Source organism: Sminthopsis crassicaudata, chromosome 3 (assembly GCF_048593235.1).
Source record: "Sminthopsis crassicaudata isolate SCR6 chromosome 3, ASM4859323v1, whole genome shotgun sequence".
NCBI classification, from domain to species: Eukaryota; Metazoa; Chordata; class Mammalia; order Dasyuromorphia; family Dasyuridae; genus Sminthopsis; species Sminthopsis crassicaudata.
Window position 1 is genome coordinate 82,334,491 of NC_133619.1, and position 1,153,433 is coordinate 83,487,923.

Sequence of the window (1,153,433 nt, forward strand, 5' to 3'; positions counted from 1 at the left end):
GAAAAAATAGGGAAATAGGGAATAGGGAAAGAAGGACTCCCACCAAATTCCTTTTATAACACAGACATGGTACTGATACCTAAACCAGGTAGGATAAAAACAGAGAAAGAAAATTATGGACCAAATTCTTTAATGAATATTGATACAAAAATCTGTAATGTTCTTACAGCCAGGAGTTAAAGTCAAAGATTCTTTATTTTCTCCTTCAAGTTTTGTCTCCTTCCTTGGACCGGGTTAGCTTTCTTAGAGGCCTATCTCTCTCCTTGGTACCCCAAGAGCTCTTGTCTGAATGTCTCTAGCCAACACAAACGTTGAAGTGGGAATGAATTTTGACTATGAGTGTGGGATTGTGGGTTTCTGCCTTGTGATTCTCCCGGAAGTCAATCCTAGTTCTGAATCTCCTTCCAGAGAGTGGGCTTGTCCTTTTATATGCTCTCTTAAAGGTGTGAACTCTGAACTAGAGAATTGTTAAGTACCATGCTAAATTAGACAACTGACTTAGCACCTTGTAAGAATCCTAACAAAAATCTTAAATAAAATATTAGCAAAGAGATTACAGAAAGTCATCCCTAGGATAATATATCACAACTATGTAGGATTTATAACAGGAATGCAGGGCTGGTTCAATATTAGGAAAACTATTAACATAATTTACTATATTAATAATCAAATTAACAAAAATTATATGATTATCTCAATAGATACAGAAAAGGCATTTGATAAAATCCATTACTCATTCTTATTAAAAAACACTTGAGAGTATAGGAATAAATGGAGTTTTCCTTAAAATGTTCAGTAGCATCTATTTAAAACCATTAACAAGCATCATATATAATGAGGTCAAACTAGAGCCATTCCCAATAAGATCAGGGATGAAACAAGGTTGCCCACTCTCACCATTATTATTCAATATTGTATAAGAAATGTTAGCTTTAGCAATAAGAGAAGAAAAAGAGATTAAAGGAATTAGAGCAGGTAATGAGGAAACCAAATTATCATGTTTCGCAGATATGACAGTATTCTTAGAGAACCCTAGAGATTCAACTGAAAAACTACTAGAAACAATTCACAACTTTAGCAAAGTTGCAGGATACAAAATAAATCCACATAAATCATCAGCATTTGGATATATTACTAATAAATCCAGCATCAAGAATACAAAGAGAAATTCCATTTAAAATAATTGTCAATAATATAAAATATCTGGGAATCTATTTGCCAAGGCAAAGTCAGGAACTATGTGAACACAACTACAAAACATTTTCCCATACAAATAAAATCAGATCTAAGCAATTGGAAAAATATCACATGCTCATAGGTAGGCTGAGTGGATATAATAAAAATGACTATTGTGTCTAAAATAATCTACCTATTTAGTATCATATCAATCAAACTTCCAAGAAATAATTTTACGGATCTAGAAAAAATAATAACAAAGCTCATCTGGAAGAACAAAAGGTCAAGAATTTTAAGGGAATTAATGAAAAAAAATGCAAATGAAGGTGGCCTAGATTTCTAGACCTAACAGTATATTAGGTCATCAAATGCCACTTTGATACTGGTAAGAAATAAAGTAGACAATCAGTGGAACAGGTTTGGTTCACAGGACAAAATAGTCAATGACAATAGTAATCTACTGTTTGACAAACTCCAGCCTTAGGGATAGAAACTCACTATTTGACCAAAAAAAATTGGAAAGTAGTATGGCAGAAACTAGGCATTGACCCATACCTAACACCATATAGCAAGATAAGGTCAAAATGGGTTTATAATTTAGACATAACGAGTGATATAAGTAAGTTAGAAAAACAAAGGATAGTTTATCTCTCATATCTGTGGAAAAGGAAGGAATTTGTGACCAATGATGAACTGGAGATCATTATCAAACACAAAATAGATCATTTTGATTATATTAAGTTTAAAAAGTTTTTGCACAAACAAAATTAATGCAGACAAGATTAGAATAGAAGCATTATCTAAAATTTATAGAGATGCAGAAAAAGCATTTGATAAAATCCAACATTCATTCTTATTAAAAATATTATAGAGTATAGGAATAAGTGGAGTTTTCCTTAAAATGTTCAGTAGCATCTATTTCTAAAATATATAGAGAATTGATTCAATTTTATAAGAATTCAAGCTATTCTCCAATTGATAAATGGTGAAAGAAAATGGACAATTTTCAGATGAAGAAATTGAAACCATTTTGAATCATATGAAAAGGTGCTTTGACTCACTATTAATCAGAGAAAAAAGCAAATTAAGACTACTCTGAAGTGCCACTACACATCTCTCAGATTGGCTAAGATAACAGGAAAAGATAATGCTGAATGTGGGAGGGGATGTGGGAAAACTGGGATACTGATACATTGTTGGTGGAGTTGTGAAGTGATCCAACTGTTCTGGAGAACAATTTGGAACTATGACCAAAGGGCTATCAGAATGTACATACCCTTTGATCCAGCAGAGTTTCTACTGGGCTTATATCCCAAAGAGATCATAAAGGAGGGAAAGGGACCCACATGAACAAAAATATTTATGGCAGCTCTTTTTGTAATGGCAAGAAACTGGAAACTGTATTGATGCCTATCAGTTGGAGAATGGTTGAATAAGTTATGGATATGAATGTTGTGGAATATTATTGTTCTATAAGAAACTATCAGCAGAATGATTTCAGAAAGGCCTGGAGAGACTTACATGAACTGATGCTAAGTGAAATGAACAGAACCAGGAGCTCATTATACATGGCAACAAGATTATAAAATGATCAATTGTGATGGATGTGGCTCTTCTCAACAATGAGATGATACAGGCCAGTTCCAATCATCTTGTGATGATGAGAGCCATCTAAACCCAGAGAGAGGACTGTGGGAACTGAGTGTAGATCACAGCATAGTATTTTCACTTCTTTTGTTGTTGTTTGCTTGAATTTTATTTTCTTTCTCATTTTTTCCTTTTTGATCTGATTTCTCTTGTGCAGCAAGGTAATTGTGTAAATATGTATGCCTGTATTAAATTTACATATATTTTACCATGTTTAACATATATTGGTTTACTTGCCATCTAAGGGAAGGGGTAGGGAGAAGGGAAAGAAATTGGAACACAAGATTTTGCAAGAGTCAATGTTGAAAATAACGATGAATGTTGGAGGGGCTGTGGGAAAACTGGGACACTGATGCATTGTTGGTGGAGTTGTGAAAGAATCCAACCATTCTGGAGAGCAATCTGGAATTATGCCCAAAAAGTTATCAAAATGTGCATACCCTTTGACCCAGCCATACTACTATTGGGCTTATACCCCAAGGAACTACTAAAGAAGGGAAAGGGTCCTGTATGTGCCAAAATGTTTGTGGCAGCCCTTTTCATAGTGGCTAGAAGCTGGAAGATGAATGGATGTCCATCAATTGGAGAATGGTTGGGTAAACTATGGTATATGAATGTTATGGAATATTATTGTTCTATAAGAAATGACCAACAGGAGAAATACAGAGAGGCTTGGAGAGACTTACATCAACTGATGCTGAGTGAAACGAGCAGAACCAGAAGATCATTATACACTTCAACAATGATACTGTACGAGGATGTATGCTGATGGAAGTGGATTTCTTCAACATAGAGAAGAGCTAATCCAATTCCAATTGATTAATGATGGACAGAACCAGCTACATCCAGAAAAGGAACACTGGGAAATGAGTGTAAACTGTTATTTTTACCTTCTGAATCCAATTCTTCCTGTGCAACAAAAAATTCGGTTCTACACACATATATTGTATCTGGAATATACTGTAATATATTTAACATATATAAGACTGCTTGCCATCAGGGGGAGGGGGTTGGGGGAGGAAGGGAAAAAATCTGAATAGAAGTAAGTGCAAGGGATAATGTTGTTGTAAAAAATTACCCATGCATATGTACTGTCAAAAAAATGTTATAATTATAAAATAAAATAAAAATTAAAAAAAAAAGAGTCAATGTTGAAAAATTATCCTTGCATATGTTTTGAAAATAAAAAAGCTTCAATAAAAAATTTTATTGATCTAGTGGGCATCAAAACAGTTAAAGGCAAATATAATATTATACAACACCAAGAGAATCTAAAAATCAATTACTCAATTAATAAGTACTTAGCATGTGCCCAACATATTGCTAAGGACTCAGGATGCAAAGAAAAAGGGCAACCAAAGCCCACGTTTTACTGAACTGACGGTACTGAAGGCACCGTCAGGTCAAATAAGACATTTTATGAATAGAGGAGACTTAAACAATTCCAGTGGAAGAATGATCTTATTATCTTGCCAAATAAAACAGTCTTACTGATCAACACACTGAGAAAAGTACATGTTGGTTAAGAATAGAAGGCTCCTGGGATGCCTATTATCATCCTGGACTCCTCACTCCCATTCATCCAACACATCCATTCAGTTGTCAAATCTTATTTTATTCTCCATAAAATCTCTTTACCCTATTTTCTACATTCACATAGTTACCAAGCTATTCAGGTTCTCTTCATTTTTTCCCAAAATTATTGCAATAAATTTCTATTTGATCTTCCTGCCTCAAAATTTTCCCCATTCCACTCCATTCTCTACTTCTCAATGATCATATTTTAAGCCCTTTGCTTCATTAATGTGAAAGCTGCTAAATAAATCTTGGGTCACCCTGACTGTGGCTCCACAATATCTAAATTGTTTCTTTCTGGCTCTTACAATATTTTCTTTTTAACCTGGGATGTCTGGAATTCAATGATAATATTCCTGGGAGTTTCCATTTTGGGATCTCTTTCTGGATGTGATTAGTGTATTCTTTCAATTTAATTTTATCCTTTGGATTGAAAATATCATGTCAGTTTTCCTTAATAATTTCTTGAAATATGATGTCTTCTTTCTTTAATCATGGCTTTCAAGTAATCCAATGATTTTTAAATTATCCCTCTGGATCTATTTTCCAGGATAGTTGCTTCCAATGAGATATTTCACTTTTTCTTCAATTTTTTCATTCTTTTGATTATGTTTTATTGTTCTTTGATGTCTTGTAAAGTCATTAACTTCCATTTGCTCAATCATAATTTTTGAGGAATGATTTTCTTCATTGAGCTTTTGTTTCTTTCTTTTTTCATTTGGCCAATTCTGTTCTTTAAGGAGGTTGGTTTTGTTTTTATGGTTTTTTTTTTGTTTGTTTGTTTGGTTTTTTTTTTTTTTTTAAGGCAATTGGGGTTAAGTGATTTGCCTAGGGTCACATAGCTAATAAGTGTTAAGTATCTGAGGTTGAATTTGAATTCAGGTTTTCCTAACTCCAGGGCTGGTATAAGGAGGTTTTTAAAATATGTTTTATGCCTGTATTATCAAGCTCTTAATTGTTTTTTTCCCCATAATTTCCTTGCATCACTTTCATTTCTTTTATCATTTTTTTTCTTCCAGCACTTAGCAGTTTCTTTAACACTTCCAAGAAATTGGGTTTGGGTACAATTAGCATTTTTGTGTAAGGCTTTCCTTGTAGCTATTTTTACATTGTCTTCTGCTTCTGAATTTTTATCTTGATATTATTCTCTGCCACTGTAAAAGAGTTTTATGGCCAAGTTTTTTTTTGTTTGTTTGTTTGGTTGGTTGGGTTTTTGTTGTTGTTGTTGTTGTTGTTGTTTTCTCTCATTTTTCCAGACTATTGTTTGACTTTGAAATTGATATTAAAGTTTAGCTCTGCTCACCTGTGGATAGGGAAATACTGCCACAGAGTTCAGGAATTTTTATGCTGCTCTTTTCAGAAATAGTATGGGGGATGAGGAAAGAGTTTATAATTTTTCAGTACCTCTAAAGTGGTGTGATTTAGGAAAAGGTATAGTCACAGCTCTCCTAGTCAATACTCTGATCTTTACCCAGGAAGAGTCTTGTTCCCCTCCAACTACAAGTGCTAATGTTCCTCTCATCCCTGGGACTGCTCTCCTGAATCTACAAGTATTAGTATTCCTGTCTGCCTTGAAACTGTGACTAGGACTCCTGCTTCATTGCAAAGCATTCCTCTCTACCCTGAAACTACAACCCAGAATTGTGTATGGATAATAGAGTTGCTAATCAGCTACAACCCAGTGCCAGCAAAGGGTCCCCTGTAATCTCTTTCTGATCAGTTATCTTACCCCTTTAGCATCTGTGGGCTAAGGGCTCCTGAAGCTGCTGCTATTCCTCTCACAGTTGCTTCTAAGGCCCAACACTAGGGCTGCTGCCAGGGTCAGAATGTGTCCCCATCCTCTTTGTCATAGACTTCTTCCAACCTAAGTTTTCTTAGACTGGAAAAGTCTCACTCTGACATTCTATTGACTCTGCCACTCCAAAATTTTTGATTTGAGTGGACATTTTTAAAGTTGTTTAGAGGAGAATATTAAGAGACTATAGCTAGGTCTCTGTTCTCCGCCATTTTTTCTAATTTCAATACTTCAGGTAGATTCTAAGAATCTCTAGGGAAAGAAAAGCTCTATCTTTGTCTTCCCACAAAGTCTGGCACATTGTAAGCATTTAGTTAATACTTATTGATTTATTGATTGATTACTGTGTTTATTGCTTCTTTTTCTCCAGTCTGGCCCAGGTTTTCTTCAGTGTTGTACAGCTTAAGTTGTCCCAAGGTACTGTCAATTCACGTAATAGGTCCTGTGGATGAAATGATTATTTTCTTTCTCACAAATTAATGGGAGTTCAATATGTCTTTATAATAGTCTTGTGTGAAAGAGAAAACTTAGCTATTATTACCAAGTTTGCTAATTGAATAACATGAAATAATGTGCTCCCTTATCCCATACAATGCTGTAACTAAAGAAAGAAGAGATTCCTCAATTCCATGTGCCTCAGACTTTTCTGAAGTATATTTAAAACTATTATGTACTACAGTAGAGTTTCTTTATTAGGCTGTAATTTGTTACCCAAAAAAAAGTTCTCTATTTTATGCTGTTGACTAAAGAAAAATACCACTTAGTTTTATGTCACTTGGCAGGTTGCAGTAGATAAAGCATTAGGCCTGAGTTTAAATCCAATCTTAGACACGTGGTAGTTGTGTGACTCTGGACAAGTCACTTAACCTATATTTGCTTCAGCATTCACATCTGTAAAATGGGGATAATAATAATATCTATCTCCCCAGGGTTGTTGTAAAGATCAAATGAGATAATAATTGTAAGGCACTTAACATAGTTCCTGCCACATAATAAGTGCTTTATAAATATTAGTTATTATTATAAAGTAATACATTATTATTTCTTGCTGAAATATATAGGCATTCACCTAGCTTTCCTATCTTCCAGAATGCAGCAATTGATTTTGTCTATGTCAAATTGAGCTCATCCATCCTCAAAGTGTTCTAGTAAGATGCTGCTTTTCTTTGTGGAGTGAAGCATTGTTTACCATAATAAAAATGCTCCTGATTTATTTCATTTTTTAAAACATTAAATTAATTGCAACCAAATGCAGGGAGCTTCCATTTTACAATTTATAGCCTTCCTTAATTTCAGAACAGCTTGGAAAGACTTACATGAAGTGATGCTAAATGAAGAAAGTAGAATTGTAGAGGATCACAGATATTGGAGAACTCTAAGAAAACTACATTTGAAGCAAAGATACTTGCAGCAGAGTGTTAACTCAGTGTGATTGATGAGATGATGGTTGTCTAGTTCACATATACTTAGTATTTAGTATGATGATGTAATGGTTCTACAGTTGGCACACACTCAGTATGCTATAGTGATGTAATTGTACTAAGGTATATAAGGGCTGAGAAGACTTGAAATAAGCAGACTCGAGAGAGACTCAAGTGAGAGTGTGCTCGAGCTGAATCTCTGACTCCAGGCTCCAGAGAAATCTTCATGAAAGCTAGCTTGGACATTATATAGAACCAAAAGAACACTGCACACAGTAATAACAAAATTATGTGATGATCAACTCTGATGGACCCGGGTCTTTTCAACAATGAGGAGATTCAAGGCAATTCCAATAGACTTGTGATGGAAAGAGCCAACTACATACAGAGAAAGAACTTTGGAGATTGAATGTGAATAAAAACATAGTATTTTTTTTCCCCTGAGGCTGGGGCTAAGTGACTTGCCCAGGGTCACACAGCTAGGAAGGTGGTGTGAGATGAGATGAATGAATCTGAGTTCAAGGGCTTGTGCTTCAGCCTCCAACCTTCTGTCAGCTTGTCTTCTCTGGCTCTGAATCTGGCTGAGTTTGTCCCAGCTTATATGCTCTCTTATCATATGTGTGAATCTTGTAGAACTATATTAAGTCTAAATACATGTACTAAACTAGAGAACTATTAAACACCATGCTAAACTAGATAACCATTGTATTTATAATTTCCCCTGACTTAAAACCTTGTAAGAATCCTTGTTTCAGAGTTCTGGCCGATAACAGTGACTTATCCAGAATCACACAGCTAGAATGTGCCAAAGTGGGGACTTCACCCAAGCCTTCTCAATTCTGAGCTTGGTTATCAATCCAATTAGTTATACTGCCTCTCTATAGGTACACACAAAAATTAAAATATAACTGCTCCAAAGTTATAAACACCTGATTCGCAAATGTCTAATATTTATTATAAATGGAATTGAATGCACATTTCCTCAGTCTCCTCCTCTGTGGTCACTTCTTTTTATCTTTCAATAGTATTTTCTTTTTCCAAATACATTTTTTGTGTTCCAAATTTTTCTTCTCTCCATTCCTTCCTTCATCCCCAAGACAGCAAGCAATCCAATATAGGCTAAAAATGTGCAGTTCTTTTAAACATGCTTCCATATTTGTCATGCTATGCAAGAAAAATCAGATCAAAAGGGAAAAAAGAAAGAAAAAAACACACACATACACTCACAGAAACCAACAAAGGAAAAAAATCAGCAGAAAAACGTAGAAAATTTATAGGCAAACACAAGTTCTAATGTGATGAAGAAATATTACAGTTAACAGAATCCCAGGATAAAAACTTCAAAACAGAATAAATTCTGCAATCATTATAATTAAAAGTCCAAAGGAAAGAGAAAAAAATAGCCACAAAAATCCTAAGAATGATTGGAAGTTCTAATAAAAGTAAGAAGAGATAAAAAGCAAAGTTAGAGCTTTTAATACAAAAGTATTTGAAAGAAAACTTGACAACTTATAATAAAAAGTAAAAAAATCTTAGGAAATGCAAAGTTTAAAAATTGTAAAACTGAAAGACCATATGGGAGATCTACAATGAAAGCAATTGATTAGAGAATGGGAACTCAGAAATAACCTGAGTAATCATTGGTCTCCCAGAAAAACATGATTAAATAAATCCTAAATAATATGTGTCAGGAAATCATCGCATAAGTTTTCCTAAAAGTATTTGAATCAGAAGGCAAATTACAAATCAATAGAAATTATAACATGCTTCCAGAGAGCCACCTCAGATTTAAGTCACCAAGAAATGTAATTGCCAAGCTCTTTGCAAATGTTGTACCAAGTAACTATGGTCAGAATTCCTCAGACTCATTGTTAATAAAAAATGAATGGAAAAAATAGACTATGATCCATCAAAAAGAAAAAGGGAAATGGCTGGTATCCAAGAAAAAGTTATTCTAAAAAATGAAACTTAATCCTATAAAAGGGATAAAAAAATATATGTTTTTATGTGCATTTACATACATAACATTTTTTCATTTTGAAAAAAAACAAAGCTAGTTGAAGCCTTTGAAGGGCAAATGGAATTATGTGAAGGAAAATTAGTGGGGAAATATATTTTTAAAAAGGTAAAACAGTTTGATATTGATGGGGAAAAGAAGAAAGGGGAAAGTGTCAATAAAGCATTTTTTAAAATATAGTACCAATGAGAAGAAAAGGGAATTCATAGGGAAACAAAGACAAATATGACAGCTTTGTAAATAATGTGTTCAATTTATTAGATATTTTTAAAATTACTCTTAAATTGTTTCAATTTAAAAATTATCATTTTAGGGGGCAGCTAGGTGGCGCAGTGGATAGAGCACCAGCCTTGAATTCAGGAGGATCCAAGTTCAAATATGATCTCAGACACTTAACACTTCCTAGCTGTGTGACCCTGGGCAAGTCACTTAACCCCAGCCTCAGGGGAAAAAATAATAAAATAAAATAAAATAAAATTTATCATTTTAAAAGCATAAAATTTTATATTTAAATTATTTTAAATTATGTAGTAAATTTGTAATTTCACATACAATTTTCTTTATCTGTATTTTCTACATAGAAATGTTGATGTTATACTTTAATATATTTAATATGTATTGGTTTACCTGCCATCTGGGGGAGAGGTGGGGAGAAGAAGGGGAAAAGTTGGAACAGAAGGTTTTGCAAGGGTCAGTACTGAAAAATCACCCATGCATATATCTTGTAAATAAAAAGCTATAATAAAAAAGAAATGCTAATATTTGTTCCTATTTATTATATTCAGAATAACAATTTTTTTAAAAAGGCCATATCCTTCCTTTCTGTTGACAATCAATAGATTATTGGAGAATATTCCACTTCCCTTATCAGAGAAAGAACTGATGGAGTCTGAATGAAGATTAAAACATATTATTTTCAATTTTTTTAATTTTTATTTTGTTGTATTTCTTCTTTCATAACACAACTAATATGAAAGAGGATTTACATGATTGCACGTATATAATTATACCAAGTTGCTTACCTAGGAAGAAGGGAGAAAATTTAGAACCCAAATTCTGTTTTAAAAAGAATGTTAAAATTGTCCTTACATTAATTGAAAAAATATTATTTACAAGAGAATATTCCATGTAAATCAGTTTGTTGGGGGTATTTGATGGGTGTATTTGCTGTGTTGAAACAAACTAAGTATATTTTTTTTTAAATAGAAGAAAGAGTTCATTTGAAACTGATAATAGTCAAAAAATATTTATTAAATGCTTGTATCAGAAACTTTGCTGAATTCTGGAAATGCAAAAACAGGAAAAAAAGCAAAGACAATCCCTATTTTCAGGAGCTTACATTCCAGTGGAGCAGTCAACAACTAAAAGTAAACTAGAGTGGGGAAGATAGCAAAGATACCTATTCCCAAATAGGGCATGATGGAAAAGTTTAGAGGGCATCTTGGTGAAAAATGAAAAAGTTGTTGGCTTGGGTGCTTACCTTAACTGGAGATCCTGGGAGAAACCATCCAATCCAAGAGTTGGACCCAGAGGAGAACATTGTGGGTGGGGAGAAGATGAGGTGTGTGCAGAGGGTACTTCTGTGATGTGAATTTCAGGGATGAAGTAATCTTCCAGGATGAAGGGATTTCTGGACATGATAGAGAAGTCAAAAGAGCTGCCTAGTTAGACAGAAAGTTATGTCAATGAAAAAATCTTAACAAAACTAATAATATAATGTAACTAAATAAATAGGTATTGTTTCTCTTACTAAGGGCAAAAATTATACTAGGTTTTGGAAGAACTATAGTATAGTGTATACTATACTATAAAGAGTAATTTATATTTCTTATAGTCTAGTAGGAGAATATCACACACACACACACACACACACACACACACACACACACACACACACACATTATACCAAATTAGATATATATCTGTAAGAAAGATAAATACAAAATTCTATTCATGGTCTGAAGAGGTAGTCAGCTGAGGGGAATAAAGTCATCCTAGTGGTACTCTGTGTGTGGGGGGGAAACATCTTTATATCAGATTTTTCTAATAAGAATTCTAGCTATATATCTAGCTATAGACATCTAAAAGAAATACATTTCTAGTAGAAATTACAGGATATGAACAAATAGTTCTCAAAAGAAGAATTGTAAACTATTAACAACCAAGTCAAAGAATACTCCAAATTATTATTAATAAGAGAAATGTAAATCAGAATAATCCTAAGATTTCAGCTTACATCCTATAAATTGGACTTTTTTGGGGGAGTAAAGCAATTGGGGTTAAGTGACTTGCCCACATTCACACAACTAGCAAGTGTTACGGGACTGAGGTCATATTTGAACTCAGCTCCTTCTGACTTTAGGATCAGTGCTCTATCTACTATGCAATTTAGCTGCCCCACATCCAGAAAACTGGAAAAAAATTACAAATATTATTGAAGGGGATGAGCTCCAGGTCCAGAAATGATCAGAAGCAAAATTAAGTACCGGCATTAAAAATTCTGTCACAGAAGGGACAAATGAAGAATCAGGATCAAGGATCAGAATACAGGATTTAATACCTAGATAATAGGAATGTTCTGAGTTCTGTGAAGAGAATTCTCAATTTGCTACATTCAAATTTTCTTTTGGAGTGTGCCTCTTTATGCTTTACATATGAAACTAGTCCTACTCTCTTGCTTCCTATGTGTTCATTACAACTGAACAGCTCTTGCTGTTACTTCCTGAATTATCTTTAGGGACAAACATACAGAAAAGTGTAAGAAAGCCAAAAAAAGGTAAGATCCGGCCAGACTATAAATGACAGGTTAAGAATGTTTAGACAGGTTAACCTTGAATGACAGGTTAGGAGATACTGCAGAGAATCTATTTGTGCATAAGGGGAAATTTTAACAAGAAAAGTATTTTGTAAGACAACTCAGATTGGGAAAGAAAATGGTTTCAAACTATGCTCAAACTGAGTATACCTATCGATCCAGCAGTGTCTCTCCTGGGCCTGTATCCCAAAGAGATCATAAAAAGTAGAAAATTTTGCATATGTGCAAAAATGTTTGTAGCAGTCCTTTTTGTAGTGGCAAGGAACTGGAAACTGAGTGGATGTCCATGAATTGGGGGATGACTGAGTAAGCTATGATACGTGAATGTTATGGAATATTTGTATTCTATAAGAAATGATTAGCAGGATGATTTCAGAGAATCCTAGAAAGACTTACATGAGCTGATGCTAAGTGAGTAGAACCAGGAAAAAAACATTGTACTCAGCAACTGCAAGATTATACAATGGTCAATTCTGATGGATGTGGCTCTTTTCAATAGTGAAGTGATTCAGGCCATTTCTAATGATCTTATGATAAAGATAGCCATCTGCATCCAGGAAAGAACCGAGGAGACTGAGTGTGCATGGATCACAATATAGTAGTTTCACTTTTTTATTGTTGTTTGCTTGCATTTTGTTTTCTTTCTCTTTTCTTTCCTTTTTTTTTATATGATTTTTCTTGTGTACCATGATAATTGTAGAAATATGTATAGAAGAATTCCACATGTTTAACATGTTGGATTAATTGCTATTTAGGAGAGAGGGAGGAGGGATGAGAAGGAAAAAAAAATTTGAAACACAAGATTTTGCAAAGGTGAATATTGAAAATTATCTATACATATGTTTTGAAAATAAAAAGCTTTAATTAAAAAAAGAAAAGAAAAATGGTTTCAAAGCATAAAGTGAATATTTTCCTTTAAATTTAAAATGTTTTCTATAAGCAATTGGATACATAAGTACTTACATTATAGGATCCTTAAATAAATTTCATCAACTTTCCTTTAGACTGCCATATGTTCTACCCTTCTAAAAATAGCAGTGAGGATCTGCTTTCTTGCATCTGGTGATTACTCATTCAATCCACTAATTATTTTGTGGCATTAGATGAGTAGGAGTGTTTCTATTTAAATTATTCAAAAAAGGTAACCAAACATCATCAAAGTCAGTTCCTTGGCTCTGTTCTGAGGTCACTGCCTTCATACATACATACAGGTGAACTGCATATTAAAAATCTCTCTTCTGTCAATGACTCTAATGGAATTACTTTTTTAAAAGGTTTTTAAAATTTCAGCATCTCTTTACATTAAGTACAGGTTTTTCTTGCCCTGCTTCATTCTCCACATACCTTTTACTAAGCTGGGATTTTAAATCTAGTCTAGTTTAATTGGGAAAAACACCAGACCAATCCTTAGTACATAGTAGGCACTTAATAAATGCCTATTGGCTTGACACTATCTTTGATACTTTATCAGTTGGGTCATGGAAAATGCAGAGTAAAAATTCTAAATGCCCAAAAGAATGAGGACTTTCAAAATAAGTTAGGTATAGTACATATTTTTAATTTTGATGAAAATATCTGGTTGTCTTAAAATTCCTAAGTATCCTAAAAAGAATTATATTTCATTAATCCTTACCTACAAAAACTTCAAGTACTGAAGAAAAATAGCAATATAGTCAAAGCTTCTTTGAACCTATTTAGGGTCATAGACCCCATGAACGGTGAATTCTCTAAATAAGGCAGAAGAGAAACCATGGTTACTGAATGCCTTGATTTTGTTTTCAACAATCTCAATTATTAACTTTCCGTGAGAGAAGTCAAGTTATTTAATTTTTATCTCTGTTTGGGTTTTTTTTATTTTATTTATTTATTTAATAAACAATCAATCATTCAATTGCTTATTATATTTATTTATTTAACAAACATTTACTAAGCTTCCCTATGTAGATAAGTGGTGAAAATATATAGTTTTCAGAAAAAATTATAAACTACCAATGCCCATGTAAAAATAAAATAAAACAATTTACAACCAACAAATAACAGAAAACAGAAATGATCACTTTTGAAGAACTAAATCTGTAATTTCATTGGTATAGGAAACTCCTTCTGTAAGCAGGTTGCACCTTCTCTGCAACTTAGTCTTTGAAAATTAGCTAGAGCTACGGTGTCAGACTCAAACAGAAACAGGTAGTCTGTTGAAGACCTTAGCCAATATCTTGGCAACCACCAGTTTCATTTTTCAGCCCAGGTAAGCATAGCATCTAGTCTAATGTGAAGCATTATTTTTAAGATTAATATAGCTGAGAGATGAGAATGGAAACCGTTCTTTTGGCTATTGCCTCTACCTCCACCAGCTAGACCCTTCCCCAGCGCCCCGAGCCTGTGGAGTGGTCCTCCTGCGCTCCCAATTTTGACAATTTGTTTGCGTGCCCCATTCCGAGCCTAGGACAGCTTCAAACATGGCTACCTCAGCCAGTTCTCAATTGAACAGAAATATCAAGCAGATGCACATGAACCTGCCTCAAGGAAACAAAGTCCTGTCCATGTACATTTGGATCAATGGCACTGGTGAGGTACTGTGCTATGGAACTCCGACCCTAGACAATGAACCTAAGAGCATTGATGAACTACCTGAATGGAGTTTTGATGGCTCCAGCACTTTTCAGTCTGAATGCTCTAACAGTGACATGTACCTTATTCCTGCTGCTCTGTTCCGAGACCCCTTCCCAAAGGACCCCCACAAACTGATTCTTTGTGAAGTTTTCAAGTATAACTGCAAGCCTGCAGAGACCAGTTTAAGGCATACCTGTAAATGGATAATGGATATGGTGACCAACCAGAAATCCTGGTTTGGTATGGAGCATTCATGGGAATAGAACAACCTTTTTGGTTGGCTTTCCAATGGATTCCCTGGACCCCAGGGTCCATATTACTGTGGCATGACAGCTGATAAAGCCTATGGAAAAGTGTAAGGTTCTGGGTTGGTTTTCTGGAGGTCTTTGGGGCAGCCTTCTTTTCAGTCAGAGTAATCACCCCAAGAATAGCCATATGTTAAAGTCCAAATCCTTTAGTGTCTCCTTCAAAGTCTTGTCTCCTTGCCTGGGACTTCAGCTAGTTTTCTTAGAGGCCTTCCCGAGGCTTGGTTTCAGTAGAGAAGGGCAGGAGGCCAGGCCAGCCACCACAAGGCAGATGAGATGGAAATGAATCTAACCCAGTCCTTGCTACTGTTATATACTCCATTATCATAGGGGTGAATCTTGTAGAACTATATTAAGTACTAAGTACCTGTATTGAACTAGAGAACCATGAGCACCATGCTAAACTAGATAACCATTGTCTTTATCAATTCCACTGACTTAATGCCTTATAAGAATCCTTGTTTCAAGTTTAGAGTTCTGGCCCATACCAGAAAAGATATAGTGGAAGCTCATTACTGTGCTTGCCTATATGCTGGAGTCAAAATTGGAGGGACCAATGCTGAAGTAATGCCAGCTCAGTGGGAGTTCCAAATAGGACCGTGTGAAGGGATTGAAATGGAGATCACCTCTGGATTTCCAGCTTCATCCTCCATCTAGTGTGTGAAGATTTTGGAATAATCATAACATTTGATCCCAAGCCCATCCCTGGAAACTAGAATGGAGCTGGTTGCCATACTAACTTCAGTGCCAAGGCCATGAAAGAAGAGAATGGTCTAAAGTTTATTGAAGAAGCCATAAAGAGATTAAGTAAACAACACAAGTATCACATCTGAGCCTATGACCCCAAAGTGGGTCTGGACAATGACCATCACCTGCAAGTTTCAAGAAGACATCCAATATCAACAAGTTCTCTGTTGGTGTGGCCAACTGTGGCCCCAGCATCCAAATTCCCAGGTTGGTTGGGCAGACAAGAAGGGCTACTTTGAAGATCGCCGCCACTCTGCCAACTGTGACCCTTTCTCAGTGAGGCTGTTATCCATACCTATCTCCTCAATGAAACAGAAGAAGAATTCTTTCAGTAAAAAACTAAGTGGACTAGGCCTACAGATACCTTGTGTATTCCCCACCCCATAATCCTTTTCTCATGGCCTCTTCCACCTCACCTCTCCCCTCTTCCAAATTTTCCTACTAGATGTAACTCAAGGCACAAAATACCATGTTTTTTGTGCCCACAAATAACTTCTTGCTTTTTTTTGTGGAGGACGGGGAGTAAGCTTGGGGAGTGCTTTTTTCCCCCATCATTGATGACTTTTTGAAGACTGAGGTAATAGTATGTTAGTGGGGAAAAGGAGTTGGGGAACATAACCACTGCTTCCATCTAATCAAGTTTGTACATCAACAGAGACTTGTAGCTTCCAGAGAAAAAAAATAAAAGATATTTGAGATGGGTGGGTTGGGGGAGAGTGGTTGGGTAGGAAGAATTTGCTGAGTTTTTTTGGAAGGGAGGAAGAAGAGTATTAAATTCATATGAGACTGTAATCTACTTTTCTTAACAGATAAGAATTAGTAAGGTTTGGTGGTCTCAGTTTGCAGGAGAACAAACCCTATGTCTTCTAGATGTATGGGCCTCTTTATATTTTCCCTGATCTAGAGGGGAAATCTTTGGCCAGAAGTTGTATAGTTTTTCAGAGTTGCATGCATGTATACCCTAGTATGTTCAAACTGTCCCCTTGCCTGTCTCTTAGTGATAAGGTTGGTGTTGACTGTGTTGGGTTCAGACATTTGTGATTTTGTACCCCGGTATCTTTTCTGAGTCCCAGATCTTCCTTTGCCTTTTTTTGTCAAAAGATTTCTGAATAGTTTTTTCCTTTTATAACAAAAACACAGAACAAAAATTTTTAAAAAGAGAGATTAATATAGCTGTGTGCCCAGAAATAATATCTTGGCAACTATCAGTTTATCTTTTCTCTCTGTGTGTCAATACCTCAGACATCCTTGGCATACAAATCAGCCAGCTCCCAGCAGCCACCATACTCAAAGCTTAAGTATCACTCCCAAAAGGACACTTTGGAATATACCTCCCCAGAAGCATATTTCTCCTCCCTGGGAACATGCTGCCTCTATAGGAACAAACTTTCCCAGATTAACAGATCTGTCTCTGTGCCCTTCACCTAATGTAGCATCACCCTGATGTGAAGTTTATTCTATGTTATTTTGTATGTCTGTGTTGTATTTCAGGTCTTCTTTATCCTTTTCTCCTTTTCCACTCTTCCCTATTACTGGTCAGTTCAACTTTCCAATAAACTGCTCCTCAGTGTTATCACATATTGTTCATGGCATCCAAACTCATTAAGGGATTTGTTTTTCCCAGGTTTCTGACTGATCCACGAGTCTTTCATTAGATATAAACTGGATCTCTACACAAGGACTTTACCTACTGATATGCCCCATTTCTGGAAATCACAAGTCAATAGAATAACTTAGTGTCCTTCCAGGGGAAACTTCCTTATGCCAAAGAACTCTCACAAAATACCTTGAGATCTTATAATAACATAACATTCAAGACTACAAGAAATCAGCTGAAGGACCCAAGAGAACACAAACTCAGCCCAGAAATTTCCTCCAATAATCTGCAGAGTCAAGCCCTAATATAAGGTCCAAAATCAAGAAGCAGGTTGTGAGAATGAATAAACAAAAAGAATATCCTTATAAAGAGCTATTAAGAAGATGGGAATGGCCAAGATACAATCCCAGAAGAGAATGACTCCAAAACATGTATAAGCAAAGCCTCAAAAAAAAAAAAAATCATACACAGATGATATATAAGTTCATCTAGAATTCCTGGAAGAGATGAATGAAGAGTTTTTAAAGGGGGTTTAAAATTTTTTTTAAATCAAATGAGGGGAGCAGCTAGATGACACAGTGATTAGAGCACCAGCCCTGAAGTCAGGAGGAACTGAGTTCAAATCTGGCCTCAGACACTTAAGACTAACTAATTGTAGTCCTGGGCAAGTCACTCAACCCCAAATACCTTGGAAAAAAAACCCAACAAACAAATCTCAAATGTAAAGAGCAGGAACTCTGTATGATTTATTTAATCCTACAACAAGTTGTTAATTCTGTGGAATTGCTAAGACAATGGTTATTTAGTTTAACATGTGAGTGCTCTAGTTCAATATGATTTAATCTTACAACAAATAATGGTTACCTAGTGATATTGATGAGGCTTGGGTTTTGGGGTTCCCTTTCAGGGAACCAAATGATAAGGTCTAGATTTAGGAAACCAAAATGAGATTAAGATTTCTGGTGGTCAGGGAGTTAAATGATAAGGTCTAGTGGCAGGGTTGGGATTCAGGGAACTAAATGGAGAGGTTTGATTTCCCTGCACCCCCTTGGGATTTGGTGCAAGGGTAGAGAGTTTTCAGGAACCCCCTTTTTGATGGCACAGAGATTCTCTGTAAAAGAATTTACAGACCCCAAAAAGCTAGATTGATAAAAGAGGTTTATTATAGGCATTGGGAAGTCAGCCTTTACTATGCAAGAATAACAGTGTCCCAGTTTTCCCTATCCCCTCCAACATTCATCATTATTTTTTCCTTTCATCTTAGCCAATCTAAGAGGTATGTAGTGGTACCTCAGAATTGTCTTAATTTACATTTCTCTGATTAATAGTAATTTAGAGCACCTTTTCCTATGACTAGAAATGGTTTCAATTTCTTCATCTGAAAATTGTCTGTTCATATCCTTTGGCCATTTATCAATTGGAGAATGGCTTGAATTCTTATAAATTTGAGTCAATTCACTATATATTTTATAAATGAGTCTTTTATCAGAATTCTTGAATGTTTAAATGTTTTCCCAGTTTATTTCTTCCCTTCTAATCTTGTCTGCCTTAGTTTTGTTTGTACAAAATAAAATTATCTATTTTGTGTTCAATAATGAACTCCATTTCTTTGACTACAAATTCCTTCCTTCTCCATAGATCTGAAAGGTAAATTATCCTATGTTTTCTAATTTGCTTATAATATCACTCTTTATGTCTAAATATTGATTTCTTAAAATTAGAATGTAAGGTGGAAATTGAAAACACCCCCTAACCATCCAAAATGAACATTGTCAGGATATAACAAACTATCCATGGCTTCCAGATCAAATTAAAAATATTGTGAGGAAATAGGAAGAATTCAAGAAAGAGGAGTCACAGTCAGAATCACATATGACAGTAACCACCAGTATAAAAGAACAAAGAACTTGGAATGCAAATAATATGAGCTAACAATCAAAAATAACTTAGGGGCAGCTAGGTGCACAGTGTCCTGGAGCACTGGTCCTGGAGTCCAGAGGACCTGAATTTAAATTTTTTTTTTTTTTTTTTTTTTCTGAGGCTGGGGTTAAGTGACTTGCCCAGGGTCACACAGCTAGGAAGTGTCTGAGGCCAGATTTGAACTCAGGTCCTCCTGACTTCAAGGCTGGTGCTCTATCCACTGCGCCATCTAGCCGCCCCTGAATTTAAATTTGATCTCAGACATATGATACTTACTAGAGCTGTCTGTCCCTAGGGAAGTCACTTAATACTGAATGCCACACCAAAAAATAATAACAACAATAATAATAATTTACAAAAAACTGAATATAATAGTAAAGAGGGAAAATAGGCCTTTAATTAGAGGACTTCCAAACATTCCTGATAAAAAGAAACAGCTATGGGGAAACTGTAGAGGGCCAGAACTCTGAAAAGGTGTACTTGAATCAGGACAGCAGGTTGCTTATAGTTAAGCACCTACTCAGTGTGAAATAATGGTTCTCTAAACACATACTTAATGTGATAGGTGATGTAATGGTTGCATATGCTCAGTGTGTTTTAGTGATGTAATCATACTGAGGTATTTAAGGGAGTCTCAGACACAGAAAGAGTCTCTCTCAACCACAGACACAGAAGACTTTCAGCCACCGACACAGAGAAAACTTGACCAGCCTTGTAGTGGCTCTCCTGCCTTCAATTACTTCTCCACTAAGACCAAGGACTTGCGCTGATCCCAAGGTCCTCCAGAGAGCTAGTCTGGACATTAGAGGAAACTTTGAAATATAAATACAGGGAAAAAAAAGTCTTATGATTTCCTCTCTGCCCAGATGCTCCCTACTGTCATTAATTTCTGTTATCCCTTACTTTCTCACTCTGGAGACATCTTTCCTTGTCGCCTTATCTTTTATCTCCTCAGTGTGGTCTCTGTACCATTGGCCTCCCATAATTCATCTCAATTCTAAATTTGGGGTATCTGTCACAAGACTATTAGTTTTTGGCCCTACTACTTAAAATTCTTATCAATGACTTATATGCATCTACCGATAGCATGTTTAACATATGTGCAAATAGCACAAAGCTAAAAAAGAATATCTGATGTTAATCATGTATTATTTTATATTATCGAAGTATCCTATGTCCCTAAAAGAATATAAGTCCCATGAAGGCAAGGCCTATTTTATTTCATATAGTTACTCTTCCAGTCATTGTATTTTACATATACTATTTAATAAGTTGCTGTTGCATTTATTTTTTTATTGACTATATATTTGATGACAAAAATTAAAGGAGCACATATAGGTTGGATCTTGTTGATGGCTTAGATCACAGTAAATTAATTCTGTAGTCCATTACAAGTCTAATATCAGATCAATTAATGACTAATGATAATCTACCTCACTGATTGCCCTAGAACCTGAATCACACTTATTAGTGATGTGATATGTGATGTTTCACATCAAATGATGGTAGACACCAAAAGTTGGGGTTTGATCGTGTGAAAAATTTGCAATGGTCATTGTCTTTGGCAAAAGGTAGATTTATTTAGAAGAATAGGTTACAAAGAAAATAGAGGGATACAATAGGCACCAGGAATGGTAAATATGAAATAGAATGGGGGAGCATTGAAAGACAAGTTCCTCAGTGGAACTCACAATTATCCAGTAGAAAGGGAACACCCCACAAGGTTGGGGCATGCCCTTAGCTGGCAGGCTAAATCCTGAAAGGGACTTTGTACCCTAAAAGAGTTTTTAGCTATAAAGAGGGGAAGTGGGGTTAGAAAGCATAGTGGAGTTAGGGGAGGTGCCATGTGGCATAGGAGAAGAGGAAGGGGAAAGACAATACAAGGCAGAGTGCCATGGTAGACTGACCAAAGGAAGGAAGTAGTCTGGGCTATAAGTTATCTTATTGGGAGAATTTGACATAACTTGAATTTCTGACTGGATTACCTCTAATGGGTGGGACCACAGAAGTAAACTGATTTCCATTATTAGAGTCTTCTTCCTGCCTGCCCTGGGAATAATTGTTATCAGTTCTTCAGTTTCTCTCTGCCCACCACCCTTACCATTCAAGACCTCATCACTAGTCTTACTCTGACTAGTTTCCCAAATGCTCCTAATTATAAGTCCTTAAGAGTTTAAAAAGAAGAAGAAGAAAGAAGAAGAAGAAGAAGAAGAAGAAGAAGAAGAAGAAGAAGAAGAAGAAGAAGAAGAAGAAGAAGAAGAAGAAAAAAGAAGAAACTCAGTTGCTACCTCACTAAATAACAGGTGACTGGGCTATTTTAAGGGTGGGAAAGCTGACAGAGAGCCCTGACAGTGATCCAAGTGACCATGAAGGCCAAAACTCACTAATCCTTTGATAAGAATACTGCAGAGGCTTGAAACTGCTTTAGTCTTCACAGTTCTAAAACTGAATACTCTAATGTAACTTTATATAACGTACAAATTCCTAAGAATACTGCTGAACACATGTTCAATACTTGTTGGACTGATTTGGATTCCTGAAGTGCTTTCCTGTACCCTGGGCATCTCCCTCCCCTTTTATGCATAGGAGAAGAGGGAAATAGTTAACATTTTAGCGCACAAGTGTTGCATTAGTGGATAAGGAGTCAGAGCAGTTAAGGAAGCTTGTATAACAGAGTCATAACTAGGAGTTCTGGGATCTAATTCAGTTAGAATGGGGGACAGAACTGAGCAAAGATCATACAGTGGGAGATAAAAAGAGACCTTAGGACACTTTCCCATGGAGAATTGAAACTAAGATCATGGAAAACCTTTCTTACTACTATCAGGCCTGAGATGAGCTCATCTGGGATAAGCCTCTAGACTCCACCTCAGCAGCTGAGATGTCTCAATATTATCAATGACCTGGAGCACTTAGCATGACAGAAGGGAGCATTGTCCTAGGCCTGGCAGCATGACACTGATCTAGTTATAGTAACAATGGGATAGGAGGGGGTCCCTCCCAGGTGAGGATCTACAACCAGCAGCCCCAGATTATCTAATCCTTGAATGGGAAGAGAAAATAGCAAATACTGAAGCTGGAGAAGATTAGAACTGAGAGAGGCACCAATGCAATAGAATCCAAAGGGTACTGGACAAGGGAACAGAGTCATGTCACTTGGCAGAGGAATAGTAAAAAGTGATGTGGCATATTGGAGCCTTGTGAAAGAACCCCTCCCCCATTCCTATTATCCTACCCTAATTGTAGTTCTTTTTTTTTTTTTTTTTTTTTTTTCCTCCTGAGGCTGGGGTTAAGTGACTTGCCCAGGGTCACACAGCTAGGAAGTGTTAAGTGTCTGAGATCATATTTGAACTGGGGTCCTCCTGAATTCAGGGCTGGTGCTCTGTCCACTGCACCACCTAGCTGCCCCCCTAGTTGTAGTTCTAATGAATGGTAGTGACCTACTGAATAATGTTTGGAAGCAGTAAAGTAGAAAACACAAGAACAACATTTTAATTTTCATGGGGTTAAGTAGCTTGCAATGTTTGATACTGGATTTGAACTCAGGACCTCCTGACTGGAGGACCTGTGCTCTATCCGTTGTGCCCCCTAGCTGCCCTCAAAAAGACAGCTAAGTGGTGTAGCAGATAGAGCACTAGGTTTGGAGTAAAGAAGACCTGAATTCAAAACCAGCCTCAGCATTTTGTGTGACTTTGAGCATACCATTTAATTTCTGGTTAGAGAAGTATTTTTGTCAAGAAAATCCCATGGATCTCCATCCAGAGGGAAGGCAGACTTGAAGAGTCACTGGTTATAAAGACTTTGGGTCAGGAAGATTCTGCTGCTACTAAAAAAACAAACAAAAAACTAAATAATTCACGAAATATTTGGATTGCACATATTTTTGACATGATAATTAGCTTTTACTGATTTTTTTTTTCTTTTCAAAAACTTTGTTACAATGTATGGAAGGCAGAAGTGGAAAAAGTAGGGGTCAATTAGGTGATATTAAAAACACAACATATCAGTAAAACTTATTTTTAATTTTTAAAACTAAATTTTATAAAATTTATTTTTAATATGATAAAAAAAGAAATAGCTTCCAGGCTGGGATGTGGTTATGAGGATGTATGAGTTTTCTGAAAAGATGGTGTAGTAGAGAAAGTATTAGATATGAAATCAGAAGACTGGATTCAAGTCTTGGCTCTATGAGCTAGCTCATGAGATTGAATAAATAAGTCCTTTTTGCTAATATTCCAGGCAGCTAGGTGACATGGAAGATTTGAATTCAAATATGGCTTCAGACACTTTCTAGCTATTGAACCTGTGTAGTCCCTTAATTTCTGTTTGCCTCAGTTTTCCCAATTGTAAAATGGGCATAATGGCACCTACCTCAAAATTGCTATGAGGATCAAATGAAGTACTTTCAAAGTTCTTAGCATTTAGTAGCTGTTACATAAATGTATATTCACTTCTCTTTCCCTAAATATTCCAAGTTCCTTAAAACAGTCCTATGTGACATAGTTCCAAGTTTATTTATTTTAACCATCTTTATTATTCTACTCTAGATATGATATGACTCATTAATGTTCTTCTTAAAATGTGATGTTGTCCAAAACCAAACACAATATTTCAGAGGTGAGTTTGTTAGTGCAGAACATAGCATTCCAATTATTGTCCTCATTCTAAACATGACACTTCTAGCCTTGTAACTTAGGATGACACTTTTTTGATAACATTGTTAATACTATTGACTCATAATGGATTTTGAGTTAACTAAAGTCTCCAAAGTTGTGTGCTATTGTTTTAAATGAATGAATTACTATCTAACTACATATCCCTCTTCCTCCAAGAAGTAGATTTTTTGACTCAGGGTTGCCTCTTTTGAGTTTAATCCATTGTTCCAACCAGATAAAATCCTACTGGATTCTGATTCTGGCATCAATTGGGCTAGTTTTAAGTTTCCTGACATGTGTCTATATAACAATAATACCATCTCTGACTTTGTGAAAGGAAGGCAATAACATCAGGCACACTGCAGAAAATAAACTGTCATGAATAATACAGCTGTTGCTTACTTTATGATTGTTGTTGTTGCTTGTCCTTTGTTCTCTAGGTGTACTGTGATGCTATGACATGCAAGTGAATTGGATCAAGTTATATAAATTCTTCGTTGTTCTCTCAGCTGCCATGGTGTGTGCTTAAGACCTCAAGTAATCTATAATACAGCCCAAATCAGAGGAATAGAGACACAAAAGGAAACTCATCTCAGTAATCAGATCCTTAGATCAACACTTCGGCCTCAAGTCTTATCCAGCTCTCTTGTTCTCCCCACAATCAGACCCATGGTTATACTATCCATCCAACAACTTGCTCACTATTTCAGAATAGGAGCTTGGCCAATTTCTTTGCTTGAGTGACTTAACATTACTTACTGTCTTCCAATTGAGCTCATAACCTAATTACCTGGGGGTTTTTAATGTATTTTTTTAAAGTGACATTGTGAATTTGAGCTGCCTTCAGGAATTTTAAACATTTAATAGATATTAGGCAATTAGGTGGCACTTTGGATAGAGTACCTGGCCTGCAGTCAGGAAGATACATCTTTTTGAGTTTAAATCTGCTTAATGATCCTGGAAAAGCCACTTAATCCCATTTGTCTCACTTTCCTCATTTGTAAAATTATCTGGAGAAGGAAAGGGCAAGCCACTCTAATATCTTTGCTAAGAAAATCCTAAAAGGGATCTCAAAAAGTTAGATGCAACTGAACTACTTTGGAACTAAAGCTCAATAGAGAGAACAGGGTTAAACAAGCTTACTTTTGTACCTTCTTTTCCATAACTACCATATATTTATTTGTGTATATTATGTGTATGTATGTCATTACTTCCATTAAAATGTGAGCTCCTTGGGGCAGCTAGGTGGTGCAGTGGATAGAGCACCAGCCTTGAATTCAGGAGGACCAGAGTTCAAATGTGATCTCAGACACTTAACACTTCCTAGCTGTGTGACCCTGGGCAAGTCACTTAACCCCAGCCTCAGAAAAAGAAAAAAAGAAAATGTGAGCTCCTTGAGGACTGGGTCCATTTCACTTTTGTCTTGTATTTCTAACACAGATATAACACAGTCGCTCCCATACATAAGACTTCTGCAAAATTTAGATGTAGTCATCCTTGTTGGACTATCTCAGAATTTTTCTAATCTATCTGGGCCCATACGTGATTTGGCTGCAATACTGAATACTGAAGTATTTGCAGCTGCTTTTCTAAGAGTTTGAGCTGACAGTGAATAGGCTTCAGATTTATTGGTTTAAATAATATACCAAAAAAAAAGCAGGAACCCAATAGTTTTTTTTTTTTTTTTTTTTTTTTTTTAAATATCCCCTTCATTCACAAATCTGGCTAGTGTTTACAGTTAGTTATGGAACAGTCAGAAAGTGATAACTTTGCTGTTCTTATGTTTTCATAACTGATAAAAAATCTTTAAAGAACTATGCAATACGAATCTTATTTGGACTCTGAAGATAAATATGCTTTTTTTTTTTTTTTGCTGCGGCAATTGGGGTTCAGTGACTTGCCCGGGGTCACACAGCTAGGAAGTGTTAAGTGTCTGAGACCAAATTTGAACTCAAGTCCTCCTAACTTCAGAGCTGGTGCTCTACTGCGCCACCTAGCTGCCCCACGAAATAGATTTTTTCATTTTTCATTTGATCAATATTGAATAGTTACTATTAAGCATTTACTAAAGAAAAGTAGAGAGGATTTGGAGTCAGAAAACCTGAATGCAGAGTTCTATCCTCCAATTACTATCTGTATGACACTGGGCAAGCTACTTAATTTCCGTATGTGTCATCTGTAAATTAAGAATAAAACTACTGGTTGTTGTGGGGATCAAAAAAAGCATGTAAAGCATTCCCTAAACATAAGTCATGATTACTGCTCTGTCCTAAGCATGGAATTCCTTCAGTGTAAGATCATTGACAATCATTATTCATCTAGAAATAGAACATTAATAATGATTTATCAAATGTTTATCATACATTCAGGGCTGCACTCTTTGGCTGACATGGGCAGATAGTTATAATAGTTGTAAAACATTTTACATATATTGTTTCATTTAATCTTCACCATAACTCTATGAGGAAGATACAGATGTTAGTATCATTATTCTACAAGTGAGAAAAACAAAGAGAAAAAAAAGATTGTAACTTTCTCAAAATCATCAGCTAAAATCCCACCTTCCACAGAAAAACATTCTTAGTGCAGGCCTTCTTTCTGTTGATTATCTCAAAATATCCTGTATATAACTTGTATGTTCATATTTGTTTGCATGTTAGATTGTGAGTTTCCTAAAAGCAGGGATTGTAGCTGGTGATTTGGGATTAGTCATCTAACCTTTTTTTTTTTCTTTTTTTTTCAGTTTTCTCTAATGCTGCTGATATTTGTATCTTCCTCCTAGGGTTATTGTGAGGATTAAATGACATAATTGCCCTTTATTTTCTCTGTGTTCCCAACACATAGCTTATACCTGGCATCTAATAGATATTTAATGTTTTAGTCACTGACTGAAACTGTAGGATGATCAAGTTTTTTATTTTTTAAATTATTATTTATTATTAAATAATTATTAAATTTTTATTATTATTTATTATTAATTCCAAATTCAGCCTCACATCAATCGATCAATCAATCAACATAGCACACTACAAAAACCCCAGCATGAGGGAATAGTCCAAGTATTATTGTAAGATCCTGGGTAACTGACGATGCATCTTGCTCAGCTCTGGAACGTAAATTCCTTTGGAATGGGGATTGTTTAATTCTCTGAATTTATGTTCTCGGAGTTTGGCACTGCATCTGGCACATAGTAGGCCCTTGATAACTATTTACTGATTGATAGAACATTAATGAAATCATCCTCTCGCAGTACCGAGGAGGTGCTGACTGGATATTCTGAGTGCTCAATATATGACACTGTCATCATATTAGGCGATTAATAAATAAATATTTAATTAATTAAAATTAATTATTAATTAATTAATTAAGATTAAATAATAATAAATAAAATTTAAAATCAAAATTATTGGGTGATCGATAGTACGGAGCGTGAGCACTTGTTGATCAGGCTGCTGCCTGCATGCGGACTGGAAGTGCTGCATGCCCAGGATATGACATGACCGTCACTGTCATCAGATGTGCTAGTAAGTGTGGGCGTGCAGGGGGCCACAGGGCGGGTAAATGTGACAATGACACACCCAACAAAAGCTTGTCCTGTCCTTTTAAACCAGAACCAGACAAATCCCGCCAAGCCCAACAGGACTTTCTCCGAGCCCTCCCCTAAGCCCAGGCACTCGTTACCAAGGGAAGCAGAAAAGGAGGTAGGATGCTAATGACGACACACATACGTCACCGATCCTTTGGCTACCTTTCCCCCTGCTCTCCTCGCGCCAGCCAATCAATGCAAGAAGGGAAGATGGGCGGGGCCAAACTCAAAATCGATTCGCTAAATTTGACCCATGTGCGGCTCCGTTAACAGCCTCTTTTTCCTCCCTCCTTTCTTTTACACTTCGGTCCTCCCCACCGACTGGTTCGCGCTCTCTTCGGCCCCGCCCCTTCCCCTAGAGGCCCCGCCCCCAGCGCTCGTGAATCAGCTGATCTCGCCGTAGTGGCGGTGGCTACGGCGGCGAGGGCGACCGCGGCGGAGAGGTGAGGGAAGCCGAGCTGTCGCGCAGCTGCTGCTGCTGCACGGGCCGATAGAACCCGGCGGGGCCTGAGTGGGATCTGAGGGCGGGGGTGGCCTGGGAGCCTTCCGAGCCAAAGTGGGGCGCTAGGGCTAGCCTGCGCGGGCCCTGTCCGGCGCTGGGGCCAGAGGTGGCGGCCGAGAGGGCCGAAGCAGCGTCCGGCGCCGACCGAAGCGTCGCCGGCTCTCTCCTTTCGGGGAGAGGCCTCGAGGCTCAGCAGCAGCCCCGGCCCGGAGAGCGTCTAGCCAGCTTGGTTTTCCCGCCGTCGGGCCCTGCCTCCCTCGAGCCCCTCCGCGGCTCCCCTCCCCCCGTCCCGGTTCTGGGGAGCTGCTCCCCCGGCCTTCCGTCCGGGCCCTGTGTCTGTCTGTAGCCACCCGGGCTGCTGTTCTCTGCTTCCCTGCGGGATTTTCCGCTCTCCTCCCTCTCAGCCACGAGGAGCCCCCTCCTGGGAGCCGACCTTGGGCTTCAGGAGTAGGTAGGTCTCCGCCTCCGCGGGCGCTGGACTTATGTCCAAGGCTTAGCTGTGGTCTGCTGAATGAAGCCTGCCTTTAACTGGGCGAACTTTGTTTGGAATTGACGTGTTGGGGGATGGGAGTGGGAGAAAACAGAAAGGAAAAAAAAGCCACAGGGGAATGCTTCTGCTACCCCGAATTCTAGTCATCTTGTACGAGGAAAAGTCCTCGTCCTTATTACATGAAGATGGATGTCCAGGGAGACTTGTTAGTAATGAGATCGCCTTGGAGGAATGGTTAAGCCGGAGCAGCCGAGATTGATTTTGGAATGACTAAAGAGAACTGCAGCCTAAATACCGAAGTGTTTTGCTTGAGGGTTGGGATGAGAAAGGGAACGATAGCTCCCCAGCACAAATCCGTATCTTGTTCCCACTGCTTCCACTCGGTAACTTTTCTGCAGTAAAGTCTGGTGAAGGTTTATTTCGAATAGTTAGATAAGTTTGCTAAGGTTTGGGCTTCGTATTTCTGATCACTTAAGTTCTATTTCGTTATCTTTGTATGTACATCTTGTCTTTTTAACTATCAATTCTCAGGGGGCAAGGACCATATCTTTATTCTTGTGTCTCTGGCTACATTCTTCCTATAGAGCTACTCAATAAATCTTAAATAGTAAAATATGTATTTGTTGATGAAACCTTCTGGAACCAGGAAAAAAAAACACTGTAAATCTTTTTTTTTTTTCTTTTTTTTTCCTTTTGTCACAAACCGTTCTGGTTTTAGTTTGTATATCATAGGTTCAATGGTGCAATCTCTGCAAAGTCTTGACTTGCAGCATTTGTTTTTGTTTATTACTATTGTTTTATTCCGGGGACGGGAAAACATTAGTTTGGAATTGATAACACCTTGGTTGGATTCTTCTGACAATTAGCAACATGATCCTGAGCAGGTCACTTAACTATTATGTCTCAGCTAATTATTTATAGAGGTAGCTAGTTCCCACCACTGATAAAATCACAACTCCTTTGCATAATTTTTAATAAATTAGGTTAGGATTAACTTTTTTCAGAAATTTTACTGTTGCATTATATAGTCTCAAGGTTGTTTTCTTTTATCTCTAATATCTCGACCATAACTAATTTTTAAAATTAATTTTATAATTATAATTTTTTGACAGTACATATGTATGGGTAATTTTTTACAACATTATCCCTTGTACTCACTTCTGTTCCGAATTTTCCCTCCATCCCTCTATTCCCTCCCCTAGATGACAGGCAGTCCCATACATGTTAAATGTGTTATAGTGTATCCTAGATACAATATATGTGTGCAGAACCGAATTTTTTGTTGCACAGGAAGAATTGGATGCAGAAGGTAAAAATAACCTAGGAAGAAAGACAAAAGTGCAAACACCATAACTAATCTCTTTATGGTCCAAATAGAAAGGACTACATTTTTCATTTTTTGTGAGCTTATTTACTTCATCTTCCATTTCGAGACTGGATGACTTTGTGATTCATTTTTCTCAGTCATTGGGACGTAGTTATATATATAATTTTTTTTTTAAAGGGGATGCTTATTCTTTTCATCAGGATTTTTTGAGAAACTTTAGTAGGTTTTGTGGCAAAAATACTAATGCTGCCCATATTAGAACCAGCTAAGTATTACTGAGGATAGCGAGATGGATCTGGATTCTGGAAGATCTGAATTAAGAATTTATTTCAGATTCTAGCTAGGTGCCTGAATTAGTCACTTAATCTTGTAGATGCCTCAGCTTATTCATATATAAAATGGAGATAACATTTATAAACTTTTACAAATCCTAAAGTGCTAGCTATTATTACTTAAATTTCTTTAATTAGTATATCAAACCTTAGGACTTGCAGAACTTGGGAATTTTATAGCACAAGAAAATGTATGTCTCACAAGTTGAGAATTTTTGAATAGTAGATTGACTAGTATAACATCTGATTGATTCCTTTTCCTAATATAGAGTTGATGTCAGGTCCTAATCAGTCTGAAAAGACTTAAAGTGCTACCTTAGTGATGTACCATATATTATCCAAAGACAAGCCTAACTGAGTTCAGAGAGGCTCATTGCCAGACTTGTAGTTTAGGAAAATCACTTTGACTATTGAATGTAGGATGAATTAGAGTGTGGATAGAAACTTAAGATAGGGAGACCAGTTAGAAAATTATTGCACTAATGTAACTATGAAATGATAAGGGCCTTAATTAAATGGCTGTGTGAGTGGAGAAAATAAAATTTATTTTGTGGGAAAAGAAAAAAAATGAACTGATTTTGTAGGTGGGGTGAATGACAGTAAAGAAACAAGGATGACATCAAAGTTGTGAATCTGGATGTGATCAACAGTTATAGGGAAATTTGGAAGAGGGGAAATTTTGGACAAAATATAAAGGATTTTGTTTTCTACTTGGTGAATTTGAGATACTTCAAGACTTCCTGTTGAAAATTCAGTTGATGATTCAGACCTGGAGCTCAGATAAGATGCGTGACTACGTGGAAGTTGAAGAGATTATCAAATGAGAAAGTATGTGAAAGATCCTTAATAGCTTTAGGGGACTTTGGTTCTTAGATGTGATATGGATCTAGAGATGGAGATGTCTTTAGATGGATAAGAAAATCTAAAGAGTCATGAAAAGTCCAAATCTTCCAGGAGGAGGAGGCAGTTAATAGTGTCAAATGATGCAAAAATTTAAAAAAAAATGAAGATTGAGAAGAAATCATTTAGATTTGGCAAGTAAAAGATCATTGGTTTCTTTGGAGAAAGCAGTTTTGGTTGGCTGACAAGATTAGAAGCCAAATTGAAGAGTATTAAGAAGAGAGAGAAGAGGTATTCATTTTAGACCACTTTTCAAGTTTACCTATAAAAAGTAGTTATAGCATCATAGCTTGCCCAAAATGGTAGGATCAAATGAAGAAGGGAGAGACCTGGGCATATTTGTAGCCAACTGGAAAGAAGCCAGTAAATAGGGAAAGATTTAAGATTAAAGTGTGAGAATTATGGTGGAGGCAGGCTGCTAGAGATAGGAAAGAGATAGAATCAAAGGTCATTGTAGAGGAGTTGACCTCAGCAAACAAGTCACGGCATCATCAAACTGGAGTAAGGAAGAGGTAATAGGAGATGATCCCAGAAGGCATGAGATGAGAAAAGAGAAGTTCCTGGTGATTGACCTTTTTTTTTTTTTTTTTTTTGAAATATAAGGAAAGTTCCTTTATAGAAGAGTTGGAGAGTAGAAACCGAGAAAGAAGGAAAGTAGACTTAGAGCAGTGTTTAAAATTAATGACAGATTCTGTTTCATGGATGCAAAGGTATTGAATATAGATGGGTTTCTGGGAAAAGCATTCTGCATAAATGATTTCATTTGATTCTCACTCTAAACCTGTAGGGTAAATATTGATGTTATGATTAATCTTATTATACAGAGAAGGAAATTGTGTTAATTTAAGTGACTTGCCTCTGGTCACCCAAACATTGTTTGCCCTTCATTTTTGAAGAGGGTTAATTTCTTGATTTGGGTGTGAATTGGATTTAAGTGAAGAAGAAATGCACAATTGTCAGCCTCAGTATGTCTTCCAAGAGTCTTGGAAGTCCCGTGGCAAGACTAACTTCTACTAATCCATTAGAGTTTCACTTTATTATCACAAATTATAATAATACTTTTTCATTTTATTACAGTATCCTTTTGATAAGAGATAATAGAAGTAGAGATGAAATTTAGGTTTCTAACTAATTTCAGAACACTTCCATCCAATTCAGTCTCTATTCTTGTTAAGAATAGAACTCTGAAGAATATCGATTTTAGTCAGTAAGCATTTGATATTTATTACAACATGCCAGGCATTGTACTAAGCATGAAGGATACAAAGAAAGAGGAAAATAGCCCGTTTTCAAGGCATTTATTCTTTATACTATGGAAGATAGCATGTGAATAAGTAGTTTTTTTGTGTGTGTGTGTGTATTTTTTCCCTATATGCCTTTATCAAAAAGACTTTTTTTTCTGGGGAATGAGGATGGAGAGACTGGTAAGTATGAACAAATGAGGAAGGAGGATATTCTGTCTTCTACTTCTCAGAGAAATATACCACTACTGTTCCATAGATTTTCTAAGGAATAGAGGCAAACCAGTTAGGCAGTTTTGCTTTGTCTTTGTCTTTTGGGAAAATATTGTGCTTTAGGAATCCTGAGTTTGAGCTTTCTTAAAAGATTGCAGGAGAAATTTTTTTTTTTTTTTTTTTTAATATAAGGACCCTTGAGAAGGCAAAAAAAAAAAAAACTTCCTGTACTCTTGGGAAATGCAAAAGTATAACAATCTTGTATTAAATTCAAATTTAAAATCTAATAAACTAAATTGTTAAAAATATTTTAAAAGAGATTGTAGTGGTTTAATATCATAGAATCCAAATTATTGCATATTTATAAGGCATCACTTTTGTCCATGCAGAAAACATTGATTGTATACAAGTGAAGATACAACTTTAAAAGCACAAATTTTACAGGATTTAAAATTTTTTCTTTTACAAAATACATAGGTACTCATTTCTAGTTATTATTTTAGATGTACCAATATTATAAACAGTTACAAATGTACATAATTGAGTAACAGTAATTTTAATAACAAATATTTAAGATTTCATTGACTTAGTACAATGACAGTACAAGTACAGTTGCACTTCTATACATTAGTCATGTCTGAACATGTTTCTCTTATTCCATACCATCACGTCATCCTTACATTCTTATATGATGGTAATTGTGTAACTTTTACCCTGCATCATTTTATACAACCCTTTCTAGTTGCTCTGTATTTGTCATATTTATCATTTTGGAAATAATATTCTATAGTATTTATATACTTAAAAGGAAGCGAGTTGGCATAGTGGGAAGACTGCTGGACATTTATAGTTAGGAAAACCTGAATTTGGATCCTGCCTCAGACTCACTAGCTCTATGATGCAGGAAACTCATCTAATCTTTCCATTCTCCGTTTCTTCATCTATAAAATGGCATTAATAATAGCCTCAGAGTTTTTTATGATTCCATTCTATCTCATTTCCAACAGATTGCACCTTCTGTCATCACTACTTTGGCTAATCTTTATTTTCTCTTTGTCAACTGGCTTCTTGTCTCCTGTCTACAAATGTTCTTATTTCTTCACCATTTTTAAAAAATTCTTACTTCATTCATCTCCAGTAATTGTCATCTTATATCTTTCCTCTCTTTTGCCAATGAATACTTTGAGAAAGCTGTGCACAATAGGTGCCTCCACTTTCCTCCTACTCTCTTCCTAATTCTCTAATCTGGTTTTTGACTTTATAAAATGAAACCTTTTTCCAAAGTTACTGGTGTTTTTTTTTTTGTTTGTTTGTTTGTTTGGTTTTTTTTTGCTACTTTTTTAAAAGTTCATTTTGAATAAGAATTTCCATATACACAACATAGCACAAAAAGTGAATTCAGTATGAAACTACAGATCTCCACTTTATACTATTTGCATTAAAAAAAAACCCCTGTAATAAATACTACACATTATTTTCAAAACTGCCTTGCTTTTCTGTGTTTCCTGAGTTTTCTTTTGTTCTCTGCAATGCACTTTTTATTTTTACTTCCCCCCCATCTTAGAGAAGGCCACCTTATGATACTGTATGTGTGTGTGTGTGTGTGTGTGTGTGTGAGTATGTGTACTAATGTATGTATGCACACCATACTATACATACTAATATTTGTTGGTTTTTTTCTCTGGAAGTGGTTAGCATCTTCCTTTAGAGATCCTTTATTGTTGATTTTGTTACTATATTCAAAATAACTCAGTCATTCACAATTGTTCTTTGAACAGTATTGTTGTTACTGTTTACAGTGTTCTCTTCATTCTGCTAATTTCAGTTTTCATTAATTCGTGCAAGCTTTTCCTTGTTTTTCTAAAATCAATCTGCTAATTATTTCTTACAGTACAATAGTATTCCATCACAATCATTCCTCAACAGATGAACATCCCCTCAGTTTCTAGTTCTTTGCTACCACACAAGAGAACTGCTATAAATATTTTAGAACATAAAGATTATTTTCCTTTTTCCCTGACCACCTTGGGAAATAGACCTAATAATGGTATTGCTGGGTTATAGAGAGTTTTATGATTTTTGGGCTTAATTCCAAATTGTGTTCTAGAACAGTAGGATGTGTTCCCGATTCTATCAGTAGTATAATAGTGTCCCAATTTTTCCAACATTTGTCATTTTCCCCTTCTATCATTTTAGCCAATCTGATGTATATATACCTCACAGTTGTCTTAATTTGCATTTCTATATTCAAAAATGATTTAGAGCATATTTCCAAATATTTCATGTGTATAGTTTTGATTTCTTCATCAAAAAGCTGCCTTGTTCATCCGTTTGATCCCCTTTGATAGGGGGAATGACCCATATTCTTAAATATTTGACAAAATTCTTTATTTAAGATATAAGACTTATCTGAGAATCTGTCTATAAAATTGTTTCCCCAGTTTATGCTTTCCTTCTAATCTTGGCTACATTGGTTTTATTTGTATAAAAACTAATGTCATTAGGATTATCCATTTTATACTCAACAATGCCCCCCATCTCTTTTTTATTTATAAATTCTTCTATCCATAAATCTGATAGGTCAATGATCTCTTAATTGTCAAAACTAATAGCCTGTCTCATTCCTTATTCTCCTTGACCCCTTTGCAGGCTTGACATTATCAGTCATCTTAAGCTTTCTTCTCTCTAGGTTTTTGGAGCACTGTTCTTTGCTGGTTATTTTCTTATCTCTCTGACCATTCTATCATAGTCTTTGCTGGATCTTTATTCTAGTCTCACCCATCAGCTGATGTCCTAGAACCTCTTCTCCTTTTCTATTTCACTTAACGATCTTTTTACCTCTCATGGATTATTACTATCTTTATGCCAGTAATTCTCAGATCTATTTATCCAGTTCTAACTTTTCTCCTGACCACTATCACCAATTGTCTGTTGGACATCTCAAAGTGAATATCCTATAGGTATCTTAAACATGTCCACAACAATATTATTTTTTCTCAAAAACTCTCCCTTTCTAACTTGTTACCCTTTGGCTGTTGAAGTCTCTTTCTCTTTCCCTCTCCCCCTCTCTCCTCTTTCCTCCTCCTTCCTCATTCTCTGTCTCCCTTTCTCTCCCTCTCCTCACATATTAATCTTTTGATCATTGGTTAGGTGTATAAATAACTCACTAATTCTGAATCATTTGCTGTGTTTAGGATTTAAGCCAGTATAACTCAAGTTATTTTGTATATTGCATTTTAATTTACTATTTCTTCTAAAGCTATGAGGTTACTTGTTGAGGATGTTAAGAGGATTTTATGCTTCAGGTAGGAGTTGGAACTAGTATCAAAAATTCTGTTCCCATAACTCTGAAAATTCACAAATTCCATAGAAGTAAATAATCTAGGATTAGCTATATAGTTAGAGAATACCTAGGGTCATCTATTCCAGTTCCTTCATTTTACTGATGCCCTTACAGGTTATAGCATGCTTAAGATCATACAAATACTTAAATCCCTTTCCTGTAATATGAACCTACATCATCATACTCCAAATCTAACAATATTTCCTGTATCTTGTTAACAAGAAAAAAAAAATCACTTTTGGAGATGTGTGTGTGTGTGTGTGTGTGTGTGTGTGTGTGTGTGTGTGTGTATTTTATGACATTAGGTTGTAGATGAAATTATTATTAACTTAAGGGTTCTTAATCTTTTTTTGTGTCATAGACCCCTTCGTCAACCTAATAAAAGCTATGGATTCCTTCCCAGAATAATATTTTTAAACTCACAAATGAATCAAAAAGAAAACAAATTAAATTTAAATAAATCCTCCCTATCCAAGTTCACAGACCTTTTGAAATCTATCAGTGGACCCTCAGTCAAGAACCTTTACTTCACTATACATGGTTTCATGGTGTCACTGGTGTCCATAATTATATCCCAGCTTCACAACTCTCAGCTCTTTACAGAACTATTGAAAGAAGGAATAGGGAAAAACCAACCCTCAAAGAGCTTATTATTTTATTGGGATCATGGGAAGGTATACATAGAAGTGTAATAGGACACAAGACATTATGGGACAAAGGGGACATCCATGAAGTGCATTAGCAGATTCTAAAAAAACTAGAGAATTAACTTTCATATGATAGATTTTGAAATTGAAGAAGGGTTAAGAGAAGTTTTTAATCTTTTTTGTGATGTAGACTTATAGTTTAGGGAAGATTAGCACAATAATGCTAATAAATGTATAAAACAAAATACATGGGATTACAAAAAACTCAAATATACTGAAATGCAGTTATTAAAAAAATTATAAATTCATAGATCCCAGGTTAAGAATTCTTGCTGTAGTTCAAGCAATACCTGTATAAAGATTCCCTTAGCATCATAATTAGTCATCATCTAGCCTTGGCTGGGATACCTCTAGTTAAAGAGAATCCATTACCTTTGGAGGTCATCTATGTTACTTACAAATTGTTCCTCACACTTCTTACCCATTGCTCCTGGTTCAGGGCCAGGACAAATCTAAACCTTCTTGTAGCCAGTAGCTTTTTCAAATGCTTAAAGATGGCATTCCTGTTTCTGCTCATCCCACTTTAATCTTCTCTTCAAGCTAAATGTTACTGATTCTTTCTCTTATATGGCACAATCTTGACTTTATTTATTTTTTTAACCATCTAGCAGAGTTGTAGCTCCTAATAAAGTAGTAGATGACAAAGTCAATATCTAACCAAGCTCATGTAATATCATGTATTAGAGTTGTTTGTGTTTGAACTGTCCTGCTCAAAGCTATAAACTTTCCCCTAGGCAGCATGTTCTAGATGCTTCCTATTAGTGAAAATTGCCAACAATTTAGCTCCTCATTTTATCTATTTTGTGAGTTCAGATTTTTAAAATAGACCTTATAATATATTACTTACAAATTGGCAATTTAAAAAAAAGTCTTATTCAGCACTTGAAAGTCCATCATGTCTTTCTCTGGCAGTAGATAATGTCTCATCATGACACTTCTGGAATAGTGGTTGGCTGGTCATTAATCAGAATTCCAAAAATTTTGAGCAACTATTAGTCATTATAACATTATTTTAAAGTGAGTTACTAGAAGTAAAAAGAGGATAGTAAGATAAGTCACATCCAGAGATTTATCTTCAACATAGCCTTCTTCCCTTCACCTACTATTCACCTATTATCACCCCATCATGATGCAACAGGCCTCCAGTGGCTTATGGGTACTCTTAGTTTCTTTCTTTTGGCCCCAGGCATAGGTCCCTGCTTTATTTGGAATTTCATTTTGCCTGTCTTTACTACTATATGCAACTTATAATTGCAATCACTTACCGTCTTCCAGGTTATTCTTCCTCATCTTTCAGATTTCTAGTACTAGATCTCAATCTTTTATTTCAATCTCAATCCCTACTTTGAAACTCGAGGACTTCAATGTTTTGGTTGGTTTCAAAAACCCTTTCCTACAAATTTATCAACCTCCTAAACAGCCATGACCTTCATATTTGCTTTATCTTGGCCATAAAGGGTCAGTTAAAAGATTAATCTTTGTCTTCCCTGTGATATCTTTTCTCCTCTCCTTCCAGCCCTTCAGTTTTGGTTTGGTCTCTCTTCATGGTGTTGACCTTATAATTGAACAAATAAATGAATGAATAAGACATATTTCAAAAGGTTATTATGAGTAAAACATTGTACTAAGTACTGAGGATACACGAGAAAATAGTTTATATTTTGATGAGGCAAACCATACATATGGAAGATTTCATCTGCCAGTCAGATGAAAAGGTCCCATGATCTTTTGGGTTTAGCAGCAAAGGAGAAAGTAATGTTGCTTCTTTAAGTCTCAGTGCAAGCCCTTTCTTTTCTGGGTCTTTGGCAGCTGTAGCTATAGTGCCTGCAAAAACAGGGGCCAAGATCCATCTATCCCTTCAAGGGTTGCTTCAGTGCTACAGGCACTGGGCTGGAAGCTCTATTATTCCCAAAACTCTTGAGTGCAGGTTGCTAGGCTATCTCCAACAGAGTATGAGGGGAGATGTTAGTTAAGGGAGAGATGGTTTGACTTGGCTAATAAATGCTACCTCCTGCTTCTCCTTCACAGTAATGACTTCCCAAGATGGTGACTGTGAGGACTGGACTAAAAGCAGTGCCATTGGTCATTCCCAGGGCTCCTGTGCTTATCTGTTTAGGGATGGAAGCTGTTCAGCAGTTGCTGCTGGTGTCAATGAGGAGGATGGGGTCCTGAAGGATTTCTGCTCTTGATAATGACTATAGGAGTTGTGTTGGAAGCAGGTCTGGTGATTTAAGAGGCACTGCCATTTCTGAGGCTCCCAGACTAATGGTACTAGGCCATTTCCACCAGAATCTGAAGGGAGATGGTAGCCACATTCAGCCATATATTATCAGGTAACCTTGGATCCCTTGCCCCTTAGTTCTACTGCTAAACATGCCTTATGAAACTGCAACTGTGAATTACCCCCACCATGTTTTGGTCCTATTCATATAGGAGAAAGATCTAATCTTAACTGGGCATTCATTCATATATAGCAAAGCTTTTATTCTTCCTGTCACATTCTCCACAGAAATTATTTCATGTTTTCTTTTTCCTCTCAGTAGAGAACATAGCCTCCTAATTTAAATGGGAAAATAGAGGTATTCTATTTTGAGCTTCCTCTTCTTCATAGATAGTGGAGAACATACCTCATCATTGATCCTCTGGAGTTTTGGTTGGTCAGCACTAATCAAAATTCTTATGCCAAAGTTATTTTTTCATAATGTTATTGTATAATTGGTTCTCCTGGTTCTGTTCATATTACTCTGCATCAGTTCATAACAAGTTTTTTTTTTTTTTTTTTTTTTTTTTTTTTTTTTTTTTTAATGAACTGCTATCTAGCTGTTCTACCCCCAACCTGTACTCGTGAATTCATAATACAAGCCTTCACATTCTAGCCTGTCAAAATCTATTTGAAGATACTCAAGTTATCCACTGAATCTCTAGTCTTCACTAGATTCTAACCTATCCCTGGAAAGTGATGATTCTGGAAGAATTTACTGGTAAATAGAAACAAGGGTCCCACTTGGGAGGGGCCCAGCTCAAGGAGTATAGGAGTTGATAATTGAGAGTGGGGGAAGTGATCACATTACTGGATCGCATTCTTTAGAAACTGCCTGGTGAAGTAGACTGAGAAATGGGGCCTGACAAACTCAGAAAAAGCATAGATATCAAATTAATATGACATAGCATAATTTTGATTTTTCTCAATTGGGAAACAATGACTAAAAGAATTTTATTGAATCTTTTAAAGATAATGGATCCAACTTTATGATTTTTCTATAAAACACTATTACATAGTCATTGTTTTGGGAAAGGCTTATCCTGGTTAGGGGTTGGTGGCACAGTGGATAGAGTATTGGGCTTGGAACCAAGAAGACTCATCCTCATAAGTTCAAAGTTGGCTTCAGATACTTAGTAGTAGTGTGACCCTGTTTGCTTCCATACCTCATTTATTAATTATAAAATGAACTGGAGAAGGAAATGGCAAATCATTCCAGTATCTTTACCAAGACAACCCCAGATGTGGTTAGGAAGAGTCTCACATGACTGAAAAAAAATCAACAAAAACTAATATTAAGAACCATTTATTTTAGGTTTTGCCTGAGGCAGCCCTTACAGGTTTTTACCCAGGTATTTGAGTAAAAATCCTTGTTAACATTTGTTACAGAAATATTTGTAAAGCATTTTATAATTGCATAAAATGTAATCTTTATACATAAGAGCATTTATATAGGTTAACAGTAAAATGTGAAGCTTGTGTGTTAGTTGTTTTCAAGAAGGTCTTCTTAATCTGTTTTGTTCCTAGAGTTCAGAAAGTTCTTGGACTTCTGATTAAAGTTAAACAGTTATCTGTACCAGTGACCAAAGTAACCACTTTGACTGAAATGAAAGTATGCTAGACTGCCAGTTTAGATATAAAACATCTGTTAGTAAAACCTGCATGAGTTTTAGTTGCCAAATGTTTTGAATGCACTAATGGGCTAATTGAGAATTCATAATGAATTATTTGATAAGGCAAAAAATTATTTTATGGTACACTTGTGTTCCTGCCAAACTGGACTACTGATTCCCTAAAGTAAACATTGTACATAAGCTCTCTTACCCCTCTGCCTTTGCTTCTGTTGTTTCCAATTCCTGAAATGTCTTTTCTCCTCTTGTACTGTAGAATTCTTACCTATAGTTTAGAACCTGACTCAAATGCCTCTTTTAATGAAGTCTTCCCTGATTTTCCCCTAGCTGGTGACAATCTTCTCCAAAGAGACTTTTCACTGCAGTTTGTTTTGTAATAAGACCAAGCCCTGATTGGATCCTGATTGACTTAGATTGAATGTAAATAGTAATCATTTCTGCTGGGCCAGAAATCCTGCTTAATTCAGTTTGCATCAGTTCTTATAAGTCTTCCCATCCTCTCAATTTCCAGTTCTTTGCTACCACAAAAAGAGCTGCTAAAAATGTTTTTCAACACATAGGTTCTTTTCCCTTTTCTTTGATCTCTTTGGGAGACATAACAAGTATTGTTGGATACACACCCCATATGCACAGTTTCATAGTATTTGGGCATAGTTCCAAATTTTTCTCCAGAATGATTGGATCAGGGGCAACTAGGTGGCCCAATGGATAGAGCACCAGCCTTGAATTCAGGAGGACCTGAGTTCAAATGTGATCTCAGACACTTAACATTTCCTAGCTGTGTGACCCTAAGCAAGTCACTTAACCTCAGCCTCAGGGGGAAAAAATAATTGGATCAGTTCACAATCCCACTAGCAATTATCCCATTTTCCCACATCCCCTCCAACTTTCATCATTTTCCTTTTCTATCATATTCTGGTGGATGTTAGGTATGGTGTCTCAGAGATCTTTTTTTTTTATTTTTTATTACAGCTTTTTATTTTCAAAATATATACATGGATAATTTTCAACATTCACCCTTACAAAACACTGTTCTAATTTTTTCCCTCCCTTCCCCCACCCCTCCCCCAGTCAGCAAGTGATCCAATATATGTTAAACATGTGCAGTTCTTCTATACATATTTCTGCAAATATGCTGCACAAGAAAAATCATATCAAAAAGGGAAAAAAAAGAGAAAACAAAATGCAAAGAAATTACAACAAAAAGAGTGAAAATACTATGTTGTGTTCTGGGTGTAGATGGCTCTCTTCTTCACAAGACCATTGGAACCTTTCTGAATCATCTCATTGTTGATGAGAGCCATGTTCATCAGAATTGATCATCATATAATCTTGCTGTTGTTGGGTATAATGATCTCCTGGTTCTGCTCATTTCACTTAGCATCACTTCATGTAAGTCTCTCCAGACCTCTCTGAAATCAGCCTGCTGATCATTTCTTATAGAACATAATATTCCATAACGTTCACATACCATAACTTACTCAACCATATCTCCAATTGATGGGCATCCACTCAATTTCCAGTTTCTGGCCACTATACAAAAAGGACTGTCACAAACATTTTTGCACATGTTAGCTCTTTCCCTTCTTTATGATCTCTTTAGGATACAAGTTCAGTAGAAACACTGCTGGGACAAAGGGAATGTACAGTTTAATAGTCCTTTGGGCATAGTTCCAAATTGCTCTCCAGAATAGTTGGATCAGTTTACAACTCCACCAACAATGTATTAAGTGTCCCAGTTTTCCCATATCCCCTCCAACATTCGTCATTATCTTTTTCTGTCATTTTATTCAATCTGAGAGGTGTGTAGTGGTACCTCAGAGTTCTTTTAATTAGTATTTCCCTAGTCATTTAAAGTATTTTTTGTCAATATATGAATATATATATATATATATATATATATATATATATATATATATATATATATATATATATATATATATATATATATATATATATATATATATACACCAATATTGATGGATTGATTTCTAGTTCTAAGAACTGGATGTTCATATCCTTTGACCATTTATGAAGTGGAGAATGACTTTTTAAAAAACATTTGGCTATTTTTATTTATCGGAGAAAAACTTTTCCCAACTTGCTATTTTCCTTCTCATTTTGGCTATATGATTTTTATTTGTACAGAAGCTTTTAAATGTCATGTAATCAAAATTATCTGTTTTACTTCCTGTAATCCTCTATCTCTTGTTCCATCATGAACTCTCCCTTTTTCTAGAATCCTGACAGATACATCTTTTCATGTGCCCTAATTTATTTGTGTTATCACCCATTATGTCTAAATTGTTTATCTATTATGACCTTATTTTGATATGCAGTTTGAGATGTTGGTCTATGCTAATTTCTGCCAATTTGTTTTCTGGTTTAACTAGCAATTTTTGCCAAATAGTGAGTTCTTGCCCCTCAAAACTTGGATCTTAGGATATTGTATACCTAACCTATTCTGCTATTCCATAATTCCATTTCTTAGCCACTATCAAATTGTTTTGATAATTACCAATTTGGAATATAGTTTGAAATCTGGAACTATTAGGCCACCTTTCTTCATTTTTCACTTCTTCTTTTTTTTTTTTTCATTGATTCCCTTGATATTCTTGACTTTTTGTTCTTGTGAATGAATTTTGTTACTATTTTTCCTAACTTTGTAAAAAAAAAAAACTTTGGTAGTTTTGTAAGTATGTCATTGATTAAATTAACTTAGAATTGTGATAAAGAATTCTCAATTCAAATTCAATAGGCTTGATATAATTAAAAGAAAATTAAGTACTATTTGCTGATTTTAAATTTAATAGTTCAGAAAAGAAAACATTCCAATAGACTTGGAATTTTCAAAAGGCTTACTTCCTGGAAGAGGCAGTTCTTGAGCTGTGCTTTGAAGGATGGGTTTGGATTGTGACAGACAGCCCACATGAAGGGGGATATTAAGGGAACACAGTAAAAGACTAGGAAAGGATAGAAAGAAGAAGAAACTAATTTGATTGGATAGGCCAATAATTTAAATTATCCCTTTGGTCCAAATAGTCAAGAATAATATTCTTGTTAGACAAGTTGCCGTTTCAGTGTAGAATTTGTTTAGGAAAGGTAGAGAAGATAAATGGGAGAAATCGTTTTGGAAAAACATGGTTTTTAACATGTAAAGTAAGGAATACATAGATAAATATTGTATTAAAGTTGAGTATTTAGAAAGCCTACAATTCAAGTAACTATTTGCTAGGTACTGTACTACTTTTAACATATCTTCTTGTGTTCAAATCTACAACTTTTAACAATTTTTTTTTTTCCTTTTGGCTACTATTGAAAACACAATAGCTCTGTTATGTGCCTTGGTGGAATATTTGAAGAGCAACTCTGATAAAATATGTAATGCACAACATATTTAATATTGCATGTTATGTTTATTTTGTTCTTTTGTTCTTTACTTTAAAAAAAAAAAAAAGCAAAACTAAAGCAACAATGAAGTACAAACCTCCTGGGAAAGCTAACCTAGCCTATTGTAGACTTTTTTTCCCCATAGACATTAATTTGGACTGTTAACAGCCGCTTTGTAAACTTGGTGGGCAGAAGAATCATCTTAGCTATTTGACTGTTGGCAGGCAAAATATGAAATTATTTAAATTGTTTTGCTATTCATTTTGGTATATGGTATTTTGTTTTTTGCCAAGAAAACATGTGCACTTGTTAGTGGGCTTCTATTTTCCCTACTATGGAATAAAATAACTTGGCCCTCTCTCTTTTTCTGCTCTATTCTTGCCTCATATGGTTGTTGCCAGTATGTTATACTTATTTCATTATTTCCTTTTAGGTTGTTATAGACTGCTCTGTTTCTTTTGCCAGAAAGGAAATGATTTGGTGATGGAGCGTTTCCACTGACAGATGGACTCACAGGAGAGAAGGTAAAAATGTGTCTCTTCTCTACATGTTTTCTATCCCTAAAACCAGAACCTAAACAAAAATCATATTTATATAATTGATTATTTGACTTTCCTATCAAATGTTAATAGAAAGTGGATCATTAATACAGTCAAGAAGCAGAATGTGATATTAAAAATTAGTTTAGTGGGATAATTAGTGGCAAAATATTTTTCATGAAATGTTTTTAAATGGATTAACATTTTGAGGACAAAGGCCTTCTAGACTTTTTGAAAATGATTTCAAAGCACTTTGCAAACATTAATTCTTACTATTAATTTTCATGTTAACATGTTGTCTTGCAAGAAAAAGTTTTTACAGTGGAGGGGAAAAGTGGGGAGAGGAATGGAGTGAGTGAACCTTACTCATCAGAATTGGCTTAAAAAAAGAAATAACTCCACACTCAGTATGGGTGTAGAAATGTATCTTACCCTGCAGAAAAGTAGGAGGCGAAGGGGATACAAGACAGGACACAGTGATAGCAGGCATATTGGGGTAGGGCATATTCATAAGCAAAACACTTTTGAAGAGGGACAGAGTGAAAAGAGGGAGGGAATAGAATTAAATGGGTGGAAATACAGTTAGCAGTAGTAATTGTGAAAAGAATTTTGAAACAAGTTTCTCTGATGAAGACCTCAAATGTATAGGAAACTGAGTCAACTTTATAAAAAAAATAAGAATTATTCCCGGTTGATAAATGATCAAAAGATAAAGTCCATGCCCTAAGGGCTATAAAATCATACATATCCTTTGGCCTAGCAATACTGCTGCATGGAATCCCAAAAGATTTTTTTTTTTTTTTTTTAAAGAAAAAGGACCTATATGTACAAAAATATTTATAGCAGCTCATTTGTCAGGGCAAAGAATTTGAAATTGAGAATGCCCAACAATTGGAGAATGGCTGAATAAATTGTGGTGTGTGACTGTGATGAAATATTATTGTTCTGTGAGAAATAATGAGGAGGATGCTCTTAGAAAAATCTGTAAAGTCCTCCATGAATTCAAAGTGAAATGTACTATATACAAAGTAATAGCAATGTTATGGGATGATCAGCTGAGAATGACTTTGTTATTCTTAGCAGTGCAATGATCCAAAACAACTTTGAAGGACTCACCATCCAGAGAAAGAACTGATTGTGTCTGAATACAAATTAAAGCATACTTTTTAAAAATCTTTATTTTTCTTGAGAGTTTTGGGGGTGGGGTAAGGAAATCTGTTTTTCAGTATGACTTATAAAAATGCATAATTTCACAAAATTTTCTCAATGAGGAATGTAGGGAAGGAGGAAGGGAGAAAATCTGGAAGTCAAAGTTTTAAAAACAAATGTAAAAAAATTGTTTTACATGTAACTGGGGTCAAAAAATATATATAAAATATTTATTCTCTTTCAGTTATCTAAATGTACTATGGTAGAGTTCTAGGTGAGGATATTTTATCTTCCATCATGAAGGAAAGAAATATCAAGTCAGAATTTTATCTTCCATCATGAAGAAGAGAAATATCAAACCAGAGAATAGTTATTCTGCAAACACTCTTTGATTATTAAATATTGGCATGGCTGTTTTACTAAAAAGTAAAATGTGGCAAGAAAATTAGAAGTATATATTGTGTCACTGATAGCCTTAATTCTCTAAGATCTCTTTTGAGAAACTTTATGAAGAAATGCTTAATGTCCTAATATATTCCTACATGATAGGTTAGTAAATGTGAAGGAAGAGGATTAATATTTTCTCCTTAACGTATGAACGTGCTATTTCAAAGCAGATCTTTCTCTGTGATCCCTTGAGGTCTCTATGTCTTGGACAGAACATGAATGAAGCAGCAATAATTTGGTTGGTACTTTAAGTGATTCTACTGTAAATCATTTTTTTACTAGCAGTTAGCAATTAGAGTTTGAACAAAGTTTGTGATAATTAGCCAGTAACCACATATTTGTCTATAAAGAAGAATGCAAAGTGGCTTTCATTAGAGCTTTTGTGTTTATTGATTTAAAAAAAGTTTGGTTTTCTCAAAACAAAATTTAGAAATAAAACACTGAAGTAGGGGCATGCCAACTTTAATCACTAAATGTATTAATCACTAAAGAAGTTGGAATCATATATGCTTCTCCTCTGTTAACTATTCAAATTCTACAAGTTGTGCTGGCCTTAAATTTTCTTTAATTAGAGATGTAGTTTTAAAGAAAGTCCTGTACTATCTTTAAGGGGCCACTGTCTTACCTTCTTTCACTGCTAGAACATATTAAGTAAACAAAATGACTTCATTTTTCTCATGATGGTGAAAAGTACCTCATAAATCTCCTAAATATATTGCAAGCAAAAAATTCAAGCCTTATCTTCATAAATAGTTAAGCTTTTTATGTACTGATTTGTTTTTGATAGCTCAGCAGAGGCAGAAGGAGCCAAAGAGAGAGGCTTAGTCCATGTTTGGCAAGCAGGATTCTGCTCTATAACTCCCGAGAGACTGCCAGGCTGGGGAGGAAAGACTGTACTTCAAGCAGCCTTAGGAGTGAGTCATGGAGTACTTCTAACTGAAGGTATTGAAATTTAATACTTGAAATTTAATAGCAGAATCAGATGAGATTTCTTAAAAATAAGATCATAAAATAGCTTATTATTAAGTTACATATTGTATGTTATGATTCTATAACTGTAAAGGTAGATTTAATGAATATCAATAAATATTCCATCTATTGGGATCTTTTTACCATAAAATTTAGGTTGAGAGGTACTTTCAATGACTTTGGGAAGGAATAGATATGATTATTGCATAAGCATCAATTTGTGGCAATTGTAGAATTTTCTATACTTCCTTGCATTATATCAGTTGTGCCAAAGGAAAAGAAAGAAACCTTTTTACAAGTTGGTATGGATCTTCAAATGTTTGAGACATATATATTAGAATATAGGTGGCATTTTTGATGTCTTTAACATAGCTAGCTAATCTTTGTCATAAAAATATATACATACATAGAGAGACTCATTCTCTCTTCTATATATATTTATGAAATATGTGTATGCTACACATACATGTGGGTGGGTGTGTATAGATAGTTTTTGATTAGTTCAAGATCACCAAAAAATTAAATTGTGCATATTTACAAAATACATATACAATGAAGTTTTGAAAACTGCCATTCTAGAGAAAAGCTAAACAAGACAACTTCACATATTATTAGCACAATTATAAATACAGTGGGTAAAAATGTAAAAATATAGGGTCAGGAAGATCCCAACTCAGAAACACACGTCAGACACCTTCTGGCTATGTGACCCTAAGCAAGTCATTTAACAGGCTGAGGCCTGTTTTCTTGTAAAATGAGCCTTCCAGGATTATTGTAAAGATCCAGTGAGATAACCTATATCCAACACTTTGCAAAGTTTTCAAGTGCTGGGTAATGATAGAAATTTGTTATTTTGAAACTTGAGAAGACATCTCTTCATTTTTAAAAAAATGCAGCATCTTTTGCCATCTTGCACAAATCCTATCTATAGCTCAGAATATGTATTTTCTCTTGTTAAAAATAAATGAACATGGAACATAGATTGTATATTAGCATATGGTACAACTGCTTTTGAGAATGAAAGAAATAAAAAGTTCAGCTAAACTACTTGGGAAGTGAGAGTTTGCTTGTATATTACAATGTTAGCTAATTTCACTATCATCCGATGTTTTGTTTCAGGTGGTGAAGTCTACAGCTTTGGGAACCTTCCTTGGAGAACAGAACCAGGAGAGATCTGTCCAAAGAGTCCTCTTCTGGAAAAAGCTTTGGGTGGACAGCATGTTATCACTGTGGCAGCAGGGAGCTTCCACAGTGGAGCAGTAACAGAAAATGGCATGGTGTACATGTGGGGGCAGAATTCTGCCGGCCAGTGTGCTGTTGCTAATCAGCACTATGTACCAGAACCAACACCCATCAATATTTCTGACTCTGAGACAAGTCCTTTGTTATCAGTCAGGATTTTGCAGTTGGCATGTGGAGAGGAACACACCTTGGCACTCTCAATAAGCAGAGAAATATGGGCATGGGGTACAGGATGTCAATTGGGTCTTATCACTACAACTTTCCCAGTGACAAAACCACAAAAAGTGGAGCATCTGGCTGGACGAGTAGTGCTACAAGTGGCCTGTGGTGATTCCCACAGCTTAGCACTTGTACAGTGTCTCCCATCACAGGATATAAAGCCAGTCCCAGAAAGATGCAATCACTGTAGCCAGCTCTTGATTACTATGACTGACAAAGAAGACCATGTGATCATTTCTGATAGCCATTGTTGTCCATTAGGGGTGGCACTCTCTGATGCCCAGGCTGAAAGTCATGATCCCATTACTCCTTCTGTGGGGGAGAGCCTGGAAAACAAAACTGTTTCTGAAAGCCAGGAAGAAAAGAAGACTTTGAAAGAAAATGGTTTGTCTGTTGCTTCTGAAGTGGATGTTGAAAATACACAGCCAGTGAATGATGAGGCCACTCACCCTGAACAAAAGATCACTGGAACCACAGGCATTTCCATTTTGGGAAATGTGCCTTCGTTCCTTGACAACCATGTAGAGAAAGAATATTTGCAGAAGTTGTCAGCTGATTCATTACAAGGACATCCTGAGACAAGTGGTGATATAGAGGTAGCACAGGTACCTGCTAGGTTTTGTAGTGAATCGGCTCATTGCTGTTAAACTATGTAATTCTTAGCTTTTTTACTATTAATCTAGATTCCTTTTCTTATTTAGATTTGACTAAGACTAAAGAACATTCTCAAAAAATAAGAAGCTACTACCTTATTTTCAATCATAGGAGCCAAACCTACTGAGAAAAGGAATCTAGATTAATTTGAAATCAATTGTTATATTTAATTCTAGGCATTTTAATGTATCATTTTACATAGATATTGAATTTCATGCAACAGTTCTTTGTTAAGTGCCTACTGTGTGCAAAATAGTGTAGAATTATATGAGCTAGCAATTTTCTATTTTCTTCTTGTCTTGTTTTTATGGGCAAGACATAAAACTTGTTTTTCTCTACTATTGCCAAAATTACCTGACTCAACCAACACACACAGGTGCTATATAAGGAGTAGTGTTCTTTTTTTTTAATTGGTCAGTCTTCATAAAACAATGTGAATATGCATATTCATTGAGACCTCTTCTCTCTTTGTAAAGCTTTCTTGTGGAATACTTTATCATATTATCTTTCTTATTTTGAAAATGGAAGAGAAGTATTAGGTGCTGATAAAATTTTGTCCCTTCCAACATGTTCTAACATGTAGAAACTTACTCTTTTACTTCATGGTAGTAGTAATAGAAGTGACCTAGTCTTTTTGTTTTTTTAAGAACAGCATGATAGGAAAACAAAATGCTCAATCCCTGATTTATAAACTTTTATCCTTTTTGAAAGAACTGTGTATGAAATTCTCTACTCTTTGGAAACTAGACTTTTTATCCTGTATTCCTTTGTTCCTATTTATCTAATGCTCTGGTAAGAAAATAAGTCAGAATTTTCTCAGTAATTGTCAATAATGTATGTTTCCGTTTATTGACCCTTTTAGATACTAGATAAGAATTTTGAAGTTCAGGTAAATTGTTAGGAGAAAATTCACTTTAAAAACAACATAAAAACATATATTTTTAGTGCTTCAAAACACTTTCTTCACAGCAACCCTTTGAGGTAAATATAGTACAAATAATATTAATCCCATTTTACAGATGAGGGCACCAAGAATCACAGATGATAAGACTTTTCCTGGATTTGGCTGACAGGATTTAGCACATAGCTAACTGTGAGGCTATTGCTCTCTGAAGTGTATGCTATGTTGCCACTCTAAAAAATGAGGTTAAAATAGTAAATTTTAAGAGGAATGCATTTAGGAAGTTCTTGAATTTTGTGACTATGAAAATGTCTTATTTGATCTTTCTCCAGAATGATAAATTTCAAAATGATATTTTATAGGCATTTCATAACTAAAATATAATTTTTCACAGTTTATTTTTTATAGTAATCTTGCAACAATTAAAATGTGTTTTTCCTTTGTTTTATTATTCATAGTTTCCTTTGAATATAGCTTTGAGTATAGAGAAAATTTGAGTTCAGACCTTGATTCAGACACTATCTAGTATGCTAGTATGAAAAGATTTATTTGAGGTAAGTTAGTGGTTCTAGTGACTTTGCTTTTCAGTAGACAAATGTAATTAGCAAGTCACTTGTTTACTTCTAGATCTCAGTTTTCTCCTCTGTAAAGATATGAAGGTCCCTTCCAGGCCTAAATCTGTTTTCCAATCTCTCTTTGGTCATATTTTTATATTCACAACTTAAAATTATATATAAATAATTCATTAAAAATTTATATTGTTTAGGGAAGTAGTTCCTTTCTTGATTCTTACATCAGAAAACTAAGGCTATATATATTTAATTTCTTATGAGGTGAGTGAGCACATCTTCATTATCCTGTGAAATCCTCCCAATTGAAATTTGATTATTTTTGCTTTTGGGGGCAGTTAAAATCGTGTTCCTCACCATAATTGCTATTGATTTTTACTCAGATTAAAAAGAAGGGCCATTTTACCAGATTGTTTGAGATGAAAATAAGATTTTATAACAATATTTTACTCCTTTTGACCTGCCCCCCCCTAGCTACATAGTAAATATGACTTTGTTATCTCCATCATAAAAACATTTATGAGCTTCATTCTGAAGCTTAAATTTTCACCAAAGAAATAACTTGTTCTGTAGGCTCTTCGTTTTATATTGTCATAGAGTGCTTCAGGATTTATGATCAGCTATTGTGGTGATTCCTATTATTAGAAAGCAGTTTAGTCTTTTTTATTTAGTGTCATAAAAATAAAGAATATAAAAACCTGTTCTTTCCTACTTACATGATTTACACTGTGACTTTGCTGACCAAAGTTACAGTTTTCTTTTCTTTTGCTCTACTCAATAAAATGAGATAACCATATTTTTCTAAAATGAAATTAGATTTCTACCTAATGACCAAGAGCTTTTTTTTTTTCTTTTTCTTTTTTTTTTTTAAGAAAACAGAAAAGGAAATTATGAAGTGTATGCTTTTGAGGAACTTAAGGGAAATTGGAAGTAGGGTTTTTCTACATGTTATCTCTGCTGATGAAATCAAAAGTTTTATTTGAGTTTAGTTAATGGTCCCATGACTGAACTTTTCAGTAAACAAATGTATTTAGCAAGTTGTAGGAGAAAATTTCAAATGATCTTATGAACTGACTGATTTGGTTTCTATGTGTTTAATTATTAACCTATCACATTTAAAGAATGGGAGCAAAGGTAATGATTTGTTTTTATTTATTCAGCTTATACGGTCAGCTCCTGGCAAATAACATATTACATCATATCCTTAAGTTTAAGTCATTCTGTTGTTTTACTAAAAGATTTTGAAAGGTCATAGTGTCAACCATTTTTTCTAGCATATGTAATTCATGTTTTCATATGTGCTTATTAAACTTTTAAAAATATTCTTTTCCTTAAAATAAAAATTTTCAACACACCTTTAAAATAATTTTCATAAATCCCTAAATTCTCTAATGACATAGGAATATCTGTCTTCCATTTTTTCCATTTCTTCATCTCTCTGAAGAAGTTGGAAGAGCAAGTAGGTTTTTCCTCTGCTACCTTAAATTAAACCTGGTGGCATATGCATATAATCCTTGCTGCTGGAGCAGGTTTCTTTGGATGGATCACTTGAGTTTAGGAGTTTTGAATTGCTACAATAGGGCTAAAGTGAGTCAGGTGTCCATAGTAGAATGGCACCAATACTGTAAACTACCAGTAGTTGTTGGCCAACTAGGCTGCTTTTAAGGAGGAGCAAATTGGCCATCAAACAAAAGAGGTCAAAGCTTACATGCCAATCAACAGTAGTGTGAATCATCTATCTTAGGCAAGATAGGGAGCATTCAGTCCCTCCTCCCCCCCCCCAAAAAAAAAAAGACTGCTATAATACTCATTATTTAAAAATTAACTTTCTTTTTAAAAAAAGTTACTCATTTTACCCTTTGATGAGCAATTGGTTTTCTTATTGCTCCATTTTTTTACTAAGAATGCATTTTTAAAAACTTAAGGACCTTTTCCCCCAAAGAGAAATACCTATTAGTAAAACATATTTTCAAATGATACAGGTTTCTACCAAATCTTAAGTTTCTGATGAAAAGTACCATTAAGAGAATAGACAAACTTCCTTTTGAATCTATCTAGAAGTACATATTTATTAATAGTAAAGGTCACTCTCCTTTATTTTTTTGTGAAAGGGCTCATTTTTTGTTTTTCCTATGTTTTTAGCCTATTACTGAAGAACCAAATCCCAATCTCCCCAGCCCACCAACCACAAGCACATCTGCTCTAAACAGCTTAGTGGTTTCCTGTGCCTCAGCAGTTGGTGTGAGAGTAGCTGCTACATATGAAGCAGGAGCATTGTCTCTTAAGAAAGTAATGAACTTTTATAGTATAGCTCCTTGTGAAAGTGGCCTTCAGTCAGGCAATGCTTCCTTGGGGCCAGAAGGATTGAAGGATAGCCGGGAAGAGCAGGTTAAACTGGAATCAATGCAAGGGAAGAAGAGTTCAAGTCTTGTGGACATTAGAGAAGAGGAATCTGAAGGAGTTAGCAGAAGGCTTTCTCTTCCTGGGTTATTGTCACAAGGTAAGGCAATAGTCAGTTTCTAAGAGATGAGTTTTGGCAAGCCTGGATGCTTCTAAACTCACCAATTGTATTACAACAAAACTTTACTTTTTATTGGGGAATGAGATATACATAAATGCATTTTATAGCTAAATAAAATGAATATTTTAGACACAAAAATTGCTTTATTTTGGGTAGAAATCCTCTAAAATACATTTTTTGAAATTTTCTTCTAAAATACTGCTTTAAACAGAGCAACTCTGATAGTCCAAGGTCTTTATGAATATCATCATTTTCATTGTGCTATAAAATAGTGAAGGCTCCCTTTAGTTTTAAAATGCTTTATTTCCACACATTCTTCACATTTTAAAATGTAGTGGGAAAATTTGTCAATAATGGACCATCAAAAGGCCATTTTGAAGTATAATGAAAATTAAGGCTAGATTTGATATTGAAAATTTCAAAAGAATTTGAAATTTACCTTTTCAATCTTCTAAGAAATTTTTTTTTTTTTTACCAGAAATGGATTATTTGTTTGAAAAAATATTGAGTAGGTCTACATAACAGCTTTTTAACTAGAGAGTAGATGGTAAAATCCATTGGATTTGTCATTTGTTGTAGACTATAAGTACCATAACTCATGACCAAATAACTACCTGTTGAAGGTCCTAAATATAGTGACCTTTTTTTCCCCAGTATTTGTTGCTGGTCATCATTCCTCTTGCCACCCCACCAAGTCAATTATATTATACTTGGTTCTCTTTGGATTCCATAAAAAAAGTGTTGCATTTCTTTTATGTAATATGATTTAAATTATCACTTGGATATTTGATCTAGATGTCTCTTTTTAAAAAATTCTTTAGTTTTTCATGACATCCAGGCAAATAATTTGCATTTTGATTCCTGGTCTAAACAAATTTGAAATTTTTTAGTTTTTAAAATAGAACAAAAACATGAAATCTCTAATGTGCTTCTTGGGAAATGGTTTGTTGAAATGTTCTATAAACTTTTGTGTTCTCAGTTTCCCCTAGGCTTCTGCGAAAAGCAGCCCGGGCAAAAACACGAACAGTGGTATTGACTCCTACATATAGTGGGGAAGCAGATGCACTCCTTCCTTCTTTGAGGACTGAAGTGTGGACTTGGGGGAAAGGAAAAGAAGGACAACTGGGGCATGGTGATGTTTTGCCTAGGTAAGATTAAGATTTTACAATAAACACTGGGTTCAATAAACATTAATTCATTTTACTAAGCATTTATTATAAGTCCCTTCTAGATGCTTGGCACAGTGCCAAGGGAGATACAAAGGTAAATTATGTTTCCTTAATTGTATTTTAGTAATGGTTTGAATATGTTTTCCTACCTCTAAAATTAATTAGATTAAATATTACCTCCTCCCTCATACTCTGTAACACCATGTGTTTTTTTTTTCTTTTTCTCTTTTTTTTTTTTGAGGCTGGGGTTAAGTGACTTGCCCAGGGTCACACAACTAGGAAGTGTTAAGTGTCTGAGATCAGATTTGAACTCGGGTCCTCCTGAATTCAAGGCTGGTGCTCTATCCACTGTGCCACCTAGCTGCCCCCACCATGTGTTTTTTTTTAAAATGTTTTAGTTTAATTTTTCCAGAACAAATTTGAAATTTTTTTTTTATCAAACTTAAGGACATTTCTGTAGAATTTTCTCTCTTTCTCTCTCTTTTTAAATCCGTTCAAGGATACTGACAATATTTTTAAACCAACTAAAATAGCATGAAAAGGTATAGGATTGAGAGGGAATGGTAAAATATTTTATTTAAACAAATCCAAATAAATTTAGGAACAAGATATATCAAGCATTAAGCCTCTAAGTGTTATGTGCCACACATTGTGCTAAGATCTGGGGATAGAAAACAAAACAAAACTCAAAATAGTTCTTGCTCTGAGATTATATTCTAATTCATTGGGGGGGAAAGGGAAGGGGGAGAGGGGAGGACCATATATAAATCAGTATATAAAAAATAAAATAGATAGGAGGTAGATATAGAGGAGAAAGAACTAGCAGAGAAGTTGTGGGGACCAGGAATAGTTTCCTGTAAAAGGTGATCCTAAAGCTGAGTTTTATTTATTTATTTATTTAGATTATAGCTTTTTGTTTACAAGATATATGCATGGCTAATTTTTCAGCATTGACAATTGTAAAAATTTTTGTTCCAACTTTTCCCCTTGTTCCCCCCACCCCTCCCCCAGATGGCAGGTTGACCAATACATGTTAAATATGTATTTAAGTTAAATACAATATACACATACATGTCCAAACAGTTATTTTGCTGTACAAAAAGAATCAGGCTTTGAAATAGTGTACAATTAGCCTGTGAAGGAAATCAAAAATGCAGGAGGACGAAAACATAGGGATTGGGAATTCTATGTAGTGGTTCATAGTCATCTTCCAGAGTTCTTTCGCTGGGTGTAGCTGGTTCAGTTCATTACTGCTCTATTGGAACTGATTTGGTTCATCTTACTGTTGAAGATGATGGCTACATCCATCAGAATGATCATCATTGTTTTGTATTGTTGTTGAAGTGTATAATGATCTCTTGGTTCTCCTCATTTCACTCAGCATCAGTTCATGTAAGTCTCTCCAGGCTTTTCTGAAATCATCCTGCTGGTCATTTCTTACAGAACAATAATATTCATATACTACAGTTTATTCAATTGATGGGTGTCCTCAGTTTCCAGTTTCTGGCCACTACAAAGAGGGCTGCCACAAACATTCTTGCACATACAGGTCCCTTTCCCTTCTTTAAAATCTCTTTGAGATATAAGTCCAGTAGTAATACTGGGTATGCAGTTTGTCAAAGTGTATGTACAGTTTGATAATTTTTTGAGCATAGTTCCAAATCATTACCCAGAATGGCTGGATGTATTCACAATTCCACCAACAGTATATCAGTGTCCCAGTTTTCCCACATCCCCTCCAACATTCTGCATTATCTTTCCCTATCATTCTAGCCAATCTGACTGGTGTGTAATGGATCTCAGAGTTGTCTTAATTTGCATTTCTTTGAATAATAATGACTTGGAGCATCTTTTCATATGGTCGAGCTGATTTTTAAAGAAAGCCAGTGTTTCTTTTTTGGAGTTGGAGGTGATGAGGCAGAGCATATTAACAATTCAGTGAAACAACAAATAAAATATGTACTTCCAGACCTATGTTATGATTAGTTAAGGAAGAGAAACATGATAAAGAGGAAAAATAACAACAAAATTTGGTAAAGAAAGAGTTTTGTAGCTAGATACAATGTTTTCATGGAATTATTAAATCAGTCTTCCAAGATATTGCTGCTAATGGATTTGAAAGCCATACAACTTTTTCACAGCTGTCATATAAATGGATTAACCTCTAAATATTTATCCAATGAGCTAGATGAAATTGAACTTTTTCCAACTTGAAAAAAGTTTTATTAACATGATAAAAGACCTTCCCATGCTCTTAAATATATTTCTAACAATAAAGGATTTAATGTACTTGTGTAGACTAAAATTTTGATCCTTATTCATGTTGGTACATAGGAACGCTAAGATGCAGTATCTCTTAGTAATCTTGAGCTGGTGAAATTTCTATCTAAAAAAGCCAATAGATATTTTGCAAAGTTGTTTGTTGATGATATAACTAAAGACACTAATTATACAATTTCAACAGTGAAATTTGCCTTTTAGACGAATTAATTTTAATTTTAATTTAATTTAATCAATTTTATTGATGATTTCTGTTTTCATTTCACATTCATTCTAACTATATCCTTCCTCCTTCCTTTGCTCCAGTGGTCTGTCCCAGTAGACAAAAAAAGATGTGTTGTGAACCCCTTGGTAGAGAGAGAGTTGTAAAAATGCAAATTGTATTTGTAATGTAATTGATCAATTATTTGCTACTTAAAGTGCCATTAAAGCAAGCTTTTTTCCCTATCAGATATTAACAAATTAAAAAAAAATAGCAAAACCAACTGGCATATATAGTGTTTGATGACATATATAACATTATATACCTTTAATCTAATTTTCCTTTTTTGTGTTAATTCCATAATTCTATTAATTTCTAATTTTTATAGTAATCTCCATTATCAGATCCTTATCAAAGATTTGTTACAAGGATACTTTTTCTTCCAGTTGTTTCTCTTTGTAGTAGCACATTGATTTTATTTGCCATTTTGTTTGATTAAAGATAAGTACCTAAACTCATATTAAAATGAAAAACAAATTGGATGTTTTATGAAATGACTAGATCTTGTCTATAACGATTAAATGAAACTATAGAGAAACTTCTAAAGTGACCTGAGTCTCTTTTCCTCCCCAATTTAAATTTCCTTTTTATAATGAATATGTTTAGTTTTAATCATATCTTATTTTAAATCATAAGAATTAGTTACCTGCTGACTAACCAAACACAAAGTTATTAATCTCGCTGAATGCCTTATAACACTACCATGTGGATTTGAGAAAATATTTTGGGCTTTTGCTGTTTGAATCTTCAGTATTTTTTTTTAATACTCTTATTTCTTTGAATAGTTATTTTGATATTTGAGATAGGTTAGGACTCTGCTTTTCATTTAATTCTTTATTAATGTAACTCTTAAAGTTGTTTTTTTGGTGTGATTTTTCCAGGCTTCAGCCATTATGTGTGAAATGTCTAGATGGTAAAGAAGTAATTCAACTAGCAGCTGGTGGTCAACATTCCCTTGCTCTTACTGCTAAATCTCAGGTATTAAAAAAAAATATTACATGCTAATTTCATTTGAAGGATTAGATTTGAACCATTGACAAATTTCTAGTGCTTTGGCATGTTTCATTTATTTCCCAGAAGGGTGTTGGCTATGTGTGAGTTTTGTTCATATGTTCTCTGGAAAGAAGTATAAAGAAAAATTATATACCCACAGTTTGGGAATATTTATGAACTCATATTAGTCATTTGAGGTTTTTTGTTTAAAAAAGTAGGCAGGCAGATGCATTTACAAGTGAATTCTACCAGACATTTAAAGAACAATTAATTCCAATACTATGCAAACTATTTAGGAAAATAGGGAAAAGAGGAGTCTTACCAAATTCTTTTTTGTGACACAGGCATAGTACTGATACCTAAACCAGATAGGGTCAAAATAGAGGAAAAAAAAAATTTAGACCAAATTTCCCTAATGAATATTGATGCAAAAAATCTTAAATAAAAAGTAGGATTTATACCAGGAATGCAGGGCTGGTTCAATATTATGAAAACTATTAGGATAATTGATTATATCAATAACCAAACTAATAGAAATTATGATATCAGTAGATGCAAAAAAAAAAAAAAAAATTGACAAAATCCTACACCTCTTCCTATTAAAAACACTAAAGAGCATAGGAATAAATGGAGTTTTCCTTAAAATGATCAGTAGCATTCATCTAAAACCATCAGTAAGCATCATATGTAATGGGAAGAGAAGCATTACCAATAAGGTAGTGAAAAAGGTTGCTCATTATCACCATTACTATCCAATGTTGTATATTAGAAATTTTAGTTTTAGCAATAAGAGAAGAAAAAGAAATTAAGGGAATTAGAGTAGGTAATAAAATTATCACTCTTTGCAGATGATATGATGGTATATGTAAAGAATCAACTACAAAACTACTAAAAACAACTTTAGCAAAGTTGCAGGATACATAATAAATCCACATAAATCATCAACATTTCTATATGTTACCAACAAATTTCAGCAATAAAAGATAAAAAGAGAAATTCCATTTAAAATAACTGTAGATATTATAAAATATTTGGGAGTCTATCTGCCAAGACAAAGCCAGGAACTATGGAAAAGTAGGCAGGGAACGAACACCTAATTAAGAAAATAAAAAGAATATTCTAATGTCATTGTTATAGAGTCTTAGGCCTCAAAGTGAAGTCCATATCTGTACCTAATTCATTGTTTAGAACAAGATAGCTTGTGGGCTTTTCTAGTAATCTGACCAAAGTTAGAAAAATAATTGTTCAATTTAGTCTTCCCACTGAATATTCAAATTTCCTAGCAGACCATTTCCTCTTCAGGAAGCTACAAAGAAACTCTATACCCTTTAAGTAAATAATTCCTTTAGCTCTTTAACTTAAGTTTCTCCTACTATTATCTTCTCTTCTTTTGTCTTGAGTGAACCTAGAAGTGATGCCTGTCATTCCTACAATAAAATGTTCATATTAGAGACTGACAGATTGTCCTTCAATCTTCTCTACCCTCCCAGATTAGTACATTCCATTCTTTTAGCTTTTATGACAAACTTTCTTTTATTTCTTAAATCTTTTTCATCTTGGAGGATTGAGAAGCAAACATTGATTTGTTTGCCATATTTTAAAAATGAATTTATTTATACTATTTCTGTAAGGCAACAGGTTATATGGTAGGAAGAGTCCTAGAACTTTGTCAGAAGTCCTTGGTCCAAATTGTGGCTCTATATGCACAAGGTGAGATTTTATCCTTTTCATACTCAATTTCTTCACTTTTAAAGTATGAAAAATTATCCCGTCATTATTATTATATCACCTGATTATGTCGGAATAGTGCTATATAAACTTTAAAGCACTATATTAATATTATCATTTCCTCAATTAGGGGGATTATAACCTATGCCCATATACTCCCATGATAGATTTTAGAGGGTTCATGATCTTAGATTAGAAAAGAAATTACATCTTTATTTTCCCTAACCTGTAACTCAAATTTGTCATTTCCTTCAATTATTAAAAATTGTTATTCTGCTGAAAGGGTTCCCTAGGCTTCATCAGACTATCAAAAAAAAATTCATGACCAAAGGAAAAAAAGTTGAGAATCCTTATCCGGAGAATGGAAATATCAGTATGATCTGCCTAAGTAGCCTTATTTATACATGTCAAATATTGTCATAAATGAAAAGTTTCATATTGAATCTGATTCAAATTTTCAATTTTATTATCATTTTCTAACAGGTTTATTCATGGGGTAGTAATACTTTTGGCCAACTTGGTCATTCAGAGTCTCCAAGTACAGTTCCTCGTCTTGCAAAGGTACTTTAAAATCTTTGAGAATTTCTTTTCTTTTTAATTTTTCATTTTTAGTTCAAAATTCTCTCCCTCCAACACTGTGTGTGTGTGTGTGTGTGTGTGTGTGTGTGTGTGTGTGTGTGTGTGTGTGTGTGTGTGTGTGTGTGTGTGTACTTCTTAGCAACTTTTTTATTTTTTTAAAGATGGGAAGTGATTTTTTTTTTTTTTTTGACTGCAGCTACATGAAGAGTTTTAGTGGATATATAGCACTATTCTGAGTGTAATCATCCTTCAGTTCCTTTAAGAATCTTTAAAGGACAAAGTACCTGAGGGGTAAATGATTTGCCTTGATTTTTGAAAAATTATTCATATGTTATTACAGATTAAATAATTTTGCCATCATCACTTTAATTCATTTTCACACATTTATTATGCTTTATCCTGAACTGAAGTCTGTATCATGGTTTTTGTGTTTAAGGGATTTGTATTCTCAGGAGATAAAACTTATATAAAGCGGGGCAGTTAAGTGGCACAGTGGATAGAGCACCAGCCTTGAATTCAGGAGGACCCAAGTTCAAATCTAGTCTCAGGCACTTAACACTTCCTAGCTGTGTGACCCTGGGCAAGTCAGTTAACCCCAGCCTCAGGAAAAAAAAAAAAAAACAAAACTTATATAAAGCAATTAGAGAACATTAATGTATTTGGAACTCTTTAATTGATCTTAAATATATTTATTGAATTCATTCTATAATATCGTAGGGTATTCGCTCTACAATAGCTATTTAATCTGTTATGTATGACATATTTATTTGTCTGAAGAAATAAAAAATTAAAGATATTCAGTGGTGGTGTTGTCCTCTTCCCCCACAAACCATTTTTTGAAAAGAGTTAATTTTTGATAAATTAATTATTTGATATTTTAAAGTTAGAAGCATAGAATTTTAGAAATTAGAACTGTGCATCTCCTTCACAATATACCTTACACATAGTCATGTAGCCTAAATTTAAAGACCTTCAGTGATAGGGAAACATTTAGAGGGAAGACATTTTGCACTTTGTATTTTTCTGAGAACCAGCCTAGCTAGGTTTGAACAGGTACATCACTAGGAAGATGGCCACTAGATGTTAAATTAACTGTGACTAATCTTGAAACAGAAAGAAATAATCAACCTTTTCTTCATACTTATGAGTTATGAAGAAAAGGTTGATTATTTCTTTCTGTTTCAAGATTTAAGATAGCAAAGACCCATGATACTATACTTATAAGTTATAGTATCATGGGTCTTTGCTATCTTAAACATAGCATTAAAATGTTTGAATTGATTTTGGTCAGGGGAAAGAGATAGAGATAAAGGTGGGAGGAGATCTGGTGTGGGAAGGAATTTAAGGTTATTTTCATTGGTATGTGAGCTAGGTTTTTTGAAGGGAGAAAAGGATGATTAGATTTGAATCAACTTTTATAAATAAGAAAATTCCCTGTAATTTTTTTCTATTTTATTCCTTATATTTTTATTCCAGGAACCAGAAATTTAAATGAAGTCATGCCAGGTGTTAGGTGGTAACAATTGAATTGAGTCAGAAGAAGACAACACTAAACATACAATTATATAAAGCTGGCTCCAAGCGATCTGGCAGATATTAAAGTCCTGTGCTGGCAAGAAATCATAGCCAGGTGGTCAGTCATTATAGGGGAGATTATTTAAGTATCATGGTTCCAGAAGATGGAGCTGAGTCCAAAGTTCAGAGTTATCATACAAAAGAGATCAGATGTAAAGTAGTTCACCAACAGGCAGAACAGTTTCTTCATCCATAATTCAGCACAGACAAGCCAGACTAAATGGTGGTTCATAGGCAAGCTAGAACTATTCCTGAGATTGAACCCCAGTGAGTTAGTTCAGATAATCAACATACTTTTATTAAAAACTTACTACATATATAAAGTTCTGGTCATATGAGGACAAAAAAGTAGCATAAGGGAGTTAGAACTATTGCTACTAAATTAAAAGCACTCTGTTCCCTTTGCAATCTGTGCAGTGTAAACAGGCTAAGAAAAGAGTTAGCCAATGTGCCCTGGCATGCAAGGGGTTAGCAGAATTCAATAAGTAACAAAGGAAGTCTTCTAGTATGGGGAAGCTATGTCAAAAGTTCATTAATTCTGGTGCTTAAAATTGTAAAAAAGTTTTACTTTAACACATAAGGTAAATAAATGGACTTGCAAAGGAATTCCTTTTTTTTTTTTGCAGCCCGAGTCCAATTTAAAGGATTTTTTTTAAAACTTATATTTGGCTAAATGCATTGTTAGAGGTTTCTGCACCTTGAAAGTAGTGAATAATTTTTGCGAGAAGCAATAAAGGTGATTTCCTGATTACATCTAATACAGAGTTCTAGCTGAGTTCATCTGAAATTAAAAATAATCCTTTCTAATTGTAGATATGCAATGAAAATGGAATTTGGAGTGTAGCTGCTGGACAGGATTACTCCCTTTTCTTAGTAGACACAGATGATTTCCAGCCTGGATTGTATTACAGTGGCCGGCAAGAACCTGTAGAAAGTGATGGTCTTAATACTTGTACTAAGACTGCAACACTGCTAGTATCCTGTAGTAAGGTAAGTACATCTTGGCATAGGAATAATAGTAATAATTGTTATTCAATCATGTCCAATTCTTTGTGACTCTATTTGGGGTTTTCTTGGCAAAGTCCTTTGTCTTACCTGCTCCAGCTTATTTTACAGATGAGGAAACTGAAGCAAATAAGTTAAGTGACTTATCTAGGGTCACATAGCTAGTAGTCTCTAGGGCTGTATTTGAACTCGTCTTCCTTACTCCAGGCCTGGTGCACTATACACTATACTACCTAGTTCCCCTGATAATAACTTATACATACACACACACATCCTGCTAGTTCTTAAGGAGCCATTTGTAAGATTTCATTCTACCACACCTCCATTACAGATACTTCATCTGTAGGTATACTCACTTGCATTTACCTTTTAATGTTTCTTTTTATTTTCATATTTGCATTTCGTAGTTTTTGCTAAGGTCTTTGAAACCCTCTTTTGTTAAAGATCCATTTTTCCCCTTCTAGGATTATACTTAGTTTTGCTTGGTAAATTATTCTTGGTCATAAGCCTATATCTTTTGCCTTTTGAAATATATTCCATGTTGTTTATTCCTTCATAGTAATAAATGCTAAATTTTATGTGATCATCACTATGGTTCCTTTGTACTTGAACTCTTTTATTTGTGACTGAAGTATTTTTTCTTTGGAAACTCAATTTTTACCACAACATTCCTGGTAACTTTCTTCATTGGGTTTCCTTCAGGAGGTGACTGATAGATTCTTTGTATTTTTACTTTGCCCTCTGGTTCTTAAATACCTGGGTGGTTTTCTTTCATGCCTTTTAAACTGTGATATTCAAATTCTTTTTTTTTTGGGGGGGGGGGAGGTCAGTCACACTTCCAGGTAGTCAAATCATTCTTAAATTGGCTTTACTTGATCAATTTTCTTTCTTTTTTTAAAAAAATACACATTGCTTTATTAATTGTTATGAGAGAAATATCAGAACAAAAGAGAAAAACCATGGGAGAGATTAAAAAAAAAAAGTGAACATAGCATGTGTTGATTTACATTCAGTCTCCTTAGTTCTTTTTCTGCATGCAGATGACATTTTCTGTCCAAATATTTGATATATTTTCTAAGCCAGTTGTTTTTTATATGCAGTAAATACCTTAAATTTTCTTCTATTTTTTCAATTTTTGGACTTTGTTTTTAATATTTCTTATTATCTCATGGAGTGCTTAACTTGTATTTGGTTCACTCATTCTCAGAGAGTCTGTTATTTGGGTGAGGTCTTATACCTCTTGTGCCAAACTATTTACTTTCCAAATCTCCTCTATAGCATCCATTTCTTTTCTAATTCTTCCCTCTATTACTATAATTTCATTATATGTTAAACTCCCCCCCATAATTTCTTTTAGCAAAATCTAATATCTTAGTAAACATAATTTATTTTGTGTACAACCTATATTTGAGGCTTTGCTTGTAGTTGTTTTAAAGTTAATCTCTTCTGAATTGGTGTCCTGGCCTCTTAATGCTCTTAAATTTTTTTTTTAGTTCTTTCTCCAGCATTCTGCTCTGGGCAAGGTGGTGCTGTTGGCCTAGTTGGGAATTAACTGTAGGATCTGAGTCTGCACATACTCAGGTCCTCTGAAAGAACACTGCTGCTGTACTGGGCAAGGATAGCTTGGGAAGCCTGGAAGTCAGTCTTTTCTTCTTCCCTTTGAGAGTGTTCTTTTTGTCTCCTTTGCTGGATCCTTATCCAGGTCATGCCCTTTAATTGTAAGTGTCCCTCAAAGTTTTGTTTTAGGCCCTTTTCTTGTCTCCCTCTACCCTATCATTTCATGATCTCATCACTTCTTGTGGGTTTAATTACCATTTCTATATTAACGTTTCTAAAATCTGTCATTCCTATCCCAAACTCTCTCCAGTCTCAAAGCTTCATCTACCTTTCATAACTAGATGACTAGTAGACATCTTAAACTCAATTTATCCAAGACTGAACTTATTTTCTTTTCCCAAGACACTCCTAACCCTTACTTCTCCATTACTTTCAAGAGCAACAACATCCTCCCATTCCGAGTAGGTGTCATCTTCAACTTCCAGTTACGTATCACTCTCCAGATCTAATCTCTTACCAAGATCTATCAATTTCCCTTCTGCAGCACCTTTTGAATTAGCTTCCTATTCTTCTCTGACCCTGCCACCACTTTGGTGCAGTATGCCTCAGTCTCTTCTCACTCTAATTCATTCTTTCTCAGCCATCATTAGTGATTTTTCCAAAAACATTGGTCCAATTATGTCACTTTCCTATTCAGTATACTTCTGGCTCTCTATCTCCTCTAGGATCAAATACAAAGTGCTCTGTTTGGTATTCAAAGCCCTTTATAATTTAGCCTATTCCTACCTTTCCTATCTTCTTACATCTTATTCTCTATCACCTACGTTTTTATACAGAGACATTGGCCTCCTTGCTCTTTCGTGAACAGAATACTTTACTCCCCACCCCAAAATGCTCTCCTACCTTATATTTGCCTCCTGACTTTCTTTAAGTCCTAAACAATGTCCATCTTCTGCAGGAAGCCTTTCTCAGCCCCTCTTAATTTATGTGTTTTCTCTCTCTTCATCATTTCCTATTTACCCTATATGTAACTTGTTTGTATATTTTTGTTTCCATGTTGCCTTTCCATTAGATTATGAACTTTTTGAAGGCAGGGACTGTCTTCAACTTTTCTTTGTATATTCAGCATTTAGCACACATCCTGGCATATAGTAGGCAGTTAATAAATTTTTATTGAGGAACTCCTGTTAATATTTATATTTTTCTATATGAGAACTTTCCCTTCTATCTACGACTTCTTTGGGATGTAGCTGGTCAAAGAGTATATATAGTAATTGTTGACTGGCCATGTTTCTTATTCATACTTGTGAAGTTGGTTTTTTTTAAATTATAGCTTTTTATTGACAGAATATATGCATGGGTAATTTTTTACAACATTATCCCTTGCACTCACTTCTGTTCCAACTTTTCCCCTCCCTCCCTCTATCACCTCTCCTAGATGGCAGGCAGTCTTATACATGTTAAACATATTAAAGTATATCCTAGATACAATACATGTATACAGATCCGTACAATTCTCTTGGTGCACAAGAATAATTGGATTCAGAAGGTAAAAATAAGCTGGGAAGAAAAACAAAAATGCAAGTAGTCCACATTCATTTCGAGTGTTCCTTCTCTGGGTGTAGCTGATTTTGTCCATCATTGATCAATTGGACCTGAATTAGATCTTCTATTTGTCAAAGATATCCACTTCCATCAGAATACATCCTCATACAATATTGTTGTTGAAGTGTATACTAATCTCTTGGTTCTGCTTATTTCAAAGTTGGGGAGTTTTTAATGCAAGTTTAGGAATATACACTTATTACTATTAAATTTAAATATTATTAGATGCTGTCCATTGTTCTGATCTTTTAAAATCTTTTTGGATTCTGACTCACACAGATTTGTTATCTGCTGATTGATGAGCAATCTTAAATGTCTGCTTTTTGCATTTCCATTTAAACATTATGCTTTCCTGATCTTGTTCCTAAAGATAGGCTAAGAGACTTTGTTAGATAATTTACTTAAGTTTAGATAAATTGCCTTATGCCATCTAATGATCTATATCATTGTGTAATACTGCCATTGACTCTAATGACTAAAGAGATTTCTGATCCTTAAATCAGTATGCTGAACTACTCAATCTAACAGATGTGCCAGGAAACGTATAACTGATTTAGGCTCATTATAAAAACCATTATAAGTTGTAATATCCTGGGAAGTAGATAGAGCTGGAGGAATCTTAGATCTAGACCAAATCCTGGAGTGAAGCTAGACTGGAGAAGTGACTTAGAACACTTAATGATTCAGTATAGACTGGGATTCAAACTCCATTCCTTTTTAGAATATTTCCCTTTGCACCTCCTTAGAAATCAGGGCAATGTAACTACTACAGTCAGTAGTACCTACCTAAAGATTGAGTGAGTTTTATTTTTAATTCTTTTCAAGAAAGAAATGCCCTTATTGAAGGGAAACTATGCTCAGCAATCCCTTTTGCTTTCCCTTTAATGTTGTCATCTTAAACTTTCAAGTATAGTACGATTCTTCATGGCTAAGACTTTACTATGAACAACAACAAAAAAAAGTTTGTAAACTACTGCCTTAGCCCATTTATATTTTGCCATAGAGAGCAAGGTATCTATATATATGGCTAAGACTTTACTATGAACAACAACAAAAAAGTTTGTAAACTACTGCCTTAGCCTATTTATATTTTGCCATAGAGAGCAAGGACTCTATATATAAATATATATATATATATATATATATCCTCTAATTTCCTCTCTTATGAGAGAAAGGATCCTGAGACATCTTTCAATATTGTCTCACTGTGCCTGTTTTTATGTTGTCCCTAGATCTAGGAGGTAGTCCTGTGATTGTGACTCAAAAGAGGTAGTATGGTTTAATGGATAAAGAGAACTGGCCTAGAGTCAGAACATGTGATTTCAAGTAACATCTCTGACACACACTGACTATTACTCTGGCCAGTTATTCAGCCTCTTAGTGATTCATGCTGTTTCTAAGACTTTAAGTGGAAGGAAAGAGGGTTTCTCACTGGGAACTATTATTACCAGTAAAATCACAGATCTGGATGAAAAACAGAGAAAAAAGGCAGTTTAAATAATTCTTACCATGAGCAAATTATATTCAGCCTATAATCTTATTCTTCTCTTTGCTTCAGCTTGGATACATAAGCAGTGTGACAGCAGGAAAGGACAGTTGCCTAGCTTTGGTGGACAAAAATATTATGGGATATATTGCCAGTCTGCATGAGTTGGCTACTACAGAAAGACGATTCTACTCAAAACTGAGTGATATTAAATCCCAGATTCTCAGGCCCCTCTTAGGTTTAGGTAAGTAGAAATGCCCCAAATCATTAGTATCCTAATCTCTTTAAATAATTTTTTATAGGAAATTTTCTAAAAGTTTGATTGACTTCTTCCCAGTCTGTCTTGTATTTACTTATATATATATTTTGGCCATTTCTATTTCAATTTATGAATGTATAATTTGAATGATTTCTAACCCTTTGTTGAAAATGATTCATGCACTAATTGCCAATATGTTATACTTTTTATTAAGTAATTAAGCCTTTTGAGAACAAATTTGTAATATCATGAAAAAATATTTGACCCTGAATTGCTTTTGCTGGTAAACACTATCTGTATTGGTTTTTTGTCACAGAAAACTTGGGCACTACTACCACAGTCCAACTGTTGCAGGAAGTGGCAAGCAGATTCAGCAAGCTATGTTACCTGATTGGTCAGCATGGAGCCTCACTGAGCAGCTTCCTTCATGGGATTAAGGAAGCCAGGAGCTTGGCCATCCTGAAGCATGCAAGTCTCTTCTTGGATAGTTATACAGAGCAAGTATCCAGTCCTGTGTCATGTTCAATCTCTGCAGGGTTATTCTGCCAAGGAGAACAGCTCCTTAATCAGGAGACTAGATTAGGGAGAGTGACATAAGGTAATATAAATTGCAAAGCAGTATTTTAACGTTAAGCCACCTATTGTTTTGCATTGCTAAAACTTGAGTTTTCTTTAGAGGGGAGAAATATAAGGACTAAACTTTTTTGATGATTAAAAAAGAATGAACTTTTCTTATGTAAGCATTCCCCCTCCCCCCCAAAAAATGTATATTGTAGCATGATATTAAAGAATTCTAAATACAGAGTTTACATTATAATAAATCTTCACAAATGGATCTAGTTTTAGAGATAGCAATTCTATTCTGTTGGGTGAATTATACTTAACTTTGCAAAGAAAATCAATTTTACAAATAACTACTGACTATAAATGCGGAGCCATTCTGTTATCTTGGGCAACATTCCTTTGTGGTGTGCATTGTTCTGGTTTTGTTTTGTTTTTAAATCAAGTGAAGTTTAAAGATGCAGATACATTTTTAGTCTTCATGTTTTTCAAATGAATTTAGCAATTTAAACTCGAAATTTTTTTTTATTTGTATTCACTTATTAAATATGAGTTAAACACATTTATCTTTTTACCAGATTGATAGATATCCTTTCAAAGTATGACCTTTGGTATTTATATAGTCTCTCAAAATTTTTTTTAGAATTAAATCAATAATGCCTTTCATGTGGTTTTTCTGTTTTACACGAAACGGGCAAAATTTTAGGGAAAACTTCCTAAATAGAAAATGTATTACCTTATTTTCTTTTTAAGCTTTTCATATTTAAAACCATTGAAGCCATATTAAAAGAATTCAGAAGTCATAATATACTCTCTGAACACATTCAGCCATATGAACATTTATCCTAATTTTATATGTGTGTGTGTGTGTGTGTGTGTGTGTGTGTGTGTGTGTATTTTAGCCTTTATGTAAGAAGTTCTCATACTGGAAGATTTAAATTTTTCTATATTCTTTGTTTTATTTGGTTTGTTTATTTTGGTTTCTATTAATTCTGCATTTTTAAAAATAGTCTCTATTATTTTTATAGAGACAGTGAGGTGGCACAGTGACTAGAGGACTGGACCTGGAATCAGGAGGACCTGAGTTCAAATCCAGCCTCAGACATTTACTAGTTGTGTGACCCTGGACAAGACACTGCACCTCTGTCTTGTCCAGTTTCTTCCTCTATAAAGTGGAGATAATAATAGCATCTACCTCCCAGTGTTGTTGTGAGAATAAAATGAGATAATTTCTTTCACAAAATTATCATTATTTTGTCTCTCACTTTGCTTTTCAATTTTATGTTTTTTATGTACCAGAACTTGAGCAGCTGATTATATGATTAAAAAGTTAATTTATAAATTACATATATATATATATATATATATATATATAAAATTCCTAGATTCACATAAATTAGTCTTGTTGATAAAGAGTTCAAATAGTTTTTTGAATCTCATTATGATCTCTTTCCAAAAAAATTTTAATGGGGAAAACTCATATAACACTGAATATTTAGATTAAAACTTAATTTCAGAAGTTATTATTTCTCATATTTAATCTTACTATTTACCAGCACAGTAATGTTTGGATATAATTGGGATTGCATTATCATATTAACTCTAGCTCTTAAATATGACTTTTGGATATGATTAAATTTTCAGTGTTAACAGACCTGCCATCTTTATAGGGTTCTTTTCTTTGATCACTATGTAATAGCAAATGAATGACCTACCTACCCTGTTGCTAACAAATAACCCTACCACTCAAAAATGTCAGCTTCATAACATTTTTGAAAAGCTTTTAATTGGTAAAATACCAGGAGAAATAATTGTCTTCTGACCTGTTAAAATTGTGATCTTAATAGAGATATGTATATTTTTCTTATCTGTTTAAAGGTATTGTACATCTATTACCAATTTTGTGGTTATGGGAGGATTCCAGCTTCTTGCCAAGCCAGCTATGTAAGTAAATAAATTTCTTCCACTATTTATTTTATTTTATTTTATTTTTATTTTCTTTTTTAAAATTAATTTTATAATTATAATTTTTTTTGACATTACATATGCATGGGTAATTTTTTCACAGCATTATCCAAGTTTGTACTCACTTCTTTTCTGAATTTTCCCCTCCCTCCTTTTACTCCCTTCCCTAGATGACAGGCAGTCCCATACGTGTTACATGTATTACAGTATATGCTAGATACAATATATCCACTATTTATTTTAAAAACCAAAGATATTTTATATGAAATTTTTTTTATATTTTTAGTATTCAGTAAAGTCTCTCTTGCTTGGTCACTCAAGTAAAATAAACCAAAAGTATAAGTAGCAATTTATAATCTTTTATTTTTTCTCAACAGGGGCATTGCCTTGTTGTTGTTGTTTTTTTTTAAGCTCTTCTAAAAGATCAGTGAATATTAAATTTTAAATCTTCAGTGTAAGGTTAGCCTTGTATTGTGCCTTTTGTTCCCAAAGAAAAATATATGATTATTAGACATTTTAAAGGATGACTAAATCTTTATGCTTAAAGAATTTTTGGCATTTTTTGGACATTACATATGATTTGTGTTAATATGGTGCTTATAATCCAAGTTGAACCTCTGTGTACTTGGGTTTTAGAATGAACTTTTCAAATAACACGTATCTCTTATTGAATAAAAGGTGAAACACAAGTTATTTCAATTTGTACTAACTTATTAGTATTTGGAGCATTTTATATATGGTTTCTGACAGTTCCATTTCTCCTTCTAAATATTACTAACTTATATTCTTTGACCGTTTATCTTATGGTGCCTATTTCTTGGTTTTCAGTTATCTACATATCTTATGTGTCAAAATTCTATCAGAACTACTGGATTTCAATATATTTTTTTCCTTTAATGAGTTGTTCTATCTGTGCTAATTTTCTTAGATAAACCCAAGAACACAAATTACTGAGGAAGGGACTCCAAGAACTATCAGGAAAACTGAAAAGCAAAGTAGCCAGAAAATAGCTTTAGACTACATTACATATTACATTTTAAGTTCCAAATGAATATTTGATCTAAATGTTTAAAAAAAAATGCAAGAAAACCCTAGGACAAGATTTTGTACTCAAAGAAGGCATAGAAAAGATCACAAAATATAAAAGTTTCAATACAATAATTTCATCAGCAAATTGTATTTCCTTTTTTTTTTTAAGGCAGACTAAGGTTTATCAAAAGAAGGACTTCTGAAATTTATTTTTCAAGTCTATTCATATGTATAGATTATCAAACTAAATTTTTTTTAAAAATCTACTTGGAATATTCCAGTTTTCTTTTAGGTAGTAATTTGCTAAAAATATGATCTTCTATTCTTGATTTTAAAGAGTAGTAACAAAATTAATTTTTCTAACCTATTTAGTTTTGTATGGTTTAACCAGCAAGCTTACAAAGCAAATGAAAATCCTATTAAAATAAAATTAGAGATATCTAATTACTTAAGAGACTAATTTCTTGCAGTTAGTCATCATTAGAAGTCTACAAACAAGTTCCCAACTTAAAATGTTCTTATTACTACCAACTAAATTTCTTTAAACAAAGCCCTTTTAATGGTCTCAAGGATTAGTCAGTTGTTTCTTGCTACCATAGCTTCAATGTATTACATGATACATTTCACAGTGGAAAAAAGGAAAAGAGATTTAAAAAAAAAATTTCAATGATATGCATCAATGATAGGCAGCTAGGTGGCGCAGTGGATAGAGCACCAGCCCTGAAGTCAGGAGGACCTGAGTTCAAATGTGGCCTCAGACACTTAACACTTCCTAGTTGTATGACCCTAGGCAAGTCACTTAACCCCAATTGCCTCAGCAAAAAAACAAAAAGCAAAAACAAAATAATAATAAATAGGTACTCAAGTATATTTGTTGAATAAATCTCTCTCTCCTGCTTTCTCTCTAGTGACTTCTTAAATAAAAACCAGGAGTTATTACAAGATTTATCCGAGGTGAATGATGAAAACATCCAATTGGTGGAAGTGCTAAATACTTTATTTTTTTTGCCAATTAGACGTCTTCATAATTATGCTCGAGTTTTACTAAAGCTTGCTACTTGTTTTGAAGTGGTAAGTTCTCATTCTTTTGACATACCTGAGGACTTGGGATTCTAGTTCCTTTTCCATTATTTGTACTCTGCTTCCTCAAGGTCAATAATTAGACTAAGTTGATACTGATTATTACATGACTAATTGTAGTCTAGTAATGGCATAAATAATTCTTGGCAACATTTCAGGTTTCTTTTTACAGTCTATTGTTTTCATTTTATGCAAATTTTGTGTTTGTTGTTCAGACCTAATTAAAGTGTATACTGTTCTTCACCCCATTCTACTCCAAAAAATCCTGGGCAGGTACCATTGTGGCACATGCCAGCAAATCTGTAAGCTACAAGTCATAATGTAGCCCAGTGCCCACTGAAATGTCACCTCAACAGCATATCTGGAAAGGTGCTAGCCAATCTCAGCCAAGTCAGCTTTCGTCACTATAGAAATCAGCAGTGTTCTATCTTCAGAGGTAGGCTTACCCTAAGTGATTTGGTACTAGTCTGATGAAGTTATGTTACCCCAGGCCTTTGGATCTTGAAATCTGTACCCCACTTCAAGAAAACTAACTCCCCTACAATGATTCTATAACCCCTCTTTCTTTTGGGCCTTTGCTTTTTTTTTTTTTTTTTTAATAATCCCCTTAAGATTTGTTGTCATCTTGTGCTGTAATATACTGAGGTGCACTCAATTGCATCTTCTTCTAATTCAGCTTTGAAATCCTAAACAATCTAGTAGCTGAGCTTCCTAAATACTCGTCATTCAATAAGAAATAGTATCCTAGACAGCCTCACAGTTGTAATTTTGATATTAAGTTTAATGGTAGCCTTTCCTGCATAAGTATATCCATTCATTTTGCTTAAATTAACTTGCCTCTGAAGTCTTTAAAGACTATTTACAAGCTTTTAGTTTTTCATTTAATACCACCTACTTGAAGTTATTGCCTATAAATTGTGTTAATTACTATCTTTGCTTAAACTAGAACAGATTTAGTTTTTTAATTCATTACTACTTTGGATTTACAGATTTAGTTTCTCTAAAGTGTATTTGGTACCTAACCAAATTTCAGAAACCTTGATAACTATGAGGTTATATCTCACCCCCTCCCCAACTTACACCCTCCACACCAACCATCTTTTTCTTTTTTCTTTTTCTTTTTTACCTCATGTTCTTCAGGCAATATCTCCTTGCTTAGCATGTATCTCCCGAGTCCTCCTTTTTCCTCTGCTTTTTGTTCTGACAAATACCTGTTAGCACCTTCTCCCTTTCCCCTCAGGTTATTATCCCTACTTCATACTAATAATTGCCTAGTAGAATTTATTTCTGACTATTGCTACCTAAAACACAGTCAATCCCTTCAAGTCCTGATCAATATCTCTTTGGAAAACACTGTTCTTTGTATGAATTGTCTCCCTAAAGTAAATTCCGTATTTAGATTGCTTCCATTGGCTTAGATTGTGGATGACTGGTTCCCATTTTTAATTTGTTTTTTCTTAATTGTTGACCTTTAGACATCTCCAGAGTACCAGAAACTGCAGGATTCTAGCTCTTGTTATGAGACTCTTGCTCTCCATCTCGGCAGGAAAAGGAAGGAAGCAGAATACACACTGGGCTTCTGGAAGACCTTCCCTGGGAAAATGACGGTACCGCACCTGCTGTCACACCTTGCAAACAGCAGGCATTTTCATAATTACTGCTGTAATTTTCACCTCCCCCTTCTTTTCTCCCTTCCTCCCCCCCCCCACTGTTTATGATGATAATACTACAATGACACCTTTTCCAGGATGCCTAAATCTCATAGCAAGAGATGCTCTATTTTTCTATTAGTATCTTGGCAGTTTACTTAATTTCACTCATTTTTTGTTTGGTCCTTATGAATTTTTTATTTTTCCTTGATTTCTAATTTTACAAAAACCTTGAAATCCTTCTCAGAGCTAATAATTTTACATTTGACTAGCATGCCTTATTTATTTGTTTGTTAATTGATTTGTTGTCTTTGGTAATATGTTTGTAGATTATTTATCTTTTCCAAATTTTCCTGAAGCATTTTGTTTTGCCTTTTCATTTTAATCACAGGATTCTTTGAGGAAGCCAGAACGTAGGCTAATCTGTGAGAGTAGTAATCGTGCATTGTCTCTACAACATGCTGGTAGATTCTCTGTGAATTGGTTCATTCTCTTTAATGATTCTTTGGTCCATGCCCAGGTAAGCCAAATTCCTAGCCTTTAGACACATTCTAATAGATTGAACACCACGCTTGCCTTGATTGTTAGAAATGGTTTTTTTGAAACATCTATAGCTTCTATTGCTAAAAACTTTGGACAAATTCATTGATCATAGGACTGCTTAATTTAATCACATTTGGCATTTATATGATAGGCTAGATTTTGGGTAACTGGGTCCAGTACAATTGTTATCTGGTCTCATCTAAACCTTTAATATACTCTAGTATGTTTCTCCACCCTGATTGTCTCTCTTATTCTCTGTTCCAAAACATTTCTTCTTTTCTCAAGCTATTTATGCCACTTACTACTTTATCTTTCTGGGCAAGGGTCTCATTCTCTATTTCCCTTGAAAAATGAGGCCATCCACAATGAAACTCTTTTCCCCAATTCTATATTTCAACTTATCTCAATAACATCTCTAACTCCTCTTCACTCACAGAGTGTGGCCCTTCTTTCCAACTCCTACTGTACTCTTGATTCTATCTTCCCCATATTCCTCAAGGAGAGCTTCCCCTTCAATTATCTTTGAAATTTCAATCTCATTATCTTTTCCTTTCCTTCTGATACACTTCTTTCCTATTCTTTGCAAATATGCCCAGATCTCTCATTTTTAAAAGTTTTCTAATTTAGCACTTAATCCCTCTCCAAAAAGCATTTCATAGCAGAATGCAAAAAGATTACATATAAAACTGAATTTTCATTTCATATTTATTGCTTTTTTAAAAAAACTAATAAAACTGTTGAATTTATTTTAAAACTGGCCTGCTTCTTTTTCTGTGCATTTTAAACATTTTGATAATCCTCTTTTGGGAAGATGGTACTATAGCCTTATTTCCCACCAACTAAATATATAATGGTTGTGGGGAAACCCTTCTAACAAGCATAGTCAAGTAAGACAAGTCCATATTGACACATGTACAGAGAAATGATTTTGTTGATATCTAACACAAAGTAAGTAACATACTTCATCAGTCCCCTGGAAAAATAGTTGGTTTTTGCTTTGACAAGATTTTTTAAAGACTTTCAGAGTTGTGTTTCTTAATGGTGTTGTCCTAGAATAAATTATACTCCTGATTCTGCTCCCTTCAGTTTATGAATTCTGCATCACTTCATACTTTCAGGATTCTCTGAAATTTTCTACAGTGCAGAAGTACTCTATTACATGCTTCCTTTCCAAGTATTATTCTGTCTCTTAGTTCTCTCCCACTGCCTATCTCTACTTTTTTCCCTTTTTAAGTTTTGTGTATTTCTATACCATACCGTGCATGCATGTACATGTGTGTTTAATTACGTGTGTGTATGTATGTGTGTGTTTACCCTTTTACTTTGCTCGGATAAATGTTATATTTGTGTGATGGTAACTCCTGCCAATCTTTCTTCATGCTTATATACTCTTCTTACGCACTCCAATTTTGAAAAATAGCAAGTTCTATCCTCCCTTCTTTCCCCTTTCTGCGTTAATATATTCTTTTTACAGCTTCTCTTATCTTTTTCCCTTTACTGACTTCAAAACTGAACCAGCCTACTTCTAGGTCCTCCATTTCTGCTATTTAACTTTTAAAGACGATAAGATTTTTTTTAAAGAGACACATTTCTTCTATTAGAATGTTAACATGGCCACCCTCATACAGCCTCTTCCAGTTGCTCAAATTTAGCTCTCTAGGTTTCTTATTCTCATATTCATAGTACCCATTCAGGTAGAGGTTTTTTTTATCAGGAATGCTTAAAAGTTCTCTTCCATTAAAGGTCTTCTGCTAAAGGGTTATGGGATGCTTTCCAAAGTAAGTTATACTAGGTTGTAACTTTATCTTCTTTGATGTTTGATATACTATATTCCAAGGTCTCTTGTTTATAATAGAAACTGCTAGGTTTTGTGTGATCTTGATTTTGATTCCTTGGTACTTTAACTCATTTTTTGGAACTGTATTCTCTTGACCTGTTTTCCAAGTCATTAGTTCTTGATAACAGATATGTTAATTTTCTCCTACTTATTTCAATCTTTTGATTTGATTTTAATTCTAATATTTCTTGTTTTCTCATTGTCATTGATTTCTCTTTAGTCCATTCTAATTTTCCAGGAACCTGTCACTTGGGTTACCACTGTTATAAACAATTTATTCTTTCAATTCTTTCCTCTCTACTTTTTATTTTATGTTTTATGTTTTATCTCTTTTCATTTCTTCTAATCCTCCAAAAATCTGTTAAGATGTTTTTACCCATTACAAAAGTCTTCAAACCATAACATAAAATTTTCAGTACATTACATTTTAGTTGTCAAATTCCAATTTCACTTGAAATGCTACTCTATTTCTTTTCCTTATGTGGGGCTATAGTCAGATGAGTGTTATACTCAGAGGTCTAATGGGTCTGTCCAATTTAAACACCTTGTCTGTGATGGATTCAGAAAAGGCTGGACACAGAACACTTTAGGAAGCTTGCAGTGGCTTAGTTAACTGCCTATTCAAATAACAAGTAATTTCTGTTATATCATTCAGAAAAATAACACAAAGCAGTTTTCCAAATTAAGTTTTACTCTCATTCAAGTTGCTCCCTAAAATAAGCTTCTCTTTCCAAAATAGTTCTTAAAATTCAAATTGTAAACTGGCTTTGAATTTTAGTCTGAACTTACTTTTCCTTTTCTATCCTGTAGTTTTATGGTGTGTAGAGTAGATAGGATAGTTAGGACTGTAATTGGAACTTTTAGAAGTATAATTGAGACTGGGGAACAGGTCAGGTAACCAGGAAGACCTATTAGTGGTATAACCCCACTGTGGAGAAGGGTGGAGATGTTCGTTCAGATTTTCCCCTTATTTTGGTTTTTCCCTTATACATATATATGGCAGTCCTTTAGATTCATCAATACTCATGCTACTTAAGTCAGAAAACACAGATAAACAACTTAATTCTTGGCAGAGATTGATTAACAAAGTAGAATTAATAATTTCTATATCACATGTTTTGAGTGAATCTCATCCCAAATTCTATCTAATGCTTCTACATAAAAATATAAAAATGGGTAGAAGCCTCATATTCTCCTTGACAGGTCTTTCAAAATCTACTCCAGTTAATATCAGGGAGTCTATTATTTGTTGATCAGTCATTTCAGTCATGTCCAACTCTTCATGATCCCATTTGAATTTTTCTTGATAAAAATATTGGAGTGGCTTGCCATTTCCTTCTCCAGCAAAGTCTAATATAATTTACAGCAAAAATTTTAATTTCAAAACACTAAATTTCAAAATACCAATCCAAGAATTTCTTTCTATATTGATTTGTACTGTACTTTTGTTAGTTTGTAAAACACCTAAATATCTAATTAGATGTTCTAATAGAATTTATATTTACCATTTAGTTGTTCTCTAATTCACACAAGCTTTTCTCATTTTTTGAACCGGAAAAGAGTTAATAATAGGTTGTACTAAGCACCAAATACATTTAAACTGCAAACCTGTTTTGGTTTGGGTTGGTCTTCCCCCACCTTGGAATCTCACTGATACTATTTTCAAGCTAGCTTTAGTTCTCTTGTTTGTAATCAATGAAATTACTTCCCCTTTGACTAAAGCAAAAATTTTCAGGGATGGAATTTTAAAAAAAAATCTAAATGTTGTTTTCCTGTAACTTTCACAGTTCTAGTCTCATTTTTCCTTAAAACAAAGTTGAGAGAGTTACAGAACTCACTAGACATTTCAGCATTTATTAAAACATTCAAGTTATATGTTAGAAATTCCATAGTAGAGAAATTACATTTTAGTCATAAAGTTAGTCTTTAATTACTTTTGATGATGCCATAAATTTCTGCAAACTGGGAACAGAGATTTTATCTTCTCTGTATCTGAAAGTTTTCACTCTTTCTCCTTCAGCTGACTAGACCCCAAGAAGAAAACTAGTTTAATTTAAAAAACAAATGTGATAATATAGACAAATGATGCTTTAAAAAATCAAGTAAAATTCTCCTTTCAGGCTGAATTTGGGACTCTTCTTAAGTATCTTAAGTTAATTTTTGCTTTATATTTATGTTATGATTCAGAAAGCCAAAAAGACCCCATCCTCTTTTCCCAACTAGGAAGAATTTGAGCTTCCCCAACTACTTCTTGAATGGAAAGTGCCACTCAACTCCTATTTACCAGTTATAGCAAGAGTCCCAAGATTTAACGTCCTCTCTTGCCAGCTGCAATGAGTGGCCTGCAATTTACTTTATGACTTCCCTGAAGGGGCATTGACATTATATACTTCCACAATGATACCTTCACCTCCTTTTTTTAACTAAGAAGAATCCCGTTAAGATTCCTTAACTCTTAAAGTGTAGGGTTTCTGGATTGTATAATTGTCAATCATTGTATAAAAACATCACAGAAAAGGAAGAGTAAGACAGACAAGCAAAATTTTAACTTCCCCAAAAGTGTGGAGGCCTTACCTTAGCTCAGAATATTTGGGAATAAAGGCAGGTCAGGTGTCTGGTATAGTCCTTTGTGAAGAAACCCATACCTGTGAAAATTTCACAGTAGCACTCTGAAGGGTGTTCTAAGACGTTGCTCTGAGGATCAGCTTCCTTTCTCCCCCCCCCCCCCCCCATTCCCTTTCATGATTTAAATTTGTTACAATTGAATTAAGATAAGCTGAGGCCCAAAGTTCTGAGCATGTTCTATGTATTGGTAAGGCTAGCACTAATTAAATTAATAATTTAAAGCTCTGCAGCAAGCCAAAAAGACCCCACAACTGGGCAGACAGATCATTTTCACAGTATGAGAAGCATCCAAAAAAATAGAAGGCAGCATCATAGATGGAGAAAACATTAAGGTTGTTTACAAAGTCAGAAGTATCATAGATAAGAGAGACAATATGATTGGCAGGGCATGTTATATAGGACTAGCAACATCTTGTTATTTATTGATTAGGTCTAAGGTTAATTAGTGGTACATGAATAACAAACCGGATTTCCTTGAAAGACCACAAGTGGGAGTGAGATAACAAATTTTTTTTTTTTTTTTTTTTTTTTTTTAAATGAAAGTGATTTATAGGGAAACAACTTTCAAGTGCAATTTAAGAGAGACTGAACTTCTAAATTATGGACTTCTGAACTTAACTCAAAGACAAAGCAATGTGGCTTAAGCAATTACACAAAATGTTGATGGTTGATAGAAAATAGAATCAATTACAAAATGGAATCAATTTATCCCAAGTGCTACCTATACTAGTGCACTCCTGCCTCTTCAATTGTCTTATATTTAACATTTGTACATGTTTTGTACTTAATTTTCTCTGTTCAAGTTGTTTCCCTCAAAGTAATATATATATTCTCCAAGGACAGGAACTTTTCATTCTGGTTATTGTATTAGCTGGCAGTGCCTATCAATATTGTCTGGCCTAGCATGGTGCTGTAAATGCTATGTAAATGCTATGTAAATGAATGAATAAGTCAGTCAACTCTGTGTGATTTTGTCTTCTTTTATAGTTCTCCACACACCATATTTTTCCCTTGTCTACTCTGTGGGTGGAACCTATTTCAGAAGAAGTTGGTAGTGTGTAAGTAGTTTTCCTCCCACATTTATTCTCTCTGTTGTTCAATCATTCAGTCATGTCTGACTTTGTGATCTCAATATGGGGATTTTCCTAGTAAAGACACTGGGATGGTTTATCATTTCCTTCTCTAGTAGACCAAGGCAAATAAATTAGGTTCTCCCTAGGTTCATACAGGTAGTAAATGTCTGAGGTCAAATTTGAACTTCAGTTTTCTTGACTCTTGTCCCATCACTCCATCCATTGAGTCACATTGAGCTGCCTCCTTTATTCTCTCTACGTAATTCTATTCTCTCTACCTAGGTCTAAAACAATCTCCTAGCTTATAATAACATATTACATTTTGTAATTTGTACATTTTATTTGTAATTCGTATTGATATAGGAACCAACATTATTATTATAAGGGCATAAATTCCCTTAGCATCCCTCTACAATACTACATAGGAAATAAGATAACATTTTCAGCATTTTATGAATAGTTATAAAAACAAATGAATAGTAATAACTTCAAATTGAGTCCATTTAAGATGGTCAAATTGTCCTAAATTTCTCAAGAGTAGCAGATTCTGTTTGGTAAAGGAAGTTGTCTTTCGTATTTTAATAATTAACATGATGGTGACATATTGCTATATTTAGTCTTGTTTCCTTTTTAGGAATGGCTTAAAGATAACTACACCTGAAGAACAATTTATTCTTGTTTCATCAACACCACAGGAAAAAGTAAGTTCTATATTCATGTGTATGTGTGCCTGTGGTCAATCCAACCATTTGTAATCTATTAAATAAGTAAAAAGAAATGATTTAATTTTATTTGACTGTGATGTTTTAGGTATACAGTGTCTCCTATACATTTTCACTGAACTGAGCTTTCACACTTTTAACTTTTTTTGACAATTGATTTTAAAATGTAGCAATGAATGTCAAGTAATGCTGCACCACGCAGTCACATTTACAAAAAAAAAAAAAATTGAGATTGAAGCAATTCTCTTATCTGCAAAAGCAACTATTTAAAGCTATTTTTGTTAAGTTGTTTCTTTGCTTCAGTGATATAAATTGTTTCCTTCTAGACTAAATGGTTACGGGCTATTAGTCAAGCTGTGGACCAAGCTCTCAGAGGTATGTCTGATTTTCCTCCTTATGCAAGTGGAAGCAGTGTTCAGAGGCAAGAACCTCCTATTTCACGAAGTGCCAGATATACTTTCTACAAGGACCCCCGTCTAAAGGATGCTGTTTATGATGGACGCTGGCTTTCAGGGAAACCTCATGGCAGGTAACATGTTAAAAATTTGGGATGAAAGAAATAGGGGATGATATATGCACAGAGCACTAAATAAAATAATATACATATATATATACATATACTTCATTTCAGAGGGACTTTGAAATGGACTGATGGAAAGATGTATTCTGGCATGTTCAGAAATGGTCTAGAAGATGGGTAAGAAAATATTTTATCTCATTGCAATGAGGATGAAAGAATACATTTTATCCTTTTATAAAATACATCATTTGAGTCTGATTTTATAATATAAAAATTGCACATGTTTAATCCATATCAGATTATTTGTTGTCTTTGGGAGGGGGAATGGGGAAGAAAGGGAGAAAAATTTGGAATACAAGTTGCAAGAGTGAATGTTGAAAACTACTTTTGCATGTATTTGGAAAAATTAAAATACTATAAAAATAATAATAAAATAAGGAAAAAGGAAGGATTTTTTTTTTTTTTTTAGTACTTTTCAGTAAGAAATGCTCAAGGCCTAGGAATTCTAGAATGTTAGAACTGACAGGCACCTTTGAGGTTATTTAGACCAATCTTCACGAAAAATTGTTCAGGATTACACAGTTTTTGATGGAGTCCTAGCTAGCACACAATTTTCTCAAGTTCTAATCCAGCATTCTTTCTACTGTTTACACTGTCCCACTCTATGGTTAGATCAATAAAAATGAACCTATGACAAATACCCTGATTTGAAGAATTTCAGCAAATTATATTCTCTGTTCAAAGTACTGCTTGGTAAAGAGCTCCTGAGAAGTTAACATAGCTCTGAGGATCTGTAGCCATAGAGGGCCTGGGTTTGAATTTTAGATCACCAGGACATCAGAAACAATGGCACACTTGTATGAAATAGAGACCAATTCCAGTTCTCAGCAGCAAGAAGCCCCAGAATAGAGACAGCTAACCAAGGACAGCTATTTATATAACCTAAAGTTGTGACAGTTTAGAAATAACAAAATTCACCTGGATGGGTTTAAGTAGCTGTGCCTGGTTGGTCAAGTATAGCTGGAACTCAAGATAACCATTGTCATCATTGTAACTAAAGTCTCAGCAGTCCTGTAGTTAGCTTCTCATTCTAGAAAAAGCCTTCTGACCTCCAGCCCCTTTTGTTGCTGTTCCATTGTTTTCAGTCTGTCTGATTCTTCTTAACCCCATTAGGGGTTTTCTTGGCAGAGAAATAGATGGTTTCCCATTTCTTCCTCCAGTTCATTTTACAGATGAGGAAACTGAGGCAAAACAGGATGAAGTGACTTGCCCAGTATCACACAGCTAGCAAGTGTCTGAGGCTGGATTTGAACTCCTGAGTTCAAAAACTTTTGTGCTTTATGCATTGTGCCACTAGAATAGAAATGGCTCTGATAGATTTCTGGTTCCTCAGGAACGTCATGTACAAATAAGAAGGGATTTTTTTGGTAAGTTGGAGATTTCCATTGGCCTAATATAGAGCTCAGTAAACCCATATTTTTGGTATGTAGTTGGGCTTTATACCCAGCTGGTGGATTTTGTAGACGAGCCTCCAATTGTGCCCATGTAGAGTATCTCTTTTTTGTTGTATATTTTCTTTTATTTTAGTATTTTGTTTTTCTCCAATTTCAGGTAGACACAATTTTCATCATTCATTTTTGAAAATGAACTCCAAATTCTCTCCCTTCCTTCTTCAAATCCCTCATTGAAGAAGGCAAGCAATTTGATAATAGGTTATATATATGTAGTCATGGAAAACATTAGGGTATCTCTTCAGGTGTCTCTGCTATTCCAGTAGCTTCCCAGGTTATTCTGAAGCCTAGAGGAATCTAGTGAGAAGGAAATTAATGGGATGATCTTCTCCCCATTAAATTAGCATTTCCCTGACCCAGCTCCAGGCTTACTGGGGATTCCTAGAACAAAATTCAACAAAGACAGAAAACCAGTTTCTCAGGGGCCAAGGTAATTCAAGGGTGCTTCTTCAAAGATCCCTCCCTAATTCTCCCACAGATGCAACATTTTCTGTCGAGGAAGGAGCTCTACATCTCCATCACTGTCCCACACCAACCACCTTTCAGCCTTGAGAATTATCTGAAATAGCCCTTGTGATCTGAGGATGCTTAAACAGTCACTTTCTTGTCTCTTACATCCTCTCCTGTTCAGCACCCAACTCCAACGGTGCAAGCCTTTCAGGGGGCCCAGCTACTGTCTACATTCAGCCTCTGTCTGGGGAAAATGCCCACAAGACCTTCCCCTAGAGTTTGGGGATTAGAATAAGAGAACTTCCTTTAGTTCTGCTATAGTGTCAAGCCATCTGGGCATGTAAAAGGTTTCTACAGCCAAAAAGACAGATCACTGCAAAGCTATTTGCTGTCACTTCCCTTTAGTTTATAGAGAAATCTCTTTTTTTCCCTCATCCCACCTTTGTGCTCTGAACAACAGCATGGCCTCAGCCAGGAGATCCCACAGTCTTCCTACCTTTATTATGTGTAGTTTGCAGAAGACTTGAATTTTGAATTATAAGAGTAATAAGAAAGCAAAAGCACAAACTAGTAACAAAAATAACTTTTATTAAATGAGAATAAGTCATTACAAGATAATAATCACTAAATGTCTGTCATCTAAAGTTTTAAAGAATTGTTGCTTTTTTGTTTGCAAACTGACTTTGTATCTCATATTAAAAGACAGTTAAATGATTGTCAAAGCATTTTCATCATATATGTCGTATAAATGTTTATTTGCAAAAAGATATTCTTTATGGAGGCATCAGTTTATCTGAAAAGGATTATTTTAGCAATATTCTTGTATTTACTTAAAACATATCATTGAATCTTTAATTTTAGCATTTCTTCTATTGGTGTGGATTACAATCCATTCATTTGTATGAATAACTTGACAAAGTGGTGGAAGCTGGGTAGATAATGACTTGTTTAAAATTTATAACTATTCAGATGAAGAGTCATTTCAAACTTGCACATTACTCATACAAAATAAATACCCACAACATGCTCTAGTGGGTGGAGTGTTGAACCAAGAGTCTAAAAAGTCTAAATTCAAAACTCATGCAATCATGGGCAACTTACCATCTCTGAGTCATAGTTGCCTTATCTTAAAATGAAGAGGTTGATTAGGGGGCCTTTAAGGTCCCTTTCAACTCTAAATCTATGATCCTAAGATTTCCCCACTTCTGACAGTGAAAACTGATTGGCATCTTATAATTCTTTTATATTTTTATATATAACCACAGTGTTGTTGTAGATTTTCCTTAAAAGACCAAATCACAGAGGCAGCTAGATGGTACATTGGATAGAATGCTGGCTTGGCCTATCTGAAGTAAGGAGGACCTGAGTTCAAATCCAGTTTTGGACACTTACTACTTTCTAGCTGTGTGACCCTGGGCAAGTCATTTAACCCCATTTGCCTCAGCAAAAAAAGAAGAAAAAATGAATTACAATAGGATCAGAGTCTGGATTCTTATGAGTGGGCCTTGCTGATCTTCATTGCTTTTCACATTAAGAGCTAAATAGGGTCCATAGGGCCTGGGGATCCCCCAGTCAAACATCAAGTATTTATAAAGTACTTATTCTGCCAGGAACTGTACTAGCCACTGAGGAATATGAAGAATCTTAACAATTCCTGCTCATGGGGAATTTACACCTAATGGAGAAAACAGGAAGTACATTAAAAAAAAAAAAAAAAAAAAAAGATAAACACCATAAATATAAAGTTAGTAAATACCAAGCATTTTGAAAGAATTAGGAAAGATAGTAACATCAATTGTGTATTGAAGAAAGATAAAGACTCTTACAACGTAGAAGAAGAAAGGAAATGCATTCTAGGAATGGGATAATAGCCAATGCTAAGGCACCTAGATGGGAGTTAGAATGTTGTGTGTAAAGAACAGAGAAAAGGCCAATTTGGCTGAATTGAGTGTGGTAGGCAGGTCATATTCAGCAGAGATGGAGAGATAAGTTAGGGCCAGGTTGTGAAAGGCTTCAAAAGCTAAGCAGGGGAGCCACCTGAGTGAGCCAGCACTGAGTAGGTTGTGTTTTGAATATGGTGAGTTTGAGATGCCTCCAGACATAGTTTAAAATATTCAATAGGCAATTAGATACATAATCTGTTAGCCATATTCATGGGGCTAATAATTAAATCCATGGGAGTTAATGAAGTCACCCAAAAGAGAGTGGTGAAAAAGAAAAGTAGGGGCTTAGGAGATAGAGCTGTGGGAAATACCTACAGTTAGCAAGACGCTATGGTCCGGACAATAATTGAGTAAAGGGGACTGTGGAGAGCCTCAGCTCCCTTCTTCTTTCTATTGGTTATTTTTGTCAAGTTTCTCTATTTAAAAAATCAACTTTTATCTACATTGACAGGTATGGGGAATACAAAATCCCAAATAAAGCATTGAACAAAGATGACCATTATGTGGGCTATTGGAAAGAAGGAAAAATGTGTGGTCAAGGAGTATACAGGTAAACATATTTCTCAGATTTTAATAGAGTAGTGTAGTAGGTCACCTTGTCAACATTTGGAAACTGGTTTATCTATTTTTGTTAACTCTTACAAAAATTACTTTCTTAGTTTCATGAATATTATTTTTACTTAAAAAATTCTTATATTTATCATAATCTCCCATAGAAGATTCCCTTAACTGTTCCCTTTGTAGTTCTGCTGTTATCTACAAATTACAAAAGCTAAGAACTCTGAGTTATTTCATGGTAATGCAAAACAGCAAATACTGGGTCTCCTAGTATATTAATTTTGGTTATTTAAGTTATGAGTGAATGTAATTATTTGTGTAATATTGTATGAAAAACAATCAGAATTATCAGTGTAACTTAAATATGGATTAACATTCTTAGCCTCTGAAAGAATAAACATTTAGAATCTGTATTTGAAAGTTTTGGCTTAATATGTATTCTGCTCTGCCTTTTTCATCTAATTATAGCTATGCCAATGGAGAGGTATATGAAGGCTGCTTTCAAGATAACATGCGTCATGGTCATGGCCTTCTACGCAGCGGTAAACTGACTTCAACTTCTCCCAGTATGTTCATTGGCCAATGGGTAATGGATAAAAAGTCTGGGTATGGTGTATTTGATGATATCACAAGGTATAGTGTTCTTTCTCTTGTTAATGTTCATCTTTAAGATTTTAGAAAATATTTATTCATGTCTTAAAAAGCAAAGATACTTCAAGGAGGGCTGAAAGGCTCAACTTTAAGGGAATAAAGAAGAGAAAACTTAAATAGAAAAATTGTCAAAGAATAAGCTTCTTTTTGCATTAACTTTTTAATGATGATTCATATAAGTTACATTGTAAACTTTTAGAAAGCCATCCATAATATTCAGAATTAATATTGGTACTGTAGTCTTTTAAACTGTACATATATAAAACTTAATGTTTTCTTCAATAAGAAAAAGAATATATTCAATAAGAAAAAGAATTCTCAGATAAAGACTTGCGGAATGAAGAGTTTGCCACCAACTTATTGTTTATATCACAATGTGCAGAGCTTTTAAGGCATTCTAGAGAAAAATAAGACAAAGAAAAGAAGTTACATTATATAGAAGTTACATTATTATGAAAATTAAATACTACCTCTGATTTGTTTTAGGAGAAGATAAAGTAATAAAGAGCAAATCCTAGGCATCATCATCAATCTCATAATAAAATTTTAAGATGAGGAATTTCTTACAAATGTAAAACAACAATTCATATGTTTTATAGTTTGCAAAATGCCTTAAAAACTGTCAAAAAAATATTTTTAACATAACCTCAAATTTACCAAGAGAAAAAAATCATAAAATAAAGCTTGGTTATATTCATTAGCAAAAATTTAGGGAAAACTTTAACCACCTATAGATTTAACAATTTTATTTCTTTAAAATCTTATTTGTTATTACCACATTGTCAATTATTTGAAATAAAGAGCATTGTGAAGTTTATCATTGTTTAGCTTATATTAAGGTTTGTAAGTACTTTTTCCATTTTATCAAGAGAAAACACACATATAGACATTCCCATTGAATGATATTACTGAATAAAAGGATTTGATTACTTTTATGACTCTTGCATCCAGATTGCACTCCAAAAATATTCTATCAATTTGCAGTTTGCAGCATTGTCTACAAGTACTTGTTTCTGTAAAACCCATTATCAATATGAATTTTTGTCTTTTATTGCTTAACCTATTTGGTGCTTAAGGTAGTGCCTCATATTTTTTCAATTTACATTTATATAGATGCATCTATTAATATTATCTGACATACAAGGCATAGTTATATATAAATTAGGGAGAACTTTAACCACCTATACATTTAACAATTCTTTATTCTTTAAAATCTTATTTGTTGTTACCATATTCTCAATTATTTGAAAAAAAAGAGTATTGTAAAGTTTATCATTGTTTCCCTTATATTAAAGTTTGTTAGTACTTTTTCCACTTTATCAAGAGAGAAATTGATCTGTGTTTTTGGAATATCCCTCTTTTTCCATTATGTGCAAAAGAGAGTGTATTCCTATGGAGTTGAGTGATTATTTCTTACAGATGTATACTTGAAATTGATTGCAATTTTAAATTTAAATATTAACATTTTCCCACCAAGCGGTGCTATAATTTGAGAGATATATTGGAGAGCATAGGGTGGGTATTGAACAAGCAAAATTTGCTGTCATAATGTATTTTTGTGTTCTAAGTGGTGAAACCTCTTTGACTCGTATAATAAAAAGATCCACTGGAAAAAAAAAAGGATGAGGACAGGCACTCTCTAAAGTTTTATGTATTCACATACATTTGTTTATTTAACCTACTATTTTGATAAATTTATCTTTAATCTACATTGTTTTTCTCTCTCTTTTTTTTTCCCCCTTTTTCAGGGGGGAAAAATATATGGGAATGTGGCATGATGATATGTGTCAGGGGAATGGTGTGGTAGTTACCCAGTTTGGATTGTACTATGAAGGAACATTTAACCTTAATAAAATGATGGTAAGTGGAGTGTGTGTGTGTGTGTGTGTGTATGTGTGTGTGTGTGTGTGTGTGTGTGTGTGTGTGTGTGTGTGTGTGTGTGTGTGTGTGTGAAAATACCCATATTTATACATGCATATAAATATATAGTTACTATTAATTTTTTGATTAATGATGTTTATGTCTTTTTTCTATTTTATACTGAACTGCCCTTTTTTTTTTCTTTTGTATTAAATTCATTAAGATTTCAGGCAGAATTTTTCATATCATCTTTATTTTAATATATCACCATATACTTATTTCTTTAAATAGGGAACTGGTATTTTACTTTCTGAAGACGACACTGTCTACGAGGGAGAATTTTCAGATGAATGGACACTTAATGGAAAGGTGGCAAAATTCATATTATTATTTTTATGTGTATAATAGACCTAATACTTCTTTTATTCTTGTGAAAGTATGTTTTCTTTTCCCTTATGCTATTAAGTACTCTTAGGAAAAAATAACATGCATATTTATGCATATAAAATAGGTTAACAGTAGAGGAAATGGGATGAAGCCCAAGCTAAATTCACAATTTACTGCTTGATTGCTTTTTCATCCTTATTGAAAATGTTCCCCACTAATTACAAGTTTCTTTCCCTAAATTTACTCAGGGAACACTGACTATGCCAAATGGTGATTACATTGAAGGTATTTTCAATGGAGAATGGGGATCTGGGATAAAAATTACTGGAACATACTTCAAACCCAGTTTGTATGAGAGTGAGAAGGACCGACCCAAAGTTCTGTGAGTACCTAGTAGTGATTCTGATTTCTTCCTAAGTTCAACCAATGTCATGTTTGTCATTCTCGATTGTACTCTATTACATTAGCAATTTTTTGTGTACCAAGTTTATTCATTATATTTTATGTTATAAATTTATTTAGCTATTCTCCATTTGACAAAAATTTAGGGTTTAATTATAACGTTACAATAGCTATATATACACACACGACACATACACAAATACAACATATAATATACATTCCCATTGAGCAATATTACTGAATAAAAGGATTTGATTACTTTTATGACTTGCATCCAGATTATCCTCCAAAAAATATTCTACCAATTTGCAATTTGCAGCATTGTCTGCATGTACTTATTTCTCTAACACCCATCATTAACATGAATTTTTGTCTTTTATTGCTTAACCTCTTTGGTGCTTAAGTAGTATCTCGTAGTTTTTCAATTTACATTTATTATATAGATGCATCTATTAATGTTATCTGATATATAAGGTACAGTATGTATATTCAAGATTCTGCTTAGCCTCAGATTCTTTTTGAAAGGAACCCAACCCAGAAATCAGTAAAGAGAAGTAGAATATAAGAAGGACAATTCAGATTCAGTAGTTCTTTGTATTTGATGTCACATGCCTTGTCATTTTTTGTCTTATTCTAATAACATTGAGCATTGTCATTACCATTCTTCCACAGAATCTTGCAAGTCATATGGGGAAGGTTCTCAGCTTTCTTCTGCTTCAAAATCTTTTTTGTGCAAAGACATAAATCTCTAAAAGTTTGATATTACTTTATTAGTAGGAAACTAGGAAACCTAGCAGTGCCTGCTGATGAGAAATGGAAAGCAGTATTTGAAGAATGCTGGCACCAGTTAGGCTGTGAGAGCCCAGGCCAGGGAGAAGTCTGGAAAGCATGGGACAACATTGCTGTGGCTCTGACCACCAATCGTCGCCAACATCGAGATAGGTTAGTGCCTACACAGCTCATCTGAAGGCCCTGAAACTACACAGAGAACTGAATCCCAAAGTGTAATATTTTAATCTCAGGAAATTATAGCAATCAATTCTAACTTTGTCACCTTTATAAGCTGACTTACTTTCTTCTGACTTCCATTTGTGGAAACAGAAACTCTATTAAATAAATGCATGTGGTACTGAGACTAGTTGCATCTGTATCCCTTGCACACATCTGAGATATAATAGCAAGTTTTAGAAAATGTGGTTATATTTACATTTTTAAAAATCATGTTTGCTTCTCTATGTAAACTTTACTCTTCCTTTGTTCCAGTCCAGAGATATTAAGTCGTTCACATACCCAGACACTGGAAAGTTTGGAATTCATTCCACAGCATGTTGGTGGTGCGTTCACTGTGGAGAAATATGACGAAATAAAGAAATACTTAATAAAGGTAAGCCAGAAATTAGTTCTCCTGGCTCATTTAACTAATGTTGTCACTATCATATTATCAACACAACAGTATGTTAGTCAGATTTAGTTAAATATTAGTTTAGTTCTGTGTTTGTCTTTTAAGTATAGAGTGTATGCTATATCCTTTGTTCATCCCAGTGTCATTCTAGAACTTAATAAAAATACAATTGAAAAATGTTTGACAAAATAAGTAAAAATACAATATAGTGTAGATAAGATTAATTTGGAGTTTTCTGAGTCAGTATATTGCCACTGGGGATAAATTTCTTTTTGAATTAGACATCACTGCTCTATAATACGTTTCTCAAATTAAGAAGTTGTGATGTTAGCTGGGTTGACAACTCTGAGCTCAAAGTGCAGAGCTCAACAAGCTTTTTATTATTTATTGGCAGTAGCAACTTGTTGAGCAAACTGAAGCAAACACTTGTATGTTAGAGGGTCAACTCACCTCTACTTCTGGGCCTTATATAAGTGGGCGATGAGATGGATAAGAGGGAATATGGAAGAAAAGCCAGAATGAAAAAGTCTGCTATAGGCTTGAATGACATTTTTCTAAGGCATGGCTGAACATTTTTTGTAAAAGCACATAAACATTAGATCTTAACTGATGATGTTTTTGAATAGGAAGTTTTAAAATAAGATTTTGTTTGATTTCTCTGGCCTAAATTTTGTCTTCTGGTCTTTTGTTAAACATCTCAGGGCTTTTGAAAAAATGATTGGTCATATATGTTTAAATTTTCTTGCCAGATAAGTTTGCCAGCTCACTTAAAATAATTCTTTTTCCTTTCAGGCTTGTGACACTCCTCTGCACCCTTTAGGTCGGCTCATAGAAACCCTAGTTGCAGTGTATAGAATGACTTATGTAGGAGTGGGAGCCAATCGACGATTGTTGCAAGAAGCTGTGAAAGAGATTCAGTCATACCTTAAGCGTATTTTTCAACTGGTCAGGTCAGCGCATATAGCTAGCTAATTGAAGTTTTTTAAACACAATAGAAAATTATTTTTCACATGAGACTAAAAATATGTTTTATTAAGAATCACTAGTTTTTTCTAAAACCCCTAAAACTTTGCACAGTGAATTTGAGATACAGAATAAAAAAGCTTGATTTTTCGATTTAGAAATTTCTTATTAGTTGGATTTACTTTTAGAAACCTTTACTCTGAAAGCAGTCTTGGCTTTATCATAGGAAGACAGATATACAGAGACCTTAAAGGTCATCCAAGCTAGTCTCCTTATTTTACAGATAGGGAAACTGAAGTTCAGAAAATTTGGTTAATGTGCCTAAGGCCATATGTAGGAGAACTGGAATTGCAGTACAGGTGCTCTAGTTTTCAGTTCAATGAAGTTTTCACTGCACCATACAACCTTTTTTTGTGTGTGTTTCTAATGCAAGCTACATACATAAATGAATAATAATCTTGCCTTAAAAAAGAATCATGTCCTTGAACAATAATTCATTTAAGAAACCAGTAGAATGATGACATCCTGTAACATTGATCATCTTCACTGACAACATTAAGATATACTTAGTATGCTTAAGCAAAACATGAGCCCTCCGTTTAGGAAGACTTGAATTCAAATTCTGCTTCTGATATGTAAAACCTCACTATGAGTAAAATATTGGACTTCTTCATTCTTAATATGAAGGAGTTGAGCCAGATAATAGCTTTTTTGGATCTTAAAACCTATAATTCTATAATTAATGTGCTTAATAACTTAAAGAAATTGAATTGCAGAAAGTTTATATTAGGTTGGATTTAGTTATTATTCTTTGACCTAACAGTTAATTGTGTTTATCTAGTACATAATGGTGTGTTATTTGTTTATGAGTTGAGGACCTATGTGGTGTTTTTGTTTTATTTTTTTTTCAATGCCAAGATATTCTCTATCTAAAAAGCTTATAACATTAATTGTCCATTAGGCCTTAAATCAAAATTTTCTTGTTCTAGAACCAACATAGACAAAAATAGGTAAATCTGGATAAAATTATCATTTAAGCAGCAGATTTTATTATAATTAGCTGTGACAGTGTCACCTAGGAAAAACTGCTGTGGTTTGACCTTAAGTGAGACAAATTGAGAGTACAAATTGCGTTGACCTTTGAACTTGAAATATAGTTGTTTTCTCCTTCAGGTTCCTATTCCCTGATCTTCCTGAAGAGGGCAGCACAATTCCACTATCTGCTCCACTACCCCAGGAAAGGAAATCCTTTTGCACAGGGAAGTCTGATTCTAGATCAGAATCTCCAGAACCAGGGTGAGTAGAGTGGAGATGAATTGTTGGGGAAAGCATTACAATATGATGAGGTGTTTCTAACAGAAATTCAGTTACTTTGGTAGAAAAAATAGTTGCATATCTGTTGATGAACCTTTCTAAATTTAGCTAGACTCATCATCCCTAATCCCTCATTGTGACACAAAGCAGATTCTGGCAAGTCCCACAGTGCCAGAAAGGATTCAAAAGCATGCCCAGCAGTCAGCATTATCTGATTTTCAAGGACTCAATCAATAATACTGTGGATTTGTAAACTCACCGATAAGTAATGGTAACCAGTGAATGGACATTCTGCTGGAGGATTAAAGAATTTGCCTAGAAAATTCCAAATAGAAATCTTGAGTACTTGGACTGTTTCACATTCTGTCAGTGATTATATCTTACCACAGACCTTCCAACATTAGCCATTTACATCTTTTGTTCATAAGAATTTTGTATCACATAAAATGAAGCTTGGGATAGATAAGTGGCCAAAGGGATTGTGTTGGGCCTGGAGTCAGAGAGACTCACCTTACTGAGTCACATCTGTCCTCAGATACTTATTAGCTGTGAGATCCTGGACAAGCCACTTAATCCTATTTGCCTTAGTTTCCTCCTCTGTAAAATGTGCTGGAAAAGGAAATAACAAACCATTCCAGTATTTTTGCCAAGAAAACCCTGAATGGGGTCATGAAAAATCAGACATGACTGAGCAATAACAATAACAAAAGTGAAGCCTGAGTTATTTTTGCTGGTATTTCTCTTTCTATTAGTACTTAGAACATAGAATATGGTCATTGATAGCTTGCAATTCTTTTGAAAATGATTCCTTTCCCTTTAACTTATCCATTCAGAGATAATCACTTTTCATATTTATTTCTACATTATTTTGTCTTTATTAAGACTTTCCTTTTTTCATAATAGGCTCGGAGAATGTGAAAGCCTTATTGTCTCTTCCAATATAACTTTTTGGTTTCTCTCCTGTTCCGCTAATGTTATATAGCTATGTGGTCACAAGCTCCGGATTATTGCTACCTGTGCTATTACCCCGACTCTATCCACCACTCTTTATGTTGTATGCCTTGGAGAATGATCGAGAGGAAGATATTTATTGGGAGTGTGTTCTTCGACTAAACAAACAACCAGATACTGCACTCCTGGGCTTTCTTGGTGTGCAAAAGTGAGTGGTTTTTTAAGGCAAAGTAGTTTCACTAAAACTTTTGGTATTGAGTTACATGATATATATTTTCCTGTCTTTTCTTTTTTATCACATTGATAACTAAAATACTAATTTGTAACCTTTAGACTTTAAAAATATGACTTGATTAGGTTTGTTACCCTGTCCAATGTTATTTTCTAATGTTTCAATAAATTATAACTAAATCCCTTTCTATAATGTTTGTTGACCATGAAATTGTAATATTATTCATGCATTCTACCATAACTACACCAAAATAGTTTTTGCACTTGAATTACACTTAGATCTGAAAGAATTATCTTAGACAGAATGGGAAGATATCAATGTATCTATGATAGTATCTTTAAGTAATGTAAATAATGCTTTACAATAATGGAATTCATGGGTTCTTTTTGTAGGAAATTTTGGCCAGTTACTTTGTCAATCTTTGGAGACAGTAAAAAGGTATGTTGAATTTGGCTTGGTTTATGGAACATGTACCAGTTGTGTTTTTACTTTAAAATCTGAATAGCACCTGGAAATTGATAACATGAAAACCTAGTTATCATCTATGATTCTTGCTATTTCTCATGCCCCATATCCAGAATGTTGCCAAGAAGTGTCGATTTCACCTTTGCAACATCTCTTGACTACACCTCCTTCTCTGTGACATTACCACCTCTCTGACAGACCCTCATCACCTCATACTGGGACCATTCCATTAGCATACCGATGGGTCTGCCTGCCTCAAGTCTAATTAATGCCTCTTATTCCATCCTTCAGTCAGCCACCAAAGTGATTTTCCTAAGGTTTAGGTCCAGCCATTGTGACTATACCTCACATTTCAGTGGTTCCCTGTTGCCTTAGGATTAAAAACAACCATTGACATTTAAAGTCTTTTATAACCTATCTCCCTCTTTCCTTCCCAAGCTTCTTATACCTTATTCCACACTGACCCTAGTGACACTGGCCTCCTCTTATTTCATTAACAAGACCCTCTTATCTCTGAATTTTCACCCCATGCCTGGAATGTTCTCTTCATCTCTGCCTATTGACTTCTCAGGCTTCTATTAAATCCCATCTCTTCCAGGACAACTTTCCCACTCCCTTATCCCTTTCCCCTTTAATTCCTAGTATCTTCTCTCTTTGAATTATTTTCTTTTTTTCCCAGATACAGATTGTTTGTACATTTTTGTTTGCTTATTGTCTTCTCCTTGAAAACAAGGACTATCTTTTGCCTTTTTTTATTCCCCAGCTCTTAGCACAGTGCCTGGCACACAATAGGCACTTAAAAGCTGTTGATTGACTATTTTCTGAGTGACTTGGGGAGAAATCTTGCTTTCCCTTTAAATAGGAGTACCCTACCTAAAGCATAAATGCATTATTAATCACCAGAGACAGGGAACATGACCCAGAAATCAGATATTCTGTTATAATTGCAAAGAATAGTTTCCCTTTTGTTCAAATACAAATCTTCTTTTGTGCAGGTTTTGCCTACTACAAAAGATGCCTGTTTTGCCTCAGCAGTAGAATGTCTGCAACAAATCAGGTAATTTTTGAATTGTACTACATTACATGATTCAAAGCAAGACTGAATTTTTTAAATTGATAAACTGATTCTGAATTTTAGAAGATTATGGTTTTACCCAAATTCCCAGATTTCTGTCTTTGGTGACAAGCTGAAACTGTTATTAGTAATGCTTCCTGAGAAATGTAAGTGATCCTCTGTCCTAAGTCAGTGGAGACTTGTGTTTTTTCTTTCCAGTCCCACTGTCATCACTTTAGTTCTTGTCTTTATTACATAACTCTCCTAAAACTAGTCTTCTTTCCTCCAATTTCTTATCATTCTACACTGCACACTGCTATCATATTAAATTTTTTCCCAGTATATAACTCCATGACAATTTTTCCCCCTTCAAAGGTTCTTTTATTACTAACGAATTAAAATATAAAATCCTTTTTCGGCTTTGGAGAGCTGTGATTTGCCCCAACTAGCCTTTCTAACTTTATGTTCCCTTCCTCTCTTTCATATCCCCTGTGCTCCAGCTACATAGATTTGCTTGTTACAATTTGTTTTTCTACTTCTGATTCATACTGATTATTCCCTCCTCCCAAAAAATTCCAATCTTTCTACCATTTTTTGACTTCCCATTTATTTCCCCTTCTTTAACAACCACAACTCCAAATTCAAAAGGTACTTCCTTCATAAAGCCTTCCTTGTTTTGCCGTCTCTAAGACAGAAGCATTCAATTTGCCTTTTGGATTTTTTTTTAAATTACATTCACATTCTGCATTATATTGCAATTCATATATTCATATATTTTTCTTGTTATTCTCCATTGCATTTAGACATGTGCCTTGCACATAATAAGCATACAGCAAATGAATGGAAGGGCAATATTTGATACTTTTTGAGAAACTGAAAACTTTTTCTGTGAACATTTTATTTATCTATGCAAATATATCTTAAGACTACAAATTAGGCCAAATTTAGAATTATATATGAGAAAATTCAGGTTCCATAATGGCAAGTAGGAGAAACTTTGTTTTATTGTGTAAAGAGACTTATAGCTGCTTTTGTCTGATGAAAAGACATTTGTTTTACAACAGCACGACATTTACCCCATCAGACAAACTTAAAGTCATCCAGCAGACTTTTGAAGAGATATCTCAGAATGTCCTTGCTACACTTCAGGAAGACTTCTTGTGGTCCATGGATGACCTGTTTCCTGTTTTCTTATATGTGGTGCTACGGGCCAGGTGACTAACTTTACCATTCATTATTTTAAGGAAATTTTTAAAAGTTTATAGTAATGAGAATTTTTTAAAGTAGATAAGTTGAACAACTCTGACATTTGGCAAAATGGTGAAATAGAGAAAGTATCTTTGGCTTCCTTCTTCCATCATCTTAAGGAGGGAAATAAGGTTATTTACATTACAATCAGCATTCATGAGTTTAAATTTTGTGACTTCAAGCAACCACATAATCATATAATTAATTGCTTCATTTTCACTTTCACATAAGCAACTGTGCATATTTGAGTCAATGCAGACATATAGAGAAAAAAATCAAGTATAATATTTGCAAATTTATAACCATAAAAAAGAAGAAAGTATTTGTAAAAATGTTCATGAAAGTGTTTCCAGAAAGTGCTTAAGTAATCTTTCAGATACATGAGAAGGGAATTGAAAAAAAAAAATTGCAAAAGCACCTACATTTGCAGCTGAATAAGATAATGGTCAACCTGCCCACTTACTGGAGTCAGAGCATCCCAGGAAGAGCAGCCAGGTGTTCTAAGCTCATACTAACTCCAGGAATGTGCTTTTCATCTGGGAACAGTTCAGCCCCAGAGGAGAAGGGGAAATTAGAGATGGCAGGTTGCTATCCTTTTCCTTTTCTCTCAGGCTTCATCCTTACTACCCCTGCTTCTTCTCTTTCTTTCATGGTTATTGTATTGGAAAAAGTACCTATTATCAGAATTAATGTTTTGTTATAAAGAATTATATGCAGAGAAGTGAGTTTTCAGCAGTTTCTAATGAAAAATTACAATTTTTGGTGGTCACAGGAATCTCACCCCCTTTTTTCCCCATAGGTTCAGTGTATCAATGTTCACATTTTTTACTTTCTTGGTAGTTTTCTCTCAATGTTGCCCTTGAAAGTTGAGTATTGAATATACAGTAAATTCAGTCATGACTTTTTAAATCTTAAAATTCATTATGTTTTAACAATCTTTAATCCTCAGAAAATTTTTAGCTTGGTAGTAGTTATCTAACTATAGAGAAATTGGGATACAGAGAACTTGCAGGTGTATATATATAATAAAATGGACACTACTAAAAGTTAGTTTTTAATGTCTTGTCCCTTGCAAGAAATAAAATAGCAAAGTAAACATCCTTTACTAATTTTGACACTCTAGGTTAAGGTGAAAGAGTCAAACGAAAGCTGTTTTTCTTTCAATGGATCAAAGTAGTATAGAGAAAAAAATCTTGGATTTGGGGTCAGAGGGCAGTACTGTCTGTCAAAGTCACTTCACCTTTTTGGGGGGGATGAGAAGGTGGGGCTTGAGTTTTCTTTTTTGAAAATAAGAGGGGTGGACTAGTTGGCCTCTAGGATCACTTCTACCTCTAATTCTATGATACTATTTGGTACAATGTAGAACTGTGGCCATATGAATAAGTGAAGAATTTTATATACAGTGCTAATGTCTCATTTTCTCTTAGGCTGTTTTTTTTTTTTTTTTGTTTTTTTTTTTTTTTTTTTTTTTTTTTATTATCTCATTTTGGATCAAAATAATCTCTTCTTTCTGTACCTCTTTTCTCTTATTTAATATAGATCCAGAGGAGCAAATGACAATGAGTAATGAAGCAAAGTGAAGTGAATAATGAGGCTTGTTTTTCTCTTGACAGGATCAGGAATTTAGGATCTGAAGTACATCTCATTGAGGATTTAATGGATCCATATCTCCAACATGGGGAACAGGGAATCATGTTCACTACTTTGAAAGTGAGTGTATTTCACCTTTTTATAATATTTATTAACTTTTGTTACTCATTTTCTTCATTAAAATACGATCTTTGATTAAGGCCTTTTTAAGATGAAGACTTGAAAGCAGTGAGAATTAAGTGAAAGATGGATGTCATTAAATTAAAAAAATAACTTTTCTAATAATTAAAACTTTACATGGTTGTATCAAAGAAGAGTTAAACAATTTGGGGTACTAGGTGTTGTGTCTCATTTGTCACTTTTCCCAATGAGCTCAAAGCACTTTTGCTAGCTAAATTATTTTATATATTTATATATGTTAAACTCTTACAAATTGTGTAAAAATTAATAAAAATGTAATCATGTGATTTATAAATTAATTGATTAAAGTAAAAGTATAGAGAAATCTTCTTGTACCAGAAAGTGCTTCAAAATTTCAATGTGACAATACAACTTTAGACAAAGCTCAAGAATTGATCAATGAAAGTTATAAGCTTATAGTTCATCCTGTTTTCTCCTACTGCTACCTACTCCATCTTCCTGCCTTGGTGATTCTCTGACTCTCTGGTGTCCCTCAGAAGCTACTAGAATAACCAAAGAATTCTCCCACTCATTGATCCAGTGTTGACCATAGATTATTTCCACTGATGATAAAATAAAAATACAAATGTCTACTTTCTGAGAACATAATCTTTATTCCATTCCCTTACAATAAGCAGACTGGAATTTGGGAGTGGTTGAAAACTAGGTGAATTTATTTGGACTTCTAGTCCTAGCATTGAGATGCGTATTGCTTATGTGGACCCTAAATTCATCCTAGCCTATAAGATAGGTTAGTCAGATGTCAGAATGACCAGGAGGTGCCATGGGACTTAAAGGAAATGAGGAGAGGGTCTCCTTTAGTCCATTTGATCCAGGTTCCGATCCCTGATCTCATAAGCAGAGAGATGCCAAAGATTGGCCAAATGAAGCCTTAACTCTACAATGCAATCTACCAGTAATTTACAGAAAATAGAAGGAAGTGGGGTATTCTTAGAATAGAGGTAGCCCACTGCAAGAGAAACTAGGCCAAAAAGGGGGCTGCAGGAAGGTTTGACTCACCACAACCTGTTGTAATTACTTTGGCAATCCACATCTATCCTCACCATATGATTCAGTGTTAAACAGCTGTAATAGTTGTATTAGTTCTTTCAGCTTCCAAAAGTATTTTGAGTTTTTATTTCATTTGATAATCATAACCTTCTAAGGTAAATGACATGACTATTATCCCCATTTTATAGATAAGAAAATTATGCCTCAGAAGCTGGGACTTGCCCATGGTCACATAGCTAATAAGTGGTAGATGCAGGATGTCTTCTGACTTCTTATTCGGCCCTTTAAATTTATTTTTGCATGCTGCCCATGAAATGCATGTATGTTCCTTCCTAATCTTCAAACAATCAGCACTTATTTACTAAATAATGTAATGTGTGCCAGACGTGTACTAGGGCTAGAGTTAGAAATTCAAAATTGAGATGGACTTTGTCCTTAAGGAATTTATCTATTTCTAGCAGAGATAAGTTTATGGAGTTTATATAATCCATTAGGATATATAACATATAATCTAGAATATAGTGTGAAATAAGTGCATAAGAGGTCAAGGGAGCTCTGTGTGGTGGCTAAAGAGATAGTCTCTGACAGAGAGGGTTCATTGTAATCTTTTGGGGACAAAGGCATTTGAGCTCATTTCTGTTAAGATTTAAGTGGGTAGCAGAAACCTGGGCTATGAAAGCATTCCAGATATAGGGTATGGGGTGAATAGAAAGCTTCTCCTCCATCTCCCCACAAAAAACAACAACTACAGAACTTGTACAGGGCACAGAGAGCTGCCCTGCTCAGTCAGAGTGAAGGGTGTGAAAATAAGACATAGTCAGGATAACTCCAGGTTGTGGAGGGCTTTGAATAATGGACTTGGGTCCTCTTAACAATTACAGAGAGCCATTGGAGAGTTTTGAGCAGGATCACATCTGTCTACCAAGATGGTTAATCTGGAAGTGGTATGAAGGCACTTATTAGTGTAAAGAAAGGTGAGGGAGATAGCAGTGAAGCATGGGTGTGATGGTTCCTAGAACCTGCGGGCTAAGGCAGGAAGAGGACATGTCTGTGTCCTATTGCTGTGGCCATAGATATAGCAAAACTTCTCACACTGCTGGACTGCAGATGAGAAGGTTTCAATTAAATTTGAAAAAGTAGCTGGTTTAGGGGAGAAATAAGAAGCATACTGATAGCTCTGGTCTAGGATAGAACAGGGGCAGTGTTAGGAGGGTGAAAGAGGAAATGAGGAGAGTTCAGTTGAACTTTATATATCTATAATGAAGGAGGAAACGAAGTAGAAAGCTCGATCTGAAATCCCCAGCCTGCAAATTACAGCTTCTCAACTGAGGAGCTGAGACAGTGGCGGCTACAACTTGATCTCAGTCACTGACGTTTTGGTGCTGTGATTCCTTCATGGCAACTTTTAGGTAATTGATGCATGGGCAATTCCAAATTTCCACTTAGGGAAGTCCAGTTGTCATGGCATCCATGAACATAAACACTGTGTAACATTTAGTACATGGTTTCCCATATGTGACAAATGATAAAGGATTTAGAATTGGAAAAGACCTTACAAGCATCTAGTCCTCCTTCATTTTCAGATGAAGAGACTAAGGTTACACCATTTGCCCAAAGTCCCCCAATGAGCATCCAATAAAACAGGCTCCAGGGAGGAGCCTCCTTCTTCCAAATGGAATATTGCCTGATTTTGAGATTTAATGTTTTGTTTTGGGGGTTATTTTGAGAGAAAAGATCAGTTGAGGGAATAGAAGGTAATTTATTTAGATTCCTGTTTCTTTTTGCCTATTTTAGAATAATAGCTTTCCCCATCCACTCTGTTCTTTCTCCAAACCATCCTTCACATTGCTATCTCCTCCACTCTTGGTTCCCTATCACTTAAGGAATAAAGTTTGAACTCCTGTTCCTGATGTTTCACTGCCTTTCACAGGCTTCCTTCAGGTCTATCCTTCTGGCCTTGTTTCATGTTACCCCATTTTGTGTATTCTTAGATTCTAGATAAAGTGTTCCATTCTGTGCCCTCCTATCTCATCCTAAACACTCCTACATCTGTGAGTTTAATCTTGCTTTCTTCCATGCCATGGTTTCTTTCCCTCCCTTACCTCAGCCTGTTGAAATCCTTTTCTTTTAAAGTCCTGTTTAGATGCTATTGAATGAAGCGATTTCTTATCATATTCTTCCTACATTTTGTCTGTACCTTTCTTTTTTATTTTTTCTCATTTTTCCCTCTCCGAAAGGTGTTTTTATACATCCCTTTCCCTCTTTCATAAGAAGGAAGATTGGGACCTGTATCTTACATCTGCAGTTTTTTGTGCCTAAATGATCATGTTTATTTGAATTGAATTAGACTTCTCCCTAGAGGCTTTGCAAATCCTAAAGTAAATATGGGTAACCATATTAGAGACTTGCTGTGGTGCTGCCTCTAGAGTATATGCTGGAGTAAGTCCTGGTGCTGAGATCAGAATCCAGATCTCCAAGTTCAGTGCATTTTCTACTATACCATGCAGCTAGTTCCTAAGATGCAGGACTTGGATGAGGTGGTCTCTTATGTTCCTTCCAATGCTGAAATCCTGTCATTCTTATCTAAGCTCTGATTCTGTCATTAACCAACTACCTGACCTTGAGAAGATCACTCTTTCACAATCTGTTTCCTCATGTGAATAAAAGAAGATATTATAAAGCAGTTTCACAGGGTCATTATGAAGATAAATGAGATTGTATTTATGCATATTATAATCAGATGTTACAAAAACGTCAATTATTATTTTTCCCTTACCTAAAAAATTATACAAGACTCTTATTAATAAATGTCTTTGAGATATGAATTTTTCCAAAATTGAAGCTTCTTTTTTTTTTTTTTTTTCCAGGCATGTTACTATCAGATCCAACGTGAAAAGCTTAACTAAAGCCCCATGAACCTGAAAACTGGATTATCTCTGGAACAGAGTACTTACAGCAACATCTGAAGTCTTCGCCCAGAGTAGCTGAGAAAATCACAAAAGTTAGAAAGGACAGTGTTGTCCTGGTTATTACCTCTGAGCTCTGTTGAACCTTGGGATTACAGGAGTGATAGAAGCTGTGATTGAAAATTGATAGAAATCAAATCTGTTATCAAGTTCCAAAAGATCATACGAGCTTCTGGGGTTAAAACAACAACAGAATTCCAGTATTACTTTTCTTAAAGTATAAATCTTGCTATTATATTTGTGATGGAAGAGTTGGTCTCAGGATTGTAACTTCTCTGTATACTTGAGAAGTTTATGAAAACTGTGAGATTTTGATTTTCCTGATTATTTGCAGTGACTCTGAATCCCTTCTCAAGAATCAAATCGTACCTTGAAACCACACTTTGCCTTCTTAAATTCTTTTCAATCATGTATTTATGTTATGTTTATACTGAAAGAGAAGAGAATTTTAGCCTGCACTTTTAATATTTCTAAGGGTTGTCACTGGAACACACATGCATGATGGGAAAGGTTCTGTGTAATAGCTACTGTATTCCTATTCATTAATTATGAGAAGCACGAAAATAAGTTTCCTGTCTTTTGGATAAAAACAATGGAAATTTTGTCTTCATTTCCTTACCATCTTACCAGTAATGATGCCATTGACTGAAATTCAAACACTAACTGAGATGCTGTGAAACCTCATTTATCCTATAGGTGAAGGCTGCATTCCAGAGCCTAAGAGTGAGAACTGAAGATCTTTGGCTGCAGGCTGCTAGAACAGTATATCATGGGACTAACAGATGCAAACAGTGAAATGAGTTGTCAGAAAGCTGGGGGTGTGAGACCACTTCCTCACTTACCTAGCCTCATTCCTCACATATGGACTTACAGGAAAGAAAAATCAAACTATTTTTATTTCTCCAATTTCAAAAGTATTGTAACACAAGAATCTCAGTGTTTTGGGTTTTTTTTTTTAACCTGCCGGTTCATGGTTTAAAGTAACTGGGTTATGGTGTACAGTGAACACTGGTGACCATTTTGAATCCAATCGGTGCTTTTTTTTGTCATGTCACTTAACACACAAAAGCAGGGATAGAAAATATCCCTCTGGTTCATTATGTCATATGCATGGAGGAGGCTGATCAGTTTTGAAAAATGGAATCATGGTTTGTGCTCTCTTATTTTATCAATCAAAACAACTGTTTGTTAAAATACTGTTTGGGAATGCTGACTGTAATGTAGCAGCAGTTTTCTTAATAAAACATGTTCATCTTTCTAAAGTGGTTTTATGATTGATAGAGACCTCTCATTTGACTCATACAAGTATTTGTAAACTCTGAACCACCAGCTAAAAGCCAATCCCTTCTCTCCTCTCTCCCCTGCCAACAAGTAACAACTTTTTATACAATTGTAACTTTCTGGTAGCCCATTAGTACAAAATTTCTCCATGATTTTTCTGAGGTAAACTTCTAAAAAAAACTTAGAATCACATATCTAAAATCAGTTTATAAAAACTTTTTTACTCCAATCCACTTTGTCTAAATATAGGTTGTATGCCTCATCAAAAAAACAATTTTTGTTTCCTGTTGTAGTAAGATTTAGATTGAAAAACTCTTTGTCTTAACAAAATAGAGAAATGGAATATGGAACAGCAGAAAGAGAAAACTAAAAAATATTAAGCCTAAAAAATGATGCATTGTCATAATTCAAATAAGGACCATTTACTGTCTCATCTCATCTTCATCATTCCTGAATTGACTTAGAATTTCCTAATAACATGTGATATACATCCCAAGAATTATTTTGAATATCTTAAGTGCCATGTTCCATGTACAAATTTCTGAAGCTTTCTGAAAAACATAGCTACTTGATACATGTGAGTGGAATTCTCTCTGGATATGCATGTTCTATACCCAAAGGAAAAACACTAAAATTTCTAAATTTTTAAACTTTTTAGATTCTTCATGTTCTGTCTTCTATGGGCACACAACAAAATGCAATGTGATTGATTTGTTTCCCCACATCTTCACGTTAAAAGTACCTATGGTATCTTGTAATACAAAAATAAGTAGGAAATTAGAGGGTAGAAAAGCAATTTCAACAAATACTTAATGCCATTTAAAATTTTTTTGTTTGTTTTTTAAACCAGGTGCTTTTGATGTATGCACTCCCAAATAGAGCCCCATCTTGTAACAAGGAAGATGTTATACAACACCAGCTGAGAAATGACCATGTCTTGACAGTTTACATTGCATTCTGTATCCATAATTCCCTACCTCTTTTAGGGAAGGGACATGTGCTGCATCTATTCTGTAGTTCCATGTCTGATCATTGCTAGCAACCTCTTAACCTTAGTTTCAACCATAATTGAGGAGATAATAACAGCACTTAACTCTGAGTTGTTGTGAGGACTGAATGATAACTGTAAAGTTTCTGGAACATATTAGGTATTTAATAAATGCTTGTTCCTTTCTTCCTCTTGACCCCTAGCCAGCACAGGCATCTTGGTATCTACTGCCATACCTAATTGTAACTGTTCTTTGACCTCACCCTCATTTTCCCCACCTTTTGCTCCATAAAACCAATCATCAGAGATAACCCTACAGATATATAGATATATATATCTATATATCCTACAGGATATGGCAGTTTGTCAAATAGCTATGATTTCATTCACAAGGCTTATTCTTTCTTAGACAAAAACTCCCTCTGGGAGCTGTTATTATTTATTTTTATTTTGTTATTATGTATCTTATTACTTCTTATTATCCTCATTTACAGTTGAAATTGAGCCTAGGGAAGTGTGGGAAATCAGATTGTCACGCAGATCTTCCTGACTACAGGCCCAATACTCTGTCCACTGTCCCACCAAGTATCTCTAAAGGTCACCAGGCTAAGTGCTGCTGGTTGCACATTTGAAATAGAGCAGAGCCCTAAGGCTGATTAGGTACAGAAGACTGACCTGTCTTGATTTACCCTCCAATTCAGGGAAACTATCATAAGGCGAATTCCCAAATTGGGGACAGGGGGCAGTCCTAGGGGAAAGAACAGTTAAGTTTTAAGTAAATAAATGCAAGGCAATTTGACAGGTTAAGGAGTTGAGGATGCAGCCGAGAATCATAGATGACTTTATAAATGTTAAACAGTGCATTTTGGATCTTGAGGGGGATTTATTTGGATGAATGCACCAAAGTAGGCAATTGATAGAATGTCACTTTGATCACCTCATTTGTCCCTTTTTTCTGTATAGCTACAGAGAATTCTTCAGTGTCTGTTTCTAACTTAAAATCCCCACTAATTGTGCAAGCAAAAAATAATAGGGGAAACTTTCTGACTAAAGAGAAATGAGTGGAATGTTCATTTGAGTTCAAAGCAATAGTTAATAGTGTGTACAGAAGGGATTATGTGTGATAGCATAGTCATTAGCTGCTGAGAATCCCAGGATTAGATGTGCATCAGGGACAAGATTTGGCCTCTAAGTTAGCCTTAGCACAAAGGTCATAAAGCTTTATTTCATGTCCTCTCTTTGTGGCTTCATAAAAAATTAAGAAAGTTCTCTGATTGCCATAAATTTTCTCATTACTTTAAAACCCAGCATTTTCTATAATATGATGATCCTTAATGGAAATGACAAGAGTCTTGTTTATACTTGGCTGTGCTAGGGAGTTGAGAGCAAATAATAAATGAAAAAAGGAAACACACTCTAGAAACTGAGGCTCAAAAGATTTACTAAAGCAAGAAATGTTTCCGGTCTTCCTTTTGCTAGTTGTTTGCAGCCAGGTTTCTGTGGATTAGTATGAAGAGGATGTCCTGAGATTAGCTGAAGCGGTGAGGTGATGACTCCTAATAGCTCACTAGGATTTTTCACTAAAGCTTTTCTTCAGGCGATGACTAGCATTGTGCCTGCGGCATGTGATTCACACAGGTAAGAGAGTATACCAAATGTTTTGCTGATGTGATGGTGATTCTGTTGCATCTCTTTTAAATGTGAGATTCATCCTTCTTGGTAGCTTCTGCCAGTATAATTCTGGGTAAATCTATTTAAATGAAGCCTCCTGAAAACTAGATCCTGGCTTTGCCTGGTGATTTGGGAAGGACAGATTTTGCTATGGGGAACTGTTTCTTAAGATAAGGGTAAATTGTCACAGAATAATGAGTAGGAGAAAAAGTCATATAATCTTAGTCCCAACAAAGATCAGTCCATTTACATGTAGTAAAAACCCTCCTGCAAGTTTAAAAGTACTTTTTCAAATATATCTTATTGGCCATAGTAAAAGTAATTTAAGAAAATGTGCCTGATGCTAGATGAGAGATGCAATTTGAAAGGGGTTAGGTATTTCATCAAATTTTGAAAACTAAAATACTTACTGATTTAAAAATGTTTAATGCTTGTGGATGGTACCTCTTCAGGATCAGTAGCATCTGGCAAAAAAAAAAAGGCACTCTTCTAATATGTACCTCAAAATGCATATTATTAAGGACTTTGTAATTTAGCAAGAGAATACCCATCAAAGACAAATAGAATACAAATTAGAAAAGCAAATTTTAGCAATCAAATGATGGGGGGCACTCATATAGATTAAAAGGGGGAAAATGGCTTTAACCATAACAAACTAGAACTGACCAGATTGTTATTATTAGTTTATATTATTATTAGTTAGAATTTTTATTTTCTTTAGGTATTGACTAGAACTATTAATTTACTAATAATCCACAAAAATAGATTGTAAACTTGTTACTTTGTTAGGTTGTATTTCCCAAAGCTAACTGATCCAAAGTCTTCACTTTTGCCATAATTGTAAATTATAATTTAAAAGATTTGGTGAAGAAAGTAAGCAAATTCAATAACCTAACCAATTATGCTGGTAGAGCTGTAGGGGCTGTAACACTGGAAGGCCCAGAAAGCTGCTTTGGATTTACCCTAGTGTCTGGTGCACCAACACTGAGAGGTTGCAGAAAGGACTCCTCCTTGTGGAGCCCACTCCGTCCTCAAGGAGCCAGTGTTGGTCCTCTGTTGGCACATGGACCAAGCATAGCACCATTATTGTGATCAATAGATCAGTCTTTATCAGATTACACCTCTCAGAATCCTGAGGATGGAAATTATTCAACTAATATTACTAATTCAACTACATATTACTAATATTCTCTCCCACTTCCCCCACCCTGCACAATTACAGTATGTGCTGCACACAGTAGGTGGTCAGTAAAGATATTTGAGAGGGGAAGGAGTTTTTTTTGTTGTTGTTTTTTTTTTTTTTAAAGAAATGTGCCTAAGAATTTGGAAATAACAAGGGGCAGCCCTTGGAATTCTCTCCCGTCCCTCTCTTTTTGACTGACCTTGTGATTTCATTGATACAAGGATTTCTTGATGTGGAAAGTCTCTTCACCAATGTATGTTGACAATCTGACTAATATAGTCTCAGAAAGTTTGCTGAAATCACAGAGGTTTTTGTATATACATGGTTTGCAGAATTTGAGATAAGGCTGGTCTTCTATTTCCTTTGCCATGCTATCTCTGTCTTAAGGCATAAAAAATCTTGGTTATGAGTGGTGGAAATCACAGAAGGTCCCCAGAATTGTCTCCTCTCTGGGGTTGAGGTGAGTTAGTTTATAGTTGTTCCTTTTAGTTACATTTTAGTAGTATAATTCAAGGAAATACTTGAGTTCTTGGGGTCTTTTAAAAGTATTTCACGTTTTTCAATTTGGATCTATAGTGTCTGCTCTGAATGAGGGATTAAGCAAAGATTGTATTTCCCTTCCCAAGTGCAGTATAAGGGCACCTAGAGTAGAGTGAGAGAATCCCTTTATAGAAACTGAGCACAGTTTAAATGAGAAATTCAGACTTAAAAATGAATCATTGATTCAGTTTTAAATTACAATGAGCAATAAGTGGGCCAAAATCCTATCATATTTTAAAAGTTTAATATAAATGGGATGCCCACAACTAAGATAATTTTGCTAAGGAATTAGTTAAAAAACCATGATTATTCATTTTCATTGTTTATTTTTAATAGTTATTTAATCATATTTTACCAGGTAACAAACACCTGGTGGAAAATGTTTATTCTTATCCAGTCACCATACGGTAAACTTAAAGAGAGTTTAAAAAGTTAAATTATCACAGTCAAGTCCACAAACATTTATTAAGCATTTATTATATGCCAGGCATGATGACAAAATGGGTACACAAAGAGAAGTGAAAACAGGAAAATGACTATGTACAAGCAAGATGTATACACATTAAAATTTTCTCAAGGAGAAAGCCCTAGCATTAAGGAGGACTGGGAAAGCCTTCTTGCAAAAGGCGAGATTTTAGCTAAAACTTAATCCAAGGAAGCCAGGAGGAGGAGATGACAAGTGAGAACATTCCAAGCTTTGGGGAAACCAGTAAAAATGCACAGTTGGAAAATAGAATGTCTTGTGAGAGAAAGTGTGCATGAAAACGTGTTAGTGAATTAAGGATTCCAGGGAGATTCTTGGCTGAAGAGGGGGGAAGAAGCCAGGATATGGAGGGATTTAAAATCCAAACAGAAGTTTTTTTATACACTATTACATACATATATAACAATTATAGGGAACCCCTGGAATATATTGAAGGGAGAGGGGGAGATGAGTTATATTGTCAGAACATTTTAGAAAGACCATATTGATAACTGAATCAAGGTTGGATTAATCTCCAGGATGGACTAGACAGGTTAGGCAAGGAGAACCAACAGGCTGTTGGAATAGTGAGGGCAGTGTCTGATAGAAAGGAGTATCTAAGACATGTTGTAATGATAAATTATAGGGGTTGTCACTAGATTCAATAAAGGAGTGAGAAAAAGTTAGAAATTGAGCATGACACCTAGTCTGTAAGCCTGGAAAATGTTGGTGTCCTTGATGGTAATAGGGAAATTAGGAAGAGGGGATGGTTTGAGGGGTAAAGATGAGGTTGTTTTTGGATTTGTTGAATCTTAAAAGTCTATAAAACATCTAGTTGAATTACCAAATGGTAATTTAATTTAAAATTTTAATTACCAAATGGTAATTAAAGAGGGGAGGGGGCTAGAGTCAGGGAGAGAGTTTAGAGCTAGAAAAATAAATCTTAAGAATCATCTGCCTAGGATGATAATTGAATCCATAGGTGCTGATGAGATCACCCATCTAAACCAAATTATCTGAGTGGAATCTGAAAGACAAAAGCAAACTAACAAACCTGTCCATAATAATACTTGAATTCTATTCACTTTGTCAACTTTCTTGGTGTTGTAGGAAAAGATCTTTGTCCAGAAATAATTTATAGTGTTGTAAAATATGTAACCTACAGGACTAATTAATTAGCTCTTTGACTTGAATCACTGTGCAGAAAATAACTGTGAGAAACAGTGACAAGACAAAGCAACGATACAAAAGAGCGCATTGAAATCAGCTTTACCCTTCTTGTGGGATAACTATTATTGAAGGCCATGGTATTAGCAAGCATACCAGCCATATACAATCTTAGAATCCACTTTTCTCATTCTGGAGCAAAGGTTAGGAAAGTGATATGGAATTCAACAAGTTCTCCTCCCCCCCTTTACTTCTCATCCCTATTTTAGACTCAGTGGTTGGAAAAATGTCCCCATCAACTAGTTCAGATGGCTTGTTGCAGTATGATCCTGAATTTTCTTCTTGTTTGTTGATTCTATATTTAAGCCTGAATCTTTCTTTTTTTTTTTTAATTTTATATTAACACTTTTAATTTTCAAAACATATGCATAGATAATTTTTCAACAATCCACTTGGGAAACCTTATATTCCAATGTTCTCCCTCCCTTCCTCTTACCTCTCCCCTAGACAGCAAGTAATCCAATATGTTAAACATGTGCAATTCTTCTATACATATTTACACAGTTGTCATGCTGCACAAGGAAAAGCAGATCAAAAAGGGGAAAATGAGAAAGAAAACAAAATGCAAGCAAACAACAACAAAAAGTAAAAAATACTATGTTGTTTTGCTTACTCAGTTTCCACAGTCCTCTTTCTGGGTACAGATAAGCCCAAATCTTTCAATAATCCCTAGATCAATGGAAAAAGGTAAAACTAGACAAATACATAAATTAACATTATCTAATTGCTAATTAACAGACTCCAGCTTAGAATGATGTGTATAAACCCTCCCTTGATCCTGGAATTCCCTTCAGATACAGCCCTGTATTCAGCCAATCAACAAGTATTTATTATGGCTTTACTATGGTACTAGGCACTGTGCTAAGCTAACATAGTCCAGGGCAAGGGGAGTCTCTTTCCTGCAGAAACTTAATACTCTAATGAAGTTACATTATTTATATAAAGAAATAGTACAGATGAGAAAAGAGGACATTCTAGCAGCTGGAAGAACCAGGAAAGTCATCTGCAGAAAATGGCTTCTTAATGAGATTCTATTTGGCAGATGATCAGCTATACATGTAAAAGGACCACCTTTCTTACTAGCTCTATCCAAGGGCTTTTTCCTTTGCCATCACCCTTCTTTGCCTCTGTGGTTTTTGACACTCTCTCCCCCTGTATATTCTTTTCTACCTTGGTTTTTACATTACTTTGTCTGAATATTTAGGTATCTGACTAATTCTCATTCTCTTTTGTTTTGTGGAATTATCTAACTCCTGTTGCTTCAGCAAATATGTTTTCCATGATTTTGTCCTGAGGCCCTCTTCTTTCTTTTTCTACATGCTAGGTTATCCCTAACTTCCCATTTTGGGTTGGTATGTGCTATCACAATGATTTTCTCTCTTGAGATGATTTCCACATCTCTATGCCCTACTCTCATCTCTCCAGAGTCCTAGCTCCATTTTATCAGTTGTCTGTCTCCTGAATACTTCAAACTCAACATCTCCAAAACATAATTTTCCTCCCTTTTTCTATTGAGAGCATCACCATCATTCCATTCACTAGGTTTACAATCTTTGGATTATCCTCACCTTCACACATAGACACCCCCCACACACACACACCCAATAGCCAATCCGTTGCCAAGTTTTATGAATGTTATCTCAACATTTCTTGCAGTTATTCCCATGCCTTCACTTACACAGATACTACGATAGTTTTCAGGTACTTGCCACATCTTCCCTAGATTATTGAAATGGCCTCTTAATTGATTCCTCACCTTCCAGTATCTCTCTTTTCTAATCCATTCTCTATACAGCTATCAAAATAATCTTCCAAAAGTAAAGATCTGACATGCCAATCCCCTACTCGAGAAGCTTCTGTACCTCCCTTTTTGCCTCTAAGATAAAATATATAGCCCTCAACCTTGTAATATTTACCATCTGGGCTCCAACCTAAATTTTCAGATATTTTATCTTGTTCCCTTTCATAATGTTCTAGTCAAACTGGCCTGTTTATTTTTTCCTGTACATAACATTCCATTTCTCTTTCTATGCCTTTCTACAAACTATCCTAATTTATTATACCCTTAGCCAAAAAGTCTATGTAGGTCTTCATTTCCTGGCCATTATTTCTTATCTATTTATCAATCGATCAATTAATCAGGTTTACTACCTCAGTGTTATTCTCAATTCTTTCACCCTACCTTACTCACATATCCAATCAGTTTGTTAAAGCTTGTCTTTTCTATCTCTATATCTCCCTCTCCTTCCCTCCTTTACTTCATTTCCTCCCCTTTTCTATTTCTTTCTTTCTTTCTCTCTCTCTCTCTCTCTCTCTCTCTCTTCCCTCTCTCCTACCCCTCTTTATCTTTCTCTTTCTTTTCCACACATAACCACAACCCTACTTTGGGACCTCATCACCTCTTTTTTCTTTTATTTCAGTGACCTCCTAAATAGTTTTCTTCCCTCAAGTCCCTTTCCCTCCTGCCCCCAAAAGGCCATTTAAGTGAACCTGACTTACACACCATGTTGAGTTGTAGTGCAATCATGAATGCAACCTATGACGCAGAAAGCTTTTCCTATGGTTAACTGGAGGTTCAATGTTAGGGCATGTGTCTCTTTTTTTAATGTAGATTTCCAGCTTATAGAGGGAAAATTTTTTTCCCCTTATTCTTCTTTGTTATTTCCTCAATGTGAAGAATTCCCAATATATAAACTCCCATCTGCTTATATAGACTAGCAATTCATTTATAACTTGATATCTTAGTTGCCTCAGGCTCTACAGGTTTAAATAATCTGACTATAGTCAAAGGGGCAATAGGTGACTTTAACTTAGTTTTCCTGGTTCCAAGGCTGGTTCTCTATCCTCTACACTATCCTGTCTCAGCCTCATTCTTCATAGCACTTAATATATTTTTAAATAATCAACAAAGCAGAAACATAGAAGGCCACACATTTGACCACCATCAGCCATTGTAGAAGATTCCAATAAAATGTACCTGATGACCCTATAGATTAAAAATGAGAACATCAGCAGAATACTATTGATCTATAGACTCTGAACTTTTAAAGTTAATCTTTGTATAGCTCTATTTGAGGAAAAATTCTGAAACATGAAACATTGAGTTTTCTCTTTAATTGAAACTGTCAAGATCGAACATTAAATAGCCACATTATATTATGAACTTGTGATAGAGGAGAGAAAGGAAAAAGAGTCATTTTTACTTAAATGCAGTTTATCTGTTGATCTGCTTCCCAGGCCTAATTTCCTTTTGGAAAAGGAAAGTTTCTCCATTCAGAAAAAGAAGAAAAATTAGTGGACAAGAAGAGCAAGATGGAGCTGCCAGCAATTACCAATCAGGAAAATGGTACATATTTCTGGATTGCTAATCCAGACCTGAAAAGGTCTTAAAATATTTATATTCAAGAATATTATAGGGAAGAAAATAGAAAAGGAGAGAGGGGGGTGGAAGAGAAGAAAGGAGGAGAAGAAAGGGGAGGGGAGGTAAGAGAAGAAGAGAGTAAGGGAAGGGAAGAGAGAAGAAGAGGGAGAGAGGGAGGGAAGGAAGGAGAGGGGGAGAGAGAGAGAGAATAAAAATGATTTAGTGTTCAGTATAAATCAGTTCTGAAACTTACCATGTGAAAGTTAAATTTTTAAACTACTTTTAAGGCAAATGAAACAAATAAACTTTCTCTGTATATTTAATTGATTCATTTTCTCCTCGTGTCTACTTTTAAAGCTGTTCAATAGAGTAATAAAGTATTGGAGTTGGGGTTCAAAAATTCTACCTATACACACATATACATCACATTAATATATTACGTGTAAGTATATGCACACATGTATAGTATACATATGTGTTTATACCTTAAATGTTTATGTATCTATATACTATACATATGCATATACATGCATATATATATTATATGCATGTATGTATATTTTGGAGGTTGAATCTTCCTATGTTACTCAAGTGGGATGTATTAAAGATACTCATGAGTTTCATCCCAATACCACTCAACAAGGTCGACTTAACCTGCTCCATTTTTCAACACGGACCTGTTCCCTCCTCCTTAGATAGCTTGGTGATTCTCTACTTCAGAGGTTCACTATATTGATTAGTCTGGACTCCTGATTAAGTTTTAGTTTACTACAACCTGGGATTCTCAAAATTAAAATATTCATCAATCTTAGCTTTCCCAATAGGAAGAACTAGTCTATTACCAGCACATCCTGCTCCTCTAATACATGCTAACTATATGTCAACACAAATCACTCAACTTGAACTTCAATTCTGTCATTTGTAAAATGGAACTAATAATATCTGTGGTATTTACTTCACAGTGTTATTGTGAACAGAAATTGGAAAACTTAAAAACACTATTAATGTGTCCACTAATATTGTGTAATAAGCTCTGGATATTTCATGAAATTATACATTAGAAATATATCCATCATATTCCCAGCAAAATAACTTGACTATTAGAACCAAAGAAGAAATCCCCTTCATATACACACTACTGGGATTGCTTGGAAATATATATTTGATGACTTCCTTAGAGATTGAAATCTTCCAATGACCATTTCCAATAGGGATTTTCAGATGTGTTAAAAGATATATAGATTCCTGCTTCTGTTGGAGGAAGAACTAAGAAGGAGCTAGATACCATCACAATAACCCTCAACATGGTAAGATGAAGAAGGGCTCATTCTATTTTCCTACAACACAAGCTGAATCACATTATTACATATTTACCCACAGAATTGTGACTAGGAAAACTGGCTCCAGTAATAAATGAAGGGAAATAGAAGGCTCACGGAGAACAGTTTTCTTACTCAACAAATCCTTATGGAAGGGAGAACAACAAGAAGGAGGTACAGCAGTGGAGCAGGAGAGAAGTGGGTCCCAGGACAGAGATGGTACATTCATGGCACTATTGGATCTTAACTGACTTAAGTCAAAGCTCCAGTCACCCTGCCTTAGTTACCGTCTGTAACCCTCTGTTTATACTTAATACTTGGTGCTCTCTGTGTCTTTTTTTTTTTCCTCAGGTCTTTCTCAAATTCTGAAGCTGGTGTTGAAACAACAAAATCTGTTCTATAGCAGAGATGTCAGTGGAGTCCATCTTTTATATGATCTTCTCCATTCCCCGTGGCTACAAGCCCTTCTAAAGGTGATCACTAAGATTTCTTGGAAATTAACTGTCTGACCAAGAATGTATTTAGATGACAACAACCCTAGCCAAAGGTCTTTATTAAACACCTAAATAAATGCTCGTGGTACTCTACTAGACAGAGGCACAACTAGGGTGGAACAATTGGTTCTTTGTCCCAGGGTGCCAAAATTTTCAGTTTTTCAGAAATAACAGAACTTCACACTTAGTAAGACTAGTTTTAAAAGGAAGCTACCAACTGATGTGCTTCTGTTAAATACTCTCTTTTACCTACCCCACCATTCCAGGACTCCCCATCTTCCCAACTGAGGACATGATTCATTTTACTTACTGTGATATTTATCCCAAATGAAGAATTACTCATTGTATATCTGCTGCTGTATATAAGTTTTGCAACCAGTATCCATTGTCCTTTGACTTTCCACACCTAAATGATCAAAATATATTATATGCTGTATCTTTTCTCCCTCTGTAGGTTTATGAATGTCTCCAGGAATATATCAAAAAGAAACCAGTTCCTGTCCTGTTCCAGGCACAAGCATTATCCTACGAGGTAAGAGGACCCATAAAATAATGCAATAGCTACTTAACTCCCTTCTAATAAAAATTCTAGCTTTATTAGATCAAAATTGATTAACTAAATGGGATGGTTTTAATATAATTTCATTAAAATTAATTATAATAATCACTCATTTTACTAAATATTACTAATATTATTATTTAAATTACTTATATATTATTATTAGTAAGTCACGATTATTTATTATATTACTATTTATATTTATATTACTACTATTACTAAATTTTACTAAATTAATAATACCTTTACTAATTTTTGCTAAAATAGTAATTTTACTAATTAAAATATAATTATAATTTCATTTTGAGATGTTTCTAGTTTGCATAAGAAGAGAGAAGGGAGAACACCAACCTGTTTAATCTATTCCAGATTATTCAAATTGATAATGTATTTTAAAAAATATTTCAGGGCAAATTAATCCATTTCTCCTTCTCCAAACCTTTTCATTCTCCCATGCCTCCCCCACAAAAGTGGACCATGAGATAAGTTGTATAATTGAAATTTGATTTTTTTAAGCCATTAAAAAAATAATAAAAATCTATTATTATACACTCATGAGGTTAGAATGAAACTCAAGAAATTACCTAATTACCTTCTAATCTCCAATCTAGCAGTTCTAAATCACCTCAGAAGGATCAGAATTTTTCTTTTTTTCCTAACGTTTTGTAAGTATGCTAACAGAATAGCCAATCTTGAGATAGAGAATGCTGTTTCCATGGATTGGAGTCACTAGTAGGACACTTCTCAAGATTTCTCCTAGTACTAAATAGATGCCTAGGATAATTATAAATCTGCTCTATCTATAGCTAGGGAAATTAAGGTAGTTTTATCTAGGGTCAGAGGACTCATATAAGCCAGGGGCTATTTTAAAGACACTAATGAAGAAAAAGAAATGCAGACATCCCTGTAGACATAGAGAAGGATCTGAGATAGTTTCCAGAACTGTGTGGCCTGAGCCTCCAGGTTCAGTTAGTCCTATCCAAAATCATGACCTGTTTATTCCGGAATGTAATAAAATAAGAACTCTGCCCAGACCTAGATACAAAAGATGAATAAAGAGGCTTGCCAAATAGATAGAGGAGCCACTAATGCTTACAGAAGAAGGATGCCTGCAGGTCACATTGTCTTAGTTTTAAAATGTAAAACTAACTGTGTCTTATATTGGTTATTTATTTTGTTAAATATTTCCCAATTGCATGTTAACCCTATTCAGGCCACACTCACACTTTGACACCTCTGCTTTACATGACTGGGAATGGGACTTCCTATGAAATGAAGACGATCAATTTCATAATCCATGTCATTCCTTTAACCAGGTGATGGATTTGCTGCAGGAAGTTCCTCAGTCCCCTGAGGTCCGAGAACTGAGACAAGTTCTAAAAGCCAAACACTTCCAGGCAAGAGCTTGCTCCTGGTGGTTGGGGGGGGGGGGGGGGGGGGAAGAGGAGTTGGGGCTGGGGAAGAGAGGGGAGGGGGCAAGGGAAGTATCTGAACAAGAGGGCATTCACTGAAAAATGAGAAGTATAAATCAAGGCAACTGTAAAAATACTCTCAGATGAGGAGTTTCATCGTAATGGATAAGCAGAGGAATGCATTTAAATATCACAAAAGGGAAACTTATGGGATGAAACTTGACAATGTAATTGGCAATCTTTTAAGAGGAACAAACATATTTGAAGGCACAGGGATCCTAGACCATTAGAACTGGAAGGGACCTTGGAGGTTACTTGGAGGTAGACTGACCAGTCCCCTCATTTTTCAGAAGAAAAACTGGCTCCTCAAAGGTCACCCACACAGTAAAGCACAGAAGCAGCTCTGGAATCCTCACTTCCTAATTTATTGTTCTTATGACAGGGGGATTATTTCAAATTTAGTGCAGTTTTATTGTTCAGACGTGACCCAGCCAAGTGTTAGTCAGCCTTGTATGGAATTGTGGGATCATAGATTTAGATCTGGTGAGATCAAGTTTAATCCTCATTCATTTTACAAATAAATTGAGGCTGAGAGAGTCTAACGTACATTACTCAGTGTTTAGTGAGTTAGAAAATAAATGGTCCCCAAAGTGTGGCTTTTAAAAATAAATAAAATTTTTAAAATATTGTTTTTACCAAGTGAAACTAATTAAAGTAAATAGGATGCTATGAATGCATTACCATCCAAATTAGATTTGAATACACATACCAACCAAATTGCATTTGAAGGAGATTTTGACCTATTCTGTGTTTACATATAACTTAAAAAGGGAAAGGATGAAATTGATAAGTTTTATTTTTAAATTATTTTCAAATTCAGATTTTTAATTTTCAGATTATTCCAATTGCACATTTCTTAACATCTCTCTTATGAGAAAATTTTCCCATCTCCACCTTCCCCACTTCTTCCACATTGCACCCCCTCCCCCCAAAAAAATCTTCATGTGTAGCTAGGATTTAATTATGAAAAGTAAGAATATTTATTAGATACAGCTAGTCAGTGTCCGAGGCAGGTTTTGAACTCAGGTTTTTCTCTGGCTCCAAGCCCAAGGCTCCATCCACTGTACCATGCTGCTCTTGATGCTGAAACGTCGCTGTTTTCCCTTCTGAAGGTTACGTAGCAAGTAACCAGGAAAGCAATGATGAAATGTGATCACCAGGTGGCGCAATGTACCTTGGACCTACCCAGTCTCAATCACTTATTAGCTATGTGACGCAGGGGGAATTAACTAAACCTTGATCCTAATCCTTCCTCATCTACAAAATGAGGATGAAAAATAAATGAATGAATGAAGAAATAAACAAATAAAACGAGTGCGATAATAGCATTTATCTTCCAGAATTGTTGTGAAGATAAAATGAGATTATATTTGTAACGTTCTTTGCAAACTTTAAAGCACTAACTTTAATGCTAACCATTAGTGATGATGGCAATGTCCAAGCAGATGATGTCAGGGTCCTGAAGAGAAAAGATGCAGTATAACAGCCCCGCCCTCTCTTCGTTTCACTGGCAAAAGCTCTAAGAATTGGGAAGAAATGTAGTATGCAAGAATACTTGCTATAAGAAATGAGACAACCTAGAAGAGCTGATCAGTCAAAATGCAGATTCCTTTATGATTATGATTTGGGAGAGAGCCGGTGTTCTCTCATTTAACTCTTTTCCTCAATACTTGAAGTTTCTTTTTGCATAGTCTGCTTGGCATTTTTGAACCAGAAAGCTTAGGCGTCCTGGGTAAGTTTGAATGAATGGGCTTTTATGTGCAAAAGTCCACAAATGCAAAAAAAAAAAAGAAAAGAAAGAAAAAGAAAAGAAAGAAAGAAAGAAAGAAAGAGAAAGAAAGGAGGAAAGAGAGAAAGGAGGAAAGAAAGAAAGGAGGAAAGAAAGAAAGGAGGAAAGAAAGAAAGGAGGAAAGAAAGAAAGGAGGAAAGAAAGAAGGAAAGAAAGAAAGAAAGAAGGAAAGAAAGAAGGAAAGAAAGAAGGAAAGAAGGAAAGAAAGAAAGAAAGAAAGAAAGAAAGAAAGAAAGAAAGAAAGAAAGAAAGAAAGAAAGAAAGAAAGAAGGAAGGAGAAAGAAAGAAAGAAAGAAAGAAAGAAAGAAAGAAAGAAAGAAAGAAAGAAAGAAAGAAAGAAAGAAAGAAAGAAAGAAAGAAAGAAAGAAAGAAAGAAAGAAAGAAAGAAAGAAAGAAAGAGAAAAGCTCAGCCTTGGAGGATGACGCAGGTGGTGGTCTAGAGTAGCCGGCAGATGTTTGAGGAGCCTATGTGTGTGCACAAGCATTTTGTGTATTCTTTTGTGGCTGTGTTCACCTAATATTTCTAGAAGATGAATCACACATAAACAAATAAGAAACTTGTGTTGTTTTCTAATATATCGATTACATTGATACAAATTCTCAACTTCAAAGCAAGTATACTTGCAAAACTGACTGATATTGTTATGATCTTGCTGTTTCTTGTCTCCCCATGTTTCTCTGACTTTCTAAAACTTACTATTTTTTTACTACACAATAACAACTTATTTCACCCATATACCACAATTTGATTGTTTCCCAATTTATGGGCATGCCTTCCACATTTTTTGTTATGACAAAAAGTATTGATAGTAATATTGTTGTATATATGGAACATTATTTCTGTCATCAATCTCCTCAGGTATATTAACCTAATAGCAGCATAGTCCATGAATACCTTAGTGATTTCTCTGACATAATTCTAAGTTATTTTCCAGAATGGCTAGGCCCATTCAGTTTATTTTTGGGACTATACCTTCAAATCTTGACTATTTCCATTAAAAAAAAAAAAAAAAAAAAACTTTGCTAAAACTTGAGTTGTTGACTATTTTTCATATAATTAGTAATTTGGACAATCTTTTATATGGTTGTCACAAAAAAATTTGTAATGACCCAAAAATTGACAGAAGAAAATCAGTTGATCCTTTGCTTATAGCTATTATCTTAAAAAACAACCCAAAATTCTCATTTATGTTAGGAAAGCTATTACATAGAATATTTTGTAATCCAAACTCCACATGTGCAATGTGGACTAGATCTGGTCTGCAGTCTATGTTACCTGGGCTTCCAAGAAATGAAATTACTGCCCAGAATCATAGAATCATGAATTTTTACCAGGAATTAATCAGCGGGAGGACTTGTGTGCTGTGTACTAAAAGTCATGATATTCAAAGATAACTGACTTTGGGAACGGATACGTTTCTTAAGATGATGATGATGATGATGATGATGATATGTTTTTGTTCTCATGTCCCAGGCCTTACTAAATGCCCATGATATTGTGGCTCAGAAAGATTTTGAGCCAGTTCTTCCCCCTCTGCCCGATGACATCCCTGAGAATGAGGAAGCTTTGAGGATTGTCTGCTTGGTGAAAAATAAACAACCCTTGGTAAGGAAGTCTTGATGTTTAGGTTTTGAAATGGACTATGAAGAATAGAGTCTCTCTAGAAGTGACATGACACTATGTGTGTCCATGGTTGATGAAAATTAAACTACAGGCATTCAGTACATTTGGAGAGAATTTGTTTAATTATAAAAAGAAACTTAAACCATTCACTTATGCTTTCAAATATACTGAATTTCTTAATATTTGCCTGATGAGAGAGTTCTATTTATTGTTTTCTGTCCCAGCTTCAAGGAATAAGATGTAAAAGATTGTATCTCTTATTTCTTTGTTTTGGTAATTGACCTGAAAAAAAATACTTTAAAAAAAATCACTCCATTAAATGTCCTTTAATTGAAATGAACAAAGCTTTTAGCAAAGCATTTAATATTGTTATATTGGAGAAGAAAATGGCAAACATTCAATATTTTTGCTAAGAAAACATTATGGACAGTAGGATCTGTGAAGTTAATAAGGAATCAGAATGAACAGCATTCTTAGAGAAGAGATGGAAAGATGTAGACTAGACCACAAAACATTTAAATAGTTTTTCGAGCTACTTGATTATCCAGCCTCAAGTAGTCAGGAGCTCTTTGTTAATTTGGCAAGAAGTCTACATCCAATGGAGTGCTCCAGTAATGTGTGTTTGGCCTTGTGTATTCATCTTTTTATCAGTGACTTGGACAAAAGCTTAAAGGATCTGCTAAGCAATTCACAAACTGCACAAAGCAGGGATGACAAATGGAGTAAAGAAAGGAATTAGGACTCATAAAGGCCTTGACTGATTAAAGCATTGGGTTAGATTTTTTAAAAAATGAAATTCCATAGTAATAACCGTGAAGTCTTATTCTTTGTCTAAGAAAATCATCTTCACAAGTAAAGAATAGGAAAGACATGGCTAAAGCACAGTTCATCTGAAAGATTCGGAATGTTTAGACTATTCAATATGAATCAGGAATAAAATGTGGCAATTAAAAAAAAAGCCATTCTTGGAGCTGTGTTGAGAGATATAGATTCTAGGGATAAGGAGGTGAGAGTCCCTATGTATTTTGCTCTGGTCAGGTACCATGTTTCCTTCTGGATGCTATGATTTTTTTATAACTTTTTTATTGTCAGAACATATGTATGGGTAATTTTTTACAACATTATCCCTTGCACTCACTTCTGTTCTGACTTTTTCCTTCTCTCCCTCCACCCCCCTCCCCTAGATGGCAGGCAGTCTTATACATGTTAAATATGTTATAGTATATCCTAGATACAATATATGTGTGCAGAACCATATAGTTCTCTTGTTGCACAAGAAGAATTGGATTCAGAAGGTAAAAATAACTTGGGAAGAAAAATGAAAATGCAAACAGTTTACACTCATTTCCCAGTGTTCCTTCTCTGGGTGTAGCTGATTCTGTCCATCATTGATCAATTGGAATTGGATTAGCTCTTCTCTGTGTTGAAGATATCCACTTCCATCAGAATACATCCTCATACAGTATTGTTGTTGAAGTGTATAATGATCTCCTGGTTCTGCTCATTTCACTCAGCATCAGTTCATGTAAGTCTCTCCAGGCCTCTCTGTATTCATCCTGCTGGTTGTTTCTTACAGAATAATAATATTCCATAACATTCATATACCACAATTTACCCAACCATTCTCCAATTGATGGGCTGAATGCTATAATTTATAAAAGACATTGAAGAGACAGATAAATATCTTTCCATGGGAAAAATCACCAAGATGGTTCATGGCACATGATGACCAATTGAAGGAGCTGGAAATGATTAATCAAAAGAAATGAAGACTCAAGGGGAACAATAATTCTGCAAAGTATTTAAATTTTTGAAGGACTATCCATATGAAAAAACAATTAGTCCTAAAGGGTAGAACTCCCCTTTAGCCTCAAAGGGCAGAACCAGAATAGCTAAAGGAGGCAAAGAGGCAAAGTGAAGCTAGATATCAAGAAAAGTTTCCTGAAAATGAGAATTAACCAAAAATGGAAAAGGCAGCTTCATTAGAGATCTGCAAACAGAGGCTTGTTGACCATTTGTTTAGTATGTTTTAGTAGGGATGAGTCAGACCAGATGGCCACAGAATTTTCTTCTACTTCTAAAATTCTGTGAATTCAATTCACTATACTCTTGAGACTTTCTCCCTTGATTATTTCATCATCTCCCATAGGTTTAGTTATCATCTCTGTGCATGTTGTTACCAAGTCTATATACCTAGCCCTAATGTCTCTTTAGAAAGACATCTTATCTTTACCATGTCCAATACTCACCATATTTCTTCCCAAGTCCCCCCCTCCTCCAATTTTTTTGTTTTTTTGAAAAAGTTTTTTAAATTAATTTTTATTTTATTCATTTTATGTGATTTTTCTTATTCCAGATACTAGAGATGATCTTGTCTAAAAAATAAGACAAGTGTTGATTCCAAGTTCTCCAAGCGTATTGAATTAAAAGTGTATCCTGTGGTTCTTTTTTTGTCAGGGTGCCACCATCAAGCGCCATGAGGTAACAGGGGATATCATGGTGGCCAGGATAATCCATGGTGGATTGGCTGACAAGAGTGGTAAGTTGCAATCTTGGTGGTCTGTGATAATGTAAAAATTAAGCAACTTCATTTTTTCCTCCAACTTATCTTGGAATTAGATGATGACCCCTCAGAAATTGAAGAACTGCCCTGGAATAGTTTAAATAGCCTCAGAACATGATACCCCTGAGAGACCTCCCTTCTAGCATCTTTCACCACTGTCTCTGCCTCCTTAGCCTTCCAGCATACTCACATTTCCATTTCCTCCAAAATGTCTTTGCTTTACCCTACTGCTCCTTTCTAGGTACCATCTGTTATTTCTTCTTTTCAGAGTCTCCAAATATGGACATTTCCCAAAACTCTGTTCTAGACCCTGTGTTCTTTCTCAGCCTTCCTTTCTTCCTTTGGAGAACATACCCATTTCAATGCCTTCACTCAAGATTTTAATACTTCAGTGGATTGGTCACCCCTGTGGGTATTCCAACAGACTGAAGATTGCCAGTCAATATGTTCTCCATTTATGAGGCATTGTGGTATGGTAGATAGAGTCCTGGTCCTAGAATCAGAAAGATATGGGTATAAGTCCCACCTCAAGAATTGTTATTTGCTAGGTGACCCTGGAGAAATCGAGTCCCTTTAAGCCTCAGTTTCCTCATCTGCAAAATGATGACTTAGTGACTTCTAAGGTCCCTTTCAGCTCTAAATCTGTGATTGGGAGCTACTGTGAAATTGTCATTCTGATCTGTATCTTTCTATATATTCTCTGAAAAGGATCTATATAACTTATTAGAGATCTGCCTTCATTATTTAGTTGTTTTTTTTTTTTTTACAATTTCACACATACCATACAAAAGTTTGATCATCCATCTAATATTCCTCACTCTTGATACACATTCTCCTCCTTTTGGTCTTAAGTTTCCTTGAGATGCTAATACTGATAGCACTTCTACCATGTAAATTATAATAGTAGCATTATCTACATGAGGCCCTGCCATATATAGTCTGGGCTAGATTTTTCCCAAGGCTCTTTCTTCTGAAGACTAGATTAGTTTTTCCTTAAAAGTTTCTGAACTTGTCCTAAGACTCAATTAGTCTTCAGGTACTAAGGCTTGAATCAGGGGTGTAGCTTCCTTACAAAGTCCCCATATATATGCCGTCAAAAACTCCTCAGATTTGATACCCACAGACCAACCAGAGGAAAGTCAAGAAGGCACACATTTTACTTTTCTTTGTATACCCCAGTGCTTATGCCTGGCACATGGATGCGTCTTAAGAAAATGGCGGTCTATGCTCTTATGTATAGACTAGGAGGGTCTCATTTCATTCCAATCCCAAACGTGAACAATAGGACCAGCCTGAACTGGGCTACACCAAGCTCTTGTTGGTAATATGCCAAAATCTAGCTACATTCATTTTTGTGTGAAGTACAATTTGTATTGTAGTTCTGTTCCATAATTTGAGGCTATATAGCATCATAGGTAGAATATTAGTGTTTAAATAAAGAAGGAAGGAAGGCAGGAAGGGAAGGGAGGGAGAGAAGGAAGGAAGGAAGGAAGGAAGGAAGGAAGGAAGGAAGGAAGGAAGGAAGGAAGGAAGGAAGGAAGGAAGGAAGGAAGGAAGGAAGGAAGGAAGGAAGGAAGGAAAGAAAGAAAGAAAGAAAGAAAGAAAGAAAGAAAGAAAGAAAGAAAGAAAGAAAGAAAGAAAGAAAGAGAGAGAAGAAGAAAAAAGAAAGGAAAAAAGAAAGAAGGGAAGGAAGGGAGGGAGGAAAGAAGGAGAGAGGGAAGAGGAAAGAACCAGACCTCTGATCATGACTTCCATATTGATGATTTTCAAAATCATAGCTTTAATTCTATCTAGTATGTAACTCTTGACATGAGACAGCTGTAGTATAATACAAGAAGAATTGTTGATTTGAAGTCAGCTTCTCTGAGGTCAAATCCTTATCTGTAACTTTCTAAGTTAAGCAAATTTGGTCAAGCTACTTCATCTTTTATCTCATCTGTTATTATGCTCTTGCATTTTGTTTTCCTTCTCAGATTTTTTTTTCTTTCCAGATCCAATTTTTCTTGTGTAGCAAGATAATTGTAGAAATATATATATATATGTATATACATATATATATATATATATATAAAATATATATTGTATTTAACATATGTTTTAACATATTTAAACTGTATTGGACTACCTGCCATCTAGGGGAAGGGGAGGGAAGGAGAGGAAAAGTTGGAACAGAAGGTTTTGTAAGAGTCAATGTTGAAAAATTACTCATGCATATGTTTTGTAAATAAAAAATTATAATTTTTAAAAATGTGAATTTAAAAAAAAAAGCTATCTAGCTTAAAAAAAATTTTTGTCTGAAGTTTAGAAACAAGTAAGAATAAGCCAAAATGAAGGTCAAAGAAGGAACCAACAAAATCACAACATTTAAAAAAAATCTTGGCTTTATTTTGCTTTCTGCTGCCTTTCTACCAGTTCTGGGGTTGAAGGCAGATGATAAGAAAGGAACCTTGTAGATATGTTGATTGAGTGGGGGCTAGTACAGACTGACTAGCTGACAAAGGGAAGAAGCAGACCAGACAAAAGTTACAGTCTCAAACAGTGGCCCCATGTGGGAGGCGGCCTCTTGAAAAACATTCTCCTGACATCTGTTGCTGTGCTCTGCAAATCCATACTCATTGTTATCCTTATTGGTTTATTAGACCAGAGAGACAGTGAATTTAATCGAGATTAAGCTGCTTATGAAGTAATTACCAGAAAAAGCTAATTTGCTCCTTTCTCATTATGCAGTGTGAATGAGCATAGGATTGTCTATCTGGAAACAGAGTGGACTTTAGCCAGAAAAACCCTTTGATTTTAGAGATGAGGAAATTGAAGCCCAAGGCGATTAAATGAGAAGCCACACATTTTAGGCTGCTGCTGTTGCTGTTTAGTTGTCTGTGACTCTTCATGACCCCATTTGAGGTTTTCTTGGCAAAGATGATAAAGTGGCTTACCATTTCCTTGTCCAGCTCGTTTTATAGATGAGGAAACTAAGGCAAACAGTGGTAAGGGATTTGTCCAGGGTCACACAGCTAGGAAGTGTCTGAGGCTGAATTTGAACTTAGTGAAATGAGTCTCCCAGACTCCTGGCAGCGCTCTATCTGCTGCTACCCCCACTGCCAGTTACACAGATGCTAAACACCTTAGGACACTAAAATCCAGAGAATATGCCAAACATGGATGATGCAATTAGTAATAAGGATATAATCACCATTATAATAACGATTATAATGGCAACAATCTGTATTTGTTCTAAGGACAGCAAAACTCCTTCCTCACATTTGCCCTGAGGCAGGTAAAACTCTAGGTTAGGAAGAACTTGGAGGCATATGAAGGATGCTGCTTTTAGAAAAGTGTGTACTACTGTGCGCTGACGATTTATTTCAGCCAAAGTCTTAACCCCTGTGAAAGCATTATGCTGGGCTCCATTCACAGAGGCAACATCCAGAAAAAGGGGACAGACCCACTGCACTGGGTCCCATCAGACTACATGGGGAGTATTCTTTTCAGTTTTGGATGCCACAATTTGGGAAGGACTTTGACAAGCTGGAGTGGGACCAAGATAGACAACACTGGCATTAGAATTGGAGGGCCTGAGTTGGAAGCCCCGCTCTGCTATATACTTTATATCTGTACGACCTTGAGCAAGTGACTTACATTCCCTGGGCCTCAGTTTCTCTGTCTGTAAAATGGAAGATTTGACTTTGATGATTTCTAAATTCACTTCCAACTTTAAATCTATTATCCTATGACCTAGAGGAGAGTGGTCTATAGGGTAAAGGGATTAGAAACCACATCAAACAAAGGTCAGGTGAGAGAACTGGAAAGACTTGGCCTAGAGAAGAGAAGATGGGGAAGGGAGATGGCATGATATGTGACTTCATGTATTTTAAGGCATTGGACTGGGTTGGGTTTGGTTCCAGAAAACAAAACTAGGAGCAAATCCCAGGATAAGGAAAAGTTTCCTGACGATTATTGTTCTCCCCAAGTGGAATGGCCTCAGGCAATTGTGAATTTTCTTTGATTACTGGAGGACATTAAGCAAAATGTTATAAAGAAAATTTCTTTCCAGGCACAGCTTGGACTAGATACCTAACTTTCCCACAGCATGCTTTGATGAAATTTATCCTTATGGTAGCCCTTCTTTCCTTCTTTTCACTCCATTTTTGTTTTTGACACTATTTTTTGTACACCTGAGGGTCTCAAACATCCTTCCTACGAACCCCTACTCACATCTCAATAACACTCTTTATTTTATGTTTCTCTTTGGCTAGGGCTTCTCTATGCCGGAGACAAATTGGTGGAAGTGAATGGCATTTCAGTAGAGGGACTTGAACCAGAACAAGTGATCCATATCCTGGTATCAATCTTTGCCTTTCCCTCCCTCCCTTCCTTCCTTTTCCTCCCTCCCTTCCTTCCTTCCTTCCCTTACTTCTTCCTCCCCCTCCTCCTCCCCTTCCTCTTCCCCCTTCCCCCTCTCGTCCCCCCTCTTCCTCCTCTTCTTCCTTTTCCTTTGTTTTGTTATATTTTTATTTATTTTTAAAAATGTTTCTTAATTGTATTTTCATCTGACTTACTTAGGTAGGCACACTGAGAGTTGTGATCTCCAGTTTGATATCTCTGACTTAAATCTCCTTCTGCCTCAGCTTCCTCAACTGTAAACTGGGGACAATAATAACACCTGTCTCCCAGGGTTGTTGTGAGGACTAAATGAAACTGTACACATAAAACTCTGCAAACTTTAATATGCTATTTACATATAATGTTGAGAGTGGCATGACATAGGAAATAGAATATACTGGGGAGTTGTGTGTCTTAGAATTGCCTACAGCAAGTACTTAGAGATTAAATGATTTGCAGTGTCACACAGCCATTGTGTATCAGAGGAGAGATACAATAAAACTAGGTAACACAAAAACACCATGAAAATAGCAATCAGTATAGGAAACATAAGAAAAAGACAGCTCTAAATGGAAACTTAATAATGACATCCTGAACAATTAGTAGATCAAAAGTCCAGAAATAGAAACAATAACTATGTAAAAGACAATTATAATTATGAAATCATGCACCAAAATTTTTGGTATACAAATAAAAATTCTTAGAGGGAAATTTTGTCATGTATATTAAGGATACACATGAACATTAAAAAAAGAGAATTAATTAAATTTGCGATTTAAAAAATTAGAAAACCCCACAAATAAAAAAGATCCAAAATAAATACAGAAGAGGTATAATAAGTTGGAAAACAAATGATTACTGAATTGAAAATTAAAAATTATTTCTTTGAAAGTTTTTTTAGTGATAAACCTATAAGCCAAACTGATTGAAAAAGAAAATCATCTTAATAAAAATGTTCAGAGTGAAATCACAACATGAAATAAATAAACAGAAATATTAAAAATTACCATATGCAATTATATGCCAGCAACTGAAAATTTAAAGGAAATGATTTTCCACAAAATATAAAATAACCAAATTAACATAACACTGAATAGAAATTTTATTTCAGAAAAAGAAATTGAATTAGTCATAAAGAAATTATTAAGAAAAAAACCTCTGAATCAGAAAGATTTATAGAATTCTTTCAAACTTTTAAAAATAATTAGTGTATATATATATATATATATATAGAGAGAGAGAGAGAGAGAGAGAGAGAGAGAGCACAGTATCTTCAAAAATTGATAAAGAAATATTCTACCAACTTCCTTTTGTTTGATAAGTATGGTATTAATATATACATAAAATGGGAAAATAAAGTAAAGAAAAAATAATAATCATAATTATAACTAATATTTATTTAGGGTTTTAAGGTATGCAAAATGCTTTTTACATTTTGTTTCATTCACAACAACCCTGTGACATAAATGCTATTGATTTTCAATATTTTACAGATGGGAAAATTGTGGATAAGAGAAGATAAGTGACTTGGATAGGTTCTCCAACTAGTAAATTATTTGATGCTTAAACTCATTTCCTCTTGACTCCAACTTCTGCTCTTTATGTCCTTTATAAATCTATAAATAATATCATGATGAATATTGACTCACATTTTTTCAAATCCTAGCCAAAAAAAAAAAAAAACTACAAAAATTTGTTCAACAATTAACTCATTAACTGATTAGAGTTGCAACCATGGTCTGTATTAGAAAAACAACTAATATATTAAAAATCAAAACATCCCAGAACTCATTATTATATCATTAGATGTAGGTTTAAAACCTTTTACAAAGTATAGCATTCATTTATGCTTAAAACCCTATGAAGCAAAATCACAGCCTCTTTTCTTAGCATAATAAATAGTATTTCCAAATCCTTAAGCTAACCTTATATGCAATGGGGAAGTACTAGAAACTTTTCCAATAATGCAGCAATAAAGAAAGTATACTTCTTTCCCCTGCTGCTATTTGCTATTAATAGCAATTAGGAGAAAGAAATTAAAATCATAAAGATAGGCAAAGCACACAAAATATTCTTATTTGCTGATGACATATTAGTTTACTTAGAAAATTCTGAGGAATCACAATGAAAGTAACTGAAACAATTAGTGGCTTCAGAAGAATAACAGTAAACAAAATAAACTTACAAAAAGCAACATGCTTCTATTTAACAATAATGAAATCCAGAATAGAAATGAGTCTTATTTAAAATAACCCTAAAAACATAAAATATCTGAGAATCAGACTAAAAAGTACAGCCACTACCTACATTGGTGGAATTACATAGATAATACCCATATAAATAAATAGAATTATAAGAAAACAAAATGCTCCTTAAAAATTTAGAAACTAAATAATTAGAGAGAGATTCAGAATTTATGGTTGAGTTAGATCAATATAACAAAAATTACAATACTACTTAAAATAATTTACATATTTGGTATCATGCCAAGTTACTAAGGATATATTTCAAAGAGTTAGATAAAATAATAAAAATTATTTAAGGTGGAGCCTAAAACTGTTATGGTATATATGAAGAGATAATATGGAGCATGAGACATAAGGTCCCCTTGGGACATTGACCAATAGATGATCTTAATTTAGGGGGATGGACAATGTTGTGGGGAATGTTAGCAGACTAGAGGGAAACTAAAATCAATCAATTAGAAGTTTATTATAATTTTTCCTCTTGAAATTTTCTAGGCTATGTCTCATGGCACAATCATGTTCAAGGTGGTTCCAGTGTCTGATCGTCCCATTAATAACCAGACAATGGTAAGACTTCAACAAATCATTTCTCCATGTAGCAATAAAGGTTGTCAAATATGATATCTTTAACTAAATTTTACTATCTTGGTCTCTAAACAATGGATAGCTGTAGCTGCACAAAGCAGAGACAGGTTTTAGAGATCAAATAGCCATTTAATTATTCCCTTTTAGTATGAGGAATATAGTTTGCAAACTGGAAGTTTTCCTAGGCAAGAGACCATCTCTTATTGCAAGAAGGCAGAGATTTTATATACAAATCATAAATGGGAAGAGAGAGGGAAAGTGAATTACAATATAGTAATTTTCAGGGTTTAAGTGGTTTCCCAGGATAAGCCCACAAAGGCAGGATAATATGAGTGTTCTCCAGTCCTATGAGAATAATTCATTTAGTTCAATTATTTCAAATCCCAGAGTTCATTACTTTTTGAGGATACATACAGAGTTCTATAACTGGAACAGGTTGTAGGTTATAGTGAATTCTTGATTCACTTCACTTAACATACACAGGAGGGCAAGGTCAAGAACTGATTGATTATTTCAAGCTGTGTTGTACAACTGACTCCCTAGCCAAAAGAGACAGCTCTGAGAAATCTAAATGGTTAGTGTGTTTATTACACAGATCATCTTGATAACTATGAAAATCATAATAATTGTTCCTCAATATCCAATACCAGTGTTTTTAGCTCCTTGGATGTAGGAATGATTTCTTTTTGGTCTTTGGTAGTCCTACAGTGCAGTGCCTGGTATGTAGTAGGTACCTAATAAATGCCTTTTGAGTGGAATATGACATATTTCTTACTCAGAGACTAATGATATCAGAGGCAAAATGAGGAAATAAATACTAGAACTCAAGGAAAATATTAAGAGAAATGTGCAATTTGGTTAAGCAAAACACCAAGTTGATAGCACATTTGGGTGTCATAATACAGTAGGACAATTGTACTAATTGTAGGATTACTAGATAATGTAATGCCGGAGAAACTGAGGCAAGATAGAGATTAGAGAGTTTTCTTTAATATTTTATTAATTGGAGAGTTTAATTGACTGGACAGGACTCTCATCTCAAAGTATCCAGTAATGAATGGGGGAACCATGAACACTTTTATAGCTCTTCAGACAAAGGAGAGGAAAAAGCGGGAAAATCAGGATGGGGGGAAGTTATAAACTTTTACTAAAAGCCAGAGTCAGGATGTTTGAATAACAGAAGTCAAGATGTCAGTGAAATATCCGTGATAGTCTTATCTTTTGGAATATCTTAGAGGGGCAGTGTCATAAATTCTTGGGGGCAGAAGGAGCTAGGAGTCAGGAAGTCTGATCTGCTCCTCATCTCCCATTGACAATTTATAACTTTAGAGCAAATGGTCCTCAGTCTTAAGGAACCAGGGGGGTTTTATGACTTAGGGGACTGAGGCAGAACAGTTAAGGAAACTGAGATAGAACAATTCATGGAAACTCAGTCAGGACAATGAGGGAAACTAGTGCAGGGAAACTGAGGTAGAACAACTCAAGGAGATTGTGGCACAACAATAATAATCTTCATATTTTAGAATATTGGTGTGCAGTTAGTTTGTGTATCAAAAACCATAATCACCAATATTATGGTTGTCATTAGTAATTATTATTAATAACTTTATTTATAGTCATCATCTTGATTTAAAGTTGAATTAGAGATTATGAAGATATAAACTTGCTATGAAAAGCCCTTTGTGAATTTATAAGGGGATTAGAGAGTTTGGGTTCTATTTTAACAAGAATTGTGAATAGAACACTTGCTATCCTACAACTACTTCAAAGGATTTGTTTTTACTCCCCATTTGTTTTAACTCCCAATAGAATTAGCCTAAAGAATAATATTGAAACAGATATAGTGAGGGTCTCTCAGAGCTTTTAATAGGAAAAAAATATGATTATTCATACTAATTGTCTTGAATCAAGTAGAATATTAATAGATTAGATTTGGGTGCTTTTCTTTAAAATCTAGCAAAAAGAGGAGAATCTACTTAAGAGAAGGTTATGAAGGAAGGAAGAGGTAAGAACTTGCTTTCATAGCTGTACCATTTCCTGGGAGGAAGTCAGAGATTCACCTCCTTCCATCTTAGGAATTTAATTTATAATTAGTGATCCCTTTTATGGGAATAGGAGTAAAAATGGGCAGAGAAAATGAGTATAAAGAGGTGAATAGAGATCTAGAAAAACTGTTTTATTCTTCTCAGTAAAGGTTCTTCTAATGTAATTGTATGCTTTTCACCAGGTTTATGTTCGAACAATGGCCAAGTACAGTCCCTGGCAGGATCCCATTATTCCTTGTGCAGATGCTGGTTTGCCTTTCCAAAAAGGGGAGATCCTCCAGATTGTGGATCGGAATGACTCTCTCTGGTGGCAGGCCAGGAAACTCTCTGACTTTGGTGCTTGTGCTGGTCTTGTCCCTTCTAATCACCTTCTAAAGAGGTAGGGGAATTGATTACTTCTAGACTCTAATCACAGCAAAACAGAGGTTTGCTTAAGCTTCTATTGTATTTAAGATAATAGAGGGAAGGAGAATGAAAGGAAGAGGAGTGGAAAGGAGAGAGAAGGAGAAGAGAAGAAAAGAAAAGAGAGATCTCATGTAGCAATCTCATGGGATGTTTCTAACATGGGTCTAATTTCTGGTCATTGGCTTTGCATGTTCATAAATTCCATTTTGTCATTTCACTCTATGATCAGATCCTGGGAACTAATTTATATAACCAGAGACTCACAAGAGACATAATGATAAACTACATTGCCAATTTATGAATTTACATAGTGAAGCAGACTGATAAACAACACTGCCAATTTGTGAATTTACATGGAGAGACTCAATGGAATATTCATGATAGCGGTTCAGTACAGTTTTCCCTCTCCCTACCCCACAGAAAAGTCTGCTTAGGAAGCCTAGTTTTATTTATGTCAAATTTTAGCCTGTGAGGAAGTCTTAAGGGACTTTGTTGCAAAATTTTGATACTTATGTGCACATATATAATCCTGTGAAATGAACTGCAATACCAGGACAGATCAATCAGGATACTCTATCCCCTGGATTGTGCTGAAGACACAGCAACCAATTCTTTATTTGTCACTCACCTTTTTCATTATCTATTATGTCATCAAAAGCTTCTGTCACTACATTCTTCCTGTGTGATAGATTTTTTTTTTTGTTGAATGAATGGGAAGAAATATGGTGCAGTTAGAATCAGAGTCTGGGTTTGCTTATTGGCTTTCACCAGTACTACCTATGTGATCCTAGGCAAGTCATGTAAACTAAAGGCTTTGTGACATAATGGAAAAAAGAGAGCTTGGAGTTCCAGTATTGGTTCTACCACTTACAGTCTGTGAGATCATAGGGACTCCACTTTAAGTAATTTGCTTTTAGCTTCCTAATCCGGATCAGATGAATCTGAAGATCACTTTCAGCTCTAAATCTACAAAACTGCTCTTTACCTCAGTTTCTTATTTGCAAAAAGAGGAGACTGAGTAAGATAATCTCTAAGATCCTTTCCAGCTCTAGATCCTAGGATACAGTCATGATGATGATGATGATATTTGATATTTATATTCTCAAACACCCACATGGAGCTGTGATCTCATTGATTTACATGTTCTCGTCATTGGGATCTCTTTCAGGAGGTGATCAGTGGATTCTTTCCATTTCTATTTTTTCCTTTAGTTCTAGAATATCAAGACAATTGTGGTTTTTTTGTTTTGTTTTGTTTTGTTTTTGTTTTGTTTTTTTAAATTCTTGAAAGATTATGTCCAGACTATTTTTTTGATTATGACTTTCAAGTAGACTAATAATTTTTAAATTGTTTCTCCTAGATCTATTTTCCAGGTTAGTTGTCTTTCCAATGAGATATTTCACATTTTTAAATTTTTTTTTCATTTTTTGAGGTGGTGTTGGTTTGCTTTATTGTATCTTGATTTCTCATAAAGTCATTAGTTTCCATTTATTTATTTTATTTTTTGCTGAAGCAATTGGGGTTAAGTGACTTGCCCAGGGTCACACAGCTAGAATGTGTCAAGTGTCGGAGGTCAGATTTGAATTTAGGTCTTCCTGATTTCAGGTCTGGTGTTCTATCCTCTGCATCACCTAACTGCCCCTCAATTCTAATTTTTAAGTAATTATTTTCTTCAGTGAGCTTTTGTATCTCCTTCCCCAGTTGGCCAATTTTGCTTTTTAAGACCTTTTTTCTCATTAACTCTTTGTATTTCCTTTTGTTCCATTCTCAATTCTTTTCCTTATTTTTCTTCTCCCTCTTTTACTTGATTTTCAAAATTCCTTTTGAGCTCTTTCATAGCCTGAACCAAATTCTTATTTTTCTTGGAAGTTTTGGATATAGGAGCTTTGATTTTATCTTCTTCTTCTGATATGTTTTGATCTTCCTTGTTACCATAATAACTTGTAATGGTCAGAAACTTTTTCTGCTCATTTTTCTATGTTAAAGTAGGGCTCTATTTCCAGGGTGGAGGATACACCCCAAGCTTCAGGAATTTTGTGCAGCTGTTTTCAGAGATCCTTCTAGGGATCTGATTATACGTTCTCTTTTCTGCCCTGGAACTGTTAGGAATGTTCCAACAACTGTGGCTGTAAGATCTACTGTGCTAAAGCAACAGAGTCCTGCTTTGCTGGTGCTGGAGCTAAGACTGGGGCTGGGGTTGGCCTGGTGCAGTCTGGGCTGGTATCACATGCTGGACTTCCACCCTAGTGCCACAGAGTTTTTCTGCTGACCTGAAAAATGTTCAACTCCATCTTTGAGGGTGTTCTGATGCTCTAAAATTTGTCTAGAGTCATTATTTAAAGGAGTTTGGAGCAGTTTTGGGGAGAGGTTGGACAAGTTCCTGCCTTTACTCCATCATCTCAGCTCCGCTTCTGTGTACATGTTCTCTTCAGTGATACAGATCATGACCAATCCATGCCCACTTGACCTGGGGGTTGATTGTTTTTGTCCTTTTGGGACATCATTACAGGGATGCTCACAAAGGACTAGGGGCCTTTGTTAATTTCTTCTGTCCTTGCAAGGATAATAGTCTGGTAATCTACTGTTATCCCTTGACTTGCCCATTTTCTTCTTCTACCCTACATTTACCTGATTTTCCTTACATACACATATAGACATCTTTTATACTCCTTTTAAAAAGTTCTTTATTTCTATATATTGCATGTTTATGTATGCATCTTGCCCATAGTCACACATAGTCAGTGGGCATACTAATCAGTAGTCATGGAGCAGCTAAGTGATAGCAAGCCCTGAACTTGGAATCAGGAAAAGACACTTCAGACACTTACTAAGTGTATAATCCTGGGCAAGAAACTGAACCTCTATTTGCCTCAGTTTCTTCATCTATAAAATTGGGATAATAATAGGTTGTTCTAAGGATCAGATGAGATAATATTTGTAAAGAACTTAGAATAGTGCCTGACATGTAATAAGTACTGTATAAATGTTTATTTCCTTCCCCTCCCCCCAAAAAAACCCTCTTTGATTAGCTCACTTCCTCCCCTTTTCACCACCATCTCCTTCCAAGTAGACACATAGAACATACATCTCACTATTCTGGTCTAAGATAAGTGGATAAACAGGTGCTTACAAATTTGGACCTAAATATCACCTCTATTTTCAAGTCTGTAAAAGGATTAATATTAAGTGGTTGATAAGTAATGAATGAATGAATAACAAATAAATGAAGGATTAGATAAAGGGAACAACTGAAAGAACACACAGCATAATTTTACCATGCTAAATTCTGTTCTGGTTTAAATGAACAACTTATCTTTTTCTCCTTAATTTTTTTTTAATATCAAAAAGCATTTTGCATAAAAGAGAATCTTTGATTTTGTTTTATCCCTGACTCAGCAAAAATGGCAGACCTGTGTGTATTCTTAGAGATTATTTGACCTGGAAGTGATTATAGATTTATAGGATTAGTGCATTAGCGAAGAGATAAACAGAAGGAGGGGTCAAATCCTCCACCCATGACCATTCTTGAGTCTCTGGCCTCCGGAGGTCTTGGGAACATCTCAATAATAACTCTGTGGCTCATTTTTGAGATGCTTTAAATTATATAAGATGATGAGAAAAATGCATTATTTTGGCTTGTGAGCCTTTTCAGGCAATATTGAGGTTGGAAAACAAATTAAATTTCAGACCTGTTTAGCACAGAACACATTGAATTTAAACTGACCATGTGTCATATGACATGCTGATGGGGTTTGGGGGATCATGATTTTATATGATTATAAGTTTAGAGCCACAAAGGACCTTGGAGATCATCAAAAACAATTCCCTCATTTTTAGATGTGGAAACTGAGACAGGGAAGATAAATTGCCTAAGATCATATAGCTATTGAAGGTCTCTGCCATGATTAGAGCGCAGACCCTCCTTATTTCAAGTCCTATACCCTAGCTTCTTTGCCTAGAAAAACGTCTTATGACAGGGAAAAAAAAAACATATGTGTGAAGTAAGATATGTACTTCTCTTACTTCATGTTCAGTTTTGCCTTCAAAATTGAAACATTTGGCACACATGTGAAACCTTTGGCAAATTTGCCTGTGTTTTTCAATTGTCTGTTCATGTTTTTTCCAAGTCCCTCTTTTCACTCCCTGTCATTTAAGACTGTCTTTAAAAATATAAACATATATATATATATATATATATATATATATATATATATATATATATATATATATATATATATATATATATATATATATATATATATATATAAAATAGCTTTTTATTTACAAGATATATGCATGGGTAATTTTTCAGCATTGACAATTGAAAACCTTTTGTTCCAACTTTTCCTCTCCTTCCCCCCACTGCTGGAACTCTGTCTTCCCAGAATTCAGCTGGAGTCAAGATCACAAAACATCTTTATTCTTGATCTTTTACAGTCAAAGTCAGGGGCTTAGGCCTAGCAACCTCACACACACCTTCCTCCCTCAAAAGCCCAGAGAGACTGACTCAGCTTCTGTATCTCAATTCCTCTTCCTCCTCCTCCTCCCACACACGTCACTTCCCCCTCTTTGTCCCACCAATCAAGTCAGCACAGAACAGCTGGGGAGGGTCAACCTTCAAACAAGTTAATAGGGAACTGTCCAATTGGCAATTAGTCTCACGTGCTTCATTATCCAAGTGCATTGCTCAGTTCTAGCCCTTTACATCTCCCACTTTCTTTTGTTTTAGACCACAGGTGGTCACACCATCCCTGACTTTTCAAGGAGGTGAGAACCCCAAAAAGGAGGTGATCACACCCTCCTTGACTTCTCAGGAGGGGAGATGAAAGCACTAAAAAGGAGATAATCATGCCCTCTCTGACATCTCAGGAAGGGAGATGAAAAGCACCAAAGGGAAGTGGGGATTTGCTAGCGGGTTTCTGGGTTGAAGGGCCTTATTAAAGATGCACAAACCCATCAGCATGGTAGTTATTACACAAGCACATAGCAATAACGCAGAGGCTATTAGTGATGACTCTCCCCACAGTCAGTGCAGACTAGATGAGGTGTAACAAACAGGAATTGTACATGCAAGAAGTGATATAACAAACAATATAAATCAACATGGTTTTGTAAAAGATTTCCAAAAGTCCTAGAAGGAGGGTATGTAAACATCAGTCACACATACGCCTTCTTCAGCAACTAAGAGATAGTCCAAAACCAATCTATTATCCATTGCTTCACTTGTTAGGGAACCAATGATCCCCACAAGTTTTTGAAGTCCCACATCAGTCTTTTTATATGTTAGGGAATCCAATGATCCCTACAGGTTTTGAAGTCCCGCAACAGTCTTATGATGCCTCAGAGAATCCAGTGATTCCTGAGGACTTTCAAGTCCTACAATAGTCTTATGATGTCTCAGAGAATCCAATGATTTCCGAGGGCTTTCAAGTCCTACAATAGTCTTATCATATCTCATAGAATCCAATCATTCCTGACGGCTTTCAAGTCCTACAATAGTCTTATCAGAGAATCCAGTGATTTCTGAGGATTTTCAAGTCAAACAGTTTTTGATGTTCATGAGTCAAACGCCATAACTGCCAGGTTCTTTCAGTGGTGGGCACAGTCAGCAACGGAACCATCCAATGTTTCTTGGGTCTTCTCCTTCGTTTCAAGGGTCTGCTCCATCTCTCTCTGATGGATAAGGCAAATACGGCTTGTTGGCACCCATCTGATTCCTTCTCCATCTGTGGAGGTACAAGCAAACCCTCTCCCCCAAGCAGTTAACCTATCTGGTCCCTTCCATTCATCACTTTCTGGGTCTCTCCACATCACCTGGCGATTATCTAAAGACAGTGGAGCTGCTAGCACTGGACACTGCCTTTCCAGTGGATTATAAAACCTGTCTGCCGAAGCCAGTGCATCTTTGTCAAAAATTTAACAATTAATGGTATAGAGAACTAAATTTAGAAGTTCTCTAGGGTTACCTGTGGCTCCCCCTTTCTTTTGTTTTTGGAGGAGTATCTTAATATCTCTGTTTCTTCTCTCTACCATTGCCTGCCCTTGAGGATTAAAGGGTATGCCAGTGGTATGTAAAATCTTATACTGTGCACAAAAGTGTGTAAAATGTTTGGACGTATATGCAGGTCCATTATCTGTTTTTATTGCTTGTGGCACACCCATAATTGCAAATGCTTGTATAAGGAATTCAGTGACCACTCGGGCTATCTCTTTTGCTGCTTGCATTGCAAATGTGAATCCTGAAAAGGTGTCTACCACAACATGGATAAAAGATAGACGGCCAAAAGATTTATAATGAGTCACATCCATTTGCCAAATTTCATTAGGTCTCAAACCATGAGGGTTCTTCCCTGGAGGGAGTGTAGGAGCATGGAAAGGAAGGCAAGCTGTACAGGCTTTTACTATGCTTCTAGCTTCTTCTCTTGTTATTCCAAATTGTAAACGTAAAGCTCGAGCAGCCTGATGATATTTAGAATGAGATTCTTGGGCTTCTTGAAATAAAGGAGGATTGGCCAACATGGTTAGAAGGCTATCTGCCTTTGAATTACCATCAAAAATAGGACCTGGAAGTCCACTACGGGAGTGGACATGCAAAATATAAATCTTACCTGGATGCTTTCTCACTCGCTCTTAAAGTTCCTTAAAGAGCTGATATATATTGGAGGCTACAAATTTTATTTGGGCTGTGGCAATTCTTTGTACCACACCTACTGAATAGGCCGAATCAGATATTATATTTATGTCTCCCGATAATAGGCAAGAGCTAGAATGATTGCATACAATTCATTCTGCTGAGTGGACTGAAAAGGAGTTCTGATTACTCTCTTTATAGTTAAATCATGAGAATATACAGCCCAAATATTATGTTTAGATGAATCTGTAAAGGTAGTTGGTCCTTTAAGAGGAACTTTAGAAACATTTTCTTCAAGAATCCATCGCCAATTATGTAACAGTCTGGTTATCTTTAATGGAGACCCGTGTGTAAAATTTGGAGCCATGGCTAATAAAATTTGCCACTCTGGGATGGTTTCACAGCACACATTAACTTGTGCATTAGTATAAAAGGTGTATATCTTGTCAGGTCTTATCCCAGATAATTGTACTGCTAGTTTAATGACCTTTAATAAAATTCTAGCCACAAGCACTGGGTAAGGAATAAGGCTTTGTTCTGGTTGTGCTGGGAGGTTCACCCACTCTATCACACTGTCTCCTTGATGAAAGACTGCTGAGATGTGCGGTTCCTGCAAAACAAGAGAAGGGAATTATAAGGGCCCTTTAAATGGGTGGCGCCACAGCGCAACAGGAGATTGAGGCCCAGAAGTATTCTCTGTGGATATAGGACTGCCCTGTGGGTGGGATCCTGTCCATATGGAGATAGCTTCGTAATGGGTGATGGCTCTCTCGCTGATTGGCTGTGTGTGTGACCTCACAGGCTCTTTATAAACCCACTGCAGACAGCAGTCCCTCTCTTTACCTGGTGCTCTTTAACCTGGCACCCTAGCCTGAGGTAGCCAAGCCAAGCTGATGGATAGCCAAGAGGTAAGGAGTTTGGTAGTGAACATGTGGGTCTTCTGACCAGGTGTTCACTAGGGAACCAACAAGTCAGGGCATCAAGTGATGTGAGTAGGTATAATAAAGGCTTTTAAGATTACACGTGACTGTTCTTGAGTGCACTACCAGTTATTAAACTACTATTCAAGAAATTGTGGCCAGAGACCTTTGAAGGCCTCAGAGGAGGCCAGCCGGATAGAGTTGACACTGCAAAGGTCAGTGGTCAATGGTACTCTGTTGGGCCTAGGGCAGACTAGTAATTGTAACTGCCAGGAGGGCATGTTACATCCCACCACCTCCCCTAGATGGCAGGTTGACCAATACATGTTAAAAATGTTAAAGTATAAGTTAAATACAATATATGTATACAGGTCCATTGTCATTTTGCTGTACAAAAAGAATCAGACTTTGAAATAGTATACAGTCATCTTTGAAGGAAATCAAAAATGCAGGCTGACAAAGGTAGAGGGATTGGGAATTCTTTGTAGTGGTTCATAGTTGTCTCCCAGAGTTTTTCTGCTGGGTGTAGCTGGTTCAATTCATTACTGCTCTATTGGAACTGATTTGGTTCATCTCATTGTTGAAGAGGGCTATGCAAGACTTGTTGTCTATAAGGACTGGCAAATTTTTTTTCACATAATAGCTGATTTGCTGGATTGCTATTCCAATTGCTGAATCATTAATCCCTGACCCATGCAATTAATCCTTTTAAGTTCAAAGCTATAGATGTTTCTTTTTTCTTTGATAGCAGGTAGAAAGAACACTTCTCTGAGAGGACAAAACAGCCTGTAGGGAGGGGAAAGGAGAGGCTGGTGTCCCAGAGAATCAACAACAGTGGACATGGGGTGTAAAGGTCTAAATCTAATTTCTAACACTTTTTTCTAATATTCCTATAGAGCTCATCCTCAAATAGTTTATATTTTTAGGTTCATCAAACCATGGTTTATTGAATTCATTTGTTTCTGATTCTTGCTTTACCTATTCTGTCCCACTGTTCTATTTTCCCATGTTTTAATCCGTACCTAATAGTTTTCATATATTTTTTATTTTTAAATTTCTTTTTTTTTATTATGAGCCTAGAAAACACAAACATTCTAATATTCAAAAAACAAAGAGATGATTGTATATATAATTATGAATTCCTTTTGCATACAGATTGTATTTTTAAATGTATATTAAATGTAATATGACAGTACCCAAACTACCTTCACTTGTCTTTGTCCCTTTCAGAACTATTTTGTTCTTTTTGGAGTATTTTTTAAATGTTTCATTTTCTCTCTTTTCTTCTTTTTTGTATTGTTATCATGACAGCTCTCCTCCCACCATCATATCTCCCCTTACCAAAGAGAAGTCTTCCTTTGTAACAAATAAAAAGACTTGAGAAAAAAAATTTAAAGCATTAGCTATATATAAAAATTCAACACCTCTGGTACAGTGGTTCTCAAAGTATGATTCCAGGATCCTGGGAGTTCTCAAGACTGATTCAGGGGGATGAGATCCAAACTATTTTTAGTTACTAAATGTCTTGATTTCTATTACCACGCATGTCAATAGATCCTCCCACATAAATAATGGCTCATTGTGGGGTGTCTTTATAATTTTTTAAAATGAAGAAATCCTATTTCTTATGCAGCATGATAATGTGGAAATATGTATAGAAGAATTGCACATGTTTAATATATATTGAATTACTTGCCACCTAGGGGAGGAGGTAGGGAGAAGAGAGGGAAAAAATTTGGAACACAAGCCTATGCAAGGTGAATGTTGAAAATTATCCATGCATATGTTTTGAAAATGAAAAGCCTTAATAAAAAAAATGAAGAGATCTGAGACCAAAAAGTTTGAGTAAGAACCTCTGTTCTAGTCTATATATTTTCATAGATGCTTTGGGATCCTTCATGATGTTGTTATGGTATTGGATTGGCCATTACACTAATCAGACTTATTAACTTTTTAAATTATTTTCCTTTTGCACAAAATATTCTTCTGATTCTGCTTATTTCACTATTCTTTGGTTCACCAAATATTCTCAGGTTTCTCTAAATCCATGTTACTCATCATTTCTTATGGTGTAATTCCATTACATACATATAGATAATTTGTTTAGTTAATTCTTGATCAATAAACATAGTTTCTAGTTCTTTGCTACTACAAAAGTGTTGCTACAAATGCATTTGATTTTCCCCTATAAAATAATTTTGATGATCACTGCTTCATAATTTAATCTTGAATTCAAAAAGTCCTCCTAATCCTCTTTCATTCTTAGCCCCCCACCAATTATTTCCCTTTAAGATTCTAGCCTTCTACTCCTCCAAGAAAATTGTGTACATTTTGTCTCATTCTATAAAAGTACCTCCTTGAGAATTTAGTTGACAGAGCACTAAGTCTATTGAAATATATAAACATCAGGGTTTTTTTTGGTGGATTTAATCTTTATCCTAATCATTGAATGAATTATATCAGTTTCTTTTTTGTTTTAGGGGATTTTCTAAGTGAACTACTATATCATCCACAAATAGGGATAATTTGGTCTCTTCTTTGATGATATTTATGGGGTGAATATTTGAATCTTATTCAAGATTTGACCTTTTACAAATCATTTGATCTCTCATTGTTTTATAAATGATGAGAATAACATTTAATACCAATATACCTCAAAGAAATGTAGGTGAGTCAATACAACACTATTTCTTAAGTAGTATAGATCTCAATCAAGAAAGCTAGGCCAAATAAATGATAGAATTTCTATTATGGCCAGGCATGGTTGGCATATATTTATAATCCATTCTTCTGAAGGAGTGGCTTGTGGCTAGTGGATCACCTGAGGTTTCTGAACTGGTAAAGCAAAGCAATACAGTGAGCCTCTAAGTATATGGCCACTAGGCTGCTGTGTCTTTATATTCAATATTCTATGGATTCTTGGACAAGTGGTTAAAATAAGTGCTTTCTGTAGTTGAATAAAGATTTTAGGATGTACATTATTCTATATTTTCACTGAAAGTATTCTCAGCATCACTTCAGTAGCAAACAGGACAAAATGAATGTTCTCCATATATATTCTAAAGATTCCTGTGGTGGTGAATTGGTCATGAATTACAATCTTTTTTTTTTTTAATTTTTATTATATATATATTTTTTATAATATTATCCCTTGTATTCATTTTTCCAAATTATCCCCCCTCCCTCTATTCCCTCCCCCCGATGACAGGCAATCCCATACATTTTACATGTGTTACAATATAGTCTAGGTACAATACATGTGTGTGAATATCATTTTCTTGTTGCACAATAAACATTAGAATCCGAAGGTACATGCAACCTGGGCAGACAGACAGTAGTGCTAACAATTTACATTCACTTCCCAGTGTTTCTTCTCTGGGTGTAGCTACCTCTGTCCATCATTGATCAACTGGAAGTGATTTGGATCTTCTTTATGTTGAAGATTTCCACTTCCATCAGAATACATCCTCATACAGTATTGTTGTTGAAGTGTACAGTGATCTTCTGGTTCTGCTCATTTCACTCAGCATCAGTTGATTTAAGTCTCTCCAGGCCTCTCTGTATTCCTCCTGCTGGTCATTTCTTACAGAGCAATAATATTCCATAACCTTCATATACCACAATTTACCCAACCATTCTCCAACTGATGGACATCCATTCATCTTCCAGTTTCTAGCTACAACAAAAAGAGCTGCCACAAACATTTTGGCACATATATGTCTCTTTCCGTTCTTTAGTATTTCTTTGGGATATAATCCCAGTAGTAGCACTGCTGGGTCAAAGAGTATGCACAGTTTGATAACTTTTTGGGCATAATTCCAGATTGCTCTCCAGAATGGCTGGATTCTTTCGCAACTCCACCAGCAATGTATTAGTGTCCCAATTTCCCCACATCCCCTCCAACATTCATCATTATTTGTTCCTGTCATCTTAGCCAATCTGACAGGTGTGTAGTGGTATCTCAGAGTGGTCTTAATTTGCATTTCTCTGATCAGTAGTGATTTGGAACACTCTTTCATGTGAGTGGATATAGTTTCAATTTCTTCCTCTGAGAATTGTCTGTTCATATCCTTTGACCATTTATCAATTGGAGAATGGTTCGGTTTCTTATAAATTAGGGTCAGTTCTCTATATATTTTGGAAATGAGACCTTTGTCAGAACCTTTGTTTTTAAAAATATTTTCCCAATTTGTTACTTCCCTTCTAATCTTGTTTGCATTAGTATTATTTGTACAGAAACTTTTTAGTTTGATGTAATCAAAATCTTCTATTTTGTGATCAATAATGATCTCTAGTTCTCCTCTGGTCATAAATTCCTTCCTCCTCCACAAGTCTGAGAGGTAGATTATCCTCTGTTCCTCTAATCTATTTATTATCTCCCTCTTTATGCCTAAATCATGGATCCATTTTGATCTTATCTTGGTATGTGGTGTTAAGTGTGGATCCATATCTAATTTCTGCCATACTAATTTCCAGTTTTCCCAACAGTTTTTTCCGAATAATGAATTTTTATCCCTAATGTTGGAATCTTTGGGTTTGTCAAAGATTATGAATTACAATCTTAAACACCTCTATTTTCACAAACAAATTCATAAAGTTTAGTCATTTGTTTGATGCTCCTTTGCTGAAAAACTCTGGGCCAAATTTATTTGAATGTTAATTACTCAGAGTTTTTTGATTCCACTTTTGGGTTATAGTCACTTCATAGATTCTATCTAAAGGTAATCAGTTTTCAGTTATAATCAACAAATCCAGTGCTTTGTTATCAATCCTTACTTGTTCACTGAAGTGCTAATTAAAGTATTTCTCTGGATTTCTGACCTATTTGTTATATTGTCTAAGAATGTTGACCAATCTTCTTCTTTAATGCCATTAATGTGTTCATCTTTCTATTGCTGCTTTTAAAGGAAGCTCTGATACCCAAAGTCTCAAAATTGAGAGGAAATAAGGCTCACCTTTTATTGATTAAAAGGAGATTTACAGCAAGGACACTGGGGCCTTTAGTTTCTCTAAATGATCCTCATCATCTCCAGGTGCATGGAAATGCATATAGTTTTCAGGGCAGAATATGATTGTTCACGTGGTCTTCAGAAACTCACCAGATCTGAAGCCTTAACAACCAGTAGCTGAAATTATTTTTAACACTTTGAAAGGAAGGTTGAAGTGAATCAAATCATAAGGATAGTTTTTTCTCCTTTTAGAGAAATCCATAAGGGAAGGAAAAAGGGCTTAAACCTCTTCATATTGTGAACAGAAGAAAAGAAGCACCATCACAGAAACATTGGTCTTAATCCCAGGTGTCTTGGAGCCCTATATTTTGTTAGTATTGAACATGGTTGTGATTGTGGTAATTATTGTTTTCCTCTAAGGTACTTTCCAAATCTGTTATAGCTCATTGTACAATATCAAAAGTTAAGACTGGTATTATATGGGTGATAAGTGCTTTAAATATACTCTTACCATTCGTCTCTGATTTTAGGATGCCAGTAATATTCTCAATCCATTCAGTCACAGTCTTCTCCTTTATTATGGATATGTTTTACCTGAAGTAGACTTCATTTGTAGATATTGCCTTCATCCTTTAATTCAATGTGACATTCAGAGTCAAAATTGAAGACTTCTCTATGTTTCCTTGATGGACATTGAAAATTTTACATTGATTAAGTCCAAATGACATTTTATGTCACTGGGAGAAGATTCTGCAAGATAAAGAAGCCAATGTCATTCATATACATCAAGTAATAAATAAGATGTTTCAACTCAACTCCTTTTCATGATGTAATGAGTAAAATAGAAGGACCAAGAAGGCAAAGCCCAAGCTTATTTGATTTATTAGCAAAGGCATGGAATTTGTAAAGAAATTAGATTCAAAACTCTCAGAAGGCTAAGAATTCTGAAGAAAGCTTTGAAAAGATTTTTATGATAAAAACACATTAATTATTTTTAGATTTAGGACTTTCCAGAGTTTGGGGGATTCCATTGATTGCATGCACCTGCATCCTATAAGGAGTTACTAATGGTACAGTGATGGATAATTTCCCTAAAATGAAATGATTTACAGGAAAATGAAACTTTAACTCAGGAAAACAAATCTTAACTTAAACAGCAATAAAAAGATGTCAGCAGTCATGCAAAATGGAGTAGGTTTGGTTCTCTTAGATATGAATTTCTTTTTACATAGGAAGCAGCGGGAATTCTGGTGGTCTCAACCCTTCCAGCCTCAGCCCTGCCTCAAATCTACCATATGTAAGCATGGAATTTTCTTCTTTACCTTTTCTTGGGGTCGACCTTAACCATGGGTGAAATATATGGTTATTTACACATGAGTTTACAGGTTTAGTTGAAAGTCTTTCCTTTCTCTCTCCTTTCCTCCAAATAACTGCCTCACCAAATTCTCAGAAATTCATTTCTTTGGGTTCTTTTGGGTCAGATGATATGGTGGTTAAAGCACTGGAACTGGAAACAGGAAGACTTGAATATAAATTATCCCTCAGACAGTTAGCCCTACTCATATTACTTAACTACTAACCATTTCAAAAATGAGGATAAAAACAGTGCCAACCTCCCAGAGATTTTGTATAGATAAAGTTAAATGTTTGTAAGGCACTTTGCAAACCTTAAAGTGCTAAATAAACAGTAGCTATTATGATTTTTTTATTTAAATCTATTTAAAATTGTGATGCTAGATATTCTGTTCCTTTTAATTTACTTATCTTTATTTTTTTAATTCCCTGCTTCAATCATTTGTGGCCAGTGAGCACTCTGGACGAAGGTAAGAAGTAGTAGCACCTACAAGAAACCTATTGATTTTTTAAAAAATTCAATTCCATTCAAGTCATTTGATAAGATGTTAGCCCTTTGAGGCAGGGACTATTTCATTTTGATCTTTCTATCCTAGCACAGGGCCTGGCATATAGTAAGTATTTCATAAATATTTCTGGATTGTATAACAGTCCTTTTGATAAGGCTTGGTGTGACTGCCTTAAAGAGAGGTCCAAAGTTCCTAAAGACATTGGGAATTGCTTTCTTCCCCTTTCATTGGCCTTCTTTTTTGTCCTTCCCTAGATGAAAATTCTGCTCTCTCTAGTTCTGCTCCCCATCTTCTTGAGTTAGAAAGAAATACAACTACCACAATATTTGGAAACCTAGGTCCCCTAGCAAGAGTCAGTCTGTCTTGTCAAAAGAATTCCTACAATTGATTGAATTGAACATTTATTTATTGAATGCCCACTGTAGTTCTAGATCTCTGTTCCTGACTAAATGTCACTGATTTTACGCCATAAAAAGACATTTGTGAAGTTAACAGATCAAAGCCAATTAACCCCAAACAAGGCAAAATAAAGACACTAAGCAACAATTGAAAGAGAAATTTTTAAAGCCTTTGACATCCTCCTTTTATACTTGGCCAACTTATCAACAAATCCTAAAACTCATAGGGCTTAGAGAAATCAATACTGAGAAGCAAAAGTTCACCAATTATTCCATTACTCAAAAGTATGAGTTTAAAAACCATTACTGTCTTCAATTAACTTATATTCTATTAGTTGCCAAGGAGATGCCATTGGAAAGGAGATTGCCATGTTCAGTTGGTAAGCTAGAATGGGGATTAGTCTTGATGAGGTTTGGACTACCATGTGGGTGGCTAGGAAATCAGGATTGAGGAACCTTTAAGTGTGAATAGTAGATCTGGTCACTTTGTTGTGGCCCATCATAGAATGTATGCAGAAGAATGGTAATTCTTCATTAGAACTCTGAACCAAGAGTCATAGATCTGTGAAAGGTTAACATTCTGATGCCTTTATGACAATAAACTCAGCCCATGGGTATTACTCATTTCCCCAATCTGTGCCTAGGTCTCTTTATTTGTAAAATGGAATTGAAAGTGGGTATTTTCCTACTTTTTGAGGCTATTGTAAGAGGTGATAAAAATCATTAAGATTGTGAAATAGTGAAATCAAAGTTTCTTAATCTACACCCATATAGGGTCATGTAACTGAATGGGGAAGTCCCCCAAAATTTGGCAACAGTAAAAGGTTTCTGAACCAACCTCCAAAAATAAATTCAAAATCAAACTCATAATGAATCCAAGGTGTTTCTAGCTTGCTAGTATTGCACTGAGTGATTTCATTGCAGCCTTGGTTCTGAACATACAACATGTTGAAGACTTTAGCTTAACAAGACTGAAGTCTCCCACTGCTTTCAGGGCCATCATAAGTCTCCTGATCTATATCTGGCCAGATGGCTCTGGAGGGGAAAGTGAGGCAGGTGACCTTGCACAGTTCTCCCTCACTTAAATTCAATTCTCTTGCATGTCATGGCATCTCCTCCCTGATATCATGGTCCTTCTTGAGAATGAAGGACAAACAACAACATGTGTTATTTGCACTGCATGTGCATAAATACTGCCAAAAACATCTCAGCTCAGATTTGAGATGGATCCTTTAAAAATTTCTCTGTTGAAAAGGGATTATGAGTGAAAAAAGTTTAAGAAGTCCCGTTCTGAATTAGGGGTTCTTACCTTGATGTCAAAAAAACTTATTTTTAAAAATCTTTTTGGCAAGGCGATTGGAATAAGGTGGCTTGCCTAGGGTCACACAGTTAGGAAACGTTGAGTGTCTGAGGCTGGATTTTTTAACTTGGGCCCTCCTGACTTTAGGGGTGGTGCTTTATCCACTGCATCATCTAGCTGTCTTGTCCACAAATTTAAAAAAAATAATTGCATTTAAATATAATTAGTTTCATTATGAACTTGTGTATTTTAGTTTATGCATTTAAAAGAATTAGGCTTTCCTAGACTGCCAAGGGGTCTGGGCACAAAAATATTAAGAAGCAGTTCTCTAAAGAAACATCAAGATTCAATTACTGTAATGGTAATTTCAACTTTAGCATCTATTTTCACAGAACACTAGTTTCTAGAAACTATAGTTTCCACAACTATAAAAATGGGGATAATAATAGCACCTATTGTAAAGATCAAATGAAATAACATTTATAAATTGCTAAGCACACTATCTTCATAGAACAAGGCTGCATGTAAGGCTTAGAACAAGTAATTAGTGTTTTACGGAACTTTGTTTTATAAGCCCTCAAAATAATTATGACATGGACTTAAACCTAGCAGACATAAGTAAATTAAACCCTTTGACATTCAAGTGACATTGATGAGAGGTCATATGATAGAGAAGAAAGCAGCTAGCTTTGGAGTCAGGAAAACCAGTTATCATGAGTGGACAATTGAGACTTTGCATAAAGAGTAAAATTTAGAGCAGGTTGAAGGCACTTTTGGTCTTTCAGCAGTCCAGAAAACAACTGGGCTTAGATGCTAAGATCTAGAATAATTATTTTAAGTCAGAAGCTACCAGAGAGCAGCCACACCCACAAACTGAACCCTTATATCACTTCTACCCTCAAAGTGGTCTCTCTGTATCCCCTGGTCTGTTTGGCCACATGTGCTGAGCATAATTAAGGGCACATTTTCTATCTCTGGGCCCTGGATGTGTTTTTGTGTTATCTCTGAGGAAGACCTGAATTCAAATCTGCTTCTAGCTTTGTGATCAATCTCTTAATGTGCTAGGTAACTTCTTAATATTATAAGTTGTCGATGAGATAATCAGTTAGTTTTATTTTCCTCTCCAAGAAACCTAGAATATTGAAAATCATGTTGCTATCAATCATTGAGGTATAGATAGGGAAGGCTATTTTTGACCAGACCAGATAAAATCCAGCAGTAGTTATGTATAATAAATGGAAAACTGAATTTGGGATCAGGAAGAACATGGGTTCAAATCCTGATTCAGTCATGACCCTGGACTGGGCACTCTCAGTTTCAGTTTCCCCATCTGTAAAATAAGGGGGGTTGGACTCAGTGAACTCCAAGATCCTTTGGTGATGGGTTTTATTTTGGTGCTGACAGTTTCCAAGTGACTTTCTTTGTATGCTCATTTACAGAGGATGACATAAAAATTGATGAGAAGTGTGTGGAAGAAGGTAAGAAGATCTACTTCTAGTTATGTAAATGTAAGGAGAGATCTCATCTCAAAGCCTCCAGAAGAATCCAAACACTTTTTATAGGGATGAGGAGAGGGAGGATGCCAGTTCTTTCAGCCACACCCCAAGCTCAGGTTCTGCTGGGCTCTTTGCCATAACATAGGCTGCCTTCCCCCACTTTGGTTTACTGGGTCTCCTCCTGTCTTTGTACCACTCTCTCTCCAGGCCTTCCATGGCCTTCAGGGACCCCAGTGTCTTCAGATCATCCTGGCGTGGAGTAGACAACTCCCTTTTTCTCCTTATTTTCCCAGAGATAAAGTTTAGGTTTTTCAGAAAAGAATTTCTCTAGCAGGTAGGGGAAATAAAATAAAATAAGCTTTGAAAGTATAGAACCGATACCATATAACATGTCCCATTAGTCTTAGTAAACTTCAGTAATTATTAAATTTAAAACTGCATTAAGACTGAGGACATTCAGTACAGGGATCAAAAAGACCTGAACAAATACAGTCTTGGATATTGACTATGTGGGTGACCCTGTACAAATCAATAAGTCTGCCTCAACTATAAACATGGGGATAATAGCACTTATTGTGAAGATCAAATGAATTAACATTTGTAAATTGCTAAGCACAGTGCCTGGCACATAATAGATGTCATATAAATATTTCTTTCCTTGCTTCCTTTTTTTTTCATCCTCTTTTCTGCCCTTCCCCTATCCCATTCTCCCTCCCTTTTGTCTTCCTTTCTCCTTTCTTTGTCTTCCTGTCTCCTTTATTCCTCTTCTTGCCTTCCTTCCTTTTCTCTCCTTTTTTTCCTTTTCTCTACTTCCTTCCTTCCTTCTCTCCTTTTTTCCTTTTCTCTCCTTCCTTCCTTCCTTCCTTCCTTCCTTCCTTCCTTCCTTCCTTCCTTCCTTCCTTCCTTCCTTCCTTCCTTCCTTCCTTCCTTCCTTCCTTCCTTCCTTCCTTCCTTCCTTCCTTCCTTCCTTCCTTCCCTCCTTCCTCCTTCCTTCCCTCAAAAAGAGGAATTTGTCTGTCCCAAACTCTGTCCACATTTTTAACTCCAATCCCCTGATTTCTTCCTGCTTAGAAGCCAAAGGAGCAGATCCCAGAGTAGGACAATGAAAACTTTTTACGCATAAGGTCTTCTCTGTAGAAATTGTTGTATAGTTCTAACATTTGGGATTTTTTTTTAAGGCTCTGATATGTGGCTTGTGTAATATGTATACCAACAACTCTTAGCTACATAATACAGAAGGTCTAAGAATTGCCTAGAAAGGATTTCAGGAACACACACACAGACACACACACACACACACACACACACACTCCACAACAATATAAGGTATTTTGGCCCTATCAATTAATCTAGCCTTGAATTATGAAATTGTCATTAGAAAGTTGTTCACTACTACAAAACAATTGCCATCACAAAACTCCTTGTGGTACTCTAATGTTTTACTTATACATGGACTATTTATTACAAATTGCATACTGCTGCTTAAAAAACATATTTATATTGCTGAGTATGCTTCTTGGTTTCTCAAAACTGTTTATGAGAATTAACTTAGCACAAGTCAAAGGTGCTTTACCTGAGATGCTATAGCCATCTCATCCATCTATCCTTGCCCAATCAAAACTAGATCCACTGGATCAAGGATTCTTTCTCCTTTTTAAAAATTTTATTTTTTTATCAAATATTTTTATTTTTAAAACATATGCATTGATCATTTTCAGCACTTGCCCTTGCAAAATCTTGTGTTCCAAATTTTTTCCCCTCTCTTTCCCCCACTCCCTTAGGCAAGTAGGATTTTCTCCTAACTCTGCCCCTATTTTCCAGGCCTGGGATCCCTCCTTACCTCCCTCATTTTCTTCCATTGTCACTACTTCTTTGCCTTTCATAAATTAAACTTCATCAGCACTGCCCTCCACCTCTATGCATTAAACTTTGTCAGCTAATATCCAAGGCAAGTCAGCTTACATCCATTACAAAGAATCACAGTCTCAAATTTACCATGGACTTCTGCCCCTCTAGTCCAATCTGGAGCCCAACCAGAATTTTTTCTACAACATTGCCAATAATTAGTTATCCAGCCTTCACCTGAAGACATCCATACCATTTGGGATCACTTTAATTACTAGGAAGTTTTTCCTTACATTATGTCTAAATCTACCTCTACCACCTGTTCCTAATTTTGTTCTCAGAGTCCAATCTTGATTCTACATTATATAGCCCTTTAAATGGTTATCATGTCTTCTGGGCAACCTGTCCCTTTTCTCTGGGTCTTCCAAATGATCTTTGGATGACACCTTTTTATCCTCTTCTGTAAACTCTCCATCAATATAATTCTCAAACATAATACTAAGAACTGAACACAGTTCTGTACATGTAACCTTAGCATACAACTTCTCTTAATATAACCTAAGATTGTCTTGGTCTTTTTGGTTGATATATTGCACCACAAATGCATATGAAGTTTACAATCTAGCTTTTTTTCAGATGAACTGCTATGTAGCTAAATCTTTCTTGATATCTCCACCTGTCCTATCTTCCTACTCCTTTTTATCCTAGCTCAACTAGTAAATGTCATGATTTTTATATGAGGTATGATATAAAGAAGATATAGAGCTAAAAGGGCTAAAAAAGGGGACAAAAATATGAAATGACTATAGTAGAACAGGGCAAAGGAAAATGAATTGTTTCAAGAAATAATGTGTTTGTGTTTTGATGTGTTTGTAATAATATAATCTAGATATGAGAAATCTTGCAATGATGTGTCTATATGTCTTTTCTCCTTCCCCATCGAAAATTAAAGATGAAGAAATATTTGAATCTGGTAAGTAAAAAAAAAGTGAGCAATATAACTCTAATTTTATTCATGTAAATCCTTTATTTTGTCATCATTTAAGCATGTTTCTGGGTAGTTGATGCAATAAATGTGTATTGTCTCAATTATATAATAATAAAGTAATTAGTTCACAGAAGTAAATCCTACTTAAATGAATGACATATGATTTTCAAATGTCCCATGTTCATTTAATAATGTACTTGCCCACTGAGAATGTTTAAATCCTTACACTTAGTTTCAATTGTTTATGCTTTTCACTTGTATTCTCTTACTAATTTAGTATTTTAAATTAAATTACAATTTGAGACCAAGTTGAAGGGAAATGTCAAATGTTGCACCGAAGTGATCATTCTTTGGACTTTGGCATCACTGCATCAGATCTTAATTTTTAATGTCTGTTTCTGCTTTTATCTGAATATCCAGAGGAACTCTCAGAAGGTAACTTAATAATTTTTTTTCTGTACATGCAATAGAGAAGCACCTTTAGTATGTCAGTACCACAGAGTGAATACTTGCCTGGGTAACTCATTTTAGATTTCTAAAAAAATAGATTATTAAATATCAAATTATGAAGAATATCCTTTTTAAAAGGATAAAAACCAGCTGAATAATGAAATGTATTTCACATAGAGAGACATCCCCTAATTACATATGGCTATATCTCTAGTAGATATTTCCTCCTTACTTGTTTCATTTAGAAACATGTATTTGATCACAAGAAAAGAAAGGAAGATATGCATTTGCAAAATTCCAAACAAAGAATGTGTTCTCTATACCATTTTATAATGCTGCAAATATATTTATGTGCACAAAACTGTAACTAAGAATGCTTTCACCTAGGACAAAACCAATTGTTTATTAGGGGGAGTCAGGAGTGGAGACATTGGAAGGGAGAGCATTCTGACTTGGGAAATGGAGGGTGGGCCACTGTTCCCTAAGAGAGTCTAGTTCTGTTGCAGTAATTAAGAGAAAGTTGGGCCTGGGTGAGGGCACTACAGAGAAATTCAAAATTAGGATCAGTGATTTTGACTGCCATAGAGAAAAAAAAAAAAATTCTTATTCCCATCTCCCAGTGTTGAGACCCTGAGGCAAAATCTAGCCTTCCCAACCTAGTAATGGCTCTGTACATGTATGTAGAGGAAGACAGGAGGAAATTAATTTGAAAACTCTATCCTCATAGCATTTTTAGTATAGATGTTTCTCAGAGATGCCAAACTGAAGTATTTACATACAAACTATGACTGCAACTTACAGTATACAACTAAAGCTGCTCATTTCTGAATCAGAATTCTGAGCAGACTTTTTATTCCCTTATCTGAAATGTCTGTATCTTTTGTCAACATAGGAGAAACAATTAAGGATCACAGAGTAGTCCTATTTGATATTTATTCCTTCATAATAAGTTACTTTTAAAGTCAAACAAACCTAAATAATGAATGTATTTGCTGTATTAAATGGCTCCTGCCCACCAAAGCTTTAAAAGCCCAAATCTAGTACAATTTAAATATTTAATTTCTATTTTCAGTTACCATGCTATTAAGTTAAGCATGAAAAGATGCACACAAATGTTGCATATCTTTATTGTGACCCTTACTGCTCTTTTTTATACCTCTTTTATAAGGCATTTGGATTCTTGAATATATTGAAAATGAATTGTGATATCTTAGTTTGCAAAGAGATCCAACATATCTTTAAGTTTGTGCTAGACACTCAAAAAATATTTATCTTAGTGGAATGATGAAACCAAAGCATATAGGGCATTCCCAAGGGGGCTTCTATATACAGACTTATCATTACATCAGTTATGGTGTTGCTACCTGTTGAAATGAAATAGTTTGTCAATGTGGGGATAACTTCAATAAGGATAGTAATCCTTTTCCCTCCATCCAATTTTCTGCTGTGGACTGTTCATTCATCATGACTTAGATGAAAAGGAATTTGCTGGATATGACCATCGGTTCTTCATAGGTAGGTGATAAGTGAATCTTTGTTGTATAATTTAGTTGGGCTCATACCAAGTCTGACATACCCTTCTCAATGATAATTCTTACAGACAGTTGCAAACTCTCTTTCTCCAATATGCCTGAAGCCTTCTTCTTTTTAGCAACCTTCTGATCTTTTCATTGTTTGTGTTTTCTCACCCCCAAGAGACACATTTGTAGTTCATAACCAGAGCTACATATATATATATATATATATATATATATATATGCACATAATACATATATGTATATACATACATACATCTATAATTATAACCTATAAGCTATAAGCAAAATTGCTCCTAATGAAAATTCTGCTGTGGGCGGGAAAGGTTGATGATGATGCTAGGGCATAAGCACACACACACACACACACACACACACACACACACACACACACACACACTCACACTCAAGAAACTATAATGACTTTCTATTACTTCCAGGATCAAATATAATTTGAATTATTACAGAATCCTTCAAAATCTGGTATCTCTCCACTTTTTCAGTCTTTTTACAATTTGTACCTTCCACATATACATTCTCTGCAATCCAGTGACAACTTACCTCTTTGTTATTCTTGGAATAAAATAATCTCTTGAATCCAGGCATTTTCAGTGATGGTCTTCCATGCCCAGAATGACTTCTCAACTTCCTGGCTTCCCTAGTTTACTTCCAAAAAATCCCACCTTCTAGAGAAAGCTTTTCCTGATCCCCCTTAATGCTCGTAGTTTTCCTCTCTTGATTACCTCCAATTTATTTTATACATAGCTTGTCTGCATGGTCTCCTTCATTACACTGTAAGCTCCTTGAGGGCAAGGATGATCTTTTTGCCTTTCTTTGTTTCCCCAATCTTTGGCTCAGTGCCTAGAATATACTAGGCACTTAATAAATGTTTATTAACTGATTAACTGCCAGGTAACACAGATATAAAGACAAAAAAAAAATCTCTGCTCAAAAAGATCTCCAGAGGCAATTTAGTCTAGTGAAATGACCAGAAATTTAGGAGTTAGGAAATCAAGGATTCTATAGCCTCTTTCCTAAAGTATTCTTCCTAAAGTACATTTATAACCATGTCACCCCCCCAATTCAATAAATTTCATTAGTTCCTTATAAAATTTTCTTCTATTTCATTTTTAAAGTTCTTCATAATCTTGCCTCTTTCTACCTTTCCCAATAAATTTACCACTGATTCTAGTGTCTCTGTTTCTCAGATTACCCATTTGTTAAAAGAGGATATTGCTTTTCCTTCCTTAATTCACAGGAATAGGAGAGTTTTAAAAAGTTTTTTTGTATAGGCAGTAGATGTACTCTCAAAGGCTAATACAGTTGGATTTTGGGTTATTTTTGTCTTCATTCCATTTCCACATTCTCTTTAGACATAAATGGCTAATAATTCTGTAGTTTGCTTTGACTACTGACCAGAGACATTAGGGTAAGGGAGAAGAACATGAAGTAATATGCTTCTATGTTGGCTCTTGTCATTCATGGATTTCTGCCAGAATTATAATTAGGACAAGATAACTGGAGCATTGTCCTAGAGTACCAGATTTAGAGGGTGCTGAATATACTTGTTTTTCATTAGCAGCATAAACTGTTTAGCATCAGTTAAAATAAAAAGCTATAGATAGTCCTTTTCTTTCTTACTCTCTTATCTACTCCATTTTCTGATTGTACTCCAAGTTAATTCAACAAGTATTTATTACGATCTTAGTATGTGACAGGTACTAGTCTAAGCAGTAGGAATACAAAGAAAGGCTCTGCGCTCAAGAAGCTTGCCATCTAACTAGGTAGATACATGCTGAGTCCAAATACAATACATGCTGGATTAATTTGGAGATCATCTTAAAAAGAGACTATTATCATTCCTGTAGAAGGTGGGATTTTTAGCTGAGACTTCAAGGAAGCCAGGAAGACAGAGATAAAAAGGAAAACATAATTCTGTCATGGAAGACAGTGGAAATGTATGGAGTTGGGAAATAGAATGTCTTCTTTGAGGAATAACAAGGAGTTCTGTTCATTGGATCAGAGAGGTCTTGGATGGGGGGGGATAAAATATAAGAGGACTGGGAAAAGTAGAAAGAGGCAAGATTATGAAAAGCTTTAAGAGTGAAATAGAAGAAAATTTTATACTTGATCCTAGAAGTAATAAGGAACTAATGAGGTTTATTGAATTGGACTTTAGGAAGAACACTCTAGGAAGGAGGCTAGAATGGAAAGGGGATGCCTGAGGCAAGGAGATTTAGTGGAAGGCTATTGCAATGCTGTAGAGGTGAGGTGAGGAGAGCCTTCATCAAGGTGGTAATGGTATCAGAGGAAGGAAGGCATATTTAAGAGATATTGCAATGTTAGAAATGAGAGGACTTGGCAACAGATTGGATATGGGGGAGTGAGAGAGAGGTGAAACAATGAGGAATTAGGACTACATTCAGGTTGTGAGCCTGTGTGATGGGAAGATGGTGCTATCCTGATAGTGAGAAGGAAGTTAGGAAGAGGGGATAGTTTAGGGGAAAGATGATGAGTTTTGAACATATTAACCTTAAGATATTTTATTTGACATCCAGTTTGTGATGTTTAATGGGTAGTTGGATATAAAAGGCAAGTTGTCAAGATAGAGCCTTAAGGATAGATAAATAGATCTGAAAGTCATCAGCATAGAGATGATTATAGAATCCATGGAGCTGATGAGATCATTAAGTGAAGTGAAATGGAGTAATAAAAGGGAAGAGAAGAAAGTGGAAGACGAAACCTTGGATGACATCCATTGTAAGTAGCCATGCCTTGCATGTTGATCCAGCAAAGGAAACTGAGCAGGTATGGAAAACCAGGAGAGAGCAGTGTTACAAAAACTTAGAAGAGTATTAAGGGAAGAAAGTGGTCCACAGTGTCTAAGCAAACAAACTATTTTGCCACTGGATCCAAATGGCTCAGGAGGAGAAAGTGAGGCTGGTGACTTTGCATAGCCCTTCCTCACATAAGTCCAATTCACCTGCATGTAAATGGTATCACTTCTGTAATGTCATGGACATTACAATAACAACAACCTGCAGAGCATTCAAGTTCCAAGAAAGCTCAGCCTTTTTTTCCTCTCCACTCAGAAGCAACCTCTCCAGCAGCCTTCTTATTTGAGGTTCTGCTCAAAGAAGTCACCACTGTCCTGACTTAAAAGGTTGCTTAAGGGTGCTTCTTACACCCAAACAATGTTTGTGCTGTTTCAGATTTTTTTAAAACTGCTGATAGTTATGGATCTGATTTTTGTCCTCCTCAGCTGGTTTCCGAAGAAGCATGCGCCTCTGTCGCAGAAAATCTTACACCAGCCAGCAGTCTGCCTACATTCTTTGCTCCAATAGCTGCTACAGTACTCTGGGAGCCCCATATGAAGAGGTGGTAAGGTATCAGCGGCATCCTTCGGATAAGCATCGCCTGATTGTTCTTGTAGGTAGGTCCCAAGATTGCTTGCCATCCTAATGGGAACTGTCACTCCTTACACAAATCAAAAGCTTTGATGTATACTCCTCCTCCATTTGATATATATTCTTGCTAAATGCCAGGAAATGGAAATGCATTTATAAAGATTCATCAGCAGGTGTGTTCATAGAAGGGAAAATAAAGGCAAAGGGCTTTTACAGGACAACTGCATTTTTCATCAATTTGCCAGCTGTGTAATCCTAGGCAAGTCATTTAATCTCTGTTCACCTCCTCAACTTCCTCAATTTAAAATAAGGATAATAATAGCACCTACTTCACAGAGTTGCTGTGAAAATAAAATGAAATAAAACACGTAAAATACCTAGCAAGTGCCTGGCATGTAGTAGGTACTATACAAATATGTATTCCCTTTCCTCCATCCCTTTCACCCCCATTTTATATCAGGTAGTTTATGTCTAAGGTACAGCAGAGTCTTTGTTATAATATAACTTATTATTTGAGTATCTATAACAACAAGTCATATTACAACAGGTCTCTACTGTACTTTATGTTCCCATTTAGAAACTGTTTTTTAGAAAATGATCAAGTATTTAATTCAATACAATAAACATTTATTGAGCACAAATTATGTACCAGAAACCGGACTTGGCACTGGAGATACAAGAATGAAACAGTATCTGCTCTCAAGAGGCTTATCTTCCATTAGGGGAAAATAACAAGTACACAAATAAGGACATTAAAATGCATTCAAAATAAATATAAAGTGATGGGAGAGGGAAGATTGACAGAAAGCTCTGACAATATGATAGATTAGAAAAAGTCTATAGCAGGAGGTGGTACCTAAGCAGGACTTCGAGGGAAACTACAGATTCTCTAAGATAAAAGTAAGGAGACGCCACCAAGTTCCCAAGATTTCTAGCTCCTCTCTCTACCAACTCTAAAAGTTCAAGGATTGCAGATCATGATCCACAGGTCAGCAGGAAAATTCCTAACCATCTTATAGAGCAGTCCAACTTTATTCAAAGGGAAATTGTATAATTCAGCTTTCCTTGTTCTCTTTCCTTTTTTCTCTTTTTCAATACAAGGATAGCAGTGATGATGACTTCATCATTATATAATTATAGCCATCCATATCTAATTTCTATATTCAGTCTTTTTCTCCCCATCTGCCCCATTCAGGTCCTTCTGGTGTTGGAATAAATGAACTGAGAAGGCGACTGATTGAAACCAATCCAAATTATTTTCAAAGTGCAGTGCCACGTAAGTTCCATTTTCCTTTTGTTCTTAATGTTTTAACACAACTTCCCTTACTATATAAATTGAGATGATCTGTGAACAAAGTAAACACTCTCACTTGTTAGACTGATTAGGGAAGGACCCTAGTCTCTATATCCCTAGACCCAAGAAAGTGATGGAACCTGCAAAACTGTTTCTATGTTTTAATTTGGATCTGTGAAGAGCCTGTGGGTTTATATTTTATAAACAGTCACCTCAAAGGATTACTCATAGACTTGAAGAGAACTGGTGAATATTTAACAACAATATATCCAGGTAAAAAAAAATTGAACACCGTGTGTGTGTGTGTGTGTGTGTGTGTGTGTGTATTTATGTATATATGTATACACACATATATACATATATGTGCATATATGTATACATAGATATGTATACACACATGGTGTTCAGTTTTCAGATTGCTTGCCATCTTGGGGAAGGAAGAAGGGAGGGGAAAAATGGAAAACAAAATCTTATAAATTCTGAAAACTAAAATAATTTTTAAAAAGAATGTTTTAAAATGGGTTAAGCAAAAATTATAAAGAGATAGTTATCAATAGTGTCAAATGCTCAAATAAAACCAAGAAAGACGAGGGATGAAAAAATGTTATTAGATTTCAGCAGAATTTTGAAGGAAACAGGAACTGTAAGAGCTAGAAGTAAGGTGGGAAGGCATTCTATGTATAAAACATCTAGGGAAAAGTTAGGAAGATGCATGGTAAAATGTTACATATAAGGAACAGCAAGAAGTTTCAAACTGGGGAAGAGGACTGACATATAATAAAGTCAGAACAAATTTTGAAATAAAAATATATAGGACCATAATTGACAAATAAAGATTAGGACACAGTGCCTGAAACATATCAGTTGCTTAATAAATACATATTGGGTGATTGGGGAAAATGATAAAAAAATTTATACACAATGCATTTTTAAGTTTCATCTGCATTATTAACATTTCTCCATCATTTTCTTAAGTCTAAAATCAACAAAATGATAAATCAAGTACTGATACAGCATTTGCTGATTTAGGAGGACTAGGTTTGGAGTAAAAGGACCCTATGGAATCAAAATCCAAATTCTTGGAAACATTACTTATTCTGGATGTCAATTTCCTCATTTGTAAACTGAGGAAGTTGGACTAGGTGACCTCTATTGTATCTTCCAGCTCTAAATCATAATATCCTATAATATCATAATACCATGAGCTAGCATTGTACATTGTACCACATATTCACTAAATTCTCATAATAACAGCCGATATATAATGCTTTAAGGTTTGCACAGCACTTTCCATTCAGTGAGGTAGGTGTTATTATCCTCATTTTCAGATGAGGGGGATTAAATTATTTGCCCCTGGGTCACACTACTTGAAGTCTGCAGGATTCAAACTCAAGAATTGCTAACTCCTCACCCAACATTCTATCCCCCGGGGCCAACTACCAATTTAGATATAATAAGCATATCCAGTTTCTTAGAAAATATTAACTCTATTTGGGGTTAGGGAAATTGGAAATTTCTCTTAGTGTTCATTAATAAATTAATATGTTTCTAAAAACCTGACAAGTAAATGACTTGACAAGAGCAAGGATGCCATATTCATCTTTCAATTATCTTGTCAAAGCACATTTCTATTGTGTGACTAAATGAACTCCAAAGGCCTTTCATTATTCTTCTTGATAGATACCACTCGCTCTAAAAAGAGCTATGAAGAAGATGGTAGAGAGTATCACTATGTATCCAAGGAAACATTTGAAAGTCTGGTGTATGGTCACAGGTAACTAGAATACAGTCACTAATTCATAATCAAATGCTTTTCTCTATTTTAAAATTCAACATGAATTAGTGCTTATTGAATTGAATTGAATAAATTTCTTCTTTTTGAAATAATTTTTGCTGCACACAGTAACTATTAGAACAAATTTTGAAGTAAAATACATAATTGTCAAAATATTTTAAAATTCATTTTAGAAAAGTACATGAATTCCAATAAAATAACAATAATGCCTTGTTTGCTTTCAGTCATCTGCTGTCTTTTAGTTCTGTGTATCTCATTAAAACTTTTTACTGTTGCCATACATACACACACACACACACACACATTCTTATTATAAATATATGTATATATATATATATTTCTTATTCTTATTCCTTCTACATTATTTCAACCTTTGCATAATGTTTTTTGTTTTTCAAACATGGATTGTTTCCATGTTTTTGATAATACATATGTGCTGTGTATGTTTTGTACACCTAGGTCTTTTATCTTTTTAATAAATAACATATTTTTGGTATAAATTCTTGTGGTAGGATTATCAGGCCAAATTTTTGTTACTCTAATTGTATATATTGCTAAACAGACATGAATTCTTTTTTTGTGTGTGCATTTTCTAAGTCCTCTAAGTAGAAATACTGTGAGTCACAAGTAGCATGGAGTCCCAGATAGCTCATCATCTTTCAGAAAGGAAAAAGAACTGAATTGCAAAATGTAAACATTTTTTAATTCTCCTAATCCATCATACCTAAATGTCCAGTGATTCTTCTTTTCTTAGAAAAGTACTCATATTTGTTACTTTCTATTAAGATTATTTTCTTGGGATATCTATTAACATTTATAGACTTTATAGGTGATGATGTTTTACAGATAATTGTGGTAAAATTTTATTTTCTTTGTCCTATCTATCTTCATAGAATGTTGGAATATGGTGAGTACAAAGGAAACCTATATGGTACCAGTGTGGATGCTGCTCGAAAAGTCCTTGAAGAAGGGAAAGTCTGTGTAATGGACTTAGAACCACAGGTGGGCCATACATGAAATCCACCTCTCAAGTTTCATGACTCTATGGGCTTAAAAGAAAGATATTGAAGGAAGAAGTCCTCAGTAGTGCTTAAAAAGGGGGGAGAAGTGATTTTATGTCTATTTTAGGGTTCTATTGTATTCCATACAGACTATTGCTAATTTGACCCAATGGAAAATTATTTTGTTTAAAATAGATGTTCTAGGGCAATTAGATAACACAGTGAATAGAGTACCAGCCCTGAAATCAGGAGGACCCAAGTTCAAATCCAGGCTTAGACACTTATTTGCTGGGTGACCTTAGGCAAGCCACTTAACCCTGATTGCCTCCAAGAATAAAAAAAATAAAATGAAATGTTCTCACTAGCCTCCATTCATTTAGTATATTAGATGTATCAGTTTAGGGTTACTTTACAATATTTTTATTAGCCACTTGCTGATATAAAAGCCTATCTTCTTGACAACAACATTTTCTCAATGGTACTTTGTAACTATGAATCATCTCATAATATCAAAGTTATAAGTGATTCAAAAGTCAATGGAAAGTCCAATGGTGAAAATGCATAGATGGCAGGGAATAGGACCACTGTTCTTTGTTTTGGTCACATCATATTTATGGTCACCATATTTTAAGAAGGACATTAGCTAAAAAGCATACAGAGAAGAGTGACATGGATGATGAAAGGCCTTAAAATCATGCCATGTGAGAATCTTTTAGGGCAGGGAATGATATTGGCAGAACACAAATCAAAGAATACTAGCATATTTGAAGAAAGAAAAAAAAAGACTAATAACTAACAAAGGATTCCAAGAAGACTTCATAGTGGAAGTAGCACCAGTGTTGAGCCTAAAAATGAACTAAGGATTGGACAGATAGAAATAGTACTAATAAATCATAGTTAACATTTGCAAAGTACTCATTTTGCCAGATACTATGCTTAGGGCTTTACAATGATTATGAAAACCAAGAAGCTGCTAGCAATCTATTTGGGCTCTAATGTACAAGGTCTATAATAAAGGAATAAAAAACAGATCAGGAAAAGCAGATTGGTGATTGCTTACCCTATAGGCATTAGGGAGCCCCTTTAGGATAGGGTTAAGGAGAAAAAGAAGAGAAGAGAAAGAACAAGAATTACATAGTGATCAGAACACTGAACTTGGAATCAGGAGACTTGGATTTTAATTCTGTGTCTGCCTGTTATTAGTTATATAACAAAAAGCATAGCTACAATTTTTAGGAATTTTCTTCCTAATTAAATCTTAATTCTTTTTCTTTACAACCTTTGCATGTTGTTCTTGCTGCAGTTATGGTCTCTGGATCAAGAAGTATAAATTTAAATCTTCCATATAATAGTCCTTCAAATAGTCAAAGACAGCTTTTTCATATGGCACTGATCTTGGTAATTACTATCAAGATTGCTCTTCTTTGTTCTCCAGTTTATCAAATGTCCTTCCATTGTGTCCAAAATGCAACTCCAGATATGATCTAAGAAAGAGTATCCTATCCTACCTCGTTAGTACTTTAGTTGTGGAAAAGAAAAGACTCAACATGTATTATGAGAGGTTATATAGATTTTTGAATATGGAAAAGATAGTATTCTATAATCTCTCATCTGTATCATTATAAACACATTCTCTTTAAAATCTCCTTTCTGGAGATTATCCACCAAGATTATCCCAGTTACACGTTTGTTAGTAAACATTCAGCAAGAGTTATTTTAGATTGTTTCATTCCCTTAATTTGTTACTGATTGGGGGCATTCTGATTCTAAATCAAATATGATAGAAGAAAAAAAAGCACCTTTATGACTACCAGCACTATATTCACTTATAGACAAAACCTACATATTCATTTATAAAATCAGTAATAACTGTCACATGTTAGTAAATTAAAATTATTAACCATTCTGATTTAAAATATGTTTTCTGCTATTAAAATGTTTGAGAAAAGGATAAAAATATATTTTTCACTGATAATGGCAAGGTTGTTAGTTTCTACTCTTTTAAAAATAAGTAACTGTTGAATATACTCACCAGAATACACAGAAAATTTAGAATGAAATGGTTCTTTTAAATGTATATAGTCAATTTTTCTTTGAATTGTGTTGTGTAGAATATTCAAGCAGCTCGAACACATGAATTGAAGCCTTATGTCATATTCATAAAACCATCCAGTCTGAATCGCATGAAGCAGTCCCGGAAAAATGCCAGGATTATTACAGACTATTATGTCAACATTAAATTCAAGGTGAGATTTAGGGAACTGGAGAATTGTATGCCTATCATTTCTAATCAACCAAAACACTTTTTTTTATTGTGTTCCTATTGCTCAGATATTTTATTTTCATAAACACAGGTTAATTTATGACTTTTACTTTTTAATGAACATCAGCTTTAAAAGTTAAAGAATTCTTGCTACATAGAAAGCTATTAATGAAATAGATTTTTCCTCTCATTTCTTTTTTTCTGACCAGGTATTCTTGCTTTAATAAAATCCAATATCATATGCTAAAGTCAATTTATAAAGCAGAAAGACAGTGTTTATTCATATTTTAAAAGAATTTATTGCTTTATAAAAGAACTCACTGGTGGTAAAAACTTCCCATTTTATTTAAAATTATTTAATAGTTTATTGTCCAAAATTCTATATTGTAAAATGACAAATACCTGTATATCTTTATATATCTTATTTTCTCTATTACTTTTAATGGTAGGTTTCATAAAATTTTGATTTTCTGGGTTGTTTCTAGGAGATAACCGATTTTGCCATGAAGCAAAATGAAAGAATAAAGAACTTTGTATATAAATATAACTCTGCTTTTATTGATCATTGGCTTGTCTATTGATTCATTTACTGTTTAATGGTGTCAGGAGTTCTGGCTTCAAATTTTGGTCTTGTTACAAGCTGTGTAATCTTGGGCAATTCTCTGGGGTGAAGTTTTTGTTGTTCAGTTCTTTTTCAGTTAGACTCCATTATGCTATTTGGGATTTTCTTAGAAGGATTTTTACTAGAGTGGTTTACCATTTCATTTTCTTGCTCATTTTACATATGAGGAAACTGAAGTACACAGGATTAAGTAACTTGCCCAGGATCTCACAACTAGTAAATGTCTGAGGCCAGATCTAAATTCAGTAAAATGAGTCTTCCTGACTCTAGAGGCAGTGTTCCAGCCTAGTGCTATCTAGCTGCCTTCTTGGGCCTTAGTAAAATGAAAGGGTTATGCTAGAGAATTTCATAATCTTCCAGCTCTTTAGCTATGATTTCATATCTCATTAGTCTCAAAATTATTTTAATAGAACTGCTAGACTAAGTATTGTTTGTATTGTGCATGTTCACCCTAATTCTCTCTGCTACAGGATGAAGACCTGCAGGAGATGGAGGATTTAGCTAAAAAAATGGAAACTCAATTTGGCCAGTTTTTTGATCAAGTGATTGTGAATGACAGTTTGCCAGAGGCATGTGCACAGTTGCTGACTGCTGTGCAGCAGGCCCAGAATGAGCCACAGTGGGTTCCTGCAACTTGGATTTGTTCTGACACTGAATCCTAAGGAGAAAGCTCAGAACTTAATTCAACCTCATGTCAGATTTTAAGTATTTTTTCGAAGAGGATTTGGAACAACATTGAGAAAGAACTACTGCAAAAAGAAGCATTTGACTTATCATTTATTTAACCTTGTATCTGGACTAGCACTACAACTTGTTCATTTCATTCTTAAAAATATTCATACCTTTTTAAATTTCACAGATGAGTTGTGTTGCATTATTGAGTTTCAGTGAAATAAAACATGCCCAGAATAGGTGATCTGGAACCAGTCAATAAATCCAGATCAAGATGTTCATGATAAGCAGCTGCCTGTTTTCACACAGATTCTTTATGTGAGGTCCTTGGAAGTGAGATCATTTCCTAAGTTAAGTTCATTGTTCCATTTTGGTGTCTGACTATACAAATTTGTTATTGTTGTTATACATTCATGGCTCTCTGATTATGTGCATAGGTATGAGAGATTCATGTTCTCATTGGTAAGGGCTTACATATGTAGAGGCCCATACATAAAACTTTTCCACATGCTCCAATCAGTCCTTCACCCACCACACTAGGGCTTCCTCTCAAATACATATTCTGTCTATCGCTTATCTTTGCATTTAATTGGGCCATCTTTTTTTTTTTTTTTTTTTTTTTGCCAGTTATGCATATCTCTATCCTTAATCCGTCCTGAAACTTTTTGGAAACTCTCCTCACATTCAGAAATCCTGCATTCAAATCCTATCTTGGACACATACTATTCTGTGACTTTGGACCTCTAAGATTCCTTCTAAATTTAAAATGTTTTGGTAAGCAACATGGACACAGAAGTCCAGCCTTAGTCTCAGAAGATCTGGATTCAAGTTCTGACAGGCTGTGTAACCATGGGCCAATCACTTCCCTTTGTCACACCACTGGTTGCATGAGAGATCATCTAATCCAATCCCTTCATTTTACAGATAAAGAAAATGAAGCCCAGAAAGGCTGAGGAACTTGTCCAGCAAGCAGGTTATGGCCTGAGCTTGGCATAGCCACAGCCCTTTGTACTAGGACATCACTCTCTGGCCCACTTGCTTGGAACAAGCATCAGGCTTTCACTGAGGGATATAGCTACTTCTTTTCCCCAGGGGGATCCATCACATATTCACAATCCCTGTTCTTTGCCACTAAGGACCACAGCATTCCTGTCTCTGTCAGAGAACTTTGGTTTTGTGCACCAAAGGATGGGCAAGAACCCCCCCCCCAAGTTGAAACAATATTGCTCCCACCAGACCCATCAGAACAGTAACTCAAAATGTAAAAATGATTGCCATAAACAGTCCACTTGTGGTATCTGAGACCTGCCTTTGATGCAGCACATTAAGCCCTCCTTCTTGGCGGTGGGAGGTTCTGCTGGCAGCTTCCTCACTCTGAAATTAAGCTTGATGGATTTCCCACTCTCTTTCAGCTCCCTATACCCCCAGGTGGATACCAGTTCTGATCTGGTTGACAACACACACTGGTGCACTTGTACACACACACACAAGCAGACAGACACCCACTGGCATACTCACTCCTGCACGCACAAGCGGTCATAAACTCACTCACTGCTACCTCCTAGACAAACACAGGCACCTTGCACAGATCCACACAGGGCAGGGCACACTCGTGCCGCACAAACACACTCACACAAACTCACACAGACACCACTGACACACGTACACAGATTTACCCAGGCACACAAGGCCGGGCACACACTCTGCATCCTTTGGGGCAGGCTGGCGGGAAGGAGGAAAGCAGCCTCCCAAAGGGGAGGGGTCTAAACACGCCCGGAGCCGCCGCCCAGCGGAGAGTCAGCCCTTTGCTCCCACCCGACGGGTCCCTCCCTGGGGCTCGCGCACCCCCTCCCTCCCCGCGCCCGGTCCCCCGGGAAGGAGCTCGGCAGGGCTTGGTGGGGTTCGGGGCCGAGGCGCGGGCTCGGATTGGGCGGCGGCGGTTACTGAGGAGGTTCTCCGGGGGCGCGGCATGAGGCCGGCATCCGGGCCCCCGCAGGAGGGACCCAGCCCGGTGAGCCGTAGCAGAGGGGGCTGGGGCTGGGCTGAAGGGTTGGATAAACGAGGCCGCCGGCCCACGGGAGCTGCATGGCTGCAGAGGGAAAGAAGGGAGCGAGGATCGCTCCCCTACCTCGTAGGGGACGGATGGGGGTCTCGATCGGGGAGGTTGGGGAGGGGGTGACTGGGTGCAAGCGTGCGTTGCCATGACAATGCCCCGCCCTCTCCGACAGCAGCCCTTCTAAGTCTTCCCCACATCCCTGCCAGGGCCTCCCTGGATCTCCTTCACGTCCACCAAGCTCCCTCCTAGGCGACCACAGTCTGCCTTTGGCGAGACCGTCATTTTGACCCCGTCTTCCTGGGTTTCCTTCTCTCTCCTCCCGCTGCAGAGCCACCCCGCTCTCTCAGGCCCGCGAGCCAGGCTGGCGGGGCGGGGCCCAGCCTAAACGCGTGGGCTTGGCCACGTGACGCATGACGCACGGCGCGTCTACCCTCTCCACCCACGTGTTAAGCCGCCGCCGGGCGGAGCTAGGGTTCGGTTCCTGCCCACCGGGCTGGCGCTGCCCGGGGCGGGCAGTGCGGGCAGTGCGGACAGCCCCAGGCTTGCGGTAGCGGTGTCCCTCCGAGGCGGGCTTTAGATGGAATGGGAAAGAAACCGGTGGTAAGCTTCCCTGGCTGGCCTGTTTTCCTTTGTTTTGCATGCTGTGATTTGAGGAGGGGCGTCAAGGGAGGGTGCGTTGGCTTTGTTTGCTGAAAGGGCTTCCCAGGGAGATTCTTGTAATCCATCCTCTGCCCCAGCTATGCTTCTAATCCTGAAGGATTCTTGTTTTGTAACAACTCCTTTACCGACGTCACTCGGGCCATTTCCTTTGTGAGCTGCCCATCATCTTTTGGAACAATAATTTTTAAATTTTGTTTTTATGATGACCAACTGTCCTCATTTTCAATGAGTATTTCTGTTAGTACTAAATGTATTAGCTAAATTGTTAAAGCAGAAGACAAAGTTTAGGAGAAAAGTTGTCTTTTTTGATATGCGTTGTACTGAATATTAAAGAAAAGATTAATGGGTAAGATTTTAATTGGAAAGACCTGTGATTTCATTGGTAGAAGGAGAGTCCTATTAGAAAGCCACCTCTGCTGATGCAGCTTGGTGCATTCTCTTGAAGTCTTAGAACAGTGGTCTACAAAGTAGAGTGTGCAGGGGGTATGTGAGCTATTCCATTGGAGTGCTAAGAAAATATTAAGTCAGTAAGCATTGACTAAGTGCCTACTATGTATCAAGAATTAAGTGCCTACTATGTATCAAGAATTAAGTGCCTACTATGTATCAAGAATTAAGTACCTACTATGTATCAAGTATTAAGTGCCTACTATGTATCAAGTATTAAGTGCCCACTATGTATCAAGCATTTATTAAGTACCTACTATGTATCAAGCATTGACTAAGTGCCTACTATGTATCAAGCATTTATTAAGGGTTTACCATGCATCAGACACTTTATTAAGTGCTGGGAATACAAAGAATGGAAAAACAATCCCTTCCTTTAAGGAGCAAACATTCTAATATTCCAGGGTGGGCTGTGCTGGATGGTCAGCAGTTTGAGCTCCTCTCCAAGCAAGAAGGTAGTGTATGTGTGTGAGGATAAATCATTCTTCACCCTGTCCTTCGGCCTCCTTGCCTCTCCCTTCGTGACCCACTTTTGTAAGGAGCAGGCACATCTCTGTAGCCTTAGCTCAGCATTCCAGTCTCTTGCAGCATGCCTAGGTTCTTTTCCTGCCTTTACCCCCAAAAGAACCATAAAGGCTTATTCTAGACTTGAAGGATCTGCAGCGAGGAGAAACCAAGAGGGTAAGGCACAGCCAAGGGAACGGTATTATAAATGGAGGCAAATATATCAGCATTGATAAGCTAGCAAGATTTGAAAGTCAGTGGGGGAATGGCTGCTGCCCAGGGGCTTGGGGCTTACATAGACAATGACAGAATTCTGGAAATAGCATTCCTCTTTCAGAGAGCCCTTTCATTGCCCCCAACCCCTCAAGACAGCTTCAAAGAAAATGAAGGGCATTTATTAAGCAGGAAACCAAAGCCTGCCTAGGCATCTTGCCATCTGTCTTGCTTCCTTTTCCCCATCTAGAACAATCACCTCCTCCCCTAAATCTGGAACCTTTCCCCCCCTCAGAGACCATGTCTCTCACTTCTGGACTTGAAGGAAGATAGACATTTAGCAGCCAGATTACAAGAATAACAACTCTGGCAAACCAGCATTTTCAAAAAAAATGAAGCCCTTTGAATTATATTGCTCTCACTAAATAAAATTTAAAAATCATAGTTGTATATAATAAGAGCAAAAGTTTTTTTGTATTATTAATAAAATATTTTAAATTATCTTTGTTATCCCATTTTTAAATATTTCATAATGTATTAAGGTATTAGTAGAGTACCATGTACTTATAGATTTACAAATATATAATGGAAAGGGTGTCCCCTCAACTTTTTAATAGGGACACATGAACAAGAAAATTAGGAGGTCATTCTCTTAGTTGTCTGAGACATTGAGAGGATGATACAGCCGGTGTTCAGTTGTTCAATAACATCTGACTCTTTGTGACCCCCATGGATTTGTCCATAGACTCTTAGCTTAGGTGTTGGAGCAGTTAGCCATTTCCTTCTCCACTGTGTCCACATTTTATAGAAGAGAAACTGAAAGTCCTTTCTAACTCTGAGTCCATGTCTCTATCCGCTATTCCCTACCAACTCTTAGAAAAAATATATAGATTTGTATTTTTTTAATCTTTCAGTGAAACCTTATACCAGGACCCCGTCATTGTATGAAGATGACCCACTGGGTTGAGCAAGGCCTTGCCAGTAAGAGCTAAAGATCTATTAGATCCAACCAAGGTGGAAAAACTCATAGTACCAGCCCCAAGATGTACCTTTTGATCTTCAATTTAACTAAATGTGTAGGGACCAATCACTAATACAAGGTTGGCCATCACTTTTTTTTTTCATCCATTGCAACTCTTAAAAACCATCATCTCTACAAGGATATAGGAGGAGCTGTGATCTTCCATGATAAAAGAACTATATAGTACCATATAGATGAAATCATGGAACCTAGAAATATATTTGTGTGAATTCTTTTATTTTGAAAGATCCTAAAGTGCCTTAGAACTTAAGAAGAGGTGTAGAAGTATAATAGAAAAGAATGCTGCACCTAGACTAGGGTTCAAAGCCAATCTCAGAGAGTAGGTTAATTTCTTACAGTCTTAGTTTTGTGTTCTGTTAAATAAGTATAACAATGCTTGTACTAACTATATCAAAGAGTTATTATTTATTTTAATTGTGTGGTTCCCCTTACCTCCAAATCCTCTAATGTACTACCATTATGTGGTATTATTCAGTGGAGTGAAAAGTCTCACGGGTTTACCATGTTAGAAAGGCTTTGAATCCAATGATAGACTGATGTCTGCTGATCTGTCCGAAGGTGATGATTGTCAGAGTCCAGCAGTTCTCAGAGATCATCTACAAAGTCACAAAGGCTTTCCAGTCCATATAATTAATAGCTATAATGCCCTGATGAGCTATAGATGCTTAATATTAAAGTATTTATTTGTTATTGCTGTCAAGTATGATTGCAACTCTGCTCATGCAGAGAAAATATCTAGTCTTAAGATTTTTACATGGTTGGGCAAATTTAGTGTATTAGGTTTTCATTCCCTTTCAAAACTCCTAGAAACCAAATTTCTCAGAATATAGGCAATTGGGGTTAAGTGAATTGGCCAGGGTCACACAGCTAATAAGTGTTAAGTGTCTTAGTTTAGGCCACATTCGAATGAATGCAGATCCTCCCAACTCCAGGGCTGGTGCTCTATCTATTGTACCATCTAGCTGCCTTAGGCCTATTATATTTTCAATCAAGTTGGTAACAAGCTTTCTTTTTTTTTTTTTTTTCTGAGGAAATTGGGGTTAAGTGACTTGCCCAGGATCACATAGCTAGGAAGTGTTAAGTGTCTGGGAGCAGATTTGAACTCAGGTCCTCCTGACTTTAGGGCTGGTTCTTTATCCACTGCATCACCTAGCTGCCCTCTCCCCACATTTTTTTTTTTAACAAAAATTGACCAGTGAAAAGAGAATGATTCAATTGTTCATTAAAAGCACTTTTTCTTCTTTTTTTTCCCCTAGCGTCCTCCAAGAGCTCTTCCACCAGTACCAAGGTAAAAAGTAATTTTCTATCATGATTTTGTTAATAAGGAGATATATGATATATTTAGTTTAAAACATATTAAGTAGCTATGAGATGCTAGGCTTTTTAGATGTGAAATTGAATATTTGGTAAGGACAAAGCAATTTGACAAAAAAGGTAGCATAATTTTGAAAACTCAAAAAAATGCTATTTTTTAAAATTGAAAATTAGAAAGAATAATAAATAAATAAAGAATAATAGTTATAAATATGAAGTCTAGTTTAATTAAATCAGTTAGCTAAGACATATTTTGAGTATGACACCTGGAAAATCATAGGTTTTTATGTTAATATTTTAATTGATTCATATATTCATTGCTTTGATCCTCAGTTGGTTTCCATCAGTAAAAGAATACATTAAAATGCATTATAGTAAATGTAAAATGAATACATTAAGAATCCTTCAGTAGTGTCCTATAAGAATGTCTGATAATTTGGCAGTAAGGACCAAGGGAGATAATATAGATGAATACAGAACCCATCAATCAATTCTGTACTAGGAATATAATTCAAATGGTACCTCAGTGGTTCAGGAGCAGCGAGGTGTCAACATGATGCACAGATCACTGAGCCTATACTTAGGAAGACCTGAATTCAAATTTTACCTCAAACATTGACTATCTGTGTGACTTTGACCTTAGTCATTTAACCTTTCTCTACCTCAGTTTTCCCACTTGTAAAATGGGGATAATAATAGCACCTACCTCATGGGGTTATTATAAATATCAAATGAGATAATATTTGGAAAGAACTTGGCATACTGCCTGGCTGTTAGTTAAGCAGTTAGTACCTACTAGCCTGGCAAAAATAATAAGCTCTTAATTTTTGTTCTCTTCTGCTCCCTCCAAATTTTCAACACTGGGTTGGTAGCATTATTTTTAATTTTTAAAACATAGTACATAATATAGTATAGAATGATATCATAAAAACATCACTCTCAAAATTAGCTCCTGTTACTATGTGCTGTTAAATTTCCTTTCTGAAAAGTTTTTTTTTTTTTTTTTTTTAAATAAAAGAATTAGCTATTTTTAAAGTAACAGTGAATCCTTATTCATTATGATGGCAAAGAGTCTGGTATGACTCTGCTATGGCTTTGTGGGAAAGAGGGAGAAAAGTACAATAATTTATATTTGAGATGCTGAGTCCATGACCTAAAGTGATGACAGTGAAAATTACTGAATTAAAAAGATTTTTTGAAAGAAGAATCATGAGAATGTAGCACATTAGGTTTAGAGATGAATGGGACTCAGAAGTCATCCAGGCCGACTCACTTATTTTAATGATGAGAAGACTGAGGGATTGGATGACATGAACTTGACCAAGGTCACATGGAATGAAATAAATGACTATTATTGATTGAATTGGAAGAAAGAATTAGAGATGATTTCAACGTTCTGAATATAGGGGATTGATAATACCACTTAATAAAAATGGATGATGAGAAGAGAAGCCAGTTTGAAAAAAAGATGATGATGACTTTGTTTATATGTGTTAAGTTTAAAGAGGTCATCCAAGTAGACATATCCTGTAAGTAGGATGGAAAATAGGCCTGAAATTCATGCTAGATATCAGAGCTAGAGGTGGATTTGTGAATCATGAAAGTAGATGAGTTTTAGTGAGAATATAGTCAATAACTAAGCTTATGAGAGATGGATTCATTTAGAGGATAGATAGAGGGAGCACCATACATAAAAAAGTAGTGGTTCCCACCTATTTAACCAATCATCCTAGACTTAAGATATTAATTTACAGTAGAGCACTAGGATGGGCAAAGCTTTACCCCAAAAAACATTTCTATTTCTTTTCTTTTAATTACCCTGAATCAAAATTCTGAAGTCCTTCCTGACCTTTGCCTTCTCCTTTTATATTGCATCTAGTCTTTTACCAAGTTCTGTTGATTCTTCCTTTGGAAGTATCTTATGAATGTATTGCTTTCTTACTATTCCTATTAGTTCAGGTCTTTGCTACTTCATGGCCTTATTAATATTACAGTCTTCTAACGAGGCCAATTTCTTTTATATGCTGCTGCCCAACTACTTTTCCTACACACTATTTTGTATATGTTATTCTTTTTCACATAAACTTTCAATAGCTATAGGATAAAATTCTGAATTACTTAACCTGTAATTTAAATTTAGAATCCACTATTTAGTAACATTTACTTTTCCAACTTAACTCTAGTACATGAAATCTATGCTGCAATCAAACTAACCTCATTGTTTCCTGACCATACAGAACTTATTCCTTCTTCCATGTCTTTATTCATGCTATCTTTCCTGCTAGGAATGCCTTCTCTGACTGGGGAAACCATTCAAAACTCCCAGCCTCACTTCTTCTACTTCTTACTTGTGGAGATTTTTTTGCCTATGAACTGGTTTGACGTTTATTGCCTTTCCATCTATTAGGTATTTATCATGTGCTCTCTTGTGTTGCAGCATATAGGTATGTGTATTACATATGGCCTATTCTTTCCAATCAAATTTAATCCTTTGAATTCAGTAGATCATGTCTTAAACTCCTTTGAATGTTCAGCACCCATTACAACATTCTACAAATAGGAGATACTCTTGTTGTTATGAAAACTTCTGTAAGGACTGTGAACTCTTTTCTCCAGCTTTGATTTCTACATACATGTAAATTCCTCTTTTAATAATCCTAATTTTCATGTAAAACTTTGTGAAGGTATTATTTCCTGTTGATACCCTGTGAATACCTGTCTATAATAATGAATGCAGGAGTGAATGAGCAAGCATTAAGTAATTATGGTGTGAAAACATGACAGTTTTCTCTTCTCAAGGAGGTTATGTTCTAATAGGGAAGATAACATAGGATGATGAACCAAAATTTGAATTCACAAGAAAATAATTAAGTAACATTTCTAGTTTTGGCAATGAAACCTCTTAAGAACTGCCTTACAGAAAGTATAATTTTCATTATTGACTGTATTTCACAGTAATAACTATCTAAAACAAGAGAAGAGGCTCAGGGTCAGGATAGATAAGGCAGTGAAAATATATAAACATATATAAATATATAAAAATATACAAAAAAGGATACATTAGGGAGAAAAAAAAGTAGCAATAGACTTTGCTAGCATTTTCTCCAAATTATAGTACTTTATATATAGTATAGCTTAAACTCTGATGAAAAGTTTGTGTGTATTACCATTTTTTTTTTTTTTTTTACTGAACATGACTAGTGAAGTCCTGATATGTTTTGTTTATTTAACTAATTCTGGCAAAGCCTAAGCTATTTTCTTTCTTTTTTAAAATTTAATTTAATTTTTTTATTTATTTTTTATTTTTATTTTTTTATTATTTTTATTTTTTTACTAAGCTATTTTCTAATCCATGTCAACTGAAATAAAAGTTTTTAATCCATTTTATTACCAGCCAGTTGGTTTGTATAAACTACAAGGCCATTTGCCATCATTCTTGCTAAAAATGCTTTTTGTATAATGGTGTAATTTTTTATTTTTAACTGTTGTTTTTTTTTAATTTTGAGTTCAAAATTCTATCCCATTTTTGTCCCACCATTGAGAACATATTCTTGGGAGTTTTCATTTTGAGATTTCTTTCAGGAAATAATTGGTGGATTCTTTCAGCTTCTATTTTCCCCTCTGGATCAAGATATCAAAACAATTTTCCATGATAATTTCTTGAAATATGATATCTATCTTCTTTCTTTGATCATGGCCTTAATATAGTCTAGCAATTCTTTTTTTTTTTTTTTTGCACTAATAGTAATATTTTTTCCAATTATGTGTAAATATAGTCCAAATTTTTCTTCTTTTCTTTCCTTCCATCCTCTCCAAAACAGCAAGGTTATATATATACAGTTATATTGAAAATATTTCCATAGTTGTTATGAAAGAAGACTCAGAATGAAAGGGGAAAATTATGAGAAAGAAAAAACAAAAAAGCATAGTGAAAATAGTATGCTTCAATCTACATTCTGATTCTAAAGTTCTTTTCTCTGGATATAGATAATATTTTCATCTCTAATCTAATAATTCTAAAATTTTCTGTCCTACATCTATTTTCCATGTCAGTTGTTCTTCCAATGAGATATTTCACATTTTCTTTTATTCTTTTCAATCTTTTGACTTTGTTTTATTTTTCTTGCTGACTTGTGCCATCATTAACTTCCATTTATCCAATTATTAAATTCTTTAAAGAATTATTTACTTAAATGAGTTTTTGCAACTTTTATAAGATTTGGAAAATCCTGCTTTCCAAGGAATTTTTTCTCTTAAGTGAATTTTTGGCCTATTTACCAAGCTATTAATTTTCTTTTCATAATTTCTTGCATTATTCTCATTCCCCCCACTCCCAATTTTTCTTAGCATTCTTATCTCTTTAACTGTTCCAGAAATTCTTTTTCAGTTTAGGTTCAGTTAGCATTTTATTTTGAGGTTTTGTCTGTAGCTGTTTTCACATTGATGTTTTCTTCTGAATTCATATCTTGATCTTCCCTGACATCATAGTAGTTTTTCATGGTCAAGTTATTTTTTTGTTGCTTGCCCATTTTCCAGCCTATTTCTTGACTTTGAACTTTATGTTAAAGTTGGGCTTTGCTCATGTTGAGGTGATGAGGTACTGTCTCAAGGTACAGACTTATTTGTGTGTTTTCAAACCTAGTTCTGAAGTTCTGCAGGTTTTGCTGCTTTTGAGTTGGTGTGATCCTGGGAGAGGTACTGCTCTCTTGGTTTGTGCTCTGGTTTTATCCAGGAAGGGCCCTACTCCTTGCAGCCACAAGTGCTATCACTTCTTTTAGTCCTGGAACTGTAACTAGTTCTCATGCTCTTTTATGGCCACAGACACTGGCATTCGTTTCTGCCTAGAACTACAACACTGAATTGTGTATGGACAACAGAGTTGCCAAACAGTACCAGGTTCCACATCCAGTGCCAGCAAAAAGTTCTCAGTACTCTCTCTCTGACCAGTTATCTAACTTCTTTACTGTCTCCGAGCTAAGAGCTTTCAAGAGCTGCTGCTGTTGTTGCTGCTGTAGGTCTTTCAGGCCTCTCCAAACTGGCTTCTAATCTAGTATCATAAACCTCCCTTGCCAATCTTCTAAGTTGTTTTGGGCTGGAAAACTGTTACCTGAACTTTTTGTTGGGGTAACATCTGATTTGAAGCATTATATTAAAGTTGTTTAGAGGGGAACATTGAGAAAGTTCAGCTGGGTTGCTGCTTGTACTCTCAATCACCCTTTCTCCTAATGATGTCACAATTTAACAGAATATCCCACATTACCATTAACATGCTTATTTTATTTTCAGTTTTAATAAAGTCTTAAGCCAATTTTTTATATAGGTAATATTGACATCAGTGAATTTTAATAGAGTCCAAACTAATGCCTTTTGTCTCTTTCTTTCATGTTTGTCTATTTGTTTTATCTTGGCTGATATCATGTGAAATGTTTGCTCCTGAAGTACACTCCAAGGTGAGTTTGTTCATTATTAAAGTAAAGGTTTCTCTGTGTAGCATTTTATGTTAACAACGTAATGCCTAATTTCTAAATGTTTTTCTTAAAATCTAATTTGAATGATATCATTAATTAAGCATCACTAAGTACTCACATCTTCTTTTCTCTCTACAAAATCCTTTCCTCCTAACATTCTCCCTTCTCATCAGGATTAATGCCTCTATTTCATCATGAAACATTGGATATTATGCTACATATACTACATTAGAGATACATGCTTAAAGTGATTTTTTTGCCATAGTCTTACCATCATTTAACTCTTGGCAGAGGACTATTATGGCTTGTAGCATCAAATAGAATTCCCACAATTTCTGCCCATTCCACATTACTTATACCGCAGAATGATCTCTTCCTTCATTCTGTCACATTCATCCTTTCCTCCCCTAATGCTGTCTAGATTGTTGAAGAAAGTGGGAAAAGAATGAAACTTTCAATGTGAAAAATATCCTATTATTCTGGCTGTGAGAATTCTTTTTCACAGTTGACTTTTAGGTCAACTTCTTTATGGTTGTCATTTTTTGTTTTACAGATGACATTCCACTTAATCGTCCCAAAAAAAAGAAATCCAAAGCAAAAAATGCACTAGGTAAGAAGTTACTCTCTATCTAAAAAAATATGCTGGAGCCAGTGGTGAAATTTTCTGTGTGAGGATTTATACTTTGGAAATCAACAAATGCCCCAGATTATGATTTATTATTTTGTTGACTGTCTAAACTTCAAAAAAATGATGGAGAAAAATGTTGATAATCCAAATGAAAAGTTTGTCACCTGATTCCTTTTCACCAAGAGACTGTTGTTAAACTAGCACATTTCTGTTACATTGAATAAAGTAACTCCAACTGACTCCAGCTGAATTAGGCAATCTCAAGTCATTAGGGATCAAAGTTAGTTACAAAGCACAAAGCAAGACTGGATCAGACCAACATGAGGCTATAGGCTTTAAGGTATCTGGCAGGGGACCAAGTCAAAGGTAAATTCGGTCTGGTGCAGACCCTTAAGACAAATACCAACAAAAAGAACAGAGGACCAAGAATATGACTCTTTGTGAATTTATTTTCAATGAAAGCTTCTCTGAAGACTTATCTTTAGGAATCTCAAAGCCACCTGGTTGTAAAAGAATAAGTCTCTTTAGATTTAACAATGTTCCTTTGAGATAGAGAATCATCTTATTAGTTCATAAATTATAGTTTTTCTGTCTTAGCTTTATATTTTCCAGTCATATTTGGTCTTTAGAAAGGCATTTAAAACCTTAAAAAGTTTTTTAGCAAGATAGGTTGCTGTCCATCTCATCTCCTCCACATTTACACTTTCTTGGCCTGTTGATCATGACAGAAATGTCCATGGTATAAAAACTGTTTAGAATGTAGATGAAATTTGTCACTTAGTTTAACTATAATTTAAATATCTTCACTGTTTTTGCTATCTAATGTTTTTGAGAATAAATAGTCCATATCACTGAAGTCCTAAATAAACAAAAAATAAGTCTAAGGGCAAATCAAGAAGCAAATCTATTGAAAAACAGGAAAACAATTTAAAAGTAATTGTAGGAATTATACCTCCTCTCTTTAGAGAGAGAAATTTAGAGTACAGAAATTCTTTAGTCTTTTTATGTCCTGAGCTTATATAGAGATTAAGCAGGTGTTTGTTTTAGAACTTTCCTTAACATCCCCAAATTTAATATTTTCTACTTGAATTATCCTGTTTTTTCCTGCAGGCAGTGCCTCTCCAGAAGGCATTGTTCAGGATATAGGCCATCAGACATCTGACAGTAGTGGACTATTGATTCGTGAACCCCAGGAGCAAGATGCTCCAGGTCAGAGAAAACGCAAGAAGAAAAGATTACCTCCTGGTATGTGAGCCTTTTCTGAAAGCAGAATAGAAGAACAGAAAAAAGATGAATTATCCCTAATTAAAGTCAGAATAGAGTCACTTACATATGACTCTAAAGTTGTGACTTTAAAATTCCCTTGCCCCAAAATACCCCCTCCATCTACTTTTTATGTGGGTACTTTCCCTCCTCTCTGGCCTAAAATTCTCACCATTAGTCATTCCACTGGATTAAAGCAAGCTCATTGTCTCTAGAACAACACTTTAAAAAATGTTCTGTTGTAAAGCACAGTCATTTCTGGGTTTTATCTTATAGTCCTTCAAATAATTGTCAAGCTTAGTCTACTCAAAAGTGCTTTAGGCATTCTAAAATAGTCTTAATGTGTGTGTGTGTGTGTGTGTGTGTGTGTGTGTGTGTAATGCACCAGTCCATTTTACTAAAAGAATAAAAAATGTATTAAGAATATATTTTCAATTTCATACAAAAAGATAAGAATTTTAAAAAGTTATGCATGATGGCATTTGCATAGCATTTAAATTTGCAAAGCATGTTACATTATCTCATTCAATAATAATACAAATAGCTACTTATATAGCTCTTACTTTGTGTGAGGCACTGTGCTTTATAATTGTCGTCTAATTCCTCCTTACAACATCCCTGACAGGTGAATGCTATTATTATCCCTACTTTTATACATGAGGAATCTGGACAAAGAAGGTTAGGTGACTTGCCCAGCATCATACGGCTAGTATCTGAGGTCTGGAATTCAGGTCTTCTGATTCCAGGTCTAGAGTTTTACCTACTATACCACCTAGCTGCCTTATGAAAGAGAGAAAAGCATTACAGAGATGTGGAATGAGGAACTGGTATTCTTAATGAGTATATATTTCTTCCTCTATAATGAAAAATAACTTGAGAAAATTATTTGGATAAAAAGAGAAACCTAAATATTGGATTGATTTTTGTTTCTGATGTAAGTAATTCAACATTTTATATTAAAAGTTAGAAACCTTGTGAATCAATAGGATAATTATCATCCTCAGTATTGGAAAAACCTGGGCTCAAATGCCACCTGTCACTGACTATATGACTCTGGAAAAATTACTCTAATGACACAAGTAACTTTCTAAGACTAGGAGTTGCTGTTCTGCATTGGTACGGAGTTTTCTCCTCACTGGAAGTTCTGTTTACCAATGAAATCACAGTTTTAGATTAAAAAAAAAAAATTTAAAGTTGAAAAGTGTGTGGTTATTAAAGCATCAAAAAATTTCTTTTCCTTATTTATGGAATACTCTTTATTACAATTTTCATCATTTATTTTTATTATAAAAAATTGGTAATGTATTATTACTTGAAGTCTCAGGCAATGCATAAAGCATTTTATTAAGTATTTAACCATGTGCAGAGCACTGTGCTGAAAATATAAACATAAAATTAAGATAGGCCTTGCTCTCAAGGAACTCACTTTCTAGTGAGAGGTTTCAGATGGAAAGATCTCATAATCCTTAGAATGCAACAGAAAAGCAAGCAATGATGCTATATAGGTAATATATATTTATATGCACACATAGACACACTATCTATCTATATGTGTCATTTCCTATTTTAACAATAAGATTGCAAATTTATGTTTTATTTTAATTTACAGAATCAGAGACATCTTTCACTCAAAAGACTACACCTAATCCATTTCCACTTCTAAATGAAAATGGCATGGATTTGGAACAAGCTGAGGAAGCTGTTACCCGAAAATCTCGAAAGAGAACAAAGTGAGAGTTTATTTTAGTCTCTGAATGTACTCTATGAATACCTGATACTGTGTTCTGAACTCCTTCTGTTGAGCTGAAAGCCTGAAGGTCACTTTTGAAGGTCATTCATTGTGCCACTACTGGCAACCCACAGCCTTGGTTCCTTGAATCCTCTCACTCTCAAGCAGGTTAGGGAACAAATAAAATAGCTAAGAACTCAGACCTTTTTCCCTCAGAGGAGGTGGCCTTTCCCTCACCAGGTATCATCATGCTGCCAGAGCATAGCCGAAGATAAGGAGGCCGAGTAACAAGCTGACAGCCTTTCTGAAAGCCTCAGAAGTCAGAGAACGTCTTCTTTACCACATGACTAGTCATTCAGAACTAGTTACCAAATGTCCATGCAGCCTCCAGTCTCTCCTAGCTACTTCCCTTACACAGTTTCCCCAAGGCAGCTCCCTAAAATACCCTGTGGGAAGAGATACCTCCTGAGCAAGTCATTTTCAGTCATGTTCCATGCTTTGAGACCCCATTTGGGGTTTTTCTGGCAAAGATACTGGAGTGTTTGCCATTTCTTTCTCTAATTTATTTGAATAGGAACAATTGAGGCAAACGAGATTAAATGACTTGTATAGGATCATGTAGCTACAAAATATCTGAAGCCAGCTTTGAACTCACAAAAATTATCTTCCTGGCTTCAAGCCTCGCATTCTATGCACAGTGTCACCTTGCTGAGCTAATTTATCCTTTAGCAGAGGATAATAATTTTTCTTAATTAGTAATATGGCAGAGTATATAGTAGGAGTCTTTGTTCACTGTTTTTTCCTATTTTAAGTTTTATCTATTAATAATAGCTCACAGTTACTTAGTATTAGCAAAATGCTTCACATATACTGTCTCAAAATAACCCTATAAAGCAAGTAATAATAATAAATGTTATAGATGAGAAAACAAAGAAGGGTTAAATTACTTGCTTGGAGTCACAAGCTAAGAGTGTATAAAGTAACACTTGAGCTTAACACTTGAGCTCAATGCTCTCTGTTTTCTACACTGATGCAAAATCATTATGTTGAAATGACCTTTGCCCCTTGATTTTGCAGATAAAACTGAATCCAAGAGAGTGACTGATTAGTAGGGTTTAGATTGGATCCCAGGACTTTTTACTTCCTAAGCTAGTGTTCTTTCTGTTACATCATACTGCTTTTCTAAGTCAGTTTTTAGACTTAGTATCTTGCTTTAGTATTTTTTACTATGATTCTTCCAGTAACATGTAAATTATATTTATACTTAGCAAAAATCTATTGAACATTCTAATCCCTTGTGTCAGTGAGTGCATTTAAATTTTCGGAGACGAATAATTTACCATTGTATTAGTCTGGTTCTGAATCACAGGAACAGATATAATATCATATCCAAACCTCTAATGTGATTAAATGATTTATTAATAGCATTTAAATCACTGATGGAATCTTTACAAAAGAAGATATAGGAGTACATGTGATTCTACTTAACCACCACCCTTAGGTACTAATCTTGTGTTGGTTTGAAAAATGAAATTGTATATCCATTATAATTTGTAAAATTGGCTTTATCCAGAGCCATAAACCATTAACCAATCCGGTTTGGTCTGATCTAGATAAGCTCTTAAGTATTTAAATCATATAGGCTGAGAGAAGCTAGAGTTTTTTATAGACACATGAATTATGGCATTTTGAATACACTAATCATGAGGAGACAGATAAGAATAAGTTGGTAGAGTTTCTTTGGGGTGCAATTGAGAAATCACTGATCAATCTAGCTGTTTCTTCTCCCAATCCTCCATCTACCTACTGAGGGAACCAGAAGAAAGTCATTTGAGTCCCGATTCTATCACCTTGATTAAATGATCTAATTTCTTTAAACTTCCCTTTCCTCATCTCTACAGTGGAGTTAATGCTATCCTCTTGAATTTACCTCACATGGTTATTACGAGGAACCTTAAAATGATTTAAAAATATGACTGTGAATGCCTATTTCCTAGGCAGGACCGTAAGGAGCCAATGAGTTAAAAGCACTTTGAAACCATAAAGCACTATGGATATAGATATAACATATATCTATAATATATATATATATATATATATGTTTGTATGTTAGATCTATATGTCTGTGTGTGTAGCTACTTATACTTTTGTCATGATCTTTTTACCTAGCAGTGTTCATCACTGTTGAACATGTGAGCTGATAATAATGACACAGTACTCTTATTTAGGTGTTTGAAGTCATCAGATAATTATTAATGCCCCTAGGTAAGTTTAGGAGTCTTGAGATTAGGAGTTTTAAAACCCTTCAGGCTCAAGTTCTTTGACTCTATGGTCTTCAGAGCAATAGTTTTTTAATTACAAAGTTGAAATTAGCTCACTGTTGGCAGGCTCTATTCTCCTTCCTTTTTCTGAAGGTAAGGACATTTCCGTCTGTTTCTGATTCCAGAGTACCTTTCCTGTTTTAGTCCATCTGCACTAAATAAGAAAACTGAGGCCAGGAGCTCTGAATGATTTATCCAAGATTAAACATTGCTTAAGAGGTAGAAATAGAACTCAGAACAAGGTCCTCTCACTCCCACTCCAGTTCTCTTTCTAGTACCTTCATTCTGGAGGGGAAACTACTGAGAGGAGTTTGGCAGCAGTTACTGAGAGCCATCAGAGCAATTATCATGGGATCATAGCTACCAAAATGACATTCCTAAAGAGTAGACTTGCTGTCACTCTCCTGCTCCCTCTTACCAAATAGACAATAACATATAAAGTCCTTTTTTTGACATTTAAACTCTTCAAAGTCTGACTCCAGGCTACCTTAACTACATTAATTACACATTAACTCCCTCTTGAGCACTCTACCCTCTAGCCAAAGCCATTTGCTGTTTCCTATATATATATATGGTGGTCTTGGTCTTTTTCCCACAGGTGTGCTTTTGATCTCCTCCCTCCCTCCAGATCTGATATGGTTCAGTATGGTTCTTTCTTCTCTAACACTTGGAATTCCGGATTCCCTTAAGTGGCTTTCAAATGTCTCCTCCTTTAAGACCCCCTTCCTGACCAGTCCCCTGACCCCAACCTTAATGGTTAATAAGTCTTCTTCCTAATTACTGTTTTGTATTTACTTCTCTGTGGACATGATGTATGTCTGCAGTGGAATATGTTTCATGTTCACAGCTTTACCTCCATTACTTAATGCACCACCTGGCACAGAGTAGTTAACAGTGTTTGTTGATGTCTTGTCAAATGTCTTGCTTGACAAGAACTGCTCATATTTATAAATGAAGCTAATGAAACATGGTTAGCCTGTGCCTGTCCCCAGATTGGATCTAAATGTGGCATAAGAGTGGAATGCTCCTAGGTGAGTAGGCCCTAGACCCTGAAGGAAGCTGAATTATGATGATAGAAAAGGGCTGCTAAGTTATGATAGGAAACTTTAGACAATTAGAAGCATAACTTGATGAGGAATGAAGTATGACTAGCTTACCAATAAGATGGTAGTGAGAACCTTAGTTCAGTGTTATTGAAGTTATTATTCTATTGATATCTAACCAGAATAAAAAATAAGAAATGTAAAATTTTCACACATTATGCGTTCATATAATTGAACATTTCTGAATATATGTTTGGGGGAGGGAAGGTTTTCCAATTTTCTCCTTTTGTAAAGGTTTAATAATCATAATTACATTCTCATCCTGCTACTGAATGATAGGAGAAGCCGGCCAACAGGATTGCATTATGCTAATGAGTTAGGAGTAGAAGAAGAGGACATAATTACTGATGAGCAAAACCATCCAGAGCAACAGCCTTCAATATTCACTGCACCAATGGGTATTAGCCAGCCTGTGGGCAAAATATTTGTAGAAAAAAGCAGTAAGTAATTTTGTGTTTGACAAAAAATTTTGTTCAATATGTCTGATGATAGTAGCATATTAAATTAAATATAGAGCACTCAGGTATATTTTTCCTTTGACAAAATAAGTAATTGTAATATGTTGTTCATCCTTAATGAGGCTGAGCTGTTCCCCATAGGATGGAAGATAGTGAAGTGTCTATAAGAAGATAAAAAAAGAATTAGAATGAGAAGATCTGGGTATTTTGTTTTCTACTGATAGAGGGAAAAGAGCCAATCAACCATTATTCCTCCAAAGTCCTCAAGAAGAAAAGTCTGCAACATTTTAAAAAGCCTATAAAATATGAATATATCAATATGTATCAACAAGAATGTCTTCTATTAGATTCTATTAAATTCCTTCTATTAGGTCAGGTTAGCCCCTGTGTTAAACGCACTGGATCTGATTACCAAAAGTTATTTCTAGTCTTCTTATTAATAACAATAATAATAGAGAAAGCTTTATTTATCTCATTTGGGATTATATGTTTTAAATATATATATATGTATGTACATATATTTTAAGTGATCAAAATACAAAGGGACTTCTGAAAGAGGATGAGATTAATACTGTTTCTCTAGGTAGAAAAAGTAGTAAATTAAGCATTTTTTCAGTTTTGGTTTGAGTAGGAATATTGTAGGACAGCAAGAATAACTGTGAATACTTTACTTAATTGCATGCTAATAACTGTTATATTGCTACTAGGGCGATTCCAGGCTGCTGACCGGTCTGAATTAATTAAAACCACAGAAAATTCTGATACGCTAATGGACATAAAGCCTATGTGGACAACTAGGGATGTTGCCTTAACAGTTCACCGAAGCTTCAGGTAGCTATGTTGACATTTTTCAAAGAAATGTGAAAGGAATACCAATAATTAAAAATAACCTTGCATTTTGTTAGCCCCGTTCAATTTTAAAATAGCATCCAGGTAGACAATAATTTATTATTGAATTAGAATTAAATAAATGTTGGCCCATTTAGGGTAATGACAATTCCGCTGATATTGTTATGGAATTCCAATTATTATTGAAAAAAGTATATCTTTATTTTTAAAAATACAATTTTGTTTATATAGGAAAGGTACAAACCTACTTCAGGTATGTCAACAAATACTTATTAAGCAATTACAATAAAAGAGGCAATGCACTAGGTTTACAAAGAAACACAGAAATACTGAGGTATTTTGTGATGAGTCATTTATAATAATTTTGAATCCTTTTCCCCTCCCATCTAGGATGATTGGTCTCTTTTCTCATGGCTTCCTTGCTGGCTATGCTGTGTGGAATATTATTGTAATTTATGTTCTAGCAGGAAAACAATTGTCTGAACTCTCCAACTTCCTACAGCAATACAAGACCTTAGCTTATCCTGCTCAGAGTCTCCTCTACTTGCTTCTAGCTATAAGCACCATTTCAGCTTTTGACAGGTAAGATAACTATAGAACCACTGAAGTTTTCTGTCATTAAGGAATAGTATCATGGCTGTGATGTTTCAGTTTGCTTGTTTGGATGTTTAAGAAAATAGACTTTAAAACAATAATTCAGTTTTTCATTTGATTTTTAAAAATCACTGTCACCCTTTTTTTTTTTTTTTTTTTTTTTGAGGTACAAGTATGGGAACAATAGTGAGTTTAAGGAAAAGAAAAACTTTCTATAATTTTTAGTATTTTATTGTATTATTTTAGTCTGGAGAAATAAAAGATCAAGGGCTTTGGCAAAGAAGCAAAGAGACTAGTCAATGTTTTATAGCTAATAAAATTCTCTTCTCTTAAGAGGCTTTTAAATTGTCTTTTAAATTGTCTTCTAAGTCTCAAAGTCTGTTATCTAACACACGTTTGTAGCCATCTACATCTGGTGTTTGGAATAAAAGGATTTGTAAGGGGAGGGGCAGTGTAGGAAAAGAGTGTTAGGAAAATGTAGATGATACAATGCTATGCACATTGTGGGTATTTAATATTTATTAACTGAATTAAATATATGTAATAGCATTACAACAAAACCAAAAAATATTTACAGGAACTTCTGTAAGAATAGTTTTCTACTACACTTTGACGAGAAATTTTCCTATTTCTAGGATTGATTTTGCTAAAACATCAGCAGCAATTCGAGGTTTTCTTGCCTTGGATCCAACAGCCTTGGCTTCTTTCTGTAAGTAAAGGTTAAAGAGATACCATTATCACATATGTAAAACTTTACTTTTGTAATTCAGTAGTAAAAAAAAAAAAAAAAAGTTTAGAGTTTTCATGTTAAATAAGTATTATATTGCTTTTATTGAACAGAAATCCTAAAAAACTGGTGGGAATAGACAATGTATATGGAGGTGTATGTGGTGTGGAATATATAAATATATATATTAAATATTATATGTGTTTGTATATGTGTGTGTGTATGTGCACATAAATATATATATTCTTTGTGATATTCTTTCAAGATACAAGGTAGCATGGTGGATAGAGAACTGGCGTTCAAGTTCTTTCTCTGATATACACATTTCTGATGACCGTAAACAAGTCACTTAAGATCAAGGTATCTTACGATAGTGAAGCAGCAGAGAGTGAGCCCATAGTTCAAGGCACAGAGAGACAAGACCCCACAATACATTTTCATCTGTGACCTTCTAAGAGGTCTAAATCTAGTGCCCTGTTAGTCCTCTTCAGAGCCACCAGACAAGACAGAAACCGTTATGTACCAGACATCCCTTTCCAAAAACAATGGGAAGCAGAGAAAGCCAGGACACTGGCAGGAGCTGCTTCCAAGCAATCCCTGCCAAAGCCAGGGAGGACCTTCGAAGAGACCTGAAACCAGATCTCCCATTTAAGCTATTACAGAAGACAAGGCCAACTAAACAATGGCTTATTCCTAGCAGCCAAGGCACCATTTAGAACTTAGGGTTGGAGTCTTATCTGGAAGACAACTGCTGCAAGTGAAATTTAACAAAAAGGTAAACCAAGACATTTTTCCACCCAAGACAACATGTTAGTAGGGGCATGCTGCCTGTCAATAAAAGGTTTCTGGACAAATTTCCTGAGAAAAAGAATTCCCCTTTTAAAGGTCTTGGGGAGTACAGAACTAAGAACGCAAGGTGATTTCATGGGTGGAGGGAAACGTGTTGACTACAGAGCTGAGGTTCAGGGAACAATATAATTAGTCGGATGTTTGGTAATAAGGGGCAACAACCCTTTTGAGTTCCTTCCCTTTTGAGACTAAGAAGTACTTGTTGTTTGCCTCCAGATAACAAGGTCAAAAGATAACAGACAACTCTTTTGGACAACAAACCAGTCATCCTTGAAGGATAGCTTGGTAATATAACAATACCAAACCTGATTCCCTTGTGTTCGACACATCTCCCAAGTTCAGCTAAATTCCTTGAGACAAGGTGTTTTTCCCAAAATTAGAGTAGTAAATAGTAAATTTAAATACCCATTCTCAAAAAGCAGTATTTAAAAAGCCATAACTAAACTCCCAAAAAGAGGAAAATCTTCAAGATCAAATGAATTTAAAGTCAATTCCATTAAACATTTTAAAAATAATTAACATGTTTTACAAAAATGTTTGCAAAAATAGGGAAATATAGCATCCTACCAAATTCCTTTCATGACACAGTACTTGATACCTAAACCAGGGGGAGAAATAAGTTAGAGAAAGAAAACTCCACATCAATAGCTTTAATGAATATTGTTGTAAAAATATTTAATGAAGTATCAACAAAATGGATTTAACAACATATTTAAAAGATGTATAAATCCAACTTGGATTTATATTAGAATTCAGGGTTGATAAATTATTATGAAAACAATAAACAAAATAAATCACATTAATTTTTAAAAATCACTTAATTGTTTCAATCAGTACAGAAATTACAACATCCTTTTAAATTAAAAGCCCTAAAAAACATAAGAATAAATGACTCTCCTTAATATGGCAAATAATATCTATCTAAAAAGCAAGATCTAGCATTGTGTATAACGGAGAAACAGAGAGGCCTTTCTGATAATTTCAGGGATAAAGCAATGATGCCCTTTATCCCTATTATTAATTAATACTTATATAGAAACATTAACTAGAACAGTAAAGCAAATAAAAGGAATGGAGGGAGAAACAGGTGAAAAATAAATAAAATTATTACCTTTTTTAGATGACATGGTAGTTTACTTAGAGAACCATTATTATGGTATCTTTAAAGCCTAATGAAGTTTCTTTGTTTTTCTCTTCTAACCATGTCTATTTTATTTTTAAAGATTGTTCATATAGTCCTTCTGCATTTTGAGATTTTAATGTTAGATTGCAGGCAATAGTCACAGTCAGTATAAGGCACTTTTAAAGGACACATATTATAATGTGGGACAAAAACAAAGTAGCATATAATCATTCTTATTGAAGGGCCCATTATAAACAAGAAATGTAGAAAAAAGGCAAAACAAAAAACCCAACCAAAATACAGTGGTACCTTGGTACTTGTCTGCTTCGAAACTCTTTGAATTTGATATTCAGTGCTTTTCAAAGTCACTGCTATTGCCCTTGGTTGTGGACAGCTCATCCACAGCAAAAACTGCAGTGCACAGAATTGTCAGGTTGGAGCCCACAATACTGAGAACTGCACTTCAGAGGGCAAGTGGCAAGACAGCTCCTGCAGGACTCAGGACGTGTAATCTCTTGGCTCCCAAAACAGTTGTGCTGGAAGGGGCATGGAGGAATGGGCATCCTCAGCAGAAGCAGGGGTAATGGTTGAGCAGTGATGGAAGGCTCAGGCACAAGGGGGTGTTGGCAGAGGGCTCAGGAGAGTCCTGGGCAGTGATGAGTGTGGGATGGTAGCTTCTGCCTGTACATTCAGACCCTCCCCACCAAGGAAGTTGGGCTGGTTTGGACTGACTTGTTTCTCAGTAGATAGAAGCCCCACTTGTCCTTTTGGGAAATTGGATGGGGAAGATGTATTTCTTATGGGAAAAATTCATTCTGTACTTTTCATTTTCTCCACCAATTGTAATTAACCACTAGAAGTAACTAACTAATACTGAGGTAATAATGTATTAAAAACTATTTAGTTTTGGGACTATGATTAATATTAAATAATATAAAATAATTTTAGCTGTTAGTCATAATTTAAAATAATTTGACTTGTATTTTATGACAATAATAATTTGAGGTTTATGGATTTTTTTCCCCCAGTGTATTTTGCTGCTCTTATTTTGTCTCTGAGCCAGCAGATGACAAGTGACAGAATCCATCTTTACACACCTGCATCAGTTAATGGTAGCCTTTGGTAAGAAATCATTAACAATTTCTATAGTTGTGGAAATAAGATTGTTATTAATATTCTTTTACATTTTTCTTTTTTTTTTCCTTCATCTAAATCCAAGAAAGTTTCATTTTTGCTTATATAATGAAAGAAGTGAGAAGCAGCATGAAATAGTTGAGAGTTGGTCTTAGAATCAGAAAAAAAAACTGGTTTCAAATTCTCTTTCTAACACATATTAGCAATGTGACTTTAGGATAAATCATTTATTTTAATCTTAGTGCTCTAGGCAATTCACAAGTACAGTATACTAATCTGTATAAGTAGAGGGAATTTTCAGATTAGGTATTCTCTACAATGATGAAATTACAGGTTCAGACAAGAAAAAAGGGGGTGAGGGACAAGGAATTATCTTGACTATTTCAATAGCAGTTATGCTTTTGTACTAGAGGATGATTTAATTATGCTGTATACATCTGAAAATTTTTGAGAAGTTTCTTTTGGAAATCTGTATTAGATTCTGAAATTATGGTTTTGTCTATAGAGAAGGAGAAAAATGAAAGAGACATTTTGAAGACAGAATCAACGAGATTTCATTTTTTAAAAACATCATAATTATGGTTCTCAAAGTAAAATTGCTTTTTATTATATGGGTCGTAAAAATGATAGTTCATAAAGGCTTTCTAGTCATTAATTATAATCATAGTTTTAATTAAAATTACATTGCATTATTGCAATAGCCTCGTAATTGGTCTTTCTGCTTCAAGTTTTTCCTCTCTCCAATGTATTCTCCCTATAACTGCCATATAAAGTGATCTTTCTATAGCTGACTTCATAAGTCTAACCACATCACTTCCCTACTTATTAAACACCAGTATCTTTTTCTTTCATCTAGGATCAATCATTCAACAAGCAGTCTCAGCCCTCAAGGTGATTACCTTTTAATAGGGGAAAAAGCATATGAATATATAGATAAAAGAATACAAGGAAGAGAACAGGGACTTGTCTTTGAGAGCAAGGATGAATTTCATTTTGTCTTTGTAATCCCAGGGCCTGGCACAGAATTGGTGCTTAATAAAGCTTCTTGATTAATTGATCCTTCTTTGAAGTTCCTTATTTGCAACTTTCAGGCATCTTTTTATTGTCTTCTGTATGATATTTATTTTCCATTCTTAAAAGTCTCTTGTGTTTTGTCTCATAACCATATAAATTCTAGGGTAGAACATTGACATTAAAAATATAGATTTGTTTCTGAGAAATGTGTGAAGCCTTGAAATAGATTTTCAGAGACAATACAGCCTGCATACTTGTTCTGGGCTCAAGTAATCTATTTTTGCTGTTTTTTTTCCCCCCAAATGTGTATTGTGTATATATACATATGGGTATACATATATACACATATATAGGTAATATGCACATGGATACTTTTATATATATATATATATATATATATATATATATATATATATATATATAATATTACATATGAGTTTTTGCATATGCACATGTTTTTACATGTTATGTATGTGCATAAGAAATTTATATAATGAACATATATATAAGCAAAGCTATAAATGCATATGTGTGTATGTGTGTATGAGTATATATATATATATATATATATATATATGTATATATATATATATATATATATATATATGAATGACACATATAGACACCACTCATAAACACTGATGGCCAAGCTTCAGAAGTGGCCATACATTTGTGTGTCCTAATCATAACAATAGGCATTCTTTATCCACTTGTTTTATCTTGTTAAGTGGTGATAACACATTTTTTTGAGTGGTTATGAATTTGTTCCAGAAGCTTCTGCAGTGTTCCAGAGCTTAATACTTTTACAGTATGGTATCATCCACAAACAGGAAAATCAGAAAAATTTACCTTCTAAATTTGTACTTAGCAATACATCCCTTTTATTTACATGACAGAAGCATACATTTTTTTTTAAAATTCTTTATCTGATGTTTATGAGATGGTCAAGGTGGTTTCTGTTGTGGATTGTTGGGAGGTACCTTGTTGGAAGACAGTCTTTACTTAATCAGATGCTTTTTAATAATAATAATTAACAGTTTTCACACCTTAGGTGTCTTTCATTTTTCCAGGTATTTTATGGTTCAGTCTCTGAACACCTTCACAATTATGTGACCTATGTCACATTCCTTCCCTATATACATTTGATTTAATCCAGCAGACTTTTCTGTCTCTGTTCTTTGGTATTACCTGCAGTTCCTCAGTGCACATTTGGGATTGGCATGTTAGAATCCCAGACTTCATGAGCAAGGGACCAGCCTAGATAGCTGAACATAATGGTGAGAGGGATAACTTTGGACTTGGATCTAAGATAAATTCTCACATATATTGGCTATACAATCCTGGGCAATGGGCAAAAAAATCTCCTTGGTATCCCAGACAACTTTTTAAAATTATAACTTATAGAATAGTTACACATCTGCATTGGTAGAGGTAATTTTCTTGTTAGGCGTTCCTACCAATGAAATCACAAATTTACCAAACATCCTAATCTTACCCTCTAAAATAAGAAACTATATTTAATTTCCTCTGTTTTGGGGAGGGAATGGATCTTCACCAAGTATTGTTTAAGTTCGTGAGAATGTATGTACAAAAATAAATTGAGTTCTAAGAAGTGTCTTTATCCTTTTTTTAGGGTTGCAGGTACAGAGGAACAAATTCTCCATCCCTGGATTGTGGTGAACTTGGTTGTGACTCTTCTGGTTGGACTGTCTTGGCTTTTCATATCTTATAGGCCACAGATGGATCTCAGTGAAGGTAGGAAAAAAACATTTGACTGAAGGAAAATATTGGTACCAATAGAACTTCTATAATTATTCAAAAAAACCCTCCTTTTAATGGGCATAATTTTTCTAAATTAGGACAAATTCTGAATTTGAGAATTCATTGTCATTAATTCATTGCTTTAAGAAACAGAATACTTTTATAGTATTTGAAGGTATCATGTAGCTTCTATTGCACAATCATTATTACAGTTATTAGATAGCCTTCACCCTGGAAAAGCTCTATCTTTTGGCAGGGTGCCTCGCCCATAGTAGGTGCTTAATAAATGCTTAATTACTGACCATTTAGCTCATGTGTTATTATTAAGCTAGATAATATCCAACAGTAATAATAAATATGTGATGACTGTGTAATATGAGCAAAGCATTGTGCCAGAGACAGTCTGATGTAAAGGAATAAATCATGTGAGCCTAGCCCTCAAAAAGCATAGTATGTGTATGTGTGACAATTTAAATCAAGTAATATTATCCAGTCAGCAGTTTAAAAATGAGAATTTGGAGTTCAAGAGAGAGCTAGGGTCAGAACTGTACAATTGTAAAATGGAAAACGATCATAAATGATACCTTGGGAATGAATGAGAGAGAGAAAAGAGAGCCAAGGACAAAGTCTTGGAGGAATATCTGTGCTGGGGAGTGCAGGTGGGGAATGGGGCCTGGCAATGATATAAGTTGGGATTCAGTTTTCCTGATTATCTCTTGCTATATGTAAAGAACTTTTAAATTTTCAACAAATATTCAGCAAGCATTTCTAAAACAACTCCTACATCAAGAATATTATGCCATATATCCAGGAATATAACATATCTTATGATGGCAAGCTCCCTCATGGAGTTTACCAGCTAGTAATGGGAGACAATACAAATAATTATAATGGAAAATATTACATAAGTGCAAAATTAAGCACGTGTCTCACATTTATCTGGAGGAAGAAAATGAGCTTTGTTTTTGACATGTTCAGTTTGAGATGCTTCCATGACATCAAGTTCAAAACTTCCAGTAGGCAGTTGTTCATGTAAGACAGAAAGTCAGGAAAGAGATTAGCGCTAAATAGATTTGAGAATTAGTCACATAAAGATGATTATTGAATACATACATGAGAGCTCATAAGACCATCACGATATAATATATGTAGAGGGAAAATAATATAATATATGTAGAGGGAAAAAAAAGCAGAACCTTGGAATCCATTCAAAATATGTAGAGAATGCTCCGGGATTCAGCAAAGATGATCGAGAAGGAGCTATCAGATATGTAGTACAGGAACCAAGACAGTAGTGTCATAAATAACGACAAAAACAAAAAAAAAAAAAAAAAAAAAAGGGAAAAAAGTATTCAGGATGGTAGGATTGATAATAGTGCTAAATGCTCTACAAAACTCAAGAAAGATGGTGATGAAAAAGTCATTCAAATTGACTGTTATTGGCAGTATACTGCTGTTGGTAGTCCAACATCTAAAAGAATATTTAGAATCATAACTCAAAATGCATTAAAGTGGTAATCCTTTGACCAACTAGTATGTATATACCCTATAAGGGTCAAATATAAGACAAAGGACCCATATCCACAAAATTATTTATAAAGATACTTGTAGCAGAGATTTTAAAAGGTGTGTACTCATTTGTGGAACAGATTGTGGTAAAAGAATGTAAGAAATGGTATAAGAGATGGATTTAGAGAAATCCTGATGGAGAGAAACGAGTAGAAATAGAATATTTCACTTAAAAACCATAATAATGTAAAGAAAAATGACTTTGAAAGACTAGCATTCTGAATAATACAGTGACCAATCACCGATGAAGCATGCCTCCCACATCTTGGCAGAGACATGAATGAATTAGAGGTCCAGAATGAGACCTATATTTTTTAAACATGATCAATATTGTTGATTTGTTTTCCTCTTTTGCCTAAATTTATATATTTAAATTTTAATAATTTCTCCAATTACATGTAAAAATAATGTTTAATCTTCAATTTTTACTATTTTGAATTCCATATTCTCTCCTGCCCTCTTTTTCTTTCCCCTTCATTGAAAAGAAATAATTTTGTAAAAGTTTTGCATTTGCAATAAAAAAAATCATTTCATGTAAAATTGGCCCAAAAAAAGAAAGTTAAAAAAAAGCAAACAAACCAGTATACTTTGATTGCGTTTGGATTCCATCAGTTCTTTCTCTCTTTGGAGGTATAGTATTTCTCATTATACGTCAAATTTATTTTTTTCTCAACTATGTATTTGTTACATGACACATCAGGAAAGCTAGTAAAGAGAAATTAAAGTGTAGAAATAGGGGATAACTTGTCAACACAGTCTTATCAAATGGGATAGAATCAAGGGTACATAAAGAAGAGTTTTAGTGAGGAGAAAGGCCACCTCTGTTAGAAGTCGAAACAAAAGTGGAGAGAATTAAGGATGAAGAGATTTCCAGATATAGAAAAAGGAAGAAGAAAAGAAGAAAAAAATAAAAAGAGAGTTCACTTTTCCATAGAGTATAAGGCAAGGTTCCTTACCATGAGAGGGTCAGGGTACAGAGAAAAGAGGTTTGAAGCAGCTCTATTGGTACTGCAATGTAGAATTAGAGAATAGTACAAAGCAGCAGTGAGGTCCCAGTTGAGACCAGATATTGTATATTTGTAATTAAATTTTTTGTGTTATTTTTTTCCTCATTTGTGGGAAGAGGACAACTTTTCAACAAACAAACAATCAAGCAAAACACATTCCCATGTGATGGCCATACCCTAAAATGTGTTTTATTTTGCTTGATTTCCTACTTTCACGAGGCATGTTACATTCTTCATCATTGGTCCTCTGGAATAAGTCAATCACTGTGTTGAACAGAGTTCTTTAAATCTTTCAAAATTATTCATTTTTATGTTATAGAGATTATAAATTTTTAGTGGACACTAAACTACTGAGTTCTTTACTGTATTGGGGGAGGTTTTTTAATTTCATTGTGTGAATGGTATTTAAGATGATTACTCATAACTAAGTATGCATCAATAATTGTGATAGGGCAACAATTTTAAATATTGATCTTTTCCCTCCCCTCAGAATTGATGTTTTCTTCTGATGTTCAAGAATATCCTGATTTGGATAAAGAAACCAAATCCCCTTCATGATGTTACAAATCTACCTTCAGAACTAGGACAGTATTTTTAATGTTCCAATTGTGATATGTAATCTTTTTTAAAATGTATTTTTACAAGATGTTTGCAAATGTATCTGCAGTTACTTTGATTATAAAAACTTATACCCCAAGATTATGAAAAATATTAAAGTTTTGTATGTTGTTTTCAACTATAATTTTCTGTGGCATTATTATCCCAATGTATGTAGAAACTTGTTAGGGAAAGTATTTTACTATTTTTCAAATTATATTTGCATTTGTAATATATGTGCTATTGCAAATGCCTGGAAACATTAATAAGGAGGAAGATAAGAACTATTTAGTATTGTAACATGTTATACATCAAACTTAAACACATTCAGGGAATAGAATAAAGATCTTCTGCGTTATATTCTTTTAAAAATATAAAAAAAATTAAAATACATATACATATAAAAATAACTTGTTTTTCAAAATACATATAAAAATAATTTTATCCACATAAAATTAACTTTTTGTTTTTCAAAATACATGTAGAAATAATTTTCAGCATTCATCCTTGCAAAACCTTGCGTTCCAAATCTTTCCCCTTTCTGCCTCCTTCCCTAGATACCAAATAATCCAATGTAGGTTGACCATGTACATTTCTTCTAAACAAGTTTCCACATTTGTCATGCTGCTTGAGGAAAATCAGATCAAAAGGGGTAAAAACCCAAGAAAGAAAAACAACCAATCAAAAAAAGTTAAAAATACTGTCATGTTGATCCGCATTCAGACTTCTTAGTTCTTTCTGTGGATGCGGAGGGCACTTCCCGTCATACATCCCTTCAAATTGCCTTGATGGGTGCGTTGTTTTAAAGGGCCGTGTCCATCCCAGTTGATTATCACGTAATGGTATTGTCGCTGTGTGTAGTGTTCTTCTGGTTCTACCCACTTCTCTCAGCAGCGAGAACGTTCTTCAGGCTCTTCTGAAATCAGCGCAGTTTTCTTCTAGAATAATATTCCATTACATTTATATACCATGTTTTATTTATTTTAAATGTTTTATTTACGTTTTTATTTTATTTAAATGATTAAATGTTTTATTTGTGTTTAATGTTTTATTTTTAAAGTATTTTCACTTGGCCCTCATTCCCCAATACCTCCTCACCCAGGGATTCATTCTCGCCCATAAAGCTGAGGAAAAAAGAATTGACCACTTGGCGTCTCCAGAAGAGGAGAGGGGTCTGGCGTGGGGTCTCAGTTAAGGGCTAACCCAAGTATACAACGCTCAGCCGCCGGCAGAGGGGGCCCTGCTGCCAGGGGGCAGGATCGGGAGGGAGGAGCTAGGATTAGAAACGACCACGTGCCCAGCCGCTAGGAAGAGATGACAACCGCCTTTCCCGCCCAGAGTCCCAGGGAACTCGCGCATGCTCGAAGTGACTCCACCTCTCCGCTTCCTCGCAGACTACCTAGCCAGCTAGAGCAACAAGCTTTCCCGCCTCCCCACCGGCTAGCTATGCGCATGTGCAGTGTCGCTGACATCTCCCTCTCCCCCCGCCGTACGTGCGTGCGTGTGTGCGCAGTGCCTAGAACAACGCGTCCCCCTCCCCTCGCGCCCCCCCCTCCCAGCTCACCCCGCGCGGGAATTCAGTAGCAGAGTGGCCCCGAGCCACCGCGGTCGGTTGAGGGGGCCGGGGTGGGGGGTGGGGGGTGGGGGGGACAGGATGGAGCCAAGCCAGACGGAAAAGAAGGCTTCGGATCTTAGTGAATCTCAGCGAAACAAGGTTCATTCGCTGTTCAAGGTCCCATTTCTTCACAAGAGCGAAACCGGGGCCGACGAAAATGACGAATCAAGAACCGTTGACACCACGTCTCAGGCGTCCTCCCTTCGCCAAACGCCCTCGTCGAGGAACGAGTCTTCTAGGGACGGGAGCAAATCGGGGACAGGCCGAAAGCTGTTGAACGTGAGGCGAAGGAGAGCATAGAGAGGCTGCGTCTGGGGGGGGGTGGGGGAGGGGCGCGGAGCCGGTCGGGGGGGGGGGTTGAAGTGGGGGAGGGGCGTGAAGGAGGGAGTCCGGCTCCCGCTGGGGAGCCCCAAGGTGCGAGGCCTGTCGCCCTCGCTCGGGTAGCTGAGGTGTGACGGTTAAGGATTCCTGCTGGGGCTGGAACCTTTGTGTGGGTCACACGAGGGAGGAGCCTCAGCCCTGCCAGTTCCGGGAGACTCCCGGATGCCTGGGGAAACAGTTGGCTTCTCTGGTTTTCAGCTTGCCCTAGGTCAGTCAATCTGCATTTATTAGGCACCTACTGTGCGCCTCTCCCACCGAGGCCTAAGAAGAAAGAGCAAAAGGCCGCCCCGTGATTTCCTGGAAGACGTAATTTAACGAGGGAAGACCGTACTGCGAGTTTATGTAAACTAGCCATAGATTGTAGCCGAGGGTAGGCCCTGGGAAGGAGGGATTTGTTGCAAAATAGGATCTGGTTTGCACCAGACCAGCTTAATGATATGCAGTCCTTTGAAAAACCCTTTGAAGTCGGTAGTTTCCAGAGAAGGGGGGAAATCGATGCAGCTTGAAAAGGAAATGTGTTTTCCTAAAGCTTCGGGGTGAATATTTGAAATTTTAAACGTGAGTATAGTTAGTGCAGTAAGGCTTTTATCTATTGTATAATAATTTGTCTTGCGTTTATGCTAGACAAATCTATATTTAAAAAACTGGAACTAGGCCTTGGGTTGCTTGTTTTTGTTACTGGTTGGACACTTTTTTTAGTGGTGGTTTTCTTACAAATGGTAGTGAGAAAATAATGTGCCAACAAAAACATTTCGGTGGCATATTTCCTGTGTAGTGGCGATGGATTCCGTTTAGCCATATTCTGTCCTGACCGGAATGTCCTATACATTTGTAAGAAGGCTTGACTGGATTAACATATTAAAGAGGACTAGGAAACTGGTTTAAGTAGTCTGTAGTAGAGGACAAATCTATATACCTCATTAACACAAGTGCGCCAAATTAGCTAGCAGGATCACGTAAACTCAATATTTTTTGAATTACATAGTTTTTTTTTAAGAGCTGTAAGAATGCTCCATAAAAGGCCTTCAACAAATAATGGCATGGAGGCAACTCATGGTGCTTGTAGACTTTTCCTATAGAGCACCAAATCTATCAGATTTTTTAAAGGGTTTGGAAAGGCTTCAATTATCCTTCTGGCAATAACTATTCTGATGACAAGCTTAGATAGGTACCAGGACGCTCATCATGAGTAGGTTGGCAAATCCAAAAATAACATGCAAATTAGTTCTGGGTTCTATAAAACCTTTTTCTTGTTCTGTAGTTATGATGGAACCAGCAGAAAAGGATGTTAAGAACTACATATAAACAGTCATTTAACCTGGTTTTCCAATATAAGATTATGTCCAGACAAAGTTAATTTATTAGCAGAAAAACTGAAGTATGTTTCTAGCTTTGGTATTTTTCTTAAAAATAAAACTAGAAAATACGAATAACTTGGAGTTGCAGGATACAAGATTAGTACTATCAAAGTGCTATTTTTAAAAGAGATAAAAGAGATCCCATTTATAATAACAAAAACCATTACATATTTGGGGATTAACCTAGAATTCCACATATGTAAAAGAACATAAAATCAAAATGATGGGAAATAAAAGACAGTAAATCAATAGACATTCTGTATTCATGGAAGGGGTTGAATTATTCTAGTAATGGGACAATTACCAAAATTAAGCATCCTATTTGATGCAGTATGAATTCAAATGCCAAGGGGTTTCTTCAGAGAACCAGATAAAATCTAAACAAAATTCATGTGGAAAAACACAAGAATGCTAATACATTATGCTTTAACCAAAAAAAAAAAAAAATGCTGTATTTTGACTTTAGAATAACAGCAGTTGTTTTTAAACTATCTGGTATTAGAGGAAAAACAGATCAAGTAACAGATTTAAAGGTATACAGCCACCAACCAGGTACATATAAAACATTAATATTTCATAAAGCTATAGAAAATAAAACCTGGGTAAAGTTGTGTGGGTTTTTAATATGAAAACAATCATCAACAAACATTTCAGGATACAAAGAAGAAAAAAAATGGATTGTATATGATATTGTGAACTTGTTAGTTTTCAAATGTTTATTAAATTTTAAAAAGTAATAATAAAATTGCCCAATTTCTGTCCCTTTTTTACATTTTTTGTTTTCTTTTGTGTTTGTGAAGTGTTTCCTTGATACTCTTCTTAAAGGTTTTTTTTAACATATTTAGAATATATTAACATATTTTAACATATTAGTAGAATCAAGCAAAACAAATCAGTTGGCCATGTCTGAAAACAAGTCTCATTTTATATTTCTAGTTCATCAGGAAAAAGTTGTTTTTTTTTTTTTTAAACAAATTATTAGGTAAAATTGGAAAGGAACTTTGCAAAAAGTAGATTTAGAATCACATCTCACACTATCTCAATGAAATCCAGCTAGGTAATAAAATTAAACATGGCATATCTCAGTTGTGTAAGAAAGATGAAATTTTTTCTACTCGACAAGGAATTATTAGGAAAGGGATACGATGTATTTTTCTACATGAAAGAAAAATACTTTTAAAAAAAACTTATGAAATTAAAAGAAAAAGAAATTGGGAATATGGCATATATGAAATTTTAAAAAGCATATCTGGAATATAAAAGGAATTGTTAAAAATGAATAAATTTTAATTTGTCCAGATAGGAATGATTTGGTGCTTACTAGTACACAGAATTCCTCCTCTCAAGGACCTCATATAAAATAGAAGGAGGCAGCATCTTTATAAGATTTCAGTTGGAAGAGGATTCTGGGAAGATGGTGGAGTAGGTCAGAAAATCCCAAGCTCTTCAGATTTCTTCCCCAAAATGGACAAAACTATTCTTCAGGGTGAACGTAGACCGATTAAAGACAAACAGAAGTTAAGGCAGAATAGTGATCCTCCTGGAACAATCAGCGACATCTGAAGAAAGATGTTCTACTTAGACTTGGCCCTGGGCAAGAAGAAACCAATACATACTACTGAGTGCAGAAGCATCGGGGCAGGGACACTGCTGGCTTTAGGAACTTAACAGGAGGGAAGAAGAGTTGTTGGGTTCCAGGCCAGAAGGGAGAACTGAAGAAAGACCTGAGGCCAGAAACATCCCTTCGTCCACTTCCTCCTCCCCCTCAGGATTAGAGATGATTACACTTACCAGATCTTTTTTAAAAACAAATGAGCAGGCAAAGGAGAAAAAACCCAAACATAGAAAATAGCAATAAGGTTCATCTTCAGAGGAGGATACTGAAATTAAAAAAGCTTCCCCTATTCCCAAAGAGTAATGTCAAATGGTTTCAACAAAGACTTTAAAACAGAGATTGAGAGGGGGATAAAACAATCCAAGGAAATATTATGAAAAGTCAACCATTTAGAAAAGGTTATACAGAATCTCTTTTTTCTTCAAAGGTTCTTTATTGAATATAATTTTATTACATTGTGATAAAGATATGTCTGCTTTTCCAACTTTTAGAAAATTGAAAAGAAAAAATGGAGCAGAATGTCAGGGAGAAATTTCCAGTTAAAGAAAGAATATATAATAGTAAAAGAAATTATATTCATGGGTGTCCATCCTTCCTTCCTTGTAGGTTGTTATTTTGTTCCCCTTTTATCCCCCCAAGCACGCTATCGTTAAGAACAACTATGTTTAATGGATTTATACCCCCACATATACACACAAACACACATACATATATATTCATACCCATCCACAGACCCACACACATATACATATATGTATCATATATATGTAATGTTCTCTAGTAGTTTTCTTGGGGTCTCTGGGTTCTTGGGAGCAGCCTTTGTTTTAGTTCAGTAGTCACACAATAACAGCCAGGTGTTAAAGTCCAAAAACTGTATTATCTCTTTCAAAGTCTTGTCTCCTTTCCTGAAGTCTGTTAGCTTTCTTAAAGGCCTATTTCTCTCCTTGCTTCTGAGAGCTTGAGCTCCTGCCTGTCTTCTCTAGCTTCTGAATTTCCCGAATTCATCTAGCTGAGGCTTCTAGCTTATATGCTCTACACTGAGTATAAACCAATCATTGTATCACTGGGAAACAATTTTTTGTTGTAAGATTAAATCTGTCATACTGAACCATGCTAAACTAGATAACCTCTGTCTTATCAATTCCACTGACTTAATACCTTGTAAGAATCCTTTGTTTCTAGGTCTGGCCCATAACATTTATATAGATACATACATAGAACAATGCATACATATCTACAAGTACTCAAACAGGAATTTACCCATATGTAAATATGCATCTAAAACTATTAGTATGACTGACATATAATGTAAATTTCCCTCTTAACTGAATCTTCAAGCTTGTCCAAGATCAATGATTATTAGCTGTACTTTTTTTCTCCTAATCTATGTTGTGTTTATGTACATCTCTTCTTTCCTATATCTGTCTTCTACTTTAATTCTTAAACTTTCTTTGCTATTCAACTTCCTCCCACCTGTGGATCCCTCCCTCATCTCCCCACCTCAGCACATCCTCCCTGCCCTTTTGCATCTCTACCCTTTTCTCCCCCTCCCCTTATTTCTTTATAGATTTTGGATGGTGTTATACCTTTCATACTATATATGCAACTGATGTGAGTGAGTTTTCAGAACTAAGAGGAGTCCTGTCCCCTCTAATAACTGTTTATTCTTCCTCTGTACCTCATTTGTATAAACCTTTTTGAGTTACCCAATTCCTAAAGTCAGTTGTAAACATAAGTTAGACATTTCCACATAAAAACATAAACAATTTGTCCACTTAAGTTCCTTAAGAGTAATTTTAGATAATTGGCTTTTATATGTTAAATTTTCTACTGAGTTCTAGTTTGGTTGATAGAATCCCAAAAATCTGCAAGTTCATTGAATGTCTACTTTTTATCATCCAATATGGTAGATAATTATTTTTGACTAGAGGCTAATTCCTTTGATTGCCTATAGAGATGATAGGATCTGCAGTCTTTTATTGTGGCTTTTGCTAATTCCTGTACAATTCTAATTGTAGCTTCAATATATTTGAATTGCTTTTTTCTTGTTTCTTGCAAAATGTTCTCTTGGATCTGGGGTTTCAAAATTTAGCAATAATCCTATGTGTTTTCCATAAAGGATCTCTTTTGAGTGGTGATTAGTGGACTTTTTCCTATTTCTATTTTTCCCACATGATCTATCACTTCAAGACAATTTTTTTGGATTATTTCTTGCATTATCGGATCATAGTTCCTTTTTTTTTTTTTGTCATAGCTTTTTAGGTTGTCCAATTATATTTTTTTTATTTAAGATGTTTCACATTCTGTTCTATTTTTTTCATTCTTTATATTCTGTTTTGTTATTTCTTGGTTTCTTATAGCTTCACTGACTTTCCCTTACCCAATTCTAATTTTCAAAGAGTTATTTTTGGTTTTAAGATTCTGTATCTCCTTTTCTAATTGGATAACTTTTTTCATAATTTTGTTTTTCTGGGATTGTTTTTATTTTTTATTTAGTTTCTCTTCAAAGCCTCTCATTTTATTTAAAATTCTTTTTTGAATTCTATAAATTCTCTGGGCAGGAAGCCATTAAACATTATTCTTTTGAGGTGGAAGCTTATTTTTTTACTTCAGTGTCTTCCTCTGAAGATGAATCCTGGTCTTCCCTGTTCCCAGAATAAGTTTCTATGATTCCTTCCTCCTGTCCTCCCTCTCTCCCTTCTTCCTTCCTTCCCTCTCTCCTTCTTTCCCTCCCTTCTTCCCTTCCTCTGGCATCCCATCAGCTCTCCTCTCTGATCTGGAACCCCAAACCAAGAGCTCCACCTTCCTGCAGGTGCCCTCAGCCAGCATTGTACCTGCCTCACTGTGTCTGCACTCATCTGGGTAAATACCTTCTTGCCCAGCACAGTTGGGCCTAGTGTTCCTGATCAGCTGAGACCCTAGACTCCTTAAAAAGTTGGAGGTAAAAGTTTCTATGGGTCCTGCTGAGGCTCCAGACAAACTCAGTTCATCCCAGGGATCCCCCCCTAATATTTTTGTGGAGCTAGCCTGAGGTGTTGGCACTTCACATGGGTTAATTAATCCCCAGCCTGGGGGCTTTCTTCAGATATTCCTGAGTTGTATCTGTTTGGTCTCAAGTCTTATTGATTTTTCACCAGTCTGTGCTCACCCAGAGATGCAAATTTGTTCTGTTTGTAGGGAAAATTTGGAGAACTTAAAATTTACTCCACCATCTTCCCAGAATCCTCCCCTTGGTTATACAGAATCTTTTTTTTTTTTTTTTTTTTTTTTTTTTTTTTTTTTTTGCCATGAAGCAATTGGAGTTAAGTGACTTGCCCAAGGTCACACAGCTAAGAAGTATTAAGTGTCTGAGGCCAGATTTGAACTCAGGATCTCCTGACTCCAGGCCTGGTGCTTTACTACTGTGCCATCTAGATTTCCTGGTTATACAGAATCTTAAGGAAGAAAAGGATTCTTAGAAAATTAGAATTGGGCAAGGGGAAGCCAGTAAGGTTATAAAAAGACCAAGAAATAATAAAATGTAACGATTAAAAAAAATAGAAAAAAATGTGAGACATCTCATAAGAAAAATAATAAATCAAGAAAACATAAGGATAGTTGGACTGTTTGAAAGCTATGGGGAAAAAAAAATCGATATAATACAAGAAATAATTAAAGATAATTGGTCTGACATGTTAGAACAAGAGGACAAAGTAGAGATAGAAAAAAATCCACTGATCACCACCTGAAAGATCCTACAGGAAAAATGTGCAGGAACATCTTTGCTAAAATTTGAAACCACCAAATCAAAGACAAGATTTTACAAGCAATGACAACAAAAAAATTCAGATATGCTGGAATTACAATTAGAATGATACAAGATCTATCAGCAGCTACAATAAAAGAATGTAAGTCTGAAGTGATATTTATCAAAAGTCAAAAGAATGAGGTGCCATGGTAGATTTAGAAAAATATGGAATGACTTAGACCTAAGAAGGATGATGTTATCTACCTTCAGAAAAACAAGACAAGCATAGTGTGGTCTTACAGAGATGCATATAAATGTATGTGTGTATGATTATAGGTATGTATGTATACATGTATATGCATATGTATATGTGTGTATACTTAAATATAACTGTGCTTAAGTCTAGCCTGCTAGGGGGAGGGACTGGGGGGGGAAAGAATAAAATTACAGAAACTATTTGCCCACCCATCTCTTGTTAATCCTCCTAAAACCATTGGCAAACTTGACCTTTATTCTTTTATTTGTCTCTGGAATATAGGTGGGCTTTGCTTTTTGTGGCACTAGGGTCTTGGTTAAGCAATACTTGATTCAAAAGAAAGAGTCTGTCCTGCTTCTAAGGTTTATAATTTAGAGGTTTCTAAGAAGACTTGGTCTTAACTCAGGTTTTTCTCATGCAACAAATAGAGATTAATGAGTTTGTAGACTTCTCAAATATCTCCAGGCCATTAAATAGTCAGATTCTTCTCTACGCACTTATCTCTTAAATGTTTTCTATTGAGAAGTCTTTGTTCTTCTTCCCAGAGCCTAATAATTAAATCCTTGGTGCTGAGTAATCTTATTCTGAGAAATCCTCAGTTTCCCATTTCACTCACAAGGATGCAAAGAAAATATGTTCTCTTATTATATACACTTTCTTTAAATGGAAATTTATTGTTACACATTTTGAATCCTCATGTTCTATGTATACTTTTTTCTTTTTATTTCTATTTTGTTTGTTTTAAATACATTAAAAACTTTCAGCTGCAAGTTAAATAATAGGTCCCATGATATAGCAGCAAAGCTGATGATGGTGCCTCCTCTTAACTGTCATGTTTCTGATGATGAACCATTTGACACTATCAAGCACTTTGATGAAAATTGTTTTTCTGTTTTGGAGGATCTTCAAAATATGAGGCTGTAGCAACTTTGAGGACAGTTGCCAAATTATATCTCTACAAGGATTTCTTAGCAGAATGGTTTCTTTGGACATTGGTCTGGAAGTATTGCTGTCCCAAAGGATCTTGAGTACAAAACCTGGGCTACCATCATCCCAATTTGAGGTGAGATAGTTGTCAGGTGGTAGTGATTGCACTTGTCTGCTACTTGCTGCCTCCTGTCTCTCCAGGTTCCCCAAAACTTCAACTAAGATAGTGATGGTCAATCCCTTCTCCAGGAGAACTGCTTCCCCAGGTGATTGCTGCAAGGGCTGGGTTTGAAGCAGAATTCATGATCAAGGAGATGCTACCACTCCAAGGGTTCCAGTGCCTATTGGAAGTGGGTCAGCAGCAGTAGTTTTTGATGAGAGATCCTTTCAACTTTCAAAAGAATAGAAATTGTCAATAATTTGGAAAGTATTCAATTTTATTAATAATCAGAGATACAGATAACTTTCAGATTTTACCTTATGGCCATCAAACTGGCCAAAAAAAGAAGAAAGCAAAAGATCAGTGCTAGTTATGGAGAGATATGCTCCTTTATTGCTGGTATAATTTCATACTTGTTCAATCTTTTTAAGAGAAAACTTGTCCTGTAGAAAAGGTTCTTTGATCAGAACTTTTCGTTGCTGAGAATGAGCTTTGAAAGCACAATTCTGGGAAGATGGTGGAGTAAGTCAGAAAAGTTAATTAAAGCTCTTCAGACTATCCCTCTCCCCCAACAAAATTGTACCTCAGGGTGAACGGAGAGTGATTAAAAACAAATAAGCATAGTGGCAGAACTGTGGTGGTCCTGGGACAATCAGAGAAGATATTGAAGAAAGATACCAGGACAGAGATTTGGCACCTGGGAAGTAGAAACCCTTCCAGACTAGTTCCATTAAACCAGCAAGTAGTGAGGCCTGGGACTAGATGGCTTGTGAGGTAACCTCAGCCCCAGCCACAGGAATTTTCACCCCCTGGACAGTGTGAAGAGTCAGTTCTCTGAGGTGGGAAAATTGAGGGAACCCCTGCTGATAAGGAATGTGCTACTGAGTTTCAGCCTTAGGTAGTAGAGAAGAAACCAGCACATGTGGCTGGCTGGGGACAGGAATCCTATTGGTTGTGGGCACTTGGAAGATGAAAGAGAATGGAATTGTTGGGTTTGTGTTCTGGCCAGAGGGGAGAATGGAAGGAGTACCTGTGACCAGAGGTACCATTTCCCATACCATAGGACTAGAGGTAATTATATTAACAACATGCTACAAAATGCAGAGAAGAAAGAACCCATAGAAAATTACTATTTGAATAAGGAAGATCAGGATCCATCTTCAGAGGCTGCTACTGAAATTAAGAGTAATGTCCAATTGTCACCTGCCCAAAAAGAATTCATAGCAGAATTTTTAAAAAAAAAGTTTAGAAAATGAGAAAAATTGAGGAAAAACTAAAAGATAAATAACAAGAAAAACATTGATGTAAAGAAAGTCAGCCAACTAGAAAAGGAGATCCAAAATCTTAAGGAAGAAAATGACTGTCTGAAAATTAGAATTGGGGTGGAGTAAGACAAGCCAGAGTCACCTTGATGGTAGACGAAGAGAAGAGGTTGTGGAGATCCCTGCACGTCCATCCAATTCACTTCTACCCATAAAGACCAAGGACTTTTGCTTATCCTGACTCCGGTTGATTCCAAGGCATCCAGGGTGCTAATTCGGTATTCACAAATAACAAGCAAACCAAAGTGCCATGGATAGCGTAGGTCCAGACTTTGGAAATTTTCCTCAGGCTGCTGCAATAGACAGCCAATACTGTGGAAGCCTTTCAGGAACAGAAGTTTGCTGGGCACTGTGAAAGACAACCAGTACTTAGACAAACAGTGGTATATGCTGAAAGAGATCTCTGCAGGAAAACTGAAGAACAGAGAAAAAGAGTATGACATATTTTAAATGTGCTTAAAATAGAGCTTAATATCACATCTCACTCATTCCTTCTTCCAGAGTTTAGAAACCTAATCTATGGAAATAAGCCCAAAGCAGCAGTGTTGCAAAGCTCTGAACTGCCACTGCCAGGTCAGAGAATTGGAAGAAAATTAACTCTGGGACAAGACACTATCTATGGATGTGGATGTCATGCAGTACTCCACTAAGCCTGAGGAACTCAGCATCCAACCCAGACCAGTTCTGTTTACTCAAGAGTTACTTTGGGCAGTAACCCAAGATGTGGAAGCATGAACCACCCAGCAGGGGGGAAGCTGAGATGCTTTGAGATCCATATTCAAGAAAACCACCATCAAAGGGAATAATCAGAATATAAACAAGAGATAAATAAGGGAAAAATTCTGAAATTATCAAAAATCTCAGGAAAATGAAAACTCAAAGACCTAGAAACAAGCAGCTAAATCAATATGGAAAACACACAAAAAACATGGAAATATGGATTCCATATCTAATAAACCAGTTCAGTCATCTATGAATAAATACTGCAAAACAAAAACAATCTAACACTTGATGAGATAGAGGACCCTGTGAAATGTGAAGTGAACAGGCAACCACAATACACTGCTCCCTAGTATTTCAAAAGTGAATGAAAATTATGAGAACAGAATTTATGACCTGTGCGATTAAGGTAATGAACAGAATGAAACTACTGGAATCTTTTTTTTTTCCTTTTAATTAAAGAAATTTACAAAACATATGCATGAGTAATTTTTCAACATTGACCCTTGCAAAACCTTTTCCAAATTTTCCTCTCCATTCCCCCACCCCTTACCCTAGATAGCAGATAGTTCAATACATGTTAAATATGTTAAAATATATAATATATGTGTGTATACATATATATACATATATATGTATAATATATTCATACAGTTATTTTGCTGCACAAGAAAAATCAAATCAAAAAGGAAAGAAAAACCTAAGAAAGAAAGCAAAATGCAAGCAAATAACAACGAAAGAATGAAAATGTTACATTGTGGTACACACTCAGTTCCCATGGTTTAGATGTAGATGGCTCTCTTCATTTAAACAATTGGAACTGATTTGGTTCATTCTCATTGTTGAAGAGGGCCATGTCCATCAGAATTGATCATCACATAGTACTATTGTTGAAGTATATAATCTGCCCCTGCTCATTTCGCTCAGCAAAAATTCATGTAAGTCTGTCTAGGCCTTTCTGAAATCATCCTGGATTGTTTCTTGCAGAACAATAATATTCCATAATATTCATATACCATAACTTAGCCATTCTCCAATTGATGGGCATCCACTCAGTTTCCAGTTTCTGGCCACTACAAAGAAAGTTGCCACAAACATTTTTGCCCGTGTGGGTCCCTTTCCCTCCTTTACGATCTCTTTGAGATATAAGCCCAACTACTGGAATCTTAAATGGCAACTCTCACCGAAGAAACAAAAATAAAACAATATACAGAAATGAGGAAAATCTAAAAGAAAACCAAAAAACCCAGCAACACTAAAATATGCTCACTATCCTAACAAAACATAATGATCTGGAAGACAGAACGTTTAGGAACAATCCAAGGAGTATAAGTCTCTCAGAAGAACATGACAGAACAAAAATCCTTAAGCCCACAATGTATGACTCTTCTTCCAAATGTACACAAGGGTGCAGTGTTCTGCCCAGTGCACCACTGTGCTGCCTTTTATATACAGGATGTCTGAATATATTCATCTTTGCAAACCACAGCCCTCTACCTTTTCAAAGAGGGAAAATGAATTTTCTCAACTTGTGTTTTGTTTAGGTGTTAAGGAAGAAAATCCTTATGTCTTGTACGTTCTAACTACGACTTCTGATCAGCACCTCTTTTCTGGTTTCCATGTAGTCTCTTGAACAAGACATTCCTCATCTCTAGACTCCTAGCATTTTTACAGGCTGAATTACATGCCTGGGATTTTCCTCTTGCCTTAGATCACTCACTCTCCTGCCTTCCTTCATGTCCCATTTAAACTCCTACCTTCTACAAGAAGTCTTTCCAAATTTCCTTTCTAATGCCTTCACTCTTATCTCCAATTTATCCTGTTTTTAGCTTGTTTGCATGTCATTTTCTTTTCCCCTCCCCTCAATTCCAGGGCAGGAACTGCCTTTGCCTTTAGTATCCCTAGTGTCTTTTAGCACAGCAGCTAACATATAGTAGACTCTTAATGACAGATGTTGAATCTTTTGAAATTAATTTTGTTTACTTCATAAAGATAATTAAGTACTAAAAAAGAAAAGAAAAAGAAAATTAGAATTGGGCAAGGGGGAAGCCAGCAAAGTTATAAGGGACTAAGAAATAATAAATTAAAAAGAATGGAGAAATAGAAGACCATGTGAAACATCTCATTTTAAAAAATGATCTGGAAAATAGAACAACAAAAAAAAGAAAATGATGAGGTGAAGTCTAGTTTTTTGGCTCTCAGTTTGGGAACCAAAAATATAATGAGGTTTAGGTTTTGGGGTTCCCTTTCATAGGGAACCAAATGATAAGGTCTAGATTTAGGGAACCAAAATGAGATTAGGGTTTCTGGTGGTCAGAGAGTTAAATGATAAGATTTAGTGGCAGGTTTGGGGTTCAAGGAACCAAATGGAGAGGTTTGGCTCCCTTGCACTCCCTTGGGATTCAATGCATGAGTAGGGAGTTTGGGGGAACCCCCTTCTGTAGACATAGGGATTCTCTGTAAAGGAATTTACAAACTGGAAAACCTAGATTGATAAAAGAGGTTTATTGTAGGGATTGGGAAGTAAGGTTAGAAATCCTATCAGAGAGGCATAAAGTCTCATTAGGGAAAGAGGTGAGAATAGAGAGGATAGCACTGGAAAAGAATTTTTCCAGTGGGCAGAGGCCTCCTTGGCAGAGCATAGCATGTTTAGAAGCTCTGCAAAGAAAGGATTTTTAGATTGGCTCTTTTATAATAGGAACTTTGGCTACAAGCTGAAGGGGACTAGTAGGTGGAGTCCCAAGTTGGCTCTATCTATAAATGGTTTCAGCTAGAGCTGGAATTTGAATAGAATTAGTTTCTTTAATTAATAGGGTTGGAATTCTTTTGCTCTGGAGTGAACCAACTCCACCTAGATAACAGAATGTAGCTGTTTATCTTGTTTCCTTTGGGCAGGGTCCCTACCTGAGGCAGAGTTGAAGATTTTCTCCTTCAAAGAGTTTTAGAGTTTTGGGGCCCCTTCTTCAAAAACTATATAATAGACTACTTGAAACCCACAACCAAAAATTTTTTTGATAAAATACAAGAAATAATTAAAGTTATCCCAAAGTGTTAGAACAAGGGAAAAATAGAAAAAAACCCACTGATTATCACCTAAAAGAGATCCTAGGAGGAAATCCTACAGGAGCATTAAAGCTAAATTCTGAAACTCCCAGATTAAGGAAAAACTATTATGAGCAACAAGAAAGAAAAAAACAATTCAAATACTATGTAGTCACAATTAGAACAAACAAGGTTTAGCAGCAGCTACATAGCAAAGAGCAAAAGAATGAGGCTTGCTACTGAAAATATCACATAGCTAAGTTAAACACAATCCTGAATGGGGAAAAAGAAACATTTTTTGGATTGTAGGAATTTAAGGATTTTGTTGCAAAAAGACCTGAAATTAATAGAAAGTTTTATATATAAAATCCAAGAGAAATATCAGGTAACTGTCAAAGATTAAAGTCAAAAGACTTACTAAGAAACAAACTGTTTATGCTTTATATGTGTACCATATGTCTAAAATTGACATTAGCAAGTGGGTAGTTTTGAAAGAAAGAATTGGGTAGAGCTGAGTATATGATGTGATTCTGAAGCAGGGTGTGTCCCTTTAAGAAACTATTTCCTTTTGATCTGTGGTCCTTTTCAGATTTTCAGCCCCTCTTGGGGAAGGCATATCGTCCCCAGATCTTTCGAGGATGCCAGAGCCTTTGATTCAATTAGAAATCCTAGTCAAAAAGCACTCCTTTGAAATGTTAATTCCAATAGGAGACCTAGGCTGTCCCAGCCCAGACCTGGTGTGATCTGCTCGAGCTGTCCCAGCCCCGCCTGAGATACCCAATATAACAGCTTCCCTCCACCAAGATCAAGCAATTTGCCAGGATCCTTTTCTGCCCACTAAGAAAGCATTCTCAGTACCCAAACTACATTTTCCGATAGATCTGCCACTATGGAAGTCAGTCTCTTGGTAAACTGATTTCTATCCAACAATAAACTTTCATTTTGCATTGATAATTCGGGAATGAGTGAATTCTTTCACTCTAAACCTGCAGCCTATTTAAAAGGGATTCTTAACAACTCTCATCGCCACTAACCTCTAGATCACCAGTAATTGAGACCACTCAAACAGCATCAATTCTAAAAAGCAAAAAAAATATAAAACCAGCAATTAGGTGTAAGAAAAGAACTGACACAAGAATTAGATGGGGAAGAAAGGTTGGTAATTCCGAAATCCTCACATCACCAAGGAATTAAAAGAGGGAACAATTTATATTTAGAAAGGTATAAAAGTTTCCTAAACCTAATAAGAAATAGGAGGAGAGGAAATAGGGTGGAAAGTATAGAAGGGTTCATAATTGATGGGAATAGGATATAGCATATAGATTAATGGGAATGAAATAAAGAGGGAACGATTTGGGGAGAGGATAAGGATCCTTGTGGGGGAAGGGGAGGTTAAGAGCCAATAGAGATAGGAAAAGAAATATACATAAACACTAATAGATCAGGAGTAAAAAAATTTTTTAAGAAAAAAGTAGGGGGAGTAATCATCAATCTCAAAGTTAAAATAGATTCAATCAAAAGAAAAATAGGGAAATTACATTGTATGTCAGTCATATTGATATTATTTTGGACTATATAAAACAACCAGTATAAGGTTGGAATATTTCTATGGTGTAGGCAATGAGTTGGTGCTTTTAGAAAAATATGGAAAGGCTTGGACCTAAGAAGGATGATGTTATCCAATTTCAGAGAAATGAGGACAAACAAGTATGTCCTTTCCTATACATGAATGTATTTGTGTATATATGTGTGTGTGTGTGTGTGTGTGTGTGTGTGTGTGTATGGATGATACATCCTCACTTAATTGTTGCTTGCTTGAGGAGGGGAGGAAAAGGGAAAAAATTAAAAAGTGCACAGGAGAGAATAAAAACCCACAGAGAAGCAAAGATGGACAGTTCTGAATGTAATGTGTAGTATTTATTAAATTTATTGTTTTGAAATGAAAATTTATCATTTTCTGTTATCCATCAAAAATTATAATAAAAAATATTTGTTTCTTTTAAAATGCTCATAGCAGTATTCTATCTAATTACAACAAAGTAAATAAAATACTCAACAAGAAGGAAATAGTTTAATGTGGTATTTATAATGAAGTATTATAGTATAATTAAAATGGACCTTTATCCATTTCATGAAATATAAAATGATCTTTATGAAATAATGCAGAATTTCTGAAAGATACAGAACAATTAGAACAGTTCATAGTAATTAAAATGACAGGAAAAAAAAGGGAATAAATGGACAAAGATAGAAACATAGAGTGAATTGAAATTTGACATTTTATGGAATGAATTTCATTAAATTGAGTAGATGGAAGATTAAACTTTTTAAAGAAAGGAAATTATAGCTAAATGGATGATTTTCTGTGTTTGCCCAAAGCAACAAGAAAAATAATTTCGTGAAACTCTTGGTCAAACAAGTTCATTCCTTCCTCTCAAGAACTTCACACTGTTTTATGATGCAATAAGGCTCATAATCTTATATCCCCCACCTCAATATTTTGCAATAGATTTAGGACTCAAAATCTGTGATGTCCTTGGCTGTTAATTTTTTATTTTTGAATGAGGCAGTGGGTCTGCTAAATGAGGTATTTTGGCTTCCTCTTTTAGTATTGTTTAACTCTTTAAAGAAATGGCAATAATGACAATGTCTTTACATTTCCCTATTTTTTGTCTTTTGGACTTAAATGTTTATTAGGTCCATTTCACTTAAATATTCCATAAAATTGATGTTTTTATGCTGTTGGGTCTCACAATGATATCAACTGTTACCTGCAAAGAGTCTATGTTTTCATTACGCTGAGGAATTTACCATATAGAAATCTTTCTCCACTATTACAGATAACAACTCTTCAGTGGCTTTGTACGTAAATTCTAGGGAAGTGTTTGACACATTTAGAGATATTAAGTTATTTACTCAGGTTCACGTGGCTAGTAAGTATTGGAGGCAAGATTTGAACCCACATTTTTCTTGATTCCAATCCCAGAATTCTATGTATTCTACCATGTTTCCTGTATCAAGAATTTCTGCTTTCAGATTCTGTGATATTCTTGTCTACAAGTTTTAACAATGTCAATGCTGATAGGTTTCAGGTTTCTTTCTCAGTATATGTTGATTCTTTAATTTTAGAGTTTACATTTAGAGTTTGCAGTAGCAATTTATGTGTATTGATTGTCTAAAGACTTAAATTTTTTTGCATCTTTTATCCCTTTTGCTGCCAACCATCCCCTGGCATTGAGGTAGCAGAACAGGATCAAACTAAGACTCAAGTCCATTTGGGATTTGGGATTTTGTTTGTTCCATGAGTTGCTGTATCCTCCTGACTTTAGCAACGATCCTCTCTGTGCTTAGTTTAGCTAATCAATAAACCATTTTTTTTTAAAAGCCTTTCTTAGTAGAATCTTCCAGAATTCATGATGCATTGGCATAAGTCTTTGGAACTCAAAGATACCACCTTGCTGAGATGAAGCATTGGAGTAAAACTTTTGTGGGGGAAGGATTATTTTTACATTAAATTCTGCTCTAAAATAAATATTTAATTGCTCATACCACTGCTTTCATCAGTAGTTCTTTGTGAAATACCCATTTTGATATTTTTCACTATAATGTGAGCCATTGTGAATCAATAAACTTAGGCATCAAGTCAGCATAGAATTTATCTACTGTAATCATCACAAAGGCTTCCATATACAATACAAAATAGTAGTTAACTTGTTTTATTTTCATCTTTTTAAAATTTGAAGCAATTAAGAATTCATTTACATTTTATAGATGCTGAGAAAAACTCTTAAAGGAAGTGAGACTAAAGATTTGGATTTAGCACAAGAAATACCATCTTTGGTTCCATTTGGAGATGTGGTATGTAAAAGCATTCTATGCACGTACAAATTACTTTATAACCTCTGCTAATTCAGTATCTGGCTTTTGGGTATTTAGCAAGAGTATACATGAAATAATCTATGATAAGATTTTCATTACTTCTTTTTTATTGTGAGGCATAGAAAATCCTATCCAAAAATGACTACTCAGAGATCACTCATAGAAAAGCAGAATTATTTATTAGAATCTCGAGAAGCAGACCCCATCCTGGTCTGTGAGCCAAATTCACAGCAGGAGAGAGCCACTCCCTTGAAAATGTTCACAACTTTTATACATTTCAGGCAAAGAACCTCCTAAATCCCACCCTCCGTAGGTGGTGATTGGTCATATAAGTCTGCACCCTGCCCTATTTGGTCAGTGGAATGCAGCCGGCAAAGTGATTTACAGCCTCTTCAGCCATGTATATGTTCCCAATCTCTTCTTTGGATAATGGAATGCAGCCTAGGCCTTCATGTGACTGGGGCCTATAGGTCTGGTTTACCTTAGCTAGCAGTCTCTGATGAATATGTCCTTAATCTCTTAGTTCTTCACCATATCTTACTCCACACAGCTCCCCACTCCTAATATGTAAGTGATTTTTATCACATTCTCTATGAAGAACTTACACATTGCTCAAAATCAGTTAACAAGCTTACACATTGTTTATCAACTTCACTATCGAATTATCTCCTTCCAACACCCTCCAGCCTCTTTTCTGGAGAATCAACATTTTAACAGCATTCTCTGGATGCAATAATTTTGAAAGGGATTGTTGGACTATTTTGGGTTATTAGTGTAATCATACAGGGTAAACATAATGATAACAATATAATACCACTGATAGCAATTAGTCTATACCATAAAAGTTGTTTCCATCAGCTACCATCAAACTAACTTACATCAGCTATTTGTGAAGGGAGATATCCAAACTTGTACAGGTACACGAACTATCCTGCGAATGCCTTTTGTAATTTCTTTTACAGCTTGTCCCTTTGCATACAACAGGTGGAGAGGTTTTGTTTCTCACAGAGTCCTTCTTCCTCTGCTAACAGATAATCTAAAATTAATCTATGTTATAAAATAGCTTCCCTTGTCTGAGTGGCCTGATTGACTAATAGATCAAGGGCCTGAGCAGTTTGGTTAATTATTACCTCAAGGACTGCCTGTAGCTTAATCAACTGATTTAACACATATATCAGTGTTCGATAACCCTCCAACTACCATCCTGGGCCCATGTTGCCAGTCCATATTCTTTTATAATTCTCTCTGAAGGTCAGGCAACTCCCCACTTTTTGGCATCATTTGTTTGCATCAAAGAAGAATCAATGCAAGTAAGGGAGTGGTCCACACTTAGTGTTTCCCTTTCCAATCTTTGTATAACTGTATCTCCAATTACCTGCCAACGCTTGATGAGAGAAAAATTTAGGTCTTATTATACCTATATCACAAACCTCAGTCCCATTTTTGGGTAAATGGGTATAAACTGTCTGACCACAGATCCAATAATGCCCCTTCAGGGCAGGATTATTTTCATACTAAAATATGAAGGGTCCACATGAAGATGGAAAATACCTCACATCCCAGGGACCTAAGGGACCCCCTTCCCCCCCCCACCCCCCGTATTAGAATTACATCTCCAAAGATGACTTTCAACTATCCATTGGCAGATGCAACCATTTTCCCCAGTTAGAAATTAAATTAAATTAAACATTTTCCTAACAGTGCCTTCTCTATTCTCCCACTTCCATTCCATTGAAGTGTAAGTTGAATCTGATGCTATGCTATTCAAGGTTATACATGTCCATATCTGGGGTCCCTCTCGATCAGGGATTAAACAGGCAGGTGGCATTTTCCTCGCACAGCCCTTTACATGGGATACAGTGAATTACTGATCCATCATAACAAGTTATACTGGTTTGATTCCATCTATTCACATACCTACTGTAGTCTATAATAGCTCCCTTCTCTGACCTGTAAGTAAATGTCCATATACATTCACTTTCTCCCATCCATGGCCCTGTACCAGTCTGATGTAGGCAATATCTCCCTAAAACTGTACTGGTCAGGGTCCAGTGATGCTTTTCTTCTGCTGACTAGAAACTTGTTCCATTGTGTATTACTGACCTGTTGCTCAAGCTCCAGGCCAGAGACAGGAACAGGAACCCAGGGCCACAGTATAAGTTGATCAGGTCTCCCACATATCCAACAGTTAGTCAATTTAAAGCTAGTGACTATTATTTGGATCAGGGTTTGAAAGGCATTTTCATACCCCACTGCTCTCGAGGTACCAGTACAAAGGGTGTACTCACATAAAATCATACATGCATATACAAGGCACAGTCTCCAACCCTTTGGGTTCGGTTCACACTCCATTCTCCTTACTCCTTATTATTATATTACCCATTATAATTATTATTATTATAATACCCATAATTCCTAACAATACAGTTCAATAAATTGTAATATCTAGTACAAACAAGAAAAGTTCCAAAAGAGTTCCCCAAATGAGACAAGTCAAAAAGATTTTACATGCACAATTCATCAGTCTTTGCTAAGTTTCCTGTAATTTCAGCCACACTTTGAATGTTCCTGGATCAGTCTCTACTGCCCACTTCTTTGGCTCATCCATGGGACCTTTGACTCGAGTGTGATGTGTCCAACCTTTCTTTTTGGTACATATTGCCGTATCTATAGTCAACAGGATCTGTAACGGTCCTTTCCAGCTCAGGGTCAGCTTGTCCTCCTTCCATGTCCAAATCAGGACCCCGTCTCCAAGTTAGAACTTATGCACTGTGAATCCTAAGGGAGGAGTCTGAGCAATAAGCCCTTTTAGGTGTAAAGTTTTCAGATGTTGCAATAAAGACATGACATTTTCTTTTTTTTTTTTTTTTTTTTTTTTTTTTTTTTTTTATGTGACTATTCTTTTTTTTTTTTATTATTATATATATATTTTATAATATTATCCCTTGTATTCATTTTTCCAAATTGCCCCCCCTCCCTCTATTCCCTCCCCCCGACGACAGGCAATACCATACATTTTACATGTGTTACAATATAGTCTAGGTACAATACATGTGTGTGAATATCATTTTCTTGTTGCACAATAAACATTAGAATCCGAAGGTACATGCAACCTGGGCAGACAGATATTAGTGCTAACAATTTACATTCGCTTCCCAGTGTTCCTTCTCTGGGTATAGTTATTTCTGTCCATCATTGATCAACTGGAAGTGAGTTGGATCTTCTTTATGTTGAAGATTTCCACTTCCATCAGAATACATCCTCATACAGTATTGTTGTTGAAGTATACAGTGATCTTCTGGTTCTGCTCATTTCACTCAGCATCAGTTGACCTAAGTCTCTCCAGGCCTCTCTGTATTCCTCCTGCTGGTCATTTCTTACAGAGCAATAATATTCCATAACCTTCATATACCACAATTTACCCAACCATTCTCCAACTGATGGACATCCATTCATCTTCCAGTTTCTAGCTACAACAAAAAGAGCTGCTACAAACATTTTGGCACATATATGTCTCTTTCCGCTCTTTAGTATTTCTTTGGGATATAATCCCAGTAGTAGCGCTGTTGGGTCAAAGGGTATGCACAGTTTGATAACTTTTTGGGCATAATTCCAGATTGCTCTCCAGAATGGCTGGATTCTTTCACAACTCCACCAGCAATGTATCAGTGTCGTCCAATTTCCCCACATCCCCTCCAACATTTGTCATTATTTGTTCCTGTCATCTTAGCCAATCTGACAGGTGTGTAGTGGTATCTCAGAGTGGTCTTAATTTGCATTTCTCTGATCAGTAGTGATTTGGAACACTCTTTCATGTGAGTGGATATAGTTTCAATTTCTTCCTCTGAGAATTGTCTGTTCATATCCTTTGACCATTTATCAATTGGAGAATGGTTCGGTTTTCTTATAAATTATGGTCAGTTCTCTATATATTTTGGAAATGAGACCTTTGTCAGAACCTTTGTTTTTAAAAATATTTTCCCAATTTGTTACTTCCCTTCTAGACATGACATTTTCTTAAAAACAAATCCTTGGTCTCAAACATTGGATCCAAAGAGGAATTTTGAATTCCTTTTAGATAAGGATGACCATACAATAATTCATAAGGTGATGATTCCACATCCCTTTGGGGTTTTGTTCTAATTCTTAATAAGGTAAGGGGAAGGCACTTGGTCCAGGGCAATTGTGTCTCTAACTCCAATTTAGTCAGTTGCTGTTTAATTTCCTTACCCATCCTTTCCACTTTACCTGATGAGGGCAGATGTCCTGGGGTATATAAGTCCCATGATATTTCTAGAGCTTGGGCCACAGATTGGAGGATCGTAGCCATGAAACGGGTGCCTTGGCCCAAATCTATCTGCTCCACAATCCCATACTCCAGAATGATATGCTCAAGGAGTACTTTTACAATTGCTGAGGCAGTTGCCCAGGCAAGGGGAAAGGCCTCCATCCATAAGGTCAGATGGTCCATTACGACCAGCAGATATTTGAGTTTGGTAAAGTCCACCCGTATGCTTTGGAAAGGCCTGATACCAGGAGCCTTCCTCCTTTTTGGACTTGTCATTGGGCCACCCTATTCATTTTCTGATACAGGACACCCGCTGACCAGTTGCCTGCTATTGTGTACAAGCCAGTGCCACAAACTTAGCACCACACAGGCCTTGGACACCCCAATGACTGCCCTGATATAAATGTTGGAGAACATGTCTCATATCTGCTGTGGTCAGTACTTCTTGCCCTCTTTATCCTCCTGAGCGCCAAGGCTTTGGGTTTCCTGCTTCTCTTCTGGGGTAAGGGAAGGTGGAGGCATTGGAGGCAGAAATGCCAAAATTAGCACCATCATCTCCTCCATACTTAGATTCTTCTTCTCCAGACCGTTTTACCGCCTCATCTGCAAAGCCGTTTCTCCTTATCTCCTTATCCCTGCACATGAATCACTGCAACGTTCTTAGGTAACTAACATAAGGTTAGTCAAAATTGGGGCAGCTAGGTGGCACAGTGGATAAAGCACCAGCTCTGAATTCAGGAGGACCCAAGTTCGGATCTGGTTTCAGACACTTAACACTTCCTAGCTGTGTGACCCTGGGAAAGTCACTTAACCCCAGCCTTAAAAAAAAAAAAAAAAAAAAAAAAAAAAAGTCAAAATTTCAGTGACCAATGCCCTGTGTACCAATCCCTTTCCTTTGCTATTTACCATTCCTCTTTCCTCCCATATTTTCCCAAATATATGAACAATTCCCCAAGCATATTTTGAATCCATATATACGGTTCCATTCTCTCCTTCAAGCAATTTTAAGGGCTTGATTTAATGCATATAATTCACAAATTTTGAGCTGACCACTCTTTTGGCAAGGATCCAGCTTGAACCAGAACCAAATCTTCCCCATTAACAAATAGCATATCCATTTTTGCTTTTCCCATTAACTATTTGTGAGGAACCATCTATGAACCATTCAGTGCTTTTCAACAAAGGGAACTCCTACAAATCTTTCCTAATCTTAGTTTGGTAATCAATCACATTTGGACAATCATGTTCAAGGGACACATGTTCTGATAAGAACATGGCTGGATTAAAGTTATGGTCTGGTGAGAGTACCAAATTACCTCTTTCTAATATAATTGCTTCATATTTTAAAATCCTTGAATCAGTTAGCCACCTCCTGGCCCTTTGATTCAGAATTGATCAAACCTGGTGCAGGACACTCACTATTAAACTACCTCCAAAGATTAATTTCCGATTTTCTTCCAAAAGTGCTGTGGCTGCCCTCCCCTTAATTGTGCTAATACTCCTAAAGCCACCCCGTTTACTGTATTTACATATACATGAAAAGCCTTTTCTAAGGATGGTAAAAGTAATACAGGGGCTGAGACTTTCAAAACTTTATTCTCCTTTTGAATCCCATTGCACTATATCAGGCTTCTCTTCCAACAAGTAAGAATATAGAGGCTTAGTTAATAATGCATATTCATCAATCCAGGTTCTACAATACCCCACCAATCCTAGAAATCTCTGGAGACTTTTTCGTCCTAGGCTTAGTAATTTGAAACAATCCCCTCCACCCGTACAGGGTCTAATTTCTTTTTCTTTAAGCTTATAAAATAGCCTAAATATTTTTCCTCACATTTCACAAATTGCCATTTGTCTTGGGAAACTCTTAATCCCTGTGCCCCTAGATAACTTAACAGACTGATAGTAACTTGGGCAAGGTCACTCTTTTTCCTCCCTGCCACAAGAGGATCATCTACATATTGTAAGACTTTTAACAGTAAGAAATTTATCCCCAGAATGTTCACACAATTCTTACATACCCAAGTAGATGTTTCATAAGTTCAACATTATACCAATCATTTTGCTTTTAAAATACCCAATACACAGAAAAATTCCAAACTACATATTGCCATAACAAAAACATTTTCAAAAGGACAAGGGCAAAAACTATTATGCTTGGAGTCCCTTTAAATAATTGGCATCAATATAGTTAATTAAAACTTCCTATTTTCACATAAAAGAACCTGAAAAGTTCTTAAAAACATCATTTAAATTTTTTAAAATAACTCAAACTATAGATCACATTTCTGATCATGTTGTTTAAACAAGAAAACCATTATGTTTCAAAGAAACAAACATTCAGTCAATTAACATCTTGTGAGAGCAGCCTGTCCCTTTAAATGATTAGCCTGCTTTCCCCCCACTCAACTTCAGCAGTTTGGCGGAAACAGGAACAAAGGCCCCTTTCCACTGCTGCCCTTCCCCCCACTCAATTTCCTACACCGGAATTCTTCTCAAGATTTAGGCAATCAGTTAATTTCCTTTCCTTTTCCAACTGATTCCTTCTTGATATCATTCAGGTTTCCAATTTACTCCTATAAATCAATCCTTCATAAATCTCCTGCATTCTCCTCTCCAGTTCCCTTCAGAACTTTTAAGATTCACAATACAGTGTATATCTAGATAACTTCATAAAACATAACTTAACAATTTTAACAAATTACCCAAGAAGTTTCAGAAGGTAACATACTGAATCAAACTAATACAGCTGCTTTTAAAAGTTTTCTTTCTTTCTCTTTCTTTCTTTCCTTTCTTTCCTTTCTTTCCTTTCTTTCCTTTCTTTTCTTCCCTTTTCTTCCCTTTTCTTCCCTTTTCTGCCATATCTCTTCTCAGGGCAATTAGCTTTTTATTGCTGTGGCCATCTTAAGCTTGAATTTTATTGCTCTTTACTCTAGCAGGCTCTGAAAACTCTCCAGCCCAGTTTTTCCTTATTTACAAATTAGCACATCAGGTTAAAAAGTTTAAAATCACAAGCAAGTTTTATACTAAGTACCATTAAAATAACCTATTCCCAAATTTCTTAATTATTGTTCTTACAACTTAACAGAGCTTTTAAATCAGCAAAATAGACTAGGGGCTTTTCTCAGGACCCCTGCCCCTGGAGAGAATGTTTACCTTGAACATTCTTCCCTCCCAGAATCCAAACGGAGTTTCTCAAACTTCCAAGCCTATTTAGTGCATCTCTCTGCTGTCACAGAGAATGCCTAGGTATTCCATGATTTAAGACCAATACATTCTGAGCTACTCTGAAAGAACCACCACTTTGACTGAATCCCAACTCACAACAATTCAGCCTGATATCCTTCCAAGCGTGTAACACAGAGGCTGAACTCTTATCTCTTACAAACTTACCAACTCTTTTAACACAGGACAAAAACAATACAAAGCAGACATACATACAGACACAGTAGAGCTCTTATTTTCATCTTTTACATTTCTTTTTATACCTAGCTACCGTCCTGACAAATTCTTTGGACTGCTTCTATTCCATTTTTACAACTTGGTCTCAAAACAAATTGTCAGCAGAGGTCCTTCGTTACCCTCACGCCTGCAGTCACTGGAGAGAGAAAGAGCCTAAGAGCCTTTCTTAGAAAGTCCTTTTATTGGGATCCATAGCAGTCCACCAAAGGGCTAATCCCTCAGGTCTCCCTCGACCCAGCCAACAGATCCAAGCTCATCTCAAGAGAACAGTGCTTCCTTTTTCAGACTGCTTGCCAGTCCGTCAGGACTCTTATTTCGCCTTTTTGTCTTCAATTCTGCTTTTCAATGAGTATCTCTGCCTCAGGTCTTTTGTCAGAGAGGGAGGGAGGCTACACACTCAGAGCCAGAGACCACGGAAAAAAAACTAGCCGTGGATGCACCTATCCCTGTTTGGGATGTGCAGCTATCTCCTGTAACATGCCCTCCTGGCAGTTACAATTACTAGTCTGTCCTAGGCCCAACAGAGTACCTTTGACCACTGACCTTTGCAGTGTCAACTCTACCCAGCTCACCACCTTTGAGGCCTTCAGAGGTCTCTGGCCATGATTTCTCGAATCTATAGTTTAATAACTGGTAGTGCACTCAAGAATAGCCACGTGTAATCTTAAAAGCCTTTATTATACCTACTCACATAATGCCCTGACTTGTTGGTTCCCTAATGAGCACCTGGTCAGAAGACCCACATGTTCACTACCAAACTCCTTACCTCTTGGCTCTCCATCCACTTGGCTTGGCTACCCCAGGCTGGGGAGCCAGGTTAAAGAGAGCGACTGCTGACTGCAGTGGGCTTATAAAGGGCCTGTGAGGTCACACACACAGCTAATAAGCGAGAGAGTCGTCACCCATTACGAAGCTATCTCAATATGGCCAAGATCCCACCCACAGGGCAGTCCTAATATCCACAGAGATTACTTCCGGGCCACTCAATCTCCTGTTATGCTGTGGTGCCACCCATTTAAAGGGCCCCTACAATTCCCTTCTCTTGTTTTGCGGGAACTGCACATCTCATCAAGCTAAACTTTTAGCACTAGCTATAGTTCACTTGATCCATGAGATGACAGAGTGTTATGCCCAAGGAGGTACAAAGCAGCAGATCAGTAAACAGAAGTATGACAATGAGAACTAGGCTCAACAGTGGCCCAAGTGTTCAACCCATTCATTAAAGTCATATTCAAGGAGATAATAAGCCAAAGAGGTTGGATGCCAATGAGGTAGGATGTCAACACAGAGGTGAGAAGTCAACAAGGTAAAATATCACAATTCTAGTTAACAAATATCAGTGAGGTAGGTTGTCACAATTCTAGTTACATTTATCACAATTCTAGACCAATTCTAGTTTCTCACAATTCTCTATTGCACTTTTCACAATCCTAGAGCCATTCTAGTTTCATGGGTGCACATAAGCAAAGTCATGCCCAGTAACATTGTCTCAATAACAATGGCAGGTGGGTGTGTTGGTTTCTCACCCACTAATTTAAAAGCATAGTCCAACAGAAAGCATAGGGCAAAGCCTCTTCCCAGGCCACCATATGGCAAGTAGCCATGGGAGGAAAAAGCAGGCCCATTGTCCATTTACAGTCTTTATATTGCTTATCACCCAAAACAGTCCATTTCAGCTGCTACACTGGAACTGTCTGCTGTCTCTGGTGTCACAGTCAGGAGAGACATTGCTGCCATCAGCGTCTGGAGGGCTGCTGACATCTGGCTGGTCCCTCTGGGCTGTTGTCTGGTCCTTCTCTTGGATCCCCAGGTCACAAATGTCTCTGGTGGGGATGAACTCTGCTGCTGGATCTGCACCTAGGAAAGAATGTACCCAGGGCCCAACTTGGGCCTTTCCAAATGCCATCCAGGCCTTTCCACATCACAGTGGAAACAAAGTTGTTGTCAAAAAGATTAACAAAAGTTAGACAAAAGTTAGTCAGTCTGTCACTTAGCTGCACTTTCTGTGTATGCCCGAAGTGCATTGCTAAGGTAAAAGGCAAAGAATTTAAAAATGTAAAACCAAAATAATTTAAAAGTGTAAAACTGAAATAGATTAAAAATGTAAAACCAAAATAACTTAAAAATATAAAATCAAAATAGTAATGTAAAATCAAAAGTGTTTAAAAATGTAAAATCAAAATTTAAAAATTGCAAGCAATCACATATATGTATTGCCACATCTTGTGCATATCCCAAAATTCCCTTCTCTTGTTTAGAAGAGAAGATCTTGGGGATATAGTCTGTGCAGTAATGACTTTACTAGTAGGATTATAAGAAATGCCAATGGAATGGGCAAAGTCAAACTCAATGCAAAAACACCTAAAGGCAAAATATTTGTAAACCAATCCATAAACTGTCTTAAATGCATGTGAAATTTCTACAATGGAAAAATGGTTGATCACATGTCTAGCTGCTTCTCCAGATTGGAATGAAGCCATAATGTCCATTGGTCTTAAAACATTAAATTTCAAACCATAAGGGTTTTGTCCTATAGGGAGTATAGGAGAGTGAAAGAAAGATAAGCTGTGTAGCCTTCTGCCATGCTCTAACTTCCTCTTTAGTTATCACAATTTGCAAATATAAGACTCTAACAGCCTGATTGTAAAAATGATTTGAAGGTCCACTCTGAAAATGGACATGTAGGGTATATTTATCTGAGTGCTTTCTCACTCACTCTCGAAGTTCTTAAAAGAACTGATACCTTTTCAGTGGTCTGCCACTCATACAGTTAATGAAAAAAGAACACTCGGCTATATCCCTGAATTCTTTTGCCTAAAAATCAAAGTTTGAGTTTCTGATACCGAATTGTACTTCAGGAGTGTGAATCAATAAATCTGATATTACTTTTCCTCCTGGGTCAAAGATCACACACTGTCTATTTATTTTAGTGATTAAAACAGCAATTTTCCAAACCATTCTAAACATAAATACTGTTTTATAATTACTCGTGGGGGGTTGGGAAATCAAGCCCACCTGTGGAAGTGAAAAATCCACGAGGTAAGAAAAGAGGAGTTCCAACTCTCCAAAGACAATCCTAGCAGTTTTACAAGTATAAAACTCTACTCTCTCTAACTGCAAGGTCTTATCCCTGTAAGGTTTCTTAGAAATTAACCAAACTGTATTTAAAAAAATTTTTCTGATTATAGTCAATACACCACAATTCCTTTTTGCCTTGGGCCATAAAGCCTACTTCAGTCTTTTGAAATGAAGACACAGGAGTTTTAAATGGATTAATGGGCAGTGCTGATGATATTATTGCCCTTCCTTTTCCTCCTCCCCCTTCTCCCTGGGCCCACAAAGGTGAGGCTGAGGGAAGAGGAATTGGAAAATTCCCCAAAGGCTGATTTAAAATCCAACCTGAGCTTTGCACATAAAAAGAACTAAACCTATTCTCAATGGAAGAGTAATAGATAAATTCCTTAAAACAATAATGCAGGAGGTAAACCAACAAAAACGCTAAGAAGAATTTCTCCAACTGAAGTCCATGTGGTTCGTTTATTTCCCTCCTTAGCTTCAGCCACTGATTTGTGTAGTAACTTAGCTTTTTCTTCTTTCTCTATCTCAATCTGTAGTTTAACCTGCAATTCCAGCAACTCTTTTTTAATTGTCGTTCTATTTTTAACTCAACTTCTAGTTGTCGCATTTTATACTCTATACTGTCATACAAACACATTAGCTCTAGGTTGCTCCCTGCCCGAGCTATATTTACTGGGTGTGGGGATATCCTTCTCGGAGCTTGATTACAAGCTTCCTGCTGTCTTCAGTGGTGATCTTTGTTAAAAGATCTTCCATCTGGCTCTTTAACCTATTTATATAAGCATTATGTTCAGCTGTATCGTTGAGCCTGATCCCAGAGTTACCTGGATCCATATTGCCTCTCTGCCTTTCCTCCTAAGTGGCGTTTCTACCGGATCTTTCAGAGTCTTAATTCTGAATATTAAATATTTTCAGAACCTGATAATTCCTGATGCGTCCATGTTCAGGCACCATTTGTAACATGCCCTCCTGGCAGTTACAATTACTAGTCTGTCCTAGGCCCAACAGAGTACCTTTGACCACTGACCTTTGCAGTGTCAACTCTACCCGGCTCACCACCTTTGAGGCCTTCAGAGGTCTCTGGCCATGATTTCTTGAGTCTATAGTTTAATAACTGGTAGTGCACTCAAGAATAGCCACGTGTAATCTTAAAAGCCTTTATTATACCTACTCACATAATGCCCTGACTTGTTGGTTCCCTAATGAGCACCTGGTCAGAAGACCCACATGTTCACTACCAAACTCCTTACCTCTTGGCCCTCCATCCACTTGGCTTGGCTACCCCAGGCTGGGGAGCCAGGTTAAAGAGAGCGACTGCTGACTGCAGTGGGCTTATAAAGGGCCTGTGAGGTCACACACACAGCTAATAAGCGAGAGAGTCGTCACCCATTACGAAGCTATCTCAATATGGCCAAGATCCCACCCACAGGGCAGTCCTAATATCCACAGAGATTACTTCCGGGCCACTCAATCTCCTGTTATGCTGTGGTGCCACCCATTTAAAGGGCCCTTAACAATCTCCCCCAAAGACTCATTCTGGACCGAGCCCCCAAACTGTGAGGGATAGAAAATCCTATCCAAAAATGACTACTCAGAGATCACTCATAGAAAAGCAGAATTATTTATTAGAATCTCGAGCAGACGACCCCATCCTGGTCTTTGAGCCAAATTCACAGCAGGAGAGGACACTTCCTTGAAAATGTTCACAACTTTTATACATTTCAGACAAAGAACCTCCAAAATCTCACCCTCCATAAGTTGTGATTGGTCATACAAATCTGCACCCCGCCCTATTTGATCAGTGGAATGCAGCCGGCAAAGTGATTTACAGCCTCTTCAGCCATGTATATGTTCCCAATCTCTTCTTTGGACAATGGAATGCAGCCTAGGCCTTCATGTGACTGGGGCCTATAGGTCTGATTTACGTTAGCTAGCAGTCTCTGATCAATATGTGCTCAATCTGTAAATTCTTCACCATATCTTACTCCATACATTATGAACTAAAGATTTTATAAGAATAAAGTAATTGAAAATAGTTTATTGCAGAGAATGAGTAAATGTTGCTTATGATTATTATCTAAATGTAGAAAATTTTTAAAAATCCCCCAAATTGGTATGAATGTAGTATTCTATAATATGGTATAATATGGGAGAAAAAAAGCTAATTGTCCTCTAAAACCCACATATAGTACTCTAAATGAGAATTCTTAAATACAGCTTCCTATTTTTTGGACAATTTGGATCAGTATTTGATGAATGATTACTCTATTTATACTTGATGCTTTGAAAAATAGAAAAATACAAATACATGGCAAATTGGGATATTTGCCCTTTGGTTTTTTGTTTGTTTGTTTGTTTGTTTGTCGGAGATACCTTGCCAACAGTTATCATAGAAAATCACAATTAGACATCTGATTCCTAATACTTAATAGGATTGTAGAACTGGAGCTAGAAGAAAATCCAGTTTCCCTGATTTTATAGTTAAGGAAATAGACTTAGGAAAATTAAGTGATAAATACAAAACCAGTCACAATCCCAGTTTATAGTGTTATGTGTCAAAGAGCTGAGTGCTTCATTGACAATAGAAAGTTTAGAAGTGTTTTGCTTCCACTTCAAAAAAAAATGCATACTCTTTATCACCAGGGAATAATAATAGTCTGTGGTATGACTTAATATAGCATACATTAAAAACTGAGTTTGCTTTTGTAGTTGCTTTATCTAACATCTTTTCCTACCTGTTGAATTTGAGGATTGCAATTTTTAATGTCCTTAAAATAATATTTTTGTCTTAGGATTTTAGGAAAGCATTTTATACTCGGTCTTAACAGTCATTAAAGGGTATAATGTGCAGGGTACTTAGATTTTTTTTAATATCATTAGACCTTAACAATTTATCTTTGCATTGCTTTACTTTTTTTATAATAGCTTTTTAGTTAGTGCAAAGTTAGTTTTCAATATTCTCCCTTGCAAAAAACTTTGTGTTCCATATTTTTCTCCCTTCTTTCCCTCACCTCCTTACCCTGAACAGCAAGTAATCCAATATAGGTACATGAATATATATGTCTTGCAGTGCTTTAAGGGAAAGATGAAAACCGTATTTGACAATACATTATTATTATTAGTAGTATTACTTTGACTATGGTTACTATGGAGATCGATCTAGTTTCATACAGTATTAAGTATTAAGTATTTTGAATTAACTATTGAGGTTTCATATACCTATGTTCATTTAACATATACTGCAGTTTTATATAAAAAATATTGCATTATTATAGATAAAAGACTCAATTTAATTTTGGTATTTATCTCAATTTACTGCCTTAGATTTGTTTCCTAAATAGTTTGAATTAATACTTCCACAGCTTCATGGAATCTTAGAGCTGGAACTGTTAGTTAAAATATGGCTGAACTAACATACCCAAAGATTGATTGGGCCTTTTCTTAAAAGCCTCCAGTGAGGGAAAATTTACAGCCTCCTGAGAAATCCTACTAGTAGGTTTTTCCTCTTGTTTAGCCTGAATTTCCATTTTTGCAGTTTGCGGTTTCTACCCATTGCTCCCAATACCTCCCTCTAACATTAATAGAAAAAGTCTGATAACTCTTCCCCAGGACAGCCATCCAACTAGTGAAAGACTGCTATTTTATCTCCCCTATATCTTTTCTTATGTCTAAACCACATCAATTCCTTGCATAGTTCCTCAAGGTGAATGAACTCAAGGTCCTTCACCATTCTAATTACCTTCCTCTTAATATTCTCTAGCTTATCCTTTCTAAAATGTGATGCCCAGAACAGAACACAGTATTCTATATAGACTTGACTAGGTCATAATAGAGTGGGATTTTATCCTAAATTTTAAGGTAACCTTAAGACTGTTAGTTTTTTTTTTTACTGCCATATCTTTTTTTTACTGCCATATCATATTGCTGACTCATATAGAACTTTCAGTCCATTAAAACCTGTAGATATTTTGTAGACAAACTTTTCTAACCATAACTTTTCTTATACTTGGTGACATAAATTTTTTCATGAATTTTTTATTTGATAAGTTTTTTTATTTTCAAAATACATACAAAGATAGTTTTCAGTGTTCATCCCCTTGTGTTCCAAATTTTCCCTCCTTTCCCTTTACCCCCCCTTCTCTAGACAGCAAATAATCCAATAGATGTTAAACATGTGCAGTTCTTCTATATGAAGTCATTTAGTCCAAATGTAAGAATTATAGTTATCTTTATCCCTCTTAATATCTATATTCTAACCCTGTATAAGTATTTTTAGATCCTGACATAGTTAATCTGTTGTTAACTATGTATTTTAACTTTCTTTCACTTGCAGATTTAGTAAGCATGTCATTAATGTTTTTATCCAAGTTTTTGATTAAAAATGTTATGATACATGACTAAGAACAGATGTCACAAGACAATCTACTAGAATTTTTCTTTCAAGGTCACAGCAAACCAGTAAGGACTACTTTTTGAATCCAATCTTTCAACACTTCATAAATCTACTTCATTGTACTATAACCTAGACTACATCTTTTATTATTTTTCATAATATTACCACAAGAGACTTTTATCAAATGTTTTGTTAAAATCAGCTATACATATCTTGTAACATTACCCAATCTGTTGAATTGGGAATAGGGTCGGGTTTCAGAGTTTCTCAGTCTTCCCTATCATTTAAGAACAAATTTCTCTAAATAAATTATTTAATGGTAGCCCATTAAAGAAAAATGAAAGACAAACCTCACATAAAACTTATGCATTTGAAGTCAAGTATATTGAGATGAAATATTGGATCTTAGATCTTAAGAGCCTTGACTCTTGGTCTTGAGAATATTACTACACATGATATTTGTAGAACCATATATAGAGAAATTACATATGTTCAACATATATTGCATCACTTGCCAACTGGGGAAGAAAGGAAAAGGAAGGAAAAAATTAGAATATACAGTTTTGTAGGGGTGAATGTCAAAAATTGTTCATGTACCTATTTTGAAAATAAAAATCTATAATTAAAAAAATGGGGAAAAAAGAATATGACTACAAATTGGACCCCTAAATACTTACTGAGATTTGTTCTGCCAGATTTGTAGAATCTCTGGCTTCACATCTGCTATAGATTCTTCTGATGTTGTGTGCCTAAATCTGGGATGCAAATCCATAATGGTTGGGAACTTCTGACTCTTCCTTATGAACAAGAGAAACTTCACCTTTCTGCGTGACTTATGACATTCCTAATAGCTTCCCTTGCTTCTCAGTGTTGTCTGAGTTTTCCAGGTTTTAACTGTTTGGGGAGACAAGGTGCTATTTAATGCCTTTGTTTCTAAATCTGCCATTTGAGATCTTTTGAGTATTAAAATTCACAAAGGAGGCAAAAAAAAAAAAAAAAAAAAAAAAAGGTAACAAGGGAGAGGGACAGGAGGCTTCTAGCTTATCAAACCACATGCCCTTGAGTTTAAGTGTGTAAAACATTTTATCTGTATATTCCCAGAGCCAAGAGCCCAATCCTTCAACAGATAGCAATTATTTGTGTAACTGTACCTTTTTGGGAATTTAGACTAAACCTTTTTTTGCTGTCTTCTGCAAGAGTAGCAGATGACCAAAACAAATTAACAAAGGTACCATTGTTTAAACTAGATACAATGAGACAATATCCAAACTTTAAAACATGCCATATAGTTACAGTAAACACATTAACATTCATTTAGGTCTTTTGTTTGGTAAATATTAGGGTATCTTTCACCTATAAGATAGATTATTAAATATGTAAAGTGGTACTTTTAAAAAACCCACCATAATGTGTACTAGTCTTGTAATGCCAGATAAACTGAGGCAAGACAGAGATTAGGGTTTTTAATATTTTAATAGTGGAGAATTTGGACTAGCAGCCGAGCAGGATCCATTTCCGCCCCACAGCCAGCTGAATGGGACTCTTGTCTCAAAGCATCCAGCCCTCAGCAAGTAATTTTAGAGACTTTAATAGGGCTCCAGCTGTCAGGGAAACAAAGACAAGGGGAGGGACAGAGCACAGATGAGTGGACATTCCAGGAAAGCACCATAACTTAGTCCTGACAGATTGGGTGTCAAGAAGATGGTAGAGCAGGAGACAAGAAGTCTGAGAACAGGAGTTAACCAGGGATCTGGAGAAGCCATCTGGAGTTTTATGACTCTTTGGAATGTGAGAGTGGCCAGAGCTTCAAAGCCCCAATTCTCTCAGTTCTAATGGCCAGGAAGTGGGGTGGCTAACTCAGAGCATAATAATTCAGGGAAAATGAGGTATTACAATTCAGAGGAACTGAGGCAAGAAAACTGAAGTATTTCAATTTAATAATCCTTACCAGAAAGGGAATTGAAATTAGTCTGACAAACAGTTCTTGATAGAGCCATTTCTTTGTGATAATTTTTTCCTTTTCTGAGAAAGTATTTACCAATCATACTCCTAAAAATACACTTTAGAATTTTATCCAGGAATTGAAGTCAACTTCAATAGACTATAAATTTGTATACTTCACTCTCTTCCCAATTCTTGAAAATTGGGATAATTTTTGCTCTTTTCTCCTCCTGTAATATCTTTCTTGGTCCCCATTATCTTTCAGATATCTCTTCTGGTTCTTTGACAGTATTTAGGAATTTGGATCAGGCTACTAGAATTTGTCAGGGGCAGATAGGTACTCTAAAATTGTCTCCAGTTTTTTATACCACAAAAAGTACTATTGTAAAGTGTTTTTTGTTTTTATAGAAGCATTCTTTTTGTCTTTGGATTCTTTGAAGTATATACCTCAGTAGTTTTACCATGTCAAAGATGATAATACAGTTTAGTGACACTTTAAATATATTACAAATGGTTTTCCAGAAAAGTTGATACGAATCAGAATTTCACTAGCAGTGAATTAGTGTTCCTGTCTTACCATAGCTCCTCCAAAATTTACCATTTTTGTCTTCCATTGTCTTTGACAATCTGGTCTTTTTCTTATTTCCGTTCTATTATCAATAGCACATCCACACTAAGCATTGTCTTCTACTTTTAAAAAATCCTTCTCTTGTTCCTAGTGTAACTAAAAAAATTCCCAACCAACCATTTCAAGTTTTCTTAACTTTCTTTGATAGACTTTGCTACTTATTTAATGGAATATGACACATTTTTTGGTGTGTCTATTACCTGCCATTGCTTTTATCTTATGTACATGTCTTAAAATTTTTTTTTTATATGATGAGTATATTAGGCATCTCCATTGGTTAATTTAAGTAATTCCATTTTCCTAATCTTCAGAACAGTTATTCCTTGTATTTTTCATTCTTGGGAGCTTTCTATCTTTTTTGTGATGACTTCTCATATGAATATTTAATTCATGAGAATTTAATGCTAAAAACCATGATAAAAGACAGATTTTACATGGCACTCCTATATCACAAAGGGTCATTTCCTCCCTTCCTTTTTGTCTCCTACCTCTTCTACTGTAGTAACCAATTTTTCTTGGTGAGAATCAAATCCAGGTTAGTTCGTCCATCTTTTGAAGTTTATCATAACCTATGTTATATTTGCAGGTGGGAGTACAGGGGCTAATCTACCTACTGCTCCTCTAATACCCAGCCATGTAACAGGCACAATGCTAAGAGATCCTTCTGATTAAGGTAATTAGATTAAATCCTGATTATGATGATTACATTTTCCATTCTTCTGCTCTTTGGATAATAAATCAGGGCATAATGCTAATAATAGTAAAAGTTATGGCTCAAAAGTATGAAGGGTTTTCCAAAGACAGGGGAGTTTAAAAAGTATTCAGTGTACAAATATGTACATAGGTAGTTTATTCCTATACAGGAAGAAAATTACTAAGCATAAAAATGATCACCATAATCAGTTATATAATAGGTTTATTCCTATGCATAAAAATGATTACCATAAGCATTACAGAATGATTTTTAACAGAATACAGTAACATAATTATGGTTATAGTCTTTATGGGTTATAGTCTCTTTTTGATTTGAGGATACAGGCCTAAGCCACATCAGATCAGAACACAGTGGAACAATATTATTGATTAGGAATTGGTGGTATTGAACATTATCTAATCAAGCAGTCAAGTTTTATCTGCTGGTCACTTTCTCCATTAGCTACTGGTGCTCTGGCAATGACATAGTCACTGACTCAAAAATTTCCCAGGACACTCAACCCCAGTTGTTCAGTTAACTTTTGACATCCCAGTGGTGAAAAGCAGCTTGGGTAGAGGGCTGCAATGCATCAAGTGTCCAGCATGGTCTCCTATCTTGGGGTAAGAAGAATATTCCTTCTGTTCCAAGTAACTCCCTTTAACTGTCTAAAACTCTGAAAGGACTCTTCTTTGATAATAATACCTTATGAGTACTTACTTGATTGATTAACAACCCTCCCCCCCTACCAGGTCATACTTTTATGTATCCAAACCTTGTTGATCATCATTTTAACCCCATTGCCATACCCAATTGCCAAATCCTCATTCCCACTGTTCATTCTCATCCCAAAGATACACACCTTTTCCATGCCTTTTTTTAAATGCCAGTTTCATAGACAACAAATTTGCTTTCATCTTAAATCTTTTTCTTTCCCACTCTATTTTCGGGCTCTCATTGAGCCTTGGCTCCTTCCTGACTCCCTGGCTGTCCTTTTCATTAATTTCCTGACAACTCAACTGGTCAAGGTGAAGGAATTGGAATATTCCTTGCTCCCCATTGCTACTTCCAAGTTCTCTACCTGCCTTCATCACCCAATGGCTTATCCTCCTTTGAGGTTCAATTAATTCATATCTTCCACCTAGTCAAAATTCTGGATGGTTGTTGTCTACCAACTTACAGGACATACCTCTTCTTTCTTTAATGAGTTCAATATCTTTCCAGTTGCTGTCTTAATACTAGAGGACCTCAACATAAATAATGATAATTCTTCAAATATCCTAACAGTACAATTCTTCAACTTATTTCATTTGATCTATTCCTTTATTCCATCATTCTAAGATATACTGTTCATGTACTCTTAAATTCCTTTTGTGGTCACAATCTATTGTCAGTCTACCTCTCCTTTCATCTTCCAACCCCATATCTTTTTTGTCTACCTTAAGATCTGAATCTCTTAATTCTCTTCTTGGTTGGTGTCCCTGTTCTAGATATACTTTCCTCTTTTCTCCATCTTGATCCACTGGTGAAAAAGTCCAACTTTACACTGCCCTCTTAAATTCCTTGCCCACTCATCTTTTTAAAAATCTTATTTTTTCCCAATTATACATAAAAACAATTTTTAACATTCTTCTCTTTTTGATTTGAGGATACAGGCCTAGAAGTGGTGTACTGAGTCAAATTGTATCCACAAATTTGTAATCTTTGGGGCATTGTTTGTTTCTTTTTTAAAAATTAATTTAATTAATTAATTTTTACAAAAATTTTATGCATAGGTAATTTTTCAGCATTGACAATTGCAAAACCTTTTGTTTCAACTTTTCCCCTCCTTCCCTCCCCCTTCCCCCAAATGGCAGGTTGACCAATACATGTTAAATATGTTAAAGTATAAGTTAAATACAATATATGTATACATGTCCAAACAGTTATTTTGCTGTACAAAAAGAATCAGACTTTGAAACAGTGTACAATTAGCCTGTGGAGGAAATCATAGTCAACTCCCAGAGTTCTTTCATTGGGATTAGCTGGTTCAGTTCATTACTGCTCTATTGGAACTGATATTGGAACATCTCATTGTTGGAGAGGGGCCTCGTCCATCAGAATTGATCATCATATAGTATTGTTGTTGAAGAATATAATGGTCTCCTGGAACTGCTCATTTCAGTCAGTATCAATTCATGTAAATCTCTCCAGGCCTTTCTGAAATCATCTTGTTGATCATTTCTTACAGAACAATAATATGCCATAATATTCATATACCACAATTTATTCAGCCATTCTCCAGTTGATGGGCATCCACTTAGTTTCCAGTTTCTGGCCACTACAAAGAGGGCTGTTGGCATTGTTTCAAATTGCTCTCTAGAATTATTATTTCAATTCATAACTCTATTGTGAGTACATTAGTGTCCCAATTTTCCAACTGCCCTACAACATTTATCATTTTCATTTTCTGTTATTTTAGCCAATGTGATAGGTGTAAGGTGATAACACTAAGTTGTTGTTTGCAAATACAAAAAGAAGAGGTAGTCGTGTTCATATCTGCTTGGAGACTTAATGAGATTCTTTGCCTACCTAACTCTTTGGACTAGTTCCAAACAATTCACAAGCAGAACATCTAGAAAAGAAAATCTAAAAAAACTCATTGAATACTTTTATACATCCTCTGAATCATCAGCCCATCTGACTCTAAGTCTGACATCTAAGTCTTTTTCTGTCTCTGTGTATCTCTCTCTCTCTCTCATTCACTTCAACAATTAACGAAAAGTTTCAGAAATATCTTTGGAGTTTTAAATGATAGAAAACTTTGAGTTCTGTATCAAACAGTATATTTCTATTGACACAGTATCATATAATATCATTCAGCTAATAGAAAAAATTTAATAATCCAAAAAAGTTTTCAAAGTTTTATGTTCAGGAATTTATTTTTAACATGGAGAGTTTACTCATTTCTATAAACATTCAAAACATTGATGAACATCTCATTTTTCCTTTTATCTCCATTTACTTAAATTTTTTACCTGTTTTTTTTTTTTTCCTTAGGGAAAACTAGTAAAATAATTTTATTTTTATTTTATTATATTTATATTACATATTTATTATATTACTTATTTATTTTATATTTTATTTTTATTTTTTACAAGCCAAAAAATGAGAGACATTAACAGAACCACTCTGTATAGAATAAAATAAAAGGAAAAACAGTTGTTATTTTAAATGTGATCACTTAGTAACCTAATGTTTTTGTTTCTTTGATTCTCATAGGTTGGCTGCCTAGCTGTTCACATAAAGAAATGCAGACATTTTTCACCCAGGAGTATCCTTTCTCTTCTTTTATTTAAATGTTTAAAGTAAAATTCAGTTTCTTTTTTCCATTGACAACTCTATTAATTTTTATATCATGGGTAAGCACATTGTTCTTGGGAATAACTCCATACCTTTCTTAAAAAGCCATATACTTTTTTTTCCCAATTTTTTTCTTTTTTTCCTCTTCTAATAATTTTCTTTTCTCCAATTCTTATTCAAAAAATCTGTGCCTTGAAAGATTTGTGGGTGGTATGGAGAGACACTGGAGCAGCTAGGTAGCACAGTGGAAAGAGTGCCAGGCCTAAAGTCAGGAAGACTAGACTTCCTGAATTCAACTCTGGACTCTGACACTTTCTAGCTGTGTAGCCCTTGGCAAACCACAACTCGTGTTTGTCTCAGTTTCCTCATCTATAAAATGAGCTAGAGAAGGAAATGACAAACCACACCAAATCGCTGCCAAGAAAACTGCAAATGAAGTCATGAAGTTGGACATGACTGAAATGACTGAACAATACTTGATAACCAGAAAATAATGTATATATCAAGAGTCATTCCTGTGATCATTAAGTTAAATGTCTCATCAGTAGTTCCAAGAGGCTATAGCAGCCACACCTGGTAAAATTGTCTTGATAGGTTGGCTAAGCAAGATTGAGGGTTAACCAACAGGCCTCAAACCTATCTGTGAGTTGGGGGGGGAATGTCTGCCTTAAGCATGTAAAGACTTCCCTGGCAGAATGGATGGATGAGGACCATTTGTTCCAAATGCCATGAAGGTAATTGAAGCAATTGCTGTGGGGTACTTGAAGCTTGGTCACACACTAAAGACACCTGTTGTCTTGACTTTTGTCTTTCCATAGATTTAGATTACTCTGGGACTAGAGAAAATAAGCTGATGATTGTGCAACTTTGTCTCACATATCCAATTTATGGGCAAGTCAGACATCCTCACCATGTCATTAGTCCTCTTTGAAAAGGAATGATTAACTATACAGATTATATCTCTTCAGGGGAAGCTAATTTTGGTTAATTTAATAGGATCTTTATCTCACCCTTTTTTCCCCTCTTTTCCTTCCCTTTTCCCTTTTCCTTCCCTTCCCTTCCCTTCCTACTCTGTCTCTCTTGTCTTTGTCTCTCTCTTTCTGTGTCTGTGTCTGTGTCTATCTATCTGTCTGTCTGTCTCTATCTCCATGCTGTCTGGAAAAAAGTGCTGGTTGACTAAATTATCCTCTTTTTCAAAGTCTGCTCATTACTATTTTTAATGGTTTTAAAGTAAACTAAATGTATACCTAAAGTGCGGTCATTTAAGTATCATGATTTTTCCATCCTTTTATAATCTACTGAAATTAAAATTCTGTTTGGTATTAAAAGGAATTGTTTTGATCAGAAAAAGCAAAATATAGTTTCATGAATAGAATTTTATTAAGTAACATGATAGACTAGTGCATAAGTATGTATCTGAAATTAATCAGAGTAGAAATTACCTGACAAATTTGACCAATGTACATAGTAAGTCTGGATAATTCAGGCCAAATTATTTCATCCTAAATACTGGCTTATTGCTCTTAACTTTATAATTTCCTTAAAATTATATTATTTATGTTATCAATATTCTTCATCAGTCTATTAAATTATATGTTTAGGTAAGCAAGTAAGCATTTATTTATCACATATTATTGAAAAGGCATATTACTTAGCATTGAAAATATGATCTGCCTTCAAAAATCTTAGATTCTCATAGACACTTTATGAATTAATATGTTGAAAATTTTAACAGGGAATAGTATGTGGAGTCTGATTTCTGTGCACCACCTGTGTTGCTCTATGTAGTCATGGACAAAAAGAGCTATTCTTAACAGATGCTTTTTTTTTTTTTTTTTTTTTTTTGTTACATGTATCAGTTTATATATATATATATAATTTTTTTTTTCCTGAGGCTGGGGTTAAGTGACTTTCCCAGAGTCACCACAGCTAGGAAGTGTTAAGTATCTGAGACCAAATTTGAACTCAGATCCTCCTGAATTCAGGGCTGGTGCTCTATCTACTGCGCCACTTAGCTGCCCCTATCAGTTAATATTTTTTCATTGATTGAAAGATTTTGGTCTGAGTTGTCTAAATAAAGTTGATACAAAATCATTGCTCAATAGCCAAAAAATATGCTTCCTGAATTTCAACATCTATTTTCAGTCAACTTACAGTATTATACAAATTTATTTATTCGCATCACTATAAACAAGATCATGAAATGTACTAAAGCTCATTCCGTGAATTTCAAGAACAACGAGAAAAAACCTGCTGTTAAGTTTGATGAAGTGAAATACTTCTCTGTACAGGTAACATTAAAGTTTTTATTTCAACTAACAAAATGTTTATACAGACTTACAAATAATAAGTATGCTAATCGTATAAATATTCCCTTAGTATAATACTCAAGAGTTTGACCCCAGTACTTTTCTATTTTCTCTCCCTTGATTTTCTTACTCCCATAGCTTTTTAATAGACTCCTACATTAATATAATAGGAAACCCCTAGAGTTTATTGAGTGAAAGGGGCAACAGGATCAGGACTAGGCTTTAGGGAAATCACCTTGGTAGGTGAAAGAAGGATGTATTTGAAGTAGGGAATTCTTAAGGTAAGCAGACCAAAAAGAACTATTGCAGTGGTCCAAGTGAGAGGTGCTAAAGCTCTGAGTGAGGGTATTAGCTGTATGAGTAGACATATAAGAGATATTATGGAATTAGAAATCACAACATTTGACAAGTAATTGGATATATCAAATAAAAGAGTGAAGAATCAACCAACAAATTTATGGAACATATTCTATGGAGCTTCTGGGCAGATATTGCCATACAACTCAATCCCAATAGCATAAGGCAATTTACTATGTTAAAGAACAAAAAGTGATATCGACTACAGTTTATATCATTCACCACCTGCTGTGCTTAATACTGAATAATTCATGAACTAGAGGTATATGAATTCCAAATTAATATTTTGGATTGATGTAATGTAATATAATATAATATAATACTGCTCTTTAATTTTGTCAGATTGTTTAGTATTAGTTCTAAATACTCAGATCATTTTTCACTGTGCAAATCTTTTATCTCTCTAGAAAAAGAAACAGTGCTTTTTATTTCTAAGCCTTGAGTAAAATGCAGAGCTTAGCATTTCTTCAGAACAGTAGGGTTTTATAAAAGTCTAAAGAAATGTGAACTCAAAATAACTTATAAGAAACAAGGTTGTACACCAGTCTAATTAGTAAAGGGCCAAATAGTGTTATTGGTACCATCATATGCGCTCTTCTCACTGCCCTAAGAGTCATGAGCCCCTTCTATATCTTCTCGTACAGCAGTACATCAGAATGGGCTTAGTCTAAATCCTCTGACAGGTTCTCATCGCTTATTTCCTAGTAGATACTCACTGCCTTACCTAACTCTTATTTCCTACTTGTTTTTTATTTTACACTAGTCTGATTTTTCTTGTCTTCTGCATTTTTCCAAAGTTAGGAGTCAAGGGCAGCCCATTTCACTACCAGCAATGGATATATCTCCAAGTATCTTTCCTTTCTTGTGGGTGTGGAGCTGGAATTCTTTTGTGTTTTATCTATCTTGAAATTTAATCCATCAAATGCTTTCAGACTTGTGTTGCCTCCATTATGGTATACACTTGATCTAATAAATTTGACCTTCTTTACTTTGTCTTCTTAGGTTCTATTTCTACTTCCTCATATTATATATTGAGGACTGAGTTGTTAAGAGCCCAAACAAGGTAATTCCATCTAGGTGGCACCATAACTAGAGTGCTAGAATTTGGAATCAAGAAGACCTGACTCCTTGAACTTGATTTCCAGACACTTAGCTGTGGGACCCTAGTAGGTCACTTAATTTCTCTCAGTCTCGGTTTCTTTTTCTATAAAATGGACATTATAGTAAAATCTACTTAACTGGTTCTGAGGATCAAATAAAATAGCATATATAAAATGCTTTGCAATCCTTAAAGTTATTGTTACTATGGCATTATTTTTGATGATAATACATTTATGTAGTACCTACTATGTCCTGAGCTAAGGGCTTTATGATTATTATCTTATTTGATCCTTACAACAACTTTGGGAAGTAGAGATATTTTTATTATTTTCATTTCACAGAGAAGGAAACCTTGAGTCAAACAGAGGTTAAGTGACTTGCCCAGGATTACTATATAGGTTTATAATGAAATCTGTCTTTTTCATCTCTGCTATATCCCTAGCACAGTATTTTAGTGTATGCTTAATAAATATTTATTGGATTGGATCACTCTTGATCAGGCCCTATCTACTGTGCCACCCAGTAATAGCATTTTAGCAAATCTGTTTTTTTCTTCTATTTATTGTCGTCCTTGCAGTTTCATCCATAAATCCTCTTGGAATGATCAGGCCTAATGGAGTCACATGCCAAGCTTTCTTTAAATTAATTTTCTCCTTCCCAACTCTTCACATTTTTGTGAGATTAAAATGCTTGTAAGTCTTTTGCCATTATCCTCGACCCAAAAATTTTGAAAATTCATTTATATTTTAAATACTGTTACTCTTGAAGACCATGTCTCTTTCCTTTTCAAAGAAATCAGCTATTATTTGCAGCAGTTTCTGGACTTTTTTTTTTTTTTTTTTTTGCCTTCTCATTGTCTCCTTATCTAGATTGCCATTTAATTTAACTTCTGTAGGAAAGACTGATAAAAAATTAATGTTTTTTTTCTCTCTCCTTTTCCCATTTTTAAGAGTCATTAACTATTTGAATAGTTCAGTAGTTCATCAGTATGCACATATCCTGATATATCCTGAACAGATATTATGAATGGTCAAAAGTAGAAAAGGAAGAGAAGAGTAGACTCTATTGCACCTGAGAAAATAGGTAGCTTTTTCAACAACGCTTCCTGAGGGGGAAAAAGTTTAACTTTTTAAACATCTGGGTTGTCCAGTGCTTATATCAATTTGTATACATACCACATTTCTCTTAATAGATTATCATGCTAGATTACGCTACTTAATAAATGTTTATTGGATTGGATCTCTTCTGGCTGGGTGATCCAAGACAGCTTCATATAGAAGGTGGTATTTGAACTGGACATTGATAGATTAAGAGAAATGTAGACTCAAAAAAGAGCCTTATAGGAAGAGGAATGGCTTGTGCAAAAGATCACAAGGGATTATGTAAAAATTGGCACATAAGAACATAATAGATGCCCAGGGCATCTTTGTCAGAAAACAGAATCTCTTCTCCATGATTGTGGTCTGTTAATATCACACATGAAAACCAGTTTTCATTGTTTATAAAATGCTTGATGAAGAGACTTTAAATTCATTTAATTTATTATTTAATTTTACTTAATCATAAGTTTAGCTAATTTAATAATATGTTAAGGTGAAATGAAATGAGATTCTAAGTTTAACTTCATGCATTTTGAAAGTGTAGGGTAATAAGTATCGAATGTAGAGTCAGACAACTGGAGTTTGAAATCTATAATGACTTTTATAACCTTGAACAAATAAAGTAAAGTCAAATCAACAAGCATTTATTGAGGCTATGTGCTATGCATTAGGATAAGCACTGGGAATAAGGGAATAACAAAGCAGATAAACAATTCCTGCCCTCACGGAGCTTGCATTGTAGCTATGTATAAACAAGATGTAAATATAACATATTAGAAATGATATCAAAAGGGCAACTTAAGCATTTAGGGAATTTGAGAAAAGTTTAAGATTTTAGCTGAGAGATAAAGGAAGCCAGGAAATGGAGGTAGAAGAGGGAAAGAAATCCAGACTTGAGGTGACAACCAGGGAAAACGCTCAGAGTTGAGAAATCAAAGAACAACCACTTGTCACTATAAATCATAGAATATATGAGAGGAGAACCATAGAGGTATGAGAAAACTTGAAAGGTAGGAAGAAAGTCAAGTTTTGAAGAGCTTTTTACCTCAAACAGATGACTTGATATTTAATGCTGATGATATTTATTGAAATAAGTTTTTTTGAATAGGGAGATTATATGTATAAGATTATATGTTTAAGTAGTTTAAGCATGAAGTGATAAGGGCTTGTACTAGAGTGGTGATGATGTCAGAAGGAAAATACATAAGAGAAGTTTCAAAGGTAAAACTGATAGAATTTGACAACAGATTAGATGGGAGAAAGTGAGTGAGCAAAGACTATGCCTAATTTGAGAGTTAAGTCAATTAACTCACCTAACATGAATTGTTTCAATTGGAAAAAGGAATTGGTTGGACCATATGATCTTTAATGTCGTTTGTAGCTCTAAATCTTATGATCTTGTGATCTGGATTTGTTATTTATTAGCTGTGTAATTTTGAGGAAGCTACTAATCTCCATGTTTTGATTTCCTCATCTGTAAAATGAGAATAATAATATTTGCACATTATTTGATACAATTATTGTAATCAAATTAGGACACATAAAGCACTGTTTAAAATATTATATATCAGCTATAATTACTTTTATCATTATTATTATTTAGGTTCCAAGACGTCAAGATGATGAAAGAAATATGATTTATTTGGAACTAATGGAATTTGATGATTTGGAAGCATACCCTGTACTGTTGGGAAGTTTTAGCTTACATCTTTATGAAATAATTCAGGTATGTATTGTTGTAACAGTTTTATCAGATGAGTACATGGTTACTGGAAGACTCAATATCAGTATTTACCTTCAAACTCTTTGATGAAGTCAGAAAACTTCACCTATTTCTACTTTTAATTGCATTTGTTTTGTTCATTACAAAAGCAATTCATTTGATATAAATAAAAACTTTCTATCCAAAATAGGCTACCTTTGAAGGTAATAGATTCCTTTTCAGTGAAGGTTTTCAAACAGTTATTGGATATGTTGTAAAGGGAATTCTTGTTCAGGCAGGATTTTAGACTAATTGTCTTTTGAATTTCTTTCAGTTCTGATTCTTTAATATATACTTAACTGATCTACAAATAGAATTATATTGACTATTTAGGCCCTCACTGTCTGAAAGGCCTGGTCATTTAGATTTCCACCCTCCTTCAAGGTTTTCCAGATCCTTAAGGGGATTTAGGGGAGACTGCAAATGGCTCTAACTCCCACCAGTGTTATTCTTTCAATTGTGGGAATAGAAATCACTAATTGATTAATTTTTATATGGAAATATTTCTTTCAGAAGATATAATTGCAAACATACAAATTTACTCCCTACAAGGGGGAGGTATAATTCTCTTTCTCACTTTACATCACTTTGGTCTTTGGAGAGCAGTAGGAGATTGGGTTCATAGGTTACTTTGGTTCTTGTAGACTCTCTTCTCAGTTCCAAGTCTATAGTTCTCCGTCACACACCTTGGTTTCTTAGGACTTCTATCTTAAACTGGTTGACTGTACTATCCAGCCTATAAACCTGGCTCCGAAATCATCATGGCTCAAACTACTGGATTCAGTGAGGAGGCACTTGAAACTAAAGTGGACAGACAGCATAGAACAGAAACAAACATCTTAATCCCATTTCTCTTAAAAGGGTAAAAAGAGCAGGGGAAGGAAGTCCTTACCTCCCTCACCAATTCAGTTCATGACACTCATGCTTTGAGTGAACTGTGATCTTTACCCTTTTAATGCAGCAGAGAAGAGCATGGGTAGAAAGAGCAACAGGAAGAGGGCACTACAAAGAGAGCAAATAGTCTGATTAGTTTTAGAGATGTAGGCAGCCAAAAAGAGGAAATAACTTACATGTTCAATAGAGGTATAGAAACTATGAAGGGAATGGGATATGGGAAGGGGGCGGTGGTAGGGTGACAAAAGAGACAGTATATTGATGGAAGGAGTAGTCAGTACCTAAACACTTTTGAGGAGGGACAAGGTGAAGGAGAGAATAAATGGGGGAAATAGCAGTAGTAATTGTAAAAAGAATTTTAAAGCAATTTTCTCTGCTAAGGTCTCATTTCTGAAATTGAATCAAAATTATAATAAGAGCTATGCCCCAATTGATAAATGATCAAAAGTTATCTGTGCCCAAAGGACTATAAATTCATGCATATTCTTTGACTTAACAACACACTATTTGGCATAAGTGCCAAAAGAGATTTGGGGGAAAAAAAGAAAAATGATCTATGTGCCTAAAAAATATTCACAGCAGCTTTCTTCTCAGGGCAGAAAAAAATTGGAAATTGATGGGATGTCCATTAATTGGGAAATGACTCAATAAACTGATGTGTGTGTTTATGATGGAATATTTTTGTTCTATGGGAAATGATGAGAGGATGTTCTCAGGAAGAGAAAAAATCCTGGAAAGTCCTAATCAAATTGAAATGTACTGTATACAAAATAATAGCAATGTTCCAGAATGACATCTGTGAATGATTTTGCTGTTTTTAGTAGTATAGTCATCTCTACTCTGAAGGACTTAAAATAAAAATACTATTTATACCCAGAGAAGGAACTTTGCATCTGAATATAAACTGAAGCATTCTCTTTTTCTCTCTCCTCCCTCCCTTCTTCCCTCTCTTCCCCTTCCTTCCCTCTTTCCCCCTCCATATCTCTCTCTCTCTCTCTCTCTCTCTCTCTCTCTCTCTCTCTCTCTCTCTCTCTCTCTCTCTCATCATGCCTAGATTATATATACAAATGTCTTTTTTGTTTATAAATAGCATTTCATTTATGTGATTTATATGAGGTTGAATAATGTGTCAAACCATCCATTATCTGAAATGTCATGCATTAAAAAATTTCCCTCTTCTTTATGTCTTCTAGAAAGGATGCTTCACAGAAGAATTTTATATGAAAATTCGAAACCTGGTAGGGATTTGTTTCAAAATGCATGTAATTGAGACATATTAGAGAAAATATAATTGTTTTATGATGTGAATACAATACAAATGGGCTAGTAGTGGTAGAAAATAAGGAGATGGGGTTGCTGATAATTCAATAGAGCTGTTTATTAAGGGAAAACCTTTTTATTTATCTTAAAAGTGTATGTTATTATAAAAGGCATTGTGCTGTGACCAACTCTGGTTTCTGTTTTCTATGATCTTAACTCTCTGAAGCATGTTGTTAGTTTCTAGAAACTCAGTCTTATGTAAAGTCTGCAATGCCCCAGTAAATTGTGCTAAAATCTTATGTTTTCTCATGATTTCAAGCACCCTTCAATTACCTTACCTTTCAATTACCCTTCAATTCAATGCACCCTTGATTAATCTTGAGAGGAGGGGAATATCCCAGTTACCGAAGTTTCTAGCTTCCTGGGAGTTCTCTACAGTTTTATATAAAAATACTTTTAAAAACACATTAATTTAAAATGCATTTGATATTTTATATATATATTATATATATATATATATATATTTGTTTTTATTCACTCACTATTATTGTTAACCACTTGCCTTCACTAATCACTGTGCTCACATTATTCCTCTCTTACCTTTCTCATTGCTCTGTTTTATTTTAGTATAAAAATAGGGTTATAGAAATTTTAAAGTACTTAAATGGATAACTTCAGGACTAGTTGGAAAGTTGTCATTTTTGAGATAACCTAGCACTTATGTTGAACATATAGGGTAGTTAAATGACTGATTAGAAAACAAGATATGTGACCTCAGGTTCAAGAAGTATGAGAAGAGCTGCTGAAAGCTCTGCCCTCATACATATTGGGATTACCTGGTGATTTTTGGCTTCGCTGAGTGGATGGCACTGGGCATGTAGGTGAGGCAGCCCTGACCACCTGGCCCAGCATCTGGATTATAAAATAGAGAGAAAATCAAAGAGAAAAGAATTCAGATCATTTTTGGTCTTCGGGTAATGCAGCAAATAGAATGGATACCACTGATGTATTTATCATGTTTCATTAAATTAATTTCATATACACAATTTTGAAGCTAAATCAGGAGTGGGTCAGTTCTTACTCTGGCATTGTCCAGGTCAGGATTCTTGAGAAGCACAATTCACCAATTGGAGGCTCGTCCAGACACCCAAGGAACCCATGCACACATTGCACATGCCAGACCCCTGTATCCATGCTGCTGTTTTGTTCTCCTAAATCTTACTTGATTTTGCTACCAAACTCTCCCATACAGAAGCAACTAGGTAAGAGTTGTGGACAGAGTACTGGACCTGTATTCAAGAAGGCCTGGGTTCAAATATGGCCTCAGACACTTCTTGACTGGCTGTGTGACCCCCCACAAGTCATTTAATTTCTGTTTTATCTCAGCTTTCTCAAATGTAAAATGAGAATTATAATAACAGCTACTTTCCAGGATTGTTGTGAAGATCAAGTGAGAAAGTATTTGTAAAGCCTTCAAGACAGTGCCCTGGCACCTCCATCTTCCCTGTCTCTCTCCCACTCCTTTCTATACCACATGGGGATGAAAACCTACTTGCCTCATAGTCCTTAATTGCATGTCTAGACATCAGTGACTGGGTGGTTTCAGCAGATTTTCAGTACTGACCCTTCTCAATATACTACAATCTAGGTTTAGGCATCACTGGCACATAACTACCATTAATCAACATGTGCTTGTTAAGTGCTTACTATGTCCCAGGCACTGTGCTAATGCTCGACAGAAAGAAAGACATGCTATTCCCTGGAGGAGCTTATATTCTAATGAAAGAAGAGAACACAGAAAATGAAACTGAAAAGGGAATTTTAGGGGGAGAGGTAAACCTGAAGGTACCCATCACAGAGGCATATCAGAGAAAGACCATAGCATAATCTGAATAGGAATAAAGATAATTACCTGAGTTGCCTCATTAAAATGGAGATGCTGGGAAGAGGCATCAGTGAGAGAGGATTCAGGAAGAAGGGTATTTCAATGCTAATTCCAGGATTAGAGTTAAATTTCCAGGATGAAAAAATTTCTTAGCATGGTAGAGAAAGTCCAGTATATAGCCCCTAGATTTCTATTTCTCTTTGCTCTCATGGTTTATTTGTCCCATGAATATCCAGGACTCAAAAGTTTATTTTTATCAAAATGATAAAAAAGGTAAAACTGCAGTGTCACAAGGCAATAATAATAGCTAACATTTATATTTCAGCTACTAAATTTGTAAAATATTTTACAAATAACAACACCCAGGGAGGTAGGGGCTGTTATTATCCCCATTTTACAGATAAGGAAACTGAGGCAACAGCAAGAGTCTGAGGGAGGATTTGAAATCAGGGCTTCTTGATTATAGCTTAAGCATTCCAGCACTCTATCCACCTAGCAGCCTTAGGATAAGAAGTCTTAAACTTTTTTTAAGGTATAGATATTTCTGGTCTTTATTAAATTGTGAATGAAGGCAGGCTTAATATTTCTATGCTCCTTATCTCTTTCACTGAGGTTTAATTCAAATCTTGGTAGTCAGAGCCTGTCCTCTTTATAAAAAAATAAAAAATATGAGCAATTAAGAGATTTACTAAATACAAATTATTTTTTTCTGACTTAATTGATGGGTAGCCAAAAATCATCTTAAGAGTCAGAAGCCTGTAAAATCTCTATCCCACATTCCTTTTCCTTTCTTCTTTCTTAGTCTTATCAGTTTTAGATGCTGTCAAGCTGTCCTAGCCTAGGTTGGAGTATATACTTTGAACATTAATTTGGTGAGATTTTTGAAGTCCTTTTTATTTTACTTAAGAAATATATATATATATATATATATATATATATATATATATATATATATATTACTTTTAAATCTTTCTAGACATGAACGCCCTGTTGAAGAAGACATTTCCTTTTTTTTTTTTTTTTTTTTTTGGTCCTATATTCATTTTCTGATCTTTTTACTTGTTGTCTTTTCCCCTCCTGAAAATTTCTGTGGCTCTTGACCTTAAGTTGGATATTGGGAGTAAAGGGAAGTCAAGAATAATATTTTCCTGGAATATACCAGGAATTATTTATTAAATGCTTCTTGACTTGACTTTTTCTTGTAATGAATGTGGTAGCTGTTCCTCACCATTTCTCTAATCAATCTAAATTCCTTGGTAGTTTAATCTTGGTAGTTGGATTTCTCTCCTCTCCCTCCAAGAGTTCTTCAGGAAAAAATTTTTCCCTTTGCATTAATAACTATTTTATACCTCAAACATATATTCCTAGAAAATATATAAAATAAAGAATGACAATATTTATTTCTGTGCTCTGTGAAATGCTACCTCTTTTTAGAGGGATAAATTGGTACATTTTTCTTTTTTAAGAAGTTTTCATAGCATCATAAATTTAGGATTAGAAGGGACCTTAGAGAACATATAGTCCAGGCTTCTAATTTTATAGGTGAAGAAAATGAAGCCCAATTAAGTTAGAATCTTTTTGAAAATGATCAGTGCATATTTTGAGGATGATCTTAATAAAACTATCAGAAGGGAATAGGCAGGCTTTCTAGGTAATCTGTTGTCATTTGTAACAGTCATACAATGCTTAAGAGCTACAGAGAATACAAGATCCTGCTGTATTACCAAATAAATTCTTTGTAGAACAAAATACCAACTTAAAAGATTTTCTCCAATGGGAGGATATCTTCTAGGCACATGTCAAGATTCTAAAAGATTCCTTGGTTGGTGCAATTACAGAAATAATCTTTCTGAGTAAATTTTTATTAAATTTCTATAAAGCAGGAAAAATATATGGTTTCCAAAGATCACTGTCATGGAGGATGACTTCCCCAGTTTAAATACATGAAAAATTCTCTATTACTCTGGAGAGTTTCATTTGTGGATGACAATGTGCTAATAGATTATTTCAAATCCAAAAATGTTAAATCAATTGTTAGAGTTTTACCTAGTAGTCCACAGAAGGAAAAGCAAGATTAAGGATATATTTTCCCTTAGATTTTGAGCCTGATGTTTCATCTGTTGAATTATTTCATCAGTATAAATTTTAGGGTAAGCATTACAGACCCATATTCAGTAGAAAAGAGTAGCAGGATAACATTTGGGAAATTGTAAAATGCTTTTGGTGATTCTAAGTTGCTCCCTATCAGCAAAACCCATATTTTTCTATTTATTTCCTAATTATACAATTTGGTTGCAAATAATATAATATCCTAATCTCTAAAGAACTGATATTGCAATATGACCCAAAAGGCAGTGATAAAGTATAATGGATTTAAGTCATTCTCTTCTAGCTTATTGTTAATAAGGACATGTTAAGTAGAATAAAAAATACTATAATATATAACTAAGAAAAGAGGTAAGCTAAGTGCATAAAGCAAGAGTAAGTGGAAACATTTTGTAGATAAGTTAACAAGTATTGTGCCAGTGAATCATAAAATATAAGAACCCAAGAAAAACCATCAGTGTATATTGCTTGTTAATTTTGCTCTGAAAATTGTTCAATGTAAGGAAGAGAGGAGGAGGTTTTGCATCAGTGCATAGAATATAGTGCAAAAGCCACGCATTTGTTTTTGGTTAGAAATATGCAAAATGACATTCAGATGGATAGGGCAATGACCTTGCCCTCTTGGCTTAAGTTTTGACTAACTGTATACTAGTCAGATAATTTTTAAAATAAGCTTAAATTAGTCAAGAGAATTCTGACCCTCATTTGTTAGCTATTTTTAGCAAAAGGGAATTCATGGAGTGGATAGGATGGCATTGTCCAGGAGAGATTATCCCTGTTGCTTATTAAGCCATTGGTTCACTGTAACAGATGGTTTTCATAGCTTAGCAAATAGTTCCAAAGAACTGAAGTCCAGAAGATGATAGCAGAGGGAAGCTTAGCACAAGATACAAAGTGCTATATCAAAAACCCCAAACAAACAAACAAACAAACAAAAAACCAAGCAACCTTGTGGTTTTGGTTTTGGGGTTTATTTATTTATTTTGCTGTTCAGACATTGACCTTTCTTACAATTTCACAGTCATTTTGCTGTCATAGGAGAATTTACATACAAATCTGACATGAATTATAAGACACTTTTGACTTTTCTTTGTACAATATTATATTATAATATTATAGTTACAATATACAATATTATATGTAGTATAATACATACAATACAATGTAATACAATATGTACAATATTATATATAGTGAAAAGCATTACTTTGTTGTTACTTTGTCCATTAAAATAACATTCTGATTTGATATATGAAAATGAATTTGTTTCATGTTTAGGTTGTCTGCAAGGTTGAAGTGGAGTTTATGTTTTCTTACGGAAACTTTGGTTATGGCTTTTCACATCAGGTTGGTTCCTTTTTTACTTTGTAATGTTATACTTTTCAGTAGCAAAATTCTTAGACTTTTTTTGTTTTTATAATGATCCTCAAAAAACATAAGTATTCAAATAACAAAAAAGAGGATTGTGTAGGAAATTGTATCTATTATATATAGTTTGCTTTTTAAAGAAATATTTGTTTATATACATAAAGATTTTTAATAAGATAGTAGCAAAATTGTTCTCTAATTAAGGAGTACTTCGCGGCATCTGTGAACTTTGTTTTAACATAATTTATTTCCCCTCCCCAATTACACTCTAGAACAATTTTTTAACATCTTTTTATTTTGAATTCAAATTCTATTCTTACCCTGAGATGGTAAGCAATCAGATTATAGTTGTACATGTACAATTATGTATAAGATTTGTGAGATTTTAAAAATATTTTGATGCTTATTTCAATATAATATTTTTGCTTTGTAATCCTATATATTTTGTGCATTAAAAATACTATTTTAAGAAGCAATCCTTAGGTGTCGGCAAATTGACAAAAGGATATAAAAAAGGCCAAAAAGCCTAACTAGATTTGTTTGTGTCCCCTTCTATACTATTTTTGTTTTCTTCTGTGTCATTTAAAAAGTTTCCTTGATGCTTTAAAAAAAAGTTATATATCTATTTTTATTCATTTTCCCTAAATAGAAGCCTTCCCTTGGTGTGTATGTGTATAGACATACATAGAAAAACATACAAATGCTTTGTACTTTTCTGTGTATATGTGTGTGTGCATGTTAGTCAAAATAAATCCACACATTGGCCATGTCAGAGATTTATTTTTAACATTAGTTTGTTCACATTGAAAAATAAATGTTTCAAGATTTTTTTCAACCTAAGATTACTTTGAGTTTTTTCCTCTTATTTTATTTAATTTTCTCAATTATGTGAAAAAGTTTTAATGTTGTTTTTTAAAGAAATTTTTACTTTCAAAGTCTTTCTCACTCCCTCCCCTCACTCCTTCTTAAGAAAGCAAGCAATTTGATGTAGATTGGATATGTGAACTTAAGCAAAACATGTTCCCATATCAGTGATGTTGCAAAAGAAAACAGACAAAAAACCCCCTAGAAAACAAAAGTTTAAAAACATCCTTTAATCTGCATTCAGACTCCATTAGTTTTTTCCTCTGGTGTTTGATCTTCTTTTTTTAATTATAAGCCTTTTGGGATTATCTAGAATCATTGTGTTTCTGAAAATAACTAAACCATTCACAGTTGATCATCATACAATATCATTTCATATAAGTCTTAACCAGTTTTTCTGAAAGCACAATACCATTTGTCACAACTTGTTTAACCATTCCCCAGTTGTTGGGCATCATCCTAATTTCTAGTTCTTGGCCACCACAAAAAAGAGCTGCTACAAATATTTTTGTGCATATTTGTTGTTTTACTTTTCCATTGATCTCTTTGGAATACAGATTATAATGGTACTAAGGTCAAAGAATATTCACTGTTTTATAGCCAATTGAGTATAGTTCTAAATGCTATCCAGAATTGTTCAATTAGTTAACAATTGCTAACTAGAATGGTTGAATTAGTTAACAACTTCACCAACAATGCATTAATATCCCAATTCTTGCATATCTTCACCAACATTTGTCAGTTTTCTTTTCTGTCATCTTAACCAATATTATAGGTGTGAAGTGGTATCTAATGTCAAAGATTATTTAATTTGTATTCTTCTAATCAAAACTGAGTTAGAGCATTTTTTCATATGACTATATATTTTGTTTTTTTCATCAAAAACTGCCCATTTATATCCTTTCACCATTTATCAATTTAGGAATATTTCATATTCTTATAAATCTGACTCAGTTCTCCATAGAGAGAGAGAGAAATTAGGCCTTTATCAGAGAAACTTGCTTTAAAAACATTTTCCCAGTTTCCTGCATTCTTTTTAATTTTTATTGCATTAGTTTCATTTGTGGAAAAAAAAAACAAACCTTTTTAATGTGATCAAAATCATTCATTTTACAAGACACTTCATTTTACAAGAAAGTAATGCTTTCTGTTTTGTTTGGTCATAAAATTCTTCCCTTATCCATAGATCTGACAGGTAAAAGTTTCTGCTCCTAAATTGCTTTTGATATCATCCTTCATGTCTAAATCATGTACTCATTTTTATCTTATCTCAATAAATTATATAAGATAATGGTTTATGCCTAGAGTACCAAGTTGCTTTCCAGTTTTCCTGAGTTCCTCAGCGAAAAGTTTGTATCTTTGTGTTTATCAAACACTAGATTACTATTGTAATTTACTAATGTGTATTATGTATCTGATCCATTCCATTGATCTAACACTCTATTCTTAGCCAGACCAGATTGTTTTTGATAATTACTGCTTTTTAATATAGTTTGAGATCTTCATATTATTTTTCATTGATTCCCTTGATATTTTTGACCTTTTGTTCTTCCAGATTAATTTTGTTAAATTATGTTTTTTTTGATCTATGAAATGTGTTTTTGGTAGTTTTATTGGTATGATACTGAATAAATAAGTAAGTAGAATTGCCATTTTTATCATCTTAGCTCAGCCTAATCATAAAGCAATTGAATTTCTCTAATTGTTTAAGAGCTGACTTTTTGTGAAAAATGTTTTGTAATTGTATGCATATAGTTTTTAGATGTGTCTTGGCAGGTAGGCTCCAAAGTATTTCAAATTGTCTATAGTAATAGAATTTCTTTTTCTGTCTTTTCCTACTGGACTTTGTTGATTACATATAGGAATGCTGATTATTTATGTGGTGTTTATGTATTTTGCTGAGGTTGTTTGACTAGCTTTTTAGTTAACTCTCTAGAATTCTCCAAGTATAGCACAATATCATTTGCAAAAATTGATACTTTTGCTTCTTCATTGCCTGTTCTAAATCCTTCAAATTCCTTTTCTACTTTTATTATCATAGCTAGTATTTCTAGTACAATATTGAATAATGATAATTATAATGGGCATTCTTGCTTCACCCCTAATTTTATTGGAAAGGCTTCCAGCTTAACTCCAATGCAAATAATGTTTGCTAATAGTTTGAGATAGATACTACTAACAATTTTAAGGAACATTCTTTTCCTATGCTCTCTAGGGTTTTTAATGTACTTTTGTCAGAAGCTTTTTCTACATTGAAATAATTATATGATTTATATTGGTTTTGTTATTGACATGATCAATTGTGATAGTTTTCCTAATATAGACAGTCCTGCAGCATTCCTGGTATAAATTCTCCCTATTCATACTGCATGATCTTTGTAATATAATCCTGTAATCTCCTTGCTAGTATTTTATTTGAAAATTTTTGAATCAATATTCATTTCAGAAATTGGTCTTTCTCTGTTTTTGTTCTTCCAAGTTTAGGTATCAGCACCACATTTGTATTATAAATGAATTTAGAAGGATTCCTTTTTTGCCCATTCTCCCAAATAGTTTAGTATTGGAATTAATTTTTCTATAACTGTTTGCTAGATTTCACTTATGAATCCATCTGATCGTGGGGATTTTTTCATAGGGAGTTCATTGATGGTTTGTTGGATTTCTTCTTCTAAAATGGAATTATTTAAGTATTCTATTTTGTTAATCTGTGCAATTTATATTTTTGTAACTATTCATACATTTCACCTAGATTGTTAGATTTATTGGTATTTTATTGAACAAAAAAAGCTAACAGTTTAATTTCAAATTCATTATTGGTGCATTCACTTTTTTTTTTCATTTTTGAGAATTTATTTTTTCATTTTGATGTTTTTCTTCTTTTTAAAAATCAAATTAACCAATGGTTACTTTTTATAAAGATGAGGAAAAGATATATTACTTTTTGTTCCCAATCAGTTTTCTTCAGGGGGTTTTCTTGTTTATTATAGTTAGATCTACCTGGTTCTGAAAGGGAAAATTTGGGGTGCCCATACTAGTATAGTTTTACTATCTTCTCCTGTGACTTACTTAATATTTCTTTTAAGAATCTGGATCCTATGCCATTTGTTTAGTATTCATTGTCTGTGGTATCTTTAACAAGATGTAGGTTCCTACTTAATCTCTTTTAGACTTCACTCTATTTTTGCTTTTGTTTTGTCTTAGATCTTGATTGCTACCCCTGCTTTTTTAAAACTAAAATTAAAGCATAATAGATTCTGCTCTGGACCCTTGTTTTTACTCTGTGCATGTCTTTTTGTTTCAAGTGTATTTCTTGTAAACATTTTTAAATTTTTATTTTCCATTTTATGAGTGAGTTGATCCCTTTCACATTCACAGTTATGATTTCTGTGTATTTACCTCCATTCTATTTCTCTCCTCCTTTCTCTCATCCGTACATAGTAAGTTCACAGGCATGCTGTCCATCTATGTATACTATTTCTAAAATAATGATAATTTCTTAGGAGTTACAAGTAACATCTTCCCACATAGGAATATAAAAAGTTTAACCTTATTGAATTTTTGCGCTTTTATCATTGAGCCAATTTGTTTTTTTATGGTATTGCTTTCTTCCATATATTTTTTTTTAACTTTTAACCATTGGAAATGTCCTGAATCACCTCACTGTTGAGAAGAGCCATGTTTGTCAGAATCGATCATTGTATAATCTTCCCATATATAATGATCTCCTGGTTCTGCTCATTTCACTTACTATCAGTTCCTGTAAGTCTTTCCAGGCCTCTCTAAAATCATCTTGCTGATCATTTCTTATAGAACAATAATATTCCATAACATTCACATGCCATAACTTATTCAGCCATCCTCCAGTTGATGGGCATCCACTCAGTTTCCAATTTCTTGCCACTACAAAAAGGACTGCTACAAATATTTTTGCACATGTTCCTTTCTCTACTTTATAATTTCTTTGGGATACAGACCCAGTAGAAACAGACCTGTTTCTCGACTTTTAACTTTGTTAGTCTTGGGTATTTCTGAAGTTGGGGGAGGGGCATTGTCCCAAGCTTTAGTTTTATTTGTATAGCTATATTCAGAGCTAATTCTTGGGTTCTACAAATTTTCAATGCTTCGAAGGTGGTATGATTTAAGCAGAAGTGTAATCACTGCTGGATTGTGCTCTAGTCTTTATCCAGGAAGGGAACGCGTTCACCTGCAGCCCCAAGTACTGGGACTCCACTTGGCCCTGGAACAGTTGGGGAATGGCTGAACAAGATGTATATGAATATAATGGAATACTATTATTCTATAAGAAGTGATGAGCAGGCAGATTTCAGAAAAATCTGGAAAAACTTAAATAAACTAATAGTGAGTGAAATGAGCGGAACCAGGAGAACAACATTGTACGCAGTTAACAGCAACATTGTTCAATGATCAACTATGATAAACTTAGCTCTTCTCATTAATGCTATGATCCAAGACAATTCCAAGGGACTAGTGCTAGAAAATGCTGACCACATACAGAGAGAAAGAGAGCTATAGAATCTGAATGCAGATTGAGGCATACTATTTAACTTTTTTCATTTTTTTTTGTTTTTTTCTTTATCATGGCTTTCCCCTTTGTTCTGAGCTGTCTTTCACAACATGACTAATGTGGCAATATGTTTAGCATGATTGTACATAAATAATCTATATCAGGTTGTTTACTATCTTGGGGAGAGAAAGGAAAGGGAAAAATTTGAGTTCAAAATCTTGCAAATGTTGAAAATTTATCTTTACATGTAATTGGAAAATGTAAAATACTTTTAAGTTTAAAAAAAATAAAAAGGGCAGTTACACCAGAGCAAATCTGTCTGCTGATGGCCTTGGAAACTGGAAGAGAGCAATACGCGTCTTTCTGAGAGAGAAAACATCAGATTGGTAATCTGCTGTTGCCTTGATTGTACAGAAAAGGACAATTTTGCTCTTCTTGTAAAAGACCTGGAGTAAAGTTGACTGCTTATTAGCACAAAAAAAGGAAGCTACTTAAAATATGCAATATTCTTATGCCAGTAGATCAGAGGTAAAGACTTTTTATCTCTCTGCCTCTACAGTTCTGCAGGTGAGCCTTGAATGGTTCATCCTGGACCTCATGACTCATATTCTCCTGCAAAAGCAATGGGCAGTGATGGTGAAGGCAAACAAGGACTTGAGACACTTCTCAGAGCTGCTCTAGTTACAGATTGAGGATTAAGAGAAGGATAAAGTCCTAAAGAATGGATATCATAAATATTCCTTCATTGGTTGTGGAAAGCACTTTGCATAGATAACTTTTTAAAAAGTATGTAAAAGAAGATCAAATTTCTTATAAAATTCTCTTTGCTGTTCTTAGTACTATTTATTTTTTAACTATTTGCATTTGTTATGAAATTCACAATAAAAATTTAAGACTTTTAGTAACAATGAATCATCAATGAAATCATCTCAAAATTGTAGTAATAGAAATCTAACTTCTGGTAGTGGGATTTGAATTGCCAATTAACTTCTTTTAATCATAATGAGTAAAAGAAAAGACTCATGTTACTGACATCACAGACTTGTCAAAGTATTGAAGTAACTATACTTAAATATCCCTCAGTCAAAGTAGTATAATCCATTAATCTTTTTCATTTAGATAATAAATTATATTTTATATATATAATAAAATTTTAGATATTCCAGTTCCTAATCTTCTATAAATACAGTTATCTATTATATACATTCTTATAATTGATAGTTTGGTATTAATGTTTGATTACACAATTTTGAATTATAAAGAAGCAAGTTATGGCACCAGTAGTCCCAAATAACACATATGGAAAATATTAGTACATCACAACTTTGTGCTATCTTTTCATATTTTTCCTCTTGCATCATCTTGTCTTTACTCAGAATTCTAATTTTTTAGAAGCCAATTCTTCAACTCAGAAAGTTCTTTTCTCAAAGAATTACAATGTAAAGTGTACTGTAGACTAGGTCAAATGAATCATCTATTGGGTAAGAGATTTTTGGAAGATTTTTATACACAGTTTAAAAAGCATTACTCAGTATTAGACAGGAAAAGTAATATCCCAGGATATTAGGCAGAGTCTCTACAGAGAGAGTATTCTAAAGATTTTCACAGTTTTGATTTTCAATTTCAGCTTAGGAGTTTACTATTTGAATAGAATATAGTATGATCTCTCAACAGAGAAAGAACAAAACATTAAAAAATGCACTACTCTTCCTTTCCACCCTCATTTTTTTTTAAAGTTTTGACTACAACCTATAGCTCTGTTGGATATACCTTGTGTATTCCTATGGGCCAGGTTTAATTTTAAAGACTTTTTAATAATGATGTTATGGCTTGTTTAACTCCAATTTAAAAATATTCTTGGAAATATCTGAAGGTGCTCAGAGCATCAAGCTAACAAAAAATATAACACAGACCATGTTTTTCTTTATGTATGGAAAGAACAGAATAGGGTTTAATAGGGGAAGGGGAAAGGCATAAACATTTAAATTAGTACCTACCATATGACAGGCATTGTGTTAAGCACTATTCATTATTTCAGTTCATCCTCTGTGAGATGGGTACTGTGATTATCTCCATTTTACATGTGAGGAAACAGGCAAAAAATCAAGGGCCTTGGCAGGGTCGCATAGCTAATCTTATTAAAAGTATGAGGTGGGATTTAAATTCAGCTTTTCCAAATTATAAGCCTAGCTTTTTATCCACTGCATCACCTGTCTTCTTTAATATTTTAGTCTCTTTCACAATGTAATCTTTTAATTTCATATTTGGCCCTTTTTTCTCTTTCCAGAGGACTTAAGATTCCCTACTTCCCCTTTCCCCCCAAATCTCATAATATTAATAGGAAAAATTCCAGTGAAATGAGTGAATTTGAGAACCTCAATAAAAAGTATCATCTAAAAAATCTTACTGCCTGCTTCTCCCTTGAACTTAGGCTTACTCCCTTGTTCTTATGGCTGCACTCCTACTCTTTATTTCATATAATTCTTACTGTAATTTGCTTAGGAATCTTTGCCAAGCAATCCCTGTATTTGTTACTGCTTCCTGTTCCTTTCATTGTCATAATCTGAAATCTACCTAGCTCTTAACACTTTTTTTCTCTCAACAGTTCCTCTTCATAATTCTGTGCCCTAGAATTTTATTCTTGTATGAGAGGAGTCATAAGGGCTGAATTTCATTATAGAGGTGCTTAGATTCTGCCAGCAAGAATTTTCTCTGTGTGTCTCTGCTATGTGTTCTGATAGATCATTAAGAAGAACCTTAAACATTTTTTTTACATTTGTTTTTAAAAGAAAGTTTTAAACTCTGAATTTGTTTCCAGTTTCTCTTCCTATGTGAAGTTATGTAAAACATTTCCATAAAAGTCATGTTGTGAAAGAAAACATTTATCTCCCATCTCCCACCTTTCCCCAAAAAACCAGAAAAATAAAACTTAAAAAAGTATGCCTTAATCTTCATTCAGACAAAATCAGTTATTTTTCTGCATATGGATAGCATTCTTCATCATAAATCCTTCAGACTACCTTGCATCATTGAATTGCTGAGAACAGCAAAGCCTTTCCACAACATTGCTATTACTTTGTACACAGTACATTTCACTTTGCTTCAGTCCGGAGGACTTTCCAGGTTTTTCTGAGAGCATCCTGCTCATCATTTCCCACAGAACAATAATATTCCATCACAATCACATACCCCAATTTATTCAGCCATTTCCTAGTTGATGGGCATCCCCCTCACTTTACAATTCTTTGCCCTGAGAAGAGAGCTGCTATAAATATTTTTGTGCATATAGATCCTTCCCCCCCCCCCTTGGAAGATTCAGGCTTTAATAGTGGTATTTTTAGGTCAAAGTATATGCATGATTTTATAGCCCTTTGATCATTTATCAACTGGGGAAGAGCTCTTTTTTAAATATAAATTGAGTCAAATTTTATACATTTGAGAAATGAGACCTCAGAGAAACTTGCTTCAAAATTCTTTTCCCAATTATTATTGCTAACTGCATCCTCTCTGTTTATTCTATTCTCTTTCTCCTTTTACCCTAACCCTCCTCAAAAGTATTTTGCTACTGACTACGTTCTCTTTCAAGATGGCTTCTCTTTTTAATTATCCTCTCCCCTTCCCATATCTCCTTCCCTTCTTACTTTCCATAGGGTAAGATAGATTTCTATACCCATAATGAATTTATTTCCTCTTTGAGCCAATTTTGATGAGACTAAGGTTCATTCACTCTCCTTCTTTACCCCCTTCCCCTCCACTTTACAAACTTTTTCTTGCCTTCTTTTATGGCAGATAATTTATGCCATTCCTCTTCTCCCTTTCCCATTCTTCCAATACAGTCCTCTCTCCTTAATTTTATTTTTTTTTAGCTATTATCCCTTCATATTCAGTCACACCTGTTTCTTCTGTCTATATGTACTTCTTATAACTGTCATAATGAGAAAGTTATTGTGAGTTATAATTATTAATCTCCTATGCAGAACTACAGATAAACTTTATTAAGTCACTTATGTTATCCCTTTTCTCATTATCTCCTTATGCTTATCCTGAGTCCTGCATTTGAAAATCAGATTTTCTATTCAGTTCTGGTCTTTTCATCATGAATGCTTGAAAAATCCTCTGTTTCATTGAATGCCCACCCTTTCCCTTGAAGCATTATACTGAGTTTTACTGTGTAGGTGATTCTTGGTTGTGATCCTAGCTTCATTGCTGTCTAAAGACCTCTGGTTTTGGCTATTTGGCTATAATATTCCTGGGAGTTTTCATTTTCAGAATCTTTTTCAGGAGGTGATGGATGGATTCTTTCAATTTTTTATTTTACCCTTTGGTTGTAGAATATCAGGGCAGTTTCCCTTGAGAATTCCTTGCAAGAAGGAGCTCCAGGCTCTCTTTGATCATGACTTTCAGATAGACCAATAATTTTAAAATTATCTCTTCTGCATCTATTTTCTAAGCTAGTTGTTTTTTTTCCAATGAGATATTTCACATCACCTTCTATTTTTTTTTTTCATTCTTTTGGTTTTATTTTACTGTTTCTTGATTTTTCATAAAGTTATTAGATTCCTTCTAATGCTTAACGTGCAACAAGAAAATTGGATGTACACACATATATTTTATCTAGGTTACATTGTAACACATGTAAAATGTATGGGATTGCCTGTCATCTAGGGGAGGGAGTAGAGGGAGGAAGGGGATAATTTGGAAAAATGAATACAAGGGATAATGTTATACAAAAATTACTCATGCATATATACTGTCAAAAAATTTTTATAATTATAAAAGAAAAAAAACAGAAAAAAAACCCAGTTATTAGATTCCTTTGCTCAATTCTAATCTTTAAAGAATTACATTCTTCAGTGAGCTTTTGTACCTTCTTTCCCATTTGGCCTGTTTTGCTTTTTTAGGCCTCCTTCTCCTCATTAGCTTCTTTTGCATTTCCTTTTGTTCCACTCTCAATTCTCTTCCTAATTTTACCTGATTTTCAAAATCCCTTTTGAGCTCTTCCATGGCCTAAGCCGAATTCTTATTTTTCTTGGAAGTTTTGGATGTAGGAACTTTAACTTTATTATCATCTTCAGTATGTGTTTTAATCTTCTTTGTCATCACAGTTACTTTCTACATCAGAATCTTTTTTCTGTTGCATGCTCCTTTCCCATGCCTATTATTTGTCTTTTAACTCTGTCCAAGTAGGGCTCTGTTTCCAGGGTGCACTGTCCCAAGCTGTTTTCAGAGATCCTTCTGGGGACCTGACCATAAGCTCTCTTTTCTGCCTTAGAAACTGTGAGGAGGGTTCCCTTCCCACTGTGACTGTAAAATCTGGTGTGCTAAAGCAAGAGTCCTTGCTCAGGCCTAGGAAAGAAACTTCCTAAGAGTTGAGGCCTCTGGAAGCTGCCATCACTGCCTATGCCCACTCCTGGTTTGCTGGCTTCCCAAGGCCCTCTCACCCTACTGACAAACCTTTTCTGCCAACTTTCCAAGTAATCTTTGTTACTTCTGGGCTGAGAGGTCTGGAAACTGCCAGTGCCACTGCCGATCCAGAGGTCCAAGGCCTATTTGCTAGCTATTTGGGACCCAGGCTGGGACCACAGCTAGACTCTTACTGTGGTGTCACAGACCTTTCCTGCTGACCTTTCAAGTTGTCTTCAGCTGGAAAATTGTCCTACTCCAGCTTTTTGTGCATTTGGTGCTCTTAAATTTGTTTAAAGTCATTATTTAAAGAGATTTAGAGTAATTTGGAGGAGAGCTTGAAGAGTTCTACCATCTTGGCTCTGTTTCCTCCTCCCATATTTTTATGAAGGAGAAAAATTACTTGTCTTATGAACCTCATAACTTTGCTTAATCAAGTAAAATGAAGATACAATTTATCTGTTTTTAAGATTCATTTATATTTTCTTTTTCAGTTAAAACCACTTCAGAAGTTGATTCAGCCATCCATGTTTATGCATATTCCCCCACCTGTAGAAAGAACAGACCCTCTAACGTAAGTGTGTAGAAGGGCTGGAGCTCTGAAAAGGTGTACTTGAATCTAAGACAGCAAAGTGCTTAAGGCTAATTACCAACTCGATGTGAGATAATGGTTCTATAAACATATACTTAAATGATTTGGTGATGTAATGGCTCTCCTCAAGACTGATGTTTGCTGAACGTGTTGTGGTGAGGTAATTGTAGGCTAAGATTGGAGAGCTGAGGGAGAGGGTCAGAGTCTCTCTGCCATAGCACACTGAGGAGGGAAGACTTCAGGTTCCAGACTTCAGAGTTCAGGTTCCATCTTTGATGAGCCCTGTGGCAGCTTTCCTGCCTCCTTCACTTCTCCTCCTAAAGTCCAAGGACTTTGACTGATCCTGAGGCCCTCCAGAGAGCTAGCCCAGACATTATATAAGTGCCTTTGAAAAATTTTTATTCATTAATAAGTTAAAAAAATTTTAAGATGGCTTCAATAATCCCCAAATTTGATTGTTTTTATTAAATGCTTTTACCTACCAACATATATTAAAATGTCAGTAGTAAACCAAAGTAGATTTATAGGTGACATATATCACTAATATTTGCATTGCATTTTACATGTTATCTCATTTGAAAATTCAAAGAAAACTGAATATGAAATTTGAAAACATTTGTTTCTTGGTTAGAAAGAGGAAATCAGAGACTAGGAATTCAGGTCTAGAGTGACTCAAAAAGATATTCACAAGTGAAATGAGGTACATATTTCAGGGAGAGGAGTGGAAAAAAGTGATCTGAAAAAAAAGAGGAGACCTAAATGATATTTGGTAGACACAAGTATGAGGGAAGAGAAATTAGGAACAAAAATTGAAAAGATGGGACAGCTAGGTAGTGCAGTAGATAGAGATGAGCCTTGGAGTTAGGAGGACCTGAGTTCAAATCCAGACATTTGACACTTAGTAGAGGTACCAGCCTGGTTAAATCACTGAATCCCACTTACCTCACCAAAACACCCCCAAACTGAAAAGAGATTCAAGAAAACCTAGAATTATACTAGCAAGCTTCATTTCAAAAACAATACATTTAAAATGGAAATGAACAAGTAGCATAATGCACCTTAAGTGCACATGCAAGGGCTAAAAAAACCAGGAAATTAATTGGATGAATATTTTAAAATATGAACCTCTTTGAAATTTGTATATGTTAGATTAGGAAATGTTTTAATGTTTGTAAAAATAAAAATTCTGAATAGTAGAACTTATGGCTGCCAATGCTAATGGCTAGAACTTGGATAGGAGAAAAACTTAGTTATCCTTTACTGGCAAAAGCTATAGAAACCTTTTTCTGCTCCAGTCATTTTCTGTTGATTTAAAGCAACACAATAGCAATGAATTAACCTCTTTTCCACAAAGAATTTCAGGCCTTTTATCTCTTTTGCTATTGCTATTTTTTCCTGAGCTTTCTTACAAGTAGAGAACTCTGGAGGATCAAGAGGTCTCATCTCCTTTAGAATTTTAGACCTTCCTCTTCCAATCCCATTCACTGCTAGTCTAGGGATAGATAAAAGAGGTGGCAAGGTAAGAGAGAATTAACGAGATAAGGAGGATTTGGTTTTAGAATTTTACACATTTGCAGAGGACATATATTAGATATTTAACTATATTTTTGTTTTGTAGAAATGTTATCACACCGCAACCAATAGAATATCCAGCATTCCTATCACCAGACTTGAATGTTACTGTTGGGACTCAACAAAAACAGACTAATGCATCATCTCCCGTGCGACTTGAAAAACTTCAGCAACAACCACGTGACAGGCAAGAAACAATCCTCACCCTCTTTTAAAAATCTACATATTTGTCTTGTAAGATAATTTATCTGCCACCAAGATAATGGAATTACAAGATAATCACTCATCTGATATTTAATTTACTCTGATTTTTGCCAGTCAGTGACTGGTGATGTTGGAAGGGTATGATGGAATCCAAGCATTATTGGACTCAGTGTATACTTGGTTTCTAGTCCTAACTTTGCCACTAACTGGATGTATGATTTTGGGGAAAATATTTCATTTATATATAACTCAGTTTCCTTTTTTGTAAAATAAGGGGACTGGATTAAGATAATTACTAAAAAGGCCTTTCCCATTCTAACATTCTATGAATGTGTTTTCTTAGAGAAAAAAACTTTTGGGATAAGAAAAGATAAAAAGACCAGGTATTAAATAGAAAATAAGAAAATATAAAACTTTGCCAAAGAATCTAGCTATTGCTGTTATATCCAAAAGGCTTGGAATTGGTCATATGGACAGAGAGCAAATTCAGAGATGGGAGTCTTAATGAAAACTATCCTAAATCCTTAAGTCCAAAGCAATGCAAGACTTATCTCCCTTTCTCTCCTTAGTAAGATATATTTAGAACTAACTAAGATATACTAAGAACTAACTTGTTAGTTAATATAATCAGCAATTTTCACTATGATCCCTTACTCCATTAATCTCCTTTAAAGCAAATAATGAAATAACTATTTCTTAAGCAGAATTCCCAGGGCTGCTCTTATTTTAGTGAAGCATTCTTATCAATAGGTTCAGCAATCAGATGCACTTACATCTTTGAATCTTTTATCTATTTAAAAAATAAGATTTTAATATTTTAAGAATGAGTAGTAGAAAAGACTTTCCAAAAATTAATTTTAGCAATTATCACAAAAAATTTTCATGAAGACTTTCTTTACAAATGCTACATAATTCAGAAAGAAAGGAGAAAAAAGATCTTTTCTTTTTTTGCTGAGGCATTTGGGGTTAATTGACTTGCCCAAGGTCACACAGTTAGGAAGTGTCAAGTATCTGAGACCTTATTTGAACCCAGGTCCTCCTGACTTCAGGGCTGGTGTTCTATCCATTGCATCACCTAGCTGCCCCAAGATCTTTTCTTTAAAAGTAAAATCAAAATAGAAAAGAAAAATCTTTTTATGAAGTTTTAGCAAGATGACTACGTGGTTATACTGCACCCAGCACACAACCATTTCAGAAAGTCATAAATATACCTAATAAAATAAAAGAATGAAACAATGAAAAATAGAGGGGAAAGGAAAGAAATCTTCATAGAAAATAATATTATAGGGTAAATGAAAGCAAAGTCCAGCCTTCAAAAGAAAAACACACACACACACAAACAAGAACCCTATGAGAACAAAAATAGATTAACAGTTGTAAAAACAACAAAACTTCAGTGATAAAGGAAAATCTAGCATCTATGAAAATATGAGGCATAGGCAATTAAATAAAAAACAAAAATGAGACAATAGCTTTGAGCATTTCATGGAAAATATTTATAAATCAGTAGATTGAGGAATAGATTATCTCATATGGAAGACAAAAATACAGAGATGGCAAAACATTGGCTGGTTATTATTGCCTTTGTACTCTTGAGAACCAAAATGACATCACTAGATTGGGGACAAGGTACAGTGTGTCTGACTGGTTGATCAGACTAATATGAGCTTAGAAGGCTTTGCCATAGGTAGGGCACAGACACTTGGAGTGGAAATTATCTCTAAATTTATACTTCTCGTGTTTTTTTTTTTTTGTTTTTTTTTTGATCTTCTGCAATTCTTTGCTCATCACCTTCTTTCATATGGGCACACCATGCTGGGCAACCCTATGTCAACGTCCCCCATGTCTCACAATAGCAGTACAAATAACATAACAAATGTAAATGGTATAACCAGAGTAAATTAAGATTCCTTGATAAAAACAATAGGACTTGATAAAAAAAAAATATCTGCATACCATATCCTAGAAAGTCATACAAGAAAATTGTTCAGAAGTATTGGAAACAAAGGATAGAATCTGTAGGACACCATCATGCCGGATTTACCCCAATCAAAAATATAGTTACCAAATTTCAAAGCTTCAGTATCAAAGAGAATTTTCTAATTAGGTAGAATAAGGAAATAATATAGCAGAGAGTATCACCATGAACAATGCAATATTAATCACCTGATAGATGGAGTATTTTGAAAAACACAAAAGAAACTAGCCACTCAAATTTGTCTGCAAAAACTAAACTCCTTCATGCAGAAAATAAAAAAAAATTCCTTAATATTATCAGATACTTCCATTCTTTCTTCCAGAAAAAAAGAGAAAGAAAGGACTAGACATGGCCTTTGATCACAAATTGACCATGCAGGAGAAAAAACAATATTAAAAAATATTAAAATATTAAAAAACAATATTTAAAAAAAGAGTAAAAAAAAAAACAGAGAAAAGCCAGGAAGTTGACTGAGCTCTCCCAATTTTCTTTCAAAAGCTCTAAATCTAGCTTTTAAACAGATTCTGAAGTGACAGAACCCATAAAAAGATGGAGTGAAACAATTTTCCAGTTTTTCGAGGGGTAAGAGCCAAGATGAAGGAGAGCAGACATGACCTCCTTTGAACTGCTCTCAAACCAACAGCAGATTAAGCTTCTAAACTGGTTTTGGGGATTTACACACATATATTGTATCTAGGTTATACTGTAACACATGTAAAATATATGGGATTGCCTGTCATCTAGGGGAGGGAGTAGAAGGAGGGAAGGGAAAATTTAGAAAAATGAATACAAGGGATAATGTTATAAAAAAAATTACTCATGCATATATACTGTCAAAAATTTTATAATTATAAAATTAAAAAAATAATAAATTTAAATAAATAAACTGGTTTTGGAGTCAAAGAATCCACAAATATTTGGAGTGTACTACATTTCTAGAAGAAGTTACCTTGGAAGAACTTCAAAACAGGTCTCTTTCAAAAGGGCAGGGGGATAGTCTGCTGAGACCAGACTGCAGCACAGGGAGCCCCAGGCAAGGAGCTGGAGTGGGAACCGCATTGCAACTTCCACCACTTGGGAATCTTCTGTGAGCCTCTTAGGCTAAACTGCCCTGATTACAAGTAGGTGCTTTGGCAGATTAGCCTTTTGTAAAAAGCAAATTGTAAACCATTGAGCCCTGTTTAAGAATGCCAGACCTATCTATGATTACCCTGCACTGAAAATCAATCAATAGAACTACCACAGGGCAAATTAAAGCAGCTGTTGCTCCTTTGAAATTGAACAAACCTCAAGCCTTAAAAAAATGACTTAAAAAAAAAACAAAAAGAACTCTCACCATATAGATAGCTTTTATGGAGATAGAGAACAGACTTCAAATCCTAAAGGCGAAGCAACTCCAGATAAAGCCCCAAAGGGAGACATGAGCTGGTCCCCATTTCACAAGATTTTTTTTGGAAGATTGAATGAAGGATCTTAAAAGAGAGTTAGAAGAAAATTGAGTAAAGGAAATGAGATCTTTGCAAGAAGTAAAGGAAAAAGCATGTAATACCTTACAAAAGAGATATGAAAAAGACACCAATTCACTGAAAAACAAAATTTGTGAAATAGAAAAAGAATGCAATGAATAAAAAAATATTCAATTGGCCAATTATAAGAGATGCAAAAAAGGGTAATTAAAGAAAATAATACACTAAAAATTAGAATTGAAAAAATGGAAATTAATGACTCAATAAGACTTCAAGAATCAAACAAAAACAAAAAAAAAAGAAAAAATGAAGAAAATATTGATGAGAACTAGATAAAGGGTACCTAAATGAAATTAGGTTTAATTGAGGTCTAGTGGCAGGTTCGAGGTACAGGGATTCAAATAGAGCTTCCCTGAAACCCCTATGGATTTGGTACAAGGACACAGAGTTAAATGAGGTCTAGTAGTGGTGCAAGAGTCCTCTGTAAAGGAATTTACAGACCTGAAAACCTAGATTGATAAAAGAGGTTTATTATTATGGCTTATTATGGGGTTTGGAAGTAAAATTTAGTTAATAAAGTTGAGGATAGAGATAAAGGGCACCAGAACCAGAGTACCAGTGGGCAGAAATCCTTTGACATGGCAGGCGTAAGGATGCCATGTTTGGGACCTCTGCAAAGAGTGGACTCCAGTTTGGCTCTTTTTATAATAGGGGGCTTTGGAGAATCTGAAGGGGCTCTCCCAGGTTGGTTTCGGGCTTGAGTTTCAGCCAGGGTTAGAATTTGAATAGAATTCAGTGGGTTTGGGGATTGAGCCAGATAAGGATGTTTTGGGGTGAAGTCCCTTCCATGAAGCAGAGTCCAAGGAGGTTTTAAGAGTTTTAGGGTTTCCTCATCAATATGAAATATCTCCTAGGAAAAACAACAACCTGGAAAATACATCTAGGAGAAACACTTTTAAGGATTATTTGTCTTCCTGAAAGCCATGATACTATCTTACAGAAATCATAAAAGAACACAGTTCTGACATTTAGAATCAGAATGTAAAATAGCCATTGAAAGATTCACCAATCACCTTCTGAAAGAGCCTCCAAAATTAAATCACCAAGGAATATCATGGCTAAATTTCAGAACTATTGCACCAAGGAAAAGCTATTGTAAGCAGTCAGAAAGAAACCATTTAAATACCAAGGAGCCACAATTAGGATTACTTAGGACCTCGCAGCTTCTACCTTAAAGGATCAAAGGGACTAGAATCTGATATTCTAAAAGGCAAAAGAACTTGGATTATAGCCAAGAATAAGCTATCCAAATAAAATGAGCATTATCTTTCAGTGAAGGACATTCAATGATAATAGGTGAATTTCATTGTAAGGGGATGTGGGAAAACTGGGACGTGAGTGCATTGTTGGTGGAGCTGTGCACTGATCCAACCACCCTGGAGAGTAATTTGGAACTCTGCTCAAAGGGCTAACAAACTGAATAAAGAATTTGATCTCCAAACACAGAACTCGAGAGAATCATAAAAAGGTAAAAAGGAAAGAACTTTTGAGGACAATATTTCTGTTATGACTATCAGCATTTTTTCATATGACTATAATTTTTTTCATCAAAAAACAGTCTATATCTTTCACCATTTATTAATTTAGGAATATCTCATATTCTTATATAAATCTTATAAATAAATTATATATATATATTTATATATATATATATATATATATATATATATTGAAAAATTAGTCTTTTATCAGAGAAACTTGCTTTAAAAACATTTCCCCAGTTTCCTGCATTCTTTTTAATTTTTGTTGCATTAATTTCATTTGTGGGGGGGGGGGAACTTTTTAATGTGATCAAAATCATTCATTTTACATTTTGTAATGCTTTCTGTCTTGTTTGGTCATAAAATTCTTCCCTTATCCATAGATCTGACAGGTAAAAGTTTCTGCTCCTAAATTGCTTTTGATATCATCCTTCATGTCTAAATCATGTACTCATTTTTATCTTATCTCAATAAATTATGTAAGATAATGGTTTATGCCTAGAGTACCAAGTTGCTTTCCAGTTTTCCTGAGTTCCTTAGCGAAAAGTTTGTATCTTTGTGTTTATCAAACACTAGATTACTATTGTAATTTACTAATGTGTATTATGTACCTGATCCATTCCACTGATTTAACACTCTATTCTTAGCCAGACCAGATTGTTTTTTGATAATTACTGCTTTTTAATATAGTTTGAGATCTTCATATTATTTTTCATTGATTCCCTTGATATTTTTGACCTTTTGTTCTTCCAGATTAATTTTGTTAAATTATGTTTTTTTTGATCTATGAAATGTGTTTTTGGTAGTTTTATTGGTATGATACTGAATAAATAAGTAAGTAGAATTGCCATTTTTATCATCTTAGCTCAGCCTAATCATAAGCAATTGAATTTCTCTAATTGTTTAAGAGCTGACTTTTTGTGAAAAATGTTTTGTAATTGTATGCATATAGCTTTTAGATGTATCTTGGCAGGTAGGCTCTAAAGTATTTCAAATTGTCTATAGTAATAGAATTTCTTTTTCTGTCTTTTCCTACTGGACATAATTGATTACAGAATTTAAAAAGTTTTGGTCTTATCAATTGTCACATCAATTCCCAATTATTCTGATATCACTTTGATATATTTAAGGACCTTATCTCATATATAAATGTGTAACAGGCAGATGACAAGCTCAAAAACTAATCTACTTAGTTGTTTGGGTATAGAAAGGATTATAATTTCAGGCTGAAGAGCTTATATCTTATAACCTGCATTTTATACTAGCTCAGGTAAATATATATATATATATAATCTGCAGTCTTAAATCTATGAGACAAAGATATAACATTGTGTTCATATCTTTTACTAATCACCTGCTATGATTACAGAAATGTGTCATTAAAAAAGACATAGCTATAGTAAAGGAAAATTGTTCCCCTAATTTGATATTAATTCCAGATATGATTTACATAGGTAGCCAGTTATAATGAGTTAGCTAAGTGGAAAACTTTCCATCTAAGAAGAAATTTCATATTGGGGAAATTGAGTCAGAAGAATCCTACTTGAGCCCATTTTCCCAACTTTCCCTATGAGACAGAACTCTGCATGCAATCCATAGGATAGATGTTATCCTATCAGTCTACTGATATTATGGATCATTGAATCAGTAGTATTTCTTGGTGATCATACTTGGAATCAGGTTCAAAATAATATCCATTACAATCCCATAAATTATAAACAACAAGTTTTATTAATCATACCTAATAATGTCTATAAATTACTATCACACTGTAAACAAATTAGTTTATCAACAAAGATACCAAGACTTTAAAATTTCTTAAGCTGTAAACAAATCCTAATTATTCCAATACTTTATTCAAGGAGTATTTGAAGTGGGGAAAGGTATAGAGTCATACATAGCAAGCTCTTGCAAAGGATAAGAGTTTATGGCTGTGCTCAAGTGGATGGTCTCAAAAAACCAGAGATTTTACAAAGGCTTTTTCTTTGTACCTTTTCCCACATAGTAATTACCATTTCCCATTTAAAATATTTCATAAGTTTTAATTAATATCATGATGATAATTCTTAATAACTTAGTCAATAATCTCACATTTTTCAAAAATTAATAACCAAATGATTTTAGCTGTAACATTCACTTAAATGGAGGTAAATATAGAAGTTTATAGTTTCTCAAATTTCAGTACTTCAGAATATTAAAAAATGTAAGTGCAGCTGTAAAATAACATGTCTTCACACATTTTTCCCCACCTTCTTTTAGCAGTTCAGTTCATAATCTAATAATATCTAGACTATAAAAGAAGTTGCTTTCTGAAAACATTTCTTATACAATGGTTTTTCAGAATCTACAATTCAAAGAAATCTAGACTACAATAACAAGAATTATTATTAATCAGATAACATTAATTTAGTCAAATGCTTTCCAAATTACCTTTCTACAGAAAAATATTCATGTGACTTTAATATATGGCTTTAATACAGCTTAGCTAATTTACTTCAAACTTAATTTCCTTAACATCAGCTGAAATTTTCTTATTGTAGGTATGTGTTAAGAGCTAAATATCGTAGCTCTCAGGCTTTAAATATTACAGGATCTTACAGGATATCACCATTAGAACTGAAATCATGTCAAACAGCAAACCCCCCAAAATTTATCAGATTAAACAATGAAGTTTTTGAATCCATTATTGTAATCCTAGTAAAATAAAATTCACTTAATAGTTAGCAGCTTTCCAAAACATTTTTGAAGAGGGACAGGGTAAAAGACAAAGAACAGAATAAAGAGGAGGGAAATAGTAAGCAATAGTAATTGTGAAAAGAATTTTGAAGCAAGTTTTTCAAATAAAAGCATCATTTCTCAAATTTATAGGGAACTGAGTCAAATTTATATGAAAAAGCCATTTTCTAATTGATAATGATAAAAAAATATGAATTATGCCCAAAGGCCTATAAAAATCATGTCGATCTCTCGATTCAACAATGCTAATAACAGACATGAATTCCAAAAGAGATTAAAAAGAGAAAAGGAAAAGGATCTATATAAATAAAAATATTTATATCAATTCTTTTCTCAGGACAAAGAACTGAAAATTGAAGAAATGTCCATCAGTTGGGCCTGAATAAATAAGTGTGATTATGATAGAATATTATTATGTAAGAAATGATGAGCAGGATGCTCTCAGAAACACCTGCAAAATCTTCCATAAGCTGAAGCAAAGTGAAATGTATTTTGTACAAAGTAATAGCAATGTTGTGGGATGATTAATTGTAAATGACTTTGATATTCTCAGCAATACAATGACCTAAGACTACTCTGAAAGACATATGATGAAAAATGTTCCCCATATCTAAAAAGAAAAAGAGTTGGTTTTAATTCTTATATTTGAGGGGGTTTCTTAGGGGGGAAAGGGGAAACTTATGTTTTATTTTACAACATGAGTTTATGGAAATGGTTTGCATAACTTCACAGGTGCCTTCTTAATACGGGGTAGGTAGGGATGAAGGAAGAGAATTTGGAACTCAAAAATTTTGAAAAACAAATGTAAAAATTGTTTTTTATGTAACTGGGTAAAATAAAAATATTAAGATATAAAACTTTTGAGTTAATTAAAATAGCAGTTTTCAGACTATCCTTTATCAACTGAGGTTATAGTGTAACAGAATCCAAATTACAAGAGAAATTATTTTTCTAACTGCATGCATTTAAATTTTGCATTGGCAGCCCTAGGAAATACCTATAAAATTTTACCAAAAAAAATTCACAACTATTAGGCTAATTCTATTTCAATAGAAACTTAGAGGTGAACATTATTCAGATAATGGCATATTTAATTTAAGATCATTTTTGTATCTCTCATCAGAAAGCAAGAAGTTTGAACTTTGGCATATCTAAGCTTCACCTAAATGTCAGTGAAGAGGCTTCAATTTCTTTCACAGGGAAAATGTATTAAAGAATTAGGTTAGGTCTTTGTGACTTGTTTGGAGTTTTCTTGACCAAGATACTACTGGAATGGTTTACCATTTCCTTTTCCAGCACTCAGTTTCCTCATCTGTAAAATGAGCTGGAAAGGAATATTGCAAACCACTCCAGTATCTTCTACAAGAAAATCCAAACAATGTCACAAATAGTTAGGTGCAATTGAAACAAATGAACAAGAAGAACAAGGTTAGTTCCTGACAAGGCATAGTCCCTTTTCCTCAAGCAGAAATCTTTGTTTTACACACATGCATGTTTGTGTGTATGCATATATGTGTATAATTTATATACATATAATTTCTAAATGAAGGTTCAAATATTTTACTTTTATATCTTTTTAAACAATTAAATCCATAACCCAAAAGAACACTGATCAGATGAACAGGCTAATTTTAGAAAAGCCTACAAAGATTTGCATGAATTGATGCTGAGTGAAACAAGCAGAACAGGAAAACATTGTACTCAACAACAAGAAGATTATGTGCTGATCACTTATGATAAAATGGTTTTTCTTAGCAAGTCAATGAGTGATCCAAGGCCATTTCTATAAACTTTGGATAGAAAATGTCATCTGCATTCAGAGAGGGAACTATGGAAACTGAACGTGAATCAGTGCATACTATTTTCACATTTTTTTTTCTTCGTTTTCCCCTATTTTTTGATTTTTCTCTCCCAACATGACTAACATGGAAATATGTAAAAATGAATGTACATATGTAACCTAAAATTAATTTAAAAGAATACTAATCAAAAAATTACCCAATAGTCTTAATACAATGAATTATCAGATCAATATGAGATTGATCTTTACTCATATTACAGATTGGTAAACTGAGGTAACTTGGCTTAAGATCATCTCAGTTAACCAATTTTCAGATTCATTTATCTTTTTAATTTGTCTTAATGTAAAATACTATATTAAATTTATTATAAATTATATTTATTTTATATTTATCACATCTTATCAGGAGAGATGCATTTCATTTAAAATCAGAATAAATTCAAGTGTAGAATACAAATGCAAAATATCAATTTATAATTTTGATTATTTAGGATTATGTTTTATGCAATGGCTATTTATTTCAAGCATTTCATATTATGGAGTCCACTATTTTCAGCCAATCTACTGACAAAAGATTTTAAAAGTAGTATTTTGATGTTAGGTTTAATCTACCCCAACTATCACATTTAACAGCACATGGTAATTTAGTTCAAATCAAGAGTTCTAAAATCTCAGAATCCATTGCTATCAATTTTGATTATTCTCAGGAAACTCAATAAAAGTGGAAGTTCTAGAGATCTGAGAGGGGCTTACCAAAGGCAATCTGGGTCCTGGGCCCTAGATAGACATAAATGAGTTCCTTTTGATACCAAACTCATAAAACTGACTCAGGGGGCTGTCCACAGATGTCCTCCTTTAGATCCTACTTCTGATGCTTATTATGTTAAACTTGAATAAAAATTAGTCACTAATGTAATAAGTAAGGCATTTATTCAAGGTCAAAAAATTGCAATTTGGAACAATACACTATCTTACTCAAAAAAGGAAATTCCACGAGGGGAGTTATAAACAGAAGGGGAGTGGCTAAAGGATTTAGTGAAACGGCAATTCACAAGTTATTTATTGAAAGGTGGTATCACTTTCCCAGAAAAAACAAACAAACAAAAAACCAAGTGATTAAGGCCTCTTCTAACCAACAGACTATACCTCAAGTTGTGGAGTTATCAGAGTAGCTGACCACAAGAAGGGAGGGGTTGCAGAAGTATCCTTGGAGCTAGCTCTGACAGAACAGGGGCAGTTAGAAACTGTGGTCACAGCTGAGATTCCTAGCAGTTTATAGGGGATATATGAACGGTCAGGGATCGTTAGGAACTTCCGCAAAAACAATGTATTCAGGATCAAAGGAGGGAGACATGAAATGTATAGAAAATGATTTTCATATGCAAAATACAGACATTTCCTGCTGGCTCTAGCCTTCATCTACAAAGATTTCCAAAGAATTAAGAAGTAGAACTGAACAAAATTAAACCAATCCTCTTAAATCCTTAAGAATAGAGTAATTTGTTGAGGTAAAGAGCTTTGGAACCTGGGAGAATTGTTGAGCAATTGAGGCAATACTTCTATATTCTACCCAGAGGTAAACTGAGGGACACTGATCTTAAGCTAGGGGTTTGTTACCCTGGATGGAAGAAAATTGGAAGTATTTCAGCATAAAGAGACTTCAGTGCCATTTAGCCAAACCAGTGGCTGAATGTGTAATACTTCAGTTATTTATCTGAGAGCAAATTCAAGGCATTCAGCAAATTCAGCAAACCTATTCAGAAAAAATGGTCATTAGAAAGAGCCTAAGGCCAGTCAGCCTAGACGCAACTAGGAGGCAGCCAAGTAGTCTGCAAACAGGCCCATACAAAGGCAGGTGCCACTGAGCCTGATGAAGAGCAGAGTGGTTAGTCCATCACCACCAAGCTCTGTTGGGATGTCATAGGTGACCTACCATCCTCTCATTGTGAGTCACCTTGACCACATATGTCTCTTCTGCACAGGCCTCACTCCTTCCTTTCCACTGATCACACCCACTCTTCTCCTAAGATTCTTTGTATTTTGGGGGAGTTGGTTTGTAACTACTCTCCCTGCTATGCTGTTTAAGTAAATGTTTTTGCTAAAGAACTGACCATTAAGAGGAAGCATTTTAGTGGGAGATTGTGAGCTAATGTTACTTTGTTCTTTGTTCTCAAAGAGGACCAATGACATCAGGAGGCTGATGTCTTGACCTGCAAGTAAATTGAATTTAAATGAGCCACGACTGTATAAAGTCATCAACTTTATATACTCCTCTAGAATCATCAAAGTACAATGAGAAAAAAATAGGTCAGGAGGAGTAACAATAGCCCCAGATGCAATGGGGAATCTTGGTCTTCTTAAGCTAAGATCTTTTACAGGTTTCAGTTTGTCTGTGGCAAGACCTATTTAGTGATTAAAGGTGAAGTAAGAATGAGACAGAAGATGGCCTATTTTGCCTTCTCAAAAGAATCAGTCTTGAGAGACTCAGAGTTTCTGATCAGAATAGAATTTGCTATTTATACTCATCTTAGTCATGACAACCCCAAACAGTGAGCAAGCAAGGCTTTTGCTGAGATCTATTATTGGCCAATCAATGAGAACCAGAGTGATTTGGATTTAAAAATATAGGTTGCTCCATTTGAATCCAAATGGGCTTTAACCTGATTTTCCAGAATTATATTTTAAGAAATCATAAATGAAAACTACATGAAATAAAAGAATTGTCAGGAGAAGGGAGTGGGGGGGGGGGAGAAGGGAGAAGAGGAAGCACTGCCCTAATAATGAGAAGTTCTTAGGAGTTATAATTATCATTTTCCCATGTAGGAATATAAACAATTTAATCTTAACTGATTTCCTTATGATTTCTCTCTCATGTCCCTGGGGATAAATTTTCCCTGTAAAATCTACTTATGGGCCATACCATGTCTGCTGCCCTCCTTTGGGTCAGTCTGCCTCATGGTGTCTTTCTCCTTTTCCCACATTCCACATGGTATCTTGCCTAATTCACTATGCTTCCCAACCCCGCTGCTCCTCCCTACAGCTAACTCATTCCTTTAGTATGCAAGGTCCCATTCAGGATTTAGCCTGTCAGGTAACAGCATGCCTCAACCTCATGGGGTACTCCCTTTCTACTGGGTAATTGTAAATTCCACTGAGAAACTTGTCTTTCATGTGCCTTTTCAGTCTATTTAATATTCACCATCCCTGGTGTCTATTGTATCCCTTCATTTTTGTCTGTAACCTATTCCCCTAAATGAATCTTTTACCAAAAAAAAAAAAAAAAAAATGGCCATTGTGAATTCTTCAATAACCGAACCTTGTTGTCCACCATCATCTGGTGTCTACATCAACTACATTATGTTTATGCTGTCCATTTTAATCTATACATATTTTAAGGTGTTATTTTATTCAGTATTTTTTTCTGCTTCTTTTACAAGGCTATTGATTCCCTTTTCATAATTGTCTTGTACCACTTTAATTTCTTTTCCCATTTTTCCTTCCACCTCTGGTATTTGATTTTTTAAAACCTTTTTAAGCTCTTCCAAGAATTTTTGTTGGGTTTGTATTCTATTCACATTTTTTCTTTAGAATTTTGTTTGTAATTATTGTGATGCAATTTTCTTCTGCGATTGTCTTTATCTTTCTTGTCATCATAGTAGTTTTTATGATCATTATTGTTGTTGTTGTTTTCATTTTTCCAGCCTATTTCTTTACATTTTACTTGATGTTAAAGTTGGGCTCTACTCCCAGGATAAGGAGAGGGAGGGGGGTCATTGTTCCAAGCTTCAGCTTTTTTGTGTGCTTCTATTTTTAGAGCTAGTTCTGGAGGCCTCTTAGTTTTCAGTGCTTCTAAGATGGTATTATCCCAAGAGAGATGTGGTCACTGCTCTCCAGGCCTATGGCTCTGCAAGTATGCAAGGCACTGTAGCTGCAAGTGTGGGCACTTGTCTTGGCCCTGGAACTATGACTAGATCCCTTGATCCCTTGTGAGAGACTGCAAGCACTCTTCTCTGTGTTGGAACCAGGAATCCTGTTTCCCTGTGACTACAAGTACTTAACTCTTCTCTTTGTTATGGAATTACAACCCAGAATTATGCTTGGGGAGTACAACAGGGTTCTGTACCTGATGCCAGTAAAGGGTCTCTTATAATCTCTTTCTGACCAGTTGTTTTGATTGTTCTAAACCCTTTTTACTTCTATGGCCTGAGAGTTCTCAAAGCTGCTTCAGTCACTGTCACAGCCACCTCCAAGGTTTGCTCCTGATGTTGCCATATGGGTTTCAAGATGCTATACAGACTGGCCTCCAGCCCAGTATTGTAGACCCGTCCTGCCATCTAAGTTGGTTTGGGCTGAAAAAATGTCTTACTCTTACTTATTATCTCTCCTCCATGCCAAAAAAATTTTATTTGATTTGAGGTATTAAATTTGTTTAGAGGGGAATGTTGGAAGAGTTCAGTTGAGTTGTTGCTTCTCCTCTCAGTTTATACATAATTTAAGAAAACATCCTGAGTCATTACCAGTGGTCCTGATTTTTGTCTTACCACTGGACTTTGATGTCTTTGAAAGAATGGTAGCTTAACTTGGTGCAAGTCTTTTTCACTTAAATCTAATTCACACACAAGTTAAAATATTATCATGTGATGTTAACTGGTCCTCTTCAAAAATGAAGGATGAATTACAACAATTTACTTAGGAGGGAGAAAGCAACAATGTTGAGATCAGAAATCAGTTTCTTATAGCACTAAGATGTAAGCCAGGGAAATATGGTCATTAGAATGTGAGCCACTCTGATGGAGGATACAAAATCTTGTACAAAGTTCAAATAGAGAAATTCCTCAAGCAGAAGAAATGATTAGGTCTTCCATATATTCTTATTTACAGAAGGTATTATGTTGATTTAAGTAAGGCAAATAATGCTGCAGTCTCTTTAGTAAGATTCCAAACCATTAAAAAAAGTTACAATATATATAGGAAAAACTGTAAATGTCTGCTATTTAGAATATGATATGTTAGATGGACAGTCCATTAAACTGAAACATCAGCATATAATCTTTGGGACAGACACTTGAAATAATGATTCTTTCCAAGAAAGGAAGCAGGAAATTGGGGTGTCTCTTCATAGAGAGGGAATACTGAACTAGAATTAAATCTACACATTTAAATTGTCAAGGGGAAGTAAATTTTAGGTTCAAGCCACACTCCTAATTGTTATTAGGGAATAAGGAGGAACCCAAGCTATATATCCAAGGCTTGACTCCCTTCCCAACAAATGCTATTTCCATAATGAATGTACACGACAAATCCATTTATCCAAGTAGATGGCAGAACAGAAATAAGAGAAAGTACTTTTTAGGGAATTCACCCAGACAATACAGAGTGGATAAGCTTTGAGTGTAATGATGCAGCTTAATCAAGAGAGAAAAAGTTTCAACTCTCACTGCAAGGAAAATTCCCAAAGTCTGGTGTAACAAGCTGGGCACATAGGAACTTGATATACTAATTTCATGGATAATGTCAGCTTCTCAGAGCGTTTTTCCTTTTAAAAAACCTAAATGATAAGTAATCTTTCTCAAAGCTGGAAAAAAAAAGAGTAGGAAAAAAAGAACTCTTCTACCTCTTACCAATTTCATTCATCCATCTATGAAAGCATGGGGACATTGAATAATTAGTTTTCATCAGTGAAAAGAATCTCATGCAATTGGCATTTTGAAGAATTAATACTGTTAATATTTTTCCAATTACATATAAAAATAATTTTCAAAATTCATTTTTGTAAGATTTTTAGTACTAATTTTTTTTCTTCCTTCTTTCCCTCTTTCCCTCTTCCCAAGACAGGAAGCAATCTATATAGAAATCATTTTAAATATATTTCCATACTAGTCATGTTGTGAAAGAAAAATCAGAACAAAAAGGGAAAACCATGAGAAAGAAAAAAACAAAACAAAAAAAAAGTGAAAATAGTATGCTTCAATCCACAATGTCTCCATAATTATATCTCTGGATAGTTTGGTTTAAACTAATTTTAATTTAAAAACATAAAATTCAATTTTGAGAAACTTGTAGGGAAATGAGTGTGCTTGATTACTTTTTGGAAAATAATTTGGTAACAAAATTAGGGATTATAAAATCTGGTCATAGGATTTTGGCAAATGTCTAAGATATTTCATTAGCATGTTTATTCAAAGAAGAAACATCTTTGAAAATACTCATAAGAGCTTTATTTGTAATAAAAAAATCAAGAAATAAGTCAGTATGAAAAATTAAAAGTAGGTAATCTTTGGGCTCTTTTTAGCTTTATGACTATAATTGAGAATTGCCAAATTGCATCATCTTGATGTATTAGAGGGGGTTTTGTACAAAAAATTAGCAAATATGAAAAGCGCAAAATAAAGATTTCTATAAAGTGATTCAGATTAAAGAAAGCAAAATGAAGACAATGTGCAACCTGTGTTCCCTGGTTATTCAAAAGGGAGTGCTTAAATAGGGTTTAAAATTTGTGTCCATCCTATGATTCCTCACTTAGTGAAAGATTCCCAGCCCCATTCCATAGGCAACAAGGGGGGATCCACAGTGTACAAGATCAGAACATCTTAGCAAAGCAGTGTTGACATAAAAATCTTATTAGACTTTGTAGGACTAGTTGATCAGTTGTGTGTTGTGTTTAAGGATAGAGATATAAACGTCTCTAAATTGATTTGGTTGAGATGTAGGATTTCTTACAACTTCTATATATCCTAAATTAGTGTGACTAGGGAATCTGGAGGATTTACGATTGCCAGTTCTCTAAACTAGTATAAAGACCTCCCTTAATCTGTAACATTTCTCAGTTTGTAAAAATGTAAAATTATAGTAGAAATATCAGGCTTTCCTAGTACTAACAAGATGCCAAAAGTCTAGGAGCGTACACGGTCAAATTCTGTCCATTTGTGGGAAAGATACAAGATCTTCATTGTAAGGCCAAGAAATTAAAATTCTTCTTGAAGTTTGAGCCATGTTGCATAAATAAGGTATAGTCATTCAGGGTTCATACCCTTCCCACTAACTTTCATAGACTCCTGTGATGTCCTTACATAACCTGCTTTATTCCATTTCATTTAACCTAAACTGTCTTTGAGAACCCTACAATCCTACAAAAATAATAAATTTTCCCTTTTTATAACCAGCATAACTTATGTATCTAATTAGAATCCCTTATATGAATGCCTTTACCAATATATTAAATATATAATCAACTAATTCCTTTCACTAGGCTTGACAGAATGAAGAAAGAATACAGAAATTTGAAAACATGGGAAGAAAAATCTAAATATTTAGATCAAATTCTTCGCATGAAAACAGAAACAAAAGAATCTCCTGATCCCAAGGTAACTAAAAGGGATATATTGGTTTACTGTTTCAGATTATAATTTAACATGATTTTTATATTTTTATAATCATGTTTTTTTCTGTTTTTTACATTTTGAATAATTTAGTATTCGATAAATGGCTTATTGATATTCAAGGCTAAAAATGTACAACCTGGACGATCTGCATTGAGAAACTTCTGAAAGGATACTAGAACTTGGCTTTTTTTTTTTTTTTTTAATCTAAAATCCCATTCTGGGGGAGGTATACAAGATTGTGCCCATTTCTGAACAGGTTTAGAGATTGTTTTTATTATTTGATTCCTTTCCTTGGTATTTATATTGTTAAATGTTAAACATCCTTTTTTTGTCATTGGATTTATGTGTATCTAGTGTAGTAATAAGAGAAGATTTCATCCTATGATTCTTAAGTTAGTAAAAGATTCCCAGTCCCATTCCTTAGGCATTGGAATGGTGGAAAGGTGATGACTTATGCCTTGATAATATTTGATGACCCTCAAACAGTTATACTAAATCGTGGGCCATTATGAAATCCAAGGTATATAGATCTAGGATAGTGTGTGCCTAATGAATCAGTGACAAGAAATACAAGATCTATGCTCATTAGAATTGGTGAGCCATTTGGCTTACTGTTAGAAAAAAATGTGGAAAGATTTTACTACTTCATTTACCCACATCTTTAAAAATCCATTTATGCAGAGTTCTACCAAAGCTAATCTACATCTGAAGACTGTCTTAATATTCTATTATTATTTTCCTGGCTCTTTAAGCTGGTCTTCAGTGATGCTAGCTCCCTGAGTTAGCTGCTTACAACTGGCACAGTGGTGTAATAAGTAAATGTCAAAAAGAGGAGAAAGGGAAACCTTTTTTTGGAGAAAACAATATTCAGTGTAATTCAAGAAATAATAATGATAATAAAGCTTGCAAAGTATTTCAAATATATTATCTTATTTGGTCCTCACAACAATGCTGTAAGTATATGTGCTATTATTATCTCATCATAAGAGGTGAGGAAACAGACTCAGAAATGTTGTTACTTGTCCAGAGTTACATAGCTAGTAAATATTTGAAGTGGGATTGAACTTGACATTCTGGTTGCCTTTTTAAGTAAACACTATATACTGGATGCTAGAGACCCAGTAATAAAAATAAAATGGTTCTTGTCTTAAAGAGAGAGGAAATAATGCAAATAAAAAGGTAAATATAAAATGGATAAAAAGTGAATGCAAAGTTATTTATGAAAGATAGTCACTAAAAGTTGGGAGATCAAGATAGATTTTCTATTGGAAGTGTCATTTGAGACAAATTTTGAAAGAAATTAGGGATTTTGTGAGATGGGAAGTGGGTAGGAAGTACATTGTAGGCATGGGACCTAGTCTCTACAAAAAAAGAGGTGTAAAGATGAGAGAGGGAATAAATGGTATCCACTTACCTCCCAATTTCCATATCATCTTCTCATGCCTTTAAGCCATCTGTCTGTCCTCTAATTTCTGTTCACAATAATAATAACTAACATATATATATATGTATATATATATATATATATGTGTGTGTGTGTGTGTGTGTGTACATATATACATTTCCCATTTTCTCTAATATGTTTGCCTTTCTTTGCTTCTAGGATACTGAAGAGAAAGATGACCTACAAGAAATGGATGAGAATCCACTCCCAGAAAATGTATTTCAAACACCAGGTCTAAAAACTCATTTGATTCTTTACAATGTATTAGTAATATAGGTTATATAAAGAGATGTCTCATAAAAAGAAAACTAATGCTTTCTTTAATTAGATTTTCATGTTTAAGTTAGGAGACTGTTCTAGTTTCATAAAGAACCCCTTCTTATTTGTAAAATTACAAAGAAAATACTACTATGAATGAGTTTTAGACCATAAGCTCTATTGAAAAATGCTTTCAAGGGACAAGAAATAAATTTAGAAATTTGAACTCTAGGCCATAAAGAATTGTATGTTTTATAGGTCTTGTTCTTGAATGTGTGTGTGTGTGTGTGTGTGTGTGTGTGTGTATGTGAAGTATGATTGGAAAAGATGTGCCAGTTATGTGGCAAGCATAATAAATATTGCTAGAACTCTGTCTTCCCAGAAATCAGCCGGAATCAGGATCACTAAACGTCTTTATTCTTGATCTTTTACAGTCAAGGCCTAGCAATCTCACACACACCTTCCTCCCTCAAACTCCAGGAGAGACTGACTCAGCGTGGGTGTCTCAATTCCTCTTCCTCCTCCTACTCCTCCCACACACGTCACTTCCCCCTCTTTGTCCCACCAATCAAGTCAGCACAGAACAGCTGGGTAGGGTCAACCTTCAAACAAGTTAATAGGGAACTGTCCAATTGGCAATTAATCTCACGTGCTTCATTATCCAAGTGCATTGCTCAGTTCTAGCCCTTTACAAAATATAATATGGATAGCCTGAGTACTGAACTTGTACCAGTGTAAAAATATATTTAAGAAGCCTTCTAAAATGTTGGCTATTTCTGCTGTAAAGAAACCTGGACAAGGTAGGGAGGAAAGGATAGTATGTGATCTGTACTCACAGAAGGAATACATATATGTCAATGAGATTGCAGATCAATGGAAATTTTAAAGTTTGAAATTTAAAATTACCTAAAAAGGAAATTATAGATATAGAAATGAATATATATTAATATAAATATTCCTTTCAGGCATCTAGAATAATTTAGTAAATTTAATATTTTACTTGAACAAAAAGCTCAATAGATATTTTTAAAATGCCTGCTATACTGTGCCAGATTCTGAGGATGATGGGATACAACAATTTTAAATATTACATAGTTTTTGGCCTTAAGGAGCTTTTAATTTAATTGGAGTGATATGACATGTATCCAGATGAGCATTATAAAATATAAAACAGAGGAGAAATACAGAAGTTATGCTATGAAAATCAGGAGAGAGAACAATCACTATATAGAGATATCAGTCTAAGCTATATAAAGGATATGATACCTGAACTTGGTCTTGAAGAAGAGAAAGGATATTAATACAAAAAGAAATATAGAAAATGTTTTCCTTGCATAACATACATCCTGTAAAAAGTATAAGTATAAGTTCTGCCCCATTTTTCTGTTAAAATTTTTTTCTCTTTTGCTGCTGGGGAAGATTGAAAATTGTCCAGTTTGGATCATAACGATAAATACTATGAAATAAGGCTGCAAAGGGAAATTGATTCCAGAATGGGGAAAGTCTAAAAAACCAAGTAAAAGAGTTTAGTTGTTATTGTTGAAGCAGGCAATAGGAAACCGATAAAGAATTGTGAGTGGAAGAGTCATCTAATGAGACTTATGTATCTTAATAGATTAATATAGTAGCTATGCAAATATTGACTAGAGAGGATAAAAAGATGATCTTTTATTAAAGACCTATTAAAATAGTGCAGGAGTAAAATGAGGAGTCATGATTAGAAAGCAAAGAACAGATGCATTTTGGAGGTTGGATGAATGGGAAATAATTGTGTCACTTATCATAGTGGACATTATTGCAGTAAATTTGTTAGGAATTGGCAGTTATTTTAATCTTTTAATGATCCTCTCATATCCATGAATTGTGACCCTAATACTCAACAAAAGTAGATATGAAGCAGATGTGAAAATGATGTAATTCAAACATGATAATGTATCATGATCTATTTTCTTCATTGATGGCAATGAAGCTATGTATTGGCCCAACTATTCTGGAAAGTAATTTAGACCTATATCCTAAAAGTCACCAAACTATGCATATCATTTGATTACTAGGCCTGTACTTAAAGTTTTTAAAAAAAAATCCCTGGGTAGAGAATAATTCATAATAGTTCTTTTTGTAGTAGCAAAAATTTGAAAAATAAGGGGATGTCCATTCAGTTAAGCAATGCCCAAATAAATTATGATATACATACACACACATATAATTGTTGTATTGTTAAAATTTTTCAGAGAACTCTGGGAAGGCATATGAACTGATACAAAATAAAAGTGAGCTGAACTACATATAAAAAAGATTTATATAACAACATTATAAAGAAAAACAACTTTGAAAGACTTGAAAATAGTTATCATTATGTAGCAACAACAATTGAAAATGAACCATGCTATTTACCTCCTGATAAATAATGGATTCAAGATGCAAAATTAGACATACATTAGACATAATATAGGAATTAATTTTGATTGACTATGTATATTTGTTATAAGGACTTTGTTTTTCTTTTTCCCTCAGTGAGAGTGGGTAGGATGGTGAGAAAAAATAGAGATAGTGATGTAAAAAAAGAGCAAGAAAAGAGTATCATTGAGGCAATTGTCTTTTTTTTTTAAATGTAAAGATAAGTACAGAAGGAAAGAAAAACAAAACAGCTAAGCAAGACAGTTTTGAAAACTACTTTAAAAGAAAATAAATTTTTTAAACAATAGAGGTTATACAGTTTCATAAACAATGCTCTTTTTGTTTTGTCCTGTGGAGTTAATTTGGTATTTGTTAATGTCAAAAAAAGACAATTTTCCAACTGCATATCAGTGGAGTGATAAGGAAAAATGACCCTTTAAAACATAAGTCAGCACTTAAATAAAGGCAACACAATTTTAAAGATAAATAAAATTGCTTTTCAAGAAATCTCAGAAACCAAAACACTAAAACCATGGATGAAAATAATAGATGATATTATTACCCAAAAAAGACACTTGAGAAACATTAATACTCTTTTGTCTCATCTTTATCTCTGTAAAATCTTTATGAGAACATGTATGTATTTTTAGAACATATATTTGCAGAAAAATATAAGAAAAGAAGAGGCAAATTATATAGTAGACACATCAGGCACATAGCAATTTGTTTGATAAATATCTGAGAGTTTTAGTGGATTTCAAAGATCATCATAATTAAAGAGTTTGATATAGTTGCTCCCTGCCTCCCCTACCCCCAAATGCCGTGAGGTGACCCCTCACAGACCCCTTCTAGAGTATTGTGTTCAGTTCTAGATCTAGATCTAGATATCTAGAATCTAGATAAATTGGAGAGCTTGCAGAAGAGAGATATCTGTGTATGATGCAGAGACTTAAGTTTAGTTGAATTTAGATCGAAGGAACTGAGTATGTAGAACCTGGTGAGAAGACTCAGAAAGGACTATTTTCAAATATTTGAAGGATTAGCATGTAAGAGTAAGTATTAGATTTATTCTGTTTGCTCCCGAAGGGCAGAACCAAGAATAATGAGTTGAATTTTCAAAGAGACAAATTTAGGTTTGATTTCAGAAAAAAGTAAAAAAAAATAAAACTTGTTAATTCCACTTCTTGGATATCCCTTTGGTTATACACTAAATAGTTTCTGAGATCTTTGCCAGATCCTTCTATCTTTAAAAGTTTTTATCTTCTTAACAGTTTTCAAAGTTAAAGCAGCTTTAAGGATAGCCCTTTCCCTCTGAATTACTCAAAGTTGTATCCATTTTTTAAAGTCTGTCTCTTGTTTTTCAAAATAATGTTTTCTTTGTTGGGATACTGATACTTTTATTCTTGTTACTTAATTTTTTATGTCATATTTTACCTTATTTTATTCTTTTCTTATTTTTTGGAGAAAAATCTTGTGAAATTCCAACTAACTCTCTTGCACACGTGTTATCTTTCTTGACATCTTGTAAGTCATTACCATATTGTCATAATATTGAAACTTAACAAAGGTATATTTGAGTAAACTCAATACTATATTTTTCTTTACTGTGTATTCTGAATTGTGAATCTGAGCCTGATTTTCACTATTTGGAGGAATATTTTTATACAATTTGATGAGATAAAATATTCATTTTTATTCCAAAATTGGGAGTTTTATAATTGTAACATTCTAAGTTTTTTAATTTGAAGTTTTTATTTCCTCTCCTCCCTAAACTTTGACTTCTATTAGTTAAATTTTTTTTCTAGTTGAGTAGTTTGCTGGGATATTGCCCTTGGTTTTCACTGATCTTTCTGCCATTCTGTACTCAAGTTTAAAAAGAGAACATTTTAAAAAGTTAATTTCATTGCTGTATTGTTGATTGCCATGCTTCTTCTCTTATTAAAAAGATCAAATGTCTGTTGACTGAGAGAGTTTTTGGGCTCTTTTGGTGTTCTATTAGAGCAGTTGTTTTATATCCCATGTTATAAAAAAAAGTAGTTAATAAATGATAATATATCATGGCCATCTCTGAGTTGAATTGATTTTTTTCCTAGTTCCATCTGCTAGCTCAACTGTCTTACTTTCAACTGGCAGGATCAAAAAACAATAAATCATGTAAAATCAATAATCTACTAAGTATCTGTTGTGTTTCCAGCACTGCTCTTAAGTTTTGATTATACAAAAAAAAAAGCAGAAAACAGTCTCTCAATCTTTTCACTAAATGCAAGTGATGTACAAATAAGATATATAGAGGTTAAAATATAGATATTTAACATAAGGGGAACTTGGAAAGTTTTCTTATGAACAATTATCTTATAGATGAGATATATATGAGAAGCCAGGAGGCAGAGAGGAGGAGGTGATAGTGAAAATGCCTGACAGTGGGAGATGAAGTTATGAGGATATGAAGATATGAGGAACAGCAAGGAAGCCAGGGTCACTATAGATCATACACTTTGTGATAAGAGATTTTAAATATGTTTTCAGCATGTTTGTAATCTGTATTATTGACAATTATAGAATAAAATATTTCTCTTTTTTTCTTAGCAGATTCATTATTTAAAAAGCAGGAAGCTGAACCTCTTTCATCTGAGGTAAAGGATACATGCCCTAATAAAAGTCAATTCTATTTTTCAAAAAAACAAAAAACCAAAAGAATAAAATGTGTATGGATGGAAAGGGGTAAATATCAAAAAAGGTGTCACCAATCTTTTATGCAGTGAATACTTTGATGTTTTTAGTGAAAACATCTATGTAATTAAATGTGTTACAATAGTGTCCTAAAACAGTTTAGAGTAAGACTTGCATTTTCAAATGGTAGAAAAAAGAGGAATAATTTATATGCCCAATAGATTCCAAGGTGGGATTCTCAAGATAAGCCACTAAGGACCCTTATGAAATCCTTTTCAAACATATATTTGGGGTTCTGAAGAGCAAACTGGGAATTCTAACTCAATCCTTTTCTATTGCTATTTTTTTTGTAGACCCCATTATAATATAGCAACTTTAGCAATTTCCAGATACCTTTGTCACAGGGCTGAAGACAGGAATGAACTTATGTTGGGCGCAAATATATTTGTAAATGAATATTAAAAACAACACATTTCATGAGTTTTAACTATATAACCATAAATCCTGCATTTTATACGAGTTGTGTGTATTTATATGGTTTTGACCAAGTTAAATGTAATTCTCATTTTTCTTTGTATAAAATATCTTCTGTCAATAGGTGGTGCTGATCTTTAAGCAGAAGAGAGTAGATCTGGAAGGGTAGATGCTAAAAGAAGTTTTTTTTTTAAGTGAAGTTATATATCACTGCAGTGGGCAAGATCATTAGATCATTGTGTCTTTGAAAGGGCAACTTCCAAAAATAAGGTTTTATATCTTGAAAAACTAGATTTTCAAACCAGAGATAGGAAGCGGAGAAACAGAAAAGAAATAAAAAGAAAAAATTTAGGGGAGGAAGGAAAAATTATTAATAAATATACTCTTAAGTGACTAAGGAAATAAAGGGACATCTAGAAAACTTAATGAGGTTCGATAAGTAGGTTCAGACTCCTACTTTGAGGCAAACAAATTGTATCATATAAATAAAATTTATTTTACATATCTCTGTGGAAAGTGTGCATTGGTGTATTTTATTATATAAGGATCTTTGAATTAAAAATTCTTTTTTACAGAATTTCAAATTTAAAAATTAATAAAAATGCAGGCTATTTGTTTTCTAGAATAAGAAATCTTGAAGTTAAAACCTTGTATGTGGCATCCATTGAATTACAATTTTGAGATTCTTGATCTTTGGGAAAGTTAAGATTTGAAATTAGATCATTAAAAACATAAGAGAAGTAGTTCAGAAATAATTGCAAAAGTCTTCCTAAGTACAGTTAGTAGAAAATAGCGTATCACATAACTAATCAACTTCTTAGCTTCCTCCTCACCAAAAGTTTTCCTTATAATTTATTGGAGGATTTATCCCATAAAAACAATATTCTAATTTTATAATGAAAATCAATAGAAAAATAGGATTTGTCAGAAATTTCACTTAATAGTTGTCTGTTAAACTATATTTCACAAAGTAAGGTATTCCCCTTATCTGAGAAAGACTTAAAAAATTCATTTTTAACTTTCGGAGGATTATGTTCCATTTGTTATTTGATTATTCAAAAGTGCAATAAGATTTCTCTATTGAAAAAAATTATGCATAGTGATTCGATTCCCAGGCCAGTCATAAAAATCTATTTTAATCCATGATGTAATTGATCAATATCAATAAATGCTTCAAAATGGGAGCGAGGAGCATAATTCTTCTACTTCTACAGGGGCCTCTTATGTCATGGCCTCTGCCACACTCCCCACCCAGTCCTCCTTCCCTCGGCTAAAGAGCATGGCCAGGGACAGGGATTCGAATTATGGGGATGAGACATGGGGGAAGGGGTTGGGTGTAAAGGGAAGCATGAAAAGGATTCTGGGGGTGGAAAGCATTAAGGGAGTTTGGGGCAAGTGACTGTAGGGGCTTGGGCCCACCCCACTACTGAGCATCATCACCCAAATCCTAGGCCAACTTCCCACCACCATTTTCCTTTTCTTCCCAGGCTTGTCCACTTCCTTTTCTACAGCCAACAGCTGTTGCTTCCAACCAGGGTGACTCTATTCCCAGGTCCAACTGTAGAACAAAACAATCTCCCTACTTCTCTCCTGATTGTTCCTTGAAGCCAGTACACAACTGTTTTGAGGGTTTTTTAAAAAAGGTTTTTAATTACTAGTAAAGTTAGGGAAATGAGACAGAAAGGCTCCACCCCAGCTCTTCCCCCCAAGTCCCATATTTCTTTTCATTTAAATTCTCTAAGGAAAGACTGCAGGGCCTCACAAAAATGCAAAGAGCTGCTAATATCTATATAGTTGTTTCAGAGATGCAAAGCACTATCTATATTCTCTTTTGTTGCTTTGTGCACAAAGCACAGAAACAATTGTATTAGATTAAAAGTAAAACCAAGTCAGGCCATCTCAAAATGGAGTTTGGGGAGTGAGGGAGGCTATCTGAATAAAATAGAACCTTTGAAGTAAAGGAAATGGGATGTTTGGGATGATGCCCTCCTAGTAGCTGATACCATACTAGTAAGAAGGGAAGGAATTGCTGTTGGAGGTGTAAGTGCAGATGGGACCTGGCCAGGAGGAGGAGGAAGAAAGAAAAAAAACATGGTCATCCCAGCTAGAGTGAAGCTTTCCATCTGGCTAAAGAGCATCCATTCAAAAGTATTTACATAAATTGGAGGATGATATTTGTTTTTCTGTATTGTGCCTGACCAAAGGAATTGATTAATTTTTATCTTTTAGAATCTGTAGAACCATATATGAAAATTAAAGTTATTTGAAGTAGCATGATCCCTTTTGTGGGGAAGGGACAGATGGGAGATCAGACTAATGGAGAATAGTCACTGTTGGGATTCAAAAGGAGATTCTAAAAAGTTGGAGTTGCAGATCAGTATTTTGAGGTGTTTCAAAAGAATTTGCAGGCTTGAACCTATCTTCAAGTCAGGGGGCAAAGTTTATTATAATTTTAATGCCAATTGAAGTGGGCTAAATTCCAAAAGGAACCAGAAGAAAGAATACATTTATAGGACAAAGTTAAATCAGAACTTCATGTCACTTACTTGCTAATTTTATGGCTTATAGGTAGGTGTGAGGGATGGTCTATTCAGTATTGTCTCAAGAACTTGGTTGTCACTGACCAATAATTGTCTATCTGACAGGAATGTTTGTAGGACTAAACTACAGTATTCCTAAGGTCCAGATACTTTAGGATTTTTGACAGATTGTTAGAATAATAGCACTTAAGGTTAGAGGACCTCAGGATTATCTGCTACATTTTTCCCTAGAAGCTGTACCCTATCAGTCACCTTATGCCTTTATACAACTGATTCTTCTCATTTAGCACAATAATTATAAATATTTAATAATAGGAATATTTCTTATGTTAAAGGGTATGAATAATAATATTTTTGATATTTGTTAATTACCAGTGAGTATTAAGTAGTTTCATTCAATTCTTCCTAGTTGCCTGTCAATACACCTGAAGTTAAGAGCCCTCCACTGGTAGAAAAGGAAGCGGAGCCTTCAGATTCATCTTTGATTATTCAAGAAGATGCTGAAATTAAAAATGAAAGCCTTCCTCTTGAGGAAAGTACCCCTTTAACTCCTGTTTCATTAAAAGAGAAAGATATTTCTGTAGAATCTATAGATAGAAGAGATGATGAGCTAGTACTTGAAAACATTGAACCTGAAGAAGAAATGGAAGAAAAAGAAATATCAGCTTCAGCTTCACTAGATGTGGAGCCAAAACAGAGCCAAACAGACTCAGAAAAAACGGACTCCATTCAATCAGAAACAAAGTTGAAAAGTATCATTTTAAGCCCGGATAGAAAAAAGAAAAGCATAGATGAATCTGGTGCAGACTCCATGAGGCAAGAAAGCAAAAGGAGCTCAGAACTTCTTCAGGATCTAGAAGAAGACATTGAATCAGTCATGAAGGTATCTGTGTTCACATTAGGATTGCAATCTATTTAACAGAAACAACAATTTACTAAAACAATTACAAAAATAAACTCTTCAATTATAAAAAAAAGCATTTATATTTTTAAGGCATATATTTTTTAGACTCTCACATTCTGATCCTATTGAAGTCAAGTTAAAACAATGGCAAAGTGATTTATTTCTATCATATGTTAAAATAATGTTTCTTGCAAAATTGTAAATTCAACTAAATTTCAGGAAAAATGAGAGGAAAAGTTATGGATGTGTAGAGAAGCTTGGAAATGAGGTGTTTATAAGAAACAAGTTTTCTTATAAGTACTATTTTGGGGGAAGCACTTTTTCTGTATTTACAGGGTGTAAGTTTATAATTTAAAATGAAAATGAGTATGAATGACACTGTAGATCTGAACTGGTATAACACCTACTTCAAAATGGCAAATATATTGCTTACTCATTTTCATCTATAAGAAACAAAATACCTTACCAAGAACCTCATTGACTTACTAATGAATGGAGGAAAGATTTTTTTTTTTTTTTTTACATTTTTGCAAGAATGGACACCCAGACTAGTAGGCACACTTTTGAAAACTCAGAGATAGTATTTTATTTCCTATCCTGAAGCACAAGTCGCTCCCTTAATTCCTTATTAATTGGATGTTATAGAAATTACGGAATGGGAATCTTCACCCCCTCATCACATAGCCAATCACAGCCCCTAAGGAGCTTAACATTTTTTTTTTCCTGAGGCAATTGGGGTTAAATGACTTGCCCAGGAAGTGTTAAGTGTCTGAGGTCAAATTTGAACTAAGGTTCTAATGACTTCAGGGCTGGTGCTCTATCCACAGCCAGCTGCCCTCAAGAGCTTACATTCTTAAGGAGAAATAAAGGGCAAAGTCCAGAAGTTACCTTTTTAAATCTAAGACCTCCCAGCCCTGATTATAAAAGCCTCTGTATGCTCCCCAAGAGCTTAACATTCTTGCATTCTTTGAGGGAAAGAGAAGGTGGGGAAGGTGGGGGATTGGAGGGGGAAGGGCGAAGGGTGGAAAGTCCAGAGGGCTCCTGTTCAAATCTAAAACCTCCATCCTGATTATATTCTTTGATGGCCTTGTGGGTCCTAGCCTCCCATAGGTTTCATTTTTCTAATTTTAAGTTTCATTTCTTCAATTTAATTTTCATTACTCCATGTGAAGGGGGAAGGGAACTGTTCCCTTTAAGATGATCATTCTTAAGAGATTGTGTCCTCTTTTCTGATTTCAAAGATCAGGATCTCCCAGGCTCCAAGGGAATGCTGAGATGCTTGAAGCTAGGGAAACCAATAATTAGGAAGCTATTAAATTAATTAGGTGAGGCAATGAGGTCTTGAACTAAGATGGTAACTGTGAGTAGAGAGCATTGCTAAGGTGACTGGAAGAAGGTGGCTAGAGAATCTGAAAAAAGGGAATGTTTGAGGAAATATGTTCCCAAGTTTATGGTCTGGTAGCGTACAATCCCGTTGACATTTTTTTGTCTTATAAACTGAAACTGTTTTTAAAACATTTCTCTTTATTGATTTGATTAAACTTTATTTGTGGGTACATTCCCATTTCCCATTCAGGAAAAATACTATTTATCATTAAAAAAATATCTTTATCCTTACTTTTTTGGGAATAGCTCCATTTATATAGGGTTTTAAAGTCTTTTCTAAAAGTCTTTTCTAAAAAAACTTTTCTAAAAGTTTTTAAAGTCTAAAAGTCTTTAAAGTCTAAAGTTTTTTCCCTTTTATTCTGCTTTTTATTTTACAAGGCTAATGGGCAAATATGTTTAAAGTAATTGTTCATGTATAACCTATATCAGATTGCTTGCTGTCTTGAGGAAGTGGAGAGGTAAGGGAAGGAGAAAGAAAAAATTTAGAACTCAAAAATCTTACATGAAAGTTGAAAACTATCTTTACATGTAATTGGAAAAAATAGCATTGAGGGGGGAAATAAATAAAATCAAAATCAAAATCTTGGCAGTGTTAGCAAATGTGAACTTAAGCTGCTCTGATAGAAAGACCTTATTCATTTTTTCATGGTTCAGAGGTCTGTTATGATAAATGCTTTCCATAATGCCATTCCCTTTTTTTTTTTTCCTTCTTTCAGTTAAATTCTTCTCTAGGATTTGGAGAATGGTTGTATGTTTCTGATCCAAAAGGCAGCATCACTTTTTTTTCTATAACCTTCCCTAACAAAGATCTCCTAATTCCCTATTTTGCTCTAGTGTGCTGGCCCTATCAAATAAAGCAGTTAAATTTTAATTTAATTTTTACCTTTATGTAAGCTTTTTAAAAAGTTTTCAGGCATAGAATAATGCTAAGTTGACAAAAATGAAATAATAATGATATATCCCTGTTTACTTTTCTTGTCTGCTTCAGATGTCTCTTCCTCGACATGTTTCCTTTAATATTTCAGATGAAGGTGTAGAATTACCCTCAAAAACAGGTACATGATTATTAATATTTCAATACTTAACAGATTATAAATATTTAAATTATTTTATAATATTAAAATAATTGTCCTGGTAAAACCTGAAATCGGAATTCAAGACATAAGCTTTCTTGTTTAGTTTTGAGTTCAGAATCAGAAGTTTTGTCTATCATATTAAATTATAAGTCTTATATAATGTTTGAAAAATCAAACAGTAGGGGCAGCTAGGTGGTGCAGGGGATAAAGTACTGGCTCTGAAGTTAGGAGGACCTGAGTTCAAATGTGACCTCAGACTCTTTAACACCTCCTAGCTGTGTGACCCTGGGCAAGTTACTTAACCCCAATTGCCTCAACATCAACAAAAAAAAAATCAAATAGTAGGAGAAATAGACAGATGTCTTAACATTTTACACTGCTCTGTGACTTTATGAAATCGAATTTGAAATACAAGCAAACTAGCTATATTGTTTAACCTATTGAAAAGTTGTTGAGCATAAGGTTCTAGGTAGGTGAAAAGTAAGAAAATGCCATGGAAAAAATTTGTGTTTCCAGATGTGCTGTTCAGTGAATCAAGGGGATACAAGGAGGTATTATGAATGTGTTATTCTTGATATGTTTGTCTTTCCTTTACAAGGAGGACCATGATGTCAGGAAGGTGATACTTTGATATACAAGCTAGCTGGATTTCAGTGAAGAAGGGCTGGGCAAGGTCACCTGTCCCACTTCCCACTCCAGAGCCACCTGGGGTCAGTGGCAAAATATAGATTGAGACAACTAGAGATGGCTCTGGATGCAGTTGGAGACCTTGGCCTTTTAAAACTAAGGTCTTCAACAGGTCTTCTGAGGCTGCACCAATTCAGTGATTAAGGCTGGGTAGCAGTTGAAGCAAAGAATAATTTCTTTCACCTAGTCAAAAAAAATTAAATCTGGTGGGGGAAGACCCTCAGGGTTTCTGGCCAAAACAGAAATGATTGCAGTTTACTTTCAATCTGAGTCAATTGGGACCCAGAGACTACCTGGGGCTTGGCCTGAGACTTATTGGTCAATCTGTGAGAGTCAGAGTGGTTTTGGTTTAAAGGATGTCTTTAAAAAAGAAGGGTTCAGAGATCCAAAAGAAAAAAAAGTTTCTAAGAGCATCTGTAGCTACATCTACCCTATGTAGATCCACTGTCATCAAAATAGTTCTTCATTATCCTAAGGCTTTGAAGATTAAGGCTCCCAACTACTTCCTTAGTCCTATTGCAAACAAATTCAAACCTAAACTGCTCTGATCTCTCTAATCCAAAATTGCTGCCTTCTGAAGTGAAAACCACTTTTCCCAGCCTCATTTTCCTTCCTCATACTTTTATCTTCACCTAGAATCAACCACATCCTACTGATAGAATCAAAGAAAAATTGGAAAGGAATTCAAAAGTCCAACCCATGCCTGACAAAGAATTCCTAGCTATTCTATGTGTCTGACAAACACATACAATTCAACTTAAACCTTTTTATGAAAATGTCCTGTGAGAAGAAAGCTATAGTTTGGGCCAGATTGTGTAGGGTTTTTAAAACCTAAACACAGAGGTCTATATTTTATCCTAGATACAATAGGAAACTGCCAGAATTCACTTATTGGGATAGATAAGTCAAGAAAAATTAAGACTCAGGAAAGATAGGTTTTGTAATTAAAAGATTGTTAATTTCAGTGATAAAAGAAACCAGACTGCAAAGGGTTGAATAATGGAGAATGGAATGATAAAGAGAGAAAGTGGAGGCAATGAATGTAATCAGCTTTTTCAGGAGAAAAAAAGAGTTTCTTTTGAATTAGAGCTTTTCATAGCCATATTGCAGTTTTGTGATTCCTTTTCCAAGTTTCAATGCTACTCATGAGGTTAAATTTGTTTCCTTGCATTAGAATTTCTAATTAATCTTGCTTTTTAGCTATACTTTTTGCATTTGTGTACAGCTATTTGAAAACATGAGTCTCAAAACTAACTCCTTTTTTTTAATCAAAGCTTTTTTATTTTCAAAACATATACACAGATAATTTTCCAACAATGACTCTTGCAAAACCTTGTATTCCAAATTTCCCCTCCTTCCCCTCACCCCCTCCTCTAGATGGCAATAATCTAATATATGTTAAACATGTTAAAAATGTTAAATCTAGTATATATATGTATATATATATATATATATATACATATATATACATATAGTTATACAATTATTGTGCTTCAGAAGAAAAATCAGAGCATCAGAGCAAAGAGGAAAAAAAAGAGAAAACAAAATTCAAGCAAATAACAAAAAGAGTGAAAATGTTTGTTATATTGTGATCCACACTCAGTTCCCACGGTCCTCTCTCTGGGTACAGATGGCTCTCTTCATCACAAGACCATTGAAATTGGCCTGACTCATCTCATTGTTGAAAAGAGTCACATCCATTAGAATTGATCATCATATAATCTTGTTGTTGCCATATATAATGATCTCCTGGTTCTGCTCACTTCACTTAGCATCAGTTCATGTAAGTCTCTCCAGACCTCTCTGAAATCATCCTGCTGATCGTTTCTTACAGAACAATAATATTCCATAACATCCATATATCATAACTTATTCAGCCATTCTCCAACTGATAGGCATTCACTTACTTTCCAAAAATTAACTCCATTCTTTTTTTTTCTTATTCAAGCTTTTTATTTTTAAAACATATTTTTCAATTTTGGGTAATTTTTCAACATGGACTCTTGCAAAACCTTATGTTCCAAATTTTTTTCCCTTCCCCCCCACTCTCCTAGATGGCAAGTAATCCAATATATAACTAACTTTATTCTTAGAGATTCTTTGCTCTGTGAGTTTCTGGGTGTTCGGGGGTCTGCTATTTTTTTATATATTGAGAAGCTAATGGTTTCTATTTTGGTGGATCGACATTAAAATTATCTTCAATTAAAAATTAAAGCTACAATAAACAAAAATTTGAAAACAAAACAAGATAATTATTAATAAGGTTTCATATTCTATGAATTCATGGTCTTAACAGTTTTCAAACAATGCCACTTCATATTCTATTTGAATATTTGTGAAAGATAGCAGGATACCAAAATAGTTATTTAGCTTCATCTAAAATGAGGTTACTGCAAGCAGGATAGGCAGAAACCTAATTTTAAAGATAAACTGAAATACAGCTTAAAATATGTGCAACAGCTGAAGAAGCAGCAACTGTCAGATCACCAGAAAAGAGTAATCTTTTTTTTTTTTATTTTTTGTAAAGTGTTTTTTTCAGCTCCAGATTCTGCAGGTTAATGATTTAAGATTATAAGCAAAGGATTATCTATCTGTCTACCTATCATTTATCTCTCTGTCTATATGTGCATGTATATATACTTACATAAATAAATACATATATATGTAATGTTTTATAAAAATACAAGCAATGATAGCCACTTATATCTCCACTTCTTTCTGTATTTTTTTATAATAACCCTTTCCCATGCCTTCTTACCTCACTTCCCCTTAACCATCTATATTATTAAAAGCCATATAATAAGTGACTAGTTACATGACACCATGTTGGATACTAAAAAATTAATACTTAACAAAATTAAATTTGCTCCTTGCCTTTAAAAACATCAATAGCCAACAAAGTTTTTGGAAATAAATTTATTCAGGAGGATTCTGGGAAGATGGTGGAGTATGTCAGAAAATTTCAAGTCTCCACATTTCCCCCCAAAACAGAACAAATTTGTGCTTCAGAACAAACATAGACTGCTGAAAAACAAGTAAAACTTGGGGTAGAACAGGAGTCTACCTGCAATAAGCAATAAGCCAAGAATTCCAGAACAGGAATTAACCAATGTGAAGTGCAAACAACTAGCTAGCTCCACTGAAACTGCAAGAGGAAAACCTTGGGGCTAGTTAGGTTTGGCTGGAGCCTCAGCCTGAACCATAGACTCTTTCATCTCCCAGACAGCATGGAGTGTGGGAGTCTGGGTCCAGGGAACATTTTCTGATTAGGAAAGCCGAGGCCTAGCTGGGTTGCAGAGACTTAGCCTTGGGTGAGAAGGAACCAGTACAGCCTGTGAGTACAGAAGCAATGGGACAGGGATGCTGCTGCCTGTTAGCACTTGTGGGAGGCTGAAGCTCTTGGTTTAGGGTTCCATGAGGTCAGAACCAAAGGCATCATTTCCCCCACCCCAGGATTAGAGGTGCTTATATACTAATAGTTACTATTATTTTTCAATGAACAGGCAAAGAAGAAAAAACTTAAACATAGAAACTTACTGTGGGAATAGGGAAGACCAGGGTTCATCTTCAGAGGAGGATGGTGAAATAAAAAAAGCCTCTTCTGCCCCTAAAGAATAACATCAAATGGCTCCCTGCTCAGAATTTATAGAAGAATTTTAAAAAATGTCAAAAATCAAATGAGAGAGATTAAGGGGAAAACTTTTTAAAAGACCATCCAAGAAAAGCAAAATTACAGAAAAAAGTTAACTAGAAAAGGAGAAAATAATTCTTTGAAAATTAGAATTGGGCGAGAGGAAGGTATAAGACACCAAGAAATAAAAAATATAAAGAATGAAAAAACAGAGCAGACTGTGAAACAACAGATCTGGATAACAGATGAAGAAGAGAAAACATAAGAATAACTGGACTACATGAAAGCAGTGACCAAAAAAGGAATCTTGACACAATAAGGCAAGAAATAAAATTGTCCTGGAGTGATAATAACAGGAAGGGAAAGTATAAATAGAAAAATGAACCATTCACCACTGAGATCCTTTGTGGGAAAACACATAGGAATATTATTGCCAAATTTCAAAAACCCCAAATCAAAGACAAATTTTGCAAGAAAACAAACTTCAATTACGCTGGAGCTACAATTAGAATTATACAGGATTTATCAACAGCCATAATAGAAGTCCACAGGCCTTGGAATAATATATGCCAGCAATCAAAAGAACTGTTTGCAGCTAAAAATTACACATCCAGCAAAATTGTGTTGTATATGTGTGCACACATGTGCCCATACTTAACTATAGCCTGCTTGGTGGGAGGGATGAAAGGGGGAACAAAAGAATAAAAAGTATGCAGCAGAAAACAAAAGAATAACCTACCAGGAAGCAAAGAAAAAGGTAGACCCTCAGTGAATATAATTTCTATTATATATGTTTTTTTTGAAATATTTATTGCTATATTTGGAACTATGCCCAAAAAGTATCAAACTGTGCATACCCTTTGATCCAGTATTGCTGCTATTGGGCTTATATCCCAAAGAAATACTGAGGAGGGGAAAGGGACCTGTATGTCCCAAAATGTTTGTGGCAGCTCTTTTTGTAGTGGCTAGAAACTGGAAGTTGAATGGATGTCCATCAATTGGAGAATGTTTGGGTAAATTATGGTATATGAAGGTTATGGAATATTATTGCTCTGTAAGAAATGACCAGCAGGAGGAATACAGAGAGGCTTGGAGAGACTTACATCAACTGATGCTGTGTGAAATGAATAGACCAGAAGATCGCTGTACACTTCAATGTTGTATGAAGATGTATTCTGATGGAAGTGGATATCCTCAACATAAAGAAGATCCAACTCACTTCCCGTTGATCAATGATGGACAGAAATAACTACACCCAGAGAAGGAATACTGGGAAGTGAATGTAAATTGTTAGCACTACTGTCTATCTACCCAGGTTACTTATACCTTCGGAATCTAATACTTAATGTGCAACAAGAAAATGGTATTTACACACATATATTGTATCTAGGTTATATTGTAACACATGGATAATATATGGGATTGCCTGTCATCAAGGGGAGGGAGTAGAGAGAGGGAGGGGATAATTTGGAAAAATGAATACAAGGGATAATGTTATAAAAAATTACTCATGCATATATACTGTCAAAAATTTATAAATAAAATTAAAAAAATATTTATTTCTATGTATTTTGAATCCTCCCTAAGGGGGAAAAAAACTATTCAGTTAACATTTAGTACCTACTCTGAGCAAGAAGGCATTGTGCCAATTATCATGAATACAAGACCAAAAATGACATAGTCCTGGTTATCTATTGTTTCATAGTATGTATATAAGAATTAGAAAGATGACATGTATATACCATACAATGCACATATATACACACACATGTATGTACATGTATGTGTACATATATACAAACTGCATACTTGAAGAATGACATATATGTATTATATATTTTTTCATGCATGCATGTTTGTATATTCATACAGAATCCCATCCATATAAGTCTTTTCTATAATTCCTATATATGCTGTACAAATTCAGTTACAGGGATATGAAGTAGTCAGATTCTGAGTATGGATCCAATGTACTTTCTGTTATATGACAGTACTTCTCACAGCTGCTGTAAGACATGTTACCACAACTATAGTTGGCTAATTATTTTTCTTTCCTAGATGACGTGCTAAAAATTGAAGAACATATTAGCCTGGATAGAGATAAAGACAAGATTGAGAAAAAGGAAAAGAACAAGGAAGGGGTAGATGAGAAGACTGAAACTGAGAATATTGAAACAGATGAAGAGAATGAGGTAAATGGGGGAATCAGTAATCCTACTAGTTTATTTAATCTTTAAAATTTAGTTTGACTTAATGTTTACTACAGGTGATCTGCCATAGCAAAGGTCGTCCTCAAAACCTTTCAAAGGAATGTATAAATAAAATAAATTTAGTAAGCATCTGTTGTTTATTTGCAGATTTAATAAGTATTGCCTAATAATTATAATAAATCACTAAATGTATGTAGTACAAAAATTGTTTGTTGTATGTATTCTATGTATCACATACTACACTTGTATGTGTTAGGAAATATAGGATACTCATATAAGATGCAGAATAGAATACCCAAGAAATCAGGTTGGTAGCCATTATTGCCATTTTTGTGGTGTTGAAGAACGCAAAAGAGGAGAAAAAGAAAGGGGATGGAGTGGAGAAGGGAGAAAGAAATAAAGATGAATTCTTCAAATCATTAACTTAGGATAGCAAGATTACAAAGCACTTTGACTACTGCTCCTCATACTTCCCCTATCCCTATACGCACACTCCTATGTGTACAGACATGAATACATCCTTTTAGTCCATCTTTAACCATACTTGCTGTTTAAAGCATAGGACTTTATTTTTAAAATAACAAAGATGAATGAAACAACTGATGAAGCCAAAACTAATCTATTTAGAAATACTTCACAAAATTTACCTACAGAAAACCAAGGAATAACTTAAACATGGAAAAATAATACAACAACCCAATTACCAAAACTTGGGCATAAGGGCAAGGTTTGCTTATCAGAAATAAGGCAAATCCCAGCTGCTCGAAAGAACTAAGATAAAGTGGTAAGAGATAGAGTGGCCAAAAGGCTAATTTGTGCCAAATGGGAAGCTATGATCATTTTATTAACTCTGCTTGGGGCTGGTCTATCATAGAACCCCTATGATGAGAAGTGGAAATATGAGGCTAGGATAAAGACAAGTAGGTCATTCCATCTGGAATGCCAAATTAAAGAGTCAGGATTTTATTTAGGTATTGTTAAGGTCATACATATTATCAGTTGTTTAATACTAGTGAAATAAAATTTGATTTTTTTTTTTTTTTTTTTGAGGCTGGGGTTAAGTGACTTGCCTAGGGTCACACAGCTAGGAAGTGGTAAGTGTCTGAGACCACATTTGAACTTGGGTCCTCCTGGATTCAGGGCTGGCGCTATCTATCCACTGCGCCACCTAACTCAATATTAATTGGAGAACCACCATAGTGTAGAAGAATGAGTGCTGAATTTATAGTTGGAAGATCTGACCAGGAATCCCATTTCAAATTCTAGCTTGTGTGACCCTGAGCAAGTTGCTTCATGTCTGAGAGACACAATTTCCTCTATAGTAGGATAGGGATAATAATACTTGCACTATCTACTTCAGAGAATTGCTGTGAGGAAAGTGCTCTGCAAATCATAAAGGATGAGCCTAAGCTATTGTTGTTGCCCAATTAACCTAAATGTATTGCCAATTTGATTAACCTCCACCCAATGCTAAAATAATATATAATAAGATAGTAAATTGGAAAGTGCTCTGAAAAAAATAATGTATGTTATACTAACAAGAAGTGTGTTTTTCCACATGTGGACTGGCACCATGGATATATATTGAATATGCTAGATAACTTCAATCTACCTAACAACTATTGTGACAGTTCTCATAATCTTAACTTAATAACATAATGGGAATAAACTAAAAAAATTTTAAGGTTGTTTCAACTTTCCCATTTTCTCCATCGTGAGTCAAATCATTGAAAAACCCATCTTAGCATAATGTCTGTCACATCAATATCATTTTTCAGTTAAGTTTAGTCACATTGCATTGTGTCCAGACATTTTTTTCTCTTCTTTGCTTTTTCTTGAATTGGTGTGCTGTTTTTCTTTTCTTTTCTTTTCTTTCTTTCTTTCTTTCTTTCTTTCTTTCTTTCTTTCTTTCTTTCTTTCTTTCTTTCTTTCATAGCCTTTTCCTTTGTAAATGATTTGAGATTACCAACTAAATAGGAAAATTTAAACTAAAATGTCAAAGAAGGCTGAACTGTAAGTATCATTGTACTGATAAAGATTTTGATAATTGGAAAAAACATGCCATGTTGAAGTTTAATGTGAAAAATATTCTTAAAATAATCCTTTTAACTATGAATGAAGTACAGTTATCATAACAGAATTCAATGATCTCTGGGAGGAATTCTGTAGTCAAAACTGGAACTTCTTTTTTTCAAGATTATTATTAGAAATACATATATGGAGGATTTGGAGGACTTCACTTTTATACCAGCACGCCCTGAAAGCATTCCAATATTTCAAGGGGTAAGTCCTAAGTTATTATCTTAGCTTATTAATTGTTACATTTTGTTATCTTTTCCAGTGCATCTATATACATATTTTAGGTATACAAAGTCAAAATAGCATTTAGGTCTTAATTTATTGGTTTATTTATTGTTTGATTACTATATTAATTATTGACTGAAAAAATGTAATTGCTAAAAACTGATATACTAAATTAAAAATAAATTAAAGCATGTATTTAGTTCATATTTTTGAAAAATTAAAATACATGCAAGGTATATGATGTAAATGCTTAACTGATTCATCATTTCTCTTTTGGTAGTAGTTACAGTATTATAGTAGCAATACATTGCCATTACTAAATTGCCTACAGATATAACGTTAAAATATTGTTGTCATCACAGAATTAGTTTTGGCACCCTCCCTTATCATTGGTAGATGAATTTGAGCCTCGTTCAAATAATGAAGCTACATTATGGCATGGTGCCACATTTTAGTGCAGGTTTTAGTGGAGCACATCAATTACTTCTGATACTTTGCCTTGAGGGCAGATGCCAAATGATTTTACATTGGTCTTTTTGAAATATTAAAAGATTATCAACAATATATTTTGTATATCAGAGTTGAGCTATGTAGGATATTTTTATGTTCCTATGACTTTTGAATCAATCACAAATGATATTATTAATGGAATTGATTTTTTAAATTCTGTCATGAATTTTTTGTTTAAAATATGCTTTTAGAATTATGGATTTGTTTATCAGAAATATATATATATATATATATGTACATAGGACAATTTTTTCCTCCTGGGGAGGGGGCTAAAGAAAATATCAAAGGGCAGCTAGGTGGTGCAGTGGATAGAGCACCAGCCTTGAATTCAGGACCCCAGTTCAAATCTGGTCTCAGACACTTAATGCTTCCTAGCTGTGTGACCCCGGGCAAGTCACTTAACCCCAGCCTTAGGGGAAAAAAATAAATATCAAAATGTCAATTTTTTCCACCAAATTTTTTAAAAGTTCTATTTTGAAAAAGCTATACTTTTTCTTGGTTATGCTTTTGAGCACAGTAAGCAGAAATGTACTCAATGAAAATTAGGCAAGGATATCTTTTAAATTCAAAATATAAAATGCTTAAATTTTTCTTAGTGATGTTTTATCTATTGTTTTTATTTTGTTTTCAATATTACAGTACAACAAACCCATCCTTATTCATAAAGGAAAGTTTGAACCTTTTTTGAGGAATATAACAGAAATTCCCATTAATGAAGACCATAAAAGAATTCAAAATGAGCCTGTTTGTACAGTTGTTAAAAAGAATACATCAAGTGCAGAAATTATAGAACATGAAGATCAAGACCCTCCTTATGCACCAACTTCATCAAGCATAACGGTTAATTCAGAAAATTCTTCCTGGGACTCAACTCCTGACATTTTTACAATCAAATCTTTTGACACTGAAGAGATAGAAAGAAGGTTGTCAAGTATTTCTTTAGAAAGTTTTGAAGGAGAAACAGCCTTTACTGTAGATATAGATTTGGTTGGAAAGGAACAGGAAAACCTCCTCTCAGAGCTGTTGGAGCTTAATCCAAGTTTGGAAAAATTAGAAAAAACAGTGGTTCTAAAATCAATTTTAAATGATGACTTGAAGGATCTTTCAGATGAATTATTTTCAAAACAAGGAATCCTTAGGGAGATTGAGGCAGAAAAGAAAAGCCAGAGTTTGCTGACCTTAGATGATAAAACATTAGGTAGCCTAGAGACTGTATTTGAGAATGCTCAAAATGAAATCAAGATTGTGCATAGTGAACAGCTTGAGCTTTCTGGGAAGAAAAGTTCAAAATCTTCAAAAAAAGATCTCAAAATTATGCAGAGTGAACAGTTGGGTGAACTTTTAGAAAAGAGAAGTTCAAGTTCAAAATCTTCAAAAAATGACCTTAAAATTGTGCAGAGTGAACAACTGAGTGAGCTTTCAAGAAAAAGAGGTTCAAGTTCAAAATCTTCTTTCAAAAATGGCATTAAGAATGTTAACAGTGAACCGTTGAGTGAGCTTTCAGGAAAGAAAAGTTCAAGTTCAAAATCTTTTAAAAATGATCTCAAGATTGTACAGAGTGAACAAATTGTATTTTCAGGAAAGACAAGTTCAAGTTCAAAATCTTTCAAAAATGACTTCAAGTTTGTACAGAGTGAACAGTTCAGTGAACTTTCAAAAGAGCTAAGTTCAGATTTGAAATCTTCCCCCAAAAACCTCAAGACTATTCAGAGTGAACAATTGAGTGAACTTTCAGGAAAGATAAGTTCAGGTTCAAAATTTTCAAAAACTGATCTCAGAATTGTGCAGAGTGAACAGATTGAACTATCAGGAAAAATAAGCTCAAGTTCAAAATCTTTCAAGAGTGACCTCAAGATTATGCAAAGTGAACAGTTGGGTGAACTTTTAGAAAAGAAAAGTTCAAGTTCAAAATCTTCCAAAAGTAATCTAAAGATTGTACTGAGTGAACAGTTGGGAGAACTTTTAGAAAAAAAAAGTTTGAAATCTTCCAAAAATGACTTCAGAATTGTGCAGAGTGAACAATTGGGTGAGCTTTCAGAAAAGACAAGCTCAGATTCAAAATCTTCTCTCAAAACTGACCTCAAAATTATGCAGAGTGAAGGGTCAGGTGAGCATTCAGAAAAGACAAGTTTAGATTCAAAGCCTTACAAGAGTGATCTTAGTATTGTACAGAGTGAACAGTTGAGTGAACATTTAGGAAAGAAAAGTTCAATTTCAAAACCTCTCAAAACTGACCTCAAGATTGTGCAGAGTGAACAATTGAGTGAGCTTTCAGAAAAGACAAGTTTAGGTTCAAAGACTTACAAAAGTGATCTCAGTAGTATACAGAGTGAACAGTCAAGTGAATATTTAGGAAAGAAAAGTTTAATTTCAAAACCTCCCAAAAACGACCTCAAGATTGTGCAGAGCGAATCTTTAGATGAGCTTTCAGAAAAGACAACTTTAGGTTCAAAATCTTCCAAGAGTGACCTCAAGATTGTACAGAGTGAACATGAACAGTCAAGTGAACATTCAGAAAAGAAAAGTTTAATTTCAAAACCTTCCAAGAGTGATCTTAAGATTGTTCAGGGTGAACAGTTAAGTGAACTTTTAGAAAAGAAAAGTTCCAGTTCAAAATCTTTCAAAACCGACCTCAAGACTGGGCAGAGTGAACAGATGGGTGAATATTTAGAAAAGAAAAGTTTAATTTCAAAACCTTCCAAAACTGACTTCAAGATTGTGCAGGGTGAACTGTTATGTGAACTTTTAGAAAAGAAAAGTTCAAGCTTAAAATCTTCCAAGAGCGATCTCAAAATTGTGCAGAGTGAACAGTTGGGTGAACTTTTGGAAAAGAAAAGTTCCAGTTCAAAATCTTCCAAGAGTGATCTCAAGACTGGACAGGGTGAGCAAGTGGGTGAACTTTTAGAAAAGAAAAGTTCCAGTTCAAAATCTTCCAAGAGTGATCTCAAGACTGGACAGGGTGAACAGGTGGATGAACTTTTAGAAAAGACAAGTTCCAGTTCAAAACCATCCAAAACTGACCTCAAGATTGTGCAGAATGAACAGTTAATTGAGCTTTCAGAAAAGACAACTTCAAGTTTAAAATCTTCCAAAACTGACCTCCAGATTGTAAAGGATGAACAAGTGGGTGAACTTTTAGAAAAGACAAGTTCCAGTTCAAAACCATCCAAAACTGACCTCAAGATTGTGCAGGGTGAACTGCTATGTGAACTTTTAGAAGAGACAAGTTCCAGTTCAGAATCATCCAAAACTGACCTCAAGACTGGGCAGGGTGAACTGCTATGTGAACTTTTAGAAAAGACAAGTTCCAGTTCAAACTCTTCCGCAATTGACCTCAAAATTGGACACAGTGAACAATCGGGAGAACTTTTAGAAGAGAAAAGTTCAAGTTCAGAATCTTCCAAAACTGACCTCAAGACTGGGCAGGGTGAACTGCTATGTGAACTTTTAGAAAAGAAAAGTTCAAGTTCAAAATCTTCTGAAACTGACCTCAAGACTGGGCAGGGTGAACTGCTATGTGAACTTTTAGAAAAGACAAGTTCCAGTTCAAACTCTTCTGAAACTGACCTCAAAATTGGACAGAGTGAACAATTGGGAGAACTTTTAGAAGAGAAAAGTTCCAGTTCAAAATCTTCCAAGAGTGATCTCAAGACTGGACAGGGTGAACAAGTGGGTGAACTTTTAGAAAAGAAAAGTTCCAGTTCAAAATCTTCCAAAACTGACCTCAAGACCGGGCAGGGTGAACAAGTGGGTGAACTTTTAGAAAAGAAAAGTTCCAGTTCAGAATCTTCCAAAACTGACCTCAAGACCGGGCAGGGTGAACAAGTGGGTGAACTTTTAGAAAAGAAAAGTTCAAGTTCAAAATCTTCCAAGAGTGATCTCAAGACCGGACAGGGTGAACAAGTGGGTGAACTTTTAGAAAAGAAAAGTTCAAGTTCAAAATCTTCCAAGAGTGACCTCAAGACCGGGCAGGGTGAACAAGTGGGTGAACTTTTAGAAAAGAAAAGTTCAAGTTCAAAATCTTCCAAGAGTGATCTCAAGACCGGACAGGGTGAACAAGTGGGTGAACTTTTAGAAAAGAAAAGTTCAAATTCAAAATCTTCCAAGAGTGATCTCAAGACCGGACAGGGTGAACAAGTGGGTGAACTTTTAGAAAAGAAAAGTTCCAGTTCAAAATCTTCCAAGAGTGATCTCAAGACCGGACAGGGTGAACAAGTGGGTGAACTTTTAGAAAAGAAAAGTTCCAGTTCAAAATCTTCCAAGAGTGATCTCAAGACCGGGCAGGGTGAACAAGTGGGTGAACTTTTAGAAAAGAAAAGTTCCAGTTCAAAACCTTCCAAGAGTGACCTCAAGACCGGACAGGGTGAACAAGTGGGTGAACTTTTAGAAAAGAAAAGTTCCAGTTCAAAATCTTCCAAGAGTGATCTCAAGACCGGACAGGGTGAACAAGTGGGTGAACTTTTAGAAAAGAAAAGTTCCAGTTCAAAATCTTCCAAGAGTGATCTCAAGACCGGACAGGGTGAACAGTTGTGTGAACTTTTAGAAAAGAAAAGTTCCAGTTCAAAATCTTCCAAAACTGACCTCAAGACTGGGCAGGGTGAACTGCTATGTGAACTTTTAGAAAAGAAAAGTTCAAGTTCAAAATCTTCCAAGAGTGATCTCAAGACTGGACAGAGTGAACTGTTGTGTGAACTTTTAGAAAAGAAAAGTTCCAGTTCAAAATCTTCCAAAACTGACCTCAAGACTGGGCAGGGTGAACTGCTATGTGAACTTTTAGAAAAGAAAAGTTCAAGTTCAAAATCTTCCAAGAGTGATCTCAAGACCGGACAGGATGAACAGTTGTGTGAACTTTTAGAAAAGAAAAGTTCCAGTTCAAAATCTTCCAAAACTGACCTCAAGACTGGGCCCAGTGAACTGCTATGTGAACTTTTAGAAAAGAAAAGTTCCAGTTCAAAATCTTCCAAGAGTGATCTCAAGACTGGACAGGGTGAACAGTTGTGTGAACTTTTAGAAAAGAAAAGTTCCAGTTCAAAGTCATCCAAAACTGACCCCCAGATTGTTCAGGGTGAACAATTGTGTGAACTTTTAGAAAAGAAAAGTTCAAGTTCAAAATCTTCCAAAACTGACCTCAAGACTGGGCAGGATGAACATGTGAGTGAACTTTTAGAAAAGAAAAGTTCAAATTCAAAATCTTCCAAGAGTGATCTCAAGATTGTGCAGAATGAACAATTGTGTGAACTTTTAGAAAAGAAAAGTTCCAGTTCAAAATCTTCCAAGAGTGACCTCAAGATTGCACAGGGTGAACAGTTGAGTGAACTTTTAGAAAAGAAAAGTTCAAATTCAAAATCTTCTAAGAATGACCTCAAGATTGTGCAGGGTCAACAATTGTGTGAACTTTTAGAAAATCAAAGTTCAAGTTCAAAATCTTCCAAGAATGACCTCAAGACTGAGCATTCAGTAAAGACAAGTTCAAGTTCAGAGTCTATTAAAAAAGGCATCAAGAGTGTTCTGAGTCAGCAGTTAGATGAATTTTCAGGAAAGACAAGTTCAAGTTCAAAATCTTCTTTGGAAAATGATCTCAAAATCCTGCATAATGAGCAGAATGATCTTTCCCTAAGGAAAATTTTGAGTTTAAATTCCTTTTCAAAAGAAATATTGAAGGATGATCCAATGGAAATATCTTCTGGAAGTCAAATAGAAGAAATAACAGAGAAAGTGGAAAAATTCTATATTCCTCTGACATATGAGGAACCCGAAGAGCAGCTAAGTATACTAGAGGAAGATTTCTCAAATGGAAGGAAACATAGTTTCAAAAAGAAGCACCCAGAAGAATATTTTCAGAAAAATTCAGAAGAAGTAATACGCAGTTTCTCAGTTTTAAGTATAGCAGAAAGTTTTGAAAGCCCAGAGAATGTGGCATTCATAGAACAAATTTCCTCTGAACCAAACATCACAGAACTGGACTTAGAGCATGGTATGCCATTGATGGACTTTCCAAATTCACTAACAGTTTGGGACAGTGGTTTAGCTTCAACAAGTGAAGACTCTAATGAAAAACTTTCAGGAGTAGATGGGTCGAAGCCTAAATCTTTTGTGAGGCACATATTTTTACATGCATTTCCTTCAGATTCTTTAGAGTCTGGCATAGTCAGTGTTATAGAATTAGATAAAGGAGACTATCAAAATCCCTGGCTAGATACTGAGACCAATCTGTCTGAAGAAAAACCTACAATGATGGAAGAAGACTGGAACTTACCACTGAAGAATTCAAAAAACCAGTTCCTACAGGATAAAGACAATTTACCTCAGACAGAGAAATTATATAGAGAAAAGAATTTTGAAGAAAAAGATCTCAATTCTGTTTTGGAAAGTGCAAGTAATTACATCATGCATAAACTTAGTGACTCAGATAGAAGCCGTTTAAAATCTTTTGCAACCAATGTCTTTAAAAATCTTTCCACAGAGAACATTCCAGAGCCAAAGATAGGAAAAAAAAGACAAAACTATTTTGTTCCAGATGGTGAAAATGACTTGGAGGAATTAGATGCTAATTCAATAAAGAGCATGGGTAAATCAGATGATTTAAATGCAAAACATGCTGCAACCCCTAAGCGTAGCAGTTTTGAAGAGTTTTTATCAGGCTCAGAAGCAGGCCATCTAAGTTCTGATTTAGGCAAACACATTCAGAGTTTTCTTGTAGAAAACCTTTCAGAATCGGGAAAATTCCCCAAGGGGGATTTACCAAAACTCTTTGAGAAACTTTATTTGGTAAACAATAAAAAAAAATCACCAACTTCTATGAAAACTGAACAGCTTCCTAAAGGACAAAATAATTTAAAAGATTTTCCAGACACTTCCCCAAAAAGCCCGCCTCCTGTGAATAATTCAAATCGCCCTCTATCTGGTGACAAACATTTAGAAATAAGATTAAGAGCTCTTTTAAGTGAAATCCTTGAACAATATATACTAAGTAACTATGCAGAAACCAAATTAACCAGTGAAAGAGAGTCGGACACAAAAGACCCAAACTTGCCTCCACATAGAACTAAAACTGTCCCACCATTTTCATATGAAGTAAGACATGATTATCCAGAAAGGAGTTTTTCTGGAGAGAGTGACATAAACAGAGATCTAACTCAATCCATACAAGATCTTTTATTAGTTATCTCAGAAAATGAGCTATTAAATCTAAAATCTGATTTAAGCAAACATCTTCAAAGCCTTTTCATAGAAAGACTTTCAAATATGGGATTAATCACAGAAAGAGAATTTCATGCTCTCAATGAAAACCTGTCTTTGATTAATTCTAGTGATAGACCATTAAAATTTTTAAACTCAGATCTGAGAGGCCTGAATCAATTTCTGGAAAAGCCTTCTGAAAAGCAAAATTACAAAACTTTTCCAAGAAATATGTCACAAGATGATGAAAAGATTTCAAATATAGAACTAGCCAGAAAGTTGGAAAGGGAATATATTACATTGCATAATATTAAAAGAAGGTCAGTGTTGAGAGATGATGAAAGGCAATACCCTAGAGAAAGAGTTGGAAAACAAGGTCTAACTGGAGTAAAAGCTTCAAGAAAAAGTAGCCAAGAGTTCCTACTTAACACTTCAGAAAGAATAACAAAATTAGTGTTAAGAAGAGAACAAAAAGATTACAATGTAATGCAATTGCCACAAGTAGAAAAAACTGGTTTTGAAGAGGATTTCCAAGACCTTCATGGCTGGTATAATAGACCCAAAACAAACCATTCAAAAGCTACTTTGAAAATCAAGCCTTTGGAAAAAAAAGAACATTATAACATATATAAAGTGACTGTCAAGGAAAAACCTGAGCCAGTCATACCAGGTGTTCAGAATTCTGAAGTCCAACCAGAAATTAAAGAATATTTATACAAATACAAGTTGCCCTCATCAGGTAACTCCTATGCTTATTTAAATTCCGAAGATGAGGAAGAATCAAATTTGAAAGATTATTGTTATGGGAAGTCCAAAGAGAACAACAAAAAGAAGCCACTATTAACAGTTACACAATTCCAGAAAGAATTACAAGCTGTTTATGTTAAGACAAAAGAAACTACTACTGAAAAATGTTCACCAACCCCACAATCCTTTGACCATAGTAGAATTGTAGAACTTAACAATTTAAAATCATCTATATTCCCAGAAGTCTTAAAAACAGAAAGCTTAAAGCCTAAAAATCGACGAGAAAGAGAGTATGTTGAGAAACAAAAACGACCCCTTTACAGGACAGCTAAGATATTAGCAGCCTCACAACCTACCACAAGACTACTACTAAGGAAATCTCCACAAAGGACACTGCTGTTTCCTTGGACTGGAAAGAGAAATATACATGTAATAATGTTTTTCTTGATCTATTTTTTTTCATTTCTAGTAAAGATTAGTAAATATTTCATTTTTTGTTCCCCAGGAATGGATGAAGGTTTGTGTATGTGTATCCACTTATGTGTGTGTGTGTGTGTGTGTGTGTGTGTGTGTGTGAAAATGTATTAAACTGACTGTTCCCTCCCTAAATCAAATCATTTTTCTGAAAGTCAAGCATCATCTTATCTTACACAAATAAGATACAAAATTCCTTTCAAAGATGTGTTAACATGAGAATTTGAATGCTTGTTAACACATTTATATGTGATAACACATATTTAGATTTGCTTTGGATCTGTAGAGACAAGTGAGATATATTGCCCTGTATTAGTTGTATTTTCATAAATCATTTTGTGGATTACCTGCAAAATTTTTAAAAGTCTGTTCTAATTTCTCTCTGCCCCCCACTATTATTCCTGGGCTATCATTTGCTCCTCACAACTACCCCTCAGGGACAGGTTTATCAAATCATAGATGAGAAACTTGAAGCTCAGATTGATTAAATCACTGAACCCAAAGACACACTGCTAATCATTGTTGGACTTAGGGCTAGTTTAGTGTGTTCTGTCCAATACAGCATATCATGTAGGCAACTAGCATTTTAAGTGCCTGTTAATGTATGAGTATTGGATTTGGGGTGCAGGGGCCTGTGTTCAAATATCACCACCTCTACTTCCACTTATGGGGTCTCTCTGGGACATAACTTCCTTATTTGTAAAATGAGATGATTGGACTTCTGCTAAAGAACTAAATGAACCATTTTAGAGATTTACTGATTACTTTAATTTATCCATGTTAATTGCTTTCCTTTATATACATGAATAATTAAGAGTTGACTTTGAGAAAATTCTCAAGTACTAAATTTAATGTATATTAATGTAAATTATATACAAAAGTATATAATTTACTTAAGTGAATAACTTTTCTTTGTTATATGTAAATTATCTCCTTAAATGAAAAATAGTTTGGGGAACATTTTTGGGGGGTTTAGTTAACACATTTAACTACTTTACCTAAAAGAAATTCTTACCCAGATTTTCATGTCTTACCTTGCATATCTTCCCATAGGAAAAAAATAAAAGTAGCAAATGTGAGTAAGAATGAGTTCTGGAAGGACCAGTAGGTGGCACAGTGGATAGAGCACCAACCCTGAAATCAGAAGAATCTGAGTTCAAATCTCATCTCCAACACTTAACACTTCCTAGCTGTGTGACCCTGGGCAAGTTACTTAACACAGATTGCTTCAGGGAAAAAAAAAAAAAAAAAAAAAAAAAAAAGAGCTCTGGATCCTAGAATTGGGGTCAGTCACACAGTACCAGAGCTTAAAGTGGGTAGAAAATCTCCCAATATAACAAGCTCATGTGGTAGAGAGGAAATAGGAAAGTAAAGAAAGAGAACTTTTCCCAGTTTCAGTGATTTAGTATTGTATATTTCTATTATGTATGTTGATTCAGGGGAAAACTATAGATATAAACATGCATTTATATATATATATATATATATATATATATATATATATATATATATATATATATGAAAGAATAGTGAGTAGAGAATGTCTTAAAAGAGACTTCAATTCATATATATATATATGAAAGAATAGTGAGTAAGAGAATCAGTCTTAAAAGAGACTTCAATTCAAATTCTTGTCTGACACATACTGATGTATGATTATGAGTAAATAAATCACTTAAACCTCTCACTACTCTAGACAACAAGATATTGCTAGATTAGTGTGAATAATAAATAATAAATTCCATGAAGTAGTATCATATATTAGAATTTGTACTATTTGAAGGTGTAATTGTGTAAAATGTAATCATTGATTTCATTTTCATTGGGTATTATACAGTACAAATTTGAATAATGCAACTACTTCATTTGCACTAATTGGCACTTAGCCCTTTGATTTCAAAGATGAAAACATTCATTGGGGGAAGGAATTTCCTCACCAGGGAATAAGTAGGAAAATAATTATTTTCCTAGATGTCAGAATTATATGCAGTATTGCAAATATTTAAAAAATTATATAAAATATTCAGTAGACCCAGTTTCTCCCTCTGTACGATGAGGTTTTTGAACTAGTAATACAGGATTATAGATTTAAAGCTGGAGGGCACCTTGGTACACTTAGTTCAACCCTCTTATTTTACAGATGAGAAAATTGAGGCTAGAAGAAGTTAATTGATTTATCCAAGGTCACAAAATTACCTGGTTTTCTACTCTCCTCCCAAACTTCCCCCCAAAACTCAGATTTCCTTTGTCTCTGGAAGATGGTGGTGGATGAGGGATGATGTGTATAAATGCTGGATAATTTAAAAGATAATTCATTAATCTTTAATTCATATACTTTAGGTGAAATAAATATAATTGAAAATTTTCTTGAATTTTGGGTAAAGAGATGAAGCCAACAAGAGCAGGTTTGTCCTGCCTGATTTAGTCCCCAGGGCCATTTTGAAAAAATATAATATTTCATCTGTTTTTCCACTCTGGAACTCATAGATTATTTGAAAGCATCAAATGAATAACTATAGCTATAGTAGCAAAAATTCAGGGAAGTGTGGATAAAAGATTAGCAAGAAAAACATTTTTTTCTGCATAGAAAAATCCAGTCCATTAAGTGTGTTTGAAAGTTGGGGACTACCTATATAGCATATGTTACTATTCTATCCCTCTTAACTATATGAGCTATATTGCTTTTAGCTTTAAAAACTTAAATTAAGTTTAAATTATTAATTTACTTTGCTTTTATTTTTAATATTTAGGATTCATCAGAAAACAAAAAGGAAGATATCCATTTGACCTCATTTAAGCATCTTGAAAAAGCAAAAGCAAGAGTAAGGTTTGATTTGGGTAAAAGCCCGGAAGATAACCAGTACACATTAAAAAATCTTGCAAGACCAAATACTGCTCCTGAGTTTAACAAACGATTGAAAGAAAACTTTGGGAAATTTACATCCCCACGGGTGGTTTCAGCAGGCTTATTTCATTTAAATGTTACAAACCCAAGTCTAGAGGAATATAATCAGAAAAAAGACCTAAAAGATCTTGAAAAATGTTCAATCATTTGTGATATTCTACAGTTGTTAAACAGTTCGTATGTGAAACGCAAGTATGAGGATGATTATTAAGTACATGAATCTCCTACTAATGAAATGTGCATAGGTCAGTCCTCTTATTTAGCAGCTCACTACAAAATTTCATCTTGTTAGAGTCATTGTTTTCACTGAAATACAAATAAACATTTATGATGAATATATATGTATATTTATTTGTGAGGGAACTATTTACTACAGGATGGTTTGGATTTTTTTTTTTAATGTACTGCTGTTTATGTAGATATGGACTTGAATCTTATTTAACCAAGTATTGGTTTTATCTAGGACTGAATTTGAATTTGACTTTCAGTCTTCCTCCACTTCAGGTTTCCAACTCGTTTTATTTACTGGGTTATGAGCAGCAACTGATAAAAGTTGTCTTCCTTGTTATATCTTAGAGATCTGTGCAAAAGGCTTCCTCCAGCAGTGTTAAAAATGCCTATACATGTACCTCAGTAGTAGATAGATGACACTCAACTATTCTTCAGTTAATTAGAAGTTTCCCCAACAGATCTTGAAGTTGGACTGTGTTGTTTTCTGGAACTTGGTGGATAGCTATTTTGAATAAGACCCTCAGCTGACTTTTATGCTTTCAAAAAGCAATAGAATAGCACTTTAGTTGGAACAGTTCCTTTTTTATGGTATTTCAAATGATCCCAAGTATTTTAATGCAACTCTTAAGTGTGCACAAAGGAAATGGGAGCAAATGTTTCTCCATCATGGGACAGTCTAAAAATGAATTCCAATAGTTTTACATCACAAAATCCATTTTCTAAGGCAGTTCAGATAGAATAAAAAGTTGTGGCCCCAAGTCTTCCATTCACATTCAGACGCAATAAATTTGAATGTATACTTCCACAATCCTAAGTTTCCCATTTAGAATCTGTAGATAGTCTTCCTGAATTGAGTCAGAAGCAGCTGGGCTGCTAGGCCTTCCTGGAATGAGAGACAGAGTCATTATTACCAGCCTCATTCTTGAAACCTTTCCAGCTTGGTAAAAATCTGCTTCCATAGAAACATTGAAGTGAAAGGTCTATAAGTACCTTTATGGTACTTCAGGCAAATGTTGCTTTGCTTAATATGTCATCAGAGTAATCTATTTTATTTATTTATTTTACTTAATTAATTTTTAAAAAAAAATTATAATTATAACTTTTTTGACAGTACATATGCATAGGTAATTTTTTACTTATCTCTTGCACTCCCTTCTGTTCTGAATTTTCCCCTCCTTCCCTTCACCTCCTCCCCTAGATGGCATATTAAATATGTAATTCCCATACATATTAAATATGTAATAGTATATCCTAGATACAACATATGTGTGCAGAACCGATTTTTTTTTTTTGTAAAGGAAGAATTGGATTCAAAAGGTAAAAATAATCTGGGAAGAAAAACAAAAATGCAAACAGTTACAGTCATTTCCCAGTGTTCCTTCTCTGGGTCTAGCTGATTCTGTCCATCACCAATTGGATCTGAGTTAGATCTCTTTGTTGAAGATATCATTTCCATCAGAATACATCCTCATACAGTATTGTTATTGAAGTGTATAATGATCTCCTGGTTCGGCTCATTTCACTCAGCATCAGTTCATGTAAGTCTCTCCAGGCCTCTCTGTATTCCTCCTGCTGGTCATTTCTTACATAGCAATAATATTCCATAACATTCATATACCACAATTTATCCAATCATTCTCCAATTGATGGGCATCCATTCATTTTCCAATTTCTAGCCACTACAAAAAAGAGCTGCCACAAACATTTTGGGACACACAGGTCCCTTTCCCCTCTTTAGTATTTCTTTAGGATATAAGCCCAGTAGTAGCACTGCTGGATCAAAGGATATGCACTGTTTGATAACTTTTTGGGCATAATTCCAGATTGCTCTCCAGAATGGATAGATTCTTTCACAATTCCACTAACAATGCATCAGTGTCCCAGTTTTCCCACATCCCCTCCAACATTCATCATTATTTGTTTCTGTCATCTTAGCCAATCTGACAGGTGTGTAATGGTAGCTCAGAGTTGTCTTCATTTGCATTTCTCTGATCAATAGTGATTTGGAACACTCATATGAGTGGAAATAGTTTCAATTTCATCATGTGAAAATTGTTCATATCCTTTGACTATTTATCAATTGGAGAATGGCTTGATTTCTTATAAATTAAAGTCAATTCTCTGTATATTTTGGAGATGAGGACTTTATCAGAAACTTTAACTGTAAAAATATTTTCCCAATTTGTTACTTCCCTTCTAATCTTGTTTGCATTAGTTTTGTTTGTACAAAAGCCTTTTAATTTGATGTAATCAAATTTTTCTATTTTGTGATCAATAATGATCTCTAGTTCTCCTTTGGTCACAAATTCCTTCCTTCTCCACAAGTCTGAGAGGTAAACTATCCTATGTTCCTCTAATTTATTTATGATTTCGTTCTTTATGCCTAAATCATGGACCCATTTTGATCTTATCTTGGTATGTGGTGTTGTGTGGGTCCATGCCTACTAATTTCCAGTTTTCCCAGCAGTTTTTGTCAAATAATGAATTTTTATCCCCAAAATTGGGATCTTTGGGTTTGTCAAAACACTAAATTGCTACAGTTGTTCATTATTTTGTCCTGTGAACCTAACCTATTCCACTGATCAATTAGTCTATTTCTTAGCCAATACCAAATGGTTTTGGTGACTGCTACTTTGTAATATAGTTTTACATCAGGTACAGCTAGATCACCTTCATTTGATTTTTTTTTTCATTAATTCCTTTGAAATTCTTAACCATTTGTTCTTCCATATGAATTTTGTTGTTATTTTTTCTAGGTCATTAAAATAGTTTCTTTGGAGTCTGATTGGTATAGCACTAAATAAATAGATTAGTTTAAGGAGTATTGTCATCTTTATTATATTCGCTCGATCTATCCAAGAGCCCTTAATGTCTTACCAATTATTTAAATCTGACTTTATTTTTGTGGCAAGTGTTTTGTAATTTTGCTCATATAATTCCTGACTTTTCCTTTGGTAGATAGATTCCCAAATATTTTATACTATCAACAGTTATTTTGAATGGAATTTCTCTTTGTATCTCTTGCTGTTGGATTTTGTTAGTAATGTATAGAAATGCTAAGGATTTATGTGGATTTATTTTATATCCTGCAACTTTGCTAAAGCTATGAATTATTTCTAATAGCTGTTTAGCAGAATCTTTTGGGTTCTCTAAGTATACCATCATATCATCTGCAAAGAGTGATAGTTTGGTTTCCTCATTACCTACTCTTATTCCTTTAATCTCTTTCTGGACTCTTATTGCTGAGGCTAGCGTTTCTAATACAATATTGAATAGTAATGATGTTAGTGGGCAACCTTGTTTCACTCCTGATCTTATTGGGAAAGATTCTAGTTTATCGCCATTACATATGATGTTTACTGATGGTTTTAAATATATGCTTCTGATTATTTTAAGGAATAGTCCATTCATTCCTATACTCTCAAGTGTTTTTAGTAGGAATGGATGTTGGATTTTGTCAAATGCTTTTTCTGCATCTATTGAGATGATCATATTGTTTTTGTTAATTTGGTTATTGATATAGTCGATTATGCTAATAGTTTTCCTAATATTGAACCAGCCCTGCATTCCTGGTATAAATCCCACTTGGTCATAGTGTATTATCCTGGGGATGATTTTCTGTAGTCTTTTTGCTAATATCTTATTTAAGATTTTAGCATCAATATTCATTAAGGAAATTGGTCTATAGTTTTCTTTCTCAGTTTTCACCCTACCTGGTTTAGATATCAGTACCATGTCTGTGTCATAAAAGGAGTTTGGTAGGACTCCTTCATTCCCTATTTTTTCAAATAGTTTATATAACATTGGGGCTAATTGTTCTTTAAATGTTTGGTAGAATTCACATGTAAATCCATCTGATCCTGGGGATTTTTTCTTAGGGAGTTGGTTAATAGCTTGTTCTATTTCTTTTTCTGAAATGGGACTATTTAGACTATTTACTTCCTCTGTTAATCTGGGCAAGCTATATTTTTGAAGTATTCTTCCATTTCATTTAAATTATCGAATTTATTGGCATAAAGTTGGGCAACACAACTCCTAATTATTGTTCTAATTTCCTCTTCATTAGTGGCGAGGTCTCCCTTTTCATTTTTAAGAATAACAATTTGCTTTTCCTCTTTCCTTTTTTAAATCAGATTTACTAAGGGTTTGTCTATTGGTTTTTTCATAGAACCAACTCTAGTTTTATTAATTCAAAATTTTTCTTTCAATTTTATTAATCTCTCCTTTTATTTTTAGAATTTCAAGTTTCGTGTTTGTCTGGGGGCTTTTAATGTTTTCCTTTTCTAGCATTTTTAGTTGTAAGCCCAATTCATTGACCTTCTCTTTCTCTATTTTATGCAAGTAGGCCTCTAGAGATATAAAATTTCCCCTTATTACTGCTTTGGCTGTATCCCACACATTTTGATATGATGTCTCATTATTGTCATTTTCTTGGGTGAAGTTATTATGTCTGTGATTTGCTGTTTCACCTAATCATTCTTTAGTATGAGATTATTTAGTTTCCAATTATTTTTTTATTTATTTTCCCCTGGATTTTTATTGAATGTAATTTTCATTGCATCATGGTCTGAAAAGGATGCATTTACTATTTCTGCCTTACTGCATTTGATTTTGAAGTTTTTGTCTTAATATATGATCAATTTTTGTATAAGTTCCATGAACTACTGAGAAGAAAGTGTACTCCTTTCTGTCTCCATTTAGCTTTCGCCAAAGATCTATCATATCAAACTTTTCTAGTATTCTATTTACCTCTTTGACTTCTTTCTTATTTATTTTGTAGTTTTATTTATCTAATTCTGAGAGTGCAAGGTTGAGATCTCCCACTATTATAGTTTTGCTGTCTATTTCTTCTTGCAGCTCTTTTAATTTAGATGCTATACCACTTGGTGCATTTAATATTGTTTAATATTGATACTTATTCATTATCTATGCTACCCTTTAGCAAGATATAGTGCCCTTCCTAATCTCTTTTAATTAGATCAATTTTTGCTTTTGCTTGATCTGAGATGAGGATGGCTACTCCTGCTTTTTTGGCTTCACCTGAAGCATAGTAGATTCTGTTCCAACCTTTTACCTTTATTCTGTATGTATCACCCTGTTTCAGGTGTGTTTCCTGTAAACAACATATTGTAGGATTCTGGCTTTTAATCCAGTCTACTAACTCCTTCCTCTTTTTGGGTGAGTTTACCCCATTCACATTTATGATTAAAATGACTAATTCTATATTGCTTGCCATCCTGTTAACCCCTGCTTATGCTTTTCTCCTTTCCTTTCCCTTTACCCCCCTCCCCAGTATTAAACTTGTGAGTACCACTTGCTTTTCACAGCCCTCCCTTTTTAAAAGTATCCCTCCCCCACCTTAGAGTTCCTCCCCCTATTTTACCTTTTTTCCTCACAATTTCTGTATTCCCTTCCCCTTATCTTACTCTTTCCCTTTTCACTTTTCCCCTCCCACTTTTCAATGAAGTGGAGTTTCACCATAAATCGAATATGTCTGTATTTTTCTCTTTAAGCCAATTCTAATGAGAATATGATATACACTATGTTCATCCCTTTCCATTCTTTCTCTCAGATATAATAGGTTACCTTTGCCTCTTTGTGAGATGTAGTACCACCACTTTACCCTTTTTTATGATATAATTTACTTTCCACCTCTAGTTTCTAGAACAAATTGTACATGTGTTCTTTATATATCTTTATGGCAGAAATATAGTTCTCAAGATTTTTTTTACCTATTTAGAAATCTCTTGAGTTCTGGATTTGGAGATCAAACTTTTTGTTTAGGTCCGGTTTTTTCCTCAAGAATAGATGGAATTCATTTATTTCGTTAAATGTCCATCTTCTTTCCTGGAAAAAGGTGCTCATTTTTGCTGGGTAAGTTATTCTTGACTGCATACCAAGTTCCTTAGTCTTTTGGAATATCATATTCCAGGCCTTTAGATCCTTTAATGTGGATGCTGCTAGATCCTGGGTAATCCTTATTGTGGCTTCTCCATATCTGAATTGATTTTTTCTAGCAGCTTGCAATATTTTTTCCTTTGTCTGATGGTTCTTGAACTTGGCCACTATGTTTCTTGGCGTTTTGATTTTAGGGTCCCTTTCAGTAGGTGATCGATGAATTTTTTCAATGTCTATTTTACCCTCTGTTTCTAAAACATTTGGGCAGTTCTCTTTGATAATTTCCTGGAAAATAGTGTCCAGGGTCTTTTTTTCATCATATTTTTCAGAAAGTCCATTTATTCTCAGATTGTCTCTCCTGGATCTATTTTCCGGGTCTGTTGTCTTCCAAAGAACGTACTTAACATTCTTTTCCATTGTTTCATTTTTCTGGTTTTGCTTGACTGGTTCTTGGTGTCTCCTTGAGTCATTCACTTCTATTTGTTTGTTCTGATTTTTAATGAAGTATTTTCTTTACTCGCTTTTTTAAAATATCTTTTATATTTTTTATACCTTTTTGTAATTGTCCAATTGAGTTTTTAAGTGAGTTTTTTTGTTCTATGGAATTTTTTCTCCATTTCACCAATTTTATTTTTTAGAGAGCTATTTTCTTTTTCCAACTCACTAATCCTAATTTCGTTGTAGTTGTTTACCTTTTCCAATTCACTAATCCTGTTTTCCTTGGAGTTGTTTACCTTTTCTAATTCACTAATATTGTTTTTCAATTATTTGTTTTCTTCATCCACTCTGTATTTAAATGCGTGGGATGACTTCTCCAGACTCTCTTGCCAAGCTTCCCTTTCCTTTTCCCATTTCTCTTCTAGCTCTCTTGTGAGAACCTTTTTGATTTCTTCTATGAGAGTTTTGTGTATTGAGGAACAGATCATATCCCCCTTTGGGGATTCCTCTGGGGATAGTCTGTTTTTAGTCTCCTCAGGTTTTGAAGTCTGCTCTCTATCCATATAGAAGCTGTCAATGGTTAGAGCCCTTTTAAATTTTTTGTTCATTTTGTCAGAGTGGGAATTGAAGAAAACAAACTGACAAGAGAAACAATTGGTCTATTTGGGGGGGGGGGGAATGGGGCTGGATGGTGTTACCAGGCTTCCTCTACAGACTGCAGGTGACAACAGCGAGGCACTAGCAGGACAGCAATGGCTGAGCTGTGTCTGTTTACTGAGGCTCTAAGAATGGGCTGAGTCACTCTGGGTGGGGGTGGGATGGCCAGGTTCCGAGAGACACTTTTCGGGGGGTTTTTCTTTATCTCCTGTGTTTACAGCTTCTTTGCTGCTCCTGGCTTGCTGCCAGGACAAAATATCCACACTGTGGTAAAGGTCGTTTCGCAGAAATGGCAGATATCGCACCCCTCCCCCCTCCAGTCTTTCCAGTGTGAGCTGACTTGCTCTCGCTCCTGCCCTCAGCCTGCACCCTCCCCCGAGCAAAAACAGACCTTTTCTGGCAAATTTGAAGGATGTCTTCTGTTGGTAATTATTTGTGTGTTTTTTTTTCCGGTCAAGCATTAATTCTGAGGCTTGTCATGAAATAAATTCTGAGAGAAAACGTGGAGCTTATGTAGCTATGTTGTGCCTCTTTGCCATCATGGCCGGAAGTCCCAGAGTAATCTATTTTAAAAACAATGTTTTGAAAGACTATCTAGAATGAGTTGGAAGAGACTTGAGATTATCTAATCTCATTTTTTACAGAGGAAGATGGGGCAAAGTGAAGTGAATCTGCCCACTATTATAGGTAGTGTAGTTTCTTAACTTCCAATAATACCATCAATTATATTAATTGCATATTTCTTCTCTGAACATGGAACTGTCCTTTTAATTTTTATTCAATTTTCTAAATTCACATTGATTCTGCAAGCCTTGAAATGTGTGTACCTTTCAACAAATTTAAGAGCTGCTTTAATACTAATTCTGGGAGTAACAAGAGAAAGGATCCAGGCCCAGCTATTTTATCCCGACAGTACTTCATTCTACACAATGGGTAAGATTTTGCTTCTGCTTTGTAAATAAATTGCTCTTAGGAACCTCAAATTGGACAGGGATGACTCTACTTATTTAAGTTGCTTCTGTGGCATACAGGGGACTGGATAAATTACATGGATAGTTTGATGGAACAAATTATGGGATCATTCATATCAGTGGATTATCCTCCTTCCCAACCCAATCTGATAATCCCTTTGTGATACAGACTTGAGGAATAACAAATAGGCCAAAAGGTATTGCGCTTTCCATGGGTAAACTTCTCATCACTGTCAGGCAGCTTATTGGGTCTAGAGACAAACCAGGGAAGCCAGGCTTTTTGTTGGTGAAGAATTGATGCCATGGTCTATATTACTCCAGAGTCTAGTTAATGAATCTTTTTCTTGACCCTGGTGAAATGGAGAGAAGAAATTCCTTTCCCTCCATTTTAAGAGACTGGTGCTTCTGGGGTAGGGTGGAATGGGAGAGTTCGTGGTGGGGTGACTTTGCCCATTTGCATAGAAGACCCGAGAAGGGACAATAAATTATAAGGATCACACACTGATTATTTGCATCTACAGGTAATTAAGAGAAAGTCATTCCCAAAGAGATGGGGCCCTGAGCCAAAACATACTTGTATTCTACTGTTTAATATTAACTCACTAGGTCAGGACTGGGGGATGACCTGAAAGGGCAGAAATTGCCACTACTGTAATGTTAGCAGTGCTTCCTCATGCATGTACACAGACAGGCAGTCTTTCTGTAAGAAATGACAAGAGGCCTGGATTATTAAGCAGAGAAGTACCTGGTGACTAATTAATACAAATATTACCTATACTCAATTCAAACCCCTTGGTTGGATTTGTATCTTTGTGTCAGCTCAAAAAATACTTAAATTAATACTCTATACATAAGCATGAAAGTCCTACAGCAGACATGTTTCTCCAAGAGAAGAGAGATACTGCAATCAAATTTTAAAAACATATATGCAATTTCTTCAAGTGACATTCTGTACAAGTCTTAGGCAGAGAGAAGAGTAATATTCATTTACAAGACAAAACTTTAAACTATAGCAATGAATCTTACCAAAAAATGAAAATCCTGAACATACTGATATAAATTGTGCCCCTTCCCCCTCACCAATCTTTGTGGGGAAGGTGGACCTGAGTTAGAGAAACCCAAAAATCTCAACTCCTCTTGACCTTTGGGAAGGTCCCCACCCTCCTGTTCTTAGGAGAAAAACACATGAGGATCTCTACCTGCAATTCAATTGGAGATCTTGGCCTGGGGCATATCACCACCCTTCATTGAATTGAAAATCTCAAATTCATCTGGAGATGGCTCCCTAGCCTAGGCCATAAAAACCCAATATATTCAAAAGGCTGAATCCCAAACATTTGCTAAAAATTCTAAGAGGATTGTTAGTTTTTTCTCAGTGTAAACCCATCTTTGCTAATTTCTAATCAGGAAAGCTCTCAGGGTTTCTTCTCAGTGTAATAAACCCATTTTTTGCCACAAACCTCGCCTGCATTTGGTATTGCGAATTCTTTTGCAAGAATCTGCAGTACCATTCTGGAGATCTCTCACCCCTCATTTCTCATACCTCAACAGTACCACAAATGAAGATGAAATAAAATTAGGAGTTATTTTGCCCAGTTATGTCAGTCAAATGTAACAAGTTAGGTGAAATGGCAGAATATTTTAAAAAACATATAAACTACCTAGAGGAAATAGAATATGTAAATACATCTTTTTTCTATCAACTTGCTCTGATAAACATTTTAGGATAACTAGATCTTGCTGTGAAGTCACAATATCTTCCTATAATCTTTAGCTTACGTCTCATGACTGATATAAAAGCTTTGATGGAAAACTAACACTTTTAACAAAAGGGATAATGATATAAGATGTAATATGCTTGTCACATGGCACTGATCATAATACATTAATAGGACAAAAGCTCCATGCTATGTCACAAAGCTGATCACATCAGAGCTGAGGAGTGGATAGGCCTAGCGGCTGGTTCTAAGGGTCACCCTACTACTGTCATATTGCAAATATATGAGAGAATACACAATATTCATGGAAAATTGCTCAATGTAACGTCATTGTGTGCTTCATTAGATGGGAACATATTTGTATGTACCTTCCAATATTTCCATTAAAAACTTCAATTAAATATAAACTTAGTCCCTTGGAACCATGGGTTTTTAACTCTTCTGGCAATCAGATTGGGGAAGCCTCTGAGCCTGATTTCATGTTTTAAATGTATAAAATAATAGGATTACAAAGGAAACCAATTATATTGAAATACAATTATCAAAATATTTAAAATAAGTCCATAGATCCATTGGTTAAGAATTCTTGCTCTTAAGAGTCAAGATTACAAATCCCTGGAGAATAAGGACAGTGCTATATAAGAATTATTTTTACTTAAACAAATCTAGCAGTCTGTATAAAAACTCTTCTCAATTAGAAATAAAAACATCCTATGCTAAAGTTGGATCATATCACACAAAGGGAAGAACCACATTGATGGAATAAACTCAATTCAATGAATATTTATTGAAGTTACATAGGGTGCATGAATTTAACTTAAAAGTGCAACTAATTAGATGTTTTTGAAATGGAAAAAATTCATATTCCTTTATAAAAATACTAGTGAATCATTTAATGTTGTTAGGCTCAGATCGATAGAGAATAGATAGTATCAGGAGAAGACAAATGAAAAAAAAAGACATTTTCTTTCTACTTAAAATAGATGCCAATATGAATTATCCGTTTCTCCCATGATAGAGGTCAAAAAGTTAGGGAAAGTAGAAGAAAAAATGTATTTGAAGAGTTACTGTCTTCTCCTCCTTGGAGGATCCATTCACCCTGAAAATAGCCAAGAACATAAGAAAAATAGATCAACATTATATTTGGAGATCAAGAAGGAATTAATCACAGTTTAAACAAAATACACAACTAAAGAAAGCAACCAAATTCTTAATTCTAAAAGTTTCCAGTACTTGTGATAGCACTTAGAGCCATTTGGAAAGGCTGCTAAAGTAGTGCCCCCTTGGAAAAGAGTGGTTTAAAATTTCCAGTGCAACAATTGTGTTTTCAAGTATGGCTCTGGCACAGGTACTTAGCCATTATAGAGAAAAAGCAGCAAAGAGGTCAAGTAAATAGGACATAAGAGTGATCTGAAGTCTCTAGAATTCCCAGTCAATGTCTTCTTCATCCATAAGAATATATTTAGGCTCAGTCCAGGTTGATACTGGAGGTATTGCCACTGGCCATTTGCTACAAGCAGGAGGCAGCAATGAAAGTATTGAATCCTGGGTCTGTTCTTTTATCTGTTTAAAAAAAAAAAAAAAAAAAAAAAAAAAGAGCAAAACAACTAGTACAGAAGTTAAAAATCTTAGTTCTGCTCTCTGGGTAGGAAAAAATACAGGTCAGAAATGACAATGCAATTTTTTGCCTATGATGAGGGGAGTCCCAAAACACTCTTTCTCTGACTTTGGGGTGGGGTGGGGAACACTCTCCCCAGAGAGATCTGCCCCAGGGAATCAAGATAAAGTGGTTTCTGTTATCTGGGTGGGACTAGTTGAGTCCAGGACCACTCCTACTTAGCCCAAGCTGGAGATGGAGATTTCTACAGACCTCAATAGAGTTATCTCAGTACCATCCCAGTAAAGTGTCCCAATCTACCGGAAATCTAGGCCTGAGTCAGTAATCTCATTCAATTGAAACTTCTATTGGAAGATTTCGGTCTGATTCTAGGTCAAACTGCTCCCAGCCCCCACCAAGAGCTGTCCCCGGCTTCTAGCCAAAGTTTTAATTATAAAAGGAAGCACCTGGGCTCAATCCTTTTGCAATAGAGGATCTCAAAGCAGGAATCATGCCAGGCCAAGGGACCTCCCTTAGCATAGCTACCTTTGAGGGACTCTCTGCCTGCTCTTTCAGCGTTACTCCTTTATCTCTCTCTCCTATTTCCTTAACAAGACCTTATTCATTTTGCTAAAGGATTTCTCTCTCTCTTTTTCTCTTTCTCTTCTCTCCTTCCGCTCTATCCCTCTCCCTCTGTCTCCTGCCCATTTATCCCTCTCCCTCTCCTTCTCTCTGCCAGATCTCTTCTGCTAAATCTTTACTTCTCTGTCAGGACCTGAAGAGTCAGTCAGCAAAAGCTGACCTCTCAGTTCTAATAATAAACTAATTTTGCCATTTTAACTTTTCAGGTTCATAAATTCATTTACAAAAGACCTGCGTCACCACAAGAGGGTTCCCACAACTCCCTGCCCTGCACCAAACCTCATTACATACAATAATTTCATAAAATTGTTTCTTGGTCCTGATCCTAACCCTCCATTGATTCTGGTCATCTGACAGAGGAGAAAGACAATAGGCCAAAGGCTCTCAAGGCAGAAGTCTGCAAGGTATATCTGCCCTTAGCAGTTTTAAAACTCTTAACCTAAGAGAAATTATGCTTTGCCAGCAGCCTTTTTAGGATTAAGGAAAATTGTTTAAAAAGTAGTTCAAATGTTACTTGAGGATTATATGATTATAATTTATGTGTACGTGTACATATATGTGCATGTGGTTATTTTTCCTCTGCAATTTCAATACCCTACAAAACCTTTTTAACAGCCAAATCAAAGATCACTTATTTAATAACATTAACTTCTTGCCCTTTTGAATTGTTTACAATGATTCCATCTCCAAAACAGATAAGCTTACCTGCCTGAAAAATGTATGTGACAGCAAAGTGCTTGCTGATGGTCTGGAACAGAAAACAAAGTAAGTCATTAAAAAAGGACATAGCTTTCTTTAAAACAGTGAATTTTGATTTCAAGAAATATGTCAACATTTGGAATTAAAGGTCTATAGGTTCAAAAGAACCGGTGTATGAAGGTTTTTAGAAGAAAAAGAAATTCCACATAGGTATAAATACAGGCTTTTCCCCTCCCCAAACTGAGTCTGTAGTTTCAGTGCCAGAGATTCAATCTAAGCCTTCCTTGCTGCAGAGAATCACAGGATCATGAGTTTTGGGACAGAAGCCCTTAGAGGTGGTTTTCATTTTACAAAGGAGGAAACTGAGACTGAGAAACCTGAAGTTATCTGCTGTGGTCACACATAGAGCAGGAAGTATTAAGATGCTGGTGTGTTTTGCCCATGTAAGAGGGATGCTTTTTAAAGCTATTATAACAAGAATGGAGCCAGTGTAGAGGGAGAGGTAGGGATTTGATTTAGGACATTGAAGTTGAGGATATATGAGAGTCTGGTGTGTGGTCAAGGCTAGAGATACACATTAGGGAGTCATGATGGTAAAAGGTAATAACTGAAACTGAAATGAACAGAATAACAGAATAAAAATGGATGAGATTGGCAATCTGAAGAAGAAACCTACCCCAAAGGGATGATATAATGTACTGATAATATTAGAATGCTTTCTACATATGATTAAAGATTTAGAAAGGTATCAATTTAACAGGTAATTAGTAGAAAACAAAATATAATTTTGAAAGTTGTATGTATATCATGTGAAAGTACTACAATGACAAAGTTTTTGATTTGGGCTAACTGACAAATAACAGTGGGGAAAAAAGCATTCATTCTGTGTAAAATTCTGCCAAGTGTTTATCTGGCATTAGTCAAAGGAGTGGGTACCCTGAAAAATGATATAAGTATTCTGGTTTATTTAAAAAGTATTAACTCCACCATAGTAATGAATATACATCAAGCTGACTAATTTGATTTTAGCAGCTATTCACTAAGATTATTTTTGTCTTCAAAGGAGACTGATCCTTTGAAGAGAAAGTAAAATAACCACCATAAACGCAGACACTAGAGTCTACTTGGGAATTTCATTTCCATTGTAAATGAATAGAATGGCATTCTGATTTCAATAAACTCAGTGTTGTGTGACTCATTCCTGCAGAATCTAATCATTTCTGAATAAACTGACAAAATCCAATTACTAAATCTTAGAAGTTAAAGACCAGACCCTACTCTACTATGATGCCATGGTCAGTGAAATTTGGCAATCAGCTGAAGGGTCTTCCTAGTATCTCCTTGGGTGACTGTCATTCTTCCAGAAACTAATTCTTTAATTAACTGAGGATAAGAGCAGGTGGGGATGTGGAGGAATGAAACTGAAAGGGAATATCTCCAATCCTCTGATTTCCAAAATAACATTAAATTAAACATGGAATTTTGATATGAAATATTTACAATGAAAACATCTCATCCTTATCCCACTTTCTGTAATTATTATATTGTTAATATAGAAAATAAATGTAATGCCATCATCATTACATAGCACTTTATGTTCTTCAAAACACTTTTAACATACTATTCTCACTTTATCATTATCAGTCACCTGTGAAAGGCAGGCAGGTAAGCACAATTATCTCCATTTTATAACTCAGGAAACTGAGGCTTTAATCAGGTTAAGTGATTTGCCTAAAGTCTTATGACGGGTAAATAGCAAATCCTGGATTTGAACCCAGGCCTTATGGCTCCTAGTCCAATAATTTTTCCATGGCAGCACAACAACTTGGTTTGGTTAGATGCTTGATTCTTTGGATACAAAAAGATTCTATTTAAATTAAAACCTTGGTTTCTCAGAATAAGGAATCTGAGGTCATCTGGATAGGCAAAATTTTCCAGATTTATGTGAAAGAGGTATATTTTCTCTTTTAGATGCAGTAATTATTACCTTTTTTCAGGGTCTTGTTGCAAACATAGTTCTACCAAACTATGAAAAGCAGGAGAAAATGTTTTTGAGGATGGAGTGTGAAGTCTCTCACTGGTCACTGTGTGTGTCAAGCTAGAAACTAACACACTTTCTCCAATTCCAGAGTCTACACCAGAGCGGGAGTTCTTTAATCTGGATTCTGTTTGAAGGGTTGCATTTTTCTCCAATGGGTAGGAAGGAAAACCCTTCAGTTTTTGTAATAGCATCTAGGAGCAAGAAAATTTTTACTAAGATAAAATGTTCCTTTTAAAAAATTTATTTTTTCCAACTACATATAAAAATAAATTTTAACATATATTTAAAATGTTTTTGAATTCTAAAATCTATCCTTCCCCTCCCTCTTCAGCCCTCCCTAAGATGTCAAGCAATTTGATATGGATTATAAATGTGCAATCATGCAAAACATTTCCATAGTGATTATATTGTAAAAGAAAACATCAAAGAGAAATCCTGAAAAAAAAAAAAAGTGAAAAATGGCTTGCTGTCATCTACATTCAGATGTCATAAGTTCTTTCTCTGAAATGGACATAATTTTTCATCATGTATTCTTTGAAATCTTCTTAGATTATTGTATTGCTGAAAACAGCTAAATCATTCACAATTGATCATTTGCTGATACTATGTTCTCTTGATTCTGCTCATTTCATTTTGCATTAGTTTATGTAAGGTTTTCCAGGTTTTTCTGAAAGCATCCTGCTCATTATTGCTCTTTCTCTCTCATTCTCCCTCTTTTTCTTCCTTATTTTCAATATTTTATTTTCCACATATATGTAAAGATAGTTTTCAACATTCATTTTTGTAAGATTTTGTATTTCAGATTTTTCTCTCTCCTATGTGCAATCTTTTAAAACATATTTCCCTATTTGTCATATTATGCAAGAAAAATCAAACCCACAAACCCAAAAAACCCATAAGAAAGAAGAAAAAAAGGCGAAAATACTAAGCTTTGATCCATATTCAGTCTCCATGGTCCTCTTTCTGGATGTGGATGGCATTTTCCATCCCGAAACTATTGGGATTGCCTTGAATCAGTGTATTGTTGAGAAAAGCCAAGTCCATCACAGTTGATTATTACATATCCTCATTGTTTCTGTATCCAATGCTCTCCTGGTTCTGCTCATTTCACTCAGCATCAGTTCATGTAAGTCTTTACAGACTTTTCTGAAATAATCCTGCTCATTTCTTACACAACAATAATAGCCCATTATATTCATATGCCATAACTTATTCAATCATTCCCCAACTGATGGGCAGCCACTCAACTCCTAGTTTCTTGCCACTAGAAAAAGGGCTGCAACAAACATTTTTGCACATGTGGAAATTATTTTCCTCCTTCTGTCACATTAGTCAATCTGATAGATATAAGATGGTACTTCAGAATTCTGTTAATTTGCATTTCTCTAATCAATAATGACTTAGAGCATTCTTTCCATATGATTATAGATTTGATTTCTTCATCTGAAAACTGTTCATATATTTGACCACTTGTTAGTTGGAGAATGACTTGTCTTATAAATTTGACTCAGTTCCCTTTATATTTGAGAAATGAGGCCTTATCAGAGACATTTGCTGTAAAAATTATTCCTAGCTTTCTAGCCTTCTAATTTTGACTACATTAGTTTTATTTGTGCAAAACCCTTTTAATAAAATCAAAATCATTCATTTTACATATCATAATGCTTCTCTATTTCTTTGTTTGGTCATAATTTCTTCCTTTATTCATAGATCTGACAAGTAAAATTTTCCATGCTCTCCTAATTTACTTATGGTACCATCCTTTGTGTCTAAATCACATACACATTTTGACCTTATCTTCATATACAGTGTGAGATGTAATTGTTATTTGCCAAACGGGTTTCTAGTTTTCCCAGGAGTTTTTGTGAAATAGTGAGTTCTTGTTCCAAAATCTTACATCTTGGGATTATCAAACACTAGGTTATTATGGTCCTTTATTACAATGTATTGTATTCCTAATCTATTTCATTGATCCATCACTCTGTTTCTTAGCCAGTATCAAACTGTTCTTGGGTTACCATTTTATAATAGTTTGAAATCTGGTATGGCTATACCATCTTCCTTCATATTTTTTTGGCTTGAGGCAATTGGGGTTAAGTGACTTGCCCAGGGTCACACAGCTGGGAAGTGTTAAGTGTTTTTTTGGTGGGTACAGACCCAGTACTGAGACTGCTGGATCAAAAAGTAAGCACAGTTTCATACTCTTTGGGCACAGTTCCAAATTGCTCTCTAGAATGGTGGGATCATTTCACAACTTCACAATGCATTAATGCTCTAGTTTTCCCACATCCCCTTCAATATAATGATTATCTTTTCTATCTAGATGCTTGCAATATTTTCTCCTTTCCTAGGAGCTCTGGACTTTGACTATAATATTTCTGGTAATTTTCATTTTGGGATCTTTTTAGGAGGTGCTCAATAGATTCTTTCAATTTCTATTTCTTTCTTTGGCTCCAGATCAGGACAGTTTTTCTTAATAATATGATGATAAATTACAATCATATATATATATATATATATATATATATATATATATATATATATATATATATATATATATATATATATATATATATATATATATACATACATACACATATATATATATACACATATATATGTGATATCTTGAAACTCTTTTTTTATATGATTTTCAGGTAGTCTAATAATTCTTACATTATCTCTCCTCCCGGTCAACTGTTCTTCCAACAAGATATTTCAGAGCATATTCTATTTTTTTTTCCATTCTTTTGATTTTGTTTTATTGTTTCATAATATCTCATGGAGGCCTTAGTTTCCACTTGGCTAATTCTAATTTTTAAGGAATGATTTTCTTTAGTGAGTTTTTATACTTCCTTTGGTTGATTTTATATTTTTAAGGGTTTTTTTCCTTCAGTAGATTTATTTTTTGTGCCTAGTAAGCCATTTGGCTTATTCTGGTTTTTTTAAGATGTTATTTTCTTCAGTTGTTTTATGTGCCTTCTTTACTAAATTATTGAGTCTTTTTTGCATCACTTTAATTTCTTTTCCCAATTTTTCCTGTTTTTATTTTTTTGATTTTTAAAACCTTTTTTGAGGTCTTCTTCCATGGCCTTGGACCAATTCAAATTTTTCTTTGGGGTTTTGCATGTTTTGTATGGGGCTTTGACATAATTTTCTTCTGAGTTTGTGTCTTGATATTTCCTGTCACCACAGTAACTTTCTATGGTTAGGTTCATTTTGATGTTTGCTAATTTTTTAGTCTTTTTCTTGATTTTTAAATTTACTGTAAAATTGGACTCTGCTCTCATGGTGGAGAGGGTGCTCTCCCAACCTTCAAGTTTTTCATACTCTTGTGTTCAGAATTAGTTCTCAAGATCTGTAAGTTTCAGTTCTTCTAACATGATATGGTTTAAAGAATGATATAATTAATATTCTCCTGGTCTATACTATGCCTGTGAGGCACCACAAGCATTCTATTCTACACTGGAATTGTGACTAGCACCCCAACTCCTTCTAATATTCTTATTTACCATGAACCTGTGACCCAGAACTATGTATGGATAAGGCAACAGAGTCTTGTACCCTGCCATTTCCCCGTGACCAGTTGTCTGACCTATTTATGTCAGTAGGCTGAGAGCTACTAAAGCTGCTGCTGCCTATTCAAGGCCTACTGTTGGCTTGTCAAACACAGCCTGAGCTGGACTGCACCATAATCTTACCCCAATAGGGCAGACCTTTCCTGCTGACTTTCTAAATTGACTTGGGCTAGAGAATGATTTCATCTGTCCTTTTGTAGGTTTTGCTGCTCCAGAATTGTTTTGAGGAATTATTTTAATGTTACTTGAAGGGTAATTTGAGAGAGCTCAGGTGATTCTTTGCCTTTTAACTCATTTTACCTTCTCTTGTCTAAAAATGTTCCTTCTTTAAAAATAAGCCCAGTGTTATTTCTGTGGAATTACAGAATAAGCATTGTGTTATTTTAAAAAATATACATAATAGAAGCTATTTAGAAGAGAAGGCATCTTATAAAAAGAAAGTAGTTCTGAGGAAAGTTTAATAATGTTTACCTGAGTCTGGTGAATATCTTGGTAAGGTACCTGCCCATTGGCTAATTCACATGCTGTAATACCAACACTATAAATATCTGACTTCACATTATACCCATATAGATCCTATAAAACAAAAGTAATGTGTAGTCAATATATAAATAAATGTATCAACACAACAGTATAACTATGTTCTATCTATAAGAAAAAAATCAGAAAAGACAAAAAAACACATTCAAATAAAGTTCTGCTGAATCAGGGTGTATTCAGTCCATAGTAGAAATTATTTAAAAAATATTTTATTTAAAAAAATAGGACAATTGAAGTGATATAGTTGATAAAGTGGCAGACTTGGAGTCAGCAGTTCTGAATTCAAATGTGGCCTCAGATAATTAATTCTGTTTGCCTCAGTTTCCTCATCTATAAAATAAGCTAGAGAAGGAATGCAAACCACTTCTACAAAAAACCCCCAATGGGATTATGAAGAGTCATACACAACCAAAAACAACTTAACAATAAAATTTTAAATGGATTATGCTGACATCATTTTTTAAAAAGGAAAAATGGCAGTTGATACAGTTTTCAAGGTACAATTTTTCTCTATAAAAAGTAAGATGTTAAAAGAAATGTGGATAATTTCTGACCTGTCTTAGAAGTTCTGGACTCAGCCATGGATGAACTGATCTACTAAACGGGGGGAAATCATACACAGTTTTAGACCTTTGCCCATGATTAACCAAACTGTAGAGACGGGACAAGCCAGAGAGACATACAAGGCCATCTCCAGAAATCAAGATGTGACTGGCTTTAATACTCCTAAAACAAAAACATATCAATAATAAGATGAATAAATTGCCAAAGGGAATAAAAAATCAATTGTTGTTTCACAGCTCAAGCAACACTTTTTATTCAGATCTGGATACTAGTTTATATTTTAATTAATCTGATTATTTGGATAAATGTTCTAATCAAACAGATACTGTTAAAATATTTAATTCTCCAAGAAACTACATTAATCAGTAAAAGTTATTTATATGTGCTTAGAAATTAAAGTTTATAGGGAACTGTAGTATGAAGCTACAAACATACATAAGTGACAACTTATTTCTAAATCCTTCCATCGAGCTTATTTCACAATAACAAAGTCACAAAATTTAAAGGCAATAAGTTTTAAATTGACAAATTTTTACAAAAGCAAAAAATGAAGTAAAATGATTACTTTTGTTCAAGATGCCAGTGAAAACAGTTTATGGAAAAAACTAAAAACATAAATAAAATAGCATTTGTGGCAATTAAGTTTCAAAATAAAGCAATACAATTTTGTATATAACTAAAGCCCCTTGTAATTTACTTTCTAAAACAAAGAAGATTCTCTTATACAAAATCTCTGCTTAACACATCTATCAAAAAAGTGCTTGGCACTATTCAAGGCACTAGGGAGGGAAAAACAAAAATAAAAATTCCTACTTCAAGGAGCTTCTTCTTATTGGTACTTCATTTTCAAAGAGGATCAATGACATCACCAAGGGATATTCTGACTGGTACATGAATTGGATGAGGCAGAGTTGCACAAAAATATTAGCCTCATTCTCTATTCTTGGGTCATTGAAGTCCAGAGGTAAAAAACCAAGACTGGTGATGGTTGAGGATGCAGTGGATGTCTGACCAAGCCCTAAGTGCTCCAAAGTACCTGTTTCAGCTGCCTTCGTGGCCATGAGAACAAATCGTTCCCATCCACCCATTCCACCTGGAGAAGTCTTCAGATTGTGGGTGTAGAAAGCTTCCCTAACTCACCAATGGGTTTAAGGCCTGTTGACCCTTGCAGATACTACAGCTTATTGGAGCCACAAGTGAGACATATCAACTTAATGATCACAGCAATGATTCTTGATCCATACATTACTTTCTAGTTAGTATATGTCTCTCTGTTATTATTGAACTCAAGGAACTTATATTAGGAAGCAGTATGTATGTAAATAAGCAAAATTAATACAAAGTCAATTTGAGGGGAAATGTAGGATATTCATAGCTGAGAAGTCAAGAAAAGCTTTATGAAAGAAAGTATCATTTGAGCAATTTTAAAGCAAGCAAGGGATTACAATAGGCAGAGGTGAGAATTAAGGGCATTCCAGGCATAGGGAACAACGAGTGCAAAGGTCTAGAGATAGCAGATGGAGTGCTATATAAGGGATAGAAAGAAAGTTAATATGGCTGGACAATAAAAGTGAGGAAAAAGAATAAACTAAAAAAGTTGGAAAAGTAAATGAGGCCAGGTTGTGAAGGGCTTTAAAAGCTAACAGAGAAACTTATATTGGATTTTAGAAGCAACAGAGAGTAGTTTATTGAGCAGTAGAAGGACGACATGGCCAGACCTGTTCCTCTCTGAGAAAAGGAGAGGAAGAGGAGGAGAAAAAGGGGTAGCAGAGAAGAGAGGAGCAGGAAGAGGGGATGGGAAAAAGGAGAGAGAAGGAAGGAAGGGGAAGAGGGATAGCAGCAGCAGCTTTAGAATAATCACTTTGACAAGCTATATGAAAGCTGAATTAGAAACGAGAGGCAAGGAAGCCAATTAAAAGGTTGCAGTATTCCAGACAAGAAGTGATAATGGACTAAACTACATGAGCTATGTAGATGGAGAGAAGAGAACATATTAAAAAATGTTGAGGCAGAAGAGACAAGATCTGGCAAGTACTGGGATATATGTGGTGAGGGAGAGTGGGGCATCAAGGATAAACTCGAGGATTTGAAAAAAATAAGGAAGTTTAGAAGGGAGGTATACTGGAATGAAAATGAGTTCAGTTTTAGATAAGGTTGTTTCAAAGACATACAGTTGAAAAGATAGGCAGTTGGAAATGGGTGACTGGTGCTCAGGAGAAAAAAAAAAAAAAAGGCTGGCTATATAAATTTGTGAGTTGTCAGCATATCCGTGATAATTAACCCCGGAAGCTGATGAGGTCACAAAGTGTCTACAGAGAATTAAAAAGGGGCCAATCATGGAGCCAGTGAGGGATCATGATATAGGTGACAATCTATCAACAGAGACTGAGAAGGAATGATCAGAAAAGCAAGAAAGAAGAGTTACAAGAATTCAAGGAGGAAAGATTATTCAGCAGAGAATGATACTCCCAGTCACTTTTTAACTGTTAGTTCGAACTCTCATTTTATTCTTATCCTGAGTAATGATTCTCTGTAGGCCATATCCACCATCCTTTTCTTGAAGAGAAAACAGAAGAACACATTTGCTTTCTCTTTGTTGTCTAATAATACGCAATCCTTTCTCTGATTTTTTTTCTTTTCTAAAATAATACTTTGAAAACATGTCCCTTTTTTGTTTTCGTATTCTCTACTGTGGTACTCCTGGCATTCCTATTTTACAATTCTGTACCACTCATTGTATTCTCTTTTATCACCTCTTTTTTTGTCTTCTGGACACTTTTTTAAAAAGTCTGTTAGTTGGTGAGTTCCAGAGATACCTACATTGACACCTTTTTCTTTTTTGTGAGAATTATTTCTTTTTAAGTCTTCAGAATTTCATTCTGGGGAACTTCTTATCTTTCTGATTTCTCTGGCTGATTTCCCTGACAGAATTTTAGTCCAAGTGATCCTACCTCAATCTTCCTTTGAAACTCTGAAATTCACTCTACTAAATTCTAAGGTATTTTTAAGAGTGTCCCAGGCATAGTGGGGGATAGTGCTAAAAAGGTCTGAAGTCAGGAGATTGTGTTGTTCAAGGAATAGCCAGGAGGTCACTGTTACCAGGCTGCAGAGGACATGGAAAGGGATAAAGTGTAAAGAAGTTGAAAAGATGTACATGGGACATGGGAAAGGAAGAGGGGAGAAAGGCATAGTATAAAAGGTTTTGATCACACTTTCTATTTGAGATGATAAGAGAGACACTGGAGTAGGTGGCATTCCAGTAATCTGAGAAGTGTTTTGTCTGGGACTGTTGACTTGAACTCATTTAAAGCAGCAAAGTATTTCTTACTCAGCTTGGTTTTAAATTTAATCAGTTAAAATGTATATTTCCTAGTATGAAAGACATTCTTAATAGTAAAAAAAAAATTGAAATAGGAATTGAGTAGTTCTGTCACCATCTCATCTGTTCCTAAGACTCTCAGCATTCAAGACAGATTCCTATTTGTATGGGCTTTTATTCTTTTGTTATAATCTTAAGTTCACCATTAACCTTTTTTTACTTGGGCTTTTACATTTTGTCCATATCTTTTTTTTTTTTTTTTTTTTTTTTTTCCTGAGGCTGGGGTTAAGTGACTTGCCCAGGGTCACACAGCTAGGAAGTGTTAAGTGTCTGAGACCAGATTTGAATTCTGGTCCTCCTGAATTCAGGGCTGGTGCTCTATCCACTGTGCCACCTCGCTGCCCCATCTTTTTAAAAATCGAAGTTAATTGATATAAAATTACATTGGTAGCTTTTTCTCCCTTTGGGCTTCAGAATCACTTGTGTTTCATCAGAATATATATATTTTTTTGAAAATGGATCACTCATGTTGATTGAGCCTTCCTGCACAAAATTTAGACTACTGGAGAAATAGGAACATTTCCTTTCTATTTTTTTACTTAACTCTCTCAAATCTATTCTCAAAATCTAAAGCTCATTTCACACCAGCAATTCCCTTTACTACTTTTGCTGTCTTTTGAAGAAAAAAATGATCAACTCCACACACACACACACACACACACACACACACACACACACACACACATGTTCTGTCTTTCTTTTTTTTTTTAATTTTTTATTATATATATATTTTTTATAATATTATCCCTTGTATTCATTTTTCCAAATTACCCCCCCTCCCTCTATTCCCTCCCCCCGATGACAGGCAATCCCATACATTCTACAACACATGTTCTGTCTTGAGAACATTTAGTAGATATCCAGGTAGTTTAAGTACCCTGTCTATGTTATGACATGAATAAGATCTTAAGAAGAACTTTATGATCTGCTTCCTAGAACATATCACCTTCTTTTTGCCAAACATAACATGGGTTACATTACAATCCTTTTGTTTTTCTTTCCATTGCTCTCTTTCAAATTTTGTCTACCATGTTTATCTACTTTGGTTTGTAGATTTCTTTGTAGAGTACTGTATTTTCATTTTTAATATTTTTTAATATAATCGAATAGAATTATAGAATTAAACACTGTTAGGGACCTTGAAAAACATCTGATCTAAATCCTTTATTTTAAAGAAAAAGGAATCAGACTCAGTGAGATCTATTAGAATATAAATTCCTTTTTTGTGTCTGTTTTTAATGTCTATAACAGTGACTTAAATATAAGCATCTAATAAAACTGAATTACATGATCTGTATTTCATGATACCAAAGTTATAAAGCTTTGATTAAACAGAACAAGAATTTGAATCTGGATCTTCAGAATCTACATTCATTAAGCCATTATTCTTCATCTTGGTTTTTTTTTTTTTTAATTTTTAATTCAAGAATAAAATTCTTGCTATAGTATTCTATTCCTGAGTCACATGTCACCAAGTCTCAATGATTATCTATGATATTAAATTTACATTCTGTATTACTCTCTAGTTTCTGTATAGACAAAGATATTATTACAGTCTTATCATTTTTCTGTATATCTGCTGATCTCTGTAGCTGGTTTTGCACGGTTTTTTACCCCCCTTCTTGCTTTCCATTGTAATTTAAAGACTTCTTAAACAGATATGGAATTCTAGTTAATGCATACAGGGTTTTGTTGCCTTTTTTTTTTTTTTTTTTAAGTACAGACTTTTTTTTTCCAGTTCTAATTTCTCTCTTCCTCTGTCCTCCCCGCTAAATGACAAGGCAAGAAAAACAAAACCTATTACAAATATGTATAATCATGCAAAACTAATTTCTTCATTAGCTGCATCTCCCCTTACTCTACCCCTTCATTCCCAAAATAGAAGCAAGAGAAAAAAATAATTCAATCTGTACTCTGAGGGCATCAGTTCTCTATCTGCAAGTAAATAGCATATTTCATCATATGTCCTTTGAAACTGTGGGAACTTTGTGTTGATCAGAATTACCAAGTTTATCAAAGTGGTTTATCTTTACAATATTTCTATTACTATGTAAATTGTTCTGGCTTTGTTCATTTCCTTTTGCATCAGTTCATACAGGCTTCCCCAAGTTTTTCTGAAATCATCTCCATCATTTTTTACAGAATAACAGAATTTCATTATATTCCTATAACATAACTTAATCAGCTATTTCCCATATGATGCCCTTCAGTTCCAATTCTTTGCTTTAGAAAGCAGCTGCTATAAATCTATTTTTTAATCATATAGATCTTTTTTCTCTTTACTTTTATCCTTGGGAGAAAACCCTAGAAACAGTATATGCATAAATTTTAGTATATAATAAGAAAATGATCTATATATCCATATATTGATTATCCATTGCATTTTTGGATCCCTTCTTTCCCCTTTCCCCATTTATCTAGTCTCCTGCCCCTTCTTTCTATTCTCATTTTCTCCATCCAAATGGATTTACTAGTGATTAATCTCCTATATTTTCTGTAATATGCAAATGAGTAAAAATACCTGTGAATACAGCCATTTTGGTGCAGATAGTTTAATCCTCTCACTGCTCCGAACAGAATGTTTCCTATTAAAGTTTCATTCATTCCTTCAGGAAAGTGAGTCTTCAAGAGATGACTTGCAGAACCTGAAAGAAATTCCCCAAATCTTTATTTAGATAAACATTTGAAAGGTAAACATTTATCAGGCATAAAAAGTGTTGCTATTTTTCAAGGCCTAAACATTCCTAGTCAAAGAAAAATTACTTTCAAAACTATCTAAAGAGAATCTTCTTTTGTTATTGATACACAGCCAGCCTTACAGATGAGTAGAAAAACAATTGGAATTATTGAAAAAGGGCTAAAATTCTTTTGTTCAGAGCTAATATATAAAAGGTAGCATTCCCTTAAAGAAAAACCTCTGCAGTTTGAGTGGATTTCAACCTAATTTTCACTAATGACCACACCAGCATTCTTGTTTAATGGACAAAAACCAATAATAAAAAGCATAACATATATCCAGAAGGATTATGATTACAAAAAAAATTATAACTACAAAATATTATTTGCAAAGTCATAATTTGGGCAGCAAGATGATACCATAGCGCACAGAGGACTGAACTTTCTTGTCTTCCTGAGTTCAAATCCAGCCTCAGACACTTCCTAGTTGTGTGAACCTGGGCAAGTCACTTAACCCAATTTGCCTCAGTTTCCTCATTTATAACTGAAAAAATTTGACAAACCACTGTAGGATTTTTGCCAAGAAAACTCCAAATGAAGTCACAAAGAGTCATTCACAACAGAAAAATGATTGAAAAGCAACAAAAATTATAAATGCAAAACATTTCTCATTGTTACATAATTAAAAAGTTGAATGTAAGTAATGAGATCTTTTGTTCCTTCATCTCTCTATCCTTACCATAAGCCATAAATGGAGAAATGACCCAAAGCCAGCTGCCAGCTGTGAACACTGTCCAGTATGCAGTAATGTTCGGGTGCCGGAAGAAGTGGGAGAGTGTCACTTCATTCTAGGAGATGCAATAATAACAAAAAAAAAAAAAAGAGAATTTAAAATTTGGAAAGTTTACTATTAATGACACTAAAAGAAAATTATCTCATTTCCACAATGCTATTGTGGAATTGAAATGCTATTAAATTTTACTGATACAGAATATAACTTTGCTGAACTAGTAAAGAACTCTTCACTTTTGTTTTTTCTCTTATACATAAATTTGTATTTGTACCCAATATGAGTACAGCAACTGAGGAAAACCTGGATTCAAGTCATCCTTCTGATCGCCACTGGCTGTGTAAGCTTGGGCAAGTCAAACAATCCCTCAGTGCCTTGACTATAAGTTGTAATTGTACCTTTCCTCAATGAGAGTTTTCAAAACTAAAAAAATAGCAGGTCGAATACCTCCCCACAAATGCTGTTTACTATCATCTCTTCAGACACATCTTAGGATAAGTATTATCAGCTTTGAAATTTGGTTTTTCACCTGTAAAGCTTCCAAATGTTCTTCAGAGCAACTTTCCAGGTCTGTAATTTTTATAGTCACTAATGTTCCACTGGGAGTATGCCGGGCGAGGTAGACTGAAGTTAAATTGTCAAATCCTTTTCCTGTAATCACAAATAATAGTTGATATTTTAATTTATTTAATGAAAACATTCTCAAGCCCATTTTGGGAACACCTAGATGAAGTACTGGACATCTTCTTGAGTTTAAATGTGGTCTCAGACATCTGCTAGCTACAACTAGCAGCTAGTGATCCTGGACAAATCATTTAACCCTGTCTGTCTCAATTTCGCATCTGTAAATAAGCTGAAGAAGGAAATTGGCAAACCAGTTTCTTTACCAAGAATGAGGTCATGAAGAGTCAGACACAACTAAAACAACTTAACAAAAAGTTCATCTTCTATAAAAACTTTTTCCTGATCATATGAGTTCCTCGAAAACTGCTGAGGTTTACAAAATCTGATGATGACAAAAAAATGTTGTTTCAGATTCTATAGTCAAAATCAACAAATGATTCAAAATAAATGTTTTATTGACTACTTCTTTAATCATTTATCAAACTATGCAGAGATTCTGAGAAGAGTTGAGAAAATGTATCTCTCTCCCATCATTGTAGAGGTGGGAGACTATTGATTTGAAAGATTATATAGACTTTCAGATGAGGTCACTGTATTGGTTGGTCTTGCTGAATTATTGTTTTAAACACCATTAAAAGAGAGGGCTCATTAGGTGGAATATATAAGAAATGGTTGTGATACAAAAATAAAATATGCTGAATACAATTTCAGCCATAAAACAGTAATTTCTTAGATATCTTTTCTGAAAACTATAAAATATATATTTATTGTATTTTGGGGGGAGGAGGAAAAGAGGTTAACTTAAATCTGTGTTTTCATCAGTATGTGGAACTCTTAGACAAGGGATCCCCTCTATTATTGCAGAATTACAACTATTCTAAAATTTATAATATTAGAATTGCCTAGGAGGTTAAAGTGACTCAATCATTGTCATCCTGTCAATATAAAGGCTTCAATCTAGGACTTCCTGTCTTTGGGACTAGCCCTATTATTTCATATGCCAGAGCATGATTTAAAACCCTTTAAAATATGGCTTATTCTTTTCAAACTTATTTTACAGTATTTGCTTTTATACAACCTATGCTCCAATCAAGTCACATTATTCTGTTCTTTGAAAACATTGTATACTGTTCCTTATGACTAGCAATGTCCTCTCCCAACTGTTTTAGCAAAAGAAATTATATCCACTGCTTAAGATACATTTTAAGATACTACATTTTCCATGAAGTCGATCTCATAGCACTTTTTATCTCTCATATTAACTTGGATCTTTTATTGTGTATATATAATCATTAACACATTCTCATTAGATTGCTGAATTTCTAAAGACTGAAGCTGTGGGACTTTCATCTTTGTGTTCCCTAGGCATCAAGTGTAATAACTAATGTATAACAGGTACCTAATAAATTTTTCTTAACATTTGAACAAATAAATTCACTGAGATTGAGGATTATTACCTATTTCTACTTGGAGTTCATAGTGAGAAACATTAGAAGAGCATAATGGCATTTCATTGCCTCTAGGAGAGGAAGGCACCCAAGAGAAGGTTGGCTCATCTACCTAAACAAAAAAGATTTAAAAAAAGTGATAAATTGACTTGATTCTTTATGTTTCTGAGATATATTAAAATACACACTTGATTATATAAATCATAAATAATTTGGCTTCAAAGTAAAAGCCCTTTAAATGTATTATGAAAGTTAGGGGAACTATCAATTTTAATACTACAAATCAACAAAGGTTTGGACGTGAAAAAATTAGAAAGAAACAGTTCTTTTCAATTGACAAAAAGGGTTTCCAAGGGAAGCCAGAGCTTGTTGGTTGATATTAGATAATACAGACTTCAGAGAAAATGTCAAGGAAGCCTGCCAACTACATAGTATTGATGAGGGTAGTGGCAGTCAGAGTTGTTAAAATCCCCTTATGGTCAGTGCGGGCTCTTCATGAAAGCATTTATGAAACCCCAAATTATTAACTGGCAAAAATGACAGCTTATTGTTGGATAGGAAGCCAGTTTTTCTAAGGGACTGACTTCTATAGTGGCAAAGTCCTATTAGGGAAATGGAGTCTGACACTGAGAAGAGAATTCCTTCTCAGTAGGCAGGGTCCTAGCAGCTGAGCAAGCTGCTTGGGCATTTTGCAAGAAGTGAGTTTAGAAATTGCCCTTTAAAAAAAGTCTTGAGGCTTCAGGAAGCCATGGTTCCCAGGCCTGGATGATAATTGGTATCTGGCCCAGATCTCCTATTGAAATTAGCAACACTTCAAAGGAATGCTTTTTGACCATGATAGAATCAAAGGGTATGGCATCTCTGAAACATAACTTATCTGGGGGGAGACTCCCAAGGGATCACAGATCAAAACGGAACACAGTTTCAGAGTGATAATCTTAAAGGGAACAGTTTCCCTCCACCTTCATCCCGTTTGTGTTCCGTTTTTGGAGCTTGAGGCAAGCTTTTCTGTGCTATCACTTATTAAAAAGGATAACATAATAAAGGATAAAATTAGGCAACAGAATAAATTAGGAAGTAAAAAAGAAGGTCTAAAGATAGATAATGACCTTGTGGAAAAAGAAAAGAAAAAACTCTACTTTTTAAGCTATAGAACAGATTTGAAGAACTTTCCATGAAGGATAATTAGATATATTCTGAAGAATCTCTGTGAAAAGCACCATTAAGGAAGGAGGTGCTGAAATAATTTGCATACAAAAAACTTTCTTGATGTCACTAGGTGGGATTAAGAGAACAATGGTCAAGGCTGTTGGTGGCTCCCTTTTGAGGAGAAAATGACATGAATAACCTGGAAAGATGCTGCTTCCTTTGAATTGATATACAGGTGGTGACAGTGCATCAGCCAAGACTAAACAAACTCACCATTTATCAATGAATTCATATTAGAGTGAATAACTAAGGAAAATCATGAAGATTTTAAAAAATTTGGAGCAGGAAATGCTACTTCAGGAAAAGATATTTTCTAATTTTCTTCTCAAAGGTCAGGATTCAATTTACAAGAATTCATTGTGTCAGTCTTCTCAAGAAATAATTATGATAAAGGAGGACTTGAGTTCAGTGTAAAAGATATGTTCTGGCAGTGTTACAAGAAGTTTTGGAGAGAGAAAGATCCTTTTTCCCTCATAGAAGGGAAGGATGCTTCATGGAGGAGGAGAGGGAAAAGGAGAAGGTATCTTAACTGAGGTTTCAAAGGAGAGGAGAAATTTCAGCAGAATGAAATGGGGAAGGAATCCATTCCTTGTGGGACATCATGAGCAAAGACACAGAGATGGGAGATGGCAAGATGAGAGTAATTCAATCTAGCTAGAATTTAGAATACTTGAGGAACAGTAATAGTATGAGATAAGATTGAATAGATATGTTGGGGGGTGGGGCTTGAGATGTCAGAACCAAGAGTTTATATTTGATAGATAATGATAAGCTATTGAAGGTTTCTGAACAAAAGAATAGTATGCATGATCAGGGCACTACATTAAAAAGAACTACCCAGATCTTATATATAAGCTCAGGATGGGCTGGAAAGATAATAGACCAATGGAAGAAAGAAAGTGAAAGGATACAGCAACAATCTAGGTGAAAAAAAGATGAAAGCCTGAATTAGAGTTGTGGAAAGGAGACCATGAACTAAGAGATTGCAATGACATAACTTGATAATTAACTAGATGTGTGTTTTAAGGGTGGGAAATTCAATAGAGCAAAAAAAAGTTTAAAATGGCAGATTATAAGACTGAATAATGGAAAAGATGCTATTAAGAAAAATTGAGAAATTAAAGGAATAGGCACGTTGAGGAGATAAAATAATGAATTAAGTTTGAGATATCCGTGAAATGTCAAAGTGAAGATATCTTACAGACAACTGAAAATATGGGTCTAATATGTAGAAATTATATCACATTATTTTCTATCATAGGGAGAAGGGAGGGAAAAGAAGGGATGAAAATTTACAACTCTAAAATCTTTCAGTTTTAATTTTTATAGTATATTATTTTTCCAGTTCGTGTTAAAAGGTTTTCAACTTTCATTTTTGTAAGCTTTTGTGTTCCAATTTTTTTTCTCCCTCTCTTTTAACTCCCCCATCACCAATTCAGCAAGTAATCTGATATAGGTTATATATGTACATTCATTTTTAACATATTTCCATATTAATCATGTTGGGAAAGAAAAATCAGAACAAAAGGGAAAAAACACAAGAAAGGGAAAAAAAAACAAAAGGGAAAAAAAAGATGAAAATAGCATGCTTTCATATTTAATCTCCATAGCTCTCTCTCAGGCTGCACACGACATTTTCCATACAAAGTTTACTGGAAATGGCTTGGATCATTGAATTGCTGAGAAGAGCTAAAGTCTATTATAGTTGATCATCACAATCTTGCTATTACTGTGTACAATGTTCTTCTGATTCTTCTCACATCACTCATATCTTAGGAAAAATGAAAAATGTATTAGTAGATTTTTTTTACCTGCTCAAGAAATATTAAATGTTATATCTGGGGGAGAGGGGAGCGGTGAGAATGGGGAGGAAGAGAGCTGGGAATCTGTTCAGTGAAGGGGAAAAATACTCAATTAAAATGGAAACTCTTAAAAATTAGACACTGTTTAAATTGAATGAAAAGGGTATGGCAGAAAGAAGTAGTAAGGCAAGAAAAACTCAAAATTCTCAGGTGAAAACAAATGAGTTGGGAACAAATTTATCACCTCAAACATATATATCATTCACATAGCAACAAAGAAATTTTATATTTAGCAAAGAAATTAGTTGAGTCTTGCAGATATCACGGTGACTTTATAGGAAAGGATTCATCATGGTCAATGGATGTTCAAATGAAAATGTTCAAAAGAAAATAGAAGGGAAATATAGTAGCATTCACTGTGTGTCATGAAAGTAAATGTATCTAAACAAATATACAAGCCTGGACTTCTGGGATTCAGAATGTGAGGTGATAAGAAAGCAGTACTCTTTTATTTCCTTTTCAAAAAACATCGCTTGACATGCAAACAAACAAACAAACAAACCCAAACCCAAACCCAAACCCAAAAAACAAAAACCCAAGAACCCAAAAATAATACTATGAAAAAAAATTACATTCAAAGGAATGAATGAGCAAACAAAAAAAAAAAGATCTGGTAAAATGAAAGAAAAATGAATTAAAAGAAGAGGCAAAAACATATTTAAACACCACCAACAGAAGGAAAAAACTACAGTTTTCTTGTAAATTGGAAAACTAAAGGAAAAAAAATTTAAATTAACAAAAACAAAATCAGAAAGAACTGAGTACAAATAAATATTACAATGAGATGATGATTAAGAAATATTCATAGAAAACACAAAACAATAGCTTCAATGGGACAAAATTATTTCATAGTAGGACAAAGTGGTAGAGCCACAAAGGAAATAATATATGATAGGAAATAGGCAGGTTAATGGAAATATTTTGATTTCTGAATGAATGGTGCAGACTAGACTCCTAGTCAGATTTTTATTTTCTTATACATTCAAACAATCATTCAAGAGAAAATGGCTGTCACAGCTTTTTTTTTTTTTTAATTATAATTTTTATTTGCCAGATATATGCATGGGTAATTTTACAGCATTGACAATTGCCAAACCTTTTGTTCCAATTTTTCCCCTCCTTCTCCTCCCCCCCCCCAGATGACAGGTTGACCAATACATGTTAAATATGTTAAAGTACAAATTAAATATAATATATGTATACATGTCCAGTTATTTTGCTGTACAAAAAGAATCAAACTTGAAATACTGAACAATTAGCCTGTGAAAGAAATCAAAAATGCAGACGGGTTGTCACAGCTTTTAAAGCAAATATATTATCAAATGTTTACTGTTTCTAAAAATATTATTGTGGTCATAGATCCCTCTTTGAAGTTAATTATCTATATGCTTGAAGAAGTTACATACCCTCCCTGGGCCTGTTTCCTCATCTGTAAAAGAAAGTTGGAATAGATGGCTAAAAAATTTTAGTCCAGAACTAGATCAATGATCTTATGGTGCTAAGTAGAAAGATATACTCAGAACATTCTATATTTAGGGGGAAAAAGTCTGAATCTATGCATGTAAATGAGAAATCTGGGCAGCACAACTAGTAGAGAAAATTTAATAATTATCTATTTTCCCTAATGTCACTGTGAATAAAAGGATTTGACCCCTGTATTTCAGAAAATCATACAGGAAAATTTTTCATAAATATTGAAAAAGGGGGACAGATTGTAAACTGATAGTAATCAGAGTTTATTCCAATAGACATAAGTGTCAAATTCAAAGAGATATCATTGCCGATTTTGCCAAAAATGAGATGATTCAGATCAGTCCCAATAATCTTGGGATGAAGAGAGCCATCTGCACCCAGAGAGGATACTGTGGGAACTGAGTGAGGACCACTATATAGCATTTTCACTCTTTGTTGTTGTTTGTTTCCATTTTGTTTTCTTAGTTTTTTTCCTCTTCTTGATCTGATTTTTCTTGTGTACAAGATAATTGTATAAATATGTATACATATATTGGATTTACTTGATATTTTAACATATTTAACATGTATCAAATTATCTGCCATCTAGGGGAGGAGGGGGGGAAGGAGGAGAAATTTTGGAACACAAGGGTTTGCAAGGGTTGATATAGGAAAAATATCTATGCTTATGTTTTGTAAATAAGCTTTAATTAAAAAAATAGATCATTGTCAAGACTAAAACAAGATAATTTTTATACATAATTTGAATTATACAAGATCTTTCTACAAAAATGAGAAATGACACAAGCTAGAATATGATTCACTGAAAGCTGAGACAAAAGAATTCCAGAAAATCTATGTAATGATTTCTTTTACTTTTTTATAATGCTTTTTTTGGGGGGGAGATGAATTTTTTATGGATATCTTTACCTCATTTGCATTTCCCAATATATCTCCTAGTAAACAATATTTTCAAGATAAAATATGACCAATTAAGAATTCACATGATTTTGAATAGTTATTAAGAGAAGAGCAAACTTAAGACAGCTTAGATATTAAGAAGAAAGAGCTATGGCTGTATTATGAAGCTAAATACTAAATTCAATGGATTTTTTTCAGCTATGATTACATAATTATTTTTCTTTTGAATTAAGTAGTTATTTTCTCCCTGTAATTACCAAAGGATGATAAAAAGTAGTCTCAGTTTTCCTTATCTGTAAAAAGAATATAATATGTGCATGAAAGGCATACAACAGAAAGAACCAAAAAAAAAAAAAAAAAAATCTATAGCAAAGAACAGCTGGGAGTGTCACAGTGTATAGAGAACTGGAATGGAAGTCAGGAAAACCTGAAGTCAAATCTAGCCTCAGACCCTTACTAGCTCTGTCATGCTGAGCAAGTCATTTAGCCTCTATTTGCCTCAGTTTCCTTATCTATAAAATGGAAATAATAATAGTACCTACCTTCTAGGGTACCAAAAGATAACAATTGTAAAGAACTTAGTACACTCCCTGGTACATAGTATGTGCTATATAAATGTTAGCTATTAATATTACTGTAAGAATCAAATGATAATATACGTGAAGTGATTATTAAATTTTAAAAGCCTTTAGAAATGTTGGCTAACAAGTTGCTCATAGGAAAACATGAATAAATTTACAAGGTGACAGAATAAATAAAAATTTACTATCTTTATCTAGCTTCAGAAAGGCTGGTGTTAACATATAAAGCTGAACTGAAATTAGAAAGAGTACTATCATAATTAAGGATACCACTAATGATAAGAGAATATTAAACACCTATGTACCTAACAGCATATTACCTAAACTTATGAATGAATAATCAAATGAGTTGCTAAGGATATTTTTCAAAAAATTAATATCTGTGGGAAATTTCAACACATCAATAAAGAAATGATGATAAATTGAACAAAAAGGTTAATAAGGAAATTACAAATTTAAATAAAATTGTTTTAATTTATATAGCTATAATTACAAAAACTCACCTTTTCCCCAAAACTCTGTCTTCTTCCAAACTTCCCTATTTCTGTCAAATCATTCTTCTAATCTCTTAGGTTTATAACCTGGCTTCATCCTAAAATGTTTATGCTCTCTCATCCATTCAATTAGGAAATGAAAAATAGCTCTCATATCCAACTAAACCTTCTCACTGCTCATCAGAATAAGACCTTACTTTAGATTTCAACTAGATTATTGCAACAGCTTCCTAATCGATCTCTCCCTCCTTCAAGTCTCTCACAATTATAATTCATCTTATACACTGTTCTTTAAGCAATTTTTCTTAAATGAAAATCTGATCATGTAATTCCTCTATTTAACCAAAGGCATTTCCTTTCTAGTATCTGTAAGATAAAATGATCTCTATTGTTTAACTCTTAAAGTGTGGTACAACATAGCCCCAATCTAGTTTTCCAGATTCAAGAAACACTGTTCTGCCTCCTACACTTTATGATCCTGCCAAACAGCTTTTTTTCGGATTCTCACTGATAAAAGAAGTCCCTGTCCCAGGCCCAAAAGGTACTCTGAAATGAACCAGAGTCTAATCACAGATTATAAAAGCAGTTTGTAGTCTAAGGAGAGTCTGCTACAAAGAACAGAAAGGGAGAGAGAGTGCTCAGCTGCTCCAAGGGGATGCTAGGTGAGATGCTAGGCTTAAGGAGGTATGGGAATTAATGGGGTGCAGATACAACAAGCGAGGAAACAGGAATTTCAAAAAGTCTAAGCAAGATCCTGAGTTTGTAGCTGCTGCTCAATGTTGCTTTTAAGGGGGTCAAGGCTGGTTCCTACAGGTGAAGGGGAATTATGATTTTCACATTAATAACTGTTTAGATTTGCTGCAGCTCCCCCTATTTCCCAGGGACCCAAGAAGTATCCATCATACCTCTTGACATATTCACAATTTCTGTTTTTTTATAACTGCCAAATGAACTAAATTGGGGATTGCATTCCTGTTCCTGCTACATTAACTCTAGTTTTGTACCCTGCTGTGAGACAACCACTTGGAGATTTTTTTCTACAGGAGTAAGGATTGCTTGCTGTGGGAGATGCTATTTAGGTGCTAAGAATGATTCTGCCATGAACCTGCCCATATGGGTTCTTTAAATACATATAAATATAAACATGTATATATATATATCTATACATATATATAAATATATATATGTACATATATATACATACATATATACATATATATAAAAGAATGTTAATCCCTACTTCTCAGGAGAACTACTTGCAAGCATTCTCTTCACTCTGAAATTAATTAAAATTCTGCTTGATCCCTACCTCTCCTGTGTCTAGCCCAACCATAGGTTAAAGGCTGGTTCTGGTCCAGTTGACAGTATATATTTATATTTGTTAATTTTACATTTTAAACATTTATGAAGTGCCTACTCTATACTAGGAACTATGACAACCATTAGGGATACAAAGAACCTAATAGGAAAGACCATGCATTAAAAGGAGCTGAGGGAGCTGAGGAGGAGAGATGGCAGGGTGAGTACTTGGGGGCAGCAGGATGGGGAGTAAGGTGGCTGCTCAGAGATCCCTCCTGAACCAGGTGACATCTCATTATTGCTCTCCATTCTATCCCTTGTGGAACAGCTAAACAAGTATAGGGCATGACAAGGATGAATTCATGTTAACTGAAATAAGCATAATCAGGAAAGCATGGTTCAAAGTATGCAAATGCACAAAACACCAGTAAAAAATCCTGAATGCTGGCCCCCTAGAAAGAAGCATGAGAAAGCATTTCCTCATATTCTTTCAGGGTTGGACAATTATGAGTGTAGAATACTATAATGCCAGATGTTTTTAATGTTGGTTAGTTTTGCTGAAATGTATTTTCTCCTTTTTTGTTGTTTTTTTTTTTTGTTGTTGTTGTTGTTGTTGTTGTTGTTGAGACAATTGGGGTTAAGTGACTTGCCCAGAGTCACACAGCAAGGAAGTGTGAAGTGTCTGAGGTCACACTTGAACTCAAGTCCTCCTGACTTTAGGGCTGGTGCTCTATACATTAGCTGCCCTGTTTTCTCCTTCCCCCCCCCCCCCCCTTATTTCTATTATATGGGCAGGAAAAGGCAATGTTTTTACTTTTTAATTGATTCTCTATCCCACTCTTCACAATGTCTATGCCAAATCTTGTTTCTCCTCAAGCCTCTTATGGCAAATCTCCATCATTCTTTCACTGTAAGGGCCCTTTAAATGGGCGGCGCCACAGCACAACAGGAGATTTGAGTGGCCCAGAAGTATTCTCTCTGGATATAGGATCCTGTCCATATTGAGATAGCTTCGTAATGGGTGACAGCTCTCTCGCTGATTGGCTGTGTGTGTGACCTCACAGGCCCTTTATAAGCCCACTGCAGACAGCAGTCGCTCTCTTTAACGTGGTGCTCTTTAACCTGGCTCCCTAACCTGGGGTAGCCAAGCCAAGCCAAGCCATTCCTGGCAGTTACATTTCACCTGAGAACCTAGGATATCCACTGAGAATTTTTTCTCTTTCCCTTCATATTTCATTCTCTCTCTGCTGTCATCTCTCCACCATCCCCTCCTTCACTGCAGCCTCTGATGAAGTAAGCCTTCTTTGTACCACGGTCAACCCCTCCAAATGTTCTCCATTCTATCTCCACCCATATCTATCTTCTTCTGGACCTATGGTTTAATTAGCATATAGAACTCTTGGTGAGGAAATATCTTTGACCATTGTAGTTTTGCAACTTCTAATGTTAAAGAGTTCCACAGAGACATTGAGATATTAAATGACTTGCTCAAGATACAAAGCCAGTATTTTACAAGGAGGGCCTTGAACACAGGTTTCCTGGCTAGAGACCAATGTTCTATCCACTACATCAAGCTACTTCTCTAGTTCTCAAGGTTGACCAAAGGCACCTCACAATCACCTGGTGATGTACTGGAAAAGAACGTGAAATTTAAAGTAAGAAAACCTCGCTCTGAATCCTGACTCTACTACTTGGTACTAATATGATCTGGAACAAGCCTTTTAGCCTGGTTGAGTTGCAGTCTCTAAGGACCCTTCCAGCTAGAAATCTATGATCTTGTGAAGGAGAGAATATAAGAATACACCCTATATGGGATAAGAATTATGCTTCCTCCCCAATCTCCATCCGTCCCCATCTCCCCCCAGTTAATCTCAGTGTTCTTGGAAGCCTTTCATGCATTGGTTGTCCAGAGATCTAGGAACTTTGAGGGATCACTATAACGTATGTGAGTTTTGGGCTCTTTTTTTTTTTTTTTTTTTTTTTTTTTTTTTTTTTGGCTCAGGCTCTCTAATGTCTCTATTTTTCTCTGTCATTCATGATTCCCTAGGGGCTAGATTAGGTCCCTGGGGCTAGATTAATGCACACAGTGCCAACACCATAGCCTCATCCCAAGTTGGCTATGGAGAGGCAAGTCCAGAAGATACCAACATAACCTAAATGATCAAGTTTCTGACAGATAAAAGTACCCTCCAGCATCCTAAGGCTCAAGATATCTACTAGATATAAATATTCTACAGTATTTTAATTAAAAATAAATTCTGCAATGAAGAAAGCCCTATACTATTAAATCAGTCCAGTTGATGGCCTTGGAAGTTGGGAAAAAGTATCTCCCTAAACCATTCAGTGGAACAGCTCTTTTCAATTCTGTGGTTAGGAATATCAGAGTCTTTCCACCTATCTTTTTATGCTGTTTTTTCTTATAATTTCAAGGCTCCTCAAAAGATCAAGTGTAAAGCTCCTACAATATGAATTTTGGTCATGGACCAAATATCACTTGATTGATTGTGCCTATTTTCTTGTTTTAGAAAGGCACTTGAAAACATTCATGATATCCTTTTAGAAAACAAATGTATGCAGAGCAAAAATACCGGGATGACTTATAAGTAATGAATCCCTTTGGGATTACAGCTAAACTAATCCAAGTGAGCCATATGGGAAAGACAATATAGAACTGTCATAAGATAACAAAAAACAGTTTATATTTACATCTCACCTCCTTTTCTACTTACTCTTTGAAAATAGTTTACATATGTTTCCATTTCTAAGGTTCAAGTTATAGTAATAGAACCTAAATTTTGTCCTTAGAAAAGACATAGGATAACATTTCATCATACATTAATCAGGGAGTGTCAGGGCTATTCTAAGCATTATATGCTGCTTCTTGTTTACAATAGCTTACATAAACAAGGTAAACTGTAAATTGTCTTGTGAAGGAGGGAATATAAATATGCACTCCATGGTGGGATAAGCATTATGCTTCCTCTTTAATCTCCATCCCACCCTATCTCACCCCCAGTTAGTCTTGGTGTTCTTGGAAGCCTCTCATGCACTGGTTGTCCAGAGATCTAGGAACTTTGAAGAATTGCTATAATGGATGTGAATATCTTTTGGCTCAGGCTCTTTACTGCCTCTGTAAACTGTACATTTTTCTGTAAAAGAATTGAATGATATTATATATGTAAAGATTGTATGCTTGTTTGTATTTTCCCTAGTTTGGCTTTGAGGATGGAAATAGAAAATTCAATTTTTTGAAATATAACATAGTTCCAGTTAGAACTGTGAAAGATGCTGTGACAAATACATAATTTTCCATGCTTCATATTTAATAAGAATTTGGAAAGGGCAGAGGTGAAGGAACTTGCTACATAAAGTACTATATAAATCTAAAGGCCATAATAAAAATGGAAAGGGAGGGATCCAATGTTACAGTAAATTATATTGTAAATTATCATAATTAGTACCAGAACTAACTAGTAAGACTTTATTATATTATTTCATAAACAATAAAAAAAATGAGCAAGTCACATAGAAAAGAAAGCCATATGTAATTAAATTCATTCTGATAATCACCTGTGTGATATTTTTACTACATGGAAAAATTTGTAGATTAAAGGTTAAGGAAAGAAAATAAGAGAATGCTTTAAGATCCAAACATATTAATAATTTATTTTAATAATAATATAATACAAATAATTATTCTTACCAAGCATTGGTGGATGCTTGTTTCAGACCGATTTTCAGATCTGATTGATTCAACTTGTGTCCGTGAAGTACAGAAACAATCCTTAAAAAACCAAAACTATATTAATAAATGGTGAGGTAGGGCAGTAGGGGGAAATAAGAAAAAAAAAAAAAACCTGCCAGCTAGATGAAAGTAAGAAGAATGAGGGTACTTTGTCATGAAGATCAGGCTTAAGACACTAAGAAATTAAATATAAGCCTTAAAATAAATGTAGGAAGTAGAACTAGTTATTCTGACTAAATCTCAAGCCTTCTTTTCTCTTCTCTTTTAGATTGTGTTTTCTCTCTCACTTCATTTAGAATGGCTCTACTTAAGTTGAATAGCTAGATATATTTCTGCTTATTATTCTCAGGTAGTCTGTTACCATTTTACATTTATTTATATAATCTCCTTTTCCTCTTGAATCACTTTTACTTCTAAAGGTTATAATCATAACAACTATTATTTATTTAGTACTTTAAAGTTTATACTTATAGTGACTCTGGGAGGTAGATGTTAATATTATCCCCATTTCACAGATGAGTGAACTAAGTTAAGCAAAGATTAAATTACCTGCCCAGGGTCATACAGCCAGTAAATATCTGAGTTGACATTTGGATTCAGATCTTCCTAACTCCAGTACTAGCACTTCAGCTCTTGCATCACCTAACTTTCTCTCAGATAGGGACAAACCCTTATCTGTACATTCTAACTTGAACAATTTAAATAATGGAAAACCTCTAATTTACATTTTTCTGAAATCTCTGCCTTTTTCTCCCTAGGATTCATAAATTCTCATTCACAGACTTCATTGGAATTAGGTTAGAGGGGCTCTTTGGTTAATCGGTTTGTCTGTTTTGTTTCAGAGGAATCTATTCACTATTCTATTTGCTTTCATCCAAGACCCAGTTTTCTTCTCTTTTGCTGCAAATACTTTATAAAAATCCCTTATTAACTGAAATTATCACAGGTTCTGAACATGTGGGTTTCAGTCTATGGTAAGCTGATGATAGAATAAAGGGTATGATTAACAACGAACTAATACAAAGAAAATAGTGTGTATTTAATGGTGGTATTGTATCATATTCTTATTATGTTTAAGGATACAGTTTTCAAACATTTTGATAATAGCTATTTATATTCCTAGATTAATGTCATATTTTTAAATGAGTCATATATTCTAAATACACTTATCTAAAGAGATCTCAGTACTTCATTTGACTTATTAGTGGTTGCAATCAACTATGAAAGACACAAAATAAAATGCAAAGTAAATGAAAGCTTACCAGAAGAGACATTGAATCACTTTAGTTCACAGAAAATAACATAAATCCATCTAATTTATAGTTAAGAATTTCAATTTCATCTTTATTTCCTTTCACAGGAAGTAGAACTTTCCTGTCACAAAACAAATATATTATGTTTACAATTTATATTTTTATATAATTATGTAATAATTACAAAATATATAGTATACATTTTTATAAAGCACCAATGTGACCTTAGATAAACAATCAACTTTCTGGGGCCGTTTCTCTGCCTATAAAAGAGATTGTTAGACTGGAATACCTAAAGACTCCCCTTTCCTCACCAGTTCTAAATCCTATGATACTACAAATGTCTAGAAATATATTATGATATTTATCTTTTGTAAAGGAAACAAACCTATTTCATCTATAGCAAAAGACCCCTGATTTGTGACGTTGGCTCAAGCTCATTAATTTATAGCAGGATCTTGCAATCACATATTAAGGGCAACTAAGATTAGTATAGGCTATATATTGACAGTGTTTTCATGTTGCCATATCATGTCTGGAAATACATATCCTATGAGGATATTGTTTTCTAGTCTTTAGGGGAAAGCTTTTTTTTTTGTGAGTTCATTTTTTTCTTTCTCAAAATCAGGAATATCTAGGTTCAAATCCTACCTCAGAAATTTCCTGGTTGTGTGACCCTGGGCCAGTCAGTTAACCCCTCCTGACTTCAGTATCTCAACTGTAAAATGAGATGGTTGGATTTGATGTCCTCTGAGGTCCTTCCAGTTCTAAATCTATCCTGTGTGAGAGAAAATCATGAGAACAACTATTATTTTATTTCCCAGCAGTCAGAAAAAGTTCTCATTAATCCAAATTCCTATCTCCTTGGTACTTTCTGACAGATACAGGAGAAAACCATATATTATTTGTATGCAGCTCATACATTCAGTTCAGCATAAATCCCCAAACTGATTTTGTTGTTGTTTTTTCAGACATATCCAATTCTATGACCATCCAGGGTTTTCTTGGCAGAAATACTAGAATGGTTTACTATTTTCTTCTTTAGTTCATTTTACAGATGAGGAAACTGAGGCAAACAGGGTGAAGTGACTTGTGTAGGGTCATATAACTAGTAAATGTCTGAGGCTAGATTTGAACCTAGAAAGATGAGTCTTTTTGATTCCAGGCCCATTGCTCTTATCCATTCTATAGCCTAATTGCCCCTCCCAAAATTGATAAAACTTCTTAAAACCAAAAATTGTTTAACTTCCACATTAAAGATGTATAAGATATCTGTTCTCTGATCTAAAGAGAATCAGAAAAAGCCCAACATTTGTAGATTTGGATTACAAAAAACAAGAATATACACATCCCACCCCTGAAACCATAAGATGTTTCTTGGCACCTACCAACACCATCTCCATCATCTAGATTGCTTCTTAGTTATTTTATTTTCAGAAATCTCAAAAAAGGGAAGGCACTTGAGATACCTAAGTAAATTGAAAAGGAAAAAAAAAGTTTTCAATAAAGAAACATTCAAACATCCAAATCTGTTATTATTTTCAATTTCCTTATTTGTAAAATGAGGAAGAGGGATGAACCGAAGTCTCTTCTTGCTTTATCTAGAGCTATAATCATGATGAATAGATGCCCAGAATATAGCAGATGTTTAATAGCAGTGGTGATAGAAATATCACACACTCACACACACAGATACACACACAGCACTAAGGTGTCAACATCTGGTCCCAATTATCATGTAAACACTCGAACTTATAGGTCAATTTTCCAAAATAAAAGAAAATTTTCTCCTTAACTGATCTGCTTTGGTGTTATTGCTCTTCACATATGTAAAAGGACTTTATACTAGAAAGTTCACCGTCAATCATAGAATCATTGGGGGAAGGAAGTTAGCTCAGGGACTAAGTCCAGCCTAAAGTGGGAATGTGCTCAGTCATGGCTAGAAGTAATGGAGGGTTGCTCACAGGTGGGGGTGGAGGGCGGGGTGGTAACCCATCCCCTCCCAAGGTTATTCACTGCCACTTGCAAATCTTCGGTAGTTCAGACATTCCCCCTCAATTCTTACACATCACCCCAAGCTCTGTCTTTTGAGACTAAGTTGTTTGTTGTTGAGATGTATCCCTGTGACACCTTAGAGGGGTTTCCTTGGCAAAGAGTGGGGCGGTTTGTCATTGCTTCTCCAGCTCATCTTATAGATGAGGAACTAGGGCAACCAGGGTTAAGTGACTTGTCCTGAATCACACAGTTACTAAGTGTCTGAGACCAGATTTAGATTCAAGAAGATGAGCTCTGACTCCAGCCATTAAACCCCAAGCTGTCCTCTGAAGACAAGCAGAAAAAGTCTAATACCTTTTTCATATAATAAATAATTGAAGATAGCTTTCCTACCTCCCTCAATTCTTTCTTTCTTTAAAAAGTCTCTCCTAGGACTTCTTAGGACCACTCCAACAAGCCCTACCCCCAGGAATTTCAGCTCCTTTTTATGTATACTTTCTCCACATTAGAATGTAATCTACTTGAGGTCAGTAGCTAATTTTCTTTTTTGTGTGTATATTTGTTCTCCTAGTATTTAGTAAAATGCCTGGCACACAATAAACAATAAATATTTTATCCATATAAACATTTCTTATATGGCATAACCTCAGTATCTTCCTTAGATGGTTGTTTTCCTCTGGACATTTATCAACTTACCTATTTAAAAAAAAAAAAAATGATAGCTTTAGAGCAGCCAGATGGTGCAGTGGTTAGAGCACTGGCCTGAAGTTAGAAGGACCTGAGTTCAAATATGGCTTCAGACATCTAATACTTCCTGGTTGTGTGATCCTGAGCAAGTCACTTAACCCCGATTGCCTTAATCAAAAAAAAAATAGCTTTTTGTTTTTCAAAATACATGCAAAGATAGTTGTAAACATTCACCCCTCCTTGCAAAACCTTGTCTTCCAATTTTTTTCTCCCTCCCTCCCCACATCCTCTCCCTAAAACAGCAAGTGATCCTAATAGGTTAAATATGTGCAATTCTTCTGAACATATTTCCACATTTATCATGTTGCACGAGAAAAATCAGATCAAAAAGGAAAAAAGTAAAAGAAAAAAAGTACAAGCAAACAACAACAAAAGGTGAAAAAATTATGCTATGATCCACAGTCTCTCTGGATGTGGATGGCATTTTCCATCCTGAGTCTATTGGAATTGTTTTGAATCACCGCATTGTTGAGAAAAGTCAAGTCCGTCACAGATGATCATCACATAATGTTGTTGCTGCATACAATGATCTCTTGGTTCTCCTAGCTTCACTTAGTATCAGGTCATATAATCTCTCCAAGACTTTCTGAACTCAGCCTGCTGATTATTTCTTATAGAGCAATAACATTCCATAGCTTTCACATAACTTATTGAGCCATTCCCCAACTGATCTGCTTTGTTGAAAACAAAGAAAACCCATTCAATTTCCAATTCCTTGCCACTACAAAAAGAGCTGCTACCAACATTTTTGCACATGTGGGTGGGGTCTCTTTCTCTCCTTTAAGATCTCTTTAGGATACAAGCCCAGTAGAAACATTGCTCTACCAAAGGGTAGGCACATTTTGATAGCCCCTTGAGCATAGTTTCAAATTGTTCTCCAGAATGGTTGGATCAGTTCACAACTCCACCAACAATGTGTCCCAGTTTTCCCACATCCCTCCAGCATTTATCATCATCTTTTCCTGTTATCTTAGCCAATCTGAGAGGTGTAAAGTGGTACCTCAGAGTTGTCTTAATTTGCATTTCTTTAATCAATAGTGATTTAGAGCATTTTTAAAATATGACTAGAAATGGCTTTAATTTCTTCATCTGAAAATTGTCTTTATATCTTTTGACCATTTATCAATTGGGGAATGGCTTATATTCTTATAAATTTGGGTCAATTATCTATATATTTTAGAACTAAGACCTTTATCAGAAAAAATGGATATAAAATTTTCCCCTCAGTTTTCTGCTTCCCTTCTAATCTTGGCTGCATTGGTTTTGTTTGTACAAAGACTTTTTAATTTGATATAATCAAAATTATCCACTTTGTATTTCATAATGTTCTCCAGTTCTTCTTTGGCCATAAATTCCTTTTTTCTCCACAAAAGGAGAAAATATCTGTAACATAAATCTAACAGAAATGAATGCTGAAAACTATCTGTTCATGTATTTTGAAAAAATAATGCAACATAAGCATATTTTTAAAGTATAAGTCAGGAATTCTGTAGGGTAGAGGTTTCGTGAAAACACTACAGGTATGAGTACAGCCAGCACAAAAGGCACAGAGATAGAAGTTGGAGCATCATGTGACAGAAAGAAGAAACAATTGACATTCTACTGGTGTACAGCTATTTTCCTACTGATGTTTGCTATTGATATTTCTATCTAGATAAGCCTGTTGCTATCTGCTATTGATATTGCTACTTAGACAAGCCATCTAGCTGTTAGTCCTAATAAATACCTGTTAGGATTCTTAACAAGGTGCCAAGTCACTGGAATGGATAGAGACAATAATTATCTAATTTAGCATGATTCAGTATGATTGATCTGATTCTACAAGGAGATGTTATGGGCCAGAACTTGAAACTAGGTACTGAGTGGAATTGAGGAGACAATGGTTAAATCTAATTTAGCATTGATTTAATCCTACAAGTAATGGTTTCCTAGAGATGAAATGATTGGTGTATACTCAGTGTGCAGCATATAAGCAAGAAGCTCTCAGGGCCAAAGGGGACTTCAGGAGATTCAGAGTCAGATTCAGTCAAGGAGATTCACAAGTCGGGCAGAACGAAGGAAGACAGAGAAGTGGTGGCAGGCTGTCCTGTGGAGAACACTGAAACCAAGATCTGGAAGGCCTCCAGAAAACTAGCCGAGCCCCAATTGAAGGAGATAAGATTTGGAAAGAGACAGTAAAGGATTTGGACTCCTGGCTGCATTTGGGATTATTGAACTAAACTGAAAATAAGGCTGCCTCCAGAAGCTCCTCAAGAAACCTGCTCCCAGAGAACGATTATATTTTAGAGAAGAGAACATTACAAATACCTCTATCAAATCATGACTCTCCCTCTTATTCTTCTAAAAACAAGTTGTTGGAAGCACAGAATTTGACACTCATTCCGATTACATTTCAGACACTCAGATTCAACGAGTCTTTTTGGATCTATGTAAAGCATTCCTCTCAGCTTCTCCTCACCCTCAAATACTAATAAAAATGTTAATTAGCACAAGGATCAGTATTTAGGATAAAGCATAAAATAAGGAAACTACTTCCTGGGCTCCTGGGATTTTGCTTAAGAGATATTCCTATCTGATACTCTGGGCAGTTCTTCACTATGGCTATCTTACTTTTTGGAGCCATGGTGCCTTTCCCTTCTCCACTATGCTCCAACTCAAATCAATATTGCCAACATTACCACTAGAAAGGGTACGTCAATCTGAACCCCTCATTACTCCCCACACTTTTTTATTCATTATTTTAAAGTTAAATACAAAATGGGAAAGAAAAAAAATGCATAGCAAAACATAAAAGGATTTAAAATATAAAGCAATAAATTTCCATTTTAAGAAAGCCTATATAATAAATACTACTCAGAGCTGTCCATCTTTTCTCTGTTTCCTTATATAGGGGTTTTCTTTTGTACTGTGCACTTTTTTCTTTATTCTTTTTTCTCCTCTGAATTCAGACTTTAGCCTTCTTATATGTTGTTTACTCTTTATCCTATTCCTATTAATCTACATATCTTGTTCCCATTAATCATATACCTTTCTATACCTCTCATCTTATTCCCTCCTTATTCTCTTTATTTCTTTATAAATTTAGAAGAATTTTATTCCCTTCTATATATATGTTGTTCTCTCTTAATACAGATATGATGTGAGTAGTATTCTAAAAATACTTCTTTTATCCTTTCCCCCCTCCCTATTATTCTCAGTAGGGTTCTAGAATTACCAGCCCTACTCTCCCATCTAATTAATTCTTCTGGGCTAGTTTTCCTCTCACAGATCATTTGAATAAGATACTCTTTTTACTTTTTCCTACATGGTTTTGCTTTTTGGAATCACATCACACTCAACTCTATCCCAATCTTTCTTTCAAATTACCCAATTACTAATGACAATCTTAAATATCAATGTCTAAAACATAAAATTTGTTCTTACTGAATACTTAATTAATCTTTGATGTTTACCTTATTTACTCTTGGATCTTCTATGTCAAATTTTCTATTGAGTTCAGATCTTTTTGCAACAAAATCCTCAAAGTCTGACAATTCATTGAATATCCATTTCCCCCCATTTAGGATTACCTTTTCTGGGTATGATATTTTTGGCCATCACTCCAGTTTTTCTGCTCTTGGACAGTGTTCTAAGACCTGCAATGTAGCTGCTGCTCCTAGATCTTATGTAATTCTGATGAGGGCGTAGCCCCCTTTAAGATTCCTTATCCAGATATCCAACTTCCTTTGGGACTGACCTTTGATTTACAAGATCTGGTCAAAACCATCCTTTTGTATTCCAAGGGGAGAGATCTGTATCTGAGCCAGTTTGGGCTTATACCCAGCCCCCACCGGATCTGAGCTTGGGTTTTCAGCCCCCATTCTAATGATCTACTCAGATAGCCTAACCCCCACCTGTTGGGTTCTGGCCTTCGAGGAATCAACTTGGAAACTCCACCCATATGCCCCTACAAGCAAATAAAAGAGTCAAGGTGGAATCATCCCTTGGCAAAGAGTTGAAAGATGCCAGCAACCATGCTTTGCATCACAACTCTCTGTCCTGCCACTTTTGATGTATTTCTTCCTCTATCTAATACCTTTTACTAACCAGACTTTAACCTTGCTTCCAAACTCTACAATAAAATTACTCTTTTTATCTATCCAGGTTTTTGGGCCTGCAAATTCATTTACAGGGGACTCTCGCTGCCGCTAGACCTCATTTAACTGTGTATCCTTGCGCCGAAACCAAAGGGGTTGCAGGGAAGCTCCGTTTGACTCCCTGTACCCCAAACCTGCCACTAGACTTCAATTAATCCTAATTTTATTTAGATATCATTATTGAGGTATAGACCTCATCATTAGATATATATCTCATCAATTCTAATTGTGATTCTGCCATATTTTAATTTTTTTTTTTGTTGTTGTTGTTGCTGCACATAATCTTTTTTCCTTCATCACAGGTTTTGGAATTTGGCTATAATATTCCTATAAGGTTTCCTTATAGGATCTCTTTCAAGTGGTGATCAGTGGATTTTTTTTTTCTATTTCTATTTTCTCCTCTTGTTCTAGGACTTTGAAACAATTTAAATTATTTCTTGTATTATTATATTAAGATTCTTTTTTGGTCATAGCTTTGAGGTAGTCCAGTTATTATAGTTTCTTTTGTCTGTTTTTCAGATCAGTTGTTTTTCTCACATCTCACATTCTCTAATATTTTTTTTTCTTTTTATTTTATTTTACTATTTCTTGGTCTCTTATAACTTCACTGGCTTCCCCTTGTCCACTTCTAATTTTCAAGGAGTTGTTTTCTTAAGATTTTGGATCTCCTTTTTCAGTTGGTTGACTTCTTTTTTAGTCTTTTTTTTTTCCCCCCTTGGATTGTTTTTTTTTTTTTTTTTTAATTTTTTCCCTCAATCTCTTTCATTTGATTTTTGAGGAATTTTTAAATTTTTCATGAATTCTTTTTGGTCAGATGACTATTTAACATTATTCTTTGGGGTAGGAAAGTTTTCTTTTGTTTCAGTATCCTCTTCTGAAGATGAACCCTAGTCTTCTCTATTGCCAAAGTAACGTTGTACAGGTGCTTTCTCCTTTGGCTGCCATTTTTTTTTTTTTTTTAATAGCAAGTTGTTAGTGTAATCACCTCTAGTTCTGGTATGTGGGAGATGGTGACTCTGGCCTCAGGTCCTCCTTCAGTTCTCCCCTCAGGACTGGAAACCAAGTACTCCACCCTCCTGGAAGTGCCCAAAACCAGCAGAATTCCTGCCTTGTTTCTTTCCCTGGAGTCCCTTATTAGCAGATTTCCTCAATCTTCCCCTACTCCCCCCACTGGAAGTTAGAATTCCTATGGCTTGGACTTAGGCTGCATCGCAAGTCAGAGAGCAAGCCCAGGGCTTGCTACTTGCTGTTTCAGTGGAGCTGGCCAAATCTATCTCCTGATATCTTCAGATCTTCACTGGTAGGACCACCACAGTTCTGTCCCAACTCTGCTCCACCCTCCCCACCCCCCAGTGACAGCCCAGAATGCTTCTGGTCAGCACAGCTGTGCTTAGTATCCCTCAACAATGGAAAGTCCTTCATTCTCCTACTCACCTGTCAGACCCTCACACTGCAAAGTTTCTAAGGCTGAAGCTGCTCCAGGACTTATTTGTGTAGTCCACAGAGGGGGCCTGATGGTGCTTTCACTTCACTTAATCCAAGCCTCTATCACTGAAGATTGGTTCCTTCCTGGGGTGTTCTCAAGAGCAACTGCTTTATCCTGACTTTTATTTTTGCTGCTTTACATTCCCCCTGAGGAGATGTTCTGTCTTTTTTTGTGGAGGAAATTTAAAAATTTTTTCATCTCCTTTGCCATCTTCCCCGAATCCCCTCTCAGAGTTTAATAAAATGTACCAGAGGAAATTCTGGAAAGATGATCAAAAAAGGGAGAAAATTACCTGGCTCTCCAAAATTTCCCCACAAATAATTTAAAATAACGCTTCAAAGTGAACTTTAGAGTAGCAGATATAATTACAAGTCACAGTAAAGCAGTTGTCCAGCCCAAGACACCATGGAAGGACTTCAGGAAAAACATACTTTCTCACAAGGTCTGCATAGATTAAAGTACAGCTTCCTTCAGGCAGATGCCATTAAATCAACAAAAAAGCCTGAGAGGCAGCCTCAGTTTCAGGAACTTTTGCCCCACAAATATTGCTGATGTCACACAGCTGAATAGAGGATGATTACTAGCTAGGGTTCCAGGTGCACTAACCAGACACAGGTCGTGACTGAGTGCAGTCCCAGAAGGGCAGGGCCTCCCTGATGTAGTCACTAGTGGGAGAACTAAGCGTCTGATTTCAATTTCAGTGGAGAGGGATAAACTGAAGCTTGAATGAGTAGGGATTGCAGGGAATATGAGGGTGTGTGGTAAAAGCATTGCTGGGGGCTCTGGCCATGGCTCAGTAGAGAGGAGTACTGGAAGTCAAGCCCTCAGAGAAATCTCAGAAAGCAACAGCACAAAAAAACCTGAAGCTTGAATTGTCAACCTCCACACACTGGATTTAGAGCACCCAATTATAACAAAGTTAACAGCCAAAAATAAGGTACTAAAAAAATAAGTCAGCAAAAAAGGCCATAGAAAGCTACTACAGTGATAGAGAAGAACTGGATTCAAATTCAGAAAAGACAGTGAAGTTAAAACAGCTATTTTTACTTCAAAGAAAATATCATAGTCATAAGGACCAAAAGTGCTTTGAAAAGCTGAAAAAGGCCTTTAAAAACCAAATAAGAGAGGCTGAAGAAAAATTAGGAGAAAAAAATAAGAGTAATATAAGGAAATTATTAAAAAAAAAAAAAGTCAACCAATTAGAAAAAGACATCTAAAACCTCCTTAAAAATTAGAATTGGGCAAGGGAAAGCTAATCTCTTCATAATACTACAAGAAATAGTTTTTTAAAAATGAAAAAGAATGAAGAAATAGAAGAGAACTGAAACATCTCATTAGAAAAACCTAAAAAACAGGTCAAGGAGAGACAATATAAATATGTTGAAGTACCTGAAGATTATGATTAAAAATTGTCTAGACACTATACTCCAAGAAATTATTAAGGAAAAATTGCCTAAAGTTTTAGATCTAGAGGGTAAAAAACAAAATTGAAACCATCGAGTACTTCCTGAAAGAGATCCCGAAATGAGAACTCACAAGAATATTATAACAGTTTCAAAGATCCCAGATCAACAAGAAAATACTAGCAACTAGAAAGAAATAAAATAAATACTGTGTTACAAACAGGAATAACACAAGATTTAGTAGCTTCTACAAAAAACTTGAAGGGCATCGAATATGATATTTCAAAGAGCAAAGCAGCTAAATTTGTAATCCAGTAAACTTGAGTGTAATCCTGCATGGATTTTTTTGGATATGTTAATGGCTATTTAATTAATTAAAGGACTTTCAGTTAATTCATGAGGAAAAGTCCAGAACTGAACAGAAAATCTGAAATAAATAATAATAAATAATAAAGAGTAACATAAAGGTAGACATAATAGACCAATTAAAGGAATTTACTAAGATCAAATTGTTTACTTCTTATATAGGAAAACATCATCTGTAACTCTAAGAAAATTTTGTCATTACTATGGTAGTCTGAAAGAGCAGATGTAGATAAAGGGCTTAGCATTGAGTTGAGTAAAATGGGAAGATCTTAAAAAATTAATTTGAGAAGATAAATATAAAATGAAACATTTATCTCATACAAAATAGTCATGAATGGAAGAATTGTAACAGTGGAGTGCAGAAGGTGGGGGAGGGCTGATAATTCTAAAATCTTATTCTTGGATAAGAACTGGGCTAAAGAGAAAATATAATACATCTAGAAAGGTATAAAAGTATTTTCTTATTAAATCTTTTTATTTTCAAAACATATGCATAGATAATTTTCAACATTCACACTTGCAAAACCTTGTGTTCCAATTTTATTTCCTTCCTTTCCCTTCACTCCCTCCCTTAGATGGCAACTAATCCAATACTTTAACCATGTGCAATTCTTCTATGCATATTTCTACAATTATTATGCTGCACGATAAAAATCAGGTCAAAAAAGAAAAAAAATAAGAGAAAAAAATGAAAGCAAACACAATAAAAAGAGTGAAAATACTATATTGTGATCCACACTCAATCCCCACAGTTCTCTTTCTGGGTGCAGGTGGCTCTTTCCACCACAAGACCACTGGAACTGGCCTTAATCACCTCATTGTTCAAAAGAGACCTGTCCATCAGAATTGATCATCATATAATCTTGATGTTGCTGTGTATGGTGTTCTCTTGGTTCTATTCATTTAACATCAGTTCATGTAAGTCTCTCCAGGCCTCTCTGAAATTATCCTGTTGATCATTTCTTATAGAACAATAACATTCCATTACATTCATATACCATAACTCATTCAGCCATCCCCCAATTGATGGACATCCACTCAGTTTCCAAGTCCTTGCCACTATAAAAAAAGGCTGCCACAAACATTTTTGCACATGTAGGTCCTTTTCCTTTTCTGATCTCTTTGGGATACAGACTCAGTAGAGACACTACTGGATCAAAGGGTATGCAAAGTTTTGATAGCCCTTTGGGCACAGTTCCAAATTCTTTCCAGAATGGTTGGATCAGTTCACAACTCCACCAACAATGTATTAGTATTCTAGTTTTTCTGCATCCCCTCCATATTCATCATTATCTTTTCCTGTCATCTTAGCCAATTTGAGAGGTATGTAATGGTCACCTAAGAGTTATCTTAATTTGCATTTCTTTGATCAATAGTGATTTAGAGCATTTTTTTCATATGATTATATATGGTTTTAATTTATTCATATGAAAATTGTTCATCTCCTTTGATCACTTATCAATTGAAGAATGGCTTGAATTCTTATAAATTTGCATCAATTCTCTATTTTTAAAATGAGCCCTTTATCAGAACTTTTGATGTAAAATTTTTCCCCCAGTTTACTGCTTCCCTATATTATAAAGAAATTGTAGGATGAGAGGTTGTGATAAGAAAAGCATTTTTAGAAGGGTCTGCAGATGAAAAAATAGAAGGGCAAGCAGAGAGGATAAAAGAAGGATTCTTAGAGTGCGGATTAAGGAGGCAGTAGTCAGAAGTAAACTAGATGTCAGAAGGATAGGGTAAAAAGAGAGGGAGAGAAAGATAAACAGTGAGGAAAAAGACAATGGAAGGAAATATAAACCTATTAATTATCACTTTGAATGTGAATGTGATGAAATCAATCATACAATGGAAAACAATAGCAGAACTGATTAAAAATCAGAATCTAACATTATGGTACTTACAAGAACATACTTAAAAATGAGACACACATACAGTAAAAATAAAGGGCTAGGGTAGAATTTATTTATTATGTTTCAGTTGATGCAAAAAAAAAGGAGGGACATTAATAATAATCTCAAACAAAGTTAAAAGCTAAAATAGATATAATTAATAGAGATAAACAGGGAAACTACATTATGATAAAAGGTAATATATATGATAAAGTAATATTGAAACCAAATCTATGTGCACCAAATGCTGTAGCATCCTAATTTTTAAAGGAAAAGCTAAATAAATTATAGGTGGAAAGATATAGCAAAACTATAATAGTGGGAGACCAACTTTCCCCTCTCAGAACTAGATAAATCTAAGCAAAATATTAATAAGAAAAAAGTCAAGAAGATGAATAGATACTAAGATAATCTAGATATGAGAAATACCTGGAGAGAATTGAATACCCATATATTAGGATATGAAAACTTAGGGTAGGTTAAATGCAGAAAAGGAGAGATATTACGTGCATCTTTTCAGATCATGTGATAAAAATTATATTTAATAACAGCCCATGAAAACTTAATTGGAAGTCAAATAACCTATATATAAATAGCAATGTAGGCATGGTTTAACATAAGTAAAATCATTAACATAACTGATATCAATGACAAAAACAACAAAAATAATATATCAACAGATGAAGAAAAAGCTTCTAATTGCCAACATGCCATTCATATGAAAAACTCTTGCAAGTATAGAAGTAAATTGATTTTTCCTTAATATGATAAGAAACATTACCTAAAACCATAAGCAAGCATTATTAGGATAAGCTTTCCAAAGAAGATCAGGAGAAAAAAAGTAAAAATAGGGTATAAAAATAATAATAAAGAAAAAAGAACAATAAGAAAAAGAAATGAAGGAATCAGAATGAACAAAGAGATTATAAAATTTGCAGATGATATGATGATATACTTGGAAAATCCTAAAGATTTGACTAACAAGCTAATTTTAAAAATTAATTTTAGTCAAGTAGTAGAGTATAAAATAAACCATAAGTCATCAGCATTTCTATATCACCACAAAACCCTGCAAGACGAGATATTACATGCAGAATAACCTCAGACAGCATAAAATACTAAAAAAATATACTATCAAGACAAAACTAGGAACTATATGAACATAATAATAAAATACTTTTTAAACAAATTAAGTCAGATTTAAATAACTGGAGAAATATTAATTGTTCATAGACGGGCAGAAACTATAATAAAAATGATCATTCTTTCTAAACTAATCTATTCTAAACTATTCAATGCCACCCCAATCACAAAAAAAAAAAATTATTGAGCTAGAAAAAATAATAAAATTCATTTGGAAGAACAAAAATTCAAGAATATCAAGATAATCAAGGAATAATTATTATCAATTAATTATCAATTAATGTGAAGGAAGGAGATTTAACAGTACTGAATGGTATTATAAGGTGGTAATTATATAAAAACAAAACAAAACAAAAACAAAAAAAAACCTATCTTGTACTAACTAAAAAATAGATGGATTAGTGGAACAGAGTAGACATAGAATATATGGTAGCAAATGATTATAATAGGCTTGCATTTGACAAACACAAAGATTTGAGCTTATGCTGTAAGAATTCCCTACTTGATAAAAAAAAAAAATTACTGGGAAAACTAGAAAACAGTCTGGCAGAAATTGGGTATAGACTAATATCTTAACATATTTACTAAGATAAGGTCAAAATGAATACATGACTTACATATAAATGAGGTTATCATTAGGAAATTAGAAGAACATGGAACATATAAATTATCAGATTTATGGATAGAAGAATTTGTGAATAAAGAGATGGAAAACACTATGAGATCTAAAACGGATACTTCTGATTACATAAAATTACAATGTTTTTGAACTTATATATAAATCAATGTAGCCGTAATTAGAAGGAAAGCAGAAAACTGAAGAAAAATTTTATAGTTATTCAGATAACAGACTAATATCTCAAATATAAAGAAAACTGTCAAATTTATAAGAATAAGTCATTTTCCAATTGATATATGGTAAAAGGATAGGAACTTGCAAGGATTTTTGCTAAAAAAAAACACAACTATTTATAACTATATATCATTATTACAATCATTATGGAAAAATGCAAATTAAAACAACTTTTAAGATATCATCTCACACTTATCAGATTAGTTAAAACACAAGGTGAAAATGACAAATTTTGGAGGGAACATAGAAAAATTGGTACATTAATACACTGGTTGGTGGACTCAACCATTTTGGAGAGCAATCTGGAATTATGCCCAAAGAGTGATAAAGGAGTGATAAAACTGTGACACAGAAATACCACTATTAAGCTGTGTCCAAAAGCAATCAGAGAAAAAGGAAAAAAAGCCTATATGTTTTAAAATATTTATACTGCAGCTCTCTCTGTGGTGGCAAAAAACTAGAAATAGAGGAAAATTAAGAAAATGGCTAAACGAATAGTTAAATATGATTGTGAAGGAATACTACTGTGTTGAGAAATGATGAACAGTTTGATTTTAGAAAAACATGGAAAGACTTGCATGAAATAAAGAGTAAAATGAGCAGAACCAAGAAAACATTGTATATAGTAAGGGTAATATTGTTTGAAGGATAATTGTGAACTAAGTTATTCTGAGTATTTATTATACTCTAATTAATTACAAAGGGCCTTTGAGGATATTATCTACCTCCAATGAAAGAACTGATAAATAAAAGTATGCATAGCATAAGTTTAATAAAAATCCATCCATCCATATATATACATTTACACATTTATATACACATGTGTATATCTATGGCTCTCTTTGTATATGTTTGTCTTAAGTGGTGGCCTTATCTCGTGAGGGGATGGGGAGAAAGGGAAACAATTTAGAACAAAAATTTAGTTTAAAAAAATAGCATGAAATATCTATGTCCTATATACCAAAAGGAGATTGATGACAAAAATAAAAGCCTCATCCACACCCAAAATGAACAAACAAAAAACACCAGAGATGGAGGTATGGTAAAAGTACAGTTTGACCTGAGGAGATTTCATCTAGAGGGAAAAAAAAAACCTTTCATATTAGCTATTGTTTAGTAAAATGAATGTTATTTACCACAAAATCTGTTAGTTTGTTCATCTGATACTAAAAGGGGAGGTCCTGATAAGTGCACAGATTTTCTCCTAGAACATATGACTGTATTAAAGACATTGAAGCCACATTGCTGGCTAACTGCTATACTGGCTTTTCAACCTCTTCATTTCTGATCTAGTCTTATGATGGAAGTATAGGACCTAGCTGAGTGCTAATTGTCACAGACTTGGAATCAGAAGAGCTGATGTTCAAATCTGACTCTGGAAAATCACCTCTGTCAGAGAACATGCACAGCATTTAGTAAACCTTAAGGCTTTAGATAAATGTTCTTTCTAATATTCAATGACATCTTTACGACTTCACTTAGATTTTACATCTAGGGGCAGCTAGGTGGCGCAGTGGATAGAGCGCCAGGCCTGAAGTCAGGAGGACCCCAGTTCAAATTTGACCTCAGACACTTAACACTTCCTAGCTGTGTGACCCTGGGCAAGTCACTTAAACCCAACTGCCTCAGCAAAAAAAAAAATAAATAAATAAATAAAAAATCTGGAAAGCTATTTTTGAGGGCATCAAATTCAACCCCTTCATTTTGCAAATAAGAAAATGGATACAAACTAAAGTGAAGTGACTTGCTCAAGGTCACACAGTATCTAGTGTCTGAGATAAATTATCAACTCATTTTACCATCATTACTATATAACAGAGGGGCAAACTGAGGATCAAACAGATGTAAGGGTGCTGGAGGACAGGGAGACAGGGAAGCAGGCGAGGTGACAGACAGGTGGGGCAGCTGGTGACAGGCAGAGGGGTGGCGGAGAGGCAGGAGCCAGAGAGGGTGACAGGCAGGCACGGTGACAGCAAGGGAGGTGGCAGGCAGACACCGGGTCAGGCAGGTGAGAACGCAGGGAGGCACGCCCGCGGGCGGGGTCATGGCTCCCCCATGCAGCCTAAGTCTCTAGGCCCACATTCCTGGCCCTCCCCTCCCCCCAGGCAACCCGAAGGCCAGGTTCTCCAGGGGCGTCCAGAGCCCGCGCTCCGACACGGACCGACACGGGATCATCCCGGGTCTCCGAAGGGGAGAGCGCGGCCGTAGCCCCGGCGCCCCCTCCCAGCTCCGTCTCCAGCTTCCTCCCGCACCTCCCCCGGCTTACCCGGCTAGCGGCGGCCCCAGCCCCGGCCCCGGCGCCCGGCCCGGCGGCTCCTCCTCAAAAGCCTGGAGAGCCCGGAGCCCGGTGCGGGTGGAGGGGTAAGAGTCCCAGGCCCGCCCCCAGGTACCGGGCGGGGAGACCAGCCGAGAGGCACCTTAAACGGGGACCTTCCCCCACAGCCCAGTCCGTCCCACTCCCGACCCCCGGGGCCCGGACTAACCCCGCCCCGGCTCCACCCTCAGCCCCCGGAGCCGAAGCCTCAGCCCAAGCTCGGCCAAGCCGGCCGAAGCCAGCTCGCCGAGCGAGCGCCAAAGAAAGCAGGGCGGGGCGGGGCTGGTGGGAGGCGGGGCCGAGCAGAGAGGTGCGGAGGCAGAGAAAGAACTACAATTCCCAGAGGCCCACTCGTCAGAGTTCCCCGGTCGGGCTGTTCTCAGACCCTGCGTCTTACTGATCTGGATCGGCGAGATCGCCGCCAGTCTGAGGTCGCTAGGTGATGACGCTAACGCTCTGAAGCCGAGTGCCAGGCTTTTCCGCCACCCGGCTGCTCAGTCGCTGCGGTGGCGGCTTCTGCAGCCAGCTTTTGTTGGGACCCTTCGGAGGCTTTCGGCTTCTGCGAGCCCAGACGTCGGGACCACCTTGGTGAGTGACTTCGGCAGCCCCTCCAGACTCTCGCCCAAGGGACACTAGCCGGGCTGCTCGTCACCTCCCTCCCCCTTCGCTCCTCCCTCAGCCTAGGGTCCCCCGAGGTCACGGACTCGGGAGAAGCGCCCGGAGCGCGGACGCTGCCCCAGGCCGCTCTCTGGGCTCCGGGATGGGCTTAGATGGATGGCAGCTCTTGGAGGAGGGCCGGTGCCAGACGGTATCCCTAAATATGCCATTTGTCCGCTGCGGCGAGGCTACAGACCTCCCGCTTAGAGGAGCCACCCCCTTGAGGGCAGTGGGGGATGAGACATCCTCTGCTTCTAGCACTTCTTCTGCCTTCTGCTCGCGCCCTTCCTTCCGAATCCCCTCATAGTCTCTCTGAGTCTCGTGCGGGTATTTGTATATGTATATATGTATGAGTGTGTGCATATTCAAATCTGTGTATTTGCATGTGTCTGCATCTAGATATGCATACATATATGTCTGCTTATTCATCTTTGTGTACTGGTATATTTGTATGCATCTGTATTTACATACGTGCTTGTATTTGTTTTCTCCCATCAAAGTGTATGAGGATACCGAATTTGAACTCTGAGCTGCAGAGCGGAAGAATAGCTAATTTAGACCGATAGTGACATCTGCGAAGCAAATTGAGATCATTCCTTTTATGTCTTGCTGGGGAGAGGATAGATTTCAAGAGAACTTCTAGTGTTAATAACGATTAAAATCTACAACAGGATTTGTATTTGAGGACTTATTTTCTGAATATTACTTTTTAAGCATCATTTAATGAATTCCCATCTTATACCAATTCTTTAGCTTACACCCGCTTCACAAATTTATTGTATTTTTTAAAAAACATCATTTTATTAAACATTAAACACCCTGAAACAGGATATGTAGCTAGGGACATGTAACTAAGGGGATGATGTCTAGTCTGAACTACATAAGAAGTAGCGCTAGTGTGACCTTGGACAGGTCACTTACCCTATTTGGACTTCACTGTCTTGTCCATAAATGGAGGGCTTGGAATTTGTGATCTCACATTATTCTTTCAACTTTAAGATTCTGATTCTGTAGGTCAGAATAAAGCCTAAGTAGCCCCCCCTTTTTTTTTCTGTAGATAGATTTATTTTGTATGCATTTTATTTTTATGTATTATTTACTTCTTTGCCAGCACTAAAGGTTTCCATTTGATTACTGCCCACGCTCAGTGTGTGAGAAAAACTGAGTCATTGAGATAATTTTCTCAAGTTTAAATAACTGAGTTGGAATTAAAATTTTGTCATATTTCCTAGTTTGCTACACAGCCACACTTTTGTAATGTATTAATAAAAGCACTAATCATTTTGGATTATAGATTAAAATAAAGATTATTGCTAATACAAGGAAAACTGTGAAAGGACACAATTAATAATTTAGGAGGACCTTGTTTTTTAGCAGTGCAGAATAATGTTACCAAAATTCTGTGATTGATCAGATATGAAAGGAAAATAATAATAATTTTTCCCACTCTGACTAGGAATTAAATGAATACATTTTATTTTTCTTCCCCAAAGCTCCATAATTATATAGGCTTAAGCAGTTAAGACGCTTAAAAGCTACCATAGCACTAAAAGGATTTTGTTGAGAGGTTAATATGTGGCAGAATACTTTTTAAAAAATGGATCCACATGGGCAATCTGCCTGTTTTTAAATATGTAAGTTAACCATATGGACAAACTATATTCCAAAAAGAAAATGTAAAAATGTAAAATATCCCAGGAAGAAAAGGCAAATTTTAAGGTTCAGAAACAGGACAGGAAAGCATGTTTTGTTTTGATAGTACGTATATTTGCCAGCCAATATGTGGACAGCCAATGAGATTCTTGCTTGCAAAATTGTGTAGTCGTTTTATTTGAAGACTCATTGCCTCTGTTTAGTTCTATCTCTAAGAGAGTATAGCAATTTAGAGGGATTCCCTGTCCCTTTTCTCCGCTTCCAACTGGCGTAGCTCTGCCAGGTGAGAGGAAATAAGAAAGGCTGTTTAGAGCTTAGAATTAGGACTGCTAAATCAGTATTTATTATTATTTATCAGCATTTACTAAACACTTACTGTGTGCCATATATAAAGACAAAAATGAAACATTCTACTCTTAAGGAGCTTACATTCTAATGGAAGAGACAATAGTGAGCATATACACATATGTACAGAATATATACTAAATAAATATAGTCACTTTGGAAGGGCCTGACCTAGCAACTGGGGCAATTAAAAAAAGGCTTAATGAAGAAATTGGTATATAAGCAGAGTCTTGAAGGAAACCAGGGATTCCTACGGATAGAAATGAAGGGGGAGGGCATTCTCTATCAAAAGGAAGACTGAGAGAAGCTGGTACAAAAAACCTGAAATGAGAGAGTGGGTGTCTTGTATGGGAAATAGTGGGCAGGTCACTGTGTTTGGACTGTAGAGTATGAAAACAGGAGTGCCATGAACACAGGAGTCCAGAAGTCTGGAAAGGTAGGATAGCGCTGGGTCTTGGAGAAGTAGGGATCCATTGAAGTTTGTTGAGCAAGGTGATGATATCATTAGATCTGGACTGTAGACAAATCACTCTTGTCAGCTGTATAGAGGATGTATTGACGCAAGGAGAGTCTTTGGACAGGGAGATTTAAAAAGTAAGTCGTAGTCCAGGAGAGTTGCAAAGATAGATTCAGGTGGATTGAGGCAGGTTGCCTGTGTGGATTCATGGGCAGTGTTATTGCTTGACTTCTTGAATACAGAGGTTTGAGAAACATGATGCTACTGGAAGGACTTGGATTGTGCAACTTTGCTAACCAGTACTAAATGAAGGACTTTAGATATATCCATATACTGAGAAGGTCTCAGCCCCTGTGCTAGCGCTGTTCCACTGAACTGCAAGGTACTGGATAGACTATATGAACATTTAATTAGGAGCTGGAAGGGATCACTGAGGTTGTTGTTTAACCTTTCCATTTTACAGATGAGAAGTGAAGGATCAGACAGTTGTGACATTCCCAAAGGCAATTAAGTAGCAATGAGGGATGAATTTCTCTATTCTTGCCATCCAGGCAGGCTGTCATATGCTGGGATAATAGTAATGTCTGGGAATTATTCAGTAAAGTATCAGATTGAGGATTTGTTTAGCATTGGCATGTATATAATAAATAAGAATTAGATATTTTCTTAGGCATACCTTATTATTTCCCTAGATGCTTTTCTCCCCAATAAAATGTAGTCTTTGTGGTGCTAAGAATGTTTTTATTTTTCTTTTCCAAAGTACCTGGTATTTTGTGCATCATAGGCTCTTTATCCTGGAGCCTCTTTATCATTCTTTTTGTTTTTATGTATCCTTTTCCATTTCTACTAGTGATGGATTACTGAATTTCCCATTATCTTCTCTAGTCATTGAACTGAATGATTATATATAAAAATTCTACTGAAATTGAGGAATAATGAATCAATTATCTTTTTTTTTTTTCCTGAGGCTTGAATTAAGTGACTTGTTTGAATTCCAGTCCTCCTGAATTCAAGTCTGGTGCTCTATCCACTGTGCCACCTAGCTGCCCCATCAATTATCTTTTTAAAGAAATCCTTTATTTGGGGGAATTTGTTTAAATATATTTATAAATTATCAGCTGCAAATTTTGTAGACACATAAACATGGCTTGAGTTGGGTCACAAATTTAGGGGTACAATTATGCTTTCACAAGCAGAGGAAGAGTTGAATTTTTTTCATATTTGTATTTATTATATTATATTTCTCCATCTGGTTTGTAAATCACTTGCATATAGGCATTCTATAAATAGTTATTAATACTTGCAATGGATTTTTTTTTTAATTTCAAAAGATTTGCCTGGTTCCTTACTATAAGGTCAAAAGTTAGAATGGAATAATAATCTAGTTTTATTTTCAACTGTGTCAGTGACTCACAGTTTGACCTTGAAGAAATCACTTGTTCTATCTTTCTTATGCTAAAGAATGGCAGAAAATGAACATAGAATGCTTGTCTAATAGGAGTGAGGTGGAACTAATTAATATTTGTCAAAGGCTTTGAGGTCTTTGGACCATACTTTTTGGAAGGGGAAATTATTAACAACATGTATCATACCTACATAGTTTGGTGCTTGCCCCAACCTCACGTGTTATGCCTTGAGGAAGCTTTGAAACATACTGTATACAAGTCCAGCAACATTTCTGACAGTTTGTTGTGCAAGAGGAAACAACCAATGGCAGGACGAAAGTATTTCACTGTTAAGAAATTCTAGTATGCTGTGGTATGGTTGGCAGTATACATGGCAATTAGTCATATTATAAAAGAATTTACTACAGGTTCCACTTAAGTTGCTTCTATAATGCATTTAAAATGTAGTTCTACTTTAGGAAAATGTGTTTTATTCCTTCCTTCTCTCCACCTCCCCAAAAATAACCGATCCCATATTAATTACTTGAAGTGATATTCCTTAACTTATTTTTTCCCACTTAAATAATTGAATTCTCTTAACTTTTTTCTGCCTTTGCTGCTTCCAGTTATTGACCTCTCAGACAATAATGATTGGGTCACTAGTGTAAATCAAAACAAAGCAAATTTGTTGATTGAAAAAAAAAAAAGTACAGGATGTCTATAAGGGGAGATGAGAATGGAGACTACTCCTGGGTTTCTGAAGTTCATAATTTAACAACTTTTTTTGAATATACATTTTTTGCATATCTTTCTCCTTTCCATTAGTGATAGATTATTGAATTTGCCTTTATTTTCTCTAGTCACTGAACTTAAATGATTATATATAAAAATTCTGCCAGAAATTGAGCAATGATGACTCCATTATCTTTCTAAAAGAAATCCTTTATTTGGAGGGATTTGTTTAATTATATTTATAAATCATCATTTGCAAATTTTGTAGACACAGACATGACTTGAATTTGGGGCACAAACCTAGGGACACAATTGTGCTTTCACAAGCAGAGGAAGAATTTTATAAATTGTATTTTTTTTAAAAAGCACTGTGTTTCTTGGAATATTGGCATTTGATGATCTTTTGTTTGTTATGTTAAAGTTAATAAGAGATATCATAATAATGATTTCATATATATTTATGTATATATATGTATATAAATATAATTATAATAATAATAAAAAGAGATAATAAAAGAATAAGGGTTTTTTGTTACTTCTTTTAACATTGAAAGACTGGCAGGAACCCTTAAAAGACCTTGCTTTTTTGGTGGAAGAAATAGACTTAATTTGTTTAAAAAAAAAAAAAAAGATCACAGAGTTTTAAAAATGATTTTTCATGTGCTAGGCACATTGAGGATATAAAAAAAGGCAAAAGACAGATGTAGAGCTTCCAGCCAAATGATGGAGAAAACATGCAATACAACTATGGAAGAAACTAAAGAACAAGATGAATTGGAGATAAGAGGAACATGCTAGAATTAAGAGGCATTGGAAAAGCTTTTTAGAAGAAGGTAGTGTTTTACTTAGAACTTGAAGGAAGCCAGAAAGTGAGGATGAGGAGAGAACATTCTGGAGTGAGCAGCCAGTGAAAAATGCCCAATCAGGAAATGGTGGCCTCCAGAAAGGAGACCAGTGTCACTGGATTGAGGGGTATGTGTAAGGTTGTAAGGTGTCAAAAGACCTGGTCAAGTCTGAAATCTGGGTCCTGCTATTCTGAATCTTGTGCTGGTGTTACAATGCTAAGATTCTATACATTCTCTTCTAGGATTAAATTCACACTAATTGCTATTTGGTCAAACTCAGTCAGAGTACCAAAACTGGAAGCAAAAGCGGTGGAGGGGGAGGGAGGCCAGGAAGAAGCAATGTGTTGAAGCTTGCTACTCAAATAGCATTTGAGCTGGGTTCTGAAAGAAGCTAAAATCAGAAAGCATAGCTTGGAAATGTATAGGGCTCCCAAGGCTAGAACTTTCTACATTTCTACATTTGTTTCAAGTCATACTTTTACTGTTCAAAACATATTTGAAATCCTTCCTTTGTAGCTGCCCTGGGATCCATTTTATGTACCTTACAAGAAGAACCAAGGCAGCATATTAAAAAGCAGAGACTTCATTTTGCTGACAAAATTCCAAATAGTTGAAGCTATGGTTTTTCCAATAGTAACATAAAAAAAAGTATGAGAATTGAATTTTAAGGAATCTGAGCACTGAAGAATTAATGCTTTCAAACTGGTGCTGGAAAAGACTTTTGAGAGTCTCTTGAAAAGCAAGGAGATCAAATCAGTCAATATTTAAAATAAATTAATTCCAGTTATTCACCAAAATGTCAAATACTGAAGCTGACGTTCAAATGCTTTGACCACATAATCAAGACAGGACTCTTTGGAAGAGAGAGAGACCCTGATGTTGAGAAAGATTGAAGGCAAAAGGAAAAGGAAAAACTGGGGATAAGATGGATAAATAGGGTCATGGAAGCAATGAACATGGGACAGATTTCAAGAAATAGTAGAGGATCGAAGGGTCTGGAGTGGATATAATTTATTTATCCATAAATGTTCTTGCTTTGATCAACTCTCATGCCAATTTTTTCAAAAACTCATTTTCCCTTTAATTGCTTTTAACTATTTAGTGAGAGAATGTCACTATGACAAAGAATTAAGAGTGGTTTTTTTTTTCCCCTGGGCTTTTCCTATCTTAGCAACTATTTAATATCTGTTCAAGTTTGTAAAAACCAAGGATACAGTCAGTATCTTTACATATAAAAATTTGTCAGTCTATAGCTTTTTTAAACACATTGGGATGAAACTTTTTATTCCACTTAGCTTCTCCTCATTTATATCTCTTCCCATTTGGTATTGATTGAACCTTTGCTCCAGTCTATTAAAGTTCTAATTACTTAGACTACTGATTCAGGATGACTTTCACCACAAGCTTATAATTTAGTCAATTTAGTCAATTTCATATTTTTGGGTAGTAATGTTCAGTGCCCCCTGCAACCAACATCTTCTGACTCACTTCTTGAGATATTCCTTAGAAACAAGGGAGAAGTTGCTGAGCATTCTCAAGTCTTTGGCCTATTATTTCTTTGTCTTGAACCATATTTCCCAGTAAAAAAATTTTTGGCCATTCTTCCCTTGCCAATGTTTACACTGAAATATAGCAAGAATCAAGCTAGATGCAGAGTTGTATGTAAATTTCATTAAACTTTCCTCCTCTACAATAGACATGGAAGATGCATAAACAAAATACAAAATAAAGTTAGTGGTACTTAAAAGAATCATAAAAGAAACTAAAAGTGTGTGCGAGAATGAAGTTATAAATGCAAATATTACCCAACCATCCCCTTCAGAAATAGACTATTGTAATGAGAGATACCCTCCATAATTATAAATATAATTCCGGTTTGTCTGATAAATCCAAGTAGGCCTCAGAATAATGATGTCTTTCCTATGAATAAAGTACAATAAAGTTTTTTTTTTTGGGGGGGGGGGTGTTTTCCTCTGCCAAACATAATGGCAACAGAACAGCATGGTGGTGCATTCTTGTTATCACTGCTGATAGGATGTTGAGGTTGATGGATATTTTGAGTTTGGTAGTTCTGTCTAGCTAAAGCCTTAAACTCTTAAGTTTGACAGGAATATGATAAACTCCAAGGAAAATAGGACCCTGGCTGCCCCATAGATCAGATCAGTGAATGGTCATTGCACTTCCAGGAGTGAGATGGGGAGACCCTATTTTAAAGAAAAAAAAGGTTTTATTTATGTGCTTCTTAAAATGATTTTTGGCAGTACCATAGAAATTTGGCATGACTCTTTCACAGCATGGCTCTCACAGATAAGCAATATCTCTCAAAAATATGTAACATCACTTAAAAGCCATTTTAGTTAGTGCTGTTTTTATTCAGTTCAAACATGTCATTAGATTTTTATAAATTATATAACTTCACATGAAACCTGAGCTCTTTCCAAAAGTTTTTGTTTATCTCCCATTATTACATTGTCTTCACACTTTAAATTTTTAAAATTCTGTGGTCTTTTCCATCTGAAATAAGGATCATGTAATAAAGTAAAAATGTTTTATCCCTGTCACTTTCACTCATATAATATTAATACTCTAATAGATTAGTGGTTTCATCATTGTAAATATTTCTCCCAGCCACACAGATCCCAGTCCATTCCTGATACCCCTTATGTGCACATATTAACTACAGAGAATCCCCTCAATATGGTCTTATGAAGACACTAGAGAAACATCCTCATCGGTTGGAGATTGTCCCATTGGTTATTCTGTACTCTAGGTATGTGATTGCCTCATTTCCTTTTTTCAATCATATTTTTTGACGACATTCTTTGCATTATGTCTTCATCATAATTCCTTGTTTACAATGCGATGCCATTAAATAAGGCATATATTTGTACAAAAAAAGTATTATAATCTATCCCTGATTTGTACTTGCACAAAATGCCATGGACAGAGATAGCCTGCACTAAATATTGCAAAGATAGTAGAACAAGTGGTCCTAATAAATTTCTTATCTTTTAGAAACATGTTGCTTAAAGATGACATGCTATTTACTTATAGAACAAATAATTTTATAATTCCTATTTCTACTTTAATTACAAAATTAGGGGAGCGCGAACTAAAAGATTTAGGACCAGAGGAAGTCTATCAGAAACTTTTTTACATTATATTGGCATAAGGGAAATAAAGTAATAGTCATAGGAATTTTCAGCCTCTGGTTTTTGAACTATTGTTATTTTTAGAATTTGGTTTTTTCCCCTGCCACAGGAAAAAACAAAAAACAACTCTTATGTTATTTTTTGATTTATCCATGATTTTATGGTTTATAGTTGATTGTTCTTTTTGATTTTATTTCAGATCTAATTTTTGCATATCAACATATAGTAAAATATTTGCAGATGTTTTAAAGAATTATTTTGTCTAATTCTAAAAATATATCAGAGTTACGTTTTAGTGTCTCCAGAAATCTGCTGCTTTATAAGATAAAGACTTGAAGAATTTTTTACCCCATTGAAAGAAATAAAAACACTTTGGAAAATATTGTTAATATAGGAGGGAAGAGAAAGAGTATGTTTTCACAAGAACCAATCCTTGTTCAACTCCTCTTTCCTTAACCTTTACATAAGGCCAAAAAATTTTTTTTTGACTTTCCATGTTTTGTTAGTAATCAGGTCTTGGAATATATATATTTGAGGTGGGCCGGAAGATGGGAGAACTTCTCAGAGGGAAGGCCTCTCAGGACAGGGATTATTCATGTATAGTTTACTGCACATGCTCAGTTAAAAATATTACATAATGAATATTTGAGTGCTTCCCTCTACCTATAATCTATTTTCTTGGTTTTTATTTTTTCTAATTTAGCAAATTTAGAAATAATAATTTTTAAATTATGATAATACACCAGGCATAATGGAATGAAAACTAAAGAGAAATAATCCACACCTTCTTAGTTTTTGTTCAGGTATACTATTTATAATGAAGAGCCTACTGTCTCTTAAAATAATAGTTTCAAGTAAAGTGCTTGAGCCAAGTTACATCCTCCCTCCTGAGAAATCAGTTAAGGATTATCAAGTAAATTTGATACAGTTGTCTTTGCCTTTGTGACTGTCACTAGAGTTGTTGATTTATGTTAGCTCTTATTTCCTTCTGCTAACACTCATGTGATTTAGTTTCCACAGCCAAAGAGCAGTTTTTTATTTCCATCTTATTCCAAGTTAATAGCACCCTTAAAATGAAACTAGTAGAAAAACCACTTGGAGAAAGGTGGGATGGAAAAGCAGTCTTTTTAAAATTTCCCAAATCATTTAAAGTGTGGGAAAGATATAGTTTAATGGTATTTTTCAATTTGATCACTTTTTAAAAAAATTATTATTCATGCTTTTATAATAGACTTTTGAGATAATGAAGAGCACTCTAAATCACAGGATTTTTTTAAAAATTTGGACCATTTATGGGTTCTTTATTATATTTTATGCAAGGATTTGGAGTCTTATAGTAAATTCTTTTTATTTGCCCATTACATAGTGATTGGGGTTGTTTGAATTCATAGGATGTACATGATAAATATCAATGAATGTTAATTCAGTTCTTAAACTTAAGTCTCTTAAAAGACTTATTGGAAATGTCCTGTGTAGTTTGTGACTCATGTCTTAGAGAAAAATTGTTGATAAAGAGTACAGACAGTTTGGGGCCACATTTTAAAATTATAACGTTCTTGAACTTGAATTCTGCCTCATTTTACTCTCTCTACCACTGAATTGCAAATGACTCAAACATCAGAAAATCAAAATGCAAAATGTTGAAAAACATTTGTCTCTATATTGAGTATACATGTGCTAGTTGATATCATTTAGTTTGACACTTTCCAGTTGTGAAATCTGAAGCACTATGGCTATTTTTAAAACCACCATTCCATTAAAAGAATTGAACAGAAAAGACTTTTTTTTTCTTTTAAAATAAGTTTTTATTGATGGCTTTTGTTTTTTTACACAATAGCTTTTCCCCATATCTCTATCTTTCCTCTTCCAGAAAACCTTTTCATGTAACAAATATTATTTTTTTTTAATTTTTTTTATTATATATATATTTTTTTTATAATATTATCCCTTGTATTCATTTTTCCAAATTACCCCCCCTCCCACTATTCCCTCCCCCCGATGACAGGCAATCCCATACATTTTACATGTGTTACAATATAGTCTAGGTACAATACATGTGTGTGAATATCATTTTCTTGTTGCACAATAAACATTAGAATCCGAAGGTACATGCAACCTGGGCAGACAGATATCAGTGCTAACAATTTACATTCACTTCCCAGTGTTTCTTCTCTGGGTGTAGCTACCTCTGTCCATCATTGATCAACTGGAAGTGAGTTGGATCTTCTTTATGTTGAAGATTTCCACTTCCATCAGAATACATCCTCATACAGTATTGTTGTTGAAGTGTACAGTGATCTTCTGGTTCTGCTCATTTCACTCAGCATCAGTTGATTTAAGTCTCTCCAGGCCTCTCTGTATTCCTCCTGCTGGTCATTTCTTACAGAGCAATAATATTCCATAACCTTCATATACCACAATTTACCCAACCATTCTCCAACTGATGGACATCCATTCGTCTTCCAGTTTCTAGCTACAACAAAAAGAGCTGCCACAAACATTTTGGCACATATATGTCTCTTTCCGCTCTTTAGTATTTCTTTGGGATATAATCCCAGTAGTAGTGCTGCTGGGTCAAAGGGTATGCACAGTTTGATAACTTTTTGGGCATAATTCCAGATTGCTCTCCAGAATGGCTGGATTCTTTCGCAACTCCACCAGCAATGTATTAGTGTCCCAGTTTCCCCACATCCCCTCCAAAATTTATCATTATTTGTTCCTGTCATCTTAGCCAATCTGACAGGTGTGTAGTGGTATCTAACAAATATTATTTTTAAAAACAAAAAAAGAAAATGCCAGGTTAACTGATCAATACATTAAAGTCTAAAAATATGTGCAAGATACCACACTACACAACTTAAGTTTGAAAGTACTTAAATAGTTTTTGGTGACTCAAAAAGAAGATAAATTGATTATATACTCATAAGTTTTAATTTTTCTAATATAATACATATTTCATAGGTTTAATTACATCATTTTATTAAAATCTTATCTTGAATTAACAGAAGGAAAAAAAAGATCTTTAAGTCATCTAATTCACTGGGCTCATATATTATGGATAGAGAGGTAAAGTGCCTTAGAGAGAATTCTGTGGCCTGTTAGAATGTAAGCTTCTTGAGGGCAGCAAAAAACTGTTCTTGCTTTTTCTTTGTAAGCCCCCAAAATTGCTTATTAGTTGATTGATTTCTTAGGCTTTCTCTATAAATAAACCGCATTGAATTATATCTCACAAATCCAGAGAAATGTACCTATTTTCAGTCTCCCATTATTTGTTCCAAAAGTTATTATTGTATTTAATACGGTTACCATATATCCAGAACTATTCATCAATCTTATTTCTCCTTTCTGATGTTGAGAAAGTGATAGCTGTCTAGGGTATATAGGACTTAGGCTCTGATAATATGTTGTTAAGCTACTTCTGTTCTGGTTTCCATTTTGCAGTTCCAGAAAAGTATGTATGTTAGAGACTAATTGCTTCAAACATATTTTTACTATTGAACTTTTATTTCAGTTTACTAGTAATATATAACTTGCCAATTTGTTCCTTGAAGGCTTTATGCTTGATCCTTTGCTTGTAGGAGACTCAGATATTTGGATAAGTATTGCCTTTGTCTTTTGGTGAATTTGATCCCCTGATTCAATCCCAAACCTTCCTAACTTTCCTATTCTCTAGAATATCTCTGTCTTTCCTGTTACTCAGGCTTATAATATAAGTGTCATTTTCTATTCCTCACTTTTTACTTATTTCCTTAACAATAAAATGGGGATCTTAATGATACCCAATTTCCAGAGCTATGTTGTGAGGATCAAATGAGATAATATTGATAAAAGAATTTAGTACAGTGTCTGACCCATTCATGCTTAATAAATGCTTGTTTCCTTCCTTTCTGTTTTCTTTTCCTTCCTTCCTTCTCTCCTTCCTCCATTTCCAATCATTTTTTGGATTATATTTTTGCCTAGTGCTTGCCTAATAATTGTCTTATTTCTCGGGAACTGTGACTTTTGTTTTGGGTGGATCCATGAGCTTTTAGTGAATTTCCATTGTCAAAGTAAATCTGCAGTTCTGCCATTGATTGTCTCTGAGAGTTGTCTGGTGGGGATGGGGGGTGGGGGGGTAGGGGTTACTGAGAGTTTAAGTGATTTGCCTAGCATATCTGTCACTGTATGGCAGAGATGGAATTGAATCATCCTGGTCTTCTAAACTCTAAAGCCAGCTTCTCTATCCATATCTATTCTTCCTTGGCTTAAAATGCATTGTTATTAACAAAACAGCTGGCCTACTACTAATGTACTTTCATTATGACATATTTATGCCTTTAAAGCAAAATTTCTTAGGAACCTAATCTTAGGATTCTGTAAGATAATAGAATAGTTGGGAATACTGTCACCATGAAATTTGGCTTAATTATTTCTTCAAAGTTTCCCATATTCCTCTTTATCTGATTTAGTACTTCAAGCCCATAGATGTACCTCCTGCTTCCTACCCATCACCACTTGGGATTCCATAAATATATTCAAGTCAGAAAAGACTTTGTTTCTGAATGAGTTTAGGAAATGTTGCATTAGAAGGGCTACTGGCACTAAATAACTGACTCTCCTGCTGTCCTTACCCCCTCCCCAAAGCTCTTCTTATCTGTTCTTCCCTGTACTGTTAAGTGAGTCTGCTACTTACCCCTCCTACTACCCGCTGTTCCCCATCTGTTTCTGCTATTAATGTGATCTGTGTCCAATATGTATGTATATTCTTCCCTTCTTGCTTTTTCTGGTTTCCTACAAAATCCTTCATCTATGATTAAGCATTTACATTCAAGATAAGACCCAAAAAAGAAATTACTTTTTATTATTGTTAATAACAATTCATATTTACAAAGAGCTCTAAGTTTTACAAAACTTTTTTCTCCCAACAAACCTATGATTTAAGTAATAGAAGTATTATTCCCATTTTACAGATGAGGAAAGTGAGTTTCTGAGAAGTTAACTGACATGACTGTGATTACACCAATAAATAGTAAGTGAACTGAGATCTGAACCCAGATCCCTGGACTCCAGAACTGGGCCTCAAGTCATCCTGTCTTCCTTACAAGCATTGCAACCACATTTTCTTCTATTTTTCTTGGCATATGTATGGTACTTCAGGTACATTGGATGTTCATTGAATGTTTGGGGGCCAATCTGGCAGCACTTCTTTCTGTGGATCACCTTCATCCTTTGGGGACATATGTTCTAAGCACTAGACATCCAACTTCTATTTAAAAGGGATTGGCTGTGCATAATGAATCGGTGTACGTCTGATTCCTTGAAAGTGTTTCCTTTTTGCTTGTGTATATCTTAGGTTAGTTTTAAGTAAGAGTTTTGAGTAAAGTGAAGTGAACATCTACCATTGGCACCTCTTCAGAACCCATCTTGGAATAATTATCATTTAAACTAAAAAATCTATTGCATTTATAAAAATGAATAAGGATCCAAATAATAATTTCCACCCAAGGAAAGCTGTCTTCAGATCAATTCAATCTATTCAACATTCACCTTCCAGATGTTTACTATGTTGTTATTAAGTCATTTTTCTGTTGTGTCATGCCTCTTCATGACCCCATTGGGGGTTTTCTTGGCAAAGACACTGGAGTTATTACCATTTCCTTCTCCAGCTCATTTTACAGAGAAATAGGGTTACCTAACTTGCTTACAGAACTAGAAAGTGTTTTGAGTTCAAACTTGAACTCAGTCTTCCTGACTCCAGACCCTGCACTCCAGCTAGCTGCCCCATTCATTATTTTGTAATGGAAACAATGAACAAATATGCACTCTAAGCCTTATAATCAGATTCAGGGACTCAGTGAATAAAATGCTTCACCTGAATCAGGAAGATCTGAGTTCAAATCCTATCTCATTGTCACTTAACCGCTGCCTGCCTCAGTTTCCTCATCTGTAAAATGAAGGTAAGAATAGCACCCACTTTTCCAGGTTGTTGTGGGGGTCAAATGAAACAATATTACTAAAACACTTGGCAACCCTCAAAGAAATTCTTAAATGCTTCCTTTAATTTATTACATTTGCAATCAAAACCATTTATGATGATAGTTTTGTTGTGGCATTTGATGACTATATCAAAGGAGAAAGGAAAGGGAAAAAAAGAGGTGTTTCAGAGTGAAATGTTCACTTGTGTTTCTTTAGCTAATGTTATTATTGGTGATTATTAAAGTTCTACTAAACTAAAATGTCTACTAAGCTTTCCTCTCAGAAGGGATTCTTCCAAGCTCTGCCAATACAAGGAATAAAAGCTCCTACATAGCCTCTCATGCTGGCAGAGTGATGGCAAATGCATCTGCTTTGGGGAGGATCAGCCCTGCTTAGAAATTGCATTTGAGAAAGTGCTGAAAAGTCATTGCAGACCTACCCACAGTGCTGTATAACACCACTGATTTTAAAGATCTTAAGTGATTTGCTTTTAGTTTAAATCTAGAACCTCATTATGCGGCAATAAGCTTGTCTGGCATATTCCTAGGGTGTATATCCTCCTCCAGCTAAAGCCCTCAAGGGAGGGAAAGGAACCCTGAAACCCAGGAGTGCTTGGCTAATTTGTCTGTGCAGCATTAAGTACAACAACAGCTCACTGGGGGCTACAGTGAAGCTGCCCCCGGCTTCACCCTCCTTAATGAAACAACTTCTGCCAAGATTAGATATTAGAGGGAAGTGAATGGAAAGTCTATGTTTTTAGGCTTCTAGAGAGCCCAACAACCAAGGGACTCACATGCTTAAAACTATATTTAGATACCCATGGTGACAGAGTGAGCCTTTAATTCCATGGCTGGGCTAAAACTATTTATGTGATTAGCTCTGCTATTTCCTGCTAGCAGTATTTATTTCACTGGTATGCCATGGTGGTTTGACTTAAGCCTTACTCTGAATAAAGAAATTACTAGCCCACCTCATTTTATTTTCTCCCAAATGCTGTTGGATTCCAAAGTTTTCCTAACCAAATCCTACAAGCTTGGTTGATTGCTTTAAATGAAAAGTAGCAAAGTGCTCACTTGAAAGAATGAATAATTCGAGTTTATCAAAGAAAAGAGAGCTCTTTCAGTGAACACTCTGCCAATTGGAAAAGTTTATCTTGAGTACTTGTCTTATGAAATTGATTATCATAAGGCTCAAATGACACAATAAATGTAAAGAACTTTGGAAACCCAAGGCAGTACCCAAACTGAGGTGTTATGTCAACAGATTGGTATCTTGGTGAGGGTGTTGGACTTGAGGCTCAAGATGCTGTAGAAGCTTCCTCCCAAGGCAATGTACTCACCCTTCTCTTTGCAATTCAACTTTCCTCTTTTGTAAAATGCTTCTGGACTCAGAAGCTTCCAAAGTTTTGTCTAACTCTAAATCTATGATATTGTGTGGAACATATACATTCTGTCAGCAAGTATTTGTTAAATGCCCCCTATGGGACTACTAACTAGTTTAGTAGCATTGAAAGAAATGTTAATTTAAGATTTATCTAGCATATAGCAGTGTGTCTTTCCAAGGCAGATTAAATGATGGTTTGGGCTTGTGATTATAGCAGGAATCCAGGCAAATCTTAGGCAAAATATTTATTTCCCCTGAAACCTTGTAATTTTTTGAGCTAACAAACATTTCGAAAGAATTTTTAATTTTCCTCCCAGACTTTCAGGTTTTCATTAAGGAGTAAGCACGGATGATCCTTACACAAGTCCATTTTCTAGATTATGTGGGTGAACATTGATTTAAACAAAATTCAAGAAAACAGGAGTTGAAATAGATAAAATTAAGGGATTTATTCTGTATAGACATTGTCAGTGATATATACACAATCACACTTTATTTTTTAAAATTTATTTTTAACACACATTGCTTTATGAATCATGTTGGGAAAGAAAAATCAGAGCAAAATGGAAAATCCATGTGCTGATTAACATTCACTCTCCTTAGCTATTTTTTCTGGACATTACTTACACTTTAATACTTTTTATAGATGCCTCCTGGGCTAAGGTCAAGCTGAGGCAGTCTTTTTTGGAAACTGACTGAAATGAAGAAAATTGATAATGGTCATTGCTATAAGTATTTGCACTGTGCCTTTTGGGGATAATTTCCTACAGCAGATTTTTACTATAACTTTTACTTAAGAAATAGCCTGCCATGGTAGACAAAAGACATAGGAAGATCTGGATTTAACTCCTGTCTCTTCCAAATAGTAACCATTTCTTAAATCTTCATGCAGCTCTTTAAGACTGCAAGGTAAGATGCTTGCCAATTGTATGTTCAGTGATAAAAGTATTATATAGTTGTTGTTATGGTTTTATTTTCAGTCAAGTCCGACTCCCCATGATCCATTTGAGGTTTTCTTGGCAAAAGATATTGGAGTGGTTTGTCTTTTCTATCTCATTTTATAGACTAGGAAACAGGCAAACAAGATTCCATAACTTGCTCAGAATCATACAGTTAGTAAGTGTCTGAGGCCAGATTTGAACTCAGGAAGAGAGTCTTCCTGCCTCCAAGCCCTGCAGACTATCAACTGTGCCACTTAATTGTTCTTGGACACTTAAGCTAAGTAGGTAGCGGTTTCTATTCTGAAGAAATCACGCATCTGAATAAAAAAAGCAAAACACTACCAAAAAAACCTTCCAGCTAATGGCAACATTTCCTTCCTGTTCAGTGTAACAGGGTAGACTTTAATGTACCAAATTAATTTATTTTCTATGCAGGGAGAAATTATCAATTTGGCATAGCTAATTACTTTGGTACTCTAGCTGTGGATTCATCCATGTAAATATTCCAGCAATGCAGATCACATAGCTTACTATTCATGACTTTTCCTTTGCAATGTATGACCATGCTCTTCCTACTTCAAACCTCCCTCTAGTTCTTTTGTCATTGTGAGATACTAATGGATCACTTGAATATCAATCTGTCATTTCTACAAAGTGATCATCTCATTTTAATCATACATTTCTTTGAAGTTGTTTACCCTGCTTTTTCCTTTGTCATTTCTTACTTACAACATGTTGCTGTCTACTTGGCCCCACCACTCACTGCCTTCCCTGGCTTTTTTAAATCCCAACTAAAATCTTGCCTTTCACAGGAAACTTTTCCCAATCTCCTTTAATTCTGTTAAATTAATTTTTTCCTATTTCTCTTGTATTATAGTTGGCTTTATATATATGTTTGCATGTTTTCTGCCCCATTGGATAATCAGCTCTTTGAAGGCAGGGCTTATTCCTAAGCGTTATCACTGTTTCTGGAACTTAAAAGGTGCTTAACAAATGTTTATTGATTTAGTGATTCTGTGATTTAGGACAGTGTTGTTAGAAGCTATATGTAGTGACTCCCTTGTTCTTGATGGTGAAAATATGTTTGTTATAAAAATCTTTGCAAGTCTTTTCTGTCTGCTTTGTTGTCTTTCCCAATTCATCCTTAAGTACCCTCAGGTTGCACCAAATTTTTTTGTAAACTGGGTTTTCCTTCAGGTTTTAAGCTATTGTATGAAAGGATACTGCGTATAATCTTCCACAATCCTCCTCCAAACAGTTTTATAAATTAGTTTACATTCTAAAATATTTGGGGCATATGCAGAGTATTACCCTGTGAAAATGCTGGCTTACTATAACTTCTTGATGGGAAGTGTGAAACTTCGAAACTCCAAATAAATGTAATTTAAATCGGTTTCACATACTTAGAATTGCGAATGGACTCAAAACAAGATTCTGTGAGAAATACATTAGTGTGATAGAAAGATTGTTGGATTTGTTCTAAGAATATCTGGGCAGAAATTCCACCTTTGCCTTGTTTTACTTAGATGACGTAGGCCAAGTCACTTAACCCTGGTGTGTCAGTTTTCTCCTTTGTAATATGAACGACATGATTAGATTAGCTGACGTCTAAGGTCCCTTTTGTAGGAATACCTATTGTTAATGGGGGCTGCTCTTTTTCTGTCAATTAAATCACAAAAACCAAAAAAAAGATGAATGTTTTTGTCACTGAAAAATAAGTCCCATGATGGAAAATTTATAACTTAATTTTTTTAATTGTTTTTTTAACTTATGGACCATCCAAAATTTTTCTAGTGTATTTATAAATAGGTAAGTTTTTAAAGTAAAGATCTGTAGAAATATATTTCTAAATTTTATTTTGAGACTTTCAAATCTTCCCTTCTCTGCTTTGACTTTTGTCCTTTTTCTCCTTCTTGCTTTATAAAGGCAATCAGAAATAAAGAATACTAGCCTTGAAAGAGATATAAGTTTAACTCTTACTAGCTGTGTGATCTTGAATGATTCACATAAACTCTCTTAGCTTGTTTCATTATTCATAAAGAATAATATTTACACTATGTTTTTCATAAGAGCTATGTATTTCACAAGATAATTTCCAGAAAGTGAATTTTTAGCATAGTTGATGATGATTTTTTAAAGGATGTTTTAGAAGATTTGGGTTTATAAAAAACTTTAAAAAATATATTTCTATCATTCCAGAAGAAATTAACCTGCATATCCTCCAATTTAAATTGTTGCATTAGAAATTCTATGATCTCATTATAAAATAGATTTTGAGTTGGAAGGTGCTTCTGTGATTATCTGGTTCCCGCTTTTCATTTTATAAATACAGAACTGAAGTCCAGAAAGGCTAATGACTTGGCCCAAACCACATAAGTAATAATTGAAGAGGCAGAATTTGAACCTGGTTCTCCAATTCTAAATTCTAGCCTGTTAGCCTTTCAGAAGTAAAAAAGCACTTGCCCAATGGAATGGTTGCAAATGTGGCTAGGTTCTTGAGCCAGCCTACAAAAACCCATTTAATCCCATTGTAATCTTTCTTTAAGGGCAAGAACCATGTTTGTCTTGCACTTGTACATCATGCTGGTCTCATCTTTGTCTACACTTTGTCTACACAGGTCTACACTTTGTGTGTTGATGCTGACATAGTGATAACATTTAGGCCCTCTTTGATTGTGAAAGATAATCTCCTTCAGAGCCTCCACAGTCTTATGCGTAGTATTCACTTAATAAATACTGTTTGAATGAATGAAGGCAAGTTTCTAACTTATTTAATTTAAATCCATCTGTAATTTGGAAAGTGTAAAAGCATAAACCTGGAATTTTAAATAAAATATTTTTCATTTAATTGCTGTTTTCCTTGGCAATAAATAAATTACAATTCAGATTTCTGAGAGGTTCATTATGAATGGTATTTGCATAATATAGTTTTGTTTTGTTTTTATTGAATATATTCATTTGTATATAATAGACGTACTTTGGGCTGATTGTTATGAGGAACCACGTGGAGTTATAATAAGAGCTCTTTTTGAGTAAATGAGCTAAGTTATGATAAAATTCCTGAGCCCTTTAAGAACTAATTTAGAAAATTTAGGTCCACACAGATAAGCACAGAAAGCTCTGGATATTTATATTTTTATTATATTTAGTAAGCATTCTTAGTGCTTCCTTAGTACTGGAGCTTCACTACTCCTCACATTTGTGGTTTGTTATTGTGATTTACAAAGCAGTTTCAGTTACTTTTTATATCAATCACTGAATTCATGCACTTAGAAATAAAGGCAAAGACTAATCTGTGGAGCTATTGTCTCTGGGAGAGCTAGAGAGAAATTAGGTTACAGTTTATCAATTCTCTTTTTCTTTCCTGAGATGATAATCCTCTAGGATGCAATCTAGCCATAAAGCTAAGCTCCTTTCTTGCCATGGGTGAGTGGTAGGAGACGGGGGAAGGTCTGCTTAGGTCACTTCCTTAGTGAACTAGGCTGAATTGAGATATGGGAGACAATTCTCAATGGGCTAGTTAATATACACTTAATTGTATATAGTCAGGATCACAAATCTGTGAATCCTAAATGTCCAGTGGGCAAGTTCTGCCAATGGTGGCTTCTGTTATATAAAAACTTTAGGTTGCACACATGTTCAGAGACAAGTAATTTTTTTAGAAAAATTTTAAGTAATTCTTATTTTTCTCCAATTATATGTAAACACAAATTTTAACATTCATTTAAAAAAATTGAGTTCTAAATTTTCTCCCCCCCCCAATCTTTCATTCCCTGAGACAGTTAGCAATTTGATGTAGATTATTATAGATGTACAACCATGCAAAACATTTTTGTGTTAACCATGTTGTGAAAGAAGACAGACTGAGAGAGGGAAAAAAAAGTATTATTCTATCTACATTTAGACTCCATCAATTCTTTCTCTGAAATGGATAGCATTTTTCATCAGTAGTCCTTGGGAATTGTCTTGGATCATCGTATTATTGAAAATAACTTAAGTCATTCACAATTGATTATTGTACAATGTTGTTTTACTGTGTACAATGTTCTCTTGGTTCTGCTCCCTTTATTTTGCATCAGTTTGTGTAAATCTTTCTAGGTTTTTCTAAAATCAGCTTACTTGTCATTTCTTATAGCACAATAGTATTTTATTAGTCATATGCCACAACGTGTTCAGCTCTTCTTCTTGATGGACATTCTTCAATTTCCAACTCTTTGCTACTACAAAAAGAGCTGCTATAAATATTTTTGTTCAAATATATCTTTTTCCCCTTTAAAAAAATCCATCTTTTAATAGTGTTGAATCAAAAAGTATGTATAGTTTTATAGCCTATTGTACATAGTTCCAAATTGTTCTCCAGAATGATTGGATCAGCATACTTGTCCACTAGCACTTCATTAGTGTATCTATTTTTCCGTCATTCCCTCGTCTGATATGTCTCAGAATTGTTTTAATTGTTTTTCTCTAATCAATTGTGATTTAGGACATTTTTTTTCCCCCATGATTTCTTTATCTGAAAACACTCTTTTCATATCCTGTGACCATTTATCAGTTGGGGAATATCAGATATGTACTTAATTAAAAATGTGTAATCTATAACAAACTAATCTTTGGAAAGTACTTTTTAAAATCATATTTTTTCCGTGTTTAAAATTCTCTTTATATAAAGTCAGGCTCCTTATTCTGGCATTTTACAATCTGACCCCAGCCTCCCACTCTAGCCTTTTTTTCCATAGTATATAACCTAAATTATATTCACTCTGATCAAATAGAAGTTTCAAAACGTATTTTGCCTCAGTGCCAATGTTTATGCCATTTTATCTGTTTAGAACCACCCTTTCTTCCACCTTAATCCAAGACCCAGCTAAAATGCAGCTTCTCCAGGATGCCTTTACTGTTCACCTGTTAACCTATGTTGCTATCATATCACTCTTCTGATGTGCTTTTTTCTTTTTTTTTTTAATTTATAGACTTACCTCATATATTTGGTTATCCCATCAGTGTTGTTTAACAGTAATATCATTAATGCTGAAAGGGAGAATTGGTTGAGATAAACTTGTCTAAAATAATAGTCCTTCCTACTAGGCAAGAATTCCCTACACTATTTTCCTATGTTTCTTGACTAACTGTTGAGACAGGCAGATTTATTCAATAGCAATGAAATCAAACTCATAGAAAAGGATCCCTGCAGACAGCATGTTGAATTAAAAAAAATACAAATTAACATCATCTATGTTGTATTTTATTGTTAAACATTTCCCAATTATATTTAAAATGTTCCAGCTTCACTAGAGTGAGATTGACTTAATATCATTCTTCTTATTCACCCAACCAGCCTATTGATTTGATCTGACTTGCCAAGATAAAGTGACACAATCCATTTATTTTACAAATGACACCTACCTTTAACATATGTTTGGTTTTAGGTGATGGCTGCCCTGAGAGATAGAGCCTTGTGACACCATGTAAATGCAGCAGAAGTAACATTTGACCATTTAGAAGTATCCAGCTTTTTAAAAGTTGTGATCTGACCTGTGGTGGGGGAGGTAAGGTCACTAGAATACTTTCTTTCCTGAATGGTTTGATGGCTTTCTTCCCTGACTCAAATCAAAGTTGTCATTCTCTACCAACACAAAAAAGGATTGTGGATGACGCTGCCTTGGAATGCCACCTCTGATTCACTGACACATGAAGAAAACCTCATGAGTAGCAATCATAGAGACTCAGAGAGCATCACAGGTGAGTTGATAGGTTTAAATTCTAGCTATATCTTAATGATTAAAATTCTCTTTTGTAACTTCGCCATACTATTCAGTTACACAAATCAGAAGAAAATGGCCAAGAAACAGCATCACTTTTAAACAAATGTGGCATTTGTTAATTATTATTTATAAAGCATTTACAATGAGCTATATATAGTGATGGATTAAATTCCATTAAAATATACATTACAGTGAAAAAACCTGTGTAACAATTAAGCCTTAAGGATGGACTGGAGTTGTTTTTTTTTTTTTTTTTAATGTGAACTATTCATTTTTTGGATAACATTAGCCTTTGTTGATTAAATGACGAGAATAATTGAAACCTGATTGTCAAAATATAGCAAGAATTAAACGCAAGTTGTGTTTAAAATTTTTATTATATTTTCATATTAATTTAAGCCTAGGTGTGGGCAGCTTAACATTTTGCTTGAGTTTGAGATTATCCTTTGTCATGGGCTTAGAATATGTTTTATTTTATTCTGCAAAGGAATACTAGATTAAAGATGAAGAAGGAGTCATTAGCTCCCAAATCCATATTCTAGAACCAAAGAAACCTAGGGAAAACTTTATAGTCCCAACCATGATTGTTATTTATCTTGCCATGGGGTGGAGGTAGGGTATCTCTACTTGTGATCTCATTGGTGTAGAGAAGTCCCTTTGAAGAAATTCACAGGTCCAGTTTTCATCTTCTCTGCAACATAAAGTCATAAAGAGTAGCTTGGGACACTGAGGAATTAAGTGAGATGCCTGTCCAATGTGTTAGATATGGGGCTGGAACCCAAGACTTTCTCTCCATCCACTGTGCTATACTGCCACTCATCAGTTTTTAAGAAATGATTACTCCATTTTTCTCTGGAGCATAATATGAAAATGTATCAGATTTACATGGTATCTTTTTTCATAAGATGTTTGCTCCAATGAGGATATCCCTGAAGTTGAGTTGGTGAGCCTACTAGAAGACCAGCTTCCTCAGTACAAACTACGAGTGGATTCCCTCCTCTTATATGAGAATCAAAACTGGACTCAGTCTTCTCATCAGAGTCAACATGATTCTGATGCCATTTCTCCAGTCCTTGCTGAAGAGACTTTCCGTTACATGAGTGAGTATCACATATTAAGAAACTTGTGTCATTTGAAATAAGAATATATATTTTATATGTGTTGTAGATGTGATGGCAACTTTTTAAAATGCTACAGAAATGTTACTACTCAATATGACCTCACATTAACAGGTAGAAAATGTTTTCATTGGAAAAATTAAAGTTTAGTTCTAAAGAGCCCAAGTCATTTTAAATATCTGGGGCAGGAAAAGCTGGTTTTCCCTCCCTTTCATTTCCATCTCATGTTTCTGATTTCTCTTTAGATTGAATGGAATGATATGAAAGGAACTTATTGTTTCTTATTTGAGGTAGTTGAAGTAAGTTGGCCTGCCTGCTTATCCCCTACATATAATGCCCCTTTACTTAGGTATTCTTAGTTTCTTAGTTTTACCATCCCCACAGAATGCTACCACAGAAAGTCATGAAGAATTTTGGTTCTTAGAGGCATAGATGTTATAGTAATGCCCAAGAAAAATAAATACAAATTTCTTCTGTTTTAATTCAAATCACTCTGTGTAGAGAAACATACTAGATAGTTAAGCCATACTTGTTTTGATGTGGTACTAGCAGACCCCAGTATTCTAAATTTAATATAAGATAGTGACTCCCATTAATGAGCACATTGTCACATCTGATACTTGATTCAAAAAATTTTTTTTTATTATATATATATATATATATATTTTTTATAATATTATCCCTTGTATTCATTTTTCCAATTTACCCCCCCTCCCACTATTCCCTCCCCCCGACGACAGGCAATACCATACATTTTACATGTGTTACAATATAGTCTAGGTACAATACATGTGTGCGAATATCATTTTCTTGTTGCACAATAAACATTAGAATCCGAAGGTACATGCAACCTGGGCAGACAGATATTAGTGCTAACAATTTTCATTCCCCTCCCAGTGTTTCTTCTCTGGGTGCAGCTACCTCTGTCCATCATTGATCAACTGGAAGTGAGTTGGATCTTCTTTATGTTGAAGATTTCCACTTCCATCAGAATACATCCTCATACAGTATTGTTGTTGAAGTGTACAGTGATCTTCTGGTTCTGCTCATTTCACTCAGCATCAGTTGATTTAAGTCTCTCCAGGCCTCTCTATATTCCTCCTGCTGGTCATTTCTTACAGAGCAATAATATTCCATAACCTTCATATACCACAATTTACCCAACCATTCTCCAACTGATGGACATCCATTCATCCTCCAGTTTCTAGCTACAACAAAAAGAGCTGCCACAAACATTTTGGCACATATATGTCTCTTTCCGCTCTTTAGTATTTCTTTGGGATATAATCCCAGTAGTAGCGCTGCTGGGTCAAAGGGTATGCACAGTTTGATAACTTTTTGGGCATAATTCCAGATTGCTCTCCAGAATGGCTGGATTCTTTCACAACTCCACCAGCAATGTATTAGTGTCCCAGTTTCCCCACATCCCCTCCAACATTTGTCATTATTTGTTCCTGTCATCTTAGCCAATCTGACAGGTGTGTAGTGGTATCTCAGAGTGGTCTTAATTTGCATTTCTCTGATCAGTAGTGATTTGGAACACTCTTTCATGTGAGTGGATATAGTTTCAATTTCTTCCTCTGAGAATTGTCTGTTCATATCCTTTGACCATTTATCAATTGGAGAATGGTTCGGTTTCTTATAAATTAGGGTCAGTTCTCTATATATTTTGGAAATGAGACCTTTGTCAGAACCTTTGTTTTTAAAAATATTTTCCCAATTTGTTACTTCCCTTCTAATCTTGTTTGCATTAGTATTATTTGTACAGAAACTTTTTAGTTTGATGTAATCAAAATCTTCTATTTTGTGATCAATAATGATCTCTAGTTCTCCTCTGGTCATAAATTCCTTCCTCCTCCACAAGTCTGAGAGGTAGATTATCCTCTGTTCCTCTAATCTATTTATTATCTCCCTCTTTATGCCTAAATCATGGACCCATTTTGATCTTATCTTGGTATATGGTGTTAAGTGTGGATCCATATCTAATTTCTGCCATACTAATTTCCAGTTTTCCCAACAGTTTTTTCCGAATAATGAATTTTTATCCCTAATGTTGGAATCTTTGGGTTTGTCAAAGATTAGATTGCTATAGATGTACCCTTTTTTGTCCTTTGTATCTAATCTGTTCCACTGATCTACCGGTCTATTTCGTAGCCAATACCAAATGGTTTTGGTGACTGCTGCTATATAATATAGCTTTAGATCAGGTACACTTAGACCACCTTCCTCTGAGTTTTTTTTCATTAGTTCCCTTGCAATTCTTGACCTTTTATTCTTCCATATGAATTTTGTTGTTATTTTTTCTAGGTCATTAAAATAGTTTCTTGGGAGTCTGATTGGTATAGCACTAAATAAATAGATTAGTTTGGGGAGTATTGTCATCTTTATTATATTCGCTCGGCCTATCCAAGAGCACTGAATGTCTTTCCAATTATTTAAATCTGATTTTATTTTTGTGGCAAGTGTTTTGTAATTTTTCTCATATAATTCCTGACTTTTCTTTGGTAGATGGATTCCCAAATATTTTATACTCTCAACATTTGTTTGGAATGGAATTTCTCTTTGTATCTCTTGCTGTTGCATTTTGTTAGTGATATATAAAAATGCCGAGGATTTATGTGGATTTATTTTGTATCCTGCCACTTTGCTGAAATTGATTCAAAAATTTTTAATCAAAATCAGGTTATGTTTTTTAATGTCCTTTTTTATATTATTGTTTAGCAAACATGATTAAAATTAGACTACAGAGATCAATATGAGAGCAATAGCAGATAGGCAGTCACTTAGGAGGAACTTTCTAAAGCCTGGTTAATTGGAACAAAGAGGTAGGAATAGGTAGGGAGTGGATAGTAGTTGGCTGTATTTGAGAACATCTCTCAGACAGCTATTTTGGGCAACTTCTCTTTGCTTTGGGGCTTCAGGAGGAAGCTGATCAATTCCCAATCAAAGGCAATTAATCAGATTGGTCACATCAGCCTATTATAAATAGGTAACCCTTGCTCTGGAGCCCCCAGCAACAGGTATGGCCAACAGGCAATTCAGTTCAACGGTAAGATACTATTTGGGATCAGCAGCTACTAGGGTGGGGGTGGGATGGAGAGGTACAGAGACACAAAGCACAAAAGTTCCTGCCTTCCATGCACTTCTTTTCTACTATTTAGATACAGTCTGCACCCTAGGAGGTATTGGGTGTGGTACACTGGGAAGACCACTGGTGTGGCATTAGCTGGCCTGGATTCAAATCCCACATTTAGTTCCAATGATTAAATGATAACCAACATAGAGCACTTTAAGGTTTAAAAGTGCTTTTTGATGAAATTTGAGATTCAGCACACCAAACAATGAGATTGATACAGGCACCAAATGATGACATTGAGAAGAGCAGTTGCCACCAAACGTTGGGGTTCAGTTATGTGACGAATTCACAGTGACCTTTCTCTTTGGTAAAAGGTAGGTTCATCTATGAGAAGAGGTCACTCATAAAATGAAAAAGTAAAATAGGTACCAGCATTGGTAAATATGAAATAGATTTGGAAGAACATGTCAGCAAGGAAATGGGTTTTAACGATTAATAATAAAAAGATGAGTTCTTCAATGGAACTCACAATTAACCAGGAGAAAGGGAATATGCCATGAGGTAGGATGTGCCATTAACTGGCAGTCTAAATCCTAAAAGGGCTTTAGCACCCTAAAAGAGTTAGTTAGCTATAGCAAGGAGAAAGACACCATGGGGCATGTTGGGGAAGACCAGCAGGCAGAACACGGTGGCGGGTGGGCCTTGAACAAATTCACAGGAGACATTGAAGTACAAGGGGTCAGCATCTGCTTGTTTACAGGAAGATGGGGTTGCCCAAGACCCCCTGGAGGTGGGCCTGTAAGACCGAGCAGATGGCTATCAGTTCCCTTCACTGCTTGCCTCAGGGAGACTTTCTCTGTCAACCCACCTAGTGACCCAAGACCTCATCACCTTGATGTCTTGTTGCTTTTAATCCTCACAGCCACTCTGTTGGCAGGTGTTGTAATTTCTGTTTTGCAAACAAGGAAGCTGAAGCAGGTAGACCCAGTGGTTTGCCTACGGCCACATAGCCAGTGAGGGTCTGAGTCAGGATTCCTGTCCACAAGTCCAGGGCTCTGGCCACTCCATCCTCCTCTGTGTCCTTGTGGGTCTCCCTTAACCTCCTCAGGCATCAATTTCCTTGTTGACAAAATATGGGTTAAACAAATGACCTCTGAGTCTCTTTTCCTTCTAGATCCGTATTCTGGGATAATCAAAAGTGAGGAAAGAAATAAGCCCAGTTGTGGCAAGAGCCAAGCTTGGAGGGCCCCTGGGGATAACTTGGGTTAGCCCTTGCCCTTAAAGCCTGAAATGTAGCCAGAAGTGGAGACTGCTTCTGGACCCCTGCTGTCATCCCCTTCTCCCCATAGAGATCCTGTTGCAACAAACTCCAGCTGCCATAGTCTGAGGAGCAGGCCCCTTTTTTTCTCCATTCTTGAGAAGACAGCCAACACAGTCATTGATATGTCCCCAGAGAATTCCCCAGGGGCCTGTCAGTAGTATGAATACACAGAAGGAGAAAGACATCACAGGACCTATCTGGTTGTGCTTAGCAATAGCTTGACCTATTGGAAGTAGCTGCCACCATTGACATCACCCAGCTGCCAGCCCCAAGGGCTTATCAGTGACCCTGATTCCTTTGAAGATTTTAGCAGGCCTCCAGAAGAGATATTTGGGCCAAAAGCACACTAATTCAGATCCAAGTCCATGCAAAAGAGAAAATGGTAGGGCATTTGGGTCCCATAAAAACAGTCCCTAAAAGTTCCCTATCTTTTTATTCCTACTCTCTTCTCCTTACTGGTTTGTACAGAAATGTCAATTACTATTAATTCCAGGGGAGAAAGATGACTGGGGAGGGGGCTTATTGAGGCAGAATGAGATGTGCTATGTACCCTTGACTGAATAAGATGGGATTAGGGGAGAGAAGAAGTGAGACTTTATAAGATGTATTGGCCCTGGGGAGGGTTGGGAAGGAGAGTAGAAATAGTGGCTTATATATAAATATCATTTAGTGATTTGAGATTGAGGGAAAAAAATCTGACCCTGACCTCTATAGAAGGTCTCACCCTTTAGTGCTGAAGGCCAGACTGACAATTAGGGCGTGGGAGCTGAATTAGTTGTTTTTATTTCTCATACCTATGATTTTTATATGTATATCCATTAATTTTTATTAATTTTGGTTTGCTGCCCTCCATCAGGAATGTCTGTCCATTCTGGGGGCAGGAAAAGGGAGACAAATACAAGGTAACATGAGTAGGGAAGAGAACACCTACATCTGGGGAAGAATTTGAGGGAGATCAGGAAAAGCTTTATATAGGAAGTAGCACATGAATTGAGCTTTGAAAAGGAAAGGAGAGGAGGATAGATCACATTTCAAGCGTGGGATGTTTATGAGGAAGCACAGAGGTAGGAGACAGAATGCTGTATTCAGAGAACAGCTGGTAGTCCTGTTTAGCTGGAACATGGAGAATATAGATAGGGGAAATGTAAAATAGTCTGGAAAAGAGGGGACATTGGAACTGGCCTTTAAATGCAAAGTCATAGCATTTGTATTTTAGCGTGGAGTACAAGGGAGTCATTCAAGATTTTTAAACAGGGAAGTGCCCTGAGACTAATATTGTAGAACATTAGGGACCATAGAAGAGGGAGCTCACAGCAGATGGCCTCCATTTTTTCAATAAAATAAGAAGTGAATCTGGGTTGAAAGAAGAGAAGGGATGATTGCTGATATGCCCAAAGGGCTATAAAACTGTGCATACCCTTTGATCCAGTAGTCTTATTCCTGGGCCTGTATCTGAATGAGATAATAAAAATGGGGAAAGGCCCCATATGTGCAGAAATATTTATGGCAGCTCGTTTTGTATTGGCAAGGCACTGGAAACTGAATCACTGCCCATCAGTTGGAGAATGGCTGAATAAGTTATGGTATATGAATGTTATGGAATATTATTGTTCTATAAGAAATTATGAGGGCTGATTTCAGAAAAGCTTGGAAATACCTGCATGACCTGATGCTGAGTGAAGTAGTAGAGCCAGGAAAACATTGTACTTAATAAGTTTATGTGATGGTCAACTGTGATGGACTTGGCTCTTCTCATATATACTACAGCAGAAAATTTTGGAAAACAAAATTCCAAAAGAGAAAGGGAAACTTATAGCCAATCATTTATCCTGCAAAGCCAAGTAAAATCCAGCAGGGACAATGGACCTTTAATGGATTAAAGGATTTTCACACATTTCTGAGGAAAAGACAAGAGGAGAGAAAGAATTTTGAAATACCAAAAGCAATATTTCAGAGATACCTAAATATGTAAATTTATTTGGTCAGTTGGCTGGAGCTATGTGACAGAGAAGTATTGACATTCTAATGGGAGGAAAGAAACAAGCTGTGTGATCAGTACTTAACCCCAATTGCCTCATCAACAGAAAGAAAAGAAAGACAATGATCAATATGATGAACAACCTGTTGTCTATACCTACAAAAAACCTGTTTACCACATCCACGTGGTTGCAAGATGATGGACACAGTAGAGAATTTCTGGACAAGGCAACTAAGTAAATTTGATTTTGTTTTGACTATACTTATTTGTTACAGTGGCTTTCTTTCTCTTGGTTAATTGGAAGGAAGGGGGTAGTTAGCAATAGTGATGCCAATAAAAAGGGGGCCATAGCAAAAAAAAAATAATAATGCATAAAAGAAAACAGAAAGTTGCTAGAAGGAAGCATGGAAGCAGGATAGTATCAGGAATAGTGCACAGAAATATTTATATGCTTTTTTTAAAAGTGTGAAATGGAGATTGATGGTTTTATTCTCTTTGTGTTTTGCTACATGTATGGAAATGTTCTTTTGGTATTTTAGGTTTCAAAGAGAATCATCTTTTTCTTGTTCTATCATATGTATGGAAATACTATTGTTGGGGAGGCTTTTTTGTTTATGGTGTTTTAAGTTAAAATAAAAACTTTTAAAAAAAAATTTTGTTGGAATAATCAAGACTCCTAACTTAATTTTCATTGTCTTCATTTCTCTAAATGGTAAATGAATATAAAATTGTTTTTCTAATTTGATTCCCCAGATTTTTCCACTTCAAAAGATAAATGTTTGTGTGAAATCATTCTTTTTTATTTTGACTTCTTCCATACAAAATGGTACAGTGTATTCAGTTGGTAATAGAAGATAAGAGAGACAAAACCGACCTGCCTTTGTGGCATCATTCTTTTGGGGAATGAGGTATCAACTGCTCAATTCCTTAAGAGGCAAAGACGAAAAAGGACAGATTTTGTGAACACAATTAAAAGGCTAGACCAGCTTTTCATTAGAGCAAGACCAATTACAAATAAGGGAGGCATATATGATACATATATGATGTGGAAGGATTATTGCTTTCCAAGGTTCATTGCCCCTGGTTTGCATAGCTTTAATTTTCCCAAGCTCAGGTCCTAAGCAGAAGAGGGCAGGGCAATGTTGATATCTGCATTGCTTATTAAGCACTGGGCCAGTTCACAGAAGTTGGTAGATCTGTAATTTTTTTTTTTTTCCTGGTATCAAGCTGATTGAGAAAATGATACAAAATACAGAACCCACAATTTTGATAACAGAAAATTGCCAATGTTTTTGCAGTACTTTATTATGTTGAGAGTCTTTTTTGAACTTTTAGTTAGCTAATGAATATATGAATTTATTAGATATGAATTAGAATGAATGAATATATTAGACATAATCAGATTTTAGTTAAGATTTTATGTAACTTAAATTTTAATTCCTTGGTTGCTGTTTCTATTAACCCATAGTATTATTTTAATAAATAATAAATATAATGCCAATCTACTAGCTCTGGCCTATGTCTGTTTGTTAACCTATACATGTCTAATTAAAATCAATCAATAAATAAAGACAGAAAAATGTGAAGTCTTGGGAAAAAATAAAAAGAAAAAGTAGACCAATGGGCGCATGAAATTCAATTTATAACTCACATATTTTATGTTCTTTATGAGAATTAAATATTTCTTCCTTTAAACTTAGGACCCTTGCATTTATAATGTAAATGTGTACAACCTTTTGAAAATGATGATTATAGGAAATAGATATATTTCAAATTTTTCCTTAAAGCTTTTTTTTTCTAAGTAAGCTCAAGAAAATTCCATTTTTAATGGCTTTATTGTCCTGTTTTCATCATTATATATATGACTTCTAACATACAGCTTAAGGTTTTTACATTCTTGCCCTATTCTTAAATTGTTTTATGTTAGGTTAGTCATTAACTCATTTGGCTACTTCATCTTCAACTTCAGCTACTTATTGCTACTACTGGGCTTATATCCCAAAGAAATACTAAAGAGGGGAAAGGGACCTGTGTGTGCCAAAATGTTTGTAGCTGCTCTTTTCTTGGTGGCTAGAAACTGGAAGATGAATGGATGTCCATCAATTGGAGAATGGTTGGGTAAATTGTGGTATATGAAGGTTATGGAATATTATTGCTCTGTAAGAAATGACCAGCAGGATGAATTCAGAAAGGCTTGGAGAGACTTGCATGAACTGATGCTGAGTGAAATGAACAGAACCAGAAGATCACTATACACTTCAACAACCCTGTATGAAGAGGTATTCTGATGGAAGTGGATATCTTCAACATAAAGAAGATCCAACTCACTTCCAGTTTATCAATGATGGACAGAAATAACTACACCCAGAGAAGGAACACTGGGAAGTGAATGTAAACTGTTAGCACTACTGTCTATCTACCCAGGTTACTTATACCTTCGGAATCTAATACTTAATGTGCAACAAGAAAATGGTATTTACACACATATATTGTATCTAGGTTATATTGTAACACATGTAAAATGTATGGGATTGCCTGTCATCAAGGGGAAGCAGTAGGGGGGGGATAATTTGGAAAAATGAATACAAGGGACAATAGTATAAAAAAAAATTACTCATGCATATATACTGTGGGAAAAAAATTCTAAATAAAAAAAAAAAGAAGAAGAAGAAGATCCAACTCACTTCCAGCTGATCAATGATGGACAGAAACAACTACACCCAGAGAAGGAACACTGGGAATTGAATGTAAAATATTAGCACTACTATCTATCTACCCAAGTTACTTATACCTTCGGAATCCAATACTTAACGTGCAACAAGAAAATTGGATTTACACACATATATTATATCTAGGTTATACTGTAACACATGTAAAATGTATGAGATTGCCTGTCATCTAGGGGAGGGAGTGAGGGGAAAATCTGGAAAAATGAATACAAGGGATAATGTTATTAAAAAATTACTCATGCATATATACTGTCAAAAATGTATAATTATAAAATTAATAAAATAAAAAAAGGAAAAAAAAACTTCAGCTACTTATTTATGGGTTATAAAATGTATTTAAATTTTTTTGTTACATATAAACTTTAAAAGAATAAAGTTTGATACAGTCTTAGTTGGACAACAAGACTTGTTACTTTCCTAGGATATAGTGAATTTGTGCTAATGAGATTTGAAAATTAGTGTTTTAGTATACTTAATTCAGGTTTCAGATAATCTTACTTTAAATGTAAATAGGCTTTAAAACTTGTTGCAGTGTTATAGTGTTAAGGTTACATATATATTTTTTAATGTTGCTTATACTTTCTTAAATAGAGCATTTCACCTCTGAATAAAATCAAAATTATTTTAAAAAGAATATCCATGATTATTCCTTTTTGTTTTTTTTAGTTGTCTGGCCTACATAAGATTTAATGGCATTGTTTCACTAATTTGAATATGAAGGGCCTGTTTTTCTGTTCGTACAGTTTCAGAAAGGGAATAATATGTGGTATGATTAGAAAGATATGCTAGGGACAGATTGTGATCAGCTGTCAAAGGTAAACAGAAGAGTTTATATTTGATTCTATATGCTATAGTTGGGAACTCTTGAAGTATATTTAATGAGGAAAATAACATCAGACCTAACTTTCAGAAAATCAAAAACAAAATTTAATCTCTTTTCCTTACAATCCCAAAGGATTAGGAAACCAAAAAAACTAAAGTAAGACTCCTCAATAGTTATCTTCTTAAGTGACTAAAAGTAGAAAGCAGTCATAATCATGTGCCAAAGACGTAAAAATCCCAAACCATTTTATAATACTACTTAGCTGATTAGTGCTGATCAATGCAAATCACTTATAAATTGGCTGAGAGAAAAAAAAAATTAATATGTTGCCATGGCAAATTTTCTACTCTGTGGATTATCTGCACTACATATGATGAGTTGAGATTTTATATGGCATCAAAGCCATAAATTGAGAAAATCCACTAGCATTTCATTAATTTTAAGTCTTATTTAGCAATTCTATTCTCATCATAAAAATATATTTAAATGGAAGTCTGCTTAAGGATGAGTCATTACTATGACAGTAAAAGATAATGTATTGGAATGTCACATGTAGTTGTATAGTATGCAGTATTGAACATAGGTCTAGTGTAACTCAGAATTTTTTAATGATGACTGTTTTCATTATGACTCAGGGGTTTTAATTAAGCCAACAAGTGATTATATTTCACAAAAGAGCCACAAATAGATACGTAATTAGTAAATGTCCTTATTTTCAGACATTCATCAATAGTTAGTAGGCCATAACATAAACTGCCTTTGAATGTAGTCTAAATCCAGTTGTTATCACTAGAAAGACATTTTTCATTTACTAAACTCTTTTGGAGTTGTTTTGTTTGTTTGTTTGCTAATTGGTTTTTGATTTTTTTTCAAATTACATATAAAGACCGTTTTCAACATTCATTTTTTGTATGATTTTGAGTTCCACATTTTTCTCCTTCCCTCCCTCCCCTCACCTTTCCCAAGACAGCAAGCAATCTGATATAGATTATTCATGTTAAACATATTTTCACATTAATCATTTTGAGAAAGAAAAGGGGAAAACCACAAGAAAGAAAAAACAAAAACAGGTGAAAATAATATGCTTGCAATAAATTGGGAAAACATTTTTACCACTAAAGGTTCTGATAAAGGCCTCATCTCCAAAATATATAGAGAATTGACTCTAATTTATAAGAAATTAAGTCATTCTCTAATTGATAGTCAAAGGATATGAACAGACAATTTTCATATGAAGAAATTGAAACTATTTCTAGCTATATGAAAAGGTGTTCTAAATCATTATTGATCAGATTAATGCAAATTAAGACAACTCTAAGATACCACTATACACCTGTCAAATTGGCAAGATGACGGGAAAAGATAGTGCAGAATGTTGGAGGGGATGTGGGAAAACTGGGACACTGGTGCTTTGTTGGTGGAGTTGTGAAATGATCCAACCATTCTGAAGAGCAATTTGGAACTATGCTCAAAAAGTTATCAAACTGTGCATACCCTTTGATCCAGCAGTGTTTCTACTGGTCTTTTATCCCAAAGAGATATTAAAGAAGGTAAAGGGACCCAAATGTTCAAAAATGTTTGTGGCAGCCTTTTTTGTAGTGGCCAGAAACTGGAAACTAAGTGGATGCCCATAAGTTGGGGAATGGCTGAATAAATTGTGGTATATGAATGTTATGGAATATTATGTTCTATAAGAAATGAGCAGCAGGATGATTTCAGAAAGGCTTGGAGATACTTACATAGACTGATGCTAAGTAAAATGAGCAGAACCAGGAGATCATTATACACTTCAACAACAATACTACATGATGATCAATTCTGATGTACGTGGTTCTCTTCAACAATGAGAAGATCCAAATCAGTTCCACTTGATCTGTATGAACAGACTCAGCTAAATCCAGACAAAGAACACTGGGACATGAGTATGGACCACAATATAACATTTCCACTCTTTCTATTACTGTTCTTGCATTTTTGTTTTTTCTTCTCAGGTTATTTTTACCTTCTTTCTAGATGTGATCTTTCTTGTGCAACAAGATAACTGTATAAATATGTATACATATATTGCAATTAACATATACTTTAATATATTTAACATGTATGAGACTATCTGCCATCTCTAGGGGAGGGGGTGGAAGGAAGGAGGAGAAAAGTTGAAACAGAAGTTTTTGCAAGTGTCAATTTTGAAAAATTACCCATGCATATGTTTTGTATATAAAATAAAATTAAAAAAAAGAAAATAATATGCTTTGACGACCTACATTCAGACTTCAAATTTCTTTCTCTGGATGTATAGCATTTTCCATCATGAGTCTTTTGGATTTGTATTGGATCATTGTATTGCTGAGAAGAATTAATTCTATCATAGTTGATCATTACACAGTGTTGCTGACTGTAACGTTTTAAGATTAGAAAAGCAAAATGTAAACTTAAAACCCTGCAAACCCAAAAAGTAAAAAGATATAGAAATCTATATCATTGAAAAGTGATGCATATTTATTGACTGAAATTTACTCCACTGGCTCCAGGTAGGAAGATAGAACATACTTCTCTGAACTTCTAGACTACATTCTATGGAACTCCTTTAATTTCTATGATAGCCTTATCATCATGTTCATATTTTTTTGTTAACAAGTTGATCCTTTTAACTCTTCCAGATGCTCATATTCAAACTTTCTCATTGTATCTGAAACAATCAACATTGATTTTAATTTTTTTTTTCTTAGTTCTAGGCACAGACAGGGTGGAGCAGATGACCAGAACTTACAATGACATTGATATGGTCACACATCTTCTGGCTGAGGTAGGATCACATTTTCCCTTAAAGATTAGTGACTTAAGTTCAGATGATCATTTTTATTTCTTCTTTGCCTTGTCAGGATTGCTGTAACTATAGATGTTTCTCTTAGTTTATATGTAGTTGACTCTGATTAGAAATTAAAATTCAGGTTCAGAGTAATTAGAAATACTATATTGAAAAGGCTCTTGTTTTTTCCCAATTTAACAAAAATAAGCATTCTATGAGCATATAGGTCTATCCCTTGTATAGCTTTTTTGCTAATCTGGACTTTAAACCTCAAAAGTCTTAGTCCTTTAGCATTTCTTTGGATCTTATTTTTCTTATCTATAACATGAAGTATTTAGAATAGATAATTATATTGTAAAGTATCTTCCACGTTTAACCATCTTATTATGGTATACTCTGTGAAAGAACATTGTCCTTGTCTTCTAGAAATTTAAAACTATTAGCCTGTTTCTTTGTCTTTGTCTCTTTTCTTCTCTCCTCTCCATCTTGCCTAAACTGATAGTACAGCAGTCAGTCTTTTTTTTTTTCCCCAGTGTGGGCAACCCAGTGGCCCTCTCTTCCTGGGAGCTCCTCCTATTGCTGCTAGATTTCATCCTACTTGCCTACTTTGGTTTAGTCCTACTTCATTTCAGAACTCCCAAATTCCAGTGATTGACCAGCTCCAGCCTTCCTTAGGAACAGAGATCATATAGACTTAGACCACCACACCCAGCTATAGTGTTACTCTTTAACACACCTAACTACAAGCAATTCAGTTCAATGCCCCTTTTCTGGAACATTACTTAATAGTGTGCATCCTGACCCTATCTCAGAGGGTAACATGCATATGTTTACTCTAGTGCTTCACAACCTTGAAGGGTTCATGGACCTTGTGTAAGATGATGATCAATAATTCTCAATATGTAAAACTAGATATTGATTTGCATTTAGTACTTTGACCTTCACATATTTAGCTGGAAATTTTTTCCTTCTTTCTTTTCTCTGGAATTGAAATGGAATTTGATGCTTTCTTGGAATTTGCATTTATGACTAGAGCTTCTGAAGTATATTGGATTAAGTAACGCTTTTATTTTTGTCAAGTGAAAAGTGTATTTGATGTATTTGAGCAGAGAGATCGAGACCTAGAGCTTGCAGCTCGTATTGGACAAGCTCTCTTGAAGAGGAACCATGTTCTATCTGAACAGAATGAAGCACTTGAAGAACAGCTGGGACAAGCCTTCGATCAAGTGAGTGGTTTCCCTGAATGTAGAGGCCTTGAGAGAACAGAGTTATCTACTGTGTTGGATTCATTACATAGGAGGCATTCTGTCAGGTGGATTATTTTGACTGCCATTACAGTGAACACAGTGATGGAAAGAGATATTTTGGAGGTCATCTGTTGTGTGATTAAACTCTTATTAATAATGTGAAAGTAACTTAATTAAAGATTAAGTAATTTAAGATAAGCTACTTGTTTATTAGTGTTCTAATTTGTTCCTGTTTTATCCTTGCCATTTAGGTTTTGTTAAGTTTCATCTTGAATTTAAGGCAAGGATCTGTCAGTACTTAATGGATCTTTCGTTTCATCAATGGTGCTTATATTCCCACCACCAACATAGATCACAACTTAGATCACTTAGTGGATATTCCTTCTGAACTTAGCTAGGTTGGCCCTGGGACAACATGGCAGCCTTATACTCAAAGCTTTGATAGCTTGGTATAGGACTTGCCAGAACTTTCCCTCTACTGGCATATCCTCTGACACCCCAGAGTCACTTCTATGACTTGTTGAAACAGAAAAAGGCTATGATGGAAGATAGGAAAAATAGGAACTTCTCTCTTCCCTTTGAGACCTTTTACTTAGCATTATTTACAGTTTAAATAAAAAATGTGCCTTGCCTCATAATCAGTTTGTGCATTTGAGCTGATTTGTATTGAATTATTGTATTATTTATTGAATATATTGAATGATTATTAGAATGCTTGTATTATTAAGACTTTAAAGCTATGTTGTAGCAAAGAAGTTCTCACTTTGTAGCTTGAGGAAAACTGAGTGATGTCTTTGCATATCTTTCACATTGGTCAAGAAAATGTTACTTTTAGTGTTTGCTTAGTTTATTTTTTTTCATTTTTAATTTAATTTTATTTAAAACAAAGAATAGAAAATAAGAAAAACAGAAAAGTAAAATAAAACAAAACAGAATATTGTCATGTACTCAGCAGATCAGAGAGGATTCAAAATATACAACAATAAATTACCAGTTCAAGAAAAGATATATAATAGTAGAAGAAATTATATTCACGAGTGTCCATTTTTTCTTTGCTTCCTTGTAGTTTGTTCTTTTGTTCTCTACTCCACTTTTAAAATTTTATTCTTTTTTTTCCTCTTTTCATCCCCCCCACTTGCTCCACGCAAGCTATAGTTAAGCACATTTACATTTCTATATATGTGTGTGTATATATATATATAGATATATATACATATATAGATATATACATACACACACATGTGCACCCCTTATACATATATCTATAGACGATATATAGATATGTTGTATGTTGTCCTAAATATATGTGTATATTTAGGACAACATACAACATATCTACACATACTCAGCTACACACATACATGCACACACATATACACACACACATTTATCCATATGTAAATATGCATCTGAAATAATATTAGTAAGACTAAAATATAATGTAGATTCTTCTCTTAATTGAATCTTTAAGTTTGACTTTATCTAAAATCAATGATTACTAGCCTTCCTTTTTTTTTCTAATAAATTCTACTCCTGATCCTTATTGTAGTGTTTGTATATATTTCTTGTTTCCTATCCCTGCTAACTCTTCTATTTTAATTCTGCTCCTTAACTTGTCTTGCTATTACTCCACCTCCCTTCACTCATGGATCCCTCCCTTGTCTTCTTCCTCCACCCTTTTGCTTCCCTTTCTGCCCACCTTATTTCTTCATGGATTTTAGGGAATGCTATAACCGTTTGTTGTATATATGTAGTTGCCTATTTAACCCCATTCCCAACATAAGCTAATTTTCTAAACCACAAGCCCTCTTCAACTTGTCTAATGCCTTTGTGTCCATTCTTCCTTTGTACCTCATTTGTATAATATAATTACTATTTTTACATTTTTCAGATCTTTTTTTTTTTTTAGATACTCAGTTGCTGATATCAGTCTTAAACATGCAGTATACATTTCCGTGTAAAAAACATTAACAATTTGTTCATGTTAAGTTCCTTGAAATCGATCTTTGATATTGGCTCTTATATATTAAATTTTCTATTGACTTCAGGTTTGGTTGGAAAAACATTCTGAAAATTTGCAAGTTTGTTGAACGTCCTTTTTTTTTTTTTTTTTTTTCCGTTCAGTATTATGGATAGTTGTGCTGGATGTGATATTTTTGGCTATAGGCTTAATTCTTTTTGATTACTAGTAGGTATGGCTTTTTTTTTGTGGCTACTGATAAGTACTGTACATTGTTGTCTTTAAACTGAAGCATAAATCTCAGAATTCAGAGACAACCTTGCCTACTATATAAAGTAGGAAGCAGGCTACACATTTGGTAAATGTGTAAATACCTTTTGTATTTAGGTTAATCAGCTGCAGCATGAGCTCTCCAAAAAAGATGAATTGCTTCGAATTGTCTCCATTGCTTCAGAAGAGAGTGAAACCGATTCTAGCTGTTCTACACCACTTAGGTTCAATGAGTCCTTCAGCCTTTCTCAAGGTCTGTTACAGCTGGATATACTACAGGACAAACTCAAGGAACTGGAGGAAGAGAATTTGGCTCTCCGATCAAAGGTAACCTAATTTCAACTATGGAGAGTGAAGAGATGGAAAGGAAGATCTAGTAAGTTTAGAGCAGGGCTTACAAATCTAGGGTCCATAAACTTGGTTTTTAAAAAATACTTGTAAAATATTTTGGTAACTGTATTCCTTTACAATCTTATTTCATTTCATTTCATTTTATTTTTATTTATTCATTTAAAAAATTTGATCTGAAAGAGTCCATATGCTTCACCAGACTTTCCAAGGGGATTCAGAGAGAGTGTATTGAGCCTTGCCAGCAAGGAACTTTAGAAAATTCTCTAGCAATCTTGTGGTAGAGCATTTCATCCAAATCAACTTCAAAAGTATGAACTATAGCCTTCAGTCTTGAGTATCCATGAAACACATCCTTATTTATAGACCTTGCTTTTTTCCATACCACTCATGGTCACCATATATGGGATTGTATCATTAACTATTTTTACTTCATCTAGAATATCTAGCCTAGTCAGAGTTTTCAATATATTGGGGTTTATTCCTTTAAGTTGTAAGCAGTATATTACAGCAAAGAGAGCTCTCTGGGGGAAAGGGAGTGAGGGTTGTCAGAGGAATCCCTGTCCTGCCTCCTCCTGCCTGTGTTGCCCTGGGTGGCCACTCAGTCCCTCTGGGTCTCCTTCAGCTCCTTATCTATCAAGTGAGCTTTGGGCTAATTGCTGTCCCAAGTCTCTTTCAACTTTTAAATCAAGGATTCTGTGATCCTTCTTGGTGAGGGTGACTTGTGATTACCCTTTACTGGTGTCTTCCTCTTCTCAGACTATAAGGGAGAGAGCTTCCTCTTTCCCTCCTTTGGTGAGCATCTGTAAGGGCCCTTTAAATGGACGGCGTCACAGCGCAACAGGAGATTGAGTGGCCCAGAAGTAATCTCTGTGGATATTAGGACTGCCCTTTGGTGGGATCTTGGCCATATTGAGGTAGCTTCGTAATGGGTGACAGCTCTCTTGCTGGTTGGCTGTGTGAGTGACCTCACAGGCCATTTATAAGCCCACTGCAGACAGTAGTCTCTCTCTTTAACCTGGCGCTCTTTAACCTGGCTCCCTAGCCTGGGGTAACCAAGCCAAGCTAATGGATAGCCAAGAGAGGTAAGAAGTCTGGTAGTGAACACATGGATCTTCAGACAAGGTGTTCACTAGGGAGCTGACAAGTCAGGGCATTATGTGAGTAGGTATAATAAAGGCTTTTAAGATTACACGTGGCTGTTCTTGAGTGTGCTACCGGTTATTAAGCTATAGATTCAAGAAATCATGGCCAGAGGCCTTTGAAGGCCTCAGAGGAGGCGAGCCAGGTAGAGTTGACACTGCAAAGGTCAGTGGTCAAAGGTGAGTCTGTTGGGCCTAGGACAGACTAGTAATTGTAACTGCCAGGAGGGCATGTTACAAATGGCGCCTGAACTTGGACGCATCAGAAATTATCAGGTTTTGAAAATTAATATTTAATATTCAGTATTAAGATTCTGAAAGATCCGGTAGAAACTCGACTTAGGAGGGAAGGCAGAGAGGCAATATGGACCCAGGTAACTCTGGGATCAGGCTCAAGGATACAGCTGAACACCTGGTCTGAAGATCCACGTGTTCACTATCAGACTTCTTATTTCTCTCAGCTATCCATCAGCTTGGCTTGGCCACCCAGGCTGGGGAGCCAGGTTAAAGAGAGCGACTGCTGTCTGCAGTGGGCTTATAAAGGGCCTGTGAGGTCACACACACAGCCAACCAGTGAGAGAGCTGTCACCCATTACGAAGCTATCTCAATATGGCCAAGATCCCACCCATGGGGCACTCCTATATCCACAGAGATTACTTCTGGGCCACTCAAATCTCCTGTTGCGCTGTGGCGCCGTCCATTTAAAGGGCCCTTACAATTCCCTTCTCTTGTTTTGTGGGAACCGCATCCTTACAAGCATCCTGTGGCCTCAGCTCGTCACTCCTTAGCAGATGACTCCCAAGTCCACATCCCAAGCCTGCCTTGACCTTTTCTCCAAACTAGAGTCCTGCATTTCTTACTCTCTTCCCCTCCAATTCTGCAGGTCCTGATGAGTGCGTGCACATCCGCCACATCTTATCTAAAAACGGTATCTGCCTGTCTCTAGCAGGGACTTTTCACATTAACTATATGTTGAGTTCTAATCATTCATTCAACAGGCATTTATTAAGTGGCAGTTATGTAAGAGACACAGTGGTAGGTGTTATAGATACAAAGGAAAAAATAAATCCGGCCTTGCCCTCAAAAAATTTATTTTCTACTGTGGGAAAACAACATATGCATTAATTAGCCAGTGCAAAATATATACAAGATAAATACAAAACCTTGGAGTAGAGGGAGAGGAGGAAAGAGACAGTGATAACTAGGGGAATCTGAAAAGGCCTCTTGTAAAGGGCAGCATTTGGACTATGGCTTGGTTCTAGTATTTTGGAGAAGCAGAGGTGTGAAAGGAATGCATTCTAGCTGTAGGGGGCGGCTTCTGCACAGGAAGAGAGAGACAGGAGACAGGAGCCTCAGAAGTAAGGGTAAGGAGGCTATTTAAGTTAGGACCTAGTGTTCACAAGGGTGATAAATGTGAGGTCAGCTTAGAAAGTTAGGTTGGAACCAAGGTACAAAGGGCTCTAAATGCCCTTTGTATTCAGTTTGAAAGGAATCACTCATTCTTGTTGAGCAGGGCTGTGATATGATTAAACACTTTAGAAGTATCAGTAGGAAAAATCTATGAAGAATGTGTTGGATAGAAACATCCTAAGAGACAGGGAGGCTAATTAGAAGGCTGTGGCTATTTTAGCAAAAGTTGATAAGAGAAGGGAGCAAATGAGACAATATGCCATGGAAATGAAATTATCAAAATTTAATAACTGACTGGATGAGTACGGAAGAACAGTGAGGAGGAGAGGATGATGAGGATCGTTAATCTAGGAGACTTGAAGAATTATGGTGTCCTCAAAGGAAATAGGGACGTTAGGAAGAAGGGTGGGTCTTAGGAGAAAAGATAATGAGTTCTGTTTAGACACGATGTATTGAGGTGCCATATAGAGTTGAAAATATAGCTATTGGCAGTTGGTATTGCAGGATCCAATCTTAGGAAATGGACCAGAGCTGGGATTCATCTGCCTAAAAACAATCTTTTAATTCATAGTAGTGGATAAATTCACTGAGGGAAAAAAAAAAAAAGGTTTTCTTTAAGGGATGGGACATGGAAGATGAACTAGTAAAAGAGACTGAGAAGATAGGAAGAGAGAACCAGGAGAAAAAATAGTCATGAAACCCAAAGAAGAGAGAGCATCCGGGAGGAGAAAGTGATTAATAGTGCTATAGAGGTGAAGAAATTAAGAATAATCCCTCTGATTTAGCAGTTAGTAATTTTGAATAAAGTAATTTCAGTTGAATATTGAGATCATAAACTATATACAGGTTGAGGAATGAATGAAAGAGAAAACAGAGCCTTTTTCCAGGATTTTGGTTATGAAAGGATCCTGCATGGAGTGGGTGTTAGGGTTAGGTGAAGGAAGGCTTTGTAAGGATGGGGAAGACTTGAGGGAGAGATTAAAAAGTAGAGAGAGGAGCAGTGACAGTGAATGAGGGACAAACTACTGGAAGAGATGAGATCCAAAGCCATCAAGGGTGGACCTTGGTGAAGAGATCTTTGTCAGAGACTGTCAAAGTCAAAGAGAACTGTATGTAGGTGATGGGAATTTGTATCTGTAATTTGTGATTTTCCTGCCCAAATGTATTTGGGTCTCAAACCTGTCCTGGTTGACTCAGTAGACTATTTGTGCTTTACTTTTTATTTCCAACCAGATTGCAAATCAGCTGCTCACAAAGAATGTAATTAAAATTTCCTTTGTGATTATTTCTGCATTCTCCTTCCTTGTAGAAGTAGAATAATCTCTGGTGCTGCAAGTGTTGGCTTGGTTTTTATTTTTCTAATCCAGCATGCCCTCTGTTGTTTATAGAGTTCTGATAATCATGACATCATCTTTTCCTCATTTACCTTTCTCCTTTTCCTACTTCTAACCAAAAAGAAAAAATTATTGTATGCTGAGAGTGGGAATGTGTGTGTCTGTGTCTGTGTCTGTGCAAGCACACATTAAAGTGTGATTAAAGTGCTCTTGGGCCTGATTATCACTTTGTTAATGATTGCATGGCTAAGAATCAAGGTTATTAATAGTTCACTCTGATAAAGTTCTGTAGAAGTACTATTTTGGAATCCCTCATTTTACTGTACAGACATAGTTTTATAAATGTATCTTTATGAACTTGAATATCTTTATATCTCAAATGAGATATAAAGATTATTTCAGTGATCATAACTCATTATTAAAGAGTTAAAATACACTACTATTATAGAACTCACTGCAATCACTTCTTTTTTCTCTTGAAGGCTTGTCATATTAAGACTGAAACAATTACCTATGAAGAAAAGGAACAGCAACTTGTCAATGACTGTGTTAAAGAACTCCGTGAGTAATAGATTTCTATTCTTCTGTCTTTGTATTTAGGTAGAGACAGTTCTGGAATGGCCTTTTTTCAAGCTTGACAATACTTCATTTTTTGGGTTATTTTTAAGTGAACATTCAGGTCAATAGATATATAAGGGCCTATTAATACAAAACTTATTTCCTCATTCATTAAACACCTACTATGTGCAAAACACTGAATTAGGTGATCTAGGGTGATAGCCAAGGTCCTTATGATTCTGTGACTATCAAGATTCATAATGTGAAATGAAATACCAAATTTAATTTTCAAATGCTTTGCTTTATATGTCAGTACTGGTTGTTCAATAAAATCTTTATTGCTATAAATAATAACAAAATACAACATCTAAAAAAATGTGGAAAGAAAAGACAGTGAGCATGTCACCTTTAGGGAGCTCTTTCTGTCAAGAACCACCGATATACAAAACTATCGATAAAGAATGGCATAAATGAAGATTTAATTTCGTTTTTAGAGCAAAAATTGTTTAAGAAAGAGGGGATAAAATGTTGTGCAAGACCACTTTTTAAACTTAGGCTAGGAAATACAATTTATTCATTGCATTTGAACAATAAAAAAAAATTTATTTTAGTCCTCTGTCACGATCAATTAAGAGAAGTAATCAGAGTTTATATAATAGTGCCTATTATATGCCAGATCCTGTGTTAAGCACATTTGATTCTCACAACAACCTTGGGAGGTAGATGCTATTATTATCCTCATTTTACTGATAAGGAAACAGACAAATAGAGGTTAAGTGACTTGGCCTGGATTATATTGCTTTTGATAGTCTGAGATTGGATTTGAACTCAGGTCTTTTATTCTAAGATCAGTGCTCTATCCATGCAGCTGCCTAAGAAAGAAAGAGGAAGGCAGAAGGGAAGAAGAGAGAAAAAATGACACCAAAGGAGAGAAGAAAGTTGTAGTTTTCAAAGGAGAGAAGACAGCTGTAGTTTATATAATGAGTGTGGCTATTAATCTTTCCCATCTGTTTAGGCAAAAAGCATCTAGATTAAGTAATGTCAGAATTTTTGTGCTATAAGAAATTTTTTGTCGTTGTTCTTCTTCCTTCATTTTTTTTATGTTTTATTTTTCCAAATATACGCAAGGATAGTTTTCAGCATTTGCTTTGCAACCTTGTGTTCCAAATGTTTCTTTTTTTTTTTTAATTTTTTATTTTATTTTAATAGTGTTTATTTACCAGATATATGCATGGGTAATTTTATAACATTGACAATTGCCAAACCTTTTGTTCCAATTTTTCCCCTCCTCCCCCCCAAGATGGCAGGTTGACCATTACATGTTAAATGTATGTATACATGTCCAAACAGTTTTTCAGACTTTGAAATATTGTACAATTAGCCTGTGAAGAAAATCCAAAATGCAGGCGGACAAAAATAGAGGGATTAGGAATTCTATGTAGTGGTTCATAGTCATCTCCCACAGTTTTTTCGATGGGTATAGTTGGTTCAGTTCATTACTGCTTTATTGGAACTGATCTGGTTCATCTCATTGTTGAAAATGGCCACATCCTTCAGGATTGATCATCACATAGTATTGTTGTTGAAGTATACAATGATCTCCTGGTTCTGCTCATTTCACTCAGCATCAGTTCATATAAGTCTCTCTAAGCATCTCTGTATTCATCCTGCTGGTCATTTCTTACAGAACAATAAAATTCCATAATATTCAGATACCACAATTTATTTAGCCATTCTCCAATTGATGGGCATGCACTTAGTTTCCAGTTTCTGGCCACTACAAAGAGGGCTGCCACAAACATTCTTGCACAGACAGGTCCCTTTCCCTTCTTTAAAATCTCCCAAATGTCTCTTTATAAGAAACTTTAAAAATTAAAACTCTCCTTTTACAGATGAGGAAATAATTTTAAATAGGTTTAAAAGACTTCACAAAGCTACTAAGTTGCAAAACTAGCTTTCTGGTTACTTATTACTCTCTTCTGAAGTCTAATTAACTCTTTACTAACTTAAAAGTTCTGAGAGGAAACTGAGAAAGAGCTAAGAGGAGGGAGAAGGAAAAGTCTGGTTTTCTGTTTTTTGTTTTGTTTTGTTTTTGATGGGCTCTTCTTTCCTCTAAATTTTAAAGTTTATTTTTGAAATAAATATTTACTTTTTTTTTTTTTTTAATTCATTTTTCCAAATTATCCCCTCCCTCCCTCCACTCCCTCCCCCCGATGACAGGTAATCCCATACATTTTACATGTGTTACAATATAACCTAGATACAATATATGTGTGTAAATACCATTTTCTTGTTGTACATTAAGTATTAGCTTCCGAAGGTATAAGTAACCTGGGTAGATAGACAGTAGTGCTAACAAATAAATATTTACTTTTCCTTGAAATTCTCATAACTTAACATGGGTGAGAAAGAATGAAAAAGATTTTAGAATTTTTCCCTAAAAATGGCGAGCCTAAAAATCTATCTGACTTGCAAAAGCCACTTGCTTGTCTTTTGAGTGATGAAAGCTGCCTCCATTCTTAGTAAAGAAGCTATCATTTCTTTCATTTTTCAGATATTTTTAAAATAAAATGTTTTGGTTTTTAGGTTTAATCAAGTGACATCACAGGAAAATGAGTATTCTCCCCAATAAAAACTCAGTGAAAAACTTTTGAGGAATTAAGTGTGCTAGGTATAATGGATTGGGTTTAGTTTGTTTTTTCCTCTTAGTGGGTATTATGTTATTTTCATTCATTATTTTTAGCTCTATTGGAACCCTACTAGATTAAAAAAAAATGCTAGTTTGCCTATTCCTAGGATTACATTTTAAGATCTTAAACATGATTATGTCACCTCTTACCTATTATCTTGATAAGAGGTATTTCTGAGACATGCACTAAATATCCCACCTTCCCAAAATATATTTTAAAGAAATTATAACTGAGTTGTTAATCTGTCCTAAGAAGTAAAACTTACTTAAGTAATTCTTTTGTTGTTGTTCACTTGTTTTGCTCACATATGACTCTTTGTGACCCCAATTAGGGTTTTTTTTGGCAAAGACTTTTCTAACTCATCTTACAGATATGAAAACTGAGGCAAGCAGGGTTAAGTGATTTGGTCAGGGTCAACTAGTAAGGCTGTGGAGAGACTTACATGAACTGATGCTGAGTGAAATGAGCAGGACCAGAAGATCATTATATACTTCAACAACAATACTGTATGAGGATTGATTCTTGGACGAGACCCTCTTCAACAATGAGATGAACCAAATCAGTTCCAATAGAGAAGTAATGAACTGAACCAGCTATACCCAATGAAAGAACTCGGGAGATGACTATGAACCACTTCATAGAATTCCCAATACCCCTATTTTTGTCCGCCTGCATTTTTGACTTCCTTCACAAGCTAATTGGACACTATTTCAAAGTCTGATTCTTTTTGTATAGCAAAATAACTGTTTGGACTTGTATACATAACCTGCCATCTGGGGGAGGGGGTGGGGGGAAGGAGAGGAAAAGTTGTAACAAAAGGTTTTGTAATTGTCAATGCTGAAAAATTACCTATGCATAAAATTTTTGTAAAAATTAAGTAAGGCTGGATTAAGTCTTCCTGACCTAGTCCTTGTGCTCTTATCTATTGTACCACCTAGCTGCCCTGCCTAATTCTACATTGACTACTTTACCCAACTTGTTTCCCATTGACTGTAAGTTAAAATTTTGTTAACAAGATTGTTTAATTCCATGTATGTACCAGGGTGCCTTAGCTTTCTACATTCATGATCCTTTAGCCTCATCTGAAATAAAGAACTGCCTAGTTAAATTGTATGTATTATTTCAAAGCATATCTTCCCTCAGAGAAGATAGCCTTGAACCAGTGCCCAAAATAAGCCATTCCAGAAGTCCTCATGTAATTGGGCTTGAAAAGCTTTAGGGGTTTCCTCTAACCAATGGTTGCCCTAGTTTGTGCTGGTTTTTCATCTTTTGCTATATCATGAAAGAAGTTCATACTCCACACTATCAATTTTTAAGGCAAATCCTAGATTCATAAACCAGCTGGATTTGAGAAAGTTGTTCTTTAGCAGGGTTAGTGTTTACATTAATTGACATTACCAGTAGCCCACCAAAAAGTAGTCAGGGATCTGGATTACAGACCCTACCTGGATGATCTTGTTCAGATCACTGTAGGCAGAGAAATATTACTCTGTTTTTCTGTGGCCTTAGGCTTATAATTGTTATTTTAACTTCATTTAACTCTCAGGTGAAACAAATGCTCAGATGTCCAGGATGACAGAGGAGTTATCAGGGAAGAGTGATGAACTGATTCGATACCAGGAAGAAATCTCCTCCCTCTTGTCGCAGATTGTTGATCTTCAACACAAACTTAAAGAAGTAAGCTTAAAGGAGCCAGCTGTTTTCTTACCCTAACATTAGAACACACAATATTATAAATATGTCTAACCTGTCTGGGCAATTTCTTTCACACTCAACCCATCCCAGGCCCTTGGCTGTCATCATTGCTTCCTTATCAGTCCAGTCAATTCAATGAATCCCTGTCAATTCAATCATCATAATATCTATTTTTGATCCAGTCACTTCTCAGCTAGATTATTGTCCTGATTCTTTATTTTCTACTTGGTAGTTGTGTCTACTTAGTCTAGAACTTGAGATTTAGACAAATTGACTCGTCTCCCTTCAGCTTCTCTCACATGACTCCCTGTGATATACTGTCTTCTTTAGCCAAACTGGACTGCTCATGATTCCCTCAAATATGCCTTCCTGTCTCAATATCTTTACATACACTGTTGCCTGTATTAGAAATACAGTTCTCCCCCATCTCATCTCTGCTTCTGAGCCTTTTTCCAGAAAATGGAATAACTGTTCATCTTAACTCAGTAAGCATCCATATGACTTTGTAGATCTCTCTGGACAATTTGGAGGAGAAATAGTTTTTGTCTGTATTAGGCTTTTACAGTTATGTTATAATTATGAGTCTAATGTTACATTCCAATATTCTACTGAATTTTATAAAGTTTCCTCCTCTTCAGGAGTAAGTGTTATTCATATCAGAATTTCCTATAATATGCTTTCTCCTTAAAAAAAAGAATAACTATATGATATGTTATATGATATATGTTATATGATATATGATATGTTCTAAGAATTTTTTTTACATGACACTAGCATGTTATTGAAAAGGAGGAACTGAGGCTTCACCTACAAGCTTCCAAAGATGCCCAAAGACAGCTGACAATGGAGGTAATTTGTTTTCCTGTCTTTTTTGTAGTATCTCTTTTTCTAGCAAATGTTTACTAGCAAAAGGACACTATTCTTTAGTGGTTTTTATGAAAAATTATATAACTAGAGAAAATGGATAAAAGTGATGATTTAAAAAGAAATCAGGATGTATCCATAGATTTTTATTGACATGTCCTACTAACAATAAAATATTTTGAATTTTGTGGAATTCTTCAGCAAAAATTTTTTTTTCAATCTAACTTGAATGACCGTGAATAAGACAGTATCTTTTACATAGGATCGATAATCTCAAATAAGATTGACAAAGTCCATTGCCATAAAGGAACCTATCTTGTCAACATACTACTTTAAAACAACAATAGAGATACCAAAAAGAAGTACAACTATCAGAAAGTTAGAAATAATTTACAGAGATGATGGATTCAATGATCTCTCACCTATGATCTTATAAAAAAGGGCATGATTGGTCCATTCTGGTTTCTTCCTGCTGTCAGAATAACACACAAAGTTGCCGGTATGGAGAGTAGTTCTCCTTTAACCAATTTATGTGAGGACATAGAGGAATAAATGGAATGCCTTATGGGAAGAGCACATGTGAGTGCTTATTGCTGGTAATGTGTGAAATCAAGATTCTATTGAGGTATTTCAAGGCAGCTAGGTGGCCCAGTGGGTAAAAGTACTGCACTTGGAGTCAGGAATACAGGAATGCAAATCTGCCTTAGAGATTTACTGGCTGTATGACCCCAGGAAAATCACTTAATCTCTTCCAGACAGTTTCTCATCTGTAAAATGGGGATAACAATACCTCCCAGAGCTATTATGAGAATCCCATGAGATAAACTATATATAATAAACTTTAACATGCTAGATAAATGTTAACTATCATTATTGTTGTTGTTTCTACAAAAACACAAAGGACAGACAAAACTGGAATACGATATGCTGAAAGTTAAGAGAAATTGGCATTTATTTCAAAATCAGCTTTGTAAAAAGGGATCAATCATTACATGTATTACCTTAATCCACAGATACTTTTCAAAAGTGAATAATAATTAGCTGGTATCTCAATGGAATCTCCAACTATGAGATTTAAAAGATTAGTACTATTTTGATTAACTTTCTTTTTCTTGTGTTAAGAAAGGGAAGAGGTTGATTTGCATTCCTTCTTTTAGATGATCCTTCTGCTTTTCAAATATCTCTACATGACCAAGAAAAATAACCAAAAAAAAAAAATCCCATATTTTCCAATAGTTTCTTTGTTCAGACTGATTTTATCAGAAGCTCCCCATGGAAAACTCCCTCTACCAAAGGAAATGACAACTCTCCTTGCAATTTGTCATGTTAAAAGACTGCCCAGAGCAACAAATATTTAGGCAAAATGTTAAAAATGTCTGATTTTCTTAAGTTCTTTATGATGTCAGTCTGCTAAATATGCTTACAAATTTATAACTTCTCTGAGATTTATTATCTGTGTGACCCTAAACAAGTCCCTCATCTGTAAAATGGGAATAATAATCCTTGCAACTACCTTGGAGTTGGCGGATAGACTTTATACACCATAAAGCATCACAGAATATAAGTTTTTGTTGTAAATTTGCTTAATGCATATAGATTAATTGGACCTTTAGAAAGTCAAATGCTACCAGAAGTTCAGTAGAAATTTACGTTTTGCTTTCAACCAACATTTAAGTGCCTACTTTGTGCTAGATACCATCTAAATATACCTATCTAGACATAAAAAATTATTCCCAAACCAGGAAAATAAATAACTTTATTTAGAAAGAAAGGTAAAAAATAACTGTTAAACTCTCCCGACTCTAATATTTCTTTACTTGTGATAGCATTTATTTTAAAAAACTTATGAATACTAAATAAAATGTGATTTAATGCTAATCTAGCAATAGTCTAGATTATTCTTGATACTCAGACTATCAAAGTTGATCAACTGAGATAACAAATTTCATGATCAAATGAGAAAATATTTTGCAAACTTTGAAGTGTTATATAAATGCATTATCATCATCATCATTATTAGACTATACATTTAAATTTTAGGGTGGGAAAAAGTATATCTAATTGTCTCTAGCAAGGATGTGTTTTGGCATTTCAGGCAAGTACCAACTGTATTCTTTTGATATGAACTGCTTTACAATACTAAAAAATGTTCACTTCTGGCTGATTAACTGAAAAATTTTCTTTTCATTGTTTAGAAAAGGTGGTAAGTTATATTGATAATTCTCTTTCTCATTTTAGCTACATGAGTTACAGGATCGGAACGCAGAGTGTCTGGGAATGCTACATGAATCCCAAGAAGAAGTAAAGGAACTCCGTAGTAGATCTAGTCCTGCGGCACATTTATATGGCTCCCAACCATTTTCTGCGGTATGGAAACCAAAGTACTCTTCCTAGTATTAAAGAAATTTGTTTTGTCTTCTTTTGATTTTAATGCTTTACCCTATAATACCTTAAGGACAGTCAGTTAATCAACAGTCAGTCAATGAACATTTTTTAAGCATCTTCTATGTACCAGGTATTGTGCTAAGACCTAGGAATATAAATACAGGTAGAAAGACATCCTCTGGAAGCAATAAACTGGGAAAACACTTTTAAATCCAAAAGATCTGATAAAGGCCTCATTTCTAAAATATATAGAGAATTGACTCAAATTTTAATAGTTCAAGTCCTCTCCAGTTGATAAATGATCAAAAGATATGAACAGATAATTTTCAGATGAAGAAATTAAAACTATATGCAGTCACATGAAAAGGTGCTCCAAATCACTATTGATCAGAGAAATGCAAATTAAGACTACTCTGAGATACTACTACATAACTGTCAGATTGGCTAAAATGACAGGAAATGATAATAATGAATGTTGGAGGGGATGTGGGAAAACTGGGACACCGATACATTGTTGGTGGAACTGTGAATGGATCCAACCATTTGGAGAGCAATTTGGAACTATGCTCAAAGAGATATCAAACTGTGCATACCCTTTGATCCAGCAGTATTCCTTCTGGGCTTATATCCCAAAGAGCTCTTAAAGAAGGGAAAGGGACCCACATGTGCAAAAATGTTTGTGGCAGCCCTTCTTGTAGAGGCAAGAAACTGGAAACTGAGTGGATGCCCATCAGTTGGAGAATGGCTGAATAAATTATGGTATATGAATGTAATGGAATACTATTGTTCTGTAAGAAGCAACCAGCAGGATGATTTCAGAGAGGCCTGAAGAGACTCACGTGAACTGATGCTGAGTGTAGTGAGTTCCAAGAGAACATTATACATAGCAACAAGAAGACTATATGATGATCAATTCTGCTGGGCGTGGCTCTCTTCAACAATGAGAGGATTCAAATCAGTTCCACTTATGCAGGATGAAAAGAGCCATCTATACCCAGAGATAACATAACATAGCATTCTCACTGTATCTGTTGTTATTTGCTTACATTTTGTTTTCTTTCTCAGTTTTTCTTTAACTTCCTTCTTGATCTGATTTTTCTTGTACAGCAAGATAATTGTATAAATTTGTATACATATATTGGATTTAATATGTATTTCAACATATTTAACATGTATTAGACTGCCTGCCAGCTAGGGAAGGGGATAGGGGGAAGGAGGGGAAAACTTGGAACAAAAAGTTCTGCCAAGGGTCAATGTTGGAAAAATTACCCATGTATATGCTTTGTCAATTAATTAATTAATTAATTGGGTGGGGAGGGAGAAAGAAAAGCATCCCCTATATGGGTGGGGATGTACACAAATACCAATAAGGACTCTTGGAGGAGGAAGTCAGAGGTCAGCCTGAAGAAGAAGGAGCTATGGCTGGCCCAAGCACAATGTCAAGTGGAGGTTCTCGGAGTAGTCATTCATTCAAAGGGAGATCTTCTGCCACCTGCATTTTCATGACTGGCATGAGGCTTCAGGTTGTAGAGCTAAGACATGATGGAGGAAGTCAAGTGTGCAGCCTGGAGAGAAGGAAACTTTTTCCTACAAGTAGGCAGTTGCTTTAATGTCTATTTGAGGTGGAAGGAATTCTGGGGTTGGGATGCTTATATAATTATAAGGAAATATGCAGAATTGATTTAGTTGCCCTTGCTTTGTGATCTTGGAGCTCCTTTGAAACACAAGCCCTGGTATTTGTCCTCAAGTGGCTTCAACTTTCCTAGTAAATCATGAATTGAGATTCTCTTCTGAAGAGAAAGGGTAGAAGGCATAGGAAGAGATGAAGTTTGGGCTTGAAGAGAAGAGAATCATCTCAGTGCATCTCAGGAGGAGTTTACCCCAAAAGCAGACTGCTCCCAACTAAACTTGTATTTTCCTTGAAAAATTAGCTGAAATTAGCTCTCCACAATTTCTAAGACTCCTAATATTGCCTTGTATAAACCACTGCTTCCTTAGCAGCCACATTAATGTCTTTAAACTGGTTCTCCCTTTTTTCCTAGTCAGAATGATTTATATTTATGTCACCAGAATTTTGTTTTTGAGAGCATCCCATCCCTCTTCACCTGATATGGTATCCTCCTTATTCTTTCTCAAAACTCTTTTGAAAGGCACTTGTGGCCTTATAAGTATCATTAAAATGGGCAGGTCTTTGGAAGCTTCCCAATCCAGAGTGCATGATAGACCATATTTAGATTTCTCTCCTTATCTACTCCTAATTCTGAGGCGACTAATCACTTCCTTCCAAGATTCTGTCATTTTGACTTTAGAAACCAGTTCTTTATTGTTTAGCCATTGTGGGGGTAGAAAGGGAGAAGGAGAAAGAGCTGTAAACAGATGTCTAGATATTTGAAGCCTCTTAGCACTACTCTCATGCCTCTGTGCTCTAATTTGTGACCTTTCAGATCTCATCATCATGAATTTTTACCATTTATCATTTTATTTCTTACTCTAAGTGTTCTCTACCATATTTTCTCCCTTCTGCTTTGTGAGTTTCCTTACAGGAGGAAATTTCACTGCCCATTTTATCTGATCTCTTCTATATAATTAAGGTATGCCTTTATATTGCCAGGATTCTGTTAGTAGAACATAAGTTGTAGATGATATTTATGAAGCCAATAGTTACTTCATTTATTTCTGTACATTACTTTGGACATTTCTGTAGAGATGTAAGAATCTCTGATTCTTCTTATTGGCCCTCTTCTTCTTTTTTCTTCTGGTTTTGTTTTAACAAAATATACTTAAATCTAAACTATTTTGTTCAGGAATCTCTAGCTGCTGAAATTGAAGGAACGATGCGTAGAGAATTGAGTCTGGATGAGGAGTCTTCACTCTGCAAACAAAAGTAAGTCCAATATTTAATCACCTCTGGGACCAAAGCACCAGAATAAAGAGAAAAGTTTATTTTCTGGGGAGTTTTTCAACTGTGACCCAAAGTGACAGGTATCTGTGAGAAGGAGTTATAAAATCAGTCCGCATTTTATATCCTTTGGTAGCTTTTCTTTTCATAGCTTTCTGTAACTTCCTTATTCTAAAATTTGTAAATATTTTGAACTAGTAAATGTGTCCTGTTCTGTAGAATGTTTTAAAGTACCCCACTTTAGATAGCTTCATGCTTAAATTAAGTAAACATAACTGAATGTGTTCTGAAGTCTTCCTTTTCCATTAATTCTGGTTTTAATTTTAGCTATTATTTCACATCCATGCTAAGTATAAAATCAGATCAACTTTTTTTTTCCCCCCAAAAAAAAAGAATTATGGCTTTTTATTTGTAAGCTGCCATGTTGAGAAAGACATTGCCTGCTTCATTTGTATTTTTCTTGTCCTTCACCTTGTGGAAAGTAATGTTCCTTCTCATATTTAACAGAGAGCAACAGAAACGAGTGTTTGACACTGTCAAGGTAGCTAATGATACACGATGTCGATCATTTCCTGTCCTGCTTCCAATCCCGGGCTCCAATCGTTCAAGTGTTGTAATGACAGCAAAGCCATTCCAGTCTGGTGTTCAGCATTTGGACAGCAATACACATCTGAACCTGAGGAACAATATGGATGATGCATCTAAGTAAGGAATTTGATTTGTTGCTTTGTTTTCTGTATTTCTTGTGTATTCGAAACCCAAGTAGCCTGGACATAGTTTCAAGAACAATTTCATAGAAATAGGCAAGCCTTTATGATCATTTCAAAACCATTACTACATTTATTCATGTAATTTTATTAAATAATTTTCTTTTTAATATCATAAAATATTTGTGGAAGATTATGACCCAAGACTTCATTTTCTTCATTTGTTAACTATCTACTTATAAAACTTATCAGCTAATTGTAACTAGAATATAAAGGTCTGTGCTCAAATTTTACATATTTGAGAGATAGCATGAATTAAAAGATAGAAAACCAGCTTTGGAATCCAGAAGACTGAGGTTCAAGTCCAGTTTATGACTAATAGTTCTGGAATCCATATCAAGTTAACCCCACTTTGCCCCAGGCTAAGTCTTTGAGATCTCAAGTTGTAGAATAAATCCCACTCTCTCTTTTTTTGTTGTTGCTTTTGTTTTTGTTTGGTTTTGCAAAGGCAGTTGGGATTAAGTGACTTGCCCAGGGTCACACAGCTGAGAAGTGTTAAGTGTCTGAGATCATATTTGAACTCAGGTCCTCCTGACTTCAGGGCTGGTGTTCTACCCAATCATTCTCCTTTTAAAAAAACAAATTCAATAGCATTTTATTTTTCCAGTTATTTGTAAAGATAGTTTTCAACATTCATTTTTTTAAGATTTTGAGTTCCAAATTTTTTCTCCCCTCTTTGCTTCCTTGCTCCCTCCTCAAGACAGCAAGTAATCTGATATAGGTTATAAATGTACAATCATGTTGTGAAAGAAAAATCAGAACAAAAGGGAAAAATCATGAGGGAAAAAAACAAACCAAAAAATAGTTTGAAAAGTATGCTTCAACAAGATTATATGGTGATCAATTCTGATGGATGTGGTTCTTTTCAACAATGAAATGATTCAGGCCAGTTCCAAAGATCTTGTGATAAAGAGAGCCATCTGCACCTAGAGAAAGAATAGTGGGAACTCATTTTCACTCTTTTTATTGTTGTTTGCTTGCATTTTATTTCTCATTTTTTTCCTTTTTGATCTGATTTTTTTCTTGTGAAACACAATAGTTGTGGATATGTGTATAGAAGAATTGTATATGTTTGACATATATCGAATTACTTGCCATTTAGAGGCGGGGTGGGGGCAAGGAAGGGAAGAAATTTAGGACACAAGGTTTTGCAAGGGTGAATGTTGAAAATTGTCCATGCATATGTTTAAAAAAAAAAATTTAAGATATTCGTAGAAGACACATATAAAATCTTCCTATGCAGAAAATTAAACAGTTTAACCTTATTTATTCCCTTATTAAAAAAAAAATATGTTTCAATCTGCAATCAGGCTTCCTTAGTTCTCTCTTTGCATGTGAATGGCATTTTCTATTCCAAGTTTATTGCAATTATCTTGGATCACTGTTTTGCTGACCATTCTTCATGGTGAAAAGAATTCTCTTTGGGTTTCCCTATATCATTGAAACTACAGATCCTATCCCAAAAGGATAAGAAGGTGAAGAGAAGCCATGTTACTCAGTTGGAGATATAAATATGGTTAAAGATATTCATATCTCTTAGGGGCAGCAAGATGACACAATGGGTAGAGTGCCAGGTCTGGAATTAGGAAAACATGCATTCAAATCTAGCCATATGTATTTATTATTTGTGTGATTCTTGGCAAGTCATTTATCTTCTGTTTGCCTTAGTTTCTTCATCTATAAAATGGGGAAAAGAAACAACCCTTACATTTCAGAGTTGTTGTAAGAATTAATTGAGATAATAACTGTAAAGTGCTTAGCATAGTGTTCAGAATGTCATAAACAATATTGAAATTCTAACTTCTTATTATTAGCTACTATCAGGTAAAAAAAAAGTGCTACCTTATATGCACAGAATTATATGCACATTTCTTTTTTTCGCAAATTTATAACCTAAAAAAAAATAATAACAAGTATTAGATTCTTAGTTTATCTCCTTCCACAACCTACACTATGAAAATGAGAAATATAAAATCTGCTCACCATAGTCCTACAAATCTAATCCTCACCTATGAAAAGCCTATGGAAACACTTTATAATTGCAAGCATCCAATGTTGCCACTAGTGGTAATGTTATTTCCCACAGAGACTCCCAGAATATGAGACTACCAGAACCCCCTGGAGACAGTGACTTAGCTACAGCTTTGCACCGCCTTTGTCTACGCCGGCAGAACTATTTAAGTGAGAAACAGTTTTTTGCCGAGGAATGGGAACGGAAGATGCATGTGTTGACTGATGAGAAAGAAGAGGCCAGTGGCTGCAGCACGCCCACGGGGAGCTTTGCCTCTCTCTGCACCAACCAGTCTGAGGTCACAGATCTCAGTACCAGCACCAGCTGCATTCGGGCTTTTATGCCAGAAAAGCTACAGATTGTCAAACCCCTTGAAGGTGAGCAGTCGGTAACAGGAAGAAACCTTCCTGAACTCTGTATTTCCAGTTGTTTTGTTTTCTTCTCCAGGAATTAATGCTATATTTAGTCATTTCTCTTAAAGGAACTCTATGAAAAAGCTCTTGGACCAAGCCCCTTTTTGAGGTTTATTGAAGATCAGTTCTTCTGTTTTGATTCTATTTAAAATATATATGTGGAAGGAAATAAACATTCTGTCTTAGTCTTTGCTAAGATGTTCTTAACTTATTTTCATTGAAGGTTTTTGTTTTTATGTTACCTTCATTTTAAAAAATAATAAACTTTAATAATTTTTCTCCTTCCCTAGCCAAAGATCCATCCCTCGTAACAAAGAAGAAACAAAAGGGGATGGGATGGGGAATATTCTGCAAAATTAACAAATACATCAACCAAATCTGACGTGTGTAGTATTATATCCCTTTAGCCTCTCAGGTCTTCCGAGAAAGCATCGAGGTACATTTTCTCATTCTCCTACCTAGCCAAACTTGTTTCTCATGATTTAACAGAATTCAAGTTTTTATTTGTTTAGGGGGGAGTACTTTGCATTTACATTATTGTGGTCATTGCATATATTGTATTTGGTTCTGCTTGCTTCACTTCCCAAAAGTTCATATGTCTTATCATGCTTCTCTGAATGCTTAATATTCCTCATTTCTTGTGCTGCATTATTATTCCATTGTATACATGTACTAGAGCGTGTTGAATTATTCCTTAAAATCAGCATTTACTTTGTTTTCTGTCTTTGCCACAACAAAAAGTGCTTTTGTGAATATTTTAGTTTACACAGGACCTTTTTTTTCCCTCTTCATTTCCTTGAGTTTATGTCTAGCGTAATATAATAATAAATGACACAAAGGGTATGTATATAATTCTAAATTTGCTTTTAAGGATAGTTGGGCCAATTCACAGCTCCACTTAGAGAAGTCTGCCTTTCCACAACCAACCTAGCACTGAAACTATTCCCACCTTCTGTTATTTTTAAATCAGTTAACAAGACATGTTTAATATATATTAGATTATTTGCACTCTAGGGAAGGAGGTGGGGAAAAGGAGAGAGAAAAATTTGGAACACAAGGTTTTGCAAGGGTGACTATTAAAAACTATCTTTGCATATATTAAAAATAAAGAGCTATTTTAAAAAATTAATCAATAAACAAGTATTTATTAAGTTACCTGCTATATGCCACTAAGTAGGGAGGCAGTCCTGGCCTTCAAGAAATTTGCATTTTATCAGAGGAAACAAGCTTACATATATAGATAATATAGATACAAAATAAATGAACTGTAATTTTGTGTAGTAGTAAGCACTAGCAGCTCAGTTATCCAGAAAAGCCTCTGTTGGAAAGTGACAAGTTGAACTGAAACTTGAAGAACTACCAGAGACTAAAGAAGTAGTCATAGCTGACATTTATATAGCATGTACTATGTGCAGGTTCTCTGCCAGGAACTTTACAAATATTTCATTTGGTCATCACAGCCTCCCATTTTGTAGTTGAAGAAGCTGAGGCACCAGTAGTTAAACTACTTGCCCAGGATCAGGTTAGATCTTCTTAACTCTAGACCCTGCACTCTAACCACTCTAACACTTTCTAAGCATAGCCCAATGCAAAGCTGAGGTGGTCAGTGTAAAAAATACATATGTGAAAGATGGATTGTAGTGTAGGAAGAATAGCAAGGAGGATGGCTTCTAGACTATAGAATATAAGAACAGGCAGTAAAATAAAATAAGACTGGGAAATAAGTTGGGGATAACTTGTGAAGAAATTTGAACACCAAGGAAATTTATAGTTGATGCTGAGGTTGAGAGGAAGCCTCTAAAACTGGATACATAATATGAAAAATCATAGCTTTGGGGAGAATATAATAGAGCATGGAAAGACTTAGAACTGTAAGAAGAATTAGGAGATTATCACCTTTAAACAAGCAAGAAGTAATGAGAAAGTGAATCAGAATGGTTATCATGTGGGTAGAAAGAAGGGGAGAGATGTAAGATGTGTAGGAGTAGAAATGGCAAGAAATAGCAATTGATGAGGAGTCTGCTGGATGAAAGGAAGGTAAGCATAACATCATGATTGTAACTCTGAGCCACTGGAAAGATGGTGGTGCTCTTGTTAGTAAAATGTGGGTCTGAAAGAAGGTTAGGTTTGAGAGAAGGAGAATTTTGTTTTGAAATGCCTACATCCAAGACATCCAGTTTGGAATATGGAATAGGGAGTCCGTGGTTTGAAAATGGCATTCAAGAAAGAGATTAGGACTGACTCTATAGATCTCTAAGTTATCTGTATAGAGATGATAATTAAACCACTTGGAGCTGTTATAAGAAAGTAGAGAGAAAAAGAAAAGAGGGCCTGCGAGCTGTGGGCTACACTCACAATTAGGAGATAAGATTGATAGAGGATTTCAGAGCCCTCAAAAAAAATTAGACCTATAGAGAAGCAACCAAAAGAAAGCAATGTCACAAAAACCCTAGAGTATCAGATGCCACAGAAATGTAAAAGTTGAGAATAGGTCCTTCAGTTTGCTATTTTAAAGATTTTTGCCAATTTGATGTGTGAGGCGGAACCTCAGATTTTTACTTAAATTTCAATTATCAGTGATTTGGAGTAGTTTTTCATCTGGTTATTTGTAATTTGTAATTCTTTTGAGAGCTATTTGTTCACATGCTTTAACAGTATCCTTTAGAAAATAGCTTTGGTTTTATGTATTTGTGTTAGTTCCCTATTTATCTTGGATATCAGTCCCTTATATTTTTTCCCAGTTGATGTCTTCTCTTCTTAACCTAGGTCGCATTCATTGTATACATTCTTTAAAACTTTTCAATTTCATTAATCAGTTTCCTAATTTTATCTTTTGTAATTGCCTAGATCCTTTGTTTAATTAAGTCCTATGCCTTAGGCATAGCTGTCAAAAATACCTGAAATGGTCTTCTTCCAATGTGTATGTATGTATGCACATGTGCACATGTGTGGCCTTTACTATACAGTTGTATTCTCCTTGAACTTTTTGTGACAGATGGTTCAAGTTGTTGTTCTAAACCTAGTCTCTGCCAAGTTCCTTTCTGGTTTTCCTAGAAATTCTTGCCAAGAAGGGAGTTTGGAGAAGATAATTAATTCAGTTTTGAACACGTTGAGTTTATGATGGTTATAAGACATCCAGTTCAAGATTCCAATAGGCAGTTGGAGATGCAAGATGGAATATCAGAAAAAGAGGTTAGAACTGGATAAGTCCATCTAAAATCATTTGCGTGGAGGTGATAGTTGAATCCATGGGAGTTAATGAGATCACTAAACTAAATGCTATAAGAGGAGAGGGCCCAGGATAGAGCCGAAGGGGATACCTATGGTTAGTGAATGTGATGTGGATGAAGATCCAACAAAGAAGACCTCTACCTCTACCCTTGAAATTATTATGGTTTTTTAAAAATCACCTAATGTAACTTTCCAAACATTTTGTTACATTATCAAATGGTTGAAGAACTCTACAAGTTCTTAGGAAAATATACTTGTCATTAATTTCAAATTTTTGTGGTGCATTATTATGCTGAAATCTCTCTGCACTATTGATATAAAAGCAATTATTTCATTTAGTGAAAAAGATGTACATAACAGTAGATAAAGTCTATTCCAGTTCTGATTTTGTTTTGCCTATATATGTATATATCAGAAGAGTGGTGTTTGGAGATGTACTGAGTGGTTTTGGGCTTCCAAGTACAGAAGCGTAATTAAAGACCAGAAATTCTAAACCCATATTCCCCACCCTTAAATGCCCACACTTTCCTTCAGTGACTTGAGTTTCATACAACTAGGAATAAATTTTTTTTTGGCTTATATCATCTTTAGATTTCAAAAGGTGATTGTGGAGATAGACTACTAAACCATTCTCAGCACCCTTTTATCGTTCTGTTTCACTTTTAAAGTGAAAAAAAAAAAGAGAAAGAAAGAAAGAAAGGAAGAATATATATGTATATATCAGAAGAGTGGTGTTTAGAATGGAACGAAATGAAGTGATGCAGAGTTCTCAGAATTATACTTCACAATTGGGTATTGAAAGAAGAATAAGGAGGATGTTTTCTCCCCATTGGGTCCCATTATCCCTTATACCTCAGGCACCCAATTTGGAGATGTACTGAGTGGTTTTGGGCTTCCAAGTACAGAAGCGTAATTAAAGACCAGAAATTCTAAACCCATATTCCCCACCCTTAAATGCCCACACTTTCCTTCAGTGACTTGAGTTTCATACACTAGGAATAAATTTTTTTTTGGCTTATATCATCTTTAGATTTCAAAAGGTGATTGTGGAGATAGACTACTAAACCATTCTCAGCACCCTTTTATCGTTCTGTTTCACTTTTAAGAATTTCATCATACTTAGCACTAAATAAATAATTTTATTTTTCCATATTTGTTTGGTTTTACTACCAGATTCTCTTCCAAGGTAAAATATATTGACATCTCTAAAAGCTTCTCTCTTCCCATTCAGGATCTCAGACTCTGCATCATTGGCAGCAACTTGCACAACCAAACCTGGGAACCATTCTTGATCCACGTCCAGGGGTCATTACAAAAGGCTTTACTTTATTGCCAGAAGATGCTATTTATCACCTTTCTGATTTAGAAGAAGATGAAGATGGGGGCATAACATTTCAGGTTCAGCAGCCTTTTCAGGAGCCTGAAGGGAACTCTTCAGTGTCTAAGCCAGTTCTTGATATCTTCCTACCACCTCTTACTTCAGCCAGTGTGCCACATACAGGTAATGTAGAGCTTTGAGTTGAACATAATTTTTCTTAGAAGCCTAAACTATCAGTCTCCATTGAAGAATGCTTGACTTTCTGGGTGCTTGACTAATTTTCTTTGTCACAATTCCATGGATATTGATCTGTTGAGGTGTGAAACAATGCAAGTTGTAACGTTGGTAATTTATCTAGGAGAGCTATTGTTTTTAGAAACTATTATGTTTTCTTATGAGTTTTATGTTTAGTGATCTGAAATCTTTTGTAAAAGAAAATCTAAATCACAGAAGATTTAAACTATAGATTAAACTTTTCCAAACTAAAGGAATAAAACCTAGTTCTTAAGACAGCTGTGTTCACTTCAGCTAAATGATAAAATAAAACTAATGTGGCTTTGATTTCAAGTTAAAAATTGTTAAATGATATAGCAGTATACTACTGTCCAGTCAGTACTGTGACCTATACACAGAACTTAAATTCTTGTACTCTTTTGGCATGTAAACATAAGAGGCATAAGACATTATGAGAGAAAATAACTTTGTACCCTTTATGTAACTAAACTAGTATATTTTGTATATTTAAATATAATATATTTTGGTTTCCTGTTTGGTATCCTAAACTGCATTTTTTCCTGTTTATAGCCTCAAATCCAGGAAAATGTTTATCTTCCACAAACTCCACATTTACCTTTACCACCTGTAGGATATTACATCCCTCTGATATCACTCAGGTTACCCCAAGGTAAGAGTATTCTCAGTCATCTGTAGTGGGTTTTTTGTTTGTTTGTTTGTTTGTTTGTTTTGTTACAGGACTACATTCTCTATTTTAGAGACCTTGACCCACAAATTCAGAAGTGGTTGGGAAAAAAAAATCAGCATAATTCTAGCCAGCTGTTCAGTATATAATAGTGTGCTTTATATCCCTTTTTGATTTACCAGACAACATGAGAAATCTTGAGCATATCTGTTCCAGACTTATGATAACCCTAGAGTCTTTTTTCTCCAAGTTGTTTTAGTTTCTTCACAACTTTCACCAAAGGTTTTAATCCAGTGCATTTTGATTATTTTCTCAGGAAGGAAAGTCTGTTTTTCCTTTACTGTTAATCACCTTTCTACTCCTTTTTAACTCTTATTTTCCAATATGACTGGATTCTAACTCTTGACAGTTTCTTTTCCTTCTTTCTTTCTTTCTTTCTTTCTTCCTTTCCCTTCCTTCCTTCCTTCCTTCCTTCCTTCCTTCCTTCCTTCCTCCTTCCTTCCTTCCTTCCTTCCTTCCTTCCTTCCTTCCTTCCTTCCTTCCTTCCTTCCTTCCTTCCTTCCTTCCTTCCTTCCTTCCTTCCTTCCTTCTTTCCTTCCTTCCTTCCTTCCTTCCTTCCTTCCTTCCTTCCTTCCTTCCTTCCTTCCTTCCTTCCTTCCTTCCTTCCTTCCTTCCTTCCTTCCTTCCTTCCTTCCTTCCTTCCTTCCTTCCTTCCTTCCTTCCTTCCTTCCTTCCTTCCTTCCTTCCTTCCTTCCTTCCTTCCTTCCTTCCTTCCTTCCTTCCTTCCTTCCTTCCTTCCTTCCTTCCTTCCTTCCTTCCTTCCTTCCTTCTTCCTTCCTTCCTTCCTTCCTTCCTTCCTTCCTTCCTTCCTTCCTTCCTTCCTTCCCTTTCTTCCTTCCTTCCTTTCTTTCTTTCTTTTTTTTTTTTTTTTCTGAGGCAATTGGGGTTAAGTGATTTGCCCAGGGTCACACAGCTAGGAAGTGAAGTATCTGAGGTCACATTTGAACTTGTGTCCTCCTGACTTCAGGGCTGGTGCTCTATCCACTCTCATCACCTAGCTGCCTCTCGACAGTTTCTTTTGTCAAGATGGAACATCACCTCATATCTTCCTTTATTCATCTATTTATACCTAATATCTGATGCAGCCTAATTTAATCATTACCAACTTTTCTTTCTATTGTAAACTTTGAAGAATGGGGGGCAATAGAAAATATGTGGCTTATATACACAAGTATGTTATCAAAAGGATGATATTGAAAGTTTTTATTATGTTTTAAAGATAGTGTAAACTAGCAAAGTTTTTTTTTTTTTTTAATTTAGGCTTTATCTTTGGTTTATTTATTGTTGAATAAACCCTTTCTCCAAAAACAATAAAGCCAATAAAATCTGACCTTAACTACCTAATGAGATTATTGTATAGATGGAAAAATATACATAGCATTCTTTATTTAAAAACTACATAAATGTGAATATCAGTGTTTTAAAAGTTCTCATTGTATTAATTTTTTAAAAATTATGTGAAATGTTACAAGATCTCGTGCAAGTATATTCTAACAAGTTTGTAATAAACAATATAGATTTTATGCATTTTATATTTTACAAATGCAAAGTGTTGTAAGTTGCTTAAAGGGATTTATAAATATTGAATATTATTGAAATTATGCTCATCTATAAGGCTTAGCAATATTAATGATTTGTGTAAATAGTCCAAAATTATCTAATTATTCAGCAGAAAAAAACCTTTGTTTTAGAAACTGTTCCATCTTGATGCCAGATTTAGGATGATTGATCTGTTAATTTATTTCTTAAAAATCCCCATCAGCTCTTAATCAGATTTATTTAAGAATGAAAGGGTATTTTCCAGTTAGAAAAGTTAAACTTGTCTTCAAGAATAATAATATTTTCCCCACAGCTAACTGATATATATATTCCTTTGCTAATTTTTATTTCTAATTTGAAATTTTTATGAGGCATAATAATATGCTATTTTAAGTTCAACTGAGAATTTACCTTTTAAAATTCTAATAAATTGTCGAAGAAAAATCCTTTTCTTTTCTCATATCCTTCCTGAACTTTACATTGTCCCAGACAGAATCTTACTAAGATTCTTTTTTTTTTTTTTTTTTTTAATTTTTATTTTTTTTTTATTATATATATATATATTTTTTATAATATTATCCCTTGTATTCATTTTTCCAATTCACTCCCCCTCCCTCTATTCCCTCCCTTACTAAGATTCTTATGCCTTTAATCAAGGACATAGCAGAGAAACAAAGCTTTAAATAATATAAGTATTTGACAACTTAAGTATATATGTAGCTTCCAAAATTTGTTTAGCCAGTAAATGTTGGGGGGAAAAAAGAATTATGATTGATAAGCTAGTTACTTTTTTTTTCTCATTGCTTTCCTTTTGAATACAGAAAGCAAAGATTGAACTTAATTCTTTCCACTACCATAGGGATCAGAGTTGAAAACCACATCTGTAGAGTGATAATACTTAAAGTACCTTTAAGTGGTATAGTATAAAAATTTGTATAAATTGGCTTCTATATTTCTGGGAGGAAATTATACTCTAACAAAAATATCACTCAACATTACTCAGTAATTCATTATAAAACACACATTCCTTCTCTAGGAAAGGATGGAGGTGATTTTTTTTTTTTTTAATTGTTTGAAAAGGGAAGATGTTATGTGAAAGACCTAAAAATAAGCAAACTTACTTTATGTATTGCTATAATTCATTTATAGACTAGAAATATTCATTGAAGGTTATAAGAATTTATTTTATTAGTGTATTTCATGTATAGAATAGAAATGTTCTTTAAAACTTGGTTGTATAATAGCAGATTTCCACAAAGCAAATTATTTACCCTCTGACTTTTATCATATAATTAAAAATATATTCCCACAGAAATAGTTTCTAGTCCTAAAAATCCCACCTCAGTACAGTAAATATATAATAGATTTTCACAAAATAATCAAATCCCTAGAGTAATGATAATAAATGAAAATAAATAAACACATTAAATTACTTGCCCAGGGTCACACAACTATTAAGTATCTGAGGCGGAATTTGAACTCGGCTTTACCCAGGCCTGGCACTTTATCCACTGCACCATTCTAGCTATCTCAAAGTTAAAGGTATTATCTAGGCCCCAGCTTCTTAAACTATGGTTCCCTGCAACAGGCCTTATAACTGAATGTGGAAGTCTGGAGATTAGGATTTATTATCAGTAAATGTTTAATTTGTTTACCTATTTTATATATCTTTATGCTCAAGGTCATATAAAAATTTATTGGACAGAAAGGGCTTATGAGTGAAAAAAGTTTAACAAGCTTTGATCTAGACAAGAGCTCTTAACTTTTTTTGTATCATAAATTGTCTGACAGCTTGGTGAAGCCTATAGATTTATTATCAGAATAATGTTTTAAAATGCATAGAAAGATACATAGGACTAAAAAGGAAATCAATTATATTGAAATTCAGTGATCCACCAAAAAAAATTTTTTTTTCAAAAAATCCATATTAAGAGCTCCTGATCTTAGCCATCTAATCTAACCCTTCTGTGATGTGCCCTGACAACGTTGTTTAAGGCACCTCGTAAAGAGAAAACCACTACTTCCTAACCAGACTGCTCCGCTTGGGTAATTCACATTCTTGGTCATTTCCCCCCATTTCTGCTTCTCAAGTACTTGAAGACTGCTGTGTTGTTACCCATCATTCCCCAGTTTTATTATCATGCTAACCATCCCCAGGACTTTCAGTGGTCCTCATATAGGATGTTGACCTCTGCTAAACTGGCTGCAGCATATTAATGAACTTCCTATAGCATGACACCCAGAACTGGGCACAGTCCTTCCAGCTGTTGTCTGAACAGCTAAGGGTGTCTGCCTGATCTCAGTTACTCTGCCTCTCTTTATGCACTCACAAATCATGTTTGGCTGACACAGCCCATTCCTGGCTCATTTTAGGTGAAAGAAATTAAGTATTAAGAAATTAGTTATTAAATTATTAAATATTAAGAAATTATATGATATATGTAATATTAAATCTTACATTAACATGCTGTACTAGACTTTAAAATATATCAATACCTACCTATATTCCTTTCTAGCTAGACCCAGGGGAAAGGAATTGGCTAGCCTTTTTAATCCATTAAAGAACACTAATGTGATTATTCTTTTAAAAACATATTTTTGCACTTAAAAAATGTTTTGAGATGCACTCACAAAAGTCTTATATAAAATGTTGATAGTCATCATAATGAATATGCTACCTATCATCTGTGTTTGTTTTTAGCTCCAAGTTCCCATCATTATCCTGTGGAAGTACTGGTAGCAGTACGCCCAGTACAGCTATGAATTCCCCGGCCCTGTCCTACAGGCTGAGCATTGGGGAATCTATCAGCAGCCGCCGAGACTCTACAACTACTTGCAGCAGTACCATGAGTCTGGCCAAACTTCTTCAAGAACGAGGCATCTCTGCTAAAGTATATCATAGCCCTATTTCAGAAAACCCTCTCATCCACTCCACCACTAAAGTCCCAGCTATTCCCTCTACCCCACCAAATTCTCCATCCCATTCTCCTTGTCCATCTCCTTTGCCTTTTGAACCCCGATCATCTATTTCTGAAAACTTTCTTGCCTCTCGACCAGCTGAAACATTCCTACAGGAGATGTATGGCTTGAGGCCTTCCAGGAACCCTCCAGATATTGGACAGATGAAGATGAATCTAGTGGACAGACTAAAGAGACTTGGAATAGCCAGGGTCATCCAGACTCCTGAGATGAAGGAAAACAGAACAAGCCAAGGGACAGAACTTGGTCTACGAAGACCAGACTCTGCTGCCTTTTTAAATGCAAGTAGCAATCTTTTGGGTGGTCTCAGGAGGAATCAGAGTCTTCCAGTCATGATGGGCAGCTTTGGAACCCCAGTTTGCACATCTTCCCCTAAAATGACTATCTTGAAGGAAGATTGAATTTTCATATGAAGGATAAACTCATAATCTAATATGAAAGAAAAAGAAAGTTGCAGAAAGTTTGTGGATGTGAAAGGAAAAGAAGGATAATGAAGATGAGTGTGGTGAGAAAAGTACAAGAGAAAAGGTGTGGGATAGAAACACTTATAATATAGGTGAAAGAGATGGATACAGGTATTAGAAAGGAAGAGACAGAGCACTCCTAGAGCCTCAGGGTTTCTTGACTTGAACCAAAAAAAAAAAAAAAAAAAAAAAAGCAGCAGCAGCAAAACTTAAGTAAAATTCTTTAATAATAGAGCACATCTGAATTACATTGTGGGCTTGTATTCTCATCCCTTTCTGGTTGAGAATCACAAGCAGGAAGAAGTCAATTTATAGAAACAAAGAATGAGAGCAACTTCCATTGTCATTTGGAAATCCATTCTTTTTTTCAAGGCTGGTGCCTAAGCCAGGGATTAATATGATGAGTCCAGGCTGTTACTTAACGGCAATGAGAAATTTTTACATTTTTCCCATTTGCTATTTAGTTATAAGCATATCTATCACCTGCTATTTCACAGTTCAAACAAACAAAAAAACAAACTAGGAATTTTACCTTTCCATCAGATCAGAAGAAGCCTATGTTTCCTTCTGCCTCATGTCCACCAAGCAAATAGGAGAATTATACTGAGCACAAGCACTATTCAAATTCCTTTTATATTTGTAGCCACCTTTACAGTTTTTTAAAATTTTGTATTTTTGTACTATGCAAAAAACCAATGCTCTTAGGAATTTATTATTTTCTTTTTCTACTTTAGCAAGCTTAGTGAACTGCAGTTAATGAAATTTCCTTTTGGAGGAGTGCAATGGTTAAGACATATGGACATAATTATGTGTGTCTCAGGTCTCCTTGGAGGCTGGGAAGAGTATAAAGAAAAAGTGCAATCCATAGGAATTGGGGGATGTTGTATTTTTTTTTTTTTTTAATAAAAGCTTGTTACAACTTTGGAAAGGAATCTTTCCAGAGTGGGCTATGCATATTTTTAAATGGAAGAATACTTATATTTGCACAAAGAAATTCTCAGGCACATTGAATTGTTAGAAACTGAAGAAATACCCAGGTGCATGCTTTGGGGTTGTATTTTAAGTTTATTCAATCTAAAAGTATAACACAAAATAAAGACCAAACAGGGAGTTGTTTTTCTGTGTTTGCTTGGTGATAACTATCTCTTTCTCCAAGAATATGCTTTTTAAAGGCCGAGGTTGCCTTTTCTCTTCCAAATAAATTCCCTTTACATCTATTGGCATCAGCAGATCTTTTGGTACTAGAGTTCAGATACCAAAATAAAATGCAGTTGTAACAGGAAGAAGCAGATCCATTTTTCTCAGACCCACTGAATGACATCTGCACCTCCATGTATTACAGTAATATCATTGAATAGGACAGTTTGAAAATAAATGGAACCACCTAAGAGACATGGTTGGTAAAATAGGACAGAAATGAGTTATTGCCCTTTTTGTTTCCAAATGGGAAAAGCATAAATCTTTTTGGTGCTGACTTGTGTGGATCTTACCACTTTGCCTCTTTTCTATGGGTTAATTTTGTTAATAACCCTGATTTAGTAGAAAGAAGGCTTCTTTGGGTGAGCTTTTTTGCCTAGAATAATCATGCTGTCCATGAGACTTATAATTAGCCTTTTTATCAGCAGCAGATGATTCTTCCCTTTGGCTGCTAGAGGCTCCTTCCCAACTTTTGAGAAGCTGTGGACTCACCCATGAGTGTAAAAATCTCAGATGGGATAAGTCAAGAAAAAAAATCAGATAACAGTTGTACATTGTCAATCATGAGTTTTCGATTCTTTTAGTGTTTTTGTGGTATATTTTGATACAGCTTCAAGTTTTCTAAATGATAACTTTTTAAAAAAGTGAGAACAACTTCCTCTTCTTTCCATCTTGTGCCTAAAGAGTGCAGTTACATGTTCAAAGAGGAATCCCAAATGTGGACATTTAAACTGACATGAACATGTCCCCTAACTGAAGGATACTAAAAGAAAAATTCTAGTTGCCTAAATTACAAGAAAAAACAAACCCCAAGCTTCCATTTTTAAAAAGGGCATTTGAACTTGTATTTCTTAAAATAACTCTGTTGGCTTCTTGCTTTCCTTGTAGTCATATTTTTTTTTCTTTTCCTGAAATGAACTAGATTTTTGTGTCCTTTTGCTAGGATATTTATGGTTTCTGTGAGGCATCAAGAAGTGCTGCAGCAGAGTATGTAGCAGCACGAGAGCCAGAAAACCGCACAAAGTGTCAAATGTCAGGTTTCTGTAGCCTATTATATATATTTATAGAATAAGCTAGATTTTGAAGTGTTCTCTATTAAGGGAATTAGAATTTACCTTCTTCCCTTCCTTCCCCCACACTCACCTAGCTCTGTAATGATATCTACGTAGTAATCAACAATTAGCTTAATTAGCAGCCAAGTAAGCAAAGATTTGGTGGAAGATGAAGTGGAATGTCAGCATTTGACCAGAAAGTAGAATACCAGTCCATGTTGGTCATTAAGAAGTGGCTCTGTGTAAAAACCCAGGTGGAAAAATTGCAAAAGCTTATCATGGTACATCCAGTCTGAGAATCACATCAGAATTTTGTGATGAGATAAGTTTCCAGTGGTAAAGCCTCCTAAACTCGTCCATCATGCTGCTGTTAATAATCAGATAAGTTTTTACTATCTTCACAATTTCCATGTTGGACTTGAAGACTCATGTCAAAAAGTAATTTTTTTTCCTTTCTGGCCTTTCAGGAGATTTTCTGTGTCTACACCTCTCAAATAGGAATAGTTAGCTAACAGGTTAACTACCTAAACTCAAAATAAAAAGTAACCTCTTCTACACAACATTGGAACAAGATTAGCATCTGGTTTAACTGCTGTACATTCCAACACACGTCTATCATTAAGGTGCAAAATTTTAGAGAGGAAACACATTAGAAGTAAGCTTACTGAGAGCTGACTCCCTGTTATTTATACTTGATACAATATTAAAGTATTAGTTCTGACAAATGAAAGTACACGTGCATTCTGTGTCTGGTCTTCTCCTTAGATGTCAAATATATACATGTACTCGCCATGTCCAGCACAGAAGTAAAATGCATTTGTGTATGCAGGAGTAACTGCAGCCAAGAGTGTGGTAAGGAAGGGTCTGGTTGCTGGTTAACCTTGCCTGATGTTTAGGATTGTGGGCTTTTGTCAGACAGATTTGTGCACTTGATTTTATTTATGGCATGTAAAAAAGATAATAAACAGCTTCCTTTTTAAGTTTATTTGTTCTGTTCTGGTTTTGTCTCAGATCTTTGTCTTTTTCTACTGTTTTCAGTTGGGTCAAATACTAAAAGATTTCCCCCCATTTCTGTTTGCTGTTCATACTTCTATCCCCATATAAACTATGAAGTTTAGGAGGGAATGGTCTAATGGAAAACCGTCAGATTAATAATTCTGCCCCTGCCAACAATGAATCACTAGATTCATTCAATATCTGTTCCTCTGTGAAACAGAAATCTACAAATTAGGATTAACATTTCCTACCCACTTGGTAAAAATTTTGTGAAAATGAATGAAAACCTTTGGGGGGGAGGAAAAGATATTTATAAGTATATTTCAGTGAAAATACCTGTATTTGGACCAAAATATCTCAATGAAATACAGTATGCTGCAATTTGGCCTCTAAAACTTGCCAGTGTTAACTATTTTTAATGAAGTCTTAACAATTCAGTTGACTTGAGCAGAATGGGAGAAAAAATGTCAAATGTGCCCCTATATGTTCTTAGTAGTATTAACAGTTAGTTTTGTTAGGCCTATTCTGAAGACCCTTAGCTGCTTAATGCAGCTATTCGTTTTAAGCCATTAGTATAGAAAATAAAAGAAAGTGAATTTTAGTTTCACAGGTATCTCCTATTGGATTTCATATACTGCATCTGGATTGTCAGAGTTCATTCCAAAGTAACAATGACATAAAGGCACAGGGTCAGTTTTATGTATTTTCTACATCTTTTGCATTTATGTTCTAATTTGTATTTCTTTTACAACCCTCTGTGTATGTCTAGGTCTTAGGATTTTTAAATCTAGGGCTAAATGGTCCCCCTCCGCCAAAATTAAGCAACTTGCCTCAGATTACATGAGTAGAGTGAGAGCCAAGAATCTGGTTATATTGTTGATATCTAGAGGGCAAAGACGGTCTCATTCCCTTGTATCATCAGGGGCTAATATAATTCCTTGCCATAGCAGATACTTTAATAAATGTTGAATGATTAACTCCATATTGGATCATTCCTATATTATTAGAATAGTCTCCTCGGTGGTCTTTCTTACCTTGATGCTCTCCTCTAGCCAACTTCTTCACACAATTTACTGTTTTGATCCAATTCCTTTTTATGCAGAAAACCTTTTTCTACTGGATAAAAGCCAAATTCCTTAGCCAAAAGTCAAGTTCTCCAAATCTTCCTTCAAGAGACCTCTAAAATACCTATAATGAATTTGACAACAGTAAAAGTTAATTCAAAATCAAAATGTGTAAAATGAATCTGAGGGTGTTTCTGGCAGTTCTTACTCATGCTGCATTGTGGGACTTCACAGCCTTGATTCTGAACACACAAAATACACTTTCTCATCACACATGCAGGAAAATACCTTGGCTAGGATTTGAGAAGGAATTACATAAAAATATTTCAGGTGAAAAGGGGTCATGAGTAGAAAAAGTTTAAGAAGCCCTGATATATAGTGTCTCTGAACATAATGAGCCATTAACTTCTAAATGCTCCAGGTTCTAAGTACCGAGATGATTAAATTACAAATGAGTTATAGAACTTTAATTTCCCATACTAATGAAATCACAGGTCCAAAAGTACCAAACAATAGGATTATAAAATGTATTAATTTTAAATCCTTCTGCTTGTCTTTTAATATATACATACACAAACACAAACACGCAAATGTGTCAATGCAGAAAAGATTCACAAAAGGTCAAGAAGAAATCATTGCTAATTACTGTTATTTTCAAAATATTTTCTAACCACCATGAAAAGTTGGATGGGGTCATCATTTTTTTACCTGGACTATTGCATTAACCTGCCTACTAGGATGCTGTCTGGGTCTATTTGTTCTCCCTTCCTATCCACCTCTATTAAATCACTAGTCCTCAAATACAGATCTAACCATGTCTCTCCCTGATGCAGAAATCTTCAGTGGCCTCCCATTGCCAAATACAAACTTCCCAACCGGATGTTTAAAGCTTCCCAATCTGGCTCCCATCTAGTCCCATTTCATATTACTGAATTCTCTCTGTGGTTCATTCAGCCAGACTGACTTTATTCCATCTTCCCTCTCTATACCTAGGCTCCTTCCCTTCCTCTGAAATGCACTTTTCCTCCTGACCCCCCCCCCCCCTTAGAATTCTTCAAAGCAAAACTCCAGTGCCATCTACTATATGAAGTCTTTTCTCATTTCCTCAATTGTTAATGCTCCTGAAATTCCCTTGTTTTTTTAATAGTTTTACTTATATAATAGTTTTTACTTATCTGTGTATATGTTGATCTACCTGCAATAAAATATAAACTCATTGAAGTACAGAATTTTTTCATTTTTGTCTTTTTATGTATAGTGCCTTGTATATCATAAGTACTTAATATTTCTTTAAAATGATGAATAGGCTGATTTCAGAAAAGCCTGGAAAAGCTTATATATACTGATACTGAGTGAAGTGAACCAGGAAAATATACATAGTAATGACAAACTTAGCTCTTCTCAGCAATACAGTGGTCCAAGACAACTCCAATAGACTTGGATGGAAAATGCCATCCACATCCAGAGAAAGAACTATGGAGACTGAATACAGATAAAAGCATACTATTTACACCTTTTATTTTTTTCTTTCTCATGTTTTTTCTCTTTTGTTCTGATTTTTATTTCTCAACATGACTCATAGGGAAATATGCTAAAAAATTATTGTACATATATAGCCTATATTGAATTGTTTGCTGTCTTGGGGAAGGGGGAGGGAAGGGAGGGAAAAAGAAAAAAAATGGAATTCAAAATCTTACGAAAATGAATGTTAAAAAAACCATTTCTATTTGTAATTGGAAAAATAATATATAAAAATAATTTTTTAAAATAAGTACTTCTTTGAGTGATTTATCTGAAGACCTATAGCTAATAAATAAAAAAAATTTTGAATTAAGAGCCTCTGATTCCTAATGTTCATTCTTAATTTTTTTAAGTTTAATAATCACAATAAAGATATACTATAGGTCAGGTTAATTGGCATTTGTTAAGCAATTATTACATGCCAGGCACTAAGCTTTTAAGTACCGAGGGATACAAAGAAAGGTAGAAACAATTCCTACAATCACGTACCTTCCAGTCTAATGGGGAATAAAACATGGAAGCAACTATGTATAAACAAGATATATACAAGATAAATTGTAAGTAATCTCAGAGAAAAAGTATCAGCATTGAAATGGAACTTTGGCTGCAAATTGAAGCCAAGGGAAGCCAAGAGGTAGAGATGAGGGAGAAAATTCCAAGCATAAAGGACAGTTAGTCAGTGCCCAATCTGGAGACAGGGTGGAAAGTTATAAAAAGACTGAGAAGGCTGAAGGAGATAGGGACAGGTTAGGAAAGGCTTTGAATGCCAAAAAAAAAATTTACATTTGATCCTAGAATAGTCACTGGAGTTTGAGCAATGGGGGTGACATGATCAGTTCTTCACTTTAGGACTATCAGTTTGACAGATGAGCACAGGACAGACAGGAATGGTGAGGAATAAAACAGGGACACCAGACAGCAGACCTTTACAATAATCCAGGTCAGTAATATCAAACTCAAATAGAAACTGATTCCTGGGGGCCACACAGTGACTTAGAAAGCCACAAAGTAACATTATATTGTATTATTAAGCATTTTCCAGTTTTATTTTGATCTGGCTCTGGCAGCAATCCAGAGTTTTGTATGTTACAAGTTTGACATTTCTGGTCTAGATAATAAGAATAGTGGCCACAGGGGAAAGGGGAGCATATAGGAGAGATGTTATGAAGGTAGAATAGGCAGAACTTGGTAACCAATTGGATATGGGGGAGTGAGAAATCAAGTGTGACATCTAAGTTGTGAGCCTAGATAAGTAGGAGAATGGTGTTGCCTTTGATAATAACAGGAAAATTAGGAAGAACAGATTTGGGGAAAAAGAAAATGAGTTCAGTTTGGGATATATTATGTCAAATATCCAATTTGAGATGTCCAATAGGTGATTGAAAGTACAAGACAAGTTCAGGAGATAAGGTAAGGCCAGATAAACAGATCTGAAAATCTTCTACCTGGAAATGGTATCTGAATCTATAGGAGTGATTATTATCGAGGGGAAATAATAGAGCAGGACTATATCCAAAAAGTAAGGATTGTGACTCAGATGTTTGTTGTATCATGTCCAACTCTTCATGATCCTATTTGGCATTTTCTTGGCAGAGATACTGTCATGGTTTGCCAGTTCCTCCTTCAGATCATTATACGGGGGAACAGAGGCAAACAGAATTAAGTGACTTGCCCAGTGTTACACAACTAACAAGTGTCTGAGGGCAGACTTGAACTCATGAAGATGAATCTCTGATTCCAAGCCCAGTGCTCTATTTACTGCACACATAGCTGCCCATGACCTGCATGAAGATCCAGCAAAAGAGATTGAGAAGTAGTTTGATAGGTAGGAGATGAACCAAGAGAGAACAGAGTCACAAAAACCTAGAGAGAAGGAGAGTATCAAGGAAATACCTTTTCATCTTTAGCAATTCTTATTTCCTGAAGATATTCTTGAAGAACTCCTGAAGAGTTCTCCCTGAAAAACCACCCTGAAGTTTTTGCTCTGGATCTTCTAACATACTATGGGTTATCAGTGTAATATTCAAATTATCCATTCATTTTCAACTGCCCTTTCATTAAATGCCAAATTCCTTGTCTGAATATCTTTTATGCAAAGCATCATTGATAACGTGCTGCCCTCTACTTATATCCACTGTGCATATTTCTGTTGCCCCTTGGGTCACCTGCACCTCTGATTCTTTAGATACCATAGTGTCTTATGATATAGTCATAAAATATCAACTAGAAAATATTTGGTTTAAAAGTTCAAGTTTTACATCTGTGAGCAATTGGTATCATAAAGTACTGTGCAATTTCCCAAATACAGCCCAACCTCTCTCTTCCTCCTCTGACTTTCTAATTCTAGCTCATTGTCCTTTTGTTATACCTGTTTAAGCACTACTAAATGTGCTGCCCACCCAAGTGTAAGCCTAGATAATAGGCATTCTTCATTTATTTGATGAAAGAATGGTGTAGTTTAAAGAGCCTTGGATTTGAAGTCAGGGAGCCTGATGCTTCAAGTCATTTTACATTGGGGTTGGGGGGGGAGCTTGTTTTTATCATCTAGATAATGAGGGGGTTGAACCAGATGGTATTTTAAGCACCCCAAAGCTCCAAATTCTAATATACCCATCTGACCCAAAGTTCCCTAAAATGAGGGGAGCCCCTGTTTCTTTCCTTCCTCAGGACCTAATACTAGGCTTTCAGCTAGTCAGTCAAAAAGCATTTATGCCTTCCTCAGTTGGAACTTTGATTTGAGAGAAACTGACTTTAACCTAAGGTATATGGGTCAAGGCTTCAGCATTGGTTGATGATAGTCTGTTGAGAACACTTAGGGAAGAATTTAGTCTGTCTCTTCAGGATCATATCTTTATCATTTAATCAGTGTGGGTCCATCCACAGTGAGAAAGTGAGATGTATCATATGTCCATAAATAGCCTTCAAGGCATCATATAAAGTACTTTGGATTGTTATTACCAGATAAAACAATTTCCTCTGTATTGTTTTTTTATTTTTAAAAAATTTTTTCTGTATTCTTGCTAAGCCAAGAATCCTGTATGTCTCTCTAAGCTTCATTTGCCCTTTGCTTTTGATGGAGTTACACTGCCTTCTTAGAGACAAATGAACTATTCTGCTGGTAAATCCTGTGGAGTTCTTGTTTTTCTTTCTTTTTAAAATTTTTTTATTTTTTTAAATAATATTATCCCTTGTGTTCATTTTTCCAAATTATCCCCTCTCTCCCTCCACTCCCTCCCCCCGATGGCAGGCAATCCCATACATTTTACATGTGTTACAATATAACCTAGATACAATACATGTGTGTAAATACCATTTTCTTGTTGCACAATAAGCATTAGATTCCGAAGGTATAAGTAACCTGGGTAGATAGACTGTAGTGCTAACAATTTACATTCACTTCCCAGTGTTCCTTCTCTGGGTGTAGCTACCTCTGTCCATCATTGATCAACTGGAAGTGAGTTGGATCTTCTGAGTTCCTGTTTTTCTGTTTAGCAGCTTCTGAATTTCCCCATAATTTTTTCAGCAAACCTATCTTAATATCTGTGAGTATTCTAGCCCCCATGAGTAAATGTTGTGCTATATACCAAATCTCTGAAATGCCACTAGGTTCCTTTTCTGTGGCAAAGCTCCTATGCTTATTTTACTCCAGCTGAGATTTACAAGACTTATTCAAAAGCAAACTGAAATCTTCCAGGTTATATAGCAAGTAGAGCTTATCCCCCAGAAATTCAAGGATGCTTCCATTGTTCATCTCTATAAAGAAAAAGGAAACAAATTGTCCTGTGATAATGGGGGGTGGGGTGGGGCAGAATCCTCTCTCAGTCATTCCTGGCAAGATTCTTGCCAGAGTTCTCTTTAACAGGCTGATCCTTCACCTGGAAGATGGATCTAGAAGAGTCTGTGTGGTTTCAGAAGGAAATGAGGAATAATGGATATTGGGTTTGCTGCCTGACAACTGCAGGAGAAATGCCAGGAGAAGAATAAAGGTCTGTATTCCGTCTTCATTGATCTTACCAGGGCTTTTGATATTCTCAGTTGTGAGGATTTGTGGAAAATCCTGGCAAAATGTGGTTGCCCAGAGAAGGTCATCAATATTATATGTCAGTTTTATGATAGCATGCTTGCACAGGGTTGGAGTAACGGGCGACGTTCTTGAGCTTTCCCAGGCACCAGAGGAGTGAAACAGGGCTATGTACTTGCTCCCATGCTTTTTAACATGATGTTTTCAGTGATATTATCAGAGACCTTCAATAAGGATGAAAAGACATCAAGGTCAGCTATCACACCGATGATACCAGACACTGAGGTCCTTTCTCAAGCTGAACTGCCAAGCGATCAATCTCTACCACGGAGAGCACAACCCCAATGGACTGGCCATGTTGTCCGAATGCCGAGTGTATGTTTGTCTAAGAGACAATGGAGAATTCACATGCAGCATTCACATAGGATACTATCAAGGTATCTCTGAAAAACTTTGGAGACACTGGCATGGTGTGCCCACATCAAAGAAGGCACTGTGCTCTACAAGCAAAGCAGAATAGCAGTAGCTCAAGAGAAACACGAGATGAATAAATTTAGAGACATTTGCCCTCCAGATGTTCACATGGAGGATTTGCGTCTGACCTATGGTGTTAGAGTGTCCCGGACTTGTCGTAATTTGATCATCTATAATGGGGCATACTTTTATCTTGACCCCAAATGTGATTCATTTGAGTCTTCTTTGAAGATGAAGGACCACAATCAACTGAGTGTCTATTATGTGCCAGCATTGCACTAAGTGCTAAGGATATAAAAAGAGGGAAAACACAGTCCTGTCCTGAAAGAGCTCACAGTCTAATGGAGAAAGTAAGCAAATAATGTCCAAACAAGCTAGCTACAGGACAAGTAGGGAGTAATTAACAAAGGGAAGACACTAGATTGAAGAGAGGCCGGCAAAGACTGCCCAGTTTTAGAAGATGAGATTTTAGTTAGGAATTGAAGGAAACCAGGGAAGCCAGTGGACAAAAATGAAGAGGGAGAGTATTCAGTGAAAATATCCAAATCTGTGGAGGCCAGTGTCATTGGGAGGAAGATGTAAAAAGACTGGAAAAGTGGGAGGCTGGGTTTTGAAGAGCATAGAAGAACAAACAGGATTTTATTTGTAGATCATAGGAAATCGCTGGAGTTTTTTTTTTGAGTATAAAACTTTACTCAAAGAAGCCCAAGGAACTGTAAGGAAAACACTGCACAAATAGTTGGATATGCTACCACCTACTGGTACATGACTTGTACATGAGTATGAGTGGATCCACTGAATCATCTTTCTCAGAAACGTGTTATATCCATTTTACCAAAAGGAAGAAAACAAGAAGTTATTGCTATGCTTTGTACTTAATAGACATTTAAAGAATGAATGAAAACAAACAAACAAACAAAAAAAGAATGAATGAATGAGGAACATGAGCCGAGATGGTGGAGTAGCAGGAAATGGCTCAGTTGAGTGATCACACAGATGTTGTGAAGGAGGAGCATGAAGCCAGGGCTTCTGACTCCCTTGCCAGTTCTGAAGTGGATGATATCACCACACTCGGCCAAATTCTTCAAACTTTTGAAGAATTTGAAGTATTGAAGAATGAAGCACTAGAGGGTGCTGTGGCAGAGATAGTGACCAGGATAAGTGCCTCGAGAAAACATTCACCCTACTCCCAGCAGTCCTCAACATCAGGAAAAAAAAGAAAAACAGCAACAACAACAACAACAACACTAGAAGTATAAGCCCACAGCTCTTGGGGTCTTAAATTTTCTGGAAGCTAGTACAGCCTGTTATCGTCTCCTTTAAAAATATCCTATCATACCATCTTTACCTGAATCATAGGAAATCGCTGGAGTTTTTTTTTTTGAGTATAAAACTTTACTCAAAGAAGCCCAAGGAACTGTAAGGAAAATACTGCACAAATAGTTGGATATGCTACCACCTACTGGTACATGACTTGTACATGAGTATGAGTGGATCCACTGAATCATCTTTCTCAGAAACGTGTTATATCCATTTTACCAAAAGGAAGAAAACAAGAAGTTATTGCTATGCTTTGTACTTAATAGACATTTAAAGAATGAATGAAAACAAACAAACAAACAAAAAAAGAATGAATGAATGAGGAACATGAGCCGAGATGGTGGAGTAGCAGGAAATGGCTCAGTTGAGTGATCACACAGATGTTGTGAAGGAGGAGCATGAAGCCAGGGCTTCTGACTCCCTTGCCAGTTCTGAAGTGGATGATATCACCACACTCGGCCAAATTCTTCAAACTTTTGAAGAATTTGAAGTATTGAAGAATGAAGCACTAGAGGGTGCTGTGGCAGAGATAGTGACCAGGATAAGTGCCTCGAGAAAACATTCACCCTACTCCCAGCAGTCCTCAACATCAGGAAAAAAAAGAAAAACAGCAACAACAACAACAACGACACTAGAAGTATAAGCCCACAGCTCTTGGGGTCTTAAATTTTCTGGAAGCTAGTACAGCCTGTTATCGTCTCCTTTAAAAATATCCTATCATACCATCTTTACCTGAATTTGAGTTTCCACTCTCAAGAAAATATATCTAACTCATTCCCACTACAATGTACATTATTACTAACAACTTAGTATTCTCTGTCCCGGGAGGATTTGTCTTCTAATAATAGTCCAGGTTTTGGGTTAAAAGAATGTCTTTCTTATGGGGGAATTCCATCAAGACAACTGGAAGTTAGTAAAGGTGGAGAAAAATCACGTGATTTACTGAACCGTGGATTGTCAACTTTGCCTTTCCCTAACTTTTCCTTTAAAGCTATCCTATCACACCACCTTTTCCTGGATTTAGTTTCCACACTCAAGAAAATATATTTAACTCATTTCCACTACAATATACATTATAAATAACAACTTAGTATTCTCTGTCCCGGGAGGATTTGTCTTCTAATAATAGTCCAGGTTTTGGGTTAAAAGAATGTCTTTCTTATGGGGGAATTCCATCAAGACAACTGGAAGTTAGTAAAGGTGGAGAAAAATCACATGATTTACTGAACCGTGGATTGTCAACTTTGCCTTTCCCTAACTTTTCCTTTAAAGCTATCCTATCACACCACCTTTTCCTGGATTTAGTTTCCACACTCAAGAAAATATATTTAACTCATTTCCACTACAATATACATTATAAATAACAACTTAGTATTCTCTGTCCCGGGCGGATTTGTCTTCTAATAATAGTCCAGGTCTTGGGTTAAAAGAATGTCTTTCTTATGGGGGAATTCCATCAAAAGACAATTGAAAGTTAGTAAAGGTGAGAAAAATCACATGGTTTACTGGATTGTCAACTTTGCTTTTCCCTAACTTGTAACTACTTTCTTTGTCAACTTTGCCTTTCCCTAACTCGTGACCACTTCCTTTCTTTAGACTCAGTTTTCTCATTTTTAAAATTTGGTTAAGATCTCCACCCTTCCTTCCTTCCATCTATCTTTAAGTTTTGGAGATTCAAGCATCTACTCTTGAAAAATCTGCTCCTAAAATGTTGATTATCTTAATGGTTTTCTGTGCTATTTCTTTCTCACTGCTATGTGCCAAAGCTTAGAAGCAAACAAACAGAACAGTTGACCACCTGTGTATGCAGCCCAGAATTGTGACCTCTGAGTAATGACTCCCACCCTTCCTCTAAAAACCTCTTTATGAAAAACAGTTGTCCGGGCAATGGAGGGGGCCTGGGGGAGGGGAGGAGAGAGACTATTTTGTTTCTATAGTAACAGAAGGCACCTATGAGGTGACCAATTACAGAGAAGACCTATTTCCAAGGTTCTTTAACTCTCCTCAGGGTCTAGCTTTGGAAATGGAAATTTGTTAGAAGTTATGGACTCATCTTTGACTCCTTTTAAATTCTGAGAAATTAAGATGTTGATTTAAAGGGTGTGTAGGATAAGGGCCAATCCCTGATCTACCCTCAATTTTTTATTACTGGCGAGGGAGGAGTTTTTTTTGCTTTTCTAAAGCACTTCTTTTCACCCTCACTCCCCAGTTCCCTTTAAGCTTCATAGTTCCATTTCTGACAGTTAAAATGGCTAGAATTATTTCTTGGCTCTTGACTTCAGGGGTCCCTTATAAGAGCCTTTCTGGTATTTGTAGGGGGAATGGTTTCTGCCAACAATCAGGCTTATTTTACACAGCTGAGATAACCTGTTTTGTTCATCCAAAGATGGCAGCTTTTGTGGATCAGGTTATGAGGCTCTGAAAATGAAGGGAAAGTTGGGGTGTGGGTTAGGGTAGGGTAGGGACAGAATTGATATGCTAATAACTTAACTAGTTACTATTCTCCATTACCTCAAAAGACTTCACAGGAGCACATTCTGGTGTAACATTTCAGTGGAGGTAAACAGAGAGAAAATCCCCTAAAAGAAATCCAGAAAAAAGGTAAGGGGCTGGGGACGGCATCTTTAAAGCATATTAGCTTTCTCTTCTTAACACCCCTTTGGGTCAGTGTCCTTTTCCCTTCTTAAAGAGTACCCTGATGGTGTATCTCACTAAAGTGGAGAAGGCACCAAGACTCAAGACATAAACATAACTCATACTTTATATAGGACTTATTTACATATGCTTACCATAAATCTGTAAGGAGGTAATAGAAATAGAACTAGATATTCTGGAAACAGATGACGTGATCCTGTCTCTGACATAACCTGTGTGTTCTTGGACAAGTCATTTAATTTCCCTGAACCTCAACTGGAAAAAATGAAGAGGCTGGACTAGCTGGCCTCAGGAGGGGTGGGTTTGGGATAAGGGGTCTTTCCTAGCTCTAGATCTGTGATTCTAGGTCAATAAAACAAATGCAGTTTATAGAGGAAATTGAGACCTAGAGAAGACCTATTTCCTAGGTCGTTTAATTCCCTTCAGGGTCTAGACTTGGAAATGGAAGTTTGATAGAAAGCAACAACTCTCATCTTTGACTTCCTTTTAAATTCCAAGAGACTAGGCATTTGATCTTTTGAAAGGATGTCTAGGATAAAGGCCTGCTCCTGATCTACTCCCAGAGAGCATCACTTCGAAGACAGTTCATTTCACTCTACCAAGTTTCTGACTTCAGTGCTATGACTGATTGTGACCTCAGGCAAAAGAAGAATTGTCTAGATTGGCTTCTTAAACTTTTCCCACTTGCAACCCTTTTTGTGAAAGGAATTTTTATGTCACTCTGTCTAAAATTATGGGGATTTAGATTAGTAGGGTCTCTTTTTCATATAGCCAAAACTAGCAGAAAATTATGGAGTAGATTGGACTGAAGAGAGAAATTCCTTTGTAGATCTTCTTGCTCACTGTTCTGGAGCTATTATAATAAATAGATATAGTATTATCATTCTAGAGTTCATATTCCCTTGTTCTTTCCTCAAAGCCTAAGGCAATTGTTGAAACAGACTTAGGACTCTCCTTAAGGTACTGCCTTCCATGAACAACTACCACCCTCTCTCTTGCTATTGCTGCTTCCTTTTTCCTCTTCTCTCTCCTATCTCATTTATCTCAAGGTAGAGTTCTCTTAAATCTTCTCAGATAACATTTGGTTCTTCTGATAAATTCATCTTGGGTTAACAGGAGAATGGATTCTTCTACTCAGGTTCTCTCTCCATTTCCTAAAGATACATAAACATCATAATCCATCATTGCCTTCTAAGAACAACAACATTATTTTGAGCTTTCCATAATACGATATATTGTTTTAATGTCTACAAAGTATTTAAAATAATAAAAAGGCACAAATTAGCACGAAAATGGATAAGTTTAGAAAATGTAAAAAATATTTCTTCAAAAATATTATAAATTATGTTTTATATTATTATAATTAGAATAAAGATAATATTGTGATAAATATTTTATATTTAAATATTATAAGAACATTATTATTATAAGATAGTCAAAGAAAAGGCTCTTGACTTTTGAAAGACTGCTGATCCCTATTCTAATACATGATCTTTCAATTTTCTTTCCTATGATTCCCCAAAAGTGAACCCTCTACTCTAGTTACCCCAGTCCCTATATTTCTTTGGCCATAAAATTCTCATTCTTACATCTATACTTTTGTTACTACTGTCTGGAATGTCCTAAGTTCCAGGTATAAAATTCCATCTTTGGGAAAGGAAGCCTTTCCCAACCCTTTTAAATTCTAGCGTCTTCCCTGTATTAATTATTTCTGGTTTATCTTGCATGTAGCTCGTTTACTACTGATTTGAACATTCAATTATATATGTTGTCTGATGGCTTCATATATTTGTAAGTTTTCTAATGATAAAGAATACTGGTTTTCATTGCATCTTTGAATTCTCAATATGTAGAACAGTGCCTTACTGAAGTAACTTGTTGACTTGGTTCGGACTTTCTCTCCCCAAATAATTTAGCAGCTTCTGGGAGACAAAAGAACCTTATCAACTACTTCTCTCACCCTATCCCCACCCCATGACTTCTGCCATGCTTCCTTCTTCCTCATAATGCTCTTCTGATTTCATTCACACACTGTGTCTCCAGTAACTAAGCCCAATGCTAAATGTAGAGTAAGCTCTGGGTGGATACTTGTTGAATGATTAAAATGTATTCACTATGAGAACCTTGCCACTCTTGGGAACGAATAATTGGGTTTCCATGAGAATTCAGAATTTACCAGGTCACTGGGAGAAAAAATAATAATCCATAAATGTGATCCTGTTTCAATTTTATGAAATGCACTTAGTCTCACTTTGGAAATCATTCTTTATACCTGGCAATTTGTGTAAAGAATCCTCGTAGTAGCATATTTTGTTACATCATTCATTTTTAGGAATTCCGCAAGGAAGCTGAGGAACCAAAATTCATAGGTACCAATTTCCACTGGTGTGGACAAGGTCAGAGAGACTTTGAGATATTTCTTGGAGTCATTGTAGCACACAACTTAAGTAGGGCATTAAGTTTTACAAAACTCTTTACATATATCTCATATACAACTCTCTAAGCTAGATATTCTTATTGTCCCTATTGTACAGATGAGAAAACTAAGGCCAAGGGAGATTGCAATCATATGGAGATCAAGTGTCCAAGGGACACATGTCTCCCTAACGTTAAGTCCTTGATTCTAGCTATTCTTCCAAAATGTTATAGTTGGAAGAACTTAAGGAATCATTTAGCCCAGTCCTCTCATTTTACTGATACTGAAAAGGATGAAGTGATTTTCCTTACACTACACTAGTTAAGTAACAGACTCATTTGGAAACTAGCTCAAGTTTATCCAATTTGTAAATAAAGAACTTGGAAGAGAACCAAAAACAAACAAACAAACAAAAAATCAATCCCTTTGAGTTGGGGGGTGGGAGTGGGAGAAAGTTGTAGGGGAAAGGTGGAGGGACGGTGCATCCCAAGGAATTCAGGTGGCAATATCAGGTGTTTTCTCTGTGATTCAGGTAAGTAAACCACAGGAAGGGAGCAGAGAGGAGGGTATTTATCCCTGCTTGGAAATTGTAGGAACAAATAACTTCAGATCTCTTTTCTCTTCCAGGTTCAGCTTTGGGCTCTGTCTAAATTCTCCCAATTCTGGGTTTCTCTAAGTGTTGTAGAGTTGTCTTTAGCTCTTCTCCCACACAAACCCTCTCTTCTCTTTCTTCATTGCAGTTTTGCTGTCTTCATAGCCTTAGAACCAACTCCTACAGCTTCAAATTCTCTGCCATGTCTGACTCCTCTTTGATATACTGCAGTTGCTGGGACTCTCGGAACTTGGGACCCAAGAAGCTCCTCAGGGCTTCCTTACTCTCTCCCTCAGGAAGGCAACCCAAGTAAGGAGGGGGAAGGGCAAGAGGCTCTTCTAAGGTGAATGGTTATTGATGGTGTTATATGCCCTGGATAAGAATTTGTTAAGTAAAATAGTAAACATGTCAGTAAAAAACCTCAAGAAACATTCTAGCTTGGCATATACCCCTTGCAAAGCAAACTGGAGTTGTGCCCTGCATTCCCAGCGATTCTTGAGCATATTTTGGTCTTGTCGGCCATACTCCTTTGTAGAGTCCTCATCAGTAGCATCTTAAAATGTCAAAGTGTATGACTCTGGCCAAGTCTTTTTTGGCAGTGCCCTAAAGGTGAAGCAATTAAGCACTGGTGGAAGGTCTCTTATCTGGGAGTTCCCTATGGTGATGAAATCACTGATCCAGTCCCTAGCCTTACATGTAGAAGATATGTTGTTGAGTTAGTCATGTTTGACTCTTTGTGACCCCATGGACCAACTGTTCACGGGTTTCCTTGCCAAGTTGGAGTAGTTTGTCATTTCCTTCTCCAGAGGACCAATGGATCCTTTTGTCAGGCAATCAGAGGTTAAGTTTGGCTTGTCCAGCATCATACAGCTAGGAAGTGTCTGAGGCTGAATTTGAATATATCTTCTTGACTCTGGGTCCGGTTCTCTATCAGCTGGCTTATAAAGATTAGTAAATGAGAGATGGAACATGTTAAGGGGAAGAACAAAAAAGGAGAGAGAGCAGAAAAGGGAGAAGGGGAAGATAAAGAAAAGAGAGAAGAAGAAAGGGGAAAGGAAAGGAGAAGAAAGAAGAGTGGAAAGAAAAGAGTGGAAGAAGGAAGAGGAGGACATGGAGGAGGAGGAAGGAGGATGGGAGGAAGAGAAAAATTCTAAAGAAGGGTCTCAATCTCATAGGATTTAGAGTTTAAAGGGACCTTAGTGACCATCCCCCTCATTTTATGGAGAAGGAAAGTAAAGAAATTTTTACTCCACCAAGATTCTATAGACTCCAAACAAAAATTCCAGATTCAGACTCACGCTTTGTGACTCCAAATCCATTGAGCTTTCTAATAACTCTGCTAGTAGCTTTTCTAATGCACTACTTAACTTATCCAGTTAAGGGCAAGTTTCCTTAAAGTCTATTCCTTAATATTTTTATGAATGATACTCATTTTGAGGAATAGAATGGACGGGAGTCCTTCTAAAATACCTTCTAGTCTCCCTTATTTATAGGGAAAGAGTTCAGTTAGGTGGGTGTTGATGGTGTCTCCAGCACCAGGATTCCCTGAAATGGTATGATGAGCTTGACATTTAGTGCTAATATGTGTCTCTGTTTAAACCAATTTTTCTCTTTTTAAAAATATGTTTTGAACTACCAGATTAAGTCCTATATCATCTGCCTTGAAGGAGCGAAATTACTTCCTACCACCACAAATTAAACCCCTCAATGGCCCAAGGTAAATATTCCCACCTGCTTGGAATGGTACCAATTGAGATTGATTAAAAAGAATAGTTACTGCCCATGGGCTTCTTCAGTCCTATTTAATTCCTGCCTGTTGTTGTTCAGAACTTCCAACTCTTTGTAATCCCATTTGGGATTTTTTGGCAAAGATTCTAGAGTGATTTCCCATTTCCTTCTTCAGTTAATTTTACAGATTAGGAAACTGAGGCAAATTAAGGTTAAGTGAGTTGCCCAGGATCACACAGCTAATAAGTGTCTGAGGCCAGAATTGAACACAAGAAGATGAGTCTTCTTGACCCCAGACCTGGTACTCTTTCCACTATGTCACTTCACTGCCCCCTTTATTAATCACCGTTTTTTGTGTTGTATTATGATCTCTGAAAGATGTCTTTAGTTTTTCTGCTAAGTTCAAAAAGTAATGACAAAAAAAATCTGTATATTTGTTAATTATTTTCATTTAGAAGAAATCACAAATCTCTCAAATCTAATTTTTCTAGCTAAATTTAATTCTTTATTTTCCTTTTTTGGTTTATTTTTCTGTTATATTTATTCAGTTCTAAAATAACAAAAAAGTCTCCTACAATTGTTGTTGCTCCTTTTTACAAAGCTTTTCCTCATTAACTTAAACACTATGCCATTTGGAGCATTGGAGTTGAATAATACTATTATTTAGTTATCTATTTTGTCTTTAAGTATAATGTAACTTCCATGTTTAGCTCTTCTAACATGTGAAATTTTAAAAATTCTTTCTGATCCACTACCTACCTGCTTCCTATTTACCTTCCCAATACCAAGTTCCTTGAACTTATTTAAAATGTTCTTACCCCGTATCTCTTTTTTCAATCTTCTCTATCTCAACTTTCCTTCATATTGTCCTTTACTTTTTTCTAATCTCATCCTTTGAATAGAATTCATTTATGGCACCCTTTCCCAAGACATCATATTATATAGGCCACCTTTTGCACCTAAACTAAAAACATTTATCTAATTCCGAATTTTCTCTAGTACCATATTTCTTCATGTTGTCCACAATAATATCATGAAAGATTTCATCAAATACTTTGTTAAAATTTAGGTAAATTAAATATATATATTATTCACCTAAACTACCAGTCAGTACAATAAAAAAATAAAAATAACTTATTGACAGTCATCCTGTTTCTTCATGACCATCCCTTCATTTTCTAAGTGTTCATTAAATCTTTAGTACATGTTCTAGATTCCATTTTCTTCCTTATTTTGAAAGATCAAGACCACATTATCTTCAACTAAATAGCATCACTACCATCTTCCATGAACTTTGAAAGAAAAATTACAAATATATCCATGGGTTCTTCAATACTAAAGATGTTCTTCAGAGCTTGGTGGTAACTTGAACTCAATGAGAGCAGTTAAGCATTCCGTTCCTGTTTTTCCATTTATGTTAGACATCAGCTAGTTCCTCAAGAACCATTTGTTGGAAAAAAAAATAATCAAATGAAGATGGCCTAGCTGTACAAGATCTAAAACTATATTATAAAGCAGCGGTCATGAAAGCCATTTGGTATTGATTAAGAAATAGACTAGTTGATCAGTGGAATAGGTTAGGTTCACAGGATAAAATAGTAACTATAACAATCTAGTGTTTCACAAACCCAAAAACCCCAGCTTTTGAGATAAGAATTCAGTATTTGACAAAAACTGTTGGGAAAATTGAAAACTAATATGGCAGAAACCAGGCATTGACCCACACTTAACACCATATACCAAGATAAGATTAAAATGGATTCATGATCTAGGCATAAAGAATAATATTATAAATAAATTATAAGAACATAGGATAGTTTACCTCTCAGACCTGTGGAGGAGGAAGGATTTTGTGACCAAAGAAGAACTAAAGATCATTATTGATCATAAAGTAGATAATTTTGATTATATTAAGTTAAAAAGTTTTTGTACAAACAAAACTACTGCAAACAAGATTAGAAGGAAAGCAATAAACTGGGAAAACATTTTTACATTCAAAGGTTCTGATAAAGGCCTCATTTCCAAAATATATAGAGAATTGACTCAAATTTATAAGAAACTAAGCCATTTTCCAGGTGAAAAATGGTCAAAGGATATGAACAGACAATTTTCAGATGAAGAAATTGAAACTATTTGTAGTTATATGAAAAGGTGATCCAAATCACTATTGATCAGAGAAATGCAAATTAAGACAACTCTTAGATACTACTGCACACCTGTCAGATTGGCTAAGATGACAGGAAAGGATAATGACAAATGTTGGAGGTGACATGGGAAAACTGGGACACTAATATATTGTTGGTGGAGTTGTGAACAAATCCAACCATTCTGTAGAGCAGTTTGGAACTATGCTTAAAAAGTTATCAAACTATACATATCCTTTGACCCAGCAGTGTAACTATTGGGTTTATATCCCAAAGAGAACTTAGAAGAAAAGGGACCCATATGTGCAAAAATGTTTGTGGCAGCCCTTTTTGTAGTGGCTAGAAACTGGAAATTGAATGGATGCCCATCAGTTGGGGAATGGCTGAATAAATGATGGTATTTGAATGTTATGGAATATTATTGTTTTGTAAGAAATGACCAGCAGGACCAATACAGAGAGGTTTGGAAAGACTTACATGGACTGATGCTGAGCGAAATGAGCAGAACCAGGAAATCATTGTGCATAGCAACAACAAGACTATATGATGATCAATTCTGATAAATGTGGCTCTTTTCAACAAGTTGATTCAGACCAGTTCCAATTGTTCAATAATGAAGAGAGCCATTTACACCCAGGAAGAGGGCTGTGGGAACTGAGTGTAGACCACAACATAGGATTTTCACATTCTGTTGTTTGCTTGCAGTTTTGTTTTCCTTCTTAGGTTTTTTTTTTTCTTTCTAGATCAGATTTTTCTTGTGCATCAAGATAACTATAGATATGTATACATATATTGGATTGAACATATATTTTAACATGTATTGGAATCCTGCCTTCTAGGGGAGGGTGTGGGGAGAAGGAGAGGAAAATTTGGAACAGAAGGTTTTGCAAAATTCAGTGTTGAAAAATTTACCCATGCAATAAAAATAAAATAAATAGATATAATAATATAATAAAAAGCTATAATAATAATAATAAAGAACGACTTGTTCTGTCCTCTCTAGTCTATCAGTCTAAGTGCTATAGTAGATAGGCAGCCTTCAAGTTAGGAGCACACACTTTCTGGTTATATAACCCTGATCATTTAACATCTCAATGTTCAAGGCAGTTTTCTAAATACATAATTATTACCTGTGCTTGTAAAAGGATTTTCCTCATCCAAGGTCATGTGAGTAGGGACTATTTCACTATATATATATATAAACAGTGCTTGGTATAGTTTTCTTGGCAAAGATATTAGAGTGATTTGCCATTTCCTTCTCCATCTAATTTTACAGATGAGGAAACTGAGGCAAACAGGATGATGTGTTTTGTGCAGGGGTCACAAAGCTAGTAAGAATCTAACGCCAAGTTTGAACTCAGAAAGGTGAATCTTCCTTACTATAGGCCCAGCATTCTATCTGCTGGGCCACCTTGCTTCCCCATGCTTGTAGACACTTAGTATTTGTTGATTGAATTTAACCTATCCAGTCCCTATCCCTTTCCAAGATAAATGTCGTCCTCTTTTCAGAGAAATCAGACACAAAATCTAATATCTTTGTTCTATCTACCACATTACTCCTATATTTTCTTCAGTTTTTTCTCCAATTTTGAGTAAAAAGGATACTTTTTGTTCTCAACTAACCTCACTAGCCTAGCTTATTTTGATCTTTCAGAGCTCTTGATGTGATTATTACTTTGCCATGTTTTGCTTTTGTTTTCATCCTCCATTACTTTCTACTACTTGAATTTGTGTTTTGCAAATCTAAGGTAGTATTGGGCTCCTTGAGCATCTAATCTATTTAGATAGTTTCTCCTTTTCTTCAACAGACTTTTTTTCTCTTTGGTTATTGAGAATTTTTTTTATTAAGAACTTTCCCTGCACCTTCTGCTCCATCTCAGCACAAATAAGAAGAATAGACAGAACTTGCTGGAGTTCTTGATATCAAGAAAAGTTTCCTTTCAGTTAAAATTGACCAAAAATAGATGGGATACTTTGGGAAGCGAGGAGAGAGCAGTATTTCATCATTACTAGAGATATGCAAGAAAAAGTTAAATTGTGTCTTCTTGGTTAGAGGTAATTTTTTTAAGATAGGTGTTGGATTTGGGGCAGGTAGGTAATGACATGGTGCACAGAGCACTGGACCTCAAGTTAGGAAATCACTTCCCAAAGTTCAAATCCCATGTCAGACATTTATTAGCTGTGTGACTCTTGGACAAGTCTCTTAACTTTTTTGCCTCAGTTTCCTCATCTGTAAAGTGAGCTGGAGAAGCAAAGCATTCTAGTTAAACTTTGCCAAGAAAACTTCAAAATAGGGTCCCAAAAAGTCAGACATGACTGACCAAAATGAGTTGGACTAGATGGTATCTTTGTTCCTTCCAATTCTTTTAAGAATCTCAATTCTATTTTTAAAAATGGGAGGCTTTGGGGAAGGGAGATTTTTCAAAATTTTAAAAAATATATTGTTATTTAAAAGAGAAGCAACTTTCTTTTAAATGTGGTCTTTTTCCATTAGAATTTCAGCTCCTTGAGGACAGGTATTTTTTTCTCATATTCTTAGTGCATAGCTTAGCACATAGTCAGTACTTAATAAATGCTTGCCAACTTCTCAATCAAAATTGACTTAAATGAAATGTTGTTTTTTCCCCCCAAATTATTATCAAATAAATAAAAATTTGCACAGCTAAAGTACAATTGAGATAATTTTGCAACTGGTATAGAATATCGAGGTGCTTTGTTTTTTAATTGTTTCCTTTGAATTTGTCAATGAATGTTACTTTGTATACATACATGTTGAAATGTTACCTATCACTTCAAAGATCTTCAAAATAGAAATCACTCCAATTCCCATGTATGTGTAGGAATGCACTTTTTTTAAAAGTACCTGCTATGTCCTCAGCCTCAATACTTTTAAAATGGATCTTGCATATTATTTTCCAAATAAAGAGATAATAGACCTATAGGCAGGATGTTTCTATTCTCCTGAGGTTGTCAGAGAGGTAGACTTTTCAAGCAAGAGATCCTGTAGATCAGCAGAGAGCATCCCCTACCTAACACCCTAAACTTGAAAGAGTAAGAATTCCACATCCTCTCTATCCCCTAACCCCAAAGTTAGGAAGAAAAGGTTCTAGGAGGGAGAAAGCACTATTCTTTCATCCTCATACAGGTATCTTTCAAACAAATTTCCAGTGATGAAAAGCTGCCTCCAATTTCGTCAGTGCAAACAAAGGTCACAATAGTAATCGTAGTAGTAGAAGTGTGATAGTAGTAGAACTAGTGTAGTAGTATAGTAGGAGTAGTAATAGTAATATTAGTAGTACTAATGTAGTAGAATAGTAGTAGTAGTGTAATAATATAGTATAGTAGTAGAAGTAGAAGAAAATAGTAATAAAGAATCTAAATTCTTATTGAATCACACTACCATTGTGATAGGTTTTAATACCTAATCTGGTACTCTGAGAAATCTGCAGGGGTCGACTTTTCTTAGGGATTTGGGACAGAAAACAACAGGAGTCCCCAGAACTTTGTGTTTGTCTATAATTCGCTGACAGTTGTTGTTTTTTTTTTCCTTACAGAAAACAGGTACAATCCAAAGAGCATGCATTGCAAAAAGAAAAGAAAACCCATGAAGTGAGTAAAATGAGTGACCATTTTTATTCAAACTTTAGATATCAATTAGTCCAACCACCTGATTTTACAGATGAGGAAAACCAAGTTAGGTATATACTAAGTAATTTGCCTGATTAGGTAATGAGTAGCAGAAATAGATTTTGAACTCAGATCTTCTCAGCTCCAAATCATCTAGTCTTTACTACCATGTTGCTTTTTGAAGGACTATGCTTTCTCTAAATTGGGGAGGGGGGCAGTGAAAATGTGATTACAACTCAGGTGGTCTCTGAAGGGAGAATCTGAAGATGAAACTTAGCATCTATGATTTTCTTTATTTTTAATTATATTTTCAATTAATAGTATTCATTTTCTCTTGTTTTCACCTCCCCAGGTCCCAATGTCAGGAGGAGGGAGTGGGGAGAAAGAAAAATAAAACCCTTGCATCACAAATGTAGAAGCAAGCAAAACAAATTTCCACATTGGTTCTGTCTAAAAATATGTCTTCCCAGCTTTGGGGATAAAAACTCACTATTTGACAAAAACTGTTGGGAAAATTGGAGACTAGTATGGCAGAAATTAGGCACTGACTCACATCTAACACCATATACCAAGATAAAGTCAAAAAGGATTCAGGATTTAGACATAAAGAGTAAGATTATAAGCAAATTAGAAAAAAAAAAAAAGGGATAGGAATTTGTGGCCAAAGAAAACCTGGAGTTCATTATTGATCATAAAATAGATATTTTTGATTATATTAAGTTACAAAGTTTTTGTACTAACAAAACTACTATAGACAAGATTAGAAGGGAAGCAATAATCTGGGAAAACATTTTTACATTCAAAGGTTCTAATAAAGGTCTCATTTCTAAAATAGAGAGAATTGACTCAACTTTATAAAAACTCAAGCCATTCTCCAGTTGAAAAATGATCAAAGGATATGAACAATTTTCAAATAAAGAAATTAAAACTATTTCTAGTCATATGAAAAGATGCCCTAAATTACTATTAATCAGAGAAATGCAAATTAAGACAACTCTGAGGTACCACTACACACCACCAAGATTAGCTAAGATGACAGGAAAAGATAATGATGAATGTTGGAGGGGATGTGGGAAAATTGGGACACTGATACATTGTTGGTGGAATTGTGAATGTATCCAGCCATTCTGGAGAGCGATTTGGAACTCTGCCCAACAGGCTATCAAACTGTGCATACCCTTTGATCCAGCAGTGTCTTTACTGGGCCTGTATCCCAAAGAGATCATAAAGGAGGGAAAGGAACCCATGTGTACAAAAAATGTTTGTGATAGCCCTCTTTGTAGTGGCAAGAAACTGGAAACTGAGTGAGTGGATGCCCATCAGCTGGAGAATGACTGAATAAACTGTGGTATATGAATATGGAATATTATTGTTCTGTAAGAAATGACCAGCAGGATGATTTCAGAAAGGTCTGGAGAGACTTTATATGAACTGATGCTGAGTGAAATGAGCAGAACCAGGAGATCATTGTACATGGCAACAAGAAGATTATATGATGATCAACTCTGATGGATGTGGCTCTCTTCAACAATGAGATGATTCAGGCCAGTTTCCAAAGGTCTTGTGATGAAGAGAGCCATCTACATCCAGAGAAAATCTGTAGGAACTGAATGTGGTTCACAACATAGCATTTTCACTCTTTGTTGTTTGCTCACATTTTATTTTCTTTCTCATTTTTTTCTTTTTAGTTTTATTTTTCTTGTGCAGCATCATAATGTATAAATATGTATGCATATATTGAATTTAACATACATTTTTACCATGTTTAACATATATTGGATTACTTCCCATCTAGAAGATAGAGTGGGGAAAGGGAGGGGGAAATTGGAACACAAGGTTTTTTTTAACAAGAGTTAATACTGAAAAAATTATCCAGGCATATTTTTTGAAAATAAAAAGCTTTGAAAAAAATTAAAATAATATATATCTTATTCTACATATTGATTCCATCACCTCTCTATTATGAGATGAGTAATATCTTTTCATCACTTTGGCCTTGCCAAAGTAGAAAGCAGTAGGCTACAATCATAGTTTAGGAAAGTTTCTGATTCTTGAAAAGTTACTTTGTTTTTAAATGAATTTGTTATTATGTAATTTGTATGCCTGATTCTGTTCACTTTACTCTGTATTAGTTCATATAATTCTTCCTGAGTTTCTCTGAAACCTTCCCTTATGTCATTTTTTTTGACATTCCACTACAGACAAATTCCATAAATTTGTCTGTACTTTTCTATCTTGGGCACTAATTTTTATTTTTATTTTTTATTTTTAAAATAATAATAGCTTTTTATTTTTCAAAATACATGCCAAAATAGTTTTCAACATTCAGCCTTGCAAAACTTTGTGTTCCACATTTTTCTCCCTACCTCCTCAACTCCTCCCTCCCCTAAACAACAAGTAATTCAATATAGGTTACATGTGGCACACTGATTTTTAAAAGGTAAACCATTTCACATAGAAGATATTTTAAAACTCTCTTAGATTCTTATTGAAGAAGGAACCTTTCTTGCTTTTCTTAAAGGAGGTAAACAGAGATTGAAAGGGAAAGGAAGGAGGACTTGCAAAAATTGTAGAATTCTGAGCCCTTACCTGACCTTGTCATTTCACAATCCAGGACACAAAAAAGATCTCTCCTGGATTTACCTACTCTCGAAGTGATGAAGAAATTTCAGTTATATTGGGAGATGAGTTGTTTGAAAGGCCAAAAAAGCCTAAAGAAGATCGTATGCTCAGACTTTTACTGCCCAGGTAATGCCTTTGACAACTTTCTAAGGAGGGGAGGGAAGGTCAGCGAAAGACATTTGAAGCTGGTTTTACCACACTCTCCCCATGAAATAAACTCTATAATCTAGCTTTATTGCTCTTTTATGGTAAAGAGGATCCTGTCTTAGCGTTCTAACAAGCATATAGGAGTTAACCAGTTGTCCAGAAGTGAGTTAGTCCACATGCTGATTATCCATTTTCTGAAATACCTCTCACGTATTACTATGTGTGTCATAAAATTTTCTTCTCTTTGGCACTGGTCCTGGAGAGTAAAGGCTCATTCAGGTCATAGAAGTCATGTGATCTGAGGAAGAGGATGATAATAGAAAAAAAGGGACAATTTGGAGCCCAATTACCATGTCCCTGGAATTTCAAGGGAAGCTCCAGATTCATACTCTATAGAATATCTCTAGAATGGCAACTTCTGCTACAAACATATATATCTATGTATGTTTATATAAAATATATGTGCTAGTAAGACAAATGAATTTTACAACAACCTGAATTTAATTGGTAAGAATTGATAGAGAAGAATTCAATTTCTGGGAGCAAAACTTGGATTAATATTTCAATTATGATACATAAAGATACAATAGGTCAACTTATGTTCTAGGATTTTCAAATCTGTGTGTAACAAAACAGAAAAAAATATAAAGTCTAAGGAAAACAAAAAGAAACATTTGTAAAAATAAGTAAATAAATAAATAAAGCAGCTATACTATAGTGGATAAAGTTCTGGGCTTGAAATTGAGAAAACTTCCATCTAAATCCAGCCTCAGACATACTATGTGATTTGAACAAGTCATTTTAACTTCTAATTGTATCAATTTCCCCATCTGTAAAATTGGGAATAACAGGTTTTTTGTGATTATATTGTAAAAGAGCTCAAGCCAATACCTGGCACATAATAAGTGCTATGTAATCCTTATCCCTTTTCCTAAAAAAGAATTAGTGTAAAACAAGGGATAGATGTGGAATGGCATCAAGCAGGAAACTGGGAATATAATAACAGTACAGGTTTCTAGGATGTTTTGCAAATTATATTGCACTTTTCTCAGAAATAACCCTAAAATATATGGGGAGTAAGAATTGCTAGTTTCTTTTATAGAGTATGTTTCTGAAAGTGTCTTAAAACTTTCAGAATTAAGTGATTTTCCCATTTAAGAACTGGAGCTTGAGCAGATATCTTTTCAATCAATCAATAAGCCTTTATTAATTATCCCCTGACTGCATATACAGCTCTCCTTCATCTCCTTACTTCATTGTTACCTGCTGAGGCTATCTTGATGTTACATCAGTTGAGGTACATATACATTTAGTATTGATATTACTTCATTGTCTATGGTACCTTTTGGCTGATACTTTTCAAAATGTCCCTCCTCACCAGTGCTTTGCTTCTAACTACCCCCTACCTCAATTTTCCCTCTCTTCTATTAGCCCCCTTCTTTTCTTACCTATTTCCCCTTCTATATAATCCTTCCTTCTATATAACCCCTCCCTTTTCTTTTTCTTTTCTACTCTTTTTTAATGTAGTAAGATAAAATTTTATACCCTGCTAAGTGAAGTGTGTATTATTCCCTCTTTGAGCCAAATCTGATGAGATTGGGCTTCAAACAATGCTCATCCCCTTCCTTTCTTTTTCTTTTCTTTAATAGGTCTTACGTGCCTCTTCATGTGATCTAATTTATTCCATTTTATCACCCCTTTCCTCTACTCCCAGTACAATCCTTTTTCCGCCTCTAGATATGTTTTTATATCATTACATCAAAATCATTTTATACCTACATCTTATGTTTATTTATTATCTATAACTGCTCTAATTAGAGATACATAAGATGTAGGTATAAAATAATAATATTAGAGCAGTTATAGATAATAAATAAACATAAGATGTAGGTATAAAATAATAATAATATTAGAGCAGTTATAGATAATAAATAAACATAAGATGTAGGTATAAAATAATAATAATATTAGAGCAGTTATAGATAATAAATAAACATAAGATGTAGGTATAAAATAATAATAATATTAGAGCAGTTATAGATAATAAATAAACATAAGATGTAGGTATAAAATAATAATAATATTAGAGCAGTTATAGATAATAAATAAACATAAGATGTAGGTATAAAATAATAATAATATTAGAGCAGTTATAGATAATAAATAAACATAAGATGTAGGTATAAAATAATAATATTAGAGTAGTTATAGATAATAAATAAACATAAGATGTAGGTATAAAATGATTTTGATGTAATGATATAAAAACATATCTAGAGGCGGAAAAAGGATTGTACTGGGAGTAGAGGAAAGGGGTGATAAAATGGAATAAATTAGATCACATGAAGAGGCGCGTAAGACCTATTAAAGAAAAAACCCTTTTTATGCTTTTTTTGAGTCTTGCACTTGAAGATTGAATTTTCTGTTTAATTCTGATATTTTCAGCAGAAATGCTTGAAAGTCCCCTATTTCATTGAATATTCTTCTTTTCTGCTGAAAGATTATGTTCAATTTTTCTGGGTAGTTGATTCTTGGCTATAGTCTCACCTCCTTTGCCTTATGGAATACCGTGTTCCAGGCCCTCCAGACTTTTAATACAGAAGCTTCTAAATCCTACATAATCTAAATCCTGTGGTTCCTTAATACTTGAATTGTTTCTGGCAAGTTAAAGTTTTTTTTTTTTTTTTTTGATCTTATAATTCTAGAATTTAACTAAAATATTTCTTGTAGTTTTCCTTGTGGTGGGATTTCTTTTAGGTGGTGATTGGTGGATTATTTCAGTGACTATTTTGCCTTTTGGTTCTAGGATATCAGGACAGTTTTCTTTGATGATTTCTTGAAAGGTGCTATCTAGATTCTTTTTTTGATCAAATCTTTCTTGCACAATAATTTTTAAATGAACTCTTCTGAATCTATTTTCCAAGTCAGTTGTTTTTCCAATGAAGTAGTTTACATTTTCCTCTGTTTTTTTCATTCTTTTTAGTTTGTTTGACTGACTCTGGAGTCATTGCCTTTCATTTGCCCAATTCTAGTTTTTAATGTGTGATGTTTTTAAATTAGCTTTTGTACCTCCTTTTCCACTTGGTTAATTCTCCTTTCAAAAATGTTGTTTTCATCAATGGATATTTTTTGCATTTGGCCAATTGTGTTTTTTAAAGAATTGCTTTTTTCAATCAATTTTTGTTTTTCCTTTTCCAAACTGTTGACTCTCTCACATACTTCTCATTTCTTTTCCCAATTTTTCTTCTTCTTCTCATTTGACTTTTAAAATCCTTCTTGAACTTTTTCAAGAAGGCTCTTTGGGATTGAGAGCAATACATATCCCCTTTTGATGTTTCACATATAGGCATTTTGTCCTTTTCTAAATTGGTGTTTTGATGTTCCCTATCACCATTGTAGCTTTCTATGGTCAAGGTTCTTTTTTGTTTGTTGCTCAATTATTTTTGCCTATGTCATGGCTTTTTAAAGTCAACTTCTTTAGCTTAGAGCACAAGGGTCATTGTTCTAAGCTTCTTTGTATGGCTTTAAGCTTTAGGGCATTTTTGAATTTTGGCTTTGAGCACTTTAAAGCCTCTGGTGTTTGGTGACTTGTTCACAGCACCAGGGTAGCCTGATTTGTGGCCTCTTGTGGTCGCCTCTTGTGGTCACCTCTTGTGGTCACCTCTTGTGGCCTGGTGGCAATTTGCCTTCTGGATTGGGATTGAAGGCTCCATCACTGATGTGCTATACTATTGTCCTATTGAGCTAGGACTAAGAGGTTTTGGCAGCTGATCTGTGCTATGGGTGAGACCCTTCTGCAGACTTGCCCAGAAAACTATCTGTCCTAAGCCATCTCCCCTTTCACCCAAGAGAAACTGACCTTTCCTGAAATCTTTTTAAAGATATCTTAAGTTTTAAAATTGTTCATTCCATCTCTTTATAGGTTCTGTCACTCCAAAATCTATTTAGAGGTTTCATTTCATCATCCAGTTTGAAATGTCTACTAGGCAGTTGGTTGTTTAGAACTTGATCATAACACAGAAATTGATTAGACATAGCTTTGGGAATTACCTTCATTTAAATGAAAATTAAGCCTAGAAGTGTAAAGAGAAAAGAGGAGAGGACTCAAATGGATGATCCTTGAGATACATTGGCATTTAATGGATACAGACAACATGGGTGATGATCCAGAAAAGGAGACTGGAAAGAGTGGTCACACAGGTAAGAGGAGAACCAAGAGAATGGGAAAAACAAGAAGTTTCAATAGATGAGGATTGAAAAGAGACCATTAAATCTGATAAAGTATCATTAATAACTTTGAAGAGGTAAGGTCAAAGCCTGCTAATTTTAGAAGAGAATGAGAGAAATGTAAGTAGAAACAAGTCTAGATAACTTTTTCAGAGTTTTCTTGAGAAAAGGAGGAGAAATATAGGGTAATAGCTTGTGGAGATAGTAGTATCAAGTATAGACTTTTTTTTAAGATTAGAAGAAACTTAGAGATGGCTATAATGGGGCCAATGTGAAAAAGACAGGTGGGGGTGGAATCATGAGTACTTGTAGAGGGTTTGACTTTGGCAAAGAGAAGGGCCTACTCTTCAGGAACAAATGAAAAAGTATTTGCTAGGTACAATGTCCCAAGCACTGTGCTGAATGCTTGGGGATACAAATACAAAAGCAAAAATGGTCTCTGCCCACAAGAAGCTTAAAGTCTCATGGTGACTGACAATATATAAACATGAGAAAGGTATACTTTGATCTAGAAAATTTATGAGAATGATGTTTGGAACCATAGGGGAGTATATTGACATTCTCTAGCTACAATAGAAGAATTGATTTGATTATGATTTATGGCTCCAGAACTAGAGGAGAAGAGGGAAAGATTACAAGTGCTGAAATAAAGCACTTGGTGAAATTGGAAGAAGATGGCCTCCAAATGGAAAGTAATAAGCATAGTAGCAAAGGCTTTCCTGAACTAATGATCTGAGAGAGGCAGTCCTCTCACCAGTCTCCAGGGCAGAAGTTCCTCAAGAGCAGCAACGTAAGTGAAAGAAGTATTTTGAGCATCCTAGAAATGACATAAGCATCCTGGCCAGATTTTTCCTGAAATAGTAGTTATGGAGGAAGCGGCCAACAACCAAGTCTCAGAAGCAAGGCCTTTGGCAAGGTCATGGAAGAGATAGCTGAAGACAAGGCAGGAGAGAAGAGACTGGAGCAAAGGAGAAAACAGGGATGATATCAAGGGATCTGAGAAGATAGAAGGAGTTCCCTGTGAATGGTCACCGTTTTCTTGAGAAAGTAAGGGGCAAAGTCTTTGGTTGAGAGGATAGAAGAAAACTTGTATTAGAAGTTTGAAGAGAGAAGAGAAGATTTGGAACAGCCACTATGATAAGCCTCTTGTTTTCTTTTCAATGGTCTCCTATAATTCTATGGTAGTTGGGGGGAAATGGGCAATATAATAAAGTAGAGGCAATAACCATCCCAACTCTGTCTCACAGTACAGCTTTAGCCAGTTGAGGTCAGTGGCAATTCCTCATAGCCCAATTGCTAATTATTTTCTTCTTAGGACCTGAATACTGAATGAAATGTGAGTATTGAATATGTAGATCATTCAAAGAATCTGACTTTCTCATTTGTTTCTTCTTCATTTCTTTATCCTGTCACCATTATATCCTGCACTCCTATCTTTTCTTAACCTGTATTTTGTTCAATACTCTTATCAGGAATTGGGTATAATTATCTATAGATTAGTATTGTCTTTTAAAATAGACTCTGGTAATATGCCTATCACAAATTCAATTATCCATAATGCTATTTCTGGACAGTTCCACAACATATAGACAATATGACAACCTAGACTTCTGACCTTCAGAATACACCTCTTGGACCATTTTTTAATCCTACCCATCTCTTGACTATGAATTCAGGTCTTAATGACCTCCCCATCCCAATGTATTTCTGGCCTATGTCCCAATTTTCAGCAATAGTTCTAACTCCAAACCCTCTAACCAGCTCCATGTTTCACCATTTTTTCATTAATCCAAGTTCATAACAAATTTTTGGTACATTCCCATTTCTTTCTAGTCAAAAGGGTCCCATACCATCCATTTCTTTCTGAGTGAGCTGAACAAGAATACCAGACAGTCGTGGCTAACCAACCTATTCCTCTAGGGTACTCCTCTCAAGCATGATGAACTGAAGGCATGACAAATACTCACCAAGGCTGCCCTCAAGATAACTTTGCCAACTCAGCCAGTTCCTCTCTAATATCTCTGATTGGGCGTGAAATGGTAAGCTATATGAGTGAGAGAACCATCTCTGCTTTGCAGGACAGATGTCATTATTGACTTAGAAAATCAGATCGCAGAGCTAACCACGGTGATAGAACAAATGAGCAGGGATCATCAAACTTCTCAGAAATTGGTGAGCTGCCTTTTAGTTTTATTTGGTCAACTTTTTTCAATGGGAACATCAGGGCCACAGTTCAAACCTACTCCAGGAAGAACTTTTCTATCTGTTGGTTATAAGGGGGACTCTAGTTTTACTCAGCTATTTGGTAGTTTTGTGAATGTCTAGGTCACCAATGGAAATACTATAAGACTATCCTCATTTTCCCTTCTCCTTTGATCCTTCCTATTTAAAATGGGTCAAAGGAGATGTGAAGTACATTCTGAGGACTTTGTGATGTCCACTGATGCTTAATCATGTCTGGAGTAGGCAGCTCACATTTCCTGGGACCTTTAGCCTTGAGTTAAATCTGTAGAGAGGAGGGAGGATCCATTTACTTCTTCCAAAATTTTCCCATATGATGGAGTTGTCTATCCTAGTCAGATTAACCAATTTTCTTTTAAGTCAGTTGATCCAATAAATTAATGAGTTTCACTGGCTGTTCTGATGACAGCTCAGCCAGTTTGTGATACTTATGGAAAACCATCACCTTCTATTACCATCACCTACTATCAAAGTGTTGTGCTGCCCCATCATTATTCTGTTTGACCAAATGTGTTTTATTACATCTGAGTAAGTTTAGGATTGTCAGAAAATTGCCTTCATAATTAAAGATCAGGGATATGGATACCATCCAAAGTTCATGTGCTGTAGAAGGTAAATGTAAAGGGGATGTGAAAAGGGGAATTTTCTGTGGGCTAGAAGCTCCACACAAGTGATAGAACATGAGGTGGGTCTTGAAGGAGGACTGTACTTATTGTTAAATCCTTACCTGTCTTTCTAGCTTACAGAAGAAATGGAAAACCGGTACAATGATCTCCAAAAAGAATTTGAAAATAGCAAGAGGTAACAGCTGCTTGAAGGGAGGGGGAAAGTGAGGAGAGGAGCATGTCAGTCTGTCTAAAGATAATGGGGTAGTTGAGCTTGGAATTCTTTGAAGAGAGCATGTTCTGATTTCTCTGTGCTACAATCATTCTGATGCCAAAAGATGCTAGGCTGCACTGGGACTTTCTCATCCAATAGCTTCTTTCATTCCCCAGGAATTAAGTCCTTATTTTTAATATCAGTGTGATTATTTTTGTCTTTCATAAAAAGCCTGAGAGACAAAAGGTCTAGTGAATAGATATGGCTTAGAATCAAAGAAATCTGAATTCTAATTCTTTCTGTAATAAGTGTTAGCTGTATGACCAGAAGCAAGCCATTTACCTTCTCTCCAATGTCTAATGATCACTTAAAGAAATGTTGCTAATTTGTATCAGTGGAAGGAATCTCCACAAGAGCAATTCCTAAAAACCAAATTGCAAGTTGAAACCAAAAATAATGAGGAAAGAGAGTAAAACAATCAAGTACTTATAGAGGAATCAAATTCCAGCTCAGGTACTTAACTGTGTGACTATGGGTGATTTATCTAACTTCTTGGAGTCTTTTTTTTTCTCCTAGAAACTGGATATAGACAGTTGTGTGATCCATTAAGTCAGTTCACCCTGTTTATCTGTTTCCTCATCTGTAAAATGAACTGGAGAAGGAAATGGCAAACCTTTTTCTTTACAAAGAAAAGCCTAACATGATCATGAAAAATTGGACACAACTAAAAAATGAAGAAAAGTGGGTGTAAAAACATTTTCACTACCTCATGGGGTTTTTGGGAGAAAGATGTTTGGTACATCTTAAAGCACTAAGAAAATGAATTCAAGAAACTGATAGCTCCCTAACATCTTTAGGGATCAAACTCTTCTCATTTGGTTCTTCACAACTAAGCACTAATATCCCTTTCCATTGTTATACATCGCTTCCTTTTCACACACTCAATGGTACAGTCAAGTGGACCTTCCTCCCATTCCTCATGTGCAATAGTCCATATCCTGTCTGCCATACTGAAGGGTCATCCTACCTTACCTGTGTCTCTTGGAATCCTTGATTTCCTTAAAAATTCAATTCAAGCATTGGCTTCCAGATAAGTCCAGCCAACTGCTAGGACTTTCCTCTCTGCCCTGCCCCCCTCCACTAATTACTTAGGCAATATCTATTTGGTATAATGGTATACAATTACATCTGTATGCATTAGCCTTTCCCAATGGAATGTGAACTCCTTGGGAGAAGTACCTTCTGCTTTTGTACCACTAAACACCATTCCCGGCAAACAGCAAATTGCTTATTGGTTGATTGTGATGTATATTTTGCTTTTGTGATTCTTTCTCTAAAACAGCTGTTAAGCTTTTCTGTAGTTTGTCCTACTTTACTTCCATTCTCCCTTCTCTCCCTTGTTCTGTAGCGCTATCTGCTAGTTAGGAAACATTAATAAGAACAGCAGTTAGTGCAGATAGGGAGACATAGAGAGAAAAGAGGAACAGAAAGACTGAACTGAAAAGTCTCTGAGTCAATAACTACACACTCAACAGTCAGCGTAGCTTCAAGAAAAAGACATTTCTGAGCCCATGCTTTTTTCTTTTGTTTTTAGCTGCTGCTATCTAGAATAGGAGTCTCTAAAGTAGGGTCACTAGATTCCCATGGCTCCATGGCATGACCACAAGAAGTTTACAATCACTGAACCAGAGGTCAGGAAGATGGGTCATACCTGTCCACTCCAGGATTGTCAATGGAGATTTGTCTTCCACACAAGCATGACACCCTTTATACCCACTATTGCCCAACACTCAGTACCCTTTCTATGCCTGTGCAATCTCCTGATCTTTTTCTTTTGGTACCAGGCATGGGCTTCTCAGGGAAGTTATAATATAATCATAGCACCAACACTAGTACCTCTGGTTTTCATAAAACTTCTGTCCTCAACATAGCCACATCTCCCTTTTTTCCCTTTTCCCCCATCTCCCATTACCTTGTAGATGCACAGTACTGTGTAAATATTAAACTATTCTGCTTAGTTCACTTTTTGTCAGTTCATATAACTCTTCTCAAGTTTTTCTAAAGTTATGCTGCTCATCATCTCAAATAACAGTAGTATTTCATCACAGTTATTCACCACAACTTATTTAGCCCCTATTGATGGGCATCCCATCAATTTCCAATTCTTTGTCACCCCAAAAAGGATTTCTATAAATATTTTTGTACATATGGCTCCTCTTCCTTTTATTTTGATCTCTTTGGGATATATCTTTTAGGTAGTAGTTATTATTGGTTAAAGGGTATGTTAATAACTCTCTTTTCATAATTTTCTTACATTGCCCTCATTCTTTCCCCCAATTTTTCTCTCTTGCTTTTATTTAATTTTAATACCATTTTTGATCTTTTAAAATCTCTTTCTTTAGCTTTTTCTAAGAATTCTTGTTGGACTTGTGTCCAATCTTCATTTTTCATTAAGATTTTGATTGTTTTCATAATATAATCTTCTGAGTCTGTGTCTTGACCTGCCCTATCACCAATTTATGGTTATTATTATTTGTTATTGTTTACTCATTGTTCTAGCCTACTTCTTGAATTTCAACTTTGTTAGAATTGGATTCTGCTTAGTTCTGGGTGGAGGTGGGAGTGGGGAAGAGTTGGCACTGTCTCAAAATTGAGATTTTTGTCACCTTGCTGTTTGAGCTCTGTTGTATTTGAGAGCATTGTCATCCTTCTAGCTACCCAGATTTGTAAGCTCTCAGGTCTTTCTCTATACTTACTCATCCTTTGCATCCAATTAGTTGTCTAATCTTTCTACTTTCCTACATCATCTTTTGTCTATACATATAGCTACCATCCTAATTCGGTCTCTTATCACTTCTCCCCTGGTCTTTTGTAATAGCCTCCTAATTGGTCTTTCTCCCTCCAGCTCCTGTCTTCTCTAATCCTCCACAAAGCTGCTAAAATGATTTTCCAAAAATTCAGATCTATGTCAACTCTCCTACTCAGCAAACTCCAATGGCTTTCTTTTGTCACTAGAACCAAGCATGATTTCATTTTTATTTCTACACTTCTTAAATTCTATTTTTGTGTAAATTTTATAACATAAATAACTACTACGGTCATTGTAATTGTTGTTCAGTCATTTTCAATTGTGTCTGACTCTTCCTGATTCTTTTTGGGGGGGTTTTCTTGACAAAGATACTGGAGTATTTTTCTCCATTTCTTTCTCCAGCTTATTTTGCAGATGAGGAAATCGAAACATTCAGCGTTAAGTGATTTGCCTAAGGTCACAAAGCTAGTATCTGAAACCAAATTTGAAATCAGGTCTTCCTGATTCCAGACCCATGCACTCTATTTACTGTGCCATCTATACACTAAATTTTGAGACCCTTTGTCTAGAAAATTGCCAACATTATGGATTATAAAGAAAGCTCTCAGGAAAGTGGAGGAACTACTAGATCTGAGGCTGACCATGAATTACTAAGCAAAAGATTTATCAGCGACTGCCTCATCTGATATGTTTAACATAGCTGACCTTTCAAAGTGTCAGATTTTCTCAGTAACAAAGTATAGATATGTACAAAAGGCCTTTGGAGAACATTCTAAGATTAGCTACCCTTCTGACCCTCTGTTAGGGTTAGTTTTAGAATTAGGGTTAGGGTCAAATTTTAGTTGGGGTGTAGCCTTATCAGGATGCCTATGGCTCCCTGTGACTGCTATATCTTTCTAGCTTTGGTGGGTGAAAAAATAGCTTTATTCAGACATTCTTTTATTGATGACTATTTCTCCTGTGGTGACTACACAGAGAACTCAAGGAGACTCATCTTGTAGCAATGACTGCTTTGGAGGAAAGGTATAAAGCAGCCCTGAAGATGGAGAAGAACTCTGCACAAGGAAAGCTAGGTACAGCTACAATCTGGGTAGAATGTTCTATAAGAAAGCTCCTGGAGCATGGCAAGGAACACAGATTAATTGGAAAGCATCTGCCAAGTTTCTCTTCTCTTCTTCATAAAGTTTGGAAGAGAATGACTAAAAGAAAGGAAATCTATTTATCAACATTTATACCAAGACAGGAAATGAGAAACTCACAATTCAAATCCCAGCTGAGTTACTGTGGACATAAGAATCTCTTCCCTACATTACCCTCAGAGCTATTGTGATGAGCAATTAAATAAATAAATAAATAGATCTATGTGTATCAGAGTACTTTGGAAAAGGAAAAGGCCCTATACCTATGTGAGGTGCTATTCTTATTATTATTCACCCTGCAATGGGTGAATAACAACCACTCAACAAGTATTTATTAAGCGCCTAGTATGATCAGGGCACTCTGCTATGTACTGGGAATATAAAGAAAGCTCCCTGAGCCCTAAAAAAAAGTCTTTGATGGAGAGAAGACATTTAAGGTTACTTTAACCTGGCATTTCAAGTAAACCTTAGCTCTTCCAAGTTCTGAGAACCCAAACCAAAGTTCTATAGGGAGGAGTGTAAGGCCCCTTTTGTCATATTATATTGACTCATGATAAGGACTGGGTGAAGTTTGATTAGGAGTAATATAGGATGTTCCACAAAGTCTTAGTGATGTTTTCAGCTGTTTTTAAACTGTATATTGGTGTGGCCTATGTCTTTTGAATGGAATAATGATGACAGTTTTATTTTCTCTTGTCTAGAAAGTATGGTGAAGGAGTATAAGTATTTGAAGAATATGTTCCGAATGTACCAGGTGAGATCTAGTTACTTTGAACTATTTTCAAGCATAAGGGAAGCTGGATCACCAATTGCAGACTTCATTTCCTAGCAGATAATCTATGGTGGAACAATCAAAATAGATTAGTAGATGGAAAGTAACTCCTGGGGATATAGAGCAGCAAGGAAATGGAGTAGAGATATTTACCCCAGCAAAGAGGAGAGACTGGTGTAGAGCTTTGAATTAATTTGCATGGAACTATTCAGTGCTGGCTGCTCAGCTCATAGTGTTAATGGTCTGATGGGACTGCTTAGTGATTCTCCCAGACTTATTCTTTATTTTCAGTTTTTTGGATTGTTGTTGCTGGGGGTTTTTTGTTGTTTGTTTTTTAAAGATGAATGCCTATAGAAACAGGGAAGTATGTTTCCTTATGCAGAAGAAGCAAGCTGAACAGATTAAAGTGTCAGTGTTGATTCTTTTAAAAAAAATTAATTGGGTATTTGTTTTCTAATGATTTAATCTAATAATGTTTTCTAAAGATCTAATCTGATCATTCATTTATTCAATGCCTATAAGCTCCTGGAATAGGGAGGAAAAGAAATTGAGCTAATATATTTGTTATATGTATATGTGTGTGCATGTATTTATGTTTGTGTATTTGTGTGTAGGTGTCGATATGTATAGGAAAGAGAGAAAGGGAGAGAGAGAGAAAAAGGGGGGGAGAGAGAGAAGGAGGGAGCACATTTTTAAGATCATAGTTGACTTGTCCAAGAGAATTTATGATTTGTGGGTGCTCCACAGGCCTACCTTCCTTGACCCACAAAGATGTCCTTATTAGGAGCAGAAAGACTCCTGAGAGGTAAGCTTATGGCAAGGGCATGAAGGGATTCAGAGCAAAGTCTATGAGCTGGCATCATGTCTAAAGTCTCCTCAGGTCCAAGAAGTAGTCATGAAGAACTGTGGGTCTTCCTTGTTTTCAAAGTACCTTTCTCATTTCCACATTGAAGGAAGAAGTACATGTGCTATTTAGTATTCCATTTTATAGATGAGGAAACTGATGTTCACAAAGGTGAAATGTTTGCAAAAGAGAACACTACTTGGACAGACACCATGAACTCTGCATCTCCCTCTTCCATTTTAATACAAGCATGTGATTTCTAAATAATTTTTAAAGTCTTTTCCGAATTTGTGGCCAAAGAAGAACTAAAGTTTATTATTGAACACATAATTTTGATTATGTTAAGTTAAAAAGTATTTTTTAACAAACAAAACCAGTGCAGACAAGATTAGAAGGGAAGCAATAAACTGGGAAAACATTTTTACATTCAAGGGTTCTAATAAAGGTCTCATTTCTAAAATATAGAGAGAATTGACTCAAATTTGTAAGAATTCAAGCTATACTCCGATTGATAGTCAAAGGTTATAAACAATTTTCAGACCAAGAAATGGAAACCATTTCTAGTCATATAAGAAGGTGTTCTAAATCACTATTGATCAGAGAAATGCAAATTAAGACAACTCTGAGGTACCACTACACACCTCTCAGATTGGCTAAGATGACAGGAAAAGATAGTGATGAGTGTTGGAGGGGATATGAGGAAACTGGGACACTGATACATTGTTAGTGGAGTTGTGAATTGATTCAACTATTCTGAAGGATAATTTGGAACTATGCCCAAAAGGCTATCAAAATGTGCATACCCTTTCATCTAGTAGAATTTGTACTAGGCTTATATCCTAAAGAGATCATAAAGAAGGGAAAAGGAAGGACCCACATGTGCAAAAGTGTTTGTGGCAGCTCTTTTTGTAGTGGCAAGATGGATGGAAACTGATGGATGCCCATCAACTGAAGAATGGCTGAATAAGTTATAGTATATGAATGTCATGAAATGCTATTGTTCTATAATAAGCGATTAGCAGGATGATTTCAGAAAAGCTTGGAGACAATTACATGATGATGTTTAAAATGATGATTAAAATGAGCAGAATCAAGAGAACATTGTACATGATTTAAGATTATATCATGATCAATTCTATAAGCGTGTCTCTTTCCAACAATGAAATGATTGATGCCAGTTCCAATGACCTTGTGATAAAGAGAGCCATCTACACCCAGAAAGGACTGTGGGAACTGAGTGTGGTTCACAACATAGCATTTTCACTCTCTTTGTTGTGGTTTGCTTGCATTTTATTTTTCTTTTTTTCCCTTTCTGATCTGATTTTTCTTGTGTAGCAAGATAATCACATAAATATGTATGTATATATTGTATTTAACATATATTTTACCATGTTTAACATATATTGGGTTACTTGCCATCTAAGGGCGGGGGTGGAGAAAAGGGAGAAATTTGGAACACAAGGGTAGATGTTGAAAAATTATCCATGCATATGTTTTGAAAATAAAAAGCTTTAATTTTAAAAAGTCTCTTCTTTCCCTTCTCCTGGGAATTCTTAATTTGTAAGACCATGATATCCATAGATGTTATGGCCCTCTGTGTCATCCTAGGACAGTATCTCAGATGAAATGGAGGAGAAGTGGTCAAGGCGGAAGATAGAATGGGAGAAGAGTGAGAAAATGGAGCGAGAAAAAATCCTCTTACAGCAAAGTAAGTAGGGAATCTTGAAATGTTTCAGGAAGGTGGATGACCTAGGTTTATTGAAAGGAAATAATACAAATGGAAAGATTGGAATGGAAGAACTATGGTCTTCTAAGCAGCTACTTATACATTCATTTAATGCACTTGTCAAAATCACAGCATGCGCAATTAGTTTCCATTTTATTTTTTAGAACAATAATATAATCCAGATGTTTGTAACTTCATTTTTACTATGATAATATTTTTAACATAAAAATATTTGTAGATTCCCCCACATCATAGTAACTGTACATAAGTATCTATATTGTAAAAATGCATGGATAAACCTTTAGTTTAACCCAGGCTACCAGTTCTTATGGAGTATTTTCTTTTTTCCTCTTTGTATCTTTTCAATCATAGATGTACTTTTTGAGATTGCATCTATACACATAAATTTTATTCTCTGATTCTCCACAGAATATAGATTAACAAAGAAGTTTGAGGTGGATGTAGAGGAAGAAAAGAGAAAAATAGAGGAACTCCATATCCAAGAATGTGAAAAGTTCAATAAGGAAAGAGAGGTAATTCCTCCCCAGATGAATGAATAATCATAGATTTACTATAAGTTTTCAAAGGCAAGAAATAATTTTATGTGCCTTGAAATGATTTGGGGATGTTATATTTAATTGCTACTTGTTTTTTGGAGGCAACTCAAATTAGATAAATCCAAGGGGCCAAGGTATTTGGTTTACAATCAATAATATTACATAACACTTTCCAGTTTGCAAAGTTTTATAAATATTATTTTATTTCATGCTCCATCATTGCATTGATTCTGGTTTTATATGAACTATTCTACTGAATATGCCAAGTTTAAATTATATTTAAACAGATATATTCACCAAAGGGCACAGAATCCTCTTTCCAAAGACAGTATTGATACCTTAATTTTTTTAAAGTCCATATTTTATATAAAACAAATGGCTTTGTAACAATCAGTGACCTGATGAGTTAGTTCTTACAACTTCTACAATTTTTCAGTTTAGTACTTAGATGCTAATTCTATTCTATGTTCTTTTTCCCCTCCTTCCTCCCTCTCTCCCTTCCTCCCTTCTTTTCTTCTTTTTTTCCTTCCTTTATTCCTCCCTACATGCTTTCTTTTCTTTCTCTGTCATTTTTCTTTATTCCCTCCCCCTTCCTTCTTACTCTCATCCTAAATCTCTCTTTCCCCCCATTCTCCCTTCCTTCTTCTCCAGTCATCCCTCATTTCCCTTTCCTCCTCTCTTCTCTCTCTTTTTCATATTAGATTGGGAGGAGGGGGGATGGATTGAAGGTGGTTCTCTTGGTTTTGTTTTAATTTTTACCTTTATAAATGTAACATACTTTCCTCTCTGTTTCCCATGTTTGAGTTAATCTTGGTGGAGCATAGGATCACAGAATTGGAAACATCTTAGCACAATCTCCCTCCCATCTTAGAGATGAGGAAGCTGAGATTGATGGAGCTTATTAAATGACACAAGTGAGATCACAGAGCTAGAATTTGAATCCACATCCTTTGATGGCAAAATATAATGCTGCACCATGATGTTAGATCTGAAATAGAAATTACATAAGATTCATCTTCAATATACTCTTGCTTTCAGGCATTCATAAAACAACATGAAGTTGATGTATTGAATTTAGAACAGCTGCAGAAATCAAAGGAGGTAAGAAGTTGAGGTGTTTTTTTTTTCCTTTGGGATTGCTGGTATACAATTAAGCAAAATGAAAATGGGAACCAAAGGAGATTGACTCTATAATGCCTTTCCTCAAAGAATCTAAGCCAATGGACCAGAGCTGAGCTTTCTAGGTATTTTAGAACTTGTTGCCCAACAAAGGCTTTAGTGTCCTTTCAGAACCACAACTATTATGTATGTTAGTTATACGTCAACCTAATGTATGAATTTTTAAATATTTTTTATTATAACTTTTTATTAACAGAAATATGCCTGGGTAATTTTTTACAACATTAGTATCTTGCACTCACTTCTCTAATGTAGGAATGTTATAGAACAGTTTGATTGAAGCTTGTTTTCCAGTTCCACTAAGGTTCCAATAAAGTCATATGCCTTATTTTTTTTCCACAATAGTATTTTATTTTTTCAACTACAGGTAAAAATAGTTTTCAACATGAGTTTTTGTAAGATTTTGAGTGCCAATTGATCACCACTGAGCTTTCTGGATATTTTAGAACTTGTTGCCCAACAAAACCTTTAGTGTCCTTTCACAACCACAAACCACAACTATTATGTATGTTAGTTATCAGTCAACCTAATGTATGAATTTTATAGAACAGGTTGACTAAAGCTTGTTTTTCCAGTTCCACTAAGGTTCCAATAAAGTGTTGTGCTTTATTTTTTTTTCCACAGTAGTATTTTATTTTTTCAACTACAGGTAAAAATAGTTTTCAACATGAGTTTTTGTAAGATTTTGAGTGCCAATTGATCACCACTGAGCTTTCTGGTTATTTTAGAACTTGTTGCCCAACAAAACCTTTAGTGTCCTTTCAGAACTACAAACCACAACTATTATGTATGTTAGTTATCAGTCAACCTAATGTATAAATTTTATAGAACAGGTTGACTAAAGCTTGTTTTTCAGTTCCCCTAAATGTCCAATAAAGTGTTGTGCTTTATTTTTTTCCACAATATTATTTTATTTTTTCAATTACATCTAAAAATAGTTTTAAAACACTCATTTTTGTAAGATTTTAAATTCCAAGTTCTCTCTTCATCTCTTAGCTTCCCTCTCCCCAGACAACAAGCAATCTTATGTAGTTTATATATGTACAGTCATTTTCAACATGTTTTCCATATTAGTCAGAACAAAAGGGGAAAACCATGATCCCTGCTGAAGTTCTCTTTATATTTCACAGAGCTGAAAGGGACCTCAGAAATCTTCCAAATCTTTCACTTTTAGATAACAAAACTGATGCCAATGATCAAGCAATTTACCAATGGTCCTATTTACACATTAGTAGCAAAGCTAGGATTTAAATCCAAGACACCAATTCCAAAATCCAGCATCCTTTCTACTATACTGACACTGCTTCAAAATTTTAATTTGCACTGCAAAGTATGGCTGACGCATTAATTTCTCAAGCAGTTCTGAGGTTTCTTTACCAATTATGTGATTTTAAAGTTTGTCACCAAGTACTTGAAAATCAAGTGATAACATTTTATTTAAATTTTTTTTACCAGTGTAATTCACCATGATTATCTGTTTATTTGGGGGCGGGTGGGTGTGATCTCTATGAAGATTGACAAAATGACAATTCCTAGAAGTATTAAAGAATTGTTCATGATAACAAGCACATAAGATAACTTGTATTCAGCAGCTCCTTCTGCTGAAAATACATTTTGAACATAAGCTAGTCCTTGAAGACTGACCATGAGTCTTTGATTGAAAGGCATGTGGACACCTGTTGAGACATAGACACTTAGGAATATATAGTTCACTTAGAGATCTCAGGAAAACAAGAACAACAAGGCAATAAAAGGGTTAAGTTGAAGTACATGGAATTACAATAAATTTAGTCTATTACTGGACTAAAAGTTTGTTCATGAGGTCAGGAAATGTCTTCTATATATTCATTTTCCCCAACCCTAGCATAATGCTTTGTAAACAGTAGGTGGTCAATAATTGCACTTGGAATTGATTTCAAACTCTTTCTCCTAATAAAGGTCATAGAGGAAGAACTGCAGGCACAGTCTCTTGTTTTAGAATCACTAAACACATCACTGTACCAAAGTCAAGTGGAACTGCAGAAAGAGGTGAGTTCCATTGTAGATAAGAGGATAGCAGGTGAATAAAGCATGAGAGACTGATATATGGAAAGAACTTTAGACCGGCTAGTCTAACCCGTTTAATCCAATAACATTTATAGTACAGTAGGCTGCCTCCATTAATGTGCTATGACTGTCTATTAATCTTCTTGCCTAGAGAGGGAAGGGATAGTCATTTTTTAAAATGCCTTTCAGAAAAACCATGCAATTAACCTGGAGCAGATCCTTCAGCAAAAGCTTGTTGAAGTTGAGGAAAAGTACAAATATATGGTACAGAACCTGACAGATGAAAATTTAGAACTGAGGTATGTAGCCATTCTTTTGAAGAATGGGAACACTGGGGTTAGGGATGGGATGGGTAGGCTTTTGGTAAGACAGTGAGAGAATGGGGGGAGATGAGCAGGGGAGCTTACCTACAATTGTTCTAGAATTTGTCTTTTGAAAAAAGAGAAAATTAAGCTCCCCAAAGCACATGTCTTTCCTATTCCTGCTAACTCTTTTTTAAATGTTGTCCTTAACTTGCCTTGCTATTACTTAACCTTCCACCAATTGTGGATTCCTCCCTTGTCTTCTTCCCTCACCTTTGCACACTTCTTTCCTTAATTCTTTATAGATTTTGGAGAGTGCAATACCCTTCATGGTATATATTAGTGTTGCCTACTTAACCCATTCCAGATGTGAGTAGGTTTTCAGAACTATGAGCCCTCCACCCCCCTTCTAATGTTTGTGTCTAATCTTCCTCTTTACTTCATTTGCATAACCTAATTACTATTTTTAACTTAACTCGGCCCAATCTTTCTATTTGAGCTATTCTATTGCTATTGTCAGTCTTAAACAAGTGGTACATTTCCCAAGTTAAAGGAAAAAAAAAACACAAAAACATAATTTGTCCATGTTAAGTTCTTTGAAATTGAAATCGATCTTTGATATTGGTTCTTTTGTTAAATTTTCTATTGAGTTTGGGTTTGTTTTAGAAAGTCCTGAAAATCTGCAAGTTCACTAAATGTCCAATTTTTTCTCATTCCATATTATGAATAATTTTGCTAGCGATGATATTTCTGACCATAAACCTAGTTCTTTTGATTGCTGGTAGATATGATTCCATGACCTACATTCTTTTATTGTGGATGCTGATAAGTCCTATACAATTCTAATTGTAGCTTCAGCATATTTGGCTTGTTTTTTTTTTCCTTGTTTCTTGCAAAATTTTCTATATGATCTGGGGGTTTTGAAATTTGACAAGGATATTTCTATGTGTTTACCACAAAAGATCTCTTTGAATTTCCTTGAAGTGATGATCGATGGATTTTTTTTTTCTATTTCTACTTTCCCCTCAGTTCTATCACTCCAGGATAATTTTCTTGGATTATTTCTTGCATTATTATATCAAGGTTCTTTTTTTTGGTCACAACTTTTAGGTAATCCAAATATTCTTATATTTTCTTTCCTTAATCTGTAGTCTACATCTGCAGTTTTTCTTATAAGAAATTTCACATTCTATTCTGGTTTTTCATTCTTTACAATCTGTTTTGTATTTCTTGGTATTTCATAGCTCACTGGCTTTCCCTTGCCCAATTCTAATTTTCAAAGAGTTATTTCCATGTTTGAGAGACTGTATCTCCTTTTATAGTTGGATGATTTTTTTCATAATCTTGTTTTTCTTAGATGATTTTTATTTATCTATGTTTTAGTTTCTTTTTGTCTCTCAGTTATTTTTAAATTCTTTTTTGCTTCTATAAACTCTCTCTGGGCAAGGAATCATTGAATGTTATTCTTTGAGGTAGAAGAAGCTTTTTTTTTTTTTTTTTTTTTTTTTTTTTACTTTAGCATCATCCTTTGTAGATGAACTCCAGTCTTCCCTGTTTCCATAGTAAGTTTCTATGGTTGAGTTATTTTTTCCTTACCAGATCATTTTTAGAAATAAGAAATATTAGTTATACTAATCCTGGAGTGAGATATGGTGCCTCAAACCTCCATTCAACAATCCCCTCTGGCCTGGAGCCCCAGATCAAGAGCTACCTTCTCTTTCAAGTGACTGAAGCCAACAGTGTCCCTGTCCCACTGCTTTTGTACTCCTGGTGTGGTTGTTCCTTTTCACCAAGGGCTGTGTTTCAGCAGCATAACCTGGGCCTGGTGCTCCTGATTACCCAAGGCTCCTCACTCAGTCTTTCTCCTGGAGGGAGAAAGACTTGCCTCAGGATTCCCCACTTGGTGTTTCTGTAGAACTAGCAGGAGGTGTTTGCACTTCACATGGATTAATCCCCTGTCTGGAGTCTGTCTTCAGGTCATCTTGGATTGCACCAGGAGGATTTCTGTTCTGCCTCAAATCTTCTTGAGGATATGTTTGTTCATATGTCTTCCATATATGTATTCTACATTTTCCCCAACCCTAGCATAATGCTTTGTAAACAGTAGATGGTCCATAATTGCACTTGGAATTTTATTTTTCCAATTACATGTGAAAAGTTTTCAACATTCATTTTTATAAGATTTTGAGTTCCAAATTTTTTTTCTCTCCTTTCATTCCCTCCCTCTCCAAGTCAGCAAGCAATCTGATATGTTATGCATGTATAATCATTTTAAACATATTTCCATTAGTCATGTTGTTGTGAAAGAAAAATCAGAACAGAAGGGAAAAATCACACGAAAGAAAAAGCAACCAACCAAAAGTCACATATTACTTTCAAAACTATCTTGTTTGCCTATGCTTCTACTCTTTTATTGTGAATTAAAATTTTTTCAATGGCTTTATTTTCATTTATTTTTTGAGAAACAAGGCCTTTATCAGACAAACTTGCTTCAAAAAAATTTTCACATTTCTCCAACCTCTTCCCACCCTCACCATTTATTCTAGTCTCTCTTCTTGAACTCTCTCTCCTCAAAAGTGTTTTGCTTCTGACTATTCTTCCTCCTTTATAATATCCTCTTTTCTTATCCCCTTCCTCTCCTACTTTCCTGTAGGGTAAGATAGGTTTCTGGGCCTGATTGAGTGTGGTATGGCTTTATTGTTTTTTAAAAAAAAACATTAACTATCTCTCACTTCTTTTTTTTAAAAAAAACATTAACTATCTTTCACTTCTTTTTTTTCCCCTAGCCCATTCCCCCAATTAAAAACACAGAGAAAAAAAAGTGTTGTAATAAATAAGGCTTATTCAATGAAATAAATTCACACAGTGATCATGTCCAAAAAAAATGTTTTTCTGCACCTTCACTCTCTTTCAAGAGGTGTATAATATGCTTCATGCATCTTCTGATGGTATGATTTATCATCTCATAAATGAGAGTTTCTAAATTTTTCAAAGTTATTTTTCTTTATTTAATGTTTTTATTTTTCCCAGTTAAATTTAAAACAATTTTTACATTTGTTTTAAAATTTTTGAGTTCCATATTCTCTTCCTTCCTCCTCACTCCCACCTCATAAAAGCATATGGGAAGTTATGCAAAACAATTTTATAAAAGTAATGTTGTAAAAGAAAACAGATTTCCCCCCAAAAAAATTCTTCAAGAAAAATATAAGTTTTTCTTAATAATTTCTTGAAAGATGATGTCGAGGCTCTTGTTTTGATTATGACTTTCAGGTTGACAATAATTTTAAAATTATTTTTTCTGGATCCCATTTTCCAGGTCAGTTGTTTTTCCAATGAGATATACATTTTTTCTATTTTTTCACTGTATCTTGATTTCTCATGAAATCTTTAGCTTCCATTTTCTCAATTTTTAAAGAATTATTTTCCTCAGTTAGCTTTTGTGCCTCCTTTCCCATTTGGCCAAGTTTGCTTTTTAAAACATTCTTCTCTTCATTAGTTTTTTGTATTTCCATTTACACCACTCTCTTCTCTTCCTAATTTTCTCTCTATCTCTTACTTGATTTCCAAAATCCCTTTTGAGTCCTTCCATAGCCTGAGACTAACTCTTATTTTTCTTGGAGGCTTTAGATGTAGGAGCTTTATCTTTCTTATCTTCTTCTGAGTGTGTATTTTGATCTCCCTTGTCAACATCGTAACTTTTTTGGTTGTCTGCTCATTTTCCTAGCCTATTACTCAGATTTTAACTCTTTGTTAAAGTAAGGCTATTTCCAGGATGGAGGTTACCCTGTCCCAAACTTCAGGATTTTGTGAAGCTGATTTAAAGATCCTTCTAGGGACCTGACCGCAAATACTCCTTTCTTTCCTAGAACTAAGCCGTTTCCCTGCCCCATTGTAACTCATAGTTGCTAAAGCAATAGAGTTGTTCTTCAGTTTCTAGTAAAGATCCCTCCTATAAACTGAGGCCTCTGGAAGTGGCTGCTGTCACTGCAGCCCATATCCATTCCTGGTATGCTGGTTGCCCAAAGCTCTCTTGCCTTGTTGGCAAACCTTCCAAGTGTTGCCATCTCTGGACTGAGAGGTCTAGAAACAACCAGTATTGCTGCTGATCCAGAGGTCCCTAGACCTAAAATTCCTGCTTTAATGGTGCGGAGGCTGGAGCTGGGGTTGGGCTGGGACTGGGCACTGGACTCTCCCACCTTAGTACCACAAACCTTTTGTCTGACTTTATAAGTCATCTTCAACTAAAAAATATTCTGTTCAGTCTTCTTTCAGTCATTATGTTCTGAGTTATTATTTAAAGAAAATGGGAGTGGTTTGGAGAAAAGTTTGGTGAGTTTACTTCTTCACTTCACTATCTTGGCTCCATCTCTCTAAAGTTATTTTTGTCTCAATGTTGTTGACCATGTATATAAATTTTCTTTTTGGTTCTCACTTCACTGTACACCTGTTTATCCTATCCAGGATACTTTGAAATGATTTCTTCTTTTTTATTATTATACCTTTTATTTACAAAACATAAGCAGGGTTAATTTTTCAACACTAACCCTTGCAAAACCTTCTGTTCTGAATTTTCCCCTCCTTCCTCCCACTCCCTCCCCTAGATGGCAGATATTCCAATACATGTTAAAATATATGTTAAATCCAATATATGTATACATATCCATACATTATCTTGCTGCACAAGAAAAATCAGATCTAGAAAGAAAAAACAAACCTGAAAAGGAAAACAAAACTGCAAACAAACAACAACAAAAAGGGAAAATGCTATGTTGTGGTCCACATTCAGTTCCCACAGTCCTTTCTCTGGATGTAGATGGCTCTCTTCATTACTGAACAATTGGAACTGGTCTTAATCAATTCATTGTTGAAGAGAGCCACATCCATCAGAATTGATCATCGCATAGTCTTATTGTTGCCATGTACAATGATCTCCTGGTTCTGCTCATTTCACTTAGTCTCAGTTCATGTAGGTCTCTCAAAGCCTCTATGAATTCATTCTGTTGATAATTTCTTACAGAACAATTACATTCCATAGCATTCACATACCATAATTTATTCAGCCATATCTCCAACTGATGGGCATCCACTCAGTTTCCAGTTTCTAGCCACTACAAAGAGGACTGCCACAAATATTTTGCCACATGCAGGTCCCTTTTCCTCTTTTAAGCTCTCTTTGGTATATAAGCCCAGTAGAAACACTGCTGGATCAAAGCACAGTTTCATAACTTTTTGAACATAGTTTCAAATTGGTTGGATTCGTTCACAGTTCCACCAACAATGCATCAGTATCCCAGTTTTCCCACATCCCCTCCAATATTTGTCAGTATCTTTTCCTGTCATCTTAGACAATCTGAGAGGTGTGTAGCGGTATCTCAGAGTTATCTTAATTTGCATCTCTCTGATAAGTAGTGATTTGGAGCACCTTTTCATATGACTACAAATAGTTTCAATTTCTTCATCTGAAAATTGTCTGTTCATATCCTTTGAGCATTTATCAGTTGGAGAATGGCTTGAATTCTTATAAAGTTGAGCCAATTCTCTACATATTTTGGAAATGAGGTCTTTATCAGAACCTTTGACTGTAAAAATGCTTTCCCAGTTTATTGCTTCCATTCTAATCTTGTCTGTATTCATTTTGTTTATACAAAAACTTTTAAACTTAATATAATCAAAATTATCTATTTGTTATTAATAATGATCTCTAGTTCTAATTTGGTCACAAATTCCTTCCTCTTCCACAGGTCTGAGAGGTAAACTATCCTATGTTCTTTTAAATTTATTTATAATCAACAGCAAGAGATACAAAGAGAAATTCCATTCCAAACAAATGTTGAGAGTATAAAGTATTTGGGAATCCATCTACCAAAGAATAGTCAGGAATTATATGAGAAAAATTACAAAACACTTGCCAAAAAAATAAAGTCAGACTTAAATAATTGGAAAGACATTCAGTGCTCTTGGATAGGCCGAGGGAATATAATAAAGATGACAATACTCCCCAAACTAATCTATTTATTTAGTGCTATACCAATCAGACTCCCAAGAAACTATTTTAATGACCTAGAAAAAATAACAACAAAATTCTTATGGAAGAATAAAAGGTCGAGAATTGCAAGGGAACTAATGAAAAAAAAGTCAGAGGAAGGTGGTCTAAGTGTACCTGATCTAAAGCTATATTATATAGCAGCAGTCACCAAAACCATTTGGTACTGGCTAAGAAATAGAACGGTAGATCAGTGGAACAGATTAGATACAAAGGACAAAAAGGGTACATCTATAGCAATCTAATCTTTGACAAACCCAAAGATACCAACATTAGGGACAAAAATTCATTATTCGGAAAAAACTATTGGGAAAACTGGAAATTAGTATGGCAGAAATTAGATATGGATTCACACTTAACACCATATACCAAGATAAGATCAAAATGGGTCCATGATTTAGGCATAAAGAATGAGATCATAAATACATTAGAGGAACAGAGAATAGTCTACCTCTCAGACCTGTGGAGGAGGAAGGAATTTATGACCAGAGGAGAACTAGAGATCATTATTGATCACAAAATAGAAGATTTTGATTACATCAAACTAAAAAGTTTCTGTACAAACAATACTAATGCAAACAAGATTAGAAGGGAAATAACAAATTGGGAAAATATTTTTAAAAGTAAAGGTTCTGACAAAGGTCTCATTTCCAAAATATATAGAGAACTGACTCCAATTGATAAATGGTCAAGGGATATGAACAGACAATTCTCAGATGATGAAATTGAAACTATTTCCACTCATATGAAAGAGTGTTCCAAATCACTACTGATCAGAGAAATGCAAATTAAGACAACTCTGAGATACCACTACACACCTGTCAGATTGGCTAAGATAACAGGAACAAATAATGATGAATGTTGGAGGGGATGTGGGAAAACTGGGACACTGATACACTGCTGGTGGAGTTGTGAAAGAATCCAGCCATTCTGGAGAGCAATTTGGAACTATGCCCAAAAAGTTATCAAACTGTGCATACCCTTTGAACCCAGCATTGCTGTTATTAGGATTATATCCCAAAGAAATACTAAAGAGCAGAAAGGGACCTGTATGTGCCAAAATGTTTGTGGCAGCTCTTTTTGTTGTAGCTAGAAACTGGAAGTTGAATGGATGTCCATCAATTGGAGAATGGTTGGGTAAATTATGGTATATGAAGGTTATGGAATATTATTGCTCTGTAAGAAATGACCAGCAGGAGGAATACAGAGAGACTTGGAGAGACTTACATCAACTGTTGCTGAGTGAAATGAGCAGAACTAGAAGATCACTATACACTTCAACAACAATACTGTATGAGGATGTATTCTGATGGAAGTGGAAATCGTCAACATAAAGAAGATCCAACTCACTTCCAGTTGATCAATGATGGACAGAAATAACTACACCCAGAGAAGGAACACTGGGAAGTGAATGTAAATTGTTAGCACTACTGTCTATCTACCCAGGTTACTTATACCTTCAGAAGCTAATAATTAATGTGCAACAAGAAAATGGTATTTACACACATATATTGTATCTAGGTTATATTGTAACACATGTAAAATGTATGGGATTACCTGTCATCGGGGGAAGGGAGTGGAGGGAGGGAGGGAGGGGATAATTTGGAAAAATGAATAAAAAAATAAATAAATAAAATAAATTTTTAAAAAATTTATTTATAATACCATTCTTTATGCCTAGATCATGAATCCATTTTGACATTATCTTGGTATATGGTATTAAGTGTGAGTCAATGCGTAGTTTCTGCCATACTAGTTTCCAATATTCCCAGCAATTTTTGTCAAATAGTGAATTCTTAAAGCTGGGGTCTTTGGGTTTGTGAAAAACTAGATTGTTATAGTTATTGACTATTTTGTCCTATGAACTTAACTTATTCCACTGATCAACTAGTGTATTTCTTAGCCAGTACCAAATGGTTTTGATGACTGCTGCTTTATACTATAGTTTTAGATCTGGTACAGCTAGGCCACTTCATTTGCTTTTCTCTTCATTAATTCCTTTGAAATTCTTACTCTTTTGTTCTTCCAGATGAATTTTATTGTTATTTTTTCTAGGTCAGTAAAATAGTTTCTTGGGAGTTTGAGTGGTATAACACTAAATAAAAAGATTAGTTTAGAGAATATTGTCATCTTTATTATATTTGCTCAACCTATCCAAGAACATTTGATATTTTTCTTATTTGTGTGGAAAGTGTTTTGTAGTTTTGCTCATATAGTTTCTGACTTTCCCTTGGCAGATAGATTCCCAAATATTTTATACTAACAACAATTATTTTCAATGGAATTTCTCTTTGTATCTCTTGCTGTTGGATTTTGTTAATGATGTATAAAAATGCTGATGATTTATGTGGATTTATTTTGTATTCTGCAACTTTGCTAAAGTTGTGGATTATTTCTGATAATTTTTTAGTTGATTCTTTCGGGTTCTCTAAGTATACCATCATATCATCTGTAAAAGGTGATAATTTGGTTTCCTCATTACCTATTTTAATTCCTTTAATATCTTTTTCATCTCTTATTGCCAAAGCTAGTATTTCAAATATAATATTGAATAATAATGATGATAGTGGGCAGTCTTGTTTCATCTCTGATCTTATTGGGAATGGTTCTAGTTTGTTCTTATTACATATGATGCTTACTGATGGCTTTAAATAGATGCTCCTTGCTATTTTAAGGAAAAGTCCATTTATTCTTATACTCTCTGGTGTTTTTAATTGGAATGGGTGCTGGATTTTATCAAATGCTTTTTCTGAATCTATTGAGATAATCATATGGTTTTGTTAATTTGGTTATTCATATAGTCAATTATTCTAATAGTTTTCCTAATATTGAACTAGCCCTGCATTCCTGGTATAAATCCTACTTTGTTGTTGGAATACACAGGAGCTGTTGGAATATATGGGAGCCACTTCACAGTTGCTGCTGGAGATCCAACGCAGACCTGCAGAATGGATCTCCTCTTATGAGAGGATGATACAAGGAGACTGAGAGGTGGTTGCTGTTCTCTGATCTCTCTGACTAAGAGGCCATTGTGTTGTCTGACTTCTCTCTTTTTCTTTTTACCTCCAATTTATTTCATTCCCAATCCATAACACCTGTGTCAGCAAAGGCTGCTCTGCAACTCCTTTAGATGTTATGATTCACAGCAGTGGAGGCTCTCAGAGAATTGACCTGTCCCTTAACACTTGATCATAGTGTATTATCCTGGGGATGATTTTCTGTCATCTCTTTCTAAATATTTTATTTAAGATTTTTACATCAATATTCATTGGGGTATTGGTCTATAGTTGTTTTCTTCATCTGTTTTCATTCTACCTGATTTAGGTATCAGTACTATGTTTCTGTCTTTTTTCAAATAGTTTATATAGTATTGGAGTTAATTGTTCTTTCAATGTTTGGCAGAATTCACATGTAAATCCATCTGATCCTAGGGATTTTTTCTTAGGGAATTGATTATTAACTTGTTCTATTTCTTTTTCTGAAATAGGACTATTTAAGCAATTTACTTCCTCCTCTGTTAATCTGGGCAATCTATATTTTTTGTAGATATTCCTCCATTTCACTTAGGTTATCAAATTTTATAGGCGTTAAATTAGGCAAAGTAGCTCCTAATTATTGCTCTAATTTCCTCTTCATTGGTGGAAAGTTCTCTTGTTTCATTTTTGAGACTAACAATTTGATTTCCCGTTTTCCTTTTTCTAATCAAAATTACTAAAGGTTATCTATTTTGTTGTTTTTCTCATAAAACAAACTCTTAGTTGTATTTATTAACTCAATAATTTTTTTAGTTTCAATTTTATTAATCCCTTTTATTTTTAGAATTTCAAGTTTGGTATTTGATTGGGGGGTTTTAATTTGCTCTTTTTCTAGTTTTTTTAGTTGCAAGTCCAATTCATTGACCTTTTCTTTCTCTATTTTATGCAAGTAAGCATCTAGAGATATAAAATTTCCCCTTATTACCACTTTGACTGCATCCTACAAATTTTGGTATGTTGTCTCATTATTGTTATTCTCTTGGACGAAATTATTAATTATATCTATGACTTGCTATTTCACCCATTCATTCTTTAGGATGAGATTGTTTAGTTTTTAATTACATTTTGGTCTGTTTTCCCCTGGCTTTTTATTGAATGTAATTTTTATTGCATCATGATCTGAAAAAAATGTGTTTACTATTTCTGCCTTTCTGCATTTGATTTTGAGGTTTTTATGACCTAATATGTGGTCAGTTTTTGTATAGAGGCTCTATGAACTGTTGAGAAGAATGTATACTCCTTTCTGTCTCCATTCAATTTTCTCCAAAGATTTATCATATCTAACTTTTCTAGTATTCTATTTACCTCTTTAACTTCTTTCTTATTTATTTTGTGGTTTGAGTTATCTAGTTCTGAGAGAGCAAGGTTGAGATCTTCCACTATTATAGTTTTGCTGTCTATTTCTTCTTGCAGCTCTCTTAACTTCTCCTTTAGGAATTTCCATGTTATACCACTTGGTGCATATACATTTAGTATTGATATTATTTCATTATCTATGGTATCCTTTAGCAAGATATCGTTTTCTTCCTTATCTCTTTTAATTAGATCACTTTTTGCTTTTGCTTGATCTGAGATCAGGATGGCTACTCCTGCTTATACTTCAGATGAAGTATAATAGATTATGCTCCAGCCTTTTCCCTTTACTCTGTAGGTATCACTCTGCTTAAAATGTGTTTCTTGTAAATAATATATTGTGGGATTCTGGCTTTTAATCCAGTCTGCTATCTGCTTCTGCTTTCTGAGAGAGTTCACCTCATTCATATTTATGATTAAAACTACTAATTCTTTATTTCCTGCCATCTTATTATCCTTAGATTCCTTTCCTTTTCCCCTTTCCCTCCTCCCCAGTATTTAACTTACAAGCACTGCTTATCTCAATCAGCCCTTCCCCTTTAGAATCCCTCCCCATTTCTTGTAACTTTCCCCTAGTTTTTCAGTTTTCCCTCCTATTTAGCCTACCCTTTCCTTTTTTCACCTTTCCCTTCCCACTTTTCTATAAAATGAGAGAAGTTTCTCTGTAAACCAAATATGTCTAATATTTTCTCTTTGAGCCAAAAATTTGATGAGGGTAAGATTCATACAATGTCCATCACCCTCCCTTCCTTCCCTCAATTATAATAGGTTTTCTTTGCCTCTTTGTGAGCTGTAATTTCCCTCATTTTACCTCCACGTTTCCCTTTTTCTGGTACAATCCTCTTTACACTTCTAGTTCCTTTTTAAAACAGTAAAATCAAATTATACATGCACTCTCTATGTATATACCATAACAGAAATACAGTTCTCAAAAGTTCTTTTTACCTTTTTATGCTTCTTTTGAGTCCTATATTTGGAGGTTAATTTTTTTTTTAATTTAGCTCTGGTCTTTTCATCAGAAATACATGGAATTCACCTGTTTCATTAAATGCCCATCTTCTTCCCTGGAAGAAAATGCTCAGTTTAAAAAGGTAGGGTTTTTTGGCTGCAATTCAAGTTCACTTTTGGCTGCAATCCAAGTTCCTTTGCCTTTCAGAATATCAGATTCCAAGCCCTTTTATCCTTTAATGTGGAAGCTGCTAGATCCTGAGTGATCCTTACTGCGGCTCCTCAGTATTTGCATTGTTTCTTTCTGGCTACTTGTAATATTTTTTCCTTGGTCCAAAATAGTTCTAAAATTTAGCCATGATATTCCTTGGAGTTTTAATTTTGGGGTCTCTTTCAAGAGGTGTTTGGTGAATTCTTTCAATGGCTATTTTACCTTCTGATTCTATGACATCCCAGAAGTTCTCTTTGATGATTTCCTGAAAAATACTGTCTAAGCTCTTTTTTTTCATCATGGTTTTCAGGAAGTCCAATAATCCTTAGATAGTCTCTCCTAGATATATTTTCCAGGTCAGTTGTTTTCCCAAGTAAGTAATTTACATTTTTTTTCTATTTTTTTCATTTTTTTGGTTTTGCTTGACTGCTTGATGTCTCATCGAGTCATTCATTTCCATTTGTTCAGTTCTGATTTTTAGTGAATTATTTTCTTCATTTACTTTTTTTGCTTCTTTTTGTATTTGAACAATTAAGTTTTTAAATGAGTTGTTTTGTTCTATGGATTTTTTTTTCCATTTCACAAATTTTGTTTTTTAAAGAGTTATTTTCTTTTTCCACTTTACAAATTCTGTTTTCCAGGGAGTTGTTTTCTATTTCCACTTTATTGAATCTATCTTTTAATGAGCTTTATGCCTTTTCCAAACCCTCTTGCAGGGTTTTCCTTTCCTTTCCCCATTTTTCTTCTAGCTCTCTTTTGAAATCCTTTTAAATTTCTTCTAGGAGAGCCTTGTGTTATGGGGACCAGGTTATATCATCCTATGCTTCATCTAGAGACAATCTGCTTTTTGTCTCCTCAGGATTTGAAATCCTGGTGCTGAGTAAGTGTGGCCAGATATTGTCCGATTCTTGTGTTTCAGCATTCACTCTTTACCTTTTGTGTTTGTGTTGGATGTTTTATAACTTGTCTGCTGATCTAATGGCTTGCAACCAGGGCAGAGTAGCCAACACTGTGATAGAATCCTCCCCCTATATTCTCCATCTTGCGGAATCTGCATAACCTCGGGGAGACCACACGCTCCCCTGAGTCTCCACAGCATGGGCTGGCCTTCATGCCCTGCCTGCCTGCACCTGGCCACCACTACCACCCCACAACCCCCGCACCCAACCAAAACAGACCTTTTCTAATGATCTTTGAAATTATCTTCTGCTGTTAATTTGTTGCACTCCCAATATTCATGGATTCTACCAGTTTAGAACTAATTCAGAGGCTGATTTTAGAAATTAGTTAAGGGTCCAGGGAAAAGTTCAAAAAGAAGTGTGTGTTCTCTCTGCCATCTTTGGAAATGATTTCTTATGGAGAAATAATATTCTGTTACATTCAGATATCATAATTTGTTCATTCCTCAATTAATGGAGACCTTTTATTGTAGATCATAGGAATTTTCTTCTCTTTATCAGGATCAGGAAGTTATATTTTGCTTGGGATTATTCCTTTGCTAGTATCATACTCTTCTTAATCTTTCCTCCATTTTCCTTTTTTCTAGTTTCTTTGTAATCAAGATCTTTTTTATTATCATTTTCAATCATCAATCATTCATTTTTTACTCTTGTCTTCCCATACACATACCCCCCCTGAATAATAAACAGCAACAACAGCAACAAAACCCCTCAATTCCTGGATTATATATATATACCCAGTGAAGCAAAACACTCTTATTTTGGTTACTTTCAAAATGAATTTCTTATTTTGCCAATTAGTCCATCATGAGGGTGGGCAGTGTTCTTCTATCAGTCCTCTCTCTGGAATCAAAGTTGATCAGAATTCATAAGTCTTTCAAAAAAAAATTTTGTTTTGATTTTTACAATATTTTGTTTATATCATAAATTATTATTACTCTGTTTATTTTACTCTCTATCATTTTATATGAATCTCCCAGGTTTCTTTGAAATTGTTATTCCCCTCATTTCTTACAGCACAATAGTATTACAAAATATTCATATACCACAATTTGTTCAACTAGTCCCCACTGATGAACATTCCCTTAGTTTCCAGTTTTTTCTATCATTCAAAAAGAATTGCTATAAATATTTTGTATATATAGGACTTTCTCCCCTTTCTTTGATTTCTTTGAGATATAATAGACCCTAGTAGTCATATAATTGAGTAAAAGGACATCCACATAAATTTTACATTAATATTTGTGTGATTTATTTGACAGCATTGATGTGGATTTTATTACAGTCTGCTCTTTCAGGCCAGTATTTATACTGCTAATAAATCTACATCCCAATGATGTAAATGAAAACACTAACACTTTGAATACTTGTTTAAAAACAAAACAAAACAAGTATTAGTCCCATAATTTCCACACAATTAAGGCAGATTGGAGCAGCTAGGTGGAGTAATGTGTAGAGCACCAGCCCTGAAGTCAGGAGAACCTGAGTTCCTCAGACACATAACCAAGAAAACAATTAAGGCAGATTATTGTGTACTTTTAAAAAAAAGTTCCCAAATGACCATCATTGTTAATGATCATTCATTCACTTTTCCATAGTTAATTGAAGACTTATTTTTTATTATAGAAATTCATTCAAAAGTAATATCTCTTTTTAAATCTGTGGACATTGCCAGTTATAATTAAGATCCCATCTGGGTAAAAAAATCTTTTCCTCACCCTATAGCAAGATAAAGTAAAGAGTGATACTATACACAAATTAGAAGGATAGAAGGATTAGAACAACAAAGGATAATCTACTTCCCAGATCTGTGGAGAAGGAAGGAATTTATGGCCAAAGAAGAATTAGAATGCATTATGAAATACAAAATGAATAATTTTGATTATATTAAATTAAAAAAGTTTTGTACAAACAAAACCAATGCAGAGAATATTAGAAGGGAAACAGGAAACTGGAGGAACTTTTTTTACATTCAAGGGTTCTGATAAAGAGCTCATTTCTAAAATAGAGAATTGACTCAAATTTATAAGAATACAAGCCATTCTCCAATTTATAAATGATCAAAGGATATGGATAGATAATTTTCAAATGAAGAAATCAAAACCATTTCTAGTCATATGAAAAAATGCTCTAAATTACTATTGATTAGACAAATGCAAATTAAGACAACTTTGAGGTAGAACTACACACCTCTCAGATTGGCTTAGATGACAGGAAAAGATAATGATAATGTTGGCAAGAATGTGGGAAAACTGGGACACTAATACATTGTTGGTGGAATTGTGAACTGATCCAACCAATTTGGAGAGCAATTTGGAACTATACCCAAAGGGCTATTAAACCGTGAATATTGTTCACATCAGTGTTTCTACTGGGCATATATCCCAAAGATATCATAAAAAAGGGGAAAGGATCCATATGTGCAAAAATGTTTGTTGTAGCAGTACTTTTTGTAGTGGCAAGGAACTGGAAACTGATTGGATGCTCTGGAGGCTCATCAGTTGGAGAATAATTGAAGAAGTTTATAGTATATGAATGTTATAGAATATTATTGTTCTATATGAAATGATTAGCAAGATGATCTCAGAAAGGCTTGAAGAGACTTACATGAACCGATGCTAAATGAAATGAGTAGAACCACAAGAACATTGTAACACAACAAAAACAAGATTATACCATGATCAGTTATGACAGACATGGTTCTTTTCAAACATGAGGTGATTCAGGCTAGTTCAGATAGACTTGTAATAGAGCCATCTGCACCCAGAGAGAGGATTATGGGAACTAAGTGTGCATCACAATAATAGTATTTTCACCTTTTTTGCTGTTGTTTGCTTGCTTTTGTTTTCTTTCTCACTTTTTTTCCTTTTTGATCTGACTTTTGTGCAGCATGATAAATGTGGAAATGTTTAGAAGAATTGTACATGTTTGACATATATTGAATTATTTGCTGTCTAAGGGAGGGCCCTGTTGAGAGGGAAAGAAGGGAGAAAAAATTGGAATACAAGATTATGCAAGGGTGAATGTTGAAAACTATCTTTGCATATATTTTGAAAATAAAAAGCTATTATTTAAAAAATAAATTTCAAGATGAAATAGTCCAAAAAAAAAAAAAAAGAATGTCTTTTTCTTCACCCAACAGGAATTTGTTGATCTTAAGGAATGAAGAGCTTTTCCAAGAAAGGAGCAAGAGAGAAATCCAGAAAGATTCTTTTGTCTTTCAAGACTTACTTACTGACAGTGAAAATTTGGATCCAGAACAAGAAAGTTGAAAATCTCCTAGTACCTGGAAAATTCATGTGAAGTTCCTCTCAGGATTGCCTGAGATTTGTTCAGGTCTATGGAGTACCATATTTTTGCTTTAGTTTTCACAACTTCACTTTATTCAGAGTTGTTGGAAACATAAATATTATTGAGCCAAGATTTTCTTTCCCCATCCAACCCATTTTGAGATAATCTATTAACTGTTGATTTGATTCTCTTGAGTATGGCTGAACATTTTGATGAAGAAAACACAAGGAACATTTTTCCTTAATCAAAATTTACACACAATCTTTCATTCTGTCCTTACTTATTACACCAGATGAGGAGCTCTCCTTAAGTCCATTCTGTTGCTAAAAAAAAAATCAAATGTGTGATTGATTATATCTTCCAAAATTATAAAATGTTAGAGCTGGCAGGAGTCTATTTTGTGCTCCTCATTTTCCAGATGAAGAGAATGAAGCCCAAAAAACTTAGCCAAAATAACACAATCAAATAATGGTAAAGCCAGATTTAGGAGAAATCCCATTTCCAAGTAGACTGTTCTTATGACAATGCCATAATTTATAAATTTTATATCAAAAATGGATCCTTGGATATAGTTCAAAAGATGCTGAAGGAAGGGCCAGATAACCTGAGCTTATAATTCTGATGCTGTTGGTAACTTAGCAGATCACTTTGGGGAAATCATCTGAACTTTTCTCTATTCCCAAGTTATCAATGGAATGTAGGTCTTGAACAAGATGATCTCTAGGGTCCCTTTAAGTTCTGAGATTCTCTCGATTGACCCCAACATTCTATAAAACTATGGCTTGGAAAAAAATTTGTGGTTTCTGTCATCATCTATTATCCAGGAATTTATGACTTGGGAAAAATAATTAGCAGATTGAATCAGGAAATTTTGATGATAGAAATACTCTACTTAATTGAAGAAAAATCTCAATGGATTAGATGCTTCTGGTATCTACTATATAGTATGGTATCATACAATCTATGGTATCTACTACTTACTTCCATCTCCCTGGTTATAACTTTATACCTGAGCTTTTAGGTTTAAAAAAAAAAACACCTTGATAAATATGATGAATTCTTAAAAGTTAATTCAATCCTTTTCCACTAAGCATGTACCATATCCCAGATCTACCCAGTACTAAGAATTCAGAGATAAAAAAAAAAAAAGAAAATAGCTCCTGTTCTCAAGGAGTTTACATTCTTCTGGGGATGGAACAGCACTGATGAGAAAGGTGGGAAAGGAAGATAACAGGATGAGGAAAAGCTTTATATGGAGGATCCTGGTTCTTTTGGAGCAGTGTGAACTGAGCCTATTGCTACTTTTTTATTAACTAGGAGTCCTCATCTTTTCCATCAGTCAAAAAGCATGTATTATCTTTCACATACAGGCATGCAAACAACTATGCAGACAGACTGTATACAGAATAGGAGATAATCATTAAGGTTGAAGCATTAAGAGGGATTGAGAACATGAGATTTTTTATCCTGTTATGATTTAAATTAAGGTAAAGGGAGCATGTTCAATTTTTTGATGTCTGGCAACTACCAACATTATCACTGTTAGCTTCTCAGCAAGCCAATAGAGGGCCGATATATCATTTCTACAGACAAAAGAAGAATCTAAAAGCAAGGAGACACCGCAAATGAGGAAAAAATATTATTGGCCAGAAATTTAAAGTGCAACCCTTTTTTCCATCTTACAGCTATGCAAAACTCATTGATAGTGTCCATTTGCATTTCTAGTTAATGTCACAACAATAATAGACTAGACTTTCTTGAAGGACAGTTGGTGTAACATGAGACAATCTGGTGTCTACCTGCATCTTTCAAAGATAATAGATTTCCTTAACACAAGAATAGAACAATTATTAGCCAGGAAAATGAACTTCTAAACTTAGAGAGGAAAACTGAACTTAAGAATTTCTGAACTAAACTCAGATAAATGTGACAATATAAAAAGATTGGTGGTGATACAAAATAGAATGGAGACTTACAAATTTGAGTTTCTCTGTCCCTGTGGGCATTAAAATACTGTTTGTTGTCTTATCTTTTGTAAAGAGAGGAACAAAAAGATGGTCTTTCTTCTTTGTTGTGTATGTATATGTGTGTATTTTTAAGCAGCCATTTCATGGATATTCATATAAATACTTTTCTCTCTCTGGTATAGCAGCATCATGGCTATATTACTAAGCTCTGATAGGGTTTAACAAACTTCAAGGGCTTTTTATCAAGTCTATCTAAACTCAGATTTATTATAAGTAGAATGGTCACCAATTAATGATTGAGCTAAGGCAAAAGGGAGAGAGAGAAATTTCAGAATGTCAGCTACTTAGGGATGGGTTCTTTATTTTTTTATTTTTATTTTTTTTTGGTGTCATGGGTCTGGCAATCTGGTGAAGCTTATGGACTCTTTTTTAAGAAGAATATTTTAAATGCATATAAAACAATGCATGGGATCACAAAGATAACCAATATACTGAAATTATTGAAATTATATATGTGTAGGGGCAGCTAGGTGATGCAGTGGGTAGAGTACCAGCCCTGAAGTCAGAAGAACGCGAGTTCAAATCTGATCTCAGACACTTAACACTTCCTAGCTGTGTGACCCTGGGCAAGTCACTTAACCCCAATTGCATAAGGGGAAAAAATTTTATATGTCTGCACCACCAGAGCTACCAGTTACATGTGTGTGGGACATTGACCATTAGCCCAAAATAATTCTCAGGGCCAGAGCAGAAAGCAGTTTATTCAATAACTTCAGGAAAGGGGCATTGCCTTCCCCAAAATCTAGTGAAGTGAGGTGGAGGACAGTTAAGAGAATGATTTTCATATTCTAAAACAATTTTTACCCCATGTTGGGCTTCAGCTGTTCCTTACTATCAAGGCTCACAGTCTGTCACAGGAATCCACTGCACCCTCAAGGTACCAGAATAGGGAGACCATAGATTATAAAACCATTTTTATTAAGCAAGGGTACAAGAAAGGAGGTGGGGAAGGTTTGCTGAAACTGTAGCCCCAGACTGTAGCAGAGCTGAGTTTTCTGAGAAAGCCTCATGCCCATCCCACATAATCCCTCCTCTTTTTTGACTATTTGAGGACTTCTCACACCTATCCTGATTTTTCAGCTTCTATATCTCACCTTCAGGACTTCCCCTATCTTCATGACTTAGGGGCTCCCACCCTTGATTCCCACACTAATTGAACGTTATAGAAGTTATAGGATATGAATCTTCACCTTTCATTACACAACCAGTCCTTGCTGCAAGGAATTTATTCTTTTGGGAGAAAAGCTCCATCCCTGATTATTCCTTAATGTTCTTGTGACTTTGTTTTCTAATTTAAGTTTAGTTCCTCAAATTTAATTTTCATAACTATGAAAAATACCCATCTATTTCTCACAATCTCATCTTTTTAAAAAAAAATAATTGTTTCCACATCCTTTTCTAATCCCTCACATTTGTCAAAAAAATTTTTTTTACATTCTACTTCATAAAACTATTAACCCTTGCAAAAGATTTCCTTACCCAGGATGGATAACTAATCCCTGAATTCTCTGCTAATTATTCTGATAGGGCTGTACTAGGAGTGAAATTTCCAATTGTAACACGTGTTCTTCTTCCTGCCATTAACCTTTCTAGAATCATTCTATTTTCCCCATGTTATTCTGTTAGTGATGTCTGTTCTCTATTTTCTTCACTGTTTCTCTGATGTAATATATTTACCAGAGAAGGAATGATCCAAATCCAGAACTACATTTCTAGCCTTGAATTCATCAGTTACTATCCTTGACTTAATTATTCCTGTTTCAGTCTGTCTTCTTCAGATGTGAAAGTAAAAGGAATAGTCAATGGGATAGGTGCACAAGTGCCTGGGCAAAGCAGGTTTGAGAATGTTGCCTTCCCCCAAGGTTTGCTTGAGGTAAATTGCCATCCACGAAATTGCCAGAGATACCCAGTTAACATTCCAGATTCAGGTACACACCATTACAATCCCTAGATTTTGGAATCTTTCACCCTGCCATAAGAGGCAGGCTGGCTGAAATCCAGAGGTAAGGAACTAGTATAAAATATTAAAATTCTTCCCAGGAATGTTATTTTGGGAACAAGAGGAATTCACACTCATATTTTTCCATGCCCAAAGGAAATGGTACAATCTGGACATGTGGCAACCTGTGGCATAGACATAGAAATTGTTTTTTGTTGACTCTTACAGAGTACTTTACCAATTCTACCCAAGTCTATGATTTGCCTTAAGTCCTTGATTCCAAATCTTCCTAAGATCTATACCTATTACATGTATAACCAACTTAGCTTTTATCCACATTTTCTAAATGTCCTAGCCCTTGTAGCAAACCAAATATTCCAAAATGAACAGGCAGTTCCTTAAAAATCTTTCTCTCTTAGGATACAATTAGTATATTTAAGCCAAGAGATTAAAGGAAAGAGGGAGAGACCCATGAATCTAAAAGAAAATGGTCATTATTCTAGAGCTCTTAAATAAAAGCCCAAGTATAATGGATTTTCTGTTCCTGATATTTTGGGTGTATTTGTAGCCCACTGAGCACGGCTGCAAAACACATTGTTACCAAGGGATGTTATTATATATATATATATATATATATATATATATATATATATATATATATATATATATATATATATATATATCTTTTAGCCTACTTGTATCCTTTCGCAGTAATATTAACTCAAATCTTAATCTGATGTCTCCATTTTAAGCACCAAATACTATTGTGATAGGGGATAGTATTAACTTCCCCCCTTCACAGGACTGATGGACACAGGGAACCCACTCAGACACTAGGTAGTTTGGAGTCCATTCACTGGTTGGTTCCAGTTCCTTCCCAAACAAATGGGGCCCAAAGTCTTCTGGGGTATGGGAAGATCTCATCTTCTACTTCCTGCTGAGAATGGACATTGAGCTGGGTCATCCTACAGGTTCCCATTTGAACTGATTGAAAATCCAGTGGGTTGAGTCAGTCCCCTGATGTTGGTCAATAGAGCTGTTTAGTGCTGGTCATTTGAATTTCTTGAAGTCTAGAGGAAAACAAATCTAAGAGAACTAGAGAGAAACAAGTACAAAGATCAGAACCCTCATTCTTGGGAGGTGTACTTACATCTTCCCTGAAGATTTTGTAAATCTTTTTTAGAAACTACATAATATCCCCAAAATCAATTTTCAGAAAGGGGAAATCCTAACAGAATAAGAGTATTTGTTGAGGGCGGTAGCCCTTTGGTATTCTTTGTTTGATCTCCAACTTCCTTTGGGTCTTGGGCCTTTGATACAGCCCCCCATTCTAATCTGCTCAGATAGACCAAATGGCATCAGGAAATTCCTTTTTGGGAAGAGACTTCTGTCTGTCCCCAAAAGATAACAAGAGAGTCCTTATCTTATTTACATCACTGCATAAAAGAGAGAACTCAAAAATCTTCTCTTTGCAAAAATGGCCTTGTACCATGCAGCCATTTTGCCCACCGGCTCTCCGGTGTTTCCATTCTAATCAATAAAGACTATGTTTCTATACAGCATTAAGTAGCAAATTCCTTTGCTTCCAAACCCGCCATTGGTTACTTTGGGGAAGGAAGAAGAGAGAGAAAAGGAACTGACCCATCTTTGTTTAGACCACAATTTACTCCTCATCATTTACTCATCAGTATTCACATATGAGTAAAGCCTCTCCAATGTATATACATATATTTGTATATGTGGGTTTTTAGACACGTATTACTAAAACTCTGAACAGGTTTCAGGAGAAGAGGGTTCAAAGGCACTTTAAGGAGTCACTTGGGCTCCTAGCTTGAAAGTAGTGAAAATAGATTTCACAAGAGCCTTTGTAGCCTGTTGTAGGCCTAAGAAGTTCCACTGGCTTGGCTCTAGGACTAGAAGATGGCCTGAAGCTGTTTAAATTTTTATAAATGTATAAATTTTTAAAATAAAATTTCCCATTGATGTAACAACACATTCCATAAATTACATCCCTCTTAAGAAAACAAGTACACTAAAATCCTCTAAATCATGAAAAAATTTCAGTTTCAATAATAGGTCTCACAATTGTTTCAATTGTTTTTACATTTACAAAAGGTCTTAAAAGTTTATTTCATACAGACACATTTAGCAGCAGATGACAAATATTCATTTACTTATAAGACTACATATTTTTAGATCAAAAACAGCAAAATAATACATATTTGATTTGTGCTCGTGGCTTCTATTGACCACTTAAGTTATAGAAATTTATTATGAAAGGAAAAAGCAGGGGCATGATTATAATGGTATCAAAATTGATCCTTCAGGGCCTCAGTATGAGGGCACAATTTGATAACCAATCAAGTAGTAACAATCCAACTTTAGGCAATTCAGCTCTCAAATGGTGGGTTATTAACTTAATAATTCGCCAGATAATCATTCCCAAATTCAAAACTCAAAATTAGTTATAATCCTGAGAGATTTCATCTCAATAGCGAGTTTAATCAGGTTTTAAATCCTAAACTATCCCATGTTCCTGTAAAGCAAGAAAGCTGTATCAATCATATTCAATGAGACCATGATTCACTTAATAAATATTAGATTTGCTGAATGGCTTTTGAAATAAACACTTTCAGAAAATTTGCAATTAATCAGAAATCTAACTTCTCTTAGAAGTTCCTTGTATTGCTAAGTGGTTGAATCTTTGATATAGCATCACAAATAACTTTGCCTTAAAACAACCACAGACTTGAAAAACAAAAATATTCAGTTATTAACATGTAAAAGTAAGCTATTTCTTTAAACAATAGAAGCAATTGATGTTAAAGTAATTTCATTTAGTCAGCAAGGGAGTGGCAGAAGTTGGGGGAAGGAGGGAGATGAGCTTCATGTTTTCTTATTTCTAAGAAGCAGCTTCAGTAGGGGAAAGATGGACTAAAACTTCACCTTTCCAAGCCAATAGGCCTTTCCTTTTCCCCTTCTCCCATGCCATGTAGTATCTATCCTAACTCCATGATACTTTCTGACCCCACTCTCATAACTCTTTTTGGGTGCTAAGTCCCCCTCAAGACCCAGCCTGTCAGCCAAGGACATAAACCAACCTTCTGGCAAAATTCCTCTAAAGAAACTTGCACTTTGCATCATTAATTATTAAACTCCCTTTCTATGCTCTCCCATTCATTTCATATTTACCATTCCTGGTATATATTCTATCCCTCCATTTTGGGGCCTGGATCCACATTTTTGGTGCCAACCAAAACTTCCTGCTCCACTCTGTGCTTTCCAACATCTCCTGACTCTCTCTTCAACAGTCTATCACATCAATAATCCTTAACAATTTTAGGTTTTAATATTACCACAATAACCCCAAAGAACTTAATTACAATTTCACAGTTTTCATAAATGATAGCCAAATAGACATAACATTGCTTATCACAAAAATGGATAGAAATCTTAAGTAATTTACAATTAAGTTTCCAATTTTAACATACACATCAATTGAGAAAAAAAATTATTTTAAAAATTTGGCCGCTAGGTGGCGCAGTGAATAGAGCACCAGCCTTGAATTCAGGAGGACCTGAGTTCAAATGTGGTCTTAGACACTTAACACTTCCTAGCTGTGTGACCCTGGGCAAGTCACTTAACCCCAGCCTCAGAAAAAAGGGAAAAAAAATTTAAAAAATCAATATTTTAGCTTGTGAGATTCTAACTGGATGTTCCATTTAAATTATCAATTGCTTTTGCAAATCAATCTTGTCCTTTGTTTTTTAAAACAACATTTTAAAAACATCTAAATAACTTTGGACCAACTTTCATAAAACTTATACGTATGTCCAGCAGAGCTTACTAAATTTTAAAGCATAGCTCATAATTTTTACAAATTACCCAATATACAATTTAGAAAGCTATCTATTTAGGTAAGTTACCAGAGAACTTTTTTTTTTAATAACCATAATCAAATCAAACAGATTTAAATTTCTAGTAGCAAAATTGCAATATTAATGCATACATATTTCTAAAATCTTATTCCCAAGTAAATTAGGTCATATTTCTGGGAGAAAACTGCTCTTTCCCCTCAAAAATTTCATTTTTCTAGACAGACTGAAATTGATGGGGGTTGAGATCCCTTTAAGATTTCCTTTCTGATTTCCCAACCCCCATGGCTGACCTTTGATTCACAAATCCTGGTCAAAAAGCACCCTTTTGAATTCCAATGATATCCAGGCTTTCCCCAGCCCCCACCGAATCTGAGCTAACTGAAAGCCCTCCATGAGCCTGGGACTCCACCCACCTTCAACATCACCAAGAGCCCCCATAATAAAAGGGCAACGCTAGATGCCATGCTTTTTAGAAGTCCTAAGTATGGCATCCTTATGCCAAGGGTTTCTGTCCACCGGACCTAATCCGGTGCTCTTCTATCTCTACCCTCAACTTTACTAACTAAACTTTACTTCTAAAATCCCTACATAAACCTTTTTATCAATCTAGGTTTTCGGGCCTATAAATTCATTTACAGGGGACACTGCGCCTCATGGGACTATCTTACTATCTTTGCGCCGACCAACGGGGTTCCCCCTTTCCTATCTCTCATCAAAATCTCTGAAATGGCAGTATGCGATTTGAAATCTGAGATAGAGACGTGGGCCCCTGGGAGCCACGTGGCAATGGCTCCTATCTCCCCTTCCCCTAAATTATGTATCTTCCCTATGAGCTGCTGTATTGGGAAGGGGGGAAGGATTTTAAATTGTAAAATAGATTCCCCTCGATAGCCCCAAGTTATGTGGAGATAGGCCACACCCTTTTACAGAATTCAGAGTCTGCAGAAAAGTTGGGCCTTTGGAGGTTGGGACCCATCTAGTGAGAAACTGAGGTTGACTTCATGAAGTTTTGGGGGAGCCTACCAATCTTTGGAGATTTTGGATTGGATTTAAGTCTATACACACCAACTCTATCATTCCCAATCCCTTCTAGAGAGAGAAGCTTGAAAGCTTAAGAAAAATTCAGGTTACTTTGCATCAAGATGCACAGAACAATTGTTTTAAATCCCAAAATGGCCATTTATTTTCCTTTGTAATTCAGTTGACTAAGAAAAAACACAAGCTCACACACACACAAACACAAACTGTTTTTTAAATTCCTTGTGTTACAAAGGATGGCAGCCCTTTTTATAGTGGCTAGAAACTGGGAAATTGAATGGAAGCCTATCATTTGGAGAATGACTGAATAAATTGTGATATATGAATGTTATGGAATATTATTGTTCTGTAAGAAACGACTGACAGGATGATTTTAGAGAGGCCCAAAGAGACTTACTTGAACTGATGCTGAGTGAAATGAGCAGAACCAGGAGATCATTATGATGAGGTAACAGGGAAGCAAATAATTGAGGTAAACACCTAATGATGAGGTATATACCTCAATAGGATTAATTGAGGTCTAGTGGCAGGATTGGGGTACAGGGAGTCATATGGAGTTCTCCTGCAACCCCTTAGGATTTGGCGCAAAGATACAAAGTTAACTCAGGCATAGTGGCGGCAAGAGTCCCCTGTAAATGAATGTACAGGCCCGAAAACCTAGATTGGTAAAAAGATGTTTATTGTAAGGTTTGGAAGCAAGGTTAAAGTCTGGTTAGTAAAAGGCATTAGATAGAGGAAGAAATACACCACAAGTGGCGGGACAGAGAGTCTCTGATGCAAAGCATCTTGGCTAGCATCTTTCAACTCTCTGACAAGGGACGACTCACCTAGGCTGTTTTTATCTGCTTCAAGGAGCCTAGGGAAGTGGGTAAATTCTTGGTGGGCTTTTCAGATAAGGAAGAGGCTGTTTTAGGGAAACCTGAGCAGATAGTGGGGGTTGGGTTATCTGAGCAGTTCATTAGAATGGGGGCTGAAAACCCAAGCCAGCTCAGATCCAGTGGGGGCTGGGTACAAGCCCAAACTGGCTCAGATACAGATCTTGTAAATCAAAGGTCAGTCCCAAAGGAAGTTGGAAATCAATCTCAAAGGGGCTACCACACTCATCAATTATACACTTCAACAATACTACTATATGAGGATCAATTCTGATGGAAGTGGCTATCTTCAGCAATGAGAGGATCCAAATCAGTTCCAATTGATCAGTAATGAATAGAACCAGTTACACCCAGCGAAAGAACACTGGGAAATGAGTATGGACCATAACATAGCATTTGCACTCTTGTTTGCTTGCCTTTTTATCTTCCCAGGTTATTTTTACCTTCTTTCTAAATCTGATTTTTCTTGTGCAACAAGATAACTGTATAAATACATATACATATATTGTATTTAACATACACTTTAACATGTTTAACATGTATGGGATTGCCTGACATCTAGGGGAGGAGGTGGAGAGAAAGAGGGGAAAAGTTGGAACAGAAGTGTTGGCAAGGATCAATGTTGGAAAATTACCCATGCATATGTTTTGTCAATAAAAAGCTATAATAATTTTTTAAAAAAAATATTATAAAGGAGTTTTCTTCTGGATTGAAAGGCTCCTTAGCATCTATACATGAATTTAACTTTTGACATTCCCAGTCCTTGGAGATATAGTACCTCCTCCAAACAATAGTCTTACTTTTCCCTTTACACTTAGAGGACTCAACCCAATTTTCAATTTGTTACTTAGGTTCATGCTTAGATTGACTACTGAATGTCAATTATGGAAGGGTTGCCCCTTTCCCTCAGTCTCCCAGAGGGGCTTACTAGGTATTCCCTTTTCACTGGATCACTATCTCTACCAATCCCAGGGCCCATGTTCAGCTCAGGTTACTAGATGTTGTCCCTTTCAAGGCTCCTTTTCAGCTTTTACCTCGACTGTTCCTATCACCATCAGCCCAGGCTTTTTCCCTTTTTAGTCTGTTGGAACTTCTTCTGGGTTTCTGCTCTGGAAACTCTCTTCAGGATCCTACTTCCCCACAGCTGTATCTTCTCCCTCAAATCCAAAGACTATCAGGGCTGCTCCCCGACAGGCACCTGCCTTTGGGAGTGATGAGAGAGAATTGCCAGTGAGAGAACACAAATCCTGAATGAGCCCCCAGATAACTGTGAGGAACAGCAACTACTAAGCCAAAATAATGCAAATAGATGTTTCTCAGGCCAGAGCAGAAAGCAGTTTATTCAGTTCCTGCAAGGAAGGGGCATGTCCTTCACCAAGATCTAGTTAAGTAAGACAAAGTAAGGTAAGATCTAGTGAAGTGAGAATGGTTTTTATACCCTAAAACAATTTTTACCCCATATTGGGCCCCACCTGTCCCTGCCTTTAGTATCAAGGTTCACATTCTTCAAATTCAAAGAATTCAAAGAGTTTAAACTCTGCCTCAGACACCTGCCAGATGCAAAACTTTAGACAAATCACTTAACTTTAAAGAAGAAAATGGCAAATCACTTTAGGATGTTTGCCAAGAAAACCTCAAATGAGGTCATGAAAAGTTGCATATGACTGAAAAAAATGATTGACCTGAACACATTAAAAATATAAACAGAGTAATCTCAGAGGAATAGGGGAAGGGACACAAGACCAGAAAATGCTTCCTACATAAAGGGGAATTTGAACTGAGTTTTGAAGGAATCAAGACAAGTTGACAAGTGGCAGATTCCCTGCGTATTCTATTTATTTATGCAAAAATATATGCAATTTATAAGTGAACTTATCTTTTACCTTTTATCTTATTGCTTCTATGCATTATTTTAGTTAAGAATTCTCATCTTAGCAATAGGGGCTAAAAAGGTATGAAAGACATCTTACTTAGGTCTCAATTCTTTTTAATGCTATACCCCTTAATTCAACATATATCCATGTTGGTGGATAGTGGATGATTTCTGTCTAACCCCATATTTCTGCCATTCTGAAAATCAGTGTTCTGTCAAATATTATAATAATAATTATTATAATATTATTACTTTAATTAATTAAAAATTATTCTCCAAGAAATCTATACAATGGGATTTTTGAACACTGGGGTATTGAATTAAATTATTGCTTATTTTTAGCCAGTCTGTTTCATTATTCTTCTATTTTTTTTAACAAGAACTAAGCATTTTGATTACTAAATTAAGAGTTTATTTTTCATTATTTCCTTTAGATTTTAGACCTTTCTTCCAAATTCTAGAACAGAAGCACTTAGGTTACACAGCTGATAGAGGTGTGAATCTGAAGGAAAGATAACCTGAACTCAAATTGAGCCTCAGACACTTAACTTTGTGACTCTAAACAAGCCATTTCTGCTTGCCTCACATTCCTAACTGTAAAATAGGGTGAATACTAGCCTCTACCTTACAGGGCTATTGTGAAGATCAAATGAGATAATATGTGTAAAATGCTTAGCATAGTGTCTAACACTTTAAAAAAAATGCTTCTTTTCTTTCAAATAAAATTTCTCTATAGATATTGTTGAGAGTTTAATTCTTTAGAGAATACACCCAGGTTATTTTCTAAATGACAAAGTTTTTAGGTAAAATCTTAGTTTGGGCCAGGTTCTCATCATTGGCCAAATTGAATGAAGTTGAACATTGTTGCAGAATACCTTTTTTTTTTTTTTAATGACGGTACTTATTCATTGTAAGAAATGATAAAAGGAATGATATCAAAATAACCTGAGAAAATTTATATGAACTGATGAATAGTAAAATCAAAAGAACAGAAGAACCCTTTATTCTATAACAATAATTTATAAATGAATAGTTTTGAAAGACATCAGAACTATGATCAACACAATGACTAATCATGATTCTAGAAGATTAATGAAGATTATTCACTTCCTAACAGAGAAGTGATGGATTAAATATATGGAGTGAAACACATTTTTGCACATGAGCAATGTGAGAATTAGTTTTTCTTGACTATGCATGTTTGTTACAAGGGTTTTGCTTAATTTTTTATTTTTTATAAAAGGTGGTGGGGTGCAGAAAGCAAATAATTGATTAATTGAAAAAAAAGTTTTAAAAGCAAAAAAAGTTATTATAACAATGAAACAATAATGTGAAGGCAAGGGAAAAATGAAGTACACTTTCTGTAGGATTTTATAATAACTATTGGGGAAAGAGATATTTGGATCCAGAGGGTTTCTTGATCCCTGTTCTAAAAAAACAATGATTAAGCAGATTGTGTGTGTGTGTGTGTGTGTGTGTGTGTGTGTGTATCTCTGTAATAATGGTATTACTGCCTTTGTCTCTAATCACAAATTATTATAAATTCTTGAGGAGAGATTGTCACATAAATTATGGCTGCAAATATTTGACTGTTAAAGATTTTTGCTCACTACTCTTCAGCAATTGTGTTTTTCCAGCAGAATTTTTCATAAGAGTTCAAGGTTGTACAGATTAAGGCCAATAGTCCCAGGGAAGCTATGGCTTCACTACAAATGGAAGGTATGCAAATCTTTCACCATGGATGATTTTCTGAGAAAATGAAACATTGATAAAAGGACAAGGAGACAGTTCTAAAGTTAAAGCTCAGAGAAAAAGTCCTTTGGAAATAATAGTTAGCATTTATATCCTACTTTAAGGTTTGAAAAGCACTTTTCCTGTCACCTTATTTCCTCATTTTGTAGATAAGAAAATTGAAAGCTGAGGGATAAATGATTTGTCCAGAGTAACACAGCTTGTAAGTGTCTGGGGCAGGATCTGAATTCAAGTCTTCTTGATTCCAAGTCCACCAAACCACCTGACTGTTAAGAAGATATGGTCTGGGGAGAGAGAGCCAAGATGGTAGAGTAGAGAAGTACTCAACCAAGCTCTCCAAAGTTTCCCTCCAAACAACTCTAAACACCTCAAATTCTAGAGTGGCAGAACTCACAAAAGGTTGGGTGAAACAATTTTCCAGCCCAAGAAAACCCAGGCAATTGGCAGGGAAAGGGCAATCTCGCCAGGATGCAGTCTGGGAACATTGAGCACATTGCACCAAAGTGGCTTCAATGGGCCTTGGGGTGGCTGCACTGGCAGTGGTAGCAACAGCAATTGCAGCAGCTTTGCAATCTCTCAGCACAGGGAAGGGTGTGAGTCAACTGGTCAGAAGAACATTGCAAGGGACCTTTTGTTAGTGCTGGACTCAAGACCTGTCCCGTCCAGCGGGACAAAAACATGGACCTAGAAGAGAAGAATAGGGAACAGGGGGGGGGGGGGGGGGATAGGAGACGCGAAGAATGGAGACAAGACAGGCTTTCTGATCAAGTCTCGTTTATTGTAGGAATAAGCATAAACTTATATAGGGTAAAATGGAGCAAGAAACAAAGGCTATAAATCCACAGAAAGTTCTTGTGACAGGAGTTATTCCAGAATGTAACTTGTGTGGAGACAGAATTCTTTACCCAGGGATGGCAAAACTATAACCTTTGCCCCAGGTGTAAATTGTGTGGAGACAGGCTTCTTTGCCCTAGGTGGGTATTTGCCTAGGAATATGACCTTTGCCCTCAGTCAGTGCTGGCTCCCCACAGGTCCCCCTTTTTTCTTTTTTAAATGTGGAGAAGGCGTTATGCCCAGCGACCTGTGCCTGGCTTAGGTTGTTCCTTTGGGGAAAAGTCTTACCCGTCATAGGAAGGATATACATGTGCATTTTTTCCTTGACCAATCCTTGAGGAATCTTACCCGTCATTGGCTAACCAGCTCTCAATGGCCTCAGAATGCTCCCAATATCCACATAAGAGTCCTGGGGGTCATCACCTGTTTCAAGGCGGTGATAATAAACCTGAATGGGTTTTGCCAAAACACTGTCTATCTGAGATTTTGCAAAAGTCGTAAGTCTTCAAAAAACCCAGGGGCCGAAGGATAAAAGCAAAATGAAAGCAAATAGGGGTCCAATAAGAGGGAGAAGATATGGAAGTATTCCATGTAATCCACTCCACAGGGGATTGTCAAAGAGTTCTTTGTGCCGCTTAACCAAGTCTTCCTGGAGCTTCCTTACCTTGTCCGGCACAATTCCAGACTTGTTAGCATAGAAACAGCAGCGTTCCTGTAGGGCTAAACATACCCCCCCTTGTTCTGCAGTAAGGAGGTCTAAAGCCACGCCTATTTTGCAAGACTACTTCAGCCAGACTGTCAATTTGATCTTGAAGATCATTAATAGTGCAGGAAAGGGTTTGAATATCATCAACGAGTTGATTGGAAAGTTTGGTATAGGAGTGGACAGCACCCCCTAGCCCTGCTGAGCCCACTGCTCCCGTGATGCCGAGACCAACCAGAAAAGGTATGAGGAGGACGGCCCTTTTCTTTCGGCCACTTATGTAGTCAAGGCTCTGGAGAGGGACTGGTTCATCTCCTGGAATGATATCAATGTCAGGGAGGACTGTGGCTTGAACACAATAATTTATTGGAAGGGCTGTGAAAGCTAAATTACCGCCACACACAAACACCTGACCAGAGTCAGGGCAAAGAGGAGAGGGAATAACAGTGGAGGGATCAGGATAGGAAGTGGGAGTAATGGAAGAGCAATTAGCAAAAGTGACAAATCCTACATCTACGTCATAGGTATTGTTTTGAGGGGCTTGCTCTATACACCGTGCCCAAGTAAAACCTACAGGCTGAACACGGAAAGGAATTGCAATGGTGCAATTGTTTTTAGACAAAGTTTTGTTCGTGTCACTAATAGGAATAGCGATGGGCATAGGGGTGCCAAGAGTCACACACTGCCAGCAATCTTTTGCCAAAGTGGGATTAGCTGAATTCAATGTTCTGAATGCGGCCTCTAAGATGGAGGAGGTTTGAGTGTCAAGGTCCGTATTTCGCGATTTAGGCAATGCTAGAGGGTGATAGTGTAATAAATTCTTCAATCTGGCGTTGCACTACCTCTTCCCTCACCATGTCTGTTGGTCCTCCTCCGTCAGAAATGTATATAGGAGCAGTGACAGGCCAACAGACATCTTTTCCTATAGTGCCTAGGCAGGAGGCCTGCTGAGAGGGACTGACCTGTAGGGTGAGAGAAATCCCAGTCCCCTCCGCTAGAGCCACTAAGTGACCTCTGGAGTATGGCTGTAAGATAAGTATTACCATCTGTGTGGGTACATGGTTGGACATGATCACAGCAGGAGGAATGCATCGCCAGGGCAAAGGAACAGCCTTTAGGGCAAGGTCCTGGTCGGTTGTTAGAAGAAGGGATTATAGTGGGGTTTTTAACGCACTGGTAGCTGGTGTATATGACTATTCCCCCTGAAAGGATTTCCCTAGACAAACAAGATTTAAAGGTGCCACAATCGGTGATAGAGAAAGATTTTGGGGTGACAGTAGTATATCCCCCCCTGCATTCGCAAGGAGCCCCATACAGTTGTTTGAGTAACTCGGCCCTCTTGACTGGTGGCCGAAGCCTCCCTCTGTCAAGGGATCAAGGATTAACAATGTCCCAAGCAGGATCATGCAGTTGGTTGTCTTCATGACCTGTAAAAAGAGGAAAATGTGTCTCAGGGAGAATCATCTTCCCTGGAAAAGGTTATTTTATCATTATTTTCTGAATGACTATCTATTTGTTTTACTAGGCGCTCTGGCAACCACCTGGCAGATTTCATTTCTTTAGAGTAAATGTGAACCGACCCTCGGCCCCAAATAAGGACCGGATCGGGGCCATGCCATTTGTTGGTTAGAGGGTCCTTCCATAGTACTTCTGCATAACTGTGAGCAGAATTGGCGTGCCGGAGGCGATCAGCTGCAGTTTTACCTTTGATATCAAGATGTAAGAAATTCAAAATAAATAAGGCATGGTTGACGAGGGTCCGAGGGGATCCTTTAATAGGGTACAGAGTGCGCTTTTTTAGTTTAAGAATGGTATTTTTAAGGGTTTGATGAGCCCTTTCTACTATGCCTTGGCCTTGGGGGTTAGAGGGAATGCCAGTGACATGTTGAATGGAAAGAGTGGCGCAGAAGGCTCTGAAAGCTTGGCCAGTGTATCCCGGGCCATTGTCAGTTTTCATAGAAGTAGGCATTCCCTGACTGAGAGGCAGGCTAGTACGTGAGCAATGACATGTTACAGGCTTCTCCAGATTGAAGTGTGGCAAAAAGGAATCCACTGTGGTATCTATGGTCACATGGAGGTATTTAAGGTTCCTGAAATCGGAGAGATGAGTGACATCCATCTGCCACACTTCATTTGGAAGTAATCCACGTGGATTGACCCCGAGATGGGGTGTAGGTAAGAAGGTGACACATGCAGGACGTTGTTTAACTATCTGGCGAGCTTGTTCACGAGTGATTTTAAATAACCAGCGCAAAGTATGGGCATTAAGGTGATGGAGGGAGTGTGCACGTTGTGCATCTTGTATAGCAGAAGAAAGGAGGGTATAACATGAGCGAGTACCAAGGTCAGCAAGGGCATTCCCTTCAGACAAAGGCCCAGGCAGGCCGGTGTGGGCACGAAGGTGGCATAGGTAAAAGGGAGCTGAGCGGGAACGAGTGGCAGATTGTATTCGAGGGAATAAATCAGTGGCGATAGAAGTTGGCTTGATGTATGTGACAGTCTCAAGAAGGGGGACGGATTGAGCAATATAAGAACTATCAGTATAGATATTAAGGGGAGTATCTGGGTATGTGCGGAGGACAGTAAACACTGCAAAGAGTTCAACAAGCTGAGCCGAGACATAGGGGGCAGGGATGGAAGTGGTGTGCCATGGGCAGCATAAGCAGCAACACCGGTAGAGGAGCCATCAGTAAATACAGCAAGTGCAGAGGGTGAAGGAGGAGGCGAGGTTTTATTTGGGAATACAAAAGGGTGGGTTCTGCAGAACTGCAAACGCTTGTCTGCGGGACAGTGATTGTCAATGCTACCAGCGAAGGAGGCACAGGCGATAGGCCACAGGTCAGTGGTTTGGAATAGCCAGCCCACTTCTGCCTTAGAATAAGGCTGTATAATTACATCCGGGTCTTTTCCAAAATATTTAATGCTAGATTCCCGGGCAGAAGTAACAAGCTTAGCGACCATTAAATAGTAGGGTACGATGACCTTACCAGGAGATGGACCCACAAAATCGGGGAGGACTGCAAAAAATCTCCTGGTGGGTGGCCCAAATAATGAAGCGGAGGGGCTCAGCGTAATTTATAAAGGTGACAAATTGTTCTTGGATAGCAGGTTCTACTCTAGAGAGGGCTTGTACACCTTTAGTCAGACTCCTAGGTGACTGGGGGCTGGATCACCCCTGAGTATGTCAAACAGGGGTTTCGGGTCTCCTGCGGTAAGTTTGAGATACGGGCGGATCCAATTAATATCTCCCAGGAGTTTCTGAAAATCATTTAAAGAAGCCAGATGGTGAGTCCTGAGCTTAAGGTTGTGAGGTTCAATAACTGTCCTATGGAGATCAAGACCTAGATAAGTATAAGGATCCTTGAGCTGGACCCTATTGGGTGCCACTTGAAGGCCTTTGGAGCGGAGATTTTGCATTAAGGCATCACAGCAAGCTAGAAGATCAGAGCCATCCCTTCCTGCAATAAGAATGTCATCCATGTAATGGAGGATGTAGGGAAGGCCAACGGTCCCTTAGGGGATCCACAGCGAGAGCCACAAATTTCTGACAGCGCGTAGGGCTGTTTGCCACCCCTCACGGGAGGACCTTCCAGTGAAAACGGGACATAGGCTTCTGGAAGTTGGTGGCGGGAAGGCTAAAGGCAAACGCTGGCGGTGGGCAGGCTGGAGTGGGATAGTAAAGAAGCAGTTTTTAAGTCAATCATAATTTTGAGAAAGTTATGGGGAATAGCTACAGGAGAGGGCAGGCCTGGCTGCAAGGCGCCCATTATGACCATCGTTTTGTTCACTGCTCTAAGATCCTGAAGGAGGCGCCATTTACCTGATTTCTTTTTTATTACAAAAATGGGGATGTTCCAGGGAGAATTACTAGGCTCTATGTGGCCAGCTGCGAGTTGTCCCTGCACTAACTGTTCAGCAGCTGTCAGCTTCTCTCTAGAGAGTGGCCACTGATCAACCCAGACAGGTTCGTTGGATTTCCAAGAAATCTGATCTGCATGGGGTGCAGGATCAGTGACCATCAGGGAAAACTTCCTAATCCCAGGCGGTCGGGGCGTTTCTGAATTAAAATGGGTTCTCTCATGCCTTGTGCGTGCTTGCCGAGACCCTGGCCGGGCAGGAATCCCTGCTTAAGCATCTGAGAGGTAACAGTCTTGTTAGGGCTAAACATCACCAGGCCCATCTGGGAAAGAAGACCCCTGACCCACAAATTAAAGGGAAGCCCGGGGAGGACGTAGGCCTGTATGGTGCCTGTGTTTTTTCCGAGTCCTCCCACAGGAGCATCTTGGAACTTTGTTCAGGGTTAGCCGTTTGGCCTATGCCCCGAAGATGGGTGAGGGAGGCTGAGAGGGGCCATGCCTTAGGCCACTCCTCTTTTCTTCACACAGTGGCGTCCGCGCCAGCGCCAATAAGACCCTCAAAAAGTTTGCCATCTAGTCTAAGGCTCAGCATGGGTTTCTGGGACAAAATGTTCTGAACCCAATAGGCATCAGAGGACCCAAAGCAGCCCTGCCGCGGCGCTGGGTCTTGGCAGTTCCATGGGCATTATGGATAGGCAAGAGAAGGAGGTGAGCAATCCTGGAACCCGCAGGGATGTTACAGGGAACGACTGGACTGAGGCCACAAGCTTAATTTCTCCCTGGACGTCATCATCCACCACTCTGGGGTGAATGGTGAGCCCTGCGAGAGAGGAGCTAGCTCTCCTGAGGATTAATCCAAAAAATCCTTCCGGGCAGGGGCCAAAACACCGGTAGACAGCACTTGTGGGCCCTGCTGGGGGTTAGTACTGAGCGGGAGGCGGAACAGAGGTCCAGTCCTGCGCTTCCTGGGGTGGCTCTGGCCAGTTGGGAGATGCCGCAAGGGCGGGATTGTTGAGATGAGCCCACCGGTTCGGCCCGAGGCCGGGCCCCTGATTTGATGACAGGGCCCGAATGAAGTTTCCCTGATCCAACAATGGGTGTCCGTAGCTATCAGTCTTTGATCTGCACTGAGAGGCCCAATGTTTGCCTTTTTTGCACCTGGGGCAAACACCAGGGTGTCCTGCTCGGCCTTGTTTGGGGAGGTTACATTGTTTTAAAAAGTGACCAAGACTGCCGCAATTAAAGCACCTGCCTTGAGCAGGGGAAGAAACGGCGCCTGCCAGGGCATCATGGATAGCCGTGCCAATGGCCACGCCCATCTGACTGCTAGGTCCGATGTCAGCACATTGACAGATATAATCAGAAAGTGTACCCTGTCTTCTAAAGGGCCGGATGGCAGCCTGGCAAGCAGAATTAGCATTTTCGAAGGCAAGCTGGCAAACAAAATCACTCTCAGCTTCAGAAATCCCTAGAAGCCTCTCGGCCGCGTCAGTGAGACGGCTAATGAAATCAGTATAAGATTCCTCTGGCTTCTGGCGGATACTGGCTATGGAGGTGGTGGCGGACCCTTTAGGGGGTAGTCTTCTCCAGGCCTTAGGGCCTGCGTTGTGGATTTGGGTAAATAGGCTGGCTGCATATTGAGTTTGTGCCTCATTTGTGTCATAAGGACGGGCACCAACAAGCATTTCAAAAGACCAAGCAGCACTTTCGCCACCACCCTCTCTATTTCGGCGGGCAGTTTCTTTAAATTCAGATTTCCACAACACAAAATCTCCCCCACTAAGTGTAGCACGCGCAAGATGCTACCAGTCTATTGGTGTTAGCCACAGGTGGTCAAGGGTCTCAAGGATAGAGAGAGTAAAAGGTGCCACGGGACCATAATGAGAAACTGCAGACTTGAGTTCCTTTAAAGTCTTATAGCTGAGGCGTTTATACTCTCCTGGGGGGCAGTTTCCTCATCTGATTCATCATCATCGTTATCCGATTTTTTGGGCTGGGTCTCAACAACAGGAAAGAGCTGGAGGGGGCCAGCGGGTTTATTTATATAAGCATAAACTTATATAGGGTAAAATGGAGCAAGAAAAAAAGGCTATAAATCCACAGAAAGTTCTTGTGACAGGAGTTATTCCAGAATGTAACTTGTGTGGAGACAGAATTCTTTACCCAGGGATGGTAAAAATATTACCTTTGCCCCAGGTGTAAATTGTGTGGAGACAGGCTTCTGTACCCTAGGTGGGTATTTGCCTAGGAATATGACCTTTGCCCTCAGTCAGTGCTGGCTCCCCACAAAGACCCTTGTAGTATTGCCTACCTGCAATTTCTGATCCCAGGTCCAGAGCCAAAAGGAGCAATAGCATTGATATTGGAAGCTGGATCATAATTCTAGGAAAAAGAAGGTGATTATGATCACTTACCGGGGACCGTGGTCCAGGACAGAAGGGAGTACTAGCAATTGTGACTGCAGGAAAGTGGGAGACCTAGTTACAGTACCAGTGCTGGTGGCTACAGGGGAACAAGATCCCTTCTTGGGTGGGAACTTGAGCACACTTCTCCTTAGATCATACCTCCTTGGAAGCATTAAAAACCTACAGATACCCCAGAGCTTACTCTGAAATCAGCAACACTGTCCTCTTAAAACTTGGGGACAGTGACTTCACCACCCCAGGAACAGACCCAAACTTCAACAAAAGTTAAAAATTAAGAAATAGGCAAAGGAAAAAAAAATGAGCAAACAACAACAACAACAAAACATAATAGGTTATTATGGTCACAAGGAAAATCAAGACACAAATGCAGAAAATAATGACATCAAAACAACTATAATCAAAGCTTGAAAAGAAAAATGTGAATTGGGATACAAGTGCAGAAAATAATCTTTAGAAGAGCTCAAAAAAGATTTTTAAAATTAAATTAGGTAGATGAAAAATTTAAAAAAGGGTACAAGACAATTATGAGCAGAGAATCAACACGTTGCTAAAAAGAGACACAAAAAAGCTTGAAAAAATTTACACCTTAAAAGACATAATAGATCAAATGGTAAACAAGGCACAAAAATCCACTGAAGAGAAGAACCCCTTTGAAAGTAGAATTGGCAGAATGGAAAAAGGAGATTCACAAGCTCACTGAAGAAAATAATTCTTAAAACTTAGAATTGAGCAAGTGGAAGCTAATTTCATAAGACAACAAGAAGTAATAAAACAAAATCAAAAGAATGAAAAAAATAGAAAAAAATGTTAATATCTAAACCAAGAAAAGCAATAAAGCAGAAAAAGATAACTATAGAGCACTTTCCCTAATGAATATTGATACAAAAATTTTAAATAAAATACTAGCAAAAAGATTACAGTAATAAATCACAAAGACCATGCATTATGACAAGGTGGGATTTATATCATGAATGCAAGGATGGTTCAATATGAGGAAAATTATCAGCATAATTGACCACATCAATTACCAAACCAACAAAAATCATATGATTACCTGAATATTGCTATTCAATCATTTTTCAATTGTTTGACTCTTCATGACCTCATTTTGGAGTTTTTTGGCAAAGGTACTGGAATAGCTTGTTTTTTCCTTCTCCAAATCATTTTATAAAATAGGAAACCAATGCAAACCAGGTTAAGTGACTTTCCAGGATCACATAGCTAGTAAATATATTAAGCCAGATTTGAACTCATAAAGGTGAGTCTTCCTGAGTCCAGACCTGGTGCTTTATCCTCTGCACCATCTACTTGTTCTGATTATTTGAATAAATGTGGGGAAAGCTTTTGACAAAATACAACAATAATTCCATTTAAAACCCTAGAAATCAAAGGAACAAATGGAGTTTGCCTTAAAATGATAAGCTAATATCTATATAAAATAATCAGCAAAGAATTATTTTTAATAGAAATAAGCTAGAAGCCTTTCCAGTAAGATCAGGAGTGAAGCAAGGATATTCATTATCACCATTATTATTCAATGTTGTACTAGATATGTTAGTTATAGAATAAGGGAAGAAAAAAATTAAATAAATATAGTCAAGGAAGAAGCAAAAGTATCACTCTTTGCACATGATATGAAAGTATACTAAAAAACTAATTGAAATAATTAACAACTTCAGCAAATTTACAGGATATAAAATAACCCCACATAAATCATTAGTAGTCCTATATATTATCAGCAAAGTCCAACAGGAAAAGATTGAAAGAAAAATTCATTTAAATTAACTTCAGATAGTATAAAATACTTGGGAGTCTACCTGCCAAGACAAATCCAAAAGCTACACAATTACAAAATAGTTTTTATACAAATAAAGTGACATCAAACTACCAAAATTATTTTATAGAGCTAGGAAAAATACTTACAAAATTAATCTGAAAGAAAAAACAGTTAAAAATATCAAAGGAATCCATGAAAAAAATGTGAAGGAAAGAGGGGTTAGCAGTACCCATATCTCAAACTGTATTACACAGCAGTAAGAAATACAATGGTAGGCCAGTGGTATAGATTAGGTATATAATACACAGTAGTAAATGACCATAGTAATCTAGTGTATGACAGAAAGATTCACTATTTTGCAACAAGAATTTACTATTTGACAAAAATTGTTGGGGAAACTGGATAATAGTTTAGCAGAAACCAGATATATGCCAACATCTCATCTCATATAGTGAGATGAAATAAAATGGATATATGACCCAGGCATAAAGGATTTTATTATAAGTCAGTTAAGGAAGCATCTAAAATTTTACCTGTCAGATTTATGGATAAGGGAAGAATTTATGAGCAAATAAAATAGAGCAAATGAACAGTTAAATTATTTTGATGGCTATAAAATGGAGAATTTTGATTATATCAAGGTAAAAAAATTTTGCACAGGCAAAACCAATGCAATTAAGACTTTTTTAAAAAGCGGGAAAAAAAAATTTACAGTGTGTTTCTCTGATAGAGAGAACTGATTTAAACATATAAGAATAAGAATGATTCATTAATTTATAAATGCTCAAAAATATGGACAGTTTTCAAAAGAATAAATCAAAGCTATTTATAGTCATATAAAATGCTCTACACCATTATTGATTAGAAAAATACAAATTAGAACAACTCTGAAGTTCCAATTCATATCCATTAGATTGGCTAACATGACAGAAATGGAAAATGACAAATATTGGAAAAGATGTGGAAAAATAAGGACACTTGTTTATGGAATTGTAGAAGTGCTTTAACCATTTTGAAGAGCAAGTTAAAACCATGCTCAAAGGGCTATAAAACTATACATATTTATAGACCCAAAATACCACTACAATGTCTGTACTCAAAGACATCAAAGGAAAAGGACCTATATCTATAAAAATATTTATAGCTACTCATTTTGTGTTGACAAAGAATTGGAAATTGAGGAGATGCCTATCATTTGGGGAATGGATAAATAAATTGTGGTATATGATTGTTTGCTATTGTGCTATTGGAAATGACGAAGAGGATGATTTCAAAAAAAATCTGGGAAGACATATGAACTGATGCAAAGTGAAATGAGCAGAATCAGACCAATATACATGGTAATAGCAATATTGTACAATGATCAACAGTGAATGACTTAGCTAATTTCAGCAGTACAATAATCTAAGACAATTTCAAAAGTTTCATAATGAAAAGATAATCCATCTCCAGAGAAAGAACTAATGTTATCTGAATGCAGATCAAAGCATACTCTTTTTACCTTTCTTTATTATTCTTGATTTTTTGGTCTGTGTTAGCAACATGGCTAATATGGAAATATGTTTTGTGTGCCTGCACATATGGAATCCTCTCAAAGAGGGAAGAAGAACGAAGAAAAGGAAAGAATTTGGAACTCAAAATTTAAAAAGAATCTTGAAAATGTTTATTTACATGTAATTGAGAAAAATAAAATAATTACATGATTTTTTTAAAGCTATGGCTTTTGAAAGAACTTGTCACCCAAGCCCAGGATGCAGGTTAACTTATGATCTAATTAGGTTGTAATGTTGAAAAATTTTATTTACATGTAATTAAGAAAAATAAAATAATTAGCACACTATTTATTGGCATACTATTAAGTTTTACTCATATTGAATTCTATTCACAGCTAAATAGATTAAGCCATCTATCTGGATATGTAAACCCAGATCCTCAGTCTCTCAAATCTACATTTTGGTGCATCTAAGATTCACTGCATACACCCACATCTCTAATACCTTTGGGACATTGCTATTCCTTCTATCCTTCATCTGTTTCTGTCCCATGTGAAAAAAAATTCCTTGTTTGTAAACATGGTTCCTTAATATTTTTCTCTAAATTCCTTGAGGATACAGATTTATCTTTTATCCTTGTATTCCCAGGTCCCCTTTGAAGTTTCTCACACATAACAGGCACTTAATAAAGTTATTGAGTTGAATAAAAAGAATTTCACCAAAATCCATCCCATTACTAAGTCTGAAAAAAGATGTTATTGTAAAATTAACTTCACCATTTTTGTCCTACCAGCAAATAAATAAAGTGTATTTTGTAGCTTGGAGATCTTGCTCTTAACCCTTTGTGTAGTATATGTGAAAGTGTTGTACTAAGTCATCAATTTGCAGGAATTTGAGCATAGAAAGATGTAGAGAAATAGTAGCAGAAACCCTTTGTGGGTATTGCAAGAAGGGAATTTTTTTTTAGAAATTATAATATGTACCAGAAATGAATGTTGAGACTTAGTTTTTTCCAAAATCTTTTATTTAATAAATGCATAATTATACTTTAAAAAAAGGAAATAATTGGCTATCCACCTCTCAGATTGGCTAAGGTGACAAGAAAAGATAATGATAAATGTTTGAGGGAATGTGGGGAAACTGGAATACTAATACATTGTTGGTGGAGTTATGAACTGATCCAACCATTCTGGAGAGCAATTTGGAACTATGCCCAAAGGGCTCTCAAACTGTTCATACCCCTTGATCCAGCAGTGTTTCTACTGGGCTTATATCCCAAAGAGATCCTAAAAGGGGGAAAAGGACCCTCGATGTTTGTAGCAGCCCTTGTTGTAATGGCAAGGAACTGGAAACTGAGTGGATGCCCATCAATTGGGGAATGGCTGAATAAATTATGATGGTGTATGGCTGATATAGAATATTATTGCTCTATAAGAAATGATAAACAGGATAATTTTGGAGAAGCTTGGAAAAAACTTAAATGAACTTATGCTGTGTGAAGTGAGTAGAACCAAGAGAACACTTGTAAAGGGCTAGAACTGAGCAAATGCCCTTGGATAATGGAGCACGTGAGGCTAATTGCCAATTGCACAATTCTCTATTAACATGTTTGAAGGATGACCTTCCCCAACTATTCTGTGCTGGCTTGATCGGTGGGTATGGACAAAGAAGGGGAAGTGACATGAGTGGGTGGAGTAGGAGGAGGAAATTGAGGCATTCTCCTGGCAGTGGAGAGAGAGGAAGGAGGTGTGGAGATTGCTAGATCTTATCCCCTGACCGGGACATCAAAAGATCAAGAATAAAGACTTTTAATTATCCTGACTCTGGCTGATTCTAAGAGATCCAGGGTCCCAACAAACACTGAATACAGCAACAAGATTATGGGATGATCAATTCCAATAGACATGGCTCTTTTCAATAATGAGGTGATTCAGGCCAATTCCAAAAGATTTGTGATGGAGAGAGCCATCTACATCCAGAAAGAGGACTGTGGAAAACTGAGTGTGGATCACAACATAGTATTTTTTACCTTTTTTGTTGTTGTTTCATTATTTTTTGTTTTCTTCTTCATTTCTTTTCTTTTTGATCTGATTTTTCTTGTGCAGCACAATAAATGTGGAAATATGTATAGAATTGCACACATTTAACATACTTTGGATTACTTGTTATCTAGGGAAGAGAAAAGGAAGGGAGAAAAATTCTAACACAAGGTTTTGCAAAGGTGAATGTTGAAAACTATCTTTGCATATATTTTGAAAATGAAAAACTATTATGTAACCAAAAAAAAAAAAAAAAGGAAATATGTAGTGTCCTGCTTTCTAGAGCCCCCAAATTGGGGTGACAAAATGTTCCATGTTTTCTAGAGCCTACATTCTGGGGTGAAAAAATATACCTTCTTAGTGGAGGATTGATGAGATGAGACTCCCGAGGATGACTAAAATATGGAGTCCGTTTATTCCCAGTTCTTTCACATTTATATACCCTAATATCCTTATATAACTAAAGCAATACTGCACATGTGCTAACTATATATGTCACATGTAGGACCACATAAACAACATGCAATTGTGTGTAAATGACTCTTTGCCACTTGGTATCACTCTGCTTCAACTACAACACAGGTTGTCACTGTCCCCTGATTTCTCAGGAAGGCCGAGAGCCCTTAGGAGAGATGGGGAGCCAAACCAAATGGTGTCAGCAGGTTTCCTCTGAGCTGATGGATCTTACCCAGAGTTTCCCCACTGTCTGTGGCCTCTATAGAAATAGTTGGGTATCCTCCATTCTTTTCCATCTGAGTATCCAAAACACCAAGAACCACCCATCCCTTAATAAAAGTGCATAAGGAAAACTTTAAAACAAATAAATAGATTTTATTTATAGTTTAGGGTATATAAAGTTTTAAGTAGTGCCAACAGTTCTAGTTAGTGGGAAAATAAAGTTTTTTCCTAAGGGTATATTTAGGTTGTGGCATCTGTTTCCCTTTGTTCTTAACGTCAAGTTTTTGGCTCACTTCAGCATTTACTTTGGTCAGGATGTCGAGAATATCCAGTCCTCTGAAAAATAAAGCATCACAAAAGAATTAACCAAAGGATGAATTTATACTATGGTAAACTAGAGAAGAACTCCTGTTCATAACTCCATGGTTTCAACATGAACAGTAAAGTCAGTAGGTTTACAGTTATGAGCTAATGATCAAAGTGTTTTTTCTCTCCCCAGTGAAGGTACCCTAGGGAAGAGTGGGATGGGATATTATACATTAGAACTTTTTTCCTATACAACATTTCACAATACTCTGACCATCTACTAAGTTTTTGGAGGGACTCCAACCTTGTTTTCTCTATGTGATGAAGAAAAAGACATCACTGGACATCATAGAGTTACTGCCTATAAAGGACTCTCAGTTGTTCAAAATAAAGCACAATGGAAAGTTGACATACTCATGGAGGAAAGGAAATTGCTACACTATCTCAGCATTCTCCATCATGAACCTGAAGTATTTTCTAGTGACTGAGCAAATATCAGGATTGCAAGATTGAGTGGGCAGGTATTTAGAAATGGGTGGTATGGGCAGGCCAAGAAGAACAGAAAGTCATAATTACCGAGGACATCCTTCCTTCAGATTCTTGCAAAGGGACTGTATATACCAGGATCCCTCCATTATATGTCGATAAGAGATATAATTCTCCACGGTTGCCATCCCAAGCAGAAAGTCAGCCTCATTTGGGATGTATTCACTCTGAAGCACAGTATCCATTTCCAAAGATTCTCTTTCCTGCTCAGAATCTTTGTAGAGGAGGATCCCATTCTGGGTGATTCTGCCTTGACAAGCTTGAATGAAGAATACTTTGGGTTTACCAACAAGGGACGCACAATTGGAACCAGAGAAATATGATGTCAGATCTCTGATGGCTACCTCCTGCCCATCAGTGCCATAGATGGTGCCTTTATCCCCGTGGGACAGGATGCAGCAAACAAAGCAATCTTTATCTTTGTGATTCTTGTTCTGGAAGATCTGTAAGTCTTGGTGTATTTGTTTTGCTGTGCGATCTTCTAAAGTCACAACCTCAAAATGAAGCTCCTTGAAGGTATTTTTTAGAGTCTCTGAGAAAAAATGAAATAAGAGAGGAGTCAAAAAAGAATAGTGTTTAACACTATTAATCACTCTCTCCTTGATACTCTTCCCTTTTGTTTTTCAGGCCCCCACTCTCTCCTGGTTCTCCTACCTCTCTGACTACTACTTCTCAATCTACTTTTCTGGGTCCTTCTCCATATTATGTCCTGGAATGTAGGATTCTGCCTAGGTTCTCTTCACTTCTCTCTCTTTACTAATATGGGAGATCATCAATTCCCATATATTTACTTTCCAACTTTACACTAATGATTTTCAAATCTCTCCACCCTCCCCCAATCTCTCTACTGACCCTCAGCATTGCCTCTCCAGCTGCCTTTCAAAAATCTCAAACTGAATGCCCAATATACAAATTAAATTTAACATGCCCAAAATGGACCAAAGTAAAGAAGAACTGGAGTTCAGGAAAGAAACAAGGAATAACTATCTCAATCTGGGAATCATATGTATAGAGATTATAATTGAACCCATGGGAGGTGATAAGATCACCAAGTAAGAAATTATAGAGTGAAAAAAAAGAGGACCCAGGACACAACCTTAGACCACATATACCCATGGTTAGTGAGTATGACAAGAAGAATCAAGAACCAGAGAAGTAATTGCATGAACCTGAAGAATAGTTAATTAACTTGGAATGAAGGATGTGTTGAAAGGATAGGTTTTTGGCAGTGCAAAGATCAGGATAACTGGGGCATAAGAAATAGTTAAATTGTCCAAGAAGTAATCTTCACTCCAGAGAATCTTTCCTAGGGTGACTAGCGGAAAGAGAAGAAAGCCAGGAGTATGGCCCAAGATAGGTCTAACAGAGGGGCACCATGAGAAATTATTGCTCTTATATTAATAACCAATTATTAATTGAGATTGTTTTTTCTTTCTTTTTTCTCATTCAAAAAATAAAATTCTATAAGTTAATACAGCCAGTCTTTGAAGACTAATACTGACCTTGATGAAAAATGTACTCCATCTAGACCATCTTACCTAGGTGGAATTGTTAACCCAACCAACTAAAAAAACCTTATAAAGAGAATCTGATCTGGGTGATTCCAGCCCATTGTGTTCTACTAAGGCTTAGTTGGGAAAGGAGAGGAGATGGGGAGGGGGGGGGGGGCGGGTAATTGATCCTTTATCTAGATTGCCCAAAGATACAGGGATGGTCTGAGAGTAAGAGTAGTATAGTCAAAGTCAAGTCTCCCAGCCCCTCATTAGAATAGGTCCATTTCTCATTATAATATTCATTCTCTCATTATTTGTTAACCAATTGATCACCACCTGTTGGGAACACCTACTCTTCTAAGAGAATATAAGTGTCAAGAGGATGCCAGGAGGAGTCTTTGATTTATGAGAAAAGGTCAAATGATCATACTTTTATTAATTATTCACTAGCCATAATTAATAAAATAAAAAATTACTAAGAAATTATATCTCTTGAACTTTTTATATGTCACAGTTAAGAAGCACCTTCTCCTCCTCACTCTCCCCACCAATTATTGGTGCTCAAAAACAAAACCCTAGTTTCTCCATATTAGTTATGTGTCTGAATATATAGATGATAAGAGTAGAGACAGAGGGGTGAGAAGAAACAGGACATCTGTCACACTAGTGGGTCTGAATCTGTTACAGAAAAACCAATAAATTTTATATATGAATTGAATCATAACTAGTTAATATCTCATAACTTCTCTGAAACATTTTTCCAATTGGTTTCTGCTAGACATTGAAGTTTAGAAAAAGATGCCTATTACATAAGCTTCGAACTGGAACTCATTACTCCTGATTTCTGATTTGAAATCTGTATCAATCATAGGCAGAACTTAAAAGATGAAAGGGACTTTAGGGACCATCTGGCCTGACCAACACTTAATCAACCACACCATGGTGACTCTCTTGCCTAAGTAAGATGGAGGCTGAAGCTAGCTTCCACAAGAAAACATATTCAGAACTAGAATTTAGCAGATAGCAGTCTATGGAGGTCCTCCCAGCCCTAAATGCTGAAAGTTTCCCAGCAATGCTTCCTGCCTTCAGGCGCCTCTGATTTGTTGTACCTGAATCTACATCAGTCCCTTTCCTATCCTTTAGTTCCTTATGCTCAGGTTTTTCCTCCCGTGCCCTTTGGAAGTTATAATTGTTGATGATCAAGCAGTATCCCCGAGGCCTGCTGCTCATTTTATATGCTTTGTCCTGGACCTGAAAAAAATGAAGAACAAATCAAACTTCCCACTCTGTGAGCCCCAGCCCAAATAGTATTTTTTTTTTTCATAAAAAAAGTCTCATTTGTAAAACAGAGACTGAATTAAAGGATCCCCAAAGTTTTTTATTCCTCCAATATGTCTTTTCTTTTTTCTTACCCACTCTAATACACATCTCACATTCCTCCCCAAAAAATGGATACTGCTCTAAAGCTTCCCATCGCCACTCCTTTCGCTTTTTCTATTTCCTCTCCATCATTTGTGCATCTAACAATGATGCTTTATACACACTGAGCATTGGAAAGGTTTCAGCTATATATTAAATATAAATATTATGCATATATATATACATATATATGATATATATGAGATTCTGGGGGGAGAGCAGGGGGTGATGACCCATATCTACAATTTCATTATTATGAGGATACTTCCTTCACTGAATAAGATCAATAACTCATCTAAAAACTACAATCTTAAAGACAAGACTTGAAATGAGATTTTCCTAATTCTAAAGCCCATTTTCTATATATCACATCAAACTGCTTCTTATACATGATCTCAATGTGAAAAACAATCCTGGGATATGGTTAAAAAAGCTTTTTTTTAGATGAAGAAACCAAGACTGCTGACCTCTGTCTACAGTGTATTTATCTGCCAAAAAGTTTTACATAGCTAGAACTTACCTCCATTAACTTTAATAGATACTGTCAGTGTGTTCTCAGGAGTGCGATAAAGCCAGTTGAATCAATTATTAATTTTTCTTCTTTTAAAAAACTGCTTTTCACTTATTTGATTTATTTATTGCTAGGGTATGGGACCCTGCCAAGAGGGAATACAGAGGCCACCTCAACCTTGGTGCACAATAAGTATTCTGCGATGTTACAGAAATGCCGTTGTTGAACATGGAGCAATGTTTTGTGACCATGGGAAGGATTTCGTCTGAGGGTCACAGCTAGTTGCTCATAAACAGAGATGCCTTAATAAGGCCTCTTGCCTGTAAGTGGGTTGCTAGATTGCTGAATTGGCTCTCTTCCTATTGGCAGAGACCATGTGCCCATGAGCTGCTCCTCTGAATGGTGACTGGAGATTGCATACTGTTCACGTGCTTAATTAATTAATTTGATTAAATAATTTATTTAAAACTTATATACCAAATAGTAAAAGAAAAAAAAGAAAAAAAATTGCTATATGCACAGCAGAACATAAAAGATGATTCAAAATATGAGACAAGAAAATTCCACTTCAAGAAAGCAAATTTCAGAGCTGTCCATCTTTACTTCATTGTAGGTTTTAGTAAAATTTGTAATTTAGTAGTAAGATAGTAAGCTTCAATCCACATTCAATTTTCTCCATAGTTCTCTCTCTAGATATAAATGGCATTTTCCATCCCAAGTCTATTGGAATTGCCTCGGATCACCACTTGCTTGAAGAGTTAAGTCTATTGCAGTTGATCATCAGACAATCTTGCTATTATTGTGTACAATGTTTTCCTGGTTCTGCTTGCTTTATTCAGCATCTATTCACATATAGTCTTCACAAAATTTTCTGACATCTACCTGTTCATCATGTCTTTTAGAACAATAATATTCCATTGCTTTCATATACCATAACTTATTCAGCCATTCCTTAATTGATGGGCATCCAACTATTTTCCATTTTTTTGTCACCACAAAAAGAGGTGTTACAAATATTTTTGAAAGTGTGGTTCTTTTCCCTTATTTATGATCTCTTTGGGATACAGACCCAGTGGTGACACTGCTTCTTATCCCTTTTTTCTGTATTTTTTACTTTATTCTTTTTTTTCCTTTCATCCCTTCCCCAAGAAGGCTATAATTAAGTGTGAATATATTATATATTACATACACTCATACAAACATATATGTGTATATATATGTATATATATCATACACAATACCTATACATAGATATCTATAATCATACATAAATATACACATTTAACATTCATACACATCTGTGTAACTCTGTACTACCCTTGTTTGTTCTATTTTTCTTATGATAGATAAACATCATCCTTCATAGTCCAAATCTTTCCATATTTTCCTAAATGTACTAGTTCATCATTATCTACACCACAACAATATTCCAAACTTATATTATCTAGTTGTTTTAAATACTATAAAATAATACTAACTAATATGGCTGACATATAGTTTCCCTATTTTTCTCTTTTGATTGAATCAATTTTAGCTTCAACTTTCTCTGAGATCAATAATTACTACACTTATCTTTTTTCTGATAAATTTTATTCCTGATCATCATTATTATTATATTTGTATATATCTTATTTCCTATCCCTCTGATTTCTCTACTTTACTTCTACCCCTACTTTGTCTTACTCTTTCTTAACCCAACCCCCCCAAAATCCCTCACTTATCCTCTACCTCTACTCTTTCCCACCCTCTTTCTCCCTTTCCCATTAGCCTATATACATTATCCTCTTCTCATTAATCTACATTCCCTTCTACACTCTCTTTATCCTCTTCCTTCCTTCTCTTATTTTTTTAATAAATTTAGAAGACTTTTATATCCTTCTAGATATATATGTATTGTTTCCTCTTTAACCCATTCCCAATGAGAGTAGGATTCCAGAATTACCACACCTCTTCTCCCATCCACACTCACTCATATAACATAATTACTTTTTTTACTTTTTCCTATATGGTTTTAATTTTTAGAATCATATGATATTCAGCTCTACCTCAATCTTTCTTTTGAAATTAATAATGACAATCTCAGACATTTTTTCATTCAGGATGTTTAATTTTATTGGTTATGATATTTTGGGCCATAAGATTAGTTCTTTTCATTAATATAGAGTGTTCCAAGATCTTCAGTCTTTTAATGTACTTGTTGTTAGGTCTTGTGTAATTATGTCGCCATTATATTTGAATAGTTTTTTCTTGTTGCTCTAGAGAGCTGGGTGCCAAACATTTGCCACATACTCCATATTTTTCTCCTTTATCTGAGGGAATAGCTATGATGTTCCTGTAGGAGATCCTCATAGGATCTTTTTCAAGTAGTGATCAGGGAATTTTTTTTGTATTTATAGTTTCCCTTCTTATTCTAACACTCCAGAACAATTTTCCTCTTTTTTCTCTCATTTTTAAATCAAAGCTTTTTATTTCCAAAACATATGCATGGATAATTTTTCAGCCTTGACTCTTGCAAAGTCTTGTGTTTCAATATATGTTAAACATGTTAAAAATATATGTTAAATCCAATATATGTATACATCTTTATATAATTATCTTTCTGCACAAGAAAAAAATCAGATCAAAAAGGAAACAAAAATGAGAAAGAAAATAAAATGCAAATAAACCACAACAAAAAGAGTAAAAATGCTATGTTGTGATTCAATCCTCTTCTGGGTGTAGATGGTTCTCATCATCACAAAATCTTTGGAATTGGACTCAGTCATCTCATTGTTAAAAAGAGTCACATCCATCAGAATTGATGATCATATAATCTTGTTGCCATGTACAATGATCTCATGGTTCTTGCCACTATAAAAAGGCTGATATCAACATTTTTGCATATGTGGATCTCCTTCCCTTCTTTAAGATCTCTTTGGGATATAAACCCAGTGGAAACACTGCTGGATCAAAGGGTATACACAGTGTGATAGCCCTTTAAGCATAGTAGAACAATTTTCTTTAATTATTTCTTGAATTATTTTTTGATTGTTGCTTTCAGGCATTCTTGCTAGAGTATAGGACTCTGCCAAAAGGAAGTACAGAGGCCACCTCAACCTTATATATACAATAAGTTTTCTGCCACATTGTAGAAAGACTCTCGTTGAGCAAGGAGCAGTGATGTGCAATATGGGAAAGAGGACAGTCTGAGAGTCATAGTATAGTTGCTGGTAAACAGGGATACCTTGACAGGGCCTCGCCTGTGAGATAGTTGCTTACGTGGCTGGGTTGGCTCTCCTCCCATTGGCACATACCATGCACACCAAAACCAATGAATTGCTTTTCTGAATAGTGACTGGGGATTGCCTACTGTTCACACACTGATCACTCTTTCAAAAATGTATATCAAGGGCAGCAAGGTGGTGCAGTAGATAGAGCATCAGCCCTGAAGTCAGGAGGATCTGAGTTCAAATCTGGTAATACTTGCTAGCTGTGTGACTCTGGACAAGTCACTTAACCCCAATTGCCTCAGTGGGGGGGGGGGGGGAATTTATATATATATATATGTCAACAAGGCTGTACAGCATAATAAATTAGAGCTCTTTTCATACTCTATGAGTCTCCCACCTTATTCATCTCACTTTGAGGTCTCAATCAGGATGGCCACAATACAGTCTAATTATTCCTGCATTTTCTCTTTTTAATTTGTTTTCCATATTTGTTGTTTTTCTTATGTCTCACATTGTCTTCTATTTTTTCATTCTTTATATTTTGTTTTTTTATTTCTTGGCCTCCTATAGTTTTAAGGTTATCATTTTCTTCCTTAAGATATCAGAAAAGAAATAAATAAATAGATAAATATAAATGAAAAAAACAAACAAACAAAAAAAAAGATACCAAATCTCATTTTTAAGTTGGTTGAATTTCTTCACATAATCTTCTTATTTTTGGATTGTTCTTATCTTTTTAAGTTTTTCTTCAACCTCTCTGATTTTTGAAGTCTTTTTTTACATTCTCCTATGGATTCTTTTTGGTCAAATAATAAGTTGATATTACTCTTTGTGGCAGGAGAGGTTTTTTTTTTTTTTTTTAATTTCAGTATCCTTCTCTGAAAATGAACTCTGATCTTCCCTATTCTCACAGTAATTTTTATGTTTGGCTTCTTTTTCCTTTGTCTGTTCATTTTGTAGCAGATTGTTAATGTAATCTCCTCTAGTTCTGGGGTTTGGGAAATGGTGCTTCTGGCTTCAGGTTCTTCTTTCATTCTCCCCTCTGCTCTGGAATCCGAAACTAAAGCCTCTATCATTCTATCTCTAGCCAGCATTGTCCCTGCCCCACTGCTTTTGCATTTACCAGGTATGTGCAAGGGCCACTTCTTGGCAGCGTATATTAGGCTGGTGTTCTGTAACAATTGATTTTCCTTCCATCTTCTCCGATTCAGACTCCCGACTCTCTTTGCTACCTAAGAGGTGAAAATTCTGTAGTTGGTCAAGGTTACCTCTGAACCCATTTAGTCCCAGAGTTCCCTGCTTGCTATTTCAGCAGAGCTTCCTTGGAGGTGTTTATGCTTCACAGTGACTAAACCTCAGGCCTGGTATCTTTCTTCAGATGTCCAATTGTCCCACTGGTCTGCCCAATTCCCATTTGCTTCTAAGTACTCTATGTTTCCACTGAGGTGCAATTTTGTCCTGTTTGTGGGGAAAATCTGAAGAGGTTGGAATCTTCTGAACTACTCCTACTCTATCTTCCAACAATCTCTTAATTGTTAAATTTTCAGCATGAGTCTTTATATCTTGGAAATTGACAAATGTTACAAATCCAGGCTTGATTTCCTGTTTTATTGACTGACTAGACATTAAAAGTGTGAATAATACAGATTAAATTTCATAAATCTTCCAAGTGAACATTTTTTTCCTCTAGAGAGCTGGGTGTCAAACATTTGCCACATACCCCTCCTTACAACACAGGAATTTTCCAGAGACAGTGCTTACAAGGACATCTTACAAGGAGATATTCTTGAGCAAGATAGCCAGATGGCATGTAGTTCAGCTCCTATTCTGTCAAATGATAGGGCTGGGAGGAGTAGCCCTATCGGTCCTACTTGTCCTGCTCAAGAGGGGGTTTTGCATGCTGAATTCAGGACTCAGATTGGATGCCCAAGAGGGATAATTGGGATTTTATTTGTTTGTAAAAGAAAACGATTTCTGCCTGGTTACTGAGGATGATGAAACTGTTTAACTTATCAAGAATTCTGAATCCTTCCACACCAAAATACAACAGTCAAATTTGTGATTCCTTGAAGGAGCTGATGAACTATTACAGTCAGGTACCAGGGGAGAAGTGGGAAGCTTTGTTTCAGGTCTCTGCCACTAATCTCTGATAAAGGCAACTAGATAGTATGGTGAATAGAGTGCTGAATCTGAAGTCAGGAAAGACCTGAGTTCAAATCTAGACTCATATACTTAATACCTGTGTGACTCTGGACAAGTAATTTACCCTAGTTTGGGTCAGTTTCCCAATCTGCAAAATGAGCTGGAGAAAAAAATGCCTAACCACTCCAGTATTTTTGTCGAGAAAATCACAAATGGAGTCACAAAGAATTGGATACAACTGACACAAATGAACAATAACAAATTCTCCCTGATAACTAATCTTAGACACTTCCTCTCTATGGGCAAGAAGAGGAGAAGGGTCTAGAGTCCTTCCTCTATCTATTCAACATCTCTTCCTTGAGTCTTAATATATATAAGATTTTTTTTATCCTTCTATTTCTCTACTTATGTAACAACCTGAAAAATGGAAGACAATAATGAGTACAATATAGAGGGAAATGCGGATAAATGAGACAGGAAGTTTGAGGTATAAATATACCTTTTCTCCTGAAAAATCTCCAATTGTTGCCTGCTCAGTCATCATTTCTTCATCTAAAAGCAAGCAAGATAAGAATAAATTAAATGAGCTTCAGAAGGAGAAAAGAAAAATGCAATACTATAGATCCATCTAGATAATTTTCAAACTGACAATTTAGTTTTCAAAAAGAATTTTTTAGGCCAGATCTATCTTAGGTCAATAACTCACTTCTGCAGATCCATATTGACCCTAGAAAATTATTCATCTTTCAGGATTGATACTTGATAATAGAATTTTTAAAAGATATTGTTTTTTATATGAACTGATGCTAAGTGAAGTGAGTAGAAGCAAGAGAACATTTTACACAGCAACAATAGGATTATGTGATGATCAACTGTGATGGATGTGGCTCTTTTCAACAATTAGATGATTCAGGCCAATTCCAATAGATTTGTGATGGAGAGAGCCATCTGCATCTAGAGAGGACTATGGGGACTGAAAATGGATCACAACATAGCATTTTTGCCTTTCTTCTTGTTAGCTTGCTTTTTTCTTTCTCATTTTTTTTCTTTTTGATTTGATTTTTCTTATGCAATATGATAAATTTGGAAATATGTTTAGAAGAATTGCACATGTTTAACCTATATTGGATTACTTGCTGACTAGGGGAGAGGGTGGATGGAAGAAAATTTGGAATACAAGATTTTGCAAAGATGAACGTTGAAAACTATCTTTGCATATATTTTGAAAATTAAAAGCTATTATTTTTAAAAGAGAAAATCTCTTGTTTCCTTCAAAACTCAGTTCAAGCACCAGCTTCTACCTGATGCCCTTCATGAATCCCCAATCTAATTTGCTTATGCCTTCCCAAATTTCTTTGTATTTAATTTGCATATATTTATTTATACACATTATTCTCCCCTTTTTTCTCCCATAAGAATATAAGCTTCTTGAAGGCAAGTACTATTTCATATTCTGCTTTTGTATCCCTGGTACCAAACACATATGAGCCCTGCACATATTAGGCTTAATGAATGCTCGTTTTGACTTGTGATATGATTTATCTTTGGTTTTTGTGAAGTTCATGATGATTTAGTGCCCTGAGACTCCCTTTGCTTGGGAGCTGTAGGCTATCTAATCAAAAGCTTTCCAGATCAACCATCATCCCCCCCTCCTTTTTATCTGCCCATATTAGCCTCATCTATACTACTCTTTCCTACCCTTCTCCTGTGTTCTAAAAACTTTATTCAATTATTATTATTTAGAAGATGCCCTCATATTAGACTTGTTGTCTTGTTGATTGTTGTCCTTTATTCTCAAAGAGACCCAAAATGACATCATGAGTATAGAATCAAATTACAGTGTATCCAATTGTCGCTAATCAGAACAATACACATTCAGAATGTTACCACCAGTTGGACACAAATAGTTCATATGAATATTTGGAGTGGAATTAGGCCTGTATACTCCATTCAGAAATTACTTTACAAATATGTTGTATTTCATAGATTGCATTTAACATATATTTTAACATAGTTAACATGCATTGGACTACCTGCCATCTAGGAGAGGGGGGAAAATTTGGAACAGATTTTGCAAGGGTCAATGATGAAAAAATTACCTATGCATATGTTTTATAAATAAAAAGCTATAATAAAAATATGTTGTATTTGTACATTGTTTCTCATAATAGAATACAAACTACTTGAGAGCAGAGACTATTTCATTTAATCATTGTGTCCCTAATACTGAGCAGAATGGTTGGTATAAAAATGCTGGTTGTATTGAATTAAATAGTGGAAAGGGGGTGGGGAAATGAATAGAAATAAGTAAAATACATATATCTCCCCAAATTAGTTTTACTTATTCTGGAACTCTCTCTGTGCTTCTTTCCACTAGATAAAAAAAACAACAACATATTTGGTTAAAAGCTATTGTGACAATAATGATGTCAATTCATGAGCAAAATTTGACAAATAAGGAACCAGTTTTCTTACCTCTGCTTAATTCGTAGTCTTGGATTTTCTTCACCAGAGTCTTATCAATGATATCACAAACGTCCTTCAGGTTTTCCAGGTTTTCTTCTCCTAAAATCCCTCGTTTTTCCATCTCAATGAAAATATCAATTAAGGTCTGGTGGCAAAGTGAGGATAAGCAGAGAAAGAGTGGTTGAAAAGATTAGATTGTAAGCAATGTTTTTCTTTAGTTATTGACATTTTTATTCCTTTTAAATCCTCAGAATTAAGAACATTTTTTAAAAGCAATCATACCCTCTCCTTATTTAGATTGGCTAAAGATCCTTTGTTTTAAAAGGTCTTTAGACAACCTACCCCATATTTTCTGGGTATGTTCTGGCCTGTAAAGATAGTAACAGATAGAGAAGTCTCATCTCAACTCTAAGTAGTCTGTCATGAATCAGCTAAGAGATTTCAGTTCCATTGAATAAATAAAATCTAAGTTGAAACTAATATCTAGAAACTATGGCATCAGACTTGGATATATTCATGACATTGCTGACTGTCTATCAAGTCCAGTGCCAACTCTCCAAACCTATGGCTCATCCCAGTCTCTAATTAAGATGGAGGCCAGATGAAAGGCAACATATAATGTGTAATTATAGTGCTGGATGTATAGCCAGAAAAACATGGGTTTGAGTATCCCTGTCTGACACAAGCTATATGACCATGGACTAATCACTCAAATTCTTTTAGCATCTCCTGAATTATAAAATTAGCAAGTTGGACTTGATGGTCTTTTGTGGTCCTTCTACCTCTAATATAACCTCAGAGAACTGAGAAATATTCAAAACAAATTAATTGTTCCAGTTCTGCCAAAATCCCTCTTTTTGTATCTTCTCCAAACATGAAATGCATTTTTGGTAGAGAAAACCTTTTTACATTACTGATCATAGCTAAGATTCAAATGTACTGTAAAGATCTTATACCCCAATATTACCAATCTCAGCCAAGTCTGCCTGAGAATTAGGTGGTGGCAGGCTGTTTCTTTTGCCTAAAAAACTCTTCTCTTCCTTCTCTTCAATCCACTCTACCCCAAACCATTCTAGAAAGAACTCTGGTATACAGAGAGCAGCAATACCAACTCTTACCATATTGTCGTCCAGTTTGCACTTGGGGATTTTGTTCCTTAACATAAATTTGAAAGATTTCAATTCAAATTTTGCCACTTCTTCTGACAGATTAAAAAGCAGAACCCTGAAAATAGAAATTAGAAAAAATTTACTTGAGCCATTTTATGAGTTCCTCCTCATTTTTTCCTTTTCTTAATCTGGGTTTAATGAAGATCAAATAAAATAGTCATTTCCATATACATAATAGAACTGAAAACAGGATTGTGCAGAATATTATAATTTTTTCTAAATAGCTTGCTATTCTTTTAGGAATATAAATTCAATTTATAGCTATACATTGTCCTATTTATGCTTCTTTCTAAACATTCTTCTGTTTTCTTTTTGTTCATTTTGGAAAATGATACCTGAATGACTTTTCTTTCCCACCTTTTTCCTTATCCTCCTCCCACCTGTGATTTTGGGGGAAGAGGGAGGAAAGAAAGAAAAGAAAAATGAAATCCCTTATAATATGCAAAATCATATAAAATAAATTCCTACAATATTTGTGTCTTTAAAATATCTTAGACTACATCATGATATAGATATAAGCTTGGCCATGTGTCCATTTTGAAAAAATTTACAACCTATTTTATTTTACTTTTTCTCAATTAATAAACATTACCCTCCCATCCCCACTTATCTCATCTTTGAAAAAAAAAAAAAAGAAAATAGAAAAACAACATCCTAGAACAAATATGGATTGTCAAGAAAAACAAATTCCCATTTCCCATATTGGCTATATCCTGACCTTGCCATCTTTAAGGCCATGAAAAACTCTGACAGACCCTATGAAGCTGGAAAAGTTTCAAGTTCAGCTTAAGTATGAGACCAGAAATAGATTGTCATTTGAGGAACAGTCCAGCTAATTTCAGGAATAATTTTTTCACCAAAAGATTAGCCTTGGGAACTAAGAAACTCCTCACTCCTAGGTATATCTGGGACTATGTTCTTCCTTGGTAGAAAAAGTACCTACAAAATAAAATCATCCCATTTTTAAAAGAAGTAGTTGTAAATCAGAAGCAAGTAAGCTTCTAATAGTTTCCTGAAGATAGGGATTCATTTATATTTTCTGTATTCTCAGTGCCTAGCACAAAGACTGATTTATGATTAAGAGCTATCTTACATTTGTGGGTTGTTTAAAAGCTTTGTCACATTTCATATAATTTGGGGAGCCAAACTTTCAGGAGGCCCAAGATAATAGACAAGATAGAACTCAGCAGTTTAATCAATGTTTGTTAAATTATATTGGATTAGACTAGGCCCCTCTATTCTCTAAATTCAGAGGCTCCTGTTCCTTGATTGAGCTTAATTAATAAATTCCTTTTGCTTGGAATTCTCTTCATCCATCCATACTTATAATTTAATTTTTAAATTTAATGCTTAAGCAAGCTAACTGATACTGGACATCAAATTAGTTTGACTATTCATAAGAGAATGAAACGGTATTAAATACTTAATGTGTATCAGGCATTGTGCTAAAAATCATGAAAATAAATAACAAATTGGGATAAGCAAATAGAGATAGCTAAAAGGCAAGATAGTGACCTGGGAAATTAGTTTCTTCAATTCTTTTAGTCTCCCCTTTAGATGCCCCTTTTTTATTTTTTTTTTCTTTCAATCATTGGCTTGAAGTTTTCCTATTAACAATACCTGATCTTAGTAAATTATTTCATATGAATTATGAAGAAACTACACCAAAACTGATAAATGCTATTTTGTTAAAGATCTAAAGCTTACCACAAAGTGGCAACTTTAAATGAGCAATTAACTGTTAGGATTCTTACAAGGTACTAAGACAGTGGAATTGATAGAGACAGTGATTGTTTAGCAGGGTGCTTAACAATTCTCTAAATGTACTTAGTACTTACTACAATTCCACAAGATTCACACCTTTAAAAGAGTATATATATGCTTAACAATTCTCTAAATGTACTTAGTACTTACTACAATTCCACAAGATTCACACCTTTAAAAGAGTATATGTATATATATATATATATATATATATATATATATATATATATATATATATATATATATATATATATATATATATATATATATATATATATATATATATATAAACTAGGAGCCTCAATCAGGATTGACTCTGGGAGATTCACAAGCCAGAGATGGCAGTTGTGCAGAATGAAGGAAGACAGAGAAGTGGTGGCAGGCTGTCCTGTGGAGAACACTGAAACCAAGATCTGGAAGACCTCCAGAAAACTAGCTGAACCTCAAGTGAAGGAGATTGGAAGAGACAATAAAAGATTTGGACTTTAACTCCTGGCTGCACTTGACATGATTACACTGAACTGAAACGAAGGCTGCCTCCAGAAGCCCCCCAAGAAACCTGCTCCCAGAGAACTTTATATTTTAGAGAAGAACATTACAATTAACTATAGAGAAATTTTTTTAAAAATCATACCAAGGAGACCACTGTTCTACTTAAGAAGGCAAAGAAGAGCATTATTTCATATTTCTAAATTGCTCTTTCATCATCACTGCCATCATTATAATATCAAATATAATGTAGCACCTAGGGGCCATAATGAAGTATGTAGAGCCATTTGTCTTCAAACTATATTGTTCTATTATGCCCAAAGGGCTATCAAACTGCGCATACCCTTTGATTCGACAGTGTCTCTACTGCATCTATATCCCAAAGAGATCATAATAAAGGGAAAGAAGCTACACGTGCATGGATATTTGTAGCAGCCCTTTTTGTGGCAGTAAAGAAATGGAAACTGAGTGGATGAGTTGGAGAATGGTTGAATAAATTGTCGTATATGAATATTATGGAATATTATTATGCTATAAGAAATGATCATCAGGATGATTTCAGAGAGGCCTGGAGAGACCTACATGAACTGATGCTAAATAAAATGAATAGAACCAAGAGAACATCATACATAGCAGCAGCAAGATAATCAACTCAGATGGACAAGGCTCTTTTCAATAATGAGGTTATGATACAAGGCAGTTCCAAGACTTGTGATAGAGAGAACTATCTGTATCCAGAAAGTGGACTATGGGGACTGACTGGATCACAACATAGTATTTTCATCTTTTTTGCTGTTATTTGCTTGTTTTTTTTCTATCTTGTTTTTCCCCTTTAGATCTGATTTTTCTTGTGTAGCAAGATAAATGTGGAAATATGTTTAACCTATATTGGATTATTTGCTGTCTAGGGGAGGGGAAGGGAGGGAGGGGAAAAAAATTTGAAACACAAGGTTTTGCAAGGAGGAATGTTGAGAATTATATTTGCATAAATTTTGAAAAATAAAAAGCTACTATTTAAAAAAAAACCTGTATCATTCTAGATTGTTGTGGGTTTTTTAGTTCTTATGTCTAACTTATCTTTTCCTGTTTCACCTGTCAAAATGTAGTCTACTTTGTTTTCACTCTGACTCATTCATCCTTCTTCAATATCCAAAAAGTTTCCTACAATTGTTATTTATCCCATGTCAACATTTCTCCTATTGGTTCCCTTTTTTCACACCCCCCAAAAAAATCTTCAATTAGTCCCTGAAATCTTCTCACCTAGATCATTGCAATAGCCTTAAAAACAAACATGTTTCAATCTCTTCTCTACCCCTGCCCACGCGCAGTACAATATAAACTCCTTAAAAACAATGACTGTTTTACTTTTGTCTTGGAATCCAACCCCAGAGCTTCATACAATGGTTGCACATAGCAAATACTTGACAAATGCTTGTTATTGTCTTAAAAAACACTCAACATGGCTGGAGGAGGTGACTGTGACAACCAGTACAGCCAACCCCAAGCTTTTGATTCTGATTCGATCCCAGATGTCTCATTTGGGACCACAGGATGGGTGACTCATTCTGGAGAGAAGAAATTTAATCTGTCCTACCCAAGTGGGAAGGTCCTTGAAAAAAGGCTGTAACAGATGATTTAGAGAATGGCAGTCGGGCACCTGGTAAGGGAGAAGGAAGTTCAAGCAGGGAAATATAATACTCTGGAGGATGAAGAATCTATGGGCAAAGCCTTGTATCCTATTCCTTATTCTGCTATCACTCTAGCTGGGCATTGGAGTTCAGAAAATTCCTAATACTTATCAACACCAGACCCTGAGAGAATTTAAACTGTTCTGGTTTGAAAAATAGCTTATTTTCTTTATTCATCTGAGAGGAAAGGGAAAGAGAGCCTCTTGAGAGAAATGGAATGTGAAGGAAAAAAGCAGAGAGGAAAGCAGATCAGTATATGATTTGGAGTCTGGGTGGCTTATTGCAAGCATAGATACTAGAGACAGGAAACAGTCAACATGGCTGGCTTTTGAGATCTGGACAAATTTCACCCTTTCACCTGCCATTTTCAAACTGGCAGTTTGAACTGTCATGATTTTGTCTCAACAAAGGACTCCTGAACAAAATTAAAATTTTGTTAATTTCCTATGTGTAAGCACTTAAATCAATGTAAAGAAATGAGGGAACTGACTTAGTTAGTTTTTTCCCCCAAGGCAACAAACAACCTGTGCAAGAGCACAAGTTCTATAATTATAGAGCATGGATTCAAATCTTTGATTCTACTACTTATTACCTGGATGAACTTGGGAAAATCATTTAGTATCACTGGGTCTTAGTTTACTTATCTATAAAGTAAAGGCATTTGACTAGATATTACAGGTCATTTTCAACTATAAATCTATCTTCTATAGGAGCAGAGATAATAGGAAAGTAATTTTTTAAATTTAGAATTAATAAGTAGAAATGTAGTAAATATGTTTGGTGTTGTTTTATGCACTAAAATTAAGATTTGATTAATACCAGTGATATAGGGTAGATTACATTCCTTTCTGAAAATATTAATACACTGGAGGATGGTAAACAATAAGAAGAAGTATGGCATGGTGGATAGAGTCAGAGACAGAAGTATCTTCATATGATACATGACTGACTTTAGGCAATTCATTTAACCTCTGAGAATACCAGGAAAAACCTCTAAGATAATAAATTTTAGAGCAGGTACCTAATCTGCTTCAGGAGATAAAATTTTCTTACTGAAAGTCTTCTCTAATCTAATAAAATCACAAATCCACTCCCATCCTATCCCATGTAGCTGACAATCCAAATATGATTATATAATTTGACTACAACTGGATTTACTTCCTCTATTAAAAAACCACAATATCATTGACTACTAGAGCCAAGATGGTGGAAAGAAGCCATGAAGCTGCCTGAACTCTCCCATTTCCCTTGAAAACAACAAGAAACAACACCATTGAACAGATTCTGGAGTGACGGAACCTACAAAGAGATGGAATGAAACAATTTTTCCAAGACTTCAGGAAAGGTCAGTCTCACTTAGGTAAAAGGGGAATATGTTTCAGCACAGATGGTGTCTGGCCAAACCAGTGGAAGGATCTTAGTTAGCCACAAGGCAACTGAGTCCTGGTTCAGCAGTACAATAGAAAAATAGACAATTGGAAAAACCTTTAGTCTAGCCCAGAAGGCAAATTACCAACCCAGAAAGCAGACAACAACAGGTGGAATTAGATTGGGTTACCCCAAAGCTGTGAGCAAGTCATCGAACACCAGAGGCCTCAGAACTGAAAGTCAAAGCTCTAAATTTCTCAAAGCTGAAAGCCACACAAGAAGCTTGGGTCAGTGTCCCCTATACCCTAGAAGCAGAGCTTGACTTTTTAAAAGCCACAAAATAGACCAATAAAAAGAACCTTGACTATAGAAAGCTACTATGGTGACAGGGAAGATCAAAGACCAAACCAAGAAGAGGACAAAATGCCTACATGCAAAACCTCAAAGGGGGATATTAATTGATCTTGAGCCAAAAGAGCCTTCTTGGAACAGCTGAAAAAGAATTTTAAAAGTCAAATAGGAGAGGGAGAAGAAAAATTGGGAAAAGAAATGAGAAGTATGCAAGATAGTCAACAATTTGGAAAATGAAAGACAAAAATTGACTGAAAATAATCATTTCCTTAAAAAGTACAATTGGCCAAATGAAAAAAAAAAATCCATTGAAGAAAAAAATACCTTTAAAAGTAGAATTAGCCAGGGTGGAGCCCGGATGGCGGAGAAGACACACAAGAAGACACACTAAGCTCCTCTCCTACCTCACTACTAATTACCAAATTCAGCTTCAGAAATTGTGCTTAACTGGTAAAATTCATGAATATATTGGGAGTATAACAAATTACCAGCCAAAGATAACCTGGAAGATCATCAGAAAAGATTTGTCCTGATGGGTGGGAGCAGGCCAGCGCAGGCAGGGAGGCAGAACACAGAGGCTAGTACACTGAGTGGACAGGGGCAGGGGTGGTCTCTGCAGGAGATTTTGCAGGGAGGACTCTACCACAGGTAGAGTTTTTGCTTTAGTTGCAAAGTAGTAGATCAGCAGAGAAGTTACAAAAAGGCCAAAAGTAGAGTGTACTCCCCAAAAATGCCAGAATTTAACAGGATCTGGCTACATCCACTCAGCACTAGAAGTGACTCAGCAAAGATCACAGCACATCTGTGCAGCCCTATTCTGCAGCACTCGGGCAGCCACAAATCTGCACAGCAGTGGGGCTCTGCCTGGGACAATAGAACTTCCCCAGCATGGCTGCCCTTCCCAGGGCAGAAACATTTCTGGTCCAGGGCTCTTCTCAGGGCAAAAGTTAGATATGATAGGTCTTTGGAGAAAACTGAATGGAAACAGAAAAGAAAGGCAGAAATAGTAAATGAATTCTTTTCAGATGCAATAAAAACTACATTCAACCAAAGGCTAGGGATAAATAGACCAAAAAGTAATTGGAAACTAAATAATCTCATCCTAAAGAATGATTGGGTGAAACAGCAGATCATAGACAGAATTAATAATTTCACCCAAGAGAATGACAAGAGTGAGACAATATACCAACATTTGTGGGATGCAGCCAAAGCGCTAATAAGGGGAAATTTTATATCTTTAGAGGTTTACTTGAATAAAATAGAAAAAGAGAAGATCAATGATTTGGGCTTGCAACTTAAAAAGCTAGAAAAAGACGAAATTTAAAATTCCCAATCAAATACTAAATTTGAAATTCTAAAATTAAAAGAAGAAATTGATAAAGTTGAAAGTAAAAAAAAATATTGAATTAATAAACAAAACTAAGAGTTGGTTTTATGAAAAAAACCAATAAAATAGATAAACCTTTGGTAAATCTGATTAGAAAAAGAAGAGAGGAAAAATCAAATGTTAGTTTTAAAAATGAAAAGGTAGAACTTTCCACCAATGAAGAGGAAATTAGAGCAATAATTAGGAGTTACTTTGCTCAATTTTATTCCAATAATTTTGATAACCTAAGTGAAATGGATGACTACCTTCAAAAATATGGGCTTCCCAGATTAATACAGGGGGAAGTAAATTGCTTAAATAGCCAATTTTAAAAAAAGAAATAAAACAAGCTATTAATCAACTCCTTAAGAAAAAATCCCCAGGAACAGATGGACTTAGATGTGAATTCTATGAAACATTTAAAGAACAATTAACTCTAATACTAAAAAACTATTTGAAAAAATAGGAAATGAAGGACTCCTACATAATTTTTTATAACACAGACATGGTACTGATACCTAAACCACATAGGATGAAATCAGAGAAAGAAAACCATAGATCAATCTCCTTAATGAATACTGATGGAAAAAATCTTGAATAAAATATTAGCAAATATATTACAGAAAATTATCCCCAGAATATTACACCATAACCAAGTAGATTTTATACCAGGAATGCAGGGCTAGTTTAATATTAGGAAAACTATTAGCATAATTGACTTCATCATCAGATGCAGAAAAAGCATTTGATAAAATCCAACATTCATTCCTTTTAAAAACACTAGAGAGTACAGGAATAAATGGACTTTTCCTTAAAATAATCAGTAACATCTATTTAGAACCATCGGCAAGCATCATATGTAATGGGGATAAATTGCAACCATTCCCAATAAGATCAGGGTTGAAACAAGGTTGCCCACAATCACCATTACTATTCAATATTTATATTAGAAATGCGATCTTTATCAATAAGAGAAGAAAAAGAGATTAAAGGAATTAGAGTAGGTAATGAAGAAACCAAATTATCACTCTTTGTAGATGATATGATAGTATACTTAGAGAACCCCAAAGTATCAACTAAAAAACTATTAGAAATAATCCACAACTTTAACAAAGTTGCAGGATACAAAATAAATCCACATAAATCATCACCATTTTTATAGATCAATAACAAAACCCAATAGCAAGAGATATAAAGAGAAATTCCATTTAAAATAACTGTCGATAGTATAAAATATTTGGGAATCTATCTGCCAAGGGAAAGAAAGGAACTATATGAGCAAAACTACAAAATATTGTCCAGACAAACTCAGATCTAAACAATTGGAAAAATATCAAGTGCTGTTGGATAGGTCGAGCAAAAATAATAAAGATGACAATATTACCTAAACTAATCTATTTATTTAGTGCTATACCAATCAGACTCCCAAAAAACTATTTTAATGACCTAGAAAAAATAACAACAAAATTCATATGGAAGAAGAAAAGATCAAGACTTTCAAGGGAACTAATGAAAAAAAAAAATCAAATGAAGGTGGCCTAGCTGTATCAGATCTAAAACTATATTATAAAGCAGCAGTCACCAAAGCCATTTGGTACTGGCTAAGAAATAGATTAGTTGATCAGTGGAATAGGTTAGGTTCAAAGGACAAAATAGTCAATAACTTTAATAATCTAGTGTTTGACAAACCCAAAGACCCCAGCTTTGGGTATAAGAATTCACTGTTTGACAAAAACTGCTGGAGAAATTACAAATTAATATGGCAGAAATTAGGCATTGACCCACACTTAACACTTTACACCAAAATAAGGTTAAAATGGGTTCATAATTTAGGCATAAAAATGATATTATAAATAAATTAGAAGAACATACGATAGTTTACCTCTCAGACCTGTGGAGTATGAAGGAATCTGTGACCAAAGAAGAACTAGAGATCATTATTGATCACAAAATAGGAAATTTTGATTATATCAAATTGAAAAAGCTTTTGTACAAAGAAAACTAATACATATAATACTAGAAGGGAAACAATAAACTGGGAAAATATTTTTTATAGTCAAAGGTTCTGATAAAGGCCTCATTTCCAAACTATATAAAGAATTGACTCTAATTTATAAGAAATCAAGCTGTTCTCCAGTTGATAAATGATCAAAGGATATGAACAGATAATCCTCAGATAAAGAAATTAAAATTATTTCTAGCCATATGAAAAGATGCTCCAAGTCATTATTAATCAGAGAAATACAAATTAAGACAACTCTGAGATACCACTACACACCTGTCAGATTGTCTAGGATGACGTGAAAAGATAATGCTGAATATTGGAAGGAATGTGGGAAAACAGGGACACTGATACATTGTTGGTGGGAATTGTGAATACATCCAGCTATTCTGGAAAGTGATTTGGAACTATGCTCAAAAATTGGGCATAACTTTTGATCCAGGAAATGTTACTTCTTAAAGAAGAGAAAGGGATTTGCATGTGCAAAAATGTTTGTGGCAGCCCTCTTTGTAGTGGCCAGAAACTGGAAATTGAGTGTATGTCCATCAATTGGAGAACGGCTAAATAAATTTTGTTATGAATGTTATGGAATATTATTGTTCTGTAAGAAATGACCAGCAGGATGATTTCAGAAAGGCCTGGAGAGACTTACATGAACTGATGCTGAATGAAATAAGGAGGACCAGGAGATCATTATATACTTCAACAACAATACTATATGATGATCAATTCTGATGGACGTGGCTGTCTTCTACAATGAGATGAACTAAATCAGTTCCATTTGTTCAATAATGAATAGAGCCAGCTACACCTAGTGAAAGAACTCTAGGAAATGAGTGTGAACCACTTCAGAGCATTTCCAATCCCTCTGTTTTTGTCTTCCTGCATTTTTTATTTCCTTCACAGATTAATTGTACATTATTTCAAAGTTTGATTCTTCCTGTGCAGCAAAATAACTGTATGGATATGTATACATATATTGTATTTAACATGTACTTTAACATATTTAACATGTATTAGTCTACCTACCATCTGAGGGAGGCGGTGGGAGGAAGGAGGGGAAAAGTTGGAACAAAAGATTTTGCAATTGTCAATGCTGAAAAATTACCCATTCATATATCTTGTAAATAAAAAGCTATAATAAAAAAGTGTAATTAGCCAAATGGAAAAAGAGATATAAAAGCTAACAAGAACATAATTAAAAATTAGTATGGTGGGGGGCAATAAAAAACTAGCATTCAGCAAGTGGAAGTAAAGATTTCATGAAATGTAAAAAATCAGAGTATAAAGAGTGAAAAAATAGGAGAAAATGTAAACTAATTCATTGGAAAAACAAATAATCTGGAACACATCCAGGAGAGAGAATTTAAGGATCATTGAACTATCTGAAATCTATGATCCAAAAAAAGAGACTAAATAGCATCTTTCAAGAAATCATTAAAGAAAATTGCCCTGATATCCTAGAACCAGAGTCACAGTCATTGAAAGAATCCATCACTTAAGTTAAAAAATTGTATTCATGCTTAGGGAAAAAACTGCTTGTGTCTGAATACAGATTGAAGCATACTTTTTTAAACTTTATTTTTCTTAATTTTTTGTTGGTGGGGGAAGAGGGTGAAGATCTGTTTCTTTTTGAAACACTAGAGAGTACAGTACATGTGCTTTCTCAATAGGAGGGGGTATGGAAGAAGAAAGGAAGAAAAACTGGAACTCAAAGTTTTAAAAACAAATGTAAAAAAAATTATTTTACATGTAACTAGAAAATGTTTATCTATCTATTGTATATAATATAACATTAAAAAAGAAAGAAAGGAAGAATCCATCAATCACCTTCTAACAGAGATCCCACCCAAGAAACTGGAAACTGAGTGGATCCCCATCAGTTGGAGAATGGCTGAATAAGTTATGATATATGAATATTATGGAATATTATTGTTCTATAAGAAATGATCAGCAGGATGATTTTAGAGAGGGATTGGAGAGACTTACATGAACTGGTACTAAGTGAAATGAGCATTATCAGGAGATCATTGTACACGGCAACAACAAAATTATACTATTATCAATTCTGATGGGCGTAATTCTTTCCAATAATGAGATGATTGAGGCCAGTTTCAATATCTTATGATAAAGAGAGCCTTCTACACGCAGAGAGAGAACTGTGGGGAACTGAGTGTGGAAAGTAACATAACATTCTCACTCTTTTTGTTGTTCATTTGCATTTTGTTTTCTTATTTGTTTTCTTTCCTTTTTGATCTGATCTTTCTTGTGCAGCAAGAGAATTGTATAAATATGTTTACATATATTGGATTTGACATATATTTTAACATGTATAACATATTGGATTATTTACCATTTAGGACAGGAGATGGGGAAAAGGAGGGGAAAACTTGGAACACAAGGCTATGCAGGGATCAGTGTTGAAAAATTATCTGTGCACATATTTTGAAAAAAAAAAAGCTTTAATAAAAAAATTTTTTAAAGACATCCCACCACTTTAAGTAATATTATACCTAAGTTCCAGAATTATAAGGTCAAGGAGAAAATACTGCAAGCTGCTAAAAAAAAAAAAAAAGTCAAATATTGAGGAGTCACAGTCAGGATTACCCATTTTAACAGCTTTTACATTAAAGGTTTGGAGGGCTTGGAATACAATATTCTGTGAGGCAAAGGAGCTAGAACTACAGCCAAGAACCAACTACCCAGCAAAATCAAGAAGAAGGAGGAGGAGGAAGAGGAGGAGGAGGAGAAAAAGAAGGAAAGAGAGGAGAAAAGGAGGAGTAGAAAGAGAAGGAGGAAGAGGAGGAAGAGGGAGAGGAGAAGAGGAAGAAAAGGAGGAGGAGGAGGAGGAAGAAGAAGAAGAAGAAGAAGAAGAAGAAGAAGAAGAAGAAGAAGAAGAAGAAGAAGAAGAAGAAGAAGAAGAAGAAGAAGAAGAAGAAGAAGAAGAAGAAGAAGAAGAAGAAGAAGAAGAAGAAGAAGAAGAAGAAGAAAACGAAGAGGAAGAGGAGGAGGAGAGGAGGAAGAGAAGAAGGAGGAGAAGGAAGAGAAGAAAAAAGAGAAGAAAAAAGAGGAGGAAGAGGATGAAGAAAAGGAGGAAGAAGAAGAGGAGGAGAGGAGGAGAAAGAAGAGGAAGAGGAGGAAGAAGAGGAGAAATTTTCCATGCTTTGGCTATCACCAAAAAAAATAAAATTTCTGGTTATGGTATTTAGAAGAAATTGAATTTAAAAGGTCAAAAGAAGTAATCAAGGGCATAACAAATCATACTTAAAGATGAAATTAACAGTGAAAAAAATCAGTTTAAAATATCTGTCCACCCAATGAAATAGCAAACAAATTAACAAAAGAAAAATTAGCTAATTATTAGATAAAACTTTAGAGTTAGAATCAGAAAGACTTGAATTCAAATTGTCTGAGGTACTTGTTAAATGTGTGACCTTAGGCCAGCCACTTAACTTCACTTTCTTGAGCTATTAAAAAAAAAAAAAAAAAAAAAAAAAAAAAAAAAAAGATAATAATAGTATCTACTTTACAGGATCATGGTGGGAGCTTTCCTCTACAAACACACAGAACAGCAGCTTTAAATTAAACTGAGAGGTACTTGAGGCTTGGATATAAAGTGCCTTAAGTATCAGTTTTCTGTACATTACCTTATACTGCCTTTTGCATAACTATTCTATAAAGAAATCCCTAAAGTGAGAAGCCAAACTATTTGTCACACTGGTTCCAGTTAATGTAATTGTAATAACAATCTTTAGGAGAAACTATCTTGCCTCTATCAAATGTAATTTGCAAATTCAAATCTACCAAGAATAAATATCACAACTAAATATACTTTGGTATAAATTTGTCAATGTCTCACTTCTCCTCGGGGGCATTTGGATTTCAAGCATTATATTTCTTTCTTTTTTTCCCAAGTTTTGTAGAATTATTTTTTTGTTTTGTTTTGAATTATAGCTTTTTATTTTCAAAATATATATATGAATAATTTTCGACATTCACCCCTACAAAACCTATGTTCTAATTTTTCCCTTCCTTTCCCTCCCCCACTCCACAAGTAATCCAATATATGTAAAACATGCAATTCCTCTATACCTATTTCCACAAATATCATGCTGTACAAGAAAAATTAATTCCAAAAGGAAAAAAAGAAGAAGAAGAAAAAAAATGCAATCAAACAACAACAAAAAGAGTAAAAAATGATATTGTGGTCAACATTCAGTTCCCACTGTCCTCTCTCTGGGTGCAAATGACTTGCTTCACCACAAGACCAATAGAACTGATCTGAATCACTTTATTGTTGATGAGAGCCATGTTCATCAGAATTGATCACTGTATAATCTTGCTATTGCCATGTATTATGGTCTCCTGGTTCTGCTCATTTCATTTAGCATCAGTTCATGTAAGTCTCTCCAGGCCTCTCTGAAGTTGACCTGCTGATTGTTTCTTATAGAACATAGTATTCCACAGCATTCATATACCATAACTTATTCAGCCATTCTCCAATTGATGGGCTCAGTTTCCAGTTTCTTACCATTATAAAAAAGGCTGCATTTTTGCACATGTGGATCTCTTTCCCTCCTTTATGATCTCTTTAGGATACAAGCCAAGGGAAAAACATTTCTGGATCAAAGCATATGCATATTTTGGTAGCCCTTTATGCATAGTTCCAAATTGCTCTCCAAAATGGTTGAATCAGTTCACAACTCCACCAATAATGTGTTAGTGTCCCAGTTTTCCCCATATCCCTTCCAACATTCATTATTATCTTTTCCTGTCATCTTAGCAAATCTAAGAGGTGTGTAGTGGTACTTCAGAGTTGTCTTAATTTTCATTCTTTTATCAATAATGATTTAGAGTACCTTTTCATATGACTAGAAATTGTTTTAATTTCTTCATCTGAAAATTGCCTGTTCATATCCTTTGAAGAATGACTTGAATTCTTATAAATTTGAGTCAATTCTTTATTTATTTTAGAAATGAGGCCTTTATTATAACCCTTGCATGTAAAAATGTTTTCTCAGTTTATTGCCTTCCTTCTAATTTTGTCTACATTGGTTTTGTTTTTACAAAACAAATTTTAACTTAATCAAAATTATCCATTTTGCATTCAATAATGTACTCAGGTTCTTCTTTGGCCACAAATTCCTTCCTTCTCCACAAATATGAGAGATAAACTATCCTCTGTTCTTCTAATTTACTTATAATATCACTTTATGTCTAAATGTCTGAATCTTGTTTCAGCCTCTGATCTTATTGGGATTGGTTCTTGTTTATCCCCATTTCAATCTTGGCATATGGTGTTAAGTGTGGGTCAGTGTCTAGTTTCTGCCATACAAATTTCCAATTTTCCCAGCAGTTGTTTGTCAAATAGAGAGTTCTTATTCCCAAAACTGGAGTCTTTTGGTTTGTCAAACACTAAATTACTATAGTCATTGACTATTTTGTCCTGTGAACCTAATCTATTCTACTGATTGGCTATTCTTTTTCTTAGCCAGTACCAAATGGTTTTGATAATTACTGTTTTATAAAATAGTTTTAGGTCTGATATAGCTAGGCCACCTTCATTTGCATTTTGTTTCATTAATTCCCTTGACATTGTTGACTTTTTCTTCTTCCAGATGAATTTTGTTATTATTTTTTTTCCTAGCTCTGTGTAGTAATTTCTTGGGAGTTTGATTGTTATGGCACTGAATAAGTAGATTAATTTAGGTAGTATTGTCATTTTTATTATATTAGCTTGGCCTTCCTATAAGCACTTGATATTTTCCTAAGAGATTAGACCTGACTTTATTTGTGTGGAAAGTGTTTTGTAATTGTGTTCATATATTTCTTGACTTTACCTTGGCAGCTAGACTCCCAAATATTTTATATTATCTATAGTTATTTAAATGGAATTTCTCTTTGTATCTTTTGCTACTGGACTTTGTTGGTAAAAAATGCTGATGATGTCTGTGAATTTATTTTGTATTCCGCAACTCTGTTAAAGTTGTGAATTGCTTCTAGTAGTTTTTTCGTTAATTTTCTAGGATTCTCTAAGTATACCATTATATCATCTGCAAAGAGTGATAATTAGGTTTTCTCATTACTTACTCTAATTCCTTTTTAATCTCTTTTTCTTCTCTTATTGCCAAAGCTAACATTTCTAATACAATATTTAATAGTAATGGTGATAGTGGGGAATCTTGTTTCAGCCCCTGATCTTATTGGGATTGGTTCTAGTTTATCCCCATTACATCTGATGCTTGCCGATGGCTTTAAATAGTTGCTATTCATCATTTTAAGGAAAACTCTATTTATTCCTATCGTCTCTAGTGTTTTTAATAAGAATGGGTATTGAATTTTGGCAAATACTTTTTCTGCATCTATTGAGATAATCATATGATTTTTGTTAGTTTGATTATTGATATAATCAATTATGCTAATGGTTTTCCTAATTTTGAACCAGCCCTGCATTCCTGGTATAAATCCTACTTAGTCATAATGTATTATCCTGGGAATAATTTGCTGTAATCTCTTTGCTAATATTTTATTTAAGATTTTTTCATCAATATACATTAAGAAAATTGGTCTACATAATTTATAAGAAACCGAACCATTCTCCAATTGATAAATGGTCAAAGGATATGAACAGACAATTCTCAGAGGAAGAAATTGAAACTATATCCACTCACATGAAAGAGTGTTCCAAATCACTACTGATCAGAGAAATGCAAATTAAGACCACTCTGAGATACCACTACACACCTGTCAGATTGGCTAAGATGACAGGAACAAATAATGACAAATGTTGGAGGGGATGTGGGGAAATTGGGACACTAATACATTGCTGGTGGAGTTGTGAAAGAATCCAGCCATTCTGGAGAGCAATCTGGAATTATGCCCAAAAAGTTATCAAACTGTGCATACCCTTTGACCCAGCAGCGCTACTACTGGGATTATATCCCAAAGAAATACTAAAGAGCGGAAAGAGACATATATGTGCCAAAATGTTTGTGGCAGCTCTTTTTGTTGTAGCTAGAAACTGGAAGATGAATGGATGTCCATCAGTTGGAGAATGGTTGGGTAAATTGTGGTATATGAAGGTTATGGAATATTATTGCTCTGTAAGAAATGACCAGCAGGAGGAATATAGAGAGGCCTGGAGAGACTTAAATCAACTGATGCTGAGTGAAATGAGCAGAACCAGAAGATCACTGTACACTTCAACAACAATACTGTATGAGGATGTATTCTGATGGAAGTGGAAATCTTCAACATAAAGAAGATCCAACTCACTTCCAGTTGATCAATGATGGACAGAGGTAGCTACACCCAGAGAAGAAACACTGGGAGGGGAATGAAAATTGTTAGCACTAATATCTGTCTGCCCAGGTTGCATGTACCTTCGGATTCTAATGTTTATTGTGCAACAAGAAAATGATATTCGCACACATGTATTGTACCTAGACTATATTGTAACACATGTAAAATGTATGGTATTGCCTGTCGTCGGGGGGAGGGAATAGAGGGAGGGCGGGGTAATTTGGAAAAATGAATACAAGGGATAATATTATAAAATATATATATATAATAAAAAAATAAAATAAAAATAAAAAAAAAAGAAAATTGGTCTAAGCAGGAGGAATACAGAGAGGCTTGGAGAGACTTAAATCAACTGTTGCTGAGTGAAATGAGCAGAACCAGAAGATCACTATACACTTCAACAACAATACTGTATGAGGATGTATTCTGATGGAAGTGGAAATCTTCAACATAAAGAAGATCCAATTCACTTCCAGTTGATCAATGATGGACAGAAATAACTATACCCAGAGAAGGAACACTGGGAAGCAAATGTAAATTGTTAGCACTACTGTCTATCTACCCAGGTTACTTATACCTTCGGAAGCTAATAATTAATGTGCAACAAGAAAATGGTATTTACACACATATATTGTATCTAGGTTATATTGTAACACATGTAAAATGTATGAGATTACCTGCCATCGGGGGGAGGGAGTGGAGGGAGGGAGGGGATAATTTGGAAAAATGAATAAAAAAAAAAAAAAAAGAAAAGAAAATTGGTCTATAATTTTCTTTCTCTGTTTTGACCCTACTTGGTTTAGATATCAGCACTATGTCTGTGTCATGAAAAGAATTTTGTACAATTTCTTCTTTCCATATTTTTCCAGAGTTTGCATAATATTGAAATTGATTGTTCTTTGAATGTTTAATAGAGTTCACATGTAAATCTATCTGGCCCTGGAGATTTTTTCTTAGGGAATTGATTAATAGCTTGTTCAATTTCTTTTTCTAAAATGGGACTATTTAAGTAATTTGTTTCCTCCTCTATTAAACTGGACAAATCTATATCTTTGTAAATATTTATCCATTTCACTTAGATTGTCATATTTATTGGCATACAGTTGGGCAAAATAGTTCCTAATTATTGCTCCAGTTTCCTCTTAATTGGCGGAAAGTTCATTCTCTTCATTTTTGATAATAATAATTTTATTTTCTTTCCTTTTTCTGATCAAGTTAACTAAAGATTTGTTGCCTTTTTTTTTCACAAAATCAGCTCTTAGTTTTATTTGTTAGTTCAAGAGTTGTTTTTTTTTTTTTTTTTTTTTACTTTCAATTTTATTAATCTCCCCTTTTGTTTTCAGAATTTCAAATTTAATATTTACTTGGGGGTTTTGTATTTGTTCTTTTTTTTAGCTTTTTTAACTGCATGTAAAATTCTTTGATCTTCTATTTCTCTATTTTATATAAGAATCTAGAGATATAAAACTTCCCTTAAGGACCGCTTTAGCTGCAGCCCACAAATTTTGATATGTTGTCTCATTTGTCATTCTCTTGGATGAAATTATTGATTGTGCCTATGATTTGTTGTTTCATTTACTCATTCTTTAGCATCAGATTATTAGTTTCCAATTAATTTTTAGTCTATTTTTCCCTGGCTCTTTATTAAATGTTATTCTTATTGCATCAGGATCTGAAAAAGATGCATTTACTATTTTTAACATTTTGCGTTTGATTTTGAGGTTTTTATGCCCTAATATATGGTCATTTTTTGCATAGGTAGAGAAAAAAGTGTATGGCTTTCTGCTTCCATTCAATTTTCTCCAAAGACCTATCTTACTTAACTTTTCTAAAATTCTATTTACCTCTTTAACTTCTTTCTTATTTATTTTGTGGTTCAATTTATCTGGTTCTGAGAAAGCACTGATTCCCCACTAGTATAGTTTTGCTGTCTATTTCTTCTTGCAATTCTCTTAACTTCTCCTTTAAGAATTTAGATGCTATACCACTTGGTGCATACATGTTTAATATTAATATTTTTTCATTATGTATGGTACCCTTTAGCAAGATATACTTTCCTTCCTTATATCTTTTAATTAGATCTATTTTTGCTTTTGCTTGATCTGAGATCAGGATCACTCTCCCAAGCACTATATTTCTAATTGTGAAATGAAGAGCTTTGGAATGCTAATCAACATAATAAAACCAATTACAATTCCAAAGGACTGTTGATGAAACATGCTAACTATTTACAGAGAGAGAGCTGATAGATTCAAAAGTCTTTTTTTTTTTAAACATGAATAATGTAGGAATTTGTTTTGCTTAATTATACATATTTGTATCCAGTTCCTTTTCTTTTTCAAGAGTGGGTAAAGAGGAAGTGGGAAGGAGAAAATTCAGAACTGAAAGTAAAATAAAATTGAATTTTAAAAAAAATAAAGGTTTTTGTCTTCCCTTAAAAGAATTTTAGGCATTTGAGAACAAGTGAGGAACAAACAATCCTTTTCTTTGGGGGCTAAGGAAGAAGTGGGAGTCTTTTACATAATCATCATTAGCACTTACATCATATGGTAATGTTTACAAAGGTTTTACATATATTGATGAAATTTGAAGTGACCATTAATTTTCCTATGTTCAAAAAAGTATCCAAATAACACTCATTTCAAGAATCATAATATTAAGGTGACACTTACCTATAGGAGGAAATCTGGGCTTTGGTTGGAATTTGATGCTCTAACTCTGTTACGTTAGTGTTCAGGAAATTTAGGAGATCTATTCGGCATATGTGACACAGCAGTTCCTTCAAGAAGAGCAGATTGCCCTCTTCCAACAAACCCTTTTCTTCAAGTATCTCGAATAATTTCAAAGTATCATTGATAAGTTCCTGCTTCCCCAACGGGATGTAATCCAAGCAGAGGAATTTCAGAGCAATCAACTCTTGACTATCTATTTCTTCTGAAATCTTGCACAGAATTTCGCGGAAATCCATGTTTATCAGAACTTAGGAAGGTGAAGTTCTAACCTGAGAAAAGAAACACTATATTTTAGTTTAAGCAGATAAATTCTTAGTTGCAAACAGCCCAATGTCTCTTTCCTGTTCAATTGAAAGTTTTCACTTTCAGAGAGGATATTTCTCATTATAGTCAGTCTGTTTTTTATTAAATATAATGAACTTCAAATTCCTCTTCCCAACTAAACTATAACTGAAAAGTACTTTCTTCATGGTTATTCCTGGTACATAGTTATTGCTTGATAAATGGTAAGCAAAAGAATGGAATTAATACTGAATCATTCCAATGTATAATCAACTTTCTCTTTTGTTTTCCTATTGCCCATTTTATTTGGCATATAATCAAAAGGGACTTTATATATAGATTACTTAACTGTTTCATCTTTTCCCTTTAACTAGACTTTAAACACCTAGGGAGATAAGGATCATGTCTTTAAAAAGTTAACATCATTTCAATGTGGCATATCACAAAACAAGTACTTGTGTCCAGAAAACCTGAGTTGAGAAAGAGATTAAAGGAATTAAAATATGTAATGAGGAAACCAAATTATTACTCTTCGCTAATAATATGATGGTATATTTAGAGAATCCCAGAGATTCTACTAAAAAACTATTAGAAATAATCCACAGCTTTAGCAAAGTCACAAGATACAAAATAAACCAAAAATAAGTCATCAGCATTCTTATATATCACTAACAAAATCCAACAGTTAGAGTTACAAAGAGAAATTCCATTTAAAGTAACTACCGATAGTATAAAATATTTAGGAATCTATCTGCCAAGGGAAAATCGGAAACTATATGAGCAAAACTACAAAACACTTTTCACATAAATAAAGTCAGATCTAAACAATTGAAAAAATATTAAATGCTCTTGCATAAGACGAGCAAATATAATAAAGATGACAATACTACCTAAACTAATCTATTTATTTAGCATTATACCAATCAGTATCCCAAAAAATGACCTAGAAAAAATAACAAAGTTCATATGGAAAAACAAAAGGTCAAGAATTTCAAGGGAATTAATGGAAAAAAATCAAATTAAGGTGGCCTAGCTGTACCAGATCTAAAATTTTATTATAAAATAGCAGTTACCAAAATTATTTGGTATTGGCTAAGAAATAGACTAGTTGATCAGTGGAATAGGTTAAGTTCAAAGGACAAAACAATCAATAACTTTAATAATCTAGTGTTTGACAAACCCAAAGACCCCAGCTTTTGGGATAAGAACTCACTGTTTGGCAAAAATTGCTGGGAAAATTGTAAATTAGTATGGTAGAAACTAGGCATTGATCCACACTTAACACTGTATACCAAGATAAGGTCAAAATGGGTTCATGATCTAGGCATAAAGAATGAGATTATAAATAAATTAGAGGAACATAGCATAGTTTACCTCTCAGACCTGTGGAGTATGAAGGAATCTGTGACCAAAGAAGAACTAGAGATCATTATTGATCACAAAATAGAAAATTTTGATTATATCAAATGGAAAAGTTTTTGTACAAACAAAAGTAATGCAGATAAGATTAGAAGGGAAGCAATAAACTGTGAAAACATTTTTACAGTCAAAGGCTCTGATAAAGGCCTCATTTCCAAAACATATAGAAATTTGACTCTAACTTATAAGAAATCAAGCCATTCTTCAATTAATAGTCAAAAGATATGAACAGACAATTCTCAGATGAAGAAATTGAAACTATTTCTAGCCATATGAAAAGATGCTCCAAGTCCTTATTAATCAGAGAAATGCAAATTAAGACAACTCTGAGATACCACTACATACCTGTCAGATTGGCTAGAATGGCAGGGAAAGATAATGCAGAATTTTGAAGGGGATGTAGGAAAACAGGGACACTGATACATTGTTGGTGGAATTGTGAATACATCCAGCCATTCTGGAGAGCAATTTGAAAGTATACTCAAAAAGTTACCAACTCTGCACACCCTTTGATCCAGTAGTGTTATTACTGGGCTTATATCCCAAAGAGATAAAGAAGGGAAAGGGACCTGTCTGTGCAAGAATGTTTGTGGCAGCCCTCTTTGTAGTGGCCAGAAACTGGAAACTGAGTGGATGTCCATCAATTGGAGAATAACTAAATAAATTGTGCTATATGAATGTTATGGAATATTATTATTTTGTAAGAAATGACCAGTAGGATGATTTCAGAAAGGCCTGGAGAGACTTACATGAACTGATGCTGAGTGAAATGAACAGGACCAGGAGATCATTATATACTTCAACAATACTATATGATGATCAATTCTGATGGACGTGGACACCAATAGAGCAGTAATGAATTGAACCACCTACATCCAGCGAAAGAACTCTGGGAAATGACTATGAATCACTACATAGAATTCCCAATCCCTCTATTTTTTGTCCACCTGAATTTTCGATTTCCTTCTCAGGCTAATTGAACAATATTTCAAAGTCTGATTCTTTTTGTACTGCAAAATAACTGTTTGGACATGTATACATATATTGTATTTAACTTATACTTCAACACATTTAACATGTATTGGTCAACCTGCTATCTGGGGAAAGGGTAGGGGGAAGGAGGGGAAAAGTTGGAACAAAAGGTTTTGTAATTGTCAATGCTGAAAAATTACCCATGCATATATCTTGTAAATAAAAAGCTATAACAAAATAATAATAATAAACATATACAAAAAGAAAAAAAAAATCTTTCCACAAAAAAAAAGAAAAAAAAAAAAAAAACTGACCTCAGAGTCATGAAGACCTGGATTCAAGTGAGGCCCTTTACACATACTGACCTTGGGTTCCGAACAAATTATTTCACTTTTCAATGTCCCAAGCAACTCTATAAGAACAGAAAGTGGACTATTTTAAGTGAAGCCAAGATGGCACATGTTTCTTTCTGATCTCCTACAACCCTCAGAATAATTTGCAAATCCAGCCTCTGAATTAGTTCCAGACTGGCAGAATTCATGAATATTGGGAGTGCAACAAATTACCAGCAGAAGACAATTTTGAACATCACCAGAAAAGGTCTGTTTCAATTGGGCACAGAGGGAGGCAGGCCAAGTGCAAGCAGGCTGAGCACAGACCAGTGCAGCCAGCATAAAGTCCCCAGGCAGTGCAGAGTCCACCAGGCAAAGAATCTACAGAGAAGAATCTACAACAGTGTTGTTTACTCTGCCCTGGTTGCAAGCCAGTATATCAGCAGAGAAGCTAAAAAGCATCCAACACAAATGCAAAAGGTAAATAGTGAACCCTGAATTGCCAGAATCTCATGGGACTTGGCCACACTCACCCAGCACGGACTCAGCACAGCCACTGCCACTTGTAGAGGAAGCTTGGAAAACCTCCCCTGCTCTAAAAGCAGGCCTTAACTTAAAAAAAAATTGAGTAAAAAAGTAAAAAGAGCTCTTACAATAGGCAGTTTTGATGGTGAAAGAGAAGAGATTTAAGAGATTTCAAACCCTGAGGAGACTAAAAGCAGATTGTCTCCAGATGAAGCCCCAAAAGGTGATATGACTTGGTCCCCATCACAGAAGGCTCACCTAGAAGAAATTGAAAAGGATTTTAAAGGAGAGATAGAAAAAAATTTAGGAAAGGAAATGAAAACTTTGCAAGAGGGTTTGGAAAAGGTATATAACTCATTAAAAGTTAGATTTGATAAAATGGAAAAAGAAAACAACTCTCAGAAAAACAGAATTTGTGAAACAGAAAAAAAAATAATTCCTTAAAAAACAGAATTTGTGAAATGGAAAAGAAAAATAACTTTAAAAAACAGAATTTGTGAAATAGAAAAAAATTCCACAGAACAAAACAACTCATTCATTTAAAAGTTCAATTGGGCAAAATACAAAAAGAAGCAAAAAAAGTAAATGAAGAAAATAATTCACTAAAATTCAGAACTGAATAAATGGAAATGAATGACAACTAAGTATTAAGGCATACTAACTTCATAAATGCAGAAAAGCAGGAATATTAAATGCACCCTTTTTGCTCCATAAGGCAATAAAATTACATTCAATAAAGGACCGTGGAAGTATAGATAGAAAATCATAGTAACAATCAGAAATTTCATTAAAAATAACAATAAGATAACATACCAAAATTTGTGGGATGTAACCAGAGCAGTACTTAGGAGAAAATTTTTATCTCTAAATATAATCATAAAAAGGGAAAGGAAGTCATGTGTACAGTGATACTTTTTTTGTTACGACAAGGTTTTGGAAATTGAATGTATGCCCATCAGTCAGAGAGACTGAATAAATTGTAGTATTGTATATATTGGAATACAATTGTTCTATAAGAAATGGTGAGGGGGTAGCTAGGTGGTGCAGTAGATAGAGCACCAGCCCTGAAGAACGAAATCATAAATAAATTGGAGGAACATGGGATGGTTTACCTCTCAGACTTGTGGAGGAGGAAGGAGTTTGTATCCAAGGGAGAACTAGAGACCATTATTGATCACAAAATAGAACATTTTGATTACACCAAATTAAAAAGTTTCTGCACAAACAAAACTAATGCAAACAAGATTAGAAGGGAAGTAACAAATTGGGAAAACATTTTTACATTAAAGGTTCTGATAAAGGCCTCATTTCCAAAATATACAGAGAATTGACTTTAATTTATAAGAAATCAAGCCATTCTCCAATTGATAAATGGTCAAAGGATATGAACAGACAATTTTCAGATGATGAAATTAAAACTATTTCCACTCATATGAAAGAGTGTTCCAAATCACTATTGATCAGAGAAATGCAAATTAAGACAACTTTGAGGTATCATTACACACCTGTCAGATTGGCTAAGATGACAGGAACAAATAACGATGAATGTTGGAGGGGATGTGGGAAAACTGGGACACTGATGCATTGTTGGTGGAGTTGTGAAAGAATCCAACCATTCTGGAGAGCAATCTGGAATTATGCCCAAAAAGTTATCAAAATGTGCATACCCTTTGACCCAGCCATACTACTACTGGGCTTATATCCCAAGGAAATACTAAAGAAGGGAAAGGGACCTGTATGTGCCAAAATGTTTGTGGCAGCCCTTTTCATAGTGGCTAGAAGCTGGAAGATGAATGGATGTCCATCAATTGGAGAATGGTTGGGTAAATTATGGTATATGAATGTTATGGAATATTATTGTTCTATAAGAAATGACCAACAGGAGAAATACAGAGAGGCTTGGAGAGACTTACATCAACTGATGCTGAGTGAAATGAGCAGAACCAGAAGATCATTATACACTTCAACAATGATACTGTACGAGGATGTATGCTGATGGAAGTGGATATCTTCAACATAGAGAAGAGCTAATCCAATTCCAATTGATTAATGATGAACAGAATCAGCTACATCCAGAAAAGAAACACTGGGAAATGAGTGTAAACTGTTATTTTTACCTTCTGAATCCAATTCTTCCTGTGCAACAAAAAATTCGGTTCTACTCACATATATTGTATCTAGAATATACTGTAATATATTTAACATATATAAGACTGCTTGCCATCTGGGGGAGGGGGTTGGAGGAGGAAGGGAAAAAATCTGAATAGAAGTAAGTGCAAGGGATAATGTTGTAAAAAATTACCCATGCATATGTACTGTCAAAAAAAAGTTATAATTATAAAATAAAATTAAAATTAAAATTAAAAAAAGAATTATATGGGGACTACACAAAGATGCTCCTTTAGAGGAGATCATAAGATGCTGTGCTACAGTGGGCACAAATGCTTATTATACCCAGATTATGATGAGCATGGGAAAATGGGGTCCCTTTTGGCAAGGGACTTCTAGAGAAACTTGTTGATGCTTTCAGTGTGGAAAAATAAGGCATCTGAAAGCCCAATGTAGGTATAGAGATAGAATGAGAAGACAGGGTGAAAGAAGACTCAAAACCCTATATCCAAAATGCAACTGAGATTTCCACTGGGCCTCAGAATGTAGATTGACCCAGGGAAATGAGAGGTGGAGCCCAGCTCCAAAGTCTCAAACAAAAAACAGGTGGGGCATGATGGCAGTCAAGGTTATACCCAGAGAGTCTTTAGAAGTTCAGTACCCTGATATCAATCACCAGAGAAGCAATCAGATGGCAGAAAGGGATTACAATTGGGGAGAATACAGGCTTTTTAACCTGACAGAAGGTCAGTATCCAGTATGAGAAGCTCCAGTGTAATTGCCAGGTGATGAGGAGAGACCTAGAAAGTGGTAAATAGAAGGGACTAGATAGGTTAACTGCTTGGGAAAAAAGGTTTGCTTATATCTCTACAGATGGAGAAAGAATCAGATAGATGCCAATGAGCATCTGGAGAAAGACAGAAAAAGAGAAAAAAACCTCAAAACAAAGGAGAAGACCTAAAAAAAATCTGACATTGAAAGAGCAGAACCAGCAGGAATCAATGGATTTCCTGAGATAAAAAAGTGTTGATAAGATTGTTGCAGAACTTAAAAATCAGCAGGAATCATTGGATCCCCTTAGACAAGATAGGACTGTTACAGAACTTCAAAACCAGCAGGAATTATTGGATTCTCTGAGACATGATCAGACTGATACAGGACTTCAAAAATTGCAGGAATCATTGGATTCTCTACACAAATAAAGTAATGGATAATAGATTCCTTTCGGACTATTTCTAGGAATTATGAACATGTATAATTCTCATGTTGATTCATGTTATTTGTCACATTACTACTAGCCTGTATTACTATGTAATTACATATAATTTATGTAATTATGTGCAATACCTCCCATGTTGATGGATTTATGTATACCTGTTTCAAGTGAGACCCTTCAGAAACTCATTAATCTGATTTTATTCCCTTGGTGTTTTCATCTCCCTTCCTGAGATGTCAAGGAGGACATGATCACCTCCTTTATGGTGTTTTCACCCCTTTTTTGAGGAGTCAGGGAAGGCTTGATCACCTTCTTTTTGGGGGTCCTCACCTCCTTGAGAAGTCAGGGAGAGTGACCACCTTATGTTCTAAAACAAAAGAAAGCGGGAGATGTTATGAGCCAGAACTCTGAACTTGAAACAAGGAGCTAAGTCAGTGGAATTGATGAGACAATGATTATCTAATTTAGCATGGTTCAGTATGATTGATTTAATCTTACAACAAATAATGGTTTCCTAGTGATATAATGATTGGTTTACACTCAGTATAGAGCATATAAGCTAGAAGCCTCAGCCAGGATTTATTTGGAGAAATTCAGAGTCAGAGAAGACAGGTGGGAGCTCAAGCTCTCCAAACCAAGGAGAGAGGTAGGCCTTTAAGAAAGCTAACCAGGCCCCAGAAAAGGAGACAAGACTTTGAAAGAGATAATAAAGGATTTGGACTTTAACCCCTGGCTACTCTTGTGGAGATTATTGAACTGAAATGAAGGCTGCTCCCAAGACTTCCAGAGACCACCAGGAAAACTGAACAAGAGAACATTACACAAGTCCGTCACAGATGATCATCATAGAATCTTGTGTTACTGTGTACAATGTTCTTTTGGTTCTACTCACTACATTTAGCATCAATTCATGTAAGTCTCTCCAGGCTTATCTGAAATCATTCTATTGATTGTTTCTTATTGTATGATAATATTCTATTATATTCATAAACCATAACTTATTCAGCTATTCCCCAACTGATGGGCATCCACACAGTTTCCAATTCCTTGCCACTATAAAAGAAGCTACAAACATTTTTGTACATGTGGATTCTTTTCCCTTTCATGGGAATAATTAGATAGCAGATTAAACATTTTCTCTGATTCCCATCACTTTTCAAACCTCTCCAAACAAAAATTAAGTACCAAAGATACAGCAACTTCAGCTGTTTCCATGGTCTAAGACTAGGACATCAAGAATCTAAAATGTTAAAAAAAAAAAAAAAAAAAAGACACTCACTTATCCTGAATTCATTGGGCACTCCTCCACTGACCTCCCATGCTATTGGCAGTGAGGTTGTACTAGCAGAACCTCAAGAAAAGACATACATTTACAACAAAACCACTTCTGCTTCCTGGCCCTCTCCCCTTTACAATGCAGTGGAAACTCAGGCTCCAGGTTTCATAAATTCTCTCAGGCCACAATAGCAAACTTGGTCCCAACCCTACAGGGGGAAAAAAAAAAAAAAAAACTACTAGATGAGAGAACTCAGGAAAAAAAAAAAAAAAAAAAGAAAAAAAAAAAAAAAAAGAAAGAATGGGACAGATCACCAAAACAGGAAGCTATGTGAATGGGGAGCTTTGTAAGCTCTAAGGAAAAGCACAACATTCAGCTGGAGTCAGTTGTTAGGATTCTCACAAGGCACTAAGACAGTGGAATTGATAGAGACAATAATTATCTAATTTAGCATGGTTCAGTATGATTGATCTGATCCTACAAGGAGATGTTATGGGCCAGAACTTAAAACAAGGTACTAAGTGGAATTGAGGAGACAGTGATTTAATCCTACAGCAAATAATGGTTTCCTAGTCATATAATGATTGGTTTGTACTCAGTATACAGTATATAAGCAAGAAGCTTTCAAGACCAGACACAGAAGCCCACTGAAAGCTCTCAGAGGAAGAAACAGATTCATTCCATCTTTGTGCTGGCTGGAGGCTCAAGTACAAACCTTTGGATTCGGAGACATTAGGGCTCCCCCCCAGCTTCCTTAGAGGCAGAAGCTGGCAGAGGAAAAAGACTAGCGGCAGGAGCTCTTGGGACCAAGAAGAGAGATAGGCCTTTAATAAAGCTAACCAGGCCCAAGGAAGGAGACAATAAAGGATTTGGACTTTAATTCCTGGCTGCATTCGAGGTGATTGTTGAACTGAACTAAAATTAAGGCTGCCTCCAGAGATCCCAAGGAGACCTCAACAGAGAAGATTACATTTTTTAGAGAAGAAAAATATTACAGTCAGTTCTGACTATCCAAAAATTAAATGGACCAGAAACCTATGAATTACCCAGTGTGAACTGTGAACTGTGAACTGTGAATTACCCAGTGTGAGAGGATTCTGAGACACTTTAAGATATAGCCCTGAAAGAAATCACAATAAGAGGGGAAGGAGTGATAAGGAAAATAAAAAGGAAAAAAAAGAGTGAAAGTACCAAACATTTCATGAAAAAGAAAACTCAAAGAACCAGAAATATTTAAAAAAAAATAACTCACCAGGAAAAGCAGTTATAAAGAATGAAATGTGGTTTCAGAAATAGGAAATGAGTTTAGTCATCTATGAATAAATAATGCAAAATGAAGGGAAATGGTTAAGTATTTGATAAGACAGAGGACAGGTTCAGAGGGGACCTACATAAGGAGAATATGGAACCACAACATACTGTTTCTGAATGATTCAAAAGAGATATGAGAATTTTGAGAGCAAAATGTATGTCCTGCACAAAAATAATAAAATAGAAAAACTTAAATCTGCATTCACCAAGGTAACAAAAGAGAGAACAATAGATTAGAAATATAAATATATAGAATTGAAGAACAACCCAGAAGAAAAGAAACAAAAAAGAAAAGAAAGAAAATATGCTTACCATGCAAGAAAACACACTGAACTTGAAGACAGGATGCATGTCTGATGCTCTATCTTCCATGATACCTAGTTGCCCCCAAATACAATGATTGAGTGATGGTGGTAGAGCTTGGAAATGGATATGGGGAGCAATAAATATTCCCATAAGGAGGGCCAGGAGAAGGGGATAGGGTAATGAGTGAAAGTGCAACTAGTGCTAGAAAAGGAAAGCTGTGCAATCAGAGGGAAGCTTAATCTCTGTGAGTACAAGATGATTGAAAGGGGGAATAAAAGAAAAGTTTTAAAATGAAAGCAATCTTCTTATCTATATCTTTTAAAAAAAATCTTGCTGTCTATCTAAAGATACAAAAACAGATTTTAAAAGCAGTCCCTGTCCTCTGAGACCATCTGTTCCATTAGGGATTTCCACAACTAGAACTGTGCTTCCAGCCCTGATCAGTTTCTGAATTCTAAATTCACATCTCTAACTGCCAAAAGGTATATCTAGCCACACCTTATCTTAAAAGGAACTCAACTATTCTCTCTAAACTTGCTCTTCCTTTTACTTTCAAATCAAATCTCTTAATAAATGCTTTAGATTGTATCTCCTCCAATCCAACTCCTTTCATTTTCCATTTAAAACAGTCAACAAACAAGACTTCTCCCTCAAAATGATTTTATTTAGTGACTTAGCTTCCAAAGATTTAATTGCCATTTCTATGCTGATCATTCTCAAATCTACCTTTCCTGCCCCAATATCCAAATGCCTTTCAGAAATTTCAAACTGAATATCCTCTTAAATATGTTCCCTCCAAAAAATTTATTATTTTTCCTTCTAAACCCTCCTCCAATTTGTACTTTCTGTATAGGGTAACTAGTCTACAAGTACAAAACCTAAGAATCATTCCACACACTTATACACAAATTTGTTTCAATCTGCATTCAAAGTTAATCAGTTCTCTTAGTAGAGAGGATTCTTAGTCAAGTATGGGTTAAAGTAAGATCTCTGAGATTCCTTCTTGCTATAATATTGTAATTCTATGATTATCACTCTGATTTCTTTAGAACTTATTTCCTTATATTTTTTCCTTCTGGATTACTCCATACTTTCCTCACCAATTCCCCATTCTTTCTATTACTTTGTTTAAGTTATACATTATAATCATATTAAGCATATTTCTACATTATTCATATTATGAAAAAAATTAAAATAAAATGGAAAAATCAAAAAAAAAAAAAAAAAAAAAAAAAAAAAAAAAAAAAAGTGAAAATAGTATGCTTCATTTACATTCAGTGTTTATAATGAGTCTAAGCCAAAAAACTCTATTAACTTCACTCCCTAGCTCCCCTATAGGGGAAAACAACATGCACACATATATACAAAGCAAGTTATATGTGAAATAAATAAGAAATAATTGACATAGGGAAGAGGGGTTGGGGAAAAGCTTCCTCTTAAAGATGGGATTTTATTTGGGAGAAGTCAAAATCTCTGCAACATTTTTCCTATATACCACCTCTTATCTACAGACACTGCCACCAGTCATCACCTCATGACTTGATTATTGCAATGTGGCAAGTGGGGGATGAAGGTCTCTGCCTGTTTTAAGTCTCCAATCTGCCCTACATTTAGCCACCATAATGATTTTCCTAAAATTCAGGTCCAAATATGATCTTACATTCCCCACTCCCCCACCTATACACACTTAATAAATTCCACCACACCCATTTTGCAGCCAGGATTAAACTGACAGCACTGTGCTCCAAACAAAATGGCTGACAAAAATTTTCAAATACATCCCAATCAAAATTGGAACTCAAAATCTTATAAAAATGAATGCTAAAAATTTTCTTGACATATAACTGGAGGAAAAAAATAGAATAATAGTTAAACATTTTAAAAATAGCTCCCAGTCCAGTCCATTAATGTACAATCTTAAGATTATGCATAAATTTCAGAACAAAGAGGGCAAATTCCAGTATTTTTTTCCCTGTTGAGCCATTTGTTTCTCAGCAATGTTCCATGTACATAAATAAGTGTATCTATAAAATATTCATTATCCCTTAGGGGTATGTAACATCCTAGTGTGACTTGATTGAGCCAAGCAAGAGAACAGATCAAAGCTGATCTGTTTTATTTAATTTTCCACTTGAGAAGGTAGAGGAAGAGGTGAGAAATTAATGTAATTCAGAGATAAAAGACATTTTTATGTATTTAAACATGTATGTTTAAAGTAAAATAAAATTAAATAAAATCAGCATGATTCTAATCAATTTCATTCTACTTTTTGGTTGAATAAATACCAGTGGGAAAAGCATAAGGAAGTCACTTTTACTTCAATATTGAAATTTAAATTCCTGAGTTAGAGCTTCACATCATAAGATATTTTCTATGTATAAAGTTCTTCATTGTCATTTTTGTTATTTATTGTCATCTGTATCAGAATTATCTATGTTTGTTTTTTAAATTAAGTTCTCTGTGTTATATGGACTGGAGAAAACAATCTTAAGCTTCAAAACTAATATAAAAACACATAAATTCTTTCACATAGTCATGTGGAATGCATGATAGGGTGATGCAACTTTGGTTTGTTGGAAATATTTTCAACACTTGTGATTATGGCCCATCAGAGTTCCCTTCAACATTTCTGTTGAAATCATCAAATCTGTTTTGGTGCTTTTAAAAATGTCAAAAGTAATTTTAAGATTTTATTGTAGTTAGTTGTTACTTTTTTTTTAAATTTGCCTGCTCTAAATTAAAGCATATGCTCAGAGGTAAATCATTGATGATTTATAGTAGCTCCTCTATATTTTCCTGATATTTCCAAAGCTGGTTGCATTGTTCAGAGTCTTTTAGTTTCCAAATTCATGTAAATGTAATAAAACAAGCCACCTACACAAAAGCCATTATAATAACTAGACATCTTTAAGATCTAAAAATTTAATTTAATTTGTTGAATACACATTAAAAAAAAAAAAACTTTCCAAAACTTGTTATATGCCTCAAACTGAATCCATAGTATATACTTATAACCCAGAACCAGGAGAAAACAAAACAAAACAAAAAAAAAAAAAAAACTTGGGCTGGCTTTAAAATACTGATATAGGATAGGTGGAGCCAAGATGGTGAAGTACAGGAATAGTCAATAGTCAAGTTCTTCCAGTTTCCCTTATGAACAATTCTAAAATAATGTCTCAAATCAAATTCTGGAGAGACAGAACAAAGGATTGGGTGAAACAAATTTCCAGCCTAAGACAATTTAGGAGGTGGACAGGAAAGGTCTGTCTCAATAAGATGATAGTCAGGCTATAAGAGCAAGTCACCCTTCATGACCCCAGAAGCATTTGCATTGGCAGCAGCAACTTCAAGAGCTCTCAGCCCATGGCCAGTTGGAAAGAGAATGAAAGGGATTCTTTACCGTAGGATTCAGAACCCTGTTAAGTTGTTCAAATGCAATTCCTATGTCTCAATTCCAAGACAAAGGGGAGCATTAACAATTGTGGCAGGGGCCCTAGACAGGGTCTTAGGGCCAGGAAGAGTGCTCATGATAGTGGCTAGATGACAATAAGTTTTCTTGCTAAATAAAGAACAGAACAGAGGCCAAGAGAATAGTAACTACATCTTAGAAGCATTAAAAATCTATAGCATCTCCTTGCTCCCCACAAACACACACACACACACAGGGATAGCTCTGAAAGTAGTAGTATAAAAAGCCTGAAGGATGGAACAGTGCTCCCTCCATACCAGCAGCAGAGCCTAATTTTAAAAGTCAAGAATTAGGCAGGAAAAATTAGCAAACAGCAAAAAAGAACATAGATATTTACTGAAATAGAGGACTTTCAAGCATTCAAGCAAAAGACCAGAGATGATAGAAAATTTGACTTTCAAATTCAAAACTCAAGAGAAATATAAAAAGATAACCATGAAAGAGAAATCATATGGGAATCAATAATGTTTAAATGTTTACATTCCAATATGGGAAAATAATAATTATAACTCCTAAGAATTTTTCTCTTTAATAAAGTAGTTAGAAGGAGTACACATAGAGGGCATGAATGTGACAATGACAATGAGATAATTTTTAAAAATAAAATTAAGAGGTGAGAAAGAGAGATATCCTGGGAGAAGGGGGAAAAAGAGGGGAAAGAGAAATGGGAAGAATTATAGCACGCAATAAAAAGGAATTTGGGGAAGGTGGAGAAAGCACTTAAATCTTCTCTCATCAGAACTAACTCAAAGAGAGAATAACATACACACTCAGTTGATTATAAAAACATAAAGGAAATAAGAAAAGAAAAGGTGCCAACAGAAAAAGGGTGAATTAAGGGAGGTAGTGATTAGAAGCAAAACAGACTTTTGAGGAGAATAGAGTAAAAAGAGAAAAAAGGATAAACAGTGTGGGGAAATGGATTAAGGGAAATATACATTTATTTATCATAGCTGAGAATGGGAATAAAATGAACTCACTCATAAAATGGAAGCAGATAGCATAATGAATTAAAAATCATAATCCAATATTATGCTTTTTACAATAAATACATTTGAAACAAAGAGACACATAGAATAAAAATAAGGGGCTGAAGCAGAATCAATTTTGCTTCAGCTGAGGTTAAAAAAGAAGAAAGCAAAGGTAGAAATCACAATATCAGACAAAGCAAAAACAAAATTAGATTTAATTAAAAGAGATAAGCAAGGAAACTACATTTTTCTAAAAGGTAGCATAGACAATGAAGTAACTCCAATAATAAACATATATGCAACAATTGGCATAGCATCAAAATTGTTCAAGGAAAAGTTAAACAAGTTACAGGAAGAAATAGAAAGCAAAACTATACTATTAGGGAACCACGAATTTCGTCTCTCACAACTAGATAAATCTAATTATAAAGTAAACAAGAAAGAAATTAAGGAGATAGATGGAATTGTACAAAAGTCAGCTATAATAGACCTCTGAAGAAAACTGAATTGGGATACAAAGAAATATTTTTTTCCCCAGCTGTGATGGCACCTTCACAAAAGTTGAACATTAGAGCAACTAAACTAAAACTATATTCAGTACAGAGCCATGAAAACATAGAATAAAAATTAATTGGAAACAGTAATTTAATTAAAAGAATGAGTGGATCAAAAATCAAATCATAGGAACAATCAATAATTTCAACAAAGAAAATATCATGAAACAACATACCAGAATTTATGGAATACAACCAAAACAGTACTTGGGGAAATTTTTTTTTTAAATTCTGTACATAGGGCAGCTAATTGGCTCAGTGGATAGAGTGCCAGTCCTGAAGTCAGGAGGACTTGAGTTCAAATACGGCCTCAGACACTTAATACTTCCTAGATGGTGATCCTCAGCAAGTCATGTAACCCCATTTCCCTCAGCAAAAAAAAAAAAAAAAAAAAAAAAAAAAACATCAATATAGAGAAAGAGCAGATCAATGAAATGGGCATGCAGCTAGAAAAAAGAACAAATTAAAAATCCCTAATTAAACACCAAATTGGAAATCTTGAAATTGAAAATTAGAAAATTTCTGAAGTAATAAAAAAAACTAAGAAAAGGTTTTTATGAAAAATAAATAAAAAGATAAATAAATCATTGATTTGATTTTTTAAAAAAGAAACAAAACAAAATTACCAGTATCAAAAATGAAGAGGGTGAATGTACTGCCAATGAAGATGAAATCAGAATAATTATTAGGAGAAATTTTGCCCAATCATATATCAATAAATCTGACAACCTAACCAAAGTAGATGAATATTTACAAAAATATCAATTACCCAGATTATAAAAGAGGAAATAGAATACTTTAAAAATCCTATCTTAGATCTTAAAGGAGGGAAACGGACCCACATATGCAAAAGTGTTTGTGGCAGCCCTTTTTGTAGTGTCTAGGAACTGGAAACTGAATGAATACTCATCAATTGGAGAACTGCTGAATAAATTATGGCATATCTGCATTTTGTTTTCTTTCTCAGGTATTTTTTTTCTAGATCTGATTTTTCTTTTGCAGCAAGATAACTGTATAAATATGTATAAATACATTGGATTTAACATATATTTTAACATATTTAACATGTATTGGACTACATGCCATCTAGGGGAGGAAGTGAGGGGAAGAAGGGAAAAATTTGGAACAGAAAGTTTTGCAATGTTGAAAAATTACCCATGCATCTGTTTTGTAAATAAAAAGCTTTAATTAAAAAAAAAACCTGTCTTAGTAAATATGGAAATATGTTTAGAAGAATTTCACATGTTTAACCTATATTGGGTTACTTGTTGTCTAGGGGAGAAGAAAAAGAGAAAAAGAGGGAGAACATTTTAAAATACAAGATTTTGCAAAAGTGAATGTTGAACACTATCTTTACATGTATTTTTTAAAAATATAAAGCTATTATAAAAAAAAAGACTCTTGGTTTAAAAAAAAAAACTTATCTTAGAAAAAAGAAATTGATAGAAGCATTATTGAACTCAATGAGAAAAAATCCCAAGACCAGATGGATTATTCTCTCCAGATATGAGAATTCATAATACAGATCTCAAATTAAGAAACTTTTTTAAAACATTAGTTTTGCTGTCCAAGCTTAAATAATAATCACAAAATATAAATGATCCTAAAGGACATAGGATCTTTAACATTCTGCTTGTGTAATCTAAAGAGGAACTAAGAAGGAGTTTCAAAAAATATGTAAATAACATGTCAAGGGACAACACTTCTCTCAAAATGATCATAAAGCTTTATGACTGCAACTTCTCTAAGGCAATCCCAATAAACTTTGGATAGAAAATGCCACTGGCATCCAGAAAAACAACTATGTAGATTAAATGTAAATCAACACATGCTATGTTCACTTCTTTTTTCTGTTTTTTTTTTTCCTCTCCCATGGTTTTTCCTTTTTGTTCTGATTTTTCTCTCCCAACATGATTCATAAAGAAATGTGTATTTACATGTAAAATGTATGGGATTGCCTGTCATGGGGGGGGAGGGAATAAAGGGAAGGGGGGATAATTTGGAAAAATGAATACAAGAGATAATATTATAAAAAAATAATTACTCATGCATATATACTGTGAAAAAAAAATTCTAAATAAAATTTAAAAAAAATTATGTTAAACAAAATTATGCTAAATAAAAAAAGAAAAGAAATGTGTATTTAAAAAGCTAATATATATGTATAACCAGAAAAAAATAAAACAATAAAGGGGGGGAAGGGAAATGATTTCATTCTAGCCATACCACTTGAATTGGCATGATAAATTCGCTAGAACCTCCAGTTTTATGTCTGTCACTGCAGCCCAGTGAAAGACTGGCTAAATGTCAAATTAGATTGAGAACTTTGAATGATGATTGAAAAATCCAAATTCATTGAGAATAAACATATTGAATAACAAGTCATTAATAAAGCTCAGTATAGCATAAAAAAGATGTTAAAGAGATTTACAAAACTATATGAAAGTGCCATTCTGCTAATTAATTTTTCTTGTTTTGGAAAATAATTATTTTCATCAAAATATCACTTATTTTAACATGTAATAATTTGATATTTTTAAATGAATGAATTAACAAGTGTATTTTTTAAATCAATAGATATGATCCACATAAATCAGAGTGTTACTCAAGGAATGAGACGGAATTTCAACACAGGCTATCTTTCCCTTGGTCAAGATTCTCTAGTAATATACTGGAGGCAGAGCTATGAAGAAACATTCCTTCTAATAAGCTCATCATTTTCTAGCATTCCTTTCATCTCTTCTCAGACCTCACATTGCTCCCCTCCTTCCCACTTTCTCATCTGAGAACTTGGTCTCTCCTACTTCGCTGAAAAAAACAGAGGCCATTCATAGAGAAGTCTCATTTCTTCCCTATATCATCTCATATCACTCAGATGCCTTTCACCTCTATATCCTTTTTCATCACTGCCTCACATAAAGATGTGGCCTTTCTATTTATCTCATTTTATTGTGTCTTCTCCAGCAAACCATTCCTCTATCATCTCCACTCCTATTAATCCTCATTCTCCCACCATCTATTGGATTTTTCTCTACTGCCTAACACATCAGTAAGAACAAAAATGTCACCCCCAAGGTTCCTCCTCTTCAGTCCTCCCTCCTGAGTCTCCTGAATTCATTCTACGATGTCCGATGTCTCGTCATTCATTCACCCCGAAATCCCAAGACTTCACATTGGAAATAGAACCCTCTGATCCTGAGTTCCACCCAGAAACTCCATCTTAGGAGGTTGCCGGATCAATCGCATATTCATTCTATTTCAACCCATCCTCATGAATCTCCCATTTTTTTTCACTAATATCTCATATCTTATTTCTCCTTTTATGTCTTCTTCCTTTCTACTGTGAGCTCTTTGAGAAACAGGAACCCTTTTTGTATCCCCACTGCTTAACACAGTGCCTAACACATAGGCACAAGATAAACGTTTATTGACAGACAATCCACACTTTCTCTTTCGTTTTTTTCTCTTCTCTAAAGTCTGTTTCATTCACCTGAAGCTGCTTTCTCCAAATTTACCAATTACCCCTTAAAAGCAGACCCAATGTCCTTTTTTCAATCTTCGTCCTTCCTGTCCTCTTCTCTTCCTCTATACTGTTTCCCTTGGTGGTTATCAACTTCCATGGACTCCATTATCTTTTCTAAATTGAACTATTTAATCCAGTCCTAACACCTCTGTGTGTATGTGTCTATCTGTCTCTATCACTCTTTGTCTCTCTTCCTTTGTATCTCTGTCTCTTGTCTCTCTTTCTCATCCCCCTCCCACCTGCCTCACATCTACAACTTCCCGCCAAAAATCTGAGCGCCCTTCTACCTTTCCAGATTTCTTATATCCCTTCCACGTACTCTCCAATTTTCTTACAACTTCGTAACTTCTCCCCTTCTCATTCACTCTTCAATCCAGTAACAATGGCCTGTTGCATCTGGGACAATCTCCAGTCGTCCTAATCTTGCTACTGGAGGAGAGAGTGAGATTGATGCACAGCTCTGCCTCATTTAAATCCAATTCTCTTGCAAGTAAAGACTTCATTTCCCTGAAGTCTTTGGTCCTCTTCACCCAGGAAGGACGGAGTTCAAATAACACACACTATACTACACCTGGCAACTTAAAGCATGTTCACTAGCTGTCTTTCATTCAAGGAACTCTCCTTCCCCAACTGGGTTTTCCCGCCTTCAAGTTCCAGCTAAAATTCCACTTTCTGCAATGGTCCTCTTTATGGGTAGCGTCTTCCCTCTGAGACTACCCCCACTTTATCCTCTGTGTATCCTGTTTGTTACCAGCCCCGCTAGACTGACAACTTTTTGAGAACTGGTCTGCTTTTTTTTTTTTTCCCTTGAACTGTAAGGACTCACCGACAGAAGCCGCTTCCGTGTTCAAAAGGTAGTGTTGGGGGAGGGGAGGGCAGACTTTCTGTCTTTCTTGCTCCACTCTTTCAAAAGTTAAGACAAGTCAGCAACTTGGAAAAAATCCGGCCTGGAGCACTGGCTGAGCTCTGGGTACCCGATTGGCTTTTGAAGCTGTCCCGCGAAGGAGTCCCAATCAAACTAAAGGATTCTGAGTAATATATCTCGATGAAACGATTTTTTAGAGACGGAATGAGTCATTTCCCCTCCCACTCTTCCTTTAAAAAAAATAAATAATATTTTAAAGCACCAGAACACAATTTCCTGACTTAAGTAGAAGATTTAAGAGACTAAAGAGAAGTTCACGACTAGAAAATATCATCTGGGAAATCCCCTGCACTGCTTCACGGCTGATAACTCCAGATGACTGCAGGAGGAAGTTGGGGGAAATGTTTGTTTTTGGAGTAGCACATTTCGCTACTGCTCTATCAGATGTTCTTCTAGTGGTGCTACTTTATTAACCCTAAATCCCTCCACTTCCACCTTCCTTCTTCTCTTTCTGTAATTTTTTTTCTTCCTTTCTTTCTTTTTTTGCTATCTTTGGTTTATTGACATCACTAAATTTCTTCCGGTATCCTTCTCCCTACCCTTCCCAGAGAGGCATCCACTAATAAATATTTTTTAAAGGAGAGGAAAAAGAGGAAGAATATATGCAGAAAAACTATCTGAATCTTCACAGTCTCAAATCCACCGCGCTCCAATCTAGTAGGGTAGAATTCGAACTTCCAGAGAGCAAAAGCTATGTTTTATGTTTACACCCTGAAAAACCAGCGTTTTGTCTTCAAATTTGATAAATCCCCAATGAATTGAAAAAAAGATGAGCAGAGACAAATCAAATTCTCAATAATTTTTATAAGAACCTGAACCTTAAAAATTTTTTTTTTTGTTAAAGGAAGATGGGGAGGGGAAATGACTCATAAAGTTCCTAAAGAACTCTTTTACAGCCACTTTCTGCTTCTCCCTTCCTCACCCACTACATCTCCTTCTCTTCTGTCTCTCCCTTCCCCACCTGCTTCTTTTCTTCCTCCATCACCACTTCCTCTTTCCTAAATGAGCTTCTAGATTCACGGAACCTTATCTCCACCAATTTGTGCCTACTTTCAGATTAGCTTCCTTGGACCCTTGAGGACTCATCATCACCTACCATCACCACCACCACACAACAGGAATGGAAAGAAGAAAGGAGGAATTAGCATTTATTAAGTATCTTCTATGTGCCAGGCACTGTGCTAAGAACATAACGAATATTTCATTTGAATACTCACAAATGACCTTTTGAGGTGGGTGCTATTATCATCCTCATTTTAAAGTTTAGGGAACTGAGGCAGAGTGACTTGCCTGGGAAGTTAGATGGTTAGATTAGTTAGTGGATAGAGCACCAATCCCAAAGTCAGAAAGTCAGAAAGATCTGAGTTCAAATCCAGCTTCAGACACTTAACACTTCCTGGTTGTATGACTCTAGGCAAGTCACTTAACCTCATAAAAAGAGACGAAAACAAAAACCAGAGTGATATCCAGACTCCAGATCTAGGAAGATATTTAACATATTGAACCTACTTCCCAAGTGGACATCTCTTCAATCACTGCTGTTCTTGGACTCATTTCTCAAAGTTAGAATACTTCCCACTCCTTCCAATGATTCTGAATCACTTGTTACTAATGTACAAACTCTGTCCCTTTCTTCCCATTGATAAATATCTCTAAAGCTAGTAAAGACACACTATTTTCATACATACATATATAAAATTATATGTATGGATGGATATGCACAATATTTAGATATGTAAACATAAATAAACATACACATACATATGTATACACATGTATAAGCCTTATTATTCCTGTCTGGATCCTGTTCCAAATGTATCAGCCCTGTTTTACTGTGTTCTCTGGAATGCTTGCTCCATAATTAACAAATTTATTTTCATGTTAAACCTCTTCCTTTATCATTCCTTCTGTCTTCTGGCACTGACATCCCTCATAAGGACAGTCCTTACATCCTGCATCTTTCTGCTACTGATTGCATTGTATGCCATACCTCCAGCTAGATAGTTTAGTAAATAAAGTGTTGATCTGGGGAAAGGAAGGTCTGAGTACAAATTCCATCTCAACATTTTATTAGTTGTATAACTCTGAGCTAGTCACTAAATCCCTATCTATAGTAATTTCCTCATCTGTCAAATGAGGATAATAATAGCACCTACCTCCCATGATTGTTGTGATGACAAATAAGATGATATTTGTAAAACACTTAGCACAATGCTTAGTACATACTAGGCATTTAATAAATACTTGTTTTCTTCCTTCCTTCCCAACTCTCCCTCTCTCTGTCTCTCTGTCTGCCTCTGTTTCTATCTCTATCTGGCTGAGTCTCTCTTTTTTTCTCTGTCTCTGTTTTTTTATATCTGTTAAGGCCCAACTCCTATGACTTTTAAAAGTTCAAGAGATAATTGAAGGTAATTTATCATTTTATTAATAAAGCAAGCATATAATACTTGTTATATTATTATAATATACAATTATACTATAATACTATTTATATAGTTATTAGTTATAGTATATATAGTTATAGTATAGTTATTACTATTAATAATACTAACATAATGGCCAGGATATTAGCGTATTGCCAATAAAAATGGATCAATACACTCTCCAAAGTCAGAGACTAATTGTGGCAGTAGACTTACAGTTTATTTGCTCTTGAAAAAGTGGGTGTTCCTCAGGATGGCAATTAATCAGAAAAAATGAATATTAGAATGAGAGGTAGAAAGATTAGAAGGGAAGTAACAAATTGGGAAAATATTTTTACAGTTAAAGATTCTGATAAAGGCCTCATTTCCAAAATATATAGAGAACTGACTCTAATTTGTAAGCAATTAAGCCATTCTCCAATTGATAAATGGTCACAGAATATGAACAATTTTCAGACGATGAAATTGAAACTATTTCCACTCATATGAAAGAGTGTTCCAAATCACTACTGATCAGAGAAATGCAAATTAAGACAACTCTGAGATACCACTACATACCTATCAGATTGCTAAAATGACAGGAAAAAAAAATGATGAATGTTGGAGGGGCTATGGGAAAAAGAGGACACTGATACGTTGTTGGTGGAGTTCTGGAGAGCAATCTGGAATTATGCCCAAAAAGTTATCAAACTGTGATACCCTTTGATCCAGCAGTGCTACTACTGGGCCTATATCCCAAAGAAATACTAAAGAAGGGAAAGGGACCTGTATGTGCCAAAATGTTTGTGGCAGCCCTTTTCACAGTGGCTAGAAACTGGGAAATGAATGGATGCCCATCAACTGGAGAATGGTTGGGTAAATTATGGTATATGAAGGTTATGGAATATTATTGTTCTATAAGAAAAGACCAGCAGGATGAATACAGAGAGGCTTGGAGAGACTTACATGAACTGATGCTGAGTGAAAGGAGCAGAACTAGGAGATCACTATACACTTCAACAATGACACTGTATGAGGATGTATTCTGATGGAAGTGGATATCTTCAACATAGAGAAGAGCTAATCCAATTCCAATTGATCAATGATGGACAGAATCAGCTACATCCAGAAAAGGAACACTGGGAAATGAGCGTAAACTGTTTGCATTTTTGTTTTTCTTCCCAGGTTATTTTTGCCTTCTGAATCCAATTCTTCCTGTACAACAAGAAATTCGGTTCTGCACACATATATTGTATCTAGGATATACTATAACATATTTAACATGTATGGGACTGCCTGCCATCTAGGGGAGGGGGGAGAGGGAAGGAGGGAAAATTCGGAATAGATATAAGTGCAAGGGATAATGTTATAAAAAATTACCCATGCATATGTACTGTCAAAAAAAGTTATAATAATAAAATTAATTTTAAAATGTAAAAGAAAAAAAAGAAAAAGAAACTCCAGATGTTTTGAGAATGCTATAGGAAAAAAAAGAATGGCTTGGGGGAATATAACTTGGATTATGTCATTAACTTTTAAATTGCCCAGATCTGGGCAATCTAATCCACAAATTCCATACCTGTGTAAAACACTATGGTCTTCTTCACTTTAGATTAAAGTGCATGTAAGGTTGGGTGAAGTCTGAACAAAATTGGGGAGGAAGTTAATTTAATCTCATTATCAGCAATGTCCTTTAGAGACTGAATAACTTACAGGCTTCTGAAAAAATCCTGGTCCTAACTTAATAATTGATTATTAATATGAGAGTCAGTCTCTAAAGGTAATGGTTGAGTGATGAGATTGCATGTGAGATATCCCCCAAAGCACATGCTTCTTAACTAAGTGGGCAGTACCCTCACCCAACTGGGAGACCTATTTTCTGTTTAGAATATAAACATAAATCAATTTGGAAGAGCCTTTACCTGGGAGAAGAGCCCTGTATTCTTGATACCCTCCATTAGAGTGTAGGGCAACTCATGAAGTAGAAAACTATTTAGAGAGAGTGAGATGGAAATAGCTTTGAGGCTAATGAGTCTCATGATCAAGCTGCTTCTCAACAGGAGCTGAAGGCTTTTATAAGCTCAGTTCCTCATTAAATGTCCACATCAGGGTTGAGATTCATTTGCTAGGAATTCCCTTTCAGAAGAAATTTAAGGTGATTCAGAGCCTCTTTTTGAATCTTTGGATACCGAAACTATTGACCAGAAATTTATTGATTATTAGCTAATCTAATTAATACATTGATTATTTTTGTCTCTCGTAGTTTTCCTTTATCACACCACATATGAAGAATTTTGATTCTGTCCCAGCACAATAGCCAAACCAAACCCAGAAGTTACAGTATATTGGATGCAGTCCTGCCTTAGGCACATTGCTTTCCAGGTCAGATAGCAAAGTATCAGGGCCAACCTCAATCCATGGCTATTCAGGCAGAAAAAGTCAGCCATTCAGTTTTTTAAAAAGAGTACTTCTCTTTTCTAGACTTCTCTCTCCACCAATCTGGTAAGCATATCAGGTCTCCCTTTTGTATGAAGGAAAAAAATTAGCCGTCCTACATCTGCTTTATTACCATTGTACATCTGTCTCTTTTTTAGAAAACTTAGGCATGGGGCAAACCTAAACCAAAACTTATATTTCCTAGGTCTCAGGAATACAGTCATAAAAAGACAGAGTTCAAGGAGCCTAAGTCCAAGTCCATCACTCTTTCTCCAGAGGTCAGACCCCATCAGCACTGAACCTGGTTTATGAATAGTGTCCAGATTTGAATTCTTCCTGACTCATAGACTAAGCACTCCATTCACCATACCACGTATCTACCTCTAAAGTAGAGGGATTATTGGTCTATGATTTTTGTTTGCAGATGATTGTGGATTCAATGCAGCTTCCAAAGCTGAGATGGGAAAAAGTATAGATCTCTGCTTCTTGTGCTAATTTTGACCTAACAATTAACACCAAGAAAACATGGGTCCTCCATGAGCCAGCACCACACCATCCATATGTGGAACCATCAATTACAGCAAATGGTGAAGTTTTGAATACTGTGGATAAGTTCTTTTACCTTGGCAATATACTTTCCAGGGATGTATACATTGATAAAGAGTGACATATACATTTCCAGAGCTAGTTCAGTGTTTGGGAGACTCTAAAGGAAAGTGTGGGAGAGGAGAGGGATTGACCACCAAACTGAAAGTCTACAGAGCTATGTTGCTGACCTAGTTGTATGTCTATGAAATCTAGACAGTCTACCAGCTCCATGGCAGGAAACTGAATCACTTCTACTGAATTGTCTTAGGAAGATTTTGAAGATCAGCTGGCAGGATAAGATACTAGACACAAACTTTTCTTAAATTAAATTATCAAGCATTCCAATTCTACTGCAGAAAGTACAACTCTGTTGGGCTAGTCAAAACTGTTTTATGGAGCACTCACACAGGGCAAGCGCACACAAGGTGGTCAGAAAAAAAGATACAAGGACACTCTCAAGGTCTCCCTTAAGAACCTCAGAATTGATTTGTGACATGGGAGATACTGGCACAGGACTATTCAACATGACATGCCATCATCTTCAGAGAAGGTGCTGTGCTCTGTGGGCACACAAGGCAGTCAGAAAAAAAGATACAAGGACACTCTCAAGGTCTCTCTTAAGAACCTCAGAATTGATTTGTGACATGGGAGATACTGGCACAGGACTATCCAACATGACATGCCATCATCTTCAGAGAAGGTGCTGTGCTCTGTGGGCACACAAGGCAGTCAGAAAAAAAGATACAAGGACACTCTCAAGGTCTCTCTTAAGAACCTCAGAATTGATTTGTGACATGGGAGACACTGGCACAGGATTACCCAACATGACATGCCATCATCTTCAGAGAAGGTGCTGTGCTCTATGGGCAAAGCAGAATTGAATTAGTCCAGAAGAAACAAGACATACAAAGTTACAGAAGCCACTCCAAATGTTCATATGGACTATTTGTACCCCAACTGTGGCTGCACATTCCAGGTATTTATTGGTCTGATCAGCCACAGTTGGACACACTGTAGCTTGACTCTAACACAGTAATATCATTTTTGTCCTCTTTGAGAACAAAGGACAACAACCAACAGACCAACTAACCACTACCTACTTCTGAAACCTGATTTCAATTTTAGTTTTAAACACTTACTGTTGTGACTCTTAGCAAGTTACTTCACCTCCCTCGACCTCAATTTCCTCATCTGTAAAGTAAGGATAATAGCATCCACCTCCTAGGGTTGTTGTGAAGTTCAAATGAAATGTGTATGTGTATGTACATATACATATGTACATGTATGTGTGCATATATGTGTGTATACCTTATATATGTATATACACATATTTTTTAAAACTTAGCACTGTATTTGTCACATGAAAGGAGCTATGTAAATGCTAATTATTGTTATTATTATTATTAGTTGCTCCTGACTCCAGGTCAATATTTTATCCACTGTACCACCTAGCTGCCTTCGGGTAAATAACTTACCTAGGATCACATAATCAATATGTGGCAGAAAGACTTGAACCCAGATCTTCATGGTTTGGAGACTAGTTTTCTATTCAAGTTAGACTATCCCTGCCCACAGAAAGATAATTAATCTATGTATATTCTGATCATATAAATTATTTGCATCATCAGTATACAAAGACCAAATTATAGCAAATAACTTAGACAAACTGTGTCTCCTAGGAAGAAAATACATCTTTGCTTTTTCATTCAGACTATATGTACAATGGAAAGCATATTTGAGTCAGAAGACCTCAGTTTGAATTTTAACTCCACTACTTATTACTTATGTGACTTTGGTCACAACCTCTTTGTACTTCATCTGAAAAAGATAGGGCTTGCCCTTGGACTAAATGACTTTAAAGGTCATTTCCAACTCCAAATCCATGGCCATTTGAATTTATTGAGTGTAAACATCTGACTAAAACACTAATGATTTGAAGGCCTATATAAAAAATGACTTTTGTTTTTCTGCTGAAAAATGATTTAACCCTATTCCTCCTTACCTGGGTAAGTAACTCTCTCAACCTTCATTTCTTTATATGTAAACCAGGGTTAATAATAACACCTACTTTAAAGATTTGCTGTAGGAAACTAATGAGATTATGGCATTTAAAACACTTTGCCAAGTTTAAAATGCTATATAAATGTTAATTATTATCCTTGCCAAAGCATCAATTAGATAGATTCTCTAAGTCAAAGTTTCTTTCTTTTTAAAAATTTTTAAAAAGAGACTACATTTATTGGCAGGTAAATAAATGAATATATGAAATGAAATTATACCATAATTTCTCTCTTTTTTATTAAAGCTTTTTACTTTCAAAACATATGTATGGATAATTTTTCAACATTGACCCTTACATAGCCTTGTGCTCCAACTTTTCCTCTCTTCTCCACCCCCTCCCTAGAAGGCAAACAATCTAATATATGTTATACATGTTAAAAATATATATAATAAGTCAAGGTTTCTTAAAGTATGGGCTACATGGATGGGGTCATAGGACTGAAAGTAGAGATCTCAAAAAAATTGGTAATAGCAAAAGGTATCAAATATTCTGCCAAGATTTAATTCCTTATGTAAAAATAAATAAGTTCATCCATCTCAGGTATGCAAATGTGCTTTTGTCTTTAGTAAATAGTAAAATTATATGGATACCAAAGAATTGTTTTAAAGTAAATTTTTTAATGATTTATTATCAGTAAATGTTTGATTTGTATACCTATTTTGTATTTTTCTCAGGCAAAAAATGATAACAAGTGAAAAAAATTTAAGCCCTGACCTAAGCAATGAAAGGAGCCCTTTTTCCAGCCAGAAGATGGCGACCTGGGCAATCTTCTGTTTTCATAGTGCTTTTAGTAATCCTTTTGCTTAAGCTCTCCAGCTTTTCTCTTTTGCAAATCACACATAACCCTCTTTCCTCCAATGTTTCCATTTTGGCCAGTTCTAATTTAAGTACAATCTCCACCAGAGTAAGAATTATCAGGATGTGGTGTTCCAGTCTAGTTATTGTTCCTCAAAAGCTTCAGTGAACAGTTCAGAGAAGGAGTAAAACACCGATGTTATTTTCATCTGTGATTTTAAGTTTATGTAGCATAAACAAGGCAGCATAGGAGTTTACGTGTTGATCCAGCCTTCATTCAAAATTTCCTCATTGTCACATCAATGCCCAGAAAGCTTACTTCCATTCAATAGGAGAATGAATAGAGGTTCTCCTGCTGCAGTGTAAAGGTTCTACACTAGAATCACTGCAGACAATTTTGAATTTTTAGTGATGGCAAAATGTGATTTGGATATTCATTAGTAGCAACATAATCTTATCTTTTTTTCAAATTCTAAGCAGCTTTTCCTATAAGCTACTAAGTTTCAATTTCACTTCCACTAAGGCACCTGACCAAAAATGACTTACAAGAAGTAAGAACATCGTAATGAAAATGTATAATGCACTCTCCACATATTTCCCCTTCTCAGATTAAGGGAATGTGTAAAATTGCTCAGTCATCACGACAACAAATCATGGGCATAAGGAAGGAAGGAAACATCTATTATGTACCAGATATTATGCTGAGCTTTTTACAAACATTATCTCATTCAATCCTTACAACAACCATGCAAACTTATTAGTCCCATTTTATTGAGAAAGCTGAGGCAGACAAAGATTATATGTTTTACTCAGTGTCACAAAGCTAGAAAGTGTTTGAGATCACATTTTAATTCACATCTTTCTGACTCCAGGACCAGGACCAGGACTTTATCCACTGCATAATTTGATTTCAGAGCTCACTTGAAGAATCTGGAAAGGTCCAAGTGAGGCAAAATTTCAGTTACATTCCAAGAAGCTCCAAAGTCAGGTGAGCAGCTTGGTTTTGGGGTATTTGGGGACATTGATTAAATCAATACATGGATACAGATCTCTCTTCTGCTCTTGGCATTTCTCCGGAGTTGCTGAGCAGAAAGGAGCTCATCAATCCTTCCTTAGCCCTTCCCAAAGCCACTCTGGCCTTCATGTAGATAACCATCTTGTATTAAGGAGGACTCTAGCAAGAATTTTACCAGCAAGGTAGAGCTCTTCTCCAAATCACTCCAAATACTCTTAAATACTGGTTCTAACCAAATTTTAGAGAGTCAAAAATGACAAAAATATAGTAAAACAATTTTCCAGCCTAGAACAACTAGAAAGGTCTGTTATACCAGGGTGAGAGTGAAATATAGTCCTTCAAGGGGAAAAAAATGGATATTCAATGAAATAAAGGATTTTCAAGCAAATGATGATGAAAAGACCAGAGCTGAATAGAAAATTTGACTTTCAAATACAAAGCTTTAGAGAAGCATAAAAAAGGTAAATAAGAAAGGGAAATTATAAAGAACCTAATGTAGTTAAACTGTTTACATTCCGATATAGGAAAATGATACTTGGAACTCATAAGATCTTTCTCATTGCTAGAACAGTTAAGAATATATATAGACAGAGGGCATAGATGTGAATTAAATGTGATAGGATGATATCTTTAAAAAATGAAAATAAGGAGTGAAAGAGAGATATACTGGGAAAAAGAGAAAGGTTGAAATAGAATGGGATAAATTATTACTCATAAAAGAGACAAGAAAAAGCTTTAACAGTGGAAGGGAAAGGGGGGAAAGAAGAGGGAGAATTAAGGGAGAGTTAATGAACCCTATTCTCATTAGAATTTTTATTCTGATCAAAGAAGGAATAACAAACACACTCACTTGGGAATAGAAATATGTCTTACCCTACAAGATAGTAGGGGGGAAAGGGATAAGAAAAGAGAAGGGGGATAATAAAAGCAAGGGAAGGTTAAGGAATAGGGTAGTCAAAGGCAAAACATTTTTGAGGAGGGACAAGGTAAAAGGAGAGAAAGAGTAAAATTAGCAATGGAGAACAAACTAAAACCATTCCCAATAAGATCAGGGGTGAAACAACATTGCCCACTATCACCATTACTATTCAGAATTATATTAGAAATGTTAGCTTTGGCAATAAGAGAAAAAAAAAGAGATTAAAGGAATTAGAGTAAGTAATGAGGAAACCAAATTATCACTCTTTGCAGATGATATAATGGTACACTTAGAGAATCCTAGAGAATCAACAAAAAAAAAAAAAACTACTAGAAAAAATTTACAACTTTGCTTAGCAAAGTTGAAAGATACAAAATAAATCCACAGAAATCATCAGCATTTTTATATATTACAAAGTCCACCAATAAGAGATATAAAGAGAAATTCCATTTAAAATAACTGTAGATAATATAAAATATTTGAATCTATCTGCCAAAGCAAAGTCAAGAATTATATGAACACATTTACAAAATATTTTCCACACAAATAAAGTCAGATCTAATCTCTTGGAAAAATATCAAATGCTTCATGGGTAGGCCAAGCTCATATAATAAAAATGACAATACTATCTAAATTAATTTACTTATTTAGTGCCATACCAATCAAACTCCCAAGAACTTACTTCACAGAGCTAGAAAAAATTAATATCAAAATTTATCTAGAAGAAGAAAAAGCCAAGAATTTCAAAGGAATTAATGAAACAAAATGCAAATGAAGGTGGCCTAGCTGTATTAGAACTAAAATTATATTATAAAGCATCAGTCATCAAAACCATTTGATACTAAGAATTAGAGTTCAGAGGACAAAATAGTCAAAGACTAGAGTTAATCTAGTATTTGACAAACCCAAAGATTCCAGCTTTGGGGATAAGAACTCCTATTTGATTAAAAAAAAAAAAAACTGCTGGGAAAATTGAAAATTAGCATGGCAGAAACTATACATTGATCCACATCTAACACCATATACCAAGATAAGGTCAAAATGGGTTTATGATTTAGACATAAAGAGTGATATTTTAAGTCAATTAGAGGAACAAAAGATAGTTTATCTCTCAGATCTGTGGAGAAGGAATGAATTTGTGGCCAAAGAAGAACTTGAGTACATTATCGAACACAAAATAGATAATTTTGATTACATTAAGTTAAAAAGTTTTTGTACAAACAAAACTAATGTAGACAAAATTAAAAGGGGAATAATACACTGGGGAGAATTTTTACATTCAAGGTTTCTGATAAAGGCCTAATTTCTAAAATATATAGAGAGCTGACTCAAATTTATAAGAATTCAAACCATTCTCCAATTAATAAGTGGTCAAAGGATAGGAATAGGCAAATTTCAGATGAAGAAATTGAAACTCTAGTAATATGAAAAAGTTTTCTAAATCACTATTGATCAGAGAAATGCAAATTAAGACCATTTTGAGATACCACTACACACCTCTCAGATTGGCTAAAATGACAGGAAAAGATAATGATGAATATTGGAGGGAATGTGGGAAAACTGGGACACTGATACATTGTTGATGAAATTGTGAAGTGATTCAACTATTCTAGAGAGCAATTTGGGACTATGCACAAAGGGCTATCAAAATGTCCATACCTTTTGACCCAGCAGTGTTTCTACTGGGTCTGTATTCCAAAGAAATCCTAAAAGAGGGAAAGGGACCCACATATGCAAAACTGTTTCTGGTAGCCCTTTTTGCAGTGTCTAGAAATTGGGAACTGATTGGATGCCCATCAGTTGGAGAATGGCTGAATAAGTTATGATATATGAATGTTATGGAATATTATTGTTCTATAAGAAATGATCAGCAGAATGATTTCAGAGAGTTCTGGAAAGACTTATTGAACTACTGCTGAGTGAAATGAGTAGAACCAGGAGATCACTGTACATGGCAATAATAAGATTATATGGAGATCAATTCTAATGGATGTGGTTCTTTTCAACAATGAGATTATTCAAACCAGTTCCAATGATCTTGTGATGATAAGAACCATCTATACCTAGAAAGAGGACTGTGGGAACTGAGAGTGGATCACACCATAGTATTTTCACTCTTTTTGTTGTGGTTTGCTTGCACTTTATTTTCTTCCTCATTTTTTTCCTTTATAATCTGATCTTTCTTAATTATATAAATATGTATGCTTATATTGGATTTAATATATATTTTTGCTATGTTTAACATATATTTTATTACTTGCCATCTAGGGGAGAGGGTGAGGAGAAGGGGGGTAGAAGTTAGAACACAAGGTTTTTCAAGGGTCAGTGTTTAAAATTATCATTTCATATGCTTTGAAAGTTAAAAAAATTTTTCAATAAAAATAATAATAATTTTTTTAAAAAGAAATGATCAGCAGGATAATTTCAGAGAGGCCTAGAGAGAGTTACATGAACTGATGCTAAGTGATGAGCAGAACCAGGAGATCATTGTACATTGCAACAAGAAGATATGATGATCAATTCTGATGGGCATGGCTCTTTTCAACAATGAGATGATTTCAGTCAGTGCCAATGATCTTGTGATGAATAGAGCCATCTACACCCAGAGAGAAGATTGTGGGAACTAAGTGTGGATCACAATAAAGCATTTTCACTCATTTTGTTGTTGTTTGCTTACATTTTGTTTTCTTTATCATTTTTGTTTCCTTTTTTATCTGATTTTTCTTGTGCGGCAAGATAATTATATATATATATATATATATATATATATATATATATATATATATATATATATATATATATATATATATATACATATATTGGATTTAACATATTTTTAACATGTTTAGCATATATGGGGAGGAATTTGGAACACAAGGTTTTGCAAGATTCAAGGCTGAAAAATTATCCATGAATATGTTTTGAAAATAAAAAGCTTTGGAATCAGGGGGCGGAGCCAAGATGGCGGAGAAGAAACACACGACTCAGTGAACGTCCTCACTCCCTCACAACCAATTAGATAAATTAAGTCTCAAAATTAGCTCAGGACTGATAGATACCACAAGGACTGGAAGCACGACTTACCAGCTGAAGAGAATCTGGAGTTTCAACAGGAAAGGTCAGTTCTCAGGGGAGGAATAAGAAAGACCAGCACAGACGGTGGGGTAGGGGCACACTGCGCCCATTGCGCTGGGAAGGGCTCTGGGATCAGAGAAGCCACTGAGGTAAAGGAATCTGGCACAGGCTGTTAGCTCTTCTCTGCTAATTATTTAGCAGTTTAGAAGAGAAAGCCAAAATATTTTAAAACTCAGATTAGATTTTCCCCAGACCCTGGGGGTGACTCAGTAGACTCGGCACCAGGGGGTGTGGCCTCAGCTACCACCTGAGAATAGTTAAGAGATTGACAAGTGGGTGGATATGGCCCAAGGCAACACACACTGCCTAGCTTAGCTGGAGGGAGTGGAACTCAGCTCCAGGAAGTCCCAGAGAAGCGGAACCTTTGAACTAGGGACCGCGGTTTCTGGCAGACACTTCCGTTTTGAGCGCAGGGGCTTCTCACGTCACCTGCTGCAGACATCCACTCCCCACCCGGACACATAGGCTGGGCTTCGTGCTGTCTTCACTATTCTACGCCCTCGAAGCACAGTAGTGCTAATCACCTCTGAGGCACTTCCAGGGAGGGGGTGGGGAACTCTCTCCCAGAGCTCTCTCTTAGCTCAGGCTCAGGAGCTGCTGCATCCATCCGGTCTGGGAGGAAGCTGGTAAAGAAGTAAATAATTTCCTACCCCAGAGACAGACCCCAAAAGATTTTTTTAAGTATGAGCAAAAAAGCTAGAAAAACCATAGATTCCTTCTATACAGAGAAAGAGCGGGTATCCAACCCCGAGGAAGTTGACAGCAGAGAATCAACAGACAACAACCTAAAGGGGAACGATTCCTGCCCCCCATCACATAACTTTCTCCTAGAAGAAGCTCTTAAAAAATTGAGGGAGATCGAAGAAAAATGGGGAAAAGAAAGGGAAGTTATGATAGAGAATAACAATGTCCTGAAATTGGAGTTGGAAAAAATAAAGAATTCACAGGACATGCAGGGAAACAAAATTAGTGAATTAGAAAAGGTTAAAAAAACACAGGAAAGTAGGATTTCTGAATTGGAAAAGATAAAAAAGTCTCAAGAAAATAGAATTTCTGAATTGGAAAAAGAAAATAATTCTCAAAAAAAAAAATTAGGGAAATGGAAAAAAACTCAATAGAGCAAAATAATTCATTTAAAAACGAAATTGGGCATTTACAAAAAGAACTAAAAACTGTGAAAGAAGAAAATAACTCCTTAAAAGTCAGGATGGAACAAATAGAAATGAATGATTCACAGAGAACCCAAGAATCAGTCAAACAAAACAAAAAAAATGAGAAGCTGGAGAACAACGTCAAATACTTACTGGGAAAATCTATAGACCTGGAAAATAGATCTAGGAGAGATAATCTGCGGATTATTGGACTTCCAGAAAACTATGACCAAAAAAAGAGCCTAGATTCTATTTTACAGGAAATTATCAAAGAGAACTGTCCAGAGATTATAGAAACAGAAGGGAAAGTAGATGTGGAAAGAATTCATCGAACTCCTTCTGAAATAGACCCTAAAAAAAGAACACCACGGAATATTGTGGCTAAGCTGCAGAATTACCACACAAAGGAGAAAATCCTGCAAGCAGCTAGAAAAAAACAATTTAAATACCAAGGTGCCACAATAAGGGTCACCCAAGATCTGGCTGCCTCCACATTAAAAGATAGAAGGGCCTGGAACCTGATATTCCGAAAGGCAAAAGATCAAGGACTGCAACCAAGAATGAACTACCCAGCTAAGTTTAGCATCTTTTTCCATGGAAGAAGATGGTCATTCAATGAAACAGAGGAATTCTATATGTTTCTAAGAAAAAAACCAGACTTAAACAAAAAATTTGATCTACATCCACAAGACTGAAGAGAAACAGAAAAAGGTACACAGAACCCTTGAGAACTGTAACTCTGTTGTGGGTATATAAAAAATACTCAAGGATAATTTGATTTTACTGATATAAAAGAAAAAAAGGGGGGTGTGGTAAAGGGAAGGAGGTCGGTTCAGAAAAAGGGGAAGGAGTGATAAAAAGAGGGAAACTACATCCCAGGAAGAGACATAGAAAATACATCATATCTGAGGGAACTTAGTGAGGGGGAGAATCATTGTGTGAATCTTACTCTCATCAGAAGAGGCTCAAAGAGTAAATAATTAACATATTTGTTTTTCAGAGAATTTTCTCTCACCTCATTAAAAGGGGGGAGAGGAAAAGGGGAAAGGAAAAGGAGAATAAGTGAAGGGACTTGGAGGGAGGGGGGAGGGATCCTAAAAAAAAAAAAAAAAGAGGGAGGGTTGCGCGTCACAAGGGGGGTCTGTAAATTAAATATCGGGGAGGGGGATCAGGGGGGTCAAGGGAAAAAAGTATAATCTGGGGATAATACGATGGCAGGAAACACAGAATTAGTCATTTTAACTGTAAATGTAAATGGGATGAACGATCCCATCAAATGGAGACGGATAGCAGACTGGATCAAAAAGCAGAACCCTACAATATGTTGTCTACAGGAAACACACTTAAAGCAGGGAGATACATACAGAGTAAAGGTAAAAGGTTGGAACAGAGCCTATTATGCTTCAGGTAAAGCCAAAAAAGCAGGGGTAGCTATCCTTATCTCAGATCAAGCAAAAGCAGAAGTAGATCTCGTTAAAAAAGATAAGGAAGGAAACTATATCCTGCTGAAAGGTAGCATAAATAATGAAGCCATATCAATACTAAACATATATGCACCAAGTGGTATAGCATCTAACTTTCTAAAGGAAAAGTTAAGAGAACTGCAAGAAGAAATAGACAGTAAAACTATAATAGTGGGAGATCTCAACCTTGCACTCTCAGATTTAGACAAATCAAACCACAAAACAAACAAGAAAGAAATTTAAAAAGTAAATAGAACATTAGAAAAACTAGGTATGATAGACCTTTGGAGAAAACTGAATGGCAATAGGAAGGAATATACTTTCTTCTCAGCAGTTCATGGATCCTATACAAAAATTGACCATATATTAGGACATAAAGATCTCAAAATTAAATGTAGGAAGGCAGAAATAATAAATGCCTTCTTCTCAGATCACAATGCAATAAAAGCTACATTCAGTAAAAAGTTAGGGGTAAATAGACCAAAAAGTAATTGGAAACTGAATAATCTCATCTTAAAGAATGACTGGGTGAAAGAGCAAATTATAGAAACAATTAACAATTTCACCCAAGATAATGATAATGATGAGACATCATATCAAAATCTTTGAGATGCAGCTAAAGCAGTAATAAGGGGAAATTTTATATCTTTAGAGGCTTATTTGAAGAAAATTGAGAAAGAGAAGATTAACGAATTGGGCTTACAACTTAAAAGGCTAGAAAAAGACCAAATTATAAACCAAAAATTAAACTCGAAATACAAAAATTAAAAGGAGAAATCAATAAAATTGAAAGTAAAAAAACTATTGAATTAATAAATAAAACCAAGAGTTGGTTTTATGAAAAAGCCAATAAAATAGATAAACCTTTGGTAAATTTGATCAAAAAAAAGAAAGAGGAAAATCAAATTGATAGTCTTACAAATGAAAAGGGGGATCTTTCCACCAATGAAGAGGAAATTAGAGAAATAATAAGGAGTTACTTTGCCCAACTTTATGCCAATAAATTTGATAACTTAAGTGAAATGGATGACTTTCTCCAAAAATATAGGCTCCCTAGATTAACAGAGGAGGAGATAAATTGCTTAAATAGTCCCATTTCAGAAAAAGAAATAGAACAAGCTATTAATCAACTCCCCAGGAAAAAATCCCCAGGGCCAGATGGATTCACATGTGAATTCTACCAAACATTTAAAGAACAATTAGCCCCAATGTTATATAAATTATTTGAAAAAATAGGGGATGAAGGAGTCCTACCAAATTCCTTTTATGACACAGACATGGTACTGATACCTAAACCTGGTAGATCGAAAACTGAGAAAGAAAATTATAGACCAATCTCCTTAATGAATATTGATGCTAAAATCTTAAATAAGATATTAGCAAAAAGACTTCAGAAAATCATCTCCAAGATAATACACTATGATCAAGTAGGATTTATTCCAGGAATGCAGGGCTGGTTTAATATTAGGAAAACTATTAATATAATTGACCATATTAATAATCAAATTAATAAGAACCATATGATCATCTCAATAGATGCAGAAAAAGCATTTGACAAAATCCAACATCCATTCCTACTAAAAACTCTTGAGAGTATAGGAATAAATGGATTATTCCTTAGAATAATCAGGAGTATATATTTAAGACCGTCAGTAAGCATAATATGCAATAGAAATAAACTGCAACCTTTCCCAGTAAGATCAGGAGTGAAACAAGGTTGCCCACTATCACCATTACTATTCAATATAGTACTAGAAACGCTAGCCTCGGCAATAAGAGCCGAGAAAGAGATTCAAGGAATTAGAGTAGGAAATGAGGAAATCAAACTATCACTTTTTGCAGATGACATGATGGTATACTTAGAGAACCCCAAAGACTCTGCTAAAAAGCTACTAGAAATAATTCAAAATTTCAGCAAAGTGGCAGGATACAAAATAAATCCACATAAATCCTCGGCATTTTTATATATCACTAACAAAATGCAACAGCAAGAGATACAAAGAGAAATTCCATTCCAAACAAATGTTGATAGTATAAAATATTTGGGAATCCATCTACCAAAGAAAAGTCAGGAATTATATGAGAAAAATTACAAAACACTTGCCACAAAAATAAAATCAGATTTAAATAATTGGAAAGACATTCAGTGCTCTTGGATAGGCCGAGCGAATATAATAAAGATGACAATACTCCCCAAACTAATCTATTTATTTAGTGCTATACCAATCAGACTCCCAAGAAACTATTTTAATGACCTAGAAAAAATAACAACAAAATTCATATGGAAGAATAAAAGGTCAAGAATTGCAAGGGAACTAATGAAAAAAAACTCAGAGGAAGGTGGTCTAAGTGTACCTGATCTAAAGCTATATTATATAGCAGCAGTCACCAAAACCATTTGGTATTGGCTACGAAATAGACCGGTAGATCAGTGGAACAGATTAGATTCAAAGGACAAAAAAGGGTACATCTATAGCAATCTAATCTTTGACAAACCCAAAGATTCCAACATTAGGGATAAAAATTCATTATTCGGAAAAAACTGTTGGGAAAACTGGAAATTAGTATGGCAGAAATTAGATATGGATCCACACTTAACACCATATACCAAGATAAGATCAAAATGGGTCCATGATTTAGGCATAAAGAGGGAGATAATAAATAGATTAGAGGAACAGAGGATAATCTACCTCTCAGACTTGTGGAGGAGGAAGGAATTTATGACCAGAGGAGAACTAGAGATCATTATTGATCACAAAATAGAAGATTTTGATTACATCAAACTAAAAAGTTTCTGTACAAATAATACTAATGCAAACAAGATTAGAAGGGAAGTAACAAATTGGGAAAATATTTTTAAAAACAAAGGTTCTGACAAAGGTCTCATTTCCAAAATATATAGAGAACTGACCATAATTTATAAGAAACCGAACCATTCTCCAATTGATAAATGGTCAAAGGATATGAACAGACAATTCTCAGAGGAAGAAATTGAAACTATATCCACTCACATGAAAGAGTGTTCCAAATCACTACTGATCAGAGAAATGCAAATTAAGACCACTCTGAGATACCACTACACACCTGTCAGATTGGCTAAGATGACAGGAACAAATAATGACAAATGTTGGAGGGGATGTGGGGAAATTGGGACACTAATACATTGCTGGTGGAGTTGTGAAAGAATCCAACCATTCTGGAGAGCAATCTGGAATTATGCCCAAAAAGTTATCAAACTGTGCATACCCTTTGACCCAGCAGCGCTACTACTGGGATTATATCCCAAAGAAATACTAAAGAGCGGAAAGAGACATATATGTGCCAAAATGTTTGTGGCAGCTCTTTTTGTTGTAGCTAGAAACTGGAAGATGAATGGATGTCCATCAGTTGGAGAATGATTGGGTAAATTGTGGTATATGAAGGTTATGGAATATTATTGCTCGGTAAGAAATGACCAGCAGGAGGAATATAGAGAGGCCTGGAGAGACTTAAATCAACTGATGCTGAGTGAAATGAGCAGAACCAGAAGATCACTGTACACTTCAACAACAATACTGTATGGGGATGTATTCTGATGGAAGTGGAAATCTTCAACATAAAGAAGATCCAACTCACTTCCAGTTGATCAATGATGGACAGGGGTAGCTGCACCCAGAGAAGAAACACTGGGAGGGGAATGAAAATTGTTAGCACTAATATCTGTCTGCCCAGGTTGCATGTACCTTCGGATTCTAATGTTTATTGTGCAACAAGAAAATGATATTCGCACACATGTATTGTACCTAGACTATATTGTAACACATGTAAAATGTATGGTATTGCCTGTCGTCGGGGGAGGGAATAGTGGGAGGGGGGGTAATTTGGAAAAATGAATACAAGGGATAATATTATAAAATATATATATATATACATATATATATATATATAATAAAAAAAAATAAAAAATAAAAAATAAAAAGCTTTAATTCTAAAAGAAAAAGGGGGGGTAGAAATGCAGTTAGCAAGAGAAATTGTGGGGGGAAAGATTGAAGCAACTTTTTCTGAGAATGGCCTCATTTCTCAGATATATAGAAAACAGAGCCAAACTTATAAAAATAAGAGTCATTCCCCAACTAACAAATGATCAAATGATAAGAACAGTTTTCAGCTGAAGTAATCTTAACTATCTCTAGCCGTATGAAAAAATGCTTTGACTCACTATTGATTAGAGAAATGCAAATTATAACCATTTTTAAGTACTATAACATATCTATTAGATTGGCTAATAGGAGAGAAAAGGAAAATAACAAATGTTAGAGGAGATGTGGGGAAAATGAGGCATTAATGCATTATTGATAGAGTTGTGAATTGATTCAACCATTCTTTAGAGCAATTTAGAACTATGCCCAAAGGGCTATAAAAATATCCATACTCTTTGACCTAGCAATACCACTATAACTTGGTGGTGTATCCCAAAAAAATAAAAAAACAAAAAAGGAAAAGGGCCTGTATATATAAGGAATATTTATGGTGGCTCTTTTCTGAAGCAATTTCTGGAGAATTGGAAATTGAAAGGAAATTGGGGAATGATTGAATAGATTATTTCTAAATGACTTGAATAAACCTAAGTTTTCATATACTTGCTATAGACATCATCCTCACTCAATAGGTTTTTTGCCCATCAATTACCATCAATTCGATTTAACCTGTCTACAAAAAAGGTTATATTGGGGTGTGACCACTATACATGCAACAGTTTCTTAGAGCCACAGGTGAGAGTTGACTGCCAAATGGACATTAAACTTAGATGATCAGTCCTGCAAAGGGTTTAGCAAATCCTCACACCAAAGATGCTAATTCTACTTGAACATCCCATTCATCTCTAGAGCAATAAAGAATTGAGTAAAAATTCCCCTCTGGGAAATAGTTTCAAAAGAGGAAGGTTGTAGTAGTCAGTGGATTTCTTATTTTGATAAATTGTCAGAATAACCTAAGCGCCTCGTTTATTTGGCACAGTCTAATAAGTGTAGAGAATTCTCAGAAAGTTAGAAACTTCAGTAACTGGGATGTTCCTCTTCTCCTAAGATTAATCAAGAGTGTATTTAAGCTTGTAATTATGGAAAAATATAAAGTCCTGGCACAATTCCTGGGGCATTGTGAATTTTAAATAAGATTGAGTTCATAGAAATTAACAATATGCTTCAGAGAGTTAAATCATAGAAAATAGAAACCTGGGTTGGTTATAGAACAATGCTTTTCATAGTAATATACGGTTTTTAAGATATACAAGCAGCATGATTGCTCTCAATAAACGGCTCTATTGAATTATCAGCAATCCCGTACCCTTATTTTCAATTGCCACTAGTCCACTTGTGCCACAGCAAATAAGAACCCCAGAGCTGGACATCTTGAGGTTCAGGTAACTACACAGCAGAGCAATTAGGGTTCTGAATACAAAGTTCCTTAAACAAACACAGTAATGTTTGCCAACTTCACATGAAAATTTTAACAAACTTTTAAAACTTCATATTAGTCTCCTGTTATTTTAAAAATGGAGAGAAAATATATTTTCCTGATTTCTAGCTCTGTTTCCCCCTTGTCTCTATAGAGCATTTTGTTTTATACCTCTCTAAAGTATTAATCATGTAATATTATGGATTGCATATTTCTGCCTCTTTTTCTTTATCTTTACGAAACTGAAACTACCAAACTCCTTGAATATCACGGACTGTTTTGTTTTGTTTTGTTTTTCGCCTGAACTTTATACTTCTTAACAGTAATCTGCCCAATAGTAATTTAATAAATATTAATTGAATGAATAAATGTTTCTTTTTTAGATTTATCTACTAAATGATTATTTTGACCACATCCTTGGGAAAGAAAAGACTGGCATACCAAAACAGGTTCCAAGGCAAAAACAGAAAAAGCAGCACCAATATAGATGGAGGGACCTAATTACTTTGTCAAACTGCAGGGCTAACACTGCATCAGGGTATGCTGGAATCAATTTCAACCAGCTTGGGGAAAACATCCTAAATTTTCAGTATAAATACCTTAAAAGTCTTCAAATATTGAAATCCAGGGCTTGATTTATTGTTTTATTGATTTCTAGCCCCATAAAGTGATAGAGAAAATGTTAATAATGAAGATTGAACTTTTAAAAAATGTATACACCTTTCGTCCCAGATATAGAATTACTAAACATTTACCACCTCCTGCATTGTATTTCATGGCCTTTAGATTGTACTTCACCCATCTTCCCATTGGAATTGACTACACCTATTATAATACCTGACCTGATGACTTATATTAACCAAAGATGTATTATAAAGGCATTACAATAGATGTAATAATTCTGATTCTTTAGGTTAGAATAGCAAGGAATACAACACATGCTGACTATCACTACCCTCATCCCACACTAGTAAACTAGTCAATTCCTATCCTTATCTGCCCTCCCTTTCCATTGCCTTCTGGAACAGCTGAAAATTTTTATTCTATCCTAAAGCCCAGCTTTCTCCTGAAGACACAATATCTCTTGGTCCCCTCTGCTACAAGATGCTCCTCTCATATCCTTTGAAAAGGTTCTTGCTGCCCAGAGCTACTTTGGGACCCTCTTGCTGCTGACACTCAGCAATCACCTCCTCACCTTTAAAGTTCACTTCTTCTCAAGGAAAAAGGACCCACTTGTACAAAAATATTTGTAGCAGCTCTTTTTTGTGGTGGCAAGAAATTGGAAATTGAGGGAATACTGATAGGAGATACTGAGGGGATAGCTGAATAAGTTGTGGCATATGAATGTAATGGGATATTTTTGATCTATAAGAAATGATGAGCAGATTGATTTCAAAAAATCCTAGAAAGCCTTTTTGCTGAATGAAGTGAACAGAACTAGGAAAACATTGTACACAGAAACAACAACATTGTGTGATGATCAACTATAATAAATTTAGCTCTTCTCAACAATACAATAATCCAAGCCAATTCTGATAGCTCTTTGATAGAAAATGCCATCCACATCCAGCAATAGACCTATGGAGACTGAATGCAGATCAAAGAATACTATTTTCACTTTTTTGTTGTTTTTTTCTTTCTCATGGTATTTCCCTTTTGTTCTGTTTTTTTTCTTTCTTTCACAATATGACTAATATGGAAAGATGTTCAACATGAGAATACATGTATAACCTATATTAGATTGTTTTCTATCTTGGGGAGGGGAAAAGGAAAGCAAAGGAGAGGGAATTTGGAACTCAAAATTTTATAGAAATGAATATTAAAATAAATTTTTACATATAATTAGAAAAATAAAATATTAATGGGGGAAGTTGAATTTCACTCCTTCTCTCTTGATTTATGTACCTTCAGGACACTTCCTTGTCTTCAAAAGTCAAAAAACACTTCAAAAAACACCTGGCTTAGAGTCTTATTCTCCTCCCCAATTCCTTCTCCTTTTTGAACACTGTAGAATCTCACCTCCTCAGTCATTGAGCCCCAAAATCTGTGAAAGGAGTCCATGATTTTGAAAGAAAAAATATGCAACTTATTTTTATTGGTATTTTCTCCCTCTTATCTCTTGGTATCCCTGGCTTCCTCCATGTCTCAGCTGAAGCCCTGCTTTCTGCAAGAAGTATTTCCCATTCTTCTTTAATCTTAGCATCTTCTCTCTGAGATTATTCCCAGTTTATTCTGTCGATATCTTGTTTGCAACTAGTTGCATGCATGTTGTCTCCCCCATTAGACTAAGCTCCTTGAGATCAGAGAATATTTTTTGACTTTCTATGTAACTGCTATATAGTAGAAGATTAATAAGACTGACTAGAATCATACATTGTAATTTAAGTTTGTTAACTTCAAGAAAAATTTACAGTATGACACAATATAACAAACAAGTTTATCATTTGTAACTTGAATAGATAGTAATATTTTTACATGTTGCTATTTTTCAAATGTATTTTGCTGCTCTAGTGCATAATAAAAATACAAATGAATGTTAACATGCTACTGAAATCCTAGTAGGTTTAATCATTATATATTTTCTTAATCAGCTAACATTGAGAATTATTATTGGAGTTTGTGAAATTTTGAGACTTTCAAAAAAGATTCTCGATGTTAACATTATTTGGGAGCGTGAGATAAATGTTGGATTTGGGCTCTGAGGACCCAGCTTTGGCTTTGTTCTTTCTGCTGCTTATTTACTTGTAAATACACAGCAACCTTTCTGGGATTCCATTCATTCTCTGTGAAAGGAGGATGTTGAACTAAATTACCTCTATCCTGACTTGTTCTGACTCTGTGATCTAGTGTTGGCTGAGGCTTTATCTCTCATCCTTGAAAATTTAGATTTCAAAGTTCTAACCTTATCCTTAGCAGACATCTGGGAGGAGATCTTTTTTTGTCACATAAAATCTCTGATCTTCCATTTCCTCATCTATAAAATGGAAATGATAATAGTTCTTTTTCAGGGATACTGGGAAACTTAATATAGTAAGTCTTCATTCTGTGAATTTTCAAGTGCTCTATCAATATTTATATTATTATTATAATTGTTATTATCTGGTCATATTTCATGAATATTACCTCAAACTACAGCAGGTATGCTCTGTAACTAACAGAAATACTCATAACCTACTTCCTTGTTTGACTCTCTTCTTTCCCCCTTAGTACTGCCCATCATTTCATTCTACATCAAATTAGTACATGTCAGAAACAAACAAAAAATATATGCCAGACTTTTGTGGGAGAGGACTGGGGCAATATTGTCCAACATACAATTCAAATTATCCAACTGGTTTATTCCATGTTGTATTTTCACACTTGCTATATTATTGCCACTAGCGAGTTGACTAAGCGATTATCCACAAATGTCTCTAACATGACTTTAAAAAAAAAAAAAAAAAAAGGAATCTTTGAGAAAGTTTCATTTCAGTATAGCCTCTCCCAATTCCTTTTTTTTTTTTAACTTGAGATACAATCTGCAACATTCATTCCCAAGTCTAGACATGAATTCGAGTTGAATTATATCCTAGAGACAAACATTCATTTTTCTGACCATTCCTGTTGTTCATAATACAAATGGAATTTTTTGCTAGAAAGTATTTTCTTTGGCCAGTCCTCAACTTTCATTCTATTTTTATAATCACATGTTTAGTTACATTTAGGGCTTTTCCCTGATTCATTTCTTCATTTCTAATTGGAGACCTAAGCAGATTTGATGTAGACAGCAATGATTTTGTGATCCCCTGATTTTAGGGGGCTTCTATTCTAATAATAAATCAGTAATCCTAAATCTTCTGGCTTTGGAGTCTGCCTCAGGAAACTCCCACACCCAATCTGTCTGATTCTCAATAGATCATTTTTCAGTCAAATAGCTTCTGGTCTCAGGACAGTCCCACAAATCAAACTCTTGAGACAAGAGTGAATAAACCACTCCTCGGTTCATTGCTGACTGTCAGACAGATAGATAATTTGTTGGTCAGTGATAAGCAAATTCCAGAACCATAAAATTAGTATGTCAATGACAGAAAACTGGACAAATGTGTCTCTTAGCTTCAGGTTCCTTGCTAATTTCTTTTGGAATTTAGTCCACTTGTAATGGTGTTACAATTACAATAAAACTTTGTCCCTTGACCAAGAAATAGGTTCAAACCTGCAAATTCTTTTGAGATGCATTGTGACACTGGTCTATGACCCCAAACTTTTGGGGTCCACTTTCCAACCTCAACAGATTTATATAGTAATAATTACCATTATTTAATTAAATGGTTACAATTGGTCTGTTTTATATCCAGTTCTTTCTCTCAACTCCAGTGATATCTCCATTTCTAGCATAGACCTTTGGGCTAACAATTAATGACTTAAACAAATTTGTTGCAATTACTTTCTCCCTGTTAGTGGTTTTAGATTTGTTTTTTTGCTTTGTTTGGTCTAGACCAATGATTTCCTTGAGTGTAGGGAATTCCCAGAGTAGAAATATTCTCTAAGTCAACAATTCATTAGTAATTTTTAATCACTGAGAATTGCCTAGAGCACTCAGAGGTTATTTGGCTTTTTTCCTGTTCACCAGCAGAACTTGAAGCAAGGTTACAAATAGAACCTCTGTTCACTTCATTGTATTTACTGTTCTATTTTTTTTTTAACTGTCATTATAATAAATCATTGAAGCTTTACCTGGAATTACACACACATTTACTTTTATGCTAATAACAGCAATAATAACATTAATAAATAATGATAGATTTATGATGTTATTGAGATACAACAAATATGTTGGTGTAAATCTGGATTATGGTGTCATTTGTGAAAGAATTCAGGCTCACAGTGATGAGGTTCTCCTTAGCCAGGTGGGTGTTAGCAGAGAAAATCAGAATTACTATAGACAATCTGGAAGTCTGGTTATTCCCAGAGGCAAGCAGGGAGGAACACTGATAGGAATATAATAATCCCTGAGACAACCAGAGAGGAGCACTAATAGGATCATCTCAGCCTTAGTAGGCCTTTTGCTCAAGTGGACTTTTGGTTATATCCTCATCTTAGGTGAAGGTCTCTGGAATCCCAACTCAGGTCACCTAATTTGAACTCAGATCTCCATGACTATATCTACTATAATATACTCTACATGTTATACTTATAACATGATTTCCTTTTCTAAAATTTAAAACAGGGTTATCACATAAGGAAAGTACCATTGGTAGTAGAATGGGCAAGATTTTAAATCTACATTTCCATGATGAAAACTTAGTTGAAAATTGCACAATAATTGTATCTATCTTATCTATCTTTGACACCATGCTTCTACCCACCCCATACCAACTGTTTATTCAGTTCATCCAGTTAGGCAATAATGATTTAGTAAGTATTTATTATGCACTAGACACTATGCTAAGTGCTGGAGATAGGAAGAAAGTCAAAAACAGCTCCTACTCCCAAGGAATTCACAGGAAGTGCAGCATTCAAAAATATTGTTCATCAGTCAGAAGGACCCAAGTTCAAATCTGGCCTCAGACACTTAACACCTCCTAGCTGTGTGACCCTGGACAAGTCACTTAGCCCCAATTGCCTCAGCAAATACACACACACACACACACACACACACACACACACACACACACACACACACAAATATTGTTCATTTATGCCCAAAGGTCTATCAAACTATGCATAGCTTTTGCTATAGCTCTCTCTACTGGGCCTGTTTCTCAAAGATCAAAAAAAGGGAAAAGGACCCATATATGCAAAAACTTTTATAACAGTCCTTTCTGTAGTGGAAAGGAACTGGAAATGGCAAATGGATGCCCATAAATTGAGGAATAACTGAATAAGTTATGAAAAATGAATGTTATGATGTGTGCCACAGTTCTCTTTTAATGTCCTGACCCAGTTTCCCTAATTGTCCTATTCAGTCATTCTGCCTCAGGTTATAACGATTCCCTTTTAATGTTAGGATAAAGATCTTATATCTTAGACCTTAGGCTATACTTATTCCCTCTTAATGTTTGATGGGATAAAGGTCTTCATCCATTTTAGACATCATTAGAATATCAGGAGCCTCTCCTATTATGTCATCCTAGGTGCCTCCCCCCATTAGATCATCCCCATCCAGGTACCTCCCCCATTATGTCATTGTTCTTATTATCCCATAAAAGAATGCTGTATCCCATATTCAGTATTGGATTCTTTGAGACGATAGTTTCGTTCAACCCTGGGACCAATCATGGATCCATTGATCCCAGTAAACCATTTAATAAATTCTGTATTGAATACTCTCTAATCTCTATCTTGCTCAGTTTATCCAGCATTGCAATGGAATATTAATGTTGTATAAGAAACAGTCAGCAGAATAATTTCAGAAAGGCCTGGAGAGACTTACATGAACTAATGCTAAGTGAAATGAAGAGAACCAAGAGAACATTATACATAGTAACAAGAAGATTATGTGATGATCAACTCTGATGGACTTGGCTCTTTTCAGGCCAATTCCAATAGACGTGTGATGGAGAGAGCCATCTGCATCCAGAAATGATTGTGGGAACAAAATGTGGATCACAACATAATATTTTCACTTTTTTTGTTATTGTTTCCTTGTGTTTTTTTTTCTTTCTCATTTTTTTTCCTTTTTAATCTGATTTTTCTTGTGCAGCTCGATAAATATGAAACTATGTATAGAAGAATTGTACATGTTTAACCTGTATTGGATTACTTGCTATCTAAGGGAAAGGGTTAGGGGAAGGGAGAGAGAAAAATTTGTAACACAAGATTTTGCAAGGATGAATGCTGAAAACTAATCTTTGTATGTATTTTGAGAAAAAATTAAAATGTTGTTCATACAAAACATATATTATAAAAGAAAGCTATCTCATTCAGCCAAAATGAGGAAATAATAAATATAAAAAGCAACAGAAAGAGCAGGATCACATACAGATAGTCCTCCCTTTATGCAGACCCCCAAATAAAGAGATTTTACATAATGGAAATCTGCACCAACTTGAGGAAAGGAAGGAAAGAGATGGGACAAGACCACAAGCCTATTGAAGAAAAGGTGAGCACACATCTCAGGGACATGTAGAAGCTGGGAACGAAGAAATAAATGGGGCCAGGACCAGTCAGGAAATAAGATGAACACAGGGGCAAAATGGGTGCAGAGTCGGGGGAGAAGGAATAATAGGATGTATTTTATGTCAACTTGATAAACCCTGTGTTGACTGTGGTCAAGTAGCTTACGTGGATCTTTTTCTCCCTTCACTAAATATCTATCTCTCTAAAAGGCTGTACCATAAAGCTTAGCATTTCCTTAGTCCCTAATTTTTCCTACTTCTTAATTCACCAGTTAGATTTGAAAGTCTTTAGAGATGGGGACCACATTCTACATTCCCCTGGCAACTCCTACAGTCCCTAATGTCAGACTAAGTTTCTATTTTATCTAAAAGAAAATTAGAAATCACAGCAGGTTTTTGAGCAGTGGGAGTAATAGGGCTAGGTCATAAAAAGAATTTGAGCTGTAGAGCATCTGTTGGAGGAAGGTATTAATCATTCAAAAGGCATTCCACAGGCTGCATCCTAGAAATAAGGAATAAGAAACATCACAGTGCAAAGTGGCCAAAATTTACTACTGGGGTAATATTTCAATACCTACAGTTTGTTAAAGGACAGATTATAAAGAAACCTAGTGGCTATTATAGAAATGCTCTTCTGGTGTGACAAGACATGAAACCTCCAGAGGTGGATGGGAGTGTAAAATGAGAGGGTGATATGATGAAGTAAAGCAGATAATGTACGGAAGAAGGTAGTGGGATTATTTTAAAAGTTTGAGAGTTTCTGGGTAATTTTATCATTTTATTAATACGGCCAGCTCTTATGATTATCTCTCTTAGAGCAAAGGCCTACCTTTCTTGGATCACAGATAAGGTCCAGTACACTGAGAAAGTTTGAAGAGGCCATTCTCACTGGGAAAAAAAATCACACAAATGAAAATATTTTGGCTCATTAAAAAGAAGGGAGAAAGGACCAGCTAGTCAGCGCAGTGGATAGAGCACCAGCCCTGAAGTCAGGAGGACCCGAGTTCAAATCTAGCCTCAGACACTTACCACTTCTAGCTGTGTGACCCTGGCCAAGTCACTTAATTGCCTCAACAAGAAAAAAAAAAGGGGGGGGAGAAAATGGGCACCAATCTTCTACATCATCAATGGCTAGCCTATTTGTAATTAAATCTATATAAGAAATATATATATATATGCATATGTGTATATATATACATATATATATATATATATGTATATATATATATATATATACATATATATATATATATATATATATATATTATCATTGCATGGACCACCAATGAAATTATCAAATTCTTTCATTGATCCAGCATCTGCATAAGTGTACCAGTGTATTGGATTGGAGTGAGAAGACTCGTAGAGTCTTAATCCAATTTTTAACCTCTAAAAGAGGAAGATTGGCAGCCTGAGTAAAGCAGTGGACCCAAAATCTGATAGAGGAGCCTTACAGTTCCTTCTCATTGTTCTACATCTTAAATAGAACATACCTAACTGAATGCATCTTTGCAGAGGACAAGTGAGACATTTCCTTCTTGTAAGTAGAGTGATCTGATAATCATTCCAATATTTAGAAGGAGATAGTGCAATTCATACAAACAAGGATATAATGATAGCCTATAGCTATTAGCATATTAGATTTGGCAATAATAGTTTAGCAATAGAAAAGAAGGTGCTGGAGCAAGGGAGCTGTCTGGATAAATGTGTGGCCAGGCTTCATTCAGGTTGGAGACATCACTGAAAATGATATGACATTGTTGATGCATGGTAGTCCTATCCTTCAAAGGAGTCTCTGTAGCAGTCAAGAATCTCAAGTAGAAATGAGGATTTGTAGACCAAAAGATCCAGAGCACAGAGGTGATTCAAAAGAACAATAATAGTAGTAACATCTCTCTTTTTTTTTTTTTCTCAATAGTGTTTTATTTTTCTAAATACAGGTAAAGATAGTTTTCTTTCTTTTTTTCTCTTTTTTTTCCTGAGGCAATTGGATTTAAGTGACTTGCCCAGGGTCACACAGCTAGGAAGTGTTAAGTGTCTGAGGCCAAATTTTTTTTTTTTTTTTTTGCTGAGGCAATTGGGGTTAAGTGACTTGCCCAAGGTCACACAGCTAGGTGAGGCCAAATTTTAACTCAGGTCCTCCTGACTTCAGAGCTGGTTCTCTATCCACTGCACCAACTAGCTGCCCAAAGATAGTTTTCAACGTTAATTTTTTTTTTTTTCCTGAGGCAATTGGGCTTAAGTGATTTGCTCAGGGTCACACAGCCAGGAAGTGGTAAATGTCTGAGGCCAAATTTTAACTCAGGTCCTCCTGACTTCAGGACTAATCCTCTATCCACTGTGCCATCTAGCTGACCCTCACCATTCATTTTTATAAGATTTTGTGTTCCAAATTTTTCTCTCTCCTTCCCCTACTGTTTCTTCTCCCCCCAAAACAGCAATCTCATATAAGTTATATAATGTACAATACTTTTAAACATCTTTCTATATTTATCATGTGAAAAAACTTTTTTTAGTGTCATGTCATTCCCCATTCTCAAAACACAGATCAGGATTTCCCTCAGAAGTCTTTTAAACATTCCTGCTATCCTTTGAAACAAGATGAGGTTTTCCTACAGGACACACTCCTACTGATGCCTCATCTTCTCTCAGCCACCTTCACGTTTTTTCTGGAAGTGTTCCCAGTAACAGGAGGACAGTTCCTGAGTAAACCACCACAGATTAAGTCTCTGTTTCCATATTTGTAAAGGGGAGAGAGGACTCCTGCTGTTGCAAACATTTTGCCATTCCTTCCTGTGATGACGAGTCTAAGAAAGTTTATTTCCTCCCACACAAATTATCTCTGTAGTTCAGTTTCTTTATCTGCTTCTTGGGAGCCTGAGTCCCTCTCAGGTCAGAGACTCTGCTTAGCCTGGATTGGCAAATTCCATGTCTCAAGAGGCTCTTGCACCCATGTCAACCCTCCTATGGTAGGACTATGAAGACGGATAGAGGCCTAGAGATCCACAGCAGCTGCTATTCACCCCTGTGAGCTGAAGTACAGGCAGTGGCCCAGTTAAGGAGTTTGAGTTGAGGAAGGAGGCCATAAAAGTTCAGACCTCAGGTATGTCCATCAATTGGTGAATGGCTGAAAAGAGTTATGGTATATGATTATGATGGAATATTACTGTGCTATAAGAAAGAATAAGCTCATTGATATTTTAGAAAAATATGGATATATTTGCACGAGATAATAAAGAACAATATGATCTGAACCAAGAGAATGTTATATATATATATAGTAATAGCAATATTGTTTTAAGAATAACTTTGAGCAACTAAGTCATTTTGACTATTGTGAATACTGAAATTAACTAAAAAGGACATATGAAGGAGGATATGTTGCATCCAAAGAACTGATAGAGATATGTACAAAATGTACAGAAAGGTTTTACATATATACACACACACAAACACATATATATGCACATATATGTATGTGTGTATGTATATATGTATATATGTGTATCTATGTATATACATATATAAATATGTGTGCACATACATATATACATACCTACACACACACATTTGTGTCTAATGGTAGTCATGTCTAGGGCAGAGGAGGAGGAAAGGAAAAAAAAGCAAAAAAAAAAAAAAAAAGAAAGACATTTACATGATAACTTTATTACATATTTAAAAGAAATAGCAAGTTGTACATAATAGATTTGCAGTTTCATGTGCAATCCATCTTTTAAAAATTCTACTATATTATGAAAATGCTTATTTTTCAAGGAAAACTAAAAATACATTGTACACAATAATAGTAAGAATGTCTGATGATTAACTATAAAAGACTGGATTCTTCTCAGTGGTTCAGTGATCCAGGGCAATCCTAATGGACTTTGGATGTAGGGTACCAACTGCATACAGGAAAAGAACTACAGAGATTGAAAGTAAATCAACCATGTTATATTTAACTCTATTTTCTGTTTCTTTTTTCCTGTCCCATTGTTTTTCCTTGTTGTTCTAATTTCTCTCTCCCAACATGATTCATAAAGCAATGTGAATTAAAAATAAATTAATTTTTAAAAAAGAAAATGTTTGTTGTATTTCATAAATTAAAAATAAAATAAAATTTTAAAACTTTAAGTACAATAAGAAAACAATATTTAAACAAAGTTAATCATTAATCCACTATAACTATTTTTGACCCTAGATGAAGTATAAACCAGCAAAGCAGTTAACACAAGGGACAACAATAAAGATTTGAGAGGAAGAAGTGAAGGATAGAACAGGAGAGAAAAAAGAGAGCTCTTGTGGTGGCTGCAAGTAAGATGCATCACATAAAACTATCCAGCAGAAGCAATAATTCATTTGCTACAGGTAAGAGTTTTCAATAACCAATCTCAATTTTCCTAAAATATGATATGACTCCAAAGAGCCAAACTTACTCCAAAATAGATCATCAAATAAGCTTCTGGGAGTCTTTGACCATTTCTCATTTAGTTTATCATTGTATGCTTTTGTCATCCCCTACTGAAGCAGAGGGGCATCTTGATGCCAGCAAATCAGAAACTTTCCCAACAGGATGCCTAAAGGAATACTTCTTGCTGCTGTAGATATCCTTGAAAGAGATTATAAATGGACAACCACAAGAAGCCCAGGAGAAGGTTAATTAGAGAAGATTGCTACAAGAAAACAAATGACTCATGGGGCATTCCCCAGCCTTCCAGTCAAGGTTCTTCACTGCTATGGGGAACTGCCTAAAATGCAGTCCTCAACACTGGCAAATCCTCTTGCTAAGGATTTATCTCCAGGAGCTTCCTTATAGGGTCAATAAAACGGCTCTCAATTGTTCTCAAAATCTCAAAACAATTATTTTGGAAAGTGGAGCAAAGATTACTTAAAATTTTTGTCTTTCCAGGTAATTGCTATATTTCCTTGGCAAACTGCCACTGTGATAGATGATTCCAAATATTACAAATTTCCCCTCAATTTTTCCTATTAAATTTTACAGTTTTGGTCTAAATGCTTATTGTGCATAGTCAATTTTTAAAAATAATATTTTATTTTCCCAAATACATGTAAAGATAGTTTTCAATGTTCAACTTTGCAAAACTTTGTATTCCAAATTTTTCTCCTTCTCTTCCCCCTCCCCAAGACAGCAAGCAATCCAATATAGCTTAAACATGTGCAATTCTTCTGAGCTTATTTCCATATTAGTCATGCTGCACAAGAAAAATCAGATCAAAAGGGAAAAAACACAAGGAAGGAAAAAAAGACAAGTAAACTAACAACAAAAAGGTGAAAATACTACGCTTTGATCCATGTTCAGCCTCCATCCAGTTCTCTCTCTAAATGAAGATGGCACTTTTCATCACACGTCTATTGGAATTACTTTGAATCACCTCATTGTTGAAAAGAGACAAATCCATCATAATTAATCATCTTGACATTACTGTTTACAATATGTTGTGCCACAGTTCCCTTTTTGTCCTAATTCAGTTTCCCTAATTGTCCTGATTCAGTTTCCCTAAACTGTTCTGCCTTGGTTCCTAATTTCCTAATTGTAATGCTCAATCCTGCAACACCATCCCTCCCTCTTAATCATGACATCATCAGAATGTCTGGTGCCTCTCCCCAAACTGTAATCTCCCCCCATCCTGTCAGAACCGGATTGATAGTCCAATTCTGCCCCTGCCTCAATCTACTGCTGTAACTGATGGGTATATATATATATGTCTTTGAGAACTCACATTGGTTGCTGGATGCTTTGGACATCAGCCCTGAGGGCAGCATGCCCCTAGTACAATCTGTCCCTTTCAAATAAAATATTAAAAACTCTCTAATTTCTATCTTGCCTCAGTTTCTCCGGCATTACAAATATTATGCTGGGTTCTGCTCACTTCACTCAGCAACAGTTCATGTAAATTTTTTCCAAGCTTTTCTGATATTAATCTTCATCATTTCATATAGAACAATAACATTGCAATACATTCACATACCATAACTTATTCAGCCATTCCCCAACTGATAGGAATCTATTCACTTTTCAATTCCTTCTTTTATATTCTTCCAGAATTCATGGTAACAGAAATACAAAATTAGTCAACATCCTTGGAAATCCCCAACCCCACTACAGAAACAGTTTCTGGAAACCACATTCCATGAATAGGTCCATCTTCTTTATCTATTTCAAGAGGCAGATCCATTCAAAGTTATATATATCGTCTCCTATCAATTGTCATACTACCATTGCATATATAATAGTTCTAAATCTAAGCCTTTAGAAATGTATTACAATGGTTACTGTTGTGATTAATAAAATTCTTAATTAATCACTAATCAATTTCACATCATGAAAATTCAAATGCAAATACAAAATACAAAAGCAAAATACAAAATTCAAGTTGCAGTGGTGAGTAATTGGTATTGACCCAATATCAGATTGCCAAGAGATACTTATATCCTTATGAAATCAGACTCCCCAGTAAACTGCTAAAAGCTTGAGATAAAGGAACACTCCCAGTTAACTGGAAATGTCCAAAAGTCATGCATGTACTGGATTCAGTATGTAGCTAATTGTGGAAAACAAATTCAGCTAGGTTAATACAGGATCTTTGATTGTTGTCAGTTGCACATGCTAAAATTTGAAGACTTGAAGGCAGGAAGGGCCAGTAATATCCAGAAATTTTGTGAATCTTCCCCTGTATTCACACAAGTATTTTTCTAAAACCCATATGGTATGCACTCATTCCAGGGGTCTGCCTTAATTTGATATTTGGTTGATTAATTGCTTGCCTCTTCTTTCCAAAGAGTCTGTGAGTGACTTGAAATGGATTTACTCTCTTCCTTTATCAAGAAAAAGCCCTTCTATTATCAGGAATAGACAAGTTCCAGACTATCCTGTTTGTATAGAGTGATTGTAAGGATGGAACTCTTTATCAGCCTTTATTGTATATCCCTCTAAAATCTGAGCATCTTTAAACAAGCTTTGAGATATGAACAGATAATTTGCAAATAACGAAATTAAAACCATTCAAAGTAATGTGAAAAAATGCTCTAAATCATTATTGATCAGAGAAATGTAAATTAAGACAATTCTGAGGTACCACTACACACCTCTCAGATTGGCTAAGCTGATAGGAAAAGATAATGATGAATGTGGAGAGCATGTGGGAAAACTGGGACATTAATACATTGTTGGTGGAGTTGTCAACTTGCTGAGGTTGAGAAGGGGGGATCCAAAAGTACCAGACTGGTGTCACGAGATGTCTCAAAAGAATTTGCAGGCTTGAAATCATCTCCTAACCAAAGGGTAGTTTATTAAAAGTAATGTGACACTATTACTGAATGAACTGAATTCTAAGCAAATTCAGTAAAGAGACTCAAACAAGTAGAAACACTTATACAGCTTTCAATCATAGATATGTTAATTCTATGACCCAAGAGTAAGGCTAGAAAATAATCTCCAGTTGAATTAAGGTGGTCTTCAGATAGATTGGGTATACTCAATTTCCTGAGGCAGATTCCAAAGCCAGAAGGTCAAGAACTCATTAGAAGAGAAGCCCCAAGGTAGGGGACCTTCAAATCACACTACGTCAAACTGATCCAATCATTCTGGAGAGCAATATGGAACTATACCCAAAGGTTTATCAGATTGCATATCCTTTGATCCAGTAGTGACTCTCCCAAAGAGATCACAAAAAAAGGAAAAGAACTTATGTGTGCAAAATATATTTAGCAGCCCTTTTTGTATTGGCAAGAAACTAGAAACTTAGTGGATATAGAACAAGCTATTAACCAACTCCCTAAGAAAAAAATCCCCAGGACCAGATAGATTTATATGCGAATTCTACCAAACATTTAAAGAACAATTAATTCCAATGCTATATAAACTATTTGAAAAACTAGAAATTGAAGGAGTCCTACCAAATTTCTTTTATGACACAGACATGGTACTGATACCTAAACCAGGTAGGCTGAAAACAGAAAAAGAAAATTATAGACCAATCTCTCTAATGAATATTGATGCTAAAATCTTAAATAAAATATTAGCGAAATTAGTGGATGCCTATCAGTTGGGGAATGGCTGAATAAGTGGTGGTTTATGAATGTAATGGAATATTATTGTTCTATAAGAACTGATCAATGGGATGATTTCAGAGAGGCCTGGAGATGCTTATATGAGCTAATGCTAAGTGAAGTAAGTAGAACCAGGAGAACATTATATACAGCAACAGCAAGATTATACAATGATCAGTTCAGATGGATGTGGCTCTTTTCACAGCAAAGTGATTCAGTCAAATTCCTCTGGTCTTGTGTTGAAGAAGTTCTGCATCCAGAAGGAGGACCATGGGGACTGACTATGGATCACAACATAGTCTTATTTGTAGTTTAACTTGTTTTTTTTCCTTTCTTACTCATTTTTCCCTCCTTTTTGATCTGATTTTTCTTGTGTAGCATGAGAATTGCACCTGTTGGATTATTTGCTGTCTAGGCAAGGGGAAGGGGAAAGATAGGGGGAAAAATTGTAACACAAGGTTTTACAAGGGTAAATACTGAAAATTATCTATGCATATGTTTTGACAATAAAAAATTTAATAATAAAAAAGAATACTCCAAAAAAGAAATAAATAACCTTTAAAATATCAATTGGCATATTTTTAGACAGATATGGAATAGGTCAGTCTGGCTTCTCTTGATCCTATTGATCCTGAACTACCAAATTTTTAAGAGTTTAAAACTGTCCATGGCTTACACCATCTTTGCTGAATCCCCTTTTGGGTTAGCCTGCCACAGCAATCTGCCTCGTGATGTCTTTCCTTTCATCCTCCATCACATCTCATGGTGTCGTTCTCCTTGTTATAACTAACTCTTTTAGGGGTCTAAACTCCTCTATGGATTTAACCTGTCAGTCAATGGCATACTCACACCTCATGGCATATTCCTTTAATAGACCTGGTGGTACAAGATATCATGGAGTATCTTTGGACTCATGTAGTCACTGCTCAGCTTGAAAATAACTTGACCCCTTGTCTTAGTAATGTGGTTTTCAATATTAGGTGTGGTTAGCAGAGGAATTGAAAAAAATAATCCCTAAAACAGGTAGGGAAAAGGCTCTGATAGAGATCAGATTAGCTCCATGGCCCCACCCTCTGATGTCATCCAGTCTGAAATCCAAGAGATGTCAAGCCCCTAAGACGCACGCTCTGTAGACATCTTGAGCAATCCCATCTTGTTATGCCCTGTCAGAAATGCCAGTCATGTCCCTGAGGTTAACTTTCTTTATAAAATCTACTTATGGGCCATTCCATGGCTGCTACCTTCCTTTGAGTCATTCATCCTGGTGCTCTATTTTGTGGTATATTTCTCCTTACCACCCCTGCCCATGCCACGTGGTATCTTTCCTAACTCCACTATGCTTCTCAACCCCACTTTTCTTTTTAGCTAACTAACTCTTTTAGAGTGCCAAATTCCTTTCCCCTGTCTGTCAGCTAAAGACATGCGCCAACTTCATGCTCCTCATGTAATATGATTTTTGTGGTCCCCTGATTTTAGGGAAGGCTTCTGTTCTAGCAATAAGTCAGTAATTCTAGATTTTCTGCTTCAAGAAACTCCCACACATAATCTCTGATTCTGACCACTCCTTAGTCAGATAGCTTCTGGCCTCAGGAAATTCCCACAGATCAAACTCCTGAGACAATAGTAAATAAACCACTCCTCAATTCACTGCTTACTGGTAGTTTCATCAGTAATGAAGTGATCAACCAAGAACCAATCCTTCTGGAGACCTTTCCTATTTATGAACCATAGAATTAGCATATCTATGACTGTAAGCTGGATAAATATATCTTCTTGCTTCTATTTCTCTGTTGGATTCCCTTAAAATTCCAACCTGCTTTTGTAATGGTTTTATAATTACTATTGCAATAAAACTTTGCCCCTTGACTAGGAGATGGTTTCAAGCCTGCAAATTCTTTTGAGACATCTTGCAACACTGGTCCCATTTTAAGTTTTAAATCCTATTCTTCCATATAGCAGAGCTTTTGGAGGGAGACCTGGTGTTTTTTCCTCCAAGGTTTGTTGATCACTTAGCAAAAAAAAGTTGTTGAAGTGTATAATGATCTCCTGGTCCTGCTCATTTCACTCAGCATCAGTTGATGTAAGTCTCTCCAAGCCTCTCTGAAATCCTCCTGCTGGTCATTTCTTACAGAATAATAATATTCCATAACATTCATATACCACAATTTATTTAGCCATTCTCCAATTGAGGGGCATCCACTCATTTTCTAGTTTCTGGCCACTACAAAGAGGACTGCCACAAACATTCTTGCACATACAGGTCCCTTTCCCTTCTTTAAAATCTCTTTGGGATATAAGCCCAGTCGTAACACTGCTGGATCAAAGGGTATGCTTATACAGCAATTCTCCAAGAAAATTTAAATTAAGAATTTGTTATTTACTAATATTACTTATTTACGAATATTCTTTTGCTTCTGGGATAGATTCCTATGTTTAGAATGTAAGCCTGGATTCCAGACAATGGAAGAAAATATCAAGGGGATAGCAGCTTATTTTTTTAGTTTTCATTTAATCTTGTGTTTTGCAGTTTGTACTTTGCTCTCCTCTATTAACACTTTGTCTATTGGGAATTGCCCTTTCTTGTAAGATCATAATAAATTCTTTTTTGCTTTTTTTTTTTTTTTAACCTCAAGAGTCTCTGATTTTAATTCAGATAAGGATTGATGGGAGTTGTGCTCCCTTTAAGAAACTAACCCTTTTAGATCGATTTATTCCTTTCTGATTCCCAGCCCCTTCTGGCTGATACATTAACAATTCAAGAATCTAGGACCTTTGATCCACAAATCCTGGTCAAAATCACCCCTTTGAATTCCAATAGAAGATCTGGGCCTGTCCCAGCTCCCATCAGATCTGAGCCAACTTGGTACTCCACCCACGGACCCCTTTAGCTAAATCTCTCATAAAAGAGCCAAGCTGGAGTCCTCTCTTTGCAGAGGTTCCAAACATGGCAGCCTTACGCCTGGCATGCCAAGGATCTCTGCCCACTGAAACACTGTTTCCAGTGCCCTCTTCTCTTTACCTAATACCTTTTACTAACTAGACTTTAACCTTGCTTCCAAACCCCAAAATAAATCTCTTTTATCAATCTAAGTTTTCAGTCTGTAAATTCCCTTACAGGGGACTCTTGCACTGCCACTAGACCTCATTTAACTCCATATCCTTGCGCTGAACCCAAAGGGGTTGCAGGGGAGCTCTATTTGACTCCCTGTGCCCTGAACCTGCCACTAGACCTCAATTAAACCCTAATTTCATTTAGATAACCCAATTCTAGACCTCATCAGGGTCACTGTCCCACATAATTACCTTCTGTGTCTCCAACTTTCTGAGTTCTAAAATCCTCCTCTTGGAACTCCAAGTGGGTAAAAGGGTATGGTTTGTCAGAACAGCCGTCCTATACTCTAAGGAAACTCTCTTTTAATCCTGCTGCAGAAGAATTGAATGGTAACATAGAAGAAAATTAGTGTAACTTGGAACGATAGATTTCTGCCATCTTTAAATTTTGAGGGTATTTTAATGTTTAAATTGGAATTCTGATTTTAAAATTTTATGAGAGAATTGTATGATATAATTACTATAACTAACTAGTAAATAATATATTGTGAATATGTTTATTCTGGATATAATATTTTAGAAATTTACTGGAAATTTAAATTTAAATTTGATTTATTCTAAGCTAAAATAACTGGGTACTCCAATGGTGGAGTAACATACAAAATTCTCTCTGGTAACTTACTCAGAGGTCATGATGGTGTGTAGCTTCTAGGTGAATTTGGCAGTAACTCTAAGGCCACCTAGCCTTGGGAGTACTGTAGTACAAATAATGCTGACTGCCAGATAACAATCTGTTGGTCAGTAATAACAAAGCTTATTCTTTGAGATAATAATGAAGTGCATACCAAACTAAGCCATAAAATTCAATAACAAGGTGCATGCAAGACCACTCCTTAATTCTACCTCTAAACCATAAAATTAGCATAGTGGTATGAAGTACCTGATCTCTCTTTTTCCTATAAGTATATCTTCTTGCTCCTGTTTCTTTGCTAAATTCTTTAGAACTTAGCCCACTTCAAATGGCGTTACAATTATAATAAACTTTGCTTCTTGACTTGGAGATGGCTTCAAGCCTGCAAATTCTTTTGCGATACCTCATACCACCAATCTGAAACCCCAAACTTTTGGAGTCTCCTTTGAACCTCAATAGTCATGTGTTTATATTTCCTAATTAGATGAAATCCCTTTAACATGTTATATTACTTTCTAAATTATATGTTGTACACTGGGAAATGAGTGTAAATTGAGAGCATTGGTTTTTGTTTTGTTTTGTTTTGTTTTGTTTCTCTTCCCAGATTATTTTTACCTTGCGAATACAATCCTTCCTCAACAAAATGCGGTTCTGCACATCTATATTGTACCTAGGATATACTATAACATATTTAATATGTATGGGAATGCCTGCCATCTAGGGGAGGGGATGGAGGGAAGGAGGGGAAAAATTCAGAACAGAAGGGAGTACAAGGGATAATGTTGTAAGAAAAAAAAAATTACCTATGCATATGTACTGTCAAAGAAAATGTTATAATTATAAAAATTAATTTAAAAAAAGAAAAGAAAAATAAATAAAAAGTAAATAAATAAATAAATAAATTATATGTTGTACAATTTGAACATTTTTATGAGCTATGTTTAAAAAATTCTGTCAGCACTATTGGACATGAGTTTTGTTTTGTGAAATTTTTACTCAAAATTATTAGTCATCACCCAAGTTCTGAATTTTATAAGTTTGAGTTATCTGAAATTCATTTTAAGATCTAAAACTAATGTAACTATTGTGTATAGGATAGTGAAAAACTTTATTTAGATTTTATTTTCAGATCAATTAGCACTTCCCCACTCTTACTCCCCACTGGTGGGGGAAGTAGAAGAAAAACTCACAGAATCATTCTTGCTATCAAGGTCATCAGCTCTGGAAAATGACCTTGGTATAGAATATGAAATTCTCATAAAAGAAAAGAAATACAGGTGACAATTTGGCTATGATTTCAAAAACTTTCAAAGGATTTTTGGTTGTAATCTGAAATTTAGAATTGAAAATTGTGTCATAGTTTTATTTTGACTCAATTGGCTTCATTATACATGAGGATATAGTCTACCCTTCTCTCACTGGGTGTGGCTGCTCCCAGCCTGGTCTGAGGTCTTCTCCCATTTCACTGATTATTATTAGGGGAGATAGAAAGTATCCCACTTATGCTCAGTCTTTCTCTGGGCCCCCCTGCTGGTTAGATGAAATTTCTTTAACTTTAAACATTTCCCCAACAGGACAGCTGTTCATTCCTCAATCTATTATGTAGAATTTCACCAAGTTACCACCTGGGAAAATGGGCCCTTGTCACACTTTTAAAACCCTTCTGCAGCCTATGTTTACAATTCATTAATAACTCAATATTTGTTTTTATTTTTCAAGTCTGTGGTGGTTGTTTTAAGAGCAAAATCATTTCTGTAATGTTAAAGATAATATTAGATAAGATGTTATATCAAGGTTCTACTGCTTAGTAACGCAAAGAACTTCTAAGAGAAAAAAAAATTTTAAAAAGAGCTGCAAGAGGCAACTAGGTGGCGCAGTGGATAGAGCACCAGCCCTGAATTCAGGAGGACCTGAGTTCAAATCTGATCTCAGACACTTAACACTTCCTGGCTGTGTGACCCTGGGCAAGTCACTTAACCCCAGCCTCAAAAAACAAAAACAAAACAAAACAAAAAGTGCTTCTAAGAGAAGTTTGTTAGATTTCTGGTTAACTGCAAATCCTTTGGAAATAGTTATTTCAAAACCCATTCAGCAAATAATTTATTAAATGTATCATGGTCTCATTGTTTACTGCCTTCCACCATATTAGCCCTAAGATAGTTGTAGGTACAATGTTTTGTAAGATTTTTTTTCTTTTTAGGGATATTTGAGGGAAAAATTTTTGGAAACTATAACTAATATTATTTCTTGAATTTGAATCCAGGTATAGATGAGGACCAATAAATGAGAAAAATCCTTCCCAGATAAATGCTACAGAACTTCAGAAGGTGGACTTTGTTCATCTAGACAAAAAGGAGTTTCAAGGATGACTTTTTGACCTCTACTTGAGGTCAGACCCTTCTAACTTAATCCTCAATCCTTTTTATAAGAATTATGTAGAGAGCCTCAACTCTGGAGAACTATACTTGAAACAAGGTGTTAACTCAGTGGAATTGATGAGATGATTGTTCTCTAGTACTTAGCATGGTGATGTAATGGTTCTCTAGTTCATACATATTCAGTATACTGTAATGATGTAATTGTAATAGGGAATTTAAACCGGGGACAAAGTCAGACTGGGAGGAGACTGGTTGAGACTGGCAGACTGGCAGATTCCTGGATGAGACTGGGTCAGACTGAGACTGTGTCAGACTATGACAGACACAGACTGTGGAAGAGAGAATAAAGACTTTGGACTCTATTCTTGTCCATTCTCATGGTATCTATCCTGCCTCAGCAGAAAGCTAGCCCAAACATTACAGAATTATTCCCACCTATTCCTGAGTCTGGCAAGGAGGGGGAATTCATCCTCAATTTTTATAGCTGAAGTCAAACAGCTAAGGATGCTTTATTCTGTCCCTGCTTTTTTCTCTTATAGCACATCTCTATATTGAGAACAAGTGAACTTTAAGCTTTAAGCTAAGCATGACCATTAAAAGCCATGAGCAAAAAAGCAAATATTAAATCTTCCCATTTTCTATCTGAAAATGTGTGGTCATTAGGCAAATAACTGTTTTCCATTATTGGGTAGATGAATATTTAGCCTAATCTTCCTGTTAATAAGAGATATATCTTTATTAGAAATATGTTTATATAAGATTCCTAAACTTTTCAAAGTGTAAGAACATTTAGCTACTGATGCAACTGTGAGACAACACTGCTATTTTTGTGCAATGTAACTTAAAGTAGAGAATTATAGTGCAGTTTTTTAAAAAATGTAATTTAGAGTTTTGTTACATCCATGTAAAAAGTCAATTCTATTTAAATTAATGTTTGTCCTGTGTGTCTGTGGCACAAGCATGTTTTCTTATAACTTATGCAGAGGCCATAAGAAATTGGTTTGTTCATTATTGCCTTTCAAATGATGCTATTCCCCACAAAACACCTCCCTTAAATGAACAAGTAAAAATGTTCATGGACTAGTCACTTAGACAGTGAGAAATCTTGTTCGAAGGCAGAAGCTGAATGTGTAGGGAAATCTTGAAGCTCATGTTAAAGCCATATGATGTATAAAAGTAGGTATAAAAGTAGACTTTTTAGAAAATCTGTTCAAGACAATTCTCAGACAAAGTTAAAACTATTTCTAGTCATATGAAAAGATGATCCACGTCATTATTAATCAGAGAAATGCAAGTTAACTCTGAGATAGCACTACATACCTGTCAGATTGGCTAGAATGACAGGGAAAGATAATGTGGAGTGTTGGAGGGGATGTGGGAAAACAGGGACACTGATACATTGTTGGTGGAATTGTGAATACATCCAGCCCTTCTGGAGAGCAATTTGGAACTATGCTCAAAAAGTTATCAAACTGTGCATATCCTTTGATCCAGCAATGTTACTACTGGGCTTATATCCCAAAGAGATCTTAAAGAAGAGAAAGGGACCTGTATGTGCAAGAATGTTTGTGGCAGCCCTTTTTGTAGTGGCCAGAAACTGGAAACTGAGTGGAAGCCCATCAATTGGAGAATGGCTGAATAAATTGTGGTATATGAATATTATGGAATATTATTGTTCTGTAAGAAAGGATCAGCAGGATGATTTCAGAAAGGCCTGGAGAGACTTACATGAGCTGATGCTGAGTGAAATGAGCAGGGCCAAGAGATCATTATATACTTCAAGAACAATACTATATGATGATCAATTCTGATAGACGTGGTCCTCTTCAACAATGAAATGAGACAAATCAGTTCCAATAAGAGCAGTAATGAACTGAACCAGCTACACCCAGCGAAAGGACTCTGGGAGATGACTATGAACCACTACATAGAATTCCCAATCCCTCTAATTTTGTCTGCCTGCATTTTGGATTTCCTTCAGGCTAATTGTACACTATTTCAAAGTCAGATTCTTTTCATACAGCAAAATAACTGTTTGGACATGTATACTAATATTGTATTTAATTTATACTTTAACATATTTAACATGTATTGGTCCATTAAAGTTGTTCTATGGGAAGTTACACCATATAATAGATTTGGGGTACAAGAAGCCAAGTTGATGAAATGGACCAAAGCATATCAGCTGGCTAAAGGAATGTCCAGAGGACATTTACACAGATTCCAAATATCAGCCTCCATAAACATCACTGCAAGAGGCAGAGCCAAGATGGCAGAGAAGGCACAAGCTCTTTAAGTTCCTCTCTCTTGCCCTCACTACTAATCTTTGAATTTAGCCTCAAAAATAGTGCTTGACTGGTGAAATTCATGAAGATTAAAGGTGCAACAATTTAGTAGCTGAAGATAATCTGGAAGATAGCCAGAACAGGTTTGTGTGAGGGCCTGGAATAGGCCAGCAACAAACAAGGAAGTAGGAATGGACCAGGGATGGGGGTAGCCGCTGTGACTAGAAGAGCAGTGGAAATGATCCTGCCATAGGCTGACTGCTTTGCCTTGAGTATAAAGCAGGGGACCAGCATAGAGATTAGAACTGGAGGTACAGGGTACTCTAAAAAACGCCAGAACTGTACCTCCCCCCCCAAAACCGGAAGTGACTCAGCATAAACCAGCACAACTGTGCAGCTGAATGTTGAACCACGGCCAGGGCATCAGCAAATCTACAAAGCAGGGGGGTGCAGCCTGAGGCAGCCTCTAATCTGCACAGTGGGGGGCTCATCCTGGGGCAACAGAACCTCCACAGTAAGACTGCTTCTGCTGCAGAGAAACTTCCCTCTGAGCTATTAATACCCACAGCCCCACAGCAGCTTCAGATTGGGATAGTGACAATCACTGCTCACACTCTTGCCTCAAGGAAGTTGTTAATCCTTACTGTAGGGTTCTTAGCAAGGCATCCCCCACAGCCAGGCTGTGCAGACCTGAGTCACTTAAGCCATTGGAGAATTATTTCCCAGAGCACTCCTGTACCTGGCCACTCCTTGTAGCTGGCTGACAGGCTGGCTATACAATTATCCCTGTTCTGCAGAGGAAGCTGATAACTTCCTGGCCCTGAAGCCAGACCCTATAAAATGAGTTAAAAAAAATTAAAAGAATGATTGATAGCTTCTATACTGAAAGAGAGCAGGTTTTCAACCCTGAGGAGACTAATAGCAGAGAGTCTCCAGACAATGATTGGTCCACAACACAAAAGGCTCTCCTAGAAGAGACTTAAAAAAAAATCTTAAAAGGGAGGTAGAAGAAAAATGGGGAAAGGAAATAGAAGCTATGCAAGAGAATAACAACTTTCTGAAAGGTGAACTGGAAAAGGTAAACAACTTCCTGAAAGGTGAATTGGAAAAGGTAAAAAACTCACAGGAAGTGCAGGGAAACAAAATTTGTGAATTGGAAAAGATAAAGAATTCCCAGGAAAGTAGAATTGTGAATTAGAAAAAGAAAATAACTCACTAAAAAAAAAAATTAGTGAAATGGAAAAAAATTCCATAGAGCAAAATAACTTATTTAAAAACTCAATTGGAAATATACAAAAAAAATAAAATAAAATAAAAAAATCTAATGAAGAAAATAACTCACTAAAAAATCAGAACCGAACAAATAGAAATGAATGAGTCAAGAATCAGTCAAGCAAAATCAAAAAAATGAAAAAATTGAAAGAAATATCACATATCTACTAGAAAAAACAACAGACTTGGGAAATAGATCTAGGAGAGATAATCTGAGGATTATTGGACTCCCAGAAAATTATGATGAAAAAAAGAGCCTAGATACTATTTTACAGGAAGTCATAAAAGAGAACTGCCCAGAGGTAACAGAATCAGAAGGGAAAATAGGCATCGAAAGAATTCATAGAACACCTTCTGAAAAAGACCCTTAAAAAAACATTCCATGGAATATTATGGCCAAACTTCAGAACTATCAGACTGAGGAAAAAATATTACAAGCAGCCAGGAAAAAACAATTTAAATATTGAGGTGCCACAGTAAGGGTCACTCAAGATCTGGTTGCATCCACACTAAAGGATCTGGAATCTGATATTCTGAAAGGCAAAAGAACTTGGAATGCAACCAAGAATAAACTACCCAGCTAAGCTGAGCATTTTCTTCCATGGAAGAAGATGGACATTTAATGAAACAGAGGAATTTCATTTGTTTCTAAGGAAAAAACCAGATCTAAGCAAAAAGTTTGATCTCCAACCAAGAGAAGCAGAAAAAGGTAAAAGGATCTCTTGAGAACTATATTTATGATATGGATATACATAAAGTCCACATGTATAATTTGATTGTATTGATATAACATAGAAATGGAAAGGGGATAGTATCAGAAAAAGGGAAAAGAGGAAATTTTAAAAAAAGGGAAACTACATCCTACAAAGAGGAAAAAAAAACCTATCAGATCTGAGGGAAATTAGAGAGGGGGAGGAACATTGTGTGAATCTTACTCTCATCAGAGTTGGCTCAAAGAGAAAATAATTGACATATTTGTTTTACAAAGAATTCTCTCTCACTTCACTAAAAAGTGGGAGAGAAAAAGAGAAAAGGAAAAGAGTAATAAGGAAAAGGTACAAAAAAGAGGAAGGGATCTAAAGAGGAAGGGCTGCGTGACACAAGTGGGGCCCATAAGTTTAATACTTGGGAAGGGGTTCAGGGGGGGCAAGGGAAAAAAGCATAATCCAGGGATATTATGATGGCAGGAAATACAGAATTAGTCATTTTAACTATAAATGTGAACGGAATGAATTCTCCTATTAAGCGGAGGTGGATAGCAGACTGGATCAAAAGTCAGAATCCTACAATATGTTGTTTACAGGAAACACATTTAAAGCAGGAAGATACATACAGAGTAAAGGTAAAAGGCTGGAGCAGAATCTATTATGCTTCAGGTGAAGTAAAAAAATCAGGGGTAGCCATCCTTATCTCAGATCAAGCAGAAGCAAAAATTGATCTAATTAAAAGAGATAAGGAAGGAGACATCATACCAACATTTGTGGGATGCAGCTAAAGCAGTAATAAGGGGAAATTTTATATCATTAGAGGCTTACTTGAAGAAAATGGAGAAAGAGAAGATCAATGAATTGGGCTTGCAACTTAAAAAGCTAGAAAAAGACCAAATTAAAAACCCCCAATCAAATACTAAACTTGGAAAAAAAAAAAAAAAAGCTATTGAATTAATAAATAAGGAGCAGCTAGGTGGCGCAGTAGATAGAGCACCAGCCTTGAATTCAGGAGGACCGGAGTTCAAATCTGGTCTCAGACACTTAACACTTCCTAGTTGTGTGACCCTGGGCAAGTCACTTAACCCCAGCCTCAGGGGAAAAAAAAAAAGAATTAATAAATAAAACTAAGAGTTGGTTCTATGAAAAAAACAATAAAATAGATAGATCTTTGGCAAATCTGATCAGAAAAAGGAAAGAGAAAAATCAAATTGTTAGTCTTAAAAATGAAAAGGGGGAACTTTCCATCAATGAAGAGGAAATTAGAGCAATAATAAGGAGTTACTTTGCCCAACTTTATGCCAATAAATTTGATAACGTAAGTGAAATGGATGACTACCTCCAAAAATATAGGCTTCCCAGATTAAAAGAGGAGGAATTAAATTGCTTAAACAGTCCCATTTCAGAAAAAGAAACAGAACAAGCTATTAATCAACTTCCTAAGAAAAAATTCCCAGGACCAGATGGATTTACATGTGAATTCTATCAAACATTTAAAGAACAATTAGCCCCAATGTTATATAAACTATTTGAAAAAATAGGGAATGAAGGAGTCCTACCGAACTCCTTTTATGACACAGACATGGTACTGATACCTAAACCAGGTAGGGTGAAAACTGAGAAAGAAAACTATAGACCAATTTAATGAATATTGATGTTAAAATCTTAAATAAGATATTAGCAAAACGTCTACAGAAAATCATCCCCAGGATAATACACTATGATCAAGTAGGATTTATACCAGGAATGCAGGGCTGGTTTAATATTAGGAAAACTATTAGTATAATTGACCATATTAATAATCAAATTAACAAAAACCATATGATTATCTCAATAGATGCAGAAAAAGTATTTGATAAAATCCAACATCCATTCCTACTAAAAAACATTTGAGAGTATAGGAATAAATGGACTATTCCTTAAAATAGTCAGGAGCATATATTTAAAACCATCAGTAAGTGTCATATGTAATGGAAATAAACTGGAACCTTTCCCAGTAAGATCAGGAGTGAAACAAGGTTACCCACTATCACCATTACTATTCAATATTGTATTAGAAATGCTAGCCTCGGCAATTAAGAGTCAAAAAAGAGATTAAAAGAATTAGAGTAGGTAAGGAGGAAACCAAACTATCACTCTTTGCAGATGATATGATGGTATACTTAGAGAACCCCAGAGATTCTAATAAAAAGTTATTAGAAATAATTCACAACTCTAGCAAAGTTGCTGGATAAAAAATAAATCCACATAAATCCTCAGCATTTTTATACATCACCAACAAAATCCAACAGCAAGAGATACAAAGAGATATTCCATTCAAAACAACTGTCGAGAGTATAAAATATTTGGGAATCTATCTACCAAAGAAAAGTCAGGAATTATATGAGCAAAATTACAAAACACTTGCCACAAAAATAAAGTCACAGATTTAAATAATTGGAAAGACATTAAGGGTTCTTGGATAGGCCAAGCAAATATAATACAGATGGCAATACACCCTAAACTAATCTATTTATTTAGTGCTATACCAATCAGACTCCCAAGAAACTATTTTAATGACCTAGAAAAAATAACAACAAAATTCATATGGAAGAACAAAAGGTCAAGAGTTTCAAGAGAATTAATGAAAAAAAAAAATCAAATGAAGTGGCCTAGCTGTACCTGATCTAAAACTATATTATAAAGCAGCAGTCACCAGAACCATTTGGTATTGGCTAAGAAATAGACTAGTTAGGTTCACAGGACAAAATAGTGTACAACTATAGCAATTTAGTGTTTGACAAACCCAAAGATCCCAACTTTTGGGATAAGAATTCATTATTTGACAAAAACTGTTGGGAGAACTGGAAATTAGTATGGCAGAAATTAGATATGGACCCACACTTAACACCATATACCAAAATAAGATCAAAATGGGTCCATGATTTAGGCATAAAGAATGAGATCATAAATGGATTAGAGGAACATAGGATAGTTTACCTCTCAGACTTGTGGAGGAGGAAGGAATTCATGACCAAAGGAGAACAAGAGATCATTATTGGTCACAAAATAAAAAATTTTGATTACATCAAATTAAGAAGCTTTTGTACAAACAAAACTAATGCAAACAAGATTAGAAGGGAAGTAACAAACTGGGAAAGCATTTTTACAGTTAAAGGTTCTGATAAAGGCCTCATCTCCAAAATATATAGACAACTACTCTAATTTATAAGAAATCAAGCCGTTCTCCAATTGATAAATGGTCAAAGGATATGAATAGACAATTTTCAGATGATGAAATTGAAACTATTTCCACTCATATGAAAGAGTGTTCCAAATCACTATTGATCAGAGAAATGCAAATTAAGACAACTTTGAGATATCATTACACACCTGTCAGATTGGCTAAGATGACAGGAAAAAATAATGATGAATGTTGGAGGGGCTGTGGGAAAACTGAGACACTGATACATTGTTGGTGGAGTTGTGAAAGAAAACATTCTGGAGAGCAATTTGGAATTATGCCCAAAAAGTTATCAAACTGTGCATACCATTTGATCCAGCATTGCTACTACCGGGCCTATATCCCAAAGAAATACTAAAAAAGGGAAAAGGACCTGTATGTGCCAAAATGTTTGTGGCAGATCTTTTTGTAGTGGCCAGAAACTGGAAAATGAATGGATATCCATCTATTGGAGAATGGTTAGGTAAATTATGGTATATGAATGTTATGGAATATTATTGCTCTATAAGAAATGACCAGCAGGATGAATACAGAGAGGCTTGGAGACTTACATGAACTGATGCTGAGTGAAATGAGCAGAACCAGGAGATCATTATACACTTCAACAACAATACTGTATGAGGATGTATTCTGATGGAAGTGGATATCTTCAACATAGAGAAGATCTAATTCAGTTCCAGTTGATCAATGATGGACAGAATCAGCTACACCCAGAGAAGCAACACTGGGAATTGAGTGTAAACTCTTTGCACTATTATCTTTCTACCCAGGTTACTTTTACTTTCTGAATCCAATTCTTACTGTGCAACAAGAAATTCGGTTTTACAAACATATATTGTATCTAGGATATACCGTAACACATTTAACATGTATGGGATTGCCTGTCAATCTAGGGGAGGGGGTAGAAGGAGGGAGGGGAAACTCGGAAAAGAAGTGAGTACAAGGGATAATGTTGTAAAAAAAAAAAATTACCCATGCATATGTACTGTCAAAAAAATTATAATTATAAAATTAATAAAAAAACCCTCAACCTCCATTGGCCTAAAATACATTATTATATCATTTTAATTGAAGATATTACAATAATAAAGCCGTCTATGATCCTTGTCAAAAAAAAAAAAAACCATCACTGCAAACAGTAAGTTCATGCTTCACTTACTGACCAATTCCTTCTAGCTATCTTGCTCCCTAAGACTATCTTCATGATCCATTATCCAGCCCATATCAGAAGGTGATCATTTCTGCAATGTGGTGACCAGTTTGTAGACGAGATGGCCAAATGGAGTGTCTGCTGAGGTCCTTGAAAGCCACCAGACATTCTGCTTATGCTATTTGCTAATCCACCCACTGACTACTCTTCCTTTGACACTGTATAAAAACTGACATTTAGGTGACAGACACAAATCTTTTCTATAAGACATCTTTTAGGTCATACATCTGAGTACCCAACTGCACCTAAATATTTAGTGTACTTCCTTCATATAATCAGCAATTTCCTTCATAGAGGAACATAGAGGAATTGAGGCCTTTGTACAACAAATTCTCTAATAATGATTTGCCACCGGTTTTCAGGCAGAGGCCCACTGTGTGGTCTGGCTACCTTTCTTGCCAACATTTCAACTCCTCGTGGAAAAAAAAATGAATATATAATGGGCTGAAAAAGAGCTAGTAAAAGGCCCATGTCCCTGCTGACAATCCAGGGTCTAAATAGACCATAGGGAGGGGACAGGCCTATCTTGCCCCTAAATGGGCCTTTGTTGAAGTGAGTCTTTTTTGAATTAATTGTATTCAGTCAGGAGACCAAGTTGTAGAGGTTACCTCTGAAGTTATTAATTTCTGAGGCAAACAGGGAGGGGAATTGACAGGATTATCTTGTCCTTAAATGGATCTTTGTTGCAATGGGCCCTTTTGAATTCCTTGAATTGTTAAAATTATGTTGACCCTACAGTTACTGTATCCAATCAGAAGGCCAAGCTATGGATGTCAACCCCCAAAGTTATTCCTTCCTTGTATAGGGCTTGACCCTCCCCCTTGTTAGTTGCTAGTTCATTAGGAATTTAGCTCACCTTATGACATCTCCCTTATTTATCTCTATTAGCCTACCAGTCAATGGAATAATAATAAAATCTTTGCCTCTTGATTTGGAGATGGTTTAAGTCTACAAATTCTTGTGAGATACCTCATAACACCAGTACAAAACCCCAACACATTTGTGGGGTTCAACCCTTGTATTCCCTCACAAAGAGGAGAGAAAGTGTGTTGGCCCTACCATTTGAACATCTACAGATAGGCCTTCTTTATTTGCCAAAGTCTATGGATTATAGATAGGTAAGATCTGTATGTGCAAGATCAATTGAGCCATTGGGTAGAGACCTTTTCAGCAACACACACTTTGAGCTTATATAATAGTAGCAAGTAACCTATTAATGACATAAGACCAAGATGAATGGGATGAATTGAGTGACGACCTCTCATAAGAATGCAGCCTCCACATGGACCCAAGCTTAACACCACACATACCACGATAAGATCAAAATGGGTCCATGATTTAAGCATAGAGAACAAGATGATAAATAAATTAGAGGAATATAGGATAGTTTACCTCTCAGACTTGTGGAGGAGGAAAGAATTTGTGACCATAAGACAAACTAGAGATCATTATTGATCACAAAATAGAAATTTTTGATTATATCAAATTAAAAAGCCTTTGTATACAATAGGGAAAACTATGTCAGAAATTCTACACAGTTAATTCCACAGGTACTTCCCTTGTGCTGTTCCAACTTAAAAAGTATAGCAGGCAGGATTGTGAATTTGTTACCTTTAAAATTCTGTTCAGTAAGTTACCTACTAATATTCAGGGGCTACACTTTTGGAGGCTAGACCTGGACAGAGGGGATGAAAACCTGGTAAAATATGTGACTTCTGTCTGGTTCTCTTTCACAGGTCTGGAAAGAGGCAAACTTGAAGCAAACTCTATCTTTGGAGATCTAGGTGGTGCAATAGATAGAGTTGTATCATTCTGTGCAAGTTACTTATGTCTGCTTTAGTCTCCTAATTTGTAAAATGAGCTGGAGAAAGAAATGGGCAACCATTCTTATATATTTGACAAGAAAATCCCATGAAGCTCATGAAGCTATAACTGAACAAATATAGTTTAAGTTTTGTACTCCAAGTATTGACTTGCTGCCTTATTGTACTAATAAACCACCTTTATCTTATTTCCTGAGTTTACATCATTGATTAAAGCAAGGTCCAAACCAGAATTTTTTTAAACACAATCTTATTTCCTCTTATTGTCCCTTTATACTAGCTACTTGTAAACTTACTAGTATTGACTGGAAGTATGGTGAAGGGAACCATAATAACAAAATTTTAACCCAGGAGCAATAAATCTCCATCTGCAGACACAACCTTTGGACTGGGCCAGTGCTTGAGATATGTGATTTTTCTGTCTATTCTCTTTCACAGGAATCAAAAGAGGCAGCCTTGTAGGAAACTCTACCCTTGGAGACCTAGGTGGTGCACCAGACCTGAAGGCAGAAAGATGAGTTCAAATGAAGCCTTAGACACTTACTATCTATGAGATCCTAGAGAAGTCTCTTAACTCTATTTGCCTCAGTTTCCCCATATGTAAAATGAGCCAGAGAAAAAGAGCAGAGAAATAGAAACATTCTAATATTTTTATCAAGAAAACCCCAAGAAAACTGGACACAAGTGAACAAGAACAAGTATAGTTTGAGATTTACATCAGCAACACGCCCAACTGCTTGCTGCCTTAATATACCATTAAATTATCTTTATCTTATTTGATGTGTTTGTTTCATTGACCAGGGCAAGTCCTAAATCAGTATTTTTTCTTCACAAAATCTTATTTCCTGTTCTTGCCCTCTTTATATGAACTACTTGTAAAATCCTTACCTGCAGGTGTTCTGCCCAAAGGAATATAAATTTTGACCCCTGAAACTTCCTAGATATCTAGGAGTTCATGGGTTAAGATAGCACCTTAGACCTAAATCACTCTAGCTTTCATTGAAGCTCCACTTGGTCACTGAATGGCTCAGACTGAATGTAAATAACAATTGTTTCTGTTGTAGTCTAAAACCCCAAGAGTCTTCCCTTCCCAGACTGATTTTTTTTTTTTTTTTTGACTTGGTAAAAGAGATTCTCTGCCTCATTTCTTATCTAGCCTTAATCACTGATTGGGTATTGCTTCAGTCAAATTGAGACCTATTAAAGATCTTTAAAAGTTTAAAAGGCCAAAGCCTCCCACTGCATCTGTCATGTTGATCTATCTCTGGCTACTGGACCCAGATGGCTCCAGAGAAGGAAGTAAAGCAGATGACCTTGCACAGTCCTCCCTCCTTAAATTCAATTCACTTGCATGACACCCCATCACTTTCTTAATGTCATGGTCCCCTTTGAGACAGAAGAAGAAACAACAACTTATTCATTAATTCTAACTAAAAGGGAGAAGGGGTCCAGAACAACATACAATTTTAACACAGTAATAATAAATTTACATCTGCAGAATAACCTTTGGACTGGGCCAGGCCTAGTATTCATCAATTCAAGGTAGTCTTGATAATCTAAACACATCAAGTGGACTCCTCCTTCTTCCAGTAATATCTTTTATGAAGGTGAAATCTGGTTAAAATCAATATCTAGGGAAGTTTTGATGGGAAAAGGAACAAAATGAGGCTGGTAACTTTGCACAGTTCAGCCCCAATTAAATCCAATTCTTGCAAGTCATGATGTCACATTCCTTGCAAGCCATGATGTCACCTTTGAGAATGAAGAACAAACAACATCTTCTCTGATTTTATTTTTGTTATGATATGGATAAAAAGGTTTCTTTGCTATTTGCTATGTACGTTTATGATGGGAAAAGAGGTCAAACTTTGTTTTTGTTTTTGTTTATTAAAGTTTTTTTTTAATTTTCAAAACATATGCATGGATAATTTTTCAACATTAATCCTTGCAAAACCTTGTGTTCCAAATTTTCCCCTTCTTCCCCTTCTTCCCCCCACCTTCTCCCTAGATAGCAGGTAATCCAATATATGTTAAACATGGTAGAAATATATGCAAAATCCAATATATGCATACGTATTTATATAATTATCTTACTGCAAAAGAAAAATCAGATCAAACAGGAAAAAAATAAGAAAACAAAATGCAAGCAAACAACAAAAAGAGTAAAAATGCTATATTGTGAATCACTCCCAGTTCCCACAGTCTTCTCTATGGGTGTAGATGGCTGCCTTCATCACAAGATCATTGGAACTGGTCTGAATCTTCTCATTATTGAAAAGAACTTGATCATTGTATAATCTTCTGTTGCTGTGTATAATGATCTCTACTCATTTCACTCAGCAACAGTGCATGTAAGTCTCTCCAGGCCTCTTTGAAATCATCCTGCTGATCGTTTCTGACAGAACAATAATATTCCATAGCATTCATATACCATAATTTATTCAGCCCTTCTCCAATTGATGGATATCCACTCAGTTTCCAGTTTCTTGCCACTGCAAAAAGGGCTGAGAGTTCAAATTTTGGAAATAGAACTTGGGATCCTGCTTTTTCCCAAAATAAGAAATATGGATTTTAAAAATTTATTAATAATATTTAAAGAAGACAAATATAATTCTACCCCTCCCTCCAAGAACAGAGTAACATCAAGTCCCAACTTCCTATACTTTCTCTTTGCAGGAATTAGTTTCCCTTGTAGAAAGATGATCTGAGGAAAAGGAAGAGGCTAGAGATGTCTATTCTGCTTTCTTGGAGCCATACAACAATACTGGAGAAGGGGATAAGGAGTGGAGGGGATAGCTCTTTTATAACATATGGAGTCTCCTCTACGCATGGATTTTTTCATTATGTACATTTTTCAGAATATAATAATCTGATAATGTGATAACCAGGTAAGCCAGGGGCCACAAGGAAGATAATCAGACAGAAAGGAGGAAGAACTGTGCACCAGAAAGTACTGTTTCTTAAAGATAGTGAATAGGCAATAGCTGCAGAAGTGCCTGCAGTCAAACCATGAAATGTTGAAGATTGCAACAGATGCAGAGACAGATTCAGAAGTTGGAGAAGTATAGAAGTTTACAAAGCTTTCTAAAGAGCTGCCAGAAGAGATGGCATTAGCCAGAAGTCAAAACATGTTGGCTGCAGAAAGATTCCATCTGTACAACGTGATTTGAACTTTCTCAATTGGTTTCCTGAATTTTCCAGGACAAATTCCATGGAATCATTTTATGAAGGGGGTAGTGATTCAACAAGCTAGAACCAACTGGTTTACAATTGTGAAATTTTCAGTGTGGATATTTACACTTCAGAAATCAGCAAAATCTACAAATTTGGCTGCTTTATTATTTGTTATTTTGCCTGGACTTAAGAAAATATAGAGAAAATGCTGACAATGCATGTGTACTTTTTTCTTTTATTGAGAAAGCAGTTGTTAAGTATTTACCAGTCCATCCCAGGGTCAGGGACATGAAAAGCAACACTTGTCTGGAGGGTGAAGAACTCTTATTTTCTAACTATATTTCCTAAAGAGACTGGAAGATTAGCCTCTCCAGTAATGTACCAGAAAAACAATTTATCTTTGAATGTTGGTTGGAAGGCTTCATTATTTGAGGAAGTGAAAATAGAGCCTACAATCCGTAAGATAGTGAAAATGAGTCAGATTGTGGGCATTTTTCCCAGAAGACAAGCCTGAGTAGAAGCAAGAACAAACATTCTTAAAGTATATACTATGCATAAGGAAGTCTTTCAGGCATTGGGAATACAAATGAACTAGTCCTTGCTCTCAAAAATCTCATATGTGTTTAAAAAAGATAATTTAACTTATTGAGAATCCCAAGAAATAGTGGCTCAGAGCCCCATGTGACACTTCAGTTTCACTGGCATGTATACTGGTGAATCCTTATCCTGTTTGCATAATTATTAGCAATAAAAAGGAACATGTAACAGTTTCCTGTAAAAAGGGAAATTCATGTTTGTTATTTTATTCTCTTCGTAGTTTTCCCTCTTCCATCACAACCCTACTTCTCACTCATAGCACACACACATACAAATATCATGTGTCCTCATGGGCTTTTATTCTGGCTATGATGTAGTTGTAGGCACCAAATATTGGGGTTCAGTCATGTGAAGAATTCACAATAGCCATTCTCTTTGGCAAAAGATAGATTTATTTTAAGAGAAGAGGTTACAGACAAAGTGAAGAAATACAATAGACACCAGGAATGGCAAATATGAAATAGAATTGGGAAATCATATAGTTAGTAAGGAAAGGGTTTTTAGGCATGAGGAGGGATGAGAGGAGAGACAGCACGTGGCATGAGGGAGAGGGGAAGGGAAAGAGATCAAGAGGCAGAGTGCTGTGGTGGGCTATAACCTCAAGATGGATTCAACAAAGATGGCATTAGTCATTGACAAATTTATAGTGGAAATTTAACCTCAGGGAGTTGACTTAATTTGTGGGACCACCTATGACCTCCACAGAGGGTGGGTCTATGATTTCTATCAGTGCTCTATCCACTGCGCCACCTAGCTGCCCCTGGTCTATGATTTCTATCAGTGCCCTTCCTTATCCATCCCAGGGAGCAATTCCATCAAGATTCCAGTCCCTTTCTGCCAACAGCACCCAGTTACTGAGGATACCCAGTATAGGTACAATATAATACCTAGGATGAGATGAGACAGCATAATATAATGCATTTGGAATTAGGAGACATTGGGAGTAGGAGACTACTTACTAGTTGTGTAACTTTAAGGAAGCTATTTTTTTCCTCTCTGAGCTTCAGTTTCTTCATTTGGAGAATGAGGTTAGATGAGAAACCTTTTAACATCCTTCTCCACTCAGAAATTCTTTGGTTCTATTCTGTAATGCTTTGTCTCCAATAATAATAACAGAAGCTAACATTTATACAGAACTTTATGGTTTACAAAGCATCTGACATATTGATTCTCATAGTAATTCTATGAAGAAGGAACTTCAATATCCCTATTTTGCAGATGAAGAAAATGAGATGGTGACTTATCCAATGTTATTCAGTAAGTGTTTAGACAGAGGCTTTCCTCACTCCAAGTCCATTGCCTTAAATCAACCTAACTAGGGGCAGCTAGGTGGCACAGTGGATAGAACACCAGCCCTGAATTCAGGAGGACCCGAGTTCAAATCTGGTGAACTTAACACTTCCTAGCTGTGTGACCCTGGGCAAGTCACTTAACCCCAGCCTCAAAAAGGGGAAAAAAAAATCAACCTAACTAATTAAGTTGTGACAAAGTAGTCAAGGAAATCAAAGACAGAAAGGCCCCACATGTACTTAGATCTTCATAGGACCCCTTTTATGGTAGCAAAGAACTAGAAACAAAGTAGATGCCCATCCCTCAGGGAATGACCAGACCAGTTGTTCTGTATGAATGCTATAGAATATTATCATGCCGGAAAAAATTAATAAGAAGAATTAAGAAAAAACTAGACAACTTGTATAAATGAATGCAAAGAGAATTGAATAGAATAAAAATGATAATCTACACAGTGATTTCAACAATATTAACAAAAAGAACAGTCAAATGAAACTAAATTCATTACATAAAAAAGAAACAAAAGAGAGTCAAGGGTTGGAAAACAAATTTTCATTTATTTCATGACCAATTGATTCCTCCTCATTAAATAACCATTGCTTTCATTGTTAAGATTTTCCTTTTATAACCATATCATTCTTTTTTTTTTTTTTTTTTTTTTTACTTATTACCATATTTATTAGTTTATTTTTTAAAATAGTTTTTATTTATCCGATATTTGCATGGGTAATTTTACAACGTTGACAATTGCCAAACCTTTTGTTCCAATTTTTCCCCTCCTTCCCCCACCCCCATCAACCCCATCATGTGTGTATTTTGGGGGATACAAGGTCATGGAGATTCAAAGATTTTTTTTAAATTATCAAGACATTACCTGAGACTTGGAGAAACACAATATATACATATATAAATACATAATAGAAGGTGGTTAGTAATTGTAAGAAAGTATTCTATAAATTTTGAAAAAAGAGAAAGTACTTTAAGTGATGGGATTAAAAAAAAAACAACTTCATAGTACAGGACTATTTGTCAGGGTTCTCATTTATCCCGGATCTTTAACTTTTTTGTGTCATGGCCTCCTTCAGCTATCTGGTAAAGACTACAAACCTTTTCTCAAAAATCACATTTTCAAATGCATAGAAAATCTACATAGGATGACAAAGGAAACCAATTATATTAAAATAATTATAAATAAATTTTAATATTCACAGACTACAGGTTAAGAATCATTGTATTAGATGGTATTTCTTTGAGGTAAATATTTTGAAGTATCTGCTTCTCTGTTCTTTTATTTAAAAATATAAGTTTACAAAAAGTTTTCTAAAAGCATCATTATTTCAAACACAAAATCATGTCTTATTCATCACTAGATTTCTCTGTTCTCTGTTCACTGGTTCATTAAGTTCTGTCCCAATGCTATGATCTTCTGATTAATAATTTTTCATGATCACCTCTAAGACATAAAATGAGGTAAATCTGTGTTTCTGTCCCTTTGGGTGGAGACTTCCTCACTAAGCAAATTGAAATTTATAGTGAAGGCTAACCCAGCAACAACAACAAACCCTGCCACTGGCCCCTCGTATTTCTAGGGCTACCAAAGTAGATAAGCATAAAAGAAAGATCTCATAGTATCATCCTCAACAAAAGCCGCCAAATCAGTTTGTAAAAGAGCTTGCTGTAGACAAGCACTGCTGGGCAGATGTGAGGGTATTTAAGTCCTGCCCATGCAACTTAATAGCTTGTCAAAAAGTATATGTTAAAAATCAGCATATAAAGTATTCTGAGTCATACAAATGGTATACTCCCAACTGTAACCAAATGTTCTTTCTTTGTGTTTTAATTATATGTGTGTATATGTTTACATGTGTATCCACACATGTGTGTATATATGTATATATTTAAATATAAAGTCAACAAACATTTACTAAGTGCTTTCTGTGTGCTAGCAACAATATCAAGCAGGTACAGATTTTGCAAAAGGTACAGATAAGAGGATCTAAGTTCAAATTTTGCTTGAACTACTCAGTAACTAAGTTTACTTTCTAGGGTCTCAGTTTTATCATCTTTAAAATGAAGAAGTTAGATTAGTTTTCAGATCCTTTCCACTATTAAATCCTATAAGCTGGTGTTTTTGTATATGGAAAAGGAGGATGTTGAGCTTCTGAAGCTAACCTATGTTTCTGCCTGCTCGCATGACTGTCTGAAATGACTTTTTTGGAGTCTAATAGCCTTAAATGTTAGTTGTCTATAATAAATGCTTATGGTGATTCGATTTTTTAAAAGTATGATTAAAATAAATTAATGTAAAACCATTATATTACAAATTAGATATTACTAAGTTCTACCAAGGCTTTGTTCTGCTTTTTTGTAGTGGGGTGGGGAGGGGGGAAGTAGTGGTGGTGTTTTGTTTTATTTTTGGACTGAACTGTAATTTTATCAGCATAAGGAACACTGAGCAATTCCCTCTAATGCAGATTGGTTTCCTTTCTGAAAATTATAGTGTTAGATAGTTATTGTATAAGGCTCTAAGATTAAAAGACTTATCTAGACTTATATGTATCAGAGGCAGGAGACTGAATACCATGACCTCCTATCTTTGAGACCAACTCTCTATTTCTCCAACTAAATACTTTAAAAAATAAAATTATATCAATATTTTTTGTTTTTATGTCACTTACATTTCCTAATAGTTCCTTCTGTCCTACCTTTCCAAGAGAGCCAAAATTAATCAACATTTTGAAAATGCTGATAATTATAGTAGTCCACCCATAGTATCCCACCTCTACAAAGAAGTATGGTAGGGTAGAAGCAATATTACCCAACATTTCTGAGGTCATAAGGGCTAGGCTTGCTTTTCTTAAGATTTCGCCCAATTCCTGGTTTAATATTAGGAAAACTATTAATATAATTGGCCATATTAATAATCAAATTAATAAGAACCATATGATCATCTCAATAGATGCAGAAAAAGCATTTGACAAAATCCAACATCCATTCCTACTAAAAACTCTTGAGAGTATAGGAATAAATGGACTATTCCTTAGAATAATCAGGAGTATATATTTAAGACCGTCAGTAAGCATAATATGCAATAGAAATAAACTGCAACCTTTCCCAGTAAGATCAGGAGTGAAACAAGGTTGCCCACTATCACCATTACTATTCAATATAGTACTAGAAACGCTAGCCTCGGCAATAAGAGCCGAGAAAGAGATTCAAGGAATTAGAGTAGGAAATGAGGAAATTAAACTATCACTTTTTGCAGATGACATGATGGTATACTTAGAGAACCCCAAAGACTCTGCTAAAAAGCTACTAGAAATAATTCAAAATTTCAGCAAAGTGGCAGGATACAAAATAAATCCACATAAATCCTCGGCATTTTTATATATCACTAACAAAATGCAACAGCAAGAGATACAAAGAGAAATTCCATTCCAAACAAATGTTGAGAGTATAAAATATTTGGGAATCCATCTACCAAAGAAAAGTCAGGAATTATATGAGAAAAATTACAAAACACTTGCCACAAAAATAAAATCAGATTTAAATAATTGGAAAGACATTCAGTGCTCTTGGATAGGCCGAGCGAATATAATAAAGATGACAATACTCCCCAAACTAATCTATTTATTTAGTGCTATACCAATCAGACTCCCAAGAAACTATTTTAATGACCTAGAAAAAATAACAACAAAATTCATATGGAAGAATAAAAGGTCAAGAATTGCAAGGGAACTAATGAAAAAAAACTCAGAGGAAGGTGGTCTAAGTGTACCTGATCTAAAGCTATATTATATAGCAGCAGTCACCAAAACCATTTGGTATTGGCTAAGAAATAGACCGGTAGATCAGTGGAACAGATTAGATACAAAGGACAAAAAAGGGTACATCTATAGCAATCTAATCTTTGACAAACCCAAAGATTCCAACATTAGGGATAAAAATTCATTATTCGGAAAAAACTGTTGGGAAAACTGGAAATTAGTATGGCAGAAATTAGATATGGATCCACACTTAACACCATATACCAAGATAAGATCAAAATGGGTCCATGATTTAGGCATAAAGAGGGAGATAATAAATAGATTAGAGGAACAGAGGATAATCTACCTCTCAGACTTGTGGAGGAGGAAGGAATTTATGACCAGAGGAGAACTAGAGATCATTATTGATCACAAAATAGAAGATTTTGATTACATCAAACTAAAAAGTTTCTGTACAAATAATACTAATGCAAACAAGATTAGAAGGGAAGTAACAAATTGGGAAAATATTTTTAAAAACAAAGGTTCTGACAAAGGTCTCATTTCCAAAATATATAGAGAACTGACCATAATTTATAAGAAACCAAACCATTCTCCAATTGATAAATGGTCAAAGGATATGAACAGACAATTCTCAGAGGAAGAAATTGAAACTATATCCACTCACATGAAAGAGTGTTCCAAATCACTACTGATCAGAGAAATGCAAATTAAGACAACTCTGAGATACCACTACACACCTGTCAGATTGGCTAAGATGACAGGAACAAATAATGACAAATGTTGGAGGGGATGTGGGGAAATTGGGACACTAATACATTGCTGGTGGAGTTGTGAAAGAATCCAGCCATTCTGGAGAGCAATCTGGAATTATGCCCAAAAAGTTATCAAACTGTGCATACCCTTTGACCCAGCAGCGCTACTACTGGGATTATATCCCAAAGAAATACTAAAGAGCGGAAAGAGACATATATGTGCCAAAATGTTTGTGGCAGCTCTTTTTGTTGTAGCTAGAAACTGGAAGATGAATGGATGTCCATCAGTTGGAGAATGGTTGGGTAAATTGTGGTATATGAAAGTTATGGAATATTATTGCTCAGTAAGAAATGACCAGCAGGAGGAATACAGAGAGGGTTGGAGAGACTTAAATCAACTGATGCTGAGTGAAATGAGCAGAACCAGAAGATCACTGTATACTTCAACAACAATACTGTATGAGGACGTATTCTGATGGAAGTGGAAATCTTCAACATAAAGAAGATCCAACTCACTTCCAGTTGATCAATGATGGACAGAAATAACTATACCCAGAGAAGGAACACTGGGAGGGGAATGAAAATTGTTAGCACTAATATCTGTCTGCCCAGGTTGCATGTACCTTCGGATTCTAATGTTTATTGTGCAACAAGAAAATGATATTCACACACATGTATTGTACTTAGACTATATTGTAACACATGTAAAATGTATGGTATTGCCTGTCGTCGGGGGGAGGGAATAAGGGAGGGGGGGTAATTTGGAAAAATGAATACAAGGGATAATATTATAAAATATATATATATATATAATAAAAAAAAAAAATTAAAAAAAAAAAAAAAAAAAGAAAGAATTCAGCCATTCTGAAGAACACTTTGGAACTATGTTCAAAAAGTTATCAAACTGTGCATACCCTTTGATCCAGCAATGGGCCTATATCCCAAAGAGATCTTAAAGAAGGGAAAGGGACCTGTATATGCAAGAATGTTTGTGGCAGCCCTTTTTGTGGTGGCAAGAAACTGGAATCTGAGTGGTTGCTCACCAATTGGAGAATGGCTAAATAAATTATCGTATATGAATGAAAAAAAAAAAAAAAGATTTCGCCCAATTCAAGAATAGTTTTTCCTTAACCATTATTGAAACTGTCCCTGAGATTTACACACAAGAGTATAAGAGAGATCTACCCATATGGAATCTTAGGCCATTCCAGATCCATATGCTGTCTCCTTGTTGGGTATGCTTTAAGTAAACTTTTTATGTCCTAAGAGTGCTTCCTTTTATTCCAGTATCAAACCTAAATTACCAGAAGGCTGTCCTGAGCTAGTCCCAACCTATTAAAGAGAGATAACCTCTGATATCTTTTCTTTGGTGCCAAGTTTGACCATTATAATTCTGCAGAACACATTTGCAATGTCTTCCATCTATATTATTACAGTCACTTTAATGCCGTTTTCCTCATTCCGCTCAATTAACCTTGAATCAGATCACATATCTTCATATGCTTCTGTAGTTTCATCAAAGTTCTAATTTATTACTCTCCTGACAAATTTAAAAATCTAATTCCCAATTTTTTTGGGGTTTTGTCTTTTTTTTTTTTTAATGACTATTAAATAAACTGAATACAGTACTAGAAATCATCTGAGAATATCAAGGCTCAGAGTTATGGGTTGCTCCTTTTTTAAAGGAAGCTGTCCAGAAAATGGCAGTGATGAAACAGATTTAGGAGAATTGTTCCTAATTCCTTAGGAATTCAGAGCATTTTAATAAAAATAACATGAAGCTATCTTTCTACGAAGAAAGTACAGAAACAGCGATATGTCACAGATTTTTCCAGTTAGTAGAACTGGAAAAGAGAAGATCACTGTCTTCAAGTATTTAAAAAGTTCTCATACCCTTATGGTAGAGGGATTAGATATATGTTATCCCACTCCAGAAAAATAAACTAATTCCGCTGGGTCGTGAATGTAGATAGCCAAAGTTTTTAGTTTTCTACAAGACAGACCTTTCTCCTGATCAAAACTATCCAAAAATAGAATAAGTTGCATCACAAATTAATGAGAAGCTTCACTTCAAGTAGAGGTTGTATGATTGTCTGTCATCATAATGCAAAGAAATTCATTGGTGGGATTTCTCTCGGCGAACTCTTATTTGAGTTTTTTTCTTTATTTGAGATGTTATCATTCCATAAGGAAAAGAAAATCCTCTTCTCATAGTGGAGATTTATCAGATGGCACCGGGAATATAACTTTTTTCCGTAGGGTAAAAGCAGGCTGGGGCATCTGTTTAATTTTCCCCTTCTTATCAGCAGCCTGTTGGCTCACTTCATTATTGACCATTGTTAGGATGGATAAGATGTCTTCTTCTCTGCAGGGAAAGGAAAAGTTTTAGTTAGAAGTCAAAGAAGTGTTGTGAGTTTGTTGTTGTTGGTTTTTTTTAACTTAATAGCATTTTACTTTTTCAATTGCATATAAAGATAGTTTTCAACATTTGTTTTTGTAAAATTTTGAGTTCCGAATTTTTTTCTCCCTTCCTGCCTTCCTACTTCCCTTTTCCAAGACAGCAAGTAATCTGATATGAGTTATACATGTATAATCATTTAAAACATTTCCACGTTAATCGTTTTATGAAAGAAAAATCAGAATAAAAGAGAAAAACCTTGAGAAAGAAAAACAAAAATAAAAAAAGGTGAAAATAATGTTCTTCAATCCATATTCAGTCTCCATAGTTCTCTCTCTGGATGTAGATGGCAATTTTCCATCCCAAGTCTATTGGAATTGTTTGGGGTCACTGTATTTCTGAGAACAGCAAAGTCTGTTACAGTTGATCATCACACTATTTTAAAAGCTGTGTGATATTATTCAACCTATATCAGATTGCTTACTGTCTTGGGGAAGAGGGAAAAAAGGGAGAAAAAATTGGAACACAAGGTTTTGTGAAAATAAATGATGAAAACTATCTTATATGTATTTGGAAAAATAACATTCCATTTTTAAAAATGAAATGAATCATGAAAGATGACATGTCATAGCAGATAAAAGGTTCTAGTCCTACCTGTGACTCAGCCTGGTTTGTGATCCTGAACAAATTGTATAACCTCTCACCTCACCAGACAAATTCTCCAAAAACTATAAGATGGGCTTTGCACTTGGGAGAGAGAGCTAGATTGAGAGAAAAAATTTCTTCCTTTGTCAACAACAGTCTGTCAGCATCCACTAATGGAGCCACAGATCTGAGCCACACACTTCAATAAGGATGTGGGTAACTAATACCACATGAATTGTTATTGTATTGAGTTTATCTCTGGGGCAGGTGAGGAGGTTTATTTTTAAACTAGACCTGTGATTTTAGAAATACATGGAATATTTAGTAGAGAAATTCCTCTCCTAATATAGACAGCACCTTAAAGAATATGGCAAAAGTTCAACTATGAAGGTTATGGTTAAGGTTAAGGTTTGTGGAAGATTGTCTGTCTCACTGCTTGGTTCTGTTCCATCCAAAAGTTTACTGGTCTATGAAGACAAACCTCAGGAACATTGAGGCTAACGGATCTGACCAGACTAACATGATTACAGGTTACAGAGTTACATGGTATTAGGAATAGAACTTGAAACTTATATCTTTCTGATTCTGAAGTCAGCTTTCTAACCATTATACCATGCTGCCTCATAATAATGAGGCACATAATTTTAATTCATATTACCCCTCCATTACCCAACAAATGTACAGATCACTTTTGTGAGAAGCACCATCTAAGCACCCTGGGAGGCGGATGCTATTGTTATTCTCATTTTACAGACGAGAAAACAGAGATAGGCAGAGGTCCTAGGGACAAATCTAGATAATAATATCTGAGACTGGATTTACATTTAAATCTTCCTGGTTCCAGAGCCAGCACTCTCAGTACACTCTAATGCCACATACATAGATGGAGCTAAGTTTGATTTTTTTTTTTTTTTAATGCCAAAAGGGTGCTCTAGAGTTGAGAAGAAAATGAGTTAAAAATAAAGGAAGAAGAAACAGCTTCCTGGAGAAAGGGAAGGAAGGATGTGGTTTGATAATTAATTAAGGTGGGTAGGAGAATCAGGAACATGTACAATCATGTTAGGGGATCCAGGGCAGATTATTAAAGAGGAAATTATAGTCAGTAGTGCTATGTGTAACAGAGAAAAAAAAAAAGGAAGGAGAAGTCTAAATGGTGAAAAGTGATTGAATCTGGATATTTAAAAGTCACTGGTAATGTCTGCAAGCCTAGTTTCAATAGAGGAGTCTGACAGAAATTATATTCTGAATATAGAATTGGAAAGTGAGACATCTTGAGGTTGTGACTTGATCAAGACTATATAAATTGGCAGAAACAGAATCCTGATCTTCTTTTACATTTCTTTGTAGTACCATAATGTCACATACCGTGACTCAAATTTAGCTTTTTACAGTGATATTTATTTAGATATTTATTGTTATTCTCTTCCTGATCACAAACATGAATGAACATTCTCCTCTATCATTCTATATGTGGGATCTATAAATCTTATCCATCATTCAAACAATAATCATGTGGCTAGGCATGGTTGTTGGGTGGCAAGACTACAAGAATAACATAAAATAGTCATTGTCCACAAGGAGCTTCCATTCTATTAAGGGAATACAGCACTTATCAGAAAGTGGTGGCCCCCAAAGAGCTCTTTGTTCTAGGCCAAGGGGTCTTGACTTTTTTATGTTTCATGGATCCCTTTGGCAATCTGGTAAAACCTGTGGACTCCTTCTCACAATATTTTCTTATTTACATTCACAATTGAAGGAAAAGCTAAATTTCAATTAGAAAGTAGTGGAAATAAAGATGTAATTTTTTCTCCTTCACAAAACTCCTGATAAGAAGCCCTCAAGCTAATTAGTTGGTCACAGGGTTTATGAGTAATAATAATAACAATATTTATATGTCCTATAAGGTTTGCAAGAGTTTAATAAATATTATTTTATGTTATCTTCACAACAACTCTATAGGATTAGATGTCATTATTACCTCCATTTTAGAGATAATAAACTGAGGCAGGAGAAGATTGAGTAATTTGCCCACCATGGGTTATAAGAATTTCAGGCAAGATTTGAACTCAAGACTCTAACTACTGTGTCACCCCTTGACTCTAGAACTAAAGCTTCACTTTGAACCACAGGGCAGTAGATTGTTATACCCTTTCCAGTAGCAATGGCAATACCAATATATTATTGATCTGAGTGTTTGTTCTTTACCCATCATCTCTAGGGGTTTCCCATTATTCTGAACCCAGAATAAATGACTGACATCATCAAGCAACCCAGAGAGAGTACCTTGGTACCAAGTGTTTCAGATAATGGCAGAGGGCTTGAATATACCAGGAACCTTTCTCTATATGTCGCACAGCAAAACAACCATCAACGGTGGCCATCCCAAGAAGAAAATCTGCTTCCTTTGGAATGTACATCTGAGGGATATTCTTGGGGACAGAAAGTGAGTTATTGACACTCCTTGCATCAGCTTCAAGAAGCACGCCTTCTTGTGCATCTTTGCCTTGACAAGCTTGGAAGAAAAAGAGTTTGGGTTTGTTAATCAGGCCTGGGCATTGGTTGGCTGTGAAGTAGTTTAGGAGCTCTTTAATAGCTATGCTCTTGTCATCCGAGGAGTACACACAACCAGAGTTACCATGGGTAAGGATGCAGCAAACAAAGCAATCACTCTCTTGGTGCTTCGAGTCATTTTTACACAAATGCAGAATATTTTCCATTTCTTCTTTTGTTTTATTCTCATGAATTGTCACTGTGAATCCAAGCCACTTAAAAACACTGTTCAGTTCACCTGTTAAAAGGGTTTTGTTTTTTTTTTTAGCAAAATTCCAAAGTGAATCCCCCTGAAACATTGAATTTTACTCTTTATATATACTATAGAATTGCTATTCCCACCCAAGGTGACGGATAGAGCGTTGGGTTTACAGTCAAGAAGATGTGGATTCTAATAATAATTTATATAATGGCTACTTTGAATCAAGTATTGTGTTAACTGCTATACAAATATGGTCTCATCTAACCCTAGTATCAATCCTGGGAGACAGATGTTCCTATTATTAGCCACATTTTATAGTAAATTGAGGCAGAGATTGAATGACTAGCTTAATAAGTATCTGATTTTCTTGACTCCAGAATGATCTATACCTGCACAATCTAGCTCCTTTATACTGCCATACTAACATTTCATAGATTACAGCTATAAAGGATTTTTGAAGTCATGTAGTCCATCTAGTATGTTGAATGGAATTGCTGAAATTCAACAACAACAACAAAAATCCTTTTCAAAATCCATTAGCTTCCATTTGATCAGTACCACCTAAACTCCTTACCTGCATCTTTACAACTTCCTTCCCTGTAGTCCATGGTCTTGAACGTACAGTTATTGAAAATGATGCAGAGACCTCTATGTTTACTAGTCATCTCATATCGTGTTGCCTGCTTAGGAGAAGAAACGGTAAAGAATTACAAAAATCCACACTCCCATCATGTAGTTCCCAAACAACCATTCCCCTGATTCATGTATGGGGAGGAGGAAATGGGGCAAGAGAGGAGGAGGGAAGGGCAATTTTAAAAGTATAATTTTACTCCTTAGCTCAAGCCTCTGACCAAATGTGTACTCTTAGGTTTCTAAGATTTACTGAGAATAGCTAAAGAGTATGGCAGCTCTTTGCAATCTATCCTAATGGTAAATCATTACTACATATTGTTGTGCCATAGTTCCCTTTTATTGTCCTGGCTCAGTTTCCCTAATTGTCCTGATTAAGTTTCCCTAAATTGTCCTGCCTCAGTTTCCCTGAATTGTTCTGCCTCAGTTCCTAATTGTTCTGCTCAGTCCTGCAACATCAGCCTTCCCTCCTAATCATGATGATCCAGATAAGGAGAAAGACCTTTTATGTTAGACATCATCAGAATGTCCTGTGCCTTTCCCCATCCCAACTTATCAGAATGTGTCTCCCGCCACCCTGTCAGAACTGGACTGATAGTGCTCCGCCTCTGCCTCTACCTCAGTCTACCCAGTAGCTGAGACACGTGCATATATACTTCATGGGAACCACACATTAAATGCTGGATGCTTTGGACATCAGCCTTGGGGACAGCATGCCCCCATTTTTATCACTGTATTTCAAGGTAAATGATTTTCTTTGCAATTCCATGCATTTTGTTTTACTCATTGTACCAGACTACCAAAGGAGTACATGAGTACAAACAAGATTAAGAATTATTGCCTTAAGACCTAAAACCTTGAATGACAAGCATTCAGTTTTACTAAATATTTACTAAATCTTCATTTTCTCTTGGCAATTTTAAGTTTTATGGACACTCTTTTCCCTCTTCTGTACTTGAAAAGTTCTGTGATTTCATTTGTGGCTGCTACTTCCCTTGGTCAAGGTCAAGAAGTTCCTCCCTCTCCCAAGACCAGGACATTACATATATTAAAACAAAAATTGAAGAAATGCAATGCTCAGTTCAAAATCATAGTGTACAAATAGTCCAGATGGCTGGAGGAATTTTTTGTAAAAAATTAGTGCTCTGACCAACTGCCAAGTGCCTAAGATGGAGGAGGCTAGAAAGTCTGACTCCTGAAGAACTGTGATGACTCACAGCTTGACCTTACTTCCTTATCCAGCCCTGCTCCAAAGAGTCCATTACCATAATATCCAGCACTTCCTACTAAAAGGTTGTTCTCTGTTCTTTGCCCCACCCCACCCCCAGTTCCTGAAGGTACATGAGTCTCCCCTTCTTCTGTTGCTAAAGGAGCATCCCTTGTGTAGCTGCCACCCCTGCCCTACTCTGCCCTCAAGGAGCTCCTGCACACATATTAGGGAAAAACTTTCTAGTTATGATGCTTCAAATAAGATTAGGATTCTTGTAGAGGACATGAAAAACTAGATAAAATCCTTCTGGAAGAGTTTTTTTTGGCAAATCTTGAATCATAGAGATCTGGTTAGGAGATATCTGGGTTCTGCTAGGAACAAGGCTTATAGCATCCCTGTACAATCTGTATAAAGGAAAGGTTTCTGTTTCCTTAGGATTAATGGAATCTCACAACTGTTGGCAGGAGGGATGGTTGCCTGCCTTTGTTCTGCTTGTCGGTTATTCTTTCTGGCTTTCTTTCTGTGATCATTTGTATATTTTAAAAGTGCTTCAGTGACCCTATTTTCCTTATTTTCTTTTTCCTTCCTTTCTTCATATCTTTCTTCCCTCCTTTCTTTATGGTTTCCTTCACTTCTTACTTCCTTCTTCCTTTCTTTTTTCTTCCTTCCTTTCTTGTTTTTTTCTTTTTTCTTTCCTTCCTTTCTCTGTGCTATCTCTAATCTCCTCTATTCTTATTAAACAAAAGGGAGAGAGAGAAAGTCCTTGTAAAAATATGCATAATAAAGCAAAATAAATTCCCACATTAGCTATGTCTGAATTTGCATGCTTCATTCTGCATCTCTTTATCAGGAAGTAGATTCATGATCAGTCTTCTGGAATACTGGATGGTCATTAAATAGATCAAAATTCTTAAATTTTTCAAAATTGTTTTGTTTAATGCTATCATATAAAAATTATTCACCTGGTTTTACTCACTTCATTCTGCATCAGTTCATGCAAGAGTTCCCAGATTTCTCTGAAACTGTCTTTCTCATCATTTCTTATAGCATAATAATATCCCACTGCATTGAAATACCACAATTTGTTCAGTCAGTACCCAATTGATGAGCACCTTCTTAGTTTATAATTCTTTGCTATAATAAAAAGAACTACTGTGAATGACTTTGTACAAATGCATCTTTTTTTTTCTTTCCTCTCTGTGGGTATAAACCAAATGAGAGTTTTACTGGGTTAATGAGCATGTGCAATTTAATAACTTTTATGGCATAGTCCAAAATTGCTTTCCAAAATGGCTCTGCCAACAATATATACTTCTATGTTTCCTATATCCTTTCTTCATTTTCATTTGTTTTTTATCTTTGTCCATTTGATGGGTGTAAAGTAGAGCCTCTGAATTGCTTGAGTGTGCATTTCTCCAATTCTTAGCTATTTGGGAATACAGAGTTACTCCTTTTCTTACTAGAAACCCTTAAGCTTGGGATTGCTGAGGAAGCAAACTTTTAGTTAGTATTGTTGCTTGGAAAATCCCCTCCTCTAAGAGACAAGGATTTGGGAACTCCCCTTACATGACCACATTTCCCATCTCCTAAAATCTTGTGATTAGAGAATGTACTATTGCAACATATTTTGACTGCAGCTTCTCCAAATGATTCACTTTGGTAGATCACAATATTTAGAATGTACAAATGAATTGAATTAAAGTGGGCGTATATATAGCTCACTAGAATAAAAAATATAGTATAATATATATCATATAATTGATATAACTGATATGACAATATGTATAATTGCTATAACACAATATAACCTAATAATAGCTATGACATAATTGTATGACGTATATAAGTAAAAGATAAAATATCAATAAAAAGATCTCTGCCCTTAGAATCACAGGGTTTGAATTTGAATTTCCCCTCTGCCACTTACTACTTGTTTAACCCTGACCAAGTCACTTAAGTTCTAGATTAGAAATTTTTCAGGAACTTCAACTGAGATTATAAGGGATAAAGTAAGTTCTCCCAGCCTCTCCCTGAGACACTGAGTTCTTTCTTTGGGTTGGAAACCGATCTTAAAAGAGTCACATTTGCCATCAAAGTCTGACTCGGCTCTCTTTGTAACCTATTCGGGGTCTGTTTCCCCTGTGGCTCTGCAACAGCCAATAAAGTCTTCATGACCTGTGGAAGGGAAGTTAGATTGATTTGGCCTATTGCCCTTACTCCAGGGCAGGGCGGGAGATGGGGACTGAAGGGAAGCATGAGGAAATGGGCATGATTCAGACAAGTATCAGGAGCAGAAGGGAGAACCTGTTTGGCTGCAGAGCTATAGTTCAAGAAATACACATCAGCTGAATTTCCAAGAAAAAGAATTACAGGTTGATTATTCAGGCACAACAATGGATTCAGGATCAGGTCAACAAATGATAGAATAATAAAAGCTAACATTTATATACACACACATATGTGCCAGGTACTATGCTAAACCCATTACAATTATTATCTCATTTGACCCTTATAATAATCCAGGGAGGTAGATACTATCATTATCCCCATTTTATAGATAAGGAAACTGAGGCAAACAGATTAAGTGCCTTGCCCAGGATTACACAGCAAAGAGTCAGAAATTGAATTTGAACTCAAGCCCAGACCCAGCACTGTGCCTCTTAATTGGCCTAAGATAGGAACTGTATTCAAGGGCATCCAGGTAATATAGCAGCAGACCAATAATACAGTCATTCTGACGATAGCAAAAAGAACTAGAAACAGAGCAGATTTCACCCAGAAGAATCAGGACTTCAGTAAGAGATAATACAGGTTCAAAGGCAATGATTGCTGAGTGCCATCATCCAAGGAGCAATTTATTTCATTCTTTTTGCTAAAGTGTAGGGTTCCTACTCTTTTAAGATGGAGAACTCAAGCATGGTCTGTATGTACCTTTTTTTTTTGGATGGGGGGGCTGGTTGTTTTTGGTAAATTGTAGACTATTTTTGATGGTATAAGAAATAAACCAGGTGACTTAAGTAAAAAATGTGGATGGGATAGCAACTCCTTTCCCTCATGGAAAACACAATTCTCTTATGAACTTTTAAAGCCCTAGCTCTTTTTAACTCTCCAATCTTCTTACACTAGACAACTAGTTGATGCAGTGGACAGAAAGGAAGATTCATCTTGCTGAGCTCAAATTTAGCCTCAGACATTTACTAGATATGGGGCCCCAAGTATGTCACTTAACCCTGTTTGCCTCAGTTTCTTTATCTGTAAAATGGGCTGGAGAAGGAAATAGCAAATCATTCTAGTATCTCTACCAAAAAAAACTCCAAAATGGGATCTCAAAGAGTCAGACATGGCTGAAAAAAAAGACAACATTTTATTCCCCTCCATGTACTCTTACCCCATCTCCTAACTCTTTACATTTTCACTAGCTGCTCCCCAAACTCAGAATATTTTCCTTTTTTGTCTCTATTTCCTAGCTTTCTAGCTAAAATCCTACTTTTTTCAATAAGCTTTCCCAAATCCCCTTAATGCTAATTAATACCTTCACTCTGAAATTATTGCCAATTTCCCCCTATATCATGTTTGTACATAACTGCTTGGATGTTGTTTCCCTCATTATATTATTAATTTCTTGAGGACAGAGACTATTTTTGTTTTTACTTGTATATCACACTTAGCACAGTGCATGGAACATAATATATTGGCTCTTAATCAACACTGGGTGATTTGTCTAGAAAGCCAGCCTAAGTCCTACCGAAAATTCAGTGCTATCAATAACGATCAGTGTTTTTTCCTCTTTTGTTTCAGAAGATGAGAAAGTTAGAATCAGTTCATAAGTTGAAAATATAAGTGAATATATGTTTTTAAAGAAATCAATATCAAGGGACAGCTAGATGGCACAGTGGGTAGAGAAGGAATGAGTTCAAATCCAGCCTTAAATACGTAAGACTCACCAGCTGTATGACCTGGACAAGTCACTTAACCCCAATTACCTCACCTCTCCCCCAAAGAAATCAATATCAAGGCCTCAAAATCATTATTGACTAAATAAGGAAAATATTTAAGAAAGTATTCAAACCTCCATGTTCTCTTGAAGAGATGTATTCCACAAGCACTCAGCAAGGCCTGATGCAACACTTAAGTTTTTCTCCTCTAGAAAGCAAAGAATACAAATTTTTGAGTCTTAAATTATTTTTTCCTGAATGACAATAAAAGTACATTTTACATGAGAAGCTTCAATTCCCCTAATGGCTTATGGCATTTGGTATCTGACATGGCAGTTAAGTTGTGCCACAGTGCACACAGCTGGAGTCAGCCTAAGACAGCTACTAGTATGTGATGCTGGGAAAGTCACTTAATTGCTGTCTTTCTTAGTTTCCTTAACTTAAAATGGGGATAACAATAGCAATCCCTCTAAGATCCCATTTGAGGTTTTCTTGTCAAAGATATTTGAGTGGTTTGCCATTTCCTTCTCCAGCTCATTTTATTGATGAAAAAACTGAGGCAAACATGGTTAAGTAACTTACCAAGGATTACACAACTGCCAAGTGTCTGAGGCCAGATTTGATCTCAGGAAGATGAATTTTCCTGATACTTTATCCACTGCACTACTTATTTACTCTACTATTACTATTATTTTAATCATTTAATAATATAATTTAATAAATAAATTTAATCATTTAAGTTAATTAATCATTAATAAGTGATTAATAATCATTTAAAATTTTACTCATTTTATCATTTGAATTAAATTAAATAAATTTAATAATTTACTTAGAGCATACTAAATTTCATATAAAGTTTTATAATTAAGAATATTTTTTTCTATACAGATATCTCCAGGATCCTTACACGATAATTAAGGAATCTTTACAATACAGCAGCTACTGACAGATGTCAAATATACTCCTTTTTAACTCAATTAGCACTGGAAATAAATACCACTACCATAGCCACTATCAGAAAATTTTGGCCACAAGAAGAGCAACACAAAATATATTTGATAGCTTCCTACTGAATGATTCTAACTATTTAATAATAAATATGTACCAAACTCAATTATTTCTATATCTTTTGAAGGATCAAAAATATTGTCAGCATTCTGGGACAAAATCCTGATGACTCAGACCTCTTAATGGATTTGGCTATAATGACAAGTCAAAGTATTCAAATATATATGGAACCCTAGAATTCAAAATATGGTTTTGATCAATTCCAATAGATTTGGGATGGAAAATGTCATCTGTATCAAGAGAGAGAACTATGGCTATTGAATGTAGATTGAAACATACTATTTTCACTTAAAAAAATTTTTTTAAACTTTTTTTTCTTGTGGTTTTTCCTTTTGTTCTGATTTTTTTTCACAATATGACTAATATGGAAATATGCTTAAAATGATTGTACATGTAAAACCTATATCAGATTGCTTGCTGTCTTGGGGAGGGAAACAGTAAGGGAAAGAGGGAGAAAAAAAATTAGAACTCAAAATCCTTTTTTTTCCCCCTTTTTCTGAGGCTGGGGTTAAGTGACTTGCCCAGGGTCACACAGCTAGGAAGTGTTAAGTGTCTGAGACCACATTTGAACTCGCGTCCTCCTGAATTCAAGGCTGGGGAGAGGAAGGATGAAAGGAGAAAGTGGGGAGGAACAGGAAGGCCAAGACTGCAGAATTGTATTGAACAATAGCCCAGTTCAAGTCTTGAGAAGGAGACCTGACTATCCATGGGGAGGATGAGAAATAGGGAAAATATTCAAGGTAGGAAGGTTCTGGGCTATATATGGAGAAAGGAGGAAGTTCAGAAGCTAGCAGCTATAAGAGCAATCATGATGGTGACATGACTCAGAATTCAGGCTGCAAGCAGGGTTTCATTTATAACATCTAGACTGACTAACATGCAGAAGAATAATTAGGGCAAGAATTCCAGACCAAAAGAGAGTTTACTGAACAACCAAGTTTTTCAGCTCGCCGATAATAGACATTCTAACAGCAACCTAAAGTTGCTCAAAACTAAACCCAGGACAGGAACTTGCAGAGTTCTAATTAATGGGACCACAATCAGACATTGCCCAGGTTCAGAGCACTTGGGAGGGGAAAAAACCTTCCAAGTCACCAACCTGTCCCTCACATTCTGAATAAGAATCAATACCTTAAGAAAGCAGCAACAAGACTAGCACTTATTAAAATCAAAAGACAAGAAAAAGGCTAGAAGAATGTGCAAACACATAAAGAACTCTACTATAATCATCATCAATAACATGTATATCATGCTTACTATGTGCCAGGAACTGGGCTAAGTGCTTTATAAATATTATCTCAATTATTCCTTAAAGCAACCCTGAAAAAAGTAGATGCTATTATCATCTGCCTTTAGAATTGAGAAAAGTAAGGTAAATAAAGTTTAAGTGACTTTCCCAAGAAATATAAAAAGGTAAGCATAAAATTATCCATATAGAGAGAAAATAAAAGGTTTTAATTAAAAAATAAAATATGATGAACAACAACAACAAAAAGAAACAAATATTTATATATCCTGTACTGTGTGCTAGGAACTGTGCTGAGTGCTTTACAAATATAAATTCATGGATCTATAGCTCTGGTGAATCATTTTAAAAATCTAATCTGCAAGGAATAAGTACATTGGAATCCTCTATATCTTTTGCTCAGTAGTTTAATATTAAAGTTTCATTCCACTGTAGAATACTGGGGAGATGACTTTTGTCAAGAAAAAAAAAATGTACAGGGATAGAAAAGTATAAATAGAGTGTTAGTTGATATGGTGTTTTCTATCACCTTGTTTAAAAAAAAAATCGCTATAGCTTGTTTTTTCAGTGCCTACGGAACTATCAGTATGACTTTTAAAATCATTAAAAATTTGGGGGGAAAGGTAAGCACAAATGCACAATGATAAAAGACTAAAGAAGGATAAACTGCTTATAGTAAGTGACTGATGCAAATTTGAACTCAAATCTCCCTAACACAAAACTCAATGCTCTATGGAGACACTTAGCTGCCCTCTAAAAAGAACTATTATACTATCAGGGAAACTTAAGACACAAATCCAGAAGAAGATGACTCCAAAATATCTACAAGCTACAAGCAAAGACTCAAAGAAAGCCATTGCTTTAGCACAAACTCAGCTAAAATGCCTGGAAGAGAGTTAGATTTAGGAACATTTAGAAAAAAGAGTTTTTAAATGTTTTTATAAATGGAATAAGAGTGCTTGAAGGGAAAACTGGGGGAAGAGAGGATTGAGAGAAAGAATTGGAAAATGAATTAAGAGTTTGGCACAAGAGGTACAAAACCTTGCTTAAGTAACAAACTCCCTGAAAATGTGAATGGATCAAAGAAAAGCTAATGATTCCACAAGGCAACAAAAAATATTAAAGCAAAGTCAAAAGACTGATCAGATAGAAGAAAATTAGGGTATCTCATTGCAAAAATGACTTAGAAAACAGGTCAAAGAGGAAAAAAAGGAATCATTGAACACTATCTGAACACTAACCAGAAAAAAAAAGCCCCACCCCTAAACATCCTAATTTAAGAAATTTCAAAAGAAAACTGACAAGATTTCTTGGACCCAAAGGGCAAATAGTGGAAATAAAAAGAATGCACTAGGTAGCTTCTAAAAGAAACCCCAAATGAAAAGTGCTTCCAGGGCAGATCAAAATACTGCAAAGAACCAAAAAGAAAAAAATTCAAGTACTGAGAAGTCATAATCAGGATAACACAAGATTTAGTGGCCACCATTATAAAGAAATATAGAACTTGAAATATGGATATTTTTGGAATGTGATATTCTACAAGTCAAAGAATAGCCTTTAGCCAATAGCTTACCAAGCAAAATTCAATATAATATGACAGAAGAAAAAATGAATTCTTAAAAAAATGAAACAAAGGATTTTCAAGAATTCCTAATGAAAAGATCACAGCGACATAGAAAATTTTAAAGTTCAAACATTATTGAAGAGAAAAGTGAAAAAAAGCATAAATGCTCACTGATAAAGGACTAAACAAGGATAAACTGCTTATATTCAAATATGTGAATATGATGTTTCCCTTCTGAAACTTAAAATCATCAGAGTTAATAGAGGGAGTTTAAGTAGACAAGGTCTGGCAGGAATTCTGTTATGCCTTGATGTTCTTAAGAAAAGAATGGAAAGGGAGGCAGCTAGTGGCATAATGAATAGAGCACAAGCCCTGGAGTCAGGAGTTTGAATCCAGCCTCAGACATTAAGTCACTGTGTGATCCTGGGCAAGTCACTTAACCTGATTGCCCCTCCCAGAAAAGAAAGAAAGAAAGAAAGAAAGAAAGAAAGAAAGAAAGAAAGAAAGAAAGAAAGAAAGAAAGAAAGAAAGAAAGAAAGAAAGAAAGAAAGAAAGAAAGAAAGAAAGAAAGAAAGGAAAGAATGGAAAGAGAGGAGAAGAGGAATATTCTGGGCATGGAGGATGGAGGATGGAAAGGAAGGTTAGAGAAAACTGCTTCACATATTCAAGAAAATACCAAAGTATATTTTTATTCCTGGCTATATCAGAGTTATGCTACAATAACAAGAAATATAGTTGCACAGTTAGCCAGGGTGAAACTACCCACTAGAAAAAATAGTTTGAGAGGAAATGAGTCTGAAATTTAAAAAGGGAAAAATATGAGAAAGAAAACAAAATGCAAGCAAACAACAAAAATTGAAAATACTACGCTGTGATCAACATCTAGTTCCCAAAGTCCTCTCTCTGATCAACACTTCATTACAAAGGTTTTGCATTATGTTCAAGCAGGCTTTATGCCAGGAATGTAGGGATGGTTTAATATAAAGAAAACTATTAGCATCATTTATTACATCAATAAAAAAGGTTGTTTTTTTCTTTTTTTTTATTATTATAGCTTTTTATTTACAAAACATATACATGGGTAATTTTTCAACATTGACCCTTGCAAAACCTTCTGTTCCAACTTTTTCCCTCTTTACCCCCATTCCCTCCCCTAAATGGCAGGTAGTCCAATACATGTTAAATATGTTAAAGTATATATTAAATCCAATATATGTATACATATTTATACAGTTATCTTACGGCACAAGAAAAATCAGATCTAGAAAGAAAGAAAAAAAACCTGAGAAATAAAACAAAAATGCAGGCAAACAATAACAGAAAGAGTGGAAATGCTATGTTGTGGTTCAACTCATTTCCCATAGTTCTATCTCTGAGTGTAGCTGACTCTCTTCAATACTGAACAATTGGAAGTGGTTTGACTCATAAGAAAAGTTTTTTTTTTTTTTAAAGATTATATGAATAGATGCAGAAAAGGTTTTTGATAAAATCCAACAATTATTTCTATTAAAAAGATTTTAAAATATTGATATTCATGGATTTTTCCTTAAATTTATTTTTTTTAACAAGCATTTATCTAAAAACATCAGCAAGTATTATTTATAATGGGGTAAGTTAGAAACCTTTCCAGTAAGATCAAGTATGAAACAAGGATGCTCACCGTTACCAATATTATTCAGTATTATATTGAAAACCGTAACAATAGCAATAAGAAAAGCTCTGTGACTCTCTGATCTGGTTCCCAGGTTACTTATGGCGCAGCATAAAATATCATTCACAACACTATTTACTATTTAAAATAGACCCATAGTCTAGCATAAATTTTAAAAGTCAGTAATTTACCTTTCTCGGTTTTGTATTGGTTGATCCTTTTTAGAAGACTTTTTGACAAATTCTTGCATACAAACTCCAACTTCTCCAGATAATTCTTACTTAAAAGTTCTTGTTTCTCCATATTTCTCAAAAGACTTAAAAAACACTGAAAAAGAATCAACATTTGTATATGGACTTTCACCATGGCCTGCCTTTATTTTGGCTATTTTGGTTACACATATGTGGGGAAAAACATAGGGAAATAGTTCACAACTATGCTAAGAATTTTTTTAGCTAAACTTCCCAGGTATATTTGAAATAGATGCTGTCCCTAACCTGCTTATGCACTCCTGAGGATGTTATTTCGGTTTCAGCTCTGTCTGCAGTCAGAACTATGTTGCCAGCTCTTCACTCCCTAACTCAGGTAGTATTTTCTGTTGCCAACTGCAGGCATACAGAGCCCCCAGATATGCCACCTTAAGGCCTTGACAGCTTGACAAATATAAAACTTAAAGAAATATCTGTCTGGGAAAGGAATTTCTTTGTGGATTTTTTTTATAAATATGTGTCTCTAAAACTGCTTAGTGCTGACTCCCCTTTCTGGTGGGGTTCAGCCACTACCTAGCAATAAACACTCTTAAATTTTCATTATTTTGTCTGTCCTGTATTTTCTCTAGCATGGGCACTTCACACTCTAAGACAAACAGGAAAGGGAATATGGGAGAGGATGGCAGAAGGCAGTCAGAAGATTGAAAGTTGAAGTAGCAAGATCATAGCATATGAAAATCAGGGAGTCCATACACTTCAAATAAGTAAATGCTGCTTCATTATACAGAAGCAACAAACAAATTAAGAAGAACCAAAAATCCTGGACTGATTTTAATTGCTTTTTAAGACTGACTTACACATTACATTGCTGTTTGCCTTTTTTTTTTTTTTTTTTTTTTTTTTTGGAAAGAGGAATAAAGCAAGTAAAAAGCTTTTGCAGTAGCATTCCATGAGTAGATAATCTACACAAGCAGAAACAGAAATGGTAAAGAATTAGAAAAATAGTGAACTTCCCCACTCACTTTTGGTGGCTTTGGAATAGAATCACGCAGGAGGAATTTTGCATGCTGAAAATCTTCTATTGTAATTTCCTCTGACAGGTTGTAAAGCATGATTCTACAAAACAAATTCAGTGCCGTTAATAATGAATACTCTGTAGACATAATGGTTTTTTTTCTGTTTGGTCATTTTTCAATTATATGCAGTTCTTTGTTACTCTATCTGGGGTTTTCTTGGCAAAGACACTGGAGTACTTTGCCATTTTTTTCTCCAGCCTATTTTACAGGTGAAGAAACTCAGGCAAACAGGGTTAAGTGACTTATCCAGGTTCATGCAAATTGTAAATGTCTGAGATCAGATTTGAACTCCAGGTCTCACATTCTATCCACTATGGTGGCACTTAACTGCACTGACATAACAGAGAGACCAATTTGTATCCCTTCATTTACCTTATTCCCCTAGTAATGGGTTCAATTGTTTTGAGACTGAGAAAAGGCATAACCTAAAGAGGTTTCAAGTGGACTTGGCCTGACTTAACATACACAAGATGCCTGAGTCTATTCTAAAGATTCTTATTTATAATTTTCAGTATAGGATCATCTTCCCAAGTTTTCTTTAGGGAGAACCAGGGAGTACTACCAAGGACATCATAAGCTCCATGAAGGCAGAGACAGGGTCTTATCAGAATTTTGTATCCTTCTCCTTTCCCCATACCCCTAAGCCACCCATGTCAGGTCCAGTGCTTTTTTTTATTGTTTATTTATTTTTAATACTTAATTTTTTTTATAAATCATGTTGAGAGAGAAAAATCAGAGCAAAAGGGGGGGAAAAAACATGGGAAAGATTAAAAAAAAACAGAAAAAAGCCGTGAACATAACACATGTTGATTTACATTGTCTCCTGAGTTCTTTTTCTAGATAACATTTTCTGTTCAAAATCTATTGGGACTGCTTTGGATCACTGAAGTACTGAGATGAATCAAGCCTTTCAGAGTTGGTCATCACACATTCTTGCTCTTATTGTGTACAATATACTCCTGGTTCTGTTTGTTTTGCTCAGCATCAGTTCCTATGAATCTTTCCAGACTTTTGTAAAATCAGTTTGTTCATCATTTTTTATAGAACAATAATATTCAATTACCTTCATATACCACAACTTGGTCAGTCATTCCCCAGTTGATGGGCATCTACTCATTTTTCACTTCTTTGTTACTACAAAAAGAGCTACTACAAATATTTTTGCACAAGTGGGTCCTTTTCCCTCCTTTATGATTTCTTTGGGACACAGACCCAATAATGGCACTCCTGTGTCAAAGGGTATATACAGTTTGATAGTCCTTTGAGCATAGTTGCAGATTGCTCTCCAGAATGGTTTCACCAACTACATCAACAATGCATTAGTGTCCCAGTTTTCCTGCATCCCCTCCAACATTTCCCATTATATTTTCTTGTCATCTTAGCCAATCTGTGAGGTGTGAGATGGACCTCCAAGTTGTTTTAATTTGCATTTCTCTAATCAATAGTAAATCCATTTGACAATGTACCCAAATGACAAAAAAAGTTTTATTGACTTTCGAATTCTAGTGAGCATATAACAATGCCTGAGTATATATTTAACCATTTGTTAAAACCCTCCAATTCTGTGGTTTATGCAAATATGGAGGACTGGGATATATCACTTCCCCTATACACATTATGGTACTGTTTAAAATGGTTATGTGCAGAGGGATGTGTAAGGCAAGCCTGTCCTTTCTCTCGCCCACTCTGCTCTGGATTCAGCTGTCAAAGAATGCATGAGAGCCTGTTAAAGCAGAGAGGTTTGGATGGTTCCCTCCCTCTCCTAATAACAAGAGTTTTCTCTCCTTTTTCATTATCCTTTGGTATTTAATATTCCCCCCTCCAAATTCAAAAGACATAGAAATATTAGTCAGCAGTATAGAGAATAAATCTACTAGCACTGAAGGACACAACTTTAAGGATAGAAAGTCCATTAAGGATAGAAAGTTACTTGCCATCTTACTTAAAGTCTTGGACAAGATGTTATGTCCTGAAACCTTCATTGGATTAAAAACAACCAATCAACAAAAGGTTTGAACTAGGTTCATCTTTATTTACTTAGTCATAGGTTTTTACACATAGACTTTTATTTATTTATTTTGCTGAGTCAATTAGGATAAAATGACTTGCCCAGGGTCACACAGCTAGGAAGTATTAAGTATCTGAGAACAGATTTGAACTCAGGTCCTCCTGACTTCAGGGCTCATGCTCTATCCACTGCGCCACTTTTAAAATCATTATTTTGAATTTTTAAACCTCTAATTTCAGTGCCCTGGTGCAAAGTCCCTATTATCTTGCCCTAGTTGCAGTTCTGCAAAGAAGTTTTCTGTGGATATCATGGGAAAGATAAGAGTTAAAACCCAACCAAAGTTGGTGGAAAGAGTAAGAAGAAAAGTAATTCCCCTCAAATTAGCCCAAATAGCAGAAACCTTACCTGTATGAGGAGATTTTCCCTTTGGTAGAAAGTTCTTTCTGTACTTCTTCCTTTGTGTACCCAATTTGACATAGTAGATGCTTTTGCTTAATTAGGAAGAGGAGCTCTGCTACTAGGAAACAATTTTCTTTATTCAACAAATCATCACGCATTAGTTGCTCAAACAGCTGGCGAGCAGAGTTTATATTCTCAAGGTTCCCAAGCGAGATCAAGTCACTACAGAGAAACTTAAGAGCCTCTATATCATTATGCCCCAAATTTTCACTGATGAAAAGAAGCTTCTCAAGATAATTGTCATCTTCCATATTGATGCAAGATCTTGGCATTTAAAGTATAACAATGACTTTCTGAAACAACAAAAACAAAGAAGCCTTTCCAATGTTAAACTCATTTATCTCTTGGGAGAGAAATTAAATGAAGAGGAAGCAGAATCAATTGAATATTTCAGTTTCCAGAATTATCAAAATGATCAAAATTACCTTGTTTTAAAATACATATTACATATATATATAAAACATACACATATACACATATATTTAATATCCTTTATGTTACTCAATAAAATGCAAGCTTTTTGTAGGCAAAAATGAATTCATCTTTATCTGTTTGTCCCCAGCACCTAGCACACAGTAGATACTTCATAAATAGTTGTTTGATTCTGGTTTGGTTTTTGGTGATTCTAAAAAAATTCAATAAACAAAATAAAGGTTTAGTGATTTAAAAAAAATTAATTATTAACTTCCATTGCTTTCTGATGAGGGATGTTTCATTAACTTTTCTCTCCTTGCCCACCAAAGAAAGAGAGGAGACCTTATGAAATTATCCTATCTTCACCAAAACATTAAACAAAGTTTACTAATGGGAAACCCCTGTACTACATGCTAAGATAGACAATGTTGATAAATAAGACTCACATCACAATTCCTCTGTAACTTAATAAACAGATAGCCTGTAAGGATTACCAAGGCTAAAAAATTATAAAGTTGAGGAAATTGAGGTAAACAGAGCCAAGCAACTTGCCCAAAGTCACACAGTTAGTGTCTATGCTGGATTTGAATTCAGGTTTTCCTGATTTCAGATTCAGTGCTCTATCTAACCACTGTACCACCAAGTTGCATGAACATGCTACAGGAGAGCTTGATGATCTTCTATCTGTGTTATAAACATGGTACTGCTACCTAAACCAATAAAAGATAAAGCAGAGAAAGAAAACTACAGACCAGTAATCACAATGAATGACATAAAAATGTTAAATAAAATATTAGCAAGTAGGATATAATGACATATTAGGACATTATGACTAGGTTGGGCTGGAAAACAATAAGTAAAAAAAAAAGTGAATAAAAAACATTTTAGTCAATGTTGGGAAAATTACCCATTCATATGCTTTGTAAATAAAAAGCTTTAATTAAAAAAAAATTTTTTTAAACTATGTGATCATATCAATTGGTATTTAGAAAGCTTTTAACAAAATCTAGCATCTATTTCTACTACAAATTCTATAATCCATATTAGTAAATGGGCTTTCTTTAATACAGCAAATAATAAGTATTGAAATCAAAGAGCACACATTATGTGTAATGGAGAAAAGTTAGCCTTTCAATAAGATCAGGGGCAAAGGATATCCACTGACACCACTACTATTTAACAAAGTACTCAAAATGCTATCTGTAGCCATAGGACAAGAAGAGAAATTAAGGAAATAGACATTGCAAAGAGAAAACAATATCATCACTTTTCACAAACTAAATGATGATTGTTTTTAGAAAACCCTAAGGATTCAGAAATTGAAATAAGAAATTCAACAATGTTGCAGGTTATAAAATAAATTCACATAAATCATTAGCATTCCTATATGTTTACAACAAAACTTAGGAGGAAGAGCTAGAAAGAGACATTCCATTTAAAATAATTAGAAAAACTATAAAATATTTGAGAATTTATTATATGAATCCAACAATAAATTTTTTTTGCAGAAATAATCTAAATAACTGTAAAAAAATCAATTGCTTGTGAGTAGGTCAAGTTAATATAAAAATTAATAATATCTATATTGATTCATATCTATAATTCATCCCCTCCAATCAAACTACCAAAAGAAAATTTTATAAAAATAACAATTTCATCTGGAGAAACAAAAATTTAAGAATCACGGATAATAATGAAAAGGGGGTGAAGAAAGGAAGGAGATCCATCAAAACCAGATCTCAAATTGTACTACAAGCCAATATACTCCCTTTTCTCTTCTGATACTGTCACTACTCTAGTACAGGCTCTCATCAACTCATGCTTCAATTATTAGAATAACCTGTTGGTGATTCTACCTGTCTAGAGTTTCTTCCCACTCCAATTTATTCTTGTTTCAGCTCCTAAAGTGATATTTCTAAACAGAGGTCTAATCATACCCCCATTCAATAAACTCCAATGGTTTTTTATTGGCTCAAAGAGCAAATCTATATTGTTCTGTTAGGTGAAAAATACCAGGAATATAAAATTGACAGGATTGATAGATGAATGAATGAAGAATAAATGAAAAAGTATCTATTAAGTGCTTACTATGATCCAAGCATTAAACTTACATATGAATATACAAATAGAAAAATAAGATAATCTCAGCTCTCCAGGAATTCATATTTTAATTAGGGAATGCAACATCATTATTAGGAGGGTTCTGAACCAAGCTGAACCCTCAGCTACTTCAGCTGGAGGGAAGATATACAGATTTGGTATACAGTTATTGCTGAGGATCTAGACTACAAAAAAGGAAGACTCAGTAGTCCCTTTTTCTTACTATACAGAGTGAAGTTGGTCATTTTCTGTTTGTCAAAGCCAATAATTATCAGAGATTTCAAATATGGGAAATTGAGCAAGAGGATCAGAAGGCCCAAGCACCAGTTATTCAAAAAGCTGCCAGGTGCAAATTTCAGCAAACATCTTTCAACCTTTGTGAAGTAGGGTTATATATGGGAAATACAGAATATACAGGAAATCACCCCACAATGAAAGTAAGTCTCAGCTATTTCTTCTGCTCCTTATATTTAGTTTGTGGAATCTCTCTTGAACCGCCATTTTCATGTTTATTGAGTCATTATTTTTATTCAGAGAGAGAGCTGAAAACAACAACACTTGATGAATAATTTTGTTGAAGGGAAGGGGAATTAGAAAGCACTTATTTCCTTTCTATAAAAAGGGAAGGAAAGCGTACCACGGTTTGAAAACTTGGTCCGTAGGTCCTTATTTGATTTTGTTAAACTGTTTATTTATTAAAAGTAAAGAATCACTGGTAGCAGTGGTGAAATGAGTTAATAATAGAATTGAAAATTAAGTAAAAACAAAAAGCATCAGAACCAGGAGAAAAATGTATATATTAATTTATATATTAATTATGAGATTGTGATGATGAAATATTCATGGCAGGTCTTTTTGAAGTAGAAAAAACTGGATATTAATGGCATGGCTACTAATTAGTAAATTGTTAAACAAATTCTGGTACATGAAAGTAATGGAGTATTTTTATGCCATAAGAAATGACAAAAGGGACAGTTTCAGAAATTCTGGGGAAGCCTATCTGAACTAATGCATAGTAAAATGAGCAGAACCAAGCTAATAATTTTTATAATAATATAACTTTTAAAATCAGAACCAAAAGAACAATTCTTATAACAAATTTTTAAATCATAATTTTTTCATTCAACAAAAAAATCTATTTTTCTCCTTATTAAAAAATGAAAGGAAAAGAAAAACAAAGCCCTTGTAACAAATTTGCATAATTAAAACAAATTCCTACATTAGCCATAGCCAAAAAAAACTTATATGTAGCATTTTATCCTTGAACCCATTACCTCTCTGTCAAGAATTGGGTACACTTAGTTCTCTGAAATCAATATTGATCATAGCTTTTTAAGCTAATTTTGAAAAATTTAAGAACTCACATCAATGTAGTGACTAATCTCTGTCACAAAGACCCAACAATGAGGCATGTTATCCACTTCTTGATAGATTTAAGGTTTGAAATAAAACCTACATTTTTGGACATAAAAATTTGGGAATTTGCTTTGTTTGACTGTTTATTTGTTACTAGGGTCTTGGAATTTTTGTTTGTTTGTTTGTTTTTCCTGGAGAGGGGAGAAGGGAGGAAGAGAAAATAAAAATGTTTGCTAATTTAAAAAAAATAAACATTAAAAAAACTTAAAATTGGGTATTAATGAAGCTTATTTTAAAAGGAAAATAGTTATTTGTGATGAAACTTCTGTTAGGTAAAAAAATATAAAGTAGAATAATTTCAGAGCACTGGCTCTGAAAGCAGGAAGAAGTCAAGGTCTCTCCTTTGATTCTCCATTGTTCAGTTTCTTATTTGTAAAATAAGTAGATTGTTCTAGATGATTTCCATTCCAGCTCTCAGATCCTATGAACTTTGTCATAGCTCAACTGAGAGATCCTACTTGAGAATAATTCTTTTGTTTTCCTGCAAACTAATAGAGCAACAGATATCTGAACCCATATGCCAAGATACACTAGAAAGTCTCAAAGAATTCATAGGAAACCATAAGCCCACCTAGCACTTTGATCCCTATTTAGTTCTAAGAATATGACTCAGAAAGAATAAATAAGTAAACATGCCTTCTGTATGCATGCGTATGTATTACTATATATTGTTACTCTTTTTCAGATGCTTTTATGTTAGTAAAAACACAAATTCATCTTAAAAACATTGATGAATTCATAGGAGTTTTTAATATATATTTTCTGTCAATGAACATCTATCATATGTAGATCCACAAATGTTTTTTAGTTTAAAAAAAAAAGGGTCCTTCTCCTCAAAAAGCTCAGGAACCGCTGAAATAGAGCATCTGGCTGATACAGTTACAAGTGGTCTTTTCAGATAACAACTGGGAATGTTTAAAGTAGACTAAAATTGGGTCATAAATCTTCCAAGTAGAAAAGCATTAAGGGCAGAAGTTGAAGATTAAAAAAAATCTGGAATTAGTCCTAAAGAGCATGTATTACATATAACAAATTAATGTCACTAACAACTTTTAGAACATTCCAACCAAGGTGTGGATATGTTTGGCCATGGCCACTACATAGGGGAAGAGTAATTACTAACCAGAAGAGAGTCTGGATTTATGAAAAATATATTCTAAATTCAAAACACTTTAATGTGTCTTTTGTTAATGCCCTAAAGGAATATGAATATGAAGGGTGAAGAAAGTAATATCTGAGAAAAGCCCTAGGAAAGAGGATTTTATGAAAGAGAAATCATTCAAGTATTATGCAAATTTGTACCTAGTAAAAACAGAGCATAGTTAGGACAAAGCTAATTGTCCCTTCTGAAATTTGCTAAATTGTTCTGATAATCTAAAAAAGTATCACTAGCAAAAAATTGGGAACCTTACTTCCATTCAAAGCTAAACTATACATACCAATCTCATGCATTCTAATTGATTTATTCTAAAATATCACAGTTTGAAAGGACTTTAGAAATATAATCCAGGGAAGCTAGATGGCTTAGTAGAGTACCAGTTTTAGAGTCAGGAAGGTCTAAATTCAAATTTGACCTCAGATATGTACTCACTAACTATATAACCCTTTATAATATACCCTGTTATATAGTACACTATGTGTTCTGGAGACATGGAACAGCCCACTTTGACTAGAGCACAGAAGAGAAGAAGAGATTAATGCAAAGTGAGGATGGAAAGAGAAAATGCTTTAAAAGAACAAAGTGGTTCCTCTCTAATAACTTTCACAAAGTGGACTTCATTGGATTGCTTCACAATCTCTTTTATCAAAAAGCTTAATACATGTTTGTTGAATAAATTAATGGATTATTCTAGTAGAAAAAAAATATATATATATACACCCTATTTGTATCCTCCCAAAAAAGAGAAAGAGAGAGATCCATTTTACAAATGTCAGAATTCAGATGAATGAAAAAATTTGTCCAAAATAAGATTTCTCATGCACTGAATCTGTAATAAGAATGTCTGAATTCAAATTCTAGCTCTGCCAATTAATTTCTTGTATTTGACCCCTTTTGAAAATATTTAACTTAGTGTAGTGAAAAGGGTGCTGGACTAAGTCAGGTTATAGGACTAAAATAATAAATTTATTCCCTTCACTTTTCTCAGGCTTCAGTTCTATTATCTGTAAAATGAGATCAGATTAAGTGGCCTCCAAGATCTTTTCCAGTTCTAAATCCATATGAAAGTCACTCAACTATCTATTTAGTTCCTAAATCAGATATCTGACCCCTGAACCACGCCAAGTATCTAAGAGGCCACTGGGCAACTCAGATGATTGCTTCTAAGTAATTCTAGCCAAGAAAGCTGCACAGCTATTGGCTAGAACATAAACCAAGAAATCATTTTCAGTGTTTCACCTATTTGTTGAAATTTAAGATTCACTATGATTCAATTTACCTAGGCAGAAATACTCAAGGTTTTAGCACCCATCTCCATATAAAATAGGGAGACTGCTCAGACACTAAATCAATGACTTGGTTAAGAGAAAGAGACCAAGCGCAGTGAGTATTTTAATAAACGTGCCTAAACATTATGCATAAAATTTTCCAAGCCTAATTAAGCAGCTACATCTCTCTGTACACATACCTTATTTACTGAATCTACTCCACATGGTACTCCAGTTCCAAATTCCAACGTTATTCCTGATAAACATCACAAATGTCCATTGTATCCCTTTCATATTTTCAGTTACAAAATAAGCCACTTTGGTTTTTAAGCCTCGGAAATAGCAGGTATCCCTTCTGTAAAGATGTGGAAACTGAACCAGAAACAGGAAAGTGACAGTTTCTCACTGTCTCAGAACTTGATGGAAACTAGAAAACTCCTAATCCCAACTAGCCAGTAGAGAGCCAACTAGAACCGGAGGGTCAAGTTGAGACTTGTTTCTTGGATGATACTTCCTCTTTCAAAGGAGACATTTTCTTCTCATTTTTCCATGGCAGGACTCCCCTCCACAAACGCAGATCATTAAGGTGTGGCTTTACAAAGTATTGCTTTTGCTTTCTGTGTCAGAGCTTCTCTTTTGCCAAGTAAAGTAAGGAAGGAGCTAGGATTTACTTATAATTTATAAGCTCTGATAATTTACATGGCATAAGTTGAGTCAGAAAGCTTTTTACTTTTACTTTCATTTTTCCTTAGTCTGAAACATAAAAGGAACTTTTAAATGCCAGTGATAAATTCACTGAATGCAGATAAAATCCACAAAGAAAGAAAGGAAATTGCAAAACGGACAATCCCAACCAAGCAAATATAAGGTAAAAATTCCCTTGGAAAAGAAGGATGTCATATGTCTTGGAATCAAAGTATTCCATTTGAGACTTGTGAAGGAATTGGGGAGAGCAGTTTTGTTTCACTCTTAGTTTGAATCTATTCCTGGTGTACTGTTTATGCTTCTGACTTTCCTCAATCCCCTGCCTTCTGTTATAGCTGCTTTAATTAAAATAATCCATTTGACTTGATTAGTTCTTGATGAATATCTTTAAAATAGAACTAAAATCATCTAAAAATTCAGAAAGGACCATATAACTGACTGACAGGAGTATTAATGAACAATAGTTTAACCTATTGGGTATCAGAAGGCATAAGAAGTTAAAATTAGAAAGTCAAAGAAAACTAAACGTTTCCTTAAAGAGGAAAGATTAAAAAGTGAAGTCATATTAATCATCTGAAACAAATTTCTTCAAATTAATTAATACAAATAAAAGAATGATGCCTTTCTTTTATTACTTCTAATTAATGACTATTGTTGTTGAAGTATACAATGATCTCCTGGTCCTGCTCATTTCACTCAACATCAGTTCATGTAAGTCTCTCCAGGCCTTTCTGAAATCATCCTGTTAGTCATGAGCCTCTTGTAAAACAGATATCCAAGAAGCCACTTGTAAAAACAGATATCTAGAACATTCTAAGAAATTAAATAAATGATGACCACAAATTCCCAAAGGACTACTCTGTAGCTTTAAAATGTGTGTGTGAAGCTATGATAGCTTCCCTGAAGAGAACACTCAGGTTATGGATGCCTCTTCTTCCAAGCTAGCCCAGGAACCTCGTATTCCCTTGACCCAAAATAAAGAGGAGAAAAGAAACTGATTCACCAGAATGATAAACTAGGGTCCACAAGTATCAAAATAGTTCCCTCTCTACTTCTCCATTCTCACAAAATTAAATTGACTTGTTAGATAATAATTATGAACTGGGTGAATATTGACAAGATACTGTAGAAAAGAATCTAAATCAAAGTGGTTTTCCTTTTCTCCTCCACAATTCCCACATCCCAAAATTCCCTACTTTCTCTTCTTTCCCTACTTTACACACCTTGCTTACACATTAAAACTTTATTTGCTGAGCATGTCATACAGCCATGTTATACAAGTTCTCCCAACCTAGTTGGGAGAGCAAGGAAGAAGGAAAGAGGTAAATGATCCCTTTATTATACCTACAAAAACAGTCCATATCCCCAACACCAAACATACTCATGTGCCCATAAATGTCCCACATAAATGACTTTCCCCATCTCCAAAAAAAATTCCTGTACTGAAGAATTTACAAATCAACCTCCTCTTTGCGAAGGGACCAACCAGTTCTGCTTACTCTTTTCATTTTCCCCAATTTTTTTTCCTTGCCTACTTGGAGTCCTACCTTGCCCTGTACTGCCCCCAACTGGTTCCAACCTTCATATAGGAAAAAAGCACTTTTCTGCAGGGAAGGAGTATTTCATGCATAGACCCAGGAGGCAGGGGCCAAGAAGTACCAGTGTTCCTACAGTCCCTCTGACATTATTCTCAACTTTCTTTGCCAATTTGTTACGTGCAAGGTAAAAATTGAGACTTGTTTCACTTTGCATTTTTCTTATTACTGCTTTGGAACAATCCATATGGTTAATATGTTTCATGTGGTTAACAGTTTGTTTCTTTTGAAATTAATTTTGGAATTTATTTGTTCAAAACTCTTTTGAAAATTATTTGTTCCTATTTTTTATATACTAAGAAATTGTTCTAAGTCTTATTATTATTGTTCATTAACTCTCTTGAATAAAATTCTACCATTAGGATTATCAACCAGTCAATATATTCCCTTCTCAAATGAACTTCATTGGGGTTTTTTTTTTCATAGAAAACCTTTTTAACTTAACAAATCAAATTAATTTAACAAATCTATTTAAGAGATCAACAAACTGGTTCAAGGGTCAAACCCAAATATTGATCTAAAAAGCTAAGAATAGTTTTTTATATTTAAAAAATATAGCTTTATTTAAGATTACATTTAAAGTATGAACTTTATTTTTAAATGTTCAGAAAATTTTAAATACAGCTACTTTTAAAGTTTATTATAAAAATGTTTAAATATAATTTTATTTTAAAATGTAACTTTATTAAAACATATTTGAAATTACAAATTGAAAATTTGAAGATACATAAAACATTCATATCTTACTGTGTCATATAAAAATAGGTAGTGACCGTACTTGATTGTTGGGTAAAAGTTTGCTGACCTTGATCTCTCTTATCTTCTGTGATTTATTCTTTATTTGATTTATTCTTTCTTTGATTGAGAATTCTCTGCGTAGCCATAATTGTAAAAGATATATCCATCTGTTTCTACCACAACCCCACCCCAACTTTTTCTGTTGTGGAAGTTATTGGTATATCATGTAATAGTATCACAGTTCCAGAGAGAGAAGGGTTGATATTTTCTAACTTCCTAATTTTGCAGATGAAGACACTTCCTTCCAGAGAAGTAGAACAATTTATCCAGGATTACATGGACACAACCAGAACTTTCAGGCAAAAAAAATGTTTCTTTCTTTCTTCCTTTCCTGCTTTATTTTTCTTTATTTTATTGTTGTTGGCCTTTCTTATACATAGGAAAAAATTTTCCAGGTTTTCAGTCCAGATAAATTCTAAGTCCAGATCCTATTCTCTAGAGCAGGAGTTCTTGATTTTTTTTTTTGAAGGGTCATGGGATTCTCTGGCAGTCTAGTGAAGCCTGTGGACCCTTTCCAGAACAATAATTTTATTTTATTTTTTATTTTTTTATTTTATTTTATTTTTTTAAATTCATTTTTCCAAATTATCCCCTCCTTCCCTCCACTCCCTCCCCCCGATGGCAGGTAATCCCATACATTTTACATGTGTTACAATATAACCTAGATACAATATATGTGTGTAAATACCATTTTCTTGTTGCACATTAATTATTTGCTTCCGAAGGTATAAGTAACCTGGGTAGATAGACAGTAGTGCTAACAATTTACATTCGCTTCCCAGTAGAACAATAATTTTAAATAAATAAAGTGAAATACATAGGAGTACAAAGAAAGCAATTATATTGAAATGCAGTTATCAAAGTAAACAGGAAACTGACTCTTGCCCCATCCAAATCTTGAGTCATAGTTCAAAATATACTTCACACTTTGTAGTCAGAAAGGAAGAGGGAGGCAGAAAGACCAGTAGCTCATTTTTGTATATTCCTGTGTCAAGGTCACTATTCTGTATCCAGTATAAAGGATCACTCAGAATAAAAGAGTGTAAACAACCAATCATTCTACTAAAATCATATTCCAATATCCTCAGGTGGAAGCAGTTCCCAAGACAGCTAAAATACAAATCAGCAGATGAAAACCATTGGCAAGAAGAAAAACAATTGGCAAGTAGGTTCCCTGGGATCTAATGTGCTTTTTCCCAAAACTTGAACTACATTTATGCTTCTCTTGAACAAAGTTCCCACAGCTGTGTCCCAGTTCATTCCATCTACACGCAATGTTAATTCCAACTGCTCAGGTCTATACCATAACATTCTTTTTTTTTTCTTTTTTTTTTAAATAAAGCTTTTTATTTTCAAAACATATGCATAGATAGTTTTCAACATTCACTCTTGCAAAACCTTTTGTTAAAATTTTTTCTACCTCCCTTCCCTCCATCCTCCCCTAGATGGCAAATAATCCAATATATGTTAAACATGTGCATTTTTTCCATACATATTTCCATGATTATCATGCTGCACAAGAAAAGTCAAATCAGAAGGGGAAAAAATCGAGAAAAAACAAAATGCAAGCAAACATCAGCAAAAGAAAACACTATATTGTGATCCACACTCAATCCCCACAGTCCTCTCTCTGGGCACAGATGGCTCTATCCATCACAAGACCATTGGAACTGACCTGAATCACCTGAATCATTGCTGAAAAGAACCACATCATCAGCACTGATCATTGCATAAACTTCTTGTTGCTATATAAAATGTTCTCTTGGTTCTACTCACTTTACTTAGCATCAGTTCATGTAAATCTCTCCAGGTCTCTGAAATCATCCTGCTGATCATTTCTTACAGAACAATAATATGAATCCAATAACATTCATATATCACTAGTAATTCAGCCATTCCCCAATTGATGGGCATCTACTCAGTTTCCAGTTTCTTGCCACAACAAAAAGGGCTGCTGTAAACATTTTTGTATATGTGGGTCCTTTTCCTTTTCTATGAACTCTTTGGGATAAAGGCCTAGTAGAGACACTGCTGGATGCACAGCTTGATAGCCCTTTGGGCATAGTTCCATATTGCTCTACAGAATGTTGGATAAGTTCACAACTCCACCAAAGATGTAGTAGTGTCCCAATTTTCCTACATCCCCTCAAATATTTATCATTATATTTTCCTATTATCTTAGTCAATCTGAGAGAGTATACCATAACATTTTTGCTTATAAAACTCCAGGCTGGTGTTATGTGAATCTGAGGATTAACTCATATTTCCCTACTTTCACCATTATCCTGACCTGCAAAACTTTGTCATAAGGTTTTTCCATACAACAGTCAATTCTCCCATTTCAAGCTTCTGATTCATATACAGGCAGATTTCTCACATGGTTGAATGAAAGAAGACAAAAAAGATATAGTCCAAGCTCTGTATATTTTCAACAATATTTCAAAAGATTTCATGAGGGTAAGGACATTTCCACAGCATGGATCTACAAATAGGATGGCCTCAGCCACAACCTATTTAATAGCTAGGTTTTCATGTATTTCTGAATGTCTTTATACCCCTCATATGGGATCTAATCTTCTCATTTAGATTAGACTCATGGCTAGTCTGATTACACACAAGCATCCATACACAGTCTGACCCTGTATTTAAAGGCTTTCCAATTTGATAGGTTCTATCAAAATTGGCTAAGATTGTAGATCATTGTTTTGGTTTTGTGTTTGAAGCCCCATCATGTAGTACAGTTTGGTTTTTTTAATAGCTTTTTATTGACAGAACATATGCATGGGTAATTTTTCTTCTTCTTTTTTTAATAGTTTTTATTTACCAGATATATGCATGGGTAATTTTACAACATTGACAATTGCCAAACCCCTTGTTCTAATTTTTCCTCTCCTTCCCCCCATCCCGGGTGGCAAGTTGACCAATACATGTTAAATATGCTAAAGTATAAATTAAATACAATATATGTATACATGTCCAGATAGTTGTTTTGCTGTACAAAAAGAATTGGACTTTGAAATAGTGTACAATTAACCTGTGAAGGAAATCCAAAATGCAGACAGACAAAAATAGAGGGATTGGGAATTCTATGTAGTGGTTCACACTCATTTCCAGAATTCTTTCACTGGGTGTAGCTGGTTCAGTTCATTACTGCTCTATTGGAAGTGATTTGTCTCATTTCATTGTTGAAGAGGGCCACGTCTATCAGAATTGATCATCATATAGTATTGTTGTTGAAGTATATAATGATCTCCTGGTCCTGCTCATTTCACTCAGCATCAGTTCATGTAAGTCTCTCCAGGCCTTTCTGAAATCATCCTGTTTATCATTTCTTACAGAACAATAATATTCCATAATATTCATATACCACAATTTATTCAGCCATTTTCCAATTGATGGGCATTCACTTATGGGTAATTTTTCAATATTTACCCTTGCAATCACTTCCGTTCCAACTTTTCCCTTCCTTCCCTCCATCCCCTCCCCTAGATGGCAGGTAGTCTCATACATGTATATCTTAAATACAATATATGTGTACATATTTATACAATTCTCTTGTTGCACAAGAAAAATCAGATTTAGAGAGATAAAAATAACCTGGGAAGAAAAACAAAAGTGCAAGCAGTTCACATTCATTTCCCAGTGTACTTTCTCTGGGTGTAGCTGATTCTGTTCATCACTGATCAATTGGAACTGACTTGGATCTTCTCATTGCCAAAGATAGACACTTCCAACAGAATATATCCTCATACAGTATCATTGTTGAAGTGTGTAATGATCTCCTGGTTCTGCTCATTTCACTCAGCATCAGTTGATGTAAATCTCTCCAAGCCTCTCTGTATTCATCCTGCTGGTCATTTCTTACAGAACAATAATATTCCATAATATTCACATACCATAATTTACCCAACCATTCTCCAATTGATGAGCATCCATTTAATTTCCAATTTCTAGAAACTATGAAAAGGACTGCCACAAACATTTTGGCACATACGGGTCCCTTTCCCTTCTTTAGTAATTCTTTGGGATATAAACCCAGTAGTAGCACTGCTGGATCAAAGGGTATGCACAATTTGATAACTTTTTGAGCATAGTTCCAAATTGCTCTCTAGAATGGTTGCATTCACCAACATTGCATTAGTTTACTAGTTTTCCCGTATCCTCTCCAACATTTGTCACTATTTTTTCTTATCTTCTTAGCCAATCTTACAGGTGTGTAGTGGTATCTCAGAGTTGTCTTAATTTGCATTTCTCTGATAGTGATTAGGAAAAACTTTTCATATGAGTAGAAAGAGTTTCAATTTCATCATCTGAAAATTGTTCATATCCTTTGTCCATTTATCAATTGGAGAATGGCTTGATTTCTTATTCAATTCTCTATATATTTTGGAAATTGGGCCTTTATCAGAACCTTTAACTGTAAAAATGTTTTCCCAGTTTATTGCTTCCTTTCTAATCTTGTCTGCATTAATTTTGTTTGTGTAGTAGTTTTTAGAGCATAATCTGTGCTTGTTGTTTAAGTCTTTTTAGTTGTATCCAATTCTTTGAAACCACATTTGGGGTTTTCTTGGCAAAGATACTGGAGAAGTTTATTATCTCCTTGTCCAGTTCATTTTACAGATAAGGAAACTGAGGCAAATAGGGTTAAAGGTTAAGGGATCTGCCCAGGATCACACAGCTAGTGTCTGACGTCACATTTGAGCCCATGAAGATGTCTTCCCAATTCCAGCTGAAGCACTTTATGCACTATGGCGCCACCTAGCTGCTATTGCTCTGTAATTCATAGAGACACCTCTGAGAAATGAAGGGATCCAGAAACACAGCTTATATGTATCAGAGATGGGATTCTAAGGTCAGTTTTTGCTGAACTTAATACCTGAGCTAGGAGCAGTGCTAGGGAGAGAGAAAGTTCAGGCAAGTATTAGATTTAAAAAATCTAATATTTGTATTTGAACTTGGTTTTGGTGATTTATGGGAGACAGAAGCTGGAAGACGTTGTCCATTTTGTTCATGGTTTGAGAAGGAAAGTATTGTAGGCCAGGTTGAGCTGTCTGGTTTTTATGAGCTTTGCCATTCTGTCTCTCTTGAGCTATGTGTGTTTTACAGGAGTTAAGAAAATGGGGTAGCAGAAGAAAATCACCCATCAAAATGTTTCCTCTTTCTGTATATAATACTTTTTTGCACTTCTGCAATGTTTTGCTAAGGCTTGCTTAGCTAGTGCTGCAATGAGCCACAGCCCCAGAGCATTTACATCTTTGCTGGTATAAAATGACTATGTCCCAATGTGGATATAGTCAGATAATATCCTTTCAGCCCCAAAATGAGTCCCTAAGAGTCTTCACTTGGTTTCTGGACTAATACACTCTGTCCTAGGTTCTCCAGAGACCTTAAAGTAGATATTACCTGAGTGGCAGGAAAAATTAACTGCTTGAATATTTATATGAATGAGGATGGGAAAAGGTAATAATTAAATCATCCCCAAAAAGAATTATCATCCAAAAAAAAAGAGGCAAAAAAAGAATTAAGCAAAGGCTCCTGGGCCAGATTGTATAGGATCATAGATTTAGAGCTAGGAAAGAGATTGTTGATGTTTGTCCTTTGTTCTCAAAGTAGATCATGACATCAGGGAGGTGACTCTATGACATGCAAGTGCACTGGATTTCAGTGAGGGAGGGCTGTGCAAGGTCACCTGCACAGAGCCATCTGGGTCCAGTGACCAGGTATAGATCAAGATGACTGGAGAGGATCTGAATAGAAGTAAATGCAAGGGATAATGTTGTAAAAAAATTACCCATGCATATGTACTGTCAAAAAATGTTATAATTATAAAATAAAATAAAAAATTAAAAAAAAAAAAAAAAGATGACTGGAGAGGGTCCTGGATAAAATGGGAGGCCTTGACCTTTTTAAGCTAAGGTAACTTAAGAGGCAGGCAACGCACTCATTTTACAGATGAGGAAAATTGCGTTACAAAGAGGTTAAATGACTTATCCTATATCACACAGCTAATCCATATATTTGAGTCAGGATTTGAACATTGGTCTTCCCAATTGCAAATTTTTTCCCAATTCTCACAGGATCAGGTTAGGAAAGCTAAGTCTATTGTGGACTATATATTCATGGAAGTTGAGGACATGGGACTTTGCCATGACAGCAAAACATTTGGTATAGACCACAAGCTTTTACCCTCTCCCTTTGTTTCTTAAAGCTTTATCAGAGCTTCAAGACAATTTTCATGGTCCAGCCTTGGTCCAAGGTCATACTAGGAATTGGAAAGGCAAGTAGAAAGGTATATAAGTATTTGTTCCCCTCTCCACTCTTACCCAAAAAAAGACTCAGTAGAAAATGACCACATAGGAGATACATTGCCTATAAGTTCAAGCAGGGAAGAGGGGACTCACCGACCCTAATTCACCTAGGAGGAAAGGTGGTGGACCTTTTGTTGTGAAGGATAAGTATGCAAGTCTCACTCATTATCTCAGTGACCTTTTTGGATACCAGGTAGAACAGGGAAGCTGACTACCTGACAGAGCTAAAAGTATGTTAATAAACCAGGGTGATCTCACTCTAAAGGAAAAAAGCAACAGCACTGCTGCCTTCACAATGAACTTTGGTCAAGAGAAGTTAAGAAAAATGGAGAGCAGAAGGCAATAGAAGGAGAAAGTCCCTAATCATATGGGAGAGCCATGAGGAAAATGAATTTATTGGGAAACTGTACTCACTGAGTGTTAAAAATTAGTCTATTACAAGATTTTCCCTATTTGCTTTCCAAATTCTATACCCTTTTTCAGTTATTCAATTGCTTCAGTTATGTCTAACACTTTGGCTAATTCCATTTGGGGTTTTCTTGACAAAGATCCTGGAAAGGTTTGCCATTTTCTTTTCCAACTCATCACATGAGAAAACTGAGGCAAATAGGATAATATGATCCATCCAGGGTTGAGCCAAATTTGAACTCAGGAAAATGAGCCTTCTTGACTTTGGGCCCAATATTCTAGGCAAAGTATTTAATACTTTATTTTACTTTGCAAATAGCTATTTTGCTATTCATGCTGCTTATTAACAGAATTGTGTGAATACTAAAACAAAATCAAAAATCACCTTCCTTATTATGGCACATCTATTCATACATGGCAAGATAGGGGTAGCTAGGTGGCACGGTGGATAGAGCACCAGCCCTGAATTTAGGAGGACCTGAGTTCAAATCTGATCTCAGACACTTAAGACTTCCTAGCTGTGTGACCCTGGGCAAGTCACTTAACCTCAGCCTCAGGAAAAATAAAAATAAAATGAATAAATAAAAATAAAAAACATATATGGCAAGATGCCTATATTCTAAATTAGAGTTTCTTATAACTTTTCTTACCCCTTTTTTTCACCCTAGAAACTTGGATACAAACCAAATATTTGCTGATAATAAATCATAATTTCACCAAAAAATTGGCAATAGTAAAAGTAATAGTAAAGAGTAAATAATAGCAAATAGTAAAAATATCATCTGGGGCAATCCCAATAAACTGGTAGAAAACACCATCTACATCCAGAAAAAGAACTATGGGAATTAAATGTAAATTAACACATGCTGTGTTCACTTTTTTTCTTCTTCTTCTTCCATGGTTTTTCCCTTTTGTTCATATTTTTCTCTTCCAACATAAATCATAAAGAAATGTGTATTTTTAAAAAATAAAACACACACACACACAAAAGTTAAAGTTATCAAATAGTCCACCAAGATTTAATTCTTTAGGTAAAAATAAGCAAACATATCCATCTCATTAATATGCAAATTTGCTTCCATCTTTAATAAATGGTAGCATTATATACCAAAGAATTGTTTTAAAATAAATTTAGGGGGCAGCTAGGTGGCTAGTGGATAGAGCACCAGCCCTTAAGTCAGGAGAACCTGAGTTCAAATTTGGTCTCACATCCTAGCTGTGTGTCCCTGAACAAGTCACTTAACCCCAATTGCCTCAGCACAAAAAACAAATAAATGAAATTTTTGACTTAGCATCAGCAAATGTTTAATTTGTATACCTATTTTATATATCTTTATACCTATTTCTGAAGCAAAAAGGCGTTCCAAGGGGGAAAAGTTTAAGAAACCCTGTTCTAAATATGCTTCTCCTCTTGCCTAAAATCTCCAAATCTTATGACTGAATAGCTGAATAGCTAGTGAAAGTCAATTCCTGGCATCTCCCCATCTATGAACTCAAAGCAGGGAAGTCAATCAAATGTATCGAAGTCAAGATAATTTTTTCTCTACAATACCCCTGTCCTTTATATGCCTATGTAAACTCTTCTTGTTGGTCCTAGAATACATGACAAGAGAAATCGGCTCTATGCCCCAGGCACTAAAATTTATAGAACATAAAATTAAACACATTCACTCTTTCAATAGCTTACTGAGCTTAGCTAGAAAAAAAAAAGTTACAATAGGAAGCTATAGTAATAAATTCCTTCTCCTGTTCAGCTGATTCTTAATTTTCACATCCCAAAATACAAAACTGATACAAGGGGTTTTGTGTGTGTGTGACTTGTCCCCAAAATTATGATAGCTCTGGCCATAATAAAAATCTATTGCTTTAAAACTCCACTTACAAATTGTGATAAACTGGTACTCAATAAGAGCTTAAGCCAAGTATTACACTTCTGAACCTAACAACCCATGGGAAATTCCAAAGTGAGTAGAATATATGTGGCATGGGTATGTTTTAATTCAACAAAAATTTTCTAAGGGATCTTCTTTTTTTATATACATGTACAATATTTTTTTAAAAACATGTCTATGTTAGTCATATTGGGCAAGAAACATCAGACTAAAAGATAAATACCATGAGAGAGAAAAAACAAAACCAAAAAAAAAAAAAGGGGGGGGGGAAATAAGATACTTCAATATGCCTTCAATTTCCATAATTCTCTTTCTCTTTTTGGATGTGGATGGCATTTTCTATCCCTAATCTACTGCCTTGCTGAAAAGAGCCAACAATCATTTTATAAAACTCTCATGGGTTACTACTGTCCCAAAGTTTGCAAAGCCATCTAAGGGATCTTCTATACAGGGCTTCTTCTACTAATGCTGAGAATACAGAGAAAGATATTGGTGTTTTTCTCAAAGAATTTATAATCCAATGGAACAGATGGGGAGACCAGTGCCCAAACAGTAAATTAAGTGGGAAAGAGATGCAAAGAAATGTTTAAGTACATTTTGTATTGTTTAAAACTTTAAAAAAAAAAAAGTGATTCCAACATGATTTATATTTTTATTATATTTATATTGTCTGTATATTTTTCCATATTTGTGATCTACATATTTACATTTTTAAACAACTAAGTCATTTTCATTGGTTTATGAAAAAATAGTTTCTTATATGTATAGAGATAACTCATATTACTAAACACAATAAATAACAAAGACTTCATTGTCCATATCCATAAAACATCAATTCATGTGTTCCCAAAGAAGATATGAGAAAATATCTTCACCCAATTTTTTTCATAAATCTAAAAAATCTATATGTAACATTGCACATATTTTCAAATGTTTTCAAGGTCCTTAAGTGATTTTATTGATTTTTTTCCTTTTTCTCCTTCTCTCTCTCTCTCTCTCTGTCTCTCTCTCTCTGTCTCTCTCTGTCTCTCTCTGTCTCTCTCTCTCTCTCTCTCTCTCTCTCTCTCTCTCTCTCTCTGACTCTGTCTCTCTGTCTCTGTCTCTCTCTCTCTCTCTTTTTGGCAATAAGGAATAACTCTCTGAAAAGGGCAAAGGAAGAGATACAGGGGAAAATTCAGGCAATAATGAGATAACATGGTTACACTTTTGATTCTTGAATAAACACAAAATGCATTGCTTTCTCTGAAATCAGGCTATCTTACATTAAGTATTGCACATCAATAGATTTTCCTAGAACAGTATACAGAACAAATTAAAAAACGGACCTGCTCCAGACTTCAAAGAATTCAAAATGCCACTGGAATGACTAAACTAATCAAATCTATAAAGTATATCCAGATTCTTTTTCAATATATTAATGACTGATAAGAGATGCTCACACATACACAATGCACACACATACACACACACACACACACATATATATATGTAAATGTATAACATATATATGTAAATATGTAACATAAATATATATATATATTGCTTGTAAAGAATGCAGCTAATTATGCACTGCATTTGAAACATGTACATTTTCTTTGAACTTCCATTAAAGAGTTCGACTATGGAAATTAAAAGACACAATGATAAAAACACTTGTATCCGACAGTTTGACACATCAGCTTTACAAAAATTTCAAGTGAATAAACTTTTTCTTCAGATGTTGCAACTGAGCTAGATGCTTTTTCTTTTTTAAGTTTTCTCAATAGTATTTTACTTTTCCAAAAATATGCCAAGATAATTTTCCACATTCATTTATGTATAACTTTATGTTCTAACTTTTTCCCCCTCCTCCCCTTACCATCCCCTCCCCACATAGGAAGCAATATGATAAAGGTTTTAAATATATTTCCACATTTGTCATGTTGCGCAAGAAAAATCAAATCAAAAGAGAAAAAAACATGAAGAAAAAAACAAAGGTGAAAATAATATGCTTCAATTCACATTTGATCTCTATAATTCTCTCTTTGGATGCAGGTGGCATTTTCCATTCCAAGTCTACTGGAATTGCCTTGAATCACCACAATGCAGAGAAGAGCCAAGTCCATCAGAGTTGATTATCACATAATCTTGTTTGTGTCCAATGTTTTCCTGTTTCTGCTCACTTCATCAGTTCATGCAAGTCTCCTCATGCCTCTCTGAAATCATCCTGCTGATTGTTTCTTATAATAATATTTGATAACATTCATATACCATAACTTATTCAGCCATTGCCCAGTGGGCATCCATTCAATTTCCAGTTCCTTGCCACTAAAAAAAGGCTCCCACAAATATTTTCACACATATGAGTCCCTTTTACTTTTTTATGATCTCTTTGTTATACTAAACTTAGTAGACACCCGGCTGCCATCCTCCATTCTTCTAACAAAGTGACTTTCAAGTCTGATTATGTCACTCAACAATCCGTTAAGTTCTAGTGACTCATTGTTATCTCCAGGATCAAACAGAAAATGTTCTGCTTGGCATTTAAAACCCTTCCTAAGCTGACTTCTTCCTTGCTTTACAGTCTTCTCATTCCCTAACTTCTCCGCATTCCCACTGCTTGTGCTTTTCTCTCTAATATTATTCTGTATATCATTTTGATTAGAATGTGAATTTCCCCAGAATAAGGACCACATTTTTGCCTGCCTTTGCTGTCCTTAGCAGTTACCACAGTACCTGCATATAATAGGTACTTAAATAAATGCTTGCTGACTTAAGAGTCATCCTTAGATTCTGAAAATTATAGAGTCATAGATTGAAAACTAGGAAAAAATGTTAACAATCATTTAATCCAGCTGCCTCATTTTCAGATTAGGAAACTGAGTCCTAGTAAGGTTAAATAATTTAAGGACAGATAAATTAGAAAAAGAAATATTTTATTTGCTTTGTGGAAAATAAGTCTACCTACCCTAAGACCACTAACTCCATTCATTTCCAAAATTCTCTATTTGACCATAGAAGCTAGAAATTAGTTGACAAGTACCAAAGGGGGTCCTCTGATCATAAGACTAAGAAGCTAACATGGTTCCTTTTACTTGTAATGAATGAGCAGAAGTTGTAAAAATCATGTTTCACAGCAAGAATAGGTCAGAAAAGTAATAATGGAGGAGGGGAATAGTTCCCAAGAAACTACAGACTACTGTCAGTGGTAGTTTCCCCACTTGCAACCCTATTTTTAGACCTTCATTGTAAGAGCAGGCCTTATGAGACAAACCACCATGACAATTTCCCTTTAAGGTAGGTTATACCTTATAAAATCTATGCATGGAAACCACTGTTAGAAGATCAGGCCTGATGGTTTTGGACCCATCATAACATTTTCAGATTTCTACTCTGAATTCCACTAACACTCTACAGTATGACTTGGAGAGACAACAAAATTAGCTTAGAGTCAGTGTACCTAGGTCCTAATGATGGGGTTGTGGATAGCCAGGTATGGTTGGCAGAGAGAAACTGGAGCCCTGATGAAATTGTTCCCTGTGTCAGGCAGAGAAAAGGTTCTAGTAGAGATCAGTTTAGCTCCCTGGTCCCACCTTCTGTGGAAGTCTTCCAGTTAGAAATCCAAGTTATATCAAATCTCTTATGTCTCTCCTCTCAGACCCCACTTCTCCTCCTTATATTTAACTAACCCTTTTAGGTGCTAAATCTCTTTGAGGATTTAGTCTACTAGTTAAGGGCATAGTCCAACCTCATAGTGCGTTGCCTTTCTCCTGGCTAACTGCAAGTTACACTAGGTCTTTCCCATCATTAATTTTTTTTATTAATTGCTTTTTATTTTCAAAATACATGCAAAAATACTTTTCAACATTCACCTTTGCAAAACCTTGTGTCCTAAACCTTTCTCCCTCCCTTCTCCCATCTCCTTCTCCCTTAGACACAAATAATTCCTTCTCAACATATTTCCACATTTATCACCCATCAATTATTAAAACACCTTTTCTTACCATGTGCTCTCCCACCTCTATTTACTATTCCTGGTGCCTATTGTATCTCCTCATTTTGTCTGTAACCTCTTCTCCTAAATATTTAAACCTGGCTTTTGTCAAAAAGAATGGCCATTGTGAATTCTTCACATGACTGAACCCCAACATTTGGTGCCTACAAACCACATCATTTGCTATATCAGCAACATCACTAGTCCTTGTTAACAATTAAGGGAGAGGGACCGCTAGGTGGCACAGTGGGTAGAGCACCAGCCTAGCTGTGTGACTCTGGGTAAGTCACTTAACCCCAGCCTCAGAAAAAGGAAAAAAAAAAAAAAAAAACAAATAAGGGAAAGAATCTGGAATTCAAACTTTTAAAAACTAATGTTAATTTATTTTAATTTAATTTAAAATAAAAAATTTATTTTATTAGTATTTTTTCCCTCAGTTACATATAAACATACATAAAAAGTAACTGGGGGAAAAATAAAATACTAATAAATTACATTTTTTATTTTAAAATTTTTTATTTAATATTTTTCCCAGTTACATTCAAAACAAAAAAAAAATTTTTACATTTGTTTTTAAATGTTTTGAGTTCTAGTTTCTCTCCTTTATCCCCACCCACAATTCAGAAATCATATGTGAAATGATGCAAAACATTTCCATAAAAATCAAATTGTGAAAACATAGATTTCCCATCCCAATAAAAATAAAAACCCTTAAAAACTTTTAAAAGAAAGAGAAAAGAGAATGATTCAATCTATATTCAGGCACAATCAGTTCTTTCTCTGGGTATGAATAGGATTTTACATTATAAATCCTTCAGAGAGGTTGTAGATGATTGTACTACTGAGAATAGCAAAGTCATTTACTTTACTATTACTTTACATTTACTTTACTTATGATCCCAGATCATAAAATATTTTTTAAAAGATAATAAATAAATTTTCTGTCTCCAAGATTCATTAATGTAATGTCACTTAGCACATATATATACCTTGTATAAAAAGGGTGAACCAAGTTTGGAAGTCAATCTTCAGTACAAACTGAAGCTATCATATAGAGTGACAGAATGGTGGAGTTGGTAAAGGGACTTCAGAGGCCATTAGTCCAACTCACAAATGAAAATTAATTCCTCCACAATATACCCAAATCATTACTTGAAGACCATCCGTGAGGGGGATCCATTCTTTCACGCTTTCTATTTGGAAGTAGTGATAATTGTTATAGAACTTCCCCCCCCCCTTACATCAAATCCAAATTTGGTACTGTGAGAAAACTTTACTCCATTATTTGAACCTAGTCCTGAGTGTCTGAGAAACCAACCTGTCATTTAGAGACCAAATTTGTTTAATGGACCTGAATGCTGACTAGAAACCCCTCCAGCTCTGAAGACTGATGAATGAAATGTGAGTTTTCTCCTGTTACACATCTCAAAAAACTAAAGCAGCTATTATTTCCCAAGGAACCGGACAAGCAAAAAACACTAAAAGAGACCCTATTACTTATTCTTTGGTTCTTCAGTCTCTGGTCTCATATGATAAAATAACACTCAGTCTTCAAAGATCCCATTTCCATCATTTCAACATAGCACTTCCCCAACAAGCACTTACTCATCCCCAACAACCACACCAACATACACAAGTATACATATGCCACTGAAGAAAACTATCCAGAGAACCAAGGTCCATCTCAAAAGTGTTCATGCAAGCCCTTTTTTTCTTTCTTTCTTCTCAAGGAAAAAATAATTTTCTTCCTCAGAGTATGCTCTAACATAATGGAGTACTGCTGTTCAGGAGCCACTCTGCTGTTCCAGTCATAGATTTTGTTGTTGAGATCGATGTGAAGAGTTAAGAGGGAACATCTTCTGAAGATAAAGGAAGAAGTAAAAATGAGTGCCAAGTAGGGTAGATTCTAAAGTCAATGCTAAGCAACTGAGATAGCCTTTGCAATGTGGTGAGAGTTCTCAGAACTGCAGGGCTGGGAGATGAGACACTTGAATATAATTATTCCCATTTTACAGATTCATCCCTCTGGTCCCCAGTTTCTTCATCTATAAAATGAGAATAATATAATTGTCTATTTTATATTCTGAAGATGAGATAAAATATATGAAAGATATATTTCTTATATATCTGTATATATATATTCTTAACTTTTAAGAAGTTAAGCTACTTTAATTAAAAAGTTTTTTAAAATGTTAAAAAGTTAAAAGTTAAGAAGTGAAAAAAAAACTATTATAAGAATTCATAGGTATATAGGCAGTTCCTTAGGAATTTCAGACAAATGGATAGCTTTTATTAATTAAATTTGCAGTGAGAGAGAATGTATCCAGGGACCTCTTCCCACAGACATAGCAAGAATTCAGATGAAAATAAAATTATATTATTACTACTGTTCTTCATATACATTATGAGTTAAACAGGCTTTTGGGAAGGGCTTTGAAGTGGCTAATGACCCACTTATAATAATATTGTTTCTATTGTAAAATGTGTTCTGAGTTCCCAATAACTACCATAGAAAGAAAACTATTGAAATATAATCCCACCAAAATTAGGAGCTGCTGTTATGGTTAATGCATAAAGAAAACTAAATACCTTTTCTTCCTGAATAGCTCTGCATCTATACCACAACACAATTACCCATGAGGAGCTTGTTAAGGGATGCAGTGACACTTACTTCTCCTCAGGTTGGCATAGGAGCTGTGACAGGCAATGCAGATAGAAGGATGGTGAACTGGGAGCCTCTTCCAGCACAGAAACATTCACCTTGCATATACTCCAAAAGATGTCAGCTTCTTGATGAAGAATGGGGCTTCTGGGTCCCCATCCACTGTAAGACACTTTGCCATCTCCACTATCCACCTCTAAGAGACTATTTGTCTCCCTGTGGTCTTTGGGTACCACATAGTTCTGAATAAAAAAGAGTTTGGGTTTCCCCAAGAGCAAAGGACAAGCATCCCCCGTGAAAAACTTCTTTATCTGATGCAGAGGAAATCCAGAATAAGGTTGATTTATTCCAAAGATGCTCTCCGAGTCCCCACGGCTGATCAGAATACACACAAAGATGTCATAGTCTTGGTGCTTGGAAAGGCATGCGGTTTGATGGAGAATCTGCTCTATTTCTTTCATTCTTAAGTGTTTGAAACACTGAACTTCAAAGCCCAGGGAAGTAAATGTCTCTTTAAGTGAATCTGGAGGGAAAAAAATTCATTTTTTTTTCATTAATTTCAGAAAATTTCAAAGAAAAATTGAAAGGAAGGCTTCATATTTTCTAAATTCAATTCCATTTATTTTGATTTTTTAGAATAAGAATGTCAAAGGCAGCCTTTGTACAATAAGAGGTTGTGAGGGACTAGTCCAGCAAGAAGACTGGATACAGCTGGTCAGGTTTAAGTCTCTCCTTTCTGAGTTCTTCCTTCCCAGCTTCAGCAGCTAGTCAACCCCTGGTGCTACAAAAATTGACCACTAGAGGGAGATAGAACTCTCTCTCAATGCTCACTGAACAAGATAAGAACTCTTATTTTATTTAAATTAAATCCATTCCAGTTGTCCCAATCCTGTCTCAGCTTAATACTAAACTTTCAAGCAATGGTTCATGCTGCTTCTAGATCTAATAGCTCCTTTAACCCTTCCCAAGACCCACCTCTCATATTCCCTCTCTCATCCTCCATCTGAGATTATCTCTGATTTCTGGCTATATTTCATTTTTTCCCCCAATCTGCACTCAGAGTTTATTAATTCTCTCTCAAAGTGGACAATATTTTTACCTTAAGTGCTTTTGAACTCACAATCGTTTCTAAGAATATGTACATTTTTGTTAAATGTAGCATATTAGATACATACCAATTTAATATTTAGTACTTTAAAGGAAGAGATATTATATTTATATATATATGTATATATATAAGAGACATATATATAAGAGATATGTTATATCTCTTTATATTATATCATATATATATATATATATATAAGAAATATATTAGGAATATATATATATGAGATATATTAGGAATCAAAGAGTTTATATCAAAGAAAAATTTTGTCAGAACCAGAAAACTGTATTATATTAGGAATCTAAGAGTTTATCAGGGGAAAATTTTGTCGTAACTAGAAAATTCCAATGATGAGAAAAAGAAATACTAAAGTATTTCAGACAGTTCTTTTGTCATATAAAAAAAAACCATCTATATGTCAGTTATTTGAAATATAAACGTAAAATTTCTAGTATAGTCCACACCAAAAAGAAAATCTGAATTTAAATATAGGATGCAACAATCTTTTGCCAAGCATTAAATTCACAATTTCTCTTGGGTTCACTTTCTTAATAATATTCACACAGTTATCTCCCAGTTCAAGCCTTCATTAACTCTCATCTGAACTAAATAATAATAAAGTCATAATTGCTCTCCTAGTCTCTAGCCCTCTTTCCTACCCCAATTGATGATCATTTCTGTCTCTCTCTGATGTAGTTGTGAAGAGTACCATAGAAACAATGAAGAGAGAATAAAAGGATTTCCAAACACCACTGAAGGTCCAATTGCAACTTCTTAAACTACATTACTCCCTCCCTCTTCAGCAAAGAAGCTTATGTCATTTTCCTGAGAAAATTGAACTGGCTATATTTCTAGCCTGTTCCCAGCCATGGACCCAGGTACCCGAATGAAAGAAGCACCTGACTCCCAAAGGTTATTTATTTTTCTTGACCCAAGTCCATCCTTCACTAATTTTGCAACTAACTTTCAAGCTTTATCTCCTGTTTCTTTCCCCTTTCCCCCCCTTTCCTCAGATCTTTGTGATCTGGACTAAACTGAAACACATCTTCCACTTCTAACTATTAAGGATGGCTCTGCCCTTTGGTGAAATGAAGGATCCTCATCTAATGTTCAAGGCTGGACTTTCAACTTTCTTTATGATCCACGTGGCCCTCATGCCATGTACACCTGCTCTTTGAGGCCTTGCCCTGCATTATTATTTACTCTTGATAGCAGAAGTAGACTTCCAGTTTCACTATCTTTCAAAGCACATGTTACCCTTTCAGTTGCCCACTAAGTTCCTATTTTCTCTTTGAAGAATCCCACTAGTTTTCAGTTCCTTCTAAGAAGGAAGAAAAAAAAGTATATATTTTTTATATTATTATAAGAAGCAAGGTGGTGGTACAGTAAACAGTGCTGAGCCTGGGGTCAGTAAAAGTTGAGTTCCATATTATTATTATTATTCATTAGTCCTTCCTGGGTCTTCTGTCATAGTCTCCTAATTTATCTTCCAGTATCTTCTTCATCCAATCTATTCTTCACACCTAAATATATTATTATATAATAGCTAATGTTTACGTAGTGTTTACTATGTGCCAGGCACTGTTTTCACAGATATTATCTGATCTGATCCTCCCAACAACCATAAAAGGTGGGTGCTATAATAATTCCATTTTATAGCTGAGGAAAACTGAGGCAAACAGGATTAAGTGACTTGCTCAATATCCTACAACTAGTAAGTATCTGAGTCTAGGATTCAAATTCAAATCTTTCTAATTCCAGGCCTAGAATTCTATCTATCAACCTATTTAAATACATCATATTTTAAAATTTCGATGCATTCAGAGTTTTCCTCACATACATCTTTAAATTATCACTTCTATTTTCCTGTCTTCATTTTGATGATTATTTATTAATATAAAATCTGATCCTACAAGGAAAGTAATCTAGAATTTTAATATTGCAAATGTTTTACAATTCCAAAATAATTTTAAAAAAACAATAACAACTTATTTTTTTTAATCCTTTACAATTCACAAAGAGTTCTCATCATAAATAATGATACGGTGACTTATGATGGTACAAGTCTCATTGTCTCCATTTTACAGAAAAGCAAAGTGACTCCTTAGTCAGATATTAAATGTAAAATTTGCTCATCATCATGTTAGTGTTGAAGTGGGATTCAACCTCCCACCTCCTGACTCCAGGCTTTTGATTAGACTTATGTCTTTAGACATGAGCTACAGTAAGGCTAATTTGACAAAGTGTTAAGAATAGACTGAATGAAGAAAGAGACTGAGAGATAAATGAACAGACTTTTGCAGAAACCCAGGGAAGGACTAATGAAAACCTCAGAACCAGGGGGGTGACAGATAAAGTAGAAAGGAGGTAATGGCTGAGAAGTTGTTAGGTGGCTCAACAGAGGGAATGCAAGTACTGTAGTCAGGAAGACTGAGTTTAAATCCCACCACAAATAGTAACTAGCTATGTGATTCTGGACAAGTCATTGAGTATCATGGGTTCCAAATGAGATAACATATGCCAAGTGTTTTGCAAACAAAACTTAATGCCCTAGTTGAGTCATTTTCGGGTTTTCTTGGGTGATACTAGGGTGGTTTTACCATTTCCTTCTCCAGCTCATTTTACAGATGAGGAAACTGAGGCAGACAGCTTAAGTGACTTGCCCAGGGAAGACGAGTCTTCCTGACTCCAGGTCTGGCACTCGATGTACTATGGCACCCGATGTACTATGGCACCACCTAGATGCCCTAAAGCACAATCTGTTTGCACCAGAGCCAATTTTCACCAAAGAAAAGTCATTCCATTTAAAGACAATCTCAATCAAATTTAGACATCATTAAAAAAATAGGATGAGAGGAATAGAATAGATATTTGGATAAAACTAGTTCAACTCTTCCTGCTAACAAAAGTCATTTCACTGTGGATTGGCATCCAGCATAAATTTAGTTCAGAAAAACATTTGAAAATGTTTATTTTAGCTGAAATGAGCCAAAAGTCATTGATTTATTTATCCAGAATGGTTCTAAATAAAAAACTAAGAGAAAAGAAAGACCAAGAATAAACCAAAGATTCACAGCTCATTTCAGGCAATGCTTTCAACCTTTTCCATAACCAAATTTTCTACCAGATCTTTTCCTAGTTTATTGTACAGAAAATACAAAGACACTAAAATAGATGCAGATCCTGAAAAATATTCCCAGATAAACCACAATCTGGAAAGCCAATCCTTGGATTAAGTGACCACTGAATTTGCATATGTGAAATCAACTGAATCAGGACAGATTAAAAAAGAGGTATTCAAGTGGCACAGTAGATAGAGCACCAAGTCTGGAAATAAGAAGACTTGAGTTCAAATGCAACTTCAGAAACTTACTAGCTGTTTGACCTAGGCAAGACATTAACTTCTGTTTTCCTCAGTTTTCTCATCTGAAAAATAGGGATAATAATAGCATCTACCAGGGTTGTAGTGAGGATCAAATGAGATAATTAAAAAGCATTTAGCAAAATGCCTCTCACACAGTAAGCAGTATATGAATGTTAATTGTGTTGTGTTGTTTTGTTTTGCTTCATTTTAATAATTACTCTCTCTCTACCTAGATCATTGTTACAAATTCATCACCAGTATCATACATTATCAAGTGTGGCCATTTTCTCTCCTAGGATACTCTCAGCAACTCTCAGCTCCCCCACTTAGATTGCAAGCTCTCGGAGAACAGGGCTTTCCTTATCTCTCTTGGCAATCTCAACAGTTGGCAAGGTACTTAAGGTGCAGTAGGTTCTTAGGAAATGGTGATTCAATTAAATCTGAACCAATTGTAACTCCCCTAAAGTGGTTCAAAGACCAGTGTTCTTTGGTTGGACTTTATCAAGATCAAAAGGGTGAAGGGTGAGGGAGGACACCATCTGTCAACATGTACTGTGAAAAAAAGGCTAAAATTTGAAAAAGTAATTAAATCAGTGAGCTTAATTTTAATCAGGGACACAAAGAAAGCCCTAACTATCTTAAAACCTAGTGATGAGGGGGCAAAACTAAGTTGGAAGGAAGTTGGCCCTAGAACATGACACTTAAGGTACTGATAGAATTTTGATTATAACAAATAATCCTCTTGACCTTGACAAGAGAGTTAAGAAAGTACCTAAAAGTTCTGCTGCCATTTTACAAAAGGGAAAATTAGAATCAGTAACTGGTCTGTTCTGTTCAAAATAGGAATGGCTGGAATGGAAACTTTTTTACATTACTGCCAAGTATTTCCTCTTCAACAACTGGATAGATGTGTTACCATGAGGCAGCTAGGGGACGCCAATCAGAAACACCTAACGTCATATCCAGGCACAGACACTTAGCAGCTTTGTGATCCTGGGCAAATCACTTAACCTGTTTGTCTCAGTTTATTTATTTGTAAAATGAGAATAATGATAGCATTTACTTCTCAGGATTGTTGTAAGGATCAAATGAGATAATAATTGTAAAATACAAAGTACAGTGATAGTAAACACCACATAAATATTAGTTTATCATATATGTCATTTGGAAAGAAATACTATATTATATATAGTATAATAATAAATATAGTTATATATAGTAATATATGTACATATATTATACTACAGCCTAATCAGAATAAAATTTGGCTAATTATATGTATGGCCATAAATGTCAGTTATTATCTAACAAAGGGCAGGAACTCACACTGAATGAAACAAGCTATTCTCCAATCTTTGCAAATGGAATTATGGGAACAATTTACTCCAACCTGGATCGTAGCCTTTAAAAAAAAGTTATTGACTAAATTCTCTCCTCCCAACATTTTTTATCTTATCTGTGCCCTTGAACATGCCACGAACATGCAGTGAGTCAATAAGATGACTCAATTTTATCTTGTTCATTTTTTTATAATCGAAATAAAACTGTTCATTATATACACAGGGTGGACAAGGAAAGACACACACCCATAATTGGTTTGCTTTCATTAACAAAGGAATTCTTTTTACAAATAAGAAAACTATTAGAGGTCAGTGACCTGACTATACTTTGAATTTTCTTTTTTTTTTTTTTTTTTTTTTTTTTTTTATTATATATATATATATATATATATTTTATAATATTATCCCTTGTATTCATTTTTCCAATTTACCCCCCCTCCCTCTATTCCCTCCCCCCGACGACAGGCAATACCATATATTTTACATGTGTTACAATATAGTCTAGGTACAATACATGTGTGCGAATATCACTTTCTTGTTGCACAATAAACATTAGAATCCGAAGGTACATGCAACCTGGGCAGACAGATATTAGTGCTAACAATTTTCATTCCCCTCCCAGTGTTTCTTCTCTGGGTGCAGCTACCTCTGTCCATCATTGATCAACTGGAAGTGAGTTGGATCTTCTTTATGTTGAAGATTTCCACTTCCATCAGAATACATCCTCATACAGTATTGTTGTTGAAGTGTACAGTGATCTTCTGGTTCTGCTCATTTCACTCAGCATCAGTTGATTTAAGTCTCTCCAGGCCTCTCTATATTCCTCCTGCTGGTCATTTCTTACCGAGCAATAATATTCCATAACCTTCATATACCACAATTTACCCAACCATTCTCCAACTGATGGACATCCATTCATCCTCCAGTTTCTAGCTACAACAAAAAGAGCTGCCACAAACATTTTGGCACATATATGTCTCTTTCCGCTCTTTAGTATTTCTTTGGGATATAATCCCAGTAGTAGCGCTGCTGGGTCAAAGGGTATGCACAGTTTGATAGCTTTTTGGGCATAATTCCAGATTGCTCTCCAGAATGGCTGGATTCTTTCACAACTCCACCAGCAATGTATTAGTGTCCCAGTTTCCCCACATCCCCTCCAACATTTGTCATTATTTGTTCCTGTCATCTTAGCCAATCTGACAGGTGTGTAGTGGTATCTCAGAGTGGTCTTAATTTGCATTTCTCTGATCAGTAGTGATTTGGAACACTCTTTCATGTGAGTGGATATAGTTTCAATTTCTTCCTCTGAGAATTGTCTGTTCATATCCTTTGACCATTTATCAATTGGAGAATGGTTCGGTTTCTTATAAATTTGGGTCAGTTCTCTATATATTTTGGAAATGAGACCTTTGTCAGAACCTTTGTTTTTAAAAATATTTTCCCAATTTGTTACTTCCCTTCTAATCTTGTTTGCATTAGTATTATTTGTACAGAAACTTTTTAGTTTGATGTAATCAAAATCTTCTATTTTGTGATCAATAATGATCTCTAGTTCTCCTCTGGTCATAAATTCCTTCCTCCTCCACAAGTCTGAGAGGTAGACTATCCTCTGTTCCTCTAATCTATTTATTATCTCCCTCTTTATGCCTAAATCATGGACCCATTTTGATCTTATCTTGGTATATGGTGTTAAGTGTGGATCCATATCTAATTTCTGCCATACTAATTTCCAGTTTTCCCAACAGTTTTTTCCGAATAATGAATTTTTATCCCTAATGTTGGAATCTTTGGGTTTGTCAAAGATTAGATTGCTATAGATGTACCCTTTTTTGTCCTTTGTATCTAATCTGTTCCACTGATCTACCGGTCTATTTCGTAGCCAATACCAAATGGTTTTGGTGACTGCTGCTATATAATATAGCTTTAGATCAGGTACACTTAGACCACCTTCCTCTGAGTTTTTTTTCATTAGTTCCCTTGCAATTCTTGACCTTTTATTCTTCCATATGAATTTTGTTGTTATTTTTTCTAGGTCATTAAAATAGTTTCTTGGGAGTCTGATTGGTATAGCACTAAATAAATAGATTAGTTTGGGGAGTATTGTCATCTTTATTATATTCGCTCGGCCTATCCAAGAGCACTGAATGTCTTTCCAATTATTTAAATCTGATTTTATTTTTGTGGCAAGTGTTTTGTAATTTTTCTCATATAATTCCTGACTTTTCTTTGGTAGATGGATTCCCAAATATTTTATACTCTCAACATTTGTTTGGAATGGAATTTCTCTTTGTATCTCTTGCTGTTGCATTTTGTTAGTGATATATAAAAATGCCGAGGATTTATGTGGATTTATTTTGTATCCTGCCACTTTGCTGAAATTTTGAATTATTTCTAGTAGTTTTTTAGCAGAGTCTTTGGGGTTCTCTATATACTTTGAATTTTCAATTTTATTTAAGTCCATGTAAGAAAACTAATGTTAATGGTCAAATAAATTGTGCTATAAAAACAGAATTAAATTTTGTTAAACTATTAGAATTCAGAAAAACACAGGAAGATCTGAATGAATGAAATAATGTAGAGCAAGGTAAGCAGAACAAAAATAACAAGCCACACAATAATAAATGGGAAGACAAGATATCAAAACTCTAATGAAAACAGTGACCAATTGTGACTTCAGAGATGAGATGGTAAACATAACCAATAGATTCATTTGTTTTGCTTAACTTTTTTCTTTCAGGAGAGTTAGCCATTGTTCAGTCATTTTCAGTTGTATCCAACTTTTTCATGATCCTATTTAAAGTTTTCTTGACAAGGGCAGCTAAGTGGCACAGTGGATAGAGCACCAGTCTTGAATTCAGGAGGACCAGAGTTCAAATCTGGTCTCAGACACTTAACACTTCCTAGCTGTGTGACCCTGGGCAAATCACTTAATCCCAGCCTCAGAAAAATAGATAGATAAATAAATAAAGTTTTCTTCACAAAGACAATGGAATGATTTACCATTTCTTCCTCCAACTCATTTTACAGATGAAAAAACTGAGGCAAAAACGAGTTTAGTGACTTGCCCAAGATCATACAGTTAGTAAGTGTCTGAGACCACATTGAACTCACTAAAATGAGTCTGTCTGACTACAGGTTTAGCATTTCATCCAATTAACCACCTAGCTAATTGGGATTAATTTAGGGATCCCTATATTTTAAGGATGAGAGAAAAGAATCACTGGGAAGTGAAATGCTACTTTTTTTAAAGTATCAATAAAACATACAAAGGATTGATTGGTCTATCAGTCCAGTTTCTATAAACAAAGGTAGAGTGCCTAATTGCCTTCCTGGAAAAGACAGCAAATCTGCTTCCTGAAGAGCCCTAACAACAAAAGGAAAGAAACCTAATGCCATACTCTCTTGTTTACAAATGGATTGGGAAAACTTCAGCTTCTAAAATAAGAACTCAGTATTTGACAAAAATGCTGAGAAAACTAGAAAACAATAAGTCAGAAACTCAACATAAACCTGCATCTCACAACCCATACCAAAATAAGGTCAAAATGGATACATGATTTGGGGATAAAGGATGATATCATAAACAAATTAGGAGAACAAGGGATAATTTACCTATCATATCTTTGGAAAAGGGAAGAACTTATGACCAAAGAGAACATTATGAAAGGGAAAACGGACAATTTTGATTACATTAAATTAAAAAGATTTTGAACAAACAAAACCAACAGAAACAAGATTAAAAAGGAAGTACAAAGCTAGAAAAAAATCCTTACAGCCATATTTCTGATAAAGTTATCATTTCTAAAATATATACAAAGAACTGTGTTAAATTTATAAGAATGCAAGTCATTCCCCAATTGATAAGTGGTCAAAGGATATGAACAGACGATTTTCAGATGATGAAATTAAAACCATCTATAGTTATAGGGAAAAAAATGCTCTAAATCACTATTAATTAGAGAATTGCAAATTAAAACAACTTTGAGGTACTAACTCACACCTCTCAGATTGGCTAAGATAAGAAGAAAAAATAATGGTAAATGCTGGAGGGGGTGTGGGAAAACTGGGACACTAATGAATTGTTGGTGGAATTGTGAAATAATCAAACCATCCTGGAGGGCAATCTGAACCCCCTATGCCCAAAAGTCTACAAAGTTGTGCATACTTTGATTTAGCAGTGCCATTACTGAGTCTGTCTCCCAAGGAAATCATAAAGGAGGGAAAAGGACCCACATGTGCAAAAATGTTTGTAATATCTCTTTTTATGGTAGCAAAGAATTGGAAAATGAATAGATGTGCATCAATTGGGGAATGGCTGAACAAGTAGTGGTAATGGAATATTGTTGGAGGGAGAGAGGGAAGGAGGGAGGGAGGAAGGAAGGAAGGAAGGAAGGAAGGAAGGAAGGAAGGGAGGGAAGGAGGGAGGGAGGGAGGGAGGGAGGGAGGGAGGAAGGGAGGAAGGAAGGAAGGAAGGAAGGGAGGGAGGGAGGGAGGGAGGGAGGGAGGAAGGAAGGAAGGAAGGAAGGAAGGAAGGAAGGAAGGAAGGAAGGAAGGAAGGAAGGAAGGAAGGAAGGAAGGAAGGAAGGAAGGAAGGAAGGAAGGAAGGAAGGAAGGAAGGAAGGAAGGAAGGAAGGAAGGAAGGAAGGAAGCCAAATGGGTTGGGAGAAACTATAAGGACAGCACCTAAAAATTTGCTATTTATCCACCTTGGCCAATGCAATAATAATAATCCTACCTCTCCTGCCACTAAAGGCACAGAGGATCTTTTCCCCATCTACATGAATCCTCAATGATTCTGGAAGTAGTGGACATTCGTCCTATATTGAAAGTTGTAGAAATTATTCAACTAGTAGTATTCTTATTAGATAATTCTAGAAGGACAAACCACCTGAAATTACTAATATTTCTCTATTAGGTAATTCATCTATTCAGGGTGTGTTTTCAAACGTGAACACCAAAAAAGAAGAATCAGACGTACCTCACATAGCACACCCCACTCCTTCCACCTGGGGACAATGGAGGAGGTACAACTCAAGAACTGGTCCCAAAGGACAGATGAAGAGAAGCATGAGGCAATTAAAGAGAATGGACTTGCATTTAGAGGATTTAGTTTAAATTCCAACTTTCTACATACTACCTGGGAAACTATGGTCAAGGTTTTAAGCTACTGGAGATTCAAGTTTCCTCATCTATAAAATGATAGGACTGGATTAAATGGACTCTAAGATCCTTTTCATCACTAAATGTATAATATTATTAACACAAAACATTTTTTTACTCTTGGTAGAGAGGTGAGGAACTACATATATAAAATACTTTATGATAGAGGATTCATTATCAGTTGGATTTTTCTTTGATACAAGGTGGGGTTCATGAGTGAGGGGGAGAATATATCTGGACTTTTTCAAAACCAAGAACAGTGAGAACCATCTGTCAAGAAATACCTCAGGGAAGAAAACTGAAAAAGCAATCCTGCCAGCGATTTTCATTTTAATCATGTGCATAAAAGAAGCACTGTTGTTGCTATAATTCAGTCCCATCTGACTCATTGAGGTTTTCTTCACAAAAATACTAGAGGGGTTTGCCATTTTCTTCTCATTTTGCAGATAAGGAAACTGAGACCACAGAATTACAACATCCTACAGCTAGTATTTGAGGTCAGATTTAAACTAAGGTGCTCTATCCACAGAGCCATATAGCTATTCTAAAGGAAGTCTTCACAATCTTAAATCCTAGTGATACCTGGCTTGTAAGGAAGTAGGCCCCAGGACAAGACACTCAAATGCTAACATGACAAATATGGAAATATGTTTAAAAGGATTGCACAAATTTAATCTATATCAGATTGCTTATTGTTTCAGGAAATGGAGGGAAAATTTAAAATACAAAGTTTTACAAAAATGTATGTTAACAAGACTATACAATGAGCACTTCTGATAGACATGGCTCTCTTCAACAATGAATTGATTCAGACAAGTTCCAATTGTTCAGTAATGAAGAGAGAGGACTGTGAGAACTGACTGTGGACCACAACATAGCATTTTCACTCTGATGTTGTTTGCTTCCTTTTTTGTTTTCCTTCTTAAGTTTTTTTTTTTTTTTTTTTTTTTTTTTAAGATCCGATTTTTCTTGTGCAGCAAGATAACTGTATGGATATGTATACATATATTGGATTTAATATATATTTTAACATGTATTGGAATACCTGCCATCTAGGGGAGGGGGTGGGAGGAAGGAGGGGAAAATTTGGTACAGAAGGTTTTGCAAAGGTCAGTGTTGAAAAATTACCCATACATATGTTTTGTAAATAAAAAATGTATGTTAAAAACTATCTTTACGATATTTGGAAAAATAAAATACTATTGAAAGTAATAGAGTATGATTTCACCTCTAGGCCATAGAATTCAATACTTCTCAATACCTCTAAGATCACTCCTCAGTTCTACCCCTAAGCCATCAGTGACATGAAGCACTTGATGTTTCTATCTTTTCCCTATACATTTACCCTGGTTCTTTGCTAAATTCTTTTGGAACTTAGCCTGCTTCATACAATTATGATAAACTATGCTCCTTGATTTAGGAAAAAAAATACTATTGAAAGTAAAAAAATAAAAAAGACTCAAGTGCTAATAGCATTTTGCATATAATAACTACCCCACTTAACCCTTAAATAATTTTTTAAAATCCCAAAGTCTTCAATAAAATCTTTTAAAACTGGAATTTAATGAACTGGAAAAAGTCCTTTTATTTTTTAAACTCTGAAAAATTCCAGATTGAATGTGCCCAGCTCTTTTATCATAAGCTTTTTCTCTTATCCCCATAGCACTGAACTTCTGAAGAAGATCCAATCACAAATGTACTATAAAGGCTTGGCTTTGCTAAAAGCCATTCCCAGAAGAATAATCATACCAAATTCTCATTCACTTGGGCTTTATCAGTTTGGAATGTCTGGTCATTCAACCCACATTATCTATAAAGAAAAACATTCCTAAACAAATCAATAGTCTAAAGGAACATATTTAACCAACAAATGTTTACTGAGTACCTCCTCAGAACCTGGCACACTAATAAAATAAACTGTTTTGTTTAATTTTTCTTGGAAGAGTTCTGTTCTGTGCTCTTCCTCTAGAGGAACTTCCTCTACCAGAGCACTTTTTCTCTGAAATTTCTAGTCCTAAAAAGATGCCTGGGTAATTGATTGAAAAGTATATCCATGTTGGTGGAATTGTGAATGGATCCAACCATTCTGGAGAGCAATTTGGAACTATGCTCAAAAAGTTATCAAACTGTGCATACCCTTTGATCCAGAGGTGTTTCTACTGGGCTTATATACCAAAGGGATCTTAAAGGAAGGAAAGGGATCCGTATGTGCAAAAATGTTTGTGGCAGCCCTTTTTGTAGTGGCTAGAAACTAGAAAATGAATGGATGCCCATCAATTGGAGAATGGCTGAGTAAATTATGATATATGAATGTTATGGAATATTATTATTCTGTAAGAAATGACCAATAGGATCAATTCAGAGAGGCCTGGAGAGACTTACATGAACTGATGCTGAGTGAAATGAGCAGAACCAGAAGATCATTATACACTTCAACAACAATACTGTATGAGCACAAATTCTGATGGAAGTGGCTATCTTCGGCAATGAGAAAATCCAATTCAGTTCCAATTGATCAATGACGAACAGAACCAGTTATGCCCAGAGAAAGAACACTGGGAAATTTATGTGGACTGCTTGCATTATTGTTTTTATTCCCAGGTTATTTTTACCTTATTTCTAAATCCGATTTTTCTCGTGCAACAAGAGAACTGTACAATATGTACACATATATTCTGTTTAAGACATATTTTAACATGTTTAACATGTATGGGACTGCCTGCCATCTAGGGGAGGAGTTGGAGGGAAGGAAAGGAAAAGTTGCAAGGGACAATGTTGAAAAATTACCCATGCATATGTTCTGCCAATAAAAAGCTTTAATAAAAAAAATTTTTTAAATAAATACAAGAAATACCCCCCCCAAAAAAAAAGTATATGCAGAGAAAGAACAAGTTTCCTTGATTTTGAGGAGTTTTTATAAACAAAAGGGGATACAGAAGAAATTTTTTTTAATTTTATTTACACATTTTTCTCTCTGAAATACAAATAGTTTCAACTTGGCAGTAGTGTTTATAGCACATGTTCACAATACTTCAAAATTTCATAGACCTCTGACTTCACTGGTGTGTGTCCCACTATCATCAATGCAGACTCCCGTAAGGACCCTATTCCTCTATCATTTAATTCCAAAATCTTATTGTGGCCAAAAAACCAAATATTAAGATCAACCTGATTCTAAGTCTTCTGGAATTTAGGCTTTCTTCATAAAACAGAGAAGCCATACTTCAAACCTTCCCAGCTTGGTAACTTTCTCAAACTTGGGCTCAACTAGCATAGCCTCTGAGAATTCAATCACCTCCATACCACAAGGAGGCACTGGAATAGGGCTGCATGTATAGGAAACACCAAGTGTTTCTTAAATGTAGATTCACTTACATCTACTCCAATAGTTATTTATAAATTAGATTCTAAATTAATGAGGCTTACCCACAGCTAAAGAAAGAACTATGGCAACTGAATGCAGATTGAAGCTTACTATTTTCATTTTTGTTGTTGCTTTGGTTTTTCCCTTTTGTTCTGATTCTTCTTTCACAACATAATTAATATGGAAATGTTTTTAACATGATTGTACATGTATAAACTCTATTAGATTGCTTGCTGTGCTTTGGAGAGGGAAGGGAAGACAGGGAAGGAGAAAGACTTGGAACTCAAAAATCTTACAAACTGAATGTCAAATTAAAGAGGCTTTTTAAAGAGATTTTGTTTATCAATGTACATTCTCAGCCAACAGAAATCTCCAAACAGCTAAATCTATTAATTTTCTTAGTCCCCATTCTTCTTGAGTTGATTGCAGCTTTTTAGATTATTAACCACTCAATGAGGCACACTCTGCTCCCTAATTTCTGCCTGATGTTCTTTCTTCCTGTATGACCCTTCTTTCTTCCACACCTGAATTGTAATATTTTGCATTCCTGGCCCTTAAGTATTAATACTTCACAGGATTAGGTCTAGGTCTTCTCTTTCCACCCCTTCTTTTTTAGTAATCAGCTTCCATGAGTTCAAATATCACTTTTACAAAGATAACTCCTTGAACTATAATATCTAATTCTAATCACTCTTTTAAATAATACCAAAAACAATGCACCATCAACCATCTCCTAGATGTCCTGTGGACATTATCATCAATAACAACGGAGGTGATGATAATGGCTAACAGCTATTTACATATGAGGTAGATGCTGTTACTAACCCCATATTACAGGTGAGGCAGATTGATCTATCTAGTCTCACATTAACTAATAAGTATCTGATACAGGGTTTAAACTTAGATCTTGCTGAATAAACAACAAGCAAACTCAAACTCATCTTCTCCAAACTTGACTCTCTCCTCTCCTCCAAGTATATGGAGACATTCATATGTTTATCATCTATAAAATTTATAATACATAATATTAGAAAACTATATAAATATATGATATATGTAAATGTTTTAGATAGATATATTTATTCAGTTATTTGCCAAGTACTGTTTATCCTGCCTCCATAACATTTCTCATAGCTGCTTTTTCACTCAGCCACCCCTTACTAATTTTGCCTCCTACTTCGTCTTCCTGTCCCAAATTTCTTCCCTTTCCAATTCCACAAGCTGTCAACATAGCTTTCCTAAGATCCAAGTCTGATTGTGTCACTTCTTCTGATCAAAAATCTTTAATAGCTCTCCATCACTTTCAGAAAAAAAAAAAAAAAAAGTAAGAATACTTCCTTAGCCTCACAGGGAGCAATGAAATGGCACAGAGCATAGAGCAGTGGATATGGAAACAGAAAGACTTATCTTCATGAAGTTGAAACCTTCTCTGAGACATTTATTATCTGTATGACCCTGAGCAAGTCAATTAACTGTTTGCCCCAGTTTCCTCATCTGTAAAGTAAGGTGGAGGAGGAAATGGCAAACCACTCCAATATCATTGTTAAGAAAACCCCAAATGGGGTCATGGAGAGTCAGACAAATGACACAATAGACTGAACAATAGCTCTCTGCAGAATGCTTCTGACTTACTTGTGCAGGCTTATTTCATACTCCCCACCTTCATGAATGCTTTATTCAAGCCAAACTAGGTTATTAGCTGTTCTCTGAAACAGTCACAGATTATTCATTGCTTATATATATTCATATAAGTCATCTGTCATGTGTGGAATAGATTCTCTCTTCCTGTCTACATCTCAGAATCCCTGTCTTTCTTCAATCATAAGAGCACAAATTTAAAATTGGGAGGGACTTTTCAAGGCCTTTAAGACCATTCCCCTTAATTTTTACATAGTTAAGGAAACTGGAGAGAAGTTAAGGTAATTGTTAAAGGTCACCCAGACAGTAAGTGTTTGGCAGAGAATTTAAACTCCTATCTTTCAGAATGAAGCCTCAGGCTTTACCCACAGTACTACAATGTACCATTTTAGGGACCACCTCCCTCTGCAAAGCCTTTGTCTGACTCCCCCAATTATCAGATCTCTCTATTCCTCTTCAATTTTCCTTGCACAATACTTATATATTATTGTCGCTCCACAAAAGAGCAGAAGCTCATTGACAGCAGCAATTTTGTTTGTCTATTTATATCTCAAAACCTTGTATATAGTTGGTGCTTAATTAATGTTTAATTATATTGAGCAGAAAATAGGGAGAAGACAAAAAAACTCATGGTTCTTCCCCAATTATTGTCAGGATGAAATAAGTTGAAGAGGGTATAATGTTTTACATATATCACCTTACTTAACTCATACAACAAACCTAGGAAATTGATAGGATAATGATTACTATCTCAAGGTTACAGATAAGGCAACAAGATAGAGTGGAATGAATTGTGGGTTTAGAGTTAGCTCTATCACTTCCCATATGACCTTGAACAGTTATTTAACCTCTCTGAATCTGTTTTCCTCCAGGGTAAAATGAGAGAAGTGGATTTGAAAATCTCTTTTATCTCTAAATCCTGTGGATCCAAGGAACTTGCTGGAGATTCTACAACAATCTCAAGATTCAAAATTTGCATCTTCAAACTCTAAAGTCAATGATCTTTCTATTTATTACATTACAAAACATCTTTTTTGGAAGAGTTCCTAAGATTGGAAAACAAGAAAGCCCAACCCAGTGATTTGCCATCTGAGCCAATAAAAAGCATATGGTTATTGTTCCATCTCAGGGACTCATATCTATCATCCCAAATTTCATTTGCAGCTTGTCAGCCTATACCAAAGAACAGAGGCAAAGACTGCTGAATGTCCTTGTGCTGAGTCTGCATCTTCCAGTGGGAGACCAGGTAAGTATTACTGATTCAGCCTGTCTCTCCACACTATTAAGGGAGATAAGAAATAAAACAAAGGATGTTACAACTGGGCTCAAGGGGGCCCTGCTCACAAGACTTTTCCACTGTCTATTTTTAGTTTCTCATGAGTTCTAATGGGTTATTGGAAGAGAAGGCTCTGCTTATGCAAGTGTCTCTGATGCAGAAGGTTCTAAAAACCAATTGGCAAATGTGAACCCTACTCCAGGTAAAAAGCATACTTGCAATTTTTATTTTGCAAGTTTTAAGAAAAAAAATTAGAGAGAAATGGAGAGTCATTCTTCTAAACCTGAAGGGATCATCTTTTACTCAGGAGACTGAAAAAGAATTTGTACCTCATACTAAAACCCCAGAGATAATCACTTGTGACACAGAGTATTACCTACCATCTCAACCCAAATATCTAGTTCTTTGACATGTTGTTGTTGTTCAGCCATTTCCAAATCTTTGTGACCCCATTTGGGGGTTTATTGGCAAAGATACTAGAGTGGGTTTGCCATTTTCTTCTTCAACTCAAATTTTACACATGAGGAAACTAAGACAAACTAAGACAAACAGGGTTAAGTGGTTTGCCCAACGTCACACAACTAGTAAGTATCTGAGGCCAGATTTGAATTCAGGTCTCCCCAATGCAGACCTAGCACTCTATGAACTGCAACAGCTCACTGCCATGAAAACAAGTCACACAAAAGTGAATGGCTTAGCTAAGTGACTATATATGTGCCCAACTATCAAATTAACACAAATGCAATTAATCACAGTGATGATTGTTTCTCCTTGTCAGCAGGACCCAAGCATTACTTCTTATTCTCAAATCAGAACTCTTTTCTATAACGTTCTAAAGTACTCTCCTAACCTATCATTTCATATCTATTTCAGGTTGTACACATACATATATGTGTGCGTATACATATACATATATATCTCCAAATATTGAGAGATCTTTTGAATACAGATACTATTTACCAAACAGATATGGAGAGTCATTAAGTAATAACTCTGGAATTCAAATCAGATAAGCCAAGAATGAGAAAAATTCAGATATCTACAAAGAACAGGATGTTCTGTCAGTGAGAATCTTGGACTATGTGTTACCACAAAGGCACTGAGTCCGTGGGATTTTCTAAGGGAAATGCCCAGCGAAGCACTATACGCAATGAAAGTTTCATCAATGTTTCATCAGTTCTCCTGATGATGAATGAATGAAACAGGAGAACTATGTTTAGAAAAAAAAGTCTTGGCAACTCTGGATCAGCTGTAGGACAACAGTGGCCATATCTCCTTTCACTTCTCTTGGGAAATTCATTTAAGTATCTTATAGCTATTATTAGGGTTTCCATGATCAGAGAAAGAAGGGGAGAAAGAAGAAAGGAGAGAAAGAGATTTGGGAGAAACCAACAGGAGAAAAGAGAAGAGGAAAGAGAAAAGAAGAAAGAAAGAAAAAAGGAAAAAGACACATAAGAGAAAGGGAAACACACATACACACACACAGAAGCACAGAGAAAGACACAGAAATAGAGACAAAGAGAGAGAGAGTCTTTGCTTTGTACAGTGACATTTCCCTGAGCCAAAAGAAAAAAATAGAATGCCTGGGGTGGGGGGAAGAGAGCAAAAGGGGGAGCATTTAAGCTAAGACTGCCTGGTGTGTGCTCATTTTTAACCTCTTTTTAAGACTGCCTTTTCTGGAAACTCCCCAGGACAAATTTTAAAGTGGTTCTAAAAAAATGGTTCTCAAACACACAAAAATTATGCCCAAGGATTAGAGAACTAAATGAATAACCCAGTTCCTCTCTCTCTAAATATATATTTTTTCAAAATACATCCTCTTGCTTCCCTTATAGACTAGCTTCTTGACTTTCTTTGATTGTTCTCAGCAATGAGATTATTTGAGTCTAACAAAATTCTAACTGAAAAACCAATCCAGACCCAAATATGGGTGTCTGGCGTGAGACTACAACTATGTAAGAACTCAAAAATCATATTAATCACAAAGTACAGAGTTGAAGGAGCAAAAAGACTATCGTCCTTAGCTAGATTGTATCCACTAGATCCTAAATAGATCTCTTTTATTCTACTGTTGGAATATCTCCAGAAAATGCTTCACTGAGTAACAATTTAGTATCTCACAGCTCCTTACTACCATAAAGTCATATTTCAGAAATTTCTTCTATTGGAATAGAAATCTTATCTACTTCTTTCATATTCACTAAAGAAGAAATTTTTTAAAAGTTCAACACTCTCCCCAAATGCTGTGGCCCATGCCACAGCTTTCTTTAGCTCTAATATAAATAAAAGGGGATAAACAACACTGAATAAAAGTTCAAGGAATCCCACTTAATTGGAGGATACCAATTAATCCCAAAAGGACATTACATACCTGCATCATTGCCGACGCAATCAATTATTAAGCAGATTCCCACTGGTTGACTCTGTAGCTTGTATATGTCACAAGCCACCTATTAGAAAGGGGGGAAATGGATTAAGAAAGATTCATAAACATGTATATGTATTCTTAATAAATAACATTACTCTGTCTCTTATAAGATCAACTGTAAGCCATGTCTCCTCATTTGCTTTCCCTTAAATCCCCTTCTCAGCTAATTCTAATCTTTCTGTAGACTTTGATACAGATTAGCCACTCAAGACTGAAGTTGGACTCATCTGTTGATATTTTCTTTCAACTGATACAAATTTCTGTTCAGAGAAGTGATTACAAGATATGGAATCTACTTCCCTTTTCAGTTCTCTTTTGATTTTTAAGTATATTCCATATTGGGGTTTTTTTTTTTAAATCCCCAAACATCTTTTGAACCAGAGATTTCCTGACCAGCCACAATAAGACATTCTTTCAGAGTTTAATGTAAGTTCCTTCTCCAAATCAAGGAAAGGGAAGCTCTCTGGCTTCCTCTTAGGACAGTATTTCATAAAGAAATGGGCTGCCACACACAGCAACAAGCCCCACCCCTACTCTGTGCTCCTCAATAGCAATGCAGTCCCAGAGTTGAAAAGGGATAATGGGTCACTTTTTCCCTATCATCCAAACTATTAGCTTAGTCCATTTTAATTTCTTCCAGAAATTCTTCTCTTTCCTCTAGCTATCAAATTTCCTTCTCCCAAGAGTAGTATTGGCTAAAATAACACTATTAGGCTAGTAAGTACCCTTCTTGCTACTGCAATCTTGTAACAAAAAATAAATTAATCCAGAATCATTTGTCAAGCATTCTGTATTTTTCTTAAAAGGGAAGAAACTATCTTGAGGAAAACACAAGAATGTCAAATCAGATCACTGACTCTGTACCTGAGGCAAGGATTTTTCAGATTCCTGAATGGATGTTTTAACCGCTTCTGTTGGGAGAAAAGAAAGGTGTTAAAATATTAATGTAATGTCTAACCTATGTTAAACTGCTTGCTTGCTTTCTCAATTGGGAGGTGGGGTAGGAAGAGGGGACAGAGAAGGGGAGGGAGAGAATTTGGAAGTCAAAATTTGAAAAAAATATATTAAAATTGTTTTTCCATGTAATTGGAAGAAAAAGTTATTTATTTGTTTGTTTGGTTTTCCCAAAAAGCTAATGTGTAAAGAGGAAAGACTATTGATACTGGAGCTGGGAGATACTGGATTCCAATCTGACTTCTGACTCCTACAGGTTGTGTGAAGTAATTTTATCTTTCTGAGCTTCCATTTCCTTAGCTTAGTAAAGTAGGATGATGATGATGATGTGCCATTAGACAAGGGTTATCTAATAGCCATTAAAAAAGGGATAACAATCCTTATCTAGCTACCCATCTAACAGGATTGGTAAGAGGAAAGTGTGTTTGATAAACATTAAAATGCTATAGAAATATTAATATTTACTATTAAATCTCATGATTCCCAAAAGCTATATTCTGGTTTTCTCTCTATTTCAATGCTTCTTTGCTCTTTACCTCTCCAGTAAAGATTGGCTCTTTGAAGACAGACACTTTTTTCCACTTCTGTATTTTTATCCCCAACTGTGTCTTACACACAGTAGGCACTTCATAAATGCTCACTGAATTTAATGGGATGTTCAGCTTACTCTGTAGCCAGAGAGCTCAGGTTGTACATTTCTATGTTAAAAAACAAAAATCTTGGAAGAAAATGTCAACAGATGGCCCCCTTGCAAGAAAGTCTAAGTAGAAATGCCAATCCCACAGCTAAATAAAGCAAGGCAAATTTATTAATTATCTCTCCCTTTCCTCTCTACAACTTCCATGTCTGATGGCCATATTTTTTCCTTCATAGCTGATGAGGAACCCTTGGATCCCAGCACTGTTGAGAAGGATTGAAAATATCAATGGAATCATGAATGTCATATGAGGAGATGAAGTCTACTGCATGTCTTTTATTTTAAAGATAATGAAAAAAACAAGTCCCAGACAAGTTCCTTTCTCTCTTTCCTTCTAAATTCAATAAAATAGTGAGAAAATTGCTCTATGTGTTATGTTCCCCTTTGTACTTCCCTTGCTTGCTTAGATTAAATGTCTTGCCCATAATAATAATCCAACTAATCAATGATAGAATCAGAATAAGAAGCAGAATCTTTATTCCAAACTCAGTGCCTCTTTCTATAATATACCACAATGGCTATTTAATCATTGAATTATACATATTTTAGGCATAAAAGTTAAATGACATATACAAGATAGTGAAATTGCTAAATTCCTTGAATCATATTTATGTGGTTCACATAATACTTGTTAGAGTAAAACCCCTTTCTAATTTTAATAATGGTGGAAAAGGGGAGAGGGTCATACTTCTTTTGTAAATCATGCCTCCTTTCTCTAAAACATTTTAAAAGAAGGGAGGCTTCTAGAGAAGTAAGGAAAAGAAAGTTTTTTTTTGTTTTGTTTTTTTTTTTTGGAGGAGGAGGGATGTTTATAGAATATTAGTGTTTAATAGTTGGAAGAGATCTCAGAGATCATATCCAGTATATGTCCCTCATTTTAGAGATGAAGAAACTGAAGCCCCCAGAAGTTATGTGACTTGACCAACATTACACTGGTCTGATTTTTCCTGCCCAATATGACAAATAAGGAAATACGCTTAACAGAATTGTACATGTTTAATCTATATCAAATTGCTTGCTGTCTTAGGAGGGGGAAGGTAAGGAAAGATGAGAGGGAGAAAAATTTGGAACACAAATCTTAATAAAAGAAATGTTGAAATGAGATGATTCAAACCAGTTCCAATGGTTTTGTGATGAAGAGAGCCATCTATACCCAGAGAGAAAACTGTGGAAACTAAATGTGATCACAACATAGTATTTTCACTCTTTTTGTTATTGTTTGCTTGCATTTTATTTTTTCTCATTTTTTCTGGTCTGAATTGATTTTTCTCATGCAGCAAGATAATGGTATAAATAGGTATGCATATATTGGATTTGACACATATTTCTACCATGTTTAAAATATATTGGACTACTTGTCATCTAGTGAAGGGGGTGGGGAAAGGGGTAGAAAAATTGGAACACAAGGTTTTGCAAGGGTTAATGTCAAAGAATTATCCATGTATATGTTTTGAAAAATAAAAAGCTTCAATTAAAAAAAAGGAATGTTGAAATGGAAACTAAAAGAAAGAAGGCCTTACTTGAAATTCCATTCTGTCCAAAGATAGGTCTTTCCTCTTTACTCATCCCATTCTTGAGCTTGAAAAGAAAGAACAAGGTCATACTACGTTTTGTTTTCCTTCCCAGTTGCCCTATCACATGTCAACACATTTCAACAAGACTACTACCCTAAGGAAGAAAGAACATGGAGGAAAGTATCAGTTTGATGAAAGAGACCCTTATTAAGCACCTAGGTAGGCATTACAGCACAAAAATGAAAAAACAGAGACTAGTACATTAAAATGGGGTAGTGGTGAAGAGATTTAATAGTCTGATGGGAAATAAATAATCATGATAGAAGAGAATATTGAAAGTATATGTGAGGTCAAACTGAGAAATAGGAGATACTTGAGGAGGAAGACATTATTTTTAGGTGGACCTTGAAGAGAAAGGCTTTTGACAGGCAGAAATCTGAGGGGCAATGAATCATAGGCATAAGCTACAGTATAAAGGGAAGGCTTCTTGGGAAAAGGACAGAATGAGAACCAAAGATGTAAAATGATTCTATTTTGTTTAGAATATAAAAGATATTAAGATTAGAAAAGTAAAACAAAGTTAGATTCAAACTGTGAGTACCCTTAAATACTAGGATAAGCAATTTACTTTGCACACCAGATAATAGGGAGTTACTAAGGATTCTTAAGCAGGAAAATATGATCCAGTTTATGTATTAGAAAGATTACTGGGCAGCAGCGGGAAATATGGATTAAAAAAATGGTAGACTGGAAGTAGAAAGACCAGATAGTAGCTATCCTAATAATTTATGTGAGAACCTGAAAGCCTAGGCAAGAATTGTCAATATGTCATTCAATAAGCATTTATTAAGCACCTATGGGCTAGATACTGTTCCGTGGACTGGGAATGGTAAGAGTAAGAGCAGAGACAGCTAATCCTAAAACCAGTTATGTTAATTAGAGTAGTTAATGTTTCCATTTTGAGGTTGGTTGCTTTGTTTTGTTTTGTTTTTACAAAAGAGTTTATTATTGAGTCATAAAACTGCACTTTGTTCCAAATTCTCCCTCCAAACCAAAGACTGGTGTGAGAGGGGGTTTCTATATAAATTAAAAAGTAACTTCTTAGGGAAAAACATTAACTAGAGAAGGATTTTGATTTAAACTATCTGCCAGCATAAAATTCCCACTAATTACAAAAAAAAAAAAAAAAAAAAAAAAAACAAACAAACAAAAAAAAAAAAAAACAGAAGAAAAGCCCTTTGTTAATTATATAATACTTAGAAACATTTTTAGTATTAGCTAATTAACAAAAGTCTATTCTTTTGATTTCTCCACAATGAAAAGAAAAGCCTTTTGTTATTTGGATATTTGGAGGCATTTTTTAAAAAGGGGGAGGAAGGGGAGAACAGAAATGCAGGCAGGTAGGCAGGAAGGAAGGAAGGAAGGAAGGAAGGAAGGAAGGAAGGAAGGAAGGAAGGAAGGAAGGAAGGAAGGAAGGAAGGAAGGAAGGAAGGAAGGAAGGAAGGAAGGAAGGAAGGAAGAAAGAATGGAGGGAGAAAGGGAGGGAGGAAAGGAAATCACTAAAATCATATCACCCTCCTCCTCAATAAATTCCAATGGCTCCCTATTACTTCCAGAATAAAATATAAAATTTTCTGGCTGCTAAAATGCTTCATACCTAGCCCCTTCTTGCCTTTCTGGTCTCCTTATGCTTAACTTCTTTCTCTATATTCTCCAATTCAGTAACACTAGACTCATTGTTATTTTTTGTAAACAATGCTCCATCTCTCAATTCTGCCTTTTCGTGGATATCCCTCATACTTGTAATGTTCTCTCTCACTTCAGCCATTTCCTTCTTTCAAAAGATAGCTAAATGAGGTGGTTTTACATATACATACATATTTGTGTCTAATGTTAGCCACCTCTAAGGCAGGGAAGTAGAGGAGAGAAGAAAAAAAGGAGGGAAAAGAAATTTATATGAAACTTTATTATATATTTAAAAAGTATAGCAAGATATATATAATAGATTTGCAGTTTCATGTACAATTATCTTTTTTTTCCTATCCCACTATGTTATGGAAATGCTTGCTTTATGAAATTCAGAATAAAATAAATTTTAAATAAATGGTTAAATATATTAAAAAAAAAAAAAAAAGATAAGCTAAAATACCAACGTCACCAAGGCAGCCTTTCCAGGCCTACTTTTTGAGATATCCTTCCATTTTTACTATATATATGTATATATTTTTGCATACTGTGTGCTCCATAAGAATGTGAGCTCCTTATGGGCAGAGACTCTGCTTTCTCTGTATCCCCAGAGTTTAGAATAGTGTCTAGTACATGTTAAATCCTTAATAAATGCTCACTGTTAATGATGATGAGTTAGAGCTTAATAAACACTTATTGGCTGGCTGATCAGGAATCTCTTCTTCAAAACTGCCTTGAGAAGTGACTCATTGAGCTGTTGCTTGAAGCTACCTCTAAGAGAGCCCATTCCATTTTGTGAAAAGCTCATTAGAAAGAAGTTTATCCTTGTGGCCTCAAGCATAAATTTGCCTCTTACAACTTCTAAGTCTAGAACCAAGCAAGACAAGTCTAGGGTTTCTACACTGTAGCCCCTCCTTGCTTGAAGATAGATATCCTGTCTCTTCTAAATCTTCTTGCTAAATTCATCTCCTTTTCTTTGAACTGATCCTCTTATGGCATGAACTTAAGACCCCTTCACCATTCTGGGGACTCTTCTCACTCTGGATAATATCTAGATTATCAATGTTTTTCCTAAAATATAGTACCACAGTGCTTAACATATAGTAGGTGCTTAATAATGCTTGTTGATTGATTTTTTTGATCAAGGCAGAGTACAGTGGCAGATATTATCTATGGTAGATACTGTCTCTCTTGATTCCACATAAGTTGATAATAGCTTTATTTTTGTTAAAAGAATTGTTTTCCTTTTTCTTTTTTCCCTTAATGGAGTGGAGTTGATAGAGAGGGGAAATAGATTTTTTGTTCATTGAAACCATTACACTTTTTAAAAAGAATTTTATTCTTTTTAATCATTCTAAGTCAAAATTTTTGGAATTATATTTTATAGTTTATGAGTTGTTACATTTCAACCCCAAATCTGAATCACTGAGCTGTTAAGCTCAATAATACAAATTATTATTAATATTTATGAGTTTGGCATGTATAAGACTGCTTGCCATCTAGGGGAGGGGGTGGAGGGAGGGAAGGGAAAAGTCGGAACAGAAGTAAGTACAAGCGATAATGTTGTAAAAAACTACCCAGGCATATGTTCTGTCAATAAAAAGTTATAATAAAAAATTTTTAAATAAAATATTTAGATACTTAAAAAATATTTATAAGTTTGGGGCAACTACTTGGTGCAATGGATAGAACACCAGCCCTGAAGTCAGGAGGACCTGAATTCAAAACTAGCCTCAGACATTTAACACTTTCTAGCTGTGTGACCCTGGGCAAGTCACTTAACCCCAAATGCCTTAGCAAAAAAAAAAAAAAATTAATTATGAGTTCGCTACAGACTTACCCCCAACTTGTAACTAGAATCCATCAGGCCTGCACTTGACAGGGAAGTCTGGATTCCATTCACATAATTTGCTCCCAAAGCTGGAAAAAGAGAGATTCTAAGATTCATTTGCAAGTTGCTATCAAACCTGTGATACCTGTCCTATACTATATTAACAAGTGACAGAAAACTCAAAATAAAAAAGGAACTGGGGCCAACACAATAAGAGAATATGATATCATAGATAATTTTTTTTGGCTCTTATAAGAGAAAAAGGCACAACTTTAGACCACTAAAGAAAACCACTTTTTCCTTCAGTATAAATCTATTTTCTCCTCTTTCTCCTCCCAGTAGAAAAGAAACATACAAATAAAAGAAAAACAAAACTCTTGCCCCAAATATGTATATTCAAGCAAAACAACTACTTATATTGGCCTTATCCAAGAAAAAGTCCCATTCTAAACCCCAAATCTATCACTTCTCCATCAGGGGGTAGGTCACATACTTCATTCACATACTCCCTTTGGAAGTGTGGTCAATCACTGCCCTAATCAAAATTCTTAAGTCTTAAGACTTAGGGAAAAATCACATAGGGAAAATAGCAGCTAGTTAACAATAATTTTTAAAACCACAAATAAATCTCTACACCTAACTAAACTCATACACTAAGTCAAATGAATAATCTATCAAATAAAAAGACAGAGAGTTGTACATATACTAAATGAGCTAAAGGTTGAGCAATTAAGAACAGACAGACAAAGCTGCCTCTGGACTTGACAAATATTCATTGAATATTTACTGGGTACAAGCATATCTTTGGAATGAATCACCCATGAGATGAGAGGTCAAAATTCTTCTTACCTGACTGCTTATATTTCTGAATTTTTTTCTTCAGGTCTATCCTGTGAATGTTCTTCAGACATTTTTCCAGTAAATCTAACTTGTCAGGAGCAATCAAATTTACTTTCTCTAAGTCGATGACAACATCTAAGAAACTCTTTAACAAAGAAGAAGAAGAAATAATATTAACAACAATAACGATGATACTCCACAGAGGCAAAATAGAGGATTGACTATTAATCTACAAGAGTAAACCACAGGGATCACAATATAGTATTTTTTGTTTTTGTTTTTATTTTCTTGCTTTTTTCTTTTTCTTGTTTTTTTTTTTCCCTTTTTGATCTGATTTTTCTTGAGTATCATTAAGTGTGGAAATATGTATAGTAAAGTGGCACATATTTAACGTATATTGGATTACTTTCTGTCTGGGGAAGAGGTGGGGGAAAGGGAGAGAGAAAAATCTGGAACACAGAGTTTTGCAAGAGTGAATATTGAAAACTAACTTTGCATATATCTTGAAAATAAAAAGCTATAATTTTAAAAAAGAGTAAACTACAAGGTAGATGATTTACTCTCAGTTAAATTAAAGGATCTATATTTACTCCCCTCAGTAGCTTCAAGAACAAGAAGATAGTACAAAGGTCATATCACAATCATAGACTAGCCTGACATAGATTATAATTCAAAATTTCTCTGAATCAGAAGCACAGTTTCCTCCTCTGTACATAGTGATGCTTTATAAGGTCAATCTACTCCCTGGGGCTGCTAACACCAGAACCACTGGTGGGTAACTCATAAAAACTGCATGAGCAGCAGTCTGAGAAGTTTCATTTGCAGTTTCTACCTTTTACTGACAAATCTGATTAGATTTCTACTTGAAAGTTCTAGGAACTACCCCTAAAAGTGAGGAGAAATGGTAATGGAGAAGCAACTGTTAACAAGCAAAACAATATTTGTGGACAATCTTTTTTTTTTTAAAAATCCATAATAATTCTCTGCCCGGATGATTTCAGAAAGGCCTGGAGAGACTTACATGAACTGATGCTGAGTGAAATGAGCAGTACTAGGAGATCATTATATACTGCAACAACAATACTATATGAGGATCAATTCTGATGAGCTTGGCTCTCTCCAACAATGAGATGAACCAAATCAGCTCCAACTGTTCAAATAATGAAGAAAACCAGCTACCCTCAGCGAAAGAACTCTGAGAAATGAGTGTGAACCATAACATAGCATTTCCACTCCTTCTGTTATTGTCTGCTTGCATTTTTGTTTTCCTTCTCAGATATTTTTACCTTATTTCTAAATCCGATTTTTCTTGGGCAGCAAGGTAACTGTATAAATATGTATACATATATTTCATTGAAAATATACTTTAACATATTTAACATGTATTGGACTACCTGCCATCTAGAGGAAGGGATGGGAGGAAAGAGGAGAAAAGTTGGAACAGAAGGTTTTGCAAAGGTCAGTGCTGAAAATTACCCATGCATATGTCTTGTAAATAAAAAGCTATAATAAAAAAATAAAATAAAATAAAAAATAATTCTCTGCCCAACAAGGATATAGCATATCTCTAACTCCTATTGATTCATTAATAGTCATCATCAGCGTACCCCAAAAGTCTCAAGGTTCCAAACCAGGCCAAAAAAATTGACATTATAATATACAGCCATGGCAAGAGTCAGAATTTATACAGTAGTTTGCAAAGTGTTTCCATATATTATCTCTTTTGATCTTCCAAAAATCCTGGATAGTAGGTACCATTAATGTAATCATTTGTCAGATGAGGAAAGAAAACAGGCTTAGAGAAGTTAATCGCTTTCAGCTACATCCTCCCAGTGTTGGACAGAATTTGAACTTACCTCTTCCAGACTATCCACTAGTATACCTGGCTACCTGGCTCCATCTACAAAGCTGAATATTAGCACCACCAACAAAACTCAGATCTTCCTAAAAGTAGGGAGTTTCCCCCTGAGAGGAGAGACGTCATCTAAGCCACATCCTATGTATATAGTTTCTAGTTTCATTTTCCAGTTAATTGCCTTATGTTCTATTCACCTTGATTGCCACTGAGCTGCTGTGAATGACAGAAGGAATTAGTTCTTTGTCCTATGTTCTTGAAGGGGATGACCACGACATCAGGGAGGTGATACCATGATAGGGAAGTGAATTGGATTCAAGTGAGGGATGCTATACAAGGTCCCTTGCCTCACTTTCCCCTTCAGCACCATCTGGGTCTAATGGTCAGATATAGATCGGTTTGACTGGGTGAAGGGGGAGAGCTCAGCCCTTCCAAGCTAAGGTCTTATTTAGGTCTCAGTTTAACTGAATCACCCATTCAGTGATTAAAGAAATTAAGGCAAAAAAAAAAAAAAATGGCCTCTTTCATCTAGTTAAAAAAAATACACAAATCTGGAAGGGGTTTACAAATTTCCAAGCATTAGGATAAAAAAGACCAAACTGTAAGAATTTCTGCCTTCACATAACTTATTCAATATTCCTTCAATAACCTAGAGGGCACAAGGAGCTAAAAACAAGGTGAGAACAGAATAAATGTCTATTGGTTTTGAATGTAGGTAAATACTCCAAAATGACCTCTTTGGTCTAGATTTTCCACCATTCCTTCTGCCTTCTTTTATAAAACCTTATACTTCAACCTCACCGTGATCAAACATTCTCATCATCCTTCACTTCTCTCCAAGATCATTTCCCCTGCAGTAGTCACTCTCATCTTTTCTCCCCATGTAGATCCCTTAGTAAACCAATTCATCTAGACAATGTTTTCTCTTGAATCCCTAGTTCCTTATCATACAACCTTTCTGAATCCATTATAAATGTATGTTACATACATGTGGGTCCTCATCACTTTAATTACTGGTATACTAGTGGATCTGTCTGCCTCAAATCTCTTCTTCATTCCAAGCTATTCTCCATTCAGTCCCTAAAGTGGTTTTTCTAAATGTTGGTGTAACCATGTTACCCTCAATAAATTCCAATGGCTCTTACCACCTTCAAGATCAAATAAAAAAATGCTCTATTTGGCATTCAAAGCTCTTCACACCCTAACCCTTTTCTACTTTTCAAGTCTTCTTTCACTTTACTCCCCAATATATACATTTTAATCTACTGATACTGGTCTGTTCCATGAATAAGACATGTACCTCTCAGTTCCAGGCATTTTCTCTGATTGTTTCCCATCCCTGGAACACTCTCCACCTACTGACCTCCTTGACTTCCTTTAAATCCCAACTAAAATCCCATACTGGAAGCCTTCCTCAAACCCTCTTATTCTAATCTCTTTATTCACTTAATTATTTCCTATTTATCCTATATATAGTTTGCGTGCATATATTGCTTAAGTGTTGTCTCTCTCAACTGACTCAAATTTATAAGAATTCAAACTATTCTTCAATTGATAAATGGTCAAAGGATATGAACAGACAATTTTCAGAAGAAGAAATTGAAACCATTTCTAGTCATATGAAAAGGTTTTCCTAAGCACTATTGAGTAGAGAAATGCAAATTAAGACAACTCTGAGGTACCAGTATATATCTCTCAGATTGGCCAAGATGACAGGAAAAGACAATGTTGGAGGGAATGTGGGAAAACTGGGCTTGTATCCCAAAGAGATCCTAAAGGAGGGAAAGGGACCCACATATGCAAAAATATTTGTGGCAGCCCTCTCTGTAGTGGCTAGAAACTGGAAACTGAGTGGATGCCCATCAGTTAGAGAATGGCTGAAATAGTATATGAATGTTATGGAATATTATTGTTCTGTAAGAAATGATCAGCAGGATGATTTCAGAAAGGCCTGGAAAGACTAACATGAACTGATGCTGAGAGAAATGAGCAGAACCAGGAGATCATTGTACATAACAACAAGATTATATGATGATCAATTCTGATGGAAGTAGCTCTTTTCAACAATGAGATTATTCAGGCCAATTCCAATGATCTTGTGATGAATAGGGCCATCTACACTCAGAGAGAGAACTGTGGGAACTGAGTGTGGATCACAACATAAAATTTTCCCTCTTTTTTGTTTTTGTTTGCTTGTATTTTCTTTCCCATTTTTTTCCTTTTTGATTTGATTTTTCTTGTGCAGCAAGGTAATTGCATAAATATGCATGCACTACTGTCTATGTACCCAGGTTACTTATACCTTCGGAAGCTAATAATTAATGTGCAACAAGAAAATGGTATTTACACACATATATTGTATCTAGGTTATATTGTAACACATGTAAAATGTATGGGATTACCTGCCATCGGGGGGAGGGAGTGGATGGGAGGGAGGGGATAATTTGGAAAAATGAATAAATAAAAAATAAATAAATAAATAAATATGCATATATTGGATCTAACATGTATTTTTATCATGTTTAACATATATTGGATTATTTGCTATCTAGGGAAGGGATAGGGGGAAAGTGGGAAAAACTGATACACAAGGTTTTGTAAGGATTAATGTTGAAAAATTATCCATATGTTTTGAAAATTAAAAAAGCTTTAATTTTTTTAAAAAAGTAAGCTTTCTAAGGGCAGTATCTATCTTTTTGTAATCCCAGTGCTTAACACCATGCCCGGGATTTTTTTGATTGATAGATCCAGATCCATTTTAATAGTAAACCTAGCATCATACTCGAAATTCTTAAGTCTTTTTCTTGCCTAATGGCATTGTCTTTGTATATTTTGAGGCCTGAGATATATTCTCATGGAACCTGGATTGACTTGTTTTTTTTCATGAATGTTGGAAAGAAGTTAGTTATTGACTAAGTAAGAATAGAGGGAGAATCTGACTGGTTTGGCATGAAACTAAGATGGCTAATGCTACAAGCTGCTGGGCTAGAGAGGATCAAGATGTCCAAACTGAGAATGGATCATTTTAATTCAAGATTAGATTAAAAAGCTTAAATATCTCCTGGTTTAAGACTGTATCACTTTCCTTTAGTTTTATTTCTAAATACTTTTTCTAAGAGTATCTTTTTTTTTGCTATGTTTTTTTCTGATGTAAATTACAAAGCACTTTTAAATCTGTGACTCTATAGTGACAGGAAGTGGAATTAAGCCATCAGATGCCAGAAAGGCATCTTCTGGCACAGTGCCAATAGAAAGAAGTTTAGGAATAGATTTCTCATTTTTAGAGCTAATCAGGCTTGGTTTGGATTTCAACAGAGAAGTTTAAATAAAGTAAAAAATGAAAATCCCAGAGCCAAAAGCAAAGATTCCTTGGCTAGTTTCCAAGGAAACGATAGCATCCTAGAAAGCAAACTAAGGTCTATAGTCTAAAACAAGATTTATTACATCTGATCATCAGATAAAAAGCTAGATCCAGAACAATTAAAATCCAGTCAAATGTACCATGAATATAGATAAGTAAATTATAAAATTATATAATGAGTAAATACAAAGAAATTTTGAGAAAGGAGACCCTAATAAGTAGGGAGGAGGAAACCAGAAAAGGTTTCTTGAAGGAGGTATCACTTGAAGGTACTTGAAGAAACTAAGTTTGAATGGAACAAGGGCTTACAAGAGATGGAAGTGATAAGGAAGAGCATATCAGGCATGGGATACTGCCTGGATAAAATCAGGCACAGAGATAGATAATGGACTATTATGTGTGGTAAACAGTTGGCAATACATTTTGGCTAAAAAGTAGAGTGCATGAGAAGTAATGTGAAATAAATCAAAAAAGATATATTAGAACCAGATTGTAGTAGACTTTAAATTTGAAGATTATTAAAGGGAGTGATCCTAAATTGACTGATTTGAAAGCTCTTCAGTAATACAAGGTAATGAAGGTCTGAAGTAAGTTAAGGTCTTCAAAATCGGATGAGAAATGTAGTGGGAATAGAATGGACAAGACTGAAAAATCAGGATATGAAGCTGTGATTTGCTAGAAAAATGCTTCAATAGAAGAAAAGATAATGGGGAAAGTCTCAGTTTCCTCATTGGTATAAAGTGAATAATAATACTTGGGAGCATCCATCTTTAAGACCTTTCTTAAGGAAAGTGTTTTATAAACCTAGAAGTCCTGTATAAAAGTACTCATTTTTAGTACTTATTACATTACTAGTACTCCCAAAATTTCATCCCTTCTCTCTCTCTAAAGTCACATTTTGTCCCTCCCTAAAATGTTTCCCCAAAGTCCTTGTACCAGTAAAGAAATGAAAAGAGAAGCTGACAAAAATACAAAGAGGAAACATTACTGCCTTTTGCTTCTTTCTATACTTAGGAAGAGCCAGACAAACTTCCCCTTCTATGTGATGAGTTAGAAAAACTTTTGACTAAAAAGGGAAAAGAGAGCTATGAAGTTCTCTGAAATAAGAATAAACTTGAAGAAGCACCAAAATGTTCCATATGGGTCCTACTACATCCTAAATCTTTCCTCTTTTCCTTGTTTTCTTCTGCTCATACCCATGTTCCTTTCATATACATTTTTCTCCATAAATAATGTCTCAGTTTTGGTTCCTGTAATCTGTCCAAAAGTATCTATAATTGAATCCCCTGTGTCCAAATCTGGACAGCTCCCTCTACCTTTCCTGTTTATCCTATCTTAACTTTATAGTTGACTTCTCACAAATGCTACCAAGTTCAAGGGAGGTCTCTCAGGCAACCAGGGTAATGATCATGGTGACAGGTGAGTTTTTTTCTCTCTTTCTGTCTCTTTTTGCTTTTCTTCTTTTCCATCTCCTTCCCTCCCACATTTCCTTTGTCATCTCATTCTTTACTTCACTTTTTCATTCTCATTTTCTCTTACATGTGCTCAAACTACTCCTCCTCCAATCCTATTTTTTTCAAGTTTTATACCTACCATATAGGAACATCTAAACTGCTATGGGAATGATCCTTACGAGAAAGAGAGAGAGAGAGAGAGAGAGAGAGAGAGAGAGAGAGAGAGAGAGAGAGAGAGAGAGAGAGAGAGAGAGAGAATGTAAGTGAGACTTTGTGTGTGTGTGTAGAAAGTCACCTTGTTTTTGTGTGTCTTCCCTCCTCCCATATAATCTCTTAGGAGAAAACTGAAAGAAGTCACTTCTGATTTGTCCATATCTTCACTAAGTTGCGTCATCAGCACCCTGAAAACCAGAGAGAGAATTTTCTTCAGTGAAATCAGAAGATCCCTGTAGTCCTGAAAAAATGAAATAAAAACTACCAGTCCAAACAACTGAGCCAGTCCTAGCCTGATCAAAGCAAAGTCCTAGGTACACCTGCCTGGTTCTAACAGGCAGTAATTCTTGCCCCACAAGCACACATGATAGCACAAAAAGCCTAAGTGACTCCTAAGAAAAGCTTTAAGGAAGAGATTATTAACTTGGGATCCACTGACTCCTAACTCTAAGGAGTTAGTAAATAAAAATCAAAGGATCTGTGAATTTGAAAAGGGAAAAATTACATTCTTATTTTCACGATCTCTAACTGAAAGTTAGCATATCCTTCAATTATTTAAAAATATTATTCCAAAAAAAAGTCCATAGGTTACAGCAGCCTGCCAAAAGGGATCCAAGATTCACAAAATCCCTACCTTAATGAGATTTGGAAGAGTAATTTCATACCCTCCTAAGAGTTTCTTCTTTCTTGGTTTTCCCCCTTCTTTTGCTTATTAATATAGCACAGCTAATTTCCATAAGGAGAAAGAGAAAAACTTCCCCCAAAGAATCCCCATCTTTTCTCTTTAAAGGTGGCAGTAAAATTATTAGTCAAGGACCCATATCACTGAAATCTTGAATGTTACAAAGAAAATTCAACATGATCATGGCATATCTGAGCAGAATCAAATTCATGATAGAAATATAATCAATAGCTATATTTCCATGAAGAACACCAACACACCTTGGGTATTTGTACCAATCACTCTGTCCCACCTCAGAGACTCAGGTTGCCCTGTGTTGTTTTTTTCTCTAATTTGTATACACTTCTTCTCCATTCACCATGGTGGTGATGCTGCTGAGTGAAAAAGAAGAGGAATGGTGGTGGGAGTGGTGATGGTGATGGTGGTGAAACATGGGAAAGAGAGATGGATGCCCTAATCTATCCATTAAAATCATGCTGAGGATTTGCTATCTAAAGCAAAGTTCTATAGTGATTCATAGAAGCTTCACTCCATTCTACTTAATAAAGTCAATTGAGTGGTTTGGAAAAGATATAGGACAACATAAAGAAATTTCAATTAAAATAACTACCTAATCCAAGAGGATCTTGCCTCTTAAAGGCAAACTGTATTCTACTTTTTCCCAATAACTCTACAATTTATCCTTGGAAGTATATGCTCATAGCTTCTAAAGATTATTCTGGTGGTCCTTCATAGGACGTACCAAGATATCATGAAATTTTAGGATCCTAGAGTAAAAGGGGGCCTTAGAGGTCTAGTCCAAACATCCCACCTAATATAGAAATTCCCTCTTCCACATCTTTGACAAGTAAGTGGTCTTCTGAACTTCATTAACTCTTCTCATCAACTTCTCTCACCCTGTGCATCATTCTCTTTCCACGCACATGACATGACAGGCTTTCATCACCTCTTGGCTAAACTACCATGGTACCCTTCCAACTGACCTTCAGTCTTTTCTCTGTTCTATCTTTCACGCAACTGCCAAATGGATATTCCTAAAGCATAATTCTGACCATGTCATTCTCCTGATCAAGAGGTTTTGGTGGCTCTCCACTGTTACTAAATCAAATACACATTTCTCTTTTTGGCCCTTAACAATCTGATCTATGTTTCTAAGCTTATAAAGAACAAGCATTTATTAAGCATCTATTATATGGCAGGTACTGTGCTAAATGGTTTACAAATATCTCATTTGATTTTTCCCAACAATGCATATTACAGATTATTCCTCCTCATGAACTCTATATTGGTCTACTTGCATTTGTTTTTGCTCATATATGATATTCTACCTCCTTCCTCCATAGATTTGCTCTCAAATGTCACAGTGGTCCTCAAACTTTTTATATAGGGGGCCAGTTCACTGTCCCTCAGACTGTAGGAGGGCCGGGCTATAGTAAAAACAAAGACTCACACTCTGTCTCCGCCCCTCAGCCCATTTGCCATAACCCGGTGGGTCACATAAATGTCCTCAGGGCAGCATCTGGCCCACAGGCCGTAGTTTGAGAATCCCTGGTCTAGAATATGCTTCCTCCTAGCTTTCTGAGCTTTGAATACCTACTTCTCTCCAGTATTAACCAAATGGTCATCTTCCAAAAGCCTTTCCCAATTATTCCTTGTTACTTTATATTGATGCTCCCACCATCATCACTGTTTATTTCCTACCAATTTGTATTTACTTATCCAGTAAACATTTTGCATTTCTCCCCTCCCCCTCATAAGTTCTTTCAAAACATATGCTATTTTCACTTTTATCTGGAAATCCCTAGCCCCTAAGCTAAAACCTGACAAATAACAGCTGCTTTTAAAATATTTGTTGATTGGTCAGTGAACTAAAATGAGAGGAAATTAACTTCCTGATTAGGGCTGGACTAAAATTCAAAGGATATTCAATAACTAATGAGGAAAAAGAAAAGGTTAGAAAAATTATTGTTCAGAGAATTAGAGTACATTTTAGAAATTATTCTGGGATCTCAAAATTGCTGGGCCTAACTGACATAGAAAATCTTTTTGATGGATCCTTTAATTCTCCAGTGAAATCTCTCATGAATTTGGCAGTAATTACCAACTGTTATTCACTCTTGTCTCCTTCCATCTCATCATTCATGCAGAAACCATCTGTCCTTTTAATTTAACTGCAAGTGTTTACAACTAAGTAAATAACTTCTAAGATACTGCGTACAGTTGGAACCTATATTCCCCTTTTGTTTGGAATGGAAAGACTGGGGAGAAGATACATAAAAAAGGATAATATTTATTAGTATACATCATAGTATTTGTTATCATTATTAATATTATTAGGATTTATAAAGGAAGCAGGCATATATTACATACCAGGAACTGTGAACACAAATACAAAAATAAAATGATCCTTTTGTTGGTACATCTTTATATTTATGTGTGTAAAGATAGTGAACTAGAGAAGAGATCTAGATTCAAACTCTAGTTCTGACATTTACTGACTCTGACTGGGGAAATCATTAATTTTAATTTCCTCATTTATTAAATGAGAATATATTTTCACAATATACTTTTTTAGTACTTTATGAATCTTATCCTTTGAGGCATTATCATCAATAATGTTTTCCCTTTATTATGACTCTGACCTCCATTTCTCCCATTTGTTAACAGCCACCACAGCCACCTTCCCTTTCATCCACCCCCATCCCCAAATTAACTCCATAAGAATTAGTCAGGGATGAATTACCTATAGTCAGAAACCAGTTGTGGGGATTTGACCAGACTGGCTTCCACCGAGGCTTTGTCTGTTTTCATTATCTTCTTTAGCAAGTCAAACCTCCTTACTCTGTACAGCAACTCCGCCAAACCAGCAGAAGATAACTTGCCCTTCTCATTCAAGGTGCACAGAAGATCCCGCAAGTCCAACTTTGTGACTAAGTCTGGAGCAAGATCACGACACAGGAAGAGAATCACATCCTTTTCATCTTCATCTAATTCCTCTTCAATCTGATGAATGACTTGAGCGGATGTCATATACAAGGTCATTCCAAGGCACCTCTGTATTTGGACTATATGGACTTAACTCTTTTCAAGAAGAAATTGAGGTACTTTAAAGATCCTCTTTAATTGCATCTTTCAGTCTTGCGAATTTCTTTCCAACAAGGAGGTTTCTGTAGGGTTTGGGTTGTTTTTTAAGTCTGTTTTAAAGGAGAGAAGGAAAGAAAAATCTTATATCAAGAGGTTTGAATTAGAAGGTCCCTACCAACTGTGGAATCCATTGAACTTTTGATCCTCAGAGAGCTACTGCCTAAAATTAATATTTAGCTCTTTCTTTTTTCTATGAAGATGGCAAATTAAATGCTCCCTCTGCTTACAAAAAAGCAAAAAGATGAAAATGAAAACATACACTAATCTGTTTAAATATAGAAACTCAAGCCCATTCTTAAGTTTCCAAAGGATGTGAAACTAAGCATAAGCTGCATTAATGAGCTTTCTGGACTTTTAAAAAATTACTCAAAAGTAAATCCATCATACAGTTTTAAGGGAAAGTACCAGGGAAATGACAGGTAACAAAAATAGATATGAGTTTTCTGTAAATGGGAGAAAAGGAATCAGTGAAAAAGAGATGGATCCCCGATCCTGAATTCTGAGCTGAAAGGCCCTTAAAAGTTATCTAGTCCATGGTCCTCAAAATGGAAACACTGACTCCTAAGAAGGAGGAATGAAATAACCCTAATAGTATATGATCAACCAATGGGAGAGTAGGAAATGGAACATACTCCCCTCCCCCCATACTAGAGCTTGTCTCCAACACAACCACTCTACTCCCTTCACCTATTATGACCTCCCACTCTAATCCCTCCCTGGGGATCCCAATCTCTTCCCTCTTCCCATTAATATCTTAGAATGGTCCTAACCTAACCTGTACCAGGTGAGCACCAAGCAACTACATAGGTTAAATTCCCTCTCCTAGAGAAATGATTATTACATTATAGAGAAGATCCATGATTTTCTCCCTTCTTATCTCCTCATTCTCTATTGGGAGGAGATTGAATTAACTTTCCTCAATCTTATTCAAACCCTACCAAAGTTGGGAAGGCTACAGCGTTCCATTCAGGCTTGGGGAAGGGTTGTGTGCTTTAGATCCTTGGTTTAAATTGCCTGAGATGGAGGTGATCTGGGAGTGAGTGATCAGTCAGGAGTCACATTGCACACCCCTCCCCTAGCCCTTCACTAGAATAGGTCCACCTCTTATTATAATATTCATTATTCTTATTCATTGTTAACACACCAGAGTTCATTGCCATTCTCAGAAACACTTATTCTTCCAGGGGTTATATATAATCTTAAATGGAATGGATTCCAGGAGTCTTTGGCATTCAAGAGTGCTGGAACCTTTTTATTAGTTCTCTATTAGCATAATTAATAAAATGATTAATTATCCAAAAACTATCTCTCTTGAACTTTTTATTCATTATACCCTTTCCCCCCCTCCAAGTGTACTCACAGCCCGCCCTCTAGATTACCTCCTGGCTTGAACAAGCACCCTTCTTTTTTTATTTCTCATAGAACAGAGTGAGTCTCACAGGTTAATTTTGACAGGTGATGGATTACACTGAGATCATAGTAGACCTCATTTATTATTATCTCCCTCCTCTCAATCTAAATCCCTCTCCCAAACTTCCCTATTTCTGTTATATATTTTTAGTCATCCAAGTTCAAAAACCATGCTATCATCCTCAGCTCTTCAATCATTGTGAAACCACATTTCCAATCAATTGCCAGACCTTTTTGTTTCTATTTAGTTGTAAAAATTTCACACTTTAATTGGAACCTTCATAACTTAATCCTAGACTAAAATAGCTTCCTAACTGGTCTCCCTGTCTCAAGTTTCTTTCCTCTCCAATACATGATCCATAGTACAAATCTGACAATGGGATTCACTCAATAAAACCTAATGATGTTATATTAATTCTAGGATCAAATATTTCATCTTTAATTCTTTTTTAAATATACATTTACAAGTAAGTAAATATACATATGTAGGAGCACTCAAAAATTTTACTGATGGGGGGTACATGATTCAAAAATTGTGGCATCCAGGGCCCTTGTCCAATTCCTTCATTTTACAAATTAGGAAAGTGAGGGCTTAGCAAATTAAATTACTTGCCCACAGGAATATAGCTATTACATATCAAAAATGGAATTTGAACCAGGTCTTTCTGATCTCAAACCCAGCACCCAGTTCACTATACTATGTTAAATTACATGAGCTTGATTAAATCTCTGATCTGCCAATTACTAGATATAAGACCATTCCAATGGGTAGGAAGTCATTGAACCTCATTGTATCTCAATTTCCTCACCTGTAAAATTCAGTTACTTATACTTGGATTATGTATCTCACAAGATTATAGTAAGGAAAATGTTCTATACACCTTAAAGCATTACACAAATGGGAATTGTTATTTGGGTTGGGAGGCAACCCAACACAGGAGGCTGAGATAGAAGGACAATTCAATCACTAAGTTATAGGAATGAAGAAATAAAAGCTGTCAGTATTCGTTCAAACTTTTCCCACTAACTTGCTTCAGTAAGTTATTCATTTTTCATGAGGTTTGGCAAATGGATCCTCTAAATTCTATAACAAATGACAAAATATGGTTTTATTGTTTTAGACAGGCAGTCCCTGGCTTTAAGAATATCAAAAATGGGGAATGGTCACTATTCTCACTGATGTTACTCCCTAGAGAAATTTGACCTCAGTTCCCTGTCAGAACATCCTGGAAGTTGACAAATGCTCCAAGTTCATTTCCCTTCTCCTCCCCAGTAAGATATACATGTTTAGACATAGCCAATGTGAAAGTATTTGCTTGTACATTTTCTTTCCCTTTTTCCAGCAGTGGAAGCAAGAGGAGAACAGAAAATAAAACCCTAGTAATTTTTTTTCAAGTCAAGGAGAATAGAAACTGATAAAAATTGGAAATTACTAATCTAATTCAACCCTCTCATTTTATAGATGAATTAGGAAGTTCTGAATACTTGGTTCATCGTCAGACCATTTATTCCCTAGGTTTATACTCAAAGCCTATTCATCTTGGTGGGATCTGCCATGGTTTACAGTTTGCAGTTAGCATTATTTTTAGGAATTCAAGGTTACTTCCATATTAACATGAGGAACAAGACTAGAGTGACATAATAAAGTGGAAAGAGCAATAAATTTGGTTGCCATCCAAGGGCATGCATTTGAATGTCAAGTCTGTTGCTATATTATCTGGGCAAATCACTTTCTTCTCAGATTAGGAAGTCCAGCTCTCTGAATTTCCTAATTTGCAAAATAATGAAATTGGACTATGTAAATTCTAAGGTCTATTCCAGCTCTTAAGAAATCCCATAAGCACTCTCAGATTAAAAGGCTTCTTTGAGCTGAGATGCTAGTCATCCTTTTGATAACACTGCTTCTAGGGGAAAAAATGAATTTTGGATTCTCAGTAAGCAATTTAACAAAAGAACTTTTGGAATACATCCTATTCATTAATTCAAGGCTGACTCTGAATGTGTGTGTGTGTGTGTGTGTGTGTGTGTGTGTGTGTGTGTGTGTGTGTGTGTGTGTGTGTGAGAGAGAGAGAGAGAGAGAGAGAGAGAGAGAGAGAGAGAAAGAGAGAAAGAGAGAGAGAGAGAGAGAGAGAGAGAGAGAAAGAGAGACAGAGACAGAAAGAGAGAGAAAGAGAGAAAGAGAGAGAGAGAGAGAGAGAGAGAGAGAGAGAGAGAAAGAGAGACAGAGACAGAAAGAGAGAGAAAGAGAGAAAGAGAGAAAGAGAGAGAGAGAGAGAGAGCGCATCCACAGATACCTATTATATACTGCAACACCTACACTTTTTACAATTGTTACAATAAAAATGCTGATATATGACACCATACCATGCCTTGCATACTGGCTCACAATCAATAAATGAGATAAGTATCAAAATTACAGTATTTTAGTTTGAGAAATTCAGATAAAATATTTTCTGAATGCAACATATTTTTAAAAAGTGATCTGCTTGCTGTTAAATAAGTGAATTAGAGAAAATGAGGCTGCAAGGGGTAGTGAGAATAAAATAAAGCTACTTTTTTAAAAACTATCTTTTCTCTTTACAATTTTTTCTTTGCAAATGATTTCTCTTTATAAATGATTCCTGTCTGTTTAATATATTAAATTATATTTTATATATATATATCATATCATATATATAAATACATTATATTATATAATTTAATATATTAAATAGACAAGAATCATTTATAAAGAGAAATTAATATACTGTCATCCGAAACACTTTGTCAACCATGCATTTCTTAAATACATTTGTAAGTAATGACTTCATCTACACTAAAAAAAGACTTTTCAGTAAATTAAAGCAGCATTTCCCACAATCAAGCTAAACTATTGAGGATTTACTAAAATCGAACTATTGTTATTATTACCCACATGTCTAGCTCATGAAAAAAAATCCATAAGAGCTACTTATCTGAAGTTCCAAGGAAATAAAGTCTTTCTGAGAAGCTTCATTGAAAGTGAAAAGTTTGATTTTTTTTTCAGAAATTTCCTGGGTATTTTTTTTTAATTACATGAAATTTTCTAAATGATGACCTAATTTTTTAAGTTTGCCCAGTAAAGTCCCAAGTCAACACTGGTACTTATATAATAAGTTATAACTTAAGCGAAAATACCAATTTTTACAACAGAAGCCATGGTTTTACATTATTATTTTTATTAAAAACCAAATTTTGGGTTTTCTCCATTCCTATGGAAGTTTTCAAAGATGAGGAGACAGCAATGGGATCATAACAGATGCTAGATTTGAAACTTGGTAATGCTTTTCCCAAATGTAACCTAGAGCAGCCATTCTTCAACTGGGATTCACAGATCTGCAAAGGAGCTATAGATAAATTTCAAAGGGTCTAAGAAGTAGAATGGGGGAAGGGAAAAAGACATTTATTTTCACCAATCTTTAACTGAAATTTATTATTTTCTTCAAAATAGAAAAATCCAAGGACTTGTTTGAGGAAAAACTATTGCCAATTATACTTGACTTCAGAGACATTTTTAAAACCTGCTCAAAATACAGCCCAAGGTATCTAAAAATGGCTACTGAGTACTAGATAAAACTTTCACAAGACTTATGTAAATTTTAGTTTTATCAGAAAAAAAAATACCATTGGATTCTAATAGCAGTCAAAAGGGGAAAGGGGAGATTTACATTTCAAAGATAGACTTGTAAAAGTTAAATTTCAAAAATAAACTTGTAAAAGTTATAAAAGGCTAACAGAGGAAAGTGGTTTATATGACAAAAGTAGGAAGGATTAGGGCAAGCTACAAATTTTTATAAACATTTAATTTTTATCTTTTCTTAATTAGCCTGTAAACAAAAACTCTTAACATTCATTTTTTTAAAATTTGAATTCTGAATTCTCTCTTCCTTTCTCTTCTCCTCCCTACTTGAGAACGAAAACAATTTGAAATCAATTAAACATAAGTAGTCATATAAAATATTTCCAAACAAGTTATAAATTTTCAATGGACACTGAAGAATTTTTTGGAATTTATAACTAGCTAATGGTTATGAAACTAAGTCAAAAATTCTCTTATCCCTGACCAGTTAAGTTATTGTAAATCTCATCTAAATTCTTTACTACAATGCAAGCCTCATCCATTTACATGATCTCTTTATAAATAACTGGAAACAAATAGAAAAGAAGTTTAAAACCCTTGTGAATATTTCAATTTTGAATGTAAGCAACAAAATTATTTAGAGAAGAGGCCCATAAATGGTTTACTCTCCTGCAAGAGAGTTTTACAAATTCATTCACCCACTCTTTCATATTCTGTCCTCTCTCAAACACATACACACACACACAGGGTTAAGAATCCCTATTCTAGAAATTAACAAGTCAATTAACAAAATAAGACTGCAGGTTTAATTCACACATACTAATATAGAGGTGAGAAAATATATACATACACCAACACATACCTATATGAGATGAAATAGTTGGCTAGATTAGATCATGGGATCTAAATCCCTTACTGAGAGCCCTGTTATATATGTAGAGATTACAAGAGGAAAAATAAAGATAACATGTTGAATCACATTTAGTCACATGTTAAATGATGTCAACAAGTATTTATAAAGTGTCCAAAATGTTCCAGACACATGACCTTGAGTAAATTAAGGTCATTTGCAAAATGAGATTTCTATATTAGATGAGCTCTAAGATCTCTTTCAGTTCCCAAATTCTATGAACCTAAATACAAAAGAAAATGGCTTAGTTTTGAAGGATAGAACACAACTCTGGGGTACCAGAAACAATAAGAGCAGCTAGTATAACACTGCCTTATAATTTGCAAATTGTTTTACATATGTTAAAATGTTACAGATGAGTAAATTGGTGTAGAAAGAGATTTAAGGGGTTTATGCAGCTCACAGAGCGAGTCTCTGAGGAAGGATTTGAACTCAAGATTTTTTTTGCCTCCAGTTTCAACACTTTTCACTGGACAGCTACATGATTAAAATCGAAAAAATAATCTAATATAAACATTTTTTTTCAAAAAATTTGTTTTTTAAATATTTATCAGGAGGCAACATAGCACAGTGGAAATAAAATTGGCTCTGAGCTCAAATTCCTCTTGTGATATTTAGTTACTACTTGGTGTAAGTCCACTTTTTGTAAATCACTTAACCTTCCTGGCCTTGAGTTTCTATGTCTATAAAATTTGGAGCTTCTTTGATTCCTTGTGGATAAACCCTAAATAATTTGGTGTAATTATTAAATACTTTCATGCTACAATTTGGGCACTTTTAGGGTGTCTGCAAAAAAAAAAAAAAACTGATGCTTTTAGAATTTCAGCAATGAGTCCTTGGAGGATGCCTAATATAGACTTAATTCAAGAAACACTTTATAATTTATTTATTTTCTGTTTAAGACACTATGCTAGGTGATGAGGATACCCCCCCAAAAAAAACCAAACCTGAAATCAAACTGTTTCAATTTTACAATTTTATTTATCTACATTCAGAAGATAGAGATCTATGCAAAGTAAAAGACAATTTTACTCCCATTCATAAGCTATGCCCATCATGCTCCCACCCTTTACATAGATGGAAATAAAGTATGCATGCTTCTTTCTCTTCCAGCCTAACTCAAAACTATTCACTTACCTCTTCTCCAATATCAGCTGCTGCTCTTTGCCTTCCCTTAGTCTAGTTTAGGCAGAAGAGGAAGGGATTCATCCAGCTCTCTTCACCATTACTATATAATCTGTCTCTCTGAATGAAAATATCTGATTTCCTTTGATTTTCCAACAATTGGTTCAGCTTACAAGGTTATTTCCATTGTTTTTAGTTCTTTATCTTCTTTTGCCAGCTCAAATGGCATTCTAGTTTTATAGAAATTCCCTGTAACTCCACTATGACAACTTGATAACTCAGACCTTCACAATGCATCCAAGAAAAAGCATGTGGTAATTTAAAGAAAATACTGACCCTTTAACTTCAGCTTCCCCAAGCTGACTACTTATGGGCATTCTTTGGAGATTAAATAGCAACCCTCAACCTTCAAATAACCTAGAAACCAATGGGGTAGAATCAACTTGTCATAGTGATTCATTGAGCCAAATGGGGCCAAAAGTTTCAAATTAGTTACATTTATTTTGCTGATGGAAGTGGAAAGGGGAGGGGCAAAAGAAAGTACAGTTTTGGAGAGCATTAAATGGCCAAAAGAGAAATGATAAGGCCAGACTTGGGAATGATAAAATTCTGGCTTGACCTATGCTTTCAAAATTTCTCTTCTTTCTCCCTTTATCTTTCTTTGCCCACGAAAAATCCACTAAGGATCTTATTGTTATGCCCTGAATAAAATTATTATACCCTCCCTTTTTTTTCTTGCCATTAAGATAGGAGAATTGAATCACAAAGGAAGTCTAGAAATACCATTATGTCATAAAACTCCAGGTGCCTTATGTCAATCCTTGGTGGGATAATTCCGCTCCTTTTGAGTATTGTCCCTTGCCTCGGTGTCTCCTACCTTCAACCTTCTTATCTTGACCCTTATCCTGTCAGGACTAAGTTATAAGCCTTTGCTGGAATCATGGCTTGTCCACTCATCCAATCTCCTTGCCCCCCTTATATGTCTTTGTTTCCCCTATAAGGCTATATACTCAGGTTATTCTGTTTGCAAACCTAGTTAGCTATAAAAGTTCCCTGCTTCAGTCACTCAGGGCTGGAATGATTTTTGGACATGAGTTAGCTAGCCTAAACTCTTCACAATTAAAAAATTAAAAACCAATCTCTGTCTTTCCTCAGTTTCTCTTGCATTATACTATCAATTAAAATTATATTGTCTTTCATTTACATAACACTTCAAGCTTCTTTATATATTTTCCTCACAGAGGTCCAATGGTAAAGTGACACTTTAACCATAACCTCATTTCCTTCACAACAGAATCTTGGACTCTGAAAAAATGGGTTCTCACAGGTAAACTTTTGCCTCCTGGATTGAGGCCTCCAAGTCACTTCCCTATCATCTCCACCCAACCTTCCTTTTCCAATTTCCCTTCATGAAGGAGATTGTCTGTCCTTATTAGAATGGATACTCCTTGAGAATAGGTCTTATTTACTTGTATAGTATTCCCATTATTAAGTGGGGTATGCAGCATGTACTAAGTGCCTAATATTTTTAATTTTTAATGTATAGTTTATCCTCATGTTAGAGATAAGAAAATTAAGCCCTCCAAAATGAAATGTCTTGTTCTGTGATCATAGAATAAATGTCAAAGCAAAGACCAACATCCAGAACTTTTGACAGCTCTTTCCACTACTGATTTCAAAGTCTTCTGGACTTAGAATAGTACTGCAAACATTACTGCCTGTCAGAGATAATCTGTTGGTCAGTAATAACCAAGTTCCTGAGACAATAGTGAATAAGAGCACTCCTCAAACCTACTTGTAAGCCATAAAATTTAGTAAATTAGTAACATGAAGCTCCTGGTCTCTCTTTTTCCTATAAATTTATCTTGTTGCTCCTGGCTCTCTGTTAATGTCTTCTAGAACTTAGCCCACTCCAGGTTGTTATAATTACAATAAACTTTGCCCCATTGACTTGGATATGCATTCTAGCCTGCAAATTCTTTTGAGATACCTCATGACACTGCTCTGTGACCCCAAGCTTTTGGGTCCCCTTTCCCAACCTCAATCATAGCAGCTGCAAAAGCATAGAAATGGAGAACCATTTCCTAGGAATTAAAAAAAAAAACAAAAAAAAAACTTGATCTTAATAACCCAGAATTTAATAAACTTGAGAACATAAATTAATAAGGGAAAAATTCCCTATTTGACAAGAAAAAGCTTAGCAGAAATTAGATTCAGAACACATTGTATAGAGCAAAATAAACTAAAAACAAATATGTGGCTTAAATATTAAAGGCCACACCCCCAAAAAGAACAAGCTGAAAAAAATTAGATCAGATATTTTTCACAGCTATGACTGAGTCAACTTTTAACCAAAGAGGAAATCATAAAAGATAAGATAGGTAACTTTATTTAGAAACAAAATTGAGAAACTTTTGACATAAAAAGAAGGTATTAAAAAAAAAAATCTTTGCATCAAATTTCTCTGACAATCTTGATATCCAGGCTTAGGATATCTTAACAAAAGGAACTTAGCAAAAATAAATAAATAAATAAAATAAGACTAAAAGCCATTTCCCAAATGATAAATAATCAGAACCATGAAAACACACAGTTCTCAAAAAAAAAAGAATTTCATTCTATTAACAGTCATATCAAAGAAGAAAAATTCAAATCATAAAATCCTCTAATTTTACCTCACAGCCAACAAATTAGCACAAGATGCACAAAAGTTCAATCAATCATAAACTAACACAATTTGAGTCTTTTATCTATTAAACAGATACATACTATTTAAAAGCCTATTCCCTGAATGTAGCTCATGGAATATATGAATTTGGAATTCACTCTCCCATCAAGGAAATAATGTCATCCCCAGAACAAACACTTCATTCCTGTAAACAATGATCTGACCTTTCCCACCCCCTTGGGACACACAAGCACAGACATTTTGTATACATTTACTGAGAATGAACTATATCCAAAATACTGTTTTATGTTTCTTAGTATGCCTTAAGATTACTAGTACGTGTAAGTACTCACTTGTTGACTAACAGAAAGGAAAAAAACTCTTGTGATGAATAATAGTTTTAAAGCTTTAGCACATACAGTAGAATCTTAATACCCATTCTTTCCTTTCTCTTCCTCTTCCATTCCCTATCTGAAAAACTAAGAGTAAATTATAGTTCTCCCATCAAAGAATCAGAAGATCTCAGAGTAGAAGGGAACTTAGAGGTCATTTAGCCTATCTGAAGCAAGCATGCCCTCTACAACATCCCATGATGTTCCTGTGGTTGCTTTAACATCTTCACTTCATTACCTTAAGAAGAGATCTAGTCCATTTTTGGACAGCTCTCAACATGAATGCCATAGAACTGCACTATTTTACAACTGAGGAAATGACTTACCCAGTCTTGTAAAGTTAGTTGTGATTTTCATCTCTCAGGAAACTGAATCAGAGACAGATTAAGTGACTAATATAGGATCAAACAAGTAGTAAGGGAATGAGGCAGAATTCACTCTCAGATCTTCCTAACTCCATTCCATTCCAGCTCCCACTGGCTTTTAAATTATAGACTCCTCTAGGGCTAGGACTGTTTTTACCCTGGTAGTAGCCCAGTGCTGAATATTGCATAATAAGAATTAAAATGATTTTTCATTTATTCATTTATTGTGACAAATTTAAAAAACAGCTGCTACAACAACTAGCATGAAGTTTTGCAATAGGCTTTACATGTGTTACTTCATTTGATTTTCAACAACTTGGATGATAAGAGCTATTGTTACTCCCATTTATATATTTATATTTATGGGGATATATTTATATTACCATTTGAGGCTCAGAGAGTTAGTTGCCCAAGATCACAGAGCTAGTAAGTGTCTGAGGCAGGATTTGAGCGCAGGTCTTATTGACTGGAAGCCTTGGGCTTCTATAGAGAACTTTAGAGTTTGTCAAATAACCCTGTGAAGAAGGCAGCACAAGTATCATTATTTTATATTACACAATGATTTCCTTTTTCAGAAGCATTTTTTTTTTTGAGAGGAAAGGAAGCAAACAGTCAAGAAATAATTATTAAATGTCCTAAGTTTTAGGAAATTTGTCAGGCACAGGTAATAAAATGATAAAAAAGTGAAACAGGAACATTTTTTCCTCTCCAGAGGAAGAAAATCCAAATCATACTTTTCTATTTTTACTAAAGCCTTTATTAATAATTTTTCTTATGTCTAAAGTTCCATCAACAGGACCAAAATAAGTCTCTATTGGCCCATGTTTTTCAGTGATTTGTAATTAGTCTAGGACTACTTTTTTTCCAATTAAAAATGATTAATGCTTAAAGAAAAGGACCAGATGCTTGGCCTAGGATGAACACAAATACAAGTATAAACAAAAAGTTTCCTTTGCTTGACCTCTTTTTTAGGGCATTTAGGTAACTCAGAACATTCCAGGAACACCCTGGGACTATATACTAAGTCCATCCATAGGAAAGAGGGCCATGACCTCGGTTTTCATAGCTGTATTTCAATATAATTGTTTTTCTTTGTAATCCTATGGATTTTACTCTGTGCATTTAAAACCACTCTAAGGACTCCACGTTGCCAAAAAAAAAAAAAAAAAAAAAGGTGGGTGGGGTGGGGTGATTGAGGAGGGTCATCCATGACAAATAAAACAAATTAAGAATCCCTGCTATCAATCTATACAAATTTATACAAATGTGAATTATTCTCATTGTTTCCCTTTTTTGTTGATCTAAAATATAATCAGTAATGTCTAATAAATGAACGAAAAGTATTTATTAAATCCGACAAGAACTTCATTCCATCAACAGTTTTAATTAAAAAAAAAAAAAAAAAAAAAAAAAAAACAAGCTTTGTGTGGTCCACAAGCTCCAAGTAAATAGTTCTCAACTTCAAACTCGGACTACTGCAGCGGCGGAAGTCTAGGCCCGCAGCCTCCGGGTCCTCAGGTAAATGACTCACTGACTACCAGCTAAATTTAACTGTGCTGGGACAGGGAGAAGGGACCAAGGCTCCCTGGTACTCACGGGGCGGGAGGCTCGGGCATCCAGCGCTCTGTATCGGCAGCGGAGCTGAACCTCAGGGGAGACGTAGAAATAACAGTTTGTAATTTTCCAACGCAACAGTTGCTACGCGCTTGAGACTGTCTCGTTCTACAAGCTAAGAAGACGAAACAGGAAGCAGGAAATTTTAGGTGGGTCAGAAAGTTTGCGAAGCATAACCGGAGTGGTTTGTTTTAGCTCCTAGAGTTTGATTCCGTTCTGGAATTGGTTGTGGCAGATTATTTCTCATCATTCCGGTTTTAGGGAGGATATAAAAGGGTGGGGGAAACCACAGTATAAATGCACCCAGAAGCCAACTCAGTATTCTGGGGCTGACTGCTTGCTCTCCAGAGCGAAGTGTCCGCTTCGAATTTCTTACGTAAAGCCTAAATTCTCGAGACTGAAGCGTAAGAATGGAAATTTCCCCTAGAGAAGCCCCCGCATCTACAGTTTTCCGCCCGGTTTCTGACTCCCACGCCCTGAAAATGACTCAGTCTCAAAATACATCCTCATTAAGAGAATGAGGTGGGTGGGGATGAAGCAAGCCCAAAGGTTTTCCCGTGGGGACTCAGGAAAAGGGAGTAGATCCCCGAATAATTTTTATTTGGAATTTCAAAAAGATCCCAATCTGGTCACCCCGCCCACTTTTAAATACACAGAGACATAGATATATACACATATACATACACACACACTTCTACTGGGACAGCATTTAGAGGGAGAGGGATAAGGAGTGGCTTGTAGTCCAAAAATTTTTAAAGAAAAATCCTTTTTGAAAATAACGCCCTCCATTATGTACTAAAAAGTCTAAACTTTTCTAGGTCCTCTTATTTTACTTCAAATTTGTATTTTCTCGGCTTAATCTTCCAATAGTTCCTTCAGAAACTGAGTGTTCACACTAACAATGCTGCCCTTTGTTTTCTCAGTGCCTAGGTCTACTATAATCCCGGCCAGAATGCCTCCTAGCTGAACTGTTGGACTCTTACCCAATTCAAAAGTCACTTCCTCTGTTTAATTTAACTGATGTATATCAAGTATCTAACAAGCACAGGGTCATAATGCTAAGCCTAGGTATACAAGCTCCTTTTTTTCTCAAGATTATGATCTCCTTGGGGGAGAGGAGAGATGCAAATTAATATAAGACCGAGTGGTTTAAAAGAAAAGATCCAGGCAAAATTCTTCAAGAAAATTTTAGGAGCCATGATCATTTTCAAGAAAAGCCTCCAGAAGGAAAGCTTCCCTTCTCTTCCCTATCTATTTCACATTCACCCAAACTGCTTTCTTTCCAGCCTTGAACAAAAATAGCATTAACTTATTACATAATATATTGTATTGTAATTATTTGTGTGACTGTGTATATCTCCATGTGGGCAGAAACCACTTAATCCTTGCTGAGCTGGAAGAGAACCCTTAGAGTTCAAATTCTTCATTAGAAATAGAGGTGTTGCTATTTCTGTTTCCTGACCAGATTCTCCCAAAAATCATAGAATTAGAAAGGATCTCTGAAGTCTAAATCAAAATAGAGTGAGAATCCCTTCTAAAACATTTTTGACAAGCAAGCATGAATTCAGTGCTAGAAAGGATATATATATACATATATATATATATGTATGTATAATATACATCAAATTGCTTTTTTTTTTTCCTTAATGAAGAGGAGTGAAAGAGAGGGACAGAGAAAGAATTAGGAATTCAAAAAAAAATTAATGTTAAAAAATGATTTTACATGTAATGGGGGGGAATAAAAGAATAAAAAAATTTTAAAAAGAAAGAAAAAGTCATCCATTCCAATCTTTTCATTTTAGAGATAATGAAAAAGAACTAGAGAATGTGAAATCAACTCAAGGCACAAAAGTACTTAACAGACCCTGAATCAGAACCTAGATTTTTTTTTTCCTTTAGATGCAATGGTTTTCATCAGTAAGCATCATATATAATGGGGATAACCTGGAACCATTCCCAATAAGATCAGGAGTAAAACAAGGTTGCCCACTATCACCATTACTATTCAATATTGTATTAGAAATGCTAGCTTCGGCAATAAGTGATGAAAAAGAGATTAAAGGAATTAAGAGTAAGTAATGAGAAAACTAAATTATCACTCTTTGCAGATGATATGATGTTATATTTAGTTTTTCCACGATCATTTGATGAATCCATTATCTGATTCTAGATTGACACCTGCCAGTGAGGAGGAGCCCTAGTTTGCTCAGAAGCAAGCCATTCATTCCTCTTTTGGACAGCTCCACTTATTAGGAAGATTTTCTTTTTTCTGAATCTTTCTACCAAGCCAGACAAGACAAATCCAACTCTTTTTCCACATGCTAGCCTTACAAATATTTGAAGATGGTTATTTGGGCTTGGTTATTTCACATTGCTCTCCTGCACAAGGACAACAAGAGATGTAAAATGTTTCCAAGATCACGCTGCACTTTACCCCTCCTCTAGTCCTGCTCAGTAATGTGAAACTCAAAAGTGAACAAAATACTTTTTGTTTTGTTCTGGGCAATAAGCCACTCTTAATGAAGCTTAGAATGGAATTAGCTTTTTTTTTTCTTTTCTTTTTTTTTTTTGGGGGGGGGGCTATTGTGTCACTGTTAATTCATCTTGACCTTAATTTAAAGTCCACTAAAACTTTTAAGACACAAAATCTTTGTCTTCCTCCCTCTGTAATACTGTACTTGTGAAGTTAATTACTTGAACCCAAGATTAAAAAGCCTTAACTTTTCTTGTCCATCCCAGGGAAAGGCAAATTTCCTGTCTATTTCAGTGGGCCATACAGTTTTGAAATTAAAAAAAATAAAACTACAATAGAAATAATAAAAACATTTCAGTTTATAAATGAAGGACAATGGGTTCAGAATTTTTCTTATACTACCAGACAGACAGCTAGATGGCAAGGAATCTGGAAAACTCACCTTTCTGAATTCAAATCTGGCCTTGAGTACTTAGATCTGTGACCCTGTTTCAGGCACAAATCTAAACATTTTTATTAATTTAATATTATTGAGGCAGCTAGGTGGTATAGTAGATAGAGTGCTGGGCCTGGAATAGGGAAAATCTGACCTCAGATCTCAGACTCCTGGACAAGTCACTTAAATCTGGCTCTCTCGGTGATTAGCCAACAATAGGTCTCAGCCCAAACTTCAGAGTGAATGTAAATAACAGTTGCTTCTGTTTTGACCAGAAGCCCTTGGAGTCTTCCTCTCTCAAATTGTTGTTTTGCAGCTGTTTGGACATGTATACATATATAGTATTTAATTTATACTTTAACATATTTAACATGTATTGGTCAACCTGCCATCTGGTGGGGGGGGCGGGGAGGAAGGAGGGGAAAAATTAGAACAAAAGGTTTGGCAATTGTCAATGTTGTAAAATTACCCATGCATATATCTGGTAAATAAAAACTATTAAAATAAAAAAATTTTTTTTTAATTGTTGTTTTGTTTTGTTTTGTTACAAAGTAAAATAAGCCATTCTTTGCCTCATGTCTTACGCCTTAATTATTGAGTGGGAGTTGCCTTAGATAAATTGAGGCTTGAAAAAGACCTAGCTTAAAAAGACCAAAGTCATCTGGGGCCTTCCTGATTTGTAACTGGCCACTGGACCCACATAGTTCTGGAGGGAAAAGTGAGGCTAATGACTGCACAGCCCTATTTCACTTCAAGTCATGATATCATCTCCCTGATGTCATGTCCTCTTCAACAATGAAGGATAAACAACATTCAAGATTCCTAAAAATGTTATATCAGATTGGCACATCAGAAAGCACAAAGAGACTTTGATGACTTGAGCATCTCTCTCAAGCAGACAACAATGGAATTTAGAAGAAAGGAAGAAAACAAGACTATTGTGTTCAGTGCCCTAACCTTATACATTTTGGGTTTTTTGGAAACCACTAGTCATCAACTTATTGATTATTAGCCTAACTAATAAATTGTTAATTGCCCAGAAACTTTGTCTTTTAAGGATTTTTCATTTCTACAAAACAACTCCTGGGAGACAGGTACTTTTATAAACCCCAAATTTACAGTTGAGGAAACTGAGGCAGGCAGAGGTTAAGAGATTTGCCAGAAATCAATCAGTCTGCCTAACTTCTGATTTAAGTTAAATTCTTCCTGAATCTAGGCCTAGTATTTTATCCACTACATCACCTAGCTGCCTCAAAAAAGTTAAATTAATAAAAAGTATTTAAATTTATACTTAAAGCCCAGAGTACAATATTTATATTTTTCTTTGACAATTGGTCTCACAAAAAAGACTGGTATGGCAACTAATCTTCTGGCCAATCAGAATCTTTCAAGTTTCAGTTCAGGTGCTCCCTTCTCCAAGATATTTCTCCTTGTCTCCCAAGTTATTAGTGCCTTTCCTTTTTCAACTCAACTTGTATTGTGCAAATGTTTGTAGCAGCCCTTTTTGTAGTGGCAAGGAACTGGAAATTGAATGAATGCCCATCTGTTGGGAAATAGCTGAATAAGTTATGATATTAATATAATGGAATATCATTGTTCCATAAGAAATGATGAGCAGACTAATTTCAAAAAAGCCTGGAAAGACTTATCTGAACTGCTGCTAAGTGAAGTGAGTAGAACCAAAAGAACATTGTGCACAGTAACAAGATTATGTGATGATCAGCTGTGATGGACTTAGTTCCTTTCAACCATAGTGACTCAAGGCAATTCTGATAGGTTTTAGAAAGTGCCATCTGCATCTAGAGAAAGAACTATGGAGACTGAATGTGGATCAAAGCATAGTATTTTCATCTTTTTTTCTTTCTCATGATTTTCCCTTTTGATCTTATTTTTCTTATATAGTATGACAAATATAGAAACATGTTTAGAAGAATTGCACATGTTTAACCTATTTCAGATTGTGTGCTATCTTGGAGGGAAGAAGACCTTGGGGGTAGGGGGAAGAGGAAGAAAAATTTGGAACATGGTTTTGCAGAGGTGAATGTTGAAAAAAACTATCTTTACATGTATTTGGAAAAACAAACACTTAAAAAAAAACTAATTTGTATTACATTTATCTATCAAAAAATATGTTGCATTCTCTCCCATAAAATGTAAATTCACAAGACCTGCATCAGTTTGTCTTTGTATCCTCAGTAAATAGAATTTAGTAGTTACCAAATGTTTGTTGAATTAAGGAGTCTCCTTAACACCTAGACTAGAGGTCTAAAAATATATGTTCTGTATTTGTCACAAAATAATAACGTATGAGACCTGAAAGGGACCTTAGGAGCCATCTAGGACCATCCAATACATGAAATGAAATCCTGAAATAATGATTGTCCAACTTTTGCTTGAAAACTCCCAAGAAAGAGCCACCTTGCAAGGCAGTTCCATTTCACTTTTGGACAGTAACTGCTTATCAATGGTGGCATATGATTTTATTTTATTGTATTTTAAATTTTTCAATGGTTCCTTATTTTTCCAAATACATAGTTTTCAACATTCATTTTTGTAAAACTTTGTGTTCAAAATTTTTTCCCTTTCTCTCTTACCTCCCCCTCCCCAAGACAGGGAGGGAGCAATCTGATGTAAGTTAAATATGTGCATTTTTTTTTGCTGCCTTATTTATTTATTAATGCAACTTTTTCTTTTCAAAATACATGCAAAGATAGTTTTCAAAATTAACTCTTGCAAAACCTTGTGTTCCAAATTTTTCTCTCTCCCTTCTCCTTATTTCCCTCCCCTAGAAAGCAAATGATCCAATATAGGTTAAACATATGCAATTTTTCTAAACATATTTCCACATTTATCATGCTGCACAAGAAAAATCAGATCAAAAAAGAAAAAAACAATGAGAAAGGGAAAAAAACAAGCAAGCAACAATTTTTTTAAAAATGAAAATACTATGTTATGATCCATATTCAGTTCGCATAGTCCTCCCTCTGGATGCAGATGGCTCTCTCAGTCACAAATCTATTGGAAATGGCCTGAATCATCTCTTTGTTGAAGAGCCAGGTCCATCAGAGTTAATCATCACATAATGTTTTGTGTACAAAGTTTTTTTGGTTTTACTCACTTCAGTCAGCATCGGTTAATGTAAATCCTTCCAGGCTTTTCTGAAATCAGCCTGCTCATCATTTCTTATATTCCATTACATTCAAATTGCACAACTTATTCAACCATTCTCCAACTGATGGGTATTCACTCAATTCCAATTCATTGCCACTACAAAAAAGAGCTGCTTGCTACAAGCATTATTTTGCACATGTGGGTCCTTTTCCTTTTTTTATGATCTCTTTGGGATATAAACCCAGGAGTAATAATGAACAGCTTTAATTGTTAAGAAATGTTTTCTGACCCCAAACCTAAATGTGTCTCTTTGTTGCATCCTTTTTCTGTTCTCTGGATGCAGAGAACATATCTAATCTCATCTCCATCAGCTGCCTTTTAGGTTTGGTCATCTCTACCAGAAATTGTAGCTTGTGAAAGCCTACATGTCTTGGTGCCTTCTATTCTAAATTCTACTTACTGAGGATACAAAGACAAACTGATGCAGGTCTTGTGAATTTACATGTTAAAATAAAACTGTAGGGTAGGACTTTAAAAGAGGCCTGAAATAATGAAAAGATAATGATAAATATTGGAGAGGATGTGGGAAAACTGGGACACTAATACATTGTTGATGGAATTAGGAGCCAACCATTCTGGAAAGCAATTTGGAACTATGCCCAAAGGACTATCAAACTATGCATACCCTTTAATCCAGCAGTTTCTCTACTATATCTATATCCCAAAGAGATCATAAAAAAGGGAAAAGGACCCACATGTGCAAAAATGTTTGTAGCAGCCCTTTTTGTAGGGGCAAGAAACTAGAAATTGAGTGGATGCCTATCTGTTGGAAAATACCTAAATAAGTTATGATATATTAATATAATGGAATATCATTGTTCCATAAGAAATGATGAGCAGACTGATTTCAGAAAAGCCTGGAAAGACTTATCTGAACTGCTGCTAAGTGAAGTGAGTAGAACCAGGAGAACATTGTACATAGCAACAAGATTATGCAATGATCAACTCTAATGGATTTGGCTTTTTTCAGTAATGAGGTGATTCAGGCCAAATCCAATAGACTTGTAATGGAGAGAACTATCTGCATTCAAAAAGAAGACTCTGGGAATTGATTATGAATTACAACATAGATTTTTTCACCTTTTTTTATTGTTGTTTGTTTGCTTTTTTTCTCATTTTTTTTCTTTTTGATCTGATTTTTCTTATGCAGCATGATAATTTTGGAAATACATATAAGAAATTGCACAAGTTTAACATATAATGGATTACTTACTGTAGGTGAGGGAGAGAGGAAAAGGGAGGGAGAAAAATTTGGAAGCAAGGTTTTGCAAGTTGAAACTAGATTTACATGTATTTTGAAAATAAAAAGCTATTTTTAATAAACACTGATTAAGCAGTTATTATCTGCAAGATACTGGCTAACCTCTGGCTGAACATATAAAGAAAGACAAAAAAGTTTGCCTTCAATGAATTCACAATCTAATGGGGGAGACAACATACAAATAGCTATATGCAAACAAGATATCTTTTTTTTTAAATAGTTTTTATTTACCAGATATATGCATGGGTAATTTTACAACATTGACAATTGCCAAACCGTTTGTTCTAATTTTTCCCCTCCTTCCCCCCCCCCCAAGATAGCAGGTTGGCCACTACATGTTAAATATGTTAAAATATAAATTAAATACAATATATGCATACATGTCCAAACAGTTGTTTTGCTGTACAAAAGAATCAGACTTTGAAACTGTGTACAATTAGCCTGTGAAGGAAATCCAAAATGCAAGTGGACAAAAATAGAGGGATTGGGAATTCCATGTAGTGGTTCATAGTCATCTCCAGAGTTCTTTCTCTGGGTGTAGCTGGTTCAGTTGATTACTGCTCCATTGGAACTGATTTGGTTCATCTCATTGTTGAAGAGGGCCAGATTCATCAGAATTGATCCTCATATAGTATTGTTGTTGAAGTATATAATGATCTCCTGGTCCTGCTCATTTCACTCAGCATCAGATCATGTAAGTCTCTCCAGGCCTTTCTGAATGTTGGTCATTTCTTACAGAACAATAATATTCCATAACATTCATATACCATAATTTATTCAGCCATTCTCCAATTGATGGGAATCCACTCAGTTTTCAGTTTCTAGCCTCTACAAAAAGGGCTGCCACAAACATTTTGGCACATAGAGGTCCCTTTCCCTTCTTTAAGATCTCTTTGGGATATAAGCCCAGTAGTAACACTGCTGGGTCAAAGGGTATGCACAGTTTGATAACTTTTTGAGCATAGTTCCAAACTGTTCTCCAGAATGGCTGGATGTATTTACAATTCCACCAACAATGTATCAGTGTCCCTGGCAAACAAGATATCTTAGAGAGGAGGGAAGCAATAGCATTTAGGGAAAACAGGAAATTGTGGACTTTTTTGTTTTGTTTTGTTTTTTGTTTTTGTTTTCTTTTGCTTTGTTTTACAAAAGGTGGAATTTTTAGTTGAAACTTGAAAAAAGTCAGGAAGTAGTGACAAAGAGGAAGAGAATTCCAGACATGAAGGACAGTCAGTGAAAATTCATACTCAAGAAATAAGTGTGTTGTTTAAGTAACAGTAAAGAAGTTATTGTCACTGGATTACAGGTATGTGGTGGTTATGAGAGAGGTGGAGTAAAATATAAGATTAGAAAGGTAGAAGGTCAGGTAATAAAGAACTTTAAAAAGCCAATCAGAGAATTTTATTTGATCCTAGAATCAATAGAAGCCCTGGAGGTTATTGATTGAGAATAGAGAGGGCATGGTAAAACATGAATTTTAAGATCACTTAAACAGCTGAGTAGAGAATGGCTTGTAGAGGGGAAAGACTCAAGGAAGGATACATATTTTATATATTTTTCCCTCAAGGTTTCAGCTTTCCTGAACTTCTTAGCTTTTAACCTGTTTAACTAAGTTAAAATTTTTTCTATTACATTTCATAGTTAACAGATTGTTTTCTACCTCCATTTACCCTCCTCATCCATTAAAAAGGGAAGAAATACTTTGCATATGAATTCATATTAGCTCTGTTTCCCCCACCACCACCCCAAGAAAGGTAAGAAATTTTTTAAAAAGAGAAAAAAATGCTTAAGTCTGCACTCTCATTTCATCTGTTCTCTGTCTGGAGGTAGATACCATTTTCCCTATCATCAGTCCTTTGGAAATGATCACAGTTACTAGTCTTTCATAAAAGATTATCTTTACAATATTGCTGTTACTATATACATTGTTCCTCTACTTCTGCTAACTTTGCTTTAGGTTAGTTCATATACATGTATACTTATATTGTATTTAACTTATACTTTAACACATTTAACATGTATTGGTCAACCTGCTATCTGGGGAAGGGGTAGGGGGAAGGAGGGGAAAAGTTGGAACAAAAGGTTTTGCAATTGTCAATGCTAAAAAAAAAACCTATGCATATATCTGGTAAATAAAAAGCTATACTTAAAAAAAAAATAAGATTAGTTCATATAAATCTTACTATATTTTTCTCAAAGCATCCCTTTCATTTCCTACAGTGCAATAATAATCCATCATATTCATAACTTGTTAAGCCATTCTCTAATCTATGAGCATCCCATTTCCAATACTTTACCACTGCAAAAAAAAAATTCTGTTATTAATATTTTTGTACATATAGTCTCTTTTCCTGTGTTTTTCTCTCTTTAAATACTTAGAAGCACTATTTCTGGGTCAAAGAATATGCCTAATTTTATACTTCTTTGGGCATAATCCCAAATTGTACCAGAATTGGTTGTACCAGTTCACACATATTTTCCCACACCCCCTCTAGCATTTGTATTTTCCTTTTTTGTCATCTTAGCCAATCTGATAAGCATAAAGTAATACTTAGAGTTGTTTTAATTTAAATCTTTCTAATTATTGATGATTTAGAGAATTTTTTCATATGACTTGAATAAATTGGATTTCTTCCTCTGAAAACTTCCTACTCATATCCCTTGACTTTTTGTCATTTGAGAAATGGCTTTTATTCTATACATACTTAGCTTTGTTTCCTACTGTTCTTCCAATTTTGGCTGCATTGGTTTTGTTTGTGTAAAACCTTTTTTAATTTTATGTAAATAAAAGCATTTTATCTTTTGTTTGGTCATGATCTCTCCCTCTTAACTATAGATTTGACAAGTAATTTCTTGCATAATCCACTATCCCACTTAAGAAATCAATTTTTATTTCTAAATTTTTTACACATCTTTCCTTATTTTGTTATACAGTGTAAGAAGTTGATCCATGTCCAGTTTCTTCCAGATTACTTTCCACTTCCTAGGAATTTTTGTTAAATAGTGAGTTCTTGCCCCAATAGCTGGCATAATTTGGTTTATCAAACATGGATATTGTGTACCTAATTTTTTTCCACTGCTCAACCACTATTTTTTAACCATTATTAGACTGCTTTGATTACAGCTTTGTAGTATAATATAAATATAGTACTGCTAGGCCCACTTCACATTTTTATTTCATTGATTCCCTTTTAACCTTTTGTTCTTCCAGATCAATTTTGTTATGTTTTAGCTCTATAAAATAATTCTTTGGTAGTTTGAATGATATGACCCCAATATACAAATTAATTTGGGTAGTATTATTATCTTATTATATTGGCTTTTCCTACCAATGAGTAATAAATGTTTCTCCAATTATTTAAATCTTTAAGACATGAAGGTTGTTTTATAAGTGTTCACATATGATTCCTGTGTGTATTTTGGCACGTCTGTTTTTGAGCCTTTTAAATAGAATTTCTTTCTCTTCCTGTTTGGTTTTGTTGAACATATATAAAAATCAAATGATTTTTGTGGGTGTATTTTATATCCTGTAACTTTGCTGATGTTGGTGTTTCAACTAGTTTTTTAGTTGGTTAAGTAAACATAATTTCTGCAAAGTGATAGTTTTGTTTCCTCATTGCCTGTGACTATTCTTTCAATTTTTCTTCTTGTCTTATTGTTGTAGATAACATTTCTAGTGCAATATTAAATATTAATAGTAATAAAGAACACTCTTGCTGCGTCTTTGAACTTACTAGAAACATTCTTATCCCCCCCTAAGAGATAATACTTGCTCTTGGTTTTAGATAAATACTACTTATAATTTTAAGGAAAGTTCCGTTTACTTTCTAGTGCATTTAATAGGAATAAGTGTTGTATTTTTTCAATAGCTTTTTTCTAAATTTATTGAAGTAATCATGATTTTTTGTTTTTGCTATTGATACAGTAAATTAATATTATATTTTTTCTAATATTGAACCAATCCTTCTTTTCTGGTATAAATCCAGTCTGGTCATATACACACATAAACACTCTCTCTCTCTCTCTCTCTCTCTCTCTCTCTCTGTATATATATATATAATATTTATGTGTGTCTGTGAAATCTTGCTCTAATCTCCCTATTAATATTTAATTATTTTTTGTATCACCATTCATTATGGAAAGCTTTCTTTCTCTGTTTTAACTCTTCCTGTTTAAGCATCAATCAAAAACCATATTTTTAATCATAAAAGGAATATGATAAGGACTCCTTCTTTACCTAGTTTTTCCAGTTTATATGCTCTTAGAATTATTTGTTCAATGAATGTTTGTACAATTCACCTATAAATCCACTTGGTCCTAGGATTTTTGTGTGTTTCAGACAATTGGAGTAAAGTGAGTTGTCCAGAGTCACACAGTTAGGAAATGTTAAGTCTGAGGCCTGAATTTGAACTCAGGTCCTTCTGGCCAGTACTCTTATCTACTATACCATCTAGCTGCCCCTGGGATTTTTTTTTCTTAAAGAGATCATTTATGACTTGTTTACTTGCATTTTCTTTTTTATATCTATTTTGTAAGGAGTTATATGCTTTTTCCATTTCATCAAGCCAATTTTTTAAAGTTTTATTCAGATAATTTCAGGTTTTCCTTTTCTATACCCTTTTGCAAAGATCCCATTTCCTTTCCCATTTTTCTTCTAACTCTCTTTTAAGATCCTTTTTTGAATTCTTCCAGGACAGCTTTGTGAAAGAGGGCAACTCATATCACCCTTTGGGGTTTTATTTGGAACTGATTTGCCTTTAGGATCCTTAGGGTTTGAGGTCTGTTCTCTTTCTCCATAAAAGCTGTCAAGAGTTCTTTTGCTTTCTTGCTCATTTTTTTTTTTTTTTTTTAAGATTGAGGTTACGGCTAGTTTAGTTTTCCCTGGTGCTGATGATGCTGACTGACTTCTGGTACTGAGTAGGCATGGCCAGGTCCCTCATTCTTTGGGGCTCAGTGGCTCACAGTTTGCCTTTTGTATTAGTTTTGGGGTATCTTACAGTAAATTTGCTGAACCATCGGCTTTCAACAGAACAGAATAGCCAAAGAGCCTCACAGTAGAGTCCCCAGTGCACTGATGCTAAGTCCTGGCTTCCTGCCCCAGCTCCTTGCCCTGGGCTCCCTCCTCTGAAGTCTGGGCTCAGCAGTCTCTCCCCCTGCCTGATTGAAACAGACTTTTTCTGAAGTTTTTCCAAAGTATCATCTTATGGAAATTTGTTGTACTCCAAATATTTGTGGGTTCTGTTACTCCAAAACCATTTCAGAGGCTTAATCTGCTGTTGATTTGAGGGAAATTTGGAGGAGGTCACATAGAGATTTATCTACTTGCTACCATCTTGGTTCAGCTCTCTCTTTCATTTCCTAAGATAGGGTTTTTAAAAGTATTCTATTTCACCTTCTGTTAATCTGAGCAATTTATATTTTTTAAGTTATTCATCCTTTTCTTTTAGATTATCAGTTTTATAGACATAGTGATACTAATATTGCTCTTATTTCATGTTTATTGGCTTTATATTTTCCTTTCCATTTTTGATACTGGTTTGATTTTTTTCTTTCTTTTTAAAAATCAAATTAACTAATGGTTCATCTGTTTCATTGTTATTCTTTTCTTTACAAAACTAACTCCTAATTTTATTTATTAGCTCATTAATTTTTTCTTCTGGTTTTATTAATTCACCTTTTATTTTTCAGGATTTCTCTCTTGGTGTTTAATTGGTAGATTTAAACTTGTTTTTCTAGTTCTTTTTCATTTTTCTAAAGTTATTCATTGATATGTTGCTCCTCTCTTTTATTGATGTAAGCTTTTGTAGATATAAAACTGTATCCCACAAATTTTGTTATTTTCATTGTTGTCATTATCTTAAATTAAAATGACTGTTTCTATTATTTGTTCTTGGAACCACTCATTCTTTAGGATTAGGTAGGTTATTTAGTTTCCAGAAGATCAGGAACAGTGGGAGTATCAACTCCTAATTCTTGAATAATCATGACACTCAGTGCAGCCTTAGATCAGATTAGTATTTTTGGCTATCCTATCATCCTGCTCTACTAAATCATTGAGCTTTTGTTCCATTTAAATCTTTCAGAACATTTACCTATACATACAGGTATGAGTTTTATTTATCCAAATATAAGACTTTAACTTTATCCTTACTGTAATTTCATTTTATTAATTCAGTCCAATCCTCTAGCCTGTCAAAATTCTTTTACATCCCGAATGTCATTCAATATATTATGTATCCCTTCCAGCTTTGTATCACCTGCAAATTGGATGAATATTCATCTTGTCTTTATATTAGTCCTTAGTAAGATTATTAAATAGCACAAATTCAATCTTTGTACTTTGAGAATATATGAATGACAAATTCAGGCCAGATTAACATTGAACTTTGAGTGTGGCCATCCAATCAGATACTCAATTATGGTCCATAATGTCATAGTCCTCTTTAAGAACAAAGGAAAACAACAACCTTTTTGAGAAGGAGGAGAAGTTAGGGACCTAAGTGGAAGTGGCCAGTTGAGACACAAAGCTATCTATCTATCTATTTTTCTTTCTTTTTTTTTCTTCTTTTCTTTGTTTGTTTCTTTCTTTTACCCTCCTTCCTTCCTTCTTTCCTTGCCTTTTTTCCCCACCTTCTTCCTTCCCTCTTTCCTCCCTCTCTTCCTTTTTCTTTTTTTCTGAGAAAAGCCAAGATATCCCACTGCTTGCAGGGTCATCTCCTGCCATCCTGATCTAAATCTGGCCACTGGACCCAAATGGCATAAGAAGAGAAAGTGAGGCTGGTGACTTTGCAAAGCTCTTCCTCATTTAAATCCAATTATTTGCATGTCATAGCATCACCTCCCCAATGTTGTGCTCCTTTTTGAGAATGAAGGACAAATAGCCACAATGACAATTTCTATGCTTCAAAAAAATTTTGTTGAATATAATTTGGTATTGCATTAGGGTCGAAGAATATGCATTTAATATTTCTGCTTTTCTGCATTTGTTTGTGAGATTTTTAACACCTTAATACATGACCAATTTTTATAAAAGTGCCGGCTGAAAAAAGGTATATTCCATTCTATTACCATTCAATATTCCCTAGAGGTCTATCTAACTTTTCTAAAATTTTATTCATCTTCTTCTTTCTTGTTTATTTTTTGGTTAACTTTTATCTAGGTCTAAAAGAGATAAATTGATATCCTTCACTTATATACTCTATTTCCTCTCTCTCATTTCTTCTCCTAATTTTTCTTCTACTACTCTTATTTATTTGTTTTGTTTTGTTTTGTTTTGTTTTTTTGCTGAGGCAATTGGGGTCAAGTGACTTGCCCAGGGTCACACAGCTAGGAAGTGTTAAGTGTTTGAGGCCACATTTGAACTCGGGTCCCCTTGACTTCAGGACTGGTGCTCTATTCATTGAACTACCTAGCTGCTCCTTATTTGACTTTTTAAAGAGTATTTTTTTTTACTTTTAAAAAAAACTTTTCAATTCTTATAAAGAATTCTTGTGGGTTTTTCTGCTGTTGCTTTTGGGGGATCCAATCTGCATTTTACTTTGAGGTTTTGCTTATAGATGTTTTCTTGTCATTGTCTTCTGACTTTGTCTCTTGAGTTTGGCCACTACCATAGTAGCTTTTTATGATCAGGTTCTTTTTTTAAAATTCGTTTGTTTGCTCATTATTCAGGCCTACTTTTTGAGTTTGAACTTTATGTTAGAGTTGGGCTCTACTCATTTCTGAGAGGGATGACTTACGTTTGCTTTTACAACTCAGTCTAAAAGCCTGTAAGTTTTCTATGATTCCAATGTGGTGTAATCTGAAAAAAAAAAAGTTTGTTCATTGCCCTCCTCATCTGCACTCTGCTCTCCTCCTACTCTGATCCCTGCTCCCTTTTAATCACAATTATTTCTCTCTTCTCTGGAACTACAACTTGAAACTAGACAATAGAGCTGGGCAACAGAGATGCCAGACAGTACCCATTCCTGCTTCCAGAAGCAGTACAGAAGTCCCTTAGAATTTCTTTCTGCCCAGATATTGTCTCATTGTCCCTGAACACTAAGTAGTAACTATTGCTGTGTTCTGCTATGCTTCTGTCCATCCTGACTGTCCCACACTCCCAATGTCTGCAGACAGATCTTCCAAAGCTATTCTGGACCTAAAAAATTATTTACTGTGACTTCTTCCTGGCTTTTCTGTAGAGAATTCAGTTTGGTACATTTTCTAGGTAATTATGGAAAAGGTTTGAGGGAATCTGAAGCAATGTTGCTGACCTCTCATTTTGCCAATTTAACTCTATCCTTCAACAAATTTTTTATGAAGTCTTATCTTGTTCCAGGCACATCAACTTTATAACCTAGGAAATCTTTCTTCCCTTTTGTCCTAGAGCCAGAAAACAATCCAAACAAAAGTTTCCAAATAAAATTTCATTAAAAAGAATGCTTTTTCAAAAAAATTATGAATAAAACAAAATTGAATTTTAAAAAGAATGTTCTTCTCTTACATCAAATTCTACATTCTAAATAGATATGCAATATTAATATTAAAGATCAAACTAGTTTTAAAAATTAGAAGAGAAACAGATCATCTGTTTCTCACAAGTATAAGTAGTAATGTATCCCTAGCCAAACAAGTGATAGAGACAATTACAAAAAATAAAATAGATTGATTACTTGAAACTGAAAAGTTCTACATGCATTGTTGGCAGAATTGTGCAATGATCTAGCCATTCTGTACAGCAATTTGAAATTATGCCCAAAGGGTTATAAGACTGTGCATATCCTTTGCTCCAGCACTATCTCTACTGGATCTGTATTTCAAAGAGATCATGGAAGAGGGAAAAAGACCTATATGTGCAAAAATGTTTGTGGCAGCTCTTTTTGTAGTAATAAGGAACTGGAGACTGAGAGGCTGCCCATAAGTTGGGGAATGGCTAAATAAATTATGCTGTATGAATGTAATGGAATACTATTGTTCTAAAAAAAAATGATGAGCAGGCTGATTTCAGAGAAGGCTGGCAAGACATACATGAACAAATGAGCAGAACCAGGAGAATATTGTACAGAGTAACAAGATTGTGTGATGATTGTGATGATCACTGGCAAATGCCAATCCCAATCAGAAAGAGAACTATGGAAACTGAATGTAAATTGAAGGATAGTATTTTCAACTTTATAACCTAGGAAATCTTTCTTCCCTTTTGTCCTAGAGCCAGAAAACAATCCAAACAACAGTTTCCAAATAAAATTTCATTAAAAAGAATGCTTTTTGGGTTTCTTTTTTTCTTTCTCACTTTTTTTTCCCTTTTTGGTCTTGTTTTTCTTACACAACATGACAAATATGGAAATATGTTTAAAAGGATTGCACATATTTAATCTATATCAAAGTGCTTGCTGTCTTGGGGAGAAGGAAAGTAAATAAGATAGGGAGAAAAATTTGGAACACAAAATTTTACAAAAATGAATGTTAAACAGGATGATTTCAGAAAGGCCTGGAGAGATTTACATGAACTGATGCTGAGTGAAATGAGTAGGACCAGGAGATCATTATATACTTCAACAACAATACTATATGATGATCAATTCTGATGGACGAGGCCTTCTTCAACAATGAGATGAACCAGATCAGTTCCAATAGAGCAGTAATGAACTGAACCAGCTACACCCAGCGAAAGAACTCTGGGAAATGACCGTGAACCACTACATAGAATTCCCAATCCCTCTATTTTTGTCTACCTGCATTTTGAATTTCCTTCACAGGCTAATTGTACACTATTTCAAAGTCCGATTCTTTTTGTTCTGCAAAATAACTGTTTGGACATGTATACATATATTGTATTTAATTTATACTTTAACATATTTAACATGTATTGGTCAACCTGCCATCTTGGGGGAGTGGGAGGGGAAAATTGGAACAGAAGGTTTGGCAATTGTCAATGTTGTAAAATTACTCATGCATATATCTGGTAAATAAAAACTATTAAAATATAACAAAAAAAAAAAAGAAAATTATCCATACATATGTTTTGAAAATAAAAAGCTTTAATAAAAAAAAAAAATTTTCTCCTGTAATTACAATAACCAAACTTAGCCTGTAGAGGAGACTAGAAGATGCACCTCTTTCCCTTCTTAGCAGAGATATGGAACACTTTCCATGGAATACATGGAAAAAAATCTGATGTTAATATAAAGTGTTCCATATAATAACATCAGATTTTTTCCAAGTCATTTAGTTTTGTTGAACTTCTGTCCACCCTCCTTATTATATGGGATGGTTTTCTGGGAGGTGAATGTGTGGGGAGAAAGATATATAAAGATACAGTTGAAAAGGTAAGTAGAGTAAAAAAAAAAAAACAAACGATATAAACATTTTTTAATTTAAAAAAGCAAACAAAATGCATATTCCTCACAATTCTCAAGGTAGATGTTAATGATAGTATTGTTTCCCCCTTTACAGAAGAAGAAAAAGAGGCCCAAGGAAACTATGACTCAGTTTCCTCATCTGTAAAAAAGATGAATTAAGGAGTGTTGAACAAGCTAAAATGATTTTTTAAGGTCCCTTCTAGCCATCAGCCCTATAAAAACTATTTGGAAGTAGCAACTTTGAGATATTTTCTTCTGAAGAGAAAACTGATCAACTTAGAAAGCTCAACAAACATGAATGGGACCCACCTCTCCCCTGATAAAAAGCCCACCATCAGGAATCCAGTTATAAAATAATAAAGAATAATCTTTGGTCTCTCCTCTCTCTGCACAGAATTATTTTTCCTCAACAACCAATCCTTCGCAAATGAAACCACACAAACACACCAGCTCCCAGGACTATTTAAATGAAAACTGCAAAGTTTTAGCTACCTGCGCATTAGTCATTAAGTTTCACTGTTATACAAAAGAAAAGGTTAAACTTTAGAGTACTAGCCCAGATTTCAGTGGGGCTAAAAGGCAAACAAAGACCAGGGCCGGAAATAAAACTTCCTCTTTCTATCCGGACAAGAAATCATTGGGACCTCCCAAGCGTAGGATGTCTCAATCCTTTTCCTGTCTCTTCTCCCTTCCAGGTCCAACAAGAAGCTAGGTGCGGGACTCTGTCAAAAAAAAAGGCCCAACAAAATAAAGATTTAAACATATAACAACCCACCTATGAATCAACTAAGATCCATGTGTCAACAGTTCGCCCTCCTGTCTCTCAAGGACCCACGAGAACGGAGCGTGTTTACAACATTAGGGAAAGGGAACTTAAAGAAAAAGGGGGAAGAAAGTAGGAGTAAGTAACTCACCCTCAAAGCTGAGGCCCCGGAGCTCCAGAATCCTAAAGTAGAAGTGAGGTTCTGGTCAGTGGGCTATTTGATCCACGCTGAGTCCAAGAGGCTGCCTCCTGCGCCCACTCCTCAGAACTTGGACAGCGACTTTTTACTAGAATTTTACACAATTTGTCTACCAACGAGCCTTCCCGGATCCTGGTGGTAAAAAGGTCTATCCCAGAGCTGCAAGGATTGCTGAGCAGGACCAATACAAAACTTGCAGATTCAGTCGCCGATCCGGTTTTGTCCACGCCCAGCACTAGTGTTCCATTGTTGGTGTCCAAGCTTGACGGTCTCTTGTGATTAGAAGGTTTTGATACCGTAGCTAGTTCAAAGTTATAAGGGTTGATGTTAACACAAAAGAAACCAATAAAAGTTATTTTTAAAAAAAACAAGCCATGGGGATTTCGAGCTGGAAAAGTCCCTAAAGGTTCTGTGTTGCTTACTCCCTGTGTGACTTTAGGTAAGTCACAGGTCTCAGTTTCCTTAGCTGAAAAAAGAAGAGATTGAACTCGTTGATCTTTAAGGTTCCTTCGAGTTCTAAATGTGGAGTCCTCTGAACATGCCATCTTATAAATTTTCACTCCTTTTACAAAGAAATAACACAAAGCCCTACGTGTTATAAATATTACTAGCTACCTTTATTCCAATTAAAGAGAAAAGAGTGGACTTTGGGGCAGAGGGGACAGTTGGAACTAGATGTGTGCAGTAATGGATGAACGTTTGGGAAAGTAGAATCATAGGACGTTTGTTCCAACTCCCCTCTGACTTCTGAATAATAGGTGACTCAGTTAACTGCTTCTCTTCTATAAAATGAGGAAATCTGCAGTCCCTTCCTGTTCTAATGGGATCTATGCATGAACAGCCAGTAGAGCTGTTTCATTAGTCATACGCACTGTAATACTCCACCCACTCAACCCTCGCACAAGTGAAAAGTCTAGTTTCAAGATGGTTTTCTAATGGAAAGCTGGGGGACCTTTTATTATGAAAGGTTAAAAATTTCCCCCATTTTTAATTTTTTTCCCTCAAATTCATCAAAATGGAATTTTTCTTTTCTTTTTTTGTGGTGTTAAAGCTATTTTGTGTTGAGCCACAACAATGTATATATTATGGAAATGTGGACTTATCTTTATTTGAAGTCTCAGATAATTTTTTTTTTTTTTTGAGGCTGGGATTAAGTGACTTGCCCAGGGTCACATAGCTAGGAAGTGTTAAGTGTCTGAGACCAGATTTGAACTCAGGTCCTCCTGAATTCAGAGCTGGTGCTCTATCCACTGTGCCATCTAGCTGCCGCAGTCTCAGATAAATTGATGTCCATTACTGTTTTTCCTGTTTGTTTGACTTTGGACAAGTCACTCCTCTGGACTTTCCTTTCCTAATTTATAAAATGTCAGGACTGGATTAGATGGTTGTTGAGATCCTTTCCACTTCTAAATCCATGATCTAAGAATTTGGTTTGAGTGAAATGGGAAACTGAGGATTTCTCAGAATAACTGCAGGAAATTCAAAACTCATCATGAAGGATCTGTTCATTATTAAGGCTCTGGGAAGAAGAGCAAAAAACTTGCTCTTCTAACAGAAATTCCTGAAATAACCTCCTGGACCTTTACTTAACTGCTTAGAGAAAATCATGACTAATTATTTAATGTCCTGGAGATATTCAAAAAATCTCCAAACTAACTATCTCTATTTGTTGATTGAGGAAGCCTGAGGTAAACTAAGTCTCCTCGGTTATTCTAGAAATCTTCTAACTCCTCTAGTTTAATGGATTACTTACCTCTAAATAAATCTAATTGTGAGGAATTATGTGATTTCTCATAAAATTATTAATCTTTAAGGTACATTGAACCTATAACCTAAATTTAGTTTATGAAGGTCTGATGGGTTTGGGAAAAGTAAATTCTTTGTACAAACTTTATAATAGAATGTTCATACTAGTTCAAGTAAGCATTTGTAAACCTTGTAAAAGTGACCACCATAAACTTAGGTAAGCATATCTGCTATAAGTCAACTATATCTGCTTGACTAGAATTTAGGAAACACAGACTACTTCCACTTGAGCAAGCATTGAGCAAGATAGTGAAAATTAACTGGATAAGGAGAGGGGGTCATGGATTCTTGTGGTTTATGACTATATAATCACCCTTAACTTCTGTGAAATGGGCATCCTCTCTCTGGAGAACTCAGCAGATTACCTGCTTATCAGGAGATTCTAATAAAGCTTCTGTTCTTCACTTTGAGAAATCTCTGAATAGTCATTTTGAGTTAGGACTTGCAGTAACACACAGGTTTGACTTTTTTCTAACTCAGATCCTTACTAACTGTATAATCCTGAATAAGTCAGTTAATAGCTATGAGCCTTAATATGCTCACCTGAAAAATGAGGATAATACCTCCTTTATAGAAGTTATGAGGAGGTTCTGTGAGGTCCTGGGTAGCCAGATGGATGGTGACAAAAAGAGCAGAATTACTGAATACAATCTAGAAGCCTATTTTACTCCCTGAGGCAAGCAGGAAAGAGCACACTGATAGGATCATAAGTGGAGTCTTTGATTCTGGTAAGACCTTTTGTTCTTTTAAATGGACTATTACAGTCCTACCTCAGGTGGAGGTCTCTGGTAATATTCTTAGCTGAATTATTGGCTTTGACAAAACTATTATAACTTCACAATCGCTGTATCCAACCAGAAAACCAAGTTATAATGTCAAATTCTCTAGGTTTTATTTCCCCTGTTAAAGGACTTAATTGTACCTCACTAGCTTCCTAACTTCTCTTGGAATTTAACCTATCAGATATTGATATAATTCTCCTTAATGACATCTTTCTCCTTTAACCATTGATTTGGAGATCTTGTTGAGGAATGAGGATACCCTAACAGTGATGGGGGTCCCCAGACTAGTGTCTCTGGTTTTGCAAAAGAATTCACAGTCCCAATCTCCAAGGCAGGTTTTTGACAGAAATGGATTTATTTTCACTGAGCAGCTCTCTGAGTAGGCTAGTTCCTGATTAGGAAGATAGCAAAGGTTGGGATACAGTCTTATTTATATTTAGGTTTCTATGGCCAGGGAATAGAGAAGATCCCCAGATGAAATGGACTAATTTTCAGGTCAATAATGGGTGATGATTATACTCCAGGCCAAGATCTCCAAATGAATTGTAGGTGAGGACTATTGTGGAAGTTTCTCCTGAGAATCAAGTAGGAGGGTGGGATGCTCCCAGAGGCCAGGAGGAGTTGAGATTCAGGATTTTTCTAATCAAGGTCCACTAAAGATCAGGAGGACACAGTCTTATTACATCAGTCTATGCCTATAAATTCTTTTGGGATGACCCACAACAGCAGCCTGTAACCCCAATACACTTTTAGGGTCTCATCTATACCACATCATTTTGATGGCTAAACCTCAGTATTCTGGGGGTCTGGTATGGGGTGAGTCTGACTGCACCCCATAACCTCAATAATTCTGAGTACTCTTCCTATACCATACTCTTCCCTTACCTGCCAACACCTATCTGCCTACCCAGGATCTCATCAGTTCCAATGAACAACATATATAAAACACAAAATAAATAAATGTATGCTATTATAATGAGCCTATGATCCTGAAATCACTAATTTGAGTAATTCAAAATTCCATATTGATTTTTCTTACATTTGCCAAAATATTTGCCAAAATTTAGTATGCACACACACTCCTTCCTAATTATTAAAGTAGAGGTGCAATTAAATCAGAGGAAGACATTTTGGGGAAATGTGCTCATGAGTGTAGTGGTAAGAAAGACTGTCAAAATAGGATATTACTTCATTTAATTAGCACAATTTGACCTATTCCTTGAATATGAAATGGGCATAGGAAGCAAACACTATATAAATGTTAACTTTATTATACAGCTCAAATAACTTATTTTCAAATTTATATAGATATGAGTAAAAAGATTTCCAGATCTCTTAGAAGCATAGCCTTTATTTCACCTAACAAAATAAGCATAAATAAATAAATAAATAAATGATGAAGAATTTATAATAGCCATAAACAGTTGATTTGTTTTCTGTTTTGTTTTTGTTTTTTCCTCCAGTGAGTTCCACCCCCTTCATCACCCTCAGGGACTATGTACTGATTTTGACTACCTCCTGGAGGGAGTTGCTAAAAGCTCAAGTCTCTAAGGAGTTAGACTTCCCTGAAAAGGATAAGCTTCATCTTTCCCATTGAATCTACACAGTCTTCATAATGAATATATAGCTTGCATTTAGATAATGCTTTAAGGTTTGCAAAAGTGCTTTAGAAATATAACATCACTTTATCCTCATGCAAACATTGAGAGGTAGATGTTATTATCTCCATTTTACAAATGAAGACATTATGTTTCAAAGAGGTTAAGTGGCTTCTCCACAATCACATATTTCATTATGAAGCCAGATATTGATTCAGGTCTTCCAGATCCATAATAGCAACAAGTCCAAGTATTTTAATCCCCCATTATAATAACTTTCTTCAGCTAGATGGTACAGTGTTTGGAGTTGGGCCTGCAATTCTTTTAATATTCCTTAATAGACTAACAAGTCTCTCCTCTTTACTATGATTCTGCAGATTTTCCCTTCTCTCCCCAGACTCCCTATTTTGTTCTATGCTCATTCTCATAGTAAATGACCTTTCCTCTTATTATCCTGAAAAGACTGAGGCCAACTTGTGTGAGCTCCCCAAAATATCCTTTAAAGGTTTGCCTGTCTTCTCTTGCTTTGCTCCATTCTCTGAGGAAGAGGTGACTTTATCAAGACCAACCCTTCTATTTATGCCCTTGGTAGAACACAAACTGTCTTTTGCTTCTCTTTGTATTCCCCTAGGCATAGCACAGTGCCTTTTATATAATATGTGCTAAATGTTTACTGATTGATTGTTTGAATGATAGCAAATCAATAATAACATCAGTAGGTCTACAGATAGAAAAATCAGCGTACAATTCCAATGGTCTTGTAATAGAGGGAGCCATTTGCACCCAGCGAGAGAACTGTGAGGACTGAGTGTGGATTACAACATAATATGTTCACTTTTTTTGTTGTTTGCTTGCATTTTGTTTTCTTTCTCCTTTTTTTTTTTTTCTTTTTGATATGATTTTTCTCATGAAGCATGATAATTGTGGAAGTATGTATAGAAGAATTGCACAGTTTAACATATATTGGATTACTTGCTGTCCAAGAAAAGGAATGGGGAGAAGGGAGGGAGAAAAATCTGGAACACAAGGTTTTGCAAGGATGAATGTTGAAAATTATCTATGCCACAAAATAGAAAATTTTGATTACATCAAATTAAAAAGCTTTTGTACAAAAAAAAATTAATGCAAACAAGATTATAAGGGAAGTAACAAATTGGGAAAACATTTTTACAGTTAAAGGTTCTGATAAAGGCCTCATCTCCAAAATATTCAGAAAATTGACTTTAATTTATAAGAAATCAAGCCATTCTCCAATTGATAAATGGTCAAAGGATATGAACAATTTTCAGATGATGAAATTGAAACTATTTCCACTCATATGATAGAGTGTTCCAAATCACTATTGATCAGAGAAATGCAAATTAAGACAACTCTGAGATACCACTACACACCTGTCAGATTGGCTAAGATGACAGGAACAAATAAGGATGAATGTTGGAGGGGATGTGGGAAAACTGGGACACTGATGCATTGTTAGTGGACTTGTGAAAGAAGCCAACCATTCTGGAGAGCAATCTGGAACTATGATCAAAAAGTTATCAAACTGTGCATATCCTTTGATCCAGCAGTGCTACTCCTGGGCTTATATCCCAAGGAAATACTAAAGAAGAGAAAGGAACCTGTATGTGCCAAAATGTTTATGGCAGCCCTTTTTGTAGTGGCTAGAAACTGAAAAATGAATGGATGTCCATCAATTGGAGAATGGTTGGGTAAATTATGGTATATGAATGTTATGGAATATTATTGTTCTGTAAGAAATGACCGGCAGGATGAATACAGAGAGGCTTGGAGAGACTTACATCAACTGATGCTGAGTGAAAGAAGCAGAACTATCTCCTACCTCTGAGTCTTTGTCCAGGCTATCCCTCACACTGGACTCCCTCACCCTGGCCTCTTGTTATTTCAAGCTTCCTGCCAGGCTCAGCTTCCCCACCACTTAAAAGAAGCTCATCCCAATCACGCAGATGCTGGTGCTTCCTGGATACTGCCTGCAACCATGCCCCTTCCTGACAGCCACATCTTTCCTAGCTCCCCGCCAAGCAGAACGGAGCCCAGCCTAGAATCAGGCTTCCAAATCACTTCCTGGCCACCAGCGTCAAGTCATGATGAAGGCAAGACAAAACTCAATTAAGTACACATTTGGTAAGACCACCTGTGGAAAAGTCAGAAGTTTTGAGGGAGGTGAAAAGTAAGTTAGCCCAGAAAGGGAAGAGTGAGCGGGACTAAGGAGGGCTTAGACTAAAGACCTGTTTTATCTATAGCCAATGAGAAGCCACTAAAGAACTAAAGTGAAAGAAGCAGAACTTATACACTTCAACAATGATACTGTACGAGGATGTATTCTGATGGTAGTGGATATCTTCAACATAGAGAAGAGCTAATCCAATTCCAATTGATCAATGATGGACAGAATCAGCTACACCCAGAAAAGGAACACTGGGAAATGAGTGTAAACTGTGAACATTTTTTGTTTTTCTCCCCAGGTTATTTTTACCTTCTGAATCCAATTCTTCCTTTGCAGCAGCAACAACAACAACAAAATTTGGTTCTGCACATATATATTGTACCTAAGATATACTATAACATATTTAATATGTATGGGAATGCCTGCCATCTAGGCAAGGGGGTGGAGGGAAGTAGGGGAAAATTCGGAACATAAGGGAGTACAAGGGATAATGTTGTAAAAAATTTACCTATGCATATATACTGTCAAAAAATGTTATAATTATAAAAATTAATTTATAAAAAAAAGAAAATTATCTATGCATATGTATAGAAAATAAAAAGCTTTAATGAAAAAGAAAATCAGCATAAATGCAAATAAAACTTCATATGCAACAACAGACAAAAATATCTAAAATTATAAACATGACATGAACACAGAAAAAAATAAACATTGAAAAGAAAAGAATAAAGTAAAATATGTTCAAAACACTCTGTAATTAATAATTAAGTCAATGAGCATGTGTATAATTTACATGTGTTAATGTATTTATTGGAATTTTGCACGAGGAAAATGTTATAGTATATTAAAATGCAGATTAGGATTAACATTTACTTCGAGAAATAGAACAAGGCACTTCATAGCTACTCAGTTCCTTCTTTATCCTCTACCTTAGGTCAACATCATCAATACTTCAGTCTTTTCTGAATAACAGCAGATAATATTTCCTTTTTAATGAAAAGAAGGCATTTCCTTTAAGTATCTCCTCATATCCCAATAAGAGTATCTAGAAGCTGGGCCTGGGGTCAAGAAGACCTGAGTTCAAATGCGACCTTCCACATTGACTTAGCTGTGTGACCCTGAACAAGTCCCTTCACCCTGCTTGCCTCAGTTTTCTCATCTGTAAAATGAATGGAGAAGTCAATGGCAAAGCACTCTAGTATCTTTGCCAAGAAAACCCTAAGTGAGGTCATGAAAAGCCCAAACTGAAACAACTAAATAACAACAATATAGCCCAGTGACTTTTGGGGAGGGGGAAGGCAAAGATGTTACAGAACCAAAGGCACCTTTTGTGAATTTTTTTTTAAGGCACTTTTTGTTCATGATTTTGTTTCCACTCATTGTCAGGAATTGTTTTTAACTTTCTTCACTTTACACAATGCCTGGCACATGTTAAGTCCTTAATGAATATTTGTTGATTTGATCTAGCTTGACTCTCTAAGAAAGACTTTTTGTCTGGAAAGGATTATTTCTGAATATTTTCAGGAGAATTAAAATGTTTTTTTTTAATATGCAACTTCAATGATAAGGTCAAACTTCTAACCACTGAGTTGTGTTGCCTTTCTGGCCCAGTGAAAATAACATATAAAGAAATGAATAGTTATTGATATATTGGAATTACAGTCCAATTAGTTGGATTATGCAATGCAGAAACAAATATCAATAGGCTTTAGGGAATATTTTTAATGAAATACAAATATTATCAAATAAGTGAATTGTGAGTCTTTCATGAGAAGAAGGGTTCCATATCTGCACAGATTAGGTTCTTTATTATGTGCAAGTAGGAAGTTAGTCTGAATATCAAGTCTATTTTTAAGCACTTGCTTTTGTAACAAGCTCTCTTGTTATTGTCTTATTTTACTATCACATCTGATTTTGGGGTCCAAGTGATATCACTGCCTGTGAACCTGATTCTTACTCAGTAAAATGATACCATCTGTGCTGGCAGAGGCTCTCTTCCTATATTTTACAACAACAGTCATTGCTATGGTTACTATGAACTGCAGAATTGCCCTTTGGTATTGTGTCCCTGAACAGGGAATATTTCCCATGTAAAATTACTAGCAGATGAAATATGAAACAATATCCCAACTATTGCAAAGAAAGAATGGAAAACAAAACAGCTATTTTTGAAGATGAATTGGTAATATTTAGTACCCTATAACACTAATGGGTCTTTTTGCCTCCAGTTAATTACATCAAAATAAATGGAAGTAAACTATTCTACTCATAATCAAAATGATAAAGAAATGGAAAATTATATTCTGCTATTCTTCCTCTCCAAATTCCTGTTTGTGAGCTGAATAATTATAGAGGAAGTAGGCAGAGGTATTGAAATGCTTACTCATCTTGTGATTTTAGTTAAAAATAGTTTTTAGAAAATTGTCACGGGCATAATCCAAAGGAAAATTTTTCTTTCTTAACCATTACTTGCTCTAAAACCCTCAATGATTTTGTACAGTATTAAATATCCCTTACACTCCAAACCTGAAAATCAAAAGATAAAACTTTTCCAAATGATACATAATCTTTTTACTTTCACTTTGAGAGAACACAATGTTCTTTTACAGCAGTAGGCCACTAACACGTCAGTAGAAAATATCAAAGTTCCTTCCTCTTAATCAGCTTTCAAAAGTGAAAATTTAAGTAAACATATAACTGAAGGTATAACAATATTTGAAGTTTCTATTGTCTTTTCTTTATTTTAAACCAGCAAAAAAAAATTTAAGTGACTACTATAATATGCCAAGTACTGTGCTAAGTGCTTTACAAATATTAAACCATTTGATTGCTGGTCCTATTATGTTAATTTTTTTTGCATCTTCCTCACACTCCCATAAAATTCCCTCTTCCCCTGATTAAAGGATAAAAAAAAAAAGATAGTTGATTTAAAAAACAAACAAAATAAAAAACTTCAATAAAAATAAATAAATAAAATTAAAATTAAAAAACAAATTTGTGTTATAAGTCATGTCTAAAAATATCTATTGTTCATCACTTCTCTGTCATTGGTGGGAAACATACTCATCATCATTAGTGTTCTGAAATTATGATTGGTCAGTATCAGAGTTCCTTAATCTTTCAAAGATTTATTTTAAATTGCTGTTTATTTTTTTCCCTGATTCTGATCACTTCATTCTGAATCAGTTTATACAAGTCTTCTTAGGTTTCTCTAAAACTCTCCTTTTTGGCACTTATATAGTACAATACTATTTCATTACAATTATATACCATAATCTGCTTAGACATCATCCATTTAACTTCAAATTATTCTTGTTAATTGGGAAATGCAGAATAGATGGGGTTGGACTAGAATCAAAATAATCATAAAAACTTTGATTATTGATTTGTTTTGTCTTACCTTGGATAATTCAATATGAGATTGTGCTTGATGAACTCTATTTTTTATTTTTTTCTCACAAAATAAAAAATCATTTTTCAAAATATGAAATGCTATATGTTGGGAATAGGTACCAGTGGAAGAGAGGATTCTTATTTAGCTTATTGGATGTGAGATTTTGGGCAACTCACAACCTCTCTTTGTTTTAGTTTTCTCAACAAATGGAGATAGTAATAGGACCCACCTCCCAAGGTTGCTGTGAGGATCAAATGACATATTTGTAAAGCACTTAGCCCTGTACTTGGGAAATTTAATAGAGACAAATTATAAGAATTAAATCCATTCCCAACTGATAAATAGTGAAACTCTTTGAAGAGACAATTTTCAGATGAAGAAATTAAAGCCATTTATAGTCATATTTTTTTAAAATGCTCTAAATCACTATTAATTAGAGAAATATAAATTAAAACAACTCTGAGGTACCACCTCACACCTCTCAGATAGGCTAAGATAACAGGAAAAGATAATGACAAATGTTGTTCGGAATGTGGGAAAACTAGGACACTAATGCATTATTGGTGGAGTTGTGAAATAATCCAGTCATTGTGGAAAGCAATTTGGAATTTTGCCCAAAGGGCTATAAAGATTGCATACCCTTTAATCCCCCAATCTCACTACTGGATATGTATTCCAAAGAGAATAAAAGAAGGGAAAAGATCCATATGTGCAAAAATGTTTGTAGCAGCTCTTTTTGTAATGGCAAGGAACTGGCTGCTCATAAACTGAGAAATGACTAAGTTATGGTAACTGAATGTAATGGAATATTATTATTCTATAAGAAATGATGAAGAGGCTGATTTCAGAAAAGTCTGGAAAGACTTACATGAAATGATGCTGAATGAAGTGAGAACCAGAAAAGCAATGCATACAGTAACAAAAAGATTGTATGATAATCAACTATGATAGACTTAGCTCTTCTCAGCAATAAATGATCCAAGATCATTTGAATAGATTTGGAATGGAAAATACAATCCACATCAGAAGAAGAACTATGGAGTTTGAATGCAAATTGAAGAAGCATAATGTTTTGTTTTTGTTTTTTCTTTCTCATGTTTTTTTTTTTTCCCCTTTTAGTATGATTTTCTTTCCCAACATGATTCACATGACTCAAATGTGTTAAAAATGACTATACATGTATAACTTCAGATAGATATAACTTCAGATGTTGTCTTGAGGAGGGGGTAGGAAAAATAATGGAGGTGGGGAGGAAAAAACTGGAACTCAAAATCTTATAAAAATGCATGTTGAAAACTATATATATATAATTGGAAAAAATATACTTTTATAATTTAATTTAATTTTAAAAATAAAAAGATGATTGTCAACTTCAAAATGAAATATTTTATTTTAAAAAGTTAACTGGATATGTTTAGTGGGTAATATCTGGTTTTAAACTTTAACATATAAGATCATTCTGGGTGCATTACTTTCATTTTAAGAAAGTATATGATAAAATGAGAAAAAAATGCAGTTTTAAGTACTTTCCTCAGAAACATTTCTTTTCTGTGTATGTGAGAAATATACAAGATTATGACAGATAAGACTACAGATGTTACTTTGTTCAATGAGGCAAAATAGCATAACATCATATCTATACTGCAAAGATTTAAAGTAAGGGAGATTTAGGTCTGAAGCCCACCTTAGATAATTACTATCTTTGTGATCCTATACTTAACCTCTCTAAAATGCGATTATCTATTGATAAAATGAGGCACTTCATAGTGTTGTGAGATTATACATGTAATGACTTTATGAAAATGTTTTGAATAACATCACATTTGCCTTCTTAATGAATTTAGAGATTGGGAGGAAGGAAAAGAATCGGGACCTCAAAGTTTTAAAAACGAATGTAAAAAATTGTTTTACATATAACTAGGGAAAATAAAAAAAAAAATTTCCAATTACCCTAAAAGAATATTTTTCTTTATTGTTTTAATTTTTTCTTTTTATTATTAACTTTTTAAATACAACTTTCTTTTTTACATTTTTTTGTTTTTAATAATAGCTTTTAATTCTTAAAATACGTCCAAAGCTAATTTTCATCATTCACCTTTGCAAAGCCCTGTGTTCTAAATTTTTCTCCCTCCTTTTCCCACACCCCCTCTCCTAGACAACAAGCAATCCAATATATATTAAATATATGCAGTTTTCTATGCATATTTCCACATTTATCATGTTGCACATGAAAAATTAGATAAAAAGGGAAAAAATGAGAAAGAAGGGGGAAAAAAGCAAGCAAAAAATAACAAAAAAAGTGCAAATACTATATTGTAATCCACACTCAGTTCCCATGAACCTTTTTCTGGATGGAGATGGCTTTCTCCATCACAAGTCCATTGGAATTGGTCTGATCACCTTATTAATACACATTATTTTGGGGAAATAAAAATATTAAATATTTTTAAGTAAAGATAACACATGTAAGAGTACTTTTCAGACTTAAGGAACTGTATGTATACATTAGCATTACTCATTGATTCCCTTAAATTATTAATATCGATCAAGATATAAAACAGGAAGTTATATATAAAAGAAACACCAGACATGGAAATGACTTAAGCTTATAAGGATACGAGAGACCCCAACTGTTCAGGAGTATCCCTAAAGCCATGAGGTTGTATGTAGCGGCCCAATGTTGGCCTAGCCCTCCAGATTGCTTCTTACTTCTGGAGACATGGATGCTAAACTAGCTGCAAAACTCAGCATGGTCTCACTTTCTAAACTTGTAAACTCCCAGAAACCATACTCAGAGGCTTATTATAGCCTGACCTTTTGAAACTTGCCTTGCCAGCTTCTCCAGATTTAACTTCTTCACCTAAAATAAATGAACAAACAACAAGGTAAGCAAAGAATCAAGGTCAGCCTCAGAGGGAAAGAACTCAAGGCCTTTACAATATTTTCCAACTAAAAGAGTGGATGAAGCCAAAAAATCCTTTTGAAGGCTACTTCTAGTTCCCAAACTGCAACTTCAACCAGTCAAAAAGCTGCCACTCATCATATCAGATTAGCAGACTAGAAAGAGAAAATGTCTAACCGTGTTCCAAAGTTTTTCCAAAGGCATTTTCATTAAATGACATCATGATTAGGGAAAGTAAGTTTTGCATTTTGGGCCTGATGAAGCTCTCTATACAGGCCCTGTATAGCTCAGCTTTAGTTGGTCCTCTTCACTATTACATATGCATTCAAAATTTCTTCATTAAATCTTTTCTTTCCTTCTCTGTGTTAAAAATCTCTAATTCCTTCAGTCAATCTTCATATGATTTATCTTTGCCATTCTGGTTGACCTAATGGATCCTTTTCTACTTCCTTCCAATGAGCCAAGTATCTCCAATTCTTTTAAAAAAATTTTTTTCACTAATTTCCTCAAAACTATTACCTTTTATCTCTCTGGCAAATTCCCAAGAGAAATAATCTATATTCAGTGGTTCTATTTCTTTTCCTTCAATCCTCAACCCTTCACTATATGACTTTTGAAACTGTTCTTTCCAAAGTTATCAATGATCTCATTTGCAAATCTCGTGGTCATTTTTAAAGTCCTCATCATTCTTGACCTATATTTGACATAATTAACAACCTTCTTCTGGATATTTACTCCTCTCTTGAATTTTGTAACACTATTCTATCCTAATTCTCCTACCTATTGAAACTCTCCTCAGTCTCCTTTGTTGATTCATCATTCAGATCATGCTCCCTCACCATGGATGTTCCCCAAGACTTAGTTCTAGGACATTTACCTACTCTTCTCTTCACACTTCTTTGGTGATCTCATCAGCTCCCAAGAGTTTCAGTGATTCTTTAGGAACATGACTCAGATCTCTTTATTAGCCTCAGTCTCTTTTTCCCCTGAGCTTCAATCCCACATCATCTAATTACCTATTGCACATTTCAAACTGAATGTCAGAGCTATCTGTAACTTAACATGTTCAAAATAGAATTAATTATATTTCTTTCTAAATCTCTCCCTGTGAAATTCCTATATTTTTGTCAAAGGCAACACCATTCTTTTAGTTCTCCATGTTTTTTAAAGATAAAATTTTTTATCTTTTTTTTTTTTTTTTACATTATTCCATACCCATTGACCTCAAACATAAGCAAAGAGGTGGGGGAAAAGTATCTTCTCATGTATCTTCTTTAGAGCTACATTTGTTTTTTGTAATTTTGAAACATTAGCTTTTGATTTTTTTGTGTTTGTTGTTCATTCCATTATTATAGTCATTGTATATATTATTTCTTGGTTCTTCTTTCTGCACTCTTTATCAATTCCTTTAAGTCTTCTTGTGCTTCTCTATAGTTATAATTTTTATCATTTCTTATAACATAGTAATGTTCCTTATATTCAAAGCATCCAACAATTTGCTTAGCCATTTGCTAATCAGTAGGTATTTACTATGTTTTCAATTCTTCACTATCATAAAAAGTGTTGCTATAAAGATTTTGGTGTATGTAAAGTCTTTCTCCTTATCAGTGACCTCTTGAGAACATATGCCTAATAGCAGAATATTTGGATCAAAGAGAAAGGATATTTTAGACACTTTATTTCTATAACTCCAAATTGCTTTCCAAAATTCACAGCTCCACCAACAATGTACTAATCTATGTACTAGTCTATCTATCTTCCTACAATCCTTCCAATGTTGACTATCTTTTGTCACCTTTGCCAATTTGTTGGGTGTGAGGTGAAATAGAGTTATTTTAATTTTCCTTCCTCTAAGTTTTAATAACTAGGAACATTTCTCATATAGTTGTTTATAGTTTGAAATTCTTTTGAGAATATTTATGTCCTTTTACCCCTTATTTTCAGGGGTTATTTACAAATAAATAAATTCAAAATGGTTAGATTAATATTAAAGATTATAGCATTAAAAAAGTTATCTGATAATTTTGATACGTGATTTCCTTACATTTATTAACTTCCTTTCTTATTTTTCCTATTTTGTTCGTGCAGAAGTTTTTCAGTTTCATGTAATCTAAATAATATATTTTATCTTCAGGAATTGCCTCTATCCCTTGTTTCCTTAAGAATACATCTCCTAAATTGAATGGATGCCCATCAATTGGAGATTGATTGGGTAAATTGTGGTATATGAATGCTATGGAATATTATTTTTCTGTAAGAAATGACCAACAGCATGAATACAGAGAGGCTTGAAGAGACTGACATGAACTGATGCTGAGTGAAATGAGCAGAACTAGGAGATCATTATATACTTCAACAACCATACTATATGAGGATCAATTCTGATGGAAGTGGCTATCTTCAGCAATGAGAGGATCCAATTCAGTTCCATTTGATCAGTGATGAACAGAACCAGCTACACCCAGCCAAAGAATACTGGGAAACTAGTGTGGACTGCTTGCATTTTTTGTTTCTCTTCCCACGTTATTTTTACCTTTCTAAATCCGATTTTTCTTGTGCAACAAGAAAACTGTATAAATATGTACACATATATTATATTTAATATATACCTTAACATGTTTAACATGTATGAGACTGCCTGACATCTAGGGGAGGGGGTGGAGGGAAGGAAGGGAAAAGTTGAAACAGAAGTATTTACAAGGGTCAATGTTGAAAAATTACCCATGCATATGTTCTGTCAATAAAAAACTATAATAAATTTTTAAAAAGAATACATCTCCTATCCATAGCTCTGAGAAGAATATGATCACTATTCTAATTTTTAATGGTATGATCTTTAATATTAAAGTCACTAATTTTTTATGGTATGGTTTTTAAATATTAAAACCATCTAGCTACTTTGAATTTATTGTAAATATAATGTTGGGTGTTAGTTATGCTTAATCTCTTTAAGACTGCTTTCCAGTTTTGTTTTGTTTTAAATCCAATAGGGAGTTCTTTCATAAGTTATTTATGTTTTTCTGGCTTATTGAACCCTTGGGTTTTCTTTTTCCTGATTCTCCCTTGTGTATTCTATTTCATTGGTGAACTTTATTTTTAAACCAGATGGTTCTGATGATTGCTATTTTATAATATAGCCTGAGGTCTTCAATTGTTCATTTTCTCTTCACCAGAATTTTTTTTCTTTATTGTTTATTATCTCTTGATATTCTAGATCTTCTGTTTTTCCAAATGAAATCTATGATTATTTCATCATGTTATCCAAAGCCTCCTTTTGAAAATCTGATTGGTGTAGCATTAGGACTGGGTAGCTTTGATGGTATTGTCATTTTTATTATATTGGAACAGTCTAGTCCTGAAGGAAGGAAATAAGCATTTGTTAAACATCTACCAAGTGTAAGACACTGATAAATACTTTACAAATATCTCTTTTAATCCTCACAATAGCCCTGGAATGTATTATTATACCCCTTTTACAGCTGAGGAAACTGAAGTACATAGAGGCTGTGATTTGCCCAAGTTAACACAGCTAATAAGGTTCTAAGATCTATTTTGAACTCAGATCTCCCAGACTCAATGCTGTAAGCACAATGATGCCACCTAGCTGTCTGATTTTCTCCAGTTATTTGTGTAGCTCTATTTCATTAAAGATATAAATCTAGTAAAGTAACTGAATTTATGCAAGTATTTTATGCATTCTTATTAAATTTATTCCCAGTTATCTCATGGATTTGTAGTTATTTTGATTAAAATTTTCTTTCTATTACTGTCTTAAATTTTATTACATAAAAATATGTTGATTTTTGTGGGTTAATTTTTGTAGCCTGTAACTTTGCTGGAGCTACTGATTGTCTTATGTAGTGTTTTTACTGATTCCTTGGGATTTTCTAAGTAAATTAACATGTCCTCAGGAAGCAGGGAGAGTTTTAGCTGTCTCCCAGGTTTTAATAAAAGAAAAAATCTTTTTTTTTTTAATCTCTGACTTCACTCTCACTCTCCCTCAACCCATATGTGTAATCAGTTGCTATATATTTTCATTTCTGCCTCTTATACATATTTTGTCTCTTCACAATCTTACCCTTAGTTCTTATGTGCTTACTAAACTTCTGAATTTACTTATGTGTGTTTATTATTTCTTCTATTGGAATTAAGTACCTTGGGAGCAAGAACTGTTTTATTTATGCTACTTATAACTTCATGCTTAGTACAGTGTCTGGCATGTAATGAATGTTTAGTAAATGTCTGTCTATTGATTAAATTAACAGAAGCTAAAAAGAGAGAACTAATGAATTGAGTATATTTTTTTTTAAAACTAGAAAACTGATAATACGCAAGAAAGCACAAAAGAAGATAATTTGAAAATGAAAGATGAAAATAAAAATAAAATTTAAATAAAAGACCTGGCTTAAAAAAAAAAAAGATTAAAAAGGTCAACAAATAGTTGATTAAAAAGTAAAGTAAAATCTTATTAGCAAAAAAAAAAAAAAAAGGCAAATGGGAGAATGATATAGAGAAGAAATAAAGAAAATTGTAAGAAATGACTATAATCAGTGAACAAGCATTTATTACCAAGTGAAGTTACATGGCAACAAGAATGAAAATTTAAATTAAATGAATGCATAGTTACAAAAATAAAAAAATTCTCAAATTAACAAAACAAGAATTAGATAATCTAAATAATGTGATATTAGAAAGAGAAAATGAGGGAATACAAAATGAACTTCTACAGAGAAAAAAGACACTTAGATGTCATCATAGAAGATATGAAATATTAAACAAACCCTATACTGTTTCTATCTATCCTTCCCCAACCTTTCTGCTGACATTCAACCTCTTATCTCTATATTTCAGATATCTCAAGCTGTATATCCAGTAGACATCTTAAACTTAAGATGTCCAAAATTCTTATCTTTCCCCTTACTCTCTCCTCTTCTCCAACCTTTGTGATTACTGTTGAGGGCAACGGCCATCCTCCCAGTCCCTCAGGCTTACAATCTAGGAGTCACCCTGGATTCTTTATTATCTCTCATCCTCCATATCCAATCTATTGCCAAAGCCTTTTGATTTTGCCTTTGTTCCTTTCTCTGATAGTGCCAACATTCTGGCCCAGGCTCTCATCACCTTATGCCTATATTTTGCTTCAGGCCTCCCTTCCTCTAATCCATCTTCCATTCAGCCACCAAAGTGATTTTTCTTAAAGCACAGATCTGTCCATATCACTTCCCCCATCCCCATTCAATAAATTCCAATAGTTCCCTATTACTTTTAGGATCAAATACAAAATGCTTTATTTGCCATTCAAAGCTCTTCAAAATCCATTCCTTTTTTACCTTGCTATTCTTCTGATACCTTTCTCTTTCTACCACATGTTTTTTGATCCAGTGACACAGTGCCTGGCACATAGTGGGAACTTAATAAATGTTTATTGACTGAATAGCTATTTTGAAAAACTGGGAACAAAGGCACTCAAACATCTTCTATAAAATAAGACTGGGAGGGATAAAATAGAGAAAGAAAACTAAAATCTGTATTACTATTGAACATTGATGCAAAAGTATTAAACCAGGAAAGAGATTATATACAAATTCCAAAGTATGAATTATGATCAAGCTGGATTTATACTAGTAGTATAAGAACAATTCAATATTAGGAAAACAAATAATGTTATAAATTATATGAAACAAAAACAACAAAATCATGATTGTTAATAGGTACAGAAAAGGCTTTCAGAAAAAAAGAAAAAAAAAAACCCACCAAAAACCAATCCTATAATAGGAATGGGAAAAAAAATCCTCTTAATATAATCAAAATTGTTCACTTTAGAACAAACAATAACATTATATAGACTGAAGCAAGGAAATACCTGTCCACCATTATTATCTGATAAAGCAGTAGGAATTCAGTTAGATAAGAAAAATAAATTAGGGACTATGCATTCCAAAAAAAAAGGCAAATTTATTTCTAGTTGCAGATACATCATAGATTTAGAGGTAGAAGAAATATCAGATTTCAACTAGTCCAATCTATTCATTTTATAGATAAGGAAACAGACCACAAGACATTTTAATTGACTTGCTCAAGATTACATAGTAAGTGGCAAAGTCCAGATCTGTGGCTCCCTGACTGAACATCCCACTTTAGACAATCACCTGTAGGAATGCAGAGGATCAGGAAGTTAATGATTAACTCATCAGAATGTCATCTATAATCTCTAATGTAGTATAGCACTCATTTACCATCTATCTGCTAATCCCAGACATAAGGTCATGACCTTATCCCAGCTCCTTGCTTCCCCTGAAGACTCTACAGGACTAATACAGATGTCAGGAGAACACAGCTGGAATTTTTTTTTTTTCTTTCTCATTTTTTTTCTTTTTGATCTGATTTTTCTTTCAGCCTTCTTTTGGAGTTTTTGGGTATCATGCTACTTGACTGAAGCTATTATTTCAATTCCTTGCTTTGATATTCCCCTGTATTTTTCTAAATAAGCTATCATGTCATTAGCAAATAAAAATAACTTTGTTTTCTCTTTGTCTATTTTATGCTTTTAATTCTTGCTTTTTCTTATCTTATTTCTATTGCTTGTATTTTTAAAACTATAAATTAACATTAGAGAAAAAGGGCACTCTTGGTTTACTCCTGTATATACTAGGAAAGTTTCTAGAGTTCTCCATTCCATATGATGATACTTTTTAACATATTAACAAAAAAGGTCTTATGTCTATGCTTTGTAGAGATTTCAGTAAGGCCTTTTCTCAATGTATTGATATAATTGTGTGATTTGAGGTATTTTAATATGATAAAATGAATTACTTTCTTAATCTTGAACCATTCTTGCATTTCATCCAACTTAATCATAGTGAATTGCTTTTTTGGATAAATTGCTATTGTCTTTTTGCCAGAATTTTAATTTAAATTTTGAAATCAATATTAATATTGGTTAATATATATAGTGGATAGAGTACTAGATTTAGTGAAGGAAAAACCTGAGTTTGTTTCATTTAAAACAATGATAAAGCATAACTTTTCTGTGATGTATGCCATGTTATGTTAATTTTATAAAAAATTGTATAAAATTGTAATGGAGGAAACCAGGAAATGGATTGTGATACAGCTACAGATAGAGATAAAAGAATCAAAAAACTAAATGTCAAAAAAATTATATATATCATTGACTGGTTATTCTTTTATCTCCTTACTGAGGTCTGAAACACATGAGACAAATAAATTTTGCCTTATCCTTTGGCTATGAGATCATGGATTTTTTTGTTTTTTTGTTTGTTTTTGCTAAAGCAATTGGGATTAAGTGACTTGCCCAGGGTCCTGCAGTTAGGAAGTGTTAAATGTCTGAGATCAAATTTGAACTCAGGTCCTCCTGACCCAGGGCTGGTTCTCTATCTACTGTGCCACCAGCTGCTCCTATGAGATCATGTCTAAACCAATCACAAGATTCCTGTGTTTTAGAGTGGCAGGCTTTTGGTGAAACTTTTGGCCTCTTTAGAGACAGAATAGAGATGCATATCAAAAAAAAAAACTTGAAAGTCTTCCCCGGGAGAGTCTCGTGAGAGGAGGAAAGTGTGGTCTGAGAAAAGTAGACATATGTTGCGGCAAATCTCAAAAATTCCAATGAGGTGATGGTGATGGTGGTGGGAGTGATGGTACTTTTTCATCCAAATTCTACCACACAGCACTATCTGCTGGTTGCATATGTAAAGTGTTCTGCAAACCTTAAAGTGCTAGATAAATATAAGTTAATAATATTCTATCTTTGCTTTATAGTTACCTGTTTTAGATATCAGGCATATATGGCAAAGTGTTTTCTGCCTCAATTTTTGGGAATAATATTTTGGGTATTTTTTTTAACTTGACAGAGTTAATATTAGAAATCTATCTGGGACAAAGGTTTGTTTGTTTATTTTGGCAGCTCCTTTAAAGCTAGTACCAGTTCCTTCTCCAATACTGTATTGTTTAAGATTTCTATTTGGTATTTTAGGATAATTAGATGTTGCAGTGGATCAAATTCCAGACTCAGAGTCAGGAAGACTCAGTTCAAATCCTGCCTCAGGTACTTACTAGCTCTGTGACCTTGGGCAAGCAACCTTGTTTGCCTCCGTTTCCTCATCTATAAAATGAGCTGGAGAAAATTAGCCAAGAAAATTATAACTGGCATTACCAAGAGTCAGGCATGACTGAAATAACACCCAAAATTGAGCATTCTCTAAATAATGTTGGGATTTTTAGCACATAACCTTGATTGAAAAGTTATGTGTTAATAATAAATAAGACATTGAAATAATCAGAATGAGCAATGATGAAGACCTGAGCAAGGTGGTATTTGAGTGAGTGGAGATAAAGCAGATTTGAGACATGTGGAGATAGGAATGGCAAGATTTGGCCACTGGTTATACATGTGAAGAGTGAGGAATTGAAGCTAACCTCAAGGTTAAAAACCCAAGAGACTGGAAAAGCTGGCATTTCATTTATTTATTTATTTTATAATTATAAAAAAAATTTTTGACAGTATATATGCATGAGTAATTTTTTTTTTAATAACATTATCCCTTGTATTCATTTTTCCAAATTTTCCCCTCCCTCCCTCTACTCCCTCCCCTAGATGACAGGCAATCCCATACATTTTACATGTGTTACAGTATAACCTAACAATGTATGTGTGTAAATCCAATTTTCTTGTTGCACGTTAATTATTAGATTCCGAAGGTATAAGTAACCTGGGTAGATAGACAGTAGTGCTAAAATTTACATTCACTTCCCAGTGTTCCTTCTCTGGGTGTAGTTGTTTCTGTCCATCACTGATCAACATTGAAGTGAGTTGGATCTTCTTTATGTTGAAGATATCCACTTCCATCAGAATACATCTTCATACAACATTGAAGTGTACAGCGATCTTCTGGTTCTGCTCGCTTCACTCAGCATCAGTTGATGTAAGTCTCTCCAAGCCTCTCTGTATTCCTCCTGCTGGTCATTTCTTACAGAGCAATAATATTCCATAACCTTCATATACCATAATTTACCCAACCATTCTCCAATTGATGGACATCCATTCATCTTCCAGTTTCTAGCCACTACGAAAAGAGCTGCCACATTTTGGCACATACAGGTCCCTTTCTCCTCCTCAGTATTTCTTTGGGATATAAGCCCAATAGCAGCAATGCTGGATCAAAGGGTATGCACAGTTTGATAATTTTTTGGGCATAGTTCCAAATTGCTCTCCAGAATGGTTGGATTCTTTCACAACTCCACCAATAATGTATTAGTGTCCAAAACTGGCATTTTCAACAGAAATAAGGGTAGGTTTGGGGAGAAAAGAAAAGTTTCATTTAAGACTTTGTGGAGAAAACCTTCATCACTCCTCATTCTGATTAGGTCAATGTCTTAATTATTAATCCTGCCCTTAAGACTCTCCCTACTTCTGTCCATCTCACACATTATTATCAGTGTGATTTTCCTTAAGGGAACATCTGACCAGGTTCCTCCTCTATTTAACCAAATCTCCTTATTGCCTATAGTATCGACTATAAATTGTTCTGTTTAGATTTTAAAGCCTTCACAATCTGACTTGGATCTATCTTTTCAGCCTTACTATACATAAATTTTCCTCCTACACCTTGTAGTCCAGTCAAATTATCTAATCTTAGCTGGCAGATGGTAACTTCATTTGTTTTAGGTTGTGATTAAATAGTCTGAAAAAAAGAAAGAAAATCAGGTATAGAGATGAAATTTGTATTTGGGGGCAGAGTGAAGGCTTGTCTTACTGGAAGAGTATCTGGAGAGGAATAATAAATTGGAAAGGTAAAGTGGCATTCTACCTTATGTGGCTTGAATACCATCTCAAAGAGTGTAAACCTTTACTCGGTAGCCAAGAAAGAACTATTTAAGTTTTTGAGAGATGAGACTCGAGCTCTAGGCTAATTAAGGCTTTAATCTGAAAGGGGTTTATTTGAGGTGGGAGGTGGGAAACTGCCTATGAAAATTGATCAAGTGGGAAGCAAAGTGTATCTTCATTTAGAGCTCAGAAATAGAGGGAAAAGTCCAAGAGTTCAGCAATTAAATATGGCCCCAACATGTTTGTTTGTTTTTTTAATTAAGCAATAAGTGGCTATAAAAAGCAAGGTGAATTCAACAGAGGCAGAAATGAGTGATAAGACCACAGACCACTTTGAACTGGAGGAAATGAATGAGTTCAGAAAACAATCAACTAAACTTATTGCTCCAATACAGGATGCCATTATTTCTGCCAATTTTAAGGTTAAAAATATTTTGTGTAAAATTCTGGGCCCCAGCATATATATATATATATTTTTAGTATTGCATAGTAAAGAAACTGACAGTGATTTAAATTCTTTTCAAAGATGCTAATTAAAATAGTGATATATTCTTGTCCTTTAGATTACACAATAGAGAATATTAAAAATGACTTGAAAAGTCAGAGATCAGGTAAGGGAAAGGAAAATCTTAATTCAAAATCAAAGGTCAATGCTGATATAAAAAACCAAATTCAAATTGGGGTCTTAAGAAAATGGTGTAAAAGTGTTGCTGCTTCGTAGATTGTTTATTCAATCATACTTGTACTTGGAAAAATTAATTTTGTGATATTTTTATTTGCAGTTGGAATCATAGTAGTTGTTTTCCAATGTGAAAACTAACATGGTATTATTTCTAAAATAAGCACTTTAGGGGCAGTTAGGTGGTACAGTGGATAGAGCACCATTCCTGAAGTCAGGAGGATCTGAGTTCAAATCTCATCTGATTCTTAACATTTCTTAGCTGTGTGAGCCTGGGCAAGTCACTTAATCCCAATTGCCTCAGCAAAATTTAAAAAAAAAATTTTTTTTAAAGTTAAAATAAACTATACACTTCAAGGCTCTAGAGACAATCTAATGGATTATCTGAAAAGGGCAATTGATAGAACATTAATAGTTCCAACATTCCTATAAAACAAATGTCCACCTGTAGACAGAGGAACAGAAAATGTGTTGACTGAATAGGTTACAGCTTACAGATTGATAGATTCTGGAACTTGGATAGACTACTATTAAGAAATTTACTGAAGCAAATCCATGAACACTGGACTAGGTGTTACTATACAGGCAAAGGAACTGAGGGCCAGAGAATTAAGCTGACAGTTCACAAAGATAATGAATCAGAGTTGGAATCTGAATCTGGTCTTATTTCTCACTATTTCCTTTCAAACATTCTAAGCTACAGTCAAACTAAACTACTAATTCTTTCTTGAACTTGACATGCTATATTCCATGTGTGGTACAAAATCCCCTACTCTAATTATGTACTAAAGGCCACGCTAAAGGTCTAGGGGCCTCTTCTGCCATTAAGTCTTTCTTGATGTCCTTACTCCAAAAAATGATTTCTCTCATCAAATTTTCCTAGTACTCTGTATTTCTTCTTTACCCCAACAACATCTTATCTTGGATTACAACTATTTTGAGCATGTGCAATATCTTTTATAAGAAAATAAACTCCATAAGGGCAAGAACTGTCATTTTTCATCTTTGTATTTTAGCTTTTAACATAAATGTCCATATAGCACATTTTAAGAATTTATTACTTGTTTGACTTCAAGAGCAGAAAATAATAGCTTAAAGGAAAATGTGTTTGAGCCACCAAATAGGATTAGATAGTGAGGAATCTGTAATAGCGTTTGTCCCATATATATATAACTTATAAACCTTGCATTATGCAGACTATGGCCAAAGAATCACGATCAACTTTCACAAAAAATATTTGAGAACATACCCAGTTGTATTTACCACTTTTAGGACTCTGATTCAAATGATATATATTTGCATATAATATATATTTGTACTGGACACGATGACAAAACCAGGCACACAGGTTCTTTTACCAAGTGAAATTTTAATATTAATCTTTAACAGGGCAAATAAGTAAACTAAAGAACAACAAATATTCACTCTAAATAATTATAATTCCTCCACATCTTAACTTTAGTGGTTAGAATCATGTTCCTCCTCATTCTTTGGAGCAGTTAGGTAATATTCCACTCCAACAGCTACTAAAAATGCTCCAAAACCCCATTTGAATCCTCTTGTCAAAGCAGTCCACAAAGTAGGAGTTTTTCCAAAACGACCCATGTATCTCCAAGCTTCATTGCTAGGGGGGGAAAATCAGGGAAAAAAATTTTAGTCATAATTACCTAGTTGCAAAAATTTTATATTTAATTCCTAACTTTCAGGTGGATATATACAGAGGACCTAATAACAACCAAATAGCCACTTTTCCATGGCATAAAACAGATTGGTCCAATATATGCCTTAATATAACATGAAAATGAAGATAATCTATGAACGAACAATCGTGTATTTCATATTAGTCTTGTTACTTTGGATTTTATGAATTAAGATTTATTCAGCTTCATTCTTCTTCTGTGTCCATAGGGAGTAAGCATATAATTATATACTGTTATAATTTATATATACATACATAAATAATAATTTTTCTTTTAATATCATATGTAAGAAAATTTATGAAAATGTTAAGTCTCTGGATTGGGTCCCATTACGCGTAAGACTATATTCACTTAAAGATAATTAGAACTGTTTTCAGAAAGAGGGACCTACACTGAGAAGCAAAACATTTTTCTTTATCTGGCATTTCTGTTTCTGGCTACTTTTTAAATAGAAGGGTGAACTGAACCAACAGCACTTTAGGAAAGAATATCTACTTTTCTTTTTTTTGTGGTGGGAAAGAATTGGAAATCAAGGGGATGCTCAACAAATGGGGAATAGCTGAACAAGTTGTGAATGTAATAGAAAACTATTATGCTATTAGAAATAACAAGCAAGCTGACTTCAGAAAAACTCAGGGGAAAAAAAGACTTTCTGGGATTTTCTGAAATCAGCCTGCTCATCATTTCTTATATCTAGAAAGACTTCAAAAAACAGATACAAAATGAAGTAAACAGAACCAGAACATTATACATAATAACAATAATATCACATGATGATCAATAAGGAAATGACTTAGTTATTCTCAGCAATGCAATGATTCGAGACAACTCCAAATGGCTTATGAAGAAAAGTACTATTCATATCTAGAGACAGAATTGATAGGAGCCTGACTGTAGATTGAAGCATACTGTTGTTTACTTTTTCTTTTGGTATGTTTCTTTTTTCATAACATAACTTAATATGGAAATATATTTTACATGACTGCACATATCAAAAAAAACCCTATATCAAATTACCATCATAAGAGAAAATTTGGAATTTGAATTTTTTTTAAAAAATGTTAAAACTTGCAACACAGGGTTTTGCAAAGGTGAATGTTAAAACTATCTTTGCATGATTTTGAAAACTAAAAGCCATTAAAATGAATGTTCAAAACTGTCTTTACATATAATTGGGGAAAATATTAAAAATGAGAAAAAAAAAAAAAAGGATATCTTGCTCAGTAAATTTAGTACAACACAGAGTACGACTAATCCTACAAACCCATTTACCCTGGACAAATATAGATTATCTCTAAAAAGTCTTCCTAAAATCACTAAATGAAATTATTATATATATATATGTAAGATCAATTTAGATGATAATCTCTCTTCTAGAGCAGAAAAGATGTCATGAGTCACTGTTCCCTGCATTATGTGATATCTGTGGAAAAGCTTTATCACTCATCAGGACTCTTGCTGCATGCTAGATACAGCACAACTAACAAAAAAATCACTATCACGTTTTCCTTCAGGAAAAGATATATATAGGAAATGAAAACTGAGGATTTAATTGATGTTAAAGGATGATTGCGTCCAACCTGCTGAAGTTCTCTTACCGTGCCCATGGATCTCTGAGACCTTGCCTAGCCAACCTCTCCTGAATTCGCTGTAGTGGTGTTCCTTCTATCTTCCATTGTTTGTAGTCAGGGAGTTCAATTTTTCCATGACCATGTCCATGCTCATGTCCATGTGCCATGCCTATAGAAAGAAATTAAAATAAATAAGAAATAAATTGATTCTAGGACATGGAGGTTAATCATAAGGCCTTTTTTATTTGCTTGTATCTATAACTCCAATGCTTAGTACAGTACCTGGTTCAGAATAAGGGCTTAATAAATACTTAATAAAAAATAATCTCTCAATGATAACTTATACTTTTTTTTTTGGGGGGGGGCATAGAGGGGAACAGACAAGACAATTGATGTTAAGTGACTTGCCCAGAGTTACACAGCTACTAAGAGTTAGCTTTCTGAGGCAGGATTAGAAGTTAGGTTCTCCTGGCTCCAGGGTCAGTGCTCTATTCTCTGTGCCATTTAGCTGTCCCAATAATTTACGTCTTTATATTATTTTGTAAACCTTACTTTCCTCAAAGCAATAGTTTCCTGAAAATAGCAGGGGCTTTAAAAATGTTTGTTAAATTGTAACCTATAAGGTAGAACAAATGGTATTACTTCAAATTTATCACATCTCTAGTTTTTAATCACATAATTCCAATTCCAAAATTAGATACTTAAATAAGTAGTGAAGTTGATTTTTAAATGTTATTACAAGATATGCCAAAATGTTTGTGGCAGCCCTTTTTGCAGTGGCTAGAAACTGGAAAATGAATGGATGCCCATCAATTGGAGAATGGTTGGGTAAATTATGGTTTATGAATGTTATGGAATATTATTGCTCTATAAGAAATGACCAACAGGATGAATACAGAGGCCTGGAGAGACTTACATCAATTGATCCTGAGTGAAATGAGCAGAACCAGGAGATCATTATACACTTCAACAACAATACTGTATGAGGATGTATTCTGATAGAAGTGGATATCTTCAACAAAGAGAAGATCTAATTCAGTTCCAATTGATCAATGATGGACAGAATCAGCTACACCCAGAGAAGGAACACTGGGAATTGTGTAAACTGTTTGCACTATTGTCTTTCTTCCCAGGTTACTTTTACCTTCTAAATCCAATTCTTATCATGCAACAAGAAATTTGCTTTTACACACATAAATTGTATCTAAGATATACTGCAACACATTTAACATGTATGGGATTGCCTGTCATGTAGGGGAGGGGGTAGAGGAAAGGAGGGGAAAATTCGGAAAAGAAGTGAGTACAAGGGGATAATGTAAAAAAATTACCCATGCATATGTACTGTCAAAAAAAATTATAAAATTAATAAAAAAATAAAAAATAAATGTTATTACAAGGATGATTAAAAAGGGCTTAAGGTTAGGTTAAAAAAAAAACTTTTTTTGAAAAATGAATTACAGGATTAATCATTGTAAAAGCATTTGTCACAGAATATAACTGAAATTAAAAATGCAGGGTAATATAGAAGAAATGGGGTATAGAAAGAAGATCATTCTATTTACAAAATAATTTTTAAAAACATCACTTGAAGTATGGAATGGTAGAGAGGATCCAATTTGAAATCAGAAGACTCAGGTTTGATTCTCAGATCTGATATTTATATCTTTATTACTATGATGAGACACATTGTCCCTGGGCCTGTTTCTTTACCTGTAAGATAAAGTGACTGCACCATATCAGTAGTGTCAAACTCAAATAGAAAGGGGGACCACTAACCATAGATAAGGTTAGTTACAAGCCACATATTGACTTAGAAAATAATGTTATCTATGTTTTATAGTATTTTTATTTTTGTTAAACATCTCAATGACATCTTTTAAAAATGTACTTATTTAAAAATTAAATGCAAAATAAGGGAAAAGAAACAGAAAAAGGAAGACAGAGAAAAAGAAAAAAACAACAAAAATTGTGCCCAGCAGAACATTGGAAAGGATTCAAAATATGTAACAATAAATTTTCCACTTCAAGAAAGTATATATAATAATAGAAGATACTGTATTCATAATTGCCCATTTTTTCTTTGCTTGCTTGTATTTTTCTTTTGTTTTCTGCTGTGTACTTTTTACTTTATTCTTTTTCCCCCCTTTCCTTCCACTCATCTTTCCCAAGCAAGCTGCAATTAAACATAGATATATTTATAACATATATACACATGCAGATATTACCTTACAAACATATATATATACACACACATATATATGGACATACACCTAAAACAATATCAATATGACTGACATATAATGCAGATTTCTCTCTTGATCAAGTCTATTAGATTTTGACTTTGAGATCAGTAATGATTTTTTTTTTCATTATACATGCAAAGATAGTTTTCAATATTCACCCTTTTTTTCTCCCCTGAGGCTGGGGTTAAGTGACTTGCTCAGGGTCACACAGCTAGGAAGTGTTAAGTGTCTAAGACCAGATTTTAACTGGGGTCTTCCTGAATTCAGGGCTGGTGTCAATATTCACCCTTACAAAAACTTGAGCTCCAAATTTTTCTCCCTCCCCTCTCCCGCTCCTTTCCTCTAGACAAGTGAATTCAATATAGGTTAACATGGGCAATTTTTCTAAATATATTTCCACACTTATCACACTGCACATGAAAAATCAGTTGAAAAGGGAAAAAAGTGAAAATGAAAAAAACAAGCAAGCAAACAACAATAAAGGTGAAAGTACTACGCTTTGATCCATACTCAGTCCCCACAATCCTCTGTCTGGATGCAGAGGGCTCTTTCCATCACAAGATTATGGGATTGGCCTGAATCATCTCATTGTTGAAAGGAGCCAAGTTGATCACTATTGATAACACAATCTTGTTGCTATGCATAATGATCTCTTGGTTTTACTCACTTCACTCAGCATCAGTTAATGGAAGTCTCTTCAGGACTCTCTGAAATCATCCTACTGATCATTTCTTATAGAACAATAATATTCCAAATTATTCATATACCATAACTTATTCAGCCATTCCTCAACTGCTAGGCATTCACTCAGTTTCTAGTTTGCTATGTAAATATTTGCAATGTGGGTCCTTTTCCCTTTTTTCTGATAAGATCAATGATTACAACCCTTATTTTTATCTCAATTACATCTTAATGTAGTTCAGGTTCCCTGATGGGCTGTATGTGACAGTGTTAAACACCTCTGGACCAGATGATCACAATGGTCCCTTTGAGTACTGTTATGAACCCATGGTAGGAATAACTTTTTTTAGCCCTTCATCTGATTTGATTTCCATACTCATAAAATCAGATACTGATTTAAAACTGGGAAGCATTTTTGAGATATTCCTGTTTAACCAATTCATTCTGCAAAAGAGAAATTAAGCATTTGGGCTCAGAACTAGAGCTTAAATCTTCCAACTTTAAATCAAATGCTCTATCTTTAAGACATCTGCTAATGTTTTAAATAAAAAAAAATTTGTTATTTTTTGTATTTATTTCACCTTGACTTCTGAAGACATCATTCCCTTCATGCCTAATTAGCACATTATTACATCTTGTTTTTTTCCAAAGGCAATTTAGGAAAAGCAATCAACAAACAACTGAGGTAGAGACAGCATTACATATGTTCCACTTCCCTAGTTTTCTTTGTTAAGAAAGGCACATTCCCCCCCTCCCCCTTCTCTGGGGTCAAGCTTGGTCATTATATAGCATTGTTTCACATGGGGTTTTTTTGGTTGTTGTTTTTGCCATTTACAATTTTGTAATTGTGTAATATTTGTATAATAGTACCTTCGGAAGCTAATACTTAATGTGCAACAAGAAAATGGCATTTACACACATATATTGTATCTAGGTTATATTGTAACACATGTAAAATGTATGGGATTACCTGTCATGGGGGGGAGGGAGTGGAGGGAGGGGATAATTTGGAAAAATGAATAAAAAATAAAAATAAAAAAAGATTAAAAAAAATATTTGTATAATAGTCTTCTGGCTCTGCTTATTTCATTCTGCATATCAATATCCATACGTTCCTAGAGAGCAGGGAAGGTTTTTGTTTTCTTTGTATCCCCATGGGTTAGCACAGTCTAGCACATATTTATCATTTATATATGATTGTTCAATTTTAAATTGTGATGATTCTAAATAGCAGCTAAATAGTAGCTCTAAAGATCTAGATAAATCTTTTTAAAATAACAGAAAAAAAATTTCCCCTTCATATAAATATCTGTGACAATTTTTGAAGCACAGGATTTGTTATTTGCTAGCTGAGGTTGGGAAGTACAAATTCTTCATTTTTCTTTTTGATTATTTAGGTTAATAAATGTACCAGAGTTTAAGAATTAAAGAACCCTCACCATATAAGGGGGTGAAATGTAATAATTTTGCACTCTGGCTTTGGTACTGCTCTTCAGTGTTGTATGAGGTAAAAACTATTAAGCTAGCTGACTAGCCTCCCACGAGAACCAATTCAAATGCCTTTCATATACAGTCCTGCTTGCATTAGAGACTCATTGAGATGCTGTTTTCCCCTTAACAACTGAAGAGCCTAGAAACCAGTGATAGGATTTGAAGAAACCAGGTCAAGTTGCCTTGTCTGGTCTGATTTGATAAGCACACAAATAAGCCAAATGACACACTGTAAACAGAAGGTTGTTGATTTTATGGGGGCTTTAAAAAATATATTATTTTGATATATTACTTTCTTTCATTCCCAATCCATTCTCAATAGTACTTTTCAATTAAAAAGTTGTGAAAAACAGCCTAAAAGAGTATGATCGTGTTACTTTCCACTTTTACAGTTTATTGTTTAAGAGAAAGGGCAGGAACTTAATTTTTAATAATTTGAACCAGATCCACTGACATTACTACTTTTCAAATTTAACCGGACTAAGTGCCTACTATATCTGAGGTGCATGGCAGGAACACAAAGATGAAAAATAACAGTCCTTCTCCTTAAAGAGTACTGTGCTAGATACACGGGAAGATATCAAAGACATATATGGCAATCTTCGCCTTCAACGAGTTTATAGTGTAGTAGAGAGAAGAGATGCCTACACCGACAACTATGCAGGATCACACAGTAAGTACCTTCATCCTTCAATTTACTACAGTAACAATAGTTTTATCTAAAGAGCGCTTTAAGGTTTGCAAAGCCCTCTACAGATGTTAGGTCATTTGATCTTCATAGAAAACTTCTATACTGCACTTTGCATGTATCATTTAGTATCTCTAGACTTCAAATATTTAAGTTCATAAAAAGTCATTGAATTATATTATCTCTAAAGTTCTTTCCAAACCTAAAATCTTTTACTAAAACTGGTTTTACATATTTAACATATATGGGAATGCCTGCCATCTAGGGGAGGGGGTGGAGGGAAGGAGGGGAAAATTCAGAACAGAAGGGAGTGCAAGGGATAATGCTGTAAAAAATTATCCATGCATATGTACTGTCAAAAAATGTTATAATTATAAAATTAATTTTAAAAAATTAAAAAAAAACTGGTTTTAGATCAGAGCAGTTTAAAATGTTAGTGAGATACCAAGTATTGAAGTCCTATAAGTGAATTTAGAACTGAGAGGTGAGGTCAGGACGGGAGTCATCGGCAGACTGCAGAAAGCTAAGGTAATGAATGCATCAACAAGGAAGGGATAGTAGAGAGAGAAGGGGGCCAATGACAGGTCCTTATGTATCTTGAAAAAAGCCTGGAATGACAAATTAAAGCTAATTATGAAGAGAGTAACACACCTGTGTACTGGAACGTTCAGCTGTGCTTAAAAAGTTAGAAAGAGGATGAACTACTAACAAAAGGCAGAGAAGCAACTGAGACATATCATTAAAACTAAGGAAGATTATAGTAGAGGTAGCACCCGGGGCCAAATGCTCAGTGAAAATGAGTAATAGAGAAAAGTCATTCCATTGGGCAAATAGAACACCAGTGCCTTGAGAGAGCAGTTTCTTGATCCCCAACCTCATCTAGGACAAAAGGCAGAGGAAAACAGGTAGTAAGAAAGGTGGACTCGACTGAATGATCCCAGCATATTTGCCGTTGATCCTTCCTTCTCCAAAAAGACCATGACATCAGGGAGCTGATGCCATGGCATGGAAGTGAATAGAACTGAGTGAGAGAGGGCTAGCAAAGTCACCAGCTTCCCACTTTGTCCTCCGGAGATGTCTTGTAGGCAGACGGGAAGGAGAGTGATGGAAAAGAGGCAGAAGAGATATACACGGATCTGGACACGGGAACCTGTGCTAGGCGTGTGAATACAGAAGGCCAAGGGCAGGCCCCGGTTAGGATCTCAGAGTGTAAGTATAGGGATTCAGGGAGGCGGGGAACAAGCGTTGGGCCTCGGGAAACGACCACAAGTCTTTTGCATTACCAGGGTCCTCAAACTTTTTAAACAGGGGCCGGCTCACTGTCCCTCAGACTGTGGGAGGCCGGACTATAGTAACAACAAAAGCTCACCCTCTGTCTCCGCCCCTCAGCCCCTCAGCCGTTACCGGCGGGCCGAATAAACGTCCTCAGAGGGCAGCCCGGGGGCCGTAGTTTGAAAACCCCTGCCTTAGACTTAAGGAGAGAGCTCTGGAGGCGGAGGAGGGAAGAGGGTGAAGGACCTCCCGGGATGGTCTCAATCTTTTCGGCGCACGGAGTGCTTGGGGCATCTCGTTCCTAACGGTCGTAGAAGGGTATGATTTCTATAGAGAGAAATAAAATAGCCCGGCCTCCAAAGCTCCCGCCGTCCCGGAGCAGGATCTTCACGCTCGCACAAGTTATAAGAGGACAGGGAAGGTCAGAGTGACCCCACAGTTTCCAAGGTCCGGGAGCGACCTCTTGGAGGTGGTTCCAACAGACGGAGGAGGGAGTGTCTCCCGAACCGGGGGCAGGCGGGGAAACAGCGCGCTGGGTCCGAACGCCGAGGCCACCAAGGTCGACAACAGGGGAGTCAAGGCTACGTTATTTTGCTCCCCGAAGCGATCCCCACCACCACCTTTTGGTCCCCATATCCGGCGGTCTCGCATAGTCCCTTTCCCCTCCCCCGTCTCCTCCCTGAGTTACCTGACAGAAATCTTGACCTCTCGGGGACACAGGAATCTCAACACCGCCCCCTCCCAATCCCCCCCGCGAGAGCCAAGAGGAAGCGGAAGTCGACCGGACGGAACTACCTTGGGGAGGGAAGGGGGGAATCCGAAGCTAGAGGAAGCGTTCTAGGCAGTGAAGAGATGGGGAAAGCGGGACGCAGAATATGAAAGAGTTCTAGGGAGCGGGGAAGAGTCCTAACTTGCCTGCTTCACTGCTGAACCATTTATATACTGGTTGCTTAAAAGAAAGCAACTGAAACTGAAGCTCGGAGTGCAGAGGGGTATGGGGATGTAGGTCGCGGAACCCTTTAGTCCATGCACGCCCCTAAAGGGGGCGTAGGGGGCGGGAAATGTGGAGAGAGCTCGGCGGCCAATGAGCGTATCTGTTGTTGAGGGCGTGGAGCTGCCCAATGGGAGGGCGAGTTGTTGTGTTGCAGTTGGCTAGCCGCTGTGAGAGGCGGTGGCGGCTCCTGGAGCAGGAAGGGAACGGCGGCGGTGACAGGTAGGCGCCTGCTGAGCGGTCGAGGAACTAGACGCGGCCGACGCGGATGGGTGGTTCCCTCCGTGGCCGAGTAGAAGAGAGCGCGCCGCACTGGAGAGGCTGGACCGAAGGAGAGGGTCGGGGAGCCCGAGGGGTTGGTCAGGCAGTCAGCTGCTTCCCAGCCTCTGGCTGCCCAGGTAAACGCCTCGAGAGTCGTGAGGAGAAGACAGCTCGGGAAGACCCTCGCGGGGGCGGCGCGGGGAGCCGAGGATCGAGTTCGAAGTGGGGCCTGCGGGGCGGGCAGCAAAGAAGGTGTAGCTCGCGGTGGAGGGAATTCCTCCCTCGGAGCTTGAGGCTTTGCTGGCACCTGAATGAAATGGGTCTCTTGGCTGAGGTGACGGGATGGAGGTGGGGTAGAAGCGGGGGCTCCGAGGAAGTCGGGCTGCCGCGGCACCGACCGGGCAGCCACATCCTCGGAGCCCTTTGTGGGTGCGCGTTATGTAACCCTGGGCTCTCCACACTCCCCGGCGGCGAGACAGACAGGCGCACGGGTCATCGTCTCTCCTCCGGATGTCACGATTCTGTCGTGATCGGTGGACTGATGTGTGTCAGATCGTGTCTGGTCACCGGGAATTGTCATGGAACAGATTTTAAAGTTTGGTGGCTGCTGGATTTATTTTGCATGAATGATCCAGACGGGAGTTAGCACCCCTTTGAATGTTTTTCTTCCTTTAGGAAAGAAGAGACGCTTGAGCTTCGGCTGTCAACAGTAGGAGGTAGGTATACATTGGGAGCTGGCTTTGGGAGGAGATGTAATGAATGGGAAACTTGATGTTGAATGGTTATTAGCTGAGATTAGGAAGCTTAGGGAGTGTGGCGACAAAAAAGATCTGAAATTACCAAAAAAAAGTAGAATCACTGTCTGCTGTGGGTTGTTGAAAAGGCTTTGTATTATTTACTTGTCACGGGGAGCATTCTTGAAAATGTAACGAGTTATAAATATTTAATTGATTATGATTCTCTTGTTATAAAGGTTACATGGCAGTTTGGTCGTAAAATGAAGTAAATAGCGACAAAATTGCAGGTACTTCCTTACTATTTATTGTGAAAAAACAGATTCTGATGATTCAAAATTCTTGGTTTTATAAACAAGAAAAACAGAATTTTGAAATATGATTATTTAAATTATAAAAGACAAATTTCTTGATTTTGTATGTTTTTAAACAAGTAAGGACAAAATTAGTTTTAAGAAGTATGTTATTTTCTTAAACTTACTCTCAAGGATTATAATATTCCGGTATCCAATGCCAGAATTACTTCCTCGTATATTATCTCTCCCCTCCCCCATGGTAATTTCAACATTATAATCTGAAACCTAATTTTGAATTTCAGGTGGGAAAAAGATGATTCTATGAGAATCAGTAAACAAATATGTCAGATTGAAAAGAGTGATTTTTATTTTATATGCCTTTGACCAACCTTGTCTGTCTTTACATAACATGTTTCCAATCCTTCCTTTTATTAAGATACTTGTGAGCTTAAGTCTTATCTACAAATATGCTGATATGTCTGAAAGTAATTTTTGCATTTATGCCTGTGTTGTTCTTTTTTGCTGTTATGTAACCAGAATGCCAGACTATTTGGAGAGCTAATGACTTAATTCTGAATGGCCAGCAGGTGTCATTGTAGAATATAATTGGATTGAACATTATATGCAAGTGAACTCCAATGCCTGGAGCCAAGTTAGTGATTACTTAAAAATATAAGGATAATTAGTTAGGGATATTGAGCAGTCATTAAGATTTTAGAATTTTTCTTGCTTGTCTTCATTTCAAACAGCATATGTTAAATGCATTATGCTAGTATCTAAGGATACAAAGATGAAAAATGATATAATGGGGGCAGCTAGATGGCACAGTGGATAGAACACCAGCCCTAAAGTCAGGAGGACCTGAGTTCAAATTTGACCTCAGACACTTAACACTTTCTTAGCTGTGTGATTCTGGGCAAGTCACTTAACCCCAATTGCCTCAGGGGGAAAAAAAAAGAAGAAGATATAATGCATGCTTTTAAGGAATTTATAATTTAATAAATATAGCATGTGATGGGGAAGGGAATAGGCATTTACATAACACCTATTCTGCTAACGTACTATGCTAAACTTTATTTGATTTGAACCAATCCTTTAAGGTGGTTGCTATTATTTTCCCATTTTACATTTGAGGCAAACAGAGCTTAAATGATGTATCTCTCAGGGTCACAGAACTAGTGAGTTTCTGAGGTCGAATTTAAATTGGTCTTCCTGACTCCAGGCACAGTGCCACATAGCTGCCTGAATGTCTAAAGCAAAGGAATAGTAAAATAGAAATAAAAGACATTGGTTGGTGGGGCATTATTTCTGCCTAGAGATGCAGGAAGGCTTCATTAGAGGAAGTTAGCAACTGAAAGTGAACATAGAGAATAATTTTGGCAGGTAGACCGTGGAGGGAAGAGGGGAAAGAGGGGGAGGAGAAACTCTTCCAGATGTGATTGTAAGGTTTTTGTAAAAAGATACCTTTAAGAACTAAAAAGTGTGAAGAATAAACTTGTTTGGTTTGAGAGCTTGTACAAGTGGTTAGTACTCTGAAATAAGACTGGAATGGTAGGTTAAAACCACATTTTGAAATTGGAGTATCAAATTTTTAGGGAAATTATTCTGGCAGCAATATGAAGAATAAATTAAAGGGAACAGGCCAGAAGAAACACCACCATTAGAAGACTAGTTGAATAGATAAAAAGATTCTATTTTAGGTTCTTGGTAAACAAGAAATAGATGCCAGAAATACTACAGAGACAAAATTGTTTTTCGGGGGGTGAAGAGGAAAGAATCAAGGATGAGTTTCGAGGTTTTGAGTCTGAATGCCTAAAATGATCTAACAAATAGAGATGTTTCTTGGGAGATGAGATTTGGGATGAAAACAGGTGTTAGTTTTGGATATGTTGAGTTTGATATGAGTTTGGATATGTTGAGTAGGGATATAGAATTCATCTAAAATGGACTTGGAAATTGTTTTTAAACATCTAATTTATAAGTTTATTAATATCATGAAATTTTTACTTTTAATATGAAATTTTGATATTTGTAATTTGAAAACATAAGTTTGAAAATAATTTTATGCTTGACTTTAAAAAATCTTTATTTATGATTTCCCAATTTTTCTTTTGTATCTAACAAGTCTTCTCTTCTACCTTTCTTCTAACTAGTATTTTTTGTATTTCCAGAATATTATTCTACCTATTTATCATGTATAGACTAATATATTCTAGAAGAATTGGCCTAAAAGATTGAAAAGTAGAGCTGGTATTGAACCCTATAACTTTCTGTACTGGTTGAGCTCAAATCATTATATTGCTCCTTTCATTGTACTACTTAACATTATGAAAGTGTCTGATCTCGTTGAAGACCTCTGTTGATTATACTAGGCCAAGAATTTTGGCCTTACAGAAGAGGTTTGCTAGTTTCATTGACATTTTAATCAGTTTTAATATTTAAATTGCTAAAAATTTCCAAGATTTTTACTTAATATTATAACTATGATGATGGATCTTCTAGCAGTGAGCTAAATAGCCAGAACATTACTACTTCAATTTTAATTTTAATTTCACTTGTCCATTGTTACTTTTAGGCTTAGGCAAGTTATTTTTAGGATATAGGCCTCTATAGAATAGGATATAGGTCTCTAAGTCTAGTGCCTGATTTTTTTTTCCTTATGTAGATATCCGAAATGTCTTTGCTTTGAACTTTTTATTTAATAATTTTCAACTATAAATTGAGCACCACTTGTGTGGTTAATATCAGGGAAGTGATTCTTATCTTTGATGAATTTATAGTCTAATTGAAATGATTAGATATCTATGGCAATTATTGATAATGTATATAAATATAACACCATATATATATGCATATATATGTATATGTGTATAACATTTTAAAATGTATATAAATAGAAGTGTACATAAAAACCTGTAGGGCAGTAAGTCCTACAAGAAATAAATCAAACTATTTTCAAAAAAGTAATTAATATTTATATTGAAGAAAATGTAGAATTTAGTTTTATGAAGAGAGATGATATTACAGGTGGCAGAATTGCTTAAAGGTACCAATGTCAGAGTAAAGATGGCCTGTATAAGTAATGTTAAAGGGATTAATGTAAATAGAATATAGGGCCCATAGTAGAGCAATGAACTAAGAAATTTGAATAGGTAGGATGGATTTTCTTTGCTCAAGGAAAATTCAGATTCAATCTAATCAGCATTCTATTAACATTTATTAATTATCCACTTTGTACCAGGTACTGTGCTAAGTGCTGGGTTTATAAATTTAAAAAATAACACCCATATCCTTACCTTAAAGAGTTTACAGTCTTATGAAGGAAGACAGTATATAAAAAGGAGGAGGGCACCAAGCAGAGCAACTGATGGGAAACAAAGAAAGAAAATTCTGAGCCTAGTATAAAGGAACGGAGGAGTTTGTTGCTGTATTCTTCAGTAAGAGGAAAGAAACAATTGAGAGTGCTGAGGTATTGAATTATCAAAGCTAATCATTCCTCATGTTAATGAGATTTCAGGTAATAAACTGAGGCAGGCTGTATATTCTTGGAGTTGAAACTAAGCAGAGCAGCTGATAGGAAATAAAGGACTAAATCTGATAATTGTAGGGAATTATTAGAGAATAATATTTTAAAAGTATGAAATGGGTGATTTGGAAAGAAATTTTATCACAAATTTCTCTGATAAAGATCTCATTTCCTAAGTATATATGGAAAAGATTCTAATTTGTAAGAATAAGAATCATTCCCTCATGAATAAATGGTCAAAAGGTAAGAACAATAGTTTCAAAGAAAGAAATCTGAGCTATCAAAAATCATCTGACAAAATGTTCTAAATCACTACTAATTAGAGAAATTTTGAGTTTCTCCTTTGAACCTGTCAAAGAAGATTAGAGAAGAAAATGACAAATATTAGGGATTGTAGAGTATTGGTGAATCTGTGAATTGATTCAACCATCCGAAGAAGAATTTGGAACTATGCCCAAAAAGATATTAAAATTTGCATACTTTTTATCTAAGTGATACTACTAATTTTTAAATTTTCTTCTTCAGAGCCTTATTTATCAACTCCTATGTATATAATCAATCTCTATGCTGATGATTCTTAAATATACTGATTCTGCCCCAAATTCTCTGCTGATCTTCAGTCTCATCTCCAATTGCCTTAGACATCTCGAATTGGATATCCAGTAGATATCTTAAACTCAATATGTTCAAAACAAAGTTCATACCTCTAAACCTCTCCTCACTCCTTTCCATTATAGTAGAGGGCAACAGCATCCTCATGGCTCCTCATTGTCTTTCACTCTTCTCATATCCAGTTAATTGCCAAAGTCTGTCAATTTCACATTTGCAGTATTTCTCAAATATTGCTCTTCCTCTCCCCAGATGCTACTACTACTGTCTAGTTCAGGCCCTCGTCACTTCACACCTTGAGTATTGACATAAGTTCCTCAAATCTTTCTCACTTTAAACCATCTTCCATTCAGCCTCTAAAGTGATTTTTTTCTAAAATACAGATTCAGTCATGTAAACCCCCACTTAGCAAAACTCTAGTGGCTCTCCTTTTCTTCCAGAAGCAAATATAAGTACTCTTTTTGGCATTCAAAGACCTCATAAACTAATCCTTTCTACCATTTTAGTCTCTTACACTACTCCCCAGTATGTACTTTTTGATCCAGTGGCTATTCTATGAACAAGACAAGACACTCCATTTCTCAGCCCTGGGGATTCTTTCTGTCTCCCATGCCTAGAATGGGGTCTCTCCTCCATTTTCACTGTAATCTCCCTGATTTCTTTAAGTCTTAACTAAAATTCTTGTATGTGAAATCTTTCCCAACCCCTTTTAATGCCATTGCTTTCCTCGGTTAATTATTTCCCATTTGTCCTTGGTTTGTATATATTTATTTGCATGTTGTCTGCCACATTAAATTGTAAACTCTTTGAGAACAGGAATTGTCTTTTGTCTCTTTTTATATCCGAAGTGCTTAGCAGTGTCTGAAGTGTTAGATGCTTAATAAATGTTTGTTTATTGATTGATTATTGTTCACACTTTCAATCAGCAATTTGACTGTAACCTTAGTCAGTTGTTTTATATGAAATATTGTGAATTTTAGTACATTTCTAAGGCAGTAGAAAATCATTGAAAACAACATCCTTTCTTGCATTTATCATTTTTTATACATCCGTTTCTGTTAGCAGCAGCAGTTTCATGGACATGCCTTGAGATATATTAGCACAAGAGAATTGGACTAGAAGTCAGAAAACCTGAGACTAGCTAGTTGTGTAATCTTGAGCAAATACTTTTGTGATCCATAGTATCTTATATGTAAAATGGAGGGCTTAAGATAGTATCTCTTTTAAAGAATCTATGTAAGTAGAGACAAGATAGTAGAGTAGAAGAGAAAATTATAGCAAGCTCCTCCGTCCCCTGCAACTCTTCTGCAAAAAAATATTAAAAGAACATGAAAAGACGGGAAAAATAGAAGAAAACATGAAGTACTTCCTAGCAAAAACAACTGATCAAAATAATCTAAGAATCATTAAAAAAAAAAAACCACTTCTCAATTCCTGGCCAGGGCCACTCTTAGCCAACTCTAACTTCACCTCCACTTGATCAGTAGTCTCCAACCTTTTTTGATCACTTGCTCCAGTAGTTGAAAGAGTAAATTTTGGAATAGTGTAGGTTTGGACTATTATTGCAATAGCATATTGACTTAACTTGTAAATTGTAAACATGAACTTATACATACTTATGCTCTAAAATTTATGTAAATAAGTACAAAATAAAATACAAAAAAGATGAGAAAAAAGGTGAAAAAACATTTAATCCTAGCATCAATAAGGAGTCACTGCAATTTACTGAGTAAGGGGAATAACAGAATTTTTATTTTTTGAAAAAAAAAATTTGATGACTGTTGGGAGGATGAATTTGAGAAGAGAAAACTTGATCCATAGAAACCAATTAGGAAGTTATTGCAATAATAGTCCATATGAAAGGTGACATTATGAGAAAAGAAAAGAGGAGATATCATTAAAATAGAAACAATATTTGGCAAATGGCTTAGATATATCAATTGAGGGGAAAGTGAAGAGTCAAAAATTATGCCAGGATTGCACACTTGGATAGCTAGAAAAATGGTGGTAATCCTTTTAAAAGCGTAAATTTTGGGAGGGGGTGGGTTTGAAAGGAAAGAGATTGAATTTTGTTTTGGATGTAGTAGTTTAAGATACCTTAAGGAAATGCCGAAAAGGGTAATATAATCCTGGAGTTTAGCAGATCAGAGCTAAATAATAAAGATTTGAGAGTCATCTGCATAGAGATGATAATAATTAAATTCATCAGAACTGGTAACACAACAAAGAGGTATATACATATAAGAAATCTAAGAGTTTTGTGGTGTACTAAAGGTATTTCATGTAAATGAAGAACCAGTTAAGGAAATTGAGGAGTAGCCAGATTAGTGGGAGAAGTGAGAAAGAAATGTCTATGACAATCCAGGAATAAGAGTTGTTATGTATCTAGGAGGAAGAAAGATAGTGGGGGGGGGGAAGATAAAGATCAAAGAAGAGCCTTCAGTTTTAGCAGGTAAGAGATCTTTGATTATATTGAAGGGGAAACGTTTTTTGGTTGAAGACCCTACAACAATAGGGAGAGAGGGGAATATAGAAAACTGGAAGGATAATGATGCCCTCAACAGAAATAAGGAAGTTAGAAAGAGGATAGTTTTAGGAATGGGAGTAAACAATGGAGTTGCAAACCATCTGGAATGATTATCTTGTGATACTCTCATAAAGAAGTGAAAATGGGGATAATGCTTACTTTATTTACACTAGGGCACAGAAGCAATGGCTGAACTGGGTGTGTAATGTATGGGGACATTAGGATGAGAAAAACAAGTCAGGGAATTTTGTTTGAGTAGTTGCTGTGTATGGTGCTTTGGTTGGACTAGATTATTTTTTATTTTGGTATAAAAACTCAAGCACAATGGAAAATAAAACATAATAGAAAATAAAAAGATTATTTTATGTAGGGTTATGAATCTCCATTTCATTTTACTTTATTTTTAACAAGTTCATAATAAATTCTAAAATGTTCCTTTTCAAGGCTATTCAGCTTGGTTGTTATTCCTTTTGAATTCTCTTCTAAGCACTTAAAAAACCTATTTGGTGGCCCCTTTTGAATAGGGTATCACTTAGTTCTTGTCCCCATACCTATAAACACCTCCATTAACCAAGACAGAAAGAGGTATATAAATCCTTTATAACAAATAATTACTTACTGTTATATAAAATGAATCCATTTACAATAACTATTTCAAAATGTCCATGTCTATCAAACACTTCTATTTTAGGAGGTAGGTAATAAAATTTATCATAGATCCCTAGAGACATACTTTAATTAAAGTTCTTGAGTCTTTCCCAAAGAAGTTATTTTTCCGTTAAAGTACATTAAATTACCTATGCATATATCTGGTAAATAAAAGCTATAATAAAAAAAATATGTAGTCCTCCAAAAAAAAAAAAAAAAGTAAATTAAAAACATTTTTCAGTTCCATAGTCTGTCTGTCTTTCCTGCCTGTTCCCAAGCCATTGAGAAAAGAAATAATATGATATCTTTAATATTTTATAATTACATGTAATTATACATGCACAGTTACATGAAATGTGAATATGAAATATAATTTCCATATTTGCCATGCTGCAAAGATAATAAGCAAAAGCAAGAAAATAAAGAGAAATAAGGAAAATAGAAAAAATATGCTTCAGTCTGCATTTCAGAGTTCATCTCTCATTCTGAAGATGGGTGACATTTTTCTTTGTCACTTTAATTCACGAGCTTTTTCATGAGGTTTTTGGTTGGGTTTTTTTTTTTTTATATTACACACTGTTTACTTTTTTCCTCAATAATATTTTATTTTCCCAAATACTACATATAGTTTCCAACATTTCATTTTTATAAGATTTTGTGGTTCAGATTTTTCTCTTTCATTCCCTTAGCTCCTCCTTCCCTAACAGCAAGCAATTAGATATAAGTTAAACATGTACAATCCTTTTAAACATACTTGTCATGTTGTACAAGAAAAAATAGACTAAAAGGGAAAAAAACATGAGAAAAAAAGGCAAACTTTAAAAAAAACAAAAGTTACTCTGTATTTTTTCCTTTCCCTCTCCATTCTGCCTTACAAGAAACACATAGGAATTTTATATAGATAGATGCTTGTATATCATAATATGTTTCTATTTATTTATATTTGTACTTGTCAGTTCTTTCTCTAGAGGTACATGATATCTTCATAGGTTTTTTACATGATATTTAAGATGAGTTAATTATTCAAAATTGTTCTTAAAATTATTACTGTTACCATACATATTATTGGTTCTGCTTATTTTGCTCTTCATTATTTCATGCATAATATTCCATCATTATTGTATATACAATTTGTTTAGCCGTTTACCAACTGATGGGCATCCCAAAAATGCCCATGAAATGGGGCTTTGTAAAAGAGTGAAGTCTAACCCTTTTGGGGTCAGTGTATTCAGTCATAGTTGGTCTTTATGTGAGTCCCTGGATTCCTGTGCTGATTTCTTCCCAGGGTTAGAATCCCTGGATATTTGAGGTTCTGAGTACTGGATATTAAAATAAGCCTTCAATTGTGTCTCAGGACCAATTCCTAAGGGCCCTGAAGGTATGGGGTATATTGCTCAAACTAGCACCATAATTGTTTGCCTTAGCCATCCTGATTACTGCTACTCTTTGGGACTTCTAGTATGCCCCTGCCACTTTTCCTTTTGTAGCCACTCTGGGATTTTCTTGTTGACTCTTTGCTCTTGCTGGCTCTTTGTAGAGGATCGCTCTAGTTATAATCTCTGGTTTATCTTTGGTTTCCTTGCAGGATATGGGCTTCTTTGCCTCTGGAGAAAGCATAAGGGAAGTGAGGCAACCTGCCTAATTCAAGCAGCCATCTTAGCTGGAAATCTTTCTTTTGCTTTTTAAGATAGCTGGCTGTTTGTCATTGATTAGCTCTCCTTTTGTGAAATGACTCAGTGACTTATTAACAAAATCACATTATGTTGAAATCTAGTCAAGTTAAGTTAAATCAGGTTAAACATAAATGGATTTTTCTTTGAATGTAAATATAAGGAAAATCTGTATTCTTTTGAGTTTAGACAAAATAATGGAGCTTTAAATGATTTTAATACTGTAAGGTTAACTGTTGGTAATTTGTGACTAATGGATTGCTAACTTTTTTTTTTCTTTGTACAAAGTTTTCTTTATACAAGTTGTTTAGAGGTTAAAAAATAAAAACAAGAATGGTGAAAGAATTAAAAGTCATTGGGTAAAAGAATTTGGAATATCTGGTCTGGAGAAGAGAGAACTTAAGGGGCAAGAGAAAGTTAATTGTGTTTAAGTATCTGAAGGAATGTCACCTGGAAAAATGAAAGCTACAACAAGCTAAATGGAAACTGAAGCAAAATCTGAGTGTTGAAGTTTTTCTACATAATGCAGCATGTTTTTCTTCATAAGTTATATGATTACTAGGACAAAATTTTTTTTAATCTACTATCAGAAATTGTCATTATATAAAATATTTTTCTTTTTAACATTGTTTTTCTTTGTCTTAAAAGTGTTTATTGTGTGGGGAGGGTTTATAAAAAACAAAAGGCATCAATAAAGTGCATTTTTAAGGGATTAGTTTTGTTTTTTTTGGCACTAGAAGGCTGAATTCAAAACAGTGAGTGAAGTGACAGATTTTGACTTCAAATAAGGAAAAATTTCCTAGTATTCAGTGGGGGACTCGGCTGATGTGTAAATTGGCAACTTCTCCCTCAATGGAAATCTTTAGACTGAGTGGATGAATATTTTTCGCAGATATGTGTTGGCCTAGGCGAACAGTATAACATGGTGAAAGAGTATTGATTTAAAAGAAAGAAAGAAATAGTATTGATCTAGAGTCAGAAGACTTTGTACTACTGGATATGTAATCTTAGGAAAACCCCTTGCCCTTTCTGATACTGTTTCCTGTAAAAGAGAATAATATTAAATGATTTAAGGAACCTTCCAGCCTAATAGCTTGTGAACTACAAGATCTGGTCTAACACAGATACTCTCTCATCTGGAGCTTTGGGGTTTTGTGACAGCAGCTTGTCAAAAGCTTCTGCAGGCAGTTTTTTTTTTTTTTTTAATTACAGTTTATTTTTTTTATTATAGCTTTTTATTGACAAAACATGCATAGGTAATTTTTCAACGTTGACCCTTGCAAAAACTTCTCTTCCAACTTTTCCCCTCCTTCCCCCACCCCCTCCCCTAAATGGCATGTCGTCCCATACATGTTAAATATATTAAATACAATATATGTATACATATTTATACAGTTGTCTTCTACACAAGAAAAATGGGATTTAGAAAAAAGGTAAAAAAATAATCTCAGAAGAAAAACAAAAATGCAAGCAAACAATAACAGAAAGAGTATAAATGCTAATTGTGGTCCACACTCCTTTCCCAGTGTTCTTTTGCTGGGTGTAGCTGGTTCTGTTCATTACTAATCGATTAGAACTGATTTTGGATCCTTTCATTGTTGAAGATAGCCACTTCCATCAGCATTGATCTTCATATAGTATTGTTGTTGAAGTGTATAATGATCTCCTCATTCTGCTCATTTCACTTAGCATCAGTTCATGTAAGTCTCTCCAAACCTCTCTGTATATCATCCCTGCAGGCAGTTTGATATTTCAGTATTTTGGTTCTCTATCTGGAGAATAAACTTCATTTGAAATAAATTAATTTGTATTCATTGCACAGTCAATTTTTTTTTTTTTTGAGGATTTCCTCTCGAAAAAAGCTTTGACTTTTTTCTTAATGGCAAAAAAACAGAAAATGATAATTTCAAAGCATGAAGCGTTTCATCTTTATAGATATGATGTGATTGGTCTTTCCAATCTGAAGGATATTTTAAAGCCACTTTTCTAAAAATTTCTAGCCTCTTTCTGTCCCTGTATCTGTATATTCTGTCTTACTAATCATTCTAAAGTCTTGTGGATATTATATCCTTGTTTCTGATTCAGTTTACACTGAAAAGATTCATTCCCAGCAGTAATAATTCTATCTATGGTGGGAGTAAGGAAAACAATTGCAGAGGAACAGTCTTTTGCTATTGAGAGAAGTGCAGTAACACCAAGCATCCCCATGAAGGAGATGAAGGATGGGAGGCGGGGGAGTACAGAAGACAGTTTTTCCTGTTTGAATACAAGGTAGTAGGAAGACCTCAGTGTGTAGGACTCAGGATAGGGTGAAAGGAAATATATTTTTCTCTCCACACTCTCCTGTGCCCCTGCTGTGCTTGGGTTTGAAGGCCCTGTTATTGCCATCTGCATTTACAACTTTGAGTTCACATACCTTTATCCTTAACAAATATATAAACAAAGCAAACTAAACATATATTTTTATGTGCTAATTTTAAAAAGATTTCAGTAGTTTATTTTTTTCAAATATATGTAAAGATTTTCAACATGCACTTTTGTAAGATTTTGAATTCCATAATTAAGATGACAATACTCCCTAAACTAATCTATTTAGTGCTATACCAATCAGACTCCCAATAAACTATTTTAATGACCTAGAAAAAATAAAAACAAAATTCATATGGAAGAACAAAAGGTTGAGAATTTCAAGGGAAGTAATGAAAAAAAAAATCAAATGAAGGTGGTCTAGCTGTACCTGATCTAGAACTATATTATAAAGCAGCAGTCACCAAAACCATCTGGTACTGGCTAAAAAATAGACTAGTTGATCAGTGGAATAGGTTAGGTTCACAGGGCAAGATAGTGAATAAAACAAACCCAAAGATCCCAATTTCTGGGATAAGAATTCATTATTTGACAAAAACTGCTGGGAAAATTGGAAATTAGTATGGCAGAAACTAGGCATGGACCCACATTTAACACCACATACTAAGATAAGATCAAAATGGGTCCAAGATTTAGGCATAAAGAACGAGATCATAAATAAATTAGAGGAACATAGGATAGTTTACCTCTCAGACTTGTGTAGAAGAAAGGAATTTGTGTTCAAAGGAGAACTAAAGATCATTATTAACCACAAAATTTTGATTACATCAAATTAAAAAGCTTTTGCACAAACAAAACTAATGCAAACAAGATTAGAAGGGAAGTAACAAATTGGGGAAACATTTTTACAGTTAAAAGTTATGATAAAGGCCTCATCTCCAAAATATACAGAGAATTGACTTTAATTTATAAGAAATCAAGCCATTCTCCAATTGATAAATGGTCAAAGGATATGAACAGACAATTTTCAGATGATGAACTTGAAACTATTTCCACTCATATGAAAGAGTGTTCCAAATCATTATTGACCAGAGAAATGCAAATTAAGACAACTCTGAGATACCACTACACACCTGTCATATTGGCTAAGATGATAGGAACAAATAATGATGAATGTTGGAGGGGATGTGGGAAAACTGGGACACTGATGCATTGCTGGTGGAGTTGTGAAAGAAGCCAACCATTCTGGAGAGCAATCTGGAACTATGCCCAAAAAGTTATCAAACTGTGCATATCCTTTGATCCAGCAGTGCTACTACTGGGCTTATATCCCAAGGAAATACTAAAAAAGAGAAAGGGACCTGTATGTGCCAAAATGTTTGTGGCAGCCCTTTTTGTAGTAGCTAGAAACTGGAAAATGAATGGATGCCCATCAATTGGAGAATGGTTGGGTAAATTATGGTATATGAATGTTATGGAATATTATTGTTCTGTAAGAAATGACCAGTAGGAGGAATACAGAGAGGCTTGGAGAGACTTACATCAACTGATGCTGAGTGAAAGAAGCAGAACTAGGAGATCATTATATACTTCAACAATGATACTGTATGAGGATGTATTCTTCATGAGGATATCTTCAACATAGAGAAGAGCTAATCCAATTCCAATTGATCAATGATGGACAGAATCAGCTACATCCAGAAAAGGAATACTGGGAAATGAGTGTAAGCTGTTAGCATTTTTTGTTTTTCTCCCCAGGTTATTTTTACCTTCTGATTCCAATTCTTCCTTTGCAGCAACAACAACAACAACAAAATTTGGTTCTGTACATATATATTGTACCTAGGATATACTATAATATATTTAATATGTATGGGAATGCCTGCCATCTAGGGGAGGGGGTGGAGGGAAGTAGGGGAAAATTCGGAACATAAGGGAGTACAAGGGATAATGTTGTAAAAAATGTTATAATTATAAAATTAATAATAAAAAAAACACAAAAAAGGGGGGAAGGGACCTTGGGCATCCAGAGTGAGGGGCTACTATGAAGGCTCAGCTCCTTGGGAGGTACCTCAATCCAATACTTCAGGGTCCCCATATTATCTATGTTAAGCTAGCAATATATAAAGCATGTATTTGAATTATTTAAAAAAGAAAAAAAAGATTTTGAATTCCAAATTTTTTTCTCTCCATCCTGTCTCTCCCCTCCCCAAGACAAGCAATCTGATAAAGGTTAAATATGTGCAATCCTTTTAAACATATTTCCATATTTGTCATGTTGTGCAAGAAAAAGTAGGCCAAAAAGGGGGGAAATCATGAGAAAGGAAAAAACAAACCAAAACAAAAAGGTCTGTTTCGATCTACATTCAGACTCCATAGTTTTCTCTGTATGTATATAGCATTTTCCAGCCCAAGTCTATTAGAATTGTTTTGAACACTGCATTGCTGAGAAGAGCCAAGTCCATTGCAGTTAATCATCATAAAATCTTGCTAATACTACTTACAGTGTTCTCTTGGTTCTGCTTATTTCATTCAGCATCAATTTATGTAAGTCTTTCCAGGATTTTCTGAAATTAAACTGCTCATCATTTCTTAAAGAACAATAACATTTCATTACATTCGTATAGCATAACTTATAGCCATTCCCCAAATGATGGGCATCCACTTAATTTCCAGTTTCTTGCCACTATAAACAGTTTTGCACATATGAGCCCTTTCCCCATTTTGAGATACAAACCCAGTAGTGAGACTGATGAATTAAAGGGTATGTACAATTTTATAGCCCTTTGGGCATAGTTCCAAATTGCTTTCCAGAATGGTTGGATCAGTATCAACAATGTGTTAATGTCCCAGTTTTCCCACATGTGCTCTAACATTCATCATTATCTTGTTCTATCACCTTATCCAATCTGAGAGGTATGTAGTGGTACCTCAGAGATGCCTTAATTTACATTTCTTTGATCAATAATAATTTAGAGCATTTTTTCATATGGCGATAAGTGATTTTAATTTCATCTCAAATTGTTTAAAGATGTTCAGATGTTAAAGGGATAGACAATGAAGGCTGATAAAGAGATGGAAAAGCATGATCATTTGAAAAAGTTCATGTGAAAAAGAACTGAGAATTGTAGTGAATTTCAAGTTCATTATGAGCCAACAATGTGGTTTGGCTATATCTGGTCAATAAAGCTTTATCTTTCACACACATCTACATTTGTATATATCTAAATGTAACACCATCCTGTTAATATATCCATCAGGAAGCTCCTCCAACTCAAAAAGCCTTAAACTTTGTTTAAAAAAAAAAAAAAAAAAAAAAACTTTTCTGATAGTCACTTTAGATCTACTACTATAGGATTTCCAGAGTTCTGTACAAAAACATTCCTATCTCATATTTTTATCATGGTCATTTTCAACATATTTTAAATTATTCTCTTGACGACAAGAAAGGCAAATGGTATGGTTAATATTAACATTATCTGGTAATAAGAAAGCCAGAGATATAGCTATATATATAACTATAGCTCTCTTTATAATATAAATAATAATAATAGAATCCATATATATATATATATACATATATATATATATATAAAACTATAGCTCTCTTTATAATATAAATAATAATAATAGAATCCATTCCATCTTGTTTCACATTCTACATTGGCCATCTTTTTATCTGCCCATCCTGAACTACCAGAACTCTAAAGCTCTTCCCTGTCCTGTTAAGACTTACCTCCCTCATTCTTGAACTTTTACCCCATGGCTTTCACTTTTTCTTCTTAGTGATGAATAGGAAAGAACAAAAATTAAATGACTACATGACCCTCTTTATATAACTTTCCTTAGAGTTTCTTCACATTCCATTGGTCCTGTTTCTTACCATCAACCCCACTACCACATTCATCCAGAATTGGTAATTCTAACTTAGATTTCATTAAGAGAAGAATGATATCCAGAACAGGAAGAGAATGAGTCTGTCATATTCAGCTCTGGTTAGTTCAGTTTTATTAAGTTCTCAATAAGATATTTTGAAAATGACCAGGAAGGTGAAGGGAAAGTTAGTTGAAGGAACTGGAAATGGATACAGAGGAGGTGACTAAATCTCTTTTTACATTTACTTTGCCTGCTATAGAGGGCAGAACTAGGAACAGTGAGTGTAAAACTGCTGAAGCATTTAGAGGGAAAAGAAGTAACTAGGAAAATAAATATTTTTATGGCAGATTATTTAGCTAAAGAAATTATATTTAAAATTTAAAAGGAACATTCCCCAATAGATAGATGGTCAGAAACCAATCAGTAGCCATATGAAAAAATGTTCCACATTACTAATAATTAGAGAAATGCAAATTAAGACAAATTCAAGTTTCTACATTTTACCTGTCAGACCAATGTTGGAAGAGCTATTAGCAGTTCTATTACTAGCTTTTCTCCCAAATCAGGTCTGAAAGATTCCAAAAAAGCTACCAGTTCAGTTTAGATACATTGACAGTTTTAGACATGAAGTAGACATCCAGTTCAAAATATCTAGTAGGGAGCTATGTATGTAGAGATTATATAAAAGTTAATACTGGATTAGTAGATCTGAGAGTCCTCAGGATAGTTAAAAATTGAAGACATTAAACTTATGGATCACAAGGTGAAATATTATGTAGAGAAAAGAGGGCCTGGAACAGAGCTTTGGGGGACACCATGATTAGGAAGCCTAACTTGCATGAGGATCTAGTAAAAAGTAGGGAGAAGTGGCCAGACAGGTAGGAAGAACCTAGATGAAAAGGAGAGAAAATAATATCAAGATCAAATCAATTGATGATATTATTAGAAACTAGAAAGTTTGTTTTGAAATTATATCTGATTCTAGTCTTCTTTACTCTCCCCCAATCCCTGCCCTAATTAACATAATAAGTTTATAAAGAGCTAATATAAGGTAATAGTAAGAAATAAAATGGCAAAAGGAAGCATAAATTTATGGGAAGCATCCCATAAATTAAGTAAGCATAGCAACTATTCATAAACTGCCTCATAAATTAGGGGCATATGGAAGCCACTGGCAACCACATCATAAATTAATTTGGGCCATTTCCTGAGACTGCTAAATTAGGGGAAGTCAGCTAGATACTGAAGTACTGACTCCTAGATGCTGCTAATTGGCCTGTGTGTAACTGCAAAGAACCAACAAAACAATTATGCTAATGACCTGTCAAGTGTTGGTGATAACTTTGAGGTCTTTTTTCTGTTTTGTTTATAGGGACATGATTTTTCTTCTGAAGGTTGCTTAAGTTACAAACCAGAAATTCTGTCATATTTCTCATTGTTTTTTGTTTTTTTTTTTTCATATAATTTTTTTTTTTTATTTGTAAGCTCATTCATTGTTTAGATTTCACTGTTAATTGATTATTTGGGTTTGTGAATTTTGTTTATGGTCTTGTAACATTTACTATTTTTATTTCATTGTCAACAAAAAGTAAATTTACTATTTCTGCTTTTTTATGTTTGCCTTCAATAGCTTCATTTTCCTCATCCTTAATACTTCCTTCTGTTTCCTATTTCTTCTGTATAGAGAAAATTGTTGTGGGAAGGGAGTTTTCTCAGAACTAGTACTCTGGGATTGTCACAATTAGCTTAAACTTCCCTGTTCTTTTCTTCCTCTAATCCAGAATCCAATCACAGGTTGGGAGGTGGAGGTAGAAAGGAAAGGAGAGAGAGAATATAAAATGAAACCATGAAACAAGCTGGTCTTGATATAGAATTGTACTGGTAGCTATAGGAACCAAAAAAGGGTCCATTAAGAATATAGTGATTGATCTGAAACCAGGAATTCCAAAAATTTTGGGGAAAATTCCAAGTGAGGAAGGATTCTAGACATAGAGAATAGCTAGTATAAAGGCACAGTTAATGGGACGTGAATATAGAACTTGAATATGTAACAGTGGATACACCCTTATGGATAGTTAAGTTGTACTGTTCAAAGAAGATGGGAAAGTGTAAGAATACAAGAAAGGTCAAAAGAAGCTTTAAATGTCAGATGCTACTGTAGAAATCCTGATAAGAGATGATATGTGAAACTAGGAAAGATTAGACATCTGATTTGATAAATAGGTTGAGGCAAAGTGAGAAGTTAATAACCAAGGTAATTGGAAGTGTGTGGTACGGAAATGGTGAAGGGTCACCATTTAATAAAAAAGCTGGAGAGAGCTCTAGAGAAAAGCAAAGTTTATTGTACATTCTCGCGAGAAGGGCGTCCCACTCTTCGAGTAGACTATCGAAGAGAGGAAGCGCCTCCTGTGGGCAGGACAGCACCTTTAATCCCTAACGCAAAACGCCCCCTCCCACCACTGACCCTCATCCTCATTGGCTGAGAGTCTTACATTCTAAACGCGAGATCTACCCATGAAATTGAACTTGACCAATAAGTACATAGTTGCCCATATTTGGATGAAATAGGGAGATATCATAGGAGGGGAAGGCAATGTCCTTTACTTGAACTTCAAAGTCCTTCAGGCCTACTAGAATTCTGAAGTAGATGAAGCCTTACTCGATTTTCGCAACTGTCTTGAGAGATCTCACCTTATCTCATTCAGAAGGATGATGATGCATGCCTTTCACTGTAATAAGGAATTTTGAAATGTAGATTTTGAGGGCAAGGCAAGGGAGAAAAAGAGTTTTGCTTTGGATATGTTGAGTGTGAGCTGCCTATAGGATATTCAGTTTGAAATATTCATCAGGCATTTGGTAATGTGCAGAATTGGGGTCCTAAAAGCAGAATATGACTGATTGAATATACATTCATTGTAATTAAGATCACTGAGATAGTTTAAAGAGAAATTATTTGAGACCAGAACCTTATGATATACACATAACAGTGACATACATGATGAATCAGCAGCGACTGAGAAAAAATGGTTGAGAAAGTGTGCATTAGATAAGAGTGATCCAAAGTGTCAAATATAGCAGCAAGGTCAAGGTGAATGAGGATTGAAAAGAGGCTATTCAATTTTAAATTAGAAAATCTTTGGTAACTTTGTAAAGAACAAGTTTCATTTGAATGATAAGGTTGGAAATCATTGCAGAACGTTAAGAAAAGTATAAAAGGAAAATTGGATGCACTGATTCTAGTCATTTTGTAGACTTCATTGTTAAGCATTCAAGAAAATTTATACTCTTGACTCTAACGTTACTTTATACTGTTCTCCACCTGTTCTATATTTCCGCCAAATTGTGAGTTGTTGCTCTTAGCATTTAATATTTATGCTTCCATTCCTTTGGTCTTGCTGTATATAACATGATGTGATTAAGGGCATTAAATGAAGACAAATTCCTCAGTGGAACTCACATTTTATCCAGTAGAAAAGGAGCACCCTAGGGTGTGCCCTTGGCTGGCAGGCTAAATCCTAAAAGAGATTTGGTACCTTAAGAGTTAGCTGTCAGAAGGCAAAAGATACCATAAGGCATGTTGGGGAGTTGAGAGGAGAAAAGCACAAAGCAAAGTTCTGTGGCGAGTTATAACTCAAAGGTGGCAAGAGCCATGAACATATTTATTAGGGCAATTTAACCTAAAGGGAGGGAGGGAAGGAGGGGGAGGGAGGGAGGGAAGGAGAAAGGGAGAAAGGGAGAGAGGGAGAGAGGGAGAGAGGGGAGAGAGAGAGAGAGAGAGAGAGAGAGAGAGAGAGAGAGAGAGAGAGAGAGAGAGAGAGAGAGAGAGAGAGAGAGAGAGAGAATGAGAATATAAAATGAAACCATGAAACAAGCTGGTCTTGATATAGAATTGTACTGGTAGCTATAGGAACCAAGAAAGGGTCCATTAAGAATATAGTGATTGATCTGAAACCAGGAATTCCAAAACGTTGGGGGAAAATTCCAAGTGAGGAAGTGACTGAAACTTCTTTGTTGTTTTATCCTTCGGTTTGTTTGTCCTTTAATGCTTTCTGAAAAATCACCTCTTCAAAGACCAAATTCCCCATCCCTAGAATGCTCTCCCTTTGTGTGGGACAAAGTGCCCTTACCCAAAATGGCAACTTACAGACATCTTCAGATACAAACAGAAAGCATTTTTTAGGTCCTTGCAAGAAGTCCATGAATGAGTGTGGAAACCAACTGAGAAGTCCAGCATGGTGTGTGGCACATAGTGGAAAACAGGAAGTGAATTATTTAACCAAAAGACTTGGGTTCATTGGATGAATTGTAAAGGAAGGAATGCTGATTATTGACCAATGGTCAGAAATGCTGCTTACTTCCTGAGAATAGAAAGAAAGTCACATAATTTCCTGAAACAAGCCTAGGATTTGGCCTTTTCTGCCCTACAACCCTGAGAATAGAGATCATGTGACTTCTTGAAACTTAGGCCTAAGGTCTGACCCATTCTTTCTCATAGACTTTTTGAGTCCCATTCATTCCCTCCTCTTTATTTCATACCTTTGAAGTTTTCTTACATTAATCCTGATATATTTCTTCTACTATGATGATCTTGTTATCTAAACCTTCTGCTCCTCCCTCTTTTCAGTATTAACTGTAACCTGCCCTCTACCATTTAGAACCAATACCCACACATCAGTGGAAGCTTTCAGGAACCATTTTAAGCTAAGAAATCTGGAATTATTCTAGTGATATAAGCAAGCAGGTGATAGGATATTGCTGCTTAAAGCAATGAGCAAGAATCAGAGATCCTGCTTCCATCAATTTCTACTATCTGTCTTGGAAACCCTGTCATCACAGACCAACAGAATGGCATCTGGCAGCCATTGTTATCCATGGAACTACAACTCTGTCCAGACCCAGAGGCATCATTCCCACCTCAAGCAGTTCAGACCCAAATTCATTGGGATAAAGGGATGTGAAGGTCTTATCTTATGGAGTTGTTTCAGGCTGATAAGGGGCATAAGCTGGCCCTGCCTAATGGGGTCCAGACTGAGGAGGGGAGACAAATGACTTGTAACATCAGCAGCATTTGGGGGCCCAAAATGTCAAATCAGGTATGAGGTAATTTCATTTTGACCAAGTAGTTGGAATTTCATGGCCTGAAGTCTGGAAGAAACAACTCTCTCTCACACACACACACACACACACACACACACACACACACAAAAGTAGAGTTAGTATGAAGGTTACTAGGGGATTCCAGGAACCCCATCCAGAGGAAAACTGGGGGATGGGAGGAGACAAGGTATCATGAATGTCTCCAATCCAAACAACTTTTCCTAGAATAAATACCAAAGAACATATTCCCCAAATTTCTAGTTTTGTTTTCTCGAAGAAGTCAGGGCAAGAGATGGAACAGTGTGGCCTTAAGTGAGAATGATCTCCTTTAGAAAAAACTCTAGAGCCTTTTCAGTCTTACAAAAGAAGGCTTTTACCCAGTTAGTACAGGTGTCAACAAAAACCAAAAGCAGTTTAAAGCCCCTCCCAGGGCATGTGTGCAGAATATATCTGCCAATCCTTCCCTATGTATGTACCTTTCCTCCAGATACGTTGTGTCCTGCTTTTTAGAGCCCCCATGCCAGGGTGATTAAAATATACCTTCCTAATGGAAAAGTGATGAGGCGGTACTCCTGAGGATGGTGGAAAAATGGAGTCTGTTTATTTCAAGGACTTTCCCCTTTTTATAATGTAACAAAAACAACAGTGCACACGTGGAACCACATAAACAACTTACTATTGTATGTGGTTTGCCACCTGGTATCACTCTTCTACCTTGTATCACTTTGCTTCAATCTTAACTAACACAGGTTGTCACTGCCCCGACTTCTCAGGAAGGCCGAGAGCCCTTAGGGGAGATGGGGAGTTGAACCAGACATTGTTAGCAGGTTCCCTCTGGGCTAAAGGGTCTTATACCTTATCTAGAGTTTCCCCACTGACTGTGACCCTCTACACAGATAGGCCATTTTAAACAACCCTTTCAGGGGGCAGCTAAGTGGCACTGTGGATAGAGCACCAGCCCTGAAATCAGGAAAGCCTGAGTTCAAATCTGAGCTCACACACTTAACACTTACTAGCTGTGTTGACCCTGGGCAAGTCACTTAACCCCAATCACCTCAGCAAAAAACAAAACAAAACAAAAAATTCCTTTCAGAATTTACTTGCCTGGGAGCTATATGAAGGAATGTAGGAGTCAGGAGTTGGGGAATTAAAGATTCCATGCTCAGGGACAAGCATGTTTTCCTTGGCCTGACTTCCTCTCTTCTGTTGTCCTTTACAAAACATAATAGAAGCTGCTCTAGATCCATGGATAGCTTGCAGTAATTGTTCCCTTGCATACTTAATGCAAAAATCCCCTTTCTTTCCATATATGGAAACATGCAAAACATGAAAGGCTTGTTTGGAGTTATCATAGATATTCACTCTCATTTCTTTCCCCAATTCTAAAGCTTTGATGAGGGTAAAAATATTCCAAACCTGGAGGGAATCCAGAATCTCCAATGATTGGCTCAAGATGGCTTTAGAGGCTTCCTCAGTTAGAAGGGCCTGTGGAAGCCACTGTTCTAAGGCAGGAGGGTCACCCAAACACACCAAGTTTCTTTGAGAAATAAGCAAGGAATCTAGGATCAGGTCTCAGGGATTAGTTAAGTCAAGACCCCTGGCCCTGCCTATCCTCAACATAACAGAGTAAAAGGCTAAGGTGGGAGAAAGATCAGTTTAGCTTTCCAGGTCTTAAAAGCCTTGTCCTGTCTGCTTCCTCTCAGCTGTGAGCAAAAGGGAGGTGGGAGTTAATTCTTGGTTCAAATACTTAACAGACTGATAGGCAAAATGGGCCTTCAGATAAAGACACTGGAAGCCAGAAAGCTAAGGGTTTTTATGGCAGAGGCTAGAGAAGCCTCCAGGGCTGGGCTGCAGTTCAAGATACCATCTACGTACTTGTATTGTGCTCATGTCTTCTACTGATCACTTGCTCTGATTACAGAAATTTGCTACAAGAGGAAAAAGCAGGAACATGATTATAATATAATCAGTCAAAATTGATCCTTCAGGCCACAGCCTGAGTACTACATGACAGGATAAAGCATCTTTAGCTCTGACAACCAATAATTCAGTAGCAATTGCACCTTATAGACAAATTCAGGAATAATGAGGTGGGAAACAAACAACCGGGAAACTGAATCAGAAGATCCCACCTTAAGCAGAGGCTAATGTAGTCCTCCCAGCTCTTGCCCAGATAAGACATCCATCTGTAACAGTTCAGGAAGGCATCCCTCTGAGTAACAAGGCAATCATATCCAAATTTGAAACTCAAAACAGTATTAGTTACAATCCCAAGAGATTTCATTTCAATAGCAAGTTTCAGTAATCAGAGGCTTGGGGTCTATAAAAACAGACCAAAAAAATCTTACAAACCATTGTGTATAACCTATCAAATATGCTTGTAAGACACAGTCAAAACTAATGCAGGGGTATCAGGATAAAATTCTGCTTTGGGTACCTCAAGAAAACTATAGATCATATTCATTAAACAAGGAGACTATTATGCATTTAAATAAATATTAAATTGCTGAAGGCAGATGGAGACTTTGGTAGAAATAACCATTTTCAGAGGACTTGGTCTTGCATTGCTAAGCAGTGGAATCTTTGATACAGCATCAAAAATAACCTTGCCTTCATGCAAATAACTAACATACAATTTTCAGTCCTAAGTTTTAGATTAACTACTAAACATCGCAATCAAAGACTTCCAGAAAACTAAAGGTGAAGAGACTAGAACTCCATACCCAGAACCAAGACTTTTTCCAAACTTGGCAAGTTTGAGTCAGTCTACCCAGGCACTGGGTATCTTTCCCCTTCCTCATGCCATGTAGTTTGGACTGCTCTTTCCCCTTTTCCTTCTGGGGAAAGCAGTTCCAATCTCATGCACAGAGATGCACAGAGCCAACCTCTTGTCTTGGATCCTCAAGTCCAGAGAGGTCATCCCCATACAGCAGTCATCCAAAGTACCCCTGCTCTGTGCCATTTATCAGTATTTCTTCTGGCTAGTAAGCCCCAATTCTTGATGATCCTAAGGTCCCATTCAGCCTAAGGACAGCCCAAAGGCACAGGCAGTGGCTATTACCTCTGGATTATGCACATACAAGTTACCTTGCTACAAGTCTCCTTGTTTCTTTGAAGACTTATGCTTCTGTTTGCATTTGAATGCCTCTCTTCAGGCTCATAGAGAGATAGGCTGAGAGTCCCATCTTAAGGATGGTTAGAGAAAACCCAACGTGGCACCTGCCAAAACCCCAGCCATCTCCAGGAAGTCACAGATCCCGGATGGGCCCCTATAAACTGTGTGGACTGAGGGTTAGACCCCCCTTACCCAAATTGACTACTCAGAGGCACCTTCAGATATAAACAGGAGAAAATTTATTTGGTCCTTGCAAGGAGAGGTCCAAGCACACCAGCTGAACAGCCCTACGTAATGTTTGACACATGGCAGAAAACAGGGAGTAAATTATATAGTAAAAAGACTTGGGTTCATTGGATGGACTGAAAAAGATGTTACTGTTGATCAGTGGTCAGCAATGCTGTCCACTTCCTGTAGGTCATGTGACTTCCCAAAGCTTAAACCTAGGGTTTGTTTGACCTTTCCTTCTCTATAGCCCTCTGAGAATATGGATTATGGGACTTTCTGAAATTTAGGCACAAGGTCTGCCGCATGATATCCTATAGACTTTTTGAGAAATCTCTTTCTGGTTTTGGAGAGACTTGCATGAACTGATGCTGAGTGAAGTGAGCAGAACCAGAAGATCACTATACACTTCAACAACAATACTGTATGAGGACGTATTCTGATGGAAGTGGATATCTTCAACATAAAGAAGATCCAACTCACTTCCAGCTGATCAATGATGGACAGAAACAACTACACCCAGAGAAGGAACACTGGGAATTGAATGTAAAATATTAGCACTACTGTCTATCTACCCAGGTTACTTATACCTTCAGAATCCAATACTTAATGTGCAACAAGAAAATTGGATTTACACATATATGTTGTATCTAGGTTATACTGTAACACATGTAAAATGTATGGGATTGACTGTCATCAGGGGGAGGGAGTGGAGGGAGGGAGTGGAAAATTTGGAAAAATGAATACAAGGGATAATGTTATTAAAAAAAACTACTCATGCATATATACTGTCAAAAATTTTATAATTATAAAATTAATTTTAAAAAGGAACTTAAAAAAAAAAAAAGAGAACTCTCTTTCTGGTCCCATTGACCTTTTCTGCTCTTGACTATTGGGTAATGTGGTTTTCTTTTAAGTTCCAACTAAAATCCTATTTTCTACTAGAAACTTTTCCCATGCCTTTTCTTGGTGAAATGTTTATTCTTTATCCTGTATCTAGTATCCTGTATGTATTTATTTGCATATTGTCTTATTAGATTGTAAATTCCTTGAGGGCTGGTACTGTCTTTTGCCTCTTTTTGTATTCCCAGCTCCTAGCACTGTGCTTAGCATTTAATAGGCAATTACAAATGTCCATTGAAAAAGTAATCAATTTAGGTATCATATTCCTTAAGAAATGGCCATCGCAAGTGTCTCTTCATTTATCTAAGCTTTTTATGTCTCCCAATATTGAGGGAAAAGACATCCAACAAGATTAGGATTCCCCTTGGTCAGTGTCATGGGTTTGGCGAAAGAATTAGCACACTCCAAGTTAAGGGGCAAAAATTTATTATAATTGTGATACCAAGTGACACATGCTAATTTTTTTTTCCCTAGAAAATTATTGGGTTTTATTTTCTTATCCCATGCTACCATACATCATTTTTGTAAGCAGAAGAAATCCTGTCACATTTAAAGTTATGGTTTTTACATTTATGTTTTCTTCCATTCAGTGCTTTCATATCACTTCCTCCATACTTACGTTATTCTTCTCTTTTAAATCATCACATGGACCTTGTGATTTGTTTTGCTTGTACTAATTTGATGCTTGTTTTCTGCAACAGATTCTTTCCAACCACACATTACTCTGACAGACTAAATTTCTAAGGGAATTTAGCAAAACAAACAAACAAACAAACAAATAAAAAAAGAGGATATTAATTACACTGCTTGACAGCAGAATCAAGAAGATAATTTTATAAAAAAAAGAAACAAAGATTAGGTTGATATGCTAATGTGATGGTAAACATGTATTAAATACAAGAATTACATAAATACTTAAAACATTTTATCATTGTGTTAATATGCTGTGTACAGATTATTTGGAAGATTAAAGAATCTGCACTAGAATTCCCCCCTCCCCCCCTTCGAGGCTGGGGTTAAGTGACTTGCCCAGGGTCAACAGCTAGGAAGTGTTAAGTGTCTGAGACCAGATTGGAACTCCTGAATTCAAGGCTGGTGCTCTATTCATTGCGCCACCTAGCTGCCCCTGCATTAAAATTTTGACCCAGAAATCAGTTGTCATATAAAAACTCATGAAATCATAGCACATTTCTAAGAAAATAATTATTACATCTGTTTTTTTGACCTAATGAAATTTATGTCAATTTTAAGCACACACTTAAATTGAATTGCTAATTAAAAATTTGAATTTGTTTTTATTCTGCACATTGAACCCTGTTTTGTTTTGTTTTTAAACTTTATGTTATAACTTTCCTAAGAATGTTTCTTAGTTTTTATATCTTTATTTATTTTTTTGCAGGCTGGCTATTTTAAAATTCAACAAATGTATTCCACACTTGAAATCTGCTGTTTTCTTCTACTACCACCTCCTGTAGAAATTTGACTTCTTAAACAAAAGGTAAAGTTATGTAAGATTAACTTTAAACAAAAATGTATATTTAAATATGTGTACTTATGTACCTTACTCTGCTAATCTGACTGTTAAGATTTTTGTAATCTGAAGTTCTTTATTAAACAATTTTATAATCTTAAGCATTGCTTTTCAACACATCCCTTTTAGTAGTTGCATTTCATGAAAAAAAATTTTTTTGCCTAAAATTTCATTTCAAGAAAATATTCTAGATATTGAATAGTTATTTAATTTATACTGAACATAGTTATATTTGAATGTTTACTTCTGGTACTATTATAAGCTATTTCTGGTACTTTTGCAAGTTGTAATAACAGCAAAAGATTTTAGTGCCTGTATGTCTTTTAAGTATAAATTTTATTTTTACTTATGTTGACAAACATAGATAGTCCAATGTTAAACAAGGATATAAAAAAGAAACAAAGAAAAATATGCCAGTAAAATAAAATAACAATAAGATACCAGGAATAGTAAATATGAAATAGAGTGGGAGAACATATAAAAGTCAAGTTCCTCAATAGATCTCACAGTTACCCAGTAGAAAGGGAATACCCCTTTAGGTTGGGTATGCCCTTACCTAGCAAGCTAAAATCTAGAAAGAGTCTCACACCCTAAAAAAATTGGTTAGTTACAAGGAGAAGTGGGGTTGGGAAGAATAGTGGAGTTAGGGGAGATTCCGTGTGGCATGGGGAGAGGGGTAAGGAGAAATATTCCACAATGCAAAATGTCATGGCAAACTGACCCAAAGGAAGGCAGTAGCCATAGAATGACCCATAAGTAGATTTCATAGAAAAAAATTAACCTCAGAGACATGACTGGGATTTCTGACAGAGTAGCAAGGTGAGACTGCTCAAGACCTCCCCAGAGGGTGATACCTTGGAACTAAAATGATTAATCTCTATCAGTGTTTTCCTACTTGCCTCAAGGATCAATTCTTTAGTTTCTCTCTGTCCAGCACCCTATTCAAGACCTTATATTTTTAAAGTTACTGATTATATTCTTCATTTTTTTTTTTTTTTTCATTCTACATCACTTGATCTGAATTGTCGGATTTATTCCCTTGAACTATTTATAATCATTGCTATGATATAGTAATTCATTACATAATATATTTTGTCTTTTTTTCCCCCATCTATAGCTACTTTAGTAGGATAATAAATTTTAACTGATCACTAGATCAAGGGATATGCATATATTTGTAATTCTTGTTGTGGAATAAATGGGATGAACATAGGAATGTGACCTTGACCTATGCCCTAACGGTGACTTAAGACTTTGCAATAACAAGTTGGGCTATAGCTAAAAGCTGCAGGCATTTGATTATCTTAGATAAATTTACATTCCCGTCCTGTCCCTGTTCCCTTTCCTCATCTTTTCATTAGAATTTAAATACTTAATATTGTAAAAAGTCTGTTATTGACTAATATTCTTTGTTTCTGGGGTAGATTTTCACATCAGAATGGGAGTCCAGATTCCTAGCCAATGGGAAGAAAGACCAGGAAAAGTGGAGGAGGCATTAGGGTCTGCATAATCTTGTTTTTGTAGTTTATGCTTTCCACTCCTTTACTGGTTACACCTTGTTTATTGGGAGTTGCCCTTTCTCATGAGATCATAATAAATCTTTTTTTGCTTTTCTGCCTTGCAAGTCTCTGAATTTAATTTGGGGAGGGGTCATAGCTGTCCCACACAGTTTGGAGGCTTGTTCCAGGATAGTTCTATTCATGAGGGGTCTCTCCTGTATGAAATGTTTGGGCAGTCCCTCTCCAGAGAATTCTCCTGTGGTCTTTGAATTCAGCTTGGAAACTTCCATTCCAATGGGGTAAATTCCCAAAGAGAGACAGTTGAAAAAAGCAAAAAACGGAAGTAAGTGGGCTAGGGAACATAGAGGATTAATTCAGTTTCAGAGATAAGCCTGGTGGGAGAAGTTTGCAGTCAGTCAGATAAATTGTGCACAATCCAGGTGGGCACAATGGTGAAGAGAGATGGAGAGACTCTAAGCTGTTTAGAGTCCATACTTTCTCTTTGACAAGGATTGGTGAGCCTCTTGGTGACTGGGACTGAGATTGAGATTGGGAGACTTTAAGCAGTTAGAGTCCATTAAAGTTCTTCCATTTTCCTTTAGTAAGATTAGGTAAGTCCTCCATTAAAGGACAAGATATTGTAAAGCATGAAAAAGGAACAATCATTAAGTTGTTTGGCACCCTCTCTCTATCAGCTGACTTGAGTTAGTGTATTGTATTTTTAAGTAGGTTTAAATTACATGACTAGAAGCCTTCTGAGGTCCTGAATCTGGAATTTACAGAAAAACTGGAGGGAAAAAAATTACCCTCTCTGGTATTTTCCATGCTTCCATCCCTTGGAGAAGCTTGTGGAATCTGTCCTAACTAGGCTGGTGTCCCTGACTGGACTGGATTCTGCGGTTTGTACTGGTGCCTCAATATCTTCCATCATAACACTGAATTTTGTTTTTTGGGTTTGTATGTGTTTGTAAAATTTTTATTCACATAAACTTAGATACAAAACAAGAAAAAGAAAAAAAAAATTTCCATTGTAATGCCAGAGAAACTGAGCAAGATAGAGATTAGAGAGTATTTAATACAGGGTTTAGTAAATGGGAGAGATTTACTGGGACCAAATGGATCCATGGTTGGTCCCAGGGCTGACTGAGACTATCATTTCCAAGAATCCAGCAGCCAATGTCAGACACACAGGATTGTTTTATAGGGTAACAAGAACAATGGTAAAATGGGGGAGGTACCTGGATGGGGCTGACCTAATGGGGGGGAGGCATGGGGATGACATAATGGGAGGTACTGGAGAGGCTCCTGATATTCTAAAGATGTATAAGATGGATAAAGACCTTTATCCCATCAAACATTAAGGGGGAATAAGTATAGCCTAAGGTCTAAGATATAAGACCTTTTTCCTGTCAAACATTAAGAGGGAATGATTATAACCTGAGGCAGAGTAACTGAATAGGACAATTAGGGAAACTGGGTCAAGACTTTAAAAGAGAACTGTGGCACAACATGTATACAGCAAAACATAAGAGGATTCATTATAAAACAATAAATTTCCTATTCCAGAAAACCTATGTAATTAATATTACACATTGTTTTCAAAGCTGTATAGCTTTTATTTGCTACCTTTGAGATTTTATTTTGTTCTCTAGTTTTGTTGAGGGGTAAAAAGTACCTAACAGTGATAGGATCCCCAGGTTGTGTTGCAGTTTTTTCTGAAAGAATTCAGAGTCAAGATCTCCAGGTGAAATTTTTGGCAAAAAGTGGGTTTATTACACTGAGAAACAACTTCCCTTAGTGAGCTATTCCTGAGGTTTGGATTTCTCTACCTTGATTATATTTAGATTTCTATGGCCTGGGGCTAGGGAGCATTCTCTAGATGAATTGAGAGACTAATCAATAAAGCAGTGGTCCTCAAACTTTTTAAATTGGGGGCCAGTTCACTGTCCCTCAGACTGTTGGAGCGCCTCACTTTCTGTCTCTGCTGCCTCAACCCAGTGCCGGAAGTGGATTGCCAACTTGAGTTTAGGTGGAATGTCACTTCCGATCTGATTTTACCATAGGCAGGCCACATAAACGTCCTTGGCCCCTCAGTTTGAGGACCCCTGCAATAAAGGGTAGTAATTATGCCCAGGCAAGATCTCCAATTGAATTGAAGGTAGAGATTATTATGGGAGTTTCCCCTAGGAATAGGAGGGTGGGGTTGCTCCAAAAGGTCCTGAGGGGTTGAGTTTTAGGGTTTTTCCAACCCAGGTTCGCCCCTCCCCCCCAAAAAAGATCGAGTGACATATTTCCTATTGTATCAGTTTGATGGGTCAGCTGAAGTCTGGTCTGTTTTAATTTGCATTTTCTGATTATTATGTGAAGATTGATATTTTGTTTCAAGTATTGTCTGTTCATATCCTTTTACTGTCTAGTTATGGAATGACTATTACTCTGATAAATTTTTCTCTTATTTTTTAGATGTCATTTATAAAAAAACAAGTGATGCAATAATTTTTCTCCTCGTTTGTACAGCTTTGTCTTGGTAGAAACTTTTCCCTTTTCTAATAGTCATATTTATCTGTTTTTAATGTCAACATTTTTCTCTAAATCACAGTTTATAAGGAAGTTTGGGAAAATAATAAAGATTTAAAATAAAATTTAATATAGTTATGCTATTGTTCCATTTGGAGTTTCACATTGGCTATAGTTCTCATTTGTACTAACACTCTATGAAAATTGTTGTAGTAACCTTGTATATTATCTAGGATAAGTTTAGTCCAAATATATTTCCTAACCATGCCTAGTTATTTGTGAATTTATTGTTCCTTGAAAGAAATGTAGGTCATTCACCTACAGCTTAAAGCCAAATCCTTGAAATGTGTTTTATTATAGCTAGGAGCTGAAAATGGTTTAAATATTTTTAAATATGCTAAGATGTTATTTAACAATGAAAGGAAACATTCTTATCTCATGGGGTGCCCTTTGGCGTAGTATAGAAGATGAGTGCAATTTAAAGTCAAAAAAGACTTGGTTCTAATTTTACTTCAGACATTTATTAACCGTACTTTTATATCTCCTGTCCTCAATTTCCTTATCTGTAAAATAGGAATAGTGCCTGCAAAAACATAAAGTTGTCAGGAGGCTCAAGTTAGGTAACACATATAAAGCAGTTTATTCATGTTTAGATAAGGATACCACTCTTCTAGGTTTTGACTTTGATATTACATAACCCTGAACATGTCAGTAACTTTTCTCTGCCCCTATTTAAGAATAATATTTCATGAACAGGACTAGGAGATCATTATATACTTCAACAACAATACTATATGATGATCAATTCTGATGGAAGTGGCCATCTTCAACAATGAGATGAACCAGATCAGTTCCAATAGAGCAGTAATGAACCAGTTAGACCCAGCAAAACTCTGGAGATGACTATGAACCACTACATAGAATTCCCAATACCCCTATTTTTGTCTGCCTGCATTTTTGATTTCCTTCACAGGCTAATTGTACACCATTTCAAAGTCTGATTCATTTTGTACAGCAAAATAACTGTTTGGACATGTATACATATATTGTATTTAATTTATGCTTTAACATATGTAACATGTATTGGTCAACCTGCCATCAGGGGGAGGGGGAGGGGGATGAGGGGAAGGAGGGGAAAAATTGGAACAAAAGGCTTGGCAATTGTTAATGTTGTAAAATTACCCATGCATATATCTTGTAAATAAAAAGCTATAATAAAAAAAAAAAGAAGAAGAATATTTCATTACTTGAAATAACTGTCTAACAATACTTTGTAGAGTTGTGAAGAAAGAATTTTGTCAACCTTAAAATAATATACAAATGTAAGATGCTATTTTTTTAAAGCAGCAGAAGGTACATAATATTGAGTTGATTTATTTAATTGGGACCTATGATTTCATAAAAAGCTCCTGATGAGCAAACTTCCCTCTATTGCAGATGATCATCAGTTTGCATTTTACATCAGCTTTTAAAAATTTCAATTTCGAGTTCCAAATTTTTTCCCATCTCACTCCCCCTCCTTGAGAAAGCAAGCAATTTGGTATTGATTATGTGATATCATTTATGTAAAACACATTTCATATTGGCCAGTATTTGTTCTTATAATTTGTACTAATGATGAGATTAGATTCAGGGAACCAAAATGATGAGATTAGGATTCCTGTTGGTCAGGTCATGAGGTTATTGGCAAGTTCGAGGTTCAGGGAACCAAATGAAGAGGTTTGGCTCCCCTAAATCTCCTTTTGGATTCGGTACAAGTTGTGGGAACCCTGTTTTGGTTGCAGAGAAGTCCTTCATAAAGGAATTTTCAAACCCAAAAAGCTAGACTGATAAAAAGAAGTTTATTATTGGCATTGGGAAATCAGCCTTTGCTATATGCATGAATAGAAAGACTGAATTCCTTAGTGGCAAGGTCTGACAGAGAAGTAAAGTTTCTAGTAGAGAGATCCCAGCAGAAAGGTATAAAGTCTCGTTAAGGGAATAGGTGAGGATATAGAGAGGGTAGCACTGAAAGAGAATATCATTCCAGTGGGCAGAGACTTGTTGCTATACCAGGAAGAGAGAGGCTTTCCTTGGCATGGCATATTAGGTCCTCTATAAGGACTGAGCCCCAAGTTAGTTCTTTTTATCTACAAAATGGGGGCAGTTCTTCATGGGGCTGGGTACAGCTTGAGCTAAATTGAATAGAAAATCTTAGATTTGAATGGGTGTCTCTTCAATTCAACAAGGTTGGAATTCTCCAGCTCAGGACTCAACCAGCCCCATCTAGATAACAGAATGAAGCTGTTTGTCCTGGGGCAGGTTCCCCTATGAGAGGCAGGATTCAGGAGACTTTCTCCTTGAAGGAGTTTTAGAGAGTTTCAGGGCTCCCTTGTTACCAATACTCTCTGAAAACTGTTGTATATTATCTAGGATAAAGTTTAGGCCAAATATGTTTTCTGACTATGCCCATTTACTGGTGAATTTATTGTTCCTTGAAAGATGCCATACTTTTAGTCCTTGTGAAAGAATTGTGCTTCTTGGCTAGAGATTAGTTATTGAGACGTTCTGATGGAATGTGCTGTCCTTGTACTGCCATGTAGGCATACCTTATTTTATTGTGCTTTGCACAATCTGTGCTTTGCAAATACTGCATTTTTTTTTTTTAATGTGTTATGGTGATCTTTGATATAACTACTGTAATTGTTTGGAAGTATCACAAACTACACCCTAGAAGAGAGTAAACTTATTAATAAATGTTATGTGTGTTCTGACTTGTCTACCAACTGGGTATTTCCTGATCTCTCTCCCTATCTTCAGGCTTCCCTGTTCCCTCAGACACAAGAATATTGAAAAATATTACATGCACTTAGTTAATAAAGCTGCAGCAAGGTTTAAAATATCAACTAATTTTTTTACTTATTAGTATTTTTTCTCAATTATATGTAAAGATAATTTTCAACATTTCTCTTTGTAAGATTTTGAGCTCTAAATTTTTCTATCCATTGTTCCTCCCTCCAAAAGACAGCAAGCAACCTAATATGTTATACATGTACAATCATGTCAATCATATTTCCGCATTAATCATGTTGTCAAAGAAGATTTAGAACAAAAGAGAAAAACCACAAGAAAGAAGGAAAAACAACAAAAAAAACTTAAAATTGGTATGCTTCAATCCTCATTCAGATTCCATAGTCAACAGTTTCCATCACAACATCCAGCATCTCTTGGAATTATCGTGGATCATTGCATTGCATCTTGCTGTTACTTTTTATAATATTCTCTTATGTCTGCTCACTTCACTCAGTGTAAGTTCATGTAAGTCTTTCCAGGTTTTTGTGAAATCTGCGTATTCATCATTTCTTATAACACAGTGGTATTCCATTACATTCATATAGCAAAACTTGTTTAGTAATTCCCCAATTCATGGGCATTCCTCAGTTTCCAATTCTTTACCACAACAAAAAGAGCTACTCGAATTACTTTTGTATATATGTGTCCTTTTCCTTTTATGATCTCTTTAGGATATAGACTCACTAGCGTTATTGCTGTAGTAAAGGATATGCACAGTTTTATAGCCCTTGGGCATTGTTCCAAATTGTTCTCCAGAATAGTTGGATCTGTTCACAACTCCACTAATAATGCATTAATGTTCTAACTTTCTCACATTTTCTCCAATATTTATAATTATCTTTTTCTCCATCTTAGCCAATCTGACGATAGGTGTGAAGTGGTCCTTCAGAGTTGTTTTAATTTGCATTTCTCCATTCTTCTTCTTCTTCTTCTTCTTCTTTTTTTTTTTTAAGGCAGTTAGGGTCACAGCCAGGAAGTGTTAAGTATCCAAGGTCACATTTGAACTTAGGTCCTCCTGACTTTGGGGCTGGTGCTCTATCCACTGCGCCACCTAGCTGCCCCTTATTCTCTTGATTCTTTTTTTTTTTTTTTTTAATTTGCATTTCTCTAATGAAAAGTGATTTAAGGTATTTCTTTATATATCTCTAGATAGCTTTAATTTCTTCATCTAAAAACTGCCTGTTTATATTCTTTGGCCATTTATCAATTGGGTAATACTTCTATTATAAATTTGATTCAATTCTCTGTTTTAGAAATGAGGAACATTTGACTTTATCAGAAACATTAACTTTAAAATTTGTTTCCCAGTTTTCTGCTTTCCTTCTAATCTTGGTTGCATTAGTTTTGTTTGCATAATCTCTTCTTAATTTAATTAAAATTATCTATTTTGCATTTTGTAATATTCTCTACTTCTTGTTTGGTTATAAATTCTTCTCTTCCTTATAGATCTGACAATTAAGCTATTCCTTGCTTTTCTAGTTTGCTAATGGTATCACCATTTATGTGTAAATCATATACTCACTTTGACTTAATCTTAGTATGCAGTGAGATGTTTGTCCATGCCAAGTTTCTCCTGTATTGTTTTCCACTTGTCTCAGCATTTTTTAATCATATAACAAGTTACCACAAAAATTGGAATCTTTTGATTTATCAAATAGTAGATTACTATACTCATTTACTACTATGATTTGTGTTCCTAATTTTTCCGCTGATCCACCACTCTGTTTCTTAACCAATACCAAATAGTTTAGATGATTACTGTTTTATAGTATAGTTTTAGATCTGATACAGTGGGACCACCATCCCTTGTGAGTTTCTTTTCATGAATTCCCATAATGTTCTTGACTTTTTATTCTTCCAGATGAATTTTGTTGTTAGTTTTTCTAGCTCTGTAAAATAATTTTTATTAGTTTTCTTGGTATGGAATTAACTAAATTTAGGTAGAATTGTAATTTTATTTTTTTTTTATATTAGCTCTGCTTAACCCACTAGCAAATTACATTTTTCCATTTGTTTATATCTGACTATTTGTATGAAAATTGTTTTGTAATTGTGTTCTTAATTCCTGGATTTTTCTTGGTAGATAGACTGACAAGTATCTTTTGATTATCTAAAGTTGTTTTAAATAAAATATATCTGTCATGCTGCTGAGATTTGTTGGTAATATATAGAAATGCTGATGATTTATGTAAGTTTATTTTATAACTTATAACTTTGCCAAAGTTAATTGTTTCAAAGTAGTTTTTTAGATTATTATCTAAGTATACTATCATATCATTTGCAAAGAATGAGTTTTGTTTCCTTATTGCCTGTATTAATTTCTTCAATTTCTTTTTCTTTTCTTTTGTGCTAAAGTTAACATTTTTAGTATAATACTGAATAATAGTTGTGATAATGGGTATGCTTGTTTTATCTCTGATCTTATTGGGAAGGTTAGCTTATCCCCATTATATATTATGTTTCCTGATAGTTTTAGATCTTGCTTATCATTTTAAGAAATAAACACTTATTCTTAAGCTTTCTAGTATTCTTAATAGAAATAGATGGTGTGTTTTTTCAAAAGGTTTTTTCTGCATTTTAAATAATCTTATGACTTCTATTGATACATTCACTCTTGTAAAACCTTGTGTTCCAAATTTTTCTCTCTCCCTCCTCATCTCCCCCCTCCTAGATAGCAGCTAATTCAATATAGGTAGAACATCTTCGATTCTTCTAAAGATATTTCCACATTATCATGCTCATAGTTTTCTGACATTGAACTAACCTTGCATTTCTGTTATAAATTCCTTCTGGTCATAGTGTATTATACTAGTGATAAATTGCTATAATCTTTTAGCTAATATTTTATTTAAAACTTTTACTTCAATATTCATTTGGAAATTTGGTCTATAAATTTTCTTTCTCTATTTTAACCCTTCTTGTTTAGACATCAGTACCATATTTGTGTCATAAAAGGAATTTTGTGGGACTCCATTGCCATTTTCCCAGATGGTTTATATAGTATTGGAATTAAGTGTTTAAATATTTGGTAGATTTCACTTGTAAATCCATCTGGCCTAGGAACAGGTACTAGCTCATTGAAGGCTTGTTCAATTTTTTTTTTTTTTTTTTTTTTTTTTTCCCTAAAATGGGGTTATTTAAGTGTTTTATTTCCTCTTCTCTTAATCTGGGCAATTTACATATTTTTAAAATATTCATCCATTTCATTTAGATTGACAGATTTATTGGCATGCAATTGGGCAAAATAACTCCTGATTATTGCTTTAATTTCTCCTTCCTTGATGGGTGAATTTATTCTTTTCATTTTTTTTCCCTTGAAGCATTTGGGGTTAAGTAACTTGCTCAGGGTCACATAGCTAGAAATATAAAGGGTCTGAGGCCAGATTTAAACTCCTGACTTCAGGGCTGGTCTCTATCCACAGTACCATCTCATGGGGCCCCCCCCCCCCATCTTTTCATTTTTGATACTGATAATTTGGTTTTCTTCTTTATTTTTTTCTAATTAATGAAAGGTTTATCTATTTTATTGTTTGTTTTTTGGGTTTTTTTTAATACCCATCTGCTGTGGGTATTACATATTAGTTTAATAGTTGTCTCACTTTCCATTTTCTTAAAGTCTCCTTTGATTTTCAGAATTTCTAGTTGAATTTAATTGAGGATTTTAAATTTGTTCTTTTTCTTTTTTGTTGCATATTTAGATTTTTGATCTCCTCTTTTTCTATTTTATTTATGTAAGCATTTAGGACATTCAAAATTATCCCCAAGAACTGCTTTGCCTACATCTCATAAAATTTGGTATTTTGCCTCATAACTGTGATTCTCTTGGATAAAATTGTTAATTGTTTCTTATTTGTTGTTTGACTCATTCTTTAGCATTAGATTATTTGGTTTTTAGTTACTTTTTAGTCTATCTTTCCGTGGCTCTTTATTACATGTAACTTTTATTGCATCATGATCTGAAAAGGATGCATTTTATATTTGTGCCATTCTGTATTAGACTGTTAGAATACATGGTCAGTTTTTGAGTACCGCTAGAATCTATTCCTATTCCGTTTTCTCCAGAAATCTGTCATATTTAACTCTTCTAAAATTTTATTTATCAACTTAATTTTTTTCTTCTTTATTTTGTAGTTAGATTTATCTTCTAAAAGGAGGAGGTTAAGGTCCCCCCACCAGTAATAGTTTTGCTATCTTCTCCTTGTGACTCACTTGTTAAAAGTCTCTTTGATTTATATTTGCATTATGGGGTATTTACTTCATTATTTGTATTCTGAATTCGTCATAAAAGAATGTGTTCAGTTTGAGAGAAATTTAGGACAATAAGTTTTTAAGCCCAAAATCTGTTTTTTAAATATGTACGCACAAAAAAAAAAAAAAAAAAAAAAAAAAAAAAAAAAAAAAAAAAAAAAAAAAAAAACTTGCTCAATATTAGTAATCTTTGTAACTTATTTAAAATTACAATTTCTGCTTTCTTCCATGATATTTAATTTCCACTTGGTTTTTCTTCATATTATATTTGGTAAGAACATGAGTCATGGATTATTTGATTTACATAGTGATACTGTTTTTACCTTGATACAGTGAGCTTTTCCTGATATTCTAAGATACAGTAACTAAGAATAGTCTGAAAGCCTTACATGATAAGATAGATTTTTAAAGCACATTAAAATATATAGCTTATTTCTGAAAGTAGTATTTATTGAATTTTGCAATAGAAACCTTCATATTTATAAGAACAAAATTCTTTCTTAAAAATTTTATTATAGTATTTATTTTTCCAAATACATGCAAAGATAGTTTTCAGTGTTCATCTTTGCAAAACCTTATATGTAATATCCAAGCTAGCTTTCTCAACGGTCTCTGGACAGGCCTTGGTCTTAGCACGAGAGTCACCACAAGGATAGTCAGGGATAGAGTCTGGAGTCTGAGCTCCAGCTCACACACTCATTGGAGTCTGTTTATTTCAAGTCCTCTCAATCCTTAGTACAATTACATCACTACAGCACACTTAACATGTACCAACTACCATTACATCACCATATTATACTAAGTATTAATTATATGTGAACTAGAGAACCATTATCTCATCAGTCACACTAAGTAAATACCCTGCTGTAAGTATCTTTGCTTCAACTATACTTTTCTCAGAATTCCGCGTCTTCTACACTTGGTCCAAATTTTTTTCTCTCTCTTTTCCTGCCCTCCTTCCTCAAGCAAATAACAACAAAAAGTGAAAATACTCTACCCTGATTCAGTCTCCAAGAGTTCTCTCTCTGGATAGGAATGGCCCTTTTCCATCACAAGTCTAATTGGAATGGCCTTGAATCACCTGCTGATTGAATAGAGTTAAATCCATCACAGTTGATCATCGTGTAACCTTGTTATTGTATACAATTTTCTCTTGGTTCTACTTGCTTAACTCATTATTTCATGTAAGTTTCTTCAGGCTTTTTTGAAACCAGTCTGCTAAATCTTTCATATGTTTACCACAGATAGTGGATTAATTTTTTTTTCTTTTTAATTTAATTTTTAATATATTGGGATTTAGTAGCTTGTGAACATTTTGTATTGTATTTCAATTATAAGGCTTTTCTTTTCCACAGATAAAAGAGGAATCAACGGTATAAGAAGATGTTGGGATCTGAACGTAGTGTAGTGGAAGAATGGCTTTCAGAATTCAAGGTAAATTGGATAAGTGAATGGAGAGAGGTGTTAATGAGAGTATATGTCATTAATATTCAGATTAAAAGTAAGCATTCAATTTTATTTTATTTTATTTTTTATTTTTATTCTTTTTTATTAATTTTATAATTATAATTTCTCTGACATTACATATGCATGGGTTTTTTTTTTACAGCATTATCCCTTGTATTCACTTCTTTTTCGAATTTTCCCCTCCCCTAGATGACAGGCAATCCCATACATGTTACATGTATTCAACTTTATTTTTAGTTACCAATTTTAAAAGGGCAGACTAAATACTAAATGTTTTATAGATAACTTTATAAGAAAATTTACAGTTACAAAAGTACTTAAGAAAAACAATTGGGAATTATTGGCACTAAATAAGTAAAGTGTTTCTAAAAGTTAAAATTAAAGAAATAAAAAAAATCACTTATCAATTTTCTTTGAATCTGGATTAATTTATAGTTTCTCATGACTGTACATTCATATGTAATTTGTGAGTTCTAATTTTTTAATTGAATATATATTTTGTCCGTGTCACAGATTTTCAGATATTGCAACTTGAAATTTTTCACTTATCCTCCAAAGTTAGTTTAATTAATGTTTACTATTTTCATTTTTTAAAGATAAAGCCTTCATTATTTTTCCTGCAGTAGCTAATATGTAGAAACTTTTGGCTTTCCAAATATATTAATCCACTCATCTTTCTCTCTTCCTTCTGATCTTCTTTTAGGCATTACCTGAAACTCAGATCACCAACTATGCAGCAACTCTGCACAGGAAAAAAACACTGGTACCTGCTCTCTATAAAGTCATTCAAGACTCAAATAATGAGGTAGGGGAGTTCATAAAAAATACAGTTTTGGTATGTGACAGTGCATGGGTTAATATATGTATAAGTTTAAATTTTGAAGGTTTTATTTCCTTTTTTATTACTTGTACTATTATTACTGTTTTTACTTTGGGGATTGAAATTCTTTCTTTCTCTTTTTTTTTCCTCATTCTTATAATTGCTTTTTTCTCCCTGTGCAAGTAAACTAAGGTTTCTAGAATACATTTAAAATCAGAAAAAAGGGGTGTCCATTTATCTTTTAATCCCTTCATTTTAGTACCCATTTTCACAGTAGACTATTTAGATTTGAGAAATGAAAATGTTTCATTTTCTGGAAGCCAGGTGTTAATAATCTCTAGATCAATATATTCATTAAAATTTACATAATCATTCTTTAATATTCATTGACTTGCAATGACATATAACTACAGTTTGTTCAAATTAATCAGTAAAATTAAATTAGTGGTTTTCTTTTAACAAAGATTGCAATACCCTAGTGGTAAAATATTAAAGTAAAAAGAGGAAGCATATTTCAATTCTAATCACTCAATCTAATCACACAAATTAGAGTAATATTTTCTTAATACTCAGAATTTTAGAGTATAAAGTAGGGGAAAGGGAAAGATTTCTTACATTCCATTATCATCTCCTGGAAATATACTCAACATCACTTTTCTACTGAATGTTAAACTAATATAATGTGACACAAGTTGTCAAGAAAACTTTGATCACCGCTGGTTTCTTGTGTGCTTTAAAATGAAAATGAAAGGAACACACAGGAAAGTAGCTTCTTATTTTCCCAGATACAGCCTCCTCGATGTCTCTGCTGTTTACTGGATTGAGTTTGAAGAATTTCAGGTAATCTTCTCTTAACAAGCAGCTTGACTTAAAAGTGCTTCTTTGTTTTCCTTATATCACTAAAAATTTGCTTACTGACCTGTTGCTACTTTCAGTCTTTTTGTTCCCTCTCTTCCAACCCTCATCACCTAATCTTGGTATGACTTAGAATTGGTCTTGTGCTTCTTATAAGTGGTAGCAGCAATTACATTTATACTTAATGATCCCTTTTTTCTTTGCAATATATTTCTAGTGTTTCCAAAATTTATCCAACTGCAATTAGAACATATATACTTGCCTAAGTCATAGTTTTCAGAATCTCAGACTCAAAAGTTCTATTTCCATCATCCCTTGTTGTTTTATGCTATTTTAATGTTTAAAGTTTACTTAGTATTAAAAATTAATTTATGTTTTGCCCTCTTTTTATGGTGTATTCTTTTCATGGGCAGTCATTCCTGTGAAAATTTGTAATTTCCTCAAAATTATCATTTTGCCATGCATATGCTAGATGGATAAACCAAGTGGATGAAAAACCAGTCTCCAAATGTTTGCATTAGGAGTTAAATTGTTTAAAGGTAGCTTAAAAAAAACAATCAGTTACACAAAACATTTGCTTTCATGGATTTTCAGTAGAAATGTTATTTTACCATCTTTATATTTCTTCCCTATAGAAGGAATTAACAATTATGATGTTCACTGGAAAGGATATTTCTGATAATATGGTTTTGTAACAAAGTCCTTTCTAGTGATGAAAATCTTCTGGTGGGATAGACCAGGGTTGTGTCATTGGAACACGGGAAATTTTTAATATTAAAATTTTTTTCTCATGCTTACTTATGAAAATGAAATACTCTGAACCTTTTCAAGATTTAAAGCTTCTTTTCAATTGGTAGAAAACTAATTTGAGGGCAAAGATGTAAAGGAAAAAAGCTGGATCACTTTTTCACATGCTAACAGCTTCAACTATAATAATATTTTATAGAACTTTAAAATACTTGCAAAACATTTTTTTCCAAATACCTCATTTTATACTCACAACACTTCTAGGTGTAGCGGCTATTATTATTCCCACTTTATAAATGAGAAATCTGTGGCAGAGAGAGGTTAAGTGACTTGCCGAAGGTCCACACCTTGTTAGTGTCTAAAGCTGGATTTAAACTCAAAACAAAAGTTAAGGCTGGAAAATTCCCAAAAGGATAGATTAGTACCTGTGATTTCATTTACATGGAGACCTCTTGATGAAAAACTTATTCCATCAATGCAGATCAACTACCTTATCTGCAGTTTAATTTTTGAGAATTGTTCAGAGCAGAGCTGTGAAACTCTACTTCCTCTTTAGAGTAGCTAAATCATATCAAAATGTATTGGGGAATGTAATTTTGTTGGTTATCAACATGTTGCTTCCCCAGGAAACTTTTCAACATAAGTTCAATACTATGGTTTAGATCACTGAGAAATAAAGTGACTTCCTTAGAGTCACACAATCTGTATTTGTCTGAGGTAGGTGGGACTTGAGCCCTAAATTCCCAAACCAGCCTTTTCTGTTTGCTACATAGGCTATCTCTAACAGTGCCAAAGATAAATTTTGATTACAAATTACCTTTTAAGAGGGCACACCCACTTAAATAATTTAGATTCATAAACATCTTTAAACTTTTTTTTTTTTTTGGCTGAGGCTATTGGGGTAAAGTGACTTGCCCAGGGTCACAAAGGTAGGAACTGTTAAGTGTCTAAGGCCAAATTTGAACTCAGGTCCCTGACTTCAGGGCTGGTGCTCTAGCATTGCATTACCTAGCTGCCCCAGTCTTATTTTGCTATTATAAAGATACTGGCTCTCAAGCTTCCCCTTACTCTCTATCAATACTTCACTCTCTCCCTCAAAAAAGCCTATTCCTTTAGGGGGAATCCTTGTATCTTTTCCATTAATTAAAGTGTAGTCTTTCAGCTATTTTAAAAGAAGAAAAAAGTCCTCTTAAATGAAAATTTTTACAAGGCAAACTAAGAAGTTTCAGTCTCCCAACTATTTTCCTAAATAGTAGTGCCCTAAATCACAATGCCCTGACCTTGAGGTCAGCTATAATCAGTGTCTCTCTTCTTCCTCACCTCTCACCCACACTCTGTACTTTACCTTCTGACTTTATCAGTCAACTGAAACTGCCATCTCCTAATTTATCAAAGCTCTCTTTATTCCCAAATCTAATGTCCTCATTTTTTGTCTTTCTTGATCTCTCTGCAGCCTTTGACACTGTTAGTCATCTACTCCTGAATGTTCTTTGTTCTCTAAGTTTTCATAATATTTCTTTTTCCTGATTCTTCTCTACTTACCTTTATAGTTCTACCTCCAAACTCTGTGCTTTTTCACTAGTTGTCCACAGGCCAAAAATGCCCTTCTTCATTTCCCTTTCCTAGTTTCCTTCAAGAGTCAACTCAAATATCACGATGTGCAAAAGGCCTTTATTGGTTTCTCCAACTCCTACTTTCCCCTCCCTTGATATTGCCTTCTAGTCATATTGCTTATGATATTTATAGGCATAGTTATAAGTTGTCTCCCACATTAGAATAAGAACTATGTGAACTACTTGAGGACAGAGATAATGATTTTGCCACTCTTTATGTGTCCAGTAGTTGCTACAGTGCTTGACATATATTAAGCACTTAATAAATTCTTATTGACTGACTACTAATTTTTCTATTCCCAAATAAAACTGTGAAGACAGATTCTTTGGAAATGTTTCATTAGTGAAGACATATAGCAATATTTCTCCTTTAAAATGACTTTTCAGAATTTGCATCAAATTCTTATGACTATTTTTACTTTATCTTTTAAGGGTGAAAAGTTAATCTTTAATATTTGTTTTTACAAAATGTACTTCCAGAAGTAACATTGAAATTTTAGTTCTGTCATTTTTGTCTTTGAGACCCTTTGGAAATTAAATTACTTGGATAATTTGAGCCTTCTGGAAGGTTAACTCCATTCTCATCTTTAAAATGTAAGAATTAGATTAGATGATTTCTAAATTCTCTTCCATTTTCAACCAAACAGTATTTTCATAGCTAAGTTCAGAATTAAGACTATTTGTATCAGAAGCTAAATACTTGAAAAATTATAGAGAATTTCAAGTTCTTAGAAGAAATGAGAATTTATGCACCATGTGTTTTGGAACAAAAAGCCAATCATATCACTTTACTTTCCCTTAACATTTCTTTGTTTTTGTTTAAGTATTTTTTATTACTAAATCTTCCTAAATTTTAAAACAGCAAAATATCTGCTAATGAGTTATCCTTCTCAACTTCGTTCCTCATATAAAATCATTTACTTTATAGAAATATTTGAGTTTGATGAAAGATTATCATTTTATACATGTTAATTATATTTTGGTTATATTAGAGTTACACTATTAATTTATATCAATCTGAAGTATGGAATTGTTATAGGATTTAGTGATTCCCAGTTTTAGAAAATTTTAGAAAATATAAAAATTGTGATTTTTGTTATAGAGATTGATAAAAAGCAGAACCATAAAAGAACAAATCTATAATTTAGTTTAATTTAGTAAACCACTTGTTAGGATATACTTTGTACAGTACTGTGCTTATCACTAAGACTTCAAAGATAAAAGATGACATAGTTCTTGTCTTCAAGAAATTTACTTTAAAAAGCCCAACACTAGAATCGTTAATCAGGGAATTGAAGAAAGGATTGAGATTTCTCTTCTGAGAGAGCATTATAATGAAGCTAAATTGCAAGGGGGTAAGGAAAGAGCAAGTATAATCCACGTTCTGGGAGTTTACTAGAGAAGGAGAAAACAGATTTAGAGTAAAATATTAAGACTAGTGTTTTGTTTGTCTCACTTGATTTTTTTAAGTATATAGGAGATCAGAGCACTTTTGTAGGCAGTAAAAAAGGGATCCATTAGGGAAAATTTGAAGATAAGAGAGAGGGAATGAATCATTAAGAGTCAACTTTCAGATGAAACTGGTAAAAATAGGACCCAAAGACACAAATGGAATTTTAGCCTTGCCAAGGAAGAAGGGACACCTCATCTCTTTAGATGAAGATGGGGAAAAAATGGGTATATTCAACTTGTATTCAAGCAGATTCCTAGATATAGTTAGAATCATATAGTTTCAATGGAATTTTAGGGCATATAAACCATAGGCTTTTTCATGTTTAAGTTTTTGATGTTAAATTCTAGTAAAAAGCAAAGAATTGACTACATATCATGTTTAGAAAGTTGTTGGGTCTACATTTGAAATTCATTGCCAATATATCTATATGTTTTCCAAAAAAGTATAGCAAAATATATCTTACTAATAAAACTTTGCATTTCTAGGCCATGAGTTTCTCTCGGAATAAGTAAAACTGATTTTACAGGGAATTTAGAATTCATGAGAAAGAAAAACAATATTTCTACATTTCTATCCTTTTAAAAGTTTTGGTATAAAGATAAGTTTTGAAATAAATCACAACTATAAATTTTTTAATTATATTAATTTTTTATATTAGCAACTTTTTGTTCTCAAGAATGAAATGATATAACTTTATAATCTTCCTTGAAATATGAGGCAAAGAATAAAGACACTTAAAAAATTAATTTCCAATTATTTGGTGCTTTTTTTTTTTTTTGAACTGAGACTTTTTGAGGCAAGAGGAAAGAGTACAGTATAATTAAAAGATATGCCAATGTGTTATAACCCTTTTCTTGGGAGACCTCTTTTATTAAAAAGGGTAACACTAGAAAAAATCTAAATCTTAGAAAACCTCAAAGGACCAAGCTGCTATAGGTAATGAAGGGCATTTTTTTTTTTAAGCCTCAAGATAAAAAAAAGAGGATGAAAATTTTTATTTCAAAATAAAATTATAACAAAATGTTTGCATCAGTTGAAAACCTGTTTCTTCTTATGGTAGTCTTAATTCAGTCTCTTTTTCCTACAGTGGAGTCAGGAGCTAATTTGGTTGGTGTTGTTATGTGATTGAAATGAATTAAAGTTACACAATAATTTAGATACTGAATTTTTTTTCTATTCCTTTGTGGATAATTGTTTCATTTCCTTCTATGTAGTTATAACCAAAAAAGGTGGTTGTAATTATCCTCTTTTATTTTTGCTTTAGCTCCTAGAACCTGTCTGTCACCAGCTTTTTGAACTATATCGTAGTTCTGAAGTTCGGCTCAAGAGATTCACTCTGCAATTCTTACCAGAATTGATATGGGTTTATTTACGACTTACTGTTAGCCGGGACAGACAGAGTAATGGTTGCATAGAAGCACTGCTACTAGGGATCTATAATTTGGTAAGTAAAAGGAATTTTGAGAAGTTGTTGGGATGCTTTAAGTGAATTTAAAACAAGTCCTCTGAAAATAATGTAATAATTTTATATTCTTGATAAAAAATATATATATATATATATATATATATATATATATATATATATATATATATATATATATATATATATATATATATATATATATATATATATGTACTTAAAGAAAAGTACCAAAATCACAAATTTTTTCTTTGAGTTACTTTAAACTGCTTATGTGCTAGATATTTAATATACATGTCATGGAATTTTTTAAAAACTTAGAATGTTTTATTTTTTTCTAATGTCATATAAAAACAGTTTTTAACATTTGATGTTTTGTTTTGTTTTATTGTTTAATTTTGAGTTCCAAATTCTCTCCCATCTCATCTTTTCTTTCCTTTTCTTGAGACAACAAGCAGTTTTATACAGGTTATACATGTATATTGTACAAAACAATTTCCATGTTAATCATGTTGTGGGGGGAAAAAAACAAGTATTCTTTGATCTATATTTAAAATCCATCAAATCTTTCTCTGGAGGTAGGATAGCATTTTTCATCATGAGTCCTTTGGTAGCTAAGGCATTCATAGTTGATCATCATTACAGTATTGCTGTTAATGTATATAGAATGTTCTTCTAGTTCTCACATCGTTTTCCATCAGTTCATATAAGTCTGTTCAGATTTCTCTGAAAGCATCCTATTTAGTTCTTTATAGAGCAATAGTATTCCATCACAATCATACCCCACCACTTGATTAGCCATTCCCCTTGATGGACTTCCCCTCAGTTTCCAATTCTTCGTCATATCAGAAAGCTATTATAAATACTTTAGTACAAATAGGTTCTTTTTCCTTTTGATATCTTTGGGATATAGACTTACTAATGATATTGCTAAGTCAGAAGATGTGTACAATTAAATAACCCTTTGGACATAGTTCTAAACTATTCTCCAGAATATTTGGATCAGTTTACAACTCCAGTGCTATAGTGTCCCAATTTTCCCACATCATCTCCAATATTTTATCATTTTCTTTTTCTATCATAGTAGCTAATCTGAGAGGTATTTTTTTCAAATACCCATATTTTTTATTTTTCATCTGTAAATTGCCTGTTCATATTCTTTGACCATTTATTACTTGAAAAATGACTCATATTCTTTTAAATTTGGTAAAGTTTCCTGTATTTGAGAAATGAGGCCTTTATAAGAGATTGTTGCTGTAAAAAAGTTTTTCTTAGCTTTCTATTTTCCTTTTAATCTTGGTGATGGTTTTGTTTTATATAAAACCTTTTTAATTTAATAATCAAAGTCATCCATTTTAATCAAAGTCATCCATTTTGTTCTTCCAGATGAATTTTATTATTATATTTTTAGCTCTATAAACTTATTTTTTGTTAGTTTGATTGGTATGATTAAGTAGAATTGTCACTTTAATCATATTGATTCAGCCTAACTATGAGCAATGAATATTTCTTGAAATGTTAAGATCTGACTGTTTGAAAAATGTATTCCTGGTATAAATCCCACCTGACTATCCTTAACAATAAATAAATGAATAAGGGAATAAATAAATGAATGAATTAATGAATGAATATATGAGTAAATAAATAAGTGAATGAATTAATATGTTTTGATACATTGTCTTATTGTTGTTTTTTCTCTTTAATGAAATTATTGTTTCTATGGTTTGTTCTTTGACCTACTTATTCTTTAGGATTAGATTATTTAGTTTCCAGTTAATTTTTAATGTTTCCACGAACTTCTTTTTTTTCCTCCTGTTTTTTCTTCTCTCCCCTTTCTTTTACCTTGTCTCTCCTCAAAATCAGCTGATTGCTCTGATCAGCCCTCCTTTCTATCAGCCTTCCTATTTTCCTTATCTGTTTTTTCCCTTTCTTCTCTCAATGATAAGATAGATTTCCATACACAACTGATTGTGTATGTTGTTCCTTCTTTGAGCCTATTGCAGTGAGGGTAACATGCAAGCATTGCCCACCATCTCACCTGCCCATCTTCTCCTCCATTATAAAAACTCTTTCAAGCTTCTTTTATGTGAGATAAATTTTCCCATTAAACCTCTCCCTTTCCCTTTCTTCCAGTACATTTCTTTTTCTTACCCCTTAATTTTATTTTTTTAAGATATCCCTTATTCAACTCACATCAGTGTCCCCTGTCTATGTATACTTATTCTTATTGTCCTAATAATTTGAAAGTTCTTTTGAGTTACAAGTATTATCGTCCTTTGAAGGATATAAACAGTTTAATTTTATTGAATCCCTTATGATTAATTTTTCCTTTTTTAATCTTTTAAACAGGAATTTAAAAGTCTTGTGTTTGAATGTCAGATTTTCTATTGAGCTCTGGTCTTTTCATCAGGAATGCTTGGAATTTGTCTATTTCATTGAATGCTTATTTTTGCCTATTTTTTCCTCTAAAGAATTATAGTCAGTTTTGCTGGGTAGGTGAATCTTGGTTGTAATCCTAGATCCATTGCCTTCCAGAATATCATATTTCAAGTTCTCTTACCCTTTAATGTAGAAGCTACTAAATCTTGTATTAATCTGACTATGGCTCCATGATATTTGAATTGTTTCTTTCTGGCTGTCTGTAATATTTCCTTCTTGACTGGAGCTCTAGAATTTCACTATAATATTCCTGGAAGTTTTCATTTTGGGAACTCTTTCAGAAGATGATATGTGAATTCTTTTGATTTCTATTCTACTCTCTAGTTCTATAATATTGGTACAATTTTCTTTGATAATTCCTTGATGTCTATATTCAATAACCTAGAAGCAAGTCTTGGGGGCACCTGAATCTGCTGTAGCAGTCTTCAAATGTCTCATCCTACAAATGGTAAGGGAATTGGAAAACTGGTCAGTCATTAGCTTCTACTTGGTGAATTATGATCTTTAAGGAATAATTTTCTTTAGTGAATTTTTGTGCCTCTTTTCTCATTTGGCCTGTTTGTTTCTTAAGATGTTATTTCTTCAGTAAGTTATCAAACTGTTGTTTTTTTAAAATCCCTTTTGTCCTCGAGTTCTTTTCTGACCAGTTGATTTGACTTGAGACCAATTTTTTTTTTTTTTTGAGGCTTTGCATGTAGCTGCTTTGATCTCATTGTCTTCTTCTGAATTTCTGTCTTCATCTTCCCTAACACTATAATAATTTTCTATTGTGATATTCTTTTTGATGTTTGTTCATTTTCTCACCCAGAAAGAAATAAAACAAACCTAACTTTATTGAAAATTAAGCTTCCCGGTGGTCTAAGTGTACCTGATCTAAAGCTATATTATATAGCAGCAGTCACCAAAACCATTTGGTATTGGCTAAGAAATAGACCAGTCGATCAGTGGAACAGATTAGGTACAAAGGACAAAAAAGGGTACATCTATAGCAATCTAGTCTTTGACAAACCCAAAGATACCAACATTAGGGATAAAAATTCATTATTTGGAAAAAACTGTTGGGAAAACTAGAAATTAGATATGGATCCACACTTAACACCATATACCAAGATAAGATCAAAATGGGTCCATGATTTAGGCATAAAGAATGAGATCATAAATAGATTAGAGGAACAGAGAATAGTCTACCTCTCAGACCTGTGGAAGAGGAAGGAATTTATAACCAGAGAAGAACTAGAGATCATTATTGATCACAAAATAGAAGATTTTGATTACATCAAACTAAAAAGTTTCTGTACAGACAATACTAATGCAAACAAGATTAGAAGGGAAGTAACAAATTGGGAAAATATTTTTACAGTTAAAGGTTCTGATAAAGGTCTCATTTCCAAAATATATAGAGAACTGACCCTAATTTATAAGAAATCAAGCCATTCTCCAATTGATAAATGGTCAGAGGATATGAACAGATAATTTTCAGATGATAAAATTGAAATTATTTCCACTCATATGATAGAGTGTTCCAAATCACTATTGATCAGAGAAATGCAAATTAAGACAACTCTGAGATACCACCACACACCTGTCAGATTGGCTAAGATGACAGGAACAAATAATGATGAATGTTGGAGGGGATGTGGGAAAACTGGGACACTAATACCTTGTTGGTGGAGTTGTGAAAGAATCCAACCATTCTGGAGAGAAATTTGGAACTATGCCCAAAAAATTATCAAACTGTGCGCATACCCTTTGATCCAACATTGCTGCTATTGGGCTTATATCCCAAAGAAATACTAAAGAGGGGAAAGGGACCTGTATGTGCCAAAATGTTTGTGGCAGCTCTTTTCGTAGTGGCTAGAAACTGGAAGATGAATGGATGTCCATCAATTGGAGAATGGTTGGGTAAATTATGGTATATGAATGTTATGGAATATTATTGTTCTGTAAGAAATGACCAGCAGGACCAATACAGAGAGGTTTGGAAAGACTTACATCAACTGATGCTGAGTGAAGTGAACAGAACCAGAAGATCACTATACACTTCAGTGCTGTATGAAGAGGTATTCTGATGGAAGTGGATATCTTCAACATAAAGAAGATCCAACTCACTTTCAGTTGATCAATGATGAACAGAAACAACTACACCCAGAGAAGGAACACTGGAAAGTGAATGTAAATTGTTAGCACTACTGTCTATCTACCCAGGTTACTTATACCTTCGGAGTCTAATACTTAATGTGCAACAAGAAAATTGGATTCACACACATATATTGTATCTAGGTTATACTGTAACACATATAAAATGTATGGGATTGCCTGTCATCTAGGGGAGGGAGTAGAGGGAGGGAGGGGATAATTTGGAAAAATGATTACAAGGGATAATGTTATTTAAAAAAATTACTCATGCATATATAACTGTCAAAAAATTTTATAATAAAGTGACTTTGTTTTCAAAAAAAAAAAAAAAAGAAAATTAAGCTTCCCTCCTGGGGGAGGGGTTACTATCCTAAGCTTTACGATTTTTTTGTGCTGCTCTGTTCAGAACTAGTTCTTTGGATTTGTAAGTTTTCAGTTCTTCCAGGGTGGTGTGATCTTAGGAGAGGTGTGGTCACTTATGTCCAAGTCTGTGTTCTGATTTGTGAATAATTACAAGCACTTTTTGGGGGCAACTGTGATCAAGGTACCAGCTCTTAGTAATGATCTTCTACCATGTATGGGCAATGTAAAAGATTCCAGTGACAGCACAGAATCTATAATTTTCTTCTGACCAATTTTTCAACTCCCTTACCATCTGAGACTTTTGAAGGCTGCTGTTGTAGATGCAGCAATCCTAAATCCTCTGGGTTACATAGAGTGTAGGCTGCTATTACTTCTCTAGTGCAGAGGCCTGCTGACTTGCGCCTAAAGCTTAGGGCCTATTTGCTGGCTTATACTAAGGTATTTTGCCTTGCAGCAGGCTTGCAGGGGGTGGACAAGCCTTCTTTTGTTGCTTTAGCCACTCCAGAATTCATTTTGAGGCATTCTATAATATTGTTAGGAGGGGAATTTGGGAGAGGTTAGGCAATTTCCTGCTCTTAATACTCCATCTTCTTTTGCCTCGACTTTGTAATTTAAATGATATGATCATGACTTTAGTGTAATGTTAATGTATTTTGTGGCCTCAAATATTTATTATTTCATCTAATGTGTATTGAGTAGGGAATAAAAAGACATTGAGCATAACCTCAATTTGCTCATTATGTAGTTAAATTAAACATGTACAGAAATAGTTGTGCTACAAAGTAACATATAATAAATATCATTAAAATAGTTTCTAAAAATTCTGTAGCCTTCAGAGATAAGGAAAGGTAATTTGCAACTGAAATGATAAGATTATGATTTATGCATAAAGTAGTGTTTCAACCAGGGCTTTGAAAGATGGAAATACTTGGAGTGAAATCTTTTTATCTTTAGCTATAATTTATTGACCACTCTTACTAGGATTGTTTATCTTTCACAAATACAAAATCATAGGACTTTGACCAGTTTTTAACTTAAAGGATTTGGAGATTATGTGAAAAGTAACATTAAAATTAAACTTGTTCTTAACAGTTTTTGTAAGCAGATTTTATGATGTTTCTTTAATTTTTAGAAAACATTTGCCTCTATAGACATAGTTGGCTGGGGAAAAGGGCCATAGGTTAGTCCAGATGGCCAAAGATTCCATGCACAACAATGGTTAAGAAATCCTGCCATTGTGGATCAGAAGTTTAAAGCTAGAAAGGTCTTGAGAATTAGTAATGGACATTCAACCTGGAATAGTGCTGAATTTAGAGTTATAGGACTTGGTTATGTCCCTTGTTCTGTCATTTATTCTGCTGACTTTTTTTCCTTTTTTTAAAAAATGAAGATGTTTAAGCCTTTTTCCATCTCTAAATCGATGATTCCCTGAATAAGCCAATATGTGCTTAAAGTTTAAATTTAAATAAAGTGATGCTCAGAAATGAGCAGAACTAGGAAAACATGGTATACCGTAATAGCAATATTGTACAATGATCAGTTATGATTTACTTGGTTCTTTTCAACAATACAGGTGATCCAAGACAATTCCAAAGGTGTCCTGTGGTCCCTTTAAAATAGATGCTTTTGATTATGTTAAATTAAAGGGCTTTGACACAAACAGAATTAATCTTCTAATGTAAAAAGGGAAGCAGACAGCTGGGTTAATCATTGTGTTAAATATATTCAATAAGACTTTGATATTATTCAGCATATATAGAAAATGAACACATATATAAGATGAATAGCCTTTCCCTAATAGAGAAGTAGCCAAATGTTACAGATAGTTAATTGTAAACTATTAAAAACATGACATAATGTTTCAAATCAATAATAATAATAGAAATGCAAATAAGATGCAACTTTGAGTTTTACTTTATCACCAGCAAATTGGCAAAAATTATTTTAAAAAAAAAACGACTGTGATAATAAATATTGGATGCTTTGTGGAAAGATAAGCACACTGATATATTATTGGTGGTGCTATAAACCTGTACAACATTTGTAATTTTGCAAATAAATGACTGTTCTCCTTTAACCCAGAGTACTGCACTGTTAGGTATATATACTTCAAAGACCTCACTAACTCAACTATACAAATCAGAATTCTTATAGCAACATTTGTTGGTAGCAGCAAAAAAATCAGAAACAAAGCATATACCAGTATATTAATAAATGAGTAAACAAATTATAGTACATAAAAGTATTACAATTTTACTATGCTGTAAGAAATTATAAGCATGATGAATACCAAGATACACAGAAAGGACTTAGACCAATTCAAAAATGAACTATGGAGAGCCAGGAACATACTGACTACAGCAGTGTAAATACAAAGAATAAAGGACTGAGACTGAATTATAAAATTATAGAGAAGCTTAACTTACAGAAACTTAGTCTTAAAGATATGGAGGTACATCTCCCCAAAATATATGGGGATTTTGCTGATTGTTTTTCTTCTTATAAAAATATTCTTTGTTAAAAGTGATGACTCTCCTAGAGTTGTCAAGAGAGAGATAACAAAGGGGAAAATTTAGATAATGTGGAAAGATATTAATAAGAATAGGTTTTTAAAAATATATTTAATATTAACTTTATTCATCTATCATCTGTAGATATGATTTTCAAATCTATAGTAATAGCCTTTTAAACCTGAAGTCATTCCTCCAGCTACTTATAGAACATATTTACCACAATGTCTCATAGTACCTCATATGTAATATACTTACATATATATACCTAGCTTCCCCATACCTGTCCTCTCTTCTGACAAACCAGTTTTTTCCCCTTTGGTGTCTTCACTCATCATTCTACCATGTTAAAAAATCTTGGGTATTATACTTAAATCTATTTTCTTTCCCATACTTCTTATTGTAAATTGTACCTATTTGTTATCTCTGGAATCTGCTTCCTCCTTTGTAGTCCCACTCAGTTCTTCATTACCTAGTTTCTTGATAACTGGAATTGATTCTTTCATAATTACAAGAGTTTTCTAATAGATCTTGCTTCAATCTAATCACAACACTGATAGTTATATATATAGAGGTTGTATAATACCTCTCTTACCTTAAGGTGGCTTCCTATTGCCTTCTAAATGAAGTTGAAGCAAAGTTCTATTATGTCTAAATAAAATTCTCCTCATTTTTCCCTTCAACCAACCTGGACAACTTACAACTTAGAGAAAATACTTGCATGAGAGAAAATACTTACATGTTCTAGCTCCATCATAGCCTTTCCTAATCTCTCTCTCCCTTGGTGTAAGGACCTTTCCTCCTCAGACCTTTATAATTCTTCATAATATTTCTAATGTATATATCATGTATTATTTTGTATTATAATTATTTGGGTATGCATTTATAATACTTCAAAATTCATTAGGGCCAAAAATTATCTTTAATCTTTGTGCCTTTCATCTCCAGTTTTTCATAGTCTTGTGCCATATTTGATAATTCAGTGCAGGACTTTGGATAAAATACTTATGTGAAATATGCTATTTATGAATTTTGTTGGGAGATTTCATTTACTGAATGAAGCTTAGATTACAAGAGCTTTACTAGGATAATTAACATCTTTTTGCATCAGAAATTAAGAGGTAGAAGTTTATCTCAGCTTTTGAAAATCTCTTCCTGGATAATAGTGTCCCCATAATGAAGAAAATTATTATTATTCCTTTTAATATATTCTTTCTTGTGTAGGTATGTTATATATGTCTTTTATTTAATCTCATAGGAGATTGCTGATAAAGATGGAAACAATAAAGTGCTATCTTTTACTATCCCTTCCTTATCCAAGCCTTCAATATACCACGAGGTGAGTAAAAGTAAGAATAATTAGGTTGTAGGAATAAATAAAAATCAGATTTCACTCAGTGCAAGAGATAAACATTGTTACATGCATGTTGCTTGCATATTGCTGATGAACAACTTAAGGTACAATTTTGCAATTACGTAAGAAATGTATCCTGAGAATGATGTAACTTTTTTCAGTTAGATTTTTGTTCCTCTTTATTCTTTTGGTTCATCCTTTTGGGTGTTATTACATATTATATATTGGTTAATGTCAATGTGACTATATCTGTTTGAAGGGAGGAGTTCAGTTTTGAGAATTTTTTAAGGGGGGGAATGTATTTTTTTTAAATAAATTTTTATTGGCATCTTTTGTTTTTATATAACCCAAGAGCTCTCAAAGAGTCCTTCTTTTTCCTTTTCTTACCTTTTCTTTCTTTCCCTCCCCTTTTTTTTTCCTTAGAAAAATAATAGTGATTATAAAATGCTGGTTTTCAGTTTAAAAGAATCTGTTTTCAGGATTCAAAAAAAAGAAATGGAGAAGACAAAAAGAAGTCCAAAAAAGAATCACAGTTGAGCAGAATGGCTTTTAAAATTATGTTTAATTTATTTTACACGTTTTTTTTATAAATCAGGTTATACATAATAGAAATTTATACTTTCATGAATAGTTCTTACTATTCAATGATATATGTGAAGAATAAGTATTAATAAAGTAAAATTGTATTTTGAAACAAATTCTGAACCATTCAAAGATTACATTTATTTCTAGTGGTTTCACGTTGTATTTTTTTATCTTAGAAACTCAACAAGGAGATATCCACATAAATAGGGGGAAAAAACCATTCAAATAAATAGTTCTTGACATATAATTTTAAAATTATTTATTTATTTTGTTAGTGGTGGCTTTCTTTTTTATAATTAATTATTATATGATGATTAATTCATGATGGACTATTTTCAACAGCAAGATGATTCAGGCCAGTTCCAATAGTCTTGTGATGAAGAGAACTTATCTATATCCCAAGAGAATGTGACTCATAATGTAGTATTTTCAGTTTTTTTATTGTTTGCTTCCATTTTGTTTTCTCTTTTTTCCCTTTTTGATATGAATGTTCTTGTGCATCTTGATAATCGTTTAAATATGTATAGAAAAATTACATATGTTTAACTTATATTAACTAGATAGCAAGTATGTCTAGGGAAGAGGATGGGGGAAATGGAGGGGAAAAACTTTGGAACACAAGGTTTTGCAAGAATAAACTTGAAAATTATATATATGTCTTGAAAATAAGCTTTAATAAAAAAATCTCTTTGGGGGAAAAGATATCAATTATTTCTGAAAATAGACTTTAATTAAATTATGGGAGTTAGTGAGGTATAAATTAATAAATGATAGGTATATATAACTGGAAATATGAAATCATTTAAATAGCTTAATTTGTATTGAAACATGATAGTAGGTCTACTGTTCTTTTTAAAGGGTTTTTATCTATGTGACATACTCACTTTGAATAATTTTTCTTTATATTTTGGACCTCAAAAAGTGTTATTTTGAGTCATAACTGTAACTGATATATTCCTATTTTGGTTGTTTTAACAGTTTTTCTTGCTCTAAGGACTAGTGTTCTTAACGTGGGTACCTGTGAACTTTTTTAAAAAATATTTTGGTAACTATACTTGGTTACCTTTATAATTCTGTGTGTGTGTGTGTGTGTGTGTGTGTGTGTGTGTGTGTGTGTGTGTGTGTGTGTGTGTGTGTGTGTTTAAAAACACCATTCCAAGAAGTCTGTAGGTTTTGCCACATTGCCAAAGATCTCCATGGCACAAAAAAAGGTTAAGAATCCTTTTTTCTAACAAGTTTCAGAGTAATGACTTATTCCAAAAATTGAAGCTGTGTAATTTTTTTAAAATTGCAGGTATTTTATTCTTTGAAACATCTTTTCAGAGAAGAATTATAGAATTTATAAATGAAGGAAAATGGGAAGAGGATAGAAGTGATGCTTTGAAAAATCTTTTACAATTATGTAATGTTGGTGTTTTGCAAATTATTATGGATACCATCTATTCTTTGGGGAGTTTTATTCTTCCTTTATGTAATTTTCTTCATTTTATATTTATATATATATATATATATATATATATATATATATATATATATATATATTTTTTTTTTTTTTTTTTTAATAGCCCTCAACTATTGGATCTATGGCCTTGACAGAGGGAGCACTGTGTCAGCATGACCTCATTAGGGTAGTATATAGTGATCTTCATCCTCAGAGGGAAACATTTACTGCACAAAACAGGTAATAATTTAAGCTATCTTGCTAAATCTTAGTACAATTTTTCATTTCCTGAACTGAAATTCAATTTAAAATTGAATCTGATTTGTCAAGGACCTCAAAACTTAAATATGTCTTACAAAATAGTTAGTTTTGTCAGCCTAAGTCTTGTGGAGAGGGAAAATACAAAGAAATTATTATATATTTGTCTAAAAGTACAATATCACTAAGCCATAACTGCCATTATTTAGCCTATAAATTGTTTGTTATTCCTAATAAAACATTTGTGAAATTTGGGAGTACTGGGAGGTAGCATTTCAGAGAGATGTGAGTGAAATCCACTAAATTCAACAAACATCTATTACATACCTATCGTGTGCTTTCCAAATTTTCAATCCTCTCATCTGACTCTTTGGATCTGCAATTGCTGACAGTGGTTCTTCTTTGAGTATGCTATGGCTTCTTAGGTACTTCCCCTCACAACTTTTCTCTCAATATAATAATATTAATGTAGAGGTTTTCCATAGCTCCATCATTTATATAAGAGATTTAGGATTTGTCTCCAATGAATGAAATGTGGGAAGAAATATACTCAGACTAACATTAGTAGTTTGATTGCTGTTTTTATTAAAATGAAAATCCCAAAATATGTAGATGATGTAATAATGGTAAAACAAAAAGACAATTTTGAAGTTATTTTCCACATCATTGGTGGTAGGCACAAGGGTAAATTATTTAATAAAAAAAAAATATTTCTTAAGAATGTTATTTTGATGGGAGTTAGAAATTGGATTGCCAAAAACAAAAGGAAAAGAGGGTCATTAAAACATTTTTTAATGCACAGAAAAAAATAGAAGACAAAAGAAAATACAGACATGCTGAACAATGCTAAAAGCTTCATGTTGAATTATATCCTTAAAAGAGAAAGCAGTCAATATACCATAATAGAGATTAACCATTTCATGTACAATTCTCTTTTCTATTTTTTATAAGGAAATGCTCATTTTGTGCTAAGTTCAGAATTTTTGAAAAGGAAAAGAATGCTGTAAACCTTTTTCTTCCTTAATATTCCTTTTGTTTTCATTAGGTTTGAGGTTTTGAGTTTTCTCATGCTCTGCTACAACTCAGCTATTGTTTATATGCCTGCCTCCTCTTATCAGGCACTGTGCCGCATGGGCTCCAGGTAAGCAGTGGGGAAAATTGATCACCTTTATATAATAGAAATATTTCTTCAGTTATTTAAGAAGCAAAAATGTTGCCAAGCTGTGTAACAAATTAAAAAGTCAGAGATCTTCTTCCTTATGGATAATTTAATGATGTGCCTAATTGCCCCATGGCAACTAAGTGGCACAGTCTACAGAACACAGACTTAGAATCAAGAAGACTCATCTTCATATGCCCAAATACAGCCTCAAAACACTTTAATAGCTGCATGACCCTTGGTAGTCACTTAATCCTTTTTGTCTTAATTTCTTCATCTGTAAAATGAGCTAGAGAAGGAAATAACAGACTTCTTCAGTATATTTGCCAAGAAAACCCCAAATAGGGTCATGAAGACTTGAACACATCTGAAATGACTCAAAAACAAAAATCACTCCGTGGATAATAGTTTATAAAACCTTATATAAGTTGTTTCAGGAGATTTGGATAGTAAATAATTATTTTTCTTCCTTAAAATATAAGCCTATTATAATATATAAATGTATATATTTAAATACATATCATATATAACACATAATTATATAGTATTGCAGCATAGTGACATGGCATGTCACTAAAATATATTAAAACATCTCATAAGTCTTTTGATAAATTCCTCATTGCCCTCTTGTGCAATCCAAGAAAGATAATTGTTATATTATCTGGAACATATTCTAAAATGAAATTATTAAATGAAGCCTACAAAATTTTAGACTGACAAAACAATGACATGATGTAAAATTGTTTGATTTGATATTTTGATGTCATCAAAATAGAACATATTTTAGCATGCCAAAAAATTGGTACAGATTTTTAACAAAATGTTACATTTTAATATGTTTAAAGGAGAAAATGTCCCTGAGTAATTTTCTTACAGAACTTGGTCTGTGATTTTTTGATTCCCTGTTCACTCCATTTACTATTACATCACCTTGGTTTTCCTAGCCCACATTTAGATCTATAGATGTAGCTCACAATCTTAATAATTCCACCATCCATCTATAAAAGTATATCTACTCTTTACTGTTGTTTTCTAGATTAATAAATTCTGCAATTGAGCAACAAATTAGCAGTTAAATATTAATTTTCCTCACAGTGATATTCTTTGTTGTAATCAAAGGAACAAATTATCCTTTTAAAACTTTTAGTGAGATTGCCCCTGACTTTACTAAATTACACTTTTGTGGCTAGGACGGCAACCATGGCCAGGTAGATAAAGAGTTAGCCTGAATATCCCAAAAATCTACATTCATATTCTCCCTTTGTATTTATTCTTATCTAGCTAAAGGTGAAAGGGGGAAAAAAATAACTTTTCAACTAAAATGAGGTCCTGTCTATGGAAGAAACAAACCTGTCTATGGAGAACCTATCTCTGCTTCACATTAATTCTCTGCATTATTCTGAAATTTGATACATTGTGTTCTCAGCATGGAGTAAGAATATGTCAAGCAGGGGAAAAACTGAGAGATGCTAAGCAATCAAACATTTACAGTTTTTTTATTATTTTGTTTGAAGTTTTATGATCTCCCAGATATACAGATATTTATATACCCAAATTTTGTCCAAGGTTAAATATTTCTTTAAAAAAAAAAAAAAAAAAAAAAGCTCACAGAATATAATTAAAAGTGTTTTCTGTTGTCTAAGTATATTGCTTCAGCAGGTTTAGCTTTTAGTATTTATTACCAATACTTTAATTTGAATAAAGTCATTAACAACTAAACTTATGTCACCATCTGGCAGCATAATTCTAATACTAGTAGCCTTTTTTTGAGGAACTCTTTTAGTATCACTAATATTTTTATATCCTTAAAATATAGTAGACATTTAATAAATGGGTTCTTTTTTGCTTTTTGGCTCAAGAGAAAAGTATCTGGGCTACTTTAGCTTATTTCCAAATAGTTCATCAACTAAATATTTATAATACTAAGAAATTTTAATTTGAAGTTTATTCAGTACTGTAGAATATAAATGTTAAATGTGAGCAATTTGGTTTTATCTAATTAATATGTTTAAGTATGGAGTGTTTAACATCATTATTTTATTTTTATAACATCATTATTTTAACAAAGGTCTGCTGCTAATCCTGATAGTTCTAAACTGGTAGAAATACTATGTGATTATTTAAATAATTAAATTGGCAACTACACATACAAGTCCAAATTTTAATTTGGTACTTTTATTTAAGTCTTTAGGAATTTTAAAAAGTAATACTTAAAAGCAATAAGTATTGTTATATTTTGAATGAAATGTAGGAACATTTTGTTTTTGTTTAGATAATGATAGTTATAGCTCTTAGAAAGATATTTCAGGAAAGTAGTTTACTAGTCTAACCCTAAGTAGAATTTCAAGAATATTTTACATATTTGGAAGCTCACAAGAGAAATAACCTTTTATTATCCTACTTTTTTTGCTACACAGTAACATTTGAGGTTATGTCTCAGATAAGATAACTAAAAACTAGACCTGTTTAAAGTCAAATTTCTGTTTTGCAATTTATAAAAATGGGTCATTTAAAAATGTTTATTTTTAATATGTTATTTTTAAATGACTCACCTAACATTCAACAAAATCTTGCTTACAAATAAATAGCTTAACCTTCTTAGTGTTCATTTTTATTTATAGCTTAATGTTTATTTTCATGTAATTGTGCAAAATGATCATGAACTAAGACTGATTTTCATATGTAGAATTTAGAATTGTTCACCCAAGTTTTCTGAACTCTAGTGATAAAACATCCTGAAATACCATTCTCAGGTAAATTGAAAATTCTTAGAATTTGCCATTTCCAGTTTGGTTTTCCAACATTTAATATGGTGATAGCATATTTAGTTTTTATTACACTTTAAGGTACCTAAAATAGTTGTTGTGTTAAATTTAAATCATGGGCCAGAAAGTTAAGTAGCTATTTTAATGCTTCTAGGGGTAATACAAGGTAAACACTGTCTTCTAGGCTTTGCGTGAGTGGTTTTCCACGGCAAAATGAAAAACACTGGAAAGAACCCTGTGGCCGAGTAGTATTGGATCCTGAATTTATGGTGCAGCTTCTGACAGGTGTCTATTATGCAATGTAAGTATGTAGAATTTAAAATTAAATGAATTCTTACTGATCCTTGGAAATTTTTAATGTTTTTCTTTTCTTGTATTGACATGTCTTTATTGTCCTTTGTTTCATAGTGCATTATCTTGTCTTCCTGATTTTAGTAATCCTTTCTTTTAGTTATGGGATGCTTTGAAGATAACTATTTAATAATCAGTATTGACAGTTGTATAATGGCAGTTTCTCCTTATTAGAAATTGTTAGTATGTACCTGCACTAAGAATTAATCATTGCCTAGTTTACCATGGATGTCATGCAGTAGTCAGCCACTAGACCAGTTTGTATATTCTTTCACCAGGAACCTTTATGTAAGGAAGCATTAGCATTTAACTTTTTGTATTTTCCTTAACTTATAATTTGAAGTGAAATGTCTTAGGAATAAAATAGAGATCCTTAAACTATTAAAAAAAATTTACTTAAGATTCATTTAATATTGTAAAATTGATATTTTGTTTTTCCTTGGTAGATATAATGGACAGTGGGATCTTGGCCAAGAAGTACTGGATGATATTATTTATAGAGCCCAACTTGAACTTTTTTCTCAGCCACTACTGGTAAGGCACAAGTTAACAAACATGGAAATATATGCAACATGAAACCTGTACATTTTATCTATGACGTTTGATTCTAGTGAACATTATTATCCAAAATAGCTTTTCCTGATCTTTTAAATTAGTGTTTAAGATGAAGTAATTTAAATATGATAAGGTTAAAGTATCAAATGTATTAGAAACAAATGATGTAGTACATAACATGCTGGATTTGAAGAAGGTGACCTGGGTTTGAATCCCAATTCTGGATGCCTAAAAGCACTGTGACAATTAAAAAATCATTTTGCTTCTTGCTGAGCCTTTGATTTTTGGGAAAAAAAATATAAGAAAAGTTCAATGTAAACCATAGAGTACTACATAAATAAATGCAAGTTATTATTTGGTCAGATTTAGGAAACATTAATCATTTACTACATGCCAGGCACTGGACATTGGAGATACAAAGAAAAGCATAAAACAGTTCCTGCCCTAAAGAAATTCTCATTTAATGGAGAACAAATTAAACACAAAGCATTTTAGGAAGGAAAAACGCTACCACAAGATCTAGACAAGCTACATCTAAAAGATAATGTTTAAGCTGAATCTTAAACTAAAGGATTCTTTGAGGATGAGGGGGGAAAAAAAATCTAGGACTGAGGGTCAGTACAAAGGCCTGGATACAGGAGATGAAATGTTGTATTGTGTTGTGTTGTGTTGTTTTGTTTTCGGAGATGAAATGCTATATGTAAGAAGGAATATCTGGGGTGGAATGTTAAATTGGAGCCAAGAGCTTATATTTGATCCTACAAACAAAAGGGAGCAGTGTAGTAGTTTTCTGAGTAGGGATGTATTGTAATTGAACCTTTGCTTAAGGAAAATACTTTTGGCAGCTATGCAAAAGAAAAAATGAAGTCAGGAAAAACTTGAATCAAGGAGACAAAACACCAATCAAGAAGACAATTGTAATAGTCTTCAAATTTGGGTCATAACGACTTGAACTAAGGTAGTGGTTGTGAGTAGTGAAAAGGGGATGGTGCAAGATATTGTGGAGGTAAAAATGGCAAAAATTTGGCACCTGCTTAGTTATGAGGAGTGAAGGAGAGTAAGAATCTATGATTAACTTAAGATACAAACCTGAAAGACTGAAATTTGACTTGGTTTTGGTAACTTTATCAGAAATAAATGAAATAAGTAAATAGACTTGAAGGGAAAGATAACGACATCTGTTTTGAGTTTGAGATATCAGAGGGGTATCCCATTTGAAATGTTCACTGGGCAACTTGGTGATGCCTAAGGAATTTAAAACTGGGAGTTCATTTCAAATGAGAATATGAGAGAGAGGGTACAATTCAGTCAAATCTGTAGGGTACATCAGCAAGTAAAGGCATATGATAGAGGTAGAGACTAAAAAGCAGTCATATAAGAAAATAAACCAGTTGAGAATAATGCGTATTAAAAATGTCAGAGAAGAGTTATAGAAAAGCATAGAGTAGTCAAGAGCATCAGATAGTGCAGAGTGTACTAGAAGAATGAGGGCTGATAAACTTCCATCAAATTTGGCAGATTTTTGGTAACTGGAGAAAGCCATTTCAGTTGAGTGATGAAATGAAAAGTACTTCCAGATATTAGTAATCTCCTTTCCTGAATTCTGCCTTATCAGGTCAGTTTGCTTTGATTCTCATCATCTTGACCATGGATTCATAATCTGGGGTCTACTGATCCCATGGATAGATTTCAAGGGATCTATGAACTTGAATGGGGAAAAAAATTATATTTTCAATTCAGCATAATGGATTTTCTTCCTGATCTCTGTATATATAATTTTGTATCTAATATCTAATTATTATTAATATCTAATTATTATTGTAAAACATTTCTTTTAGAACTCACTTTCTAATCATATTATATATAAATCATGCTGGTTTTGAATACTTAAGTAGATCAGTGATTTTGTTGCCTATTATATGCATCATTCATTCCAGAAATTCAACATGCTGGATACAAATTTCTTTAATTCAGTAGTTTAGGAAGGATAACTGCTTCTCAGTTTCCTGCTAAACTTAGTAATTTATTCTATTAGTTACTCCTTCCCTGTTGGATTCTACATTACACAATAAAAATAGTTTCTATAAAAAATATCAGCCAATTTATTTGCATTTTACTCCATTTTATAATTTAAAAAAAAAAACAGCTTTTCATATAGCACATTATTTTCTCCAATAAATTCTGTTTTATGTGTTTTAAGATTTCTTTTCTACATCTGCAATTGATCACCTGTATATCTTTACATAAAGTATACAGCCTAACTTTTTACTCATTTTTAGACTTTTGGATTATATTAAAAGAAAAATGAGTAAAACAAAAAAAAAATTAATAGCTTTTTATTTTTCTAAATACACACAAAATTGAAATGTTGAAAACTGTGTTTCAAATTTTTCTCCCTTTCCCCCATGCTCTCCTATATTCAGCAAACAATCCAATGTAAGTTAATGTGCAATTCTTCTAAACATATTTCCATATTCATCATGCTGCTCAAGAAAATGAGATCAGAAGATTAAAGAAAAGAACAAGCAAACAACAACAACAAAGTGAAAATACTATGTTTCAATTCACATTCAGTCTTCATAGTTTTCTCTTTGGATGAGAGGACTCTTTCCATCACAAGTCTATATGGAATTGCCTTGAACCACCTCTTTGCTGAAGAGTCAAATCCATCACAGTTGATCATCACATGATCTTGTTGCTGTTGTCTTGCTTTTACTCACTTCACTTAGCATCAGTTCATGCAAGTCTTTCCAAGTTTTTCTGCAATCAGCCTGCTTACTCTTCATTTCTTATAGAACAATAGTATTTCATTACATCCATATACCATAACTTATTCAGGTATTCCTCAATTGATGAGCATCTTCTCAATTTTCAATACCATGCCACTACAAAAAAGAAAGATTGCTACAAACATTTTTGCACATGTGGGTTCTTTTCCCTTTGAGACACTGTTGGATCAGAGAATATGTGCAGTTTGATAGCCCTTTGGGCATAGTTTCAAATTGCTCTTCAAAATGGTTTGCTCAATTCACAACTCCATCAATAATGCAGTGTACCATTTTTCCACATCCCCTCTAACATTGATCGTTAACTTTTTCTGTCATCTTAGCCAATCTGAGAGGTATGAAATGGCACCCTCAGAGTTGTCTTAATTTGCTTTACTCTTATCAATAGTTATTTAGAGTATTTTTTCACCAAAAAAAAAAAAAAAAAAAAAAAAAATTTTTAAGATAATCTAAAATTTGTCCTAATTTTTCTGCTTCTTTTGAACTTGTTCACTTAACTATAGCCTCTATTAAGGTGTTTGGATGTTTAGTTGATCTGTGAAATTTGGGAATAAAAATGTGTGCTTTATTGGTCCTAATCACATCAGTTTTGCTAGGGTTTTTTAATAGTAAATCTTGATTATTTTATAATTTGACATTCTGCTTGTTGAAAGTTATGAAGTGTCATATAAGGATTAATATAATAGGGTAATTGCTTATGAAATTTGTTATCATCCTGCTATTGTTTTAGGTTGCTAATGCCATGAAGAATTCATTACCATTTGATGCTCCTGATTCTTCACAAGAAGGTCAGAAAGTACTTAAAGTAGAGGTTACACCCACAGTGCCAAGAATTTCTCGGACTGCAATCACAACTGCTTCAATTCGTCGTCATCGATGGAGGCGAGAAGGTGAGAGTGTAGCAAGCAGTCAGTAATTCCATTATTGTAAATAGATTATTGCTCTGTTATAATTAAAGATTTATATTACTCCTACATGGTATTAGTATATGTTGCACAGTTAATCCAAAAAAAGTTTGATTAGATATTGTTAGTGATAGAAATGGGATTTAAAACATCCATAGCTCTTTTAGTGTTTTTTTTTTTAATTTTCCTTATGAATGGTGTTTCTTTAGAAAATATTTCAAATAAGATGAAGAATAAAATAGAGTGTACAGAAGGACAAGACTTAAAATTTTCATCTTTGCTTATTAAAAAAACTTAGTAACAGCAATATAGGGGAAAGGTTTTCATTTAATATTCCTGTTTTCATTGAGAAATTTCAATTTGTGCGTGTATTAGCATTTTAATTAAAAAGCAAAACAATGCAAAATAAAACTCTGTAACTGATTGAAACAAAAATATAAAACAAGCAATTTCCCAAGAAAGATTGGTTATGTTTTTAGATTTTTATGTTTGATTTTACTGTGAGTTTGATTGCAACAGTTTCTCATGGACATAGTACTTGTATAATCAAGCTGGCTTAGCCTTGTTATAGGAGCTCATTATTGCCATTTTAATAATCTTTTTTCACTTCTCTATCCTGTTCATTTGCTGGCCCTCATATTTTTCATCTGCCTTGCGTATGTATGTCATTGTACACACATATAATTGTATATGGATAGTATTTTTTTGTTTTTTAATACCATATCCACATAAACCTCTTTAATCTGCCTGGGTCAAAATGCTCAGAAAGTTATAGAAGAGCACAAAAGCACTAAAACTTTATATGTTGAATCCCAGATGGCTTTGACTTCTCAAACGAGGCTGACTCGAGTATTCCTGGCTCCCCGATCCAACACGGCTCCACAGACCTAGGGATCAAACGTGTGCAAGAGGGGGAGGTGCTGATGCGCAGGACCCCTGAGCATGGCTCGCCGGAGCCCACCTTGGCAGCAGCCACAACAGAGGGTAGGACAGAGATGAGGAGGCAGAAGTCAGTGAGGCAGTTGCTGGAGAAGGATCCTGGCTCCCTATCCCCAAGCAGAACATCTTTCCATTCTAGTGTGTGTTTCCACTCTCCCAGGGTGTATTAGCTTCTCTTTGCAATACACACACTTCCCTTTATGCCTAGCACCAGGTCAGGTACAACCTTTTGTTATCATGTGTGCTGGCCTGGAGTTTGCATCCCTGTGTGGTTAAAGAACAGCTTGGCATGGCTAATAACAAAGCAAGCAGCCATCTTCAGAGGTGTGCAAAAGCTTGGGATGTTTTAATTACTGAGCATGTCTACTTTAACATTAAGGAAAAATGCATCCAATGAACACGAGCCCTGATTGCCAGATTAAAATTGTTTAGGTTCCAAATCTTAAGGAATTGATACTTAAAGAACTTGTGAAGACTGCTACAAAACACAGATGTATCATCTTTAATCAGAAAAGAGAACTGAAGTGGAATGGTCTGACTTGTTTCCACTTTCATTGATCCAAGAACAGATTTACCCCAGTCTAATTTGCAGAACCTTTATTGATATTGATTCACTTGAATATTTAAATAGATCAAGTTGCCATGCTTTCAATGACTTTAACCACCAATTTTACTCAATAAATGTGATTCTCAATTCAATCTTCAGTTCTGAAGCAGAATGCAATGCTTATTTTAGTGTCTGTGGATGATTTTGTAATGCTCACTAAGCTAGTTTGGATCATGAGCTATATTGAAACTTACAATTATGTATGCACTGAAATGGATTTCCAGCTTCTCTTATTAATTTTTTTGTATTTCACTTTCAGCACTGAAGTGAAAATGTATTCTTGGGAGTTTAGCTATTAAAGTAGCAACTTTTATTTAATGTAGTGTACTTTCACTCTGAGAATGTTTCTGTGGTATTTTCACTGTTGAAGATCATTTAACTTCTTCCTAATAGGAAAGAATTTGCTAGCTATTCTTTCTATATTGTCATCTCCCAGGAATTGCTCTCTAGGAGAAGAGTACAAATAAACTCAAGAGTTCCTTTCCAATTTAACATGTTGCTACTGTGGAAACTGCATTGATTCGTTGGTGTACTAAAGTAAATTGACATTAGAATATGTTATTTAAGCTATAAGGGTCAGTTAATTTCCGTTTTAGAAGTATATTTTAGGAGGACTCCTGCTCCTTGGTGCATCTGGAATTTGAGCATGCTCAGTAAGAATTTGAAGCTACTTTTTAATTCCTAGCCATTTGGCCAAAGTGGTCTTCATTTTTCTCAGTGTTGCATGTGCATGACTCTGAAGAATCTGGAGACGTTGTTGTTACTTTTTGAGACCCATCTTAAATGGTTGTGAAAGATGCAACCTTCCCATTCCAGAAATTTTACATAATTTAATATTATTCCCTGGAGCCATCTATCTTACATAAGCAAGAGAATATGAAACTATAAATAAATGTCAAATATATTATTTGCTTAAAGTGGAGAAAACCCTACTTCTTAACACTCTGGTATAAAAGAAAAGTTGGATGAACTTGTTTGGCTTTCTCTATCAATTGCTATTTTCATACTAAGTTTATTAGTACCTTGTTAATTAGAAAGGTAATAATGCAGAAAGTTTGAGATTAGGAAATTCCAGCTTTTATTTAATTCAGCAAAAGTTAAAACATCCTGAAAAAGGACCAGAAATATATAGCTAATTTTAGATTTCCTATAATAATTATATTTTTTGGATATAGCTAGGAAAATGATTTTTCCCATAAATATATACAAAGTTTTTCTTGGTTCATAGAGTTCTCATATTTGTAAGTTTAAAATAAAAAATAGAGGTATAATTTGAGCAGGAAATACAATACTCAGTACTCAGCAGTATTCCTTTTTGTATATTCTTTGCCCTAATCCATTTTGTTAATATTTTTATAACTTAAGGAAGTGAGAAAAAATCAGACTCATCCACATCTTTTTCTTCTTTATTCAGTGCTCTTTGGGGAAACTTCAGTCATGACACTGAAATTGTATTTCAGATATTTGAATTGTGTGGCTTCTATGTTAAAAAGCAGAGAGAAGATGGCAGGGAGCTCAAATTTAAGAATTTTACTAGGTAATCTGAAGAAACTGACTTTTGAAGGTGTTCTTAAAGTCATCAGTATAACAAGAATTAATGCCTTAAATTAATCTGAATGTCTACTGCAGTACTCCTCCACTATACTGAAACTAACATTTCTGGGTATTTGAGATCCACTGATTCCTTTTTGCATGCACTGCCTTTCTACCATTATCATCTTTAATGTTGCTGACCTGCTTGAGCATCTAATCTGCATGTAGCGGTAATCCAAAGCAAGCACCAAGTATCTTGATTTCCTCTCTTGATTAAATGGATACTTCTAATGTTATTTTGTGCCCTGTTACTCTTTATATACTCAATACTTATAAGTATTTTCTATGGCTACTTTGCTGTTTTTCTTAAATGATTATAATGTGATATGGTGTGTATTTATAGAGTTTGATATTCTTATCCTAGTGTACATTATGTACTTTTTCTTTGAAGAAAGAGTTTGAGAGAGGAAGTGGATGCAACTATTTTTCCATATTCACTGTCATAAAGAAGGCTTTTGCATGATGACCAAAGAAGTCGGTTGCCAAATAAAACAAGATGTTTTTGTTTTAAGAGTAGCTTGATTATCATTTTTTTCCAGCACCTTTGAAAATCAGGCATTTCTTTGTTTTCAGCTTTTTTTTTAAGGGAATATATTAAAGAAAAGAATTTAATTACCTATCTTAATATGTTTCATGTAACTTTGTTTAAAAATTGTCTTGATGGATATTGTTTCTCATGTAAAAATATTTATTTTTCATAGATTCAAGTTAAATTTTCTTGGTATTTGGGGAAATGTATAAAAAATAACTCCCTAGCAAAACATCTAACACTTGAAAGATAATAAAAAGGCTTGCATATATTATTAATAATAAAAAATATGTGTATTCATATAATAAAGAAAGATCCTTTTAAAGGTTTGCCTTTGGAGTAATGATTTTTACAATATTGGTTATATTTCTTTAAAAAAGTGGAATTGCCTGAAATTCTTCCTTTTCTCTTCCCCTTTCAGTCCCAGAAAGAGGGAAAGTTGTTGGAATAGTCATGATTTAAAAAAAAAAAAAAATGCTGCTAAAAAGATGAAATCTACTTTTATCTTCATGATTTAATGCTCAAGAATTTTTTTTTCATATGTTTTGATACTTAGGTTCTCATGTAAAATAGAGAAACTTGCTACTTAATTCATTAGTTGAATAGTTTATAGCTATAGATAAATTTAATATTTTTAGCTTTAAGTTCTAATTTCTTTAAATTGTAGAATTTTAATTAAATTTTGGAAGCTGTTTTGAAAAGTAGATATTATTGACAGGATTGTGAAATTTTGTGTTTGTAAGTGAAAGGCTAGCTAGTTCTATTGTTAAAAGGTTCACCTATGTCACTACTTCTATGTTCTACTGGGTTGTAGATTAAGTAAAATATTTTACATAAAAGAGGCATTTAAAATTGAAATGATAAGTGGGAAAAGCTTCCATGTAATTTAGTAGAATTAGATCTTTTTCAGGTGGCAAACATTTTTTCACATCTATTAATAATTTCATATACAAGAGTTTTCAGAAGGGTTTTCATTACATTTGATTTTTTTTGTCAAACAGTGCAAAAAAATCTAAGACTACTGACTTCATTAGGTAATGTCTAAAGGCAAGGTTATTGTAAACTGAAGGTTTATGTGCAGAATTGTGTTGTGTCAATAGTTTATACTACAGGAAAGTTTCAGGGAGCCTAAATTTATTTGTGGTATTCAATTTTGGACTTTATTTTTAATAAGAGGTAGTTGAAATATCTGCAGAAGGATCTTAATGAGATTATTGCACATTAGAATAATGCAGAAAAAAGGATGCTGGCATATTGGAAATCAGTGTGGAATAGGGTATTTATCAGGAGTATTGTTTGGCAAGGTCATCAGTATACAACAGACAACTTCATGACAGATGAGGTCTGTTGTGATGCTAATCACAACTGCTCCTTCCATTAACTTAGCTTGTGCTGAGTCTATCTGATTTGTTTTTTAGGTGCTGAGGGTGTAAATGGAGGAGAGGAGTCTGTGAACCTGAATGATGCAGATGAAGGATTTTCATCAGGGGCTTCTCTCAGCAGTCAGCCAGTTGGGACCAAACCATCATCCTCCTCTCAGAGGGGAAGCTTAAGGAAAGTAGCAAGTGGGCGTTCAGCCAAGGATAAAGAAACAGCTTCTGGTACCAAATGCATCGAGAGCCCTCGAGAGTCTATAGTTCGTAAGCAGTACACACACCAACCAGCTGATATTAGTGTAGATTCCGTTGAGTTGACCCCGATGAAGAAACACCTGAGCTTACCTGCTGGCCAGGTGGTGCCAAAAGCTAATAGCTTGAGTTTAATCCGGACGGCCAGTGCTTCCTCAAGTAAATCATTTGACTATGTGAATGGCAGTCAAGCCAGTACAAGCATTGGGGTTGGCACTGAGGGAGTTACTAATTTAGCAGGTAGCAATGTCAATCGATTTTCAACTATCAGTCTACAGGAAGACCGGCTAGGTCAAGCTGGGGAAGGTAAAGATCTTCTCAGTCCAGGAGCCCCCCTAACTAAGCAGTCTCGCTCCCCAAGTTTCAATATGCAGCTAATATCACAGGTGTAGTTTTGACAGCTCCACTTTCTTCTTTTGCTTATCTTTTAAAATCAAACATTTCATTGTGCAAGAAGAAACTTCATCCCACTGTCTGAAACTACTGACCATTGTAATCAGATTTGATTTGGTTTAGGTATCATCATACTGTATTTTGTACTGAAACAGCAATAAGATTTTCTTTCCCTTCCTATTCTTCCTCTCTCCTTCCCAGTCCTCCCTCTCTCCCTCCCAAAAAATGTGTTTGTGAAGCAGTATAAAATGTATGCCTTTTTCATGCCTTCCTTTCTCCTTGGGTGATGTGCAATCCATCGTAGGCTGATCGGTCCCATTTCAACACTGTGAGACTGCAGAGACATTAGAGGAAATGGTGTATGTGATCCCTATGAAATGATTCTTTGGCTTTGTTAAGAAATAGAAAACGGGTTTTCTCAATGCACAGAACTATAAAAACTACTGGATTGTATATTTGTTTTTTTTCCCCTCAAAACCAGGAGTGCCTCAGAGATTCTACTATGACTTTGGACTTCTCTGAGTTTGTGCAATCTTTTTTTTTTTTTTTTTTTTTTTTTAATTTTTTTTTAATTTTTAAGAAGTTTGGGGAAAGGAGATGGAGGGAAATAGATCAGATGTGCTCCTAGCTCTGCTGCACTTTTTCATTAAAATGAGGATAACTCTTTTCCCCCAACTCTTTTGTTCTTAAATGTTAAAACATTTAGTCACTGAAACATTCAAACCAAGTTTTGATCGTCTCCATTACAGAGAAGACTCTTAAGTTTATTGTACAGATGGTAATGCACTTTTATTGGCTTTCTAGCCAAATTTAATATAATGTTTTCCCTTTTTCCCACCAGGACATATAGGGTTATTCTGTCTGTTGGTTAAAATTTCATACAATAAACAAGTCCAAGAATCCAGATGGGGTATCCTATTTCTTAGACATGATGAACAGTTTATGAGTTGTTGATGACTGATTCAAACAAGTGTATCTTCAAGTAAACAGAGAAATTTATCAGGTCATATTCAGTGATACTGGTTAATTAGTGAAGCCCTCATTCAGTGACATATTTTGGATTAAGAAACCTAATCCTAAAATTATATGCTTCATGGACGTACGTAAGATACCTTGCTTGGGGGAAATCACTGAAGATTCAATATGATACATTTTTATAAAACAATTTCCTACCAGGGGATATTGAAATGTTTTCTGCTAAAAGGACCACAATACCTTTTTTATTCATCAGTTTACTACAATATGTGAACATGTTCAACATTGATTTGAAAGTGTTTTCCTCATCCTTTTGAAAATTTTAAAATCATGTCATTGAGCTAGACATTAAATGTATGACTAGCTTTTAGAAATTGTGTAAGAGGCTACAAAAATGTATCTTTTGAAGTTCTGATTTGATTGAAGAATAATTTTAGATACTACATAGCTTCCCTGAGTCTTTTGGCTTTGCTAATTAAAATAGAAGGAAATATGCTGCCTTTGGAAAATAAACACGTGTACACATGCTCACAGAGAAAAGTGTCTGTCACTCTACTGTCTTGGAATTACATAAGTTATCTTCCCATAACACAGATCAGTGCTAATATTATGCAGATTTTTTTAAGGCACTTTTCATTGTTATTGTGGAAAAAATGTTTTGAGGAACTTGTAGAAAATAGATTTTTCTCTTAAAATTCAAAAATCTTGTAAGAACAATTTTAGAAATTGAAATTATATTGAAATTTGATAAACATGAATGCCAGAGAAGGCCCTTGGTTCTTTTTTTTTTTCTTTTTTCTTTTTTTTTTTAATAAAAAGAATCCTTTAATTTTGATGGGAAAGATTTTTTTTTTAAACAATTACTAAAACAATTAGATTCTTATTTCAAGATAATATTCTGTAATGTTTTCAGTTCATATGTACATCAGTGAATCAAATAGGTATCAAAGATACCTATACCACTGGTAAAACCCAGAAGTAAGATAGAGATTTTATATATACACATTTGCATATGTACATGCATAGATGTATGTGTTTATACAGGTATAAATATCTCACATTTTAGACAGGCACAATATATTTTTTTAATTGGTCCATAAAAATACCATAGAAATGAAAAACATCTTAAATAAATGAGAAGGCAGAATTTTGACCATATTAAAATTTCATGTATAAAAGGAGAGGATCACCTGTATATTACTGGAAGTAATGAGTAACTGTTTTGCAGAAGACATTTATTTTAAAAGAGCAAAAGATTTGTCTTTTGTAAAATTCAGTAATTCCACAAACATTTGTTATCTTCAAGCACAAAATTACCAGTATAAACAGGAGTCTGAAATAATAAATAGTACAAAACTTCAAAGTCCCCCTTTTTTCTTGTTCAAAGTACAAGATGTATATATAAACTTGGTTTTGAAAAATATTACTTATACTTTGAAGATATATCTATACTCAGTGTACACATGCATACTTGTACCCATCAGAACATCATAATCTTGATGAACACTTGTGTTTTCATTATGTCCTTTTATTTACTACAATTAAATTCTATTTTTGAAACATTTTATTGAATTGAAAATAGATATCCAAGTTGTTAATAGCAATTTGGAAAAAAAAAAATGGCATTATCATTGAATTGTCAGTTTAGGAAAATGCCTTATGGCTTCCAGTACAGATTTTTGGATGATTGTTTGGTTTATTTGTTGGCACTTTTTTCTTGAAGTAGTGCCTTTTTGTATACACCATAATTGGGATATAAGCATTTGGAAATCTTTATTCATGCATTTTTATCATACAAATTAGTTCACTCTAGACAGGCTATTCATAATTTCCATAAAGTGTCTTACAGATCACTATAACCAAACCCAACCTTAAATATGTCACCAAAATCAGAATTGAGCCAATCTATGGTAAAGCTATTAAGGAACGAAATGCCAATTGTCTATAATAAAGTAGGTTTTCATTGATGGTTGTCCATATTAGATCATGATTTGGCAAAGTGCCTGAAGGGATAGGAAATATTTATAGGGTTAGAGCAGTTTATTTTAAACCCAGGTTAAAACAACTCTTTCACTAAAAAGGAACTTGATGAGAAGCAAAATAAAGTATAAAATGAAAAGTTGCCTTTGGGGGATAAATTTTTAAAAATTTTTGTTAAAATAAGCTGCTCTTTGTTGGTAGTAAGGAGATTTTAATTTGAAGCTGTTGTTTTTCCTTAGCTTACTCTATTCTATGTGTGTATTGTAGAATCATGGGATTTTGGAGCTAGAAGGACTTTGAAGATCCAACTCCCTTCCTCCCTTTATAAATGGGGAAGCTGAAGCTCAGAGACATAAAATGGTTTGTCCAGTGCCACACAGCTAGTGGAAACTAGGACTAAACCTAGGTCTCTTGTCTTTATAGTGCCTATACTAGGCACTTCCCATTCTTTTACAGCACATATAGTATATAGCATCAAGCACCTTGATCCCTTCAGTCCTTTATTCTGTTATATGTACAGCATTTAAAGGAAAAGATATATGCAAGCAAAATGTAGATTAAACCATTTTTTCCAGTGGTTAAATACTACATACACACAAGTGCTGGAAATGTAGGTTTCTTTGTACACATAAGGTAGTATTAATATATTAGTTCATAATTTCTACCACATTTTATTGATATGCTTCCATATTTGATAATTTTTCTGAGGCTTTATTTGAAGGCAAAGTAACTCCCACTGCAATGACTTAATATTTTGTTATTCAACTTTTACTAAAATATCAACATAGTAATTACAATTTTAATTGAACATTGCAAATTAAAGTACCGAAGTTTCTGCTCTAGTCCTTTTTTTTTTTTTAAATGTTTAGAGATTATACTTAATATTACACTATTAATATAGGTTAAATTTCCAGGCATGAATGGAAAGTTATATTTATTGTAAAGCTTCTGCTTCTTTTTTGTAATAGTAATCATTATGTCATAATAAGTAAATACCTTATTAAGTGTCTTGTAGTTGCAGTAGTTTCAGATGCACAAGTTTAACATTTCTAATCTGAATCCTCAAATTCTACTTGTTAACTTTAAAATTAATTATCTTATTAGTGACATTAGGAAAACAAGAATGAAAAATTTTCTGATTTGTTTAATTTGCACTATTTTATGAATATTAGAATGAAATAGTATTTTCTTTTCCCCACCACTTGAAGTTTGTATGTGTACTTTGAGTATGTTTAACAATCCAGTTCCTTCAGTGAATTCTCTCCCATCTTCATTTGTAAATAGAAAAAAAAAATTTTTTTTGGATTTCTGCTGAATAGTGGCAAGTAGGATTGTCCCAACTCTGCCCCAAAATACCTATATGTGTGTTTTGCATATTTGAAGATCAGTATTTTATTTCTGCATTTTGTTGGAGGGGAAAAAATATATTTTCTAAGTCAGAGCTAATGAGTGAATCAGGAAATTCCATATAAGCTTTAGAGCCTTTTTTATTTTAAGGCCATGTTAAATAGTCTATATACAAGTTATTTTTCATTTTTCAAGATAGTTGGTTGTTTTATGTTTCAGAGTATTAAAAAAAATCATTTGACAAGCATTTATAATGATTAATTTATGGTTTGCCTTAAAGACACATGTTCCTTAAAAAATTATTTCCTAATACAAAGTACACAGATTATCCATAGAATTTAGAATAGTAAAATTGGGTTAATGATGCTAATGAAATCTTAAGTAGTCATCAAAATTGGTAGTTAGCCTTTGCCAAAATTATCATCTTGATAGATTTGCATGTTCAAGAAAATGAGTAACAGATGAGTGGTCATTCTGAGTCACTAGAATTAAAGAGTTCACCTTTCCACTGCCCCCCCCCCCCAATTTGGGAGAATTCATTTTGAACTAGACCGTTTTTATTTTAGAGATATACTACTTCCACAGTACTATTTAGTAGTTAAATTATCTTGGAAAAAACTAAAACTAGCATTGTCACAGTTTGAAAAGCTGATTTGTATGAAATAATAAGTGTATAGAGCTGGAAATGTGAGTAAAGTTTTTTTGCTTCTTAATTTGAAAAAAATGTATTGGTACCATTTACAGTTGTTATATAAATGAATTCTTGAAGGTACACTATTATGATGTTGAATATGACTTATAAAAAGAATGGTATGTAGAAATAAGTGTAACTTGGACAATAACAGTGAGATTGCCTAATTTTTTTTTAATCGTTTCAATGTAGGAAACTGTTATAAAATCATTTTTCCCCAAAAAACTTAATTGACTACTTCATTCTCTACTAAAAGACTGATTTCATTCTGGGTTGCATTGTTTATAGATTTTTAGTTCAATGTTGCCTTTTTGTCTTCCCTGATTTCATTATTTTACCAAAGAAATTTACAAACCAAATATGATTTTTAAATTATCTTGGATTTGTACAATTCTTCCTTCCTTTTTTTTTTTTTTTTAATTTGAAAAAAAATTAAACAGAATAAATTCTTTGAGATGTAGATTATCTGTAGATATATACTACACTTGGGAGTTAGAGGTTTCTATTCCTTTTCTTTACTTGAAATAAATTGAATTTTGTTCTTATTCTAATGGTGATTTCTATTAATTTTAAGGTAACTTAAAATATATAAAATAGAAGATCTGATAGTGTCTCTGAAACAAAATAAGAATTAGAAATATTTTTCATAAGAAAGATTTAGAAAATAAAGCCATTTTCAATGAAAGATAATAAATACATATAAATTCATGTGTTATTGCCTAATGAAGACTTTTCTCATGACACATGTAATGTGACATATTTTCTATGTCTTTTCACCAATTTATGTAGGAGATTAATGATCCTACAATATGCCAGTATTGAATAGAACAATTTAAAAATCAGAAAGTCATCTTCAAACTGGAGATATAGCACCTCCAAGAAAAATATGGATGAGCTCAGAAGGGACTTGGAAAATCAAGTAAGAGAGATAGAAGAAAAATTAGCGGGGGAAAAAAAAAAAAAGAGCTAATGAGGAGAATGCCATTAAAAAAAAAAATTGGAGATACAAAAGCTCACTGAGGAAAATAATTTCTTAAAAAATAGCTTTGAGGAGCAGCTAGATGGTGCAGTGGATAGAGCACTAGCCCTGAAGTCAGGAGGACTTGATTCAAATCTGGCCTCTCAGATACTTAACACTTCCTAGCTGTGTGACCCTGGAGGCAAGTCACTTAATCCCAATTGCCTCAGCTTCCCCCCCCCCCAAAAAAAAAAGGAAGGAAGAAAAAATTTGAATTGAACAAATGGAAGCTAATGACTTTATGAGAAATCAAGATACATTAAAGTAAAACCAAAAAATAGGGGGGGGAAATTGAAATATTTCATTGGAATAAATAACTGACCTGGAAAATAGATACAGGAGAAATGATTTTAAAATTATTGGTCTTCTTGAAAGTCAAGGTAAAAAAAGAAAGAGAGAAAGAGAGCTTGGACATCATCTTTCAAATTAAGAGGTAGAGTGGATGGATCTGAGCATTAGGAAACAGTATAATCCTAGGCATATCAGTACCCCACACAACTTGCTATAAGTAAGTTAGAGATGATAGTTCATCATCATCAACCTTCAAGGAGGTCTCCATACCTCATCACTACACTGATGAAATCAGATCTGGACCAAAAAACACCTTATTAATGTGACATGCCACAGGAGAGTCACAGAAATGGACCTCTTTAAATCAGCACTCACAAACATTTCTGTTAGATTTGTTTGTGGCATATGGGGAATGTAATTGGTAAAATGGGTAATTTCTTCACCTATAATCTACATGAGTAATTACTCAGGATTTTTTTTTCTTTATAATTATCTTGAGCTAAGAATTATTTATGTATAATGTGAGCTGATTGGATTATTACTCTTAAATCTGCCATTTTAACTAGTCATTTTATTAAAAATAAGAAATGTGATCAAGAAAATAAGATGCTGTACTCAAGTCACTTCTGCATACTGTTTTTCCTTAACAGAGAAATTAGAAAAATGATTAATGGTTTGGTAAGTTTAACTAGACCATTTTGAAGCTATATAAATAGGTTTGTTTTCTAGATATTAGGAGGGTTTTTTTTTTTTAAGTTTTATTAAGAAAACTGTACTGAGAAGTATGCCCCTCATGTGGTCTTTTTAACATTTGTAATAATATACTTTACAATGAATCTTTTTGATTCTTATCCTTGAAATTATACTGGATTTACATTCAGTTTGACTAGCTAAGAGATACAATCTTTAATGGTTAAAAGATTATTTTCATACTTGTTTCTCATGCTAGTTTGGCTCTTCTGAGCTAAGGTTTCTGAAGGACTTTTATGACTTTGGAATTGTATAGTCTTCTCTGTCTTAATAGAAAAGGAAACAGTAAATAAACCCTTGCTGAGAATATGTTTATTAGATGAAAAGATATGGACCATGTTAAAAATAAATAAACAACAAAAAAAACCTTATTTTTCACCAGCATTAAATTGATGGTTGCACTAGCCTGCCCAACTATTTAAGATTTGTTGCTGGTGAAAGTTTAAACAAGATAAATATCTAAAAAATGAGATCTTTGCTGTGTGATGTCCCTTAACCTAGGACCAGTAAAAATCTTCATTCTTTTGGAACTGAGGGTGACACACATTGAAGATCATGTGCATGTAAGCCATTATTTTAATAATTGTCTTACTGAAACTGGTTAATGCTGTTGTTGAAATGTGAAATATATTTACTGTTGACCTTGTAAATATCTGCCAGAGATAAATAAAAAAAATATTTTAAGTCACTGTAAATAGAGATGTAAAAAATTCATTATCAATCTGCCAAGCAGAAAAGAATATCTAAAAATGTTAAATAAATATTGTGTTTCTGGAGAGCTGTGTACCTTTTTTCCCCCTAAATAAACCATATTTATGTATGTGGATTTTTTTTTTCCAAAATATAAAGGGACTCAATACTTTCAGATATCACATAGATATCAGTGTTGTTGATTTCTTACATTTGAATCTTCATTGTGTCCTCTTAAAATATTCTTAGTTTATTTATGTAAATATCCTAGAACTTTCTTAATCCCTCTACTATAGCCTCTTTACTTGTGTCAACAAATGTCTGCTGTGTACCAGACAGGTGGCATAAAGAGAAAAATGAAACTCCTTTTGTTTACAAAGAAGTTCCTATTTTACTGTGGAGACATGCACAACAAATATGAATATATACTAAATAAATAGAAAATAAATACTGGTAAATTTAGGGAATATAGGACTTTAGCTGTTGGGCAGATTAGGAAGGGCTTTGTAGTACTTGCACTGACAAAAAATACGCTTTATTATTTAATAATACTTCTCAATGACCCATCCTTGATTTTGTCAGAACCCACTTTTGAAGGACATGAGGTCACATCCAGCCCCCCCCTCCCTCCCAAGACATCTATCTGTTCATTACTCAGCTTCTGCCAGGCCTCAAGTAGGGCCCTTGCCCTTGCTTCTTCTAATTCCTCTAAACTGAAGCCAACTTGAGATAGGCTCTTTCCAGGGACTTGTGTTTTTTGTCTTTGCTTCCTTCATTGAAGTTGGGGGTAACCTAGTGGGAGACCAAGCCAGGAAGATAATTATTGGGATGATTTTCCCAGGTAAGGTTTCTAAAGGCAGCTGGATCTCATAGAGCAATTAGCATTCCTTAAATGTTAGAGAAGGGTGAAATTTCCTTTAAGTAGTAGGGAAGAGCTGAGAACTATTGACCCATCTCATTAAAGTGTCCACCAATTGAGATTGCCTTATCCTTGCCAGGAGAGGTCCAAATAATTCACTGTCAGGCCATTCAGAAAGAAGATGCACCTAGGTTTAAAAAGCCTGTCTGCCTTCCTTCCAAGTCTTTTGACAAAAACAGGGCCAGGCTAGAGATCCCTTTAATAGATTCACAACTTCCTCAGAGAAGTGTCTCTTATTAAATGTAACAACACTTGAAAAAGTTACATTTTCTGAAGTAAAGATGGAAAAGCATTTCAGAACTGGGGAAAATGCAGGACAATGCAAAGGCAATAAGAGAAAATGAAGCACATGTGAAAAATAGCAAAAAGAGTGGATAAAGCACCAGCCCTGAATTCAGGAGGACCTGAGTTCAAATCTGGTCTCAGACACTTAACACTTCCTAGCTGTGTGACCCTGGGCAAGTCACTTAACCCCAGCCTCCCCCCCCAAAAAAAAAAAAAAAATAGCAAAAAGACCAGTTTGGCTAGAGTCAGAAGAATGGAAAGGTAAATTGAAATCAGATTATAAAGTTTTAAAAGCCACGTGGTAGTTTATATTTAATCTTAGAGACAACAGGAGTTTGCGACTGAGTAGGAAGAGCATGGTCAGACCTTCACTTAAGGAAAATCACTTTTAAGCTTTTTTTTTAAGTTTTAGAGATGGGGTCAGAAGATTGAAATGACTGGGAAGGGAGAAGTTGAATCAATGCCTGTAAACTTCTTTTTCTGAGAGTTTGGCTGAGAAAAATAATAGGGCAATAGCTTGAGGTGTGATAGAATATTAAAACTTAAGGCTTGGCACATTTGAAAATAGAAAAGAATGAGTCATATTAAAGAAAGAATATAATACACGTACACACATATATAAATACAAGATAAAATTTTTGGAGGGAGGATGCTTGGTTTAGACAATCAAGAAATCCCAAGTAGAAAAATATTCTTCAACTGTCTTAACAGTAACAGACCTAGGGAGAGTGTATTCCATTGCATTTGATAAGCATTTAAGAGCCTATGAGATGTCACTGTGCCAAGCACCCAGTATAAAAAGAAAGACAGATATTTCTTGCCCTCCAGGAATTAAATAAGAGAGCCCCTAGTTAGGGCATGCTATAATTAAACCTACCTTTTTAAAAAATGACAGCTTAATATAGGATGGAATAATTTGGAGAGAGACTAGGCAGCGAGATAGTTCTCAGCACTGTTAATTACTTAAAATATGACAGTCAGTTCCCTGAAAGGAGGTTACATTTTAATAGGGAAGACAATATTTAAAAGAAAACTGAAAGGAGAGGAGGGGAGATAGTAGGCATTTTGCCTGAGCATCCTCTTTAAATGGAAATTCTAGAAGCCGCCTACTTTCCATTCAAAGGGAATAACCTTAGAAGTAGAGGAAGATTCCAGGGCTGAAGTGATTTCTGTGTGGTATGATGGAGGAATCCTGGGGATTATTCCTTGATGGGACCAGTTAGGAAGCAGAGTTTTTCTTGTGTAATGTAGAGAGAAAAGAAAAAAGGCCTGTTTGGCCGTATTTCAGAGTCATGAAGGGGTAGTCCTTAAAGCTGAAAAAAATAAGAGGATTAGATTCAACTTGTGAAATTTTTTGTTTTGTTTTGTTTGTGAGGCAATTAGGATTGAGTAACTTGCCCAGGGTTACACAGCTAGAAAGTGTTAGGCATCTAAAGTCCCATTTGAATTCAGGTCCTCCTGACTTAAGGGTCTGTGCTTTATCCACTTTGCCATTTAGTTGCCCCTCTGTGTGATGTCTTTTAAAAAGAAATATTTTATACTAGCAGCTAAAAGAAGCCACCAGAATTGAGTATGTAGGAAATTCATAGAACTGTACTTAAAAGAAAATTACTTTGACAGCACTGTAGAAAATGGCCTAGAACGGTGAAAGACTAGACAGAGACCAAATAAGAGACTTGTAATAACTTAAGCAAAAGGTAATGAAAGCTCAGACTAAAGTGACAGCTGTGAGTGGAGAATCCAAGATTGTGTGGAAACAGAAACTTCAAAGTTTAGCAGTTAATTGTAGAGAGAATTCCAGGATAATGTCAAAAGTTATAAATCCAGAAGACTGGGTTTTCAATGGAAATAGGAAAGAATGGGATCAAAATAGAGGCTGTCCTTCATTAGAAGGACCTTTTTCATTTTTGGAAACTTGAATAAAGGAAGGGATTGGGGAATGGTGTCAAGGGGATAAATTTGAGATGAAATACACAACCAAATGACAAAGCAACCATAGTTTAAACATTCTACTATAATTCATACAGATAGTCCTCTACCTTTTAACTATGAGGAAGACTATCAAATGTTTTGTTTTCTAGAATTCAGATCATTAATAGCCAATCTGAGTTTAGCTACTCCTTAATACTGTTTTAATGTACATTACTGAAGTTTTCATGCATGACATTTCCCTTTACTTTCCTCTCACTTTTACATGTCTCCTATAACAGTCTTTTGGACCTAACATTGTGGCTTGTATTCAATTTGAATTTTCATGTTTGTTCATTATCATCATATGATAACTTGTGGCTCTGCTTCCCACTTTCATCCTTTGCATCAGTTCAAACAAATCTTCCTATATTTCTCTAAATCCTTCATATTCACTCCTTGTAATACAATATTTCCACTGAATTTGTATGCTTGCAATTTATTCAGCAATTTACCAGTTAATAGACACAAAATTTGTTTCCAAGTTTAGTTTATTTGGGGTATAAGGGAGGACAGGCAGAAGTAAGGGGTTGCTATTGCCAAAAGTTGTATGAACATTTTAGTATACATAGGACATTATTTTCAATGACTTTGTAGTCACTATAGTATAAGACCAGCATTGGGATGACTGGATCAAAGAATGTGAATTGTTTGGTAACTTTTCCAATATAATTTCAAATAGTTTTCCAGAATAGTTTGAATTCATATTTCCAATGACAGTTTGGGGAAGTTTTTTGTTTTTGTTTTTGTTTTATTTTTTTGAAGCCATCAGAGTTAAGAGATTTGTCCATAGTCATACAGTTAATAAGTGCTTAACACTTAATTTGCTGAAGAAGGTAGAAATCAAAGAAAACTTCTGAAAGGATTTTTCTGGTATGAATCAGCAAATGCTCCCCTGGAGAGATAACTAATAAATGATCATTCAACTGATGAGCCAAGAGACTCGTGGAAGGGATGGAGATTTTACCAAAAGGCCTAATGAGTAGTTTGAACACATGAGTAAACAGACAAAAACTAACAAAGGAAACCCTCTAATTAAGAGAATCCCAAGATAAGATCCCAACAAGAAAATAATTTTGCAATAATCAATAATGCGACCCCAGAAAAAATTAATGGATTGGACACAAGGCCTCCAAGGGGGTAGGAAAAAAACAAAGAATGATATCAACTGAGAAATAAATAAAAAAGACTTGGAAAAAGAACATTTTAAAAAACAGATGATGGTGAATCTTACTCAACTAATTCATATGGAAGAAAAATAAAATGGAATAAACAACTTGAAAATCAATATACAAGAAAAAAATTACAATTAAGTCAAAAAACTGGAAAGTTGAAAAAAAATGAGGTATCTATTGTAAGAAACAAATGACCCAGACAGTAGGATGAAGAAAGATGATTTAAGAATCACTGGACTCCCTTAAGACTAAATGGAAAAAACAAAAACAAAAACCTATATATCCTATTTCAAGAGTGCATAAAAAGAATGAACATGGTTAAAATAAGAAAGTATAGAAAGACATTAACTGAAGCAGAGTGAAGTATAACTCATTTGACTAAATGTAATATGGATACAATGTAAATGGATAGAATATCAGCAGTAACAACAACAAAATTGAAATTGAATGTTCCAAAGGTATAATGAACAAACTTGCCTCTAAGAACAAATTGGTCTTTCCTTTATTCAGAGATGAGTGAACCTCGGTGTGGAACACTACAAATGGCATCTAACTTTTTTGATATGTTGTTTCATTCATCAGGGCTTGTTTTTCTTTATTCCATCTTTTTATTCTTATACAAGGGGTGACTTTTTGGGAAAAAGCAAGAAAAGGGAACTACAAAGTCTGATTCTTTTTGTACAAAAAAATAACTATATAGACATTATATATATTGTATTTAACATGTGTTGGTCAACCTGCCATCTGGGAGAGGGAGTGGGGAGAAGAAGGGGAAAAATTGGAACAAAAGGTTTTACAGTTGTCAATGCTGAAAAATTTACCCTTGTAAATAAAAAGCTATAAGAAAAAAAAAGAAAAAAGAAAAGGGAACTAGTAGAAAATGTAAATAGTATGAAAAGAAAGAACATCAATAAAATTTTGCATTAATTTTTTAATTGCCCAAAATTATTAGCACTACAGGACAAAATGAATCCACAGGTCCCTGCTTGTGTGTCAAGCCCCAGGATTTTCATGTTAAAAAAAAAAATTCTGTAAGAAGCCAGGAATCAGACACCAAGGAAAAACAAGGATCACACAAGGTTATGCAGCAGTTAAAATAAATCAAAGGAAATCTTGGAATACTCTATACCAAAAGACAAGAGAAAAAAGATTTAGAGTGAAGAATAACATCTTACAAAGAGGAACATAATCCTACAGGGAGAAAAATGGATCTTTAATGGAATAGATGATATCAAAGCATTCCTGGTGACAAAACAATTAGCTACAATTTTTAAAATGTAAATGTAAGAGATGAGAGAACCCTAGAAAATTGTTCAATTAATTTAAAAGGATTAATAATTAAGTGTCTTAATTGGAAAGACAACTATTCAGAATGTAACTTGCTTCAAGGGTCAAAATAGCAAAGAAAAACAAACTCAATGTCTGAATATGGGGCAGTTTTGTTTTGTTCTTAAGAGAAAAAAGAGAATATAGGGGTGGTAACTGAATTATAATAAAAGAGGAGGGGAAAGCTTAATTCTTCATAATTGTGGCACAACTGAAGAAGGTATAGAAACATGGAGGAGGTATTATGAGGAAAGCTAGCATCTCAAAAACTTTGCTCATCTTAGAAAAGCAAAGGAAGATTGGACAAAAACATGTACACAGTGCAGAAATACAATAAACTAAGTAAAAAAGAACACCCAGAGAGAAAGGCTTTGTGTGTGGAGGATTTAAAAAGAGGCAGAGTTGGAAGAGAATAGAAGCAACAAAACAAATATCAACTATGGAAGAATGATTACCAAAAAGGTGTTAAAAGAAGTAAGGAATGATCTAATAATCTAGGACTAGGAAAGGCAAAGAGGGTAAATAGAAGAAGAGGAGATCCTCCAATTATAGACTCCTAGTGTTGATATCAGCCCATTTATTTTATCATCTTTTTCATTGCAAAAAGGGGAGAAAAAAAAGTAACCACTTCAGGTTTCAGAGGAAAATTATTAACATCTAAAAGGAAAAAAAAAAAAAAAAGAAAGAAAGAAAAGAAAAAAGAAAAACATTCTAATGAGATTAAGGTTCAAATAATGCTAAATGTATAAACTTTTTTTTTTTAATTCAAACATTAAAAAGCACAGGAATAAATGGATTTTTTTTCTTACTATGATAAGTGTACCTTTCCCAAGAAAAGATCCAGAGTTATCAGGGGAAAATGAGAGACTTTTTTTTTTTTCTTTTTTTAATAGGTTTTTATTTTTTAAAATACATGCAAAGATAGTTTTCAAAATTCACCTTTACACAACTTTGTGTTCCAAAAATTTATTTTCCAAATTTTTTTCCCTCCCTCTTACCTTTTCTTCCCCTAGACAGCAAGCAACCATATATAACCAAACATAAGTTAAACATGTGAAATTCTTCTAAACACATTTCCATAATAGTCATGCTGCACAAGAAAAGTAGATCAAAAAGGGGAAAAATGATAAAGGAAAAAAAAAAACAACAAGCAAACAACATAAAAGTGAAAATACTATGCTTAGATCTGTTTTCAGTCTCCATTGTTCTCTCTGAATGTGGATGGCACTTTCCATTACAAGTCTATTGGAATTGCTTTGAATCACCTCCAATATTTATCATCTGTTCCTGTCATCTTAGCCAATCTGAAAGGTGAGAAGTGATACTCAGAGTTGTCTTAATTTGCATTATTTTTCTAATAAAATTAGACATAAAACAAGAATGTCCATTATCACCCCTCTTATTTGACAAAATGTTAGTCATACTACTTATACTAAAAGACACAAAGATTTTTAGATGACATTTTTCAGATGACATGTTTGTTTACTTAGAAAACCATAGTAGCAACTAAAAATTAATTGGAACAATTAATAATTTTAACAAATTAGCAGATTATAAACTGAAACCATATGAATTATCAGCATTTCTATATATTATCAAGCATACTCAACAGAGATAAAAAGAGAAATTCAATTTTAAATAATTATAGAATGCACAAAATACTCAGGAGTCTACCAACAAAGATACACATAATATGAATAGAATTACAAAACAGTTTCTATGGAAATAAACCTGAATAATTGGAAAAATATTAATTTGTCATGACTAGGCCTAATTATGATAATAAAAATGAAAATACTAAAATTAGCTTACTTTAGATTCAAAACAACCAGAAGATTACTTTCTAGAGCTAGAAAAAGAAAATTCCTTCCTTTCTTCTGAAGAAGGGTCAAGAATATAATGAAAAAAAGGGCAAAGCAAGGGGCATAGAACCCTAGATCTTAAGCTATATATAAGCAGGAATCATCAAAATGATTTCCTACTCCTTAAAATATAGGCAAATAAATGGAACAGATTAAATTCACAACATGTGTTAGGTTCTTACTAAGTGCTAATAAGATAATGAGATATTAGGTTCTTACTAAGTGTTAAGTTGGTACTTAACAATTCTCTAGATCCGGCTTTTACTGGGAGTTTTACTTGTGAACTCCTGGGGAGGAGCTTGCATGCTTAGGAGGAGCAAGTTTATTGGTTGAAGTAATTTTTCCCAGAAGCCCTTGTGTTATCCCATGCCCATTTTCTGGGAGGATAAAAGAGGGTGGCACTGGAGAGACAGAGAAGGGTCTCTGCTCTAGGTCAGAGTTGAGGTGGCTCTCTGGAGGAAGAAGTCTCTCCTCTAGACCAGAGAGCGATCGGCAGTCTCTGGAGACAACAGAACTTTATATAGCCTTGCCCAATGTTCTTGCATAAATTAAATTTATACCAATACTTTGTATATCTTACTTTGTACATCAACATAAGCTTCAAAAATATATATGACTTCAATTTAAAAGTCATATTATAGACAGATTAAAGAAACAAGGAAGAAATTAACTTTCTAATCTATGAATAGTGAAATAGTTGATGACCAAACAGGAGATTTAAAGTGTCACAGAATAAAATAGACAATTTTTAATATAAAAAATTTAAATGTTTTTACACAAAATCAATGTAGAAGATTAGAAGGGGAAAAGTTAACAGGTTAAAAAAATAAGGTATTTGCAGCAAGTTTATTTGATAAAAGTCTCATTTCTAAGTGTAATGCCAGAGAAACTGAGGCAAGATAGAGATTAGAGAATATTTAATAATTTATTTTAAAGGGATAGATATACTAGGACCAAATGGATCATAGTTTGGTCCCAGGGCTGAATGAGACTATCATCTCCAAGAATCCAGCAAATAATGTGAGTTCTCAATGACTTATATACACATGGTTCAGACTTAGGAGATATACTGAGTCAGGGGTGGAGTCAGAGTGCAGAGAGCAGAACTAGACTCTGACAGGGTGGGGTGAGCTACCAGAGATGGGGAGAGTCATCTTGATAAGATGGTATCTGACATTCTGATAGCTTGGGATGGGGAGAGGCATTCTGATATTCTAAAACATAAGATCTTTTATCCTTAGAGGAGGTTTTGCAGGACTAAGAAGCAGGGAAATGGAATCAGGATAATTATGGAAACTGAGAACTGTTCATTCCACACTCTCTCCCTTCTGAATATTCAAATCATTGAATTGCCTTCCTCTAGAAGGTCTTAGCACCAATAATTTTGATCAACTCTATGTAAAGCAAATAAACCAAATAAAACTAGAAAAATGCAAGGACTTATGGCAAGGACCAGTCTCTCCCTCATAATCCCAGAGTTATTAGCATCAAACAGCATTCCTCATTTAGGGAGACACACAGGCCCCCCTGTTGCAGATATAGCAGGTCCTCTGCAGTTGGGGGGCATCTCAGCCAGAGAATTCAGTTTGACATGGACAGTTCACTGTAAGTTAGGTCTGTGGTCATTTGTGCATTTAACTCAACCTCTGCTTACAGAGCAGCAGGGCTCAAGACAGTCCTGCTTGCCCATCCTAAGAGGGGCATCCCAAATCTGTCAGGGACTCCAAAAGGGGGAAAAAGTGGGGCCTGGACTAGCTCTACCTGTCCCCTCTCTATGGAACAGGAGCTGCTACTAGGAAACAGATTTCTGAGCAGATTATGCAGTTAGACCAAGGCAGGGAATCCCGAACTCTTAGAGTCTTGATATCAATACTGCAAGGTCCTTTTAAGAATGCTGAAATACTAATTAAGGAACTAGGGTAACAGGAGTGAAGAAACAGATCAGAGAGACTGCCAGTTCCAGAACAGGTGTCTGATTTCTAAAAATTGTTTCTAAACATTTTTGTTGTTTCTAAAAATTAATCCCCAAAACTGAGTCTGCCAGGGCAATTCCAGCAGATAAGGGATTTCAAAATTAAAACATAACTAGCAAATCATAGCCCAGTCAATTTTAAGCAAGGAGTAAAAATGAAAAGGACTGTTTAAATAATTTCTAATTCAATCTGAACTAATGAAATAGAGGGCAGGGCAGAAGTATCTAAGAAAAATACATCAGTTTTTCCCAATTTCCTGACCAGTTTCAACCAGTTTCCTTCCTCCCTTTTTTTTTCTCACAGAAAAGAATTATCAAATGACCATTCCATATATAAATCCCAAGAGTGAATTAAAATTCCTATACATAACAGACTAGTACAGTTTCTTAAAAATCCCTCAAACATACAGCAATAATTAAACAGTTTTAACAAATCCCAGTTTTAACAAATCTTAAACACGGTGATACAGTTAAAATGTTAACAATAATTCAACCACTTTCCCATTCCCCCTGCTTCCTGCTGAAGAGCCGCTCTGTCCATGGAGGGGACGGGTGGGACTATGCTGCCTGCTACCAAAGCTTCAGATGAACTAATCCATGTCTCCAAAGCAAGTCAAAACCTGTAATTTTGACCAAAATCTAGAACAAAAAACACAAATCTAATAAGTAAAGGTTAGAACAGACTGATACAAAATGTGAAGAGGCCAGTATGAATTGGCCAGCAGCTTCCCAATAGATAAAATGGCAGTTAGGCTTTTGATCTCTCATTATTTAGAAACCTTTAAAAACCTGAATATCCACAGACATAAACATTCAGTAACAAATAGATGACTAGGATAAATACTCATTTGCCAAGTACTTAGAATATAATGATTACATATAACAGGTTGGAAACAGCAAGGTTTAACATATAACCAGATTGGAAATAGCAAGGTATGGCATAATTGAATTGCATTAACAGTTTCTTATTGACCATTTCTCTGATCATAGAAATCAGTTGAAGGAGGGAAAATTGCAGGGACACAATCATAACATAAGCAGTTAAAACTCAACTTTCAGCAAAACAGGATAAAATAGCTTTAATTCATTTTTTACTACAGTTAATTGTCCCACTAACTGTCAGAGGGTGGAGCTTTAAAACTTCCAAATAGCATTAATTATAAGCCCAAAGAATTTTATTTCTAATAACAGATTCCATTAGCTGAAGCTTCAGATAAATCCTAAACAGATATTTACTATAACCTTATATTTATAACATTAAGAATTTGTCTCAGTATGTTCACTTCTTTCATCTCTAAGTAGATATTTCCATAAATGAACATTATACATACAAATCAGTTTGCTTTTAAAAATACCCAATACATAGACAAATATTCTAAATTACATATTATCCATAACAGAAACATTTTCAAAAAGACAAAAAAAAATTATTTTCAGGAACCCTTTAAATGATGGGCATAACCTCAGGATACAATTAATTTAACATATACAGAATACCCAATTCTATAGAAAAGAATCTGAAAGATTCTTTAAAATATCCTTTAACCTTTTAGAAATGGCCCTATCACACTGAGAAATGAGTGTAAACGTTATTTTTACCTTCTGAATCCAATTCTTCCTGTGCAACAAAAAATTCGGTTCTACACACATATATTGTTTCTAGAATATACTGTAATATATTTAACATGTATAAGACTGCCTGCCATCTGGGGGAGGGGGTTGGGGGAGGAAGGGAAAAAATCTGAATAGAAGTGCAAAGGATAATGTTGTAAAAAATTACCCATGCATATGTACTGTCAAAAAAAAAAGTTATAATTATAAAATAAAATTAAAATTAAATTATAAAAAAAAATAAAAAATAAAATAAAAAGGTTTAATAATAATAATAAAAAAAGAAATGGCCCTATCAAATTATACATCAATTAACTTAAAATCAGGCCTATCTCTTGAAATCTTTTGTCAAAGCCAAGCCTCTGCAGAAAGAGGCTTGAGAACATTTAGTGTGGGGGGAAATTCCATATGGCCACTCTTTCCCCCACCCCCCCACCTCCAAAGAGGCAAGCTAACCTTTCCCACACACACACACAGACTAACTAGGCAATCCATAGCTGAAGTAGCAGAGAGCTGGGGGGTGAATTTAATCTTCACCTTTGAAGACAAATGATCCCTACTCCACCCAATATTTAAAGTAGCAGAAAGTAGTGGGGTGGAGGTGGGGGTGGGGGAGGATTTCACATGGCCACCCTTCCCAATGGACTTTTCCTAAGCCAGAGTAGAAGCCTGTAGAAAAGTCTGACCTGTCTTTACCTAATTAGAGACACTTGACCCCTTTCAGGTGAGTTAACAGAACTTCACTCCAACAAGTTCTTAAGATCTTACATTCAAAGATAACTAAATCTAGCCTGCATAGGCAACAGTAAAATTATTTCCCACAATTTTAAAATCATCCTATAATTTCTAATCAGATGTTTCTCCAGCCAGAGTTCAAAGCAATTAGCATAAACCCCTTTTGTTCTTCAGAGGCCTTATCTTGGATAGCTCAGTGAAAGCCATGACTGAATTTAAATGCCTGTTTTTAAAAGTTCAAGATCACAACCAAATTTCATACTAAGTACAATTGCAACATTGAAATAACCAATTCCCAAATTTCTTAGTTTAGCAGAGCTCTGAACCAACAGGACAAGACAAGTCACACACAGACACTGACTGAACAGTTACAACATAAAACAAAACATTTAACACAAACCCCTGAGGGAAGTTGTTTTCCCTCCCAGTTTGGTACATTTCTCTGCCTTCACAGAATGCCCAGATTAAAACCAGCTAGTACTCAAAGGGTACTCAGAACCAGATAATGTTGTGTCACAGTTCTCTTTTAACGTCTTGACCCAGTTTCTCTAATTGTCCTATTCAGTTACTCTGCCTCAGGTTATAACCATTCCCTCTAAATGTTTGATGGGATAAAGGTCTTTATCCATTTTAGACATCATTAGAATATCAGGAACCTCTCCAGTACCTCCCTCCATTAAGTCATCCCCATCCAGGGTCCTCCCCCATCATAATATTGTTTTGTCACCCTATAAAAGAATCTTGTTATTGGACATTCAGGGCTAGATTCTTTGAGACGATAGTCTCATTCAACCCTAGGATCAAACCATGGATCCATTTGGTCCCAGTAAATCTCTCCATTTAATAACTTCTATATTAAATACTCTAATCTCTATCTTGCTCAGTTTCTCTGGCATTGCAATAGTACCCAAAGGGTACTCAGAACCAGATAATGCCACATAGAGTCCTACTGGCATTTCCCAGAGTTGTGTGGCTTTTCAGCCCAACTTTTTCTGGGGACCAGATTTGCTAGCAATCATACAAGACAGAAAACTTGCCCTGCAGATTCTCCCATGGGCAAACAGAGGTGTCCACTGTCAGGTACAGTTGTGGCTGGAAACTGCTCTTTCCCAGAGGCTCTGGAAAAAAAATCCAGGGGGCCATCCTCTCCAAGTAGAGAACTCAGATCTCCAGTCCCTCTGAGACCCAAGGGGGAGACCCAGGGGTCTCTTATCTTTAATCTGGCTCATTTTCTAACATCTCAGTGGGAAGCCTCCAAAATGTAATGCCAGAGAAACTGAGGCAAGATAGAGATTAGAGAGTTATCTAATATTTTATTTGAAAGGGAGAGATTTACTGGAACCAAATGGATCCATGGTTTGGTCCCAGGGCTGAAGGAGACTATCGTCTCCAGGAATCCAGCAAACAATGTGAGGTCTCAATAACCTATATACACATGGCTCAGACTCATGGAGTATATTGAAGCAGGGGCGGAGTCAGGGTGCTGAGAGCAAAGAGAGACAGTGAAGGGACCAAGCACTGAGTACTCCAAGAACCAAAGAGATGGTATAAGAGCGATAGAGTGGGTCACAGACCTCATCCAGAGGCCCTTCCTGTTCAAGGACAAGGGAGAACTGACAAGCCAGTATCCAGATCCAGGGCTGACTGAAAGGGATACCTACCCAGGGAAGTGGCTTTCCCAGAGAGGGTGGCCTCAGGTGGAAATGGGACGAACTGTGGAGATGGGGAGAGGCATTTTGATAAGTGTGAAGCAGAGAAACTCATCCAGGACTAGGTCAGGATAATTAGGGAAACTGATTCAGGACAATAAAAGAGAACTGTGGCATAACACAAGGAATAGAAAGAGCCAAATCAAATTTGTTATTCTCCAAATAATAAATTATCAAAGGATATGAAAAGGCAGTTTTCAGAGGAAGAAATCCAATTTATCAAGCATCCTCTAAAAGCATGCTCAAAATCACTAATAATTAGAAAAAATGCAAATGGAAGAAACTCTGAAATTCTACCTTATTCCTATTAGTTTATCTGACCTATTCTTTTGGGAGATTCATGAAATAAAATTTTCATAATAATATTGCTTTAATTTCTGATATGGTATATATGTGTGTGTGTGTGTGTGTGTGTGTGTGTGTGTGTGTGTGTGTGTGGCTTAAATAAGCAAAAACTCTTTAGGCTTCTCAATAGTTTTTAAGAGTGTAAGGAAATGTCATGGGGGGGGGCAGAATGAGGGGAAAAATTAGAACAAAAGGTTTGGCAATTGTCAATGTTGTAAAATTACCGATGCATATATCTGGTAAATAAAAATTATTAAAATATAAAAAACAAAAAACAAAAAAAAGTGTAAGGAAGACTTGACACTGAAAGTTAAGCACATCCAAACTCTCAAGGTATTCAGGTGTTTTGTACTTTTTTTGTTTTAGGATTTTTCTGGTAGAGGCTAAATAGTGGAATGATAGGAAGCAATGCCTTGAGCTCCCATTCACAAACCTCTCCAGAGAGATCTAGAAAATGTACCAGACCAAATTCTTATAAGGAAATCTAAAAAAGTCACAGTGAGTCCTTTATCCAGGGCAGCTTGGCAAAGAGAGACAGTGAAGGGACCAAGCACTGAGTACTCCAAGAACCAAAGAGATGGTATAAGCCAGTATCCAGATCCAGGGCTGACCAGTATCCAGATCCAGGGCTGACTGAAAGGGATACCTACCCAGGGAAATGGCTTTCCCAGAGAGGGTGGCCCTGGGCAGGGTTTAAAGGAAGCAGGAAGTTTAGAACCCAACTGTAATGGAAATAGCAGCAGTGAGGTGACTCAGACCTCAAGCACAGTATCAGGTCTCATTTTCAATGCCTAGTCCAGTTTTCAGAGGAATAACGGCTGGAATGTCAGATCCAATTCTGCTCCTCTGAGACAACAGAGCTTTTCAGCTGGTTGGTAGAGATAAAGTACAAAAGCAATCTACTCATGCACAGAACCAAAGCAAGAGATCTCAAGAGAAGAGCATGACCTGAGCCCCACTGTTTGGTAACTGTCATAGTCAACACCACCTAGGTCTGCTTCCTCTAAATGGTGAGGGTGAAAAATGCTCTTTATCCAGACCATTACACAATGACCTCTTCTGGTATTGGAGACACAGAGAATCATTGACTCAGAGGATAAAGTAGTTGCCTAACTGGACCCAGCAGCAGAGAAGAAAATTGGTTGTTCAAGGGTAAGAAGTTGCTCTGCCAATCCAGAGTCAAGCTGTGGGGTTAACTCCAAAGAAAAAAAAAAAAAGATTTTGAGAACTGGAAGTACCAGAAGTGTAAGTTGTCTGGAGCACATTTTCCTTTGATTGTCTCTCACTAACTCTGTTCTGCATCTGTGGCTCCTGTTAGATTGAATGCATTTGTGGTAGAGTACACCCCATGTTTATAGGGTGGGGGAGATATTTTAAAGTTACTGTTTTTCTTCTTCTTCTTTTTTTTTTTTTTAGTAGTTTTTATTTACCAGATATATGCATGGGTAATTTTACAACATTGACAATTGCCAAACCTTTTGTTCTAATTTTTCTCCCCCTTCCCCCCCCCACCAGGTGGCAGGTTGACCAATACATGTTAAATATGTTAAAGTATAAATTAAATACATGTCCCAAACAGTTGTTTTGCTGTACAAAAAGAATTGGACTTTGAAGTACTGTACAATTAGCCTGAAGGAAATAAAAAATGCAGGCGGACAAAAATAGAGGGATTGGGAATTCTATGTAGTGGTTCATAGTCATCTCCCAGAGTTCTTTAGCTGGGTGTAGCTGGTTCAGTTCATTATTGCTCTATTGGAACTGATTTGGTTCATCTCATTGTTGAAGAGGGCTACATCCATCAGAATTGATCATCATATAGTATTATTGTTGAAGTATATAATGATCTCCTGGTTCTGCACATTTCATTCAGCATCAGTTCATGTAAGTCTCTCCAGGCCTCTCTGAAATCATCTTGTTGGTCATTTCTTACAGAACAATAATATTTCATAATATTCATATATCACAATTTATTCAGCCATTCTCCCACTGATGGGAATCCATTCAGTTTCCATGTTCTGACCACTAAAAAGAGGGCTGCCACAAACATTCTTGCACATACAGGTCCCTTTTGCTCCTTTAATATCGCTTTGGGATATAAGCCCAGTAGTAACACTGCTGGGTCAAAAGTTATGCACAGTTTGATAAAAATTACTGTTTTTACTATACCATTTTAGTAAATCTTTTTCCTTGGACTTCCTTTACCTCCCTGTGCCCCAAGAAAGCAAGCAATCTGATATAGTTTATAAGTGTACAGTCATTTTAAATATATTTCCATATCTGTTGTGTTGTGAAAGAAATGTCAGAACAAAAGGGAAAAAAAAAAACCAAAAAAAAAACTATGAGAAAGAAAAAGCAAACAAACAAAAATAAAAAGGTGAAAACCCACATTCAATCTCCTGTGGATGCAGATTGTATTTTCTATCCCACATCTATTGGAATTGTCTTGGATTACTGCATTGATGAGAATAGCTAAATCTTTCCTAGTTGATCATCATATAATCTTTTTTTTTTTTTTAAAGCTTTTTATTTTCAAAACATATGCATAGTTTTCTTTTTTTCTTTTACTAAAGCTTTTTATTTACAAGACATATGGATGGGTAATTTTTCAATATTGACATGTGCAAAGCCTTCTGTTCCAAATTATCCCCTTCTTCCCCCCACCCTCTCCCCTAGTTGGCAGGTAATCTAATATATGTTAAAATATATGTATGCATATTTATACAGTTATCTTGTTGCACAAGAAAAATTGGATCAAGAAGGAAAAAAAAACTGGGAAAGAAAATAAAATGCAAGTAAACAACAACATAAAAGTGAGAATGCTATGTTGTGGTCCACACTCACCTCCCACAATCCTCCCTTTGGGTATAGATGGCTCTCTTCATCACGGAACAACTGGAATAGGCTTGAATCTCCTCATTGTTGAGGAGAACCATGTCCATCAAAATTGATCATTCTATAATCTTGTTGCAGTGTATAATGATCTCCTGGTTCTGCTCATTTCATTTAGCATCAGTTCATATAAGTCCAGGCCTCTATGAAATCATCTTGCTGGTTATTTCTTACAGAACAATAATATTCCATAACCTTCATATACCACAATTTACCCAACCATTCTCCAACTGATGGACATCCATTCATCTTCCAGTTTCTTGCCTCTATACAAAGGGCTGCCACAAACATTTTGGCACATACAGGTCCCTTTCCCTCCTTTAAGATCTCTTTGGAATATAGGCCTAGTAGAAATTTTTTGGGTTCAATCCCACTCCCCATTCTTTGAGGGCCCCATATAATGAAATCCTGGACCCAGTATATTTGGGGAGCAGCATTTCTGCACCCCCATATTTCAGCCTTACCATAGACATTAAACTTTCTCCTTAATAGTAGCAACAATTAAATCGCTAGCCATTCAAATACTGGAGGAATTCCTATTTTTCCTGTTATTCAAAGCACCACGGAGCCCTCATCAATATTTTTCCAAATGATTACCTCTATCCTTCTGCTAAGTTCTGTAATAGAGTGGGAAAAGTTACTGAGTATCTTGGCAGATAGGAATGAAAAAGTATTTGTGTCAAGCAATCACTTTACCAAATGTCAGGGGCATCAAAAGACCACCTTTCTCAGCTTAAATTTCTTCATCTGTAAAATGGGTACAATTATACCCTCTACCTCAAATGATAAACAGATTTGAACATTTTTTAAAGTAACAGGTTTGTGAGTGATTGCATGGGGTGCCATTTTCTATCTTGGGTTCCCTGCTTGAACCCCTCAATTCCATAAAAGTTTCTCACAACCCTTTTTAGGTGCAGGGCGCTAGTCAGCTTCTTGCCAGCACAAAAGTGCCCCTTTGCACCACTCCAAACGTGGTTATGTACCACGTGGTCTGAGCCTGGGAAACCACTTTACACACTTCCGCTCTCTCTGTTCCGCCCCCTCCATTCTCTTTAGCCAATCATTAGGCAGCTCGCTCTGCGCAAGTTCCCCTACACAATAGCCATTCTGGAACCGGAAACGGTCAAAGAAAGGCGACATAATTGTTTCCTCGAGACTCTCTATTTCTCCTGCTGTTTCTAGGCGGAGTCAGAGAAAGAGGAAGCTGATTGGCTGTGTGGCCCATCGGTCTCCCCTGCTTCTCTTTTCCATTGGTAGCTTTGGGGGCCGTCCCTTTGAGTAGGGCGGGAGATTCGGAGTGTGGCCCGGGAGGGTCCCCTTCCTTGTCCCCTGAGCCATCTGTCCGTGCCTGGGGCAGCTGCTGGCAGTAGCCGTCCTCTTTCGCCCAGCTTTGGCTGCTACGCTGACGCTGATGAGCCGCCGTTAGAGTTGTCTGTCCAGCCTCCGGCCGTGGGTCGGGTGAGTGTAGGAGTGGAGACTGGGCCCAGGAGGCCGGGCGTGCTGGGCCCAGGTGGTCTGGCCTGTGGGGGTCGTGTCGAGGCCGGGCTCCTACAGCGGGAGGTTATGGATAGGTGGGTGGAGATCCGAGTCCATTTCCCCTTTCCTTTGGAGGCTGGCTCCGGCCGCAAGCTGCGGACTCCTGCCGGTGGAGGGGAAGAGGACCCTCCTGGCTCGAGCGCCGGCTCCGGGATGTTCGTGCCTGCGCAGGCTTTGGCGAGACCCTGGAGAGCCCGTGCTGGAGTGCTCGAGGACCCCCATCCCTGAGATCGCCCTCCTTTTTCTTATGCCTCTAAGTCTCCTTCCTGTCAAATGGGGAGAACACTCTGTAAAAATAATTGGTGAATTTCTATTGTTATATGATAAAATCATCATTTTATTAATTTTTAATTTTTTAACTTTTCTTTGATTTTTCATGAAGCCCTTAAGTTCCATTTGCTCATTTTTACTCTTAAGGGCGGCAATACTCTCATTTTTATCTTTGTATTTCAGCCCATTACATTTCTCCCAGCCCTAACTCCTTTTACTGCGCTTATCACGGAGAATTATTTCCCAACCCCCACCCAACCGACGTCCTAAATGGTGAAAATTTAGACAGATTGCATGGGGCGGAGCATGCCTGGGATGCTTCTGCCCATATCTACTGCTGCACAGCACTTAGCTGATACTGATTTATCACATAGAATTCGATTGTGACAGTTACCTGGGAGTCTTCAAAACATAATGAACAATGATGAATTTCATAGTGGATAGAATTGCAGGACTGGAAGAAATGTGTTCTCACATCTCTAGTAGCAAAACGACCCATTGCAAGATACTTAACATCTGTTTGCCTCAGTTTCCTAAATTGTAAACCTGAGAAAATCCCTGCCTCACATGGTTGGTCACTATTAGGATCAGATGAATTAATAAATGTAAAAAGCACTTAGCACAGTTCCTGACCCAAATAGATGCTGTATAAGTGTTTATTCCCTCTCCTTCCGTTTTCTTTCAATGATTATAAATAAAGACCTTTTTAAAAAGGGAAAAAATATAAACTGTATATATGAATTAAAGAGGAAGCAAAAAAGTTTAAAATATATTACATTACTAAACATTAAAAAAAAAGACTTAATTTCCATTAATTATTGAGTAATAGTATAACTAACTAATGATAAACTTAACTTCTGATAAAGATTGTATTTTAGAGGTTCTCCATACATAACTTTAAATTTTTTTTTAATTTTAATAGTTTTTATTTACCAGATATATGCATGGGTAATTTTACAACATTGACAATTGCCAAACCTTTTGTTCTAATTTTTCCCCTCCTTCCCCTCCCCCAAATGGCAGGTTGACCAATACATGTTACATATGTTAAAGTATAAGTTAAATACAATATATTTATACATGTACATACAGTTATTTTGCTGTACAAGAAGAATTGGACTTTGAAATAGTTAGCCTGTGAAGGAAATCCAAAATGCAGGCAGACAAAATTAGAGGGATTGGAAATTCTATATAGTGGTTCAAAATCATCTAGAGTTCTTTTGCTGGTTTAGTTCATTACTGCACTATTGGAAGTGATTTGGTTCATCTCATTTTTGAAAATGGCCACATCCATCAGAATTGATCATCATATAGTATTGCATAACTTTAAATTTTAAATTTGTCTGAATGTATTTAGTATGAATCTTTGAAGACCTTTTGAATGATTTCTTTTATTTCTGTTAAGGTTGATAGTGATGAACCATTTGAAGGTAAAAGAAGGCAAGATGCTGGAAGTTCAGTTTGTGGGGGATGACGATGTTCTTAATCATATTCTTGATAAAGAAGAAGGTACAGAATATCTTTAATTGAATTTGAAAAGTTGCTTGTTTAATATTTAAGTCTCACCTTCAGATAGATGAAGATATTTTATTTGCCCCAGCACTAACATTGTGTATAAAAATCCTTCATTTCGGAATTTTTCTTTCTTTCTTTCTTTTTTTTAAACTTTGTAACTAAGAAATCAGAATTAGCAGAATTATGGAAAACATTTGTGAGATTGCTTAGCTGAAGCAGTTAATTCTAGTTACAGATATTGAGGATTGGTTATGTTTGAACTTTAAATATCTAATTCGAAATATTTATAAGGGTTGGAATTAACTCATCTCTAAAGAGTATATGCACTTTTTCACATGCAAGGTTTTCTTTTTCCTTTCCATCTTTAAAAAATTTAAAAAATATAAAAAATGAAAGCATTTTTCTGATTTATTCAGAGAAATTGAAACTTAGGTTATTTTAATTTTTTTGGTTAAAATTGCAGGGGCTAAATTTCGAAAGGATCGAACTCAGCTCTTGGTCAATGTGAAGAAACTAATGAAGAAGCAAGAAAATGATCTAAATGAAGATGACCAGGAGGTTTTAAAAGATGAGAATTATGTGGATATTCTAGGAGCAGACGCCCAAGGTATTTGGGTTTTTGGTTTTGTTTTTTTTTAAATAGTATTTTGTTTTTCCAATTATATGCAAAGACAGTTTTCAGCATTCATGCTTGCAAAACCTTGTGTTCCAAATATTTTTCCCTTCTCCTATATCCCCCTTCCCTGGATAGCAAGCAATCAGACATATTAGCCATAAGACTTTAGAGCTTACTAGATAAGCTCCATGGCTGGAAACTCAAAATTGAGTTCTTTTGACAGTGAAACAGAAAAAAATTGGCCCAAATTGGCATTGAATTCATGATCTTGGCTTTTTAAAAACAATTTTAATCAATCCCATGAATGGCAGCAGAATAAGAAATTATCCCTTTGTGACCGCATTTAGTTATGGACTCAGTAATACTTTTATTAGGAAAAAAACACACATACCATTATTTAAAAAAAATTAATAACTAACACTTTCTAGTTTTAATTTCAGTTGTTTTAATTTGGCTTTTACTATCAACTATTGCACATCTCTTTTTCTTTCTCAGAATCCTTGAAAAATGGCCGTGTTGCAGGGAGTAGCAGCAAAGTTTATTCTTTTCAGACCAGAAAAAATCCTGAAAAGATGGCAGAGTTGGGTATGTTATTAATTTTTGATTTGTTTTTTTCTCATCTGAGAGCAAGTTTAAGAAATCTTCCTTCACTAACCTTTCCCCATGCTGACCATTCTGTTCTTTGTGACTAGTGAGATTTTTCAGTTTGCTTACATTATCTCACTTGATTATACTCTTTAATAGTTTAAATTTTGTGAATGTTTTTTATTCCTAATGATATTAGAAATTTCTGAAAGCCAGGGACTGAATTTTATTCTTTTTGTGTCTTGTAAAATATCTAGCCTCTCTCGTTTTTTTCTTAACATTTCCTTCACATATGTTTGTCCTCATGATAAAAGAAAATAAAAAGAGAAGCAACTAAATTGGACCAGTTAATACAGGGGAGATCTATTGTGACATTAATGCAATTAGGGAGAATAGTAATCAGTTATCTGAAGGAGGAGAGGCTCCCGAAAGTCTAGAAAAAAATCTTGTACTTTATTAATACTTTAAAGAGGTAACAAAGAGAAGGAGATGGGATATGGAAAGGGAGGGATGGTGATAAAAAAGAGGGCATATTGGAGGAGGGAGTAGTCAGTAGCAAAACACTTGAGGAGGGTCAGAGTGAAATTAACAATAGTAATTGAAAAAAAAATTTTTTTTTTGAAGCAAGTTTCTCTGATGGAATATTTGTTGTTCTCTGGCAAATGATGAGCAGAATGCTCTCAGAAAAAAACCAAACAAAAAACCTTGCATGCAAACAACTTGCATGGAGATAAGGTGGTCAGGATATTGTTTCTACCACAATAGGTCATCAGAAGGCAGTGGAAAGATGTACTGTTTTCTTATCTCTTATAACCTGTGCATTCAGGAGACACTTCCCTAAATGTTGGAGGGACTGGGTTGGAAATAAGATTAGTGGTCTCGAGGGCCCTGATATTCCTGAGGTTTTGGAGCTTACCTACTTGACCAAGACAATTGGTTAGTCTTTGATATTGATTATGGTGTAGAAGAAAGACTCCTAAACAAAGCACTACTGGAAGTAGTGCTTGTTCTCGTGACTCTTTTATTCCCAAATTTCTAGACTGTGGATCAAGAGTTGTTTCTAGTAGGACAAAAAGGGAGGTGGTGATCAAAGGGATCATGTGGTTTTTGACTCATTTAACTTTTCCTTCAAGATTTTTTGTGGTTTCAACTAGACTGGTTTTCATCTATAAATGGATTTTGGTTCATTTTTTCATTGCCCTTTGAATGACCCAAAGTTTTGAATCAGATGCTGTGGTACTCCACGATTCCTAAATGTCATCCCCCAGAAGAGTAACAGTGTTTTTAAAATATATATGTACTTTCTTCAGCCATTTTATTCCCTTCTGAATTTTATTCAATTCCACCAAGCATTTACTAAGAACCTACTATGTGCCAGGCACAAGGTGATCAAGTGTTTCATAAAAACATATTTCTACATGAGTGATAAAACCAATTTTATCAATTCATTTGCATCTCCAAAATTAGTTTCCATTTAGCTTCAGCCTAACTGTGCCTCCTGGATTTCCCTTCTAGAATAACAGCATTGCTATGACACAGATTTTAAAGAATACATCAGATCATTAGTCATTGGACAAGAATTTCCAATATTGAGTAGCTAGCAGTGATTAGTTCCTATTTATATCTATAGTTAAAAATTGTGGGGTTTTTTTTTATTTTATAATTATAACATTTTTTGACAGTACATATGCATAGATAATTCTTTACAACATTATCCCTTGTACTCCCTTCTGTTCTGAATTTTTCCCCTCCTTCCTTCCACCCCTTCCCCTAGATGGCAGGCATTCCCATACATATTAAATTTGTCATAGTATATCCTAGGTACAATATATATGTGCAGAACCAAATTTTGTTGTTGTTATTGTTGAAAAGGAAGAATTGAATTCAGAAGGTAAAAATAACCTGGGGAGAAAAACAAAAAATGCTAACAGTTTACACTCATTTCCCAGTGTTCCTTCTCTGGGTGTAGCTGATTCTGTCCATCATTGATCAATTGGAATTGGATTAGATCTTCTCTATGCTGAAGATATCCACTTCCATCAGAATACATCCTCATATAGTATTGTTGTTGAAGTGTACAATGATCTCCTAGTTCTTCTCATTTCACTCAGTATCAGTTGATGTAAGTCTTTCCAAGCCTCTCTGTATTCCTCTTGTAGGTCATTTCTTACAGAGCAGTAATATTCCATAACATTCATATACCATAATTTACTCAACCATTCTCCAATTTTTTTTAAGTACAGTATTATTGTTTTTTAAAATTAATTTTATAATTGTAATTTTTTTGACAGTATATGTGCATGAGTAATTTTTTTATAACATTATCCCTTGTATTCATTTTTCCAAATTTTCCCCTTCCTCCCTCCCTCTACTCCCTCCCCTAGATGACAGGCAATCCCATACATTTTACATGTGTTACAGTATTACTTAGATACAATATATGTGTGAAAATCCAATTTTCTTGTTGCACGTTAAGTATTGGATTCCGAAGGTATAAGTAACCTGGGTAGATAGACAGTAGTGCTAACAATTTACATTCAATTCCCAGTGTTCCTTCTCTGGGTGTAGTTGTTTCTGTCCATCATTGATCAGCTGGAAGTGACCAACCATTCTCCAATTGATGGGCATACATTCACCTTCCAGTTTCTAGCCACTACGAAAAGAGCTGCCACAAATATTTTGGCACATACAGGTCCCTTTCCCTTCTTTAGTATTTCCTTGGAATATAAGCCCAATAGTAGCACTGCTGGATCAAAGGGTATGAACAGTTTGATAACTTTTTGGGCATAATTCCAGATTGCTCTCCAGAATGGTTGGCTTCTTTCACAACTCCACCAACAATACATCAGTGTCCCAGTTTTCCCACATCCCCTCCAACATTCATCGTTATTTGTTCCTGTCATCACACCTTAATCTGGCAGGTGTGTAGTGGTATCTCAGAGTTGTCTTAATTTGCAAAAATTGTGGTTTTTAGCTAATCCCTTGCCCTTTATTTCTTTCTTTTACTCCCTTCTCTCTCCTCCTCTTCCCATTTTCCTCCCTCTGCGCCATTCTTTTTCTTCTTCCTTTTTTCCCTCTCCTCTCCCTCCCTCCTCCCACCTTCCCCTCTCATCACCCTCCTTACCTGTTGGTCGTCTTCTCTAACCCATCCATTATTCTGTTAAAAACAGTGATTCCTTATAGCACAAGTAAAGAAGGGTATCAAGAAACCCTGAAGAGCACAATTTTTCACGAAAACGTTATTTTTATTTCCATTAAGTTACACTTGTAGACTCTCTCAGAGCTTGTGCTACAGTGGCAAAGTCTCTGAGAACCAATAATGAGCAGCATCACAGGGGGACTTGTATGAAAGTTCCATTTAGGAAGTTTTTTCAAATTCATAGCCTATATTCAGGTTTTTGTCTTTGTTTTATTTGGAAATAGGAAAACTATTTGGTATAGATTTTTTTTTTTAATTTTTTTTAATTAAAAATTTTTATTTGTAAAACATGCATGCGTAATTTTTCAACACTGACCCTTATAAAACCTTCTATTCCAAATTTTCCTCTCCTTTCTCCCAGCCTCTCTCCTAGATGGCAGGTAGTCCAATACATGTCAAATGTGTTAAAATATATGTTAAATCCAATATATGTATACATATTTATCCAGTTATTTTGGTGCACAAGAAAAATCGGATCTAAAAGGAAAAAAAAAAAACCTGAGAAAGAAAACAAAATGCAAGCAAGCAATAATGGAAAGAGTGAGAATGGTATGTTGTGTTCCACACTCAGTTCCCACAGTCCTTTGTCAGGGTGTATATGGCTCTCTTCATCACTGAACAATTGGAACTGGTTTGAATCATCTCATTGTTGAGGAGATCTATGTTCAGGTTTTGTAAAGAGTTATTTAATCAGGGAAGTTAGGTGGTATGGTGAATAGAGCACCAGCCCTGAAGTCAAGAGGACCTGAATTCCCATCTGGTCTCAGAAACTTAACACTTCCTAACTGTGTGATCCTGGGCAAGTCACTTAACCCCAATTGTCTCAGCAAAAAAAGAAAAGTTACTTGAGGCCATTAGAGCAACTGAGCAAATAACTTTTGTCAGTCAATAAGTTAAGTAAAAATACATAAAATTTTAACTAAAGCGAAAAAATTCTCACAAAAGTGATGACATTAAAATATTTGAATAAGTTTCTAGTGGGGGGAAAATTTAGAATGAAATGTTCACTACCACTGTAAATTGATTGTATCAGAATTGTATCTTAAAGATTATGGAACTTTATAGATAATAACAGTAACATTAACTTAAACTAAGTCATGTTCACAGGATTAATAATTTATGTCTGAACAATAAAATATTACTTAAAAATGTAAAAAACCATTTTATCTCAGGCATATAACTGAAACAGGTATAGATGACAGAAGTTCTGACCCCTACTCTTGAGTACTGTATATAGAATACGAATTTCAAAAAAGTAAACTTGCATAAAATGAGCAATCAAGTCCATGAATCAGTATTATGAAGAAAAAAAAGACTACTAATCCAAAGTAAAGCAGATTTAACAATTTCTGCCTTCTTTGAGTTTATACTCTAGGAGATGAAACTAACAAAGCGTATTCTAGATCATAAGCAACCATGAAATCTCACCTTAAATTACATAATTACAACCCCCCCCCAAAATGCAAAATGTTAAAACAAACAAAACATAAAAAGAATTGATATGAGAAACAATAATTTAATTTCATGTAGTGCATAATACCACTTTATAGTATAATCTCTTTTTCCTGTATTCTTCAGTAGTACTTAAGGGAAAGATTGACAAGTGTTATATGAAATAATGTTTCTTGTGTTCCTTTGGTACATGAGTAAAATAACCTTACCAACTCTTGTATTAGCTTTTCTGAGGAGAAGCCTGTGAGCTGTCTTTTCACCCAAAGCTTTGAGCAGATTCAGTTTATTGGTAGATACCAGTAAAAGAGATTGTTAGGTCTCCGTAATCCAAAAGACTCTGAAGGAGAGAAGACAGATCATTTTATATAGACAAAAGGCCATGTTTTCTATGGGCAAATAAATAAAGTAATATTGTTACAAAGTAGGAAACATAGATGTGTGACACAGTTATGATTGACAGGACAAGATATGTGTGACTAGCAAATACCCTTTCTTCGATTTTGCTGATTTGTTATGTCCATCTGTAAGATTGGCTAATGGTATTTGGATAATAAATCAGACTTCTTTGAAGGACAATTCATGGAATAGGGATGACAGGTTTCTTTTAATTTAAGTGGTTTAATAGGCAAACTGAACTTTTAAACTTAGGGGGGAAGACTGAACTTCTAAATTTATGAACTTTTGAACTCAAAGACAAACATGACTTAAACAAAAAATGTCAGTATTTGGTGCAGAATAGAATCAATTACAAAAATGGAGATGATACCTCTTTTATTTTTTTAATAATATTTTTTCCTTAATTACACATAAAAAGAATTTGTAATATTCATTTAAAAATTTTTTGAAATCCAAATTCTTCTTCCTTCACTTCCCTCCTTCTTGAGATAGCTAAACAATTTGATTATAGGTTATACAATATATATTAGCATATATATATAAAACATGTATACACATACAATATATGTTCTATAATATTTATAATATAAAAAAAACAACAACAAAAAACCCAATCAAACCCATAAAAAAAAAGTACTTTATGATCTGCACTTAGATTTTTATCAGTTCTTTTTGTGGAGGCAGTTAATATTTTTATCATGAATTCTTTAGAATCATCTTGGATATTTGTAATGTTAAGAATAGCTGAGTATTCACAGTTGATCAACATACATTTTTACAATGTTACTATATACAATGATTTCCTGGTGCTGCTCACTTTGTATCAATTCATGTAAATCTTAACAGGTTTTTCTGAAATCATCCTACTCGTTTCTTGTAGCACAATAGAATTCCATTACAATCATATGCAGTTTGATTTTCTCACTTCTGAGGTCTCTTTCAACACCTACATTTATAATTATGGCAACTTTTTTGTCTTGTATTTTTTTTAAAAGGGCAAAAAATATTATATTTATGAAGATAATCTGGAACAATTTCAGTTGAGTGTTGAAAGCATAATTAGGGAATAATAAGTGATGAGGAAATGGGTGGATGAAAAGCATTTGTTCAAGAAGGTTCTCTGTGAAAGGAAAGATGGAAGATTGTGACCACATTGTGTCCTCTAGCTTCATGAAGTTTAAGATTGAAGCGATCTGTGCATATCAAAGGAGGTTAGGCATTTTTTTAGTTAGAATTGGGAATAAGTTTAGAAGTCTTTAATAACAGGAGGAAGGACTGGATTATTGATTCTGTACTAAAAGGAATCTCCAGATGAAGAAACTCTACCACGTTGACATCTCCTTTATAACTTATCTTTTTCCCTTAAGGGCACATATAGCCCCTAGTTTGTATCAATGATAAAACCCTGAGTTTGAGACCAGCTCTTTATCTACTAAGACACATATCTCTGATTCTGGTTATTTTAAGCTCTTTAGTTGTTTAGATCCAATATATGGATGTTCACTATGTGTATAACATAGCTTCTTTTTCTGGTTTGATTTATTGTGGTTTATTGAGTAGTTATTTTGTATCTCTTTTGTGATACTGACATTTTTTCTTTTCAGCTCATGAATTAGCAAAAACACCGGGGAAAAGCACTTCACTGGTTTCTAAGGAGAATGCTGAAAAGATGGCAAACACTCCACAAAGTAGTAAAAGTAAGTAGTTGAGCTTTAGAATGAAAGGATAGCTGGTGTATTTCACCAAATTTGAAGAAGTTTTTTCTCATTGATTTGGATGCTCTTTTATTAGCTTAACAGTATATTATAGAATTTTTATTTTTCAATTTTCCTTTTTATCAGTGTAAAATTTTCTTCCCTTAAACCTTGAATGAAATTTCACCTCTTTGCATGAATATGTAGTGAGTCAAAATTCAGCAGCAAATATGAAATCTAGGCATTAACTAAATCTTTATGGTAGGGCCAACCATGAAACAAATTTCATTTCTTCTTGTCACCTTATGAATTTGAGGCCTGTCAAACTTGTTCTCCCTATCAAGATAAGACTCGGAAAGAACAAATTCTGAAAGACTTTTAAAATTCTTCTTAAGAAGTAGAACTTTCAATTCTCATGTTTGTGGAATTTTTTGTGCTGTATTTAAATCATGCATTAGGCTAAACATAATTTGGGGGTCATCAGTAAGAAACTGCTTTAGTTCTTCATTTTGTCATAGAAAAATCAGAAATCAATGAATTTATATAATAGGAATAATTGTACAATTAACGAAAATTTGAGATGCAGATAGAGAATTTTATATCCAGATAGAACTATATAATCTTAGGGACAATGATAGACAATTTGATGCTTGGGTACTTAATGAAACAGGTACACATGCTAAATAATGTGAAGTAACTAATATGGTATTCAGCAAAATTTAATTTTATGTTTATTTTATAGAGCAATCTACATCAGACAAAGACCAGTTAAAGGTAAGTAGTGACCTGAAGCATTATGAATTGAGTAGTTTTAAAATTTCATATAGAATAAGCATAAAAATCAACTTTTCTTATTGATTTATGTTTTCTCAATATAAAAATTGAAGTTGGCCTGATTAGTTTCAAGTTATCATGTAAATTTTGAGTTTGTTTCTAATATATTGCGGTTAATCTTTTAAGGTTACCAATCCTTGTAAGATTTGAATTTAAAGAACTGAAAACTATAAAGAGGACTACAACATTCCAGACATATAATAAATAGCGAAAAAAGTATCAAATATATAAGTATATGTATAAAACATGTATGTATATATGTGTGTATGTGTGTGTATATATTAATCAAAAATTTGTGGGGGGTGTTATATCTATACATACAAACCTGTGTGTGTGTATATATAAAAATATACCAATACTGCTCAGCTTGCTTGTGTTCCCTTCTGAATTTCTCTTTTTTGTGTATTTTTTAAATGTTTTACTAAAACACTACACTTGCCCATCCACTCCCTGTCTTCAAGCCATAAATAAAAGTTCTCCCTTATAATAAAGTTTACTTAAGAAAGAAATCCACATATTGTACATGTTTGAAAAAATGTTCCTTCCTGCATTTCTCATCTGCTATCTGTCAAGAGGATGTTTTATCATCTGTCTTTTGAAGTCATGATTTAACCCTCTAATTTTATAGTAGAAACAGGCCCAGAGAAATTAAATTATTTGCCCAAAATTATAAAGATAGTTAAGAAGCACAGAGTATAAATCTAATGTTGTTTCCTCTAAACTTTACACTTGTTTCCAGTAATTCTTATTTATGAACTTCATGGTAAAGCTATAAATATAAACTCGGCTATTTATAGGCCCTGTGCAAATCTCTGGAGAGGCAGATAAAATAATACTCTCTATTCTCTAGAATTTATATTCTCTTGGAGGAAACTGGTGATCTTTGTTTAAACATTAGTTTTGTTGCTGGCTTTTCTTTAATCCTATTTCTCACGTATGGTAAAAAAAACCTACATAGCATATTATCATATGTATAAAGACTTCTAGCAATCTTCCTAACAAAAAATTAATTATAGCTTCTTGAAAACCTGCTATTTGAGATTCTTGTTGTCATATTTGTTGTTCTGTAAGAGTCTGCTTATTATAACTGTTAAAACTTAATCTAATATTTAATAGATCTTTACTGAATGTTTTCTTCAGATTTGTCTGATTTGGTTTTTTACCTCCATAAATTTTTTAAAATAGCTTTTTATTTACAAAACATTCCCCATCTCCTATCCACCTCCTCCCCTAGATAGCAGGTAGTCCAATACATGTTAAATATTTTACCTCCATAATTATAGGAATTATTATATATCTGTGTTAAAAACAAACAAAAAAAAAAAACAAAACTTGTTATACTTTGTTTAAAGATCTCTTAAAATTATATTCTAGTATAATGGTGATTGGATTTTTCTAATCTCTTCCTAGCTTTTTAATAAAAAGCAGTTTTTAATTAATCATTGACTTAGAGGTAGTTGATAAGGTTATATAAAGATGTCAGTCAAATAAATGTCAAATAAAAAGAACTGTGTATTTGATATCCTGAAGAGAGAAAGAGAAATGGACAGCTGCAGATTGGTGTTTTTGTGGCTGACAAGAAACATAATATGAAGTCTCTTTTCATTTTTTCCTGGATGAAAAAAAGATATAACTCTTAATAATCTGAATATTGAGGTAAATGCAGAAGACAGAAAAAATTATAGATAAGCATCAACCTTTAGGTGGAAAAGAAGTCACTGGAGAAAATCTTGAAGCACAAATGAAATTTTAACTTAGTAGGTATTTTAACATAGAATCAAATGACAGGAGAGACATAAACAAAAGAATAACTAAATTTGCCTTAGAGTAAATAGAGCCTTAGTTGTTGTGGGAGCAGATGGTGTTAGCTGGGCAGAGGCTTTTGATTTCAATTCAATCTGAAGTTTAGAACAGTTTTGTAAAGAGTCCAATTCTTATTTCTTTTGGCCACACAGTTAGAGGATATGAGGCAGCAAGGAGTAGGTTATTTCAAATTATAAATTAGGTCAAAGTAAATTTATTTTGCTCATATGCAAAATGGGAATGATAATATTACCTACTTCCTTAGGTTCTTGAAAGGATATTAGATAATAATAGTAAACATTGTGCAATTCCTAGCATATTTAGATTAAGTTATAAATAAATGTTAACTATTATTATTGTTATTATTAAGTGAAATGTGAGTAAAAAGATAATTGATATTTTAAGTTGCTATTTAAAAAAAATGAGATCTGTCATTCATGTTCACTATGTGTATGCAGTATGTCACACTGGGCAGTAGCAGAGATCCAGAGATAAAGAAGACATATTTTTGTCTTCAAGTAGCTTATGATATAGCTATTCATTAATTATGTATTTGACTTTTCTGTGTGTAATTACATAATTGAGCATGCATCTCTCCCCCCCTCTTCCTCTCTTTGTCTCTCTCTTGCTCTCTCTCTGTCTCTTATCCTCTCTCCCTCTCTGTCTTTCTGTCTGTCTGTCTCTTTCTCTCTGTGTCTCTCTGCCAGGCTGGGCAGATTGTTTCCCCATTAGGCTTCAATTTGGTACATTTTCTATATCTATCTGGAGGAGCTTGTAGAGAGGAACATCTAATAGTGCTTCCTCTCACTCTTCCCTCATGTTTTCACCTGATCATAGCTAATTGATGGAATGATTGGAGGTACTGTGGCTAAAATTTTGGCAAAAGAAAATGTAGCTGAAGGTGAACAAAGCTTACAAAAAAATTTAAAATGAAAGTTTTCATTATACAAAAAAAATTAAACAGGGTGTTTAAAGTAAACTAATGGGCATTTAACATACAGAAAGACTTTAAGGGTTTTGGGACAAAAACAGCAGAACTGAATGGAAAATTTGACATATAACATTCAGGAGAAATATAACTCAAGTTTAAATCATTTATTTTTTTATACATGAAAATAATATTAGTATCTTTCACTGTCATTTTTATTTGGGTAGTTTGAAAGAAAAGTCTTAGGCTGATGTGATTCTAAAAAAAAAATAAAACTTGAATGAGGCAAAAAAGGAAAAACCGATAGAAAAGAAATTAGTAGGGGAAAGAGTAGATAGTGCTGAAACCTTAATCTCTTTGGGAATGGGGTAAAGAGGGAACTATAAAGTATATAAAAGTCTTCTAAATTCAGAAAGAAATAATTGGGTAAAGAGATTAGGAGGAGGAGGACAAAGAAGGTATTCTTGGAGGGGTGGATGGCTTAAGGATTGGGAAGATAAAGTAACTGATAGAAGGATTGCAAAAGAATAAGAATTGGAAAAGGATGAAAAGGATTGTGAGAGGATATAGGAGGGAAGAAAATATGCAAAAAGTAATTATAACTTAGAATGTGGATTGGATCAATTCACCCATAAAGTGGAAACAGGTAATAGATTAAAATTTTGAACTCAGTAATATGTTGCTTTCAGAAAATGTTATAAAAATGAAAAAATGTATGTAAACATAAAATAAAGATCAGAAATAGAATTGATTATGTAAAAAATTAATGATCTTAGACAAAGTCAAAGCTAAAATAGATTCACTCAAAAGGGAAAAACAGGGAAATCACATTATATATCAGCCACATTAATCAATATTGTTCTAGATTATCTAAAAGAACTAAACATTATAAAGTTAGAATATTGCTGTGGTGTAGGAAATGATGAGCTGGTAGAAAAACTAGGATTTATGAAAGAAGATGCTATTCACCTGCAGAGAAAGAGGACAACTGAAAATAACATCTTATGCATCTTGTGGTGTTATGCTTTATATATATATATATATATATATATATATATATATATATATATATGTAGTTTGTATGTTTGTGTGTTTTTGTATTTTATTGTATCCCTCTGGGAGGGGGGAAAAATACAGTAAAAAGTACACAGAAAAGAAAAAAAACATAAGGAAGCATAGAAAGGATGGACAGATATGAATACAATGTGTAGTATTTATTAATATAGGCTTTCTTGGAATGGAAATTTATTACTTTATATTTTGGAACCTCTATTATGTTTTGTTGTATACATGACTGTTTTGTTTTTTTTTCTTTTGTACTGAAGTTTAAAAGGAAAAAATTCAAACTAAAGTTTTCATTAGGTAAAAAGTAATGAGAAATAGAAAAGCATTAAGAGAGAAAAGGCTACATGGCTAAAGTAACTAGAAAGCAGAGCATAAAATAATAAAATTCTAGTGCTATAAAACAATTTAAAATAATAGGTTTTGAAGCAGCCAATAGAAAAAACAATTAAATATTTCAAAATTGTTAAAGATCTCTGATTTTTGTAGGTGTAGAAAATTCCTAGATTATGGCCTTGTTGTATACTTATATAGATAAATTTAGTAATCTGAGATAAGAAAGTATAATATCAGAGAAAGGATTTGAATCCAGGTCTTCCTGACAGTATTTACTATGCTATCTAGTACTTGAAAGTACTAGAAAAGACTCATAAACTACTGAGAATATTTGTTTGCATTTTACTGATGATTACTAAGAATTTTAAAATAAAAATAAGAAAAGATCCTAATTAATTATTATTACTTAATACAGGATCAATCAGAAGTCCTGGCTCATATTTGGAAACTACAAGGGTTAATGCAAATTGTCAATATCATTGACTACTAGTAAAACTGATTTGGATCTCAGTTTTTTTGTGTGTTTGGGTCTTTAAGAAGTAGAACTTTTAAAGATGTTTGGTCAGAATTTTATTACCAGAAGTTTGTGCCACTGGAAAAATTTTTATCAGATTTCTTTTGTTGCTTCCCTTTCTTCCAGCTTGCAAGTGCTGATTAACTTGCATTTTATCTTATTTAAGACATAATTTCTTTTTTTAAAAAAAATAGACTTTTATTTTCAAAACACATGCAAAGATATCTTTTTTGGAGGATAATTTGCTTTTTATTGGTTATGCTGAAAACTAATACAATAAAAATTTTACTAGTTAAAGGCGAGGGCAATTGATAGTGTCCCTTTTTAACTGTGGGATATTCTCTCTCAGCCTTTCAAATCTTGGTCCTGGAACCATTTAATATCTGGAATGATTTTACAAATGAATGGCTATTGATCAGAAATTGATGACAGTGTTTATCTGAAGAACGCTGTATGTTATTGATTAAATATTCTCTAGGAACTTGGCTTATACTAGTCCTTTCTGGGGTCATTGAAGGACTGAGGGATATAAAAACCTCTATTGTCAAAGACTTGAGACATTTCCATGTCTGAAATAATACATAGATGCCTCTTCATCCATGTCTTACTCTTCTTTGATGGGAAACTTTTGTTCTTGAGAAAGCAGGCAAGTTTGATAAAACAGGAGATAAGAATGCTGAATTTGGAATTGGAAAGACCTGAATTCAAATTCAGCCTCAGATACTTACTAGCTGTATGACCCTGGGCAGGTCACTAAGCTCTGTCTGCCTTAGCATTTTCATATGTAAAATAGGAATAATGACATCCACTTCCCATGGTTATGATGAGGATTAAATGAGATAATATTTGTAAATAATTTTGTAAATGTTATAAATGCTAGATATTATTATTATTATTATTATTATTATTATTATTATTATTATTATTATTATTATTATAATTTTAAAGTGTTCCCCATGACTCTTTTCAACAATGAGATGACTGAGGCCATTTCCAATGATCTTGTGATGGAGAGAGCCATCTACACCCAGAGAGAGGGCTGTGGGAACTGAGTGTGGATCACAATATAGTATTTTCACTTTTTGTTGTTGTTCACTATGCAAAGATAATTTTCACCATTTATCGTTGCAAAACCTTATGTTCCAAATATTTCTTCTTTCCTTCTTCCCACCTGTCTCCCTTAGACAACAAGTAATCAAATATAGGTTAAACATAAAATATAATTTCTAATACTTTTGAGGATTATTATGGTCTTTCACGATTGAAACCTTAAGAATATTCTATTTTTCTTTCTCATTGTCTCTTTTTTTATCCCTGTCATATTTAATGTCATCTTCAATCAGTCCCATCCAGTTTTCTTGGATTCTGTATCTTATTTTTAAAGAAAAAATGTTGATTCTTTTCCTTTCAGGGGTCATGTGCTACTTTCTTACTGTAAAAGGCTACATAAATGCATTTTTAAGTATTCTGCTTTTTTATTTAAGGAGAAAACAACTTTCTGTCTTGTAGTTTTACTATTAAGAGTTTGCTTGTTAATTAGACTAGGTGACATTTAAAAAAAACCTATCCTAATGTTACAGAGTGATGAGAAAAATGAATTTCTATCAACACCTTACAGACTAAGAAAAAGATTGACAGGTATGTACTTTGCATAAGTTCCCACTAAAAAGAATACAGTTGTCACTGATATGTTATATCTCTGCCATCTTGGGGAGGTGGGATGGGGAAGGAGAAGGGAAGGGAAGAATAGAGGGAGGGAGGAAAAATTGGAAATCAAAATCTTACGAAAGTAAATGTTGAAAACTATCATTCCATGTAATTAAAATACTGTTAAGTGGGGGGGGAGGGAGTGGGAGAAAGAGTGGGGAAGGGCATTAAGTTATCCTAGAATTTAAAGTGGACCCATAAAATTTCTTACATGGGGAAAAAAAGATGTAATTCAAGTACGATTTCCTCTACAAATATTGCCTCAGCTACTTTCTTTCCATATTATTGTTGTGTATTGTTTCTTTTCTACTCTTCCACCCACTTTTCAGCCTCCTTTTAATGTGTTTTTTCCCAATTAGATTATAAACTCTTTGAGGACAGGAATTTTCTCTTTTCTTTCTCTTATTTAATGCCCAGTGCTTAGCACAATGCCTGATACATAGTAGCTGCTTAATAATTGTTTATTGACTATCTATGTCTCTTATTTTGCCCTTATATGCAACCTTGTATTATCATTTATCTTTTTGTTAATGTTCCCTGTATATCTGTATAGAAGACCGTCTTCTTGAGAATAGGAATCATATCTACAATTTTTATGTGCCCTGAATATAGTATCATGACCACAGCACAGCATAGTTCCTTGCATATAAGTATCAATGAGTTTGTCAATGACAATCTAATAAGTCATAGTGACATTAGTCTATTTATTTTGAATACAATACCATTGTTTTATGTAGATGATGTATCACTTAAGTCTCTTATTAAACACATATGTCTTATAATGAATACTCTTTGTTGGTCAGGAAACATTTATTAAGAATTTGCTATGTAATAGACAGTGTTGAGTGCTGAGGATGCAAAAAAAGGCCAAGATGGGAAAGGAAGAAATTATAGGCCTGGGTACCATCTAGGAGGAACTCTGCTGTCCTCCCTCCCCTTCCCTCTTTTAATTATAGGGGTTCTAAGAGTAGGAGTTCCTGAAGAGCTGTTACAAGATTATGAGGTTTCTGGGGTATGCTGAAGAATTTTTTTTGTGTGTGTTTTTTTTTTTTTTTAGAATTTTTTTTTCCACAGTATACATGCATGAGTAATTTTTTTTAAATAATATTATCCCTTGTATTCATTTTTCCAAATTATCCCCCCTCCCTCTACTCCCTCTCCTAGATGACAGGAAATCCCATACATTTTACATGTGTTACAATATAACCTAGATACAATATATGTGTGTAAATACCATTTTCTTGTTGCACATTAAGTATTAGATTCCGAAGGTATAAGTAACCTGGGTAGATAGACAGTAGTGCTAACAATTTACATTCACTTCCCAGTGTTCCTTCTCTGGGTGTAGTTGTTTCTGTCCATCATTGATCAACTGGAAGTGAGTTGGATCTTCTTTATGTTGAAGATATCCACTTCCATCAGAATACATCTTCATACAGCATTGAAGTGTACATATGCTGAAGAGTTTTGATCACCACAGTTTATGAATAGAAGGGTGACATGATTTGATCTGCACTTCCAGAAAATCACTTTAATGGAATGGGAAGGGACTTTGAGGCAGACAGACCCACCAGTAGCTTTTGTAATAATTAAAGCCTGAAGTGATGAGCACTAGGACAGCACTGAGGTGGCAGTGCCACGAGAGAAGGGGCCATTTGAGAGATGTTGCAGAAGTGAAATCAATAGACCATGGCAACAGTTTTTGCATCTGAGAGGAAGTAGTCCAGGATGATTCCTAGGTTGTGAGCCTAAGGGACTGGAAGGGTGGAGTTGCCCATAATAATTGGTAAGGTAGTAGGGAGATTTTAGAGGAAAAGGTAATAAAATCTCTTTTTGACAGTAAGTGAGTTTAAGGTTCATTTCATATCCGAAATGTTTTCTTTGAGACTATGTACGTTGTATGACTAAAAATTCTAGTAGTGAAATATTTGAAGCCTTTATCTCCTGCTAAGACTTAGATTTCATGGTTTTGTCCTATAATATAACTATATATATATATAACTATATATATATATATATATATATATATATATATATATATATATATATATAAATATATATAAAAAATAACTATTTTTTCCCCCTGAGGCAATTGGGTTTAAGTGACTTGCCCAGGGTCACACAGCCAGGAAGTGTTAAGTGTCTGAGGGCAGATTTGAACTCAGGTCCTCTTGACTAAAGGGCTGGTGCTCTCTCCACTGCGCCACCTAGCTGCCCCTACCTGCCCTTAATTTTTGACTGTTAAGTACTTAAGATTCATTTTAACATACAGTAAATCCTTATAAAACTTTTTGTTCAGTTATTGTTTACTCTTTTCCATAATTGATATATTCAGTCAACAAACATTTATTAAGCACCTGTTATGTGTCATACATTTTGCTAGGCTCTAGACATACAACAGAGGAAAAAAAAGAAACAATTCTGTCCTCAAGTGGATAAAATTCCACCTAGAGATTCAACATAAATATATGTTAAATAAAGAGGAGCTAATGGGGGGAGGTTCAAGGGAAGATATTAACAACTGGTCGGGGGGAACTGGAGGAGTAAAGGAAGGCTTCATGTAGAATATAGTATCTCAGCTGACGTTTTAGGGAAAGTAGAAATTCTGAGAGTTTGAAATAAAGAACTATATTGCAGTCTTAGGGAAGTGGGTGTGTCATGTGAGCAGTAAAGTAAGTTTGCCAAAGCTAGAGAATGAAGGTATAATGAGCCTGGAAAGGCCTCTTAGAGCCAGGTTAGGAAGGACTTTAAATTCCAAAATCATACTTGCTTATTTGAGGCAGTGGGGAGCCATCATTGCTTATTGAACAGGGGAGTGAAATGGTTAGCCCTGTGATAATAAACATTGATTAAAAGAGTGCCACTCAGGTCCCACTCAGTGCTAGGATACAAGGACAGACATAAACAGCCCTTTTTTGTTGTGTTGCCACAAATTACCTATTGCTTTTTTTGGTCCTAGTTTCTACCTTACCATCTGACACTGAAAGTGAATATTCTGATTCGAACTCAGAGGATGAGAAAGGAATGAAACAGGAAGAGGAAGAAAAGATAAATGAAGTAATGGATCAAAAAAGAGTTGTGAAGCACAAATCAACTTCATCATCTTGCAAAAAAGTATCAGCTAAAAAAATGAAAAAAGACACAACAGTAAGTGGGGAAACTTCTGCTTTAAAGAGAGATTGTTCATGATCAAAGACTAAATCTAGAGAACAGTATGGATTTTAAGAAGAACTCTTCTCTGGGTGGCTTCTTCTGTATTCTATTTTAATAGTTAAATACTTTGTAGTTTTGCATTTGGAAGTATATATAAAAAATACATATAGGTATCTGTTTAATTAGCTTCTGTTGATTTTTTTCCCCATAATGTCTTAATAAACATAGGAATTTTATTGTTCAGTCATTTCCAATTCTTTGTAACCCTATGTGAGGTTTTCAAGGCAGAAATATTAGAGTAAGTTTGCTATTTCTGAGTCTTGAGCTCATTTTGTAGGTAATGTGACTTGTCATACAGCAAATAAGGGTCTGAAGCTAGATTTAAACTCAGAAAGTTGTCTTGCTAACTTTAGCCTGAAATTCTCTCCCCTGTCATGTCTAGCTTCCCTCCAGAAGCTTATCCAAAATATAAATGAATTGCTGTCATAAGAAGACTAAAAGATCTTGCAATAATATCATATGTACTCAGAAAGCTATTAAGCTATGCATAACTTTTGATACAACAATACTGCTATTAGATATACAAACTGAAGAGATAAAAAGAAAAGCACCCATATGTACTAACATATATAAGATTCTTTTTTTTTTTTTTTTTTTTTTTTTGGTGGCAAAGAATTGGAAACTGAGGGATGCCCAACAATAAGGGAACAGCTGAACAAGTTGTGACATATAAATGTCATAGAATACTAATTTTCTATATGAAATGATGAAGGGAATGGTTTTAGAAAAACCTGGAAAGACATGTATGAATTGATGCAAAGTGAAGTGAGCAGACCCAGAATAATGTATACATAATCACAATATTATAAAGATTATCAACTGTGAAAAACATAGTATCATAGTATCTGATCAACGAGTAACCCACCACAGTTCCAAAGGACTTTTGATGAAATCTGCTAATCACTTCTGGATAGAGAACTGAAGGACTTGGAATGTTGAAGGAAACATTCTTTCTATCATTCCTACCCTCCCTCCTAACCCCCTACTTTGGAAGGGGTAGGAGAATATAGCTAATGCAGAAATGTGTTTTGCTTGATTTCACATCTGTAATAGCTTTTGTATTTCCTGTATTCTCAATGGGTGGAGGAACAAGGGAGAGAATCTAGACCTGGAAATAAAATACATTCGTATTTTAATTAAAAAAAAATATATATCATCTAGTTGGCATTTATATAAAGCTTGCAAAATACTATATAAATTTTTTTGGTGGTGTAGATAAATAGGTTAGTTCTTGAATTCAAATTTTCCATTATACACTTAATGGATATATAATCCTAAGCAAATTCCTCAATCTTTTTCTTCTTTAATTTTTTTTTAATTTACAAAGATATTATTAAATTATTGTATCCATTTCTGAAAATATTTATTGCCAGAATTGGGAGTGTATATCTAGTGGAAGGAATTCAGTAAATAGAATGTGATATATCAAAGATGTCAAGGCTTCACAATTTTAGAACATTTATCGTGAATCATGAAATGAAAAGAAAACATTTGAATAATGACTTTTTGACTATTTCCATATATCAGTTTTTGAAATGAAAACCTTTTGTAGACACAGTCATTTTAAAGGAGATGGTATGGTGGTGGTGGTAAGGAGGGAGGGGAGGTTAACATTCTTTAGTCCATGTTAAAGCCTGTCACTTAATCTTTTTCATCTTCATCTATAAAAGGATGGAGTTGATGATCTCTGAGGTTCAGTATTAGTTTTTCATTTCTTGTGGTTGATGTGTAAACCATAAATGATTATGACTAGAATCCATGATCTGTCTGTCTTTTAGCTGTTTGTAAAAAAACTATCACTTAATAATACTTAATAATCCTTTGACTTAATAATCCTGCATCTTAGCCATCACATTATTCTTATGATGAAATAATTCATTATTCATTTGCTATAATTTGATCAATAAAAATACCCCCTCAATTTCCAGTTCCTTGTTGCTATGACATTGCTGCTTATAAATGCTTTTGTTCATAGAGGTTTTTAATCTCTTTGATCTTTTTGTGGTTCATCTTTTTGAAAACTATTATTTTTCCAGGTCACAAAATACTTTATCTCTGCAGAATCATCCAAAGATTAATAAAAAGGCTGTAGGGGTTGTCATCACAGAAACATATGACCATTTAAAAAAATGGACCTGGGGCAGCTAGATGGCACAGTAAGGAGAGCACCGCCCTTGAAGTCAGGAGGACTTGAGTTCAAATCTGGCTTCAGACACTTAAGACTTCCTAGCTGTGTGACGCTGGGCAAGTCACTTAACCCTAATGGCCTTGACCAAAAAAAAAAAAAAATGGACCAGTTACATAGAGAGAATGAAGGATGGATAACTTGATGCTCCATTGGTATCCATAGAGTATCAAGAAAGCATAAGGAAAAGATCTCAGCACATTGGGTATATGGAGCCTCACTGTATATGAATAAATTACATAAAAATGGACTCATTGCCATCTGCGTTGTTGGAAAGAGAACTGGCTTTGAGACTATAACAGTTCATGGAATTTGAATTCATTTGTTACTGTTGCATGTGTGTGTGTGTGCATATGCATGCGTGTGTATTCTTTTAATTCTTCTCTCTGCTCTGAAACACTTCATATAAACATTCCCTTATTTCTCTGAATTATTCCTATTTGTCTTTTTTCTTTAGAGGGGAGTGTGTGTGACAATAATAACTCCATTAAATTCTTAGTAAAAAAGTGAAAATGACCCTTAACCTGAAATGGAGATTGTAAATGTGTTGGTAATCATCTACTACAAATGGAGACATAAGTTTCCTTTAAACAATTCTCTCTTGGATAAGAAAAATAATTTCATGTGTATTCAATTTCCTGTTAACACTTTGACATAGATTATCTTGCACTCACTGTAAAACCAACCTTTCTCTCTTGTTTTTTTCTCAGACTGATTTAGTAGAAGAGTATTTTGAAGCTCACAGCAGTTCAAAAGTTTTAACTTCAGATAGAACATTGCAGAAACTAAAGAAAACTAAATTGGATCAGGTATGTTGTTAGAATTGTTCAATTTAATATTTAAAAATTGGATCTTTAGATGGAAATAGCAAACCATGGAGAGTTAACACATGTAAACAGGATTACTTGTAATCAAATCAAACCTAGATGACACCATAGTACACATTTACTGATATTCATATTTTTTATTGTATTATATGGTAATTAGGTATGAGTGGTAAGAAGTTTGCAAAAATGATTGTAATTTGTTTTATTTTATGTGGACAGAACAGATTTTAAGTTTCTTCTGCCTTTATTTTGGCAGTATCTGTATCAGCATTGGTATCTCTGTTTTCTCTTTTATCTTATACAGTTTAGTCCTCTTATTTAGCCATACCCATTGATTTTCATAAATTTTAAAAGTTTTTTGAGGAACCCTAGGCCTTTGTCTTTATATCCTTCTATCACATATATAGTTTTCTGAAATTCCTTAGGTCTTTTCACTCTTTCCCTTTCCTATCCCATCTCTCCTAAAAGGTGGGTTTATTGGCTCTTGCATTTTGCATTCAGTTGCTCCCTGAGTATTTTGAATATGGAAAGGAGAGAGATTAAAGATCAGTCACTTAATAAATATTTATCTAAGATTTATCTAAGCATTTATCTCCCTACTGGGGAAAGAAAGATAAATATGACCTATTCCTTTCCTTCCTTTTTGAATGACAACTTTCCCCCAAATTGCTTGTCAAAAATGGTCTGAATCAGGGAAAGCTTCATGGTTTTACTTAATAGTTCACATAATATGATTTCAGAAACAAAAGAGGGTGTCTCATCATCCAAAAATATTTCTCCATATCTCCATGCCAGAAATTTCTTTAGATAGACTTACTCTGTCTAAAGTTTTTTTTAATTCTTTGATCAGAAATAAGAAGCTTATATTGCAAATGTCTTAGAGGCTAAATATACTTATTGAATGGAATTCAGTTAAATTAAAATGTAATCAGTTAGTGAACTGAAATGAAAGAACCCTCTGTCAGAGGCTTTACTGTTATTGGAAGCTCTAACCATAGAAAGACTGTGTGGTAGGTGGTGTTTGTGGTGTGCCGTGACCTCAAGAACACAGGTAAATGGCACTTAAATCTTTTGGAGCTTTAGTTTTCTAATCACCCAAGCAGGAGTGGGTGCACTAAATGGTCGTTGGTCTAAGATCCTTCTCAGCTCAAAATACCTTAAGGCACTACTGAGAATATTCAGTTAATGCATAGCTGATAATCTCACAATATTGCTGTTACTTAGTATTTAGTACATTTCATTTTGCATAAGGTCGTGGAAGTCTTTCTGCTCATCATTTCTTAATAGCACAGTAGTATTCAGTCAATCAAATTTTTTTCAGCCATCCCAATTGATGGGTATCACCTCAATTTCCATTTCTTTGTCCTGAGAGAAGAGCTGCTAGAAATATTTTTGTACATATAGGTCCTTTTCCTTTTTAAAAAAAAATCTCTTTCAGGATACAGATCTAATAGTGATATTGCTAGGTCAAAGGGTATGCATGGTTTTATAGCCCTTTGGGAATGGTTCCAAATTACTCTACAGAATGGTTGGATTAGTTCACAATTCCATCAACACTATGTTAATATCTCATTTTTCTCAACCCTCTAGATTTTTAATGGTCTTTTTTCAAAGCTATACTTTGTGGCTCTGCAATAAGCTTTATCACTTGCTTATGATAGTGACTTTTTATTTAACTCAGATAGGGACTTCCTGCAGTATTGTCTCCTTTACAAATTCATGTATAGATACTTGTGAAGCATTTAAAATATTTAAGAAATTATTTTAAAGGATCCACAAGCAATTCAGAAGTAGAATTTTCCTCATCACTAACATGCTAATTTCAAAACACTCCTGTTAGGAAACCAAGTCACCTGCGAATGTTTTAGTATGGAAAAACTCTTAGCTTTGTTTTACTTGATATATGTGAACTCACGGTCACTTTTTTTTGTTACTTTTTAGCAAACTTTGCACAACCTATTGAGTAAGTTTTCTCCTTCCTTTTCTGCTGAGCTAAAACAATTAAATGAACAGCATGAACAGCTATTTCACAAGTGGATGTTACAATTACAGTAAGTATGATGTTTCAAGTACTTATGGGAATAATTGAATTTGTGTTTGTACACTGCTTTTTACTTAAAAGTTTTATGCATTATTTTGGTTTATGCATAAGCTGTGTGTGTTGTAAGTAATCACAAAAAGCATACAAAACATCTCTTGCCCCTGAGTAAAGATTGAAGCACCTGAGGGGCAGAGGAGTACAGTGGAGAAAGCATGGCCTCTGCCATCAGAGGCTTTCACTTTAGATCCCACATCTGCCACTTTTTATCATGGGCAAGTCCCTTTATTTCCTCTGAGCTTCATTTTCCTGACTGTACATTGAGATTGTTGGATGAAGTAATTTCTCATATCCCTGACATTTCTTTATTTGTGATGTGGTGAAGAGATACAAACTGTCCTGTGTCACATGGGAATGTATATGACATAGGGTGTGAATATGGTTATGGTTGAGTCTCCACTAGCTAAATTTTTTCTCATTCTGGGCATTAGTATTTAATTCAGTTCTGATTACATGACTGGAATTGACCATCCTTGGAAGCTCTCTGAAACCTATTTCCCTAGCTTTCTGTATTGTTTATCAGAATCTGGACAGTCTTCTTCCTGGCTCAATCATTTCAGGATTAGTTTCCCTCAACCACTGTTAAAGATCTATGGCAGTCTATCCTTTCCCTAGAAAATAGTGAATATTTTCTTTCTGGGCTATTATTCCCTTAGGAATTTTTGTTTTATACCACCTCACCCCATCCCCAGTTTTTGGTCCTTTTGAAAGCAGTTTATCTTATTTGGTTCTCTTTTCTTAGCTCTTAGAAACAAGCTCTACTGCTGCATCTTTTGACTGGTGTAGTCCTAGAATGCTCTATTTCTTTCTGCTACATATTGTTAGATAGACTACATGACTTGTCCAGAGCTTCTTGAGTGTGGTCTTCCATAGTTATTGTCCCCCATCCCTAAACGAATTTCACCCTGCTTTTAAGTGGGCCTATCTTTAACTCTTTACTATCAGCTTAACTATTATTAGACAAATATTAGGGCCAGTAAAATCTGGCCTTTAGTTTTCTATTAGGAAGGTAATCATTTTGTTATCACAAATTATTCTTAGCCTGCTTTCCTTGGCTTTTCCTCCTCTCTTTGTTCCCTTACTCCATCTCCTAAAGGATGCTTCCTCCAAACATATATGCTGTTGTTAGAACCACAAATTAGAATTCTTGGTCATATTACTATGTTTACTTTCCATCAATTAGAACTGTTTCCTTATAGCACCCCCTCCCTAGCATGTTATACTTAGAAGTACACATGATTTAGTGTTCTTAATGCTCTTTTCAGACATGCCATTGCTTAAGAGCCATCATAACTTGTTTTCTGAATTTATTGATGAGCTCTCCGTCAAGCCACTTAATCTCAGGTTGTAGTAGTTAAGTCATTCATCAGCTTCCTAGAAGAATGAAGCCCTGATCAAAAGCCCTCTTAAGAGGAACTTCTCTTGCTGTGCTGGGCCTTGCATTAATGGAGATGAGTAATTGGACAGCTTTGTCACTCTTTGCTGGTTAAGGCTTTAATGCCATTGAGTTAAGAAAATGGAAAAGCCCCCAAAAGTAGGAATGTACCAAAAATTCTTAAGTTACCAAAGAACAGGAAAAAGTGAGAACAAGAAGTTGGAAATCTAAGATTCAAATTATCCTATACTCAGCATCTCCTTTTCTGTCAGGACTTGGTGGTGGTTGAAATCATCAACTAAGTAAATCAAGAATTTATTAGCCAATTTGCTTTCAATAAAAAGAGACAACTAGGTGGAAGACCCTTCTCATAACATACTTATTCTACTTCCTGGGTTACTTTGTATTCTGCATTCAGTTTGTCATGTAATTCCTAGAGCTTACTTGCTAACTACAGCATATCATTATCATATTGCCATGGTTTACCTTCCCTTTGTACTTCACTCAAATATTCTTCATTAAATATCCCTCTTTAGGTGTGTGGACTTCCACACTAGTGAATACTTTTTTATTATACAGTGAATACCTTTTTTTATTATACAGTGCTTTCCTGTCTCCTATCAAATCTATTCTTTTTGAACAGAATATACTCAATAACCATAGTCATGGGTAATATCCCCTACCAGTTTATACCTATTCAATTATGTTTACCTACCTTTTTTCTTTGCTTATTATCCATATTCTAAAGAATTATGTAAAGATGTATAAGCCAGATAATACCATTTCTATCTTCTTTTTCTTACTTGGTTTCTTGCAATCACTGTTTTTATATTATACTTGTTGGCCTTTACAATTAGCTTAGTCAGCATATTCAGTTGTTGCATTCTGTTAATAGATAATCTGGTTTTTAGAAGCTGATTCTGGGCTTTGTTTTGAATTTGTCCTTTATATTTTCAAAAATACCTAATTAGATTAGACTATCTGCAGACAAATATGTAATTCCTTACCTTCTTTATATGTGCTCCGCCAAGAGCCCTTTATTTTTATGTTTCATGCCATGGTCCAGAAAACTAAATCTTAATCTCTGACATTTTCTTAGCCAGCTGGTTTACTTTAAGTATTTTACTTTATTTTCTAATGTTTTCAATGTAAGATAAAAAGAAAATACTGCCTGTGCTCCTGAGTCCTTTAGCCTCTTACCCATGACTTCATAAGCTTAGTTAGAGGCATAACATGGAATTTTTGTTCCTGTCCCAGATTCACTTGAATATGGAGAAGAAAACAAAAGATAGTGCAACCTTGAAATTGGACTATTAGAGGAAGTGCTGCTAAGGATTGACCACAACCAGGAAAAAGTGAACCCTCTCCTCTTTCTCTTGGTTGCCAGAAACCTCTGTAACAATTTAATTAATCTCCTGATAGTTATCAGTGTATAACGGGAAAAATATTTATTAAGCACCCACTGTATGCTAAACTCCAGGGATGAAAATACAAAAGTGAGATAGTGTTTGCCCTCAAAAGGCATTCTAATTGTAATATTCTCATGGGGGAGGCAATGCATATAGATGACTAATGTCCAGGGAAGGGAGCTGGAGTCTGAAGATTCACAGGAATGCTGAGTGGAGTCATATGCCAGTTGGTTGCCACATAAAACTGCAAAATCAGTGGTGATAATGATTTGATTATGCTTTTCATTGCAAGAGGAGAACAACTGTATGTGAGAAAGGAGAAGGAAACCTGTAGGTATGTCTTCAGAGCTCATGGCAAGATGAATAGGAGGTGAAGCATGGTTTGTTGTGAGTTTAGTGAATTTGCATTCATTCATTTGCCAGTCGGAACAGTTTGACTTCTTGAAGGAAAGCAGGGAGGAGAGGGGAACCTGTAGTAGGGTAGGCAGCAAAGTGCCTGACATAAAGGTATGAGGTATGAGTTTATTTTCACATGACTTTTTAGTAGTGGGTAACAACTTCATGTTTGACAAGTCTCAAGAGGCTTTCCCTCATATCCCTTTTCTAGAAGATATTACTTGTACATATTTCACATCTTTATATAGGACATTGGTTTTGGTGGGGGGCAGGGCTGGTTTGTTTGTTGTTTTTGTCTTTGTATTTAATGCCTGTTTCATTGCTTTGGACAGAGTCTAGGCCCTCAATAAGTCGTTTGGATTGGATAGATTTCAAGCTCAAAGGGTCCTTAGAGAAGATTTTGTCTACCTATTTCCCTATCCCCTGCATTTTATAGAAGGGGAAACTGAGGCCTAGAGAGGTGCCAGAAGTAGTCAGTGTTAACTTGCTCATGGTCCAAGAAATAATTGGTTCTGGTCTAAATCTTAACACTAACTCCAGATTCAGCATTTTTTCCACAAGACCACACTATCTTCCCCCAAATGCTGTGTCTTGGTATCTGTAAAACCCTCTTTTCCCTCCTTGGATTAAGGGTGTTCTCTCAGCTATGTGATGTATACTTGTGAAAACATAAATGCAAGTAATAGGGTAAATTAAGATAAGCAATGGATGGCTAAGCAATAGGAATCGCATTCTGTCTTTGGAGTTGTCTTCTCTGATAGTAGCTTTAACTCTCCTTTTCTTAGTAGCCATTCATGAATTTGTTCAATCTCCTTTTGAATCCGTTTTATGATACTTTTCAGTGCCATTTATTGGACTAATTTGATTAACTTTATTTCTTTGTTTATTTGTTGTATTTTATTTGCTCTAAACTTGGTCAAATTTTAATGTTTTTTTCTTATCCTAGTATTTTAAGGTAAAAAAAAGTTCATGTTCCCTTGTTTGTGGTATTCAAAATTTAATGAATTTTCATTACATCTTTTTAAAAATATATTTAATACTGATTGCTTTTAAACAATACCATTCTAACCTACTTCTAGAAGTCTAGGTATCTTGATATCCTTGGTAAAGATTGAAACAAATCTTTATTCATGTCTTAGTCATTTCTTCTTTTCCATGATCATACCCTTTCCTTCAGTCATGATGAGTAGGATTTAAAAGTTTGTCATGATGGTGACCAATTTCATCCAAGTACCTTTTTCATTCATTCATATTTAGGTTTTATCATCTTAGTATCTTAAACAATCAGAAGTCCTGCTTGATGCTCTTGAGTATACAGCAATAGGAACCTGCATAGACTTGAGTTTTTTTAGTTTTCTAAGTCTTAGCTTCCAACACACACACACACACACACACACACACACACACACACACACACACACACACACACTTTTCTCCCCCTCTCTTTTCTTCCATTTCTCTCTCCTGGTTCCTATTTTAAAACCTGATTTCTTAAACCCTAATTAAGATTTCCATTGATTTTTATAACAGACTTCTTTTATACCTACTTTTAAGTCTTCTGTGATTGTACATTGCTACAAAAATATATGTTCAACTGAACATTCTTTTGTGGGTGTATAAGGAAAATGTTTTAAAGAAAGGTAACTTTTTTTCTTTGCTGATTTTTGATTCTTGTTGGGGAAGGATTTTATTTTGCATTATGTTTTTGTATGTCTTGTCCCATCCTATGTTGTAATTCCTTAAGAATAGGGATTTTAGCATAGCTATCTCTTTATGCAAAACCTAGTGCAATAATTTTCATGAAGTGGTTGTTTTAAAAGTATTTTTTAAATTAAGTGCCCAAACTTCCTCTTCTCATTCTTTCTGTAAAGTTTGTAGCTTGAGTCATTATAGCCTTTTGATTTACCAGTTCTCTTAGCATTTCTTGCTGCCATATATTCTAATTTATAAATTTTCTTATTTAGATTTTATTTATTTGGCCTTATTTAAACTAATATAATATTGGCATATTAGCATTTGTTTAATTTGGATTCATTAAAAAAACAAAACTCTTCTCATACCTGCTTATCTGGTTCAATGATTCAGTTTCTGTTCTGCTTTTTTGATGTTTGCATATCTAAAAATTATATATCCCTAGCTTTGCTTGACCTGAAAAGTCCTTTTCCCAGAGGGATATCCTTCGTGAAAGAGGATATAGATAGCTGTTGTGGGGAAGTTGGAGGAAGGGTGCCTGGATAGTATTAAAGGGAAGCATCACAATTGACAAAAGCAGTGTTCCATTATAAGTTTCATTTATGTATCTTACTATTGTGATAATAGAAATCTGTTTAACTAGTGTGTTTGTAGTAGTAATTCTAAACTGAAATTTAAGGTGGTACTGTATTATCAGACCTCAAGAGAAATTAGTTGATTGAGAAATTGGAAATAGGAGGTGCTGAACTGTAATTTCATAAATGTTTTTTCCTATAGCCTAGGGTTCAACATTGTGCTTTATGGACTGGGCTCTAAGAAAGAATTACTAGAGAAATTTCGTGCCTCCATGCTGCAAGATTCAGTTCATGTTGTCATCAATGGGTTTTTCCCTGGTATTACTGTAAAATCAGTAAGTGTATCAAATATATTGAAAGCATTAAGAAAAAATTTGTTTAATTTATCACTGACATGGATTTAGTTTCATATTTAATTATAATTAACTTAGCGAGGTCTCTTTGGACTTTATAATGTTTCTAAAATGTTATAGTTATCTGTCTATTCTGTGAATTTGTCTTCTCAAAACAATGCTTAAAGACTGTTCCTCAAATATGTTTTTGTTACTAATTTTGCATCGTGTGGTATCACATTCCTAGTCCTGAAATTTGAGGACCCAGCATTGCCAGCTCATAATGTTGCTTCATTTTCACACTTGCCAGCCTGAACACCTGCAAGTGCCATCAGCTAGGTTTTGATTGCCATCATTTTACCTAGATTTCTTGAGTTTCTCTGCTTCTGTAGTGAGAATGCCACAGAATTTTACTTTTCCCCAGTCCCTGAAAGCACTACAGAAACTTAGGTGTGTTGAAAGAGGATTTAGTTCCAAGAATTACCCAAAAAAGCATGACATTGAAAACAATGTGAAGGGGCAACAGTGATTCTCCCATATTGTACAACCAGGGTATAATGTTTCTATTTTTTCCTTTCTTAATCTTTTAACTAGTCTTGACCTTATTGTTAATAGTTCCTTTTTAATACATTTGGTGAGTACCTAGGTGTGGCGAGTATAGGTTCCAGTTTCAGTCATTCTTGGAATACTCTCCTAAGACCTACCAACAATAGGTTTTGTTACCTGCCTCCCTTCATTCTAGGTCCCAGACGACAGACTGGGGAAACCATTTAGGTTTTGGCCTGGTGTCAGTCATCCTTCCTCAGTATTGGGTGGGGAGGATTTCTTCATATGTGGTTTAGTTCTTAACTTCAGTCAGCCTGAGACATTGTACTAGCCAGATTTCTATTGCTGCTCGAATTATCTTTTGCCTGGATCTCCTGAGTTGTAGATTGGTCCCACACCAGATCCTGCTCAACTTTGATTCCTAAGATAGAGAGGTAGCATGGCTACTGCTACGGAGGAATTTCTGCTTCCTGGCTAAATACGCTCTATGAAAGTCAGCCTGGGCTCTTTCGTATCTCTCCCCTCACTCTCCACACTGTAGCCAATTGGTACTGACTGACTGTCTTTCTGCTTTCTCAATTCAGGGGTCTAGTCACTCATTTATTCCAGAAGGCTGAATTTTGGTCCCCTCCTCTATTAAACTCTAAAGGCTACATATTTTTTGTCTTTATTAAAACCAGGAATATAAAAACATTAGTATTTTTAAAGAAATATTATTGATCTGTGGCTCTAGAATTGTAGGAATGCAGTCCTGAATTTATACCTGAAGACCTGACCTAAAGATCTATTTTTGGATCTTCTCAGTGATTAATACTCTCACATCTTCCAGGCTTGCCAGGGTTTTCTCTGGGGACATCTGGAAGCAAATGGTTAATGGTTCTTGTTTACATGTCTTGGTTCCCTTGTATGCAACTAAGACATGAAGCAAGTTACTTACTCACCATGAGGAACATGGAAATGACTTGACTCAAGGCTATATATAGTCACGATAGGTTATCTGTAGCAGGCTTCAGCTTCTTGGAGAGTTGGATGTTTCTGACTTGGACTCTTACCTTAGAGTTGAGGGCCCCTCCCTCTAGTGGGAAGAATGTGCTCTACTTCACTAGGCAGTTGACTTTGCATAGTTCACATGACTCAAAAGAGGAGATGAAGGGGAAGGTCTCAACTTGTTTCTCTACATCATGGCTGTGTGTGCCTGGTTGCTTTATCCTTTCTAGGTCCCTTAACTCTTGCCTTGGTCCAGTAACCTGTCTTCTGCTGCTGCTGCTGCTGCTGCTGCTGCTGCTGCTGGTTTTTGTTGCTTCAGCTATCAATTTGGCTCCAGGATTCTTTGACAGACACTTCACTGCTGCTCTTGCTTCATGGAAGCCTCCATCACTGCACTCTCCTTTCCTCTTCTGGAGAGATAGCCAGGGCCAGAATAATTCTGTACACTAGGTATTTTTGTGTGTGATATATACAAAACATAGTATATAGCAGTCCCATTCTGCCACATACAAAAGAGCCCTGAGCCTGACTTTTCTAACAGAGCCTCCTTAGCCATGCTCTTCACTTACTACTTATTTTAGGCTTCTAGCAGCATTCTCCTGACAAGGCATCTCTTGCTTAGTCTTTTTGAGGTTAAGAAGCAAAAACTTATACTTGTTTTAATTTGATTTTTTTGGTTCCTGCTATTTCTTATTTCCCAAAACTATAAGCCATGCACACTCCCCTGAGATGTAGAGAAACCTCAAGAAAGCAGTAGAAAGTTGAGGGATCAGTGACAGAGACTGGTATCAGTCCTGCTGTGAAGCTAAGGCCTCATATCTTTGTCCTCATGTCATGTTTGCTAAATGTTATAGTGTCAATAAATGCTCATTACTATATTTTTCTAGTGTTTGCAGAACACATTTTCATCCTTTTTTTTCTTTAATAACTTTGTCCTCATATTGTAATGTTTACTAGATGTCATTGTGTAAACAAATGCTCATTATTATATTTGTAAATTTTTCTAGTATTTGCAGAACACATTTTCATCCTTTTCTCTTTGTAAAAAGTTCTGGTTACTATTTCAGTATTTCTATCCTTTAGTTAATTTTTTACTGCTTTCTTAGGTTGTCTTCATTATAGAAGAAGGTAGTATAGTGATTAGAGAGAGTGTTAGACTTGAGAGTTAGTGTTTGAATTCAAATCTGTTATTAGACAATAGTTGGATGACCCTGGGCAAATCATTTAACCTCTCAGCCTCAGTTTATTCATCTGCAAAATGGGGAAGTAATAATTTCACCTACCTCACAGGGTTGTTGTGAGGATCAGATGAGATAACATGTCAGACTTTGAAATTTTAAAAGTATCATCATCATCATCATCATCATCATCATCATCATTCTGTCCTGTCTTTTTTTAACAGTATTTTATTCAGAAAATTTTACAGTAAGGTAACCTTAAAGTCCAACACAGTTGTCAAGTATAAAGTTGTGAGTGTTGTTTAACATATTTGGTGGGGGGAGGTTTGGGGAATCTTAAGCTTGTTATTTTATTACCTGTTGTTACTCAGTAGGATCTAATACAAATAGCAGTGTTTTACTCTGTTACAGATTCTGAATTCTATAACAGAAGAAATCCTTGATCATATGGGAACTTTTCGAAGCGTGCTAGATCAGCTGGATTGGATAATCAACAAATTTAAAGATGGTAAAAGAATCTCTGTAAATTTAAACTTTTTTCACTTATTTTGTTTTAAAAATGGAAGCTTCTCCCACCACTACTCATTCTTTAGCCATATTTGAATTTATTTTTTGATCCTTATGCAAACTTTATGCTCAGGCTTCTTTCCTTTTCAAGAAATTTAAAGGTATTTTTATTTCTTTCTGGGAGCTAAAATGGGTAAGTTATATCTGTTATGTTGCAAGCACTGTGCTAGGCCCTCTTTCCACAGGATGATCACACTCTGTCAGAGAAAATATCATGCACATATGCATGCAAAATGAACAAAAGATAATTTTTGTAGTAGAAACAGTAGTGGCAGGACAAGGCATTAGGAAGGTTTCATCTAGATGATGCCAGAACTAAGCTTTGAAGGAAACTAGGCCTTTTGTAAAATAGAAGTGAGAAGAAGAATGCATTCAAACCATGAGTAATATATGTGAAAGCATAGGAATAGAAGCTGGAGTGTCATGTATGAGGAACAGTCAGAAAGCCAGTTTGGCTGAACCATAGGTGAGGGAAATGTCTAATAAGGCTTGCAGCTTAATTTGTGGATAGGTTGTAAATGAGTTTAAATGTATTGTATTTAATCCCTGAGGAAATGTACAATCATTAAAGTTGTGTGTGTGTGTAATTTATATTTTTGTTGTATGTATTATTATATGTACTTGTCTCTTTCATTAGAATATAAACCCATTGCAAGCAAAAATTGTTTTCATTGTTTTTGTTTGTGTCCCGAGTGCATGATGTATGGCATGTGATAGGAGCTTAATAAATGTTGAGGCGATGATTGACTGATTGGGAGGGGAGGAGAAACTTTGAACAAGGCATCTAACTAGGAGTTTATTTATTTATTTATTTTTATTTTTTTTTTTAATTTTTATTTTATTTTATAATTATAACATTTTTTGACAGTACATATGCATGGGTAATTTTTTACAACATTATCTCTTGCACTTACTTCTATTCAGATTTTTTCCCTTCCTCCCCCAACCCCCTCCCCCAGATGGCAAGCAGTCTTATATATGTTAAATATATTACAGTATATTCTACATACAATATATGTGTGTAGTACCGAATTTTTTGTTGCACAGGAAGAATTGGATTCAGAAGGTAAAAATAACAGTTTACATTCATTTCCCAGTGTTTCTTCTCTGGGTGTAGCTGGTTCTGTCCATCATTAATCAATTGGAATTGGATTAGCTCTTCTCTATGTTGAAGAAATCCACTTCCATCAGCATACATCCTCGTACAGTATCATTGTTGAAGTGTATAATGATCTTCTGGTTCTGCTCGTTTCATTCAGCATCAGTTGATGTAAGTCACTAGGAGTTTATTTCAACAGTTCAAGGGAAAAATGGTGGCAATGTGATGAGGGAGAATGAGTGGTTGAAGATGATAAAGTTAAGTACTTTGGTGACTAGAAGGATAATGATATCTTTTTTTTTTTTTTTTTTTAGTCACCTACATTTCCTTTAGTATTCTTCACCATCCCCAGAGTTCCAGCTCCTAAGACAAAGACTATTTTGTTGTATTTTAAACTGTTACCTTGAAACACATCTTCATGTACTAGACCTGGTCCAGAATACCTACTCTATTCTTATATGTGATTATTAATAATTTATGAACTAAACTCTTTCTCCACTTCCAGTATTTGCAAGAGATGCCTTCACTCTGATTCTCCTATCTTTCAAAAGTTATCAACATTGTTCTCCTTTTATTTTCAGTTTATTTTTTAAAAATTCAAATAAAACAAATCTTTTATGTCCATTAAAGAACAAAAGTGAATTTCACGTAAAATTGCATTCTTTTCATGTGCAGAGTTTGCGTTTCTTTTATAGAACATAATGTTTATTATCTAATTTTCAAAGCTGTTCTTACTTGCCTGAGATAGTTTTTGTCATTTTGGGGTCAAGGGATTGAATCCCTGTCTCCTTTTTCTCCCATTTTTCATATCCTGTGTTCCCATATTGAAAAAAAGGAAAACCTTCACAACAAATATGTGTAAGCAAGCTAAAAAAAATTCATATATGGGCCATTAACAAAAATGTATACCTTATTCTACATCTTGAGACCATCACTCTATTGTCAAGAAGTGGATAGCATGATAGCATGCTTCATCACAGATCCCCTAGAGTAGTGGTTGATTATTTCATTGACCAGAATTCTGAAATCTTTGAAAATTGTTTTCTATACAATGCTGTTATTATTGTATGAATTAATTCTTTTAATTCTGCTTACTTCACTCTCTTCAGTTGATACAAGTCTTCTAAAATTTCTCTGAAACCATTCTTTACCCAATTTATTATATATTAGTATTTCATTAATATTTAAATACCGTAGTTTATTTAGCCATTCCCTAGTTGCCTCCACCAAAAATTGCTGTTAACAATGTTTTTTACATAGAATAGTCTGAGCCTAGTATTGGTAGCTGTGATTGATAGGGTAATCACTGTTTAGTGACTTTGAAAGCATAATTTCACATTGTTTTGTGGTTCATAGCTCTACATGTAAAGAACAACATACTTATCTTCCCTCAGACCTTCCTACGTTTCTTATTTTTTTCTTTGCCAACTTTGCCATCTTATGGCTATGAGATGTAACCTAAGAATTGCTTTAATTTACTTTTTTCTAATAGTTATTTGGACCATTTTTTCCCCTATGATTATTTGTAACTTGGATTTATTCCTTTGAAAGCTATGTATTTTGATCCTTTGAAGGTGCCCTTTACAGAAGCAGAGAACTTAGGAAGAGGTTTAAGTTTGGGAAAGGGAAAGATAGGAGTTTATTTTTTATTATACTGTGTTTAAGATGTCTATGGGATATCCAACTTGAAATTTCTAGTAAGCAGATGGATAGTATAACAGATCCCAGAATCATCTGCATTGACCTGTGAAGACTGATGAAATTACAAAGAGAATATAGAGAGAAAAGATAATTTGGGGCAGAATATTGGGTGCATATTTGTATGTTTGTATACTTTGGTTAATAAAAATGAAATTTGTATTATAATGTTAATTTGTATAGAATACTCTCATTTTGGGTATCTACAATATACAATACAATAGGCTTATATATTGATAATAAAATTTTGTGGTAACTGAAAGAGGAATCATTTTATCTGCACTTAGATTGTTTTGCATCATTTAGCAATCTTCACACAGAAATGAAAAAAGGGACCATATTTTCTTGCTACTCCATTGAGTCATTTGACCCCAAATGTGAAATCCAAAATGAAATTAGTCATTTTTTATCTGCTGTCATTCACATCTTTAAATTTTTTAAAAATTGTTTAATTCTTACCTGACTTGGTTATAGAAGATCCTTAATAATGCTAAGAATGTTATATTAAATGATAAAACAAAAGGATTTCCTGCTACTATTCAAATGTACTCTTTGATCTTTTAGTAGATGTCTTGATTGCAAACCAAAGTCCTTATTTACTTTGGTTTCTCTCCATTTGATATTGTTGATTATTCTTTTTTTTTAATCTTATTTTTTGATGTTTGTGACACTTGTCTTTATTTTTCTCTCACCTTGTATTTACTGTATTTTATTTGTATGTATTTGCTCTGTATTTATTGGCACTTCTTTTTCCTTTTATCCCCTAAATGGAAATTTCCCAAATTGAAGTCTTGAGAAACATTACATATTTGTTCCTCTTTTTGCATATTTATTTTCTTTGTTGTGCTGCTCTTCTCTGATATCTACTGTGCCCCTCTAAATTCTCAGGATTATCTTTCATCCCTACCTCTTGTCCAAACTACAATCACATGTCAGCAAAATATCTCCATTTAGATGTTCTATTGTTACCTTCAAGCATCAATGTCCAAAGCTACACATTCTCCCCAGATCAGGTTAGACTTTTATATTTCTGGCAGTGGCACCAACATTGGCCTAATTGTTGATTACTTGAAAACTTGGAATACTTATTTTTTATATTCAAACACATAGCAAATTCTGTCTCTCTTAAAGTATCTTCCTTAGTGATAGTGGGCTTTCCTTTGCCTTTTAAAATATTTGTTGAATTTTCTTTCCTTTTAGATTCGTCTTTGGAACTCTTCCTTCTTATCCATAATCTGGACAGCCAGATGTTGAGAGGAGATAAAAGCCAGCAAATTCTTGGACAGTTATCATCTTTGCCTAAGGTTTACCTCATAGCTTCCATTGATCACATCAATGCTCCCCTCAGTAAGTTTAACATTATTGCTGTTCTTTCTAAAGACATCAATTTGTAAAAAATTATTTTTATAATAACATTGGTCATAAAAGTTGTGTAGTTCTACAGCATTAATTGAAGGACACAACATCCAGAAGGATGTTTTGGTTTCCTAAATATCTGATTTGGAATGTAAATAATTCCATTGTGTTTTGTAATTGGGGCTAGCATAGGAGGAAGAGGGAAGATGGATGACGACTTGTCATGATTTCTTTTTCTACATTTTATAGTTAAACATTGTGTTTTGTGATTTAAATTCACAAATTCATTTGTGACATGACAAAACTTTGAGGTTACATGTTTTATTCATATTATTTAAATGAGAACATTTGTAGCACACCAAGGCTTAATTTTCTATTGAAAAACAAATATTCAGTTGTTCTGCTGAAACAAAGGGTGTTATTAATTTGAATTTTAATAGGAAAAAAATGTGTAGTTTTCAGTTATTTTTTCTCTCAAGTTACAGAATTTTTGAAATTGGGAAGGACTGCCAACCCATACCCTATTTGAAAAGGCATATATCTAACAAGTAGTTGCTCATTTCGGGTAGCTAGGTGGTACAGTGGATAGAGCACCAACCCTGAAGTCAAGAGGACCTGAGTTCAAATCTAATCTTATTAATTCTTCACAGTTGTGTGACCCTGGGCAAGTCACTTAACCCCAATTGCCTCAGGAAAAAAAAAAAAAAAAGATGGTTGCTTATTCCTGCTTAAAGACTACCTCTGTTTGGTGGTTTTGGGGTCAAGTGTCTTGAGTAGCCAGTGAGTGATATTTTCTTTTTGGAACCAAGGACCACAGTATAAATATCACTTTTTAATATTTCATTTCTTTTTTCTGTTTCATAGTGTGGGATCATTCAAAACAGAGCCTTTATAACTGGCTCTGGTATGAAACTACAACGTATAGACCTTATACTGAAGAAACCTCCTATGAAAACTCTCTGCTTGTCCAGCAGTGTGGAACAATAGCTCTTAGCTCCCTTACACATGTTTTTCGCAGTCTTACTCCAAATGCAAGGTAAGAAATGAAAGCTAAAACTAGAATGTTTTTGTACTTCATGAATTCATGCATGAGTATGTCATTTTGCATTTAAAAAAAATCACTAGATGATAATATTCCATTCAGCACTTTATATTAGTGATCTTGTTCTTTTTTTTTTTTTTTTTCTCTCTTCATGGGATTTAGGAAATGAAGTAAAAATAAAGTAGGGAAGAAAAAATAGTATTGGCATTTTATGGGAATTCTTTTTTGTTATTTGACATTTTTTACTCTTTCCAGCCTTAATATCTAATAAATTCCTATGTCCTTTTGATTCTCATTCTCCAATAACTTAAGGATTTGTCCCTTTCTTTCTATATTCATTTCAAAGCTAAATTTTTAATCTAATAGGTTTTTCTTCTGTCAGTCTCTTTTCTAATTCATTCCTTCTAATTCCTGACCATCACAGAATTAAATATATAAAAGTGTGCTCAGATATCATCTTCTCATTTTTACCTATAGCACGTATTCCTTGTCAGTTAATATCTTCAGTAAATAGTCACTAAATCTTTGCTTGAAAACTTCCCACTGTAATACATTCTGTTTTTTGGATAGCTCCAGTTAAGTTTTTCTATCAAGTTTAAATCTGAACCTTTGCTATGTTCACCAAATGCTTATGATCTGCCCTCTGGGGGGGGGGGGGAACAAAACAAAACAAAACAAAACAAAAAAAAACAGAAGAAAATCTAATTGAGAATAACTATCATGTTCTTCCTCCATAACTATCTCTTTTTCCATGTAGGAAAATCTCAATTTCTTCATTCATGTGCTAGAGGTTCTAATTCCACCACTATTCTAGTCATAATCATCTGGACATGATTCAGATTGTCACAGAGCTTCCTAAAATGTGGAACACAGGATGGAATGTAGTATTCTAGCTGTATTCTGATCAAAGCAGACCTCTCTGCATGTTGTTCCTTAATGATCGTATTTGCCCTTTTGTCTGCAATATCATGCTATTAACAGTGTTTAGCTTGTAATCTATAAAAGTTCCTAGATCTTTTTCATAGGAACTGTTGTCTAGTCATGACTTCTCTCATCATTAACTTGTGTGCTCATTTGTTGGACACAAGTATAAGGTTTATCTTTATTAAGTCCTATGTTCTTAGATTTAGATGTTGTTATAGCTTGTCAAGATCTTTTTAGATTTATGTGATTTGCCAAATTGATAAATATTCCATCCATTTCTTCATCTAAGTTATTGAGTTAATGTTGAACAGCCATGGACTGATCCCTTGGATGCTCCACTAGAGAAATACTCCCTGATTGACATCAACTTATCAGTGACTGCTCTTTGGATTTGATCATTCAGCTAGTGTCAAATCTAGTAATTGTCTACTCACACCTCTTTTTCTTATGCACAAGGAAAGCATAAGAATCTTGTCAGCCATTTTGTTGAAATCCAGCTATATGTTATCTTTGCATTTCTGTAATGTGCCAATTTAGTAGCACTCTCTAAAAGGGAAATGAATCAAATTTGACTTGACTTCTTCCCGAGCTTAGTGATATCCTTCTAGATGTTCAAAACCCATTTCTCCCCCGAATTGAAGTTATCTTTATAAGTCTATACTTTATAGACTTATAAAGTCTAAAAGTTTCACTTTTTTCCTTTATTCTGAAAACTGGAATAATAGTTGATCTATTTCCTATCATGAGTACTTCTCTTGCCATCCAGATTTTTCAGAAATCACTGATAATGACTAAACAAACTTCTTTTGCCATTTCTATTTGGATCTTTTGGTAAGAGTCATAAGATCCTAGTGACTTGGACATCAAAGGAGGTACTCTCCTAATATCATGTTATTTATCTTGGATTTTGACTCTGTCTTTATTATTTTCTATCTAAACTTCCTAAAGATCATTCTTTTTCAAAGAAAAATTAGAATAAAAATTGGAATCATTTGGATAGTTCTGAGCTTGTTCCTTTTGTCCATTATCATAGTCCCATTCACTCCAACTGGGTGAGATCGAATTTTTTTTCCCTCAGCAGTTACTAGAGAAAACTGGGCAGGAAATGTATGCTGAGGCTGGGACTTTGTGGGGAGGTGGTGCAGGCTTTTGAGAGATGGAAAGAGAACAGGGACTAGGCTGGGGAGACAGGAGTAGTGTGATTGCAGGTGGGATTTCCCAGGCTGAGGGAGGAGTTGGGGGACATGTGGGCAGTACAGAGATGGGCAGGAGCCTAAGTCCCCTTAATTTCCCTTTCTCCTTTACACCAATGGGCTGCTGTGGATCCTGCCTTCTACATTTTTTGTTTATTTTTGGATAGTGGTTCTTTTACTTTTGGCGATCTTTCGGACAGAGAAAAATCCAAATTCATTAGTTGCCTGTTTTATTTTCTATGGTTGGAGTATGCCTTTCTACTCTGCCACCTGTTGAAAGCCTGGCTATCCTGTTATTCTATCACCTAAAATGCCACTCCTACCTTAATTATCCCATTTGTTAAATTATCTTTCTTTTCTGCTATTTATTTTTTTTTTGAGGCGGTTGGGGTTAAATGACTTGTCCAGGGTCCCACAGCTAGTAAGTTTAAGTGTGTGAAACTGGATTTGAATTAAGATCCTCCTGACTCCAGAACCAGTGCTTTATCCACTGCACCATCTAACTGTCCTATTTTTTTTTTTCTTAGAATCTTCTTAGTATTTTGTTTCTACCTTTCAATGTATTCACATGAACTTTTTATTTTCTCCTTATTATAATGTTTTATGTACTTGTCTTATTTTTCCCATTAAGTTGTAACTTCTAATGAATAATAAGTTAATCCTATAACAAATGAATAACGAATTGATGTCATGCCTTATTTATCTTTGTACTCTTCTAGCCCTTAGCAAAATGCTTTGTACATATAAAGCATTTAAAAATTTTAAATTGTATTAAAGTGTATTAAAATATTAACATTCCTTAGGAATTTTTTTAAAATAGTTTTTATTTACCAGGTATATGCATGGGTAATTATTTTACAACATTGACTATTGCCAAACCTTTTGTTCTAATTTTTCCCCTCCTTCTCCCCTGTCCCCCCAGATGGCAGGTTGACCAATACAAGTTAAATACAATATGTGTATTCATGTCCAAACAGTTATTTTGCTATACAAAAAGAATCGGACTTTGAAATAGTGTACAATTAGCTTGTGAAGGAAATAAAAAATGCAGGCGGACAAAAATAGAGGGATTGGGGATTCTATGTAGTGGTTCATACTCATTTCCCAGAATTATTTCGCTGGGTGTAGCTGGTTCAGTTCGTTCCTGCTCTATTGGAACTGATTTGGTTCATCTCATCGTTGGAGAGGGTCTCATTCATCAGAATTGATCATCATATAGTATTGTTGTTAAAGTATATAATGATCTCCTGGTCCTGCCTGCTCTCCTTAGGAATTTTTAATTATTTAATTGCTGTTTTTTTCCCATAGGGGGATTTTCAGGCTCCTAATAAAGTATCAATTAGAAAATGAAGATAACCCTTCTTATATAGGTAAATATATAGTGTTTATGCTTTCTGGCTTCTTTCTAATGTGTTGCCCTATTAATTTAATTTTCTTATAACTAATTTTAGCACTAGTTATCATTTAAAAGTATTGGATATTTTCAAGACTCTCATAAACTAATATAATGTATTTTTAGGAGACAGTTTTTCAGCTTCTTATCTCACAACAGTAGTTCTACTGTTTAGTTTTATTCATCTGAGAATTCAAATATTTGCTTTATATCAAAGAATGGTGTGACATTGCACAAGACATTGCACAAGCTGGCAAAAAGTTTACCAGCTTTCCCATGTCTTAAAAATTGCACATTTGTTATTAACAATAGTAATCTCTCCATCTTCTGATTCTGGTATTACATTGTTCATATCTCTGATATACTTAACACACACTGTACTTTGTGTATTTATTTGATTGAATAAATTTGATACTTAGATGTAAACTCTTTGAAAGCAGAAACCTGTTGTAATTATGTTGTAATATTGAGAGCTCCTTGAACTGTATCTAGAAAAAAGAATTGTTCAACTAATAACTTATTTAATGGACCTTTGTTGAAAACTTAACTTGACTAGCAAGGACCATATAAGAATGCACATCTTTATTCTGGTTTTTAGCTTGGTTGTCAGTGGAAGCTTCTTTTGCTGCTTACTTATCTTGGGTCTCAACTGTCTAACTCCCTAGGGCTTTCCTTTCAAGATTTCTACCAGCAATGTCGGGAAGCATTTCTTGTTAACAGTGACCTGACACTTCGGGCACAACTAATTGAATTCAGGGATCATAAACTTCTAAGAACAAAAAAGGTGAGTGTTGGAGTTGTAGCTTAAAAAGTGTCACTTATTTAGATGAATATTGCTTGTGGATTAAGTCTAATGAGGTATCATGTAGCCTGGCTGGGCCACAGAAAATCTCTAAAGTTGTGTTATCAAGGATGTATTGAGCATTGTTGTATTGTATTGTATTGAGCAACACAGTGGTGTTGGCAGAATACAGTAGAACAGGTGTATAAACAGCACAGTATTAAGTGAACATAAAAATGGCAATGAAACCATCCTCTCTCTTGCCACACTGCTTTCCCCTCTTTAGAACCGTAAAGGATGTGTTTCATTTGCTGTGTTCCTGGCCATATATTTTATATATGCCATATCCTGGCTGTATATTTTAACTTCAGAGTTTGAAATGTAAGGAAATTTTAAAACTTACTACAATATGGTGATTTTATTATAGTTAACTCACTGTATGTGGGGAAGTAGCTCCATGTATTCTCTGACAGAGCAAGAGCTTGTTTCCATTTTGTTGTTATTAATCATTTTCATGGGTGCCCAACTCTTTGTAATCCCATTTGAAGTTTTCTTGGCAAAAGTGTTGAAGTAGTTTGCCATTTTCTTCTCTAGCTCATTATACAGATGAGGAAACTGATGCAGATAGGTTTAAGTGACTTGTCCAGGGTCACAGCTAGTAAATATTTGAGGCTGAGTTTGAACTCAAGTCTTCCTGACTTCAAACCCAGAACTTTGGCACCTGTCCCATACTTTTGTATTAAAATGGAATTTTTAATATCCAGTTTGTTGTTCAGATGAACTGTCATTCTTATTTGCTCCAGCCTAATTCTTATTGTCTTTGTATTCTTTAGGGAACGGATGGAGTGGAATATTTGTTAATTCCTATTGACACTGGGACTTTATCTGATTTCTTGGAGAAAGAGGAGAAAGAGTCTTGAAGATTTCCTTTGAACCTGAATCTCCTTTGGCAACTATTATAAAGGGCTGCTATAGAGGGACCTGTGCTCCACTTGCAGCCTCTATAACCAAAAGCGCTATGTTTATTTACCAGCAGTAGATTATTTTTCCAGCATGCAAGATTTAAAACTCCGGACAATATATCATCCAATTTAATTCTTTTGACTGGCTTAATGGTCTACTTAAGTGATGCCATCTCAAATACTATGCCTAAAACACTTAAACTGGAGAAAATGTGCCTTTCATTTATTACCTCTCTGGAAACTCTTGGCTTGATAGAGCAATTTGCTCAGGGAGTATTCGAAACTGAAGGTTTTGGATTTCATTTTATACTAGGAAGATGGATATCCTTAATTTCTGAGGGCTCTTTTAAACAGTCCCACAACTTGACTATTTGTAAGCATGCTGGTTCCAGAGTGTGAACTACTGAGGTGTGAGCATTCACTAAATCTGTTTCGTCTGCAGGTCTGTATTCCTGAACTGCTGTGTGCAATGACAGAGTTTAAAAAATAATTATTCTTGTTTTTCTGTTGTTGTTTTAAAGCAGCAAACACCAAGTGTAGATAATTGAAAGGAGTAGAAAATGGTTCTTTTCCACCCTTTTGGATTTGTACCAAATGGGAGAGGGGTGGGGGAAGACATTATTTATTTGTAGGAGGGAAAGATGAGTGGAAGGAATATATAGGATGTCCTCCTTATAGGGGGCACATGAACAACACAGATCATGGTAACCCAGAAAAGTGAGTGTCTATTATCTGACACAGGTGGGAGGCCGGACAAGAATAGAAACTGAATCCTTCAATTAAGTTTTAATAATTGATTTCACTGTTGAATAAAAAATTTCAGTATTCCTGTATTTTGACTTTTTTCTTAACTGTAGTTCATCATTTCATAACATACAGGTAAGTGGTTTGATAATACTGTTTTAACCTTATTCCATTAATAAAAATGGATTTTTTTTTTTTTTTACAGTAAATGAAAACATGAAATAAATTCCTTATAGATGTTTAATGGAGCTCTTATTCTTAAGTTTGAAAGAAAGGAGAGAAGAATCTTATACCTTTGTTGTAAAAAACTAGAGGTGTTGTTATACTTCTTGTATAATTTCAAGATGTATTTTGTCAATCACTTTATAGTATCATATCATTTAGCAGTGTATTCAAGTAGCCTTTAAATATCATCATTTGATTTGTTAGTGTAGTAGACACTTAATAGCTCACAGCCATATAGCTTAAAATAGTTACATTGATTACTAAGGTTTTTGCCATGGTTTTTAAATTGAATTATCTCCAAGAGGGAGTGAAAAATCCAAACTTTATTGTGAAGAACACCTTCAATGACTATAGGAATGTGGCTTAAATAAATATTAGAAAATTTAATGGAGGAAAAGGGGGAAGAAAGACATTTAAGAAAGACATACAGCAGGATTGGAAGAGCAAATAGTCAGCCCCATCTCCTGCCTCGGACTCTTGCTTGCTGTCATTTGATATTATTTCCTTTCCCTCACTTACTCAAACTCCTGGGTCTCTGAAATAGATCATGGGCCTGAAAAGGGATAAACTCTAGAAATTTTCATGCCTCATTGACACATGAAAATGACTCAAAATTCCCAGAGGCCATGTCAATTGAATGTAAACACTGGTAAGTCTGAATAAATTGAAAAGGCTTTACCATCAGACCCAAGGATAACAATCTTTGGTTGCCTGAGAACCAGTCTGATTTGACTGAAATGGTTTCAGTTTTAGAAGGTCAAATCAAATTTATAGGGATCATGACCTTTACTGGTGAAGGAAATGTTCATGTCAAACACAGAATCTTTAAAGACCTGACTTTACATATGGTGTTAAATACAAATTAATAAAATGTAATAATAATAAACAGGAACGCCAGAAAGCAACATTTTAGCAGCATATCATAGATAATAGGGAGAATTTACCTTAATTGTATGAAGGAAGAAAGCCTTTTGAAATTTGTTGAAATTTCCCCTTCCACTTTCAAATGGTGGATGCTACATATGTGGAGTTGTGGTATATAGTCAGTTGGTAAACCATTTGTATTTTTTTAGATGTTTGTATTACACGAAAGATTCACAAGGAAATTTATAAAAAGTTATTGGAAAACTATTAAAAATGTGTTGCATAGTCAGAAGCATTATTCTAAATCAGAAGTTCTTAACTATTTTTGGTCACAGATTCCTTTGGTAGGCTAATTGAAGCCTGTGGATCCCCTTCTCAATAATGTTTTTAAACATTTAAAAAACATAGGATTATGAAGGAAACCTTATGCAGTTTTGGTATTTTTTAATTCACAAACTCTCTAGGTTAAGAACCTATGTTTTAAATGCTGGTTTCCCTGGACATATCCTTTTTAAAAAGAGGATCTTGAAATAATTTTTTATCTGTCTTGCTAATTATGCTTGAGTATGTACCCTTATGTAGGAGACAGAATAATTCTTTTTTTTTTTTTTTTAATTAATTTTATAATTATAATTTTTTGATATTACATATTCATGGGTAATTTTTTTACAGCATTATCCCTTGTACTCACTTCTTTTCTGAATTTTCCCCTCCCTCCCTCTACTCCCTCTCTTAGATGACAGGCAATTCCATACATGTTACATGTGTTACAGTACATCCTAGATACAATATATGTGTGTAAAACCGAGTTTCTTGTTGCATGGTAAGAATTGGATTCAGAAGGCAAAAGTAACCTGGGTAGAAAGACAATAGTGCAAACAGTTTACACTCAATTCCCAGTGTTCCTTCTCTGGGTGTAGCTGATTCTGTCCATCAATAGATCTTCTCTATATTGAAGATATCCACTTCAATCAGAATACATCTTCATACAATATTGTTGTTGAAGTGTATAGTGATCTTCTGGTTGATAGAATAATTCTTAAAAAAAGATTCTTCAAATAATAAAGCCTGAAAAACTACTCATTAGGTAACAGATGATGGGCATCTTGAATACTATTTTTGGGGAACGAATAAACTCATTAACAATGTATTTATTTGGGAGGTTTTCATGTATTTTACTTTTCCTTTTCTTCACAGCAGTTAAATAGTTTAGAGAAGCGAGAACAAAACCTGTTTCTCTAATTTCTCCAGCTGAAAGATGCAAAACATATGCAGTAATTTGAAGTTGGCTTTACTGAGTTTATCATGTTCTTAATGCATGCTACAAATATTTAGAAAGCAAACTATTGTGGTGATGGTTAGGTTTTTGCCGGGCTTTTCCTAGAATTTATTTAGAAATGCAGTGAACTTCATAAATCTTTGTAATTATTTAAGCATCCATGGAAAAAAAGTTAATTCAGAGCTTTCTTTAAGAAAGTAAAGAATCCTTTTATTTTAAGAGAGTCAATATCAATCAACAAGCATATATATTAAAGTGCCTATTATATGCCAAAAACTGTTGGACTCTGGGCGTACAAGTACAAAGAATAAAACAATCCCTACCCATGAAGATTTTACATTCTAATGAACAAGACAAGTATAGATATATTCAGTAGTTATTGTGTCTGCATATTTGCACATACAGATATACACTTTTAAGGGTATTAAGAATAATTGTCAAGAAAACATGCAGTTTGAGAAGAGTAGATCCATCAGTAATAGGTGTTGGTAGTGGAAGGGGAACAGAGTGAAAGGATGCCTTATTTTGGGGGGATATGGGGAGGAGGTAATCGGGATTAAGTGACTCATCTTAGTGATTTGTTCAGTCACACAGCTAGTGAATGCCTGCGCCTGAATTTGAACTCAGGTCTTCCTGACTTATGGGTCAGTGTGCTGTGCTATTGTACCAACTAGCTTGAAGGGATGCCTTGTGATTCTGGGAGGAAGTGTGGTGGGAAAGGAATATCTTCCAAAAATTTCTGTGCAAAGGCAGGAAGATGAGAGATGGAAAGTGAGAACAGAGGCCTTGATCCTAAAGTGGCCAAGGATAACATACCCTAAAGCTGGAAAAAAATTAGGATGGGCCAGTTGGGAAATGCTTCAAAGCTAAAAAGTGGAATAGTGAGCCACTTGATTAGGTAGGGAAGTAATATGGTCAGATTTACTCTTAATTAAAAGTTTTGGCAGCAATATGTTGGATATATTAGCATGGGCAGAAGCTTGAGGTGTGGACACTAGATTACAAAGGGGTGAGGAGAGAAAGTGGATGCAGCCTTTTCAGAGAATTTGGCTGGGAAATGAGAGGTTTAGGGTAGTAGTTTGAGGGGATGGTAAGGAAAAGAGTAGGGGTTTTTTAAAGATGGAAGACACTTGATCAAGTCAAAAAGCAGCAGGGAAGGAACCAGTAGGTAGGAAGAGTTGAATATTAATAAATAGAGGGCAGAATGACTGAGGTTGTAATGTACTGGAAAAAACTGGGGGTGAGTTCAGGTGCATATAGGGAGGGGTTGCCCTTGACAAGGGCCACCTCAGTCCAGTAGCTGAGGAAAAGGAGGAGAGAGAAATGATATCAAAGAGTTTGGGGTGAAGAGAATAGGGAAAATGAGCTTCCTTTGAAAGGCCTCCATTTTTTCAGTCAAATAAAAGGCAGGTTCTGTGGCTGAAGGAGAAGTGAGAAAGTTTGGAAGACCTTTGGGGATCTAGAATCATTCTAGAGGGGCAGCTAGGTGGTGCAGTGGATAGAGCACCAGCCTGAATTCAGGAGGACCCGAGTTCAAATGTGTTCCCAGACACTTAACACTTCCTAGCTGTGTGACCCTGGGCAAATCACTTAACCCCAGCCTCAGAAAAAGAATCATTCTAAAAGTAACAAAAGGTCCATCTGTCTATAGTATAGGCCCGGTTGAAGTTGGATAACATGAATTTATAGTGGACCAGTCAATAGTTGTTGAGAATTCCTCTGGATCTATCAAGCAGCTTCAAGATCTATCATCTATCATTCCTCAAGATCTATCAAAAAACAGTAACATGGAACAAGTGTGTGTTAAGTGCTTATTGCCATACAGTATGCAAAGTGTTGGGTTACCAAGAAAAAAAGGCTCTCCCAAGGAGCTTGCCTTTGATGGGGGAAGATAACATCAAGAAGGTTCGGCTTCAGGACAACTCCCAAACTCTGGGAGACATGAGGGATGTCAGGACAGATGTTAAATCCTAGTGGCCCACCATCTTAACCTCAGGACTGTAACTTGTGACTTCCCATCTGTCACTCAAGCAGTATAAGAAACCAAGTCCTCAGAACTGTGAGAAAGGAGGTAGTGGATCAGAATCTGGACTTCAAGAGGACAGGGATTAATATCTAGCAAGACAGGGTGCACATTACCTATTGGAATATGGCAGGAAGTCTGGACTTTTTTGACTGGTTCTGGGGGTAGGGAGTGGGGGGAAGGAGAAGTAATGACTTGTTGTAAAAGGACAACTAGATGGTAGAGTGGATAGAGCACTAGTCCCTGGAATCAGGAAGATGAGTCTTCCTGAATTCAAATCTGGCCTCAGACACTTATTAGCTGTGTGACCCTGTCATACTTAGGCTCATTTGTCTCCAACTCTTATCTGTAAAATGAATTGAACAACAAAAACTAGGTGATAATTTACACATTTATGTGTTTTTAAAGGAAGTTATCAATCTGTATAGGTTTCTCATTTTGTCACAGAGAACTAAAATAATTGCAGAAGAAATTGTCTTTACTAAAATAAACTGAACAAATAATCGCATTTACGTTACATTCAGTGAAAACATGGACAAATTTATGTATTAAATTTGGGTTGGTGATGTGAAGAGTAAATGCAATAAACATGTTCTCTGAGCATAATCAGTTTATTAACAGAATGATGCATATAATGTTTACAAAGTAAGTCAGTATATTAGAATGCTGTCTTGGGGATAAGGGAAGGGGTAAGAGAAGGAGAAAAAATTTTGGAACTCAAAATTTTAAAAGTTGAAAACTATTCTTTTATGTAATTAGAAAAATAAAATACTACTGAACTTAAAAAAAAAACAACTGCATATGGGGAGGGGCATGACAAAGTAAGTCAGACTGATCATCTCAATAAAGCTAACTCCAATGAGAAGGAAAGGAATCTTTTTTTTTTTGGACATAGAGGAAAGTGGAGGAGAGGGAAGAGGAAGTAGGAAGGATGCAGACTAGCATTAGGTGTGGCTAATTCATCCCTCTCTCTGACAATTAAGGAATATTTAAATTGTTTTATGGGACTCATCTACCTCTCGTAATCTTAGTTAGGAGAAACTACCAAACTACCAAGGTTGATTCCCCCTTTGGCAAAGATCAAGACTACCCTAATGGCACAAAGAAAGGCAAGGACTGATAATTTTTGCGGGGTCTTTTTGAGCAGATTAAGCTGGTTGAGGCTTACAGAAAGCAATCAGATGTCCCAGGGGCTAACTGACATAGCCTGAATAATAACATTCCCTACCTTTCAACCACATGCCTGAGGTTAACTTCAGAACTGAGAAATGTGGCAGGGAGCCAGTTATAGAATAGAATCAATTATTGAACACAGAATAATTTTAATTTCCTCAGTGATATCACAAATTTGTAAAAATGAATACATGAAAAGTCTTTACCCTCCATGAATTTGTTTACAGTAGTCTAGCGAAGAATATTTTAAGTAAAATATAAATTAACATTAAAAGAAATCAGTGGAATAGAGTACTAGATTACATGAAGCTATCTTCTAAAAACCTGTTTTCCTAATTTTTATTAGGGTTTATAGCACACATCTTTTTTTTTTTTTAAATACAGCGGTTACATTAATCTTCACTTTTAGGCCTCAATTAAACCAGTTCATCAAACTACATAAAAATGAAGAATTATAGGGCACACCACTTTGAGGTGAACTGATTCTGTTCTTGAACACAAACTCTTTAAGATCCAATGGATTTAAGTAGTGTGGTAGCTGAGATGGTCCTGGACTGTTTCATACCACCTGAAGAGGGTCTCTGTCTGTCTCTGACAAGAGAATATGAATCTTATTCTCTAGATGGGCTGCCAAGGTATTTTGAAGTTCTGATAGGAAGCCTCGTTCAGTGTTGCTATGTTCACAAAGAATGACATTTATCCCTTGGGATGCAGCATCAAGGACATCATGGTGTGACATTTCACCTGCCAAAAAGGAGAATAACACCGATGAAGCAAAATGGGACAATCCATGGTATACTCCAACAGCACAAATGGACAGATCACAATGCCTGGAATGTTGTAGCCTCCTTCAGATTAAAAACTTAAGACCCCCTTCTCCCCCCAGCTTGGAGAGACTATAGCCTAAACAGCAAGCACTTAATCAATGCTCTTTGCCTGGCCATGAATCCCAACTTCATCTTCAGTTGGTCTGAGGAGACCAAGGCTATCAATAAAGACAGGAGATACCCACCACCTTGGAAACTACAGGAGTGGTATTCCTCTAGCACTACACAGGTAGATGTATGCTTCTGTTCCCGCCTATTCTTGTAGTACTGAGAGCTGCTCTGTGCTGCATAGGTGGGATACTTGTTTTACTATAAGTAAACAAGCCTATCTATCCATGTGTGTTTATTATATGTGTCTGTACCTATCTGTATATATCTAATTATATAACTTTATCCAACGACCTTCAAATCCTTAATACATACTTTGGGGATTTGAAAGTGAATTTATTCATTACTTTTTAAATCAGAAATAAAAATTGTGTACATAGATTGAGCCAAGAACTAAATGACCACTCACTACACCTCCATCTCTGTATCAATACTATATTTTAGTTTAAGTTGTCCACTCTATGGGGTAAACCATTCTTCCCAATCTCTACCTATTCCTTGAGCAATTTCATTGTCATCCATGGTATTAAAAATATCATGTGGAATCAGGGCCTCTCCAAATTATGGATGCCTGAAAACTATGGAGTACTTATGTTCTGCTCTGCTGACAAGATGTATTTTGATGCAGAGATGGGGTAAGAGGGATTGTATCTATAGAATTTTGTGTCACTACATCCTTGTTGTATATCCTTGTATTAGGGCAAAGTAAACTTTGCTTTTAAAAATATTATCAATGATTCAAGAGTGTCATATCTTATCTCTAATTTGAATCTGAACAGGATTCTGATGTGAGCCTCACCCCTATTGAAGTTAAGGAGGAGGAATATAGGAGAGAAAAACAAAGAGACATGAAAAATAAATACAGGTAGATACTAAAATAGGATTCAACATTATGCCTTTCACATTAAAATACCAGCTTTGTGGAAAATACAGAAAGACGAAATGAGCCAATGGACAAGTCAATTTTGAATGAAATAATTTCTAAGATCCTTCTATCTCTAAATGTTATGACTGAATTTAGTTATAAAAGAGAAAAGCAAAAACTGGTTGAAACTGATTTAAGAACAATATCCCCATCTTGTGGTTTTTTATGGTACTGTTAAATCTTTTTAAAGCCAAGTTCTTAAAAACAAACACACACACACACACACACACACACACACACACACACACACACACACACACACACACACACACAAGCATCTCTTATGTGCAAGGTACTAAGACCATAAAGAAAAAATGTTCTGATTTACATTAGACTATTAGGACAATGACTCTACTGGAAAAGATGATATGTATATAGCACAATAGGTATGCACAAAAACACAGAATACAAACAGATGAAGATATTACAGAGCTTCTAGGCTGAATAGCAATGCTATCACAATTTTTTCACCTTCTCCCTGACCTTTATTCTTCCTTTTGCTATACTCTTTTCCTTTCCCAATCTGAACTTTTCATTGGGCCAATTCCACTCTATTCTATCTAATACTATTTTAAAATTCCTCTCCAATTTGGAACTACCAAAGGGCTATTAAAAAGTGCACACCCTTTGATCCAACAACACTACTACCATGTATCTCAAAGAGATCATAAAAAAGAAGAAAGGCCCCACTTGTACATAAATGGTTACAGCGACTCTTTCTGTGATGGCAAAGAATTGCACATCAAGGATCAAGTGAGGAATGGCTGAACAAGCTTTGGTACATCAATGTAATGGAAAAGTATTGTGAAATAAAAAATGATAAACAGGTGGATTTCAGGAAAACCTGGACTCATGAACCGATACTGAGTGAGGTGTGCAGAACCAAGAGTACATTGTACACAGCAACAGCAAGACTGTATGATGATCAACTTTGATGGACTTGGCTCTTCTTAGGAATGTAGTAATTCAAGGAAATTCTAATAAAAACTAGTCATCTTAAGCCAGAGAAAGAACTATAGTTTGAATGCAAATTGAAACATACTATTTTCACTTAAATTTTTTTTTGATCTAACCTATATTTCAATATGTTTAACATGTATTGGCCTACCTGCCAGTTAGGAGAGGGAATGAGGGGAAGGAAAGGAAAATTTTGCAAAAATTAACCATGCAATATGCTTTATAAATAAAAAACTTTAATAAAAAATTAGAAAAAAAATTTTTTTCTTTCTCATGGTTTTTCCCTTTTTTCTGATTCTTCTTTCAAAATATGACTGATGCAAAAACTATGTTTAAAATGATTGTACATATATAATCAATATTAGATTGCTTGCTGTCTTGGGGAAGAAGAAGGGAAGGAAAGGAAGGAATTTATAAAAGATACCAAAAATCTTGCAAAAATGAATATTGAAAACTATCTTTACATGTAATTAGAAAAAAAATAAAATACTACTAAATGGGGGGAAAAAAGACTCTCCAAACTCTATAGAAAAAGAGAAAAGGCAGCTGGTAGCACTAAGTTTTAGACAATGCACTCTTTTTAAATTCTTACGCCTGCTAAGAGGACAGCAGGTGGATAGAAGTGCCAGGCTTATGTCCTGAAGATGGCTTGTTTCTGAGACTACTAACCCCAAAATGGGCTTTTGTACATTAAACATATTAAAACAGATCATTTTCTAATGATAAATGTTCAGATAATTTCTTCCTTCCACGATAAACATTAGCTCTCCTGCCAGTTTGAATGCAAAAACAAGTTATTTTGAACTATTTATTAAGGCCTAAATAGGGGGAAAGAGGAGGTTGCAGAATGGAGAAAGAAAGGGACTAGAGCAAGGACAGAGGAGGCAATGCATACCTGTAAGATAAAGATCTGCTTCCACACCCTGAAGAACACTGCTCCCAGAACCAGCACATAAGGCTACTACTTTGACTTTTGACTCTTTAAGAAACAGCAAATAAGAAACAAATGTTTACTTTTATCCTAATAATAAACTCAGCACCAACTGTCTACAGTATAGACTATATATTGATCTCCCCAGTTGTAATTTTTTTTTTAAAACATGAATACAATTAAAGAATATATACGCCTAATTTTCCTATAGTTTATATGATGGGACCCACAAAAGCAGAAGTCTATCCCTTCAGAACTGGAGAAAAAATAATCTCGCATATATATATATGTATACACACACACACACACCATGAGCTTACATGATGGGACCCATGAGAAAAAAATAATCTCTCTCATGTAGATATACAATGAGCCTCTTAATAACAGTTTGACCATCTTGTGTTTATAAAGCACATGATAATTTTCAAAGTACTAGTATACATCATCTAATAAATTTTTCCCTAAGTTTACCACAAAATTGTAAGGTAGGAATATAAGGCATTTTGGTTTTAGAGATGAGACCACTGGAAAGATAACTTTTTGAGTTAGTAAATCAAATGCAGGTTATCAGGACTAGAAGCCAGATTACTAATAAGAACTGCAATGATGCAAATCACTAATAGAGAAATGTAAATGATGCCTAATTGGGGAAAAAAAAAGACCTTAAAATTGGTTTTACTTTGCACTATTAATTATAAGACTTTACAGCCCAGAAGGTTGTTGTTGTTGGTTTTTCTTGTTGTTGTTGATGGATTTGGGCCCATTTTCTTTGAAAATTTAACCTTCATCAAGAATTTTTTTTTTTTTTTTTTAAGATAAGGAAACAGCCTCAGAGAAGAAAATTTATTTGCCCAAGGTCATATATATATACTAAGTGATGGAGCCAGCATTTAAACCCGTCTTTTTTAACTTTAAATACAGAGTTCTTTCTATTACACTGTGTTGTCTAGAACTAATGGGTGTGTGCACGTGGTCTCTCGTGCATTTATCATATTCTAACAAGTTGTATTAATCTATGTATGTTATCTAGAGTCCTAGATTTAGAACTAGAAAGAATCAGAGATCATTTAATCCAACTTTCATTCTATATACATGGGAAAACTGAAACTTCTGCAGTTTACATCAGGTCACACAGAGGCATAATTTGAACCCAGCTCTTCCAATTAGAAATCCATTCAACTATAATATCCTCCATAATATTTAATGCAGTGATTCCAATAGTCTTGTAATGGATAAAGCCATCTGCACCCAGAGAGAGAACCGTGGAAACTGAATATAGACCAAAGCATAACATTTTTACCTCCTTTTTGTTGTTGTGTTCTGTTTGCTTGTTGTGTTTTTTTTCAAGAATTCTCTTAAGTAAATTAATATGCCAATCTATAATACAAAAATTCACTCACTGGGCCTCAGGCTGAAAATCCTTTAATTGTTTCTTGTGGATGGGTTTAACCTACAATTCATTTAAGGCAGACTTTTCTTATGACTACTTCAATATAAATATTTGGTTCCCAAAAGTCCTGGGTGAAGCCAAGAGAGAGGAAAAGTCAGTATAAGAATAACAGACTCGATAAGGTCGCCACTATCATTCTACTAAGGTACATCCAGAAGTGTTAAAATGTATTTTAACTTATCACTCATTTTTAAAACTATCACCCATAAGCTAACTGCAAATCTTTCATTTTTCACTAGGACAAATACATCAGAGAGCTTCAACATTATTTTCATAGAAATTATTTGTTGGCCAATCTTCCTAGTGCATAAACTGGCATTAATAAAACATACATGTAAATTACCTAAAGTCCTGCCTACTCCAAGAGCTAGGCGAACATGGGATAGTTTTAGGTGACCTTTGACTCGTTCAATCATGGTTGCCAGGGAGACAGATTCAGCCAATGTGCATAATCTTCCCATCCCAGTATTCAGAAGCAATGGCTGAGGAGAAACAGAATTTTCAAAGATTGCAGAAAGTCAGGTGACTATTAAGGTACATTCTTAGGTTATCTCTCTTTTAATATATTTTCCAGAAAGGAAATTAACTTTTACAAAAGAAATTGTTAGTGCTTATATCTTTAAGACTATATCCACATTTCAAAATGTATTTGTGAAGTGTACATTTTCCCTTTCTAACAGAATCTAATACACAGGTTTCTCTTTTACCCTCTTTGTATCCATCATTTAGTAAATTCAGGAAATGAAGTGCTATCTACATGGAAGAAGTAGTATTACTTTTCTGTTCTGGACCTTGTATAATTAGTTACCTGATGACAAATATGATTGTATTTTGATATTTATTTTTCTATGTAAAAATGTGAAGTAGCTTTTTAGTTTATGAAGGCATACATTCATCATAGTGAATATAGGAGTACAGATGAGAATAAAATTTTCAATTTTCATCCAACTCAGTTAAAACTTATGAATGAGAAAAAAGGAGAAACCTATATTACTGCTATTTTGTCTCTTAGAAAATTAAATACTAGTTAGCTAATGACTCATTAATACAATAATTTCTGTAGATATTAAAAGTCATCAACCAAAACTTTGAAATGAAAGAAAATGACATATTTTTCATTACCTTCTCCAGGGACAGAATCTCAGTTTTCTGATAAAGATGACTATTTTCAGAGAGAAAAGCCACCACCTGAAGCAATGCTTTCTGGGTACAGTTCAAACTGACTCGAGTTTGCTGTTCTCCATTATTCCTAGGGAGAAAAACACCTCCAAAATTTAGGATAAGCACACATTAAGTATATACTTGACAATATAACTACTGAAGAAATAACCTCAAGAAATCATTTCAGGTTCACTAAAATCCAAGCATGCAGGCTTCTTGCCTCTACCTACTCGATTTTTCTTCACTTTAGCTGAAATTGTCACCTCTTTCACAGAGGTATTATTCCCCACACTCCAATGCAACTATTTTAGTGACTTTGTTTTAAAAATATATCCTGTGATATTATGATACATCATTATACAAATCCATCCCCACTAGGCTCTTGTGCCTGTACAGTACATGGCACACAATAGGCTCAAAATAATTATTTATTGGTTTATTAATGTTGATAATTAAGAGAACATGGGAGGATTGCCAATCAATCCAATCCAAAATGTTTCACTTAAAATTTTTTTATCTTGATAATTTCATTTCCACATATGAACTTCAACTCTAACAAGTCATTATAACAAAGAATTTTTAAAAAAGAAAGAGGGGTCAGCTAGGCGGTGCAGTGAATGGAGCACCAGCCCTGAAGTCAGGAAGACCTGAGTTCAAATCTGGCCTCAGACACTTAACACTTCTTAGCTCTGTGATCCTAGGCAAGTCACTTAACCCCAAATGCCCCAGCAAAAAATAAATAAAATAATCTTCAACAGGCCCCTCTCACCTTCTTTAAAGAGAAAGAAGGCTATGGATGTATAATATTGCTTATAATTTTATACTTTTTCAATAAGTTGGATGGTTTTGTTGAACTTCTACAGAATTCTTTGCTAGGTGGAATGGCCCTTTTATATGGGGAGAGGGAATGTGTGTTAGGGTTAAAAACAAATACAAAAAATTAATAAATTAAAAAAAAATTCCCCATCAGAGCATTTAACTTTTCTAGAAACCAGAAAGTCTTAAATAGGGGGTCCACAAAGGCATTACTCATGAGTAAAAAAGCAGTGTTAAAATGGGCCACTCAGAAACAGTGACTTTCAGAAAAAGGTGTTTATAGTAAGAAAAAACTGGAAAACCACTTCTCTGATATTTATCTAATTGTCCCTCTGAAAATCATGCAAATTTGCATTTTCCACACTGTATTTCAATGTGTCAGACAATATTCCTTGAAGTGACTAGGGATTAGATAGTTCCATAAAGAGGAGGCATCCAAATAGTTCAAATTGTTACAAGTTATCCCTGGACAACAATAACAGCCCCCTCTTCTTCCTTCTCCCATGATGAGGATTTAATGTTCAAATGAATATAATAAGGAATTTTCATACTTAAAAGCTACTATCGAAAAAAAACACTTTTTAGTGATAACACGGTAGAGGCTTCAGTCTTTTTAAGAAGCCATAATGTGAGTCTTAACATTTTTCAAGAGTACAACAATTATACTTTTTATACAAAGGTATCTATGACTCATAGCTTGGTATACCTTATTACTTTTTATTATGCTTTCAATTAGAATAAGTCAGCCTCTGCTTTTTAAAATGTCTAACTGGAAATCTGGTTGTGGAAATCAGTATTTTTTGGAAGTGGGACAATAAAGAATCACAATGAATTTCTGGGCCCTAGCAAAACAGAAAATCAGAAAACATGATGATCTTTCTTATATTTATTTCATGGTCTGTTTGTACTTTGGAGTCATTCTATAAAAGTCTATTCCTCTTAGACCCTGGGGAAAGTTAGATGTGTGTATAATCACTCTATCCAGGAGGAAATTATTTATTTACTTAAATGATTTAATTATTATTATTTTTTTATTAAAGCTTTTTATTTTTCAAAATATATGTGTGGACGATTCTTCAACATTAGCCTTTGTAAAACCTTGTGTTCCAATTTTCCCCTTCTTCTCCCAGCCCTTCCCCCCGGTGCCAAGTAGTCCAATATATGTTAAATGGTAGAAATGTTACATGTTAATGATTATTAAAATCATAAAACAATTCAAATTGAGTGCCACAAATAACCTGAAAAAATAAATAAGCAATAAAGAAACACATAATACCTAGCAACAAAGGTAGTTATTGAAACTTCTGGTATCTCTCTCAGTGCAGACATAAACTTGTCCATGCTTGGGGTATCATTTATATTAAACTCCACTCGATGGGTTCCTATTGTTGGATAGCTAGGAGCTTTTGAAGGATGTATTGGAAGAGAGGTACAACATCCTAGAAAAAAAAGTGCAGAACACTGGAAGATTATTACACTAAAAGCAAAGACATTCTACTAATATCTCCCTGAAATGGCTCATCTTGGTACATGCTCTGATATATCCTCCTGACCTGAGACTAAATGATGAATGACTACGAATGTCTGTATGTCTAAGAATCTGTCTAGTTAAGTTCAGGGAAGTTCATCACCAAATTGGGCAGGGGAAAATGAACTCTTCAGCCACAGCAACTCTTTATGTATAAAGTTAGAATAGGTGTGGTTTCAGTCAACTGGGGTGGTAACCATATCAATAAAATCATGTAGCCTTTAAATGCTTCAGTACTGAAGTATGAAAATATGCAAAGAGTATGGGGGCAATTAATAACTTTAATAAAATACTAGTCACATTCAAAGTTTCCATTAAGCTCAGGGATTCAACGATATATTCATTTTCAGAATGCTTTTGAAGAGCAGAAATATCTGGAAAGAAAAAAGTCAGATTTTCCTGCAAATCTAATTTAAACAAGTTAATTTGTGAAACCTCCTACTTGTTAAATCATTTATTAGAATTATTTCTTGGTGGATGCCCATCAATTGGAGAATGGCTGAATAAATTGTGGCATATGAATATTATTGTTCTGTAAGAAATGACCAGCAGGATGATTTCAGAAAACCCTGGAGAGACTTACATGAATTGATGCTGAGTGAGATGAGCAGGACCAGGAGATCATTATATACTTCAACAACAATACTATATGATGATCAATTCTGATGGACGTGGCCCTCTTCAACAATGAGATGAACCAAATCAGTTCCAATAGAGCAGTAATGAACCCAGCTACACCCAGCAAAGACTCTGGGAGATGACTATGAACCACTACATGGAATTCCCAATCCCTCTATTTTTGTCCGCCTGCATTTTTTATTTCCTTCACAGGCTAATTGTACACTATTTCAAAGTCTGATTCTTTTTGTACAGCAAAACAACTGTTTGGACATGTATACATATATTGTATTTAATTTATACTTTAACATATTTAACATGTATTGGTCAACCTGCCACCTGGTGGGGGGGGAAGGAGGGGAAAAGTTGGAACAAAGGGTTTGGCAATTGTCAATGTTGTAAAATTACCCATGCATATATTTGGTAAATAAAAACTATTAAAAAAAAAAAAGAAGAAAAACAGTAACTTTAAAATATCTCCCCTACCCTATAAACATGGGGTGTACTCTACCACAAATACATATAGCATTCAATCTAACAGGAGCCATAGATTCAGAACAGAGTTAGTGAGAGACAATCCCATTTGGACATGTATACATATATTATATTTAATTTATACTTTAACATATTTAACATGTATTGGTCAACCTGCCATGGGGGGGGAGAGGGGGAGAGGAAGGAGGGGGAAAATTAGAACAAAAGGTTTGGCAATTGTCAATGCTGTAAAATTACCATGCATATAGCTGGTTAAAAAAAAAAAAAAATTATTTTTTGGTATATAGAGATATAAGTTCTAAGTACCTATGGGTAATCTGTTGTCCCAATGTAGATCACAATATTAGAATAACTACCTTCATCTATCAGAATTAAGAATTAAATAAAGAAATCAATTTAAAAGTAGAAATACTATCTTCTTTTCCTCTTCAGGATAAGGTTGAAATTGTTGCATTCTCCCAGTGTCTAACAAAGCATTCAATAAGTACTTCTTAACTGAATTATGTAGGTTGTTGAATATATTCAAATCATTGTTTTATTGGGAATAACCTTTTTTCATCTTTAAGTGTAATTCAACTAGTATACTTCATTACCAATTTTTTTTAAAAAAGGTCTAAGGGGCAGCTAGGTGGCGCTCTCAGACACTTAACACTTCCTGGCTGTGTAACCCTGGGCAAGTCACTTAACCCCAGCCTCAGAAAAAAAAATAATAATAATAAAATAAATTTTAAAAGATCTAAAATGATCAAAATTTTAATCTTTCTCCTGAAACTGTCAAAAGCAGGCAAGTTGTAGTAAGGGAAGTTACAGTTAGAAAGGCCTTTCAATTTTCAGGTTTGTGAAGGGAAATTTAAAATGTCAAGAAATGAAAAATTCTTACCAAGCCCTTTTGCTAACCAATTGTTGACTCCTTGAGGTGAAGCATCGTAGGCAGTATGTGGAGAGTAGATGCCAATTCTGTTCTCCAAAGCCCGGATCACCAGACGCTCCTTCCATGTTTTCCAAGTAATATGCTTGAGTGGTCGGAAAATAGGTGGATGATAGGAGAGGATGAGATCTGCTTTCATATGGAGCGCCTCCTCCATCACCTCCTCGGTCAGGTCATTTGTTAGCAAAAGTGTCTTCACAATATGGGGTGGGCTTGGCTCAACCAATAATCCAACATTGTCCCAATTTTCAGCTAATGAGAGTGAGGCAAAGTCATTCAAGGATGAAACGAGAGTTTTCAGATCCATGAAAGGACGGAAAGGACGACTGACCAAGAACTGGAGAGCCTGGAACCTTCTGCTGACCAATGACTGGGGAGCTTGGAACTTCAGGGAAAACAAGCGCACACAGGATAACAACATGCAGAGAATAGGTGGAACACAGGATCTGAAATCCGAAAAACAGAAAATGGAAATGCAAACCACACTGTATGTCTATTTGGCTTTATTTATTTGGCCTCCTCCTCTTCAAGGCCCAAGTCCCACTGTTGGCATGAAGAAAAAAAGAAACAAAACCCCACAACTATTCATTTTTCTCTTTCAGGGATGAGAACTCACATTAATTAAACGCCCGCTCTATTCGGGGCCCATCATAACACTTAAGCACTTTACAAATCTCATCTCGGTTGCTCCTCACAGCCACCCTGGGATGAGCTACTTCTTGAAGGGGGCTTCACAGTAAAGGCAACACTTGAACCCAGATCATCCCGAAGCCCACAGAAATCCTAGCAAAAACAGCCCAGCAGAACTCCACATCGCCAACAACTTATATTTAAACTGTGTATATTGAACAGACCAGTAACACTTCCGGGCCCTTTGGGGTCAAGCGGTCGCTCCGTTTCTGGCGGCGGCCTCTTCTAGACCAGCCCTGGCCTCAGTTTACCCTTTTCCCCACGAAGATTCCAACAGGCCCTTTTCTCCTCAGACAACTTCGTAATTGAGGCTCAGGAGACTCAGGGCGAGTTCTAGGTAGGATTGAACCTGACTTGGATGCAAACTCCAACAAGACACGCCCATCACCACCCACGGGTACAACCCGGCCAGACGGTGCAGGCTGAACGCTCGCGATACCTCACCCGAGTCTCGTACTCACTACGCCCGCCCACGTGAGAGCCACTTCCTCCTCCTACTCCTCGCTACCGTCTCGAGAGATCGGGGCGGAAGTAGCCCGTTCTCTTTTGTGCCCCGGACTCCTTCTCTTCCGGTCGGCTTGTTTTGGTCCCGTTAATATTTGGAAGCCTGGAGCTGGGAGGTAAGCCCAGGGAAGAAGGCCCGGGTTGGGAACGAAGGGGAGGAGGGAGTGCGGAAGGTGGGGGAGCCTGCGCAGAGCCACAGCGAGGGGACGTAGGAACTTATTTTTCGCACCCCTTCTCCCCCCATCCCCGTTCCCGTTCCCAAGCTCGACAGTTTCGCGAGACTTGGCCCCTCGTTCCCGCGTTTTAGGCGTGAGCTCTTAGTGCTGTCAGTCTGAGAAAGTCGTAGAGTCTGACGCACGGTCCGAGCGTGTATTGTGGTCCCCAGAACCCGGCTTAGTTACATTTCAAAGGATCTTTCGATTTGGGTCACCTTAGGGGAGGAGCATCCTTGTAGCAATTGAAGTAGAATTAGCAGTAGTAGTTAAATCTAACTCCTGCCCTTCCCCCCAAACACCGTCTTCGCCTTTCACTCTGTACCACCCCAGCTCGGGGGCCCAGAGGGCCAGGACGAGCCCTGAGGGATTGCATCCGCCCGCTAGGCCCAAGCTTGCAGTGTTAGGCCCTGGAGTTTCCCAGAAAGGCGAAGAATGCGATCCTAAAACTCATCCCCTTCCCACCTGTGATTTTTACATCTACCTGACTGTTCCTGGAATCCCGATCCACCAGAGTATGCAAATAAAAAGTGCCTTATGGGAAATTAATGAGAAAGTAAAACTTTTTAAAAAGTGGCTTATCAAAGAATGAAAAAACAAATAAGTGGCTTATCACCATAAGTAAAATGTGGCTTGTCACAAAATGATGAAGCAAGCAAATTAAAGTGATTTATCACGGAATGACAATTTGAGAATAGGAAGGGAGCAGCCTTTTTAATAACTTATTTTTAAAATTTTTATTTATTTTGATTTTAATGTTTTTTATTTACCAGATATATGCATGGGTAATTTTTCAACATTGACAGTTGCAAAGCCTTTTGTTTCAACTTTTCCCCTCCCCCCCAAGATGGCAGGTTGACCATTACATGTTAAATATGTTAGAGTATAAATTAAATACACTATATGTATACATGTCCAAACAGTTGTTTTGCTGTACAAAAAGAATCGTGATGAGATATATACCTAATGATGAGGTCTATACCTCATTAAAATTAGGATTAATTGAGGTCTAGCGGCAGGATTGGGGTACAGGGAGTCACATGGAGGTCCCCTGCAACCCCTTTGGATTCAGCGCAAGGATACAGAGTTAAATGAGGTATAGCGGGGCGAGAGTCCCCTGTAAATGAATTTGCAGGCCCGAAAACCTAGATGGGTTAAAGATGTTTATTGCGGGGTTTGGAAGCAAGGTTAAATAAAGTCTTCTTAGTAAAAGATATTAGATAGAGGAAGAAATACACCACAAGCGGCAGGACTGAGAGTCTCTGATACAAAGCATGGTGCTCGAATGTTTCAACTCTCCTGCCAAGGGATAATTCCACCTTGGCTCTTTTTATTTGCTTCAGGAAGCCTAGGGCAGTGCCAAATTCTTGGCGGGCTTTTCAGATGAGGAAGAAACTGTTTTGGGGAAACCTGAGCAGATAGTTGGGGGGTTAAGAAAATCCAAGCCAATTCAGATGGGGGGCCTGGGTACAAGCCCAAACTAGCTCAGATACTGATCTTTCCCTTAGGAATACAAAAGGGTGGTTTTGAACAGATCTTGAAATCAAAGATCAGTCCCAAAGGAAGTTGTCGATCAGACAAGGAATCTTAAAGGGGGCTATGCCCCCATCAATCGGACTTTGAAATAGTGTACAATTAGCCTATGAAGGAAATTCAAAATGCAGGCAGACAAAATTAGAAGGATTGGGAATTCTATGTAGTGATTCATAGTCATCTCCCAGAGTCCTTTCGCTGGGTGCAGCTGGTTCAGTTCATTACTGCTCTATTGGAACTGATTTGGTTTATCAAATTGTTGAAGATGGCCTCGTCCATCAGAATTGATCATCACATAGTATTGTTGTTGAAATATACAACGATCTCCTGCTCCTGCTTATTCCACTCAGCATCGGTTCATATAAGTCTCTCCACGCCTTTCTGAAATCATCCTGTTCAGCCTTTTTAATTTTAGATGCTGAGGGTATAATTCTTGCCTTTAAGTGTACAATAAAGGAAGACACTGCACAAATAATGGAAAGGGACTAGCCCTGTTATTTCACTGTTCTAGGGAATTCTCTGGGGAGGGAAAGCTCTACTTCACTCAGGTTAGTGACAAGTGTGAGAAATCAACCTTTGCACTCAGAAAGGGATGAAGTTAAAGTTTGTTTTATTACGTACAACCTTAACGTGGCTTAGCTGTCTCCTAACCTTGGACAGGACGAAATCAGTTACATTCCATTTTAGCTAGTCCTCCTGATGTGGTTAGTGGCAGTGCAGAGAGTTGTGGGAATCCCCTCTGATGACCCACAGGTCCAGCTGATGAGGTCTAGATATAGGGTCAGAGTGCCAAACGAGGAGATTAGGGTTCCTGGTGGTTAGGGGGATGGGATATGGCAAGGCATCAGTCTTGTGAAATAATTCACTGTATGGCAAAGAATAGGAAACTTTATTTCTGACTAACAAAGAAAGCCTCTTAGTGGACAAAAAGCCCCTAATACAATTAGGAGATTTTTGTAAAGATCTTTGTTGAGGGTACTTAGTTTTATGGGCAGATCCCAGAGCTTGGTGCTGTTGAAACAATAGGGAATTTTGGAATTGAATAGGTTTTAGTTTAACTCTATAGAAAGTTTAATCAGTAGTAAATATCATCAATGGGGGTTGGTCTCTTGTTGGTTCCTGTCCCTAGGTGGGACAGGAAAGTAAAATTCTAGTGGTTTTCCCTTTGAGAGAATTTCTTCTGGCTTCCCCTTTCAAGGGAGTTAAATAATGAGGTCTAGTGGTAGGGTCAGGGTTCAGGGAACCAGATGGAGAGGTTTGGCTCCCTTACACCCCCTTGGGATTTGGCGCATGGGTAGGGAGTTTTGGGAACCCCCCTTCTGGCAGCACATTGATCCTTTATAAAGGAATTTACAAACCCCTAAACCTAGATTGGTAAAAGAGGCTTATTATTGGCATTGGGAAGTCAGCCTTTGCTATGTATGAATAGAAAGGCTGAATTCCTTAGTGGCAAAGTCCCAACAGAGAAATAAAGTTAGGTCCCAACAGGAGAGTAAAGGAGTGGAGGAGTCCTGGCAGAAAAGTAAAGTTCCTAGTAGAGAAATACTGACACAGAGATTTAAAGTCTCCTTAGGGGAATGTGTGAGCACAAAGGGAGGGTAGCGCTGAAAGAGAATATCATCCCAGCGGCAGAGGCTGCTATGCCAGGGATGACATGTTAGCTCCTCTGCCAGGAAGTGTTCCAAGTTGGCGCTTTTTATCTACAAGCTGGGTTTCAGCTTGAGCTAGAATTTGAATAGAATTGAATGAAACTATTTAATTCAATAGGAAACAATCAGTAGTGAGTGTTATCAATGAGGGTGGTCTCTCAGGATCTCTTACAGAGGCCAAGATTCGAGAATTTGTCCTTTAAGGAGTTTTAGAGAGTTTTTGGGCTCCCCTTGTTACAACGAGAAAATTCATGAACTCGAAAAGTCTAAATGGCAAAAGGGAAGTTTATTGGTGCTGAGAAGCCAGTTTGCTAGGAAGACAAACTTCTTCAGTAGCAAGAGTTCCTGGCAGCGAAAGGTTATCACTGAAAGAGGGTTTCTTCACAGAGGGCAAGAGTCCTGTGCCAAGAGGAGAGGTCCCTTGGCAAAGCATAATCCTATTCAGACTCTTGCAAATATTTGGAGTTCAAAATGGTAATTTTATAAGAAGTGTGGGGGTAGGGCTTCCATTGAATGAGATTCCTTCAATGTTGTCACTGCTCCCAGGCCTAGATTTCCAGTTGAATGAGATCACTTAAGTTCCATCTAAGTGGGGAATGGTCCTGGGCTGATCTTAATGAAACCATTTAACTGCCCTGAAGATTGGGTCTCTGTCAGAGGAGAATTTCAGAATTCACCCCAGAAGTCATGGAACAGTTTCAGTGTGATTGAGTTTGGCGAATGGCTCCTCTCTTGCCTGTGGCCTTTATATCTTCTGCCCTTTTCATCTAACTATGACCTTATAGAATTGTTTATATTTGAATTAAATAAGGAAGGAAAAGCATGTAAACTTTTTTCCTCCTTTTCAGCTTTCTTTTGGACTTCCAGAAATCCCCAAGTAGCAGGATGGTAAGTTTCATGGATTCCTTAAGGATTCCTTCTTTCTTTATAATTTTTAACTTAAAGAGCTTAGATCGATTAAAATACTACTTCTAAAACTAGAGTCTTAGGACTAATTGTAGAATTTATAGTCATTTTAGTGTAAATGGAATCTCAGAGATTATCTAGTTCAGGCTGCTCAGTCTTACTTGTAGAGGGCCACAGATAGTGGGGGAACTCTGGCTAAGGTAAAAGACCCTTCAGCCCAGAGTTCCCCCACTATCTGTGGCCCTCTACACTTAATAGTTTTAGATAATTCTATTTAGCTTGTGTGATAATTCCCTTTAGTATATAATTATGCTTTGTAGAGTGAAACTTTATGCTCTTCACCAGAGTTGATAGGTGTAGACAAAGTAGGCAGCTGACTAAGCATAATGAGTACTTTTTTTATGTTATTTGTTGTTGTCAATGTGCATGTTTTTAATCAGAAAATTCTATTCTCCAAGATATGTAAGTTAAGTTACACATGTTATTCTAGCACAGAGTGATTCTCTTGATTAATTTCAGAGCTCTGAGTGTTTCCTTGTCTTTTCCTCTACTTGTTAAAGAACATTCATTTTAGCCATTTCTAGAATTTGGTTATTCTCTTGCTTAGGATTTACTTGAATGATTATGTAACTTTTGTTCAGCTAGGAGCCATTTGGAATTTAACCTTTACCACTTTCGTTCTTTTGACAAATTCAATCCACAATTCTTTGATTGTGTAACTCCACAGACCTTTGGCATGGTCACTGATCCATTCTTGAGGAGAGAGTGTTCAATATCCACAATATAGTAATTATGGAATGACATAATGGTTTATGGACAGTTCATTGTTTTCTATAGGGATAAAACTGGCAAGTCTATAGATTTTCATGAAAAGTAGATTGTAAAAGAGATAAAATGAAAGGCAAGGATAAAGTTATTTTAGGTAGTAGCAGAAAGTTATACAATTTTAGTTTTTCCTTAATTTTTTTTCTTTTTAGAGTTAGAAAGCTACAAAATATTCCTTATTTTATATTTGTAGGCATGTTGGAATAGAAAGAGGAAATTGGAAGGAAAGAAAATATAAGCAATAGTAAGTTATGGCAACTTTAATCATGAAATTTTTGTTTTGGCTCAAGTGATTCCAAAGTGCGACTTGAAGTGGGGGAAGGGCAGGGGGATAGAAAGATATATTGGGGATCTTCTACCTCCTGTCTGTTCTTTGGGCTGTGGAGGAGAGGTGAAAGACTAAGGTAACTGCTTATTTAAAAGCACAGTTGTATTTCCCAAATAAAACAAGGAGTTCTGCAAGCATTTGTTAAGTCCCTGTTATATGCCAGCATTTTGTTAAGTGAAAGGCTAAATAAAACAGGCTTGTTCTTAATAACTACAGTCTCATGAGGAAAGAAACATTCAAAAAACCCTGTACAGAAAGGATATATGTGAGCTCAATCAGAGATCAGCAGAGGGAAGGCACTAGCATTGAGGATGATTGAGAAGAAAGGCTTTTTGTAGCTACTACTTGAAGAAAGCCAGGAAACACAGAGGAGATGGGAGAGAACTTTAGGAGTGATTTTTGATGCTTTTATGCTGATGATGTTATACATAATCTATATCAGATTGCTTGTTGTCTTAGAGAAGAAAGGAAGGTAGAAAAAAATTTTATAATTCAAAATCTTAAAAAATTTTGAAAACTATTTGTAATTGGGAAAATAAAATATACCACATTTATATTTATTTTCTTGCCAGCTTAAAAAAAAACAAGTAGTTTGCTACTTAAATGACTTTCTGAAGGCATTAAAACAATTTTCTTTTTTTGGGGGAGGAGGGTATTGGTCATCTCTGAAGCATTATTATGTAATTCTGTTCCTATTTGGATTGCCATCTGGGTTTTTGGGTTGGCAGTAATACAGTACACAAACTCAATTGGAGAAAATGGATTTATTCTGACATTCACTTTTCTCTGTATAGTCTGTGACATTGCACACAGATGTAGGTGATATTAAAATAGAAGTCTTCTGTGAGCGGACACCCAAGTCATGTGAAGTAAGTATTGAAATAAATGATGATTTGATTCTGAACATTTTACAGATTAGTGAAGAGTTCTAGATTTGGAGGTGGAGAACATGGGCTAAATCCCATCACTGCTCCTTACTACATGAGAGGTCACATCACTTTTGAAGCTTCCCTTTCCTCATTTGTAAAATGAAGGGGCTGGACTATAGATTACTGGTATCAAAGTAAAATAGAAATGGATCCTAGGCTTCATGTAAACTTAGAAATTCACAAATTAACATTATGTTGTATTGCATTTGTCTGTATTTTCTAAAAAATTTCCCAATTGATTACTTGCCATTCAGGGGAGGGGATGGGGTAAAAGAAGGAAAAAATTGGAACACAGTGGTTTGCAAGGGTTAGTGTTGAAAAATTATGCATGTTTTGAAAATTAAAAAGCTTTACTGAAAGATTTTTTTAAAAAATTTTCCCAATTACATCTTAATCTGAGGCTACAAAGTTGGATACTTCTGGACAAGATCTGATCTCTGGCTTCCCTTCCAACCCTAAATCTGAACCCTCATGAATGGGTATAATTCATTGTCAATCGAAGGACTTTAGTTTTCATGTGGAAAATATATGTGACCAGAACACCAGCATAATGATTTTGCAATGGCTATTTTGGCTTCTTTAATATCTTATTTTGTGTGTTTGTATTTGAGGAAATAGATCTGATATTAACATTTAACCCCTTCTGTGCAATAATTGAGAATTCCATAAATTTGGTTTTTATGGGGGGGGGGGAAATCGTATTATAGAGATTTCTGTTTGCTGCCCTAACCACTTGGAAGTATCTACCTACCATTTGGAAGTATCACAAGAAGTCCCCTGAATTTTTCCAAATTATTGGTGAGGGAGAGTGGCATAAATGGCCACTGTTTGCTTTTAGCACCCAGACTCACTTTGAGAGTTGGAAATGTGAGAAATTAATCTCTTGGACACAGAAATGAGTAAAACTAAAAGTCTGTTTTATGTTTTCTCAAGAAGCAAGTATGTGTCCTTGTGAGGTCTAAGCAGATACACACCCTCCAGAAGCTGAAAGAGCCTTCTTATCCTATTCCTGAATGCATGTCCCTCCCTGTTCCCCTTCAGCTGAGTACAACAAGGTTTACATGCTTCTCAGTCTGCCTTCTTCAGGTTACTTCTCCCACCACATACATTCCGTGACTATTAAAATAAACTTCAGCTCCTCCTGGGGAGAAGCAGTTAATATTTATGGCCTAATTGCTCATGAGCACTTCACACAAAGCTTAACCTTTACCCTATGTAACTAGTTCCTAACTTTGAACAGGACCGAGCTAGTTACATTCCGTTTTTATCTTGTCCTTCTGCTAACTGTTTCTCTGTATTTCTAGAGGCAAATACTCCATTATATCTCTCAACAGGGACTTTCTTAGACATCTAGTTCAACCCATATAAAAGACATTCTTATTGTAACACATGCTGAGAAGTATTTTTCCTCTTTGTTGCTGTCAAGGGAAACTAATTAGGACTCGTTGGGGGTCTTGGCCCCAACTCCTGAGTGGAACAGGCCTTATATGACCAGGACTGCCTGTCCACTTGAATAGCGAAGACTGTGAGTAATGAGGGGCGAGAGCCAGGGTGGTGTGAGACTCTGATTTATTACAAAGACTGCAAGTCCTTTTATCTCCTCAGTGCCTGCTTCTAGTTCCTATATTATAAGTAAGCACATCATAACCTGTAGTAAATACATGATTCTCTACAGGAAGCTACACATAACTATTAATGTGAGCATTCCTTTCCTAATAGGAATATGGTCCAGGTACTCCCCTCCAAGGTCTGGCATACCTCTCCTGGGAACTGTCATGTTGCTTCTTTGGGTGGGACCCCTTCCTCCCAATGCCATCTTGTTCACCCTTACAAGTTTACTTCAGTTTACCTGAGCCGTGCCCTGTGTGATGTCCAAGGTTGCAGGGGGTTGGCAAGTCCTCTTACAAGAACTTCACTTTTTTAGATGTCAGAGATGGAACAAAGATAAGATAAACTTGTAAAGTGGCAAGGATCTCATTTAGCAAATCTAAATTTTTGGTCACAGGGACTCCTTTACACTCTTTTAAATTATCAAGGATCCATCTTGCCAAAGGGTTTCAGTTTATGTGGGTTATGTCTGCCAAAATTAAAGTATTATGAAAAGAATTTTAATATTGAGAATCACCTGAGAAACATGACAAATGTTGGAGGGGATATGGGGGAAATATTGTTGGAACTGTGAATGGATTCAGCCATTTCTGGAGAGCAATTTGGAACTATGCTCAAAAAGTTATCAAACTGTTCATACCCTTTGATCCAGCATTGCTGCTATTGGGCTTATATCCCAGAGAGATCTTAAAGGAGAGAAAGAGACCTGTATGTGCAAGAATGTTTGTGGCAGCCCCCCCCCCCTTTTTTTTTTTTTTAATTCATTTTTCCAAACCATCCCCTCCCTCCCTCCACTCCCTCCCCCCCGATGGCAGGCAATCCCATACATTTTACATATGTTACAATATAACCTAGATAGAATATATGTGTGTAAATACCATTTTCTTGTTGCACATTAATTATTAGCTTCTGAAGGTATAAGTAACCTGGGTAGATAGACAGCAGTGCTAACAATTTACATTTGCTTCCCAGTGTTCCTTCTCTGGGTGTAGTTATTTCTGTCCGTCATTGATCAACTGGAAGTGAGTTGGATCTTCTTTATGTTGAAGATTTCCACTTCCATCAGAATATATCTTCATACAGTATTGTTGTTGAAGTGTATAGTGATCTTCTGGTTCTGCTCATCTCACTCAGCAACAGTTGATTTAAGTCTCTCCAAGCCTCTCTGTATTCCTCCTGCTGGTCATTTCTTACAGAGCAATAATATTCCATAACCTTCATATACCACAATTTACCCAACCATTCTCCAATTGATGTGGCAGCCCTTTTTGTAGAGGCCAGAAACTGGTAACTGAGTGGCTGCCCATCAATTGGAGAATGGCTGAATAAATTATGGTATATGAATGTTATGGAATATTTTTGTTCTGTAAGAAACAACCAGCAGGATGATTTCAGAGAGGTCTGGAGAGACTTACATGAACTGATGCTGAGTGAAATGAGCAGAACGAGGAGATAATTGTACAGGGCAACAGCATTATTATATGACAATCAATCCTAAGGGATGTGACTTTCCAACAATGAGATGACTGTTGCCAGTTCTGATTGTTCAATGATGAAGAGAGCCATCGGTACAGAGAGAGGACTGTGGGAACTGAATATGGAACACAACATAACATTCTTGTTCTTTTTTAAGTTGTTCACTTTGCATTTTGTTTTCTTACTCATTTACTTTCCTTTTTGATCTGATTTTTCTTGTGCAGCAAGAGAATTGTATAATATTTTTACACATAGGATTTAAAATATGTTTTAACATGTATAACATATATATATGTTACATTTATGTATGTATATACATACATACATACATATATAAATATGTAAAGAGAATTTCCTGAAAGAGTATAGGAGTCCTTAGTGATTTCTGAACCACACTTTGAGAACCTGGGGTCTAGTTCAACCCCTTATACAGAGCAGAAACTTGAAATCTTGTCTTCTGACTTATTTTCTGTAGAAAATAGACAAACATGATTGTAATATTGAATGAAAAAATATTTTGCAGTTATTTCAATTGCTTTTATTTTATTTATTTATTTATTGAGGCTGGAGTTAAGTGACTTGTCCAGGGTCACACAGATAGGAAGTGTTAAGTTCTGAGACTAGATTTGAACTCGGGTCCTCCTGAATTCAGGGCTGGTGCTCTATCCACTGCGCCACCTAGCTGCCCCATTTCAATTGCTTATTGACAAGAATTAAGGATTTATAAAATATAATTAATATCCATATTAATGTCATTAATGTAAAATTTAAATCCATTAACCATAGTGTTTGAAGAATTAAGTATTATTTTATTTTAAACATGTCGTTGCTATAGTATTTATTAACTTTTATTTTCATACTCTCTAGAATTTCTTGGCTCTTTGTGCTAGTAATTACTACAATGGGTGTATATTTCACAGAAATATCAAGGGCTTCATGATACAAACAGGAGATCCAACAGGTGAGTGCTTAGATTCATTAATAGCTTTCTTCCTTGGGATACTGGGATGAAGGTATGAGAAAAGTCATTTTAACTGTAGAAGTTGGGATGTTATCATGTATGTTATCAAAAAAAGGTCTGAGTTCAATAGTTATTCTTTTAGTAGTAAATAATCTTTAAAATGAATTATTCCTTTTTATTATTTTAATGAGTTTCATTATCATTGATTCATATACCACAGTTTTAGAAGGTGAGATAAAACTATATGGTCATGTTAGCTTGCAGTCTAAGTTGATTATTTTAAAAGCTTTAAGGTCTTAATACCTCACTTTCTTCCTCCATCAGAAAATAGCTCCCCCTTTTTATAAACTTGATATTATGATTTTAATTATTATTAATTTTGTTTATTTTAATTATTATAATTAATTATTAATTTTATTGTTTTCCAGGTTCTGGGAAAGGAGGCAACAGTATCTGGGGCAGGAAATTTGAAGATGAATACAGTGAATACCTTAAGGTACCTCTTTATTCTTCAGTATTACTTAGGTATCTTAGTTTCTCATTAGTTAAAAAGTTGGAGAAATTGAAACTTGTTAAGAAGTTAGCATGATTTTGCAAGTATGAATTTGGATAGTTCCTTTTGCATATTTCATGACCTAATATGATTGAACTTATGTAGGTTAGTGCTTGACCGCTCCTTAGAATTTAATCCTACAATTTAATATTATCATTCATTATTATATTTGACAGCTAGGTATAGCAGTGGATAGAGTGATGGGCCTGGAGTCAGGAAGACTCATCTTCATGAGATCAAATCTGGCCAATATTAGCTATGTTGACCTAGGTAGGTCACCCTGTTTGCCTTAGTTTCCTCATCTGTAAAATGAGCTGGAGAAGGAAATGGTATCTTTATCAAGAAAACCCCAAATGGGGTCACAGAGAGTTGAATGGGATTGGAAAACAACTGTGTAAAGTTCAGGCTAACTCCCTGGAGGCCTCAGGAACAGCTGGAGTCAGGATAAGTAAAAGTCCTTGGTCTTTAGTGGGAGAAGTGAAGGAGACAGACAAACTGCCACAAGCTCATCACCAACCTCCCTTCTCCTGGTCCTGCTGCAAAGTGAAGTTCTCTTGCCTCTCTCACCCCACCCCTTAATCCTTACCTACAATTATCTGTATACACCAAACATCAAGGAACTATGAGAAGGGCCATTTTTCCAAACATATGCTAATAAAATCATTGTCTGATATGTAATTAGCCTTAAGTGCTCAGTTGTCTGTTTCAAGCACACCTTTTAAGAGTTTCAGCCCTTTACATAACTGCACATTTATTATACTTTTTGCTTATAGATCAAAAATTCACATTTGATTAGCATTTCCTAGTATTCCGATTTAAACCTTGCAGATAATATTTAATATACTATTCCATGCCATGATTCTCAAGGATAGTGAGTTCCAATGTACATCAGTGCTGCTAATTAGTATCTTGTTACAAAAAAAAAAAAGGTAAATGTATTCTGATGCTTATATGGAAATGTTTTGTTTTGTTTTGTTTTTTGTTTTTTAATGTTTTAAGTACAAATTGAAAAACAAAATTAAAAAAGAATATTTTGCTGAGATGACTTGAAGAATTTCTCTTTAAATTAAAATACAAAAATTATAAAACATTTATCCTCTTTAGGTACAAACTGAAGATATTGAATTATTCATCTATTTTAAGTGCTGTTGTGTCTGATACTAGAGCTTGCAGATTGGAATCTTTTCTCATTATCCTGTTCTTAGCATTTGGTCAGTTATATTAAGCTGATAGACCTACTCTTTCACGAGTCTCTTGTAGTTAATGAGTCCTACTAGAAATAGTTACCACTGGGAGTTAACTGTTCTATGAGAGGCATCCTCTCTCATAGCCTATTGCTGAGAAGCTTCTGAGCTATATTGGTGGTAAAGGTATGTATTCATCATAAACTGTCTGTACTGGTGAAATCACAGATCTGATTTTTTTTTAAACAAAGGCAGCCCATAAATGATATTTTAAATAAAATATTTTTTTAATACAGTTGAATCTTCCCAGTACCATTCTTTCCCAGTTTCCTGCCATTGAATTATTTTTTATTAGACCTTTTATTTGTCCTTGGTCACATTAGCTCCCATCTCCTCCAGCAGGTTGCCCCTTTGAGCATCCTCTCTTCTTAATCTAATTCTTTTCTTGTTCATTGACTCTTTTTAGATTACCTTACAAACATGCTCAGATCCATCCAATTCTTTAAAAAAAAGACCTTTCTTTGGCTCTGGCATCCCTTCTAGCATTGTCTATATGTCTCTTCCCTTTCATAGTCAAATTTCAGGAAAAAGAGGCTTCTGCTCCTCCCCCTTTTCTGTCCTCTCTTTTGTTGCTAAATACAATGGCTTTTCCTCATTCCTTGTCTTTTTGCTTCAGTGTTTGATGTTGCTAACTAGCCCCTCCTGGCCTCCTTGCTCCTCCCTTGGCTTTTGTGACATTGCTCTATTGTTAGGCTACTTCCTAACAGGGTGGTACCTTTCCTTACCCAGACTCCACTCTTCAGACATCTTTGGATATATGAGATGAGATAATCAGTTACCACCTCAGATGAAGGCTGCAGAAAGCACATTTTATTTGTCTGTCTGTCTGTCTGTCTGTCTCTCTCTCTCTCTCTCTCTCTCTCTCTTTCTCTTTCTCTCTTTCTCTCTCTCTTTCTCTCTCTACCCCTCCTTACATCTTCCCCCCCATAACCGTCCTCTCTTTCCCCCATGGTCACATGCCTCAGCAACAGTCCTTCCACAGGAGGGAAGTGCTTTCCCCATTCTTGGCATATACTCAATGCATGACTATTTGTGCCATAATTCTCTTGATGGAACACTTAGTGCACATTTGTCAGCAGAATACATGCCCCGGTGCCTCAACCCAATTCTGGTTTGTACTGTACCCAAGGCATTGTGTTACAGGGGCAAAAAAAAACAGGTGGGGTAAAAGGTTTCAGGATCCAACATTCTGTCATGATTCTTTTTTCCCCCTGAAAGATGGCTGCTTCCTTGGTTGCCTTTCTAGGCTTCTCACCCATATTCCATTCTTTATTTATGGATGAATGCACCCAGATCTCTGTCCTAGGCCCTCTCCCCTTTTTTTCTCTCTTCACTCACTCTGAGATCTCAAGAGTTCTCATGAATTCAGCCATCCATTTCTATGATTTCCAAATTTGTATATGCAATCCTTATCTCTACTTATATCTTTACCTGCATAGCCCATATAAGCACTTCAAACTCAGCATATCCAAAACAACTTTTCTTCCCTCCTAAATTCACTTCCTTTCTATCAACTTCCCTTTTTTATAGTCACTTCACAACTATTTTTGTCGGGGTCCTCACCTCTTTTCACCTGAACTTTTATAGCAGTTCTCTCTGGGATCCTCCATATAAATGCCAAAGTGATCTTCCCAAACGCATGCTTGACCACGTGATGGATCCAGATTAGGATAGAATACAAATGCCTGTTGGCATTTAAAGTCTGTCAGTCCTTACATGAACTGACACTAAGTGAAGAACATTGTATGCAGCAACAAGATTATGCAATAATCAATCCTGAAGGATGTGGCTTTTTTTTAACAATGAGATGATTCAGGCCAATTCCAATAGACTTTGTTGGAGAGAGCTGTCTTCCTCCAGAGAGAGGACTGTGGGGACTGAATATGGACTGTGCACAACATAGTATTTTCACCTTTTATGTTGTTTGCTTTTTCTCATTTATTTTTCCTTTTTGATCTGATCTTTCTTGTGCAGCATGATAACTGTGGAAATACATATAGAGAATTATACAAGTTTAACATATGTTGGATTACTTGTTATAGGGAAGGGAGTGAGGAAAATGCAGAAAAATTTGGAACACAAGGTTTTGCAAGGATGAATGTTGAAGACTATCTTCATATATATATTTTGAAAATATATCTTGAGGGTTTATGATTATATCCTTAGAACTCTATACATGCTGGGCTTGGTGATTGATTATATAATAAGAGGTACTCATTGAACCCTTTCAGATTCAGATATTTTTTTTATTTTTAATTTTTAAAATTTTTTTTATTAATTTTTCCAAATTATCCCCTCCCTCCCTCTACTCCCTCCCCCCGATGGCAGGTAATCCCATACATTTTACAATATAACCTAGATAAAATATATGTGTATAAATACCATTTTCTTGTTGCACATTAATTATTAGCTTCCGAAGGTATAAGTAACCTGGGTAGATAGACAGTAGTGCTAACAATTTACATTCACTTCCCAGTGTTCCTTCTCTGGGTGTAGTTATTTCTGTCCATCATTGATCAACTGGAAGTGAGTTGGATCTTCTTTATGTTGAAGATTTCCACTTATGGATATGATTTTATTAATCATCCTTTTTATTTTCAGAATTTCAAATTTGGTATTTAATTGGGGTTTTTAATTTGTTCTTTTAGCTTTTTTAGTTGCATGTCCAATTCATTGATCTTCTTTCTTTCTTTTGCAAGTAAGCGTCTACAGATATAAAACTTCCCCTAAGAACTTCTTTGGCTGCATCCCATAAATTTTGGTACATTATCTCATTATTGTTTAATGGAAATGATTAAATGGATGTTTTTGATGATCTCTTAGCACAGTGTTCGAGGAGTTGTATCCATGGCTAATAATGGGCCAAACACCAATGGATCACAGTTCTTTATTACTTATGGCAAGCAGCCTCATTTGGACATGAAGTATACAGTATTTGGAAAGTGAGTATTATGGACATTGTTTTTTGAATTTCCTTGAGTAAAGATAACACCTGAATACTTCAAATACAGCACAAATCATTACCACCATTTTTCAGAGAGCGTCTTATTATTGATACACCAACAGAAAATAATTGTCTCTTACACAGTCTGTGTCTGTCATAGTCTGACACAGTCTCAATCTGACTCGGTCTCCCTCTCCCTCTGACTTGTCCCCAGTTCACCCTAAATACCCTATTACAATTATATCATTACAGCATATTGAATATGTGTGAACTAGAGAATTATTACATCACCATATTAAGTATATGTAAACTAGATAGCTATTGTCTCATTAATTCCACTGAGTTAATACCTTGTTGTAAGTATCTTTGTTTCAAGTATAACATAAGTGGTCATGCCCCTTCTGACTTCTCAGGAAAGATGAGAACATCAAAGGGAGGTGAGAACACCAAAGAGAAAATGGGGAGCTAAACCAGATATTGTTAGCAGGTTTCCTCTGGGCTGAAAGGTCTCTCACTATCTACAACCCTCTACATAGCATTTTCTGTCTGCCATACATGTGTGTCTTTTATATAGAGATGCTATTAAGCAAATAATATATAGAAAATAGCAGGATCCAGTAATGTCATTGTTTTGTGAGTAACCCTGGTTCTCTTTTCTGACCTATCCACAGATTTTAGTCATTTATAGTCCCCAGTATTTTAGGCCTGAAAGAGTAATTTCTTCAAAATGAATAGGATGATTTTGTCTTAATTCTCCTTTCTCCTTTCATTTTTAACCCATTCCCTCCTTTGTATGTTGTCTTTGAGGAAGAAATAAATGGCTTTCAGAATTTCATGTTTAAAAGGTGGGAAGTTTTAATTGTTTTATATTTAGGGTTTAATTGATTTTGCTGTTAATGCAACATTTTTACCTTGATCTTTTTGGAAGGTGGGGTGTGTATGTATGTGTTTTTGGGGAAAGGGGAGAGACAGAGACAGACAGAAACAGACAAAGAGAGAGAGAAAAAAAAAAAAAGGAAAGGAGGAGGGAGGGAGAGATTCTAAAATGAGATCACATTTAAGGATTCTCTTTAGAGTTCTCTTTAGAATTAAATTTTAAATTATAATATCCTCCTCAGGAATTTGACACATCTCATAGATTATCTTTTAACTTGTCTAAGAAAAGTTATATCACTTTTTTCTTTTTTTGGCAAGGCAATTGGGTTAAGTGACTTGCCAGGGTCACATAACTAGTTGTAAGTGTTAAGTGTCTGAGGCTATAATTGAGCTCAGGCCCTCCTGACTCCAGGGCTGGTGCTCTATCCACTGCTCCATCTAGCTGTCCCTGTTACTCTTTACAATCTTGAATAAAGCTGTAATCCTAACAAAACTTTAGCTCAGGGATTTTTAACCTGGTAAGTTTAAAAAAGGTATTTTGATCACTAACTATAATAAATACAATTAATTCATTATAATACTATGGATTTTATTTTATGCATTTAGAAATATTTTTATAAGGCATCTATAGGCTTCCTTAGATTAAGGGGATCCATGATGCAAAAAATAAGTTTAAAAACCCATGCTCTAAATTGTCACAGGGTGTAGAGAGCTATCGTCTCCAGAAGCTGCCGGATCGCTCTCTGGGAAGAGATCTGCTGTGTCTACTCAAATCTTTCAGACAGATTCTTCTTCCTGTAATGAACCGTTGTCTCCAGGCAGTTGCTGTTAACTCTTGTCCTTAGAAGTGACTTCCCTTCCTGCAGAGAGCCCCGTCAGGCCTGATGTAATGCAGAGAGTCTTCTTCTTTCTCTGAGAGTCCTCTCTTTTATTCTCCCAGAGAATGGGCGTGGGATAATGCAAGGGCTTCTGGGAAGAACCACCCCAGCCAATGAGCTTGCCCCCTCTATCAAGTCAACCTGAGTTCTCACCTTGTAATTGTCCAGAAAACCTCAGTTCTCACTTAGTAATCCTAACATCTCCCCTTTTCTTTTGATTTAGAACATAGGACAGTCATGACCTTGAAACATAAATCCATCAATATGGGAAGTATTACAGATAATTACATAAATTACATAAGCACATAGTAACATAGTAACGTAACACATGCTAGAAGTATATAACATAATCATAAATTGAAAATTTATAAATGTCCATAAGTCCATTGTCCATTAGTCTCATCTTGTGTGAGGAAGTCCAATGATTCCTGCTGGTTTTAAAGTTCTTTAACAGTCTTCTTATTATCCATGCTCTTTCAGTGTCAGATGTTTCTTAGATCTTCTCCTTTATTTTGAGGTCTTTCTCTTTTTCTGTCTCTCTCTGATGGACAAGGCGAATATGACTCGTTGGCACCCATCTGATTCCTTCTCCTGCTGAAGAAATACAAGCAAACCCTCTCCCCCAGGCAGTTAACCTATCTGGTCCCTTCCATTCACCACTTTCTGGATCTCTCCACATCACCTGGCGATTATCTAAGGACAGTGGAGATGCTCTCACTGGACACTGCCCTTCTGGTGGGTTATAAAACCTGTCTGCTGGAGCCAGTGCATCTTTGTCAAAAATTAGAAAATTAATGGTATAGAGAACTAAATTTAGAAGTTCCCTAGGGCTACCTGTGGCTCCCCCTTTCTTTTGTTTTTGGAGGAGTGTCTTAATATCTCTGTTTCTTCTCTCTACTATTGCCTGCCCTTGAGGATTAAAGGGTATGCCCGTGGTATGTAAAATCTTATACTGTGCACAAAAGTGTGTAAAATGTTTGGACGTATATGCAGGTCCATTGTCTGTTTTTATTGCTTGTGGCACACCCATAATTGCAAAAGCTTGTATAAGGAATTCAGTGACCACTCGGGCTGTCTCTTTTGCTGCTGGCATTGCAAATGTGAATCCTGAAAAGGTGTCTACCACGACATGAATAAAAGATAGACGACCAAAAGATTTATAATGGGTCACATCCATTTGCCAGATTTCATTGGGTCTCAAACCACGAGGATTCTTCCCTGGAGGGAGTGTAGGAGCATGGAAAGGAAGACAAGCTGTACAGCTTTTTACTATGCTCCTAGCTTCCTCTCTTGTGATTCCAAATTGTAAACGTAAAGCTCGAGCAGCCTGATGATATTTAGAATGAGATTCTTGTGCTTCCTGAAATAAAGGACTACTGGCTAACATGGTTAGAAGGCTATCTGCCTTTGAATTTCCATCAAAAATGGGACCTGGAAGTCCACTATGTGAGTGGACATGCAAGATATAAATCTTGCCTGGATGTTTTCTCACTTGCTCTTGAAGTTCCTTAAAGAGCTGATAAATATTAGAGGCTGCAAATTTTATTTGGGCTGTGGCAATTCTTTGTACTACACCTACTGAATAGGCTGAATCAGTAATTATATTTACGTCTCCTGGGTAATAAATGAGAGCTAGCATGATAGCAAATAATTCATTCTGTTGAGTGGATTGAAAAGGAGTCCTGATTACTCTCTTTATGGTTAAATCATGAGAGTATATGGCACAAATATTTTCTTTGGAGGCATCTGTAAAGATTGTTGGTCCTTTAAGAGGAACCTTAGAAACCTTTTCTTCAAAAATCCATCGCCAATTATGTAGTAGCCGGGTAATCTTTAATGGAGATCCATGTGCAAAATTTGGAGCGGTGGCCAATAAAATTTGCCATTCTGGGATGTTCTCACAGCATACATTAATCTGTGCGTTAGTATAGAATGTGTATATTTTTTCAGGACTTATCCCAGATAATTGTGTTACTCTCTTAATAGCCTTTAATAAAATCCTAGCCACAAGCACTGGGTAAGGTGTAAGGCTTTGTTCTGGTTGTGCTGGGAGGTTCACCCACTCAATCACTCTGTCTCCTTGATGAAGGACTGCTGTGGGTGCCTCTTTTGTAGCAAAAACTGATATTTCCAAGGGTTTTTGAGTGACTCTTTCAACCACATTGGATAAAGCCAGTTCAACTTCTCTCAAAGCCTTTTGTGCTTCTTTTGTAAGCTGGCGTGGTGAATTTAAAGCACTGTCTCCCCTTAAAATGTCATATAGTGGTTGCAATTGACAGGTAGTCAAGCCTAGCACGGGACGCATCCATTGGATATCTCCTATCAATTTCTGGAAGTCATTTAAGGTGTTTAGCTTCTCTGTTCTTAAGGAGAGTTTTTGTACTGTAAGCACCTTAGGATATACTTCATATCCTAAATATTGAAAAGGAGCATGTCTTTGAATTTTTTCTGTAGCTATATGCAGTTTGTAGTACTTTAATGTTTCCATGGTCCTTTGTAGACATGCCTCTAACATTTGTTCCTCAGGTGCACATCCCAAAATATCATCCATATAATGTAACAATATTACTTTTGGAAAGGCTTTTCTTACTGGAGCAAGAGCAGCTGCAACATACATTTGGCACATAGTAGGGCTGTTTTTCATTCCCTGTGGCAAAACTGTCCATTCATATCTTTTATAAGGCTCAGCCAAATTAACACTAGGCACTGAAAAAGCAAATCTTTTCATATCCTCCTTATCTAGAGGAATAGAATAGAAACAATCCTTAATGTCTATAACCCATAGAGGCCATTCTCTTGGCAACTGAGTAGGAGATGGAAGTCCAGGCTGAAGAGTTCCCATAGTTTCCATCTGTTCATTTACTCTTCTTAGATCAGTTATCATCCTCCATTTTCCAGATTTCTTTTTCACCACAAATACTGGGGAATTCCAAGGACTTAGAGAAGGCCGCAAGTGTCCTTGGTCAAGTTGTTCTTGCACTATGTCTAATAAGGCCTGAATTTTATCACTTCTTAAGGGCCACTGTTCTACCCACACTGGTGAATCAGTCTTCCACTGAATAGGAACTGGTGAAAGTGCAGGTAGGCCTTCAACAGCAGCCCTGCCTAAAAAGCCGAAGTGCTTATTTGTAATCCTATCTGCTGTAAAATGTCTCTTCCCCACAGATTGATGGGGATTTTTTCAACCACAAAAGGAGTAAAAGCTCCTGTTTCTCCTTCAAATACCCATCTCAAAGGCCTAGCACTAACTTCTGCTGCTATTGATCCTCCCACCCCAGACATATAGGTGTCTGCTTTAATCTTTGGCCAGTGACTGGGCCAATTGGCACCTCTAATAACTGTACGATCTGCACCCGTGTCTACCAATCCTTCAAATGGTATTCCATTTATATAAATAGTAAGCATAGGTCGGTCAGCTGTCACAGCTGCTGTCCAATATATTCCTGGATTTTGTTCATTGGAGTCAAAATCTAGGCGACTATCACTAGGTTGCTTATTAGGGGTCCGTAACAATAAGCCTGATGCTACTACTTCTCCTGGTTGATAAATCACACGTTGTCTGCCTGTGTTAGTGACTGGGATATTAGATACACGTTCTCCAGTCTCCCACATCAGTGTATGGATGGACACTGTTTTGTAGGCACTCTCAGAAGGTGAAATGGTCAAGCCTACTGTGCCTGGAGGCAAAGGATCCATAGGCTCAACAGGAACAGATTTCACTTCTCCAGGGAGTATCTCGGTAGTCTCTACTGCACACAACTCTATTTTTCCTAATTTCAATCCCTTTCTTCCATCTGATTGCCTTTTGGCTGATTGATCATGTCTTAAAATTCTCTGGATGTAACCTCGGCTGCCATCATGCCCCACTTGGGGGGCTGAAGCTGGGCCCCATCTGTCATTTCCCTGGGTCAATCTACATTCGGAGGCCCAGTGGAGGCCCTTGTGACATTTTGGACATGGAGTTTTAGGTCTTCTCTCACCCTGTCTTCTCACTGTATCTCCATATCTACACTGAGCTCTTAGATGCCCAATTTTTCCACATTGAAAACATCGCCGAGTTTCTCTAGAAGGCCCTTGCCAGGAGGGACCCTGTCTTTCCACGTTCATCATTGTCCGGGTGTAAAAAGCATTTGTTCCCACTGTAGCACAGCGTCTTATGATCTCCTCTAAAGGAGCATCTTTGTCTAATCCCCATATAATTCTTTTGCAAATTTCATTGGCATTTTCCTTAGCCAGATGTCTGGTCATTATTTCTGTAGCTGAATTTTCTCCAATAGTTCTTTTGACAGCAGTTTGCAAACGTCCCACAAAATCTGCAAAAGGTTCATTGGGACCTTGCTGTATTTTAGTGAAAGCCTCTCCACGATCTTTCTGTCCAGGAAGGACACCCCAAGCTTTTATTGCAGCCTTTGCAATTTGTTCATATATTGTCATGGTATAATCAGTCTGTTCTGAATTCTCTCCATACCGACCTTCACCAGCCAAGTGCTCAAAAGTGAATTGTGTGTTAACTCCTATTTCCAAATTGCATCTGACTTGAATTTTACATAATTCATGAAATTCCGCAAGCCATAATAAATTTTCTCCAGGTTCCAGACATGTCCTTGCTATGGATTTCCAATCATTCGGGGTTAGGACTTCATAAGACAAACCATCTAGTAACATTTTGACATAAGCTGATGTAGCCCCATAAAGGGTACAACCTTTTTTCAAATCCTTAATTTTATTCAAATCTAAAGGTGCATATCTTCTCCTTTTTTTACCTACAGAGTCAGTATTTTCAATCACAGGATATGCATGTATAAAATCACTTATATCCTGTCCTTCTCTCTTAGCTTTAACCAATGCTTTTTCTAATCTTGTCATAGGCTTAGGCTTCTTCACAGGCAATTCTGTTTGTGTTTCTGCCTCTTCCCCTCTTTCTTCCTCCATCTCTGAAGGTGGGGTTGATGTGGGCCTGTCAATAATCTGTTCTCTAGGCAGGGTTGAAGCTTCTTCAAGAGAATCATACCATAATTCCTCATTTAAATCCTCTTGCTCTAGGGAAAGATCTTGATCTTTCCTTTTTTCCTCACACTTCCTCCTCTGTTCATTTTTAGAACTTTTCCTTCTCCTACAACTTGCTTGATAGTTTAAGGCTAATTGAACTATGTTGTAGATATAAAATACTTCTGCAGAAATTGAACGAGGCCCATTTTTTGCTTGAAATTCTTTCATTTCATATCCCACTAGCTTCCATTTATCTACATCTATCTTTTCTTCCTCTAAGAACCAAGGGGATGTGTGTCTTAATGCAGCCAAGAGTTTAGCAATCTGTACCCAGGTTACAAGTAAACTCTGCTCCTCAATTATGTTGATTATACTCTCTATAGTACCACTCCTGAATGGGGGTGGAGCTGAGGTTGCTTCTGGGGCTGGGGATGAGTCGGCTGAGGTCCAGGGATTGAATATAGCTAACATCTGCCCCATTTCAGCTATAAGAGATTCCTGGTTTAGCCCTTAACAAGTTAAGTTCCTTATTTATCTAGTAGCACACTCACTTAATCTTTAACAAAGTTTCCTCTTTACTCACGGTTCTGGGTCAGAGAGACTGAGATCTGGATGGGAGGCTTTTCTACTGGAATCAGGACTGTGTCTGTCCCTGTTCGGGTGCCAAATTGCGAAGGTCTGGTCTAGCTCCTCTTGTCAGGATAAGCAAAAGTCCTTGCCCCACGTTGGGCGCCAATTGTAGAGAGCTATCGTCTCCAGAAGCTGCCGGATCGCTCTCTGGGAAGAGATCTGCTGTGTCTACTCAAATCTTTCAGACAGATTCTTCTTCCTGTAATGAACCGTTGTCTCCAGGCAGTTGCTGTTAACTCTTGTCCTTAGAAGTGACTTCCCTTCCTGCAGAGAGCCCCGTCAGGCCTGATGTAATGCAGAGAGTCTTCTTCTTTCTCTGAGAGTCCTCTCTTTTATTCTCCCAGAGAATGGGCGTGGGATAATGCAAGGGCTTCTGGGAAGAACCACCCCAGCCAATGAGCTTGCCCCCTCTATCAAGTCAACCTGAGTTCTCACCTTGTAATTGTCCAGAAAACCTCAGTTCTCACTTAGTAATCCTAACAACAGGGCATTTCTATTCTACAGGCATTCAGAATTTGTATTTTTCTGTTCTCCATTGTCTCCTTTCATTTTCTTCAACCTAAATTTAGAGCTGATCAGTGGAAATACAATAGTCCTAATGTATTAGTGGAATAAATTTATAAAATAAGGTAGTATATGACTTTTCCTAATTCAGGAATTTTTTTTATTAATTTTATAATTATAATTTTTTTTGACAGTACATATGCATGGGTAATTTTTTACATTATCGCTTGTATTCACTTCTTTTCCGAATTTTCTCCTCCTTCCCTCTACCCCCTCCCTTAGGGGCAATCCTATACATGTTAAATGTGTTACAGTATATCCTAGATACAATATATGTGTGTAAAATCGAATTTCTTATTGCACGGTAAGAATTGGATTCAGAAGGTAAAAGTAACCTGGGTCAAAAGACAATAAATAGTGCAAACAGTTTACACTCACTAATTCAGGAAATTTAATGAGCTTCACTCATCCTGAAGCTGCTATTACTAATGTTGATAATATTTTATATTTTTTGGACATTTGGTTTAAAGAACTATTCTGTGATTGTCACATGTGTAGAATTCAGGGTAACTATTATCTAGGAATAAAGGTGGCATGCAGTATTTTCAAACTGCAATAGAAACTTTTTATACCTGTTTCTTATAGTTGACCAAGAATATAAAAGTCTGGAGGCCTGAATTTTTGCCTTCTGTATCTATCTATAGAAAGATTTTTTTGTAATGTTTGTACTTGTTATGTTTGTCCTCAAGGACCCTGAAGAAATTACACACACATAATTAAAAAAAAAAAAAAACTCAGCAGCAGTGAATTATGATGAATTCTCACAAGGCAGGATGTGACTAATTGTTATATGAATATTAATAGGAGTTATAATTGCTAGAGAAATTTTAAAACCATGAATTTATCAGCCCTGAGGAATTTTCATGAGTCGTCTGTTTTCTTTTAGGGTAATAGATGGCCTAGAAACTTTGGATGAACTAGAGAAGCTGCCAGTAAATGAAAAGACTTTTCGGCCTCTTAATGATGTACACATTAAGGATATTACCATTCATGCCAACCCATTTGCTCCGTAACTGCAGTGTATTGGATAAAGATTTATCAAGCTCAATATAGCAAACACTTCACTCTTGTTCACTTCTTCATTGTGCTACAGGCTACATCTTTCTATTAATTTACTCAGAACTGAGACTGTGGGCCTTTCAAAAGCCTGTCCACTATGAAATAATGGAAAGAAAACAAGCCAAACCAGAACAGTACAACACATCCAGCAGATATTTATGAGAACAGTCATACATAATTGCTTCCTTCATAAAAGCATGTAAAAGAAAAAAGTTTTCAAAAGTGATATACTACAGACAATAATATCTATCTTCATGGTCATAACACAGTGTGATATTAGATTTGTTACTTTTTTTAAAAAAATAAAATAAAACAAATGTATATAACTTGGAAATGTTTTTAATCTTTTAAATTTATGAATCTCTTTAATGTAAAACATAAATTGTCTACTTTTCTGGTAAATATCAATTTTTATGGGCATAGTATTTTAGAGTTTCAGGCTTATAAATTCAAATTGTTATACATGAGGTTTACCCAGAAATATACTAAGCCTTTAAGCCAGCAAGAAATAATCAAAATGGCCTGTATGCAAGTAATAAGATAATAGAAAACAATAATGTTTTATCTATCTAAATATATAAAGGTAGATAATTTTATTTATTTTCATAAAATTGTAACTTATACCTTTGTTGTTAGGAAAGCTGAATGAAACTTAGAGCAGTGGCTTTGTGGAAAGGGAATAGTATGCTAGTCAGAAAAAGCAGGACTAATCAGGCTCTGATACTAATTACATAGTTTACACGACTCTGAACAAGGTTCTTAACCATCCAAGTTCAAATCTAACTTCAGATTTACTAACTTGTGAATTTACACATCACAACTTCATTTGCTTCATTTCCCAAATGTTTACTCAACACCTAAGAATGACTGGTTTAGTCCTACCTTTTATGGTTTTCATGCTTAAAAATTTCACCCCTGCCATATGATCTATTTAGGACAATAATTCCTTGCAAGCTTTTTTTCCTCACTCTGAAATTAAACTTCTGATTCCAGACTCTTCTGTCTCTAGCCTCCATAAGTTAGAGTCTGGTTGATATAAACAGAATTAGGAGAATAGAGTTGTGAATGATTTGACTATTCTCAGCAATATAATAATCCCAGAAAATCCCCAAAGGACTCATGATCAAAAATGCTATTCCCATCCAGAGAAAAAACTGATGTTTCCTGAATATTGATTAAGTCATACCATTTTCTTTCCTTCCTCTCTTTTATTTTTCTAGCTTTGTTCCTTTCAAAGTCTTGCAGAAAATGGATAATATGGAAATATATTACGTGATTGCACATATATAACCTATTATCAGATTGCTTTCTATTTCAGATATGGGAGGAGAAAAAGGAAGGTATAGAAATTAGAACTCGAAACTTAACAAAATGTTAAAATTTATTTTTACATGTAATTGGGGGAAAAATAAAAATATTTCAAAAAATTTCCTTGAGATAAGATATTGTCTTTCTGCTTTATCTGATTTATTAATCAATGTATTCTTATTGATTAACGCTTCTATGTACTTTGCCCATGATTATGCCCTTAAAAAATGCTGATTGATTTTTCTTGACACCTAGAGATGGAACTCTCTGCCTAACCTTACCTTTAAGCCCCTCTGATAAACTCCTGACATTTTTATGGTTGAGGCAAAATTTTACTGGAATTATTTGGGTTAACAAAACAGCAGACTGTGAATAGATAAGCATCAGGAGAGAACAGTGGAGAGAAAGCTGATCTTTTCTGAGGATTTACCTCAGTCTGAGCTGAGATGCCTGTAGAACCAGACTTTCCTTCACATCTCCCTTATCTGCCACAGTTCAGTCTTTTATTCATTCCTCTTAGGGGTGATGGTAATGCTAGGCTGGCTCCAACCTTTGGAATCTTTCCCTTTGGCTCCCAGCTATCTTTTTCCTTTAATAAAGATTGCTTAGGACACACATGTCATAAAGTGTGTACATTTTGTTCATACTCAACTCCAAAGACTGTTTCAATGGAAAAATGTCATTTCCTTGTTAGGCTGTTTTCTACCTGCAGTGATTATATAATTTCTGGTAAAGGAAATTTTAGAAAAACCAACTCTAGTTTTTAAAGAATTCTAGTCAAATTTATTAAAAATTTCCATTGCTCAATTCTAGATCGGTAACATGCATTTTTCAGTACAAAACACTTCAAAAAATCAGAAAACTGGAAGGGATTTATCAATCTATTCCTTTCTTAGTTTTACACCGGGATTGAGATCTCTGCAGATAGTTTTAATGACCAATGGTCCTAAAACTTTTTAAACAGGGGCCAGTTCACTGTCCCTCAGACTGTGGGAGGGCCAGACTATAGTAAAAAACAAAATCTCACACTATCTCCACCCCTTAGCCCATTTGCCATAACCCGGCAGGCCGTGTATGGCAGTAGTTTGAGAACCCCTGGTTTAATCCTTTTGGTTGAGCTCATCTAAGAAGGGAATTGAGTGTTTTGCCCTGCAGAGGGACACCTTAACATTTCTGTGAATCTTTTTTCCAACAGGTTCTTTCCTATATGGTGTCTTCCACAAAACTTGATATTCAAAATTAAACATTTTGGTGCTGTTAACCCATGACTGGAAGGCTGCTTTTTAGCAAGCAAAACTATATTATTTTTCAGACTAAAATTATCTTGGAATGGGCATTTGAAGCTTTCTAAAGGGTCAGAACTAATAGGAGCTCTGTGTTAACAGCTTAATATAAATTATTAACTATCTCAAGTTTCTAGGTCTGAAGTCTCTTCACCAAAAATCTATAAGATCACTTTCCCCCCTGTAAATCACTTCCATTCTGAGCTTGTGATTAATCTTTTTGATTAATCTTCTTTCAGCTCATCTCATTCTCTTCTCCTCTCATATCCATACACAACTACAAAGCTTCTTTGATAATTTTTAAAAATTAAGTTTTCTTTTTTCAATAAATATTTCTTCTCCCTACATTCTCTTATCATCAATGAAAAAAATAATCCTTGAGACAAATATTCAATGGGGAAATGACTCTTTAAAATTTGAATTCTTTGTTAGTGACCCCCCCTCATCAGAGAAACTTATTGCAAAGATCTCCCCTTTCCAATTTTGTCAAAATTGGCTGTTTGTTCAAAATTGTTTGAATCCCATGAATCAGAAAGTGACATTATCTGCCATGATTCTTTTTAATTCCTTGGTCAAGAACTTTTCCCCCTAGCCATAGTTCTGAAAGGTAATTTCTTCCTTTCTCTAGTTTACAAAGTCACTCTTCTTTATGTCTAAGTCATTTACAACTTACCGATTTTTGACACACTACTTTACACTTTATCCAGCAGATTTTGTCAAATAGCTAATTCTCATCCCAGTGGTTGAAGTCTGGCTTTGCACAGTTTGTTTCTGTAGGGCGTGTGCCTGATCAACCTCTGTAATTAACCTGTACCAATAATTTTGATGAACTGATTCATGGCTTAATTTGAGGTCTTTGATGCTCTCTAGGATGTGAGGCAACTCCCTACAAGAAAAAAGGCAGCCGGGCTCCAAAGAAGTTTTCCTAATATTTTCTATTGGCTGCTCAGGCCTGTCCAAAACTGATCCACCCTCTAGTCTAGTCTGTTCAAATGAGACCGGATGAAGACTAGCTCAAAAGGCCCAAGGTCTCCCATTCCATCCCAGGCCATCTCCGGGAGTCCGGATCTGTATCTGGCCGCTGGACCCCCATGGCTCTGCAGGGGAAGGTGAGCCAGGGGACCTTGCACAGTGCCCCTCACTGAAATCCAATGCTCCCTGGTGCCGTGGTCCTCTTCAAAGGACATACAAAAACAACAAACTTTAGGGTAAGTTACAAATACCAGGCTAATGATTGCCATAAACAAAACCACTGGGAAAGCCGCAGAAAACGACAAAAAAAGAAACCCTTTGCGCACAAGCGCAGAGCCGGCCTGCAGGCTCCGCCTACTCCCGGCGCTGGTTAACACCCTTCACCCACGTCTCCACTGCGCATCACCGCCCCGCCCTTGGGGTGGAGCCAATGCGCGTGCGTGCCTCTTATTTTCGAGAACATTCCTGACGTCCGTGCCAGTCCGCCTGTCGGAATCCGTCGCGAGCGGTTGCGGTTGGCTGTTGCTCCGTCCGCTTGCGAGATCAGTTTCGCCGTGTCATAGCGCGTTTCTTTGGCCGAAACGGTAAGTTTAGCCCTTGGTTGTATTTTTTTAAGGTCCTGGTAATACCCCTTCTCCGTTTAGTCCTTTCGGCGACTTTGACCTTTCTCCGTAAGAGCGTCCTCTCCTCCCTCTGCCCAACACCCTTGGGACCCCTGCACTGTGGTTGCTGTCTTGGTGAGGTTCTGTCTCATTGTCATCGCCTGTAAGGCGTTTGTAGTGGGGAAGAAATGGCCCGACTCCCGTTTCCCAGAGTGGGTTTTTTTAGGATAGGGTAAGGCTTTGGAGCGAAGCCCGAAGCTGCGGGCGCCATATTGTCTTCTCTGGAGCTGCTCGGCGGCGGCAAAATGGCGGCGCGGGGGAGGGGCGCGATGTTGACTCCGAGGACGGAGACGCCCGCTGGTTTCGTGGGGGAGGGGAGGAGGTCGGACGGGACAATAAACCACCGCCCCCCTGGGCTTTGCTGCTGGGAAACGGGGCTCGGGATTGTAGTGAGTGTCCCTGGAGTTGGAAAAAGAGAAAAAAAAATGCGACATAGATTAGTTAGCGAGGTAAAAAAAGCAGTAGGCCAATTCTATTTTAGTCTGTTGGTTGAAATCGAGCTCCGGAAACATGGCGAAAATACCGCCCATCGATCTGTCACCAGCGTTTAGCTATTTCGGGCTTGTAGAAATCTCTGTTAAAATCGTTTATGCCGGGGTTCTCAAACTTCGGCCCCCAGCCCGCTGAGGATGTTTATGCGGCCCGCCGAGTTACGGCAAATGGGCTGAGGGGCGGAGACAGAGTGTGAGGTTTTGTTTTTACTATAGTCCGGCCTCCCACAGTCTGAGGGACCGTGAACCGGTCCCCTATTTAAAAAGTTTGAGGACCCTGGTAATGCTTTCTGGAAAGGGCGAGCAGAGTAATCGACTTCTCTTAGAAAATGTGTCTTCGAGATTTAAAAGAGGCTCTAGTTAACTGAAAGGCTCTCTGGGTCCTGGATGTATTACATAAGATCAGTTTCTGAAAAACACTGCAGCCCCTGGGGGGTAGAGTACCTAGGGAAATGTATTTGGAAAGCGGATCACAATGCTATCTTAATTTTCATTTAATATGGTGCCCAAAAGAACCTTTACATTTGGTTCATAAAGGAAATTGGACATTAGAGAATTGACAGTATCCGGCCTTTGTACTAAAAGAATCATGAAAAGTAACTAGGAAAAATAACTTGAGTTGTAGAATCGAAGTTTGAGGGGGTGAAGTAATTAAAAACAATTACCAAAATTGAATTCAGAAAATTTGAGAAATTCATTTGTACACTGTAGTTTGAAGAAGGTGGATTTGTGTGGCTATTTTCATAAACTGTATAGTTGTAAATGGGCAGTAATAAAAGCATTTACTTAGAACATCCTCTTGTTGCTTTGTGATTCTCCTTATCCTTTGGAATTCTATGTTGGGCCCCAACTTCTTAAAACTGGTTGGATACCCTAATTGAATGTAGGGATCGGAAAATTAATGGTTTTTATCAGTAAATGTTTGATTTGTATACCTAATTCTTATAGCCACACCCCCTACCTGGAATCATGTAAAAATTTCTTGGGTGAAAACCTATAATCTCATCAGCTGTAGGTTTAATTACCATTCCTATACTGTCCCTATCTCTGCTGATCTTGAACTGTCCAGTAGACACCTTAAATTAATTTTATTCAAATTATCTTTTATCTACCTGGAAATTTATGTAGGAAATGCCATCCTCCCAAGTTATTCTGAATTACCTACTGTCTGCCATTCTTCTCATATTCAATTATTTCCAAACCCTGTGGTCAGTTTTGGAACATCTCTCAAATAGGCCCCTTTCTCATCTGTCACTGCCACCGTGTGTAGCCCCTTAGCACTCTCAGACCTGCCAAGCTTCAGTAGCTTCCTGGTGTGAGTCTAAGTTTCTCCTTACTCCACTTGGAGCTCCATTCAGCCACTATAGAGTGATTTTCCTGAAGTCCTAACTCCATTCCTTCCTTCAAACTTAAGTGGCTTCTTTTCTGCTTCAGAGCAAATGCAGACTGCTATGTTGGGAATCCTTAATATATCTCCACCTTATACATACTTTATTTCCCAGTAATTATTTACTTTTAAAGCAGTGACATTAGCCTGCTAGCTATGCACAAAACTCTGCTCTAGAGAATATTCCCTTTGTCTTCCTCAACCCTTAATTCCACTACTTTTCCTCTATTGAGTATTTCCTGTTTATCCTGTATGTAACTTGCTTTGTATATAATCGTTTGTTTTTTGTCTCCTATATTAGATTATGAGGGGTTGAGAGGACAGAGACTGTCTTTGGCTCTTTGTATTCCTGGTACAGTGTCTCACATATAGTTGGCACTAAATAAATGAATGAATCCAAGGGCATTTATTTGGGTGATTGAAGAATGATAAAACCATACACCAGTACCTTGATCAATTCCTAATCTAGGACTTCATCAAGAAGCAAATTAGCAAGCATTTTGATGTTTGTTATGGCGTGTTGCTAGGGCTTAGTAGATAAAGAAATAGCTGAAATAATTGCTGACACTGAGCTTAAAATCAAAAGGGGAGAGGGGAAACAACATGGACATTATACCTACTTTAAAAATTAGCTACAAAATCTTTTTCAAACCCTTGTTTCTAACAGTACTTTATATACCTCCGGTATTGAAAGTAAGTTTTTTAACTGAAAGTGTTGTCCCAAATTAATAATCCTCATTGAAATTACAACTGTTTTATAAAAGTTTCTAGCAACAAGGGGACTAGTCTTTACTAGAATTAAGAATAATTTTAAGATTTTCTTAAATTTGTTGTGAAATTTTGTTATCTATGGGGTTTGACAATCTGTCTTGTTCGTATATGTACTTTGGAAATGGGGGAAAACTTTTTTTCATGTTTCATCCAGTTTAAAAAACTTGTTGTCTTAACTAAATTTTGTCTATCTTCCCAATGCTTAGTATAGTCATTTACTCTGTCATCTAATTTAAACAAAACCACATCTGCTTTTGAATTAAACTCAAAATGTTTCCTTCTAATTTGTTCAAGTATTTGTAATTTTGAAAATAGCAATATTAGTATGTAATTGCTGTGGCTAATCTGACAGACTTCCAAACTTGCTTTCGTGGACTTTTGAAACCTTTCCACTTTGAGATAATAATACCTAGAAGAGCTTATTCCAGACATTTACCAATCTTGTCCAATTAATCTCCACAATGTCTCCTGTTTTTGCCCTTTGCTTACATCTATTACCTCAACTTAATGATCTTCACCATCTTTGCTTGTCTCCCCCCCCTCAGAAATCTAAAGTGTGATTCCTTATCACTGAATCCTTAGCTTGGTGTTTAGCCTATTTACATTCTGGCATCTAAATACTTTTCTGATAGCAATTCATGTTATTTACCTGGAATTCAAAGTTTTAAAAATAGCTTATGTTTTATGTAATTCATTCCTTTACCTCCTAGGTAGATTCCTTAGTTCCTCGAAAACAACTTAGGTGCCATTGAGATAAGGCATTTCCAAATTCCTTCCCCCTCAAATTATTTTATATTTTACTATTTACCTATTTTTCTTCAGTTGAATTAAAAATTCTTAAGAGGGTATAAACTTATTCTTTTTTATTTTCAGCACTTGGTGCAATTAGTGCATTTTTCTGCTTAGTTTATATAGCCAGGAAGGAATCTATGTCACTTTGTGCTTTATTGAAGTAGTACTTGAATAGAAGCATATATTATAGTGTGAGTAGTAAGGGGAAAGGGGGAATTACTAGTATATTACTATGAGAATCAAGATTGATTTTTCAAGTTTGGATTCTAATATGCACTTTTCTATTCCCAAATAAAATGTATCTTTATGCTAGTACTCAATTTGCTTGGAACATAACACATTTTCTGGCCAACTAAATTCTGGCATTAAGAAGAGGCCTTCTTGTTTAGAAAGATTTTTTTGTGACTGTTAGGTAACTTATACAAATTATTATTATGAGGGTCGTCACTTAGATTTGGATTGAATATTTTTGTGGTTAGCATTGTTCTGGTCATTTGGAATTTTTAAAGCAGCCATATCAATATTTTTTCAACAGTAATAAAAATATAAATTATTCCTCCAGTTGTACAATTTTGTCATTATGAGGAAATTTTTTATATTTTTTTTGGATAGATGCGACATTCAAAGAGAACAGATTGCCCTGATTGGTTTGAAAAAGACAGTTGGGATCACAGAAAATGGAGTAGCAGTGTCAGTGGTCATAAGCGAAGGAAGAGATCTCATAGCAGTTCCCGGGAGAACAAGCGCTGCAAGCACAATCACTCGAAAATTTATGATCGGTAAAGAAGTAATGTTACACTGTTAAGACGTTTTTTGAAAAGTTTCAAAGTAGTTCAAAAGTTGCTGAGTGAATTCTTTGATTTCTTTCTAGCCATTATTTGGAAGCCAGATGTATAAATGAGAGAGATTATCGTAATCGACGCTACATTGATGAATATAGAAATGACTACTGTCAAGGATATGAAAGTGGATATCACCATAGAGAACAAGAAAGTGGTTATTACAATCACAGCAGCAAGTCCTCTGGTAGAAGTGGAAGAAGTCATAAAAGAAAACACAAGAGTCATCGCAGTACTCATCGCTCACATGTGGTATGAGCAATTTTTCACTATTTTGGAAATTTAACTTCTCTTCTAAGCAGGAAAACTTGGATTCATATTTGACAATTTGGGACAGTTATATTATAGATGAAGCAGTATCAATTTTTAACCTGCTTAAACTTTTTTTTTTTAATGGCCTTGGATGGGAGATTCCTGAAAATGCATATTAATAGTTTAGTTTTTGTAGTTAGCATTTGTTTAGCAGATTTCTTATGGTAATTAGTGATTGTCCTTCAAATTAATATCAGATATAACAGGCAGCTCAATTTTAAGATAGTTTTATACAGCTAATTTAAAGATATATACTACAAATAGTTTTGACACTTTCAGGAAATTCATTTATTCAAAGTTATGTAGTAATTTGACCATTTAATTGTAAATATAGATGGGAAAATTTAAGTTTATGCATAGCTTTGTCTATTCAGATAGTTATCAGATCTAATAAACAAATGCTGACTGCAGTTTGAGTATCAGATAGAGATGCCTGTTGTGTATTTAGCAGGGCATGCTGTCTGGTCTTTTTTTTTTTTTTTTTTTCCTATATAAAGCTGTTTTAGTATTTTAATTTATGAACAGCTGACATGTTTAAATTAAGAATTACAAGTTATCAGCATATTTTATGCTTTTTTTTTTTTTTAAAGCAATTCCTTCAGGAATTATTAATACATTTTATTAGTTTAACTGTTAAACATTCTTTAAAATTAACTAGGAAAGTTATCTTAGCCACAATGGCTACTTTTGTCAGACAAGCAAATCATTGTCCTGGAATTTTACAACATTAATTTAAGGACACTAGATACTTAAATTACATTTCAGTACATCAATTAATTTTTTTTTTTTAAAGGAAAAAAAGATTGTATTATGTTTTGTTGCCTTGCCACTTTAAAGTATCTTATCTGAAAATCTGTTCCTTGCCATGTTTTTCTCCTGTTAACATAAACTATGTGCCCTGTGAATTTCTGGGGACTGAATTTGAAATTGCTCCTGCCAACCGTTTGTGGCCTGGCGTGTATCTGAATGCCTGAATATCTCCCCGCTGAATGAATTTCGTATTCTGCCCTGAATTCACTCGGGTTTATTGATTGGCTGGACGATCTTGGTGCGGCCCACTTGACGTTTCCAGAAGAGTCACCGAAGGAAAAGATCCAGGAGTGTAGAGGATGATGAGGAGGGTCACCTGATCTGTCAGAGTGGAGACGTACTAAGTGCAAGATGTATAGAATATTTTTCAACACTTATTAACTTTTCAGATAGCATAATCTGTTTAGACTAAGATGTCAGGGATGTGAAAGTCTTTTCTTTCTCCTTTTTTTCCTTTTGTATTCTTTTGGTGGGGGGACTGTTTTTTGCTTTCTTTAGAAAATTAAATGCTTGCTATTCAGCACTTCCAAGATAGTAATGTTAGTTAACTTCAGAATGCCAAAAGATAGTTAAAAACTAATTGTTTTGATGTGTTATCCAATAAAATGAATGTCTAGTAATACGTAGTATCTAGGGCAATCTACATTAATAGAATTTATCATTCATATACAGTAAGTAAAATGCTACCATTTCTTGTATGAATAAGATTTATTTCTCTTTTTTAGATGAAATTGTTGATACTTTAGGAGAAGGAGCTTTTGGAAAAGTTGTGGAATGCATCGATCATAAAGCGTAAGTATTTGGCCTGGTTTTTTTTCCCCGTTGTGCCTTAATTAAATGTCTAAATTCATATATCCATGTTGTGCTCTTAATAGAGAAGAACAATAGGATATTTTCATGATACTTTGGAATACAGTCACACTAGCGGTATCTTTTTATACCAAAGCTTGAATTTATGAAAATTTTAAGTTTTCCCCACAAAGCGCAACCTTTTATTATTTAGTAGTAAGTATGATAAAATATTACTCCTCTTTCAACATGAAAGTAATATTTTACCCACAGTTACATTGCTGTCAAGAATTTGAAGAATTTTAACTTGGCTTATTGACTCTTAAAAGTTTTTGAAGACTTAGATTTTTACTACTGGTGGTTTGTAGATTATCAACTTTATTATTTGTAACCTAGACAATACATTTCTTATTGATGGAATTAATGTTTGAAATTACTGACCGTCTTTACCCTTTTAATACATGTGTATATATGTATTTGTGTAACACTTCCAAGGACGGGGGAAAAACTGAAATTACTACAGCTTTCTAAATATAAAGGAGATGTGAGGTATGAGGGCCTATTTCAACAAAAATGAATTGTATCATGTTCAAATAAATATTTTAGCCAAGTCTGTATAGCCATGTACCATGGTTTATTTGTGCCAATTAAGAAAATAACCAGTAACTTCTCAGTGGTTCTACAAACTGTCAGTTGATAGATTTTTAGCCAGTAAGATTATCATATAGAAAATATAAACACCTGTATTTTAATTACAGGATCTGAGTTGGAAGAGATTTGAAGGCTTATCTAATCCAACCCTTATTTGAGCAAAAAATTTTTAACAAACTCAACAAGCAGTCTTAAAGACCTTTAGTGAGGAGAATCTACTAATAAAATATAGCACATATCACTTTTTAAGGAGTGCTCATTGCTAGAAATACTTGTTTACATCTAAGCTATAACTTTTGCATTGCTGTTTTCTGAAGCCTTTTATTAATACAAATCAAACATTACTTTTTTTTCCCCCTCTATTTCTGAGGCTGAGGTTAAATGACTTGCCCAGGGTCACACAGCTAGGAAGTGTCAAGTGTCTTGAGACCAGATTTGACCTGGGGCCTCCTGAATTCAAGGCTGGTGCTCTATCCACTGTGCCACCTAGCTGCTCCCAAAATCAAACATTACTACAGAAACTTGTAAATGAATCTTCCATTTGTTTCTCATCCCCATTTAAACAGGAATTGAACCCAAAGCAATGAAGTGGACGACCTTATTTACAAGGACATAGAACATATAGTTGTAATAGAATGATGGATATTGTTAAAATGTCACATAAGAATTTAACTCTGATATAGTGAGATTTCATTATATAAATAGCATATTTCAGTTCATGCTAAAGTCTTCATACCAACATATTTGTTTAGAGTATAATTAGAGTATAGCTAAAAAATGGATGTATAATAAGACAAATTGAGTTCTTTCATAGCATGAAAAAAAATGACTTGTATGAAGCCCAAGTATTTTTCAAAGACAAATACGTTTTTCTTTGTCCAGAAAGGAAATATAATTCATAAATAAAACAAATTGTAATAGTATCTACCATTTTAGAGGACTTAGGGATTTAAAAAGAACAAAAACTAGGCTTCTTAATCACCACATATTTTTTGTTAAATTGGGGGTAGTATAATATTTCTGGTATTGTGTTAGGATATGCTTTTTTCTCTGAAGAAGCTTATTATCTTACTGGGCTGCTATACACAAAACAACTTAAATGGTATTAAATGTAAAGTCCCTAAGAGTTAAGGAGGGCATCAGGAAATAGGACAGCTAGCATTTGGAAAAGTAGACAAGAAAAAAGGTATTCTAAAGTGATAGCATGAAGTGGAGGAGAAAGAATGAGACAGCATAGAAACTGGCTTGAAGGGGAGAAAAAGGTCCAAATTTGTTGGGAAGTAATAGAGAACGTCAAAAATTTGTTGATGGTGTAAGTGCTGCCAATATTTTCTTATTAAGGGAATATACATGAGAAAGGTGTTAAGAATATTTGCCTTGGGAAAGATATACAGGATTGACTAAAAATAAGGATTTAAAGCTTAAAATGATATCCCAGGATTAAAAATGAATTTGAGGCAGCAATAGGAATTAGAAAGTGGTACCTTTCTAAGAAAACCTGGGTATTAGAGGAGAATAGTGGGTTGCAGTGAAGTCAGTATTGAAAGGGAATTCACAAAATTTATCATAAAACACAAGGGAAAAGTGAGTTTACAGAATAATAGGGGTCAGCTATATGAAATGGTCATCAGTAGGCAAGTGAGAACAAATTATAAAGGAAAATTTTAAGAATAAATGACCCCCCATTGTAATGTGAGCAATAAGGGTAAATGGCAAATTTGGTTTCTACCTGAATTTAGTTTGCAGTAGATAAAAGGATACTACAATAGTTAATATTTTATATAGCACTTAAAAAGTGATAGGAACTAACAACTGAGTAGCTATTAGTACCATTTAACAGATTAGAAAACTGAGGAATAGAGGCTAAATGACTTGGATAAGGTCACATGCCCTGGTAAGTATCTGAGGACAAATTTGAACTCAGGTTTTCTGACTTCAGGCACAATGTACCATTGGCTGCCCCAGTATATTGGGTTGGGCTGTTCTTAACAATTTATGTATATAACCTGATGGTTTGGCGAAGCAGAATGATTATAATTAACAACTTGGCACATGGTCATAGGGCATTCTTTCCTGCCTGTTTTGATACTTTATTCTATACTATGTTGTCTCTGAAAGTGGGCGGGAATTTAGTTAAAGCATATAAAGAGGGGGCAGCTATGTGGCGCAATGGATAGAGCACCAGCCCTGAATTCAGGAGGACTTGAGTTCAAATCTGATCTCAGACATTTAACACTTCCTAGCTGTGTGACCCTGGGCAAGTCACTTAACCCCAGCCTGGGGGAGAGGGGGGGGGGCATATAAGGATCAGAGGAAAGGAGAAAAAGGATGGGGGTTTCCTGTTAGCTTTTAAAAGGAGAAATGTTGGAAGAATTAATGGATTTGGTGATCTATTCCTACTAAAGAAGATATTGAGGGAAAGGTCTGAAAGAAGGGTGTTGGCTCCAGTGACAGTAATTGACTGTGGAATCAGAAAAGTGTAAATGAGAAGAGGGCTAATGGAGTAGGTGTAGAGTAGAACATCTTAAGTGGACAAGCTCACTGAGCTGAGAGAATTTTTCTAGTATGTTATGGTATGTACCTGATTGTGATTATGTGAAATTACGGGGTTTTGCTCTGTAGATAAGAGGTAAACACAGCCTTTGATTAGTATGTCTACCAAAATTGGTGATTAATTTAAATTTGGGAATGCAATGGGAAGATTTAACATGGATATGGTAGTATTGCTTCACATGAAGCCAGATATGAAAGTTGTCTGAGAAATAGCCTAAATAGGCTAAATAGGCTTTAGAAATAATAGACAACAGTACTTTAAAGAATAAATTGAGTAACTTTAAAATTTTTTTTTTCCCCCAGGGGGGGTAGACGTGTAGCAGTAAAAATAGTGAAAAATGTGGATAGATATTCTGAAGCAGCTCATTCAGAAATACAAGTTTTGGAACACATCAACTCAACAGATCCTAATAGCACATTGTAAGTATCCAGTTTAAAATGTGAGGTCATTTGTTTATTAAGCAAAGAAAGTTGCTGACATTTTTGTAATATATCTTATTCTGTTTTAGTCGCTGTGTTCAGATGTTGGAATGGTTTGAGCATCTTGGTCATGTTTGCATTGTGTTTGAACTTCTGGGACTTAGCACTTACGACTTTATTAAAGAAAACAGCTTTTTGCCATTTCGAATGGACCACATCAGGAAAATGGCATATCAAATATGCAAATCTGTTAACTGTAAGTGGTAGAAAGTTTTTGCTTGCTTTATTTGTTGAAACTTGTTAAAAAAAAAAAAGGGCCAACTTTGAAGCAAACTTTTCTTTTCTTCTTAGTTTTGCACAGCAATAAATTAACTCATACTGATCTGAAGCCTGAAAATATTTTGTTTGTGCAGTCAGACTACACAGAAGAGTATAATCCTAAAATGGTAAGTTTCCATTTGTATGTGAATATTCTAAAATGAATTTTTAATATCTACTCTTCACATGCATGCACATACACAAAAAGACATATTTTTAAAATGTTTGTGTTTTTTTTTTTTTTCTTTAATCCAGAGACGTGATGAACGTACAGTAAAAAATCCAGATATTAAAGTTGTTGACTTTGGAAGTGCAACATATGATGATGAACACCACAGTACCTTGGTTTCTACAAGACATTATAGAGCACCTGAAGTAATTTTAGGTTAGTCTTTAATGTGTTCTGGGAAATTTTGATCATTTTTACAATTAGAGTAAAATATAGTTTTTAAACATCTTAAATGTTAATCTCATGAGTTGTCCTTTTTATGCATACCTGTATAACATCTGCCACTGTAGTAATGGGTTCTTTAAACCTTTTATAAATCTCATTCTTTTTTCCATTTTAAATTTATTTTCTGGTTGACCTTAAATTGCCTTGGTGATTCAAATAACTTTGTTTTGCAGCTCTAGGATGGGCTCAGCCGTGTGATGTTTGGAGTATAGGATGTATTCTCATTGAGTATTACCTGGGATTCACAATATTTCCTGTAAGTCATTATAGGTTTTTTTTTTTTTTTAACCCATTGAATCTTGGTGATGTCAATTTGCATATCTTTTTCTGTATTTTAAACCATTTGTACTAGTTCCTGACTCTCATTCTTGGTAAATGAAGGCTAACAATTTAAGAACTAGTTTAAAATCTTCTGTTAAAGAAATAGACACATTTGTAAGTTTATAATAGGTTAGGCAGAGAGACCTGGAGTTTTTTATACATCTGAACATTTGCAGTATTTAAAGCCATTTGGGGGGCATACTTTAGATATTGCAAGTAGATATTTTTAATATAAGTAAAGTAAGCAATTAAAAATCTTTATTTTAACCAGCTTTTTTAAAAGACCAAAAATGCAGTAGTCAAATTTTAAAATTAAAAGCCCGTGTAACATAAAACTTGAATGTATGGATCCTACTTCAGGGCTGCTGATCAATTTTTTACAACTTAATAAGTAGGTGGGTCATTACCGAAATATCTTAGCCATTTAAAAACTGTTATGGATAAATACATCAGAATGAATCCCTAAACTAAAATGGACATGAAATGTATATAACATGTCTGGGTAGTTTTTGATAGTTTTCCAATTTAGTGACTTCCTTCCATCTGCCCACAAACTATATAATAGGTCACCCTGACCTTGTCTGGCTTTAGAGATTCATTTATTGTACATATAGTCACCCATAATTTGTGCATTGTTTCTTTATGTTGCATCTTTGATGCTATATCTTAGCAATTTTCTTGTGGACCAGAATTCTGATGTATGGGATATTGTTAATGTACCATGGAGTTAAATTTGATTTTAAATATTGTCACTTTGCAAGCAAGTAAAATTGTTTGATTCTGATTGACAATATATAGATCTCTTTGGGATGATAGGTTTTTTTTTTGTTTTTTTTTTAATGTGATTTTCCCCGGGTCATCACACAGCTAGGAAGTGTGTTAAGTGTTGGAGATCAGATTTGAACTCAGGTCCTCCTGATTTCAAGGCTGGTGTTCTATCCACTGCACCACCTAGCTGCCCCAGATAGTTTATATTATTAACACACGTAATCATATGAACTTTTACTCTTCATTCAAGTCTTCTCATATCAAAGGTGTTTGTTATCATTTCAGACTCATGACAGTAAGGAACATTTGGCAATGATGGAAAGGATTTTAGGACCTTTACCAAAACACATGATTCAGAAAACCAGGTATGTGTAACAGGATTCATATCTTACATGTCTAGGCAGGTAATTTAACATGTGCTTCAGTTTCTTATCCATACATTAGATAAAATTTGTCATTCATCTGACAGACTTTAAAGCTGCTATTATTAGTAATGATAAAACCAGTACCAAATTGATTTATTTGGCTTATTCAGGGAAGTTTGTAATTCAAAATATATGCTTTAGAGTGGATTGTGGGTTACTACTTTTGAGATTCAATCAGATCATGAGAAATAATAAGTTTGACACCATTCTGATACCTTTCCAACTTCTCCCCATTCCAATAGTTTTTGTGGCTTGTTAGATTTTTTGAAAGATTATTATTGTTATTGTGTGTGTGCTTAAATTAAGTTCCACAATGGTGGTGTGGCGTTTTGTCAAAGATGAACTCAATGAAAACTCTACTTTTATTTAGGATACAAAAATATTTCCGTCATTACCAATTAGATTGGGATGAGCACAGTTCTGCTGGTAGATATGTTCAACGGCGTTGTAAACCATTAAAGGTAAGAGGTTGTTTGAGAAAGGAGGCAAATAAAGTAAACTAAAAATTAATTTGAAAAGGTTGGAAGATCTTAACTGTATTGATTTCTTCATGTGGTTTCAGGAATTTATGCATTCTCAAGATGCTGACCATGAGCTTCTCTTTGACCTCATCCAGAAAATGTTAGAGTATGATCCAACTAAAAGAATTACTCTTAAAGAAGCCTTGAAACATCCTTTCTTTTTTTCACTGAAGAAAGAAAATATGTGATCTGTGTGGAATCTTAATGTTTGTACAGCTCTCCAAAGGAGATTATATAGACTGTGTCAGTCAAAGTAATTTTTAAGTATTAAATTATTTTGTACAGTTAGCTTTGTAAAATTCTGAATTTTTGTATCACTGCCATGTTTATTTTGTTTGAACATTTTGGTTTATTGTTGAGTATCTAAATAAATTTTATGAAAACCTTTTTAAATGCTTGCTAATATTATTACTAAGCAGTAATTTTAAAGGTGTTCACATATTAACAAGTACAGTACAATTTCAAATTGGAATTTCTTTGTAGTTTAGTGGAGATTTTAAAATGTTTTCTAATAGTTTTTATTTTTCTAAATATATGTGGATACTTTCAACATCCACCTTTGCACAATCTTGTTGCAAATTTTTCTTCCTCTTTCCCCCACTCTCTGGATGTGGATGGCAGGATCCATGCTGCCATTTGTTGTTATTCTCTTTGATCTTCCATAAAAAGATTGTTCCTCCTCCTTCAAACATCACCAGCAGCATTTTAATTATATGTATACACATAGAGACACACACACACACACACCAGGTTAGTACATTGTTGCTATCAATATAACTTAATTGGATTCTTCCCTATTTGTGATTTAGTTAAGACAAATTCGGTTAATAAGGGGTTTAAGATTAAGGTTTTTATTACAATATTAAGCATTAGTGTGATACATTTTTAATTTTTGGTGGTGTACTTTTAATTGAAGCAGATGCTCAGGGCCAGATCATGATTTCACTTTGGAGCAATAACCACCTCCATTCTCTTCACTTTTCTGGAAAGGAACAGAGTATTCATTTTTCCAAATTATCCCCCCCTCCTTCTATTCCCTCCCCCCGATGACAGGCAATCCCATACATTTTACATGTGTTACAATATAGTCTAGGTACAATACATGTTTGTGAATATCATTTTCTTGTTGCACAATAAACATTAGAATCCGAAGGTACATGTAACCTGGGCAGACAGATATTAGTGCTAACAATTTACATTCACTTCTCAGTGTTTCTTCTCTGGGTGTAGCTACCTCTGTCCATCATTGATCAACTGGAAGTGAGTTGGATCTTCTTTATGTTCAAGATTTCCACTTCCATCAGAATACATCTTCATACAGTATTGTTGTTGAAGTGTACAGTGATCTTCTGGTTCTGCTCATTTCACTCAGCATCAGTTGATTTAAGTCTCTCCAAGCCTCTCTGTATTCCTCCTGCTGGTCATTTCTTAAAGAGCAATAATATTCCATAACCTTCATATACCACAATGGGTAAATTCTATTTTGACTTTTCATTTGATGAAGTCAGAATAGAAAACATTAAATACCTATAAATAAAAATCTGGGCATTTTTGGTAGAAAAATAAGGCTTTTTGAAAAATACATTAAATTGGATGCATTTAATTGGTTTTTAGTATGTTAGCTAACAAGATTAGGTAAGTTGTCATTTTGTGAACTTGTCAGAAGTAGAATACAAAACTAAGGATTTAATTTTTTTGAAGATTTATTTATTTTCAAAACATGCATGGATAAATTTTCAACATTGCCCTACCCCCTCCTGTAGTGACAATCCAATAGTGGGGGTAAAAATTATGCAAATACAGTATAGGCATATTTATGCAATTATTTTGCTGCACAAGAAAAATTAGATCAAAAAAGTAATTCAAGCAACCAACAATAAGTGAAAATGCTATGTTGATCCATGCTCAGTTTTCCACAGCCCTCTCTGGGTGTAGATGGCTCTCCACAAGATCATTGGAACTGGCCTGAATTATCTTGTTGAAAAGTAATGTCCATCAGAATTGAACAAATTGTCCCTGGTTCCCTGCCTCTTCTCTGCAGTCTTCAAAAGGACAATTTAATGACAAATTTGGTAAAATAATGGGTCTGAGTAGTTTGGCTCTGTTATTGCTGAACAATTTTCCTCCAGTCAATTTGAAAATTGCTGAACCATATGAATGTTTTATGAAAATACCTGCAATCATAATTTTGTGGTTTTCAAACTGCCATTCCTCCCTACCTATCCATTTCTGAACCAAAACTCAACTGAAATCATTTGTCATCTTTTAAATCTGGGAAAGAGAAGCTGAGGAAGCCTTTCCTTTTTTTTTTTTTTTTTTTTTAATTTACCAGATGTATGCATGGGTAATTTTACAACAATGACAATTGCCAAACCTTTTTTTGTTCTAATTGTTCTAATTTTTCCATCCCCTCCCTCCCTCCCAAGATGGCAGGTTGACCAATACATGTTAAATATGTTAAAATATGTTAAAGTATAAATTAAATAAAATAAATGTATACATGTCCAAACAGTTGTTTTGCTGAAAAAGAATTGGACTTTGAAATAGTGTACCTGTAAAGGAAATCCAAAATTCTGGCGGGTTGTGACCCTGGATATCTTAGAATCAGCAGGAGTTAGGATAAGCAAAAGTTTTTATTCCTGGTCTTTTGGGGGCCCCCCTTAGGGGATTAGATCTAACAATCTCCACACCTTCCTCTCTCTACCACCAAGAGAACCATCTGCTAGTCCTACACCCACTGATCTCACTTCCCCTTCTTTGTCCACACCCACCCATGGAGCCAGCACAGAATAGTTAGGGAGGGTCAATTTCCAAACACATTAATAGAGAATTGTCTATGGTGATTAGTCTCAAATGCTAGATTATCTTGCATCTAGGTTAAATACATCTGCTTAGTTCTAGCCCTTTACACAGGGGAACAAAAATAGAGGGATTGGGAATTCTATGTAGTGGTTCATCTCTCAAAAGAGTTCTTTCAGCTGGGTGTAACTGGTTCAGTTCATTACTGCTCTATTGGAACTGATTTGATTCATCTCATTGTTGAAAATGGCCACATCCATCAGAATTATATAGTATTGTTGAAGTATATACAATGATATGAGGAAGTCTTTGAAAAAGTTTTTTGGAAGGTTGGTGTGAGCCATTTTAGATTTTTGGTTGCCCCAGCAATGAGTTGGAAGTTCCATCAGAGCTAAGTAAAAGTTTAGTAATACTAAATTTTAATTGAATGAAAAAAAAAAATACTGCGAAAAGATGTTAAGCTTTGGAGTTACACATTTTAAAACAGTAGTTGCCAGGGGAAAGGTTCTTGGTTAAATAAGAGGAACCAAAGGACTTGTCCTTTTCAGCAACAGTGGTAGTGCTGATTTGGTTAGTATTCTCAAGAATAAGATGAAAAGAAATAGAACTGAACAAATGGTGAGGTGAAGCAGTTATAATTGAGACTAGGGTGAGTGAACTCCATTAAGGCAGGCTCATATCAGGACAACATGGCCCTTCTCAGTCTTATGTGGCTAAGCTCTAATGTGGATTCATTTCCTTCCCTCATTTGACATTTCTATTCTGTTTTTGCATGCAACTGACCCATAGAATTAAATAGAACTGAATGGTGTCTATTTGGATTACCCAAAAGTGTTTATATTATATATAGTGTGTGAAAATCTACATTGAAAGTTATGGGTGCACTTGTTTAACCACTCTCCTTCTAGTGGGAAGCTACATCAGAAGTTTCAGTCAGCCTGTTAAAAGAATGGAGTTAATGTGAGCAATTCCTAGGGAGATCAGAAGGGCAATCTTTTGGCTTCATTCATTATGGACAGTAGTGTTCTTCCTCTTCTGTTCCATCAGAAATATCTATATCTGAGTGCTCTCCCTGTAATTTTTCAATTGGGCATTATGCTTCACCTAGAAGTGAGCCTCTTGGAGACCTTCCAAACACCAGATCTTTTAAAAAAAAAAAAATGCTCTTGTTAGCAATGCCTTTTTAGAACAAAGGTCTAAAATAGCGCTCTGAAGTATAAACATTGAGGAGGTTAAAATGACCATATGGGCAAGTTTTTTACTTTGGAGGAAGAAGTTGGGGGTGGGGGGGAAATAAAACTGAAGAGCATCATAACTTGTTCCTGGTCTTATTTTGGGCAAACTGATAAGCCGTGCTCTTCACAGGAATGAATTTACTCTCAAACATAGGCGGGAAGGTCTCTCCAAGTCTCCTAGACTACTAGCAACTTTGACTTCATATCCCTTCTTATAAACTCAATTTCACCTTCAGTTATCTTATTCTTAGGGCATAAACTGCTAACGGATTTAGTGCTGACTACTCACAGCAGAGGAAGAGGGATGTTTCAGTAAATTGTTGAAGGCATAAGTAGAATTCAAAATTGCCCATGTTTGACCACTAGCTTTAAGTACTAGAGAGATTTAAAACAAATTGAAGTTTTATACTCCACACATCAGAGGATCTGGACAAATTTATGGTAGAACTTAGCACTTTTTACTTTGCAGACAAGGGTATTGATGATTTGTGCCTTTTCCTCATCCCTAAAATGCTACAAGTCATCTGTAGGGGTTATTGGAGATGTCCTAGTGTTGATTTCTTGTCCACTAATTTACTAACTGGTTGACTGATGTAAACATGTTTTTTCTCATATTTTCAAGTTCATATTTTAAGTAAGACATTGGCTAAGGTTAAAACACATCTACACGTTGGCTAGGATATGTTAGAAATAAATTAAAATGCTTTGTGAATGCAGATGCAAAATTGTCAGGAAATAATCGCTATTCTACATCAGACATGGAGCAGTCATCAATGTTCTTTTTACATTAACAAAGATTCTCATTAAATTTTATTTCAATTTTAAGGATACAGACAAGAAGCAAGTTTCACAGTTATACACAGTAATAGGCATCAGTACAGTTACTGGGTTGGATGGCTGTAGTGAGGTTGTGGACATGTTCCAGAGTGCCAAGAGCTAGCTAGTTTGCCAGTCTTCTCCACTCATCATTCAAATGTTGTCTTTTATATTCCTCCTATTTGGAACATTACTGCTGTGTCCATGTTTACAAGATATTTAAACCTTAAAATGCTAGAGAAATCAGGTAGGATAGCACAAAGTTTTTCCGACATTTAAAGACTATTGAGGACAAGTCAAAAAATGGCTGCTTTGGTTTTTCCTGCCAAGGTTTATTTACCTGTAGGTAAATACAACTTTTAAAGGAGCTTTAGGGTCTGGTAGCACAAAAATGAAAATTAACTAGTACAAGCTATTTCTGCCATTAATATAAGCACCAGCATTGCTTGGCTCCTGGCTAGTTTTTCTCAGACACTCTGAAATTGTCATACTTTACAAATGAACGACTTGATTTTAGATAGTGCCCAATAGTTATGAGATCACCTGGCAAGAGCCCCAAATTCACTATGTGTGTATGTGTGTGTGTGTGTATGTTGTTTAAGATTTAATCCCAGAATCTGAACTCCTAATAAGCTATTAAATCCTTGGGAAGAAAGCGAATTTTTTTGGCCCACCATTTCCACTCAAACCTACACTTCAGATGTTTATTAGGAGTGACCTAGCCAGATTACCTAACTGGGGAAAAAAATCTCAATGCAGTGTTTAAAATAGTTTACAACATGGATTAACAGTTCTTTTGAAATGAACCATCTGTACACATTTTGTGCTCCCCCCCCCCAAAAAAAAAGGCTGAACCTTTGGTACAGATAACCTAGGAAAAAAAGGATAGTTAGAAGCATATAATATTGGTGGCTTTACATATAAGTGGTAGGACAAGTGTGCTATAGTTGCAGCTACAAAGTGTAATATAAAATAATCACTTAATATAGATGCTAACTCCCCAGCGATTAATTTGATGCCTACAAGTTAAAGAATTAAAAAAAAACAACAACTTTTAAGCAACACTAAGCAAAAACAATATTCCTTATTTTTATCACACTAACGCATGTTATTAATAAATTCCTAGACAAAACCTTATGAAAAAAGTAAGTTATTTTAGTTAGATGGTATTTTAGCATATATCTCTGGTTTCACCTTGTAATATCTCTAATTGAACAAACCTTTTGGTTCCATAAAAGTTGCACTCTTAATAGGGTGGCATATAAATAGTGACACTGTTAGAGTTATGCTAGGTGGTCAAGTCCACGAGTTTAAGAAAAGGCAAAAAGGAAGGAATTCGGTCAAAGGTACAAAAGTGGCTGTGTACCAGAAATCTCTCTGTATTGCTTAACCAACAGTATAATATACTTACTATTGGATTTGAAATCACTTTAAAACTTGTTCAATAGCTCTTGGCAGCTGTTATTTTATGAAGGAATAATTTTGTATCCAAAACTTAGTAATCTTGGATTTCTATTATATAAATTTCAATGAAATTCAACTCCAAAGTATTCATACTAGTTTAACACAACTACTAGTTGATAGTAGTATATTAAGTTAAGTCCATGTGGACATACACAAGGAAAAGATTAATCTGAAATTGTAATGGGTGGACATGTAGCTATGAAATATATATATGTATAATCCAGATCAGAATTGGACTTTTAATTTTTACAGTGGGCAAGAAAAATAGCAAATTATCCCCTTATATAAAAAGCTGAAATTGCTTGTATCCAAGCAAATAATCAACAGATGCACATCCTATATTCGGGTATCTAGCTGAGAAATTTATACTTAAAAGATTGGTTTCTCAAATTTCAATCCTTTTCTCCAAAAGCAACCACAGCCATAATTCTATTTTACTTTCATCAATAAAGGATGCTCACTATGAAATTCATAATAGCTGTTTTAGAGAACTAGGACCAGAATTTGCTTAAACATTTCTATTTCCATTGCCTCACAAAGCTTTGATGAAGAGAATTTGAAAGTATGAAAGCTAAGTTCATGAAAAAAATCTTTACAAACCAGAGGAGGCGAAGCCCATATGAAAACTAACTGAATTAAGAAATTAGTCCCTTAAGCTACTTCATTTGAGTATTTTCCACCCACCTAAATACTTGATTAATCTCTTAAAACACCCCCCCCCAAAGTTCTGGAGCTAATTTGCCTTTCAATTTTGGATAAATCAGACATGGAAAATGTTGGCATTGAAGACATTTTCTCATAATACTTAATCCCAGACTCAGCTCAAGTATTTTAAATATCTTTAGCAGAGTTGAAATTTTAATCTTAATATTAGCAATTAGGAAACACATTGACAACTTTAAAAAAAAAAAAAAAGGCAATTGAAACATCTTTAAAAGTACAGTATTATTTGCCATTCTATTAGGGATGGTTTGAGATGTGGGGTTAGCTGCTGTATTCCTTGATTGCCATAGCAGGCAAACCCCTCATTTCATTCCTTTGTATTGTCATAAAAACCACTTATATTGAATCTTGGCACCTGGTACAAAGCTCTAGTACTAAAGGAGTTGTCTAGCTAAATCATCATTTAAACTCATTGGCTTTGGAAATGGTCCATATATTATAATAACTTTAATGAATCCCTTACTATGCCATTAGTAGTACTTCTGTGATCAGGGAAGAGACAGCTTGGAAAGTCATTCCCACTCATACACACATACCCCCTTTTTAAATGTACACAGTATGCAACTAAATAATTTTAAGTAGTTTTGATTGTATTGTAGTTACATGCAATTTCACTGTGGCGGTAAGTTATTCTAGCTCACATAGATCAGTCCTCTAGGTACTTTGGGACATACTCAGATGAAAGTTAGCATTTACATTAGTTACGAATTGCAATGACAGTTTCAATGTGTTATACAATGCCAGTCATTTAGGCATGGATGTTTTTCAAGTTCCAACTGAACAAAAACGGATCTATTAAACCTAAGTTTAAGGATGGCCTTTATTTTTTAAAAAAGTCTTTAGGACTACAAATTACAAAGGAAGCAGATCACTACAGTAGAAACCTATTAGATACATAATATCTATGTATGAAAACTTTTAACATACACTCCACTCACAAGACTATCAGTTATAATGCTCTTCCTTATAAGGCTATTATACTTTCAAATTATATTACACTTCATTTCTTCAAGGTGTATCTTTAATTTTAAACACCAAATTCTTGGCTCTTAATGGCACATGCTAAGATAGGGCATATTTCACTGACGTCCTGGTGACAGTTTCCAGCTTTGGTGAAGAGTTAAGAACACCTTATTTCATAATGGTCACTTTAAATATTTTTCCCTACCACAAAATTTAGCTGCCAAAAATGAGGCAACAATTACCTACTCATCTTCTAATGGCTATGCTATGTGAGAAGGCAAATTATCAGCAAAGAGAAAGTAAAAAGGTTAAGCCATCAGAATAAAAAGAAAAGCTGGAAAGGAAACTTTTTTGGCTTGTGGCAATAAGAACATGGCAACTGGGGTAGATATTAGGCAAATGCTCAAGTCATCCCTGTATATATTAATGAAGACAGTCCAATATGGCCAAGTGGTATCACATCATTGCATTTCAATACAACAGGGTGACTCTACGCCAATAGGACAGATTTGACAAGGTTAGGCTTGGAGTCCCAAAAAGGATCTTTGTAATCTATAATACACTGGTCACTTAACATATTAAACAATTTTGCTGAATTTAGAATATTTGTTACTTCCTCGCATGCACTCCCCTTTAATGATTCCTATCGTAAGAACTTAAGGTTCTCCAGAGTGCAAGAAATCGTAAATGACAATGCTGTTTTAATGAGACATTTGTAAGTAGACCTGGAGATGGTGGCACAACAGATGCTCACCTACTTTTACTGGCTAAAACACTGAATGCATAAAAGTATACAATGGAGAGATCTTCGGTTTTTTCTTTTCACCTCCCTTGGTCACTTGTACTGCCTTCATTTTTCTGAATTGCTTCTCACCAATTCCTTCACTTACAAGTGAGAAACTAGGGAACAAAGGTAATAGAAACTTTAGCTGTAGCTACTTGGAAACCCTTTTTACTTAAACTTTTAAAATGCCAAAAAATAAGTGTCAACAAAAATATTCTTCAGTAATATTAACAAGTGAGCTAATTACTTTAAAATCAATGTTCAGAAATTAACCCTTGAGGTTGTAGTATGAGATTATCATCTGATGAACGGGGCTCTGAACACCATTTAATGCTGCCTTTTCATTTCATACCAAATTATCACACAAGTCATTTGCCTTTTGACTTTGGATACTTGTACAGTTTAATTTGCAAACAGAATTTCCATAACAAATTGTTTTTAACCAAATCATGTCTTGTAAACTGTTTATAGAAAACCCAGGGATAAAATGAACTGTTCATTGTGGAAGGCCTTAAATTACATTATTACAGTAGAAAATACAGGAGGTAGAAGATAACTGAAAAGACTAATGCAACATTAGATTCAAATCTATAGCTCCTGTAGCTACTTAAAACATGGTTTTAAAAACTAAACCCAACATTTTTCAGTAACCATAGAAAACAGTTAAAATAAATTTGCCATGAAAGCCCTTATATCATGCTTGATACAGGGAGGTAGGAAGATGTAAGAACCAGAAGGACACATGAGACATGACATTTTATCTACAACTCCTGTTTGCTTTACTGAGCTTGTAGTTTTTCACAATTCAGTCGCCTTCTTCCGCTTCAGACTCAGATTCTGGGGGGGGGAAAGGTCAAAAAAATTCACATCAGAGACATGCCAGTGTAACAACAACAAAGCAAAAACACATTTTCATTCTGTACATCTATAAAAAGTAACAGGTACTTTTTAGCTAATAACAATTTACTGGAAATAATAAATTGCCTTAGAGATGATTAACTTACCTTCTTCTGCATTCTTGAGCCACTCTACAAATTTTTTCATTTGCTCAAGAAAGACACTTTTCCCCTTTGCAACATGTGCATCTTTATACCACTTCAAAATGGGCTCTTCACTCAGGACTTCAGCTATAAAGGAGACCAAATTAATTATAGTCAGTTACCCTGAACACTTTTTTCTTTGTGGATTTTCAGGTTTTTGTGTATTGACATTTATCTTACTATCTTGTTAGCCATTAAATATAGGAGGCTAAGTAATTCTAAGTTCACTGTACTCCAGGGTTCAAATTGCAAGTAAAGATCTCTATAAGAATAAAAACTGGGGTAGGGCGGGGAAAGATATCTACTTCCAAGTGCCAACAATTAAGAAAGCTAAGTTATTTTTACTGCACAAAATTTTATACATGATTAGAACAGGCTATGTGTGTGTGTATGGGGGGAGGGAAGGGAGGAAAAGAGGATCAGATGATGGTATGATGGTACTAAAATGACTCAACAGCTAGGTGGTGCCCTTGTGTGACTCTAGACAAGTCACTTAATCCATTTCCATTTTTACCTCAGGCTCAGAAGTAAATGGCAAACTGCTCCAATATCTGACAAAAAAAAAAATCCCAATGGGGTCCCCAAAAGTAGGACATAAACTGAAAGAACTGAACAATTGTGACTGATTTCCTTTTAGTGGTCCTTATTTGAATTCAGGCAGCATATTTCCATTAGCTAACTTTCAATCCCTACAAAGATCTGTTACTGATTAGGTTTGATATAAAAGGCAAACCCTAATCTTCTGAATTATAGGAATATTTAGACAAATTTCTGTTGTTGCATGAAAACACTGGGCTGTTGGATTGAATTACTTCCAAAGGGGACCTTCAACTGGTGATCCTGTAATCAAGTCTGTTTCGACTAATTCTGCTTCTGATCTTAAAGAAAAAAATCTTCCACAATCAAGAGATACTAACTTGGTTTTCTTTCTTTCTTTTGTTATTTGCTTTTTATTTTGTTTTCTTTCATTTTTCTCAATTCCACTGGCTTCTTAAATTGTGGTGTTTTTTTAAACTAAATATGGGGGGGGGGTCATGAAATTATAATTTTAATTAGTAAATGTTACATACCTGTATACTTAAAATCATAAAAACTTCTTGGGCAAAAAGGCATTGAGTGGAAAAAAAATTCAAGAAGTTCTGCCATAGACAACAAACTTGCTTTCTATAGAGGACTGAACCTCTGAAAAGGTGTACTTGCATCAGACAGCAGAGCACTTAAGGCTAATTACCTATTTACTGTGAGATAATAGCTTTGTACTCTCCTTTTCCTTTTTCTTGTACAACATATTTGTGGAAATATGTATAGAAGAATTGCACATATTTAACAGATATTGAATTACTTGTTATCCAAGGGAGAGGGTGGGAGGAAAGGAGGGAAAAATTTGGAACAAAAGGTTTTGCAAGGGTGAATATTGAAAATTATCCATGCATGTTTTTTATTAATTTTATAATTATCCATTTTTGACAGTATATATGCATGAGTAATTTTTTTTTGTAACATTATCCCTTGTATTCATTTTTCCAGATTTCCCCCTCCCTCCCTCTCCTAGAGGACAGGCAATCTCATACATTTTACATGTGTTACAGTATAACCTAGATATGTGTGTAAATATAACTTTCTTGTTGCACATTAAGTATTGGATGTAGTAGTGCTAATATTTTACATTCAATTCTACTAGCTTGTTTTTCAGGACTTACAAATTTTTAATACTGGTCTTAGGTTCTCGATTTATATAGATCATAAATCTTTTCCTTGCAATAATTTCCTGGATTTTTTTTTTTTTTTTTTTTGCTTCTTAACTAACCTATTGTATTTTCCAGGAATACTTCCAAAGTCAGCATTTTACCCTTTTTCTAATTTTCTTTCAGTGTGTTTACCATTAATTTTGACCATTTCTTGGGAATATTTTTTGATTCTTTTAAAACATTAAAAAAAAAACTTTCTATTTACAAGATATATGCATGGGCAATTTTTCAGCGTTGATCCTTGCAAAACCTTCTGTTCCAACTTTGTTCACCAAGCTCATTTACCCAATGAACTACCATGTGGTAGTTATTTTATCATGCAAACAATAAAGGCATAAATTTAACAGGCCCTTGTTTTTTGTTGGTTGGGGTCATGAGGTTTCAGTGACTTGCTCAGTGTCTGAAATCCTATTTAAACTCTGGTCCTCCTGACTTCAGGATTAGTGCTCTATCCACTATACCATCTAGATGTCAGCCCTCTGCACCTCCTCCCCCTTGGTATTCTTAGCACTAAGCAATACTGGGCACAACAAAGTAGTTATTTCATAAATGTTTAATGACTTACTGTACAGGTTTCATTGGACAATCCTCTAATGATTCCCCCCCATTTCTAGTTGTAAGACCTATCTATGACTGAGAAATCAGGAGGTTCAATTTTATAATCTCTAAGGGTCTCTTTTCAGTTCTTAATCTCAGATCCTGAGAATTTATAGGGAACTTAGTTCTAAAGGAAAGAGCATTAGTACACAAGTAAGCAGTTCATAGAGTTTCTCATTCAAATTATGATTTAACAAAATATTTACAAACTTTTAAACACTCTTATCACAGAATCAAGAAGTAGCCAAGACCTGGGGCAGGGCAGGACCTCTGGGCTCATGTTTGCTATATGACCCCAAACAAGGTCATTTAACCTCAGTGCCCTGGGATTACTTTAAAACTCTTTAAAATTGCAGAAAAGGTGCCAATGTGAATGGCGAGGGGGAAAGTTAAAGGTGAATTTTTGAGTACAATCTCATTTATAGGATTCTAGAGTTAAAGTCAATCTATCTAGTTGGAACTCCCCTCAATTAACAGAGAAGGAAACAAATCTGGAGGAGAGAAATCATTTGTATAATTTCATGAGGGCAGAAATGGCTGAGCTGGTAGAGTTGAACCTAAGTCCTGACTCAGATGGGGTTCAAAATCCCCCCCCCATACACACACACACACACACACACACACAGACAGACAGACATATAAATTCACAAAATCTTAAATTACCTTTATAAAAAAGCACCACAATTTTCTGGAAGGCTTTCATGAAGTGAATGTTGTCATAACAGTACTCCTGAATCTTCAGTAACAGAGTCAGCTCAGACTGACCTTGAGTAGTAAAGGCAGCAAGTAGAGGGCTATATTGCTTTAAAAGGAGAGAAAAGTTATCATAAAGATTCCATGATAAGTTTCTTGTTAAGTTATAATTCAGTGATTATGTGACTTTTAAAAAGTCAAGAGAAATAAATTTGCCATTTTGCAGTACTAGAATCCAAAAAAGAAAAATTACATATATTCAAAGTATGCTAAGTAAACTTAAAATAATACAATTTCAAACATTAACAACTGCCAGATATTTCATTAATAATTCCCAATAAGTGTGCAAATAAAAAAGTTCTAACCTTTTCCACAGCAGTTCATTTAACTTTTTTTTTTTTGGGGGGGGGGGGAGGGGAAGAGAGAAGGGTACAATTAAATCAAATTCCAAAACAAACTCAGTTGGAAGGGGTGAGGTCATCTAAGCCAATGAGAAAATGTCTTACAAAAAAGTGGCATAAAAAATAATGCCTTTAAAAAAGTTTTAAGTCAATACCTTCAAATGCTTGATGGCTTGCTCTGCTACCAGCTCCTCCTTTTTGTTCCATTCCACAGTGCTCATTACACTTGACCAGACTATGCCTATAACGATCTGTTCTGGGATATTGTTTTTCTTCATCTCCTCCTTGACATACAAAATTATCTGCAAAAGTATCCTAAGTTCAGTAGGAGAAATCAGTTCTGGCCCTTTCATATTTGTAGCTTAAAGCTGCATATCTAAGTCAATGAGGATTTTCTGTTTTCCAGACGAATGCCAGTTTTTCTCTCTCACCCCACCCCATATAATTTTGAAGTTAGAAGATCATTTAGTCCAACACCTGTCAAATATTGACAACACCTCTAAATATTAGGAGGAAACTTCAGAGTTTCAGAGTCAAGTTATTTGAAGTTTTATTACAATAAGTAGAAAAGCCATGAGTATACCAATCATATAATCCATTTTCTATTATGATTCTAGTAATAGCAATATTGTATGATCAACTTTGAATGACTTAGCTGTTTTAAGCAACACGATGATCCAAAGGAATAATGAAAAATGCTATCCCATCTCCAAAAAAATAAGTGTGACTGCAGATTGAACATACTAATTTTTTTTTTGCTTTTCTTCCCTCTTGCATGTGTTTTCTTTCACAACATGATTAACATGGAAATACATTTTACATGACTGCACATGTATAATCTCCATAAAAATGCTTGCCTTCTCCACGGGGGTGGGGCAACAAAAGGGAGAAAGAGAATTTGGAACTCAAAAATTAAAAAAAATTTTTTTAAAAAAACATATTAACAGGGAAAAAAATAAAAATAAAACGCAAAAAAAATGTTCTGTTAGAATTGTAAAGTTCACATTGGCCCTCAGAAAGACACTAAAACTCACTCAATTCTTAATTACTTAAGCTAAAAGGACTCATCATCATCATCATCATAACAAGGATAGTAGCTGACTACTGAAGTGATAGATACAATCATGGAACAAAGTGCAGAATTCCTTAATGTTGTCAAGGAATTCTTCTACCAGTGAAAATGGAATGCTTGGCAGAGAAGAGTGAAATTGTAAGAGGGGCTTGTAGGACATTTCTTTAAAAAAAAAAAAAAAAAAAAAAAGGGGGGGGGGAGAAGAGTATAAAAAAGCAGAAAAAGTTAGAAGAAATATATTTATAAAAACCAAGAACTACCAAAATTAAAGCTACAACCTTCTGAAGGCAAAATAAAATGAATGACTCAAAAGATAACTTACATCCTTAAATGGATCACCACGTGACATTTGTTCTTGAAGTTCTTTCTGTAGCTCTTTTCGAGCTCCTATGGTTTGCTGGTTCCGAACATACTCAGAAAGTTCTTTTAGACCTGCTTCGGTAAAATATTTTGTGAAGTGCTCAACACTTTGTTTGTTAGCAGGAAAAAGTTCCTGAAATGAAATATCAGATGAGCTATTAGTTTTTCTGAATTTGCTTCCTAAGACTAATAAGAGAAAAAACAAACAAAAACAACAAAAACCAACTTCATGCTGATTTTTATTCATTCGAAAATAAGGACAAATCCATATACCATCAGTCTGTTGTCCATGCTGACTTTTCGAAGACTAGCAGCTACTGCATTGATATCTTTTTCATTTATCCATGATTTAAACAGCTTTACAGCAAAGGCCGCTGAAACGCCTGAAGAATCAGAGAATTTTTTTTGTTAAAAAACAGCTTATTCCTTAAACTAAAGGTCAAAGCATAAGATTTCAACAGAGCAGAAACAAGTAAAGCATGAAAACTATTAAAAATTCACTCAAAAACATAAAAATCCTAAAACTAGCTGACATCTATTTCTCTCCCATAAACCTCCAAATTTTGAGTCAATGAAAAGACAATTGACAAAAATAAAATTACCTTCTTTAACCAAATTCTCATTATAAAGGCTGTTAAGAATGGATGCATTAAGTGTCCCATTGGCCAGAAGAACCCCAGTCAACATGGCCAGTTTGTTCCTCTCAGACTCTGAAAAACCCTTTAAGAATAGCAGCAGCTGTAAGAATAAATGATAAGTATTAAAAACCAGAAATAGTACAATTACATTATTTGAAATGGAGGTGGGGTTATTTGTTAAATGCACAATAGTAAGATTTGTGACTAAGTCTGAAGAACTTTCCTTACAGTACCATTAAGTATTAAGTTTGAGTCTCCAAGGTTCTATTGGTTCTCATTAAAATTTTTAACCAAAGCTTACCCAGACTTTCATTCCCTTTCTTTTAATTCTACATAGTTTGAAACATTTAACAAGAGCAAAATTATATTTAAAAGAGATACAAATAATTAAAAATTTGATACTTAAGTAGCACATATGTAGACAACAAATAATTTTTTTCCTGGTTGGTTGTCTTCCTTCACTAATAAATTTTTAAAACTTAAACTAGTTGCAAGTTCTGACACAATTCAAACACCAAATAAGATCCCTAAAACTAAGAATTTCAGCACTGAAGGGATAAATTGAAATATAAAAGAAATTTCATTATCTGAAAGAAAGTATTAAAATACTTGCTGAGTCACAAAAAATACTTTCACATCAAAACTGCTCCTTGTACCTTTTTAACTTCATCCTCAAATCCCTTTTCAAGGTATTTGTATCGCCTGATTAACTTGTTGAATACCTATGATGAAAATCAGTTAGATTAGTATATACATATTTTTATAAATACCAACACGTACAGGAATACTGTCTTTTGTCCCCTACCTACTAGTTTTTAATGGCACCACAGAATTGGAAGAGATTAAAAACAATTATTGGATTTGCAGCTAAAATTTTATTGGCTCAAGTAGAATTGATGAACAAATTCCTTCTACTACTAAGATAGTTAGCAGCTGCTCTGTTTGCCTGTAGTACTGAGAGTTAACTTTTTGTGACTTGTCTTGGGGGTCACAGCCAGTATTTGAACCCAAGTCCTCTTCTTCCTAAGCCCAAAGGTTCAGCTCTCTATTCATTAGATCAAAATGCTTCCAAAAATAAAGATGAAAATAGTTATATGCAGAATAATCCCACCCAGAAAAATAACACTTAGGAGGAAACTGGGGGGAAGGCAAGAAGGGATTATTCCAGAGTGAAAAGGAACAGCATAGTTCCTACTATTATTATATTAATTTATCATTGTGTTATTTAAGTATTTAAATGCATTTATTTAAGTATTATTTAATACTTAATGCATTATTTAAGAGTTTGATATTTTTTGAAAGTAAAAACTGATACTAATTTGGCATTGGGAAACTATGTGCAAACCTCTTTACAACTTCTCAAAAATTGGAAATTCATTCAGTGTGAACTAGACTTAGTATAACAACTTAACCTGTGAGTTTATAGTAGGAAAGCTCCTACCTGAGCAAAGGCTTGCATGGTCTCTAGGTCTTCTTGTGCTGCAAATACACAGACATCTGTACGCATCATGTCATCTGCCAGTGTACCACCTGGGGCTGAGATGTAGGCAACAAAAATATCATTTTGGTAACCCAAATAAAGGTTAAAGTGACTTTACACAACATTTAAAAAATTATTTTAAAGGGCAGTAATAAAAACGTAAGGGGGAAAAGAAAAGTTGCAAAACTATGATAAAAGTATGGTTATCAACAGTCACACTGAGCTCAAATTTGGACAGTTAGAATGTAAACGGATTAGTAGGAAAAAGCTCAGCAGAATCTATGCAATTCTAATTTTGACACAGCCAGATTAGTAAGAAAAGGCATCAATAAAAGGGATAGATTTCTTTAAGTAACACAACTTTTACAAACTAAAAATGTTGTCATTTAAAAACTTTTTAGGGTAATTCAAATATTAATTACCCTGGACCTTTAAAATTTGAGCATGAAACCTGAAGGAATAATTTTACATTAATCCTAGAAATTTTATGAAGGTGACTAAAGTACCCTGAAAAGTTTGTATATTAATTAAAAACTAATTATTAAAAATCTTGGTTATGCCTTCAGAGTTGACAAGTGTTATTTTTAATGAAATTTAAAAATAACCACCCACAAAAATCATTATTAACCCCAAACCCACATCCACTGGCATTTTATACCAAAAAACTGACCAAGTTTACACTGGTTTTGTAATCCTTTTTATAGATTTTTATTGTTGACCAATAGTAGGTAACCATATACAGAAACAGCATGGAAGTAATACAAAGTACTGAATAACAAGTAACTGATTTTACTAAAATAAAAAAAGATGAGAATTTTTTTTAAATGCAGAATGAATCGGCTACTTTTCCAGATTAAAGTTGAAAATATTAATTTGAGACATTTGGTAAAGAATTAACTACCAAATGCCTGAAGTAAACATGAAATAGACCAGTTCTTATCATTAAGGAAGAAAAAAAACCAGGTAGTTTACTATGCCTGGGTGTGGGGCACAATTAGTGAACTCAGCCAGTGTTTAGTGAAGAAAAGGCATTAATGATTACAATTTAAAAATCACTACAAATCATAACAATTCAACAAGGCATAAAGTACTAGATTTAAAGTCAGGAAGATCATCTGAATGAATCCCATGTACTGTGCACTCACCTTCAGTTTTCTTATCTGTAAAAATGCAGAGACTTAAAAGTATTTTATAAATTTCATCTATGACTGTTCTGTGTAACTGTTAAAGGACTAGTAAGTCCAAGAATATAGTGGAAAAAAATACAAACATGAAAAGAACAAGGCTAAGCCATGATGGGTTGTTAAAGGCATTAAACAAAGCTGAAATAATCAAACTTCATATTTGGTTATTCAAGTCTATATATTGATGTTGCCCAAGAGAACCACTTACCCAGCATGCCACCAGCCACCAGAATGTCAAAGAGTGTTTCTGCATATCGGCGATAATCAAGTTTTGCCCCAGAAGCATCAAGAAATTTTGCTACTGCTTCCAAATCAGTGCCAGTTTCAGTTAAACCTTGAATAATACAGTCCTGAAACTGAGTAGGGTCAAACCTCTCTTTTTCATCTGAAATAAAAAAAGCACCCAAATTTAGACAAACCCCCCCAAACAAAACAAATGGAGTCCAATATCTTTCTAATATTCCTAACAAGGCTTCAATCTATCCTCATTTTTCCTCCATGGAGCTCAAGACTAAGCGTGTTGTTCCCAGAGCCCATGTCTTTGCCACTAAACCTTCATCTGGGAGGGCTTCAGGTGATCTTATCCTTTTGGTTAAATCCTAAGCTAACTTAGGTAGAAGAGGCAGAATTTCTTAGCTAGGACCAACCTAATTCTGAGAGCTCCACCAAACCACTCCAATTTCTAAAGCATTCATGGCCAATACTATTCATTCAGTATTTATATTCAGCCTTGCATATAAACAGATTAAAAAAACCACACCACCTTTCTCCTCCCATGGCAGAGAATGTAATTTTTCAGCTACTCTCTATTCTAATCTTGACTTTTTTTAAAGCACTGACATTACTCTAAGGCTAAATCTGTTCCAGATAAAATCTGAATAGTATTTTGGGGGAAGAAACCCCATAAACTAAAAACAAAAAAACCACAACCACCTTTTTTCCCCTAATAATTCACTATGGGTACATATAATACACTACACCTTCATGAAGTATGAGACCTGCCAACTGTGCCAGAAGCAAAAGAACTGTATCCTCATCCCCATTCTAGGAATAATATACAATATATCATTCTTCACATAAAGATACTATTCAACTATATAATCAGTTTATTCAATTTGCCTGCTCCTTTCCTTATTATGATGATATTCAACTTCAGGTGTAATTCCTCTTAAACACTTTTTTCTCTGCCCCTTCTCTCTCCTCCCCTGAATTATGAAAAAAGAATGAACTAGAAACATTGATTCTGTTCATGGGATAGACTTTTACAGACCTTAGGTGAGACATAACCCACTTTGGTCTTTCTAGTAAAGCAAAAAGCATCTTTTCACTTGCAGAATTTGCAGTTAACTAAAAATACACACCAAAACCCAAGAAAAATGACTACATCCAGCCTCCCAACAAAGCTCTAGGATCACCCATAGTACTGAACTTAAGTTTTGGGCAAGCCACCTGCTCTACCCTCTGCATGCCTTGATTCTACATCTCTAAAATGGGGATATAACATGCCCTACCTATTTTACAGGTTTATCTGGAGGTTCAAAAAAAAAAAATTTTTTTTAAGGGCTTCAAATTTAGCTAACATTTTTATAATGTTTGCTATGTGCCAGGCACTGGTCTAAGCACTCCACAATCTTATTTGATCCTTACAACAATCATGGAAAGCAGGTAGTATCCCAATTTTACAAATGAGGAAACTTGAGACAAACTTCCTCAAGGACACATAGATGTTAAATGTCTGGGATCACATTTGAACTCAGGTCTTCTAGACTCCTGGCCAGATGTTCTATCCACTTAGTAACCAAACTGGTCTCAAAAAAATTCAGAATTCTATGCCACCAAAGGTCCACTACCACTACTCTATGCTACTAATTGTAACAGTTCCCATTTATATGATACTTTAAGCTTTTCAACGTACCTTATGAATTATTTTGTTTAATTTTTTCATATCAAATGGTAAATGAAGTTCAAGAAAAAGCTCATAATTTATTAAATGAAAATACATCTGTACAATTCTCACTATTTTGAAAGACTTCCCTCTGCATTGGTGGTCTCTCCAAAAACCTATCTTGCTGACCACTCTCAATTGTAGTTTCTTTCAAGGCTCAGCTTATGTGCTACTTCTAGGAAAAGCATCTCCCAATTCCCCTAGTTTCGGGGCTTTTATCTAATAGTAGATAAAACATAAGATTTGAAATCCAGAATGCCTTTCAAACAAATACATGTATATATTTAAGCTTCAAAATTCTATCTTCCTATTAGGCAAGCTCCTTGAAACAATAGTTATATTGGGGAGGAAGGGTGGGGATCTGGCTTTGCATAGTATGTACTTAAAGTGTGGTGGATTGCACAAAAGATAACAATCACCAAAATTACCTGCATACTAGGCATTGAGGTTCTACGAGTCCCCATTTAAAAAAAAAAAAAAAAAAAAAAGGATGTTAACCAACTGATTTTTTAAAAAAAGAACATTAAATAACACCAGGACTATTTCTCCAAAGTCTTTCGGGTGATGATTAATAGCACATTTCATGACTGCATCACAATAGTGGTACCTCCCTAAGAATATGAAATCTACCCCAGAATTTTTACACATTGAGCATCCCACACAAATACTCCATGAAGTTTGAGTAACATTAATGAGCTAAACTTAAATTCTTAGCTAGAAAATACACTTCACAAGGATTTTTAAATACTCAAATTACTAATGGTCAGAAGTTACATCATATGAGAGAAAAGCAGAATGCAAACTCTTTGTAGAAACCTAAAATCTGAAAAAAAATCACACAAACTACAACACTGATTTAATGGGCCAAAAATAACACCCGTATCAAATCTGTAACATGAGAATGGAAAATGTTTAAGCGGACTACAAAAGGCTAAAAACCAGGAACACCTTAATGATACTTACCTCTTTTTCTAGTTTTAAAACGCTGGCCTGATAGCGTTGGCTTTTGCTGCTTTTGATTATTCATAAAAGACACCCTGGTAAAGAGAAACAGGTTCTTCAAAATGACAACCAAGCACTTTCTTTTAAAAACAGGCACCGGTAATTTCTCGCTCTAACCACTAGCGCCTTCAGGGTTGGGGATGCATGCCCACTTCGGAGCTGCCCCGGAGCGAGGCCCTCCGTGGCCGGACTACAAAATAGCGCTTCTGCAGGCTAGCACGCCCGGGCTTCACACATGGGGAGAATGCACAACTTTCGCTTTAGGATTGCCCACTAACTCCAACTCCGGGTAAACAGCCAGGCCGGGGAGGAGAGCCCTCTGACATGGTTCCCCCTCCCCCCCGGCCGCGGGGCGGCCCTGGAGCTCCAAGGGAAGGGATGGACTGGGGCAGATGTGCTCCCCAGCAGCAAGGCCTGCTCGTGATTTCCATCCCACCCCAGGACAGCCCCCTCCGGCCGCGGCAGCTACATGCACGTCCCTCCCCCCCGGAGGGGCTCCGGCCAGAGACCGAGCCATCCTCCTGCTCCTCGCTGCACCCGGGATAGGAAGCCCCCCGCCCCTCGCAGCTCTCCAGACACGGCACGTGTCTGTCGGCCCCTCTCCCGGGCCGTGACACGGGGCGAGGGCTGGGCCGGGGCGGGGGACCCGGTCACCGCCGCGGAGGCGACGCCACTGCCCCCCTCATCCCTTCCCCCACTGACCCCGTAGCCGGCGGCGGCCGCCGCAGCGAGCGGACCACAGGCGCCGAAGCGCTCCGCGCCGGGGCCCCCGCCGCCCCGTACATCCGCCTACCCTCCAGCAGTAGCAGCGGCGGCGGCGGCGGTGGCGGCGGCGGCGGCTCCGGCTCCTCCGCCCCGCCCGCCGGCCCGGAACCCCCCACGCGTACGACACTCAACAGAGGCCGCGGCGGCTTTGTTACCCAGGCCGGTCCCGGGCGGGGTCACACAGCGCGGAGCCAGGCGATGGCGACCAGGCCAGGCTCCGGTCGCCCACTCCTCCCTCTCACCGCCTCACCTTCCCCAGGCACGGCCCCGAATTCAGGTCCCGGCTCGGACCGGGCCTGGCCTCATGCGGTCGCCACCACTACCTACACCACGGCAGGCCGGGCCCTCGCCGCTTTCTCGCCGAGGCACGGAAGGGCCAGGCGGCCTGCCTCCCGCCTCCCAGCCAGCCCCAGCGGCCGAGGACGGCCTCACCTTACCGAATTTAAGGCGGAGAGAAAAGAGCCAGAAATCCCCGAGGTGGCGGTAACTGCGGCGGTGGCTCCTCTGCGACCGGAACTAACGCGAAGAGGAGGGAGGAGGAGGTGCCACCCCCCCTCCTCAGCCCGTCTCATATCGCGAGACCTCTCCCTCTCCCTCTCCCTCCTCCTCCTCCTTCTCCTCTTTCCCCCTCCCACTCAGTAGTCCTTTAGCCCGGTATTTTTCATTCTCAGTGCGGTGGGGGGGCGTGGTTAGAAGGATAAACGTAAAAGGAAGTAAGAAGGCCTTTCTCGTTTTTCTCTACCCCAACCGAATGAAATTCCAACAACATCTCTTCTTCGAATGATCCCTCTTGGCGCTACTGTCCCCCGCGCTTTTACTACAAGCCCTGGGGATTCTGTGCTCGCCCCCACCCCTCCAGGCCGGAGTTCGTTGGACGGGTCCACTTTGGAGCGCCTTGACTCCACCCTCCCCCGCCCTTCCTTGCCCTCCCCCGGCCTGGCACCGGAAGCGGGGTAGCGTGGGCTGCGGGTGTGCGGGGCGGGCTAGGGAGCTGTAGGTACAGACTTCTGCAGGGCGGCCACTTGCTGCTGCTGCTGGGGAGTGGGAGAAGGGAGAAGGACGACGGGGGCCGGGTTTTGGAGCCTGCAGGGGCGTATGGGACGACCCCGGCTCGATGGTGGGCTGCACTTGGCCTATGGCAAACCCGGACGCCGCTGGTGTCCGTTCCTACCCCCTGAGGGGCCAGCGCCTTCCGCCTCCCAGGGCCTCCGAGGCCCCCAGTGGGTAACTTCCACATCTCCCCGTCCGCCGACTCTTAGCGCTGTAGCGGTTACCCGCTCTCCGCCCGTAAAATAACGCGGATTAATCTCCCGGCGCAATCTTCCTTTTTAGAGTTAAGTAAACAGACGCGTTGCCATTTGCCGAGACTGTGAGTCTCCATTTTCTCCTGTGCAGCTGCTGAGCGCCTGTTATGTTCAAGCCGGCCACAAAGGATAACTCGTCCTCTAGGAATCCAGGAAGGAGATTGGAACGAGAAAACTCCCCCCTACCCCACCCCCACCCCCCGAATTAAGCATCTTTAAATAATACCGGCTATAGGACCGGTGATTGGTGCCCTGGACTGGGATAAAGGGACACTGCCCTTAACCTTACAAAATGGCATTAAATGGATTGTCATTTATATAAACTCCCGATTAAGGACATTTTCCTTTTCCTTGGCAGGTCCATACTTGTTTTAGAGCAATCTTAAAGACCTAGAGGGGGACACAAATTTGATAACTTGATCAAAAATGTATGTACTGGAAGGCTAAGTGATTACACTGCTTATTGATGGAAGAGAAGCTATTTCAGTAAACATTTGTTAAGCGCCTACTGTATGCCAGGCACTGTGCTAAGTGCTGCGCTTACAGAAAGAAGTAAACATCCCTCCTTCTGAGGAACTTTCGGTCTAATGGAGACAAATAGATGCAGAGTAAGCGATACATAGGAAAGTACGAATGGAAGGGAGAGGCTGGGGAAGACTTGCTCCAGGAGTTGGGCAAGTGGGAGAGAAGTGTTAGCTGGGCATGGGATAGAAAGGAGAGATCAGAAAAAACCTACTTGACATTTGGCTGAGTGAAGTTTGGTGGTGCCATAAAAGTGGGGGGGGAGGGGAAGTAGCATGTAATGGGGCTAGAAAGATAGATTGGGATTTTTAAATGAAGACAGGAGTTTGTATTGGCTCCTGATGCAAACTTTGGGATTTACTGAACAGGTTAAGGACGTGGTTAGGCCTGGATTTTAGCAAAATTACTAGTGCCTATAATGGAGCGAAAGACCAGCTCTGCTTGGACATGCGAGTGAATTGGATTTAAGGGAGGGCTGAGCAGGGTCCCCTGCCTCACTTTCCCCTCCAGAGCTATTGGGATCAAGTGGCAGGATGTAGATCAGATGGTCCTAGATGCAGTAGGAGGTCTTGGCCTTTTTAAGCTGAAATCTTCCCCAGGTTCATTTTGACTGAGGCCACATCCATTCAGTGATTAAGGTGAGGTAGCAATTGAGGCAGAGACTCTCCTCTTTCACATCCAGAAACAAAAGTCTAAATGAGTGGCTATTGCTATTTACATTCAGTTTGAGTCAATCTGAAGGATTAGGTCCTTGGTAGCTAAGTAGATCATGGGGAAGGCCTTGATTAGAGAAAGCCTTTGTTGAATCTGAGTGGCTCTGAAGGGGTCTTTATTGCTGTGGGCCCTTGTTGAATTGCTTGCAGTGATAGAATTATCCTGACCCGCCAGTTATTGCAATTCCTTTACTAGAAAAGGGCCTCCCCTCTCCCTTGTCAGTGGCTTGTTGAGTAGGAATTGTCCACTTTATGGCAGCTAATTCTCTAGGAATTTAGCCGGCCTTATGGCATCAGGTCTTACTTCCATCTTGCCCAGTTGTTGATGTTCTTAGAAGCTTTGCCCCTTGTTATGATGTCTTTCCCCTTGTTAATTTCCAAGTTCTGTTAGGGAATTTAACCAGAGTTTTCCTCTTTGTTAATTCCTAACTCCCCTTTGAATTTAACCTGCTGCTAATAGCAATAAAGTTTTTGTTTCTTGATTTGGAGAGGATCTAAAAGCCTACAGATTTTTTTGACACTTTGTAACATGGATGTTCTCTCCTAAGAGAGAGGGAATCTGGGGTGCAGGGGTTGGGCCTATGAAAGGTGTATTTACATGAGTGTTAGCAGGTTTTAGAGAAATGTGGATAGATACTGGAGAACATAAAAGGAAATAATCTATATGAAAATCTAGTTGATAATGAGAGAAAGAGAATTTTCGATGTAAGCTCTGAGGAGAGGGACCCTCTTGTTTTTGTCTTGTTAACCCCAACTCCTAGCGACATATAGGAGCTTGATAAATATTTGTTGAATAATTAAAACAAGTAAGTCTTTTACAATATAATCCAGGATTTGGTGGGACCATGATTGAAATAGTAAGTTTTCAACCTCACGTCAATAATTACTTAACTTGTGTTAACCTTGGAAAAATCATTTAATTTTTCAGGGCCATGTTTTCTCCTCTGTAAATGAAGAGATTTGACTTTCTCTTCTAACTTTCAAATTATGAAATACCCATCCTCTCCAAACAACCATGGAAACCTATGGGGACTCTGAATTCTTATGAAATGACGAGGAGCTACAAAGAATGCATTTTAAATTAATTTTATGTTGGATAAAGAAATAGAAAAGTTTCATTTCCAGTGATGGTTAACTATAGAATTTCTAATGTTCAGTAGTGATAAGGTTTTCAGAAGGTGTGGTTAGCAGAGGAATTGATCCCTGAGGCAGACAGAGAGAAGGCTCTGATAGAGATCAGTTTAGCTCCCTTTGGGGAGGTCATCTAGTCTGAAATTCAAGTGACATCAAACCCCTGAAACTCACCCCCTGGAGAGGGTCTTGAGTAGTTTCACCTTGTCATCCCCCGTCAGAAATCATGTCCCCGAGGATAAATTTTCCCTGTAAAATCTACTTATGGGCCATCCCATGGCTGGTTGCCCTCCTTTGGGTCAGTTTGCCTCACGATGTCATTCTCCTTACTTCCCCTCCCCCCATGCCACGTGGTATCTCCACTGTGTTCTTCAATCCCACTTCTTACAGCTAACTCACTCTTTTAGGATGCTAAGTCCCTTTTAGGATTTAGCCTGCCAGCTAAGGGTGTGCCCCAATCTCATGAGATAGTCTTTCTACTGAGTAATTGTGAATTCCACTGAGAAACTTGTTTTTCATATGCTCTCTCACTCTTATTTCATATTTACCATTCCTGGTGTCTCTTGTGTCCCTTCATTTTGTCTGTAATCTCCCTAAGTAAATCTACCATTTGCCAAAAAGAGTGGCCATTGAATTCTTCACATGAACCCAGCTTTTGGTGACTACCATCATCTGGTGTCTTTATAACCCACATACATCATTTTGGCTCAAACCACATCATTAGGATTTTGGAATTTTTTGATAGTTTTTTTCTTATTTAGAAATTTAAGACTAGCTTTTATGTGAGTGTGTTATGGATTTTGTGAAAGACAGGTTCTTTGAATACAGGCTGACATTAGGAAATATCTGGGTCAAGGAAGATGCAAGATCCTCTGCAAACTTGAAAGTAGTCCAAAATTGCATTAAATTACCCTTCCTATCATTTTGAGTTTAAAACTTACATTAAATTAACATAATGCACATTTCATAATAGAGCATTTTCTATTGCCACCAAGAAAAATTAAGAGTATTTTAAAATTATGAATGTATATGTCATTTTTTGTTTGCTATATATCAGACATTGTGCGAAAGTACACTAGATACAACTATAAGCAAGATTTTTTCCTGCCCTCAAGGAACTTGTATCTTTAGCAGGGAAGACCACAACTCAAAGCAAAAAGGAACTGGAATGAGGGATATATGCCTGAAGACTCACTGAAAAGTGTTGTAGAGACTTGGACCTTGTGGGATAAAGCAAAAACAGATCTATCCAAAGGATATCCTTAAGAGCTGAAGGATCCAGAGTATGGAGTCCAGGTTACCAGTAGAGAGGAGGAGAAAGTGATGGGACATGGTTAAGATAGATGGGGACATGGCATGGAGGCATAGGCATGGGGCAAGATAAGGCATGAATGATGATGCTGTATTTGTTATGACAAAGTTAATAAGTAAAAAAAACCCCCCAAAACCAAAAAACTTAACAATACATAACATTTAAATTAAAATATATAGGTAGGCTATTCTTTTAAATGCATTTTTTCCCCTGAGGCAATTGGAGCTAAGTGACTTGCCCAGGGTCATACAACTAGGAAGTATTAAGTGTCTGAGTTTAGATTTGAACTCGGGTCCTCTTGACTTCAGAACTAGTGCTCTATGCACTACACCACCTAGCTGCCCCATTAAATGGAATTTTTAAATACAGAATAAAAGACAAACATTCTGGCATTTGGAACTTTGTGAATAGTTGAAATAATTGCTGGGAATCTTAAGAAAGCTGTTTTGTTTGAAAAAGAAATACAGTAATTAACTGGTGTGTAAAATTAAGAACTGGTTAGTATTTATTGAGAAAACACTGCCTGATCAATTCAGTTCAGACCAATTCAAGGTGACAAACGTTTAAGAAAAGGAGTTCCTCCCCTTTTCTCCTTTCCCTACTTCCGGCTATGTGAAAGGATTTCACTTGGCTGCTCTGGGTGCAAAGAAAATAGGTTCTGATCCCTGTTCATAAGAAATTTGTATGGAATCCATCCATATATTAAAAATGAACATATCTTGAGGTATAAAACATTTTCTATTTTAAGTTTTATTCTTCTGCAATGATTTTAAGTTAATGTAGTAATTTACATTTACTTTAAGATTTATAAACAACTTTCCCTATAATAAGCCAGTCAGGTAGGTAGTACTAATCATATTTTTAGCTTCTTTTTATAGACAAATTGAGGCTCAAAAACTGAATTATGTATAGTTGTATAGCTAGTGTTTGACCCTAGAGGTAAAATACTTCTTGAAGAGTTGTTTGCTAATTCAAGTTCTCTACCTGCCCCCCTTCCTAGTCTCTTCATATACATTTATTTGTCTTCTTTTAAATTAAACTAACTACATTATAGTGGATGATCATCATTATTCCTGAGGATGATTTCCCGAATTTCATTAAATGCATTTATTGTCAGGTATATTTACTGTCTTGTAAATAGTGCTACCTTTTCTTCTCATATATTTCTGGCTTTTCTCTTAAAATGCAGCATTAAAATCCTCTTGGAAAATTCCTCACATTTCTTTCTAAAAATTTTTTTGCTTTTAAGCAAAAATTTAGATTTAGATTTAGAGTATGACTGAGAGTTCTCTCCCCCCTACCTCCCCAGGTATTACAAGTCAAATTTATTTAAACTTAGCTTCAATTTTAAAATTAAATCCATGCTTTGACATACTTCTAAGAGAAAGGGGATGAGGGTTATAAAATCAAATTAACAATGATGTTTTAAAATTCAAGTTTAATAGCTATATCAACAAAAACATATAATCAAATAAGCAAAAAATTATGAATAAAATCTTCATAAGCCCTTAGCAGAGGAAGTAAAATCAAACTAATTAACCAAAAAACAAACAAATGGTAATTGCAGTATGTCCACTTCTAACCTATCCCTCCCACCCTCCAAGTTTTACTGACTTTGCCTTTAATTTCTTTGTACTAGTGTGTTTTTATTATAGTCAAATGTAGTTTGTTTGCGTAGTTTGGTTTAGTTGATCTTACTTTGATACTTTAGAGCTTGACAATGTATTAAAGAGACAGAATCCAGGCATATTCTCCATTGATGGTGACAGAAATCTGGGGATATGCAGTCACTGCTGGGAAAGTCTCTGCTTGTAGAAGAAATAAAGAACTCATAATCCTGAAGCTGTGAATCCAGAGTGCAGCTTTGTTAGTGGTTACTATTCATGTGAAGACATGCCATCTAGTAGTTTCCTATTTTAAATAATTATTCTTGCTCATTCAGTTGTTTTTATCTGTCAGAATATAAGTATCAGAATACCAAGTATCCATTCAGTAATAACCAGAATTTAACAGAGTGCCAAAACTCCTATTGCTAAAACTCATACTGCTAACAATATATATTTTTAATTGTATTCTTTAAAAATTTTTACAATTCCAAATTCTCTTACCTCTAACCCTTCCCTACTCTTTGAGAAGAAAAAAATAAAATGAAAATCCATACGAATATACAGAGAGAGTCACAGACAGTGGGGGAACTCCAGGTGGGGTATAAGACCCTTCAGCCCAGAGGGAATTGCTGACAACTTCTGGTTTGGCTCCCCATCTCCCCAAGGGCTGTTGGCCATCCTGAGAAGTCAGGGGGCAGTGACAACCTGTATTGTGATTGAAGCCAAATGATACCGTTCAGGTGAAAGAGTGATACCAGGTGGCAAACTACGTACAATAGCAAATTTATTTATGTGGTCCCACGTGCATAGTGTTGTTTTTGTTACGTAAGGATATGAGAGTACAAAAGGGGGAAAGTCCTTGGAATAAGCAGACTCCATTATTCCATCATCCTCAGGAGTCCCTCCTCATTATTTCTCCATTAAGATGGTATATTTTAATCACCCTGGTGTGGGGGCTTTAGAAAGCAAGGTACACTTTGTCATCCCAACTTGGGGGCTCTAGAAAGCAGGACACAACAAATATATGTAGTCATATAAGCCAGATTTCCTTATCCTAAAGAACAATTTTTTTTTCATCAGTCCATTGGAATTGTGGTGGATCACATTGATCAGTTACAAAGACTTTGATAGATGATTAACTTTGCAACATTTCTGTTTCTGTATAGATTGTCCTGGTTCTGCTCACGTCACTGTATCAGTTCATACTTCCCAGGTTTTTCTGAAACCATCTGTTAAATCATTAGTTACAGCAATATAGTATTCCATCATGTTCATACTTTTTAACTTGTTCAGCCATTGCCCAATTTCTGGGCATTCCCTGAGGTTCCAATTATTTGCTACAAACCCCCCCTCCCCCCCAAAGCTGCTTTAAATAGTTTTATATATTGGTCCTTTTCCTTTAATCTCTATAGGGTGTAGTAGATAGAGATGTTACTGGGTCAAAGGAGAACTATTTAATAACCTTTTGGGGGCATAGTTCCAAATTGCTTTCCTAAATGCTTGGCCTAGTAAATAGCTCTATCCACAGTTACTTGTATCAGTTTTTAACAAAGAGTGTATCTGTTTTCACACACCCTTTGAATACTTATCATTTTAGCCACTCTGATAGGTATGGGGTATGGGGTGTTGTCTCAGAGATTTTAAATGTGAATATCTCCATTATTAAGGCTGCTAGGTGATAGAGGGGATAGAGTGCTAGGCTTGGAGTCAGGAAGACTTGGATTCAAATACAGCTTCAGATATTTGCTAGCTGTATGATTTTGGTTAATTCATTTAACTGTTTGCTCAGTTTCCTCCTCTGTAAAATGAGATGGAGAAGGAAATGGCAAGCCACCTTGGTACAGAGAGTAAAACTATATTAGTGGGGAACCCCAATTTACCCTTTTCAGACCTAGATAAATCTTAACAATGAATAAATAAGAATTAATTTATTTTTAGCTATATCAGGCTCTTTGTGTAGGCAAAATCTTTTTAATTTTGTATAATTAAAATTTTCTATTTTACCTCATGTGAACCTTTCTATTATGTGGTTACTCTCTAAATAGCTGCCATATTTAACTAAGAAAAGTTAATATTAGAAAATATTCATTCATCTCCTTAAATTCTTATTTGTTTGTGGTTAAATTTATCTAGGTCTGAAAGGATTAAATTAGGATCCCCTACTCTCTATTTCCTCTTATAACTGAACTGTTCCTTCAGCCATGCCATTTGGGACATAATATGTTCAATATTGATATCAATTCATTGTGCTACCTTTTAGCAAAATAGGATTTTCTTTATCTCTTTTAATTCGATTGCACTTTGAAATAATTTTATCCTTTACTTTTTTGCTTCAACTGAAGTATAATAGAATGTACTCTAGCCCTTTATTTTAACACTGTATGCATCATTCTGTTTCAAAGGTACATTATGTAAACAATATATTGTTGCATTTTGGTTTCTAATCCATTTTGCTGTTCCTATCCTTTTATGTTATTTTGTCTGTCTCATATAATATCATGAACTCTTCCCCATCCATAGACCTGACAAGTAATTTCTTCCCTGCGCCACTAATTTGCTTATGATATCATTCTTTATGTCTAAATTATGTACTCATTTTGAGTTTAGCTTGGTATATGGTGTGAGATGTTGGTCTATGCCTAGTTTCTGTCAGACTTTTCCAGTTTTTGCAAATCAGATCTTATTCCAAAGCTGGGATCTTTTAACAAACATAGGGTTGCTGTGCTCATTTGCTTCTGTATATTGTATACCTAATCTCTTTCAGTGATCAAATACTCTACTATGTACTACCAAATTGTTTTGATGATTATATATTTCTAGTACTAATAGGCCTCTTTCCTCTCCCTTTCTCTTCCTTAAAAAAATAATTTTTATGATATTCTGGACTTTTTGTTCTTTCAGATGAATTTTATTATTTCTTTTAGTTTTTTAAAAATAATTTTTGATATTTTGGTGTACAGTAAATAAATAAGTTAATCTAGTTAATATTTTATTTTATTTAGTATTATCATTTTAAGATAAGTTCCATTTATTCCTATATTTTCTAATGTCTTAAACAGGAATGGGTATTTTATTTGGTCAAAAACTTTTTCTGCAGCTACTGAAAATAATCATTTTTTTTTGGTTTTTATTATTTCTATGGTCAATTACACTTAACATTTTCTTAATATTGAATTAAGTTATATATTCTTCGTATAAATCCAGCATGATCATAGTGTATGATCTTTGTGATTTATTGCTATAATTTTCTTGCTAGTGTTTTATATAAATTTTTTTTGCATAAATATTATTAGGAAAATTGGCTTATATTTTTCTTTTTCTGTTTTGACATTTTCTGGTTTAGGTATCAAGACCATATTTATGATATAGAAGGAATTTGGCAGGACTCCTTCTTGGCCTATTTTTTTCCCAAGATAATTTATGTATTATTAGATTGTATTCTTCTTTAAATATTCAATTAGAATTTTTTTAAAAATCCATTTGGTCTTGGAGATTTTTTTCTTAGGGAACTCATTTATGGCTTATTCAATTAGTTTTTCTAAGACAGGGTTATTTAAGTATTTATTTTATTTCCTGTGTTATTAATATAGGCAATTTATATTTTTTATAAATATTCATCAATTTCATTTTCCCTAGATTTTTTTTTAGTTGTATGCCCAAATAATTAATCTGTTCTTTCTTTTACTCATGTGACTGTCAAGAGATAAACATTTTCCCCTGAAATATAGCTTTGGCTGCAAACCATAAATTTTAGTATATTGTCTCATTGTCATAACTTTAATGAAGTGATTATTTCTATGATTTGTTCTTTGATCCACCTAATTTTAAAGATTATGTTATTCTATGCTTCAATGGATCTTTATTGAATATAATTTTTATTGCATTATGGTCAACAAAGACATATTTCATATTTTGCTTTTTTGTATTTGTTCATGAGGGTTTTGTGTGCTAATACATGCTCAATTTTGGTGAAGTGTTATGCAAAGTTTAGGAATTGGGATCTTCCTTTCTATTCCCATTCAGTTTTCTCCAGAGATCTGTTTTATCTAACTTTTTAAAAATTCTATTCATCTCCTTAATTTGTTTCTTATTTATTTATGATTAAATTTATCTGAGTCTTAGAAGAGTAAATTGGGATTTACCTACTAATAGAGTTTTATTGTCTATTTCCTCCTATAATTCATTTTACTTTTCCTTTAAGAATTTGGATGCCAATGAAAGGATGATTTCAGAAAAACCTAGGAAGACTTACATGAACTGATGCAAAGTAAAAAGAAAATTGTACTCAATATCAGAAATATCATATGATATTATAACTCTGAATTATTCTCAGCAATATAGTGATCCTAGAAAATTCCAAAGAACTTATTATGAAAAATGCTGTCCACTTCCAGATAAAATAATGATGGAGCCTGAATGCAGATTGAAGTATACTTAAAAATTTTTCTTTATTCTTTTTCTTTGTCTGCATTTTCATATATATATATAGCTAATATGGAAATGTTTTGCATCACTGCACAGAATATCAAATTGCCAGCCTTCTTAACTAGGGGGAGGAAAAGGAGAGAATTTGGAACTCAAAATTTTTAAAAATGTTAAAATTTTTCTTTACCTGTAATTGAGAAAAATATTAAATGTAAATAAATTAATTTGGATGCCATATTGTTTGGTGCATATATGTTGAATATTGATATCAACTGATTGTTTTTTGGTACATTTTGACAAAATATTGTTTCCCTGTTTAATTTTTTTTAAAATTAGATCTATTTTTACTTTTGTCTGAGATGAAAACTATTGTCTTTTTTTACTTCTGCCCCAGCCCCTTAACACTATTTTGTATCTTTCTGTTTCAAGTGTATTTATTGTAAACAACATATTGTTGGATTTTGATTTCTAATCTATAATGTTCTCCTCTAAATTGTAATGTTCTCAGGGAGCAGGTTTCTTGGGGAGCTTTTGGGAGCAGCCTTAGTTTCAGTTCAGTTCAATAATCACCTCAAATTCAGCTAGGAGTTAAAGTCCAGATCCTTTATTGTTTCCTTCAAAATAGCCTGGTTAGCTTTCTTAGAGGCCTAGCTCTCTCTTTGGTTCTGAGAATTCTTTTCGCTTAGTCCTTTGTCTCTTCCAGCTTCTTCCTCTAGCTCCCTCTGAATCCAAAGCCTCCAGCCTGCACAAAGGTGGAAAATGGAATGAATCTGACTCTGCCTCTCAGAGTGGGCTTGTGAGTCTCTGTGTCTGGCCCTGAGAGCTTCTTGCTTATATGCTATGCCTTGAGTATACTCCAATCATTACATCACTAAGAAACCATTATTTGTTGTAGGATTAAATCAATGCTAAATTAGATTTAACCATTGTCTCCTCAATTCCACTCAGTACCTTGTTTCAAGTTCTGGCCCATAACATCTCCTTGTAGGATCAGATCAATCATACTGAACCATGCTAAATTAAATAATTATTGTCTCTATCAATTCCACTGTCTTAGTATCTTGTAAGAATCATAACACTAATCTATTTTGTTGTTCTTCCATATTGTGAGTTCATCCCATTCACATTTACAATTATAATTACTAATTGTATATTTCTACCCAGTGATTTTGTATCCTGTTCTTGTCCTTCATTGCCTGATCCCTTTTTTCCATTCCTAATGGAATATTCTTTGTGGTACCCATATCTCTATAAAAGTACCTGTCTCTTCCAGGGATTAAACAAAGTTAAGTTTTTTTGTATTCTTATATTAGTTATGGTTTCTTACTCATATTTACCTTTTTGCTTCTCTTGAGTTCTTTGTTTGAATGTCATGTTATTTTCAGCTGTATTTATCAGGAATTCTCGAAAGCCATCTATTTTCTTAAATATCCTTTTCCCCCCATCATAAGATTATACTCATTTTTGTTGGATAGGTAATTCTTAAGCATAATCCTAAATCCTTTGACTTCTGGAATATCTTACTCCAAGCCCTCTGTTTACTTATAGTAATGGCTACTAAATCTTTTGTGATCCCCAGTTCTTGAATTCTTTTCCCCTTGATACTTGTCTTATTTTCTCCTTAATCTGAGAATTCTGAATTTGGGCTGTAATATTCCTAGAATTTTGGGATTTCTTTCAGGAGGTAACTGGTAGATTCTTTTGATTTCTACTTTGCCTTCTTGTTCTAAGATATCTGGGCACTTTTACTTCATAATTTCTTGAAATATGTTTAAGATCTTTTTTGGAGGTTGTTTTATGATTTTCTGATAGTCAAATGATTTTTTTATTTTTTTTTTTGGTGAAGCAATTGGGGTTAAGTGACTTGTCCACAGTCACACAGTGTATGTGTTCAATTCAGTCTGAATCTGGATTTGAATTCAGATCCTCCTTACTCCAGGGCTAGTGCTTTATCCATTAACTCTAAGTGGCCCTGTCAAATGATTGTTAAATGATATCTCCTTGATCTGATTTCCAGATCAGTTGTATTGGCATGACTTCCCCTCCTATCAGAGGTAAATGGTTGCCAGAATGGGAAAGAATTCCATACCTTTTTACCATCAGGTTCTTTCAAAATTCTTGGAGCTAGTCCTGCTTATTCACTTTGTTTTTTTTTCTGGTCTTAGAATATCCTTTACATTGAGAGCTTGATTTTGAATCCTAGAAAATCTTTAGAATGGATTGTTCAAGAGACAAGAGTTAAGAGAGGATTTTAAAAAGGAAATAGTAATTAGCAGATTATTAATTAGTATTATTATTATTATTATTATTATTATTATTATTATTTTGGTGCGAGAGGTTGAGTAAACTTAGGGGAAATACCATAAATGTAGTCACCCAAATTTTAGCAAAGCATTGGTAAATTTTCTCATGTTCTCTTTAGAGAAAAAGTAGAAGATAGTGGCTAGATATTAGTAGAATTAGGTAGATTTGGAATTAGTTGAATGGCCAATGTCAAAGAATGATTGCTGATGGTTCAATGCTAGATAGGCAAAAACTCTTCAGGGGAGTTAGTTGCCCCATGGATCTGTGTATGTTCCTTTGCTGTTTAAAATTTTTATTAATGATTTTTATAAAGAAATAGATGGCATACTGATCAAATGTTCATCAGAACATTGGTCTGAATTAAATAATTTATAGTTTAATAAGGATCATTGTAAAAGTTTTCATTTATGAAACTAATTTCTTGAATCCAAATATCTGATGGGGAAGGCAGGCAAAAGTGTGTTGAAAGAGAACTACAAGTTTTAGTGGACTATCAGTATGATGATTTGGAAGCCAAATAAAACCTAATTTTATATTGATTGAAAGATTGAAGAGGCATAACTTGCAGGAAAAAGGAAGTGATGGTTTTTTGTATTCTACCCTTGTCAAACCACATTGGAATATTGAGTTCAGTTCTGGGGACCACAGTTTAGAAAGGATATTGATTAGCTGAAGAACATTCAAAAGGAAGGGCAATCAAGATGGTGAAGGCTTTCAAATCCGTGGATTTGAACACTGATTGAAGAATCTGGGGAGACTTGGGACTGTTTAGCTTGGCAATAAAAAAGGCTGAAAGGGGACCAAATGATACCTTTCTTCAAGTATTTGAAGAGCTGTGTAATGGGAACCTCCCACCAATGCTTATCAGTAACACTTTTGTAACTTATTGTAGTATGTTAATATTATATTTTACATATTATGATCTTTATACATTATATAATTAATATTTAATTAATATTATAAGATAATGCCAGTAGATTAATAATTATGTAGATTATATGGTAGACAATTAATTGTTGACTAAGTAAATAAAGGTTGTGTGGAGAAATAGAGATCAAAACTTTAGTTCTTGTTGCATTGATTTTCTTATGCTTTGGTTAAAAACTGTTAGGTAACAAACTTTCTTGCTCCTGTCTTATCCATCTACTTAGATTCCTTGTATTACTATTAGGAAACATCATTTTTCTATGAGAACTCAGGGCCACCATTGGAAAGTTAAAGGGTTTTGGGTTTTTGTTTTTGTTTTTTTTAAGATTCCTTAGTTTTATCTTTTACCTCTCTCTCTGACTGTCTCTCCCCTTATTTCTCTCTCTTTTCAAATTTTTCCTATCACTCTGCTTAGAGCTCTCTTTTGTGTTTTTTTTCTCACTTTGCTTCATATCATATGTCAAAGCTGCAGGCATATCTGAACTCACATAGTAGATTCCTGAGAGAGTGCTACTTCAGGCTAATGAAACTTCAAGGATTTGAATCTACTTATAAAACCTTCACTTATGAGCTCTTTTGGATGTGTTTACTTTTGCTGATTAGTCAGAAGACAATTAATTGCCATATAATGAAAGTGTATAGTAAGGAAAATAGTAATAAAACATTTTTCCCCATAAATCTGGGGCATGGTCTTCTGTTAATACTACATATATATCATCAATGGAAAGAGGGATCACATGTAGAAAACATTCTTTGCCAAGCTTTTCCCATTCAGTTTCTCTTAATTCTATAGTGCTTTACCTATTAAATTATCTCCAGTTTATCCTGTATATATATCTGTATATATTCTATGTATGTAATGGTTTGCCTCATAGCTTCCTCATTTGTTTGTGAGCTCCTTGAAGTAGGGATTTTTTTTTTTTTTTTGGTCCATTATATTCCTAATGTTTAGCATGTTAAGTGTAAGTGCTTAAAAAAATGCTTCTTGGTGATTTCTGGGTACCACCCTAGAGTGTGTTTTGGGGAAAAGTTCATAGGTAGGATTAGTGATGACATGAGTGTATTTTCTTGTTTTTGAGATCTAGGGAAGAGAAAAAAAGGTGGGGGAGCTAGGAGGTTGCAGTGCTTTTCACAGTATTGGTCTCGGTTCCCTTGTTGTCTTTGCATTGACAAGCATTCATGCTTCCTACATTAATAATAGGCATAAATCATGATGAAAATATGAGATCAGATCCAATCTAGTGTTGCCTAATTGAACTATACAAATTGAACTTGCGTTATGCAAGGCATCACTCATGGAGGACATGTGTAACTTAGGCAATCCAAATTTAAATATGCATTCAGTTCCTCCTACCTAATTTTAGAAACTTGATGTACCAAATCATTGATTTTAAATTTGGTCACTGCCCATTGATTGAAAATGGTTTAAAAAAATGATAATATATGAACAAAATGAAATATTGTTGATAAAAGGAAATGGAACACGAGGAATATGAGAAATTTAGGGAAAGATGGGAAGATTTATGTGGGCCAATTTAGGCAAAAAAAAAAAAAAAGCAGAATCAAAAGAATTGTAACCACAATGACTTTAAAAATGCAAATGAAAAGATCATTAAAGGGAAGTCAAACTTGGAAAACAAAAAATGAAAAGTATCTCTTTCCCATAGCAGAGAAATAGGGGGACAACCAGAGGGTTCTGTTGAATACGTTGTGAAGTTAGATTATTGTATTGAATGGGATTTTTATTTTACTTGCTTTTATTTATCACAAGAGGAGGGATCAATCATGTGTGTATATATAATTATTGTTTAAATTAAATTAGAAGATTATTCAATTACCAAATACAACATTAGTCTTATTGTATGAATCCAAAAAACTATCTTCAAATATCTTTTTTGGAGTGTTTTTATTAATAATCATGCCAATGAAGTACTGGTTAGTAGAAAATCTCGATTTAATAACACAATTCACCACACACTTAATTTAATGCCCTCTTTTTTTTTTTTTTTGAGTACTGCTCATTGTTTAAAAAAAAAATAATCCCCCAAATTCCTAACTTGCATATACTATAATTAATTAATGCAGATAATGAAATTATCTTTTTGCTCCCTCAGTTGATTCCATCATTAAGAATATTAAATTTTTACTCTTAAAAATTAGGTGAAACATAATTCTTGAGTTCATTTTAATTTTTATTTAAATCACTTCCTACTTATCTTCCTGATATATCTACTTGTGTGTTCTTTGTCTTTCAATTACTGAGCATCTATTTAACCTATGTTGAGAAGGCATATATCTATGTATTTATATCTATTTCTATGAAGCTATCTCATTCTAGAATTACAGAATCCCGAAGTATTTCATCCTTGTAAAAGGCAAGATGAGTTTGATTAGGACTCCCCAAGTCACTGTTAAAAGCACAGAAATACAAGTATGGCTGACTAATTCTCTGGTTTCCTTCCTGTTTTCATTTCTGGCTGCTTGCTCTTCTTACTCCAGGTCTAAGCTGCAAGCCCCTGTCTTCTCACCCATATTTGCTTTTTTCTAGCTACTCCCACATCATCTCTCTCCTGCCCCTGGATTCCTAAGTTAAAAGTCCTCCTTACAGCTTGCTACTTTGAAATCCTTTTTTCTTGAAATTCTGATTCAAGAGGGTAGAATAACTACCTGATGCAGATAACATCACCTGCCACTACTGAGCAAGATTTGAAACTAGAGCAGTGCCTTCAAATTGGGGGGTTCTACAATTGCTATGTCCTCTGTTTCCCTCAGGCAAACTTATTTAATACTTCTATTGCAGTTTATCAGCTTCTGTCCCTCAACTATCAGATAGTCCCTTGAATCATGGAACCATACACTCTCTGTTTCAGGCAAACCTGCCTATTTACTGTTTCCTAGCACTTGGCATTTCATGTCCTGCTTTCACATCTTGGCCACAGTTTTCTCCCTTGCTTGTGATTTTCCTCTCTTTTTCAGTCTCTTGAGAATTCCTTGCTTCTTCCACATCCTACATTCTATGACAAGTCTTTTGTCAATGCTTTCTCTTTTCTCAAATTATGGTACATCTTATCTGGTTGCATATTGAATGCTCTCTTCCCCCTGTAGAATATAAAGTTCCTTGAGTCTGATTTTCATTTAATTTGAATCTCCTTCACCTAGTGCGATATCTGGCCCATAATATATGCATATTTGATTGGATTAGATTCATAGGCTTCTCTCATGTCCATCCTGTAGAATCATAGACTATAAGAAATGAACAGTATTTTAAAGAAGTAATCTAGTCCAAGTTTATTTGTTTACGAATGAGAAAACTGAGACCAAAGAAGCTAAGTGGCTTCTAACTAAGGTCACACAGGGAAAGAACCAAGTTTATAGTTCAGGTCCCTATGACTCTGGGGACAGTTCCGATTCACTAAGTCCTCTCACTTTAGCCTTTTTTTGTTCAATTTAGGCATAAATCATTGGTCCCTAATATCAGAGGGCATATCAGTTTTTTGTTATTGAGGTCCCATTTAATTCTCTAGTGCTAATATCTGGTCCTCAAGGGCCATTTACCTCTAGAATCACAGATTTTTAGAGTTGGAAGGAATCTTATAGGCCACTTAATCATAACACACACATAAGGAATCATCTTTATGATATATCTATAATCCTAATTCACATTAGCTTTTTTGAGATGTCATATTATGCTGCTAATTCATATTGAGCTTGCAGTCCACTAAAAGTCCCAGATCTTTTTCACACTTCCTGCTGCTGAACTTGGTCTCTCTATCCTATGCTTTTGAATTTGATTTTCTTGCTTAGGTATAAAACATTACATTTGCCCCTATTACATTTCTTCTTATGAAATGTTCTAGCATATAACAATTTTGGGAGATTCATCCAGTATATTAACTATCCTTCACAAATAAAAAGCTTATTAATCACTTCTTGATCAGATTGGGCCCTATTTATAAGCGATTTATTATTAATTTTTTTTAAGGATTAAGAAATTAAGGACTATGGAGTCCTGTGGGGATATAGGTATTTCAAATTATAGTTGTAGGTATGATGATTACAATGTGATGGTTCTTTACAACCCACTTTGTTCCATGTGAGGCTTCATTATTAAACTTATGTGCTTTTCAATATTGGAGAGGATATGGGAATCATTAATGTGAACCTTATGATTTATTGTTCACAAATATCTTTAAATGTCTTTATGGATCCCTCCCTACTTGAAACAAAACTACTTTAAATGACTGTTGGCTAGTTGATGACTAGCCTCTCCTTAGCTGTCTAATGTATGAACATTAGAGTTGGAAAGGATTTTAGTGATTATATAGTCAACTTCAGGCAACAGATAGAGCTTTGACAAAAAGCCAAATTTCTAGACTTTCAGGCAAATGACAGAAACACTTCTCTTGGAGTCTGAAGGCCTTGGTTAAAAATTCAGCTCCCCTGACTCACTAGCTGTGACATTGACCAAGGTCTTTGAATGTCATTTTACTCACTCATAAAATGGGTATTATAACAGTACCTACTTCCAAATGTTTTGTGAGCAAAGTGGGCCATGAACTCTGTTTTTTTCTGACTCCAAGCCCAGTACTAGTCCTCAATTTTATATACTACTACTAACTAATGCTTTAAAGATAGTATAATAATGGAAGGTTCAGTCTATTAAAAGGGAAGGAGCAGAGAGAGAGAAGGGGGAAGATGATGATGAAAAGATAAAAAAGCATCAATAGAAAAAGAATTTTAAAAATAGACAATTGGTATTCCCTTTTTTAGCACTAGAGATGAGTATATTAGTTAAGAAGCAAAAGGCTATATTTCTTTATAAAACACAAAAAATCAATCAGAAAGAAATATAGTTGTCTCCTGCAAAGCATGTGTTTGTAGAAAAATGTACAATAACCAGCAAATTTCCTATCAAAGTGTTGATCGTCCGTCACATTTATGAGAACTATAGCAATGTTTATAAAACTGATTGTTTTTCCATGTCTAGGTAGATCTGAAGAGGAGTTCTGGTCTAGTTTGTATTAAAAATCCATCCTTGTAATTTAATCGTTCTTTTAAATCATGGAAAGAGCAGCCTCTTCAATATCTGAAAGGAAAAAAAAAAGTTGTAAAGAATAATATAAAAGAAAGAGTTCAAGGCCTTCCTTTGATTTATTTGGCATGCAATAAATAGCTAAATGGACAGATGAATGAATAATTTGTGAACTGAAAAGATCTTACCTTTAAGTAAATGATGAAGATATTAAGCAATAGGGATACACCAAGGCTTAAAGGTCTTTGCATCATCTATTGGGATCTAAGAAAAAGGACATGTAACATTATTTGTTAATACTGTAGTCCTATTACATGGATAATAACTTGTCATGACAAACATATCCATATGTCTTTAAGTTAAAAAAATTTACATGGGATAACCCTAGAACTTGGAAGAAGGAGCAGATCAAATAAGAGATCAATTTCTTCTCTGCTTATCATAAAAATCTGGTTGTTTGGCTCTGGTTGAGTACTTCTTCCAGCCATCATATTTGATTTTTATTCAGGTGATGTGACGCTGTTAGAATACTGACTTTGCCCATCTGGGAGGGTATGTAGGTTGTGGTAGAAATGAAATGTGACTCTACAATTCTGATGGTGAACTAGTGGAGTGGTACCATCAGTGTTTGATAAGAGTGGAGGTACTGGGGCAAAGTGTGGAGATAGATTTCATGGAGTTGACTTTGTTGGAAACTCCATTTTCATAATACAATCTTCTTCCCCAAGATAATGGGGTGGGTACCATAGAGAAGAGGTATCATAGTGTAATAAATTGAGTTTTGGACTTGGAGACCATTTAAAATCCTCTTTCTGACAAGTATTAGTTATGAAACCACTGGCAAGTCACTTAATCTGTCTAAGCCTTGATTTCCTCATCTAGAAAATGAAGATAATATAAATTTCACTATTTGTCTCATAAGGGTTGTTGGGATGTTCAAATGAGATAATTTATATGGACTGCCTGCAGTCTCTAAAATATAAAAATGTCAATTATTTTCTATTCAGAATTTTAGCATTGTTAAGAAGTTAGGCATTGTATAGAACAATTATCCATATTGTTCTAAGATCCTTCTTGCTGCCTCTATCCCTTATTTTGCCAGTTAGTGAAGAATGGAAACCTTGGCTCACAATGTCCTTTTTTACCTTACCTTCTGTCCTCATCCTTGGTACTGCAGTAAGAACATTGATATTCCTTCAAGTCAAGTCTGGTGAAGAATTAACTGTGAGGAATCACTTTTTGTTGTTATTCAGTCATTTCAGTCCTGTCTAGCTCTTCATGACCCCCTTTGGGGATTTCTTGGCAAAGATACTGGAAAAGCTTGACAATCCTGGAATCAAATAACCCTTCCATTCACCTTCTTAATGCCTTAATGGAGAGTAAGAGTAATAGTGTTTAAAATTCTGGGACTGTAATTAGGCAGACCTGACTTCAAACCTCAGATTCTTACTAGCTGTGAAATCCTGGGCAAGTCACTTAAATTTGCCTCATTTGTAAAATGAACTAAAGAAGAAAAATGGCAAACCAATTTCGAGCATCTTTGCCAAGAAAACCCCAATTGGTGTCAAAAGAATTATTCTGTAATAGGACACACCCACTTCTGCAGATGTGTAATAAAACAGACTTTCTGAGTATAAGAAGTTATTTCTCACAGATACAACTGAACTTAACAATAAAAATAGTTGAAGGAAGTTATGAAACTGAGGGCTGATTAGATGATGATGTTTTGAAGGTAAAACAAGAGAGCCTTAGCAACTTAAGGAAGTTCAGGTTCTCAGGCCATTCCCTTTCCCAATCCTTCTTAATTCTAATGCTTTCCTTTTAATTTTGTTCTTATTTATCCTGTACATAGCTTATTTGTACATATTTGTTTGTATGTTGTCTCTTCTATTAGATTGTGAGGTCTCTGAAGTCAAGGGACTGTCTGTAGCCTTCTCTTATACCCCTAGCACTTAGTAGTGTTTGGCAATGTCAGATAATTGAATAAATGTTGATTGATTCATTGATTGGTTAAAAAAGAATTAAGCACTTGCTAAGTGTCAAGTAAGCTCCGGGATTATAGATATAAAACTAAGACAATTCCTGCTTTCAAGGAGCTTAGATTTCTTTTTTTTTTTAATTTATTTTTGATACATAATGCTTTATCAATCATGTTGGGAGAGAAAAATCAGAGCAAAAAGGAAAACTATGGAAGAGAAAAAAAAACGAAAAAAAGTGAACATAGCATGAGTTCTTATTCCAGAAGCTGGTGTTTGTGGGTTTATCAAATACTAGATTATTATAGTCATTGATTATAATGACTACCACTCTATCTGATCTACCACTCTATTTCTTGAGCTTACATTTCTAATAGGTAAGAAATGGTGAGGTAAATGATACAGTATATAGCATGCCTGACTTGAAATTAGGAAGACTCATCTTCATGAATTGGAATCTGGCCTCAAACACTCACTAGCTGTGTAATGCTGGGCAAATCATTTACCACTGTTTCCTCGTTTCCTCATTTGCAAAATGAGGTGGAGAAGGAAATGGTGAATCATTGCATTATCTTGATGAAGATTTAACAACAAAAATGGTGTCTAGGGAAGGGTGTTTTGGTCTAAGAAGTCAAAGGAATATTTAATGGAACAATAGTCTATTGACACACCCTTTCCAGAAGATGTAAGAAGTACATACAACTATGGGTCAAGGGTAAAAAAATGAGGTCACACTATTCTAGGAAGTTTAGAGGACTTTTTTTTTTTAATTAATTAAATATAAATATATAAATACATTTTTTAGCTTCTCTAACTCATGGTATGTGCAGAGGAGATATGGAGATATGAATATCTATAAAAGGGTCAAGTACTCAATGACATTATCTATCAGAAAATTCTCCTTTAGTTATACTCTCTTTATTCCAGTGATTCTAAACTCCTTCTTAAACTCCACTGCCTGATCCTTTATTCCCATTTCTCTTCATAGTAGCCATACAAGTCCTAGCAAGCTCCAACCCACCTCCCTATAATGTTCTTCTCTTAATTGTAATGTTCTCTGGGAACATCTCCTTGTAGGGTCAGGTCAATCATACTGAAACATGCTAAATTCCACTGGCTTCTTAAATTGTGATTTTTGACTCTAAATGGGTTTTTTTTTTAAACTAAATATGGGGGTCATGAAATTATAATTTTAATTAGTAAATGTTTGATTTGTATATCTTTTATATACTTGTATACTTAAAGTCATATAAAAACTTCTTGGGCAAAAAGGCATTGTGAGTGGAAAAAAAAATTCAAGAAGTTCTGCCATAGACAACAAACTTGCTTTCTGTAGAGGACTGAACCTCTGAAAAGGTGTACTTGCATCAGACAGCAGAGCACTTAAGGCTAATTACCTATTTGCTGTGAGATAATGGCTTTATTAGTATATACTTAGATGATATGGTAATGTGATGTCTCTCCTCAGGATTGGTGCTTGCTGAGTGTGTGGTAGTAAGGTAATTGTAGGCAAGGATTGGAGAGCTGAGGGAGAGATGAGAGTCACTTGGCTGCAAGACAAGGAGGAGAGAGGTGGAGACCCCGGACTCTAGAGTCCAGGATTCACTTTTCCCCTTAAAGATCAAGGACTCTGATTGATCTGAACTCTGACTGATCCTGAGGCTCTCCAGAGAGTCAGCCCGGATCTTATAGCTTTCATCTTAAAGCTTTTCCTTTCCTACTTCTTTCATCTCTATTGCACCTCACAGAGACCTGGTTCTCTCCTGATTACACATCCTCCCTGGCTGCCTTTTCTAGCAATGGTTGTACTATTGTTCATTCCTCCCTCCAAATGAGGGAACTGGAATTACTACTCCTTGCCTCCAAGTTCTCCTTCCAACTACTATCCCTGGTAGATTTCCCTTTTTGAGATACATATCTATCACATAATCAGATCTTCATAGCTATTGTCTATTGTGCTCCAGAGCAGGACAAAGGACTTTCCTTAATAAATTCAGTGTCTGGCTCTTGTCTTTCTCTTCTTCCTAACTCCTGCCTTCATAGGAGGAGACTTCAACTTATCTATCAATGCTTTCTCAGGCCCTCTGACCTCAATTTTTCAATTTATTGATTTCACATGTCCTATCCACTTTGGCCACAGAGATAGTTATACCTTGATTTTTCCATCACCCACAAATGCTCTACTTGCATGTTGATGAACTCTGAAATTTGCTTATCTAACAATCTATTGACATTCCACTTCTTCTGCCTTGCAACTCTAACCCCTGTTCTTCATCACAATTTCTAATCCTGTAACCTCTCAGTTCTCTTTTAGGTCATCACCCTAGCCACCCTACTTCATTTCCCATATTGACTGCATGGTGAACTAGTTCCTTTGCTCCCCTTATCCTGTTTCTAATTTTACCTTATTAAGCCTTAATGCTATATCACTGCCAACATCTACTGCTGTTACTCCTGTACATATACCGATTCAGCTCATTGATAGAGAAAATAAAGATCTACTACAAATTTATGTTACATTACTTCTACTGGACCCTTACTATTGCTAGGCAATCCTAATATATCTCTCTAACTCACTATCCCACTCATTACTAACAGAAGAGAGTCATGGAAAGATTTGTGTGGACTAATGTACACGGGAAAGTGAGTAGAACTATAAGAATAATATATGCTATCAACATCAATATTCTAAAAATGAACAATTTCAAAGATATATAACTGATGAAGAATGGAATCCAGAAGATCTGTGATGAAGCCTCCTAGTCAACTCCTGACAGAGGGGCAATAGATTCAAGGTACAGAATGAAAAAAAAAAAACATGTTTTGAATACAATGAGAAAATTTGTTTTGCTTGAACTATGCCTATTTGTTGCAAAGAATAGGGGTGGGAGGGAAAGAAAATAGATTTCTGTTAATAAAACAAAATTTAATTTTAAAAAAGAAAGCTTAAATCCTACTTTCTTTAGGAGGTTTCTTTTCTTTTTTCATTGTTATAATACTTATTTATTATGAGGCTGGGGTTAAGTGACTTGCCCAGGGTCACACAGCTAGGCTGTGTTAAGTGTCTGAGACCAGATTTGAACTTGGGTTCTCCTGAATTCAGGGCTGGTGCTCTATCCACTGCACCACCTAGCTGCCCCTAATTTTTTTTTAAATTAAAGCTTTTTATTTTCAGAATATATACATGGATAATTTTCAGCCTTCATCTCTTTAAAACCTTGTGTTTCAAATTTTTTTTTCCCTCCCTTCCCACCAGCTCTCCCCTGGATTGCAAGTAATCCAATATATGCTAAACATGCACAATTCTTCTATATATATTTCCACAAATATCATGCTGCACAAAAAAAATCTGATCAAAAAAGGAAAATGCAAGCAAACAATAAAAAAGTGAAAATGCTGCATTGTGATCCACACTTAGTTCCCACAGTCTTCTCTCTGGGTGCAGATAGCTTTCTCCATCACAAAACCATTGGTAGGAGGTCTTTTTTTTTTTTTTTTTTTTTATCCAATCCCTGACTCCCTTAACCAGTACCTCTTCTTTCTGAGATTATTCTGTATATATCATGCACATATATATAAAAACAAGGATTCTTTATAAATTTAACCTATTAATTAGTTATATAAGACCCATTTACAGGGAAAAGATCTGTGAAAAGCTTAAGCCAAGTCTGGATTCTGTAGTAGAGTTCATCATTTTCGAGATTGTTAATTAGGATTAATATTTCTTTGCATGTTTTGATTAGAGCTTCCATGGGCCATAATTTAAATTTTCATCCCCTTGGAATATGAAGACTTAAAAAAAAACAGTACTAGGCCTAATAAGACAAACACCCATATTTAATTATATATTTTAATTATGTATCCAAATCCAGAGATTGTCCAAACATGTTAAAATATTATTCTTGGTTTTCTCTTAAGTACCCATTGTGACTCATGTATCCTGAGGATCACAAGATCATAGTGCATATCATGTAGTCCATATATTCTGGATTGGTTTATTGCATCACCACTCATAAACTGCTGTGGTCAGATTTCATCAGACTGTGTAGGAAGAAAAATATATGGCCCTGACATGTGGTGGTTCTAGGATAGCCTGTAAACCATCTTTCAGGGTTGACAAGATATTTCTTACAGCCAAGAGAAGTTTAAGCCTGTGGGCTGCTGGCATTGCTAATCAAGCTCTGCTTGGATAGTTATAGAATTTGGCTATAGAGCAGGCAAGCTGGACTTGAGTGTCATGGCAAACTTTAGTGCCATGTGCAGCATGTATTTAATTTGGTTGATGGTCTTGAAATGGGACCTATTCAAGTTTTCTGATCATTTTTGTAGGACCCTTCCTATAGATAGAAGCAAGAGACAAATAAGGGATGGCCACTGTTCATTTTGCTATCATTCCCCAATGGTTTTGAATCTACAAATATAGAATCAGGGAGAGAAAATGGGTTTGTAGTATTGAGCTGCCTTGAAGCTGTTATTGGCCATAGTGAGAGCAATTATTGCATAAATCTAGTGTCTGACAATAGCAGATTAATTAATTGTTGATTGGTTGATATCTAAATTTTTAAAAACTCCAATAAAACGCTAAGAATAAGTTAGAAAATTGTATTCTATTTAAATCTTTTGATGGAAATAAGTAGTCAAGACCAGATCAGAGAGAACTGGAGGTAGTCAGAAGAGAATGTAAAGGCCTGATCAGGGTAAAACTAATTTATCAGGTAAAGTTTCCATTCATGAGAGAGGAAAGGAACAAGCATTTATTAAGTGCTTATGATGTGCCAGGATCTGTGCTAAGTTCATTACAAGTAAAATGTCAATAAACAAGAGATGGATCACAATATAAAATGAATTATTTTGGTTATATTAAATTAAAAATTTTTTGTATAAATAAAACCAATGTAACCAAGATCAAGAAGGAAAGTAGAAAATTGGGGAAAAAATTTATAAACATTTTGTCAGATAAAGGTCTCCTATCTCAAATACATAAAGAACTTTGTTGTACCTATAAGAATGCAAATCATTCCCCCCTTGATAAGTGCTCAAAGGATATGAATAGGCAATTTTCCAAAGAAGAAATCAAAACGATTCATAGTTATTTGGAAAAATACTAATAATGCTTAATAATGATTTATTATTAAGGAAAATCAAAACAACCTTGAGGTATCATTTTATACTTATCAGATTGGCTAAAATGATTGAAAGAGAAAGCAACACATGTTGGAAGGGATGTGGAAAAATTAGAGTGCTAATTTGCTGTTGGTAGAATTGTTAACTGATCTACCATTTGTGGGAGCAATCTGGAATTATGCCCAAAGAGTTATTAAACTGCCTATATAGTTTGACCCAGCCATATCACTACTAGATATATTCCAAAGATGATTAGGAAAAAATAAAAAGAATCTATGTGTTCTAAAATATTTATAGCAGCTCTCTTTATGATGACAAAGAACTGAAAATTTCAGGGATGCCAGGGAACGGCTAACCAAATTATGATATATGATCACAATGGAATACTACTATGCTATAAAAAATGATGAGCTTATTGATTTTAGGAAAAAAAAACATGGATAGACTTGCACAGAATAATCAAGAGTGAAATGAACAGAACCAAGAAAACATTGTATATAACAACAGCATTACTCTTTTAAGAACAGCTTTGAGCAAGTCATTTTGACTAATAAATCCTCAAACTAATTACAAAAGACATATGAAGGAAAATGCTACCTTCATCCAGAGAAAAAACTGATAAATAGAAGTAAATATAGAATGATTTTACATACATATGCATGTGTGTGTATGTGTGTATAGAAGGGAAACTAATCTATGGGAGTAAAAATGGGGATCAAGCTAGAAGTACTTAAAATTACTACTAAGCAAATCTCTTTAGAATCATAACTGGCACCACTGACCACATGCCTTCTTATGTTTATAAATTATGTACAGCCCTTTTAATAGAGTTCCACTTTTGTTGAGAAAGCAATTTAATGGGAAAGAATGCTTAACTTTGTTCTGTTATTCACATCAATGAATTATTAGAGTGCATGAGAAAAATGCTGAATTTGTAGTTGGGAACTCAGTTGAAATACTGATCTATTACTTTCTATCCATGTCCCATTGGGCAAATCCCTTTTCCCCTCAACCTGTTTCCTAATCTATTAATTAAAGAAAGACTAAATGACATCTGAAATCCTTTCCGTCTAAATTCTATGATCTTTCATGCTATAAAGCCTAGCAGTTTGTACTATGAAGTCATTATCTAGGTACAATTTACATGGATTGGAGCTTTCCCTCCCCTGGAGGGAAAGGAATATATACATTATGGTTCCTGCAAATGCCACTGACCCAGCTCCTGGGATAGTTGTCAGATACTTACAGGACAGATAAAACCTCAATAAAACCTTAATGCACACCTTAGTAAGTGGATTTTTTAATTCTGGAAAAGAAGAAACTGGTAGATTCTCTTTGCTGATATTTTATTTTGGGTTTAACCTACCTACTCACAAAAGAATTTGAGGAAACACACAAATAAGCAGTACTTGTTTAGAATAAAACCAGAATAAAAAACCATTAAAAGGAAGAGAGGAATGGATTTTGCCAGGAATCATCTGAGATGAGCTAATTACTATAGTTGGCCATTGAAGGTAGCCCTAAGTTTCCTGGCAGCTAAGACAAAAAGGGAAACAATTAGATACCACAGCTCTTTTGTCTAACAAAAGAAAGTAAACAAAGTTGTCACTAAAGACTTTTTTTTCCCCTCCCTTGGTTGAGTACTAAATCAGCTTTGACATTTACTAGCTGTATGGCCCTGGACTGGTTATTTAATTCTCTGAAGCTGATTTTCTTCCGTAAAATAGTGGTAATTTTAGAAAATGATGATAGTAGTAGTTTCTTTACTTGTATCTAAGGGTTATCTAAGGTTACTTTGCAAGCCCCAAAGCACTGTTTAAGTGTGAACTTATGATCTGTTAACATACATCCTTGTATAAAGAATTCTGACTAATAGTGCATATTATTAGTGAATCATAGTCTTACAGTTGGAAGAGACCTCAGAGTCTCTAAGTTTTATTGGAATAAAGACTGTGCTTGCAGATCTCCTCTAAGGGATCCCTCAGACTTGATGAAAAGGCTTTTAATAAAAAGAGAACCCATGATCTCCTGAGGCAGCCCATTTTACTTTTGAATAGTTCCAATAACTAGACAGTTTTTCCTTACATCGAACCAAAAATATGTCCCTATTACTTCTATTCATTGTTTCTAAATCTGCCATCAGGAGCCAAGAAAAAATAAATTTGTAGCAAATTTAATCCTTCCAAGTGGCATTCTTTTAAATATTAAGACACAACTCTGATGTGCCCTCTAAGTATATTCTTGAGGATAAATATCCAAATTTTCTTTAATGGATCCTCGTATAGCCCATCATGTTCTTCACCTACTCTGGACCTGATCTGCTCATCAATGGCTTCCATAAAAGGTGGCATCTAGAATTGAACATAATGCTAAAGATATAGGCTGATTAAAGTACTCTCTATCAGAACAATTACTTCCCTAGTTCCTCGATACTATATCCTCTTTTTGTGTAGTTTAAGATTGCCTTATCTTTTTTTGTGAACTATATTACACTATTGATTCCTAATGAGCTTTCAATCTACAGAGATAAACTATTGACCAGTATTGCCTTCCTTATCTTGTACCGGTGAATTCGATTTTTTTAAACCCAAGTGAATGACTTTATATTTTATGTCATTATGCCATTATTATGTCACTGATGTCATCAGTATAGGAAATGGTTGGTGTAGAAATTTTTTATTCCGATGTTGATTAGAAAAGTCTATAACTTATAATTTTAAAGTTGCTTGGACCCCTGAGGCATTAAGTGACTTTCCCATAGTCACACAATTTGTATGTGTGGGTCTGCACACAAGTCTGCAATTTTAATCTTAAGTTTTTCTGACTCTTGAGGGCCTGTACTCTATTACTCCATATTGCCTACTTATTCATATTAATTGTCATCTTATTAGACACACTGTAATATCTAGCCTACAATCTTTTTGGGTGATGAGTTTGCCACTCAAAGTATTTAGCTATTTCTCAGTTTTGTGTCTTATGAAAATTTGATAAACAAGCTATTTATGCTTCTATCAAAAATCATGGATAACAATGTTGAACACCTTAGAGCCAAGTCAGAACGCAGAGGCATTATACTAGATATATTCTATTGTTGAACCATTAATGTCTACTAATTAAGTCAAGTCATTCAACCAGTTGGAAATCACCTATTTTATCTGACCCACATCTGTTTTGTTTTTTTTTTTTTTTCACAAGAATAGGATGACAGACTTTGTTAAATGGTTTGCTAAAATCTAGGTGAGCTCTATAATACTTTCTGGACATACTAGTGTGTTCTCTATATAAAGGAAATTAGGTTAGCCTGGAATGACAAAGTTCTTCATGAAATATCCTGTTTCTTTGTGATTACTACTTTCTTTTCAGATATTCACTAGCTATTCCTTTAGAATGTATGATAGAATTTTGCCAGTAATTGAGTCAGCCTTTAAAGCTTATAATTTCAGACTCCTTTCTCTTTCCTTTTTTTTTGGAAGAAATTTGCCCTTCTCTCATTCTGCAACACCTTTCTCACAATCCATGATTATTCAAAATTCACTAACAGTGGCTGAATAATCTTTACATCTCTAGTATTTTCTTAATACACAAGGATGTAAATCACCTGGGTCAGTGATTTGAATTTAAGAACAGCTACATGTTTTCTTCCTATTTCCTTATTTATATTGAGTTTCAGTTCCCTTATAAACCATTTTTCCCCTTTCCAAGACAGAAGTAGAGGTGAGTATAAATCTTGTTCTTTCCCTATGCTGAGTTTTCACCAGCTCATCCATTCTGATCAATGAGTGGTTCTATCCTTCTTTTAGTATTTCTTTATTTTTTTTAAAGTAAAGTTAAACAATAACAGCAAACCAAACTCTTTCATGTAATCTATTTAAGTCCTCAAGTTTTATAAAAATTATGGTGCACATTTCTGGTTTCAATCCCTTATAAGGGTGAATATATAACATGAAAACATAATTCAGTATTGGATCATATAAAATGACAAATATGAGGAATTCAAAGAACATGATATAAACATGATGATGGTTCTGATAAAATCAGAACCAGAAAAAGAATATACAGAATCCTGCTATCTGCTGTCTATAGACCCGCAGTTCACTTTTCCTCCTTCCTCAATGAGTTTGCTACATGGATCACAATTTTTCTCTCCTCCCTGACTCTTGCCGTCTTAGCATAAATACTGACTCTCTTTCAAACACCATAGCACTTAGTTCCTCAATTTCTTCAATTCTTATGACTTATACCTCTACCCTACTACAGCTACACACAAAAATGGTCAAACCCCTGATATTGCCATCATCTACAAAATACATCATTTCCTTTTAAATTCCAAAATCTCCTTATTTGACCAGAATAAATTGACTTTTCACATTTTTCCTCTGCCTTTCCTCATCAAACCCTACTCTGTCTACACTGTGATCTCCAGTTCCTTGATACTTCAATTCTCCCCCAGGACATTTCCCCTGCACTAACCACTCCATTTTCTCCCATCTTGACCCCTTGCTGAATCAATTTAATTCTATACTGTTCTCTTAAATCCCTAGTCCCCTTATCATTTCACCAATTGTACCCTACTAAGTCTCAGTCTTGGATCAATCCCACTACTTGCTGCCTTTGCTCCTCTACATGTATTGCTGAACAAAAATGGAGAAAATCAGCAGATGGACAACATCACTCCCCTATTCCACTTAAGATCCAGTGACACTAGGCTCTTGGCTATTACTCTAAATAAGATATTCCATCTCTTAGCTTTGAGCATTTTCTCTGGTTGTCCCCCATCCCTGTAATATCCTCCTTCTTCATCTCTTCTTACTGGCTTCCTTTAAATCTCAACTGAAATCCCACTTTTTATAGGAAATCTTTCCCAATTATAGTTAACTCTTCCACATGTAGACTTTTCCCATTGAGGTTATGATTCATTGTGGATCAGCATTAGAAATTAAATGGGAATTTTTTGGTAGTTTTGTGGAAGCTGCAAATGAAAGCTGGTTGAAATGGAAGTTGGTTGAAGGCCAGAAGATGTCACAGAATAAACTTAGAAATTAAGAGATACATAAAATATATGTATAGCATGATGAAATATCAACCCAAATTTTACAATAAGGCACTGTAAACATCCTGTAAAAGAAAATGAAAAAATTCAAACTTCTTCTCTGGTATGAAGGGAGGACAAAAATATTTGATGGGAATTTTCCAGATCACAGGGGCTCTCAATCCCTGGAATGTGAAAGGGATAATTGTATTCTTAATTCTAGTGTCTTCCCTCTTGTCGATTATTTTCAATGTATCCTGAATATAGCTCATTTGTACATATTTGTTTGCTTGTCTCCCTTATTAGATTGTGATATCTTTGAAGGCAAGAGCTGTTTTGCTTCTTTTTATTCCTAGTGCTTAGCACAGTGTCTAACATATAACACATGCTTATTAGATATTTATTGACATAAGGAATGCAATAATTTAAGTGACAACATTAAAAGGAAGATGAATTCAGATGAAATGTAATAATCAATTTTGGTTACCAAGAACAGATGAATAAATACTTCTTAGTGGCGATATGCTGAATTCTGCACATGCTGTCAGGAACATTTTTTTTTGGTTGATTTTACTTGTTTTTCTTTGACATAAGGGATATTCCAGATGTGAAAGAAGCAAAGTTATCATTCACCTGTAAAGTTTAAGAGTCTGATTTGTTTTCTCACCTATACAGATGGCCAACTGAATTCATCACAGAGTTGGCTAACAGTATGTAGCGGGAGCCCATTTTTTTTCCTTAAAAAAGAACTTTGAGTTTTCTTAAGCCTTTGTGTATGTACTTGGAAAAGACCTTGGAGTGCTGTGCCATTTATTACATGACAGAATTGGCTTTAGCATGAAAGACTTTTAGGGAAGGTTCTATTATCAAACTCTCTTATCCATAATAGACTCTAGGGACCATATGATTCTCTGTGGCCTTAGGAAAAGTGATATCACTCTTCAGTTCTCAAACAGATGAATTTCTATGAAATGGAATGATTATTCCCTGTAAGACAAAAATATTCATACTAGCACTTTTTGTGGTAGCAAAGAACAGAAAATAAAATGGGCACCCATTATGTATGAAGTGTTGAACAAACTGTGATAGATGAATGTAATAGACTCCTAAGGTGCAGCAAGAAATTATAAGAAATTGAGAAAAACATACAAGACTTGCGTAAGCAAATGCAGAGTGAACTAATAAGCAAGATAAGAACTTTATACACAATGACTACAGAATTGCAAAGAATACTCAAAGGAAGCTGAATCTTTTTTAATTGTTTGCCTAATTTTGGCCCCAAATGACAGACCACAAAATATCCCTCCTCCTGGTGGGGTACAGAATGTTGTATGTACTGTCAGGCATGGTTTATAGAAACCATGTTTAGTTGTTTGGTTTTGTTTGTTTTTCTTTGTAAAAAGGAAGAGTTCAATGCAGCAAGGGTGGGGAGATATATCTGGGAATGATTGCAATGTAACAATAACATCAATAGAACCACTCATTTTAAAATGGAAGGGCTGTACTAGATTATTTCTTAGGATCCTTTTACTTCTAATAACCTAGCATCTAACTTTTCTACCTACAAGGGTAAGATGAATTGGCTTTTTGACATGGGGTTTCTTAAGATTATCCTCTTAAATGCTGGGAAATACATATAAAATATGGGATAATTTTTGTTTCAGTTATATAAATATTGAGCTGTTCCTTCTGATAGTGACTAGTCATCAAATCCAAGTGTTTCCTAAGATGGCTCCCAGAGATAATGTCAGAATCAAGAAAGTGTACTCTCTCTCTCTATATATATTTATTTATGCACTTGCCACATTTGATTTATATTGTATCTGTTTATATACATGTTACATTTTCTGCTACTACATTATAGGATCCTTTTCCCAAAGCATAAATCTAAGAACGTTTCTCCCCCACCTGTACCCATATCCCCCTTTTAAATAAACTCTTTTACCTCCAAGTTATTAAATTCTTGTTTGTCATTTAAATCTCTTTACAACTTGACTCCTTACCTTAATATTTTATATACATACATATTCATGCATGTATCTTCCCTAGTAACTAGCACAATATATTGTACAGAATAGGTGCTCATTAAGTACTGTTAGAGCAGAGAAATAAGTTTTATATTCTCTATCAGTACATAAGAAGAAAGACAGTAAGGGTCAAGTTGAGAAGAGACTTAAATACAAAACAAGAATTTATATCATAACTGGGAGGTAAATGAGAACTATTGGAGTCATATAACCTGATTCACACTTTTCAAATCAAGATTAAGCAATAATTAATCAAATGCAAAAAACATTAGGATATATTGACTAATTCATCAAAAACTTCAGAAACAGGAAAATGAATTTTTTTTTGATAAATAGGAAAGCAAGAATTAAAAAATCAGTGTAAGTAGTATGATGCATAGGAATTTAGTTTTAGTTTATTAATAATAATAATGACAAATACAATAATGCAGAATAATAGATGAAATATAAATAATAGTAATGCTAATTGGACTAACATCTTAAATAAAATAAAAAATTACAGAATGGATTAAAACCCCACAACATGTTATTTACATGAAAATATATTTACTGAAAAAATACTTACAAAAAACATTTAACCCTTGTGTTTAAATAGATTTACAGCTAAGGTAGTTTAATGTAGTGGCAGAAGGTTTAACTTTGAAATTAGGATGAGCTGAGTTTTAGCTTCAGGCTCATACATACAGACTGAGTCTGGACAAGGCATCTATCCTCTCAATGCCTTTGTATCACAAAGAAGATATATATAAATATAAAAAGAATTTTATATACAACATTTATAAGTCATAATTCAATAAAATTAGTAGTAGTTACTCAATCTTTCTTAGCTCTAGTGTTCTTACTAGTAAAATGTGGATAATAATAGCTCTTACTTCACAGGTATATTGAGAATATCTAATGAAATGAAGGAAAGTAAGATATTTTGAAAACCTTAAAGCGAGTTATTGTGATAAATAATAAAAATACAATGAGTAAAAGGGGGTAAACTATCATGGAAACTAAAAAGTAATTACTAAGTAATGCCTGAAGGAGAGAGGAAATTATAGATATAATAATAGAATATTAAAGATAATGATTTGGTATTTTAAAATCTATGGATGTAGCCAAAACAATAGTGCTACATGCCTGTATTAATAAGAAAGAGGAACTTACCAAGAGAAATTTGCACTGGAATTAAAAGATGCTAAAAACAGATTGGGAAAATAGTGATTCATAGTGTTGAATGACTATATTAATTAGAAAGAGAATCTTAGCAAAATAAGTGTGCACTAGAATTAAAAGATGCTAAAAATAAATTGTGGAAATAAAGGTAGAAAAGGAACAAAGACCTACATCAACAGAAAGCAGAGAAAAATAACCATAGTGCTGAAGTTAATATAATTAAAGATAATAAAACAATTGAAATGACACAGAGCTGTTCTTTGAGCTGGAACTGGTAAACAATTATTATATGTAATCTTTAAAAATAGGAGAGCCCAAGTTAATTTTTAAAATGAGACAGGGAAGGTCACAATGAGGATGAAAGAAGGGATGATTATTTACCAAAAGATTAAATGCTAATTTTATATTTTGAAGCAGGTAGGTGGTAGAGTGGATAGAGTACTGGATCTGAAATCAGGAAGATCAGCCTTAAAACCCAGCCTCAGACACTTGCTAGCTGTGTGACCCTGGGAAAGCCACTTAATCCTTTTTGCCACAATTTCTTCAACTATTAAATGGGGATAATGACACCACTTATTTTCTAGTGTTGTTTTGGGATCAAATGAAATAATCTAAAATATTGACTAATGATCATGGTGTCTGGTACATAGCAAATATTTAATATATGCTTTTCCCCTCCCTCTATTCCCCTCATAATAAATCAATAAGCAGATGCCCTAAGTAGATTAATATTAAAAAAGCTAAATCATATAGATCATGAGAAAGCTCCCCTGTACAAAGGTGATCAGATGGATTTACAAATGATTCTTATCAAACTTTTAAAATCCAAATCATTCTTATTTTTTAAACTGAGAAAAATGTTGGATTAATCAGTTCCTTCTATGAAGAAAATAGAATTTTAATCTCTAAGATGAGTAAGAGTGAAGTTGATTAAAAACTATAGGCCAATTTTTCAACAATGGGGTTAATCAAGGCAATTCCAATAGTCGTGATGGAAAATGCCTTCTGCATCCAGAGAGAGAACTATCCAGACTGAATATGGATCAAAGCATAGTCTTTCCATCTTTTTGTTGTTGTTGGTTTGCTTGTTTTCCTTCTCACGTCTTTTTTCCCTTTTAATCTGATCCCTTTTTGCTCAGTATGACAAATATGAAAATATTTAGAAATATATAAATGTTTAGGAAGAATTACACAAGTTTAACCTATATCAGATTGTTTGCTGCCTTGGAGAGAAGGGAGAGGGGAGAAGAGAGAAAAATTGGAACACAAGGTTTTGCAAAGGTGAATATTGAAAATTATCTTTGAATGTATTTGGAAAAATAAAATGCCATAAAATTATCAGATATTCTTAAGCTAAAATTAATGCTCTATCAACTTTACCCTGTTGTTATCTAGAGCAGGCAATTTAGAAGTTGACCTCCTGGTAGCTGAAATTACAAAGACCAGTCTACTCTCATTGTTTCTTACTTCACTGCCCCTGGCTGGGTTTAAAATCTTAACACTGAATAAAAAATTTGTTTTCTAGTTGGGCTTTAGCTTGAATCTTATCTCACACACTTTCACTAGGGTAAATTATTTGATGTTTTTCAGTCACAATTTTCCATCTATATAAAATAGGGGTAATAGTAATAATAGCAGGGTTTCTGTGTAGATCAAATGAAATAACAGAGAAAGCACTTGGCAGTCCTTAAAGTATTGGGAAAATATTATTATCATTATGTTATTATCATATGTTATTGTAACCAGGCTTCTTCTAAATAGATGGTGTTAGAATATGACAGGAAATGTAGAAGCTCTGGATTTTTCTATTTTCTATTTTATCCTACTACATTCTAGCAGAGAATATTTAGTTATTATAAAATTTAATCAAGAATATATTCATTAGGCATCCATTTGTTTTAGGAAATGTTTATAGATAGCAAAAAAGTTTCTTATTTGTGATAGGGAGGGGAAAAGATAATTCCATACCATCTCTGTGAACTTGTCTGCACAGGCCATTCGAATTCGTTCTGGAGTTGCTGGGCTGTTCAGTATAAAGTCATCTGTCAGTCCCCTTTCTTTGCGAGCTGCTGCCACTGCATCACTTATAGCAAAGAACACAGAACATCCCAGGAACATCCCTGACTCACCCACACCCTGTGTGAAAAAAAATTAGAAATTCTTTATAATTAAATTTTAATTTTTATAATTAAGTAAATTTCTTTGGAAATTTCTCTTAAGAAATTAATCTATCTTTAAGAATTCTCAATGCTTTGGTTTATTCTTCCCATGCGAGAATTATCATGATTTGGTTCTTGCTGAAATACCAGTAAGTTAAAGATTAGGTGTTGGAATACTAGTATGTTAAGAGCTGCTCTAAGATGCTAATCTAACTAAGGGTTGAAGGGCTCCATTCTTTCATGAATGAAAAAAAACTATCATACTGTATGAGGATTTATTCTGATGGAAGTGGATATCTTCAACATAGAAAGAGCTAATCCAATTCCAATTGATCGATGATGGACAGAATCAGCTACATCCAGAAAAGGAACACTGGGAAATGAGTGTAAATTGTGAGCATTTTTTTTTTCTTTCCAGATTATTTTTACCTTCCGAATACAATTCTTCCTTTGCAACAACAACAACAACAAAATTCAGTTCTGCACATATATATTGTACCTAGGATATACTATAAGACATTTAATATGTATGGGAATGCCTGCCATCTAGGGGAGGGGGTGGAGGGAAGGAGGGGAAAAATTGGGAACAGAAGGGAGTACAAGGGATAATGTTGTAAAAAATTACCTATGCATATGTACTGTCAAAAAAAGTTATAATTATAAAATTAATAAAAAATAAATTAAAAAAAAAAAAAAAGAAAAACTATCATAGCATATGATATAGAGTCCAAGTTTATACAACCCCAGGGGCCATGGAACAATAAGAGGAAAGACAATCTATTACTTTTTTGATGTGTCTACACAATAAATTATTAGTAGATTAAGGAGAGGTAGGGTTTATACATAACAGAATAACATATGGCTTCCCTCTCTTACTTGATATGCTATGGAATAAAGAATACTCTCTTTGCAATTGGAAGATCTGGACTCAACCTCCAGCCTGAACACTTATTGAATTTGGGCAAAATCACTTAAATTATAGCTTCAGCTTCCTAGCCTATAAAAAGAAAAATTGTTCTAGATGACCTTTAGGGGACACTGCCAGCTCCAGGTCTATGATCCTAGATTTTATAGTATGCACAGAATAACCAGGCTCTTGAGTTTCAGTTGACCATTTAATTCATGTTTTCTGCCTTGCAAAGATTTCTAATATACTAGATTCCTTAAGAATTTAAAGGTATAATCCTTCCTTTTAGAACCTTTATTAGTATCCCATGTATAGAAAAAAAATTGATAAACTGAAAGGGAGAAAATATTTACAAAAGACTAGATTTTTGTGATTTCATGTACTGCTAAATACTTTTGGATTTGTAAAGAAAGGGGCCTCATATATATCCTATTCTAGAGTCCTGTTACAGCCTTTTTCCCGCCCCCAAAATCCTAAATATAGCTTTTGCTCTGAATGAGGGTTCATTGTAACCTAATTTGCCATCTGCACATTGCAGATCTTAAACCTTTCTTTTACTTTCCTAGGAATCATCATGAGTTTATACATTTTGGAGAAAAACCTGAAGAGCCCTCTTTACTCAATACCCTATGAGAAGTAGCAAGGGCTTCTGATCAGCCTTTGAAGATTATTTATGAAAACAGTGCTTTTTATGGAATTGGGGAACCTTGGAGACTCTAGTATTATGGTTATGACACTGATTAGGTTCATATCAGTTACCCAGTTTGGTCTTAGTTTGATAGATAGTCTGTAAAAAAGAGTAAATTGGGATAGATGCTTTCTAAGATGGCAGCTCCAATATTCTCTATATATTCTATTTTGGCCTCTATCATCCCTACACTATGTTAGCTACAAGAGACTATTTCCATTGCTTTTTAAGAGCATGTCATCAGTGCTTACTGCAAGCAGGAAAACATTGTACACAGTAATTGCAATATTGTATGATGACCAACTCTGATACTTAGATCTTCTTAGTAATACACTGATCTAAGACAATTAAAAAAGATTCATGGTAGCAAATAACTAGCCACATCCAGAGAAAGAACTGATGAAGTCTGAAAGCAGATTGAAGCATATTATTTCACTTTATTTTTTCATAGTTTGTTTTGCTTCTTCTTTCAAAATATGACTAATAGGGAAATATATTTTTCATGATTCACATATGTAACATATCAAATTATTTTGGGAGGAGAGAAAAATATGGAATTTTAAAAAAATGAATGCTAAAAATTAGCTTCATCTGTAATTAGAAAAAATAAAAAACTATTTAAGAGAAAAAAAAGATCACGTCACAGATACTTACTTTAGATGAATAGATTGCCATTGGGTTCTGTGATGATGTCAATAAGGAAACATGAAATTCCTCTGGGATGTCTGTAACTGTAGGAATTTTGTATTCATCAGGCCCTTGACAAAGCAATACTCCTTCAGGAGAATATTTCAATTCTTCTAGTGTATAAAGTCCCAAGCCTTGAATGAATGCACCTTCAATCTGCAAAGGGACAATTTTAAGATTTATTTTTTAAATAATATTTTGAGAGCACAGTCATAGCAACAAATACTTTTAAGATAACTTACAGATTTTAATACATTGGTACCTACCTGTCCTATATCTATGGCTGGATTTATGCTGCAACTTGCATCCAAGACAATGTCAGTTCTTATGTTCTAGGGGAAAAAAAAAGTTATACTTAAAAATATTGCATTTTAAAAGATACTTTTCTTTGAAAGAACTCCCCTTCTTCCTAGAGCCATGCCTTAAAGATATTCTACTTTACTGTTTCTTGTTTTTGTGTCCCCAGCATTTAGCATAATGCCTGGCATATAATAAGTGTTTAATAAATGCTCAGTTATTCTATCAATAAAAAGAAATGAAAATCTCCATTATTTGGATTTACTACTCTAGCCTCCTACAAGGAGACATAGCTTATTCCCAAAATGAGTTTTAAAAACTGGAACTTTATTAATAATACAGTCAGATTTGCATCATTACTATATCATAAGCTTCCTAGAAGAGTCTAAAGTCCATATAGAGAGGGACCATACCTTATTTATTGGTCACCTCAGCTGCCATACCTACACATCTGGTACTGTGTAGGACCACTCCTATTCATGTCCTCCTATTAATTTGCCACAAAGGGATTCCATTAATGACTTTGGGGCCCTCTTTGCATTCTCTCATTGTGTGGATTACTGTAGAGAATGTAGGCTGTCCATCACTTATCCCTTACCTTTCCAGTTAGACACTTCTGTGATGACATCTTTTATACTGATACTCTTATATGATTCTCTTTTTTTTGTGTGTGTGTGTTTTTTAGTCTATTCACACTCTCTTCATTATCAAAATATCAGGGTGATGTATAATATGTGCCTAATTATCCTGGGATAACTATAGAAAATCAGACAATAGTATTTATATAATGAATATGCATTTGTTCCTCCTTGAATAGTCTAGCAAAGTAGCCACATCTAAGGGATTGAATTCTATTGAAACTAAAATTAAACCTATGAGTACATATTGACCTCCTTTATTGGGGGAGAAGGGAGGTAGGCCACCTTGAAAACCTTAGCAACTATCACTATGTATACATGAAAAAGGTAAGATTACTGATCCTGTCACTAATTCAATATTATTATGTAACTAATTCATTTTTTTCCCCCCTGAGGCTGGGGTTTAGTGACTTGCCCAGGGTCACACAACTAGGAAGTGTTAAGTGTCTGAGACCAGATTTAAACTCAGTTCCTCCTGAATTCAGGGCTGGTGTTCTATCCACTGTGCCACCTAGCTGCCCCCTATATAACTAATTCAAATATTAAATTACTAGTATATGTGAAAATACAAAATGAGAAAACAACAATCTCAGGCCTCAAAGAGTTTGCAGTTTAATAGAGAAAATAAGAGGGAATAAGACTTACAAATATGATACAAAGTAGAAAGGAGAAATCACCTTCAGCTAGGGGATTCAGGAAAGACTGGAACCTAAATTGTGAGATGAATTTGTATATAGACCACCAACTTTTTGGAGCAAAGAATAGCAAATTTGAAGAAATAATAAAATGAGCTATGGCACCCAATCAAAACAATTCTAACATGACTAAAATAAGCTACTGATATTGAAAATATGTTAATCCAATAATAGAACAGACATCGACAAATTATGATTTAAAAAAAATTAAACTTATATAAACTAATAATCTAGTGAAGAGATTGAAAGAGCTCCTAATTTATCTCAGCCAATAACTTGATCTCTTTGCCAAGGAGAGAGAGAGAGAGAGAGAGTGAAAGAGAGAGGAGAGGAGAGGAGAAGAGAGGGAGGGAGAGAGGAAGAGAGAGAGAAAGAAGAAGGGAGGAAAAGAGAGAGAGGGAAGGAGGGATGACTGCTTAGAAAATAACTGGCTAAAAATATGAACTAACTTGTAAAATCTCATGGAGATACATGATGAAAAATTGTGAGTAGTACTGCCTCATAAAACAGTAGGAAATAATAGGAAGAAAAGCTAATTTATGAAAAACTTAGCAAAGTCTCTACAAAGCCAGAATATCCCTAGGGCATTTAAGGAAAAACTTGGAAGGAAGATGACCAAGAGATGAAAATTAGAAAAGGCAGGTCAAATTATCTTAAACAAACTTTTCTACGTCAATGAAAGTAGAACCATTACATTGAGACTTTGTCCCTGATATGTTGCCAGAGAAAGTTGGAATGGCATTAAGGAAAACAAGAGCTCACAGAATAGGCTTGTGCTGCTATCAGCAGTGCAATTCTGAAGGAATTGATTATAAGATATTTTGAAGAGGAAGAGCACCGATCAATTCCCCCCAGAGTTTGAGAAAATACTCCAAACTATTCATCCATATGCCTGCTTTCATATTGCTACAAAGTCTTTGAGAATAATCTGCACATGCACTGAGGTCATCCTTAATGAACGTACAAGGAAGGAGTAGGCAGTTTTTCACAAATAAATTTTGTAGCAGACCACATTTTCTTAGACATATTTTCTCAATCCTGCAATTGATTAAAAATGCCAAGAATATAAAATCCCACTCAATTTATTGCTTATTGTCTATGAAAAAGTAGTTGATTCAGTAGAAAAAATAATGCCTTAAAAGCTTTTCTCCAACAATATCTCCAATGCAAATAACCAAATCACGTAAGATTTTTTAAGAGATGGGATAATAAAGATAACCTTGTTCAATGACCCTATGACTAAGTGAGTTATAAAACAGCTTGCCAAATGTGTTTGCTGCTGTCAGAGAAGATGTATATATAACACAAGAGTCCAAATGGAAGAAAGATTCCCAATAGAAAAATGAAGTCTTTCAAATGTTCTTCTTTGCAGATGATCTAAAGTTTGTTGCTGATTCTTCTAAAATGAGATTGATAATAATTTTTAAAAGTTCAACCTAACTATGTTCTAGGGAAAACTAGATGAAGAATTCCTATTGTAAAGATTATAATATGCGACTGCTTGCACAAATCATAGAGGTACTTGAGTAATATCTATATCTTGGGTAAGTACTGTGGGTGAACAATGAACTGAGTCTAGAGTTGAACTGTTGGAAAGGAAAAGTTGGATTGCTTTTAGAAACTACTTTTAAACGATCTGAAGCTTTTCTTTGAAATAAAGGCCTATATTTTTAATGTAGATTTTCTTCTGGTGATCTTATATGACTAAGTCATAGAATATCACAGTTTCATAATAATGAAGGTTGTAGTTCATTAAAAGGACAATGGAAAGATATATGGTGGGTGCGAATAGACTGTATTATCATACTGTATAAAGGATGTTATTAAAAGTCTGTCACCCAATGCGAGCAGTGATCCATCGCTGGAAAACAGACTCTAGATTCTTAAGGAAGGCCCATAGCACATTGGGTAGACTTTTTCTGGTTAGTTTATGGGAAAACATAGATAAGAGTTACACAGGATGAAAAGGTATGGATGAATTATAATCTGTACAGTTAGAAGTTGTCTCCCCATTGATGAAATTACAGATCCAACAAATACAGAAATACTCAAAAAATGCTTTAATATCCTCAGTATGGAACTTTTTTCTTTTTTAAAAAAGATTATTTCTGGACACTTTTCATTTTTATATAATTTATATAAATTATATAATTATATAATTTTCACTTCTAAATACCATCTCTTTCTCTGACCACACTTTTTCTTTATAATAAAGAAAAAAATGAAGTAAAAACAAGCAATACAAGGATGATACCTGATGATATGTGTAACATCCTCTGCCAAGAGGAAGAAGAAGGTATGTTTCATTTGAACATTTCTTTCTGAAAGAAGTTGGTTCAAGATAACCTTGGCATAAGTTATAATTTAGTTTTCTGTAATTTTCTATAGCACACTGTAATATGCTGTACAAGAACAAATAAGAGCATCTGGTAGACTGCCATGAATTTGTGAGCTCATTAACATGGGTGCTCCTTTCCCTAGTACAGGTCACATCTCATTCACGGCTGCCCAGCCTGTGTAACTCTCATCCATATTCTTCTATAAATCTGCCACAATTCTATAATTGCCTTCTATAAATCTGTCCAACCAATGTCCTAGGGACCTTTCTTTTGTTTTCTGGACTTTGTCTGGGTAACAGTGGAACCTGTGTGACTTCTGAAATAGCATATTCTATTACAAAATCTTAACTAGTATTATAGGTTTGTGAATTATGAAATATGAATTTTTTGTTGCTAAATATTGATAATCCCTGTTAAAGTCCAGCTCTGATGCTATATGGTGGTGCAGAGAGAAAGCTGGGTTCTTGATACCTATGCTAGTGGGAATAAACTCTGGTAGTCTCCAACAGTAAGAAAAAGTTCTGATATGTCTCTTGTCTAAGTACCCGCCTCCCTGGATTTGTAGGGGCTCACCTGGCTTGGCCACAGGGTGATGAATGTTTGGTTATAGCAACTCTCAAAATAATGAAGGGATTGTGATCTGCATCAGTGGAGGGACTTTTTACATCAAAGAAATCACAGAACCTTAAAGTACGTACCTCACTTATGACTACCAATAGCCAGCTTTGTTTTGTAACAGTATTGTTAATGGCCCAGAGCTAAATGTCATGGTAAAGTTAGAAAACTGAACTGAAATCTTGGTTAGCTAATTTCCTATTTAAAACATTGTTCCTGTGAAAAAATAATTTTTTTCACTTAATATTTTTCTGAGTAATACTAATTTGTGGTATTTGAAGGGGCCTAACTGTTTATCTAAACCAAAACGTTTGCCAATCTTTATTTTTTTATTTTTGAACAAAAATTTCCCCACAGGGGTCTTTGGAAAGGATCTCTTCATAAATATCATTTCAGAATGCTTTCTTAAGATCATTTACTAAGTCCCTTATCTATTCTTTAAAATTAGATACATATAATATTAGATACCCACAGTCCTGGACCTCTGGAAAAGGGTCAAGCTTCTTGGCCATTGTTATTTTCATTTACATTGTTGTAGTCAGAGATGTGCTGGTAAATGTTTAACAACCATCTCTCAAAAAACAAATGTACACACACTTAATAGAAGTCTCTGAGGTATCTAGTTTGAATTTTTTAATAGGCCAATAGTGAGGGAAATACCAGTTTTTAAAATATTTCTTGTTTCTTTGGAAATGGAGTAGTTGTGGGGAAATCTGTTTTTGGTTTCCTACAGTAAAATATGCACAATTGATGTTTAATTTTTTTTCTCCCAAACAGTTGCACAATTGATGTTTAATTTTTTTCTCCCAAACAGTAAAGACTATAGTATAAAATAAAATTTTAATTTTGGGGGCATCTGTGCAAGTATAGGGAAGAAATGGACATTTATTATTTAGTAACTTATAAACTATGAATCAATTCAATAAAAGAGAGAAAGCTTTTAATACAATCAAAGGAAACAAAATTTTATCATTTGTGAAAGCTTTAGTAACCTTATGAGCTCCTGTCAGGCAGTCAATTTCAACTTCAGAACAGGCAGCTCCTTCAACGTAGTATGGAAATGGGTCTCCTTCCCCTTTCTCCCAGTCCATGTTCGCTTTATAGCCTCTGGTGAAAGTAATAAAACCGGCAACATTAGCTTTAGAATGAGAATAACTTGATCTTGTTTTTTATTTTTTAAGCCTTTTTGATACATTTTTTGACATAACTTTCATTTACAACTCAGGGCTATAAATTCTCCCCACCCTCACATATAATAAATCCTTAATAATAATAAAAAAAAAAGAAAGAGAAAAAAAATTAATAAGATTAACAAATCAACTGAATCTTGCAGCATATTGACAGTTTTCAATATCCAAAGTCACTTGACCTTTACAAAGAAGGGAGAGGAGTTTGCTTTCTTAACTCTTCCCCAGAGCCAAGCTTCTTAGGTATTAAAATTATACTTCTTTTTTGTTTTTTGTTGTTATTTACCAGATGGTAGTGATTTCTCTCCCTAATTCTTTTATATCTATTTTGTATTTATTTATTCTATATATATGTATTGTATATAAGTTATCTCCTTTGATAGAATGTAAGTTCCTTGATATCAAGGATTGTTTCATTTTTGTCTGTATATTCCAGAGTCAAGCACAGTGCCTGGTATACAGAAGTCACAATAAATACTTATTGGGAGCTCCATTGTTACTGTAAATATCAAGTAAGATTGAGTGGATCATTTGAGTGATGGTGTTATTTTAGATATCCTTTATTTTATATATTTTTAATGCTCCTACATATTCAGCAATAGCATTTACACTTTATGAAAGGCATAAAATAAATTTAGAAGTAAAATCTGAGCACTCTACTTGTGAATCAGATCATCATCTCACAGTATCAGATATCCTTTAGCCTGATGTTGGATCGGTTTAGGCTTTAACTGTGTTTAACTTAGAGACCTAAACTTTCCCTTTTGTTATCCCTAATTTACACATCACTTTAGGATCTACAACATAATTTTCTCATAATAATGCTGTGAACATAGGAAGTATAAATATTATTATTCCTATATTATGGATGAAGAATCTGAGGTTCAGAAATAATGGAAATAACTCTAGAAGTTATTGTATTATATTATTATAGTATATATGATATTATATTATAAATAACTCTGAAGTCAGAAGAAATGGCTTCAAGTTTCTGCTAAATAATCATGTGATACATGTCAAGCATGGAAATATGTTTTTCATGACTGCCCATTTATAACCTTTATCAAATTTCTTGCTTTCTTAGTGAGGGAGAGAGAGGAAAGTGTGGGAGAGAATTTAGAACTCAAAATTGAAAAATGAAATAAAATTATTTTTACCTGTAATTGGAAAAAAATATTTTTAAAAATCTTGTGACCTTGAGCATGTTAATAAGTTATTAATAAATATCCTATCTTCTTATTACTTAGAAAAATTATACTTGCAATAAAAATGCAGTGAAATAATCTAATATTGTGATATAGCTGTTTCTTGCCTAATGTAGTTTTATGACTATGTCAATCTTTATTTTTTACAGGACTCATTTCTAAGCCAACCAGGGATCATTTATAATAGTTTTCACTTACATAACATTTTATAAATCTATAGATTTAGATCTAGAAGAAACTTTAAAGATTATCTAGCTTTTACATATGAAATCCCAAGGAGTTGAAATTACTTACTGAAATCATTGTATTAAATGGCAGAGAAAAAATTGAAACCCAAGATCCAAATCTACCACTTTCTGATTTAAATATTTTTTACGTATTTTATATATTTAAATTTTTAACATATGTCCTATCTGAGACTTATAAGAACTCTGTAATAGATGAGGAAATTAAACTAGATTCTAGAAGCTAGCCTGACATATTGAGCACCTAAACCTAGGAACTTATCTTTTTTTTTTTTTTTTTTTTTTAAATTATAGCTTTTTATTTACAAGATATATGCATGGGTAATTTTACCGCACTGACAATTGGCAAGCCTTTTGTTACCTAGGAACTTATCTTGAGGATCTAAATCTAGGTCCTCATCTTTTGACTAATAAATTATGTCCTCTTTCTACTAAACCATCAAATTTTAAGAGTTTCTTGCTGATCAGCAATTCTCAAAATGTGCTTCTTGAACTCTTGAGGATTTTTCAGGTGGTCTTCAAGATCTAATTTTTTTTCATCATATTAAGACATTATTTGCTTATGAAAACACTCCTCCCTTTTTCAATTACATATCTGTGTAAGGCCATATTTTCTTCATATAGCTCAGCCAAATGAAATATCATAACACATTGAAAAGTAGATACAAGAATCCAGCTATCTTCTGTTAAGCCAAATATTAAAGAGGTTTTCAAAAAATATGTAAAAACAGTATTTTCCTCATTTTTTGGTTGGGAAAAAATTAAAATGTTTAAAATTTTTTTATTCTTTGGGGAAAATATAAAATAATTATTTTTCATAAAATATTACTTGAGTTAACGTAATGGGTTTACAATTGTTATTTTAAAATGAGTTAATGAGAAACATTTTCAAAATTATCAATATTAATTTCTAATATGGCAAATATTGATAGATATAACCCAAATAAACAAAAGCTCTTCTGGATCCTAAATAATTTTTAAAAGTGCGAAGGGATTCCAAGACCACCAAAACTTTTGAGAACTGCTGACATAGGCTAATTCTTCAAATGCTATAGTTAAAGCACAGTCCTGAAATTTACAAAAAAAGAGAGAAAACTTATTTTACCTAAAATATCCTGTAGCTGAAAGGCTGATTCTTTTTTCAAATGCTGCTGCGACCTGCAAAATGAGCATATTTATTCAAGATAAACTTCTGATTGAGAAAGCATAAAAACTTGCAAAGCCCAAAGCCCAAGGTGTGCATGACTCTCTACTTGGGAATATGGAAAGTCACTGAACGTGGGAGGTCCCCTCCAGACCAGATGAAGCTGGTAGGTACTTAATTTTTTTTTATTCTGAAGCTCCTGCTCTGGGGTCTGTGCTGCTCTGATTGATGTGTACCTCTCATGGCCCACAATCGCTAGCTATCCCCAGTCACACTTCATACCTGGCCATTTTGCATGCCTTCTCCCTGATCTCTCTATCCCTTAACCAGCCCTGGAATAATTCTCAAAGCAATATTGCCATTGCTCCTGGAAAGGGTATCAGTCTAGCCCTTAGTGGCTCCACTCATCAATATTGTGGCTTGCTTTCTTTTTCTCACTTTCTCTTTGTTTTCTCTCTCTCTCTCTCTCTCTCTCTCTCTCTCTCTCTCTCTCTCTCTCTCTCTCTCTCTCTCTCTCTCTCTCTTCCTCTTCCTCGCCTCTCCATCTCTTGGTCTCTCTCTGTCTCTGTCTCTTCCTCTTTCCCTCTCCTTCATCTCCCCATCTCCATCTCCATCTCCGCCTCCATCTGTTTCTGTCTCTGTGTCTCTCCCCTTCTCCCCCGTCTCAGTCTCTGTTTCTCTCCCCTCATCTCCATCTTTCTCTGGCTCTGTCTCTCTCTGTCTTTGTCTTTTTTGGCATTGGTAAATTTTATTTTTTATTGTTAATTTAATTTTTCATACATATTTGTATCAGAAATAACATTTTTGTAACATATAGCTTGTTTTTTTAGGACATATAATTAGACATATGTATCTAAAAAAAACCCAAATAAAATTACAACTCTCTGATTTTTAAACCAAAATAACCCTCCCTGGTTATTACACATTTATATGTGTTGTTTCATCATTAGAATGTAAACTTCTTGAGATTAAAGACTGTCTCATTTTTGTATTTATATCACCAGAGTTTAATACTGTGCTCAATTCTTAGTAAGGGCTTAATAGGTGTTTTTAATACACTCATTCATTTATCCATTCACTCATAGAACTGTAATTAGGTGACCAGATGACCATAGACATCTATGTATCAGATGTTCTAAGCCCATTGCAATCCATAAAATAGCTTTTGTCATAAAATGTCTTGTGTTCATCTTCTTGTCCTATGTGCTATTTAGAATAAAATATGAGATTCCCCTTTTTGCCATCTGACCAGTAGCTTTTCTTTTGAAGTTGGGGAAAGACAGCAACATTTTCCTAATGTCTAAAATCATGTCTCAGAGTATATTTTCCTAGAGAAGCAATTTTAGAAATGGTGATTAGCTAGTGCTCAGAAGTATAAGGCAGAGATCTCATGAGTTACCTCAGTTATCCTTTGACTTTCTTCTGATGCCCTCTCCCCCAACTTCCTCAGGGGTTGGAAACTCTCAATAAATAGACACATATATGTCATAAACAAATATGTATATATGCATATATAATAAATGATTGTATGCATGAATATATATGCATATACAAAGATATATGCATATAGCCATTCTACTTATCTATCTAAATATATATTATATTCCTATTGGGCCTTTGCTATGAGTAAGAGAGAAGCCATTGTAAAATTTCTTTTCTACTCTGACTTACATAATTTAAGAAGTCTGAGTTTTGGAGATTAAGTAGAGTAGAGACTAAGCTTGGCACATATAATTCACAAGCTGATTATGGCTTGGGTGGAGAGTTCTTGGGAGGACAATGTTTGTTCTGATAAAATTAGATATCACATTATGAGTAACACTAAGATATCAGTTATTTTCATTGATATATAATTCAACATTAATTAATCCTTTTGCCTCTCTTTACCCAGACAACCAACTTTTATTTTGATTTCAGCTTTCCTTTTTATTAAACCATGTTACATTGATTTTTTTTTTGTGTGTGTATAATGTGTATATATGTGTGTGTCTAATGTATATATATGTGTATATAATGTGTATACACACTGATTGCTAGAAGTAAAGGAGCAATAAAAGGAAAAAGGAGAAAAATTTGGAACTCAAAATCATATCAAAATGAACACTGAAAACTATCTTTACATATACCTGGAAAAAAATAATATTAAGTCCAAAAAATTAAAGCATATTAGATGAGTAAGTTTGTAAATGTATTTATTTTGTTTATGTTCTCTTCTGAGTTCTTCCCTTTCTCAGATGTGTACAGATGAATGCTTTATTGGGGACAGTCTATTCAATCCTTCCACTTAGAGCCCAGCTGTGAAAAGAGAATAAAGCACCCAGCATTTCTGATAGTAGAACAGTTGTCTTCACCCTGTATTAAACCCACCTGTCTAAGTAAACAGCAATTTATTATAGTCTTTCTGGATTTATTTCTTTTTCTCAGAAGTAAATTGGGATAGAGCACTTACCCACTCTTCCCAAGTGCCTTCAGGATTTTTCTTTATGATGGGCTCAAGGCGTTTCAAGAGAATCTGACAGGCATTCTTATGATGATAAAGATGGGGAAATCATATTGGAAAAAACATTAATTCATTTAATTTTGAATGAAAAATTAGTTAAACTTATTTCATATTTACTTGAGGGTATAATTAGTTACATGAGGGACTTTTAAAAATAGGAACATAGATTTGGATAGGACTTTGGAAGTCATTGAATTAAATTCTTATTTTCCAAATGGAGAAACCAAGACACAGAGAATGACTTGTTTAGGATCAGACAGGTAGAAGGTTTTTCAGGGGGAATTTGGATCCAGGGTTTTCCTGGTATCCACAATACCAGACTATCATTTTTTTCTTTCTTAATCCCTCTACAAATATACCTTCATTACATTTTTGTTTTCAGGTTCTACTTTGAGAAACCTCAGGCTTTTGCCATCAATTCCCTTCATTTTTGTGGCTGCACTTTTTCACCTCCTTCTATTCCACTCCTACTTCTCATAGACCAAACCTTCCTATATTTAATCCCATTTCCCCTGTAATTTTAGTTACACTAACTACCTTACTGTCATGTCAATACCTGCCATCCTTAATATCCAAAATATTAACAATGTCTTATTATTGCTGGCCTTAGTCACCGATGGAGGCATTTGCTCTACACATAAGATGAAGAATGAAGATCATATTAAGTTTTCTTTTGGTTATTAAGTGGTAATACCAAATATGGCAGTTGTTACCAGTTCCAATAAGAAGGCCCAATGGACCCTGATCATTGACTTCTTTCTCTTATTCACTGCAAGTTCTAAATTCCATAGAATGAGTTTTTGCTTATTCCCATAATTCCTACATGCTTTGAGTTGGTTCTTTACTGGGCTCAGTCTTGGGCAATGGTAGATCTCATAAGTTTTTGCTTCTCTCCATTCATTCTGAAAAATATCTTAAGACACAGAATCTCAGAGCCATCTAATTGTAGCAATCCCTGAGCAAAAATCCCCTCTGTAAAAGGACAAATGAGTAACCATCTGGCCTTTGAAGGAACACACTACCACTTAGGTGAGTTGGTTCCATTTTTGGTAAGGAAATTTTTCCTGACATGTCATCCCAAGGAGCACACATGGGATCGGTCTGTGTGCCCTGGCCCCTTTAGGTGGGCCACCTGTGTTGTAGTATGTTCATAATGGACATGAGAAGTCAGCAGCTTCTAGACAGTCCCTTCCTCTCTATGACAGAGAGCTTTATTAAACAGAATTGGTGATTGATTCAGGAAGAGCAACATATTCAGTTGTTATAAGAGACAATGAGGATACTTTTGAAAAAAAATTCCTGATTCTGCCTTGCTTTCCCTTGGTCAATTAACCAGCCTAAGGCTACTGGTCACACATATCTCTTAGCATGGGACTGGACCCCATTTGATTCACCAGAAGGGACCATGTACATTACATGGTATGACTCTCATTCCATTTATCTCAAGTCTCAAATTGCCTCTTTGCAATTTATGACTATTGTTAATTTTGCCTTCTGGGGCTAAGGACAAGTCTTTTTTGTGATAACTCTTCAACACTGATATCATATCACTTTTAAGTTTTTCTTTTTTTGGACTAAATTCTCCCTTTTTGCTTTGCTTTTTCATCCATTAAGCTGAGTTTCTGCCAAGTTTTGAAATCAGTTTTTCTTAGATATCAACTCTTGGACTGGTACTAACCACTTTTTACATGCTATTGTGGTTAACAACAAATCTTCTAGACTTTTTAAGCCACTCTACACACCCAACTTTAGCCAAAGGGAAGCTACAGACAAGGAATAATTGCACAGGGAAAAATGGTAATAGCTGTAACCTGCACGGCCTTCCCATTGACTTCAGAACCAATGGATGCAGCAGTAGCAATAGTATTAGGCACTGTGGCTGTATTTGTTTCACAGAAGTGCATGTATGACATTGGTATCTTTAATTCACGGCTGGCAATCTATAAGGAAAAGAAACATTTTCAAGGGGTAAGATTTGTGATGAATAGTCAGTATAAAAAAGAACAATTTAATTAAATTATTTATATAATGCTATCATGCCTCAATAAACTGACAAGCATTTATGTATCAGACACTGTACATGGTGGTAGGAATACAAAGAGAAAGGCAAAACAATTTGTGACTTCAAGGAAATTATAGTTAGATACCATGTGCACATATAGGGTCTATCTAAGAACCATAGAAAGTAAATAGAAGATATTTTTGGAGAGGAAGGTATTAAATAAGGAAATTTAAGGGAAGACTTCCTTTTTTATTTTATTAAAGCTTTTTATTTACAAAACATATGCATGGGTAATTTTTCAGCATTGACCCTTGCAAAACCTTATGTTCCAAATTTTTCCCTCCTTCCCACCTCTTCCCTAGATGGCATATAGTCCTAATACATGTTAAATATGTTAAAATATATGTTAAAAGTGAAGGCTTCCTGTAGATTTTATATATTATTTATAATTATGTTGTATACTTATGTTTATTTATTTAGGCATAGTCTCAAAGTAAACTATGGCAGAGATGAAAAAAGCATTATCGATATAGAAGATAATTAGTATTAAGACTTGGATATGGGAGATGGAAGTAGCCTGTGTGAGAAATAGCTGGTAAACCAATATGGATGGGTGATAGAATGTATGGAGAATGATGATGGGAAAATAGGCTGGAAAGGTAGAAAAAAAGTCAGGTTAGGAGAGCTTTAAATGCCAGAAGCAGGAGTTTCTATTTGGTGCTAAAGGTTGTAGAAGGCCATCCAAGAAAGGCTGTAAAATTGTGAGACATATGCTTTAGGAAAATCACTTTGACAACTGAATGGATTGGGTTGAGGAGAGATTTGAGGCATGGAGATTAAAAGTCTTTTTCAATAATCCATTCAAGAGGCAATGAGGAGCTGATCTAAGAGAAGCTGCATGAGAGGAGAGAAGGGGAAATATTCATGATATGTTGCAGATATAGAAATGACAAGATTTGTGCTACGTGATAAAGGTAGAAGTATGTTTAGAAGAATTGCACATGCTTAACCCATATTGGATTACTTGCTGTCTAAGAGAAGGAGCAATTGGGGAGGGAGGGAGAAAAATTTAGAACACAAGGTTTTATAAGGGTGAATGTTGAAAACTATCTTTGCATGTATTATTTTATTTTATTAAAGCTTTTTTATTTTCAGAACATATGCTTGGATAATTTTTCAGCATTGACCCTTGCAAAACCTTGTGTTCCAATTTTTCTTTCCTTCCCCCCTCTCCTCCTCTAAGTAATCCAATATATGTTAAATATGTTAGAAATATATATTAAATCCAATATATGCATACATTTATCTGTTGCACAAGAAAAATAAGATCATAAAAGAAAAAATTAGAAAAGAAAATAAAACCTTTGCATGCATTTTGAAAAATAAAAAAAAATTTAAAAGAAAAAAAGAAATGACAAGATTTAGTAGTTGGTTGTACATGTGAGGTGAATGAGAATGAAGAGGATATACACTTTGTGAATATGGGTGATAGAAGGATATTGGTATTCTTGATAATAGGAAGGTTTTGGGGAAATGATAGTGAGTTCTGTTTTGGACGTGTTGATTTTGACACTATGTTTTGAAATATGCAGTAGGCATTTTATGTTGAAAGACTGGAAAGAGGTTTGGGATAGATGTATAGAAAAGAGAAGCAGCTGGATGCTACATGGATAGAGCACCAGCCCTGAAGTCAAGAAAATCTGAGTTCAAGAAATGTTTGATAAGTATTCTTACTTGAATTAATAGCTTCACTTGCATTTCAGGCTTATTTTTACATAAACATCACATCTGTCTACCTTTATATTTGAAGCTATTATATTTGATATATGAGAAATCATTTGCAGCAACTTTCAAGAAGCCAAAAACTAAAAATAGAAAGTCATATTTAATGAAAAGTTAACAAACATGAAAGAAAAAAAATGAAGCTAAAAAGTAAAGGCACAAATAACAACATGGTAGTTGACATTTATAACATGAGGCTTCTAGGATTTTTTTTTTTTTTTTTACCTGTAACATTTTGGTGTGAATACCTTGCCCCAGCTCATTTCCTCCATGAGAGACCAGGACAGATCCATCTGTGTATATATGAACCAGTGCAGCTGCCTAGAAAAACAAACATTCCAAAAGCTGGTTATTTAATCAAAGTAAAGTTTGACATTAAACATGGAAGAAGTCAAAGTCTTCAACCATGGACAATGAAAGGAAGCACATTAGGGAGAGAAGAAACAGCAGTTTAGTGGCAAAGATTACTGGATCTAGAATCAGAGGACTTGGATTCATACATCACTTCTGTCATCATCTAGGAAAGTCACTTAACTTTTCCAGCTCTCAATGGCCTCATGTGTAAATTGAGGGAACTTGGATAGATAGTCTCTAAATCTATGATCTACTAATAATAGAAAAAGGAAAGTGAAAGCTTTGCATCTTTTAGACAGACACAATCCTTACTTATCATTCCATTTTTAGCTTCATTCACACCTATGGTACTGCAATGATTGTTAACATGGGCTTTAATCAGCTGAAAAATGTTGCCTTTTGCTGTTTGGTTGGGGGTAAGGGAGGGAGGAGAAGCATCTGGGCTTTCTTTAAGCCAGGATTTAGAGAGGCAAGGAGGCAGTTCTGCTGAGATTCTGACAAGTTAATACTTGTACAGACTAATAATAGTCTTGATTTTCTGCCAAGAGCCTCCAAGAATGGAGGTGCTTCCCAACCTGACTTTGCAGAGTCAGCATTTTAGTGTGATTGATGAGTCATGGCCATTCCCTGGCCTGAAATAGCACAAGTTCCAATACTAATCTTATTATTCTTAGGGATATAAATTTGGAAGTATGTAGGGACTCTTGAAACTTCTCAAATAGCAACTTAAAATCCTTGTTTATTTTGTGTGGGCTCGTGTAATAGGAAGAAAAGTTGACATGTAACCTTAAATAAATTATTAAGATTTGAATCAGAAAAATGAGATGACTCTATAGATAGGCACAGGATATACTAATGGCCTTGGTAATCAGGACATGCAACTTCTCATGCCAGCTCAGTTACTGACTCGCTGTATCTTGCATGAATACTGAACCTTCTTATGCCTCAGTTTCCCATTTTATAATATAAATGTGCTGGCCAGTAGTGTGTTGTTGCTCAATCATTTCCGACTCTTCATGAACTCATTTGGGGTTTTCTTAACAAAGATACTGGATTGCTTTGACATTTTTTCCCAGATCATTTTATAGATGAAGAAGTGAAGCAAAGAGAATTATAGGTCTGACCTATTAACTATAATAAAATCCATCCTCTTCCCCCAGCAAAGAGGGGATTCTATCTGTATGATTCTAGGTTGGATGGTCAACAATGGTTTTTGTGAACAGTTTTAATTCTAAACCTTCTCTAGGCAAAGGCAGAGCAGCTTTGTAGATTTGGATTTGGGGGTAGGGATAACCAGCAAGAAAAAACCAGAATAAAAATTCAGTTTTAACAGTCTTGAGACACAGGAAATAGATAAAGTATCCTGAGGAGCATGGCCTGCAACTGTGCATGAGTAATTCCCCCACTCATCATAGGAGCTAGATGATGTCTCAGAGCTCAGTTACTCCAATATTTGTACTGGAGAGTAATGGAGTTCCAGAAATGTTATGTGGTCTGCCTGAGAACATATAGCTAGTAAACAGCAGGGCTAGGATTTGAACCCTGGTCCTCTGAATCCATGTGTAATACTTCTACCATGCTACTGATACTCATTCATTCAGAATGACTACAATATGTCCCATCCTTTTATACAGCCTTGATGTCTTTTTTCTCTCATTGACAACATCAGTAGTAATTGCCTACCTGATGGTAAGTTGTCATACCAAAACCGACTGAAAACTTCATGGGAACAATGGCAATGCCTTTCTTTTTCCAGTAATTCTTTGAATTAAAATTTTCCACTTCTGCTTTCCTGCTGTGGTAGGAAGATTTGTTCAGACACTCATTCCAACATCTTATCAGCTTGTCAGGACTGTATGCTTGCTTATAGATTGTTTTATCTACTCGTTTGTACATGTTTTTCTCCCGAATCTGAAATGTGGTAAAACTAGATTAACATATACCATTGAAATAGAAACTGATCACATCAAATCAATCAATTGTGTTAAGTACTTTATAGAGAGAGAAAAAGTAAAAAATTCAGACTGGGATAGTTTCCCAACTAGATTATTAACTTTTTGAAGGCTATGATATTCCTTATCATGCAACTTCAAACTGTAACTAAAATTGTATGATTGGGGTTTTATCCTAGGGTGCTCAATTTAGAAGATGCCAGGGATATTTATGTCTTTTAACAGCATAGAAAAAAAGCAGAGCTTAGCATCTAGTTAGCAAGAATTACTGACTAAAATAGAAAGCTTCTAGACGAAAGCCTGGGATGAACTTCCTTTTTCTGATTCCACCTCTTGCTTTCTCAGCAGTAGCCTCCTGAGGCCCCTGTTTTCCACACACTAAATGGTATCTTATTTCCTTACTCAGTTGAGGACACTTTTGTGCTAATTGTCCTGAGGTGTGTACTTGTCTCAGGTTAAAAAATTTCAGATTATGGTTTAATTGCCCTTTCTACCTCCACAGCACCTTTACTTCAATTAATGTTGAAGTGACCTGGAATATTTTGAAGATTGGGTCAATAATGTACCAGCCCTGATTGGTCTTACTAAAACTGGAAGGGCTTTTTGTGTGGGATTGGTGATGGACTTCATGTTTCTCAAAATTGGACTAGACCATTTAAGTCAGAAGGCTGGTCATAATGTGATTATTTCTTTTTTCAATTTAATATAATAAACATTTACTAAGCATGTACCAGCACTGTGCTAAGTGCTGGGGATACAAATAAGAAATAGAAAGTCCTATTCTCAAGGAGCTTACAATCTGAGGAAGAAGACAACATACAAAAGGAAGCTGGACTCAGCGTGAAAGTATTTTGTTCCATGGAATTGAAACCAGGCAGAATTGCAGGTGCAAAATGAAGTGATCTGGAAAATCTAACTTCTGCCTTTTACAAAGACATAATATGGAAGAGTTGCAGTCTGTTAGTGAAGGGAGTGCCCACACTAATGAAATCTTGGATTTTTTATGGTAATAAAATAAAAATCCACACGATATTTTGTGAGTGTGTACAAAATGCTCTGGATGAATAAATGAGTGAATGACTATAAGTATATGCATATAGGTTTCAAAAAGTAAATTTCTTATCACATCAAAGTGGTATCATGATTCCCTTTTCAATGGAAATGGAGAGTAGTGAGGAATGACATGGAACTGTGGGGAGAAAGATTAAGAGACTCAGTGACTTCTTTTCTTTCTTACTATAGTTATGGTATTTGAACTTGAAACTATAATAAGTATGCCCTGTCATAGTCTAAGGGCCATTTAAATCTTCTTGACAAAGAATGAATTCTTTGATAACATTAACTTCCCTTGCTGCTCCATTGATTTAGCCTTTTGTTCTGGCAATGACAACCTACAAATGGTGACATTCTCAGATATGGAGTTATTGGAATAATGTGTGCCAAGGACTTGAAATTCATCCACCTAAATTATGTCCTAGGCCTTCCCTTTAAAATTTGGTTTTAAGAGACAGGGAGTAAAGAATTGCAGAAAAACAAAAAAGTTGTAGAGTATATTCATCACTGAAAAGTTTTCAAGATTGAATCTGAGGCCATGTTAATGCAGAGCTAGTAATGGGCTCCACATCCTATTTTCAATAATAAGTGACCTTTGGAGAAGTCAGATGTATGCCTTTCATTGGCATTCACCAGGTATGGATATACCCTCTCCTTTTCCCCTATAGATCCATAGATGCATACTGAGTCTTCTATTTGTTGTCACTTAGTAATTTATTTTACTGAAGATGAATAGTGATATAGATAATTCTTAATTCCAGCTAAATATGGCTATCATGCTCTGTGAGATTATTACATTTTAAGCAGAAGACTGAAGTCCCACTGAGATCCAAGAAAGAAATTGGAAGCTTCACCACCATTTTAGCTAACACCTTGTTTCAATTCTAGCTCCTCTCTTGGGAAATTACAGCATTATCTCTCAAAGAAGATCACATTTTTTTGCATTCTTTAAGTCAGTTGGGTGACCTTGAAGGCCTGGTCAGTTTTTTAAAAGCCTGTCAGTTATGTTCTCTTTTTTTCCATTAAAAAACATACCCAATTTATATAGAGAGCATAACATTTTATAGACATGAAAAAGTAGATACATAGATTGGTAATTAATGATATCTACTAGCTTTCCTTTTATTAGTAATAATAATATCTGGTATTTATATGGGTTAACTGAGTGATACAATACATAGAACACCAGGCCTAGAATCAGGAAAAACATTTTTGTGAATTCAAATGTGGCTTCAGATACTTACTACCTGTGTGACTCTGGGCGAGTCACTTAACCCTATTTGGCTCAGTTTCCTCATCTGTAAAATGAGCTAGAGAAAGAAATGGCAAACTGTTTACTCTCTTTGCCAAGAAAACCCCAAATAGGGTCATAAAGGGTTAAATAGGACTAAAGAACGACTAAACAAAGCATTTATCTAGCACTTCAAAGTCTGCAAAATGCTTTATTATCATGTCCTCATAACAAACCTGGAAGGTATTTGCTATTTTTATCTCTACTTTCTAGAGAAGTAAACTGAGGCAAACAGGAATCAGGTGAATTGTTCATTGTCACCTAATTACGAAGTGTCTGAAGCAAAATTCAAATTCAGATCCCCTGAATCCAAATCCAGCACTATCCAAGTGGAGTACTCTTTTTGCCATGCCATGCTTCCTCTTTGAAATTTTTTTTTTTTTTGGCTGAATGCCATTGAACTAATGCCCTAAAAGTATACAAAAGCTCTTTATATACAGTATTCATTTAAGTCCCATAATAACCCTATGAGGTAGATACTAGAGGTATCTCATCACATTTTACAGATGAGGAAAATGAGGCACAGTAAATAGAGGAAGAAGAAATCCCTGGAAACTCAAGCTTGGGGGCAGCTACGTGGTGCAGTGGATAGAGCACCAGCCCTGAATTCAGGAGGACCCGAGTTCAAATCTGATCTCAGACACTTAATGCTTCCTAGCTGTGTGACCCTGGGCAAGTCACTTAACCCCAGCCTGGGGGGGGGGGGGAAGGAAACTCAAGCTTGGAGGTAAAGGGGGAATTGTAAAGTCTATCCTATATATGTTCAGACCAAAGATCAGAAAGATACTTTCTACCAGTTTCTGCTGCTTTTTGCCATTCTTTTTTCAGTAGGTGGTCATCTTTATTTTCATTTCCCCTTCCCTTTCCCTCTACCCCTCCCTTTCTCTTTCCTTCTCTCTATTTCTCCTTCTTTCTCTCTCCCTTTCTTCCACCCCCTTTCTCTCTATCTCTTGCTGTCTCATTCTTTCTCTGTATTTCTCCTTGCCTCTGTTTTGATCTTGGCAACAGACTGGATATCTGTGCTTTGGGCACATTCACTCTGGCACTCAGTACTGCTTACTCCTTCTATGTGGCTTTGGACTCCTGAGTTCTGTTCCTCCTCCAGTTTTTGGAACCAGCACAAGGTGTATGTTACAAGCATCCTTGCCTTAACAGCCTGAGGATGGATCAGATCAGCTTTCTGTCCTAAACAGGCTTAGGCACTGGCCAGCACTCCCAGATTCTGTACCCACTCGTTTTTTTGATGAGACTGGGCTTTCTCTGACTCCTTTATTTCTTCTGGCTCCATAATAAAATCTTTTAAAACATGGAAATATATCACAAGAGATTTCAGTTCTAGGGACTTTAATCAGAGACCTCCTTGAAGGTGGGCTGGTTCCTCATGGGAAATGTACTGTTTCAATCAGATGGGCTTTGATTATATTATTATATTTTACTCAAAGTCCTCCTCTACAGTGTGACTTCAAATTTTACAGAAATGTTACAAATGAGGTAGTAGTAAGAGATGTATTTGGTAATGGAAGGGGTAGCATTTCATGATTGGGTAGGTGGGGGACACACATGCAGAGAGAGGAGAGAGAAGAGAAAGAGACAGAGACAGGGACAGAGACAGAGAAAGAGAGAAAGAGAGAGAGAGAGAGACAGAAAGAGAAAGAAACAGAGAGAGAGGGAGAGGGAGAGAGGAGAGAGAGAGAGAGAGAGAGAGAGAGAGAGAGAGAGAGAGAGAGAGAGACAGACAGACAGACAGACAGAGAGAAGAGAGACAGAGAGAGACAGAGAGAGAAGAGCAAAAATGTGAGAAATTATTGAATTTATTATGAAGATCTCAAATGTTTAGTGCAATTTTATACCATTTGTTTCAAAAGATAATTTGGCCTATATGGTTATTTTGCTTATGTCTATTTTCAGTGGTTCTCCACCCTTTTACCAATAATACAGTAAAGATGTATTAGTTGCTGTCAAACTTCAGTGGTTTTGAAAAACCCCATTTAAGTATCTTCTCTGCTTACTGAGAACTTTCTTTTCCTTTTAGTTCAGGTGCCACTTCCTCCTTGAAAACTTTCCTGATTTCTACCCCATTTCCTATCACCCAATGGCTGACTGGGATTTTTCCTTTCTTAAATCCCTCATCCCACTCGAATTGATCTCTCCTCTGCATTTCATCACTTTCTAAAGTGTACAATAGTTATATAGATAGAGGAGTAGTCAGTGAATGGAGAAGTGACCTTGGAATGAGAGCAAGAGGAGTTCAAGTCCTCTTCCAGACAGACGAAGGATGATCTTTGATCTTGTGACACTATGCAAGCCACATAATCTTTTTGTGTCCCAGACAACCTTGTTAGACTGTATGTTGCAGAAAAGTTACTGATCTGCTTTGGGAGAAGGTTTTTTTCACCTAGAGTTCCCTACACAGATGAAATGAAAGCTCTGGATTAAAACTGAATAAAACTGGGAGGACTTAGATATGTGGAGCCTCCAACACTGAGAACCTACTTCATAAGGATCTTGTGAAGAAACAATTTTGTGACCCATAGAACTATAAGAAATTGTGTGTGTATGTGTGTGTGTGTGTTTGTGTGTGTGTGTGTACACTGATGCCATTCTTCTGTTAGTCACTATTTGGTTATTACCTTTTCTGGTGATAAGCCACATTTGGCTGCCACTGCTGTGATACAAGACTCCATTAACAATCCCCCCTGGGGGAAACCAAATCCACGAAAAGCTGTATTGGATGGCAAGTTGGTTTTGCAGGGTTGGCCCCAGAATCGGAGATTATTAATTTTATAAGCATTTTCCAGTTTTAATAGAAGATATTCTATCACCTAAAATAAAAGTGATGTTAAAGATTATTAGTAAAAACATTTTTTCTTTAAGATTAATCAGAGACTTGAATTTCTTAGCCCTTTGATTTCAGCTTAAAATGTGTGATTTAATTTGCTAGACTGAAGGGCCTGCTTAAGAAGGATTGATTTTTGCAACTACAACCAATGTAGAATTTTTACATTCTACTTTGTAATCAATGAAGTTGCTCTTTTTTTTTTCAGCTAGATAACATTTATTTATTTATTTATTTATTGACAGGTTTTTAAATTAATTTTGTAATTATTAATTTTTTGACAGTATATATGCATGAGTAAATTTTTTAAAATAACATTATCCCTTGTATTCATTTTTCCAAATTTTCCCCCTCCCTCCCTCTACTCCCTCCCCTAGATGACAGGCAATCCCATATATTTTACATGTATTACAGTATAACCTAGATACAATATATGTGTGTAAATCCAATTTTCTTGTTGCATGTTAAGTATTAGATTCCGAAGGTATAAGTAACCTGGGTAGATAGACAATAGTGCTAACAATTTACATTCACTTCCCAGTGTTCCTTCTCTGGGTGTAGTTGTTTCTGTTCATCATTGATCAGCTGGAAGTGAGTTGGATCTTCTTTATGTTGAAGATATCCACTAATGAAGTTGCTCTTTAAAAAAAATTTTTTTACTTACCATTTCAGAGTCATCCAGAGTATATCCTCCATTGATATAACACTTAACATCCATAGCCTTGATCCTCCCATTGTTCATGAATCCTACCTATAATAAAATGATAAGCATTTTTCAGATTCATTCTGTAATTTATATCAAAGACCTAAGCTCCAGGACAGCCTTTCTTTGGGGGATATTAACCAAAGACAAAATATACTTCTTGGGATGTGGGTATCTGTATAATAATGAGGTATTAGCTTGTGCTAATAGCCTGTTTTTTGGTTGTTAATTGACAGAGACTCCCTAGATGCATAGAACCATATTATTACATGTCAAAGTTGGAGGGGATTTCCTAATCCAATTCCTTCATTATATAGATGAAGAAATAAGGGAAGGGAAGTAACTTGGTTAAGGTATTTTAACTAGTTAATGGTATAGCTAGAATTAGAACACATGTTTTCTCACTCTCAGTCTTGTGTTTTTCTCATTTTTTACATCAACTTTGGGTGGTTCTTTTTCTTTTAGTATATCTTTCTTCTTATGGAGCAGTCAATGTTACATTTATACCCTTCCCAATATGTTACCTCAATGGTCAAGATGGTTTTATATCTAAATGTGTGTACCTCTTATTTTTTTTTAAATTCATTTTGATGAAGAATCACTAATGTCTTTAAGCTTATACTTTTAATAATAATACTTTACAATCATTTAAAATTTTTTATTATTAAACAATTTTAAATCCTTCAAAGATTTCAAAAAGTGTCTTAATTGAACAGCATAAAATGATAGAATCTCTGATTTGGAAGGGACCTTTGATATCATCCATTTCAAGTCCTTCAATAATATCCCTTTCTCCAACATCCCTGAGAAATTGCTGAAATTTTTATGTACTTGAAATCCATTCCACCTCCCACTCTGTTAACTGTTGAATTTCTATTCATCTTTTAAAATTTAACTGAAATGTTGCCCCCCTTCTCTGATACTGTTGCACCTCTGTCTTTTGCCCATATCACTTTTTTTCCACCTCTTCTCTATTTTTTTCCTCATTTATATCCAAGGTTTATGAAGTGAAGAAGAGGGGCCAAGATAAGAGAGACACTATACCATGTAAAATGGTGTATTATAGTTATCTACATTTGTGTCCCATATGAGAGTGGGTACTCTGTGTTACCTAAACTTTGTCTTTCATTCAGTACCTAACAGGGTGTTCTGGGCAAAGCAGGAACTCACTACCTTAGGAGAATTATGAGGAAATTGCTTCAAATTATCATAGTCATCTGCTGTGGCAAAGTAGAAAACCCTTGAAATAGACTATAGATTATATTCATTATGCATTTTTAAAAGTCCATGATTTTTTGAACTCTTTTATGGCCCAAGATTGTGATTCATGTCCATGGTGGTGAACCTTAATGTTTGGAAATTGTCTTTGGATACTGCCATGTGATCAGGTTATGGACTTAACTTTTTAGTACCCATTATTCAACAAGAAGTGATCAGTAAAAATTTGGAATGATGGATCACATAATTTTTCTTTTGCCATTTTTTTATTTATAGCAACAGCTGGTTTCCTCTATCTTCAGAGATATACATAATCTTATTCTTCAACTAATTTCCATATTTCATTATATCTGGCCTATATATAGATATCTTACATATACTTGCCATCTTTTTACATATTCATATTCTATTATTCATAAATTTTGCATATTATACATATGCATATATATTCATTTACATTGCATATTATACATATCTGTATCCTAGTAATATGTGTGTCTAGTTGGTTGAACAAAGAGAGGAAGATATTTATCCCACCTATAAATCTAGGGATTATTATTTTCATTTATTTATTTATTTTTGCAGAAGCATTCAGGATTAAGTGACTTGCCCAGGGTCACACAGCTAGGAAACGTTAAGTGTCAGAGACCAGATTATTTGAACTCAGGTCCTCCTGACTTCAGAGCTGATGCTCTATCCACTGCACCACCTAGCTGCCCCTGGGGATTATTATTGCATGTCTCAGACACAGATCTAGCATACTGACATATTTATTACCATGGGGCATGTAGCACAGGATTGGGGGGCCCTTGGAGAATGACCAATCATCACTGCAATAAATGCTTTGGACAAGTTCATGCTGCCCTCATGAAGCCTTCATCTTCCCCTGAGACTAGGCAAAAAAAGGAGAGTGGGCACTCAATCTTAGCCCTTTGGCTTAATAGATTATAACCCTACTTGGATGATCTTGCTATACACTACAGAGCCAAGAAGCCTAGAGCCCAGTGGTGGCTAGAAGGATGAAATGTCTTCAAACCCTATGGGTCCTTTCTTGCTATTAATCACATGACATCTATGTAAAGTTTCTTAGAAACAATTTTCTCTTCCATTCATTGAAAGAACTTTGCCAACTGAATCAATGCAATGCCAAAAGAGTAGGAAATTGTAACTCCAAATGTACATAGAAAAATGAGATATGCTAATATCAGATTCCCCTCCAATACTTACTTTATATTTTGCAAAAAGTGGATGCCTTCCCCCTTTCGTTAACATATCCACTTTTCTATCTAAAACAAGCCGAATAGGATGATCAGTTCTAAAAGAAACAAAATATTTATGAGTCAAATTTTTTTAATGCCTAGATTCTAATGGATTTTTTTGTTTGTTTAGCTTGACTCCAAAGTAAGCTAAGGTCGCACATTATTGGATTTGCTCTGTTTAGACTTAAACCATTGATGCTTTTGGCTCTTTCCAATAGTTTATCACTTCTATGCATATCGCTCCTCATTCTAGATTTCTAGCCCTAAATTTTCCTCCAGATGTTCCTTTGAAATTTCTACTTGTCTTCCAATCATCCCTGGGGATGTTTTACTACAACTTAGTGACTTAACATTCCTTGTCCTAATTTTTGTTGGTGCTACCATTTTCCCAAGACTTAGTCTCAGAACTTCAGAGTCATCTTTGCTTCAAAGAATTATAGATTGAGAGCTGGGTTGAGTCTTAGATTGATTTGTTTTATTGTCTTATTTTGCAGATGGAATAATTTAAGCATACGGAGGGGAATCACAGAGTTGTGTGTCATTTTTGTTGTTGTTCAGCCATTTTGATTGTGTCTGGTTCTTTGTGACCTTATTTGGGGTTTTCATGGCAAAGATCCTGGAGTGGTTTGCCATTTCCTTCTCTAGTGGCTACTTGCCCAGGGTCACACAGCTAATAAAATGTGTGAAGGCAGATTTGAACTCAGGAAGATGAGTCTTCCCAACCCTAGGCTTGGTGCTCTTTGTCTATGGCACTATCTAACTGCACTTGTGCATTAAAGGATCAGAACTAAAAGGCATCTCAGAAACTTACTAATCCAACCTTCTTATCTTACAGTTGGGAAACTGAGGATCAAGAATCACATATGTGGGGCAGCTAGGTGGCACAGTAGATAGAGTACCAGCCCTGAAGTCAGGAGGACCTGAGTTCAAATCTGGTCTCAGACACTTAACACTTCCTGGCTGTGTGACCCTGGGCAAGTCATTTAACCCCAATTGCCTCAGCAAAATAATAATTAAAAAAAGAATCACATAGAACATTTACCCAGGATTACACTGATAGTGTCAAAAGTAGATATGAACTCAATTCCTCTGATTCAATCCAGTGCTCTCTCTGTACCTTTATGAACCTTTCCTTTCCTTATCAGTAAAATGAGAAGGTTGAACAAGATGATGGCTGCTTCTGCTTCTCACATTCTATGGCTCTCTGCATTTCCTGCTTTTCTCCCTCTTTCCCCCATACCCATCAGAGAGAAACCTCAGGAGTGACTCTCTTATGAATGCCAGTGTATGGATGTGGGCATGTGGGACAGGCACAGAATCAAAAAAACTGAAAAGATGATTCTGAGAGGTGGAAAACGTTCATGAAACACCTAGGGAAGAAAAACAAGTTAATTTTTTTTTTTTTTTTTTTTTTTGAGGCTGGGGTTAAGTGACTTGCCCAGGGTCACACAGCTAGGAAGTGTTAAGTGTCTGAGACCTGATTTGAACTCCAGTCCTCCTGAATTCAAGGCTGGTGCTCTATCCACTGCGCCACCTAGCTGCCCCCCGCCACCTAGCTGCCCCCAAAACAAGTTAAATATAATCCACTGTAAACTAGCCATAAATGTGGACAAGTTCACAGCAAGGGAGTACATTGGCAAATAATTCTGGGCAGATTTCTTAGTCTTAAAAGATATCTGTTTCCAGCGAAACAAAAAAAGGCCTTTTTCTTGTCTTCTCTCCCCTTTCCTTATTTGAGTACATGAGATGAGGAAGGAAAGGGCAGAAAAAATAGTTTCCTTCTTTCTATTTGACGGTTGCACAGAGACTGGGTTTATCCCCTCGATCTCCTCCCCTCTCCCCAGTTCAGTGGGGAGTTGCACTCTACAATTACTAACTACTTGACATTTGTATAATCACTTATTTTTTCTTTTCTTTTGCTGAGGCAATTGGGGTTAAGTGACTTGCCCACAGTCACACAGCTAGGAAGTGTTAAGTGTCTGAGGTCAAGATTTGAACTCAGTATTCCTAACTTCAGGGCTAGTGCTCTATCCACTGTACCAACTAGTTGCCCCAGTCACTTATTTTTTTCTTGAGCCTTATGCAATGACTTTTCCCTTCTGGTCCACACTACAAATTTGGAAGTAGAAAAAATTGCCATTGGATCAAAGGAGAGAAAGAGAACATGTCGTCCCCAAGGACATACAGTCAACTTTTCACCACGTCCAAAATCATTTCTCAAACACCAACTCATTTATCCCTTGTCCCACTTACTTGTTAGCAGCCACAGCAGTAATTGCACCATACACAGCTGGTTTGGAGACCTTTCCCCCAAAGCCTCCACCCACTCGTTTTACGTGGCATGTGATCCTGTTGATGGGGATGCTTAAAGTAGAGGACACTGTTTTCTGTAAAAGATAATAGATGATTTTGTAACAGTGGAATCTTAAACTACATTTTCTGAAACACAGCATGGGCTTAATGAATCTGCTGCCAGAGATCAGTAAAACAAACAAAACTATGCACTTACTACATCATTCTCCTCGAGGCTATTTCTGGTTCATCCACCCAGTTGTGGTGCCTCCCTCTAAAATAATTTTGTATTTTCATTGTGTATATTCTATTTTTACTTCTTTGTATACATTAAATAATATACTTAACTGTATTTTTCATATGGCCACTTAAATGCATGTCAAATTGAATTGTGGGACTCATTTATGGACATTCCATTCATCTCAGAGCATGAGTAACAAACAGTATTTTAAAAGAGGAACTAGTAATCATATTAGTTTAACAATTTAACATTAATGTCAGATTAGTTCATATAACATTATTGCAAGTGAACACATCTTAAAAAAAAGTAAAACCAGTAGATTCCCCTTTTGAAAATTGAGGTAAAGTTAGTATCCATGTAGTAGGAAATAAAGTTCCTGTAGATAAAATTTACATTGTTTGAAAGGCTTATAGCAAGGTGGTAGAATACGGAAGGGTGAAGAGAGACTGAGAAACAAGTTTCCCTCACCTGTACGAAGGATGGATCCTGAGATGATATGTAAATCTCCATCTCTTTGTCCTCAGTTTTTGGTATGACAAGCACTCTTTGTGTCTCCATGTAAAAATGTTCCTGTCCTCCAATATGCATCTCACCTGTTTAGTACCCAAACATAAGAAATCCTTAATGGGCAGCTACAGTATAGGGTATGACCAAATGGGGGTGACCGCTTCCTTCTAAAGGACCTGGGACGTTCATTATCAACTTATTTTTTTTATCAACTTATTTTTATTATTTTATTGATTATTTTTTTCAATGGATAATTCACTTTCTATTTATTTGTAGGTTCTCAGAACAGATGTAGCAGAAATTAATAATGAATATCTCTTGTAAAGTGGTCTTGGGAATGAATTGTGGGCATTTTGAGATATGCTTTGGACTTGGTGTCTCACTGATTTTACTCTGATATAACTACTGTCTAATGCCTGAAAGAAGGAATTTAAGTTTAGGAACTTCCAACCCTAAACTTTGGATTTTACTGCTAAAAAAGATCTGCATAAATTCTCTTCTCTCTGTTCATTCCAAGAAATAAATCCAATAACACCACTCCTGAAAAGAAGTTGGAAATTAAGATAAACAAGATAAATTTGGTAAGTTGTCTTAAGTTCAGAAGCCGGCAGATTATCTTGAGCTTTCATTCTGATTTTAGTATATGTTCCAATGGAGCAGAACAACCACTAGTTAGGACTAGGAAACACTAAAAAACACTAGGAAAAAAGAATATACATATGTATATATACATACATATATATATAAAAAACACATATGTATATGGCTTCATAGCTATACATCTATAAATCTATACCTCTATCTTTCTTGTATATACATACTATGGTTGTTTGTATGTTGCCTTCTCCAATAGAATGTGAATTCCTAGAGAGCAGAGGCAGTGTTTTTGCCATTCTTTATGTACACAGTGTAGCTCCTTCCTTACAAATCCTCCTTTTAAAGCACATTAAATGCTTAATAAATTCTTGGTCTTGCTAATGATGATTTAGGACTGGAAGGAACCTTAGAGGTCATTTTAGTCCAATCCTTTCATTTTAGAAAATGAGAAACCTGAGTTTTAGAAAAGGTGATTGACTTCCCAAGATTATATATGGCTATGAGAGACACAGGGCTTTCAGCCTAGCTGTTCTGCTTTTAAACCCAATTTTCTTTTCAGTTCCATTTCCAGGTCAGAAACTAATTTTTTTTTTTTCTGAAAGCAATGAGACCAAGAGTCCATCACTTCTTAGATGGATGCATGATCTCATCAGAGTATTCTCTATCTTTATACCATATATGTTCTAAAATGACTAAATTAGATATATTCTCATTAAACAGAGCGACTTACCCTCAATAATTTGATCAACATTTTCAAATGCCTCCTCCACATTTCCTTGTTCTAGTTTTTTTTCAGAGGACAGGTATGAATTGTGCTTTATTGCATCCTGAATAAAGAAAAAAAAAAGCAAACAATAAAATATATCTTACTTGGTCTTCCATTAGCATTTTCTTCTCAAGCAATTCACCAGCAACTTCCTGAAATACTCATTTTATTTTATTTTATTTTAGGGTTTTATTTTCACCTTTTATTTGCATCTTCAGTTTTCTCTGATTCTTCCACACTTAAGTTTTAAGTTTTTTTTTGTTTTTGTTTTTGTTTTTTTTGAAATGCTCATTTTAGAAAAGTTCTAAAAGGAGCTAGAATAATGAGAATCACTAGAACCACAAGCAGATGAAAGAGTACTTTTGCTTTAATGAAATATGTAAAGATATGATGGGAAAGTGGTACAATTGGAAAGTACGGAGTTTGTGTCTACTCTCTGGAGACGGAGGGAATCCTGCTACAGTCCATCACTCTCAAATCCTCTCTCTCTCCATTCACACTTACATCTCCCACTTGGTCTCTTGTCCTTAGAATACACCTGAGTGATACAAACTATTCAAATAGGTCAGCATGGAGGGATTCATTAAATTATGGCTTCAGGCAGATTAATAGTGGAAACACATGAACTTTTGCCCAATTGATCTTGTATGAAAACCAATGTCAAGGCTAGAATCTCCTCATAAACCTTGTCATTTTTTGGAATGCTGACCTTTCAATTTGTTCTTCCTTCCAAAATTGCTTTTATAATTATTTTTGTCTATTCTATTTTTACTTATGCGTATTAGTTGTCTTTTTAGTTAAGTTTTCATGATCTAATAAATTGGCCAGAGTAATGGGGGAAGAGGTGGAGATTCCTGTGGATGAAAGGTGGAGGTCAGATAGTTTTCTTAATGTCCAACAGAAACTGGGGTTTGTCAAGTAAAAGCGCTAGAAATAGCCTGGAAGAAAGGTTTAGAGGCGACCTAATCTCAGGACATGAGACTTATTTCCTTGGTACCACACCAGAGGGTCTTGATTATTGCAGATGGCAAGTAAGTAGGGCATGGAAGCAGGAGTAACAGTAGCAATGGCTATAGCACCTGGGGATCTCCAAAGAATGGGAGCTTTTGCCACCTCCTCCAGATATCAAGTCTCAAAGAGAGAGCTGCTTAATTTAGGTTTGTTACATTTATTCCTCTTATTGTCCCAAGCCTTCATCTGGCAAATTTGGAAAATATTCTTCATAGAGCTCAAGGTGACTTACTGAAGACCTCTCAGGTATTAATAACTGTTCGCATAAAGTCTTATCCTAGGGAAGGCCTCTTTTCATTTGAAATTCTGAGTACATTGTTAGTGACCCACATTGTAGAGATTCAGGTTTTTTAATACAAAGAAGAAAGGGAGAAAGGGTATAATTTTCCTCTTGAAGGTACTCTACTCTCATACATTATTAGTTCTACCTTCCATCATAATACTTCTTCTAACACCAGCATCAAGCTTATATTTTGATGCTCTTAAAAAAGGTTGGGTCCACATTTATCAGCTGTTGGTATTTGTGTGCAGTTTGAAGAGTTGTCATGTATTTTTGCACTATTCCAGAGAAAAGAAACAAGATGTGTGTGAGAGAGTTACACGAAGATAGATTTCAGCTTGATGGAAGACAGCTGTCCCAAAATGGAATAGCTTGCCTTGGGAAAGAGGGAATTCCTAGTGACTGGAGGTTTTCCAGTCAGGGGCTGGATTAGGAATTATTGGGGAATAATGGAGTGGGAATCCTGTAATTGAATTCGATAATTCGAGATCTGTTTTAACGGTGTTAACCTCTAAGTTCTCTTCTCAAAATGGTTCCACTTCTTGAGGGTACTAGTTTGAAATAATTGTTCCTTAAAATAAAAACTATGTCTTTATCAAAGAGAAAAGAAAGTTGTTCATCAGTAAAGTTGATTTGGAAAGAGTATTGGACTTGAAAATTTAGATTACCTCAATGGTGAAAATCACAGGTTCCTGATCCTGGTAAATGATCTTCACCTTTTCAACTGCCCGTTTTGCATAAACATCTGATTCAGCAACCACAGCACAGATAATCTGACCCACACAAAGCACCTGCAGGAGACCCAACATAATGACCAGGTAGAAAGCACTGGCTTATTTTAATTGCTGAACTCCATCTTTCTGGTTCCTTAGATGTGATTGTTTAAGTAATAACAATAATCTAAAATAATTAGAGGTTTATAGGATTATAGATTGAAAACTCAAAGTTACCTCAAAGGTCATCCACTCTAACTCCCCATTTTATAAAGGAGGAAGCTCCCTGGAAGATGGAAGGTTACCTCTCAAGGGCACCTAAGTAGTACTCAGTAGCTCCTGTAGGGACTTTAGGGAAAGGCTTTTTTTCATTTGAAATCCTGGATATATTTTTGGAGACCCATATCTGTGGCTCATAGAGTTTCAAGTGTTTCTTACAAAGGAATCTATAATAAATAAATCTATAATAAATAAAATAATAAATTAAGCAATGTTTGTAAAAATCCATCTATCATGCTGATGTATGTAGAATGAAGGTGTCAAAGGTACCCAAGGACACTGCAGAGCCAAATAAAAATGTAATTGGAAAATGTTTGATAAAATAAATTAAAATCCAATCAAACATAAATAACTTTAGTGATTTTTTTAAGTCAATATGTAGCTGCAGGTATTCTTGATATGGTTTAGCGGGCCTATTTCTTTTTGAATTAGGCAATTCAATGTAGACACTCATCGGCACAGACACATATGGCAAGAATATGTTGCAACTGCTTATTGGCCTTTCAGTGTTCCCTAGGTATCTAAAATTTATTCATTTTTGGGGGGTGTAGTAATCAGGATAAAGGCTAATAAGAATACACAGCTAATAAGTGTGACACCGGATTTGAACTCAGATCCTCCTGATTCCAGAATTGGTGCTTTATCTGCCATGCTACCTACCTGCCCCCAAACCATATTTTATAAAAGACATTTTTTTGGGAAAAGTTTAGAGAATCCTATATAGTCCTAGAAATCATTTTAGTGCCTAACATAAATAGGAGAGGGCCTACATTTTTGTGGATGGGGAAGTCCAGCAGAAACAATCTACCTTCTTTCTGGCCTTGCCTCGTGGAATAATTTGCATTGCAGTTCAGTGATGAAGAAAACATTCCCTGCACTTGTCAGAGATGTTGGCTTTTTTTGTTTTGTTTTGTTTTTCTGAGGCAATTGGGGTTAAGTGACTTGCCCAGGGTCACACAGCTAGGAAGTGTTAAGTGTCTGAGGCCATATTTGAACTCAGATCTTCTTGACTTCAGGGCTGGTGCTCTAGACACTGTACCATCTAGCAGCCCTTAGGAAACTTTTTTAAAATTAATTTTTTTTCAATGTTCAAAACCCCATTTTCTCTTTACCATCTCCCTCTCCTTGAAAAAAAAAAAAAAGAAAAACAAAACCCTTATACCACAAACATGGTCACTATGGTCATGTCCAAAAAGTATCTCATTCTATACCCTGAACCCATCACCCCTCTATCACTAGAAGGATAGCTTGATTTATCACTGATGATAGGTACATTAAAATTTTTTTTTAATGAAAGAAGATATTAGTCAGAAAAGAGCAAGGGGTAGTCTTCACATAAAGGCATGAGAGAATGTGAAGGATCTAAGTAAGATGAAGTCGCAAACTTCTCATGTCTTCTGCTATTTACTCTTTTGGCTAATGTCTCCACTCAAAATAGCACTTTTAGATGTCTGGTACTGTGTATTTTCCATCTCATACAATCCCCTCTCCCACTTTCTTTAGGTTAAGTAAGCAGGTATAATTATTTCTGTTTTACAAATCACAATAATAGCCTGTCTTTATAAAGTTCTTTAAGTTTTTCAAAGACCTTTATATATATTCTTTCATTGGATCTCCACAACTAACATGTGAGGCAGGTAGTATTATCTCCATTTTACAGATGAGAAAACTGAACTTGACAGTGATTTGAGTGATTTGCCCAGGAGTATCGACAGTAAGAGTCTGAGGTTCCAACTCCAACTCTTCTTGACATCAAGTACAGCATTCTATCCCCTTTGCTACCCAGTTGCCTTATCAGAGAAAGGTGAAACAGAATCATGGAATCATAAGATCAGAGGTTGCAAAGATCATCTAATTCAGCTTTTCATTTAGCAGATGAGAAAACTGAGGCCCCAAATCTCATGGTAACATGTAATGGGAGACAAGATTTGAAAACAGATCTCCCAACTTCAGATTCTGTGTCCCTGAAACACTATGATTAGTAAGTGAAGGAATCAAGGCTAGAATCTTCTAACTCCTGGCTGGGCAAACATTTGATTCAGAGTCTACTGTGGTGAGGCTCTGAGGGAGATACACAGTTTTAGACGAGATTTGATCCATGCTTTCAGGGAATTTTTGGTTTGGGAGAGAAATAAGACAAACATAAATAAGGAGAATATGCAAAATTACATGATTGTCAGAAGAGAAAATTGTAAAGCAAAAAGTCAAGCCTTTCTTCTTTATTCTAAGAAAGGAGCTTTGAGTAGAGAAATAGAGGGGGAAACAGGAGACTGGGAAGGATGAAGACCCTGACTTTTCTCAAATCAGAGTTGGAACTTTGCACAGATGCTTGAGGGCAGACTAGAGTTACCTTATGCCCAAAGTTAGCCATGAAGATGTATAGTACCTCATCTACAGCAAGCAGTGTGTCATCATCAGTGCCATTGGTACCTGGAATGTCCTTAGCTGTTATCACATCAACCACACCTGGTAGTTCAAGAGCCTCAGATGCATCAATGGATCTTGGAAAGAAAACATTGGAAATGTTGGCGGTCCTAGTGACCACTGAAGTCCAAAGTGTTACTTTCAGGCATTACTCTAATCTATGGTTGCCCCAGATGGATGAGGATTTGAATTTGATGAGTGTAGAGAAAGGAAAGGAGAATATATCACCAGAAGACAGAAAACTTCGGCAATCTCTCCTACTGTATTATTCTCATTCTTGGAAACCCTCCTTTCACTCCTTGTATGGATCTTGTAGTGTAGGGGCCAATATAGAAGTTGAATTCCACTTTTGTGTCTTAGGTTCTTTATATCTATCCATCTCCTGGGCAATCTAGGGACTACAAGGGACAGTGGGCACTTTTCTGGGAGGTGAGGATGTATCTGAGTATGCTTTCAACTGGCTTACCAAAAAAACACGAGTTCACTTACATGATTTTTGCATGAGCCCTAGTGCTGGTTACTAAAGCGAGGAAAAGTTCTTTATCCACAACAGGCAGGTCATCACAAAATATAGCTTCCCCAGTCGCATGTTTGATTCCAGATTGGTGATGAATTGGGCGTCCAACTGGATCATGGGGAGGTTGGTTAGGGTCTACCCCCTGCAAAGGAAGATAAGAAGTTATGATTCAGTGAATGAAAACAACCAATGGATAAACAAGCATATATTTAGCATTTACCATTGTGCTAAGCACTGGACTGTACACAACAAAAAGCCCAAAACAGCCAATCTCACAAGAAGCTTACATTCTAATGGAGGAGACAACTTATGAACAAGTAGGTAAATATATGATACATACAGAGCAGAAAGAAGGTAACCTTTCAAAATAGAAGGCAGAAGGGAAGGCTCAAGTAATGAGGAGGGGGACCAGAAAAGGTCTCATGCACAAGAGGTGTTTGAGTTGAATCTTAATGGAAACCAGTGATGTCAAGAAGAGGTGACCGATTTGCCCTATATCATTAACTAGAAGAAATAGGGTGATCCAATATAAATACTAGTGAAACACTAATAAGAAATTCTCACATGACTCTCAAGTGTGAGACTTTAGTATATACTACAATACCTTAATGTAATTACTACCAACACAATGAAAATTTAAATAGAGTTTCAATGCCCTTTTCCTATTTATTTCACAGATCTTAAACTTTTCACTCATAACCCCTTTTTGTCTGAGAAATTTTTATGTGACTTTGGGTTTGTAGGTATATAAAATAGGCATACAAACCAAAAATTTACTTATAATTCACTGATTCATAATTTTTCAACTCCCTCAAATTCAATTATGTGGCCCCACGTGGAGTCAGGACCCATAGTTTAAGAAGCTTTGGTATAAGTAAGATCAACGGGATGAAACAGAGAAAGCTAGTCTTTGTCGCTCCTACATTGACCTTTCTGTGCCTTTTCCCCTTTCAATCTTATCTACTTGTTTCCTCTCCACCTTCTGCATCCAGTGTCCTCATATGTTCTTCCACATTTCTGCCCCCTATAAAAATCTGCTTAAAGGAAAGAATCTGATAAATTTATTCATGCTAAGTTATAAATGACTAAGTACTATTATTTCTTACTTTATAGAGCAAGAAACAGGCTCTGAGAGGTTAAGCTAAGAAAATCAATGCCTCATTCACAATTGAAGAAGTACTTTTTGAGAAGACAAGGTGATCTCAGGAGATCCTGATATCAAACTGTTCAGACATCAATATATTCTGGTCAGTCTTCATCTTAAACTTTTGCTTCTTAGTTTAAAAAAATTGATTCCCTTCAAAAAACCATGAATAAATAAGAGCTAGAGAGCTAAAAATTAAAAACTGAAAAGCAAGTGGCCTTCCAAGGAATAAATAATAAATAAATTGATAAATGGTCAAAAGATAGGAATAGGCAGTTTTCCAAGGAAGAAATCAAAACAACTTATAGTCATATAAAAATGCTCTAAATTATTATTGATTAGAGAAATGCAAATTAAAACAATCTTGGTATATCATTTTATACTTATCCAGCTGGCTAAAATGATTGAAGGGAAAAGCAAGAAATATTGGAGGGGATATAGAAAAATTAGAATACTAATTTGCTGTTGGTAGATCTATGAACTAATGCAACCATTTGAAGAGCCTTCTGGAATTGTGCCCAAAGAGTTATTAAGCTGCCTATGTGCTTTGACCCAGCAATACACCACTAGCTCTCTCTCCAAAGATGACTAAAGATAAAAAAAAAAGAACCCATGTGTTCTAAAATATTTATAGCTGCTCTCTTTGTGGTGGCAAAGAACTGGAAATTGCAGAGATGCCCATAAATTGGGGAATGGCTGAACAAGTGTGGTATATGATTGTGATAGAATACTACTGTGATAAAAGAAATGATGAGGTTGATGATCTTAGAAAAACATGGATAAATTTGCATAAATAATGAAAAGTGGAATGAACATAACCAAGAGAATGTTGTTTATAGCAACAGCAATATTGTTTTAAGAACAACTTTGAATAACAAAGATTATTATAAATACCCAAATAACTCACAAAGGACTTATGAAGGAAGACACTATCTGCATCTAGAGAAAGAACTGATAAGTAGATGTATATATAGTATATATACCTATTTATGGTAGAGTGGGGGGAGAAAGAAAATTTTAAAAAGAAAGTTATATGATAACTTTATTATATATTTTAAAAGATTATTAAGTTGTTCATGTGCAGTTTCATGTACAACTTTTTTACTGTTTTACTATGTTATAAAAATTCTTGTTTTATTTAAAAAACAATAAGAGAAAACTAATAATACATAATAAAATAAAAAATTTAAAGAGGAATAAGCATAATTTTTTCTAGCCTTTGATACAACACCTTAATCACCCTCTTTTCCTTGATATTCTCTTCTCTCTAGATTTTTGTGACACTATTCTTCTTTGGTTTTCCTTCTACCTGTCTGCATGCGTCTTTTTTTTTTTTTTTCTGGATTATCATCCATCGTACCAACTGTGGGTATCCCAAAGGGCTTTGTTTTAGGCTCTCCTCTCCAATATCTATTCTTTTCCTCTTGGTGAGCTCATCAATCCAATGGGTTCAATGATTCTCAGATTTATTTATTTAGTCCTAACCTCTTTCTTAACCTCCAGGCTTTCATTTCCAACTGCCTATTGGACTTCTCAAACTGGATGTCTCATAGACATCTTAAACTTAACATGTCCCAAATTAAACACATCTTTTTTTCAGAAGTCCTTCCTCTCTTTCCTGTCAAGGGTACCACCACTTTCTCAGTCACTTAGGCTTGAAATCTAGCTTGAAATCACTCCTCATTTCCAAGTCTTATTAATTCTACTTTTTAACTTCTCTAACATATGTCTCCTTCTCACTTCTGACACTGCTATACTCCTAGATTAGCTCCTTATCACTAGCCTTTCAGTTGGTCTCCTTGACTCAAGTCTCTTTCCAATCCAATCTATTCTTCACTTAGGTGCCAAAGTGATCTGTTAATAAAGTCTGACTATGTCTCTTCTCTACTCTTTAAATTCCAGTGGTCCCCTATCATATCTAGGATCAAATACAAAATCTGTTTTGAGTTGTAAGCTCTTCATAACTAGGTACCCTCCTATATTTTTCTCCTCTTCTCTTTCCACATATTCTCAGTGATCCAGCGACCCTGTCTGCTTTGCTTTTCCTTTAACAAAATACGTCATCTCCTGATTCCAGGTATTTTTATTGGGTGTACCCCATGCTAAAATTCTTTGCCTGTTCATCTCTGACTCCTGATCTCCCTGACTTCCTTCAAACCTGAGATAAAATCCCGTCCTTTCCTGATTTCCTTTAATGCTAGGGCTTTTTCTCTGTTGATTAGCTCTTATTAATCTTATATATATATATTTTATTTGTACATAGTTATTTGGGTGTTGTCTTCCCTATTAGATCAAGCAACCTTGAGAACAAAAGTTATCTTTTGTTTTTCTTCATATTTCTTGTATCTTGCATCATGTCTAGCCCATAAAAAGTATTTAACAAATGTTTTTTGACCAACCAATTGACTGACTAAACCACTGACTTGAAATTCTTGGACTCCTCTGGATACTGTGACAGGAAACTCTTCCAAAGCACTTAGGAACTTCTCTGAAATGTCAGGATATTGATGATTATTCTGAAAGATGATGAAAAGATAAGAATATTAATTATGTTAATCAAGATATACCATATTATATCTATGTTAATTATAAATTCTTGTAACATTTGCAGGTAGAACTTGAAGAGGAAATTGACAATGAAGGTTCTTTTAAATTCCACCATTCCCCCTGGGGTTGAGCCTGACTTCATATAGGACACATAGCAAAGGCATGGGAAGTGCTAAATAGCTGTGAGGGAAAAAAAGGAAGGGATCCAGGCAATACCCAACACAGGCAACTTTCATTTTGCCTTGATGTTCTCATATTCCTGGAATAACAGCCTTACAGATCTGACTTTCATACCTCTCCCTCTATCCCTCATCCCCATAGGAAAGTCATCCACCCAGCCTTGGGACTTCCCCTTGACTGTAAGCTATCTTGATTGGGGTGGATGAGTCCATTCAGTCCACTATATTTGGCTGGCTTCAGATCATGCTTCAGGTCCCATTTAACCGTCTTCCAGGACAGTACAACATCTTGCCATCTGTTTCAATGCTGTGCATGTATATACAACTTCCCTTCATCCCCATACTTTTCCAATTCTTGTTCCGGGAACAATACTTAAATCAATATTACCCTTTTTTTTTTTTTTTTCTGGAAAGGCCATGACAATTTAATGCCCTATGGCTCCATTCAATCTCTCTTGGAGTTCTATTCCAAGCTAAATTAATATAAAAGTCATTTAGTAAAATTGCAGGGAAACTCTACTGCCTTCTCATATTCACTTAAAGCTTTATCTGGCTCATCATACATACCTAACTTTGAATGATTACACTAACCCAGTGTTGCAAAGGACCCAGGATCTAGGAAGTCTCACTGTAAGAAACTAATTCCAAATTCAGCATTCTTTCCACTATACTATACTGCTTCCCAACATATAAGTTCCCCTTCTATAATGCTTCCTTCCTCCTCTTATCTTTCTGTCTTTTCTGTCTACATTATATTCTCCAAAGGTCAAGATTTCTCAGCCTTTCAAGATGACATTAAGAAAATCTTATATGCTTAGTGTATTGATGGGTTAATGGGAGAAAGCTAACTTCTAAGACCATTTGTTAAGAAGGAAGGAAGGAAGGAAGAAAGGAAGGAAGGAAGGAAGAAAGAAAGGAAGGAAGGAAGGAAGGAAGGAAGGAAGAAAGAAAGAAAGAAAGAAAGAAAGAAAGAAAAAGAAAGAAAGAAAGAAAGAAAGAAAGAAAAAAGAAAGGGATGGAGGAAAGAAAGAAAGAAAGAAAGAAAAAAGAAAGGGATGGAGGAAAGAAAGAAAGAAAGAAAGAAAGAAAGGAAGAAAGAAAGAAAGAAAAGAAAGGGAGGGAGGAAAGAAAGGAAGGAAGAAAGAAAAGAAAGGGAGGGAGGAAAGAAAGAAAGAAAAGAAAGGGAGGGAGGGAGGAAAGAAAGAAAGGAAAGAAAAGAAAGGGAGGGAGGAAAGAAAGAAAGAAAGAAAAGAAAGGGAGGGAGGAAAGAAAGAAAGAAAGAAAGAAAGAAAGAAAGAAAGAAAGAAAGAAAGAAAGAAAGAAAGAAAGAAAGAAAGAAAGAAAAGAAAGGGAGGGAGGAAAGAAAGAAAGAAAGAAAAAAAAAGGGAGGGAGAAAAGAAAGAGAAAGGGAGGAAGGAAGGAAAAAAGGAAGGAAAGAAGTTAATATTCTGAATTTTAGTTAGTATAGTGGACAGTGTTTCTAGAGGAAGGATGGTTGGGTCCTGATAAGAAGCATCATCTCAATTGATACATCTTGGAAGGTAATGGTAGGAAAGCCTGTAGGTATGTCAATATACTCACTGAGAGAGGGAGCGTTATTATTTTCTTTAATTCTTGTAATATTTCCAGATAGAACTTGAAGAGGAAACTGACTATAAGAGTTCTTTTAAATTCCACCATTCCTCCTGGGGTTGAGCCTGGGGGAGAGACTTCATCCAGGACCAACCTGTAAGCTTCATCCAGCATCAGTGCATTCCAGCGTCTGGTGGGAGGGGGAGGAAGGGGAAGAACAAACTAAGCTGCTGTTCCAAATGAAACATGTGCTATCAAAGGGCAGTATAATTTATTGCTTTAGATACAAATTATTTATTTAAAATTTTTAAAATAATTTAGAATCACAATTTTGTTAGAACTTTTTAAAAAGAGAATATTGTTTAGTCTACCCACCCTTTTCTGCTCTGAAAAATTAAGAGATACATGAATATATGATTAGAATTAATAGTATTGGAGAGAGAGAGAGAGAGAGAGAGAGAGAGAGAGAAATGGAGAAACAGTCAGAGAGAGAGAAACAGAAGGAAAGAGAAAGAGAGAAAAAAGAGAGAGAAATGAGAAAAAGGCAGAGAAAGAAACAGAAAGAGAAGCAGAGAGAGAGAGAGAGAGAGAGAGAGAGAGAGAGAGAGATTGGGTTTATAACTTCATTAGCATAGGATATTCCTTAATGAGGAAACTCCCTGTACCAATATAGGTCAGTCCCTTCTCTCAAACTTAAAGTTTTAGAAAGTTATTTTAGAAAGTTACCTATACAAAGCAATCCCAATATTCTGTCTTTGGACAGAAAATGCTTTCTACATCCAGAAAAAGAACTATGGAAATTGAATGTAAATCAACATGCTATATTCACTTCTTTTTTCTGTTTGGTTTTTTTTTCCTTCTTCCATGGTTTTTTGCTTTTGTTCTAATTTTTCTCTCCCAACATGATTCATAAAGCAATATGTATTAAAAATGAATAAATGAATTTTTAAAAAATGTTATCTAGAACACACATGTGCAAAAAGGTTTGTAGCAGCTCTTTTTGTAATGGCAAGGAACTGGAAACTGAGAGGATGCCCATCAATTGGAGAATGGCTGAATAAGTTATGGTATGTGAATGTAATGGAATATTATTATTCTATCAGAAATGATCTGCAGGATAATTTATTTCAGAAAGCCCTGGAGAAACTTATGAACTGATAGTAAGTGAAGTGAGTAGAACCAAGAGAACATTGTACACAGAAACAATAAAATCATATGATAATCAACTCTGATAGACTTGTTTTTTTTTCAACAAGGAAGTAATTCAGGGCAATTCCAATAGACTTATGATGGAGAGAGCTATCTGCACCCAGAGAGAGGAATGTGGGGACTGAGTGTGAATCACGATATAGTATCCTAGTAGTAACCACCTTTTGGTGGTTATTATACACTTGTGTATTTTTTTCTTTCTCATTTTTTCCCTTTTTGATCTGATTTTTCTTGTGCAGCATGATAAATATGGAAATATGTTTAGAAGAATTGCACATGTTTAACCTATTTTGGATTACTTGTTGTCTAGAAGAGAAGGAAGGTGGAAAGGAAGGGAGGAAAATTTGGAACACAAGGTTTTGCAGGGATGAATGTTAAGAAGTATCTTTGGGGGCAACTAGGTAGCGCAGTGGATAGAGCACCAGCTTTGAATTCAGGAGGACCTGAGTTCAAATCTGCTTTCAGACACTTAACACTTCCTAGCTGTGTGACCCTGGGCAAGTCATTAACTCCAGCCTCCAAAAAAAAAAAAAAAAAGAAGTATCTTTGCATGTATTTTGAAAAATGAAAAGCTATTGTAAAAACAAAAAAAACAAAAAAAGAAAAGAAAATTACCTAAAGCAAAGTTTCCTAAACTATGGGTTGTGATCCTATATGGGGTTATGTAACTGAATGTGGGGGTAATGAAGTTATGATTTATTATCAGCAAATGTTTGATTTGTGTACCCATTTTATATACCTATAAACCTGGGGTCACATAAAAAATTTCTTAGGTGAAAAGAGGTTGTGAGTGAAAAAAAGTTTAAGAGCCCTAATCTAGGAACCAAGAGGTTGACTTGCTCAGGTTGATATAGCTATTATGTATCAGAGACAGGACTTGATCAAGATTGCCTTTCTCTATGCACACAAATAGATATTGCTTATTTCTAGAGGGAACTCAGTCTGAATTCAAGATGGGAGTTGATTGTTGTTTGCAGAATGCATTGGAGGAGTCAAATGTAATGTTCATGTCAAGGGACAGAGGAGAGGATAAGGGCCCACAATATCAATGTTGACCTAGCCTATTCACCTTGCCCTATTCCCAAAAGTTGGACTGGAGAATTATTGATTTGTGCAATAAATTATTTGACTAAAATTCATCTATTATTAGTATAAAATAGCTAGTATAGCAATATATTAATTTATATTTTATATTTTATTTTAATATATATATGTATATATTACAGATTAATTATATTATTCCTTCATCAGAACTGCAGTAAGTCTTATAATCTGAGGGAGTTACTTACTATGAATTTACTGCAAACACTGAATTAGCAAATATCGAACCATTGCTCCTGAGGAAATACAGGGTTAGGTACCTGCATACCATTTATTTTAGCACTTTCCAGAGTGTTCTCATAAACAGGTCCATTTTTTCTTCTTCTTCTTTTTTTTTTTTTTTTTCCTGGATGTACCTTATTTATGGGGCAGTGACATGGCTCAGTGGATAAAATGCTGGGCCTTGATTCAGGAAGTCCTAGATTCAATCTGACCTCAAACCATTACCAGCTATGTAATCCTGTTTGCCTTAATTCCCTAGAGAAGGAAATGGCAAATCTCTCCAGTATTTTTGCAAGAAAACTCTATGGATTGTACAGTCATGAAAAGCCAAACTTGACTGAATAACCACACAATAACTCTATTGTAGATTGATTGTTATTGAACTCATGGTCAACAGCACCATGTTTATTTATGAATGACGCTGAAAGTACCCCAGATTCTGATTTTGAGATTGTAAGTAAATTTTAGTGAGTAGGTAAATTCATAAACAAAGAATTCTCAAATAATGATAATCTGCTGGATATAATTCCCATTATATATATTTGGATTTTCTAGTAGTTTACTAACATATCTATGTTATAGTCTGACCCTGTGGTAGCCATTATTCTAGCCAAATTAGACTTTTTTCTTCTTTGAACATATCCTACTTTCTCACCTACCTATAATGCTTATTTTTACTTATAATGTCCTTCCCCTCATCTCAATCAGTTAAAGCAGTTGTGAAAGTCCAGATCAAATGTCACCTCTTCTCCAAAAGCTTCCCTTATCCCCCTCAGTATGTACATCTGCCTGAATGACTAGGAAAGGGGGAGGAGAGGATATTTCTCTCTTCCCTTTCCCTATAGCCCTTTGTATCTTTCTAATGAGTCCAGTTCTCCTTATATCATGGTGTTACGTATGTGTGTTTTATTCTCTACTGGTTCTTTGAAGACAAGGATTGTCTTGATTATCTTTAATAGTAACAATAACCAACAATAAACCAACCAGTTTTAATATTTGCAAGATACTTTGTACAGATTTATATTAGTTTTAATAGTTTAAAACTGAACCAAGACTTTTGGGACATCTGGTTTATATTATCAGTGTTTGATCATCCCAACAATCTTGTGACGCAGAATCACAGCAACTTTAAATTGAGAGGTGGAAGAAATTTCAAAAATGATGCATCAAGTCCAACCTTTATGTTGTATAATTGAGTAGATTGATTCCTGGAGAGATGAAATGACTCCCCTAAGATAGTAAGAGTAGAGTCAGGATTTGAGATGATCATTTGGTTTTTGTTAATTTGATTATTAATATGGTAATTATAGTAATAGTTTTCCTAATATTAAACCAGCCCTGCATTCCTGGTATAAATCCTACTTGATTATGGTGTATTATCCTGGAGATGATTTCCTGTAGTCTTTAAGATTTTAGCATCAATATTCATTAGGGAAATTGGTCTATAATTTTCTTTCTCTGTTTTCATCCTACCTGGTTTAGGTATCAGTACCATGTCTGTGTCATAAAAGGAATTTGGTAGGACTCCTTCAATCCCTATTTTTTCAAATAGTTTATATAGCATTGGGGCTAATTGTTCTTTAAATGTTTGGTAGAATTCACATGTAAATCCATCTGGTCCTGGGGATTTTTTCTTAGGGAGTTAATAGCTTGTTCTATTTCTTTTGCTGAAATGGGACTATTTAAGCAATTTATCTCTTCCTCTGTGAATCTGGGAAGCCTATATTTTTGGAGGTAGTCATCCATTTCACTTAGATTATCAAATTTATTGGTATAAAGTTGGGCAAAGTAACTCATTATTTCTCTAATTTCCTCTTCATTGGTGAAAAGTTCCCCCTTTTCATTTTTAAGACTAACAATTTGATTTTCCTCTTTCCTTTTTCTGATCAGATTTACCAAAGGTTTATCTATTTTATTGGTTTTTTCATAAAACCAACTCTTAGTTTTATTTATTAATTCAATAGTTTTTTTACTTTCAATATTATTAATTTCTCCTTTTAATTTTAGAATTTCAAGTTTAGTATTTGATTGGGGGTTTTTAATTTGGTCTTTTTCTAGCTTTTTAAGTTGCAAGCCCAATTTATTGATCCTCTCTTTTAGAGTCAGGATTTGAACCCAAGGCTCTAAGTTCAATATTCTTTTCCAGCACTAGGGAGTCTCTTTCCTTAACTACCATGTAAATACTTGGTTTGGGTATTTTTCCCATGTTACAGATGATGAAAGTCAGGCTCAGAAAAGTTTCTCGCCCCTTGACAAAGTCAAATAGCTAGTAAGTATTGGATGCAGATTTGAACCTTAATCTGAGTTTAATACTTTCTCCCTATACTATTACTCACCTCTCTTTGTCTTTGTATCTCCTGCAGAACTGTGTCTAACCCTTCAGAGTTGGCAGAGATACTGGAGTGGTTTGCCATTTCCTTCTCCAGCTCATTTTTACAGATGAGGAAACACAGGCAAAGTTAAGTGACTTACCCTGAGACCTAATAAGTGTCTGAGACTAGATTTGAACTTCCTTACTTACTCCAGGCTTGGTGTTCTATTCACTACACCACCTAGCTGTCCCTCCTGATAATACATAGTTGGGACTAAATAATACTGTCAAATTGAGTCAAAATATTGACTGACTATTGGTAGAGAATTTTTATGGATACTTTGTATTTAATAAGTTGTTAAAATGTAATAAATATAAAAGCTCCGAATAGAAAGTTAAATTCATCCTCATATTATAGTCACAAAATGACAACTTACTGATGGAAGGAACATGGCTCAGTGGAAAGAATGGGTCTGGCCCTAGTGTCAAGGGAAATGGGTTCAAATCTTAGACCTATCACTTACTACCTATGTCACTTTAGGCAACTCATTTATCTTTTTAGGTCTAATTTGTAAAAAAAAAAAAAAAGGGGGGGGGGAGTGATTAAATGGATTCTAAAGTCTCTTTTAGCTCCATGTGCATTAACCTGTGATTGTTTTTACATCATTTGTTATTGCTGAAGCTGGTCTATTTTACAATGAGGACACATGGTACCTTCCTAGGAGCTGCTGGCAGGATTTCTGTGCGCTGACGGTGGTGGATCCTATGCCTCCGTAGAAAATGCTAAACCCTTCAATCGTGTCTGTGCATTCTTTAAAAAGAACTCTCATTCCACAGGTAACGTCAGGGAAAGCATTTTGCTGACACTGGGCCTGTCTGAATGCTGCCACAAATTCCCACTGTGGAAACAAAACAAGTTGTGAGTTTTAGATAGAGCAAAGAAGTGCAGTTTAGAGTTTTTTAGTCTTAAGAATTGCTCAGCCCTAACCAAGTGAACAATAATCATAATTATCATTTATATAGAGCATTAACATACCACTTTACTATGTTTGATATTTGTTTGATATTCACAAGCTCTCTCAGATGTAGATGGCACATAGTAGGCACTTAATAAATGTTTATTGATTGATTGATTTTACAGATGAAGAAATAGGCTGAGAGGGATTAAGTCACTTGCCCAGGGTTACATAAGCTAAGTACATATCTAAGATTTGAACTCAGATCCACCTGACTTTAGAGAGATGCTATTGCCTTCTCTTATTTACTCAATGTGGTGACCAGTCCATCACAAAGATACCTGGACAGATGTACTGTATATTACAATGTCAATGGTTATGTTATTCCTCAGCACAGAATGCTATTAAAACAAATCCTAGGAAACAGCTTCAATTGTATTAATATTCTCAAGTATATATTATAGACAGACATGATTGACAGAGAGTTGGATTTGGAGCCAAGAGGTCCCGGATTCAAATTTTTCCACTGATACATCTATGATTCTATGATCCTGGCTTAAGATCTTAGAAAACATAGTGAATTCATGTGTGTATATCTATATCTATATCTATATCTATATCTATATCTATATCTATATCTATATCTATATCTATATCTATATCTATCTGACTTGTTTACTTTGATTGGTCAGAACATGCTATTAATAAGGCTAAACAATATATTTGTTCTTCATATGGACCAATTTTCACTAGGAACCTTATTGTATAATCAGATGTTATTCTTTTAATCATTTTCTCAAAAATGCACTTTTTGATTATAAGAGGAATGAGGTAGGAGAATATGGATGGATTTTTTTCGTATCTACTGGTCCCAAATCAAGCTCCAATTGTTTGCTCTCATGACTATGGCCATTTTGTACTGGGCCAATGCCTGATATGAGATGACACATGACTGTGATTTTATTCCAAAGTTGTTCTTCCTTTTGCCTAAGTTGGTTTTCCCAAAAAAGATGAGATCAAAGTTTGTTAAGACAACTCTGAGGTATCATTACACACCTGTCAGATTGGCTAAAATGACAGGAACAAATAACGATGAATGTTGGAGGGGCTGTGGGAAAACTGGGACACTGATGCATTGTTGGTGGAGTTGTGAAAGAATCCAACCATTCTGGAGAGCAATCTGGAATTATGCCCAAAAAGTTATCAAAATGTGCATACCCTTTGACCCAGCCATACTACTACTGGGCTTATACCCCAAGGAACTACTAGAGAAGGGAAAGGGTCCTGTATGTGCCAAAATGTTTGTGGCAGCCCTTTTCATAGTGGCTAGAAGCTGGAAGATGAATGGATGTCCATCAATTGGAGAATGGTTGGGTAAACTATGGTATATGAATGTTATGGAATATTACTGTTCTATAAGAAATGACCAACAGGAGAAATACAGAGAGGCTTGGAGAGACTTACATCAACTGATGCTGAGTGAAACGAGCAGAACCAGAAGATCATTATACACTTCAACAATGATACTGTACGAGGATGTATGCTGATGGAAGTGGATTTCTTCAACATAGAGAAGAGCTAATCCAATTCCAATTGATAAATGATGGACAGAACCAGCTACATCCAGAAAAGGACTGGGAAATGAATGTAAACTGTTATTTTTACCTTCTGAATCCAATTCTTCCTGTGCAACAAAAAATTCGGTTCTACACACATATATTGTATCTAAATTATACTGTAATATATTTAACATATATAAGACTGCTTGCCATCAGGGGGAGGGGGTTGGGGGAGGAAGGGAAAAAATCTGAATAGAAGTAAGTGCAAGGGATAATGTTGTAAAAAATTACCCATGCATATGTACTGTCAAAAAATGTTATAATTATAAAATAAAATAAAAAATTAAAAAAAAAAAAAAAAAAAAAAAGAAAACTCAAAAAAATGATCCCTTATTTCTTACCTTTTCAGAGTGAGGTATGTGCACAGATTCCAAAATTTCCTCAGGTTTCAGGTCTGCATCTTCAAGGCCAGCAAGAAATTGCTCATTTAAAGGAATCTGACGTCTTCCTTCTGATGAGGAAAGCAACATTTTTTTTTTTCAAGAGTAGCAACAAATTAAAAGAACATGTACATGTCAACTGTAAAAAAGAACAGTAACTTAATAAAAGCTTCCTTGACACTATCAATCAGTGATAATTATTTCCCATGAACTTCATATAGCCTTAACTTAAATTTCTCATATTAGCATAGACTATGCTATATTATTTTATATCACAGTTTCCTGTTTATTATCCTGTTCTTAGACAAATCGAAATTGTATGTGATCCAAAGGTTAAGGAAAGATACATATATATGTATGTGATTTATCCAGCTATCTAAATTGTAAGCTTTATATTGTTCAGTCATTATCTATCAATCTATCTGTCTGTCTATCTATCTATTTATCTATCTATCTATCTATCTATCTATCTATCTATCTATCTATCTATCTATCTATCTATCTATCTATTTCATCCCTGGCTTACATGAAAAGAATAAGATACAGGAGGAATGCATACTCTCTTATTTCTCTTTCACCCCACTCTTTGCTAACCACCTTTGCTTATCTTACTAGGGAGTGCCCACTAAATGTATTCTGAGTGTGCTAAAGAAAGCTATTCATTCACTCCCACAAAGAATTCAAAGCTTTCTATATTGCATGTTACTCTAGTTTTGTATGGAGGAGACAATTAGAACTAGACTTTTTCCTCTGCCTCCTCTGCCTCCTCTTTCTTTTTCCTCTTCCTCTTTTTTTCTCCTTCTTCTCTTTTTTCTCCTCCTCCTCCTCTTCTCTTTTTTAAACTGGGACTATTGCTTTACTCATTGTATTATATCTTACCTTTGGAGATCAGATTGAGAGTGGCATTTCCCACAGCCAGAATTGGATTCAGATCTGAATAGCCATGTCGGTTTATGATGTGTCCTCCTAGGGACTAGTATAAGGGAAATAGTTTTCTCAGTCTCAGTCACTTTACTAGATCATATTTTTCATATTTTTATATATACACCCACACCAACATGTATGCAAAGCAAAGGGACTTTCAAATTATTTATTGTGTTGAAGTTGTAGCTTAAAGGTTGGTTCTCTTTTGTTTACAAAAAGTTCAACAAGAGTCCAATGTGGGTAAAAAAGAACTGGATCTAAGAATCTTAAGACTGTTCTTTGACATTCAGGCCTCAGTTTACACTCCTTCTTCCCATTTTCTCATCTGTACAATGATCTGGATTAAAATGCTTTTTGTTTCTTAAAGGCTATGATTCTTAGAGCAACTGAGCCCTTTGCTTACTTGCTATAGAAGGGAAACAAGTGACAGTGTGAATACCCCTCCAACTTCCTGGTTTGAATTTAGAGGGATCCTTTAAGGAGTGACATTATAGCATAATCTCTGTACCATCACTGGCCTTAGTACATAAAAAGACTTAATTGGAGACAGCACAGATGCTTGTCTAATTAGCTTTGTACATATAAAGATCTATTACATTATTTCACATGGCCTAGCAAAAATGACCAGCCCCTTTGTTTTGTTTGACTATGTTTTTTTGTTAAAAGGACTTTTTTTTCTTCTTGTCTTTTAATTGGAGGGAGGGGGGAAGTTAACAATAGTGATGGAGGGAGGGGGAAGAGAGGAAAGATGATCACTACTTTAAAATGTGCAGAACAGAAGAAAGTTCAGAAGGAAGCATAGATAAGAGGGATAGTTTTGAAAGTAATGTGTGGAATTATGTATTTTTTAAAAAAAATTAGTAAGTCAAGGAAGCTAAGTGATGTAGTAAATATGAGTCAGGTGGATCTAAGTTCAAATTTGGCCTCAGTTGACACTTACTAGCTGTGTCACTTGTGGGCAAGTCACTTAACCCTGATTGCCTGGGGAAAAAAAGGCAAATAGTAGGAAATGCATTTCACAATTTTCAACCCTCTTTTTGTGTGGAACTTACAGCCATGTTCCTTATCTGCTGTCCAGCCAAACTTTTCAAGTGCTTCACAAGACCCCGATATGTTCGTGTTTTTTCCTCTGGAAGCTTGGAGACTTCGTCCATCAGGATCTGCATCACCTGATCCAGGCTGCACCCAGCGCCTATTGTCAGTCCTAAAAGCAAATTATTTTCATCAGCAAGATGTAAGCATTGATTAAAAAAAAAATTAGATGTTGGAAATCATTTCACTCAAACCCTCTATTTCAAATAAGGAAACTGAGACCCAGAGAGGTTGCAACTTGCCTGGGGTCACACAGCAAATTAGTTGCACTGAGATTAGAACTCAGCTCTCCTGACTCTCAGCCCAATTCTCTTTCTACTTTCCCATGCTGGGTCATGCACAGCTGTCACTCTATAAATATAGGGGTTGAAATCAGATAGTGTTTAATGGGTGGTAAATAAAGATCACACAAGGGTGGACTTTGTGGTAACTTGTTTTAAAGGCAAAATATTTCAAGAGGCATGTTTTTCAATATACACCTAAATAGGTATAGTTTTATTTCCTGATTTTGGAACCTGTGTGCATTTTTAATATAGTAAGTTCTGTTTTAACTTCCATTAACAAGTTCAAGTATTCAAATACATAATCAAGAAAAACTTTTTAAAGGAAAAATTATTTAAATGATTTTAATGTCTCTAAAGGGTTGTCATTTTTAAAAAGTTTGTTTAAAAAATTTACATTGCTTTAACAAAGTGTTATCAATCATCTTATATTACAGAAATACAACTCCTGAACTTCTTTCTGTATATTTATCTGGGTTTTGTTGCTGTTGTCATTGTTCTTATTGTTATAGTCAGGGTATAGATTGTCACTTCACTCCCTCACTTCATGTAAGTCTTTCCTTATTTCCTTTTATTCTTTGAATAATCCTAACCCAACTTATTTTGGATTCTGTCCCTGGGACACTGGGTTCCCATAGTTTTTTTTCCTTATCTTGCATAGGCCTAGATAATTTTATCAGTTCCCAACCATTTCCGAACCATGTTGCCCATATCCATGCTTCTGGCTTTCTCCCTCCTTACTTTTCCTTAAGTACTCTCCTTCCCATTCCCCACTTCCCAATTCTATCTGCCTTTTATGGACTAGATTGTTCCTAAGGTCCACTTGCAGATTTTCCCCCCCTACATTGTAACTACATTCTGTGGAACTTACTTTGGTATTGGATATTTAAAGAAAGAATCAAAGAATTGGAATTCTCGATGTGGAAAATACAATAGAAAACCAATTGGGGGAAAAAAAGGGGATTGCTTAGTAGTAGTAAAAGTCCAGTTGATAACAGCTAACAATAGATCATCATGAGCCTATCCATTCAGAAATTAAAAAGAACTTAAAGTTTTCCTTAAAAACTCCATCATTTTTTATTCATATTTTTATGATTTATTATCATATTTTTATTCAGGGATAGAATCTGTAATTCAAAACTTTTTAAAATTTTGAAATTTGTTTTAACATGTAAATGGAGAAAATATAAAATATAAAATATTTTTTATCACTTTATGTGAACTTTTAGGTTCACATAAATGAAATTATTATTTGGTAGTCTTTTGGTTAATCTGATAAGAATGGGTGATCAAATTCATTTATTCAAATGAAATAATCCATTCTGGGTCCTGAATTATGCACTTAGTTGTCTCTACTTCCCTTTGGTGAGATTCTTTTTGTATACATTCACATTTCATTTTTTCATAATTACTAACACCCTTTTGATTGGGTTCTATTGAAAATGAGATATGGTTCTTGCTAGTGTGACAGAAAGTAGTCTTTTCTCTTAATTGTACCATGGAAACCACTAGAGGTCATCCATACTTAAATTTTGGGGACTTTATACCAAAAATAGTTCCATAAAGATGACTTCCATAAAAGTATAAGAATAACAGCTCACAATAATATAGACCCTTATCGTTTACAATCCTGGTGGGGGCCTTTCAATGTAGTTTAACTTGGATCTATGTGGATACAATTTAAGAAATTTATTATTATCATTAAAATCCTAGACAGACCAATATTCAGCATTAGAGTGACTATTATTCTTTTTCATTACATTATTGGTTTCTTAAGGTCAGGGACTGCAAGCTTTCACTTAATTTGCTCTTTCTCATGATGTCTAAATCAGTGACCCACTGATGGGTGGGTCATGATGGATCAATAGTGTTTGCTCATTCTTGGTTCTTTGCCATGTTCCTAATTTCACAAATAATAGAATATCAAGGGGTATTTTTTTCTTTCAGCTCACAGCAGCATCCAGTACCCTTGGCACTTAAAGTTGGGCCTTAGGATGAGAGTCATGAGTGACCACGGAATTATTAAAGCTTCAGGCCAGAAATGATCTCAGTATCTGGGCAGGGGGTGGAATAAAGGGAAAATTTTGCCCTACCTCAGCAACAAACATTGGATTTAAGTAGGGCCTTTTCTATTAGTCACTTTTATCTTTAGGAAAGAGACTTTAATACTTATGGGTGTCAGGGGTGTCTTTAACAAAAGCTAACCCAGGGGCAGAGCCAAGATGACAGAATAGTAGGAAGAAGTACAGTCACTCTCTTTACAAGACCTTCAGATATACCTAAAAATATACAAGACCAAGTCATGATCAGGAAATCTGAGGAAAAAAATCTGAGTCATATTTACAGCTCAGCTCTTCAAAGAGAAAGAGACGAGAGGTCTGTGAAGATGGGGGGGGTCTAGCTAGGAATAACAGCATGGCACATTCTAGTGCAGGGATATGCTGTGCATGAGAACAAAAGGCTGTTCTAGATCCAGCACAGAAAAGTGTGACCTTGTCTAGAATATAAGAATAGTTTCCAAATGGAAGCTCTGTTACTCACTACCCTGTTCTGAGTCACAGATTCTAGGTGACTGAATGGGAGATTTTCACCTAGAGATGGCATTTCAGGGGGAGGAATGTTGTGGATCCTAGGCTATGTACTGAGCAGGAAGCAAATTCAGAAGCAAGTAGAAGCTAAATCCAGAGTAGGATTTCATTTCCAGCCTCCAGACCAATCTACTGCCGGTAAAGGAATAGCCAGGGCCTGGAATCCCAGACCAAAAGGAAGTTTACATTTCTGTCACTCAGAACCTGCAGAGGTTTCCACTTGACTGGTTGTGACTGAGTCCAGCAGTAGATTTTGGTAGTTTATCTGGGACAAGCCAACAGATGCATTTCTCAGACTCAAACCCAGACTAGGAACTTGTAGAGTTCAGACCAGGAGGGCAGGGATCAAACTTGGCCCTGAATTAGACTATTTTGGGAGCCCTGGAAACTGTCAGGTCCTAGCCTCAGCTGTGTCTGAGGTCCTTATGTGCTAGGTGTCACAGTGACTAAAGTGTTGGACCTGGATTCAGGAAGCTCCAATTTCAAATACTGACTCAAACACTAGCTGTGTGACCCTGAAAAAGTCACTTAAGTTCTTTATTTTCTGTAAAAATAGGGATAATAGTTGCATTTACTTCCTAGGATTGTTATGAGGATAAAATGAGGTAAATTTTAATATGCTTTGCAAGTCTTAAAGTGTTATGTAAATACTAGTTATTAAGGAATAACACAAAATTTAATATTCTAAGCAAGCAGCAGTGAGGGGTGCAAGCTCAACCGAGACATTCCTTCCAGAAGTTCACAGTGTATAAAGTCCAAAGTCAGGAATTAGAAGAATGAGCAAACAAAAAAAAGAATATATGTATATAGCTATCATGGTGATACGTACATGCAAGATACAGATTCAAGAGAGTGACATTTACAAAGCCTTAAAGAAATAGATAACTTGTGCACAAGTACACCTAGAATTCCTAGAAGAAATGAAATAAGAATTAAAAATAATTAAAGATATATTTTTATAAATGAAGTGAGACAAGAAGAGAAATAAATTGAAAAGAAATAAAAGTTATGAAAATAAGAATTTAAAGGGGATTAATAGCTTGGTACAACATTATTCAAGTTACAAAACATGCTCAAACAATATTCCCTGAAAATTAGAATGGACCAAATAGAAACTAAGGACTCTATGAGAAATTAAGAACTATTAAAAGAAAGTCAAAAGACCTGGACTGAATTGATGACCATGCAAAAAGAGAGATGTAGACAAATGTGGAAGATGTTTTAGAGAGTGAATCTACAAACCTTGACAACTGGGGGTCAGGGGAGAAGTGATAGGTCCACAATCATTCCAAGGTAGTGAAATGGAAGGAGGGGGGAGTACTGCTGATTGAAATAGAGAAACTAGATATAATGGATTTAGGGGGAAAGTAATGATCAATTTGAGGAATTTATCATGCATTTAGTTTTAAATGTCCAATAAGTGATCATTGATGTTGGATATGTAAATCTGTGAGTCATCTGCATAGAGATGATGATTGAATTCACTGGGGTTGATGAGATTGCCAAGAGAAAATGTTCAGACAGAGATGAGAAAGGGCCCCAAGACAGAGCCTTGGAGAACAGCCACAGTCAAGGATGGAATATGTTTTGATGAGTCTGCAGAAGAGCTGGAGGAGAAGGAGTCTTTATAAAAATAATAGCACTTGAACTAAATCTTGAAAGAAGATGACTCTTTGAGTGGAGAAGGGAAATTGCTATGGTAATTTTTTTTTTTAAAGGAAAAGATGAATGACTGATTGACAACTATTGCCAGTAAAAGAGAAGGTAAAAAATCAACAGTGGGAAGACTGAGGTTACAAATATGACTAAATCTGTAAAGGGAGCAGCAGCAGAGTGCCCTAGAGAAGATAGTCAAATGTTCTTTAGATTCACCAGAGCCACCTGGGGTTTTTTTTTTTAAACTTTATTCCCGTTGAGTTTATTATATAATTATTTCTCCTCCTTGAAGTTTAAGGTCCAGTTTCCTGTAAAACTTCTAGAATGATGACATATGTACCTTCCCTTAAATTCTCAGTAAATATTTTTATCATAAATTTTTGGGTGGGGTTAGAGCTGACACAACATGCCCATAAAGGCTTATGATGAGATGATTATAATTATGAAGATTAAAAAATGAGATATCAAGACCACAAGTTGATTATACTACAATGTATTGAAGAAGCAGAAAATTTAGTGTAGTAAGAAAATGTCCTGGTTCTTTAGGCAAAGAAGAAAATATCAAGTGTTCAACTCAGCAATATTTATTTCCAGAAGTTATCACAGAGTGGTCGTAATCTTGAGTGATATTCTACAGGCAAACCAGAAACTCACCATCATTTGTTTTAGTCACCATACTTAGCTCAGAAATTCTGGCTGGCGAGAGAAGAACTGGGTGAACATGTCCTTGGAATTTCATAGCTGGTCCTAAAGGAGAAACACATTTTATAGAGGTTAACTGGAAAAATTCTTTTATTAAAATTTGGGGATAAAATGATGTACTGGGAGACAAAATGAGCTTTCAGTTCTTTTTCATTTTTTTCTTAACAGTAGTTTCATTGTCAAGACTAGGCAAGGTATCAGGGATCTTGACTGCCTTTGAAATTAGAACTCCTGAGGTTACAGTTATCCCTTCTACATCATAACTTTCCTTTCGTGGTTTCAATGTATCATGAGTCAGTGTAAGAAATTAAATGGGAAAATTTTGGGAGTTTTACAGAAGCTGTAAAGAACATATAAAGGCCAGCAGATGCTACAGAAAGATTTTAGAAACTTGGAAATGCATAAAATATATGTACAATTTTGCATAATATCTTTTAATACCATAATAATTCAGATCTCTTCTCTAGTACAATAGGAGGGTCAAAATTTTTTATGCAGATTTTCCAGATTGCAGGGGTGCTGCATCCCTAACTACTATAATGAGGAAGGGATAACTGTAAAGCTGCTTTTAATACTTAATAGCTGTGTGACCATGAGCAAATAATTTAGTAAGCTCAGCTACAAAATGGGTATAATAATACCTCTATTACTCACCTCATCAGGTTGATGTAATGAAAGTGCTATGTAAAATTTAAAAATGAAAGCTCTGTTGCTTTTGTTATTGTTATTCTTATCACTGGATTCAGAATACTTACCTACTGAAGTATTCCCCATGACAAGAGGAGATTTAGGATACTTTACTTTCAGCTCCAAGAGTTCATTTAGGTTTATAGGGGAAATCCAAGTAACCCTCTCACCATAGAAAGTCAGAGTTTCTTTATTGAGATCTTCTGCCATTCTCTGTGGGAAAACAACATGCAATTGTTGGTGGAGTTGTGAATTGATCCAACCATTCTGGAAAGCAATTTGGAACTATGCCCAAAAGGATATCTAACTGTGCACGTTCATTAGTCCAGAGCAATGTCTCTACTGGGTCTGAATCCCAAAGAGATCATAAAGGAGGGAAAGGGACCCGCATGTGCAAAAAATGTTTGTGGCAGCCCTTTTTTGTAGTGGCCAGAAACTGGAAACTGAGTGGATGCCCATCATTTGGGGAATGGCTGAATAATTTATGGTATATGAATGTAATAGAATATTATTGTTCTATAAGAAATGATCAACAGAATGATTTCAGAAAAGACTGGAAAGACTTACAAGAACTGATGCCAAGTGAAGTGACTAAAACCTAGAGAACATTGTACACAGCAACAAGAAGATCATGTAATGGTTAACTGTGTGGGTTTGACTCTTTTTCAACAATGAAGTGATTCAAGGCAATTCCAATAGACTTGTGATGGAAAGAACCATCTGTATCCAAAGAGAGAACTATGGAGACTGAATATGGATCAAAGCATAGTATTTTCACTTTGTTGTTTGCTTGTTTTTTTTTCCTTTTTTTCATCTATTGATCTGATTTTTCTTGTGCAGCATGATGAATGTGAAGGTAAAACTACACATATTTAACTTAGATTGCTTGCTGGTTTTTGGAAAAGTTGAGGAGGAGGTAGGGAGAAAAATTTGGAACATAATGTTTTATAAAGGTGAACACCTAAAACTATCTTTGCCTGTATTTGGAAAAAATAAAAATCTATTAAAAAACAAAACAAAACAACATACAGGGATAGTGCCTTCATTAGGCTATATATATGGTCAGTGGTCCTCTATAGAGAGCAGTTTTAGGGCATCTCCAGCCCTGCAGCCCTCCTGATGGTTGCTCTCTATTATCAGAATCTTATCCTTTGAGCTTTGAATTTCTTCTTATTTATTTATTTATTATTACGTCTTTTTTTTTTTTTTTTTTTTTTTTTTAAATTTACAAAACACATGCATGGGTTATTTTTCAACACTGACCCTTGCAAAACCTTCTGTTCCAACTTTTCCCCTCCTTTCCCCCACCTCTTCCCCTAGATGGCAAGTAGTCCAATACATGTTAAATATGTTTAAATATTGTACTTTATGTTAAATCCAATATATGTATACATATTAATATAGTAATCCGGCTACATAAGAAAAAGTGAATCTAGAAAGAAAGAAAAAAAACTGAGTGGTGCCTGAACACACAAGAAGAACCAGCAGCGTTTGAGAACTTTTCATGAGTAGGATCCTCCCAGAGTTCCTAAAGTAACCCTTGGGGAAGGAAAGGGAGAAGAGACCAGGTAAGACTTTTTTAGTCAGGGTAAAATGTGCCAACACATCAAAGGGCTGAGCCAGGAGACTGATGAGATTGATTATAGTCCTCTTCTCTAATAGAAAATTTGTCTCCATGACATCTCACAAGATCAATACCTACTATAGTATTTCACCCTATAACCATCCAGAGGTGATAGTGTTGCTTGCATTCCTCAGTGTGTGGACTCAAATAACAGTAAATGAACAAACTTACTGACCATGATGTGGGAGGAAAATATCCATAAAACAAAAATGGGAAATTGTTAAGGACCATGCCATGGGGCAGGTCAATTCTCCAAGAGCCTCCACAGCTGTGAATCATAACATCTGAAGGAGTTGCAAACCAGCCTTTGCTGACACAGATGTTCCTTGTGGATGGAGAATGAAATAAATTGGAAGCAGAGGGAAAAGGAGAGAGGTCAGAGAACACACTGCCTCTCAGTCATCTTGTATCATCATCATCCTCTCACATGAAAAGAGTCATTCTACAGTCTGAGTTAGACTTCCAGCAGTCACTGGTAGGTGGCTCCCATATCACAACACTTGAGAAGGAAAACAAAAATGCAAGCAAATCATAATAGAAAGAGTGGAAATGCTATGTTGTGGTCCACACTGAGTTCCCATAGTTCTCTCTGGATGTAGCTGGTTCAGGTCATTACTGCTCTATTGGAGCTGGTTTGAATCATCTCATTGTTGAAGAGGGCCACGTCCATCAGAATTGATTATCATATAGTCTTCTTGTTGCCATGTATAATGAAAAAAAAATGAGGATGGTTTCATTCAACTAAATTTGTCATGGTGATAGGTAAGCAGAAGAGAGAAATGCAATATGACTCACCAAGAGTTCTGGGGGGAAAATCAGCTCCTGTGTTGGGTCCAAAGGCTGGAACTCTTCTTTTATGTATAGTTGGGTACAGATCTTTTAAAAAGAAGGTAAAATTGAGGCATTTAAATCCAAGTGTATGGGAGAAAAGGATATAGTTCTTACCCTAAACATACAAAATGAACATTAAAAGAGATCTCCAATTTTCTGGCCCTCTGGAAGAGAAGGTTCAAATATATCAAGGTTCCAGGATTCTCCTCATATGAACCACCAAATGTTGGAGAGAAAGGTATTAACCCCCAAAATATATTGGGGTTTTTGACTAGTGTCACAAAGTATACCAAAAGAATTTGTCAGCTTAGACCATCAAGAAACCAATCAAAAAACAAAAATTTTATTATTATGTCATTGACAGGTGGGCGAAGATCCCAAAAAGAAGTTAGCCATTGTGATGCTTGGTAAGTAGGCTAACCCTAAAAGGAGTTAGCAAAGAAGTGGGGTACCAGTAGGTTCATTTATGGGAGAAAAATAACTTTGGAATTGACATCCTACCTTGGCCCTCTGATTGAATAAGTAGTTGTGGGGTCAAGATAATTTTGTCAATGCAAGAAATTCACAAGGAATTTAAACAGGTTCCATTGCACTAAAAGCCTACTAAGGATAAGAAAAGGCTCAATTAAATTGAAATTAAATAAAAATTATTTACTTAAGGAAATAATCCTGTCAGTGTTCCTCCTTACTTGCCTCAAGGCATAGCTTGGACAATAGTTCAGGCTCTCTCTCTAGTTAATTCTCTACCTTATCTAGACCTCACAGTTACTGTGTCCTTTCTGGAAACCAAAGTATAGATGTCAACCTTTGAGATTATTCCTTTGGTATATAAGCCCTCTCCTCTCCTTTGTTAATTGAAGGTTTATTAGAAACCTTGCCTATTTTATGATACCAAGTTCTCTAGGAACTTTGCAGGTCTTATGAAATCTTCCCCCTTATAAGAGGTAAATTCATTAGGAACTTTGACTGCCTTATGGAATCTTCTCCCTTGTTAAATGAGAATACTGCTAGGAAATGTAGCCTTCTTTCCTCTTGCCAGTCTAAACTCTCTTTTGGAACTTAGTCCACTGCCAACAGTATAATAAAATCTTTGCCTCTTGATTTGGAGATGGGTTAAGCCTACAAATCTACAAATTCTTTTTTTTTTTTTTTTTCCTGAGGCTGGGGGGTTAAGTGACTTGCCCAGGGTCACACAGCTAGGAAGTGTTAAGTGTCTGAGACCAGATTTGAACTCTGGTCCTCCTGAATTCAAGGCTGGTGCTCTACCCACTTCACCATCTAGCTGCCCCAAGCCTACAAATTCTTTTGAGACATCTTGTGACATCTGCCAGAAACCCCAATATGTTTTTGGGGTTCAACCCCTGCACTCCATTATTTTCATGTTCTAAGAATTGGGCTAAGCACTGAAGATTTAATTACTGTTACCAGCTGATTTCTCAATCCCTCCCTAAATCCATCAATTTGGTTATGCATGAATTTCATCCTGCCCAAGATCTTCTTTCAAAGATCTCATACAAAAAGGCAACCAAACCTCCTTTCCCTGGAAGGATTTTCTACCTCATTATTGTTGTTGAGTCTTTTTTTTTTTTTTTTTAGTTGTGTCCCACTCTTTGTGCTCCCATTTAGGGTTTTCTTGCCAAAAATACTGGAGTGCTTTGCCATTTCCTTTTCCAGCTCATTTGACAGATGAGGAAACTGAGGTAAACAGGATTAAAGTGACTTGCCCAGGGTCACAGCTAGGAAGTTAAATTTGAATTCAGAAAAATGAGTCTTCCTGATTCCAGGTCTGTCACTGTGCACTTTTATTTGTATTTCTTTGGTAACTCTTATTAATTGCCCTTTCTAAGCTACATCATTCTTTTCAATACAGAATATAAGTGACTTATCCAGAATCCATCTTTTCCTGACTCCAAAACTAGAATTTTATCACTCTCCAGTTGAGTTTTCTTTATATATATAAAATGGTATTGTTATGATATGGTATGGTATGGTTATTTAAGCTACCTACTTCATAGAATTGTTCTGTCAAATGCTTTTCAAATGTGAAATATTATATACACACAGTTGGGATGGCTTTCACTTTCCTTTTCTGAAAAAATTTTTGCTTCTGATGTGGCTTACTCTCTTCCCCTGTCAGGAGAAAGCTATTATCAGATAATTCTATTATAAGATAATTTCCAGACTATCTAGGAAGGAACTCTTTACTAACTCCCTATATTTTCCCTATAAAAGATCTGGTTATGATGAAGATCTTTGCTAATTTCTATTCAGGACTACTATGAAGTACTCTTTCTCTTCCTCATAGTGCCTTCCCTTTATTGGCGCTTTTCTCTTTATTCTGACTAACTCTGATTAGTCTAAATAACTCTAAGGCTCTCCCAACTCTATTACATATTTACCGTTCTTAGTGTCTATTGTATCCCTTCAATATTGTACCTCTTCTCCTAAATAAATCTATCTTTTGCCAAAGAGAATAACCATTGTGAATTTGTTACATGTTTTTTTGAACTAGATATTGCTATCCCGACCTCATTACTTCCACATTGCATAAAACTTCCTAAATATAAAAAGGCTGAGGATCAGAATATGAAATTGTAACAATGGAAAAATTAAAATTTTAACAGCTATATTTTAGCTCTGGGTCCACCTCCTCCTCTATCACCAACTTTTAAGCAATAACTATAAACACATGGGGCAACTAGTTGGCACCAAAGTGCACAGAGGTTAGGGATTGGGGCTAGGAAGACAAGTCTTCCTGAATTCAAATCTGCCCCCATATGTGTAAAGCTGTGTGATCCTGGACAAGTCATTGAACTCTGCCTCAGTTTCCTCAAATGTGAAACGAGCTAGAGAAGGAAACAGCAAATTACTCCAGTATCTTTGCCAAGAAAACTCCAAATGGGGCCACAAAGAATCTGACACTATTGAACAATAACAAAATAAACAAATGGTGGAGGGGAAGCAACTCACATCATTTTTCTGAGATGATAAAGTTAGATTTTCTTCTTGATCCAAACAACATTTCCCTGTTCCCTTCATTTGACAGCAGTTTGACTCCTAAAAAAAAGAGTGAAATCCTAAGATAAAATCATTTATGCATTTAAATAGGAATTCATCTTTAAGAAAATTGAGCAATTTATAATACAGGAATAAATTTGCTTAGCTACTTCTTCTGTAGGAGAACCCTTAATCAAAATGACAACTATGAGGACCTTGTATTGAAAAATTTAGAAAATTAGTTTTTTATATTTCATAGAATTTATCTTTTTCTTTTTCATTCTCTCACTGCTCTTTCTCTCTTCCTTCTTTCCTTTCCCTTTCCCCCTTCTTTCCTTTCTTTTTCCCTCCCTTCCTTTCTCTCTTTTTTTCTCTCTCCTTCCTTCCTTCCTTCCTTCCTTCCTTCCTTCCTTCCTTCCTTCCTTCCTTCCTTCCTTCCTTCCTTCCTTCCTTCCTTCCTTCCTTCCTTCCTTCCTTCCTTCCTTCCTTCCTTCCTTCCTTCCTTCCTTCCTTCCTTCCTTTCTTCCTTCCTTCCTTCCTTCCTTCCTTCTTTCCTTCCTTCCTTCCAGAAGGAAGTTTTAGAGATCTTTATAAACATTTGAGGAAAACTTGTTATAAATGAGTGATTTAGGACAGGTTAAACATTGATAGCTAATGAATTTTCATATGATGGTCATTCCCTTCTTCCTTTTCCTGTCCTATAACCTCTGTCCATCCTCTGTCTCTGCCCATAAGTGACCATTCTGCTCCAAAGTTTACTGCCACTTCATTCTGAATTTTTTTTCAGGATGTGATTTCCCTCAAAAGCAGGACAAAGAGGAATTAATTTATTTTGTAAAGTTAGTCTTTTGTAAGAGATAGTGTAATCTTCAGAGTTAGTATAAATTATTCTTATAGAAAGAAAGCAGATTTGGATTGACTCAAAAAGAATTTTCTTTGTAAGGTCACTTCCCTCTGTAGGAGAATTATTTTCTGCCATTGAAAATATCTTTAGGGTTTGTTAGCATCATGGTAAGCAGTAGAACATAAATTCCATGATGGAAGGAACTGTTCCTAGTCCCTTGCACATAGTAGGTGCTTAAGATGTTTTGAATAGCCTAGATTTGAGTGGTAGGTATCTATAGTCATTCTTCTGAGAGCATCTATGCTGCCATCCTCCCCATCCCTAGAAAGGGATAATATTCATGCCCAGGTTTTTTTCCATTAAGAAGACAGTTGTAAATTTTCTTTATTTCTATTCCTCAGCAAGTATCTATTTCCACTATGGTTCAACCCACTGTTTAATGAGTCTCACAAGCTATAAATCTTATTGCCCTATTTACTGACATTGGCTTGCCCTAAGAAAACTTGACAGAGCTGTTTGGAGTTTCTAAGGACCACAAGCTTCTGTCTGTGTGCCAACCACCAGCCCCAGGCACCTGCAGAGACAGCCCTGCCCTGTCTCTAAGGAGTGGCACCCACTTGTTGCCACATTTGTCCCCTTGCATTAACAAAAGAACTTAATACCAAAACAGAGGACATTGGGCTCTCATCCCAGAGTAACATGTCAATGTACTGTTGTGTGGGTTTGCTTAGTTCTACTGGATCTTGAAATCTGGTTTCTGGTCCTCTTTTTAGGATTCTATTTCCCATCTGTTTCCTTTGACACTTTTTCTTTTCTCTGTACTCAAATAGGTTTCTGTTTGTTCTTACTGACCTATTCTGGGTCTCTCACTAGATATCCTATGTAGGTTCCATTTACTTCTGGTTCCCTCCATTTGGGCCCAAATCCTTGGATAGCAATGGTGAGCAATCTACCTAGACAACATCTTGCCGGCTCCTTCTTAATTAGCCTGGTATTCAGAATCTGCCTACCTTCCATGTCCCATTTTATGGGATCACAGATTCTCCTCCTCGTTCTGCTCTTAATTTGCTATAAACATTGAGTAAATCACATTTTCGTATGGATTTAAATCTCTGGACAATGAGAGAGCTGCATGAAATATTCTTCCAGGTTCTTTTCAGTTTTGACATTCTCTGCTCCTGGGAATGACCTGGCCCCTAGCTGAGATCTTTTACTTATAGTATGTACTATTCAGTATAGTTTGGGCAGTCTGACTTGGATTCATTTTTGGCTTCCCTAACCCTGACCCATTAACCCAGTACTAACAAAGCACTGACCTCCTGCCCCCCCCCCAAAAAAAAAAATTGGTTATAATATCAGTTCATTTTCTTTTGGTCTTTTTTGATGGCTCCAAAATTTCTCTCTGATAAAATGTGCTACCTGCCCTCAGCAAACCAATAAAGTGCCAGTGAAGCAGTGTAAGAAACTGATATGGCTACTTTAACATCTAAACAACTCTAAGATTTTAAATCATTTCCACATCTTTTCTGGACATTTTGTGCATAATCTTCAGACTATCCTTCTGCACATCAGTCTCCCACTTACTGCACAGAAAGTTTTGCTGCTTTCCAGAATTGAGCGATATCCAGTGCAGCGACATAGGTTACCTGAAGATAGAGGGAATACAATTTATAAATGTGTTTTATTTTTAGGGTCTTATTTAGAAAGTTAGAACTGATCTGAATTTTTACTAGGATTTTTAAAGTCAGAAAATAAGGTTTTGATTATTTTTGTTATCCAATGAGAGATTTTCTTCTCTAATCAGAACAAAAAAAATATTCTCTCTCTTCTTAGGATCACTGTTCACTATTGGAAGGGACTTTAGAGGTCATGTAGTCTAACCTGATATGATCTATTCATATCAGAATATATCAATGAATTAATGATGATTTAGTAAGCACATACTATATGCAAACTGATTTGATCTATTCAAATCAATGAATTAATGATGATTGCTTACTAAATCATGACACAACTCCAACTGGCTCTCAAAAAGAAAAAATGAGGAAACTGGGGCTGAGAGGGATTTAATGACTGCCCATAGTCAATAGCTGGTCAAAGGAAAGATTTGTACTTAGTTTAGCTCTTTATTTACTATGCCACAATCAATTCTTGCCCTTGGGGAGCTTAATTTATCAATTAGGAAAACGACGATTATACATATATACATAAGTTAGGGTTCTGGGCTTTTCCAAGGCATTACATTTTTACACAGACTTAGTCTAGTCTTGGGTCTTGACTCTGAAAGAGTCAGTTTATCTTTTTTTGGCTTATTATCCCAATTTGGATTAATCCAGGAAAGTTTTCAAATTAAAATAGATATGGCTACTGTGTAACTTCAAATATGGGTAGCAGAAGAACCCACTGCCTTAAAATTTTTTATTTAACATTTTATTTTTCCTAATTATATGTAAAAACAATTTTTAACATTTATTTTTTTAAAAAGTGAGTTCTGAATTCTCTCCCTTTCTTCATCTCTTTTCCCCTCCTTGAAAAGGCATTATACATGTGGAACATATTTCCATATTAGTCATGGTGTGAAAGAAAACAACCCTCTCTTGAAAGAAAAAAAAAAAAACCATGAATAGAAAAAGAAAGAAATTAAAAAATAATATGCTTCAATCTGCATTCAGACTCCATCAATTCTTTCTCTGGAGGTGGAAAGCATTTTTCATAAGTCCTTTGGAATTGTCTTGAATCATTGTATTACTGAAAATAGCTAAATCAACTGTGAACAGTTGATTATCATACAATATAAGCACCTGCCATCTTGCCAAACTTCAGATAATGCACTAGAGACACTTAGATTTAAAAAAAAAAAAAAAAACAACTTAAATCTGACAAAGTCAGACAAAAGATAATATCAACCCATAAAATGATTAAATAAAAGTATATAGGGCTCTGCAATCTAACTTTCTATTTTTTTTTTCACTCTGCTGGTAGCTCAAATAAGATAATATTTATAAAGAACTTATCATAAGGCCTGGTACATAGTAGGCACTATATAAATACATATTCCCTCCATTCCCAAAATGTAATGATGTTTTGTTAGTACTCAACCTTCTTAATCACTTCCTCCTTGATACTCTTGAATTTTTGACCAGTTCTCACTCTTCATTCTTTTTATTTTTCAACTGCATTTGATGTTGTTGATGACTCCCCCCTGCCCTTGTTGCTCCCCCCTTCCTTAGTTTCCATGACTTTATTATGTCTTGGTTCTCCTTCCATTTGTTTGATTACACCTTATTCTTATTTTATTTTTTATTTTTTGGCCTTTTCTTGCTCCTTCTATTCCCTCAGTCTGAGTGTCTCACAAAGTTGTTTTAAGCTCTCTTCCCATCACTCTGTTTTCATTCATAATGATTTCATTTCATCCCATAAGTTTAATTATTATCTCTTCACATATGATTCCCAAATCTAATATCTAGTATCTCATGGGATTTAATGCAATAGGCTTTCCACCTTTCCTCCCCTTCTTCCCAGTCCTCCTTTATCTAAACCTACCTCCTAGGGCTTCGATCAGCTGCTGGGGAGAGGGCTCTGGATAGTTCCTCAGGAGAGCATACAAGGACATCACCATCCCGGGAGTGCAGAATCCGCATTGAGTGCCGTGACCTTTGGCAATTCTCTCCTGGGTAGGCACAGGATGATAAGAGGAGAGCTAGAAGAGTGCTTAGAAATCATCTAATCCAGGAACCCCCTATGACCATCTTGTGATGATCCCTCATCCCCCATTGATAGTCAATACCTACATTCATAATTGAAGGAAATGCTAAATTTCAGTTAGAGTTTAATGAAAATAAAGAAGTAATTTTTTCCCCATCCACATTGAAATTCATAGATTCCCTGTAGGTTAAGAATGCTGAACTAGTCCCATTCCCTCATTTCATCAATGAAGCAGCCAATAATCAAAGGAATAACTTTCTAAAGTTCACACAGGTAGTAAGTTCAAGTGGCTAAGTCATGTGCTTCATATGGACCTGGAGTCCAGAGATCTGAGTTCAAGTTCAACCTTAGACACTTCCTAGCTGTGTGGCTCTAGGCAAATCACTCAATCCTGTTTTTTTCAGTTATAAAAAGGGATTAATAACCGCATCTTCCTTACAGGGGTGTTGTGAAGATCAAATGAGATAATATTTATAAAGAATACAGTGCCTGGCATATAGTAGTGCCACATAAATGTTTATCCCTTTCCCCTAGAAAGTTGATCAACTAGAATTTGGTCTAGTTAGTCTAGCCAATTCTGAATTTGAACCAAGACTCTCTCATTTCAAATCTAGAGCTTTCTCCCTAATGCCATGCAGATCTTGCCACTGATTTTTATTCAGAAACAACCCCAAAACCAAAAGCCCCTCACTCGATGTGTGGACTAAGCTTTTGGAATTGCCAACCCTGTCTGGTTGCCACTAACACTCTCACAAGATAGTGTTAAAAGATAAATAAATTATCTAATATGTTGGCAGACTATTTTAAAATAAATTGAACTTATGAAGGATGATGTTATCCATCTTCAAAGAAATAGTATAGTCTTACATAGATGCATATGAATATATATCTCTATATATGTGCATGATTATAGATATCTATGTGTCTATGTATATTTCTAGATATGTGTATGATTATAGACATTCATGTATCTATGCATGTTTCTACATATGTGCATGATTATAGATATCTATATATAATTATGTATATTTCTGCATATGCACATGATTATAGATATTTATGTATGTATATCTCTACACATGTAGATGATTATAGATATTGATATATCTATATATTTCTATACATGTATGATTATAGATGTTTGTGTAAATTTCTACATGTGTGCATTATTATAGATATCTATGTCTATTCTTACACACATGCATGATTATAGATATCTATGTATATATTTCTATATATGTATATGATTATAGATATCATATGCATATGTAGTTATATTTCTATATGTTATAGATATCTATGTATCTATCTATATTTCTATATACATGTATTATTATGTATGTGTGTATATTTATATATATGTATATATGTGTATATGTATATCTGTATTTAACTGTAGCCTTCTTGGGGGAAGAGTAAGGAGGAAAGGGGGAGGAAGAATAAAGTAAAAAGTGCACAGCAGAGGACAACAGAAAACCTACAAGAAAACAAAGAAAAGATGCACAGCTCTGAGCACATTGTGTTGTATTCATTATATAGACTTTCTTGAAATGGAAATTTATTGCTTTATATTTTGAATCCTTTCTTATCTTCTGCTGTGCACTTGGCAATGTTTTCTTTTCCTATTTTGTCTTTGTTTTAAATAAATTTGTAAAAAACTGTCTCATTTCTATATATATCTTTTTATGAAGTGAGCCAAATACTGGGAAAATGACTTCTCTTCAAAGTCCCCAATGCTTTGTTGAAGTCAGGAACAGAATCTACCCTTAAAGTACAAAGATAAGTGGAATTAAACATGGCTTTTTACTCTAGGATTTGGAAAAGTATTAAATCAAGTTTGCTATTTCTATACTAGACATAAATAGAAATGGTATACATCTGTAGTATTTAATAATTTTATTTCATTTTATTTAGAATTTTCATAAAGATTATAATCTAGAACACGTTCCCCGCCCCTCATAGGGATTTCACATTGAGTTCTTATTACAATGCATATTTCTTCAATTAATCTGTGCATGTGAATTACTCCCTTCTCCACCTCCCCCTGGTTTGGATTGTAAGCTTCAGAAAGAGCAAAAACTTGGTTTTACCAAAACTTTTTACCTCCCACTATTGTCTGCCGAGACCATAGGATTCTGCCAATAGTAAATGCTCAATAAATGGTAAGTTGAATTAAATTGTCCCAATCCAGTATTCCACCTTTTGAAATTAATTTTGGATTTTGTCATATAAACTTAGGAATTTACTCAGCACAGTGCCTAACAATATTCCACAGAAGTAGAACAAGAATAAGAAAGAGGAATATCATAATTTCAGAGAAATTTGTCACCTCCTTTTCTCGGTCTTCAATTGATCCCTTCTAAGACATAGCCAGGTAGTCAATGGAAATCAAAATTTCCACTTACATAATTTGATCAGATAGCATGATAAGTATAGGGATATATGATGGAAAAAAGTTCTTTAAAATGACAGAGGCAGAGTAGTGGGTGGAAAGTACACTAGATGAGAAGGCAACAAGGTACTTTAGACTCTATTTTGGAACCTAGACAGGCTGCTTCCCCTTGCTGTTGAGCTCAGCATTTGTAAAATAAGAGGGTTGAAATAGATAATCAATAAGGTCAACAATTTCTGGTTTCATGAGAAAAAGCTAAGGGGCTGTTACCTGAATGGGATGAATCCTGGTTCTGGTACTACCAATACCTTCCACTGTGGTGACTGCGGTTCCATGAAGTGAGCAGATGGGGATCAGACAAGCAGTAACTGCACAATGTCTTCATATTTGATAAACAAGTAAAATCAAGGTCAGTAATACAATAATATTTGGTGACACTATTTGGGGGGAAAGAGTGAATAGTGGAAAATCTTCATTATTCATAAGTCCCAAGAGGGGGTACCTTTTAAGGGTTTGGAATCTTTAAATGTTTTTTGAGAAAGAAGTCTGCTGGCTTTGGAATGGTTATAAAGATCAGTAACCCCTAGGGTGAAGCTGGAATGGTTCTGACCCCTTGTGAGTTTGTGGGAGAAGCAGGTACCAATGATGGTACCTGGAGTGGAGAAACATTGAACCCTGGGATATCTTGTAGGCTATCTGTAATGGAGGATGGAATTAGGGGAACTATCAGAGGCAGATGCTGGGGAAATTCTTCCCAGGATGAAGAAGGATGACTCTGGGTCAGGAAAGAGATCATTTGTTAGCTTCGGATCATAGCTAATTATTTATTAACTGGTTACTTCTACCTCTTGAAAGAGTCCAAGAAGTGTCAATGCCCTTTAAGTTTTGACAACCATAGGGGAATCCTTGATTGCTTTACTTATGACACTCATGATATAATTGAAAGAATGACTTCTGAGTCAGGATACTTATTTTTGTATTTGAATCCTGGCTCTGACAGGTCACTGCCTCAGTTTCTGTATCTATAAAATTATACTAAGCCACAGAGCTGTTGTGTGGAAAATGCTTTGTAAACTGAAAAAAAAAAAAAAAGATTTTAGATAGACAATAGCAGACGCAGAATCTGGATATAAGAGTAGTTAGTGGCAAGTGGTAAGCACTTGTGAGTGTGTAGAGAGATGTCAGAGGTCTGAAAATAAGACCTCTGGGAATGCTTTGTTGGAGAATTAGAGGATAACACGGACTACTTCAAAGGGAGTAGGACAGCTAATTGAGGGAAGAGGGACTTACAGGGGAAGTAGGTAAGTTGTTGGGAACTTGTTAAAATGACCCTTGCATTCCTAACAACAGTTTTGCTTGGAATCAGGACTGGTCATAGAGGAACAAGGGATAGAGATATCTAATTGCAATTCTACCATTGTCCTTCACCTTCCTTGTCGCAATCATGTCTGGGGAGCCTTTGGTAAGGTACCTAGAGAGAGGAGACTAGTAGTAATCATAATCAGATGATTCTGATTTGTGGATTGTGATATTTAGGACCCAAGGGTAATGTTAGGAATTGTATTAATTAATGTTTTCCCTGAGAATGTTTCCCATTAACTTCAAGCCAGTTGTTTTTCAGATCTTTAGGAAGGATACCTTATTTTCTTGGAAATGGGGTCATACTTTGATATCATCACTGTACAGGCCCCACAGCCGCCGCCTCCACAAGCATATTTGGTTCCTGTGAGACGGACTAGGCAGGCAGAGTCAAGGAAAAGGTTTGATTTCTCACATTTTGTCCCTATTATAGAACATCATGGTGTAATAGATAGAGAATTAGGAAAACCTGAGTCCACTTACTGCTGTTTATATACACAGTAAGGTCACTTAAATTAAGGGAATTCAATCATCAGTCTGGTCTTGAAGAATGTCTCCCAGGGCCAATGGTCTGTCATTTTCTGGACCAACCTTTCCTCTTCCTCTGTCCCCTCCCCACTGCACTCCCCATATATACACCCTCCCTTCTTCCCTGCCTCTGGTGGATGGATGCGGGAACTCTGTCTTCCCAGAAATCAGGCGGAGTCAGGATCACCAAAAATCTTTATTCTTGGTCTTTTGGGGTCGCCGTCAGGGGATTAAATTTAGCAATCTCCATACCACCTTCCTCTCCCTCCACCGCCAGGAGAATGCCTCAATTTCTTCTTCCTACTCCACCCACACACATCACTTCCCCTTCTTTGTCCCACCAATCAAGTCATCACAGAACAGCTGGGGAGAGTCAACCTTCAAACATGTTAATAGAGAATTGTCCAATTGGCAATTAGTCTCACGTGCTCCATTATCCAATTGCATTTGCTCAGTTCTAGCCCTTTACAGATGGACCTGAGCTGAATCCAGCAAATCAGTCCTGGAACTCAAATCATTTGTGAAAATACTTGAGGTTTTTATGCCTCCTAACATTTATTCTTTCTCCATTATCTCTTTCATCAGTCAGTCAGTCAACAAACACTTGTGATATATATGCAAACACTGGGATATAAAGAAAAGCAAAAACATTCAAGTAGCTCACACTCTAATGGGAGAGACAACACTTAAGTAACTATTCACACATAGAGTTATATACATGTAACATACAGGCATGCATAAGTACATATGTATACACAAATCTTATATAGACATTTGTATACATACACACATGTGTGTGTATGTGTGTGTGTGTATGTATATATATGGAGGAAAACTTAAAAACCTATGAGCTGTGAGTTTGAAGGAAATATCTTCCCCTCAAATGTAGTTTAGAAGTCAAAGAAATATAACCTGAAAGGATGTGTAAAATAAAGACGGACTCTCAGTCTGATTCTACCTCAAAGGGAGATTGCTACTATTTTAGGCCTTCAGGACACATGGACATTCTGATGATCTGATGATATTAATTTTAGGGAAACACCCCTATCTGGAACAGTCTGATCTTGGACACACCAGAGAGGCTCCCTTTGCCATCTGTTCTATAGCTGTGTAGAATTCTATATATGTATGTGTGTCCTTGGCTGAGTTGTCAGCCACCTGGCACTTGGCCAGCAGCTGATGGTAATTAGGCTTTTACCTTATAGCCTTTCCTCTTGATTTATTGACCTTCAGTCAAATGGACTTATGTAGGAGGAATTCCTCTTTGGGAACTCGATTGGATCTCTGGGATGGGGAATTCTCCAATACAATATCTCACACAATATGTGTGTCTGTCTATCTATCTATCTTTCAATATTTGCATATACATGTATATGTATATACACAGATCTATCTATAATGCTATATTTGTCTATACATGTATGTAAATACACAGATCTATCTAGCTAAGTGCTTTTACATATATATATATATATATACACTAGATAATGGGAATCATGGAAGGGAGTTAATGTAAGATGTCTGCAAAAGTATGAGAAAGACATGTTGCAAAGTCAAAATTTAAAAGCCAAACTTAGGGTTTATAGTTGATCACATGATTCATACTGATGAGGTCCTAAGAAACTAGATGGGGTTGACAGAGAAAGGCTGAAATACTGATAAAATTATTCCCTGACGCAAGCAGGGAAGGGCATTGATGGGGATCAGTTTAACCTTATATACCACCCTCTGTGGATGTTTTTGTAGCCTTACTTTGCTGTGTCCAGGCAGAAATCCAAGTTAGGTCAAACCTCCGAGGTTAAATTTCCCCTCTAATTCTGTCCGTGACCCATGCCATCTTTGCTGAATCCCTTTTGGAGTCCGCACTCCATAGCATTCTGCCTCATGGTGTCTTGCTCCTTTCCTTATTCCCACCATGTTTCCCCGTGTCTTTCCTCTAATTCCCCCACCATTCCTCATCATGTCTTTCTCCTTCTAATAGCTAACTAACTCTTTTAGAGTGCTAAGCTTCTCTGTGGATTTAGTCTGTCAGTTAAGGACATTTTCCCACATCAAGGAGTAGCTTTCTCCTGGCTAATTGTGAGTTCTAGTAGGGAACTTGTCTTTTCCACTGTTCATTGTTAAAGTCATTTTCCTGTCTAACTGTATGCTCTCCCAACTCTATTTCATATTTACCACTCCTGGTGTCTATTGTACCTTTTCATTTTCTCTATAACCTCTTCTCCTAATTAAACTTACCTTTTGCCAAAGAGAATGGCCATTGTGAATTCTTCACATGATCAAACCCTGATATTTGATGCCTTTGTTAATATTGATATTTGGTGTGTGAACCTGGGCAAGTCACTTAACCTCAGCCTCAAAAAAAAAAATATTGATATTTGGTGTGCTGAACCTCAAACACATCATGTAGAACTAGGAATTGCTACCTTGAACATATTAATAGGAGCTATTAGTTTACCGAGAAATGGGTTAGAGTGTTATGGACTTAGGAAGCTGAGTGAAGGATGAGCTAAGGGCGTTTAACAGCCTGTAGCCCATGGGCACTAGCCAGCCACATCCTCCTCTTAGAAAAGGAGCTGGTCTTGGCTCTTTATTCTGTCCTTTGTAGCCATTGGATTATAGGCAAGGAATTTTGCTCTAAGTTAAACTCTATGAGTGAGAAACTACAATTATCCTTTCCACATTTTGGTTTTGCTATATCATGGGTTAGCATAAGAAATTAAATGGAAATTTTTTGGGAGTTTTGCTGAAGTTGCAGACAACATGCAAAGAACAACAAACAACACTCACACAAAATAGAAATTCAGAAATGCATAAAATGTATGTATAGTATTATCAAATATCAGCATATTTTATTTTTTTAATGTCATAATAATTCAGACTCCTTCTCTGGTATAAAGGGAGGGCCAAAATTTTTTACATGGATTTTTCAGATCTTAGGGATGTCGTGCAATGGAAGATATAACTGTAATAATATTTCTAGATAAATAAAAGTTGTGAAGCATTAGTGGATACCGAAAATACATTAAAATTATGGCTATAAGACACAATTACAAATGTGTGCATTTTCAATAACAATATGTTAGGATAAAAGGCTTTTAGCATTTATGCATTCCTGAATCTCTTGCCAAAAATGTACAAGCTTTTGATGAGAAAGGATCAATTCCAAGCCAGCTTATTTAGAGGTTTTTCAAGGACAATTGTGGCTATACATGATTTTTGCTTGTGTGCTGAGAGGTGCTAATCCTCATGTAAGATGAGACTGTACTGTGTCATCTATGTGACCCTAAATTAGTCATCTATCCTTTCAGCACTCCTAGGAAATTTGATAATATAAAGTGTAGATGACTTGGTAGAAGAAGTTTCCATATCAGAAATTTCCTATATCAATAAAATTATAAGAATAATAGAGAAATGGGGCAGCTAGATGGTGCAGTAGATAGAGCACTGGTCCTAAACTCAAGAAGACCTGCTTTCAAATCCAGCCTCAGACACTTAACACTTCCTAGCTGTGTGACCTTGAGCAAGTCACTTAACCCCAAATGCCTCAGCAAAAAAACCAAAAAACAACAACAAAAAAAAGAATAATAGAGGAATAAACAAACAAATAAATGAGTGAATGAATAAATAAACAAACAAATGTACAAAAGCTATGCATAAGGGAAAAGTAATATTTGGGATTTGATTTAATCCAACTCAATATATTTAGACCTAGACCAAGAAACTTTATGCCTTGACACAGGGAAATGCCTGAAGAAACTGATGTGGATACCCAGAGAACATAGCAACTAAATTGGATTTTTTAAAGCTATATATAGAAGGAAATAAAGGATGTAACTTGGGGTGCCAAAGCAAATCATGACCCTGGAAGAAGTATCTATGGTGGGAAAGCTCAGAACAAGCTGAGGTTAGAAATGAAAATGAGAAAGACAACAACAGTAAAAACATAGTTTTAAGTTTTAAAAAATCTGTCTTTTAGGAGAGAAGAGTTTCCAGGCAGAGACAGGATAGCTATTTGGGTTGGCTTGGATGGAGATAAATAATTAGGAGAAGAAAAGGATGCTTAATTCTCATTCTGGTTCTGCTTTGTTTGCCAAATATGGCTGTTATCAGACTGGAAAGAACAGAACAAACATGGCAAACAGGAAATCAATACTCAAGACAAGTAAGAAGATAATAATAGGGCACTTAAGTGCCCTTTGATATAGTTTAATCCTGACTTAGATGACAACACTCTCATGCAAATGGGATTGCTGGACCAATGGCAGTAATATTTTAAAGATTATGGAGAACAGGAGGGCAAATGTCATCTTGGTTTTTTTCCTAATGGAAGAGAATGGAACTTGCAAATGATAGGCCAATGAGCATGATTTTTATTCCTAACAAAATTCTAGGATGCAATATTAAAGATATTGATGAGGGGAGCCCCCAAAACTCTTTCTCTTCCCTCTCTCTGATTTTGGGAATGAACCATGAGGTAGAGCACTTGGGAAGCTCTTTCAAAGAGACTTTCTCCTTGAATCCTGCCACTGTAAAGACCTCACCAAGGACAAACAACTTCATTCTGGGCTAGCTGAGTCCAGAGTTGGAGATTATAACTCCATTGAATTGGAGAAACACCCATTCAATTCTAAGATTTTTTATTCAATTCCAGTCAATTCTAAGATTTTTTTATTCAATTCCAGCTCAAACTCCATCCGCCAGCCCCATCAGGTGCAGTAGCCAAAGGCTTCTATTATAAAAGAGCCAATTTTAAATCCTCTCCTTGCAGAGGATCTAACATGCCATGCTATGCCCAGGAAACCTCTGCCCATTAGAATGATATTCTCTTTCAGCATTACCCTCTCTTTATTTCCCACACCTATTCCCCTAACGAGACTTTATACCTCTTTGTCTGGATTTCTCTTCTAGAAACTTTACTTCTCTGTCAGACCTTGCCACTAAGGAATTCAGCCTTTCTATTCATGCATATAGCAAAGGCTGACTTCCAATAATAAACTTCTTTTATCAGTCTAGCTTTTTGGGTTCGTAAATTCTTTTACAAAGGGACCTCTGCGCTGCCAGAAAGGGGGTTCCCACAACTCCCTACCTTGCACCAATCCTGAAGGGGATTTAGAGGAGCCACACCTCTGCATTTGGTTCACTACCTGCCACTAATGTCATCATTTAACTACAGGACCACCAGGAACCCTAATCTCATCATTTGGTTCCCTGAATCTAATCTCATCCATATGACTGATGAACATCTGAAAAAGGAAGTGGTTATCTTAAAGAGCCAATGTGTTAAGGTCAAGGACAGGTCTCACAAGAGTAACCAGATTTCTTTCTTCCCTCCCTTCCTTGCCTTTCCTACCTCTCTTCCCTCCTTCCTTCCTCTCTCTCTCCTCCCATCCCCAATCCACAGCCTAAGCTTTAAGACTCACCCATGACTAGAATTCTCTCCCTTCTTATTGCAACTCCTGGTTTCCTTGGTTTCCTTCAAGACCTTTTGCATAAGATCTTTTTGGGTCCTTCCCTACTATATGTACCTTTTCTGTGAAGTTACTTGTAAAGGGCTGGAAACTCTGAAAAGGTATACTTGAATCAGACAACCAAGCAGTTAAGGCTAATTACCTATTTGATATGAGACAAAGATTTATTAGCATATGTTTGGATAAATAGCTTTTCTCGCTGTTGATGCTTGCTCAATGTTTGGTGTTAAGATGATTAGAGGCAAGGATTGGAGGGCAGAAAGAGAGGGATCAGAGCCACTTTGCTTCAGGACAAGAAGGAGAAAAGTTGGTGGTTTTGAACTCAAGAATCCAGGATACATCATTGGCGAGCTTGCCTGCCTCCTCCACTTCTCCCCCTAAAGACCAAGGACTTTTAATTCATCCTGACTCTGGCTTGACCCTGAAGCCCTCCAAGGAACTAGCATGTACTCCACAGTTACTTTCCATCTACTTTGCATATATTTTGTATTTACATATTTGTAGCTTGGTTCCCGCCATTAGAATGCGTTATCTTTATGGGCAAGGACAGTATGTTTGTTTTCCTTTGTGGCACATAGTAAACACTTAATAAATGCTTATTGACTGACTGTCCACAATCTGTTTTCTGCCTCTCTTTTATTTTATTTTCTGTCTCCTTCTTTCCAATATCCACCCTCTCTTTTTGGCCTGTAATTAATATACATTGTACTTGCTTATTTGGGTAAATTTAAAATTTTTTTTATTTTTGCTGAGGCATTTGGGATTAAGTGATTTACCCAGGGTCACACAGCTAGGAAATATTAAGTATCTGAGAGCAGATTTGAACTCGGGTCCTCCTGACTTCAGGGCTAGCTGCCCCAACTTGGGTAAATTTTATATCATTGCCATAGAATGTAAGCTCCCTGAGATCAGGAACTCTTTCATGTTTGCCTTTATATCCTTCATACCTAGAATAATGAGTTGCTTATTGTAAATGCTTTAGAAGTATTTGAAATGGATATTTTCTCTTGGGACTGGATTTGTACATGTGATTAATTGTTAGAAGGAAAGTGATTCCAGATAGAGATTGAGTTACTAGCCCAGTATTACACAGCCTTTATGTGTCAAAAGTAGTACCTGAACCAGCTCTTCTTAATTCTGAAGCTTTTGCTTTCTCATGCATGTACATTGTCTCAGGATATCTTTGTTATCAATAAATATTTGACTGTACATAGAGCTCTAAAATTTACAAAGTGCTTTACATATATTTTCTAATTTGAGTCTAACCACAGCCTAATGAAGAAGATAATACAATTCTTATTGTGCCCATATTACAAATGAGGAAATCAAGGCTCAGAATGGTTAAGTAAATATAGTGCTGGGCCTGGAATCACTGTGACCTGAGTTCTAATGTGACCTCAGATGCTTATTAACTGTGTGACCCTGGGCAAGTTACCCTTGGTTTACCTTAGTTTTCGAAACTGTAAAATGGGGATTATAACAGCACAAACCTTGCAGGGGTTTTTGATCAAATGAGATAATATTCATAGACTACTTAGCCCACTGCTTGATTCATAGTAGGCACTATATAAATACTTATCCTTTCCAATGTAACTGACTTGCCTAAGGTCATATCACTAGTTAAGTGACTTATCCAGATCATAATTGTAGATTTTCATTCATTTTTTCTGACCCCAATGCCAGTGCTGTCTCAGGGCTGTACAGTTAACTGAATTGAGTCTTGTGATATCTGCAATACTCAATGGTATGGACTAATGTTGGATTTTCCCCTAAGTCTTAACTAACGTTGCTCTAAAAATGCCTGGTTCTTTCAAGAACAGTACATTAAATTTGGACATTATTCAATTCATATTATTTTGAGGAGCTACACAATTCAACACGGAAAGTGAATGGGGAAAAATCTGGCCAGGGAAAACCTGGGTGAAGTAGAAGAAGGATACTTTTCCCCATTACACGTGTTTTTCCAGAAGCTAATTGCAAGTTAGACAATCCATTTACTAGTCATGTGCAAGCTAAATACAATAGAGCTCTTTATTAGGTAATAATACTAGCAGGGCTTTGTGAAGCCCTTTAGAGAATTATTCAAGCTGAGCTAAAGTGCTTAGTTTTAATTTCATGACTATTAACTGGAGACTAGAGAACAAAGCTCTTTTGTGAGGCACTTAGCCTGGTGCCTGGCACATAGTAAGCACTATATAAATATTAGCCATTGCTGTTATTGTTTTGTGAAATGAGCACGTTTTCAAGTTAAATCAAGTAAACTGTATTGATTGCTGTTTGGGTTGTTGATTCTCCCCCCCCCCCCCCCAGTCATGTCTGATTCTATGTGACCTTATTTGGGGTTTTCTTGGCAAAAATTATAGTGATTTGACATTTCTTTCTTTAGCTCATTTTATGAATAGGGAAACAGAGGCAAACTTGGTTAAATAACTTGCCCAGGGGTCACACATATAGAAAGTATCTGAGGGTAGATTTGAATTCAGCAAGTAGTCTTCTGGATTCCAGGTCTGGCACTCAATACACTGTGCCCCACCCAGCTGCCCAAGACAGTGTTGGTTAAGCACCAGGTGCCATGTCTATGGTAGGCGCCAGACTTCACTGGGCTTTCTCTCAAACAAAGTAGCATGAAGATTGAGTATGAGTAACTATTTATAAAAAAGCTACTATGTATAAACAGTAACTAAGTCTCTAACCATGTAATTCTATTGCCATATTCAAAGTTCCACTGACTGCCTATTGCCTTTTGGATGGAACCCATACCCCTGCCATTTAAAATTCTTCAAACCCTGCCTCTAGCCTACTTTCCACACTTATTACCTATTATTTAGACTACTAGGAGACCCAGTGGATAGAGCATTGGACTAGGAATCAAAAACTGAATTCAAATGTTATCTCAAACACTTCCTAACAGTACATTTATCTTTTTTGCCTCAGTTTCCTCAACTGTAAAGTGGAGATAATAATAGCATTTCCCTCACCGTGTTGTTATGAAAATCAAATAAGATAATATGTGTAAACAGTTTAGCACAGTGTGTGGCACAAGGTAGGTACTATATAAATACTTATTCCCTTCCCAATATGTACTTATTAAGTCTTTCTAAGTGTCAAGAACATGCACTAAGGACATTTAATGAAAAACCAAAACCCATGGTATCCATGTCCTCAAGGAATCTACATTCTAATGAAGGAAATACCTCATTAATGTGGAAATAAAAAATAGAAACAAATCATTCCAGACTTGAGGGGTCAGCCAGTGAAAGGACAATGGGAGAAGTTGCATTTTGTTGGAGGAAATGTAAGATGGCAGGTGTTGCTAGATTGTTGATTATAGGAAAGAGAATGAAGGCTGGGAAGACTGGGAAGGTAGGAAGGGGCCAGGTTCCTCTCCTTTAAACACTAACTGGTCTGACCAGTTATTCTTCACATGTTCCATTTTCTTTTTCTGGTCTTTGCCCTGGCAGTCCTCCATTCATACATTGTTGTTCTTACATCTATTTTTTTTTTTTTTTTTTAAGAATCTCTCTATTCTTTCAAGGCTCAGACCAAATGCCACTTCCAATTTATAGTGTTTTTATTTATTTATTTTTACATATTTGCATCCACACACACATAAACATAGGTTTTCTCACAATAGTATGATGTGCCATGAGAGCAAGGACAGATTAATTTGCCTAGAGTGTGGTTCTATTTCTACCAACAAGAATAAGGACCTCTGCCTGGAGAAACAGGTATGAGAAAGAGGCTGCTATCAGCCATCCTGACTAAGGATAAGAAGAATATTCTCTTAATAATAAATACTTAACATATGCTTGATTGATTGATTGGAACTGAAAATAAATCCACCTCTCCAAATCCATCTTCTCATTTGTGAAATGGGAATAATAACACAATACACTACTTACTGCAAAGTTGTGAGCAAAATGTTTTCTAGATATTGAAGTGATAGAAATGGGATTTAATATTGTTACGGGGAAAGGATACGGTTCTTCCTCAGGTAGGACAGCAGATTTACTTCAGGATCTGCATTCTTTTCTGTGACCTGGAGGAGGGAAGGAGGTAAAGATTACTGATGGATACAATTCAATAATCCAGGGCCATAGCTTGTTTTGACATGTTTGTTTTGGTCATGTATGGATAATATCAAGGTTGATTTGGTTTGGCACTATTATAAGACACCTGGAACTATTGTGTTTTGTCACATTTATACCAACAGAATCAAGAGAACTCCCTGTTGAGATACCCATGATAAAGAAGCTATTATTAGTTGTCCTACCTGGAGATAAGAAAAATATTCTAAAATCCTAGAAAAATCCCTTTCTCAGAGTGAATAAAGAGAAAAGGCTTTTATTTTTTAAAAATTGAAAACCTTTATTTTGACACTTACAAACACCAACTAAAATGAAACCTCCATTTGCACTGTACAACAGAAAAAATGATATTGTACAAGAAACTCCCATCTCTACTATATTATATTTTCTTTTTAAAAGTCTAGAATAACATATAATTTTCAAAGCTCTGTGATTCATTCTGATCTTCCTTCTATTATCATCTGTCCATTAAAAGGGAAAAAAAAGACTTTCACTACTCATTCAAATCAAATGAAGGAACATGTAAAGTGCTTTGCAAAAGCTAATGGAAATGTTAACTATTATAATTAAGTGCCATAAATGTTCAAGATTCAAGTTTAAAATAAGGACCTTCAAAGGCAACTAATGCAACTTCTTTATTTTATAGGTGAAGGATCTAAGGGAAAGCCCAGATTACGCAGGTAATGAATGTTGGAAAAGGGATTTGTATTTGGGGCCATTTATTCTAAAATCTAGCATTCTTTCACTTGCACCACATTGCCCCCTAGTGGTTCATGCTAAGGCCCAGACATCCAATATGCGACCAAACAAAACAGTACAAATTGCTTGCGTGGCTAGGGTACGGGGGTCCCACCTGAGATTTTAGCAAAAAATATCTTTCTCAATTAAGTCTCACTGTCAGGAAGTCTTGTTTCTTTGTTCAGGGAGTCATAGCTCTTTCTCAAAGAGAAATCTTGAGCTATAAAAGTCTAAAGATTTCTTGGGATTTATGGTAGATTTTATTCAGCTTCTTGAAAATCTTGTTCATATATCCTAAATATGTCCTATACCCGAAGTAGTTAAAAAGCTTATAGAGATTATATAATAGGACAGCATAGTATTAATTATATGATGAAACTTTCTTCCATTTAGGGAGCTCAGCTGTTGTACATTATAATTAGACTTGTCTTCAGACCTGAAATAAAAGCTTAAACAGGTATTTATCTTTGTAATTTACATCTAACTACTTTTCTCTTAATTCCTATTCTTTATCCATGAGAAAAGGAAAGGAAATGTTAAGTAATAATAATAACATGACCTATTTAAGTCAAGAACCATGATTTGCCAAAAAAAAAAAAAAAAATTAGCTATTTTAATGATTCTTAACAGTTAAGTAGGGACCTCAAGTCAGGAATAGATAAATTCAAAACCAGCCTTATACCAAGTGGCTTAGCCTTTGCCAGCCTCAGCTTTCTTATTTGTAAAATGCAGATAATAATAACACCTATTTCCACATTTGTTGTGAGGATTAAATGACATAATATTTGTAAAGTATTTACTGAATCTTAAAGTACTACATAAAACTAATTTTATTATCTACTCATCTTAACAAATTCTCTTAATATCTCCTTTTCCAAGAAAAACAAAACCAAAATGTTTACATTATTTCCAGAACTCCAGAGTTGTAGTACTTATATTTTGTTAAGAATGTGAATGTACTTCATTGTTTAGCCTGGAGAGACTTACATCAACTGATGCTAAGTGAAGGGAGTAAAACCAAGAGAACATTATACACAGCAACAAGATTATCTGATGATCAATTGTGAAGGACTCGACTCTTTTCAACAATGAAGTTATTCAGGGCAATTCCAATAGACTTGTGATGGAGAGAGCTATCTGCATTCAGAAAGAGGACTTAGAGGATTGAATGTAGATCACAACATGTATTTTCATCTTTTTTGTTGTTTTTTGCTTGCTTGTTTTTTTCTCATTTTTTCCCCTTTTGATCTGATTTTTCTTGTACAATATGGTAAATGTAGAAATATGTCTAGAAGAATTGCACATGTTTAACCTATATTGGATTACTTGGTTCTAGGGGGAGGAAGGGAGAAAAATTTGGAACACAAGGTTTTGAAGAGGTGAATATTGAAAACTATTTTTGTAGGTATTTTGAAAAATAAAATGCTATTATAAAAAAAGAAAAAAATCAGTGTAGTATAACTAAACAAACCAGAAACATGAATCTGACAACATTTACTATAGTCTCCAGTTTCTCAAAGAAGAGATAAACTGGCTCAGCATTTCTCTAAGACCAAGCTTGGTCATTATTATTAAAAGCTTTCAGTTTTCTTGTTTTGATTTTTCCATTTCCATTGATATAATTAGTGTTAAAGAAGTAGCAGAGACAGGGAACATTTGGTAACAAAATGCCTTCCCCTTGTTAGTTAATTTTGAGGAGCTATCCTTTCCATAAGAGTCAGTGAATTTCAATACCAGGCTAGACGTCAAGGAGCCAGATTAGAGTTACAGCAACACTTAATTTTTTTTTCAAGTTTGGGTGAATTGGTAAATGTCTCCAATTTCTCCACCCAAAAAGGAGATCATGGTACTCTTTCATTTTACCTGCTTCTTAGGATTGTTCCAAGGATGAATGAATGAAATGATTTGTAACTTTTAAAAATGACACATTCAGGATGGTGTTCTTATTTAGAGATTCTTATCTCTAAATTTTTTTAGTTTTAATTTTCCATATTTTATCATATGTTATATATTTATATTATATATAATATATTAATATGTATTTTTCCATATGTAAGTTTGTTATTTATTCCTTTCAGTAATGTCTGACTCTTTATGACCCCGTTTTGAATATTTTTTTGGCAAAGATACTGGAGCGGTTTGTTATTTCCTTCTCCAGTTCATTTTACAGATGAGGAAACTGAAGAAAACAGGGTTTTATGACTTGCTCAAGGTCACATCTGATAAATGTTCAAGGGTAGATTTGAACTCTCTAGTATTCTTGACTCCAGACCTAGGGCTTGATCCATTGCATCACCTCATAGTTTTATATTAAAGTGGAATTTTAAAAATGCAATTGCCTAGAATCAAATAATCAGTAAGTGAATGAGGCCACATTTGAACTCAGAAAGATGAGATTACTTGACTCTAGGACTAGAACTCTATCCACTGTGCTGGACACATTCAAGGTGGTCTTTTATTATTTTTGTGTTATTGTAATTACTACTCTCCTCCTTTTGTTGACTACTTCTTGCTAAAGAAACATGAAGGAAATCCTGTTTGAGCTTCAAACCAGAAGAATGAATGACAATCACAAATTGTCATGATATTCAATGCTATTACTTGAGTAAATTGACAGTGACAAGGAACAGCTTCATGCTGTTGGCAGTTGCTTAGATTATTTAGTGGTGACTTTGCTCAATAGATATTCCTTCAGCCAGAGGGAATTGATGTTAATGAAGGCAGGGACATCAAAGGGCTCCTAATCTCCCTGATTACTTATGTCCATGTGCAATGACTGAGGATATAGACCTGGCCCTTAAAGACCCACATTTGGACCTTGCCCTTTACCCCTTTCTGGAACTTGGCAACACAGTGGCAGGTAAACTCACACATATGAGAAAAGGAAAGGGAAATGTTATGCCATAATAATATGACTTATTTAAAATAAGTTTCATGATTTGCAAAAAATTAGTAATTTATCTGTTTTAATGATTCTTGGCAGCTAGGCGGGATAGGGCGTTGAACTTGGAATCAGAAAGACATTAAGTTCAAAATCAGCCTCAGACACTTTCTAACTGCCACCCTTGACCTTAACTTTAACCTTTTTCCAGCATCAGCTTTCTCATGTCATGATTATCGACATGACAGTTGGATGCTGCAATGGGTAGAGTTCTGGTCTTGGAATCATGAACACCCATCTTCATGAGTTTAAATCTGGCTTCAGACTTTTACTAGCTGTGTTCCCTGGGCAGGTCACTTAACCTTGTCTGCCTCAGTTTCCTCATCTGTAAAATGAGCTGGAGAAGGAAATGGCAAACCACTCCAGTATCTTTGCCAAGAAAACCCCAAGTGAGATTAGAGTTGAACACGACTGAGCAGTGGAATATTCTTGGCAAGTGGCCTAGCCTTTGCCAATCTCAGCTTTCTTATCCCATAACTGCAGTGAGAATTAAATGAAATACCATCTGTAAAGCACTTACCAAATCTTAAAGTGTTATATAGCTATTGTTATTTTTTACTCATCTTTACTGATTTTTAAAAATACCTTCCTTGTGTTAGAAACATTGCATGCCAATTCAAAACATGTCAAGCTCAGGTTTTTTTGGTTTTGTGAACTTCCCAATCCAGGACAAAAGCCTCAATGTTTAAATAAGTATTACAAAGAAGCAGACTTCATTATATTGAAATTATTCCCTACCATGTCAATTTGGCTCACCACAGTTTGCCCATTTCATTTATGTTGAAGTAAAGTTCTAAGGAGAAGAACAGCTTCAAAGACATGTGATGGATGAGATAAACCATCTTAAACAATCGAATCTTGAAGATATCTGGGTTATTGTGAGCTTTTATGAGATCTTTGTAAAAGCCAAGTTCTTGGAGTTCCCCAGAATTCTGACTTTTTAGTTGATATGCTTAAGGTTCTCACCCATGCTTCACTCAAGACCATGGTCTTAGAGGGTGTAATTCTTAGGATACTATTTTTTTTTTTTTTTTTTTTTTGCACACTCCATTAGATTGTTGCATCCTTTGGGTCTATTGCACAATTTAGGCATTCTTTAGGAAGGGATAATCTTTATCGTAGTAGCTAAGGAATATCAGGTTAGCTGAAACTGGATTTGGTCATTCTCCTTTCCTGTAGTTCCATGAGACTTGGCCCCATTCTGGCAAGCACCCATTTGTGGGTAACAATAGGATCTGGCAAGGGAAGTGACTAGAAGGTTCTCATATGGGGCACTAGACTGGATAAAATGACCAGACCAACTTCTCTACAAATTCCTTATTGACATCATTGATGAAAACCCCAAGCTTCAATGCCCAAGCTTCTTCCTAGTTTCTTCAAAGTTCTCCTCCTGTGCAGTATTGACCAAGTAGGCAATAACAACATAGCACTGCTCTTTCAGTCACAACAGAATACAGGATATGTCCAAGCCTTTGCTGTAGGCAAGAACTACAATTTCTTTGCCTGACCTTATCAGTGTTTGATAGAGCTAGAGCTATCAGACAACCTAGAGCTAAGGACACTTGACAATCCCAATCTTAAACTACATTTTTAGCCAGAGTATGAAATATAAAATATAGAAAGAAAATGAGACCCAAAAGAATACTAGATGTGGTAGGAGAGGACCCAGGTTCAAATGCTGGCTTTGCCTCTTACTACTCTTACTTGTGACTTTAGGCTAATGAATCCAACTCTATGGACCTTAATTATCTTGTCTCTAAATTGAGGTGGTTGGACTAAAAGGTTCTTTCCAGCTCTATAACCATATTTCTTAGTCCCTTTCCTGCCCAGAACCTAGAGCACCAAGATCTGAGATCCTCCTTCCTATGAGCTGAGTCACACTCAGAGGAGAAACCTGTAGAGACAGTTTGTGCTCCCACTCACCAACATTTTAAATTCTGTTCTGCAAGACTTTGCTGGCTTTGTTTTGTTTTTGTTTTTGTTTTTTTTCCAAGAAGCACAAGAGAGCTTGGAAATCATGCTAGATATGATGGGAAAGGACCATTTCATCTCATTTCTTCAATTCATTCATCTGTAAAATGGGAAAAATAATGGCACCTACCTTCGTGAAGGTCAAAAGAGATAGCATTTTGCAAACCTTAAGGTGATATATAAATTTTAGAAATTATTATTATTGTCATTTAGAGCAGGCCTTCTTAAACTTTTCCCACTCATGACTCCTTTTCATCCAAGAAATTTTTGTGACCCTGGATGTATATATACATAAAATAGGCATACAAATCAAATATTTACTGATAATAAATCATAAGATGAAAGCAAATTTACAGACTAATGAGATAGATGTGGTTGTTTATTTTAAATAAAGAGTTAATTCCTGGGGCAGCTAGGTGGCGCAGTGGATAGAGCACCAGCCCTGAAGTTAGGAGGACCCCGAGTTCAAATGGTCTCAGACACTTAACACTTCCTGGCTGTGTGACCCTGGGCAAGTCACTTAACCCCAATTGTCTCAGCAAAAAAAAAAAAAAAAAAAAAAAAAAAAGAGTTAATTCCTGGCCGAATATTTGATACTACAGGATAAAGAGCATTTAGAAACATTTTACTGTTACCAAATTTTTTGCAACCCCCATATTCAATTATGCTACCCCATATGGGTCATAACACACACAATTTAAGAAGCTTTGCTTTAGAGATTACTTTCCTTGCATAATGGAGCTAAGTTTTCAATGATAGAACCACACAATAAAGGCCAGATCAGATAAATGTTATGCTAACAATACTTAAATTTGGCTCTCTTCTCCAGACGTATGAATTAGTCTCTTATCTTGAGGGAATCAAAAAAGGACTGATAAGATGAAAAAGGATGAGCAAGGCCATCCTCGAGTCCAGAAGGCAGAGTGGAAAAGATACCCAGTTTGCAAAAAGTAACATGGAGTTGGAAAAGGAGATTTGTAACTGAGAAAGCATTTATATTTGGGAAAACAACTACAGAGAAAAGAGCCAGGATTTTGGGAGAGGAGCTACTTAGGCATAAAGGTGTGCAGAAGTCCAGACAGAAGTGTTTCTGAAACTCCTGGACTACAAACCTGAGGGACTAACCTTTTAATTTTCTCTTGCCCTTGAACTCTTTTATGGGAAGAAGTCCCAGAGATCTCTGATTCAACACATCCAAATTGAACTCATTAATTTCTTCTTCCTCCCAAAAAACCCCAGGCCAAAAAACAAATAAACAAACAAAAACAAAAAAACCCCAACCAAACAAAAAACAAAACCCCAAATACTCCTCTCTTCTAAACTTCTATTGCTGTTGAAGGCACCATCATCCTTCCAGCTTCCCAGGATCATAAGCTTATAACCTCAGCATTATCCTTAACTCTTCATTCATCTTGTTTCTTTCATCTCCATCCCCTCATTTCACTCCTCCTCACCTCAGATATCCAAAACTTGCCAAATCTTGCCATTTCTTCCTCCACAATTTATCTCAGATCTTATCCCTTGTCTTCACTTACATAGTTAATGATCATGTCTAGATATTATAAAGAAAGGAGCCTTACTTCAGGCCCTCATCAACTCTTGCCTGATAATTGCAATAGCTTTCTAATTCATAACCCTGCTTCAAAATTTTTCCCCATTCCAATTCATTCTATTATCATTGCTAAAATTTTCCCTAGCTGCAGATCTCATCATGTTGTTCTTCTATAATAAGTCCAGTGCTACTGAACTATTGCCTCTGGGATAAAATATAAACCCTTCTGTTTAGCTTTTAAAAACCCTTTATAACTTGTCCCTAATCCATTTTTCCAGTGTCACTGGAAATTATTCTTCCGAAGCCTGTGCTCTAGTCAAATAGACTTTTCCTCTTGTTACATACACACATAAATATACAGACATCTCCTTTCCCAGTGACCAACTATATCATTATTCCCCCATCTGATGCAACGGATTACTAATAACCTAATGTACTAGGTTCAATGACAAAGCCTGAGGAAGCATTTGTCAGAGCAGAAAGACAGCCTACCTAGGATTTCTCACCCCTGCCCCTGGCCCTGTCCAGGCTCCAATGTGTCCTGCTTACCTCAATAGAGTTCACTTTGTTTTGTTTTGATGTTTTTGGTCCAAGTCCATATAATAATATTAATAACACCAGACATACCTTTTTTCCATTCACGAAGAAGACCAGCTCATCTGATTGCAAATGGGAAGGCATTGCCTCCAAGACAGATTTCCTTTTTTATTAACTCAAATTGGGATGTTATTAAGAACTGAAAGTATAGATCAGGCAAACTGGTCGAGTAGCTTGAAGCTACTCAAAGTCAGAGAGCAAACGGTAAGACAAGAGCTTAAAAGTATGAAAGAAAGAGGTGGAGAATTCCTTCCTTTGCTTTTTAAGTAATACACCAATCAGATGCTTTCTCTGACCTCATCATACATTCCCCTCAGGGCTAGATCCTACACAACCTCCACCTTTCCCAGCTTTCTCTGAAATCTTCTCAAAAAAATTCCAGCCTCTTAGTAAGAGAAGCATTGAACTGAATGTGATTACTTCATAAAAGTCTCCTGAAGGACATAGGGCAAACATTCTCCTCCATTTTCTAGAGGTGGACTGAGATTTAGAATGGCTTAAGGAACTCCCCCAAAGCCCTCCAAATACTAAGTAGCCACTCACACTGCCGGGCTAAATAAATGCAACCTTCTTCAATTTTACAAAAGTCTTGCCCCAATACAACCACTCATGGTACTAGCTGGGTGTGGTAACCTTTAGGGCAGCACCCAAACTGCACAGTTGAAGGGAAATTTGGGATACTTGCCCTGTATCTTGAAGAACTTTGTTCTTCAGAGGTATCCCTGTACCCACTATCTCTTGAGCCACTTGCTAGTAGAAACACACTAGCCTTGCTAAAAAGGGAATGTTAGTGGAACTTTATCTAAAATCCCTAACCAGAGCTGTAGATAGAGGTTAGGTTCTCTGGGACAGGGCTAGCCTCATGACAAATCTTTGTTTTGAATTCAGTTTTGAGATTCTCAGACAGACTAGGACTGAATGGGAGCCTGTATATTTAAACTTGGATTACTGTATCCTGAAAACCAGAAGAGATAGAAGCAAAAGTAACTTGGAGATCAGGCTTAGAATTTTAAATTCAATAGAGCAACTTTTATGAAATGCTTACAGTGTGTCAGGGGACATGTAGTGATTAGCTAAGAGCTTGTAGCCTAAAGAGGAATATGTGACACAGACAGGAATAAATCTAATACCAAATAGTGTATGATGAACATACATAAAATAGAAATGATGAACATACAAGTAACTAGTACAAAGTAAGGCACGAGTTTATCATTATGTACTACAATTATATTTTTATCATGTTTCTCATAGAAAGAGATACTATAATTCATCATCAGAAATAGATGTGATTTTATTGGTAGAAAAGATGATAAAGAAGATTAATTACCAAATGTTTTGCCTCCTCACTCACTGCCAGGGGCAGGGGTGAGAAATGCTAGGTAGGCTGTCTTTCTGTTCTCCTGAAATCTTTCCATCTGACTTACAATTGAAATCTCCTATAAGTATTCTTTTGCCTCTCTTTCTTAGTGATCCCATTAGGGGTAAGGCATTAACCTCCTTTTAGTTTCCTGAGATAAGCTTGTGTTTTAACATTAATTATCAGAGGGCCATTACATAAATTAATTTCTATTATTACATCTTTCAAGGAACTGTATATAATACTGACATAAACATGGGAGACATATTGTTGAATGAAGAAAGACTTAAGATTTTGCTTTCTCCCATGAAATGTTTTTTAAAATTTTTAATAGTCAATAAACAAGGAGATTTAAAATTTTTTAAAATTAATTTTATAATTATAACATTTTTTGACAGTACATATGCATAGGTAATTTTTTTTTTTTTACAACATTATCCCTTGTACTCCCTTCTGTTCCGAATTTTTCCCCTCTTCCTTCCACCCCCTCCCCCAGATGGCAGGCATTCCCATACATATTAAATATGTTATAGGATATCCTATGTACAATTTATATGTGCAGAACCGAATTTTATTGTTGTTGTTGCAAAGGAAGAATTGAATTTGGAAGGTAAAAATAACCTGGGGAGAAAAACAAAAAATGCTAACAGTTTACACTCATTTCCCAGTGTTCCTTCTCTGGGTGTAGCTGATTCTGTCCATCATTGATCAATTGACAAGGAGATTTTGTATTCTCTAAACTGTTCAGTCAACTGTATTTGTGAATATACGGTTTACTAACTGGAAAGGTCTATCTATTTCATGTTTAAAAGGATTGTGCACATTTAATCTATATCAGATTGTTGTCTTGGGGAAGGGAGAAAATTTTGAAACACAGAATGCTACAAAAACGAATGTTCAAAACTATCTTTACATGTTATTTGGAAAAATGAAATACTATGAGAAAAGTCTTCTATTTCTTCTTCATACCTTCCTTCATCAAGAAATCCTTCTATATGCATGTATTGGTGGATTCTCATAAAAATTTTTATAGAGATGGGAAGGTACTTACGTGAGTCAGGAGTTAACATTTTTAGTCACTTATTTTGGTAACATTAATTCATAAATTCTAAGACTTCTTCCTTGGAATCACTCCCTTTTTAAAACAGCTTTTAGATAGTTGGGTACATCAGTCAATATACAATTTTAATTTTTTCTATAATTAAGGTATCCCAAACTAGAAAAATATTTTCACTAAATGCCTTTATCTTAAAGTAAACAATAGATTAGTTAACAAAGTGATCACTAGACCAGTCTATTTATTATCATTGTTAAAATTTCATTTGTTCCTAAACTTATTGACATTCAAACTCTATTTCTGGGACAGCAAGGCAATTCAATGGAAAAAATGAATCAGTCAAGCCAATTGTCTCTTTTTGGAAAGTCAATCAGTTGATTTTTCTCTTCCTTCCTCCTACCTTTTAAGCTATTTGTTTTGTAGAGTTTGTTTTGGATTTGGTAGAAACTTAGAGAACTGGACCAGGTGTTTGTCTCAAAGGTCTTGTGATATAACCCCCAATATCCTGTTTCCTAATGATAGGATTAGTATCCGAGCTGATTTATACTTCCAGTCTGTCCAGTTTTGTTTTTATTTTTCCCTGAGAAGCTGATCTTATAATTCAATGTGAAAAACCTGGACCATGAAATTAGTGGAAAAGCAATCATCCCTGATTTGGTTTCACTAAGATATTGTTTTTGGTTTAAAGACTCTAAAACCACAGGTGCATGAAGCAGGACTATTTCAGCACCTTTGACTGCTTGGATTTGTTAAGGTATTTCCATGCCCAAATGAGGTACATTTATTTAAATTGTTTTCTTTCTCATTTTGAATTTAACAGTCATTAAAATCATAAATGTCCCAATATACAAAAGATTACAAAAAAGGTGACTGTGTATGAAGCCATGTACTTTTATTTTGTCTTTTTTTTAAGCCATCTTTAGGGTGAGGAAAGAAAGGGAAGGAAAAAAAAGAAATTTACATGATATCTTTATTGTATATTTGGAGGGAATAGCAGGTTGTACATGGTAGATTTATAGTTTCACATGCAATCATCTTTTTATTGTGCTGTGTTATGGAAATGCTTGTTTTATGACTGTACATGTAAAACCTATATTAGATTGCTTGCTGTTTTGGAGAAGGAGGAGAGAAAGAAGGGAGAAAAATTTGGAGCTAAAGATCTTACAAAATGAATGTTGAAAACTATACATGTAAATGGAAAAAAATACTATTAAGGAAAAAAAAATACCACTTAGCACAGTTCCTGGCACAAAGTAAGTGCTTTATTAAAAAAAAAAAAAAAAAGAAAAGAAAAAAGAAATGCTTGTTTTGTTCCATGAATTGAAAATAAAACAACTTTAAAAATATATACATGCTGAATTTAACATAGTAATAACAAATTGTTGTTTTTGTTCCTCTTTGAAATATAAGAGGTGGGTAAGAGGAAAGAATCAGTTATAAATATTTGTTTAATAAGGACTTTTTAAATCATCAAGGTTTTGAAGGTGAATATCTTGTGTTTTCTGCGACACATGATGAAACTAGAAGTAGATCTTTGGCAGTTGCATTGACTCATGGAAAGGACTCAAGAGGTTATCATACATCACATTCATTGTACAGATAGAAATTTAGGCTTAAAGGAGTTAAATAATAAGTCCAAGGTCATACAGCTGTTAAATTGTTGAGTTTACTAAGTTTGGAACCAGATGGAACAGTGGAGCTGTTAGTCATACTAAGTCATTACTATTGGACTAAAGTCCAACAAGTCCAATAATTCTAATAATAGAAATATTATTATTATTAGTAATATATTCATGTCACTTTAAAGTTGACAAGTATTTGGACAAATATCTCATTTTATCCTCATAGGAAGTAGGTACTATTATTATCCTCATTTTATAAGTGGTGAAAATGAAGCACACAGAGACTTAAGTGATTTTCCAGTGGTTAAATAGTTAATAAGTACTTTAGGTCACATTTGAATTCAGGTCTTTGTAAGTTCAAATTCAGCCTCCCCAGTGTTACACTGAGCAAGTTATTTAACTTGTTTGCCTCTGTTTCCTTATCTGTAAAGTGATCTGGAACAGGAAATGGCAAACTACTCTAGTATCCTTTCCAAGAAAATTCCAAATGGGAGCACAGAAAGTTGTACGTAAGTGAAAAATGACTTAACACAACAAATTTCCTGTTTCTAAGTCTAGAACTCAGTCCACTATGCCAACTGGATGCATTATTGTTCTACTTCCTGATAAAATGCATATATACTAATTTAGGAAATATTTTATTATGTTTTTTGGAAATTTTGTTTGACACCAACTTGTGTCAACCCCAGAGCTTGGTCTAAGAAAGACAAACAAAATTAGATGTGTGTGTGTGTGTGTGTGTGTGTGTGTGTGTGTGTGTGTGTGTGTGTATATAAAAATATATATATATATATATATATATATATATATATATATATATATATATATATATATATATATATATATATATGCTTTATTTATGTCAAGCTGACATCATGCATGTGGAGCTGCATTTTGAACTGAACTCTCTGAAAGGGTTAGGTAGGTTACCACTGACCAAGAGAGAGCCCCTGACTCAGGATGCCTGATTTATTGTCAGCCAAGATTACAGTTTTCATAAAGGAAGGAAGTGTCCCTGACTCAGTATATCTGTGCAAGCTTAATCTGGAATTGTGATTGCTGACACTGTAGGAGGAGTTGGGGTTCACTCAGAAGTCATTGCAGAGGATTGTTGGTATGTCATTCCAGAATGGCTCAAATCATCTTCTCTGATTGGCCAGTCTAGATTTTCAGCCTTCTTTGAGTGATGAGAAGCTCAAGAGAGTCCTACAGTTGGTGTGATCAGAAATTGAATTCAGAGAAATCCCCAGGTAAGTCAAATAATTTAGGGGAATGCTTGGATCCCTTAAGGCTTGGGTCCATCCAGTGCTTGTATTTTGGGTTCTCCAAATTTGAATGCTCATGCTTTCTGATATAAATCTCAATGGATTTTGCCTGGGAACTGCCAACTCTGTAAAATAGCTTAACTGCTACCTATGGTTTGTATGCTGGTACTCTTCTCCAAAATCCTATATTGTTAGGATTACTAAGTGAGAACTGAGGTTGTCTGGACAGTGACAAGGTGAGAATTCAGGTTTTCTGGACAATTACAAGGTGAGAACTCAGGTTGACTTGATAGAGGGGGCAAGCTCATTGGCTGGGGTGGTTCTTCCCAGAAGCCCTTGCATTATCCCACGCCCATTCTCTGGGAGAATAAAAGAAGAGGACTCTCAGAGAAAGAGGGAGACTCTGAATTGCATCAGGCTTGACGGAGCTCTCTGCAGGAAGGGAAGTCACTTCTAAGGACAAGAGTTAACAGCAACTGCCTGGAGACAATGGTTCACTACAGGAAGAAGAATCTGTCTGAGAGATTTGAGTAGACACAGCAGATCTCTTCCCAGAGAGCGATCCAGCAGCTTCTAGAGACGACAGCTCGCTACATTTGGCGTCCACACGTGGGGCAAGGACTTTTGCTTATCCTGACAAGAGGAGCTAGACCAGACCTTTGCAATTTGGCGCCCGAACAGGGACACAGTCCTGATTCCAGTGGAAAAGCTTCCGATCTAGATCTCAGTCTCTCTGACCCAGAACCGTGAGTAAGGAGGAAACTTTGTTAAAGATTAAGTGAGCGTGCTAATAGATAAATAAGGAACTTAACTTGTTAAGGGCTAAACCAGGAATCTCTTATAGCTGAAATGGGGCAGATGTTAGCTATATTCAATCCCTGGACCTCAGCCGACTCAACCTCAGCCCCAGACGCAACCTCAGCTCCATTCAGGAGTGGTACTATAGAGAGTATAATCAACATAATTGAGGAGCAGAGTTTACTTGTAACCTGGGTACAGATTGCTAAACTCTTGGCTGCATTAAGACGCACATCCCCTTGGTTCTTAGAGGAAGAAAAGATAGATGTAGATAAATGGAAGCTAGTGGGATATGAAATGAAAGAATTTCAAGCAAAAAATGGGCCTCGTTCAATTTCTGCAGAAGTATTTTATATCTACAACATAGTTCAATTAGCCTTAAACTATCAAGCAAGTTGTAGGAGAAGGAAAAGTTCTAAAAATGAACAGAGGAGGAAGTGTGAGGAAAAAAGGAAAGATCAAGATCTTTCCCTAGAGCAAGAGGATTTAAATGAGGAATTATGGTATGATTCTCTTGAAGAAGCTTCAACCCTGCCTAGAGAACAGATTATTGACAGGCCCACATCAACCCCACCTTCAGAGATGGAGGAAGAAAGAGGGGAAGAGGCAGAAACACAAACAGAATTGCCTGTGAAGAAGCCTAAGCCTATGACAAGATTAGAAAAAGCATTGGTTAAAGCTAAGAGAGAAGGACAGGATATAAGTGATTTTATACATGCATATCCTGTGATTGAAAATATTGATTCTGTAGGTCATAAAATGAGAAGATATGCACCTTTAGATTTGAATAAAATTAAGGATTTGAAAAAAGGTTGTACCCTTTATGGGACTACATCAGCTTATGTCAAAATGTTACTAGATGGTTTGTCTTATGAAGTCCTAACCCCGAATGATTGGAAATCCATAGCAAGGATATGCCTGGAACCTGGAGAAAATTTATTATGGCTTTCGGAATTTCATGAATTATGTAAAATTCAAGTCAGATGCAATTTGGAAATAGGAGTTAACACACAATTCACTTTTGAGCACTTGGCTGGTGAAGGTCGGTATGGAGAGAATTCAGAACAGACTAATTATACCATGACAATATATGAACAAATTGCTAAGGCTGCAATAAAAGCTTGGGGTGTCCTTCCTGGACAGAAAGATCGTGGAGAGGCTTTCACTAAAATACAGCAAGGTCCCAATGAACCTTTTGCAGATTTTGTGGGACGTTTGCAAACTGCTGTCAAAAGAACTATTGGAGAAAATTCAGCTACAGAAATAATGACCAGACATCTGGCTAAGGAAAATGCCAACGAGATTTGCAAAAGAATTATATGGGGATTAGACAAAGATGCTCCTTTAGAGGAGATCATAAGACGCTGTGCTACAGTGGGAACAAATGCTTTTTACACCCGGACAATGATGAATGTGGAAAGACAGGGTCCCTCCTGGCAAGGGCCTTCTAGAGAAACTTGGCGATGTTTTCAATGTGGAAAAAGTGGACATCTAAGAGCTCAGTGTAGGTATGGAGATACAGTGAGAAGACAGGGTGAGAGAAGACCTAAAACCCCATGTCCAAAATGCAACAGAGGACTCCATTGGGCATCAGAGTGTAGAATAATTCAGGGAAATGGGATGAGGGGCCCAGGTCCAGGGCCCCAGGCAAAAAAGACGTGGGGTATGATGGCAGCTAATGCTACACCCAAAGAACCTTTAGAAGGCCAGGACTCTGATTTAATCAACCAGCAGAAAAGCAATCACATGGCAGAAAGGGATTACCCAATCAGTCAGTCAAAAGGCAATCAGATTGCAAAAATGGATTACACTTGGGGAGAATACAGGCCTTTTAAACCAACAGGGCTGTGCCCAGTGCAAACAACTCCAATGTAATTGTCAGATGATGAGAAGAGATTTAGAAAGTGATAAATAGAAGAAAATTAGATAGGTTAACTGCCTGGGAGAGAGGGTTTGCTTGTATTTTAACAGACAGAAGAAAACAGATGAAGAAGGAAATAGATGGGTGGCAACAAGCACCTGGAGAGAGATAGAAAAAGAGAAAGACCTCAAAATAAAGGAGAAGATCTAAGAAACATCTGACACCGAAAGAGCATGGATAATAAAAAGACTGTTAAAGAACTTTAAAATCAGCAGGAATCATTGGACTTCCTCACACAAGATGAGACTAATGGACAATGGACTTATGGACATTTATAAATTTTCAATTTGTGATTATTTGATTATGTTATATACTTCTAGCATGCGTTATGTTACTATGTTACTATATGCTTATGTAATTTATGTAATTATCTGTAATACTTCCCA

At 35.1% G+C, this 1,153,433-nt stretch overlaps 18 protein-coding genes, 3 long non-coding RNA genes and 1 pseudogene across 75 annotated transcripts; 13 read left to right on the forward strand and 9 right to left on the reverse strand.

Annotated features, from left to right (window-relative positions):
* Nucleotides 1-14,902: 14,902 nt before the first annotated feature.
* LOC141564860 (glutamine synthetase-like) lies at nucleotides 14,903-16,443 on the forward strand (annotated as a pseudogene).
* Nucleotides 16,444-28,213: 11,770 nt separating this feature from the next.
* On the forward strand, nucleotides 28,214-103,910 carry ALS2 (alsin Rho guanine nucleotide exchange factor ALS2). 6 transcript variants are annotated; one of them, XM_074299036.1, is made up of 34 exons: nucleotides 28,214-28,309; nucleotides 44,636-44,726; nucleotides 47,125-47,279; nucleotides 48,426-49,372; nucleotides 53,034-53,391; nucleotides 54,392-54,560; nucleotides 58,005-58,101; nucleotides 60,328-60,405; nucleotides 62,812-62,988; nucleotides 67,724-67,895; nucleotides 68,227-68,407; nucleotides 70,350-70,415; nucleotides 72,374-72,536; nucleotides 74,021-74,152; nucleotides 74,586-74,714; nucleotides 80,187-80,257; nucleotides 80,907-80,973; nucleotides 81,321-81,523; nucleotides 81,626-81,691; nucleotides 85,870-85,968; nucleotides 86,445-86,609; nucleotides 88,376-88,487; nucleotides 88,779-88,856; nucleotides 89,123-89,256; nucleotides 90,051-90,218; nucleotides 90,540-90,660; nucleotides 91,471-91,628; nucleotides 92,815-92,937; nucleotides 93,938-94,114; nucleotides 94,531-94,576; nucleotides 95,599-95,660; nucleotides 96,722-96,871; nucleotides 98,519-98,615; nucleotides 102,554-103,910. In XM_074299036.1, exons 2-34 carry the CDS (start codon nucleotides 44,707-44,709, stop codon nucleotides 102,590-102,592), a joined length of 4,980 nt encoding a protein of 1,659 aa, XP_074155137.1. In that variant the 5' UTR covers nucleotides 28,214-28,309; nucleotides 44,636-44,706; the 3' UTR covers nucleotides 102,593-103,910. The 6 variants fall into 6 exon arrangements, with proteins under 6 accessions (XP_074155137.1, XP_074155141.1, XP_074155142.1 ...); XM_074299040.1 differs by having other exon boundaries at nucleotides 90,054-90,218; XM_074299041.1 differs by having other exon boundaries at nucleotides 48,426-49,363.
* A 1,909-nt stretch (nucleotides 103,911-105,819) lies between these two features.
* On the forward strand, nucleotides 105,820-166,438 carry MPP4 (MAGUK p55 scaffold protein 4). Of its 2 annotated transcripts, XM_074299042.1 has the most exons (21): nucleotides 105,820-106,559; nucleotides 113,243-113,351; nucleotides 115,037-115,158; nucleotides 115,634-115,711; nucleotides 117,055-117,135; nucleotides 120,474-120,605; nucleotides 123,081-123,162; nucleotides 127,440-127,525; nucleotides 130,308-130,379; nucleotides 132,625-132,821; nucleotides 146,580-146,644; nucleotides 147,153-147,170; nucleotides 150,347-150,385; nucleotides 153,201-153,221; nucleotides 155,160-155,201; nucleotides 158,484-158,654; nucleotides 159,824-159,904; nucleotides 161,603-161,696; nucleotides 162,611-162,719; nucleotides 164,830-164,964; nucleotides 166,074-166,438. In XM_074299042.1, the coding sequence occupies exons 2-21, from the start codon at nucleotides 113,318-113,320 to the stop codon at nucleotides 166,263-166,265; spliced, it is 1,851 nt and encodes a 616-aa protein (XP_074155143.1). In that variant the 5' UTR covers nucleotides 105,820-106,559; nucleotides 113,243-113,317; the 3' UTR covers nucleotides 166,266-166,438. The 2 variants fall into 2 exon arrangements, with proteins under 2 accessions (XP_074155143.1, XP_074155144.1); XM_074299043.1 differs by lacking the exon at nucleotides 155,160-155,201 and having other exon boundaries at nucleotides 105,821-106,559.
* A 1,619-nt stretch (nucleotides 166,439-168,057) lies between these two features.
* TMEM237 (transmembrane protein 237) lies at nucleotides 168,058-196,850 on the forward strand. 3 transcript variants are annotated; one of them, XM_074299047.1, is made up of 14 exons: nucleotides 168,068-168,286; nucleotides 168,660-168,931; nucleotides 172,454-172,485; nucleotides 177,951-177,961; nucleotides 178,533-178,589; nucleotides 179,718-179,852; nucleotides 181,480-181,600; nucleotides 185,303-185,463; nucleotides 186,189-186,312; nucleotides 186,721-186,912; nucleotides 187,560-187,633; nucleotides 190,652-190,745; nucleotides 193,405-193,526; nucleotides 196,599-196,850. In XM_074299047.1, the coding sequence occupies exons 2-14, from the start codon at nucleotides 168,914-168,916 to the stop codon at nucleotides 196,664-196,666; spliced, it is 1,209 nt and encodes a 402-aa protein (XP_074155148.1). In that variant the 5' UTR covers nucleotides 168,068-168,286; nucleotides 168,660-168,913; the 3' UTR covers nucleotides 196,667-196,850. The 3 variants fall into 3 exon arrangements, with proteins under 3 accessions (XP_074155147.1, XP_074155148.1, XP_074155149.1); XM_074299046.1 differs by lacking the exon at nucleotides 168,660-168,931 and having other exon boundaries at nucleotides 168,058-168,286; XM_074299048.1 differs by lacking the exon at nucleotides 177,951-177,961.
* Nucleotides 196,851-197,129: 279 nt separating this feature from the next.
* On the forward strand, nucleotides 197,130-315,867 carry C2CD6 (C2 calcium dependent domain containing 6). Of its 7 annotated transcripts, XM_074299032.1 has the most exons (19): nucleotides 198,583-198,599; nucleotides 215,600-215,686; nucleotides 234,084-234,170; nucleotides 237,450-237,501; nucleotides 239,676-239,821; nucleotides 244,001-244,123; nucleotides 246,247-246,291; nucleotides 251,583-251,651; nucleotides 262,959-263,038; nucleotides 264,675-264,815; nucleotides 281,604-281,718; nucleotides 283,340-283,412; nucleotides 288,422-288,468; nucleotides 291,929-292,402; nucleotides 294,798-294,864; nucleotides 301,262-301,395; nucleotides 303,610-303,696; nucleotides 304,867-312,582; nucleotides 315,378-315,867. In XM_074299032.1, exons 5-19 carry the CDS (start codon nucleotides 239,729-239,731, stop codon nucleotides 315,741-315,743), a joined length of 9,630 nt encoding a protein of 3,209 aa, XP_074155133.1. In that variant the 5' UTR covers nucleotides 198,583-198,599; nucleotides 215,600-215,686; nucleotides 234,084-234,170; nucleotides 237,450-237,501; nucleotides 239,676-239,728; the 3' UTR covers nucleotides 315,744-315,867. The 7 variants fall into 7 exon arrangements, with proteins under 7 accessions (XP_074155131.1, XP_074155129.1, XP_074155130.1 ...); XM_074299028.1 differs by lacking the exon at nucleotides 234,084-234,170 and having other exon boundaries at nucleotides 197,131-198,599; XM_074299029.1 differs by lacking the exon at nucleotides 234,084-234,170 and having other exon boundaries at nucleotides 197,131-198,599; nucleotides 288,425-288,468.
* Nucleotides 315,868-326,199: 10,332 nt separating this feature from the next.
* On the reverse strand, nucleotides 326,200-373,418 carry STRADB (STE20 related adaptor beta). Of its 8 annotated transcripts, none has more exons than XM_074299070.1 (14): nucleotides 373,344-373,418; nucleotides 358,228-358,308; nucleotides 357,491-357,617; nucleotides 356,849-356,960; nucleotides 355,545-355,625; nucleotides 344,033-344,135; nucleotides 342,481-342,602; nucleotides 341,901-342,009; nucleotides 341,007-341,130; nucleotides 335,097-335,268; nucleotides 334,474-334,578; nucleotides 330,371-330,615; nucleotides 328,390-328,432; nucleotides 326,200-326,544 (listed from the first exon to the last, which is right to left on the reverse strand). In XM_074299070.1, exons 4-14 carry the CDS (start codon nucleotides 356,858-356,860, stop codon nucleotides 326,467-326,469), a joined length of 1,194 nt encoding a protein of 397 aa, XP_074155171.1. In that variant the 5' UTR covers nucleotides 356,861-356,960; nucleotides 357,491-357,617; nucleotides 358,228-358,308; nucleotides 373,344-373,418; the 3' UTR covers nucleotides 326,200-326,466. The 8 variants fall into 8 exon arrangements, with proteins under 8 accessions (XP_074155171.1, XP_074155167.1, XP_074155166.1 ...); XM_074299066.1 differs by having other exon boundaries at nucleotides 326,200-327,008; nucleotides 373,344-373,412; XM_074299065.1 differs by having other exon boundaries at nucleotides 326,200-327,008; nucleotides 373,127-373,350.
* Nucleotides 373,419-373,626: 208 nt separating this feature from the next.
* Nucleotides 373,627-442,990, forward strand: TRAK2 (trafficking kinesin protein 2). Of its 5 annotated transcripts, XM_074299050.1 has the most exons (18): nucleotides 373,633-373,762; nucleotides 387,350-387,408; nucleotides 396,106-396,225; nucleotides 396,320-396,418; nucleotides 397,347-397,541; nucleotides 410,213-410,289; nucleotides 411,399-411,518; nucleotides 413,887-414,096; nucleotides 418,487-418,565; nucleotides 422,799-422,929; nucleotides 423,722-423,796; nucleotides 426,050-426,178; nucleotides 429,001-429,080; nucleotides 429,603-429,800; nucleotides 431,949-432,250; nucleotides 436,749-437,018; nucleotides 437,640-437,739; nucleotides 442,055-442,990. In XM_074299050.1, the coding sequence occupies exons 4-18, from the start codon at nucleotides 396,328-396,330 to the stop codon at nucleotides 442,731-442,733; spliced, it is 2,736 nt and encodes a 911-aa protein (XP_074155151.1). In that variant the 5' UTR covers nucleotides 373,633-373,762; nucleotides 387,350-387,408; nucleotides 396,106-396,225; nucleotides 396,320-396,327; the 3' UTR covers nucleotides 442,734-442,990. The 5 variants fall into 5 exon arrangements, with proteins under 5 accessions (XP_074155150.1, XP_074155153.1, XP_074155151.1 ...); XM_074299049.1 differs by lacking the exon at nucleotides 387,350-387,408 and having other exon boundaries at nucleotides 373,627-373,762; XM_074299052.1 differs by lacking the exon at nucleotides 387,350-387,408 and having other exon boundaries at nucleotides 373,627-373,762; nucleotides 411,402-411,518.
* Nucleotides 442,991-452,450: 9,460 nt separating this feature from the next.
* FLACC1 (flagellum associated containing coiled-coil domains 1) lies at nucleotides 452,451-505,259 on the forward strand. 10 transcript variants are annotated; one of them, XM_074299060.1, is made up of 17 exons: nucleotides 456,683-456,848; nucleotides 456,961-457,042; nucleotides 460,253-460,413; nucleotides 461,744-461,821; nucleotides 467,531-467,585; nucleotides 470,218-470,351; nucleotides 476,678-476,771; nucleotides 477,580-477,641; nucleotides 481,444-481,541; nucleotides 482,309-482,361; nucleotides 484,832-484,931; nucleotides 485,379-485,482; nucleotides 486,545-486,607; nucleotides 488,624-488,713; nucleotides 488,921-489,030; nucleotides 497,960-498,067; nucleotides 504,725-505,259. In XM_074299060.1, the coding sequence occupies exons 3-16, from the start codon at nucleotides 460,307-460,309 to the stop codon at nucleotides 498,048-498,050; spliced, it is 1,239 nt and encodes a 412-aa protein (XP_074155161.1). In that variant the 5' UTR covers nucleotides 456,683-456,848; nucleotides 456,961-457,042; nucleotides 460,253-460,306; the 3' UTR covers nucleotides 498,051-498,067; nucleotides 504,725-505,259. The 10 variants fall into 10 exon arrangements, with proteins under 10 accessions (XP_074155164.1, XP_074155159.1, XP_074155165.1 ...); XM_074299064.1 differs by lacking the exons at nucleotides 456,683-456,848; nucleotides 461,744-461,821 and adding an exon at nucleotides 456,324-456,541; XM_074299055.1 differs by lacking the exons at nucleotides 456,683-456,848; nucleotides 497,960-498,067 and adding an exon at nucleotides 456,422-456,541.
* A 26,935-nt stretch (nucleotides 505,260-532,194) lies between these two features.
* CASP8 (caspase 8) lies at nucleotides 532,195-583,860 on the reverse strand. Of its 3 annotated transcripts, none has more exons than XM_074299073.1 (8): nucleotides 583,477-583,860; nucleotides 564,326-564,654; nucleotides 545,273-545,378; nucleotides 544,164-544,299; nucleotides 542,188-542,240; nucleotides 535,517-535,658; nucleotides 532,945-533,446; nucleotides 532,195-532,398 (listed from the first exon to the last, which is right to left on the reverse strand). In XM_074299073.1, exons 2-8 carry the CDS (start codon nucleotides 564,619-564,621, stop codon nucleotides 532,263-532,265), a joined length of 1,371 nt encoding a protein of 456 aa, XP_074155174.1. In that variant the 5' UTR covers nucleotides 564,622-564,654; nucleotides 583,477-583,860; the 3' UTR covers nucleotides 532,195-532,262. The 3 variants fall into 3 exon arrangements, with proteins under 3 accessions (XP_074155174.1, XP_074155177.1, XP_074155176.1); XM_074299076.1 differs by lacking the exon at nucleotides 583,477-583,860 and adding an exon at nucleotides 583,222-583,239; XM_074299075.1 differs by lacking the exon at nucleotides 583,477-583,860 and adding an exon at nucleotides 582,938-583,189.
* A 31,140-nt stretch (nucleotides 583,861-615,000) lies between these two features.
* LOC141564861 (uncharacterized) lies at nucleotides 615,001-628,362 on the forward strand. Its single transcript, XR_012488762.1, has 3 exons — nucleotides 615,001-615,174; nucleotides 616,270-616,436; nucleotides 626,144-628,362. It is a non-coding gene; the product is annotated as an uncharacterized LOC141564861 (long non-coding RNA).
* A 19,219-nt stretch (nucleotides 628,363-647,581) lies between these two features.
* On the reverse strand, nucleotides 647,582-674,273 carry CASP10 (caspase 10). 3 transcript variants are annotated; one of them, XM_074299079.1, is made up of 8 exons: nucleotides 673,770-674,273; nucleotides 667,159-667,505; nucleotides 664,692-664,785; nucleotides 663,652-663,787; nucleotides 658,066-658,139; nucleotides 652,731-652,839; nucleotides 651,688-651,916; nucleotides 647,582-648,726 (listed from the first exon to the last, which is right to left on the reverse strand). In XM_074299079.1, the coding sequence occupies exons 2-8, from the start codon at nucleotides 667,482-667,484 to the stop codon at nucleotides 648,570-648,572; spliced, it is 1,125 nt and encodes a 374-aa protein (XP_074155180.1). In that variant the 5' UTR covers nucleotides 667,485-667,505; nucleotides 673,770-674,273; the 3' UTR covers nucleotides 647,582-648,569. The 3 variants fall into 3 exon arrangements, with proteins under 3 accessions (XP_074155180.1, XP_074155178.1, XP_074155179.1); XM_074299077.1 differs by having other exon boundaries at nucleotides 651,688-652,192; nucleotides 673,770-674,270; XM_074299078.1 differs by having other exon boundaries at nucleotides 651,688-652,192; nucleotides 652,731-652,836; nucleotides 673,770-674,269.
* A 16,299-nt stretch (nucleotides 674,274-690,572) lies between these two features.
* On the reverse strand, nucleotides 690,573-761,228 carry CFLAR (CASP8 and FADD like apoptosis regulator). 7 transcript variants are annotated; one of them, XM_074299083.1, is made up of 10 exons: nucleotides 760,497-761,228; nucleotides 729,419-729,869; nucleotides 726,076-726,181; nucleotides 719,120-719,255; nucleotides 718,280-718,359; nucleotides 714,760-714,817; nucleotides 712,453-712,499; nucleotides 711,532-711,610; nucleotides 691,920-692,433; nucleotides 690,573-691,107 (listed from the first exon to the last, which is right to left on the reverse strand). In XM_074299083.1, the coding sequence occupies exons 2-10, from the start codon at nucleotides 729,715-729,717 to the stop codon at nucleotides 690,933-690,935; spliced, it is 1,494 nt and encodes a 497-aa protein (XP_074155184.1). In that variant the 5' UTR covers nucleotides 729,718-729,869; nucleotides 760,497-761,228; the 3' UTR covers nucleotides 690,573-690,932. The 7 variants fall into 7 exon arrangements, with proteins under 7 accessions (XP_074155184.1, XP_074155182.1, XP_074155185.1 ...); XM_074299081.1 differs by lacking the exon at nucleotides 760,497-761,228 and adding an exon at nucleotides 741,884-742,380; XM_074299084.1 differs by lacking the exon at nucleotides 760,497-761,228 and adding an exon at nucleotides 736,875-737,230.
* Nucleotides 741,745-745,333, forward strand: LOC141560595 (uncharacterized). The gene is made up of 3 exons (XR_012487749.1): nucleotides 741,745-742,050; nucleotides 743,801-743,972; nucleotides 744,072-745,333. It is a non-coding gene; the product is annotated as an uncharacterized LOC141560595 (long non-coding RNA).
* Nucleotides 761,229-785,086: 23,858 nt separating the features above from the next.
* NDUFB3 (NADH:ubiquinone oxidoreductase subunit B3) lies at nucleotides 785,087-794,426 on the reverse strand. 3 transcript variants are annotated; one of them, XM_074299096.1, is made up of 3 exons: nucleotides 794,296-794,426; nucleotides 787,033-787,174; nucleotides 785,087-785,358 (listed from the first exon to the last, which is right to left on the reverse strand). In XM_074299096.1, exons 2-3 carry the CDS (start codon nucleotides 787,170-787,172, stop codon nucleotides 785,193-785,195), a joined length of 306 nt encoding a protein of 101 aa, XP_074155197.1. In that variant the 5' UTR covers nucleotides 787,173-787,174; nucleotides 794,296-794,426; the 3' UTR covers nucleotides 785,087-785,192. The 3 variants fall into 3 exon arrangements, with proteins under 3 accessions (XP_074155197.1, XP_074155198.1, XP_074155196.1); XM_074299097.1 differs by lacking the exon at nucleotides 794,296-794,426 and adding an exon at nucleotides 794,176-794,270; XM_074299095.1 differs by lacking the exon at nucleotides 794,296-794,426 and adding an exon at nucleotides 794,069-794,174.
* Nucleotides 794,427-794,445: 19 nt separating this feature from the next.
* HYCC2 (hyccin PI4KA lipid kinase complex subunit 2) lies at nucleotides 794,446-874,387 on the forward strand. 6 transcript variants are annotated; one of them, XM_074299091.1, is made up of 15 exons: nucleotides 794,531-794,769; nucleotides 795,308-795,348; nucleotides 821,565-821,663; nucleotides 828,716-828,999; nucleotides 834,148-834,226; nucleotides 834,963-835,064; nucleotides 841,012-841,191; nucleotides 849,874-849,954; nucleotides 852,120-852,235; nucleotides 853,299-853,394; nucleotides 856,362-856,478; nucleotides 856,975-857,062; nucleotides 860,600-860,759; nucleotides 861,591-861,758; nucleotides 865,861-874,387. In XM_074299091.1, the coding sequence occupies exons 5-15, from the start codon at nucleotides 834,176-834,178 to the stop codon at nucleotides 866,460-866,462; spliced, it is 1,761 nt and encodes a 586-aa protein (XP_074155192.1). In that variant the 5' UTR covers nucleotides 794,531-794,769; nucleotides 795,308-795,348; nucleotides 821,565-821,663; nucleotides 828,716-828,999; nucleotides 834,148-834,175; the 3' UTR covers nucleotides 866,463-874,387. The 6 variants fall into 6 exon arrangements, with proteins under 6 accessions (XP_074155195.1, XP_074155191.1, XP_074155192.1 ...); XM_074299092.1 differs by lacking the exon at nucleotides 828,716-828,999 and adding an exon at nucleotides 835,865-835,919; XM_074299094.1 differs by lacking the exon at nucleotides 861,591-861,758 and having other exon boundaries at nucleotides 794,446-794,593.
* Nucleotides 874,388-892,276: 17,889 nt separating this feature from the next.
* On the forward strand, nucleotides 892,277-938,109 carry ORC2 (origin recognition complex subunit 2). The gene is made up of 17 exons (XM_074299098.1): nucleotides 892,277-892,459; nucleotides 894,213-894,316; nucleotides 894,786-894,929; nucleotides 895,434-895,523; nucleotides 902,175-902,267; nucleotides 903,007-903,038; nucleotides 909,322-909,379; nucleotides 912,408-912,595; nucleotides 915,557-915,655; nucleotides 917,615-917,724; nucleotides 923,421-923,553; nucleotides 926,673-926,769; nucleotides 930,826-930,972; nucleotides 931,846-932,017; nucleotides 935,449-935,510; nucleotides 936,199-936,317; nucleotides 937,148-938,109. The coding sequence occupies exons 2-17, from the start codon at nucleotides 894,223-894,225 to the stop codon at nucleotides 937,232-937,234; spliced, it is 1,725 nt and encodes a 574-aa protein (XP_074155199.1). The 5' UTR covers nucleotides 892,277-892,459; nucleotides 894,213-894,222; the 3' UTR covers nucleotides 937,235-938,109.
* Nucleotides 938,110-943,713: 5,604 nt separating this feature from the next.
* On the reverse strand, nucleotides 943,714-955,435 carry NIF3L1 (NGG1 interacting factor 3 like 1). Its single transcript, XM_074299105.1, has 7 exons — nucleotides 955,183-955,435; nucleotides 954,281-954,774; nucleotides 952,036-952,198; nucleotides 949,905-950,031; nucleotides 949,126-949,264; nucleotides 947,297-947,380; nucleotides 943,714-944,328 (listed from the first exon to the last, which is right to left on the reverse strand). The coding sequence occupies exons 2-7, from the start codon at nucleotides 954,747-954,749 to the stop codon at nucleotides 944,144-944,146; spliced, it is 1,167 nt and encodes a 388-aa protein (XP_074155206.1). The 5' UTR covers nucleotides 954,750-954,774; nucleotides 955,183-955,435; the 3' UTR covers nucleotides 943,714-944,143.
* A 26-nt stretch (nucleotides 955,436-955,461) lies between these two features.
* Nucleotides 955,462-981,611, forward strand: PPIL3 (peptidylprolyl isomerase like 3). Its single transcript, XM_074299106.1, has 7 exons — nucleotides 955,462-955,638; nucleotides 959,765-959,804; nucleotides 961,770-961,844; nucleotides 965,856-965,949; nucleotides 966,378-966,445; nucleotides 970,570-970,688; nucleotides 979,514-981,611. Exons 2-7 carry the CDS (start codon nucleotides 959,802-959,804, stop codon nucleotides 979,638-979,640), a joined length of 486 nt encoding a protein of 161 aa, XP_074155207.1. The 5' UTR covers nucleotides 955,462-955,638; nucleotides 959,765-959,801; the 3' UTR covers nucleotides 979,641-981,611.
* Nucleotides 981,612-983,695: 2,084 nt separating this feature from the next.
* Nucleotides 983,696-996,926, forward strand: CLK1 (CDC like kinase 1). 2 transcript variants are annotated; one of them, XM_074299099.1, is made up of 13 exons: nucleotides 983,696-983,833; nucleotides 987,965-988,131; nucleotides 988,224-988,443; nucleotides 989,576-989,666; nucleotides 990,039-990,105; nucleotides 993,610-993,726; nucleotides 993,816-993,982; nucleotides 994,078-994,172; nucleotides 994,300-994,429; nucleotides 994,672-994,754; nucleotides 995,873-995,952; nucleotides 996,383-996,473; nucleotides 996,575-996,926. In XM_074299099.1, exons 2-13 carry the CDS (start codon nucleotides 987,965-987,967, stop codon nucleotides 996,719-996,721), a joined length of 1,455 nt encoding a protein of 484 aa, XP_074155200.1. In that variant the 5' UTR covers nucleotides 983,696-983,833; the 3' UTR covers nucleotides 996,722-996,926. The 2 variants fall into 2 exon arrangements, with proteins under 2 accessions (XP_074155200.1, XP_074155201.1); XM_074299100.1 differs by lacking the exon at nucleotides 989,576-989,666 and having other exon boundaries at nucleotides 983,729-983,833.
* A 7,450-nt stretch (nucleotides 996,927-1,004,376) lies between these two features.
* Nucleotides 1,004,377-1,018,876, reverse strand: BZW1 (basic leucine zipper and W2 domains 1). 3 transcript variants are annotated; one of them, XM_074299102.1, is made up of 12 exons: nucleotides 1,018,680-1,018,876; nucleotides 1,017,439-1,017,512; nucleotides 1,014,739-1,014,915; nucleotides 1,013,308-1,013,402; nucleotides 1,012,523-1,012,588; nucleotides 1,011,831-1,011,966; nucleotides 1,011,502-1,011,611; nucleotides 1,011,191-1,011,361; nucleotides 1,009,952-1,010,098; nucleotides 1,009,366-1,009,504; nucleotides 1,006,322-1,006,444; nucleotides 1,004,377-1,006,154 (listed from the first exon to the last, which is right to left on the reverse strand). In XM_074299102.1, exons 2-12 carry the CDS (start codon nucleotides 1,017,500-1,017,502, stop codon nucleotides 1,006,123-1,006,125), a joined length of 1,260 nt encoding a protein of 419 aa, XP_074155203.1. In that variant the 5' UTR covers nucleotides 1,017,503-1,017,512; nucleotides 1,018,680-1,018,876; the 3' UTR covers nucleotides 1,004,377-1,006,122. The 3 variants fall into 3 exon arrangements, with proteins under 3 accessions (XP_074155203.1, XP_074155205.1, XP_074155202.1); XM_074299104.1 differs by having other exon boundaries at nucleotides 1,018,493-1,018,690; XM_074299101.1 differs by lacking the exon at nucleotides 1,018,680-1,018,876 and adding an exon at nucleotides 1,018,180-1,018,348.
* An 18,528-nt stretch (nucleotides 1,018,877-1,037,404) lies between these two features.
* Nucleotides 1,037,405-1,113,599, reverse strand: LOC141561885 (aldehyde oxidase 2-like). Its single transcript, XM_074301970.1, has 28 exons — nucleotides 1,113,458-1,113,599; nucleotides 1,112,655-1,112,747; nucleotides 1,107,436-1,107,587; nucleotides 1,106,339-1,106,432; nucleotides 1,105,421-1,105,530; nucleotides 1,103,219-1,103,403; nucleotides 1,097,671-1,097,851; nucleotides 1,095,787-1,095,879; nucleotides 1,092,192-1,092,361; nucleotides 1,091,665-1,091,779; nucleotides 1,088,955-1,089,077; nucleotides 1,086,960-1,087,056; nucleotides 1,085,594-1,085,718; nucleotides 1,084,846-1,084,979; nucleotides 1,082,561-1,082,648; nucleotides 1,080,077-1,080,163; nucleotides 1,079,207-1,079,398; nucleotides 1,073,964-1,074,191; nucleotides 1,072,152-1,072,247; nucleotides 1,069,954-1,070,082; nucleotides 1,068,092-1,068,166; nucleotides 1,065,604-1,065,656; nucleotides 1,062,854-1,062,968; nucleotides 1,057,544-1,057,609; nucleotides 1,057,245-1,057,433; nucleotides 1,054,805-1,054,972; nucleotides 1,037,708-1,037,783; nucleotides 1,037,405-1,037,573 (listed from the first exon to the last, which is right to left on the reverse strand). Exons 1-27 carry the CDS (start codon nucleotides 1,113,597-1,113,599, stop codon nucleotides 1,037,730-1,037,732), a joined length of 3,354 nt encoding a protein of 1,117 aa, XP_074158071.1. The 3' UTR covers nucleotides 1,037,405-1,037,573; nucleotides 1,037,708-1,037,729.
* A 2,217-nt stretch (nucleotides 1,113,600-1,115,816) lies between these two features.
* LOC141560604 (uncharacterized) lies at nucleotides 1,115,817-1,121,333 on the reverse strand. Its single transcript, XR_012487750.1, has 3 exons — nucleotides 1,121,270-1,121,333; nucleotides 1,118,815-1,118,901; nucleotides 1,115,817-1,115,889 (listed from the first exon to the last, which is right to left on the reverse strand). It is a non-coding gene; the product is annotated as an uncharacterized LOC141560604 (long non-coding RNA).
* Nucleotides 1,121,334-1,153,433: the final 32,100 nt, after the last annotated feature.

Bases quoted from the DNA above. Each gene is read 5' to 3' on its own strand.
- ALS2 (XM_074299036.1), top strand. From the start codon at position 44,707: ATGGACTCACAGGAGAGAAG. The intron at 90,219-90,539 runs GTTAGTGCCTAC...CCTTTGTTCCAG, and splicing joins CGTCGCCAACATCGAGATAG to TCCAGAGATATTAAGTCGTT. The intron at 98,616-102,553 runs GTGAGTGTATTT...TTTTTTTTCCAG, and splicing joins TCATGTTCACTACTTTGAAA to GCATGTTACTATCAGATCCA.
- MPP4 (XM_074299042.1), top strand. From the start codon at position 113,318: ATGGAGCTGCCAGCAATTACCAATCAGGAAAATG. The intron at 123,163-127,439 runs GTAAGTTGCAAT...CTCTTTGGCTAG, and splicing joins TGGATTGGCTGACAAGAGTG to GGCTTCTCTATGCCGGAGAC. The intron at 132,822-146,579 runs GTAGGGGAATTG...CTTTTTACATAG, and splicing joins TCTAATCACCTTCTAAAGAG to GAAGCAGCGGGAATTCTGGT.
- TMEM237 (XM_074299046.1), top strand. From the start codon at position 168,245: ATGAGGCCGGCATCCGGGCCCCCGCAGGAGGGACCCAGCCCG. The intron at 186,913-187,559 runs GTAAGATAACTA...TCCTATTTCTAG, and splicing joins ACCATTTCAGCTTTTGACAG to GATTGATTTTGCTAAAACAT. The intron at 187,634-190,651 runs GTAAGTAAAGGT...TTTTTCCCCCAG, and splicing joins AACAGCCTTGGCTTCTTTCT to TGTATTTTGCTGCTCTTATT.
- C2CD6 (XM_074299028.1), top strand. From the start codon at position 198,360: ATGGAGCCAAGCCAGACGGAAAAGAAGGCTTCGGATCTTAGTGAATCT. The intron at 281,719-283,339 runs GTAACTAAAAGG...CTTTGCTTCTAG, and splicing joins AAGAATCTCCTGATCCCAAG to GATACTGAAGAGAAAGATGA. The intron at 288,469-291,928 runs GTAAAGGATACA...AATTCTTCCTAG, and splicing joins CTGAACCTCTTTCATCTGAG to TTGCCTGTCAATACACCTGA.
- STRADB (XM_074299068.1), bottom strand. The intron at 342,010-342,480 runs GTGAAAAACCAA...TGCATCTCCTAG, and splicing joins AACATTTGGAAGCTTTACAG to AATGAAGTGACACTCTCCCA. The intron at 330,616-334,473 runs GTAAACATTATT...TCTTGCTCCTAG, and splicing joins AAGATATTCACCAGACTCAG to ATGCTATTACAAAAACTGAA.
- TRAK2 (XM_074299049.1), top strand. From the start codon at position 396,328: ATGACGCTGCCTTGGAATGCCACCTCTGATTCACTGACACATGAAGAA. The intron at 411,519-413,886 runs GTGAGTGGTTTC...TTTTGTATTTAG, and splicing joins TGGGACAAGCCTTCGATCAA to GTTAATCAGCTGCAGCATGA. The intron at 429,081-429,602 runs GTAAGTCCAATA...CATATTTAACAG, and splicing joins TCTTCACTCTGCAAACAAAA to AGAGCAACAGAAACGAGTGT.
- FLACC1 (XM_074299058.1), top strand. From the start codon at position 460,307: ATGTCTGACTCCTCTTTGATATACTGCAGTTGCTGGGACTCTCGGAAC. The intron at 461,822-467,530 runs GTAAATATTCCC...TTTTCCTTACAG, and splicing joins AAACCCCTCAATGGCCCAAG to AAAACAGGTACAATCCAAAG. The intron at 482,362-484,831 runs GTGAGATCTAGT...GTGTCATCCTAG, and splicing joins ATATGTTCCGAATGTACCAG to GACAGTATCTCAGATGAAAT.
- CASP8 (XM_074299073.1), bottom strand. From the start codon at position 564,621: ATGGATTTCCGCGAAATTCTGTGCAAGATTTCAGAAGAAATAGATAGT. The intron at 542,241-544,163 runs GTAAGAAAACTG...GCTTGCTTTTAG, and splicing joins AGACTACGAATTAAGCAGAG to ATGAAGAAATGATGACTGAG. The intron at 532,399-532,944 runs GTAATTATGACT...TTTATTTTTCAG, and splicing joins CTGAAGGAAGGATGTCCTCG to AGGACTGGATATTCTCGACA.
- CASP10 (XM_074299077.1), bottom strand. From the start codon at position 667,484: ATGCCAAGATCTTGCATCAATATGGAAGATGACAATTATCTTGAGAAG. The intron at 658,140-663,651 runs GTAAATTACTGA...TTTGCTTTCTAG, and splicing joins CCAATACAAAACCGAGAAAG to AGGAGAAAAACTTAAGTGTT. The intron at 652,840-658,065 runs GTTTGAATACTT...TCTTCTCCTAAG, and splicing joins CTCTTCAAGAGAACATGGAG to CAGGCAACACGATATGAGAT.
- CFLAR (XM_074299083.1), bottom strand. From the start codon at position 729,717: ATGACCTTGTATATGACATCCGCTCAAGTCATTCATCAGATTGAAGAG. The intron at 718,360-719,119 runs GTAAGAAGAATT...CTCTTTTTCCAG, and splicing joins TCAGAAATATAAGCAGTCAG to CTTTGGGAGCAAATTATGTG. The intron at 711,611-712,452 runs GTACAGAGTCAG...CCTTTCTAATAG, and splicing joins CTGAAAAATCCTTGCCTCAG to GTGGCTTGTGACATATACAA.
- NDUFB3 (XM_074299096.1), bottom strand. From the start codon at position 787,172: ATGGCACATGGACATGAGCATGGACATGGTCATGGAAAAATTGAACTC. The intron at 785,359-787,032 runs GTAAGAGAACTT...TTCCCCCCCTAG, and splicing joins CTCAGAGATCCATGGGCACG to CAATGAAGCTTGGAGATACA.
- HYCC2 (XM_074299090.1), top strand. From the start codon at position 834,176: ATGTTGGGATCTGAACGTAGTGTAGTGGAAGAATGGCTTTCAGAATTC. The intron at 835,065-841,011 runs GTAGGGGAGTTC...TTTTTGCTTTAG, and splicing joins TTCAAGACTCAAATAATGAG to CTCCTAGAACCTGTCTGTCA. The intron at 860,760-861,590 runs GTGAGAGTGTAG...GTTGAATCCCAG, and splicing joins TCATCGATGGAGGCGAGAAG to ATGGCTTTGACTTCTCAAAC.
- ORC2 (XM_074299098.1), top strand. From the start codon at position 894,223: ATGAACCATTTGAAGGTAAAAGAAGGCAAGATGCTGGAAGTTCAGTTT. The intron at 903,039-909,321 runs GTAAGTAGTGAC...CTAATGTTACAG, and splicing joins CAGACAAAGACCAGTTAAAG to AGTGATGAGAAAAATGAATT. The intron at 909,380-912,407 runs GTATGTACTTTG...TTTTGGTCCTAG, and splicing joins ACTAAGAAAAAGATTGACAG to TTTCTACCTTACCATCTGAC.
- NIF3L1 (XM_074299105.1), bottom strand. From the start codon at position 954,749: ATGTTGTTATCCTGTGTGCGCTTGTTTTCCCTGAAGTTCCAAGCTCCC. The intron at 949,265-949,904 runs GTAATGAAAAAT...GTTTCTCCTCAG, and splicing joins AGATTCTGTCCCTGGAGAAG to CCATTGCTTCTGAATACTGG. The intron at 947,381-949,125 runs GTAATTTACATG...TGTTTCTTAAAG, and splicing joins TGGAGTAGGCAGGACTTTAG to AGTCAAAAGTCAAAGTAGTA.
- PPIL3 (XM_074299106.1), top strand. The intron at 965,950-966,377 runs GTGAGTGCTTAG...ATTGTTTTCCAG, and splicing joins ACAAACAGGAGATCCAACAG to GTTCTGGGAAAGGAGGCAAC. The intron at 966,446-970,569 runs GTACCTCTTTAT...ATGATCTCTTAG, and splicing joins AATACAGTGAATACCTTAAG to CACAGTGTTCGAGGAGTTGT.
- CLK1 (XM_074299099.1), top strand. From the start codon at position 987,965: ATGCGACATTCAAAGAGAACAGATTGCCCTGATTGGTTTGAAAAAGAC. The intron at 988,444-989,575 runs GTATGAGCAATT...TGACGTTTCCAG, and splicing joins GTACTCATCGCTCACATGTG to AAGAGTCACCGAAGGAAAAG. The intron at 993,727-993,815 runs GTAAGTATCCAG...ATTCTGTTTTAG, and splicing joins ACAGATCCTAATAGCACATT to TCGCTGTGTTCAGATGTTGG.
- BZW1 (XM_074299101.1), bottom strand. From the start codon at position 1,018,262: ATGTACGGGGCGGCGGGGGCCCCGGCGCGGAGCGCTTCGGCGCCTGTG. The intron at 1,017,513-1,018,179 runs GTCAGTGGGGGA...TCTCTTTACCAG, and splicing joins CGGCCGCCGCCGGCTACGGG to GGTGTCTTTTATGAATAATC. The intron at 1,011,967-1,012,522 runs GTACAAGGAGCA...TTATTCTTACAG, and splicing joins TTGAGGATGAAGTTAAAAAG to CTGCTGCTATTCTTAAAGGG.
- LOC141561885 (XM_074301970.1), bottom strand. From the start codon at position 1,113,599: ATGGCAGAAGATCTCAATAAAGAAACTCTGACTTTCTATGGTGAGAGG. The intron at 1,095,880-1,097,670 runs GTGAGTATATTG...ATCATCTTTCAG, and splicing joins TAATAACGCTCCCTCTCTCA to AATAATCATCAATATCCTGA. The intron at 1,092,362-1,095,786 runs GTCAGTGGTTTA...CTTCCTTTGCAG, and splicing joins GAGGAGTCCAAGAATTTCAA to GGGGTAGACCCTAACCAACC.